Consider the following 1,153,433-nt stretch of genomic DNA (forward strand, 5'->3'; position numbering starts at 1 on the left):
TTAATTTAAAGTGCCCAATTTTTTTTCCCAATTTAGGGGCGATTTATCATAGCCAATCCACCTACCCTGCCCATCTTTGGGTTGTGGGGGAGAGAATGTGCAGGCTTGTAGCCACCTAAAATGGCTGATTCCCGATTTATTTGGCCAAAACCCGATATAAAATGGCTAACCGAAAAGGCTGATGGGAAAAGCAGCCAACAGGGCACAAACGGACAGCTGCAGACAGAATAGCGTATTCAGCTCTGGGGAAGTCGGCCCAGATCGATACCTGCGACCATTACCAGCACATCAACACAGACATCTGCAGTTTAATCGGCTATCCCCGGGAACAATTGCAACATATTAGCAACTGAATGCCGGGCCAGACCTCTCGGCGCCAGCAGTGGCCGAAACAAAGACAGGTGAACGACCACCCCCCGATCGAGGAATCGCCCCATTATTGGAGCATATCGAATCCAGCGATTGGGAACAAGTCCAATCACTTGGGACTCAGGGTCAAGGTCCGCCCTGAGAGGCGGGAAGCCCCTGGCCCCTATAAAAATGGGGGCCAAGTTCAGATCGCCCCTTCTCTCCCTTCTTCTCCTGCTCGCAACCTTCGCAAGAACATCGACCAGAAACCGTATGTTTGACTCCAGCGATCGCTACCCGATATTGACTCCTAGCCATCGACCCGTATCAGCCTTTTGAATCACGCAGGCCAGACCCAATTCGATAAAACATTTGTTTCCCTGACCTGGTGGGCCATCCCCAAAAGTTAAGTATTGGCCAGTAGTGGTAGGTAGTGTAGAAAGTAGGATTATTGTGTAAGTATTTATTGCTGTACATAATAAATGACCGTTGATTTCAATCTTATTAAGCGGTGTGCTGACTTATTAATCATAACTCAAGCTTGAACCACGTGGCGGTATCCGAAAGATACCTGGCGACTCATGAGCAAAGGTGACATAATCAGAGCTAATAAAACTAAGGCTAATAAGAGCAACATTTTGGCGACATCCTGACAGGACCCGATCTAGAAGTGGATAACCACTCCGGGAGAACCCAAGAAATTTGAATAGAATCCAATTGGAAACAAAAAAAAACCCACAAGTGTGGGTTCCTCAAGGGCAAAGGATGGCCCATGTGGAATGATTTCTGTAATAATGACGACTCAGGTCCCGGAAGTATAGGGCATACTTGGTGGGAGAACATGAGTGAAATCCACAAAAAGAACTTAGCAAAAGCTCGCAAGCGGATGGCAATTGTGTCCTGTCTGGCACAATTGGAGGCACAGAGGAGGTCGTCAGGACGCTCCGCAAAGAAGTAGAGGGCATACATCGTATGAGTAAAGTCGATGTATGCGAGGTGGAGAAAGAGAATCTGGAATTAAGGGGGAAATTAGCAGCAAAGGACGAAGAGGTGGCTGACGCCAAACGGGGTCACCAGTCTTGTCTGGCGCATTTGAGTAGTTTCCAGTCCCAGTATGAAAAGGCTTATCAGGACACGCAGCGTGCAGTCCTGAAGAAGAAAGAAACAGAGAAGCAGGTGGCGACGCAACAGAAACAATGTAGTGATCTCAAGGCAGCCTTGAGAGCGCTCCACGCTGCAACCACAGAACAAAGGCAGAGCACCATAGACCATGCGAAGTGCCGGAAGCAAATTGCAGACCTGCAATCACTGCTTTCTGTCCAAAAGGGATTCCAAGAAACTTTTGGGGAAAGTTTAGACCAGGAAGACGGCCCTGACTGGGAAGAATTACAGGAAATAGCGCAGAGATATGTTCAGGGAACATGTGCGCAGGGAAAGCCCCAAAGGAGAAAAGCACCCCCACACAGCAGGTAGTTCAGGCTCCGATGAACCCTGTAACAACCCACCGCACAGCCACATCAGACGAGGCGGAATTCCTATATTCCACCCCCCTCACAGTGACCCAATTATGGGACGCGTGTGCTAAAATCACACCGTTCCTCCCCGCTTCAGACCCACACCATTTCTTTGCCACCGTCAAACACCAGGCGACCTTGTACGGCCTGGATGAGAAAGAGCAGGTAAAGCTCATGGTCCTCAGCTTAGACCCATCGGTCGCAGCAGCCCTCCCCGACCCACAGAACGTAGGAGGAGGCACCCTTGCAGAAATGCATACCGCGATCCTGGATGCGATCGGGTAAAACCGGGGTGACCCCGTAGATGGCCTAAATAAGTGCAGACAGAAAAAGTCTGAACACCCCACAGCGTTCGCAGGACGCTTGTGGATTCACTTTGAAGCCGTTTTCGGAAATGTAGACCGTGCCCATTTGTCCGCAGACAATATGGCCAAATGGACCCGCACCCTTATCTCCCATGCCACGGAAGCAGGACAGAATGCCTGTAGTAATTATGACCCCTCGGAGGAGGCTCATAATGAGAAGTGGGTGGTCAAAAGATTGTCCCGCGTTTGGGAACAGTCTGCTCACAATAAACCCGCGGCTAGAACCCCCGAGGAAAAACAAGCCGCCGCAGACGTGCAGGCAGTAAGAACCACTCTTCACAACCCCGCCTGGGTAAACGAGGGAAAGAGCAGCCCCCCAGCAAAACCGCAAGAATGCTACAATTGCAGACAGTTGGGACATTTTGCCAAAGAATGCAATGCCCCTAAAAAACCACAGAGAGCCAAACAGACAGGCACTCTCACTAAGAAAAAGGCAGAGCCCATACATAGCGATAGTGCCCAGTCGGATAAGACAGACTTGACCGGAACGGACTGACGGTGTACAGGCTCCCCCAGTTGGGTCTGCGATACCCTTTGGGATAGGTCAGGACGACCTGTAGTCGCAGCGAAAATTCGGGGACAGCTGATCGAGCTTCTCTGGGACACAGGAGGGTCCCGCACCACCTTAAATTCCTCCACCCTTGGTAAGGACACGTGGCAAACTACAGCCACTATCACCCTCAGCGGCTTCACAGGCCACTCACAACAGGGGCATATCACAACCCCGGTACCCATCCAAATCGGAACATTAACACAAAACACCCCGTAGTTTTAGTCAACCTGCCCCCAACAGCAGAGCACATTTTGGGAATCGACTTCATGAATTCCCACCACCTCTCTTTCGATCCAGTCAACCAGTGTGTCTGGAAGATGGCGAAATCCGCTAGAGCTCCCGTAACGCTCAACATTGGGGACTATATGAACAAAATTAGCGCAGTAGGCGAGTTTTGGTTCAATCCCACCACACTCAGCATGGACCGACAGGTTAAGGCAGTCCTGCAAAAAAACAGGGCGGCATTCGCGACCCACAAACACGACTGTGGACGGATGACTGGCTCCGCACAAATAACAGGACTGGACCCGAGACCCCAAAAGCAGTACGGATTCCCCCTAGAAGCAGAGGGAGAAATCCTAAAGATTATAGAAAGCTTATTAGAGCAGGGCGTCCTAAGATCGATAGCCTCAACTAATAATGCCCCGATTTGGCCAGTAAGAAAGCCCGACGGATCATGGCGCTTGACCATTGATTATCGGGAACTCAATAAAGTCACCCCATAGCAGCCCCCACTGCTGCAACAAGTCCCGAGACCATGCTCAAACAGGGACTCCATGCCCGATATTTCACGGTTTTGGACGTCAGTAATGGATTCTGGTCCATTCCATTGGCAAAGGCGTGCCAGGACAAATTTGCCTTCACTTTCAGAGCGCAGCAGTACACGTGGACATGCCTGCCACAAGGCTTCCACAACTCCCCCTCCATTTTCCACCGACAGCTGGCAAATGAATTGGCGAAATTTTCTCGCCCCGAATGTCTGGTACAGTATATAGACGATCTACTACTGGAGACAGACACAAAGGAAGAGCACATTGAGCTTCTGTCCGAACTCCTGGAATTATTACTTTCCATTGGTTGTAAAGTAAACCCCAAAAAGACCCAGATATTGGAAGAGAAAGTGGTATATTTGGGTACTATTATCACACACGGCAAACGCGAGATCGAGCTCAAAAGAATTTACTCGATCGCTAAATTGCCCCTTCCCCAAAACGTTTCAGCCCTCCGGTCGTTTTTAGGACTGGTTGACTACTGCCGAAACCACATGGACGGTTTCGCCAGCAAGGCAGCGCCCCTCTCAGACCTCTTAAAGAAAGGTGCCCCCTGGGAGTGGCTTCCGCAGCATACGGATGCTGTGGAATCATTAAAACAGGCGCTCATAGCCGCCCCCGCACTACAAGTTCCAGACCCGCTTTCCCCTTACGCCATAGAGGTAGCGACCACAGACCGCACCCTTTCAGCCGTGCTCCTGCAGGAACGGCATGACCAGCTAAGACCCGTGGCTTATGCCTCCCGAATTTTAGATGCTGTGGAGCAGGGATTCTCAGCCTGTGAGAGGCACTTGCCCGCAGTTTTCTGGGCAGTCCAGTACTTTTCTTACATTACCGGACTAAACCCCATCACCATTTTGACCGAGCACACCCCCACCCAACTTTTACTAGACGGACGACTTAAAGACGGTACCGTAAGCCAGATACGCGCTGCTAGGTGGACCCTTCTCTTACAAGGACGGGACATCACAGTGAAACGGACAAAGACTCACACATACTTAGCGGACAATTTACAGTACCCTGGAACCCCCTCATGAGTGTGAAATCATCTCGCCCCACCATAATACAGGCCCCTTTATAGCAAAACACCCCCCAGAAAACTAGCCACTCCATCTCAGAGCTCCCCTCACCCGGACACGTGTGACCCCATTAGGATTTATGTGGATGGATCTTCCACAGTCTTGGATGGGCAACGCATAACAGGTTGTGGGATTTATGTGGAGGACGCGCAGGGACGCGCCCTCGAGGAAATCGCATTAAAATTACCCGGGCACTTAGGCGCGCAGGCAGCAGAGCTTGCGGCCATCGCTTACATTATAGAGCACTCAGATTCCTTCCCCAGCCCAGCAGACATATATTCAGACAGTCTATACGTCTGCAACAGCCTCACCGAATTTCTGCCCCTCTGGGAAACAAGAGGATTTGGTTCCACGGATGGGAAACCCCTCCCCTCAGCCCCATTACTCCGCCATATTTTGCAAAAAGCCAAGGACAGGACTTTTGGCATTATAAAAGTCCGCAGCCACCATCGTTCCTCCCCCCCCTGGAAATGTAAAAGCCGACGCACTGGCTAAGGCAGGATCCAGGCATGGGTACTTTTGGAAGCCCCCCGAGAGCGCCCCAGTGAGTGCGCCAGTGAGTGCAGTTCAGGTCGCGCAGACTAGGATCGAAGATCTAGTAGAGGCCCAGAAGCAGGATAGCGCTCTCACTGAGATTGTGAAAGGAAGTTTCTAGCCTCATATGAGAGGTACAGAAATACGATAACCACACATGACGGTGTGGTGTTAAAAGACACCCTTTATGTAGTTCCTAAGCAGGATAGGAACCAATTAGTTTGTTTATTCCATGATGGTCATGGACACCAGGGAATCGATCCCACCGCAGCCCACCTCAAACAGCTTTGTTGGTGGTCAAATCTCAAGGAGGATGTATCCCATTACATTGAGAATTGCCTCATCTGCGCACAGAACAACCCAGATAGATATGCCAAAAAGGCACAACTCAGCCACACCCAACCCGTTAACTGCCCCTTGGCTAACCTCCAGATCGATTTTATAGGTCCATTGCCCCCTTGCAGGAATGGCTATAAATATGTTCTGGTGGTCATAGACACTTTTACAAAGTGGGTGGAAGCATTTCCAGCCCGCACCAACACCGCGGAAACCACCGCCAAAATCCTAACCCACAACATCTTTACCACATGGGGACTCCCCCGCAGTATTGAATCGGACCAAGGTCCTCACTTTACGGGACGGGTCATGCAGAACGTCCTCACGATATTTGGCATAACCCAAAAATTTCACATTGCGTACCACCCACAGTCGAGTGGTATAGTGGAGCGCATGAATCGGACCCTAAAAACCACCCTCCGAAAAATGGTCCAGCAGAACAACACCACTTGGGATTCAGTCCTCCCCTTTGCGCTGATGTTTTTGCGTAACACTGTTTCCACCTCCACAGGTTACACCCCACACACCCTCATGACCAGACGCCCCATGAAAGGGACAGAGTACTTGTTAGGTTTAGACCTGACCAGCCCTGAAGTTACGGCCCTCACCCACGAGAAAGCCGTTGAGCAATTAGTTGCGAATGTAAAAACGGCTCAGTTAGCAGCTGCAGTTAAACTGGGCACTAAAGGAAAACAGAGCAAGGCCTGTTTTGATAAGGCAGTACATGCAACGGAGTATAATATAGGACAATAAGTGATGTTGTCTGTGTATAACCCCAGCACATTTCTGTCTCCGAAATACTCGGGTCCGTACTCCATTACGGATAAAGTTAGCCCATCGGTATATAAAATCAAACACCCAAATGGTAAGACTGCGTGGTTTCACATAAACCAGTTAAAGGCTTATGGAGCACAGTCAAACCACGCCCACCACGTCATGCTTGACGCAGCAGACCACACCCCGCCCACAGCAAACGTAACCAGACCAACCCCCGCCACGTCCAGCCCAAACACGGACTCGCCCCCGACTCCACCCCCAGAATCTACACACCGCCCCGGAACGCCCACAGACTGCAGCAGCAGAGACAGCGACTGTGACTCTGACGATAGCCACAGCACGCCACCCTACTATCCTCATACAACAGGACCCACACCCAGCGACTCCGAGTTTGACTCCAGTGATCCCTTCATGATCACAAACCACACCACCGACCACCGAACCACACGGACGACCCCGAATTTGTCCCCACACAACTCGACGAAACCCATTGGCACCGCGACAACTCCTACAGACTCGTCCGCAACGACGAAAGCAACCCCAACTCACACCACGCTTCCCTCTCAACATTAATTCACTCCAGAGCTTGGCACCCGGGAGAAGGGGACGACCTCGAGTCAGACCCCCAATCCGCCAACCCCTTTGCGACCCTGTTCGCAACAGAGAACTGAGGTGTCCACATGATGATTTAAAGGAGACACTTGGGAAAAGTGTTGTCCTTCCTGATGGAACCTGCAGGATGTTTTACGTTGTTTGTATGTTTGTTTAAGTGTTGTTCGTCCGACGGGAGAATGTTTCTCACTGTCACACACCCATTCACCTGAAACCTTTTAGCTCTTTCCAACGGACACCCACCGCGGACAGACGCTTGTTCAGCGGTACCAACTTGTCCACAGATACCACAATGGTACCAACTTGTCCACAGATACCTGGTCAACAGACCAGACGCTCATTCAATGGAACTAACCTGTCCACAGATACGTGGTCAACAGACCAGGTGCTTGTTCAGCGGAACTAGCTTATCTGCAGATACCTGGTCAGCAGACCACACGCTCGTTCAGAGGAACTAGCTTTTCAGCTGGTACTGGTTCGAGTACCAGACGCCCGTTCTGATTTGAGAGTAGAATCACAGCAGCAACACCACCATGATGACTACATTTTTGCCCGTTCTTGTCGGTTGCTCAGGCAGTGGAGAAATGGCGTGAGACCCGCCCTGCCTGGGGACCCCCCCCCCCCCCCCCGCTGGTCAAAAACGCTCGGGTAGGGGACATACGGTATTGGTAGCCATCCTACCCGGTGACTCCATCCAAATCTTACCTGTCGCGGCCCATACGCACCTTATTCGACCTTTTCCTTTCAAAACAGTTTTATTTATTTAGGCGACCTTTGGGTTGCTGCCACATGCTATTTACATCCAGGAACATTTGGATGATAAACTTAGCACTGGTCCACCATTGGGAAGTGTGCCGTGTCCTAACATTTGTTTTGAGAAAAAAAAATGGGAAAAAAATGGGGGAGTCACATATAGTGACCAATTATAAGGGTTTAATTGGCCCCAAGAAGGACAGACACACTAACATACCGGATATTATACCAAGGTAGTTACAGATACTATGCTTGCTTTACAGAACTCCAGAAGCTCCAGGACCGGAGAAAACAGAGAACGCAAAGAAAGACAAAGAAAGAGGACAGCCATGAGGACTTCATTCATCGTGCTCAACATTTTCTTTACGAACATTTTGTTGCGCGGGAACGCGGACCCCATTACTCCAAAACTCCCTGCCGTTAATGTTTCACTGCCTCTCAGTAACCAAAGCCCCGTCACCAGCGACACTGCATCTTCCTCCTGTGCCAGGTTCATAACCTGGTACTCCCTGTCTTACGTAATTGAAGCACTGTTAGCGTTGGCAATACTTTGCTGTGCAGTGCAGACTATGCGCCTCCGCAAATGGAGAAGGAGAGCGTACCGCACTCGAACCCCGGTATATCGGATCCGATCCCCTATATTCGGGTATGACCAGACCCCAGACCCCCGCGACCTATAAAACCATAATAATAAAACATGCACTTGCGTTTTTCTGTAAATAAAAAAATGTACAAAACCCCATTAACAGAAAATGTATGATCCTGAGCTTGACTGCCAAGCCAGGAAAGAGTATATTGAATGTTATGATTGTTGTTGTATATTTTAGAGAGATAGGATGATGCAATTCTTGATGAGTGTATTTAGGTAAAATTAGAGGTTCCAAGTTTTTATTTTGTAGGTGCATGCCCCTGCCTGACATAGCGCCCTCAAGAATTGTTTAGGTAAATTTTTGTGCATAGCTAGGGTCAGAGTAGTGGCCATGTAGGAGGTGTCCCCCCCCCCCCGGTCAGGGAACGGAAAGGACAAAAATTAGGTGATCCTTCACGCTTCGCATTAGGATCACAAGTAGGGAATGTAGCCACCTAAAATGGCTGATTCCCGATTTATTTGGCCAAAACCCGATATAAAATGGCTAACCGAAAAGGCTGATGGGAAAAGCAGCCAACAGGACACAAACGGACAGCTGCAGTCAGAATAGCGTATTCAGCTCTGGGGAAGTCGGCCCAGATCGATACCTGCGACCATTAGCAGCACATCAACACAGACATCTGCAGTTTAATCAGCTATCCCCGGGAACAATTGCAACATATTAGAAATTGAATGCTGGGCCAGACCTCTCGGCGCCAGCAGTGGCCAAAACAAAGACAGGTGAACGACCACCCCCCGATCGAGGAATCGCCCCATTATTGGAGCATATCGAACCCAGCGATTGGGAACAAGTCCAATCACTTGGGGCTCAGGGTCAAGGTCCGCCCCGAGAGGCGGGAAGCCCCTGGCCCCTAGAAAAATGGGGGCCAAGTTCAGATCGCTCCTTCTCTCCCTTCTTCTTCTGCTCGCAACCTTCGCAAGAACATTGACCAGAAACCGTAAGTTTGACTCCAGCGATCGCTATCCGATAGAGACTCCTAGCCATCGACCCGTATCAGCTTTTTGAATCCCGCAGGCCAGACCCAATTCGATAAGCCATTTGTTTCCCTGACCTGGTGGGCCATCCCCAAAAGTTAAGTATTGGCCAGTAGTGGTAGGTAGTGATATAGAAAGTAGGATTATTGTGTAAGTATTTATTGCTGTACATAATAAATGACCGTTGATTTCAATCTTACTAAGCGGTGTGCTGACTTATTAATCATAACTCGAGCTTGAACCACGTGGCGGTATCCGAAAGATACCTGGCGACTCGTGAGCAAAGGTGACATATTCAGAGCTAATAAAGCTAAGGCTAATAAGAGCAACAGGCTCCATACAGACAGTGACCCGGGGCCGGGGTCGAACCCGGGTCCTCAGTGCCGTAAGGCAGCAGTGCTAACCATTGCACCACCATGCTGCCCCAGTTTACAAACTTCATAATTCTGCTGAACATCCTCAGATGACTTGAGAAACTCATTTTACATTTATGCAATGCTAAATTTATCTACAATAGCTGAAACATTCAGATTTTTAAAAGCATTAAAAAATATATTAACTTTTATTTTAGCTTTTAAGACAGAGTTATCCATTTATTTTGCTGCCTGAGAATTATTAATTTGCAAATATTTACTTTTGGTTTGTTGGGTGTGAAAACTTCAGTGAGATTAACTCTATACCTGCTTGTTGACATCATGCAGTTGCCTTAGTGCCAGTATGAAACTGCCATCAGGAAAGGGCAATTCCTACAACAGAGCTTTGCAGGCAGCTTTCCTTGAGGTCAGTGGTGACAGCCCTTACCTCTTTGTTGATCATAAAATCTAGGAAGTTGGGAAGCATCTTTGAACAAACACTCGTCAGCACCTTGCAAACCCATGACATCTAGCACCTAGAAAGACAATGGCAGCTGATACATGGGAACGCCACCACCTGCATACTCCTCTCCAAACCATTCACCGTCCTGACAGGAAAATATATCGTTGTTCTGTCACTGTTGCTGTAGCAAAGTCCTGGATCTCCCTCCCTAATATCACCATGGGTGTTCCTACACCACATTGCCTTCAGCAGTTCAAGAAGTCGGCTCACTACCATCGCCTCAAGGGCATTTAGGGATGGGCAAAAATGCTAACCTAGCCGGCGATGCCCACATCCTGGAAATTTTTTTTTTAAAGTTGTATGTTACGCAGGTGTAAGACTCTGAAATTGAAGGTAGAGTCATTATTATGGATAGGAGGATTGGAGAGATCATTATAAAGGACTTGGGAGATTCTACTTATGTACAGAACTCGTGCCCAGAATTCAGCAATCTTTTAGGCCATATATTTGCTTTGTTCTCCAATTGTGTGTGTCTGCAGGTTCAAAAGCTCAGGAAATTCCAGGTTAATGCGTCTATGGATGATCACAGGTGAATGTGCCCATGCCACTACTGATGGGCGTGTCACTAGTTTGCATGTATTAAATTTGGGCATAAATGTCTGAATCAACCTTTGCAGGGAATTTTAGTCCCTATTTTGTCAGCTAAACCTAGCTCCAGTACTTTTCTTGGGGTTGAAATGTCTGTCAGTCTAAACTGGGCTCAGTTCATGATAAGGTGCATGCACATGTAAAAGGTTGAACCAGATTATGAGCCATGAAAATCATGAAGCTGAGAAACAAAGTAACTGCAGAAGAGGCTTAGGTTTATAATAAATGCTTTTTAGTTTGCACATGGTGACAGACAGTCTTTGAATTATTGGTTCATAGAAGACTTAAGACAGGGACAGGGGTCATTCAGCCATAGTGCCTGTACTAGTTCACTGCAACAGCAACTTTGCTCATTCCACTCTGCCACACTTTCCCCATGGCCCTGCAAATATTCAGAATATTATCAAATTACCTTTCAAAAGCAATGATTGAACCTGCTTCCACTAGACACGCAGGCAGTGCATTCCAGGTTAGAAATATGGAAACATAGAAATCAGGAGCCATTTGGCTCAACAAGCCCGCTACACCATTCAATCTGATCATGGCTGATCTTTCTATCTCAGCGCTATAATCCCGCACTCTCCACATACCCCTTGATGTCTTTTCGGGCTAGAAATCTATCTATTTCTTTCTTAAATGCATTCAGTGACTTGGCCTCCATAGACTTACGTGGTAGAAAATTTGAAAGTTTCACTACCTTCCGAGTGAAGAAATTTCTCTTCATTTCAGTGCAAAATGGTCTATCCTGTATCCGAGACCGTGACCCCTTGTTCTAGACCCTCCAGCCAAGGGAAACATCATGCTTGCATTCAGCCTGTCCAGCCCTGTCAGAATTGTATCTGTTTCAAAGAGATCCCCTCTCATTCTTCTAAACTCCAGCAAATAAAAGCCTATTTGACCCAATCTCTCTTCATATGACAATCCTGCTATCCCAGGAATCAGTCTGGTGAACCTTTGGTGCACTCTCTCTATGGCAAGTATATCCTTTTTTAGGTAAGGAGACCCAAACTGCACACTCCAGGTATGGTCTCACCAAGGCCCTGTACAGTTGCAGGAAGACATCCTTGCTCCAGTGCTCAATTCCTCTTGCAATGCAGTCCAACATGCCATTTGCCTTCCTAACTGCTTGCTGTATCTGCATGCTTGCTTTCAGTGACTGCTGTCCAAGGACACTCAGGTTCTAACCACACACCGTATTAAAAAAAAGCTTTTCCTCATTCCACTGTTGATTGTTTTGCCAATCACATACAATCGGTGCCCTCTGTTTCTCAACCCGGCATCCAATGGGAACAGTTTTGCTCCATCTACTCGGTCTCATTATGATTTTGGACACTTCTATTAAATCATCTCTCAATCTACTCTTCTCCAAAGAGAACAACTTCTCCAATTATCCATGTAAATGAAATCCCTCATCTTCAAACCATTCTCATATATTTTTCTACATCCTTTGCAATATAGCTGTACATTCTTCAGAAAGTGTGGTGCCCAGAATTGGGCGCAACCCTCCAGTGGAAGCCAAACCAGGGTTTTATAAATGTTCATCAAAGTGTCCTTGCTTTTGTACCCTACGCCTCTATTTATAAAACCCTGGGCTTGTTTGCCTTTTTAATCACTTTCTCAAGCTGCCCTGCCACCTTTCACAATTTGTGCACATTTAACCTCCAGGTGTCTCTGTCCCTACACTCCCCCGCCCCCCCCCCCCCCCCCAGCATTGCACCATTCCGTTATCACTGCATCTCATCTCATCCCACCTGTCATTTCCATCAATATCTACTAAGATCAGAAGATATTACTTTGTTCATGCTATAGAATTGAACAGGCAGCTATAATGTAAGAAGAATTGCGTTTTCCTTTAAAATAAATGTTCACTCATGAAATGGAAATGACTTATTGTCACAAGTAGGCTTCAAATGAAGTTACTGTGAAAAGCCCCTCGTCCGGGGCCTGTTCGGGGAGGCTGGGATGGGAATCGAATCGTGCTGCTGGCCTGCCTTAATCTATTTTCAAAGCCAGCGATTTAGCCTTGTGCTAAACCAGCCCCTAACTGGGTTCGTAGTATTTGATATGAAGTGAATAAATATTACATCCCTCTGGGAGCATAAAAAATAATTCTGTTCAACGTGCACATTTAATGCAACAAAATCCCGCAGGTTCAGCATTCGGAAAGAAAACAAAAATATTCCAGTAGTTTCTAAAACGAAATCCCTACAATCTGTATTGAGGCTCTGACTCCCATAGCAGTGGAATCTTGGTAGCCAGGAATTCCCATTTTAGTCAGAGTAATTCCAGAGGAGCAGAAAGCCAATTTACTTGGGTTAAAATGACTCCTAAAACCGCAGGGCTCAAGTGCCGCCAATGTCACAACTTTTGGAATGTGTTTGCAAACGCAAGCGTCAATGTTTGTGAAGAGCGGCTGCTTGTTTCAGACTGTTTGGGTCGTGTGGCGAACCATTGCCGGGTAGGTCAGACACTGCACGTTGCAGGGAAACATTCAATTCGAACATTAAAACATTAATAATTTCCTGTAAACTGGTGGTTGGCATGGGGGCTGCAAGGGGAGATTGGAAACAGCCCTTAGGGCCAAGGTGTCTAAACACAAGGTTCTCAATTATTTAAATTGGTCTGAACTGGGATGGTCAGAAATCATGATAAGGAGTTGGGGTCAATTCACTGCGCTGAAGGAAGAGAAATCCTATAGTTCAATGCTACGGGGGGGGGGGGGGGGGGTGGCGAGAGGACAGGTCAGATTAGAAACAACTATTCATTATTGCATTACTCAAGCAAGTGTGTCTATACAGGAAGAACAAGGAATACCATATACTGTGCATATATATCTATACATCGATATGAAATTGAGAGTCTGATTTCAGTGGAATGGTTTGATTGGAGTTCTGAAACCAGTCGCGTCACCAGTCAGAATGAGGATTAAATGTGAGGTTGGGATTTCTCTCTCTCTCTCTCTCTCTGACTGATCCCCATCGTTTTACTGATGTACAGCCGCCGGCTGGCGAAGAGTGAGCCCGGACGCTGCGGCGAGGCACCTCCTCTCGCCTGGTGTTCCTGTTCATGTCACTGAGCGGCCAGCCCTGACCCAGCTGTGGGACACCACTGGGCCAGCTGCAGCTCCAGCTGCAGGACCATAGCGGTGTGTGTGTGTGAAAGGGAGAGTGTTTCGCCGACTCCTCCGAGCCGTGTGTGTGTTTGTGCATTGAGAGAGGGGACAGGCGGGCAGAATTACTCAGTGACTCCAGCAGGGTCAATATGGAATGGGGACAAAGTCGCCGAGTTCTGGATCCCAACAAATCCTTCCATTGATTTAGAGAGAACAAGCTGACAGCCATGAGAATAACCATGTGCTGCGATCCGAACGTGTTATTCCAGGATGCAAAAGCTGCACTTTGCTTACTACTGCACATCTTCGTAATTCCCTCGCAGAGTTCTCAACAAGTCCTCAGGATTGGTAAGTTTCTGCCAATGTGGCTTAATTTAACGTTTTCCGCTTATTGTGGTGAGCACCGTTTGTGTTCCTCATTCTGAATGACTGATTATTGTTTAATGATCTTCGCGTTTGGGGCGGAAATGAGAATAAAGTGCGAGGCGCGTGTGTGTGCGAGTCCCTGAGACTGTGCCTGGAGCTGACAATGCGGCGAAGTGTCCACACAGCAAGCGTGGGGGCCCCGGGTGTGTGTGTGTGCTGGAAAGTTGAGGACACTGACAGCAGCATTGACTAGATTTTGTGTCTTTGGGATCTGACTCCAGCTGCTTCAGATCCCAGGGGAATGCAAGTTCCATTAAGAAGCCTGTCTGGTTTGATGGATTTTAATGTTTGGATTCATTTGGGATTGTTCCAGTTCCCAAACTTAAAACAACGATCATTGACCATGTTGTGGAGCAAGTTCCCATTTTGCAATGTGTGTGCTGTGGATTCCTTGTTAAAGTTGCAGGTCGAGCTGAAAGCAGAATTCAGCAATGGGAGAATTGACAGCTGTCTGTTAAGAGCTGACAAATTCCAAAGGTTGTGTCCAAATTTCAAGTTAATGTGGGCCCACATTTCAATTAGGCGGCCGGAGCTGCAGGGTCTAACCTGGATAGACTGGCTCGGGGTCACCCAGTGAGCCCACCTGTTACACACATTGTCCAAAATGTGTCTCAATTATACTTCGATGATACTTCAATCCTGAAAACCTTCTTTAGGTCGCCTGGATTTACTGGTAGTAAATCTGTTGAACATCAGGTCACCCCTCTCCAGGATTGGACTGAAACACGATTCCATCCAAACCCCCAGGGCAGTTGGATTTGCTCCCATTCAATATTATTGCATTCGGCGTCCCTTCAATTCACAGCGGACACATTCAACTGAGGTGAATTCTTCTTGTTTTTTTTCTCTCCTCTGGTGAGCTCGTTTATTCAGCACTTATCCAGCAGCTTAGCAGTCAGCAGAATGGACAGCTCCTTCGCTGCTCTTCACTAGAATGTAAAGGGTGGAGTGGCTGGGCTGCTTCACACTGATCAATATTAACCGGAGCTGCCCCACAAAGCGGCCAACCAGCCCTCCAACCCTTTTTACTATCCAAATCTGACCCAAATATCAAACTGTGAAACTTCTGTATTTTTATTTTACACCAGAGAAACTGAAAACGTTCTTCTAAAAGGATGCAATTTTTCAATTTCTAATATTAAATAATAACATTAAAGACCACGCCAAGGATTCTTTCCAATTACAACAAGCCGGCAACAGTTCCCATTATTACTAACTTTTAAACACTGGCATTTCGAGTGTTGTTGCCAGCTCTTTGATTTAAGATAATCCAAAAGAACTCCAATTGACAAGTAAATAACCCATGGGTGGAAGCACACATTTTTCCATGCAAATTCTATTAGATCTAGTGGGATCATTCCCGAGTTATTTTGCTCCTGATACTTCCATGTAGACATTCAAATAGATGGACAGGTCCGTTACTTTAGCCCTTTGTTATTCGGGAGAGGGACCTTATTCATGGCTGTGTGATTGGGTAGTTGTGTTCAGCCCCCTTTGTGAAAAGATGGTAATGATCCATACTGTTGAGTAACTCTCTCTGAATTTGTGTTGTTCATGTGATAAACAGAATGGCAGTAATAGCAGGCCGCATGGTAGGCTGGATGTACTATTTCCTATCTGGAGAGCACCTATTCTCAGCTGAGCTGCGGGGAAGAGGTACCAAGTAGCTGCAGCGGAGGGCGCCATGCACTGCTGTGGGAGAGAGAAAAGGAGTGCTGCTGCATTGAAAATGCCACTGGAGGGAGCTCCTCATCTCAGCTGGGCTGGATGGGAGAAGTGCAAAGTAGCGGCGATGAAGGGTGCTACTTTTGGAGGGGAGGGGGGGGAGGGGAGGGGGGCTGAGGGGGGAAGGGGCAGTGGACGGGAGTGGGAGGGGGCGAGGGTTTGCAGAAGTGGGCAGGTTGATGGAATGCTGCTGTAGTTCTTTTCCTAGCGAATGATTCAATAATATATGACCTGAGACTTAGGAACAAATCAGCTTCCCATTATTTTTAATTGAACTCTATAAATGATCTGGAGATCGTGCACAGAAGAGGGTTGAAAACAACATGAGGAGTGAACACACAACAAGATATACTTGGGGGGAATGGCAGGATTGGTGGCGCTCATTGGAAGTGATGGGTGTGCAATTGGAATGGAGGGGTTCAAGTGCACAGCTGAGAGTGAATTTCTTACCTGAATTGCACAGTGGTGGTGAGGGCCTAGTGGAGGTTGGGTATTTCCCCACTTGATGGAAAGGGAAATCTAAAGGTTGACTAAAGAGCCGTTCTGATGAAATCCTGGGTTTCAGAAAATTAATCACATGCTGGAAGCAGAATTTGGAAGGGAAAATAATGGAGAAAATACAAAAAAACCTACAAAAAAGCAGAGGGGAATGAATAAACATTTCAGGTACATATGGGATATGAATGAACAGCTGCTAATCAAACATCAGCAATGGTGTTGACCATTTTGGCATGCAAATTACAAAATAGAAATGAAAAAGATAGTTATCTTGCTACTGGAAATTATGAAAAATCTCAGCTTCATCCTTTTGCCTTTAACATCAAATCCACCTGAAGTACTGAAGAAGTCCAGATATATGCATTGTACCCCTCAATTCATTTCTTTTCTGCTTTTATTCTTACAGGAAAAAGCAGATGGTTGATAGTTATCAATGAAAATCCTGGGCAGTAGTTCAGAATTCATTGTGCATTTAATTACATTTCTACCTTCCTTTTTTGTGTTACAACTATACATTGAAAGCAGTTTCAGAAATGTACAATTACATGATCTCAGCATTAAAATTTTATCTTGCCAGAATGAATAAATGATATTTAAATGATTTTGTAAAATAAAAATTAACATTTTTCCCATGTTCTCTGCTTTTTGCTGTACTGTTATTCTACCCCTTAATGTCTGACTGCCTCTATACTTTCTGAAGCCAGTTCTCTCCCCTCCCAGTTGTCCCCTCAATTGATGATTATCTGGTTTCTTGGTTAGCCATTATCTCTGTTTCTATCAGTTTTTAAAGTAATTGCTAAAAGTAATAAATGTTCTTGCCTACAGAACAAAATTGAAAAAATGTGGAGAGCAAAATAAGCCTTGTACAGGAACTAGACCAATTTTTAAAAAAATAAGAAAGGCGAATAAAGAAAATGCACAGCAGTAGGTTTGAAAAGATAAATGGTTTCTTTTTATGGCCACCTTTTCTCCTCGCATTGTAACTTTTGACTTAAAAAGAAGGAATTTCTATCCTTTGAGAAGAGTCAATCCTACTCAAACATTAAGTTGAGAAACAATAAAGTTTCAATTTAATTTCTAGATGAGATTATTGGTGATTGTGCTGTGCTGTGATGATTACGCTGCAGCCTGACCTATGGCCCTGCCGGTGTATTTTTTGCCTTCGTTGTTTTAAGTGAATGCTTTGACATTAATAGTTCCCTTAGGATTCCAAACACAATTTGGGTTGGAGAGTTCAGCATACTCAGCACCCACTTAAAATCAACAAGATCGATTTATTTCCTTTCATTCCAAAGGGGAAGAGCAGATTAGAGGAAATAGGTCAAGCAGCTGTTTCAGCAGCTTGGAATTATTGAAGTGCAGTATTATTTCATCTGTGCACTGAAAGCTATGTCAAGTATTAAGTCCCAATTCCGTAACACTGGTTATGTTTTTGCCATTAAGAACTTAATGATTTTCAAGTACAGGAAAAAGCTATTAAACCATAGTTTAACCCTAACTTATCACCTGTTATGGTTTCGCTGGGGCCCTCAATCTTTTTTCTCTTTAAGATCTATGTCTCTTGAACCTATTTTTGCTGACACCCCTTGTTTGATTTTCCCAGAAACTTACCTCATGTTCAGACTATTAAGTGGAAAGAAAGTTTTGCGTGACTTGTATTACTGTTGATTTCAGAGTTTCAAAATTAGTCCCTGACATTTGAATCGTTTGAAATTGTGAATAATTTGCCTACATTGACTGTCAATTCCTGTCATCTCAAAGACATCAAATACATCTTACAGAAGTCCTATATGTTAATGCTGAATTTATGTTGCAACTGTTTTGATTAACACAAATAACCAAGTAAACAAAATCAAATAAACTGAGGGACAAATTAAAGGGACAGTTGCTTAAAGGGAAACTGCCTCAAACAAAAAGCGAATCACAAATGAGACTTAAAACATCAAACCAAAATGTGCCTCTGTGGTGCCCAATGGGCATGGAAGGTCTCAAGGGTGGCAGGGGACACCACCTGGTTCCTCTCAAGGGACACCTGACTGTGAATGTAGCCATGGAAGAGGGGCAGACAAGCAATGAAATAGTTCCCTTACGTTGGTAATTAAGTACAGCTGTTCCTCATTGGGGTAGGTTAAGGGGATCATTGTAAAAGTATATAAACCAGTCTACTCTTATAGAATCCCTACAATGCAGAAGGAGGCCTTTCAGCCTATTGAGACTACACCAGCGCTCTGAAAGAGCACCCTACTTAGACCCACTCCCCCACCTTGTCCCTGTAACCTCATAACCCCATCTAATCTTTGGACACGAAGGTGCAATTAACATGGCCAATCCACCTAACCTGCATATCTTTGGACTGTGGGAGGAAACCGGTACACCCGGTGGAAACCCATGCAGACAGGGCGAATGTGCAAACTCCACACAATCACCCAAGGCCTGAGTTGAACCCGGGTCTCTGGTGCTGCAAGGCAGCAGTGCTAACCACTGTGCCACCGTGCTGCCCCAACACGTTTGAGTGTCTGGGGGAATCGATGACTTTGCTTTATAATCTTGGAAATAAACCTGATTTAAGGCACATTCTTCCTTAACATACAATTATTAGAATTAACAATGTATTGTTTCAAATTTTGGAGAAGACATTCTTTACAATAAGAATGTGAAAGTCTGTTCTGATATGTTTGCTCTGGGGTTTTTGTAATGATAAGCCTTCCCATAAACGTGTTGGCTTGAAGTAACTTGGGTAAAATGAAACAAAAACGGCCTCACCAGGGAGCAACCATTCTGGGAATGTGCAGACTAAAGGACTTCCTTTGCAGGACTAGTTCCACCACATCAATGAGCGTTGGAGAAGGGAAAAATTAGTTTATTTTAAAATTACTGACATGGATACAAGTTCTCGCGACTTGTGTGTAACAGTCATTTATTTAGAAGAATACCTCTGTTTTAAAAAATAAAGCATTGTATATGGTTGCAATCAAATCAGTTATACTGATGCATATTTGCTTAAATGTCTATATGTGTCGATATATATATGTTTCTGGAACATACCTCTTCATTCACCTATGGAAGGAGCAGTGCTCCGAAAGCTAGTGTTTGAAACAAGCCTGTTGGACTTTAACCTGGTGTTGTAAGTGTTCTATTTGCTTAAAAGCATGTTCTTTTATTTAGTTCATTTTCGGGTTATTTGTGTTGCTCACAAGCCCAACATTTATTGTCTAACCCTTCGGTCATGCGCCATTTTCTTGAACTTCAGCAGTTCATGTGCTGGAGGTGCTCTCACGTTGCTATTAGGTAGGGAGTTCCAGCATTTTGATCCAGTGATGCTGATGGAACAGCAAAGTATTCCCAAGTCAGGGCAGTGGGTGACTTGTCCTTCTTGGTTGTAGTGGCTGTGCATTTGGGACATGTGGTTGAATAATTTACTCTGTAATATGTTGGATTTTCTGATTTTGTATTTATTACAATTGACTTGACTTTTGTTCTTTGAAATTGCGTATAAATAATGGACTTTATCCAGGAGCAGTTAAACAAAATGACTTAAGTTAACTTCTTGTAAAACTTTTGGTGGTTACACTTTTTGAATATTATCATATATATTTCAATGTTATATAATAAAGTGAGACTGCCAGCAGAAGCTAACAAAGTAAGTGCTGTTTTTCATTCCTAAGAAGTTTACACTTAGGCAGTCTGTAGTACTAATTTTATGGATTATTTTATACCCATTATGCCTATTGACAGTGGTCGTGAAGGAAATAGACCATCAAAACCTCCTACTTTGGACATACCATAAGCTATATGTCTGGGAAAGCTTCCTGTACATTTCTCCAAAAGTGTGGCTGAAGAACTGTTTTAATATTGAAAACCTCAGGTGAAGGACTTGAGTTCATAGGAACCGGAGTAGGTCATTCAGTTCTAGGTTCATCATGAATATCACCAAGATTGAAAAGATGCTGAGAGAATGATGAAGTAATGATTTAGTGACAGCAAGATTGAATCTTTATATTAATATTTTGAGGATTAAAAGAGTGTTTTTGAGCTCAGCAAGGGCAAGAGAAAAAGGTTAAAATTGGTACTAACCTTAGTAATTTAAAATAGAAAGAGATTTAAAAAGGCTATGATGGAGAAAAGAAGTTGGAGACCAGGGTGAAATTAGAATTGTGTACTGAATAACAATGGTGTTTGTATCTTATTCAAGATTGTAAGAGAAGAGTTGTGAGTTCACTCAATATAAGAGCAACATTGATGTCTTGGATAGGCTTTATAGAGTTCAGTTTTTTGATCCCAAAATATGTTTTGACATGAAAGAGGTTTCTAAACTTTGTGAAGACTGCTTTAGCAGTATCTGTGGAGATCGTAAAACCAAGATTGCCAATAGATCAATAAGGTACAACATTGACCGAACCTATGAAAGAAATGAAGAAATTGTTTCTTTCAAGTGTTAGATCATACAGTGGTTATTTTATTGGACGAATGTTCAAATCAGACCATTTTGATTCTTTAAATAACTAAATCTGAACACAACAAACTGGTATCGGTAAGAATGCAGTCTTGGTGCTATGGAATTGTTCTAAAAAATCGAACTGATTCCTTAATGCCCTTTATCATGAAAAACACACTGTGGTTTCAGTGTGGCTGCAGAGTGTGCCATCTACTGGATGCACTGCATTATCTTGCCAGAGCCTCCCAAACCTTTCACCTCCATCTCAAAGCGCAAGGAGCAGGTCCATGGGAATGCAGATACCTCCAAGTTGCACACCACTCTGACTTGGACATATTTCATTGCTGTTTCAGCAGCACGGGATCAAAATTCTGCAACTTATTACCAAACCGCTTAATGGCAGCACCTTCATTGCACAAGCTGTAGCATTTCATAAAGAAAGTTTCACCTCCTTTTCTCCAATGATATCCATTTCCTGAGAAATGATTAAATAAAACCTTATTTAGAACTAAATTGTTCTTAATTTTCCTTTCATACATTAATATTCTTGCAGTATAGTTTAGCTGTATGGTTATATAGGAGACCGTATGACTTCTGGGATGAATTATGTTTACATCCTTGTAGGAATTAGGTTCCTTATTAGTTCCTGTTATTCCAGGAATTGGGCTTAGTTGTGGATAGGGTTCTCCATTCTCTTCTCTGTTGATCTCTAATTTAACAAAGAGTGAACTGGTTCAGGTTCTGGTTGCTTCATCTTCCTTTTTGTTTCTCTCGTCCGATATTTGTTTCTAAGTGGTGTAGTCCTTAGTGTTTCTCCCAAGTATGCTGAAAGGAGCTTTCATGGTAACTACTTATTTCTTCTTCTTTCAGCCTCTCCCATTTGGAGTCACTACAAAACTAGTTAATCATCCTTCTCCATCTCCTCCTGTCAGTCACCCATTGCTCTTCTAATCCCCCTGCATTAAGTCTCTCACCACCACATCTTTCCATCTGGTCTTATGCCTTCTCTTCTTCTTTATGGTAGTCTGACCTTTATCACTTACTATTGTGCTCTTTGCAATTGATGATCATATGTTTTTAATCTCTTCTCAACTAGTTTTTTCGATACTCCCACAATCTTCACTAACACCTCCACCACCCAATTTATCGGTTCCTGATTTTGTCCTTTCTCATTTCTCGGCACATCCATCTTAGCTTCCACGTCTGTTTTGCATCCAGTCACTGTTCCTCTCAAGCTTCTGCACCATATACCAAGGCTATTCTCACAACCGCCTTGTAGATTCTTCCTTTCAATTTCAGCAATACTTTTCTATCAAATCACAGTCGACTACACTTCTTCCAGTTACATCAACCAGAGCTAACCTGTTGGTAATTTTGTTTACCATCTTCTGCCACCACTGACCCCAAGTATTTGAAGCTACTTACTTTCCACCATTCTTCCCGCTCATCTTTATACCTTCACTCTGATCCCCTTCCCTGCTCTCAAACCGACCGTTCATAGGATCTTTGATCAACTGAGCTTCATAGCCTTGTCTTGCAGTGCCTTTCTCCAGTTCTTCAGATACTCACTCATATTCTCATCATCCTCACAAGATAGCTCGATATCATCGGAAAACACCATTGACTTCCTGTCTCACTTGTTCATTTAGAACATCTATGACAATCAGGAAGAGGTTCAGTGTTGATTTATTGGTGTAATCCAAATTTGGCTTTGAAACTCTATCTTTCCCCCACACAGCCTCTCAGTCTTGTTTGGCACTACTGGTCTATGTTCTGTAATAATCATATATACCTCACAGGGAGTCCACAAATTCTAACACACCTCCATACATCCTCCATACATCCTCGCTAGGTCATAAGCCTATGAATGCAATTGTCATGTTTTTTTAAAAAAAGAATTAGAGTGCCCAATTCATTGTTTCCAATTAATGGGCAATTTTAGTGTGGCCAATCCACCGAGCCTGTACATCTTTGGGTTGTGGGGGTGAAACCCACGCAACACGGGGAGAATGTGCAAACTCCAAATGGACAGTGATCCAGAGCCGGATCAAACCTGGGACCTCTGCACCGTGAGGCAGCAATGCTAACCAATGCTAACCATGCTGCCCCTATACAATTGTCATGTTAACTGATCTTCCCAATATTTTTTCATCACTTGTATCAAAATAAAGGTGGAAACAGTGGTGCCTCTTCTGGGCATGAATCTGAATTGACCTTCATGAATTTCCACTATTTTTCTCAATCTGATTCTGTCCATAAATCTCTCCCATATCTTGGAAAATATGTAGTAGAATTTAAATTTTTTGGTAGTTTTGCAATCTTGAATGTCTCCCTTTCCTTTGAAGAATGCTTTGCCTCCATGTCCTAGGGGCCTTCTCTCTTACTATAACACAGCTGGATAGCTTGCTCAGGACCTGAAACCCAAATTCACCTAGGCAGGTTCATACTTCTGCTGGTATCTCACCTGGCCCTTGTTCTTTGCTGTTTTTCATTCCTTTACGTGCTATTCTGATTTCTTTCAGTCCAAAAGGGTTGGGTTGGGTTACTGGGTTACGGGGATAGGGTGGAGGCGTGGGCTTAAGTGGGTGCTCTTTCCCACTCGATGAGCCAAATGGCCTCCTTCTGCACTGGAAATTCTATGATTCAAAGAAGAGACAGACTATGATTCATATTCAAGGCGGTGGAGGCATCTCATGCGTCAGTCTACCGGGACCGCATTTCTTTCGAGGACATAATGGAAGCGGCATGCAGGAGGAGACTCAGATTGGGCCGTGAGACGGTGGGCCATATATGCCACCTAATGGCGCACCTGGCACCAGTTGGAACAGGGGGAGGACATGCCATCCCAGTGAGAGTGAAGGTCATGGTCGCCCTAAATTTTTCGCGACCGGCTCCTTCCAGTCGTTGAGCGGGGACCTTTGTGGAATCCCTCAGGCATCGGTGCACCGGTGCATCCGGCCCGTTACCGACGGCCTATATGCCGTCGTGGGATGATACATCGATTTCCCGGAGGACCACACACACCAGGTTGCCAGGGCAGCGCAATTCGCCTCAGTGGCCGGGATCCTGATGGTCCAAGGCGTCGTGGATGGGGTGCACGTCAACTTGCGTGCACCGCTGCGGAACAGGGACGTCTTCCTGAACAGGAAGGGGACATACTCAATGAACGTGCAGGTGGTATGCGACCACAGAATGCGAATAATGCACGCGTGCGCCCAATACCCGGGCAGCGTGCATGACGCCCTTATACTGCCGCAGTCCTTCATCCCCACAATTTTTGAGGGTCAGCCCCCCCGGATGAGGGGTTGGTTGCTGGGCGACAGGGGTTATCCATTGCAGCCGTGGCTGATGACGCCTATACGGAGGCCACAGACCAACACGGAGACCCGCTACAATGAGGCCCATGCGGCAACCAGGGGTGTCGTGGAGAGGTGCTTCGGTCTCTTTACAATGAGATTCCGGTGCCTGGACCACTCTGGAGGTGCTCTGCAGTACGACCCCGACAGGGGCGGAAGAATCGTAGTTGCATGCTGCGTCTTGCACAACATCACCCAACAGAGGAGCGATGTAATGGAGGAGGAAGAAGCAGGTGAGCCCGATGAGGGCATTGACTCTGAACATGAGGATGAGGAGAAGGAGGAGGTGGAGGATGAGGAGGGTGAGGATTGGAGGGCAGCGGGGCACAGACACCTGCGGGGTGCGGGATATGGCCGGGAGGATGCACGACCCCACCTGCTGGGACAGCGAGCACGCGAGGCGTTGATCGCCGCACGTTTTGCACACTAGGGGGAGGGCATCGTTGTGCAGGGCACTCGCACGATTGACCGTGCGCAAAGGCACCACCCAGCACGCCCCCCCACCCACCTCCCACACCATCGCACAACCCTACCACACACGACACCACTCTCACGCAACCCTACACCTGCGGCACCTCATTATTGTCGTTACGCTTTTACTTCCGTAAGTGGGTGTGAACAGTGCCATGTTGGATGATGACAACCCGCTCTGCGATGAGCTGTGAGCTACAGATCGCTACTGAATGTCTGACGCATGGCCATATCTGAATACCCCCACCTCGGTGTCCTCTTTATGCGTCAAGGACACTCCATCACATGTCCATGTGGGGCAGCGGGCGTCGGAGCACTGAGGACGATAGCGTGTTTGGGGTTGGGGGGGGAACACCCTGCCTCACCCTTGCAATGATTTTCGAACACCATCATCATCGGGCACCGTGCTGGATGGCGTGTTGCCACCCTCCTCTGCCCGCTGCCCACCAGATGCTACCAGAGACAGGACAGGGGAGTGCGAGTGTTCCGGTCCCTCCCTTGCTGGTGTAACTAGGACAGGCACCGGGACCTCCTCCTCCCTCGGAGATCTTGGTGGCCTCCGGCCCTCTCTAAGGTATAGTGGTGCACGCGGAGGCATGCCCCGTGGCACCACCGACACCTGGTGCTGCCAGTCCGCTGCCAGTCCTGGAGGCCCGCTGTGGAATTGACCAGGGTCTGAACGTTGCCGGCGATGGAGCTGAGGGAGTGCGACATCCCTCTCAGGGACGACGCTACCTCCCGCTGGGTCTGTGCGACGCCATCCACCACATGGGCAAGGCCGCCGATGCTCTCGGCGATGGCCTGCTGGGACTGGGCCATGGCCGGCTGGGACTGGGCCATGGCCTGCTGGGGCGGGGCCATGGCCTGCTGGGACTGGGCCATGGCTGGCTGGGACTGGGCCATGGCCGGCTGGGACTGGGCCATGGCCTGCTGGGACTGGGCCATGGCCGGCTGGGACTGGGCCATGGCCTGCTGGGGCAGGGCCATGGCCTGCTGAGACTGCGCCAGAACCCAGAGCGCGGCGGCAATGTCCATGTGGCTGTGGAGCATGGCTGCCTGTGAGTGGGCAGCCCTGTTATGGGCCACGAATGACGCGTGTGTACTAAGCCCCACGCCCTGAAGAACCTGACCCATGGCCGAAACCATTTCCCCCATTGCCTCCATCGCGGATGCCACCCGTGCGGTGTCGGTCTGGGTGGCAGCCATGACCGGCACCACTCCCTGCTCGTGGACGCGGATTGACTCCTCCAGCTGCGTCTGCAGTAGCCGTAAGACAGCGGTCATCCCATTGTCTGGTCCCTGGGCTTGCAAATGCATCGGGTCTGTGGGTGGGCCTGGAAATCCCAGGAACCCGGGAACCGTCTGGACGGCAGCTGGGTGCTGGGCCTGGGCTGCCCTCCGACCGTCCAGCCCCTCGGCTGCTCCGACCTCCACCTGCTGTACCGGTTCGGCTGTGTGGTGCGCACCAGTCTGTGACCCAGAAGCAACTTACTTGTCCAACCGAGGTGAGTGTATCTGCGACGTTGGAGGGTGTGGGTGACAGCAGTGCCGCGACCGCTAGGTCCTCGTCTGTACCCAGGTCTGGGGTCTCCTGGCTGGAACCTTGGCCCGGTGCATTCAGTCCACGGCCCATGCCAGGTGCCATACCCCTGTGCCTCGTATGTCGCAACGTCCTCTGTGCGTCACTGTCCTAAGGGGCTGATGTATGAAATTATTCAGTTATGTTGACTGTCTGGATCATACTGGAACGTGGTGAATTTCTGGCAAATGGCACAAAATGCTGTTTACATTGTTTCCACATCTCGTCTGCAAGTATTTTGGATGATCAAGAGAACCCTTGCAGAAATTCAACTTCCATGTATTTAATAGTGTCAGCAAATGTAAAAGCGACGTGTTCAACGCATCCATCAAGCTAATTAACCATAGAAAATAGATTTAATGGAAACCATGTGCACGGTAACTTATAACTTTATCCTGTTCCCTCAGGAACAGAGTTTGAATCTGGTCTTAACTGACTGATTGGGGTGGAGTTAAAGAAGCAGTCTTTTGTCTTTTGATAAGTCCAGCTATCAAATTGGCTTTCATCCAGAAACAAAAACACAAAATACTGGAATAGCTCAGATCAAGCAGCACCTATGGAGAAAAAACAGACAGTTACCATTTCACGCTGATTATCTATCATCGACTGTATTTTGCTTTCATTTTTATATTAGTTTTTCCTTGGTTCATCATTACTGTGGAGTTCACGTTTCACTGCTATAAAGGATGACTGGGATGATCAGTTGACAAAGCCTTCAATTGCACTGTTATCAGTTCTGATTTCTAAATTGTTTCCAGTGGTTTTCAATTGTCCTAAGGGTAATTGAATCTCTGAACATTCACAAGTTGCTGTAATGAGCCAATCCAAGTTGAAAAACGGTCCCCTTGTTTTAGCTTCTGATCTAATGGAATCCTGATGTCCATATCCATTCTTTACTTATGAACATCTTCTCAGTGACTCTGGCGTTGATACAAAATATGAAATATCTTGCTGTTACGGTGATCTGCAGGTCACCATCATCTCCATTTATCCTATTTCATTGACAAACCACAAAATTATTCTTTTTGCTTGAGGTGGTGCCATCATGATCCATTCCGTTCCTGTCTAAGCCCATTATTGACTTGTTTGTTGAATAGCTAAAATAATAACCATATCTGACATTTTACTGAAATCAGTCGTGAATGTACCCATATGTGATGATTTGTGAAAATTGTAGAACTATTAATAAGGCAGGCTTATTTAGGTCATGTTGTTGTAATTCCTTATTTAAATAGAATCTCAATCACTTGTTTGAGAAAATGAAATGAAAATGTCACATATCTGGGTTGGCAAATGATCTACTTGAGGATAGGTGAAACACTAAGCAGATCAACAACATGGTGCAGTTGGAACCGTCTTCAGCCAGAAGTACCAAATGGTTGATCCATCTCAACTTCCTCTGGGGTCCCTATAACAGATGCCAGTCTTCAGACAATTCAATTCACTCCATATATTATCAAGGAATGGCTGAAGGTATTGGTTCCAGCAAAACCTATGGATCCTGATAACAACCTGACAGTCGGACTGAAGTACTCTTAGCAAGCTGTTCCAGTGCAGCTCCAACAGAAGCATTTACCTGGCAATGTGGAGAATTGCTGAGATATGTCCTGTCTACAAAAATCAGGACAAATACAACCTGGCCTATTACTGCCACATCTGTCTACTCTCAATCATCGGAAAAATTATGCAAGGTGTCGTTACAGTTCTATCAAGTGTAAGGGTCCTTCCTGTGTGTTCCTGTTTATTCCCTTGTTTCCCCTTTGTTTTAATTTTGCTATTACAATTTTGATCATTGGAAGATTAATGGACTTGTGCCTTTAATTCAAGCAGAAGCCTGTGCTGGTTTAAACTGGAGATTGACCAATGACAGATTTGGGCTGTGACTCGGTTTGACTGACTTTCCTGGTGGCCAATGAATTGGCCCAAAAGTCAGTGCTCTGCCCCATAACAGATGGTGATTGAATATGGTCACAATATGGTCACACTGATATGCTTTTCAGTGTGACCAGGCTTGTGTTTTCATTTCACTTTTGGTTCTGAAACTTGGATGGAGGAGTTCTAACTCTGTCTCTCTCAAATATCTGATGAATTCTCTCTAGAAACCCAAGAGCTCTTCTCTCTCTCTAGCAAGTCTGCGTATGGTTCTCCTGGGACTGCAGAGAAATAAAGCCAGACAACAAGCTGAAAGCAAGGTTTGATGCAAAATCAAGTGCCTCTACAGGAAGATAGAGGTCTTGATGCAAACATAGGGCTCAACATCCAGCTTTATGAGAGCTCAAGGGTCTCCAGAAAGTCTGCTGCCTGTGAATAAGATATTTCCTAAAGTACCAGGATTCTGACTGAATGACTCTACAACAAAACCATTACCAGCTGAGAACAAAAGAACCTAATCTCCTAGCATATGGTGAGAAAAGTACACCATCAGAAGCAAAGACCTTTAACTTTCCTTCATCCTTATTATTTTCTTTCCCCCACCCACCCCCATCTGTATTTATATATCGTGTGTGTGTGTGGGTAGAGGGTGGGACAGTTAAAAGTGGAGTCAAGTATTCGCTCGCTGTTAACTAGTTTTACTGCATATTCTACATTTGTTCTGGTTGTAAATAAACAGTAATTATGTTCAAACTTAACCTGGTGACTGTAATTATTGGGCAGCCAAGGGCCAAAGATCTTGTGCATTATCATAAGAATTATTGGATTATTGGTTAGTTCACTTGTGTTGTCACTCTGGGGCCTGTGGGGTTGGAATTGACTGTGCTGCCCAGGGTGCTGTAATAAAAGTGACACTAATAGAGCAATAACCTGCTCACCAGTGCTCAGTTTGTGTCCCATCAGGGTCACTTGATCCTGACCTCATTATAGCCTTGGCCCAAGTATGGACAAAAAACTGAATTCAATAGTTTAGGTGAGAGTGACTGCCTTGACATTAAGGCAGCATTTGACCGAATGTTGGCACCAAGAAGCCCTAGCAAAATCAAAGCCAATGGGAATGGGGCGGGGGAGGAGGTAACTCTTCATTGGTTGGAGTCATACCTATCACAAAGGGAGATGGTCGTGGTTGTTGGAGCCCAATCATTTTACTCCCAGGACATTGCTGCAGGAGGTCCTCAGAGTAGTGTCCTCGGCTGAACTGTCTTTAGCTGCTTCATCAGTGACCTTCCTTCCAAGATCAGAAGTGGGGATGTTGATGCTAATAATTGCACAGTGTTTAATATCATTTGCAACTTCTCTGAAACTAAAGTGGTTTATGCCTACCTGCTGCAGGACTACAGAAAATATGCTTGAGCTGCTAAGGATCAGTCAGGCCACAGAAGTGCCAGGCAAAGAGCATTTCCAATGAGAGAGAACCTAACCCTTGACATTCAATGGCATTACCATTGCTTAATACCCCACCATCAACATCCTTGGGATTATCATTGACCAGAAACTGAACTGTGCCAACCATATAAAAACTATGGCTATATACAGCTATTGTAACTGGATGAAAAACCTGGAACCCCTTCCCTAACGGTTCTATGGGTGTACCAACACTACACTGGGTCAAAAACCTGGAACCCCCTTCCTAACAACACTTCCTGACACCACATGGACTACAGTGCCTCAAGAAAGTGGCTCATCAGCGCCATCTCAAGGGCAGTTAAATATAAACAATAAATGCTGACCTAGCCAGCAACACCTCCAACATAGGAGTAAATAAAATAAACAATTTTGACATTAAGCCACATGCAGTGTGACCTGATTGGGCCAGCAGCTATAGGGGGTACGTTGCCATCCTGAACAAACCTCGCAGCAGCTTATGTCACTTGTAAAATCAATGGGAATGCCTCACCGGCCAGCCATGCATGTTGCAGATACTCGTTTCCGACTGCTGTCAGAACCCTGACTCATAATAAAATTCTGGCCTTTGTCTTTCTGACTGGGTTAAATGAATTCACCCATTTTAATTTATACTTGCTTCTCGGTCCTTATGCTGTTACTTCCATCATTACGATTTGTTAAGAAGATACGCAGTTGGTTTTCTGTTCAGCCAGTGCCCAGATGTCCTGTTTTACTCATTGTGACTTTACAGCTTGTGCCAAGCAAAAAAGTTTGAAAAGTCTAAACCGGCAAGTCGACGGACACCATGAGATGCCCTACTCCAGCAAACAATATTCCAATATGTTCAATAGCAGTCATTTATACAATGGGTAGAATGAGGTAGAAAAGTAATTTTCTGGACCAAACCCACTTCAAAAGCTATTGCAGCAAATGACTGTATGTGCACCATGCCTGTGTGTTCCCTTTACACGAGTCATCTCAGGCAACTAATTCACCAAGTATGCCTGCAGTCACTGTGATTAACTCTAATGGGGTGACTGCATTGCTGTTTGCATCCTGGAATATCTTCTGTGTGCTTGGAAGTGAATGGTTCACTAACACAATCAATCCTTTGGCAGGCAAGGAACGGCAGGAACATTTAACTTTTATGGATTAGCAGCTCACCACATGATTGGAGAGGGACATCAAATAGAACAAGAGCTCTTGGCAAATACTGCAATTTATGGGGAATGGTTCCAAATGACAGTATTTCCACATATATTTAGGATTAACATGCATGTTGCTAGATGAGACTATTAAAAGATTTTAATTATAAAGACATGTATAATGACACAACTATAATTTTTTAAAAAATATTTGGATAGACTTGTAGATACCCATAATATGATGACTGAGGCTTCAAGCACATTGAGTGTATTGATCGTTGTGCCATTACTCTGAGCTAATTATTTGGAAGTTGTTTCTTTTCAGTTCTGGTGAAAGACTAATTAAATACATTGAAAAACTGTTCAGATTTGGCACTACAGGCAATTAACAAAGAAAGTCATGGACATGAACTGGAGTGAGAGGGCATTTACATTGATGACCTCCATGCCTAATATCGCCCCAATTTGTCCAAGTTGGCTAGTCATTAGGAAACTTAGCTAAATATATCACCAGCTAATTAGAGACACATTAACGGCACATAATTGAAAGTATTAAAGTATGGCCTACAAATGGATCTAGAATTTCTGGAATGTGATGTGTGTAGTACGTAAATTGATCTTTTATGATTTTGAACCTTTTCAAAATAATTGCTGACACTTAGAAATAATACTGATACTGGCTAGTTTTTGGAATAGTGAAATGCCACAAGAAGGGCTTAAGCCCCCATTATTTCAACAACATCAGAACTATTGGGGTGAGTGGAGGATAATAATTTGGAGCAACCTTTACAGAACTGTTCGTTGGCATTAAAGAAGGAGATTTCTAATGCTTCATGACCATGCCTTTTGAGGTCTTGCAACAGGATGCTCAGGCTTTACTACATAACTTTGGGTGTTTCTTTAGTGATGAAGGGTACCATCCTATGTTAAGCTGGAATTCAAAATGCCTTGATGGAAAATGTTGCTTAAATGCAATCAGTGGATCTGGAAGCAACTGCACATCAGGGTGAAAAGGTGAGCTTATATAAATTTGGACATAATATTACAATTGGTGTGTTGCAGTGCTCAATGTAAACATCACATTTATGGTCTCCTGCTATTCTTTACTTGCTTCATCTATGGAGGAAGACAGCACATGAAGCATTGTTGACATCCAAACTTTTTTCATGAATTCATGTCAATAAAACATGCTTTGTATGTGACACTGAAAATCCTGCAGCCTGATCCAACATTGCTAGCACAGACTACTTTCCTGTTGCACAATGAACTTAGTGATGAATATAGAAATTTCAGATATATTTTATTATATGTAGTTGCTACAGTAAGGGTTAAAAGCCAGGGTTAGTATGTGACTGCTGCAGTCATGTTTTTAAAAACACTGGTTTGAGAGGCTTTTCAGAGACAGAGGTGCAATTAAAGCATTGTAAAAGTTGCGCCAATGGAATTTGGTTTATATAAATAGAATTCCTTGGGAAGTAGATAATTAGAGACATTGGGCGGAATTCTCCGTTCCTGAAGCTAAGTGCCGGCATCAGTGGAGAATCCGTGGATGATTCATGATGGGAAAATCTGCGAGAACACCTCACCGATTCCGGTACCGGTGAGGGGCTAGCGCATGGAACACCTGTAGACCGCACGGAAAACAGCCGGAGAATCGTCAGGCCCCGGGCCGCGCATGAGCAGGCCTGACGAGCAGCACCGGTCGCGCTGGAAAACATGGTGCCGGCTGTGCTGGAACCCTAACCCGCCCACCCTGACCTCACAGTCCGCCCCCTGGCCACCCTCCACCACTGCCCCTAGCCCTAGCAGCAGCCCCCCAGCCAGAGACACGGATCCCGGGCGAGTGTGGCGGCACTGGACTTGTACACAGCCGGCACGGCAGGTTTCTGACTGCTGGGACCACATGTGGCCTGTGCCGTTGGGAACTCGGCCCACAAGGGGCGGGGCACTGGGGGTGGGCCGGCTGATGATGCGCCAACGGCCTTGTGACTGCTTGCCGTGGTTGACCTGATGATGATGATTTGGAGGGGGTGGATAATTGTGACACGCCGTCAAACTGCCGCCTGCCCCGAATCCGGCGGCGGAAGCCATTCTCCGCTCAATCGCCATCCCAATTTTGCCGTTGGGCTTCGGAGAATCCCTTCCATGGTGTTTAGCTCAGTAAAGATGATGTAGTTAATAGGAGGACCCAGTGGTTGAAACAGTCAGGTGTTGAATTTTCAGTTTTGGAATTCAGTTGTAGATAGGGATGTGGACAGATAAACAGCCTCTCAGGAAACAGTGAGTTTTGATCTGGTTGTGAATAGGAGGCAGGCAAGAATCTGAAAGCTGGTTCCTGAAGGATATCTCTTTCTCAAAACAGAGTACCCAAGACATCTTTATTAAGCAAGTATTCCTGGGTCTCCTACCTGTATTTAAAAATAGATTTTGACCTGAGATGGGGTGTTGTTTGAGTGGAGATAAAGATAGCAATTAGGAGTTATTGTTTCATTGCATTATTAAGCATTGTTTAACTTCTAATTGTAGGCTACTGTCTTTATGATATTAAAATTAGTAAAACTGTATTAGTAATAGGTTTGTTGTTATATACCATACCCCTAATTGTGCGTGGAATCATTCCTGAAGCAAAGAATCCTTTACTCACAGTTTAACAAGTTAAGTAAAATATTGGGGTTTATGGCCAGTATCCTAGCAACTGTTGGGGTCTGGTCCAGGATTGTAATAACCCCCTGAAGATGAGATGTAGATTTGTCGCAATGATGGTCAAGCCTGAAGTCTAACATCTAGATGTGAAACATGTGGTCTTGGGATGAGGCAGCCATAGAGTCATAGAGTTTTACAGCACAGAAAGAGCCCCTCCAGCCCATTGCATCTGCACTGGCCATCAAGCACCAATCTATTCTAACCCAATGTTCTAGAACTTAATCCGTCACCTTATATTTTTTTTTTAAATAAATATTTTATTGAAAGTTTTTGGTCAACCAACACAGTACATTGTGCATCCTTTACACAATATTATAACAACACAAATAACAATGACCTATTTTATAAACAAAAAATGAATAAATAATAAATAACAAAAATGAACACTAACCCTAATTGGCAACTGCCTTATCACAAGTAACACTCTCCAAAAATATAATTTAACAGTTCAATATATAATTATCTGTCGCAACGACCTATACATATTATACAGTATATATTAACAACCCTGAGAGTCCTTCTGGTTCCTCCTCCCACCCCCCCACTCCACCCCCCCCCACCCCCCCCTCCCCTCCCCCTCCAGATCCTGGGCTGCTGCTGCTGCCTTCTTTTTTCCATTCCATCTATCTTTCTGCGAGGTATTCGACGAACGGTTGCCACCGCCTGGTGAACCCTTGAGCCGACCCCCTTAGAACGAACTTAATCCGCTCTAGCTTTATAAACCCTGCCATGTCATTTATCCAGGTCTCCACCCCCGGGGGCTTGGCTTCTTTCCACATTAACAATATCCTGCGCCGGGCTACTAGGGACGCAAAGGCCAAAACATCGGCCTCTCTCGCCTCCTGCACTCCCGGCTCTTGTGCAACCCCAAATATAGCCAATCCCCAGCTTGGTTCGACCCGGACCCCCACTACTTTTGAAAGCACCTTTGTCACCCCCATCCAAAACCCCTGTAGTGCCGGGCATGACCAAAACATATGGGTATGATTCGCTGGGCTTCTCGAGCACCTCGCACACCTATCCTCCACCCCAAAAAATTTACTGAGCCGTGCTCCAGTCATATGCGCCCTGTGTAATACCTTAAACTGAATCAGGCTTAGCCTGGCACACGAGGACGACGAGTTTACCCTGCTTAGGGCATCTGCCCACAGCCCCTCCTCGATCTCCTCCCCCAGCTCTTCTTCCCATTTCCCTTGTAGTTCATCTACCATAGTCTCCCCTTCGTCCCTCATTTCCCTATATATATCTGACACCTTACCATCCCCCACCCATGTCGTTGAGATCACTCTGTCCTGCACCTCTTGTGTCGGGAGCTGCGGGAATTCCCTCACCTGTTGCCTCGCAAAAGCCCTCAGTTGCATATACCTGAATGCATTCCCTTGGGGCAACCCATATTTCTTGGTCAGCGCTCCCAGACTCGCGAACTTCCCATCCACAAACAGATCTTTCAGTTGCGTTATTCCTGCTCTTTGCCACATTCCATATCCCCCATCCATTCCCCCCGGGGCAAACCTATGGTTGTTTCTTATCGGGGTCTTAGGCTCCAGTCTTTCCCCTATGCCGTCTCCACTGTCCCCAAATCTTCAGTGTAGCCACCACCACCGGGCTTGTGGTGTAGTTCCTCGGTGAGAACGGCAATGGGGCTGTCACCATAGCCTGTAGGCTAGTCCCCCTACAGGACGCCCTCTCTAATCTCTTCCACGCCGCTCCCTCCTCCTCTCCCATCCACTTACTCACCATTGAAATATTAGCGGCCCAATAATACTCACTTAAGCTCGGTAGTGCCAGCTCCCCCCTATCCCTGCTACGCTGTAAGAATCCCTTCCTCACTCTCGGGGTCTTCCCGGCCCACACAAAACCCATGATGCTCTTTTCAATCCTTTTAAAAAAAGCCTTCGTGATCACCACCGGGAGGCACTGAAACACAAAGAGGAATCTCGGGAGGACCACCATCTTAACCGCCTGCACCCTCCCTGCCAGTGACCGGGATACCATATCCCATCTCTTGAAATCCTCCTCCATTTGTTCCACCAACCGCGTTAAATTTAACCTATGCAATGTGCCCCAATTCTTGGCTATCTGGATCCCCAGGTAACGAAAGTCCCTTGTTACCTTCCTCAACGGTAGGTCCTCTATTTCTCTACTCTGCTCCCCTGGATGCACCACAAACAACTCACTTTTCCCCATGTTCAATTTATATTCTGAAAAATCCACAAACTCCCCAAGTATCCGCATTATTTCTGGCATCCCCTCCGCCGGGTCTGCCACGTATAGTAGCAAATCGTCCGCATACAAAGATACCCGGTGTTCTTCTGCTCCTCTAAGTACTCCCCTCCACTTCTTGGAACTCCTCAACGCTATCGCCAGGGGCTCAATCGCCAGTGCAAACAATAATGGGGACAGAGGGCATCCCTGCCTTGTCCCTCTATGGAGCCGAAAATATGCAGATCCCCGTCCATTCGTGACCACGCTCGCCATCGGGGCCCTATACAACAGCTGCACCCATCTAACATACCCCTCTCCAAAACCAAATCTTCTCAACACCTCCCACAAATAATCCCACTCCACTCTATCAAATGCTTTCTCGGCATCCATCGCCACTACTATCTCCGTTTCCCCCTCTGGTGGGGCCATCATCATTACCCCTAACAGCCTCCGTATATTCGTGTTCAGCTGTCTCCCCTTCACAAATCCAGTTTGGTCCTCGTGGACCACCCCCGGGACACATTCCTCTATTCTCATTGCCATTACCTTGGCCAGGATCTTGGCATCTACATTTAGGAGGGAAATAGGTCTATAGGACCCGCATTGTAGCGGGTCCTTTTCCTTCTTTAAGAGAAGCGATATCGTTGCTTCAGACATAGTCGGGGGCAGTTGTGCCCTTTCCTTTGCCTCATTAAAGGTCCTCGTCAATACCGGGGCGAGCAAGTCCACATATTTTCTATAGAATTCGACTGGGAATCCATCCGGTCCCGGGGCCTTTCCCGCCTGCATGCTCCTAATTCCTTTCACCACTTCTTCTACCTCGATCTGTGCTCCCAGTCCCACCCTTTCCTGCTCTTCCACCTTGGGAAATTCCAGCCGATCCAAGAAGCCCATCATTCTCTCCCTCCCATCCGGGGGTTGAGCTTCAAAGAATTTTTTATAAAATGTCTTGAACACTCCATTCACTCTCTCCGCTCCCCGCTCCATCTCTCCTTCCTCATCCCTCACTCCCCCTATTTCCCTCGCTGCTCCCCTTTTCCTCAATTGGTGTGCCAGCAACCTGCTCGCCTTCTCCCCATATTCGTACTGTACACCCTGTGCCTTCCTCCACTGTGCCTCTGCAGTACCCGGTGTCAGCAAGTCAAATTCTACATGTAGCCTTTGCCTTTCCCTGTACAGTCCCTCCTCCGGTGCTTCCGCATATTGTCTGTCCACCCTCAAAAGTTCTTGCAGCAACCGCTCCCATTCCTTACTCTCCTGCTTCCCTTTATGTGCCCTTATTGATATCAGCTCCCCTCTAACCACCGCCTTCAGCGCCTCCCAGACCACTCCCACCTGGACCTCCCCATTATCATTGAGTTCCAAGTACTTTTCAATGCACCCCCTCACCCTTAGACACACCCCCTCATCTGCCATTAGTCCCATGTCCATTCTCCAGGGTGGGCGCCCTCCTGTTTCCTCCCCTATCTCCAAGTCTACCCAGTATGGAGCGTGATCCGAAATGGCTATAGCCGTATACTCCGTTCCCCTCACCTTCGGGATCAACGCCCTTCCCAGCACAAAAAAGTCTATTCGCGAGTAGACTTTATGGACATAGGAGAAAAACGAGAACTCCTTGCTCCTAGGTCTGCTAAATCTCCACGGGTCTACACCTCCCATCTGCTCCATAAAATCTTTAAGTACCTTGGCTGCTGCCGGCCTCCTTCCAGTCCTGGACTTCGACCTATCCAGCCCTGGTTCCAACACCGTATTAAAATCTCCCCCCATTATCAGCTTTCCCATCTCTAGGTCCGGAATGCGTCCTAGCATCCGCCTCATAAAATTGGCATCATCCCAGTTCGGGGCATATACGTTTACCAAAACCACCGTCTCCCCCTGTAGTTTGCCACTCACCATCACGTATCTGCCCCCGTTATCCACCACTATAGTCTTTGCCTCGAACATTACCCGCTTCCCCACTAATATAGCCACCCCCCTGTTTTTCGCATCTAGCCCCGAATGGAACGCCTGCCCCACCCATCCTTTGCGTAGCCTAACCTGGTCTATCAGTTTCAGGTGCGTTTCCTGTAACATAACCACATCTGCCTTAAGTTTCTTAAGGTGTGCGAGTACCCGTGCTCTCTTTATCGGCCCGTTCAGCCCTCTCACGTTCCACGTGATCAGCCGGGTTGGGGGGCTTCCTACCCCCCCTTGTCGATTAGCCATCCCCTTTTTCCAGCTCCTCACCCGGTTCCCACGCAGCTGTATCTCCCCCAGGCGGTGCCCCCCCGCCCATCCCCTCCCATACCAGCTCCCCCCTCTCCCCAGCAGCAGCAACCCAGTAATTCCCCCCTTCCAACCCCCCCCCGCTAAATCCCCCGCTAGCGTAATTACTCCCCCCATGTTGCTCCCAGAAGTCAGCAAACTCTGGCCGACCTCGGCTTCCCCCCGTGACCTCAGCTCACACCGTGCGATGCCCCCTCCTTCCTGCTTGTCTATTCCCGCCATGATTATCATAGCGCGGGAACCAAGCCCGCGCTTCTCCCTTGGCCCCGCCCCCAATGGCCAACGCCCCATCTCCTCCACCTCCCCTCCTCCCCCCATCACCACCTGTGGAAGAGAGAAAAGTTACCACATTGCAGGATTAGTACATAAAACTCCTCTTTCCCCCCTTTTTAACCCCCCTCTTCGCCCCCCACATTCGCCCCATCACTTTGTTCAAATGTTCTTTTTAATAACCTGCTCATTCCAGTTTTTCTTCCACAATAAAAGTCCACGCTTCATCCGCCGTCTCAAAGTAGTGGTGCCTCCCTCGATATGTGACCCACAGTCTTGCCGGTTGCAGCATTCCAAATTTTATCTTCTTTTTATGAAGCACCGCCTTGGCCCGATTAAAGCTCGCCCTCCTTCTCGCCACCTCCGCACTCCAGTCTTGATAAACGCGGATCACCGCGTTCTCCCATTTACTGCTCCGAGTTTTCTTTGCCCATCTAAGGACCATTTCTCTATCCTTAAAACGGAGGAATCTCACCACTATGGCTCTGGGAATTTCTCCTGCTCTCGGTCCTCGCGCCATCACTCGGTATGCTCCCTCCACCTCCAACGGACCCGCCGTGGCCTCCGCTCCCATTAACGAGTGCAGCATCGTGCTCACATATGCACCGACGTCCGTTCCCTCCGCACCTTCAGGAAGACCAAGAATCCTCAGGTTGTTCCTCCTTGCGTTGTTCTCCAGTGCCTCCAACCTTTCCACACATCGGTTCTGATGTGCCTCATGCGTCTCCGTCTTCACCACCAGGCCCTGTATGTCGTCCTCATTCTCGGCTGCCTTTGCTTTCACGACCCGAAGCTCCCGCTCCTGGGTCTTTTGTTCCTCCTTTAGCCCTTCGATCGCCTGTAGTATCGGGGCCAACAGCTCTTTCTTCATTTCCTTTTTGAGCTCTTCCACACAGCATTTCAAGAACTCTTGTTGTTCAGGGCCCCATGTTAAACTGCCACCTTCCGACGCCATCTTGGTTTTTGCTTGCCTTCCTTGCCGCTGTTCTAAAGTATCCACTGCAATCCGGCCACTTTCTCCTCCTTTTTCCATCCGTATCCAGGGGGGATTCCATTCTGGTTTACCGCACAGTGTTTTTAGCCGTCAAAATTGCCGTTGGGGCTCCTATCAAGAGCCCAAAAGTCCGTTTCACCGGGAGCTGCCGAAACGTGCGACTCAGCTGGTCATCGCCGCACCCGGAAGTCGTCACCTTGTATGTTATGGGCATTCCCTCACTTAATCATTGTGAAAGAACAGACTGTGAGGCGTCCCAAGAATTTTAAGCCATTGTCCTGCTTTGAGGAGAGTACCTTTAAAATGGCTCAAAACCATTCAAAAGTTGGGAGAGGGAAAATCGGGATGTTCTACCATCAAACTGTAATCATTCCACATTTATTAGCCTGATTGTTTCACTCATTCAGTGACAGAGCCATACCTCTAAATCAGGCAGATGTCCATGTTGGACAGTCTAACATTCTGCAAGCACCACCACAGATGAAGACACTGTTGTGCATTTAGTTGATGACTATCATGAGAGACGGATGGGTTAAGCACATCTAACAAGTGAAGGGAAGTTAGTGGACGTATGGAAAGCAGCTAATACAGTTCCAGTTCCACGTATCCATCGACTGCATTGGACTGACAACCCCAGTAGATCTGCCTTCAAAGGGATTTGTCATGTGAGAAAAAAACCGGTTCATTATATCTAATGTTTGGAACACCCTACAAAGATTGTTGACACCAACATCTTTGCAGCAATGTATAACACAAATTCTCTCAAATTCAGTGTATCTAAGTGTATAGGTAGCGGGCTGGTTTAGCACACTGGGCTAAATCGCTAATAAACAATTTTCATTTCATTTCATTCTGCAGGATAGTCTCCAAGGGCAGAGGACCTTCATTCAATGTGATTAACAATATTATTTTTCTAAGATTTAACATGAGATTAGCTTATTTAATTATGCCCGCGTGCACAAAAATTCAAAATAGCAGCTGTTTAGCACGGGGCTAAATCGCTGGCTTTGAAAGCAGACCAAGGCAGGCCTGCAGCACGGTTCAATTCCCGTACCAGCCTCCCGAACAGGCACCGGAATGTGGCGACTAGGGGCTTTTCACAGTAACTTCATTGAAGCCAACTTGTGACAATAAACGATTTTCATTTCATTTCATTTTCATTTCAAAATAGCTATGTGCCGAAACCATATTCCAATTGTGTTTGACAAATTATTAGAGATTTTATTTGACTTGCTGTCTGAGGGAAGGCCATTCAATTCCAGTGAAATACTTCATGGGCATGATTTAACAGGCTCGTTGTGCCCGACCTGGTGGTGGAACGAGGCTACTGACTCTCGTGTGAAACCTCTCGCAAGATTTGCGACACTCTAAGCACCTCGCAGGATTTAAGGGAGTCTCACGAGGCATGAGCATGATCCAGATTAGCATATATAAATGAGCCATTTGGTTTACTTATGTACGTGTTCACGGGATTCTCCCAGCACCCAGGACACAATGGCTGCTCCTACGAGACGTCGCTAGGGCGTGATTTAGTACTGTTTTTCACAAATGTGGACCAGTTATAATGGCACCTGAGGGGGGTCGCCCAGGCCATCGGAGACACCTGGGTGGTTGGGACATTGCAGGGTAGTACCCTGGCACTCCCTCTGGCACCCATGCACCTTGGCAGTGCCAGCCTGCCAGTTCCACACAGAAACCCTGGCAGCACCACCCTGACACTGCCAGGGTGTCTGCGTGGCACTGGCAGGCAGGCACTGCCAGGGATTGGGCCAGGGGTACCTTATCAGTTGGAGTAGGGTGATGGGGCGCTCCCGGCGGCCTCCGGAGTTGGAGGGGATGAGATGGGGGGGGGAGAGAGTCAAAATGGGGAGGGGTGGGTAGAGGCCAGGACAGCCAGACAAAATGGTGTTCCAATTTGTGAGGAGCCTTTCCTACTGAATCCGCCAGCAGGAAATTACTCTGTGCCGCTTCCGCAGAAAAACCGTGGCCAAAAACAGGTATTTCTTGGCTCTGCAGCAGGCAAGAAAGACCCTGCTAAACGTCCCCATTTTTTTCTGTTTATACCGTGCCCCATGTCTTTGGCACTTGTTTTACATTTTTTGAAAAAAATTGCTTACATTTACTGTGATTGTGTCACATTCTTGAAGTTATTCAGCAACTTGTCATGGTCAAACCTGAGGCCACAAAATTTGGCTCTGTAGTGTTAATTTCTTTGATGTTACACACGTCGTTTGGTGTGCAAAATGGCACCCACACCTTGTTCACACACTTGTGATGCCGGCCACGCCAGGTGGTATTTTTGTGATGGTCCTAGTGCAGGTGTTAGGAGAGTGTATTGCAAGTATGCAGAATCGGCAGATTGTGACACCGTCATGTTGAGTAACTTCAATGCTTCAGGTACTGCTATCTCAACATCACATAGCTGAACATGTGTTCAGCAACAGAAAGGACTCTGCATCAATGCTATTCAAAGTTTTAGTTGGAGATTGATTACTGCTGCCTGTTGCTGTACAGCTATTTAACTTTGACAATGTCCACCTGGCATGGTGTTGCACGTGATAAAGGCTTTGGTTCTGACTTCGAGTTCTGCTTGGCCCACTTGTTCTCAGTCATGGGTGCCACAATTTCCATCCTATTCGGCCTTTAGCATGACAGGGGAATTAACCAAAGGTAAAGCAGGGGAGGACAAGCTGCTGAAAGAAAGGGGAGGGATGTCAGCAGGAGGCCATTGTAATGATATGCATAAGCAATTCTGTACGTTAATATGTTAGACCTCCAACCAGCACGTGCCAGTAGAGTTACACCATGTGACATTGCAATCTCGGGGAGTCTGAGTGAGGAGTCGTCGTGGATAATCGTGTTTTGTATTAACTCTTGTATTCTAGCTGTTAACAGTTTACAGTTCATAAGTAGTATTAGTATTGTTTTCGACCCACATTATTGCAATTTAATAAATCTTAACGAGTCATGAACTAGACGTTCTTTGGTGCACTGACTCAATCATTGCAACGCACTAGAACGTAACAGCCATATCCACTCTGCTTTGAGGGAGCAACTCTCTTAATTCAACCTCAGCAAGGAATAGTGTGTGTGTTATTTCCGCTTTATGAAGGAGATGTTGACTGAAATCTGCCACCTCTAGCAGGCAGACCTTCAGCCTCAGAGCGGTACATGGACAGCTCTGCCAGTGGTTTTGAAGGATACCGGACCATGAGTTTCTTTGCATCGGGGCTGGAGAAAGTAGCATCTCTGACATCTCAACAGTTTGTGATCTTTAGATGTACAAAGGAAGTGACTGATATCCTTACCTGTAGGGGGAAATACATTGCATTCTCCATTTCTGGAGATGAGCAGGCACCTGGTTTGACCAGGGTGATGGGATTTCAGCAGGAGAACTTATCCAATCTGTTTTCAGGAAACAATTCTCTTACTGCAGCCTTCTGGGGAACAGTGTGTGCGTGTGTGTGATCTCCATTTTATAAAAGAGATGCTCACTGAAATCTACCACCTCTGCGACAGGGTGCCATTTACTTCATGCAGGGTGCTTTCTTGGCACTGCAGCAATATGCAGAGATTTGGGCAAAGGTTTTCAGTTGTGACCATGCTCAGTGACGTGTTATGTACGGTTTACAGTGGTTCACTCGGCAATGTGATGAAGCGGGACAATGCATCAGCAATGATGAGCTCCTTGCCAGGTGTGTACACTAAGTTAAAGTCGTACCTTCCGAGTTTGAGGAGGATGCGCTGCAACCGAGGCGTCATGTCGTTCAGGTCCTTGTGGATAATGTGGACCAGAGGCCTATGATCCGTCTCGACAGTGAATGTCGGCAGGCTGTAGACAGAGTCGTGAAACTTGAGAATGCCAGTGAGAAGACCCAGGCATTCCTTCTCTATTTGCGCATACCTTGTTTCGTTGGGCGTCATGGCCCTCAATGCGTAGGCTACTGGCGCCCAGGATGAAGTGTCGTCGCGTTGAAGCAGCACCGCACTGATGCCATCCTGGCTCGCATCTGTCGAGATCTTCATCTCCCTGTCTGAGTCGAAAAATGCCAAAACGGGTGCAGTGGTGAGCTTGGCTTTCGGCTCCAACCACTCTGCCTGATGTGCTGCCTTCCACTCAAAGGCAGTGGACTTTTTACCAGGTTTCGTAGGGCCGTGGTGTGTGAGGCCAGGTTTGGGATGAACTTGCCCAGAAAATTGTCCATGCCCAGGAAGCGCAGCTCCGCCTTCTAGTCTTCAGGGACCTTCATGGCTTCGATGGCCTTGACCTTGTCTGTGTCTGGGCGCACACCCTGCTGAGAGGTCTGGTCACCTAGGAACTTGAGTGTTGACATGCCAAAGCAACATTTGGACCTGTTCAGCTTCAGGCCATTGGCATGGACACGGTGGAATACCTGCTGGAGACGGGAAACATGCTCTTCAGGGGTCGTGAATCATATGATGATGTCGTCCACGTACACATGAACCCCTTCAATGCCCTCCATCATTTGCTCCATGATGCGATGGAAGATCTCCGATGCCGAGACAATGCCAAATGGCATGCGATTATAGCAGTATCTGCCAAACGGTGTGTTGAAGGTGCAGATCCTTCTGCTGGACTCATCCAGCTGGATTTGCCAAAATCCATGTGACGCATCTAACTTGGTGAAAAAATGTGCGTGTGCCATCTCACTGGAGAGTTCCTCCCGAATCGGGATGGGGTAGTTGTCATGATATCCACATCAGCATATCATGGTTCAATCACACACACACTGATGGACAGGTAGTTGGGCCAACCAGCACACACACAACATCGCAGCCAATCACCAGTGAGAGCACACGCACTATAAAACAGGGAACACCACAGTTCCCGCCGATTCTACCAGGAGATGGCTCAGAGCACAGAGCTCACAGCGCGCCACTCAGACATAGACCATGTGCTGAGTGCCTCACTAAGATAGTGATAGGGCTGGGTCTACAGGTTAGCTGGTGAAGCACGTACCCAAGCCAGTAGTTAGTTGTTACCGTTGATTAGAGAATAAAACAGAGTTGTACCATCTACAGCCGTGTTGGATCATTTGTGCATCAGAACACCCAACACGACAGTAGTGTTCACGCATTATATTCTTATTGCGATCCTTGGGATCAATGCAGATGTGCAGGTCACCCGAAGGCTTTCTAACACATACCATCGAGCTGACCCAGTCAGTCGGTTTGGTTACCTTGGAAATGATGCCCTGTTGCTGAAGATCCTTGAGCTGTGCCTTCAGGCACTCCCTCAGCGGAGCCGGGACCCGGCGTGGTGCGTGAACCACTGGCTTGGCATCAGGTCGTAGCAGAATCTTGTGTCGATATGGCAGCGTGCCCATCCCGTCGAACACATCCGGATACTGAATGAGAATGTCGTCAATGCCGGCCTGAAGATCCACATTGGAGGATGCCGTTGTGTAAACCCGCTGCACGAGGTTCAGCTGCTTGCAGGCCTGCGCGCCAAGTAGGGATACCCTGTCTGGCTTTACAATTTCAAAACATAACGGTGCATGGGTACTCCGGTTGGAGACGAGAAAATGCAGGATCCCAGTGCCGTGATGGCATTTCCATTGTAGTCCACGAGCCTGCAGGCTGCTGGAAGGACCTTGGGGGGCTTCTTGATGCGTTTGAAATTTGCCTGTGAGAGGAGGTTGGCAGAAGCACCTGTGTCCAGCTTAAACTGGATGGAGCAGTGGTTCACCTGCATCACCCCACGCCATTTGTCCGCAGAATCCACAGCGAGGATGGATTGAATTTGTGATGAGTTGGATGTGGCATATTCACATTTGGTAATGATGCCCATACAGTAGGCGGAGTCCAGGCATTTTCCTCTGGATCCGTTGTGCTGCCAGGATCAGAATCCTGTAATCGTTATTGCACACTCTGAATGCGCCATCGTCTGAATTGGGAGCGCTGGCCCCTGACTGGTGGTGCAGACCTGCACAAGGCTGCATAGTGTCCAGGCTTCCCGCAGTTTAAACATCGCCTGCCTCTTGCAGGGCAGTGTCCCTTTAAGTGGGCGTTGCCACAGTTCGAGCACGTCATGACGTCGGCATCTTGACGCTCCGCGCGTCGTCGCACATGTGCAGTTCGGGTGTCGGCCGCTTTGTTATCCCGTTCGCATCGCGCATGGGTGGGGCCCAGGAAAAGCACACAAAATGGCCGCTTTCATCAATGCGCTGCATCCGGGAGATGGCCAGCACACTCTCTGCCTCGTGGGGGGCACGTTTCTCATTTTCAGCCGATTTGTTCTGGGCATAGTGATTTTTGGTGTGCTCATGCACTGTGCATGTTTCAATCGCGACTGGCAGGGTCATATGCTTGATTTTCAGTGCTGCTCTCTCAGAGGATCAGAGTGAACTGTCAGCAATATCACCAAAGTTGCAGGACAGTGCCAGCAGGCGGAGGTGAGTTAAGAAGGAGTTGAAAGATTCAACTTTACCTTGTAGATGCTGTTTGAATATGTAGCGCCACTTCACAGTGACTGTCAAACTTGTCCAGGATGGTCTGAAACTTTGTCTTGTCCTGGCCTTCGATGAAGAGAAAAGAGTTGAAGAGTTCGATGGCTTGATCACCCGCTGTTGAGAGGAGGAGCACGATCTTCCTTGCATCAGACGCACCCACGAGGTCTGAAGCTTCGATGTACAACAGAAACTTTTGCTTGAATGTCCGCCAGTTGGCACTGAGATTGCAGGAGGTCCTGAGCTGGTGAGGAGCCTGAATCTTCTCCATGGTGCTGGGATACATTCGCTGGTCATCACGGAACGGACTGAGGTAAACCACCTAGATGAAGCAATCTCCTGGTAGCATGACATGTTATGTACTCTGGGATAACACAGGCTGCAACTGGATGCAGCTTTAACCAAAAGATACTCCAGACCTTGAAGTTAGTTCAATCTGATTTATTGAACCATTTGCTCAGTTAGCAGAGTTCTCTATGAGTTCGACTGTCTGTTAACCTAAGTGTGGTTACTCTGACTGAACCAGACTAGCTCTTAACCACATGCTGGAGGTGTGATACTGTACATACACCCTGGCTCACTCTGTCGATGTTCATCAGTGGAAAGAGGCAGAGTGTGAGTGCCTCGTGCCTTTTATAGTGAGATACCACCCGAGTGTCCTGCCTGCTCATTGGTCATGTCCTGTTCTCTGTGTTCATTAGCTGCCTGACTGTGCTTGTCTGTATATCATTATCTGCATGTCTGCATATCATGACACTCAGCATTTTACACAGATTAATGCGTGTGGTTCAACATAGAGGATGTTTAAAACATAGATCTTCAAAATCACAAGTTGGTGTTTTGCACCAAAAGTCACAAAAGTACAAACGTTTCCTCTGGGTTTATGCCAATGCTGGTAAGAACTCTCTAACAACAATCATGATGTATTTATTCTGCACCAGTCTGCTGTTCCCTCAGTATTTGAACCATTACTTAAAGCAGGAAGATAACTGCTGGGCAACATTCCTGCTGACCACTTGACTCTAGTACACACCCCAAATACACATGATCAGCTTGCATATATCGTGAACCTGCCATGCAAATGTCATTACCAGACCATGAGTGTGCTCAGAAAATGCTTCTGCTCCTTGAACCCTAGTGTAGGGGCCCTGCAGTGCTTCGCAGAGCGGGTTTCGTGATTTGTCATGGCCCTGTTGCATCCTGCACAATGACGAACAAAGAAAAGTATAGCATAGGAACAGGCCCTTCGGCCCTCCAAGCCTGAGCTGACCATGCAGTCCTTCAAGCCTAAAACCTTCTACCCTTCTGGGGGCCGTATCCCTTGAAACCCATCTTATTCATGTATTTGTTGCCCCTTAAACGTCACTATCATACCTGCTTCCACCATCTCCTCTGGCAGCGAGTTCCAGGCACCCGCTATCCTCTGTGTAAAAAAACTTCACTCGCACATCTCCTCTAAACTTTGTCTCTCACACCTTAAACGTATGTCTCCTAGTAATTGGCTCTTCCACACTTGGAAAAAGCTTTTGACTATCCACTCTGTCCATGGCCCTCATAATCTTGTAGACTTCTATCAGGTCACCCCTCAACCTCCGTTGTTCCAGTGAGAACAAACCAAGTTTATCCAACCTGTCCTCATAGCTAATGCCCTCCACACCAGACAACATCCTGGTAAATCTCTTCTGTATCCTCTCTAAAGCCTCCACATCCTTCTGGTAGTCTGGCAGCTAGAATTGAACACTATATTCCAAGTATGGCCTAACTAAAGTTCTATACAGCAGCTGCATGACTTAACTATTTTTATAGTCAGTGCATCGCCTGATGAAGGCAAGCATGCCATATGCTTTCTTGACTACCTTCTCCACCTGCGTTGCCACTTACAGTGATCTGTGGACTTGTATACCCAGATCCCTCTGCCTGTCTGTACTCTTAAGGGTTATGCCATATACTGTATATTTCCCACCTGTATTACACTTTCCAAAATGCATTACCTCACATTTGTCCAGATTAAACTCCATATGCCATCTCTCGGCCCAAGTCTCCAATAGATCTATATCCTGCCATATCCTCTGGCAGTCCTCATCACTATCTGCAATTCCACCAACCTTTGTGTCATCCGCAAACTTACTAATCAGACCAGTTACATTTCCCTCCAAATCATTTACATATACTACAAACAGCAAAGATCCCAGCACTGAACCCTGTGGAATGCCACTAGTCATAGCTTCCATTCAGAAAAGCACCCTTCCACTGCTACCCTCTGTCTTCTATGACCAAGCCAGTTCTGTATCCATCTTGCCAGCTCACGTCTGATCCCATGTGACTTCACATTCTATACCAGCCTGCCATAAGGGACATTGTCCGTGTAGATAACATCCACTGCCCTACCTTCATCAATCATCTTCGTCACTTCATCGAAAAACTCGATCAAGTTAATGAGACACGACCTTCCCTTAACAAAACCATGCTGCCTCTTGCTAATACGTCCTTTTGCTTCCAAATGAGAGTAAATCCTGTCTTGCAGAATTCTCTCCAATAATTTCCCTTCCACTGACGTAAGGCTCACCACCCTGTAATTACCTGGATTATCCCTGCTACCCTTCTTTTCTTTCTCTTTTTTTGATAAATTTAGAGTACCCAATTCTTTTTTTTACAATTAAGGGGCAATTTAGCATGGCCAGTTCATCCACCCTGCACATCTTTTGGGGTTGTGGGGATGTGACCCACACAGATATGGAGAGAATGTGCAAACACCAGGACAGTTACCCGGACCAGGATCGAACCCGGGTCCTCGGCGCCGCAAGGCAGCGTCACTGTGCTCCCCCCTTGCTATAATTCTTAAACAAAGGAACAACATTAGCTATTCTCCAGTCCTATGGGGCTGCACCTGTAGCCAGTGAGGGTATTAAGATTTCTGTCAAGGCCCCAGCAATTTCCTCCCTTGCCTCGCTCAGTATTCTGGGGTTGATCCCATCATGCCCTGGGGACTTCTCTACATTAATGTTTTTCAAGATGCCCAACACCTCCTTTTTGACCTCCATGTGACCCAGACTATCTACGCACTCTTCCCCAAACTTATCATCCACCAAGTCCTTCTCTTTGGTGAATGCTGATGCAAAGTACTCATTCAGTACCTTGCCCATTTGCTCTGGCTCCAGGCATAGATTCCCTCCCCTGTCCTTGAGCGGGAGACCCTTTCCCTGCCTAAAGCCTTGGGATTTTCCTGAATTCACCTTCAGTGGCCTCTTCTAGCCCTCCTGACTCCTTGCTTAAGTTCCTTCCTACTTTCCTTATATTTTTCATGGGCTTCGCCTGTTCCCTGCCTTCTAGCCCTTACAAATGCTTCCCTTTTTCTTTTGGACTAGGCTCACAATATCCCTCGCTGTCCAAGGTTCCCGAATCTTGCCATACTTTTCCTTCTTCCTCACAGGAGTATGCCGGTCCTGAATTCCTTCTTCCACACAGGAGCATGCTGGTCCTGAATTCCTATCAACCTCCCACATGCCAGATGTTGATTTATCCTCAAACATCCACCCCCAATCTATACTCTTCAGTTCCTGTCATCATGACAGCACAGCACTTGGCACCAGCTACACAGCAAAAAGCTGAATAGATTGGGGAGGGGGGGTGGGGAGAGGTTGAGGCAACCAACACGTTTCCTTTCTGGCTGCCTGCCCACTCATAAGTGAATGCAACCCCGTTCACCAACTGGCTCTCACCACCTCACTATCCCTCTGTTACTGACCATCACAGTGTCCTCTTGGCCACAATACTGAAGTAAAATCCACAACAAAACCAATATCACAAACCAACTTTAGCAAACAAACCATCTATTATTCTATACATCATCTTTCTGCGCCCCCTTTTCCTAGTGCTCCTACACAGTGCTACCCCAGTGGGTGCAACATGACTGATGAGAGACTTGCTTGTCTATTTGATGGGACAAATTGTTGGACTGCTATGACACCCTTTCAGCATTGGTATCTATAGCCATGATGGAAACCATTTGAGCCTGAATGACATCAAGCCGAGCTTTCACTGCAGTATTTCGTTCTTAGGTGGCTTCTGTTTGTGCTACAATTAAAGCCAAGACATCAACCATCAGATACTCTCATGGTTGAACTGCTGGCAGACTGTGTGAGATGTGAGATGTGGGTGCTAAATGTTTGAGGGGGATATGTAGCTATGAATTGTAGGAATGAGCTGTAAATAATACTGATCATTGTATTTTGGATTTGTATTTGTATTTTGATTTGTTTATTGTCACACGTACAGGTACAGTGAAAAGTATTGTTCTGCGTACAGATCAGACAGATCATTCCGTACATGAAAAGAAAGTACATAGGGTAAACATAAAATACACAATGTAAATAAACAGACAAAGGCATCGGGTGTTGTACTACTTAGTAGAGAAGATGCGTGAAGAGATCAGATCAGTCCATAAGAGGGTTGTTTAGGAGTCTAGTAGCAGTGGGGAAGAAGCTGTTTTTGAATCTATTAGTGCGTGTTCTTAGACTTCTGCATCTGCCAGATGGAAGAAGTTGCAAGAGTGAATAAGCTGGGTGGGAGGGGTCTTTGATGATGCTGCCCACTTTTCCAAGGCAGCAGGAGATGTAGGCAGAGTCAATGAATGGGAGGCGAGTTCATAGGATATAGAACATAGAACATACAGTGCAGAAGGAGGCCATTTGGCCCATCGAGTCGGCACCGACCCACTTAATCTCTCACTTCCACCCTATCCCCGTAACCAAATAACCCCTCCTAACCTTTTTGGACACTAAGGGCAATTTAGCATGGCCAATCCACCTAACCTGCACGTCTTTGGACTGTGGGAGGAAACCGGAGCACCCGGAGGAAACCCACGCAGGCACGGGGAAAACGTGCAGACTCTGCACAGGCAGTGACCCAGTGGGGAATCGAACCTGGGACCTTGGCACTGTGAAGCCACAGTGCTAGCCACTTGTGCTACCGTGCCGCCCTAATCGTGTGATGGACTGGGCTGTGTCCACGACTCTGTAGTTTCTTGCGGTCTTGGGCTGAACAGTTAACTGTGATGCAGCCAGGTAGGATGCTTTCTATGGTGCATCTGTAAAAGTTGGTAAGAGTCAATGTGGACATGCCGAATTTCCTTAGTTTCCTGAGAAAGTATAAGTGCTGTTGTGCTTTCTCGGTCGTAGCGTCGACGTGGGTGGACCAGGACGGATTGTTCGTGGTGTGCACACCTAGGAATTTAAAGCTGTCAACCATCTCCACCTCGGCCCCGTTGATGCAAACATGGGTGTGAACAGTACTTTGCTTCCTGAAGTCAATGACCAGCTCTTTAGTTTTGCTGGCATTGAGGGACAGATTGTTGTCGTTACACAACTCGATTAGGTTCTCTATCTCCCTCTTGTATTTTGACACACCGTTGTTCGAGATCCGACCCACTAAGGTAGTGTCGTTGGCAAACGTGTAGATGGAGTTGGAGCCAAATTTTGCCACGTAGTCGTGTGTGTATAGGGATTATAGTAGGGGGCTATGCACACAGCCTTGCCTGGCCCCTGTATTGAGGACTATCGTTGAAGAGGCGTTGTTTATCCTCCCTGATTGTGGTCTGTGGGTCAGAAAGTCGAGGTTCCAGTTGCAGAGTGGGGAGCCAGGTCTTAGGTTTTGGAGCTTTGATATAAGCTTGGCTGGGATTATGATGTTGAAGGTGGAGCTGTAGTCAGTAAACACGAGTCTGATGTAGGAGTCCCTGCTGTCGAGATGCGCCAGGAATGAGTGTAGGGCCAGGGAGATGGCGTCTGCTTTGGACCGGTTGAGGCAGTATGCGAATTGCAGTGAATATAGGCATTCTGGGAGTATGGGAGTTGACGTGCTTCATGACCAACCTCTCGAAGCACTTCATTACCGGTGATGTCAAGGCAGCCGGATGATAGTTGTTGAGGCACGTTGCCTGGTTCTTCTTTTGCACCGGTATGATGGTGGTCCTCTTGAAGCAAGCGGGGACATTGGAACGGAGTAAAGAGAGGTTGAAGATATCCGCGAATACATCTGCCAGCGAGTCCACGCAGGATCAGATTGCATGACCAGGGACCCCTTCCCGATCCGTCGCCATCCGGGGCTTCACTTTCAAGAAGGCTGATCTGACTTTGGAAGCTGTGACGATGGATATGGGTGTGCCTGGGGCTGCTGGGGCAGTCGACAGCTGATGGTTTCCTGCTCAAACCAAGCATAGAATGCATTGAGTTCATCAAGGAGGGGTGCACTGCTGCTGGAGATTCTGCTCGACTTCTCTTTGTAGCCCGTTATGTTGTTTAAGTCTTGCCTCAACCTACGAGAGTCTGTGAAGCTAGCCTGTGACTCTAGCTTGGTCTGATATTTTGTCTTGGCATCCCTGGTGACTTTGCGGCGGTCATACCGGGATTTCCTGTATAGGTCAGGGTTGCCTGACTTGAATGCCTCTGACCTGGCCTTCAGTAGGGAGTCAATCTCGCAATTGAGCCATGGATTCCGGTTGGGGAACGTACGTACTACTTTCTTTGGCATGAATTTGTCTACACATTTGCTGATAAAGTCTGGGATGATGGTGGCATACTCGTTTAGGTTGGTCGCTGAGTCCTTAAATATGGAACAGTCTACTGACTCCAAGCAGTCATGTAGTAGCTCTTCTGCTGCCTTGAACCAGCCCTCCACGACCGTCTTAACGGATTCTCCCGCTTAAGTTCTGCTTGTATGCCGGGAGAAGGAGCACCGTCTTATGGTCTGATTTTCCGAAGTGCGGTCGAGGATGGATCGGTAGGCGCCCTCGATTTTTGTGTAGCCATAGTCGAGAGTGTTGTCGTCCCTGGTGGGACAGAAGATGTGTTGGTGGTAGGTAAGTGATGGTGTGTGAAGCCAGTATGCAGTTGGTGGGCATGTGGGACTTGAAGATCCATTCACTGACCTTGACTATTGGTGAGTTCAGAGAACATTTTTGGTACTGCAGCCAAGTCTTCAGGGACTACACTGGAGTTATTAACTGCCAAGGCTATCTGCTCTCACAACCTGTATAAAGATTTTCCGAAGACTCTTCCATCCTCCTGTGGATAGAACGCCTCCTGCACCAAGGCCTCCAGTGCAGCGTTGGAATGTCTTGGAGCACACTTTCAGCCATGTTGTGCCATTCTCAATTCTCATGTCAAAATCATCTTTAGAGTGACTTCCCGCACCGGCTCAGGCCAAGGTGCTACTGCCCTTTTCAAGAGCTGCAGGTTGGTTTTAAATAGCGCAGGCTAGCTTGAACTTGTGTTAGCCTCGCACCATTTTCTGCCTCCCACTCAGGCATGCAGCCACTTACCAGCACAATTAGTATTGGCTGCACAACGTGATGATTTCAAATGAACAGGCAGTCGGACGTTTGGGTGCACAGATGCCTTCACCAGAACAGGTTAATCACAAATCATGGTTACCATACATGATTTCAGATGTTGTTTAATTTCATTTGTCTGGACTCTGAACCAGGAAGTGTAAGTTAGAATAATGAATTCATTGTCAAATACTGTACAAAAAGCAAAAAATAAACATCTTGACAAGCCAGTGGAGGAGCAGGGCATCTTGTATTGCAACTTCATGATTTTTCCATTTAATTGTGCATGGGTAGGTACTGTGATGTTTTAGTCCAATTTTCTCCTTAATAACTGAGCGCTGCTAGAATTACTGTTATTTATTTCTACTGTAAAATCTGGGCCATTGCTGATCCTTTGAAAAAGTACTGCCTCCACTTTTAAATTAAAATTAAAAATAATATATGCAACAAGCTTACCTACCTACAAGCTGATTTGCCGATCGATTGATTTGTCACATTTCTGAAGATAAAATATGGGAAAAGGACTGATAAAAGATCACCAAAAACCTCCTCTTATTATATCGCTGGCCAAGCACACGCTAAAAGATTTCCATAAAGTACTCAGTGTGAAAACAAGAAAGCTTGTTCAAAAGCTCGCCATCTACCTCCAGTTGAACAGCAGCGTGTGTGTGATGGGAGACAACAGTCGGGGCAGAGGAAAATAATATAAACCCCAATAGAATTGAACATTATTATGTTAACACAACCCTTATAAACAATTTAATCTGAATGGGGTCAGGAACTGATCAGAGAGACTTACACTTATGCGGCGGTTTCGCCCAACTGAGCAATTGGATGTAAATATTGTAAACTTAGTCATTTTGTGTCTGGCATGGCAACTCAGTTCTTTCTGTTGTTTCCTGAGGGTTGTTTGGTTTTACCCTTTTTACCTTTTCTATGACAGTTTAATACACAAAATGTATCAAAAGGACTTACATTTATATAACATAAGAACATAAGAACTAGGAGCAGAAGCATGCCAACTGGCCCTTCGAGCCTGCTCCGCCGTTCAATGCGATCATGGCTGATCTTTTGTGGACTCAGCTCCACTTTCCGGCCCGAACACCATAACCCTTTATTCCTTTATTCTTCAAAACACTATCTATCTTTATCTTGAAAACATTTAATGAAGGAGCCTCAACTGCTTCACTGGGCAAGGAATTCCATAGATTCACAACCCTTTGGGTGAAGAAGTTCCTCCTAAACTCAATCCTAAACCTGCTCCTCCTTATTTTGAGGCTATGCCCCCTAGTTCTGCTTTCATCCGCCAGTGGTAACAATCTGCCCGCATCTATCCTACCTATTCCCATCATAATTTTATATGTTTCTATAAGATCCCCCACATCCTTCTAAATTCCAACGAGTACAGTCCCAGTCTAAAACATCTATTAAGACCTCAGGATGTCCAAACACATGATACAGACCACAAGTTCATTTTGAGGTATAGTCACTGTTGCGATGTAGAAAAGTTTGGGCAAGCAGTGGCTTTTTTAGAAAATTAATTTGTTCTTTATGTGTCCAGACCATCGCGATGTGATCAAATTTGCTCGTGGAACACTAGCGATGTATTTTGTATGAAATAATTCTTTCTTTGAGTATTGATTTTCTCCACTAAGACATATGTTTGCCATCAGTTTCATTTTCTCCCTCCAAAACAATCCTTCACGAATTTGACAAGTCTGTTTCCCAGTCATTGCTGCTTTAGTTGATTGCAATTCAGCTTCAGTATGGTGGCGTTGGGAAATGAGTCATGGCTCCTGCTCCTGATTGTTACTTAGTGATTTGTGCAGTTAAGTGGACTTTAGGCAACAGATTGATATCCTCCAGTGAAACACCCAGCCAGTACTTACTGTGCAAGGTTCCACATGAAGAACAGCCACTTGAGTGAGCTACCAAAGGTCAGTTGGTGACTATGGAACCTATTCCAGCAAACATCGCCAGGATATGAGATGGGAAAATTGGACGGAGAAAGGATTTATTGAGAGGCTACAAGGTATTTTTAAATTTGAAAGCAAGTTGACTGCCTCTTCAGACAAAGTAATGTTACAAAATGTTCTCTTTCCTGATGGTAATTACCAGTGTTATATATCAATTACATTGTAGAAGGTTCAGTTTAGAGGCACAGCTTTGACTGTACAATAAAACAATTCTGGAGCTTAAGCAGAAAAATATTTAAATATATATGCATCATTTAGTTTAATTGCTGCTCCCGCTTAAGAGTATGCAATTGCAGGCCTGGCTAATCTAATTAAACTTAATTGGAATTTAATTGCTGCCTGGTGTAAGAAATAACTGTGAAGAGACCCTTGTTGTTGGTGATTTGGTGCAAGGAAACCCATGTTTAATTACCTGTGGCATCACATGGAGAGGAATGGTTGTGAGTGATGAATCTGGATCTTCAAATTCTGTTGGTGTCTTCAGTTAAGTAGTAGCTCCTTCTAATTGGTAAGAACTCTGGCAGAATTTGCAGGAATTGCCCAATTAGAGCAAGTTCATGTGGGAATCACGTTGCTCAGGAAGTACTCCAGAGTTTCTCAGCCTTCAGCTTGACTACAAATATAAGCAGTTACTCCGTGTGATGTCCAGCTATGATCAGAGACTGAATAAAGTTTGGTTCCTTTCTCCAGTAAGTTAAAGTGATTTAATTGTGACATATTTAAAATCATGTAGGATATTGACATGTCGACTCCAGTAGCTTAGTAATATGTTACTGGTAGAGTAATCCTGAAGCCTGAGCTGTTGATCCAGAGATACACACTCAAGTCTGACCACAGTAGTAGAAAATTTTAAATGCAATTAAATAAATAACATCTGGAATAAAGCTAGCATTAGTAATGGTAAGCATGAATCTTCCAGATTATCATTCAATAATGTCCTTTAGAGGTGGAAATCTACCATCCTTTTCCAGTCTGGGTCTATATGTGATTCTAGACCCTCAGCAATGTGGTTGACTCTTAACTGCCTTCTGAAATAGCCTAGAGAGCCACTCAGTTGTATCCAAGTTAGCTTCTCAAGGCAAATTAGGATGGATAAAATGCTGGCCTCTTTACCAGGATACCTAAATGGTGTGAATAAATTCAACAGAAAAAACAAGGTCAGGCTTTCCCTCCAGTAGGGAAATGCAAAACCGTGGGATGTGATCATGAAATCAGAATTAAGGTGGTTAAAAATAAACCTCCTTAATACACAATGCATTCTGAGGCTACAGAAACACTGTCCTGACAGGTCTTAGGAAAAAGGGATCAGATGAGATGATTAAAGGTGATTTATACTTAGTTGGGAAGCAGTAAGATTAAAGAATGTGGAGGAAATTGAGAGATTAGAAGATTGAGCTGTCATGGCTAACAAATTGATAGGCGATAGCCTCGGCCTGTGTGTATATAATCTCAATTCTGAAAATCTCATCAGAACCATAACAACAATGACAGCTTTAAACTGAAGAGTCCACTGGTTTAAGTTCAGGACATGATTTTTAATAATCCAGTCAATAGTCTGACAGAACAGGAGTAATGTAATAATATATTGTTGCAGCTTTTCATCTCTTTCTCTATTTTGCTCGTGCTTTGATATAACTGTCGGCACTGAGCAGCACAAATCAAGCACTCCAGATTATTGAACAGATGTGCACATTGTGACACTGTCAAACCTTGGACCAGTACACTCTGAATTAAATTTAAAAGTCTGGTTCAGCTTGCATTGTCTGAACAATGCATTATTTCTGCCTATTGCAATATATATTCCATAAATCCGCCTAGATGCACTCAATATATCTCAAAGAAGAACTCTACTTGTCAGTGCTGTCACATTCTTCAACTTAAATGAGAAGTAAAAAAAGCAATCAATTAATGAGCCTTCAAGCATCAACTAATCTACTGGACTGAAATGCAAACAGTAACAGTAGCAACCATATAATCGCCTAATCTAGCAGGGGATCTCATCAGATAGATCATTCACTGGTGGCGATGTTGGATTGCCACATTCAGGTTTAAATGCGGACAAACTACAGTTGTAAGCAGCCAGTTTAACTTGTACTGTGAATTTAATGAGAAAGGATGCAATTACAAAATTAAAAAACCTCCCAAGTAATAATTTTTGTGTTCTATGTGGTAATGATGTACACAGAACATCTAGTTCTTTAACTAGAAAGATGATTTATTAACTATCACATGGAAAGATAACTAACGAGCTATAATACAGACGATAACTAATAAATGATTTCAGTGAATTCTCCTGGAGCTACTCTAAATGCAACCAACCTCTTGTACAACATACTACTAACTGGTGAGTGTCTAGAGTCACATGATAGATCTCTATTGCCACCAGCTGGTTGGAGGTCGCATCACTAACTATATACAGAACTGTGCATAGGCATATCCCCCTTTCTCTGAAACTGTTAACATTTACTTACAAATGTTACTGTGTCTGACAAAACATGATCTGCATAATAGTTTTAAACATGTCATAATAATAAGAATGCAACTGTGCTTTACACAACGTGATATGCCTGATAATATTAAGCGTGTCCCTTGTGCACAGCTTATTGAACATTCACAACGACATCGTCCCGTTGGTCTTCTGAACTTTGATTGGCTATTCGATGTTGCTCTAACTTCCGGAAGACTGGTTTTCTGGCACGTCTTTTTTGCAACACCAACTTTTTTAGCCTTCTGACATGATGCATCCTGAAGACTGGTTTTCTTGCTGGTCTTCGCCAGCTTTTTCAATTTTCTAACATGATGCTTCCTATTTCGTCTTAGTGTTCTTTCTTGCCTGTCGGCCACATTGCCGATCCTTTCCTCTTCACTGTCGCGGGTGCTACCTGATCGACCAACTATATCCTCAACTCTTCTTCTCTTCCCCTTCCTTCATGGGAGGGATCCTTTGATGGCATCTCCTTTTCTTTTTGACTTTAGTGGCATCCTTCTTGCTGTTGGACTCCGCCTTGGGACTAGTTGCATCTGGTGCTTTTGCCATAGTCAGTGCTTTTGGATCATCTGCAGTACAAGCTGATTCTGGCTCTTCTGCCACCATGGCTAATTTTGGGGCTTTAGCTGGATTAAGGAATTTTGGTTAATCCATGGTGCTTACACTTGGTTAATCCATGGTGCTGAACTGCATGCCCATCACCTGGTGAAAAATCCAGTGTCAGCTTACTTTTAGATGATTGCGCAGTTGCATTTGAGTCTGCAACTTCAGGAGCGATCTGCAAACCCTCGCATTCCGGTATCTTAGTTGGATAAATGTTAGGCGTTGGTTCTTCACCTTGTGTTTTCACCTCAGTTTGTAGCTCATCCTCACTTGATATGATGATGTGTGGTTTGTCTTTTGTTGGGGAGCTGAGCAGTGGCTCATCCTCATCCGATATGACGATACATGCTTTGTCTTTCGTTGTAGAACAGCACGCAGGTGTATCCATCTGCTCTTGCACGTCTTTTGGTGGCGAGGCCTTGAATATTGGGGAGTCCACTACAGGGACCATTCTATGGGCACGGGATGATTCATCGTACTGCCAAAATGGGGATTATTTCTTCAGTCATCAGTTGGCTGCTCACAGTTGATTTGCTCTCAGCTGTATCTGCTGCTGCAATCTCTCTTTCAGCCTCTGAATGAAATGAAAAAGAAAATCGCTTATTGTCACAAGTAGGCTTCAAATGAAGTTACTGTGAAAAGCCCCTAGTCACCACATTCCGGCGCCTGTTCGGGGAGGCTGGTACGGGAATTGAACCGTGCTGCTGGCCTGCCTTGGTCTGCTTTCAAAGCCAGCGATTTAACCCTGTGCCAAACCAGCCCCTTTGCACATGCCATATTAGAGGTTTCACACTTACCATTGTCCTGCGCAGATTGGATGCTCCTTGTGATCACCTCGTCACCGCTGCAAAACTACCTGAATAGCATTTCATAGTCGTCCTCATCTGGCTCATCATCTGAGTCTCCACTTCCCTCATTGAAATCATGGGCGTTGTAATTATCATCGTCGTAATCATCATCGGAGACATCATAGAATCATAGAATTTACAGTGCAGAAGGAGGCTAATCAGCCCATCGAGTCTGCACCGACCCTTGGAAAGAGCACCCTATCTAAGCCCCATGCCGCCACTCTGTCCCCTTTATCCCCGTAACCCAGTAACCCCACCTAACCTTTTTGGACACTAAGGGCAATTTAGAATGGCCAATCCACCTAACCTGCACATCTTTGGACTGTGGGTGGAAACCGGAGCACCCGGAGGAAACCCACGCAGACACGGGGAGAACGTGCAGACTCCACATAGACAGTGATCCAAGCCGGGAATCGAACCTGGGACCCTGGAGCTGTGAGGCAACAGCGCTACCCACTGTGCTACCATGCTGCCCGTCATCTGCATCATCATCATCTGCAATGGCTTTTCCTGTAAAGTATGACATTGCTCGTGGAATTATATGTTCATGCAAGAAGTGACCGATTTCAAATTCAGCAGCAAGTCTTGTTGCAGAACCTTCATCCAACCCTCCCTGCTCTGGAACTTCAGGAGACCTGAAGAAATTGAAGAGTTATTTGGTACAGTTTTTGTGACTGTTTTACCAGTGCCCTGACCCTTATGCTTCTGCTTCGTTTTAATGGATTTCAGTGTGACGTTTTTCCTTTCTACAGTCGATCTGGCATCCTGTGCACCCCATGATTTCTGGTTCGTCAAAGAATAAAACGTCTAACTTGTCAGGCCGCGACTCCATCTGGTATGCTTTTGTGACTACCTCATTTGTGAAATGCTCATTTGGCTCAAACGTAAACTCCAGAGTGAAGCTCATTGGTTGTCCAGATGCTGAACATTTTATATTTACATCTTGTAGATGCTTTAAGATAGGCTGATCATTCTCCTGTATCATGTGACTGAGCAAATTCACATTTTTGAAGATTGCTAACCAGAATTCTAGAATTCCGTTTAGTTCCTCCATCTCTTCATCTGAATTGTCTTCCTCCACTTTAACTTTCACTTGTATCTCATCAGATAACTGCGCCATTATATCTCATTGCCAGTCGCAATGATCCTCTGTCGTAGGGGTGTCTGGGATGGATAGCCGCTCAACTAGGTTCAGGGCCTCACACGCGTCTGCTTCTATGATGGACTCGCGTTCCGTGTCCACAATGGAAAATGGTATGATGTATCTTCTTTTGTGTACCCATGCTTTGAGCTCACATGCACCCAGCATCGCAATCTCATTCCCAATGTAGTCGTTCAGCAGTCTTGTTTGATTGACGACTTTCGGTTTGACTCGCAGCCCATTCAAATCAGACAAACTGAGGAGGTTGGCCCTTGTTCCCGTGTCGAGTTTGCATTTGATCAATGTGTCATTTAGCAATACTGGAATTGTCCATCTGTCTTAGATTGTATCAGCATCACTATTGCAGCAACTGGTCAGTAAGACTTGTCCACTTTTCATATTCAGACTCATCATGACGTTAGTCAAAATTAGATAAATAAAAAACAGGTCTTCAATGGACGTCTCCTCAATTGCATTGACTAACCCTGTCTGGTCCACTGTTGGACATGAAAAACATTGCTTCACAAAGTGATTTGTACAGCCACACTTGGAGCATACTTTCCCAAATGCTGGACATTGTGTTGGCCCATGTTGATTGCCACATCGCTGGCATAAAATGGCAGATCCAGTCGGCTTAAAATGGCCGCCCACACTGAGACCACGCATTTTATTCAACTGCATCACAGTGCTGATGGCACTGGCGTTTACTTCCAGATTGGCGCCAAAATGTTTCATGTTAAGTGTACTAATCGGCTGTGCAACTAGCTCGCTTGCATGACAAATCTTGATGGCATTTACAAATTTCAGGTCGTCTTCCCTCAACAACCTCTCACATACTTTATCATTCAATATCCTGAATACTATCTGGTTGTGGATCATGGACAAATTTAAAGTACTAAAATTGCATGACGGCGCCTTCAACCGCAAGTCGGTTAAAAAGCTATCAAAAGATTTACCTTTTTTTTGGGTACGTGTATGAAATATATAACGTTCAAATATTTTATTTTTCTTAGGAGAGCAATGCCGATCAAAGTACTTTACTACTTCATCGAAGCTCTTGCTTTCTTCTTTGCTGTCGAATGCGAAGGTGTTGTATGTTTCTATTGCTTGAGGACCTGCTACTGTGTGCAGCAATGCAATATGCCTCTCGTCAGACTGTGCCTGCAGGCCAAGGGCTGCAACATAGTGTCTGAATTGCTGCTTGAAAACACACCAATTTTCATCTACGGTACCCCTGACTGGAAGTGGTGGGTGCCTTCAAACCTTCCATCTCTAACTTCACAGTCTTTCCATGTGTTGAGTTCCGATTGCCCGTAATTCACCAGGTAGGCGGAAGAATTTTCTTTTTTCTCTCTTCAGCCTGTTCCATCCTCCTTGATCCTTTGTTATCTTTAATTGTTTTTCACCCCTGGTACCATGTCGTGTTCTGTGTTATGGCCATGGTAATGATGTACACAGAACATCTAGTTCTTTAACTAGAAAGATGATTTATTAACTAATTCATGGAAAGATAACTAACGAGCTATAATACAGACAATAACTAATAAATCAATTCAGTGAATTCTCCTGGAGCTACTCTAAGTGCGACCAACCTCTTGTACGACTTACTACCAACTGGCGAGTGTGTTGAGTCACATGATAGATCTCTATCACCATGGTTGGAGGTCGCATCTCTAACTACAGAACTGTGCACAGGCATATCACCACAATAATGTGATCCTACCTCAATAACCCTTTAACCATTGCTGAGAACTGCAGTGTATACAATAACACTAATACCACAATGATTTATTTGGGAAGGTTCCCTTTGCTTTTGTTGGGACTTTTTATGCTTATCTTGTGCTTCTTTTAATTTGACTGAACCATGTATCTTTCCCTTGGAACGATCAGAATCATTTATACAAATCAGGATGGTGCATGGTGTGGAGGGGAATTTTGAGGTGTTCCCATGGATATACTACCCTTGTCCTTTTAGGTGGTAGAGGTCAAGGGTTTGGAAGGTGCTGTCAAAGAAGCATTGGTGAGTTGCTGCAATGAATATGGTATCCACTGCTGCCACAGTATGTCATTGGTGGAGGGAGTGTATGTTTAAGGTGGTGGATGGGATGCCGGTCAAGTGGACTGCTTTGTCCTGGATGCTCTCAAACGTCTTGAATGCAGTTGGAAATGCACTAATCCTGGCATCCACCACACTCCTGACTTGTGCCTTCTATATGGTGGACAGGCTTTGGAGAGTCAGCAGGTGAATTATTATCACAGAATTCCCAATGTCTGACCAACTCGTCTAGGCACACTATTTATATGGCTGGTCCTGTTCAGTTTCAAGTCAATGGTAACCTCCATGATGTTGATAGTGGATGGTTCTGCAATAGTAATGCTGTTGGATATGAATGTCAAGGGAAGGTGGTTCTCTCTTGTTGGAAATGATCAATACCTGGCACATCTGTGGTATGAATATTACTTGCCACATCAGCCCAAGCCTGAATATAGTCCAGGTCTTGCTGCCAGATGTATATAGACTGCTCCAGTATGTGAGAAATCACAAATGGTACTAACATTATGCAATCATCAGCGAACATCAGCACTTCTGACCTAATGATGGAGACAAGATTATTGTTTAAGCAGCTGAAGATGGTTGAGCCTAACTACCCTGAGGAACTCCTGCAGCGATGTCCTGGAGCTGGGATGTTTGGGATCGAAAAGCCAAAACCTTCTTTCTTTGTGCTAGGTATGAATGACCCCAATGATTGGACAGTATACACCCTGTTTTCCTGGGTTCCTTGATGCTGTACTGTGTCAAATACTGCCTTGATGTCAAGGGCAGTCACTCACTGCCCACCATTTTAGTTCAGCTCTTTTGTTCATGGTGGAGCCAAAACTATAATGAGATAAGGCGATGAGTGCTCCAGCAGAAGCCATGCTGAGTGCCAGTGAGCAGGTTATTGCTGAGTAAGTGTTGCTTACTAGGACTGTCGATGCCACCTTCCATCATTTTCATGATTGAGAATATGCTGATTGGGTGATAACTGGCCGGATTGGATTTTCACAGCTGTTTGTGGACAGGACATACTTGGACAATGTGTAACATTGTCATGTGTTGTCGCTGTTTTGGAACAGTTTGGCTAGGGGTGTAACTGGCTCTGGAACCTCTGTCCTATTGAAATGGATGAACCATTTCTGGCAGAAGGTGTTTGCAAATGCTTCAGATTTGTCTTTTGTACTGACATGCTAGGCTCATGACGATGGTGATGTTTTGAGAATCTCTACCTCTAGTTAATGTTTGATTGTCCACAATCATTCATGACTGGATGTGACAGGATTGCAGAGCTTTGATCTGATCCATTGGTTGTGGGACCACTTAGCTTAGCTCTATCTATCGCATATTGCTTCCGCTGTTTAGCATGCATATAGTCCTGTGTCCTAGCTTCACCAGGTTTGCAACAATTTTTTTGGATATACCTGATGCTGCTTCTTGCATGCACCCTGCCCTCCTCCGTGAATTAGGGTTGATGATAATGGTAGAATGATGGAAATTCAGTCCGTGAGATTAAAGTGGTTGAATGCAATTTTGTTAATGCTGATAATTCACTGCCTCGGTTTTGAGCTGTTTAATCTGTTCTGAATCCATCCCATTGAGCACTGTGATAGTAACACAGGGTATGATGAATGGTTTCTTGAGTGTGAAGATCGGACTTTGTCTCCAAGGACTGTGCAGTGGTCACTTACCAGTACTGTCATGGAAAGATGCATCTGCAAAAGATAGATTGGTGAGGGCATGATTTTCCCTCTTGCTGGTTCCCTCAATACCTGCGGCAGGCCCAACTGGACAGGAATGTCCTTGAGTACTTGGCCAGCTCAGTTAATCGTGAGCGACTCAGGTACTCTTAGTGATAGATATTTGAAATCTTCCACTCAGAGTACATTCTGTGCGCTTGCCACCTTCAGTGCTTCCAAGTGCTGTTCAACATGAAGGAGTACTGATTTGGTAGGTGGTAACGAGCAAGAGGTTCCCTTGTCCATGTTTGGAGTACTGATTCGGTAGATGGTAATGAGCAAGAGGTTCCCTTGTCCATGTTTTTAAAAAAAAAAAAAACATTTTAGAGGACACAATTATTTTTTTTTCCAATTAAGGGGCAAATTAGCATGGCCAATCAACCTAACCTGCACATTTTTGGGTTGTGGGGGTGAAACCCACGCAGACATGGGGAGAATGTGCAAACTCCACACGGACAGTGGCCCAGAGCCGGGATTCAAACCTGGGTTCTCAGCGCCGCAGTCCCAGTGCTAACCACTGCGCCACATGTCGCCCCCCCCCCCCTTGTCCATGTTTGGAGTACTGATTCGGGAGGTGGTAATGAGCAAGAGGTTCCCTTGTCCATGTTTGACTGATGCCATGAGGTTTCTTGGAGTCCAGAGTCAATGCTGAGGATTCCCAAGAAAACTCCATCCCCATAGTGCCACCACCTAGGCTGATTCAATCTTGCAAGTGGAATAGGACACACCCTGAGATGGTGATGGAGGAGTCTGGGACTTTGTAAGTTATGATTCGGTCACTATGATGCTATGATGGTGTCAGGCTGTTGCTTGACTAATCTGAGAGTCAGCTCTCCCAACTTTGGCTCAAGTTTCCAGATGTTAGTGAGGAGGGCTCTGGAGGGACTGGGCATGTTTTGCCGTTATCATTTCTGGTGCACCAGATTGTTGTTGGTCAGTTCACCAATTATTATTCTTTTTTGACTTTTCTGTAGCAGTTCAATACAACAGACAGAGTGACCTCTCGGCTATTTCAGACGGCAGTTCAGAGTCAGCTACGTTGGTGTTTATGACAATCCAATAATTGTCATCATTGTTGAGATTAATTTATAATTTCAGCTGCCACTTTTTGATTTGAAGCCATGTCCTCAGTGTATTAGCCTGGGCCTCTGGACTGTAGTCGAGTGACATTACCACTGGGCCATATTCCCCCTGTTGTGCTGACAATGGGGCAAACCCAATTATATTCTTTTGGTCCATTAAAATAGGCCCAACTCAGCAACATCCTATGCTCATTGGGTACCATGCATGGTACATCTTCTTGATCTCACACATCGAGGTTCACTCACTAGATTAAAATTAAAGTGCTCTAAGCGCTCAGTGCGCTGCATACACCATATTGAAAACATTGGGTGGGATTCTCAGGCCCCCAGCTGCGTGTTTCTCAGTGGCAGCCGTTGGTTGGCAATGGAATTTCCCATTGTAAACACCCCACACCGGCGGCAAGCCCATGGGTGGGGGTGCTGCCAGCGGAAAAAGTGAATTGGAACGACCGGAGAATTCTGGCCCTTGTGGGTCCAGGGGGTGATTTATTTGACACCTCGTAGTTCTTCAGTAACTGCTTGTTGCTTTTAAATTTGTCCTGTAACAGAGACAAACAACAGCAAGAAAATTTTACCCCTGACAATGTTTTGGTGATAATGCTACAGGAAATCTTACACGGAAATAGTGGTTCATTTTGGTGGTGAGGACAAAGCAGCATAGGATGAAGGCTCGAGAGAGAGAGGGCGAGAATGGGAACCTTTTCTCATTTGTACCACCAGTGTTCAGCAGGTGAAATATACATTTTCTGGGCTGTTCAAAAGTGTCCAACACCTGTGTAAAAACTGAGCAACTGAGTTCTCTGCGACGGGGTGCAGACCTTCGCGGTCCACCCGATAACCTAGGTAGACTACTTCCTTTGCCTGAACTACGCACTTTGTGCGACGTAAACGGACTCCAGCCTCCGAAAGGCGTCTAAGGACAGCCTCCAGATTTTCCAAATGTTCTTGCTCCGACGTCCCTGTAATCAAAACGTCATCTGGGTAGACAGCCACACGTGGTAAACCTCTCAAAATGCCTTCCATAACACGTTGAAAAATTGCGCAGGCAGAGGATACTTCAAAGGGCAACCGTGTATATTCATACAGGCCCCGGTGTGTATTAATCGTTGCATATGGTCGGGAGGCAGGGTCCAGCTCCAACTGCAGGTAAGCGTGACACATATCTAATTTTGTGAACGAGAGTCCATCTGCAAGTTTCGCCTAGAGATCCTCTATGCGAGGCATTGGATATCGGTCGAGTCGGGAAACTGTATTCACTGTAAGTTTATAGTCGCCACACAAGCGAACTGTGGCATCTGGCTTCATTACAGGTACAATTGGTGCTGCCCAGTCAGCAAAACGGATGGGCCTGATAATACCCAAACTCTCCAAACGAGTGAGTTCCCCTTCTACCTTCTCGAGCAAGGCGTAAGGCACTGGGCGCGCACGGAAATAGCGCGGCGTGGCTCCTGGTTCAACTTGGATACGGGCTACGGCCCCTTTTATTTTCCCCAAACCAGGCTGGAATACATCTGGGTATCATCCTAGCACCTCAGTCAACCCTTCAGAAACTGTTTGGAGGATGTGCTGCCATTGCAACCGCAAATGGCGCAACCAGTCCCGACCCAACAGGCTGGGCCCATGGCCGCGCACCACGATAAGTGGGAAACGCCCCTCCTGGCGTCCATAGACAACAGGGGTCATTGTAGTTCCTGCAATGTCCAGTGGTTCTCCCGTGTAGGTGGCCAACCTGGCCTGTGAGTCGGTTAATGTAAGGGTCTGTATACCCTGCTTGATGCGGTCGAATGTCCTCTGGGCGATCACGGAGACCGCTGCGCCAGTATCCAACTCCATCTCAAGCGGGTGGCCATTGACCCGTACTGTCACCTTAATGGGGGCACACGGGGAGCTGCAACACAATGCAGCTGCAGGCAGTCGTCCTCCGTCTCCACGTCCTCAGGAGTAGTCGCTGCAGGTTCATCCACATGGAAGGTACGGCCTCTGGGCTGGTCCCAGTTACGGCCCCTGGGCTGGTCCCAGTTTCGGTCGGAACAACGGCGCCTCTGGCGTCCCCAGGACCGCCGTCCGCGACGGGGTCGGCGCCTACAAGTCTGACATGGACATGGCTCCTCATCCATTGGCTCTGGAGAAGGCTCCCTTCGGGGAGGAATGTCCGATGGCCACTGGCGTCAGTCCGGACGTTGCCTCGCCCAAGGTACCGCAGGAGTGCGGGGGGACGTTTTTGGACGGAAAGGGTTGCGCCCCAAGGCATGCACTTCCATTCCCTGTAGCTCCTGTACTCCTCGCTCTGCGCTTTCCCGGGACAAGACTATTTGAATGGCCTGTTGAAAAGTCAATGTTGGCTCCGCAACAACTTTCTCTGGGTGGCTGCATTGTTAATACCGCAAACCAAACGGTCGCGTAACATTTCTGACAAGGTCTCACCATAGTCACAGTACTCCGCAATCCTGCGTAGCCTGGATAGAAAATCGGCAAGGGATTCTCCAGGGGTCCTCTCAGCGGTACTAAACCGGTAACGCTGGACTATCGTGGACGGGGTTGGGTTAAAGTGTTGCCCCACTATATTCACAAGTTCATCAAACGTTTTGGTGTCCGGCGCAGCTGGGGGCTCCTAATCACCCCAAACGTATGCGGGCCGCAGGCAGTGAGCAATATGACCACCTGGCGCTCGTTTTCGGTGATATTGTTTGCCCGGAAATGGTAACGCATCCGTTGTGTGTACTGGTTCCAGCTTTCCAACGCAGCATCAAAAACATCCAAACGTCCGTACAGAGGCATGGTATAATAGAAAACAACTTCCAACCTGTATCCAACAAAAACCAGGGAGGTGGCTTCAGCAGTGTAGACAGCTATTCACTTTTACCTTCGTCGCCAGTTTTATAAGGGCCACGAAGAATCCAGCACGAGTTTGAAGGATACAAAGTAATAACATTTATTTACTATAACATATATACATAACAGTAGCAATAACTTCCCTTGCTACATACTCCTTCCTCCTGGTTCCTGAACTGGCCAGCTTATTTATACTAGGAGTTTCTCCGCCCCCCTCATTGGGGAAGCTCATACTCCCACAGGATTGTGGGATAGTCATTAGTCCCCAGCCAATGGTAAGTAGGCAGGTTATAACAACCAGCACTGATGTACAATACATCAGAGTGTATTTCACAAAAAGACTGGTGCAGCAACACAACGGGAGAATTGTCTCTGTATTTTCAAACTTCTCTACTTCCTGTACATTGTCGTCACAACTAGGATTCCCTACTATCCGGGGTTGGTCAGGAGTCTCCAGGAATTAAAGATCAGTTTCCCAGTACACTGCTCTGTGCAGCCCCGGAGAAAAATTGTAGTAACATTAAAAATGATTTTTGTTTGTCATTTTCTCCAAGTATTTCTCTTTACCAGGTGTAAAAATATTGAAAATGGGGTGTGAGTATGGGTACTGAGGTGGGTGGAGGGTAACTGTTTGGCTGACGTAATGGGTAATGAGTCTGTTTGCTTTCCAATTGGTGGAGGAAGTTGGGTGTCACAAAGATGGATGCGTTGGCTGACTCATGGCTGGGGCGTGGGGGGCTAGTTGTGTGATGAAACCCCCAGGAGTACATTTAATCACAAGTTGGCAACCCAATTCACACAATAACAGAAAATGTTGTAATGTTGGAATTTACCCTGTACCTCATCAAGTATGGTAATTAACAGGCACACCAGATGAGGTGCCAGCATAAGGTAACCAAGTATTGCATATTCACACAGTGACATGAAGGATTTGATGGCCCGAGCATCGTGATGATACATGTTCCCTCTATGAAAGGGAGGCCAGGGAAGAGATTGCTGGACCATTGGCTTTGATTTTTATGTCAACATTGGATACAGGAATAGTGCCAGAGGACTGGAGGATAGCAAATGTGGTCCCTTTGTTCAAAAAGGGGAGCAGAGACAACCCCGGCAACTATAGACCGGTGAGCCTCACATCTGTAGTGGGTAAAGTCTTGGAGGGGATTATAAGAGACATGATTTATAATCATCTAGATAGGAATAATATGATCAGGGATAGTCAGCATGGCTTTGTGAAGGGTAGGTCATGCCTCACAAACCTTATCGAGTTCTTTGAGAAGGTGACTGAACAGGTAGACGAGGGTAGAGCAGTTGATGTGGTGTATATGGATTTCAGCAAAGCGTTTGATAAGGTTCCCCACGGTAGGCTATTGCAGAAAATACGGAGGCTGGGGATTGAGGGTGATTTAGAGATGTGGATCAGAAATTGGCTAGCTGAAAGAAGACAGAGGGTGGTGGTTGATGGGAAATGTTCAGAATGGAGTTCTGTCACAAGTGGAGTACCACAAGGATCTGTTCTGGGGCCGTTGCTGTTTGTCATTTTTATCAATGACCTAGAGGAAGGCGCAGAAGGGTGGGTGAGTAAATTTGCAGACGATACTAAAGTCGGTGGTGTTGTCGATAGTGTGGAAGGAAGTAGCAGGTTACAGAGGGATATAGATAAGCTGCAGTGCTGGGCTGAGAGGTGACAAATGGAGTTTAATGTAGAGAAGTGTGAGGTGATTCACTTTGGAAGGAAAAACAGGAATGTGGAATATTTGGCTAATGGAAAAGTTCTTGAAAGTGTGGATGAGCAGAGGGATCTAGGTGTCCATGTACATAGATCCCTGAAAGTTGCCACCCAGGTTGATAGGGTGGTGAAGAAGGCCTATGGAGTGTTGGCCTTTATTGGTAGAGGGATTGAGTTCCGGAGTCAGGAGGTCATGTTGCAGCTGTACAGAACTCTGGTACGGCCGCATTTGGAGTATTGCGTACAGTTCTGGTCACCGCATTATAGGAAGGACGTGGAGGCTTTGGAACGGGTGCAGAGGAGATTTACCAGGATGTTGCCTGGTATGGAGGGAAAATCTTATGAGGAAAGGCTGATGGACTTGAGGTTGTTTTCGTTAGAGAGAAGAAGGTTAAGAGGAGACTTAATAGAGGCATACAAAATGATCAGAGGGTTAGATAGGGTGGACAGTGAGAGCCTTCTCCCGCGGATGGAAATGGCTAGCACGAGGGGGCATAGCCTTAAACTGAGGGGTAATAGATATAGGACAGAGGTCAGGGGTAGGTTCTTTACGCAAAGAGTAGTGAGGCCGTGGAATGCCCTACCTGCTACAGTAGTGAACTCGCCAACATTGACGGCATTTAAAAGTTTATTGGATAAACATATGGATGATAATGGTATAGTGTAGGTTAGATGGCTTTTGTTTCGGTGCAACATCGTGGGCCGAAGGGCCTGTACTGCACTGTATTGTTCTATGTTCTATGTTCTATGAAACATAATGCAATATTTCAATGATAAAGTAAAGTAATCTTTATTGTCACAAGTAGGCTTACATTAACACTGCCATGATGTGGAGATGCCGGCGTTGGGCTGGGGTGAGCACAGTAAGAAGTCTTACAACACCAGGTTAAAGTCCAACAGGTTTGTTTCAAACACTAGCTTTCGGAGCACTGCTCCTTCCTCAGGTAAATGAAGAGGTATGTCCCTCTCCATACCTCTTCATTCACCTGAGGAAGGAGCAGTGCTCCGAAAGCTAGTGTTTGAAACAAACCTGTTGGACTTTAACCTGGTGTTGTAAGACTTCTTACTGTACATTAACACTGCAATGAAGCTACTGTGACAAGTCCCTTCTGGCGCCTGTTCGGGTACACAGAGGAAGAATTCAGAATATCCAATTCACCTAACAGCAGGTCTTTCGGGACTTGTGGGAAGAAACCGGAGCACCTGGAGGAAACCCACGCAGACATGGGGAGGACGTGCAGACTCCGCACAGACAGTGACCCAAGCTGGGAATCGAACCTGGGACCCTGGAGCTGTGAAGCAACAGTGCTACCCACTGTGCTACCGGTCATCCAACAATTCCAGTCATTTTAGCTAGCAGGGGTTATTATCAAATGCTTCTGGTTTCTTGTCAGTTACCATTTCTCAAGCCAGTCTCAAATTCAACAGAAAGTATTCCTGTCAGACCCCCAGGCAAGAGTTCCATCAACCCATCAAGCAACTTTTTAAGAGCTACTGGTGTCATGCCCTGGACCTGTAGTGCTTTCAATATGGTTTCTGCAGTATACTGAGTGAATAGATCATATGTATTCTAATTTAATGAGCTGACCTCAGGAGTGAGAGATCAGTAAGTTGTACTAGGCAAGCATGGTGCCCAAAGAGCAATCATAAATGTAATTGGGAAACATACTGAAATCTAGTTGAGATAAGTAATTTCTAAATGGTAATTTATTTTAAGGAATTACAATATTTGCATTGCTAAACATGAGCAGTATAATTATGACTGATATCTTTGCAATTTTAATAGTGTTCAGCGTTACACCTGCTACATACTGAACCCACTCACAATGGCGAAGAGGACATAGCCAGGGTGAGCATCACAATTGATTCCTTGATGCTGGCCTAGAAGCAATAAAAAAAAATGACAGGACGAGGCAGCTTTGTGGCTTCAGTTTTACCTTGAGCCAAATCTTCTGAGGATTAGCATCACCATCGATTGCTACTTCACTCCTATTCACTTGCCCTGCACTGGAAATCCACATTTATTGCTCAGACTTCTGAACCGGGCCTTCTGAGAAAGGCGTAGTGTACCCGCTCCTGGAGTCCATCTTGGGTCGCGCAGAAGAATCAAGGGAAGCCATGGCATACGGCAGCCAAGGCATAAGGTAATGTGCCAAAACCATTTTGATAAGCTATGGAGAGAAAGTAAGTGTGTAAGGTAAGTGTATGAGGGGCCTGTAATCGGTGAGATGGGTGGGATAATAGGGGAATGGTGTGTAGTTGGGAGGTCAGGATGGGGTAGGGTGGTGGAGGGAATACTTGGGGGTGGGTATAGTTGGGGGGTCAGGAGGATGGTCAGAGGTATAGTTGGGGGGGGGGGAGGGTGGGGGGGGGGGAGAAAGAGTGTGGGAAAGTACCTCGGTTGTAGTTGGAGGAACAAGAGGATGGTTGGGGGGGGGAGGTTTGGGTTGGGGGTTTGTTGGGGAAGAGATTCGGGAAGTAGTCAGTAGTACAGTTACCCAGAAATTAGAACTAGCTCTAATTCTTCTAACTCTTCTTGGGTAACTATTCTGCTAAGTAAGTTGGAACCATTCAAATCAGAGTTTTGTAGGATTCCAGATGCAGGCGAATTTCCCGCCGGATGTTGAAACTTTCCAAGTAATTCCTGCAGAGTCCTGTGTTTGGACGTCTGAGGGAATTCTCGCATGTATCTTCCGGGGTACCTTTGAGGTACAACCATCTGGAAACTGGAAGATCGGGGCCACATCTAACACACAATTGCTCTTCTGCCCCTTGTTTATAATCCTCTGCTTCTTTTTGTTGATACTCTCCACTGCTTCCTTACCCCTTCCTGAAATTGGCTTATCTGTCCTTATCTTGCCACAGCAGGTCAATTCTATGCAGCTGCTCCACTAGATTTCCCAGCTTGCCAAAGGATCAAGCTACATATCAGGACCAGAAAAATTGTTGCGCAGCCTACCACAGAATGCAAATGGCCACCAAACCATCAAAATGGTTCAGTCCTCTCACTGGCAACATGCAGAGAGCATTCTGATTGCTGTACTTTTCACCAGCCTGATAATGCAGACAATGAAAAAAGACTTGGTCGGTCAGATTGATTTTCTTTTTTAAATTTAAAGTTCTTCTCTCAGGTATTTAGGTTACAAATTCCAGAATGCTCTCAGCCTGGACCCTGGGCACCTTTCTGGGTTAATGTGGAGTTTGTCTAGAGACAAGAGAATGCTCTTCTAGTGCTGGCCTCAAGTGATCCTTCTGACCTTTACAGACAGAACTTGACAGTACATTTCGGTTAAATGCAAATGTTAAATTAATGGCAGGAGCAATATCTTTCGTAGCAGTCAATGCTCTAGTAAAAAATAGTAAAGACTTCTCAACTGCTATGCTCAAGAATGTTAAAGTATGGGTGACAACTCTTATTATTTTCACCCAATCTACAGAAGCTGTGTAGTCTAATTATCACTTTTTGAAGGTTTCAGACATTCTACAATAACCTTTTCACTGCTTCTCGTTTTCACCATGCAGCCAACACTGAGAACATGGCATGCCTGAACATCTCACAGTTTGTACACAGAGTCAACCATGACAGCCACATCACTCAATCAGATTGCACAACATATACTTACATACTTCAATCTTTCTTCTGGAACAAGATGACTGTGGTAGTCTGTGTAGAGGTATTATGGAACCTAGTAATGCTGGAACACCATTGGTAGATATTGTATGTTTCCCATTAGTCAAGCTGTATGGTAGCTCCGCCTTGCAAGGTGGGGTATAAGAGCCATTGCCGCCCCAGCAGCCTTCTTTCTGTACCTGAGCTGCTGGGGGTAACATTTAGCTTATTAAAGCCTTCAATTGGACTACAACCTCGCTTTAGTAGTCATTGTACGAAGTCTTACAACACCAGGTTAAAGTCCAACAGGTTTGTTTCGATGTCACTAGCTTTCGGAGCGCTGCTCCTTCCTCAGGTGAATTAGTAGTCATTGATCGTGCATCAATGACAAAACAAAACCAGAGGCAACAGGAGCTCACTGTTGGGGACAGGACAGGATCTTGTACAGAGCTACCACAGACCTGTGGGCCGAATGGCTGTGCACTTTTTATATTAGCCTTGTGTAATTCAGAATGAAATTAAGCAAAGTGCAGTTAGGCTGGGTTAGCTTTGTCACAATGCTTTATACCAAAGGCAGGTTAATTTTTAAACCAAGCTTTTAGAATTTTTATGGGACTGTTGGCAAATTTTAAAAATTCATTTTTAATCTTTTTCATGTTGGCTAAGACATGATAGGATAATCTATCCTTGGCTGACATGATTTTAAAAATCTGAGTGGATGCACTCCTTTTCACCATTTATATGTTAAACTCTGTTGGCATCCAATCAGCGCAAATACCATTCACAATTGTCACAATCATAACTTCCCTATTGCAAGTTTGAAAACAACCTCCAAGGTTTCCATTAAATCATGGGCATGATTTAATGGAAAAGAAACCAAGTCTTGTTTTGGGCACATTTAGTCAAGTATTTCCTGGCACTGGAAGACCCAGAACGACCCCGCTATTAAACGGGATGCTGCTTGTGCCCCCGGTAGAAAGCCTCAAATACCCCATTAATCCTATCTGGAGCAAAACCAGCCCTCTCCCGTAATAATAATAATAATCTTTATTACTGTCACAAGTAGACTTACATTAACAGTGCAATGAAGTTACTGTGAAAGTTCCCTAGCTGCCACACTCCGGCGTCTGGTCGTGTACACTGAGGGAGAATTTGGAATGTCCAAATCCTGGGCTACGTCCCGCGTGGAAGCCTGCCGCCTCAACTGGTGAGCCAATAACTGGCTGGCCTTCTCACCATACTCAGAAAGTGCCCCTCGTGAACGACGAAGTTGGCTCACCGCCATCCCCATCGAAATAAGCATGAACTCCATCTGTAGCTTCTTCTTCTTTACTAACAACTCTGCCATCAGGGCCGTGGAGTATAGTCGGTCCACCTCAAGAATGGAGTCAACCAGCCTCTGCCTTTCCATCTGACCAACCTTATCCCCGTGGGCCGTACACAAAATGATCTTCTCTTGCCAACCACCTTCAATGCTTCCCAGAACGTGGAGTGTGAAAACTCCCCATCTTTGTTGAATCCCACATAGTCCCTGATGGCTGAAGCCACCCTTTTACAAAACCTCTTATCTGCCAGGAACGCCATGTCCAGCCTCCATGGGGTGCCCAACACTGCCGTACCTGGAATAAACTTTTCCAAAGGCTGACATTGCCGCAGGGCATGTCGAGTGCCACACCTTTGGCACAAGATGGCGGCGGTGGCTCCTGTCGGCCGCTTAAAATGGCCGCCCACACTGAGACCATGGGCGCGATTCTCCGCACCCGCGCCGGTTGGGAGAATTGCCTGGGCCGCCAATATTTCCCGGGACACCGGTCCGACGCCCTCCCGCGATTCTCCCAAGCGGCGGGAACGGCCCGGTCGAGTTTCGCAGGCCGGAGAATCGCCGGAGACACCGAAAATGGCGATTCTCCAGCGCCCCCGCTATTCTCAGGCCCGGATGGGCCGAGCGGCCAGGCCAAAACGGCGGGTTCCCCCTGGCGCCGTCCACACCTGGTCGTTGCAGTCGTGAGCGGTGCGTGAATGCTGGGGGGCGGCCTGCGGGGGGGGGGGCGAGGGGGAATCCTGCACCGGGGGTACCTCAAATGTGGGGTGGCCCGCGATCGGTGTTCACCGATCGTCAGGCCGTCCTCTCTGAAGGAGGACCTCCTTCCTTCCGTGGCCCCGCAAGATCCGTCCACCATCTTCTTGCGGGGCGGACTGAGAGAGGACGGCAACCACGCATGCGTGGGTTGGCGCCGGTCAACCCGCGCATGCGCGGATGACGCCTGTTATGCGGCGCCGGCTGCGTTATCTATGTGGCGCCGCCTTTATGCGGGTGACAAGGCCTGGCGCGTGTAGATGACGCGGCCTCGATCCTGGCCCATTGTCAGGGCCTGAATCGGTCGGGACGGGGGCCGTTTCGCGCCGTCGTGAACCTCGACGGCGTTCACGACAGCGCGGCCACTTCGGCGCGGGAGTGGAGAATCCCGCCCCTTGTTTCTTTATGACGTGCGACATACCGCTAATGGTGCTGGCTTCTTTATCCACGTTGGCGGCAAAATGTTTTGAGCAGAGTGCGCCTAATCTTTGTGCAGCAATCTCACTCGCCTGGCAAATTTTCACTACCTTTTCCAGCACCAAATCTTCTTCCCGTAATAATATCACCCAAAGCTTATCATCAAGCAAACCAAAGATAGTTTGGTCGCGGATTAAGGAAGATTTTAAGTCACCGAATTTGCATGACTGGGCCTTCAGCCTCAAGTCTGTGACAAAATTGTCAAATGATTCGGCAGGTCTCTGGGTACGCATACAAAACATATAGCGCTCAAAAGTCTCTTTCTTCTTGGGGGAACAATACTGATTGAAGCGCTTTATCACTTCATCAAAATTCTTCTGATCCCCCTTACTTTCAAAGTCAAACGAGTTATATAGTTTGAGCGCTTGTAAACCTGCGACCATTAGCAGCAACGCAATTCTCCTTTCATCAGGCTGGGCCTGCAGGCCCACGGATGAAACATAAAGTTTGAACTGCTGTTTGAACAGTCGCAAGTTCTCACCTACATTACTGGACAGCCGAAGCTGGTGGGGGGCCCGCAGTCCATCCATCTATAGTGTCATAATTTTCTTAAGCATTGGGTCACCTCAGGTTGCAGTTCACCAGACCGGTCTTCAAGCAGAATGCCTAACGTTGTCACTGCCGTCGCTATCTTTAAAGCTTCAGCACTCGTGGTACCATGTTGTGTTTGGTTCCTTGTACTTTATGAAGTAACTCACCAAGCACTTCGAGATATCCAAAACAGGATCCTTTTATTGTGTCTCGTGTGGTAAGATAGCGATCTGATACAGAGCACGTTATCATGGAGCCTTGCTACTCCTTTGGAACTTATAACTAGCACTGACCAATTACATGTACATCTTATTACCCTCTCAGTCTTTTTCTGAAGATGGTTAGATGTGTCTCCCTTTATATCTGTGTCCCAGGTCACATGACCTTGGTCTGGAGACCGCATGGTGTGTCTGTACTGCCACCTGCTGTTTGGAGGTTGCACACCATCTAACTGTGATATAGCCCACAGGCAAATCACAACTTACCCCATCTTGAGGAAGTTCATCAGGGCCCAAACCTACCCCGATTCCAGGCCCACCCAAGATGGCAGCCCCACACCAATCCATAAATAAAGAAACCTTCATAGCCAGTCCTTTACCCCCCCAACCCGGCACCTATCCAATAACCCTCCCCCATCCCCACCCCCATTCCCCCCTGCGAACGTCTAACAACCTACCCAACTCCAAAATGCACCCTTCCTCCCACACCCCAAACAAAGAAAACCCAACCAACCTCGGCTTGTTACCTTACCCCACAAACAAAACAATCCTCCGCCCCCCCACCCAGATAACTAGCCGCAAACCTCTCTCCCACTCTGCTCCCATTAACTAGCTTATCTGCTAGCTACTGAAGCCCACTTGTGGAACAAGGAAAAACAAACACCCCCCTTTCCCAATCCTACATTGAATATCCAACATTCTGGGAAGAAATAACCTACAACCTCCTTCCTGAAAACAAAAAAACCCTTACTGCCATTAAAAAGACAAAATGAAATACAGAAACACAGAAAAAGGCAGGATACATGAACATGTAAAGTTCAAAATTCCATGACATCCAACAACTACAACCAGATCTCTCCCACTCCTCACTGCTGCCTCACAGCGCCGAGGACTGGGTTCGATCCCGGCCCCGGGTCACAGTCCATGTGGAGTGTGCACATTCTCCCGGTGTCTGCGTGGGTTTCACCCTCACAACCCAAAGATGTACAAGGTAGGTGGATTGGCCATGCTAAATTGCCCCTTAATTGGAAGTTCTTTTTTTAATTAAAAAAACCCATCTCTCCCAGTCCACCATTCCTCAGTCATTTACGTCCTTCAGAGTGTCAAAATCACCATTTTGCCAGTTCCGCCCCGACATCTTGATCAATTCAGATGGAATGCCCCTCCCATATACTCTCTCGCTTGGCTTTCACCTACTTTAAAATCCGCTCCTTGTCTAGATGTCTATGGAGACAGATTATGACCACCCGCGGTGGATCCCCAGATCTGGGCTTTTGTCGCAGTAACCGGTGGGCCCGGCCCACCTCAGGAGGGCTTGCAAAGACCCCCTCCCCTCAAATTTCCCGAACATCTTCGCCATATACTCCATATATCGTATCTTCAATGGCTTCTGGTAACCCAACAATCCTCAGGTTCTGGCGCCTGGACCGATGTCCTGGCCATCCACTTTGGCCTTCAGTACCTTTTGGGCTTCCGCCAGTAACATCACCTCTGCCTCCAAAGAGTCAATCCGGCCACTGTGGTCTGTGACCGCCTCCTCCATCTCCCAAATCGTCGAGCCCTGCGTTTCCAACTGCTGTTCCACCCTATCAGGGTCACTCAAATGGGTGCCACTGACACCTCACTCACCCTGGACAAGTCCTCCAACATCACCAATCTTTGCCTCTTGAATTCCCCCGTGAGGAATTCCACTAACGTCTCTGTTATCCATTGGGGGGGCAACTAGAACACTGTGTGCTCTGCCATATTCTCCTCTTCTACCCCACGAGGGCCTACTGAGTCTGAAAGTGGCCTTCATTTAACTCTCGTCTTGCATTGTGTCCTCCAGCATCCCCCACTGGAGGAGGCACCAACGCACTATAGTTATCCCACTTCTCTTCCCCAAACGGCATCCGTTAACCGTCATAAAGGGCCAAAATCCAAGTCCCCAAGCGGGAGCCACTTTGTGTGTGACCGCTCATCTCACAGTCGCCACCAGAGGTTCCTGAGTCCCCTGACTGAGTGGGCGGAGGCGCGCACAATGGGGACTGACTAGTGGGACTTCAAAAACCCCTTGTAACCCAGCTGATCTTCCCGATGGTCCCGGGTTTGGGCACAGCTTTGTATGCTGTGGCAGAGGCTTCTTTTTGTTACCGGATTAAACCTGAGTTTGTTCAGAGCAAGGTGTGGTGGAGTTATTACTTATATAAAAGAAAGACTTGTATTTGTATTGCACTTTTGTGAGGGCCACGAAGAATCCAGCACGAGTTTTAAGGATACAAAGTAATAACATTTATTTACAATAACATATATATATATAACAGCAGCAGCAGCAACTTCCCTTGCTACATACTCCTTCCTGCCGGTTCCAAACTGGCCAGCTTTATTTATACTTGGAGTTTACTAATGGTTTCTCCGCCCCCCTCATTGGGGAAGCTCATACTCCCACAAGATTGTGGGGTTGTCATTAGTCCCCAGCCAATAGTAAGCAGGCAGGTTAGAACATCCCTCCCCCCCAAAGTCCAAGGAATCCACCGAAGACCCTGGCGAAGGAGGGAGTCGGACTCGTTTTTCCGCAGGCCGGACACCATTTGCACGCGGCGCTGGATCAGGCGGCGTGTAACGAGACGGAGACCAGCGCTTCCGTGATGAACGGCGTAACGGTTGTACATCCACGGCCCGTGGACCCGAGGATTCCCCCTCTGATGCGTCCTGTGTCTCCATCTCGGAGTCAGAGTCTGCTGCCTCTGTCATGTCAGCGTCTCTATCTCCATTCGGTTCTGTAACGACCTGTGCAGGCTTTGAGTGAGGCACCAGTGGAAGATTGTGAGGACTACCTTCGCTTGTCTCTGGGCTCTGCGACTGTAGAAATGAGCTCAGGGGGCGGGGAACCTTTGGCGGGGATAGTCTTGTGGACCGAACGTGGTCTACATGTTTGCGCTGGAGACGACCCTGGGCTTGCACCTGGTAAGATATAGGGCCCGTTTGGCGAAAGATTACGCCAGGAACCCACTGGGCACCACCAGCAAAATTCCAAACGAACACTGGGTCACCGGGCGCAAACTGCCGAATCGGCCGATGCCGAGAAAATCCCTGTCCCTGCCGTTCTTGTGTGCGGCGTACTTTTGCGCCAATGTCCGGGAAAACCATACTAAGGCGGGTGCGAAGTCTCTGGCCCATTAGGAGTTCTGCGGGAGCTACCCCAGTCACCGCATGGGGGGTGGTCCTATACGTAAACAAAAAGCGAGCCAGTCTCGCGTCCATTGATCCGGAAGACAGCTTCTTTAGGCCTCTTTTGAATGTCTGCACTGCGCGCTCTGCCAACCCATTTGAAGTCGGGTGTTAAGGGGCAGTGCGGATATGGTGTATGCCGTTCACCTTCATGAACCTCGCAAACTCCTCACTCGTGAATGGAGTGCCGTTATCCGTGACCAGCACCTCGGGGAGGCCAGGCGTACTAAAAGACAAACGCATCTTTTCAATTGTTGCGCAGGACGTTGTCCCCTGTATCTTATGCACCTCTAGCCATTTAGACTGGGCGTCGATTAATAGAAGGAACATGGATCCTTGAAAAGGGCCTGCGAAATCTGCATGCAAGCGTGCCCAAGGCCGCCCTGGCCATTCCCAGTGATGTAGAGGCGCGGCCGGCGGAAGCTTCTGATGCTCCTGGCAAATGGAGCAGCTTTGGGCCACCTTCTCAATGTCGGTGTCGAGGCCTGGCCACCAGACATAACTCCGAGCCAACATTTTCATATTGGTCACACCTGGATGCCCATTGTGCAAGTCTCTTAGTATCAGCTCCTGGCCTTTTTCCGGGACAATCACACGCGTCCCCCACAAGAGGATGCAGTCTTCCACCCTGAATTCTGACAGCTTGGAGGAAAATGCCCGCAACTCGCCTGGGAGCTGTCTATGCTGCCCACCATACAGGACTATGTGCCGAACCTTTGACAGGACTGGCTCCGTCTGGGTCCACTCACGGATCTGTGATGCCGTGACAGGTAAGGTGTCCAAGAGATTTAGGGTTGCAACCACCTCACCGGTCGTGGGGGTCGACATGGGGCCGGTCGATAAAGGCAATTGGCTCAGTGCGTCGGCATTTGCTATCTGCGTTCCTGGTTTGTGCTCCAGAGAATACTCGCATGCAGCAAGTAACAAAGCCCAGCTGGATCCGTGCGGAAGCAATGGGCGGTATTGGCTGATCCTCTCTGAAAAGTCCCAGCAGAGGCTTATGATCAGTCACGATAGTGAAATGGCGGCCATACGCGTACTGGTGGAAGCGTTTCACCGCAAAAACCACTGTCAGGCCCTTCTTCTCGATCTGCACGTACTTTTTCTCCGCTGCAGTCAATGTGCGGGAGGCGAAAGCTATCGATCGCTCGGTCCCGTTCTCCATCTTGTGGGACAGGACGGCCCCAATACCATACGGGGATGCATCACATGTGACGAGCAAAGGCTTTCCAGGATCATAATGGGTTAGTAACCCAGACGACGACAATTGTTGCTTTACCCGCCGGAAAGCGGTTTCTTGCGGCTGACCCCAAACCCAGGTGTGATTTTTCTTTAGCAGAAGGTGCAACGGGGCCAGCATAGTTGCCAGATTGGGGAGGAACATCCCGTAATAGTTTATGAGGCCCAGAAAAGAACGAAGATGCGAAGTGTCAGTCGGGGCGGGGGCCTGTTGAATCGCACGCACCTTCTCTGCGACGGGGTGCAAACCTTCGCGGTCCACCCGATAACCTAGGTAGACTACTTCCTTTGGCTGAAATATGCACTTTGTGCAACGTAAACGGACTCCAGCCTCCGTAAATCGTCTAAGCACAGCCTCCAGATTTTCCAAATGTTCCTGCTCCGACATCCCTGTAATCAAAACATCATCTAAGTAGACAGCAACATGTGGTAAACCTCTCAAAATGCCCTCCATAACACGTTGAAAAATAGCGCAGGCAGAGGATACTCTAAAGGGCAACCGTGTATATTCATCCCCGGTGTGTATTAATCGTTACATATGGTCGGGAGGCAGGGTCCAGCTCCAACTGCAGGGAGGCGTGACTCATATCTAATTTTGTGAACGAGAGTCCACTTGCAAGCTTCGCGTAGAGATCCTCTATGCGAGGCATTGGATATCGGTCGAGTCGGGAAGCCGTATTCACTGTAAGTTTATAGTCGCCACACAAGCGAACTGTAGCATCTGGCTTCATTACAGGTACAATTGGTGCTGCCCAGTCAGCAAAACGGACGGGCCTGATAATACCCAAACTCTCCAAATGAGTGAGCTCCCCTTCTACCTTCTCGAGCAAGGCGTAAGGCACCGGGCACGCCCGGAAATAGCGCGGTGTGGCTCCTGGTTCAACTTGGATACGGGCTATGGCCCCTTTTATTTTCCCCAAACCAGGCTGGAATACATCTGGGTATCGTCCTAGCACCTCAGTCAACCCTTCAGAAACTGTTTGGAGGATGTGCTGCCATTGCAACCGCAAATGGCGCAACCAGTTCCGACCCAATAGGCTGGGCCCATGGCCGTGCACCACAATACGTGGGAAACGCCCCTCCTGGCGTCCATAAACAACAGGGGTCATTGTAGTTCCTGCAATGTCCAGTGGTTCCCCCGTGTAGGTGGCCAACCTGGCCTGTGAGTCGGTTAATGTAAGGGTCTGTATGCCCTGCTTGATGCGGTCGAATGTCCTCTGGGCGATCACGGAGACCGCTGCACCAGTGTCCAACTCCATCTCAAACAGGCCTTCTCTGTGTGACTCAACCAGGATACTGAAAAGGTTACATCTTCCTGTCGGGTTGGGTGATCCGATATACAAACGAACCAACACGGTTGTAGATGGTACAACTCTGTTTTATTATTCTGTACAATAATAACTATTAACTTCTGGCTGTGGTTCGTACTTCACCAGCTAACCTGTGGACCCAGCCCTAGCACTATCTTAGTGAGGCACTCACCACATGGTGTATGCCTGAGCGGCACGCTGTGAGCTCTGTGCTCTGAGCTATCTCCTGGTAGAATGAGCGGGAACTGCGGTGTTCCCTGTTTTATAGTGCGTGTGCTCTCACTGGTGATTGGCTGCGATGTTGTCTGTGTGTTGATTGGTCCAGCTACCTGTCCATCAATGTGTGTGTGTGATTGCACCATGATATGTTAATGTGGATATCATGACATCCCCCCTTTTCACAAGAATATGTGCCTACATGGTAATAAATATTGGTGTGTACTGAGTACATCTGAGTATGTGTGTGCAATATTTACAACATGTACATGAGGCTAAGCTATATACAGAGGAAGGTGTCAGGTGCAACAGAACAACAAGGTTGTACCACAAACAAAATAAGTGCAAACAGCAAACATCGAAAGAGAACTTCTGGAACGACAAGAAAGAAACACGATAACAGTATTGCAAAACAATTCAGTGAGTCCAATGTGCAAACAGGCTCTTAAGTCCAGTCTATTAGGTGGGCGACGAATTCGGGTTGACCGTCTCAAGGGTGGGTCAGGATCCACCGGCTGAGGAATGGGCCTGGCCACGGGCGGTAGAGGAATAGGCAGAGTGGCAGGAAGCTCCACGAAGTCGACATCAGGGACAACAGGAGGGCGTGGCACCGGTGCATGATCACGTAGCGAGCGTGGAAGCAGCCGAAGGGCCCGCCGATTGCGCCGGCGAATGGAGCCATCAGGCAGGCGAACCAGGAACGAGCGGGGAGCCACGCGGCGTAGAACTTCGGCAGTTGCCGACCAGCCACCCTCCGGTAGGTGTATGCGGGCGTTGTCTCCAGGCGCCAGGGCAGGAAGATCATTTGCCCGAGTGTCGTGTGCCACCTTCTGCTGAGCACGCTGCTGTCGCATCCTTTGCAGTACTGGAGCATGGTCGGGTTTAGGAACATGAATGGACGGCACAGTGGTCCTGAGGGTGCGACCCATCAACAGCTGGGCTGGCGAGAGGCCCGTGGACAGTGGGGCCGAGCGATAGGCCAACAGGGCTAAACAGAAGTCAGATCCAGCATCAGCAGCCTTGCAGAGGAGCCGCTTCACGATATGGATGCCCTTTTCCGCCTTGCCATTGCACTGGGGATGCAAAGGGCTGGACGTCACGTGTGTGAAGTCGTATGAAGCGGCAAAAGAAGACCATTCTTGGCTCGCAAAACAGGGCCTGTTGTCAGACTTGATGGTAAGCGGAATGCCATGGCGAGCGAAGGTGTCTTTACATGCTCTGATGACAGCTGATGATGTCAAGTCGTGCAGGCATAAGACCTCCGGATAATTTGAAAAATAGTCAATTATAATGACGTAGTCCCTGAGGATTGTGTGCCGCAGATCATCCATGAAGACCAGATGGGGTTTGTGAAGGGGAGACAGTTGAATGCGAATGTGTGGAGGCTTTTGAACGTTATCATGATGCCGGCGAGGGAGGGGGAGGCGGAGATAGTGGTGGCAATGGATACTGAGAAAGCCTTTGATAGGTAGAGTGGGGGTACCTGTAGGAGGTGCTGAAGAGGTTCAGGTTTGGGGAGGGGTTTGTCAGGTGGATTAGGCTGTTGTATGAGGTCCCGAATGCGAGTGTGGCCACAAATAGGAGGAGGTCCGAGTACTTTCAGTTGCACCGAGGGCCGAGACAGGGGTGTCCCATGTCCCCCCTGCTCTTCGCACTGGCGATTGAACCCTTGGCTATGGCACTGAGTGAGCCGAGGAACTGGAGGGGGTTGGTGCGGGGTGGGGAGGAGCATTGGGTGTCGCTTTATGCGGACGACCTGCTGCTGTATGCGGCGGACCCGGTGGGAGGAATGCCAGAGGTAATGAGGATCCTTTGAGAATTCGGGGACTTTTCGGGGTACAAGCTCAACATGGGAAGAGCGAGCTGTTCGTAGTTCAGCTAGGGGACCAGGAGAGTGGGATTGGCGAGCTCCCACTAAAAAGGGCAGAGAGGAGCTTCAGATATTTGGGGGTCCAGCTGGCCAGGAGCTGGGGGGCCCTGCATAGGCTGAACTTTACAAGGCTGGTGGAGCAAATGGAGGAGGAGTTCAAGGGGTGGGACGCGTTGCCGCTGTCCTTGGCGGGTCGGGACAAGGATGAGCCGGTTCTTTGGAGGTGAGGACAGGTGTGTTAGGTGCTCAGGGAGCCCAGCAAATCACACCCATATGTTCTGGGCATGCCCAGCGCTGGAGGAATTTTGGAAGGGCGTAGCGAGGACGGTGTCGGGGGTGGTAGGATCCAGGGTCAAACCGGGCTGGGGGCTCGCAATATTTGGGGTGGCAGAGGAGCCGAGAGTGCAGGAGGCGAAAGAGGCCGGAATTCTGGCCTTTGCATCCCTGGTAGCCCGGCCAAGGATTCTCCTTCAGAGGAAAGATGCGAGGCCCCCAAGCGTGGAATCCTGGATCAGCGATATGGCAAGGTTCATTAAATTAGAGAGGGTGAAATTCGCCTTGAGCGGGTCGGTACAAGGGTTCTTTAGGCGGTGGCAACCGTTGTTAGACTTTCTGGCAGAACGATAGACATTGGTCAATGGCAGCAGCAGCTCGGGGTGGGGGGGGGTTTACTTTATTTTTGTTTATGTTATTTACACTGAAGGGTCTGAGGGGGTGTATACACCTGTTGTGTTAAGTCGGGGTGTTAATGTTAATTTATTATTTATGTACAGTGGGGGAGGGGTTTGGGGGGTTGCTTTTTTAGATTGTGTTTTGTACTTAACCCTGTTGGGTTCTTTTTTCTTTCTCATTTTGTTATTGATATTTTATGATAACCTTTAATAAAAATTATTTATTTAAAAAAAATAATGACGTAGTCCCTGCCGAGCGCATGAAAGGGGTCCACACCCACCTTTGCCCAGGGGGACGTGACCAACTCATGGGGCTGAAGTGTCTCAGGGGGTTGCGCTGGCTGAAACCTTTGGCAGGTGGGGCAGTTGAGCACCATGTTGGCGATGTCGTCGCTGATGCCCGGCCAGTACACAGCTTCTCGGGCCCTCCGCCTGCACTTTTCAACTCCGAGATGGCCTTTGTGCAGTTGTTCGAGGACAAGACGGTGCATGCTGTGTGGGATCACAATCCGGTCCAGCTTTAGGAGGACACCGTCAATGACGGCCAAGTCGTCCCGGACATTGTAGAATTGTGGGCACTGCCCCTTGAGCTATCCTTCCATCATGTGGCGCATCACACGTTGTAGAAGGGGGTCAGCCGCAGTCTCACGGCGAATGTGGGCCAGACGTGCATCAGTAGCCGGCAGATTGGCCGATGTGAAGGCTACTTGTGCGTCGACCTGACAAACGAACCCCTCCGATTCGGGCGGTGTGTTCACTGCTCTGGACAGGGCATCCGCGATGATGAGGTCCTTTCCCGGGGTGTAGGCAAGTTGGAAGTCGTACCTCCGGAGCTTGAGCAGAATGCGCTTGAGGCGAGGGCTCATATCGTTGAGGTCCTTCTGAATGATGGCGACCAGGGGGCGATGGTCGGTCTCCACAGTGAACTGCGGAAGACCATACACATAATCGTGGACTTTGTTGATGCCGGTCAACAAACCCAGGCACTCCTTTACAATCTGCGCATAGCGCTGTTCTGTGGGGGTCATGTCCCGCGAGGCATAGGTGACCGGGGCCCATGATGCAGTGTCGTCCAGTTGCAGGAGTACCGCCCCAATGCCGGACTGGCTTGCATCAGTCGAGGTCTTTGTGTCCCGAGTGGTGTCGAAGAACGCCAATACCGGGGCGGTGGTGAGCTTGATCTTGAGCTCCTCCCATTCCTTCTGGTGTGCGGGCAGCCACTGGAATTCCGTTGTCTTCTTGACCAGGTGGCGAAGAGCCGTTGTGTGCGAGGCAAGGTTGGGAATAAACATCCCCAGGAAGTTGACCATCCCAAGAAATCGTAACACTGCCTTCTTGTCTGCCGGCTGCGGCATGGCTGCGATGGCTGCCACTTTGTCGGCATCCGGCCGCACCTCTGACCTGGATATGTGGTCCCCCAGAAACTTTAGCTCAGTTTGGCCAAAAGAACACTTGGCTCGGTTGAGGCGCAGGCCGTGTTCCCGTATCCGAGCAAAGACACGCTGGAGACGACTGATGTGCTCCTGTGGTGTGGTGGACCAGATGATGACGTTGTCAACATAGACTCATACCCCTTGGATGCCCTCCATCATCTGTTCCATGATGCGATGAAACACCTCGGATGCCGAGATGATGCCAAACGGCATTTTATTGTAGCAGTACCTGCCAAAGTGAGTGTTGAAAGTGCGCAGCTTCCTGCTGGACTGATCCAGTTGAATCTGCCAAAAACCCTTTGAGGCATCAAGCTTGGTGAAAATTTTAGCCCGGGCCATTTCGCTCGTGATTTCTTCCCGTTTGGGTATGGGGTAGTGTTCCCTCATGATGTTGTTGTTCAGGTCTTTCGGGTCGATGCAGATCCGGAGCTCGCCGGAGGGCTTTATTACGCACACCATGGAGCTGACCCATGGCATTGGCTCCGTGATCCGGGAAAGCACTCCTTGGTCCTGCAGGTCCTGCAGCTGCTGCTTGAGGCGGTCCTTGAGTGGCGCTGGGACTCTACGAGGTGCGTGAATGACCAGGGTGGCATCCGGTTTGAGCCGTATTTTGTAAGTGTAGGGCAGTGTGCCCATGCACCCGAAAACCTCCTGGTTGTGGGCGAGGAGCGAGTGGAGCTGCGCCCTGAAGTCTGCATCCGGGAAATCGGACGTGCCTTCTGGAGACAGAGTGTGTACCCGCTGAACGAGGTGGAGGATCTTGCACGCCTGTGCACCTAACAGAGAGTCCTTCGAGGATCCAACTATCTCAAAAGACAATGTGGCTGTATGTGAATTGTGTGCAACCTCGAGCTGGCAGGACCCCATGGCCGGGATAACATTTCCGTTATAATCAACCAGCTGACAGTGGAATGGCCGAATCGGTGGTTTAACCTTCAAGGTGTGGAATGCTGACCATGCAATGAGATTGGCGGAGGCACCAGTGTCTAAGCGGAATGTGATTGGTGATCGGTTGACCGTTAGGGTGGCACACCATTCATCGCCCGGATTAATGCTGTGCACTGGCATCGGCTGGTAGGTCCGACTTGGGGACATCTGGTTCTTCTTTATTACCGCAACGCGGAAGGGTTCCAGGTCGTCAGTATCACCGGTCAGCACGTCGTCAGGGTATGACTTGGTGTATGGAGGGTGAATGGCCCGCACGTCCCTGCGAGGCTGGCGGAATTGCGGAGAGTTGGCAGGTTGAGCTGCTCGACAGCAGGCAGTGTAATGGCCCATCCTGCCACAGCGGAGGCATTGTCGCGCTTTGGCCAGATATTGCTGCTTTAAGTGTGTGGATCCACAGTTGCTGCACGTCGTGACGTCATGGTGTTTGTTGCGCCACCACGCATGCGCGGTGTGGTCTTGCGTAGAGCGCGCCTGCGCATCCCGTCTCTCTGCGTCGACGTCCCCTCTTTTGGCGCGTAAAAGCGCGGGAGGCCTCGGAAAGCGCGCGAAATGGCCGCCCTCGTCCGGACCGCATGCCGGGAGGAACTCGATCGACTGGACCCGCTCGGGCTCGTAGGACCCCTGCCGTGCCGATTCGGCCACCTGGAATTGGGAATACCGGCTGGTCGTGTTTTCGTGGAGTACGCAGGTCTCGATGGCGGTGGCTAGGGTGAGGCACTTTATTTTGAGGAACTGCTGGCGTAGGATATCCAAGGTGACCCCAAAAACGATCTGATCCCGAATCATGGAGTCGGAGGTGGCCTCATAGCCGCAGGCGAGTTTCCAGACCTGGTATCATGTCGTGTTGGGTGTTCCGATACACAAACGAACCAACACGGTTGTAGATGGTACAACTCTGTTTTATTATTCTGTACAATAATAGCTATTAACATCTGGCTGTGGCTTGTACTTCACCAGCTAACCTGTGGTCCCAGCCCTAGCACTATCTTAGTGAGGCACTCAGCACATGGTGTATGTCTGAGTGGCACGCTGTGAGCTCTGTGCTCTGAGCTATCTCCTGGTAGAATGAGCGGGAACTGCGGTGTTCCCTGTTTTATAGTGCGTGTGCTCTCACTGGTGATTGGCTGCGATGTTGTCTGTGTGTTGATTGGTCCAGCTACCTGTCCATCAATGTGTGTGTGTGATTGCACCATGGTATGTTAATGTGGATATCATGACAGTTCCCTAAAACATAATTACAATATTCCAATCCCTGAATCAGACACTCATGGGGCAAAGAAAATGTAACTTCTGATGCATTCGCCTACGTCCAGCTGTATAGCACAGGTCAAAGGAAATGTATGTCTGTCTTACACCCCTCTGATCATGAGATGATCAGAGGGTGATGACTCCTTGCATGGTCAACCATGTGAGTAGTCAAAAACAATGGGGGGATGTTCTGCTCTTGTGTTTGGGGGACATGAATGGCGGTGAGGATGAAAATCCCATTGGAGTCCCAAAACAGCTTTTATGGCGGTGGGATTTCGCTGATCGATTGTCCCCACTTCTAGCAATGACATAATCGGAATCCTGACTTTGAATGTCGGGGTCTACTTTTGCATAGAATTAAATATCATTATCAGGCCTTTATGCTAGATAATATCCCCCCCCACCTTTGGATTGTGCATTTACGCCGACATGAATCATGACAGGTTTCCCACGATATGCACCCGGCGGGCAAAACCTGCACAGCTAAGTACAACCGCCAAGGGGAGAGGGTCATGCCCGGGCAGTACCTTAACATTGCCCCCAGGCAAGGGCCCAGGCATGTCTGTTTTAGTTGTGGGGGCTAGAGGCTTTGTAGTTAATTTGGGGGTGGGGTGGGGGGGGGGGGGGATGGCGTTCCATGGGGAAGTGCTGGGTGAAGAATTCTGTGGTGGTGGTGTTGGCGTGGGTGGGGTTGCAATGGTGGAGTTATATGGAGGGATGTTATATGGCTGGGGGTGGGGATGTTTTTCTTTTTCTTTTTTTTAATAACCAAGTTTAGCCTGCCCCACCAGTGTAACAATTGGGACTTGCCCCATAACATTTTTTGCATCAAGAAGCTAAATATATGATGGAGAAAGACGTTCTTGGAGTCGTCAGAATGCCCCGTCCATCCCCTCCGCCATTATTTTTCATGTCCGCTTCCCCACTCAGCAAAATACAAATCTGAAAATTCCACCCAACGTCATCCCTCATGGGCAGAGACCCTATGAACCATTTCAAAATAATATTTTTGACTCTTCCAGGAACCTCAATGTTACTCGATGCTTGGTCAGCTCTCAACACCGGCTAAGAGTTTGGACGAAATGCCATCAAGTTTTAATGTGCTGTGGAAAGATCAATTTGTTCCAGGTGTGATAATTTAAGAAATAAGACTTGGTTATTATATGAACAAACTGTATTATAACAAAAGAAAAGAAAAACAATATTTTGAACTTCTATTTCAGCCCCCAACACTAACAGATTATATGCAGATTCTTAACCTGAAAACACTAGTTCCCATTAAATAACACTGTACATGAACATGCAGCTCTCGTTCAAATTACACAAACAGACAAAGGCAATACTTGCATTTACAAAGCATTTTTTCTTCTGGTAGGGACATTCATACTGAACCCTTTCCCAAAGCCTGCCTTGGTTGCAACTTTCATGACATCTCTGTACGATTTCCACAACCTTCTGCCTGTATCTATTAAGAACAACATTCTTTCTCTCACTCTCACTAAGCTCCACCCAGCTACTAAAACAAAGGTTCTCTCGGGTTTCCTGCCTTGAACCTATTACCATTATCGTGGCCGGTTGCCCATCCCCTTTATACAAAAGAGCAGAGCTGTGCCATTTATATGAAACTAATGTTCCATTGATGGACAAATAGATCATCAGACTCTGTGATAAGCTGATGGTTGGTCAAACAGGGTTGTCCTGAATGACAATGGATCTTGAGTGGATCATCTTGGCTGAACCGTGGCATCCTGTGTATTTCGACGAACGAGATTAAGTCTGAATGGAACAAGGTAACTCAGACTGTGGGTGTATCCCTCTGACTCTGCTGCTAGCAGTCGTTTCCCTCAGTCGGTTCAACCTGTAAACTGCCTGCTATATCTTGGACCCCATTTAGGGCCCCAAGTTCTTCATATCTCCTTATCATGACACCTTCCTTCCTAGAAAAAAATGAACCATTAATACACACAGATGATGAACTCTTTTCAATTCTAAACATTTATTAAGATTACCTAGTTTGCATTCTATACAGTATATATCATTTTATTTTATATTTTTAAACAAGCAAACATCAGGGGCTTGATTCTCCCAGAATGGGACTGTGTCCCCACGCCGGCATAAAAACACTGGTGTTTCACTCCCGAGTTTCCGATAAAAAAGGTCAGCTAGTTCACTCACCTTCAGGGGGCTAGCAATGACCCAGAGTGATTATCGCAGCTTTAGCTGCGGATACGGGTCCCCGCAATTCCGGTTTCGAGTCTGCGCATGCGCACGGCGGCAGCCTCCAGTGGACGCGCCGAGCACCATGGTGGATTCGGACCATGGACGCAACTGAAGAATATAGGCTCCCCCGATCAGTCCGACCTGTCCGAACCCCCGCTCCCCACCAGGGCGGCCGCGGACTGAGTCCGCAGCCACCACGTGAGGTTCCTGAACGGAAATAGGTGGTTAGAACCACGCCATCGGGAACTCGGCCAGTTGGGGGCGGAGGATCGCTGGTCAGACCCCAGCCACATGGAGTAATCCGTGAACATGCCGTGTCAGCGTGGGTTTCCTCCGGGTGCTGTGGATTCCTCCCTCAGTCCAAAGATGTGCAGGTTAGGTGGATTGGCCAAGATAAATTGCCCTTGGTGTCCAAAAAAAACCGGTTAGCTGGGGTTACTGGGTTACTGGGTTACGGGGATAGGGTAGAGGTGTGGCTTAAGTAGGGTGCTTTTTCCAAGAGCTGATGCAGACTCGATGTTCTGAATGGCCTCTTCTGCACTGTAAATTCTATGATTCTATGATTCCTGGCCCCTTATAATTAATTATAGGCTTTATGGTTATATTTTGGTTAATCTTCTGCCTGTAGAAATGCTTTTCTGTTTAACTGCCTATCTGCACTGGTGAACTGACTATTCCTACTTTTCACTCACTAAACCCTTGTGTTCCTACAAAGATCAAGCTAGCAAATCCAATATTGGCCAATTTGACTCTATGCCAACGTGTCTTACATTCTCACAGCCTAACTATAGTTATAATATGCAGCTCAAAATTACTCAATTGCATCGTCATTTCAGTCTATTTAGTCAATATTACAGTCGTCAAAGAGATGAATTTGTAGAATATTTTCATGACAGCTTCCCAGGGCAAAATGTTATGGAACTAGCTATGGATGAAGCTATTTGAGACCTAGTATAAGTATTGTGCAATGGGGCAATGTTAATTAGTTATCTTATATCATCAAAGGCCCTCTGGGAAAAGTGATCATAATCCAATTCCATATTAATTTTGAGCACCGCATACTTAAAGAAGAATCTTAAAATTGAACAGAACTAATTAATATGATGGAGGAGGGGGACTGGCTAAGGATTGATTAGGTAAATTGACCAAAAGTTATAACGGTAAAAAAAAATGGGAAACATTTAAAAGAAATTATTCAAAATGTTCATGAAAGTATGTTCCATTTAAAAAACAAAAATGTGAGATCCACCCTTGGCTCACTAGGGAAGATGAAGTAAGATCAAGGAAGAGGCTTATAGTATGGCAAAGAATTGCCTGAGGATTGGGAGAATTCTACCAACTAGTAAAGGGTAGCCAAAAGTTGATTAAAATCAGAAAAATACAATGTGAGCCTAGATGAGCCAGGAATATCAAAATGAAATATAAGAGCTTTTACAAGTAAGGGTTGGAAGTAAGTCAAGAAACATTGGTCCCTGAGCCACAGAGACCAGAGAATTCTCATGGGGAATGAGCAGACATTGAACAAATATGTTATCCCTTTCTTCACGGTGGAAGACAAACATTACATAACAGAAACAGAGGGTAATCAATAGGTTAATAAGTGTGAGTAAATTAAGGTAATTAATATCAACGGAAAAAAGGTACTGAAGAAACTTAAGAGTTTAAAAGCTGACAAATCCCCAAGACATGTTGACTTGCATCCTAGGGTTTTAAAAGTGGTAACTGTACAAATAGTGGATGCACTTTATATGATTTTTAAAATTCCCTAGGCTCTAGAAAGGTCCCAGTGTATTCTGTGATGAATGTAGGAAGTTGTTATGTTTTGTTGCAGTAATGCTATTAAAAGCCCTGGTCTAAAATACATACAGGCAGTATGTCTGCTGAAGTGGTGAGTAAGGATCATAAAGGTGAGGTCATAATTGATTTTAACCATTTACTTGTTTACAGAGATTTGGCTAATTGAATATTGTTTATGTTTATGGAAGTTCTCTGAGGTGTCGGCAATTTTATGAGGGATGGTGTTTAGTCCTAGCTAAGCATGTCATGGGGCATCTTAATGAGATACAGATGATGTAATTAATGAAAGGAGTCAGGTCTGTGTGGTTTTTGGCAGTTTTGCTATCGGATTTGAATCTGACAAGGAGGAATGATTCAGGTTGTTCCTGCAAGGGTCCCACTCCAAAACGCTTCAAAGTGAACAGCAAGTAACACTGAATGCTGACTTTATTTATGAGTGCATTTTGAATTGCATTGGGTTGCTTGGTTGGAATATATATGGTGAATGTATGTGGCATAATTTAAAAGTTTTTCCTTTTATTTCAGAACTGTTTAACAATAAATTGTAAAGCTATTTCTTTGATATTAATTCTGTGTTTAAATTAAAGTTTGTTCCAACATGAAAGATACCTATTGGTCAGAGTAGTCACTCCTGAGTGTGTGTGTGTGTGTGTGTGTGGAGGGGTGGGGGGGGGGGGGGGGGAACAGTGGAGTAACCTTTCCTCACAGTTTCGCAAATTGTTTGGGGTTTCTCATCCTCACAAAAATTAGGGTCTGGTCCGGTATCCTAACAATTGGAAGTTAGCAAATGCAAAACCCCTATTTAAGAAATAAGGGGAGGAGACATTAGGGAACCAAGAGCCAGTTAGTCTGACAGGAGTCATTGACAAGATGCTGAAATCGATTAACAAAATCTTAACATTGCACTTAGAAAGCCCCTAGAATGATCAGGCAAAGTCAACATGGTTTAATGAAAGAAAAATTATGTTGGAAATATGTATTAGAAACTTTTGAGGAAGTAACTAATATGGCAGATAAAATGGAACTGCTCAAAGTAATATACTTGGATTTCCAAAAGGCATTTGACAAGATGCTACACAAAAGGTTAATAGGTATTATAAGAGCTCATGGAGCATGGAGTTGGGGTAATATATTAGCATATATGGAGGATTGGTTGGTTAATGGAGAGGAAGCAGAGAGTAGGGGTAAACATGTCAATTTCCAGTTGGCAGGCTGTAACTTGTAGACTGCCAGGTCTTCAGTTATTTACATTGGGTGCAATTTAACGGAAAAACAACAGAGTCCCATTTTGAGCGTGTTTCATGGATGTTTATCGGCGCCTGCCTGGTTTGTTTTGGGCCTCAGCGAGGAAAGCCCTACCGATGCTGCACCTACCTTACTCCTGCACTGACGGGCTCAGCTCATCAATGCAAGAAAAGATTAGGGCACGATTTTTAAATGCCGGTGCGATCTCTCAATCCTCTGACACTCCCCACCTTGGTCTCTGGATACCCCAATACACAAACTTATCTGTTATGAGGTCCTTGAGCCCCCCTCATAATGGCAGGGTACCCCTGGTGCGATCTCTGCCACTGGAAACCTGGCACTCAGGCACTTTGGCAGTGCCAGCCTGGCAACCTGCAGGCTGGCAATGCCAGGGTGCCAGCAGGAGTACCAGGAGTACCCTTTCCAATTAGGGACTAGCCTTAAATAGTAATAGTTTGAGAAAGGAGTATTTCGGCGGGAGAACAGCTGGTGAGTCAGTTTCAGCGGGAGCAGTGTGGAAGGAGGTTGCTGGGAGGTAAGTCAACCTTTAAAAGCACTTGTCTTTGCAGGGGCAGGCCAGTCAATTTCGGCGGGAGTGGAGCTGGCTGGTTAGTCAATTTCAGCAGGAGCTGAGAATTTTTCTTTTTTTTAAAATTAGTTTTTTAGGCGGGAACAGGAATTCCACCCGCGGACGTCTGGGAAGACCCTCACCAATAAATTCTGGTGGAGAGGAAACCCGAGACACTACACGTGTAGTGTCTCCCACCCGCCCTCCTCCTCTAACCTAATAATAAAACCCATTGGTGTGAGGTAAGTACCATATTTTATTATATTATTATTTTTTATAAAAATTTAATTTAGTTGTTAGCCAGATCTTGGTAGAAAGTTAGAGGAATGACAGGGAAGGGAGTGCAATGTTCCTCCTGCAGGATGTTTGAGGTGAGGGATGCAGTTAGTGTCCCTGCTGATTTTACCTGCAGGAAGTGCTGCCATCTCCAGCTCCTCCAAGACCGAGTTAGGGAACTGGAGCTGGAGTTGGAAGAACTTCGGATCATTCGGGAGGCAGAAGGGGTCATGGATAGCAGCTTCAGGGAATTAGTTACACCAAAGATTGGAGATAGGTGGGTAACTGTAAGAGGGACTGGGAAGAAGCAGTCAGTGCAGGGATCCCCTGCGGTCGTTCCCCTGAGAAACAAGTATACCGCTTTGGATACTTGTGGTGGGGACGACTTACCAGGGGTAAGCCATGGGGTACGGGCCTCTGGCACGGAGTCTGTCCCTGTTGCTCAGAAGGGAAGGGGGGAGAGGAGCAGAGCATTAGTAATTGGGGACTCGATAGTCAGGGGCACAGATAGGAGATTTTGTGGGAGCGTGAGAGACTCACGCTTGGTATGTTGCCTCCCAGGTGCAAGGGTACGTGATGTCTCGGATCGTGTTTTCCGGGTCCTTAGGGGGAGGGGGAGCAGCCCCAAGTCGTGGTCCACATTGGCACTAACGACATAGGTAGGAAAGGGGACAAGGATGTCAGGCAGGCTTTCAGGGAGCTAGGATGGAAGTTCAGAACTAGAACAAACAGAGTTGTTATCTCTGGGTTGTTGCCCGTGCCATGTGATAGTGAGATGAGGAATAGGGAGAGAGAGCATTTAAACACGTGGCTACAGGGATGGCAGGCGGGAGGGATTCAGATTTTTGGATAACTGGGGCTCTTTCTGGGGAAGGTGGGACCTCTACAGACAGGATGGTCTACATCTGAACCTGAGGGGCACAAATATCCTGGGGGGGAGATTTGTTAGTGCTCTTTGGGGGGGTTTAAACTAATGCAGCAGGGGCATGGGAACCTGGATTGTAGTTTTAGGGTAAGGGAGAATGAGAGTATAGAGGTCAGGAGCACAGATTTGACGTCGCAGGAGGGGGCCAGTGTTCAGGTAGGTGGTTTGAAGTGTGTCTACTTCAATGCCAGGAGTATACGAAACAAGGTAGGGGAACTGGCAGCATGGGTTGGTACCTGGGACTTCGATGTTGTGGCCATTTCGGAGACATGGATAGAGCAGGGACAGGAATGGATGTTGCAGGTTCCGGGGTTTAGGTGTTTTAGTAAGCTCAGAGAAGGAGGCAAAAGAGGGGGAGGTGTGGCGCTGCTAGTCAAGAGCAGTATTACGGTGGCGGAGAGGATGCTAGATGGGGACTCTTCTTCCGAGGTAGTATGGGCTGAAGTTAGAAACAGGAAAGGAGAGGTCACCCTGTTGGGAGTTTTTTATAGGCCTCCTAATAGTTCTAGGGATGTAGAGGAAAGGATGGCGAAGATGATTCTGGATATGAGCGAAAGTAACAGGGTAGTTATTATGGGAGACTTTAACTTTCCAAATATTGACTGGAAAAGATGTAGTTCGAGTACAATAGATGGGTCGTTTTTTGTACAGTGTGTGCAGGAGGGTTTCCTGAAACAATATGTTGACAGGCCAACAAGAGGCGAGGCCACGTTGGATTTGGTTTTGGGTAATGAACCAGGCCAGGTGTTGGATTTGGAGGTAGGAGAGCACTTTGGGGACAGTGACCACAATTCGGTGACGTTTATGTTAATGATGGAAAGGGATAAGTATACACCGCAGGGCAAGAGTTATAGCTGGGGGAAGGGCAATTATGATGCCATTAGACGTGACTTGGGGGGGATAAGGTGGAGAAGTAGGCTGCAAGTGTTGGGCACACTGGATAAGTGGGGCTTGTTCAAGGATCAGCTACTGCGTGTTCTTGATAAATATGTACCGGTCAGGCAGGGAGGAAGGCGTCGAGCGAGGGAACCGTGGTTTACCAAGGAAGTGGAATCTCTTGTTAAGAGAAAGAAGGAGGCCTATGTGAAGATGAAGTGTGAAGTTTCGGTTGGGGCGATGGATAGTTACAAGGTAGCAAGGAAGGATCTAAAGAGAGAGCTAAGACGAGCAAGGAGGGGACATGAGAAGTATTTGGCAGGAAGAATCAAGGAAAACCCAATAGCTTTCTATAGGTATGTCAGGAATAAGCGAATGACTAGGGAAAGAGTAGGACCAGTCAAGGACAGGGATGGGAAATTGTGTGTGGAGTCTGAAGAGATAGGCGAGATACTAAATGAATATTTTTCGTCAGTATTCACTCAGGAAAAAGATAATGTTGTGGAGGAGAATGCTGAGCCCCAGGCTAATAGAATAGATGGCATTGAGGTACGTAGGGAAGAGGTGTTGGCAATTCTGGACAGGCTGAAAATAGATAAGTCCCCGGGACCTGATGGGATTTATCCTAGGATTCTCTGGGAGGCCAGGGAAGAGATTGCTGGACCTTTGGCTTTGATTTTTATGTCATCATTGGCTACAGGAATAGTGCCAGAGGACTGGAGGACAGCAAATGTGGTCCCTTTGTTCAAAAAGGGGAGCAGAGACAACCCCGGCAACTATAGACCGGTGAGCCTCACGTCTGTAGTGGGTAAAGTCTTGGAGGGGATTATAAGAGACAAGATTTATAATCATCTAGATAGGAATAATATGATCAGGGATAGTCAGCATGGCTTTGTGAAGGGTAGGTCATGCCTCACAAACCTTATTGAGTTCTTTGAGAAGGTGACTGAACAGGTAGACGAGGGTAGAGCAGTTGATGTGGTGTATATGGATTTCAGCAAAGCGTTTGATAAGGTTCCCCACGGTAGGCTATTGCAAAAAATACGGAGGCTGGGGATTGAGGGTGATTTAGAGATGTGGATCAGAAATTGGCTAGCTGAAAGAAGACAGAGGGTGGTGGTTGATGGGAAATGTTCAGAATGGAGTACAGTCACAAGTGGAGTACCACAAGGATCTGTTCTGGGGCCGTTGCTGTTTGTCATTTTTATCAATGACCTAGAGGAAGGCGCAGAAGGGTGGGTGAGTAAATTTTCAGACGATACTAAAGTCGGTGGTGTTGTCGATAGTGTGGAAGGATGTAGCAGGTTACAAAGGGATATAGATAAGCTGCAGAGCTGGGCTGAGAGGTGGCAAATGGAGTTTAATGTAGAGAAGTGTGAGGTGATTCACTTTGGAAGGAATAACAGGAATGCGGAATATTTGGCTAATGGTAAAGTTCTTGAAAGTGTGGATGAGCAGAGGGATCTAGGTGTCCATGTACATAGATCCCTGAAAGTTGCCACCCAGGTTGATAGGGTTGTGAAGAAGGCCTATGGAGTGTTGGCCTTTATTGGTAGAGGGATTGAGTTCCGGTGTCGGGAGGTCATGTTGCAGCTGTACAGAACTCTGGTACGGCCGCATTTGGAGTATTGCGTACAGTTCTGGTCACCGCATTATAGGAAGGACGTGGAGGCTTTGGAGCGGGTGCAGAGGAGATTTACCAGGATGTTGCCTGGTATGGAGGGAAAATCTTATGAGGAAAGGCTGATGGACTTGAGGTTGTTTTCGTTGGAGAGAAGAAGGTTAAGGGGAGACTTAATAGAGGCATACAAAATGATCAGGGGGTTGGATAGGGTGGACAGTGAGAGCCTTCTCCCGCGGATGGATATGGCTGGCACGAGGGGACATAACTTTAAACTGAGGGGTAATAGATATAGGACAGAGGTCAGAGGTAGGTTCTTTACGCAAAGAGTAGTGAGGCCATGGAATGCCCTACCTGCTACAGTAGTGAACTCGCCAACATTGAGGGCATTTAAAAGTTTATTGGATAAACATATGGATGATAATGGCATAGTGTAGGTTAGATGGCATTTGTTTCGGTGTAACATCGTGGGCCGAAGGGCCTGTACTGCGCTGTATTGTTCTATGTTCTATGTTCTATGTTCTATAATAATTTCCGATTTATCCAAGAAAAATATTTTTTAACAATAAATAAAACCTAATTAACTATGCGTACTTCCCGCCAGAATCGGAGCGAGATTTGGCAGGTAAATGCTAGGTGAGGCCTCCCCTGGGATTCTTGATGGGCGTCACGCCTTGTGAGATCTATCCAGATCTCACGAGACATTGCGATCTGGCTCCCGCCCACAATGGGCGGGACCCAGACTCCCACAGTTCAGTGGATTTAAGAACCCACATAACTGTGCTGATGCCCGATCTAACCGGCTGCCAGCATGTATCGGCCTCCCTAAGGTCTAGACTCAAGCCAGGCGCTGATTAGTACTTATCCACACAAATATGGGTCAGGTGGAACAGCACCGGGGGAGGGGGAGGGGTCTCCCAGGCTATTGGAGGCCCCTGAGTGGTCAGGGACAGGACAGGGTGGCATCTTGGCTCTCCCCTGGCACCCGGGCACCACGGAACTGCCAGGCTGGGGCCTTGGCACTGCTACCCCGGAATTGCCACGGTGCCCAGGTGTACTGCCAGTCTGGCAGGGGCACTGCCAGGGTACCAGGGTGGCACTGCCAAGGGTAAGGACCTGAGGGGGCCTTGCACATGAAAGGAGGGATGAGGTGGAATGTAAGGGTGGGGTGTGAAGGTTGGGTATGAAGGGGCCAGGGACTTCTGGAAGGTTTGGGGGTGTGAAGGGCGGAGTCCTGAAAGGGGGGGCTGAAAGGGGGCATGGAAAGGCCTGAAAAGGGGAGTCGATCAGTGACCCCATATCAAGATGTCCTCATTTTGGGGGGAGAGTGGGGGGGGGGGGGGTAGCGGCCCAATAGCGGGGAGTCCTCAATTGGGGGTTGTGGGGTTATGTTCATGTGTGTGGGAGTGCCATTGCACCTGGGTGGGGGGTGTGGGGATCCTCAAACTCACTTACAGGTCGGGACACCCTTTTGAAATGGTGACCTGACCTCGGAGGAGCCGGTCTGGCCACTGACTTCAGTTCCCCAGTGATGAAAAAAATTCGAAGTGTGGGCTAGCCCAGAGAGAAACACCCCAGGGCCCAAAAAAGTGACTAAGAGTGGTTAGATAGTTGTGGGGAAATCGCTAACAGAGCCAGGGAGAAACTCCTAGCCAAACCCACCTGAAATGACACTGAGAAACATTTCTGCCCGACATTAGAAATGGCATTTTTGGCGATGTGTTGAAGAAGCTGGTGGATCCGATTGTGAGCCACAGTGACCACACCTGCAGTAGGCGTCTGCAGCACGAGGAACTTCAGCTTAGAGTTGGTGAGCTGGAATTCGAGCTTCAGACACTGCAGCACATCGGGAGAAGGAAGAGTTACATTGATGTTGTGTTCCAGACAGTCACACCCTATAGCTTTGATCATTCAAATTTGGCCGCTGGTCAAGGACAGGAGGGTGTGCTAACAAGTGAGGCAGGTAAAGGGATCCTGAACGTAGCATTGGCGACTCTCGGCTCTCGACCGTGTCCATTAGGTATGGGGAACTTGCTCCCTGTATGGATGAGGAAAGAGTCTGCAGGTAGGTGGTCAAACTGACCCCTGCACAGGGTCCAAGAAGTCATTGAAATAGGGAGAGCACAAAGTAAAGTGAATGTGGTAGGAGATTCTATAATTAGGGGGACAGATAGCATCTTTTGTGGGCAGGATTGAGAGTTCCGCATGGTGCCTTGCCTATCTGGTACCAAGGTAAAGGCCATCTTGAGTCGGCTTGAAAGGATACTGGAGAGGGAGGGGAGGATCCAGTTGCTGTAGCTCATGTTGGCACCAACAACATTGGCAAGAGGTCCTGTTTGGGAAATATTAGGAGCAAAATTTTTTAAAAACGGACCTCTAAGATTGTAATCCCTTGATTATTACCTGAGCCATGTGCAAATTGGCAAAGAGACAAGAAGATTAGGGAAGTAAACACATGGCTAAAGGAGTGGTGCGGGAAAAAGGAGTTCCATTTCGTGGGGCATTAGCATCGGTATTGGGACAGGAGGGAACTGTACTGTCGGGGCGGACTCCACCTGAACCCATTGGGACCTGGACCCTACCAGAAAGGCTAAATAGGGCTGTCACAAGGACTTTGAACTAATTGAAGGCGGGGAGCACTCAGGAAAGGTTCATAAATTTTCCAGAACAGATAATAGTGTATGGAAAGCGGCAGGAATCTAACCTCAGGCCCAGCAGATAAGGGGACAACTATGAGAAGGAGGACAGTCAATGCAGGACTGAAGGTGTTGTATTTAAATGCACACAGCATATGGAACAAGGTAAATCAGTTTGTTGCACACATTGAAATTGGGGTATGATGTCGTAGGCATCACAGAGATGTGGTTGCAAGGGGAGCAGGGATGGGATCTAAATATCTAAGGATATACATCCTATCGAAAGGACAGGCAGATGGGCAGAGGGGGTGGGGTTGCACTGTTCGTAAGAAATTAAATTAAATTGATAGCAAGAAGCAATATAGGGTTGAAAAGCCTAGAATTTATGTAGGTAGAGTTGAGGAAAGGAAAAAAGACCCTGATGGGAGTTATGTACAAGCCCCCTAGCAGTAGTCAGGATGTGGACAGAAAATACATCAGGAGATAGAAAAGGCATGTAAGAAAGACAATATTACAAAAGTCGTGGGGGACTTCAATATGCAGGTGGACTGGAAAAGTCAGGTTGGTAGTGGATCCCAAGAAAATGAATTTGTGGAACGTCTACGAGATTTTTTTGGGAGCAGCTTGTGGTAGAGCACACCAGGGAACAGGAAATTCTGGATTTGGTGATGTGTAATGAGGCAGACTTGATTAGAGAACTTAAAGTGAAGGAACCCTTAGGGAGCAGTGACCACAATATGATAGAATTTACCCTGCAGTTAAAGAGGGAGAAACTGGAGTCAGATGTAACAGTATTACAATTGAGTAAAGGTAACTACAAAGACATGAGGGAGGAGCTGACCAGAGTTGATTGGAAGGGGAGCCTAGCAGGGAAAACAGTGGAACAACAATGGTAGGATTTTTGGGGGCTTATTCAGGAGGTACAACAGAAATTCATCTCAAGGAAGAGGAAGCATGATAAGGGGAGGACAAGATAACCATGGCTAACAAGGGAAGTCAGGGACAGCATAAAATCAAAAGAAAAAGCATACAATGTGGTGAGGATCAGTGGGAAGCCAGAGGATTGGGAAGCCTTTAAAAGCGAGCAGCGGACAACCAAAAAAGCAATAAGGGGATAGTGGCCATCACTAAGGAGACGATTCTGGGGAAACTGAAAGACCTTGGGCAAGATTCTCCACTCCCGCGCCGGTTGGGAGAATCGCATGGGCCGCCAAAATTTCCCGGGACGCCGATCCGACACCCTCCCGCGATTCTCCCAAGCGGTGGGAACGGCCCAATCGGGTTCCGCGGGCCACAGGCCAGAGAATCGCCGGAGACACCCAAAATGACGATTCTCCGGCAACCCCGCTATTCTGAGGCCCGGATGAGCCAAGCGGCCAGGCCAAAACGGCGGGTTCCCCCCCCCGGCGCCGTCCACACCTGGTCGCTGCCGTCGGGAATAGCGTGGGAACGCTGAGGGGCGTCCTGCGGGGGGGGGGGGGGGAGGGGGGATCCTGCACCGGGGGTACCTCAAATGTGGCGTGGCCCGCGATCGGTGCCCACCGATCGTCGGGCCATCCTCTCTGAAGGAGGACCTCCTTCCTTCCGCGGCCCCGCAAGATCTGTCCGCCATCTTCTTGCGGGGCGGACTCAGAGAGGACGGCAACCACGCATGCGCGGGTTGGCGCCGGCCAACCCGCGCATGCGCGGGTGACGCAAGTTATGCAGCGCCGGCCGCGTCATGTATGCGGCGCTGCCTTTACGCGGCGACAAGGCCTGGCGCGTGTAGATGACGTGGCCCCGATCCTAGCCCATTGTCGGGGCCTGAATCGATCGGTATCGAGAACCTCAACGCCGTTCACGACGCCGTGGGCACTTCGGCGTGGGAGTGGAGACTCCCGCCCCTGAAGGTGGATAAATCACCCGGACCAGATGGATTACATCCCACAGTTCTGAAAGATGTAGCTGAGGAGATTGTAGAAGCATTGGTGGGTGATCTTTCAGGAATCACTGGAGGCAGGAAGGGTCCCAGAGGACTGGAAAATGGCTAATGTAATATTGCTGTTTAAGAAGGGAGGGAGGCAGAAGACGGAAAATTGTAGGCTGGTTAGCCTGACTTCGGTCATTGATATGATTTTAGAGTCTATTATTAATGATGAGTACTTGGAAGTGGATGGTAAATTAGGGCTGAGTCAGCACAGCTGCGGTTAAGGGGGGGTCATGCCTGGCAAATCTGTCAGAATTCTTTGAGGAGGTAACAAGGAAGTTAGACAAAGTATAGCCAGTGGACATGATCTATTTGGATTTCCAGAAGGCCTTTGACAAGCTGCCGTATAGGATGCTGCTGAATAAGATAAGAGCTCATGGTGTTCGGGGCAAGGTAATGGCATGGATAGAACATTGGCTGACTGGCATAAGGCAGAGAGTGGGGATAAAGGGGTCTTTTTCAGGATGACAGCCGGTGACTAGTGATGTTCTGCAGGGATCAGTGTTGGGACCACAACTATTCGTGTAATGACCTGGAAGAAGGAACTGAGAGCATTGTTGCTCAGTTTGCAAATTATACGAAGATATACAGAGGGAAAAACAGTATTGAGGAAGCCGGGAGGCTGCAGAAGGACTTGGACAGGCCAGAAGAGTGGGCAAAGAAGTGGCAGATGGAATACAATATGCAAAAGTGTGAGGCTATGCACTTTGGTAGGAAGAATAGAGGCATAGGCTATTTTGTAAATGGGGAAAGGCTTCGGAAATCTGAAGCACAAAGGGACTTAGAAGTCCTAGTTTAGGATTCTCTTAAGTTTAACATCCAGGTTCAGTTGACAGGAAGGCAAATGCATTCACTTTGAATGAGCTAGAATACAGGAGCAGGGATGTACTGCTGAAGCTGTATAAGGCTCTGGTCAGACACCATTTGGAATACTGTGAGCAGTTTTAGGCCCCGTATCTAAGGAAGGATGTGCTGGCCTTGGAGTTCCGGAGGAGATTCAAAAGAATGATCCTGGGAATGAAGGGCTTGTCACATGAGGAGCAGTTGAGGGCTCTGGATCTGTACTCATTGGAGTTTAGAAGGATGAGGGGGGAATCTCATTGAAACTTACAGAATACTGAGAGGCCTAGATATAGTGGACGTGAAAAAGATATTTCCATTAGTCAGAGAGACTAGAACCTGGAGGCACTGCCTCCGCCTGAAGGGAGGATCCTTTAAAACAGAGATAAGGAGGAATTTCTTCAGCCAGACGGTGGCAAATCTGTGGAACCCATTGCTGCAGAAGGCTGTGGAGGCCAAATCACTGAGTGACAAAGGTAGATAGGTTCTTTATTAATTTGGGGATCAGGTGTTACTGGGAGAACGTAGAAGAATGGAGATGAGAAACATATCAGCCATGATCGAATGGCGGAGCAGAGTTGATGGGCCAAATGGCCTATTTCTACTCTTATATCTTTTGATGGTGACTGAAGACAATGGGCGGGATTCTCTGTTAGCCGATGCTGAAATCGGGGCGTGCGATCGGGCAGACAATGGCTCCCGATGCCAAAATCGTGGCAGGTACCGGTTTGACACTGAGTCGCGATGCTCCACCTCCCCAAAAACGGCGTCAAAGCGATGCACGCCGTGCGTAGTTGACTCACCATTTGCATATTATTAGTGGGCCCACCCGCTAATCTCCGCCTCCAATGGGCCGAGTTCCCAACGGCGCGTCCACGTGTGGTCTCACAAATCATGAGCCTGGCGTGGTGGCTGCTGAGAGAGAGAGAGGGCATTTGGACAGTGTCCAGCACTGCTATACTTCACCGACCGCCGTGCTGCTGGCCAGGGAGCTTCTGCCAGGGCTGGGAGGAGAAGTGGGAGGTGGGCTGTGGGGTCGGGGTGGACGGTACGCAACACCATTACCGCAGCTGGCAAGGAAGCCATGCAGCTACGCATGCGCTGACAGCCCACTTTAAACCTGGTGCTCAGGGTTCCATGTGGCGCCGGTGCTAGCCCCTCACCGTTGGCAGAATCGGTGCAGGTTTGGCGCAGATTTTTCTGATGTGAAAGACCATGGATTCTCTGTTGGCTTCAGCAATTAGACTCAGCAATGGAGAATCCAGCCCAACAACTTCAGTCTTCACAATATTTAGTTGGAGGAACTTTATGCTCATTAAACTGGATGTTGGACAAGTGATCTGATCATTTTGAGACAGAGCTGTCATGTGAAAACTGAACTCTGTTTTTGGATAATGTTGTTGAGGATACAGGAACAAATGCTGAGTAGACCTGGTGTTCTACCTCTTGAGCATAAAGATGGGACTCCCTTTGTTACGTTGTGATGGGATCTGTGGTACCAAAGCTTGTGTATATTTACTCAAACCCTAACTGAAGGGGAAACTGAACCTCGGTGTTTTTGGAGTAACTGAAATGGAAATTTCATGTCTCTAGGGAAACTGAGGCTTATTGAGACCAGATAAAAGGCACTGAGCCATTTGAGCTCAAATCACCCAGTTAATTTTTTTCCAATTAAGGGGCAATTTAGCATGTTCAATCCACCTACCCTGCATATCTTTGGGTTGTGGGGGTGAAAGCCACGCAAATACGGGGAAAATGTGCAAACTCCACACGGACAGTGACCCAGAGCCGGGATCGAACCTGGGACTTCGGCGGCATGAGACTGCAGTGCTAACCACTGCGCCGCAGTGCTGCCAGATTCAGCTCTTTTGATTTGTTGGTCCCCATAGGGATTATAACAAAGCAAAGATAACCTCAAAGCATTCAGTAAGCAAAATTGGCATAGTTGACATAATTCCCAGTGACTGACTCAAATGAAGACACAATAATATTTGATGTTTTAAGATTTTTACTGCAATGAACAAACCACCATTGACTAAACATTACTCAGTGGACAACTAATGCACTAAACTGCAGAAAAGATAAAGGGCGGGATTCTCCGCCGCCTGACGCCGAAATCGTGTTCGGCGATCGGGCAGAGAATGGGCTCCGACTCCAAAATCGGGGCCGGAGCCGGTTTGTTGCTGGTCAGCCATGCTACGCCCCCTCGGAAATGGTATCACCATGTCGTGCATCGTGCGCCATTGCAACGGCGTTGGCGCATCATCGGCCAGCCCTCCTGCGATACTCCAGCCCCAGTGGGCTGGGTTCCCAATAGCACGGGACACATGTCGTCTCAGCGCTGCAGGAGCCTGACGTGGCAGCTGCGCAGTGTGTCCAGGGCGGCCACACTCAGCCGGGATCCGTGCCGCTGGGCTGGGGGGACTGGTAGAGGGTGGCCAGGGGGTAGACTGTGTGGTCGTGGATGGTGGGTTGGGTCCACGCATGGCCAGCGTCGTGTTGTACAGCGCGACCGCTGAAGGTCATCAGCTGTGCGCATGCGTGGCCCGGGACACGGCAATTCTTTGGCTGTTTTCAGTGTGGGAGGCGGGAGTTTCACCCAGTGCCAGTGCTAGCCCCTCACCGGTCCCAGAATCGGTGAGGGGTTGGCGCTGATCTTTTGGTAGAAAAGACCACACATGCTCCGCTGACGCCGGTACTTAGGCGCTGAAACTAAAAATCCAGCCCATGCTTCCTTAATTTCCGAATGTGACTGCAAATACCACGTCACATCTATATTTAAACCCCAATACCACAGAATTGTGGCTTTACAGGAACCAGTCGAAAATTACTTCCAGCTTACAATAGGCTTATTTCTCTCTGTTCCATTGATTTCTAACCACCAATTTCCATTGAAAGTTGTTTCCCTCGGTCTTCTGAGAATTCCCGAACCAACTTCCAGCCTTTAAATCTGATAATCCTGGACAAAACTAACCACCGCTTGGGCCAGGGTGGATTAATTAAGGAAAAAACAGCATGGATTTTTTAAAAGCAAATTGTCATTAACTCATTTGGTTGAATTTTTTGATGAGGCAACCAAGAGGGTTGATGAGGATACTGCAGTTAATGGAGTGTATTTGGAGTTCCAAAAGGTGGTTGGTAAAGTCTCACATGATAGACTTGTCAGTAAAGTTGAGACTTGTGATAAAATGGGACAGTGACAGCATGCACATGAAGTTGCATGAGTGACGGGAAACATAACAGTGGTAAACACTTGTCTTTCAAACTGTAAGGTATACAGTGAGCTTCCACTGATCGTGAGCTTCTACTTGACATATATTAATGAACTAGACATGGGTGGATAGGACACAATTTCAAAATTTGCAGCTGGCACAAAAAGTAGAAGTACTGAGAGCTGTGAGGAGGATCGCGATAGATTTCAAGGGGACATGAACAGATTGGTGGAACGACTGGACACGTCGCAGATGAAATTCAATGCAGAGAAATGTGGTGATACATTTTGTTAGGAAGAGTGAGGAGAGGCAATGTAACCTGAAGGGTACAATTCTCAAGGGTGTAGAGGAACAGAGAGACTTTGGGATATATGAGCACAAATCGTTGACAGCATCAGGGCAGGGTGAGAAAGTGGTTAAAAACCCCTGACCTCTGTAAATCGAGGCATAGAGTACAACACTCATTCAACCTCAAAGGTGTCATGATATCTACATTAACATATCATGGTGCAATCACACACACACTGATGGACAGGTAGTTGGACCAACCAACACACACACAACATCGCAGCCAATCACCAGTGAGAGCACACGCACTATAAAACAGGGAACACCACAATTCCCGCTCATTCTACCAGGAGATAGTTCAGAGTACAGAGCTCACAACATGCCACACAGACATACGCCATGTGCTGAGTGCCTCACTAAGATAGTGCTGGGGCCGGGTCCACAGGTTAGCTGGTGAGGTACGAACCACAGCCTGAAGTTATTAGTTATTATTGTACAGAGTAATAAAACAGAGTTGTACCATTTACAATCGTGTTGGTTTGTTTGTGGATCGGAACACCTGACACGACATGATACCAGGACTGGAAACTCGCCAGCAACTGTGAGACCTACCTGCACCGTCTTGGCGTCAACTGGAAGCTGTTTAAACAGCGCTTCCAACTCTTCCTAGAAGCCACAGACAGGGAGAATGCATCGGACTCCAGGAAGATCGTCCTGTTCCTCTCCACGGCGGGGCAACACGCCATCCACATCTACAACTCCCTGGCATTCGCGGAAGGCGAGGACAAGATGAAGTACAAGACGGTCCTGCTAAAATTTGAGGAACACTTCAATGTGGAGGTTAATGAGCGCATCGAGAGGTACCTCTTCCAGCAGTGCCTCCAGGGTAAGGATGAGCCTTTTCAATCTTATTTGACGCACCTCCGTATCCTCGCACAGTCCTGCGGCTATGAGGCCACCTCCGACTCCATGATTCGGGATCAGATAGTTTTTGGGGTCACCTCGGACACCCTACGACAGCAGCTCCTCAAAATAAAGCGCCTCACCCTAGCCACCGCCATCGAGACCTGCGTACTCCACGAAAACGCGACCAGCCTGTACTCCCAATTCCAGGCGGCCGAATTGGCACGGCAGGGGTCCTACGAGCCCAAGCGGGTCCAGTCGATCGAGTTCCTCCCAGCCCGCGGCCCGGACGACGGCGGCGATTTCGCGCGCTTTCCGAGGCCTCCCGCGCTTGTACGTGCCAAAAGAGGGGACGTTGGCGCAGAGGGACGGGACACGCAGGCGTGCGCTACGCAAGACCGCACCGCGCATGCGGGTGGCGCAACGAACGCCATGATGTCACGACGTGCGGCAACTGTGGATCCGCACACTTAAAGCGGCAATGTCCGGCCAAAGCGCGACAATGCCTCCGCTGTGGCAGGATGGGCCACTACGCTGCCTGCTGTCGAGCAGCTAAACCTGCCAACTCTCCACAATTCCGCCAGCCTCGCAGGGACGTGCGGGCCATTCAGCCCCCATACACCGAGTCATACCCTGACGACGTGCTGACCGGTGATACCGATGACCGGGAACCCTTCCGCTTTGCGGTAATAAACAAGAACCGGATGTCCCCAAGTCGGACCCACCAGCCGATGCCAGTGCACAGAATTAATCCATGCGATGAATGGTGTGCCACCCTAACGGTCAACCGATCACCAATCACATTCCGCTTAGACACTGGTGCCTCCGCCAATCTCATTGCATGGTCAGCCTTCCACACCTTGAAGGTTAAACCACCGATTCTGCCATCCCACTGTCAGCTGGTTGATTATAACGGAAACGTTATCCCGGCCATGGGGTCCTGCCTGCTCGAGGTTGCACACAATTCACATACAGCCACATTGTCTTTTGAGACAGTTGGATCCTCGAAGGATTCTCTGTTAGGTGCACAGGCGTGCAAGATCCTCCACCTCGTTCAGCGGGTACACACTCTGTCTCCAGGAGGCACGTCCGATTTCCCAGATGCAGACTTTAGGGCGCAGCTCCACTCGCTCCTCGCCCACAACCAGGATGTTTTCGGGGGCATGGGCACACTGCCCTACACTTACAAAATACGGCTCAAACCGGATGTTTGAGTCATTCACGCACCTCGTAGAGTCCCAGCGCCACTCAAGGACCGCCTCAAGCAGCAGCTGCAGGACCTGCAGGACCAAGGAGTGCTTTCCCGGGTCACGGAGCCAACGCCATGGGTCAGCTCCATGGTGTGCGTAAAAAATCCCTCCGGTGAGCTCCGGATCTGCATCGACCCGAAAGACCTGAACAACAACATCATGAGGGAACACTACCCCATACCCAAACGGGAAGAGATCACGAGCTAAATGGTCCGAGCTAAAATTTTCACCAAGCTTGATTCCTCAAAAGATTTTTGGCAGATTCAACTGGATCAGTCCAGCAGGAAGCTATGCACTTTCAACACTCCCTTTGGCAGATACTGCTACAATAGGATGCCGTTCGGAATCATCTCGGCATCCGAGGTGTTTCATCGCATCATGGAACAGATGATGGAGGGCATCGAAGGGGTACGAGTCTATGTTGACGACGTCATCATCTGGTCCACCACACCACAGGAGCACATCAGTCGTCTCCAGCGTGTCTTTGCACGGATACGAGATCAGGGCCTGTGCCTCAACCGAGCCAAGTGCTCTTTTGGCCAAACTGAGTTAAAGTTTCTGGGGGACCACATATCCCAGTCAGAGGTGCGGCCGGATGCCAACAAAGTGGCAGCTATCGCAGCCATGCCGCAGCCAGCAGACAAGAAGGCAGTGTTACGCTTTCTTGGGATGGTCAACTTCCTGGGGAAGTTTATTCCCAACCTTGCCTCGCACACAACGGCTCTTCGCCACCTGGCCAAGAAGACAACGGAATTCCAGTGGCTGCCCGCACACCAGAAGGAATGGGAGGAGCTCAAGATCAAGCTCACCACCGCCCCGGTATTGGCGTTCTTCGACACCACTCGGGACACAAAGACCTCGACTGATGCCAGCCAGTCAGGCATTGGGGCGGTACTCCTGCAACGGGACGACACTGCATCATGGGCCCCGGTCACCTATGCCTCGCGGGCCATGACCCCCACAGAACAGCGCTATGTGCAGATTGAAAAGGAGTGCCTGGGTTTGTTGACCGGCATCGATTATGTATATGGTCTTCCACAGTTCACTGTGGAGACCGACCATCGCCCCCCGGTCGGCATCATTCAGAAGGACCTTAACGATATGACCCCTCGCCTCCAGCACATTCTGCTCAAGCTCCGGAGGTACGACTTCGAACTTGTCTGTACCCCGGGAAAGGACCTCATCATCGCGGATGCCCTGTCCAGAGCAGTGAACACACCCCCCGAATTGGAGGGGTTTGTTTGTCAGGTCAACGCACATGTAGCCTTCACATTGGCCAATCTGCCGGCTACTGATGCACGTCTGGCCTACATTCGCCGTGAGACTGCGGCTGACCCCCTTCTACAACGTGTGATGCGCCACATGACGGAAGGGTGGCTCAAGGGGCAGTGCCCACAATTCTACAATGTCCGGGACGACTTGGCCGTCGTTGATGGTGTCCTCCTAAAGTTGGACCGGATTGTGATCCCACACAGCATGCACCGTCTTGTCCTCGAACAACTGCACAAAGGCCATCTCGGAGTTGAAAAGTGCAGACGGAGGGCCCGAGAAGCTGTGTACTGGCCGGGCATCAGTGACGACATCGTCAACATGGTGCCCAACTGCCCCATGAGTTGGTCATGTCCCCCTGTGCAAAGGTGGGTGTGGACCTCTTCCATGCGCTCGGCAGGGACTACGTCATTATAATTGACTATTTTTCAAATTATCCGGAGGTCGTACGCCTGCACGACACGACATCATCAGCTGTCATCCGGGCATGCAGAGAAACCTTCGCTCGCCATGGGATTCCGCTCACCGTCATATCTGACAACGGGCCCTGTTTTGCAAGCCAAGAATGTTCTTGTTTTGCCGCTTCATACGACTTCACACACGTGACGTCCAGCCCTTTGCATCCCCAGTTCAATGGCAAGGCGGAAAAGGACGTCCATATTGTGAAGCCGCTCCTCTGCAAGCCTGCTGATGCCGGATCTGATTTCTGTTTAGCCCTGCTGGCCTATCGCTCAGCCCCACTGTCCACGGGCCTCTCGCCAGCCCAGCTGTTGATGGGTCGCACCCTCAGGACCACTGTGCCGTCCATTCATGTTCCTAAACCCGACCATGCTCCAGTACTGCAAAAGATGCAACAATAGCGTGCTCAGCAGAAGTTGGCACATGACACTCGGGCAACTGATCTTCCTGCCCTGGCGCCTGGAGACAAGTCCGCATACACCTACCGGAGGGTGGCTGGTCGGCAACCGCCGATGTTCTCTGCCGTGTGGCTCCCAGCTCGTTCCTGATTCGCCTGCCTGATGGCTCCATTCGCCGGCGCAATCGCCGGGCCCTTGGGCTGCTTCCGCGCTCGCTACATGATCATGCACCGGTGCCACGCCCTCCTGTTGTCCCTGATGTCGACTTTGCTGAGCTTCCTGCCACTCTGCCTATTCCTCTCTCACCCGTGGCCAGGCCCATTCCTCAGCCGGTGGATCCTGACCCACCCTTGAGACGGTCAACCCGAATTCGTCGCCCACCTAATAGACTGGACTTAAGAGCCTGTTTGCACATTGGACTCACTGAATTGTTTTGCAATACTGTTATCGTGTTTCTTTCTTGTCGTTCCAGAAGTTCTCTTTCGATGTTTGCTGATTGCACTTGTTGTGTGTGTGGTACAACCTCGTTGCTCTGTTGCACCTGACACCTTCCTATGTCTATAGTTTAGCCTCATGTACATGTTGTAAATATTGCACACACATACTCAGATGCACTCAGTACACACCAATATTTATTACCATGTATTCTTATTCATTATACCATTACTATTCTTGTGAAAAGGGGTGGATGTCATGATATCCGTATTAACATATCATGGTGCAATCACACACACACACTGATGGACAGGTAGTTGGACCAACCAACACACACACAACATCGCAGCCAATCACCAGTGAGAACACACGCACTATAAAACAGGGAACACCACAGTGCCCGCTCATTCTACCAGGAGATAGCTCAGAGCACAGAGCTCACAGCGTGCCGCTCAGACATACACCATGTGCTGAGTGCCTCACTAAGATAGTGCTAGGGCTGGGTCCACAGGTTAGCTGGTGAAGTACGAACCACAGCCAGAAGTTAACAGTTATTATTGTACAGAATAATAAAACAGAGTTGTACCATCTACAACCGTGTTGGTTCGTTTGTGTATCGGAACACCCAACATGACAAAAGGGAGTAATGTGTCCAATTTTGGCACCACACTTCAGGACGGATGTGAAGCTTTTCCTTTGCCAGTGTAATCACAAACCAGAGCACCCAAACGTAAGGCGATTGACAAAAGAACTAAAGGTAACATTGGAAATCATTTTTTCATGTTGCGAGTGGTTAGGATCTGGAATGCACTACCTGGGAATGTGCTGGAGGCAGATTCGGTTGAAGCTTTCAAAAATAAAATTGGTGCCAGGAGCTGGGTCCAGTGGGGATGAAGGGGTTTGTGTTATAACGAAAGGTTGAGCAGGTTGGACCTATGCTCATTGAAGTTTAGCGGAATGAGAGATGAAATTATTGAAACATATAAGATTATGAAGGGACTTGGTTGTGTAGCTGCTGAGAATATGTTTCCTCTCATGGGGAAACCTAGAACTAGGGGACATGGTTTAAAAATCAGGGGGGTCCCATTTAAGAAGAGATGAAGAGGATTTTCTTCTCTCAGATGGTTGTTGTTCTGTGGAATTCTCCTCCCCAGAGAGCTGGAGGCTGGGTCTTTGAATATGTTTAAGGTTGAGTTAGACAGATGTTTAATCAACATGGGAGTGCAAAGTCAAGGGTTATGTGGATCAGACAGGAAAATGAAGTTAAGGCTACAACCAGTTCATCTATGATCTTATTGAATGCTGTCACAGGCTCAAGGTGCCAACTGCCCTACCTACTCCTGCTTCTATTTCTTATTTTCTTATAAGCAGTTGAAAACGCTTTGCAAGATTATGAAAAAAAGGTGAGTGAATTGGACCAGCTGAATTGCTTTTGTAGCGAATTGTTTGGATCCAATTGACCTAATGACCTCCTTCTATGCAGCAATCATTCTATGATTCAATAATTCTATAATAATTCTCTAATAAGTTTGTTAACTACTGTAAAGGAAGCTACTGTAAAGGAAGCTAAAGAAAAATGGTAATAGTGTTTCCTTTGATCTTTACCTACTCCAAATAGATTCTAAAATACAAATGAGATGTGCTTGTTATGATTAAAAAAAAATAAATGCTGAGAAATTGTTTTTAAAAAACAATTTGCAAAAATTGCAGTAATACAGAGTGGATTCCTAACCTGCTAAAGAATCTTATTGTTATTTTATAGCTGTCCTTGAAAAATAAATTAGTTTTACATCTACTTCTCACCCATGTAGCAGCATATCTTATTCCTTGAGTTCTCTTGTGACTCCTTTAGGTTTTAAGAGGTAATTGAGACTGTGGAGTGAGCTGGTGATATAAAATGCTTTATGGAGCAGGACAAGTCAATCAAGGAACTCTGTAGTGACTATCACTTCTCTAATCCTTATAGTGTTTACCCCGCATACCAATAGGGCTGCTCTTTATTATATGTGTTCTATCTGTCAAATTATCCTCTGCAGAATGATATGCTTAAGTATTGTCCGTGTATGCTTACAAATTGTGTATTATGAAATTTGTTTTACGTAATTTCAGCACTTGACTCAATGGTGCTTTTTCTAGTGAGCAGCAAATAATTTACCCGCTGAGAGATTTTGATTGGCCCAGTGAATATTTGCGGTGGCTTTCATCCGCATGGTAAAATAAATTGGTGTCCCTCGATGGTTCAGTCAATTTGTCTTGTTTGTGTAGCTGAGCCACTGACAGCAGGAAGCTGCATTCAGTCAAGGCAGCTGCAAGGGCTGTGAAGGTGGAAAATCAGCCACACTTCCCTCCTAGATTGTTGTCTGCCAAATGTAGCTGCAAGGTAGAGTCTACTAATTTAGAACTAATACTGTCGACTTTCTCATGGACAATTGTCAGTTTTGTGCCATCAGCTTACTTGGAAAGATCCTGCAATATTTTAATTCTTGTCCATTGTGTCTTCTCGCCCAGCTCATTTCCAGGAGTGTGTTCATCACGTGGAGAAAATTTAAGACTTACTATTTTCTATTTTATGCTGACAGGACACCGTTTAGATTGGTTAAACTGGCATTATGCAAATCAAATGTAAAAGCCTGACCTGGCTCTGAAGCAAACCATTAGCCCTGGATTAGGGCTCAAATTACAACTGACCTTTTGTGCAAAGTGAAATTACTCTACACCAATGTTGTAACGTGAATACACTCTTATTTGGGCGGACAGGTAAGTGTAGTTCATAAACATTATATGGATGACAGGATGAGAGGCTCAAGGCGCTGTAAGGCTCTGTGTGAAAATGCATTGGATAAATGGTTCAACAAGTCTCTTATGGGCTCAAGGAACAACATGTCACCTATCGATTATGCACTTTACAACCTTCTGGAGTCAACATTGAGACTGACAATTTCAGATCGTAACCCTGGTCTCTATTTTATTTCCTTTGTTCTTTGCAAGTTTGGTTATAATTAGCTTTCTTTGCTTTAAGACAGTTGATATTCATCATTCTGCTATTCACACCTCCTTTACTCCTATCTTTTGTTTCTTTATTTGTCCCATTACCACTCCTTGTGTCCTTGCACTACCAATCATTTTGTTGTTTAATCACTACTGCCTTACACCCCATAAGGACCTTCCCATTTGTTTTGTGTACCAAGCCACCTCCCTTTTATTTGCTTGAAAGTTATTAGGCTGGATTCTCCCAAAATGGGACTATGCCCCCCGCATGCAATAACGCTGGAGTTTTACTCTAGAGATTCCAGCAAAAAAGTACAGCTAATTCAATGCCCTGCAGACTGAGTCCACAGCCGCCACACCAGCATCCCAACCGGCAATACCAGGTCAGTTCCACGCCATTGGGAACTCGGCCGGTCAGGAGCGGAGGCTCGCTGGGCTGGCCTCTGTCAATGGGCCCCCAGCCGCACGGCGTACTCCGCGGTCATGCCGATTCTTGGGTCTTGGAGAATTGCTGGACCGGGGTCGGGCCCGATTTTGCCGTTAAATTGGATTCTCCGCCCCCGCGCCGAATGCGATTTTGGCACGGGGCCTCGGGAGAATCCAGCCCATTGTATTTCTAACTTTTCCCAGCTCTGATGAAAGGTCATTAACCCACAATGTTGGCCGAGATCTTCCAGCTGTTCCAGCCAACAGGATATTCCAGTCCTGCTGACCGCACACCCCAGCTCCCAGTTTCCCAGCGGTGTGGCATTGATTCAATAAGAAATCCCATTTGTAATGGCGGGACCAGAAGATCCCACTGCCGGCCAACAGCAGATGGCCGAGAAACGCGCTGCAGGAAGGTCAGAGGATCTCTCCCGTTAACTCTGTTTCTCCTTCCACAATTTCTGCCTGACCTGTGTATTTTATAGCATTTTCTGTTTATGTTTCAACTTATTATGAGTATAGGCTTCATGGTAAAAACACAGATTTTGATATATTTGGCAATTCCAATAATGTCACAAGAAATAGATAATGTGAAGAGTGTAAGCTTTAATACTGTAGCAGGCAGCAGAGACCGTTTAAAACTGGGATAAGTAGCAGATTTTAGATAGTATAGATGTAGCCACCTGGGTTGACCACTTCCCGACTTAAAATGGAGAACCGCAAAGACTGAAGGGAAATTCAGCCAACACAGGAAAAGACTAGCAAGTGCAGAAATCATGTGTATTGAAACTTGCAAAAACCAGACAGCACTGAAACCAGCAGCCATCTGCATAGTAATGAGCGATTCCAAGGCACAATTGCAACACTTAAGGTGAATAAAGCCAAGCCAGACTCCTCGGTGCCAGCAGGAGACAAGACAAAGGAAGGCCAGCGGACATTTAGGGACCACCCAGTGATCAGGGGACAACTCCAGTATTGGAGAAATCGATCCAAATGATCGGAACACAGTCCAATCATTTGGAACCAGGTATGGGGTCCGCCCCGAAGGGCGGGAAGGCCCTGGGGATTATAAAGTAAAGCCCCCAAGTTCAAATCGTCCTTCTTTGGCAGGGTCACTCAGCAACTTGAATCAACCCGTGAGAGTGACCTGTCTCAGCTGCCGCATCAACCAAGTAAGTCTCCAGTCAACGCACGCTAAGAGATAGGCGCTCCTAGCTACCAGTCTATACCAGCTTTTGAATCCCACAGACTCAGGACCTGAACGAAAGACCATTTGTTCCCCTGACCTGGTGGGCCAATTCCGAAGCTAAGTATAGGCCTTTTAGTGATAGGAATAGTCTAGAAAGTAGAGTTTATGCATGAGTAGTGATTTAATGTGTATAATAAATGTGTTTTGATTTGAATCTTACTAATTGGTTTGTTGAGTTATTAATCATTACTTGAACTTGAACCTCGTGGCGGTATCATAAAGATACCTGGCGACTCTAGAGCAAAGGTTAAACAAACAGAGCAAATTACGAATTAAGAGCCAACCGAAAGTTAGCAACATAGAAGGAATGTCATTGCAAAGAGAGCCTGTGGTTAACAATTCTTGATGGAAAATGTTCCTTTCTCCATCACTGGCACCCTTTGTGTGGATGAACACAAAGCAGGAATTAAAAAAATGTCATTCTTTTTGTTCCTCACTGGGACACACACCAGATGATAGTGTTAGATTTGGTAGTGCAGAGGGGTGCGGGTGGGGGAGGAGGATCTTGTTGGGGTTTTGGGGTGAAAGGAAGCTGGAACTCTGATGCAAAAGCAGAAAATGTTGGAAGCATGTAATAGTCATCATATCTAGAGTGAATGGACCAATGTACATGAAACAGAGATACTTCATTACTGGATGAAAAGAAGCAGACAGACATTTTAATATTATCTGTATTTGTCACTGGTGGTGCAGGCTGCTCTATATTGAGGAAATTAAATAAAGATTAGATTTACAATCACCTCCATTGTGTTCATAAGTAAAACTCCACTTTAATTCCCAATTCCATTCCCCTTTAGATTGCTCTTCATTTCTCTCATTGGGCTCGAACACTCCATTGAAGCTTAACGTCAGCTTCAGGAACAATATGTCTTCTTTCTTCTCGCTAATTCACAATCCTATGGTCTCAACATTGGCTTCAGACTTTCGCGCTATTGTAATTTTTCAATCAATTTTAATTTCATACCATGATCCAAAGGTTTTCTGTTTCTCCTAATTTATTACAATCTCCCATATTCTTTTTGTTTCTTTAATATCTTAATGCTTCAGTTCATTATGCACTTGAGCTGAGCTGTAACGTAATTCCTGCTAATGCGTCATCTCTGTCTGCCATACAAATATGTATGAGTGTATATACACGAGTATTTGAGATAACAAACATCTAATAATGGGGACCTCAGGAGATGGTTGAATATATCATAAATATGAGCATAAAAAAGTATAATGGTGGTGGGGGTAGTGTACAAGAAGGAGGTGAGAGTAGTATACAGTTGTGTTTTTCAAACTTTTTTTCCGGGACGCACTTTTACCAACTGGCTGACCTTCGCCTTTGCGAAGCACACCAGCCGACCTTTGCAACACACCATTTCCGCTTACCTTTATGTGACAGGTGAGCCTGCTTGGTCCTCATGATCCCACGCCAATCAGGTTCACAGGAGGAGAGGGCAATGCATATATCAGGTGCAGAGTTCAGCCGGTTCTTTTGTGCAGCCTTCATTTTTGTGAGGCATATACTCATGTATATAATGAGATGCAGACAGGCAGTGATTGACACATAGGATGACCAGTAAGCATACAACACAGCACAGCCAATCACCAGACAGGACACTATCACTATAAAGCCAGAGGGCACTAGGTTTCCCGCTGTCTCGGGACCCAGCTACTGAGACAGTCAGAGTCCACGAGCTAGCAAGCACAAACACCATGCGGTAGCTAGTAAGTCTGGTCAGGCTACTACAAGGTCACTAGTCAGATCAGTATAGTGTCGACCCACAGCTGAATATGTACAGCAGCTCATCTAGTTGAATAAAACAGTGTTGGATCTTCTCCTGTGTTAGACGTCTGTTTCTAACCTCCCTGCATCGAGTGCAGTCCACATCGAACCAACCTGCCTAACACATCACAACCTTGCTCCTGTAGGTTGTTGGGAAGGGCAATAGCAGAAAATGCTTGTTTTAATCACCACTGGATACTCCTCGGAGATGCTACTCAAGAATGCTGACAATCTCATGGACTTGTAGCTTGTGTTTAACGTGCTGCCATAGCAAGGCACAGAAGTTCAGTCTCTTCATTTGGAGTCAGCTGTAAGTTAATAATTGACACTGGGGTCTCAAACTCAAAAGGATTTTTCATCCATCTCTTCTTTTTCAAAACCTGAAACTTCTCCGGAAAGTAGCGACAAAAGCTGTTGATCAGCGCAGCCTGAATAAGGCTTGCCATTCTATTCACTTATTAACATTGGTTTCTTCGATGTGTTGCAGCAGTGTGAGGAACATGTAATAGTTTTGGCTTTGCACTCACACTTCCCAAATTTTCTATGACTTTCTTCATAGTGCCGAAAGCAATCATCATCCTTCCCTTGCAATTTGACGTTCAGATTGTTTAGAATTGAAACGGTGTCTGCAAGGTAAGACATAGATGGCATCCAAGTTTCAGCAGCAAGCGAATCAGCCAGAGGGGATGATTTCTCAAGCAGGAAAGCGAGGATTTCATACTCAGTTCATAAATTCTGTCAAGCACCCGACCCTTTGACAGCCAACGTATCTCTGTGTGGAATAATAAATTTGTATGCTCGGCCCCCATAAAAGCCTAGTATTGAGTGCGCTGCATTTAATGAAATTCACAACTTTCACAATACCTTTTAACATCACTTCAAGATCGGATGGAATCCCTACAGTGCAGAAGGAGGCCGATCAGCCCATCGAGTCTGCACTGACCATTCAAAAGAGCACCCTACCTCCACCCATCCCTGTTATTCTACTTAACCTTTGGGCACTAAGGAGCAATTTAGCATGTCATTCATAAAGGCTGATTGTGGCCGTTGGGGCTTCTCCCGTGATCGGGAATGCCGCGACCCCTGCCGACAACCGCCCACGACATACCTGCGGGTCACGACCCAAAGTTTGAAAACCCCTGGTTTACAGGAAGGAAGGGGGAGGTATTATGTAGGAAGGAGGTGGGGGAATAGTATGCAGGAAGGAGGAGGGGGAATAGTATGCAGGAAGGAGCTGGGGGAATAGTATAGAGGAAGGAAGTTGGTGGTAGTATACAGGGAGGAGGTTGGGGAACAGTATACAGGAAGGAGGTGGAGGGGGGGTAGTATACAGGAAGGAGGTGGGGGAATAGTTTCCAGGAAGGAGGTTGGGGAATAGTATACAGGAAGAAGGTTGGGGAATAGTATACAGGAAGGAATAGTATACAGGAAGGAGGTTGGGGAATAGTATACAGGAAGGAATAGTATACAGGAAGGAGGTGGGGGGAATAGTATACAGGAAGGAGGTTGGGGAAAGGTATACAGGAAGGAGGTTGGGGAATAGTATACAGGAAGGAGGTGGGGGGGAATAGTATACAGGAAGGAGGTTGGGGAATAGTATACAGGAAGGAATAGTATACAGGAAGGAGGTGGGGGGAATAGTATACAGGAAGGAGGTTGGGGAATAGTATACAGGAAGGAGATTGGGGAATAGTATACAGGAAGGAGGTGGGGGGAATAGTATACAGGAAGGAATAGTATACAGGAAGGAGGTGGGGGGAATAGTATACAGGAAGGAGGTGGGGGGAATAGTATACAGGAAGGAGGTTGGGGAATAGTATACAGGAAGGAGGTTGGGGAATAGTATACAGGAAGGAGGTGGGGGTAGTATACAGGAAGGAGGGGGGTTGTAGACTATAGGAAGTGTGAGCCAATATAAGATTTTTATTTATTTGCGCACACCTGTCAATTTTCCGGACTATAAATCTTGTCTACATCGACTATGGAAACCAACTTGGTAAATGCGTTACACTGGAACAAAAGCACCCCCGACCACCACCAGTAATTGTAAGGTTAGAATTGCTGTAACGTTTATTATTTTAACTGTAATATCCAAAGAATAAGGACAATGCATGACTTTACAATGGAGACTGCACTACAATTGCACGGACTGTTTGAATTGTTGAGTTTTATGCTCAGTTTACATGAAATCTGAGTCCACTTCTCTAAATCCATTATTTCACTTAATTAGATATAACTAATTTATTTAGTTATTGCTACCCTGTCTAATAGTGCATAAAAAGATCCCAAAGCAGGACTTTTTGGGACACCTTGGGTGGGATTCTCCGACCCCCCGCCGGGTCGGAGAATCGCCGGGGGCTGGCGTGAATCCTGCCCCCGCCGGTTGCCGCATTTTCCGTCACCGGATATTCGGCGGCGGCGGGAATCGTGCTGCGCCGGTCGGTGGCCCCCCCCCGGCGATTCTCCAGCCCGCGATAGGCCGAAGTGCCGCTGCTGGAATGCCTGTCCCGCCGGCGAGAATCAAACCACCTCTCTTTCCGGCGGGGCTAGGCGGGGCGGGCGGACTCCAGGGTCCTGGGGGAGGCGCGGGGCGATCTGGCCCCAGGGGGTGCCCCCACGGTGGCCTGGCCCGTGATCGGGGCCCACCGATCCGCGGGCGGGCCTGTGCCGTGGGGGCACTCTTTTCCCTCCGACTCGGCCACAGCCTTCACCATGGCCAACGAGTAAGAGACACCCCACCCTGCGCATGCGCGAGGATGACGTCAGCAGCCGCTGACGCGCCCGCGCATGCGCGGACTTCCGCTGGCCGGCGAAGTCCTTTCGGCCCCGGCTGGCGTGGCGCCAAAGACCTTTCCCGCCGGTCGACGGCGTGCCAACCACTCCGGCGCGGGCCAAGCCCCTCAAGGTGAGGGCCTGGCCCCTAAAGGTGCAGAGAAATCCGCACCTTTGGGGAGGCCCGATGCCGGAGTGGTTCCCCCCACTCCATCCCGCCGGGACCCCCCACCCCGCCGGGTAGGGGAGAATCACGGCCCTTGTTTCACTCACTTAATTCAAAATTCGACACCGCTACATAATTTAATAAATTTTAACTGCGATAAATCCTTTTCATTACAGGATTGGCCACATCTTCTATGATCTCTAATTAGATCCTTTCTATTCCACTGTCTGTCAAATTTGTGGAAAACTGGCTTTTATTCTTTTTAATGTTTCATAGAATTGGAGATTTTCTTAACTTGTGAGAATTTCAAAATGAAGTCTGAGCACGCACAGCGAAAATAAAGATCCAGATCAAAACACCCATGGCATTTTCAAATTGGATTTCCAAACCTGCCATGAAATTTAGAGGGTTGATCAAAAAAAGAACATCAACTGTTTGTGGAAATAGGATGGCTTCCTCAGGAAACTTGTTCACAAACCAGCCCAGCAAATGTGTTGGGGAATCACCAAAAAAAAAACACCCTTCTCAATTGCACTTTATTCAATCTGAGTTCTGAGAGCTCTGGATGGCAATGAAAATAATAACATCTGCTGCAGATAGTTCTGTGACTAATAAATGCCCTTCTCTCCATCTGTACGCTTGATCTCTCTGAATGATATTTACCTAAATTCCTTTCATCCTTTGTGTCGCCTGGAAAAACTATACAGGAATGTATGACATTCCTGAATTTATTACCTAATTTTAAAAGCGATGTTAGGTTTTGTGCAAACAAACCACTACTCTGAACAGTATAAGCAGAGTTTTATTTAGACCTTTTCTGAGAAAGTCAACATTGAGCTTGAATTTGTGCAGGGCAGGGGGGAGCTCGAAGGCAATGGGTGAAATTCTCCATTTTGGAGACCAAGGCCTGAATTCTCCGGTCGTTGCGATTCAGTATTCCCGCCGGCAGCGCACCCCCGCTCGCAGGTTTCCTGGCGGCGTGGTGTGGCTTCAATGGGAAATCCCATTGACAAGAGGCGGGAAGCTGGAATCCAGCTGTCAGTGAACGGCGCATCACCGAGACAACACGGCTGGGGAATCTGAGAATTCAGCCCTAAGTGTTGACGCATGGACTGAATTTCGTTCGGTACCCACTTGCGTTGGGTGCGTTATTTCTGGAGCTATTCAAGACATGCTAAAGGGCCAGCACTCTGCCCAAGTGAATCTAAAGCAATTCTTATTCCCGCCGGGGTCGGATTCGCTGGGGCCGGAATTGGTGCTGGAGAGCTTGACAAGCTGGAGCTGCATATAAACACTCCACTCCACTCACAATCTCATTCCAGCCGAGAAGTTGGTCCAGAGAAGAGCAACACCATGCTTATCATAGAATTTACAGTGCAGAAGCAGGCTATTCAGCTCATCGAGTCTGCACTGGCCCTTGGAAAGAGCACCCGACTTCAGCCCCACACCTCTACCCTATCCCCTTTATCCTCGTAACCCCACCTAACCTTTTTGGGCACTAATGGCAATTTATCATGGCCAATCCACCTAACCTGCACATCTTTGGACTGTGGGAGGAAACTGGAGCACCCGGAGGAAACCCACGCACACACGTGGAGAACGTGCAAACTCCACACAGACAGTGACCCAAGCCAGGAATCGAACCTGGGACCCTTGAGCTGTGCTGAAACTGTGCTAACCACTATGCTACCATGCTGCCCTTGCCCTGCTTCAACTTTGAGCTCAATACCATGTAGTGTGTGATGGAGGAGAGATGGGACACCCTCTTCCCTAAGGCAGGCAGGAGGCTCCCGCCCGTTGTCATCAACAGGGCCGAGGCGGAGGTGGCTCAGGCGGTCATGCTGTGAGCTTCATTAGGCGGACTGGCACGCAGTGTTGCAAGAAGATGAACAACCTCCTTAGGGCCGCTCAAGTGAGCCACCACCTCTGTTCCCCTGGGATCACTCCTGTCCCTCACTCCTCACATCACACACCCACTCCCATAGGCCAATCAAAACTCACCTACTTTCATCTCCCTCACATCCCACCCTGCACCAAACCCCAATACCAGTATGTCCTCTTTGGCAGCTACCTTGCATGTACATGCCACCAGCTACAGACTCCCTGTGTAACTCTCCTCCATGTGTCTCACCATGCCCTTTATGTGTCCCCTAGAAAAAAGTAGCCCATAACAGAATGGAGCGGGAGAGGAACAGAGGTGGCAGCCTTGACCTCAGAACTCTCACCCCTGACAAGCAGAGGGTGATGGAATTATCCGGGAATATGCAGGAGATGCTATCTCCGAGGTGGAGGTTGGCATGCAACAACTGAGTGAGCCCCTAATGCAAATTGACATCCCTGACGCAAGTTGGTCACCCCTCTCCACCAGACCATTCCTTCCATGTGCCATGTGCCTTTTGTCTCGCAAGATCACCATCAGACCATGCCGGCCGTTTGGTTACCTTACCCCCAATACAACCCTGATGACCAGTTCTGAGATGACACCAACTTCTCAGCACTGCATTCACCTGCATTCTCCACCTTCACAGAGACATGTCCTCAGTGGGACATTTTAGTGAAGAGGCTCCTGGGTCAGCTTCTGGTGCCCACGTCACATATGCAACTGCACATCAGGTGGAGGTTGGCACTCCCAAGGGAGCGGACAGTCGGAGGGCTGCCCGATCCCAGCAAACAGCTGTAGTCCTAACAGGTATCATGCTTCTGGAAATATGATCCCATCACTGGTAGAGATTTCCGCAGAGCCAGGATCTACAGGAGGTGTTGGCACCTTTCTAGCGCCTGCAAGTGCAGCTGGAGGAGTTCAACGGGTTTCAGTTGCAGGAGACCAGGCCGACAATCTGTGGCATCCAGGCCAACACTGAACTTGTGGCGTCTGTGGTGGATGCCTTGGATCAAAAAGTCACAGCTATGGATCATGACGTCCAAGGCTTGGGGCACAATGTGCGGTCAATAGCTGAAGGCCCAGGATAGGGGAACCCAGTCACAGGCAGCCATGTACCGGGTCCACATGTTCATTGGTGTGATGCTCCAGAGCATGGCCCAGTCACAAAGGGCATGTCTGAGGGTGCTGAGAGCATTGGCCGGGCGCCGACTGAGCTGGGCCAGTCACAGATAGACATGCCTGAGGTAGTGAGGGACATGACTCACTCGCTGATGGACATGGCCCACCTCTCTGCTCCATGAAGGCAGTAAGACCCTGGTTAAGACAAGAGTAGGCCTCCAGGACTGGCAGCACTAGGTGATGGTGGAGCCTCCAGAGCCCACTCTGGCTTCACCTCCATCCCACGGAGTAGCCCGGCTGCCATTCAGCACCCTGAGTGAAGAGGATGGGACCCATGCTGGTGCACCTGCAGGGAGGTGCTGGAACACCTCCATGCTTCTGAGTCCCCCACTAATGGACACTGGCGCATCTGATGGGCTGCGGGCAGAACAGGTGGCACCTCGTCACCTGTGACACCCAAAAGTCACCTGGGCCAATCCAGGTCCAGGCCCGCCAGAGGACGGCCACCAAAGGCACCTTGAGTCAGAGGGCGAGATACGGAGCAGGCCGCCACCATGTCTGATGTGCTGTCCTAGGTCACACCTAGAAGAAGCAGTAGGCCATGTAAGATAAGGAAGTTAGACACCAGTTAAGATTTGCACGCGTGCAACACGGAGGATAGATGATGGGCCTCAATTCTCTGTCTGAAGGGTGTGGGGGATGTGGAAGGCTGGTGGTGTGGGAGTTGGTGGTTGGCATGGAGCAGGGCCCCCAGGACAATTGAATATTTCACCAAGCATCACCCTCAGAGGCGGCAGAGAACGTGGCCAGAAGTGTGGGGGCGCCTTGTAGGACAGTTTACCCAGTGAGTGACCCATCACTGCTCACCATCTCCATCACCACTCACCATCTCCACCCCAAAGAACATATGGGCCCATGAGATGGAATGGCCAGCACACATGCAGGGATCACCCGAGTGGACAATGGAATATGATCCTGAAGGCAGGAATCAGACTTTGTCAAATGATGAGGAGCACCAGAGCTCATCTCGCAGCGAGGCATCATCATCCTCCGTCCTGTGGATAAGACCCACTGACACTGCCTGTCTGACCAACACCCTATAGTGATGCTGGTAGGACCTTCGGAGGGGGGAGCTGGGGTGGGAGGAGTGAAGGGAGGAAGGACAGAAGTGGATGTAAGCGGCGATGGGGAATGGGGCACCGTTAGAAGGGGATGGGGGTTTTTGGGGAGAGTTTGGAGAGTGTCGTGTTAGGTACACTGGTCTAACACTAGCTGCAACTGGATGCAGCTTAGATCAGAAAGATACTGCAGACCTTGAAGTTAGTTCAATCAGGTTTATTGAACTAATAGCACAGTTAGCACAGTTCTCTGTGAGTTTGACTGTCTGCTAACTTAAGCGTGGTTACTCTGTCTAACTGAACCAGACTAGCTATTAGCCACGTGGTGGAGGTGTGAGATTGTAACAACACCCTTGACTGACTCTCTAGATGTTCATCAGTGGAAAGAGGCGGAGTGTGAGTGCCTCGTGTCTTTTATAGTCAGATCCCACCCCTGAGTGTCCTGCCTGCTTATTGGTCATGTCCTGTTCTCTATGTCCATTAGCTGCTTGTCTGTATATCATTGTGTGTGTCTGCATATCATGACACCTCCCCTTTTTTTTTTCTTGGATGGCATATGTGAACGTATTTACACGAATAGGCCAATATTGTTATATAAACATGCAGTGGATGTGAACATATGTACATGTGAAAACAGCTGTCTAATGCCAGAGCATAGCAAACAGAACAAATGTTCCTAAGTCCAGTCTCTGTGGCTTGGTCTGATCCTGGTCGACCGCCGGAGAGGTGGTGGTGAGGACAACAGCGCCTTGATGGGCTGGATTGAAGCCTGACTGGTGGCCTCGTGAGTCGTGGTATCAGGAGGTGGCAAAACAACAGAAGGAGACGGGGAAGAATGTGGTTGCGGGCAGGCAACTTTGCGCAGTACCCGTCTGTTTCGTTGCACAACAGAACCAGCAGCCAGATGCACAACATACGAGCGGGGGGGCAGCCTGTCGAACAACGACAGCTGGAGCTGACCAGCCTCCATCAGGGATCTTGACCCGAACAGTGTCTGACGGGGATAACACGGGCAAATCGGTGGCATGAGCATCATAGCCCTGTTTTTGCCGGTCTCGGAGTTGCTGCACCTTCTGCAGCACCGGGAGGTGATCCAGGTCGGGTACGTGTGTGGCTGGAAGTGTCGTTCGCAGGTCCCTGTTCATCAGGAGTTGAGCCGGCGACATGCCAGTCGACAGTGGGGTCGCCCTGTATGCAAGCAGCACAAGGTGAATGTCAGACGCCGAATCTCCGGCCCTGCAGATGAGCTGCTTCACTATGTGCACCCCTTTCTCAACTTTTCCGTTTGACTGCGGATAGTGTGGGCTGGAAGTTAGGGGCTGGTATAGCACAGGGTTAAATAGCTGGCTTTTAAAGCAGACCAAGGCAGGCCAGCAGCACGGTTCAATTCCCGTTCCAGCCTCCCCGAACAGGCGCCGGAATGTGGCAACTAGGGGCTTTTCATAGTAACTTCATTTGAAGCCTACTTGTGACAATAAGCGATTTTCATTTCATTTCATTTCAAGTGATGTCGTTGAACTGATACGACTGGGCAAACCGAGACCATTCATGGCTGCTGAAGCACGAGCCACTGTCACTCATGACAGTGAGTGGGTTACCATGCCTGGAGAACGTCTCCTTACAGGCCTTGATGATGGTCCGAGATGTGAGGTCTGAGAGCTTCACGACTTCAGGGTAATTGGAAAAGTAATCAATGATTAACACGTAATCACGACCATTTGCATGAAAGAGGTCGATGCCAATCTTGGACCACGGAGAGGTTTCGGTTTCATGCTGCTGAAGTGTCTCCTTACTCTGCACTGGCTGGAAGCGTTAACAGGTCGCACAGTTAAGGACCATGTTTGCGATGTCCCAGCTAATCCCGGGCCAGTAGACAGCCTGCCTGGCTCTGCATCTGCACTTTTCCACACCCAGGTGGCCCTCATGGATTTGACGGAGCACCAAGCTCTGGAGACTGTGTGGAATTACAATCATGTCCAGTTTGAGAAGGATACCATCAACCACCGTCAGGTCGTCCTTTACATTGAAAAATTGAGGGCACTGCCCTTTTTGCCAGCCATTGGCTAGGTGTTGCATAACATGCTGCAAGAGGGGATCTTTGGCTGTCTCCTCACGGATACGAATCACCTTCTCATCAGATGCCGGGAGGGTGCTAGTACACAGCTGCACCTGTGACGCAACCTGTGACTCAATTTGCCGGATGACGTTCAGTGGTTCACTAGGCACGGTGATGGAGAGGGACAGTGTATCGGCAATGATTAGCTCCTTGCCAGGCGTGTAGACCAGGTCAAAGTCGTACCTTCTGAGTTTGAGATGGATGCGCTGCAACCGAGGCGTGATGTCATTAAGGTCCTTGTGGATAATGTGGACCTGTGATCCGTCTTGACAGTGAATGTCGGCAGGCCGTAGACATTGGCGTGGACACGGCGGAATACCTGCTGGAGACGGGAAACATGCTCCTCAGGGGCCATGGACCATTTGATGACGTCGTCCACATACACACGAACGCCTTCTATGCCCTCCATCATCTGCTCCATGATGCGATGAAATATCTCCGATGCCGAGACGATGCCGAACGACATACGGTTATAGCAGTACCTGCCAAATGGTGTGTTGAAGGTGCAGAGCCTTCTGCTGGACTCATCCAGCTGGATTTGCCAGAATCCATGTGACGCATCTAACTTAGTGAAAAACCGTGCATGTGCCATCTCACTGGTGAGTTCCTCCCACTTCGGGATGGGGTAGTGTTCACGCATTATATTCTGGTTGAGATCCTTGGGATCAATGCAGATGCGCGGGTCTCCAGAGGGTTTTTTAACCACCACCATCGAGCTGACCCAGTCAGTAGGTTCGGTTACCCTGGAAATGATCCCCTGCTCCTGCAGCTCCTTGAGCTGTTCCTTCAGGTGCTCCTTCAGTGGAGCCGGGACCCGGTGTGGTGCATGGACCACTGGCTTGGCATCAGGTCGCAGTAGGATCTTGTACCGATATGGCAAAGTGCCCATCTCGTCAAACACATCTGGATACAGAGCAAGGATGTCGTCAATGCCAGCTTGAAGATCCACGTTGGAGGATGTCGTTGAATAAACCCGCTGCACCAGGTTTAGCTTTTTGAAGGCATGCCCGCCCAGTAGGGATGCCCTGTGCAGCTTGACAATTTCAAACCTTAGGTTTGGAGACGTGTAGATGTCAGGACCCCAGTGCCGTGATGGCATAACCGTTATAGTCCAGGAGCTGGCAGGTTGCTGAAAGGACCTTGGGGGGGATTCTTGATGCGTTTGAATTCTGTCTGTGAGAGGAGATTGGCAGAAGCAACTGTGTCCAGTTTGAACTGGATGGAGCAGCGGTTGACCTGCATCACCGCACGCCATTCGTCCTCCGAATCCACAACGTGGATGGACTGAATGCGAGATGAGTTAGGTGTGGCATGTTCACGTGTGGTAATGATGCCCACTCGGTAGGCGGACTCCAGGCACGCGTGCTCTGGATCCGTTGTACTGCCAGGATCAGAATCCTGTAATCGTCATTGCACATTCTGGACGCGCCGTCGTCGGAATTGGAAGTGCTGGCCTCTGACTGGTGGTGCAGACCTGCACAAGGCTGCATAGTGTCCAGGCTTCCCGCAGTTTAAACATCGCCTGCCTCTTGCAGGGCAGTGTCCCTTTAAGTGGGCATTACCACAGTTCGGGCACGTCATGACGTCGGCGTCGTGACACGATGTACGTCGTCGCCCATGCGCAGTGCGGTCGGCAGACGTCTGCACCTGCGCAGTGTGGGTGTCGGCCGCTTCGTTATCCTGTTCACATCGCGCATGTGTGGGGCTCCAGGAAAAGCGCGCGAGATGGCCGCTGTCTTCAATGCTGAGGCGCTGCATCCGGGAGATGGCCTGCACACTCACTGCCTCATGGGAGGCAAGTTTCTCATTTTCAGCCAATTTGTATTGGGAATACAAATTGTTTGCATGTTCATGCACTGTACATGTTTCAATCGTGACTGGCCATATGCTTGATTTTTAAGAGCTGCTCTCTCAGAGGATCAGAGTGAACTCCAAACATGACTTGGTCTCTGATCATGGAGTCAGCAATATCACCAATGTTGCAGGTCAGCGCTAGCAGGCGGGGGCTAGTTAAGAAGGCATTGAAAGATTCATCTTTACCTTGAAGACGTTGTTTGAATATCTAGTGCTCGAAGATTTCATTGGTGTCCACTTCACATTGACTATCGAACTTGTCCAGGATGGTCTGAAACTTTGTCTTGTCCTGGCCTTCGGTGTCGTTCAACGAGTTGAAGAGTTCCATGTCTTGATCACCCGCTGTTGAGAAGAGAAGCGCGATCTTTCTTGCATCAGGCGCACCCTCGAGGTCTGAGGCTTCGATGTACAGCAGTAACTTTTGCTTGAATATCCGCCAGTTGGCACTGAGATTGCCGGAGGTCCTGAGCTGGTGAGGAGCCTGAATCTTCTCCATGGTGCCGGGATACATTTGCTGGTCGTCACGGAACGGACTGAGGTAAGCCACCTTAAATTAGTAGTCTCCTGGTATCATGTCGTGTTAGGTACACTGGTCTAACACTGGCTGCAACTGGATGCAGCTTAGATCAGAAAGATACTCCAGACCTTGAAGTTAGTTCAATCAGGTTTATTGAACTAATAGCACAGTTAGCATTGTTCTCTGTGAGTTCGACTCTCTACTAACTTAAGTGTGGTTACTCTGTCTGACTGAACCAGACTAGCTCTTAGCCACGTGCTGGAGGTGTGAGATTGTAACAACACCCTTGACTAACTCTCTAGATGTTCATCAGTGGAAAGAGGCGGAATGTGAGTGCCTCGTGTCTTTTATAGTCAGATCCCACCCTGAGTGTCCTGCCTGCTTATTGGTCATGTCCTGTTCTCTTGTGTCCATTAGCTGCTTGTCTGTATATCATTATGTGTGTGTCTGCATATCATGACAGAGAGGTGGGACAGGATGGCGGGACTGCCGGTGGTCAACTCTCCTAGTCGGCAAATCTGGAGGTGATGAGGTGATCCTGTGTGGCGGCCCTCAAGCACACATTGGTGGGTGGCCATACCAGCCCGGGCTCCATGCTGGGTTCTTCCTGGCCATCCTCCTCCTCGGGTGAGGCCTGGTATTCTTCCTCCTCCTCCACCATATCTGCCCTTCGCTGTGCGATGTTGTGCAGGACGCAGCAGGCCCGTACAATGTTAGAGACCCTCCTGGGGATATATTTGAGAGTCCCACTGGACTAGTCCAGCATCGGAAGCGCACCTTGAATATGTCAATGCACCACTCAATGGCATTCCTTGTTGCTGCATGGGTGCATGGTGTGCAGCTGGAGGTCACACACCAACAGCACATTCAGGGAGTGAAAGTCCTTCCAATTGATGAAGGGCATTCCCTGATGAACCCGTGCTCATAGAGGGACATGTATCCCATTGATCACCCCTGGATCTGGGGCATGCCAATGATGGTGGCACATCCTGCTGACCGGGCATCCTGGTGTGCCTGGTCCAGACTGAAGTTTATATAGTCTGCTGCCTGGGAGCGTAGGGCATTCGTCACAGCACGGATACACCTGTGTACGGATCTCTGAGAGGAACCCGCTCAGCCCCTGGAAAGACCCAGAGGCATAAAAGTTCAGGGCGACCTTCACCTTAAAGACCACCGGGAGCGGATATCCTCCTCCAAACCTTGCGGTGCCAGATGTGCCATCATCTGGAATAGGTGGTGCAACGTCTCCTTGGTTAGCCAACGTCTTTGGCAAAATAGGTTGTCTGGCATCTCCTCGAAAGACAGATGGTGACTGTATAAACGTGGCCTGAAGAGGCGTCTCATTCACACATCCTCCTCAGCCTCCTCAAGCGGTGGCACCCGAGCCTCAGAGGCTGGCCCCTGCTCTTCTGGGGGCAGCCTCCTCTTGTGCTGATTCCTCCCTGAGCAGGCCCTGTGCCTCCAGCCTCCAAGTGACCGTAACAGCAGCTGCGGCCAGGTAGATAGTGAGCATTCCTGGCTGTACTCTGAAATATCTATGTTCTCTGCAGGGAGGAAAAGAGAAAACATGTTACCAAGGTGAGTATTCCCTTTCCCATCCAGATCCAATAGGTTACATGGTGACCCCAAGTTTCACTTCAGCCCCACCCTCCACATATCCCCCACAAAACCCACCCCCACCCCTCAGCTACTCTCCCGATACATTGTGTTCCACACTGCACCCCTGCCCCCATCAGTGAGTGGCACCAGGGAGCCTTTATCCTCACAACCTGTCCCTGTCAACAGGGGTACTGGCGCAACTCGTGTCAGCAATCGGCTCTGCGGCCCCACACCAGCAGTGTGGCACCTGGTGGTGCGATGGAGAGGGTCATCGTTTGCCGCAAATCGCATCCATGCTTAGAGGCTTGTGTGCGGGCAGGTCCTACAGATGGGGTTGAGCGAGGAGGGTGGACGCCTGCTGGGAGCATAGCTGCAGTGTGAGGTGGATCATGGGTGTGACACACAGGTTGTGACAGCCTGTCTGGGGGCAGGATGGATGGGAGCAGGAGCACGGTGGACAGGCAGAGCTTGGAGACAGCTGGTGGTCTTGTGGAATAGGCTGGCTGATAGTGTGACTGGTGAAGCCTCTGCCCTGAGAGTGGCAGTGTGCCAGGCTGCATATGTCCTTTGTTTGGGGTGAGCTCTGTGATGCACGATCAACTGTACAAAGACTCAGGTTGGACACAACTGTGGCTTTATTGCAGTAAAGATGTGTGGCCTCCCACAGCAGCTGTCGAAATGGTTGCTGAATAGAGGTCACGCATATTTATACTCCTCCTACTGGGCGGAGCCAGCAGCAGGGGTTACCGGCGAACCTGTAGTACAGGTCCTACCTTACATCACCTAATACAGGTGTAATAGTGGTTTACCACATTCACCCCCTGTTAAAAATGAGTCCGGCGGGGATGGTGGAGAACTATATACAGTAGTGAATTCATGTACAGTATTTTATTAGGAGAGAAAAAATGTCTTTTGAAAGTCTGGTGCCAGTTAGAGATTCAACCGGTCTGGTGCCTTGACGTTCCGCTGGGAGCGACGTAACGGTGGCGGCGATGTCGATGCTGGCGACGTCGGTACTGGCCTGATGTCGGGTGACCCTGGGAGTGTGCCGAAATCCTCTTCATCATCTTGCGTGGGCAGGAGAAGGAGGGATGGTCCTGGCGGGGTTAATGTTGGGAGCGCCGGGGGAGGGGAGGGTGGCGCCGGGCCGGAGAAGTGTGTCTGAGTGGAACCTGCTGGTCTCCCCTGAGGGAGACAGTATCTTGGTGGCCGTCGGGGTACGCCACATAGGCATACTCGGGGTTGGCATGGAGCAAGTACACCCTATCCACCAACGGGTCTGCCTTGTGGAGTCGGACGTGCCTACGGAGCAGGACCGGTCCTGGAGCTGCGAGCCAAGTCGGGAGCGACACCCCAGAAGTGGACCTCCTGGGGAAGGCAAAAAGACGTTCATGGGGTGTGTTATTCGTAGCGGTGCACAGTCGTGTAGTGCATCAGGGAGGACCTCCTGCCAGGGAGAGGCTGGGAGGTTCCTGGACCGTAGGGCCAGTTGGACGGCCCTCCAGACCGTCCCGTTCTCCCTCTCTACCTGCCCATTTCCCCGGGGGTTATAGCAGGTCGTCCTGCTGGAGGCGATACCCGTGCTGAGCAGGAACTGACGCAGCTCATCACTCATGAATGAGGATCCCCTGTCACTGTGGATGTAGGCGGGGAAACCGAACAGAGCGAAGATTGTGTTGAGGGCCTTGATGACAGTGGCAGATGTCATATCGGGGCAGGGGATGGCGAAGGGGAACCTGGAGTACTCATCGAATTCACTGAGAACATACGTGTTACGGTCGGTGGAGGGGAGGGGCCCTTTGAAATCCACGCTGAGGTGTTCAAAGGGGCGGGAGGCTTTCACCAGGCCGCATGGTCCGGCCGGTAGAAGTGCGGCTTGCACTCCGCGCAGACCTGGCAGTCCCTGGTGACTGTCCTTACTTCCTCGGCGGAGGAGGGCAGATTGTGAGCTTTGACAATATGGTACAACCGTGTGGACCCCGGGTGACAAAGGCTGTCGTGTAGGGCCCGGAGTCGGTCTACTTGTGCGCTGGCACATGTACTTCAGGGTAGGGCGCCTGGGGGCTCGTTGAGTTTGCTGGGGCGATACAGAATCTCGTAATTATAGGTGGAGAGCTCGATTTTCCACCACAAGATTATATCATTTTTGATCTTGCCCTGCTGCATGTTGTTGAACATGAAGGCTATCGACCGTTGGTCAGTGAGGAGAGTGAATCTCCTGCCGGCCAGGTAATGCCTCCAATGCCGCACAGCTTCAACGATAGCTTGGGCCTCTTTTTCAACGGACGAGTTTCGAATTTCTGAGGCATGGTGGGTGTGGGAAAAGAATGCCACGGGTCTGCCTGCCTGGTTGAGGGTGGCGGCAAGTCCAACGTCTGATGCGTCGCTTTCTACTTGGAAGGGCAGTGTCTCGTCTACTGCGTGCATCCCGGCCTTGGCTATCTCAGCTCTGATACGGGCGAAGGCCTGTTGTGCCCCGGCCGTAAGGAGAAAGTGGGTGGACTGAATGAGTGGGCGGGTCTTGTCCGCGTAGTTTGGGACCCACTGGGCGTAGTAGGAGAAGAACCCCAGTCAGCATTTGAGAGCCTTGGGGTAGTGGGGGAGGGGAAGCTCCATGAGAGGGCGCATGCGGTCGGGATCGGACCCCAGAACTCCGTTCTGGACCACGTAGCCGAGGATGGCTAGGCGGGTTGTGCTGAACACACACTTCTCCTTGTTGTAGGTGAGGTTGAGGAGAGTGGCGGTGCTGAGGAATTTAGCAAGGTTGGCATTGTTGTCCTGCTGATCGTGGCCGCAGATGGTGACGTTGTTTAGGTACAGAAAGGTGGCCCGCAAACCGTACCGGTCGACCATTCGGTCCATCTCTCTTTGGAAGACCGAGACCCCGTTAGTGACGCAGAAGGGAACCCTGAGGAAGTGATAGAGACGACCACCCGCCTCGAAAGCAGTGTAAGGACGGTCCGATTTATGAATGGGGAGCTGGTGGTAGGCGGACTTTAGGTCTATCGTTGACAAGACCAGTACTGAGCAATCTGATTGACCATTTTGTCTACTTGAACCTTCAATTTGTCTTGCATGTGGATGTTGTACTTACATGGTGGATCAATTGATGGACTTGCATTCTCCTGCAAGTGTAATGTTGCAGCTCCCTTGAAACTGTTAATTTTGTCAAAACATTCTGGATATTTTGATGTTGGATCATGAACTGAGGTGATATGAGGTTCATCTGCTGTGCGATGCCTGACTGATTCCATGAATTGTTGTGAGTGTGAGGTCATGACATGTTGGTAGACCTACAATCACTGGGTCTTTAGTTTGCACAATTGAGAACATCTATGACATTGATTGTACGTGAACTCTAGGACTATAGATCCTGCACATGGACGTAGTGAATTGTTATATGCTGAAAAATTCACTAATAGGTTTTGCCATGGCCTTCCACGTCTGTCTTTTAGAATTCACAGAAGTAGTATATTGATACTCGTCCCCATGTCAAGTTTGGCCATAAGAAATAATTACCTTAATTACCTGAAGACAGATATTTTGACTTTTGGAAAGCACTTTGGACAGTGTGATGGTATCTATGTTTTCCACAAGGTTGTCACCAGTTTTCTAGTTTGTCAATCACCTCATGCATATGTTTGAGATGGGATATTGCATGGTCATTCTTATTACTTTAAGGTATCCATCATGTCTGGTCTGTTTGAATCAGTGCACAGCTCTGTATAACATCAGCCTTTGCTCAAGTGCAGCGCTGCTGTCAATGACCCTTTCTGCCACATTCCTTGTAGAATTGATGAAAAGCTGGGCATTTTGTTTTGTGCATATTTAAGTCCTCACCTTTCAGTTGTCATGTTAAGTGTGGTCTAGTGAATGCTTCAAAAATTCTGGTTGTGGTCAGGACCTGTAAGCTTTGTTGATCTGTAAAGATCGCTTCATACTTGCATCCCTTGAGTAGCTCTTTTATGCTACACATTTTGAGTTTGTCTAGCACATCTTTCTGGAATACCCCTATGGGAGTAAATGTGATCGCCAACTCAACACTTATGTCTGCTGGCTTTGCATTTGAAAAATCACAGTGGGTACCCTTTTCTCTGCATCTGCTGATGATATGGGGCACAATTCAATGACCCTGTTGTGCATGGTGCGAGATCCAAAGCTGCATAAATGAGCCATACGGATTCACCCGGCGGCAGTGACTCAACAGCTGCGTCTGGGAGACCTCGCCAGGGCGCAGTTTAGTACTGACAAACACAAAAGTGGACCAGGCATAATGGCTTTTGGGAGGGGGGTCTCCTGGGGGGGGAGGGAGGGGCTCTCCTGGGGCAGGGGGTGGGGCTCCTGGAGGGGGGTGGTCTCCTGGGGGATGGGGGGGGGGGGGGGCTCACAGACCTCTGGAGACCCCCAGTTGTTGGGGACAGGGCAGGTTGGTGACACTCCTGGCACTTGGGCAATTTGGCATGACCAGCCAGGCACCCTGGTAGTGCCACCCTTAAAAGGCATATGACAGCACTTTGTATTTTGTACTGGGTTTCAATTATCATTTTTTTTAGATCCATCAGTCAGTACTTGGTGCTATTAGTTGTAATTATACTCATTAAATTTGCTTGTTTAGACGATTACATCAGTGTTTATTTTAACAATGTTTGATCCCAAAGGAAAACCCTGCATTTGCAAAGCAGCTCAGGATATCTCAGATAACTTGGCAGCCAATGGATTACTTTAGGATGTGTAATCACTGTTATTTGGCATCGTAGCAGCCAAATTTGCACATGGCAAGACTTCACAAATAACAGTGAGGTTACTGGTCAGTGATCTGTTACAGTGGTGTTGGGATGGAACTAAAATCTGACCAGATTAATGCCTCCACCCTTATTTGAATAGTGTTGCATCGTAATAATGCCTGAACTGACAAAGAGCATCCATTTAATGTCTCATCCCAAAGGCATAGAGACAGAGATTTGTTTGGACCCAGATGTTAATTTGCAACTGCAGCACAGAATCACAAAACTGTTCTGGTGCAGAAGGAGGCCATTTGGCCAATCATATCTGTACCGGCTCTCAAATGAGCATTATAACTTAGTGCCACTCCGCAGCCTTTTGGGAGACTGTTGGAGTAAATACACTCATCCCTGGACGAGACTGAGAGGTGTCTCCTACCCTTGAACATTGTTTCTATTTAAATAGTTATCTAATTCCCTCTTGAATGCCCCGATTGAGGCAGGGGAGCCCCAAGTTCTCCTTTCTGCTTGCGCTGGCAATAGATCCCTTGGCCATAGGGCTTAGGTGCTCGGATAAATGGAGGGGAATAGTGAGGGGGAAGTGGAGCACAGGGTGTCCCTGTATGCGGATGATATGTTGCTGTATATCTCCAACCCGGGCTCTTCAGTGGGGGACATAATGGACTGCTTTGGAGATTTGTGGCTTTTTCAGGCTACAAGTTACATTTTGGAAAAAGTGAGCGTTTTGTGGTGTCTTCTCCATTTCAGGTGGCAACTACCCAGTTTAGGTATCTGGGAATGCAGGTGGCTCGGGATTGGGTTCAACTCTGTTAGTTGAACTTTCCGAATCTGGTGGGTATGGTCAAGGCGGATTTACAGATATCATTGCAAGCCATGTGCAGGCAGTTAAGATGAACATTTTGCCGTATTATTTTTATTTCAGTACCTACCGGTCTTTATGCCGAAATCATTTTTGATGGGGATAGATGGGTTGGTTTCATCATTTGTGTGGGCAGGTAAGACGGCAAGGATTAGGAGGACAGTACTTCAGAGAGGGCAATGGTCAGCGGGGGCCTGGCCATTCCGAACCTGGTATACTATTATTGGGTGGCGAACGCTGAGAAGGTGCAGAGTTGGAGCAGGGAGACGGACGCTTTGTGGGTGAGGATAGAGGCAGGCTCTTGTAAGGGATCGGGGTTGTGAGCATTGGCAATGGTGCCGCTACTGTTTGTCCCAGGGAAGTACTCGGGGAGTCCAGTGGTGGTGGCCATGCTGAAAATGTGGAGGCAATTTCGGCAGTACTTTAGGTTTGTGATGGGTTGAATTTGAGCCGATCCGAGGAACCATGGGTTTGAGCCTGGGAGGATAGAGGCCATGTTTTGGCGATGGGAGGAAGGAGGGGTGATGGAAATAAAGAATTTATTTTCGACGGGTGGTTTGAGTTTGAGGAGCTGGAGGAGAGGTTTGGGATCTAGCGGGGGGGGGGGGGGGGGAGGTTTTCAGGTACATGCAGGTGTGGGATTTCATGGAAAAGGGTTTTCCCGACTTTTCCAGTGGCACCACCCTCCTCGTTGTTTGAGGGGCTGTTGTCGGTGATGCAGCTGGAGCTAGGCCTCATCTCGGCGATCTATGGGAGGATTTTGGAGGAGGATATGACTTCTCTGGAGGGGGTTAAGGCCAAGTTGGAGAAGGAGTTGGGGATGGCGCTGGAGAAGTGGCTGTGGTGTGAGGTGTTGCCGAGCGTGAGTGCCTCAACCTCATGCGTGGGCTGGGGTTGATACAGCTAAAGGCAGTGCAAAGCGCGCATCTGATGAAGTCGAGGATGAGCCACTTGTTTTAAGAGGTGGAGGATATTTGTGAGCGTGTGGGAGGGGCCCAGGTAATCACGTGCATATGTTCAGGTCCTGCCGGACGTTGGAGACATTTTGGAGGTCATTCTTCAGCACCATGTCGGCAATCTTGCATGTGGATTGAGAGCTCAGTCCACAGGGGGTCATATTCGGGGTGTCAGATTTGCCAGAGTTGCAGATGGGAGCGGGGCAATGTTTCAGCCTTCGCCTCATTGATCGCTCGCAAGAGGGTCCTGTTGGTGTGGAGATCAGTTTCTCCACTCTGTGCCTCGGTGTGGCTGGGGGATTTAATGGAGTTCTTGCACTTGGAAAATGTAAAATTTTCTCTGAGGGGGCACGTGAGGGAGTCCCTAAGAGATAGAACATAGAACATAGAACATTACAGCGCAGTACAGGCCCTTCGGCCCTCGATGTTGCGCCGACCTGTGAAACCACTCTAAAGCCCATCTACACTATTCCCTTATCGTCCATATGTCTATCCAATGACCATCTGAATGCCCTTAGTGTTGGCGAGTTCACTACTGTTGCAGGCAGGGCATTCCACGCCCTTACTACTCTCTGAGTAAAGAACCTACCTCTGACATCTGTCCTATATCTATCTCCCCTCAATTTAAAGCTATGTTCCCTCGTGCTAGACATCACCATCCAAGGAAAAAGGCTCTCACTGTCCACCCTATCCAATCCTCTGATCATTTTGTATGCCTCAATTAAGTCACCTCTTAACCTTCTTCTCTCTAACGAAAACAGCCTCAAGTCCCTCAGCCTTTCCTCATAAGATCTTCCCTCCATACCAGGCAACATTCTGGTAAATCTCCTCTGCACCCTTTCCAATGCTTCCACATCCTTCCTGTAATGCGGCGACCAGAATTGCACGCAATACTCCAAATGCGGCCGCACCAGAGTTTTGTACAGATGCAACATGACCTCATGGCTCCGAAACTCAATCCCTCTACCAATAAAAGCTAACACACTGTATGCCTTCTTAACAACCCTCTCAACCTGGGTGGCAACTTTCAGGGATCTATGTACATGGACACCGAGATCTCTCTGCTCATCCACACTGCCAAGAATCTTACCATTAGCTCAGTACTCTGTCTTCCTGTTATCCCTTCCAAAATGAATCACCTCACACTTTTCTGCATTAAACTCCATTTGCCACCTCTCAGCCCAGTGCTGCAGCTTATCTATGTCCCTCTGTAACTTGTAACATCCTTCCGCACTGTCCCCAACTCCACCGACTTTAGTGTCATCTGCAAATTTACTCACCCATCCTTCTACGCCCTCCTCCAGGTCATTTATATAAATGACAAACAGCAGTGGTCCCAAAACAGATCCGTGTGGTACATCACTAGTAACTGGACTCCAGTCTGAACATTTCCCATCAACCACCACCCTTTGTCTTCTTCCAGCTAGCCAATTTCTGATCCAAACTGCAAAATCACACTGAATCCCATGCCTCCGTATTTTCTGCAGTAGCCTACCGTGGGGAACCTTATCAAACGCTTTACTGAAATCCATACACACCACATCAACTGCTTTACCCTCATCCACCTGTTTGGTCACCTTCTCAAAGAACTCAATAAGGTTGGTGAGTCACGACCTACCCTTCACAAAACCGTGTTGACTATCTCTAATCAAATTATTCCTTTCCAGATGATTATACATCCCATCTCTTATAAACCTTTCCAAGATTTTCCCACAACAGAAGGCTCACTGGTCTATAGTTACTGGGGTTATCTCTACTCCCCTTCTTGAACAAGGGGACAACATTTGCTATCCTCCAGTCTTCTACCACTATTCCTGTAGACAAAGATGACTTAAAGATCAAAGCCAAAGGCTCAGCAATCTCCTCCCTAGCTTCCCAGAGAATCCTAGGATAAATCCCATCCGGCCCAGGGGACCTATCTATTTTCATACTTTCCAGAATTGCTAACACCTCCTCCTTATGAACCTCAAGCCCTTCTAGTCTAGTAGCCTGAATCTCAGTATTCTCCTCGACAACATTGTCTTTTTCCTGTGTGAATACTGACGAAAAATATTCATTTAGCACCTCTCCTATCTCCTCGGACTCCAAGCACAACTTCCCACTACTGTCCTTGACTGGCCCTACTCTTACCCTAGTCATTTGTTTATTCCTGACATATCTATAGAAAGCTTTAGGGTTATCCTTGATCCTACCTGCCAAAGACTTCTCATGTCCCCTCCTGGCTCTTCTTAGCTCTCTCTTTAGGTCTTTCCTAGCTAACTTGTACTCTCGAGCGCCCTTACTGAACCTTCATGTCTCATCTTTACATAAGCCTCCTTCTTCCTCTTGACAAGTGTTTTGACTGCTTTAGTAAACCACGGTTCCCTTGCTCGACCACTTCCTCCCTGCCTGACAGGTATATACTTATCAAGGACACACAGTAGCTGTTCCTTGAACAAGCTCCACATTTCCATTGTGCCCATCCCCTGCAGTTTTCCTCTCCATCCAATGCATCCTAAGTCTTGCCTCATCGCATCATAATTGCCTTTCCCCCAGATATAACTCTTGCCCTGTAGTATATACCTATCCCTTTCCATCACTAAAGTAAATGTAATCGAATCGTGGTCACTATCACCAAAGTGCTCACCTACCTCCAAATCTAACACCAGTCCTGGTTCATTACCCAGTACCAAATCCAATATGGCCTCGCCTCTTGTTGGCCTATCTACATACTGTGTCAGGAAACCCTCCTGCACACATTGGACAAAAACAAACCCGTCTAAAATACTCGAACTATAGCATTTCCAGTCAATGTTTGGAAAGTTAAAGTCCCCCATAACAACTACCCTGTTGCTTTCGCTCCTATCCAGAATAATGGGGTTTATTTACACTACATTTCAAGGAGCTGGTTACCGTCAGCTGCTAGTGGGGGCAAGGTGGGGTGGTTGGTTTTATTTTGTACTGTTGTGTGTTTTAAATGTTAAAATTTTTGACTCCAAATACTTTTTTTTTAAAAATTGAATGCCCGATTGAATCTGTCTCCACCACACATCCAGACTCGAATCACTCGCTGTGTGAAAAAGTTTCTTTCTCACATCGCACTTGCTTCTTTTGAAAATCACTTTAAATCTGTGTCCTCTCGTTCTTCATACTTCCATTTTAAAAAAATATTTTAATTTAGTTTTCACATTTTGTACCAACAATTTACAACACTGCCCCACTTTATTGGTTACTGGTTACAGACAGGTCTTGAAACAAGTTGGTGAACGGCTTCCACAGACACACAGATGGCAAATTTTACTTCCTCCGCTCTGCTGCCAGTTCCTTGACTAATCCCCGTGCTCTTTCTGCTGTGGCCGCCCAGTGGTAGAACTGTAGGTTCGAGATGGCCAGGCCTCCCACATTTCCCCTACTCTGTTGGACCTTCTTTTGGATCCTCTGGTTCGTCACCCCCCCCACAACACACACACACACAAATGCCATGATTAATTTTTCAACTGCGCTGAAAAAGGCTTTGGGGATATAGATCGGAAGGGGCCTGAACAGTATTTGTCTGCATGCTGTACAGTAGTTTAACCCCAGAGGTGAACCCTGGGACAAACCCAAACTGTTCCAGGACCTCTAGGAGATACTTCCATTCGACTCTGTTGAAGACCTTTTCTGTGTCCAGGGAGATGATCACTTCTGGTGTTCACTCCCCAGATGGGGTCATTATTACATTCAGCAGAAGCCCGATATTCGCTGCTAGCTGCCTTCCCTTGGCAAAGCTGTCTGATCTTCTGCGATCACCCCTGGCACACAGCTCTCCAATCATCTTGCCAGTGCCTTTGCCAGGAACTTTAATAATAATAATCGCTTATTGTCACAAGTAGGCTTCAGTTAAGTTACTGTGAAAAGCCCCTAGTCGCCACATTCCGGCGCCTGGTCGGGGAGGCCGGTACGGGAATTGAACCGTGCTGCTGGCATTGTTCTGCATTACAAGCCAGCTGTTTAGCCCACTGTGCTAAACCAGCACCTACGTCAGTGTTTAGGAGTGCGGTGGGTCTTTAGGACCCGCAGTCCGTCGGGTCTTTGTGTTTTGGGGAATTGAGGCTTGGGCCAGCATTGGTGGCAGGGTTCCCTTACTAGCGAGTCTGAGAACAATTCACGCTGGTGCGGAGCCAGTGCTGGCGTGAATTGTTTCTAGAAGTCTGTTGGGAATCCATCCAGCCTCGGCGCCTTCCCTGTCTGCATGGAGTGGATACTCTCTGTGACTTCCCTTGGTTCTAATGGTGCTTCCAGTCCCCGTCTCCCATCTTCCCCCATGACTGGCATGTCCAGTCCATCGAGGAATTATTTCATCTTCGAATCTCTATGACGGATTGAGCCCGGCCCGTCTCCAACCTCACACCCACAAAGTGTGGAGCACGGACGGAGATTACGATTGTGGAGTATTCAGCTCTGGTTACCGCTGGAAGCACCAATTTCCCCAAAGAAGTCGATGCCAGAGTAGAACCTGTGGACTTGGGAGAAGGAAAACTCCTTCTCCTTTGTGCGTGAACCTCCAGGGTCCGCTACCCCCATCTGTTCCATGAAGGCATTCAGCTCTCCCCCCATATTTGTTAATTTCCCTGATTTGGGACTAGATCTGTCTGCTGTGGGCCCTATATACCGTTACAGAGTTTGTTTCTACTGTTGCCGCTGCCTTCCAGCCATGTCTGTGCACAAACCCGCCTCGGCCGGTGCGGTAGTAGTATTTCTTCCCCTGGAAGGTTGCCCACAGTTTGGCCGGGTGCAGCATTCCGAACCGCACCCCTCTCTTGTAAAGGGCCGCCTTGGCTGCATTAAATTCAACGCGCCGCTTCAATGCCCAGGTACACTCTGATCGAGTGGCCTTCTCGCTGGCAGGACAGTGTGTGCTTTCCCCAGTTTAGAATCCTCTCCTGATCCTGGTACTGGTGACGTTTCGCTATGATGGACCTTGGTTGTTCTCCCGCTTTAAGCTTTGGCCTGAGTGACCAGTGGGCTCTGTCTATCTCCGAGGGTTTGGGACAGTTCTCTCTCCCGACCAGTTTACCCAGCATCTGGCCCACATATTCCTTGAGGACCCTGCCCTCGATACCCTCCGGCAGACCTACGATGTGGAAGTTTGCAGCGTGACAGGTTCTCCTCGTCCTTAACCTTCCCCTTCAGTGTCCCTTGAATCACCACCAACCTTGCCATTTCTGTCTCTAAGGAGGTCGCTTTGGTCTGTTGTCACTTTCTCCAGGTCTCAGGTTGTCGCCTCCTGTGCCTCCAACCATTGCTCTGCCTTTTCCAGCACCACCTTGAAGGGGGCCACTGCATCTAGCACAGTCAATAGCACTGTTGCTTCACAGCTCCAGGGTCACAGGTTCAATTTGCGGCTTGGGTGACTGTCTGTGCGTCAGCACATTCTTCCCATGTCTGCGTGTGTATCCTCCGAGTTCTCCGGTTTCCTCCCACAGTCCCACAGTCCAGAGAAGTGCAGGGGTGAGGTGGATTAGCCATGTTAAATTGCCCTTGATGTCTAAAAAGGATAGGTGGGGTTACAGGATGACGGGGATAGGGTGGAAGTATGGGTTTAAGTAGAGTGCTCTTTTCAAGGGCTGGTGCAGACTCAATGGGCCGAATGGCGTCCTTCTGCACTGTAAATTCTATGATTCTATGATCCGGATCGCTTACTTCACTGTTGCCATCATTTTGAGCTTGATAGTATTCCTGTGTTTTAGTAGCCCCTGAGTCACGAGGTCCATCCACTTGCTAACCGGTGGGTAGTCCGGTTGGAGCTCGAGTGCAGTCGGCTCCAGCTCGTCCCACGTGCTTGCCGACGTCCCGTTCCTCCTCTCTAGACTTTTGCTTATTCTACCGTTGTTTTGGGTCCTAGAGTTATTTCTGTGCATTTCTCGGTAGTTGTGGTGGTCTTGGAGGAGGGTGAGGGGGGCTTTTGACAGGTTTAGTGGCCCATTTTCATGCTAAAATGCTGATCTTGAGTTCCCGGAGGACATTCACCGTTCCTACATGTGCTCAGCACATTTCTGTCACCGGAACCTTGATGTTTTTATGAGCGGGAACAGTTTCTCCCTATCTACCCCCCTCTGGCCCCTTCATGATTTTGAACATCTCTATCTTCTTCTTGCCAAGGAGAACAGTCCCATCTTCTCCAATCTATCCTCCTAACTAAAGTTTCTCATCCCTGGAGCCATTCCTGTCAACCTCACCTGTACTCTCTCCAATGCATTAACATTCTTCCTATAGTGTGATGCAGAGAACTCCAGCTGATGTCATGCTAGTATTTTGTATAAGTTCAGCATAACTTCCTTGCTCTTGTACTCTACGCCCCTATTAACAAAACCCAGGATATTGTACAGTTTATTAGCTGCTCTCTCAACGTGTGCTGCTACCTTCAATGATCTATATGTGATGATATGCATAAAGCAATTCTGTGTATAATGTTATACACGACCTCCGACCAGCAGGTGGCAGTGTGGCAGTGTAAGTCTACCATGGGGCTCTGTGCCTCGAGGCAGTGGGGAGTAAGTCGTGTTGGTAGATAGATGTATTTTGCAGTAGCTCTATAATTGTTAGTGTTAGTATTTTGTTATTTAGGGGCTGGTTTAGCTCACTGGGCTAAATCGCTGGCTTTTAAAGCAGACCAAGGCAGGCCAGCAGCATGGTTCAATTCCCGTACCAGCCTCCCCGAACAGGCGCCGTAATGTGGCGACTAGGGGCTTTTCACAGTAACTTCATTGAAGCCTACTCGTGACAATAAGCAATTGTCATTTCATTTTCATTTCATTTCATTTCATTTATTTGTTCCAGTTATCTTTTCACGCAGTTGTTTCATAATAAATTATTTAAACTACATGTTCTATGGTGTATCATTCATATTGGCCATGACATGGTACCAAGAGTGATGATCGACTAAGAATAAGAAGATTCTGCACTGATCCGAACAATTAAAGACAACTTCGAAGAAGAAGAAACAAAATGCATTTTTTTCTCCTAACCTGATAAGCTATAGCCAACTGGTGCTCAACATGCGGTAAAACTTCAAAGCCCAAGGTGGAAGGTATCAAGGCACCGCAACAGTTTCGGATTACCGGTAAGGTAGATGAGAATTGGTGGGTGATTAAGCAGCTGTTCAAACTCTATGTTGCAGCCCTTGGTCTGCAGGCATAGCCTAAGAAGAGGTTGCTGCTCACTGTAGCAGGTCCCCAAGCAATTGAAATTTTCAACACATTTGTCTTCAAAAGCAAAACATTTTGAGCGGCCGACCCAATTTGCCAATTCATGCCAGTGATGCAGCAAACGGCATTTGCAACAACAATGCCCAGTGTTTGGAAAGGTATGCTCTAAATGTGGAAGAACAAATCATTTTGGTAGCCAATGTTCTTCTTGTCAAAAAGAGGAGCAAATGGAAGCAATCAACACAGTTGATGTGTGCCTCGAAGACATGTTCTTCGTCGACATGATCTCTAGTAGGGACAAGTATAGCCATTGAATGCAAAATGACAATGTTTCAATAATGATTTGTAGCAACAGTGCAGTTAATGTCAAAACTCAAAAAGATAAATGCACAATGCCATTAATGAGAAATTACACCGTAATAACATTCAAACTCGACACAGGTGCAATGGCCAACCTCATCAATTTGTCCGATGTCAAAAAGCTACAAATTAAACCACAAGTAGTAAACAGTATTAAGAGGTCACAATGGAAATGAAATTACGATGTTAGGAGCATGCGAGCTCAATGTCAATGTAAAAAACAGAATTTATACATTGAAATTTTCCATTGTGATGGCGGAATGCGAATCTCTGATAGGAGTAGAAGCGTGTGAGGAACTGCAGCTACACAAACAGGTTTACAGTGCAGACAGCACTGCAAAAAACTCACATGCCTCAGGAGACTCCACATTAAATGATTTTCCTGAGATTTTCCAAGGCTTAGGCACTTTGCCTTGCACGTAGAAAATCAAATTAAAGGAGAACGCAAAGCCAGTGATTCACACACCGAGACGTGTATCAGCTCCATTGAGAGACAAATTGAAGGCGGAGCGAGAGAGGATGACAGCTTTAAGCATAATTAAGCACTTGGAAGCACCTACAGACTGGATAACCTGTATTGGTTGTGTCAGAATAAAAGAAGAAACTGCCAAGGACGCAGTCTTGCAAATGGTGAGAGAATTTCGCCATGAAGGATGGCCCAGAGAATCATTCTCAAGTTTTTACAATGCAAGTGCAGAGTTAAGTGATGCAGATGGATTTTTGCTGAGAAATAAGAGAACAGTAATTCCAAACCCATGAAGGTCAGTGGTTCTGCGCAAAATCCATGAAGGACACACAGGAAGACAAAAATGTAAGAAAAGAGCTGAAGCCACAGTCCATTGGCCAGGTATCATCTGAGGTATTGAGGCAATTGTACAAAACTGCACACGGTGCAGGAGAAGTGAACATTTGCACACCGTTCAGGAAGCAAACAAACTGCACATGGTATAGCATGCTTCAGTTCTAATCGTCGAAAGAATCTGGTACTCCAAAAGTAGAGAGGCAACCACGCTTCCAAAAAAGGTGACAAAGGAGAGATTTCAGGCCAAATCCACAAAGAGGTTTGACGATAAATCAATGAAAAGTCACCAATCATTGTAATGCAATCACCAGAAGAAGCATGCAACAGTCCTAAAACAGCTGAAGAACAAACAGTGCAGCATACGGAACAACAAGGTAAAGACATCATGATACAAGAAGAACAACAAGCAGCATCCACAGCTACAAAGGAAGATGATGTAATGTCACAAGTGCAGTAGCCACTCAGAAGATCAATAAGGCTAAGACGTAGACTTGAGAGACTGAATTTGTGACAGACTGTAAATAGTTTAAAGATATGCATATCATATTGAATTGTAAAAAAAATCTAATCAATGTAAATAATTACATTTTCCAAAGGAAAGGGGATGTGATGATATGCATAAAGCAATTCTGTATATAACGTTATACATGACCTCTGACCAGCAGGTGGCAGTGTAAGTCTACCATGTGGCTCTGTGCCTCGAGGTAGTGGGGAGTAAGTCATGTTGGAGGATAGACGTATTTTGCAGTACCTCTATAATATTTTGTTAGTGTTAGTAATTTGTTATTTATTTCTTCCAGTTATCTTCACCATGCAGTTGTTTCATAATAAATTATTTAAACTAGATGTTCTGTCGTGCATCATTCATATCGGCATTCTACAGAACATGACACTATGCACATATACACTTAGGTCCCTCTGCTCCTGCACCTGCTTAACAATTGTATCCTTTATTTTATATTTTCCATCAATGTTCTTCCTACCAAAATTCATCACCTCACACTTCTCCACATGGAACTTTGTCTACCACACATGTGCCCACTCCTCCAACTTCTCTATGTCTTTTTCAAATTCTACACTCTCCTCTTCACAGTTTACAATAATTCCAAGCTTTGTGTCATTCGCAAACTTTCAAATTGACCTCTGCACGCAAAGACCTAAATCATTAATATATATCAGAAAAAGCAATGGTCCCAATACTGATTTCTGGGGAGCTCCACTACTAAACTTCCTCCAGCCCAGAAAAGATCCACTGACCATTACACTCGGTTTCCTATTACTCAGCCAATTTTTTATCCACATTGTTACTGTCCCTTTTATTCCATGAGTTGGAACGTTTCTCACAGCGGCACTGTGTCAAATGCATTCTGAAAGTCTATGTACACATCAACAGCATGACCTTCATCCACCCTTTCTGTTATCTTTTCAAAAAACTCCAGCAAGATAGTTAAACCTCTCTAATTTATCTTCATAAATGACATTTTTAACTAACTCTGTTTGATTTTATGACAAGAGTAGGAAATGTCAGGATAAAGTCTTTTTGCTTATAAAGCTGGTAATAGATGGAATCACGAGCTTCCCAAACTGCGTTGCACGAATCTTGCTTTCCGACAAATGGTCTACCAGATTAAATATGTAATTTCACTTAGATGCTAATTTATGTTTTTGATTTCCCAGTTCTCATGTTTTAGTTGGTGAATATTCTTCCTACATATCGCAAGGGAAGTCAAAGCGAGGCATTAAGAAACTGAAAATGAGATTGTAATAGGCACAAGACAATTTAGCAACCCCCATAAAAATGGTCCCAGAGTGATGTTGCCAACAGCTCAATCTGTTCCCGAGTAAATTGTCTTCTCCACGAGCTCATTCCATTCAAATTAAAGCTGAGTTAATTGGTACAATCCCATGCAGGCTGCATCCGGAGCTGCTGGTTAATGAATTAGGATTCAGCACACATGTGAAATAGTGCCTTCCCTGCTGAATAGTTGTATTTGATAACTGTGTGAGTTTAAACTGTTGCACCATTTATTTACTCATCTGTGCTTAAATATTCTCAAACCTCTGCAGCCACCAGCACAATTAACATTTATCATCAATCTAAAAAGAATGTTTTGTTATCATTTTGTGTAAAAAAGAGGATAAAGCTGATCATGCCACATAGATCATAATTAGAGCATGTTTGAATCCCTTCATTCAGACGCCCAAGAAAACTGCCTTTTGTGCGGCCTTGTGAAGTCCATGGATCAAGCCGATATAGGTTGTCGTGTACTGAATCAACTTTCAGCTTCTTAAAAAATCTTTTGCGACAGTTTTGTTTGCACTTCATCCCCATACTCCTGATTTATCGGCTCCTGGTGTGGAGAGGGGATGGTTGACCACACCACCCTCATTGAGAGCCTTTCTACTGTCACCAAGCTGGGTGGGCCTGCATTTTCCTGATTCTATTTTTATTTGTTCAGTGGTAATCAGTGAATCACCTGCAGTTGCTTCTCTTCCTGGAACTTTGCTGGATCTAGCTCCGTTCTCTCTAGCTTCTCATCTACATGCTCTGCCACCTAATCCAAAAACTGATGGGTGATATATATCCAGTTCGACTTCAACAGCATCTTGTTTAACCGATTCTTGGCCTCTGAATTGTCCAACTATTTGTTCCACACCCAGCGTTCGATGAGCAGTTTGGGAAGACCAAAATCATTGGGCGCAATTCACCCGAAAAACTTTTATTTCCGGTTTCGGGTGCATTTGGCAGGGTGTTTCTCGGTGGCTGCAGAACCGAGAGACATTTTGCTGTTCAATGGGACTTTGCTGTTCTTTTTCGCCTCAGGGAGATTCTCTCGACTGAGGCCGTACTTAGAGAGATTTCCTGAAAGGCTCCTCATGGAACCGAGAGCCATATTGGAAGGCTGCCCCGAGCTTTTCCCCACTCCCTTTCAGCCCCCCGCCCATTTCCGAACTCCCCCTCAACCCCCAACCTTGGGGAGGACCCTGTCCCCCTCACCCCCCTACCTGGTAACGACCCCTACTAGCTAATAGCTCCAGGGTGGGATCCTCCGCATATTAACTGTCAACCTCCAGAATCCTCCCTATTCACCTGCGCTGCTGCCTCACAGCACCAGGAACCCGGGTTCAATTCCAGCTTTGGGTCACCGTTTGTGTGGAGTTTGCACATTCTCCCCATGTCTGCATGGGTTTCCTCCGGATGCTCCGGTTTCCTCCCACAGTCCAAAGATGTGGAGGTTAGGTGGATTGGCTATGCTAAATTGCCCCTTAGTGTCCAATAAAGATGTATAGGTTAGGTTAAGAGGTTATTGGGATAGAGTGGGGGAGTGAGCTTGGTGAAGTACTCTTTCGGAGGGTCGGTGCAGACTCGATTGGCTGAATGGCCTCCTTTTGCACTGTAGGGATTCTATGATCTCTCCTCAACACCTCCCATAATAATAATAATAATCGCTTATTGTCACAAATCGGCTTCAATGAAGTTACTGTGAAAAGCCCCTAGTCGCCACATTCCGGCGCCTGTTCGGGGAGGCCGGTACGGGAAACTCATGAGTGGGGGTGCGCTACCATCAGGAAAAAAGAATCCCAACGGCCGGAGATTTCAGGCCCAGATCTTTATCATAAATGGAGGAACACTATGTCACCCATTCATCTGGATTTGTCAAATGGTCAGGATTGTCCTGGAATCTCCAAGATTTTGAAACTAATCTACTGGGCACCACTGCAAGCCACCCAGGCGAGGAAAAACATACAGCATTTAAAAAGTGTTTAACTTATTAATAATAATAGCTTATTGTCACAAGTCGGCTTCAATGAAGTTACTGTGAAAAGCCCCTAGTCGCCACATCACGGCGCCTGTTCGGGGAGGTCGGTACGGGAATTGAACCTGCCCTGTTGGCCTTGTTCTGTATTACAAGCCAGCTGTTTAGCCCACTGTGCTAACCCAGCCCCAGCCCCATAACAACAACGGCGAGACTCCCCCATTTTTATTAAACCCGACATACTCATTAATGCCCTTGTCACCCTCACACAAAATCCCAGATCTGTTAACAGCCCGACATCGAAGCTCCAAGCTGACCGATGGGCTGGTCCCATCTCTTGCACCACATCTACCAGGTGCGGGGCATGGTCTGAAATTACAATTGCTGAATATTGCGCTCGCCACAACCCCGGCGACAGGGACCTCCCCATAATTAAAAAATCAATCCGTGAATGGACCTTCCGCACCGGTGCTAAACCTCCATGGGTCCACCCCACCTAGCTCCCTCATAAACCCCACCAACACCTTCCCCCCCACCACCCACCCTCAAAGGGGACAAAGACTTTGGCTTGGAAAGGTCCACCTTTGGATCCAAGACTGTATTCCAATTCCACCACTCCCCCCCCCACCCCAGGATCAACTATGTGTGTCCATATATGTGATAATCACCACCACTCTCTTCATGAAACCTACATCGTCCCAATTTGGAGAGTATGCATTCACCACCGCTACTGACCTGCCCTCCAACACCCCGAGACCATAACGTATCTCCTCCCCCGATCCGCATCATCTTCTGCATCTGGAACCGGACTCTTTTATTGATCAGGGTTTCCACCCCTCTAGGCCCTACTGTCAAAGCTGGAAAGAAACCTCTGACTTACTCAGCCTTTATGAAGCTTTACCTGGTCTTTCACCCACAAGTGAGTCTCCTGCAGCAGCACCACATCAGCCCTCAAGCTCTTCAGATGAGAAAAACTCTTGCCCATTTTACCGGGCCCCCTACGTCACATTCCACGTCACCAGCCAAATAGGGGGTCTCTAACCTAATTGTTCTGAACTGCACGCAGAACAATACGTTTAACTGTACCTCGGTACACGTGACAATAAACAAATCCAATCCAACCCCCCTCTCTTATATCAGCCAACATGCCTATGGGGGATGCACACATTCTACCCAACATTCCCCAACCAGCTGAACTGCCCAAGATGGCACATGGCCCCACCCATTAGATGGAGCCAAAAAACAACCCCCAGTCACTGTCAGCAAACTATCCCTTCCACCTCCCCATCCCCTAAATCCCACAACCACTTCCTCTCAAAACCGCTCTATCTCCCCATCTCCACCCCCCACCATTCGCACCTCCTAGACATGCTGAAACCTACACAAACAGGATTAGCAGACCGCCGCCCCTCCCCCTACCCCACTCCCGTTTACTAGCGAACTGCAGTTTACTCGCAGTGTAGTGTCCACCCTCACTCCCCACCGCTAGAGTCCCTCTCACCCAAAAATCAGCGGTAGGACAATGGGCTGTCCACACCTACCCCATCCTTCCAAACACCATTGTGCCCGCCCCCTTTCCATATACCCGTCCATGAAAACCACAAACTAAAAAGGTGAAGAGAAGCAACCCATTCCATCGAGCAGTCCCGCAAAACAATTTTCAATTAATGATTAACAATACCAAAATACAAAGAAAATACATGGTCCCAGATACAACAAAGAAAACACAGAACAAGTCGTCCTCCAACATCCCCCCGTTTCAAAACAAAGTTTCCCTTCCACCCTTCTCAGTTAAGTCCAAGACCATTTGCCTCTACGAACGCCTCCGCCGTATTGAAGAAGTGATCCCTCAAGTTTTCCTGATCCATAACTTTGCCGGGCATAACACCCCAAAATGCACTCCACTTTTGTAAAGTGCTCCTTTCGCCTTGTTGTAGGCCGCCCACCTTCTCGCCAGCTTCATGACGTCTTGGTATATCCGAATACCACTGCCTTCCCACCTCATCTCATGATACTGCTTAGCCCATCGCAGCACCTTCTCCTTATCTGGTAGCTGTGAAAGCAAACTATCACAGCTCTCGGTGGCTCATTAGCCCGTGGCTTCAGGGAGCGACCAATGTGCCCTATCCAGCTTTAAGGGGGAGGGTACCTCCTCATCCCAACAGCTTTCCAAACAGTGCTGATAAGTACTCCGTCGGCCTCGGGGCCCTACACACCCTCAGGTAGCCCATAGGTTCAGCCACTGGGACCTGTTTTCCAGATCCTCGATCTTTTCTCTCAGGCCCTTATTATTGTCCCCCACCTTCAACAACTCAGCTTCCAAAGAAGCTAGCTGGCCGCTGTCCCTCGAGAGCACTGCCTCCACCCCCTTCAACACCTCACCATGCCCTCGCACCGTCTCCGATGCCTTCCCAATCGCCTCCCTCACCGGGGCCAGGGAGTCTTCCAACGGCTGCATAAGACTCTCCAGCATTTCTCTCCCATGCTGCTTGAAATACTTGCTGAACTGCTTCTCAAACTCTCAAACCTATCCACCATCACCTCCACCAGCACTTCCATTGTTACCAGAGCATTGCCCCCAACACCGCCGCCGGGCGAGCTCACCTCCGCCGTCTTTCCTTCCACCCCACACCTCACTGAACTAGACCGTGGTAGCAGACTAGCACTCACACCTTTCTTCAAAGTATTCTTTCTTTGGCTTTTAGACATCCTTTCAGAACCAACGTTCAATTGGGAAAGGTTTCCAAAAAGTGGGTGAAGGCCAAAAACCGAGGACCTTGGCGGGAGCTCCCAACCTGCAATCTCCACCTACTGTCACCACCAGAGGCACCCCTATATAAAATAAGGGGTACGATTCTTAAGTGGGAGCAGAAGCAGACAGACCGGATTTCATATGTCCATAGATTTTTAAAAAGAAATTTAGTGCACCCAATTATTTTTTTCCAATTACGGGGCAATTTAGCGTGGCCAATCCACCTAACCAGCACATCTTTTTGGGTTGTGGGGGTGAAAACCACGCAGACATGGGGAGAATGTGCAAACTCCTCGCATACAATGACCCAGAGCCGGGATTCGAACCCGGGTCCTCAGCACCATAGTCCCAGTGCTAACCACTGCACTACCGTGCTGCCCCACATGTGCATAGATTATTGAAAATAGCAACACAGGCTGAGAGAACAGTTTGTAAAGCATGCAATATCCTGGATTTTATTAATAGACACAGAGTACAAGATCAAGCAGGTTATGTTAAACTTATACAAGACAGTTAGATTTCAGCTGGAGTCTTACGCACAGTTCTGGGTGCCACACCATAGGAAGGATATGAACACATTGGAGAGAGTGCAGAAGACATTACAAGAATGGTTTCAGGATTGAGAAAGTTCAGTTATGAGGGTAGTTTGGAGGAGTTGGGGCAGTTCTTGGAGAGAAGACTACGACGAGATTTGAGTGAGGTATTCAAAATCATGAAGGGGCTAGACAGAGTAGATAGGGAGAAACTGTTCCCACTCATAAAATGATCAAGAACGAGACGGCACAAATTTAAAGTGATTTGCAAAAGAAGCAGACGTGATGTGAGAAAAAACTTTTTCACACAGCAAGTGGTTTGGGTCTGGAATGCACTGCCTGGAAGTGTGATGAAGGCAGGTTCAATTGAGGCATTAAAGAGGACATTAGATGATTATTTGAATAGAAACAATGTGCAGGAAAAAGGCAGGCGAAAGACACTGAGTCATGATGCATATTTGGAGAACTGGTGCAGACACGATGGGCCAAATGGCCTCCTTATGCATCATAACAATTCTGTGATTCATCTTTCAAAATTCTGGAACTGTCCCAGCAGATTGGAGGGTGGTAAATGTAACCCCACTATTTTAAAAAAAAGGAGAGAGGGGAAAAACAGGGAATTACCGTTCAGTTAACCTCACATCAGTAGTAGGGATATTTCTTGAGTGTATTACAAAGTATGCATTAACAGGATACTTAGAAAATAGCAATGGGATTTATGAAAGGGAAATCATGTTTGACAAACCTATTGGAGTTTTTTGAGGCCGTAACTTGTTGAATAGATAAGAGTGAACCAGGGAATGCGGTGTAATTGGATTTTCAGAAAGCTTTTGATGAAGTTCCACATGAGAAGTTAGTGTGCAAAATTAAAGCACATGGGATTGGGGAAATACATTGGCATGGATTGAGAATTGGTTAGCAGACAGCAAACAGAGAGTAAGAATAAATGGGCCTTTTTTGGAGTGGCAGGTAATGACTAGTGGGGTCCCAAAGGGATCAGTGCTTGAGCCCCAGCTATTTGCAATATATATCAATAACTTGGATGTGGGAACTAACTGTAATATTTCCAAGTTTGCTGATGACACGAAACTTGGTGAAAATGTGAGTGATGAGGAGGATGTTAAGAGTCTTCAAAGTAATTGAAACATGTTGAGTGAGTGGGCAAATACATGGCAGGTGCAGTGTACCGTGGATAAATATGAAGTTATCCACTTCGATAGGTAAATCAGAATGGCAGAGTATTATTTAAATGGCCATAGATTGCGAAATGTTGATATACAAAGGAATCTGGGTTTCCTTGTACACAAATCACTGAAAAAAAGCATGCAGTTACAGCAAGCCATAGGAAGACAAATAGTATGTTGGCCTTTATTTCAAAAGGACTTGTGTACAGGAACAAGGATGTCGTACTGCAGGGTTTTGATGAGGCCACACCTGGAATATTGTGTGCAGTTTTGGTCTCATTACCTAAGAAAGAATATACTTGCTATAGAGTGAGTGCAGCAAAGGTTCACCAGACTGATTCCTTTGATGGCAGGATTGTCGTATGAAGAGAGATTGGATCAACTGGGTCTGTATTCACTGGATTTTAGAAGAATGAGAGGGGATCTCATTGAAATGTATAAAATTCTGACAAAACTGGACAGACTGGATGCAGAGATTACATTTGCCCTGGCTGGGTTGTTTAGAACAAGGGATTAGAGTCTCAGAATATGGGGTTGGCCATTTAGGACTTAGATGAAGAGAAACTTCTTCACTCAGAGGGTGGTGAATGTGTGGAATTCTCTACCACAGAAGGCCATGGAGGCCAAATTACTGTATGTATTTAAGAAAGAAATCGATTTCGAAGCTCTAAAAGCATTAAGGGATATAAGGAGAGTCCGGGGGTACGATGGTGAGATAGAGAATCAGCCATGATCAAATTGAATGGCAGAGCAGGCTCAAAGGGCCAGATACGCTACTGTTCCTATTTTCTACGTTCCTCTATTTCTATGGCCCAGCACTCCATATTGTTTTTTTGCCTCCTTGCTCCCTCTTCCCTGCCCACCCTTCATGTGCCTCCTCATATGTCCCTTACATGCCCCCTCATTACTCTCATGCTCCACATGTATCCCCCATAGTCACACCTCCACAATGGGCAGGCCTCAGGATCAATGCAATAGCAATGGGAAATCTTTGAAATGGATGTGGAAAATGAAACCTCTGACAATATTTTAAGAACTATCATTCAAACACACGAACATTCATACTGGAAAAAGCTTTCGACCCATTAAAAAACTTAAATCCTGTCAAGTGGTAATTCAGTTATAAAAACAAACATCTATTCAGAAACCATATTAATCCATTCATAACCCCTTAACACTGTCAGTCCCTTGCTGAGCAATGTGTGTCACAGCTTTTGAAAACTCAGCAAAAGATTCATAATGGGCTCAGCTGTCAAACAAACCATTACAGCTCCAAACTATGGAACCCATTGAAACTGAAAGAACAGATGCCTCAGTTTTTACTAAGTTACACTGGATAGTCCATGATTCAAAGAATTTCAGGAGCAGGCGGCTGCTTTAATTAAAGCAGCAGACCAATGTCATTCTATGATAAAGCACTGCGGATGTTTAAATCACTTTAGCCATGACGGAAGAATTCCCACGCATTGTTTTCTATATTTTTAAATGAATAAAAGCACTTTTCCATTGGGAAAAGTGCTGTAATGGATCTCAGCATTAACACAATGCTGCCCAATGTTATTTTCAAGTTATCTTTTCAAGATCGAACCCAAGATTAATCACTACAGAAAAAGCACATCTAACTTATAAGACAGCACCAATTAATGACATTTGAAGTTGTCAAAAGTTTTAACATATATCTGACAGAATTTCCCCAGTCCCTGGGTAGGTATGGCCCATGCTCCTGAACTTTCTTACCTGGCGGATTTTCCACAGACTTCCAAACCCACCTGACCCAAAGAAAATACTTTATTCTAGGCCTGTCAATGGTGACCCTGACTTCACACAACTTAATCTTTTCCCACCTATGGAGGTTTGTATGGAGCTCTTTTTGATGGGGAAATTTAAATTTCCGGTCCCGTGAATTTATCAGATTCCTACACCCAATCCTGACTGTTTTGGGATGCAAAGTCTAGCCCAATATTTCATTGTTTATCCAAAGTATAGCCCCCATGATTCACTCGCCCTTTTAACAGCTGCTTCTCTCTCTGCAGGAGGAAAGGCAGGTTTCCACTGCTCACTGTGTTGCTGTTCCTGTTAGTCCTCTCTCTGCAGGAAATGCAGGTTTCCCCACCTGACCGAACCCTGACTGAGCCCTTGCATCCCAGTCTCTATCAATAGAGAGGGGTCACCCAATTCAAAACCTTTCTTGATCTTGTCCTGAGAAATACAATAGAAAACAATAATGATTGGATTTCAAAGACTCCTGTACATGAAAGTATGTGAGATTTGTAACAAGAATTGGAAGAGATAAACCAAACCCCTCCTATATCTGTAGCTTTAGCTACTGAACTATGCTGGAATCCTCAAGTGGCCAGTCAATCTCCCAGTCCCCTCCTCCCCTGACTCCAGCTATTGTCAATATGTTACTTCTGAGTCCTTAGGAGGTTGCCTGTATCCAAATACTTTATTTAATGGTGCATAGATCTGTAAGGTGCCTGGATCTGTGGGAAGGAAAGTTGGCTACCTGTTAGATTTTCTTTTTCTTTAGCCACCACTCCTCCCCGACTGCATATGGAGATGTCAAGCTTTGACAGCTCTGGATAATTTCAGGAATACTTTACCTGTTTACTTATGCAATGAGTCCTGGCTTCGTTCCTGAGTTCCTGTCGCTTAGAACCAAGCCCCAGGTGAGAAAATTGGAGGCTGCAGTGTGAGGACACAGATTTTCTGGAGTAATTATTGCCTGTTTTAGGGTTAGCTATGCCATGGCTGTGAGAGGCTGAGAACTCAAAAGGAGATGGTCCACTTTCATTCAGCAACTGTTCGCAGGGCGAAATTGGGACCGTGTCAAAATACTTGAAATGAGTTGGAAGCATGAAATCTGATGTTATCTGACATGGACTGAGGTTAATGAGCCTCATTAAAGACCACAAAACCTGTTCGTGACAATGAATCCTCACCTCCTTCACTATCCTCTGATTTAGTACAAATCAGCTCATCCATGTACAATTGCTCTTCAAGTAGCGTATTTGAAAATTGACCTCCTGGTACAGAACTCCTTGTAGCTGTGATGTCCTTTGCTGTGCCAAGTCCAAACTATATATGACCATTCGAACTACATCAAATAATGTGTTCCAAGTATCCTACCAGCTGCAATGCAGTATCTAGTTGAGATATACTGAAATCATAAAAGGCTCAGCAACTACTAACAGTCTCATCATTATCGAATTTCCATTCTGGTTGGATGGTTGAATGCCTAGAGATAATGAACTATGGTGATGATATTAGCGAAGAATGCAAAAACCAAGAGTATATTCTGAAGACGATGGAATGCATGATTTGTGGTTCTTGAGCCATTTTTCATGCCTGGAGACATTTATCTGTGAGGGCAAAACATTAAAATTCGATTGACGGGGTATTAATAACTTTCAGTGTCTGCTCCTCAATACGGCAGTAGTGAATGTATTGCCTGCCGTGCAGGCAGAAATGTAGTTTCCACCCAGAATAAATTTCTGCCCTTTTTAATGCATAAATTTAAATACGTAATTATCTGCACTGTGGTATTATTTCATCCATAAAGAAAATTTGCAGAACTGAGCCTGTTGTTGACTCCTGGTAATATTTTCCATTCACTGGCAGACACTTGACATGTTTGTAGTACGAGTCAAGGCAGATTGACTCTGTGCCCAGGTCTTCACCTGTATTCATTGCCATGACTGTGCCACCATTATCCTGATGATAAAATCATGAACCTGTGAAAATCTGGGTCTATACTTCTGCCACCAAGAGGAGCAAGCCACTTGGGTACCTGTTACAAAGGCAGCATCTTACAGAAAGAGAATTCATAAAATTACAGTAGCATCTTGTTGTAGTGACATTAAAGGAAAATGCCTGAGTGTATTTTACAGGATGATATCACTTTAATATAAATAATATATATAGGGGCTGGTTTAGCACACTGGGCTAAATTGCTGGCTTTCAAGGCAGGCCAGCAGCATGGTTCAATTCCCGTACCAGCCTCCCTGAACAGGCGCCGGAATGTGGCGACTAGAGGCTTTTCACAGTAACTTCATTTGAAGCCTACTTGTGACAATAAGCGATTTTCATTTTTCATTTCAGAAGAACCGACAGAAGGCTTAAGATGATTAACAAGTATTCAAAAGAAGCAAGTTAGTTGGCAGATGAGATCCAGTGGCCACAGGGGCTATGAATGTAGTCTGAATGCAGCTGGATGGGACTATGGCTCTGTGGTACATTAGAGGCTCTGGTACTCCATTGAACAGGCCTTGAGCTATCGTGTGAAGTCTGTTTAATTAAATATCATTTTCAATGTATGACCCATTGGGAATGCCCAAGGATCGAATTGGGGGTAGCGAGTTGGTTATTCAGCACCAGTGCTGGTCACTCTAGATAGAAACAACAGTAACATTCCAAGATGCGTGTTTGGAGTTAATACAGGGAAACATGTATTGTTTGTTGAGAATCTGTATTGCTTAATTGATCTTGGTTCCAGTATCATTCAGGAAAAAATAACAAATTAACCAAGATTTGTCTTGTCTGTGGGCATTTTGGAAATCTGACAATTACTAGTGTATGTGTGACAGATTCCTATGATCTTCAGACAATTGTTAGACACAGGAATTCTAGTTTTCTAAACAGATATTATGTGAAAATGATGCAGTAATTTTTTGCCCTGCTGTGATGCTTGATAATGTTGCATCATATGTGCCTTAGTGTAATTACACAAAGTATTTTGTAACTTTCCTATCAAGCCAATCATTCTTTAATTTGTGGCACTGTAAGTCTGTAGCCATGTAAAATGGCTGACTCCCGATTAGAATGGCCAAACCCCGATTTAAAATGGCGAACGGAAGAGGCTGATGGGAAAATCAGCCAACAGGACTCAAACAGACAGCTGCAGGTAAAACAGTGTTTTCGCCTCTGGTGAAGTCAGTCCAGACCGATACCTGCAGCCATCAACATCACAACACCCCAGGCACCTGCACATTAATCATCCATCCCCGGGAACAATTGCTACAAATTAGCAACACAAAGCCGACCCAGACCTTTCGGCGCCAGCAGGAGCTGACACAAAGAAAGGTAAACGACCACCCCTCGATCAAGGAGTCGCTCCAGTATTAGAGAATATCGAACCAAGTGATTGGGACCAAGTCCAATCACTTGGAACCAGGTACAAGGTCCGCCCCGAGAGGCGGGAAGCCCCTGGGGACTATAAGAATAGGGGCCAAGTTCAAATCGACCCTTCTTCTCCGCTCCGCACCCTTCGACACCCTTGCTGAAAGAGACCGTAAGTTTTACTCCAACGATCGCTACCAGATAGACACTCCTGACTATCGACCTGTACCAGCTTTTGAATCCCTCAGGCTCAGAACCCATTCGAAAGGCCATTCGTTTCCCTGACCTGGTGGGCCATTTCCAAAGGTAAGTATTGGCCTGTTAGTGGTAGGTAGTGGTTTAGAAGTAGAATTATTGTATAAGTATTAATTGCTGTGTATAATAAATGAGCGTTGATTTAACTCTTACTAAGCGGTGTGTTGGATTATTAATCATTACTCGGACTTGAACCACGTGGCAGTATCAGAAAGATACCTGGCGACTCAAGAGCAAAGGTGACAGAATTAGAGCAAATAAACTAAGGCTAAAACGAGCAACAAGTCTAATACATTAACTCGAGTTTACAAATGCAGTAGGAAAGAAACTGAGCTCAGTAAAATGTTATAAAACATTTCAAACCTGCCAAGTGAATTGAAATTCATGAAATACATTATTTAAATAGGGTTGCTACAAGAACATCTAATCCAGCCTTATGCTTCATGAGTGTTCATATGGCAGCTGTGGGCTCCATGGAAATGCTTACATTTTTTGGCAAAAACACGCAACATTTTCCAATTGCTGATCTGATTGTTGGTGAAATTTGTTTTGGAGACTTCCTGCCTATTAGGACCATAAAACATCAGGCCTAATGATTGAAACGGGTGAAATTAATTAATGTAACTAAAAAAGGAGACTTAATATAAAGCCATGTGACGTTTTTCCTTTAATGTCTGTGTCTACTGGATCGCAGATCGATCTTTGTATTGTGAATTTACTTTGAAGTATATTGTTATTGTTCCTCCCTGTGTCAAATCGTTTCTGTTTTTTGCAACATTGTATCATAAAATGCCATAAATTAGTCCAAAATGTGACTTATTTCATTCATATAAGGTTATAGTGGCTTTTAGATTGTTTCTACTTTTAGCAACTAAAGGCTCTACTTAGGAAACACTGGCAGGAATTCTCCGGTCGTTGTGACTCACTTTTTCCGTCGGCTTCAATAGCAATTCCCATAAACAAGTGGCGGGAAGATAGAATCCCGCCGCCAGCAAACGGCACACCGCTGAGAACCACGTGGCTGGGGGAACAGAGAATCCAGCCCCCTATTTCAGTCTTGCAATAAGCCCCAAGCAACTTGAAAATTGCTACTACAAATGGATTGGAAGTGCGTTATTGATTGCATGATAATTCCAAGCCATGCATGTATGAGGCAGGAACTGACAATTTGGAGTTCTATGGGTCTGAGGTTTCCTATTAGAGTGCAGTTTTGTTGGACAGCTTGTGTCACTGCAATGTGGTTTCTACATCACTGAGCAATATTACTGCGGCTTGAACAGCATCAGTTTTGTATTTGATAACAAAAGTTGGGAGATTGTGCATCAGTGATACAGAGCACGAGTGAGATTCTGGGTGCGATTTTCTGGCCTCCCTGTGGCATGTTTCTCAGTGGCGGGAGGAGGCCCGCCTTTGGTGGAATTTTCTGGTCCCGCCGCTGTCAATAGGATTTCCCATCAAATCCACCCCATGTCGCCAGGAAACCTATGGCAGGGATGCGCCATCGGTGGGACCAGAAGTTTCTGTTTGCAAGAGCAGCCAGAAGACTTCGCCCCCACATCTGGAGTACTGTGTACAGTATTGGTCACCTTATTTAAGGAAGGATGTAAATGCATTGGAAGCAGTTCAGAGAAGGTTTAGTAGAGTAGTACCTGGAATGGGAAGGTTGTCTAATGAGGCAAGGTTAGGCTTGTATCTGCTGGAGTTTAGAAGAGTAAGAGGCGACTTGATTGAAACATAGAAGATCATGAGGGTCTTGACAGGGTGGATATGGAGAGGATGTTTCCTTTTGTGGGAGAATCTAGAGCTAGGGGGTCACTGTTTAAAAATATGGGGTTATCCATTATCTTCTTAAATGGCAGAGTAGGCTCGATGGGCTGAATGGCCTACTCCTGCTCCTTGGTCATATGTCCGTATGTATTTTCGGTGGAACCTGGAGCTGGTAAACTGACAAACCTGTAATCAGGGGCGTCATTCTCCGACCCCCCCAGCGGGTCGGAGAATGGCCGTTGGCCGCTGTGAATCCCGCCCCCGCCGGTTGCCGAAGTCTCCGGTACTGGATATTCGGCTGGGGCGGGAATCGGGCTGCGCCCGTTGGCGGGCACCCCCGCTGGATTCTCCGGCCCGGATGGGCCGAAGTCCCGCCGAGAAATTGCCTGTCCCGCCGGCGTAAATTAAAGTAGGTATTTACCAGCGGGACAAGGCGGCGTGGGCGGGCTCCGGGGTCCTGGGGGGGGCGCGGGGTGATCTGACCCCGGGGGGTGCCCCCACGGTGGCCTGGCCCGCGATCGGGGCCCACCGATCCGCGGGCGGGCCTGTGCCGTGGGGGCACTCTTTCCCTTCCGCCTCCGCAACGGTCTCCACCATGGCCGAGGCGGTAGAGACTCTCCCCACTGCGCATGCGCGGGAAACTGTCAGCAGCCGCTGACGCTCCCGCGCATGCACCGCATTTCCGCACCAGCTGGCAGGGCAACAAACGCCATTTCCGCCAGCTGGCGGGGCGGAAATCCCTCCGGCGCCGGCCTAGCCCCGACATTGAGGGGCTAGGCCGCCAAAGATGCGGAGCATTCCGCACTTTTGGGGCGGCGCGATGCCCGTCTGATTGGTGCCGATTTGGGCGCCAGTCGGCAGACATCGCGCCGTTGGGGGAGAATTTCGCCCCTTGTGCTTGATGTATGTGAATGGTGGTGAAATTAATTGGAACTTAATGTTCAGAGAAGAAATATGTTGCTTTGAATTCAATAATGCATTGGTCCCTGATTTTATAGGTTGGATTATGGCCATTTACACCCTTTTTAAATTTAGGAATATTCGAATGGGATTAGGAGAATTCCTGAATGTACCTTGACATCGGCAATACTGGCAACAGTTTTATCTCTAACCTTTGGGATGTGACCAAGGAAGGAATTTCAGGCCTCTTTTTAAAAAAAAAAAAAAAAAATTTTTTTTAGAGTACCCAATTATTTATTTATTTATTTTTCCAATTGAGTGGCAATTTAGCGTGGCCAATCCACCTAACCTGCACATTGTTGTGGGGGTGAAACCCACGCATACACGGGGAGAACGTGCAAACTCCACACAGACAGTGACCCAGGGCCAGGGTTTCAACCCAGGTCCTCAGTGCCGCGGTCCCAGTGCTAACCACTGCGCCACATGCCACCCTATTTCAGGCCACTTTTTTAAAAAAAAAATCAAAATAACCCAGTCTGTCTGCTGAGCAACCTTCAAGTAAGTGTATAATGGTGCTAATTATACTACTTTTTTAAAGGTGGAATTTTAACCAGTTTTGCAGTACTGTGTTTGGAAAACAAAGGCATTCATGTTTGTGTTGGTAAACATTTGAAATAAGGTAAAGTTTTAAGTGTGTCTAATTTAATGTTCTGTGCCTGGAAGGGTATAACCTATAGTTAGATTCATGCTGGACAAAGGTGTTTGTATGTGGGGGGTTGGTTAAGTCCCAGCTGTGTTTCTATTGTGCTTTGAGAGGGCTATGACATGAAGAGTACATAAATAAGCTAGCAGAGGTATGCAGTGTTGCTTAGCAACTGGAGACTATTTTAACGATTAAAATGTTTTTCAAGTTTTAGTTTTAGCTGAATTTGTGGGCAGTGGGAGACAAGATCTCAGGGAGTTAATATCTTTCCACTTTGACCGAAGAAAGTCTGGACAGGACGGGAGCTACAAAGAGGCAGGTTTCCCAAGAATCAGTTACTGTCCAGAAAACTAGGCAATTGGGACAGAAAGACTGTCTAAGAAGTCTGGAGTTAAGTGAACAGAAATTAAGAAACTCTAATGTGATCATCATCTGGGGAGCAATCAATATGCTCGAAACAGTTCAGAGAGGGTTTACTAGACTAATACCAAGAGTGGGTGGGTTGTCTTATGAGGAAAAGTTGGAGAGATTAGGTTTGTATCCACTAGGGTTCAGAAGAGTAAGAGGTGACTTCATCAAACTAAGATCCTGAGGAGTATTGACAGGGTGGATGTGGAGAGGATGTTTTCCCTTGTCAGAGAATCTAGGAAAGGGGAGGAGTTACAGGAGGAGAAGCCTGGTGTGGCAAGGGCACTGTAGCCCCACTTAGCATCCAGGAATGTCCTGTTAATCTGAGGGAGTTCAGCCATCTGGCACATCAATTGTGAACTCACCTTGCCACCTCCAGGCATTCCTGAAGTCAAACAGTCTTGCAAGCAACAATTCATTCATCTCACAGACACGCATTGCTCATCTTTAATTCTTCTCATACCATTCTTCACATGGCAGAGGCCACTAGACAAGCAGCAGGGGCGAATATCAAGGATGGGACCAAGGAGATTTAAAATAAAGTTTATGGCTCAAAAACATTAAGGGCAATTTAACTCTTTTAAACAGTTGAATAAAAATCTTTGCGTCACCACAAATCCCATCTCTCTCTTCTATTCCTTTATAATGCACCCCATGTGACTTCAGCAGAGTTTGAGACAGGTTGCTCACATTCTAGGATCTAGGAGTGCATGTTCGTAGCCCCTTGAAGGTGGAGTCGCAGGTGGACAGGGTGGTGAAGAAGGCATTCAGTATGCTAGGTTTTATTGGTCAGAATACTGAATACAGGAGTTGGGACGTCTTGTTGAAGTTGTACAAGACATTAGTAAGACCACACGTGGAATACTGTGTTCAGTTCCGGTCACCCTATTATAGGAAGGATATTGTTAAACTAGAAAGAGTGCAAAAGAGATTTACGAGGATGCTACCAGGACTTGATAGTCTTGAGTTATAAGGAGAGGCTGGATAGGCTGGGACCTTTTTCCCTGGAGCATAGGAGGCTTAGGGGTGATCTTATAGAGGTCTATAAAATAATAAGGAGCATAGATAAGGTAGATAGTCAAAATCTTTTCCCAAAGGTAGAGGAGTCTAGAACTAGAGAGCATAGGTTTAAGGTGAGAGGAGAGAGATACAAAAGAGACCAGAGGGGAAATTTTTTCACACAGAGGCTGGTGAGCATCTGGAACGGGCTGCCAGAGGCAGTGGTAGAGGAGGGTACAATTTTGTCCTTTAAAAAGCAGTTAGACAGTTACATGGGCAGGGTGGGTATAGAAGGATATCGGCCAAATGTGGACAAGTGGGACTAGCTTAGTGATAGAAACTGGGCAGCATGGATCAGCTGGGCCGATGGGCCTGTTTCCATGCTATAAACATCTATGACACTATGACTCGATGTCATCCTGCTCTACCTGCTCAGAGGAGTGGTGAATGTACAGTTAATGGAGCCCTGTGCTCAGCTTCATTTTTGAATCCCCCGAAGCCCACCTCCTTCTCACAATCTCTTCGCCCACCCCCCACTCTTCCCATTCTCTCTCTCCCCTCACCGCCAGTGATGCAATGGAAACTCTTTCAGAAAATGTGTTGGCCGTATCATTTCTGAATCTTCTATTACATTATTTTCCCATGTATTAATCCTTGGAGTCCCCAAATGTCAGTAAAACTACTTTGTAACTGAAAAATATTTGTGCTGGTAGGTATTTTATTTCAAAGCATGTGGTATTTTGAATCATTAGCATGGTCAGAATTTCATTACGCAACAGTTTAATTATTTAAATCAAGTTTATTAAAACATGAATTACAAAAAACTTTACTTGCAGAATATGGAACTCGACTGGGTAAAGAGAGCTAAGATACAGAGGTTCAAGATACAAGTTCAAGGGCTGAATGGCCTTCTCTTGTTCTTGTGTTCCTATCTAGATATCAATGAATGGGGCTTGGCACATGTGTACAAGCATTCATGCATCAAGTCCTTCTCCAGTCAATTCGAACTAGCCCAGAAAACAAAGAACTATTAGTCAGCAAAATTAATGGCTCGCAGAGTATCGCTCCCATTTTCTACAGCATTCCAGGTCAAATGTTATCAGGTCCAGAAGCCTGATCAATCTTTACTACCTCAAATCAAGCTTAGGCCATTAATGCATTTACTTTTAAGGAGTCAATCTAAAGTATTTGTACTGCGCCTGTATCATCTTCAATAGTGAAAACGAATACAATAGAAATATATATTCACATTTCAGCTATATCCTACTCTTCAATCCTCACCACCATACACCAAAGAACTTAAATGCCTTTTCTGGCTCCAAACAGAATAAAACTTTACCGTAGGAATACCACCCAATTAGTTGTTTTTTTCCCATGCATTTTTGGCATTCAATTGTGGCTTTAGCTACTTCAGTTATATCTGATACCTATACCTGCAGCCTTGGCATTATTTGTGAAATATTATTTTTTAAGCTAATTTCCCTGTGTACCTTCAATTAGAAGTCTTACAACACCAGGTTAAAGTCCAACAGGTTTGTTTCATACACCAGCTTTCGGAGCACTGCCCCTTCCTCAGGTGAATGAAGCGGTATGTTCCAGAAACATATATATAGACAAATTGAATCTTCTTTCACCTGAGGAAGGAGCAGTGCTCCAAAAGCTAGTGTTTGAAACAAACCTGTTGGACTTTAACCTGGTGTTGTAAGACTTTTTACTGTGCTCACCCCAGTCCAACGCCGGCATCTCCACATCATGGCTACCTTCAATTAGACATTAAAATTTCAGCTTAGAATGTATTCTCCTATTTATAAATAGGACATAAGAGTTACTGACTATATAAGCAAATAACTTTATTTTTCTTCCCTGTGACTAATTTCCATCAACCAGCACATCGTATTTCCCCAACCTTTCTTTACACCTAAACAGTGAACCCATTCTTACAGCAGATACGAAGCTGTCTGCAGCAACGATTTCCTCAACCAAATGACATCTGATGATATGATGACTATTGATCGGAATTGAGAGGTTGTTGGGACATAAAATGTTCCCACCAGAAACATTGGCAGGAATAGAATCCATCATGTGTTTCATAACTGAAATTAAGAAACAGAGTATGGAGAAAAGGGACGACGTGGATAGCTGTTTCTGAGAGCTGTACAGTTCTAATGTGAGGCTGAGCAGCTTGTTTCTGTGCTGCGATAGTCTATGGTTCCCACATGGAAATTGGATAGAATTTCAAGAGCACTGATACTGATCAAATCCATTACTTCCTTAAGAGTAAGAAAGAAAATCTTGTCCACATCCTCAACGATCCTTTCCCTACCAGTCTATTTATTGAATAAGGTAACACACCTTAATTTCTGACCAATTATCATTGTTTTGTAATGTGCTTGGCTTTTCATTATTGTCGTTATGCTTCAAACAGGGTAAATTACATGACGGACAAAACTTCTGGGGTCGTCTGTTTTTCCAGAGAATTTGGTTTTACACGTCTTGATCCTTATAAAATTTCTATTAGGTTGGAAAGCATAAGAGGTTGCAGCTCTGGTGCTGAGATTCAATAATGGAGGTCATTGCTGAATTCACTCCTGCTGGTATAACACAAATGAAGAAAAGCATGGTTCTTACTGAGGGAATGCCAGCTTGAAATGGACTAACTTGGCCTTGCCTCAGTACGCGGGTATGGTGAGGGATTTAACTGCAGGTGGCTCACTCCTGTCCGCCACATCCTACTGTGATGGCCGCTGCCCTTTGAACTCTTCCAGTGGGCAATTGCATCGCAATGTCAGTTGGCACCTCCCATGGTGGAGACAGCTGTCAGGATTGGCTCTCTCCTGAAGAAGCATGGCTTGTTTCCAAGATACAACTACAAAGAACAAAGAACAAAGAAATGTACAGCACAGGAACAGGCCCTTCGGCCCTCCAAGCCCGCGCCAACCATACTGCCCGACTAAACTACAATCTTCTACACTTCCTGGGTCCGTATCCTTCTATTCCCATCCTATTCATATATTTGTCAAGATGCCCCTTAAATGTCCCTATCACATGAGTGCACTCACTCACTCGCACTCACTCACTGCCCCCACACACACACACTTGCTCCCTCACTCCCCCATACATGTGCACTTGCTCTCTCATTCACCCACACATGAGCACTTGCTCTCTCACTCTTCCCACACACAAGCACTCACTGACTCACTTCTCCCACATATGTGCACTCACTCTCTCACTCCCCTCCACATACGTGCACTTGCTCTCTCACTCCCCCCACACACACGCACTCGCTCCCTCACTCACCCACACATATGCACTCATTCTCACAGACTCCCCCCAGACATGAGCACTTGCTCTCTCACTCCTCCGACACACACGCATTCGCTCTCCCACTCCCCAAACACACACGCATTCGCTCTCTCACTCCTCCGACCCCCATTGCCCATTTACCCATAGGTATATTTTATGTTCAAACAAACTTTAATTTAAACACAGAATTAACCACATTAACAACAGAGTGATAGCTTTACCAGTTAACAGTTCTTGAGTACAAGAGAAACTTTAACTTACTTCCTAAACCTTGCATCTGTGTTCCAATTAAGCAAAGCAATGCAGTCCAAATACCACTCATGAATAAAGTAAACAACCAGGTTTCTGCTTGCTTTTCTGTTGCAATATTTTGGAGAGATATTTCAGGACCAAAACTGAAACACCTCTTATCAGATTAAAATCTGAGGAAACAACGTCCTTTCATACAGACCTGGCTCCTACCTCTGATTACATCATCTGTACCCAAAGAGTAAGGTATTTCCTGTCTCCTCCCACAAGGTGTCCTATGACCTGTTTAGCCAGTTCCAAACACAATGCCCCTCTTAAATTATCTGCAACCCAGTTTTCCTTTAAATGTAAACAATATTCCTTTAGCGCAACGCTCACCTGTACAATTAATGATTACCTCACTTCTACAACCCTGAACCACAGCTTTAGCAGACAAACTGTCTATATGCATCCTAACCCAGGTGTTAATAACATTCCTGCAAAAATATAAAATATGACAACTTCTTACATTCATCACAGTAGACATTAGTGTGAAGGCCTTAGATACCATGGCACTCATGCTTGAGACAAACTCCTCCTTTTTCAATTGTATGTGGTGCTTTTGAAAATGACACAGCATCACATACTTTCGACTGCTGCTCCTGAATGGTCCTTTTTGTAGATGTTCCCTAAGATGGTCCCAGGGATTGTTCACTACAGTACCCGTCTACAACACCTGCTCCAGCTCATTTGTGATGTGCACTTTGTTTTGGTATGGATTTACTGCTTTGAAGGCATTTGGTGTTATAACTGAGCAGTTGTGACGTTTCACTAATACCATGCTGTCTTAGCTCTCCTCACCTTGATGGGGCTTTGCTTCCCTTCAGACGGACTTGAGGTAGTCTGTATGGTTGAACTTCAAATCTTTCATGGAAAATAATTTACAAATTGGATTGGATTTGTTTATTGTCACATGCACCGAGGTACAGTGAAAAGTATTTTTCTGTGAGCAGCTCAACAGATCATTAAGTACATGAAAATTAAATTAAATTAAAAGAAAATACATAATAGAGCAACACAAGGTACACAATGTAACTACATAAACACCGGCATCGGGTGGAGCATACAGGGGTGTAGTGTTAATCAGGTCAGTCCATAAGAGGGTCATTTAGGAGTCTGGTAACAGTGGGGAAGAAGCTGTTTTTGAGTCTGTTCGTGCGTGTTCTCAAGACTTCTGTATCTTCTGCCAGATGGAAGAAGCTGGAAGAGTGAGTAAGCGGATGGGAGGGGTCTTTGATTATGCTTCCCGCTTTCCCCAGACAGCGGGAGGTGTTGATGGAGTCAATGGATGGGAGGCAGGTTTGTGTGATGGACTGGGCTGTGTTCACGACACTCTGATGTTTCTTGCGGTCTTGGGCTGAGCAGTTGCCATACCAGGCTGTGATGCAGCCCGATAGGATGTTTTTTATTGTGCATCTGTAAAAATTGGTAAGAGCTAATTTGGACATGCCGGATTTCCTTTGTTGTGCTTTCTTAGTTGTTAGCGTCGACGTGGGTGGACCAAGACAAATGTTTGGTGATGTGTACCCCTAGGAATTTGAAGCTGCTCACCATTTCCACCTCAGCCCCGTTGATGCTGACAGGGGTGTACTTTGCTTCCTGAAGTCAATGACTTCAAATACCTCCAGGCAAGCACATGAGGTACTGGACACAGACTGTTCTGCTTCTAGCCTCTCGGTAATCTGACTCCTGATGTCTTAGTTACATTACTAATAAGATCATGGCTTCTTTAACATATTCATTGACCCTTTACTCTCCACACTTCACCATGTGACAACCCAACTACCTGTCTTGGTGGCCATACTTGAGGTGTGTGGATCTCAACTGGTGAAGTGTGTGCATGAATTGTGTGATAATATTTCTCAGTGCGAGTGTACTCCTCTGAGGAATCTTCGCCTTCACCCAACATCAGCTCTTGAGAGACACTCAAAGGACCCATGGGAGATGAAAGACATGAATTAGAACTGATAAAAGGGGAGTATGCTTGGACATCATTTTGCAGATCATCTTATTTCATTGCCTGCTGACACCTGATCAGTATGAATCAGTGTTGTACACCATGCAGCTGTGTGTTTTTAATTCTATCACTAGGCAGCAGGGTGATTCCCACCTTTCGCTCTTCAGTGGTCAGGCAGATGAAACCCAGCTTATCTCCAACACCACCTCCTCTGTAGCTGTCAAGGTGACTATGACTGGAGGACCACTCCCTGGCTCTCTCCATTGTGTTCTGTTTCTTCTGCCAGAAGAGAAAAAAAGACTTGTGCTTGTGAGCTGTGGACTGTTTTGAGAAGATCGAGTGGACATTTGAGGATGGAAGTTGTGAGAGGAAGATGTGAAACTACATAAGGTGAAGGTGAGTGAAGGGTGAGTCAGAAGGGAGATGTTAAGAGATGTCTCAACAGAGAAAGGAATGGGTGCACCAGGCTGTTGGTCTGAGGAATAATGTGCAGGAGAAGGCTGGTTAAGTGAGGCATCATACTCTCGCTGCTTGCTTTCTTGGACATTTCCAACTGTTTTTATTTCAGTGGCAGTCTCCTTCATCCCATCCTCGGGGAACAGAATTTCCAACGGGCCTTAATAGTTTACCACGCTATCACCAGGGACACATCGGAGAACCATGGTGCTGGCTTCCCACACTGAGCCTCTATCTGTGAAGTTCATGGCTCCGTCAGGATGTCATGACACTCCTACAATGCTTCAATTCTGGCTCTCTCAGGATTCCTTTAAACAAACAGGTCATTACTGTCGTGTTGGGTGCTCTGCTACACAGACGAACCAACACGGTTGCGGAAGGTACATCTCAGTTTTATTACTAACAATTATTAACATTTGTAAACTAGTTGCTGTGGTTCGTTCATTACCCTCTAACATGTGGACCCAGCCCTAACACTATCTTGGAGAGGCACTCAGCACATGGTGAATGTCTGAGTGGCTTGCTGTGAGCTCTGTGCCCTGAGCTGTCTCCTGCTGGAATGAATCGGAAGTGTCGTGTTCCCCGTTTTATAGTGTGCTCTTGCTTGTGATTGGCTGTGATGTTGCATGTGTATTGATTGGTCCGTTGATCTGTCCATCAGTGTGTATGTGTGTTTGCACCATGATGTTTATCTGAATATCATGACAATTACCATGCCTGCCCCTGCATATATTTCTACCCCCCCCCCCCCCCCCCCCCCCCCCAAGTCTGAGGTAAATGCAGTGCTGCATTAAAAAGCCATTGACAAGTGTGCTGCTGAAACCTCTGGGTTTGTTATGCACTGCCAGTCTGCCCCCACTGTGAGCAGGTCTGACAGTTAAAATGCAGCCTTCTGTCTCAGTGTCTCACATGGTTGCCTCTTGCAGCTCAATTCAGTCTTGGCACTGTGCTCTGTGTATACATTTGGATTTATTGCAAGCATTAAATAATGGATCATTAATCATTCCTGCACAGTCAGGTATTTAGTCCCTCTGGTTAAAACTAAAATCTAGCTGAGGCAAATCCAATTCCTACACAGTGTTTGCACATCTAAGTGTAGGCGGTGTGGTTACCAGCGATTGTAGCTCTATTTGTTATGGCACCTAGTGATTTTTAACAAATAGTTTCCACAAAATCTCCCAACAGGCCTTGATGCTGTACCTATTTATCTGTGCTTCCAATCTTGTCATTATTGGTTGCTTTAAATAAATTTGCCCTGAAATCAAAATCCCTCATGAGGGTTGGACTGAGGATTATGCACAATTTATTTCAAGAACAACTTTATTTTAATGGGGGAAACTTTGAACAGGATTAATTTTCTGGAGTAAATGGGATCTTTTATGGATGTTTCAGCTTTGATGCTGCCAGTGCATACTTTACTTTTTGATGTCTTCTACCTCCAGCCATGCTGCTGTCATGCCTGGAGTGAAAGCTTGCAAGTACAGCGTCCAAGGTTATGGATGAGGGCGGCCATTACAGGGGAAGATTCAAAGGTATATAGCTTGGATATGGGAAGGTTTGTTTATCTCTTCTTAACCAGTTCTACTTTGACCATTTATCCGCCTTTTTCTGGATAGCATCTAGGCTGGGAAGATTTGCCAAAGAATCAATGCAGTCCCTCAAATAAAAATGAATAGGGCTGATACAGAGAGCTACTGTACAATATCAAGATTGTTGGAAAAGTGCTTGCACCTTATTGGAGAGAGGGCAATATAGTCATAAGAAGCCTTAAACTGTGGAGAAGTTGGCCTAACTCCTTGGGCCGGATTTTCATCTCCCGAAGGAGGAGGGAATGTGGTTGGGAAACCTGAAATCTTGGAAGCTGTTGACTGCAAAAACAAATGTCCTCTCCCTTCCCAAACCTGCACATGTTGGGAATGCCTTTCGTCATGACCCCACACACCCCTCTTCTGAGGTCGGGGTTGAAACTGTGAGCACGTTAGGAAATTTGAATTTCCCGCTCTCACTTTTGCATGTGCTGGTGCAGTTTGTGGAAGCCCACAAAATAAATCTACCTCATTGGAGAGTTCCTGATCACTGGGAGGCTTTGAGTTTGGTCCCTTGCACTTTAAGATGAACTTACCAAACACTTTGACCTGTCCAACTAAGATCTTTTTATTGTGTCTCGCGCAGTAGGATGGCAATCTGATACAGAGCACGTTATCATGGAGTCTTGCTACTCCTCTGGTACTTACAACTTCTCTGACCTGTCACATGTACGTCTTATCACCCACTACCTCATATTACACTACCTGAAGATGGCCGGATGAGCCTCTCTTTATACACAGGTCCCCAGGTCACATGACCTTGGTCTTGAGTGGTGTGTCTGTACCGCCACCTGCTGGTTGGAAGTTTCACACCATCCAACTGTTACAAGGCCCATAGGCATATCACTACAGGGGAACCTGTTGAACCTGCCAATAACATTCCAACAGGTAAGTGTTAAATGTTTTAAGAATGTCAGTTGTCACTATTAGGGGCTGTATTGGAATGTACAAGTGTTTTAACTGTAGTGACTGCTTTAACTGCATCATAGGCCTCTGTTCTGAAAAGGTAAATTGATCATTATGTTGGCCAACATTGTTTAAGTGTCGAGATGCAGTAGTATACTTTTCCTTATGCATTCAAAACTGAAGGAAACACTGTGGGCAGGATTCTCCGACACCCCGGCGGGATTCTCCGACGTCGGTATTTTGGCGGGGGCGGGAATCGTGTCGCGCCGGTCGGGGGCTGTTCGCAGTGGCCCCAACGGCGATTATCCGCTCCGCAATGGGCCGAGTGGCTGCCTGTTGGCCAGTCCCGTCGGTGTAAATCAAATAAGGTCCTTACCGGCGGGACCTGGTTCTGCGGGCGGCCTGCAGAGTCCTCGGGGGGGGCGCGGGGGAATCTGGCCCCGGTGGCCTGGCCCGCGATCGGGGCCCACCGATCTGCGGGCGGGCCTGTGCCGTGGGGGCACTCTCCCTCAACTCCAGCCGCTGTAATGGTCCGCCATGGCCGGCGCGGAGAAGAACCCGCCTGCGCATGCGCTGGGATCACGGCAGAACACGCTGGCGTTCCCGCGCATGCGCCAACTCACGGAGGTCCTTCGGTGGCGGTTGACGCAGTGCCAGCCCTACCAGTGACGGTTGGTGCAGCATCAGCCCCTCCGATGCCAGGATTCTCCGACACCCCGGCGGGATTCTCCAACGTCGGTATTTTGGCGGGGGCGGGAATCGTGTCGCGCCGGTCGGGGGCCGTTCGCAGTGGCCCCAACGGTGATTATCCGCTCCGCGATGGGCCGAGTGGCTGCCTGTTGGCCAGCCCCGTCGATGTAAATCAAATAAGGTCCTTACCGGCGGGACCTGGTTCCGCGGGTGGCCTGCAGAGTCCTCGGGGGGGGGGGGGGGGGAGGGGGGGGGGGGGATCTGACCCCGGTGGCTAGGCCCGCGATCGGACCAAATTTAATTTTTGGTTTTAGTAAACTCCAGTTATTAGATTTCCCAGGGTTTGCTTTGACAACTGAGATGATTATGAATATTGTGCTGAATTTTAATGGAGGAGACATGGGGTTATAAGGGTCATGGACGGGGGGATGGGGAATAAGCAAGAGCATGGTGAGTATAAAGAGGCTTGGAGGGACTTGGGGGGTGGACTGGGGGGTTGATGAGGTCAGTTCTGAGATTTAAGGGGCATAGAAATGATGTTGGGAGCTGGGCCGGCTGAAAACAAGTTGGGCTTTCTAACCAACGTGCGTTTATACAAAACGCAACCCCTCTCCTCCCTCGAATTCGAGTGACAAAAATCTGACAGGAATGGCAGCTTGAGTCAGGCTCATGTTTCAGAAGCTGTCCTGTCCTGATATGGAAATCCACCCCCTTCAGTTACAGATCTGAAGATTGTCAGTATTCAGAAAGCATTCATGTGCCTTTAAATTACTTTGTTCCTAGATGGCAACTCAGAAGTACATTATTTCTTTGTGTAAACTGGAAATGAAATATTAATCTGACATAAAATAGCAGTGCCATCAGAAATATTCTTCACAATTCACCTGTCCTGTAACATCAAAAGTGTATCATTCTGTTTCACATTTCCCTGCTAGTTAGGCTCTATGCAAGCACTCTACAAACCTTAATTATCTTGCAATAGTTATCATTTTGTGCTTTGCATGAAATATTTGGTGTGTCAGACTGGAAAGCAGCTCAAGGAATTTCCCATAATTTTGAGGATGAGGGCAGTTGAAATGCTGACAAACATTTGTCCATAATTTGCTCACAGCTTTTCACACCCAAATGCTACAGCAACCTAAAATGAGGGCAGATAATGTAGGCCGTAATTCTCTGGTTGTTGCGATTCACTTTCCAGGCCGGCAGTGCACATCTGCCCACAGGTTTCCCGGCGGTGTGGGGAGTTACAGTGAGAAATCCCATTGACAAACGGCGGGAGGGTAAAATCCCTGCTGCAGCGAATGGTGTGCTATCGAGAAATACGCAGCTTGGGACCCGGAGAATCCTGCCTGTAGTTAAAACATGGACCACTAGATGTTGCTGCCTGAGTTGGGTCACTCTGGTGTGAACTTTGTAAAATTAGTATCTTGATTCTGGCTCATCATTGATGCCCATTGAGCTGTGTCAAGTTCCTGGATTTGTCCATTTAGCGCCACTATCCAAGTTAGATTCTTATTCTCTCAATGGTACGCGATGTCCTTATTTTTCTTAACGTACATTTATAGATGTTGAAATACCGACACCAACATGCCCATTTTCCAAGTGTGTTCATATCTTCTTCTTCTTACCCTGAATATTGGCTACTCCACCCCCCCCCCCGTCCCGCCCAACCTCCTATCCACAATTATTGGTGCAATATGCACATTTAGTAATTGTAATTTTGATCCCAAAGTATAAATTGTGAACACCATTTCCTACCTTCTGTTACTCTGAATAACTACCCTTTAATCCTATTCTCTGCTCTCTGTTTTCAAGCTGTCCATTCTGCTATGTGTTCCCTTACTTCACATTTCCTGACCTTCTCCTTTGTCTATTATGTGGATTTTTCTTTGTCTAATATGTGGTATGTTTCTGAAGATCTTTTGAAAAGTTACATATGCCACACCTATTACTTTACTCTTATCTACTCTCTCTGTTATCTCTTCAAAAAAATTCAACAAGGTCTATTAAGCATAGTTTTGCCCTTTGAAATCCGTACTATTCATTATGAGAACATGAGAGCATGCTGTGCTCTTATGTTCATTATGTATTTTTTGTCTCTAAATGTTCTTTTTATTTTTCCTTTAGTAGGATTTTCCTTATTTTCTACTACTAATTTTAAGCCAAGAAGCATACATTTCCCTGGTCATACTTTATCTCCCTTCAAATATAAGTATAATGTTAGCTATCCACCAGTCTTCTGGCACTCCATTTTTCTCTAATTAATTTAAAATGTGTAGTTATGTCACTGCTATCTCTTCCTTGGAGGTCTTGTGGAATAGTTGTAGTGTCCCTTCCTTTGAGGCAGAAGCTCTGCGTTCAAGTCCTACTCCAGGCCTTGATGGCCAAGGAGGGGCATTCATAACGCAGCCAAATAGATAGAGTCTCAACCTGTAAATTTGTTTAACACAGGCCAATGGAAGGCGGTAGGGGTGGGAGAGATTCCTGGTCAGCCATGTGATGGAAAGAAAACTGGAGCCTTTATAGCTTCATAGATCTAGGACAACTGTGCTAACATGCATGTAAAAGTGCATGTTATCACAGCATCTTGGGCTCCTTGGGATTTGACGGTGGGTGTGCTGGATGGTTGATTTAGTTGGCTGGATGGCAGTGTGCATCAGAATAGTGCCAACAACACAGGGTTTGATCTCCATTCTGGTTCAGGTGGATTCGGGATCTGTCTCCTTGCCCTACCTGTGGTGGAGGCTGTGGGGCTCTGGCTTGAACCTACCTTTGGACGGAGAATTGAAGAAGAAAAATATCCCCCTTCGATTATGTTAAGATTTATGGATATCTTATCCTCTTTAAGTTCGATTAGTTTATTTAACATTGCAGTTCTTTTTATTGAAGCAAAGTAATTAATTAATATTTCTGTCATTTATCTATCGTTGCTTGTGATATTATTCTGTCTATCATTAAGTGGCCCTATCCCCATCATGGCTTCCTTTTTCTTATATATGTGCATGTAAAATATTTTACTATTTTGTTTTATGTTCCTTGATAATTTAATTTTATAGATTTTCTTCGCCCTCCTAATTGTATTTTGGCCCTATTCTAATCTCTTCATATTCTCACTTGCATTGCAAGAAATTACTGTATGTCTCTTCCCTTGCCCTCAGTTTGTTTCCCTATATTTTTATTCATATGGTGACTCAATATGCAATTAGCTTGGTCTTGTATTTTTTAGTAGAATATATTTCTTGGACTCTGTTTAAATGTTTTATTGGAAATGGAGCCCTCCACTGAGATTTGTCAGGGACTAATGTGAGTCATCGATTGGGGTGCACCATCGCTGCAGCCAGGATTCCCTGCAAGGCCCCACTTGTGCCCATTTGCTGCACAAAGGCCTTGGCTAGTGCAGAAACAGTTGAGGACTGCCCAATGTTGGCACGGCAAGTTGAAGCAGGAATGGGAGGCTGTGGGATCTGTGATGAGGAAGTGGTTTTTAATGCTGACGTGTTGGTTCCATTCCTGCTACTTAGGGCCTCTGCTGTTATTCTTTGGCACGGTGGTCTTAGCCATACAGGCTGGTGTGTGCGAGCAGCAGGTTGATTGGCCATGTCCTTGTGTAATGGCAGGCTTGGGTTGATGTAAATCTTCTTTATGAGCTTTCTTGTTGCAATCTCCCTCCTTACATAGCTAAGGACTGGGGAGCCAAGGGGCTTGAGTTAATTAGAAGGTACCCGAGATGATACGCATTGTTATATTGAGCTGATTATCTACAAGGCTGCTGTAGGGTGAGTTTACCGTAGGTTGTACAGTACTCTGCAGTTGAGTAGACAATGGCAAGAGCTGAGGTCCTTAAGGTTTGAGCATCTACACCCATGGAGAGTGTGGTAGTCACCACTGATTGTATAATATTTGTAACGATGATTATTAGAGGTAATACGGTAAAGCTCCTGTACTATAGGCACGGGGGTAAATCCCTGCCTGCTGGCCCTGCGCAGTAGGCGGAGTATAAATGTGTGTGCACACTCAAGCTGCTTCCATTCTGGTAGCAGCTGCAGGAGGCCACACATCTCTGCTTAATAAAGCCTCGATTATTCTCTACTCTCGTCTCGTAGTAATTGATAGTGCATCAATTTATTAAGCAGAGATATTACAGCGATGGAACTTCGTATCAAGCCTCATTGCCTATAGCTGCACCCTCAAGCAGCCAATGCCACGTCGGCCTTCGACCACTGGCTAGCTTGCTTCGAGAGCTACCTCAGATCATCGACTGACCAACCCTCAGACGCACAGAAACTCCAGGTCCTGTACTCACGGGTGAGCTCCGATATTTTTCCCCTTACCGGGATGTGCCCACTTACACTGAAGCAATGGAGTTTCTGAAAGGACATTATATTCGTCCGACCAACAAACTCTACGCCAGGCACCTCCTGTCCATGAGACAGCAACTCCCTGGTGAGTCATTAGACGATTTTTGGCGTGCCCTGCACATCCTGGCGAGGAACTGTGATTGCCAGGCAGTTTCGGCAGTCGAACATACGGAACTTTTAATCAGGGACGCTTTTGTTACGGGCATGGGGTCGGCGTACATCCGCCAGCGTCTATTAGTAGGGGGTTAGCTCGACCTCGCGGCGACCAGACAGCTCGCGAACTCACTAACAGTAGCCTCTCGTAACATACAGTCATACACCCCCAACCACACGGCACCCTCATGGGCATCGTGGGCCCCACCAGCTACCGCACCCAACCCACCCCAAGCCTGCGCCGCGCGGCAGCCAGCCAACCCCGGGGGGGCCCAAATGCTACTTCTGTGGGCAGACCAAACACCCTCGGCAGCGCTGCCTGGCGCGGAGTGCGACCTGCAAGGCCTGCAGAAAGAAGGGTCATTTTGCTGCGGTGTGCCAGGCCCGATTGATCGCTGCAGTTTCTAGCCCCAGTGGTTCCTACACCCCCCACGTGCAACCCGTGGGCGCCGCCATTTTCGCCTCCGCAGACCATGTGCGGCCCGTGGGCGCCACCATCTTCCTCCCAGCAGACCACGTGTGGCCCGTGGGTGCCGCCATCTTTAACGCCGCCCGCCATGTGCGCCCCGTGGGCGCCGCCATCTTCGCTGCCATTTTGGACGGCGCCCCAGGACCCCTGCTCGTCGGGTACTTCGTCTGGCCGTTCATCGCCTGCCACCAACGCCAACCAGCCCGGGGCCTACCAGCACCAGCCGCAGCTCGCCTCCATCACGCTTGACCAGTCCCGACCTCACAACCTCGCAACTGCGACGACGACGGTGAAAGTCGAAGGGCACAAGACTTCCTGCCTCCTTGACTCCGGGAGCATGGAAAGCTTCATCCACCCCTCTACGATAAGGTGCTGCTCCCTCGCGGTACACCCCGTTACCCAGAGAATCTCCCTGGCCTCCGGATCCCATTTCGTGGAAATCCGGGGGTGCAGCATCGCCACCCTCACCGTCCAGGGTGTAGAGTTCAGCAACTTCCGACTCTATGTCCTCCCCAACCTCTACGCTGCCCTGTTACTCGGGCTGGACTTCCAGTGCAACCTCTAAAGCCTAACTCTAAAATTCGGCAGACAGCCCCTGGAGAGCCCAAGTGGTAGTAGTTAAGACTGGGGAGAAACACAGGATGGTCATTGACTACAGTCAGACCATCAATCGGTACACGCAGATCGACGCGTACCCCCTCCCATGCATATCTGATATGGTCAATCAGATTGCACAGTACCGGGTCTTCTCTACAGTGGACCTGAAAGCTGCCGACCACCAGATCCCCATCCGCAAGGCGGACCGCCAATACACTCTGTTCGAAGCAGAAGGGCACCTTTACCATTTCCTTAGGGTTCCTTTCGGCATCACTAACGGGGTCTCGGTCTTCCGACGTGAGGTGGACTGAATGGTTGACTGGTACGGACTACGGGCCACCTTCCCGTACCTAGATAACATCACCATCTGCGGCCATGACCAGCAGGATCACGACGCTAACCTTCTCAAATTTCTCCACACCGCCAAATTCCTTAACCTCACGTACAATAAGGAGAAGTGCGTGTTCCGCACCAACCGCTAAGCCATCCTTGGCTATGTTGTGGAAAACGGAGTTCTAGGGCCCGACCCCGACCGCATGCATCCCCTCATGGAACTCTCCCTCCCCACTACCCCAAGGCCCTGAAACGCTGCCTGGGGTTTTTCTCCTATTATGCCCAGTGGGTCCCTAACTATGCGGACAAGGCCCGCCCACTCATCCACTCCACAGTTTTCCCCCTGACGGCTGAGGCCCACCACGCCTTCAACCGCATCAAGGCAGACATCGCCAAGGCCGCGATTCACGTGGTCGACGAGTCCCTCCCTTTTCAGGTCGAGAGCGATGCATCGGATGTCGCTCTGGCCGCCACCCTCAACCAGGCAGGCAGACCCATGGCATTCTTTTCCCGCACCTTCCATGCCTCCGAAATTCGGCACTCCTCTGTCGAAAAGGAGGCCCAAGCCATCGTGGAAGCTGTGCGGCATTGGAGGCATTACCTGGCCCGCAGGAGAATCACTCTCCTCACTGACCAATGATCGGTTGCCTTCATGTTTAATAATACACAGCGGGGCAAGATCAAAAATCTTAAGGTGGAGGATCGAGCTCTCCACCTACAATTACGAGATTTTGTATCACCCCAGGAAGCTCAACGAGCCCCCCGATGCCCTATCCCGAGGTACATGTGCCAGCGCACAAGTGGACCGACTCCGGGCCCTACACGATGGCCTCTGTCACCCAGGGGTCACCCGGTTCTTTCACTTCATAAAGGCCCGCAACCTGCCCTCATCCATTGCGGAGGCCAGGGCTGTCACCAGAGACTGCAAACCGCACTTCGACCGGCCAGACCGAGTGCACCTGGTGAAGGTCTCCCGCCCCTTTGAACGCCTCAGCATGGACTTCAAAGGGCCCTCCCCTCCACCGACCGAAACACGTACTTCCTGAACGTGGTTGATGAGTACTCCCGATTCCCCTTCGCCATCCCATGCCCCGATATGACATCTGCCACGGTCATGAAAGCACTCAACAGCATCTTTGCCCTGTTCGGTTTCCCCACCTACGTCCACACCGACCGGGGATCCTTCTTGAGGAGTGATGAGCTGCGTCAGTTCCTGCTCAGCAAGGGCATTGCCTCGAGCAGGTCGACCAGCTACAACCCCCGGGGAAATGGGCAGGTGAAGAGGGAGAACGGGGTGTACTCCGACGGGTGCCAGGGCACAGTCTCCCTCCGGGACCTGGCACCAGCTGGATCCCCACCCACAGCCCACCATCCGACGCCCCCCCCCTCCGATTGCCCTGGCGCCACCCACCCTCCCTCCAGCGCACCTCACTTCAGCCCTCGCCCCAGGACGATCCGTCCTCCCACTGGTTCCACCCGGGGATGAAGACAAGGACAACACGCTCCCGGAGTCACGGGCGACCAAGTCAGCGCCCGCATCACCACTGGGAACGAGGCGCTCACAGCGGAGGATCAAGGCACCCGACCGGCTGAATTTGTAAATGTCGCCTGGACTGTAAATTTTTCACCAAACTGTAAATTTTCCACCCCCCCCGCTGGACTCTTTTTAACAGGGGGTGAATGTGGTAGTCATCACTGATTGTATAATAGTTGTAATGATGATCATTAGAGGTAATACGATAAGGCTCCTGTACTATAGGGACGAGGGTAAATCCTTGCCTGCTGGCTCTGCCCAGTAGGCGGAGTATAAATGTGTGTGCACACCCGAGCTGCTTCCATCCTGGTAACAGCTGCAGGAGGCCACACATCTCTGCTTAATAAAGCCTTGATTATTCTCTACTCTCGTCTCGTCGTAATTGATAGTGCATCAGAGAGCCAGCACGTTTGCTGAGGGAGTTGTTTCGAGTTTTGATCTTTGTTGCTGTCTTGCTTAGGATATTTTTTGTTTGTCAATGTTCACTCAAGGGTACACCAAGATAAATGGCATGCTGTTCGTGATTCAGTCTCTTGCCATTCAAGAAGATGTTCCCTTGGAATTATGAAGGTAGAATACACTTGAAACTTTTTGTTGCTGCTGGGCTGAAGGCACGGTGTCTTGGCAGTAGTTGGCCAGCATTGTTTAGTGTTTTCTATGTCACTGTTTGCCAATATTATTGTTCATTTCTTTTTCCCAAGTTCTCTTCTCAGCTCCTCAGAATTGGCTTTTCTCCAATCTATTGCCCTGGTCTTTGTCATTATGCCCTCTTCCATCTAAAACGTATTATATTATGATTGCTATTGACTAGATATTTCCCAACTTTTACTTTATTTGTCTGCTCCAGCTTATTCCCCAGTACTAAATCTAGTATTGAGTCCTCCCTTTTTGGGCTTCATAGTAATTGTTTCAGAAAGGTGTCTTGCACACATTGTAGGAACTCTATTTTATTTATCCCCTTTACCTACCTCTTCTGGCCAATTACTATCATTCAGATTATTGTTCTTTTCTCAACTTATTTCCCCTAATTTGGTGGCATATTTCTTCCTCCACATACCTTTTATTATTAGATGGTCTACAGAATAACCCATATAGCATAATAACAATAATAACATCTGTAGATAACATGGTTGATGCTTTACTGACTTTCTTTTCTATCCATATGGATTCTACCTTTGTCTTTCTTGCAGCCATGTCCTTATAATTTTCTACAGCAGTTTAGTTTTCCCTAATAAGCAAGCAACTTCCCTTTTTTACTCTATTCCCCTTAAATATAGCTGACAATATTTAATTCTGGGTCCTGACTTTCCTCCTACCATGTTTCATTTTTGCCATTAAAGTAACTAAATTAACATTGTTGAGTGACGTTGAAATACATTTGCGTTATTTAATGTGGTTCAAATATGTGTGTCACAATTGTATAGGATGTTTTTTATCAACTATCATTAATAGATTGATTTAATAGATTTCTAGATGGTTTAATCCGTGAGTAGTGGAATTTGAAATGTTAAATCTTCAAACCTACACTTGCATTTGTATGCCAAAAGTGATATAATTAATAAGAACAGTTTTCGTAGTTTTCTGTACCTTAACGTACAAATTTGCAAATTCTTATGAGAAATACTTTAACGTTGTAGCCACATATCATGGGCTGGATTCTCCGCACCCCGACGCCAAAATCGCGGCCAGCGCTGGGGCGGAGAATCCATTTCCCCGCACGGAATCAGGACCTTCTCCTGGCCCCGAAAAACGGCGGACTCGGAGAGTGCGCCCCGCCGCATCTCACCTACCTGCGGCCATCTCTGGAGGCCTGCCCTGCCATTCTCCGTCCCGATTCGCCGAAGTCCTGAGTGTGTGGATCTAACATAGATGGTCAGGCCGGTCAGGGTACTAGCATGGCAGCTGTGGACTCAGTCCGCAGCCGCCCTGGTCGGGGGTGGGCCGATCGGAGGGCGGGGGGGGGGCCTTATACGCGGCCGTGAACTTTTTGGGTGTGCGGTCAGGGCCGGACGCTTAGGGGCATTATGTTCAGGGTCCAGCTCCGGGGTCTGAGTCTGCCATGGAGCACGGCGCAGCCGCTGGAGCCAACCGCTGTGTGCATGAGCAGCCTTCGACCCGGAAGTGCGGGAACCCGTATCTGCAGCAAAAGCTGCTAGTTTTATGCTGGTTCACTGCTAGCCCCCTGCAGGCCGAGGAATATGCGGCCCTTTCACGCCAGTTTTTCTGGCGTGAAAGTCCACAGTTTTTACGACGGCGTAGGGACATAGTCCCAAAAACAAAGAATCCAGCCCCATATGTTTATGCTCTCTACAGAGAAATATCTGGTAAAAGAAAATGGTCTGAATAAGTTTATTGATGTGGGGATGCTGGCGTTGGCACACATTCCGCACTGGAGGATGGTTCCACACACATGAGTGCGGCCTCAACCGGGACCTGGGATTCATGTCGCATTACAATTCATCTCCCACCATCTGGCCTGGGCTTGCGAAATCCTACCAACTGTCCTGGCTTGAGACAATTCACACCTCTTTAACCTGGGTTCTGGATCTATCTCTGGATCTGTAAAGACTTAATTACCTGCAAATGCTCGCATTCTAAGCATTGTCTTGCATCTTTGAATTTTTCTATATATATGTTTCTGGAACATACCTCTTCATTCACCTGAGGATGGAGCAGTGCTCCAAAAGCTAGTGTTTGAAACAAACCTGTTGGACTTTAACCTGGTGTTGTAAGACTTCTTAGTAAGTTTTTTGAATGCAGAGGATGCAGTTTGTATCACTGAGAACAGTACGTATTTGCCCAGCATTATTGTTTTGTATTTTATTGCTCTTTATTACTTAACACGTTGGTTTGCAACAGTTTCACTAATGGATTAAACAAGCAACAATCACCTCTTCCTGTAGGTGGTTTTGACTTGGATATTCTAGACTTGTGAGTCTGCATATGGCTTTCAATGCAATGCTGCATATACTTGGTGCTGTAAGCACATCTCTTATTGATTAGGCTATGTCAGAAAACTACATGTCCTTTTGCAAGTACTGCACAAATAACGGTATGCGTAAATGGATTTGATGAATTTTCCACGGCCTGATGAACTTTACTGAACTCTGAGCTGCCGGGTGTGCGTCTTGCAGCCGTTTCATTCATCACCATCGCTAGCTTGTGTTTCTGCTTGGTTGGTGCAATCAGTCAGTGCTGGCATAATCAAATCCAATCACACGGCAGAGAACCACCCACGGCACCGTTTGGGCTGCAGTGTCCTACATAGGGCACCTAGTGACATCAGTGCGCTTTGTTTAGTCACTTCTACTTTTTTGTTCTTGCTGCATACACACCGATCCATTTTTAAAACAAAATATATTACTTTCTTTTATTTCCAGAATGCCACCTGAAAATCTGATTTATACCATCTTCCCATTTGAGTTTTAATGCTGATAAGTGTAACCTTGTAGGGAATCTGGAAACAGAGCACTGCACTCTGAGAAATGCAAACTCGATGGGCTGAATGGCCTCCTTCTGCAGCGTAAATTCTATGAGAGCTCCTCTTGAGAGAGAAATAAGATTTAGCAGTCCTCTTAATATCAGTTCACTGCTGATAAGTGTCAATAGCATTATGGCTCTAGGCCTTGCAGAGGGGGGTCAGTAGGTACCCTGGGCACACATTACACCTAATTTCAGGAGCAGCATAGATTCCTTAGTTGGTGCTTGAATACCCACAGGCCCATCATCAGGGCCAGCCATTATAGGGCCAGCCATTGACTCATCATGCCAGAGTGAGGAAGGTCATTGAAACTATGCCAGTAGTGGCCACAATTTCTTGGTATCACACCTCTGCTGCTGACTGGCTCAGCCACCTGCAGCCAAGCCAGGTTCATCGGGAGGGTGACCTCCCTCATCTCTCCAACTGCCTCCAGAAGGACCTCAAGGTTGACTTCAGAGATTGGCGAACCGGCCTTACCCTGGTGCCAGGCCTGACCTCTCCTCCTCAATCCTCGGTGTTTGCATTTTCTTTTGCAGTAATAGCTGCTGTGCTGTGCTTAAAAGGGGCAATCACTACTCCAGGCTCACTTCCATTCCGCAACTGGCGCCACTAAGTGACCACCCAACCCATCTTCCAATCAATTAGCAGCCCACCTGTGCAAAAGATCATGAGCTGTGAGTCCTTCATCTCTGGGGTGGATCCAGGTCCTGGAATCAGATTTCCAACCCTGTCAGGAATGTCCTGTCCAGCAATATCTTTATGAAATAATTGAATGCTGCAATGAGGGAACTGAAGGATGCTTCTGATTGGAAGAAACAATCTGGGTCAATTTGTCTTCCTCGTCCATAATTATCTTATGATCTTGTCACCATTGAGCAACGACCCTGAAATATCTAGAGTGAACAATCAGCTCAGTTTTCAGCACACGGACACACTCTGCAGAAATCTACTTAGAATTTAGCATAAGTTGCACTAAATTGGCAATCGTACTGCACTGAGCCAGATGGACTGCTATTATGGGACATGGAAACATTTAAACTTATGCAGCGTGGCATTTTTACAGGATGGTGCGGATAGCGATTTCTGTATCGGGACATGCTGCATCTGACTTAGGAATACTCAATACTAATATTAGGTGATGAAAGGTGACTTTCTCTGGCATTGTTATCTCTTATGTTGGCCATCACAAAAATACGAAAGAAACTGAATAAGCCTTCAAACAAGTAAATGCTGATAATTGAACAGCAATCGATACGAACACTGGGTACACAAAATGTTTCATTTTATTCAATCATGGGATGGGGCATTGCTAGCAAGGCCAATGTTTATTGCCTATACTTGTTGGACAAAATGGGTTCAATACCTTGATGAACACAAGTATTTCCTGACAAAAATACGAGGGGCTTCCCCAAGTCATGAACAAATAACAAAGCCTGATTAATTAATGGGTGCACACTTAATTCACTTTGCAATTATGTATTTGTCTTTATTGCAGGTTAGGATGGCCAGCTGGCCTTCTATTTCCACACCATTACTAATGTGCTTACAATATGAATGACCTTCAGGTATATCTGCTTACCTATTCAACTGCAATAAATGCAGATTTTTTTGTCACTTTGAATGTAATTTTTTTGATGTTATCTACTTATTAAAGTTATTTTTATGATTACATTTCCTCCCTGTTCTCATGTTCTCATTCAATAGAAGTGATCATTTAAAAAAATAAGCAGGTTTCACAAATATTCCACTTATTTTTCAGTAGGTACTGGTTTGTTTATCCAAATCCAGACGATTTATCCCAATATCTTTTGCATGGTATGTTGTTTTTGGCTGCCATCAAGACAAGTGTCCATAATCCAGCAGAAAATATATTCAGCATATGCAGACTCAGTAATTCCAGCCATTTTAGGTAAATTTCATGACTGCACAAAGTGTATTGGTCACTAGATAATTCAGTTAATGTGCAGGATTCAGTGACGGAGTAGGTTTTTGTCTGAAAAGAAATTTATCGTTGCCACAAAGGCCTCACTCGTAAAGATATTGGGCGCGATTCTCTGAAATGGAGACAGAGGCCCCTATCCTGACCGATTCAGGGCCCAAAAATGAGCTAATACATGACGCGGCCGGCGCCGCATAACTGGCGTCACCCGTGCATGCGCGGGTTGGCCGGCGCCAACCCGTGCATGCATGGTTGCCGTCCTCCCCGAGTCTACCTCGCAAGAAGATGTCAGACGGATCTTGCGGGGCTGCGGAAGAAAATAGGTCCTCCTTCACAGAGGCCAGGCTGGAAATGCCGAGGTGCGACCATGGGCTGCCAGTCCTGACACAGGCCGGGCTGGCTGTGGTGGGGGCGGGGACCTGGCAGTGCCGGGGGGTGGAGTGGGGGGGGGGGGGGGTTTGCAATGGGTGGATGGGCCGTGGGGCCAGGGTGAGCCCCCACGGGGCTGGGGCAATTTCCGGATACGGACTGCCATTGCCGTGGTCTGCAAGGTAGCCATCTTGTTTTGCACCCACTGATAACTCACCTTGGCCCCTGCTTCTGCAGAGTGCCACCGGCCAAATGGGTGCCTCTACCCCACCAATCCCGCACACCATCCCCACCCTCTGACCCCGCACCCCACCCTCCGCCATTCCATCCTCCTCCAACCGGCTGCCACTCGCCAGCAGGGTGTCATGCGGCCCATGCAAAGACAACTCCCACAGTAGCCCTTACAGGGGGACGCTGGAACGGGGTCACGGAGTCTACTGCTGGCATGGGCAGTGCCAGCTGACAGTACCCCTGGCAGCAAGGATTGGCGCCAGGGCCAGAGGCCCCCACAGTGCCAGACACCAACGGGGTCAGGGGTGCAGGGATGGGGGTGGGGGACATGCTACGGCAGGGTCCATAGTGCCATTCAGGGCCACCGTGTAGCCCGATGGACCTGGATGTGCAAGGGTTTATGCTCCATGCTAACATGTCGGCCATTCACTCCCTGCAGACAATGGATATTGGATTACAGCCAGAAATGGTGGCCTTCCTGATAGTCGCCGCAGCCCTGGAGGATGAATTATGGATGTACAAGCTGCAGCTTGAGGAGGATGATGCTGCAGCAGCGGAGTGTGCCGCAGAGGAACAGGAAGCAGCTGCTGAGGATGGAGAGCCGGCCGCCAACAGGCCGAGGAGGAGGAAGTGCAAAGGAGGCGCTGCATGAGGCCTCGTGTGTACCAATACCGGCTGTTATTCGAGGACCTGCCAGGCTGAGCAGAGGACAGTGCGATATGTCTGCCAGAGCATGGTGCACCTGGCACCGCGGGGAAATAGGGGAGGACAGCTGTTCCCAGTGGCTGTCAAGGTGCTGGTCGCCCTGAACCTCCCTGAACACCATGGGATCCTTCCATGCGCCGAGTGGGGACCTGTCTGGGATCTCACAGAGCGCAGTGCACAAGTGCATGCGTGCTATCACAGAGACCCTGTATGCCTGATTGTCACAATACATCCATTTCAATGTGGACCGTGCCCACCAAGATGCCCGGGCAGTGGGTTCGCCGCCATCGCCGACGTGCCCCTGTCCAGGGGGTGATCGATGGGATGCATGTCGCCATTCGACCACCTGCAGATGACCACCTGCTTTATACAAATCAAAAGGGGTTCCACTCGATTAATGTGCAGCTGTTGTGTGACCATGAGGTGCTTATCATGCACGTCTGTGCCCGGTACCAAGGCAGTGTGCTCAATGCCTTCATCCTGGAACACTCAATGGTACCTGGACTCTTTGAGACGCACCTCCACAGAGGATTGGCTCTGGGCGAAAAGGATTACCCACTGCGGCTGTGGCTGATGCCACCTCTCCGGAGGCCACAGACCGACAGGGAGACCTGCTACAACGAAGCCCATGTAGCGACCAGAAGCATGATCGAGCAGTGCTTCGGCGTCCTGAAGATGCGGACTACCCAGGGGTAAGGACATGGAGCCATGGCAGAAGAATGGGCATGGCTTGTCCTTGCTGTCCTCTAGGCTATGACTAAATGGAAAGAGTTTCTCCTCCCAGAGGATGGGAAGAGAACCTGTCTGACCAGCCAAGCCTGGATGGAGGTCACAGAGGAGGTCAATAGCCATGGAACCTGGCTATATTTCCGCAAAATACTGGCAACGTCTCTGTGTTGTAAGGATATGTGAGCATCCTCAATATCAAAGTGGGCCTACACTTATGGGAGGGTATGCAGTGTTGTACGTGAAAAATGTTAGCCAGGAGAGTGAATGAATGTGTTGCATGCACCTCTTCATGGTTATGAAGATTTATTTCTTTCAAAGGGGGAGGTGTTAGTGAAACATAGGTAGTTTTAAGGGACTTATAGTTGTATTGGTATATTGTGGAAATAAGGTATAGTTTAAGTGGGTTTAATTTAATGTTTCTGTATAAGGAAGGGTAAACATATAGTTATGTTTATGCTGGACAAAGGTGTCTGTGTGTGTGGGGGTTTGCTCAGTTCCAACTGTGCTTCTATTGTGCTGAGAGAGTGCTACAGCCGGAAAAAGAAATTTGAAGTTCGAAAAGCATAGAGTAGTTGCTTAGCAACCGGGGGCCTTTTTTTAAGGTGGAAAAACATTTTCCTCATAGTTGAACTGGAAGGCAGGACGGTTGGTTTAGAAAATGAGAGAGGGAACAGTTATCTCAGTTTTGCTAGAAAACCATACCATTGAGTACTGGTTCAGAAAACATGTGCAGAGAGCTAAAGTCCAGCTAGTTAAGGAAACTAAAGAACTGAAGAGACGTTTCCATGAAGCCTGAGGTTAGCGGTATTGGAGAATGGGGGGCGGTCGGACAGTTGAATAGCCCAGCGCAATTGTCCAGACAAAGTTAGCGCTTCTGGGCTATTGCCAGGTAAACCTCATGTGGGAACCTCTCAGAGCAATTCCCAGCACATCACAGGGGTACCCCCGAAAGGCGATGCTGGGCAACGCGGAGGTTATGGGCCAATATACTTACACATGTGCAATTAAATCCTGGTGAATGATTACTGAAACTCATTTCACAGAAAATCTTACATCCTGTAAACTAGTGAACTTTATCCCATGGGCTGAGCTGGATTTGAAATAATGTCACAGGGATGATACTAATCCACCGCACATCCTTCCACTTTACAATGAATCCTATTTAAAATATTTAGGGCTCGATTCTCCATTTCTGAGACTAAATGTTGACACGACGCTGGATTCATGGAGTTCCACAACAGCAAAACAGGCGTAGCTGCTGGATGGATTCAGCTACTGTTAAGGGGCTAGCACCGGCGCCACGTGGAACACAATCGATTCCAATGAGAAACGCTGCGGGACTTGCCAATTTCGCGATTGACACTAAGGAAGCTGACAAACTGCACACGCATATATACACTTCACTGCCCACATACACCATCCAAGCCAACAAGATGACAGCAAGGAGAGCAAATCCACGCTTCACCGATGCTGAGCTGGAGACCCTCCTGGACGCTATGGAGGACAGGCAAAGACTCTGTACCCTGGCCCAGGGAGGAGGCTGCCAAAGGCTGCCATTCGCCGTGTCTGGTGCAGGTGGCAGAGGCGGTGAGCGCAGTGGGAACACCGTCTGGAACGGCCAGCAGCCCCGGAAGAAACTGCACGAGACCCTCAGGGTGGTCAAGGTGAATAGGCAGCACAGTGCCCCTGACACCAATCCCCGTCCCACACGTCCGTAACCCGACCCCCCCCTCCATCCGGAGGGTGGCCGAACGCCCACCCTGCACCACATGCCAACACCCATACTGGCGAACTGTCTGACACTGTTGTTTTCTGTTTACCGCCCCAGGAGAAGGCCGCCCATAACCGCTGGGAGCGGGAGAAGATTGGAGGGGGAGCGCCGGACTTGCAGACCCTCACCATGGCAGGGCAGAGGGCCCTGGACGAGGTTGGCGGCCTGGAGGAAAGGGAGGTCGCCGGGGTGGAGTCTGTCCACGGGCGAGGAAGTGGCACCCTGCTGAATTATGGTTCCCCATGTCATGTGTGTCGACCCCCCTCCCAAAACCATCCCCACACCACCCTCACCCACTTACCACCCTCACCCCCACACCACCCTCATCCACATGCTCAACCCCACTCCCCCCCCCACCCACCCCCACCTTGCCACCCAGCCTGCGGTTCAATCATACATCTTGTCTTGTGTCTTGCAGGACCTGCTGGAGATGGGGCGGGCCCATCTGGAGTTCCCCCATCCCCAGACACAGCCGGAACCCCCCGGTGAGCAGAGGACCGACGATAAGAGCTGCCCGGATTGCATTACTCCACCCGAGATGCAGGACACCCCGGAGCTTGAGTCTAAGCATGACACTGACATCCCGTCACAGCTATCTCCAACACCCTCCACCACCCCAGGGACACTCACCTTGGTTGGGCATTATACTGAAGAGGCCCGGAAATCGGTTTCACGCTGACATGAATTTACAGCAGGATTCTCTGCAGGCACCCACCACAGCGGATGGAAAACCTACCAGAGGCCGGCATGAATCTAATTCGGATTCCATTAATAGGATGCAGATGAAAGTCCAACTCCAACCCAGTGGGTCAGTGATTTGGGACGCCTTTTCAATATGGCACCTGGACACAAAGATGGACTACACGTCCCAGGCCTGCCCTGCCTCTGAAAATGCATAAATCAACTGGGTGCATAATCAATGAGGTCGGGGCTGAAAGATTTGGCATCTTTTCCTGCCGGCTTCCGCAGCGGGACACATTCCACGTTCCCATCACCGCCACGGCACTTAGTCTCAAATAGGAGAATTACGCCCGTAATGTGGATTAATACACATTTCTTTCTCCTCTGATGTATTATTTGAATACAATCCAGACAGATGGCATGACATTATCTCATCTGCTGGCTTTCAGGATTATTCCATGCAGGTTTAATCTTGTTCATGTAGTAATGAATCAGTTGGTCAAGAACCAGATGTTTACCTCTGTTCAATCCTCACCCTTGATCTGCAAATTAATTTTACTTCTGCTTCTTGACTGTTAAATCAAAGGATAATGAAAAGAAAATGCAGGCAAATGCAAACTATCATTGGTTCCAGCTGGCATATGTCTCATTGGTCTTTGGCGTGGACAGGACTGTGTTAAGGCACAATGTAAGGGATACATGTACTGCGGCATGGTATCATAGTGGTCCGTACTGTTGCTTCACAGCCCCAGGGTCCCAGGTTCGATTCCAGGCTTGGAGTCACCGTCTGTGCAGAGTCTCCCTGTGTCTGCGTGAGTTTCCTTTGGGTGCTCCGGTTTCCTCCCACAGTCCCGAAAGATGTGCTGTTAGGTGAATTGGACATTCTGAATTCTCCCTCCGTGTATCCGAACAGGCACCGGAATGTGGTGACTCGGGGCTTTTCTAGTAACTTCATTGCAGTGTTATTGTAAGCCTACTTGTGACACTAAAGATTATTATTATTATTATTTTAACTAGCAGTGAGAGTTGTGTTAGCCAGTGGGCTGTGTAAATGTTTCCATTCCCCAAAACGCCTAGCTGGACGTTTGCATGCAGAGGTATGAAATATTTGTAGGACAGTGTCTGGTAAGTCTTACTGTTTGAAGGAATGGAGCTTGTGTGGAAATAATAATTGGCCTGGACCTCCATATCTCAGCCTGCTCAACACATGTGCTTCTACTATACCCAAGCCACATTTCATGAAAAGAAGGCTGATGAGCACAGGAGGGAAAATTAGCCAGCAACAATGACCTCTGGAAACCGTCCAAGAATAAAAACCAACTGGACAATTATTTGGGTAGGACTGATTCCTCCTCCTCTGGGTTACCAAACCCCATAAAACCAAACTTGCACATTAAACATAATTCCAAACAAGCATACTGAAGACCCAGGACACCTCCCACAAGTACTGCATAAACATACTATACAATGACTTCATGACATGTGTCTGAATGTTTACGCCTAAAAGTTTTAATGGGTAAAAGAAATTATAACTTGTGTTCACCGCAAAGGTAGTAGGAGGATCTCAATGAGTAATTTGATAGAGATTGATAGTTGTGCTATAAAATGGCTGCATGTAGGTTCATGTCCGTGAGTACCTTCACACACAATTACTAATGTGATCTGAGTCAGTTGCAGAAATGTAGAGCGGAGAAGCTAACCCACAGAGGCAGGAACACCTGAGGAAAAAATTGGAGAGTTAACCATGGTGGTGTGATTTTTAATGTACCTCCAAGCAGCTGTCAAAGAGTGACTTAAGCCAAGTACTGAAAAGGCCACGCATTCAACCTACAGACCAGATACTACTGCAGCCAAATAACAACAACAAAATGATTCATTTGGGTTTTAAAAAAATAAATTCTAGGTTGTTTATAACGGGAAATGTATGCAAAGCATTAAAATACAATTAAAATAGTGATTATACATTAAATAGAGACTATGAATGCATTTTTAAAAATAACAATGTTTATCCCCAAAAATTTATACTGTCATTAAATTGCTGCAAAGTTCATAATTGAGCCAACTGTTTAATTTATATCTGGTGTTTTTACCTGCATCAATCCCTTCCAAATATCGTAAGCTTAAATTAATGTATTGCAAGCCCACAAAATTTTTTTAAAGTTACAATTGCTCATTTTGGGTTTTAAAGGAACCGATTTTGATGTACACCACTCATAAACTTGAGGGGCATTCCATAAATTTAAAGGCATCTATAAATCATGTTGCTTGTGCTCTCAAAAATATCAATTTTATTTTTCTGTGTAGACATGCCTGAACCAATTGTGGGAATGACAATATCAACGCTGTATTGAAGGCATAACCCTGCCCTGAAAACAAGTACAAATTAGCCACTTTTAACCACCTTTATGTCATATGGACCACATGGGTCTGTCTGCACTTCACTGTCCGGTTATCGTGAATAGAATGGCTCTACATCCTAATTTGTTGTCTCGATAGCCAACCTTAGTGTTTTCTGTTAAAGAAACACATTGGCAATGGGAGTCCACAAACCTGTGCACCATCATCTGTTTTAGTCAACTTCCAAAGGTAGATTTTTGCTCTCATTGCTTAGGCATTAAGTATTTCCTAGGCAGCGTGTGGAGAGAAAAGTATTGTGGCAAGGGTCCCATTCCAGTAACACCGCCTGCCTGATTTTGCTTCCATTTAATTTAGTGGTTGGAAAATAGGATGGGCTGTATTCCCATTGTGTGAACTTACCCTATTGATTTTTCTGTCTGTTCTGTCCTCGTGTTGGTTTAACTTGCAAATGAAGATCTTCTTGACTTGCTTTCTAACAGAATCACAGAATTGTTACAGTCACAAAGTCATTTGGCCCATCGTGTTTGCAATTGTGGCTTCGTGCCATTCCCCTGCCTTTTCTCTTTACCCTTGCACATTGTTCCTATTCTGTCCCTCTTCTTCACTGCATCATATTGACCTGTTACCCTCATCTGTGGAAAATAGTAGAGTATGTAGATCAAAAGATATCAAAGTTATTCAGCTGCTGATTATTCATGTATTTCCTAATGATTTACACAGCAATGTACGTCAGTGAGATCCCTGGATCTAAATATCGAAGGCCGATCAAGTTGGAAACTAATAAGCAGATTACGTTTTTCACATTCTTCCAGAATGGGTGCTGTCCCTTTGTCAGACGATTGAAAGTCATCAAAGTTCAAGGACTTTGTGCAGACTTTAAATTGGTCCTTTTGATATCTGAACCAATTTCACTTTATCCACGTCATGATTTCTGAGTGAGCAATTCAAATTGTATGGAAAATTATCTTTGAAAATGGTGTTGGTTCCCTTTCACAGAGACTACACCATGTGTGAAACATTAAGCGGGCAAGAACTTTCAGTCAGATTTGAAGAGCTTTATGTTGCACTCTGGCTAACAGATTTGTGGTTCAAACTAGTTTTTTGAGGTTAAAAAAATTTATTGCATGTCAAGTGTCTGGAATGTATATTGAGTTACTGGTTGATCCGCTCCAATCCGCACATTTCATAGTTGCACGTTGTCAGTAAAGTATCTGTGCCAAGTTTTATTTAGATGGTCACATATGGTGGCACACATGTGAAGGGTATTGTGTATTTACATGACAAGTTGGTATGAATGCAATGGGTTATTTTTTAATTTGCACCAATGCCATGTTTGAAGCTTAAGCCTAAACTGATTCTCCAAAACAAAGTGGAGTGAGGCTCCATCTGATGTGCTGGGTGTTCTGGATCACACACAGGTCACCAACACTTGAAGTAGTGCAACACTATTTTATTGGAAGATTAACTATTTAAACATACATGAACTGTGGGTAAATACGATACTAGCTTTAACTAAAGACCTCTGCCTTGTCCTAACCAGTTGATGCACTCAGCACATGGTGAATGTCTGTGTTACAGGCTGTGAGCTCTGTGCTCCTAGCTAGCTGCTACTCGAATGAGCGGGAACTCTGATGCCCCCTGTCTTTATAGTGCATGTGCTCTCACTGGTGATTGGCTGCGGTGTTGTGTATGTTGATTAGTCCCACTGTGTGTCCATCAGTGTGTGCCTGCACCATGATATACTGGTGTATATTATGACATCCCCCCTTTTATATAAAAAAATGTGCCTGCGTGACAATAAATAGTGTGTGGTGAATATTCCTGACCAGGTGTGTGAAATATTTACAGGACTATGTCCATAAAACTAAGCTATTTACATGGGAAGGTGCCTGGTGCAGAAAAAACAGGTTGTCACACAAATAATGAGATGAACACTATATACAAACCACTTGAACGATTCAACGGAAGAACAGACCAGACCAGAGAGTCCATTAGTGCACAAAGTTCACAAATTAATTCTCTGAGGTGGGTGACAAATTCTGATTGACCGTCAGGGTGGCACACCACTCATCGTCCGGATCGATGCTGTACACCGACAGCGGCTGGTGTCTTTGCTTCGGGGACAGCCCGCTTTTCGTTACGACACCGACTCGAAAAGGCACCTTCGGGTCCTCGCTGTCACTGCTGTGTGGGAGGTCGGAATCGGACTTGGTGACCATGGGTTGAATTGCCCGAACATTCCTGTGAGGCTGGCTGAAGCGATATGAATTGGAAGGCTGAGCTGCTCGACAGCAGGCAGCATAGTGGCCAAGTGTTCCACATCGTAGGCATTGTCGAGATTTTGAGGGACATTGCCGCTTTAAATGGGCGGAGCCACAGTTGCCGCACGTCGTGACGTCGGCATGTTCGCTGCGCCACCGCGCATGCACGGTGCGGTCATGCGCGTTCCTCCACGTCGCCGTCCCCTCGTTTGGTGCGTACATGCGCGGGAGTCCGCGAAAAGCGCGTGAAATGGCCCCCCTCATCCAGGCTGAGGCCCTGGAGGTGCTTAATCACTTGGACCCGTTCCACCTCATGGGGACCTTGCCGCGTCGTTTCAGCCACTTGTATATGGGAGTACCGACTGGTGGCATTTTCATGTAGGACACAGGTCTCGATGGCGGTCGCTAGGGTGAGTTGCTTTACTTTGAGGAGCTGCTGACATAGGGGGTCCGACTGAACACCGAAAACGAGCTGGTCGCGTATCATGGAGTCGGAGGTGGGCCCATAGCTGCAAGACTGTGCAAGGATGCGGAGGTGCGTGAGAAAGGATTGGAAAGGTTCGTCTTTACCCTGCAAACGCTGCTGGAACAAGTAGCGTTCAAAACTTTCATTCACCTCTACGCTGCAGTGAGTGTCAAATTTGAGGAGAACCGTCTTGAACTTCGTCTTGTCTTCGTCATCTGCAAAGATGAGAGAGTTGAAAATGTGGATGGTATGGTCCCCGGCCATGGAAAGGGGAAGAGCAATCTTTCTGGTGGACGAGGCGCCCTCCCTGTCCGTGGCTTCGAGGAAGAGCTGGAAGCGCTGTTTGAAAACCTTCCAGTTGGCCCCGAGGTTGCCGGCGATTCGGAGCGGCAGCGGGGCGGGCTGATGTCCATGTTGCAGGATGACGGAATGCTGGCGGAAGGCAGATCACTTGCAGGTAGGTCTAAGAAGTGCTACTATGCAACCACCCCTGGTATCATGATGTGTTGGGTATTCTGGATCACACACAGGTCACTAACACTTGAAGTAGTGCAACACTATTTTATTAAAAGGTTAACTATTTAAACATACATGAACTGGGTAAATACGATACTAGCTTTAATTAAAGACCTTTGCCTTGTCCTAACCAGTTGATGCACTCAGCACATGGTAAATGTCTGTGTTACAGGCTGTGAGTTCTGTGCTCCTAGCTAGCTGCTACTTGAATGAGCGGGAACTCTGATGCCCCCTGGCTTTATAGTGCGTGTGCTCTCACTGGTGATTGGCTGCGGTGTTGTGTATGTTGATTGGTCCCACTGTGTGTCCATCAGTGTGTGTCTGCACCATGATATACTGGTGCATATTATGACACCATCTTCCAGGAATTCTCCATGCGATTTGCTCTAGTGTTGGATCAGGGCCCGACTTTGGATTCAGTCTGTAATTACACTATAACTGAAGCTTGGTGCAAAGTGAGGCAACTTCACATGGATGCTATAATTATAATGCAAATACTTTTTCCATGGAGAGAAAAGAACTGATGGTGTAAAATTAATATTTCTTGACTCTGAAGGGTTGTCGTATTTGAAAATCCTGAGATTATATTTTCGCGACCTAATTCCTGCCAAAATGATAGAAAACAGCTGCATATGGCAGTGATGAAACTGTTTTCTCATTGAGCGGCAAATCTGCTAATTCTGACATGGATTGATGTCCTGAGGTTAGAAAAGATGTCAAAGACTTAATAAAATCCATTTTGTGCAGCAAATCCATCAATATTAAATTGAAAATAGCAATTCGTAGCTTGTGTTTACTCACCCAATACTTAATAATGTGTCCATCAAACACACAACCCAGTCTGGTAATTTAAATAATTTTAGTCAGCTTTTTTTTAGGCTAAAGCTTGAACCACAATAATAGAAAAGAATTGAAGCCTGCATTAGCCGATAGAAAACTTGTGACTGTCTGCTACAATTTCTGCAAGTGATTCTGTGCTCGAACCTGCGTTACATTTATCGTTTATGGGATTTGTTTACCCATGGTCTTAGAGCCAGGACTGTCCTATTCAGCTGAAAAGCTGTCAAATGATACCATTGAGATCCCACTGCGATTAGTTTATTAGGCAAGCTAAACAGGAAATGAGTGAGTTTTCCGCCAGGTCAGCCCGGTCAGGAAGCGGATCAGGGCACTGGTGCTAGAAGTAGTGTCGCTGTCATTTATCTACTGTCAACAGGCAGCCTGCAGCTCTGCACCATTTCCCCTTGACTTATCTCATCGAATGGGTGAGAGTTGGCCAGTGTTGTTTCATTGAGGCCCACCATTAAAATTGACCTTGTCTCTTCATTCACGAGAAAATCGGAAGTTAATTCTTTCGCCCGGTTTTATGCTCTAAAGCAGTGAAAAACCAGACTGGTGTCCATCTAGGGGAAAAAGGGCCTTTAACTTTTTTCTGTGAAAGCCTATTGTGCTGCTAATGTCCATTTGCTGACGGAAGAGGCATTGTATGCAGCTGGCCTGTAGTTATTTTGGAAATGGAGAGTGGAATTTTCTGGTAAAATTACGAAGCGTCTTTTTCGGCGATTCTCGCCAGCCCTGGCAACGCAATCCAGACGGCAATTTTCAGGGACTTGGAGGAAAACATTTCTCCCCACGTGAAAAACACATGGCAAGCATCTGATTTTCCCCCTCTGGTGGTCACCTGAGCACTTCAATCAAGCATTTAAATGGCACCAGAGCATTTGCTCTGTGAGAGAGAACCAACAACATTTTTTAAGATACTTTTCTATACAGTTTGAATTGCTCTCATTCAAACCAGGAGGATGGCAGCGAGGAAGCCGGCTCCTTGATTCACAGAAGAGGCTCTCATGCGGTGGTGGAGAATATGGGCAACATCTCTAGGAGACGGTCACAGCACTGGTCAGTGCCAGCAGCCTGCACAAGAGGATGGGGGTGCAATGCTGCAAAGAGATTAATGACCAACTCCATTCTGCCAGGGTAAGTTCTCCCTGCCTCCTCTCTGCACTCCACCTTACTGCCATCCCTCGGAATGTCACCTTGATCCCTCATGCTGCCAACTCATAGTGCCCCAGGACCTAACCTCCCACGTGCTTCTACACAACCCCTGTCACTCAGAAGCCCTCCCTGCTTACATGCCAGGTATCATCGATATCTGACCCTCCAGGCGGCCAGTTCACATCATCCCTTTTTGTGTTTCTGCGGGATAAACCTGCCCATAACCGCGGCCAGCGAGTGAAGACAGGCAGTGGATGCCCAAGCTGCTTTTGAGGAGAGAGACCTGGAGGTCATCAAGGGCGGTCCAGGAGTAGGCCTGTACTGAGAGCAAAGTGGGCCTGTGAGAGAAAAATGAGGAGTCACTGCACGTTGATCCAGATGAACAATCAGTTCTGTGTATTTGAAACCTTTGACTTGGCCATGTACTAATACCATGCTGTTTGCCTTGCAGGAACACCAACCGATCAGCCTGGCCTTTCCATCGGCACTTTACCACCACCCACCCTCGACACAACCGGATGTTGGAGGAGGACACCGATGATGCATCACATCTCTCACCCGCACCATTCACCAGCACAGCGACACACACTTCGGTGGGCGATCTTAGCAGGCAGGCTTCTGGGTCACTATCTGGTGAGCACCACACACTTTCTGATGCACATTAGGTGAAGGCAGAAAGTCCCAAACCTGAACCAACCATGCTGCCCGTCTGAACTAAAATCCCCTACCCTTCCGGGAACCATATCCCTTGTTTCCCATTCTATTCATGTATTGTCAAGGCACCCCTTAAAAGTCACTATTGTATCTGCTTCCACTACTTCCCCCGGCAGCGGGTTCTAGGGTTCCACCACCCTCTGTGTAAAAAACTTACCTTGAATATCTTCTTTAAACCTTGCCCCTTGCACCTTAAACCTATATTTCCCAGTAATTGACTCTTCCACCCTGGGAAAATGCTTCTGACTATCCACTCTATCCATGCCCCTCATAATCTTGTAGACTTCTATCAGGTTGCCCCTCAACCTCCGTCGTTCCAGTGAGAACAAACCAAGTTTCCCCAACCCCTTCCCATAGCTAATGTTCTCCATACCAGACAACATCCGGGTAAATATTTTCTGTACTCTCTCCAAAGCCTCCACATCCTTCTGGTAGTGTGACAACCAGAATTGAACACTATATTCCAAGTCCGGCCTAACTAAGCTTCTGTAAAGCTGAAAAATGACTTTCCAAATTTTAAACACAATGCCCTAGCCTATGAAAGCAACCATGCCGTATGCCTTCTTGACTACCTTCTCCACCTGCGTTGCCACTTTCAGGGACCTGTGTACCTGTACACCCAGATCCCTCTGCCTATCAATACTCTTAAGGGTTCTGCCATTTACTGTATATTTCCCATCCGTATTAGACCTTCCAAAATGCATTACCTCACATTTGTCTGGATTAAACTCCATCTGCCATCTCTCAGCCCAAGCCTCCAACTGATCTACATCCTGCTGTATCCTCTGATGGTCCTCATCGCTATCCGCAATTCCACCAACTTTGTGTCGTCCGCAAACTTACTAATCAAACCAGTTACATTATTCTCCAAATCACTTGTACATATTTGTATATATTACAAACAGCAAATGTCCCAGCACTGATCCCCGAGGAATGCTACTCGTCACAACCCTCCATTCAGAAACACACCCCCCACTGCTACCATCTGTCTTCTATGACCAAGCCAGTTCTGTATCCATCTTGCCAACTCACCTCAGATCCCGTGTGACTTCACCTTCTGTAGCAGTCTGCCATGAGGGACTTTGTCAAAGGCCTGACTGAAGTCCAAGTAGACAATATCCACTGTCCTACTTTCATCACTCATCTTCGTCACTTCCTCGAAAAACTCGATCAAGTTAGTGAGCCACGACCTCCCCTTCACAAAACCATGCTGCCTCTCACTATTACACCCACTTATTTCCAAGTGGGAGTAAAGCCTGAGCAATAATTTCCCTACCACTGACGTAAGGCTCACCGACCTGTAATGACCTGGATTATCCTTGCTACCCTTCTCAAACAAAGGAACATCATTGGCTATTCTTCAATTCTCTGAGACCTCCCCTGTAGCCAGTGAGAATACAAAGATTTCTCTCAAGGCCCCAGCAATATCCTCCCTTGCTGCTCTCAGTATTCTGGGGTATATCCCATCAGACCCTGGGGACTTGTCTACCTTAATGTTTTTCAAGACCCCCATACCTCCTCCTTTTTGATCTCAACATGACCCAAACTTTCTAAACACCCTTCCCCAGACTCATCCTCCACCAAGTCCTTCTCTTTGGTGAATACTGATGCAAAGTACTCATTTAATACCTCACCTATTTCCTCTGGCTATACTCATACATTCCCTCCCCTGTCCTTGAGTGGGCCAACTCTCTCCCTGGCTACCCACTTATTCTTTATATATGTATAAAAAGCCTTGGGATTTTCCTTAATCCTGCTGGCCAATGACTTTTCATGACCCCTTTTAGCCCTCCTGACTCCTTGCTTAAGTTTCTTCCTACTTTCCTTGTATTCCACGCTTGCTTCATGTGTTCCCAGCCTCCTAACCTTGAGCAGTAGAAAGCATGGGCAAGAGATCAAATCCATGAAGGGTGAACTTCAAAGCATGGCTCAGTTCCTGAGTACCATGGCTGAGGTCTTTAAGTGAATGGTTCAGAAAATGGTGGGCCTCCAGTACTGGCAGTGTCAGATGACATTGAGTCTTCTGGAGCTCACTCCAGCTGCCCTTCATTCCATGGAGCAACGCAGGGGCATAAGAGCACCCAAAGGGTGGAGGATTGCTGGAGCACAGCCCTGGGCCTTCCACTCAGGAGGACTTGGGAGCGACCAGACAATCTTTTTTTAAAAAATGTTTCCATTAAGGGGCAATTTTATGTGGCCAATCCACTACCAGGCACATCTTTGGGTTATGGCGGTGAGACCCATGCAGACATGGGAAGAATGTGCAAACTCCACAAGGACAGTGACCCAGGGCCGGTATCGAACCCGGGTCCTCGGTGCCGTGAGGCAGCAGTGCTAACCACTTCACCACCAGCCAGATTGATAATGGTCCCCATGGTCGGCTCATGAAGAAAGTAAGGAGGTGTGGGATAGAGGGAAATTTGGCCAATTGGATAAGTAACTGGCAATCACATAGAAGACAGAGGGTGGTGGTGGATGGAAAATGTTCAGACTGAAGACCAGTTACCAGCGGTGTACCACAGGGATCAGTGCTGGGTCCTCTGTTATTTGTGATTTTTATCAATGACTTGGAGGAGGGGGCTGAAGGGTGGGTCAGTAAATTTGCTGATGACACCAAGATTGGTGGAGTAGTGGATGAGGTGGAGGGCTGTTGTAGGCTGCAAAGAGACATTGATAGGATGCAGAGCTGGGCTGCAAAATGGCAGATGGAGTTTAACCCTGATAAGTGTGAGGTGATTCATTTTGGTATAAAAAATTTGAATGTGGATTACAGGGTCAACAGCAGGGTTCTGAGGAATGTGGAGGAACAAAGAGATCTTGGGGTTCATGTCCACAGATCTCTGAAGGTTGCCACTCAAGTGGATAGAGCCGTGAAGAAGGCTTACAGTGTGTTAGCGTTTATTAACAGGGGGCTTGAGTTTAAGAGCTGCGGGGTTATGCTGCAAATATACATGACCCTGGTGAGTCCACATTTGGAGTATTGTGTGCAGTTCTGGTCACCTCATTATAGGAAGGATGTGGAAGCATTGGAAAGGGTGCCAAGGAGATTTACCAGGATGCTGCCTGGTTTGCAGGATAGGTCTTATGAGGAAAGGTTGAGGGAGCTAGGGCTTTTCTCTTTGAGGCGGAGGAGGATGAGAGCCGACTTAATAGAGGTTTATAAGATAATGAGGGGGATAGATAGAGTGGACGTTCAGAGACTATTTCCTCGGGTGGATGTAGCTGTTACAAGGGGGCATTACTATACGATTCAGGGTGGGAGATATAGGAGCGATGTACGAGGTAGGTTCTTTACTCAGAGAGTGGTTAGGGTGTGGAATGGACTGCCTGCTGTGATAATGGAGTCGGACACTTTAGGAACTTTCAAGCGGTTATAGGATAGGCACATGGAGCACAACAGAATGACATGGAGTGGGATAGCTTGATCTTGGTTTCGGACAATGCTCGGCACAACATCAAGGGCCGAAGGGCCTGTTCTGTGCTGTACCATTCTATGTTCTATGTTCTATTCCTCCCCTTGATGTGACTGGCACAACCCTGGCACAGCAGGAAGAAAAGGGTCACGTGCCACCTGGGCCTCGGCTCTTCAGAGGATACCCACCAAGGGCATCTTGGGCAATAGGGTATGGAAGACAGCAGGCCGCCTCAACTTCTGATGTGCATTCTGGGGACACACTAAGATATAGTGCGGGATTCTCCGTCCACCCGGCGACCGAAGAATCCCGCCTGATGTCAATGGGCTTCTCCATCGTCCGCATCTCGCCCATGGTGTTCTTGCGGCAGGTGGGAGAAACCAGTCCATAGTGTGTAGGTACACAATTCTAAGGAATTGTCGGGGTACAGCTTGGGCACGGGTGAAGTTAGGCATGAGTAGTTGGGGAACATTGTCACTTGTAAGATTAGGATATGTCACTGAATTAAATATTTATTATTCATCACCAACTTAACACCTCAGAATCTTTAAGCCACCTCCCAGTGTCTTGGCACTTCTCCCCATGGAGACACAGTTGTTCTTACTGGCCCTCCATGCCCGCCAGACGGTTCGGCCTTCTGAGTGCGAATGTTTCACTCGCAGTGATAGGACATAGGCATGACTCAGTGAACCCTAGATCCTCACACCTAATGCTCCACGACTCTCTCCCCCTCTACAACAAAGAGACAATGGAATGAAGTGCGGAACCTCACTCAGACATCAGCTGGGAGTCAACGTGCTGGCAGTAGACAGACAGGAGTCAGACATTAGCGGTATCTCTGAGGAGCAGCATTCCTCACTGTGAGTCGTCATCACCCTCCTGCATTGACCGGGCAGCAGGCACTCAAGAACTCTGCGTCCCAGCACACTTGATGATTGCGTACTTGGCCACCTTCATTCCCTGATCACAGAGGGGTCACAATGTCCTGGGGGGTGTCACAATGTCGGACGGTGAGCCTGTCTTCATCCATGATGCCCTCCTGCCCATGCGCACCCTTTCCCCTGCTTGACTTGCATCCTCAGATTCCTCAGTGGGCGCTTCGAGGGGTAGGCGATTTAGGCAGGATTTGAGGAAAAACGTTTTTACCCAGAGGATGGTGAGTCTGGAATGAACTGCCTGGGAGGGTGGTAGAGGCGTGTTGCCTCACATCCTTTAAAAAGAACCTGGATGAGCAATTGGCTCGCCATAACATTCAAGGGCTAAGTGCTGACAAATGGGATTAGGCAGGTGTCATGTGTTGGTGCAGACTCGTTGGGTCGAAGGGCCTCTTCTGTATTATTCTGTAATTCCTCAGCATCCTCAGGCACATCTTTCACATTCGGGGACATGGACCGCTCCTCAAGGTTGACCTCCAGAAGTTCCTTGCCACACTGCTGAGTCAGGTTGTGGAGGGCACAGCAGAGCACGACAATGTGAAATACCCTCTGGGAGCTCTACATCGGACCTCTCAAGGCAGCGGAACCTCACAGGTTCAGGCTGATGCACCGCTGTATGGCAGCTTTATCGCACTGTGAGCCTCATCGTACCTGGCCTCCGCTGCGGCCTGTGGCTTCTGCACTGGCATCATGAGCTACGATCACAGGGAATATCCCTTGTCCCCAAGGAGCCATCCCTGTAGCCTGGAGTGTCCCTCAAAAATTCGCACACATGCACGAAGCATACCTGGTGGTCACACACCAGCTGCACATTGAGGGAGTGGAACCCCTTATGGTTGATGAATGAGATTCCTTGATGCCAAGGGGCACAGAGAGAGCGTTTATGGGTGCTGTCTACCGCCCTCTGCACATGTAGCACACCAGGTATGTGCCCAAAGCCCATAGCCCTCTCGTCCTGCCAGGTCTGGACCAGGTCAAGGTGAATGTAGTCCAGAGGCTGTGCATACAGTGCATCCGTCACCTCATGTATGCACTTATGGGGAGACTTCTGTGAGATCCCATAGAGGTCCCCTGTGCAGCTGTGGAAGGACCCCATGGCACAAAAGCTGAATGCTATCTGTGACCTTGATGGCCACAGGGAGCGGGTGTCCTTTGCAGCCTTTGTGCGCCCTGCATGGCTGGTGCGGCCTCCGGCTCCTAAGCCTGCCTTGCGGCCCCCTGGTCTTGTTCTGTAGGGTCTTCCTTCGATGCCACCTCATGTTGCTGCCAGGGTCTGTGTTCCTCCAGCGCTGTGATTAGTAGGGTAGCCAGCCCCAGTGGCTCCTTGCCGTTATCGATTGGACACCTGTGAGAGATGTGAGGCAGAGACAGATTCTGGTTGGTTTAGCAGCTGCTAACTATCATTACCTCCCCTGACCCATTGGCCTCCTGAACCTGGAAGCAATCAGTCCCAGAACATCGTCGGTGGCGACTGCTCACTCACAGTTCAGGTGCTCTCTGTTCTCCAGAACCAAAAAGGCCCTGGCCTTTGCCCTCCCCACTTAAAGTCACCTTTAGCCACCCATCTTTTCTCTCTTCGACTCACTACCACTGGGGGATCTGCCAGGACGCATATCTACCCACTCATCCTGAATGGCCAGTGTCAACTGGACAGTTACGTCCACCTTGGGATCTCATGGATCCTGACTGCCAGGCACTAGGGTCCCAGCAGAGAACCAACTTCAGTGCCTTGTGATGCTGTGCCATCAAGCTTTGAGCTTTGGACCCTGAGGATACATCCCATTCCTTGACTTTGAATTATTTTTAGTTCTAACTAATTAAAGTAAAGTAAACAAAATTGAGGGACAAATTAAAAGGGGCCGCTCCTTAAAGGGGCACTGCTCTAAATAAAGAACAAGGAGGCACAGAATGCATGGATGGTACCAGTGGACACCACATGCTCCATCCCCAGCAACACAAAGCTTCGAATGAAGCCACGTAAGAGGGGCAGACAGTCGAACTGAACGACCCCCCTCGATCGCCCGGTGCCTGGACCCGCCCTTGACTTTGCGATTTTGAGGAGATGACATTGCTGAGGTTTGACTTTTGATGGCCAAATAGTGTGATAAGCATTAGTCATAGGAATGTTAGCGGTCACATTTGCTTTCTAGCTTCTGAGAAAGGCAAAGCTAATAGGCACCCTTCTTCGTCATTATTATTATCCTCGGGCTGCATAATTCCGAGATCTCATTGCTGTCATGTTTCAACACTTTAGCCTCCTGGACAGCTACTCCATAGGTTGAGCACCCCCCCGGGTGGGTACTATGTTTCTCTCTTTCTCAGGGTCTCAGTGGTAATAGTGAAGGAAAATGGACTTTATTCAAAGGTAATGGAGTCTAACTTTAGGGAAGCTAAAACCATGAAAAATACTAGTTAGACCACACCTGGAATAATGTGAACTGTGTGGTCCTCTTATCTAAGGAAAGATATACTGGCATTGGAGGCAGTCCAGAGAAGGTTCACTCGGTTGATCCCCGGTATGGAGGCATTTTCTTGTGAGGAGAGATGGAGTAGGTTGGATTTGTACACATCGGCATATAGAAGAATGAGAGCTGACCTTACAGAGACATGTAGGATTATTAAGGGACTTGACAGGTTAGATGCTGAGAGGATGTTTCCTCCTGGAGGAGAATCTCGGACCCAGGGCATAATCGCAGAATAAGGCGACATCCATTTAAGACAGAAATGAGGAGTAATTTCTTCTCTCAGAGTGTGGAATTCTTTACCACAGATGGCTGTAGAGGCTGGGCCGTTAAGTACGATGAAAAGCTGGGATACACAGATTTTTAAACTGTAAGGGAATCATGGGTTATGGGGATAAGGCAGGAAAGTAGAGTTGAGGATTATATCAGATCAGTCATGATTGCATTGAATGGCTGATCAGACTTGATGGGCTAAATGGCCTATATCAGCTCTCGCCTCTTATAGTGTGGTAGAAAGGTGACCTTGTGGCCTTACAAAGATGATGAGTTTGTGCAAAGACATATTGTCTCGGTTGAATGCAACAAGCAAACTAGTGGTAGTGTCAAACTGTCTAATGTCTGCCAGGCCAGGAATGTATGGGGTAGAGATTTAGCCATTGCAGTTAATCATGACAAAATGGTCAGATTAATTCATGCTTATACTCAGAATATGTAAAACTGCTCTGATGTAAATTCTACACTGTTTAAATTTACCCATGCAACTGTTTAGGTTGAATATCATGAGACATTCCAATGCATTCCCTGTTCATTTGTATTTAACACAGCATCATAACATTTGTGATAATCTCGCTGAAATGTTTAAACTCTGAGAAACTACAGGCCAATGTGGTGAACCACTGTATTAGGGGATGTAAGGTAGGACCTGCACTACAGGTTCGCCGGTAGCTCCTGCCGGCTGGCTCCGCCCACGGAGAACTGTATAAATATGCATGACCTCCAGTGCCCTGCCATTTCGCCAGCTGCAGCAGGAGGCCACGCATCTGACTGTAATAAAGCCACAGTTGTACCCAACTTTAGTCTTTGTGCAATTGATCGTGCATCAATTTATTACAGTCAGATTTTCCACAGAATGGATATCCGAATTAAGCCCGATCGCCTGCAGCTGGATCCGCACTCACCCGATGCCAGAAAAGACTTTGCTCACTGGCTAGCATGTTTTGAGGCCTACATCAACGCGGCGGACCCCACGCCAACAGAGGCTCAGAAGATAAACTTGAGCTCCAGCATGTTCCCGTTGACCTAAGATGCCACGAATTACACAAAAGCAATGTGACTCCTTTAGGAACACTACGCGCAGAAGGCGAACACGCTCTTCGCCAGGCATGTACTCGCCTCCCATTCGCAACTACCTGGTGAGTCCATCGAAGACTTCTGGCGGGCCCGAATTCCACTCGTCCGGGGCTGTGACTGTCAGGCCGTTACGGCCTCCGAACACGCGAATCCCCTCATCCGCGATGCCTTCGTGACGGGGATTGCGTCGGACCGCATCTGAGAACCATTACTGGAAGGGGCCACGCTCAAACTGGCGGAGACGAAAACTTTGGCGCTCTCCATGACGGTCGCATCCCGTAACGTACAATCGTACCCCTCCCGCCGCGCTGCCCACCCTTCTACTCCTTCCTACCCCTCCTGGACCCCGCCGACGACCCGCTCAGCCGGGGCCCTGCCTTCCCAATACGCCTGCACCGCACACTGATCCGCGCACCCGGGGGTCCCCGCTGCTACTTCTGCGGTCAGCAGAAGTACCCCCGGCAAAACTGCCCGGCCCGCACTGCAGTTTATCGGTGATATCGAAACAAACCTGTTGGACTTAAACCTGGTGTTGTAAGACTTCTTACTGCAGTTTGTAAAGCCTGCAGTAAAAAGGGCCACTTCGCGGCTGTGTGCCGGGCCCGCGCAGTTGCTGCGATCGCGCACGCTATCGCCCCCTCCCCTATGCCAGACGCACAATGGTAGCCGCCATCTTCTCCTCCCGGGTCCATGCGCGACCAATGGGCACCGCCGTCTTGTCCCCCTTCGGCCACGTGCGCCCCATGGGCGCCGCCATCTTGTCCCGACCCCGCAATGTGCGCATCATGGGCACCGCCATCTTGTCCCCCACAGGGTCTCCGGACATCCCGACATCGGAACCGCACATGCTCGCCACCCGAAGCATCCGATGGCTACCCGCAGCTCGCTTCGATGACGCTGGACCAATCTCGCCCGCACAACCTGGCCACCGCTTCGCTGACGGTTAAAATCAACGGCCACGCGACCTCGTGCCTGCTGGACTCCGGGAGCACCAAAAGCTTCGTCCACCCAGATACAGTAAGGCGCTGCTCCCTCGCGGTCCACCCTGCCAATCAAAGGATCTCCCAAGCCTTCGGATCCCACTCCGTCCCAATCCGAGGCTTTTTTACAGTAACCCTCACGGTCCAGGGCGTAGAATTTAGTAACTTCCGCCTCTATGTCCTTCCTAATCTCTGCGCTGCACTCCTGTTGGGCCTGGACTTCCAGTGCAACCTCTAGAGCCTCACCCTCAAATTGGGCGGGCCCTTACCCCCCCTTACCGTTTGTGGCCTCGCGACCCTCAAGGTCGATCCCCCCTCCCTTTTCGCCAATTTAACTGCGGATTGCAAGCCCGTTGCCACTAGGAGCAGACGGTACAGCACCCAGGACAAGACCTTCATCAGGTCCGAAGTCCAGCGGCTGCTTAAGGAGGGTATTATCGTGGCCAGCAACACCGCTGGAGAGCCCAAGTGGTAGTGGTTAAAACTGGGGAGAAACACAGGATGGTCGTGGACTACAGCCAGACCATCAATCGGTACACGCACCTCGACGCGTACCCCCTCACAAGCATATCTGATATGGTCAATCAGATTGCACAGTACCGGGTCTTCTCAACAATTGACCTGAAATCCGCCTACCACCAGCTCCCCATCCGGAAGTCGGACCGACCATACACTGCCTTCAAGGCGGACGGTCGCCTCGACCACTTCCTTAGGATCCCTTTCAGTGTCACAAATGGGGTCTCGGTCTTCCAAAGAGAGATGGACCGAATGGTCGACCAGTACGGTTTGCGGGCCACCTTTCTGTACTTAGATAATGTCACTATCTGCGGCCATGACCAGCAGGACCACGATGCCAACCTCGATCCGCACTGCCACTCTTCTCAACCTGACCTACAACAAAGAGAAGTGTGTGTTCAGCACAACCTGGTTAGCCATTCTCAGCTATATAGTCCAAAACGGACTTCTCGGGCCCGACTCCGACCGCATACGCCCCCTCATGGAACTTCCCCTCCCCCACTGCCCCAAGGCCCACAAACGCTGCCTGGAGTTCTTTTCCTACTACGCTCAGTGGGTCCCAAACTATGCGGACAAGGCCCGCCCACTCATTCAGTCCACCCAATTCCCCCTCGCGGCCGAGGCACAACACGCTTTCGCCCGCATCAGAGCAGACATCGCCAAGGCCGGGATGCGCGCAGTGGATAGCCACTGCCTTTCCAAGTAGAAAGCGACGCTTCAGATGTCGCCCTTGCCGCCACTCTAAACCAGGCAGGCAGACCTGTGGCATTCTTTTCCCGCACCCTTCATGCCTCTGAAATTCGGCACTCATCCGTTGAAAAGGAGGCCCAAGCTATCGTTGAAGCTGTGCGGCATTGGAGGCATTACCTGGCCGGTAAGAGATTCACTCTCCTTACGGACCAACGGTCAGTAGCCTTCATGTTCAATAACACACAGCGGGGCAAGATCAAAAATGATAAAATCTTGTGGTGGAGAATCGAGCTCTCCACCTAGAATTATGAGATCTTGTATCGCCCCGGTAAACTCAACGAGCCCCCAGACTCCCTCTCCCGAGGTACATGTGTCAGCGCACAAGTGGACCAACTCCGGGCACTATACCTTTGTCACCCGGGGGTCACTCGATTGTACCATCTGGTCAAAGCTCGCAATCTGCCCTACTCCGTCGAGGAAGTAAGGACAGTCACCAGGCACTGCCAGGTCTGTGCGGAGTGCAAGCCGTACCTCTACCTGCCGGACTGTGCGCGCCTGGTGAAGGCTTCCCGCCCCTTTGAACGCTTCAGCGTGGATTTCAAAGGGCCCCTCTCCTCCACCGACCGTAACACGTACATTCTCAATGTGGTCGATGAGTACTCCAGATTCTCCTTCGCCATCCCATGCCCCGATATGACATCTGCCACCATCATCAAGGCCCTCAGCACCATCTTCGCTCTGTTCGGTGTCCTCGCCTACATCCACAGTGACAGGGGATCCTCATTCATGAGCGATGAGCTGCGTGAATTCCTGCTCAGCAGGGGTATAGCCTCCAGCAGGATGACCAGCTACAACCCGCGGGGAAATAGGCAAGTAGAACGGGAGAATGGGACGGTTTGGAGGGCCGTCCAGCTGGCCCTACGGTCCAGGAACCTCCCAGCCTCTCGCTGTCAGGAGGTCCTCCCTGACGCTCTACACTCCATCCGCCACTAATAACACACCCCATGAACGTGTTTTTACCTTCCCCAGGATGTCCACATCCGGGGTGTCGCTCCCGACTTGGCTCGCTGCTCCAGGACCGGTCCTTCTCTGTAGGCACGTCCGACTCCACAAGGCGGACCCCTTGGTGGACAGCGTTCACCTGCTCCACGCCAACCCTCAATATGCCTACGTTGAGTTCCCCGACGGCCGCCAAGATACTGTCTCACTCAGGGACCTGGCACCGTCAGGTTCCACCCCAACACACACCCCCACCCATGCGCCCGCCCCCCACCCACCGCGCCGCCAATATTGACCCCACCAGACCACCCCCCCTCCCCTTTTCCGCACAAGAGGACAAAGAGGACTTTGGCACGCTCCCGGAGTTCCCCGATGACTGGCCAGCATCAGCACCGCCACCACCGCCATCGGTGCCACCTCCACCACCGCCAGCACCGACTTCACTGCCACCATTACGCCGCTCCCAACGAAGCACCAAAGCACCGGACCAGCTGAACCTTTGATGGACTCCGGACCATCAACATGGACTTTTCTTTCCCTACCACTGTACATAATTGCACTAATTGTATATAGTTTCACGTCACCCCCCGCCGGACTCATTTTTAACAGGGGGTGAATGTGGTGAACCACTGTAATAGGAGATGTAAGGTAGGACCTGCACTACAGGTTTGCCGATAGCTCCTGCCGGCTGGCTCCGCCCACAGAGAACTGTATAAATATGCATGACCTCCAGTGCCCTGCCATTTCGCCAGCTGCAGCAGGAGGCCACGCGGGGCTGTTTAGCACAGGGCTAAATCGCTGGCTTTGAAAGCAGACCAAGGCAGGCCAGCAGCACGGTTCAATTCCCGTAACAGCCTCCCCGAACAGGCGCCGGAATGTGGTGACTAGGGGCTTTTCACAGTAACTTAATTTGAAGCCTACTTGTGACAATAAGCGATTTGCATTTCATTTCACTTTCATCTGACTGTAATAAAGCCACAGTTGTACGCAACTTTTGTTTTTGTGCAATTGATCGTGCATCAGCCAAGTGCTAGAAATTGGGTTTAAAGTCGATAAGTGCTTGATGGCAAGCATAGACACAATGGGCTAATTGGCCTCTTTATGCTGTAAAATTTCTCTGGGCTCGATTTAACCAAATGGGAACAAATGTGAACAAAGTCCCATGGCGAGCACATTGAGCCCATGTTTCCCAGTGTTCAAAGTGCTGAGAAACACATGGCTAGAGTCGCGTTGTATAAGGGGCCTTAATGGCGAACGCACGGCTGAGATTGCACATAGCCCTGTTTTGTACAGTGGAGAGCTCGGCTCGCCGGAACTCCCCAGTGTAATGAGAGATCGGAATGCCATTTTTAATTGCCGTCCCAATCTCCGAGGCCCGAAGCAATTCCCGACCTCCCCCTGGCACCCCCCCTCGCACCCCCAACACCCACGTAGGGTATCCCGGGCCCAATCGTGCGCGCGCAAAAATGCCAGCTTGGCACCTTGAGATTTACAACACCCAGAATGCTTTGCGTGATCTAACGGGATCTCCCCCTCACTCATCGAGATCCAGATTTACATATTTAAATGAGCCATTAGGCCCACATAAATGCGTCTGCACCGGATTATCTCAGCGCCCAAGAACTGATGACCTCCAAGCACGGCCTCAACCGGGCGCTATTTAGCACTGCTCCACACAAAAGTGGACCAGGTGTAATGGCACCTGGGGTGGTGCTCCCAAGCCATCAGAGGCCCTCAGATGGTCAGCCTCTAGGCAGGGTGGTAACCTGGCACTCCTGCTGCCACCCAGGCACTGGTAGGGTGCCCAGTAGGTACTGCCAGGCTGGAAGCCAGGGTGCCAAGCTGACAGTGCCAAAGTGCCCGGGTGCCAGGTTGCCTATGATAGGGTTTGGGCCTGGGGATGCCCTGCCCTTAAGATGTGGGGTGAGTGGGGGGGCTTGAGAACCTTCTAAGAGGTAAGTTGGAGGTGTCTGGAGGCCGTAGTGTGTGGTCCAGAGATTGGGGAGATCAGTGCAGTGTTTAAAAATGGTGCCCCTATCTCTTCCTGCACTGATTCCTTCAACTTCAACCATTAGCTAATGTACAAGTGTAAGCTTATCATTACAAACCTTGGTGTGGGAGAAATATTCAATGCATTAAAACAAAGCAGCTAAGGAAGCTCAGTTAGGGCTCATACAGCAAAGTAAAGTAGTAGCTTTATTAATGCAAATGCCAACGCTGCTTGATTTTTTATATTTGAAGAAATAACCATGAACAAACTCATCGTTTTACACTGCTGCCTCTCAGGTTTCTCACTAAAGAACACCAAGGCAGTTTTTCCTCTCTTTACGAAAGATGGATGCACTTTAATTGAAATGGTTCTCCAATCAATCAGAAATGAGAGTTACTGACAACTAAATTTATATTTCAAGTCAGTCAGTGATTGAAATCACTCATTAATTTATTGATAGTGACAAGTGAAAGTGCCAGGCAATGACCATCTCCTCTTGACAATCAATGGCATCACCATCGCTGAATCCCGCACCAACAATATTCTGGGGTTATCATTGGCCAGAAACCTTGGGCGCGGTCCACTGGCCACGCTCTGCTGGAATAAGAGCAGGATGGTAAATGGCTGGAGAGGCCTTCCCCGGGATCCCCGATGGCCACAACGCCTCGCGAGATCTAACCAGATCTCACCAGATGTCACGATCTGGGTCCTGCCCACAATGGTTCTCACAAGGTTAATTGGGTTTAAGAATCCATTTAACCGTGCTGACACCAGATCTAACCAGCTCCCAGCATCTATCGGCATCCCCAAGGAGGCTCCAGCTGGGCGCCAATTAGTCCTAGTCCTCACAAACATGGACCATGCAGAACAGCATCTCGGGGGGGGGAGGGTTTCCCAGGCCATTGGAGGCCTGTGGATGGTCACGGACAGGGAAGGGTGGTACCCTTGTTCTCCCCTGGCATCCAGGAACCTTGGTACTGTCAAGCTGCCACCCTGGCACTGCCAAGGTGCCAGGATGGCACTGCCAAGGTAGCAGTGCCAGGGTGCCCAGGTGCCAGAGTAGCACTGCCAAGGGTCAGGGCCTGAGGGGGGCTGTGCCCATAAAAAGAGGGATGAGGAAGCTATGAAGGGTGGGGGTGGAGGTTGGGTATGAAGGAGTCTCCAGAAGGTTCGGTGGGGGGGAGGGGCGATTTAAGGCTGAGACTCCTGAAAGTGGGTGGAGGGGTGGGGGGAGAGTGGTGGCCTGTAAGGGGGCATGGTAAGGCATGAAAAGGGGGGCCCTCAATTACCCCATAGCGGGGTGTCCTCACTTGGGGGGGTGGGGTAATGCCCATGTGTGTGTGGGAGGTGACATTGCCCATGGGTGAGGGGTGTGGAGGACCCTCAAGCTCACTTCAAAATGGCGGCCCTATCTCTGAGTTCAGCTCCCAGTGATGAAAAAATTGGAAGTGTGGGCTAGCCCGGAGAGAAAATCCCTGGGCCCAGAAAAGTGGCCAAGCGTGGTTAGATAGCGGTGGGAAATCGCCAACAGAGCCGAGGAGAAACTCCCAGCCAAACCCACCTGAAAAACCGTTTCCATTAAATCGTGCCTTTAACTAGACCACAAATACCATGGATACCTGAGGAGGCCAGAGGTTGCAGGGAGTAACTCACCTGCTGACTCATCCTGTCCACTATCTACAAGGCTCAAGTCAGGAATGTGACGGGATACTACACTGTTGCTTGGATGAGTGAAGCTCCAACACCACACACCACACATGACCAAATCAAAACAAAGCAGCCCACATGATCAGCACCCATCCACAACTTAAACATTCACTCCCTCCACCAGAAACATGCAGTTAAAATCATATTACCTGCAAGGTGCACTGCAGCAACTGGCAATCTCTACAACCTAGAGGGACAAGATGCATAAGAGCATGATTCAGGGCCAACCATTTGATGGATGAGGAGACATTTCTTCACCCAAAGAGGGGTGAGGCTGTGGAATTCATTACCACAGGAAATTGTTGATGCTAAACATTGAATATATTTGAGAAGTGGCTAGATATAGCACTTGGGGTGAATGGGATCAAAGGCTATGGGGAGAAAGCAGGATTAGGCTATTGAGTTGGATGATCAGACATGATCGTGATAAATGGCGGAGCGGGCTCAAAGGGCCAAAAGGCCTCCTCCTGCTCCTACCTTCTATGTATCTATGTATCTATGACCCTGGCAAGTTCCCCTCTGAGCCAAGCATTATCCTGATTTGGAAATATATCCCTGCTCCTTCAGTGTCGCTGGGTCAAAATCCTGCAACTCCCTCCCTTATAGCAGTGCAGATCTTCCATAGATTGCAGCAGTTCAACGCAGCTGGTCACCACCACTTCTCAAGAGCAAAGAGGGATGGGCAACAATTGAGAAGTTCCAGTGATGCTCACATCCCATTAACGTATATAAAAAACCTACTGAGTATTCTTCTGCAGCAGTAAATAGGTACCGGTGGAAAGTGTTATTCTTACCACCTTTGGCTCTGCCAGTCTCCAAAGTGATTTATGTGTTCAAATTAAGTAGCTGTTACAAGAAGTTGCAGTTTAATTTATTGTCTAACTCCAGAGGCTGTATGAAATTCAAGTTCATTATGCATTGTTAGTGTGAGCTAGGTGCATTAAACCACTCTAGCTTCATTTATTAAATATATTAAATGTAATTTATTGTTTTTATTTTGATGCAGAAATGTTTAACTTATGTTTCCTAAGGTATGATTTTGTTTTAAACTGGGATCTTTTGCTGCCCACTTTATTGCTTGCTATTAATTCACTGTACTGTGAACCTCCTCCATCTAGAGGACCGCAAATGTGAGGAGGACGCAGCCTGCTCCAAGCCACTGCCAATGCCCTTCCTCAACCAACTGCCAGCAGTCATGTAAAAGTGCCTTTAATTTCACCCTGTTAATTGTTCTCTTCTCATCTCTGGCCTCTATGACGCATCCCTGGCATCACATGGAAAGACAAAGTCACCAATGGAGCAGTCCTTTTTTAGGATAAACACACCATGCATGCTAGCACTAATCAAGCAAAGAAGGCTTTGCTGGATAAACCAATGGCAAACAATGGATGATGTCTGCATCTCCAAGCCCCAAGGATAACCGATACAGGAGGTACTCCATGCTAAGAAACCAGCAAGGTGCTGTCGAAAGGGACATGAAAGCCCTCAACATCAATCATGGCAAGGGGGAAAGTCTAACTGATGATTGGTGCAAATGATGATAACAGACGTCGGCAGGAGTTGACCACCACCATGACAGCAGTCACCAGCAACTGCAAGCAAGGCGTCAGCAGAGATCATCCCACAACAGTGGCAAGGGACAACTTCATATGTGGCACTTGAGGCTGAACGTGCCTTGTCAGAAGTGCAGAAGATGATCCTATTTAAACTTACCAAAGTTTGGAAGTTGCATTCCCATCATCTCTCACAAATGGAAGGATGCCAATCAATTTCCTCCCCCACACATAAACCATCGCTACCCACCCCACCACCATTCAATAACTCCCTGCAACTGAGGGACTCCCTTTAATTTAGTAATTGGCCTACTTAGAGGGACCTAAGATTGGCCATCTGCTCCTGATGTACAGAGAATGGATGTGCCTATAACTTGGCCTACAATTTGATTGAGAATGAATCTAGTGATTCACCAAGTAGGTGGCAATTACCAAAGATTTGACTAATAGTACAAAGAGATCTCCTACGGAATTGCTGAATTGATTGGAGTATACACTCTATCATAATGGTAGAGCATTACGCTACAACAGTCTATTATTCTGCTGCTTAGGTGGAGCTTTGTGTAAAGTGGACAATTCTTAAAACACGTCTGAATTTTCAAAAACGTTGGGGTCAGGATCGAAGGCAGGCTGATCTTTGGCTGTCAGGTCAGTGTGGTGCCATGATTTTGACCTCAAGCCATTTCAGAGAGGTTTGGTTTTGCCATGAATGGCTATGTGCAGCATGCTGATGGGTGGTCAATTTGGATCAATTTCATGTAATTAAATGGCCTATAAAGACCCCGATTCCATGCCGACTGGGATGCCAATTGGAAATGCAGGCAATCTACTTCAGTCTGGGACACATCCAGGCTAAGGTGGTGGACTCAAGTCCGGAAAGTGGGGGGCCTGCTTGAACCTGTTAGGGATTCTTTTACCTTCATCATTGCTACTGGGCCACAGCAGCGGCCGATGGCTGTCCTGTGGAGGGGTAGCCCCTCCAGGGTCATAGTCAGGCAGATGTGGCCCTTTTAATAATCCACCTTTTCCCTTTCCCCAGCTTCCGACTGGCAGCTCCTACCTTGGGGCTGCCAATGTGCCAGTGTTGGAGGACCTTCTGTTGGCCTTCTAGCCTCAGGTGCCCGTCTGTCATCCCTAATTGGATGGTGGCTTGCTCCTGACATTCAGTTGGTTATTCCTTTAAAAAATAGCTGTGTGTGTACCTGGAACTGCCTTGAGGGATTGAGACCTGGAACTGGTCTCCATATCGAGCACCCAACACTGGAATGAAAATTCAACCCACAGGGTCTTATTCTGCAGAGTCACACGAATAGGTCAGCAGGTTCATTCTTACACACTGCCCAAAGATAATAGGTAAAATCATTGTTTCTCTGTGAATTGGCAACTGCTGATTCATTCCCGGCTCCTTCAACAGGTTAGAAAAGTATCAGGAAATAAATGGCAACGTTTTCATTTTAAATTTGTAACAAAGGGGTGAATTTTATACGGGGTGGGTGGGGAGTGCATTGCTCCAGTGCACCCCCCTTAACCCAACTGGTAGAAAGGTCAGACTTGAGCCAAGTGACTTTAAAAAAGGTTTCCTACAGCAATAATAGGCCGGGGCTGGCCTTAGTGAACCAACCGGATTGTCCAGCAGTTGAGTAGTCCTGGCTGAACACTAGTGGCCGCTGCTACGACTACAATCAGTCCCAAGTAGAAATCTAAGGATGCCAGACTTAAGGGTGAGTTCAGGATTTTTGATCAAGGAGTGATCAAGAACCCAAGCGGGGTGGAGGGGGTGGGGGTTTGGGGGGGGGGGGGGGGGGGGGGGTTGAGATCTGGAGGTCAGGACTGGAGGCACAAAATGAGGGGCACTATCTTGGTGGTGCCCCGGTTGGCACAGGGCACCCCTCAAAGGAGGTACCCCACCCCGGTTCCCATATTTTAGCCCAAAGTTGTGAAAATGTCAATTGGCCTCCTTTTTTCCTTCCCCGGCAACATGTAGTCTTGTGGTGGAGGCAGAAACAGGCCCTTAACTGGCCATTAATATTGAAAAACCTGGTATTGTTTTATCCTTTGAACATCTGAAAAAGTTGCATTCCATCAAGTTTTTCTTTCTAATTGACATATAATTCGTACAAATAGACACCAGCCCACCTAGTATACATGTTTAAGGAAGTTTGATACCTAGGGTGCATCTGTGTAAGTCTCACTTAAGGCATCACATTTTGGCAGGAATCTAATGCCCCCCCCCCCCCCCCACCCCCCACCCCACCAGTATATTTGCCCATGTTTTTCAATATTAACCACATTGTACTTAGACTAGAAGCAGGGAGTGTGATTCATTTACTTGTGACATTAACTGTATCCTGCAGACAGAAAGTACTTTCTGTATACATAAGAGAGTGAAAGAGGAGCTTGTATAGTGCTCATTAGTATTTCAAAGAGGAGTTGGGGATACCAAATAACAATACCCAGGAACTTTGATGTATCTTGCGCCAGAGAGCTGTGGCAGACGTAGCTCAATAGTGATGTAAATCACACTGAGCAAATGCCGTACCATGATTTTGCAATGGCTTGCTAGTATCTAGTAACACACTTTATTGCTATTTTAATAGTACAGTTATCCCTTGATACAATGCACTATTTGTGGAACACTCTTTCCGACACAATGCTTTGGTTAGGAGAAAACATCTTTTTTGACTCTTTTAACTGACAAAAGACGAATCCCAGGAGGATCAACCGGACGATGGAGGACAGACGGCAGTGGCGGAGGGGCAGTGAGGCCCTCATTCTCACCCACTTCACATAGGACGTGGCCTTGTTCGTCATTCCCCATCTCTCCCGTCCCCTCTCCCCATCTCTCTGCATCCGCTCCTCACCATCCTCCCCCCGCCCCATTTCCACCCTCTCAGGAGCTGTGTAATATCACTCCACGGTAACTGAACAGTTTTGGCACTGTCAACGGGTCACTGTTGAGGGCAGGGGGTTGATGATAACCTGCAGAGAGCTGAGCGCTGGAGCTCCTTGTTCAATGCCATAATCTGACCCCTGCCTGTCCGCTGAGTGCTCGCTCACACCCATCAATTGCACGTGTTGTGCCGTGGGTGGGGAGGCGGAGCCCAGGGCCCCCGTGACCAGGGAGATGGGGCATGTAATTAGTATTCGGCCCGCCTTGCTGAACAAAGTGCTAGAGGCGTCATACTGATCAAGACCAAGAGACATTAATGGTGAACAAAAGTGTCCCCAACTGCCCCAATCTCCCGATGGTGCCGCCCCACTCACCCCTCCCAGCCCCCCGCACCAACTTTACCCCTTACCCCATTTACACCCCATTTACTCCCTGACCCTCGCATACCCGCTACCCCCTGAACCACCCAGTGTCCTCTCAGTGATCCTTTGTGTGTTTAATCTTCTGTGCTCTACCTCTGCGGCAAGGTGTGTCCCCAGGATGCACATCAAAGGTGGAGCTGCCTGCTGCCTATCATGTCTCATGGCTTCAATGGCCCTGGTGGGTGTCCTCTGGGGGCTCTGGGGCTGGAGGGCCCTGACGCACGTGCCAATGGCACATGCCTTGCTGTGCTGCACTGTACAGAGTGCTGCCTGCGAGACATGCCATTGCCAGGGGAATAGAACTCGGGGGAGCTGGTGGTCGCCATTGCTACTCTCTGGAATGGTGGCCATAGGGCCCTGGGGTGCACCTCAGGATAGAGGGGTAGCTGATTCGAGCCCCTTCTGCCCCTGCATCATCTGGCTCTGCCAGCCTTGGCGGCTCCCCAATGTCTGCAGCATGGTGTTGATGCCTTCAGTGATACCCCTTAATGATTGGGACACGTCCCCCAGCGACTGGGACATGCTCCACAGCGCCTCGGCTATGCCCACCTGAGACTGGGATATGTCCCACAGCGCCTCATCAACGACCGCCTGGTACTGTGTCACGTCCCCCAGTGACAGGGACACACTATCAAGGCGCTCGGCCATGGCCATCACAGACTGAGCCAGACCTTGGACACCTCCACTCATGCTTTTGACATCGTGCATGAGGCTTTCCACTGGGGTCGCCACCCTAGCAGTGTTGGCCTTAGTGACACGCATTGCCAGCGCCATCTCCTGCATCCGTAGCTTCTGGGACTCCTCCAATCAGCTATGGACCTGCTGGAGGGTTGATGACATCTCCTCTGAATCTCACGGCCATACCCTAGTATCTGCATCAGCTTTGGGTAACCCTGTACCAAAGGCTCAGCATCAGGCTGGGACCCAGCTGGGTCCTGGGATCCAGCAGACCCCCTACTGCGGTCTTGCCTGGGCGTTCCTGCTGCCACCTGATGTACATCAGCAGGTGTGTGGTGCTCACCAGAATGTGCCCCAGAAGTTTGTCCACTACTTTCGCCCACCGAGATATGTGCCTCTGAGCTGGTGGAGGGTGGGGGTGATAGCTCTGGCCCGACTATTATGGTGGCATCCTCGCAGGTCTCCTCCGAGTTGTTCTCTTGGGAGGCCGGTGGGGGGCCATTCCGGATGGGCCGGTATCGTCGGCTGCAGGTCCTGCGGGAGAATGGACGTGTGACCGGTGGGAGGGATAAATCAGTGTGTATGGCGTGGAGATGCCGGCGTTGGACTGGGGTGAGCACAGTACGAAGTCTTACAACACCAGGTTAAAGTCCAACAGGTTTGTTTCGATGTCACTAGCTTTCGGAGCGCTGCTCCTTCCTCAGGTGAATGCAGAGGTCTGTTCCAGAAACACATATATAGACAAATTCAAAGATGCCAAACAATGCTTGGAATGCGAGCATTAGCAGGTGATTAAATCTTTACAGATCCAGAGATGGGGTAACCCCAGGTTAAAGAGGTGTGAATTGTACCAAGCCAGGACAGTTGGTAGGATTTTGCAGGCCAGATGGTGGGGGATGAATGTAATGCGACATGAATCCCAGGTCCCGGTTGAGGCCGCACTCATGTGTGCGGAACTTGGCAATAAGTTTATGCTCGGCGATTCTGCGTTGTCGCGGGTGCTGAAGGCCGCCTTGGAGAACGCTTACCCGGAGATCAGAGGCTGAATGCCCTTGACTGCTGAAGTGTTCCCCGACTGGAAGGGAACATTCCTGCCTGGTGATTGTTGCGCGATGTCCGTTCATTCGTTGGCCGAGTCGCACGAGTATGTACCGCATACCTGGTGGGTGGTGTTCTCACGTGTAATAGTGGTATCCATGTCGATGATCTGGTATGTCTTGCAGAGATTGCCATGACAGGGTTGTGTGGTGTCGTGCTCACTGTTCTGAAGACTGGGTAGTTTGCTGCAAACAATGGTTCGTTTGAGGTTGCGCCACAGCGAAAAACCGGACCGACCTCCTCAGAAGACAAACATGGGACACAACCGACAGAATACCCTTCGTCGTCCAGTACTTCCCCGGAGCGGAGAAACTACGTCATCTTCTTCACAGCCTTCAACACGTCATTGATGACGATGAACATCTTGCCTCTGATCTCCGGGTAAGCGTTCTCCAAGGCGGCCTTCAGGACCCGCGACAACGCAGAATCGCCGAGCAGAAACTTATAGCCAAGTTCCGCACACATGAGTGCGGTCTCAACCGGGACCTGGGATTCATGTCGCATTACATTCATCCCCCACCATCTGGCCTGCAAAATCCTACCAACTGTCCTGGCTTGGTACAATTCACACCTCTTTAACCTGGGGTTACCCCATCTCTGGATCTGTAAAGATTTAATCACCTGCTAATGCTCGCATTCCAAGCATTGTTTGGCATCTTTGAATTTGTCTATATATGTGTTTCTGGAACAGTCCTCTTCATTCACCTGAGGAAGAAGCAGCGCTCCGAAAGCTAGTGACATCGAAACAAACCTGTTGGACTTTAACCTGGTGTTGTAAGACTTCGTAGTGTGTATGGCATTCACAACTGACCTTTGTCATTGACAACTGACATTTGGTAGGTCATCTGGGTGGGGGCATGTGGATCCTCACCTCAGCCACCCCTGTTACCTCCAGGGCCCGTTCCTCACAGGGGGTGAGGGCTCTGGGGCGAAATTCTCCCCAAATGGCACAATGTCCGCCGACTGGCGCCCAAAACGGCGCCAATCAGACGGGCATCGCGCCGCCCCAAAGGTGTGGAATGCTCCGCATCTTTGGGGGCCGAGCCCCAACATTGAGGGGCTAGGCCGGCGCCGGAGGGATTTCCGCCCCGCCAGCTGGCGGAAACAGCGTTTGTTGCCCCGCCAGCTGGCGCGGAAATGACATGTCGGGGCGGCGCATGCGCGGGAGCGTCAGCGGCCGCTGACAGTTTCCCGCGCATGCGCAGTGGGGAGAGTCTCCACAATGGCGGAGGCGGAAGGGAAAGAGTGCCCCCACGGCACAGGCCCGCCCGCGGATCTGTGGGCCCCGATCGCGGGCCAGGCCACCGTGGGGGCACCCCCTGGGGCCAGATTGCCCCGCGCCCCCCCCAGGACCCCGGAGCCCGCCCACGCCGCCTTGTCCCGCCGGTAAATAGGTACTCTAATTTACGCCGGCGGGACAGGCAATTTCTCAGCAGGACTTCGGCCCATCCGGGCCGGAGACTCGAGCGGGGGGCCCGCCAACCGGCGCGCTCCGATTCCCACCCCCGCCGAATATCCGGTACCGGAGACTTCGGCAACTGGCGGGGGCGGGATTCACGGCGGCCAACAGCCATTCTCCGACCCGCTGGGGGGTCGGAGAATGACGCCCCTGATGTCCGGCACTCGTCTGGGCCCTTTCCCGCTGTTTATGGGCTAACTTCCCTTTGGATGACACAGAGAGGGCATCGTAAGCCGCATGCATCATTCATCATGCGTGGGGGGGGGGGGGGGGATCGGAAGGCGGGGTTGGGGGTTGTGGCAGGGGGTTTGGGGGAATGGAGAGTATGACCGGATGTGGAGGGTATGAGGGGACATTAAAGACACTACATAAATCCAAATTGCTGTTATACCAAACCACTGCAATCAAAACAATTCTCATTTCACCCTGGTTCATTTGCCAATTACCTTAAATCTGTGTCCACTGGTTACTAACTCATCAGCCAATGGAAACCGTTTTTTCTTATATAGTCTATGAAAACCTTTTATGTACCCTTGAACACCTCTATTAAATCTCCTTTTAACCTTCTCTAAGGAGACCATCTCCTGCTTCTCTCGATTCTTCAGATAACTGATATCACTCATTCCCTGCTACGATTTCACCTCCTCCCCTCCTACGCCCTCGCTAAGGCCTAGCCATCCTTCCTAGGTTAGGTGGCTGATTTGGACCCATTACTACAGTTGGGCCTGACCAGTGATGATTTTGTATTCAATGCCAGGTTTTTGTAATCTATGCGTCTGTTCATAAAGCTAAGAATGTTGCATTCTTTTGGTAGCTTCCTCAACATGCTCTGTCACCTCCAAACATTTGGTTGCGTTCACCTCACCTCTTGCTCTTCCTGCACCCCTCTTTAAATGTGTATCAGTTAGTTCATATTGTGTCTTCTCAGTCTTCCTATCAAAATTCACCCTCCCACACTTCCCTGCATTAAATTGTACCTGGCATGTGTCTGCCCATTTCATCAGTCTGCCTATGTTCTCTCATAATCTGTTACTATCCTCCTCACCATATACTACATTGCTGAGTTTCAGGCAATTTGAAAACTTTGAAATTATGACCTAAACACCCATACTGGCTTATCAAAAAAGAGTAATGATTCTAATACTGATCCCTGGGGACACCACTGTATAAATCCCTCCAGTCTGAAGTAAAACCATTCACTACTTCTCAATTCATATTCCACTGACACTGTCTCTTTAATCCTATGGGCTTCAATTTTGCTAACTGCCCTATTTTCTGGTACTTCACCAAATGTCTTTTGAATAGACTCAGCTGTTTTCCTGGAGGCAGCCTCCTAATTGCTGCCTCTGGGCTTGCTGTCCAATTAAGGATGGTGAGTGGGCTCCAAATGCAGCCAATCCAATCTGAGAGCTGGTAGCCCGACTGGTAGGCACTGCTGAAGCAGGTAGGAGACCTCAAAATGGAGGCATTCTGCCGAGGTCAGTCTCATTTCAAGTACTGAATGGCTGAGGGTGGAAGACCTTACCAGTTGAATGGGAAACACCCTTTGGGGAGATTGTTCGGACTACAAGGGCTGCCCATTTTGCATGAGACCCTCTTGGTGGATATGGAGCTTCATTATTGGTGGCCTCACCATGCGACAGTGGTGTAATAGCAAAATATCAACAGCATGGAAAATGGCTTCTAATTCCGACTTTGATCATGCAAAGTGACATAGAATGCTGCAGCGATGGGATAAATGCTCTGATGAGAATATTCATCAAGGAACCTGACAAATTTTCAACCCCTTCGCCGTAACTTATCTTCAAGGAGTTTACTGACTAATCTATAGTTAGGAGATAGTTAACCTGGCTCACTGAACTGGCTTATGTCAAGAATTCAAACTGTATTAGCATTTGCTCTACTATTCTTTCAGCGGGGTCCCAACAAGCTGAGAGAATGAGTGACCCTTAAACGTTAATTAGCAAAGATCCCTGACATCAAAGCTATGCACTAACAATTCTCAATTAACTTCGGAATCATAGTTAGCAGCACTTAAGCTTAAATGCGGTGTGTGAAAATAATTAATAGATAGGGATACTTGAAGAAACAAATAACACAGTTCAAAGACAGTTCAATTGTGTTAAAGGATTTCAACTTCAATTGCGATCTGCATATAAATTTACAGCTGAGATTGATGTCTAAAATTAATTGAAATTGGTGAGATTAATTCAGAATTAAGCTCTTTGGATGGATGACAATTTAACAGAATTATGTAGTGTATTAAATTATTTTAATCCATATGCTTTCAGTTAGCATTGTTTCCAAAATGACCTTGTCCTTGTTTGATGGAATGGTTGAATGGGTTGCTTCACCTTCCTCTGGGAGGATGATGCCAGCCTTCTGAGACTTCAGCGATGAACTTCCATCTGTAAAAATCCTAATTGTTCCTCTTGGATTCTCTGCTTCTCGCTAAATTCACCTTTACAGCTGGTTGCTGCATCTAGCCTGGCTGCCTTGATTCTTACCACCCTTGAATTCAGGGAAACTTCTAAATACAAGTGAAACATTTATATCTGACAGTATGTGGCGTATATAGCTGTATAATCTTAATTTCTGTACATTCCTTCAAAGGTAATACAAAGTGAAATGCTGTTTAATCATAGCTGATTTGTTTTCAGTACCTTTAAGTCATAGTATGATTCATGGCAAAGTGTTGACTCCAGTTGACTCACTGTGATGAATTTTACCCCCCCCCCCCCAACATATTTGAAGGTGGGGCCTGATTTGTTATGTTGTAGGTGTAACATAAGCGGCTTCCTTGTGGTGCACTTGACAAAGGAAGGTTCAGACGTGGAGATAACTTCAACACATTTATTAAACTATTTACACTTCTATTACTCGGGTTCGACACTACTGCTAATCCTACTGTAGCTACCCAGACTGACTAACCAGTTGCTGCAATCCACGTGGTGGGTGTAATATTGAATCAACCCTGTGTCTCTACTCACTGACTGTCTCCACTGGAAAGAGGCAGATCATGTGTGTGGTGTCCTTTATATATGGGTTGGTGTAATGCCCTCCTGTGGTGGTGTCACCTCTGTGTGTATCGTGAATGTCCATTGGTCGTGTCCTATCTAATTGATCTGTTGGTTAAGTGTGTGTGTGTGATGTCTCTGGTGCTCCATCTAGTGTCTAGTTAGCCTACATGCATTTACATTGATGCACATCACCACAGGGCCCTTCAAATAAAGTGGATGGCCTGCCCTAAGACTACCCACCCGCCGCTAACCTGTCTCCCAAATTATGGACAGTGGGTAAGATTTCAGGCAGCCTACCCACCTTTCAGCCTATTAAGACCCTTAAGTGGACAATCAACTGCCACTTAAGGGCCTCATTTCACCTCCGCTGTGATTTGTTATGTTCTCGGCGTAACATAAGCGGCATCCTTGTGGTGCACTTGACAAAGGAAGGTTCAGATGTGGAGATAACTTCAACACGTTTATTAAACTATTTACACTTCTATTACTCAGGTTCGACACTACAGCTAATCCTACTATAGCTACCCAGACTGACTAACCAGTTGCTGCAATCCATGTGGTAGGAGTGATATTGAATCAACCCTGTGTCTCTATTCACTGACTGTGTCCACTGGAAAGAGGCAGACCATGTGTGTGGTGTCCTTTATATATGTGTTGGTGTAATGCACTCCTGTGGTGGTGTCACCTCTGTGTGTATCGTGAATGTCCATTGGTCGTGTCCTATCTAACTGATCTATTGGTTGAGTGTGTGTGTGTGATGTCTTTGGTGCTCCCTCTAGTGTCTAGCTAGCCTACATGCATTTATATTGATGCATATCACCACACGCTGTACTTTTCCAGTCTGTGTGGGGAAAGCAGAAGCAAGAGGTGCTGCGTAGCAGCTTTGACAGTAAAGTCAGGAAGGAACAGTACCACCTTTTGCGGGGAGGGACAGGCAGGCTTCCCCCCACCCCTCCCCCCCACGTTCCCATTGAGGGCACTCCACTTAGATGATACCACTCCTTTGTCCCTTCACTCACTAACCTGACCCCCACTCTCTCCTTGCTGGTGTCTCCCAGCCGAGCCCAACCCAAATCCCAAGACTCACCTGAGGACCAGGAGACATCTTCACTTCTTTATGGACTGCTTGTAATCCCAACAGTGGCCACCACACTCTTCCGGATCAGTCAGATTGGCTGGTAGCTGCCCAGGGCAGGACATCCTGTGCCTGAGGGGTGAGGTTCCACTCTGCACTAATTAAGGCCAGCCTCCACTACAGCACGACCAGATTTCATGTTGATGGCATGCTAACCAGCTTTTAAGTCTGGGGGAGGATAGCGAGGATAATCCGTTTCCCCCCCCCCATAAAATCCAACCTCATATCATTATAAGACTCTGCTCAGGTGGAATGTGTCCTCTGCATTTCAATCAGACTTCATAATCTACCAGATATTCCACTGGCGAGAGGGTTACTAACAGGACGACACAGATTAAAGGACGTAGAGGAGGAATGCAGCAAGTTATGATGATTTGGAATGTGAAACGTGAAGCAGATTCAATCAACATTTTTAAAAAGAAAATGGATAAATTTTAAAGAAAGGAAAACATTTTCCGAAAAATGGGGGAAAGCAGGGGAGTGGGACAATTGGTCACCTTCTGTGCTATAACATTCTATGATTTGATATCTTTTGGGAATATTATATATGTAGCTTGTAGTTGCATATTTTGACAGTTGTAATGTGTTACGATCATCTGGTGAGAAAGTTCCAGATCTGAACAAATAGCGCAATTTTCAAGTTATTGGATAGCTACCATTTTGTTTACTCGACTGTTAAATGAAATCTTACTGTTCCATCAAAGATGGATTAATATCTCACGTCTGGCTTCTAGCTTTTGGTTTTATTTTAGTGTCTGAGGTCGCCTGTGGTACAATGAACTTTGCAATCATTTAGAAGGTTGTGTACCATATGTAATACCTCCTACTATTTTAAGACTGCATTCTATCTGCCAAAGGACAAGAACAAGAAATTCTCCCATTCTACAAATCTGAAACCAGGGGAAGCCTACCATTTAATGAGGAAGAAGATCTCTTGTGGACTTCCTTTACACAATAATTGTGATGTATGATATTTTGTCCATATATTTCCTCAATAAATCTACTTGATCGTAGATTAGACTAGGTTTGCAAAGGTATTTAACATTATTATAATGTCACTCACTGGAATGATGGGGACATATTGGGTAGTTGACCTGCTCTCCAGTAAACATTTTGCTATGATTGGAATCAACTACTAGACCCAGACGAGACTAATTTAGTATGGTAGAATGGAAAAGCAACAGGATTAAATTTGTAAGAAATGTGATCTGCTTACTAAAGCCATGATTAAAATGTTAATACACAAAAACAAACAACACCAATAACTATTTATTTTGTCAGCTTAACCTTGATCTGAAGCAATTTTTTTGTAAGCATTTTTGTTGTGTGGAGAACATATGTCAAAGTAAAGGTATTGCTAGATGCACATATAATAACTCGGGATGCATAACTGGAAAAGATTATGACTGTAATTTCTGAAGAATCAATAGCCCAATATGGTCCATAACTGAGTCATAACGTACGTAGAAACATAGAAAATAACCGCAGGAGTAGGCCATTCGGCCCTTCGAGCCTGCACCACCATTCAATATGATCATGGCTGATCATGCAAATACAATATCCCACTCCCGCTTTCTCTCCATACCCCTTGATCCCTTTAGCCGCAAGGGTTAACACCAGAAGCAGTTTTGTAAAAAATGCATTTGAATTTGTAGACCAAAAGAAGATCTGGACAATTTCTGTCTCCTTGTGCTGGCTATCTTTATAAAGTTTTCACTTCATGTATTGTTATTCTAAAATAACATTTATACTAGATTAATAATGTGTATACAAATCAGAAACACATTTATTACATCTTTCTCAATCCATGCTACTCAAATAGATTTTAAAAGTAAATTTTAAGTTTAAAAAGAAATCCAAAACTCGCTTTTACTTTTGCTCAACCAATTCTTTCTATGCTAGAATTTATCAGTTTGAATTTAGCCTTGTCTATCTTTTGCGACATCTTTTAATCTTCTTTTCAGCCAAGTGGCTATGAAGCTTTCATATCTATAATAACAAGATAGAAATCTTTACCTGGCATTGATCTGATGTCATGTTTATGGATGTCTGCTTATCCAACACCAGTACTGAATGAGCAAAAATGTTATCCAATTCAACATTGAGAAAATCATAGCCCCAAACACAAACGTTGCACCCTTTCCACTGACTCCATCAAATCCCACTTTGGCCTCGCTCCCCCCATCTCTATAATCTCCTCAAATACTTAAACCTTTCTATATTATTTGATTGTGAACTGAATTTCCATTCCATTCTCACATCCATCATTAACAATGCCTACTTCTACTTTCATAATATCACTGTCTCCACCCATCTGCAGTCCGTCTGCCGCTTAAACATTCACCCTTCTTTTATTCCCTTCAGGATCTACTATTTTAATACTGGACTGATTGATTTCCCATCTTTCACCCTCCATACATTTGAGCTCATCCAAAACTCTGCAGCACTGTCTATATTCAAATTCCCATCCATTCTCCTTCACCTATCATCCGTGTTTCAACAACCTAGCTTGTCTCCTGGTCTACCAATGTCTTGTACATAAAATCCTTATTCTTGTTTTCAAATCCATCTTTGACCTTTGTAATGAATGTAGGAAATGTTTATGTATTATATTTTATATTTTGTTGTAAGAATTTTATTTAAAAATCCTGGGTTCAAATACATACAGGCAGTATGTCTGCTGAAGCTATGATTAAGGGACCGTAAAATGTGATGACATCATTGATTTTAACTTTTTACTTGTTTGCAGAGAGATGGCTAATGGAACATTGTTTTGATTACTGGAGGTTCTCTGGGATGTAGATCATTTGAGGGATTGTGTTTTGTCCTAACTAAGCAGGTCATGGGACATCTCAGTGGGATACATAATGTAATTTGTGGGAGGAGCCAGGTCTGTCTGTAGTTTTGCAGTCTGTTATAAGAGCAGTCTGTTATACGATTGTAAAGTTGAACAGCAGTTGACCATAGGATCTGGTCTGACAAGACAGAAGGATGTGGAGATGCCGGTGTCGGACTGGGGTGAGTACAGTAAGAAGTCTTACAACACCAGTTTAGAGTCCAACAGGTTTGTTTTGAATCACTAGCTTTCAGAGCATTGCTCCTTCCTCAGGTGAAGGCAGAAGGATTTTCAGGTTATTCTTGAAAGGATCTCTCTCCACGGATCTGCACAGAAAACAGCAAATAACCCTAATTTGCTGACTTTATTTATGAGTGAACTTTGAACTGTATTGTGTTGCTTAGTTGGAAAATATATAATGGCAGGTATAGATAGTGAAGTAACATGTTTCTCCTTTTATTTAAGAACTGCTTAACTGTTAATTGTAAAGCTGTTTATTTGATGTCAATGTGGTTAATTCTGTGTTTAAATTAAAGTTTGTTTTAACATAAAATATACCTATTGTTCAGAGTCATCATTCATGGGGTGAAGTATCCTTTCCTCTCTGTTTTAGAAATTGCAAATTGTTTGGAGTTTCTCGTCCAGTATCCTAACAAAAACTGGGTCTGGTCCAGTATCCTAACAAAACAATGGGGTTCTTTGTGGGATCAAAAAGTATAATTCCTTGTTTACTTTTGGATTGTTGAATTTAAAGAGAGTGAGTATAAGGGCTGGTACTTTCTTTAAGGTATTGATACTCTTGTCAGTTTAATTAGGGATTGACTTGTAAGATTGCTCTTTCAGTGGCTAAGTGTTTCCTGGGTGTGGAACAGGTCGCTCTGGGTGGGCTTCAAAGGGTGCTTAAAACAAGGCTTTGTAATTGGCAGACACTCTGAAGTTGACTTTACCTGAAGTGATAAGGAAGGTAAAGATAATTAAAGTGATTTAAGTTTGCTAGAGCCACAGTCTGAATCATTGGAATTAGCTAAAATTCAATTACAAATGAAACAATTGGAAATGCCGGAAAAAGAGAAATAAATAAAATTTGAGAAATTTGAAATTTGAAATATTGATATGGGGATTGACATTACATTCGTTACTTATTAGTGTGTATTGTTGAGTGTAAATTTGGGAGAAAATGTGAAAAAGGAGGAGAATAGAAAATATTTTTTTTTAAAAAGAAGGTGAATCGATTACACAATTTGTAGCTACCCTGAAGAAACTGTCTGAACACTGAAATTTCGGGGATGTGTTAAATTATATCATCAGAGATAGATTAGTCTGTGGGTTAAGGAGCAAAGCTATTCAGAAGCAGTTGTTAACAAAAATCAATCTAACCTAAAAGAAAGCTTTGGAAGTTGCTGTATCCATGGAATTAGCAGCCAAAGAAGGTCAACAGTTGAGTTCAAGCGCAAGGATTCACAAGATGTCGGCTGAAACTCAAACACAAACACAGACTCTCACTTGCCATAGGTGTGGAAAAACCGAGCACACAACAGCAAATTGTTGGTGGAAAGACATAACGTGCAGGAATCGTGGCAGAAAGAGCCACATTGAACGTGCTTGTTGGAAATAGAAACAAGTTTCACGCAAAAGTTGCAAAACGCAAGCACCGAATAAATCAAATGGTAAACTGAATCCAGGAAAAAGTGACCACGTGTGAGAAGGAAATTGATCCACAGTCTGAAGACGAACTGTCATTAAAACTACTAGCTATTGCTGGTGAAGCAAACCGCTATTGGGTCACTCCATTATTGGACCGTCAGCCGGTGAAGATAGAGGTAGACACGCAGGCAGCCATCTCGCCGGTGCCAGAGACTGTTTAGCAAGAAAAGCTCTGACATCTTGCTCTGAAACCCTCGAAAATAGTTTAAAAAAATTACTTGATAAGTGGTTCCATTGAGGGGCTGCATTGAGGTAACAGTGCAATTAAATAGACAAATAGCAGATTTGTCCTTGCACATCGTCAAAGCATATTATCCAGTGCTAATGGGAAGAACGGGTAAGTTAAATCTCATGACAGATTCGCAATTGACCCCACCCCAAATCTTGAAGAAACATGTCTTCAATGGTGAGCTGAAAAGCATGAAGGATATTTCCGTAAAGGTGAAGATCAAGGAAGAAAGTCAGACGAGATGCTTAAAGGCTTTGTTAATACCGTACGCAAGCCTAAAGTAGAGGCAGAGTTGCAAAGGCTGGTCAGAATAGGAGTCCTTGAACCTGTTAATGCAAGTGATTGGGCCACACCCATCATACCTGTGATGAAAAAAGGCAGATCTATACGCATTGGTAGGAATTTGAAAGTTATTATTAATCCTGTACTGTGTGCAGAACAGTACATAAGAACTAGGAGCAGGAGTAGGAGTAGGCAATTCAGCCCAGCTCTGCTATTCAATATGATTGTGGCTAATCTCTCGGCCTCAACTCCATTTTCCTGCCCGTTGTCAAAAATCCTTCAATCCATTCCTATTTAAAACTTGTCTATTTCCTCCTTAAATTTACTCAAAGTCCTGGCATCACTGACTTTGGGATAGCGAATTCCACAGATTCATGACCCTTTGAGAGAAATCATTTCTCCTCATCTCTGTTTTAAATCTACTACCCCTTATCCTAAAATTATGGGGCTGGATTCTCCGATTTGCAGACTAAGTGCTGACGCAGCGTGGAAATAGTTGCGCTTTATGCCAGAAAAAACGGCGCAACAGCTGCACCGATTCTCCGTCCGATGGGGGGCTGGCAGCCACGCAGTGTCCGAATTTACCTGCAGACACGGCCGGAAATGGCCGGGTCCGTGGCCGCGCATGCGCACGGTGGCAGCCTGTGGCGGCCGTGCTGTGCAACATGGCACCGGCCATGCGCGGACCCGGCCTGCCAAATAATGTCCCCCAGAAACACCCCTCGCCACTCCCGGACCACTCCCCACCAGTCTCCCTAGCCCTCGCCGAAGCCCTGCCGGCCAGCGGCGTGGCTCCCCCAACTGTGGCAGCGCTGGACACAGTCCACAGCCGTCACGCAGGGTCCACAAATAAAAATACTACAAATGTTCCGCGCCTTCGAGAACTCGGCCCATCGGGGGAGGCCCTCGGGTGACGTCCTGAGGCCATCCATACAGCCATTTGTGAGGGGGCGGAGCATTGCAAAAGTGGCGCCATCCCCGATTTCGGCGCAAACGGAGATTCTCCGGCCGAACGCAATTTTGGGGTCGGTGACCGGAGCATCCCGCCCAGGATATCTCATTCTAGATTGGCCCACAAGAGGAAGCATTTGCTCTATGTCTACTTTGTCAATACCTTTTATTATCTTATATGCCTCATTCTCCTCTCATTCTTCTAAACTCGAGAAAGTATAGCCCTAAGCTGCTTAATCATTCTTCATAAGACAAACCCCCCACCTCGGGAATCAATCTAGTGAACCACCTCTGAACTGCCTCTAATGCAACTACATCCTTCCTCAAATAAGCGGACCAAAACTGTGCACAGTACTCCAGGTGCGGTCTTACCAATGCATTGTACAGTTGCAGCAACACTTTCCTACTTTTGTGCTCTATCCCTTTAGCTATAAAAGCCAAAATTCCATTTGCCTTCCTTATTACCTGCTGTATCTGCATACTAGTTTTCTGAGGTTAATGCACAAAGACACCCAGACCCCTCTGCACCAAAGCACCCTGAAGTTTCTCTCCATTTAGATAATTAGTTGTCCTTCAATTTTTACGACCAAAATGGATAACCTCACACTTATCCATGTTAAATGCTATCTGACAAATTTTGGCCCACTCACCTGCCTATCTATATCCATTTGTAAATTTCTTATTTCCTCATTGCAACTTACTATCCCACCTATTTTAGAATCATCTGCAAATTTAACTATAGTACCTTCTATCCCTATATCCAAGGCATTAATATATATATTGTAAATAGTTGGAGTCAAAGGACTGAACCCTATGGCAGCACTAGTTACATCTTGCCAACCTGAAAAATACCTATTTATCCTGACTCTCTGCCCTCTGTCAGTTAGCCAGTCTTCTATCCAAGCTAATAAATTATCCCTAATGCCAGGTGATCTTACCTTGTGTATCAGCCTTTTGTACAACACCTTATGAAATACCTTCTGGGAGTCCAGATATAATACATCCCTCTGCACTTAATTGATATTTGCTGGGTTGGCTGGAGGCCAACATTTCAGTAAAATTGACCTCAGCCAAACATATCTTCAATTGAACATGCATTCAGATTCACAACAGTTCTTGATGATTGTGACACACAAACGGTTATTTTGATGTAAAAGATGACCATTTGGCATCACTTCCACACCAGCGCTGTTCCAACGAGCTATGGACCAAATTTTAAGCGGATCAGATGGAGCCAAGTATTATTTGGTGACATTTTGGTTACTGGAAGAACAGCTCTGCCACACTCTAGAGATTAGAAGATTATGGATTAAGAGTCCGAAAAGACAAATGCAAACTTTTCCAATCTTCTGGAACACGTCATTGATATCAAGGGACTGCATAAGTCACCTTTGAGAGTTAAAGCCATTACTGAGTCACCCTCACCTTAGAATGTGAACCAAATTGGATCTTTCGTAGGCTTACTAAATTATTATGGAAGGTTTTCCCCGCTTCTTGCTACCATGCGAATAACCTTGCACAATTTACTGGCCGGAATTCTCCGTTTGGGAGGTGCAACATGAAGTGTCCAAGCGTTAATGATATTAAAATCCATGCAAATTACGGTTTTGCATGGATCCGCCGGTGCGGGGTACAAACCTTGCCATCAGCATGGTGTTCGAATCAGCGCTGGGCACAAAATGGAATTTTTCCATTTTGTGTGATTCTCCGCCCAATCGCGATTCTCACTTCTGGTGTCGCGAAGCAGAGAATCCAGCCCACTATATCAAAATAAGAAGTGGGCATGAGTGAAGCAATGTGAGAGAGCATTCGTGCAAGCTAAAGAGGCGCTACTCAAGTCAGAAGTCCTGACACATTTTGATCCATATTTACCCCTGCAGCTGGCATGTGACGCATCACCTTATGGGGTTTGGGTGGTGGTTTCCCCACATAATACCCACAGGTGAAGAGAAGCCAATAGCCTTCGCGTCCAGGCGTTTGAATAAAGCCATAAGCAAGTATGTGCAGATAGAGAAAGAATCTCTAGGAATCATTTTTGGCATACAACGGTTCTACCATTTCCTGTATGGGCAAAAATTAACTGTATTGATAGACCATCATCCACTAATGATGATTCTTCGATCTCATGCCCAGATTCCATCAATGGAATTTTGAGAAAAAGCATCAGGATCAGATCATACGGCAGGAGAAACGAGGCAAAACATTGTGTTTTTTGTCAGGCAAGGAACCAAACCACAAGTGGAAAGATGATACTTGCCACCATTTTAGCACAGACAGGGCCGGTCTCCTACACCATATAAACGCGAGACATTGTAATATGGAGGAGACAAGTGAATCAACTTTTGGCAGCAAGAACCAATCTGCCAGAGACAGGAGCAGCAGAGAGTCCAAATCAAGCTGTGCCAAGAGTTGACCTGGACCTTCCCGAGAGCCTGACACTAATCAGTGTCTCAGTTGAGAACATTACAGCGAGCCAACCTCAGAAGACGACGCCAACTCTGATTAAAAGACCATGAACAACATCCAAACCGAGCCAAAGGCACCAGAAGTTGTTGCGAGCACTAAATGGTAGACGCCTGAGGTGCACACCAAGAACGGTGACCTCTGAAACATCTGATGTATTGATTTGTTGTTGTTTGGTTGTTCATGTTGCTAATTGATTGTTAATGCTATTCTGTTTATTGTGTCTGAGACTTTTGATTTAAAGGGCGAGGAAATGTGTATTTATGGTATTTCTAGAGTTCCCTCACTTGCAGCCTTTCAGTGGAACAGGGGCAAGCCCTTCATGTTTCGGCCATTTGCATAAGCAAATGGGCAGTCTAACATAGCCTGTAGTGTGAACATCTTGTGATAAAGTGCTTTGTTTGTTTGAATCACTGAGGCATGCAAACTGAATTCCCAAACCACCACAGTGCCCTAGGCCCAAACATTTTCACGAATGACCTTCCCTCATCATAGGGGCAGAAATAGGGATGTTTGCTGATGATGTATAGTCTTCAATTGCAATTGTAATTCCACAGATAATTCCCACATACAGTAACATTCAGGCTTTGGCTGATCAGTGGTAAATTACATTCATGCCACATAGTTGCCAGGCAATGACTATCTCCAACAATAGAGAGTTCCCCTGCTCTTGACAGTGAATGATATTGCCATCGTCAAATTCCCCAACATCAACATTCTTGGGGTCACTATTGACCAGACATATAACTGGACAAGTCAAATAAATACAAGGGCAGGTCAGAGGCTGGGTATTCTGTGTTGAGTAACATGCCTCCCAAACGTCTTCCCACCGTCTACTCGGTGTGTAATGGTATACTGTTTATCTGGATGTGTCAGCTCCAATAACACTTGAGAAGTTCAACACCACCCAAGCCATAGCAAACTAGCTCTTCCTCATCAACATAAACATTCACTTCCTCTGCTACCTGCACACAGTGGTTGCACTGTGTACGATCTGCAAGATGCACTGCACCCAACCCGCCAAGTATCCTTCGATGGCAAACCCCTATCACCTTTAAAGACAGGGGTAGCAGGCACATTAGAAAATCACCACCTGCACTTTCCTTGCCAAGTCAATGCCGTCTTGATTTGGAACATAGAACATACAGTGCAGAAGGAGGCCATTCAGCCCATCGGAGTCTGCACGGACCCACTTAAGCTCTCACTTCCACCCTATCCCCGTAACCCAGTAACCCACCCTAACCTTTTTTGGTCACGAAGGGCAATTTATCATGGCCAATCCACTTGACCTGCACGTCTTTGGATTGTGGGAGGAAACCAGAGCATCTGGAGGAAACCCACGCAGACACGGGGAGAACGTGCAGACTCCGCACAGACCCAGCGGGGAATCAAACCTAGGACCCTGGTGCTGTGAAGCCTCAGTGCTAATCACTTGTGCTACTGTGCTTCCCATAATATATCGCCGTTGCTTCATGGTCCTTTGGTCAAAATCCTGGAACTTCCTTACAGTATTGTGGGAGTACCTTCACCCCTCGGATTACAGTGATTCAAGAAGATGACTCATCACCAGTCTCTCTAAGGTAATTAGGGGTGGGAAATAAACGCTGGCCTTTGATGTGTTGGGTGTTCTGGATCACAAACGGGTCACCAACACTGGAAGTGGTGCAACTCTATTTTATTATAAGGTTAACCATATTAACATACTTGAACTGTGGGTAAATGCAATACCAGCTTTAACTGTTGACCCTTGCCTTGTCCTAACCAGGTGATGCACTCAGCACATGGTGAATGTCTGTGTTGCAGGCTGTGAGCTCTGTGCTCCGAGCTGGCTACTACTAGAATGAGCGGGAACTCTCCTGTCCCCTGTCTTTATAGTGCGTGTGCTCTCTCTGGTGATTGGCTGCGGTGTTGTGTATGCTGATTGGTCCCACTGCATGTCCATCAGTGTGTGTGTGTGGCTGCACCATAATGTACTGGCAGCCTTGTCAAAGATAGCTCCCATCAACAAACATTTTTTAAAATATTTTAAATTGCTAAAATGCAGATTTGCATTATACCATTTTATTTGAATAGTGTAAATGAATTCCAGTTGTAAATTATCATGCAGGAATGTGGATGAGTCTAGTCTTAAGTGTTAGGAATTAATAAATCTAGCCTATTGTAAAATAACTGCACAGCTTCAACTTGTTAATATACCTTTTAAAACTGGTGAAGCATACTTGAATTCAAATTGTTTTTCGAAACTCACCTGTCATACAAAGTACTTAACATGCATCAGATGAAGTTCTTGAGATTCTGAGTTTGTATGACTCAAAGCACACACATATTTAAGAAAAAAATATTTTGTCAGCGTGTGTCAGTAAACCAGTTGGGTATTATACCTTGCTGGACATCAATCTTGGATAGCTATTTTAGCAGGTATTCAAGATGGGATATCAAGAATCAGATGAGGTATCTGAATACAGCAAAAGTAATGGGCCCTGGCATCATCAAGGTTCTAGTACTGAAAACATGTGCTTCAGAAGTAGCCATACCCTAGCCAGAATGCCTGTTTAGTTACAACTACCTGATAAAATAGAAAATTGCCCAGTTTCCTCAAAAAACAGGATATATCCAGACAGACCCATCAGTCTATTCATAATAGGACCTGATCCTGGACCCTTGGCGCTGTGACGCAGCAATGCTAATGAATGGGCCACCTTCTTGAACTGCTGCAGTCCATGTGGTGTAGGTTTACCTACAGTGCTGTTTGGGACAGAGTTCTGTGATTTTGACCCAGTGACAGTAAAGAAATAGCAAAATAGTTTGAAGTCAGGATGGTGTGTGGCTTGCAAGGGAATTTACAGGTGGTGGTGTTCCCATGCGTCTGCTGCCCTTGGCCTTCTATTTGACAGAGGTCATGTGATGGTAATGCCATTGAATGTCAAGGGGAGAGGGTTAGATTTCCTCTTGTTGGAGATGATCATTGCCTGACACTTATGTGGCACCAGGTTTTTCTTTCAAATGGCCTTTGGAACTCACTTCCTCAAAATTCAATTGAAGCAGTCTTTGAATATTTTAAGGTGGAGCACGATAGATTCTTGAAGGGGGTGAAATGTTACCAAAGTCAATGGGAATGTGGAGTTGAGATTATAATCAGATCAGCCATGATCTTGTTGAAAAGCGGAAAATGCTCGAGGGTCTGTGTGGCCTTCCCTACTCTTAATCCATATGTTTGTATGAACATTAAATGCCATTTATCAGCCCATGCCTGAATGTTGCCCTGATGGAACCAAATTGAGCATCAATGAGTAGGTTATTGCTGAGCAAGTGTGCTTGAAAGCACTGTCAATGATCCCTCCCGTCAATTTGCTGATGATAGGGCAGCACGGTGGCGCAGTAGGTTAGCCCTGATGCCTCACGGCGCCGAGGTCCCAGGTTCGATCCCAGCTCTGGGTCACTGTCCGCGTGGAGTTTGCACATTCTCCCGTGTTTGCATGGGTTTCGCCCCCACAATCCAAAGATGTGCAGGATAGGTGGATTGGACTCGCTAAATTGCCCCTTAATTGGAAAAAAAATGAATTGGGTACTCTAAATTCAACAAAAAAAAATTTGCTGATGATCGAGAGTAGACTGATAGGGCAGTAATTGTCCAGGTTGGATATGTCCTGCTTCTTACGTACAGGAGATATCTGGGCAATGTTCCACAATGCTGGGTAGATGCCAATATTATAGATGTACTGGAACAGCTTGACTAAGGGCGCTGCTGGTTCTGGAGCACAAGTCTTCAGAACTAGTGCAGGACTGTTAGCAGGACGTATATCCTTAGCGGTGCTGTATTACACTTACTTAGCAATAACCTGCTCATTGACGCTCAGTTTGGGTTCCTTCAACCATTTCTTGATATCATGTGAATGAATCGAATTGGATGAAGACTGACGTCTGTGATGCTGGTGACCTCCGGAGTAGGCCAAGGTGGATCACCCAGCTGGTACTTCTGGCTGAAGATTGTTACAAATACCTTACCCATGTCTTTTGCACTGATGTGCTGGGCACCCCCATCCAGTGAGTTGTTTAATTGTCCACCATCATTCCCAACTGGATTTTGCAGGACTGCAGAGCTTAGATCTGATCTGCTGGTTGTGGGTTTGCTTAACTCTGGCAATTGCATGCTGCTTTTGTTGTTTGACGCATAAGTAGCCCTGTGTTGTAGCTTCACCAGGTTCCACCTCATTTATTTTTAGATATGCCTGGTACTGCTCCTGTATTCTTCATTGAACAAGGGTCGATCCCCTGGCTTGCTGGTAATGGTGGAGTGGGGGGATGTATCTGGGCCATGAGTACAATTCTGCTGCTGCTGATAGTCCACAGGGCCTCATGGATGCAAGTTATGAGTTGTTAGATCTGTTCAAAATCTATCCCATTTAGCACAGTGATAGTGCGACAAAAAACAATGGAGGCAATCCTCACTGTGAAGATGGGTCTTTGTCTCCACAAGGACTGTCTGATCGTCACGGTCGTGGACAGATGCTTCTGTGGCAGGTAGGCTGGTGAGGATGAGGTCAAGTAGATTTTTCCCTCTTATTGGTTCCCTCATCACCTGTTGCAGACCCAATCTACATGTTAGGTCCTTTAGATTTGGCCAGCTTGCTCAGTAGAGGCAGAGAGATCTGGGCCACAGATCACTGAAAGTGGCAAGATAGGTGGATAGGGTAGTCAAGAAGGCATGCGGCTTGCTTGCCTTCATCAGTTGGAGCGCTGAGTATAAAAACTGGCAAGTCATGCTACATTAGTTAGGCCACATTTGGAGTTTGGCAGAAGATTTTGGTCGTCTCACTATCAGAAGGATGTGGATACTTTGGAGAGGGTACAGAAGAGGTATAACAGGATGTTACCTGGTCTGGAGGGTATTAGCTATGAGGGGCAGTTGGATAAACTCGGATTGTTTTCAATGGAACAAAGGAAGTTGAAGAGTGACCTAATAGAGGTCTTCAAAATTATGAGTGGTATGGACATTGTGGATCGCCAGATGCTTTTGCCCTGGGTGTGAAAGTCAATTACTAGGGGACTTTGATTTAAGGTGCGAAGGGGAAAGTTTAGAGGAGATGTGTGTGGCAAGTTTTTTAAACAGAGGGTGGTGAGTGCCTGGAAAGTGCTTCCGGGGGAGGCGGTGGAATTGGTTACGATAGCGGCTTTTAAAAAAAATTTAGAGTACCCAATTATTTATTTTTCCAATCAGGGGGCAATTTAGTTTGGCCAATCTGCACCTAACCTGCGCATCTTTGGGATGTGGGGGTGAAACCTGACGTGTTAGGTACACTGGTCTAACACTGGCTGCAACTGGATGCAGCTTAGATAAGAAAGATACTCCAGACGTTGAAGTTAGTTCAATCAGGTTTGATTTGGTGAGTATGACTATGTCATGCTGTTGCATGAGTAGTGTGTGGGACAGCTCTCCCAATTTTGGGACAATCCCCCAGATGTTAGTGAGGAGGATTTTGCATAGTCAACTGGATTGGGTTGCAGTGGTGGTTTCTGATGCCCAAGTAGATGTTGGGTGATCAGTCTGGTTTCATTCCTTTTTTAGCTTCAGAACAGTTAGGTACAAATGAGTGGTGTTCAAAGGACAGTTGCAAGTCAACCACATTGCTATGCGTCTTGAGTTAGAATACTAAGGATGACACATTTCCTTCTCGAAAGGGACACTAGTGAACCAGATGGACATTAGTGAACCAGATGGGTTCTTTTAGTGAACCAGGTGTTGTTTTTTAGTGAACCAGATGGACATTAGTGAACCAGATGGGTTTTTTTTAGTGAACCAGATTTTTTTTTCAGTGAACCAGATGGTTTTTTTTTAGTGAACCAGATGGACATTAGTGAACCAGATGGGTTTTTTTTAGTGAACCAGATTTTTTTTTCAGTGAACCAGATGTTTTTTTTTAGTGAACCAGATGGTTTTTTTTAGTGAACCAGATGGGGTTTTAAAGCAATCAACAATGGTTTCATTTGGACCATTACCAAAATTGTTTATTTTAATTCTGGATTTATTGACTGAATTTTGATTCCACCAGCTGCTTTGGATCCTTCATTCTGCTTCTCGACTCCTTCTGTTGGCCCATTTGCTGTGGTAGTTACAAAGTGACAAAATGCACAATGCAAATCTCAATACACTATAGGTGACAGGTGAATGGGAATACCGACACCTGCAAACTCTCCACCAGGCTACGCACCATGATGACTTGGGGTCAACATGCTGGACCTGCCTGTGAGTGGACCTATGCCACGTGGTTTGCAGCAATTCAAGAAGGCACATTGTCACGTGCAGTTGGAGATGAGCTATAAATGCTTCTATCTGCCGGTGATGCCACATCCCATGAATGAAAAATGCTGATTTAGTTGACATGTATTGTTTAGTTAAATATGTGAATACTGCAGTGTAGCTTTGTGGTATTCATTAGTAATATTGTAATGGAATGTAGCAATATTGCCCTATTTAGGACACTGGGCTATTAATGCCCTTCACTGGGCTATTAATGCCCTTCACTGGGCTATTAATGCCCTTATTACATTAGGATATTCTGCACCAAATCAAATATTGATCATATTTTACAAAATGGTAATGCATAGCTTACCTGTTGGTTCATAATATATGCCTGTTACTTAAAGAAAAAATAAATTGTGGTTGTCTTCATGAATTTGCTATTGAACAATACATAGAAAATGCTTCAGCGACCTCCTATTACAAAATTCAGCTTCTTACTAGCAGCAGCAGCATACTTGTACATGTGACTGGAAGCATGAGGCTCTTTGGATATGAATTAATCCCAGTCATAGGTAGCACTGTATTGTTGATAACATTTTTCACCATACCCTTTCCGTGAAGGTCAGATTCAGTTTTAGTAAAGTTTTAACTTGTTTTCTGAAAAGATATGGGGCGGGATTCTCCGTCCTGCCAGACCCGTTTTCTGGCATGGCGCACCCCCGTCGGCAGCAGGATCCCCCGTCCCGGCAGCTGGCCAATGGGGTTTCTCATTGTAGGCCCCTCCACGCCGTCAGGAAATCCGCAGGTGTGAGTGCTCTGCCAGCTAAGCGGAGGGCCCCGCTGACAGAGAATCCCGCCCATGATATATGTCCTGAACTGGATATAATTTCGCTTGAACCAAGGGTTATTGACGGAAGTTGGGTGACTGAGTTGATTCCATGCAGTTAGAAGTATTGTCATCACAGATAACAAAATTGGTAAGTGCACGACTCACCATACAGCCCAGAAAAGTTCCCAGGTTTAATTCAGAACTTACTTATCTCAGCCTCAGTGATTACCGCATTTAGAACATAGAACATAGAACATGCAGTGCAGAATGAGGCCATTCGGCCCGTCGAGTCCGTACCGACCCCTTAAGCCCTCACTTCCATCTATCCCTGTAACCCAATAACGCCTCCTAACCGTTTTGGAGACTAAGGGCAATTTAGCATGGCCACTCCACCTAACCTGCACGTCTTCGGACTGTGGGAGGAAACCGGAGCTCCCGGAGGAAACCCACGCAGGCACAAGGAGAACGTGTAGACTCCACACAGACAGTGATCCAACGGGGAATCGAACCTGGGACCCTGGTGCTGTGAAGCCACAGTGCTAGCCATTGTGTTACTGTGCTGCCCAATTTGCTACAATGAGAGGAAAATCAGACGTTTCCCATTTCTCATTGCCACTTCTTCACATTTCTTGCAAAGTGCACCAATATGGGCATCAGGTGTGAGAATCAGGCTTTTGTTTGATGCCCCACCATGGCCAGATAGTCACGTTATTAACTATGGTCCATGAATAATAGCTGCCTGAGCAAGATACTGATCAATGTTTCCCATCAATCAACAGTGTTTCAGCAGAAGGCTCCACCTTCAAGGAAGCAACAGAAATGTTGGTGGGGTGGGGAGGGGAGGGTGGAACGTTGTCTGAAAAATGATATCTTATTTGTTATTCAACACTGCTCTGACCTAAAATAGGATGTTGCTGCATGTTCTGCAAAATAACATTTTAGCCTAAGTACGTATTATCTTTTCTGGAACTTATAATATTGTGAAACCTGAGGCCTTGCAAAAGCACTACCCTACAGAAATAAACAAATTGTTGGCAACTGCCAAATGCAAAAAAAATCAAAGAGCAAATGCATTCAATAAAGTGCACATTCCCAAGAGTCTCTCAGAACGTTATTATATAATTTTCATGTCGGCTTTTAAAAGCATTTTACAATGCCAATATCATTAAATGGCACAAAAGACAAGAAACTAACACCATAAACTAAAGTTTAAGAGTGGCTTGTATTTCTGAAGTAAAATATGACATAAATTTCTAAGCCAACAGTTTGTTTTTTATAATTGTGCCATTTTCCCTTTGAATAAATTGTATGGGTAAAGCTTGTTTGAAAGCTACTTTTCCCTCCAGTGCTAGTGTCGTTTGCATTGCTTTTAGTTGCTGAGTCTATTGGCTCTGGAATATCTCTCTAAAATTCTTCACCACCCTCTACCCCTTTAAGTCATTCCTTAAAACACCTATTTTACCAATCTTCTGGCCATCTGACCATTTTTCTCCTTACGAGGCTGAGAGTCAAAAGTTTGTTTGATAACTATCTTGAAGCATCTTGGGGCATTTGACTGTGTCAAAGGTACTATATAAATGCTAATTGTTGTTGGTGTATGGTATGCAGGTTAAGAACAAAATCCATAATGTGATGAATGTATGAAATTGGTATATACATATATTATATTGTATGTATCTGGTGCAATAATGGTTTTAAAAGCCTGGATTAGGATGTGTATGTATCTGCTGCAGTAATTTTTTTTAATGCCTGGTTTAAAAGAAAGACAGACACTGTGGTTAAAGAAGATGCAATTAAGGTGTTGCAAAAGTAAGATTATCATTATTTGAAATCATGCTTATGTTTACCAGAGGTTTAGGATTTTTGTTATGATTTCTGGGGAGTAGGTAATTAGAGACGATGGGCGGGATTCTCCATTTCTGAGACAAAGCGTTGACACCAACTCAGAATCCGTGGAATTTTACGACAGAAAAACCGGCGCCACACTTGGACTGATTCCACTATTGTTGAGGGGATAGCACCGGTGCCATGTAGAACACAATCAATTCCAATGAAAAACTGTCCAAGATTTGCCGGGTCCGTGGTTGACACTCGGGCGGCTTACAAACTGCAGCCGCACATACACATTACAATCCACCCACACACTCATCCCAGCAAAAAAGATGGAACTGGTTGTGCTGGAGTGTGCCGTACAGCTGATGGGTCAGCTAGGACCAGAGGGGGGCACACCTATACGACCCGTGGCACTAGGTCCAAAGTGGGCTGTTAGCGGTGTGCGCAGCTGTATGGCTGCCTTGCTGGCTCTGGCAATGGTGTTCCCTGCCCGTCCACCCTGGCCTCACAGCCCACATCTTGGTCAACCCCCACGACTCTCCCCGGCCCTGGAAGAATTCCCCGGCCATCTGCACAGCTGTCATCAAACTATGGCGATGTTGTACGCCTTCCATACGCTCTCTTTCTCCCTCAGCCGCCACACCGGTTTCACGATTTTTAAAAGCGCAAGTGCACTTGGCCCATTGGAGATGGAGAATCGCGGAGGCCCCGGAGAATACTGGGTCAGGCCCGCTAATGATATGCAAATAGTGCCTACTGTACGTACATTCCGGAATGCATTGACGCCGCTGTCGAGGTGTTGGAGCATTGCGATTTAAAGTCAAATCAGCGCCTGTCGCAATTTTGGCGTCGGAACCGATTCTCAGCCCAATCGCCTTTTTTGCTGTTGGCTAATGGAGAATCCCGCCCTTTACAAATTGAGGTGGTGCATCTTGGTCTGAAAATCAATGAGAAAGGACTACAGCCAATGAAAGTGAAGTTATAGGCTAGTCAATCCTCCTGAACCAAACAATGTTTAGATCATCTCTGGGTATGGTTCAATATAACTCACAATTTTTGCCTGAGCTTGCAACAGTGTTAGCTTCACCGTATGAGTTGATGAAGAAAACAGTGAAATGGGGATATTCTAAGTGCAGCAAAATGCGTATGATACTTGCAAGCAAAACGTGAGCAGTGATGCGCGACTCATTCATCACAAAACAAATTGCAACCAGAAGCTAGCATGTGATGTTTCAAAGTGTGGAGTTAAGGAATGATCAGTCATGTCATAGATAGATGATGGTGAAGAGAAGCCCAGGGCAATTCCATTGCATACACCGACCAGGAGTGAACAGAACCATCACACAGATAGAAAAGGAGGAGTTTGGAATCATTTTCAGAATCAAAACGTTTCAGCAACTTTTATTACTTGGAAGCTTTAAGCTGATTACAGATCATGAACTGCCAGTAGCTATTCTGGGTCCAAAGTCTGCGATAATGACAATGGCAGCATCAAGCGTCCAGCAGCTGGGTATAGATCTCTCACTGTATGATACAATATTGAACTTAGTTCAAAAGAGAATGCAATTGCGGATGCACTGTTGTGTTTGCCATATGAGAATTCAGCTGTAGACTGAAGGATTTGTGAATGAGGTCTTTGAATCACTGCAACTGAAAATCCAGCTGAAGCTGAAAAAGATCTTATTTTAATAATAACCTATGATCTGGTTTTGAATGAATGGATAGGGTTTGATAGTGCACAAATGAGGAATAGTGATGCGTTAGTCGGGTCACAGAGTGGTAGTACCTAGTTATTTAAGAAAACATATTCTGGAAAACATACATACTGAACAAGTCGGTATAGTTAGTATAAAATCCATAACCAGAAGTTTTGTTTATTAGTCTGGTCTAGATGGTGTACTAGAATCATTTGGTAGCAAATTTACCATTTATCAAATCTGCAGCAATAAACCATCATGAACTCCTTTGTAATCATGATCAAGTTGATTTGATCATTTCAAACAGTGAATCTTGACCTTTTCAAAAAAGAAATAAGAATTTGCAACTAGAATTGAACCTAGAGAGGGAGGATGATTTAAAAAAACATGAAACGATAATTTACCAGGAACATGGATGAAAAATATAGGTTGTTAATAAGCTTGCTGAAATTAAGAGCCACAAAAATAGCCGCGTGATAGTACAATACTTGAGTATTGCTGAAAAAATTGACAAGCTGTTGAAGTTTTTCATTTTGCACTCCTCAAGACAGATGCAAGAATACAAAATGTCAAAGAGAACAACAATTGATACTGCATGATAAAAGGGTGCTGATTGGTTGGCAAGTTGATTCTGGTTGCTTGAAGCAATGCCTGGAGAATGCACCACTTTTCTACACTTTTCTAGCCCTGGTAACATTTTTGGAAACCTCCTCTGCACTCTCGCTAGAGCAATTACATCTTTCCTGTAATTTGGTGACCAGAATTGCAAACAACAGAATGTTGTGTTATGCTGCTTCGGAATTGTAGCTCTTGGCAAACGTGGACCATTCTCGACTGTGGAAGCACGGGCCATTGTTGCTCATGACGGTGTTCGGGATGCCATGCCGTGAGAATGTCTCTTTACACGCTTTGATGACGGTCCGTGAGGTGAGGTCTCGCAGCTTCAGCACCTCAGGATAGTTCGAATGTAATCGATGATCAAGATGCTTTCTTAACAACCTTGTCTACTTGAACCACTGTCTTTAGGGACCTGTGTACTTGTGCGCAAGATCTCTCACTTTATCTACCCCTCTTAGTTTGTTCCCATTTATTGTGTATTCCCTACAACTGTTTGACCTCCCTAAATGCATGCCCTCACACGTCTCTGTGTTAAAATCCATCTGCCACTTTATCACCCACTCTACTAACCGAACTATATTGTGCAGGAGATTATTGCTATCCTCTACACTATCCAGTACTCGACCAATCGAGACTGAGGGTTGTTCAGCAAGTGCCGTCCAATCATGGAATCACATCTAATGTTAGACATTATGTTCTGGGTTTTGCAAGCATGGGCTGGTTGAGTTTTCTGCCTGGTGTGAACAGCCAAAGGGACATGCTGTTTGATATGATACACCAGCCATTGGAGTTGTGGCCTATCAACACTAAAATTCATATACCACGTTACTCATTTGTGGGCTGGGGAGAACATCTTTTTGGCTTGATGGCAGCATCCTATTAGTGGAAACTAGCACCTGTATTGTTTATGCATAGTAGCAGTGTGAAATGGCTGACTTCATCTGGTGCTCAAACGTTTGAGCTGTCTTACACTTCCAGGGTAACTTGACAATAACCGCAAAGATATGAAGTGGATTGAAAGAAAGCAAACACAGCAGAAGCCTGAAAGAAAGAAAACAGTTTTTGAAAGAGGAAGCTAATGTTATGTTCTGAGCATGCCCACTGTATGATGATGTAATTCAACATGTGTGTGTGTGTGTGTGTGGGGGGGATTCTCCATCCGCGTTGTGCCTGCCACACTTGCTGCTATTTTGGGAAAATAGGAGAGCCCCATGACGTGGTTCAAGCCCGGCACCAAAGGGAGCATAAAAACAAATTACTGCAGATGCTGGAATCTGGAACCAAAGAGAAAATGCTGGAAAATCTCAGCAGGTCTGGCAGTATCTGTAGGGAGAGAAAAAAACTAACGTTTCGAGTCCAGATGACCCTTTGATGAAGGGTTTGACAAAGGTTCATCGGGACTCGAAACGTCAGCTCTTTTCTCTACCAAATGGAGTACGATGCTCATGGTCCATGGCACCTGATGCAATCTGGTTCATCCCCAGCGAGGAGCATATTTAAATGATCATTTAATTATTCTGAGACCATTTCAAGCTGGAGTCTCCTGGCTCTGAAGATTCTCCATAACTCCCCCTCGCCCCCATGGCGGGGACATAGAAAGGCAGTGCCCTGGTACTGCCCCTTGGCATCCTGGCACCGTCAACCTGGCACTGCTATTTTGGAACTGCCAATAGCCATAGGGGCTGTCAAGGGGCGGGGCAATGGAGGGCAATTAAGGGGGGACATTTGGCGACCCCATAGCGGGAGTGTCACGTTAGGGGGGAGGCTGCTGGTGCTGATGATTGGGAAGGGGGCTGATGCTGACTAGAAGGAGCGGGGCCTGAAGGGAAGCCCTTTGAGAAGGCCCGCTGCCAGATATCTTCGGGGGAGGGGTCTGGGTGCACAATCACTTTGAGATTGGGGAGCCATTTGAAAAGGCACCCTGATCTCTGTGAGGCTGGGCTTGCCGGCATTTTCAGGTCCCATACATCGCTCTCTCAACAGGTATCACGCCAGCTCAAAATAAATGACTGTGTGGGAGAATGCAATAGGAATCGTGTAGGAACAGTTGGGAGATTCACACCAATTTTCCTGCCCAAGGTGACACTTTAGGGCGCGATCGTCCAGCCTCGTTACACTCTCGCTTAAGTGAAACGAGGCTGATGAACAGCAGGACAGGCCAAAAACAAGAACCACGCCAGTCACCAAACAGTTTTGGATTGGATTGGATTTGTCACATGTTATTGTCACATGTACCGAGGGACAGTGAAAAGTATTTTTCTGCGAGCAGCTCAAACAGATCATTAAGTACATGAAAAGAAAAGAAAAAGAAAATACATAATAGGGCAATATTTGCGATAGAACTGGTCCGCTCCGTAGGCAAAATCGGGATCTCGCTGTAGCGTGGTGAGAACCCAATTATCACCACTTAAGGCCTATTTCCATACAATTAATGGGGGCAAACCCATATCCAACGGCCTCCTGTCATTCAGCGGCCTCTCCAGCAGCTGGTCACGCTGACGCTGATTCGTGCTCCTTTTGAAAAACTTAGCATGTGGCAGTCATTGCCGAGCATCCAATAAGACCACGATGCCTAGACACTGTGCCTGAGCACTGCAGGAGGCAACACCACACACGCAGCAGTCAACATCTGAACACCCCGGGGATGGGACCCAGCTCCGGGGACACATCCACGGCTGGAGGATGCGTGAGTGCAACGGGGAAGGTACCAGTGCACGGCCCCAGTGACACTTTGAATGGGTGTCCGGGTACAGGGTCTGGGGTCCGGTGAGGGGGACCCGCTGTGGCCTGCTGTGGTGGGCGGGGAATTCCAGGTGGGGGGGGGCATCAATGTGGGAATGGAGGGTCCCGGGGTGGGAGCCAACGCTGTTTGTCGGTCTAACACCCTCTCCCAATTCCTTACAGATATTGAATGCAATGGCAGGGATACTGGATGCAGATGTTGCCCTTGTGGTGCTGCTGCTAGGCAATGCAGCCAGACGCAGGAGAAGGCAGCAGCAGCAGCGACTGCAGATGCTCGAGGCAGCGGTCTATGTGCCAGGCCCCGCTCCACACCCCGAGGACCCGGCCGCCACATCAGGCCAGGAAGGGACCCAGAGGGAGAGTTCCACGACGGCCCATGGTTTACAGGTGTCGCTGGTCGTTTGAAAAGATGACGGACAGTGCGTGCCGCAGGAGGCTCCGCTCAACAAGGAGGTGGTGCGGCATTTGTGCCATATCCTCGCGGATTTGGCACCACATGGAGGAGGAGGACACCCGCTCCCGGAGGCCGTCAAGGTCACCGCAGCCCTGAATCTTTACACCACGGGATCATTCCAGGGCTCGAGCGGAGACCTGTGTTGTATCTCACGGGCCACAGCCTACAGGTGCATCCGACAGGTCATGAATTGCCTGTATGCCCGGGCAGGAGACTATATCGTCTTTGACATGGATCAAGCTCAGAAAGATGCCCAGATATCGCCATTGCCAAGATGGTCTAGGGGGTAATAGATGCCACACATGTTGCCCTGTGCTCACCGGGTCAATTGGGGGTTGAATTCCACTCCCTCAACATCTAGCTCGTCTACGAGCACGACATGAAGGTAATGCACGTGTGCGCCCCCTTCCCAGGGAGTGTGCACGACAGCTACATCCTGGGGCAGTCGGTCACTCCGCCCTCTTTGAAGAGCACCCAGGATGGGCGGTTGACTCTTGAGGGGAGGGGGGGGGGGGGGGAAAGGACTATCCGCTGAGTACCTGGCTAATGACGCCAGTACGGAGGTAGTTGACTGAAGCGGAGACCCGGTACAACGCCCATATCGCCATCCGGGCTGTCATTGAGAGGTAACATCGGACTTCTGGAGGTGCATTACAGTACACCCCTCAGAGGGTCACTCGCTTTGTGGTGGTCTGCTGTGCCCTCCAAAACCTCGCACAGCAGCGGGTGATGAGGAACATGTGGCCACCTCCAAGGAGGAGGATGATGATGAGGCGCCGGACCAGCAGGGGATGGAGGACGAGGCCGGAGAGGAACCTTCGGCCATCTAGAAGCTGCAGGACAGGCGGCAGCAGCGAAGGTCCGGCAAGCCTGAGGGGCCAGGGAGGCCCTCATACTCGCCCTCTTCACATAAGACGTGGCTGGTCCATCATCGCTACCTTACCCACCCCCCACCCCCATTTTCCACCCTCCCAGGGTCTGTGCCACATCACTCCAGGATCCTGGGACTGTGCCGGCCTTGTCAGCAGGTCACTGTCGAGGGCAGTGGGATGATGATAACCCGCAGAGAGCTGAGTGCCAGTGCTCCTCAATCTATGACATAGTCTGACCCCTGGCTGTCTGTTGAGTGCTCACTCACACCCATCACCTGCACATGGTGTGCCCGGGGAGGGGGCGATGCCTGGAGAGATGGGCCAAGAGTTCAGAGGTCAGCCCGCATTGCGGAAGAAAGTGACAGAGGCATCATGCTGGTTGTGCACAAGGGTGTTTAATGTTTTAAACAAGTCCCGACTCTCCAAATGGTGCTGCCCCCCACCCTCCCAAACCCCACCCCCCCACCCCCCCTCACCTTACACCTATACCCCCCACCCCGCTCCCCAAAACCCGGTGCCCTCAGTGATCCTCAATGTGATTTGCCTTCCTAGCTCTACCACTACGTCTAGGTGTTTCCCCAGGATGCACATCTGAGGTGGAGGCAGCCAACTGCTTACCTCATCCTGCAGCCTTCGATGCCCCTGGCAGGCGTCCTCTGGCGACTCTGAGGCCAGAGGGCCCTGGCTCACTTATTGACGGCACCTGCACAACCATACCTCCCTGTCCCATGTGCTGACTTTGAGATGCGGCCTCTTCAAAGGGGTGGAACCCGGGAGTGCTGGTGGCCACCGTCGCCACTCCGTGGGACCGGTCCGGGTTGGCATCCAGCGCCCCCTCCTTCTGGTCGGTGCCCATAGGCCCCGGGGATGGTTGAGCAGCTGGTTCGAGTCCCACTGCCCCGGCATCATCTGGCTCTGCCGGCCCTGGCAGTTCCCCATAGTCTGCACCATTGTGTCGACGCCTTCAGTGATGCTCCTCAGTGACTGGGACATGCTCTGTGCATCTTGGCAATGGCCACCTGCGACTGGAGCAAGCTCCGCAGTTCCTCGGCGATTCCCATCTGTGAGCAGGACACCTCATCAAGGTCAGCCTGGTACTGCGTGACATCCCCCATTGGGTCGGACATTCTGCCGAGAGCCTCAGCCATGGCCGTCACCGACTGCGCGACTCCTTGGACACCTTCACTAATAGTGCCGCCGTCATGCAACAGGCTTTCCACTGCCGTCGCCAGCCGAACAGTGCTGCCCTCGGTGCCACTCTTTGCCGGCTACATCTCCTGCGCCGTAGCCTCTGGGACTCCTCCAAGCAGCTATGGATCTGCTGGAGTTACGCTGGCATCTCCCCTCAATGTCTCCCCCTCTGCTCCCTATCATCTCTACCAGCTCCGGGTATCTCTGAACCACAGGCTCAGCATCAGGCTGGGATCCAGCTGGGTCCTGGGATCCAGAGCCCTTCAACTGCTGTCTCGCCTTGGGGGTTTCTGCCTCCACCTGATGTACATCAACAGCAGTGTGGTGCATGCCACATTGTGCCCTCAAAGCCTGTCCACTAATATGTGCCACCGAGGTATGTGAACCTGGTGGAGGGTGGTGATGACAGCTGTGACGCGTCTATAATAGTTGCACCCTCGGAGATCTCCTCCGAGATGGTCTCGTGGGAGGCAGGAGAGGATGCCGCCTGGGATGGGCCGGTGCTGTCGGCTGGAGGACCTGCGGGAGAATGGACATGTGGTCAGTGGGAGGGATGGGTCAGTCAGTAAGACAATAACAACTCACGTTTGACAGGTCCTCTGCGTGGAGCTGGTGGTTCCTCGTCTTTGCGGCATCCACCAGCCTCCGCGTGGGTGACCGCCCCTGTCCTCAGCGACCCCAGTAACCTCCAGGTCACGCTCCTCAAAGGAGGTCAGGATTTTTAAGTCAATCTGGGTCCTCTCCCGACAATTATAGGCAGCGTTAGCCACACGTGTGGTTCACAGTGATGGGAGGGGGGGGTGAAGGGTGAGTTGGGGTGGAGGCTTGAAGGGGGAGGGGGTGTAGGGACGGTTGAAGGGGGAGGGGTGGAGGGAGGATGAGGGTCACCTGGGGCGTTAGGGGAGGTGGATGCTCCCTTGGGGGGTTAGGAAATGTTGGTGTCTGCTCACTCCGGCACTGGAAGCCAGTCCTCCTGGTCGCACTCCCCAAGCTCTCAGCTGCCGCCATCTTGTCCCCGGTAGCACTGGCTGCCCTATGACTCACCCTCCGGCACCCTTGGGGAACAGGACATCCCTCCTGACCTCCACAGTGCCTAGCAGCCTCCCCAGATCTGCATCCCCGAATCTTGGGGCTGGTCTCCTCGGTACCATTGTTGCGAGTTGGCTGGCGTTGGCTGAACAAGTGCAGCTGAAGTGCTGCTCGACCTTGTTAGCGGGGGCTGGCGAGTGCGATCCCAACAAATCATCTGGTGAGCCTTCATTTGCGGTGAGAAGCCCGTGAGGCCTCATTAAGTGGACCAATTAACGTTGAATTGTGCTGCCGGCCACACTGGGCCAAACGCCGGGAAGCTCGCGGTTGTTCCCGTTCACTACTACACTTCAAAATGTTTCCGGAGATTCACGCCCTATGTCAGTTTTTGGGTGAATCTTGCCCATGATCTGGCCATATTGGAGTTTGTCTCTCTTTACAAGTTCCTTCCAATATATAAGAACAGTATAACTCTCGTACACAAACTGCAAATCACACTCAACCAGTTCTACTGTGAAACTAATATCATCAGTAAATGTCAGCCTTGGATGATTTTGCCTGGGTAATGACACACATTTAACTTTGAACCATTAATGATTCAAAGAAGCTTGAATGATCAGATTTCAAAATTATTGACACTCAAATATCCATCACATTTCTTCCAGTTCACATTGCAGCTTGGTTGCAATCTGCATTGACCTTATTTTCGATTCTTATCATTTTTTCATAGACGCCTTCACTGAATATTTTGCATTCATTGCAAATTTGATAGCTCATAACGACGTTATATTTCAATCCGAATTGTTCCTCTGCCAATGCAGTAAAATTAAGCAATTCCCAATCAATTATAAATTACTTTAATGCCCATCTTATTGTATCTGTTCTAGTATGCGTATTAATGATAATGTATTCTACCTATTATCTTTCATTCTGCTAAAGTATTTAAATATCCATTTTACCCTCAATAAAGTCACAGCATAGATGGCTGCCAGTGTTTTTTTAATATATTTTAAGAGTAATGTTTTCCATGCATGACGAACAAGGCAGGACTATATTTGGATTTAGAACTTTACATTAAATAACAGAGCCACAGCAATAAAATCCAGACTTTTATTCCCTTTCTGATCTGAGCCTGTATCTGTTGAGAAACATTTTATTTCTGTCAACAGAAAATATGTTTATTTGAGTGCAGAATTAGATATACAAATAGTGTTTTAAATCAGGAACCGAAGAGGGAGAAACAAGAAATGGCTGCTTTCGAGAGCCAGTCCTCCTCATTTAATATTGATCTGCTGAGACCTTCTCTTGTGCCTTGACAACCTGTAATCCACCACTACAATGTGCCTCCATGCCCCAAAACCCCTGTCACCACAGCCCCTGTCAAAGCTGGGATCTGTCCTTTTCTCATAATGTTTTAACTGAATCCATATTTGCTTGTCCAGGTAGCTACTTATTTTGTAAGTCGACAGTTTCATGTATAAAGTTATTCCTCTTTAAGTTATATTTGTTTTAAGACTTCCGGTGGCAGCCATGGAGTGAGTGGTCGCGCAAAGGCCGGCTTCTGCTTGAAGGTGTTGGTTTTGGTCCTTTTTACCCAGACTTTGGGGAATTTTGGCAGAAAGGTTGTATGGGGGAGATAAGTTCTCCCCTGGATGGGCATGTCTACGGGTTGCCACTGTGGTAAACCACTGTGTTCTGATATTAGAGGTTGTACTGTAGAACCTGCACTACAGGTTCACCTGTGGCCCCTGCATGCTAGCTCCGCCCAGGAGCCGGGTTATAAATATGCGTGGCCTCCAGCTCGCGGCCATTTCGCCAGCTGCTGTGGGAGGCCACACATCTGATACTAATAAAGCCTCGGTTTGGGTTCAACTTCATCTCCAGTCAAATTGATCGTGCCTCAATTTATTAGTATCAGATTCAGAAGATGGACCTCCGGATTAAACCAGATCGCCAGTGATGTGTTGGGTGTTCTGGATCACATACAGGTCACCAACACTTGAAATAGTGCAACACTATTTTATTGAATCATCAACTGTTTAAACATACTGTGACTGTGGGTTAATACAATACAAGCTTTAACTAAAGACCTTTGCCTTGTCCTAACCAGTCGATGTACTCAGCACATGGTGAATGTCTGTGTTGCAGGCTGTGAGCTCTGTCTTCCTAGCTAGCTGCAACTCGAATGAGCGGGAACTCTGATGCCCCCTGGCTTTATAGTGCGTGTGCTCTCACTGGTGATTGGCTGCGGTGTTATGTGTGTTGATTGGTCCCACCGTGTGTCCATCAGTGTGTGTCTGCACCATGATATACTGGTGCATATTATGACAGCCTGCAGCTGGATCCACAAGCAAGCGACGCCAGAAAAGACTTCCAGCACTGGCTAGCTTGTTTTGAAGCGTATATCAACGCGGCGCCGACCCCTGTTCCGGAGGCTCAGAAGATTCAAATATTGTACTAGAGACTCAGCTCCAAAGTCTTCCCGCTGATCCAGGATGCGCCCAATTACGCTGATGCCATGACTCGACTCAAAGAAAATTATGAACAGAAGACGAACACGCTCTTCGCCAGACACGCGCTCGCAATGCGTAATCAACTACCTGGTGAGTCAATCGAGGACTTCGGGAGGGCCCTAATCCCAGTAGTTTGGGACTGTGACTGCCAGGACGTTACAGCTAAGGAGCACTCAGATCTCCTTATGCGGGACGCTTTTGTAACTGGGATTGGTCCTAATGTTATCAGGCAGTGGCTCCTAGAAGGGGCCACGAGCGACCTCGCAGAGACTAAAACACTAGCGCTCTCCATCACGGTCGCCCTGCGCAATGTCCAGTCCTACGCCCCCAACCGTGTGGCCCACTCCTCCTACGCTTCATGGGCCCCACTGGCAGCCGCCCCAGCGGGGGCGCTACCCACCCAATACGCCTGCGCTACGCGCCAGCCAGTGATCTCCGTGGGGCCCCGATGCTATTTTTGCGGCCAGCAAAAACACCCCCGCCAACGCCAATGTCCCTTTGTAAGGCCTGTGGGAAGAAGGGCCACTTCACTGCGGTGTGCCAGGCTCGCTCAGTGGCCGCGGTCGCCCCCACCCCCCCACACGGACAATGGGCGCCGCCACCCTCCTCTCCTCCCGAGGCCATGTGCAACCAATGGGCGCCGCCATCTTGCTCCACCCCCGCAACGTGCGTTCCATGGGCGCTGCCATTTTGTAATCCCCAGGACCTCCAGGCGCCGCCATCTTGTCCACCCCACAGCACATGGATACGAATGGCGTTTCAGGACCTCAACTCAACGGCCGTCTCACTACCCGACGATCAACCACGGCTCGCCTCCATGGCAATCGGCCAGTCCCGACCACATACTCTGACCAACACATCCACCAGTGTGAAAGTCAACGGCCATGTGACATCCTGCCTACTGGACTCTGGGAGCACCGAGAGCTTTGTACACCCGAATACGGCAAGGCGCTGCTCCCTTAAGGTACACCCTACCAATCAAAATATCTCCCTTGCCTCCGGATCCCATCACGTAGCGATCCGGGGGTACTGCACGGTCACGCTCACAGTCCAAGGCGTAGAGTTCTACGACTTTAGCCTGTACGTCCTCACTAACCTCTGCGCTGCACTTATCTTTGGCCTGGGCTTGCTGTGCAACCTCCAGAGTCTGACCCTTAAATTTGGCGAACCCTTACCACCCCTCACTATGTGCGGCCTCGCGACCCGAAAGGTCGACCCTCCTTCCCTCTTTGCCAATCTAACTCCAGATTGGAAACCCGTCGCCACCAGGAGCAGACGGTACAGCACCCAGGATAAGGCCTTCATCAGGTCCGAGGTCCAGCGGTTGCTTCGGGAGGGAGTCATCGAGGCCAGCAACAGCCCCTGGAGAGCTCAGGTGGTAGTGGTTAAGTCTGGGGAGAAAAAACAAATGGTCGTGGACTACAGCCAGACCATCAACAGGTACACGCAGCTCGACGCATACCCCCTCCCACGCATATCTGACATGGTTAACCAGATTGCACAGTACCGGGTCTTCTCAACGGTGTACCTGAAATCCGCTTACCACCAGCTCTCCATCTGTAAATCGGACCTGCCATACACCGCCTTCGAGGCAGACATCCGGCTATATCACTTCCTTAGGGTCCCCTTCGGCGTCACCAATGGAGTTTCGGTCTTCCAAAGGGAGATGGACCGAATGGTCGACCGGTACGGCTTGCGGGCCACGTTTCCGTATCTAGATAATGTGACCATCTGCGGCCATGATCAGCACAACGCCAACCTCGCTAGATTTCTCCGCACCGCCACTCTCCTCAACCTCACGTACAACAAGGAGAAGTGTGTGGTCCGTACAAACCGCTTAGCCATCCTCGGCTATGTGGTCCAGAATGGAGTTCTGGGGCCCGATCCCGACTGCATGTGCCCCCTCATGGAGCTTCCCCTCCCCCACTGCCCCAAGGCCCTCAAATGCTGCCTGGGGTTCTTCTCATATTACGCGCAGTGGGTTCACAAGATTCGTCCACTCATACAGTCCACTCATTTGCCCCTGACGGCAGAGGCCCAACAGGCTTTCGCCCGGATCAGAGCTGATATTGTCAAAGCTGGAATGCATGCTGTAGACGAAACACTTCCTTTCCAAGTTGAAAGCGACGCATTGGACGTCGCCCTTGCCGCCACCCTCAACCAGGCAGGCAGGCCCATGGCATTCTTCTCCCGCATGCCTCTGAAATTTGGCACTGATCCGTCAAAAAAGAGGCCCAGGCTATCGTTGAGGCTTTGCGACATTGGAGGCATTACCTGGCCGGCAGGAAATTCACTCTCCTCACTGACCAACGGTTGGTAGCCTTCATGTTCAAAAACACACAGCGGGGCATGATCAAAAATGACAAAATCTTGCGGTGGAGAATCGAGCTCTCCACCTATAATTACGAGATTAAGTATCGCCTTGGCAAACTCAACGAGCCCCCAGAAGCCCTATCCCGAGGTACATGTGCCAGCGCACAAGTAGACCGACTCCGAACCCTGCACGGCAGCCTTTGTCACCCAGGGGTCACTCGGTTGTACCATTTCATTAAGGCACAAAATTTGCCCTACGCCATCGAGGAAGTAAGGACGATCACCAAGGACTGCCAGGTCTGTGCGGCGTGCAAGCCGCACTTCTATGGGCCGGACCGCGCGCACCTGGTGAAGGCCTCCCGCCCCGTTGAACGCCTCAGCGTGGATTTCAAAGGCCCCCTCCCCTCCTCTGATCGACACACATATTTCCTCAGTGTGATCGATGAATACTCCCGGTTTCCCTTCGCCATCCCATGCCCCGACATGCCGTCTGCCACCGTCATTAAAGCCCTTAATTCTATCTTCACTCTGTTCAGCTTCCCCGCCTACATCCACAGTGACAGGGGATCGTCATTCATGAGTGATGAGCTACGTCAGTTCTTGCTCAGCAGGGCTATCGCCTCCAGCAGAACAACGAGCTACAACCCTCGGGGAAATGGACAGGTAGAAACGGAGAATGGGACGGTGTGGAGGGCCGTCCAGCTGGCCCTGCGGTCCAGAAATCTCCCGGCCTCCCGCTGGCAAGAGGTCCTCCCTGATGCACTACATTCCATTCGCTCATTACTCTGCACTGCTACTAACAGTACACTGCATTAATGTCTTTTTGCCTTCCCCAGGAAGTCCACATCCAGGGTATCGCTCCCAACTTGTCTCACAGCTCCAGGAACCGTGCTTCTCCGTAAACATGTGTGACTCCACAAGGCGGATCCGTTGGTGGAAAGGGTGCACCTGCTCCACGCAAACCCACAGTACGCCTACGTGGCATTCCCTGACGGCCGCCAGGATACCGTCTCCCTCAGGGACCTGGCAACAGCAGGTTCCAACCCCACACCACCCCCGTCACCCCCGGTGCCACCCTCCCCTCCCCGCTGACCCTATCACCCCCCACTAGGACCATCCGTCCTCCCCCTGCCCAACCCCGTTGATGAAGAGGATTTCGGCACGCTCCCGGAGTCAACTCCGACCACGACAGCACCAACATCGCCATCACCACTTCGTCGATCTCAAAGGACCATCAAGGCGCCGGACCGGCTGAACCTCTGATCGGCCCGCCGGATGACCAGAGACATTTTTTTTACTGCTCTGTAAATATTAAAAATTGCTAATTGTATATAGTTATCCACCACTCCCGTCGGACTCAATTTTAACAGGGGGTGAATGTGGCAAACCACTGTGTTCTGATATTAGAGGTTGTACGGTAGAACCTGCACTGCAGGTTCACCTGTGGCCTCTGCATGCTAGCTCCGCCCAGGAGCCGGGTTATAAATATGCGTGGCCTCCAGCTCGCAGCCATTTTGCCAGCTGCTGTGGGAGGCCACACATCTGATACTAATAAAGACTCAGTTTGGATTCAACTTCATCTCCAGTCAAATTGATCGTGCCTCAGCCACACTAGACAGAAGACAGTGAGAGCCCTGGCTAAAGAGTTAAAGGAGACACGTGGCACAGCATTAATTACAAAAATGGTGAAGGGGGAAGGGTCTCATTGACTGGAAAGCTGCAAATGGAGCAGTTGATGAGCTTATCAAGGACGAATATCGGCAGCAGTGTAAGGAAATGCAGAATGACTGATCAAAGTCAATTTAGGTGGTAGTGGCACTTCTCCGCGGGGCCTTGGAATGGGTGGAGAAGAGCCTCGAGGTGCAGGGGGTGACGATCCAGGATGTGCAGAATGTGGTCTCGGCCCAGAGTGATCAGAATGTGTCGTGAGATGTGGAGATGGCGAGGGGGCAGGGAGCGCCGGGTATCGTTGTACACCGAAGACCTGTTGGTGTTCGCGTTGGAAAGTATGGGCAGAATCATGGGCCTATTAGAGAGGTTTGGGGCTTTTTTGGGTTATAAATTGAATGTAGGGAAAAGTGAGGTATTTCCAGTGAATGCTGTGGGAAGATTTTATTCCAATTGCAGCTCTGGTAAGTTATTAAATGTCAAAACTTAATTTTCAGAAAAAGTCCAGAAAGGGCAACTGCTGTCAACATGAAGTAAAATATTGTAATATGTAAATCACATGCCTGAATCTGGAAATGGACTGGAACACAAAGTATTTGTCGAAGTAACAAGCGGCTGTTCAAAAATAATCTATTCATTATTTTTAAAAGAGACATTTTTTCAGAGCTTTTCGCCTTGCCCTCATCATTGGTAACACCTGACACTGGTATTCTTGCATTTGTCCTGTTGAGTGCAAGATGAAAAGCTTTGACAAAATGTCTTTTTTCAGCAGTACTCAAGTTCTGTACTATCAAAGAACTATTTGTAAATCTATTCATGGTGGTGCATTTTGGGACAATGTAGGGCATAATAAGATCACCTATATATCAAGATCTTTATTTATTGTACCGCCGAGAGGCTCTTGCATGTTTTAGTCTTGTAACTACTGCATTGGGAATTATATTTAACTGTGTTTTTGACTAGTAGCCATATGCGCCAACAATTAAATTGCCGGTAACAGCTTTGTTTGTGGCTCTATTGGGGCAATGTACATCTGTGTGCTCATGCCACATGGAAGATTTTCGCCACTCTGGTAAGGCTCTGTGCATCTGCATCTCATTGTAGACACTTTGTTCCCCCTCAAAGGAGCACCTATCCTGTCCACGGTAAAATATAAAACTGCTAACTCAGAATTACATATATATCAGAATAAAGTGATATGAAACTGGAGAATGAGCAATTGGAGATTTGCACACATTGCTATAAAGAATGTTTTCACCTTGGTCATGTCCAATGATATTTCAGTGGTGTGCAGATTGCAAATGTTGCTGTAGGAACTCCACTCCAAATAAAAGTACAAACTGAGTTTGGGTTTTATTTTTTTAAAAGCCACAACTTTGTTAACAATGATGGAACATTGAGACGCTTTTTGTAGAGACTAAACAAACATTAACATGTGGTTCCACCTATATTCATTTGCAAAGAGATTTTTTAACCTATTGTTAATTCTCCCAGTAACTGAAATGCTAGTGATTTTTTTTTAAAATCATGCACACCGATCAGCCATTTGAAACAAATGTTCCCTAACTATGCAGCTAAAAGTGGAGACACAGCAGCAGTACCAGCTTGGTCTCAAGAGATTTAGGTGGGAGTATCTCGAAAGTGCTTTGCGTTTATTTGACATATAAAAGGTGTCACTACAAAAGCCAGAAAATGAAAAACAATATGAACCATTTCAATGATAAAAGCAAATTGCGTTGTATAATGTTATTCTCACAAAAAGTGCTGGTCTATTGCAATGACGAGGATTGAGTGCATCGTGAGGAAATGTAGCAGTCAAGTTTATTCATTTAGAAATCGTTGCTACAGCACCAGCAGCATGTTTTTGTTTCTTTTATTGTTCTATATTATATTTTGGATGCCTGCTGCAGCACAGAGCCAGAACTACTGCACGTCAGGCCTGTGGCTCCTAGAGTGACAACTAAATATAAAGAAGTGCATTATAGTATTAAGCTGCTGTCCAACCTGTATGTTCTCTTTTGTGTTTCACAAATGCACTCCAGGGTTTCCTTGGAAACGCGTTTCTCAAACTCACGATATAGTTGTTATTAATACACTGAAACAGGTTGAGTAGAATTACCACAAATGCCTCTGAGGTAGGGAACCAAGATTTAAGTATCCCTGACTTCAACAAAGCAAAAATGCCCTCTCAGAATATTTCTGTGGATATTTCCGAATGTGCACAAGCCTTTGTGAGTTATGTGAGGATCAAGTAGCAAGAAAGAAGAATTACCGTTCTGTTTTCCGTTCGCCGTTTTTTTCCATTAGCTTTTCCAATTGTAATGTATTTGGGTCATTAGCATTCCACAAACATTGCCATTTTAATCAAAGAGTTTTTCTTGCTATCACTCTTCAGTGAAGCATTGAGGACTATTTACCTACTGCTAAACCCATTTGCACTCATAGCACATGTGGCATACAGTTACCTTCATAAGTTGTATTTCTTTTTGTTATACAACCAGTTATCTGGCAGTTGCATAAAACACCGTTGAAGAGTTGGATTTTCCTTGTTACTAATGTCACTTCATTTAAAAAATGTGCAGAAACATTTGATTTACTGTTCCTTTAATGCAAATTATTCTTGGGAGTAGAAAAAGACAGTTAACTTTTAACATACACATTGTTATAATAAATGGCTGCAAGTTTAGGGCAGAGTTTTCCCCTCCGTGCACTGAGAACTGTGGCATGTGTGAAAATCGACCATTTATCTATCAGCTGCAACAGTGGGTTGTCACAACGTATTATCTGACGCCCGCCTCATAGAATCCCTACAGAGCAGAAGGAGGCCATTCGGCACATAGTGTCTGCACCGCGCTCATTAAATATGTCATGTGCTCACCGCTTCCTCACTCTGAGCACCATATTTAAAGTGCAGCCACGCACAGTATTCGCAATGTCTACATCCCAGGACTGAGCCACTGAAGACATAGTCCTAAAAGTCAAGAAGATGGAAACGCCAAATTCAGTGGTGTGGTGACATGCCTGAGCACATTAATGCACATAGTTATCCATTAATGTATATAGTTATTGATATGACCTCCAACCAGCTGGTGGCGGTAGAGATCTACCATGTGACACAAGATATCCGGCAGTTGGTAGTAAAAAGTATAAGAGGATAGTTGCACTACATGTAGCTCCAGAAGAATTCACTGAATTCATTTAATTTGTTACCGTTTGTATCATAGTTCGTTAGTTATCTTTCCAAGTTAATAAAGTATGTTACTAGTTAAGGAACTAGATACTCTGTGTGCAACTGTACTATGGCCACAACACAGAACATAACATGGTACCAAGTATGTAGAACAATTGAAGATAACAACGGAGAATACAGGACGGAAAAGGCTGAAGAAACAAAAAAGAAAATTCTTCCACCTGCCTGATAAACTACGGGCAACTGGAACTCAACACACGGAAAGACTGTGAAGTTAGGGATGGAAGGTCTGAAGGCACCCCACCAGTTTCAAGTCACCGGTAACGTAGATGAGAATTGGTGTGTTTTTAAGCAGCAATTCAGACTCAATGTTGCAGCCATTGCCCTGCAGGAACAGTCTGACGAGAGGCGTATTGCGTTGCTGTTCACGGTAGCAGGTCCTCAAGCAATAGAGGCTTATAATACCTTCGCATTCGACAGCAAAGAGGAAAGCAAGTGCTTTGATGATGTAATAAAGTACTTATAAGCTTCTTAATACCTTCGCATTCGACAGTAAAGAGGAAAGCAAGAGCTTTGATGATGGAATAAAGTACTTTGGCATTGCTCCCCAAAGAAAAATGAAACATTTGAATGTTATATATTTCATACACGTACCCATAAGGCAGGCAAATCTTTTGATAGTTTTTTTAACCAACTTGCCGCTGAAGATGCAGTCGTGCAATTTTAGTACATTAAAGTCATCGATGATCTGCGTTCAGATAATGTTCAGGATATTGAATGATAAGGTGCGTGAGAGGCTATTGAGGAAGAAGAGCTTCAATTATAAAAGCCACCAAGATTTGTCATGCAAGTGAGCTAGCTGCACAGCAGATTAGTACGCTCAAACTGAAACAGTTTGACGCCAATCTGGAAGAAGATTCCAGCGCCATCAGCACTGTGATGCAGTTGAATAAGAAACGTGGTCTCAGTGCGGACAGCCATTTTAAGCGGCCGACTGGGTCCACCATTTTATGCCAGCGATGTGGCAATCGACATGGGCCACAGCAATGTCAGCATTTTGGAAGATGTGTTCCAAGTGTGGCAGAACATTCACTTTGCGAAGCAATGCTTTTTGCATCCAACAGTGGTCCAAACAGGATCAGTCAACGCAATTGATATGTCCATTGAAGAACTGTTTTTCGTTGATCTGATTTCGACTAAGGACACGATGAGTCCGAATATGCAGAGTGAAGAAGTCTTACTGTCCAGTTGCAGCAACAGTGATGGTGATGCTGATACCATCGAAGACAGATGGACAATTCCAGTGACGCTGAATGCCACATTGATCAAATGCAAATTCAACACAGGAGCGACGGCCAACCTTCTCAGTTTGTCTGATTTGAATGGGCTGCAAGTTAAACTGAAAGTCGTCAATCAAACAAGTCTACTGAAATGGGAATGAGATTGAGATGCTGGGTGCATATGAGCTCGGAGCATGGGTACACAACAGAAGTCACATCATACCATTTTCCATTGTGGACACAGAACGCGAGTCCATCATAGGAGCGGACCCGTGTGAGGCCCTGAACCTAGTTGAGCTGCTGTACATTCCAGGCAGTGCTGCGACAGAGGATCATTGTGACTGGCAATGAGATGTAATGGCGCAGTTATCTGATGAGATACAAGCGAAAGCCAAAGTGGAAGAAGATAAACCAGATGAAGAGATGGAGGAGCCAAAGGGAATTCCAGAATTCTGGTTAACAGTCTTCGAAAATGTGAATTTGCTCAATCGCATGATACAGGAGCACAATGAGCCTATCTTAAAGCATCTACAAGATTTGAACGGAAAATGTTCAGAGCTTGAACAGCCATTGGGCTTTACTCTGACGTTTCGTTTGAGCCAAATAGGTAATTCACAAATGAGGTAGTGACAAAAACATACCAGATGGAGTCGCAGCCTGATGAGTTAGATTTTCTTTTCTTTGATAAACCAGAAATCAAGGTAGGCACAGGGTGCCAGATCGACCGGAAGAAAGGAAAAAACATTACGTTGAAAACCATTAAAATGAGGCAGAAGCATAAGGGTCGGGGCACTGGTAAAACTGTTACGAAAACTGTACCAAATGACTTTCTTCAATTTCTTCAGTCCTCCTGAAGTTCCAGAGCATGGAGAGCTGGATGAAGGTTCTGCACCAAGATTCGCTGCTGACTTTGAAATTGGCCATTTCTTGCATGAACACATAATTCCACGAGCAATGTCATACTTTACAGGAGAAACCATTGCAGACGATGATGATGATTGCGAGGATGATAATTACGATGACAACGATTACGATGAGGAAAGTGAAGAATCAGATGATGAGCCAGAAGAGGAAGAATATGAAAGGCTATTCAGTTTATTTGGCAGTAGTGATGAGGTGGATACAAGAAGCACCAAATCTGCGCAGGACAATGATAAGTGTGAAAGCTCTAAGTTGGCATGTGCAGAGGCTGAAGGCGAGATTGCAACATCTGATCAATCAGATGAGAGCAAATCAACTGCGAACAGACTGGTAACTGAAGAAATCATCCTGATTTTGGAGAAACTGGCACCAGAGATGAACAATGAATTATCCTATGCCCACGGAATGGTTCCTGCAGTGGATTCCCCAATAATCGAGGCCGGTCCACCAAAAGACTTGCAGGATGAACAGATGGATACATCTTCGTCCAGTGCTCCAATGAAAGATGAAGCATGTATCATTATATCAAATGAAGATGAGACACCAATCAGTTCTCTAACAAAAGACGAACCATATATCGTAATTTCAGATGAGGATGAGTCACTAATTGAGTCTAAAACACCAAGTGAAGAAGCAACGCCTAATGTTGAGGACATTGATCTCGCTAAGACACCGGAATGCGAGGGTTTGCAGATCATTCCTGAAGTTGCAGACTCGCCTGCTACTGCGAAAGCATCCGAAAGTATGCTCGCAGTGGATGCCTCACCAGTTGAGGGGCATGCAGCCCAGTGTTCGAGCGCAAGCACCATGGATCAACCAAACCTCGGGCACCCACAGGGAGGAGATTAACAGATGGACACCCTGGGACCATCCAACCAGGTGACTCCAAGGAATGTCCAGCCTATCCCAATCTCCTCTTCCTGTGACTCCATCACTTCCAGCTCCACCGGTCGAGGAGGGCCCACCTGACTCTCAGCCGGAACCCAAAGCAGGCTGGGGCTCTCTAGGTCTCAGCCCCCCCCCCCCCCCAGTGGATGCCCACCAAAGTCATCACAGACAATAGGGCATAGCAGTGAGCAGGCTGCCTCCACCTGTGCTCTGGATGTTGGAAATGCACCCAAATCTAGCAGTAGGATTAGGAAAGTTAGAAACCTTTAGGAGCACAATGGTGGCATGGGTGTTCACAACATAGATACATAGAAGATAGGAGCAGGAGGAGGCCTTTTAATCCTTTGAGCCTGCTCCGCCATTCATCACGATCATGGCTAATCATCCAACTCAATAGCCTCATCCTGCTTTCTCCCCATAGCCTTTGATCCCATTCTCCCCAAGTGCTATATCTAGCCGCCTCTTGAATATATTCAATGTTTTAGCATCAACTACTTCCTCTGATAATAAATTCCACAGGCCCACCACCCTTTGGCTGAAGAAATGTCTCCTTATATCTGTCCGAAATGGTTTACCCTAAATCCTCAGACCGTGACCCTGGTTCTGGACACACCCATCATTGGTAATACCTTCCCTGCATCTACCTTGTCTAGTCCTGTTAGAATTTTATAAGTCTCTATGAGATCCCCCCTCATTCTTCTGAACTCCACCAAGAACAATCCCAACCTAGTCGATCTCTCCTCATATGACAGTCTCGCCATCCCTGGAATCAGTCTGGTAAACCTCCGCTGCACTCCCTTGAGAGCAAGAACATCCTTCCTCAGAGAAGGAGACCACAACTGCACACACTACTCCAGGTGTGGCCTCATCACCTGTGTAATTGCAGCAAGACATCCCTGCTTCTATACTCAAAACCTCTCGCAATGAAGGCCAACATACCATTTGCCTTCTTTACCGCTTGCTGCACCTGCATGCTTACCTTCAGCGACTGGTGCACAAGGACATCCAGGTCCCCCTGTATACTCCCCTCTCCCAATTTACAACCATTCAGATAGTAATCTGCCTTCCTGTTTTTGCTTCCAAAGTGAATAACCTCACACTTATCCAAATTATACTGTATCTGCTATTGATTTGCCCACTTGCCCAACCTGTCCAGATCATGCTGTAGGATCCCTGCATCCTCATCACAGTTCACCGTCCCACCTAACTTGGTATCATCTGCAAACTTTGAGATGTTACATTTTGTTCCCTCATCCAAATCATTAATATATATTTGAATAGCTGACCAAACCCTGTGGCACCCCACTAGTTACTACCTGCCAATTTGAAAAGGACCCATTAATCCCTACTCTTTGTTTCCTCTCTGCCAACCAGTTTTCTATCCACCTCAATACATTCCCTCCAATCCCATGCACTTTAATTTTGCGCAATCATCTCTTATGTGGGACTTTATCAAATGCCTTCTGAAAGTCCAAATATACCACATTGATTGGCTCCCCCTTGTCAACTGTACTGGTTACATCTTCAAAGAATTCCAACAGATTTGTCAAGCATGATTTTCACTTCATTACCCCGCAGACTCTGACTGATCCTGCCACTGCTTTCTAAATATTCCACTATAAAGTACTTGATAATGGATTCAAGCATTTTCCCCACTACCGATATTAGGCTTACTGGTCTGTAATTTCCTGCTTTCTCTCTACCTCCCTTTTTGAATATCAGAGTGGCGTAAGCTACCCTCCAATCTGCAGGGACAGTTCCAGAGACTATAGAATCCCGGAAGATGACCACCAATGCATCCAATAGTTCCAGAGTCACCTCCTTAAGCACTCTGGGATGCAGATTCTGAGGTCCTGGGGAATTATCCACCTTCAATCCCATCAATTTTCCCAGCACCATTTCTCTACTAATGTTGATCTCCCTCAGTTCATCCCTCTCACTAAACCTTTCATTCTCCAACATTTCTGGTATCTGATTTGTGTCCTCTTTTGTGAAGCCAAAACCAAAATATGCATTCAATTGCTCAGCCATTTCTTTGTCCCTTATTATGCATCCCCCTGTTTCTGTCTGTCGGGGGCCTACATTTCTCTCTGCCAATCTCTTTCTCTTCACATATCTATAGAAACTCTTAGTGTCAGTCTTTATGTTCCCTGCAAGCTTCCTTTCGTATTGTACTTTCCCCTTCTTAATCAATCCCTTCATCCTTCTTTGCTGAATTCTAAACTGCTCCCAATCCTCAGACCTATTATATAATGTTCACAAATGTAGATGGAATCGCACACATGTCACAGCTCCTCTTGTCTATGCCTCTGTTTTATGATGAGTTGTGTTGCTGTCGATTATGTTTGATGCCATGGTGCCTTCTCCCAGTTACCCGGTTACCACAGATATCATTATCATGGGTCTTTCGTCTATGTAGTGTTATTTAATATCACTACAGTGTGTGTCCCTTTTTCGGATCATTCACAACATCAGTGATGCTTTGACCTTAATGTTAAGAAAGCTTGTGGAAGGAACCTTGTTCACATGCTTTGTAAATTCAGGTTATGTATATTCTTGGCTCTGTAAGATTGAGAAAGAGGTGGTCTCCTACCTCATTGCATTCTTGAAAGGTGAGGATGTAGCCTGCAAGGAGAGATATGTTTACGCATGGTGCAAGGACCCTCCCTATTAATTCCTTTCAACCTCTGTTATTTCAACAATTGCCTCTTCCTTTAAGATTGACTTCACCTTTAATTTAAAGAAAAAAGGAATCTACAGGGGCAGGTGCTGCTTAGTCTGACATCGCCAATAACTCATCTTGATGGACTTGGCTGTTGGCCAATGAGCTATTTGCTTTGCCGGGCTCTTAGCTGATAGTCTATGCTGATTGGTGCTGACCGTTCCAGAATTCACTGCCAAGGACCAGAAGGCTTCATCTTGTTTTTACTTTTGTTTTGAACTCAGAGCTGGAGGAGACTTTTTTGAATTTCTCTCTCCCCCCAAAAAATAAATCTCTCAAACACCCAAGTTGGAGGCTCTGTTTTCTCCTCAGACAAGCTGGTAGATATTCCAAGTAAGAATAAGATCCAAGCTGAGAGCTGGGTTTGAGGGGAGACAAGGAATCTTAAGGGTCACTTGTTCAAAAACCCTTCTTGCAATCTCGTGTGGAGAACTCTGTTTTTTCCTCGGAAAGCTTGTTGGCCATTCTGGTGAAGTTGGTAACAAGTCAGAATTAAACAGACCTGAGGCGGATGAAGGCCGGGGTTAATAAGAGTTAAAATGACTCCACAGAGGGAATCCCACTGTCTGGGCATTCAGACTGGAGGTTCCAGCAAGAAGACCCTCGTTAGCCGTCCGAAGGATGGTTTCAAAACTCCGCGTCCTGGGACGATAGCCGGCTACAACTTCAACATCTTCCATCTCATATTGATCCTTTTTTATTTTTCCCCTCCCCCTCCCTCTGTGTGTGTTTGTCTAGTGTGGTTTAAGTAGAGGGTGGACGGTAAAAGGGTGGGAGTAGTAGATTAGCCGGCCATTAGTCTAGTATAATTATTGCATGTCTTATCTCTGTTGTGGTGTTTAATTTATAAATCTATTGCCTGTGAGTCATTTGAGTAGTAAAGGGTTAAAGATCTCAGAATGTTTATACGAGCTATTGGTTAATACACTTGTGTTGGGAACCCGGGGCCTGTGGGGCTAGAATTGACCACGCACGAGCCTAGGGTGTCATAACAATGGAGAAGGGTTATATATCTTGCAGCTCCAAGTCAAATTCAAGATGGAACCCAGCTTGCTATATTCTAGGCTTATACTCTGTTTGGGAAACTTCGGGCTGGATTCTCTGATTTTGAGACTATGTCCGGAGCATGTGTCGAGTATTACGACCAAAAAGACGGTGCCGTCCCGCACCAATGCTCCAGCTGGTGGAGGGCTATGCCACGCCACATAAACCCCCCGGCATTCCCTGCAGATATAGCATTGCCGGGTCCGTGGCCCCGCATGTGCACGGCGGCGACCTGCAGTGGTCGGGCCGTACAACATGGCACCAGCCGCGTGTGGACCTGGCCTGCCAGATAGGGCCCCTGTAACTCACCTCGCCACCCCCAGACCACCCCCCACCAGTCCCCCAGCCCCGCCGAAGCCCCCCTGGGCAGTTTTCAACTGTCTTTCAGTGATTTTTTAGTCTCCCTACTCAGCCATGGCGCCCAGTTCCCATTTGTAATTACTTGTAGTAATTCTCGCCCACATGACCTCTGCCTGAGAGAGGCGGAGCATCGTGGAAGGGCGGAAAAGTATGTGTCCAACCCGCAAATCAGATTTTGTATGCAAATGCTGATTTTGTATGCTTCTGTCGACACGGTGCGCATACATCGTATTCGCCGCCAGGGAGGGACCTGGAGACATCAGCTTCCATGCAATCACATAGGTACCCAACCATGCCACCAGAACACCACTGCTTCACAAGCTGTATTATGATGTCACCAACCTTAGGATAACTTTAGATGTCTGGCTTCTCATGAGCTGATGTCTTCAGGTCTGCAACTTGCAGCCCTGTCTTTAAATGGGGACCTCTCGCTGCCCTTTACTTTAACTTTCTTTGACTTCACAGTCTTCCTCTTTCCTTTTCCTTGGTTTCTAGAACTTTCTGTTCTTTAGCTTGGGACTGGTTTTCTATACCTGTGCATTGAAAAGGGGGTTCTGTTTTATACTTGGATCTTGTTGTTACATTGGAATAGTAAAGGGGGGATTCATTAGGGGTTATACAAAGATTACTGTAGCTGTGTGGGGTATTTATGTTTCTAGTTGATAAAAAAATTTGCGTGTGTGTGTTTATACAAATGTTAACTAAATTCAGCGAATAAAGTTTGTTTTTTTGATTGAAAGCGCCTAAGAACTCTATTGAATAACACCTGAAAGGCAGGCTCTTGTGCTCATCCCAGCCACATTCAATAAACAGTTGTTGGTCAGGTGAACTCCATGCTACCCTTTGGAGTTTTCTAAACCCTGGCCCATAACATCTGGATTACCTGATGCCAAACTGAAACTCAAATGCTTCTGCTTTTTAGTGTGGACCTCTGGCTGCGAGGCAACAGCTTCATTCTTTTAAAACCCTGTAGTTGCTTTTACATCGTAAAACCTTCATTACAATGCAGGCAAAGTTTAAAGTGACACTAAACCTCATGGCTTGCAGGCACCATTTTTAGCACACAAATACAGAAGCACAAATTAAGCTAACTTAAACTTATACCTTATTCCGAATACACACAATACAAATATAAATTACTTAGACTGTTTCTATTTTCTTGTAGCAGCCACAAGGCTCTTGTCATAACATTGGGATGCAGCGCAAGGCATCCCATCACCTAAGCACTCACGTGATGTGTGATGTTAATTGTAAATGGTAATTTTTGGTTGTCCAAAGAGCATTTGTACATGCTCTGGAAGTGCCCATCGGAGCTTTAGACAATATTCAGGGTAACAATGGGAAAGGAGCGAGGATTCAGTGAATCTGAAGTTTGATTTTTATTTGCAGACGTCGTGTGTCTGAGCATTTTAGAGCTTACAAGTGCCAGGATTGGCCATGAGGGCACAATATGTGTCTTTAAAAGGAGACACTTTAATGTCTGGCATGCAAGTGGTTGAACATTGTCATCCTCAGGTGGTCCACATGCATAATGAGGTGAGGATAAAAGTGGGCCAGTATCCCTAAATGACAGTGCTGAATGTTAATGTGATAGAGAAGAAGGTTGCACAGAAGATGGAGTCATTTCTGATTCAATGGAAACCAGCTGCCTTGGCCCAAGTGTCACCTATCAGTTTCACCATTAAGTTTACACAGAGTACGTTCTCCTATTGCTGAAGATGGATCTCTTTGAGGAGCTTTGTCACATTAAAGGCACACAGTTACGAGCCCACTGAGGAAATTGGAACAACTCCTGGCGTTTGGAGGACGTCGTTGTGACTCAAATGGTGGAGGTTTTTTTTTATATTTGATGCCGGGTGCGGCGGTATGTGAATTGCAGTGGATCTAGGCATTCTGGGAGTATGGAGTTGATGTACCGCAGGACCAACCTCTCAAAGCACTTCGATGTCATTGATCACCGGAAGTCATTGACCACTAGACGATAGTCATTGACATGGGCTGAAAGCAGCCCCCAAGTGCCTTGCCAAAGCAATCTCATAGCAGTCCATCATATAAAGGGAGGGAGTGGGGGATGATAGTCATGACCTTCTCTTTGCAGGGGTCTGTGGCCACAGGGGTGTCGTCAGGCACATCCTTTGCAGGTACCCCTTGTCACTGAGAAGCCAACCCCATATCCTGTGTGGTCCCTCGAAGATGTCCAGGATCTATGATCTACTTAAGATGCATCAGTCATGGATGCTTCCTGGCTGTCTGGTGCAAACCTGCAAGATACGTTTCCTATGGTCACAGACCAGTTGTACATTGAGTGAGTGGAAGTACCTGTGGCCAAGGAGCTTTTATAACCACATGAGTGCAGTCAATGGCACCTTGCACCAGTGGAAATCTGGAAATTGCAACAAAGCTCACTGATCTGCCACCTTGGCTTGCTTGATCTCTGCCAAAGTTGATGTAATTGTGGGCCGCCTGTGACCTCATGTATGCGCTTGTGAGTAGATCCTTGTGAGATCCCACACAGGTCCCCAGAAGAAACTTGGAAGCAGCCACTCACATGGAATTTCAATGTGTTGGTTACATCCACAGCCCGTGGCAATGGGCTGCTTAGCACAGGGCTAAATCGCTGGCTTTGAAACAGACCAAGGCAGGCCAGCAGCACGGTTCAATTCCCGTATCAGCCTCCCCGAACAGGCGCCGGAATGTGGCGACTAGGGGCTTTTCACAGTAACTTCATTTGAAGCCTACTCGTGATAATAAGCGATTTTCACTTCATTTCATGACACCCCAGGCAATGGCACCATTTCCTGCAGAATGTGGAAACTTTAAATCACCAGATCCCTGGACATACAGAGACATCATCCACACTGTCTCTTCCTCATCTGCAGATAAGACATGTCAGTTCTATACACAGTCAGTCATGCAAGGCACCTACGCATGACTTCTCTATGAGCCTCATCCTCTGCATCCAGAGAGGGCCCTGCTGCTCCTTCGTCAAGGGTTTAGCTCCTCCCTTGGGTGCACTTGGTGCCTCTGTTCCAATCTTCTCCTTCTTCTCTCCTGCCTGTATGCGATGATGCAGGCAGCAATAAATCCAAGCTCCATCTTCCTGATGGTCTCTTCTCTACAATATCAATGAGAAACAGACATGAGTGAGCATCAGCCTCCAAAAGTCCCCTTTCTGTCGCTGACTCGTCAGTGAATGGGGGTTTCAGCGCTGTCTTCTAGTGGCAGAAACTAATCACCCCAAAAAATCCAGGCCAGCACAGGGTTTGTTCCAAGATGGGCCTTCCCCTACTCCCTCCCTTTATACGATGGACTGCTATGAGATTGCTTTGGCAAGGCACTTGGGCAGCTTTCAGCCCAGGTATTTGAATCCTCAATCACTGCACTCTAATGCCACACACTTTGGAAACATATGAAGGAAAATGTTTAGTTGGGAACTGAGATTATTTTGAGGGGGAACTGAGGTTTCTCTTCTGTGACGTTGCCAGCGCCACGATTGTAACATGCATCTGAAGCTTGTCCAGTCACCCAATTGCTCTTATGAGTTCGTTATCATTCTGGGGAATCCTCACAGTGTGAACAATTAGGGCCTTTGGCTCATTAGTCTCGCATGAAAGCATTTTATTGCTTCACTTTCCTGATTTCCTGCATTGTCAATAAAAGGCACCTAACATGTGTCAGCCATGCATCGCTCCTCAATTGGGAATGCACAGTCAGTTGCAAGCCCCTTTAATCGGCCAGCCTTCCATTCAGGCTTTGGAGTCCTCACAGGCAGAGTATCTCCACATTTTAATTTTGTACAGCGCCATCGCTGCAATTTGGAAGATGGTGGTGCTCAGTTCTCACTACCAGACTGGCTTGGACCCTCATTGTGTGAGTGCGGAAGTCCCTCCCATTAAGCAGCAGCTTAATGTTCAGATTTCCCTCCCTCCAAAAATCTCTCAATCCTCCACCGTATTCACTGATTCCATCGTTTTGTGGTGAATATCCCTTTGTTGCCCCTCGAACATGGTGTGATCGATGTGCCTATGCCCCGTGTGGAACTCACCCTACCGCATCTTGAGGACACTCTTGTAGTCCAAAATTTACTCCCCAAACCTTCCGATGCCTCCAAAATACCTTTTCCATCAACAAATATACAAAATAGGAGCAGAAGTAGGCCATTCAACCCTTTGAACCTGCTCCACCATTCAATAAGATCATAGCTACGCAGTTTGTGTTGAGTTCCACATTCCCCACCTACCCCTGATAATCTTTGATTTCCTTGCCTAATTACAATTTATCTACCTCTGCTTTAAAAATATTTGGCTTCCGCCGTCTTCTAAGGCAGAAAGTTCCAAAGTCGCACAATCCTTTGAGAGAAAAAAATTCTCCTCGTCTCAGTCCTAAAAGGCCGCTCCCTAATTTTAAAACAGTGCCCCTAGTTCTGGACTCAGCCACAAAAGGAGACATCCTTTCCACATTAACCTTTCAATACCCTTCAGAATTTTATATACTTCAATTAAGTCACCCTTCTAAACTCAAATGGAAACAAGCCTAGCTTGTCCAATCTTTCCCCATAAGATAATTCCAGGTATAAATCTAGTAAACCTCCTTGGAACACATTTACACCTTCCTTAAATGAGGAGACCAAAACTGCAAACAGTATTTGAGATGTCATCTCACCAATGCCCTGTATAAGTGAAGTATAAAATCCTTGCTTTTATGTTCAATTCTTCTCATAATAAAGGATAGCATTCCATTAGCCTTCTTAATTAATTGCTGTACCTGCATACTAACTTTTTGTGACTCATGCAGCAGAACACTGAGATCTCTCTGCACTTGAGCATTTTGCACACATTCTCCATTTAGGTAATACTCTGGGCTGTATTCTCCGATCCTCCATTTGGTGGGGGGGTGAGCAGGCAGGCAGTGTAGAGCATCCAGCTCTAGCTGCCGATACGGCCGGAGAATGGGCGGTTCCGTAGCTGCGCATGCACACGGCGGCAGCCTGCAGTGGCCACGCCATGCAACACGGCGCCGGACGCACACGGACCCAGCCTGCCAAATAGTGCCCCCCCTTTGGCCATGCTCACGACCTCCGGACCACCCCCCAACAGTGCCCCCAGCCCCTGCCAAAGTCCCCCCTGCCCACGCATTAGCTCTCCTCCGACTGTGGCGGCGCTGAACTCAGTCCGCAGCCGACACACCGAGTTCCCGACAAGAAATAGCACAAGCGACCATCGCAATCGGGAACTCAGCCAGTCGGGGGTAGAGCATCAGGAGGGGGGGGGGGGGGCTTGGTGGGCCTCAGGTAATGTCCTGAGGCCGTCAATACAGCTTTAGAAGGGGCGGGGCATCGTAAAAGTGTCAGAGGCTGGAGAATCCCGCCCTCTGGTTTTTAATATTTCCTGCCAAAGTAAACTTTACACTTTTCTACATTATACTCCATCTGTCAGGTTTTTGGCCATTCACTCAATCTAGCTATATTCATCTACAAACTTCTTTGGCGGTATGCTCCATTTGCTGACACCGGAATCGCGAAACGCGATTGGATGGACAATAAGTTCCGACGCCAAAATCGCGGCGGGCACTTATGTGACGCCAAATCGCAATTCTCCGGACACACGTACAGTGTTTGCATCTCATTAGCGGGCCCGACCGGATATTATCCGGGGCCTCCGCGATTCTCCTCCTCCAATGGGCCGAGTTCCTGACAGCGCGGTTCTTGCACTTTTAAAAATCGTGGAACCGGCGTGGTGGCTGATGAGGGAGAGAGAGGAGGCAGGACACAGAGAGGAGCGACTGTGGGCTGCCGGGCCGGAAACTGGCCAGGCTGGCTGGGGTATGGGGGGCCCTGCCATGGACAATTGAGGTGGAGGTGACGAGGGAACAGGCCGAGTAGTTGGGGTGACCCCCATTGGACTGGGGTGGTGCCCAGTCCTGGACCGCCATTACCGCGGCCTTCTTGCTGCGCATCCACTGACCACTCACTTTGAACCCTGGTTCTGCACATTGACACCGGCCATATGGGTTCCTCCACCACCGCACCCCACCCCTCCGCCACACCCCCGCCTCCACCTGGTTGCCACCCACTAGCAGCCCATCCAGGGCAACACAGTAGCCCCTACGGGGGCCACGGTGTATATGCCTGGTGAGGGCAGTGCCAGCCGATGGTACCCCTGGCATCAGGGATGGGCACCAGGGGCAGAGGCTCCCACGGTGCCAGCCACTGACAGGGCCAGGGGTGCGGGGATGGGAAGGCGGGACATGTGGGGGCAGAGTCTGCAGTGCCAACTGGGGCCATCATGTAGCCCAGTGGACCTGGTTGGGCATGGGGTTTTTCACCTTTCACCCCCTGCAGACAATGGATATTTGAATTCAATGGTGGTCTTCCTGCAGTCGCTGCAGCCCTGGGGGATGTCTTGCGGCTGTATGAGCTGGAGCTGCTCGATGAGGAGGAAGCTCCGCAGCAGCGGAGTGTGCAGCAGAGGGACAGGTGGCAGCTGTCCAGGTTGGAGAGCAGGCTTCCTAATAGGCCAGGAAGGCGCCGCTTGAGACCTCGTGTGTACTGGCATTGCCTGTCATTCAAGGACCTGCTGGGCTGTACATGCCGTTGAAGACTCCTGCTAAACAAAGAGACAGTGTGACATATTTACCAGATGATGGCACACCTGGCACGCGGGGGTATGGGGGAGGATACCCGCTCTTGGTGGCCATCAAGGTGATGGTCGCCCTGAACTTCTATGTGACGGGCCCTTCCAGGCACTAAGTGGAGACCTGTGTTGGATCTCACAGACCTCGGCACACAGATGTACCTGTGCCATCACAAAGGGCCTAAATGCCCAGGCAGCTTAATACATCCACTTCAACCCCACCATGTTGCCCGGGCAGCGGGGTTCGCCGCCATCACCGACATGCCCCGGGTCCAGGCGGTGATCAACGGGATGCATGTCCCCCCTATAAGCACGTGTCCCCCTATGAGCTCTGGCAGCTGATAAACCACTCTACACAAACTGAAAGGGATTCCACTCTATGAACATGCAGATATGTGACCATCATCTGTGGTTGTGCACGTCTGCGCCTGATAGGTCTTCATCCTGGCACACTCGTGATTCCGGAATTGTTCAAGACGCCACCCCACCCCCGGCTGGGGGGGGTTGGCTCTGGGCCACTGCGGTCGTGGCTAATGACGCCTATCCAGAAGCCAAAGACCGACGTGGAGACCCGCTACAACAAAGCCCATGCAGTAACCAAGAGCTAGATCAAGTGGTGCTTCGGCCTCCTAACGCTCTGGTGGGTGTTATATTAAAGAGATGTAATATATATATTACTCATTTGTCTTGCCGAGTTGTATTTAACTTGATGATAAACAGTCAAAGTCTTCCAGTTGATGACAAATTATTTATTAACAAAATAATATACTTGTGAGTTCTTTTACTTTAATACTTTGACTAGTAATAGAATTAACTAAGATTAAATTAAATTAACAATTAATATAATATACTACACTCTGAGCTGGTCATGCCTATCCTCTAGCTGCAATACACACACGCTGACACTGAGAAAGAGCGGGAAACTCCTTAGATAGTCCCTGTTAGTGTTGCCATCTAGTGATCATCTGACTGTACTGACTGCACATTAACTAATCATGTATTAACATATACCGAGATCCTCCTTTTTTTGTGTTACATTATTCTATATACATGATAAAGAAATTTATACGTAAGAAATTAAGTATTCTGCCATGCATAGTACATCAGTTATGAATTAATCAGTCAAATGTTCATAAGTTCAAACAATCCGGTTTTCTTCCTTGTCTCGTTGATCTTCTTAATTTATTTGGAGAAGTCAACACTTTAATGTTCTTCTGTTCACTTTCAACAGGTTGTTTGACATTCACATATTGATTTAAAGATTGATTAAAATTCAAAGTTGGAAAGACAGGTTGACGAATGTGCACTTTCAAAAGGTCACGCCTATTCCTTCTGATCAATCCACCTTCTGCCGTTTTGATTATGTCGGAGCGTGCCGATATTTGTACACAATGTGTACACCTTTCTCCAGTTTTCCATTTGATTGAGGAAAATGGGGACTTGAGGTAATGTGGTTGAAGTTCTTGAAACTTCCGTCCACTCCTAGCTTGCAAAGCATGGACCATTATCTGACATAACAGTTTGTGGAATGCCATGTCTCGCAAAAATTTCCTCACACACTTTGATCACTGCTGTAGAGGTGAGATCAGGTAGACTCATCACTTCCGAAAAGTTGGAATAATAATCAATGATAAGAACATAGTCTTTTCCACTTGCATGGAACAGGCCAATGCCTACTTTCACCCATGGTGGCGTAGCAATGTCATATTGTTGTACTGTTTCTTTACATTGTGCCGGATGATGCCGTTGACATGTCGAACACAACACTATCATTTCTGCGATGTCTTTGTTTATTCCCGGCCAATACACAACTTGTCTAGCCCTTCCTTTGCACTTCTCGATGCCGTGATGTTCTTCATGAATTTTGCTGAGCATTTCTGACCTGAGATTTGATGGAATGACAATCCTGTAATTTCTTAATAGTAAGCCATCTACCACAGTAAGGTCTGCTCGAATACTTTGATACTGAGGACAGTGTCCTTTTGGCCACCCATGCTGTAGATGATTGATAACTCTAAGCAAAATTACATCTTTTTGTGTTTCATCACGTATCTGCTTCAACTTTTCATCTGATGCAGGAAGTGTTTCTCTATATAACTGCAGTTGAGCTTCTACGTCATTGATGGATTCAAACGGTAGATTCTCAGTATTTATAGATCTTGAAAGTGTATCTGCAATTACGAGATCTTTGTCAAGAGTATAGATTAATGTAAAACTCCTCAACTTCATCATCATTCTCTGTAGCCTTGATGTCATATTATTGAGGCTTTTCTCTATGATATTTACCAGAGGTGGATGATCAGTCTCAACTATGAACTTAGGTAGACCATACATATAGTCATGAAACTTAGTGATGCCAATCATTGGTTCTGGACATTCTTTTTCTATTTGCACATAAGTGCACTCCGTGGCGGTCATTGCTCTAGAAGCGTATGCTACAGGAATCCAATTTGGCTGGTTGTCTTACTGAAGTAAAACTGCAGAAATTCCATCTTGACTTGCGCCTGTCAAGATTTTTGTGGGCCTGTTTGGATCAAAGAAATTTAAGCTTGGCACTTTTATTAATTGCTGTTTGAGGTCCAGCCATTCTGCATGGTGGCGTGGAATCCACTCAAACTCAGTATTCTTTCTGATCAAGTTTCGTAGAGCAACAGTTCTTGAAGATAAGTTGGAGATAAATTTCCCGAGGAAATTTATGAATCAAAGATATCTAAGTACAGCTTTCTTGTCTTTTGGTTGCTGCATTTTCTGTATGGTTGATATCTTTTCTTTATCCAGTCTGACAACGTTAGCTGAGATGGTATCACCTAAAAAATTCAACGACAAGGTAGCAAATGTGCATTCAGATTGGTTCAATTTTAAACCATATTGATGTATTCAGTGAAATACTTTCCTTAGCCTTGCAAAATGCTCTTCCTAAGCAGTTGACCATATAATGATGCCGTCCACATAGACTCTAACACCATCTATGTTTTCCGTCATCTGCTCCATAATTCGGTGAAAAATCTCTGAGGCGGAGATGATCCCGAAGGGCATTCTATTGAAACAGTACCTTCCAAAAGGCGTGTTGAATATACAGAGTAGCTTGCTGGAGTCGTCGAGCTGCATCTGCCAAAAACCTTGTGATGCATCTAACTTTGTAAAAGTGTGTGCGTTTGACATTTCAGAAGCAATTTCATCTTGTTTGGGAATAGGGTAATGTTCCTTACGTATGTTTTTATTTAGATCTTTGGGATCCATAAAAATTCTAAGATCTCCTGAAGGTTTTTTGGCACAAACCAATGAGCTTACCCAGTCAGTTGGTTGTGTGACTTTGGAAATTCTGCCTTGAGATTGTAATCTCTGCAATTCAGTTTTTGATCTCTCTTGTAGAGGTGCTGGAACTCTTCTTGGCGGATGTATGACGGGTTTTGCATCCTTTTTGAGCAAAATTTGGTACTGGTATGGCAATGTGCCCATACCGCAAAATACTTTGTGGTATTCACTTAGTAATTGTTGAATGCCTTCTTCCTGTTGTGATGTCTCATTTGTGTGCATGAAGATTCTTTGAATTAACTGCAACTCCTTGCATGCTTGAGCACCTAATAAAGAAGCTTTGTGATCATCCACAATTTCAAAACCAAGTGTTTTCTGCACTTCTTTGCGGACAACTTTTAAATGCCACGATCCATGTGACACAATTTGGTTACCATTATTATCTTTTAACTTGCATGTCGCAGGTACAATCTCGTAATCTCTTTGGATTGATGAGAGATCCTTGCAATTCATCAAGTTGGCTGAAGTACCAGTGTCAACCTTTAATAATATCGGGCTGCTATTCACATGTACTGTCATTATCCATTCATTGTTGTTGTCAATGAAGTTAATTTGATGAGGAGCCTTTGTTGTTCATTGAAGATTCTTTGATGTTGATTGAAGATTCTTTGATGTATTAATGATGCCAACAAAAAACGTATTTTCCAGAGAACAATTTTCATCATCTTTGAGAAATTCTTTTGTGAATTTTTGTTTTCTGTTTTATCGATGGATCGAACATTGAAATGCTTTTTCTGTGTTGTATTGGGATAAATTGCAGTCGATTTACACTGAGAATTGAAATGGTTAAGTTTTGAGCACTTTAAACACCGTTTTCCCTGAGCAGGACAATTCCCCTTTAAGTGGGCGTTACCACATCTGTAGCACGTCATGACGTTGTCTCTCTGACCTTCGCGCATGCGCAGACTTCTTCAGTTGAGCCTCACATTTCTGAACGAACTGTGCAAGTCCAGAGTTGAAATGTGCGTGCGCAAGTTAGCTGCCGTCTTGATCGTGCTTCTTTGCTGCCTGTGACATCGTTTTAACATTCTCAACCTCGTGATGGACATTCGCACCCTTTACTCGGTGATAAAATTCCAAGTATTGATTTCTGCTCTGCTCATGTGAAGTGCATTTTCCTATTGCTATTTTGAGAGTTAAATCATTCTGTCTTAGTAATGCTTCTCTTAAGCTTTCATCATTTAGTCCATAAACAATTTGATCTCTGATTAAAGAATCGTGTAAATCAGCAAAATTACATGCCTGAGCTAGTAGTTTTAAGATCTGTGACAAAGCTTGTGATTGGTTCGCCGTATTTCTGTAACCTCTTATGAATCCTGAAACGCTCCAGTATTTCATTTGTCTGCACCTTGCAGTGGTCATCAAACTTCACGACAGTCACTCCAAATTTGCTTTTGCCTTCGGCGTATATAAATGAATTATATATTTCTATAGCTTGCTGACCTGCCACTGACAGTAGCAGTGCTATTCTTCACGCTTCAGAGGCTGTATTTAAGTCATGAGCTTCCAAAGAGTTGGAACTGCTGTTTAAATAATTTCCAATTAAGAGTTAAGTTACCAGTAGTTTTAAACTGCCGTGGAGCTTGAACGTGGTCCATCGAATCGATTTGTTGTCGAGGATCCATTTGCTGTGAGGACTTCCACAGTCGAACAGTCAGTATTGAAACTTTCTTTTCTTTCCTAATCTTACTACTAGTTGTTCTTAAAGGTTTTTATTTCACCTGGTACCATGTTATATTACAGAGATGTAATATATATATTACTCATTTGTCTTGCCGAGTTGTATTTAACTTTGATGATAAACAGTCAAAGTTTTCCAGTTGATGACAAATTAATTATTGAGGAACAAAATAATATACTTGTGAGTTCTTTTACTTTAATACTTTGACTAGTAATAGAATTAACTAAGATTAAATTAAATTGACAATTAATATAATACTCTGTACACTCTGAGCTGGTCATGTCTAACCTCTAGCTGCAATACACACACTAACACGAAGAAAGAGCGGGAAACTCCTTATATAGTCCCTGTTAGTGTTGTCATCTAGTGATCATCTGACTGTACTGACTGCATATTAACTAATCATGTATTAACATATACAGAGGTCACTACAGAGGGGCCCTCCAATATGATGCTGAGAGTGTCACCCGCATTGTCGCAGCCTGGTGTGTCCTCCACAATATCGGGCAGAAGAAGGGCGATGAGCTGGAGGAGGAGGATGAACGCCAGGCCTTGTCCGACGAGGGGGATGTGGGGGAGGGTGAGGTTGGGTAGGATATGGGGCCCAGACAGGCACATGAGGCCGCACGACATATGCACCATGGCCAACGTGCATGGGGCGCTCCGATTGCTTCCAGGTTCACCAACTAGAGGGGTGGGCAGGGACATCGCATCCCAACCTCACACCCCCTCTCTCCCCGCCCGCAACCCCCCCCCCCCCCCGCCTGCAACTCCCTCTGTGATACATGCCTGTTGCTAGGGGAGGTTGTGGAAGCAGATACATTAACGGCATTCAAAAGGCATCTTGACAAACAAATGGATGGGATGGGTATAGAGGGATACGGCACAAGGAATGCTGGGTATTTTGGTCAAGGTTGGTGTCATGACCGATACAGGCTTGTAGGGTCAAAGGACCTGTTCCTGTGCTGTATTGGTCTTTGTTCTTTGTTCCTCAGGCGTTGGGGGCCTGGATTGGCAGTAACAGCGGGTCTGGTCCATGCGATGGAGGATGATGACAACCCCTTTGGCGATGAGCTCCACATCATTTGGTAATATCTGATTCCTGACTACAGTAGCACTTTCCACTGTCCACCTGGGTGATCTTTGCATGCGAGCTGGCCATTCCATCACACGGTCCCATCAAATCTCTGTGGTGGTGGTGGTGGGGAACGACCGGGGGAAGAGGAGGGTGGGGAGCACGGGCCATCCACAGGATCTGTCCACCCCCCCCCCCCCACCCTCCCCCCCCCCCCCCCCCCCCCCCAACGTCCTCCCATTCCCCATCCCTTGGCCAGAAACAGAAAATGACAGTGTTAGGCAGTTCGACTCATGCAGCCCCGGGGGAGATAGATGGTGGCCTCAGTGGCCAGGGCACCCAGCCATGGCAGCCGGTGTGGATACCGGCATGTGGGGCAGGGTGGCGGATCGGCAGCCCTTCGCGTTAGGTGGGGGGGGGGATCGGGTTACAGGTGTGTGGGACGAGGGTTAGTGCCATGGGCACTACTCACCCTCAGGAAGTTGTGCAGTTTCTTCTGTCACTGCTACTGCTGGCCAGTCTGGACGGTGTTGCCAGGTCCGTGGTCGCGCATGCGCATGGCGTCGACCTGCAGAGGTCATGTCGTAAAACATGGTGCCGACCGTGCACACACCCGACCTGCCAGATAGTTCCCACTGGCCACCCCCACCAGTCTCCCCCCAGCCCTCGTGTAAGCCCCCCCGAACAGTGGCACAGCTCCCGCCCGACTGTGGCGGTGCTGGATACAGTCCACAGCCGCCACGTTGTGTTCGCGCATGGCTGAGACCACAAGTGAACAGCACCATCGGGAACTCAGCCCATCGGGGGGGCAGCATCATGGGGGGGGGCCTTCAGTTGACGCACTGAGGTCGTCCCAATGGCGTGTGCCATACTCCTCGATGATGCCGCTTTGGAGGGGACGGAGCATACGAAACCTGCGCCAAACCAGGCGCCGCCCCCGATTTTGGCGTTCAAAGGGATTCTCTGCCCGATTGTCGATTACGAAGTCGGCGTCGGGGAATGGAGAATCCTACCCCCCGTCTCAGAAATGGAGAATCATGCTCCCTATGTCTTCACAACATACTTTCCTACCTATCTTGATGTCATCTGAAAATTTAGCTGCCATTCCTTCGTTCCTCTCAGCTAAGTAAATTGTAAAAGGTTGGGACCCCAGCACAGAGACCTGCAGGGCTCCACTCATCACATCTTGCCAATTAGACAAAGACTCATTTATGCATACTGTGTGTTCTGCCAGCCAGCAAATCTTCTATCAATGTGAATATGTTACCCCCACACCATGAGCTTTTATTTTTTGAAATAACCTTTGATGTGGCACCTTATCAAAGTACAATCCTAAAAGCTCCTGAGACTGTTATGCCCGCCCTGACTGGACTGAGACAAAAAGACAATCTTTGCAAACTCAACATTGAAGCACTTCTTCGCTTCGCCATCCTCCCATTCTGGTCCAAAGTTACTTATGTCATTCTGTAGCTGTCTTTCTCTCAACACTGGCACTGAGGACACTTCCTTGGTAACACTGCGAGGCTGGCCAGGCACTGCCAGGGTACCAGACTGGCAGTGCCAATGTGCCCGGTTTCCAAAAGGAGAGCCACCCTGCCCTACCCCCAATCACTCAGGGGTCTAAAATGGCCTGAGGGGCATCCCAGGTGCCGTTACGCCTGGTCAATGTTTGTGTGGACCAGTACCCTGACGAGGTCTCCCAGGTGCAGCCATTGAGGCTCGGGCGTCGACTGAATCCGGCAAATGTATATTTAAATGAGGTATGCGCCTCACTTAAATATGCTGATCGGGACCATGTCCAGTGAGGACGCGATCCAGATCGTGTCGTATCACGAGATTCATTTGAATCTCGCGAGATGTTTCCAGCGTCGCAAATTCCGAGAGAGGCCTCTGCCGAGATTCAATGATCTTGTCCCAACACCAACTCGGGCACGACGAGGCCACTGAATCACAGCCATAAAACAAACAGAACATTTTGGAATTTATAGTATTGGAATTTATTGTAAAAATTATAATTTCATGTTGAAGAGAAGATTTGATTCAAAATATTATGGTGCTCTCAAATACACAATTACATTAAAATTAACTTGCTTTGCTTTAATTTTAATATTTGCTTCTAATGATTCACTCAGTAAATTGAAATTCTAAAAATAGCGAACATGGGAATCTGACAGGTTTTTAACACTGATGTCTTACTTTCTAACCTTGCCTTCATCACTTTTCAGTAATTAACAGAGTAGAGTGGTGCGATGGTCGGGTTGCTGGGTGAATGTGGATGCTGGAAATTTAAGATGCAAACGGAAAATGTTGGAAGTATTCAGCAGGTCAGATGGCATCTGCGGAGACTTAATGGCCAGGGTTTTCCACGCCCATTGCTGAACCAGCCAAAAGTCCAATGACTTTCAGTGGGATTGCGAGATCCCGGAGGTGGGCAGGTGTCAGAAAATCCCAACCAATGTTTCAGGTCCGTGACCTTTCACCAGAATTGTTATGAAATGTTAACTCTGTTTCACTCTTCACAACTGCTGCCTGACCTGCTGAACATGAAATGAAATGAAATGAAAATCGCTTATTGTCACAAGCAGGCTTCAAATGAAGTTGCTGTGAAAAGCCCCTAGTCGCCACATTCCGGCGCCTGTTCGGGGAGGCTGGTACGGGATTTCCAACATTGCCTGTTTCTCTGTTAGCACTTTAACAAAAAATGTTTTTATTCAAGTTTTTTACATAACATACATCGTACAAGCAGTAAGGGTGCTGATTATAATGTACAAATTAATTTCCTTTCTGTCAGCCCACCCTCCCCTCCCCCCTACCGTGGTCCCCCCTGTGGTGATGTGCATCAATGTAAATGCATGTAGGCTAGCTAGACACTAGAGGGAGCACCAGAAACATCACACACACACTCAGCCAATAGATCAGTCAGATAGGAGATGACCAATGGACATTCACGATACACAAGGAGGTGACACGACCACAGGGGGGCATTACACCAACCCATATATAAAGGACTCCACACACATGATCTGCCTCTTTCCAGTAGAGACAGTCAGTGAGTACAGACACAGGGTTGATTCAATATTACACCCACCACGTGGATTGCAGCAGCTGGTTAGTCAGTCTGGGTCGCTATAGTAGGATTAGCAGTAGTGTCGAACCCGAGTAATAGAAGTGTAAATAGTTTAATAAACGTGTTGAAGTTATCTCCACATCTGAACCTTCCTTTGTCAAGTGCACCACAAGGAAGCCGCTTGTGTTACACCGAGAACATAACAAATCACCCCCCTTCCCCCACTCCCGCCACACGTTGTTTCAGGGTCTATTCCTGGGCCCTTCACTGTACAATGGGTAGTTATATGTTATTTACAAGTGGGCGGTGCCCTCCCTTCCCCCCTTCCTTTTATTGTTGGGCCTTCCCACTCCCCCCCCCCCCCCCATTCACCCCTCTCCTTGACCTGTTTTCAGCCTTGCCTGAGGGGTTCCTTTTCCTGTGTTCTTGTTCCCCCCTCAATTTGCTGTCTAGTCCCTGTGGCCCCATTAGCTCTCACGCATCGCGTCCCCCGCCCACCCCCAGCCCTGCTCTATTGGCTGTTGGCTACTGGAACAAGTTGGTAAATGGCCTCCACGCTTTGATGAAGCCTTCCTCTGAACCTCGGATGATGAACTTTAGCTTCTCCAGGTGGTGAAATTCCGCCAGGTCTGCCAACCAGTCTGCAGCTATGGGTGGTGCTGCCAATCGCCTGCCAAGCAGGGTTCTCCTGCGGGCGATTAGAGAAGCAAAGGCTAGGGCGTCGGCCCTCTTCCCCAAGAATAGTTCTGGCTGGTCCGATGCCCCGAAGACAGACACTTTTGGGCACTGCTCCATCCGCACCCCCACAACCTTGGACATTGCCTCGAAGAAGGCTGTCCAGAACCCGACAAGTCTGGGGCATGTGAAGAAGATGTGGATGTGGTTTTCCAAGCCTCCCTGGCACCGTTCATATTTATCCCTTATTCACATTAAGGGGCTGGTTTAGCACAGGGCTAAAAAGCTGGGTTTTAAAGCAGACCAAGGCAGACCAGCAGCACGGTTCAATTCCCGTACCGGCCTCCCCGAACAGGCGCTGGAATATGGCTACTAGGGGCTTTTCACAGTAACTTCCTTTGAAGTCTACTTGTGACAATAAGCAATTTTCATTTCATTTTTTCATTTCATTTATCCTCCACCTCCGGGAAGAACCTGGTCCTGGTTCTTGTCAGGTGCGCTCTGTGTACCACTTTCAGTTGCATAAGACTTGCACATGAGGAGGTAGAGTTGGCCCTGCACAGTGCTTCGCTCCAGAGTCCCCACCCTATTTCTGGCCCGAGCTCTTCCTCCCATTTTTCCTGAGTTTCATCCAGTGGGGAGTACGTCCTTTCTAAAAATCGTCTGAACAGGTCCGCACAATTTCCCTTCCCCAGACTGCCTGCGTCCAGTAACCCCTCTAGAATTGTGCTTTTCGGGGTTCGTGGGTATATAGTAATCTTCTTGTGGAGAAATGTTTTGACCTGTAGACGTCGGTGTGCCTTCCCATTTTGTCGGTCCTGCCGGTCTATCAGCTCCTCAAAGGTCGCTCGTCTGTCACTGTGTAAAAGTCCTTAACCATCAGTGTCCCCCCCTACCCTGTCTCTATCTCTAGAAGGGCTGGTGCAAACGTATGGCTGCCGCAGATGGAGGCCGTGATGGACATATTGGTCAGACGTTGCCTCATCTGGTTCCAGGTTATCAGGATTGCTACCACCACTGGGTTTGTTGAGTGTTTTGCTGGCAGGGATGGGTGCACTGCTGTGGCGAGGGCCCAGGGGGTCATCCCTGTCTCTGAAGACTCCTCCATCCTCACCCATTCCGTGTTTGGGTCCTTTACCCATCCCCTCACTTTTTCCGCTGTGGCTGCCCAGTGGTAGTATTGCAAGCTTGGGAGGGCCAGGTCTTCCATGTTTCTTCTCGTTTGTAATACTGTTTTGGGGATTCTTCCCTCCCCCACCCCCCACACAAATTCCATAATCCTTTTATCTATTGGATGGAAAAAGACCTTGGGGATGTAGATCAGCATGGACCTAAACAGGAAGAGAAACCTGGGAAGTAAGTTCACCTTGATCATCTCACCTCCCCACCAGAGAAAGCTGGAATGTATTCCATCTCTGAAGGTCCTTTTTGACTTCTTCTGCCAGGCTGGCCAGATTCCATTTGTGGATCCGTGTCCAGTCCTGGGCTATCTGGATCCCCAGGAAGCGGAATTTGTTTTGGGCTATTTTAAATGGTAGACCCTCCAGCTCTGCCCCTCCCCCTCTCGGGATCTCCGGGAAAACTTTGCTTTTGCCCGAGAAGCCTCCGAACTCTCCCAGCAGCTTCATGATTTCTTTCATGTCGCTGTGGCGGCCCTAGATGCAGAGGAGCAGATCATCCCCATAGAGTGAGACTCTGTGCTCTCTGTTCCCCCCTTAGGATTCCCTTCCAACCTCTTGCCAGCGTCTTGATTGCCAGGGCGAACAGGAGCGGGGACAGCGGACTTTCCTGCCTTGTGCCCCTGTGCAGCTGGAAGTAATCAGAGCTGGTGGTGTTGGTCTGTACGCTCGCCTTGAGGGCATTGTATAGGAGCTTTTTTTAAATTTAGCGTACCCAATACTTTTTTTTCCAATTAAGGGGCAATTTAGTGTGGCCATTCCACCTACCCTGCACATCTTTGGGTTGTGAGGATGAGGCCCACACAGACATGGGGAGAATGTGGAAACTCTACATGGACAGTGACCCGGGGCCAGGATCGAACCCGGGTCCTCAGCGCCTTGACGTAACAGTACTAACCCACTGTGCTTCCCCAGAGTTTCACCCATGAGTGAACCCTGTCCCTAGTCCAAACCACTCTAGTACCTCAGTTAAGTATTTCCATTTGACTCTGTCAAAAGCCTTTTCTGTGTCTAAGGATACAACCACCCGTCTGGTGTTCTCTCCCTAAATGGGGTCATTGTCATGTTCAGCTGGCTCATGATGTTCGCAGTTAGCAGTCTACCCTTAACAAAGTCCATCTGTTCTTCTGCGACCATCTCTGGTACACAGTTCTCCAGCCACTTGGCCAGGACTTTTGCGAGTATTTTCACATCCAATTTGAGCAGCAAATTGGGTCTGTATGATCCCACTCCATTGGGTCCTTGTCTGTGTTAGTACTTGAGATGCCTGGACTACTAATTTGGAAAACGTGAGTTCGAGTCTCACCATCTCCATTTGAGAATTTAATATCCATAGTCATGACCCTAAACCTGTTGGAATATTGTAAAAGCCCAATTGATTCACAAATGTCCTGAAGAGAAGGAAATCTGTTGTCTTTACACACTCCAGTCTACATGTGAGCCCAGAGTCGGAGAATCGCCAGGAGCTGGCGTGAATCCCGCCCCCGCCGGCTGCCGAATTCTCCGGCACCGGATATTCGGCGGGGGCGGGAAACACGCCGCGCCTGTTGGCGCCCCCGGCGATTCACCGGCCTGCGATAGGCCGAAGTCCCGCTGCTGTCATGCCAGTCTCGCCGGCGAGAATCAAACCGCCTCCCTTACCGGCGGGACCAGGCGGCGCGAGCGGGCTCTGGGGTCCCAGGGCGATCTGGCCCCGGGGGGTGCCCCCACGGTGGCCTGGCCCGCGATCGGGGCCCACTGATCTGCGGGCGGGCCTGTGCCTTGGGGGCACTCTTTTCCCTTTGCCTTGGCCACAGCCTCCGCGATGGCTGACGCATAAGAGACACCCCCCCCCTGCTCATGCGCGGGGATGACATCAGCGGCCGCTGATGCTCCCGCGCATGCGTGGACTTCCGCCTCCCGGCGAAGTCCTTTCAGTCCTGGCTGGCGTGGCGCCAAAGGCCTTCCATGCCAGCCGGTGGAGCGGAAGCCACTCCGGCACGGGCCTAGCCCCTCACGGTAAGTGCTTGGCCCCTAAAGGTGCGGAGAAATCCGCACCTTTGGGGCAGCCCGATGCCGGAGTGGTTGACGCCACTCCATCCCGCTGGGACCCCCCGCCCCGCCAGATAGGGGAGAATCCCGGCCATGGTTTCTTCTGTGAAGTGAGCCAGCGAGCCTCGTTGTCTCAGGGCAAGTCCAGACCAACATAATGGTCAGCTTTACCTACAAAGCTCACATTCCTAAAAAACTTTAAATAATATAATCAAATTCCACTATTTTAATCTCTTTTGGACATATACCTAATTCACCCCAACATGCCTTCTTACTGCTTGATCTCCTGTAGTGTTGCACCAAGGGAGTTAAGTCCAATTGCAGTATTTCTCAATAAGCACAAGTCAAGGGTGGGCACGATAATTCAACCCACCGAGGGAAAGAGAGGAAGGGGTAAATAAATGGGAGTGCAGGAGAGAAATGAAGGAAAACAGGAGAGGAAAGGTGGGTGACAGAGATGAGGAAGCGAAGACAGAGATGAGTGCAAAGAGGGATGTGGAGGTAAGGACATGCATGGGGATGCCAGAAAGGATTTTCTGTGGAGAATGATCTTGGCTAGGCCAAGTACAAGAGAACAACTCTATGGAACAGAGTGGCACTGTCAACAGCCCAGAGTAGGGGAGCAGGGATCAGGTCAGTAAGATTTATCAGGCCATAACTTCCATGGAGTGGCAGTCAGATTGCTACTCCATTCCTCGTTACTAATACTAAATTGAAGCTCAACCTTCCCACTTAGGCCAGGTAAGAAAAGTACAGTACATCGGATTCCCGAAGCCCTGTGTCGAGGGCAGGGGTTTCGGAGGTAAGGAAGCCAAGCCCCCATTTTTTCATCACTGGCTGCCATAAAACAGGTAGGTCCAAAGGTCCGGTCACTTTGAAAAGCCAGTGGCAAGGCACGTTTGTAAGGTAAGTGAGTAGGATTGGGGTCAGGTAGTCTATGCTGTGGGTGTTGGTCAGTGGGGTGGATGGTTAGTGCGGGGGTGGTCATTGAGGGGGGTAGGTCGTCAGTGGGGGCTGGCCACTGAAGGTGTTGGGTGGTCAGTAGGGGTGTGGTCAGTGGGATGGGTCAGTGGTTAGTGGAAGCATGGTCAGTGGGGGGGGGGGTTGGTCAGTGGGGTTTGTGGTGTATGGGGGAGGTGGTTACTGGGGGCATGGTCAGTGAGAGGGCTCAGTTGGCCAGTGATGGGGATTGGGTCATCAGTGTGGGATATGGTCAGTGCAGAGTGGGTGGGAGATAGTCAGCGGTTGGGAGAGCAGTTGGGTAGGGGCAGGGTTGTCAAGGGGTGGGAGACAGTCAAAGGACAGGAGGTAGTTGGGAGGGTGGAGGTGTAGTTGGGGAAGGGAGGGCATTCCATGGCATGGGAGGGTAGTCTGGCAGTTGGGGGTGGGCAGGGCAATCTGGAGAGTGGTGGGAGAGTAGTCAGGCGGATGAGAGTGTAGTTGGGAGTAGGAATGGTAATGGGGTTGGAGTTGTATTTGGAGGATAGGACATATTTGGGGAACCCCCCAGGTACCTCACCCTGGGGGATAGACGTTTTGGACCATAAGTTCATGGTGGCGCGAGTCCCAAAACTGGATACTTGCATCAGCCATTCCTGTTTGCTTCACTGGTCTCCACTCTCTGATTGACATATTGACTGGTTGGCGCCATCCTCGGTCTTATTGCTGCTTGCGCACTGGTTGTGTTTGGAAACGTGTTCACTGAGTGCGCGGCGACTTTCACTTCTGAACCTGATCAGGCACCACTCAAATGTTCACGTCACCCAAGTGGAGAAAGGTGTAACTGATGAATGAAGATTTTGTCTGCTACAAAGTGACATTGAATGAGGCGAGTGAGGTTGAGGGAGACAGGGATGCAGGGGCAAGTCAGCGTGTCTCAGGGTGCAGTGGGGGAAGGGGGGAGGGGTGGGCGACATGTTTAGTCCAACACAGTGAGGTGTTCCATCCTTGGAAAACCTTCCAGAACAATGTGATGGAAGCATATTGTTCCAGATAGTGGTAGACCTGAAACTGGAGCACTTCTGAGTTGGATGTAAATTGGTGCATGAGCCCACATCTGGTGATGGTTTTCTGTCATTGTTTTTCCAACCCAAATTGTGTGCCAACAGTGTAAAATATTGATATTTTTATGTCAAGTTTGAATTATTTCTGTTGTAAAAAGTTACCTTCTCACTGTGACTGAAGTAGAGCTCAGCAGGGAAAACAAATGGTCATCAGGGATTTGGAGTAGGATGCACGGATTCTTCATACAAAGAGAGAAATAAGGAAGGAGAGGATCAAATATGAAGGTAGGCTAGCCAGTAACATTAGGAATGATAGTAAAAGTTTCTTTAAATACATTAAGAACAAACGGGAGGCAAAGGTAGACATTGGGCCGCTCCAAAATGGCGCTGGTAATCTAGTGATGGGAGACAAGGAAATAGCTGAGGAACTAAATAAGTACTTTGCGTCAGTCTTCACAGTAGAAGACATGAGTACTATCCCAACAATTCAGGAGAGTCAGGGGGCAGAGTTGAATATGGTAGCCATCACAAAGGAGAAAGTGCTAGAGAAACTAAGAGGTCTAAAAATTGATAAATCTCTGGGCCCAGATGGGCTACATACTAGAGATCTAAAGGAGATAGCTGAAGAAATAGTGGAGGCGTTAGTTATGATCTTTCAAAAGTCACTGGAGTCAGGGAAAGTCACAGAGGATTGGAAAATCGCTGTTGTAACCCCCCTGTTCAAGAAGGGAACAAGGAAAAAGATGGAAAATTATAGGCCAATTGGCCTAACCTTGGTTGTTGGCAAGATTCTAGAATCCATCGTTAAGGATGAGATTTCTAAATTCTTGGAAGTCCAGGGTCGGATTAGGACAAGTCAGCATGGATTTAGTAAGGGGAGGTCGTGCCTGACAAACCTGTTAGAGTTCCTTGAAGAGATAACAAATAGGTTAGACCAAGGAGAGCCAATGGATGTTATCTATCTTGACTTCCAAAAGGCCTTTGATAAGGTGCCTCACGGGATACTGCTGAGTAAATTAAAGGCCCATGGTATTCGAGGTACTAACATGGATTGACGATTAGCTGTCAGGCAGAAGGCAGCGAGTTGGGATAAAAGGTTCTTTTTCGGAATGGCAACCAGTGACGAGTGGTGTCCCGCAGGGTTCAGTGTTGGGGCCACAGCTGTTCTCTTTATATATTAACGATCTAGATGACGGGACTGGGGGCATTCTGGCTAAATTTGCCGATGATACAAAGATAGGTGGAGTGGCAGGTAGTATTGAGGAGGTGGGGAGGCTGCAGAAAGATTTAGACAGTTTAGGAGAGAGGTCCAAGACATGGCTGATGAAATTCAACAGGGCAAGTGCGAGGTCCTGCACTTTGGAAAAAAGAATAGAGGCATGGACTATTTTCTAAACAGTGACAAAATTCATAATGCTGAAGTGCAAAGGGACTTGGGAGTCCTAGACCAGGATTTTCTCAAGGTAAACTTGCAGGTTGAGTCCGTAATTAAGAAAGCAAATGCAATGTTGTCATTTATCTCAAGGCTTGGAATATAAAAGCAGGGATGTACTTCTGAAGCTTTATAAAGCACTAGTTAGGCCCCATTTAGAATACTGTGAGCAATTTTGGGCCCCACACCTCAGGAAGAACATACTGGCACTGGAGCGGGTCCAGCGGAGATTCACACGGATGATCCCAGGAATGGTAGGCCTAAAACACGATGAATGTCTGAGGATCCTGAGATTATATTCATTGGAGTTTAGGAGGTTGAGGAGAGATCTAATAGAAACTTACACGATAATGAATGGCTTAGATATGGTGGACGTAGGGAAGTTGTTTCCATTAGCAGGGGAGACATAGGACCCGGGGGCACAGTCTTAGAAGAGAATAAAAAGGAGTCACTTTAGAACAGAGATGAGGAGAAATTTCTTCAGCCAGAGTGGTGGGTCTGTGGAATTCATTGCCACAGAGGGCGGTGGAGGCCGGGATGTTGAGTGTCTTTAAGACAGAAGTTGATAAATTCTTGATTTCTCGAGGAATTAAGGGCTATGGAGAGAGAGCGGGTAAATGGAGTTGAAATCAGCCATGATTGAATGGTGGAGTGGACTCGATGGGCCGAATGGCCTTACTTCCGCTCTTATTTCTTATGGTCTTATGGTCTTAAAGCACAATTCTGTACCAGTGCCTTTCCTTTTAGCGTTATCATTATCCATCAAGTCATTTAACATAGGAAGAGTCTATCAGAGTGCCACCTCAAGGTGTAACTGATACTATTTGTCAAGCAGTCAAATGTAGCAGTTTGTAATGCATTTTGAAATTGAATGTTGTGACACCAGCATAGATTTTGACATATAATAGATATTACTTAGACATTTGAGACGTGTTAATCTAGGATCGGGAGCACGGCTTTGTAAAAAAATCAGGTGTGCCTGACAAGCTTAATGGAGTTATTTGAGGCAATAATGGAAAATATTGATAAAGGAATTGTGTTGATTGTGGGTGATCAAATACATTTTGTAAGATGCCACATACAAGGCTTGATAAAAGTAAAGGAAATATGCCAGCCCGGACATTGGCTAAAAGACTGAAAACAGAAAATCATGGTGATGGATATTTTTTGGACTTTATAAATATAAATGACATTGTTCCTCAGGCACCAGTGTTAGGATCAGCGGGGAAGAGAGAGGAAGCTGGTAGGTAGGACAGTGAAAGACTACCAATAAGCAGAAACAGTGCTGAAGGTGGCCAAAGAATCACAGGATAATTAAAACAGCCAGAAGCCACTGCAGCACATAAAGAGAGATGGACAGCCACAGGACAGCTGCAGGGCCAGTCCAGTACACTATTGATTCTGAAAAGGGAAAAAATAGACACATTTGCACTCAGTGCACGCACCTGTCTATGATGTGACTTGAAGTATGGCAGTAGATCACAGGCATTATCAACACTGTCTCAATGACCCTGTGTACCTGACAGGAAGTCTAGAAGAGAATGTGTGTCATACATCGAAACCGAATGATGACGGTTAAATATCACCACCCAGTAGGGATATATATTTATGCAGAAGGTACAAAATACATATGTTGTACTGACACAGAACAATATTAACAAGTGTAGAGTCAGTTAGGGTAATGGAATCGAGAGTGGTTATCAAAATTAAACCATACCTTCCATGAGAGGTAAGTGAATGTGTTACTGGAAGGAACTTTCATCAGCAAAATCACTGCGTCTCAATCTCCGCCGCCCTTAATTGTTCAAAAGAGGAATTCATACTTGATAAGAAGCTGCAGCATGATCTGTAAGTACTGATGTAACAGTACAGACTTGTTGGAGTGAGAGAGTTTTAAACACTTGAAGAGGAGAAATACTGATGGTGGTGAGGACTGTAATAATGAAATTCAACTTCAGCACTCAGCGCCAGAAAGGATCAGAATAGGTCGATCATTATAGAAAGGTACATTTCAGAAGAATGAGGAGATATAATTGAAGCATGTTGAAGTCAAAGAAAATGGAATACTTAAAATTATTACATCAAAGTATCATGCTGGAAATCTGACGTTAAAAACAGAAAATGTTGGAATCATTCAGCAGAATCTGTGGAGCGAGGGAAGTGGTCTTAACAACCTCGAGCAGCTCTAGCCATAGATGTACTTGTTGCCGACTGCAGCCTCTCAGTTTAATAAAGGAGAAGGGAGTCCGACGATTAAACAAAGGAAGGCGTTTATTTAGAAGAACAATTATTTACATGGGGCCCGGTTATATCTCACCGGGACCTCTCCGGTTCCTGACTGGCCGACCTTTTCTACCACATGGTTTTCAGCCCTGTAGTTAGCGGGGGAACACATACTTCTCGAATCACACGGGGGAACAATTGACCCTGCCCTGTGTGTCCCATGCAGGTTATTATTATACGCCTCCCCCAAAGTCCAAAGACCCCCAAGGAGAACGATGAGGCCGATGTAGACGAGGAGTAGAAGAAGAAGTCAAACGCACCGACGGCAAGGAAGGAAGAGATGATACCGGTGTAGTCCCAGTGGGCAGAGCATGACACAGACTCTTTGGCTTCGGCCCATTGCTGCCAGACAGTGGGATCTGGGCAGCCAGTGTATACCGACCCAGAGAATGACGCTTGCGGCTGGAATGTCTAGGCAGAGAACCATCTGAAGGCGGTTGAAGTATGACGTCCGAGTCAGAGACCCCAGAGGTCAGTGTTTCCAGATTGGAATCAGATGACCAGATATCAGGCATCTCTGTATCATGCGAAAAGGAAGATGAGATAGCCAGATGCACAGGCCGTGGAACCGGTGCACCCGGTGGGACCGGCAGGAATTCTCCTGAGGAGCCACCTCCAGGCAAACCTCCAGGCACAGAGCTGATCCAAGTGATGCTTCATTAGCTGATCTCTAACACGGTCCTGGTATGACGAGCAACAACCCCGAGAGTCAGCGAGGAGCTTCGCCAAAGCTACGGGCCTAGACTGCTTTGTCAGGTGCAAAATGTTGTAGAAGACAACAGGGCATTGCCCTGGTCGGGCAACGCCCTTGTAAAGCTTGTGCACCGCGCATTTTTGCACCAATGTTGGGATGCAACAAGCCCAACCGAGTTCCGAGTCAGCAACCCATCAACATTTTAGCCAGGGTCACCCCAGTCACAGCATGCAGAATAGTCCTACATGAGAACATAAAACATGCCAGCCTGGTATCCATTAAACCTGTGGGTTGCTTCTTCAGGACCCGCTTCACAGTTTGTTTGGCATACTCTGCCAGTCCATTTGATGCCGGATGATAAGGAGTGATTCGGGTATGGCGAAAGCCATTTGCTTTTGTGAATGCAGCAAACTCCTCACAGGTAAATTAAGTCTCCTTGTCGGTAACGAGTAACTCCGGTGTGTCTTGGGTTCAAAAAGAGGTGCGCAACCATTTGGTGGTTGCACAGGAGGTGATGGATGCCATTTTATGGGCCCCCAGCCACTTCAAGTGTGCATCCAACAAGATGAAAAATATGGATCCTAAAAACGGGTCAGTGAAATCCACATGAATGCGAGCCCAGGAATGTCCTGGCCATTCCCACGGGTGCAGGGCACATCTGCCGGAAACCTTTGACATTCTTGACAAACAGGGCAGTGCTGGGCTACCAGTTCAATGTTGGCATCAAGTCCAGTCACCAGATGTAACTCCTGGCCTGCAGTTTTATCTTGGAGACACCCAGATGTGCTGCGTGACGGCCTTTCGCAGGGATACGACCCTTGTGCCCCACGGGAGGATATCGTCCTCGACAGTCATGTCCGACATCTTGGTGGAAAAGGCCTTTAACTCCACTGGAAGCTGTCATCGTGGTCCACTGTACAAAACCAGATGTCGCACTTTAGCCAGCACTAGCTCAGTCTGTGTCCACTCACGGATGCAGGCAGCCATCATGGGCAGAGTGTCCATGAAATTTAGGACCACAACAATTTTGTCGGCCATGGGCGGGTCCATGAAAACCACCGGCAGGGGAAGACGACTGGTACACAGTCAAAAGCAGAGCCCACCTCTGATTCAGGGCAGACGCGATCGGCGGCACTGTCCTAACTTTGCAAAACAGGCCAAGCAGTGGCTTATGATCAGTAATTAAGAACAAATGGCGGCTGTAAACATACTGATGAAAACATTTGACTCCGCATTGTGAAGTCTTGTGAATTGTGATCACATCTTCAGTGGGTAAGATAGCACTTAAATCTTGTTGAAGCAAAAAACAGCAAATGTCATACTTTTCTGACAGCTCACATGGGGAACTTCAATATGCTGATTCCTGAGATTTAGATCAGGAAATGCTCAGACAAGGATTCAGTACACATGAACTATTTCAGCCAATTAAATTGGTGAAGTTATTTTTTAACATGGTTCCAGGCATCTTATAATCGGATAAAGCTCAATGTGTAGCATTAATAACATTTTGAGCAGAGCACAAACACAAACTAAAGTGAATTTGAACACAATTTGCATTAAAGCGTCACTTAGCTCACCCATAACACCAGTCGTTTAATCGTAGGAATCACTACAAGAAGTTTCAGCAGAACATGTCAACCCTAACTATAGAAAACAGTGGGTGAAGGAGAATGTTAACAGAGGAGAGAAGAGAGGGGGAAAGAGAGGGAGATATATTTAGGCAGGGAAGCTGTGTTCTCGTCATCAAACTAAAAAGCATGGTGTGGGGGGGGGGGGGGCAGTTTTCAGCTGAAGAATGTGGGTTTTGTTCACCAAAACAACAGCCAATGTGGGAGCGGGATATTGCTGAGGCGGGTGGGTTTAATTCACATATTAAGAGCAATTGAAATAGCAACAGTATCCATATGATCCCTCAGGGCTGATCTACTGTACTGTCCGATCCCCATATCCCTTGATTCCCCGAGAGCTCAATAATCTATCTGTCTCAGCCTTGTATGTGCTAAGCATCACAACTCCCTGGGATAGAGAATTCCAAAGATTCACAACCCTTTGAATGGGGAAATTTCTCCTCATCTCAGTTCTAAATTATCAATCCCTAGATCGTTCCCTATATTTTACATTCTCCTGACAGGTGAAACAATCTCTCAATATCTAACATGACAAGTCATAGATCATAGAATTTACCATGCAGAAGGAGGCCATTTGGCCCATCGAGTCTGCACTGGCTCTTGGAAAGAGCACCCTACTTAAGCCCACACCTCCACCCTATCTCCGTAACCCAACCTAACCTTTGGACACTAAGGGGCAATTGAGCATGGCCAATCCACCTAACCTGCACATCTTTGGACTGTGGGAGAAAACCAGAGCACCCGGAGGAAACCCACGCAGATACGGGGAGAAGGCGCAGACTCCACACAGACAGTGACCCAAGACGGGAATCAAACATGGGACCCTGGAGCTGTGAATCTAACCACTGTGCTACCGTGCTGCCCATCCTGAAGTCCCTTCAGAATCTTCTATGTTTCAATGAGATCACCTCTCATTCTTCTAAACTCCAGCGTATTGGCCCAGTTTTCTCAGCGCCTCATCACAGGAACCAATCTAGTGAACCTCACCGCACTTCCTTCAAGGCAAGCATATCCTTCCTTAGACGAGGAGATCAAAATGTTACAAGTGCAGTTGTTGTGGAGTGTGGAAGAGGAGGGGGGAGGGGACACGATGGTTTAATATTTGTAATGAGATTTGTGCAGGATAGAGCTTCCTTACTTGCATTTGGAAAAAAGATAGCAAGTGTGTGGAGCAGCATGCTATCCTTCAATGAGGGGCAAGGGTGGGACAAATCCACTGTGGACTGGAGATGTGTTTGTGCTATTTCTGTGTGTGGGGAGGGTGGTCAGTGCTCGTAGCCGATTTTGTTGTTCTGTTCAATGTCAGGACAGGAAACCAATGGGGGAAATTCATGCCTGACTAAATCCTTTAGTAGCGTTTGGGACAGTGTGGTGTCATGCACGACAATAATTGAATTTTTACTCTGAGTTTCTGTTCCTCAGCTGGAAGCAATGATTAGTTCAGTGAGGGATGGAGGTGTGAAAATTTGGGTGTGGGTCTCTGGTTTCGATCCGTAATTTGTGATCAGTGTAACAAGGAGTGATTTTTCAATTTACGTTCCTAATGTAATAATTCCCAACCTTAAGAGATAGTTGAATGAAAGTCTGTTGTCCTAATAATTCTGTTTAGTTTACAAGGGGTTGTAGGTTCAGTGTTATCCTATCCTGATTTTTTTTAACCATTATGTGAAGGGCACAAGATTGTTTTTCCCTTGGCAAGAGAGGAAGAAGTGTTGAGAGTATGTTATGGATCCTGTCTCTGAAATAATTTCCCATGAGTGGAGCAAAAGATTCTCCATTCCCCCAGCCGTGTGTTTCCCGGCAGCGTGCCGTTCACTGGCGGCGGGATTCTCTCTTCCCGTTACTGGGATTTCCCATTGGAATCACACTACGCTGCCAGGAAACCCATGAGTGGGGGTGCGCTACCATCAGGGAAAAAAGAATCCCAACGGCTGGAGATTTCTGGCCCAGATCTTTATCATAAATGAAGGAACACTACGTCACCCATTCCATCTAGGTTTGTCAAATGGTCAGGATTGTCCTGGAATCTCCAAGTGTTTGGAAATAATCTACTGGATACAACTGCAAGCCACTCAGGCGAGGAAAAACATATCGCATGTAAAAAGTGTTTAACTTATTATGAAGGAAATATTGGAGATGGGGGGAGAAAAGGTTGTTTTACAGGGCAATTGCAGTCAGGAAATCATCCGATTATTAACAACTTTCAGTCAGAGTTCGCAACCCTTATGATTAATGTTTCTTGTGTGTCCATCGGTTCACATTTATTTTATCTTCTGCAGCTAAGGGACAGTCATGTGAATCTGTTCCCCAAACTACCTGTAGGTCATCAGCTACAGAAATATCAGAGATATTTCCACATGTGACTATCCACTGCTCAATCACTTGACTACAAATGATGGTCATCAGACAGGTGATCCCCTTGGTAATCCATCACTGCAGGAATATCCACTTGAGGCAAACTTTCATCTTCTTTCCAATTTGTACAGGTCGAAGTCTCATTTTGTGTTCCTAATTTGCATTTGTCTCTGAAATAAACTGGCTTTTACTCACCTATATCTAATATACCTGCTATTCATCAAGCAAAGGATTTCTGCAGTGTCACGCAATTGCCAAAGTTAGAATTACACACAAATTTCATAAGAAATAGACTTAAGATAAATTGATTGATTGTCATGTAATGTTCGGGGTGATACCACCTAAGGTAACAAGTTTATATAATACTTCTCTGACCACACTACCCATATGCACAAGGTTGATAGAACATTGTAATGTTGCCAATTTAAATAAATAATATTTAACTGGGCATAAACCGAAAATAAGAGGCTTGTGGAGGGAAATACAAAGTTATTTGCACCAGAGATATGTTTTGTAATAGGTTAATGGTATTACAAATATATCAGTTAGGCACAGAGGTTTAAGTACTGTTACAACAAATATAAAATATGCAGTGAATAGAGCTGCTTAATGCCAAGCTAATACATGCCCTTTAACTGCCCTACCCTCTACCCGCACACACAACACAGACAAACACAGAGGAGTGGAAAGAGGTTAAAATAATAAGGACTACGGTCAAAAGATAAGAGTGCTTGCTTCAGATGATGAGTACTTCAGTGCATTTTCTTCACAGTATGAGCGTGGTGTAAAGACTCTGGTTTACAGGCCATGATGATCTTCCTTGCAGCTAGCAATAACCTACTCACAGCTTTTCCAGGAGAGGGTCCTGGCTTCACATCAGACTCTGCTTTTAGTTTGTGGTTTATTTCCAGGCCTCTTTCTTTCTTGAGACACTTTATCTAATATCAAACCTTTACTTCAGCCTGTGGTTTGACCTCAAGGCTTTGTAGTACCCAGACCTACTGGGGAGAGAGTCCTCATAGTGGCCTTATGGAGAGAGTTTAGCTGGATCATTTGGGAAAGAAATAGTTGGAATCCTCCATCCAGACTGCAGAACCAAAAGTGAAACTAAAATGGAACCTCGTGTCTCCCAGAAACATTCCAGAGGGATAAAATCCAATTACCACCTGTTACCAGGCAGAACAGAGTCTTTTGGGCCACTTGACTGGCCACTGGCCACATCAATCAATCCGGGTCATCACTGATGTCAGTCTAAAACAAACAGCCTTATGGATCTTCCTGTTTGAATTAAAGGCTGCTTACAGGCTGCTTTGCTTTATGGTCACAGGTCCATTAAACATCCATGGATCAAAAATGTAACAACAGAAATAAAAGAAAGGGGAAACAAGGGAATAAACAGGAACAAACAGGAAAGACCCTTGTCATGATATCCACATCAGCATATCATGGTGCAATCACACATACACTGATGGACAGGCAGTTGGACCAACCAGCACACACATAACATCGCAGCCAAACACCAGTGAGAGCACACGCACTATAAAACAGGGAACACCACAGTTCCCGCTCATTCTACCAGGAGGTAGCTCAGAGCACAGAGCTCACAGCGTGCCACTCAGACATAGACCATGTGCTGAGTGCCTCACTAAGATAGTGATAGGGCTGGGTCCACAGGTTAGCTGGTGAAACACGTACCCAAGCCAGCAGTTAGTTGTTACCGTTGTTTAGACAATAAAACAGAGTTGTACAATCTACAGCCATGTTGGATCATTTGTGCATCAGAACACCCAACACAACAACCCTTACAGTAGCAATACTTTAATATTTTATTACTGTGCCCACAGGGGTACCTTTTCTGGTCCCGCCTACCACAATAATCGTTGCGGCGGGATGGCAAATTTGACGGACTGTCTAAAGGTCTGTTGACCTCAGGCAGGAATTTCCGGTATTGGGGCGGGTGTGACCAGAAAGTTCCACTCATAATATCGATACATTTGCAGTATTACAGTAGGTTGCCACACAACCACTATAAACATCAGATGTTGTCTTCCCAGTCCTGAATTACCTATTAGAATGTCACAGAAGATTTTCTAATTTTTTATCAAAATCAGAAATAAAAAGCAAAAAAAACCATATCTAGTTGTGATATTTCATCTTTAAATGGATGTAGTTAACAGTATTCATTCTTTAAAAGTGGCAAATAAAGACTTTTTAACAAACTTGTTCACGGGCTGTGGGCATTGCTGGCCTCCCAGCATTTATTGCCCATCCCTAATTGCCCAAGCAACTGCAACCATACTTTCTGTTTACGAAAGCTACTTTTACAAGATAAAGAGCAGAACACTCTTCAAAAGTCCCAATTTTGTTTTAATTCATTATTTTGACTCTATTTTCATATGGTAGGAAAACCCAAATTGCGCACTTTTCCACCTTCTGAAATGTACATCGACCCATGTGTGACTTTATGTAAGATTTTTGTCTTTTCACACAGGGGTTACCTTTGCAGTGCATGTTGAAAGCCGTAATAGTGTGCATAAGGAGTGTGTGTGTGGAGGTGGGCTGGTTAGGAGGCTCGCCTCGATTCTCAACATAGCAGCCCAGTTCCCAATCTAATTTAAAAGCCCCACAAACCTCAGTCCCTCATTCCCATTACCCCCTCACCTCCCTCATCCCATGCCACCCCAGACCCTTTCATATCACCCCTGTCATCCTATGCCACCTCAGTATGTCCATTCCACCTCCATGCCCGCTCACCCCCTCATCTCCCAAGCACCCTTCTGCTCCTTCAGATGCCCAATGCCACCTCCATGCCTGCATCCTCCATATCCACTCATCCAGTATGCATTATGTACAGTCCTCAGGACCCAATCAATTGAAATGGGAATTATTTAGAAGTCACTGCAAAAAAAAACCCGAGCAAACTAATAAAACCGTGAACTCAAACACACACTATCATTGATTCCAGGGAAAAAAACCTCTTCGGTGCAAAAAATTGTAACCCTTTAATTATCTATGAAGTTTGTTAACAAACAAGGAATAACATCAAAGGCACATTCTGTTATTTCCACCATTCTTGGATCAATAGAAGATCTGCTTAGCTGAAACCATTATTCGCTTCTAAACCTCAGCCAAGTATTTGTGGCTATAGCTTTCATAACAAAAGCTTCCAGCTACACTTCTTGAGACTGGCTGAACAGAATGATGTCCTATTTCCATTTCAAAGCAGAGTGACTCTCAATTAATGGAGGAGAGCAGTTGCAGAGATTTTTTTCAAATTTCAAAACAAGTTTTTTTTTAACTGCCAGAGCTGTCAGTCAATTCAAATCACAGCACAAAGCAAAACAGGAGAGGCTGATAGGTTGTACGCTTTTCCATTTTTTAATGCAATACACCACTTTTGACAATTGGAAAAGTACTGTAATGCATGACAATAATTATGCAATGGTGGGCAAAGGGTAAGTGTCAACTTACCATTGCAGAACAGCTACAATGAATCACTGCTTTCAAAATACATATACATTACAATACAGCATCTAATAATGAAACTTGAAGGTGTCAAAGCATTTTACACTTACCTTCCAGAATGCTCCCGTCAGCTCAGCAGGTTTACCCCAGTGGACACGGACTCCCCACGGAGGTGTGTTTTCTTTTCGGGCTTACAAAACCCAGACCAGCACATGAAAATAGTGTGTGAGTGGAAATATAATTTCCAAGCCATCCTGAAAGGCCGCACGAAAATGGCGTGGGGTCAAGAAGCACAAGAAAATAGCTCTTCCTCAAAATAACTAAATTCAGTGTTTCACAGCTCAATTTACACCATTGGGAGACAAAATATCCAGCTGTGTATCTCTAATAGTGAACTGCCAGACTGCCTGCAGGTTTGAAGTTTAGCTGCTGTACATCTTAGCAAAAGGAACATTTGCACTGAGTGCTGAATTTGGTGCATTTGAGTGCTATAGTGAGAGTTTGGTGACTGAGGGAGTGCTGAATTTGGTGCATGTGGTAGTATGCATTGGGGGTCATGTGGGACTGTGAAGCCGTGATGTCATTGGCTGACAGATCCCGGGTCCTGGTTGGCTGTTGATCTCTAGCTCCGCTCTGAAGGCGGAGTATAAGAACCAGGAGTTCTCCCCCGCAGGCCAGTCTTTGCTGAACTGCGGGGAACAAGTCACGCTTAATAAAGCCTCATCGACTTCACCTCTATTCGTCTCTCGGGAGTCTTTGTGCGCTACAGTGCATTTGAGTGCTATAGTGAGAGTTTGGTGACTGAGGGAGTTAGGTGAGGAGGGAGTACGATGCTCCTTTCATTTTGTTTCCTACATTTCCACAAAGAGCGAGAAGGGAGCCAGGGGTTTACAGAGAGTGCAGCTGACTGGGAGCAGAGTCGGAGGGCCGAGGTCCAGTTGGTCCACAGGGCAGTTATATTCTGTAAGGTAAGAGGGGATGGAGGCTAGGCCAGTTGTATGCTCCTCCTGTAGGATGTGGGTGGTGAGGGATACCACCGGTGTCCCCGCTGACTATACCTGCGGGAAGTGCACCCAACTCCAGCTCCTCAGAGACCGTGTTCGGGAACTAGAGCTGGAGCTGAATGAACTTCGGATCATCCGGGAGACAGAGGGGGTGATAGAGAGGAGTTACAGGGAGGTAACCATGCCCAAGGTACAGGACAAGAGTAGCTGGGTTACAGTCAGCCGAAAGAAAACAAACAGGCAGACAGTGCAGGGATCCCTCGTGGCCGTTCCCCTTCAAAACAAGTATACCATTTTGGATGCTGTTGGGGGGGATGACCTACCGGGGGAAGGCCCTAGCGGCCAGGTCTCTGGCACTGAGTCTGGCTCTGGGGCTCAGAAGGGAAGGGGGGAGAATAGAAAAGCAATAGTTGTAAGAGATTCAATGGCTAGGGTAATAGATAGGCGATTCTGTGGTCGCGAGCGAGACTCCCAGAAGGTATGTTGCCTCCTGGGTGCCAGAGCCAGGGATGACTCGGATCGTGTTTTCAGGATCCTTAAGGGGGAGGGGGAGTAGCCAGAAGTCCTGGTGCACATTGGTACCAACGACATAGGTAGGAAAAGGGGTGTGGAGGTAATAAACAAGTTTAGGGAGTTAGGCTGGAAGTTAAAAGCCAGGACAGACAGAGTTGTCATCTCTGGTTTGTTGCCGGTGCTACGTGATAGCGAGGCTAGGAATAGGGAGAAAGTGCAGTTCAACACGTGGCTGCAGGAATGGTGTAGGAGGGAGGGCTTCAGGTATTTGGATAATTGGAGCGCATTCTGGAGAAGGTGGGACCTGTACAAGCAGGATGGGTTGCATCTGAACCAGAGGGGCACCAATATCCTGGGAGGGAGGTTTTCTAGTACTCTTCGGGAGGGTTTAAACTAATTCGGCAGGGAAATGGGAACCGGATTTGTAGTCCAGCAACTAAGCTAGCCGATATTCAGGACGCCAAAGCGCGTAATGCGGCAGTGGGGAAGGGAACACTGACAAAGGAGAGTACTTGCAGGCACGGAGATGGGTTGAAGTGTGTATACTTCAACGCAAGAAGCATCAGGAATAAGGTGGGTGAACTTAAGGCATGGATCGGTACTTGGGACTACGATGTGGTGGCCATCACGGAAACTTGGATAGAAGAGGGACAGAAATGGTTGTTGGAGGTCCCTGGTTATAGATGTTTCAATAAGATTAGGGAGGGTGGTAAAAGAGGTGGGGGGGTGGCATTGTTAATTAGAGATAGTATAACAGCTGCAGAAAGGCAGTTCAAGGAGTATCTGCCTACTGAGGTAGTATGGGTTGAAGTCAGAAATAGGAAAGGAGCAGTCACCTTGTTAGGAGTTTTCTATAGGCCCCCCAATAGTAGCAGAGATGTGGAGGAACAGATTGGGAAACAGATTTTGGAAAGGTGCAGAAGTCACAGGGTAGTAGTCATGGGTGACTTCAACTTCCCAAACATTGAGTGGAAAGTCTTTAGATCAAATAGTTTGGATGGGGTGGTGTTTGTGCAGTGTGTCCAGGAAGCTTTTCTAACACAGTATGTAGATTATCCAGAGGGGAGGCCATATTGGATTTGGTACTTGGTAATGAACCAGGGCAAGTGATAGATTTGTTAGTGGGGGTGCATTTTGGAGATAGTGACCACAATTCTGTGACTTTCACTTTAGTAATGGAGAGGGATAGGTGCGTGCAACAGGGCAAGGTTTATAATTAGGGGAAGGGTAAATACGATGTTGTCAGACAAGAATTGAAGTGCATAAGTTGGGAACATGGGCTGTCAGGGAAGGAGACAAGTGAAATGTGGAACTTGTTCAAGGAACAGGTACTACGTATCCTTGATATGTATGTCCCTGTCAGGCAGGGAAGAGATGGTCGGGTGAGGGAACCATGGTTGACAAGAGAGATGGAATGTCTTGTTAAGAGGAAGAAGGAGACTTATGTAAGGCTGAGGAAACAAGGTTCATACAGGGCGCTGGAGGGATACAAGACAGCCAGGAGAGAACTGAAGAAAGGGATTAGGAGAGCTAAGAGAGGGCATGAACAATCTTTGGCGGGTAGGATCAAGGAAAACCCCAAGGCCTTTTTACACATATGTGAGAAACATGAGAATGACTAGAGCGAGGGTAGGTCCGATCAAGGACAGTAGCGGGAGATTGTGTATTGAGTCTGAAGAGATAGGAGAGGTCTTGAACGAGTACTTTTCTTCTGTATTTACAAGTGAGAGGGGCCATATTGTTGGAGAGAACAGTGTGAAATAAGCTGGTAAGCTCGAGGAAATACTTGTTAGGAAGGAAGATGTGTTGGGCATTTTGAAAAACTTGAGGATAGACAAGTCCCCCGGGCCTGATGGGATATATCCAAGGATTCTATGGGAAGCAAGAGATGAAATTGCAGAGCCGTTGGCAATGATCTTTTCGTCCTCACTGACAACAGGGGTGGTACCAGGGGATTGGAGAGTGGCGAATGTCGTGCCGCTGTTCAAAAAAGGGACTAGGGATAACCCTGGGAATTACAGGCCAGTTAGTCTTACTTCGGTGGTAGGCAAAGTAATGGAAAGGGTACTGAAGGATAGGATTTCTGAGCATCTGGAAAGACACTGCTTGATTAGGGATAGTCAGCACGGATTTGTGAGGGGTAGGTCTTGCCTTACAAGTCTTATTGAATTATTTGAGGAGGTGACCAAGCATGTGGATGAAGGTAAAGCAGTGGATGTAGTGTACATGGATTTTAGTAAGGCATTTGATAAGGTTCCCCATGGTAGGCTTATGCAGAAAGTAAGGAGGCATGGGATAGTGGGAAATTTGGCCAGTTGGATAACGAACTGGCTAACCGATCGAAGTCAGAGAGTGGTGGTGGATGGCAAATATTCAGCCTGGAGCCCAGTGGCATACCGCAGGGATCAGTTCTGGGTCCTCTGCTGTTTGTGATTTTCATTAATGACTTGGATGAGGGAGTTGAAGGGTGGGTCAGTAAATTTGCAGACGATACGAAGATTGGTGGAGTTGTGGATAGTGAGGAGGGCTGCAAAAGAGACATAGATAGGATGCAGAGCTGAGCTAAGAAGTGGCAGATGGAGTTTAACCCTGAAAAGTGTAAGGTTGTCCATTTTGGAAAGACAAATATGAATGCAGAATACAGGGTTAAAGGTAGAGTTCTTAGCAATGTGGAGGAGCAGAGAGATCTTGGGGTCTATGTTCATACATCTTTGAAAGTTGCCACTCAAGTGGATAGAGCTGTGAAGAAGGCCTATGGTGTGCGAGCGTTCATTAACAGAGGGATTGAATTTAAGAGCCGCGAGGTGATGATGCAGCTGTACAAAACTTTGGTTAGGCCACATTTGGAGTACTGTGTACAGTTCTGGTCGCCTCATTTTAGGAAGGATGTGGAAGCTTTGGAAAAGGTGCAAAGGAGATTTACCAGGATGTTGCCTGGAATGGAGAGTAGGTCTTACGAGGAAAGGTTGAGGGTGCTAGGCCTTTTCTCATTAGAACGGAGAAGGATGAGGGGCGACTTGATAGAGGTTTATAAGATGACCAGGGGAATAGATAGAGTAGACAGTCAGAGACTTTTCCCCCGGGTGGAACAAACCATTACAAGGGGACATAAATTTAAGGTGAATGGTGGAAGATATAGGGGGGCTGTCAGAGGTAGGTTCTTTACCCAGAGAGTAGTGGGGGCATGGAATGCACTGCCTATGGAAGTAGTTGAGTCGGAAACATTAGGGACCTTCAAGCAGCTATTGGATAGGTACATGGATTATGGTAGAATGATATAGTATAGATTAAGTTATTCTTAAGGGCAGCACGGTAGCATTGTGGATAGCACAATTGCTTCACAGCTCCAGGGTCCCAGGTTTGATTCCGGCTTGGGTCACTGTCTGTGCGGAGTCTGCACGTCCTCCCCGTGTGTGCGTGGGTTTCCTCTGCGTGCTCCGGTTTCCTCCCACAGTCCAAAGATGTGCAGGTTAGGTGGATTGGCCATGATAAATTGCCCTTAGTGCCCAAAATTGCCCTTCGTGCTAGGTGGAGTTGCTGGGTTGTGGGGATAGGGTGGAGGTGTTGACCTTGGGTAGGGTGCTCTTTCCAGGAGCCGGTGCAGACTCGATGGGCCAGGTGGCCTCCTTCTGCACTGTAAATTCTATGATAATCTATGATTAATCTCGGACAAAGGTTCGGCACAGTATCGTGGGCCGAAGGGCCTGTTCTGTGCTGTATTTTTCTATATAGCAGCATAATTGTTTTAAACACTTTCTATCGAAATACATTTCAAAAACGATCAAATGCAAGATGCGTTTATTTTAGGATGCAAATTTTGCTTTTATCTGTCATAGCTAAAATAATGAATGATTGAAAATGTAATGATGAGAATGTATAAAATATTGTGTTTTGCAAGAAACCTGCGAAATGTGAACATTGCTTTTGCCTCAAAAAATCTGCAAAAGCAATATTGAACAATTTGTTTCTGCTTCTTTTAGGCGGTATTTTTGAAACTACTGAAAATGAGCCTATCAGCATCGAAGAGATGGCCTTCAAATTTGCAATCACTAATATAAACAGAAATAGGACATTAATGCCTAATACTACACTGACATATGATGTACAAAGAATTAATCTTTACGACAGCTTTGAAGCTTCCAGGCGGGGTGAGTACTGCATATGCCAAATTATTAATTTTTGAAATTATATTTTGAAGAAGCTTTACCTTCAGTTTGAAGGGCTCTGTGTCAGATGTATAATGAAACTAAACTGTTTCTTTAAAACCCACTAGCTTGCGATCAGCTTACACTTGGAGTAGCAGCTGTATTTGGACCTTCTCACAGTTCTTCAATAAGTGCAGTGCAGTCTATCTCTAATGCAATGGAAGTTCCACACATCCAGACCCGTTGGAAACATCGCATAGTGGATCAGAAGGAATCATTCTTCATTAACCTCTATCCAGAATATACATCTATCAGTAGAGCCATCTTGGACCTGGTGCAATACTACAAGTGGAAGACGATCACTGTAGTTTATGAAGATAGTACAGGTATGCAGCTAAATGGCCAAATGCTGTTCCATATTTAACTCATCCCACCATACTAATTTCAATGTCTTACTCAAAGTTTCAGCCCTTCATAATGTTATATTGATCCAATAAGCTGGAACCTAGCAGACTTCTGCTCATGTGCACAAAGGCTTTGATTGTATAAATACTTTAATACTCGACTGACTTTGTAGTTCTCATTGGATTTATCTGGCAGAAAATCTAGATTTGTTCTAATGCCAGTCAACTGTAACAATGTGCATTTGTTTTGCTCTGATCTGACAAAATGCCTGAGAGAATTGTTGCATTATTGATATACATTTAATTTAATTTTTTATAAACTGAGGGTCTGTTTTGCTTGTAGCAAAACTAATTTAGATAGCAAATTGAAGGAAGCTTTCCTGTATTAATAAGGATTATGAGTTGAAGTTTGTTTAGGGATTAACTGATATGCTACGAAGTTCACATGCTTTTCTTTCCCAATTGCCATTCTCTATTGAAGCTTCTCGAGGGCAATTAGGGATGGGCAACAAATGCCACTCTTGCCAGTGATGCTCGGTTCCGATGAACAAAGAAAATGCTGTTGTTGAGCATCAGGTTTAACTAGAGTTTACAGTTTTAGTTCTGCTATGATTTTCACACCAAATGTAGGCCCAGAGTGACATCAATTCAAGAGAAAATGTGTAGCACAGATCAAAGGCTTTCATCGTCCTGTTCCTATTTCATCACCAACCAGGCTTCCTTGGTAAATGGATTGATAATGGAACATCATCCTGTCATGAATCATTATGTAATGTGCGTCACTTGAGCAAGCTAGGTAAGTATAAGGGGCATAAATAAGCTCAAATCTATTTTTAAATCCCCTTCCTCCCTCATTATCTACCTGTCTATTTTGGTTTTCAGTAACTATCTCCTATTGTGGAAAGTTGTCAAGGGCTTTGCATTGAAAGTAAGTTTTGATTTTATTAGACTATTATTGTACTTTATTATTGTCTTTCCCACGGTGTTGCCCGACACTTAAACAAATCTGACTTACCCTTTATTAATTTTCTAAAACTGCTTGAAAAACGATATATTGACAGTGATTACTCATAAATGACAGAATAGGCAGACAGGGTATGGCCAATGGGAAATATTTTTCACAGTTACTCAGATCGACCTGCTTTCAGTTTTGAATAGAAGGCTCAGGATTATTGTCAAGAGACATGATCAAATATTCTGTAGAGCACAATGATTCCTGAGCTACTGTACCATAGATTCCCTATAGTGCAGAAGAAGGCCATTCAGCCCAAGTCTGCACTGACCCTCCGAAAGAGCACCTTACCGAGGCCCAATCCCCCACCCTATCCCCTACCAAGGGGCAATTTAGCATGGCCAATTGTTATGGGCCAGGGTTTAGAGAACCCCAAGGTGTATCATGGAGTTCACCTGACCCACAACTTTTAATAGATCATGGTATGGGGAGCACACGGCCCACTCTACAGGTGTGGCACAGCAGAAATGGAAAAGTATTTTTTAAAGCAAAACAATGTTTATTGTATGAACTCAAGTTAACCATTTGAAAACATACAGTAAACATCTTTGCAACCATCAATTCAAATACAACCCCCAAAGACTACAACACTAAGTAATCCTTTAAGCTTTCCTTTTAACATCCAAACGACTTAAAAACAAAACCTTTAATAGAAGCACATCAGGTTAAAGTCACTACTGAAAACATTTATAATTCTGAATTCACCGAATGATCAAGAGATTGTCTTTTCATGGCAGAGAGATCAACAGTACACCTGCTCTGTCTGGCTTCAGCTCCAACACAGAAAACAAAATTAAAACACGCCCTGCAGCAAACAGCCTAAAACGAAAGTAAAAATCTGACATACATCCAGCTCCAACAACACTCTGACATCACTGATAAACACCCATTTCTGAAAGGTACATTTCTGAAACACCCATTTCTTAAAGGTGCTCTCACATGACATCTCCCGCCAAGAAAAAAAACCCCATCAACTTCAAGATGGTTTCATTTATCACCTTTTCACTATCCTTTAAGAAATGCACACAGTAAATATACTTTTTTGTTTAAAAAAAAACCAACACACGCAAACAGGTACAATAATATAGTCCATCTTTGTTCTTCTTCCTCCAACTGAAATCCTTCTCGATTGACAGTCTCTTTGAACAAGAAGGTCTCTGCACGATCCATCCATTTCTCTACGCCTCGGCATTTCTCTTTAAAGTCAGATACTTTAGTTTAATCTGATCGCAGAATCCCTTGTAATTCTCCAACACAGGAGCATTGGTTATCACAGCTTTCAGGCCGTCAAATGCCTGTTAAAAGTCCGCTGTCCACTGAAATTTTCGACGTTTCTTCAGCAAGTCCATCAGTGGAGCAATCACGCTACAAAACATTTGCACAAATGTTCGATCAGATCCACTCATGCCAAGAAATCGCATCATTTCCCTTCGTCTTGAGGGCATCGGAAACTCCTCAAGGAAAGTGACTTGGACCTTTCCAAATTCACTTTTGGGTAGGTTTATCACCAAACCTGCCTCCTGAAGTTGATCGAATAACTCCATTAGATGTTTTAAATGTTCTTTCCATGTCTGGCTGAAAATTACCAGATCGTCGATGTATACCGCACAATTGGATAATCCTGAAACGGTTTTGTTAGTTAACCGTTGAAATGTGGCTGGGGCGTTTTTCATGCCAAATGGCGTAACTTTGAATTGGTATACACCATCTGGAGTCACAAAAGCTGAAATCTCCTTCGCCCTTTCGGATAAAGGTACCTGCCAGTAACCTTTAAGTAAATCCAGTTTGGAAATAAAAGTTGATTGTCCCAGTTTCTCAATGCAATCCTCCAAACGTTGGGATAGGATAAGAGTCCGTTCTTGAAACTGCATTAACCTTTCTATAGTTCACACACAACCGTTGGGTACCATCTGGTTTTGGTACCATCACTATCGGTGAGCTCCATTGGCTGCAACCCACTTCAATTATGCAATTTTTAAGCATACTCTCAATCTCTTTGTTAACCTGTGCCAATTTTAAAGGGTTAGGTCTATATGGATGGTGTTTGATTGGAACAGCATTTCCCACATCTACATCATGTATAGCCATTTTAGTACTTCCCAATTTATGTCCACAAACCCGCCCACGTGATATCAGTAACCCTTTCAGGTCAGTTTGTTTTTCCTCTGGAAGGTAACTCAACAATTTATCCCAATTTTTAAGAATATCCTCGTTTTCCAATTTAATTTGAGGTATGTCGAATTCACAGTCATCTGGATTTGGTTCGTCACTTTGAGTTAGAATCATTAAAACCTCCTCCTTTTTCTCTCCTTCCCTTTCAAAGTAGCTTTTAAGCATATTCACATGACACATTCGGTGAGTCTTCCTTCTATCTGGTGTTTTAACCACATAATTCACCTCACTTAATTTCCTTTCAATCTGATAAGGTCCACAATACCTTGCTTTTAAAGGTTCACCTGCCACTGGTAACAATACTAAAACTTTATCTCCGCTGGCAAAACTACAAACTTTGGATTCCTTGTCCGCTACCCGTTTCATCATATTTTGTGCAACTTTTAAATGCTGTCTAGCCAATTCACCTGCTCTATTTAATCGTTCCCTAAAATTTGACACGTAATCCAATAATGTAATTTCCGATTTCTCACTCACCAATTTTTCCTTAATCAATTTAAGTGGTCCTCTTACCTCATGACCAAAAATTAGTTCAAAAGGACTGAATTTGGTTGATTGATTAGGTGCATCCCTAATTGCAAACAGTACGAATGGAATTCCTTTATCCCAATCCTCTGGATAATCGACACTAAGCCCTCAACATTGTCTTTAATTTCTGATGCCACCTTTCGAATGCTCCCTGCGATTCTGGATGGTAAGCAGTTGATTTAAATTGTTTTATTCCTAAGCTATCCATAACTTCTTTGAATAACCTTGAGGTAAAACTTGATCCTTGATCCGATTGTATTTCTGTGGGTAGTCCATATCTAGAAAAGAATTTAAGTAACTCCTCCACAATCTTATTCGCTGTAATATTATGTACTGGAATGGCCTCTGGAAACCTAGAAGACACATCCGTTATCGTCAAAAGATGTTGATTCCCACTTTTTGTTTTAGGAAGCGGTCTTACGCAATCAATTACGACCCTTGTAAAAGGTTTCTCAAATGCTGGAATGGGTATTAAGGGCACTGTTTTTATCACTGCTTGAGGTGTCCCTATCACTTGACATGTGTGGCATGATTGACAAAATTTAACTACATCTTTATGTAGTCCAGGCCAATAAAAATGTTTTTGGATTTTAGCTTGAGTTTTCCTTATTCCCAAATGACCTCCCACTGGTACCTCATGTGCAACTCGCAATACCTCCTTTCTATACTCTACCGGCAATACTACTTGATGAACTTCTGCCCACTTTTCATCCGCCTGCATATGTAAAGGTTTCCATTGTCTCATCAAGACATCACTTTTACGGTAATAACACTCTGGTATACACGCAGATTCCTCTTCCGTGTATGCTTTCTGATATATCCGTTTTATTTCTACATCATTTTATTGTAACTCCGCCAATTTTCCTGAACTAAAAATATCCGCCTCATCCTCCACCTGTTCTTGTTCGTTTTCAGCCATCAAATAAAAAATCGTTTCTGATATTTGCACTTCAACTTCATCTTTACTCTTTGGTTTCTCCTCTTGTCTTAACCTGTGACTTGGCGACCTTGTTACTACACAATCCGGAAAAATCCCAGGATATTCGTCCCTCAACGCTTCAGTTGTCGGATTTTTCACTGGCTTATCCACCACGGGAGGCATCACTCCCACCTGTGATCCAGTTATATCATTGCCCAAGATAAACTGTATTCCTGGACAATATAGTTTCTCTATTACTCCTACTACCACTTCACCACTCTTCACTGGACTTTCCAACCTAATCTTATATAATTGAACACTACTCCTCTCACCCTGAATTCCATATATTACCACCTTTTCTACATAACTCCTCACCTCTTACCATTAAAGATTGACTAGCTCCCGTATCTCTTAAAATTGTGACTTCTTTACCTGCTCCTCCTGATACCCACACAAGTAAATTCTTTAAAGAGATCTGGCACCTTCTTATCAATCATCTCTTGATCAGGCTGTACAATCTTTTGCACCTCCTTCGCTTCCCTTGGGCTTTCCTTTACCACTTTCACAAACCCCACTGTCTTAACCTGTTTTACCACATCAGCCTTACCAGTGCGTTTCTTCAACCACCAACACTGTGACTTTACATGGTCTAGTTTATTCCAGTGAAAACATTTGAAACTGTTCATTTCTTTTCCACCCTCCTGGATTTCTTTTTTTGTCTGAGGTACACTCTCATTATCTCCTATCATATCATCTTTACTTTTACCACTTGAGTATTTCTCATGTCCCCAGTTCCTATCCCTCACAGGCTGAAACTGATGTCGGAAACCAAGCTTTGATTTATGAAGTAATTCATAATAATTTGCCATTTCTGCTGCTAATCTCGCAGTTTTAACCATCTGCTCTTCCACACGAGTTCTCACTACATCAGGAATTGAATTTTTAAACTCCTCCAAAAGTATAATTTCTCTGAGAGCTTCATATGTTTGGTCTATTTTCAAAGCCCTTATCCACCTATCAAAATTACTCTGTTTGAGCCTTTCAAACTCCATGTATGTTTGACCAAATTCTTTCCCTAAATTTCTAAACCTTTGTCTATAGGCTTCAGGCACTAGATCATAAGCACCTAAGATGGATTTTTTCACCTCCTCATACATCTCATATACCTCCTCCGGTAGTGATGCAAACACTTCACTAGCCCTGCCTACTAGCTTTGTTTGAATCAGTAATACCCACATGTCCTGTGGCCATTTCATTTGTTTAGCTATCTTCTCAAATGAAATGAAAAAGGCTTCCACCTCCTTCTCATCAAACTTTGGCAATGCTTGGACATATTTAAATAGATCCCCACCAAGCCTTCGACTATGACGCTCATTTTCACTATCCTCATCACTATCCTCCATCTGTACGTTTCCCTTTACGTCTGCCAATTTTAACTGACTGTTATGTTTCATAGCCATTTTCTGAAGTTCAAACTCTCTCTCTTTTTCCCTTTCCTCTCTATCTCTTTCTTTTTGTTCTGCTAGGGCTATTCTTTCTTTGTTTCTTTCTTCTCTCTCCTTTTCATTTTCCCCGATCTGTATCTCCCTTTCTCTTACTTTTTCTCTCATTGCATATTCAAGCTGCTTTAATTCTTTTTCATGTTCAAGTTGCTTAATCTGCAACTGGATCTTTGCCATTTCTAATGAGTCAGACGGTATCTCAGACAACTTTAAATGCTTAGCCACCACCATAATTACTTCATCTTTTCGCATTTTGTCAGGTAATGTTAACTGCAATGTTTTTGCCAAATCTAACAGTCTGCTTTTAGTCTCTGTCTGTAAGGTACTGCGTGAGATTGTCTCCACCCTCAAAAACTTCAGAGCCTCTGAAAGCGCCATTGTCCACAACACACTCCCCACTTAAACTAAAATACCACACCTGAAAAGCAACCACAATATGCTCACCCCTCACTGTCTTTAAATTCGCTAAGCCAATCCAATAGATAGACTTTTATCCCGGACGAGCCCCCAATTTGTTATGGGCCAGGGTTTACAGAACCCCAAAGTGTATCATGGAGTTCACCTGGCCCATAACTTTTAATAGATTGTGGTATGGGGAGCACACGGCCCACTCTACAGGTGTGGTAAAACAGAAAAGGAAAAGTAATTTTTAAAGCAAAACAATGTTTATTCTATGAACTCAAGTTAGCCTTTTGAAAACATACAGTGAACATCTTAGCAACCATTAATTCAAATACAACCCCCAAAGACTACAACACTAAGTAATCCTTGAAGCTTTCCTTTTAACATCCATACGACTTAAAGAACAAAACCTTTATCAGAAGCACATCAGGTTAAAGTCACGACTGAAAACATTTATAATTCTGAATTCAACAAATGATCAAGAGATAGTCTTTTCATGGCAGAGAGATCAACAGTACACCTGCTCTGTCTGGCCTCAGCTCCAACACTGAAAAACGAAACTAAAACACAGCCTGCAACAAACAGCCTAAAATGAATGTAAAAAGCTGACAGACAGCCCAGCTCTACCCACACTCTGACATCACTGATAAACACCAATTTCTTAAAGGTACATTCCTTAAACACCCATTTCTTAAAGGTACTCTCACATGACACAATCCACTTAACCCACATAAGGGCAGCACGGTAGCATTGTGGATAGCACAATTGCTTCACAGCTCCAGGGTCCCATGTTCGGTTCCGGCTTGGGTCACTGTCTGTGCGGAGTCTGCACATCCTCCCCGTGTCTGCGTGGGTTTCCTCCGGGTGCTCCGGTTTCCTCCCACAGTCCAAAGATGTGCAGGTTAGGTGGATTGGCCATGATAAATTGCCCTTAGTGTCCAAAATTGCCCTTAGTGTTGGTTGGGGTTACTGGATTATGGGGATAGGGTCGAGGTGTTGACCTTGGGTAGGGTGCTCTTTCCAAGAGCCGGTGCAGACCAGATGGGCCGAATGGCCTCCTTCTGCACTGTAAATTCTATGAAATTCTATGAAAGTTTGGGAGGAAACCGGAGCACCCGGAGGAAACCCATGCAGACACGTCGAGAGCGTGCAAACTCCACACAGACATTCACCTGAGTGGGAATCGAACCCGGGTCTCTGGCGCTGTGAGGCACCAGTGCTAACCACGGTGCCACTGCGCCCCAACAAAATGTTGAAAGACATAGGCCATGAAGTTAGAAAGAAAATCTAGAATTTTGCTTATTGATATTTGAGGGAAGGTGATTCTATTCAGTCTTTTTTTTCTTTTAGGAGATTTACTAAATTGTGTAGTGTCTATAATGTAACAAATTGTATATGTGTCGAAAAAACAGGTCTGATTGTGCCTTCCTTGCTATGCAGTCTTGATATTTATACAGCCATGGAATATTAATGGCCATTTGGCCCAATAAGTAAATGCCAATATTTTTCCCTGCATTATCAATAGCCTAATTTCACGCTCCCATACTTTTTAATCTTTCTCTTTATCAATGAACAATCAAATTCCCTTTCAAAAGGATATATTGCCTTTACTTCCATGGCTTGTGTCGAGAGTTCCACAGCATAAACATCTTCTCTGTGAAGATTCATAGGCCCAAATTTTCCGATCATGTGGGAACCTGATCAGACAAAAAAAACGATCTACTTACCTCCTCCAATTATTTTCTCGCCAATCTTCTGATGGAAGATCCTGCAGATCCTATTCAGTGAAGGAAACCTCAGACCGAGAAGTGGAGAGAAATTGTACAAAAGCCATGCCCCTTTTACTAGCTGCCATATTCTGGTAAGTAAGAGTTGAAATGTCCCAAAGCTTCTCAACGTGTTAAAATGTATGAGTGAATGTGTGCGTAGGTCAGTGAATGGGTGAATGCGCAGATATGTAAGTGGATAGGGTGGGTTAGGTAAGTGAGTAAGGAGGTAGGGTGGAGCTGGTTAGGGGACTAGATATGGTGGCAGTTGGGTAGGGTGGCAGCTGGGTCGGGTAGTGAAGTTGGGTTGGGGTGAAACAGGGGGGTTGGGGGGAGTTATGGGGGGGTGGGCGTCAGTTGAATAGTTACCCAGGAGTTCGGCAATGATTTTTCAGTCTAACATTGCCTAGGTAACTATTCACGTCAGTGTAAATCAGAATCATCAGAAATTCCCCAACTCTAAGTCAGAATCTGAGACTTCTTCAGAGGGTCCTCAGGAGCAGAGGAATTGCCCATTGGAAGTTCCCAGGCAATACCCCTGGATTAATTGCACCAGGATTTCTGAAGGAGCCTATTAGCACATCTTGAGAGAGTGCAGACAGGAGACCGGAAGATCTTTGCCGACTAACTTCCCATTTAAAGGTACTCTAGTTAACATCTTGCTGGGCAGTGAATAAAGGTGAAAAGCATTGAGGGAGAACGAGGGAATAGGGCCAGTGTGGCTCTGAGGGAGAGCAGACAGGGAGAAGTTGCTGAACACAGCGGGTCTGGTGGCCTGAAGTGTATATGTTTTAATGCAAGAAGTATTACAGGTAAGGCAGATGAACTTAGAACTTGGATTAGTACTTGGAACTCTAATGTTGTTGCCATTACAGAGACCTGGTTGAGGGAAGGACAGGATTGGCAGCTAAGCGTTCCAGGATTTAGATGTTTCAGGCGGGATAGAGGGGGATGTAAAAGGGGTGGCGGAGTTGCGCTACTGGTTAGGGAGAAAATCACAGCTGTACTGCGGGAGGACACCTCAGAGGGCAGTGAGGCCATATGGGTAGAGATCAGGATTAAGAAGGGTACAGTCACAATTTTGGGGGTTTACTACAGGCCTCCCAACAGCCAGCGGGAGATAGAGGAGCAGATAGGAAACAGATTTTGGAACAGAGTAAAAACAACAGGGCTGTTGTGATGGGAGACTTCAACATCCCCAATACTAACTGAGACTCACTTAGTGCCAGGGGCTTAGACGGGGCAGAGTTTGTAAGGAGCATCCAGGAGGGCTTCTTAAAACAATATGTAGACAGTCCAACGAGGGAAGGGGCTGTACTGGACCTGGTATTGGGGAATGAGCCTGGCCAGGTGGTAGAAGTTTCAGTAGGGGAGCATTTCGGGAACAGTGACCACAATTCAGTATGTTTTAAAGTGCTGGTGGACAAGGATAAGAGTGGTCCGAGGGTGAATGTGCTAAATTGGGGGAAGGCTAATTATAGCAATATTAGGCGGGAGCTGAAGAACCTAGATTGGGGACGGATGTTTGAGGGTAAATCAACATTTGACATGTGGGAGGCTTTCAAGTGTCAGTTGAAAGGAATTCAGGACTGGCATGTTCCTGTGAGGAAGAAGGATAAATACGGCAAATTTCGGGAACCTTGGATAACGAGAGATATTGTAGGCCTCGTCAAAAAGAAAAAGAAGGCATTTGTCAGGGCTAGAAGGTTGGAAACAGACGAAGCCTGTGTGGAACATAAGAAAAGTAGGAAGGAACTTAAGCAAGGAGTCAGGAGGGCTAGAAGGGGTCACGAAAAGTCATTGGCAAATAGGGTTAAGGAAAATCCCAAGGCTTTTTACACGTACATAAAAAGCAAGAGAGGAGCCAGGGAAAGGGTTGGCCCACTGAAGGATAGGCAAGGGAATCTATGTGTGGAGCCAGAGGTAATGGGTGAGGTACTAAATGAATACTTTGCATCAGTATTCACCAAAGAGAAGGAATTGGTGGATGTTGAGTCTGGAGTAGGGTGTGTAGATAGCCTGGGTCACATTGAGATCCAAAAAGACAAGGTGTTGGGCGTCTTGAAAAATATTAAGGTAGATAAGTCCCCAGGACCTGATGGGATCTATCCCAGAATACTGCAGGAGGCGAGAGAGGAAATTACTGAGGCCTTGACAGAAATCTTTGGATCCTCACTGTCTTCAGGTGATGTCCCAGAGGACTGGAGAATAGCCAATGTTGTTCCTTTGTTTAAGAAGGGTAGCAAGGATAATCCAGGGAACTACAGGCCGGTGAGCCTTACGTCAGTGGTAGGGAAATTACTGGAGAGAATTCTTCGAGACAGGATCTACTCCCATTTGGAAGCAAGTGGATGTATTAGTGAGAGGCAGCATGGTTTTGTGAAGGGGAGGTCGTGTCTCACTAACTTGATAGAGTTTTTCGAAGGTGTCACAAAGATGATTGATGCAGGTAGGGCAGTGGATGTTGTCTATATGGACTTCAGTAAGGCCTTTGACAAGGTCCCTCATGGTAGACTGGTACAAAAGGTGAAGTCACACAGGATCAGGGGTGAGTTGGCAAGGTGGATACAGAACTGGCTAGGTCATAGAAGGCAGAGAGTAACAATGGAAGGGTGCTTTTCTAATTGGAGGGCTGTGACCAGTGGTGTTCCACAGGGATCAGTGCTGGGACCTTTGCTGTTTGTAGTATATATAAATGATTTGGAGGATAATGTAACTGGTCTGATTAGTAAGTTTGCAGACGACACAAAGGTTGGTGGAATTGCAGATAGCGATGAGGACTGACAGAGGATACAGCAGGATTTAGATTGTTTGGAGACTTGGGCGGAGAGATGGCAGATGGCGTTTAATCTGGACAAATGTGAGGTAATGCATTTTGGAAGGTCTAATGCAGGTAGGGAATATACAGTGAATGGTAGAAACCTCAAGGTATTGAAAGTCAGAGAGATCTAGGTGTATAGGTCCACAGTGTTGTGTTGGGCGCTCTGGATCCGTGGAACACATACAGGTCACCAACACTTGAAATAGTGCAACACTATATTATTGAATCATTAACTGTTTAACATACGCTCACTGTGGGTTAACACGATACTAGCTTCAACTAAAGACCTTTGCTTTGTCCTAACCAGTCGATGCACTCAGCACATGGTGAATGCCTGTGCTGCAGGCTGAGAGCTCTGTCCTACTAGCTAGCTGCAGCTTGAATGCCCGGGAACTCTGATGCCGCCTGTCTTTATAGTGCGTGTGCCCTCACTGGTGATTGGCTGCAGTGTTGTGTGTGTTGATTGGTCCCACTGTGTGTCCATCAGTGTGTGTCTGCACCATGATATACTGGTGTATATTATGACATCCCCCCCTTGTATAAAAGAATGTATATGTGTGGCAATAAATAGTGTATGATGAGAATGTCCCTGACTACGTGTGTGCGAAAGATATATTTACAGGACTATGTACATGAGAACTAAGCTATTTACATGGGAAGGTGCCTGGTGCAGAAAAACAGTGTGCAACAAGAATAATGAGATGAACACTATATACAAACCATGTAAACGATCAAACGGAAGAACAGAACTATTCAGAAAGTCTATAAGTCCACAAAGTTCACAAATTAAGTCTCTGAGGTGGGCGACGAATTTTGATCGATCGCCTCAAGGGTGGGTCGGGAGCCACCGGCTGAGGAGCAGGCTGGACTGCGTCAGAGTGAGGAGGATGCAGAGTGACCGGGATCTCTGCCTAGTCCATGGCAGGGTCAGCAGGAGGGCAAGGCGACAGTGGAGGATCATGTAGTGAGCGTGGAACGAGACAAAGTTGATTGCGGCGCAGAATGGAGCCATCCGGTAGACGAACTAGGAACAAGCGGGGGGCCACCTGCCGAAGGACAACAGCGGTTGCAGACCAGCCACCATCCGGAAGATGGATGCGGACATTGTCATCTGGAGCCAGAGCAGGGAGATCAGCTGCACGGGAGTCATGAGCCGCCTTGTGCTGTGCATGAGACTGTTGCATTCGTTGAAGGACCGGAACGTGGTCGAGGTCTGGGACTTGAATGGATGGCACCGTCGTCCTCAGGGTACGACCCATAAGCAATTGGGCTGGTGACAGGCCAGTGGACAGTGGGGCCGAGCGATAGGCCAGCAAGGTGAGGTAGAAATCGGACCCAGCACGGCAGCCTTGCAGAGGAGCCGTTTGACTATGTGGACGCCCTTCTCTGCTTTGCCGTTGGATTGGGGGTACAGGGGACTGGATGTCACATGTGCAAAACTGTACCGCCTGGCAAAGTTGGACTATTCCTGGCTTGCGAAGCAGGGGCCATTGTCTGACATAACCGTGAGTGGATGCCGAGCAAAGGTGTCCTTACAGGCACGGATAACTGCAGACAATGTGATATCGTGCAACCGTGTCACCTCCGGGTAATTTGAGAAGTATTCCACGATCTGGACATAGTCTCTAACCAGCGTGTGGAACAGGTCGATGCCCACCTTGGTCCAAGGTGATGTGACCAACTCATGGGGCTGCAGGGCCTCACGTGGTTGGGCCGGCTGGAAGCGCTGACAAGTGGGGCAGTCGAGCACTGTGTTGGCTATGTCTACATTAATGCCGGGCCAGTACACTGCCTCTCAGGCCCGTCGGCGGCACTTTTCCACGCCAAGATGGCCCTCGTGTAGCTGTTCCAGGATGAGCTGGTGCATGCTATGCGGGATGACAATGTGGTCCAGTTTCAGAAGAACCCCGTCTACTACCGCCAGATCATCTCTGACATTACAGAACTGAGGGCTTTGGTCCTTGAGCCACCCATCTGTTAGGTGGCGCATGACACGCTGTAGCAAAGGGTCAGCCGCCGTCTCGCGGAGAATTTGGACGATGTGTTCATCCATGGCAAGTAGATTGGCGGCCACAAAGGCCACATGGGTGTCATCCTGGCAGACAAATCCCGCTGGGTCACATGGAGTGTTGACTGCCCTGGAGAGAGCATCAGCAATGATGAGGTCTTTGCCTGGGGTGTATACCAGCTGGAAGTCATATCGCCGGAGCTTGAGAAGAATACGCTGGAGGCGAGACGTCTGTATTATATTGACCAGCGGGCGATGGCCGGTCTCGACGGTGAATTGAGGAAGTCCGTACACATAATCGTGAAATTTAACCACACCGGTCAGAAGGCCCAGGCACTCTTTTTCTATCTGCACGTAGCGCTGTTCCGTGGGGGTCATGGTGCGCGGCGCCTATGCAACGGGGGCCCATGATGAGGCCTCATCGCGTTGCAGGAGCACTGCCCCAATGCCGGATTGGCTGGCATCGGTCGAAATTTTGGCCTCTTTTGCTGGATCAAAGAAAGCTAAGACCGGGGCCGTGGTGAGTTTGGCTTTGAGTTCTCTCCATTCGCGCTCGTGGGCAGGGAGCCATTGGAAGTCTGTCGTCTTCCTGACCAGGTTCCTGAGAGCCGTGGTATGAGAGGCGAGGTTAGGGATGAACTTCCCTAAAAAGTTGACCATGCCCAACAATCGGAGGACCGCCTTCTTGTACTCTGGCTTGACGTCGTGGTGCTGGTCGATGATGGCGTTGAGTTATGCCCTGCAGTCAGTGTCCTGAAAGGCAGACGTGTCATCAGGAGAGAGAGAGTGAACTCTCTGAACTAGGTTCAACAGCTTGCATGCCTGCGTGTCAAGCAGGGAGGCTTGTTTTCATGGCTGTGATAGCAGCCACCTTGTCCGCATCCGGCCGCACACCCAACTGGGAGATGTGGTCCCCGAGGAACTTTAGTTCCGTCTGACCAAAAGAGCATTTGGCCCTGTTGAGGCGTAGGCCCTGCTCACGTATGCGTTTGAACACGCGCTGGAGGTGACTGACATGCTCCTGCAGGGTGGTGGACCAAATGATTATGTCGTCGACATAGATGCGAACACCTTCAATGCCTTCCATCATTTGTTCCATAATACTATGGAACACTTCTGAAGCAGATATGATCCCAAATGGCATCCTGTTGTAACAATATCTGCCAAAGGGGGTATTAAATGTACACAGTTTCCTGCTGGATTTGTCAAGCTGGATTTGCCAGAATCCTTTTGAGGCGTCGAGTTTGGTGAAGAGCTTGGCGCGAGCCATCTCACATGTGATCTCTTCGCGCTTGGGAATTGGATAATGCTCCCTCATGATATTGCGATTTAGATCCTTGGGATCATTGCAAATTCTCAATTCGCCGGAAGGCTTCTTTACACATACCATGGAACTGTCCCAGTCGGTCGGTTCCATGACTCTGGAAATCACTCCTTGGTCCTGGAGGTCCTGCAGCTGCTGCTTGAGGCGGTCCTTGAGGGGTGCTGGGACCCTGCGAGGTGCGTGCACCACAGACGTGGCATTCGGTTTCAATAAGATCTTGTAGTTACATGGGAGCATGCCCATGCCTTCGAAGACGTCGTGGTGCTGGTCAATGATGGCGTTGAGTTATGCCCTGCAGTCAGTGTCCTGAAAGGCAGACGTGTCATCAGGAGAGAGAGAGTGAACTCTCTGAACTAGGTTCAACAGCTTGCATGCCTGCGTGTCAAGCAGGGAGGCTTACGAGGAGCCCAGGATTTCAAAAGGAAGGATGGCTTTGCGTGACCTGTGAGTCACTTCAAGTTGGCACGAGCCACTGGCAGCAATGGCATTGCCATTGTAATCCAATAGCTGGCAGGCTGATGGAAGGATGGCTGGATTGACACGAAGTCTTTGTGGAAGTCAGACCACGCAATGAGATTGGCGGAGGCACCAGTGTCCAGGCGGAATCGTATTTGGGACCTGTTGACCGTCAAGGTGGCACACCACTCATCGTCTGGATCGATGCTGTATACCGACAGCGGCTGGTGTCTTTGCTTCGGGGACAGCCTGTTTTTTGTCACAATGCCGACTCGAAAAGGCGCCTTCGGGTCCTCGGTGTCACTGCTGTGTGGAAGGTCCACATCGGACTCGGTGACCGTGGGTTAAATTGCCCGTACATTCCTGCGAGGCTGACTGAAACGATATGAATTGGCAGGCTGAGCTGCTCGGCAGAAGGCAGCATAGTGGCTAAGTCTGCCACATCTTAGGCATTGTCGAGATTTGGCAGGGCATTGCCGTTTTAAATGGGCGGAGCCACAGTTGCCGCACGTCGTAGCTTCAGCACGTTCGCTGTGCCACCGCACATGCGCAGTGTGGTCGTGCGTGGTGCGCGCCTGCGCATTATGTTCTTCGACGTCGCCGTCCCCTCGTTTGGTGCGCACAAGCGCGGGAGTCCGCGAAAAGCGCGCAAAATGGCCACCCTCATCCAGGCTGAGGCCCTGGAGATGCTCAATTGCTTGGACCCATTCCGCCTCGTGGGGACCTTGCCGCACCGTTTCAGCCGCTTGGATCTGGGAATACCAACTCGTGGCGTTTTCGTGTAGGACACAGGTCTCAATGGCGGTCGCTAGGGTGAGCTGCTTTACTTTGAGGAGCTGCTGGCGTAGAGGGTCCGACTGAACACCAAAAACGATCTGGTCGAGTATCATGGAGTCGGAGGTGGGCCCGTAGCTGCAAGACTGCGCAAGGATGCGGAGGTGCATAAGAAAGGATTGGAAAGGTTCGTCCTTACCCTGCAAACGCTGATGGGACACGTCGCGCTCGAAACTTTAATTCACCTCTACACTGCAGTGAGTGTCAAACTTGAGGAGGACCGTCTTGAACTTTGTTTTATCTTCATCATCCGCAAAGGTGAGAGAATTGAAATTGTGGATAGCATGGTCCCCGGCCGTGCATAGGAGGAGAGCAATCTTCCTGGTATCCGAGGCGTCTTCCTTGTCTGTGGCCTCAAGGAAGAGCTGGAAGCGCTGTTTGAATATCTTCCAGTTGGCCCCCAGATTGCCGGCAATGCGGAGCGGTGGCGGTGGGCAGATGTTGTCCATGTTGCAGGATGATGGAATGCTGGTGGAAGGCAGATCACTCACAGGTATGTCTAAGAAGTGCTAATATCCCTCAACTCCTGGTATCATGTTATGTTGGGCGCTCTGGATCTGTGGAATGCACACAGGTTACCAACACTTGAAATAGTGCAACACTATTTTATTGAATCATTAACTGTTTAATATACTCTCATTGTGGGTTAACATGATACTAGCTTTAACTAAAGACCTTTATAGGCCTTATCCTAACCAGTCGATGCACTCAGCACATGGTGAATGTCTGTGATGCAGGCTGTGAGCTCTGTCCTACTAGCTAGCTGCAGCTCGAATGCCCGGGAACTCTGATGTCCCCTGTCTTTATAGTGCGTGTGCTCTAACTGCTGATTGGCTGCGGTGTTGTGTGTGTTGATTGGTCCCACTGTGTGTCCATCAGTGTGTGTCTGCACCATGATATACTGGTGTATATTATGACACACAGGTCACTGAAAGGGGCAACACAGGTGGAGAAGGTGGTCAAGAAGGCATACGGCATGCTTGCCTTCATTGGCCGGAGCATTGAGTAAAAGAATTGACAAGTCATGTTGCAGCTGTATAGAACCTTAGTTAGGCCACACTTGGAATATAGTTTTCAATTCTGGTCGCCACACTACCAGAAGGATGTGGAGGCTTTAGAGAGGGTGCAGAAGAGATTTACCAAGATGTTGCCTGGTATGGAGGGCATTAGCTATGAGGAGAGGCTGAATAAACTCGGTTTGTTCTCACTGGAACAACGGAGGTTGAGGGGCGACCTGGTAGAGGTCTACAAAATTATGAGGGGCATAGACAGAGTGGATAGTCAGAGGCTTTTCCCCAGGGTAGCGGGGTCAATTACTAGGGGGCATAGGTTTAAGGTGCGTGGTGCAAGGTTTAGAGTAGATGTACGAGGCAAGTTTTTTACACAGAGGGTAGTGGGTGTCTGGAACTCGCTACTGGAGGAGGTAGTGGAAGCAGGGACGATAGTGACATTTAAGGGTCATCTTGACAAATACATGAATAGGATGGGAATAGAGGGATACGGACCCAGGAAGTGTAGAAGATTGTAGTTTAGTCGGGCAGCATGGTCGGCACGGGCTTGGAGGGCTGAAGGGCCTGTTCCTGTGCTGTACTTTTCTTTGTTCTCTTTGTTCTTTGTAAATGGACAGGATTCTCCATTCCCCACTGCTAAGATCGGGAATCCCGATCGGGTGGAAAATCTCATGTCGGGCCAAAAACGAGATTGGCGCCAGGCGGCAGACCCGTCCCCAGACTCTGGCCCCGCCCCACCAGCCAGAGCGGGCTTCCCACTCCGCATCGGCAAGAACCTGCAAACAGCTCATTCATTTGAATTTGCATTAATTTGAATGCGATTAACGGGCTGGTGGCCGCCCCCCTCATTATGCTAACCTCCCAGCCGGCAGTCACACAGGCTTGATTTGGTGCAGGTATTTACAAATGGGGTCCTGGCACCATGGCCTTTGAGGGAGAGCAAGGAGGTAAGTACCTTTGTCCTTGGCCGGGATTCTCCCTTTTTGGGACTAAGTCCCCACGCCCGCCGGAAAACAAGAGAGAATCACTCCGGACTTGTTCCTCGAACGTCCGGGGTGATTCTCTGTTTTCCAGGGGGCTAGCAGGGCCCTGGCGTGCGTCCCACAGCTCTGTCTGCCGGAGGGGCCCAGACTGTGCGGCCACGCATGCGCACAGCAGCCGCATGTGCGCGGCGGCTCACTTTGGCGCGGGCACCGCCAACATGGCAGAGCTGCACAGCGGGCCCGCACGGAGGAAGGCCCCCGATCGCGGGCCACCGCAGAGGCTCCCCCCGGAGTCAGATCCGTCCTGACCCCACCAGGACCACAACCGAGGCCGCGGGTCGCAGCTCCCGCCGGGTGGTACCAGATGTAAACCACAGCGGCGAGTCGCCCGCAGAGAATCGCCGCGGGGGCCTATTTCAGCGGCCACGGACTGACGCCGCGGCGACCACGCAAGCGTAATTGGCGGCGATTCTCCAGCGACCAACATTGGAGCAGCGTGACAGGAATTCCCCGCGCCCCCACCGATTCTCTCCCAGCTAAGTGTCTCTGGCTCTCTGGGTGGTGCATACTGGAGCTCTGGGACTAGTGGGGATCGACATGATGACAAAGGTGTGGGGCGGGATTCTCCACTCCCGCGCCGAAGTGCCCACGCCGTCGTGAACGCCGTCGAGGTTCACGACGGCGCGAAACGGCCCCTATCCGACCGATTCAGGGCCCAATAATGGGCTAGGAGCGGGGCCGCGTCTTCTTCACGCGCCAGGCCTTGTCGCCGCATAAAGGCGGCGCCGCATACATGACACGGCCAGCGCCGCATAACTGGCATCACCCGCGCATGCGTGGTTGCCGTCCTCTCCGAGTCCGCCCCGCAAGAAGATGGGGGACGGATCTTGCGGGGCCGCGGAAGGAAGGAGGTCCTCCTTCAGAGAGGACGGCCCGACGATCGGTGGGCACCGATCGCGGGCCATCCCACATTTGAGGTACCCCCCGATGCAGGATCCCCCCCCGCAGGCTGACCCCCCAGCATTCCCGCGCTGTTCCCGACGGCAACGACCAGGTGTGGACGGCGCCGGGGGGAGCCCGCCATTCTGGCCTGGCCGCTCGACCCATCCGGGCCTGAGAATAGCGGGGGTGACGGAGAATCGCCATTTTGGGTGTCTCCGGCGATTCTCCAGCCTGCAGCCTGCGGAACCCGACGGGGCTGTTCTCGCCGCTTGGGAGAATCGCGGGAGGGCGTTGGACCGGCGTCCCGGGAAATTTTGGCGGCCCAGGCGATTCTCCCAACCGGCGCGGGAGTGGAGAATCTCGCCCGTGGAGTCGGAGTGTCCCCCTCGGGATCGACGTGCCGTGTCTGGACCTCCCTTTGCTGCCGTAAAGAACTAACAATTCACCCCTTAGGTGTAACGTATGGGCTGCTGACTGTTTAAACTGCTGATTTCTGACAGTATCCTTGAAATTCTGTGAGGTCTCCTGATCTTGTAGATATACATCTACACCGTCCATATCAGCAGTATAATCAAGGGGATGGGCATAGCCAAGCTCAATAGCTGGACCTCCAGTTGTTGGGATTCCTCATTGCACTCCTTAGATGCACAGCTCCACAGCAGAGGCAACAAGGGATTAACAGAGCTAACCTCCACAAAGACTATATGCACCGGTGGCCGCTGGAACCCTCCCTGGCCCACAGCCCCTCTCAGAGTAACAGCCTCACCAGTGAGACTGTCAGCCACCCCACTCCTAAGGACCAGGCGATTCTCCAGGCCCTGCAGGCGAACTGGGCCCCATTGGTATCACACGGCATCAGTGTATGGATCCCAGACCTGCCCAAGAAACCTGAACAGCTCCCTGCCAAGGCCTCTGTGCTCGTACTGCAGCAAGGTTCCCAGCAAAGACATACATCCTTCAGTTACCCCCATCTGTAGGACATGCCCGTACAACAGTGTCTTAGCATAGAGTCACATGCCTGCACAGCATGAACGCCTCCACCACACAACCAGCTGCCACCATCTTGGCAGGGAGCCACAAGTCTCACACAATGAGGGCACTCACAGGAGACCCCACTGGAAGAACCAGGATAGGGGTAAGAGAGCCGATCGCAAACACCTTTCATGGCAGCCACTGGTGCCCCATTTGACAGGGACTGGTTGTGGGATAAAGCTGTGCACAGCAAGGGCCGGTGCAAGTCACTGATGTGGACTCTGCTGCAGTGCCAAGTACATGATCTAGAAGGGGTAGGGGTGGGGAGCAGGAAGTGGGTGGGGGACTAAGTGGGGGAATGGTGAGGGTAACTGAACAGTCAAACTCAGGGTGACCATTCTGGGGGCTGTGGATGGTTGGTCAAGGGAAGCATCACCTTGCTGGCAGTCTCCATCTCCCCCCCCCCTCCAGTGTTCTATCACGAGCTGTACATCAGTGCTCCCTCGGATGAGAGGTTGGTGTGTTGGTTAATGGGCAGAAAAGTCTACCCGCTGAGATCATGGATGATGACCTGTGTGAAGGCGCCAGACTAAGGCTGGGAAGTACTATAATGATTTTGACTTAGGAACCAGGAGCGTCATCGAGCGGTGCATCAGGCTCCTAAAGATGCTCTTCTGCTGCCTGGACTGCTCTTGTGGGCTCTCCAATACAGCCCCGAGAGGGTGGTGCACATCGTGGTGGCCTGCTGTGCCCTGTGCAACATTGCGCGGCAAGTGGGAGGAGGGGGAAGAATGATAGGCGACAACGGACGAGGAGGATTATAACGATGGCCAGCCGAGGACCCGGAGCTGGCTCAATAGGCTGCAGAATGAGTCCTTCAGGGCCGTAGAACCAGGGAGATCCTAATCAGCTCCCAATTCGGTGACTCAGAGGCCAAAAGACCATCGCCATTACCATCCTTCCCCACTTTCTCTCAGTCCCATCTGTCCTATAGCCCACCCACTCCACTTCCCCAGCCTTCACCCTACATTCCCCTTACCCTTTTACCCCTTTCCACTTCCATAACTCCTGCTTCCATCTCCAAGGGTCAACTCAGCATCACCACAGAATCGCCGGCGTGAATCCCACCCCGCCTTCCTGCCGCACCGACGCTGGCTGCCGGATACTCCGCCGCCGGTTTTTCAGCGGGGGCGGGAATAGTGCCGCGCCGGTCGGGGGCTGTTGGCAGCGGCACCCCCAGCGATTCCCCGGCCCACAATGGGCTGAGTGGCCGTCCGTTTGCGGCAGGACCCGCCGGCGTAAAATACACCAGGTCCGTACCAGCTGGGACCTGGGTCTGAGGGCGGCCTGCGGAGTCCTCGGGGGGGCGTGGGGGGATCTGGCCCAGGGGGCCCACCGATCCATGGGCGGGCCTGTGCCGTGGGGGCACTCTTTCCCTCCGTGCCAGTGTAACGGTCCGCCATGGCCGGCGCGGAGAAACCCCCTGTGCATGCGCTGGAATGACGACAGCACACGCTAGCGCTCCCACGCATGCGCCAACTCGCGCCGACCGGCGCAGGCCCTTCGGCGCCAGTTGGCGTGCCGCCAACCCCGCCGGCGCCAGCCTAGTCCCTGAAGGTGCTGAGGATTCTGCACCTTCCGGGCAGCCCGACGCCGGAGTGGTTCACGCCACTCCCCGGCGCCGGGACGGCCCGCCCCGCTGGGTAGGGGAGAATCCTGCCCAGGGTGTTGGGCCTGGGTTGGCAGTATCAGTGGGTCTTGTCTGAGAGACGAAGGATGATGAGAATTCGCTGAGAAAATACCTCTGGTTCCCCTCATCGTCTGACAAAGTCTGACTCCTGTCATTTAGATAACATACCACTGTCTGCCTGGATGATCCCTGGGTGTGCAATGGGGACTCCTTCTGATGGTGCATATTATTTTGGGGGGGAGGGGGGATGGTGGAGATGGAGCAAGCTTTGGGGTCATGGACAGGGGGTGCTGTCATACTTGGCTTTCCCACACTGGGGCTCCCATGGCCTGTCACTTCTTAGTGAGGATGGATGCCTGTGGGATGCAAGACTCAGCCCCAGCCCGGGCCCAATCTTCTCACTCGTGGGACAACAGTCAGAGGCAGATTGGATTGGTGGTGGTAAAGTGTTTAATGGTGTGTTTTTACAGATTGTGTGCCCTTCCCACTGACTTATTATGTTCACTTCAATTAGTGTTGTCTAACGTTCTGATCATCAGTGGCCTCTCTCTCCTTCTCGGTGTGTCCCAGATTGCATATCAGGAGTGGAGGCTGCCTGCTGCATACCTTGTCTTGTGCCCTTTGATGTCTTTGGCGACAGTCCGCTTGAGTGCCTGGTCCTTGATGGGCCCTGTCAACTTTTGGGTTTCACAATGGCATGCCACCCTGTTCTGCCAGGTGCCCATCAGATGTGCCAGTGTCCGGTTGGAAGGACTGGAGTGTTCTAGCAGGGGGACCCTGGTTGGACTCCATCTCTTCCACCGACCTCGGAGCGTTCGCTGGCCCCCGGGCTACCCAATGGAATGGAGGTCCAGCCAGAGTGAGCTCCAGAGGCCTTAATATCATCTGAGGCTGCCAGTCCTAGAGACCCGCCTTCGTCTGAACCATTGTGTCAATGCCCTCAGCCACAGTGATCTGTGACTGGAACATGTTCCTGACTGAGTGAACCATGACCCTCGTTGCCTCGGTCACGTCTCTATGTGACTGTGTCTGTCCCTCTGTAACTGATTAAGTTCAGTCAGTGCCCAGCTAGCCAATGCTCTCGATGGCCTCAGCCATGGCCCATTGTGAGTGGGGCAAGCTCTGGAGTGCTGGAGCACTGTTCATCTGCACTTGGGATATGTCCACCTGTGGCTGGGCCACTTGTCCTGCACCTCAGCCATGGACAGCACAGTGTGATACAAGCCTTGGACATCGTGACACATAGCTCTGAGTTCTTTCCCCAGGCCTTCCAACATGAATGCTATCCTAGGTGTTGGCCTGGGTGCCACACATTGTCAGCGACATCGCCTGTGCCTGACGGCAATTGGACTTCTCCAGTTGTACTTGCAGGTGCTGGAATGTTGCTGACACCCCCTCCTGTAAATTCTGGCTCTGAAACGGCATCTGCACCAGTGATAAGATAATGTTTCCCAGAGGCATGACATCTGTCTTGGTGGCAGCTCTTTCCTGGGATTGGGCAGCACTCCAACCGGCAGATCCCTCGGGAGGGCCTGCCTGAAGGTCCGGCCTCATCTGACGGGGATCCTGGAAGACAAAGACAGGGGGTCAGTTCTTAGGAAGAACAGGGCTGTGGGAGATGATAGAAGCACTTGGGTTGGAACATCTGGATAAAGTTTCATTGGACTCTCATGTCAACCACTGTTCGCTCCTCAGCCTCCCCCTGAGCCCCTTGGCCTTTTCTTTCAAAAGGGGTGTGGACCCATTCTCAGACATGCCCCACCCACCTTCTGATCTGCCCTTCAGTTATAGCCCACATCATCCTTAGGGACACAGAAAGGACATAGTGAGATGCATGCCAGTTTTATGGGGGGTACTGGCTGGCGGCATATGTGGGCAAGACGCCTGACCAAAGAGAGCAGGGCGTGTTGTTAGGAGTTCCTGGAGGGAGGGTTGTGAGGGATATGCTGGTTGGTGGAGTGTTGATGACATATAAGGATTTGGGGGCAGATGTGATGGTGCTGGTGAAGACAGTGCAGTAAAGCCGGTGTCTTCCAGGACGGGTGTGATGCCTGGGTCACACAGGTGGTTATTTATCCGAGCTGTTCAAAGGAAGTTGTCCATCTTCTTCCTGCATTGCATGCCGGCACTCTTGGTGAGGCTGCCAGCACCCCCTGCATCTGCTACCTCATCCCAGGCTTGATTCATTACAGTTGGCTGTTGTCTCTGCCCCACCCTGAGGAAGAGGGTGTCCCTCCTCTCCCCAACGCCATCGAATATCCTGTGGCTGTCTGCATCAAGGAGGCATGGTGCAGGTATTTTAGCAGCCATCTTCTTGGCTGGAATGAGAGTCAGGGGTGAGTGGAGCGTTTAAAAGCTGCTCCGGTTTAGAATGGGAACCCCGTCCCCAGCGAATCACGTGCCTGGGGAATTGGGATTCAGGCGGGATGCACGTGAGCAGCGGGCTGGCCCTTTTACATGGCGCTCCTAGCAGCAGTATACAAAAGTTCCGATTCTCCATGGGTTGGAGCACATGGGGCTTGATTTTCCGTTCCCCGACGCCGATTTTGTAAACGGCGATCGGGCGGAGAATCCCTTTTTATGATGGAATCAGGGGCGATGCCTGTTTTTGGATGCTCCGCCCCCTCCAGAACAGCGTCATTGAGGAGCGCGCTGCACGCTGTTGGGACGGCCTCGAGACGTTACCTGAAGGCCCTCCCCTTATGCTCTGCCCCCGATGGGCCCAGCTCCCGGCCACGCAGGGGACATGTGGTCTCAGTAGTGGAGAACCCGACGTAGTGGCTGTGGACTGTGTCCAGTGCCGCCACCAGTTGGGCGGGAGCCTTGCTGGTGGCCAGGGGGGAGCTTCAGCGATGACAAGGGGGACTGGTGGGGGGTGGCCTGGGGGTGGCGAGGGGATGTCCAGGGGGGCACTATCTGGTAGGTTGGGTCCACGCGCAGCCGGCACCATTGTGTACGGTGCGACCGCTGCAGGTTACGCTCAGCGCATGTGTGGCCACGGACCCGCCAATTTTCCAAGCGTTTATATCGGGAAGGCCATGCATTTTACGTGGTGCGGCTGCTAGCCCCTCACCGGTCGGAGGATCAGGTGTGGGGCGTAAAAATCAAACCTATATCATTTAACAGCAGCACGGTGGCACAGTGGTTAGCACAGTTGTTTTTCAGCTCCAGAGTCCCAAGACTGATTCCCGGTTTGGGTCACCATCTGTGCGGAGTCTGCACATCCTCCCCGTGTCTGTGTGGGTTTCCTCCGAGTGCCCCGGTTTCCTCCCACTGTCCAAATATGTGCAGGTTAGGTGGATTGGCCATGATAAATTACCCTTAATGTCCAAAAAAGGTTAACTGGGGTTACTGGGTTACGGGGATAGGATGGAGGTGTGGGCTTAAAAAGGGGGGTCTTTCCAAGAGCCGGTGCAGACTCGATAGGCCGAATGGCCTCCTTCTGCACTGTAAATTCTATGATATCTGCCATCCTAAAATTTGAAGATGGTGGAAAAGGGCCCTTAATTGACCATTAAGTGACCACCTAAGGGCCCTAAGAGGGGCATGGGCAGGCTCCCTGTCTGGTCTGATACCCTTTCTGCTGTACTCTCCTACCGTGCAATTTTACCCTACCCCCCCATCCCACCCCTTGCTTCAGAACCCACCTGGCAGGGAGTGTAAATCTTTGGCCCATGTTTCTGCAATGGTGATTAGATCTAAATAATTTACATCTATTTGTGCCACTAATTCATCTATATTATTCCAGATGTTTTGTGCATTCAGATAAAGAACCTTTAGTTTCATTGTTTCACTTCTTTCCCTGCAGAGAGCTTTGTTGATCTATATTTTTTGTTAAACTCTCTGTACCTTCCTGTCCCACTCTTCTTGCCTTTACCACATCACAATACTGTTCCAATACCGAGGCCTTTCTCTTTGGATTTCTAGGTCTCACTTCACCTGAACCCCTGATAGCTTTTAAGATACTGTGGTAGTCATCACTGTTTGCATAATAGTTGTATTAGAGGTAATACGGTAAGGCTCCTATACTACAGGTACGGCGGTAGATCCCTGCCTGCTGGCTCCGCCAGACCGAGCGCACCTGGTGAAGGCCTCCCGTCCCTTTGAACGCCTCAGCATGGACTTCAAAGGGTCTCTCCCCTCCACCGACCGAAACATGTATTTCCTGAACATGGTCGATGAGTACTCCCGATTCCCCTTCGCAATCCCATGCCCCGAATTGACATCTGCCACGGTCATTAAAGCACTCAACGGCATCTTCGCCCTGTTCGGTTTCCCCGCTTACGTCCACAGCGACCGGGGATCCTCCTTTATGAGTGATGAGCTGCGTCAGTTCCTGCTCAGCAAAGGCACTGCCTCAAGCAGGACGACCAGCTACAACCCCTGGGGAAACGGGCAGGTGGAGAGGGAGAACGGGACGGTCTGGAATGCCCTGCGGTCTAAAAATCTCCCAGTCTCACGCTGGCAGGAGGTCCTCCCCGACGCGCTCCACTCCATCCAATCACTACTCTGCACTGCGACTAATGAAACCCCCCATGAATGTCTCCTTGCCTTCCCTAGGAAGTCCACCTCCGGGGTTTCGCTCCTAACGTGACTGGCAGCTCCTGGACCCGTTCTCCTCCGCAAACACGTGCGAATCCACAAGGCGGACCCGCTGGTTGAAAGGGTACAACTACTTCATGCGAACCCACAGTACGCGTGGCGTACCCCGACGGCCGCCAGGACACAGTCTCCCTCAGTGATCTGGCACCAGCTGGATCCCCACCCACGGCCCACCACCACCCTCCCCCCCCCCCCTCCGATTGCCCCAGCGCCACTCACCCTCTCCCCAGCGCACGTCACTACAGCCCCCACCCCAGGGCGATCCGTCCTCCCACTGGTTCCACTCGGGGATGACGGTGAGGACAACACGCACCAGGAGTCACAGGTGACCAAGTCGGCGCCTGCATCACCACCGGGACCGAGGCGCTCACAGCGAAGGATCAAGGCACTCGACCTGCTGAATTTGTAAATTTTCACCAGACTGTAAACTTTAAATTCTCAGAAACCTGTATCTTTTTTTCCACCTCCCCCGCTGGACTCCTTTTTAACAGGGGGTGAATGCGGTAGTCACCACTGTTTGTATAATAGTTGTATTAGAGGTAATACGGTAAGGCTCCTGTACTACAGGTACAGGGGTAGATCCCTGCCTGCTGGCTCCACCCAGTTGGCGGAGTATAAATGTGTGTGCACACCGAGCTGCACCCATTTCTGGTAGCAACTGCAGGAGGCCACACATCTCTGCTTAGTAAAGCCTCGATTACTCTCTACTCTTGTCTCGTCATAATTGATAGTGCATCAGATACAAAACATCAGGTAAAAATAAATCAAAGATCAATATAACAGCCTTCTTTCTTCAACATTTCTGAACAGAGCCTAGAACACTTCTTTACACTTATCACCTGACAACTGAAAATCTATATACTTATGGGATGGTAGTCATTCCAGGATTCTCTGCTTTTAAATTGACCCTTTGTCTGCCAATCTTGTGTCTGTGTTCTCTCCGATATAATTGGAACAAAGGAAAGGAATTCAGTTTTCCCCAATCATTATACAACACCTTGTAAAATGAGTGGCTCGAACGGAATTTCAAATGCAAGGTTTTGCTTGTCACATATTGACTGTCTTTTACAAATCTATGCTGACTAGCCTTAATTAACTTGCATTTCCCCAAGTATTTGACAATTTCATGCTGCATTATAGCCTCGAATAGCTTAAACAACTGCTGATTTTTGTAAATGTCTCTAAATGCATGGAAATTTGAGCCAGGAGCAATAAAAATGCATTTCAAGGTTCTGACTTCCGTTCTTTTATTTTGACAAACATCAGTAATTACATTCAGCAATGTAAATGTCACCACAGTCCCAGAGAACCAGACTGTTCTCCCCTTTGAGAGCTGACTGGGGGTGATTTGAATAACCTCAGCCGGTATAGGAATTGTACCGCGCTGTTGGCATTGCTCCGCATCACGAACCAGCCATCCAGCCAATTGAGCGAAAAAATCCCCTACATTCAGCAATAAAGAATTGCAGATAAATAACTGCTGCAGAGTAATCTGACCCCTTGAATTTCGCCCAAATTGTTGATCCTTATCAAACATGGATTGCGGACAAAATCCAAAACAGCTTGGCCATCATTTAATTAATTGGAGATGGAAGTAGAAAGATTTTCACACAGTAACAATGAAGATAGTACAAAATAAGGTAACAGAAGAGCAGTAAAAATCTCATTGTGATAGTGGGAGGAGTATGCTCCTCGTTGTTCAAGTATATCCAAGCCATAAATGATTTAATCTTCCTCTGTGGGTTCTCTCATCACTGATGGCCCAGATATTCAGAGTCATGGAAACGCCACACCGAAAGTCCCAGTCCCGTTTCTGGCAAGTTCTGGTTTGCCGGTAGGGGAAAGGAGGTAGGTGTGATTCACAAAAATGGGAAACACAAAGTCAGCAGGGCCATTTGAACTCAATGCAGCTTTCAAACAGACCCCATTTTTGCTGGAGTGAGGTTTGTTTCCCGCAGTTTATACTTACGATTTTTAAGCACAGACGTGCATGTGTGGGATGTCGGTGGAACTATCAAGTTGTCAAGATATTTAAATTCCTTGTTTAAATTTTGAAAAATAAAATGGCTGGCTGTATTTCTGAGCTGAAGAAAGTGGTGCTTGCAATTTTAATAATAATAATCTTTACTGTCACAAGTAGGCTTACTTTGCAATAAAGTTACTGTGAAAAGCCCCTAGTCACCACATTCCGCCACCTGTTCGGGTACACGGAGGGAGAATTCAGAATTTCCAATTCACCTAACAGCACGTCTTTCGGGACTAGTGGGAGGAAACCGGAGCACCCGGGGGCTGTTTAGCACAGGGCTAAATCGCTGGCTTTGAAAGCAGACCAAGGCAGGCCAGCAGCATGGTTCAATTCCCGTATCAGCCTCCCCGAACAGGTGCCGGAATGTGGCGACTAGGGGCTTTTCACAGTAACTTCATTTGAAGCCTACTTGTGACAATAAGCGATTTCCATTCCATTCCAAACCCACGCAGACACTTGGACAACGTGCAGGCACCGCACAGACAGTGACCCAGACAGGAATCGAACCTGGGACCCTGGAGCTGTGAAGCCACAGTGCTAATCACTGTGCTACTGTGCTGCCCTTAAGCTATTAGATAAAATATAGTTCTAAGTATCTATTACAGACTTCTACAAAATCCCATGATTACTACTCTGTGTTGCCATGTCAATCAACGAATTTCATATCCATAGTGCCACTTTATTCCACGTGCTATAACTTTGCTCACAAGTTTGTTATGCGGTACTGTATCAAATGTCTTTTGGAAGATACGTTAGGGATCTCAATAGCAGTTGAGTAGATTTCAGTCCTATTTCAGAACCAAGTAATGCAAACAAAGCGTACTTTGATGATTCAGGTAAGATGTTCTTCCCTGTATATTTATAATGTATTAATATTTTGGTTGCTGTGGGTGCCTTGCTCTCTAGTGGCATTTCGTAAAAATTCAGCCCCTGGAATAAATGATCAATGAACGATGCACAGCATGCATATAAGTCTTCCCATATGAAGCGAGATCAGGAAATTTATGTATAATGTACTGATCTTCGGTCTCTTAGGGGCACTACTAACCGGCAAATAAGGCCAATTAACTCAAATCTACAATTCTACACGCCATAGGACAGTTTATGATTTACCACTTTTTCCTTAATATGTATTAAAAAATTTTAAAGTTGAGATATAGATAGTGAAACAGGGATTATTTCAGGTACATACAGTTATATGATTTTGACGTTACGTTTTGTGCTTTTCTATCCACTAGGTCTCATTCGCTTGCAAGAATTAATGAAAGCTCCCTCCAGATTTAACATTAAGGTTAAAATCCGCCAGTTGCCATCAGGAAATAGAGATACCAAGCCTCTTCTGAAGCAGATGAAAAGGGGGAAGGAGTTCTTCGTGATATTTGACTGTACATATTCAACTGCAGCCCAAATATTGAAACAGGTGATTGAAGCCTTCGATGCTCTGTTGGCTCCTATAGCATATCAGGATGTTTTCCTTTCTGTAATAAAATTACAGTCCTTTAACGGACTGTGTAGGAATGATTCAGCTTTCGTATTCCTGTATGAAATATGTGGAGACCTTTTGCAGGGACTACATGAGCGGTTGTCGGCGAGCACCCAGTCAGTACCTGTAGACGCAGTTGGAGGACTTCAACTGCTTGTAGGATAAGGAGGTAGTGGCAACCATGCGTGCCACCTAGGCCAACACCACACGGGTAGCATCCACGGTGGAGGCATTGGGGGCGAGGGTTTCAGCTATGAATCAGCATATCCAAGGGCTGGGGTATTCTGTGCATCCGCTGGCCGAGGCCCAGGACAGGGCTGCCCTCTCACAAGCAGCCATGTGCCAGAGCCACTTAGACATTGCAGCAGCGCTCCTGAACTTGGCCCAGTCACAGCAGGCCATGGCTGAGAACGCTGACAGCATTGTTCAGGCACTGGTCGATGTGGCACAGACTCAGAGGGAGGTGGCCCAGTCCCAGAGGGAGATGGCACAGTCACCGGCTGATGTGACACAGACCCAGAGGGTGGTGGCATAGTCGCAGCGTGATGTGCATAGACCCAGACAGAAATGGTCCATTCCCTGTGCCTCATGGGCGCGAGCATGCAGATCCCGGTCGAGACCAGAGTGGGCCTCCAGGACTGACAGCACCAGATCGCGGGAGTGCCTTAGGGGATAGCTCAACTCGCACCCCCATCCCATGGAGTAGCCCCGGGGCCATCGGGCACCCCGAGGAAGGAAGAGATGATGGGGCCTGTGCTAGTGACGCCCGCAAGGGAGGTGCCAGAACACTGCAGCACCTCGGACTCCCCCCTCCCCCCCCCCCCTTCCTGTCCCTGGCACAACTGGTGGGCAGTGGGCAGAACAGGGCAGCACCACACCACCTGGGACACCTGAGCAGCAGCCAGGCCCATCCAGGTCTGGTCGCCCCAGAAGACAGCCACCAACTGGGACCCAGATCGCAGGGCAGGAATCACAGCAAACCGCCTCCAATCCTGACTGCTCCAATCTATAAAGGTTCTTAAAAACATTTCAAATACTCCATTAACATTGTCAAGAGCGGACAATAATCTGCACCCCAGCCTCTGACCTGGATAATCTCCTGGGAGGCCCCCTGTCGTATGATTATCGCTGAGTACTTAGTTTTCTTCACCTGAGGAAGAAGAGACCTTGCCAGCAGAAAAGTATCTATCCTCGAATATATTTTATGTACTGGTGAGAAAATGGAAGTTCCTTACCGTCAGGATGCATAAACTGCCAGGGATCTGCACCCCCCGTCCCCACCCCCCGTCCCCACCACCAACCCCCCATCCCCCATCCCCTCCATAAATGCCAACAATGCCTTTGCAAGTGGCCAATGATTTCGGCCTACACTGGTCAAGTTTCAGATTCAAATTTCCCCCAGAATCAACTGATGTGTGTCCAAATCCTTATTCTGGCCAACAATCTCCTCATGAATGTTACACCACCCCAATTTGGTGGGTACATGTTCACCAGCCCCACTAACCTACCTTCCAGTATCCCAGTGACTATCACATACCTATGTCCCTGATCTGCTACAACCCTTCCCCGAAAAAAACAGCACTTTTATTAATTAAAATTGCCACCCTCCGGCCCCTGCTATCAAAACCTGAGTGAAACACCTGGCTCACCCAGCCCTTTCAGAGCCTCATCTAATCCCTGACCCACATTTGGGTCTCCTGCAGAAGCACCACATCAGATGAGAGAAAATTCTTGATTGTTTCCAGTAGAGGGCAGTAGAGTGGAGCTGCTGATTGGCTGCTGCGGGTAGAATTTGCATCAGTGCATTGCGGTCACTGCATCCAGAAAGTGTACCTGAGCAAGACACCCTCGGTGATCAAGTGAAGGTAAGCATCCAGCAGAGGGCAGTAGTGTGGAGCTCCTGATTGGCTGTTGCGGGGAAAATTTTCATCAGTGCATTGCGGCCACTGCATCCAGAAAGTGTCCCTGAGCAAGACACCCTAGGTGTTCAAGTGAAGGCAAGCATCCAGCAGAGGGCAGTAGAGCAGAGCACCTGATTGGCTGTTGCGGGAAAATTTGCATCAGTGCATTGCGGTCACCGTATCTTGAAGGTGGTTTGTGGAGGAGCTGTCGTCAAGTGACAGTTAAACCTGGAACACTTCTTCAGTGTTCCTCTCCCTACCTCCCCCTCTAACCAAAAAAAAAAAGACAATCACTGTAAGGATCCCAGCCGAGTAAAGATCAAGAGGGAGCCTCGAGGGCAGGTAGAAGTAGAAAGAAGTTGAACCGTGACGTCACAGCCTGCAGGTAAGTGATTGGCTGATGAATGGTAAGTAGTTTTTATTTTCCCTGAGGTGTTATCGTGCGGGGCGCAGTGGTTGCTGAGTGAGTGCTTGCTGAGAAGGGGAGTAAATTTTCTTTTAAACTTACTGTTGGGTGTTTCCAGCTGAATCCGGTTGGAGTGAGGTCAGAGTGACTGCTGGGTAAGTAGTAAAGATTGAAATTGTTTGCGCAGGCCCATAACAGCTGATTGCTGTTCTCGTGTGGGGCGCAGTGGTTGCTGGTTAAGTGTTTTATTTTTACCTGTATTTAAGTTGGGCAGTTTCTAAACCCTAGACACTATAGTTATAGTGTCCCCCACCCTTCCACCTCCTTTAACCTAAGGGGTAGAGTGAATAACAGGTAAGCAGTTTCTTTCTTTTTCTTTTTTTTATCTAGAGGGGATGGCAGGGAAGGCAGTGCAATGTTCCTCCTGCTGAATGTTTGAGGTGAGGGACGCCGTCAGTGTCCCTGCTGATTTCACCTGTGGGAAGTGCACCCATCTCCAGCTCCTCAGAAACCGCGTTAGGGAACTGGAGCTGGAGCTGGATGAACTTCGGATCATTCGGGAGGCAGAGGTGGTCATAGATAGTAGCTTCAGGGATGTAATTACTCCGAAGAATCAAGGTAGATGGGTGACGGTGAGAGGGGCTGGGAGGAAGCAGTCAGTGCAGGGATCCTCTGCGGTCGTTCCCCTCAGTAGAAAATATACTATTTTGGATACTGTTGAGGGGGACGATCTACCAGGGGTAAACCATGGTGAACGGATCTCCAGCACTGAGTCCGTCCCTGTGGCTCAGAAGGGAAGGAGGGAGAGCAGGAGAGCAATAGTTATTGGGGACTCGATAGTTCGAGGGACAGATAGATGGTTCTGTGGCAGCGAAAGAGACTCACGGATGGTATGTTGCCTCCCAGGTGCCAGGGTCCGTGACGTCTCAGACCGTGTTTTCAGAATCCTTAAAGGGGAGGGGGAGCAGTCACAAGTCGTGGTACACATCGGTACCAAAGACATAGGTAAGAGAAGGGACGGGGATTTAAAACAGAAATTTAGGGTGCTAGGGTGGAAGCTGAGAGCCAGGACAAACCATGTTGTCATCTCTGGTTTGTTGCCGGTGCCACGTGCTCGTGAGGTGAGGAACAGGAAGAGAGTGCAGATAAACACGTGGCTTTGGGATGGTGTAGGAGGGAGGGTTTCAGGTACATGGATAATTGGAGCATATTCTGGGGAAGGTGGGACCTGTACAGACAGGACCTAAACCAGAGGGGCACCAATATCCTGGGAGGGACATTTGCTACGCTTCTTCGGAGGGTTTAAAGTAATTTGTCAGGGTGCTGGGAAAACAAGCTGTGTTCCAGAAGCCAGTGTCAAGAGTAGTGAGGTACTGGGGAGGGTATCAAGGTCGCAGGAGTGTACCGGCAGGCAGAAAGGTGGATTGAAGTGTGTCTACTTCAATGCAAGGAGCATCCGGAATAAGTTAGGTGAACTTGGAGCGTGGATTGGTTCTTGGGACTACGATGTTGTGGCCATTACGGAGACATGGTTAGAACAGGGACAGGAATGGTTGTTGGAAGTTCCGAGGTATAGATGTTTCAGTAAGAGTAGGGAAGGTGGTAAAAGAGGTGGAGGAGTTGCATTGTTAATTAAGGATAGTTTAATGGCTGCAGAAAGGCAGTTTGAAGGGGATCTGCCTACTGAGGTAATATGGGCCGAAGTTAAAAATAGGAAAGGAGCGGTCACATTGTTAGGCGTTTTCTAGAGGCCCCCAAATAGCAATAGAGATGCGGAGGAAGAAATTGCAAAACAGATTTGGTTAGGTGTGAAGGTCTTAGGGTAGTTGTCATGGGTGACTTTAACTTTCCAAATATTGATTGGAAGCTCTATAGATCGAACAGTTCGGATGGCGCAGTTTTTGTACAGTGTGTGCAGGAGGGTTTCCTGACACAATATGTGGATAGGCCGACAAGAGGGGGGGCCACATTGGATTTGGTACTGGGTAATGAACCGGACCAAGTGTTAGATTTGTTTGTGGGAGAGCACTTTGGAGATAGTGACCACAATTTGGTGTCTTTCACTATTGTAATGGAGAGGGATAAGGCCATACGGCAGGGCAAGGTTTATAATTGGGGAGGGGTAATTATGATACAATTAGGCAAGAATTAGGGAGCATAAGATGGGAACAGAAATTGTCAGGGAAAGGCACAAATGAAAAGTGGAGCTTGTTCAAGGAACAAATACTGCGTGTCCTTGATAGGCATGTCCCTGTCAGGCAGGGAGGAAATGGCCGTGTGAGGGAACCATGGTTCACAAAAGAGGTTGAATGTCTTGTCAAGAGGAAAAAGGAAGAGTATGTAAGGATGAGAAAACAAGGTTCAATCGGGTCGCTTGAGGGTTACAAGGTAGCAAGGAATGAGCTGAAAAAAGGGCTCAGGAGAGCTAGGAGGGGGCATGAGAAGTCCTTGGCGGGTCGGATCAAGGAAAACCCCAAGGCTTTTTACTCTTATGTGAGAAATAAAAGAATGACCAGGGTGAGGGTTGGGCCGGTGAAGGACAGTAGTGGGAACTTGTGCATGGAGTCAGAAGAAATAGGAGAGGCATTGAATGAATACTTTTCTTCAGTGTTCACAAAGGAGAGGGGCCATGTTTTTGAGGATGAGAGTGTGATTCAGGCGAGTAGGCTGGAGGAAGTAGATGTTCTGAGGAAGGATGTGATAGCAATTTTGAAAAACCTGAGGGTCGACAAGTCCCCTGGGCCAGATGGGATATACCCAAGGATTCTTTGGGAGGTAAGGGATGAGATTGCAGAGCCGTTGGCTTTGATCTTTGCGTCCTCGCTGTCCTCGGAGATAGTGCCAGAGGACTGGAGAGTGGTGAATGTTGTTCCTCTGTTCAAGAAAGGGAATAGGAGTGACCCTGATAATTATAGGCCGGTTAGTCTTACTTCGGTGGTCGGTAAGATAATGGAAAAGGTCCTGAAGGATAGGATTTATGACCATTTGGAAAGATGCAGCTTAATCCGGTATAGTCAACACAGATTTGTGAAGGGTAGGTCTTGCCTCACAAATTTGATTGAATTCTTTGAGGAGGTAACTAAATGTGTAGATGAAGGTAGAGCAATTGATGTCGTATACATGGATTTTAGTAAGGCGTTTGATAAGGATCCCCATGGTCGGCTCATGAAGAAAGTAAGGAGTTGTGGGATAGAGGGAAATTTGGCCAATTGGATGAGTAACTGGCTATCACATAGAAGACAGAGGGTGGTGGTGGATGGAAAATTTTCAGACTGGAGACCAGTTACCAGCAGTGTACCACAGGGTACCACTGGGTCCTCTGCTATTTGTGATTTTTATCAATGACTTGGAGGAGGGGGCTGAAGGGTGGGTCAGTAAATTTGCTGATGACACCAAGATTGGTGGAGTAGTGGATGAGGCGGGGGGCTGTTGTAGGCTGCAAAGAGACATGTTAGGATGCAGAGCTGGGCCGAAAAATGGCAGATGGAGTTTAACCCTGATAAGTGTGAGGTGATTCATTTTGGTAGAAAAAATTTGAATGCGGATTACAAGGTCAACAGCAGGGTTCTGAGGAATGTGGAAGAACAGAGAGATCTTGGGGTTCATGTCCACAGATCTCTGAAGGTTGCCACTCAAGTTGATAGAGCCGTAAAGAAGGCTTACAGTGTGTTAGCGTTTATTAACAGGGGGCTTGAGTTTAAGAGCCGCGGGGTTATGCTGCAACTATACATGACCCTGGTGAGACCACATTTGGAGTATTGTGTGCAGTTCTGGTCACCTCACTATAGGAAGGATGTGGAGGCATTGGAAAGGGTGAAAAGGAGACTTACCAGGATGCTGCCTGGTTTGCAGGATAGGTCTTATGAAGAAAAGTTGAGGGAACTAGGGCTTTTCTCTTTGGAGCGGAGGAGGATGAGAGGCGACTTAATAGATGTTTATAAGATAATGAGGAGGATAGATAGAGTGGACATTCAGAGACTATTTCCTCGGGTGGGTGTAGCTGTTACAAGGGGGCATAACTATAAGATTCAGGGTGGGAGATATAGGAGGGATGTCCGAGGTAGGTTCTTTACTCAGAGAGTGATTAGGGTGTGGAATGGACTGCCTGCTGTGATAATGGAGTCGGACACTTAAGGAACTTTCAAGCGGTTATTGGATAGGCACATGGAGCACACCAGAATGACAGGGAGTGGGATAGCTTGATCTTGGTTTCGGACAATGCTCGGCACAACATCGAGGGCCGAAGGGCCTATTCTGTGCTGTACTGTTCTATGTTCTATGTTTCCCTGGGCCGTCTAGACCTCTAACATTCCAAGTGACTCGTCTGATCGGGGGTCTCCCACCCCCACCCCCCTTCAATTGACGCATTTCCATTGTTAAGAATTACCCCATCCTTATTCTAAGCTCCTGGAGCCAAGGCCCACCCAAGATGCCCAGTGGCCCCACCTATAAGGCGAGACACAGTAAAACCCCCAGTCACTGACAGCATTCTACTCCTCTCCCTCCCAACCCAAGAACCTGCAAACTACCTCCAACCGAACAATGCTCCCTCCTTACCATCCCTCTCCCCCCCACCAAGCCAACACACTAGACACATGGAAACCTGTCCAAGCAGGTTCCTCCACCTCACTCACGTTTACTAGCTTAACACTATCGTCAAGTGTGGTAGCCCCCTGCCAGGCCCCACTACCGATGACAAAGAAAATACCAGAAACTCCCTTGTCCACTCCCGCTGCAACAGAACTATCTAAGCTAAAGCCTTTACAATTCTCAAGATCCTACATTGGGCCATTTATGTCCACATTAATGCCTTAACAATTACTTCCGACTACATTTCCCTCTCATCACACCCCCAACAATATATACAGAATATTAAACCCCAGATGACCAAACATAAATACAAAAACTGAAATATCCCCAACAATCCCATCCCAACAACACCCATTAAAGTCCCATTCAAACCCTTTCAATTCATTAAAGTCCTTGTTCCTTGACAAAAGCCTCCCCCTCCTCTACCATCTCGGAATAATTATTTTTTGAGTTATGCGTAACTCTCAACATCGCCGGGTACACCACACCAAAACGCACTACACTTTTAAATAGCGCCGACTTCACCTTATTAAAGGCCGCATGCCTCTTTGCTCGCTCTGCCCCAACACCTTGATAAATTTGGATGTTTCTTCCTTCCCAACTCACATCCCGGCTCTCTTTGGTTCATTTCAGGACCCGCTCTTTCTTCTGGTAGCTGTGGAAACTAATTATCACCACCCATGGTGGTCCATTCGCTCGAGGCCTCTGCTGGAGTGTTTGGTGGGCCCTATCCAGCTCAGAAAGGGACGTCTAGTCATCCCCGCCCCCCCCAACAACTTTGCAAACATCTGAGCAAAGTACTCGGTTGACCTCTGGCCCTCCACCCCTCTGCCAACCCTACAATCCTGAGGCTCTGTCTCCTCAACCTGTTCTCCAGGTCCTCCAGCTTTGCCCACCGGGCCTTACTCCTCTCCTCCACCACCAGCACGTCAGCTTCCAGCAAGGCTATTTGGTCGCTATGCCACGGCAGGATCTCTTCCACCTTTTTCAGTATCTCTCCATGCTCTTGCACGGCATCCAAAGTCCTTCCCAACTTCTCTCTTATTGGACCCAATGCATCTTCAATGGACCTATTGAGGGTCTCCATTTCCCTTTCTTGCCTTTTCAAGTATTTGCCAAATTGTTTCTTAAATTTGATTACCATTACCCCCAGTCAGCCTTTCTACTATGATAGGAGCGGCCCTACCCGACAAGGTCGCCTCCGCCGTCTTTCCTCCCAATGAATTTCGCACTCTCTCTGGCTCCATCGAAGACTATCACTCGTACCCTTCTTCCCAACCATCTTTTTCGCGGCTTTCGAGATCCTTTCGTGAAATACAATTAGATGGGTTGGGTTTGTCAACCAATTTCCCCGGGAACCTGGCAAACAGGACCAAAGACAAGAGGACTCTGGGGGGGCTACCTTACCGAATTTCTTGGCCATTATGTTGGCATGAGGTTTCCTAAAACCTTCCCTCCTTCTGCCTCTTTTCCATGGAGCTGCAGATCTCTGGGACTCTTGTTTGTTACTCTTCCAGCCACAATGGATCACACCACAATCACCAAAAACATAATCACAACCTGAAGTTTGCCACAAGCCACTGGTCAAAATTCCAATGTGGCTGGTAAGAAATCTGGAAAGTGTAATGTCAGCGGACAAGACCACGGAAGCAGCACATTAACAGTTAAAATGAACAAACTAGTGACTTAACTGAGAGCAGCTGCTGATGTCTTTAACTATTACTGGAAATAATGCCCTCCCCATCATTCCAGCCCCGGATTTGAGTCTTCCATAGAATTAATGAGTAGCATGCTGAAGTTGTTGACAATAGAGTTTCACACTTGGCCCAAGTGCTGAACCTTGATTTGCATATATTTGACATTTTGAATGGAACATTTTAGACGACTGGTAGGAGATTCAACCCAAAGTGATGCCGGGCATATACAGACAGGCGAGGCCATAACCTAATTTTCAGTGCTCTTGTCACACCTTGAAACTCGGAGTTTGGATGGGACTCACCGCTGCTGACACAAGCACAATAGCCGCCGAGGGGGCAGAATGGTCAACGTTCACATCACACAATTCCAGGCTGATTCTGTTAATCTTGACAACATTCGATTTCAAACTAAATATAGATGACATTATCTGAAACAACGATTGTTTATTTTTGAAATAAATGTTTCATGGTGAACACCACTGCTGTGGAACGGTTGTTTTGTGATGTGTTTAAAATGATGGATGGTTTGTTGTATTCTAATTCAAAATTCATGTCAGGGCTCTGTCTATAGAAGACTTCATTGTAAATTTGTCAATATTTGGATACAATACCAGTCATGTTTGTAAGTGGCAATGTGATTGGATTTTCCAATGTTTCATGCCACAATAGTTTGGCTTCAAAAACATACACTGGGATTTTTCAGACTTGCCCGCAGTGGGAATCGTCAAGGGTGGGATGGAAAATTTGATGGACCCAGCCAATGGTCCGTTGACTTTGGGCTGGAATTTCCGGTTGCACGGCAGACGGGTCTGGCAAATCCCAGCCATAACTGATATAAAGGACACTGAGAATCAATATTATGATGAAGTTTCCCTGCAGTTGCAAATTGTGAATGTGAAGCAACGTCCGAGCCACCAATCACTCTCCCAGACTTATTTTCACCCCTTCGCTTTGCCTGCCTCTCCTTCCTGATCCTTGCCTGCCTCTCCTTCCTGATCCAGATCCCTAATTGTGGCATTACTCAAATGGCACCTGACCTACACTCTTGGCTTCCCTGTTTGTATAATTGACCACCAATATATTGGGCATGGCTTCCCCAGTATAAACCCGCTATGCCCTTTTGAAGTCTCCCACTTTTCTCAGGGCTGCAGAACACCTACTGTTCCCCCGCCCCAAATAGGTGGCCAGCTACAACCTGCTTGCTGCTGCCCTGATCAATTCTACCTGCTTCCCCATCTGCTTTTAGCATTATGCTAATTAACAGGCTTCTCCAACTCAGAGTGAAACCCCAGGTGCGTTGTGCTGTCTTTCAAATGGAATTTTGAACCTGGCATGTCCCACTGGATATGAAAAAGGTTCCTACACCACTATACGAGGAAAAGCACATGAATTTTCCTGGCCAAAATGTATCGCACAGCCAGTACCACCAAAAGCTTGCAGCTGATTGTGACATATTTCAATGTGTAAATTCTCAGCCGCTACCTCCTGCATAAAAACATTGATTAAACTTCAAAAGAAATTAATTGGCTGTGAAGTATTCCTTTAATTCCTGAGGATGTGAAAGGTGCTGTATAACGAACACGTTATTTATTTTTGTTTGACATTGGTTTGTTCCCTTTGCAGATCCTTTCGATGGGAATGATGACTGAGTATTATCATTATTTCTTCACAACACTGGTAAGACACCATTTTTAAACAATAATTTTGTTTCAGAGACTGTGCCTGTGATATGTCTGTTTGTTGCTGATACACTAAAGAGGGATTGATGTTGGGAACAATCTAAACCCACCTTTTGATGTCTTGTGGTTTCCAGCAACTCAAAGTAATCACAACTTTTAGACACAAATGCTGGAGCTGACATTGAATATATTTCTCAGATCCCAGCGTGTGCTGTGGAATGATACACTGTACCTTTGGCGCACTGACTGCATTGTAGTAATGAGTGATGTGGCGTTCTGGAAATAGCTGTATACATGCACATAATGGTATAGTTCCAAACTCTTCTTGAATAATATAACAAAATATAACATTTATCTTGCACTTTATGCAGTGAGAGCAATGATTCTTTATTTTTTTATTGTCGGGGGGAAGGTGACAATGACAGAAAGAGTCTACAGAGGGATATATACAGTTAAGTGACAAAAGGGCAAAAGGGCAAAATCTTGCAAAGTAGGATATAAAATGTAGGACATGTGACGTTGTGCACTTTGGTGGGAAGAATAAAGGAGCTGAATATTATTTATATGGAGAAAGACTGCAGAAAGCTGCAGCACAGAGGGATTTGAAGATCCTCCTGAAGAAATTATGAAAAGCTAACATGCAAGTTCAGCAGGTAATAGGGATGGCAAATGAAATGTTGGCCTTTATGTCAAAGGGAATGGAGTAAAAACATAGGGAAATCTTGCTCAAATTATGCAAGGCAGAAAACTACACCGGGACCAATGTGAACAGTTCTGGTCCCTTTATCTAAGCAAAGGTGTATTGACATTGGAGGAAGTCCAGAGAAGGCTCACTAGGTTGATCCCGAGTATGGACAGATTTTCTTATGAGGAGCGGTTGAGTCTGTTGGGTCTGTACTCATTGGAGTTTAGAAGAGTGAGAGCTGACCTTATTGAGACATATAGAATTCTTAGGGGGGGGTGACAGGTTAGATGCTGAGAGGTTGTTTCCTCTTTTGGGAGAGTCTCGGACCAGAGGACATAATCTCAGAGTAAGGAGTCACCCATTTAAGACAGAGTTGAGGATGTATTCTGTCTCCCAGAAGGAAAGGAATCTGTGGAATTCTTTACCGCAAACGGTTGTAGAGGCTGGGTCATTAAGTACGTTCAAGGCTGAGATACACAGATTTTAATCAGTAAGGGAATCGAGGCTTATGGGGATAAGGCAGGAAAGTGGAATTGAGGATTATCATATCAGATCAGTCATGATCTCATTGAATGGTGGAGCAGACTCAATGAGCCAAATGGCCTACTTCTGCTTCAACATCTTATGGTCTTATGATCACATTTTGCTGCAAGGCAATAGTGAATATACATCACTATTGTTCTTCCATATTCTTGAGACATCGATGGATTGCAAAGAGCTGATATTTTATGTATCGTCAGTTCTTTCCCAGCCACTGAGAATTGGAACTGGAGGATCAGGTTATGACTTATGGCATTGCAATTGACCGATCTATGATTGTGTCTGGATATCTTCATTGAAAAGGGTGGCACGGTGGCACAATGATTATCACTGTTGTTTCACAGCACCAGCGTCCCAGGTTCGATTCTTGGGGTTACGGGGGATAGAGTGGAGGTGTGGACTTGGGTAGGATGCTCTTTCCAAGGGCCGGTGCAGACCCGATGGGCCGAATGGCCTCCTTCTGCACTGTAAATTCTATGGTTCTATGAAAAGATGGCCTCATTGATTAGCCACAATAGCCAGCACATGATTCTGAATAATTGTGTCTGGAACAGTAGGCCTGAAGTCTTTTGCATCTATGTGACCTTACAGTAGGTTGCACATCACCTTACTTCAATGTAGGCCATTTCTTGTCTTATAAAGTCAATTGCAGTGCAAGCAGAGATCATTGAATCCTGCACCCTGTATAGTAATTGTAACTGAATTTAGTAGCAGATCACTTATTGGAAGAATCAAGCAGCCTGCAGCTTCTGCTGCAATGCAGGATTTGAATAAGATTTGGTAACACATCATACATGCATATGAGCCTTTGTGAAATATAGCAAGATGTATTTAAACATTAAGTACCCTGAAATTAATGAACTCAACATTGCTAATCTATGGCTTCATCAGCATAATGCTGACGAGAGTCTTCCTCTCACCAGTAATTTAGCAGTATGCAGTAACATTACGTTTAGTGTGCACTTAACCCTCAAAAGACACGGATTCATTGCTATTATATTCTTGAATCTTCTCATCCTTTTTACATATCTTGGTTCATTCTAGTAGGCGAATTCCAATTTACTATTCCTTCCACAGTACAGTTGTTAGCCTCGATATCCAAGTAGCTTTCAGTAAAATTATGATTTCAGCACAGTGAACGGAGTACCCTTTTTTAAAATAAATGTTTTTAATTGGTTTTTGAATAAAATATATTTACTGTTATGGACACAAAATAGAATACATATATATATATATACATAGAAGAGAAGGGAACACGCACATAAAACAAAACAAACAACAACAAAAAAAGAAAGTTAGAATAAAATAACTGGTAGGGTATTGTGTGCTAGCTCAACAACCACAGCTCTGTACAATTGGCAATATTGTTTTTAGCACATAAGTAGGCATCTGTTTGTGGGGGAGGGGGGAAACTGGGGGGGAGGGAAATATACATTTGGGTGCCGGGGAAACAATTACAGAACAATTACAGAGGGCAATACGCGAATGGACCTGGTGTTGGTGTTGTCGCTTGCTTCTCCCGGACGGTTTTCGCTACCGTTGTCATCTCGCAATCACCTCCGCTTCAGCCGTTCACCACGTCTTTCGCCCAGATTTTCCTTGTCCTCTGCTCCTGTAGATGCCAAGTTTGTTACCGTTTCCCGTGCCCTCCTTCCGGCTGTCATTCCCTTGCCTCCCCCTCACCTCTCTGCTTCCCCTCTATTGTTCCCTGTCTCCTCCCTCTTCCACCCCTTTCCCCCCCCCCCTTCTGTCTCCCCCCCCCCCCCTTCCCATTCTCCTGTGATTCGCCTTTAATTTCTCTTAGGTTTAGCTGCTACCTCCCCCCCCCCCCCCCCCCGGCCTATCCCTCCCTCCCCCACCTCGGCTACTTTCCCCTGATTCTTGGCTACCTGGCTATTCTTCTGCTTGTTCATTGGCCACAAACAGGGCCCGGAACAATTGGGTGAATGGCTCCCACGTTCTGTGGAAGCCGTCGTCTGACCCTCGGATGCCGAATTTGATTTTCTCCATTTGGAGAGATTCCGAGAGATCGGATAGCCAGTCTGCAGCTTTGGGTGGTGCTGCTGACCACCAGCCGAACAGGATTCTACGGCGGGCGATCAGAGAGGCAAAGGCAAGGGCGTCCGCCCTCCTCCCCAGGAATAGATCTGGCTGGTCTGATACCCCGAAGACAGCCACTTTCGGGCATGGCTCCACCCTCATCCCAACTTTGGACATTGCCTCGAAGAAGGCTGTCCAGTACCCCGCAAGTCTGGGGCAAGACCAGAACATGTGGGCGTGGTTGGCCCGGCCTCCTTGGCACTGTTCACATCTATCCTCCACCTCCGAGAAGAACCTACTCATACAGGTTCCTGTTAAGTGGGCTCTATGTACCACTTTTAGCTGCGTCAGGCTGAGCCTTGCGCACGTGGAAGTGGAGTTGACCCAATGCAGTGCTTCACTCCAGAGTCCCCACCATATCGCAATCCCCAGGTCCTCCTCCCACTTCATTCTTGTTGTGTCCAGTACGGTGTCGGCCCTTTCTACCAGTCGGTCATACATGTCGCTACAGTTCCCTTTATCTAGGATGCTTGCGTCCAGTAACTCTTCCAGTAATGTCTGTCGTGGCGGTTGTGGATACGTCCTTGTCTCCTTTCGTAGGAAGTTTTTGAGTTGCAGGTACCGTAGCTCGTTCCCCCTGGCTAGCTGAAATGTCTCTGTCAGTTCGTCCATTGTTGCGACCCTGCCATCCGTGTATAGGTCCCTGACTGTCAGTGTCGCTACGTCCTGTCCCCACTTTTTAAAGGTGGCGCCAGTCAGCGCTGGTGTGAACCTATGGTTGTTGCAGATGGGAGCTTTGTCTGACATTTTGGTCAGGCCAAATTGTTGCTGTAGTTGGTTCCAGGACTGGAGGGTGGCTGTAATACCCCTAATACCGACCACCACATTCACCCCCTGTTAAAAAAAAGAGTTTGGCGGGGGTGGTGGTCTCGCGTTATACAGTGGTAGAGGTTGAGGTTATGGTGGTACCCGGTATACATTAGTACAGTGTTTTGCCTCCTTACATGTCGCAACTATTTACAGTATTTATTTACTTTCAAAATGAAGCAATTAGTCGGTCAGGGGCCCTAGTCGTCCTCTGCGATTGTCGCAGTTTCGGCGGTGATGCAGGCGCCGGCTCGGGCATCCGTGGCTCCGGGAGCGTGGCTTCGGCTTCTTCAACAGCTTCATCACCCCTCGATGGGACCGGTGGGAGGATCGATCCACCTGGGAAGGGGGAGGCTGTTAAGTGCACCGGTGGGAGGGAGGGTGGGGTTGGTGGTGGGGGTGTGGGTGGGGATCCAGCGGGCGCCAGGTCCCGTAGGGAGACCGTATCCTGTCGGCTGTCGGGGTACGCCACGTAGGCGTATTGAGTGTTAGTGTGAAGGAGGTGGACCCTCCCGACCAATGGGTCCAACTTGTGCACCCTCACGTGTTTGCGGAGCAGGATAGATCCGGGAGCTGCCAACCAGGTTGGGAGCGAGGTTCCGGAGGAGGACTTCCTAGGGAAGACAAGGAGGTGTTCGTGAGGTGTCTGGTTGGTTGTGGTACACAGCAGTGATCGGATGGAGTGGAGAGCATCCGAGAGGACCTCCTGCCAGCGGGAGGCTAGGAGATTCCTGGACCGTAGGGCCAATCGGACGGTCTTCCAGACCGTTCCGTTCTCCCTCTCTACCTGTCCGTTTCCCCGGGGATTGTAACTGGTCGTCCTGCTCGAGGCAATGCCCTTGCTGAACAGGAATTGACGCAGTTCGTCGCTCATAAAGGAGGACCTCCTATCATTGTGTATGCAGGCGGGGAAACTGAACAGTGTAATGATACTGTGGTAGGCTTTTATGACGGTGGCTGCGGTCATGTCGGGGCAGGGGATGGCGAATGGGAACCGGGAGTACTCGTCAATCGCGTTCAGGAAGTACGTGTTGCGGTCGGTGGAGGAGAGGGGCCCTTTGAAGTCCATACTGAGGCGTTTAAAGGGACGGGAAGCCTTTATCAGGTGTGCTTTCTCTGGCCTGTAGAAGTGCGGCTTGCACTCCGCGCAGATTTGGCAGTTCCTGGTGGCGGTCCTGACCTCGTCGATGGAGTAGGGCAGGTTGCGGGTCTTAATGAAATGGAAGAATCGAGTGACCCCCGGGTGGCAGAGGTCCTCGTGGAGGGCCCGGAGTCGGTCCACTTGTGCGTTGCACATGTGCCGCGGGATAGGGCATCAGGAGGCTCGTTTAGCTTCCCGGGATGATACAAGATCTCATAGTTGTAGGTGGAGAGCTCGATCCTCCACCGTAAGATCTTATCGTTCTTTATCTTGCCCCGTTGTGCATTATCGAACATGAAAGCAACCGACCATTGGTCAGTGAAGAGAGTGAATCTCCTGCCGACCAGGTAATGCCTCCAGTGCCGCACAGCTTCTACTATGGCCTGGGCCTCCTTTTCAACTGAGGAATGGCAGATTTCTGAAGCGTGGAGGGTGCGTGAGAAGAAGGCCACGGGTCTGCTTGCTTGGTTGTGGGTGGCCGCCAGAGCTACGTCGGACACATCGCTCTCGACTTGGATGGGAAGGGATTCATCGATTGCGTGCATCGTGGCCTTTGCAATGTCCGCTTTGATGTAGCTGAAGGCCTGGTGGGCCTCTTCCAACAGGAGAAAAACCGTGGATTGAATTAGTGGGCGGGCCTTGTCCGCATAGTTGGGGACCCATTGGGCATAATATGAAAAAAATCCCAGGCAGCGTTTCAGGGCCTTACAGCAGTAGGGGAAGGGAAACTCCATGAGGGGCCGCATGCATTCTGGATCTGGGCCTATAACTCCATCATGCACTACGTAGCTGACGATGGCTAGACGGTCGGTGCTGAACACGTATTTGTCCTTGTTGTAGGTTAGATTAAGGGTTTTTGCGGTATGGAGGAATTTTCAGAGGTTGGTGTCGTGGTCCTGCTGGTCGTGGCCGCAGATGGTGATGTTATCGAGGTACGGAAACGTGGCCCGCAAACCATACCAGTCAACCATTCGGTCCATCTTCCATTGGAAGACCGAGACTCCATTTGTGACACCGAAGGGAACCCTTAGGAAGTGGTAGAGCCGCCCATCTGCTTCGGATGCAATGTATTTGCGGTCGCTAGGGCGGATGGAGAGCTGGTGGTAGGCGGATTTTAGATCCACCGTGGAAAAGACCTTGTATTGTGTAATCTGATTGACCAGATCAGATATGTGGTGGAGGGGGTACGCGACGAGCTGCGTATACCTGTTGATGGTCTGACTATAATCGATGACCATCCTATGCTTCTCCCCGGCCCTTACAACCACTACTTGAGCTCTCCAGGGACTGTTGCTAGCCTCAATAATACCTTCCTTCAGTAACCGCTGGACTTCCGACCTAATGAAAGTCCGGTCCTGGGCACTGTACGTCTGCTCCTGGTGGCGACGGGTTTGCAAATGGGGTGAGGTTCGCAAAAAGGGAAGGTTGATCGACCTTGAGGGTCGCGAGGCTGCAGACAGTGAGGGGGTTATTGGGCCGCCGAATTTAAAAGTTAAACTCTGGAGGTTACATTGGAAATCTAACCCTAGGAGCGTGGCAGTGCAGATGTGAGGGAGGACGTAGAGCCGGAAATGTTTTAATTCCCTTCCCTGGACCGGGAGGTTCGCTACGCAGAACCCTTTGATCTCTACAGAGTGAGACACGGAGGCCAGGGAGCTTTTTGATTAACTGGGTGGATGGGAAGAGAACAGCGCCTTACCGTGTTGGGGTGTATGAAGCTCTCTGTGCTCCCGGAGTCGATCAGGCAGGATGTTTTGTGCCCATTGATGAGCACGGTCGTCGTCGCGGTCGAGAGCGTTCGGGGCCAAGACTGGTCCAAGGTAACCGAGGCAAGTCGTGGCAAAAGTTGGAGGTTTTCCCCGGGTGGTGTGTGGTCATCCGAATCGGGGTCCTGAGACTCCAGCCAAGATGGCGGCGCCCACTGGTCGCATATGGCTGGGGGTAAACAAGATGGCGGCGCCCATCTGCCGCACATGGTCCCTGGGGAACAAGATGGCGGCGCCCGGGGCCCACACGTGGCTCGTGGAGAGAGTTGGGGTGGCGGCCCCGGTTCGCCCCCGGAGACCGTGGCAACTGCCCGGGCCTGGCATGCCGCCACGAAATGGCCCTTTTTGCCGCACCCTTTGCAGGTGGAGGAGCGGGCAGGGCAGCGCTGCCAGGGGTGCTTGGCTTGCCTGCAAATATAGCAGTGGGGACCCCCGGGGTTGCCTGGTAATCGCGCAGCACAAGCTTGTGGGGGGATGGGGGATGCATCGGAGTTGGCCGCGGGGGGGGGTTCCACGCTGCCCAAGGGGCCGCCGCGCGGTCGGGTACGTAAGCGCGGGCGTTTCGGGAGGCCACATCCAGGGAGCTAGCAAGGGCCTGTGCCTCCTTAAGGCCTTGTGTCTCTTTTTCTAGTGGCAGCTGGCAGATTTGGGAGGACAGCATACCTGCAACGAATGCACCCCGGATCCAAAGTTCTGTGTGGTCGCTGGCTGAAACTTGCGGGCAGTCACAGTTCCTACCCAGTACCAGGAACGCGCGGTAGATTTCCTCCAGCAATTTCCCGGGGATTTGTTGCCTTGTCACTCGCAGATGTCGGGCGTAGACCTGGTTTACTGGGCAAATATAGTGTCCTTTCAGCAGGGTCATTGCCGCCTCAAAATCGTCCGTGACCTCGATGAGGGTGTAGATCTCAGGGCTCACCCTCGAGTGAAGAACTTGCATCTTCTGGTCCTCTGTGGGCGTAGTTGTGGCCGTCCTGAGGTATCCGTTGAAGCACGCCAGCCAGTGTTTGAAGGTTGCCGCTGAATTTGCCGTGTGGGGGCTGAGTTGCAGACACTCCGGCTTGATTCGGAGCTCCATTCTTTAAAATTTTGTCCAATAAATTGATGCTCGATCAATAACTCCAGAAGGGAGTTTGGATGACAATTGAAGGCTTTATTGGACTAGATGTTTCCCCCAGCAGCGCAGGTACAGAATGCGGCTGCTGGGGAGCCACAGACTCTTATACTCTGCCTTACTGGGCGGAACCAGCAGGCAGGCTTCACCAATGATATTGCTGTCTCAGGTACCTCCCACACCAATGGTCTTACAGCATCAACCTGGGTACCTTAATACCCCTAATACCGACTACCACAGGGATGTAGATCGGGATGGATCTAAGTAGGAAGAGGTACCTGGGCAGCAATTTCATTTTGATCATCTGGTCTCTCCCCACGAGGGAGGGAGGGAGTGTGTTCCATCTTTGAAGGTCCTTTTTTACTTCCTCTGTCAGACTGGTGAGGTACCATTTGTGGATCTCTTTCCAGTCGTGGGCTATGTGGATCCCCAGGTAGCGGAATTTGTGTCGGGCTTGTTTAAACGGCAGTCCCGTTAGTGCTGCCCCCCCCTCCTTGTGGGTGTACTGGGAAGATCTCGCTTTTGTTCATGTTCAGTTTGTTGCCCGAGAAGGCGGCAAACTCTTTCAGGAGCGCAATGATTCCATCCATGCTCCTTTGTGGGTCCGAAATGTAGAGGAGCAGGCCATCTGCATAGAGTGAGACTCTGTGCTCTCTGCCGCCCCTTTGGATCCGCCTCCAGCTTTTGCTGCTCTGAGATCAATTGCTAATGGTTCGATTGCTAGAGCGAACAGCAGCGGGGACAGTGGGCATCCTTGTCTGGTGCCCCTGTGCAGCTGGAAGTATTGGGAGTTGGTGTTGTTGGTCTGTTTGATTGCCATGGGAGCATTGTCTCGGAGTTTTACCCAGGAGGTGAACCCTATTCCAATCCCGAACTGCTCCAGTACCTCTATGAGGTATTTCCATTCGACCCTGTTGAAGGCCTTTTCGGCGTCTAGGGAGACGATCACCTCTGGTGTTCTCTCCCCGGGTGGGGTCATTATCACGCCTGATGTTCGAGGTTAGCTGCCTACCTTTGACAAAATCCGTCTGGTCTTCTGCGACCACTTCTGGTACGCAGTCTTCTAGCCTTTTGGCTAGGATTTTTGCCAGTGTTTTCAGAGTACCCTTTCTATTGTGTATCTGAGCTGTTAAAATATTTTCCTACATCTGCAAAGCATCTGTCCCACCTCTCTGATCTTTGATATGCTCTATGAAATAATAGTATGACAGTGCAATTTACATATCAACTATCAAGTGAATTTATTCAACAAAAGGCGAAGTGAATAAATTACAGTAATATTTATTTACAGTAGAAAACCTTTTATCTTGCTCCTCAAAAGAAAAAGTATAAAAGATTAACACTTAAAAGCTTTTCTAAATAAAACCATTGTTCACAGGGGCCCGAGGAATCTGTGCCTCTGTTCCAGCAGAATCCCAGAAAGGCCAAAAACATTGAGACGCCAAGTTAGGACTTACTGCCAAGATTGTCTGATGGGAGTAGAGTTTCTTCCCATTCCTTATAAGTTATCAACATATTTAGAACAGCGGGACGGTATAACTGACACTTATTAATTGGGACAATGGATGCCATGATGTGGAGATGCCGGCATTGGACTGGAGTGGGCACAGTAAGAAGTCTTACAACTCCAGGTTAAAGTCCAACATGTTTATTTCGAATCATTAGCTTTCGGAGCTCAGCTCCTTCCTCAGGTGAATTTTCAGGATTCATCTAAGGAAGGAGCTGCGCTCCGAAAGCTTGTGATTCGAAACAAGCCTGTTCAACTTTAACCTGGTGTTGTAAGACTTCTTACTGGGACAATGGATGGTCGACATAGCAAAGAGCAGGGATACTAACTGGTTGATTTCAGCAGCAGAAGGTCAGGAAGTGCTTTCTCTCACTGAAACTGACTAGAGATCCGACTGGGTAAAAGAACTGAAAGTAACATCACGGGAATGCTGTGATTTGATCGGTTGATAGGGAAGCTGTGTTAAATTTGTAAACCACTTTATTACAGTTTATAAATTGCTTTCAGACAGAGGTAATAAGGAGAAATTATAAAAAAAAGTTTGTAAAATAAAAGATTAGGGTTTAAAAACCAAATTAAAAACTAATCATATAAAATAGAGCTGAGGAGTCAGGTGATGTGTTGTTCCTGCATGATGTGGGAGCCAGTGGATCCCATTGCGGTTCCCAGTGAGCACGTCTATGGTAAGTGTTGGTTGCTTGGGGAACTGCAGCTCAGAGTTAATGAGCCAGAGTCTGAGCTTCAGACACTGCGACGCATCCGAGAGGGTGAGAGGTACCTGCATACTGTATTCCAGGAGTCAGTCACACCGCTTAGAATAACTAACTTAAATTCGGCCAGTGGTCAGGGACAGAAAGATGTGGCAGTGAGTGAGGCAGGTAGAGGAATCCAGGAGGTAGGGTTACTGGAGCCTCAGCCTTTATCCCTGTCCAACAGGTTTGAGATTCTTGCTCGCTGTGTGGATGGGAATGCAGGGTGAGCAAACTGACCACAGCACCGTGGTACAGGGAGCCATTCAAATTGGGAGAGAGAAAAGAAATGTAGTCATAATCAGGGATAATATAGTGAGAGACATTGACACTGTTCTCTGTGACCAGGATCGAAAATCTCGAAGGTTGTGTTGCCTACCTGGTGCTCGGGATCAGGATATCTCAACTGGGCTGCAGAGGAACTTGGAGTGGTAGGGTAAAGATCCCGTTGTCGTGGTCCATATTGGTACCAATGGCATCGGTTGAACAAGGACAGTGGTTTTGCTAAGCGCGTTTGAACAGCTAGGAGCTAAGTTAAAAAGCAGAACCAAGAAGTTAATAATCTCTGGATTACTACCTGAGCCACAAGCTAATTGGCACAGGATCAATAAGATTAAGGAGGTAAATGGGTGGCTCAAAGATTGGTGTGGGAGAAATGGGTTCGAGTTCATGGGACATTGGCACCAGTACTGGGGAAGAGGGGACCTATTCCGAAGGGACGTCTTCAGCTGAATCATGCTGGAACCAGAGTCCTAGCGAATCACGTAACTATGGCTGTAGATAGGGCTTTAAACTAAATCGGTCGGGGTAGGGGGGGGGGGGGGGGGGGGGGGGGGGCGGCGGCGTGGGCAGGTTAGCAATGTGGTGGATGGTCACCAGAAAATAAAAGTGAGGGACAGACCAGGTGAATGTCTTTATACACCAAGGAATTATCGAAGAGTAGGGAAATCGAACATTAAAACAAATTTAAATGCTTTGTATCTAAATGCAAGAAGCATTCATAACAAACTTAATGAACTAACGGTGCAAATAGAAACAAAAGGGTATGACTTGGTGGGGATTACTAAAATGTGGTTACAGGGAGATCAGGTCTTGGAGTTGAATATCCAAGTGTACGCAGTATTTCAGAAAGATAAGGTGAAAGGAAAAGAAGGTGGCGTAGCCATGCTGGTGAGGAAAGGAATCAGTGCCGTAATGTGAAATAACAGAAGCACTGGAGATCAGCAGAGATAGTGGATCCATTGGTTATAACATTGCCAAATTCCCTGGAAAGGTTCCAGTGGATTGGAAAAATGCTCACTTATTCAAAAAGGGAAGGAGGCAGAATGTGGGAAATTACAGATCAGTTAGTTTAACATTTGTTGTTGGAAAATTGTTAGAATCAATTATCAAGGACCTAATATCAGGACATTTGGAAAGCCAAAGCGCTATCTATCAGAGAGAGCATGGTTTTATGAAGAGCAAATTATGTTTGATCAACCTGCTTGAGTTCTTCGAAGATGTAACAAGCAAAGTGGATAATGGGGATCCTGTAGATGTAGTATATCTGGACTTCCGGAAGGTGTTTGAAAAGGTGCCGCACAGAAGATTAATTCAAAAGGTGTGATCACATGGGATTAGGGGTAATTTATTAGCTTGGATAGAAGACTGGCTGACGGACAGGAGACAGAGTGTCGGGATAAATGGGTCTTTTTTTGGATGGCATGATGTAACCAATGGGGTGCCACAGGGTTCGGTCCTTGGGCCCCAGCTATTTATAATCTATAGCACACTGGGCTAAATCGCTGGCTTTTAAAGCAGACCAAGGCAGGCCAGCAGCACGGTTCAATTCCCGTACCAACCTCCCCGAACAGGAGCCGGAATGTGGCGACTAGGGGCTTTTCACAGTAACTTCATTGAAGCCTACTTGTGACAATAAGCAATTTTCATTTTCATTTCATTCCATATTAATGACTTGGATACAGGGATAGAAGGTCCTATTGCCAAATTCGCAGATGAGATGACACAAAAATAGGTGGGACAGTAATTTACAATGAGGAGATAAGAACCTTACAAATGGAAATAGATAGGTTAGACGAATGGGCCAAAATGTGGCAGATGGAGTTTAACATAGATAAATGTGAGGTCAAGCATTTTGGTCAAAAAAATGGGAAGGTAACTTATTATCTAAATGGGGAGAGACTTTGGGGTGCTGCAATGCAGAGGGATCTGGGTGTCCTTATGCATGAGTCACAGAAAGTGAGCATGCAGGTTCAGCAGATAATAAGGAAAGCAAATGGAATGTTGGCATTTATAGCAAAAGGAATTGAGTATAAAGGGAATGAAGTGTTGTTGCAACTTACAAGGCATTGGCAAGATCGCACCTGAGTATTGGTCCCCTTATTGGAGGAAAGATGTAGTGGCATTGGAAGCAGTTCAGAGGAGGTTCACTAAGTTGACCACAGAGATGAGGGGTTTGTCGTATCAAGAAAGATTGAACAGTTTAGGCTTATACTCACTCGAGTTTAAAAGAATGAGGGGAGATCAAATCGAGGTATACAAGATACTAAAAGGTATGGATAAAGTAAACATGGAGCAGAAACTTCCTCTTGTGGGGAATTCTAAAATGAGAGGCCATGGTCTTGGATAAGAGGTAGCAAATTTAAAACAGGTTTGAGGAGAAACTACTTCTCCCAAAGGATTGTGAATCTGTGTAATTTGCTACCCCAGAGTGCGGTGGATGCTGGGTCAGTGAGTAAATTTAAGGAGGAGTTAGACAGATTTTTAATTGGTAATGGGTTGAAGGGTTATGGAGAATGGGCCGGACACTAGAGTTGAGGCCATGATGGGATCAGCCATGAGCACATTGAGGGTGTTAGGCTCGCGAGGCTAAATTGCTTACTCCTGCTCCTAGGGCATGTGTTCTAGGGAGGAGATGCTCCGGCTGATTTTGCAATCCAGCTCTGGTCTATGTAACAAGATGAGGAACATATCAGCCATGATAAAATGTTACAGCTGACTTGATGGGCTGAATGGCCTAATCCTGCTCCTATATCTTATGAATTTATGATGAATCATGAGCTGGTTGATGTAGGGTTCAGCTAGCAGTTTACACCAGGATCTTGGCCTGCGGTTCTGAAGATTTGGCCAGCCAATTTTTCTTTGAGGTTTTGATAAGGGGCTGTAATAGTGGGTGGAATCTTACCAAAATTTGGCAGTTTTTCAGTCTCAGACTGAACACTGGCATGTCACTCTCCAGTTATATAGTTTTCTCTCCAAATATTGAGCCTCTTAGAGAGAAAAAAATAGTGGGTGTTGTTTATGCCGGCATTCCAACCCCCCCCCCCCCCCTTCCTCCCCATCAGAACCTCAGAAGTACTGCTGGCACTCCCCAATCCTCCCAACCCTCAGTGTGCACTCCCCACCACCACCCTCATCACCACCCCCCCCATCCCACCACACATCAATGCACTTCCGTCCCATGGGGCTTCCAGTAGGGCCTGGCACTGCCAGGTTGGCACTGCCAGGTTGACAGTATTGGGGCCATGTCAGGGTGTCATGCCAGGGCACTGCCAGGTCTGCACCCCCCCCCCCCCCCAGGTCTATACTTATCGCTAGCAACTCTTTAGTCGGGGGGCCCCGTGTATCTTTAATCACCCTCGACCATCTCATCCAACAGCCATCTATGCTCCTCTTTTGTCCTCTGCCCCTGTGTGCCTTGAACGAGATGACCTCCCCTCGGACCACTGCCTTCCACGCCTCCCAGAATGTGACCGCCGACACCTCCCCGTTCTGATTTATTGATTTCCACATCCTCCCCGAGCGCCAACCTCACCTTTTCACAGAACCCCTTATCCGCCAACATACCCAAATCCAGCCTCCTCATGGCCTCTGCACCTCCCTCATGCTGAGTCTCACCTCCAGCCAATTCCCGCAAACTCCCACCTCTTCACCCCTAACAGGACCGCCCGGCTCACCACAAATAAATCGTTTCATGTGCACACCTTACACACCTGCAAGAAGAAGAGTATCTCCCCCCCCCCCCCCCCCCGGGTTCTTAAGCAGCCATGGGTCAACCATTCCAATCCGTTCCATAAACATTCCCAACTCCTTTGCCATCCTCAATCTTCTCATTGACTTGGGTCTCGATCTGCCCACCCTCGGTTCCATCATGCAAATCTCCACCCATAATCAATTGGTGTGTATTCAGATCCAGCATCGCTCCCAGCAAACCCTTTACAAATCTCACATCATCCCAATACGGCATATACATATTGACGAGCACTACCGCCGTCCCCTCCAGCACCCCACTCACCAACACATATCTTCCCCCCCGGATCCCGTACTTCCTTGGCCCCCACAAACCCCGTTCTTTTGTTCAACAAAATGCTCCCCCCCCACCCCCCACTACTTTGAGTCAAACCGCGAGTGGAATACCTGTCCCAGCCATCCCTTCCTTAACCTAACCTGGTCTTTCACTCGGATGTGCATCTCCTGTAAGAAGATCACCTCCGACTTCAAACTCCTCAGGTGCGCAAAAACCCGAGACCTCTTAGTTGGCCCATTTGACCCCGGACGTTCACCTTACAATTCTTACTGGAGGCTTATGCCACCCCTCCCCTCTACCGTCTGTCATCATCCCTCTCCGGCTCTGCCTCCTCTAATACCACCTGAATCAAGTCCATTCAAGGTGGTCCCCTCTCCATCCATGACCAAGCTCAATTTCCAACTCTGTCATGTTTCAATCCCCCCCCCCCTCCCCCGCCCCTCCCCCCACCTGGCCACCTCTCCTGGCCTCCTCCCCCACCTCAACTCCATTTATCAGCATTACCTGCCAGTGTGGCAGCTCCCGCTCGAAGGCCCCCCTGCACACCCCTCCACCCCCCCCACCCATAGGCAAAACACAACCAACGACACAGACCACCCTCTCCAAATGAAAATCACCACAGGCGGTGGTAGTGAGGGGGGTGGGGGGGTACCCCAGGGCTACCCCAGTACAATCTTACATCTCCCCAAAGTACACTAATATAAACAACAAACAAAAAATCACCCTTGGGCAACATACAACAACCATAACCTCCAACCTTTAGAGATGCAGCTCTTCCATCTCACACCAACTCTCAGTTCTCCCCCAGTTTATGGTCCCTTATAAAGCAATTGGCCTCTTCTGGTGTTTCAAAATAGCACTCCCAGCCTTCAAAAGTGACCCACAGTTTCGCCTGCTACAACGCCCCAAACCGAATCTGCCTTGCTACACCACCACCTTGGCTCTGTTGAATCCTGCATGCCTCTTCGCCAGCTCCGCACCAATATCCCACTATTTCTGGACTCAGTTCCCCTCCCATTCACAGTCTCACTTCTCCCTGGCCCATTGTAGGATCTTTTCCTTCTCCATGAATTTGTGAATCTGCACAATCGTCGCCCACGGTGGCTTCCCCACTCTTGGCCTCTGCCTTAAAGACCTGTGGGCCCTGTCCACGTCTGGGGCTTTCTCCAGCACTCCCTGCTCCACCATCTTGGCCAACATCCTTGACACATACTTCATGGTGGTCGTTCTTTCCACACCTTCTAGCAGCCCCACAATCCGTAGGTTCTGCCATTTGGACCTGTTTTCTTGCTCCTCCTCCTTCACCATCAGCAAATTGGATAAGTCGCCCACTGCTCCCACCTCCGCCTCCAAGGACCTGATCCGGGAGTCAGACACCACCGTATCCACCTCTCTTATCTTCGCCCCTTGTGCCTCAAGGCACTTTTCCACTCGCTCCATCAACCCTCGATGGCCTTTGACCAGATCTGTGCTGGACCCAATGCGGTGGTTAGAACATGCCAGTTTCTCTCTATCCTTGGTTCCCATCACTGTCATGAAAATTTCAATCAGATCACCCATTAGAAATTTCAGAAAATACTACCGTATGCTGAAAGTTACCACCCCAATACCACCCCCCCCCCCCCCCCCCCCCCGCATCCCACCCCACCCCCATAGTGGGTTTTCCCACAGTGGAAGGTGCTTGCCATTGGCTGCTGGAAAGATTTTCCAGTCTCGCCAAAGGCGAAATGGTGGGAGTTGACTTTGGCGGGGCCAGAAGATTCTGCCATCGGGTAGGGCCAGAAAGTCACTCCTCTAATTGAATCTTAATTTATGTAATTTCTCCGTGTAATTTAAATTTTCCAGTCAATTTATCTTTCCTGTAAATCACCCTGTGGTCCCTCCAAGATAAAAATATACTCCTTATAGTGATGTCTAGAACTGAACATATTATTCTGGATCTGGTTGAGTGTGGGCTTTGTATAGCTTGAGCACGACTTTTACTCCCTTGTATTCCAGTCCTCCAGATATAAATGATTGCATTCTGTTCAACTTTTCAATTATTTTCTGGACATGTCCATGACATTTTATTGATCTATGGATCCCAAAGTCTCTTCGGACTGCCACTGTTTTTAGCTTGGCACCATTTCAGACTTGGCAAATGGTAATTAGATGTGAGACCAGGAGATTTAAGGCCCACGTAGGGATCCAATCAGGATCTTGTCCTGTACTCCTGAAGATTTGGTCAGTTAGTCAAATCATTAACAAGCCACAACTAACCTGCGCCCTCCCTCAAGCTTTATAAAGCAAAATCTGCCACCTTGATATCAAGTTAAATTTGGGATAATGTTGTGCCAGTAAATAGATCTCTTCCAAACTACTTGTCCACTATTTCTTTCTCTGTCAAGATGGTGACAGAACCTTAACAAAGCTAAATGTCGACCTCCTTCATTCCCCACTGGGCTTTTATTTGTGTTCTTGGCTGCGACCAATTTTCCGAGTTGCAGCATTTATATATTACAGGGGAGCACCTGCGACATTTTCAACACAACTGGGATGTCACATGATCAAATTTTAAAAATGATAAATTGTCCCATTTTCAAACTTACTGTTTGCAACTGGAATTGATTGTTTTCTGATTGTTTGCAACAGGGAACCAACCTCTTAAATTTGAAGTGTTCTTCAATGCCATTAGCAATGGCAAGGTGAAAATGGCAAGAACTATGTTGAATAGTTCCATCATTAGCATAGTGTCATAATACAGCTACCCGGGTCCATCCCTAAATCATTCAAAAATTCTGAAGGGAACTTTGAGCAGTATTTTGAGCACTTGCCAGGGTCAGGATCAGAGGTGGGCAGGAGCTAAACGTAGCGCTGCTGGTGTGCATGTTGGTTTCCCAGCTTGATCTCACCTCCAGACCAATTTACAGAGGTGGAATTGGTGGGGCAGCAAGACTCACATCTACTCACAGCAAGTAGCTGACATGGCGCATTAAGAGTCGTGCCAGGCCAATTAAAAGAGGCCCACTACAGACAGGCCTGGAGGCCTAAGGGTCCTGCCCACCTGGCTGCAAACACCCTTTTAAAAAGTTGGAGAGTGTGTGTGTGTGTGTGTGCTTCCATCTCGAAGCACCCTGTACCTTACATCGCAGCCTGCTGCCCCTTTCAAGCAAGAAAGCCTCTGATTGGCCCTTCAGATTCGAAAATCTCCAGCCCAGTTATGGGGCCACCCCTGTGACAATCACTATGAGTGACTGCCCCCCTCTGTAGAGGGTCACTCTACAGAGCCACAGGCAGAAAGGGGGGTGGCGTTCCCGAACCTGCTGCACTACTATTGGGCAGCGAACGTTGAGAAGATGAGGCAATGGTGGGGGAGGGGAGTGGGCAGAGTGGGTTAGGATGGCGAGGTGTCCTGTAGGGGATCCAGTTTGAGGGTCATGGCGACGACTTTGTTGCCGTTAGCTCCGGGGTAGTATACAGGGAACCCAGTGGTACCCTCGATGGTCAGGGTGTGGAATGAGCTGAGGAGACAGTTTAAGTTGGAGGGGATGTCGGTGTTAACGCCACTGCCCAGGAACCACAGGTTTAAGCGGGGGAGATGGGTGGGATGTAAGGAAAGTAGAGGGCGGCGGGAGTGGTGAGGGTGAGAGACTTGTATCTGGAAGGGCTGTTTGTGGGTCTGGATGAGTGCGGGAGAGGTTTGAGTTGCCGAGAGGGTCTGAATTTCGATGTATGCAAGTGCGAGACTGGTAAGAAAGGAGTGGAGGGCATTTCCCAGGTTACCGGGCTATACCCTATTGGAGCGACTGCTGCTCCCGGACGAGTCGGGGGAGAGTAGGATGGGGTGGGGGGCACAAGTGGTGAGGATTAAGAGCAAGTGGGAGAAGGAGTTGCGGTAGGAAACAGACTGGGGTCTGTGGTATGAGGTGATGCGTAGGGTGAACTCAATCTCCTCTTGCATTAGGATGTGCTTGATTCAGTTCAAGTTGTGCATAGGGTACACATGACTCGGGCGAGGGTGAATGAGTTCGTTCAAGGGGTCGCCGATGAGTGCGGAAAGTGTGGGCGAGGGCCGGCAAATCATGCGCACATGTTCTGGAGTTGTGAGAAGCTGGAGAGATACTGAGAAGTGGTATTTAGGACGTTGTCTAAAATTGTGGGGGTGGAGGTCAGGCCGGACACAATGGTGGCGACCTTTCGAGTATCGGAAGTGCCGGAGCTGCTGGAGGGGAAGGGGGCCGATGTTGTGGCCTTTGCCTCTCTAATTGCCCGGCGAAGGATCTTGCTGGATTGGAGGTCGGATACCCCGCCGGGGGTGATGGCTGGCTGGGGGACTTTTCCCTGGTGGAAAAGATCAAATTTGAGTTGAGGAAGTCGGAGGAAGACTTCGAGACACAGTAGGGGTTGTTCATGACAATGTTTGAGGAACTGTTCATCGTGGGGAGGAGAGGGGAGGGTAGGGGTTAAAAGTGGAAATATTGTACAAACTGTGGATTGTGAAGTTGTGAAGTGTATTGCTGTATATGTTACTGTTTTTACATATGTTTGTAATGAAATATATTTATTAAGAAGGAGACCATTTGATCCATCAAATCTGCACCAACCCTTGGAAAGAGAGCCCCTACCTAGGCCCACACCCCCACCCTATCCCCATAACCCAGTAACCCCACCTAATTTTTTGGATACTAAGGGGCAAGGCCAACTCACCTAATCTGCACATCTTTAGACTTTGGGAGGAAACCGAGGCACCCGTAGGAAACCCTGAAGACACGGGGAGAAAATGCAAACTCCACACAGTCACTCGAGGCCAGGATTGAACCAAGGTCCATGGCACCCTGAGGCAACAGTGCTAACCACTACATCAACATTACATGATGTCTATTAATAGACAGTAAATTAACCTAATAGATGGCCAATGTCTCTTTCAGGAAAATTTGGAAATTCTTATCTAGTTTTGTTCTTGTAAAATATAACTGGGGGTATTTATTTCGGAGTGGTTCGTATTGGCCATAAATAACATCTAGTTATGCCTCAGCCCAGGGTGTGCACTGCAATGAGCTATGGACCGGTGATATATTACTGCTGCATATGTTGCTCTTAAACCTATTAGAGTGATATATTGTCACCCTTCTAATCATCAGCACAGGCTCAATCTCTCTGTAATAAATCACTTAGAATACCAGCCCAAACTCTAGAAAAAACATAAATAACCGGCAGTCCTGTCAAAACGTATGTAAATTACTGGGTGGTTCTTCTGTGTCATTCATATTTTTGTGCCACCAGAACAGCTTATTTTAGTTTTTGACAGCAGCTTGGAATTTTTCACCAGCAATTGCAGTCAGCATTAACCCCTTGAAAAGCGTGGTGGCATTCATGCTTTACGTCTTGTTTTAAGTTCATTTACAATATGCATGAAATTGAATATCTCAGCATAAATATAGAAATGTTTAACATTACCCCAACACATTAATGTGCACGGAAAGTAATTTCCTGCATGTTCTGTGTTCGAGACAAAAGGTTTAGCAAGTTGCATTGGTCTTGAGAACTGGGTAGCGTGGTGTTGGCACACTGACTTTTTATTTCTCCAATCTACATTTGATTGAAAGTCAAACTAATGGATTGATGGTTTGATGCTATAACCAGCTGTAAGCATTGGTCTTGAAGCCAGTTTAGTCTCATTGTGGGTGGGAGTCCATGGCTCCAAACAGCTCAGAATTTGTCACTTGGTTGACAGTCTCACAACCAAATGGCCACAAGAATGACTGGAGTGAAGCGAAGAAATAATGAGCTGGAGTTTTTGCCTCCATGCTTGTACTTTGATCCTGTTCATTTCAATGGGCAGGGTGTTATGAAGTGTAGACTTCACACTGTTCACCCAGATGTAATTGGGGCTATACTTTGAGGCTGGTTAAATGAATATGTTAAACCAGAACAGAGAAAGCTTTCACTTAAATTTTAAATGATTCCATTATTGACTTAAGTGTGCTCGATGCTGGTACCCTTATGGAAAAAAATTAATTTGTCAGCTTGGTGAGCCTAAAATCCACATTCAACTTTTCTAAAATGAAAAGAAAAAAGGGTGAAGATTTTCCATAAAACTGGCCTTCATTAAAATTCTCTCCTGGAAATGCAGCCGCTCACTTTTGACAATATATTGTGCGTTGTAACGGCAATCCTTACTGCAACGGGTAGGGCCCAACCTTTTCAGGCAGTAGTTCGGGCAGTTGCACCAATATTTTGCCCGGTGGTGCCCACCAGCCCTGCGTATTTCGGATTTTGCACGACGAGTCAAAAGATTTGCCCAAACACCATTGTGGGTGGATTTGCAATGCCCATCTGTCTCAGATGCAGATGAACTCCAGCATTCATTTGGCATTGCAGGGAAGGGGACTTTTGACCATGGGCCACCCAACTTCAATGATGCTTTCCCTTGGCTCTCTGACTGAGGGGAAGGATCCTGAAAGACATTTCAAGAAATAATCTTATTTTCTTTACATCCAGGTCAGTTCGTTGGACTGGGATTTCCCACATGAAGGCCAGGATGCCTTACTTCTCAGGGTCCCAATTCATAGAATCATAGAATCCTTACAGCGCAGAAGGAGGCCATTCAGCCCATTGAGTCTGCACCGACCCTCCGAAAGAGCAACACATCTTGACCCACGCCCCATCCCATCCCAGTAACCCCATCTAACCTTTTGGACACTAAGGGCAATTTATCATGGCCAATCCACCTAACCTGCACATCTTTGGACTGTGGGAGGAAACCAGAGCACCCAGAGGAAACCCACACAGACACGGGGAGAACGTGCAATCTCCACACAGTCACCCAAGGCTGGAATTGAACCTGGGTGCCTGGCACTGTGAGGCAGCACGCTAACCACTGTGCCAGCATGCCACCCCAATTGTGCCACAGGAGTGGCAACGGTTGGTTTAGGGCATCCCTGCCCTTGGTTCCATCTCAAAGCCATTTTGCTTGTCAGAGATGAACAAGTTTTCACCATCAGGCAGGCCTTTCAGGTTGGAAAAAACCTTTTATCTGCTGAGACCTGCCTTGACTGCTATTTTTCGGGTTGTTCTACTCGTCCCACATCAGAGTTACTACAGGAGACTGATAGAAATCATGAGGAATTTCAGCTCTGTGCTTAATAATAGCATAGAGTGGAGAGTTAGGAATTATTAGTTGTGGGGGGGGATAGAATCCATAAAATCTCCACAGTGTAGAACAAGGTCATTTGGCCCACTGAGTCTGCACCGACCCTCAGAAAGAGCACTCTACCTAAGCCCACACCCCCGCCTTATTCCCCTCACCCATGCATTGATCATGGCCAATCCACCTAACCCGCACATATTTGGACTGTGGGTGGAAACTGAAGCATCCGGAGGAACCCGTGGTGACATGAGGAGAACGTGCAAACACCACACAGTCACCCAAGGCCAGAATCGGACCTGGGTCCCTGTAGCTGTGAGGCAGCAGTGCTAACCACTATGATGGTAATTTTGATGTGGAGATGCCGGCGTTGGACTGGGGTGAGCACAGTAAGAAGCCTTACAACACCAGGTTAAAGTCCAACTGGTTTGGCATCTTTGAATCTGTCTATATATATGTTTCTGGAACATACCTCTTCATTCACCTGAGGAAGGAGCAGTGCTCCGAAAGCTAGTGACATCGAAACAAACCTGTTGGACTTTAACCTGGTGTTGTAAGACTTCTTACTATGGTAATTTTGGTAATAACATGTAAATGATGCATTAGCTTCTGATCAATAAGATCATGGCATTACACATGATAACTGGTAATTGTATATTAACTGAGAGTTTAATTGATTTAGGGACTTGGGATTTACCAGTGCACATATATATTGGAACAATCTGAAACTGTGGTTGTTAGATTGGAGCTGCACAATTTCAAGTGTATATCACTAAATACTAGCTTGTGCATCAGGGCTCGTTCCGGTTCTATCCTTTACCACCAGGCTATCTGTGTGGCAACAATAATTCAACACTACTGGAGACCTTGACCCATTTTGTTCCCTCATCTCTGATAACATGGGCACAACACATCCACAGAAGGTGGCATTATTACAGAAAAGATAATGGAAGTGAACAAAGAAATTGAGCACAATCAGTGCAGTCTTGCACTGCCCCCAGCCACAGAACATGGGCCTGAGGTTACTGCGAAGCTGAACGAAATATCCAGCAGTTCCTGGATTGGTGCCAAAAAGGATTTAATGATGTGCATAAGAGCCAAAAAGAGCACATTGAAGAGCATGAAATGGTACCTACAGGGGAGTGAAAATACCCGTAAGCTTTGTTGGAGAGTGGTTGGATATAATTGAAGTCTAAAATGTTGCATTAACCTGTCTTATCTGGTAAGTGTCTTTTAATTTATAAAGTGCACAATTCATATATATAAAAGAAAATGTTGCACAGTTCTATAAACTGTCATCTTTGATATTTATAACATTTGGTTCAAAAACATACCATTCTATTCTTGCCTTCACAGATTTGATTGAATTGCCGAAGATTCCAAAAGCACCACCTGTCTCAGAATTTCTAATGGCAAGTAAAGGTACTACATTGTAAGCACGGAAACACCTGACCATCGACTGTCCGACGATATCATTCTACAGAGAAGAAAATGCCTTCTTTCCGAACTAAAAAGGAGAAAGGATCGAGATGCAGAAAGGAGGAAGAAGTGCAAGCTAACCCCCAAGGCTTTACCTTCAAGGATCAAATTGTGTTGCAGCCATAGTATGTTGCCATTGGAAATCTGTGATCCTCGAGGCAGCATATTATGGAACTATCCATGTTTGGACAAGAACACAGCGAACGGTGATGCAAAACAGTTTAGATTAGAATTCCTCTTGACAGAATTATCAGGCTACTGTACAAGGCAGTGTAAATAATGTGTCTTTAACATTCGAGTCAAATGTGCAGGTTACTCTAATAGGTATGGCGGTGGGAGGGATGACAAGTGGAGCATGACTTTCACCGCGATGAGAAAGTGGGAACAGAGGCAGGTGGGTAATCTTGGGCTCTTTGCTTGTATTATCCCACTCCCGAGCCATTTTCCTAGTGGCTGGATCGGAATGTGCGGGGGAAATAGCTTCCCACCTGGAAGTGGCAGGTGGCTTGTTAAAATAACTTAAAGGCTTTAGTAGAAGAATCCGGAAAGGAGGGTCAAACAAATGGGGCTGATTCTCCGTTTCAGTGTCGGGGCTAGTGGAGCCCATGTGGTCTTTTAAGACTGAAAGATCGGCATGAAACCCTCACTGATTCTGACACCGGTGAGGGCTAGCAGCGGCGTCTCCCGCGCCAGAAATGGCCAGAGAATGGCCAAGTCCTGGGCAGCGCATGCGCACAGCTGATGACCTGCAGCGGTGTCACCGTACAACATGGCGCCGGCCGTGTGCAAACCCAACCTGCCATCCGCAACCCCACAGCACACCCCTTGGCCACCTCCCCCACCAGTTCTCCCAGCCAGCGGCACAGATCCTGGCCACGTGTGGTGGCTCTGGACACGGTCTGCAGCCGGCATGCCCGGTTCCCGACCGCTGGGACCACACATGACCCACGCCATTGGGAATTCAGCCCATCAGGGGCGGAGCGTCGTGAGTGGACCAGGCAATGTGCCGTTGAAATGGTGCGCATCATGATGATGCCAGTTTGGAGTGGGCAGAGCTTGGCGGACCAGCGTCAAACCGGTGCCAGCCCCGATTTTGGCGTGAAAATCCATTCTCCACCCAATCGCTGAATACAATTTCGGCAGCGATCTACGGAGAATCCCGCACATGGTTTATTACCGAAAGCAAAGTATTTACAAGTAACAGTCCCAGTCCCAGTTGGGACTGCTCCGCAACTCGACTCCTACCTGGGCCGGCTTTTAATGTTGCGAGCTAACTATCCCACTGATGAGCCTCCGCCTCTCAGCGTGGGAGCTCATACTCCACGAGGCCCATGGGGAGGTTAATCGGGTCGTCCCCGTGGGTCTCGTGGGGGTTATAATATTCCTCCCCCGAAGTCTATGAGGCCCTCTGAAGAAAGTAGAGCAGGAGGGCGCCTGCTCCACATCACTCACAGCTGCATTTGCAGTGGCTGCAGGGCTGGCACGGGGGCATATAGTGTGTTGGGGAATGCTGTCTCCTCGATGATCGCCTAAGGGGTACCACCACTGGTGACTGATCACTGGTCAGGTTATCATTGGTAGCATCGGATGCCTGTGTCTCCATTTCTGAGTCCAGCTTGCATCTCAGTGTCTGGACCGCCAAGGGTAACGCTCACAGTCCTTCATGTGTCGGGGCAACAAAGCTGGAAGATGGTTCCTCGGGTGGGGCAGAGCCTAACACTCATCCCATACTCCTGATGTGGTCAAGGTGCTTCTGCACCGTCCGTTCACGTGCCTTTACCAGGTATAAAACCGGTCCTGTCTGCTGACCACTGTCCCTGGGATCTATTGGGCACTGTTCCCGAAGTTTTGGATGTATATGGCATCCCCTGGTTTGAAACTCTTTGTCCACATCGGCCTGCCTTGGCTTTGCCTCTGCAGGTCCTGGCTATGTCATACTTTCCCGCCAATATCAGTGTACAAGGGGCTGAGCCGGGTCCTGAGCCTCCGGCCCATCAACAGTTCTACCGGCACAATGCCAGTCGTGGCATGTGGCATGGTCCAATAGCTGAACAAAAATCTTGGTAGTCTCCACAGACCCCATGGTCTGTTTCCTCATTCCTCTCTTGAAGGTCTGCATTGTTCATTGACCAACCCATTCAAGGAAGGATAACACGGGCCATGTGGATGTGCTGCACCCTGCGTGTCTTCATAGACCCCTCAAACCCGTCGTTGGTAAAGAGCGTGCCATTGTCAGTGACCAGCACCTCTGGAATGCTGTGGGTGCTGAAGGAGAGCCGTAGCTTCTCAACAGTAGCCTTCAACATGGTGGATGACATCTGATGGACTTCCAGCCACTTGGAATGGGCGTCAACCATGAGTAGAAACACTGATCCTTGGAAAGGCCCAGCGAGGTCAGTGTGTAGACGCACCCAAGGTCGGCCTGGCCATTCCCATTAATTCAGCAGGGCGGCTGGTGGGACCTTGTGCTGTTCCTGGCATCTGGTGCATAATTGGGCCAATCATTTGATCATGCCATCCAGGCCAGTCCACCACAAACAACTGCGGGCTAGCATCTTCATTTTTGACACCTGGATGTCCTTTGTACAGATCCTGAAGGATGGCTTATCTGTCCTGATGTGCAAGCATAATGTGAGTTGTCCACAGAAGGATGTCATCTTCCACGCTGAGCTCCTGCATTTTGCATTTTGACTTCAAAGGTCCATACTTCTTTGGGTAGCTTCCTGTATTGGCCCCTGTGTAAGACGACGTGGCATACCTTTTCCAATACAGAATCATTTTGCATCCAGTCGCGTATCTGGGCATCGGTGACTGGAATGGTGTCCATAAAGTTAAGTGTAGAAATGACTTTGTTGGCTCTCGGGGGAGATGGGGGTGGGGGCGACGTGCCGGCAGTGGGAGCCTGCTCAACACGCCTGCGTTCGCAATTTGCATGCCTGGTCGATGTTTAAAGGGTACTCGAAAGCTGCTAGCAACAGGACCCAGCACTGAATCTAGGTAGATACTATTGTCCTCTTTAAAAAGTCCTAGCAATGGCTTGTGGTCTGTCACAATAGTGAATCAACAGCCATACATATAATAATGAAATTTCTTCGGCACCAATACGACGGCCAGCCATTCCTTTTCTACCTGGGCGTAATTGCGCTCTGCAATGGCTGATGTCCTTGACACGAGTGCTATCGGCCTTTCCCTTCTGTCAGCCATGAGGTGGAACAATACAGCTCCCAGTCCGTAAGGCAAGGCCTCGCACATCACCAAAAGAAGCTTGGAGGGGTGCTAATGTGTCAATAATCAAGACAATGTTAGCTGCTGCTTTACCCTGGCAAAAGCTTCCTCCTGAGGCGTTCTCCAAAGCTAGTCTTGGTGCTTCTTCAGCAGCGCGTGCTGTGGGGCGAGGATGGTCACTACACCAGGAATAGATTTCCCATAATAGTTTATGAGACCTAAGAACAACCATAACTCTGTCACATTTTCCAGAGTGGGGCTTACCTATGTTACTTAATCACCTGAACCTTCTCCTCTACCGGGTGTAGTCGATCCCAATCCACACGATACCCCAAGTGTGGTTATAATAAAGGCCATTTGATTGGAATTTTCCAATTGGCCTCTAGGCCTTTGGTGGTGTTGGGAGTACGGCAGCTTCCTGGTAGTGATCTTCCTGGCAGACTCTGTGGCAACTGTAGTGATATCATGGTTGTGCTGTAATTCACCGACTGACCACTAGGAGTCTCGTAAGTATATAAGTGAATGTTAGAGTCAGGTGACCTCAGACTGACTAGGGAGCTGGGAGAGAGATTGCTTGTGCATGTTCATATTGTTATTCGTCTGTTGTTTTGTATATATTTGACCCACAGTTAATGTTAATAAATTGCTTATAGCTTTAACTACAAGTATTCTTGTAATATAAATTAGACCATCCAACAAGAACATTCCAGCAACTGTGGCAATTTTTTATTTCAAATTCTGAAGTTGCCGAGAGGGCACTTCAAAATGGAGGCACCCTCTCTGTTCCTTAGCTGCAACAACAGGCTGTCATTCCTTCCACTCTGGAGAGCCTCCTATTTGCCCTCTAGCTTCAAGAGCCTGTTGCTATGCTTAATTGGATGACAAGCATGTCCTCTGGCCACTATTTGGCCAAATCTGGCAAGATCAATGTCAGGTGACTGTTCCCAACAACATCTGCAGGGTCGTGACCCATATTTGACCCCAATGTAGGGCTCCTGACCCAAAGTGCAAAGCCATTCCCAGGGTTGATTTACAATTTTCTCTCCCTGCTGGATAAGGAAACCTAGGTGCTGAATACAATTTGCACTTCACCCTGGTTTGACTAACAGAGCAGTTGGCATATATTCAGTTTGGTGTATTGGTTTGACAGAGATTAGAGCTGGCTCACAATCTGTACTGCATCAAATGATTAACAACATGCCGGATGTCATTCATATCCGGCTGCTCCCCGTAAGGATGTAAAATGTGATTTGAAACTATGAGGAGAAGGATTGTCTGATCTGAGTTATCTATAGTAGTGTCAAACATAAGCTAGCCTCCATTACATAACATTAAAGGTGAGTGAAATAACAAAATCTGTGTATCTGTTTCTAACCTCATTCTTTCATTGGGAAATGAGGAGATATGTTCCCTCCTTTAAAGTAAGCATAATCTGAGGACAAAAGGGTGCAGAAGGGTCGACTCAATGGAAAACGTATTAATTAAAGCAAATTAATTGGTTGCTACATGTGTTTCCGTCCATTTATGTTGAATATTTGTAAAACAACATTTCAGTGGCTGTAATCACCAGAAGTGCTGTCACCCTGCCCAGGTGTAAGACCCTGCATTCTTTAATAAACCCATAGTAATTTTATCCTATGACCAATCATCGTTAAGTAGAATGTAATTGTCAATTAAAATGCCTGTCTTACGGTCAATCTCTGCAGGATCTGTTTGCATTGAACCTGGACCCCTATCGATATAGTGGTGTCAATATGACAGGGTTTCGCCTCCTGAATATAGATAACCCACGTGTTGCGTCTATCATTGACAAGTGGTCCATGGAACGACTTCAAGCACCACCCAAACCTGAGACAGGGCTCCTGGATGGGATGATAACAGTAAGTTAAATGGACCAGAAGAATTTTAGATTTCTGTATGAAATGATGTAACATGTGCTTGGGAAAACAGTTATTGTTAAATTAAGAATTTACTATTCTCCCTAAAGTACAGATTTCTGCAAATTGTGATTTTTGCCAAAGAGTGGGAGAGGTAAAGGATTTTACATTTGATACTCGTGTGATTGTCCATTTTGTTCAAGTGGAGATTTTTGCTATTTAACAAGTGTTCATTCTGGTCTCCACGGGATCTTGCTGCTGAAATACCTCATGTCATATTCATTCTAAATGGTCAAGTCGGGCAGCGCAGCACAAAAGTGAATGGGCTCATTTATGATCTTATGATTCAGACAGACATGCTTCATTAGGCTGTTGCATTTGATAAAAGAAAAGAAGAATGAGGTACCAATTGAAATGATGCACCTTTTACAGCTGTTCACAAATGAAATTAGTTCTGGTAGTCTTCATCCAGATGGTGCAAATGAAGGAACAAAGCAGCAAATGTCTTGATCTCATCTCTGAGAGGTACACATGGAAAATGACATATAGAGAAATGGCCTCTAAGAGTCTGTGCAATATAATGCGCGAGTCCAATGGCAACGCTGCGCCGGAAAAGCACCTCGCCGTGGCACAGCATGGCCGATGAAAGCCAGGAGATCCCGCTCCCGGGATCTATCAGGCTCATCACGCCTCGTAAGATCCAATGCGATCTCGCGAGAAGTTGCGATGTGAATCCCGCCATTGTGGGCGGGGTCACTTTTTGTCAAATCTGCACATTACAGCGAGGCAGTTAGCCTCACTCTAATGTTCAAATTCCCAAGGTACCTGAAGCTTTGGGATTCAGCTCCTTTGCCTCAGAGGCCTCAGGCGAGTGCCGTTCAACACTGGTCCCCACAAACAGGGACCAGGCAGAATGGCACTCCTGGGGTCTCCAGTGGATCGGAAGCCCCCAGCTGCATGCGAATTGGGCAGAGTGGTGCCCTGACACTGCTGGTGCCAGCTTGGCACCCTGGCAGTGCCATCTGGGCACACTGGCAGTGCCAGCCTGACAAGTGATGGTGCCAACCTGGTGGTGCCAAGGTGGCATGGGAACTGCCAGATGCCAAGCAGGCATTTTTTGCATTCGTGATGGGGCTAGGAGTGCCTTGCAAGGGTGTTGGGAGGGAGGGGGGGGTGATGCAGGGGTGGCCGGAGACCCTCACTTAGTGCTTGTGGGCTGGGATCACTTTGGCAACCTCGGAGATCAGGACACCATTTTTAAAATGGCATCCCGATCTCTCGCTACACTGAGGAGTTCTTGCGAGTGGAGCTCCCCAGTGTGCAATACGGGGCTATGTGCGGCCTCAGCCACACGTTCCCAGCTGCGGCCCCTTATGCAACACGAGTTGCATTGCATAGCCATGTGTTTCTCAGCGCTGCGAGCTTCGGGAAACACGTAGCTAAACGCGCTTTCTATGGGACTTTGTTCCCATTTAGTTGAATTGAGCCCATGTTTTCCTCCATATGGCAGGCATCATGGTGGTTGGAAGCGGAAAGTGTTGCCAAAGGAGAAAAATTAGTTCTACGACGTTGTAAAACCAGTCTGAAATGGTGCTGTATAGACTCTAATGGTGGCCTATGTTGCCCGCAGTGCGACATCGGGAACATCTTTAACATATTTTTGAATATCATTAATACTCATTAAAAGAACTCCTGGACCTGCACTTATGCCGATGTCTTTTACACCACTGCAAAAGCATTGTGGACCTGGCATACCACACTTCTCCCAGGATACGAGGTTTGTTCACCCACCTCGTGTAGCCTCCCAACACAACGATTCTTCATCAGGATCAGCTGCGAACAGCACTTCACTCTCGCGGTTGAGAAGGATGAAGCAGATGTAAGGTGGGGGTGGCTTCAAGTGGCTGCACGGTGAGACCACAACTCGGGGAATGGGCACTGGGAATTGGGCTGCAGCAGCACAAGGGTCTACAAGTTGAGGATAACAATAGAAGGAGGCGCGGAAGGGAGGGCTCACACATGACTGTTGGCGGGTAGTGTTTCTACATCACACAGTGCCAGAGGCCTCAAGATGGGAAAGGTCAAGATCCAGATGGGCCATAGGCACATTTGTGCTCACAATGGGGTTGAGGTTTGGGTATAAAGATTGAGTGGTCATGAAGTGAGGGAAACCTCGACATCCTGCACCACCAAGAATTTGGGAGGGATTTGAACATTCATACAGGGAGGTCTGAGACTGAGGCCTCAGCACCATCATCTTATAACATGAAATGATTGAGCAGCAAGCAATTTAAATGAGGATGAACTCAGCTGGTGCATTCCCTGGGACCACACAACAGATATAAGTATTTTCAGATGAGCTGAGATGCACAGCTGAGACAGGTTATGAGCCCTTTGTTCACAATGCAGGAAATCAGGAGAGGTACAAATGAAGATTAATACTGATAAGGGGCACTAATCGATCACCTTCTTTTAGCCCTTGGTCACAGCCTCATAATTCTCTAGAGCAACAAAGCAGTCAGGAGCATTTAGTTGACTTGACCTGCCTCATATTAAGGTCACAATTGATCCTCTTGTAGGTACACCCATGAGCAGCAACAGCTCCTGCACCACCACAAAATAATCTCAGCTCTTGACAAAATAAAATGGCAACAAATAAAATGTCCTCATCTAAAGGGTAGGGGGGAGGGGAACATTGAAGCACACTGACCTGCACACAACCTGATTATTTGCCTGCACTATTACCAAAACCTTTATCCACCAGTGACTCGTTAGTCATCTGGGAAGAAAAAAGACCTTTGGAGTCTCATGCTGACTCATATTTTTCTCTCATGTATGCTCCAGAGAGAGGCCATCACAAAGATGGATGCTGCATTGATTGCAACCTCCATTATCGCCTGCAATCAGGAGACAAAAAGGAGAAAATAATGACGGCACGACAGGCGCGCCAAGGACAGGAGATTTGCCCTCGAGAGCAGCAGGATTTAATCCACATGTCGAGTTGAGACTCCTGGAAATATCGTTTGAAGGTTCCTTGTAAAACACAACTTGTACAGGACACATATGTCTTTCCTGCAGATGAGCAAGAGACAGTGTCACTGACATATTTGCATTTCTAGGATCAAGTGGCTCACATATATCAGATTCTTCACAATCGGATGCCATGGGGATTGTGAGGACATCCATTGCCAGTAACTGTGAAAGTCACTATCATGCAAGTGCCCCTTCAAGAAATGTTTTTGTCTTATCACATGGCTTCAGTCATGCCATTGTGTGGGTGGAACTGGGCTGTGGCTCTGTGAGTTTTTACTTTCACTTTGAGTTTGGACTGGTTTGAATGCACAGGTTGAAAGAAGTGTCTCTCCATCTTCGATTTAAAAGCTGTTTCCAGACGACTTGATAACGTAAAAGAGATAACTGCTTTCTGGAAGGAATTCAAACTGCTGGTCGAAAAGGGGTCTCTGGTTTTACTTGGATTTTGTTATTAAATTGGAACAGTTAAGGGGGAATTCATTAAGGGTTATACATAGATTACTATAGCTTATGTATTTTTTTTATGTTTGTAGTTGATAAAAGTTCTTACTGTGTGTCTTTATACAAATGATAAATAAATTTGTAGAATAAAGCTAGGTTTTTGATTAAAAGCGCCTCAGAACTCTGTTGAATAACACCTGAAAGACAAGCTCTTGTGCTTATCATAACCAAAATCAATAAACAGTTATAGGTCAGGTGAACTTTATAATGTACTTTGGTGTTTTCTAAACCCTGGCACATAACAAAATTGGGGGCTCGTATGGGATCAAAGTCTATCTTTCATGATTGGGTTGACTTAGTGAACTTAAAGACAGTGAGGGGTGAGCATATTTGTGTTTGCTCTTCAGGTGTTGTATTCTTGTTTAAATAGAGAGTGAGTTGTGGACAATGGCTCTTACAGAGACTCAGAAGTTTTTGGGGGTGGAGAAGGTCACACATAGTACCTTACAAACGGAGACTAAAAAAGGCTTTAGATTTGGCAGCAACATTGCAGATAACAAATACGAAAAGAAGAGGTAATTGCAGCAGTAGCTGAGCATTTAAAATTGCCTGAGACACCGTCAGAATTATTGGAAATGGCAAGTATTCAATTACAGATCAAGCAGCTTGCACATGAAAAAGAATTAAAGAAGCTTGAATATAAAATGAGGGGAAAAACAAAGAGCAAGGGAGGTACAGAGGACAAAGAAAAGGGGATAGGGAAAAAAATGAATAGCCCTAGCAGAACAAAAAGCGAGAGAAAGGGAGGTACAGATCAGTGAAAAAGAAAGAGAGAGAGAGGAAAAGGAAAAGAGAGAGACTTTGAACTTCAGAAACTGGCCATGAAACGTGAAAGTCAGTTGAAATTGGCAGAGGTAAAGAGAAACGGACAGTCTGAGGATAATGATGAGGGTAGTGAGCAAGAGTGTCATAGTTGAAGGCTTGGTGGGTATCTATTTAAATACGTCCAAGCATTGCCAAGGTTTGATGAGAACAAGGTAGAAGCCTTTTTCATTTCATTTGAGAAGGTAGCTAAACAAATGAAATGGCCACAAGGCCTGTGGATATTACTGATTCAAACAAAGTTGGTAGGTAGAGCTAATGAAGTGTTTGCATCACTATCAGAGGAGATATCTGGGACATATGAGGAGGTGAAAAAATCCATTGTGAGTGCATATGAACTGGTGCCGGAAGCTGCAGAAAAAAGTATCGAAATTTAAGGAAAGAACCTGGTCAAACATACATGGAGTTTGAAAGGATCAGAGTAATTTTGATCGGTGGATAAGGACTTTGAAAATAGACCAACTGCATCAAGCTCTTAGAGAAATGATAATTTTGTAGAAGTTTAAAAATTCAATTCCTGATGTAGTGAGAATGCATGTGGAAGAGAAATAAAAAGTTTCAGATGTTTTTCCTGTAATAGACTAGGCCATGTAAAGTCACAGTGTTGGGGGTTGAAGAAAAGCATTGGGAAGGCTGATGTGATAAAACAGGATAAGTCAGTGGGGTTTGTTAGAGTGGTAAAGGAAAGCCCAAGGGAAGCGAAGGAGGTGCAAATGATTGTACAGCCTGTTCAAGAAGTAATTGTTAAGAAGGTGCCAGATCTCTTTAAAGAATTTACTTGTGTGGGTAAAGTTTACTCATGTGTACCAGGAGGAGTGGGTAAAGATGTCAGAATTTTAAGAGATACTGGAGTTAGTCAATCTTTGATGGTAAGAGATGAGAAGTTATGTAGTTTGGGAGGAATATTGCCAGAAAAGGCGATAATATGTAGAATTCAGGGTGAGAAGAGTAGCGTTCCATTATATAAGGTGAGGTTGGAAAGTCCAGTGAAGAGTGGTGAAGTGGTAGTAGGAATAATAGAGAAACTATCTTGTCCAGGAATACAGTTTATTTTGGGTAATGATATAGCTGGATCGCAGGTGGGTGTGATTCCTACAGTGGTTGATAAGCCAGTGGAAAATCAAACAACTGAATTGTTGAAGTATGAATATCCTGGGATTTATCCTGATTGTGTAGTATCAAGGTTGCAAAGTCACAGGTTAAGACAAGAGGCGAAATCAAAGAGTGAAGTTAAAGTTGAGGTTAAATTATCAGAAACAATTTTTGATCAGATGGTTGGAAAAAAACAAGAACAGGTGGAGGATGAGGCGGATATTTTTAGTTCAGGAAAGTTGGCGGAGTTACAACAGAAAGATCATAGAATCATAGAATCATAGAATTTACAGTGCAGAAGGAGGCCATTCGGCCCATCGAGTCTGCACCGGCTCTTGGAAAGAGCACCCTACCCAAGGTCAACACCGCCACCCCATCCCCATAACCTAGTAACCCTCCCAACACTAAGGGCAATTTTGGACACTAAGGGCAATTTATCATGGCCAATCCACCTAACCTGCACATCTTTGGACTGTGGGAGGAAACCGGAGAACCCGGAGGAAACCCACGCACACACGGGAAGGACGTGCAGACTCCGCACAGACAGTGACCCAATCTGGAATCGAACCTGGGACCCTGGAGCTGTGAAGCAATTGTGCTATCCACAAGGCTACCGTGCTTTCCAAGATATAGAAATAAAACGGATGTATCAGAAAGCATACATGGAAGAGGAATCTGAGTGTATACCAGAATGTTATTACCTTAAAAATGTTCTCTTAATGAGAAAATGGAGACCTTTACATATGCAGGCGAACGAAAAGTGGGCAGAAGTTCATCAAGTGGTATTGCCGGTCGGGTATAGAAAGGAGGTCTTGCGAGTAGCACATCAGGTACCAGCAGGAGATCATTTGGGAGTGAGGAAAAGTCAAGCTAAAATACAAAAACATTTTTATTGGCCTGGACTACATAAAGATGTAGTTAAATTTTGTTGATCATGTCACACATGTCAAGTGATAGGGAAACCTCAAGCGGTGATAAAACCAGTGCCCTTAATACCCATTCCAGCATTTGAGGAACTTTTTACAAGGGTCTTAATTGATTGCATAGGACCGCTTCCTAAAACGAAAATGGGGAATTAATATCTTTTGACTACAATGGATGTGTCTACTAGGTTTCCAGGGGCCATTACAGTATGCAATATCACAGTTAAAAATAATTTTTTACTAGATATGGACTACCCACAAAAATACAATTGGATCAAGGATCAAATTTTACCTCAAGGTTATTCAAGGAGGTTATGGATAGCTTCGGAGCAAAACAATTTAAATCAACTGCATACCATCCAGAATCGCAGGAAGCGTTAGAAAGGTGGCATCATACATTAAAGACAATGTTGAGGGCTTATTGTCAAGATTATCCAGAGGATTGGGATAAAGGAATTCTATTCGTACTGTTTGCAATTAGGGATGCACCTAATGAGTCAACCAAATTCATCCTTTTGAACTAATTTTTGCTCATGAGGTAAGAGGACCACTCCAATTGATTAAGGAGAAATTGATGAGTGAGCTGTCTGAAATTACATTGTTGGATTGCGTGTCAAATTTTAGGGAATGATTAAATAGCGAAGGTAAATTGGCTACACAACATTTAAAAGCATGCGATGAAAGAGGTACCGGACAAGAAAGCAAACGTTTGTAGTTTTGCCAGTGGAGATAAAGTTTTAGTATTGTTACCAGTGGTAGGTAAACCTTTAAAAGTGAGGCTTTGTGCACCTTATCAGATTGAAATGAAATTGAGTGAGGTGAATTATTTGGGAAGAATGCCCTTAGAAGGAAAACTCACCGAGTGTGTCATGTGAATATGCTTAAAAGGTACTTTGAAAGGGAAGGAGCAAAAAGAGGAAGTTTTAGTAATTCTAACTCAAAGTGAAGAACCAAATCCAGATGGCTGAATTTGACATTCCTCAAATTGAATTGGATAACGAGAATGATCTTAAAAATTGAGATAAATTATTGAGTTACCTTCCAGAAGAAAAACAAACTGACCTGAAAGAGTTATTAATATCACATGGGCAGGTTTGTGGAGAAAAGTTGGGAAGTTCTAAAATGGTTCTACATGATATAGATGTGGGAAATGCTGTTCCAATTAAACAGCATCCATATAGATTTAACCCTTATAAATTTGCACAGGTTCAAAAAGAAATTGAAAATATGCTTAAAAATGGCATAATTGAAGTGGGTTGCAGCCAATGGAGCTCACCCATAGTGATGGTACCAAAACCGGATGGTACCCAATGATTGTGTATGGACTATAGAAAGGTTAATGCAGTTACAAGAACAGACTCTTATCCTACCCCACGCTTGGAGGACTGCATTGAGAAGGTGCGCCAATCAGCTTTTATCTCCAAACTGGATTTACTTAAAGGCTACTGGCAAGTACCTTTATCCGAAAGACAGAAGGAGATTTCAACTTTGGTGCCTACAAATGGTATATACCAATTCAAAGTTATACCATTTGGCATGGAAAATGCCCCAGCCACATTTCAATGGTTAACTAACAAAGTCATTTCAGGATTATCCAACTGCAGTATACATAGACGATCTGGTGATTTTGGAAACAACATTTGACGCATCTGATGGAGTTATTCGATCGACTTCAGGAGGTGGGTTTGGTGGTAAAAGTGACTTTGGAAAAGCCCAAGTCACGTTCCTTGCCCATACAATTCAACATGGTCAAATGGACCCACGGGATGTGAAAACAAAAGTTATTGGGGAGTTTCCAATACCCTCGACACAAAGGGAAATAATGAGATTTCTTGGCATGAGTGGTTTTTAACGTAAATTTATGCCGAATTTTATCAGCGTGGTTTGACGGACTTGCTGAAGAAGCGCAGCAAATTTCAATGGACGGCAGAGTGTCAACAGGCATTTGATGGCCTGAAGGCTGTGTTAACCACTGCTCCTGTGTTGGCCACCCCAAATGCAAGGTGGTTATCGATGCGAGTGATGCGTGGGTACTGTGCTCTTGCAAGAAGACAACGAAGGAATAGAGCGGCCTATTGGATATTTTTCCAATAAATTAAATCATCACCAGAGGAAGTATTCAACAATTGAAAATGAGACTTTGACCTTGGTGCTGGCTTTGCAACATTTAACACTTATGTTACCAGCAATTCGTCTGAAACAATTGTATATACTGATCATAATCCATTGACGTTTTTGGAGTAATTCAGGAATAAAAATGCCAGATTGTTTCGATGGAGTTTATTATTATAGCCATTTCATTTAAAAATTATACATGTGGCAGGACGAAAAAAGGTGATAGCCGATGCTTTGTCACAAATGTGTTGAAGAGAAGCAGATTTGATGATGGGAGGAGAAGAACTAAATCGGACTGTATTATTACCAATGTTTGCCAGTTTTGTTTTTGTTTAAAAAATGGATGTTTATTGTCAATTGTTATTAATGGGCAAGTGAAAAGATGAAAAATGAAACCATCTTTGAAGTTGCCAGGTTTTTTTTCTTGCGGGGAGGTGTCATGGGAGTGTCCCTTCGAGAAATGTTTTTGTCTTATCACATGGCTTCAGCGATGTCATTGTGTGGGTGTTGCTCGGCTGTGACTCTGTGAGTTTTTACTTTCGCTTTGAGTTTGGACAGGTTTGAACTGCACAGGTTGAAAGAAGTGTTTCTCTATCTTCATTTTAAAAGCTGTTTCCAGACTACTTGATAACTTAAAAGAGATAAAGAACAAAGAACAAAGAAATGTACAGCACAGGAACAGGCCCTTCGGCCCTCCAAGCCCGTGCCGACCATACTGCCCGACTAAACTACAATCTTCTACACTTCCTGGGTCCGTATCCTTCTATTCCCATCCTATTCATATATTTGTCAAGATGCCCCTTAAATGTCCCTATCGTCCCTGCCTCCACTACCTCCTCCGGTAGTGAGTTCCAGGCACCCACTACCCTCTGCGTAAAAAACTTGCCTCGTACATCTACTCTAAACCTTGCCCCTCTCACCTTAAACCTATGCCCCCTAGTAATTGACCCCTCTACCCTGGGGAAAAGCCTCTGACTATCCACTCTGTCTATGCCCCTCATAATTTTGTATACCTCTATCAGGTCGCCCCTCAACCTCCTTCGTTCCAGTGAGAACAAACCGAGTTTATTCAATCGCTCCTCATAGCTTATGCCCTCCATACCAGGCAACATTCTGGTAAATCTCTTCTGCACCCTCTCTAAAGCCTCCACATCCTTCTGGTAGTGTGGCGACCAGAATTGAACACTATACTCCAAGTGTGGCCTAACTAAGGTTCTATACAGCTGCAACATGACTTGCCAATTCTTATACTCAATGCCCCGGCCAATGAAGGCAAGCATGCCGTATGCCTTCTTGACTACCTTCTCCACCTGTGTAGCCCCTTTCAGTGATCTGTGGACCTGTACTCCTAGATCTCTTTGACTTTCAATACTCTTGAGGGTTCTACCATTCACTGTATATTCCCTACCTGCATTAGCCCTTCCAAAATGCATTACCTCACATTTGTCCAGGTTAAACTCCATCTGCCATCTCTCCGCCCAAGTCTCCAGACAATCTAAATCCTGCTGTATCCTCAGACAGTCCTCATCGCTATCCGCAATTCCACCAACCTTTGTGTCGTCTGCAAACTTACTAATCAGACCAGTTACATTTTCCTCCAAATCATTTATATATACTACAAAGAGCAAAGGTCCCAGCACTGATCCCTGTGGAACACCACTGGTCACAGCCCTCCAATTAGAAAAGCATCCCTCCATTGCTACCCTCTGCCTTCTATGGCCTAGCCAGTTCTGTATCCACCTTGCCAGTTCACCCCTGATCCCGTGTGACTTCACCTTTTGTACTAGTCTACCATGAGGGACCTTGTCAAAGGCCTTACTGAAGTCCATATAGACAACATCTACTGCCCTACCTGCATCAATCATCTTAGTGACCTCCTCGAAAAACTCTATCAAGTTAGTGAGACACGACCTCCCCTTCACAAAACCGTGCTGCCTCTCACTAATACGTCCATTTGCTTCCAAATGGGAGTAGATCCTGTCTCGAAGAATTCTCTCCAGTAATTTCCCTACCACTGAAGTAAGGCTCACCGGCCTGTAGTTCCCGGGATTATCCCTGCCACCCTTCTTAAACAGAGGAACAACATTGGCTATTCTCCAGTCCTCCGGGACATCCCCTGAAGACAGCGAGGATCCAAAGATTTCTGTCAAGGCCTCAGCAATTTCCTCTCCAGCCTCCTTCAGTATTCTGGGGTAGATCCCATCCGGCCCTGGGGACTTATCTACCTTAATATTTTTTAAGACACCCAACACCTCGTCTTTTTGGATCACAATGTGACCCAGGCTATCTACACCCCCTTCTCCAGACTCAACATCTACCAATTCCTTCTCTTTGGTGAATACTGATGCAAAGTATTCATTTAGTACCTCGCCCATTTCCTCTGGCTCCACACATAGATTCCCTTGCCTATCCTTCAGTGGGCCAACCCTTTCCCTGGCTACCCTCTTGCTTTTTATGTAAGTGTAAAAAGCCTTGGGATTTTCCTTAACCCTATTTGCCAATGACTTTTCATGACCCCTTCTAGCCCTCCTGACTCCTTGCTTAAGTTCCTTCCTACTTTCCTTATATGCCACACAGGCTTCGTCTGTTCCCAGCCTTTTAGCCCTGACAAATGCCTCCTTTTTCTTTTTGACGAGGCCTACAATATCACTCGTCATCCAAGGTTCCCGAAAATTGCCGTATTTATCTTTCTTCCTCACAGGAACATGCCTGTCCTGTATTCCTTTCAACTGACACTTGAAAGCCTCCCACATGTCAGATGTTGATTTGCCCTCAAACATCCGCCCCCAATCTATGTTCTTCAGTTCCCGCCTAATATTGTTATAATTAGCCTTCCCCCAATTTAGCACATTCATCCTCGGACCACTCTTATCCTTGTCCACCAGTACTTTAAAACTTACTGAATTGTGGTCACTGTTACCGAAATGCTCCCCTACTGAAACATCTACCACCTGGCCGGGCTCATTCCCCAATACCAGGTCCAGTACCGCCCCTTCCCTAGTTGGACTGTTTACATATTGTTTTAAGAAGCCCTCCTGGATGCTCCTTACAAACTCTGCCCCGTCTAAGCCCCTGGCACTAAGTGAGTCCCAGTCAATATTGGGGAAGTTGAAGTCTCCCATCACCACAACCCTGTTGTTTTTACTCTTTTCCAAAATCTGTCTACCTATCTGCTCCTCTATCTCCCGCTGGCTGTTGGGAGGCCTGTAGTATACCCCCAACATTGTGACTGCACCCTTCTTATTCCTGATCTCTACCCATATAGCCTCACTGCCCTCTGAGGTGTCCTCTCGCTGTATAGCTGTGATACTCTCCTGAACAAGTAGCGCAACTCCGCCTCCCCTTTTACATCCCCCTCTATCCCGCCTGAAACATCTAAATCCTGGAACGTTTAGCTGCCAATCCTGCCCTTCCCTCAACCAGGTCTCTGTAATGGCAACAACATCATAGTTCCAAGTAGTAATCCAAGCTCTAAGTTCATCTGCCTTACCCGTAATGCTCCTTGCATTAAAACATATGCACTTCAGGCCACCAGACCCGCTGTGTTCAGCAACTTCTCCCCGTCTGCTCTGCCTCAGAGCCACACTGTCCCTATTCCCTAGTTCTCCCTCAATGCTCTCACCTTCTGTCCTATTGCTCCCGTGCCCACCCCCCTGCCATACTAGTTTAAACCCTCCCGTGTGACACTAGCAAATCTCGCGGCCAGGATATTTATGCCTCTCCGGTTTAGATGCAACCCGTCCATCTTATACAGGTCACACCTGCCCCGGAAGAGCTCCCAGTGGTCCAGATAACAGAAACCCTCCCTCCTACACCAGCTGTTTAGCCACGTGTTTGTCTGCTCTATCTTCCTATTTCTAGCCTCACTGGCACGTGGCACAGGGAGTAATCCCGAGATTACAACCCTCGAGGTCCTGTCTTTTAACTTTCTGCCTAGCTCCCTGAACTCCTGCTGCAGGACCTCATGCCCCTTCCTGCCTATGTCGTTAGTACCAATATGTACAACGACCTCTGCCTGTTTGCCCTCCCCCTTCAGGATTCCCTCTACCCGTTCGGAGACATCCTGGACCCTGGCACCAGGGAGGCAACATAATTGCGTTTTGGAAGGAATTCAAACCTGCTGTTTGAAAAGGGGAACCGGGTATCAGTAACAAGTCTCATACCAGTAAGAATGCCATGTGCTGGGCCACACCTTTGTAAAGGGGTTTCTGTTATTGAATTGGAACAGTTAAGGGGGAATTCCTTAAGAGTTATGCATAGATTCCTGTAGCTATGTGGGGTCTTTATGTTTGTAGTTGAAAAAAATCTTACTGTGTGTGTTTATACAAATGTTAACTAAATTCACAGAATAAAGCTTGTTTTTTGATTAAAGGTGCCTAGGAACTCGATTGAATAACACCTGAAAGGCAGACTCTTGTGTTCATCGTAACCAAAATCAATAACAGTTATAGGTCAGGTGAACTCCATAATATACTTTGGTGTTTTCTAAACCTTGGCCCATAACTGTCACCATGGCCAGAACCTCTACACCAGTGGCTCTTTCCAGGGCTTAACTGCAGACCTCTGTGGGATCTCTGATTTCCACACATAAGTGCATCCAAAGGTAACAGATGCTCTCTTTGCCAAGGCCCACATTACATGCACTCACAAGACATCAAGCAAGCTAGGGTACCAGGGCACGCTGCTTTGCAACTTTTTCCAACTGCCCATATCGACTGCAATCATGTGGCTCTAGAATCTCCTAGAAGCAAGCACTCCAATACATCAATATGAAAGGCATTCACTCATTAAATGTGCAGCTCCCACAATCCAAAGATGTGCAGGTTAGGTGGATTGGCCATGCTAAATTGCTCTTAGTGTCCAAAATTGCCCTTAGTGTTAGGTGGGGTTACTGGGTTATGGGGATAGGGTGGAGGTGTGGGCTTGGATAGGGCGCTCTTTCAAAGAGCCGGTGCAGACTTGATGGGCCGAATGGCCTCCTTCTGCACTGTAAATTCTATGATCTATGATCTATGATTTATGATTACACAAGCAAATCCTGCAGGTTTTTGCGAGGTTTTCTGGAAGTGTCCACAATTCCTATACCTTAACAGATCGCAGATCCTGGGCACCTTCAAGGGACAACACAGCATCCACGTTTGGTTCCTTGGGGACTGTCTTGGAGAGAAGCTACAACAATGTTCATGGTGCAATCTGAATAATGGTGGAACGCATCATAGGCATTTTAAAAATGTGAATCTGATGCATGGGCAGATCTGGCAGGTCACTACAGTACAACCCCAAAAGATCTCATGTGACATGGGTGTACCACCATTGTATATACTTTTGGAACTAGTAAATATATATTTAAGTGCACTGTGTTCAGGTTTGCTGTATTCTCGTTATGCTGCTAGTTACTGACATGGTCACAGTGAATTAACGGCATTGTGCTTCTTTCCGAATGAGATTCTGATGATGTAGTTCTAACGATGCACCACTAATTGTCTCACATTGTCAGTCGTGTCATCATTGAGTATTCCGACATGAACATCTTTCAGCCTTGGCCATCATTTGTGAATGTATAGTCTAGGCCCCATCCCAGCAGGCATTGCTCTGAAAATCTTGACTGTGCAACATTTGCAGTTGTGTCCTTGCATGTCCCGCTATGAGATATGAGGAGGATGTAAAAAGGCCTTAAGCAGAATTGGATAGGCTAAATGAGTGGCCAGGAGCTTGACAGATGTATGAGGACCAAAAATAACTATGAGCTGAAATGAAGGTGCAGCCGACAAGTAAGGAGGCAACTGTCAAGTTCCCTTTGATTTCAAGAGGGTTTGAGTGTAGGATTAAAGAGGTCTGGCAGCAGTTGACTGCAGCCTTGATGAGACCTCACTTGGAGTACCGTTTGCCCTGGGAAGGATTGACCTCACATAAAGGGATTACAACCAAGGTTCACCAGACGTATTCCAGGGACTAGAGGATTTGCCTTGAGGTGATATTACTACAACTCCGGATCTTGTTGGAATCTCAATGTGGTGAGACTCATGAGTCAGGGAGCAAATCTGCTGCTATGTGGGTTTCACCACAGAGAGGAGAGCAAATGGCACATGGTTCCCATCTAGTTGCCTCATGATCATTAGGTAACAATTTAATCAACCAATTGTGCTCAACTTAACCTTCACCCATGTGAAAAGACTTCCTCCCACTTCAAGGATTCACATGTACAGAGCAATTGTTTTATGAAGATGATTCCTGAATAAATGGTACATGTAACTGTCCAGACATGCACCCTACTTTCTACCCTCCCCTACACTCAGCAACTGCCCCATCACCTTTGACCTCTCCCCAATGTCACCCTTAGACCTGTAACTATCGCCTTCCACATACCGTCTCTTCACTCTGATCTCACACCTGTTACTATCCCCATGCCTACACTGACCCCTTCTATTATTCAAGCTACCTATTTTGTATATTTATATTACCTCGCATGACACTTTCAGTTACCCTGGACCTGCGGCACTACAGCAGTTCACTTTCCCCTTTCACTGTTCTCTTTGCTACGCAGTACCGTCAGTTCAACCCTGGGGATCCCACTGTAGACTATGTCTAAGACCATCTCCCTATCACCATTGTTGCACGGAGAACTCTTCCCCAATCCAATTACAGGATCCCCAGACCCAACAAACAAGGCCTTCTCTCCAGCCCACGTCCCTGCACCCTTACGTTCTCTTGCATCCTGACACCCTTCCCCGAATAGACTGCCTTCCTTCCCTGGATAGCCTCCCACCATTCCCTGCTGGTTCTTCCTCCAATACCCTGCCTCCTCTCCACCCTTCCCCACTTAGACTCCCCTTTCCAGTCTCCACGCCACTCTTCCACTCTTACCCGCTAGTCCTGCCTCCCGTGTCCAGCCTTCGTTCAGCATGACCTATCAGCACACCATCTCAATCACGAGGGTGACATTTGGGAGCGATCCTCACAAAGACCAAAGCAGTGGCTACTCGCTTCAAATCAGTGGAAGAAGTCAAACTCACGAGGTGCATACCGCCCATATGAAGTCATAAATGTGAACGTTCTGATTTCGAACTGACGGGGAATTTAATTCTGGCAAGCTGGTCTTTTAATGACGATGCATGACTTACTAATGCATGCAAAGGGATACCTGAAATTGTTCCCAACCTGCTTTTAAAGTTCCAAGAACATTGGGCTGGTTTCTCCAATTTTGAAGCAAGTGCTGAGGCCAATGTGAAAACTGTGGTCTTTTACGCCAGAAAAACTGGCATCAAAAGGCCATCGGTTTCTCGTTTTGATGGGGGCTAGCAGGGAGCTGTCGTAGAGCTCGCAGCTCTCGCTGCTGATACAGCCCCCAGCACTTCCGGGTCAGTGGCTGCGCGTGCGCACGGCGGCGGCCTGCAGCGGCCATGCCGTGCTCCATGGCGGACTCAACCCGCGGACCTGGACTGCCAAAGGAGTGCCCCAAATCAGCCGCTCGCGCGCTCCGGACCGCCCGCCCACATTGCCCCCAGCCCCGAATGAAGCCGCCCCCCCCGCCTGTCGATCGGCCCTCCCTTGACTGTGGCGGCCCCAGACTGACTCCGTAGCCACCACGCGAGGTTCCCCGACAGTGTGAGCACACGTAAGCCACGCTGCCGGGAATTCGGTCGGTAACGGAGCATCATGGGGCGGGTCTCAGGCAATGGCCTAAGGCGGTGGATGATCGGTGCGGCGTACTCCTCGAATATGGGGAATCTCAGGGGGCAGAGAATTGAAAAACCAGCGCCGATCCCGATTTTGCTGCCGAATTGGTTTCTCTGCCCCGTCACCGAACGCGATTATGCCGTCGGGGAGCGGAGAATCCATTTTGTGGAATCCTATGGCCCTGTCATGGCAGGGTCGGGTAGGGGGGGAAATGTGGAGAGCCATTCAGACTTCAACGGGACCACAAAATCCAAGGAGCAGCAGGAAAATTCCACCCATAATTGCAGAAGATTGCCCAGTTGTTGGGGAACTGATTGTTGGCCTGAGCCAGATGTCTTTTGGTTCCTTGTTGTACTGGAACTGTGAATGAATTCTTCCACAGAGGCTTTTGGAAACAGAAGGTTCTATTGTCACGTTAAATCTTAATGTTAAAATTGCACTGCAGCTAGATACTGTACAAACACATATCAAATAATATATACCAGAGCAAATGCCAAATTCAAGTATTACATTCAAACCTTTGTCTTTAAATAACATTTTATGCATCTTACACGTAAATGTTTAATTGATAACAAGCAAATACAAAGAAGTAAATTATTACAAGGAAAGCAACAATTGGCAGATGATTGGATGATTGGACGATTCAGATCACATACTGCCGGAACAAAATGCATGGTAAATCATCATAAAAGCATTAACAAGGCAGAGTGACAAGAAATGGGACGAGGAGCAGGAGGGAGAAGAGAAAGGGATTTTCATCAATGGTAACCAAGTAAACAGAGTCATAATATTTGAAAAGGCTCAGCTGAAGTATCAGATTTTCTTTTGTCTCTCAGAACAAGGCACTGTTTTCACAGTCTTAGAAACCGCCAGTGCTACTGCTTACTAACACCACCATCTTAACATTGGCAAAGCCCTTGATTTGGGCAATTATTCTCCACTGTTGTCAACAATCACGCTAATGAGCATCGGCAAATTCTGGCATTTTCAGTCCACACAACACTTCACAATTAATATCTGTAGCTTGGTGCTCGGAATTGCAGATTTTGCCAAAGTAGCAACACACAGCATTTTAAAAGAAAGCTTGAATAAGTAACAAAAATTGTTTTGAGTAAACATGGGCAGAAATTCAAATATTGCAGTGCATAGAGAAAATAATTGTTGTGCTATCAAATTTCTTACTGCGTTATTGCACAAGCTGCATTTGTGGGACTGGACAAAAAGTAATTGTAGATGAACTGCAAAAGAACAGCTTCATTGCTATGGAAAAAAATCCTAAATAAGGACCATTGTTAGTCTGAGTGATTTGTCTCTCAGCCTCAATGGATCTTTATATTTGTGAACCATATATTTAATGAAAGCTGTTTATGTTTTGTTCATTTTTGGTGAATATTCTCCCCCAGGTGAATGACAGCAACATTGGAAAGTGGATCATTTTCCCAATTTAGCCACTCTGGGGGCAGATATTCCTCTCAGCTGCCCTGAAGGCAGAGCTTCAGCTGTAGAGAATTTCCAATCTCTCACCGAAACAATTTATCAAGGGAATGGCTGCAGTTCCTGCTGTGATGGCAAAACTTATACAAAGCTTAAATATCTTTTATTTTCTTTCCCCGAAGTAGATTTCAGTGGACAAGTGCAGGCCTTTAGTTAAAGTTTCAGATCAATGACATTTTGTCAGAACTGGAAAATGTCACGCCTACTACAAATATTCAGGAAGTACTTTGTGTGTCGATTTTTCTCAGTTTAATTCGGCATTTATTTTGCATCTAAAGTTTGGGTTTTATTTGCAAACACTTTCTGCCACCATGTTATCTCTTGTGGTTCCCCGAAGTCTGAAATAATTACACATTTTGACACTGATACTGGAGCCTTCATCAAGTATATTTTTCACATCTCTCAATGTGTGTGGAGGAATGATACAATGTTAGTTCAGTACATAAACTGTAATGCAGCAGTTAGCTAGTTATCTGGCATTCTGAATATATAGGCGCAATCTAACTAAGTCCCAGAGCAAGCACGTTCAGCCACGTGTCTCCTGGTGCTCATAGCGCCGGGAAACACAATGCTATCGAACGGCACTCAAGTTAGATAAGGGGCCTCAGCGGGGAACGTGCAGCCGAGGCCACACATAGACCTGTTTTCCGCATTGACGAGCTCTGCTCTCCGGAACTCCTCAGTAAAGTGAGAGATTGGACGCCATTTTAAATGGCATCCTGATCCCTGAAGTCACGACAACCCCCAATCCCCAACTCACTATGAGGGACCCGCATCGCCCAACACACCCGCTGGGGCACCCCCCGCGTAATCGCTGCCACCTGGAAAATGCAAGCTTGGCACCTTGGCGGTGCAAACTGGGTATACTGTCAGTGCCCCTATCAGCTGTCAGTGCCACCTGGGCACCTTGGCAGTGCCAGGCTGGCACCCAGGTGGCACTGCCATGGTGCAAGGTTGGCCACGCCAGGGTGTCCAGGTGGTACCAGCAGTCATATCTTGCAATGCGTTGCAGGCAGGAGAGATCCCGGGAACAGAACCACAGCGCGCTGCTTTTCGGGTGCAGTGTGGCCATTCGATTGCTCCCTATATATAAAATGTGCACGCCAATATGATTGCTAAATATAATATCTGGCGGTTGAATAATTTAAAATTATGGAATTCTGTTCTGTACTGTTACCAAGGTGGACTGAGTGGTCATTTCTGATCTTTAACTTCTTACCTTGAATTGTTATGTTGTAGGTGTAACATAAGCGGCTTCCTTGTGGTGCACTTGACAAAGGAAGGTTCAGACGTGGAGATAACTTCAACACGTTTATTAAACTATTTATACTTCTATTACTCGGGTTCGACACTACTGCTAATCCTACTATAGCTACCCAGACTGACTAACCAGTTGCTGCAATCCACGTGGTGGGTGTAATATTGAATCAACCCTGTGCCTGTTCTCACTGACTGTCTCCACTGGAAAGAGGCAGATCATGTGTGTGGTGTCCTTTATATATGGGTTGGTGTAATGCCCCCCTGTGGTGGTGTCACCTCCTTGTGTATTGTGAATGCCTATTGTCGTGTCCTATCTACTTGATCTATTGGTTGAGTGTGTGTGTGATGTTTCTGGTGCTCCATCTAGTGTCTAGCAGCCTACATGCATTTACATTGATGCACATCACCACATCCCCCTTTTATTATATGTTACATATTTTCTGCACACTTTGAGAAAATTGAACAAAAAACAGGTAGATAAGGTAAGGTATATGCAAGTCATGGGAACAGTGATTAAACAATAGGTCCAAATCATTCGTGTGAGTCCAAAAACCATCAAGCATCATGGTCAAATGTCTCTCTTGGTGGGGTGGTGAGTTTGATGGTGGCATCTCCTTGTGAACGCCATCGGTGTCCCTGTGTATCAGGAACCACGAAGTGGTCAAATCACTTCGCCGTCTGATTTGGAGTCCCTTTCTTTTCAATGTTTGTGATGGTGCTGTCGGATGGCATCTTGTAGCTGATAAGGTGTTGACGTTGAAGAGGTACCATCAACAGTATCATTCGAGGTCATGGATGTGCCATATGTTGAAGTTGGATAAGACTGTACATACTGGTTCTGGCCACGTGCTGTGCAGGAAGGGTGATCCTGCTGAGAACCGTTGAAGCTTGTCGAATTGGAAACAGAACTGCTGCTCGCATAAATACCTGGTGATGGTGTGAAACTAGAACCTTGCATCTGATAGGAATATGCCGTCTGGCCAATCTGGGGTGCAGCAAATCCTGGGCTGTAACTAAGGCATCCAGTCTGTAGTGCAGATTGCGCTTGCGGTAGTCCTCCTTCGGTCTTGATTCCATTAGTGGGCAATCCATAGTGCTGGCCTGTTTGAGAATATGCTGCATAGACTGGTGGCTGCTGCATGCCTGAATACTGCGTTTGTCCAGCATGAGCTGTCATTGGCTGCACTGCAGGTGTGGAAAAAATGTGTGGATATAGCTGTGGTGAATATTGGTGTATTCCTCTTGGACTGTAGCCGCTGCTTGTTATTGCTGACCCAGTGTAATTGTTAAGTGATCCATCTTCTATTGTTGTGGCATCTGCTATCACCCTGAGTGTGCCATCACTGAGGTTGCGGCACTCCCTGTCTGGAGTAAAGTCCGGCTTACGTGAATCAGAGTCGGCATTTGGTTGCTCCCCATCTGGAGTCTGGTCTGTTTTAACTGAGTCAGTGTTGGTTTGTTGATGCTCCCCGTCTGGAGTCTTAGCAGGTTCACTGGAGTCAGCTGAGATTTCTTGAAGCTGCACGCCTGGAGTCGGAACATGCAGGAATGCATTGACTTGTGGAGAGGTTCGAGTGAATGAGGGTGGAAGTATTGTGGTGTCATCGGAGTCACCAGTGGTCTCACAGTGATCGTCGAGTGCCTCTGTACACACTAGCTGAGGTCCGTCACTTTGCACATCTTGCATGGGAAGTGGGATGCTGTCGTCACTCATCTCACATACCATGGGTAGAGCCTCAGTAGCTGTTTGTTGTTCACTTGGGTTGGATAAATTGTCAGAGTCTTCATCTGGTGGCGTAATCAATGTGTCATTGTCATTGTCTTGCTGTTGTCCTTCATTTGGGCTTGGACTGTCATCGTCGCTTTGTTCTTCACTGTAGCATGATAGACCGTCATGGTCGTCCTGCTGTGCACTGGAGCGTGGTTGACTGTCATATTCTTCTTGCTGTTTACTTGAACATGGCAGACTTGCATCATCTGCCGCTAGTTGGTCAGAGGAGGTTGCTAGACCCTCATGGTCTTGTTCCTGCAAGGACTGCGCGTCGGAGTCTTCCGTTGCTTCTATCGTGGAGTCTGTCCACGAGCTCGCTGTGGAGGCTTATGGCACAGGAGTCACTTCTTGTTCGTGCAAGGACTGCGATGTGGAGTCTTGCGTGTCTTTTTTCGTAGAGTCGGGATCCCTGAGCGGTGCGTGGACCACGCTCTGTGTAGCAGCAGGCCGCTCTCTGTGGGCTTGTACCACTCTCTGTCTCTTAGTTTCAGGCTGCAGCATCATCCTGCACTCACGAGATGGGATGTCATATCTGCTGGACTGAAGATCCTCAAATCCGAAGAATGAATCCGCGTTTGCGTCGGATTCAATACGGGGATCGCCAATGTGCAACACGCCTAGTTGCGGTTCGGATTTGGTACTGGGGTAGCCTCCCAAGGTGAAGGTTCATCCGCGTCGTAGTCTTCTAGGACCATATCATCACTGTTTGCGTCGGAGCTGGCATTGGGCTCGCGAGGTCCAGAGAAAATGTAACGGTCGGTATCAAAGTATTCAAGGTCAGAATCATCGGTTTGGGCATAGGTAACTGCTTATTGAAGGGTTCTTCAGAGGTTAATTTCATTTCCTGGTTCAATTTGAGGCATTGTGCTGTCATTCCAGGTGAAGGAAGGTTGTTTTACGGCTTTAAAAGATTTTTTCTTTGATTTGGGATGTTTCCCCTTTAAATAGGCGTGGTCCTCTGATGTCATGACGCATGTGACGTAGCGCGTAGGAAGCGATTGCGCATGCGCAGATCGCTGTTCCTTTACCAAAGACCGTTTTCGTGATTGCGCATGCGCGGCGTCTTGCGCATGCGCAAATTGACCTTCCCGTTCTGCGCAGTTCTCGCGCAACTGTGCAAGTGCAGGCCCTTTAGAAAGATGGCCGCCGACCAAAATTGTTCTCAGCTCCAGGATCTCGGCCTCATGATGCGTACTGGCGCTTCTCTTACCTTTTCTTGCTGGTTGGAGTGTGTTTTCCTCACAGTATTTGCCGAATTTGTCCAGGACTGCCTGGAAGTCACTCCTGTTATGCCCTTTGGAGAACTTGAATTTTTTAAAGATGTCTTCTGCACTGGCACCGGGAATGGTGAGGAGAAGCTCTGTCCTTTCAGCATCGGCCAGGTCTTCTAGTTCAGCTGCCACCAGGAAGATTTCAAACTTTTGCCGGAATGCCCGCCAGTTTTCATGGAGATCGCCGTGGCACTGGAGCTGCTGCAGAACCCGGATCTCGAACATCTTGCCTGGGTATCATTGCTGGTTGTCACTGTACGCTGAGGTATGGCTGTATGGATTGAAACAGTTCAGTCCTGGTACCATGATTTGTTATGTTGTAGGTGTAACATAAGCGGCTTCCTTGTGGTGCACTTGACAAAGGAAGGTTCAGACGTGGAGATAACTTCAACACGTTTATTAAACTATTTACACTTCTATTACTCGGGTTCGACACTACTGCTAATCCTACTATAGCTACCCAGACTGACTAACCAGTTGCTGCAATCCACGTGGTGGGTGTAATATTGAATCAACTCTGTGTCTGTTCTCACTGACTGTCTCCACTGGAAAGAGGCAGATCATGTGTGTGGTGTTCTTTATATATGGGTTGGTGCAATGCCCCCCCTGTGGTGGTGTCACCTCCTTGTGTATCGTGAATGTCTATTGGTCGTGTCCTATCTACTTGTTCTATTGGTTGAGTGTGTGTGTGTGATGTTTCTGGTGCTCCATCTAGTGTCTAGCTAGCCTACATGTATTTACATTGATGCACATCACCACATACCTGTTCACATATTTACCTGTAACACCTTCAGGAACTATCTTCCTTAGGTGACCGAGTCCATGGCTGAAGATTATCCTTCCCAACACTTTTTTTTACATAATAAAAAGCACAGAATAAAAAGCACAGAAACAGGCCAATCAGTCCAACTGTTCTGTACTGGTGTTCATATTCCACAAGTCTCAATGTGCGATTTAATGGAAATTAAACAGTCCTATGTCGGGCGCGTTTAGCCGGGTGTTTCACGGCACTGGCAGCGCTGATAATGACCCTGTATTAAATGGGACTCTGCTTCATTTCTGGACCTCGGCGAGGGATGCCCCGCCTTGGCCACACTTAACGGGTTCTGCTCGCCAGTGCAGGAAGAAATGGGGGTGCCATTTTTAAATGGTTCTAGCCGTTACAGGTCAATCATCTCAGTTCTTGGACATCACTCAGGGTTCCTCAGTGAATTATCATAGGCCCGACCATCTTCAGCTGCTTCATCAAAGACCCCCGCTCCATCATAAGCTCAGAAGTGGGGATATTGGCGGGTGAGGGCAGCACGGTAGCACAGTGGTTAGCACAATTGCTTCACAGCTCCAGGGTCCCAGGTTCGATTCCGGCTTGGGTCACTGTCTGTGCGGAGTCTGCACATCCTCCCCGTGTCTGCGTGGGTTTCCTCCGGGTGCTCCGGTTTCCTCCCACAGTCCAAAGACGTGCGGGTTAGGTGGATTGGCCACGATAAATTGCCCTGAGTGTCCAAAAAAAAGGTTAGGAGGGGTTATTGGGTTACGGGGACAGGGTGGAAGTGAGGGTTTAAGTGGGTCGGTGCAGACTCGATAGGCCGAATGGCCTCCTTCTGCACTGTATGTTCTATGTTCTATGTTCTATGATTATATACAATGTTCAGCACCATTCATGACTCCTCAGATACTGAAGTATTCCATGTCCAAATGCAGCAAGACACGGGCCCAGATTTTATGCCCCTATATCTCCCCTTCCCCACCCCCACCAGCAGGTCCTGAAGTGGGGTGTGGGAACGTGAAATTGCACAGATGGGATTCCCTCTGGGTTCCCCATCTGCCCAACCTCACTGTGACTTTACACTGGGGTGGGCAGGGCCTCAGATTGGAAGCCCGTTCTTGCCCTAAGTGAGGCCCTTAAGTGGCCAATTAATGAAACCTGAAAATAGAGGAAAGTCAACTAGGGTGGAAAGGGTTAAAATAATGGTCAAATAATATGTCAATACTCAATTGTGCAACTCACAGAAAATTAAACGACTGAGCAAGTATGTCAGCACCCGTGTTTCTTATTTTTATTCATTCAAGGGATGTGGGTGTTGCTGGCTAGGCCTGCATTTATTGTACATCCATAATTTCCTTTGAAAAGGTGGTGGCGAGCAGCGTTCTTGAGCCACTTTAGTCCATGTGATGTAGGTACACCCACAGTGCTGTTAGGGATGGAATTCTAGGATTGTGACCCAGCGACAGTGAAGAAAGGGTGATATATTTCCAAGTCCAGGATGGTGAATGGCTTGGAGGGGAACTTCCAGGTGTGGTGTTCCCATGTATCTGCTGCCCTTGTCCTTCAAATGGTAGTGGTTGTGGGTTTGGAAGGTGCTGTCACTGCACCTGCAGAGCATCTTGCAGATGGTACACATTGCTGCAACAGTGCATCAGTGGAAGATGAGTGAATGTTTGTGGAAAGGATACTAATCAAGCTGGCTGCTTTGTCCTGGATGGTGTTGAACTTCTTGAGTGCTGTTGGACCTCCGCTCATCAGTGCTGGGTATTCCATCAAATTCCTGACTTATGCTTTGTACATGGTGGACAGGTTTTGGGGAATCAGAAGATGGGTTACTCGCAGCCGAATCCCCAACCTTAGACTTGCCCTTGTAGCCAAAGTATTTATATGGCTGATCAAATTGAGTTTCTGGTCAATGGTATTGATAGTGGGGGATTAATCAATGGTAATGCCATTGAGCGACAAGGAGAGTTGGTTGGATTTTCACTTGTTGGAAATGGTCATTGCCTGGCACTTGTGTGGCACAAATGAACTTGCCACTTATCAATCCAAACTTGAAAGTTGTCCAGGTCTTGCTGCATATGGCCATGAACTGCTTCATTATCTGAGGGGTCATGAATAGTTCTGAACATTGTGCAGTCATCTGCAAACATCCCCACTTCTGATCTTATGATGGGGGGAAGGTCATTGATGAAGCAGCTGAAGATGATTGGGCCGAGGACACTTCCCGAATGATGTGATGTCCTGTGATTAACCTCCAACAGCTGCAACCATCTTCCTTTGTGTCAAGTATGACTGCAACCAGTGGAGAGTTTCCCCCCTCATTCCCATTGATTCCTAGGGCTCTTGGATGTCACACTCGGCCAAATGCTGCTCTGATGTCAGGGGCAGCAACTCTCACCTCTCCTCAAGTTAAGCAATTTGTCAATGTTTGGACCAAGGCTGTAATGAGGTCAGGAGCTGATGGCCCTGGTGAAATTGACTGGTAAAATGTGTGTTAAACGTGCCTGATGCCTGAAGCAAATGTACACTTGAGGATTTGAGTCATTTGAGGATGGCTGTGGCCAGAGAGTAAATCATTTCCAGACTCCACTGTCCTATTTGCATATAGGAAACCAAGTTTAAAATTCACCCCTCTGTGTCAAATTGTGCTCCCTTTGGACTAGTCCCCACATTATACATTTATCAGAGCTTGGTTTTGAAAGGATCGCCATATGTAAATTATACACCACTGCCTCTCTCAAACTATTTCTCCATGCTATTGAATTGGAAATCATACCCCCATTGCGCTTACATGCACCTACAGTTTCATCAATGTGGCGGCAACGGTGGATAGCACTGCTGCCTCACAGCGCCAGGGACCCGGTTTTGATTCCGACCTTGGATGACTGTCTGTGTGGAGTGTGCACGTTCTCCCCCGTTGTCTGCGTTGGTTTCTCCCGGGTGCTCCGGTTTCCTCCCGCAATCCAAAGATGCGCAGATTAGGTGGATTGGCCATGCTAAATTGCCTCTTAGTGTCCAAAGGTGAGTTGGGGTTGTGGGGATAGTGCGGGGGGGGTGGACCTAGGTGGGGTGCTCTTTCGGAGGGTCAGTGCAGACTCGATGGGCTGAAGGACCTCCTTCTGCACCTTATGACAATGTATCAGGAAAATTAAAGTGTAATTTAAAAGTCGGACAGCTAACTGGTCTTTGTCAGCTTTACTACTTTGGCTTCAGCAGTGCTTCACTGGCGTATTTCGGGCCAGCTCATATGTTAGAGTTTTTTGCTCTGTCCTTTCTCATATTTTATCGATTGTGTGATTTGACTTTACTCTGCATATGAATTGTGAAAATAATGTAATTCTATAAGCACTAACATTTGGATGGCAATGGAATCATTTCTAGCCTCTTTGATATGTGTTTGTGAAAGGTTCATTAATTAAAGATTTCCTGGCTTTTCCAGGCTTTGAAACATTGAACAAGCATTGACACAGGAAGGTGCACGCCAGCATGATTGGGAACTGTACAGTTTAAGTGCAATGTGTAGAGAGCAGAATAGGATGCTGAAACAGCAGACATTCAACAAACAACACTGAAACTTTACAATGATTGATAAGCCAAACTGAAAGAGATTTATCTTCGTTGAACATGCTTCAAAGAGAGATCTTTTCCAATGATAATAGAAGTTTTATCTATACACTCCAAATCCTCATGACCAGTTTAAAATGAGGTCCCTGTTCGCCTCCAGAGTAGTCACTGGTATTGAAGATTTTAGAAGATAGTAGTGACTTACGGATGTGCAGAATAAGATTCATACATTTCAATTGTCCTCTTCAAAATTTGTTTATTGAAAATCAGATTTTAAAAATTAACATTTCCTGTTCCACAGTCCTATTAATTATTTGCATGCTCCAAATATCAACTTTTATTCTGAAGCTGACCAGCTCATGCCATCACTAAGACTGTCTATTTCCACATCAGTAACATCACCCAAATTCACCTGTCTCAGCTCACTTGCTGTATAAGCCCTCTTCATAACTTTGTTACCTCTAGACTTGACTATTCCAAGTAAGAAGTCTCACAACACCAGATTAAAGTCCAACAGGTTTATTTGAAACCACTTCCTGAGCTAAACCAGCTGGACTAGACAGCTAGAACATAGAACATAGAACATTACAGCGCAGTAAAGGCCCTTCGGCCCTCGATGTTGCGCCGACCTGTGAAACCACTCTAAAGCCCATCTACACTATTCCCTTATCGTCCATATGTCTATCCAATGACCATTTGAATGCCCTTAGTGTTGGCGAGTCCACTACTGTTGCAGGCAGGGCATTCCACGCCCTTACTACTCTCTGAGTAAAGAACTTACCTCTGACATCTGTCCTATATTTATCTCCCCTCAATTTAAAGCTATGTCCCCTCATGCTAGACATCACCATCTGAGGAAAAAGGCTCTCACTGTCCACCCTATCTAATCCTCTGATCATCTTGTATGCCTCAATTAAGTCACCTCTTAACCTTCTTCTCTCTAACGAAAACAGCCTCAAGTCCCTCAGCCTTCCCTCATAAGATCTTCCCTCCATACCAGGCAACATTCTGGTAAATCTCCTCTGCACCCTTTCCAATGCTTCCACATCCTTCCTATAATGCTTCGACCAGAATTACACGCAATACTCCAAATGCGGCCGCACCAGAGTTTTGTACAGCTGCAACATGACCTCATGGCTCCAAAACTCAATCCCTCTACCAATAAAAGCTAACGCACCGTACACCTTCTTTACAACCCTCTCAACCTGGGTGGCAACTTTCAGGGATCTAGGTACATGGACACCAAGATCTCTCTGCTCATCCACCCAAGAATCTTACCATTAGCCCAGTACTCTGTCTTCCTGTTATTCCTTCCAAAATGAATCACCTCACACTTTTCTGCATTAAACTCCATTTGCCACCTCTCAGCCCAGCTCTGCAGCTTATCTATGTCCCTCTGTAACTTGTAACATCCTTCCGCACTGTCCACAACTCCACCGACTTTAGTGTCATCTGCAAATTTACTCACCCATCCTTCTACGCCCTCCTCCAGGTAATTTATAAAAATGACAAACAGCAGTGGCCCCAAAACAGATCCTTGCGGTACACCACTAGTAACTGGACTCCAGGCTGAACATTTCCCATCAACCACCACCCTTTGTCTTCTTCCAGCTAGCCAATTTCTGATCCAAACTGCTAAATCACCCTGAATCCCATGTCTCCGTATTTTCTGCAATAGCCTACCGTGGGGAACCTTATCAAACGCTTTACTGAAATCCATATTCACGCTCATCCACCTGCTTGGTCACCTTCTCAAATAACTCAATAAGGTTTGTGAGGCACGACCTACCCTTCACAAAACCGTGTTGACTATCTCTAATCAAATTATTCCTTTCCAGATGATTATACATCCTATCTCTTATAAACCTTTCCAAGACTTTGCCCACAACAGAAGTAAGGCTCACTGGTCTATAGTTACCGGGGTTATCTTTACTCCCCTTCTTGAACAAGGGGACAACATTTGCTATCCTCCAGTCTTCTGGCACTATTCCTGTAGACAAAGATGACTTAAAGATCAAAGCCAAAGGCTCAGCAATCTCCTCCCTAGCTTCCCAGAGAACCCTAGGATAAACCCCATCCGGCCCAGGGGACTTATCTATTTTCACACTTTCCAGAATTGCTAACACCTCCTCCTTATGAACCTCAAGCCCTTCTCGTCTAGTAGCCTGTATCTCAGTATTCTCCTCGACAACATTGTCTTTTTCCTGTGTGAATACTGACGAAACATATTCATTTAGCACCCCTCCTATTTCCTCGGACTCCACGCACAACTTCCCACTACTGTCCTTGACTGGCCCTACTCTTATCCTAGTCATTCTTTTATTCCTGACATATCTATAGGAAACTTTAGGGTTATCCTTGATCCTACCTGCCAAAGACTTCTCATGTCCCCTCCTGGCTCTTCTTAGCTCTCTCTTTAGGTCCTTCCTAGATAACTTGTAACCCTCGAGCGCCCTAACTGAACCTTCACATCTCATCTTTACATAAGCCTCCTTCTTCCTCTTGACAAGTGTTTCAACTGCTTTAGTAAACCACGGTTCCCTCGCTCGACAACTTCCTCCCTGACAGGTACATACTTATCAAGGACACGCAGTAGCTGTTCCTTGAACAAGCTCCACATTTCCATTGTGCCCATCCCCTGCAGTTTTCATCTCCATCCGATGCATCCTAAGTCTTGCCTCATCGCACCATAATTGCCTTTCCCCCAGATATAACTCTTGCCCTGCGGTATACACCTATCCCTTTCCATCACTAAAGTAAACGTAATCGAATTGTGGTCCCTATCACCAAAGTGCTCACCTACCTCCAAATCTAACACCTGTCCTGGTTCATTACCCAGTACCAAATCCAATATGGCTTTGCTTCTCGCTGGCCTATCTACATATTATGTCAGGAAACCCTCTTGCACACATTGGACAAAAACGGACCCATCTGAAGTACTCAAACTATAGCGTTTCCAGTCAATGTTTGGAAAGTTAAAGTCCCCCATAACAACTACCCTGTTACTTTCGCTCCTATCCAGAATCATCTTTGCAATCCTTTCCTCTACATCTCTGGAACTTTTCAGAGGCCTATAGAAAACCCCTAACAGGGTGACCTCTCCTTTCCTGTTTCTAACCTCAGCCCATACTAACTCAGTAGACGAGTCCTCATCAAACGTCCTTTCTGCCACCGTAATACTGTCCTTGACTAACAATGCCACCCCTCCCCCTCTTTTACCACCTTCCCTGAGCTTATTGAAATATCTAAACCCCGGCACCTGCAACAACCATTCCTGTCCCTGCTCTATCCATGTCTCCAAAATGGCCAGAACATCGAAGTCCCAGGTACCAACCCATGCCGCACGTTCACCCACCTTATTCCGGATGCTCCTGGCATTGAAGTAGACACACTTTAAACCACCTTCCTGCCTGCTGCTACACTCCTGCAACTTTGGAACTGGTTTATGATGCAGAACAAGGCCAGTTGCACGGGCTCAAATCCCATCCCAGCTGAGAATTCTGAACTCCCCCTCAGTGTACCCGAACAGGTGCCGGAATGTGGCGACTAGGGGCTTTTCACAGCAACTTCATTGCAGTGTTAATGTAAGCCTACTTGTGACAATAATAAAGATGATTTATTTATTTTTTATTTCACTTGACGAAGGAGCAGTGCTCCAAAAGCTTGTGATTTCAAATAAACCTGTTGGACTTTAACCTGGTGTGAGGCTCCTTCCTGTGCCCACCCCAGTCCAGCACCGGCATCTCCACGTCTTGACTATTTCAATGCACTCCTGACTGGTCTCCCACATTGTACTCTCCGTAAAGTTGAGGTTATCCAAAGCCCAACTATTCATATCCTAACATGTACCAATCCCATTCCCCTATCACCCCTGTGCTTGTTGACCTAAACCAGTTGTCGGTCATGCAACTTGATTTTGAAATTCTCATCCTTCTTTTGAAATCCCCACATGGCCTCCCCCTTCCCTATCTCTGTAATCTCTTCGAGTCCAACAACCTTCTAAGATATTTGCACTCCTTCCATTCTTGTTGCATCCTGATTTTGGTTGTTCTACCAGTGGAGCAATTAAAGCCGAGCCTTCAGATACTTAGGCCCCAAGCTCTGGAATACCCTCCGTACACCTTTCTCCTTCACTGCCTTACTTTCTTCCTTTAAGGCACTGCTTAATACCTAGCTCTTTGGCCAAACCTTTGGTGATCTGATGTAATATCTCCATTTTTGTGTCCAACTTTGTTTAATAATGCTCCTGTGGAGTGCCTTGGGACATTTTATCACGTTAAATGTGTTATTTAAGAGGAGTCATTGTTACCCATTCCTTTTTTAGTACAACACATTAATCTGATTTTATTTTTTACTGGCAGGGGTGAATTGCTATCACCTATTTTGCTGAATGTTAAAATCATGTCGATTGATTTTTTTTTCACTGTTCTATATCATACACAGATCACTCGTTATGGGTGGGAGTCTTTGGCTGCGCCTGCCCTTTGACCGTAAATTCCTGCCCGAGGTCAATGAACCTTTACGTGGTCTGCGCCCCGCCCGTGACGATCTTGCAGTGGGTGGGGCGGAAGAATCCAGCCCATGTGTACCTACTACAAACACCAAGGGATCTATGTTACAATCCCTCGGGTCACACTTTCGTTACCTACATATTGAGCTGTAAACGTACAGATTTCCCATATAAAATTGGAATAAAGCTTTTCAGACAAGAAAATATGAAATTCAAAGTAAACCTCTGTCTGTTCATAGATTTGCAGGCAAGAATTTCATAAAATCAAATAACTATCACTACAGCAATAACATTTCAGTGGGTACCCATAGCAACCATATATATCAGACATATTTATTTATCAAAATTAATTGGATATGAGCAAATGTCATTCTGTGTCAGAGTTTCTGGATATCTATCACGTATATTTTCATAAGAGTCATAGTGTCATATAGTACAGAAGCGACTCTTTGGTCCATCAAGTCTGCACCTACAAAACTACACTAAATCTACAGTAATCCTCCTTTCCAGCACTTGGCCCATAGCCTTGAATGTTACAGCATTTCAAGTGCGTATCCACATACTTTTTCAAGGTTGTGAGGTTTCGTGCCTCTATTACCCTCCCAGACAGTATATTCCAGACTCCCACTACCCTCTGGCTGAAAATATTTATCCTCAAATCCCCTCTAAATCTTCTGCCCTTCACATTAAAATTAAGCTCTATCGTTATTGACCCTTCAATAAGGGGAACAGCTGCTTCCTACCCATTCTGTCCATACCCCTTATAATCTTATACACCTCAATCAGGTCCTCCCTCAGCCTTCTCGGCTCTAAAGGAAACAACCTGAGTCTATCCAGCCTCTCTTCATAACTCAAATGCTCCATCCCAGGCAACATTCTGGTGAACCTCCTCTGCACACTCACCAGCGCAATCACATCCTTCCTATAGTGAGGTAACCAGAACTGCACACACTACTCCAGCTTATAAGTACTCTTATAATCTATGTCATGACAATGTAGATGCCCTGTATCCCTTCTTAACGAAAATATTAACATGTCCTGCCACCTTCAAGGATCTGTGGACAAGCACCCCAAGATTGCTCTGTTCCTCTGACCTTCCTGCGATTCACTGAGTCCTCCCGTGTCTTGTTACTCCTTCCAAAGTGCATACCTCACATTTTTCAGGGTTAAATTCCATCTGCCACTGAGCTCCCCATCTGACCGACCTGTTTATATTTTTCTGCAGCCTAAGACCTTTTTCCTAACTGTTAAACACCTTGCCAATCTTCGTGTCATCTGCAAACTTACATATCACCCCCCACACATTGTCATCTATATAGGGGCTGGTTTAGCACAGCGGGTTCAATTCCCGTACCAGCCTCCCCGAACAGGCGCCGGAATGTGGTGACTAGGAGCTTTTCACAGTAACTTCATTGAAGCCGACTTGCGACAATAAGCGATTATTATCATTGTTTATGTATATCACAAACAATAAGTGACCTAACACTGATCCCTGTGGGACACCAGTGGACACCGTCCTCCAATCAGACAAACATCCTTTTACCACCACCCCGGGGCTGGAATTCTCTGAAACGGCAGCTAAGTGTTGGCGCCAGCGTAAACACCAGAGCGTTTCACGCCGGCGTCGACAGGCTCCTTGGCCCAGCGATTCACTTACCTGAAGGGGGCCAGCAGGGTGCCGGGGTGCTCCGTTCAGCTCCGGCAGCCGATAGAGGGCTCTGCACTTCCGGCCGCAGGTCCGCGCAACATGGTGGACCCACACAGCAGGCGGGTCCCCATAAAATAGGCCCCCCCCCCCCCAGATCGTGCAGGCCTGCCAATCGGTGGCCCCCTTCAAAATCCTGGCCATCCTATTGGACCCTCCTCCCGGTGACTGAGCACCCCACCCCCCGCCAGGGCTGCCGCGGCAGCTGCCACTCCGAGTGCCCGCCGGGTGAACCATGTTAGAACCACACTCGGGTTCTAACTCGGGAACTCGGCCAGCTGCCAGCAGAGAATCGCCGCGGGGGCCGCTTTTAATGCCCCCTGACTGGCGCCGCGTCGACCGCGCTCATGCGACTGACCGTCCGCCGAGAATCATAGAATTTACAGTGCAGAAGGAGCCCATTTAGCCCATCGAGTCTGCACCAGCTCTTGGAAAGAGTACCCTACTCAATCCCACACCTCCACCCTGTGTCCGCAACCCAGTAACCCCACTTAACCTTTACCTAAGGGTAATGTAGCATGACCAATCCACCTAACCTACACATCTTTGGACTATGGGAAGAAACCGGAGCATCCAGAGAAAACCCACGCAGACACGGGGAGAACGTGCAGACTCCGCACTGACAGTGACCCCTGCCGGGAATCGAACCTGGGACCCTGGAGCTGTGAAGCTACTGTGCTAACCACTATGCTACCGTATGTGGGAAGGCGTCCGACCCGATTGCCAAGCGCGATTTCGAGGCGGAGGCTCGGAGAATCACGGCTGCTGTCTCCTACCATTAAACCAGTTTTAGATCCAACTTGCCAAGTTAGCTTGGATTCCATGTGCTCTTACCTTATTTATCAGTCCCCCATGCAGGAGTTGTAGCTGAGTGCTATTTACTTACATCAATTTTGTCTCTTCTCCGTAAATTAAATATATATTTTTTAAATGAGCCATCTTGAAGTTGATGTTGAGAATTTCTAGCAATAATTTAGACTTTTGACCAAAGGGAATTTGCAGAGTTGTTTTTTTTTCTCTCTCTAGGATAGTTTTTTCCTTTCCAATCTCCACTGCGGGAGGTGCTGACTTTTGCTGAACATTGTTCATGGCCACGGGCTGCCCTGTGGGTCCTCCCCCACATGTCATTCCTCGTCGATGAGGCTGAACAAGAAGTATTGGCAAACTATTTGACTGAGAGGGACAGAAGGGCTGAGCTCATTTTGCCCTCAAGCCATTATCCTTGACTGCACAGAGCAAGAAAGAAACTAAAATGTTCAAAGTTCATTTGCTGTCGCTCAGGCATTTTTATAGCTATTGAGTATTGTGATTTCAAATATCCTTCTATTGTCAAGTGGACCAAATTACTATTGGGGAGCTGACTGAGATCTGTAGCACAAAGCACCTGTTTGATTCAATGGTCAGTAGGAGTGATTTGCAACACTTTTGGTTTTAACTTGTGTGGCTCATTGGAGTGTGGGAGCAGAAACAATCTGTGAGTGTCAGACAGAATTTTAATTGTGTTGGTATTGAATCATTACAAATGTTATTTTTCATACTTTTTTGATCCGATTTTGGGTCATAGTTCAAGCAAAGATTCCTTGGGTACATTGCGAAACTGAAGTAGTATTCTTATCCCATGAGAGAGAATGACCATGGGGCCACAAATATTTACAGGAAAATTAAAAAAAATATATGACTGTACATATGTTTTGACTCTGAACGGGTGTGGAGCAGTTGCAACTCCTTACAATGATTGCTGGATTGGCAATTGTTTCGATTCTGCTTTAAATGCCACTGTCCCCAGACTCAAGAGGTTAAGGTGACCTATTTGTTTGAATAGGACAGTAATTTTTCAGGGCTTGATGATTACCAACAGTGACTCTTTGAAGCCAAAAAATATGTGGCTGCTTCGCACGTGTGGCTTAGTGTAGCCACACCCAAGGTCTTGCTGATGACTCTGATTACCTGTGGTGTCTTGCAGTGTGCAAATTAGCTGCCACATTTTCCACCTTCACTTGAAAAGTACTTCACTTGGATGTAAAGTGTTTTGGGATAGTCCAAGGTCATAAAGGGGCTATCTCTTAAGTGTTGTGGAAGCCTGTCAAGTGCTTGCTATAGGGCTCAAATTTGGAACAAAAATTGAAAATCTGTAAACCAAATGACCAGTGCTGGCTGCAGACAGTATTGGTGCTGATTTTAGATATGGACCACCCAAAAGATGCATACTCAGTTCACATTTTATAATTTGATGCAGTAACTCGTACTGATTTGAAAACACCTGGAGCGGAGTCCTCAGGCCAGTGACGCTGGAATCGGGAAACCTGATTGGGTGGATTATCGTGTGTAAAGTGGAAATTGTGGGCAGTTCCAGGCTTCGACGCCTCGATAGCGGCGTCAATGCATTCTACTCCGCACGTACACGCCGTTGGCATATTAACGGGCATGACCCTGGGGCCTCCACGATACTCCGCCTCCGCCAGGAGGAATTACCGACGGCGAGGTGGCTGCTGGGGGAGAGAGAGGAGATAGGACATGTTCCCAGGGGTGCGACCTTGGGTTGCCAGACCTGCCACTGGCAGGCTGTTTAGGAGGCGCATCTGCTGGGAGGGAGAGGGGGGGGCGTAGCGGGGGGTGATGGGGGTGACCAGGGGAGGGCCCTGGGGTTGGGGTGCCCCCCGGGACCGGCGTGTCCAGGCATGGACCGTCACTGCTGTAGCCTGCAAGGCATCTTGCTGTGCACCCATTGACCACTGCCAACAGTGGCCTGTGGTTGCATTGAGTAACACCGGCCTTATGGGTGCCCCTACCCCAACACCCGGTGCACCCGACCCCACCCCACCGACACCCCCCAACAACCGGGCACCGCCTGCCAGTGGAACATCATGTGACCCACCCAATGGGGACACCCACAGTGGCCCCTACAGGGGGACGCCGGACCAGGGCTGTGGAACGTACCGCCGGCATGGATAGGGCAAGCTACCTGTACCCCTGCTGGCAGGGACGGGTGCCACGCACTGACAGGGCAAGGGGTGCGGTGCGGAGGGCAAAGTGCTAGGGGGAATGGCTGGGGTGGATGTGGGAATGGGGCAGGAGGGAGGGGGGGAAGGGGACGTGCGGGGGCAGGGGCTGCAGTGCAGGCCAGGGCCACTATGTAGCCCATTGGACCTGGTTGGCCACGGTGTATGCACCATGCTAGCATTTAACCCCCTGCAGACAATGGACATAAAGATGGTGGATGGAATGCTCTGACGTGGGTCTAGGTCCTGTGGCAGGGTAGGGATGGGGTGGGGAGTGTTTCCCGCTGCAGAGGCTGACAGGAAACCATATCTTCTGCACCTAACTTCATTAATTATGCATCCAAGGGTTTAATGCCACATTCCCTGGTGGAGCAGCCTTGATTGCATACATCCCACCATCGGATCTCGGTGCCATATCAAAACCATCACTGACACACCTTTGAAAAACGAAGGTGAACATCCAGAAACATGAATTGGATTTCTAGGAACACTCTGAGGCTGGAAGGTGGACCTGCTCAATGACACTGAAGCTGATAGATACTCCTCACACCCCTGTTGTGGTGTTCCACAGTTTGCGGTCACTGACGGCCTCCATTACAGACTCCAGAGGCAGCTCCAAGCATTCTTCAGCTAAGTCCTGCCTTCTGTGCACCACGTTAATCCAAATGTGCTCTGGACCGGACTGCTTTCCTGCTGGCACGCAGAGAAATGGGAGTGGGGGTAAGATTGTTGTTGAGCCTTCATCTGCATCCCATTAGATGAATGCAAATCCGATGCATGTCAGCGGGTTTCCTGATCTGCCATGGCACCCACCAGCGGGTTTCCTGATCCACTATGGCACCCACCAGCGGGTTTCCTGATCCACTATGGCACCCACCAGTGGGTTTCCTGATCCACCATAGCACCCACCAGTGGGTTTCCTGATCCGCCATGGCACCCACCAGCGGGTTTCCTGATCCGCCATGACACCCACCAGTGGGTTTCCTGATCTGCCATGACACCCACCAGCGGGTTTCCTGATCTGCCATGACACCCACCAGCGGGTTTCCGTATCCGCCATGGCACCCACCAGCGGGTTTCCGTATCCGCCATGGCACCCACCAGCGGGTTTCCTGATCCACCATAGCACCCACCAGCGGGTTTCCGTATCCGCCATGGCACCCACCAGCGGGTTTCCGTATCCGCCATGACACCCACCAGCGGGTTTCCTGATCCGCCATGGCACCCACCAATGTGTTTCCTGATCCACCATAGCACCCACCAGCGGGTTTCCGTATCCACCATGGCACCCACCAGCGGGTTTCCTGATCCACTATGGCACCCACCAGCGGGTTTCCTGATCCGCCATGGCACCCACCAATGTGTTTCCTGATCCACCATAGCACCCACCAGCGGGTTTCCGTATCCGCCATGGCACCCACCAGCGGGTTTCCTGATCCACCATAGCACCCACCAGCGGGTTTCCGTATCCGCCATGGCACCCACCAGCGGGTTTCCGTATCCGCCATGGCACCCACCAGCGGGTTTCCGTATCCGCCATGGCACCCACCAGCGGGTTTCCTGATCCACCATAGCACCCACCAGCGGGTTTCCGTATCCGCCATGGCACCCACCAGCGGGTTTCCGTTTCCGCCATGACACCCACCAGTGGGTTTCCTGATCCACCATAGCACCCACCAGCGGGTTTCCTGATCCGCCATAGCACCCACCAGCGGGTTTCCGTATCCGCCATGGCACCCACCAGCGGGTTTCCTGATCCACCATAGCACCCACCAGCGGGTTTCCTGATCCGCCATAGCACCCACCAGCGGGTTTCCTGATCCGCCATAGCACCCACCAGCGGATTTCCGTATCCGCCATGGCACCCACCAGCGGGTTTCCTGATCCACTATGGCACCCACCAGCGGGTTTCCTGATCCACTATGGCACCCACCAGCGGGTTTCCTGATCCACTATGGCACCCACCAGCGGGTTTCCGTATCCGCCATGACACCCACCAGCGGGTTTCCTGATCCACTATGGCACCCACCAGCAGAAGATCCTCCCGGAAAGTCACAATGACATAAAATCAATTTTTGTGTTCCTGCCGAACTCTCCACGCTGCCGTAGTGGTGGCATTCGGGGAATGGAAGCATTCCAAGTGGTGTGGTGAGGGTACTCATGTCATACTGATGCCCTCAGTATAGAGGACTTAACTCTGCATTAGGTCCTTCAATACTTGATCTTGGACTTCTTGATGAATGACTACAATGTGTGGGAAGTGGGGAAGTGTCAGACTGATGCAATAGGGAGCTCTCTTTTACATGTGTATTTAAATTATTTTATCGGGACAGAGTAGAGGAAATTTTACTCTAACCATCTAACCATCCTCTCCTGATTGGCTAGTGGTTCACACTGATAGGAGGGTCTAGAAATGAGAAGGTGCTCTGTCCCCCACATCCTTCAAAATGCTGAGCATGAAACTCACAAAAACATTCAAAAAGTGTTAACTTGACCATTATGAACTATGGTCAGCAGCAAGGTTAAACCTTTCGGGTTACAGAGTTCTAGCAGAGTATCTCATTGGCAATGTGGGGCGTCTAGACAGTTTGCTCCATGATGGAATACTTGTGAAAGAGCTGCTGTACCTCATTAACATGTGGAAGATTTGCCTTTCAGTAAAATGATTACATTATTTGTTAATTACAGGACAACTTACAAATTTTTTTTAAAAAATTCTTCCATGGGATGTGTGCATGACTGGCTAGGTCAGCATTTATTACACACCTCTAATTTCCCTTGAGGTGATGGTGGCGAGCTGCTTTCTTGAACCAGTGCAATCCATCTGGTGTTGAGGTACATTCACATTGTTGTTAGTAATGCCATTGAATGTCAATTGGAAATGGCTAGATTCTCTCTTGTTGGAGGTGGTCATTGCCTGGTACTTCTGTGGCATAAATGTTCCTTGCCCCTTATCAGCCTAAGTCTGGATATTTTGACTGCTTCATTATCTGAAGAGTTGCAAATTATACTAAATATTATGCAATCATAAGTGAGCATTTCCACTTCTGACCTTTTAATAGAGGGGGCGGGTAGTCATATAATATTTCACATGAAGAATATATTCCTCATAGAATAAAGGAATATCTAAATAATGTGTACAATCAGAGTCAGCTGAATGGCAATAATTCTCTTTAACTGTCTCTGTATTCTGGTTATATCTTTAAATCCAGCGTTGACTCTTTGATTCAGATATGCCACTGAAATGCTGGTTTGCTATTTTCTGGCAGACAGATGCAGCCCTGATGTATGATGCAGTGTACGTGGTATCTGTAGCTTTCCGAAAAGCATTTCAAATGACAGTCAGCTCTTTGCAGTGTCACCGGCACAAGCCATGGCGTTTTGGATCCAGGTTTATGAAACTTATCAAAGAGGCAAGTGAACTATTTATCTCCAGTGATTTATCTTCTGTGCACATTTATTTTCCACCTCAGTGTCCATGTTTAACTAGTTACAGGATCAGACACAGTGGGACAACTGTATATTGGTATACCTTGTATTACATACAGAGAAATAAAGAATACCCAAGATTATTAAATTACATGCTTATTTAAGGTAGAGTACTGACAATACTGCTATCATGGTTTGCCAACATGCCAAAACGCAACAGGTATGCTGACCTCCCATTCTTCATTTCCATTGACTTCAGTTGTCTCATAACCAAACATATTGGGAGACGAAACAAAGTAATACTTTCCAATGTAACTGGAAGGAGAGATTTTAGGAAGCAAATAACAAAAGAAGTTGGCAAAACAAACATATCTCAAGGAGGTTTTGTAAATTAGTAGGTAAATAATATTACAAACATTACAGTAGATTTTTCTCTTCATTGCACTCCGATTCCAAGTAAAAGGAAATGCAGAAAAGGGTAGACAGTTTTGTTATTAGGTCTACAGCGTCCCGACACTGTCCAAGAATTTCTGTGATTAGGAATTCCCTGGATGGGATTTTCCCGGAAATCAGCAAAGGCCAATTGCGGACAGGAAAAGTGGCATTGAAGCCACCGACAGACAGTAATGGATACTTTCCCCGCCGTATAGTCCAACACTTTGAAAAAAATGTCAAGGCGCGCGTCACACCGTATCGCGAGCGGACGGCCGCTGATTTGCCCACCCTGCCAGCAGCTTCGCCAGCCAAGGATTGGGGCATTATTTTAAAGCTCGCTCCAGCACAGAGAGAACAAAGGAGTTCACCCTGGAATCACCCCGCAACCCCAGTACTTCCCCCTGGTACTGCCCCTGGCATTCTCTGCAGCACTGCTCATGGGAACTATCCCCTGGCATTGTCTGGCCACTGCCCCATGGCACTGCCCCCAGCACTTCCCCTGGCACAGTCCAGGAAGTGCCACCATAGTCCTCGGGCATGACCCGCTCTCAAATGCATGCTGCACTAACCGAAGCTGCCTGCGACGTGTTCACCAGGTGCTCGCCTTGGGAGACCAGTTATAATTCACGCTGTTCTGCTGTCTTGTCAAGGTGGATGGATTTTCTACCTTGGGTTGGGGGGGGGGGGTGGGGGTGATTCGGGTGTGGAGGCCTGATGATTATGTTGTAATGGTTTTAAATGATGTTCTCGATGTTCAACGTCGTGTAATTATATCAATATAAAATGCGACTTTGCAATTCTCCCCATATTTTCCTCTCCGGTTGCTGAATTGCCCGATGTGAACAGCAGCAGAAAATCCCAGCCCCTGTATGTGAAGAACTATGCCAGCATCTGGGGGTGATTTAATTTGGGATCCTTACTTTCCTCTGAGGGCATCCAAATGCAGAGGCATCCCAAAATTGCTAGCTGCAGGATTTACACTAATCCGTCCACAGACTGAGGTTGCGCAGAACCTTAAAAGTCACTTCCCTTTATTTAGCAGCACCATCTCCCGGGCTCAGGGGCTTCTGGTGGTTGTATCTAGAAGCAGATAGAAGTCTTAAAGCAGACAACCAAGAGTGCAGCTGTTAGGCCTCATCAGGCTGACAACTGTGGTTTTCTATCTGCCCCCAGCTCCTCCTCAACCAAACTAATCCCCAACACAAAGGGCCTGGAAATTCTGGATAACCTACAGAGCTTTGAACAAATGCACACCCTGTGGAGTTATTGTTTTCTGCAAGCCATTTGGTGAAATGGTCCATCTAATTTACTTCATTGCAGCATTGGATGAATTAACAAAATCCAAGATACTCAGGAATAATCCGTAGACATTTTTCTGAATTGTTGTAGAAAAGCATTATCAAACACACCTCAGGCATAGTTTTATAGACTGCAGGATACACAGAGGGTGCGATTCAACAGCTTTGTTGCAGCCAACTTTGTGTCGGGACGAGGCTGTTGAATTATGCGAGAGGCCTCTCACGAGATTTGCAAAGCACAAAAAGTCTTGCGAGATTCAACGGTAACCTCATAGGATCTCGCCTCATTAGACATGCTCCAGATCACATATAACACATAAAATCTGAATTCAAAAATTCTCATTGTACAAAAGAAGTAAGATATTCATTGTCACACGTTAAAGAGTAATTCGCTTTGTAGCAATAGCTTAAGCTATTTGGCAGCCTGGTGATTTGCTACTGGTGCTATGGGCATATTGTGCTGATCTGTTACGTGACTGGCATTCAAACCTTAAGTATAGGTTAATATGATGGAGAATATGTTCTGTTCAATCCTCTGTCTAATCTGTGCTAGTGAAGGGGTTAATGACCATTAAAGTAATGTACAACGGAGCCAGTAAAATCTCTTTTCAACACATTTATTTCTATTCCATTTGAGATGAAAGCAACAACCTTTTTGTTTTCTGAGTCTTTTCTTAAGGCAAAATAGGTTAATAAGAGTGGAAAAACACATAATACACATAATGTATATTCTGGAATAAAGAGATGACTTTTGCATAGAATATTCCAGGCAATTTTTAAAAATGATTTTGTGTTCTAGCTAAATATTGATGTCTGGAAAATTGAGCAAGATACAAATTGAGTGAGCTGACCTATGGACCCCAGTTGCCTATTTGCACTCCGAACATGAATGTCTGAGCTGCAAGGGAGAGGTTTTAAAATGTACTCCTCTGTGCAAATTTAAGTAAACTGATGCTGATTTGGAGATCTATGCACGATACAAACAATGCATACAAATGACTGGCTAACCCTGTTGTTCAATCTGGTGGTAAATGAAGTGAGACTAATTACTTTTGTAATATTGCCCCTTAGACCCAGTGGGATGGCCTAACAGGACGCATCACCTTCAATAAAACCGATGGTCTGCGGAAAGATTTCAATTTGGATATTATAAGTCTGAAGGAGGAAGGTTTGGAACAGGTAAACACAGTTTTTCCCTGACTAATTATCTTCTTGACAAAGATGTGTCATATGCTTTGCTTGATAGAAACATTACACTCTCAGTCACCTTATTGTGATACGTTTGTGGCATAAGTTTGGTAATCTTAAAGGAATTCCTATTTCTGTCATTGCTGGACATCTTTGATGCCTGGACAGGAATTTCATGTTGGTGATCGGAGAACCCAAGGTCATTTTTTTATTATTCACCATGCGCTCTCCGCATATTAGTTTGATTCAATTGGTAACATTCTCACCTCTAAGTCAGCAGATTGCGGGTTGAAGACCCAATTTAGTTCTTGAGCACATTATCAAGAGTGACACTCCATGGCATACTGCATTATCAAAGGTGTTGTCCATGGGTCAAACTTTCAATTGAGCTCTGTTTGTCTCTCTCAGGGGTCTAGGTGGGTGTTAATATCCCATGACACCAGACAAACAGCAGAGTGTTCCCTCAGTGCCCTGGCCAAAATGCATTCTCTATAAACGCCACCTAAAATATTACTTGGAATTTGCCAAAATGCTCTTGTGGAATCTTGCAAAGTGTCCACTTCATTCCTACTTCGCAGACAAAATTTCCTTCAGTGTAATTTATTATGCGTCCAATGCTTCGAGAAATACACTAAATAACTGCAAATCTTTCTGCGTACGGCCTGCGTTTCTCGGTTTAAAAACAACTCAATTTAGTCATTGTGACATAACTGAAGTGCCCTGAAGAGTGGCCCCAAGATTCGGAGTTACAGATCGGCAGAGGCTCCTAGACGCAGTGGAGACCAGGACGAATGTCCTGTTGCCCCGAGGGTCCCAGAGGGGCAGCCATAGGGCAGTCAGTGCTGCCTAGGATGAGGTGGCGGCGGCTGTGAGCCCCGGGAATGTGACGCCGGGAATCTGCCCTATGGCTGTCCCTCTGGGACGCTCGGGGGAACAGAACATTCCTCCTGGCCTCCACTGCGTCCAGGAGCCTCCGCCGATCTGCAACTCCGAATCTTGGGGCCAACCGTTTGGACACCATTGTTGTGAGCTGGCTGGAGTTGGCTGAGCAAGTGCAGGAAGAAGATCAATAACCTAAACTGGGAAGCACAAGTGAGTGGACACCATAGACCCCAGGCCACCGCCCCCCCCCCCCCCACGGGAGTGTCTACCCTGTTCCCCCTTCAAACCCCCCCAACCCTTCATTCACACTCCGCCTCTCACCACTGCGAAACATACGTGTGGCTAACGATGCCCTCTCTGTATCGCCTCAGGAAAAGCTCTCCCACAACCGTCAGGAGAGGGTCCAGACTGGCGATGGTGTGCCGGACATAAGAACCCTCATCACCTTCAAGGAGCATGTCCTGGAAGTGACTGGTATGGCCGAGGACAGAGGGGTCACTAATGCGGAGGTTGTTGGACGCCGCAGAGGTGAGGAGCCACTGGGTTCCACCCGGAGTAACTGTCAAACATGAGTTGTTATTGCCCTACTGACTGACCCATCCCTTCCACTGACCACATGTCCATTCTCCCGCAGGGCCTCCAGCCGTTGACATCGGCCCATCCTGGGCGGCACACTCTCCAGCCTCCCAGGAGACCATCTCAGAGGAGAGCTTTGAGGATGCTACCGTAATAGTCGTGTCACAGCTGCCATCCCCACCCTCCACCAGCTCAGATACACACGCCTTGGTGGGAAATGTCAGGCCTCTGGGGCACAATCTGGTGAGGGCCACACTGATGCTGATGTAAACCAGGCAGAGGCAGGAACCCCCAGGTGAGACAGAGGGCTGCTAGATTTCAGAACCCAGCTGGGTCCCAGCCTGATGCTGAACTTGTGGAACGTTAGGGAACGCCCGGGACATTCAGAGAGAGATGCCAGTGACACTCAAGCAAGTCCATAGCCGCTTAGAGAAATCCCAGAGGCTACGGGTGCAGGGGATTTCACCGGCAATGAGTGGCACTGAGGTGGCGATCGCAGTAGAGAGTCTGGTGCATGACATTGGCACCATTAGTGAAGATGTCCAAGGCGTCCCGCAGTCGGTGACAGTCATGGCTGAGGGTCTCGACAGAATGTCTACCTCGCTGGGGGATATCACCCAATACCAAGCTGACCTGTGGGACATGTCCCGCTCTCAGGTGGAAATGGCCGAGGTGCTGCGGAGCTTGTCCCAGTCACTGAGGAGCATCACCAAGGGCATCAACACCATGGTGCAAACCATAGGTGCAACGCGGTGGGGAAATCGCGCCCATTATTTTGCTGACCAGCAAACATAAAGCACTTGTCTTCATGTAGATTCTTTTCTCAAATAATATTTTTGAATTGCTCCTTTACCCATGTTGTTTGTGAGAGGGGTGAGGATTTGATGAGTTCTCCTGTAGCTAGGAATTTCTGTTTCTTTGTTTATATTTATCAAGCTGCGCTATTAGTCGAAACATGTGAGGAATGCAGGGCCAGTGAGAGACTCCATCTGCATAAAAAGGTAATTATATTCCATCGGGCTGTTTTTTGGGTGTGGGTGCGTGACATTTCAAATGTTGTTCCTCTAAATATTATCCATGGTCCAAAGCTCTGCACCGCCCTCATCTTTTAAATAAACCGAGCTCGGACAAAAATTCTGGTCACCTCTCCATCCCTATCCTTGGTCCCTGTAAATCGGAGGCTGAACATGTCTTGACATCCTTTTGAGTCTAAAACTACTCCATCGCCAAGGCCATGTCTGTACCATTGCCCCTGCTTTAAGCGTATCTTCTGATGAAACCATCAGCCTCATCACCCCTCTCCCCCCCATGTCTTTGTTACCCTTGGACTTGACTATTCTAATGCTCTGCTGGCAGTCAACTTTCTTCCACCCTCTATAAATTTGTACTCATCCAAAACTCTGCTGCCCACATCCTAACTTGCATCACAGTGCAGAAGGAGGCCATTCAGCTCATCGAGTCTGCACCGACCCTCCAAAGGAATACCCTACCGAGGGCCACACCCCCACCCTATGCCCATAACCCCAAATAACCTTTTTGGATGCAATTTAACACGGCCAGTCAACCTAACCTGCGCATCTTTGGACTGTGTGAGGAAACCCACGGCGACACAAAGAGACTGTGCAGTCTCCATACAGTTACCTAAGGTCAGAATTGAACCCAGGTCTCTGGCACTGTGAGGCAGCAGTGCTAACCATTCTGCCACCATGCTGTAGCCACCTGGGTTGGCCACTTCCCGACTTTAAAATGGAGATCCGCTAAGAATGCAGGGAAATTCAGTCAAATGCAGGAAAACAAGCAGGTGCAAAGTTTCATATGTATCAGAACTTGTAGGAACCCAGACAGCACTGAAACTAACAACCATCTACACACTGATGAGCGATCCCTGGGAACAATTGGAAACAGTTAAGGTAAACAAGGCCAAGCCAGACTCCTCGGCGCCAGCAGGAGCCAAGACAAAGGAAGGCCAACGGACACTTAGGAACCACCCAGCGATCAGGGAACAGCTCCAGTATTGGAGAAATTGATCCAAGTGATCAGAACTTAGTCCAATCACTTGGAATCAGGTATGGGGTCCGCCCAAAAGGGCGCGGAGCCCCTGGGGACTATAAAATAGAGTCCCCAAGTTCAATTTGTCCTTCTTGGCAGGGTCTCTCAGCAGCTCGAAACAACCCTTGGCCGTAACCTGCCTAGTTGCTTCACCAACCAAGTAAGTCTCCAGTCAACGCACGCTACGAGATAGGCGCTCCTAGCTACCAGTCTATACCAGCTTTGAAGACTGCAGACTCAGAATCGAACGAAAGGCCATTTGTTCCCCTGACCTGGTGGGCCAGTTCCAAAGCTAAGTATAGGCCTTTTAGTGTTAGAGATAGTCTAGTAAGTAGAGTTTTATACATGAGTAGTGATTGACTGTGTATAATAAATGTGTTTTGATTTGAAACGTACTAACTGGTGTATTGAGTTATTGATCAGCACTTGAACTTGAACCTCGTGGTGGTATCATAAAGATACCTGGTGACTCTAGAGCAAAGGTTATAGAAACAGAGCAAATTAAGTAAAGACACAACGAGCAACATTTAAGAGCCAACCAAAAGTTAGCAACAATGCCACCCAATCCCGTTTATCTCCGGTTCCTGTGTTCACTGACCTACACTGGCTCCTGATCCAACAAATCTCCACTTTAAAAATCAGGGGCTGGTTCTCCGTTTGTGCGGCTAAGTGCCGACGCCGGCGTGGGAACTGTGGCGTTTTACAATGCCAAAATCGGCACCGAACCCTCACTGATTCTGGGACCAGTGAGAGGCCAGCAGCTCGGACAAAATGACCAGCTCCCGCGCCAAAAATGGCTGGAGAATGGCCGAGTCCATGGCCATGCATGCACACGGCGACGACATGCAGTGGTGGTGCCGTACAACATGGGGCAAATTCCTACATTTCTGTAAATTCACACCAATTCTACAAACCTCCAGAATCTATGCACTCCTCCAATTCTGGACTCTCGCACAAATGTTTTCATTGTTCCAACATTTATTTGCCTGGACGCTAAGCTCTTCCCTCTCTCAACTTCACTGTCTCTCTCTCCTCTAAGACCACATGTCCTAATATCTTGTCTTATGGTTCAGTCAAACTTTATTTGATAACCATGAGGCACCTTGAGACATCTTGCTACATTAAAGGGTCTATTACAATGCAAGTTGTTTGTATTCTTTCGATTGATGTTGATTTTTGATTTTGCCCTTGTCAGGCATATTGGGATAATTTCCTATGTTAAAGATGTCATGTAAATACTATTGCCTGTTTGCTGTTCAATAAGCTTATCCCAAACATTATTGTCCAATTGAACTATCTAATGGAACATTTATTTATTTGCCTACCAAAATTAAGGCAATCAATTGGCGGTCCATAAAATCCCAGTAAGTCCAAGTAGCAAGATGTCTAAATTGGAACCTCATCCCATTCCATTCAGTGGGCAGGGTAAAGGCAAATTCAGGTTTCCAGGGGTTGATTGGTGTGCTTACAGGAGAGGCCAGTGATAATGAACAGTGATAATAAGATTATAGGTGTACAAAATATAATAGGCATCAATACCAAGGGCTGGAAATTTGCCAAGATTTTGACAGTGGACTGTCAGCATTTACCTTCATTTCTCCTCTGAATTTGAACACAACTACAGGATTTAGCAAACATAGATGAACTGGGAAATCCTGAAGTTATGGCCTGCCATTCACTGTTCTTTCACTGACTAGTCTATGAACATTACCCAAATGCAAGCAAATAGTTATTGGTTGAGAAACGTCCCCTTTCCGCTCTCATATCTTGAGCCTTGTTCATTGTGGTGTAACTGGGTTTATTGAACATCAATCTGAGTAATAACTACTATGGAACAATTAATCTGGCCTGGGAAAATATAATCTTGTATTCATGGAATTTTGTTACGTGGCTCCATAAAGATTAGTTACTAGATTTTAAAATAGATTTTGAAATAACATTTTTTTAAAGTTTGTTTGAGTTTTCAGCATCTGTCATTGGCCTATGGGTTCGTCCCAATTTTTAGTTTGCTGTCTGTAAAATCTTTATAAAGTGACTGAATTATTAATGGTGTTCATGTCCTGGTTGGCTGTCTGTGAAAGTTCTTTAATGTGATTGATTGCTTGGACTGCGTGATGACATAATTACATTTAATCGCAAGTTAAGAGAGTTAAAGTTCCTAACACACAGTTCACTAGATCTCACAAGGACTTTTAGTCGGTAAAGCACCTTTATTGCTGACCACAAAATTTGGGTGAAGAGCTTGACTTAGGGCCATCTTTACTGACTAATGTAAGAACATCCTTGCCACTTACAGAACACACTGAAAACTATGGAATTAATAATAATAACCTTTATTAGTGTCACAAGTAGACTTACATTAACACTGCAATGAAGTTCCTGTGAAAATGTTGGTTTCTGCATTGGTTACACTAGGTTGCGCATATCTATTTACTCGCATTTCTTTGATCCCTCTTTCTTTTTGTTCTAACCCAATAGTAAGATCATTTTACTTTAACAAGCTCCTTTATTTCTTACAAGCCTTCTGGTGGCACTCGTTATCACTACAGTAAAGTATGGCAGAAGGTTTGTACTCAGAGAAGTGACCTGTATTATGTTTGTGTAGTTTGTATAGATTCTTGTGCTTAGTTTAGTTCCAGTGTAAGGTTTTTTTTGCATTAAGTGAAACGTTATGTTTCTAAATACAAAATAACCTCTAGTGCAATTTGTGATCTGCATTCATGGCTCAGGGAGATGCATTGATTCCCAGGATACCCCTAAATGGTGGAATACGTCACAACACTTCAGAAAGAATTCCCTGTGGGAAATATATTTTTCAAACCTATTTGTATTAGAATTTATTCTGGCTGCCCACTTTACCTCCATTGAATTAACTCGAAAAGACCAAGTGTTTCACCACTTCTTCACTATCACTACAAATGTACAGAAATAAGAGAAGTAATTGATGCTTCATGTTAGAATCCACATTTACCAGACCTCGGCCTTCCTGACCATGGTAATACTGCAGCTTCCCTCCAGAGTAATGCTGAAAAATCAACTGTCACTGATGAGATAATGCAGCATAAGAGTAGCACAATGAAAAAAGAATATTTAGCTGACCAAAACTGCCCTAGCCACCTATCAATCAATTGTCGACTTTGCAATATATGAGAAAATGCCATATTTTAATACATTTGTTTTGTTTATTGATCGGTATTTTGCATTGACTTCTGACTAAGGGATCTCACTCGATTTAGTCAGCAATACGAAATCAAAACGACACATGTCACATTGTGGTCTGTGTTAATCAGCAACACTGAAGCTTCAATTTACTGTATTTAATTCACATTTAACTTCTACTGAAGCCAAAACAGATTAAAATTGTTGGCACCGGCTTTGTGAAAAGTAGGTTTGGTCTTTGATTGGCCCATTATATTCCCACATGTGTTGAAGCGAAAAATATTCTGAGAAATATCATACTGAATCTAACTTGAAGGTTATTTTATTTCTCGGTTGCAGATTGGAATCTGGAATTCGAACTCAGGACTTAACATGACAGACAGCCTCAGGGACAAATATTCCAATATCACTGACTCTTTAGCCAATAGGACTCTTTTAGTCACCACCATTTTGGTAAGCTTGTTGATGTTGGTTTTTGTAAAATTGCTTTTGTGTTATTGTATTTAAACTACAATAGTTCACGCATGTAAATAAAACAGTTTTAGTAAGATTTCTTGTTGACAACTGCTCCTTATAATTAGGCTAAACCTATAATGGATTTTAAGAGGAAATCAGCAGTCTAGTAGCAATAATAATGTTCTGATTGTAATGGAGTTCTAGGTGAAAAAAGAAGAGAAAGCTAACAAGAAATCTTACTAAAACTGTTGTGACCAAGACAACACTGATTAACGATCAATAACTATTATCACAGCTAATTGATTTAGAGATACACATGTTGCTTCTTTTATCAGTACGATTACAACCTTTCAAACTAATTGCAAGGGGTAATGTATTTGAATTGCCTGATAATGTTCTGAAATAATTCATTTATCTGCTCTGTTCTGTAGGAAGATCCCTATGTGATGCATAAGAAATCTGACAAGCCTCTTTATGGCAATGACCGTTTTGAAGGTTATTGCCTTGACTTGTTGAAAGAGTTATCAAATATTCTGGGCTTCACTTATGAAGTTAGACTCGTAACCGATGGAAAGTATGGGGCACAGAATGATAAAAGCGAATGGAATGGAATGGTTGGAGAGCTCATTGAGCATGTAAGTGCTAAGAACATAACATTTGAAATAAGGACAAGAGTAGACCAAATAACACCACCCCCGCCCCCCCCTAACCTCACTCGAACATTCAAAATGATCATGGCAGATCTTCTGCCTCAACTCTACTTTCTCACCTGATCCCCACATGCCTTGACTCCCTGATGAACCAAACATCTGCCTATCTCAGCCTTTTGTCTCCTCAAAATGCAGCATCCACATCCACCGGGGTAAAGAAATTCTCATAACTGTCTGAATGAAGAAATTGCTCCACATCTCGGACCTAAATGATGGACACCATTCCGGGGGCAATTCTCCAGGGCCACTAGCCCCAGGCAAGAATCGCAATGGGCCGCCGAATCGGGCACAAGGGCCAAAATGGGATTCTCGCTGTGTGTCAAACCCATTCCAAGCCATTCCGTCAGCTCCCATCAACTTTCCACTGGCCCCAATCAGGTTCTCTCCCAGAAGGGGCGAGAGCATGCTAATTCCCATTTACGTTCATTTTAATGTGATTATCGGGCAGGAAGCCCAATTCACTGGCCTCCTGGGATACTTCAGCTCTGCCCCTCCAACCAAGCCGGGAGTCACACAAGCACAAATTAGTGTAAGTCCTGATAAGCGGGGATCTGGGGTCTTGGACTCGGGGGGGAGGGGGGGGTTAAAGGGGGGTAAAGGGTGGGTACCATTTTTCGACTTGCCTCCACATTGACGAGGGAGGTCCTTCAGGGGAGGTAGGGTTTGGGAGGCTTGGGCTGGGCTGGAGGGGCTGTGGTCAGAGGTATTTCCTGGATCGCGGTCATGTGACAGGTCGTCCCTCTGTGGCTTTGAAAATCATTAAACTGTCTGTCAGAATGTCAAGTTGTAGTTTGAAGTTTGTTCGCTGATTTTTGAAACCTTTTGATGTCCCTCCCAGCATGTCAAGTTCAAAGATCTGTCAGAAGAAGGTAAAATTCTTCCCTTTGATATGTTGGAAAACTTTGATGTGCCTTATTCACAGTCAATTTTATTCCCCTTTAACATTTTCAAGTCTCTGGGCATGCTTAGAAGCCAAAACCTTTGAACTGCATTGTTTGCATTCAATTTCATGGTCCATTGCCCTTTACAAATCTCTTGATTGACAGGTCCAGGCTATTTCAAAGGAAGGTTTATTGTTGTTTATTTTTATAGCTTTGCAGGGGTCCATTAACTCTGAAGTGCTTCCTCTTTTGAGCAGTTGTTCTCTCTAACTGCAGTTTTTTTTAAAGAGGCTGTTTATTTGTTCTGAAAAGCATCCTAGAAAGAGCTGACCCAATTCTGAGACTGTCTACTGTGTTGACCAGGCTGCAGTCCAGTATCTGAACAGACGCATAGTGCCAGGTTTGCAGCCACCATGATGCCAACAGCTGCTTCTGAGATTCCCTGAGCCTCAGACTTTAGCAATGTTGAGCTACAAATGGCTTCCAGGGCTTCTCTGAGTCCCAGCTCACTCAACAGCACAGAGCTAACAGCATAATGTCAGCTGCATGAAGCTGACTTTCCTTTCCATCTGCTCCTGTCTGACGTTGTCACATGGGCTCCGTTTTTGTGCCTTAAAACCCCAATCCTATGATTATCATTTTTGTGCCCTCTCTGAGTAAGTTGCCCTTGTGCATGCCCAGTCTGCCCCCCTTTGCTCTTGTGCTGGAATTCCCAAGGAGTGCTGAGTACTGTAGTTCTTGGCCACTACCCAGAAAACCCACAAAACCAACACTACAGATTTCCTCACATATTGTTTTACTTTACTAACTTAATAACTAGTTAACTGCACAAACAAATGAATAAGATTAAGCAGACCTGGTACGATAGATAGGTATGCCATCCTGAAACAAGTGGGAGTTTGTGGAAAGTATTGTGATCCAGACAACCATATCTGCAGTAAGTGCATGTCGATTGAGAAACCTTAGCTCAGTTACTGGGGGGATTTTCTGTGCCTCCGCAGACTGTTTTTCTGTGGCAGAAGGAGGCCCACTATTAGCTGGTGGTACGATCTTCTGGTCCCGCTTCTGTCAATGGGATGTCCCATTAAATTCACCTCCCTCCACTGGGAAACTTTTTTAAAAGTAATCTTTATTGTCACAAGTAGGCATACATTAACATTGCAAGGAAGTTACTATGAAAAGCCCCGAGTCGCCACATTCCGGCGCCTGTTCGGGTACACAGAGGGAGAATTCAGAATGTCCAATTCACCTAACAGCGCGTCTTTTGCCACTTGTGGGAGGAACCCGGAGCACCCGGAGGAAACCCACGCAGACACGGGGAGAACGTACAACTTCGCACAGATAATGCCCAAGTCAGGAATTGAACCTGGGACCCTGGCACTGTGAAGCAACAGTGGTAACCACTGCTCTACCATGCCGCAGTGGGGCTTCACCTTTGACTGGATTGGAAGATCCCACTAGTGGGAATGGCTGTAAAATCCTCCCCACTGAATGGGATTCTGAGCTGTGGAGACCTTGGAGCATCAGTGGGGGGAGAGTGTTTCTTTGTTCCTGGAGGTAGTCACACCTCTTAGTTAAAGAGAACTTTAGATTTGGTTAGTTGTCAGGAACAGGAGGTGTGGTGATCTAGGGTTTGGTGAAGGAGAAGCCTGAGCCCTTGATTTTAGTCAATAGATATGAGGTATTTCCTACCAGTATGGATGAGCACACGCGCAAGATGGATGGATAAAATAACTATTGCACTATGTTGCAGGAAGTCATTCAAGTTGGTGGAGTGAAAAGGAACATGATGATGAAAGGGGCAGTGCAGCTAGGGGACTTGATACCATTCTGTGTAGTTGAGGGTAAGTTTTGACGGTTGTGCTGACTGCCCGGGTTAAAGAGATCTGGAGGTAATTGAAGTGGGAGTGTGAGGATCCTTTTTTCATAATTTTTGTACGAACCAATGAGATAGGTCGAACTAGGAATGATGTTCTCAGGACAGAATTTGAGAGTTAGGTTCCAAATTAAGTTAGAACTCAAATGTAATAATCTCTGGATTGCCACCTGAGTCGCATACTAATTGGCATAGCATCAAACAGATTAGAGAGTTAAAAGCATGCACAAAGAGTGGCATGGAACAAAGGAATTCTGATTCAAACTGCACCACCATTGGCACTGAGGAAAGAGGGAGCTGTTTATTTGGATGGGATTCACTTGAATGGGACATAGATTAGTATCCTGGAGAATCATATCATTAGGCTTGGAGGTAGGGTTTAAAACTAAAAATAAGAGGGGTTACTTACAGGGAGATCTAGAAATCTAAAGATTAAAGTTGAGGCAATTGAGCGATATAGCAAATTGGGTAAGGACAAGCCTAGTGGTGCAGGAAGTGAGAGAGAGATTAATGGTAATTGTGCTTCAGTGAATAAGGTCCACGGAAAGAATAGTAAGAAAAAGTAAGCCTCTTTATCTGGATGTGCAAAGCATTTGCCAAAAGGTAGATGAACTAGCTGCACAAAAAAAGATAAATTGTTTAGGTCTAATCACCTTGACAGAAACATGTTTACAAGGTGACAACTGTTGGGAAATAAAGATTCCATGGTGCACAACATTTCCAAAAGACAGATAGAGCAGAAAAAGATGAGGAGAAGCCCTAATGAAATAAGGACAGTAGTGAAAGGATCTCAGCTCAGAAACATGATGAAATAGTATCCGTATCCATGGCAATTAGGAATAACAAGGACAACAAAATGCTGGTGGGATCTTGGAGGAGATTTAGGAAGGATCTAGAATAGTGTGCCTTTTGTTGAGGATTGTACTAACGGAACTCAGGTGTGGTAGAAATACTGTCGGCTAGGTATCAGACTCGATCTTTGAAAAAGAGGAGTTGACATCCCTAAGTAGGAAGACAGAGTTTTAAAGGATCGTATGATCCACAGTCATGACTGACTTCTGGGTGGGTTGCAGAGAATTTGAAGGATATGTCTTGGTTGTGTCTGCCATTTCATGGGCGGGATTCTCCACTCCCACGTCGAAGTGGCCACGCCGTCGTGAACGCCGTCGAGGTTCACGACGGGGCGAAATGGCCCCGATCCCGACCGATTCAGGCCCTGACAATGGGTTAGGATCGGGGCCGCGTCATCTACACGCGCCAGGCCTTGTCGCCCGCATAAAGGCGGCGCCGCATAGATGATGCGGCTGGCGCCGCATAACTGGCGTCATCCACGCATGCGTGTTTGCCATCCTCTCTAAATCCGCCCCGCAAGAAGATGGCGGACGGATCTTGTGGGGCCGCGGAAGGAAGGAGGTCCTCCTTCAGAAAGGATGGCCCGACGATCGGTGGGCACCGATCGCGGGCCACCCCACATTTGAGGTACCCCCCCGGTGCAGGATCCCCCCCTCGCCCCCCTGCAATCCGCCCCCCCCCCCCCCCCCAGCGTTCGCGCGCTGTTCCCGACGGCAGCAACCAGGTGTGGACGGCGCCGGGGGGAACCCGCCGTTTTGGCCTGGCCGCTCGCCCCATCCAGGCCTGAGAATAGCGGGGGTGCTGGAGAATCGCCATTTTGGGTGTCTCCGGCAATTCTCCGGCCTGCGGCCCGCGGAACTCGACCGGGCCGTCCCCGCCACTTGGGAGAATCGCGGGAGGGCGTCGGACCGGCGTCCCAGGAAATTCTGGCGGCCCAGGCGATTCTCCCAACCGGCGCGGGAGTGGAGAATCTCGCCCCATGTGTTTGACCATAGTTTACCTGTTAATTCATCTTTCCCTTATGTTAATTCTGTATGTCAGAGTGTAAGATAGTGAGTGTTGATCGTCTCCTTTGTTGACCCTTGTATTCTGTTTGTTTGAAACTGGAATCGTGTGGCTTTATGCTCTTAGTAAGTAACTGGGATTTCAGATTTAATTTACTGAAAATAAAACGTTACCAATCTCTAATCAGTTTGTAATAAATAGGAATGTACGGTCTTCTAGCTTGAAAACAAAAGAAAAAATGCTCTGTATATAAAACAGAAAGAATAAACACCAACTCCCCACTGAATTCACATTGGACAAAATTCCTGACTTTGGCACTAGATTTATAAGCATTTAATGCTGTGATCACTGTGTGCTATAGCAAACACTGTCTACGTATGCAAAGAGCTTATCCCTCACAACCAAGTTATAACTGTTAAGTCAGCTCCCTGTTATAATTTTGAACACTTATTCTGGCAACCGCAGTCAGATGATTGACAGTTAACTGCGATTGTCACTACTATTGACAGGCAATTTCTGTCAATCCAGTATCATAACTAGCTTGCAGTTCCTTTTGGAGTTTTAAAGTTCTAAATAAAATTCTAAATATTAATCTATTTACAGCTTGAGAAATGCTTACCAGAGAGATCCCACTTATACTAAATTTCATACTTTAGCACTCTGTTCATGAAGGATTCTGAATCCAGATCACTCTGTACTTCAAACCTTTTGTATGACTTGTACAGGTTAATAACTGTCTGCTCCAAAACTATGATTAGAGATGCACTGTCTGTAAAATGATCTACAATGCACAATGAACATAATTTGCCTGGGTAACTTGTTATACTCTGAACATGCCAAGCATAGACTTTGCAGTGGCAAATTAAATAGGCAGTACTCAAATTTAAAAGGAAGGTGCTGAAGGCTTTTTTTGCTCCTGGAAATGGTGACAAGCAGTGCTCTGCTAATAAGGAAATTAATGGAGGCAAAGTGATTTAGTCACAAATTGGACCATTAATAATGGACTGCAGTTTCCAAAGCACAGCACAATTTTCAGTAAAATGCTTCAACAACAAAGACCATTAACAACCTGCCATTTTGATGAAGAGCTGGTTATTGTGGAAAACTAATTTGTTCTGAATACTCAGTAACTAGATTATTTGAAAGAGATTCATTATTCATAGCATTCATTATTCATTGATTAATTTATCTTAGTTAATGCTCAACCTTTCAAAGTAAATATTATCTACCTGATCTATACCTGCCTTTATATTCAGAAAGTGTTTGGCCTGAATTCTTGCGCAGATGGAGATCCTCTCAGTCTGCATGAATATATCAGCAGAGGCCCGATCAAGTCCCCCTACCAAACCCGGCTCCCACATTTTGCAGGGAGGGGATGGGGTGAAATGGAAGGGGATTATAGCTTGCCCGACTGTGTTTCATCGAGGCAGCTACTCATATAAATCAGCAGCTACCTCCACTCATGTGTGATGTTGATGAAATAGATGTCTGAATGTCTGAATGACAAAGACCTGGTAAGAGCAGGTCTGAGCCTTGTGGGTTCATTTCGCCAGGATATCCTTTTTGGGAGATAAAGTGCTTTGAATATGGTCCTGGGACACCCTTGGGAGAGGTAAGGCGCCATTTTATGTAAGTCAGCTGCCCGTTGCAATTGTGAAAAGTAGACATGATTGCGTGCAAAAAGATCATAAACTCATTGACACTGTCAAGTTGTCAAAGAACTCTCATCACTGTCAATTAATGTCAATGCTGTCAAAGAGCTGCCAAAATTCATTGGAACTGTCACAGCTGTCAAGGATTTAATTCTGTAACCCACGTGTGAAGTTAAAAATCAGTGCCTGCTATTTCACTCTGTCTGTTGACATCAGCCTGGGGGTTACAATTTTGGGATTCCTGCTGCATGACTGATTTTACAACCTGCCATTATTACAGTAGGGTACCTGTTATGGGAGCAGTTTGATTGACAGCTCCAAATGATTCTAAAATAGAAATGTTTATTTTCAGAAGAGATTAGGGCTAAATCAATTTATACGTATTTGTTTTTCTTTTCAAGTAACATGTTTTTTAAATGGTGACACATGGCTTTATTTTATGTCAGCATGTCTCCTGAGGGTTGTCTTTGGTGCATGCGAGGCAGTTGGCATGAAGGAGGTAAGGGAATAGGATGATGAGTGGGGCATGGGTTGCATGAATTGGCATTAAGTTGAGCCATGGGGACAGTATTGTGAGTGGGATTGACATTGTTCTCTGCAGCAAAGAGCCAGGGTTCAGGTGGCTGTGTTGGCTGCCTGCTTTAGGCTGGAGGGGCTGGTTTAGCACAGGGCTGAATCGCTGGCTTTGAAAGCAGACCAAGGCGGGCCAGCCTCCCCGAACAGGCGCCGGAATGTAGCGACTAGGGGCGTTTCACAGTAACTTCATTTGAAGCCTACTTGTGACAATAAGCGATTTTCATTCATTTCATTTCAGAGGAGCTTACAGTGGGGGGCGGGAGCATCCGTTGTCATGGTCCATGTAGGTACCAACAACATAGGTAGAACAAGAAAAGAGGTTCAGCTCAGAGAATTTGAGGAGCTAGGCACTAAATTAAGCAACAGAACCTCAGAGATTCTAATCTCTGGATTGTTAACTGAGTTGTGTGCAAATTGGCATAGGGTGCATAAAATTAGAGCGATGAATACATGGTTCAAAGACTGATGTGGAAGAAGTGGGTTTCGGTTCATGGGGCACTGACATAGATACTGGGGAATGTCAGGGCTGTACTGTTGGAACGGACTACAACTGAACCATGCTGTAATAGTGTTCTTGCAAACTGTGTAACTAGCGAATCAGAGAGGGCTTTAAACTAAATCGATTTGGGAGCCAGTTCTGGAGAGGGGCTATGTAGGCATACAAAGCAAATTGATATGGCAGCATTGCAAGGCAGCTATTTAGGTAATGATACCCAGAATGTGACAAGAAGGGACAGAGCATACAAACATAAAAATACAGTACCAAATGGGGTCAAAGGGAAAAAATGGTAAAGAAGCAAGTAGTATTTGGCATGAAATAAATGAATTCACGGCACAAATTAAGGTTAATGTGTATGATTTTATAGCCATTACAGAGATGTGGTTACAAGGAGATCAAAACTGGTAACTACATATTCTGGGATATGTAAGGACAGTCAGGAAGGAAAAGGTGGTGGGCAGATTTGTTAGTATGAGATGGAATAAGTGCAATAGCAAGAAATGATTTTGGATCGGAAGATGTAGAATCCACATGGGCAGAGGTAAGAAATAACAAGGGGAAGAAGATACTGGTGGGAGTAGTTTATGGGCCTCTAACAGTAGCAATAGTAAAGGACGGAGAATACATCAGGAGATAATCATAGAATAGATCATAGAATTTACAGTGCAGAAGGAGGCCATTCGGCCCATCGACTCTGCACTGGCTCTTTGGAAAGGGCACCCTACCCAAGCCCACACCTCCACCCTATCCCAGTAACCCCACCCGGCACTAAGGGCAATTTTGGACACTAAGGGCAATTTAGCATGGCCAATTCACCTACGCTGCACATCTTTGGACTGTGGGAGGAAACCGCAGCACCCGGAGGAAACCCACACACACACGGGGAGAACATGCAGACTCCGCACCGACAGTGACCCAAGCCGGGAATCGAACCTGGGACCCTGGAGCTGTGAAGCAATTGTGCTAACCACTATGCTACCGTTCTGCCCATAATGGGGGCATGTAAAAAAGCTAGTACATTAATCATGAATTACCTTAATCTTCATTGATAAAAATGAATATAAGCCCCTTACAATCAGAAGCGGGGGAATTCATAACGGGAAACAAAGAAATGGCTGAGGAACTAAATGCAAACTTTGCTTCCGATTTCACAAAGGAAAACATGAATAACGTACCAGAAGTTCTGAGAAACACATGTTTTAGTGAGGAACTGAAGGAAATTAGTATTAGTAGAGAAATAGTTTTAGGGAAATTAATGGGATTGAAGGTGCACAAATCTCCAGGGCCTGATAATCTTCATCCCAGAGTACTTAAGGAAATAGCCCTAGAAATAGTAGATCCATTAGCAATCATCTTCTAAAATTCTTTGGAGTCTGGAATGGTTCCTCTAGATTGGAGGGTAGCTAGTATAACCCCGCTATTCAAAAAGGAAGATAGAGAGAAAACAGGGGACCATAGACCAGTGAGCCTAACATTGGTAGTAGGAAAGTTGCATTTGGCAGGCAGTGGTATAATCAGACAAACTCAGCATGGATTAATGAAAGGGAAATCATGCTTGACAAATCTACTGGAATTCACTGGTAGAGTTGATCAGGGAGGCTTAATGGTTGTGGTTTATTTAGACTTTCAGGTGGCTTTTGCCAAGGTCTCACATAGTAGATTACTATGTAAAGTTAAAGCGCATGGGATTGCGGGTAGTGTCTTGAGATGGATAGAAAGCTTATTAGCAGACAAGAAGCAAAACATTGGAATAAATTGGTCTTTTTCTGATTGGCAGGCAGTAACTAGTGGGCTGCAAAGATCAGTGCTAGGACCTCAACTGGTCACATTATATATTACTGATTTGAATGAAGAATCTAAATGTAGTATTTCCAAATTTGTAGATGATACAAAGTTGGGTGGGAGGGTGAACTGTGAAGAGGATGCAGAAATGCTTCAGCAGGATTTGGACAGGCTGAGTGAATGGGCACATGCATGGCAGATGCAGTATAACGTGGGTAAATGTGCGGTTATGCACTTTGGTACCAAAAATAGGAAGGAAGATTATTATTTGAAAGGGTGTAAATTGAGAGAGGTAGATAATCAGCGAAACTTTGGTGTCCTCATGCATCAGTCGCTGAAAATAAGTGCACAGGTACAGTAGGCAGTAAAGAAGACAAGTGGTATATTGAACTTCATAGGGCAGCACGGTGGCATAGTGGCTAGCACAATTGCTTCACAGCTCCAGGGTCCCAGGTTCGATTCCCGGCTTGGGCCACTGTCTGTGCGGAGTCTGCACGTTCTCCCCGTGTCTGCGTGGGTTTTCTCCGGGTGCTCCGGTTTCCTCCCACAGTCCAAAGATATGCAGGTTAGGTGGATTGGCCATGCTAAATTGCCCTTAGTGTCCAAAAAGGTTAGGCGGTGTTACTGTGTTACAGGGTGAGGGTGAAGGTGTGGGCTTGGGTAGTGTGCTCTTTCCAAGGCCCGGTGCAGATTCGATGAACCGAATAGCCTCCTTCTGCACTGTATATTCTATGATTCTATCTGTCATGATGTGCAGACATGCACATAATGATAGACAGACAAGCAACTAATGGACACAGAGAACAGGACATGACCAATAAGCAGGCAGGACACTCAGGGTGGGATCTGACTATAAAAGACACAAGGCACTCACACTCAGCCTCTTTCCACTGATGAACATCTAGAGAGTCAGTCAAGGGTGTTTCTCACACCTCCACCACATGGCTAAGAGCTAGTCTGGTTCAGTCAGACAGAGTAACCACACTGAAGTTAGCAGAGAGTCGAGCTCACAGAGAACTGTGCTAACTGCACTATTAGTTCAATAAACCTGATTGAACTAACTTCAAGGTCTGGAGTATCTTTCTGATCAAAGCTGCAGTTGCAGCCAGTGTTAGACCAATGTACCTAACACGACCCTATGATAGAGAGAATTTGAGTATAGGAATAGGGATGTTTTAGGAATAGGGATGTTTTACTACAATTGTATCGGGCATTGGTGAGGCCACACCTGGAGTCCTGTGTGCAGTTTGACAATAAGGGTGTTATAACCTGCCTGCTTACCATTGGCTGGGGACTAATGACAATCCCACAATCCTGTGGGAGTATGAGCTTCCCCAATGAGGGGGGCGGAGAAATCATTAGCAGACTCCCTGTATCAATAAAGCTGGCCAGTTTGGAACCAGCAGGAAGCAGTGAGCAGCAAGCGAAGTTGCTGCTGTGTATATCTGTTCTTGTAAATAAATGTTATTTCTTTGTATCCTTAAAACTCGTGCTGGATTCTTCATGACCCTCACAAAAAAGGGGTAAACCTTTTAGGACTGAGGTGACGTGAAATTTCTTCATCCAGAGAGTGGTGAATTTGGGGAATTCACTACCACAAAAAGTAGTTGAGGCTAAAATATTGTGTAATTTCAAGAAGGAATTAGATATTAGCTCTTGGGGCTCAAGGGATCAAGGGATGTGGGGGAAGAAGGGATCAGGGTATTGAACTTATGATCAGCCATGATCATAATTAATAGCGGAGCAGGCTCGAAGGGCCGAATGGCCTCCTCCTGCTTCCATTTTCTAAGTATTAATCATGTCTATTGGGCAAATCAAATTGGCAGAGGTAGCCATCAGGAAGAATACATGGAGTGTGTTTGGGATAGTTTCCTAGGACAATGTGTTGTGGATCCAAGCAGGGAGCAGGTTGTATTGGATCTGTTATGTGTAATGAAGCTGGTTTATTAAATAATCTCAGAGTAAAAGATTCCCTCTGAAACAATGGGCTGGATTTGACATTTTTGAGACTACGTCCCCACGCCGGCGTAAAAACGGTGGAGTTTTAAACAAAGAACAAAGAACAAAGAAATGTACAGCACAGGAACAGGCCCTTCGGCCCTCCAAGCCCGTGCCGACCATACTGCCCGACTAAACTACAATCTTCTACACTTCCTGGGTCCGTATCCTTCTATTCCCATCCTATTCATATATTTGTCAAGATGCCCCTTAAATGTCCCTATCGTCCCTGCCTCCACTACCTCCTCCGGTAGTGAGTTCCAGGCACCCACTACCCTCTGCGTAAAAAACTTGCCTCGTACATCTACTCTAAACTTTGCCCCTCTCACCTTAAACCTATGCCCCCTAGTAATTGACCCCTCTACCCTGGGGAAAAGCCTCTGACTATCCAAGTTAGGAGTATCCATTTACTCCTGAAATTCCTGCAGAAAAGTGAAAACTAGCAGGGGGCTAGCAGGGATCCGGACTGAATCTCGCAACTTTTGCTGCAGATACAGGGCCTCCCACTTCCGAGTCAGAGGCCGCGCATGCGCACGGCGGCGGCCTTCAGCGGCCGTACCGTGCTCCATGGTGGACTCGGACTGCGGAGCCAGACCCAAGAAAGAGACCCCCCCCGATCGGCCATGTGCCCGGCCCTCAAACTCTGCACATTAAAAGCCCGGACGCCTATAAGGCCCCTCTGATCTCCGTTACCTCCCCCCCCCCCCCCCCCCGCCCCCCGACCCCCGACCAGGGCGGCCGCGGACTGAGTCTGCAGCTGCCACACGAGCATCCCAACCAGCAATAGCAGGTTAGTTCCGCGCCGTCGGGAACTCGGCCGGTCGGGGGCAGAGGATTGCTAAGTGGGCCTCTGGCAATGGCCCCCCCTGCAGTGCAGCGTACTCCCCAGTGACAACGATTTTCGGTGCCTGGAGAATCGCCGAATCGGCGCCAGGCCCGATTACAGCATCAAACTGGATTCTCCGCCCCAGCGCCAGCCGCGATTTCGGAGAATCCAGCCCAATGACTATAACATGGTAGAACTTGGCATTCAGTTTGAGAGTGAGAAACTTGGATCAGAAACAACTGTGTTGAACCTAAATAGGGGTAATTACAAATGAATGAGGGCAGAGCTGTTGGGAGCAGACTGGGAAAGGAATTGAGCAGAAAACACAGTTGACCAGCAATGGCAAATGTTTCGGAAAATAGTTCATGACTCACAATAAATATATATCCCACTTAGGAAGAAAGATTTCAGGAAGAGGATAAATCAACCATGGTTAACCAAGCAAGTGAAGGATAGTATTAAACTGAAAGAAAAACCTGCAATGTGGCAAAGTTTATTGATAAGCCAGAGGATTTTCGAAGACGGAGAAGACCGAATATGATGGTAAACTAACAGGTGTTATGGGCGATGTGTTTTCAGAACCACAAAATGTATCATGGAGTTCAACCAACCTCTCCCCTTAATGGATTTGTTGCTTTTCCTAGCACACGGCTTTTTCCCTAGTTTTGGGATTACAATTATGGACACATGGATTTTTAAATAACAAAACACTGTTTATTCCATGAACTCAACTTAACATCTTAAATAAACATTGGATCTCTTAACACCCCTTACTTCAAAGATAACTCAGAAAATATTGCAACAGTAAATAATTCCTTAAAATGTTCCTTCAAACTTCCAAGAGACTTAACACCTTTAAACAAAATCACATCAGGTTAAAGGCTTCACTATTATAAGTTTAAATCACCCAAATGATCCAGAGATAGTCTTTCATGGCAGAGATCCAGCTCACTGCAAAACACAGACACACACCCAGCTCTTTTCCTCCAAACTGCAAAATGGCTGACCTGACCTCAGCTCCACCTCTGACATCACTGTTTTCTTAAAGGTACATTGCTTAAACATCCCTGTCTTAAAGGTACTCTCACATGACATCTCGCCCCAAGAAAAAAAATAAACCATCAACTTCAAGATAGTTTCATTTTTCAGTTTTGCACTATCCACTAAGAAATGCACACAGTAAATATACATTTTCATTTAAAGAAAACAACACACTCAAACAGGTATAATAATATAGTCCATTTTTCTTTGTTCTTCTTCCTCCAACCAAAATCCTTCTCGATTGACAGTCTCTCTGAACAAAGTCTCTGCGCGATCCATCCATTCCTCTACTCCTCGGCATTTCTCTTTAGAATCAGATACTTTAGTTCAATCTGACAACAGAGTCCCTTGCAATTCTCCAATACAGGAACATTGGTGATCACAGCTTTCAGGCAGTCAAATGCCTGTTGAAAGTCCGCTGTCCATTGAATTTTTTTCACATTTCTTCAGCAATTCCTTCAGTGGAGTAATCACGCCACAAAACTCTTGCACAGCTGTTCAATCAAATCCACTCATGCTAAAAAATCGCATTATTTCCCGTTGTGTCAAAGATATCGGAAACTCTGCAAGGAAAGTGATTCGGACTTCTCCAAATTAACTTTCGGCTAGGTTCATCACCAAACCCGCCTCCTGAAGTCGATCGAAGAACTCCATACGATGTTTAAAATGTTCTTTCCATGTCTGGAAGTTGGAAATAAAAGCAGATTGTCCCACTTTCTCAATGCAATCCTTCAATGGAGGGACAGGATAAGAGTCCGTTCTTGTAACTGCATTCAGCTTTCTATAATCCACACACAACCGTTGGGTGCCATCTGGTTTAGGTACCATCACTAAGGGTGAGCTCCATTGGCTGCAACCCACTTCAATTATGCCATTCATCAGCATACTCTCAATCTCTCTGTTAGCCTGTGCCAATTTTAAAGGATTAAGTCTATATGGATGTTGTTTGATAGGAACAGCATTTCCCACATCTACATCATATATAGCCATTTTAGTACTTCCCAATTTATCTCTACAAACTTGCCCATGTGATATCAATAACTCTTTCAGGTCAGTCTGTTTTTCCTCTGGAAGGTAACTTAACAATTCATCCCAATTTTTAAGAACATCCTCATTTTCCAATTTAATTTGAGGTGTGTCAAATTCACAGTCATCTGGATTTGGTTCGTCACTTTGAGTTAGAATCATTAAAATCTCCTTTTTCTCTCCTTCCCTTTCAAAGTACCTTTTAAGCATATTCGCATGACACACTCGGTGAGTCTTCCTTCTATCTGGTGTTTTTACCACATAATTCACCTCACTTAATTTCCTTTCAATCTGATACGGTCCACAAAACCTAGCTTTTAAAGGCTCACCTACAACTGGTAACAACACTAAACCTTTATCCCCACTGGCGAAACTACGAACTTTGGATTTCTTGTCCGCTACCCGTTTCATCACATTTTGTGCAACTTTCGAATGTTGTCTAGCCAATTCACCAGCTCTATTTAATCGTTCCCTAAAATTTGACACGTAATCCAATAGTGTAATTTCCAATTTCTCACCCACCAGTTTTTCCTTAATAAATTTAAGTGGTCCTCTTACCTCATGACCAAAAATTAGTTCAAAAGGACTAAATTTGGTCGACTCATTAGGGGCATCCCTAATTGCAAACAATATGAATGGGATTCCTTTATCCCAATCCTCTGGATAATCTTGACAATACGCCCTCAACATAGTCTTTAATGTATGATGCCACCTTTCTAACTCTCCCTGCGATTCTGGATGGTACACAGTTGATTTAAATTGTTTTACTCCTAAGCTATCCATAACATCTTTGAATAACTTTGAAGTAAAATTTGTTCCTTGATCCGATTGAATTTCTGTGGGTAGTCCATATCTAGTAAAGAATTTAAGTAACTCCTCCACAATCCTTTTAGCTGTAATATTACATACTGGAATGGCCTCTGGAAACCTAGTAGACACATCCATTACAGTCAAAAGATATTGATTTCCACTTTTTGTTTTAGGAAGCGGTCCTACACAATCGATTAGGACCCTTGAAAAAGGTTCTTCAAATGCTGGAATGGGTATTAAGGCCGCTGGTTTTATCACTGCTTGTGGTTTCCCTATCACTTGACATGTGTGACATGATTGACAGCATTTAACTACATCTTTATATAGTCCAGGCCAATAAAAATGTTTCTGGATTTTAGCTTGAGTTTTCCTTATTCCCAAATGACCTCCCACTGGTACCTCATGTGCAACTCACAACACTCCTTTCTATACCCTACTGGCAATACTACTTGATGAACTTCTGCCCACTTTTCATCCGCCTGCATATGTACAGGTCTCCATTTTCTCATCAATACATCATTTTTACGGTAATAACACTCTGGTAAACTCTCAGATTCCTCTTCCGTAAATGCTTTCTGATATATCCGTTTTATTTCTACATCTTTCTGTTGTAACTCCGCCAATTTTCCTGAACTAAAAATATCTGCCTCATCCTCCACCTGTTCTTGTTCTTTTTCAACCATCTGATCAAAAATCGTTTCTGATAATTGCACTTCAACTTCATCTTCACTCTTTGATTTCTTCTCTTGTCTTAATCTGTGACTTTGCGACCTTGTTACTACACAATCCGGAAAAATCCCACAATATTTGTCCTTCAACACTTCAGTTGACTGATTTTCCACTGGCTTATCAACCACAGTAGGCATCACTTCAACCTGCGATCCAGCTATATCATTACCCAAGATAAACTGTATTCCTGGACAATATAGTTTATCTATTACTCCTACTACTACTTCACCACTCTTCACTGGACTTTCCAACCTTACCTTATATAATGGAACGCTTCTCCTCTCACCCTGAATTCCACATATCACCACCTTTTCTGGCAACATTCTTCCCAAACTACGTAATTCCTCATCTCTTACCATTAAAGATTGACTAGCCCCTGTATCTCTTAAAATTGGGACTTCTCTACCTGCTCCTCCTGACACACACGAGTAACTTTTACCCACACAAGTAAATTCTTTAAAGACATCTGGCACCTTCTTAACAATTACTTCTTGAACAGGCTGTACAATCGTTTGCACCTCCTTCGCTTCCCTTGGGCTTTCCTTTACCATTCTAACAAACCCCACTGTCTTATCCTGTTTTACCACATCAGCCTTCCCAGTGCTTTTCTTCAACCACCAACACTGTGACTTTACATGGCCTAGTTTATTACAGTGAAAACATTTGAAACTTTTCACTTCTTTTCCACCCTCCTGGATTTCTTTTTTAATCTGAGGTGCACTCTCTTTATTGTCTCCCATCAGATCACCTTTTCCTTTACCACTTGAGTATTTCTCATGTCCCCAGTTTCTATCCCTCACCGACTGAAACTGATGTCGGAAACCAATCTTTGATTTATGAACTAATTCATAATCATCTGCCATTTCCGCTGCTAATCTCACCGTTTTAACCCTCTGTTCTTCCATGTGAATTCTCACTACATCACGAATTGAATTTTTAAACTCCTCCAAAAGTATAATTTCTCTGAGAGCTTCATACGTTTGGTCTATTTTCAAAGCCCTTATGCACCTATCAAAATTACTCTGTTTGAGCCTTTCAAACTCCATGTATGTTTGACCAAATTCTTTCCTTAAATTTCTAAACCTTTGTCTGTAAGCTTCAGGCACTAGCTCAAATGCACTTAAGATGGATTTCTTCACATCCTCATACGTTCCAGATACCTCCTCCGGTAGTGACACAAACACTTCACTAGCTCTACCTACCAGCTTTGTTTGAATCAGTAACACCCACATGTCCTGTGGCCATTTCATTTGTTTAGCTACCTTCTCAAATGAAATGAAAAAGGCTTCCACTTCCTTGTCGTCAAACCTTGGCAATGCTTTGACATATTTAAATAGATTGCCACCAAGCCTTCGACTATGATGCTCTTTCTCACTATCCTCATCACTATCATCCAACTGTACGTTTCCCTTTATGTCTGCCAATTTTAACTGATTGTCATGTTTCATGGCCATTTTCTGAAGTTCAAACTCCCTCTCTTTATCTTTTTCCCTGATCTGTATCTCCCTTTCTTTTTCTTTTTGTTCTGGTAGGGCTATTCTTTCCTTTCTCCTTTCTTCTCTCTCCTTTTTTTTTCCTCTCTCTCTTTCTCTTTCTTTTTCCTCTCTCTCTCTTTCTCTTTCTTTTTCCTCTCTCTCGCTCTCGTATGCAAGCCACCTTTAAACAAAATCACATCAGGTTAAAGGCTTCACTATTATAAGTTTAAATCACCCAAATGATCCAGAGATAGTCTTTCATGGCAGAGATCCAGCTCACTGCAAAACACAGACACCCACCCAGCTCTTTTCCTCCAAACTGCAAAACTAAACTGCAAAATGGCTGACCTGACCTCAGCTCCACCCACTCTCTGACATCACTGTTTTCTTAAAGGTACATTGCTTAAACATCCCTGTCTTAAAGGTACTCTCACATGACACAGGTGATATATAAACAAACAGCAAGAGTTTATTTTAATATATAAAAAGGAAGAGAGAGGCCAAAGTGAACATAGGCCCCTTAGAGAATGAGACTGGGGAAATAATAAAGTGGAACCAGGAAATGGCTGAGAAGTTAAACAAATATTGTGCATTAGTCCTCATGGTGGAAGACACTAACAGCATTCCAAAAATATTAAATAATCAAGGGACAAAAGCAGGGAGAAAATAAATACAATGACTATCATTGGAGAATATGTATTTGGGAAAATAATGGGGCTAGAGAGCAATAAGTCCCCTGGGCCTGATAGGTTGCATCCCAGGATATGAAAGGAAGTAGATACAGAGTTAATGGATGTACTGGTAGAAATCTTCCAAGAATCCCTAAATTCTGGAATAGTCCCAGAGGATTGGAAAACTCTTGAGGTGACACCCTTATACTAAAAGGGAGGGAGACAAAAGTAAGATAGCTATAGGCCAGTTAGCTTAACATCTGTCATTGAGAAAATGTTAGTGTCCATTATAAAGGGTGTAATAGCAGAGTATTTAGAAATACATAATACAATCAAGCAGAGTCAGCAGAGCTGAATGATAGGGTAATCATGCCCGACAAATTTGTTAAAATTCTTTGAGGTGATAATGAGCAGGATAGGTAAAGGAGAATCAGTATATTTTGATTTCCAAAAAGCTTTCAACAAGGTACTACACAAAAGGCACTTAATAAGATAAGAGCCCATGGTGTTGGGGGTAGTGTATTAGAATGGGTAGAGGATTGGCTAACTAATAGAAGACAGAACATTGGAGTAAGAGGGGCTTTTTCAGAATGGCACCCTGTAACTAATGGAGTGCCACAAGAATCAGTGCTGGGGCCACAATTAGTCACAATATATATTAATGACTTGGACGAGGGAAGTGAATGTACTATTGCCAAGTTTGGGGATGACACAAAATTAGGTGGGAAGGCAAGTGGTGAGGATGACAGAAAATGTCTATAGAGGGATATAGACAGGTTAAGTGATTGGGCAAAAATTGGCAGATGGAATGTAATGTAGGAAAATGTGAACTTATGCACTTTGGTAGGAAGAATAAAGGAGCTGAATATTATTTAGATCAAGAAAGACTTCAGAATCCTGCAGCACAGAGGGATTTGGGGGTCCTCATACATAAATCTCAAAAAGCTACCATGCAAGTTAAGTGGGTAATAGGGAAGACAAATAGAATGTTGGCTCTTATTTCAAACATAATTGAGTTTAAATATAGGGAATTCTTACTAAAACTATTCAAGGTACTAATTAGACTACACCTGGAATATGTGAACAGTTTTGGTTCCCTTATCTAAGGAAAGCTATAGGATGGGATTTTCTGGCAGTTCACACTGGGAGATTTTATGGTCCTGACAATGGCACCCCCCACCCAGGTTTCACGGCAGCGAAGGACACATTCAATAGGAAACCCTGTTGACAACGGCAGGAACAGAACTTCAGCCCAGCCACTGACAAACCGCTCTCTGCCACTGCAGAATATGCCATGGAGGCGGAGGAAAACCCCACCCGTACGGCATTGGATGCAATCCAGAGAAGGTTGATCCTGGGTATGGAGGGATTTTCCTATGAGGAGAGGTTGAGTAGGTTAGGCCTGTGCTCTCTGGATTTAGAAGAATGAGAGGCAACCTCATTGAAACATGTGGGATTCTTGGCGGGCTTGACAAATTTGATACTGGGATGTTGTTCCCCTCGTGGATGAGTCTAGGAGCAGAGGGCATAATTTCCGAGTAACATGTCATCAATTTAAGATAGAGATGAGGTGGAATTTTTTCTCTCAGACCTTAGTAGGTCTGTGGAATTCTTTAAGGATGAAGAGGTTGGGTCCTTAAGTATGTTCAAGACTGACTAGACAGATATTTTTTCAGCAAGGGAATCAAAGGTTAGAACATACAGTGCAGAAGGAGGCCATTCGGCCTCACTTCCACCCTATCCCCGTAACCCAATAACCCCTCCTAACCTTTTTTTGTCACTAAGGGCAATTTATCATGACCAATCCACCTAACCTGCACGTCTTTGAACTGTGGGAGGAAACCGGAGCACCCGGAGGAAACCCACGCAGACACGGGGAGAACGTGCAGACTCCACACAGACAGTGACCCAGCGGGGAATTGAACCTGGGACCCTGGGCTGTGAAGCCACAGTGCCATCCACTTGTGCTACCGTGCTGCCCCTTGTTATGGGGATAAGGTGGGAAAGTGGATTGAGGTTTATCATATCAGACCAGTCATGATCTTATTGAATGGTGGAGCAGACTCGGGATGTTGAATGGCCTACTTCCGCTCCTACGTCTTATGGTCTTATTATGTGTAGGTGGGGAGCATAAACTGGCACAGGTTGGCATGGATAGTGCATGGGGAGTGGGAGTGGGAGATAAGGGGTGAGGGCATGAGGGCTGTTTTTGTTAATATCTTAAACAAAGTGTCAGAGCACAGAGGCAGGCCTTCACCCCATCTGCCTCTGCATTTGTCAGCTCTGCACTTGTTCCGGAGAGTGGCAGAGCAGACTTCCAATTGAGCCCACCTCCCTCTCCCTACCTGGGTCGAAATCTGATCGTCTGGGCCGGCCGGGTCTGGTTGGCAGAGTCGGGAACTGTCCATGTCTCTGAGCACTCGATCTGGGAGCGAAAATCCAGACCTTTACATCTAAATCTATTACGATTTACTTTGTAATTGTTTCCTTAATCTGTATGCTGGCTATCACTGGAAATTGCCCATCAAATCAACCCATGAAAATAATTAAATGGGAAAGCAACAACAGACAGACAGTCTAGCAGCTGGCAGAGAGAAAGGTATCATAATGAAGTCTTGTGACATGCATTTCCAGTCTTGTTATGATAATTGGTTCATTAATTCAGACACTGAATTACAAAAATGAAGAACAGGAAAGATCACCAAGTCTGCGAAGGTTACCCATTTTATCTGAGTGATGACTAGTCCACACCATCATGTCCTCCACACCACCTATAACCGTCGACTGACCAACTAATTTCGTTGGTGAGCCAAAAAAGGTTGGGCACACTAAGTGACATGCCCACCATTCCTTTGTAAGTATCTATCCATGTTTGCATCATCAACTATCTATTATCCTCTCCCTCTATCTACCCTACTGTCCTTCCCATTTCTTGCTACACTTTCTGTTTCCCACAGCACGTCCCGTTTCCCACTGACCTTCCAGTTTCCCATTGCCCTTCCTGTTTCCCACTGCCCTTCCTGTTTCCCACTGCCTTTCCCATTTCCCACTGCATGTCCTGGTTCCCACTGCCCTTCCTGTTTCCCACTGCCCTTCCCATTTTTCACTGCCCTTCCCGTTTCTCATGCTCTTCCCATTTTTCACGGCCCTTCCTGTTTTCCACTGACCTTCCTGTTTCCCACTGCCCTCCCAATTTTGCACTGCCCTTCCAGTTTCCCACTGCCCTTCCCATTTCTCACTGCCCTTCCCATTTCCCATTGACCTTCCCATTTCCCACTGCCCTTCCTATTTCCCACTGCCCTTCCAGTTTCGCACTCCCCTTCCAGTTTCCCACTGCCCTTCCCATTTCTCACTGCCCTTCCCATTTCCCACTGACCTTCCCATTTCTCACTCCCCTTCCCATTTCCCACTGACCTTCCCATTTCCCACTGCCAAATAGGGGTAATGGTACACAAAATGGACACTGTGGAATTTAACCTCTAAAATACATAAAGTGCGATATGAAACAATGATTTAGGATATGTCAGACTGTCCAAAATCCTAATTCACTTGTTCGCTATATGTATCAGAGACCAGACTGCTATACATTTTAACATGTCATCACGCATCACATAGGGGCGGTACGGGGCACAGTAGTTAGCACAGCTGTCTCACAGTGCCAGCGACTTGGGTTCAATTCCAGTCTTGGGTGACTGTCTGTGTGGAGTTTGCACGTTCTCCCCATGTCTGTGTGGGTTTCCTCCGGGTGCTCCGGTTTCCTCCCACAAAGTTACAGGGATAGGGCGGGGGAGTGTGCCTCGGTAGGATGCTCTTTTGAAGGGCAGACTCGGTGGTCTGAATCATCTCCATCTGCACTGTAGGGATTCTATGGATCCTGACTCTGGTCTGGTAGCCAGACTTAATTTGTAAATTTAAGCGCTGTATATAAAATGACATGTTGGGAAGCAACGTCTGAGGCAACTCAGCAGGCCACCGATGGCAAATGTCAGGTTTTTTCGATGTCCTAAATATATATTTAAATAACTGTAATAATAAAGGTGCCATTTTACCTTGTTGCCTGTAACACCAGCAGGATCCAGAGAAAACCTTCTTCAAAAATGCCTTCCCATCAATAAATAGTCTTTTCTTAAAGTATAATTGAAAAGCAGCAATGGACATCAGGTACAGTGAAGGTTATATCTAAGGACAGCAGGTTGATTTAATGCTTTGATTTATGGCATAATCCTCCAGTCATTCTCCTGGCTCAATTGCAAACTACTATAGACCATTTGTCCATTGCCATTTAATTTGACAGTGTAGGTGAAAATATTCATGAATAGACTTTTGAGTGAGTAAAGAAGCGATTTATTAATTTTCATAATTCTGGGAGAAAGGCCGTTGACCCCCGCGATCTGTACAACACCTTTTCTCGCCTGAGCTGAGTTGCACTAGGTTAATATACAGAAGGAAAACGGAATTAGTTTGCACTCGCATTTACATATACCCAATCAATTCTGTTCGCATCACAAATTCATAACATGCATCTTCAATGCCATAAATGGCTGCAAGTTAGCTCTTATAGCCTCAAATTGGCAGTTTGCCTTAACCGATGAATTCATTACATAGATAACGGTTACATATAGCCACGTTGAACATGTCCTTCCTCATTCCTTGCTAGTTCCTTAATTTGGGGCCCCTTTGTCAGTTAGCTAAGTAGCTAACAATACCGACATTGGGCAAGTTTGCTAACGGCTAATTGTCTCTCCAGATGCAGCTTGTGGATCACTTGTTTTGCACAAAGCTTTAATACTTCGGAAGCAGACACTGATAATAACATAGGGTCAAGAACATTGACAGAGTCCATGTTATATCAGGCGGCATCCATGTTGTATCTTCTGTAGTCCATTCAGAATTCTACTTCTTCAGACCCCCCTGCTAGTCCTTGGACATCCCGATGTCCCAAGCTGACCACATCGTCACATCCAGCTCGATATTTCCCCATCCGGGATGTCACAGTCGTTGATACGGGGGACAGGCACGTCGGAGGGGTGGTAATTCATCGTAGATGTCCTTGTTCTGCACGGGCGTGATGGGTAGAGCCTGTCCCATTAGCTTAGCACTACATAGCTTTACTATGCTTATAAGACAGCAAAAAAGCAAACACATAACAGCAACTATTATCAGTGAATGCATGATCCATGTTCCCCATCCTCCTCCAAAAGGCCAATGGAGCCAGCCATCCCCCCCGCCCCCCTCCACCCCGCCCCACCCCGGGGCCTTGCTTAAAGTCATTGAGTTGTTTTTTTTATTGTGTCAATAGCGTCCATGATATTGTAAGACTCACCTGTAACATGGGTCATACATTTATCCCCCACGATGGTGCACACTCCCCCTTGCTGGGTTAGTTGATAGTCTACTGCATAACGGGTTTGCTTGGTGTACAATCTCATCTCAGACAACTCCCGGTTAATAGCCTCTATTCCCTTTCATGTATTATCGCCCAGAATGGTCTGGCCGCAAGTAAGATAATTCCTATTTTTCACACTGATCACTCCCGCCACTCCTCCCAACGATAGGGAACTAAGGAGCCCGTAGCCGAGTGATGAGCCTAAAGTAACAGGATCTTTCCAATCAGCGCAGAATCCAGTGCCAATTGCCCGAGTCACTATTGTCCTATGGATATGACCTGCTTGAGGGCATGGGACGGTAAGCGGCCCTATTGTCCCCACTGCGAAAAGGACCGGGAGGGTAGGTGTCGCAGTGGTGAATGCACCGTTGAGGAGGAACATAAATCCCTCCTTGGCTCGGTAACATTTAACGGCCCGGTTATTGGTCTGTACGAACTGTGCATACAACCAATTGCGGGGGTTGGTTGATTTCCCATTAAAACCGATCAATTGGTAAGAATCGGATGGGTACGCTCAGGCAGCGGAGATTACATGGGTTCCGTTACAGTGGCCGCAAATAAATTGTCTCCCCGCTGTGACGTTAAAGCATCTCTCCTTAACGCAAGTACGGGTGAACTGGCCCCGATGTACTCGACAATGTTGGTGAGCACACTGTTTCTGTACACGTGGAATTTTTAGGGACAAGGGCATAGACACATCCCCATCCCTGCCCCGTAAAACATAGGGGATACTCCGTCTTCTCTGAACATCTTGGCCCTCCAAACCCCTGTATTCCCCGGCAAGTGGGATGCGTGGAGTTTATTAGATCCACGCATCTTCCTGGTATGCTCCTAATATAGATGCCCGTCTGTCTCACACAGGGTCTATCTGACGTGTCTGCAGTGTATAGTTGGAGGGGGTCCAACTTGGGGTGGCCACAAACAAGGCCTGTACAGACTTGGCCAACGGGTAACACACACACTGCTTTCCGTACAGTCGTTTATGAGTTTTATAAAAAAGATTGTCTTCCAATCCCATCACCCTTACATCCGTGACAATACATATTAATGCGACTACATTCCTTCAAAGACTGGGGAAGCACATCATCTTGCTTCCCATCCTTATCTCTATTCACCCCCTTAGCTTATCCCTAAGCCAAGCAACGAGCACAATACAAGGAACCCAATAGATACAAATTACATAATCATAAATTGAACGATCTGGAAGATAAATACAAAAGCAAGCATCAGTTCATCATCCATTACTTCGTAGCTTGGTAATCTGATTTAGACATGTGCAACCGTGTCCAACCTTTCATCTGCGGTATGAATGAGAGAAGCCCTATGAGGTCATCTTCTCCTCATATAATTTTAATTGTGTCCAATGTTTCCACACTCCTTTTCCCCTTATGTCCAGGCAGGCACAGGTGTCTCCACTAATTATAATCTCGTAAGGCCCACTCCATTTTGGGGCGAACCCTGGTTTACTGGGCAGAGTTTTTACTATGACCTTACTACCCGCCGGGGAACGTAAGCCGCCATCGCGAGCTCTTGTGCCGGTCCTTATTTTCCTGATTGTCACGAACGTTCTGTCGCATCGTTTTGAGTTGTGTACTCATTTCCAGAACGTACCTTTTTAATCTGCCTTTTAAGGGACCCACATCGGCAACGCCTGTTATGATGCCTTCTGGTAATTGCATTGCTCTCCCTGTCATTAGTTCATTAGGGTTAAGCCTGTGGTTCAGTTTCCCGTGGCCCGTAGTTTCATTATGATAATAGGCAATACTTGGGTCCAGGTTCTTCCTGACGTTTGTATTGCCTTTGCTAGTGCATTTTTAAGAGTTTGATTCATCCGCTCCACCATTCCCGAGCTTTGGGGAAGGTAGGGAATGTGGAACTTCTGCTTTATTCCCATTAATCGACACACCGTTTTTATAACACTTCCAGTAAAATGGGTACCCTGGTCTGAATCTATTTGAATAGGCACTCCCCTGCGGGGAATTACTTCTTCAGCTAAGACTCTGGCGACTGTCAAGCCGATACAATTCCGCGTAGGGAAAGCCTCCACCCATCGGGTGAATTGATCGATAATCACTAGGCAGTATGTTTTACCATGTGATGGTGGCAGGGGACCTGTAAAATCTATCTGCAAGGTGTTCCCATGGTCCCCGTGGTCTGGGTTGGTGTCCCATTCTGACTTTTATGGGTCTCCCCGGATTATGCTGGGCACAGGTGACGCACGATGACAGTATTGTGCAACATCTCGCCCCATTCCTTTCCACCACCACTCCCTTCCCCGGCTCCCTATAATGGCTTCCCTGCCTGAGTGTCCAAGCCCTTGGTGGAGCCCAATAATGTATGTTGAATACATTTGGGGGCCATTACCCGATTATCCTTTCGCCAAACTCCATCACTACCCTTCTCCGCGCCTTGCTTTTCCCACGTACCTCTTTCTCCATCGGGGGTGTCCTCGTGGAGTTCTTTAATACTAATCTTTCTCCGTGTGGTCCACAAGGGCAATCGGTGCTTCCTCAACCTTATTCTGTTCTAATGCCTTTTGCGCCGCTAGGTCTGCGGCTTGATTGCCCTGGTGATTTATCCAGTCCAAGCTGTTCCGGTCCGGTTCCCTCTGATGTGTCTTAATTTTAATCACTGTTATATGTTGGGGTTTATTACTAGCATCTAAGAGGGCTTCTATTCTCAACTGCTGTTTCATAGGATTAGCTCCTGTTGTAATAAATCCTCTCCTACCCCAAGCAGTCATGTACGACTCATGTACCTACTGTCTTGTTCACTGTCTTGTTCTCTGATAACTCTAGCTCTTTGGTGAGCGCCACTAATTCTGCCACTTGGGCCGACAGGCCTCCATCAATTCATCCTGATTCCACTGTCTCCAATGCTCCATTCACTACCGCCCACCCCGTTCGGGGCCGCCCATCGACATACTTATGTGACCTATCTACATAGAATGTTTCTTCCGCTGTTGCCAGAGGAGTATCCTTAATCCTGTCTTCCTCTAAATTCAGGTCTACATCCCCACAATTGCGGGGTTCCCCTGTTCCTAATATTCCCTCGGCTGTGTTCCCCCCCGTGTCCCTAACAATGGTTACTGACTTACTTGGCGGGAGGAGGAGGACCGCCTCCCACTTGGCCCGCCTCATATTCGAGATCTTAGCTTTCCGGTGTTCAACATTTCTACCAGGGCATGTTTTATGTGTAGTATAATGTTTCCTGTCATAATTATTGGTTCACTAACTCTCACAGTCCAGGCCGCGCAATCCAGTGCAGCAATGCACCGGGAGAGTCCAGTGACTACAGGTCCCTCTGCCGTAGAGAAATAGGCGATGGGCCTTCTCCTATCTCCATGGTCCTCTGTGACCACTGCTGTATAGAACCCGTCCTCATTGTTGTGGTGTATGTGGAAGTCTTTACTCATGTCTGGCAAACCCTATCCAGGGGCTGACATTAACTCAGATTTTAATTGGGTATATGCTTCCTCCTGTTCTGGGCCCCACTCCACTGGTTCTAGCGCGGCCCTACTTCCTTTTACTAATCTTTGTATTGGTTCTGCTATTTTAGCAGACTCCGGGATAAAGTTCCGACTGTAGTTAAAGAGTCCCAACAACTTTCTGACTCCACGTACAGTAACGGGTTTTGGCATACCCTGGACTGCATGTTTTCTGTCCTGAGGCATCTCCTTAAGTCCTTGGGAGATTAAGTGTCCCGAGTACAGGACTTGTGTTTTTCCTACCTGGGCCTTTTTAGGGCTCACCTTGAGGCCAGCCATCTCCAGGGTTCGCAATACTAAATACAGGGTAGCCTTTGTTTCCGAGGCTATTAATATGTCATCGACATACTGCAAGATTGCGCACGTCTTGGGCACTTTTATCTGTTTTAAAATGTCACTCATTACGCGGTGGAGATAGTCTGTTTAGGATGGTTGAGGAACTGGCTACGATTGGATGCAATTTGGGTGTCACCTTGTTAAGGGCTGTATAGTCTATGGTCAGCCGGTAACTCCCGTCAGGCCTCTTTACTGGCCACATGGGAGAATTAGTACTGCTGGTGGTTTCCCTCAGGATACCCCTTTATACTAATCCTTCTACTATATCCACAACTGACTTTTTAGCTTCTGTCTTGATCGGGTATTAGCGGTGTGGTTTATGTTCTGGCCCGGGAACCTTCATAGGGTCAATGCTGGCTTTTCCGGTGTCTAATTTGTTTTTTGCCCAAACATTGCTTACTGACCCGCAAACGGCCCCGTATCCACCCAGTTCTTCGCTCCATTCCCTGGTGGTTATGGTGGCCAACCCGACAATGCCAGTGTTATTGGCCATCTGTCCATACCTTCCCTTACTATCATCCAGCTTTGCCCAAGTCAATTTTCCTTTCTTACAATCAATTATAGTTTCATACTCCCTCATGATATCGTTGCCCAAAATCGTGCCTTCATTATTTTTACACACATAAAATTTGATAGGTATGTATATGTTGTCAATCTCTACCACCTGCGTGATACTCAAGTCAGCGGTCATTCTGGTGCCCTCAATTCCCTGTAAAAATATTGATTTATTGGTGATAGGGAGGGGGAGGTTTGTAACGGAGACCGATGCTCCTGTGTCCACCAGCATTTCACATTGTCGGCCCCCCACTAGTGCAGATGCATAAATTCTCCCTTCCCTTTTGTTTTTAATAGGGGCCACAGGGCATTAGCTCTGGCTTTCCCTCCATTCTGTCCATTCCTGATACTCTGCAGCGGATAGGGTATTTTGGCCTCTAGGCGGCTTGCCATGTTTGCTGAAACAGGCAGCTTCCAGATGGTCCCATTTATTACAATAGTTATATTGTTTCTCAACCTTCTTGCCCTTACATCCCTACGCGAAGTGGCCCATTTTTCCACAATTGTGGCATGGCCCTTTCTTGGGCTTCGCTCCGGACTCCCACTTGGCCACGGCCGCCACCTTTTCCTGTTTTACCTTAACTCTGTCAGTGTCTTCACCAGCGCACCCATCTACCCCGCACGCCCATTCCACTGAGTCATCATAGTTCCTGGCGGTCACTACCCCCAGTTTAATGATGGCCTGATGTTTCCTTGACAAGCCGTCCTTGAAGGCTTGTATGAACGCCGGGTCTGTCCTAACAGCATTGGCTTGGCCCGAACTTTCTTGATAAACCGTAAATAGCCGCTCCCCATATTCTGACGCTCCCTCACCTTTTCTTTTTTTGGTGGTAGTGATCTTACTCCAGTTTGTGGGTGAATCACCTAAGACTCGTTGGACTTCCGCCTTAAAAAGGGCGAAAGCTGGCTGTTGGGCGTCTGTCTCATCTGTGAGAGGCACTGCGTGGGTCCAGCGTCCCCCGCTAAAATCCTGGGCTGCAGCAACTGCAGGGCCGCTGGCCACAAGTCGCCACTTGTCCGCCGGACATGCTGCTCTTACTAGTTGGTGAATGTCTCTTAAGTGCAGTTGGTGACCCACCCAGATGGCATTGAGTTCCGTCCAAAGGTTTATACTCTGGCTTCGGGGCTGAAGTTTTCCCAGGACGGTCATAATCTGTTGTCTTTCTCCCGGGGTGAATGGTTTGTAACTGGTGGTCGGGCTTTGCCAAGGTACCCCTTCGGCTTACTGGTGCCACATCGACCGTCTCCTTTGTCTCCCCACTAAGAGGGGCAGTTGGTTCAATATTATCATATGGGGGCAGGGAGGTCGTGTCCGGACACGGCCCCATTCTTTCCCCCTCATGCAATTTATACTCTAATTCCTTTATGATTTTTGTACAGTATGAAGTCTTACAACACCAGGTTAAAGTCCAACAGGTTTGTTTCGATGTCACTAGCTTTCGGAGCGCTGCTCCTTCCTCAGGTGAATGAAGAGGTCTGTTCCAGAAACACATATATAGACAAATTCAAAGATGCCAAACAATGCTTGGAATGCGAGCATTAGCAGGTGATTAAATCTTTACAGATCCAGAGATGGGGTAACCCCAGGTTAAAGAGGTGTGAATTGTACCAAGCCAGGACAGTTGGTAGGATTTCGCAGGCCAGATGGTGGGGGATGAATGTAATGCGACATGAATCCCAGGTCCCGGTTGAGGCCGCACTCATGTGTGCGGAACTTGGCTATAAGTTTCTGCTCGGCGATTCTGCGTTGTCGCGGGTCCTGAAGGCCGCCTTGGAGAACGCTTACCCGGAGATCAGAGGCTGAATGCCCTTGACTGCTGAAGTGTTCCCCGACTGGAAGGGAACATTCCTGCCTGGTGATTGTTGCGCGATGTCCGTTCATTCGTTGTCGCAGCGTCTGCATGGTCTCGCCAATGTACCACGCTTCGGGACATCCTTTCCTGCAGCGTATGAGGTAGACAACGTTGGCCGAGTCGCACGAGTATGTACCGCTTACCTGGTGGGTTGTGTTCTCACGTGTAATAGTGGTATAAACCGTGTGGTGTTAAAGTGGTAAACGTGTAAAAACCGGACCGACCTCCTCAGAAGACAAACATGGGACACAACCGACAGAATACCCTTCGTCGTCCAGTACTTCCCCGGAGCGGAGAAACTACGTCATCTTCTTCACAGCCTTCAACACGTCATTGATGACGATGAACATCTTGCCAAGGTCATCCCCACACCCCCACTACTTGCCTTCAAACAACCGCACAACTTCAAACGAACCATTGTTTGCAGCAAACTACCCAGTCTTCAGAACAGCGACCACGACACCACACAACCCTGTCATGGCAATCTCTGCAAGACGTGCCAGATCATCGACATGGATACCACTATTACACGTGAGAACACCACCCACCAGGTACGCGGTACATACTCGTGCGACTCGGCCAACGTTGTCTACCTCATACGCTGCAGGAAAGGATGACCCGAAGCGTGGTACATTGGCGAGACCATGCAGACGCTGCGACAACGAATGAACGGACATCGCGCAACAATCACCAGGCAGGAATGTTCCCTTCCAGTCGGGGAACACTTCAGCAGTCAAGGGCATTCAGCCTCTGATCTCCGGGTAAGCGTTCTCCAAGGCGGCCTTCAGGACCCGCGACAACGCAGAATCGCCGAGCAGAAACCTATAGCCAAGTTCCGCACACATGAGTGCGGCCTCAACCGGGACCTGGGATTCATGTCGCATTACATTCATCCCCCACCATCTGGCCTGCGAAATCCTACCAACTGTCCTGGCTTGGTACAATTCACACCTCTTTAACCTGGGGTTACCCCACCTCTGGATCTGTAAAGATTTAATCACCTGCTAATGCTCGCATTCCAAGCATTGTTTGGCATCTTTGAATTTGTCTATATATGTGTTTCTGGAACAGACCTCTTCATTCACCTGAGGAAGGAGCAGCGCTCCGAAAGCTAGTGACATCGAAACAAACCTGTTGGACTTTAACCTGGTGTTGTAAGACTTCGTACTGTGCTCACCCCAGTCCAACGCCGGCATTCCACTTTATGATTTTTGTTTGACATTTCACTCTCGTCTCTAGTTCTGTCTTCTTCTGTTTTACCACATTTACTTGTTCTATTAGTCCCGCCCATTGGTGTACAAAAGTACCCCTGTTTTCTTAATCTTGTCTTTAGTTTGTTTTGGCAACCAATCTCTCTGGAGTTCCAAAGTATGTGATATGTCCCAGCTGTCCTTCTGCATCTTTTTAATTAACGACTGTCGGTCTGTCATATAAGAGTTTATCAGGGAGCCCGGGGACCCCCTTTTAACTTCTTTTGCCGCCATTATTAATTTACCTACCGTCCCTGTGTGAATGGGGAATGTTTATATCTAGACAGTCCCCCTATTCTTTTCAACCGAGAATACCGGACTTCTTATAGTACTCATGTACTCACCGCAAGGTTCTCAGAGGTCCAGCAGCATCCTCCTCCGTTCCCGAGAAGGTCCGGACGTGTAACTCTTGCCTCCGCGGGCGGGTTCCACAACACCCCCATTTTCTCTCCAATGTCTGTTTACCTGATCAGGGCCTCACAACATCGTTCTTTAACATACTTCCATCAATCACCTCTCGTACCTGTAGACAATCTCATTTGTTAATTCTCAATGCGGCAGTATCACATTACAGTTAAACCAGTTAGATCACTTCTCTTACTCACGCAGTCTGTCTATTATTTTGGTTCTTCTGGTGCCACGTCCCTGATCAGTCATCTTGCCGAGTGGCTCTAATTTCTGGGTGGTCAAAGTTTGACTACTCACCCCGTTCACTGACTCGAATGACTGCTCCGTTCCATGACATCCTGCCGACTACGCCATATTGTAGGTGAAAATATTCACGGATAGACCTTTGAGTGAGTAAAGAAGCAATTTATTACTTTTCAGAATTCTGGGAGAAAGGCCTTTGATCCCCGCGATCTGTACAACACCTTTTCTCGCCTGAGCTGAGTTGCACTAGGTTAATATACAGAAGGAAAACGGAATTAGTTTGCATTCGCATTTACATATACCCAATCAATTCTGTTCACGTCACAAATTCATAACATGCATCTTCAATGCCATAAATGGCTATAAGTTAGCTCCTCGCGCCTCTAATTGGCAGTTTGCCTTAACCAATGAATTCATTACATAGATAACGGTTACATATAGTCACGTTGAACATGTCCTTCCTCATTCCTTGCTAGTTCCTTAATCTGGGGCCCCTTTGTCAGTTAGCTAAGTAGCTAACAATACCGACATTGGGCAAATTTGCTAACGGCTAATTGTCTCTCCAGATGCAGCTTGTGGATCACTTGTTTTGCACAAAGCTTTAATACTTCGGAAGCAGACACTGATAATAACATCGGGTCAAGAACATTGACAGAGTCCATGTTATATCAGGGGGCATCCATGTTGTATCTTCTGTAGTCCATTCGGAATTCTACCTCTTCAACAGCATGTAGATGTGACCTATTGGTAGACAAAATTGAAATAACAGTTATTCCTCTGCAACTGGCCAAACACTTTCACATAACTGTTAACCAACTGTTATCCTCTGTTTAAAATGTATTGTTTAAAATAACATGCATTGCGTTTGATTTAATTTTGCACCAACATCACATTGTTTGTTAAAATGAAGATCTTACTTCGATGTCAGAGTGTCTCACCAGAAATGTTCTGTATCTCCTGTGATGACAGGTTGGCCTGGGAACAGCATGTGTCACTGGATTTTTTGTCACAGTGTGCTGATGTTATGACAGAAACAGGTTTACTTTTTGCCCATTAGTGCACCTAATTAAACACTGTGGTGCTCTGCCTGTATAGCAAACGTTAAACCAAGATTTTTCTCGTTTGACAGAGCTTTATATGAAGCTAAATTTAGATTAATATGATAGAGTGCATGTAGGTTTAAAATGTGCTCCCATGATGTATTACAAAGCATTATTGCATGAAATCAATTTAATTGTGGTCTTATTTGTGTTCTCTAAATACTATGATGATACAAATGATTTTTGGCTTGGTTTTAATTATTAATGGAAATATGTTTTTCAGTAACTTAATTAACTCAGTCTAGTGGCTAAGTTCCACTGAGTAGAATTGATTAATTTGTTATCCCTAATCTCACAACAGTTAAATTCCAACCTTATTAAAGACAGCACTCTGTTTCTGAGTTGCCACTGAAGCTATGAAAATATTAATCCAAATTAATATCATCCCTTATCATGTACCGTTCCACCCTGATTGAAGGGAAAATCAATGATTAAAAGTGATTAAATAAAAAATAGTGAGAAAAATCATTGTCTCATTTCATATTTGGTCATTATGTTGACAAGTGTGGTTCATTAGTTGCAGCTTGTAAGAACATAGTGCAAACTGTTTCTTCAGTTTGGATGAAGAATGCAGTGCTGAGTCCTCACCATAACCAGAAAATTGCATGGAGATAGATGTCTATGTTTGATTTATTTTTAGACAATCTCAGTAACAAAATAAGTAACATCAAAATGTCAGCATATTTCACACAACAGTGTATGTGATATCTGATGTAACGTCCTGTTCCAATCAACTAATATAGTATTTTCACATTGAGGTTAATTAACTCTTCTGACGCATACAATGCTTCCATTTGTCTGTATAAAAATAAAACTGCTGAACAGATCATAGATGATCTGATTGATTCTTTTGTTGTTCCATATCTTTGTTATTTGAAAGCGCCTTAATATTTGTTCTTCTTCTTTGCAGAAAGCAGACTTAGCAGTCGCCCCTCTCACTATTACCTACGTACGGGAGAAAGTTATTGACTTCTCAAAACCCTTCATGACTCTGGGAATTAGCATCCTCTACCGCAAGCCCAATGGCACGAACCCAGGCGTTTTCTCCTTCCTGAATCCATTGTCCCCAGATATTTGGATGTACGTGCTGTTGGCCTGCCTTGGGGTCAGTTGTGTACTTTTTGTTATCGCCAGGTAAGGTAGAGCGAGAGCGATTGTGGGAGGGAAAGGGAAGTGAACAAGTAACATTACTTCAATATTTAAAATTGATTTTCTTTCACAAACTGTGTTCCCAATATCATTGATAAAGGTGGTTTCTTCATTCCGGCAGTACACACGCCAATGTGTAAAATGTTTGGCACACAATTTAACGGGACAAAATCAGAGTCCAATTTGCCGGGTTTTTTTTTGTCTCGTCAGGGAATGTCCCATTGAGGTCACACAAACATTATTTCCTGTACTGGCATGCTTAGCTCGTCCATTCTGGAAGATGACTCACGGATCAGGTGCCATTTTTAAAGAGCACCCAGATGTTTGAAAACCCCCTCAGGGATCCCATCGCACCCTGCAGGCGCCCCCCCAACTATACCCAATTTATCTTTTCCAGTGTCCACAAGCACCACCCTCCCTCACCTCACCTTTTATGGGCAAGGCACCCCGGGCCCTATCCCTGCCATGGGTAACCTGACAGCCATGCACTATGGCACAGCCAGCCTGGCACCCTTGCAGTGCCCCTTCTAGCCTGGCAGTGCCCAAGTGCCAGAAGGAGTGCCAGGGTGCCACCCTGCCCAGAGCCTGACCACCCAGCGGTCTCTAATATCCTGACAGGACCCCCCCCCCAGGTGCTGTTATGCATGGTCCACATTTGCCAATACTAAATGGCACAATGGTGAGGTGAGCCAGGCGCGGCCATTAGACCCTGGGCATATGGATAGTCCAGCGCAGCCATAGTTAAATAAGCCTAATGGCTTATTTAAAAATGCTAATCTGGACCACGCCCAATAAGGGCAAGGCCCCATTGAATCTCGCATGGCATTTTGAATGTCACGAATCTCGTTAGAGGCCTCTTGCAAAATTCAACGGTCTCATCGCATCACCAAGTTGCTCGCGACGAAACCGGTAAATCCCACCCATGATATTCAGCTCTTTTTCTAAATATAAATTTAGAGTACACAATTATTTTTTTCCAATTAAGGGGCAATTTAGTGTGGCCAATCCACCTAACCTGCACAGCTTTGGGTTGTGGGGGTGAAACCCACGCAAACACGGGAAGAATGTGCAAACTCCACACGGACAGTGACCCGGGGCCGGGATCGAACCTGGATTAACGCCGTAGGCAGCAGTGCTAACCACTGCGCCACCATGCCGCCGGATATTCAGCTCTTTATTGCGATTAGTTATAACCTAATTAATACGTAAGTCGTTATATTTCAATAAGCTCAGCATGTACATGATAAATGTGACATGTTATCTACTAGTTATGGAGGAAGACAGGTAAGTCGAGTTGAGACCAAAATCAATCAGCCATAATCTTACTGAATGGTGGAGCAGGCTCAAAGGGCCAAAGGGCCTATTCCAGCTCCTACGTTTCTGTGTTCCTAGTGAACAGCAGTCAGGATTTTGTTTTAACATTTTATGATTGTGTTGAGTTTTGCACTCAGCAATCAGGATAGTTTGGTGTCAGAGTACAGTCATCACCATTATGTGCTTTATTTGAGTACTCATCTGGGGCAGCAAGATTTATTGCAAAACTAGGAAACAGCATGGAAGTTGGTGCCATGGTAACTGGGCTGCAGTTTTCATCATCAAGACAACTATTTCACCAGATCGTGCATGGTTTAGCTAGCGTTACCCATGTAAACGTTGGCGGAATATTAGTCTACACAACTAAAGCAGAAGTGGTGCTCCTATACTGGATGCATTCTCATTGCCTCTGTGCTACCAGCTTAGTGAGATAGAATATCATTGCTGGTCAGTTACTGCGCATAAATGATGCTGATTTTGCTGATATACTATTAAATATCAACACTTTACAAATGTAAAAGATGCATTTTTTTATACTTTTGTGCTGAACTGAAAAGAAAAAGATTTTACTGCAGAAACATGTTTAAAAGACATGTCTCAAAGCTAAGCTAACTTCACAATTTGTTTTCCTTTATTCTTTCATGAGATTTGGGCATCTCTGGCAAAGTGAGAATTAGTTGTGCACTCCGAATTGCCCTTGAACTGAACATTTCAGAGGGTAATTAGGAGGCAAGTACTTTGCTGTATGTCTGAAGTCCATTGTCGGCCAGGCAGGGTAAAGATAGTAGAGATCCTTACCTAAAGGGCAGCACAATGGTTAGCACTGTTTTCTCACAGCGCCAGGGACCCGGGTTCGATTCCACCTAGGGTGACTGTATAGAATCTGCAAGTTCTCCTTGTGTCTGCATGGGTTCCCTCCGGGTGCTCCGGTTTCCTCCCACAGTCCAAAGATGCGCAGGTGATTGGCCATGCTAAATTACCCCTCAGTGTCCAATGCTGCGTAGGTTAGGTGGGGTTAACAGGGATAGGGCGGGGGATTGGGCCTAGGTAGGGTGCTCTTTCGGTGCAGACTCGATGGGCCAAGTGGTTTTCTTCTGCACTGTAGGGATTCTACGAAGTGAACCAGACAGATTTTTACAACAATTAATGATGGCTCCAGATTTATTAATTGAATTTAAATGCAATCTGCTGCTGTGATAGGATTTGAACCCATGAACCCAGAGCATTAACCTGTGCTTCTGGATTACTAGCATTGGAATACTACCACTATGCCACCATCTCCCCATATGAATACTGTTGTTTCCACTTGGGTGTATAAACATTGAAACAGTTGATGAAAATTCCACACCATTCGAAAGAATTCACTATCAATGCACAGAAGTGTCACATAAGATGCATTCGCCTAAAATACTAATTTAAAGCCAATGTTTTTGCCTTTATTCTCATGTGGGAAACTTGGCCATTTTTCCTCCTTTTTTTTGTATTTTTATGCCCATTTTGTGTTTGCCTAGCCCGTTGGTGCAAATAGAACAGTGGTTCTCACAACCTTTTCCAAGACATTGCCCAATGTCCCCAGAATTGGCTGCCAGAAGGGGCCCAGAGTGATGTTTACCCACCCTGGTACCCCCCCCCCCCCACCCGCCTCTCCCCAACCTTTGTTTTTTCCATTTAGTCTCACTATAGTTTCTGCACAGCTCCTCCCAGTTTAACATGGTCTTGATTGGGAATACAAGTTTGCAACCATCCCCACTTTGTGGCACTGAACAATTATTTGATAATGCTCAGCACCAGTAGTGACACCATTTTGAACACATAAATAAAGGCATAATGTGGCAACAAATACCAAAGTAAGTACCAAAACAACAGACAGGAGTTTTCCTTTGGACATCTGAAACTCACTGTCAGGCTCAAATGGAGTGCACACTGCGTGGGGAACAGTCACTCATGTGATTTTGTTCAGAGCAGCCAGTTAGCGATCACAGGTCAGACTTGCTGAGGACAGACTCTGAAAGTTGGAGGGACAATCAGAATCAAAGGTCTCCCAGCTTGAAAGCAGCAGCAGTGACAGGTAAGTGAGGGAGAGGCTGCTTCAACATGGAAGCACCTCTCCCCAATTTTTCCTCAATTAAAAATGTTTTAAATAGTCCTTGCTGCTGAGCCAACACGGTGGAAAGTGGCCACGGATAACCCCTCCACAGATTGGTCTGTGGCTGCTGCTGCACCCAGGCAGGCAGAGAGGGAGGGCATCCAAGCCTACCTTGAGCAGTAGTTCCCTGGTCTGCATGGGGCGGGCACCTCCAGGCAGCTAAAATGTCTCTTGTCACCTCTGAGAACTCGAAAACTGACTGGAAAATTTAGTCAGCCTTCATTAATGGACCTTAAAAAGTCCTTATTTGTTTATTTGGCTACCCATCACATCCAGGTGGGTGGCAATGGCGTTCCCAACCCACCTCTGGAAAAATGGCCTGGGGTGGGTTGGAGTTGGAGAGATGTCAGTAGTACTATTTACAGTGCCCAGATTTCCTCCATTCTGAAAATCAAGTCCCACTATACTATCCATTAATGCGCAACTGGTACATTCAAAATTCCTGTATTTCCTCATCCTCACGCAATATCACATTTAGTAAAAGAATCTTTCGATGCAGACGTAAATGTTCACTATCCCTGGCAGAAATCCTGTCATTCTCCTTTGTGTGAGAAAACACCTAAAGCTATTTGATGGTAGAGCAGATGCTTGCCAGCACCAGAAATGTGCACTGTTTTACTTATAGTAGAAGCACTTTTATGATTACGGTAAAACGTTTTGTTCACAATACTCATAATTCCAACCTCTCTCTCTGCATTTCCACAGAAGCACTGGCATAAACAATGGGCGCGATTTAACAGAAAAGTCATCTTGGGCGTGTTTGGTGGGGTGTTTCTAGACAGCCACGTTGATGAGATCACGACCCCTATTTGACGGCACTTATTGTCAAAAATGAGCCCCACGGGATTCTCGACATTACTGGCTGTCTCGCCATCGGATTTGCGTGGCTCGCACCTCAGCTTCTCACCGCTAATGAGGAGAAGCTGCTCTTAAACGCTCCCTCACCACTCACTCCCAGTCAACACAAAGCATGGCAGTGCGCAGACCTGCTCCTCGCTTTGGTGATGCCAACCTGGCCAGGCTTCTCATCGCTGTCGATGAAAGGCAGTCTGCCCTGTTCCCTCAAGGGGTTCGGAGGACCAGCAGCATGGTCAGCAATGCGAGGCAGTGGCAGCGGCTGTCAGTTCAGGCGGCAGGACCAGGAGGGCTGCCGTCCAACGTCAGAAGAAGATCAATGAGCTCCACTGAGCTGCAAGGGTAAGTTACCACCTCTCTCCTGGCATCAGTTCCACCTGGCACCCCCTCAAATTCCCAACACCTCGCCCCCCAACAAATCACTGGCTGACCCCTTACACCCTTCCCATATCGAATCTTCGTACTTGTTCCTCAGCACCCCATGGCACCCACCTGCACAACCCCTTCGTGTCCAGGTGCAGTGCCCACACATACCACCTGCTATAGACCCCCCTGACCCATCAAGCGTGTGACTCACTATGCCCTCTCTCTGCCCCCGCAGGAGATGATAGCCCACAATAAGTGGGAAAATGCCAAAACAAGGGGCAGGACGCCAGAGATCCAAATCCTCATGCCCTGTAAGGAACGGGCCCTGGAAGTTGTGGGGTTTTCTGAGGAGAGAGCAGTCTCTGACAGCAAGGTTATCCTGCGCCACAGAGGTGAAGATCCACTGCTCCTTCACTCAGGTGACCTCTCTCAAGTGAGTTGTTCATGTCAGACAAAATGATCCCTTCCTCTCACTGACCACATGTCTATTGTCTTGCAGGATCTCCATCTGATGGGGCCAGGCCATCCAGAGTTGTTTCCCCCCCCACCACCCAAGAGACTACCTCGGAGGAGAGCTCTGAGGAGAGCACCATCGAGGCATCGCAGCTGTCACCCGCACCCTCTACCAGCGCAAAGACAGACACATTGGTGGGCGACATTAGTGGTCAGGCTTCTGGGGCAGAATCTGGTGAGCACCACACAGTTGCTGATGCACATCAGGTGGAGGCAGGAACATCCGAGGGAGACAGCAGGAGGTGGTCTGCTGGATCCCAGGATTCAGTTGGGTCCCAGCTTGTTGCCGAGCTTTTGAACAAGGTTCCCCCAGAGCTGAAGCAGATGATCGGACGCAGCCATGACATTCAGGAGGTGGTGCAAGCAACATTCCAGTGGCTGCAGAGCCAATTGGAGGAGTCCCAAAGGAATCAGGCACAGGAGATGGTGCCAACAATGCGTTGCACTGAGGCCAACACTGTTAGGGTGGCGACCGCAGTGGAAATCCTGGAGCAAGTCTCAAGAGTCTGCGTCTTGAGTGCCCAAGGCATGGTTCAGCCTGTGATGACCATGGCTGAGGGGCTCGACATCATGTCCCAGTCGATGGGTAGACACAGATGGACATTGCTGAGCATGGCCTCGTCACTGAGGACAATGGGCAGAACAGGATGGCATGGTAACGCCTTTGACACCCGCAAGTCGGCTGGGGCCCTTCAGCTCCAGGCCTTCCAGAGGACGTCCGCCAAGGGCATCAAAGGCCACAGAGCGTGGGAAGCAGCAAGCTGCCTCCACCTCTGATGTGCAGCCTGGGGACACACCTAGATGTAGCAGGAGACCACGAAAGAGCGAGGAGCACTCTGTGGTACTGGGGATTCACTATCTGTAGCTAGGGGGAATGGAAATGTAAAATGTTCACTATTAAAACATCTAACACCTGATACATGTGAAGCCTCTGTCACATTGATCTTCACAGCAAGCCTCCCTGCACCCCTCCGCTCCCCCCAACCCCCTGGGCGCAGTGGTCCTAGATCAAAAGCCCCTGATACAGACTCCATTAAGAGGATGGGTGTGAGTGAGCTGTCAGCAGAAAAACAAGAGTCAGACTTTTGCAGAAAAGGAGGAGCACCAGAGCTTTCCTCACAGCAAGTTATCATCACACTTATACATTGACCCGCTGACAGAGCCAACACAAGCCCATCATCCTGGAATAATATTACACAGACCACTGGAGGATGGAACAGGGTGGTTGGGGAGGCAGTAGTGTGATGGGAGGAAGTGGGGAATTGGGGGGAGGGGGGCATTGGGGGTATGGAGGGAATGAGGGGGGATGGGGTGAGGAGGAAGGAGGGAAATGGAGATTGAGGGGAGGAAATGGGGTAAGGGATATTAGGAAAGGAAGATTGGGATTGGGGAAGGGGCATTTAGGGGCAGCAGGGTAGCATTGTGGATAGCCAATTGCTTCACAGCTCCAGGGTCCCAGGTTCGATTCCGGCTTGGGTCACTGTCTGTGCGGAGTCTGCACATCCTCCCCGTGTGTGCGTGGGTTTCCTCTGGGTGCTCCGGTTTCATCCCATAGTCCAAAGATGTGCAGGTTAGGTGGATTGGCCATGATAAATTGCCCTTAGTGTCCAAAATTGCCCTTAGTGTCGGGTGGGGTTACTGGGTTATGGGGATAGGGTGGAGGTGTTGACCTTGGGTAGGGTGCTCTTTCCAAGAGCCGGTGCGGACTCGATGGGCCGAATGGCCTCCTTCTGCACTGTAAATTCTATGATTTGGGGGGAAGGAAGGAAATGGGGAGGGAGGATTGGAGGGGAAGGAGGGAAATGGGGAGGGGGATGGGGAAAGGAAGGAAATGGGGAGGGGGATGGGGGAGGGAGGGAAATTATCAGCGGGGAAATTGGGGGAGGAGGGAAATTGGGAGATTGGGGGGATTTCAGCTGACAGATGTAAACTCATCCTATGAGAATCTGGAGACAATGAGGGCCTTCCTGGTCTTCCTGGAATGCTAGGTCCTTGATGTCACCTGTACTCCATCTCTTCCTCTGACTCATCCTCCTGGTCCTCCTTCTCCACCTCAGATGAGGCCGCATGTTCCTCCTCCTCTTGCATATCACCGTGCTGCTGTGCCAGGTTGTATGAACCCTCTGGGCAGTGTACTGCACGGCACAATCCGAGCAGTCCAGGCTTTGGAACCGCAGTTTCAGCAATCTGATGCACTGTTCAATTACATCATCTCAATGAGGTGGGCCTCATTATTCGGGTTACCGCCTTCGTCTCAGGCCTCCATACCAGCATCATCAGCCATTACCCTTGTCCCCCATGAGCCAACCCATCATCCTGAGATGGCCCTCAAAGATTTCCGAGTGTCCTAGAACATAGATGTCATGCACGCTCCAGGCACACACGTGCATGATACGGAGGTGGTGGTCGCACACGATCTGTACATTCAGGAAGTGGAATCCCTTCCTGTTAATATAGGGCACTCCCTGATGCCCCAGTGCACGCAGGGCAACATGCGTACCATCGATTGCCCTCTGGACCTGGGGCATACCGGTGATGGAGGAGAATCCTGCAATCCAGTCATCTTGGTGGGCCTGGTCCAGACTGAAAGTGATCTAGTTGGATGCCCGGACATACAGAGCATCCGTCACCTCTGTGTGAAATGTCACACAGCCACTCGAGCCTTGCAATGACCGATAAATGTTTAGGCCACCGGGAGCAGGTGTCCTCCTTCTCCACGGGGTGCCAAGTCCACGGGGATGTGACACTGGTGTTGCATTGTTTCTCTGCTGAGATACAGTCTTCTGCAGCCAATGGTGTCTGTCAGCTCATTGAATGACTAACGACGCATGTACACCTTGTACCATTGCTTGCCTCTCCTTCTGGGTCCCTCCTCAGCCTGATGGGTAGCTGGGTCTTCCGTGTGTGCGGCAGCCCCCTGCACATGGGGTGCCACCTCTAGCCTGCATCGTCAATCTACCTTCCCTGGTGTCTGGCCACCTTGGCTGCCACCAGCAACCTAAGAGCAGCCTCTGCGGGATCCACGCCAGCAAATAATTTTTGATCTGGAAGAAATTGGAGAAGGAGGGAAACTGACAATCAGTTTGGGCTTCTACCCTGAGACCATCAAATCTCCCAAGCCTCCCCCACATCTATGTTTCCCACCTTTCCTAGGAGTGACATCCAGCAAGCCAGTTGTGCTGGCAAACGTTGCTCTGCACACTCACCCCAGCCACATTTGGAACCCCTAGTCCTCAGACCCCTGTCGGGAACATTAGGGAAATTGTGCTCTGGTTCCCTCTCCTGATCCACATATTTACTCGTTGGCCATGAGAAGATCCTCAATGGTGAAGCCGAATTTTCAGACTACACCAAGTTGCGTGGGAGGGTGAGTTGTGAGGAGGATGCCAACTGAGCTGAGAAATGTCGTGACCTCTGGCGTCTGATTAGCTATTAAAATCAACTGGAATCTTTCTTCATATAAATTTCATATTTCATAATCCTCATCAAAAAAGTCCATGGGGCCCGTTTTCTCTGCGATTTTTGGATCCGGGTTCCTAGGGTCTACACTTCTTCCCTTCTGACTGTGTTGGAAAGTATGGCACAAACAATCCCTTGAACAAGCAACTCGGAACACCTTTCCCTTTTATGCCTAAGTATTTCGACTTTTCTACCAAGTAGTGGCTTGTGCAGAGTCAGCAGACTTCGATATTCCCATTCCCCTGCAGCCCTGACCCCATTCATTTAAATGCAAGCATGTCTTCCCGCCTTTTGGTCTTCTAACTCACAGTTCTTGTCGAAAAATTTTGTTAAACCTTCATATCGGCGGCAGTGTTTCACCCAACGTCTGTGTATGTGCTGGTCCCGAGAATCCACCGTTGTCCCCAATACCGCCCCACAATTAGCTGACAAAAATCTTCTTTCCATGGATTTTTCTGCCTCAATCCTCATCGCCAATTTTGCTCCTGTTATATTTCTTTGGTGCCACAAAGAGAAAAGGTATGAAGGTGCCCATACTCTGGATTCTTGTAAAACACGATGAGGGGTTTATTACGGGTGTTGCCCATACAATCAAGATGGTGATTTGCTGAAAGCCCACGGAAACACACTGCTGATGTGGTTACACCTCACGTGACGCAGAACCAGCAAGAAGGTATTCCCATATACAGAACAGGAATGTATATTGAAGGTGATGTCTTTCTGATGAAACGTTAAACCAAGGTTCCATCCGCCCATTGGATCAGAAATATTCTGCCTGCTCAAAAAGTTGCCCTGGCAACTACTTATCCATCAATTAAACTCCCAAAATAAAATTAATTAATCACTTACCTCATTGCTCTTTATGAGGCTTTGCTGTGTAAGAGCTTAGTAGTGGACAACAGTAGTATCCTCACTCAGAACATCAATGGACACAAGTTATAATACTTTCTTTATGACAGCCAATCGTCCAGTAGAAAGACTTTATCATGGTAGCACAAGTAGCTAGCACTGTGGCTTCACAGCGCCAGGGTCCCAGGTTCAATTCCCCGCTGGGACACTGTGCGGAGTCTACACATTCTCCCCATGTCTGCGTGGGTTTCCTCTGGGTGCCACGGTTTCCTCCCACAGTACAAAGACGTGCAAGTTAGGTGGATTGACCATGATAAATTGCCCTTAGTGACCAAAAAGATTAGGAGGGGTTATTGGGTGACTGGGATAGGGTGGAAGTGAGGGCTTAAGTGGGTCGGTGCCGACTTGATGGGCCAAATGGCCTCCTTCTGCTGTATGTTCCATGTTCCATGAAGAAGAAAAAGGAATGGTAAAACTCCACAATTTTGGAAGAAGTTTAGCAAATTAGGCAGCAGAGACATGAAAATTCTTAACCTGCCACTATTGGCTAACGCTTATATCCTATCTACTATTGGCTATAATCAAAGTAAGTTGTGCTTAAATAGGGTTTGTGTTTTGTAATTTTTTTTTAAATTGTACATATTGCTGTTTGGTATTAAAAACTCCTGTAATATCTGATCAAATGTCTTTGCCATAGGACACTATGGTACAGGAATCGAAATACCAAGTGAACAGAAAACAGAAGTAACATTTTGTGAAAGTATGGGGAAATTGCATTGTTACCTTACAGCTATATAGGGAAAAATGCACAAGGAAATAATTTAGCACTTTGCTGAAGCCCATAAACATGAATGGCAGAGTTGTTAAAGCGCAGAAGGGGACCATTCAACCCATTATCTCTGCATCAGCTCTCTGCCACTTAGAGACAATCTCTTACCTTCTCCTTGTAACCCCACATATTCTTTCTTCTCAGATAATCGTCCAATTCCTTTCTGAATTCTTTGATTGAACCTGCCTCCACAACACGCTCAGGCAGTGCATTACCACTAACCATTCACTGCCTGACGTATTTTCTTAAATTAGTTTGGCTTCTTTTGCCAATTAGTTTCAATCTGTGCCCTTTTGTTCTCAATCCTTTTACAAGTAGAAACAGTGTCTCCTTCTCTACTCTGTCCAGATCCTCACAATTTTGAATACCTCTATAATATCTCCTCTCAGCCTTCTTTTGTCAAAGGAAAATATTTCCAACTTCTCCAATTTATCTTCATAACTGAAATTCCTTACCTCTCGAACCATTCTTGTGAATCTTTCCTGCATTTTCCCTAATGCCTTCACATCCTTCCTAAAGTGTGGTGCCCAAACCGGTACACAATATTCCAACTGAGGCCAAATTAGTGTCTTATATATGTTCAACATAGACTCCTTGCTCTTGCACAAGCCTCTATTAATGAAGCCAATGATACTGAATGCTCTGTTGACCGCTGTCTATATCTGTCTGCCACCTACAATTACGCACATGTACACCCAAAGGTCCCTCTGCTTCTGCACCCCCTTTGGAGTTGCACCCTTTAATTTATATTGGCCGACATTCTCCGTTTAGAGAGACTCCCACCAGAGGAGAATTGCTACTGATTTACATTCCCCTGAGAGCACAAATCAGGAAGCAATTCAGTATCCCTTGCCGTGCAAATGTATGCATGTGAGGAATTCCTGAGGGAATCCCGCTATCAGGACGCCATTTTGAGTGGGCCGACCCCCCATTCTCTCCCCAGGCACTGCATTTCATACCCGAAACACAGAGCAGAGCCCGACCCTCGGATTGCCTGGGTACCCCCCATTCTCCCAAGGTTGAGGGTGACCCAACCCACCCCCCATGAACTCTATAACTAGGGAGATCCCCCCCCCCATGGATCCCAATGATAGTGAGACCCCCCTGTGGTTCTTTAATAGGGAGACCCTCCCAGGGACCCCCTAACCAGAGGGTCTCCCCCAAGGGTCCCTCTAACTGAAGGAATCCCCACCCACGGGGATCCCCTAACTAAAGGAACCTGCCCACAGAAACTCCCTAGAGGGACCCCCACAGAGACCCACTAACTAAAGAAACCTCCACAGGATCCCCCTGGCTAAAGGGACCCCCCACCCACAGAATCTTCCCAGCAGAAAAAGACCCCCGTCTGGAAGCGAGGGAGCAGTCCAGACAGGACTGTGATATCACACACAAGCGTGTGATTGCAATGTACCTGCCGTTCTTTGATGTGGTTGATGTTTGTAAACATTGGTGTTTCAGCACTTAAGAGCTACTCTTCCATGAAGAAAGATGGATGAATCAAGTCTGTAGCTGTTTTGTGGAAGCTGTCAATCTCAGCCCACTGATAGAAATTAATGAATGGCTTGCAGTTAATGGATGGATTTGTTTATTGTCACATGTACCAAGGTACGTTGAAAAGTATTTTTCCTCGAGCAGCTCAATAATCATTAACTACATGAAAAGACAAGGAAATAAAAGAAAATACATAATGGGGCAACACAAGGTACACAATGTAACTACATAACACCGGCAAAGGGTGAAGCACACAGGGTGTAGTGTTAATCAGGTAAGTCCATAAGAGGGTCATTTCGGAGTCTGGTAACAGTGGGGAAGAAGCTGTTTTTGAGTCTGTTCGTGCATGTTCTCAGAATTCTGCATCTCCTGCTCGATGGGAGAAGTTGGAAGAGTGAGTAAGCCAGGTGGGAGCGGTCCTTGATTATGCTGCCCGCTTTCTCCAGGAGGTGTAGATGGAGTCAATGGATGGGAGGCAGGTTTGTGTGATGGACTGGGCTGTGTTCACGACTCTCTGAAGTTTCTTGCGGTATTGGGCCGAGCAGTTGCCAGACCAGGCTGTGATACAGCCAGATAGGATGCTTTTTATAGTGCATCTGTAAAAGTTGGTAAGAGTTAATGTGGACATGCCGAATTTCCTTAGTTTCTTGAGGAAGTATAGGTGCTGTTGTGCGTTCTTGGTGGTAGCGTCGACGTGGGTGGACCAGGACAGATTTTTGGAGATGTGCACCCCTAGGAATTTGAAACCGCTAACCATCTCCACCTCGGCCCCGTTGATGCTGACAGGGGTGTGTACAGTACATTGCTTCCTGAAGTCAATTACCAGCTCTTTAATTTTGCTGGCTTTGAGGGATAGATTGTTGTCGCTGCATCACTCAACTCGGTTCTCTGTCTCCCTCCTGTATTCTGCCTCGTCAGAGTCGTAATGGATCTGTGGGGTCAATACACAGGTCACAGCTTTTCTCCTTCCAGGAATGGATACTTGGAGCTTATAGGTAATTATTACATTATTTATTTCACTGCCCCTGTCTGGACTGCTCCCTAGCTTCCAGATAGGGGTCTCTTTTCTGGGGGGGCGGGGGGGATCTGTGGCAAGGGTTCTGTGGAGGGGGTCCCTGGTAGGGGTCACTTTAGTTAGGGGGTCTCTATGGGGGGTTTCCTTTAAATAGGGGGTTTCTGTGGGGTGGAGGGGGGGAGTGTTCCTTCAGTTAGGGGGTATCTGTAGGGGGTTCCATCAGTTAGGGGGTCCCGGGGGTCTCCCTACTAAGGGGTTTCCGGGGGGCTTCTTGGTGGGTATCTGGGGGGGGGGCGTTTTGGGGGTGTCTGGGGGGGATGTGGGGTGTGTCTGTTAGAGGAGGGCTGGGCAGGTAGTGCATTGTGGGGGAGAGGGTGGCCCTCGGATGGACTTTGGGGGTAAATCGCTTAAGGTGTTACCCCCTTGGCCCACTGCGAGGTTCTCCAAGTCAGGCTCAAATTTGGTGAGACCTGTCGTAATTCCCGTCCACGTGATTCCCGGCCCAGGGGATCGGAGAATCATGGATCGCCAGAGAATAGGGTGCGAGGAGATTAAGACCCATTTGCATTCACTTACACCCTCACTCTGGTCACGGACGCGAATGATGATGTTTGGCGCCGATCTCCATTTTTTGATTCTCCACCGCATCGGGGAGCCTGCTACCGGTGATGGGGCAGAGATTCCCAGCCTTTGTCTCTCCATGGTCTTCCTACCAAAATGAATCACTTCACTTTTCTCAACATTGACCTTCTGCTGCCACCATTCCAGCCCTTCCACCAACTTATCTATATCCTTTTCAAGTTCGGCACAATGCTTCCAAGTTTCTTACCATCTGCAAATCTTGAAATTGTGCCCTGTACATCAAGGACTAGGTCATTAATAAAAATCAAGAAAAGCTTCACTGGCCCCAGCAGACCTCTACTAAGAAACTTCTTCCAGTCCAAAACAACATCCATTAACCATTGCTCTCTTACATAATATAAAAGCAGAATATTGAGGGTGCTGGAAATCAGAAATAAAAGCAGAAAATTCTAGAAGTTATAACCCTTGTGGAGGTCACTGCATCAGGACTACTAGATTCTCCGTGACCTCCACTGAATACGATCTTCCCCGGTAACCAGGGGGCGGGCTTCCCCTTAATAAGGGTTTAGATCACTAGTAAAGAAACCACAACCTGAGTGCAGGTCGAGGAGGGAGATCCTTTGGGGAATGGAGATCTTGTATATCGTAAATAAACTTAACCTTTGTTTTGGTCAATGCGTGCTGCTTTAGCGGATTCTACACTGGAAACGAGGATGAGATTGGCTGGGTCATCCTTGGTCCCGCATCCACCTAGATATTGCTGGACCATTCCAGAGAGCAATGTTCCTCATCGTCATAGACACCTACCCAAAGTGGATGGAGGTCCATAAAATAGGAAGTAACTCAGCTCGAGCCACCATCGACATGCTGCGGCAATCTTTCAGCACCCATGGGATATCGGAGGTGCTTGTCTCGGACAATGTGACAATTTTGATGAGTGCGGAGTTTGGGACATTCATGACCACAAGTGGCATACGACACGTACATACACCCCCCCCCCACCCCCCGCCATAACACCCGGCACCAAATGGGTTTGCGGAGCGCGCAGTCCAGATGTTCAAAAGTGGAATGAGAAAGCAGACCTCGGAGGTCCTGGGAGATTCATTTGGCGCAATTCCTTTTTTGCTACCAGACAATGCCGCATGCTGCGACAGGGATCACTCCGGTCGAATTGCTGATGGGCTGTCACCTTTGTACCCATTTCCCAGACATTGGTGGGATAATCCGCCGGGGCCAGGATAGAGTCAAGACTGACGCAGTCCGACGTACGTTTTTGTGCACCTTCATAGTGGGAGACCTGGGGCGAAATTCTCCCCCAACGGCGCGATGTCCGCCGACTGGCGCCAAAGACGGCGCCAATCAGACGGGCATCGCGCCGGCCCAAAGGTGCGGAATGCTCCGCATCTTTGGCGGCCTAGCCCCAACATTGAGGGGCTAGGCCGACGCCGGAGGGATTTCCGCCCCTCCAGCTGGCGGAAATGGCGTTTGTTTCCCCGCCAGCTGGCGCGGAAATGCGGCGCATGCGCGGGAGCGTCAGCGGCCGCTGACAGTTTCCCAGCGCATGCGCGGGAGCGTCAGCGGCCGCCGACAGTTTCCCGCGCATGCGCAGTGGGGAGAGTCTCTTCCGCCTCCGCCATGGTGGAGGCCATAGCGGAGGCGGAAGGGAAAGAGTGCCCCCACGGCACAGGCCCGCCCGCGGAAAGGTGGGCCCCGATCGCGGGCCAGGCCACCGTGGGGGCACCCTCGGGGTCAGATCCCCAGGACCCCGGAGCCCGCCCACGCCGCCTTGTCCCACCGGTAAATACCAGGTTTGATTTAAGGTTTGATTTACGCCGGCGGGACAGGCAATTTCTGGGCGGGACTTCGGCCCATCCGGGCCGGAGAATTGAACGGGGGGTCCCGCCAACCGGCGCGGCCCGATTCCCGGCGGGGGGTCGGAGAATGACGCCTCAGGTGTACGTCTGCAAATTTGAGGACGGTGCCACATAGAACCCGGGCAACGTATTAGCCCAGTCAGGACTGGTCTCTTATTGAGGGAGGGCACAGGGGCGCAAATTGAATCGGCATGTGGATCACCTCTCTGGGTGCATCACTGAGACGCCAGATCCGATTCCGGAGGTTTTGTACAGAAACGGCCTCTAGATTGAGTTACCGCCTCTGCCCCAAGTGATGCCATTGGGCCCGGTGAAGCTGTGGGGAAGCCAGTTTCAGACATCGAGGACGTGGACATGTCGGACGAGGTCCCACTGAATTCTGATTCCGAGGCTGACATGGACGTATTGCCACCACTGGAACCCATTGTGTGAGTGCCCTCAGCCGCCTCTGTTCGGACCACACTGCCAAGACGCTCCGAGCAGAAAGACTGCTCCCTGGTTCGATACACACCTCCGTATGCCACACAGTCAACCCCTGATGGCTGTTTTCGGGATAAGATGACTAGGGTTTTCTTGGACCTGCCCACAGACCTGGACATGGAGGTATCTCCGGAACTGGGGTGGGGAGGGGTGCTATAACCTTCGCGGAGGTTACTTCATCAGGACTATCAGATTCCCCGTGACCTCCACTAACAAGGCTTCCCCTTGACAGGTGATTAGATCACGAGTATAAAAACCACAACCTGGTTGCGTGCTGCTTTAGCGGATTCTACACAGGACAAACTCAGCAAGTCTGGCAGAATCTGTGAAGGGAAAGAGAGTTAATGATTCAGATTTAAATGATCCTTCTCCAGAACCACTACCCTGTTTCCTTTCATTCAGTTAATTTCATATCCATGTTGCGACTGTCCCTTTTATTGCATTGGCTATAGCTTTGCTCACAGTTTAGTGGTGCGGCACTGTATCAAATGCCTCTTCGAAATTCAGGTTCACCACATCAACAGCAATGCCCTCAGCAACCCTCTCTGTTGCCTCTTCAAAAACTTCCTGAAAGTTAGTTAAATATGATTTTGACTTTAGAAATCCACACTGGCTTTCCTCAATTAACCTACATTTGTCCATGTGACAATTCATTTTGTCCTGATTTACTGTTTCATGCTTTAGATTCATGTTTTCCTGTTCATAGTTAGCCTTGCAGAATGTCATATTTTTAATTGGTTCCGATTAGTTGATTGACAGACGGGTGTGAGTGAACTCTAGTTGACCCAGTGTTCCAGGTAGAAGGGAGGGAAGGTGATCTGCTGTAGTATAAGGAGTTAATTCTAATGGCGTGATATGCAAATGCAACACTATGTATAATCATAGGAAGTGATGTAATGTCTCTTTTGGTGAACCTCATGGTAAGATGAAACCAGAGTAAGTTGTTTCTCAATAAAGTTAGTGTTTTCCTTACCTCAGCAGAATTTGTAAATATTCTGTGTCAGCACAAAACCAAGAATATTATATGGTGGCAGCGATTGAAAGAACAAGCTTGGAAAAGTCTCTACCATTATGAGAAAGCTTTGAGACATTGCAGGCTTCAAGCAAGCAGAGTATGGTTGAATTGGCATGGAAGATTTTCCAGATATCACCCCACATTGAGCCTCACTGTGAAGGAGACCAGTGAGCAGGTCAGTACGATACAATATGCAATGGATGGATGTGCAGATAATATCCTGGTCAGGCAAGGGATTGAAGAAGATGTTCAAAGTAATAGATGTACTTGATGCCTACTTCAACCTGTTGGAGAACACCATTGTTGAGCGAGTTAAATTTAACAAGCATACCCAATGACAAAAAGAAAGTATTGACGCATTTATCAATGATCAGTGTAGACTTTGGCAGCTTAAAAGATGAACTAATCCGGGACAGAATTGTTGTCGGAGTCTTGGGTGAAGCATTGACTGACCACTTGCAGTCGAGAGATGATTTAATCTCAACAAAGACAATTCAATTGAGCCAACAAGCTGAGATCAGGAAGCAAAATTGATCGGTGATTCGAGGCGACAGGGAGAATCATTTCCCAAAAGCGACTGACTCACTGGAGTATATTAAATTTAAAAGCAGAGAGGTAGCCAGACAAAAGCAGGGCAGGCAGGAATGGCCTCCATCAACTGCTCCAGCTAACTGTAATCAGTGCAATGGAAAACAAATACAGGTGCAAAAATAGTGCTGCCAAAGAGACCGGATGCCATTTTTGGAGAACGAAGCGTCACTTCCAGGCTACATGTCACAGAAAGAAGCTGTACAGAATAATCAAATAGTAAAGCCTTTGAAAGGTGGTCAAATCCATGAAATAGAAAATACCAATGATATTGAATTGCCTTTCTTTGGAAAGATCCAGTAAACAAGCAGAAACCATTGGAATGCTGATATTATACTAGAGGGAAACAAGGCATGCTTGAAGTTAGACACAGGTATAGTAGTTTTGGTTCTTTCTGATGCTGAAACAAATTCTCTTCAGCCGGCATGCATAAAACTATACAAGTCATGAAATATAGAACTCAAAGTCATAGAATACGTGAATGCAATCCTTCAATAAATAGCAAAAAAAAATCACTGAAACCTCCCACTGTTTTGAATGTTTTGTTTCAGCAGAGCACACTTCAGCATTACATCAGCGCCAGAAATCTTCCCTTCAAGTATCCTAGAAGGACTAAATCAAATTATATTACACATGGATGATATCCTGATCCACGCATACACTGCGACAGAACATGACACTAAAGTGCGAGCTGTGCAGCTAACGCTCCAGGAAACAGGACTTACAGTTAACAACAAATGCCTTGCAGCTGACTGTCAAGTTCTTTGGGCATATTGTGAATGCATCAGACGTCAGAGTTGATTCACAGAAAACGAGCAATGAAGAAGTTTCCAGCTCCTCGCCTCGTGACTGAGCTCCACAGAGTTGTGGGTATGGTAAACCAAGTTGGAAACTTCTTGCCCAACCTCGCTGTCAACAATGTGCCACTACATCAAGTTTTACAAGGCAATACATGATGCTGGGAGAAAGCACAACGGGGGACTTTTGAGAAAATCAAAGAGCTGCTGATATCACCTGATATTTTAGCTCATGATTGTCATGATATACAAACATGCAGCTAATGAACACATAGAATAGGACACGACCAATGAGCAGTCAGCACACTCAGGGGCGGTATCTCACTATAAAAGGGATGCGGCACTGACACCCCGCCTCTTTCCACAGACCAACATCTACAGAGTGAGACAGGGTGTATCCTCAGCATCACACCCCAGCACGTGGTTAGAGCAAGGCTGGTTCAGTTGGACTGAGTTACTACATTTAGATTAGCAGAAAGTCAAACTCATTGAGAACTGTGCTAATAGTTCAATAAAACACATTGAACTCACTTCAAAGTCTGGAGCAGCTTTTACTCAAAACTGCATCAAGTGGCAGCTTGTATTATTCCAAATTCCATAACACAACATGACACCAGGTGTCTGTTCAATCTAGTTAGTTCAACTCAGCAAGATCCGTGACCTCCAGCGAATGTATCCTGGCACCATGGAGAAGATTCAGGCTCCTCGCCAGCTCAGGACCTCCGGCAATCTCAGTGCCAACTGGTGGACACTCAAGCAGAAATTTCAGCTTTATGTCGAAGCATCAGACCTCCACGGTGCGTCTGATGCACGGAAGGTAGCTCTTTTCCTCACCACAGCGTGTGATCACGCCTTGGAAATATTCAACTCCTTTCACTTCGCCGAAGACCAGGACAAGACAAAGTTTCAGACGATTCTGGACAAGTTTGACAGCCACTGTGAAGTGGACACCAACGAAATCTTCGAGCGCTACATATTCAAGCAGCGATTGCAAGGTAAAGACGAATCCTTCACTTCATATTTAACTAACCTTAGACTGCTGGCTCAATCCTGCAACTTTGGTGATATCACTGACTCCATGATCAGAGACCAAATTGTTTTTGGAGTTCACTCTGATCCTCTGAGAGAGCAGTTACTGAAGATTAAGTATATGGCCCTGCCAGTCGCAATTGAAACATGCACAGTGAATGAGCATGCTAAAAATCGCTATTCCCAGTACAGAACAGCAGGAAATGATAGACTAGCCTCCCACGAAGCGGATAGTGTGCAGGCCATCTCCCGGATGCAGTGCCTTAACATTGACGAAAGCGGCCATTTTGCACGCTCTTCCCGGGGCCCGACGCATGAGCGATGCGAACGGGATAATGAAGCGGCCGAAACCCGCACTGCGTAGGTGCAGACGTCAGAGAACCGCACTGCGCATGTGCAACGACGCACGGAGCGTCAGGACGCCAATGTCATGACGTGTTCGAACTGTGGCACCGCCCAATTAAAGAAACACTGCCCTGCAAGAGGCAGATACTGTTTAAACTGCGGGAAGCCATGGCCACTATGCAGTCCTGAGCAGATCTGCACCACCATTCAGGAGCCAGTGCTCCCAATTCCGACGACGGCGCAGCCGGAGTGTGCAACAACGCCTACAGGATTCTGATCCCGGCAGTGCAACGGATCCAGATGACGAATGCCTGGACAACGCCTACCATGTAGGCATTATTACAATGTGTGTGGTGCCACATTAGACACATCACAAGTCCAATCCATCCTAGCTGTGGATTCCGAGGACGAATGGCGAGCAGTTATGAAGGTCAACCACTGTTCCATCCAGTTCAAGCTTGGTGCCTCTGCCAACCTCCTCTCACAGGCAGACTTCAGACGCATTAAGAAGCCACCCAAGGTCCTTCCAGCTGCCTGCAAGCTCCTGGATTACAACAGGAATGCCATCACGGCACTGGGATCCAGCCATCTGCACGTATCCAACCGACACACACAAGCACGGTTACGCTTTGAAATTGTTAAGCCAGACAGGGCATCCCTACGAGGTGCGCACGCCTGAAAGCAGCTGAACCTCATTCAAAGGGTTTACACCACGACATCCTCCCATGTGGATCTTCAGGCCGGCATCGACGACATCCTCGCCCAGTATCCAGACGTGTTCAACAGGGTGGGCACGCTGCCGTATCGATACAAGATTCTGCTACGACCTGATGCCAAGCCAGTGGTCCACACACCACAACGAGTCCCTGCTCCACTGAAAGCGCCTGAAGGCACAGCTCAAGGCATCAGCAAAAAGGCATCATATCCAAGGTCACCGAACCGACTGACTGGGTCAGCTCGATGGTGTGCGTAAAGAGGCCTTCGGGGGATCTGCGCATCTACATTGATCCCAAGGATCTCAATAAGAATATCATGCAGGAACACTACCCCATCCCGAAGTGAGAGGAACTCACAAGTGAGATGGCACACGCTTGCTTCTTCACGAAATTGGATGCATCACAGGGATTTTGGCAAATCCAGCTGGAAGAGTCCAGCAGAAGGCTCTGCACCTTCAACACGGCTTTTGGCAGATACCGCTACAATCGCATGCCATTTGGCATCATCCCGGCATCGGAGATATTCCATCGCATCATGGGGCAGATGATGGAAGGCATTGAAGAGGTTCGTGTGTACGTGGACGACATCATCATATGGTCCACGACCCCTGAAGAACATGTGTCCCCTCTCCAGAAGATATTCCGCCGTGTACATGCCAACGGCCTAAAGGTAAACAGGTCCAAATGTTGTTTTGGCACATCGACGCTCAAGTTCCGAGGCGACCAGATCTCACAGCATGGTGTGGGCCCGGACACAGACAAAATCAAGGCCGTCGTTGCGATGAAGGTCCCTGAGGACAAAAAGGCGGTGCTGCGCTTCTTGGGTATGGTCAATTTTCTGGGCAAATTCATTCCAAACATGGCCACACTACACCATGGCCATACGCAACCTGGTGAAAAAGCCAACTGCCTTTGAGTGGAAGGTGGCACACCAGACAGAGTGGCTGGAGCTGAAAGCCAAGCTCAACACTGCACAGTCCTGGAATTCTACGACCCGGACCGGAAGACAAAGATATCCACAGATGCGAGTCAGGATGGCATCGGTGCGGTGTTGCTTCAACGAGATGACACATCATCCTGGGCACCAGTAGCCTACACATCAAGGGGGATGACGCCCACTGAAACTAGATATGCACAGATTGAGAAGGAGTGCTTGGGTCTTCTCACCGGCGTCCTCAAATTTCATGATTATGTCTACGGCCTGCCGACATTTACTGTTGAGACAGATCATAGGCCTCTGGTCCGCATCATCCACAAGGACCTGAACGACATGGTTGCAGAGAATCCTGCTTAAACTTAGGAGGTATGACTTCAACTTGGTGTACACACCTGGCAAGGAGCTCATCATTGCTAATACATTGTCCCGCTCTGTCACCTCGCCCAGTGAGCCGCTGGAGATCATCCAGCACATTGAAGCGCAGGTGCAGCTGTGTGCTAGCACTCTCCCGGCGACAGATGAGAAGGTAGTTCTCATCCGTTATGAGACATCCAAAGACCCCCTCTTGCAGCGCGTCATCCACAACCTCACCAATGGCTGGCAGAAAGGGCAGTGCCCACAATGTTACAATGTGAAGGATGACCTGACGGTGATTGATGGTATCCTCCTCAAGCTGGACAAGATTGTCATTCTGCTCAGTCTCCAGAGCTTGGTGCTGCGCGAGATTCATGAGGAACACCTGGGCATTGAGAACTGCAGACGCAGAGCCCAGCAAGCTGTCTACTGGCCCGGCATCAGCCAGGACATCACGAACATGGTCCTGAACTGTGCTACCTGTCAGTGGTTCCAGCCAGCGCAGAGCAAGGAGACGCTCCAACAGCATGACCTAGTGACCTCTCCATGGTCCAAGGTTGGCATCGACCTCTTTCATGCAAATGGTCGCGACTACATATTGATCATCGACTATTTCTCAAATTACCCTGAGGTGCTGAAGCTCCCGGACCTCACCTCTCGGACCGTCATCAAAGCCTGTAAGGAGACGTTCTCAAGGCATGGCATCCCAAACACCGCCATGAGCGACAATGGCTTGTGCTTTACCAGTCGAGAATGGTCCACGTTTGCCAGGTCATACAATTTCCAACATGTCACCTCCAGTCCGCACTACCTGCAGTCGAATGGAAAAGCTGAGAAAGGGGTGCACATTGTGAAACAGCTCATCTTCAAGGCCGCGGACTCTGCTTCCGACATACATCTTGCACTGTTCGCATACAGGGCAACTCCATTGTCCACTGGCATGTCGCCGACTCAACTCCTGATGAACCGGGACCTGCGGAGGACACTTCAAGCCATACACCTGCCCAACCTGGATCACCTCCCGGTGCTGCAGAAGATGCAGCAGCTCAGAGACTGTCAAAAGCAGGGCTATGATGCCCATGCCACCGATCTGGCCGTGCTATCCCCGGCAGACACTGTCAGGATCAAGATACTGGATGCTGGGTGGTCTGCCCCATCTGTCGTTGTTCGACAGGCCGCTCCCTGCTCTTATGTTGTACATATGGCTGATGGCTCCATCGTGCAAAGGAATCGACGGACACTGCGCAAAGTTGCCTGCCCGCAACCACTTTCTCCTCCATTTCCATTTGTTGAATTGCCACCTCCTGATACCTCGCACCACAAGGCCACCAGTCAGGCTTCCATCCCGCCTGTCAAGGTGCCGTCGTCCCCTCCTCCACCTCTCCGGCGGTCGACCAGGATCAGACACAAGCCTCAGAGGCTGGATTTGTGAACATTTTTTTTGTTTGCCCTGTTCTGTTGTCCTCTGTCAGTCGCATTAGACAGACTCATTCACATGTAAATACATTCACATACGCCAACAAAACATTAAAAAAAGGGGAGATGTCATGATATGCAAACATGCAGCTAATGAACACATAGAATAGGACACGACCAATGAGCAGTCAGCACACTCAGGGGTGGTATCTCATTATAAAAGGGATGAGGCACTGACACCCCGCCTCTTTCCACAGACCAACATCTACAGAGTGAGACAGGGTGTATCCTCAGCATCACACCCCAGCACGTGGCTTAGAGCAAGGCAGGTTCAGTTCGACTGAGTTACTACATTTAGATTAGCAGAGTCAAACTCATTGAGAACTGTGCTAATAGTTCAATAAAACACATTGAACTCACTTCAAAGTCTGGAGCATCTTTTACTTTAAACTGCATCAAGTGGTAGCTTGTGTTATTCCAAATTAGATAACACAACAACGATAACCCAAGGCTACTCACTATCGTTGCTACAGATGCATCTCCTACAGGATTGATTGTTGTACCCTTTCAGATGTGGACGGATGGAATGCGCAGGATTTTTTACACATCCTGGTCCCTGACAGACTAAACAGGGAAATGCAATGAAAGAAGAGGAAGCAATAGCTGCTGCATGGGCTTGTGAACAGTTGGCTGATTATATTCTTGGTCTCCACTTTAAGATAGAGTCAGACCACAAAGCCTCAGTGACACTCTTAAATTCTAAGGAGTTAGCAAAAATGCCTCCATGAGCACAGTGACTGAGACTAGGGAGTGTGTGGTTTGATGCAACAACAGAGGATGTTCCAGGAAAACAGCAGACCACAGCAGACGCTTTGTCCCGTACTCCAATGGCAAGGCCTGAACAAGGTGATGTATGTAGTAATTTCATGGCTGTGTTGTAATTCACCGACTGACCACCACAAGTCTCATTAGTATATAAGTGAATGTTAGAGTCAGGTGATCTCAGACTGACTAGGGAGCTGGGAGAGAGATAGTGGTTTGTGCATGTTCATACTGGTATTCATCTATTGTTTTGTATATATTTGACCCAGAGTTAATGTTAATCAATTGTTCATAGCTTTAGCTACAAGTGTTCTTGAAATATAAATCAGGCCATCTGACAAGAACATTACATGGTACCGGGTGTGAGGTTGTATTGAATACTGAGAATAAACTATCACATCATCAAGTGAAGCCTGCCACGAGGTCCACAGGGATGATTTGAAGATTTTGTAGACTGCACGAATGAACTACATGGAGTCATTGAAGCCACCAATCAGTCTCAGATTTCATGGCAATGTGGACATCAACTTACGTGTGTTTAAACAACAATTTAATCTGTTTCTTATTGCAGTAAATTTAGGAGATCAATCAGACTTGCATATGGTATCAATTCTCCTGACGGCAGCACGGCCCGAAGCAATTGCTGTGTTTAATATGTTTACATTTTCAAATGATGAAGATAGTAAAAATTTGAACGAAGTAATTTGAAGATTTGATGCACATTGCAGCCCCAGAAAGAATTCAATTTGTGAGTGGTATGTGTTTAGATCACGTTTACAGAAGACAGAAGAACCCATTGATCATTTCATCACTGACTTAAAGTTAAAAGCTAAAACCTGTAGTTTTTCTGCGATGGAAGCTTCCATGATTTGGGACCAAATTGTGTTTGGACTGAATGAAAATAAGCTGAGGTAACAATTGCTGAGGGAATCGGAACTGTCTTTGGAACAAACAGTTAAGATTTTTCAGGCTCACGAGCTAGCAGCACAGCATTCTAAAATGTTTCTCAGTAATGGCGGGGGGTTTTTGGAGGAAAGCACTCCGGTTGCCGCCCTCGTTAAAAATCAGTATTTCTGTGCAAAAGATGTGGTCAAAGGCTCAAATTAAGACAGTGTCCAGAGTTTGGCAAGCTTTGTTCCAGATGCAAAGGAAAAAAAACACTTTGCTCAGAATTGTTACTCTAAGCTCAACCCCAGATCAGTCAGCACAGTGGCAGACACAGTCTCCAGTGATGAAACATCATTGTTTGTTGTAGTAATAACAGAGGAGACATTTTTTTGGGAGACAACAAAAAATTCTCCTGCACTTAAAAAAATGCAAACTGGTGCTCCAGTTAAAATAAATGCGGTTGATGAGGATAAATGGACGCTACCACTTGAAGTGAACGATACAGTGGTCCAATTGAAGCTAGACACTGGTGCCAAAGCCAATTTAATCAGCATGACTGATTTTAAAAATCTAAAAATTCAGCCGATTAGAAGAAATCAAACAATATCTCTGAGAGATGAGAATGGTTCAAGCATTAAATGTTATGGTGCTTGTGACCTGAGTGTGGTGGTGAAGAACACAATTTATTCCATCCCATTATGTATTGTTTCCAAGGGCTTTGATTCATTATTAGGTGATCAGTCCTTTGAAGAATTAGGTCTCGTGCAGTTGGTCTATGGCATCCACAAAGGATTGGATCAACACTCCAACATTCTGAAAACATTATCAGCAAAATCAGCGATATGATCGCTAATTTTAGTGCACTACCATTCGCCAACGAGATACAATTTAGAGAAGATGCATTATCTAAAGCACCGATACAAACTATTATTAGTGAAATTGCTGAAGATGTGGATCTGCATGTCAATCTAATTTCTACTCTACCCATGGTGTGTGTGAAACAAAAAAATGGAGATGCTCGTATAGACATGAATCCCAAAGATTTTAACGAAAAAAGTGTACATATTGTAAAACAATCATTACAGAAAGCAATGAAAAGCCAATCTGATCCATATTTCGTGAAATCACGTTACAAAGCATAACCATTGTCACATGGTAGCTCGCCAGCAGAGTTACTCATGAATAGAAGGTTATGTATCACATTTCCATATTTGGAAAAGAAGGAGGAGAATGCAGTGGTACGGCATGAAATGCAAAAAACATTAAAGCAAAACAAAAGCATTTCTATGATAGAGGGCCTAAAACGTTACCACCTCTGAGTAGTGATGACATTGCGAGAGTAGAAGATTCAGCCAATTGTTTGAGAAAAGCCATTGGACTTGAAGAAGTAGAACCTTGTTCCTGCAATGTGCTGACAGAGGAAGGGCTGGTTTTAAGAAGAAATTGTTGCGCTTGAAAACCAAAGAAGACTTTCACAACAACGTGATGAATGACGAATCTATGTCAGAATCAACACTAGCTGCAGTGTCAGATAGTTCAGCAGTTCCTGAGAATGAGAATGTCATGGAGAACATTGCATCTATAAGTTCTGAGCAGCAAGGTCAAACTTTGAGAACATCAACCAGAGTCAGAAGAAAACCTGATTGACTCAATTTGCAGGTTTGGACTATTTGTACATACTATGCTTGATGTTCTTGCAAAAATATATAATTTGTTAAACCAGTTTTATAAATTTAAAGAAAATAATTAATACAGGCTGAAGGTATCACATGTAAATATACTGATGATAATGTATTAATTTATTCCTTCAAAGGAAGGGGGGTGTAGTGATATCATGGTTGTGTTGTACTTCACAGACTGACCACTAGAGGTCTCATTGGATATAAGTGAATGTTAGAATCAGATGACCTCATACTGACTAGGGATCTGGGAGAGAGATAGTGGTTTGTGCATTTTCAGACTGTTATTCATGTGTTGTTTTGTACAGATTTGACCCACAGTTAATGTTAATAAATCATTTATAGTTTTAGCTACAAGTGTTCTTGTAATATAAATCAGGCCATCCGACAAGAACATTACAACGTAGGTTGAAGAAGTATAAAACTTTGGATCAACAACAACAACTCAGTGAATAAATGAAATGAGATACATAGAAATCTGATGAAGAATGTGCTCAGGACAAAGAATACTGCCTCAAAGGATGGCCAGCATACATACCAAGCAATCCCAGAGAGGATTTCTCAGTGTACTTTACTCATCTATAATGAGACATTGATAATTCCGAGAATTCGGAGGCTCGATGTCTGCAATGATTACACCAAGAACATTTAAGCATCACAAAACGTCAAGTCAGAACAAGATATTCTGTTTGGTAGCTAGATCTCTCAAAGTCTTTGGAAGAGTTTATATGAAACTGTATCACTTGTGTTATTTGTCATGAGGAGACAATGGATCCCTTGATGTCATCTTCCATTTCATCAAGACAATAGGTACATTTTGGGATGGACCTCATTGAACACAGAGGTGCGATTTTCTTGATCAAAATAAATGACCACTCTAGATGGATAGAAATCAAGGCATTCTGAAGCAATGGTTACAATGGGAGACAGTTGTACACATGGAATAACAGAACTTGTAATCTCGGGCTGCAGTTAACCAATGAATACTTTACAGAGTTCATGACATTGTATCGAATTGTCCATGCTACAAGATTACCAAGATAACCTCAAGCCAATGGTAAAGCTGAAAGTGGTGAATGCATTGCTGAAGAAGAACGAAAATATCCAACTTGCACTTCTGGAGATTCAACTCCAGTCCTAAATGTTTTAACGTTATGTAAACGCCTCAAGGGAACACGACTGAGGGGTCAGCTTTCTACTCTTCCACGCATGCTCATGCTGAATACAAGCCGATGGCTGGGAAAAAGTGATGGTAAATGGGATGAGTATCGATCTATCCAGATGTGGAACTACAACAAATGTCACAAAGGACGCAACCTACCAGACCTCCAACCGGGAGAGCAAGTTTGGATCTGGGAATGAGCCCGTTATAGACAAGTCTTTGAACAAACGCCACATCCACTGCCCTACCTCATTCAAACCGAAAATGGTACAGTGAGACAGAACAGATGCCTAAGAGAAGCGAACCAAAAAGATAAGAGATGCTGCGTTCACCATGAGATAAGATGACTACCAGACTGATGAACTTGAGTTATCTCCAAATTCTCCTACTGCCCAGCAGAGGCTGAGAGGACTCAAATCCCCAATTTCCTCCAAAGGAGGAGAGGACCAGTTTGGATAGACTTGTGAAACAGCCAGAGCTGTTGTTCCTATGAAAAGAAATGAAAGTCAGAGATTTGGAGGCAAATGGAGTTAATTCTAATGTGTGATCTGTTGATGAAACAGTATACATTATCACAGGAAGTGATGCAATGTCTCATGATCATGCTCTCTCTTGTTGAGCCTCAAGGCATGATGAGGTCACAGTAAGTTTTTTCCCTATAAAGGGTTTTTCTTACCTCAGCAGCCTTAATTTTCTGTATCAGACACAACGAGACCAAGAATATTACAACTACTATTCCCACTTTCAGGGGATGTGGGCATCATTGGCAAAGATCAAATCTATTGACTATCCCTATTTGCTCTTGAATGGTTTGTTGGACCATTTCAGAGGGTACAGTGAGATGGGTTTCCACACAGAAGCAATCTCCTACACTGTGCAAAATGGGGGTGCAAAGGATTAGCCTGTTATGGGATAATCAGCACATTGGAAAATCCTATCAGTATTCATCATTCCTAGACATGCACATGAAAAAAAATCATACCAGTTTTGCTATTAAGCAGTCTCACAGAAGAATATGGAAATATGAAATACTATTTGCCTCTTAGAAATAAAGGTATTCACACTTGACTTCTCAAATTCAGCACACCACATTTCTCTTAGCTTAATGAGGATACTGTGAGTACATTCTCAGAGTACATCAAGTGTTACATATGAACAAGGAGCTGGAGTAGGCCATTCAGCCCTTCAAGACTACTCCACCATCCAATAAGATGCAATAAGATCGTCAGGTGCAAAGCGGCAAAGAGGTCGATGTTGAACTGGGCAATGCCCTTGCGAATCCTGGTTACGACGCACTTTCGCACCAATATCCAGTAGAAACAAACTCAGTCGTGTACAAAGTCTATGGCCCATTAACGTCTCAGTGGGGGCTACCCCAGTTACTGCATGTGGCGTGGTCCTGTGTGAGAATAGAAATCTTGCCAGTCTTGTGTCCATCGAGCTGGATTTCTGTTTCTTGAGCCCCCATTTAACCGTCTGTGTTGCCCTCTCTGCCAATCCATTCGATACCGGATGGTATGAGGCAGTGCGGACATGGCGAATCCCGTTGTTCTTCACAAAAGCAGTATACTCTTCACTGGTGAAAGAGGCCCAGTTATTGGTCATGTCATGAGTTCCTTGTGGATTCCGTGGGTGGAGAAAGAAATACGCAATTGCTTCACAGTCACCCAGGAGGTGATCTTCGCCATCTTATGTTCCTCCAGCTACTTTGAGTGGGACGAGAAACATCAAATCGAAGAAAGGACCAGAGAAATCAGCGTGTGCAGAGCCAAGGGTGCCGTGGCCACTCCCAAGGGTGTGGGGGTGCTGCCTAGGGGAGCTTCTGCTGCTCTTGACAGATGGAGCACTGCTGGGCCATTGTCTCAATATCTGTGTCCAACCCTGGCCACCAGACGCACCTTCTCGATTGGCCGGTCACGGCCATTGTCCACTCGATGGGACAAAACTGCCCCAATGCCATACGGCGAAGCATCACACATGACATACAACAGCTTTGAGGAGTCAAAATGTGTAAACACCCCTGAAGAAGATAACAGCCACTTCAGTTTGTTAAACCCTTGCCCCAAGCCCAAGGCTGGGGCCTTTTCAAAAGCAAGTGGTGAGGGGTGAGGATGGTAGTAAAATTCAAAATAAAGCACCCATTCTAATTCCCTAATCCAAGAAAAGAGTGAAGTTCCGTGGCATCTCGCAGAGCAGGGGCCATTTTGATGGCCCGTACCTTCTCAGAGACCGGGTGCAGGCCATCTCGGACCCCATATTCGGAAAACTGTTTCAACACCACCCCGGGGTTCTACAAATGTTCTTGTTCCATGGCTCCTTGAATAACACGTCATCTAAGTAAACTACAACACGCGGCAATCCACACATCTGCACAAGATGTTCTCCAAGACGTGCTGGAAGACTGTACACACCGAGGAGATGCCGAATGGAAGCCGGGTGCACTCATAGTGTACCTTGTGCATATTAATCATGAAGATTTCCATGAGGATTCATCTCGCACCAGCTGTAGATAAGCATTGCTCATGTCCAATTTTGTGAATGTATAACCACCGGCCAATATTGCATATAAATCCTCGATGCGAGGTAAAGGGTAACGGTCCAACTTGGAAGCTGTCTCAATTTATTGTCGCCACAGAGGCAGACTGTCTTATCCGGCTTTATGATGGGGACCACTGGCGCTGCCCAATCAGTGAAGCGCACAGGCCGAATAATGCTCAAACTTTCCAAACACCGAAGTTCAGTCTCAACCTTTTCCACTATAGCATAGGGAACAGGGCAGGCACCAAATCCGGGGTGGGCTTCCGGGTCCACCTGGACTTTAGCCAGAGCCCCTTTAACAGTAGCCAAACCAGGCTGGAAAACCTCCGGGAATTTGCTCAGTACCGTACACAAACCACCAGACCCCATTTGGAGGATATGCTGCCAATCCAATTGCTGCTGGTGAAGCCAATCACACCCAACAGGCCAAGGTCATTTCCTTGCACAACGGTGAGGGAAGGTGCACAGACTGGCACCTGTACCACTGCAGTGAGGATGGACCTCACGGCATTTAGTTGTTCCCCTGTATAAGTGGCCAAAAGAGCCATCGTGTCAGCCAAAGACAAAGTACACACTCCTTGTTTGATTAGGTCAAAGATGCTCTGCCCCTCTCCTGTATCCAGCACAATTAGGAGCATATGACCACTCATTTGTATCGGAACGTGAATAGGGGCCACACAGGGCACTGCCACGCAGTTCAGCTGCATCTCAGCCTCATCCTCAGCCTCTTCTGGGTCATCCAGATGCAATGCCCAGCACTGGAACTGACGCCCACCTCGACTTGGGTGCCTACTGGCCTGCCGGCTGGTACGCCCAGACCGGCATCCACATGGAACACAGGGGCCAAGTCCAGGGACGTCGCACATCTTGGCAGCCGGCTCTTCACCCAGAAGCCAGAGTCACAGCAGCGTTCGGTCCGGGCACAGAGGTAGCACATGAGGGGTGAATTCCCAAAGCATTCACCTCCATCCTTTGTATCTCTTGGACATCGCATTCTATGCATTCTTGGGACAGGAAAATCTACAGCGTCTGCTGAAAAGTTAGGGAGATGTCACCCAAAAGGTTTTTCTCAGTTTCCATACTATTGATATTGCAGACTGAGCAATCGCGAAGCATATTGCTCAAAACAGTCCCATACGCACAAAACCCGGCTATCTTCTGTAGCCGTGGCACAAATGTGGTGACGGACTCACCGATGGACCTCTCCACCATATTAAACCAATACCTTTGAATGATTCTCGATGCGGTTGGGTTAAAGTGTTTCACCACAAGTGTCACGAGCTGGACGAATGATTGAGTATTCGCCGTCACCGGGTACGTGAGACTCGGGATCACCCCGAATGTATGCGGTCCACAGGCCATCAACAGTATGACCGTCTGGTGTTTGTTCTCCATGATATTGTTGGCCCAGAAGAAATAGCGCATTTGTTCAGCGTAATGGTTTCAGTCATCAACACCGGGGTCAAATGCACCGAGCCGCCCAAACAGAGGCATGGTGAATCAAAGAAATCCAAACCTGGGTCCAGAAAACCGGGTGCGTGGCTCAACCGAGCAGGTCGCAGCGTTGATAGCAAACCAGTTTATTCCTCGTCGCTCGTTTAATAACGACATGGAGAGTCCGGGTAAAGGAGCATGGGGAAGACAAGCATTCCCACCACGTAGGTCCCGTGTGGGATATTACAGTACCACTGTAGTATCCTAATCGTATTTGGAATTGCGTGTTTAGTGCATTGTCACACATTGGAAGGAATGAACATTCATCCGTATTTCAGCTTTGGACAGTCAAAAGTGAATTGTTGGGCTTCCAGTGGGTCCCAATGGGTTAAGGTTCAGCTGTGGATCACATCGATTTTACTGAAGCAGAACGTCTTAAACATCTGAAGCTGGATGTGGGCTACTTACCTCTCACACTCTCACACATGCTCTGTAGAATTACAGCTTGGTTTGAATGGCTTTCATTAATGAGCTGCAGGTTGTCAAGTACATGTCACAACATATTACAGTGAAATCTAATACCAGTTGATTGCCTGGATTTGTCGAAAGATATAACTCCTTTAAAGGAGTTAGGTGGTCTGGGGATGAGCACTGTGACAGGTAGGTATTGATCCTTGGATCTCTCTGTCAGTGAGCTTGACAGGTGACATAATTTGCCGAGTTCCTCCTTGTAATCCTGTGATGATCTGCCTTTCTAGGCAGAATGGTGAAACTGGATAAAGGGATGACTTTGCATACCATCCTCCCAGAAAGCAGGTTTGGTGGCAGTACTGTTTATAGATGACTTGAGGGAGTTATTCACATTACATGTTAGCAGAGATTTAAAGAAAAAGACACAACAGCAAAACACCGTCCTTGTGCTTTCAGTACATGAGTGCAGTAGCTCGGAATATAATCTCCAGATTAGCACAATCTTTCAGGAAATTAAATTGGGGGGAAAAAATGCAACACAATAAGACGTAAGGGTAAGTTCTCATTCTTTGTAGTAGTTACTCGAGGCAACAGAATCTTAAAATATTAAATCAGAGAAGATTATATATTTAAGCCGCAAAATTCAACTCCATTGCATTTAGTTTCTGATCATCACAAGTGTCCTTTCACCACCAAAATAGTGATTGCTGTGGGTGCCCAGTTTTTGCCTTGAAGCAGCCCAAACATCATTGAGGACAGGGAACATCCACTGTAAACATACAGAGTAGGCAGAATGTGATGTCAATTATAATGTACCACTGATTTCATGTCAGCATTCCTATTTTAGAACCCAACATTTCAGCATAATTACACATGGCCAAACATTTGTTCAGCAGCAGGAAGGAATCAATGTCAGTGCTATTTAAAGGAATCATCAACTTTCAGTTTACTTGCTGATAAATATCATCTGAACCTTGAATATCTTCTGAATCTTCCTGCAATTGTCGAAGTGTTTAGTTCCTAGAGTTGTTAAAAGTTTGTGACGTCTACGAGGATCAGGTGTTGTGGGACCTGATCGTAATTTTGAGGACTCTGAGATGGATACCCTCGGTATGACCTGGAAAATGAGCAGAGGAGACACTGGAGAAGCTGCTGGAAGGTGACGGTGGAGGAGGAGGAATAGTACTCTCAGCAGACAGCAGAACAGGCCAGGGTTTTCAGAGAGCAATTCTAATACCTGAATCCCAGTGAGGACCAGTGTGTCAGACGTTTGCATCTCACTATGGACGCCCTTGCTGAAATCTGCTGCAGCTGGAACCACATGCTCAGAGCAGAGAAAGGATTCCATTGCCTGTGACATTGAAAGTGAAAATAGCTGTGAACCTTTCTGTGCCTTGCATCTTGAAATGAAAATGAAATGAAAATCGTTTATTGTCACAAGTAGGCTTCAAATGAAGTTACTGTGAAAAGCCCCTCGCCGCCACATTCCGGTGCCTGTTCGGGGAGGCTGTTACGGGAATCAAACCGTGCTGCTAGCCTGCCTTGGTCTGCTTTCAAAGCCAGCGATTTAGCCCTGTGCTAAACTCCTGACTGGAGGAAGCAATATTTGCAAAATCTCTCCGTTTACCATCTACTATCACATGAGTGACGTTTCTGGCTGCCGGCCACTTGTGCTTAGTGTCTCACCACATGCAGATCCCACCTAAAACAAACCCTCTAAAGTTCTTGCATATCTGCATCTGAGCTGGTGGATTTGAGTGTGAGAGTGAGTTTCTGCTTCTTCACTCTCTGCGTGCTATTCCACTTTCTTTCCTTCCACCAATACCGTCATGTATATTGACTGGTATGTAAAGAGTTAATAAGTTAAGGATAATGCTTCTTACCATCGAGGGAAGCACAGAACAGTCATATATATATAGATATATATGTAGAATGTGACTTCTGGGATTCTGGGTAAAAGATGGTTAGGCATAAGAGAAATCGGTTGTGTATTTGAGAGTTCTGTAGTTAGAGATAGCATAGTTTAATTCAGTAACCTTATACTTTAGGAATACGTACAAATCTTATTTAGTAGTGTTAATAAATTAGTTTTGTTTGTTAACAAAGCTTGTTGTTCTTTGTTCAACACTACACATCCAAGCCATCCAGGTAAAGCAAAGCAGAGAACAACACAAATACCTGGTCAGATTGTGATCCTTGAGCATCTGAAAAGTGAAAGACAATGAAGGTAAAGTTGTGCTGTGGGGAAGGGAGAAAAGTAATGATGCATCCTTACACCATCTACATCTTGTGAATCAGAAAATGTGGGATATTAGGAATATGCATACTGGTTTCAGCACCACCTGCAGCCATTGCTTCAGACTGCTCCAATGATAGTGAGCATCATCTCCTCCGTGGGTATAAGAAGAGGCAGCATGTCCCCCTCCAGTTAGGTGCAGCTGCCTTCATTCATGTGCCACCTTTTTATACAAGAGAAAGGGAATTGTGCCAGTGAGTGTGGTACAATTAGTTTGGGTGATGTGGCTATCTTGGTTCAATACAGGTAATGTGTACAAGCTATGAGCAGTTGTTGTGGAGCTTGCAGCAGAGCTAAATATATGATGGTGAGGCGAAGTTATGAACTTTAGGTATGTGTCTTGATCGACAGAGATTGTTGGCAGGTAAGTATGAGGGTGTGATGCATTGAGCACTGTGTGAGGTTTGTGTTGTAATTGGTAGGATTTAGCATTTGACCTCACTCATGTGAGGTCTTTGAATTTCTTCCAGCATTGCATTCAAGGCCTCGGAGCTTATCTCCTGGCATTGACCTCCATAGCTGTCTGGTCCAACTGCCTTCACATCATTTGTCACCAGACATGAGGGCCTCCTAGTCCCTTGTGGATAGATGACATCTGTCCTCCTTTCCACCGCCTGCACTAAGGCCTCATATTCAACATCGGAAAATCTTGGGGCAGGATTCCCCTTCTGTTGTCAGAACCCCAATGTTGGGATCAAATTCAGGTGAAACCCTGCACCAGATTGAAACTATCAGTCTCCACGGGGTGCCCACAGACTGACTGTAAAATCGTCAGCCTTTGCTCAATGGTCTTAATTGGCCTCTTAATTTAGATTACAAGCTACCAGCCACTTGTGGGCAGGTAGCCGTTCTGCTTCAGGTAGCCGGACAGCACGGTGGCATAAGTGGATAGCACTGTGGCTTCACAGTGCCAGGGTCCCAGGTTTGATTCCCCGCTGGGTCACTGTCTGTGCGGAGTCTGCACGTTCTCCCCATGTCTGCGTGGGTTTCCTCCGGGTGCTCCGGTTTCCTCCCACAGTCCAAAGACGTGCAGGTTAGGTGGATTGGCCATGATAAATTGCCCTTCGTGACCAAAAAGGTTAGGAGGGGTTATTGGGTTACGGGGATAGGATGGAAGTGAGGACTTAAGTGGGTCGGTGCAGACTCGATGGGCCGAATGACCTCCTTCTGCACTGTATGTTCTATGTTCTATGTTCCAAATCAACCTCCAGAAAATGGTTGGGTGTCAGGACCGTGGCGGGGAGCCAGCACGCTGATGAGGATTGAGCAATTCTATTGCATTCCTGACTCCATGTCAGCACCAAAACCTTTGGAGACGACTCTCTGCCAGTTCTGGTTGCATGTTACTATCATTTAAATTAACTGGCAGCTCGAAGCTTGCACGTTCCCTGCATCAAAAACAATGAGCATGGATTAATTGTAATCACTGAGCATGCATTCAGGGGTTAGTATTTGGCTGCATAGTCAATAGGTACTGATCCCTCACAATATCCTGTACTTTCTGAAATGACAATCTCAAAAAGCACTTTGAATCTGAAAGCAATGCTACAAGTGACCTTTCTCTTAATGGCTGTACTGCAGTCTCAAGCAGCTTTTGCAGAATCTAAATATCTGAGGTGAAAACTGATGGGAATATTTCCTGACCTCTATTCCAATATAAAATATGTTAAGCACTCCACCATGTCCTCACAATAAATACAGCTATAATTCTTTCCAGATGTAATAATAAACAATGCCACACTCAGAGGCAACAAAACCATTTATTGATCATTTTTAAGCGCTGTTGAATATTTGATGTGTTTGCTGGAGCACTGTGTATTCATCTGATATTTACAAACTGTTTCTATTAATTATCACAGGTTTACACCCTATGAGTGGTACAATCCCCACCCTTGCAATCCTGACTCAGATGTGGTGGAAAACAATTTTACTTTGCTAAATAGTTTCTGGTTTGGAGTTGGAGCTCTCATGCAACAAGGTACATAGGTCACACATCATTCCTACACACATCCCACAGTGTGCTGGGGGCCTTTGTGCTTGGTAAGCTCCATCCTCAGCAATTATGCTCCATACTGTAAAACCTGGCAGACATTAACAAGAATAATCATGAATAGTACTGAGATAGGTACATTTTATTGGTACCAAAATACATTAAAGTACAAAAAAGTAACAATGGATTCCTGGCTGAGGAGAGGTCAGATTTAAAATTGAAAATGCTTCACGTAGAAGATACCTGACAGTTGTGTTGAAAGTTAAAAATGGTTTAAATAATTTAAATGAGGGTAAAAGTCTCATATGGACAGGACTTCAATTTTCAATGAAATGAAGTATTTGTTATGAATTTAATTTGGGTAAATACCAACCAAACATGATCTGTGGAACAATATGAATGAAAAATGTGGATGTTTCCTTATATTATCTTGGCTGTAAGGAAATAACTGCTCTCCATTTCAATTCTTCCCAAAATTTGACATTTTAGTTAACATCTGTCTGAAAACTCATAAACACTGCAGTTACAATGTACTATAAACATATATAATAGCAGTTACCCTTCAACATAAGAAGGATATGCAATTATTGTTGAGAAATTATTTAATCAGTGTGGTTCGCTCAACTGTAGTTATATTTGTAATTCATCAGAAATGCCCCTGGATATCCCCCACTCGACAGCAGAGTTCACACCATTTTTGGAAAGTTTTTGTGGCTCTTTCTCTCGACCGTCAGTCATAATTTTGGAGAAATCCTAGCAGAAACCCACCACAGTTGAGTTTGACAGTGTGACTCAAACTAATAACACTTCAGCTCAATTAGAGCATGCTACCCGAGAAAATTGACCTCTGATAATTCGCAGCTCATTTAGCTCCCATCATCCAATATTTTTAAAATATGCACAGCAGCCCATCCGTATTTGAAGAAAGAAAAAGGTGGATTAATATTTTGGTGTCAACCCTTCATCAAAACTCCTGTATGTAAAATAAAATCTCAGGGTGGCACGGTAGCGCAGTGGTTAGCACTGCTGCCTCATGCCGCCAAGGGCCCGGGTTCGTTCCGGGCTGCAGGTCACTCTTCGTGTGGAGCTTGCACGTTCTCCCCGTGTCTGCGTGGGTCTCACCCCCACAACCCAAAGATGTGCAGGGTAGATGGATTGACCACGCTAAATTGCCCCTTAATCGGAAAAATTAATTAAATAAATAAATAAAATAAAATCCCGATTTTATAAATGAAAATGGAGACACAGAACTTTGAGCAAATAGACGATGTATAAAACAGTAATAAGATCATTTTTTATATTGTACAGTGGAACTACAAGAAAAAGTAATAAACATAACCATGTTTTGGACTTGAATTTTACTGAAAATCTCAACAGCTTATGTTAGTGATGAAAATCAGCAGCAAACTATTATCTCTTATTCCAGTATTCTTTGTTGTTTTCTTGCTATCGGAATACATTTGCAATGACAGCTAAAAAGTAATTAAGCTAAGCATAGCCTACACCCCTGCTGAACAATACTTTTGCAGACATAAAACAAAGTCTCACTGGGATAAACAGCAGGTTATAGTTTCAGGCATTCCTGGTCTGTTAAGGCTGAATTAAAGGAACATTTATCATCAGGTTTTACAGTATAGCATCTGTGTGTTTGTGATGGTTGCATGTGTACGAGTGTTGGTGAAAGCTAGTTTATTTTTGTAACAATGGTGGCTGGTAAACTGAATGTACAGCAGCCATGCATGCCAAACACGCTGAGGTTTACCATCACCCACAGCAAACTGTGGGATGTTGTGTCTGATAGTTGCCACTACCTTGGATACATGACAGTCAGCCCCAACCAGGCTCTGCTTGCTTTTATAAAGAGATTCTTAAACAATTGTTTACGCATACAAACTTGCGGTACCTGTGGACGTAAGTGCACCATGTTTAACTCCGATTAATGATTGCTAAAAAAAGTTGGGTGGAATTTTACGCCAGTGACATTTTCCACTCCTGCTGAAGTCAATGGACTTTTGAATGGCTTGCTGCATTTTCCAGTCCCACCCACTCCACGACAGGGCCATAAAATCCCACCCATTGAGTCGTCTGTATGGAAAGTCTATGGTCTTTGCATGAGAGCAAATATTGGATTTTTATTGTGATGATCAGAGTTTCTCTTTCCTACAGACCATGAGCAAAGTCTGGATCAGGATTGGCTGTCATGTCTGCCATAGGGCACTAAAGAGACTTCAGCAAGTATTGTTGACTCACTGGAAACAAATTGCCAAATGAAAATAATTTTTGCATTATTTATCTTAAAGACAAATTTGGCTGGTGAAGATAAAAGGATTCTAATATTGAATAGAAAAAGTAAAATATAAGGGTAAATCCAGGTACATGTTGCAATTTAAATTGTATATTTATGATTTCAAAGGTGAGTTCAGCTGGTAATTTTAAACAAAATGGCAACCATAAAAATCTGGAAACATCCTTTGGTGTGGCTTTTATAGCAGTTGTGAATTAACAAGTACTGTTGCTGTACAATTCGTTTAACACCAAATCAAATTTCTTGATGTCGTAGAAAATCTATTGTCTTTGGATTTAAATGTCTGCACTTGACAAACTCTCTTTCTGCTAATCAATCCAGATTTATTTATTAATCCAGATTTAAGGCTACTCAAAGCTATCCTTCATAGATCACTAAGTGTATCCAATCAATTTAAGCCATTATGCACAATAGGATCTTAGGAGTATAAAAGGAGACTTTGCTGGAATTTCTTACTGCAGGGTTGAGTTGTGTTTAACTTCTAAGTATAGCCCAAATATTAAACCTATTTCTCCATTTATCTGTCATTTACAATAGTGCACTTAAGCAGGTTGATCTGACTAAAAGGCTCTGCCCGGAATCATTAATTTTGCTCGTCAGTATTTTTGTCTTTGGGTTTAAATGAGATAATTCTGCTTAAATTAGATAATTTGATGAGGATGTTGGTAGGAGAATGGCCCCAGGGCTGCGAGTGTAAATAATACCTGCTGTGCCATGTAAAAATGATGTTGAGATGCCGACGTTGGACTGGGGTGGACACGATAAGAAGTCTTACAACATGAGGTTAAAGTCCAACAGGTTTGTTTCGAATCACTAGCTTTCGGAGCGCAGCTCCTTCCTCATTCACCTGAGAATGGAAGAATAAGCCAGAGTTTCCACGTCTGTTCACAATCCACTGACCACAGTTGGGAAATACACATCGTGATTGAACTCGGCTGTGTTTTCATGCCCTGCTAATAGTTAATAGCATGCAGCACGACCATTTGGGGAAGGTACCAGGGCACAAGCCTCCTGTGGAACTGAAACCTAGCAAGGGGTCAGAACTTTCAGGAGAAAATTGAAGGGAGAAAAAGGAAGAATTGTCTAGTTCACACGGTAAGTACACTCATACATCTTGAGTGTAGATGGTGATTGGATCGGTCATCCACCTGCCAACAGCCATCACCGTTCTCTTGTCTGTTAACTGTAATACATCTCAACCTAAGTTGACCTGTACAGGGAAGCTACTCAATAAGTAAGTTATTATTTTGAAATGGAGGTGAACCTAACCTACTGGGTCACAGATAAGATACAATGACAGGCCAGTTTTCTTCAATTTAGTGCATGAAGTGTCCGGTTTCTTCTTACTTTCTATTCCAAATTTGGGCACCCTCCTAAATATTGAGTAAGTTCATTTGTTTTTCACGTTAGCTTAAGCTTTTAAGATTCAACTAATTTCTGTCCTTTTTTTGTTCATGGCATTTTAAAAACAGATTATTTTGAAACTGAAATAAAGGAATTAATAACTCAATGTTGTTTGAAAAATTTAGTTTATGCTGCAGCTTCCCAATGAGAATAGTTTTGAAAAGGAATGAAGATTTGTTACATGTAATTCGTTCACATTTCCCAGAAAATATCTTTTGTTTGTCCAATGTGCTTTGTCAATGCCTTGGAATGATTCAACCCTAGAAGTTTACAGCTCAAAAGGAGACTATTTGCCTCACCATGCCAATGCTGGCTCTTTTTATGAGCTATACAAAATTAAACACAAGGCTTTCCTCTCCCCTAAACCCTGTACCTTTTCTCTGTTTCAAACGTTTAGCCAATTTTCCCTTCATAATTCAGTGGTCTCTGACTGTGTCAAAGCATTCCATGTTCCAATAATCCTCTGTGTAAGTACATTTCTTGTACTGCCTTCCTTACTTCCTTAGCGATAATGAACCCTTGGCAACTCCCAACCTGAAGACTAGTCACTCTACGAAAACTGCTAAATACTATTAAATCTCCTCTTGGAAGTAGTCCCAATATCTTAAGCTTATCCTCATAAATAGCTTATTATCCTCATAAATAGTCTTAGCTCAGTATCATCCTAATGAACCGTCAATGGTTTGACGTTCTAATGCCCTGTGCTGCTTTTGTGCCTTCCTCGCAGTTAGTGCCACTTGAACCACTGGTGTATTGACCGACTTCTTCAGTGACATTGTGTTCATTGCAAAGACCATACTTGTACATTGACTAAATGAGCTATTTATGTTCTCTGCTGCCTGCCCATTAGATTTCACATGAGCTGCAAATTGAATAAATGCCAATTCTTTGCTAAGTTGGATGTTTTAATGGCGTTTTGTTCAGCTGACCCAATTTGTGACCATAATTTTTCTTATTGCTACCATCGTGACAGGGTCAGAACTGATGCCCAAAGCTCTCTCCACTAGAATAGTGGGTGGAATCTGGTGGTTTTTTACATTAATTATAATATCATCGTACACTGCCAACTTGGCTGCCTTTCTGACTGTGGAAAGAATGGATTCTCCTATAGATTCAGCTGATGACTTGGCGAAGCAAACCAAAATAGAATATGGTGCTGTCAGGGATGGATCCACAATGACTTTCTTTAAGGTAGGACATATACCAGTGTTGATTTTTCTTCTTTCAACCTTGCCCAACTTTGATGACCTGTAAGCTTCCTATGTGATCGTGAAAGTGATATTACCTAGATTCAAATAACAAAGAACAATACAGCACAGGAACATGCCCTTCGGCCCTACAAGCCTGTATTGGTCATGACACCACCATTGGCCAAAACCCTCAGAATTTCCCAGTGCCATATCCCTCTATACCCATCCTATCCATGTATTTGTCAAGATGTCTTTTGAAGTAAATACTTAGGATGTGTCTTTTTCAGCTGGTTGGCTTTGAACATTAAAGGTTGCGTGCAGACTGGAGTTGTGGTTTTACCTGGATGTCATGCCTTAAATCGCTCTCGTCTGCTTATTCATTATCTAGAAGCTGTTATTCATTACCTTGAAACAGCTTTTTGTACAGCATGCCGAAACAACGGGACTTTATTATTCCAGTCATTGAATTCAGGTTTTCTGCTTAACCTGGGTTGAGTCATAATTGAAAGCGTGGATGTTCATGGAATCAGTTACTTAGAATTTTGGAATTTGCAAAACAGAGTATGTTTTGCAGAGTATGGAGACCTCAGGCGAGTGCTGTTCAGTGCTGGTCTCCACAAACGGGGTCCAGATGGAACCGCATTTGTGGGGGTCTCCCAGGGGATCAGGGATCCCCAGGTGCTTCCCCTCTAGGCAGGGTGACACATGGCACTGCTGGTACCACCCAGGCACCCCAGCACTGCCACAATGCCTGGGTAGCACTGCCAGCTGGCAGGGGTACTCAGTGCCTGGTTGGCACTGCCAAGCTGACATTTTTGCGTGATGGGGATCGGGCCCGGGGATGCACTGCGTGGATGCGGAGGGGGCTGAAGACTCCCTTGTTGAGTTGGGATTTGTGGGTGGGTTCGGGATTACGTTGGGGAAAAACAAAATGAAAAATTTACAAAAAAAAAAAAATAAAAAATAAAAATTCTATGAAGTTCATACTTCTGGCACAGATCACCTCATACACGGGACATACAGCAGGAACTCGGAGGGCAAAGGTCATTGAGATGTCCAGGTTTTTTTGTCCATTTGTCTGAATCTCCTGCAAGATTTGATGACTTCCAGACCCTTGGCACATAAAGCTGTGTGCTTACAAGCACAGACTTGTAGAATTGTTCTTAGGCCACCATAATACATTGCTTAAAATATAAAGTACAATTAGAAGATTGTCGTGTTAAGCACACTGAGATAACACGGGCTGCAACTGGATGCAGCTTTAACTGAAAGATACTCCAGACCTTGAAGTTAGTTCAATTTGATTTATTGAACCTGTCACACAGTTAGCACAGTTCTCTATGAGTTCAACTTTCTGCTAACCTAAGTGTGATTACTCTGTCTGACTGAACCAGACTAGCTCTTAGCCACGTGCTGGATGTGTTATGTGATATATGCACCCTTACTCACTCTGTAGATGTCCCCAGTGGAAAGAGGCAGAGTGTGAGTGCCTCGTGCCTTTTATAGTGGGAAACCACCACCAGGTGTTCTGCCTGCTGATTGGTTGTGTCCTGTTCTCTGTGTTCATTAGCTACCTGTCTGTATCTCATTATGTGCATGTCTGCATATCATGACATCTCCCCTTTTGAAATGTTTTTCTGTAGCATATGTGAAAGTATTTACATGTGTCGGACGAAAAACTAACTTATTTACATACTATGGCAGATGGGAACATATGTACACATGAAAACAGGTGTCTAATGTGCGAAAACAGAACATAGCAAACAAAACAAATGTTCATAAGTCCAGTCTATGGGGCTTGCGTCTGATCCTGGTCGACCGCCGGAGAGGTGGTAGTGGGGACGACGGCATCTTGATAGGCGGGATTGAAGCCTGACTGGTGGCCTCGTAGGTTGAGGTATCAGGAAGTGGCACAATAACAGATGGAAATAACAAAGAATGTGGTTACTGGCAGGCAACTGTGCGCAGCAGAGCCATCAGCCATACGCACAACATACGATCGAGGAGTAGCCTGTCGAACAACAGCAGCTGGAGCTGACCAGCCTCCATCAGGTAGCTTGATCCGAACAGCATCCGCCGGGGATAGCACAGGCAAATCGGTGGCATGAGCGTCATAGCCCTGCTTCTGCCGGTCCCTGGGTGTCTGCACTTTCTGCAGCACCGGGATGTGATCCAGGTCAGGCAGGCGTATGGCTGGAAGAGTCGTCCACAGGTCCCTGTTCATCAGAAGTTGAGCTGGTGACATGCCGGTAGACAGAGAACATAGATAGATAGAACATACAGTGCAGAAGAAGGCCATTCGGTCCATCGAGTCTGCACCGACCCACTTACGCCCTCACTTCCACCCTATCCCCATAACCCAATAATGCCTCCTAACCTTTTGGACACTAAGGGCAATTTAGCATGGCCAATCCACCTAACCTGCACGTCTTTGGACTGTGGGAGGAAACCGGAGCACCCGGAGGAAACGCACACAGACATGCGGAGAACGTGCAGACTCTGCACAGACAGTGACCCAACGGGGAATCGAACCTGGGATCCTGGCGCTGTGAAGCCACAGTGCTAGTCACTTGTGCTACCTTGCTGCCCAAACTTAGTCCCACGGGTCACATAGCTGTCCTGTCAGGACACCACCCTGGGTGCCCTCTGGCCCCAGCTGACCCATCAACTGTATGGGCGTGCTCCAGCACAACGAGTGTCATCTTTTTGGCTGGGATAAGTGTGTGTGGGGAGTGTAATATGTATCTGCAGCTGCAGTTTGTCAGCCTCCCAAGTGTCGATCACGGACCCGGTGAATCCTGCACCATTTTACATTGGAATCGATTGTGTTCCACGGGGCAGCAGTGCTAACCCCTCAACGGTAGCAGAATCGGTCCAGGTGCACCGCCAGTTTTTCTGTCATAAAAGTCCATGGATTGTGCGTTGGCGTCAACATGTCTCAGAAATGGAGAATCCCATCCACTAAATTTAAGGGACAGGATTCTCCGGTCCACCAGCCACGTTTTCCAGCACAGCACGCCACCACCGGCAGCGGGATTCTCCGTTGCCACAGCCGGCCTATGGGGTTTCCTATTGTGGCCACCCCACACTGTCGGGAAACCTGAGTTGCTGCCGGTAGACCGGAGGTTCCCGCCGACGGAAAATTCCGCAGAAGATCTTTCCCTAGTGTGGTAGTCTGTGTAGAGGTATTACGGTACCTGGTAATGCTGGAACACCATTGGTAGATATTGTATGTTTCCTATTGGTCAAGCCGTATGGTAGCTCCACCTTGCAAGGCGGGGGGGGGTATAAGAGCTCGTGCCACCCCAGCAGCCTTCTTTCTGTACCTGAGCTGCTGGGGTAAACATCTAGCTTATTAAAGCCTTCAGTTGGACTGAAACCTCGCTTTAGTGGTTATTGATCGTGCATCAATTTAATAAGCTAGATTTAAAAGGATGGAGCTCCGAATCAAGCTGGAGTGTCTGCAACTCAGCCCCCACGCGGCAAACTCAGCGGCAACCTTCAAGCACTGGCTGGCATGTTTTGACGGATATCTCGGAACGGCAGAAAACACACCCACGGGAGAACAGAAATTGCAAGTCCTGCACTTGAGGATGAGCCCGGAAATTTACACCCTCATCGAGAACGCGGACGACTTTGATGCAGCAATGGAGCTGCTAAAAGGACATCATATTCGCCCGGTAAACCAGGTCTACGCCCGACATCTGCTGGCAACGAGGCGACAAATCCCTGGGGAATCGCTGGAAGAATTCTACCGTGCGCTCCTGGTGTTGGGGAGAAACTGCAGCTGCCCGCAAGTTTCGGCGAGCGACCACACAGAACCTTTGATCCGGGACGCTTTCGTTGCAGGTATGCTGTCCTCCCAAATCCGCCAGCGATTGCTGGAGAAAGACACCATCGGCCTCAAGGAGGCACGGGCCCTTGCAGGCTCCCTGGATGTGGCCTCCCGAAACGCTCGCGCTAACGTCCCCGACCACGCGGCAGTCCCCTGGGCAGCGTGGAACCCCTCCGCGGCCGACCTCAAGACATCTCCCATCCCCCCACAAGCTTGTGCTGCAAGGTGGCCTGGCAACCCCGGGGGGCCCGCTGCTACTTTTGTGGGCAGGCCAAGCACCCCCGGCGGCACTGTCCGGCCTGCTCATCCACCTGCAAGGGATGCGGTAAAAAGGGCCACTTCGTGGTGGTATGCCAGGCTCGTGCGGTCGCCGCGGTCTCCGGTGGCGAATGTGGACCGCCACCACAACCATCTCCACGGTCCCTGTGTTGCCAGCGGGCGCCGCCATCTTCCTCCTCCAGGGCCACGTGCGGCCCCTGGGCGCCGCCATCTTGTCCCGCGGACGCTACGTGCGATGGATGGGCGCTGCCATTTTGTGCACCCCCAGCCATGTGCAACCAATGGGCGCCGCCTTCTTGGGTAGACTCCCAGGACCCCAGCTTGGCTGACCACACACTGCCCGAAGAGGACACTCAACTGCTGCCGCGATTCGCCGCGGTGACCCTGGACCAGTCCCGGCCTTGAACACTCTCAACTGCTATAACTACAGTACTAGTTAACGGGCATGAGACGTCCTGCTTAATCGACTCTGGGAGCACGGAGAGCTTCATACACCCCGACATGGTAAGGCGCTGTTCTCTCCCCGTCCACCCCGTTAATCAAAAAATCTCCCTGGCCTCCGGTTCCCACTCAGTAGAGATAAAGGGGTTTGTGTAGCAAACCTCATGGTCCAGGGAAGGGAGTTTAAAAATTACTGGCACTACGTCCTTCCCCACTTCTGCACGGCCACACTCCTAGGTTTAGACTTCCAGTGCAATCTCCAAAGTCTAACTTTCAAATTCGGCGGCCCTATACCCCCCTCACTGTCTTTCAATGGCCCCCAACCGGCGCTGCATTGACGGCTCGTGCACGATTGTCGCCGATTCTCCAGTCCCGATCGCGGGTCTGACGCCCCATTCTCCGCCCCTGCGCCAAGCACGATTTCGGCGCGGAGGCTCGGAGAATCCTGCCTAGGATTTATGATTATTTAGAAAAACATAGTAATTAAAGATAGTCAGCATGGCTTTGTGAGGGGCAGGTCATGCCTCACAAGCCTCATTGAATTCTTTGAGGATGTGACGAGTGACATTGATAAAGGTCGGGCAGTGGATGTGGTGTATATCATAGATTATCATAGAATTTACAGTGCTGAAGGAGGCCATTCGGCCCATCGGGTCTGCACCGGCTCTTGGAAAGAGCACCCTACCCAAGGTCAACACCTCCACCCTATCCCCATAACCCAGTAATTCTACCCAACACTAAGGGCAATTTTGGACACTAAGGGCAATTTATCATGGCCAATCCACCTAACCTGCACATCTTTGGACTGTGGGAGGAAACCGGAGCACCCGGAGGAAACCCACGCACACACGGGGAGGATGTGCAGACTCCACACAGACAGTGACCCATGCCGGAATTGAATCTGGGACCCTGGAGCTGTGAAGCGATTGTGCTATCCACAATGCTACTGTGCTGCCCCACAATGCTACCGTGCTGCCCCTGGAAATATGGATTTCAGTAAGGCATTTGATAAGGTTCCCCATGGTAGGCTCATTGAGAATGTTAGGGGGCATGTGATACAGGGAAATTTGGCTGTCTGGATACAGAATTGGCTGGCCGAAAGAAGACAGCGAGAAGTAGTGGATAGAAAGTATTCCGCCTTGAGGTCGGTGCCCAGTGGTGTCTCGCAGGGATCTGTTCTGGGACCTCTGCTCTTTGTGGTTTTCATAAATGACTTGGATGAGGAAGTGGAAGGGTGGGTTAGCAAATTTGCTGATGACACGAAGGTTGGTGGAGTTGTAGATCGTGTCGAGGGCTGTTCCAGGTTACAACAGGACATTGACAGGATTCAGAGCTGGGCTGAGAAATGGCAGATGGAGTTCAACCTAGATAAATGTGAAGCGATTCATTTTGGAAGGTCGAATTTGAATGCTAAATACAGGGTTAAAGGCAGGATTCTTGGAAGTGTGAAGGAACAGAGGGATCTTGGGGTTCACGTACATAGATCCCTCAAAGTTGCCACCCAGGTTGATAGGGTTGTTAAGGAGATTGAATTTTTGAGCCGTGAGGTTTTGCTGCAGCTTTAGAAAACCCTGGTTAGACCACACTTGGAATATTGTTTCTAGTTCTGGGTGCCTCATTATATGAAGGATGTGGATTCTTTGGAGAGGGTGCAGAGTAGATTTACCAGGATGCTGCCTGGACTGGAGGGCATGTCTTATGAAGAAAGGTTGATGGAGCTAGGGCTTTTCTCACTGGAGTGAAGAAGGAAGAGAGGTGACTTGATAGAGGTGTACAAGTGATGAGAGGCATGGATAGAGTGGATAGACAGAGACCTTTCCCCAGGGTAAAAATGGCTGTCATGAGAGGACATAATTTTTAAGGTGATTGGAGGAAGGTATCGGGGAGATGTCAGAGGTAGGTTCTTTACACAGAGAGTGGTGGGTGTGTGGAATGCACTGCCAGCAGAGGTGGTGGAGTCAGAGTCATTAGGGACATTAAAGCGACTTTGGACAGGCACATGGGCAGCAGTAAATTGAAGGGGTGTAGATTAGGTTGATCTTGGATTAGGATAAATGGTCTGCACAACATTGTGGGCCGAAGGGCCTGTACTGTGCTGTACTGTTCTATGTTCTAAGGAATTAGATATAGGCCTTGGGCTAAAGGAATCAAGGGATATGGGGGGGAAGGTGAGATCAGGCTATTGAACTTGATGATCAGCCATGATCATAATGAATGGCGGAGAAGGCTTGAAGGGCCAAATGCCCTCCTGCTTCTATTTCCTATGTTTCGATGAAGTCTAGGCTTCCGGTTTGGTACTAACTTTCTTCTTGACTTGATATGATCTTCCCTGGCAAGGTTGTTTACCTTCCCCGCACACTCAGCATCCTTTCAGGTTCACAGCAAATGATAGGCTAAAAACTCATTGCTTTCATGCAGGATTCTCCACAGCCAGACGTCGACATCGTGATCGGCGATTGGGCGGAGAATGGATTACGACACCGAAATCGGGGCCGGGCCCCCTTTCACGCCGGTCCGCCATGCTCCGCCCCCTCCGAAACGGCATCATTATGACACGTGATGCGCGCAGTCGCATGGCCGTTGGCGCATCATTGGCCCACTCGCGATGCTCGACCCCCGATGGGCCGAGTTCCTGACGGTGCGGGACACGTGTGGTCTCAGCCGGCGTACCGGCTGTGGACTGTATCCAGCGCCGCCACACTCGGCCGGGATCCGTGCCGCTGGCCGGAGGGGTGGGGAGGACTTCTGCTAGGGCTGGGGGGACTGGTGGGGAGTAGCCAGGGGGTGGGCTGTGGGGTCGCAGTTGGCGGGTTAGGTTTCGAGCATGGCTGGCGCCATGTTGTACAGTGTGACCGGTGCAGGTTGTCAGCCATGCGCATGCACGACCTGGGACCTGGCCATTCTCTGCCCATTTTTGGTGCGATCCACGGCGATTTCACTCGGCGCCAGTGCTAACCCCTCACCGGTACCGGAATCGGTGAGGGGTTGACATCGAATTTCCTGTTGTGGAAGTCCACACTTACTATGCTGGCGTCAGCACTTAGTCTCTGAAACGGATAATCGAGCCACCATTCTTTTCCTTCAGCCCCTGAAGAGCAACAAGCTGCTGGTTTTGACACATTTAAAAGATCTTCACCTTCCACGTAGAATCAATAGGCAACAGAGGGAAAAATGATATCTCTTCACTTCTGAGGCCTAATCACTTCTGGAAGGTACTTTCAGAAACATCACCCAGCAGGAACCAATCAGGTAGAACACTGTCCCTGGCCAACCCATCGGTTAGCAGCTAACCAATCAAACCGATTCCCTCCACAACTGGTTCCTCCCATTTACTTGGTTCTGAAGAGACTAGCTTCTCCTGCTCACAAACACAAAGCCTGAGAATACAGTATCCTGGCAAGAAGGCTGTTTGAAACTTTGAGTCTTTTGCTATCTCCTCCCTACTTAAAGGCACATCCCAATTATTGATCCATGGACCAAAACAATAAAATAAAATAAATGGGAAGGAAGGAAGTAAACAGGAAGGACTCTTACACGATGCAGTACAAGGAGTAGCCGCACCCATCAGGATGGAGTTACTGAATGCAGCTGAGAAGCTAAGAGAAACTGAACTCAGTTCAAATCATTACTTTGATAAAATAATTTGTGAGCTGAGGGATAGGCTTAAAGTGTTGAAGTAAAAAGCTAAAGCTCAAAACGTAGCATCTGTCGGCTTAGCTTGAAAAGAAATAAGAAGATCTCATCTGAGTGGAATGAGGAAAATCTGAGATTTTAAACTGTTTAAAGAACAAACAAGTCAGAAGTATCAAATACTCTTGCTGGAACATGAAAAGCATCTTAATGACACTCTTGTGTCAACAAAAACGGAATTTGACCAATGCAGGGACGAGATGTTGGCATAGAAAGAAGTTATTGCTAACTGCTCACTCAAAAGGAAGAATTTAAAAGGTTTGAGTCTGGAAAGTGGACAGGAAACGTGTCCAGGTGAAGAAGCAGCAATTGATTTAGCTTTAGATTTGTCTGGCGCATCCTTTGAAGGCATCAATAATGAAAAAGCTACAGATAGCGAATACAGAGAAGCTCCAAAGCTAAAATCAATGCAAACTGATGTAAAAACTGGGAACATAGAACATACAGTGCAGAAGGAGGCCATTCGGCCCATCGAGTCTGCACCGATCCATTTAAGCCCTCACTTCCACCCTATCCCCGTAAACCAAGAAGGAAAAATTCCTTGAAATAAACCATAATTGTGAAATATTAAAAGAGGAAGAAGACGATAGGAAAATGCACTGCATCAGTCATTGTTATGTCAAAAAATGGGTGTCGCTTTATCTTTTGTTTCCTCAATATATATATAAAAACATATATTTCCATTTTTTTGGGAAGGGGAAAAGTGCCACAAACGTGTAATTATGATATTACAGATTTTAAGGACAACTATTTTAAAGGCACATTTCTGTTTTCAAACCTTTCCATTGAATTTTTAAAAAGTCACTTATGAAAGGGAACTATGGACAGACGGCATGGCACCTTCTGGTGTTTGTTCAAACCTCATCAACCTTAAAACTCTACAGCTAGCTACAAAGAATCAGTAAAAATGGAAAGACACCTCCAGGGATGTTCATTGAATTCTGAAAGATGTGTGTGGTCTGTTGGTTTTGACTGCAAAGAAAAGTTGCAAGACATCTGAAAAATAACTGGTTTATTGTCTGAATATAGATATTTCCAGATATACAAGACTAGGTGTAACTCAATCTAAGCCTTGAGATTTCTGCTTCTCGACTCTTAGTCATGTGACTCTTACATAATCATGTGGACGGTACAGTTTCACCAGTCCTGAATATTATCCCTTTCATCCCTGAACTCCCTAATACTACATCTCCCCACAATCCTTTATATATTTGCAGACTATCCCTTTCCCCCATACGTGTCTGATTTCATAGAGTTAAGCCATCTAGAGATTTCTCACTGATGGTGTCCTTGTGAGGCTTGGAAAGTGGGTGGTTTCCCCTTGGACTTCTTTGCTTCAACTTTGTTGGTCTTCGCTAAGATTTGCAGTGTCAGGTGCATTGTCAGTTTGACTCTGAACATTTTGTTTTCCCAAGTGGATAATGGAAGGTTCTCTGTGAGGAATGAGGTTAAGATTTTACCTGTTCCTTCTTATCATGCCTTCTGGGATATATATTAAGTAAGATCATTGCTGATCATCATCCCTGTGGACGATGGCACCTTCTTGGCCTATCTTTCCTATCCATACCTTGTCCTCTTTGTTCAGCCTGAGCAAATTTCTGGTACGCTGTCTCCTATTGTTAAGTGCAGATTTGCTGCAGGACTGCTCTCACGCTGAACCTTCTGATAGTTCTGGACTGCAATGCTGGGATTAATTTCTTGTGCAGCATGGGAAGCTGAGTATAAAGCTTTCTGCCGATTCATACAGTGCTAATCCACATTGCGGTAGAGTACACTTGTTCAAAGTGCCAAACTTCTAGTTCTTCTCCAAATGGGTATCAGGTGTGAGATGCCTTGTCATTGAATTGGGGATACCTCGCGGAACTGGTGAGATATTAAAATCCATAGTTCTCAGAGAAATGGGTCAAGTAGTTGTTAGTGAATTGTTGGCCATTGTCGGACACCATCTGATCCTGAATGTCAAGTGTTGCAAAGGCTTCTTTCAATTATCTAATGACCAACTCTATGATCTTTGGGGCACTGTACTGCAGCACCTCACCACCCACCACCCCCACCTCCCACAACACCCATGAGATGCACCTCCCCCACCACCCTTAGCTCCCACACCACCGCATGCACACCACCCCTCCATTACACATCCACCTGCGGCACAACGGGCTGGGCTCACACGGTGGCTTGTGGAAATGGGTGTGGTCCATGCCATGGAGGATGATGACAGCCCGCTCTGCGATGGGCTCTGTGCTCCAAATCGTCAGACAATGTCTGACTCATGGCCACAGTTACACCCTCCACCTGGGTGGTCCCTGTCTGTGTGCTGGACACTCCATCACATGGCCCTGCCGAATCGCTGGGGGCGGGGTGGAGTGGACGTCTGGGGGGCGGGGGGGGGGGGGGGGGGGGCACATTACACCCGCTGGGGGTCAATGTTCCATCACCCCTCGACCACAGTGGCACTCAGTCCCCTACCCGACCCCACAAGCATCGGACACAGCACAAAGGCAGCTTGCATTGGTGTAACAGTGAGTTTAATTAGAAAAGTTCCATACACATGCCCGAGCCCCTATAACTAAGCTGTGCACTGCACCCGTGCCAACTTCCTAGGTGTCTAACTTCCTGGCCTTACGGACCCTACCACTACGTCTTTGTGCTTCCCCAGAAGGTACAGCAGGAGTGGAGGCAGACTGCTGAGACTCCTGCCCTGCGACTTAACTCCCCGTTGGCGCTCGTTTCCTGGAGCGGCCCAACCTGGATGGGCCAGGCTGCTCCTCGGGCATCCTGGATGGCGTGGTGCCACCCTGTTCTGCCCGCTGCTCACCAGATGCACCAGGGACAGAACGGGGGGAGTCCGAGGTGTCGCAGTGTTCCGGGACCTCCCCTGCAGGAGTCACCAGCACTGGCCTCAGCACCTCCTCCTCCCTCAGAGTGCCCGGTGGCCCCCAGGCCTCTCAATGGGATGGGGTGCAAGCGGAGACAGGCCCCATGGCACCACCGACACCTGGCGCTGCCAGTGCAGGAGGCCCGCTATGGTATCGACCAGGGTCTGAACGTTAGCAGCGATGAAGTTCAGGCAGTGGGCCATCCCTGTCTGGGACTGCGCCACCTCCTTCTGGGCCTGTGCGACGCCATCCAGCACCTGGGCAATGCCACCGATGCTCTCAGCGATGGCCTGCTGAGACTCGGCCACACTGCGGAGCGCCGCTGAAATCTCCAGCTGGCTCTGGCACATGGCTGCCTGTGAGAGGGCAGCCGTGTCCTGGGCCACGATGACGCATGCACATGAGGCCCCATGCCTTGCATAACCTGGCCCATGGCCGACACCGTTGCAACCATTGCCTCCACAGCGGACGCCACCCGTGCGGTGTCGGCCTGGGTGGCAGCCATGACCAGCACCACTCCCATCTCCTGGACACGGATGGACTCCTCCACCTGCGTTTGCAGCTGCTGGAAGCCGGCCATCACCCCGTTGTCTAGTCCCTGAGTGTCTGACTGCATCAGGTCTCTGGGTGGGTCTGGTAAGTCCAGGAACCCGGGAACCGACTGGGCGGCAGTTGTTTGAAGGGGTCAGTCTGCCCTCCGGCCGTCCGGCCCCTCGGCTGCTCCTACCTCCACCTGCTGTACCGGGAGGCTGTGTGAGGCGCATCAGTGAGTGTCCCAGAAGCCTCATCACTAAATTGCCCAACTGAGGTGAGAGTCTCTGCGATGGTGGAGGATGTGGGAGAAAGCAGTGACGAAAAGTCCATGTCGTCATCGGAGCCAAAGTCCGGGGTCGCCTGCGTCGACCCTGATGCACGATCAATTGCACAAAGACTAAAGTTGGGTACAACTGTGGCTTTATTACGGTCAGATGCGTGGCCTCCTGCTGCAGCTGGCGAAATGGCAGGGCACTGGAGGTCATGCATATTTATTCAGTTCTCCGTGGGCGGAGCCAGCCGGCAGGAGCTACCGGCGAACCTGTATTGCAGGTCCTACCGTACATCTCCTATTAAAGTGGTTCACCACATTCACCCCCTGTTAAAATGAGTCCGGCGGGGGTGACATGAAACTATATACAATTAGTGCAATTATGTACAGTGGTAGGGAAAGAAAAGTCCATGTTGACGGTCCGGAGTCCGTCAAAGGTTCAGCCGGTCCGGTGCTTTGGTGCTTCGTTAGGTGGCGGCGAAGTTGGTGCTGGCAGTGGTGGAGGTGGCACCGATGGCGGCGGTGCTGATGCTGGCCAGTCATCGGGGAACTCTGGGAGCGTGCAGAAGTCCTCTTCGCCCTCTTGTGCGGAAAAGGAAAGTGGGGGTGTGGTCTGGTGGGGTCAATATTGGCGGCGCGGTGGGAGGTGGTGGGGGGGGGGTGTGTGTTGGGGTGGAACCTGATGGTGCCAGGTCCTTGAGTGAGACAGTATCTTGGTGACCGTCGGGGAACTCAACGTAGGCATATTGAGGGTTGGCGTGGAGCAGGTGAATCCTGTCCAGCAAGGGGTCCGCCTTGTGGAGTCGGACGTGCCTACGGAGAAGGACCGGTCCTGGAGCAGCGAGCCAAGTCGGGAGCGACACCCTGGATGTGGACTTCCTGGGGAAGGTAAAAACACGTTCATGGGGTGTGTTATTGGTGGCGGTGCACAATAGTGACCAGATGGAGTGCAGAGCGTCAGGGAGGACCTCCTGCCAGCGAGAGGCTGGGAGGTTCCTGGACCGTGGGGCCAGCTGGACGGCCCTCCAAACCGTCCCATTCTCCTGTTCTACTTGCCCGTTTCCCCGGCGGTTGCAGCTGGTCCTCCTGCTGGAGACTATACCCCTGCTGAGCAGGAACTGACGCAGCTCATCGCTCATGAATGAGGATCCCCTGTCACTGTGGATGTAGGCGGGGAAACCGAACAGAGCGAAGATGCTGCTGAGGGCCTTGATAACGGTGGCAGACATCATATCGGGGCATGGGATGGCGAAGGGGAATCTGGAGTACTCATCGACCACACTGAGAATGTACGTGTTACAGTCAGTGGAGGGGAGGGGCCCTTTGAAATCTACGCTGAGGCGTTCAAAGGGGCTGGAGGCCTTCACCAGGCGTGCACGGTCTGGCCGGTAGAAGTGTGGCTTGCACTCCGCACAGACCTGGCAGTCCCTGGTGACTGTCCTTACGTCCTCGACGGAGTAGGGCAGATTGCGAGCTTTGACCAGATGGTACAATCGAGTGACCCCCGGGTGACAAAGGCTGTCGTGTAGGGCCCGGAGCTCGTCCACGTGTGCACTGGCACATGTACCTCGGGAGAGGGCGTCTGGGGGCTCGTTGAGTTTACCGGGGCGATACAAGATCTCGTAATTGTAGGTGGAGAGCTCGATTCTCCAACGCAAGATTTTATCATTTTTGATCTTGCCCCGCTGTGTGTCATTGAACATGAAGGCTACCGACCGTTGGTCCGTAAGGAGAGTGAATCTCTCACCGGCCAGGTAATGCCTCCAATGCCGCACAGCTTCACCAATAGCTTGGGCCTCCTTTTCGACGGATGAGTGTCGAATTTCCGAGGCATGAAGGTGCGGGAAAAGAATGCCACGGGTCTGCCTGCCTGGTTTAGAGTGGCGGCAAGGGCGATGTCTGAAGCGTCGCTTTCTACTTGGAAAGGCAGTGACTCGTCCACTGGGCGCATCCCGGCCTTGGCGATGTCTGCTCTGATGTGGGCGAAAGCATGTTGTGCCTCGGCCGCAAGGGGGAATTGGGTGGACTGAATGAGTGAGCGGGCCTTGTCCGCATAGTTTGGGACCCACTGAGCGTAGTAGGAAAAGAACCCCAGGCAGCGTTTGAGGGCCTTGGGGAAGTTCCATGCGGTCGGGGTCGGGCCCGAGAAGTCCGTTTTGGACTATATAGCCGAGAATGGCTAACCGGGTCGTGCTGAACATAGACTTCTCTTTGTTGTAGGTCAGGTTGAGAAGAGTGGCAGTGCGGAGGAATTTATCGAGGTTGGCATCGTGGTCCTGCTGGTCATGGCCGCAGATGGTGACATTATCTAAGTACGGAAGGGTGGCCCGCAAACCGTACTGTTCGACCATTCGGTCCATCTCTCTTTGGAAGACTGAGACCCCATTTGTGACACCGAAAGGGACCCTAAGGAAGTGGTAGAGGCGACCGTCCGCCTCGAAGGCAGTGTATGGCCGGTCCGACTTCCAGATGGGGAGCTGATGGTCGGCGGATTTAGGGTCAATTGTTGAGAAGGCCCGGTGCTGCGCAATCTGATTGACCATATCAGATATGCGTGGGAGGGTGTACGCGTCGAGCTGCATGTACCGATGGATGGTCTAGCTGTAGTCCACGACCATCCTGTGTTACTTCCCAGTTTTAACCACTACCACCTGGGCTCTCCAGGGGGTGTTGCTGGCCACGATAATACCCTCCTTAAGCAGCCGCTGGACTTCGGACCTGATGAAGGTCCTGTCCTGGGTGCGATACCGTCTGCTACTAGTGGCAACGGGCTTGCAATCCGCAGTTAGATTGGCAAAAATGGAGGGGAGATCGACCTTGAGGGTCGCGAGGCCGCAAACGGTAAGGTGGGGTAAGGGCCCGCCGAATTTGAGGGTGAGGCTCTAGAGGTTGCACTGGAAGTCCAGGCCCAACAGGAGTGCAGCGCAGAGATTAGGAAGGACATAGAGGCGGAAGTTACTAAATTCCATGCCCTGGACTGTGAGGGTGATTGTACAAAAGCCTCGGATCGGGACGGAGTGGGATCCGGAGGCTAGGGAGATCCTTTGATTGGCAGGGTGGACCGTGAGGGAGCAGCGCCTTACCGTATCTGGGTGAACGAAGCTTTCTGTGCTCCCGGAGTCCAGCAGGCACGAGGTCGCGTGGCCGTTGATTTTAACCGTCGTCGACGCGGTGGTCAGGTTGTGCGGGCGAGATTGATCCAGCGTCATCGAAGCGAGCTGCGGGTAGCCATCGGATGCTTCGGGTGGCGAGCGTGTGCGGTTCCGATGTCGGGATGTCCGGAGACCCTGTGGGGGACAAGATGGCGGCGCCCATGGTGCGCACATTGCGGGGTCAGGACAAGATGGTGGCGCACGTGACCGAAGGGGGGCAAGATGGCGGCGCCCATTGGTCGCTCATGGACCCGGGAGGAGAAGATGGCGGCTCCCATTGTGCGTCTGGCGTGGGGGAGGGGGCGATAGCGGGCGCGATCGCAGCGACTGCACGGGCCTGGCACACCGCCGCGAAGTGGCCCTTTTTACTGCAGGCTTTACAAACTGCAGTGCGGGCTGGGCAGTGTTGGCAAGGGGGCTTCTGCTGACCGCAGAAGTAGCAGTGGGGACCCCCGGGTTGCGCGGATCGGCGTACGGCGCAGGCGTTTTGGGAAGGCAGGGCCCCGGCTGAGGAGGTCGTCGGCGGGATCCAGGAGGGGTAGGAAGGATTGGAAGGATGGGCAGCGCAGCGGGAGGGGTACGATTGCACATTACGGGATGCGACCGTCATGGAGAGCGCCAAGGTTTTCGTCTCCGCCAGTTCGAGCGTGGTCCCTTCCTGTAATCGTTCTCGGATGCGGTCTGACGCAATCCCCGTCACGAAGGCATCGCGCATGAGGAGATTCGCGTGTTCGGCGGACGTAACGGCCTGACAGTCACAGTCCCGGACGAGTGGAATTAGGGCCCGCCAGAAGTCCTCGATGGACTCACCAGGTAGTTGCGAGTGGGTGGCGAGTACATGCCTGGCGAAGAGCGTGTTCGCCTTCTGCGCGTAGTGTTCCTCAAGGAGTTCCATTGCTTCTGTGTAATTCGTGGCATCTTGGATCAACGGGAACACGCTGGAGCTCAGTCTGGAGTGTCATGATATTCAGATAAACATCATGGTGCAAACACACATACACACTGATGGACTGACCAACGGACCAATCAATACACACGCAACATCACAGCCAATCACAAGCAAGAGCATGCACTCTATAAAACGGGGAACACGACACTTCCGATTCATTCCAGCAGGAGACAGCTGAGGGCACAGAGCTCACAGCAAGCGACTCAGACATTCACCATGTGCTGAGTGCCTCTCCAAGATAGTGTTAGGGCTAGGTCCACAGGTTAGAGGTTAATGAACGAACCACAGTAACCAGTTTACAAATGTTAATACTGTTAGTAATAAAACTGAGTTGTACCTTCCGCAACCATATTGGTTTGTCTGTGTAGCAGAGCACCCAACACGACATGGAGTACAGGACGTTTATCTTCTGAGCCTCCGTTGGCTCAGGGTCCGCAGCCTTGATGTAGGCCTCAAAACTTGCTAGCCAGTGAGTAAAGTCTTTTCTGGCGTTGGGCGAGTGCGGATCCAGCTGCAGGCGATCGGGCTTAATTCTGATAACCATTCTGTGGAAAATCTGACTGTAATAAATTGATGCACGAACAATTGCACAAAGACTAAAGTTGGGTACAACTGTGGCTTTATTACAGTCAGATGCATGGCCTCCTGCTGCAGCTGGCGAAATGGCAGGGCACTGGAGGTCATGCATATTTATACAGTCCACCGTGGGCGGAGCCAGCCGGCAGGAGCTACCGGCAAACCTGTAGTGCAGGTCCTACCTTACATCCCCTAATACAGTGGTTCACCACAGACCCTTGGCCCGATGGTCCCTGTGTCGCCCCTTGCTGTGTGTCAGTGTCCGGTCTGGCCGTCCTCTGTGTGTCCGTCCTCTGTGTGTCCGTTCTCTGTGTGTCAGTGTCCTGGGTGTCCGGTTGGTGGCAGGGCTTCTGTGATGGCTGCCCTCTCCGCCGTGGCCTGAGTCCCTGGGGGCCACTGGACATGGCACTGGCCGTGGGCATGGTACGCCAGTCAGCCCGGGAAGACCGGCGGCTGGTCCTGTAAGACACAAGACAGCTTGTATCGTTAGACAGGCGGACGGGGGTGAGGGTATGGAGCGGGGAGCTGGGGTGAGGGTGTGGAGTGGGGGGCTGGGGTGAGGGGGTGGGGGAGGGGGCTGGGGTGAAGGGGTGGGGTGGGGTGGGGGGCTGGGGTGAAAGGGTGGGGTGGAGGGCTGGAGTGAGGGCGTGGAGTGGGCGGCTGGGGTGAGGGTGTGGAGTGGGGGGGGCTGGAGCGAGGGGGTGGAGTCAGGCAGGGGAGTCTCACTTGGTGGTGCGCCTCCGACCTGGCAACCGGCAACCACCCGGTCCTCGGCTCTGCCTGCGAGGTCCAGTGCCCTCTGCTCATGGACGGTGAGGGGGTGCAGTACGGCTGGACCCCCTCCGTTTTTTTCCCACTCCCTGTGGTTGTGGGCGCTCTTATCCAGGGGGGGGACAAACATCAGTGTTACGTGGTCCAGGGGTGGTAGTGCCAGGGGCATGTTGCTGTGTACTCACCCTGGCTGCCCTTGTTAGGTCGTACAGCTTTTTGTGGCACAGTATGTGGTACGTAGGGTGTGCCCCACGGCGCTGACGGCCACATACGCCGGACAGTGCTGCGCGGGTTGTTGTCGCCCCGTCTGGGGCACAGGACCGCCCTTCTCTCCTCCACCCCATCCAGGAGCGGGTCCAGGTCGTGGTCCCTAAACCTTGGGGCAGCATGGCGGGCGGCGGCCATCTTCTGAGCGTCGGCAGTGAGCGCCACTGACGCAACTTAAGCAACGCGGTGCCGCGTCAATGACACCGGTCTGGGGCCGCTTCACCCGCGCTTCTCCTGGCGCCCATGCTGGCTCCATGTGCGGCGCAGGATCGCTGCTCCTAGTGTCCCGCTGACGCCGTCGTAAAACGTTCCGGCCTTTACGACGGCATCAACACTTAGCCCCATTATTGGAGAATCATGAACATGTTTCCCAGTTTTCTGACCATTATTCAATTCTCAATCCGGGGGTCCCGGGGGTGAGCCTGGAGAAACAGGACATCCCTCCTGGCCTCCACTGCGCCCAGGAACCTCCCTAGGTCAGCATCCCCGAATCTTGAGGCTGATCTCCTCGACACCATTATTGCAAGCTGGCTGGGATTGGCTGACAAGTGCAGCTTAAGTGCTGCTCAAACCTTTTAGCGGGAGACTGGCGAGCACGGTCCCAGCGAATCAGCTGGCGAGACTTCATTTGTGGCAACAAGCCCGTGACGCCTTGTTAAGTGGACCAATTAATGTTGAATTGAGTTGCCGACCTCGCTGGGCCGAGCTCCGGGAGGTTCATGGATAATTCCTGCTCGCTAACACACTTAGAGATTTTTCTGGAGAATTGGGCCCTAAGTGTCATTGAATAGCAGTGGGTAACATACCAGCACAGCCGGCGGGAAACTCCCTGAAAAACCCACTACAAATGAACTTAGAAATTTTTTCGGAGAATCGCGCCCTATGTGCGGAATTTACCGCCTGTTCACGCCAGTGGGAAATTCCGGTCCCACGCCGGCACACGGGTTTCCCAGCGGTGAGGGTTGCTGTCACTGGGAAATCCCATTGACAATGGCTGGGTTGTCAGATCCTGCTGGCGGGCGGCCTCCGCCGATGAAAAACACCCGGCGAGTGGTCGGTCAATGCTGCCCAAAGTATTTGTTTAATATCTCTGCCTTTTCTCTGTCTGTAATGACCTGACGTTTGTCTTCGCTGATCTTTTCCTTTTTACATACCTACAGAAGCTTTTACAGTCGATTTTTATGTTTCTTGCTTGATTACATTCATATTCTATTTTCTCTTTCTGTATCTGTAAATAAGCTTACAATTTAGTGCAGTAGAAAGGGAATGTGGCATCCTCAGAGGTGCCATCATTTATTCCTCACCCAACATCACTAAAATAAGTTATATGGTCACTATCTCATTGCTATCTGTTGGATATTCCTGTGCAGAAATTGGCTGTAAAGCACTTTGGAATACCCTGAGGTTGAAAGGCGCTATTTAAATGCAAGTGCATTTTTCAGCAGGGATGAAGAACCGGCACTGGGTTACAATGAGAAGCATTCAAGCAACTGGCCTCGAATGGGATAGGTGAAGTCCTCGGAGCCAGTGACTCAACCTCCCTATTTATTGTTATTGATGTAGCCCTGGGCAAGCAGGGGTTAGGTAAAAAGACACAGTCGTTTGATACCATTGCGGAAGAAAAATAGAAGAAAATGCAAAATAAACGACTTCAAGAAAACAGACGGGCTAATGCGAAGAAATCTGAGGCAATCTATTTTGGGAGGAAAATAAGGAAATTTGACATATATCGAGTAGAATATCTGAGCCATTTAGAAGTCCGATCTTTAAGATTAGATTGTCCATTTCCGAAGTTGGGCATAAATAGTGCAGACCTTTGCATCTTTTGAGAAAAGTCACACCAATTATGTTGAAAAATGAGGCTCAGTTACTTTTATCCGATCGTAATACCTCACATGTAAAGACTCCTTTGAATTTTACAGAAATCTAAGATTTCAACCTATGAGAAAATGTGGGCATTCATGAACAGTCGGAAGCAGACAGCTTTGCTGAAGAACAATGATGAAGGGATTCAACGTGTTCTCACCACTGACTATGCACTTCTGATGGAGTCAACCAGTATTGAATATGTTACTCAACGAAACTGCAACCTGACCCAGATCGGTGGCCTCATTGACTCAAAGGGATACGGTGTTGGAACACCTATAGGTAAAACAGTAATTTCATCTTTTAATTTTCACCCAGCTACCCAGGTCAGAAGTATCCTTATTTGGGGCAGATTTCGCAGTGAAACACATATATCTGGCCATTTGTGATGTGGAGATGCCGGCATTGCACTGGGGTGAGCACAGTAAGAAGTCTTACAACACCAGATTAAAGTCCAACAGGTTTGTTTCGAATTACTTGCTTTCTGGGCACTGCTCCTTCCTCAGGTGAATTTGTGGGCCATTTGTGGGCAGTACAATTGGGAGAGCTTCTGCATTTAATTTTGGGAATGGTGCAATACATTAGGCAGGGGGAATTAAAATAGGAAGAAGTGCCCAACAGCCATTTAAATCGAGTTGAAGAAAATCCTCCCAAATTATTTGAAACCAGAAATTGCTCTTGACCAAGCAGCTCTGCAGCTCTAATCAAGAGAATAGCACCATCATGATGAATTCATATCCATTAGCTAAAGGTTCCTTGCATAGTCTATGTCACTGACCCCATAGATATAGGGCGGGATTCTCTGACCACGGGCCGGGTCGGATAATTGGCGGGGGTCGGGGGGGGGGGGGGGGGCGCGATTCACGCGACACCGCTCCGACGCCGGTCCGCCGATTCTCCGGTGACCGGAGAATCAGCGCCATTGGCGCCGGCGCAGTTGGCTCGGTCGGCACGGCGCCGATTGAGCGGCCCCCCACGGCGATTCTCCACGCGCGATGGGCCGAGTGACCGTTGAGATAGGCTGAGTCCCACTGGCACCGTTCACATGTGGTCCTACCTGGCAGGACCTCGGCGCCCATGCTGCGGGGGGCGGCCTGGTGGGGTGGAGGGGGCTCTGACCCCAGGGGGGCCTCCACCGTCGCCTGGCCCGCGATCGGGGCCTACCGATCGGCGGGCCTGCTTCTCCTGGTGGGGGCCTATTTTACTCCGCGCCAGGCCCCTGTAGCTATCCACCATGTTGTGTCGGGGGCGGCGTGGAGAAGGAAACGAGCGCGCATGCGTGAGATCGCACCGGTCGTAGCACGAGTTTGCGCCAGCCGTAGCGCGCTTGCACCGACCCGCAGCACCCGTTTGACGCCGGTATCAGCAGCTGGAGGTGCGTAGGTCACTCCAATGCCGTGCTAGCCCCCTGTAGGGCGCAGGACCACTGATCCTGGTGGCCTGTTGACGGCATCGTAAAATGCAACGCCGTTTACGACGGTGTCAACACTTAGCCTCAGGATCAGACAGTCCCTCCCATAATCTTTGCAATAAGTTGTCAGTTCAGTTTGTGCGGATTTATTATACGATTCCTTTAATACCTATCCTGAGGAACAGGTACTATCAACATGTGTTCCAGTCATTGCTTGTATCTCAAAAAACTCAGAACCCCATCTTTTACCCAACTTCTGCTTTTACTACTTTATTTCTAACCCTGACCTCCCTTGACATGATTCTCCAAAGATTCATTGAAACAAATGTGACTCAAAATTTTGGAGTCTGGTTTCATTGTCTTCTTTCCAAATCTATGCCTCTTCACCACCCATGAGTGTGTGTAAAATCATGGTAGTCCAAAAGGAGCTCGACGTTCACACGAATGGTACAGTCTTCCAGATTTTCTGCAGTTGATAAAGGAATGGAGAGTCATCACTAGTTTGACCCACCATACTTTGATACATAATTATCTCACTGTAAGGTACATGAATTGGTTTTTTTTTTCCATAATGTTCTGAGTGTATTTTCAATTTGCAGCTCCCGACTGAACAAAGAGAACATTGCTTTTGATCAGCTTACTGATCTCCAGAGTATGTTAATATCAGAGTAATATTCAGGAACAGATCCTGCTGTTTTTTGGCTAATGAGGTGATGTTACAAAATTTTGGACTGAATTTAATGGCCACCATGGTGGGCCCTTCCATTGACCAGAAAGCCAATAACAACTGCACTGCAGCCATGGGAGGCACGGTAGCACAGTGGATAGCACAGTTGCTTCACAGCTCCAGAGTCCCAAGTTCGATTCCCTGCTTGAGTCACTGTCTGTGCGGAGTCGGCACGTTCTTCCCGTGTCTGCGTGTGTTTCCTCCAGGTGCTCTAGTTTCCTCCCACAGTCCAAAGATGTATAGGTCAGGTGGATTGGCCATGCTAAATTGTCCTTAGGTTAGGTGGGGTTACTGGGTTACGGGTTAGGGTGGAGGTGTGGGCTTAAGTGTGGGGTGCTCTCTCTCCAAGAGCTGGTGCATACTCGATGGGCTGAGTGGCCTCCTTAAGCACTGTAAATTCTATGTCTGGGAACCTAAATGCATAACAGGCAGTTATCTGCCTGCTGCTGGGGGTTTATGCCGACTCAAGCAGTGGCCCTGGGGCTGAAGTAGGCCCGGGACCAGGCGTCTCAGTGGAGGCCCATAGCAGAGGTAAGTGGGGTGTGCAGCATAATGGGTTGAATCATAGACTTGAGGGGGGGTTGATGTAATATAATTCACCTGTGTGATATGCTAACGAGACACAATGTACATCATCCCAGGACGTGATTGCATGCCTCATGATTTTGCTCTCTCTTGCAGACATCATGATAAGGGAGCTGACTGTTGGAGACGTTCCAATAAAGTTTGCACTTTCCTCATCTCCACAGACTCTGTGTTATTCTGTGTCAATGATATAAAGAGAGTCGACTTGCAGGAGTCAGCCAGGTGGATCCCAGCGAGGAGGTGGGGGTGCAGAGGTTCAATGTGGAGGTCAAATTGGGGGTGTCACAGCAGGGTGGCCCTTGTTGATGGGGATGGGGGTGGGGTGCTCCTCTGTGGGGCACAGGGTGACCAAAGAAAAGGGTCCTGAGTCCACAGGCCAGGCAGCCTGTCCATGTAGCATACAGCCTCCCCGTTGCTGGTAGAGTACTAACGGTGGTGGAATGGGGCCCCTAAATGGCCCATAATTTGCCACCTAAGGGCCTCACTTTGCCTAGGGGGAGCCTTCCCCACCCCTGACATAATCAGGGAGAACGAGGAGGGTGGTGGGCTGTCCACCCCATGCCTTCCTACTTGAGTGAATGTTCCCCACCCAGCTCCCTGAGAGGCAGTAAATTCCCCACTTAGTGCTGATGGTGTTCGTACTGAGGGTCAGAGCATTATATTCTATTTTTCTTTGGAATTTTTATAAAGTGTATGACTGGAATTTTCCACTTTAGAAACAGATGCAATAAAGTTACAAAATAATACCACATAAAAGGATAGCAGAAGAAAAAGGCTCAACAAACATGGGCACAAAATGGAACAGGGGAATGGCATCACAACTGGCTCGGTGTAATCACTGGGCAAAACCAACTATGCCCGTAACCACACCAGAAACCAAGGGAAGCACAGGATAAAGTTAGAAACGGACGACATGGAAGGACAGTGTAAAGCCTCCCAAGCCATACTACCCGCAGCCAGATTGGGTGCACACCAACACACAACCCCCTTGGGTCTGGTAGCACCGCAGGCAACCACCACCCAACCCAGCCATCTGTTTCAGGTATCAGACCTAATTGCACCCATGGAAAATCATACCCAGCACTACAAAAACCAAAGAAAGTCTGCAAAAACCCCAGCTCCAAGAGAAAGTTACAAGCGCATCCAAAATGTAATCTAACACCCATCCAGGCCCGGGACACAACTAATGTCAATCATACAGTCAAAAAATAATGAAGAAAGGACCGGCAGCAACAAGTCGAAGTAGTACTCAGGTCCAGGATCTCTCAAAGAAGAAGAGAGAAAAGACCAGGAGCGCAATTGAGCGATCCCATTGAGCCCAGCACGGATCCAGGAGCAACAGGCGAATCATGCGTGAGCCCCAAATTGGGCTCCATGCTGGGCACAAAACCTCATGTGAGTCACCCGACTCACTCTGCCCAGCACATACTCGATCTCTACTTCACTGGGCGAGTCCAGATCAGCCTTACAGCTCATTTAAATACCCGGTGCCAGGATTCACCAGCCACGCCTGGGAGAACACAGCAGAGACCTGGTTTGTACTGTGGACCAGTAATACGGCACCTGGAGGGGATTTCCCAGGCCACTGGAGCACCCAGGTGGTCAAGGACAGGGCAGGATGGCACCTTGGTACTCTCCCTGGCACCTGGGCACCTTTGCACTGCCAGCCTGTCACCCTGGCAGTGTCACCTGGATGGCACAGCCAGGCTGGCATTACCAGGGGTCAGACCCGGGGGCCCGTGCCACATAGAGGGAGGGTGAGAGGGGTTTCACGGGGGCCTCCCCAAGGCGATCCTGGTTGGTGGTGTGAATTTCTTGGTGTGGGAGTGCGGGGGGAGGAGAAAAGCCAACACCACCTGAAAATGCCGGACTCGGAAACCCAGCCAGCCTCGGCGTGTCCAAGATTGAGCCACCCCTTCCACTAGCTGAGGGAAAAGCAAGGGCAAAGTGAGAGATGCAGCGAAGGGCTTGACCTCCAAGGCATCCCAGAAAAGAAAAAGAAGAAAAAGAAACCTAGAACCATCAAAGCTAATCACATGGATAACAGGGAAACAGCATCCAACCTAATCTCCATTCTTCTCGGGCAATAGCCTGACCCAAGCCAACGGGGGGGGGGGGGGGGGGGGGGGAGAGCCAACTACTCAGTCAACAGGTGGGCACCTCACCAGCCCCAGGGGAATAAAACTATTCAGAGCAGCGCAACAGTACAGAGGTGGGTCCCCCATCAGGAAAAGTGCTTTCTCAAGTATAAGAATCTCCTCAAATGCCTCCAACGAAATAAAAGTACCCCGCCAGTCTTGGAAGTGAGCGCTGACAACTTGTACCCCAGAGGCGAGACTTTCAGCCAGGACGACATCTCTACTGTCATCCGATGCACACAGCACCACCAAGTCAGAAGCCCACCCAATAGCAACTGTGTTACTGAAAGCAGGACCCCACCCCAACCCCCTCCTGCCACCTAGGGCAAACAAGGATTTTAGCTTTTGCCTCAGCTCATTCAAGCAGGAACATCGACCAAACACACAGCACGAGCCATGCACCCCAAGAAAAGACAATATGAAATGTGCAACAGGATGAAAAGATGAGTAAAAGGAGTAAAAGATGAGCAGAGCCGGAACATGTGAAAACGCTGCCGGTCCTGTGCTCTCAGCACGTGGACCCCCTGAGATTTTATTTTTAAATCATTATGTTATTAGTACTTTACCTGAATTGAAAGCATTGAGTAAGGTATGCAGTAAAGTTGAATGCAGTTGTAAGTGAGCACAATGTTTTTTATTTTACTATTTATTATAAAGAACAAAATCAAAATTAGTGTCAGAATATATATATTTAAATGTGAACATTATGAATTATTTTACTGAACCTTCTCACCTGGCAATGCTTGGGAAAAAAATCACATTGTTAAAGCACCAATTTTCTTTAAGGTCAAATCACTCTGATTGTTTATAACTGCTAATTATTTTTTCCTGGTAGAATAATTTCTTTATGCGCAGTCCTCATTTTATATGATTTTATAATGAAGTTCAGGATTAAAAGCATTAATTTCCAAGAGTTCATTGTGGCACTGCTATTGAAATTTCAGTCATAATTACGAGCGAAAATGAAGTTTAATTGCATAATTGCACTTCAGACTTTTGTAATACATATTTGCTATTTATGAAAGAAATTACAATGTCCAGTTGCTCAATAAAAAGCACAAGGAGCTGAAACCGAGTTGTACAAGTAACAGTGTGCTGAGATAGTCATATTAAGTTGAGTGGTTTGCTATTTGAACACCAACTAATGAATTTAAAATTTGTATTAACTAAAATTATTTAGATGACAGAGACCTTAATTGAATATGGATGTGCTGTGGCCTCATATGGTAAAGTACAATTTGAACCTCTGGCTTTGGAGACCTAGGACCCGATTCTTCCCAAAGATTTCCAAGTTCATTGATGGCAGGTTTTTCAGGGAGTTTCCAACCAGCTCTGCGAGTTCCCCTCGCTATTCAATGACACTTAGTCACTTTTTGGGGCCCTGAGGAGTTTCTCACCGATTTAGGCCGCACTTCGAATTTTAATTAGCACTGGGGAGCTGAACTTAGAGATTGGGCTGCCATTTTGAAAGGTGCCCCGATCTCTAAGTGAGCTTGTGGGCCTCCCACACCCCCCACCCATGGGCAATGTCACCCCCCACACACATGGGCACTATCCCACACTCCTCAAGTGAGGACACACCACAATGGGGTCCCTGGGGGTTTCCCCTCTTCAGGTCCCCCCAGACCCCCTTACAGCACACCCTCCCTTCTAGGACCCCCATCCATCATGCTCCAACTTCCCAGAGGCCCCTATTACCCGTCCTGCACTCTCCCACCCTTCAAACCGCCGTCCACCCTCATTTCATGGGTATGGACCCCCTTGCCCCCTGGCCCTTGACAGTGCCATCCTGGTACTCGGGCAATGCTCCTGCTGGCTAGGCAGTGCCATCCAGGCACCTTAGCAGTTTCAGGGTGGCAGTGCCAAGGTGCCAGCTGGGCAGTGGTAAGGTGCCCATGTTGCACGGGGAGGGCCAGGGGGCCATCCTGCACTTACCCTGACCACCCAGGATTCTCCGATGTCCCGGGAGATCCCCCGGGTGTCGTTCCACCTGATCCATGTTAGTTTGGACCACCACTGATTGGCACCTGGCTGCAGCCTCCCTGGGGAGACCGGTGTATTGAAAGAGGCCGTTGGATCCTGCGTCGGTCGATCGTTAGTAGGTTTACGACCTACTTCCATGGGCGCCATTCGGTCACGCCCATTTGGGGCGGGTTTCCGAATCCGACGTTTCGCGAGGCGTCAGAGAACCTGGGAGGCACGGAGGTTGTCGGGAGGCTTGCTGGAGGGCTTTCCTGCATTCTCTGCGCTCAAGTGAGAGCCCAAAGTGGCTGGAGATTCTCGCCCTTTATCTTAAAACTTGGCCAAAGGATGTTAAGACTTGACTTTCTACCTGAATGCTAGATGTCATCTACGACATTAAAATTAAGGGCAAAAACACCAAAAATGGGCGGACTTTTCCCCACATTTGGCGAAGTGTCACTTACAGTGATGCACAGTAGAGTAGGTGGATTGGCCACGCTAAATTGCCCCTTAATTGGGAAAAGAAAAGAATTGGGTACTCTAAATTTTTTAAAAAGTACCACTTAAAACCGGTGCGAGTCCCGTCAGCCCAGGTGATACGATCCGGGCCACAATGTTTAGCCACTTTGAAAAAAAGAATTTCCCCTTGTGAATAATGCCGCACCTCTGATGCGAAGCGTCTGATTCGCTCACCCCGGGACTAATCTGAATACCTTAATCAAAGGGCGCTGCATTTAAACAGCTCCAGAGAACTTGCTCTCATTCAAGCCAGGAGGATGGCAGAGGAGGGGGCCCTAACCAGAATGTTGGTGCCATGGAGGAGAGAAGGGGAACAATCTACCTTCAAGCTGAGAAAAGACCCTCCAGCAAGATCACGAACACCGCCTGGGAGACGTGGCAGCACTGGTCAGTGCCAGAACCCTCCACAAGATTTGCAATGCGACAAGAAGATGAATGACCAACTCCGTTCTGCCTGGGTAAACGCTCCCTGAATCCTCTTTGCACTCCACATTGCCATCACATCTCGGAATGTAACCTCGGCCCCACATGTTGCCACCTCACGAGGCCCAAACAACTGACCACCCACAAGCTTCCTCACACATCCTGGCACTCTTCGCCTCAAAACCCCTCCCTGCTTATGTATAGTGACCACACATGCCAGCTTTCATTGACCTCTGACCCACCAGCAGGCCAGCTAACACCATCCCCATTGTGTTCCTGCAGGATAAGCTTGCCCACGACTGCTGTGAGTGAGAGAAGACAGGGGGTGGCATGCCTGAGCTGAAGATCTTGACTCCTTTTGAGGCGATAGCCCTGGAGTTTGCAGGGGAGGAGCAGGAGTAGTCCTGCACTGAAAGCAAGAGAAAAGTGAGGAGCCACTGCACGTTTATCCAGATGACTAAACTCAAGTGAGTTCTGTATCCCACACCATTGCCCTGTACTAATACCGTGCTCCTTTCCTTGCAGGAAGATCACCCGATCAGCCTGGCCCATCCATCAGCAGAGACCAACCACCCACCCTCGACAAAACGTCAAAGATGTCGGAGGAAGAAGACACAGAAGATGCATCCCATCTATCACCCGTACCATTAACCAGCACAGAGACACACCAATCAATCGCCAATCTTAGCAGGAAGGTCTGTGGGTCACTATCTGGTTAGCATCACGCAGCTCCTGATGCACATCAGGTGGAGGCAGGAACGTCCCAGAGATTGGACAGTTGAAGGTCTGTTGGATCCCAGGACTCAGTAGTGCCCCAGCCAGGTGCTGTGCCTTTGAACAATTTTGTCCCTCAGCCACTTGAGATGCAAAGGCAGAGCCGGGAATACCAGGAGAGGGTGTTAGCAACACTCCTTTGACTGAAAGGCTAGATGAAGGAGCCCCAAAGTCTCTGTAGTAGGACATGGTGCCAGAAACGCGTGGCACCCAGGTCAGCAGCAAGGGTGGCATTCACAGTGGAAAGCCTGGGGCTAGAAATCAGATCCATGGCGGGAGATGTCTGAAACGTGGTTCAATCCCTGAGGATCATGGGCAAAGGGTTTAACTGCATAGTGCAGACAATGGTGGGCCTCCAGGGCTGGAAGAACCAGATGGCAGTGAGGCTTCTGCAGCTTACTTCAGCTGTCCTTCTGTGCCATGGAGTAACCCAGGGGCCCATGAGCACCCGGACGGAGGAGGATCCGTTGGAGCACAGCCCCACGATTTCCACCCAGGAGACCCTGGGAGTGCCCAGCCAGTCTGAATACCTCCTTCCTGAGACAAGTGCAACTCAGGCACAGCAGCAGAACAGCCACAACACCAGTGACACTGTTATATTTCTTTGTTGTCGCAAAAAAGGTATGGAGGTGCTCACACTCTGGTAAAACACGATGAGAGGTTTAGTAAGGATGTTGTTCATACAATCAAGATGGTGATCTGCCCAAAGCCTGCACAAATGTTCTGCTGATGTCACTGTACATCACAGGATGCACAACCAGCACAAATGTATTCTCTGATACAAAACAGCCACCCAAAGGTAGGCCCGTACCCTCGAGATGCCAGTCCTCCAGAGGGTGCCTCCCAAGGGCTTCTCAGGCAAAAGGGCGTGAAAGGCAGCAGGCCGCTTCCACCTCAGATGTGCATCAGCCCGGGAGGGTACGTAGTGGGAGGGTATGGAAGGCTAAGGAATTGTGGGGGCACAGTGCAAACACGGTGAAGTCAGGGACCAGTAGTTGGGGGACATTGTCAATTACCAATTTTTAAAATGTCTTTAAATTAACTGTTGTTGTTGCTCACCACCTTAACGCCTCAGAATCTTTCCCCTCCTCGCAGTGGCATGGCGCTTCTACCCATTGGGACATAGTTGTTCTTACTGGCCCTTCATGCCTGCCAGACGGTTAGGCCCTCTCAGTGTAAATGTTCATTCGCAGTGATAGGATTCAGGCATGACTCGGTGAGCCCTAGACCATCACCCCTAATCCCCCTCTAGAGTAAAACGACAGAGGAATGTAGGGCAGAATCTCAGTCAGGCATGAGCCAGGGAGACAGCGTGCTGGCAGCAGACAGACAGAAGTCAGACATTAGACCATAAGACATAGAAGCAGAATTAGCCCACTCGGCCCATCGAGTCTGCTCCGCCATTCAATCATGACTGATATTTTTCTCATCCCCATTCTCCTGCCTTCTCCCCATAACCTCTGATCCCCTTATTAATCAAAAACCTATCCGTCTCAGTCTTAAAGACACTCAGTGATTTGCAATAGTTGAGTAGCGATAGTTGAGGAGCATCACAGACCATTCCTCATTGAGAATTGTCATCACCCTCTTGTATCGACCGGACAACTGCCACTCAAGGACTCCCCAACCCCAGATAAGTGAGGTCTCGGCCACCTTCATCCCCTGGTCGCAGAGTTGTCACAACGTCCTTGGACGAGGTCATCTGTTAGTCAGCGAGCTAGTCTTCATCCATTTAGTGGGAGGCAATGTGAGTGTCTATCACCCTCCTCCCCATGCACAACCTCACCCCCACCTGCCATCCATCTTAAGGTCCTCAGTGGGCTCTTTCCTTGGCACTCTCAAGCTCGTCTTCCTCATGCAAGTACACATGCTACTCTTCAAGATGGTCCTCAGAACTCCTTGCCGCACTGTAGAGACAGGTTGTGGAGGGCACAACAGACCACAACAATGCAGGAGACCCTGTAGGGGTTGTATTGAAGGGCACCACTGGACCTGTCAAGGCAGCGGAACCATATTTTAAAAGGCTGAGGCACTGCTCGATGAAAGATCAGGGGTTGGATTCTCCATACCCCGAAGCTGAAATCGCATTCGGCGACAGGGCGGAGAATCCAATTTCACGCAAGTTTTCGGGCCCGCCACCGGTTCCGTGATTCTCCGCCCCCCGAAAAGCGGCGTTTTCGGGGAGTACGTCACGCCGAGTATCCACCACCTGAGGCCATTGCCTGAGGCCCGCCCCGCTATTCTCCGTCCCCAGCCGGCCGAATTCCCAACCGCGTATTTCTAATGTGGTCCTGCCGTTCAGGAAACTCGTGTGGCGGCTGCGGAGTGCCACAGTGAGTGGCGGACCGATCGGAGGGCAGGGGGGGCCTCACTCGGGACTGATTTTCTTTTTGTGCAGGTGGTTCAGGTAAGGCGAGCGGCCGATTGGGGCATTATTTTGGCGGTCCAGATCCATGGGCTGAGTCCACCATGGAGCACGGCGCAGCCACTGGAGGCCGCCGTCGTGCACATGCGCAGCCTCTCACCCAGAAGTACGGGGGGCCGTATTGGCAGCTGGAGCTGCGAGCTCCACAACAGCTGCCTGCTAGCCCCCTGCAAAGCTGTGAATCCATGGCCTTTTGACGCCAGTTTTTCTTTCGCAACTACTACTGGGCGGCCAATATAGCTATGATTAGGAAGTGGGCGATGGGGGGGGGGGGGGGGGGGGGCGACGGCGTGGGAGCAGCTGGAAGCGGCGTCATGTAAAGGTACTAGTCTGGGAGCTTTAACGGCTCCTTTGCCGTTCTTGCCGACCCATTACTCCACAAGTCCAGTGGTGGTGGCGACACTGCGGATCTGGGTGGAGGGAGCGTCGGTCTGGACCTCGATATGTAACAACCACAGGTTTGTCCCGGGTAGGATGGATGGTGGGTTCCAGAGCTGGCAGAGGGCAGGCATCAGAAGGATGGAAGATCTGTTCATAGACGGAAGCTTTCCCAGTTTGAAGGCGCTGGAGGACAAATTTAATCTGCCGCCAAGAAACGCCTTTAAATATCTGCAAGTACGAGCCTTCCTGAAAAAACAGGTAGTGGCCTTTCCGACACTGCCGCCACTGAGGATACAGGGCAGGGTGGTCTCCGGCACCTGGGTGGGGGAGGGGAAGGTGTCGGATATCTACCAGGAACTACAAGAGGCGGAGGAAACCCCGGTGGAGAAGCTCAAGGGCAAGTGGGAGGAGGAGCTAGGTGAGGAGTTGGAAGCGGGTCTGTGGGCAGAGGTCTTGGGCAGGGTTAATTCCTAGGGAGGGGGGACGGGGGGGTGAGTGCTTCATTGGGATGGTGCGGGAAGACTGAGTTGCGTGGGGTAATGTCTATTTAATTGTTATTGTCTATTCTCTTTTTGCACTATGTTAATGTTCACTCTAATTTGTTTTGTTATTGTTACTACTGTTTTATTATGAAAAATTCTGCAAAACCTTAATAAAAATACTTTTTTTTGAAAAGAGAATCCCGCCCCAGCCAACGGTGCACCACCGGGAAACAAGCGGCTGGGAGACCGGAGAATCCAGCCCTTAATCTAATGTTGTGGTTAGAATTCTCCAATTTGTCTGCTATCACTTTCTGTCTGTTGTATTTAATTTTAATGATTGTAATACTGTGGGAAGTGTGCCCACAATTTCCTAATATATATTCCAGAGGGAGAGGCTCTAAGCTGGAAGTGCTCATTTTCCATATTCCCTCGGGTCTTAATTAAAATAAAGAAAAAGTCAGTAGCAGAAATAAAAGCAAGAATTGATTAAACTAAACGAGTCTGCTTTGAGATCAGAGGAAGAAGCATTGAAACCGGATATTATGAGTGAAGAGAAATTCAAAACTTTCATCTGGAGTTGGGTGGCAAACCAAGACAGCAGTTCAACAAAGCAGTTCACCACCACTTTCCCAAGGCTAAATTGGGTTGGTCAATAAGTACTGGCCTCATCAGCGATGCCCACATCTTTTGAATAAATAAAAACATTGTGGTAGTATGTATTGGGGGTCATGTGGGACTGGAAGCCCTAATGTCATTGGCTGACAGATCCCGGGTCCTGGTTGGCCGATGACCTCAAGCCCCGCCCTGAAGGCGGAGTATAAGAAGCCGGAGTCTTCCCCCGCAGGCCAGTTTACTATCGAGCTGCTGGGGAACAGACACGCTTAATAAAGCCTCATCGACTTCACTCTATTCGTCTCATGGAGTCTTTGTGCGCTACAATTTATTAAGCGTGCCTAAAAAGGACTATGGAGCTCAGGATCATTCCAGAATGCCTGAGGATCAGCCCCCACGCAGTGAACGCGGCAGCAGCCTTCAAACACTGGCAGACTTGCTTCGAGGCCTACATCAGAACGACCACCGGCCGAGTCTCAGACGAACAAAAACTGCAGGTCCTGCACTCGAGGGTGAGCACGGAGATTTTCACCCTCATTGAAGACACCGACGATTTCCAGACAGCGTTCGCAGCACTCAGAAGTCTCTACATTCGCCCAGTTAACCAAATCTACGCTCGCTACCAGCTCGCGACGAGACGGCAAGCTCCCGGAGAATCGATGGACGAATTCTACGCCGCGCTGCTGATTTTGGGACGAGCCTGCAGCTGCCCGTCGGTGAACGCAAACGAACACACGGACATGTTAATGCGCGATGCTTTTGTGGCAGGTATGCAATCCTCCCAAATCCGCCAAAGACTTATAGAAAAAGAGTCGCTAGGACTCTCAGAGGCACGGGCCCTAGCAGCCTCCCTAGACGTGGCCGCGCGTAATACCCGCGCCTACGGCCCCGACCGCGCGGCAGGCCATTGGGCCCTGTACGTACCCGTCGCGGCAAACCCCCTACCCCCCCCCCCCCCCGGACACCCCACAGGCTTGCGCGGTCCAAACGCCAAGTCGCACCGGGGGCGCCCGCTGTTATTTCTGCGGCCAGGCGAAACACCCCCGACAGCGCTGTCCGGCCCGCGCAGCCATCTGCAAAAGCTGCGGGAAAAAGGGCCATTATGCGGTTGTGTGCCGGTCCCGCGAGGTCGCCGCCGTCCCGGGAGCACAGGGAGCCCTGCAAGCAGTCGATGCGCCCCAACCCCCCCAGCACGCCATGTACGACCCGCAGGCGCAGCCGCTCTGGGTCCCGACCACCGCGGTCCCGGGAGAACTGGGAGCCCTGCACGCCGCCTACGCTCCCCAACCCCCCTCCCCGCAGCCCATGTATGACCCGCCGCCGGCACTACCGCTTTGGGTCCCGGCCAACACTCTCCACGGAGAAGAGGGAGTTTTTCGCGTCCCTAACGCCACACTAACCCCCGTCCCGCGCCCCACGCCTGACCCGCCGGCACCACCTACTTGGACCCCGACCACCGCTGTCCCTGGTGAGGGAGCTCCGCGCGGTCCTTGCGCTCGCGGCCCCACGCCTGACCCGCCGGCGCCGCCGACTTGGGCCCCGACCACCGCTGTCCCCGGTGAGGGAGCTCCGCGCGGTCCTAGCGCCCGCGGTCCTAGCGCTCGCGGTGAGGGAGCTCCGCGCGGTGCTAGCGCTCACGGTCCTAGCGCACCCCAGCCCCCCCAGCACACCATGTGCGACCCGCAGACGCCGCCATTTTGGGTCCCGACCACCACGAGGGGAGGAGGGGCGCCGATGTGCGACCCGCAGACGCCGCCATTTTGGGTCCCGACCACCATGAGGGGAGGAGGGGCGCCGCCATCTTGGACCGCCCCAGACCTGTACGACGCATGGGGGTGGCCATTTTGTCCACCCCCGCCGCCATCTTGTGACCCCCCAGCCACGTGCGATGTATGGGGGCGGCCATTTTGTTCATCCCGACGCCATCTTGGACGGCAACAACGGACCCCACTCCACTACTACAACCATGGCTCGCTTCGATTACACTCGATCAGGCTCGGCCCCGGACACTCCAGACGGCGACGACAACGGTCCTAATAAACGGCCACGAGACGCCATGCCTAGTCGACTCCGGGAGCACGGAAAGCTTTATACACCCCGACACGGTAAGACGCTGTTCCTTGACCACCTATCCCAGCGCACAAAAAGATTTGCCTAGCTGCAGGATCCCACTCCGTACAGATCCAGGGATTCTGCATAGTTACCCTTACGGTGCAGGGGAGGGAGTTCAAAAACTACAAACTTAACGTCCTTCCCCAACTCTGTGCCCCCACCTTGCTGGGATTAGATTTCCAATGTAATCTACAGAGCCTTACGTTCAAATTCGGCGGCCCCATACCCCCACTCACTATCTGCGGCCTCGCAACCCTCAAAGTGCAACCCCCGTCCTTGTTTGCGAACCTCATGCCGGATTGCAAACCCGTCGCCACTAGGAGCAGACGGTACAGCGCCCAGGACCGGACCTTCATTCGGTCCGAAGTCCAGCGGCTACTAAAGGAGGGCATAATCCAGGCCAGCAATAGTCCCTGGAGAGCGCAGGTGGTAGTAGTGAAGACAGGGGAGAAACAAAGGATGGTCATTGACTACAGCCAGACCATCAACAGGTACACACAACTAGACGCGTACCCTCTCCCCCGCATATCCGACATGGTCAATCGGATTGCCCAATATAAAGTCTTCTCCACCGTGGACCTCAAGTCCACCTACCATCAGCTCCCCATCCGCCCAAGTGACCGCAAGTACACAGCCTTCGAGGCAGACGGGCGATTATACCATTTCCTACGGGTCCCTTTTGGCGTCACAAACGGGGTCTCGGTCTTCCAACGGGAGATGGACCGAATGGTTGATCAACATGGGTTGCGGGCCACGTTCCCGTATCTCGACAATGTAACCATCTGCGGCCACGATCAGCAGGACCACGACGCCAACCTCCAGAAATTCCTCCAGACCGCCAAAGCCTTGAACCTCACGTACAACGAGGACAAGTGCGTTTTTAGCACCGACTGGCTAGCCATTCTGGGCTACATAGTACGCAATGGGATAATAGGCCCCGACCCCGAACGTATGCGCGCACTCATGGAATTTCCCCTCCCGCACTGCCCAAATGCCCTGAAACGCTGCTTGGGGTTCTTTTCGCACTACGCCCAGTGGGTCCCCCAGTACGCAGACAAGGCCCGCCCCCTAATACAGACCACGACCTTCCCTCTGTCGACAGAGGCTTGCCAGGCCTTCAGCCGCATCAAAGCGGATATCGCAAAGGCCACGATGCGCGCCATCGACGAGTCCCTCCCCTTCCAGGTCGAGAGCGACGCCTCCAACGTAGCTCTAGCGGCCACCCTTAACCAAACGGGCAGACCCGTGGCCTTTTTCTCCCGAACCCTCCACGCCTCAGAAATCCGCCACTCCTCAGTGGAAAAGGAAGCCCAAGCCATAGTGGAAGCTGTGCGACATTGGAGGCATTACCTGGCCGGCAGGAGATTCACTCTCCTCACTGACCAACGGTCGGTAGCTTTCATGTTCGATAATGCACAGCGGGGCAAAATTAAAAATGACAAGATCTTAAGGTGGAGGATCGAGCTCTCCACCTTCAACTATGAGAACTTGTACCGTCCCGGAAAGCTGAACGAGCCGCCCGATGCCCTATCCCGCGGCACATGTGCCAACGCACAAATTAACCGCCTCCAAACCCTCCACGAGGACCTCTGCCACCCGGGGGTCACTCGGTTTTACCACTTCATCAAGTCCCGCAATCTCCCATACTCTTTAGAGGAGGTCCGTACAGTCACAAGGGACTGCCACATCTGCACGGAATGCAAGCCGCATTTTTTCAGGCCAGATGGAGCGCACCTGATTAAGGCTTCCCGCCCCTTTGATTTCGATTTTGAGTCTCGATTTCAAAGGGCCCCTCCCCTCCATCGACCGCAACGCATATTTTCTTAATGTAGTGGACGAATACTCCCGCTTCCCTTTTGCCATTCCCTGCTCTGACATGACCGCGGCCACAGTCATTAAAGCCCTGAACAGCATCTTCACACTGTTCGGTTACCCCGCATACGTCCACAGCGACAGGGGGTCCTCTTTCATGAGTGACGAGCTGCGCCAGTTCCTGCTCAGCAAGGGCATAGCCTCAAGCAGGACGACCAGCTACAACCCCCGGGGGAACGGGCAAGTAGAAAGTGAGAACGGCACGGTCTGGAAGGCCGTCCTACTGGCCCTATGGTCCAGGGATCTCCCAGTTTCACGGTGGCAGGAGGTCCTCCCGGACGCTCTCCATTCCATCCGGTCGTTATTATGTACGAGCACTAATCAAACGCCTCACGAGCGTCTCCTTGTCTTCCCTAGAATGTCCTCCTCTGGAATGTTGCTGCCGACCTGGCTGGCGGCCCCAGGACCCATCCTGCTCCGAAAGCATGTGCGGGCACATAAGGCGGACCCGTTAGTCGAAAGGGTTCACCTCCTCCACGCGAACCCCCAGTACGCCTACATGGAGTACCCCGACGGCCGACAGGACACGGTCTCCCTGTGGGATCTGGCGCCCGCCGGCAACACGCACACCCCCCCGACACCATCAACCCAACCCCCCCCCCTTCCTGCCACCGCCGCACCCCGCGACCGCCCCCTTCCCAGGAGGATCGGTCCCCCTCCCTTTTGCACCGACAGCTGAAACCGTACAGCTCCTGGAGGCGACAACACTGGTACAAGCACCACCACCACCGCCGGGGCCGAGGCGATCGACACGGACAACCAGAGCGCCCGACCGACTCGTGGCGTCGATGTAAAACAAATATGGACTGTTCACAAGAACATTTTGCTTTTCTTCCTATACCCTCTGTAAATAGTTGCAACAGGACGAAATTGTCCAATACTGTATTGCCATGTGAATGTTTTATCCTCCCAGGACCAGCCCTGTAAACCCTTACCACCATACGAAGCATCACCCCGCTGGGTTCATTTTTGACAAGGGGTGAATGTGGTAGTATGTATTGGGGGTCATGTGGGACTGGAAGCCCTAATGTAATTGGCTGACAGATCCCGGGTCCTGGTTGGCCGATGACCTCAAGCCCCGAAGCCGGAGTCTTCCCCCGCAGGCCAGTTTACTATCGAGCTGCTGGGGAACAGACACGCTTAATAAAGCCTCATCGACTTCACTCTATTCGTCTCATGGAGTCTTTGTGCGCTACAAACATTACTTCCTAATTCCTTCACATCAATTGAGCACAATTCTCTCGATTTTTGTTTGTTTAAATGCAGTTCATCCTTACTAAACTTTGGAAGTAGCAATGCCACACATTTCCTCGTCTTACCTTGTGCACTAAGCTTTCCTGGTGGTCGAGAACACATGTAGACCAATAACTCATCCGTAAACCTGAGCAGAAAAACTATTTTTTACCAAAGTGGAAATCCAAAGATATTACAAGGCTAAATTCAGATCTGGAGCACCCAGTTTTTAGGCATTACAAGTGCTCTTAAAGGCCCAAAGTGACAGCTGCGATGCAAGTGTACACTTCTGAAGTGAGGCGCTGTCGTCACCATATTGGTAAAGGTGTTGGCAGGAGGAGAGCATCTGCCAGTTCTATGCAGAATAGCCAGGTCATGATGGCAATCAGCGTGTAATGCTGATTTCATGCAGGTCCCATTTGCATCTCATTCTCCAGCTAATAACGTCTTTCGATCAATCATGGCTGAACAGCTATTTAAAAGAAGCATCAACAAGTCACTTGGTAGTGCAGAACTTGAATATTGCTGAGAGGAGAGACAGGCTGCCAAAGCTTTTTGCCTTGCACTCATCAGGGTAAATGCAAGAACACCAATTTTAAACAATCACAACAATTTATACCACAGGAGAAAGGGTTGATTGCTTGGCAAGTCAACCCTGATTGGCTGCGGTATTGTCATGGAGAAAGCAACGGGGACCTGGGTTCCCCAATTCAAAAAAGGCACAATTCTTTAACATATTCCTTTAGTTTACAGAGAATTCATTCCTGGGTATGAATATATGTCACTTCCAGCAACTTAAATGAACCATATCACAAGCTTGACTAATTAATACATGAACATTGGTTGTTGGTGTAGCTATTAGCGTACTCAGGGTTGTTTTGCAAGTGCTGTCCAACCACAGAAACTGACCTAACAGTAGACATTTTACAGAAGCCAGCAGACAGTGGCGGTGGGGAGAGGAAGGAGAAGTCTAACACGAGGGGATGATACAGCAGGGTTTACAACTGGTCAAGACCAACGGGGACCTGTTGATGAGAACCCGTTGGAGGCGCACAGTTATGTACAGCCCCAAGGTAGGGGTGGAGGGAGGGGGAGAAGAGGCACTGTCCCCAGAACAATCCCCTGGAAATGCCCCCCGGTACAGTCTGGACACTGCCCCAACACCACTCCTGGTACTGAACAGGCACTGCCTCCTGGCACTGACCCCAGGTCTGAGAGGGGGCTTACCCATGTCGGGGGTGGGGGGGTGAAACCTTTTTTTTACTTTTTGAAGATCCGGGCGGCCCTCTCCTGGATTTCTTTTAACTGAGTTTCAAAAACTCAGTTAAAGGGAAAAGCAAACCGTGGAGCCAGTGAACACCACGGGCGTCATTCTCCGCCGGCGGGAGTCTCCGTTCTGCCGGCGCCCGGGGGTTTCCCGAAGGCGTGGGGCTGCCCCACAATGGGAAACCCCATTGACCGGCCGGTGTTACGGAGACTCCCGCCGGCCGGTCAGCGCAGAAATGTGGCGGGGCGGGTAGGAGAATTTCGCCCCACATTCCTTACCTGAGTTAACACTCAGTTAAAAAATGAGAAAATCCCGAACTTTGCCTTTCATTATTCAGTGCTTTGATACCTCACTGCCATTCTTCACACCACTTCCGACACTCAAACGCCACCTTGATTTGCACCTGCATAACACTCTGGTCAGATCACATTTTGAAAACTTGAACATTATAAAATTTGGCCACAGTTAAATTCTAATTTATATTTTACTCTTTGTTATAGAGTGCAAAGTTCTATTGGCTTTGATGATGGCCACTGAGCTGTGTTTCAACATGTTGAGCATTAGCTCTAATGTGCAGTTGAAGTCACTTTTCACTTTTGTACTTGGATACTTTACAATTATTTGCACATTTCTTTTTTCTTCTTTTCTGCAGTTTCTGACTTGTTGACTCTAAATCTACTGCCCCTCCTGGTTTGGTATGACTGGCACAATTTGAGCTCTGTGTCTGGAGTTGACAAATTCATATCATTTTTGTAAATTAGTAACAGTAGGGGACTGTGATAACCCTCACGAGGACCATGAGGGAATCACTTGTTGATCTACCTGTGGGGCTCGTTGAGTATGAGTTCCCATGGTAACAGGCAGAGGCCCGTCCAGTTGGGACTCATTATCGAGCCTTTCAAATACTGTCCCAGCCCCGGACACGGGGCGGGATTCTCCGTTTTGCTGGCGCCCGGGGGTTTCCCGACGGCGTGGGGCTGCCCCACAATGGGAAACCCATTGACCAGCCGGCGTAACGAAGAATCCCGCTGGCAGGTCAGGGTAGAAATGTGGCGCTGCGGGGTGGAGAATCCAGCCCCGGGCTGGGACACCAGTGTTGTATGCATGGGCAGGGCATTACTTTTGAGTTAAAATAAATTTAGTTTAACCTTTATCTTCGTGCCTTCTGGATTACTACCGGCACCGAACAGCGATCACTGGACTAGGTAGTTTGCAGTTCCTAAAAATTGAATAAATCAGTATATTTACACCGTTCCAGAAAAAGTTGAGTCTGAATGAAAATTGAATGATTCAGATTGGCAGGAATTCATTCAAAATCCACTGCGGGATTCTCTATCGGTGGGAGCCTCCACCCCGCAGGCAATGCACCCATGCTCATGCATTTTCCGATGGTGTCTGGTGGCCCACAATGGGAACCCCCCATTGGCCGGCTGCAGGAACGGAGAAACTCACTGCCAGCAGGGGTGCACCGCGCCGGAAAACGGGGTTGGCGGGACGGAGAATCCGTCTTTGCCCAGTCTTTGCACAGCCAGGATATGATCTTACTCAAGGAGATTAATTTTGGCACAAATTTATAAATAATAAACCTAGTGTGGAGAGAAACACATCAAACAGGTTTAAGAATAATTATCCAAACTATCGTGAAATTAAATTTCTTGTTAATTCTTTCTCTGAACCAAATAGTATTCCATTTTGAGTTTGCTGCTTCTGGTTGACCTCAATGTTTGTTCTTTTAGGGTCTCCATACAGAGATAAAATCACAATAGCTATCCTGCAGCTTCAGGAGGAAGGAAAGCTGCATATGATGAAAGAGAAATGGTGGCGTGGAAATGGTTGCCCAGAAGAGGATAACAAAGAAGCAAGTGCCCTCGGTGTTGAAAACATAGGAGGGATATTTATTGTGCTTGCTGCAGGGTTGGTTCTCTCTGTCTTTGTAGCCATTGGTGAATTTGTATACAAGTCCAGAAGAAACAGTGATGTTGAACAGGTATGTTGGTGTTTTTGAATGGTATGATGTGAATGGTGCAATTAAACATGACTGCTGTGGGGTCTGTTGATAAACTGAACCAATTTAAACTCAATGCAAGGTACAGATGTGGCCACAACCATTGAGCAGATTTTTAACTAATCAAGAGTAAGCGCTGTAAGAACTGAAACTAGAAAGTAACCACATAACATGACAAACTAATTGGCCTTGCTAAAAGATCTGACAATACAGAATTAAAGAGTGCTGCAAGACATTTTCCGTGCAATCTATTCATCGGGCCAAACCCATTATAGGAGTTTTCATATCAATGAAGTTGTGGTAAATTAATGTACCTGATAATGATGGTTCAAATTGGCCTCCTATGCCAAATTAATAGAAAGTAGCTTGGTTTGCAAATCCATAGGTAAGTTATGAGGTGGAATAATAGAATAAGAAGTTTAATTTTATTGTACAGTACTTAATATGGTACCTTTATATAAAATGTAGTGATGTTAAATTTTGGGTTAGAAGCAGGATTTTATAAAGCTACTCTAAAATAGCTTCTATTTAGTGAAAGGAAACACATAAGTTTCGGCAAGCTCACCTTTTGTGGAAAACAGTTGAAAATACTTATTTATACGTTTTTTTTAAATGTAATCATTTTGTGCCTTTAAAACATTAACCTGTGCACAGGATTTATTTTTACATATTTCCTTTTCTAAATGTATGTTAGTTTCAGGACTTGGTTTTCTGTTGGTAGCAATCACTGAAACCTCAATCAGAGGGCAGCAGTGTCGACTACAAATGACAAATGATACTGCAGATTGTGGCATATAAATCGACCTAGAATATGAGACAATCACATTTTTTAAGTGACAAATGCAGTTAGGCCTATACTCAGTGTATAGGTTAATTTCCCCCATCCCCCCCATTAATAAATGCATGATTAGGGTGATACTTGTAATAGGAGTCAGATTAGATTATGACGAGAGGTTGAATAGACTGGGACTGTACTCATTGGAGTTTAGAAGGATGCGGGGGGATCTTATTGAGACATATAAAATTATGAAGGGAATAGATAGGATAGATGCGGGCAGGTTGTTTCCACTGGTCGGGGAAAGCAGAACTAGGGGGCATAGCCGCAAAATAAGGGGAGGTAGATTTAGGACGGAGTGTAGGAGGAACTTCTTCACCCAAAGGGTTGTGAATCTCTGGAATTCCTTGTCCAGTGAAGCAGTTGAGGCTCCTTCTTTAAACGTTTTTAAGAAAAAGATAGATGCCTTTCTAAAGAATAAAGGGATTTGGGGATATGGTGTACGGGCCGGAGAGTGGAGCTGAGTCCACAAAGATCAGCCATGATCTCATTAAATGGCAGAGCAGGCTCGAGGGGCCAGATGGCCTACTCCTGTTCCTAGTTCTTATGTTCTTATGTTCAATTTTACAGCTCAAAGTTATATATTCAGGGTTATACTCATCTTATAAGTCAGCGTATGGGATCATGTAAATGATACAGTCGTGATGCCAAGATGATGTGCAAGGATTTAAGACCCATGCTGACAAAAAGCAGTCTGTGCAGACCGGTCGATGAATAGAAATAGGTTCTCCTGCACCAACACTAGCGATTCACATTTTATATTCAGCATATAAATCGACCCCTGTTTTTGGAAGGATTTTTCGAACCTCCTAAGGTCGACATTGTATCCATAGATCTCTGAAGGCAGAAGGGCAGGTTAATAGGGTGGTGAAAAAGGCATATGGGACACTCGCTTTTATCCATCGGGACATAGATTACAGAAGTAGGGAGGTCATGATGGAGCTGTATAGACATTTGGTGAGGCCACAGTTGGAGTACTGTGTGCAATTCTCATCGGCACATTTTAGGAAGGATGTAATTACACTGGAGGGGGCGCAGAGACGATTCAACAGAATGTTGCCTGGGATGGAACATTTAAGTTATGAAGAGAGGTTGGATTGGCTTGGCTTGTTGTGCTGTTACCTGCACATATCATGGAAATGGGTCATTTTTCTACTTTAAAACATACTAATATATTGCAGTATTTTTATTGGTTTGCCTTGATTCCAGAAAATAAATACTTATATTCGCTCTACCCTTCACCTCTGTCTTTCTTTCTGTCTCCTCTCTCTGTCTGTCTCACTCTCACCCTGTCTCTTTCTCTTATTTACAGCTCCCAACTTTTTCAACAGGCTTAGCAGTTTGGAGTAATGCTTTTCTTTATGATCCATATATATGCACTAAAATGTCTATGGTCTGCTCTGAATTTTAATTTTGAATGGTGTGAAGAGAAATGTTCCATATAACCATCATTTTCTCAATTGACTAAATGAGTAGAATGTTGACTACTTTGCAATCAGCTAGGAATCCTGCCTGATAGAAATATTATGGTTTATTATTATGGTTCATCTTGCATGTTGCATTGCAATTCTAGGAACACATTAACTGCAACCGATCTGAAATATATTTTTTCAACTTTTATTTAAAAATGTAAATGTTCCCAGGCCAGCTCCCTGGACGAACTTTAATATTGGTAAAGCAAAATGTCCCCAGCAGTTAGCAGGGCTTTGCATTCCCCCGATCTGAGGATAGTGCGGACTGGCAGTCTAACTCAATGCTGCCAACTCGCAGTGTGACTATAGATATGTTGCTGCAGCCAGAAATCAGGTTCACCTTTATCAATGTACCGTGGCCCTGTGACTGACTGCAGCATTCTTTAATAGGGAGTCTCAGCATGGAGCTGCATTGGTGACATCAGGCTATCCATGCTGCGAATCACGTTAAAGGATTTTCACAGAGCCCTAAACGGAAAACTAAAAGCAGCAAAATAAAATCACTTTTTGTTTACATTGAGCAAGTTAAAAATCATGGGCGTCATTCTCCGACCCCCCACCGGATCGGAGAATGGCCGTTGGCCGCCGTGAATCCCACCCCCGCCAGATTGGGCGGGGGCGGGAATCGGGCCGCGCCGGTTGGCGGGACCCCCCGCTCAATTCTCCGGCCCGAATGGGCCGAAGTCCCGCCCAGAAATTGCCTGTCCCGCCGGCGTAAATCAAAGCTGGTATTTACCGGCGGGACCAGGCGGCGTGGGCGGGCTCCGGGGGGTGCCCCCACGGTGGCCTGGCCCGCGATCGGGGCCCACCGATCCGCAGGCGGGCCTGTGCCGTGGGGGCACTCTTTCCCTTCCGCCTCCGCCACGGCCTTTGGGCAAGCGCGATGCCCGTCTGATTGGCGCCGTTTTTGGCGCCAGTCGGCGGACATCGCGCCGTCGGGGGAGAATTTCGCCCCATGACTTTACCTTTTAAAAGTTCTTAAATTAATTTTTAAAATTGGCTTAAAAATCTACTAATTAATCATTTAACAGCATTCCACAATCATTATTTTTTTCAGGACTAATTATTTTCTTCATCAAATATCATTCTCCAGTCCCCCAGCCGTGTGTTTCTTGACCATTTATCTTCCAGCCGCTTGTCAATGGGATTTCCCATTGTAATAACCACCCTACGTGGCTGGGAAACCCAAGGGCAGGGGTGCGCTGCCGGCTAGAAAAGTGAATCGTAACAACCAGAGAAATACGGCCCACATTATCGGCAAAACTCAGTTAGCCCTGAGTGAACGAGATGTAACTTTTTAAGGAGTTTCAAACAATGGTGTGCGGAAGGGAAAGTTGAAATTCTCATTGATATCAGTGATTGCTAGCTCTGGGGAGTCGACAACACAACCTTTGGAGTGTCTGACTGCAGCTTGAAGATTCCATGCTAACCTGTAAAAATCTCCCATCCTGAGCACGAATAATGGCAAACATTGACAGTTCACTGCCAACTCTCTCCCTGCCCCTGTAAAACACAGCCCCCACTGTTCTACAAGGCCAAATTACCATTTCCTCTCAGCATCTTCTAAATACATCGAAAGTAAACTATTGTACTTTGTTTCCATTGTTGGTTTTACTTTTAGAACCATAGCTTTGAATAATGCATTCTGATTGAATTATTTTTAAGTGACATTTCTGCAGTGTTTACCACTTAGCATGATCATCTGCTTCAATAAAGTGTGTTCATTTACTTCAGTTTTGAGTTAGTCATTCATACGTTTTTCTCTTGCTGTTTAATTTTCTGTGTTTTGTCATTTCTTTGTGATTCATTGTGATTAAAGGTATTTCTACAATTTTTTATTGCATGCAAGGCCTTTTGTTTCTTTTATGGATCACAATGTAAGCAAACTCATCCATCCTACTCTACATCTGGAACCACCCTTTCCACAGAGCTAGAATGTGGCAAACTAATCCGGGAGGAGAGGCAATTGCGACAACAGTCCTCCATCCACACTGTTTAGACAAAGCAGTGAAAGGTTTGTGCATAATGTACCTACAATCAGTAAGAGGCAGTTGTACGCATTGTCTTTCAAGGGGAAAAATAAAGGGACATGGTTGACCAAGCAGTTGCACTAAATAAATCAGAGTTGATGTTCTTAAAGGGACTACTTTAGCACCCAAATTAAGTCTTCCCAGATAATTTGCTCCAATCAAAAACTTCTTTGTAATCAGACATCATTACAATCCTGATTTGTTCTTAGAACAGTGCAGAAGGAGGCTATTCAGCCCATTGAGTCTGCCCCAATGTTCCTAAAGAGCACCCTATCAAAGCCCACTTCCTCGTGCTATCCCTTTAACCCTGTGCATTGATCATGGCCAATCCACCAAACCTGCACATCTTTAGACTGTGGGAAGAAACCAGAGCACCTGGAGGAAACCCACGCACACATGGGGAGAACAAGAAAACTCCACACAGAGACAGTCACCCAAGGCCGGAACCAAAACCGGGTCCCAGGCGCTGTGAGACGGCAGTGCTAACAATTGTGACACCGTGCCGCGGTTAACGTAGTCAATGTGAATTGGGGTAATTCCATTTTAACCAGAGCAGTCTGATTAATATATTTCAACTATATATATTTTTTTGCAAACAGGTAGATGGATAGGAAAATATAAATTGCAATTATCATAGATTCAAAGTGCACACAGTATGAAACCATTTAGCTCATCATGTCAGAGTCATATACGGCACAGATGGAGACAATTTGGTCCATCCACTCCATCCTAACTCCCTATAGAGCGAACTAGTCAGCCCCACCCTATCCCCATACCCCTGCAAGTTTATTTCACTCAAGTGCCGACTTTCCAGCCGGTGGGCATGGCCACCATTTCCATATATTTTCTGCTGATCTACCACCATAATTACCAAGATTGATGAGGTGATCTCTTGAGGAAATTTCCAGTAAACATGTTTAACAAGTTGCCAGTTTACCCCATGGGCAATAACTAACTGCATGAACCATTTATTCAGTATCAGTACTTTCAACAAGGGTAGGTTTGAAAGGTTCAATTCCCGGCTTGGGTCTCTGTCTGTGCGGACTCTGCACGTTCTCCCCGTGTGTGCGTGGGTTTCCTCCGGGTGCTCCGGTTTCCTCCCACAGTCCAAAGATGCGCAGGTTCGGTGGATTGGCCATGCTAAATTGCCCTTAGTGTCCAAAAAGGTTAGGTGGGGTTACTGGGTTACGGGGATAGGGTGGTGCCGTGGGCTTAAGTAGGATGCTCTTTTCAAGGGCCAGTGTAGACTCGATGGGCCTAATGGCCTCCTTCTGCCCTGTAAATTCTATGATTCTATGCTACCACAAAGATCTATGTACATGAGCTCCAAAGTCCCTCTGTCCCTATATACTGTGCCATTACGTACATATTGCCGCTCCCTGTTCCTTCTGCGCCAAAATGCATCACCTCATACTTCTTTTCACTAAATTCCAAATGCCACTTATCTGCCCATTCTACCAGCTTATCTATGTCCTGTTTCAGTTGATTGGTATCATCCATACTGTTGTCACACCTCTAAGTTGAGTATCATCGACAAGTTTTGAAATTTTACTCTGTATTTGAATGTCCAAGTAATTTATTATACATCAAAAAAGCAGTGGTCCTAGCACTGGGGCGAAATTCTCCCCCAACGGCGCGATGTCCGCCGACTGGCGCCAAAAACGGTGCCAATCAGACGGGCATCGCGCCGGCCCAAAGGTGCGGAATGCTCCGCATCTTTGGCGGCCTAGCCCCAACATTGAGGGGCTAGGCCGACGCCGGAGGGATTTCCGCCCCGCCAGCTGGCGGAAATGGCGTTTGTTGCCCCGCCAGCTGGCGCGGAAATGCAGCGCATGCGCGGGAGTGTCAGCGGCCGCTGGCAGTTTCCCGCGCATGCGCAGTGGGGAAAGTCACTTCCAAGGGAAAGAGTGCCCCCACGGCACAGGCCCGCCCGCGGATCGGTGGGCCCCGATCGCGGGCCAGGCCACCGTGGGGGCACCCCCCGGGGTCAGATCACCCCGCGCTCCCCCCAGGACCCCGGAGCCCGCCCACGCCGCCTGGTCCCGCCGGTAAATACCAGGTTTGATTTAGCCGGTGGGACAGGCAATTTCTGGGCGGGACTTCGGCCCATCCGGGCCGGAGAATTGAGCGGGGGGTCCCGCCAACCGGCGCGGCCCGATTCCCGCCCCCGCCCAATCTCCGGTACCGGAGACTTCGGCGGGAGCGGGGGCGGGATTCACGGCGGCCAACGGCCATTCTCCGACCCGGCGGGGGGTCGGAGAATGACGCCCCTGATCCATGAGCAACATAACTGTCTGTCCTTATCCATCTTAACAATAATCATTTATCACGCCTCGCTGTTTTATGTCATTAAGCTAAATTATTATCCAAGCTGACACTGACCCTTCTATATCATAACCAATTTTGTTCAATAACATGTTTGTGACATTTCATAAAATCCATAGAGAGCATAATCTAACTGAAAATAAAAATCTGTTCTGGGCGGGATTAATGGAATGCTACAAGCACCGGAACGACCGCGTTATTTAATGGCACTCTGTTTACTTTTAGTGTCCCAGCGGGGAAGGCCCCTGCAAGGCTGCACTTAGCCGCATAGCCTGCATCGAGGAGTCCTGGCGAGCGGAGCTCCTCAGTGCAGGAAACCACCTATAATGGGGTCATCGAATCCCCCACCTCACATGGGCACAACACCCCGGGCTTAATCCCCGGCATGGGGAGAATGCCAGCCTGGCACCTTGGAACTGCCAGTCTGGCACCTTGGCAATGTCACTTTGGCACCCTGACAATGTCAGGCTGGCACCTAAGGTGCTCAGGTGGTATCAGGAGTGCCAGAGTGCCACCCTGCTGGAGAACGACCACCTGGCTTCTAATCAACTGGGAGACCCGCAAGGTACCATTCTGCCTGGTCCCGCTTGTGGGGACCAGTATTGAATGGCATCCAGCTTGGGCTCCTCGGCGAGGCTGATAGATGCCAGGTGGCCGTTCGATCTGGCACCAGCCCGGCTAAGTGGGTTCTTAAACTCACTTAGCCATACAAGACTTGGTCCTGCCTATTGTGGGTGGGACCCTGATCGTGACGTCTCTCGAGATCTGGTTAGATCTTGCAAGGTGTAATGGCTGTCGGGAATCCTGGGGGAGGCCTCTCCCGTGATCTACAGGTCATGTCCTGTACCGGTTCCAGCGAGATGTGGCCTGTAGACCTCACCCATAGAGTCCATCCACTGCATTCCTTCCATCAACCTTCTCGGGTACAACATCAAGATATTCAATTAGATTAGCCAAACACAATCTGCCTTTTACAAATCCATGCTGCCTCTTCTCAATTAATTCAAACTTCTCCAAATGCCTGTTGACTTTTCGCCTTGATTATTGTTTCTAAAACTTTTCCCACCAGTAATGTTAAACTAACGGGCCTTCAGTTATGAGGACTGTCCTTCAACCCTTTCTTGAACATGGATGTCACATGAGCCAATCTCCAATCTCCTGGCATCACCTTAAATCTCGGCAAGATTGGTAGATTTATAATAATAATAATCTTTATTGTCACAAGTAGGCTTACATTAACACTGCAATCAAAGTTACTGTGAAAAGCCCTGAGTCACCACATTCACTGTTCTTGTACAGGGAGGGAGGATTTAGAATGTCTAAATTACCTAACAGTACGTCTTTTGGGACTTGTGGGAGGAAACCGGAGCGCCCGGAGTAAACCCAGACACAGGGAGAAGATGTATTTATGCTGTCTCCATTCTCACTTTCTTTAGTAACCTGGGATGCAAACCATTTGATTTAGGCAGCGTATTCACTCTTAAGCATAGCCAGCCTTTTCAGTATATCCTTCCAATCAATTTTTATCCCATTACCTCTACCATCTCAGGGCAGCACGGTAGCATAGTGGTTAGCACTGTGGCTTCACAGAGCCAGGGTCCTAGGTTCGATTCCCTGCTGGGTCACTGTCTGTGCGGAGTCTGCACATTCTCCCAGTGTCCGCATGGGTTTCCTCCCACAGTCCAAAGATGTGCAGGTTAGGTGGATTGGCCATGCTAAATTGCCCTTATGTCCAAAAAAGGTTAAGAGAGGTTATTGGGTTAGGGGGATAGGGTGGAGGTGAGGGCTTAAGTGGGTCGGTGCAGTTTAGCCTTGTTCTGTGATTTTAAGGATATATCACCCCCTGAATAGGACCCCTCCACCTTTTACAACCATGCCGCTAGAAGTTTATTGGGTTCCATTCAATTCCCCTATTTCCTTTATGCCGGTCTCATTTTTCTCTTCACTTCCCCTCTCAACATTTGTCTTTGGCCTGGTTCTCGCTTGCAGAATTCTCTGAAATGAAAAATGCTATCTCTGTTTTGTTATTTTCTCTATCTCCCACATAATCTAAGGATCCTTGGCTTTGGTTCCCTTGCCTGTAGAGAGCAAAAATCTAATTTTAAAATTTATATTAAACATCCCTATACCTTGGAGCCATGATCCAAAATGTGTCCCATTCAGAGCTGATGCTTCAGCTGAGTATCGCTCTGTTCCTGGCCAATGGGCAGAATTAAGTTTCCCCTTAACCTCACCCTGTCTGATGAAATTGTACATGCTGATGAGCTTGAGTAGCGATGTGCATGCAACCAATATTTTAACAGATTTCCACTGCTGCCTTGTAACATGGTGCCATATGAAATCTCATGAGCAGGCATTTTATCTCACAGACCTTCTGATATTAATGTCTATCACAGTTAAATATTTTCAGCCCAAGCAATCCTTGGGGCAGAGTCCTAAAACAATCATCATGCGCTAATATATTTCTATGGCTTCTCTAGACTGCAGTATGGAGAGAGTCACATCTTGTTGAAGTACACTGTAGAATGAATCTATTCTGTGTATGTAGTCTTCTGAATCAGTTTGACTCAGATGTATTTGGTTTATCTAATATGAATGGTATGAGTAGCTTTGAAAACCATTTTTGGAGTCGGCTCCAAGGTAATCTCTTCCCTACTTACCTCTAGCTGCCATTACAACAGTGATTACACTTCAAAATATGTAATTGGCTGTAAAGTGCTTTGGAATGTTTTAAGGTCATGAAAGAGGCTGATTTAATTAGGAAACTTCAAGGGCGGGATTCTCCCCTACCCGGTGGGGCGTGGGGTCCCAGCGGGACGGAGTGGCGTGAACCACTCCGGCATCGGGCCGCCCCAAAGGTGCGGAATCCTCCGCACCTTGAGGGGCTAGGCCCGCCCTGGAACAGTTTGCGCCCCGCCGGCCGGCGGGAAAGGGGCTTGGCGCCACGTCAACCGGCGCCGAAGGGCCACCGCCGACTGGTGCGAGTCGGCGCATGCGCAGGGGTGCCAGTGTGTGCTGGCGTCATCCCTGCGCATGCGCAGAGGGCTTCGCTTCTGCACCGGGAATGGCGGAGGACCACAGCCTCCGGTGCGGAACAATAGAGTGCCCCCTCGGCACAGGCCCGCCCGCGGATCTGTGGGCCCTGATCGCGGGCCAGTCCACCATAGGGGCAACTCCTGGGGCCGGAACCCCCTGCGCCCCACCAAGAACCCCGGAGCCCGCCCGCGCCGCCAGGTCCTGCGGGAAGGGACCTACTCCAATGTATGCCGGCGGGACCAGCAACAGACGGGCGGGACTTCGGGCCATCGCGGGCCGGAGATTTGGGCAGCCCCGGCGCCCATTGAGTCGCGCCGGACCTCGCCATTCTCCGAGGTGGGCGGAGCGACTCACGCTGGGCCGGTTTATGGGGGGCGGGAGAATTAGGAGGATGGCGGGGGCGGGATTCACGCCGACCCTCGGAGATTCTCCCACCCGGCGGGGGGGGGTCGGAGAATCCCGCCCTAAATCTTTTGTGAATGAATGTGTTAGGAGAATTTGTCATTTTATGGTTGAATGCACTGCATGCCAGCCACTCATACCCATACGTATTAGATAAACTGCTGGTGCCACCCGGCACCTGGATTGCCTCCGGTCGGTTGATGTTGAATTTCGTTCAGCTTTCAATTGAAACTTCTCCCTTCTATTTCAGCAGTGTCTGGGCTGCACAAACCAACTCCCTCACGATGCAATTTTGAATGGAATACATAGAAAATCTAGGACCAAAATCTATTCTTGTATTGAGCCTTGTTTGCCCACTCAAATAATGGGTTTTAAACATTCAACTAGAAATCCTTCTCTTCTAGAAGTAACATTTGTTGATTTTTGTCAGACTTTCTGGTGGTAACTCTGGCAAAGGTCATCACTATCCTCCCCAATGTTTCCAGCCTTGAGTGGCTGACTGTGCCTGTTGCGTCATTTGAGATTAATACTATTTCCATCAAAGTGTTGCATTCAACATTTTTTGTGGCTCTGATGCATGCACCTTTAACCCTTTAAGTTTCGTAATGATTATTGCTAACCTGAGAAGACAGATATAGAAGTCAGTGAACCATTTTAACCTTTGTATTCTTAAAAGGGTCAGGAATAGCAACTCAAAGACAATTAAACATCAATGTTCCACTTCAACTGCAGGTTATTGTCTTGTATCCCCAAAACATTCCCCCCATCAAAATGATGGTGCTAAAAAGAGGATAAAATGGTATCATTCTATTCACTTGATGGATTGAAGTCATCCAGGAAGCAATTTGTTCTTTCGTTTTATGATTTTTTTTGGCTTTTCAAGCATTACTTTTTGAACCAGTATTTTGTTCAAAATCAGGTGATGCAAAATTATACATGTAGGCCAGACTGGGTAAGGATGGCAGATTTCCTTTTAATTCCAGGTGCGAAATTCTCCAGAAACGGCGCGATGTCCGCCGACTGGCGCCCAAAACGGCGCAAATCAGTCGAGCATTGCGCCGCCCCAAAGGTGCGGAATGCTCCGCATCTTTGGGGGCCGAGCCCCAACCTTAAGGGGCTAGGTCGGCGCCGGATGAATTTCCGCCCGGCCAGCTGGCGGAAAAGGCCTTTGGTGCCCCGCCAGCTGGCGCGGAAATGACATCTCCGGGCGGCGCATGCGCGGGAGCGTTAGCGGCCGCTGACGGCATTCTCGCGCATGCGCAGTGGAGGGAGTCTCTTCCGCCTCCACCATGGTCTGGGACGTGAATGGACGGCACCGTGGTCCTGAGGGTACAACCCATGAGCAGCTGGGCTGGCGACAGGCCAGTGGACAGTGGGGCCGAACGATAGGCCAGCAAGGCAAGGTAGAAGTCGGATCCTGCATCGGCAGCCTTGCAGAGGAGCCGTCTGACGATGTGGATGCTCTTTTCTACTTTGCCATTGGATTGGAGGTGCAGGGGACCTGCTGGCAAAGTTGGACCATTCCTGGCTCACGAAGCAGGGGCCATTGTCTGACATCACAGTGAGTGGGATGCCGTGACAAGCAAAGGTCTCCTTGCAGGCACGGATGACCGCTGATGATGTGTTCCCGTGCAGGCGTACGACCTCCGGGTAGTTCGAAAAATAGTCTACAATCAGAACATAGTCCCTGCCGAGCGCATGGAACAGGTCAACGCCTACCTTAGACCAAGTGGACGTGACCAACTCATGGGGCTATAGGGTCTCACGTGGTTGGAACCGCTGACAGGTGGGGCAGTTGAGCACTGTGTTGGCGATGTCCTCATTGTGCCGGGCCAGAACACAGCCTCTGGGCCCTCCGTTGGCACTTCTCCACGCCAAGGTGACCCTCGTGTAGCTGTTCCAAAACGAGCTGGCGCATGCTGTGCGGGATCACGATGTGGTCCAGCTTCAGGAGGACACCATTTTCTACCGCCAGATCGTCTCTGATATTGTAGAACTGTGGGCATTGGCCCTTGAGCCACCCGTCCATCATGTGGCGCATGACACGCTGTAGTAGGAGGTCAGCCGCAGTCTCGCGGCGAATGTGGATAAGGCGTTCAACCGTGGCCGGCAGATTGGAGGCCGTGAAGGCCACATGGGCATCAACCTGGCAGACGAACCCCTCTGGGTCACACGGGGTGTTGACTGCCCTGGACAGAGCGTCGGCTATGATCAGGTCCTTGCCTGGGGTTTATAGGAGTTGGAAATCGTACCGCCGGAGTTTAAGCAGAATGCGCTGGAGGCGAGGGGTCATATCATTCAGGTCTTTTTGTATAATTTTGACCAGCGGGCGATGGTCGGTCTCGACAGTGAATTGGGGGAGGCCGTACACGTAATCATGAAATTTGTCGATCCCTGTCAACAGGTCCAGGCACTCCTTTTCGATCTGCGCATAGCGCTGTTCCGTGGGGGTCATGGCACGTAACGCATATGCAACGGGGCCCATAATGAGGCCTCATCGCGTTGCAGGAGCACCGCCCCAATGCCGGATTGACTGGCATCCGTTGAAATTTTTGTTTCCTTCGTGGGATTAAAAAATGCCAATACCGGGGCCGTGGTAAGCTTGGTCTTAAGCTCCTCCCATTCGCGTTCGTGGGCGGGAAGCCATTGGAAGTCTGTCGTCTTCCTGACCAGGTTCCGGAGAGCTGTGGTATGGGAGGCGAGGTTGGGGATGAACTTCCCCAGGAAGTTGACCATGCCCAAAAATCAGAGGACCACCTTCCTATCCGCTGGTTTCTGCATGGCCATGATGGCTGCCACCTTGTTCGCATCTGGCCACACGCCCAACCGGGAGATGTGGTCCCCTAGGAACTTGAGTTCCGTCTGGCCGAAGGAACATTTGGCTCTGTGGAGGCGAAGGCCTTGGTCCCGTATTCGTTTGAAAACGCACTGGAGGCGACTGATATGCTCCTAATGATGATATGGACCAAATGATGATGTCGTCAACATAGACGTGCACACCCTCAATGCCCTCCATCATTTGCTCCATGATCCGGTGGAATACTTCTGATGCCGATATAATCACAAACAGCATCCTGTTGTAGCAGTATCTACCAAACGGGGTATTAAAGGTACACAGCTTTCTGCTAGACCTGTCTAGTTGAATTTGCCAGAATGCTTTTGAGGTGTCAAGTTTGGTGAAGATGTTGGCCCGAGCCATCTCGCACATGATCTCCTCGCGCTTGGGGATAGGGTAATGCTCCCTCATTATGTTGCGATTCAGATCCTTTGGGTCAATGCAGTTCCGGAGCTCGCCGGAAGGCTTCTTTACGCACACCATGGAACTGGCCCAGTCGGTTGGTTCTGTCACTCTGGAGAGCACTCCTTGGTCCTGGAGGTCCTGCAGCTGCTGCTTGAGGCAGTCCTTGAGGGGTGCTGGGACTCTGCAAGGTGCATGAACCACAGGCGTGGCCTCTTGTTTGAGCAGGATTTTGTAAGTGTATGGAAGCGTACCCATGCCTTCGAAAACGTTGCGGTGCTGGTCGATGATGGCATTGAGTTGCGCCCTGAAGTCCGCATCCTGGAAGGCAGACGTGTCCTCTGCCCAAGGGTCTGAAAGGCTGACCACGCTAGGAGATTAGCGGAAGCCCCAGTGTCCAGGCGGAATCGTATCTGGGATCTGTTGACCGTCAGGGTGGCACACCACTCATCGTCTGGATCAGTGCTGTGCACCGACAGCGGCTGGTGGTTTTGATTTGGGGACAGCCTGTTCTTTGTTATAACGGCGACTCGAAAAGGCTCCCTCGGGTCCTCGGTGTCACTGGTCTGCGGGAAGTCGGAATCGGACTCGGTGAACGTGGGTTGAATTGCCCGAACGTTCCTGCGAGGCTGGCCGAAGCGATGCGAATTGGCAGGCTGAGCTGCAGCCAGCAGGCAGCATAGTGGCCAAGTCTGCCACATCGTAGGCATTGTTGCGATTTTGCAGGACATTGCCGCTTTAAATGGGCGGAGCCACAGTTGCCGCACGTCGTGACGTCAGTACGCTTGTTGTGCCACCGCGCATGCGCGGTGCGGTCCCCGCACCACGTTCCACGTCACCGTCCCCACGTTTGCCGCGTACAAGCGCGGGAGGCCGTGAAATGCGTGCAAAATGGCCGCCCTCATCCAGGCTGCAGCCTTGGAGGTGTTCAATTGTTTGGACCTGTTCCGCCTCGTGGGGACCTTGCCGCGCCGTTTCAGCCGCCTGTATGTGGGAGTACCGGCTGGTGGCATTTTCATGCAGGACACAGGTCTCGATGGCAGTCGCTAGAGTGAGTTGCTTAACTTTGAGGAGCTGCTGACGCAGGGGGTCCGACAGAACACCAAATACGATCAGGTCGCGTATCATGGAGTCGGAGGTGGGCCCGTAGCCGCAGGACTGCGCAAGGATGCGGAGGTGTGTTAAAAAGGATTGGAAAGACTCGTCCTTACCCTGCAAGCACTGCTGGAACAGGTATCATTCAAAGCTTTCATTGACCTCTATGCTGAAGTGGGTATAGAATTTGAGGAGAACCGTCTTGTACTTTGTCTTGTCCTCGTCGTCTGCGAATGTGAGGGAGTTGAAGTTGTGGATGGCATGTTGCAGGGCCGTGGAGAGAAGCAGAGCAATCTTCCTGGTGTCCGAGGTGTTCTCCCTGTCCGTGGCTTCGAGGAACAGCTGGAAACGCTGTTTCAAAGTCTTCCAATTGACCCCGAGATTGCCGGCAATGCGGAGTGGCGGCGGCGGGTTGATGGTCTCCATACTTCAGGATGCCGGAATGCTGATTAGTTGCAGATGGGTCTCAGAAGTGCTAGTATGCAACCACTCCTTGTACCATGATGTGTTGGGTGTTCTGGATCACAAACAGGTCACCAACACTGGAAGTGGTGCAACTCTATTTTATTATAAAGTTAACTATATTAACATACTTGAACTGTGGGTAAATGCAATACCAGCTTTAACTGTTGGCCCTTGCCTAGTCCTAACCGGGTGATGCACTCAGCACATGGTGAATGTCTGTGTTGCAGGCTGTGAGCTCTGTGCTCCGAGCTGGCTGCTACTCGAATGAGTGGGAACTCTCCTGTCCCCTGTCTTTATAGTGCGTGTGCTCTCACTGGTGATTGGCTGCGGTGTTGTGTATGCTGATTGGTCCCACTGCATGTCCATCAGTTTGTGTGTATGTGTCTGCACCATAATATACTGGTGTATATTATGACAAGTAGCAGGTTAAAATATTTTTGTGGGATCAGGAGGATATCCACATACTTGAAAATGCTCAGATACTTTCCCCAATTGAGATTAGATACACTGGGCCATACCCCTCCAGTTTTGACTTCAATCCCTTTTTTTGAATAAGGAGACGACTTTGCCCTAATCCTCTGACAGACCTAAGAGACCTATTTAAATGATCTACAGGAGAACATTATAAGATTTCTATCATTTGTTTTCACACTGTAGGATAACGTAAACCAGCCATTTTTCACTCAAAAATTCTTTAATTTAACTACCACCTATCACTTTGTTAACTTGTTTAATTGTATCAACTAGAGAAAGGGTACATCCAACATTTGACATCGTTAAAAACAAAATAACATTTCTGTTCAGCGTTTCTGCAATGCCTTTGTCTTCATTTATAAATGTCCCCAAGTAATCCTGGAATAATTATATTTGTACCCTGACTGACCCTTGACTCCTAATGCAAACAAAAGTTGCTTTTCCCATTGTCATGCCCATTTTATACTATCCTCTTCTTTAGGTTAACTTGTCGCCACCTGATAGATATTTTAGTCAACATTAAAGAAAAAACCTGCACTTAATACCATACCTATTATGTCCTTGACTGCTTCACTACCAATTCATTGTTTTTCATGTGTAATCTCTGCTGTTATGTAAGGAAATGCAGCAGTCAATTTCTGTACAATGCAGGTCATCAAGTGAAATCATCCACCATATAGTCAGTTTTGTAGTTGCGGAATTATAGCCATTGGACCTGAATAATTTGCTGCTCCTATTTAAAAAGTGCCATGGGGTCCTTGCGAGCCATCTGAATAGCAAGGGAAGCCATCAATCTAACACCTCATCTGAAAGATGGCTGGCCCGATTTTAGCTGTTGTGCATGTGGGTGGGTTTTGAATAAGTTTAAATCTCACCAGCTTTTCTGACACTCCCTCAGTGTCTGAACTGGACCCTCCGCTTGCTCTATGGTCAATCCCCAGAATGATGTTCAGGCAACAAACTTCTGCTTCAGAAACACAAGTGCCACCACCCAAGCTAAGCATGTCATGGTGATATTAGCAAAATACGTTTATAAACCAACTATTTATTTAACTTTCAGAGATTCAAGTTTCAAACCTTTCCACAGGAATGCCAATTTTGATAGCTAACATTTTCTTATTGGGTTGTGTCCTTTCTCCTGAGAGAGACATTGTAATAAATGCACGGATAACCAGACCACCATCATTAGATTGAAAAAAAACATCAATACACTTTTGTACACTATGGCCTAGTAAAAAAGCAGTATGACTCAATTGTACTGATCTAAAGACAGGTTCCCAAAGTGATCTCCCACTGTACAACACATGTTTCCTCATACAACTTCATACATTGTCGAGTTTATGAAAAATAGGCCACTAACTTTAGCTTTTCATGGCAGATAAGGGCTTCTGTTGCAAGCACTCTCTGATTTTCATTATCTTCAGTTCTGCAGTTACACATGAATGAGAAATAACCAAAGATTCTGAAATATCTCAGTAATTAGTTAGGTATCTTCACTACAGAAATAGATAGGGACGAGTTGATGCGATGCCACTTGGTTAGTTCAATTCACCATTAAGAAGAAATGCCAGTTCTTCCCATCTAAGCTGGCGGAGGTTAAATAATACCGCACTGTTAATTTGCAATCTGCAATTATAATCATGGTTCAAATTCCCTGCAGTTGTAACTTTGCGGAAATAACATTTTTCTTTACTCCAAATATATTCCCAAAGTCACTGGTCTCTGATGGTTTTGTACCTGCTTGAGCAGTCTGACCATGTGATCCAGACACATCTAAGTGTATGTCATCGATCCTATCTGTGATTCTTTTGCCAAACCTGCCACATTCACCCTGAGAGACATCCATCATCTCACATATATATGAATACCGTAGTTATTCTGCAATGTCCCAGTAGTCATGGGCCCTACTTTATTCTTAGTTGGTTCCCTGCTGTTTGGATTTGCCTCCTTATCCGAAGTTATGTTGGCCATTTAAATCTACTCTGATACAAATCCTGTGTGCAAAAGAAGAATATAATTGGGGTATTGACGATAAGAAGTTAATGTTTTAAGTAATGTGATTATCTGAACATTTATTTTAGTAAAAAAGATTATAGTTGAATAAAAACGTATTCACCCACCGCTTGTAATTTCTACTCGCATTGCAATTTAATCTGCTTGTTTAGAGCAATCTAGTATACTGCAAGGCAAAATTCTCAACCATGTACCAGAATAAATCCAAGTTTTTTTAATCTGATGTTCATGGGGGGGGGGGGTTGGATTTTCTGCCATCTTGGTGAGATGGAACTTGCCAAAGGAGACCACCGTCTGTATTGCCCAAGCATGTCCCCTAGCGCTGTCAAATGTATCAGCTTCTGTTTACATGGAAATACTTTACTGCTGCGCCACCTTACTGTTCCAGGAGCATAGCACAAAATGGGTGGCTAACCAGTACGAGCAAGGCCACTAGGAGAGATTATAAAACAAATAGTGCTGTTCATTACTTCATTCCAAAACTACCTGTTTTTTCTTCACTCTGGGCTACTTCTTCTACACCTGGCAGAGCTTGCTCTGGGTCGTTCCCATAACAAAGACTGCTTTGGTACTGGCTGCATACAATGCAGACTGGGACCCCCACCAATATTCCTGCTAAGCTATGCACATGTACAGCTATCCAGCAGTCTGGAAAGTGACCCGTAGGCCATGCAACTGTGGTGATATACATCACTGTGTCAAAAGCATAACAAAACAGCAACGAAAAAAATGAAAGAGACAGGGCATTGAGAAAACCTGAACGTGCATAACAACAACATTTTAAAGGGAACTTTGCCGACCTCCCTGCTTCCACTGGATACAAGTATCCACTCAATTTCATCCAACTATTCAGAGACCTCTGTGTCTATGTGTCTGGAATGGGGTTTAATTTTCTGATTCAGAGGGGTACAAACTAAGCTAAGGCTCACTCCAGTAATACATTGTCATTAATAAATAATATTTTACATGAAATATAAGATTACCGGTCAACCTTCCGTGGCACTGTAGTTGGGGAGTTTTCCTGCAGTACCAGGCTGAGGAACACACACATCTGTGCCATCAGTGATGGTGCCAACTTGACAGGTAGCTTCCATTAAAAATATGGAGAAGGAAATTTATAATCAATGGGTTGACAGGAAGTGTATACAGATAAAATACTTGTAGTATTTTATATACTGATGCCCAGTACAAAGAATTTGTTTCTGCTCTTATTTCCCTAGTGCTTTACGTTCAGCACAGTGATTGAGGAGCTCCGTATTTCACTCAGATGTCACAAAAAACTGAACAAAAATTCCAGAACTAGAAGAAAATATGGGCTGTCAAGCATCCTCATGTGTCATCAAAGGCGAATTATACGAAAAGAGACAATAACATGAAGTCGGCAACTGTACTCTCAGCCGACGCTATCTGCAATCATACTGTTTACCCCATGGACAAGATTGAACTGCCTGACAGGAAACATAACGTTGGCATTGAGAGACACTTTATACTGATATTTTTTTCTAAATAATAGAATGAAGAAAATGTGAAAAATGTTGTGATCCATCTTTTTTTTTCATTTGCTAAAAGTGGGGTTGTCGCTGATAATGCCATAGAAAATGACACTGCAACCGAGAGCTTAGTTTCATGCAAATACTTCTGAGCACTAGAAGCCATTGTAGCACATTTCCTCGTGGTGCTTTAATGTTCAATTACATGAGTTTACTGAAGTATAAATAGTTAAACATAATAAAGATCACCACATTTTTCTCTTACCTAATCACCACCACCCCATTACAGCTGCTGCAGACTGTTGATGAAACAAGGTTTAACAATTTGAAATTATACCATTTCCTGCTGAGCTGACTCCACTTCTACAAGTCACTCTTCTACAAAATCTTGGAGCCACAGATCCTAGTTCTGCATCATGATGTTTGCTCAGTGCAATCTTCTCTTCTTTTTCACCCCAAGCAGAACGGTGTGAAAGTTCTCTGCCTTGGCCCTGGGATGTATGTCACCTCACAGATGGTTCCAGTGGTACATTGGAATTTACTTCATTTTGGGAACATGTAAACAATGTACAAGCAAAATTATACACTTGCTCAGCTACTCTGCTTAGTTAATGTTTCTTAAGTTCAGCTGCATAAGAGTTCAGAGGGATTAGGAATGACCGGTTTTGAATTTTGGCGTTTCTGCCATTTAAGTCTTGATTTAATCTGTTTTTACTTGTTTCCTGAATAAAAAAAACACACACAATGGCTTTTCAAACTGGTTGTGCTGTCTCCATATTTTTTTCAAGGATGAACTCAGGATCTTAGAATAATATAACAAATGAGGAGGCCATTTTGTTAAACAATGGCCAGTATTGGGAAGCCCGAATCATTTACAGGTTCAAATCTGAGGGAGCTGGTCAACTGTGGGCACCAATTGGACAATCTACAGCAATTTTCCAATAGTGGGAGAATAGGAAATCAGCTGGCTTTTACAATGAGTCAATCACTAGACACGAATGATGGGGAAAGGGAGGGGAGTTAGGGGTCCTGGAGTGGTGGAAGCACAGACCTGCAGCAGGAGAGTGCATCCTGGCCCCTCCCGTCACAAAAGATTCATGTCCTTCTGTGGGGTAGTGACTCACTGCCAGATAAAAATGGTTAGAATTTCCCACTCCCGGACGAAGGGTGGAGTTTTCCTCCTCCGTTGTGCATCATCGTGGGTGGGATGGGAATATTTTGGTTCTCCAACTTTTCACGCTCTGTAGGTAACGATGTCCGTCAGTGTTGGTCCAGAAAATCCGGCCTAATTTTGTGTGTCACGAGTGGGAGGTTTGAGTGGATTCCACTGTAGAGTGGGGCGGGAGAGCCCGTTGAATCATGCACTGCTCTCCTTATTAATTATGCAGATGCAAATTTTCTGTCGAGCCTCGTGGCAGGGCGGGCAGAAATATGTATGCCCCGGTGTTATGATTAGCTGCCATATTTAAAAGACATTGAGACAGTCATTCATTCATCGCAGGTCTTTAGGAGAAAAAACTGTTTAAGCGAAGGCAGCATGCTCTAGCCCCACTCTTCAGTGGTGCCTCCCTGGAGAATCACCTCAAAGTGATCAAGGAAAGACAGAACGTGCATTTTTCCAAAGGATGGCAGCAGGTGGACTACTCATCTCACCAGGGTGGTCAGCATCCCTGGGGTGCAAAAAAGGACAGTCATGCAGTGTAGGAAACAGATGAATGATCTCATCCATGCCACTATGGTAAGTGAACCTTCGACTGACTCCAAACTCACACCATTTAGTTTGTGATTCTGTCATTGGTATCACCGACAAGGCCAGCTTTAGTGTTGACCATCCCTGAATGCAGAGAGTGGCAGGGTGTCACATTACTGAACCACTGCAGTCCATGTGGGGGAGTTTAGGAAGACAATTTTGGGATTTTTTTACCCAGCTATAGCGAAGGCATAGCCATGGGGTGAGGAGTAGAAAGCAACTTGCAGGTGGTAGCAGTACGTCTGCTACCCATGAAGAAGACGACAATAACTTCACACCTGTACAGTCATCACAGCGTTCGCCTGCACCCTCCACTAACCCAGAGACATAGGGCGGTATTCCCCCCCACACTGGGCGGGAGAATCGCCGGGGCGGCGCGTGAATCGCGCCACGCCACTCCAACACCCGCTTGCGATTCTCCCATCCCCCCGAAACCAGCGCCGCGAGAATCGCGCAGGGCTGCTCGGAGAATCGCCGCAAACGGCGAGCAGCGATTCTCCGGCCCAGATGGGCCGAGCAGCCGGCGAAACAAATGACAGTCCCGCCGGCGCCGTCCACCCCTGGTCACTGCGGCGGGAACTGTGCAGAAACGCTGGGGGGGGGGTCGGCCTGTGGGGGGGGGGAGGGGGCGGCTCCTTCACCGGGGGGGGGGGGGGCTCCGATGGGGTCTGGCCTGCGATCGGGGCCCACCGATCGACGGGCCGGCCTCTTCCCCCCCCTCCCCCCCGGGCCTACCTCATTCCGCGGCCGGCCCCAGAACCCCGGCGCTATGCTGGTGAGGGGCTGCCGCACGTAAGACATTCCCCGCGGGTGCGCAGGATGGCGCGGCCCAACTGCGCATGCGTGGGTTGGCGCAGCACCCATTTGGCGCTGCGTAAGGAGGCTGGAGTGGTTCACACTGCTCCAGTGCCGTGCTGGCCCCCTATGGGGGCCAGAATCTGTCATAACCGGGCCCGGTTCGCGCCGCCGTGAAACGTGACGGTGTTCAGGACGGCGCGGGCACTTAGTCCCGGGAGCGCAGAATCCCGCCCATACACTTTGGTAGGTTACTTATCTAGCTTACGCTCTGGGTCACACACTGATGGTCACCTCACAGACACTGAAAGCGGCCATAGAAAACTTGCTGGATATTCAGAGAGATGCATGGGAACATGAGTCAGAAGTATCAAAGACTCTCAACAGGCTGTCATGAGAGGTGGAGGAGTCCATCCGCATGCTCTCTGATGTTGTGACTTTGGAAGGTGAGCTCATGGAAGTCTCCAGGTCCAGACGTCTATGTCGGTTATGTGTTCGGACCTGCACACCATCGCTGCGGCCATGGCTGGTCCCAGCAGAACCGATGTGACAGGAATACAGATCACCTCCTGGTACCCCTCTCCTCAAGGAGTTAGGGAGGGCTGCGCCGGCTTCCAAAAGGAGGAGGAAAATCAGGCAGACACACCGGATACTCCAAAGGTGTTCAATCATTCCCAATTCTCTCTGATTTACATTAGCTCCAACTGCTCAGGCCATGTCAGGTACACCTTCCCCTGAGCAGGAAACCCAAAGAAGGCAGGGGCCCTTTAGGCCTTGGACCTCCAGAGAGCACTCATCACAGACAAGAGGACATAGTGATCAGCAGGTTGCCTCCAGCTCTGCTATGGATATCAGGGTGCACCAAGATAAAGTGGTAGAGTTGGGTGCACAGTCATTGCATAGACTCTTGGTACTTGAGTGCAAATCCACCCCGCTCAACATCATTACAATTATGCAGCCCTTCCTTGAGGCTTTTCCCTACCTGGTTGATGTTCTGCAGCTACATAACTGGAAAGGAAATCCTCTCAAAAGAGCTTCCATTTCATGGAGGAGACTTCAGGTCAAGCCATATACAATAACCAGGGGCAAAATTCTCCAGTATCGGCGCGATGTCCACCAACCGGCGCCAGAAACGGCGCTAATCAGTCCGGCATCACACCGCCCCAAAGGTGCGGAATCCTCCGCATCTTGGGGGGCCGAGCCCTAACCTTGAGGGGCTAGGCCCGCGCCGGACTGACTTCCGCCCCGCCAGCTGGCGAAAAGGCCTTTGGTGCCCTGCCAGCTGGCGCGGAAATGACATTTCCGGGCGGCGCATGCACGGGAGCGTTAGCTGCCGCTCACAGCATCCCCGCGCATACGCTGTGGAGGGAGTCTCTTCCGCCTCCGCCATGGTGGAGACCGTGGGGAAGGCGGAAGAAAAAGAGTGCCCCCACGGTATAGGCCCGCCCACGGCTCGGTGGGCCCCGAACGCGGGCGAGACCAACGTGGGGGCACCCCCTGGGGCCAGATCGCCCCGCGGCCCCCCCCCCAGGACCCCGGATCCCGCCCGCACCGCTTTGTCCCGGCGGTAAGGTAGGTGGTTTAATCCACGCCGGCGGGACAGGCATTCTAGCAGCGGGACTTCGGCCCACCTGGGCCGGAGAATCGCGGGTGGGGGGCCCGCCAACCGGCGCGGTGCGATTCCCGCCCCCGCCGAATCTCCGGTGCCGGAGAATTCGGCAACCGGCGGGGGCGGGATTCACGCCAGCCCCTGGCGATTCTCCGACCCAGTGGGGGGTCGGAGAATCTCGCCCCCAGTTTTTCGGGTTTTGTGGCAGGAAACCGGGGCACCTGGAGAAAACCTACGCAGGCTGTGCTGCACTGTTCTATGACGCGGAGAACGTGCAGACTCCTAAAAGACAGTGACCCAAGCCGGGAATCGAACCCGGAACCCTGGAGCTGCGAAGTAACAGTGCTACCCACTGTGCTACCATGCTGCGGTATCTGCCCTGTATCCCAATGTTAATTCAAAAAAGCCCAGGATCTGGATCCTCAAGATCACCAGTTTTTACTTGGACCCCCCCGCCGGGTCGGACAATCCCGGGGGGGGGGGGGGGGGGCACGAATCCCACCCCGCCACTCCGACGCCAGCTGCCGTAATCTCCGGCGCCGATTTTCGGGTGGGGTCGAGGTTCGCGCCACGCCAGCGGGGCCATTGGCAGCGGCCCCTCCGGCAATTCTCCGGGTCCCGATGCCGAGTGGCCGTCCGTTTCTGGCCAGTCCCGCTGGTGTGAATTAGGCATGGTCCCACACGGCGAGACCTGGTAGGTAAGTCGGCTGGGGCCATCCTCGCAGGGGTGTGGGGGGATCCGATCCCAGAGGGCCCCCATGGTGGCCTGGCCCGCGATCAGGGCCCATCGATCTGCGGGCGGACCTGTGCCGTGGGGGCACTCCTTCCTTCCGCCCTGGCCCCTGTAGGGCTCCGCCATGGCCGTCGCGGGGAAGACAACCCGCTGCGCATGCACCAGAATACTCCGGCTGGTCTGCGCATGCTCGGAACCACGCCGGCGGTTCCGCGCATGCGCGAGATCACGCCGGCCCTTCAGCGCATGTGCTAACTCGCGCAGTCCCTTCGGCGCCAATCCCTCCGCTGTCCACCTAGCCCCCGGAAGTCCGCACTTTCAAGCGCTGTTGACGCCAGAGTGGTTCGCGCCGGTTTTCCCGCCGGTGTGGGGACTTAGTCGCCGGAAAGGAGAATCCCGCCCATGGAGTTTACAGACAAACAGACAGGGACAAAACATTACCTTTGTCCACCTTCAGTGGTGGAGGTAACATTATAGCACTGTCATAACTCACTTTATTGAACACAGCTACAACTTATGCTGCAGCATTTTATGGTTGCAGAATAATGGAGATATTCCTTACCTTTAAACTCTTCTCGCCTCCATGTTTCATGCCACCATGCGGCTGGTATAAAATCCTCCGGTTGCTAAAGTTCAGCTGCCTCCATGAAAATTAAAAATGGTCCTATTGCTCTTTATGATATGATGTTATGTCCCAACAGCGTCGCCAATACTGTGGGTATTTCTATTTATCTCGGTGAACCACAAGTCTTTCCCTTATATCGGTCAAATGACCATACAACCAGTTAGTTAGTTCAAAAGATGATTTATTTACATACACAAGGGTTATGTCGACATGCAAACACAATATCTACTACGAGTTAAACTACACCTATCAGCTACAATAACCTATACTTAACTTCAGGGCAACCGGTACTATGCAAATGGATAAGGCCTTTATCTTGATTTCGCGTGGCTGGTTCGAAGACGTGGTTCTGTCTCTGCTGGGCTCATCCATCAGGTAGCGATCGTTGGTCTTGAACTTGGATGGCTGGTCATTATCCTGCGCTTGGTGTGGGCACAGGCCAGTCCCAATAGAGGCTGGCACAAACGGGGTCCAAAAGAGACCGAACACATGGCTGTGTCTCTTTTTATCCCTCTAGGGTTTCGTGCTCTTTGGGGCGGTCCTTAATCTTGGACCCAATAATGCGACAGGCTTCGATCACTGCCTTTGATTTTGGCCAATAAAGGGGCGGGTGCCTTGGTGGCTGGGCGGGTCCTTAGCGGTCATTGACCTTGGCGGTTGGCCTCTCAGTAAAGGGGGTTGGCGCCGATCAGTTTGTGTCTGTATCGGTTTCTTGATTGGAGTCCTATTGTTCTGGGGAAATGGGCCATTAGAATGCAAACGAGGGGGGGTTTCGATCAGGTCCAGCTACCTGAGTTTCAAATACACAGAAGGTCTGTATCTGTCTGAGTCCTGGGTTGGCCATAATACCCATGGTCCTTTGCAGGTGGCCATCTCAGATGGCTACAATCCAACAACACAATCAGCAGCTCCTTAATAGGAGTAGGCAGGGCCCACTCCCACCACCTTTGTGAAAATGGTCAAGGGCATATAAGAGGCAGGAACTACGGTCGTGTTGCTCAGTGACCATTTCTTTCTGGTCCTTCCTCTTTTTGGTCTTGATCGTGACTATGAGAATCTGACCCTTTGTCTCTCCCGTCAATCACATTAATGATACTTCAAACTCATATTGGAATTGGAGCTAGATTTTCATCTTCGAGACAGAGAGTTGGAGACCAGAAAATTCTCAGCTTAGTGCACCCACCGTAGGAAACAGTTCCCCAAACTGGGTAATTTTCACTTTGGAGGTGGGGGTGGGGGTGGAATAGAGTTGGGTTCTCCAGTCCCAGGCACAGATTGGACGATGCCGAGTGCCGAGATGGGCTTGTATAAAGGTTTGTCTCAGTTTGCTAAGACTTAGTCTAAGTTGTGTTGTTAAATGTTGGGCCCTCCAGCTGACACCCTCACACAATTCTGGTCACCACACTACCAGAAGGATGTGGATGCTTTGGACATGGTACAGAAGAGGTTTATCTGGACGTCGCCTGGTCTGGAGGATATTAGCCTGGAAGAAAGGTTGGATAAACTCGAATTGTTTTCACTGAAATGAAGGAGGTTGAGGGGCAACCTGTTGGAGGTTCACAAAATTCCGAGTGGGATGGACAGAGTGGCTAGTCAGATGCTTTTTCCCAGGGCGGAAAGTCAATTACTAGGAGACATAGGTTTAAGGTGCGAGGAGGAAGGTTTAGAGATGTGAGAGGCAAATCTTTTGACACAGAGGATGCTGAGTGCCGAGAATCCTTTGCTGGGGAAGGTGGTGGAAGCTGATACGATAGCGGCATTTAGCAGGCACCTTGATGAATACATGAAAGGACGAGAACATAGGGGCCGGGTTTCTCCCCTACCCGGCGGGGCGGGGGTCCCGGCGGGATAGAGTGGCGGGAACTACCCCGGCGTCGGACCGCCCCAAAGGTGCGGAGAAACCGGAGTGGTTGGCGCGCCGCCGGCCGGCGGGAAAGGCCTTTGGCGCCACGCCAGCCGGGGCCGAAGGGACTGCGCCGGCCGGCTGAAGTCCGCACATGCGTGGGAGCATCAGCGGCTGCTGAAGTCATCCCCGCGCGTGTGCAGGGGAGGTGTCACTTCCGCATCGGCCATCGCGGAGGCTATGGCTGAGGTGGAAGGAAAAGAGTGCCCCCACGGCACAAGCCAGCCTGCGGATCGGTGGGCCCCGATCGTGGGCCAGGCAACCGTGGGGACACCCCCCAGAGCCAGATCGCCCCACGCCCCCCCCCCAGGACCCCGGAGCCAGCCCGTGGCGCCAGTCCTGCCAGTAAGGTGGGTGGTTTGATTCACGCCGGCGAGACTGGCATGACAGCAGTGGGACTTCGGCCCATCGCGGGCCAGAGAATCGCCGGGGGGGGGCCACCGACTGACCTGGCGCGATTCCCGCCTCTGCCGAATTTCCGGTGGCGGAGAATTCGGTGGCTGGCGGGGGCGGGATTCACGCCGCCCCCCAGCGATTCTCCGACCCGGTGGGGGGTCGGAGAATCCAGCCCCTGGATACGGATCCCAGTCGTGCAGACGGTTTTAGTTTAGATAGGCATCATGATCGGCGCAGGCTTGGAGTCCGAAGAGCCTATTCCTGTGCTGTACTGTTTTTTGTTCACCCCCACCCACTCCCCATGACCACATCCATGCCAACTTATGCCCTCCCAGCCAGCCTCAAAGACCCCTCATAACATTCATGCCACCCATGCCCCTCCACCAAACCCCGATGGTCATTCACACCCTCCATGTCAACTCATGTCCTCACACATCCTCCATGGTCCCCTATACCCTGTATGCCAATACATGACCCCCACTTTTCTCCATGGTCCCTTATAGCCCCCATGCCCACTTAATGACAGCTCATGCTCCTCTACACAGCATCCTTTGCCCTTACACCCTCCATGCCAACTCACCCAGTATCACCTCAGAACTCGCACTCAGTTCTAAATACCTATTACTGATTTCACTTTGCAGGTAGTCCTTGACTTTATGATGTTCGAATTACGATGAATGGCATTTTCACTGTTTATAAATTGTCATCCCATTTCGACTTTACAACATTGTTTTCAACTAAACGATGCCACACCAGCTATTTCATACATGCTCATTGACCTCCTGCACCGCCCATTAGTATGACTGGACAGGTGCAATCGTCTTTATTAGGTTGGAAACAGGTGTTCCATTCTGTTAAATTATTTTGCCACAACTGTCACGATATTAATCGCCATAATATGCTTATATTGTATTTAATACTCTCTCAGGTTTTCACAAATTCAAGAGTAAACAGGCAACTGTGATTGATGTTTTCATTATATCCCCCACTCTAACTGAGGAACCTGGGCTAAGGCGTGCAGGCATCAACATCGCCTCAGTGAGTCTGCAGTTAAACATTTGAAAGCATTAAACACTGCCAAGCTTTCCATGAGTGATTTACCACCTTGGTTCAAGAACCAATCCCCCATTTATGCCATTGCTCCTATTGGCAACTAAGTTCCAACTTACGACATTTCGTCTTACAACATGGTTTTCATAAATGAATTGTATCATAAGTCCAAGGATTGTCTGTATTAACACAAATCTCATTCATGAAAGGCAATTCAATATATTTAAAGCCTCTCAAGTACTTAACACCTTATAAAATCAAATATTTGTATTTATAATCCCATGCAAAGGCAACAAACCCTTTAATACTGTCTTAGAGCTGTGTGAACTTATAGCCCCTCACTTTGATAATGAGAGGTCGTGTAAGCAATCAAGCAGTATTAATGCTATAATAATAATGCTTATGGTTATGTCAACAAATATCTATTGAAACTGCTAACACAGGTTATTTTTCACTCTCACAGACTGGTAGTTTTCCCCCCAAATTTAAAGGACAAGGGGGTTCAGGTAACTTGACAATTTGACAGTTCTACATAGATTATCCGGCATTCACAAGCATTTAGATCTCCTCCATAACATCTCCACACTATAGGTTGAGACTATTCCTGGAGTAAAAATCAGGTCTGCCTATGCTGTGCACTGAATTTAAATGGCCCAGCCGATTCACAATTCATATCTGTTTCATGCCCCCCACCCCCCTCCCCATTCCCCTACTGGCAAAATGGGATCTGCTGGAATGGGGGCAAGACTTCCAGATCCATGTCCCTGACTCACAAAAATCCAACCCACGATATCTGTATGTAATTTCAAAATAGTACCAATCAAGTCATATTGAATTTTAAACTTTTTAGATATTCACTATGCCCCTTCTTCAAATCAATTAGAGATGGGAAATACGTGCCAGCACTGTCTTAAGGAAAAATTTTAAGAAGATAGGACCAAATTAACAGGTTAGTTGTTGGCCCTGAATCTTTCTGGAGCCTGGTCAGATATCACTGCATCTAACCAACACAAGCATGCCAAGCCAAATCCATAGTTTGGCTGCTTTCCAAGAGGCTGTCTCTGTTTTTACTTGTGTCAGCATTATCGCGGCCAAACATCAGTGATGCTACTTCAAATGCTTTCCAAGCAATATAGCAGAATTATGCATTATTTAACTTAATGAGAATTCAAGTTGATATTTGTTATTACAATAATAGTTTCTGCACAATAATAAAATATTCCAGATTCAGTTTTAATCTTTGATTGCTGCAGGAAATCAACATATAGGCCCAGATCATCATGTCTCTGGATTGTCGAAGACTAAATATACCCGTCTAGTGCTTCTGGACCCCTCTGAAGCCTCAACACACTGACTCCGCCAGAATTGACAACTTCCTGGTCCCCCAGCGTCGCATTTAGGGGGTATCCCAAAGATGCGCTGGGGAATCTCTCTTGGAAGTTCCCACATAAGGGTTCACTCGGCAATTGCCCAGAAGTGCGAACTTCCTCTGGACAATTGCACCAGCCTGGGAACCATCTGATAGAAGTGAATCTCTCACTTTGGACGGTTCTGCCAGTTTTACCCTAAGAGTTACTCTGAAAGAGTTAGAGGGAAACTAAATCACTTCTAACTCCAGAGTAACCATTTAAACACCCAGACCCAGCCTCGCAAAGGACACCCCCACACATACGCGACCGCCCAGGGGATCCACCACAACACTCCGCCCCTACCCCACGGTCGGCCCAACCCCACCCAACACCCCCACCCCCTACCAGGCATGGCCAGAACCTCTGATGGACATTGCTACTCTGAGGAAGTTACGGGCCAGTTCCTTGCGGGTCACTGCTGATCAAAATCTTTATTACACCAACCATATGAACAGCATAGCTACAACAGCAGGCCATGGACTAGGTACCCTGTGACAAGTACCTCACCTCCTGGCTCCTCAATGGCTAACCTCCATCTATATAAGGCTTAAATCAGGTAGTACCTCTCACATACCTGGATTAGTGCAGCCTCGGCAAAACTCAAGCACTTTGGATAATCTAGAACAGAACAGTTCATTTGAGCAATCCCTTGATACTGAGCACAATATTTACACTGCCCACCACACAGTAGCTGCAGAAAGTAGGACCTACGGAATGCACTGCAGCATCTCTCCATCCCCTAACACCAGACTGCAGACTGCATCCCCGCACCCTCTCGCCCCCAACTCCACCACCACCACCCTCCTCCCCCCCCCCAACCTGCACAACACCAACCCAGCACCAGGGTGAAACAGATATTTCCATTGCCTTGCTGAAAAATCTCAAGTACCATTCAGTTAATTCTTGCTTGGTGCACTAAGACCAAATATTAAATGCCAATATACATTGCGTATCCTGTACGACAGTAGTGAAGGGCTACTAGCTATCAAAGGAATCTGATCAGAATAGATTGAGGAAACTATTTCTGCTGTTGGAGTGTCTAGGATAAAGTGACATAGTCTAAACGTTAGGGCTAGACCTTTCAAGTGTAAAGTTAGAAACACTTACACACATATATGGGCGGCACAGTGGTTAGCACTGCTGGCTCACAGCGGCAGGGACATGGAATCGATTCTGATTGGCTGACTGTGTGGAGTTTGCACATACCTTCCGTGTCTACGTAGGTTTCCTCCGGGTGCTCCGGTTTCCTCCCACAGTCCAAAGATGTGCAGGTGAGGTAGATTGGTCATGGTAAATTTTTCCCGAAGCATCCAGGGATGTGCAGGTTAGGTGGGGTTGCGGGGTTAGGATGAGGGCATGTGGGGCTCTTTTAGAGGGTCAGTGCAGACTTGACGGGCCGAATGGCCTCCTTCTGCATTGTAGGGATTCTATGATTTATGAAGAAGTGATTCAACTCCGGCAGGAGAACACAATCTCCTAAATGGAGAATGCAGCCCAATATCTTTCTACCCAGGACGTCTTGCAGTCTTTACAATCCTTGTTGCAATTAGTCATAATCCCCAATTATGACGAGTTGGAATGAAAACTTGTCCCAGATAGACACTATGGCTGAATGTTAGGCAGCTAAGGTTAGATATACCAGTCATTGCATGAATTTCCAGCACTATTTGCCCAAAAATGATGCTTTCGGGCCTTATCGGCCCCTTTTTAAAAGGTGGCCAATTTCCTGGAAAGATGGCGACTTTATTTGGCTCCTAAATCCGTCGGACCTAGAGTTGACATGGCTGGTTCCTCCTGGTGTACTGACTGCATGACAGAACATAGGCTGGAGGTGTGGAAATTCCCACCATATTCGTTTTTATTAAACCAATGTTTGCACCTTCCCCGCCCTGGTTGCACTCTTGGGGATTCACACCAGAATGTAGAATTTCAGTCTAAAATATTGGATGAAAGCACTAAAGAAACACATATTAATCTTGGTCTATTAGCATAGATTCCTCAAAAATATGGTTGTACCTAATCACCTTTGTATAATTTTTTTTCAAGAAAAAACAGGATAAAGAAAACAGAGTGGACGTTGTTCGTATGACTTTTTGAAAACGTCTTTGATTAGCTACCATATAAAGACTTTCGTAAATGAGTCGAATATGACACTTCCTGAATATGACTTTTCTTTACATTGTCTATTTTTTTGTTTTCTTTTGTTTTTTGGCATTGTAGTTGTATAAGTTAACCTATGGTTTAAGACATGGCAGGAAATCCTACACCCGTGCTCCTCGTGTGCGATGTGGGAGCTCAGGGACACGTCCACTGACCCCGGCTCCTTCCCGTGCAAGAGGTGTGTCCAGCTGCAGCTCCTATTAGACCGCTTGACAGCTGTGGAGCTGCTGATGGACTCACCTTGGAGCATCCGCGATGCTGAGGATGCCGTGGATAGGACATTTAGTGAGTTGGTCACACCGCAGGTGAAAATTACTGAGGGACATAGAAAATGGGTGACCAAAGACAGACAAAAGTAGGAAGGCAGTGCAGGTGTCCTTTGCGGTCATCTCCCTCCAAAACAGATATACCGCTTTGGATACTGTTGAGGGAGATGGCTCACCAGGGGAAAGCAGCAGCAGTCAGGTTCATGGCACCGTGGCTGGCTCTTCGGGCAGGAAGAAGAATGGCAGGGCTATGGTGATAAGGGACTAAATCGTAAGGGGAATAGACAGGCGGTTCTGTGGACGCAATCGGGACTCCAGGATGGTATGTTGCCTCCCTGGTGCAAGGGTCAAGGATGTCCCGGAGCGGCTGCAGGACATTCTGGGGGGGGGGAGGGTGAACAGCCAGCTGTCGTGGTGCATATAGGCACCAATGAGATAGGTAAAAAATGTGATGAGGACCTACAAGCTGAATACAGGGAGTTAGGAGTTAAGCTAAAAAGTAGGACCTCAAAGGTAGTAATCTCAGGATTGCTACCAGTGCCACAAGCTAGTCAGAGTAGGAATGTCAGAATAGATAGGATGAATGCGTGGCTTGAGAGATGGTGCAAGAGGGAGGAATTCAAATTCCTGGGGCATTGGAACCGGTTCTGGGGGAGGTGGGACCAGTACAAACCGGAAGGTCTGCACCTAGGCAGGACTGGAACTGATGTCCTCATGCTAGTGCTGTTGGGGAGGGTTTAAACTAATGTGGCAGGTGGATGGGAACCGATGCAGGAAGTCGGAGGGACGTAAAACGGGACCAGAAACAAAAAGGAGTAAGGGGGAAAGTGTAAGGCAGAGAAGCCATAGTCAAAAATAAAAAAGGGCCACAGTACAGGGTACAGGGACTGAAGAGAGTGTGCAAGGGGAGGTGGTCGATGCAGGATTCAGGGTGCTGTACCTAAATGCGCGCAGTATACGGAACAAGGTAAATGAGCTTGTTGCGCACATTGAAATTGGCCAGTACGATGTTGTGGGCATCACAGAGACTTGGCTGCAAGGGGATCAGGGTTGGGATCTAAATATCCAAGGATATATGTCTTATCGAAAGGACAAGCAGATAAGTAAAGGGGGCGGGGTTGCATTGTTAGTAAGGAATGACGTTAAATCGATAGCAAGGAGCGATATAGGATCAGAAGGCATAGAATCTCTGTGGGTAAAGTTGAGGAATCACAAAGGTAAAAAGACCCTGATGGGAGTTATGTACAAGCCCCCTAGCAGTAATCAGGATGTGGGGCAGAAAATAAATCAGGAGATAGAAAAGGCATGTGAAAAAGGCAATATTACAATGATCACGGGGACTTCAATATGCAGATGGACTGGGAAAATCAGGTTGGTAGTGGATCCCAAGGAAAGGAATTTGTGGAATGTCTAAGAGATTTTTTTTGGAGCAGCTTGTGACACAGCCTACTAGGGAACAGGCAATTCTGGATTTGGTGATGTGTAATGAGGCAGACTTGATTAGGGAACATAAAGTGAAGGAACCCTTAGGGAGCAGTGACCACAACATGATAGAATTTGCTCTGCAGTTTGAGAGGGAGAAGCTGCAATCAGATGTAACGGTATTACAATTAAAAAAGGGTAACTACAAAGACATGAGGAAGGAGGTGGTCAGAGTTGATTGGAAAAGGAGCCTAGCAGGGAAGAGAGTGGAACAGTAATGGCAGGAGTTTTGGGGGGTTAATTCATCCCAAGGAGGAGGAAACATGCTAAGGGGAGGGCAAGGCATCTATGGCTGATGAGGGATGTCAAGGACAGCATAAAAGCTAAAGAAAAGCATACAAAGTGGTGAGGATTAGTGGGAAGCCAAGGATTGGGAATCCTTTAAAAGCGAGCAGGGGACAACTAAAAAAGCAATAAGGGGGGAGAAGATGAAGTACGAGTGCAAGCGAGCTAGTAATATAAAGGAAGAACGGAAGAGTTTTTTCCAATATATAAAAGGTAAGAGAGAGGCAAAAATAGACATTGGACCACTGGAAAATGTGGCTGGAGAAGTAATAATAGGAAACAAAGAAATGGCAGGCAAACTGAATAGTTACTTTGCATCAATCTTCACGGCGGAAGACACCAGTGGGATGCCAGAGCTCCAGGAGAACCAGGAGGCAGAGGTGAGTGCAGTGACCATTACTAAGGAGAAGGTTCTGGGGAAACTGAAAGGTCTGAATGTGGATAAGTCACCTGGACCGGATGGACTACACCCCAGGGTCCTAAAAGAGATAGCTGAGGAAATTGTGGAGGCATTGGTGATGATCTTTCAGGAACCACTGGATGCAGGAAGGGTCCCAGAGGACTGGAAAGTGGCTAATGTAACATCACTGTTGAAGAAGGGAGGGAGGCAGAAGATTGGAAATTATAGGTCGGTTAGCCTGACTTCGATCATTGGTAAGATTTTAGAGTCTGTTATTAAAGATAATATCGCGAAGTACTTGGAAGTGCATGGTAAAATGGGACTGAGTCAGCACGGCTTTGTCAAAGGGAGGTCGTGTCTGACAAATCTGTTAGAGTTCTTTGAGAAAGTAACAAGGAAGTTAGACAAAGGAGAACCAGTGGACGGGATTTATTTAGATTTCCATAAAGCCTTTGACAAGGTGCCGCATAGGAGACTGTTAAATAAGTTAAAAGCCCATGGTGTTAAGGGTAAGATTCTGGCATGGATAGAGGATTTGCTGACTGGCAGAAGGTAGAGAGTGGGGATAAAGGGATCCTTTTCAGGATGGCAGCTGGTGACTAGTGGTGTGCCTCAGGGGTCTGTGCAATCACCACAACTTTTCACGATTTACATTAATGATCTGGAAGAAGGAACTGAAGGCACTGTTGCGAAGTTTGCAGATGATACAAAGATCTGTAGAGGGACAGGTAGTATTGAGAAAGCAAGGGGGCTCCAGAAGGATTTGGACAAGCTAGGAGAGTGGGCAATGAAGTGGCAAATGAAATACAATGTGGAAAAGTGTGAGGTTATGCACTTTGGAAGGAGGAATTTAGGCATAGACTATTTTCGAAATGGGGAAATGCTTAGGAAATCAGACACACAAAGAGACTTGGGAGTCCTTGTTCGCGATTCTCTTAAGGTTAACGTGCAGATTCAGTCGGCAGTGAAGAAGGCAAATGCAATGTTAGCATTCATGTCAAGAGGGCTGGAATACAAGACCAGGGATGTACCTCTGAGGCTGTATTAGGCTCTGGTCAGACCCCATTTGGAGTATTGTGAGCAGTTTGGGGCCCCGTATCTAAGGAAGGTTCTGCTGGCCTTGGAAAGGGTCCAGAGGAGGTTCACAAGAATGATACCTGGAATGAAGAGCTTGTCGTATGAGAAACGGTTGAGGACTCTGGGTCTGTGCTCGTTGGAGTTTAGAAGGATGAGAGGGAATCTTATTGATACTTACAGGATACTGCGAGGCCTGGATAGAGTGGATTGGAGAGGATGTTTCCACTTGTAGGAAAAACTAGAACCAGAGGACCATCTCAGATCAAAGGGACGATCCTTTAAAAGTGATGAGGAGGAATTTCTTCAGCCAGAGGGTGGTGAATCTGTGGAACTCTTTGCCGCAGAAGGCTGTATAGGCCAAATACTGAGTGTCTTTGAAACAGAGATAGATAGGTTTTTAATTAATAAGGGGATCAGGGGTTGTGAGGAGAAGGCAGGAGAATGGGGATGAGAAAATATCAGCCATGATTGAATGGCGGAGCAGACTCGATGGGCCGAGTGGCCTAATTCTGCTCCTACGTCTTATGGTCTTATGGTTTCCCCTTGATTTGAAACATCAACTCTATTTCTCTCTCCAGTATTGCTGCCGAGTATTTCCAACGCTTTCTGCTTTTATCTCTGTGTCCACCTCAGGAACCCCTACAATTTTCATCTCCACCTCACCTGCAAAACTAAGACAATTTATTTATTGTCTCAGCCATTCACTAATTTTCCACTGCAAATTAGCCTTGTTCCTTTACTTGAACCTCAAACTCTACCTTGATGATCTTCTTGCAACTAATGTGCCTTTAGGAAGACTTTTTATTGCCCTTTTTAAATTTATGCTTGCCACCTGAACATATTTGTTTTGTTTTCGTTCTGACTCCTATGTGCAGTTGCACATTACTTGTTCACTATGCTTGGTTGTCCAGAAATATTCAGTATGAGCGAGAGGGGTCCATTGGCAGATTTTTCTTTCCATTCCCAGTCCTTGTTGTAGACTTCCCAGGGCACTGAAGTAAATTTGTAATGATCAGTGTTGCAGACAAGGCTCATAATCTCATCTTGCCACCCCCAGCTGAGGTATAGGAGCTGCAATGACCTTCCGATGAGGAGAGATTAAACTGAGACCATAGCTGCTCGCTCAGTTGGGCAGAAAAGATTCCATCGAACAATTTCAAGGGCCACCAGGGAAGTGCTTCCTGAGGGTTTGGCCAATATTTATCCCTCAAACAACTTCACTGAAAGACAGGGGGCGGGATTATCCCATCTGGCGGCTAAGTGTCGACGCCGGCGTAAAAACGGGAGTGTTTTACTCCGGCGTTGGTGCCCGTTCCGGGACCGCATTCTCCGGCCCACGGGGGCTAGCACGGTGCTGGAGCGGCCCATGCCGCTCCAGCTGCCGATCCCGGCGTGAACCCAGCGCCCCGGGGTCCGCGCATGCGCAGTTGGGCCGTGCCAACTAGCGCATGCACAGTGGCCTTCATCCCCGCGCCGGTCCCGACGCCAATTGGCATAGGGCTACAGGAGCCGGAGCGGAGGAAAGGAGGCCCCCAGCCAGAGAGGCCGGCCCACCGACTGGTGGGCCCCGATCATGGGCCAGGCCACTATGGAGGCCCCCCCTGGGGTCGGACCCCCCCTCCCCCCACAGGCCGCCCCTGGACCCTTCAACGCCGAGGTCCCGCCGGCTCTGAAAATGTTAGAACGGCGCCGGCGGGACTCGGATATTTTGTGATGGCCGCTCGGCTCATCCGGGCCAGAGAATCAGCGCGCCGGCCCGGGCCGGAGAGTCGGCGCGTACTCCGACCGGCGCCACACCAACCACGCCGGCACCAACGGCGCCGTTTCTCCGCTCCGCGGCATCGGGCGGCGTGGCGCGATTCGCACGTCGGTGCACCGTTTCTCTGACCCGGCCGGGGGGTCGGAGAATTCCACCCACAACCTAGCCCTTATCTATTTGCTGTTTGTGAGATCATGTGGTGTGCAAAATTGGCTGCTGTGTTCCCTGCATTACAACAACAGATAGATTTTTAATCATTAAAGGGAATCAAGGGTTATGGGGATAAAGCGGGAAAGTGGGGTTGAGGATTATCCCATCAGATGATTCATGGTTTTATTGAATGGTGGAGCAGACTCAATGGACTGAATTACCTACTTTTTATCCTAAGGCCTTAGGTTTTAAGGCTAAAGGCCTTATAGTCTTAATAGCGAAAACACATGAAAAATACCATAAATCGTGGTTTTTTAAGATAACCCGGTGTATAATTTTACCAGACTCAAAACACATTTTGTTTGCATATACTTGATGTACATGTCAGCTTAGACATGAGAGGCGGGATTCTCTCAGCCTGGGGTAGGGCCGGAGAATCGCCGCGACCGGCGGGAATTGCACCACTCCCCCCCCCGACCGCAGAGCGGAGAATCGCTGCCATTGGCGCCGACGTGGTTGGCGCGGCGCCGGTCAGGGGCCGCTCTACGCAGCCGGCCCGCCAATTCTCAGCCCGGGATGCGCCGAGCGGCCGTCGTAAAAATGGTGAGTCCCGCCCATGCCGTCCACACCTGCTCTCAGCCGGCGGGAACTAGGCGTGGAAGTGTCAGGAGGGCGGCCTGTGGGGGGGGGGAGGGGGGTGTCCAACCCCGGGGGGGCCTCCGATGTGGCCCTGGCACACGATCGGGGCCCACTGATCGGCGGGCCGGCCTCTCTGTCTGGCGGCCTCCTTTCGTCCGCGCCGGTGCCTGTAGTCCTGCGCCATCTTGCGTCGGGACCAGCGCGTTGAAGGAAGCCACTGCGCATCTGCGCGTTGGCGCCGGTGCCACTGCGCATGTGCGGATCCCGCGGTGCCCAGTTGACGCTGGGATCAGCAGCTGGAGTGGCGTGGACCACTCCAGTGCCGTGCTGACCCCCCGCAGGGGCCAGAATTGCTGATCCTGAGGCCATGTTGTTCGCGACGGCGTTTCTGACGGCTTCAACACTTAGACTCAGGATCACAGAATCCCGCCCGCTATACTCCAATTAGTAGTCAGCCTCTATTGTTCACTCCACAAATGCATGATTTACTTACCAGTACCTTATAAACTGGCACAAGGGATCAAGCAGGTAATGGGGGCTATCTTGCGAAGATGAGGGGGAGTTTAAGACATGTCCATTCTTTGTGTCGGGCACTGATGACATTTCAAAATGGTGACCACCCACACACATGTTGGCTGTTCATTTTTATACTCGGTGTATAAGTAGAGGTATTTTTCGAGGCCTCAAAAGATCAACTTCAAAGGCCAAGATCTACAGCATTCCATGCGGAAGGCAGTATATAATTACAAGTTTCTTCTTTCTTTCCAGTGTCCTGCAGCACTGCGTAGGTTGGTGTGAGAAATGCCATTTAAAAAACTTTAAACTGATCACATTATTTTACAGACATCACTTGAGGGATAAAGAGCACATTTTTCTTTGCTACCAAAAAGCAGAATTTATTGATTTAATGAAATACAGGCTGGAACTGAAAGGAATTTGCTGGTTTCTTTTAGTGTAAAATTAGTTTGGCAAGGCTGAGCACACTGACCCAGAAATGAAAACCAACAGCTGACTTCAGCCTCACTGCCTTCTAATCTCCATTCATCACGCCTGCCCACACATATTTATGCACCTCAGTAAACTGCAGTCTCTCCACTAAATAGCAAAAATCTCTCCTTTACTCTCAAATTCTTTTTTTTGTCTGGAAAACATATCTCACATTAGAATAATTTAGACATGAATCTTGCGTTCTTGAAAAGAGTTATCTGTGGTATTCATGACATTACTGCAATTTATTCAAACTGCCTGACAATATTGTAGGCGTGTTAAATTTATCTTTTTCACAGGGCCTCAAGAGGGAAACTGGCAGCATGTTTTCTCTACTCTAGCATTGCTTTCTGTTTGTTCACAAGGCTTCAGTTATGCCAAGAATCCTCAAAAAAATTATAGCATTTATAAAAGCTATAGTACATGTAAGTGACTATTCAGATGAAAGAGGGGAACAAAATGATATTCTGGGCCAGTACTGAACCATATGCCAAACCGATGATATGTGTAATCTGCCATTATGGATAGAAATAGTTAAACGGTGGAGAAATTTCCGACAAATTAATTCCGGTACGATGTGCTGATTAAGTACTACCATCAGCAAAATAAGTTCAGTTAAGTCCAATGAGCCTTGAGGACATTGATTTTATATACAAACAGGCAATATCAGCTTACGGTGTTTAGTTTTCGCAGTTATGGATTTCTATATACTTTCTAGTCATAATGTCCTGCTATTGAGCCCACTCCACAATGACAAATTCACACTTTGTAAAAGAACATTCTGTACTCTAGCCTTACATGTGGCTAATCTATATTCCTTCTCTTATTGCACATACTCAATAAACTTAGAATCTTCGCAGTGGTGTTTCTAGTGTCCATAAGACCATAAGACCATAAGACATAGGAGTGGAAGTAAGGCCATTCGGCCCATCGAGTCCACTCCACCATTCAATAATGGCTGATTTCAACTCCATTTACCCGCTCTCTCTCCATGGCCCTTAATTATATATAAAGTGTCATATGTGAAGTGGGTGTCCAGCGATGAGACTTCTTAAAACTGAATAGCTAGGATGCCACTAGAGTAGTTTTACATAAGGTAGTTCATTAAGGATTGAGATTAATTATAGAAAGTATACCCAGTAATCATTATTAACCATTAAACCTGCATTTTAGGACATAGCAGTGATAGTCATGTAGGCTCTGGCTACAAGCAGTGGCCACAATGCATGATGGGGTTTAGGCTAGCTAACTTGCCCATGTTTTTGAGACACTCGAGATGTGTGGTCAGCAGATTACATAGTATAATAATAATCTTTTATTGTCACAAGTATGAAGTTACTGTGAAGAGCCCCTAGTCGCCACATTCCAGCGTCTGTTCAGGTAAGCTGGTACGGGAATTGAACCCGCGCTGCTGGCCTTGTTCTGCATTAAAAACCAGCTGACTAGCCCTAATGGATGTAAACAAGTTTTATCAGCGGCCCCCAATATCATCTGAAACAATCCATGGAGTAAAGAGGATGCCAGTTCTGACATCCTGGCGCTTGCTGGACAATGGATGGACAGGATCTCACGCTGATATTAGGATGGGAGAAACAACTTCAAATGGACACAGAACCTTGGTAAACAACAGGGGCGTCATTCTCCGACGGGTTGGAGAATGGCCGTTGGCCGTCGTGAATCCCGCCCCTGCCCCCGCCGAAGTCTCCGGTACCGGAGATTGGGCGGGGGCGGGAATCGGGCCGCGCCGGTTGGCGGGACCCCCCGTTCAATTCTCCGGCCCGGATGGGCCGAAGTCCCGCCCAGAAATTGCCTGTCCCGCCGGCGTAAATCAAAGCTGGTATTTACCGGCGGGACCAGGCGGTGTGGGCGGGCTCCGGGGTCCTGGGGGGGCGCGGGGCGATCTGATCCCGGGGGGTGCCCCCACGGTGGCCTGGCCCGCGATCGGGGCCCACCGATCCGCTGGCGGGCCTGTGCCGTGGGGACACTCTTTCCCTTCCGCCTCCACCACGGCCTCCACCATGGCGGAGGCGGAAGTGACTCTCCCACTGCGCATGCGCGGGAAACTGTCAGCGGCCGCTGACACTCTCGCGCATGCGCCGGGAAACTGTCAGCGGCCGCTGACGCTCCCGCGCATGTGCCGCATTTCCACGCCAGCTGGCGGGGCAACAAACGCCATTTCCGCCAGCTGGCGGGGCGGAAATCCCTCCGCCGTCGGCCTAGCCCCTCAATGTTGGGGCTCGGCCCCCAAAGATGCGGAGCATTCCGCACCTTTGGGGCGGCGCGATGCCCGTCTGATTGGCGCCTATTTGGGCGCCAGTCGGCGGACATCGCACCGTTGGGGGAGAATTTCGCCCCAGGTGACAGGATGAGGTCAAGTCATGGGCTGGTCACAATTTTATTGGATAGTTTGAACATAGCTTCAGGGATTGGATCGAGTCCAACTGGGGTGGGTTATTGATTTTTGGAAATCGTATAATTGAAGCGTTTTTATCATCAGATCGACCTTGGCATTATCCAGATCCATCTCTCGTGCACACAAAATTAAGCTTGGGTTAATAAAGCCATCTTAACCAGGTTGTTGTTGTGTTTGTTGTTCTCTGTACTGATTTGAGCCATAACCACAGGTAAGAACCCCACGTGAAAGCTGACTCAGTGCAAAGGTCTTGAAAACGCTCCTACAATGTGTAACACCAACTTTTGCAATGCTACTTTAAACCTTCAGAAAATGTTTAAATTCTTCAGTAATTAAGCTATTTCTTTGTCTCTTTTCTCAAAATACCCGTTAACTGCTCACACTAAGTTAAGAGTTCTGTTTTAAACATTGGAGTTTTTGAAGTCTGGCTGGTTCAGGGGTGAAAAAAAATTGATTACAGATAGGAAGAATTTTCCTCTCTCTGCAAAACTCCTAACTGGGGTAAGGTTAAATACGAACATACAAACTAGGAGCAGGTGGCTATTTGGACCACAGAGCCTGCTCCGCCATCTAATAAGACTATGGCTGATCTGTTTGTGTTGAGTTCCACATTCCCCATCTAAGCCCGAATCATCCTCCACCTTAAAAAATATTCAGTGACCCACCACCACTCCCCACTCCCACCGTGTTCTGAGGCAGAGAGTTCCAAAGTCACACAACCCTCTGACAGAAACAAATTCTCTTCAGTCTTAACATTTCCCATGAAATCTAAGCAGGAATTAGATACAGTTCAGCTTAAAAGGCAAGAGGAGGATGACGATTGGTGTGGAAAATAGAAAAATCACACTGGTGCAGTGGGGATGTATTAAGGTGTTGAGTTTCCCGAGAGTCTTCCCCCAACTGTCTGCTGTAACTATGAGGCAAAATCAGTTGAGACTCCGACATAATGGGGTAAACGCTAGGGATGTCCACAGATGTTCTATAGGTGGCACGGTAGCACAGTGGTTAGCACTGTTGCTTCACAGCATCAGGGTCCTTGGTTCGATTCCCGCTTGGGTCACTGTCTGTGTGGAGTCTGCACATTCTCCCTGTGTCTGCGTGGGTTTCCTCCGGGTGCTCTGGTTTCCTCCCACAAGTCCCGAAAGACGTGCTTGTTAGGTGAATTGGACATTCTGAATTCTCCCTCAGTGAACCCGAACAAGCGCCGTAATGTAGCGACTAGGGGCTTTTCACAGTAGCTTCATTGCAGTGTTAATGTAAGCTACTTGTGACACTAATAAAGATTATTATGATCATCATCATGTTTATAGCTGACGGTCAAGGGAATGCTTACAGAATTTCAACCCCATTGTTCCAGCGAAAGCTTTCTCTATCCACTAATGATAGAATCGATGGGAGGTGAAAACAATTATCTCAAAATGCTTAATAGTAATTGCAGAACCCTCCACCTAGAAGAGCAGAAAATCACCCCTACTTATGTTAAAACACACCTTGCAGCAATTATAAAGAGGAGATGGGGGCTAGGAGGTTCCTATTAGACTTGATGGACAGAATGGTCTCTTATGCCATAAATAAATGACATTCTTTCAAATCAACAATTAACATGACTGATGACTCTTTACGAAAGTCTTCTGCTAAGGTTTTCCACAGTCCCATTAGGTGTTTCTGAAATTTCAACATTACTAATTTCAGCAAATGATCAATTTATGCCTTCTCTCAGTTTTAACATAATAGAACCCCCTCCACCCTCCACCTGGGGTTTGACATAGGTGGGGGTTGCAATATCCAATAAGGAATCCAATAAGGAATTCTGAAGAATTTTCTTTACCCAGAGAGTGGTGAGAATGAAGTCCCTATCTCAGCGAGTGGTTGAAAAGAATGCTTTTTGATGCATTTAAGTGGAATCTTGACAAGTATATGAGGGAGAAGGGAATAGAGGAGTACAATGGTAGATTTAGATGAGGAAAGATGAGAGGAGGCTCGAATGGAGCATAAATGCTGGCATGGACTGGATATATATATATATGCTGCACCATATATCCTGAGTAATCCTATCTATGGAATTCTGAGGGAGGTGTGGGAGGTCAGGAGGAGCAGTAATCTGACACCTGACTTCACAAAAATTATTTAAAACTCGCTCTTATCTTCTTTGGAGCAGACACTATTAGTCTTCTTAAGAGCTACTGATTAGGTGGTGAACACACCAACCATTGGTGCTTCAAAATTGTGTTGGTCTTCTATTGACCTCACAGGACTCCAAAGTTTTTTCAACAATGAGACTATCTGTTTTAAGCACACTACCAAAAAGGCACTATCCAGACATTGGCGGAAATAGGGAGGCAAGTAGGAGCTGTCAGCTTCATGGCTCTACTGACATAATCCTATCAAGCTGAAAGGGGGATTAAAATCAACCCCATCTACCTGTTTAGGAAAATGTCAACACTTCCAGAACTACAGTAGCAGGAAATTCTGTTTTGATCACTTTGCAGAAGTATAAAGTTATTTTAACCCAGTGCTTCCTCAAGTCTATTGAGCTCAAGGTTTGTCGACTTTTCCTCTTAACCTGGAATAGAATTTATTAAAACGTTAAGCTGACAGAGGGAGAAATTTGTTGGCATTGTGTCAGGGCAGACTTACAAAGACAACCTGGGACTGGCAGAGGTGCCAGGCACCATTTGCGCAGCCTGCAATTTGTTCTTCAATGGTGTCAGTGAGGAATTTCTCCCCCAATGTTTTTTTTAATTCACTCCAGGGATATGGCATCATTGGCAATCCCATCATGCATTGTCCATCCCTATACTTGCCTTGAAAAAGTGGTGGTCAGCCACCTTCTGCAATAGCTGCAGTCCATGTAATGAAGGTGCACCCACAATCCTGTAGTTGTTAATATTGCAGTTTTGCTATTTGATAGTTTGCCTACTCTGACCTGGCACTGATCCCAATGACGATAACTCAGTATCACACACGTGAGGAAGCTCGACAGCCGCAAGCACACACTCTTTTACATTTTATCCCGGCTGCAATTTTAATGGATAATTTGAGGTTGCTAAGCAACAGATTTCTCAAACAGATGCTCATTACTTTGGTTTTAGTCTTTTTTCTCTTCACTATTCTTTTCTTTAATGTTTCCCTACCCTCTTGATGTCATTATGAAGCCAAATGTGCCTCTATTTATTGACAACTGCTGCAATAAAAATGACAAATCGCATTAAATGTTTCCACTCAAGTTGCTATTTTTCTAATCGTTCTTGCTGACTTCTTTTGTTTTCAAAATGTATATTTAGTGGCTGAAGAAGGTATTGTAATCATGTGTTCAAATACTGGTGCTCTAAATTACTCTTAAGTGGGCCATACAAATTGGTCTGTTACATGTCACTTTTTTTAAATTGAAATTTTACAACAACCCACTCTTTTCTCCATTTATACAAAAATTTGCAGCATGTTAATTTTCAGTAATCCTGAAGGCCACTTCGAGCCCATAGTCATTTTCCTCCACCAGCCCTTGGTCAGAAATGTGGCCTCTGTTTCACTGCTGCCTGGGAATGTGCGTGGCAGGTGTTAGCAACACGCCAGACTAATTAATGTGGCCTGAAGACCAATATTGATTGGCCTCAGGCAAACCTATGCAGCCGCTGGGAGACAGACAAATTTCTGTCAAAAGGGCAGCACGGTAGCCTTGTGGATAGCACAATTGCTTCACAGCTCCAGGGTCCCAGGTTCGATACCGGCTTGGGTCCCTGTCTGTGCGGAGTCTGCACATCCTCCCCGTGTGTGCGTGGGTTTCCTCCGGGTGCTCCGGTTTCCTCCCACTGTCCAAAGATGTGCAGGTTAGGTGGATTGGCCATGATAAATTGCCCTTAGTGTCCAAAATTGCCCTTAGTGTTGGGTGGGGTTACTGGGTTATGGGGATAGGGTGGCGGTGCTGACCTTGGGTAGGGTGCTCTTTCCAAGAGCCGGTGCAGACTCGATGGGCCGAATGGCCTCCTTCTGCACTGTAAAATTCTATGATAGACTATTATAAATGCAGGTTTAGGAACTCAGATTGGGGAAAAAATTACTCAGGAGCTGTGACAAAAATGTGTCAAGAAGTCACAGGAGGTGCAGACTGGAAGATGCACAGATGTAATAATTTTGATCTTTTTAACTGTATATTTTGAGAGAGAGCAACTGGGAAACAGATTTGATAACCGTGGCATTGATCATGAATGTTGGATTTTTTTCTTCAAATGTGTTCTGCGTGCTACATTCAGAGAAGGTCCGTTTCTGACTTTTTTGCTCAGAAGAAGCATACTTTTATTCCTTTCATCATCTCACAATTTACTCCTCCAAGTATGTTCTGTATAGAATTCTGTTTTTTTAAAGTAGCATCAGTATGGATTACAATTTAGTTTAGACCCTATTGGGTAATATAGCATTGATTAAGATTAGAATTTTCATCCTTTCTTTCCACTGTGCAGGTGGGCCGCCCTGGAATTTTCTTTTGTGGAGACAGTGAGGTGCTCAGTTCTATCACTGTCAATGTCACTCCATAATGAAATAACAAGAGGCACAATTCAGCTAAAGTCAGTTGGATGAGCTCGGTTTTTATACTTGTCTCCTGGCAATATCACACCTCTGATCCTTTATTTCACAGCCTGGGGGAGAGCAGAAAAACTTATGCAAATAAAAAAGGAATATGTGTAGTGTGGCGAACACAATTATTCCACTGCTAATTTATTGTAGAATGCACAAAGGTTTGGGTGAAATACTACATTTTTTATATGTAATTGACAGACAGGGAAACAAATTATCAATGGATCTGATATGTGAACAAGACCCAGATCACCCAAGAATAGGCATGTGCTGTGAAACTAGTTTGACATAGAGGACTATCTGTCAATCATCATGGAGGGGCAAAGTTCATACAAGTTCATACTATATAGGAGCAGAATTCGGCCATTCGGCCCATTGAGTCGGCTCCACCATTCGATCATGGCTGATCTCATCCTAGCCTTAACTCCACCGTCCTTCCCGTTCTCCATAACCCTTTAACCCAATTAAAAATCCGTTTACTTCCTCCTTCAATTTATTCACTGTCCTAGCACCACCCACTCCGGGGTCGCGCATTCCACAGATTCACAACGCTTTGGGAGAAGTAGTTTCTCCACATCTCTGTTTTAAATTTGCTACCTCTTATCCTGACCTCTCGATCTAGAATGCCCCACAGAAGGAAGCATCCGCTCCACGTCTACTTTATCCATACTTTTATCATCGTACATACCTCAATTTGATCTCCTCTAATTCTTTTAAACTCTAGAGAGTATAGGTCTAAACTGTTCGATCTCTCTTCATACGACAAACCTCTAATCTCTGGAATCAACATAGTGAACCTCCTCTGAACTGCCTGCAATACCACTACATCTTTCCGCAAATAAGAGAATGAAAACTGTGCACAATACTCCAGGTGCGGTCTCACAATGCCTCGCGAGATTCAACACAATGGGCAGGATCACTTTGTGGCGAATCTGCATATTAGAGTGAGGCAGTAACCCTAACTGTAATGTGCAGATTCCCGAGGTACCTGAGGCTTTGGCATTCAATCCCTTTGCCTCGGGAACATCGGGTGAGTGCTGTTTGGTATTGGTCCCCAGAATTGGGAACAGATGGAATGGCACTTGTGGGGGTCTTCAAAGGGATCAGAGACCCCCATCTGCATACCCTTTAGGCAGGGTGGTGCCCTGGCACTGCTGGTGCCACTGGGTAGCCTGGCAGTGCCACCTGGGTGCCAGCCTGGCACTGCCAAGGTGCCCAGGTGGCACTGGCAGGGTGCCAGGTTGGTGGTGCCAATCTGGCATTTTTTGCACGATCGGGCTGGGGTTGCCCAGTGGGTGTGTTGGGGGCTGTATGGGTCCCTCCCATATTGTGTTCAAGCTTGGGGAGGGTGGGGGGAGGTGGGGGATTATTTTAGGGCCTCGCAGATTGAGATGCCATTTAAGAATGGTATCCCGATCTCTCGCTACAACGGGGAGTTCAGGCGAACAGAGCTCTCCATTGTAACCAACATGAGTATGTACAGCCTCGGCCGTGCATTCCCCATTCAGGCCCCTTATTCAACATGAGACGTGATAAATAACCATGTGTTTCTCGGCACTGCGAGTGCTAAACGCGCTCGCTAAGGGACTTTGTTCCCTTTTGGGAAGATCGCACCCATAGAATTCCTACAGTGCAGAAAGTGGCCATTCAGCCCATGGAGTCTGCACCGTCCCTCTGAAAGAGCACCCGACCTAGGCTCACTCCCCTGCCCTACCCCCATAACACCACCGAATCGACACACCGATGGACACTAAGGGGAAATTTAGCGTAGCCAATCCACCAAAGCTGCACATCCTTGGACTGTGGGAGGAAACCGGAGAAGCCGGAGGAAACCCACACAGACATGGGTAGAGTGTGCAAACTCCACACAGTCACCCAAGGGTGGATTTGAACCCAGGTACCAGGTGTGGTAAGGCAGCAGTGCTAACCATTGTGCCACTGTGCAGCCCCTGAAGCATTAATGAAGTCTTATCCAGACTCCGTTCTCTCTCACACAGGTGCTCTAAGACCTAAGGTTGTCCAGCATTTTCTCTTATTGTTTCAGATTCCAGCATCCACAGTAATTTGCTTTTGTTCCAGTTGCACATCTGATTAAGCATCTATGAACCATCCCGCACTGATTCTGTGGACTAATTGACCAGGACAAGGTATTTTTTCCAGCAAGGTTAACTGCCATTCCCTTCATCTCCCAGTTTTTTTAATATCAGAGGTGGATTCAATGCACTAGCTTGCAGGGCAGAATATCTGCAAATATCCTTTCCAAATTGCTCTCTGTGCCATTTAGAGGGCTGCTGAGTGACTGATGTACCATCCTTAGTCTTTGTAAAGGATGAACAGAAGCGCTACATGTAACTTTTGGCTTTTTAACCTGGGAAAGAAGTATCATGAACCGTGACCTGTGCTGGAAAGTGCAGACAAGAAAGCCCACTGCCAGCATAACATTTTACTGGAGGTTCGCCTTGGTTAAATAGCCAGTGACCCATTTGACAACTGGAATTCCATTTTTCAAGTATAAATAAAAAGCCGGTACCAGTGAAGGCGACTACGAAGGTGTTGGGATGATCCCCCCTGTCCTTGAGAGAAGGAAACCTGCTAACCTTACCATTTTCTCCCTAACAATTTTAAAATGTCTTTTCATAACATACCCATGCCTTGCTCATTTGCTTAAATCTCTCACCAATGCTCAGTTTCCGTTTCTGCTCCTTTGTGAAGTGCCTGAGGATATTTCTGTACATTAAAGTCACAATATATAAAAGCAAATCTGTTGTTCCTGTTATAACTTTAATTACCACTTTTAGTCCATTTAGTTTTTGTAAAGAAAAATCAGTCAGCTCCTGCTTGGCTGAATTTAACGTAATCATTCAAGAGCTAAAGATTACATGCCATATACTCACTGCTGTGCCATTTCAATCATAATTTATAACAGAGTTTGATTTTACCAAGCTGTATTACTATATACTGTGATTTATCCTGCTCAGTTTCATTATAAACACTATTTAATATACTAACTTCTTTGTGGAAGCAGCTGCTTCTAATTTATCTCAATTGAACACTCAAATACATTTAGGCTACTCTACATCCTGACACTGCAATTAACTTTTTGTAACCTCGATGCATAAATTAACATTAACCTTTAACCTCAGAGTTGATTCCTTCTCAACTATTTCGGCATACTTCCAAGATCTTCTTATTCTTCCTTTTCAGTGTTACCCTTTTCCAGTACATCTCTTCCGGCATTATTTTGCACTTCACGGGCGAAATTCTCCCCCAACGGCGGGATGTCCGCCGACTGGCGCCAAAGACGGCGCCAATCAGACGGGCATCGCGCCGGCCCAAAGGTGCGGAATGCTGTTGGGGCTAGGCCGACGCCGGAGGGATTTCCGCCCCGCCAGCTGGCGGAAATGGCGTTTGTTGCCCCGCCAGCTGGTGCGGAAATGCGGCGCATGCGCGGGAGCGTCAGCGGCCGCTGTCAGTTTCCCGCGCATGCGCAGTGGGGAGAGTCTCTTCCGCCTCCGCCATGGTGGAGGCCGTAGCGGAGGCGGAAGGGAAAGAGTGCCCCCACGGCACAGGCCCGCCCGCGGATCGGTGGGCCCCGATCGCGGGCCACCCCCCGGGGCCAGATCGCCCCGCGCCCCCCCCCCAGGACCCCGGAGCCCGCCCACGCCACCTGGTCCCGCCGGTAAATACCAGGTTTGATTTACGTCGGCGGGACAGGCAATTCCTGGGCGGGACTTCGGCCCATCCGGGCCGGAGAATCCAGCGGGGGGTCCCGCCAACCGGCGCGGCCCGATTCCCGCCCCCGCCCAATCTCCGGTACCGGAGACTTCGGCGGGGGCGGGGGCGGGATTCACGGCGGCCAACGGCCATTCTCCGACCCGGCGGGGGGTCGGAGAATGACGCCCCACATCTTTTCTATCCCCTTTGTTTATTTTTCATGAACCTGCTTTAAGTCACGCTTTGCTTTGTATAAAGCTGGCAGGTTGAACATGAATGCATAGCTCAGCCTACAGTGTGTAGTTGTAATGCCTGCCAACTTGCAAAGTTAAAGGCGCGATTCTCCACTCCCACGCCGGTTGGGAGAATCGACTGGGCCGCCAAAATTTCCGGGGACGCCGGTCCGACGCCCTCCCGCGATTCTCCCAAGCGGTGGGAATGGCCCGGTCGAGTTTCACGGGCCGCAGGCTGGAGAATCGCCGGAGACACCCAAAATGCCGATTCTCCGGCACCCCCGCTATTCTGAGGCCCGGATGGGCCGAGCGGCCAGGCCAAAACGGCGGGTTCCCCCCGGTGCCATCCACACCTGGTCGCTGCAGTCGTGGGCGGTGCGTGAACGCTGGGGGGGCAGCCTGTGGGGGGGGGGGGGGGGAGGAGGGGGTATCCTGCACTGGACTTCACCTGGAATGTGGGGTGGCCCGCGATCGGTGCCCACCGATTGTCGGGCCGTCCTCTCTGAAGGAGGACCTCCTTCCTTCCGCGGCCCCGCAAGATCCGTCCCCCATCTTCTTGCGGGGCGGATTTAGAGAGGACGGCAACCACTCATGCGCGGGTGTTGATTCCCAAATTTCTTTCTCTGTCAGTCTGGCCTCAATAAAAGTTGAGCTGGATTCGCACGTAAAAAGAAGTTATTTATTTAGCTTGCAAGCTTAATTCATCTTACAGAAACATAAGAGACATCCAGCCTCTTACACTCCAGAAAGCGACTGAACAAAGAGACAAAAGGATCTCTGCAAAATCAATTCAAATGGTATCAAGTTTCACATACTCGACGCCCATAGGTCAGCCTATGTCCCTCCTGACCTGTTTGATCTATTCTGATTGGCTCACTTCCAATCCCTTTCTCTGGCCCCTATCAATGCAGCATCACTCTCATAGACACACCTCTTCCTGCTTTTTCCATGCGGTCTCAAATCCCTTTGTCCCTAACTGCCAGAATCAAAGTGGCTTATTTCTACATTACATTAACTAGTATCTCTAAAGTAACTATTTTATATCACATTCGTCATTCCCTCCTTTTATCATTCCATGATAACCGAACTATCCAATCCATAGCTACGGTTCCTCATCTAAAAAGATCTGTCGCTGCATTTCCAATTCCTGTCTTAGCCCCCCTTCATCTGCCTCACCCTCATGGATTTTAACAGTTAAATTTTTTTTTTCGGTGATTGGGGCGGTGATCTGATCCAGTGCACCCCGCATTCTACCCATCACACATTTAAGGATGGCCAGGCCCACAAAGATGCAGCCGATAGCTACCACTAGATACATGGCCATATTTATCAACCAGTCCTTCCATCCTCCAAATCCCCAGTTACCCCAAGAGCCAGGATCCTGCATCCCGTCCAAGTGATCCCGTATGCGATCCATAAATTTAGTGATGTTAGCGGTCAAGTCCTGAACTCCCATGATACACATGCCCTGTACTATGGCGCATACCCCACCCTCACGGGCCAGAAGATAGTCAAGAGCATACCGGTTCTGCATTGCAAACAACCGTAGCTGAGACAACTCCTTAGTTATTGCCCCGAGGGCTCCCAAGGTTTCATTTCCCAAGATGGTAAGGCCGCAAATAAAATAATTCCGATCACTGACAGCCAAGGAACCCCCCACACCTCCCAGTGTCAATACGCTCAGAATGCCCCACCCGGCTGAGTGGCCCCGGTTGGGTGCAAGAACCTGAGGTTTTTTCCAGTTCTCGCAAAATTCAGCAGAGACTGCCCGGCGTGCTAACTGATTATGCAGGTTCCACGCCGAAGGGCAGGGGACTGTGGTAGGGACTAGAGTCCCTATAGCAATTCGACGGGGAAATGGGGGTGACAAAACGTTGGTCGCTGTACCATTAAATAAAAAGTAGTATCCTTGTTCCATGTGGAGACTAGCATCACAATCAGCATATCGGTTGCGTAAGGACCTCCCAGTAGCCCAGTTTATCCAACTTTGAAATGCCCATTTGGGCCGCCCAGCAATGCGGAAAGCCCTAGTCCCAACAGTGATATGAGAGACATTCGCCCAGCCACAGAGGAGCTGGAGGCTGGCGTTCAATGGAACGCAAGTGGTGTTGTAACAAACGCATTGGCCAGACGCCTGGGTGATATGGCACCTCCTGTCCGTACAGGTGGGAACCAGACATGTTATATTTGTGTCCACCTCTACCAGCAAACAGCCGTATCCTTCACTGCTGAAACAATTCTCGTACGATCGGGAATCCCTATTGGGAGTGAAGTGGCTAGGTATGTACGCCCTCCACCGTCGCAGCCTATCGTACTGTGAATGGGAATTATCCCGAGGAAGGGGAAGGCAAATAGCCGGTGGTGCTGAACCCGGATCGTAAGGAAGAGTGACCTGATCGGGCAGTGGTTCGGAATGCTGACAATGAACCACCGTTTGGGGAGTGCCCCAAAGCGGTGAAACAGAAAATAACCTAGACACCGCTGCGGGGTTTGGGTAGCAGACAACCCGTCCCTGGCCATACAGACGGTGGTAAATCTGGTAGAAGAGATTCATACTACCCGGGTTTTCCTCAGTTTGGCCTTTAATTAACTTAAGTGTATCTCCCGGTAACCTACGTTCTAGCTGTACTTCCCTTCTCATACGCCCCGTCCTCTCTCTAGTCCCTTTCTCTTTCTCATAGCCTCTTCCTACACTCTTCTGACAGCCTGATTTTACCTTTATTGTACCACTCTTAACACATCCAAAATCAAATTTACATGTATTCCAAAAACAAGGCAATGTCCATATAATGTTCCCTTCCCATCGCCGGGACCGGTGCAACTGCTTCATGACTCCTGCATTCTCCTTAACTTTGATGACCTTCCATGAGTCGATACCATGTCCTCGTATATGGGGGCAGCGAAGAACATCACCTTTGCATAGGTGATGTATCCTTGTAGATTGGTTGGGGCTACACAGATACATAATATTCCCCTTTTCCATGTCCATCGCCAATAACACGCCAAGCGAAGTGAGGCCAAATATCAGACAGACGATGCGTAGCCACTCAATCATGCTCCACACCTGTAAAATAGCACTGGAGAAGGGAGGCAGGTTAGTATCCGACCTTTTACAGTAGTGGAGATGGACTCAATTTACAGTGATGAAGGTGGACCCAAGCACTTCGCCCCTCCACTTTAACTGCTGTGGGGGTGGTAAGGAGAACTTGGAAGGGCCCGTCCCATCGCGGCTCCGACCCCTTCCTAGTCCAATTTTTGACCATGACATAACTACCGGGCTGGACTGAAAGTGAGCAATGGCTGGTGAGCCGCGCGGACCTGGCCATGGAGTTCCTTGAGCACTTGCGTAAGGGCTAGAACATAGGTGGTAATTTCTTCAGTCATCTGATGAAACTGAACCCGTCTGGGAACCTGCAGGCTCCAAGGAGTTCTAAGAGGCCTGCCATAAAGAATCTCGGCGGGAGAGAGCCGGGCTGGTCCCGCAGGTGTAACCCGCAGCTGGAAGAGGGCAACGGGGAGCAACTTAAGCCATGTCAGTCCCGTGTCTGCTCTTAATTTAGCCAATTTAGTTTTGAGGGTCTGATTGTGTCTCTCAACCAACCCGGCCGCCTGCGGTCTGTAAGCACAGTGTAACTGCTGGCGTATGCCCAACTGGGAGCAAAACTCCTTGTTAATTTGTCCAATAAAATGAAGCCCATTATCAGAACTTAACTGAGCTGGTATACCGTACCGGGGAATGATTCCCCTCATCAAGACTTTAACCACAGTAGCAGCTTTATTATCGATAGTCGGATACGCCTCGACCCATCTGCTGAACACATCCACAATGACCAAAACATATTTGTAACATTGACACCTTTCCAACTCAATGTAATCCATTTGGAGCGTCTCAAAGGGACCACTGGGCAACGGGGTTTGCCCCTTCCCACAAGGGATACCTTTTCCGGTGTTATATTGCTGACAAATCAAACACCGATTACTGATACTTTGGGCCAACCCCTGCATTTTAGGGTGCCACCAAGTGTCCAGCAACAAATCACTAGTCCCTTGAGCCCCACAATGAGTTGCAAAGTGTACACATTCAATGACCCATAAAGCCAGCACATCAGACATATAAGTCTGATGTGCAGGCGTGGTCCATAAAGAGGAAACAGAATCATATGTACAACCTAACCGTTTCCACATTTGTTTATCACTCTCAGGAGCGTCCTCCTGTAACCTTATGACGTCTTGGGTGGTTGGCATTGACTTGTCAGAAGCAGACATATTTATAGTAGATCGTTTAGTCTGACTTAACATTTTAGGCACCATCACTTGCTGAATTTGTGCGGCTATGCGTGCTGCACGATCTGCTCGTTCATTACCAACGTCAACTGGGGTTGTACCATTCGTGTGGGCAGCGCATTTAATAACGGAAATCTGCGCGGGCATAAGGAGAGCCTGCAGTGGGTCATTAACTAAACCCCGGTTGGATATTTCTGTGCCTGCCGAGGTAAGGAATCCCCTATTCTTCCAGAGTTGTCCGAAGTCATGAACTACCCCGAAAGCATATCGGGAGTCAGTGTAGATATTTACCCGGCGATCTCCCCCAAGTATACATGCACGGGTGAGGGCAAAAAGTTCGGCTTGTTGTGCTGAGTAAGGGGTCTGGAAAGCTGCCGCTTCTAAAATTAGACCATCCTGATCACTGATTGCATAACCGGACATTCTCCGGCCAGTGGGACTTACTAATGCACTGCCATCAACATACATAATCATGTCAGGTTGTTCTAACAGAATATCACTCAGATCGTCCCTTATTGTTGTAGTTTCCTGAATCAAGGCTAAACAGTCGTGACCAGGCGCATCCTCATGGACAGGGGGACCGCTAAGAAAACAGGCTGGATTGATAGTGGTACAATATTTAAATGTCAGACGTGGATTGTTCAAAAGGTATATCTCATACCTATTCTGACGAGCTGCGGTAAGATGCTGAGTCTGCAGTTGCCCCAATAGTGCGATTACCGAGTGGGAGCTATACACCGTAATATCCTGTTGGAGAGTGATGTTGGCAGCAGCCTGCAAACTATTGTATATCGCTGCCAAGATCTGGGTGCAAACAGGGTGGCCCAACGCCACTGGGTCGAGTTTGGAAGAGTAATATGCTTCGGGCCGGTGCTTGTCCCCATGTTGCTGGGTGAGTACCGCTGTTGAACATCCTTCCAGAACAGTACAGTATATCTGGAATGGTCGGTCGTATAGGGGCCTACCAAGGGCCGGTGCTTGTAGCAAGGCCTGCTTCAGGCAACGGAAGGCCTCGAGTGCCTCGGTGGTGAGAATAAAGTTTCCCTCTTTACTCGTGTAAGGCGTCAGCAGCTTTGTATAGACAGCGATGTTTGGTATCCACTGCCGACAATAATTCACCATACCCAGCCAATGACGGACCTCCTTGGCTATTGTAGGGGCGGGGAATTGGCATATTGGTTCAATCCTACTGGGTTCGAGACTTCTTTCTGTGGCTGTAAGTAAAACTCCTAAGAACTTAACTTTTCTCTGAGCCACCAAGACCTTTGCTTGTGAAACAACATAACCCAACGAGGATAGGTGGTTCAATAATTGGATCACATCATCCCTATTACTGGGCTCGTCAGGACTTGCCACCAATATGTCATCTACATACTGCACTAGAGTGGAACCATGCTCCAATGTCAAGGCCTGGAGTTGGGTCTGCAGACATCTGGAGAAGAGTGTAGGTGAATTGACGAACCCCTGTGGCAGTCGGGTCCAGGTATACTACTGTCCATTGTAAGTGAAGGCAAACAAATATTGACTTTCAGTCGCAAGTGGGAGGGCAAAGAAGGCGTGCTGAAGGTCAATTACGGCGAAGACCCGGGCTTGAGCTGGAATTTGAGCCAGTATGTGGGCAGGGTTAGGGACGAGAGCATGTAACGGCAGTGCGATGGCATTAATTGAACGTAAATCCTGTACTAATCGGTACTGGTTTGGTTTGGCTGGTTTAGGCACAGCAAGTATGGGGGTATTACATTCTGATTGGCAAGGGACCAAAATACCCTGTTTCAACAGTTCTTGAATTAATTTATCTATTGATGGAGCAGCTTGAGATTTCAGGGGGTATTGCCGAATGGAAGGTAGCTTTACATGATCCTTAATCATTACCTTGATAGGTGTAACATTTGTCTTTCCCACTTGTGATGGGTATTCCGCCCAGACCTGTGGATTGACATATTCCAACACATCATGTCCCCTGTGATGCTGCAGTCGAGTGTTAATCGTTTCAGGGACCTCAAAATATTTTATGGTAGTGCCGTCCGGCATGACTTGAAGTGCGTAGTCTGTTGGATCTGAATGATCCACTGCCCTCCTGACCATTCGCCCCATATCCCTGGCATGGTACTGGTCATGGACTTGACGTGTAATATGAGGGCTTACCGAAGCTGACTGTGGCCATAAATGTGGTGATATTGTAACAAAATCGGCTGTACCTTCTTTTCCCGTGACTATGGCTGTAACCTTGACTGGCCATTCGGTCTCAAGTAATGGCCGGTATTTGTCCTCCAACTCCCTGTTTCGTCCAGTTCTGTCATCGGCCAGGGTAACGTGATGCAGTGACTGTTCAACGTCTAACGTCCACCACTGGGGGGTGATAGAAATATAGCACTGTTGTCTCATCCTCCATGATGTAACCGTTACCCCCTCATCTCCGCATTCTAGCTGTAGCTGGAAGATACACAGTAAATCTCGGGCCAACAAATTACAGTCCAATCCACTAGTCACTACAAACTGATGCTCTGCAGACGTATTCTCGTAAGTGACTGTCACAGGTTCAGAAATAGGATACTCACACACCTGTCCTTGGAACCCTGACAATTGCTGCGTGTGGTCGGATATTGGTAATTTAAGTGTTGATTGCACAGAAGACATAGCTGCCCCTGTGTCGATTACAAATGAGTGATGTTGATCTCCTATCTGCAGAGAGATAATAGGTTCCCTGTCGGATTGGAGAGTCCTTATGGCTAAATTAGCTAGTCAATCCTGTGTTGGGAAAGGGTTTTCCTGGGAGAAGTCAGTGTATCTCATCTGTCCTCCCCTTGGTGGGTACCCTCTCCTTTGGGTCGAATAATCTCCTTCTACTGTCTGTCTTTTAAAGGGGCATTCCTGTTGCCAGTGATCTACACGGCCGCAATTAAAACATGCATTGCTCCCTCTATTTCTGCCCCGTCCTCGTCTTCCAGTAGACCAATGGCCCCTCAGAGGTGGCTGCGGTTGTAGAGCTGTTGATTCGTTCGGTGGGCCATAAAAATGGGGTGAGGGTCCCTTTGGGTGGGTTTGGTATCCTCCTCTTCGCTGATCCACCCACCCAAAGTCACTATATTGGGGCTCCTGCTGGTAAACTACCATTTCTGCCGCTTGTTGGGGTCGCAGATCATCCTTTTTCATTACATACTCAGTCTTAACCTTTGTAACTGAGCCTCCTTCTTGGCCTACACCCTCCTTCCAGTAAAATCTGACTGCCCTTGCCATCTGGGAAGGGTCGTTCTCTGTCCAATTCATGTTATTACATTTCACAGCAGTAACCACAGAAGGTGGTAGGCAATGCATTAACATAGCACAGTATTGAGGGGAATTCTGACCATTTTGATACAACAAATCGCCTGACTGCCCCCGGTAGATTTCATTAAAACGCTTCAGAAATTCCTCTGGCTCTTCAGCCTTCTTAGGTTTTAGGTCTAAGATAACAGAAAGATTTATGGGCCTATGAAATGTGCTATTCAACGCATTCAAGATCTGTGTCCTTCTATCGCCGTCTAACGCATAGGCCTGCTGGAGTGCGGCATGACTAGCATAATTCAGGTGGTTAAGATAATTGCGGTACTCTGCTGGGGTTAAAATCTGCTGGACTAGGGCCCAGAGGTCCCTTGAATCAGCTTGATAAATTGAGATGGTAGTTCTCAAGGAATCCACGAAGGCAGCAGGAGATTTTTTTCTATCTGGGATTGTAGCCATAATAGCCATCATCTCACTGGGTGTCCATGGGAAGTAAACGTCTATCGTGGGGTTCGCTGCCGCAGTCCCTGGGTCGGGGTTTCGCATCTTCCTAATCGGTAACTGTCTCCGAATGTCACCAGGGGGCACTCTAGCTATTTCCCCTGGTTGTTCCAAGACTTCAACGTCTCTCCCTGTCACTAGGGGGAGTTCTTTCTCTTCAAACAAAGTTGTTTCAGCTTTCTTTGTTCCCAAATCTTGTGATTTCTCCTTAGTTTGGGGAGACTTAGGTGATATGCTTAATTGTTTCTGGTGAGCGTCAAGCCCCTCTCTCGCTGTCCGAGATCTTGTCCTAGAGCTAACTGGGCTTGTGGGACAGAGTTCCTTTTGCTCTTTCGGTTGTGAAGTTGGTAAATCAGGACCCAGACTATCACCCAAAAGGGCTTGAGTTTCTGGCATATTTGAAATCTGGGGAGCAATGGCTGGGTATATATTATTGTACTCTGGTGGTTCTGGAATGAGCGCAGACCATACTATGGGTGCAGACGGAACTTTTACTGACTTTTCCAAATTATTGAATTTTTCTTCTTCTGTCAATTCAAGGCCAGCCATTGAACTACGTAGTTCGTCTCTTGTGTGACCCGGGTCCTTCCTGTCTCTATTTGCTCTTTTTTTAAATGCACATTCCTTTTTCAAGATCTGTAATGTTTTTAGGTTACCCTGTTCACTAATTGAAATCCCCATTTTAAGGGCGTTATCCTGACAGCTGGACAACATAATCTTATCTTTTTCCTCTTGACAATATTGCCTCCATAATCCAATTAATTCTTCAGTTTTCATACCTTGATTTTTTTCTCCATATTTGTCCCTGGATTTTCTTAACCATTTCTAGGTCTTTGGTTCCCCCTAGTGGCCATTCATCTCCCATTTTAGTTCTTAACTGTGCTGACAATTTTCTAAAATCCTTCGCTTTGTCCGGATACTTATCACATAATATTTGCAGTGGCATGCCTGGATCATTTGTGCTATCAAAGGAATTTCCCATAATCTCAACTAGTCCTTGGAACTGCGTTTTTTCGCCACTACAGTCCAAAGAGAAAATTTTAGCTTAATCAACTATATTTTTAACACACAGACATAGAGGTGAACCATTTTCAATTTCAAATGTTACATCTACCTCTCATAACGTAACCCAACCGAATTAACTCACAAATAAAGTTGAACCATTTATATTTTAAATGTTACATCAACAATACAGCCTACCCCAGCCGAATTAACTCACAAATAAAGTTGAACCATTTATATTTTAAATGTTACATCAACAATACAGCCTACCCCAGCCGAATTAACTCTATAAAATCCCATCAATTAAAATGCTAATCCCCAGACTGACCTGTGATTTCGTCGAGGCGGTCTTTCTGTGCCAACCGCGAGTGACCAGACTAATCAGACGATAAGATGAGGGGAACAATCAATGCGCGGTCGTTTTCCAGTTCTACATTGAGGGCCCTTTGTTCCCCATCCTCCTGTTCATAATCAGTCTAATTCTGATTTCGCAGTTGGATCAGGATCGCCCTGAGAAATCCCGGTTTTCGGCACCAAATGTTGATTCCCAAATTTCTTTCTCTGTCAGTCTGGCCTCAATAAAAGTTGAGATGGATTAGCACGTAAAAAGAAGTTATTTATTTAGCTCGCAAGCTTAATTCATCTTACAGAAACATAAGAGACATCCAGCCTCTTACACTCCAGAAAGCGACTGAACAAAGAGACAAAAGGATCTCTGCAAAATCAATTCAAATGGTATCAAGTTTCACATACTCGACGCCCATAGGTCAGCCTATGTCCCTCCTGACCTGTTTGATCTATTCTGATTGGCTCACTTCCAATCCCTTTCTCTGGCCCCTATCAATGCAGCATCACTCTCATAGACACACCTCTTCCTGCTTTTTCCATGCGGTCTCAAATCCCTTTGTCCCTAACTGCCAGAATCAAAGTGGCTTATTTCTACATTACATTAACTAGTATCTCGAAAGTAACTATTTTATATCACATTCGTCACGGGTTGGCGCCGGCCAACCCGCGCATGCGCGGATGACGTCCGTTATGCGGTACCGGCCGCGTCATCTATGCGGCGCCGCTTTTACGCGGGCGACAAGGCCTGGCGCGTATAGATGACGCAGCCCCGATACTGGCCCATTGTCAGGGCCTGAATCGGTCGGGACCGGGGCCGTTCCGAGCCGTCGTGAACCTCGACGCCGTTCACGACGGCGCGGCCACTTCGGCGTGGGGGTGGAGAATCCCGCCCTCGAGTTTGGGGTATTTCAGTCAGTAATTCGCAGAAACCAAATATTTTACCAAGTATCACCAACAATTATTAAAACAATTAATAAACGCATGGCACACAGAAACTAAAACTGCTGAATTATTGCTTGCAAGGGTACTTTTGATGTCAATAAGCTGCACAAGCAGTTGCACTCATTTTTGATTTTGCGACTCTCTTCTAGTCCAGACTGACAGAGAGAAGGAGGGTCTTTTAAGACTCTTGACCTCTAGGTGGGCATCTGTTCAAACAGTGTGAAGATATGTATAGCTGGGTGGTGCCTATCAACCATAAGAACTGTCATGATATACATCAGCATGTCATGGTGCAATCACACACACACTGACACACTGATGGACATACAGTAGGACCAACCAGCAAACATAACACCGCAGCCAATCACCAGTGAGAGCACACGCACTATAAAGACAGGGGACACCAGAGTTCCCGCTCATTCTAGCAGCAGCCAGCTCAGAACACAGAGCTCACAGCCTGCTGCTCAGACATTCACCATGTGCTGAATGCCTCACCCAGATAGTGATAGGACAGGGTCCACAGATAAGTTGGTAATGCACGTACCCAAGCTTACAGTATGTTATTACAGTTGAGTTGTTAATAAAATAGAGTTACACCATCTCCAGCCGTGTTGACCTGTTTGTAGACCAGAACAGCAAACACGACATGGTTCCAGGAGTGGACGCATACTAGCCCCTGTGAGACCTACCTACAACTTATCAGCAATCCGCCATCCTGCAGCATGGAGAGCATCAACGCGCCGCCGCTACGCATCGCTGGCAATCTCGGGGTGAATTGGAAGCTTTTTAAACAGCGCTTCCAGCTCTTCCTAGAGGCCACAGGCAGGGAGAGTGCATCGGACACCAGGAAGATTGCCCTTCTTCTCTCCACGGCAGGGCAACACACCATCCACATCTTTAACTCCCTTACATTCGAGGGCGGCGAGGACAAAACCAAATACAAGATGGTGCTCCTAAAATTTGATGAACACTTCAGCGTTGAAGTCAATCAAAGCTTCGAAAGGGTAAGGACGAGCCTTTCCAGTCTTACTTAACGCACCTCCGCATCCTTGCGCAGTCCTGCGGCTATGGGCCCACCTCTGACTCCATGATACGCGACCAGATAGTTTTCGGGGTCATGTCGGACACCCTGCACCAGCAGCTCCTTAAAATCAAGCAACTCACCCTGGCGACGGCCATCGAGACCTGCGTCCTGCATGAGAACGTCACCAGCCGGTACTCACACATCCAGGCAGCTGAAACGGCGCGGCAGGGGCCCCACGAGACGGAGTGGGTCCAGGCGATCGAGTACCTCCCGGCCTGCAGCCCGGAGGAGGGCGGCCGTTTCGCGCACTTTCCGAGGCCTCCCGTGCTTGTACGCGCCAAAAGAGGGGATGTTGACGCGGAGGAACGAGATCCGCAAGACCACACCACGCATGCGCGGTGGCGCAACAATCGCACTGATGTCATGACGTGCAGCAACTGTGGCTCCGCCCATTTAAAGCAGCAATGTCCGGCCAAAGCGCGACAGTGCCTACGCTGTGGCAGGCTTGGCCACTATGCTGCCTGCTGTCGAGCACCTCAGCCTGCCAACTCGCAACAGTTTAACCAGCCTCGCAGAAATGTTCGGGCAATTCTACCCACGTTCTCAAGTCCAATCCTGACATCATACAGACCAGTGACACTGAGGACAGGGAGCCTTTCCGCATTGCTGTCATCAACAAGAACAAGCTGTCCCCGAGTCGAACGCACCAGCCGCTGTCGGTGCACAGCATTGATCCGGACGACGAGCGGTGTGCCACCCTGACTGTCAACCGGTCCCAGATCACATTCCGCCTGGACACTGGTGCTTCCACAAATCTCCTCACATGGTCAGCATTTCAAACCCCGAGGGTCAAGCCAGCAATTCTTCCATCCATCTGTCAACTGGTCGACTATAATGGCAACGTCAGCCCCGCCACGGGGTCGTGCCAACTCGAAGTGACGCACAACTCACGTAAAGCCATTCTACCCTTCGAGATCGTGGGCTCTTCAAAGGACTCTCTGCTAGGCGCACAGGCATGCAAACTCCTCCACCTCGTTCAGCGAGTACACTCTCTCTCTCCAGAAGGCACGTCTGACTTCCAAGATGCGGAATTCAGGGCGCAACTAAACTCAATCCTCTCTCACAACCAGGATGCTTTCGAGGGCATGGGTACACTGCCCTACACATACAAAATCCTGCTCAAACAGGATGCCACCCCGGTAGTTCATGCACTTCGCAGAATCCCAGCACCCCTCAAGGACCGCCTCAAGCAGCAGCTGCAGGACCTTCAGGACCAAGGTGTGCTTTCCCGGGTGATGGAGCCAACTGCATGGGTCAGCTCCATGGGGTGCATCAAGAAGCCTTCCGGCGAGCTCTGGATCTGTATTGACCCGAAATACTTAAATCGCAATATAATGAGGGAACATTACCCTATACCCAAACGTGAGGAGATCACGTGCGAGATGGCTCGGGCAAAAATATTCACCAAGCTTGATGCCTCAAAGGGCTTCTGGCAGATTCAATTGGATCAGTCCAGCAGGAAGCTGTGCACTTTCAACACTCCATTTGGCAGATACTGCTACAATAGGATGCCATTTGGAATCATATCGGCCTCTGAAGTTTTCCATCGCATCATGGAACAGATGATGGAGGGCATCGAAGGCGTGCGCGTCTATGTGGACGATATCATTATTTGGTCCACCACACCGCAGGAGCACATCAGTCGCCTCCAACGCGTTTTTCAACGGATACGGGACCAGGGCCTGCGCCTTAACAGAGCCAAATATTCTTTTGACCAAACCAAGCTCAAGTTTTGGGGGGACCACATCTGCCGGTTGGGTGTGCGGCCGGATGCCGACTAGGTGGCAGCCATCACGGCTATGCAGAAGCCGACAGACAGGAAGGCGGTGCTGCGCTTTCAAGGAACGGTCAACTTCCTGGGAAAATTCATCCCTAACCTTGCTTCCCGCACCACAGCTCTCCGGCACCTTGTCAGGAAGACAACTGAATTCCAGTGGCTTCCCACCCACCAGCGTGAATGGGAGGAGCTCAAGGTCAAGCTTACCACCGCCCCGGTACTGGCGTTCTTCGATCCTGCAAGGGAGACGAAGATCTCGACTGACGCTAGCCAATCTGGCATTGGGGCGGTCCTCCTGCAACGAGATGACGCCACATCACGGGCCCCTGTCGCCTATGCGTCACGTGCCATGACCCCCACAGAGCAGCGCTATGCCCAAATTGAGAAGGAGTGCCTAGGCCTGTTGACTGGCGTTGACAAGTTCCACGACTATGTGTATGGCCTTCCCCAGTTCACTGTGGAGACCGACCATCGCCCGCTGGTTGGCATCATTCAAAAGGACCTTAATGACATGACCCCTCGCCTCCAGCGCATTCTGCTCAAACGCCGGAGATACGACTTCCAACTTGTATACACCCCAGATAAAGACCTGATCATAGCAGACGCTCTGTCCAGGGCAGTCGACACTCCGTCCGACCCAGAGGGGTTCGTTGGCCAAATCGACGCACATGTAGCCTTCACTTCTGCCAATCTGCTGGCCACTGACAAACGCCTTGTCCACATTCGCCGTGAGACTGCGGCTGACCCCTTTCTGCAACGTGTGATGCGCCACATGACGGACGGGTGGCTCAAGGGACAATGCCCACAGTTTTACAACATTCGGGACGACTTGGCAGCTGTGGATGGTGTCCTCCTGAAGCTGGACCGCATTGTGATCCCACACAGCATGCACCAGCATGTCTTAGAACAGCTGCACGAAGGCCATCTCGGTGTTGAGAAGTGCCGACGGAGGGCCCAAGAGGCTGTATACTGGCTGTATGAGGACATTGCCAACACTGTGCTCAATTGCCCCACCTGTCAGCGGTTCCAGCTGGCACAACCACGTGAGACCCTTCAGCCCCATGAGTTTGTCACGTCTCCCTGGTCGAAGGTGGGCGTGGACCTGTTCCATGCGCTCGGCAGGGACTACATCATCATCATCGACTACTTTTCCAGCTATCCTGAGGTCATACGCCTGCACAACACCATGTCATCGGCTGTCATCTGGGCCTGTAAGGAGACCTTTGCTCGCCACGGCATTCCGCTCACCGTGATGTCAGACAATGGCCCCTGCTTCGCGAGTCAGGAATGGTCTTCCTTCGCCAGCTCATACAACTTTGCACACATGACGTACAGTCCCCTGCACCCTCAGTCAAATGGCAAAGCAGAGAAGGGCGTCCACATTATAAAAAGGCTCCTCTGCAAGGCTGCTGATGCAGGATCTGACTTCTGCCTCGCCTTGCTGGCCTATCGCTCGGCCCCACTGTCCACGGGCCTATCGCCGGCCCAACTGCTTATGGGTCGCACCCTCAGGTCCACCCATTCACGCCCCAGACCTCGACCATGCTCCGGTACTTCGGCAGATGCAACAAGAGCGTGAGCAACACAAGGTGGCTCATGATGCTCGGGCGACTGATCTTCCTGCCCTGGTGCCTGGAGATCATGTCCGCATACATCTTCCGGAGGGTGGCTGGTCGGCAACCGCTGAGGTTCTTAGACAGGTGGCTCCCCGCTCGTTTCTGGTTCGTTTGCCTGATGGCTACATTCGCCGCCGCAATCGGCGTGCCCTTCGTCTGGTTCCATGCTCGCTACGAAATTCTGCACCGGTGCCACACCCTCCTGTTGTCCCTGACATGGACTTTGTTGAGCTTCCGGATACCCTGCCTCCTCCTCACTCGACCGTTGCCCGGCCCATTCCTCAGCCGGTGGATCCTGAACCACCCTTGAGGCAGTCAACCCGAATTTGTCGCCCACCCCAAAGACTTGATTTATAAACCTTGCACTATTGGACTCACTGACTTGTTCTACCGTACTGTTTAAGAGTTTTTCATCATTTATTAATAGCATTTGTTTAGTTCTTGGTGTAACATAGTTTTCCTCTGCACCTGGCACCTTCCCGTGTATACAGCATAGACACATGTACATATTGATGTAAATAATGCACACACATGATCAGACACACTCACTACACTTTATTTATTCTCATGTAGGCACATATTCTTTGCGGAAAGGGGGGATGTCATGATATACATCAACATATCATGGTGCAATCACACACACACTGACACACTGATGGACATACAGTAGGACCAACCAGCATACACAACATAGCAGCCAATCACCAGTGAGAGCACACGCACTATGAAGACAGGGGACACCAGAGTTCCCGCTCATTCTAGCAGCAGCCAGCTCAGAGCACAGAGCTCACAGCCTGCATCTCAGACATTCAGCATGTGCTGAGTGCCTCACCTAGATAGTGATAGGACAGGGTCCACAGATAAGCTGGTAATGCACGTACCCAAGCTTACAGTATGTTATTACAGTTGAGTTGTTAATAAAATAGAGTTACACCATCTCCAGCGGTGTTGACCTGTTTGTAGACCAGAACACCCAACACGACAAGAACGTAAAATCTAGGGACAAGACAGACAATTAGCTGCTTGAGTCCACTCTGCCATTCAATACAATCATGGCTCAGCTTCTCGTGACCTCAACTCCACTTTTCTGCTTGTTCTCCATAACCACTTAGACCTTGGAAGTGAAAGGAACTCTCTCTCTCTCTCTCTCATTGCTGAAGAAAATAACTGCTTTATTGTTCTAAAACCGCTTTATTGTTCTTAAACTGCTTTTTTGTTACAAAGCGAAGCCGAGCAGTGTCTCCAGCAGCAGTGCACCCCTCCCCGATGAACCCAATGCATTCTATGCTCAGTTCGAGCAGGTAACCAGCAATCCGCTGTCGAGTGCCCCAGCAGTCCATAACTCACCCATACCCACCATCACAGCTTCCGAAGTCAGATTGGCGTTCCTAAAAGTGAATCCTCGGAAGACGACGGGTCCGGACGGGATCCTGAGCCTCAGAGCCTGCGCGGACCAGCTGGCAGAGGTATTCACAGACATCTTTAACCTGTCCATACTCCACTCCGAGGTCTCCACCTGCTTCAAGAAGACCACCATTATACCGATGCCAAAGAAGAACCAGGCAACGTGCCTCAATGACTACCGTCCGGTGGCCCTGACTTCAGTCGTAAGGAAGTGCTTTGAGAGGTTGATCATGAAGCGCATCACCTCCATACTCCCAGAACACCTTGATCCACTGCAATTCGCATACCGTCGCAACCAGTCCACAGCAGACGCCATCTCCATGGTCCTACACTCATCCCTAGAGCATCTCGACAACAAGGACTTCTACATTAGACTCCTATTTATTGACTACAGCTCCGCCTTCAACACCATAATCCCAGCCAAGCTCATATCAAAGCTCCAAAACATAGGACTTGGCTCCCCACTCTGCAACTGGATCCTCGATTTTCTGACCAACAGACCACAATCAGTAAGAATGAACAACAACACCTCCTCCGCAATAGTCCTCAATACCGGGGCCCCACAAGGCTGCGTTCTTAGCCCCCTACTCTACTCCCTGTACACACATGACTCCATTGAAAAATTTGGTTCCAACTCCATCTACAAGTTTGCTGACGATACGACCATAGTGGGCCGGATCTCGAATAACGACGAGTCAGAATACAGGAGGGAGGTAGAGAACCGAGTGGAGTGATGCAGCGACAAGAATCTATCCCTCAAAGCCAGCAAAACTAAAGAGCTGGTAATTGACTTCAGGAAGCAAAGTACTGTCCACACCCCTGTCAGCATCAGCGGGGCTGAGGTGGAGATGGTTAGCAGTTTCAAATTCCTAGGGGTGCACATCTCCAAAAATCTGTCCTGGTCCACCCACGTCGATGCTACCACCAAGAAAGCACAACAGTGTCTATACTTTCTCAGGAAACTAAGGAAATTCGGCCTGTCCACACTGACTCTTACCAACTTTTACAGATGCACCATAGAAAGCATCCTATCTGGCTGCATCACAGCCTGGTATGGCAACTGCTCGGCCCAGGACCGCAAGAAACTTCAGAGAGTCGTGAACACCGTCCAGTCCATCACATAAACCTGTCTCCCATCCATTGACTCCATCTCCCGCTGCCTGGGGAAAGCGGGCAGTATAATCAAAGACCCCTCCCACCCAGCTTACTCACCCTTCCAACTTCTTCCATCGGGCAGGAGATACAGAAGTCTGAGAACACGCACGAACAGACTCAGCTTCTTCCCCGCTGTTACCAGACGCTCTTATGGACTGACCTCATTAACACTACACCCTGTATGCTTCATCCGATGCCGGTGCTTATGTAGTTACATTGTATACCTTGTGTTGCCCTATTATGTATTTTCTTTTCTTCCCTTTTCTTCCCATGTACTTAATGATCTGTTGAGCTGCTCGCAGAAAAATACTTTTCACTGTACCTCGGTACACGTGACAATAAACAAATTCAATCCAATCCAATCCAATCCAATCCAGTGAGTGCTTGACACGTCTTTGCTGTAAACTTGAAATGATCCTGAATCGACAGAAACAGTCGACAACCTTGCCAGAAACCTCTAGACCCTTGAAGGAAGAGGTGCTGTGCTTTCTCCCTCTCTCTGCTGCCAGTTGCATGCTGTCTCTGTGAGTCCGCAGTGAAGATCATTACAAGCCTAGAAGGCAGAAGTGCCAAAATGAAAGCTGAGCTAGAAGTCATCATCGTGCATCAAAGATCCTTTATCCTTATTTTTATTAATAATTCCTCTACCTCTCAACCACATATAACAGAGAGAGAGAGAGCGTGAGTGTGAGGGTAGTTAGAAAGGAGGGGGTTAGTCAGTTGTATTTTTTTGCCTACTTAATCATAATACTGTACATGATAAAAAGTTACTTGTTTAAATTTGACAGACCTGTTGACTGCAGTTTATTGGACTCAGCCAAGGACTTTGGATATTTTAAATGACATCTAATTTTACTTGTGTTGCGGCTCCGGGTGTAGCCATCTGGGATGCCCATTTTCAATAAGAAACATGGACAGTCGCAAAGTATAACGGGAAATACGGACAATGTAAGGTTCAGGCAGGCTCAGAGCCTGAATGTATATTTGTGAGCAAAGAATCCAGACAGCATCGAAACCCCCAACCAATTAGCATTTTGATGGCCCATCTTCGTAAGACAAAAGACTGTACTTGAGTAACCGATACAATCCCAGACATTTTGGCGCCTCTCCCTGTCCTCAGGAAGCATCAACAACAGGGTCAATGGCCACTTAGGACATGCCCGGCCATCAGGGCACCCGCCCCTTTATTGGCTCAAATCAAATACAGTGATCAGGAACTACCCACTTAATGGGGTCCAAACCGAAGGACCGCCCAAAAGAGCGCGAAACTCCCCAAGGATAAAGAGAGAAGCCGCCATGCGTTTGATCTCTCTTGGACCTGGTGCTCCGGCAACGTCCACCTCCAATTGCAGCACCACCAGAAGCAATTTCAAGTTCAACGCCCGCTACCATATGGATGAGCCCAGCTGAGCAACAGTTACTTCTCCAGACCCAGTAGATCCAGATTCGAAAAAAGGCCACTGTTCCTCTGACCTAAGCAGGGTGCCTGAAGTTAAGTACAGGTTGTCTTAGTTGATAGGTGTAGTTTAACGAGTAGTGTTTATGGTGCATGATAATTGTGTGTGTAAATAAAGTACCATTGATCTTGAACTAACTAACTGGTGTTTGGCTCTTTGATCGGTATTCGGTGAACCTTGTGGTGGTATCATTTGATACTTGGCGACTCTGAGCAATATAATATCGATATCAAAAGAAAGAAGGGCAACCTTATTGATTGCCATATTTATAGCAGGTAAAAAAAGGCAACACGGGTCAAGTGGTGCTGGAATTGACTGCGTACTAGCCCAGGGTATCGTGACATCAATTAATAAAAAATATTTATTAGCTTAAAAAAAATACACATGACACATCCGGGGGTGTTGGGGGAGGGGCCCACACATCCGGGGGTGGGGTGTGGGTGGGAGGTGGCCCACACATCCGGAGGTGGGGGTGGGGGAGGCCACACATCCGGGGGTGTTGGGGGGTCCACACATCTGGAGGTGGGGGTGGGGGGTGGGCCACACATCCGGGGGAGTTGGGGGGGGCCACACATCCGGAGGTGGGGGTGGGGGGGGCCACACATCCAGGAGTGTTGGGGGAGGGGGCCCACACATCCTGGGGTGTTGGGGGGGTCCACACATCTGGAGGTGGGGGGGGCACACATCCGGGGGTGTTGGGGGGCCCACACATCCGGAGGTGGGGGTGGGGGGGGCCCACACATCCGGAGGTGGGGGTGGGGGGGGGCCCACACATCCAGGGGTATTGGGGGAGGGGGCCCACACATCCGGAGGTGGGGGTGGGGGGGGGCCCACACATCCAAGGGTAATTGGGGAGGGGGCCCACACATCCGGGGGTGGGGGTGGGGGGGGCCCACACATCCGAGGGTATTGGGGGAGGGGGCCCACACATCCGGGAGTGGGGGTGGGGAAAGAGTGGTGGCGGCGACAAAGGCTGCGGGCGGCCACGGCCCGCATGGCAGGGCGGATCCAACATCCAGACCCCAAGATGGTGGCACGCAGCTGTCCACCCAACCCGTTCGCTTTGCAGCGCAGGCGGCCCGGCCGTCCTGGCGTGTGCCAGACACCCGCACTCCCCCCACCAAACTGGCGGCACCCACCAGTGGGTATATCCAGGGCGGCACACACGGGAGCCCCCCGGTGCGAGCACTGCCACCAGATGGTGGCCCTGGCAGAGGGGACAGCCGACAGGTTCAGGGCACCGAGGGGGCAGGGGTGTGGCACATGCTGGCAACCGGGCCGGCCAAGTAGCCCATGGCACCTGGTTGTGGAGGGGTGTATACCAATGCTGAAACCCTGTCTACTCCCACCCTCTACAGATAGTACAATGTTTAGCCATCTTCCAGCATTGTTGGCCTCCGCTGCTGCCCTGCATGAGGCCCTGTGGGAGCTGGCACACGGGCGTGACAGGGAGGTGGCGGAACCTGTTGTAGAGCAGCGGGCTGCAATGGGGCACATGCAAGTCGCCCAGGCCACAGGGCCACACGCTCGAGAGGCGCAGGAGGAGCACCACGCCATGCGGGAGCCAAAGCAGGAGGGTGTGCCACGGCCACGGAGGCGTCTGATGCGGCAACGTGTGTACCGGCCCCGCATATCCTTTGAGGACCTCCCAGACAAGGCGTGCAGGAGGAGACTCCGGCTGAGCCGGGAGAGCGTCGCCCACATCTGCCACCTGGTGGCACACCTGGCACCACATGGGACCAGGGTAGATATGCCCTCCCGGTGGCCGTCAAGGTGACAGTCGCCCTCAACTTCTTTGTGACGGGGCTGTTCCAGTCACCGAGTGGGGACCTGTCCGGCATCACCCAGCCATCGGTGCACAGGTGCATCCGGGCCATCACCGACACGCTGTACGACATCGCAGACATGTACATACAGTTCCCTGTGGACCGCGCCCACCAGGATGCCCACACAGCGGGTTTCGCTGCTGTTTACCGGATACCCATGGTGCAGGGGGCGATCGATGGAGTGCACATCGCCATGCGGCCCACGTCGGAGGAAAGGGTCATTGTCTAAGCAGGAAGGGAACATATTCAATGAACGTGCAGGTGGTCTGTGACCACAGGATGATGATCCTGCACGTCTGCGCCAGGTACCCTGGCAGTGTGCATGACTCCTTTATACTCTCCCAATCGTTCATCCCCGCCATGTTTGAGGGACACCCCCCTGCGGGGCTGGTTGCTGGGCGACAGGGGTAATCCGTTGCGGTCGTGGCTGGTGACGCCTATCAGGGGGCCACAGACTGACGCGGAGCGCCGATACAACGATGCACATACAATGACCAGGAGTGTGATAGGGAGATGCTTTGGGCTGCTAAAGATGCGCTTCAGGTGCCTGGACCGCTCTGGGGGGGACCTCCAGTACCCGTCGGAGAGGGTCGGCCGCATCGTTGTGGTCTGCTGCGTCCTGCACAACATAGCCCAGCAGAGGGGCGAGGTGCTGGAGGAGGAGGAGGATGGTCAGGATGAGGGGAACTCTTCTCCAGATGAGGGGAATGGTGAGGGGGAAGCAGATGCATGGGACATGGGGGATGGACGGCAACAGGAGGCTGCCCAGCGCCGCCGGCTGGGCCAGCAGGCACGGGTGTCGCTGGTAGCTGCAGGTTTCGGTGACCACGGTGGGGGTCAACAGTGATGGACATGGGCACAGACAGCAGAATTCGGCACCTCCCCCACCACCGACCACCCTCACCTCCCCCACCACCGACCAGCCTCACCTCCCCCACCACCGACCACCCTCACCTCCCCCACCACCACATCACCCGCATGCATATGACCCCTCCATGACACATTCACCTGCGGCACAACGGGTTGGGGACAAATGGTTGATGGTGTAAGCGGGTCTGGTACAAGGCATGGAGGATAATGACAGCCCGCCGTGCGATGGGCTCCGAACCATACATCGTTCGACAATGCCTGACTCATGGCCACATCAAGACCATCCACCTGGGTGGACCCTGCACGCAGCCCAGGCACTGCATCCCATGGCCCTGGCCTATAGCTGAGGGCGAGTTGGCATGGGAGAACAGTAGGAGGGGGGGGGGGCGGGGCCGCACATCACATGCACCGGAGCTCAACTTCTATCGCAGCGCCGCTCACACACACTGGCACACAGACCCCGCCTGCATCGGATAGAGTACAGAGGCAGCTCACATTGGTGTGGAATGTGTTTAATAACAGGCGTCCTGTACATGTGCCCTGGCCCGTCTAACTATTCTGTGCCCTGCACCCGTGCCAACTTACTCATCAGTGTCTACCTTTCTGACGACGTCTCGGTGTTCCCCCGGATGGTACAGCAGAACTGGAGGTGGACTCCTGTGATTCCTGCCCTGTGACTAGAATCCCCTTTGGCGGCCCAGCCTGGATGGGCCAGGCTGCACCTCGGGCAATTGGGATGGCGTGGTGCCACCCTGTTCTGCCCACTGTCCACTAGATGCACCAGGGACGGTGGGGGGGCGGGGGGAGGAGTCCGAGGTGGCGCGGCATTCCGGCAACCCACTGCAGGGGGAGCCGGAACGGGCCCCAGCACCTCCTCCTCGCTCGGGGTGCCCGGTGGCCCCCGGGGCTCTCCATGGGATGGGGGTGCGAGCAGAGCCAGCACCCGGGGCACCACCATCACCTGGCGCTGCCAGTCCTGGAAGCCCGCGTTGGTATCGACCAGGGTCTGGACGTTCACAGCCATGGAGCTCAGGGAGTTCGCCAACCCTGTCTGGCTCTGTACAATGCCGTCCATCACCCGGGCAATGGCGCTGATGCTCTCAGCGATGGCCTGCTGGGACTGGGCCATGGACTGCTGGGACCACGCCAGGTTGTTGAGTGCCTCTGCGATGTTCAGCTGGCTCTGGCTCATGGCTGCCTGTGAGATGGCAGCCCTGTCCTGGGCCGGGGAGGACGCGTGCACTGATAGCCCCAGGCCCTGCAAACTTAGTCCCATGCCCGACACCGTCGCCACCATTGTCTCCATCGCGGATGCCATCCATGCGGTGTTGGCCTGTGTGGCACTCATGACCGGCACCATTCCCTGCTCCTGGACACGGATGCACTCCTGCACTTGCGTCTGCAGATGCTAGAAACCGGCTGTCACACTATCACGCCCCTGGGTCCCTGACTGCATCGGGTCTATGGGTGGGCGGGGGAACTCCAGGAACCCAGGACCCATCTGAGCGACAGGTGTTTGCCGGGGCTGGGCTGACCTCCGACCATCTGGCCCCTCGGCTGCTCCTACCTCCACCTGCTGTACCGGATCGGCTGTGCGGTGCGCACCAGTTAGTGTCCCAGAAGCCTCATCACTAAAATGGCCAACCAAGGTGAGAGTATCTGCAGTGGCGGAGGGTGCAGGGGACAGCTGTGACGTAACCTCGGTGTCTTCTTCGGACCTGCGGTCGGGGGTACCCTGGGGTGCCATGTCCCTTATGTTCGTCCCCTCCGTGGTGGTGTCGTGTTGTGTTCTTTCATGTCTGTCTGTCCCCTGTTTGCTAGTGTCCTGTGTGGTTGTGTCGTGCCTGTCTGTCCACTGTGTGCTAGTGTCCTGTGGTGCCTGTCTGTCCCCTGTGTGCTAGTGTCCTGTGATGCCTGTCTGTCCCCTGTGTGCTAGTGTCCTGTGGTGCCTGTCTGTCCCCTGTGTGCTAGTGTCCTGTGATGCCTGTCTGTCCCCTGTGTGCTAGTGTCCTGTGTGGTCGTGTCGTGCCTGTCTGTCCCCTGTGTGCTAGTGTCCTGTGTGGTCGTGTCGTGCCTGTCTGTCCCCTGTGTGCTAGTGTCCTGTGGTGCCTGTCTGTCCCCTGTGTGCTAGTGTCCTGTGTGGTCGTGTCGTGCCTGTCTGTCCCCTGTGTGCTAGTGTCCTGTGTGGTCGTGCCGTGTCTGTTTGTCCCCTGGGTGCTAGTGTCCTGTGTGGTCGTTCGTGCCTGTCTGTCCCCTGTGTGCTAGTGTCCTGTGTGGTCGTGCCGTGTCTGTTTGTCCCCTGGGTGCTAGTGTTCTGTGTGGTCGTTCGTGCCTGTCTGTCCCCTGTGTGCTAGTGTCCTGTGATGCCTGTCTGTCCACTGTGTGCTAGTGTCCTGTGTGGTCGTGTCGTGCCTGTCTGTCCACTGTGTGCTAGTGTCCTGTGGTGCCTGTCTGTCCACTGTGTGCTAGTGTCCTGTGGTGCCTGTCTGTCCCCTGTGTGCTAGTGTCCCGTGTCGTCGTGTTGTGCCTGTCCGTCCTCTGTGTGCCTGTGTCCTGTGTCATCATGCCGTGTCTGTCTGTCCCCTGTGTGCTTGTACCCTGTGTCATCGTGCCGTGTCTGTCTGTCCCCTGTGTGCTTGTACCCTGTGTCATCGTGCTGGGTATGTCTGTCCCCTGTGTGTTGGTGTCCTGGGTCGGCGTGTCATCACTGGACTGGGCCGGAGGGCTGTTGTTGGAGCTGCCCTCCTCATCACTGCTAGAATCCCTGCGGGATGGCCGCCCAGGCGCTGGCCGGGGGCGGTGTCTGCCTGGTGCTCCCGGTCGGTCACCGCGTGGCCCTGTGACACACAATACACCATCATGGTTAGACAGGTGGAGGGGGGTGTGGTTCACGGTACGGGGTGAGGGGGGAGTGCTGAGGGGAGAGTGCTGAGGGGAGAGTGCTGGGGGGAGAGTGCTGAGGGGAGAGTGCTGGGGGTAGAGGCTGAGGGGAGAGTGCTGAGGGGAGAGTGCTGAGGGGAGTGTGCTGAGGGGAGAGTGCTGAGGGGAGAGTGCTGGGGGTAGAGGCTGAGGGGAGAGTGCTGGGGGGAGAGGGCTGTAGGGAGAGTGCTGAGGGGAGAGTGCTGAGGGGAGAGTGCTGGGGGTAGAGGCTGAGGGCAGAGTGCTGAGGGGAGAGTGCTGAGGGGAGAGTGCTGGGGGTAGAGGCTGAGGGGAGAGTGCTGGGGGGAGAGGGCTGTAGGGAGAGTGCTGAGGGGAGAGTGCTGAGGGGAGAGTGCTGGGGGTAGAGGCTGAGGGGAGAGTGCTGGGGGGAGAGGGCTGTAGGGAGAGTGCTGAGGGGAGAGTGCTGGGGGGAGAGTGCTGAGGGAAGAGTGCTGGGGGTAGAGGCTGAGGGGAGAGTGCTGAGGGGAGAGTGATGGGGGGAGAGGGCTGTAGGGAGAGTGCTGAGGGGAGAGTGCTGGGGGGAGACTGCTGAGGGGAGAGTGCTGAGGGGAGAGTGCTGGGGGGAGAGTGCTGAGGGGAGAGTGCTGGGGGTAGTGTGCAGAGGGGTGAGTGCTGAGGGGAGAGTGCTGAGGGGAGAGTGCTGAGGGGAGAGTGCTGGGGGTAGAGGCTGAGGGGAGAGTGCTGGGGGGAGAGGGCTGTAGGGAGAGTGCTGAGGGGAGAGTGCTGGGGGGAGAGTGCTGAGGGAAGAGTGCTGGGGGTAGAGGCTGAGGGGAGAGTGCTGAGGGGAGAGTGCTGGGGGGAGAGGGCTGTAGGCAGAGTGCTGAGGGGAGAGTGCTGGGGGGAGACTGCGGAGGGGAGAGTGCTGAGGGGAGAGTGCTGGGGGGAGAGTGCTGAGGGGAGAGTGCTGGGGGTAGTGTGCAGAGGGGTGAGTGCTGAGGGGAGAGTGCTGAGGGGAGAGTGCTGGGGGGAGAGTGCAGGGGAGAGTGCTGGAGGGAGAGTGCTGAGGGGAGAGTGCTGGAGGAAGTGTGCAGAGGGGAGTGTGCTGAGGGGAGAGTGCTGAGGGGAGAGTGCTGGGGGTAGAGGCTGAGGGGAGAGTGCTGAGGGGAGAGTGCTGGGGGGAGAGGGCTGTAGGGAGAGTGCTGAGGGGAGAGTGCTGGGGGGAAAGTGCTGAGGGGAGAGTGCTGAAGGGAGAGTGCTGGGGGGAGAGTGCTGGGGGGAGAGTGCTGGGGGTAGAGGGCTGGGGGGAGAGTGCTGAGGGGAGAGTGCTGGGGGGAGAGTGCTGAGGGGAGAGTGCTAGGGGGAGAGTGCTGAGGGGAGAGTGCTGGGGGAAGTGTGCAGAGGGGAGTGTGCTGAGGGGAGAGTGCTGAGGGGAGAGTGCTGGGGGTAGAGGCTGAGGGGAGAGTTCTGGGGGAAGTGTGCAGAGGGGAGTGTGCTGAGGGGAGAGTGCTGAGGGGAGAGTGCTAGGGGTAGAGGCTGAGGGGAGAGTGCTGAGGGGAGAGTGCTGGGGGGAGAGGGCTGTAGGGAGAGTGCTGAGGGGAGAGTGCTGGGGGGAGAGTGCTGAGGGGAGAGTGCTGAAGGGAGAGTGCTGAGGGGAGAGTGCTGAGGGGAGAGTGCTGGGGGGAGAGTGCTGAGGGGAGTGTGCAGAGGGGTGAGTGCTGAGGGGAGAGTGCTGAGGGGAGAGTGCTGGGGGGAGAGTGCTGAGGGGAGAGTGCTGGGGGGAGAGTGCTAAGGGGAGAGTGCTGGGGGAAGTGTGCAGAGGGGAGTGTGCTGAGGGGAGAGTGCTGAGGGGAGAGTGCTGGGGGTAGAGGCTGAGGGGAGAGTGCTGGGGGAAGTGTGCAGAGGGGAGTGTGCTGAGGGAAGAGTGCTGAGGGGCGAGTGCTGGAGGTAGAGGCTGAGTGGTGAGTGCTGAGGGGAGAGTGCTGGGGGGAGAGGGCTGTAGGGAGAGTGCTGAGGGGAGAGTGCTGGGGGGAGAGTGCTGAGGGGAGAGTGCTGAATGGAGAGTGCTGGGGGGAGAGTGCTGAGGCGAGAGTGCTAAGGGGAGAGTGCTGGGGGGAGAGTGCAGAGGGGAGAGTGCTGAGGAGAGAGTGCTGGGGGGAGAGGGCTGTAGGGAGAGTGCTGAGGGGAGAGTGCTGGGGGGAGAGTGCTGAGGGGAGAGTGCTGAGGGGAGAGTGCTGGAGGGAGAGGGCTGTAGGGGGAGTGCTGAGGGGAGAGTGCTGAGGGGAGAGTGCTGGGGGGAGAGTGCTGAGGGGAGAGTGCTGAGGGGAGAGTGCTGGGGGGCGAGTGATGGGGGGAGAGTGCTGGGGGGAGAGTGCTGAGGGGAGAGTGCTGGGGGGAGAGTGCTGAGGGGAGAGTGCTGGGGGAAGTGTGCAGAGGGGAGTGTGCTGAGGGGAGAGTGCTGAGGGGAGAGTGCTGGGGGTAGAGGCTGAGGGGAGAGTGCTGAGGGGAGAGTGCTGGGGGGAGAGGGCTGTAGGGAGAGTGCTGAGGGGAGAGTGCTGGGGGGAGAGTGCTGAGGGGAGAGTGCTGAAGGGAGAGTGCTGGGGGGAGAGTGCTGGGGGAGAGTGCTGGGGGTAGAGGGCTGAGGGAAGAGGGCAGTAGGGAGAGTGCTGAGGGGAGAGTGCTAAGGGGAGAGTGCTGGGGGGAGAGTGAAGAGGGGAGAGTGCTGAGGAGAGAGTGCTGGGGGGTGAGGGCTGTAGGGAGAGTGCTGAGGGGAGAGTGCTGGGGGGAGAGTGCTGAGGGGAGAGTGCTGGGGGGAGAGTGCTGAGGGGAGAGTGCTGGGGGTAGTGTGCAGAGGGGTGAGTGATGAGGGGAGAGTGCTGAGGGGAGAGTGCTGGGGGGAGAGTGCTGGGGGGAGAGTGCTGAGGGGAGAGTGCTGGGGGGAGAGTGCTGAGGGGAGAGTGCTGGGGGTAGTGGGCAGAGGGGAGTGTGCTGAGGGGAGAGTGCTGAGGGGAGAGTGCTGGGGGGAGAGTGCTGAGGGGAGAGTGCTGGGGGTAGAGGCTGAGGGGAGAGTGCTGAGGGGAGATTGCTGGGGGGAGAGGGCTGTAGGGAGAGTGCTGAGGGGAGAGTGCTGGCGGAGAGTGCTCAGGGGAGAGTGCTGGGGGGAGAGTGCTGAGGGGAGAGTGCTGGGGGTAGAGGCTGAGGGCAGAGTGCTGAGGGGAGAGTGCTGAGGGGAGTGTGCTGAGGGGAGAGTGCTGAGGGGAGAGTGCTGGGGGTAGAGGCTGATGGGAGAGTGCAGAGGGGAGAGTGCTGGGGGGATAGGGCTGTAGGGAGAGGCTGTGGGGAGAGTGCTGAGGGAAGAGGGCTGAGGGGAGTGTGCTGAGGGGGGAGTGCTGGGGAGAGAGTGCTGAGGGGAGAGTGCTGGGGGGAGAGTGCTGAGGGGAGAGTGCTGAGGGGAGTGGGCTGAGGGGAGAGCGCTGGGGGGAGAGTGCTGAGGGTAGAGGCTGAGGGTAGAGTGCTGAGGGGAGAGTGCTGGGGGTAGAGGGCTGTAGGGAGAGTGCTGAGAGGAGGGTGCTAGGGGGAGAGTGCTGAGGGGAGAGTGCAGAAGGGAGAGTGCTGGGGGGAGAGTGCTGAGGGGAGAGTGTTGAGGGGAGAGGGCTGTAGGGAGAGTGCTGAGGGGAGAGTGCTGAGGGTGGAGTGCTGGGGGGAGAGGGATGTAGGGACAGTGCTAAGGGGAGATTGCTGAGGGGAGAGTGCTGGCGGAGAGTGCTGAGGGGAGAGTTCTGGGGATAGAGGGCTGTAGGGAAGAGGGCTGTAGGGAGAGTGCTGAGGGGAGAGGGCTGGGGGGAGAGTGCTGAGGGGAGAGTGCTGGGGGGAGAGTGCTGAGGGGAGAGTGCTGACGGAAGAGGCTGAGGGGAGAGTGCTGAGGGAAGAGGGCTGAGGGGAGTGTGCTGAGGGGGGAGTGCTGGGGAGAGAGTGCTGAGGGGAGAGTGCTGGGGGGAGAGTGCTGAGGGGAGAGTGCTGAGGGGAGAGTGCTGAGGAGAGAGTGCTGAGGGTGGAGTGCTGGGGGGAGAGGGATGTAGGGACAGTGCTAAGGGGAGATTGCTGAGGGGAGAGTGCTGAAGGGAGAGTGCTGAGGGGAGAGTGCTGGGATGAGAGTGCTGAGGGGAGAGTGCTGAGGGGAGAGTGCTGGGGGGAGAGTGCTGAGGGGAGAGTGCTGGGGGTAATGTGCAGAGGGGTGAGTGCTGAGGGGAGAGTGCTGAGGGGAGAGTGCTGGGGGGAGAGTGCTGGGGGGAGAGTGCTGGGGGGGGGAGTGCTGAGGGGAGAGTGCTGGGGGGAGAGTCCTGGGGGGAGAGTGCTGGGGGAAGTGTGCAGAGGGGAGTGTGCTGAGGGGAGAGTGCTGAGGGGAGAGTGCTGGGGGTAGAGGCTGAGGGGAGAGTGCTGAGGGGAGAGTGCTGGGGGGAGAGGGCTGTAGGGAGAGTGCTGAGGGGAGAGTGCTGGGGGGAGAGTGCTGAGGGGAGAGTGCTGAAGGGAGAGTGCTGGGGGGAGAGTGCTGGGGGAGAGTGCTGGGGGTAGAGGGCTGAGGGAAGAGGGCAGTAGGGAGAGTGCTGAGGGGAGAGTGCTAAGGGGAGAGTGCTGGGGGGAGAGTGCAGAGGGGAGAGTGCTGAGGAGAGAGTGCTGGGGGGAGAGGGCTGTAGGGAGAGTGCTGAGGGGAGAGTGCTGGGGGGAGAGTGCTGAGGGGAGAGTGCTGGGGGGAGAGTGCTGAGGGGAGAGTGCTGGGGGGAGAGTGCTGGGGGGAGAGTGCTGGGGGGAGAGTGCTGGGGGGAGAGTGCTGGGGGGAGAGTGCTCAGGGGAGAGTGCTGGGGGGAGAGTGCTGAGGGGAGAGTGCTGGGGTAGAGGCTGAGGGCAGAGTGCTGAGGGGAGAGTGCTGAGGGGAGTGTGCTGAGGGGAGAGTGCTGAGGGGAGAGTGCTGGGGGTAGAGGCTGAGGGGAGAGTGCAGAGGGGAGAGTGCTGGGGGGAGAGGGCTGTAGGGAGAGTGCTGAGGGGAGAGTGCTGGGGGGAGAGTGCTGAGGGAAGAGTGCTGGGGGTAGAGGCTGAGGGGAGAGTGCTGAGGGGAGAGTGCTGGGGGGAGAGGGCTGTAGGGAGAGTGCTGAGGGGAGAGTGCTGGGGGGAGACTGCTGAGGGGAGAGTGCTGAGGGGAGAGTGCTGGGGGGAGAGTGCTGAGGGGAGAGTGCTGGGGGTAGTGTGCAGAGGGGTGAGTGCTGAGGGGAGAGTGCTGAGGGGAGAGTGCTGGGGGGAGAGTGCAGGGGAGAGTGCTGGAGGGAGAGTGCTGAGGGGAGAGTGCTGGGGGAAGTGTGCAGAGGGGAGTGTGCTGAGGGGTGAGTGCTGAGGGGAGAGTGCTGGGGGGAGAGGGCTGTAGGGAGAGTGCTGAGGGGAGAGGGCTGGGGGGAGAGTGCTGAGGGGAGAGTGCTGGGGGGAGAGTGCTGAGGGGAGAGTGCTGACGGAAGAGGCTGAGGGGAGAGTGCTGAGGGAAGAGGGCTGAGGGGAGTGTGCTGAGGGGGGAGTGCTGGGGAGAGAGTGCTGAGGGGAGAGTGCTGGGGGGAGAGTGCTGAGGGGAGAGTGCTGAGGGGAGTGGGCTGAGGGGAGAGCGCTGGGGGGAGAGTGCTGAGGGTAGAGGCTGAGGGTAGAGTGCTGAGGGGAGAGTGCTGGGGGTAGAGGGCTGTAGGGAGAGTGCTGAGAGGAGGGTGCTAGGGGGAGAGTGCTGAGGGGAGAGTGCAGAAGGGAGAGTTCTGGGGGGAGAGTGCTGAGGGGAGAGTGTTGAGGGGAGAGGGCTGTAGGGAGAGTGCTGAGGGGAGAGTGCTGAGGGTGGAGTGCTGGGGGGAGAGGGATGTAGGGACAGTGCTAAGGGGAGATTGCTGAGGGGAGAGTGCTGAAGGGAGAGTGCTGAGGGGAGAGTGCTGGGGGGAGAGTGCTGAGGGGAGAGTGCTGAGGGGAGAGTGCTGGGGGGAGAGTGCTGAGGGGAGAGTGCTGGGGGTAATGTGCAGAGGGGTGAGTGCTGAGGGGAGAGTGCTGAGGGGAGAGTGCTGGGGGGAGAGTGCTGGGGGGGGGAGTGCTGAGGGGAGAGTGCTGGGGGGAGAGTCCTGGGGGGAGAGTGCTGGGGGAAGTGTGCAGAGGGGAGTGTGCTGAGGGGAGAGTGCTGAGGGGAGAGTGCTGGGGGTAGAGGCTGAGGGGAGAGTGCTGAGGGGAGAGTGCTGGGGGGAGAGGGCTGTAGGGAGAGTGCTGAGGGGAGAGTGCTGGGGGGAGAGTGCTGAGGGGAGAGTGCTGAAGGGAGAGTGCTGGGGGGAGAGTGCTGGGGGAGAGTGCTGGGGGTAGAGGGCTGAGGGAAGAGGGCAGTAGGGAGAGTGCTGAGGGGAGAGTGCTAAGGGGAGAGTGCTGGGGGGAGAGTGCAGAGGGGAGAGTGCTGAGGAGAGAGTGCTGGGGGAGAGGGCTGTAGGGAGAGTGCTGAGGGGAGAGTGCTGGGGGGAGAGTGCTGAGGGGAGAGTGCTGGGGGGAGAGTGCTGAGGGGAGAGTGCTGGGGGGAGAGTGCTGGGGGGAGAGTGCTGGGGGGAGAGTGCTGGGGGGAGAGTGCTGGGGGGAGAGTGCTCAGGGGAGAGTGCAGGGGGGAGAGTGCTGAGGGGAGAGTGCTGGGGGTAGAGGCTGAGGGCAGAGTGCTGAGGGGAGAGTGCTGAGGGGAATGTGCTGAGGGGAGAGTGCTGAGGGGAGAGTGCTGGGGGTAGAGGCTGAGGGGAGAGTGCAGAGGGGAGAGTGCTGGGGGGAGAGGGCTGTAGGGAGAGTGCTGAGGGGAGAGTGCTGGGGGGAGAGTGCTGAGGGAAGAGTGCTGGGGGTAGAGGCTGAGGGGAGAGTGCTGAGGGGAGAGTGCTGGGGGGAGAGGGCTGTAGGGAGAGTGCTGAGGGGAGAGTGCTGGGGGGAGACTGCTGAGGGGAGAGTGCTGAGGGGAGAGTGCTGGGGGGAGAGTGCTGAGGGGAGAGTGCTGGGGGTAGTGTGCAGAGGGGTGAGTGCTGAGGGGAGAGTGCTGAGGGGAGAGTGCTGGGGGGAGAGTGCAGGGGAGAGTGCTGGAGGGAGAGTGCTGAGGGGAGAGTGCTGGGGGAAGTGTGCAGAGGGGAGTGTGCTGAGGGGTGAGTGCTGAGGGGAGAGTGCTGGGGGGAGAGGGCTGTAGGGAGAGTGCTGAGGGGAGAGTGCTGAGGGGAGCGTGCTGGGGGAAGTGTGCAGAGGGGAGTGTGCTGAGAGTAGAGTGCTGAGGGGAGAGTGCTGGGGGTAGAGGCTGAGGGGAGAGTGCTGGGGGGAGAGTGCTGAGGGGAGAGTGCTGGGGGAAGTGTGCAGAGGGGAGTGTGCTGAGAGTAGAGTGCTGAGGGGAGAGTGCTGGGGGTAGAGGCTGAGGGGAGAGTGCTGGGGGAAGTGTGCAGAGGGGAGTGTGCTGAGGGGAGAGTGCTGAGGGGAGAGTGCTGGGGGAAGTGTGCAGAGGGGAGTGTGCTGAGGGGAGAGTGCTGAGGGGAGAGTGCTGGGGGTAGACGCTGAGGGGAGAGTGCTGAGGGGAGAGTGCTGGGGGGAGAGGGCTGTAGGGAGAGTGCTGAGGGGAGAGTGCTGGGGGGTGAGTGCTGAGGGGAGAGTGCTGAAGGGAGAGTGCTGAGGGGAGAGTGCTGAGGGAAGAGTGCAGAGGGGTGAGTGCTGAGGGGAAGTGTGCAGAGGGGAGTGTGCTGAGGGGAGAGTGCTGAGGGGAGAGTGCTGGGGGTAGAGGCTGAGGGGAGAGTGCTGGGGGAAGTGTGCAGAGGGGAGTGTGCTGAGGGGAGAGTGCTGAGGGGAGAGTGCTGGGGGTAGAGGCTGAGGGGTGAGTGCTGAGGGGAGAGTGCTGGGGGGAGAGGGCTGTAGGGAGAGTGCTGAGGGGAGAGTGCGGGGGGGAGAGTGCTGAGGGGAGAGTGCTGAAGGGAGAGTGCTGGGGGGAGAGTGCTGAGGCGAGAGTGCTAAGGGGAGAGTGCTGGGGGGAGAGTGCAGAGGGGAGAGTGCTGAGGAGAGAGTGCTGGGGGGAGAGGGCTGTAGGGAGAGTGCTGAGGGGAGAGTGCTGGGGGGAGAGTGCTGAGGGGAGAGTGCTGAGGGGAGAGTGCTGGGGGGAGAGGGCTGTAGGGGGAGTGCTGAGGGGAGACTGCTGAGCGGAGAGTGCTGGGGGGAGAGTGCTGAGGGGAGAGTGATGGGGGGAGAGTGCTGAGGGGAGAGTGCAGGTGGTAATGTGCAGAGGGGTGAGTGCTGAGGGGAGAGTGCTGAGGGGAGAGTGCTGGGGGGAGAGTGCTGGGGGGAGAGTGCTGAGGGGAGAGTGCTGGGGGGAGAGTGCTTAGGGGAGAGTGCTGGGGGAAGTGTGCAGAGGGGAGTGTGCTGAGGGGAGAGTGCTGAGGGGAGAGTGCTGGGGGTAGAGGCTGAGGGGAGAGTGCTGAGGGGAGAGTGCTGGGGGGAGAGGGCTGTAGGGCGAGTGCTGAGGGGAGAGTGCTGGGGGGAGAGTGCTGAGGGGAGAGTGCTGAAGGGAGAGTGCTGGGGGGAGAGTGCTGGGGGGAGAGTGCTGGGGGTAGAGGGCTGAGGGAAGAGGGCAGTAGGGAGAGTGCTGAGGGGAGAGTGCTAAGGGGAGAGTGCTGGGGGGAGAGTGCAGAGGGGAGAGTGCTGAGGAGAGAGTGCTGGGGGGAGAGGGCTGTAGGGAGAGTGCTGAGGGGAGAGTGCTGGGGGGAGAGTGCTGAGGGTAGAGGGCTGGGGGGAGAGTGCTGAGGGGAGAGTGCTGGGGGTAGTGTGCAGAGGGGTGAGTGATGAGGTGAGAGTGCTGAGGGGAGAGTGCTGGGGGGAGATGCTGGGGGGAGAGTGCTGAGGGGAGAGTGCTGGGGGGAGAGTGCTGAGGGGAAAGTGCTGGGGGTAGTGTGCAGAGGGGAGTGTGCTGAGGGGAGAGTGCTGAGGGGAGAGTGCTGGGGGGAGAGTGCTGAGGGGAGAGTGCTAGGTGTAGAGGCTGAGGGGAGAGTGCTGAGGGGAGATTGCTGGGGGGAGAGGGCTGGAGGGAGAGTGCTGAGGGGAGAGTGCTGGGGGAGAGTGCTGAGGGGAGAGTTCTGGGGATAGAGGGCTGTAGGGAAGAGGGCTGTAGGGAGAGTGCTGAGGGGAGATTGCTGAGGGGAGAGTGCTGAGGGGAGAGTGCTGAGGGGAGAGTGCTGGGGGGAGAGTGCTGTGGGGAGAGTGCTGAGGGGAGAGTGCTGGGGGGAGAGTGCTGAGGGGAGAGTGCTGGGGGTAATGTGCAGAGGGGTGAGTGCTGAGGGGAGAGTGCTGAGGGGAGAGTGCTGAGGGGAGAGTGCTGGGGGGAGAGTGCTGAGGGGAGAGTGCTGGGGGAAGTGTGCAGAGGGGAGTGTGCTGAGGGGAGAGTGCTGAGGGGAGAGTGCTGTGGGTAGAGGCTGAGGGGAGAGTGCTGAGGGGAGAGTGCTGGGGGGAGAGGGCTGTAGGGCGAGTGCTGAGGGGAGAGTGCTGGGGGGAGAGTGCTGAGGGGAGAGTGCTGAAGGGAGAGTGCTGGGGGGAGTGTGCTGGGGGGAGATTGCTGGGGGTAGAGGGCTTAGGGAAGAGGGCAGTAGGGAGAGTGCTGAGGTGAGAGTCCTATGGGGAGAGTGCTGGGGGGAGAGTGCAGAGGGGAGAGTGCTGAGGAGAGAGAGCTGGGGGGAGAGGGCTGTAGGGAGAGTGCTGAGGGGAGAGTGCTTGGGGGAGAGTGCTGAGGGGAGAGTGCTGGGGGGAGAGTGCTGAGGGGAGAGTGCTGGGGGTAGTGTGCAGAGGGGTGAGTGCTGAGGGGAGAGTGCTGAGGGGTGAGTGCTGGGGGGAGAGTGCTGGGGGGAGAGTGCTCAGGGGAGAGTGCTGGGGGAAGTGTGCAGAGGGGAGTGTGCTGAGGGGAGAGTGCTGAGGGGAGAGTGCTGGGGGTAGAGGCTGAGGGGTGAGTGCTGAGGGGAGAGTGCTGGGGGGAGAGGGCTGTAGGGAGAGTGCTGAGGGGAGAGTGCGGGGGGGAGAGTGCTGAGGGGAGAGTGCTGAAGGGAGAGTGCTGGGGGGAGAGTGCTGAGGCGAGAGTGCTAAGGGGAGAGTGCTGGGGGGAGAGTGCAGAGGGGAGAGTGCTGAGGAGAGAGTGCTGGGGGGAGAGGGCTGTAGGGAGAGTGCTGAGGGGAGAGTGCTGGGGGGAGAGGGCTGTAGGGGGAGTGCTGAGGGGAGACTGCTGAGCGGAGAGTGCTGGGGGGAGAGTGCTGAGGGGAGAGTGCTGAGGGGAGAGTGCTGGGGGGAGAGTGCTGAGGGGAGAGTGCAGGGGGTAATGTGCAGAGGGGTGAGTGCTGAGGGGAGAGTGCTGAGGGGAGAGTGCTGGGGGGAGAGTGCTGGGGGGAGAGTGCTGAGGGGAGAGTGCTGGGGGGAGAGTTCTGAGGGGAGAGTGCTGGGGGAAGTGTGCAGAGGGGAGTGTGCTGAGGGGAGAGTGCTGAGGGGAGAGTGCTGGGGGTAGAGGCTGAGGGGAGAGTGCTGAGGGGAGAGTGCTGGGGGGAGAGGGCTGTAGGGCGAGTGCTGAGGGGAGAGTGCTGGGGGGAGAGTGCTGGGGGGAGAGTGCTGGGGGTAGAGGGCTGAGGGAAGAGGGCAGTAGGGAGAGTGCTGAGGGGAGAGTGCTAAGGGGAGAGTGCTGGGGGGAGAGTGCAGAGGGGAGAGTGCTGAGGAGAGAGTGCTGGGGGGAGAGGGCTGTAGGGAGAGTGCTGAGGGGAGAATACTGGGGGGAGAGTGCTGAGGGTAGAGTGCTGGGGGGAGAGTGCTGAGGGGAGAGTGCTGGGGGTAGTGTGCAGAGGGGTGAGTTGTGAGGTGAGAGTGCTGAGGGGAGAGTGCTGGGGGGAGAGTGCTGGGGGGAGAGTGCTGAGGGGAGAGTGCTGGGGGGAGAGTGCTGAGGGGAAAGTGCTGGGGGTAGTGTGCAGAGGGGAGTGTGCTGAGGGGAGAGTGCTGAGGGGAGAGTGCTGGGGGGAGAGTGCTGAGGGGAGAGTGCTAGGTGTAGAGGCTGAGGGGAGAGTGCTGAGGGGAGATTGCTGGGGGGAGAGGGCTGGAGGGAGAGTGCTGAGGGGAGAGTGCTGGGGGAGAGTGCTGAGGGGAGAGTTCTGGGGATAGAGGGCTGTAGGGAAGAGGGCTGTAGGGAGAGTGCTGAGGGGAGAGGGCTGGGGGGAGAGTGCTGAGGGGAGAGTGCTGGGGGGAGAGTGCTGAGGGGAGAGTGCTGAGGGAAGAGGCTGAGGGGAGAGTGCTGAGGGAAGAGGGCTGAGGGGAGTGTGCTGAGGGGAGAGTGCTGGGGGAGAGTGCTGAGGGGAGAGTTCTGGGGATAGAGGGCTGTAGGGAAGAGGGCTGTAGGGAGAGTGCTGAGGGGAGAGGGCTGGGGGGAGAGTGCTGAGGGGAGAGTGCTGGGGGGAGAGTGCTGAGGGGAGAGTGCTGAGGGAAGAGGCTGAGGGGAGAGTGCTGAGGGAAGAGGGCTGAGGGGAGTGTGCTGAGGGGGGAGTGCTGGGGAGAGAGTGCTGAGGGGAGAGTGCTGGGGGGTGAGTGCTGAGGGGAGAGTGCTGAGGGGAGTGGGCTGAGGGGAGAGCGCTGGGGGGAGAGTGCTGAGGGTAGAGGCTGAGGGTAGAGTGCTGAGGGGAGAGTGCTGGGGGTAGAGGGCTGTAGGGAGAGTGCTGAGAGGAGGGTGCTAGGGGGAGAGTGCTGAGGGGAGAGTGTAGAAGGGAGAGTGCTGGGGGGAGAGTGCTGAGGGGAGAGTGCTGAGGGGAGAGGGCTGTAGGGAGAGTGCTGAGGGGAGAATGCTGATGGTGGAGTGCTGGGGGGAGAGGGCTGTAGGGACAGTGCTAAGGGGAGATTGCTGAGGGGAGAGTGCTGAGGGGAGAGTGCTGAGGGGAGAGGGCTGGGGGGAGAGTGCTGAGGGGAGAGTGCTGAGGGGAGAGTGCTGGGGGGAGAGTGCTGAGGGGAGAGTGCTGGGGGTAATGTGCAGAGGGGTGAGTGCTGAGGGGAGAGTGCTGAGGGGAGAGTGCTGGGGGGAGAGTGCTGAGGGGAGAGTGCTGGGGGAAGTGTGCAGAGGGGAGTGTGCTGAGGGGAGAGTGCTGAGGGGAGAGTGCTGTGGGTAGAGGCTGAGGGGAGAGTGCTGAGGGGAGAGTGCTGGGGGGAGAGGGCTGTAGGGAGAGTCCTGAGGGGAGAGTGCTGGGGGGAGAGTGCTGAGGGGAGAGTGCTGAAGGGAGAGTGCTGGGGGGAGTGTGCTGGGGGGAGATTGCTGGGGGTAGAGGGCTTAGGGAAGAGGGCAGTAGGGAGAGTGCTGAGGTGAGAGTCCTATGGGGAGAGTGCTGGGGGGAGAGTGCAGAGGGGAGAGTGCTGAGGAGAGAGTGCTGGGGGGAGAGGGCTGTAGGGAGAGTGCTGAGGGGAGAGTGCTTGGGGGAGAGTGCTGAGGGGAGAGTGCTGGGGGGAGAGTGCTGAGGGGAGAGTGCTGGGGGTAGTGTGCAGAGGGGTGAGTGCTGAGGGGAGAGTGCTGAGGGGAGAGTGCTGGGGGGAGAGTGCTGGGGGGAGAGTGCTCAGGGGAGAGTGCTGGGGGGAGAGTGCTGAGGGGAGAGTGCTGGGGGTAGTGTGCAGAGGGGAGTGTGCTGATGGGAGAGTGCTGAGGGGAGAGTGCTGGGGGGTGAGTGCTGAGGGGAGAGTGCTGAGGGGAGTGGGCTGAGGGGAGAGCGCTGGGGGGAGAGTGCTGAGGGTAGAGGCTGAGGGTAGAGTGCTGAGGGGAGAGTGCTGGGTAGAGGGCTGTAGGGAGAGTGCTGAGAGGAGGGTGCTAGGGGGAGAGTGCTGAGGGGAGAGTGCAGAAGGGAGAGTGCTGGGGGGAGAGTGCTGAGGGGAGAGTGCTGAGGGGAGAGGGCTGTAGGGAGAGTGCTGAGGGGAGAGTGCTGAGGGTGGAGTGCTGGGGGGAGAGGGCTGTAGGGACAGTGCTGAGGGGAGATTGCTGAGGGGAGAGTGCTGAGGGGAGAGGGCTGTTGGGAGAGTGCTGAGGGGAGAGTGCTGAGGGGAGAGTGCTGGGCAGAGAGTGCTGCCTGGCGAGTGCTGAGGGGAGAGTGCTGGGGGGAGAGTGCTGAGGGGAGAGTGCTGGGGGTAGAGGGCTGTAGGGAGAGTGCTGAGGGAAGATGGCTGAGGGGAGAGTGCTGAAGGGAGAGTGCTGGGAGGAGAGTGCTGAGGGGAGAGTGCTGGGGGGAGAGTGCTGAGGGGAGAGTGCTGAGGAGAGAGTGCTGAGGGAAGAGTGCTGTAGGGAGAGTGCTGAGGGGAGAGTGCTGAGGTGAGAGTGCTGAGGGGAGAGTGCTGGGCGGAGAGTGCTGCGGGGCGAGTGCTGAGGGGAGAGTGCTGGGGGGAGAGTGCTGAGGGTAGAGTGCTGAGGGGAGAGTGCTTGGGGTAGAGGACTGTAGGGATAGTGCTTAGGGGAGGGTGCTAGGGGGAGAGGGCTGTAGGGAGAGTGCTGAGGGGAGAGTGCTGAAGGGAGAGTGCTGGGGGGAGAGTGCTGAGGGGAGAGTGCTGAAGGGAGAGTGCTGGGGGGAGAGTGCTGAGGGGAGAGTGCTGATGGGAGAGGGCTGTAGGGAGAGTGCTGAGGGGAGAGTGCTGAGGGGAGAGTGCTGGGGGGAGAGGGCTGTAGGGACAGTGCTGAGGGGAGAGTGCTGAGGGGAGAGTGCTGAGGGGAGAGTGCTGGGGGGAGAGTGCTGAGGGGAGAGTGCTGGGGGAGAGGGCTGTAGGGAGAGTGCTGAGGGGAGAGTGCTGGGGGTAGAGTGCTGAGGGGAGAGTGCTGAGGGTAGAGTGCTGGGGGGAGAGTGCTGAGGGGAGAGTGCTGAGGGGAGAGTGCTGGGCGTAGTGTGCAGAGGGGAGTGTTCTGAGGGGAGTGTGCAGTGGGGAGTGTGCTGAGGGGAGAGTGCTGAGGGGAGAGTGCTGGGGGGAGAGTGCTGAGGGGAGAGTGCTTGGGGGAGAGTGGTGAGGGGAGAGTGCTGGGGGTAGTGTGCAGAGGGGAGTGTGCTGAGGGGAGAGTGCTGAGGGGAGAGTGCTGGGGGGAGAGTGCTGAGGGGAGAGTGCGGGGGGTAGAGGCTGAGGGGAGAGTGCTGAGGGGAGAGTGCTGGGGGGAGAGGGCTGTAGGGTGAGTGTTGGGGGGAGAGTGCTGAGGGGAGAGTGCTGAAGGGAGAGTGCTGGGGGGAGAGGGCTGGGGGGAGAGGGCTGGGGGAAGAGGCTGAGGGGAGAGTGCTGGGGGGAGAGTGCTAAGGGGAGAGTGCTGAGGGGAGAGTGCTGGGGGGAGAGTGCTGGGGGGAGAGTGCTGAGGGGAGAGTGCTGGGGGAAGAGGCTGAGGGGAGAGTGCTGGGGGAGAGTGCTGAGGGGAGAGTGCTGAGGGGAGAGTGCTGAGGGAAGAGGCTGAGGGGAGAGTGCTGGGGGGAGAGTGCTGAGGGGAGAGTGCTGAGGGGAGTGGGCTGAGGGGAGAGCGCTGCGGGGAGAGTGCTGAGGGTAGAGGCTGAGGGTAGAGTGCTGAGGGGAGAGTGCTGGGGGTAGAGGGCTGTAGGGAGAGTGCTGAGAGGAGGGTGCTAGGGGGAGAGTGTTGAGGGGAGAGTGTAGAAGGGAGAGTGCTGGGGGGAGAGTGCTGAGGGGAGAGTGCTGAGGGGAGAGGGCTGTAGGGAGAGTGCTGAGGGGAGAATGCTGAGGGTGGAGTGCTGGGGGGAGAGTGCTGAGGGGAGAGTGCTGGGCAGAGAGTGCTGCCTGGCGAGTGCTGAGGGGAGAGTGCTGGGGGGAGAGTGCTGAGGGGAGAGTGCTGGGGGTAGAGGGCTGTAGGGAGAGTGCTGAGGGAAGATGGCTGAGGGGAGAGTGCTGAAGGGAGAGTGCTGGGAGGAGAGTGCTGAGGGGAGAGTGCTGGGGGGAGAGTGCTGAGGGGAGAGTGCTGAGGAGAGAGTGCTGAGGGAAGAGTGCTGTAGGGAGAGTGCTGAGGGGAGAGTGCTGAGGTGAGAGTGCTGAGGGGAGAGTGCTGGGCGGAGAGTGCTGCGGGGCGAGTGCTGAGGGGAGAGTGCTGGGGGGAGAGTGCTGAGGGTAGAGTGCTGAGGGGAGAGTGCTTGGGGTAGAGGACTGTAGGGATAGTGCTTAGGGGAGGGTGCCAGGGGGAGAGGGCTGTAGGGAGAGTGCTGAGGGGAGAGTGCTGAAGGGAGAGTGCTGGGGGGAGAGTGCTGAGGGGAGAGTGCTGAAGGGAGAGTGCTGGGGGGAGAGTGCTGAGGGGAGAGTGCTGATGGGAGAGGGCTGTAGGGAGAGTGCTGAGGGGAGAGTGCTGAGGGGAGAGTGCTGGGGGGAGAGGGCTGTAGGGACAGTGCTGAGGGGAGAGTGCTGAGGGGAGAGTGCTGAGGGGAGAGTGCTGGGGGGAGAGTGCTGAGGGGAGAGTGCTGGGGGAGAGGGCTGTAGGGAGAGTGCTGAGGGGAGAGTGCTGGGGGTAGAGTGCTGAGGGGAGAGTGCTGAGGGTAGAGTGCTGGGGGGAGAGTGCTGAGGGGAGAGTGCTGAGGGGAGAGTGCTGGGCGTAGTGTGCAGAGGGGAGTGTTCTGAGGGGAGTGTGCAGTGGGGAGTGTGCTGAGGGGAGAGTGCTGAGGGGAGAGTGCTGGGGGGAGAGTGCTGAGGGGAGAGTGCTTGGGGGAGAATGGTGAGGGGAGAGTGCTGGGGGTAGTGTGCAGAGGGGAGTGTGCTGAGGGGAGAGTGCTGAGGGGAGAGTGCTGGGGGGAGAGTGCTGAGGGGAGAGTGCGGGGGGTAGAGGCTGAGGGGAGAGTGCTGAGGGGAGAGTGCTGGGGGGAGATGGCTGTAGGGTGAGTGTTGGGGGGAGAGTGCTGAGGGGAGAGTGCTGAAGGGAGAGTGCTGGGGGGAGAGGGCTGGGGGGAGAGGGCTGGGGGAAGAGGCTGAGGGGAGAGTGCTGGGGGGAGAGTGCTAAGGGGAGAGTGCTGAGGGGAGAGTGCTGGGGGGAGAGTGCTGGGGGGAGAGTGCTGAGGGGAGAGTGCTGGGGGAAGAGGCTGAGGGGAGAGTGCTGGGGGAGAGTGCTGAGGGGAGAGTGCTGAGGGGAGAGTGCTGAGGGAAGAGGCTGAGGGGAGAGTGCTGGGGGGAGAGTGCTGAGGGGAGAGTGCTGAGGGGAGTGGGCTGAGGGGAGAGCGCTGCGGGGAGAGTGCTGAGGGTAGAGGCTGAGGGTAGAGTGCTGAGGGGAGAGTGCTGGGGGTAGAGGGCTGTAGGGAGAGTGCTGAGAGGAGGGTGCTAGGGGGAGAGTGTTGAGGGGAGAGTGTAGAAGGGAGAGTGCTGGGGGGAGAGTGCTGAGGGGAGAGTGCTGAGGGGAGAGGGCTGTAGGGAGAGTGCTGAGGGGAGAATGCTGAGGGTGGAGTGCTGGGGGGAGAGGGCTGTAGGGACAGTGCTAAGGGGAGATTGCTGAGGGGAGAGTGCTGAGGGGAGAGTGCTGAGGGGAGAGTGCTGGGGGGAGAGTGCTGAGGGGAGAGTGCTGAGGGGAGAGTGCTGGGGGGAGAGTGCTGAGGGGAGAGTGCTGGGGGTAATGTGCAGAGGGGTGAGTGCTGAGGGGAGAGTGCTGAGGGGAGAGTGCTGAGGGGAGAGTGCTGGGGGGAGAGTGCTGAGGGGAGAGTGCTGGGGGAAGTGTGCAGAGGGGAGTGTGCTGAGGGGAGAGTGCTGAGGGGAGAGTGCTGTGGGTAGAGGCTGAGGGGAGAGTGCTGAGGGGAGAGTGCTGGGGGGACAGGGCTGTAGGGAGAGTGCTGAGGGGAGAGTGCTGGGGGGAGAGTGCAGAGGGGAGAGTGCTGAGGAGAGAGTGCTGGGGGGTGAGGGCTGTAGGGAGAGTGCTGAGGGGAGAGTGCTTGGGGGAGAGTGCTGAGGGGAGAGTGCTGGGGGGAGAGTGCTGAGGGGAGAGTGCTGGGGGTAGTGTGCAGAGGGGTGAGTGCTGAGGGGAGAGTGCTGAGGGGAGAGTGCTGGGGGGAGAGTGCTGGGGGGAGAGTGCTCAGGTGAGAGTGCTGGGGGAGAGTGCTGAGGGGAGAGTGCTGGGGGGAGTGTGCAGAGGGGAGTGTGCTGAGGGGAGAGTGCTGAGGGGAGAGTGCTGGGGGGTGAGTGCTGAGGGGAGAGTGCTGAGGGGAGTGGGCTGAGGGGAGAGCGCTGGGGGGAGAGTGCTGAGGGTAGAGGCTGAGGGTAGAGTGCTGAGGGGAGAGTGCTGGGGTAGAGGGCTGTAGGGAGAGTGCTGAGAGGAGGGTGCTAGGGGGAGAGTGCTGAGGGGAGAGTGCAGAAGGGAGAGTGCTGGGGGGAGAGTGCTGAGGGGAGAGTGCTGAGGGGAGAGGGCTGTAGGGAGAGTGCGGAGGGGAGAGTGCTGAGGGTGGAGTGCTGGGGGGAGAGGGCTGTAGGGACAGTGCTGAGGGGAGATTGCTGAGGGGAGAGTGCTGAGGGGAGAGGGCTGTTGGGAGAGTGCTGAGGGGAGAGTGCTGAGGGGAGAGTGCTGGGCAGAGAGTGCTGCCTGGCGAGTGCTGAGGGGAGAGTGCTGGGGGGAGAGTGCTGAGGGGAGAGTGCTGGGGGTAGAGGGCTGTAGGGAGAGTGCTGAGGGAAGATGGCTGAGGGGAGAGTGCTGAAGGGAGAGTGCTGGGAGGAGAGTGCTGAGGGGAGAGTGCTGGGGGGAGAGTGCTGAGGGGAGAGTGCTGAGGAGAGAGTGCTGAGGGAAGAGGCTGAGGGGAGAGTGCTGAGGGGAGAGGGCTGTAGGGAGAGTGCTGAGGGGAGAGTGCTGAGGTGAGAGTGCTGAGGGGAGAGTGCTGGGCGGAGAGTGCTGCGGGGCGAGTGCTGAGGGGAGAGTGCTGAGGGGAGAGTGCTGAGGGTAGAGTGCTGAGGGGAGAGTGCTTGGGGTAGAGGACTGTAGGGATAGTGCTTAGGGGAGGGTGCTAGGGGGAGAAGGCTGTAGGGAGAGTGCTGAGGGGAGAGTGCTGAAGGGAGAGTGCTGGGGGGAGAGTGCTGAGGGGAGAGTGCTGAAGGGAGAGTGCTGGGGGGAGAGTGCTGAGGGGAGAGTGCTGATGGGAGAGGGCTGTAGGGAGAGTGCTGAGGGGAGAGTGCTGAGGGGAGAGTGCTGGGGGGAGAGTGCTGTAGGGACAGTGCTGAGGGGAGAGTGCTGAGGGGAGAGTGCTGAGGGGAGAGTGCTGGGGGGAGAGTGCTGAGGGGAGAGTGCTGGAGGAGAGGGCTGTAGGGAGAGTGCCGAGGGGAGAGTGCTGGGGGTAGAGTGCTGAGGGGAGAGTGCTGAGGGTAGAGTGCTGGGGGGAGAGTGCTGAGGGGAGAGTGCTGAGGGTAGAGTGCTGGGGGGAGTGTGCAGTGGGGAGTGTGCTGAGGGGAGAGTGCTGAGGGGAGAGTGCTGGGGGGAGAGTGCTGGGGGTAGAGGCTGAGGGTAGAGTGCTGAGGGGAGAGTGCTGAAGGGAGAGTGCTGGGGGGAGAGGGCTGGGGGAGAGGGCTGAGGGAAGAGGGCTGTAGGGAGAGTGCTGAGGGGAGAGAGCTGGGGGGAGAGTGCTGAGGGGAGAGTGCTGGGGGGAGAGTGCTGAGGGGAGATTGCTGATGGAAGAGGCTGAGGGGAGAGTGCTGAGGGGAGAGTGCTGGGGGGAGAGTGCTGGGGGGAGAGTGCTGAGGGGAGAGTGCTGAGGGGAGAGTGCTGAGGGAAGAGGCTGAGGGGAGAGTGCTGAGGGGAGAGTGCTGGGGGGAGAGTGCTGGGGGTAGAGGGCTGAGGGAAGAGGGCTGTAGGGAGAGTGCTGAGGGGAGAGTGCTGGGGGGGAGAGTGCTGAGGGGAGAGTGCTGAGCGGAGAGTGCTGGGGGAGAGTGCTGAGGGGAGAGTGCTGAGGGGAGAGGACTGTAGGGAGAGTGCTGAGGGGAGAGTTCTGAGGGGAGAGTACTGGGGGAAGAGGCTGAGGGGAGAGTGCTGAGGGGAGAGTGCTGAGGGAAGAGGCTGGGGGAGAGTGCTGAGTGGAGAGTGCTGAGGGGGAGAGTGCTGGGGGAAGAGTGCTGGGGGGAGAGGGCTGAGGGGAGAGTGCTGAGGGGAGAGTGATGAGGGAAGAGACTGAGGGGAGAGGGCTGAGGGAAGAGGCTGAGGGGAGAGGGCTGAGGGGAGAGTGCTGAGGGGAGAGTGCTGGGGGAGAGTGCTGGGGGGAGAGTGCTGAGGGAAGAAGCTGAGGGGAGAGTGCTGAGGGGAGAGTGCTGAGGGAAGAGGCTGAAGGGAGAGTGCTGACGGGAGAGTGCTGAGGGGAGAGTGCTGAAGGGAGAGTGCTGGGGGGAGAGTGCTGAGGGGAGAGTGCTGGGGGGAGAGTGCTGAGGGGAGAGTGCTGAGGGGAGAGTGCTGAGGGGAGAGTTCTGGGGGGAGAGTGCTGAGGGAAGATGGCTGAGGGGAGAGTGCTAAAGGGAGAGTGCTGAGGGGAGAGTGCTGAGGGGAGAGAGCTGGGGGGAGAGTGCTGGGCGTAGAGGGCTGAGGGAAGAGGGCTGTAGGGAGAGTGCTGAGGGGAGAGTGCTGAGGGGAGAGTTCTGGGGGGAGAGTGCTGAGGAGAGAGTGCTGAGGGGGAGAGTGCTGAGGGGAGAGTGCTGGGGGTAGAGGCTGAGGGGAGAGAGCCGGGGGAAGAGGGCTGTAGGGAGAGTGCTGAGGGGAGAGGACTGAGGGGAGAGTGCTGAAGGGAGAGTGCTGGGGGAGAGGGCTGGGGGGAGAGGGCTGAGGGAAGAGGGCTGTAGGGAGAGTGCTGAGGGGAGAGAGCTGGGGGGAGAGTGCTGAGGGGAGAGTGTTGAGGGGAGAGTGCTGGGGGGAGAGTGCTGAGGGGAGAGTGCTGAGGGGAGAGTGCTGAGGGGAGTGGGCTGAGGGGAGAGCGCTGGGGGGAGAGTGCTGAGGGGAGAATGCTGGGGCTAGAGGCTGAGGGTAGAGTGCTGAGGGGAGAGTGCTGGGGGTAGAGGGCTGTAGGGAGAGTGCTGAGAGGAGGGTGCTAGGGGGAGTGTGCTGAGGGGAGAGTGTAGAAGGGAGAGTGCTGGGGGGAGAGTGCTGAGGGGAGAGTGCTGAGGGGAGAGGGCTGTAGGGAGAGTGCTGAGGGGAGAGTGCTGAGGGTGGAGTGCTGGGGGGAGAGGGCTGTAGGGACAGTGCTGAGGGGAGATTGCTGAGTGGAGAGTGCTGAGGGGAGAGGGCTGGGGGGAGAGTGCTGAGGAGAGAGTGCTGAGGGGGAGAGTGCTGAGGGGAGAGTGCTGGGGGTAGAGGCTGAGGGGAGAGAGCCGGGGGAAGAGGGCTGTAGGGAGAGTGCTGAGGGGAGAGGACTGAGGGGAGAGTGCTGAAGGGAGAGTGCTGGGGGAGAGGGCTGGGGGGAGAGGGCTGAGGGAAGAGGGCTGTAGGGAGAGTGCTGAGGGGAGAGAGCTGGGGGGAGAGTGCTGAGGGGAGAGTGTTGAGGGGAGAGTGCTGGGGGGAGAGTGCTGAGGGGAGAGTGCTGAGGGGAGAGTGCTGAGGGGAGTGGGCTGAGGGGAGAGCGCTGGGGGGAGAGTGCTGAGGGGAGAATGCTGGGGCTAGAGGCTGAGGGTAGAGTGCTGAGGGGAGAGTGCTGGGGGTAGAGGGCTGTAGGGAGAGTGCTGAGAGGAGGGTGCTAGGGGGAGTGTGCTGAGGGGAGAGTGTAGAAGGGAGAGTGCTGGGGGGAGAGTGCTGAGGGGAGAGTGCTGAGGGGAGAGGGCTGTAGGGAGAGTGCTGAGGGGAGAGTGCTGAGGGTGGAGTGCTGGGGGGAGAGGGCTGTAGGGACAGTGCTGAGGGGAGATTGCTGAGTGGAGAGTGCTGAGGGGAGAGGGCTGTAGGGAGAGTGCTGAGGGGAGAGTGCTGAGGGCAGAGTGCTGGGCGGAGAGTGCTGCCTGGCGAGGGCTGAGGGGAGAGTGCTGGGGGGAGAGTGCTGAGGGGAGAGTGCTGGGGGTAGAGGGCTGTAGGGAGAGTGCTGAGGGAAGATGGCTGAGGGGAGAGTGCTGAAGGGAGAGTGCTGGGGGGAGAGTGCTGAGGGGAGAGTGCTGGGGGGAGACTGCTGAGGGGAGAGTGCTGAGGGGAGAGTGCTGAGGTAAGAGGATGAGGGGAGAGTGCTGAGGGGAGAGGGCTGTAGGGAGAGTGCTGAGGGGAGAGTGCTGAGGGGAAAGTGCTGGGGGGAGAGTGCTTGGGGTAGAGGGCTGAGGGAAGAGGGCTGTAGGGAGAGTGCTGAGGTGAGAGTGCTCAGGGGAGAGTGCTGGGCGGAGAGTGCTGAGGGTAGAGTGCTGAGGGGAGAGTGCTGGGGGGAGAGTGCTGAGGGGAGAAGGCTGTAGGGAGAGTGCTGCGGGGAGAGTGCTGAGGGGAGAGTGCTGAGGGGAGAGTGCTGTAGGGATAGTGCTTAAGGGAGGGTGCTAGGGGGAGAGAGCTGAGGGGAGAGTGCTGGGGGGAGAGTGCTGAGGGGAGAAGGCTGTAGGGAGAGTGCTGCGGGGAGAGTGCTGAGGGGAGAGTGCTGAGGGGAGAAGGCTGGGGGGAGAGTGCTGAGGGGAGAGTGCTGAGGGGAGAGGGCTGTGTGAAGAGTGCTGAGGGGAGAGTGCTGAGGGGAGAGGGCTGTAGGGAGAGTGCTGAGGGGAGAGTGCTGAGGGGAGAGTGCTGAGGGAAGATGGCTGAGGGGAGAGTGCTGAAGGGAGAGTGCAGGGGGGAGAGTGCTGAGGGGAGAGTGCTGAGGGGAGAGTGCTGAGGGAAGAGGCTGAGGGGAGAGTGCTGAGGGGAGAGTGCTGAGGGGAGAGGGCTGTAGGGAGAGGGCTGAGGGGAGAGTGCTGGGGGGAGACTGCTGAGGGGAGAGTGCTGAAGGGAGAGTGCTGGGGGGAGAGGGCTGGGGGAGAGGGTTGAGGGAAGAGGGCTGTAGGGAGAGTGCTGAGGGGAGAGAGCTGGGGGAGAGTGCTGAGGGGAGAGTGCTGAGGGGAGAGTGCTGAGGGGAGAGTGCTGGGGGGAGAGTGCTGAGGGGAGATTGCTGATGGAAGAGGCTGAGGGGAGAGTGCTGAGGGGAGAGTGCTGGGGGGAGAGTGCTGAGGGGAGAGTGCTGAGGGGAGAGTGCTGAGGGAAGAGGCTGAGGGGAGAGTGCTGAGGGGAGAGTGCTGGGGGGAGAGTGCTGAGGGGAGAGTGCTGGGGGTAGTGTGCAGAGGGGAGTATGCTGAGGGGAGAGTGCTGAGGGGAGAGTGCTGGGGGGAGAGTGCTGAGGGGAGAGTGCTGGGGGTAGAGGCTGAGGGGAGAGTGCTGAGGGGAGAGTGCTGGGGGGAGAGGGCTGTAGGGAGAGGGCTGAGGGGAGAGTGCTGGGGGGAGACTGCTGAGGGGAGAGTGCTGAAGGGAGAGTGCTGGGGGGAGAGGGCTGGGGGAGAGGGCTGAGGGAAGAGGGCTGTAGGGAGAGTGCTGAGGGGAGAGAGCTGGGGGGAGAGTGCTGAGGGGAGAGTGCTGAGGGGAGAGTGCTGAGGGGAGAGTGCTGGGGGGAGAGTGCTGAGGGGAGATTGCTGATGGAAGAGGCTGAGGGGAGAGTGCTGAGGGGAGAGTGCTGGGGGGAGAGTGCTGAGGGGAGAGTGCTGAGGGGAGAGTGCTGAGTGAAGAGGCTGAGGGGAGAGTGCTGAGGGGAGAGTGCTGGGGTGAGAGTGCTGGGGGTAGAGGGCTGAGGGAAGAGGGCTGTAGGGAGAGTGCTGAGGGGAGAGTGCTGGGGGGGAGAGTGCTGAGGGGAGAGTGCTGAGGGGAGAGTGCTGGGGGAAGAGTGCTGAGGGGAGAGTGCTAGGGGGAGAGTGCTGAGGGGAGAGTGCTGGGGGAAGTGTGCAGAGGGGAGTGTGCTGAGGGGAGAGTGCTGAGGGGAGAGTGCTGGGGGTAGAGGCTGAGGGGAGAGTGCTGAGGGGAGAGTGCTGGGGGGAGAGGGCTGTAGGGAGAGGGCTGAGTGGAGAGTGCTGGGGGGAGACTGCTGAGGGGAGAGTGCTGAAGGGAGAGTGCTGGGGGGAGAGGGCTGGGGGAGAGGGCTGAGGGAAGAGGGCTGTAGGGAGAGTGCTGAGGGGAGAGAGCTGGGGGGAGAGTTTGAGGGGAGAGTGCTGAGGGGAGAGTGCTGAGGGGAGAGTGCTGGGGGGAGAGTGCTGGGGGTAGAGGCTGAGGGGAGAGTGCTGGGGGAAGTGTGCAGAGGGGAGTGTGCAGAGGGGAGAGTGCTGAGGGGAGAGTGCTGGGGGTAGAGGCTGAGGGGTGAGTGCTGAGGGGAGAGTGCTGGGGGGAGAGGGCTGTAGGGAGAGTGCTGAGGGGAGAGTGCGGGGGGGAGAGTGCTGAGGGGAGAGTGCTGAAGGGAGAGTGCTGGGGGGAGAGTGCTGAGGCGAGATTGCTAAGGGGAGAGTGCTGGGGGGAGAGTGCAGAGGGGAGAGTGCTGAGGAGAGAGTGCTGGGGGGAGAGGGCTGTAGGGAGAGTGCTGACGGGAGAGTGCTGGGGGGAGAGTGCTGAGGGGAGAGTGCTGAGGGGAGAGTGCTGGGGGGAGAGTGCTGTAGGGGGAGTGCTGAGGGGAGACTGCTGAGCGGAGAGTGCTGGGGGGAGAGTGCTGAGGGGAGAGTGCTGAGGGGAGAGTGCTTGGGGTAGAGGGCTGAGGGAAGAGGGCTGTAGGGAGAGTGCTGAGGTGAGAGTGCTCAGGGGAGAGTGCTGGGCGGAGAGTGCTGAGGGTAGAGTGCTGAGGGGAGAGTGCTGGGGGGAGAGTGCTGAGGGGAGAAGGCTGTAGGGAGAGTGCTGCGGGGAGAGTGCTGAGGGGAGAGTGCTGAGGGGAGAGTGCTGTAGGGATAGTGCTTAAGGGAGGGTGCTAGGGGGAGAGAGCTGAGGGGAGAGTGCTGGGGGGAGAGTGCTGAGGGGAGAAGGCTGTAGGGAGAGTGCTGCGGGGAGAGTGCTGAGGGGAGAGTGCTGAGGGGAGAAGGCTGGGGGGAGAGTGCTGAGGGGAGAGTGCTGAGGGGAGAGGGCTGTGTGAAGAGTGCTGAGGGGAGAGTGCTGAGGGGAGAGGGCTGTAGGGAGAGTGCTGAGGGGAGAGTGCTGAGGGGAGAGTGCTGAGGGAAGATGGCTGAGGGGAGAGTGCTGGGGGGAGAGTGCTGAGGGGAGAGTGCTGAGGGGAGAGTGCTGAGGGGAGAGTTCTGGGGGGAGAGTGCTGAGGGAAGATGGCTGAGGGGAGAGTGCTAAAGGGAGAGTGCTGAGGGGAGAGTGCTGAGGGGAGAGAGCTGGGGGGAGAGTGCTGGGCGTAGAGGGCTGAGGGAAGAGGGCTGTAGGGAGAGTGCTGAGGGGAGAGTGCTGAGGGGAGAGTTCTGGGGGGAGAGTGCTGAGGAGAGAGTGCTGAGGGGGAGAGTGCTGAGGGGAGAGTGCTGGGGGTAGAGGCTGAGGGGAGAGAGCCGGGGGAAGAGGGCTGTAGGGAGAGTGCTGAGGGGAGAGGACTGAGGGGAGAGTGCTGAAGGGAGAGTGCTGGGGGAGAGGGCTGGGGGAGAGGGCTGAGGGAAGAGGGCTGTAGGGAGAGTGCTGAGGGGAGAGAGCTGGGGGGAGAGTGCTGAGGGGAGAGTGTTGAGGGGAGAGTGCTGGGGGGAGAGTGCTGAGGGGAGAGTGCTGAGGGAAGAGTGCTGAGGGGAGTGGGCTGAGGGGAGAGCGCTGGGGGGAGAGTGCTGAGGGGAGAATGCTGGGGCTAGAGGCTGAGGGTAGAGTGCTGAGGGGAGAGTGCTGGGGGTAGAGGGCTGTAGGGAGAGTGCTGAGAGGAGGGTGCTAGGGGGAGTGTGCTGAGGGGAGAGTGTAGAAGGGAGAGTGCTGGGGGGAGAGTGCTGAGGGGAGAGTGCTGAGGGGAGAGGGCTGTAGGGAGAGTGCTGAGGGGAGAGTGCTGAGGGTGGAGTGCTGGGGGGAGAGGGCTGTAGGGACAGTGCTGAGGGGAGATTGCTGAGTGGAGAGTGCTGAGGGGAGAGGGCTGGGGGGAGAGTGCTGAGGAGAGAGTGCTGAGGGGGAGAGTGCTGAGGGGAGAGTGCTGGGGGTAGAGGCTGAGGGGAGAGAGCCGGGGGAAGAGGGCTGTAGGGAGAGTGCTGAGGGGAGAGGACTGAGGGGAGAGTGCTGAAGGGAGAGTGCTGGGGGAGAGGGCTGGGGGGAGAGGGCTGAGGGAAGAGGGCTGTAGGGAGAGTGCTGAGGGGAGAGAGCTGGGGGGAGAGTGCTGAGGGGAGAGTGTTGAGGGGAGAGTGCTGGGGGGAGAGTGCTGAGGGGAGAGTGCTGAGGGGAGAGTGCTGAGGGGAGTGGGCTGAGGGGAGAGCGCTGGGGGGAGAGTGCTGAGGGGAGAATGCTGGGGCTAGAGGCTGAGGGTAGAGTGCTGAGGGGAGAGTGCTGGGGGTAGAGGGCTGTAGGGAGAGTGCTGAGAGGAGGGTGCTAGGGGGAGTGTGCTGAGGGGAGAGTGTAGAAGGGAGAGTGCTGGGGGGAGAGTGCTGAGGGGAGAGTGCTGAGGGGAGAGGGCTGTAGGGAGAGTGCTGAGGGGAGAGTGCTGAGGGTGGAGTGCTGGGGGGAGAGGGCTGTAGGGACAGTGCTGAGGGGAGATTGCTGAGTGGAGAGTGCTGAGGGGAGAGGGCTGTAGGGAGAGTGCTGAGGGGAGAGTGCTGAGGGCAGAGTGCTGGGCGGAGAGTGCTGCCTGGCGAGGGCTGAGGGGAGAGTGCTGGGGGGAGAGTGCTGAGGGGAGAGTGCTGGGGGTAGAGGGCTGTAGGGAGAGTGCTGAGGGAAGATGGCTGAGGGGAGAGTGCTGAAGGGAGAGTGCTGGGGGGAGAGTGCTGAGGGGAGAGTGCTGGGGGGAGACTGCTGAGGGGAGAGTGCTGAGGGGAGAGTGCTGAGGTAAGAGGATGAGGGGAGAGTGCTGAGGGGAGAGGGCTGTAGGGAGAGTGCTGAGGGGAGAGTGCTGAGGGGAAAGTGCTGGGGGGAGAGTGCTTGGGGTAGAGGGCTGAGGGAAGAGGGCTGTAGGGAGAGTGCTGAGGTGAGAGTGCTCAGGGGAGAGTGCTGGGCGGAGAGTGCTGAGGGTAGAGTGCTGAGGGGAGAGTGCTGGGGGGAGAGTGCTGAGGGGAGAAGGCTGTAGGGAGAGTGCTGCGGGGAGAGTGCTGAGGGGAGAGTGCTGAGGGGAGAGTGCTGTAGGGATAGTGCTTAAGGGAGGGTGCTAGGGGGAGAGAGCTGAGGGGAGAGTGCTGGGGGGAGAGTGCTGAGGGGAGAAGGCTGTAGGGAGAGTGCTGCGGGGAGAGTGCTGAGGGGAGAGTGCTGAGGGGAGAAGGCTGGGGGGAGAGTGCTGAGGGGAGAGTGCTGAGGGGAGAGGGCTGTGTGAAGAGTGCTGAGGGGAGAGTGCTGAGGGGAGAGGGCTGTAGGGAGAGTGCTGAGGGGAGAGTGCTGAGGGGAGAGTGCTGAGGGAAGATGGCTGAGGGGAGAGTGCTGAAGGGAGAGTGCAGGGGGGAGAGTGCTGAGGGGAGAGTGCTGAGGGGAGAGTGCTGAGGGAAGAGGCTGAGGGGAGAGTGCTGAGGGGAGAGTGCTGAGGGGAGAGGGCTGTAGGGAGAGGGCTGAGGGGAGAGTGCTGGGGGGAGACTGCTGAGGGGAGAGTGCTGAAGGGAGAGTGCTGGGGGGAGAGGGCTGGGGGAGAGGGTTGAGGGAAGAGGGCTGTAGGGAGAGTGCTGAGGGGAGAGAGCTGGGGGAGAGTGCTGAGGGGAGAGTGCTGAGGGGAGAGTGCTGAGGGGAGAGTGCTGGGGGGAGAGTGCTGAGGGGAGATTGCTGATGGAAGAGGCTGAGGGGAGAGTGCTGAGGGGAGAGTGCTGGGGGGAGAGTGCTGAGGGGAGAGTGCTGAGGGGAGAGTGCTGAGGGAAGAGGCTGAGGGGAGAGTGCTGAGGGGAGAGTGCTGGGGGGAGAGTGCTGAGGGGAGAGTGCTGGGGGTAGTGTGCAGAGGGGAGTATGCTGAGGGGAGAGTGCTGAGGGGAGAGTGCTGGGGGGAGAGTGCTGAGGGGAGAGTGCTGGGGGTAGAGGCTGAGGGGAGAGTGCTGAGGGGAGAGTGCTGGGGGGAGAGGGCTGTAGGGAGAGGGCTGAGGGGAGAGTGCTGGGGGGAGACTGCTGAGGGGAGAGTGCTGAAGGGAGAGTGCTGGGGGGAGAGGGCTGGGGGAGAGGGCTGAGGGAAGAGGGCTGTAGGGAGAGTGCTGAGGGGAGAGAGCTGGGGGGAGAGTGCTGAGGGGAGAGTGCTGAGGGGAGAGTGCTGAGGGGAGAGTGCTGGGGGGAGAGTGCTGAGGGGAGATTGCTGATGGAAGAGGCTGAGGGGAGAGTGCTGAGGGGAGAGTGCTGGGGGGAGAGTGCTGAGGGGAGAGTGCTGAGGGGAGAGTGCTGAGTGAAGAGGCTGAGGGGAGAGTGCTGAGGGGAGAGTGCTGGGGTGAGAGTGCTGGGGGTAGAGGGCTGAGGGAAGAGGGCTGTAGGGAGAGTGCTGAGGGGAGAGTGCTGGGGGGGAGAGTGCTGAGGGGAGAGTGCTGAGGGGAGAGTGCTGGGGGAAGAGTGCTGAGGGGAGAGTGCTAGGGGGAGAGTGCTGAGGGGAGAGTGCTGGGGGAAGTGTGCAGAGGGGAGTGTGCTGAGGGGAGAGTGCTGAGGGGAGAGTGCTGGGGGTAGAGGCTGAGGGGAGAGTGCTGAGGGGAGAGTGCTGGGGGGAGAGGGCTGTAGGGAGAGGGCTGAGTGGAGAGTGCTGGGGGGAGACTGCTGAGGGGAGAGTGCTGAAGGGAGAGTGCTGGGGGGAGAGGGCTGGGGGAGAGGGCTGAGGGAAGAGGGCTGTAGGGAGAGTGCTGAGGGGAGAGAGCTGGGGGGAGAGTTTGAGGGGAGAGTGCTGAGGGGAGAGTGCTGAGGGGAGAGTGCTGGGGGGAGAGTGCTGGGGGTAGAGGCTGAGGGGAGAGTGCTGGGGGAAGTGTGCAGAGGGGAGTGTGCAGAGGGGAGAGTGCTGAGGGGAGAGTGCTGGGGGTAGAGGCTGAGGGGTGAGTGCTGAGGGGAGAGTGCTGGGGGGAGAGGGCTGTAGGGAGAGTGCTGAGGGGAGAGTGCGGGGGGGAGAGTGCTGAGGGGAGAGTGCTGAAGGGAGAGTGCTGGGGGGAGAGTGCTGAGGCGAGATTGCTAAGGGGAGAGTGCTGGGGGGAGAGTGCAGAGGGGAGAGTGCTGAGGAGAGAGTGCTGGGGGGAGAGGGCTGTAGGGAGAGTGCTGACGGGAGAGTGCTGGGGGGAGAGTGCTGAGGGGAGAGTGCTGAGGGGAGAGTGCTGGGGGGAGAGTGCTGTAGGGGGAGTGCTGAGGGGAGACTGCTGAGCGGAGAGTGCTGGGGGGAGAGTGCTGAGGGGAGAGTGCTGAGGGGAGAGTGCTTGGGGTAGAGGGCTGAGGGAAGAGGGCTGTAGGGAGAGTGCTGAGGTGAGAGTGCTCAGGGGAGAGTGCTGGGCGGAGAGTGCTGAGGGTAGAGTGCTGAGGGGAGAGTGCTGGGGGGAGAGTGCTGAGGGGAGAAGGCTGTAGGGAGAGTGCTGCGGGGAGAGTGCTGAGGGGAGAGTGCTGAGGGGAGAGTGCTGTAGGGATAGTGCTTAAGGGAGGGTGCTAGGGGGAGAGAGCTGAGGGGAGAGTGCTGGGGGGAGAGTGCTGAGGGGAGAAGGCTGTAGGGAGAGTGCTGCGGGGAGAGTGCTGAGGGGAGAGTGCTGAGGGGAGAAGGCTGGGGGGAGAGTGCTGAGGGGAGAGTGCTGAGGGGAGAGGGCTGTGTGAAGAGTGCTGAGGGGAGAGTGCTGAGGGGAGAGGGCTGTAGGGAGAGTGCTGAGGGGAGAGTGCTGAGGGGAGAGTGCTGAGGGAAGATGGCTGAGGGGAGAGTGCTGAAGGGAGAGTGCAGGGGGGAGAGTGCTGAGGGGAGAGTGCTGAGGGGAGAGTGCTGAGGGAAGAGGCTGAGGGGAGAGTGCTGAGGGGAGAGTGCTGAGGGGAGAGGGCTGTAGGGAGAGGGCTGAGGGGAGAGTGCTGGGGGGAGACTGCTGAGGGGAGAGTGCTGAAGGGAGAGTGCTGGGGGGAGAGGGCTGGGGGAGAGGGTTGAGGGAAGAGGGCTGTAGGGAGAGTGCTGAGGGGAGAGAGCTGGGGGAGAGTGCTGAGGGGAGAGTGCTGAGGGGAGAGTGCTGAGGGGAGAGTGCTGGGGGGAGAGTGCTGAGGGGAGATTGCTGATGGAAGAGGCTGAGGGGAGAGTGCTGAGGGGAGAGTGCTGGGGGGAGAGTGCTGAGGGGAGAGTGCTGAGGGGAGAGTGCTGAGGGAAGAGGCTGAGGGGAGAGTGCTGAGGGGAGAGTGCTGGGGGGAGAGTGCTGAGGGGAGAGTGCTGGGGGTAGTGTGCAGAGGGGAGTATGCTGAGGGGAGAGTGCTGAGGGGAGAGTGCTGGGGGGAGAGTGCTGAGGGGAGAGTGCTGGGGGTAGAGGCTGAGGGGAGAGTGCTGAGGGGAGAGTGCTGGGGGGAGAGGGCTGTAGGGAGAGGGCTGAGGGGAGAGTGCTGGGGGGAGACTGCTGAGGGGAGAGTGCTGAAGGGAGAGTGCTGGGGGGAGAGGGCTGGGGGAGAGGGCTGAGGGAAGAGGGCTGTAGGGAGAGTGCTGAGGGGAGAGAGCTGGGGGGAGAGTGCTGAGGGGAGAGTGCTGAGGGGAGAGTGCTGGGGGGAGAGTGCTGAGGGGAGATTGCTGATGGAAGAGGCTGAGGGGAGAGTGCTGAGGGGAGAGTGCTGGGGGGAGAGTGCTGAGGGGAGAGTGCTGAGGGGAGAGTGCTGAGGGAAGAGGCTGAGGGGAGAGTGCTGAGGGGAGAGTGCTGGGGTGAGAGTGCTGGGGGTAGAGGGCTGAGGGAAGAGGGCTGTAGGGAGAGTGCTGAGGGGAGAGTGCTGGGGGGGAGAGTGCTGAGGGGAGAGTGCTGAGGGGAGAGTGCTGGGGGAAGAGTGCTGAGGGGAGAGTGCTAGGGGGAGAGTGCTGAGGGGAGAGTGCTGGGGGAAGTGTGCAGAGGGGAGTGTGCTGAGGGAAGAGGCTGAGGGGAGAGTGCTGAGGGGAGAGTGCTGAGGGGAGAGTGCTGGGGGTAGAGGCTGAGGGGAGAGTGCTGAGGGGAGAGTGCTGGGGGGAGAGGGCTGTAGGGAGAGGGCTGAGTGGAGAGTGCTGGGGGGAGACTGCTGAGGGGAGAGTGCTGAAGGGAGAGTGCTGGGGGGAGAGGGCTGGGGGAGAGGGCTGAGGGAAGAGGGCTGTAGGGAGAGTGCTGAGGGGAGAGAGCTGGGGGGAGAGTTTGAGGGGAGAGTGCTGAGGGGAGAGTGCTGAGGGGAGAGTGCTGGGGGGAGAGTGCTGGGGGTAGAGGCTGAGGGGAGAGTGCTGGGGGAAGTGTGCAGAGGGGAGTGTGCAGAGGGGAGAGTGCTGAGGGGAGAGTGCTGGGGGTAGAGGCTGAGGGGTGAGTGCTGAGGGGAGAGTGCTGGGGGGAGAGGGCTGTAGGGAGAGTGCGGGGGGGAGAGTGCTGAGGGGAGAGTGCTGAAGGGAGAGTGCTGGGGGGAGAGTGCTGAGGCGAGATTGCTAAGGGGAGAGTGCTGGGGGGAGAGTGCAGAGGGGAGAGTGCTGAGGAGAGAGTGCTGGGGGGAGAGGGCTGTAGGGAGAGTGCTGAGGGGAGAGTGCTGGGGGGAGAGTGCTGAGGGGAGAGTGCTGAGGGGAGAGTGCTGGGGGGAGAGGGCTGTAGGGGGAGTGCTGAGGGGAGACTGCTGAGCGGAGAGTGCTGGGGGGAGAGTGCTGAGGGGAGAGTGCTGAGGGGAGAGTGCTGGGGGGAGATTGCTGAGGGGAGAGTGCAGGGGGTAATGTGCAGAGGGGTGAGTGCTGAGGGGAGAGTGCTGAGGGGAGAGTGCTGAGGGGAGAGTGCTGGGGGGAGAGTGCTGGGGGGAGAGTGCTGAGGGAAGAAGCTGAGGGGAGAGTGCTGAGGGGAGAGTGCTGAGGGAAGAGGCTGAAGGGAGAGTGCTGAGGGGAGAGTGCTGAAGGGAGAGTGCTGGGGAGAGAGTGCTGGGGGGAGAGGGCTGAGGGGAGAGGGCTGTAGGGAGAGTGCTGAGGGGAGAGTGCTGAGGGGAGAGTGCTGGGGGGAGAGTGCTGAGGGGAGAGTGCTGAGGGGAGAGTGCTGAGGGGAGAGTGCTGAGGGAAGATGGCTGAGGGGAGAGTGCTAAAGGGAGAGTGCTGAGGGGAGAGTGCTGAGGGGAGAGGGCTGGAGGGAGAGTGCTGACGGGAGAGTGCTGAGGGGAGACAGCTGGGGGGAGAGGGCTGAGGGATAAGGGCTGTAGGGAGAGTGCTGAGGGGAGAGTGCTGGGGGGCGAGTGCTGAGGAGAGAGTTCTGGGGGGAGAGTGCTGAGGAGAGAGTGCTGGGGGTAGTGTGCAGAGGGGAGTGTGCTGAGGGGAGAGTGCTGAGGGGAGAGTGCTGGGGGGAGAGTGCTGAGGGGAGAGTGCTGGGGGTAGAGGCTGAGGGTAGAGTGCTGAGGGGAGAGAGCCGGGGGGAGAGGGCTGTAGGGAGAGTGCTGAGGGGAGAGTGCTGAGGGGAGAGTGCTGAAGGGATAGTGCTGGGGGAGAGGGCTGGGGGGAGAGGGCTGAGGGAAGAGGGCTGTAGGGAGAGTGCTGAGGGGAGAGAGCTGGGGGGAGAGTGCTGAAGGGAGAGTGCTGAGGGGAGAGTGCTGAGGGGAGAGTGTTGAGGGGAGAGTGCTGGGGGGAGAGTGCTGAGGGGAGAGTGCTGAGGGGAGAGTGCTGAGGGGAGTGGGCTGAGGTGAGAGCGCTGGGGGGAGAGTGCTGAGGAGAGAGTGCTGGGGCTAGAGGCTGAGGGTAGAGTGCTGAGGGGAGAGTGCTGGGGGTAGAGGGCTGCAGGGAGAGTGCTGAGAGGAGGGTGCTAGGGGGAGAGTGCTGAGGGGAGAGTGTAGAAGGGAGAATGCTGGGGGGAGAGTGCTGAGGGGAGAGTGCTGAGGGGAGAGGGCTGTAGGGAGAGTGCTGAGGGGAGAGTGCTGAGGGTGGAGTGCTGGGGGGAGAGGGCTGTAGGGACAGTGCTGAGGGGAGATTGCTGAGGGGAGAGTGCTGAGGGGAGAGGGCTGTAGGGAGAGTGCTGAGGGGAGAGTGCTGAGGGGAGAGTGCTGGGCGGAGAGTGCTGCCTGGCGAGGGCTGAGGGGAGAGTGCTGGGGGGAGAGTGCTGAGTGGAGAGTGCTGAGGGGAGAGTGCTGGGGGGAGAGTGCTGAGGGGAGAGTGCTGAGGGGAGAGTGCTGAGGGGAGAGTGCTGAGGGAAGATGGCTGAGGGGAGAGTGCTAAAGGGAGAGTGCTGAGGGGAGAGTGCTGAGGGGAGAGGGCTGGAGGGAGAGTGCTGACGGGAGAGTGCTGAGGGGAGAGAGCTGGGGGGAGAGGGCTGAGGGAAAAGGGCTGTAGGGAGAGTGCTGAGGGGAGAGTGCTGGGGGGCGAGTGCTGAGGGGAGAGTTCTGGGGGGAGAGTGCTGAGGAGAGAGTGCTGGGGGTAGTGTGCAGAGGGGAGTGTGCTGAGGGGAGAGTGCTGAGGGGAGAGTGCTGGGGGGAGAGTGCTGAGGGGAGAGTGCTGGGGGTAGAGGCTGAGGGTAGAGTGCTGAGGGGAGAGAGCCGGGGGGAGAGGGCTGTAGGGAGAGTGCTGAGGGGAGAGTGCGGAGGGGAGAGTGCTGAAGGGAGAGTGCTGGGGGAGAGGGCTGGGGGGAGAGGGCTGAGGGAAGAGGGCTGTAGGGAGAGTGCTGAGGGGAGAGAGCTGGGGGGAGAGTGCTGAAGGGAGAGTGCTGAGGGGAGAGTGCTGAGGGGAGAGTGTTGAGGGGAGAGTGCTGGGGGGAGAGTGCTGAGGGGAGAGTGCTGAGGGGAGAGTGCTGAGGGGAGTGGGCTGAGGTGAGAGCGCTGGGGGGAGAGTGCTGAGGGGAGAGTGCTGGGGCTAGAGGCTGAGGGTAGAGTGCTGAGGGGAGAGTGCTGGGGGTAGAGGGCTGTAGGGAGAGTGCTGAGAGGAGGGTGCTAGGGGGAGAGTGCTGAGGGGAGAGTGTAGAAGGGAGAATGCTGGGGGGAGAGTGCTGAGGGGAGAGTGCTGAGGGGAGAGGGCTGTAGGGAGAGTGCTGAGGGGAGAGTGCTGAGGGTGGAGTGCTGGGGGGAGAGGGCTGTAGGGACAGTGCTGAGGGGAGATTGCTGAGGGGAGAGTGCTGAGGGGAGAGGGCTGTAGGGAGAGTGCTGAGGGGAGAGTGCTGAGGGGAGAGTGCTGGGCGGAGAGTGCTGCCTGGCGAGGGCTGAGGGGAGAGTGCTGGGGGGAGAGTGCTGAGGGGAGAGTGCTGGGGGTAGAGGGCTGTAGGGAGAGTGCTGAGGGAAGATGGCTGAGGGGAGAGTGCTGAAGGGAGAGTGCTGGGGGGAGAGTGCTGAGGGGAGAGTGCTGGGGGGAGACTGCTGAGGGGAGAGTGCTGAGGGGAGAGAGCTGAGGTAAGAGGATGAGGGGAGAGTGCTGAGGGGAGAGGGCTGTAGGGAGAGTGCTGAGGGGAGAGTGCTGAGGGGAAAGTGCTGGTGGGAGAGTGCTGGGGGTAGAGGGCTGTAGGGATAGTGCTTAAGGGAGGGTGCTAGGGGGAGAGAGCTGAGGGGAGAGTGCTGAGGGGAGAGTGCTGAGGGGAGAGTGCTGAGGGGAGAGTGCAGGGGGTAATGTGCAGAGGGGTGAGTGCTGAGGGGAGAGTGCTGAGGGGAGAGTGCTGGGGGGAGAGTGCTGGGGGGAGAGTGCTGAGGGGAGAGTGCTGGGGGGAGAGTGCTGAGGGGAGAGTGCTGGGGGAAGTGTGCAGAGGGGAGTGTGCTGAGGGGAGAGTGCTGAGGGGAGAGTGCTGGGGGTAGAGGCTGAGGGGAGAGTGCTGAGGGGAGAGTGCTGGGGGGAGAGGGCTGTAGGGCGAGTGCTGAGGGGAGAGTGCTGGGGGGAGAGTGCTGAGGGGAGAGTGCTGAAGGGAGAGTGCTGAGGAGAGAGTGCTGGGGGGAGAGGGCTGTAGGGAGAGTGCTGAGGGGAGAGTGCTGGGGGGAGAGTGCTGAGGGTAGAGTGCTGGGGGGAGAGTGCTGAGGGGAGAGTGCTGGGGGTAGTGTGCAGAGGGGTGAGTGATGAGGTGAGAGTGCTGAGGGGAGAGTGCTGGGGGGAGAGTGCTGGGGGGAGAGTGCTGAGGGGAGAGTGCTGGGGGGAGAGTGCTGAGGGGAAAGTGCTGGGGGTAGTGTGCAGAGGGGAGAGTGCTGAGGGGAGAGTGCTGGGGGGAGAGTGCTGAGGGGAGAGTGCTGGGTGTAGAGGCTGAGGGGAGAGTGCTGAGGGGAGATTGCTGGGGGGAGAGGGCTGGAGGGAGAGTGCTGAGGGGAGAGTGCTGGGGGAGAGTGCTGAGGGGAGAGTGCTGGGGGGAGAGTGCTGAGGGGAGAGTGCTGAGGGGAGAGTGCTGGGGGGAGAGTGCTGAGGGGAGAGTGCTGGGTGTAGAGGCTGAGGGGAGAGTGCTGAGGGGAGATTGCTGGGGGGAGAGGGCTGGAGGGAGAGTGCTGAGGGGAGAGTGCTGGGGGAGAGAGCTGAGGGGAGAGTTCTGGGGATAGAGGGCTGTAGGGAAGAGGGCTGTAGGGAGAGTGCTGAGGGGAGAGGGCTGGGGGGAGAGTGCTGAGGGGAGAGTGCTGGGGGGAGAGTGCTGAGGGGAGAGTGCTGAGGGAAGAGGCTGAGGGGAGAGTGCTGATGGGGGAGTGCTGGGGAGAGAGTGCTGAGGGGAGAGTGCTGGGGGGAGAGTGCTGAGGGGAGAGTGCTGAGGGGAGTGGGCTGAGGGGAGAGCGCTGGGGGGAGAGTGCTGAGGGTAGAGGCTGAGGGTAGAGTGCTGAGAGGAGAGTGCTGGGGGTAGAGGGCTGTAGGGAGAGTGCTGAGAGGAGGGTGCTAGGGGGAGAGTGCTGAGGGGAGAGTGCAGAAGGGAGAGTGCTGGGGGGAGAGTGCTGAGGGGAGAGTGCTGAGGGGAGAGGGCTGTAGGGAGAGTGCTGAGGGGAGAGTGCTGAGGGTGGAGTGCTGGGGGGAGAGGGCTGTAGGGACAGTGCTAAGGGGAGATTGCTGAGGGGAGAGTGCTGAGGGGAGAGTGCTGAGGGGAGAGTGCTGAGGGGAGAGTGCTGGGGGGAGAGTGCTGAGGGGAGAGTGCTGGGGGTAATGTGCAGAGGGGTGAGTGCTGAGGGGAGAGTGCTGAGGGGAGAGTGCTGAGGGGAGAGTGCTGGTGGGAGAGTGCTGAGGGGAGAGTGCTGGGGGAAGTGTGCAGAGGGGAGTGTGCTGAGGGGAGAGTGCTGAGGGGAGAGTGCTGTGGGTAGAGGCTGAGGGGAGAGTGCTTAGGGGAGAGTGCTGGGGGGAGAGGGCTGTAGGGAGAGTGCTGAGGGGAGTGCTGGGGGGAGAGTGCTGAGGGGAGAGTGCTGAAGGGAGAGTGCTGGGGGGAGTGTGCTGGGGGGAGATTGCTGGGGGTAGAGGGCTGAGGGAAGAGGGCAGTAGGGAGAGTGCTGAGGTGAGAGTGCTATGGGGAGAGTGCTGGGGGGAGAGTGCAGAGGGGAGAGTGCTGAGGAGAGAGTGCTGGGGGGAGAGGGCTGTAGGGAGAGTGCTGAGGGGAGAGTGCTGGGGGTAGAGTGCTGAGGGGAGAGTGCTGGGGGGAGAGTGCTGGGGGTAGTGTGCAGAGGGGTGAGTGCTGAGGGGAGAGTGCTGAGGGGAGAGTGCTGTGGGGAGAGTGCTGGGGCAGAGTGCTCAGGTGAGAGTGCTGGGGGGACAGTGCTGAGGGGAGAGTGCTGGGGGTAGTGTGCAGAGGGGAGTGTGCTGAGGGGAGAGTCCTGAGGGGAGAGTGCTGGGGGGAGAGTGCTGAGGGGAGAGTGCTGAGGGGAGTGGGCTGAGGGGAGAGCGCTGGGGGGAGAGTGCTGAGGGTAGAGGCTGAGGGTAGAGTGCTGAGGGGAGAGTGCTGGGGTAGAGGGCTGTAGGGAGAGTGCTGAGAGGAGGGTGCTAGGGGGAGAGTGCTGAGGGGAGAGTGCAGAAGGGAGAGTGCTGGGGGGAGAGTCCTGAGGGGAGAGTGGTGAGGGGAGAGGGCTGTAGGGAGAGTGCTGAGGGGAGAGTGCTGAGGGTGGAGTGCTGGGGGGAGAGGGCTGTAGGGACTGTGCTGAGGGGAGATTGCTGAGGGGAGAGTGCTGAGGGGAGAGGGCTGTTGGGAGAGTGCTGAGGGGAGAGTGCTGAGGGGAGAGTGCTGGGCAGAGAGTGCTGCCTGGCGAGTGCTGAGGGGAGAGTGCTGGGGGGAGAGTGCTGAGGGGAGAGTGCTGGGGGTAGAGGGCTGTAGGGAGAGTGCTGAGGGAAGATGGCTGAGGGGAGAGTGCTGAAGGGAGAGTGCTGGGAGGAGAGTGCTGAGGGGAGAGTGCTGGGGGGAGAGTGCTGAGGGGAGAGTGCTGAGGGGAGAGTGCTGAGGGAAGAGGCTGAGGGGAGAGTGCTGAGGGGAGAGGGCTGTAGGGAGAGTGCTGAGGGGAGAGTGCTGAGGGGAGAGTGCTGGGCGGAGAGTGCTGCGGGGCGAGTGCTGAGGGGAGAGTGCTGGGGGGAGAGTGCTGAGGGTAGAGTGCTGAGGGGAGAGTGCTTGGGGTAGAGGACTGTCGGGATACTGCTTAGGGGAGGGTGCTAGGGGGAGAGAGCTGAGGGGAGAGTGCTGATGGGAGAGGGCTGTAGGGACAGTGCTGAGGGGAGAGTGCTGAGGGGAGAGTGCTGAGGGGAGAGTGCTGGGGGGAGAGTGCTGAGGGGAGAGTGCTGAGGGGAGAGTGCTGGGGGGAGAGGGCTGTAGGGACAGTGCTGAGGGGAGAGTGCTGAGGGGAGAGTCCTGGGGGGAGAGTGCTGGGGGGAGAGTGCTGAGGGGAGAGTGCTGGGGGAGAGGGCTGTAGGGAGAGTGCTGAGGGGAGAGTGCTGGGGGTAGAGTGCTGAGGGGAGAGTGCTGAGGGTAGAGTGCTGGGGGGAGAGTGCTGAGGGGAGAGTGCTGAGGGGAGAGTGCTGGGCGTAGTGTGCAGAGGGGAGTGTTCTGAGGGGAGTGTGCAGTGGGGAGTGTGCTGAGGGGAGTGTGCTGAGGGGAGAGTGCTGAGGGGAGATTGCTGGGGGGAGAGTGCTGAGGGAAGAGTGCTTGGGGGAGAGTGGTGAGGGGAGAGTGCTGGGGGTAGTGTGCAGAGGGTAGTGTGCTGAGGGGAGAGTGCTGAGGGGAGAGTGCTGGGGGGAGAGTGTTGAGGGGAGAGAGCTGGGGGTAGAGGCTGAGGGGAGAGTGCTGAGGGGAGAGTGCTGGGGGGAGAGGGCTGTAGGGTGAGTGTTGGGGGGAGTGTGCTGAAGGGAGAGTGCTGGGGGGAGAGGGCTGGGGGGAGAGGGCTGGGGGAAGAGGCTGAGGGGAGAGTGCTGGGGGGAGAGTGCTAAGGGGAGAGTGCTGAGGGGAGAGTGCTGGGGGGAGAGTGCTGGGGGGAGAGTGCTGAGGGGAGAGTGCTGGGGGAAGAGGGCCGAGGGAAGAGGGCTGTAGGGAGAGTTCTGAGGGGAGAGTGCTGGGGGGAGAGTGTTGAGGGGAGAGTGCTGAGGGGAGAGGGCTGTAGGGAGAGTGCAGAGGGGAGAGTGCTGAGGGGAGAGTGCGGGGGAAGAGGCGGAGGGGAGAGTGCTGAGGGGAGAGAGTGCTGAGGGAAGAGGCAGAGGGGAGAGTGCTCAGGGGAGAGTGCTGAGATGAGAGTGCTGTGGGGAGAGTGCTGAGGGGAGAGTGCTGAGGGGAGAGTTCTGGGGGTAGAGGGCAGTAGGGAAGAGGGCTGTAGGGAAGAGGGCTGTAGGGAGAGTGCTGAGGGGAGAGTGCTGAGGGGAGAGTGATGAGGGGAGAGTGCTGGGGGGGAGTGTTGAGGGGAGAGTGCTGAGGGAAGAGGCAGAGGGGAGAGTGCTGAGGGAAGAGGGCTGAGGGGAGTGTGCTGAGGGGGGAGTGCTGGGGAGAGAGTGCTGAGGGGAGAGTGCTGGGGGGAGAGTGCTGAGGGGAGAGTGCTGAGGGGAGAGTGCTGAGGGTAGTGGGCTGAGGGGAGAGCGCTGGGGGGAGAGTGCTGAGGGGAGAGTGCTGGGGCTAGAGGCTGAGTGTAGAGTGCTGAGGGGAGAGTGCTGGGGGTAGAGGGCTGTAGGGAGAGTGCTGAGAGGAGGGTGCTAGGGGGAGAGTGCTGAGGGGAGAGTGTAGAAGGGAGAGTGCTGGGGGGAGAGTGCTGAGGGGAGAGTGCTGAGGGGAGAGGGCTGTAGGGAGAGTGCTGAGGGGAGAGTGCTGAGGGTGCAGTGCTGGGGGGAGAGGGCTGTAGGGACAGTGCTGAGGGGAGATTGCTGAGGGGAGAGTGCTGAGGGGAGAGGGCTGTAGGGAGAGTGCTGAGGGGAGAGTGCTGAGGGGAGAGTGCTGGGCGGAGAGTGCTGCCTGGCGAGTGCTGAGGGGAGAGTGCTGGGGGGAGAGTGCTGAGGGGAGAGTGCTGGGGGTAGAGGGCTGTAGGGAGAGAGCTGAGGGAAGATGGATGAGGGGAGAGTGCTGAAGGGAGAGTGCTGGGGGGAGAGTGCTGAGGGGAGAGTGCTGGGGGGAGACTGCTGAGTGGAGAGTGCTGAGGGGAGAGTGCTGAGGGAAGAGGATGAGGGGAGAGTGCTGAGGGGAGAGGGCTGTAGGGAGAGTGCTGAGGGGAGAGTGCTGAGGGGAAAGTGCTGGGGGGAGAGTGCTGGGGGTAGAGGGCTGAGGGAAGAGGGCTGTAGGGAGAGTGCTGAGGTGAGAGTGCTGAGGGGAGAGTGCTGGGCGGAGAGTGCTGCGGGGCGAGTGCTGAGGGGAGACTGCTGGGGGGAGAGTGCTGAGGGTAGAGTGCTGAGGGGAGAGTCTTGGGGGGAGAGTGCTGAGGGGAGAGTGCTGAGGGGAGAGTGCTGAGGGGAGAAGGCTGGGGGGAGAGGGCTGTAGGGACAGTGCTGAGGGGAGAGTGCTGAGGGGAGAGGGCTGAGGAAAGAGGGCTGAGGGGAGAGTGCTGAAGGGAGAGTGCAGGGGGGAGAGTGCTGAGGGGAGAGTGCTGAGGGGAGAGTGCTGTGGGAAGAGGCTGAGGGGAGAGTGCTGAGGGGAGAGTGCTGAGGGGAGAGTGCTGGGGGGCGAGTGCTGAGGGAAGAGGCTGAGGGGAGAGTGCTGAGGGGAGAGGGCTGGAGGGAGAGTGCTGGGGGGAGAGTGCTGAGGGGAGAGTGCTGGGGGTAGTGGGCAGAGGGGAGTGTGCTGAGGGGAGAGTGCTGAGGGGAGATTGCTGGGGGGAGAGTGCTGAGGGGAGAGTGCTGGGGGTAGAGGCTGAGGGTAGAGTGCTGAGTGGAGAGTGCTGGGGGGAGAGGGCTGTAGGGAGAGTGCTGAGGGGAGAGTGCTGGGGGGAGACTGCTGAGGGGAGAGTGCTGAAGGGAGAGTGCTGGGGGGAGAGGGCTGGGGGAGAGGGCTGAGGGGAGAGAGCTGGGGGGAGAGTGCTGAGGGGAGAGTGCTGAGGGGAGAGTGCTGGGGGGAGAGTGCTGAGGGGAGATTGCTGATGGAAGAGGCTGAGGGGAGAGTGCTGAGGGGAGAGTGCTGGGGGGAGAGTGCTGAGGGGAGAGTGCTGAGGGGAGAGTGCTGAGGGAAGAGGCTGAGGGGAGAGTGCTGAGGGGAGAGTGCTGGGGGGAGAGTGCTGGGGGTAGAGGGCTGAGGGAAGAGGGCTGTAGGGAGAGTGCTGAGGGGAGAGTGCTGGGGGGGAGAGTGCTGAGGGGAGAGTGCTGAGGGGAGAGTGCTGGGGGAGAGTGCTGAGGGGAGAGTGCTGAGGGGAGAGGACTGTAGGGAGAGTGCTGAGGGGAGAGTTCTGAGGGGTGAGTACTGGGGGAAGAGGCTGAGGGGAGAGTGCTGAGGGGAGAGTGCTGAGGGAAGAGGCTGGGGGAGAGTGCTGAGTGGAGAGTGCTGAGGGGAGAGTGCTGAGGGAAGAGGCTGAGGGGAGTGTGCTGAGGGGAGAGAGCTGAGGGGAGAGTGCTGGGGGGAGAGTGCTGAGGGGAGAGTGCTGGGGGTAGAGGCTGAGGGGAGAGTGCTGAGGGGAGAGAGCCGGGGGGGAGAGGGCTGGAGGGAGAGTGCTGAGGGGAGAGTGCTGAGGGCAGAGGGCTGTAGGGAGAGTGCTGAGGGGAGAGTGCTGAGGGGAGAGTGCTGGGGGGAGAGTGCTGAGGGAAGAGGGCTGTAGGGAGAGTGCTGAGGGGAGAGTGCTGAGGGGAGAGGGCTGGAGGGAGAGTGCTGTGGGGAGAGTGCTGAGGGGAGAGTGCTGGGGGTAGTGTGCAGAGGGGAGTGTGCTGAGGGGAGAGAGCTGAGGGGAGAGTGCTGGGGGGAGAGTGCTGAGGGGAGAGTGCTGGGGGTAGAGGCTGAGGGGAGAGTGCTGAGGGGAGAGAGCCGGGGGGAGAGGGCTGGAGGGAGAGTGCTGAGGGGAGAGTGCTGAGGGGAGAGTGCTGAAGGGAGAGTGCTGAGGGGAGAGAGCTGGGGGGAGAGTGCTGAGGGGAGAGTGTTGAGGGGAGAGTGCTGAGGGGAGAGTGCTGAGGGGAGAGAGCTGGGGGGAGAGTGCTGAGGGGAGAGTGTTGAGGGGAGAGTGCTGGGGGGAGAGGGCTGAGGGGAGAGTGCTGAGGGGATAGTGCTGAGGGGAGTGGGCTGAGGGGAGAGCGCTGGGGGGAGAGTGCTGAGGGGAGAGTGCTGGGGCTAGAGGCTGAGGGGAGAGTGCTGAGCGGAGAGTGCTGGGGTAGAGGGCTGTAGGGAGAGTGCTGAGAGGAGGGTGCTAGGGGGAGAGTGCTGAGGGGAGAGTGTAGAAGGGAGAGTGCTGGGGGGAGAGTGCTGAGGGGAGAGTGCTGAGGGGAGAGGGCTGTAGGGAGAGTGCTGAGGGGAGAGTGCTGAGGGTGGAGTGCTGGGGGGAGAGTGCTGCCTGGCGAGGGCTGAGGGGAGAGTGCTGGGGGGAGAGTGCTGAGGGGAGAGTGCTGGGGGTAGAGGGCTGTAGGGAGAGTGCTGAGGGAAGATGGCTGAGGGGAGAGTGCTGAAGGGAGAGTGCTGGGGGGAGAGTGCTGAGGGGAGAGTGCTGGGGGGAGACTGCTGAGGGGAGAGTGCTGAGGGGAGAGTGCTGAGGTAAGAGGATGAGGGGAGAGTGCTGAAGGGAAAGTGCTGAAGGGAGAGTGCTGGGGGGAGAGTGCTGGGGCAAGAGGGCTGAGGGAAGAGGGCTGTAGGGAGAGTGCTGAGGTGAGAGTGCTGAGGGGAGAGTGCTGGGCGGAGAGTGCTGCGCGGCGAGTGCTGAGGGGAGACTGCAGGGGGGAGAGTGCTGAGGGTAGAGTGCTGAGGGGAGATTGCTGAGGGGAGAGTGCTGAGGGGAGAGGGCTGTAGGGAGAATGCTGAGGGGAGAGTGCTGAGGGGAGAGGGCTGTAGGGAGAGTGCTGAGGGGAGAGTGCTGAGGGGAGAGTGCTGTGTGAAGAGTGCTGAGGGGAGAGTGCTGAGGGGAGAGGGCTGTAGGGAGAGTGCTGAGGGGAGAGTGCTGAGGGGAGAGTGCTGTGTGAAGAGTGATAAGGGGAGAGAGCTGAGGGAAGAGGCTGAGGGGAGAGTGCTGAGGGGAGAGTGCTGAGGGGAGAGTGCTGGGGGGAGAGTGCTGAGGGGAGAGTGCTGGGGGGAGAGTGCTGGGGGGAGAGTGCTGAGGGGAGAGTGCTGGGGGTAGTGTGCAGAGGGGAGTGTGCTGAGGGGAGAGTGCTGAGGGGAGAGTGCTGGGCGGAGAGTGCTGATGGGAGAGTGCTGGGGGTAGAGGCTGAGGGGAGAGTGCTGAGGGGAGAGTGCTGGGGGGAGAGGGCTGTAGGGAGAGGGCTGAGGGGAGAGTGCTGGGGGGAGACTGCTGAGGGGAGAGTGCTGAAGGGAGAGTGCTGGGGGGAGAGGGCTGGGGGAGAGGGCTGAGGGAAGAGGGCTGTAGGGAGAGTGCTGAGGGGAGAGAGCTGGGGGGAGAGTGCTGAGGGGAGAGTGCTGAGGGGAGAGTGCTGAGGGGAGAGTGCTGGGGGGAGAGTGCTGAGGGGAGATTGCTGATGGAAGAGGCTGAGGGGAGAGTGCTGAGGGGAGAGTGCTGGGGGGAGAGTGCTGAGGGGAGAGTGCTGAGGGGAGAGTGCTGAGGGGAGAGTGCTGAGGGAAGAGGCTGAGGGGAGAGTGCTGAGGGGAGAGTGCTGGGGGGAGAGTGCTGGGGGTAGAGGGCTGAGGGAAGAGGGCTGTAGGGAGAGTGCTGAGGGGAGAGTGCTGGGGGGGAGAGTGCTGAGGGGAGAGTGCTGAGGGGAGAGTGCTGAGGGGAGAGGTCTGTAGGGAGAGTGCTGAGGGGAGAGCGCTGGGGGGAGAGGGCTGAGGGGAGAGGGCTGTAGGGAGAGTGCTGAGGGGAGAGTGCTGAGGGGAGAGTGCTGGGGGGAGAGTGCTGAGGGGAGAGTGCTGAGGGGAGAGTGCTGAGGGGAGAGTGCTGAGGGAAGATGGCTGAGGGGAGAGTGCTAAAGGGAGAGTGCTGAAAGGAGAGTGCTGAGGGGAGAGTGCTGAGGGGAGAGTGCTGAGGGGAGAGTGCTGAGGGAAGAGGCGGAGGGGAGAGTGCTGAGGGGAGAGGGCTGGAGGGAGAGTGCTGAGGGGACAGTGCTGAGGGGAGAGAGCTGGGGGGAGAGTGCTGGGCGTAGAGGGCTGAGGGGAGAGTGCTGGGGGGAGTGTGCTGAGGAGAGAGTGCTGGGGGTAGAGGCTGAGGGGAGAGTGCTGAGGGGAGAGAGCCGGGGGGAGAGGGCTGTAGGGAGATTGCTGAGGGGAGAGTGCTGAGGGGAGAGTGCTGAAGGGAGAGTGCTGGGGGGAGAGTGCTGAGGGGAGAGTGCTGAGGGGAGAGTGCTGGGGGTAGAGGCTGAGGGGAGAGTGCTGAGGGGAGAGAGCCGGGGGGAGAGGTCTGTAGGGAGAGTGCTGAGGGGAGAGTGCTGAGGGGAGAGTGCTGAAGGGAGAGTGCTGGGGGAGAGGGCTGGGGGGAGAGGGCTGAGGGAAGAGGGCTGTAGGGAGAGTGCTGAGGGGAGAGAGCTGGGGGGAGAGTGCTGAGGGGAGAGTGTTGAGGGGAGAGTGCTGGGGGGAGAGTGCTGAGGGGAGAGTGCTGAGAGAAGAGGCTGAGGGGAGAGTGCTGAGGGGAGTGTGCTGGGGGGGAGAGTGCTGAGGGGAGAGTGCTGAGGGGATAGTGCTGAGGGAAGAGGCTGAGGGGTGAGTGCTGAGGGGAGAGTGCTGAGGGGAGAGTGCTGTAGGGAGAGTGCTGAGGGGAGAGTGCTGAGGGGAGAGTGCTGGGGAAGAGGCTGAGGGGAGAGTGCTGAGGGGAGAGAGCTGAGGGAAGAGGCTGAGGGGAGAGTGCTGAGGGGAGAGTGCTGAGGGGGAGAGTGCTGGGGGGGAGTGCTGGGGGTGAGGGCTGAGGTGAGAGTGCTGAGGGGAGAGTGCTGAAGGGAGAGTGCTGGGGGGAGAGTGCTGAGGGGAGAGTGCTGAGGGGAGAGGGCTGTAGGGAGAGTGCTGAGGGGAGGGTGCTGAGGCGAGAGTGCGGGGAGGAGAGTGCTGAGTGAAGAGTGCTGAGGGGAGAGGGCTGAGGGGAGAGTGCTGTAGGGAGAGTGCTGGGGGAGAGTGCTGAGGGGAGAGTGCTGAGTGAAGAGTGCTGAGGGGAGAGGGCTGAGGGGAGAGTGCTGAAGGGAGAGTGCTGGGGGGGAGAGTGCTGAGGGGAGAGTGCTGGGGGGAGAGTGCTGAGGGGAGAGTGCTGAGGGGAGAGTGCTGAGGGAAGAGGCTGAGGGAAGAGGCTGAGGGGAGAGTGCTGAGGGGAGAGGGCTGTAGGGAGAGTGCTGAGGGGAGAGTGCTGGGGGGAGAGTGCAGGAGGTAGAAGGCTGAGGGAAGAGGGCTATAGGGAGAGTGCTGAGGGAAGAGGCTGAGGGGAGAGTGCTGAGGGGTGAGGGCTGTAGGGAGAGTGCTGACGGGAGACTGCTGAGGGGAGTGTGCTGGGGGAAGAGACTGAGGGGAGAGTGCTGAGGGGATAGTGCTGAGGGAAGTAGCTGAGGGGAGAGTGTGCTGAGGGGAGAGTGCTGAGGGGAGAGTGCTGAGGGGAGAGTGCTGAGGGGAGAGTGCTGACGGGAGGCTGCTGAGGGGAGTGTGCTGGGGGAAGAGACTGAGGGGAGAGTGCTGAGGGGATAGTGCTGAGGGAAGTAGCTGAGGGGAGAGTGTGCTGAGGGGAGAGTGCTGAGGGGAGAGTGCTGAGGGGAGAGTGCTGAGGGGAGAGTGCTGAGGGGAGAGTGCTGGGGGGAGAGGGCTGTAGGGAGAGTCCTGAGGGGAGGGTGCTGGGGAGAGTGCTGAGGGGAGAGTGCTGAGGGGAGAGTGCTGGGGGGAGAGTGCTGAGGGGAGAGTGCTGGGGTTAGTGTGCAGAGGGGAGTGTGCTGAGGGGTGAGTGCTGAGGGTAGAGTGCTGGGGGGAGAGTGCTGAGGGGAGAGTGCTGGGGGGAGAGTGCTGAGGGGAGAGTGCTGGGGCTAGTGTGCAGAGTGGAGTGCGTTGAGGGGAGAGTGCTGAGGGGAGAGTGCTGGGGGGAGAGTGCTGAGGGGAGAGTGCTGGGGGTAGAGGCTGAGGGGAGAGTGCTGAGGGGAGAGTACTGGGGGGAGAGGGCTGTAGGGAGAGTGCTGAGGGGAGAGTGCTGGGGGGAGAGTGCTGAGGGGAGAGTGCTGAGGGGAGTGTGCTGGGGGAAGAGACTGAGGGGAGAGTGCTGAGGGGATAGTGCTGAGGGAAGTAGCTGAGGGGAGAGTGCGCTGAGGGGAGAGTGCTGAGGGGAGAGTGCTGGGTGGAGAGTGCTGAGGGGAGAATGCTGAGGGGAGAGTGCTGAGGGAAGAGGGCTGAGCAGAGAGTGCTGAGGGGAGAGTGCTAGGGGAGAGTGCTGAGGGGAGAGTGATGAGGGGAGAGTGCTAAAGGGAGAGTGCTGGGGGGAGAGTGCTGAGGGGAGAGTGCTGGGGGGAGTGCTGAGGGGAGAGTGCTGAGGCGAGAGTGCTGAGGGGAGAATGCTGAGGGAAGAGGCTGAGGGGAGAGGCTGAGGGGAGAGTGCTGAGGGGAGAGTGCTGAGGGAAGAGGGCTGTAGGGAGAGTGCTGAGGGGAGAGTGCTGGGGGGAGAGTGCTGAGGGGAGAGTGCTGAGGGGAGAGTGCTGTGTGAAGAGTGATAAGGGGAGAGAGCTGAGGGAAGAGGCTGAGGGGAGAGTGCTGAGGGGAGAGTGCTGAGGGGAGAGTGCTGGGGGGAGAGTGCTGAGGGGAGAGTGCTGGGGGGAGAGTGCTGAGGGGAGAGTGCTGGGGGTAGTGTGCAGAGGGGAGTGTGCTGAGGGGAGAGTGCTGAGGGGAGAGTGCTGGGCGGAGAGTGCTGAGGGGAGAGTGCTGGGGGTAGAGGCTGAGGGGAGAGTGCTGAGGGGAGAGTGCTGGGGGGAGAGGGCTGTAGGGAGAGGGCTGAGGGGAGAGTGCTGGGGGGAGACTGCTGAGGGGAGAGTGCTGAAGGGAGAGTGCTGGGGGGAGAGGGCTGGGGGAGAGGGCTGAGGGAAGAGGGCTGTAGGGAGAGTGCTGAGGGGAGAGAGCTGGGGGGAGAGTGCTGAGGGGAGAGTGCTGAGGGGAGAGTGCTGAGGGGAGAGTGCTGGGGGGAGAGTGCTGAGGGGAGATTGCTGATGGAAGAGGCTGAGGGGAGAGTGCTGAGGGGAGAGTGCTGGGGGGAGAGTGCTGAGGGGAGAGTGCTGAGGGGAGAGTGCTGAGGGGAGAGTGCTGAGGGAAGAGGCTGAGGGGAGAGTGCTGAGGGGAGAGTGCTGGGGGGAGAGTGCTGGGGGTAGAGGGCTGAGGGAAGAGGGCTGTAGGGAGAGTGCTGAGGGGAGAGTGCTGGGTGGGAGAGTGCTGAGGGGAGAGTGCTGAGGGGAGAGGTCTGTAGGGAGAGTGCTGAGGGGAGAGTGCTGAGGGGAGAGTGCTGAGGGGAGAGTGCTGAAGGGAGAGTGCTGGGGGGAGAGTGCTGGGGGGAGAGGGCTGAGGGGAGAGGGCTGTAGGGAGAGTGCTGAGGGGAGAGTGCTGAGGGGAGAGTGCTGGGGGAGAGTGCTGAGGGGAGAGTGCTGAGGGGAGAGTGCTGAGGGGAGAGTGCTGAGGGAAGATGGCTGAGGGGAGAGTGCTAAAGGGAGAGTGCTGAGGGGAGAGTGCTGAGGGGAGAGTGCTGAGGGGAGAGTGCTGAGGGGAGAGTGCTGAGGGAAGAGGCGGAGGGGAGAGTGCTGAGGGGAGAGGGCTGGAGGGAGAGTGCTGAGGGGAGAGTGCTGAGGGGAGAGAGCTGGGGGTAGAGTGCTGGGCGTAGAGGGCTGAGGGGAGAGTGCTGGGGGGAGTGTGCTGAGGAGAGAGTGCTGGGGGTAGAGGCTGAGGGGAGAGTGCTGAGGGGAGAGAGCCGGGGGGAGAGGGCTGTAGGGAGAGTGCTGAGGGGAGAGTGCTGAGGGGAGAGTGCTGAAGGGAGAGTGCTGGGGGGAGAGTGCTGAGGGGAGAGTGCTGAGGGTAGAGTGCTGGGGGTAGTGGCTGAGGGGAGAGTGCTGAGGGGAGAGAGCCGGGGGGGAGAGGTCTGTAGGGAGAGTGCTGAGGGGAGAGTGCTGAGGGGAGAGTGCTGAAGGGAGAGTGCTGGGGGAGAGGGCTGGGGGGAGAGGGCTGAGGGAAGAGGGCTGTAGGGAGAGTGCTGAGGGGAGAGAGCTGGGGGGAGAGTGCTGAGGGGAGAGTGTTGAGGGGAGAGTGCTGGGGGGAGAGTGCTGAGGGGAGAGTGCTGAGAGAAGAGGCTGAGGGGAGAGTGCTGAGGGGAGTGTGCTGGGGGGGAGAGTGCTGAGGGGAGAGTGCTGAGGGGATAGTGCTGAGGGAAGAGGCTGAGGGGTGAGTGCTGAGGGGAGAGTGCTGAGGGGAGAGTGCTGGGGGGAGAGTGCTGAGGGGAGAGTGCTGAGGGGAGAGGGCTGTAGGGAGAGTGCTGAGGGGAGAGTGCTGAGGGGAAGAGGCTGAGGGGAGAGTGCTGAGGGGAGAGAGCTGAGGGAAGAGGCTGAGGGGAGAGTGCTGAGGGGAGAGTGCTGAGGGGAGAGTGCTGAGGGGGAGAGTGCTGGGGGGGAGTGCTGGGGGTGAGGGCTGAGGTGAGAGTGCTTAGGGGAGAGTGCTGAAGGGAGAGTGCTGGGGGGAGAGTGCTGAGGGGAGAGTGCTGAGGGGAGAGGGCTGTAGGGAGAGTGCTGAGGGGAGGGTGCTGAGGCGAGAGTGCGGGGAGGAGAGTGCTGAGTGAAGAGTGCTGAGGGGAGAGGGCTGAGGGGAGAGTGCTGTAGGGAGAGTGCTGGGGGAGAGTGCTGAGGGGAGAGTGCTGAGTGAAGAGTGCTGAGGGGAGAGGGCTGAGGGGAGAGTGCTGAAGGGAGAGTGCTGGGGGGGAGAGTGCTGAGGGGAGAGTGCTGGGGGGAGAGTGCTGAGGGGAGAGTGCTGAGGGGAGAGTGCTGAGGGAAGAGGCTGAGGGAAGAGGCTGAGGGGAGAGTGCTGAGGGAAGAGGGCTGTAGGGAGAGTGCTGAGGGGAGAGTGCTGGGGGGAGAGTGCAGGAGGTAGAAGGCTGAGGGAAGAGGGCTATAGGGAGAGTGCTGAGGGAAGAGGCTGAGGGGAGAGTGCTGAGGGGTGAGGGCTGTAGGGAGAGTGCTGACGGGAGACTGCTGAGGGGAGTGTGCTGGGGGAAGAGACTGAGGGGAGAGTGCTGAGGGGATAGTGCTGAGGGAAGTAGCTGAGGGGAGAGTGTGCTGAGGGGAGAGTGCTGAGGGGAGAGTGCTGAGGGGAGAGTGCTGAGGGGAGAGTGCTGACGGGAGGCTGCTGAGGGGAGTGTGCTGGGGGAAGAGACTGAGGGGAGAGTGCTGAGGGGATAGTGCTGAGGGAAGTAGCTGAGGGGAGAGTGTGCTGAGGGGAGAGTGCTGAGGGGAGAGTGCTCAGGGGAGAGTGCTGAGGGGAGAGTGCTGAGGGGAGAGTGCTGGGGGGAGAGGGCTGTAGGGAGAGTCCTGAGGGGAGGGTGCTGGGGAGAGTGCTGAGGGGAGAGTGCTGAGGGGAGAGTGCTGGGGGGAGAGTGCTGAGGGGAGAGTGCTGGGGTTAGTGTGCAGAGGGGAGTGTGCTGAGGGGTGAGTGCTGAGGGTAGAGTGCTGGGGGGAGAGTGCTGAGGGGAGAGTGCTGGGGGGAGAGTGCTGAGGGGAGAGTGCTGGGGCTAGTGTGCAGAGTGGAGTGCGTTGAGGGGAGAGTGCTGAGGGGAGAGTGCTGGGGGGAGAGTGCTGAGGGGAGAGTGCTGGGGGTAGAGGCTGAGGGGAGAGTGCTGAGGGGAGAGTACTGGGGGGAGAGGGCTGTAGGGAGAGTGCTGAGGGGAGAGTGCTGGGGGGAGAGTGCTGAGGGGAGAGTGCTGAGGGGAGAGTGCTGAGTGAAGAGTGCTGAGGGGAGTGTGCTGGGGGAAGAGACTGAGGGGAGAGTGCTGAGGGGATAGTGCTGAGGGAAGTAGCTGAGGGGAGAGTGCGCTGAGGGGAGAGTGCTGAGGGGAGAGTGCTGGGTGGAGAGTGCTGAGGGGAGAATGCTGAGGGGAGAGTGCTGAGGGAAGAGGGCTGAGCAGAGAGTGCTGAGGGGAGAGTGCTAGGGGAGAGTGCTGAGGGGAGAGTGATGAGGGGAGAGTGCTAAAGGGAGAGTGCTGGGGGTAGAGGCTGAGGGGAGAGTGCTGAGGGGAGAGTACTGGGGGGAGAGGGCTGTAGGGAGAGTGCTGAGGGGAGAGTGCTGAGGGGAGAGTGCTGAAGGGAGAGTGCTGGGGGAGAGGGCTGGGGGGAGAGGGCTGAGGGAAGAGAGCTGTAGGGAGAGTGCTGAGGGGAGAGAGCTGGGGGGAGAGTGCTGAGGGGAGAGTGTTGAGGGGAGAGTGCTGGGGGGAGAGTGCTGAGGGGAGAGTGCTGAGAGAAGAGGCTGAGGGGAGAGTGCTGAGGGGAGTGTGCTGGGGGGGAGAGTGCTGAGGGGAGAGTGCTGAGGGGATAGTGCTGAGGGAAGAGGCTGAGGGGTGAGTGCTGAGGGGAGAGTGCTGAGGGGAGAGTGCTGGGGGGAGAGTGCTGAGGGGAGAGTGCTGAGGGGAGAGGGCTGTAGGGAGAGTGCTGAGGGGAGAGTGCTGAGGGGAGAGTGCTGGGGAAGAGGCTGAGGGGAGAGTGCTGAGGGGAGAGAGCTGAGGGAAGAGGCTGAGGGGAGAGTGCTGAGGGGAGAGTGCTGAGGGGGAGAGTGCTGGGGGGGAGTGCTGGGGGTGAGGGCTGAGGTGAGAGTGCTTAGGGGAGAGTGCTGAAGGGAGAGTGCTGGGGGGAGAGTGCTGAGGGGAGAGTGCTGAGGGGAGAGGGCTGTAGGGAGAGTGCTGAGGGGAGGGTGCTGAGGCGAGAGTGCGGGGAGGAGAGTGCTGAGTGAAGAGTGCTGAGGGGAGAGGGCTGAGGGGAGAGTGCTGTAGGGAGAGTGCTGGGGGAGAGTGCTGAGGGGAGAGTGCTGAGTGAAGAGTGCTGAGGGGAGAGGGCTGAGGGGAGAGTGCTGAAGGGAGAGTGCTGGGGGGGAGAGTGCTGAGGGGAGAGTGCTGGGGGGAGAGTGCTGAGGGGAGAGTGCTGAGGGGAGAGTGCTGAGGGAAGAGGCTGAGGGAAGAGGCTGAGGGGAGAGTGCTGAGGGAAGAGGGCTGTAGGGAGAGTGCTGAGGGGAGAGTGCTGGGGGGAGAGTGCAGGAGGTAGAAGGCTGAGGGAAGAGGGCTATAGGGAGAGTGCTGAGGGAAGAGGCTGAGGGGAGAGTGCTGAGGGGTGAGGGCTGTAGGGAGAGTGCTGACGGGAGACTGCTGAGGGGAGTGTGCTGGGGGAAGAGACTGAGGGGAGAGTGCTGAGGGGATAGTGCTGAGGGAAGTAGCTGAGGGGAGAGTGTGCTGAGGGGAGAGTGCTGAGGGGAGAGTGCTGAGGGGAGAGTGCTGAGGGGAGAGTGCTGAGGGGAGGCTGCTGAGGGGAGTGTGCTGGGGGAAGAGACTGAGGGGAGAGTGCTGAGGGGATAGTGCTGAGGGAAGTAGCTGAGGGGAGAGTGTGCTGAGGGGAGAGTGCTGAGGGGAGAGTGCTCAGGGGAGAGTGCTGAGGGGAGAGTGCTGAGGGGAGAGTGCTGGGGGGAGAGGGCTGTAGGGAGAGTCCTGAGGGGAGGGTGCTGGGGAGAGTGCTGAGGGGAGAGTGCTGAGGGGAGAGTGCTGGGGGGAGAGTGCTGAGGGGAGAGTGCTGGGGTTAGTGTGCAGAGGGGAGTGTGCTGAGGGGTGAGTGCTGAGGGTAGAGTGCTGGGGGGAGAGTGCTGAGGGGAGAGTGCTGGGGGGAGAGTGCTGAGGGGAGAGTGCTGGGGCTAGTGTGCAGAGTGGAGTGCGTTGAGGGGAGAGTGCTGAGGGGAGAGTGCTGGGGGGAGAGTGCTGAGGGGAGAGTGCTGGGGGTAGAGGCTGAGGGGAGAGTGCTGAGGGGAGAGTACTGGGGGGAGAGGGCTGTAGGGAGAGTGCTGAGGGGAGAGTGCTGGGGGGAGAGTGCTGAGGGGAGAGTGCTGAGGGGAGAGTGCTGAGTGAAGAGTGCTGAGGGGAGTGTGCTGGGGGAAGAGACTGAGGGGAGAGTGCTGAGGGGATAGTGCTGAGGGAAGTAGCTGAGGGGAGAGTGCGCTGAGGGGAGAGTGCTGAGGGGAGAGTGCTGGGTGGAGAGTGCTGAGGGGAGAATGCTGAGGGGAGAGTGCTGAGGGAAGAGGGCTGAGCAGAGAGTGCTGAGGGGAGAGTGCTAGGGGAGAGTGCTGAGGGGAGAGTGATGAGGGGAGAGTGCTAAAGGGAGAGTGCTGGGGGTAGAGGCTGAGGGGAGAGTGCTGAGGGGAGAGTACTGGGGGGAGAGGGCTGTAGGGAGAGTGCTGAGGGGAGAGTGCTGGGGGGAGAGTGCTGAGGGGAGAGTGCTGAGGGGAGAGTGCTGAGTGAAGAGTGCTGAGGAGAGTGTGCTGGGGGAAGAGACTGAGGGGAGAGTGCTGAGGGGATAGTGCTGAGGGAAGTAGCTGAGGGGAGAGTGCGCTGAGGGGAGAGTGCTGAGTGCTGAGGGGAGAATGCTGAGGGGAGAGTGCTGAGGGAAGAGGGCTGAGCAGAGAGTGCTGAGGGGAGAGTGCTAGGGGAGAGTGCTGAGGGGAGAGTGATGAGGGGAGAGTGCTAAAGGGAGAGTGCTGGGGGGAGAGTGCTGAGGGGAGAGTGCTGGGGGGAGTGCTGAGGGGAGAGTGCTGGGGGGAGTGCTGAGGGGAGAGTGCTGAGGGGAGAGTGTTGGGGGGAGTGCTGAGGGGAGAGTGCTGGGGGGAGAGTGCTGAGGGAAGAGGCTGAGGGGAGAGTGTTGACGGGAGAGAGCTGTAGGGAGAGTGCTGGGGGTAGAGGGCTGTTGGGAGAGTGCTGAGGGGATAGTGCTGAGGGAAGAGGCTGAGGGGAGAGTACTGGGAAGAGAGAGCTGAGGGGAGAGTGCTGAGGGGAGAGTGCTGAGGGAAGAGGCTGAGGGGAGAGTGCTGAGGGAAGAGGCTGAGGGGAGAGTGCTGAGGGGAGAGTGCTGAGGGAAGAGGGCTGTAGGGAGAGTGCTGAGGGGAGAGTGCTGGGGGGAGAGTGCTGAGGGGAGAGTGCTGAGGGGAGAGGGCTGTAGGGAGAGTGCTGAGGGGAGAGTGCTGAGGGGAGAGTGCTGGGGGAAGAGGCTGAGGGGAGAGTGCTGAGGGGAGAGTGCTGAGGGAAGAGGCTGAGGGGAGAGTGCTGAGGGGAGAGTGCTGAGGGGAGAGTGCTGAGGGGAGATTGCTGGGGGGAGAGGGCTGAGGGGAGAGTACTGAGGGAAGAGGCTGACGGGAGAGTGCTGGGGGGAGATGGCTGAGGGGAGAGTGCTGGGGGTAGAGGGCTGAGGGGAGAGGGCTGTAGGGACAGTGCTGAGGGGAGAGTGCTGAGGGGAGAGGGCTGTAGGGAGAGTGCTGAGGGGAGAGTGCTGAGGGGAGAGTGCTGTGTGAAGAGTGCTGAGGGGAGAGGGCTGAGGGGAGAGTGCAAAGGGGAGAGTGCTGAGGGAAGATGGCTGAGGGGAGAGTGCTGAAGGGAGAGTGCTGGGGGGAGAGTGCTGAGGGGAGAGTGCTGAGGGGAGAGTGCTGAGGGGAGAGTGCTGAGGGGAGAGTGCTGAGGGGAGAGTGCTGAGGGGAGAGTGCTGGGGGGAGAGTGCTGGGGGGCTAGTGCTGAGGGGAGAGCGCTGGGGGGAGAGTGCTGAGGGGAGAGTGCTGGGGTAGAGGCTGAGGGTAGAGTGCTGGGGGGAGAGTGCTGTGTGAAGAGTGCTGAGGGGAGAGGGCTGAGGGGAGAGTGCTGTGTGAAGAGTGCTGAGGGGAGAGGGCTGAGGGGAGAGTGCAAAGGGGAGAGTGCTGAGGGAAGATGGCTGAGGGGAGAGTGCTGAAGGGAGAGTGCTGGGGGGAGAGTGCTGAGGGGAGAGTGCTGAGGGGAGAGTGCTGAGGGGAGAGTGCTGGGGGGAGAGTGATGGGGTAGAGGGCTGAAGGAAGAGGGCTGTAGGGAGAGTGCTGAGGGGAGAGTGCTGAGGGGAGAGTGCTGGGGGGAGAGTGCTGAGGGGAGAGTGCTGAGGGGAGAGTGCTGAGGGGAGAGTGCTGAGGGGAGAGTGCTGGGGGGAGAGTGCTGGGGGGCTAGTGCTGAGGGGAGAGCGCTGGGGGGAGAGTGCTGAGGGGAGAGTGCTGGGGTAGAGGCTGAGGGTAGAGTGCTGAGGGGAGAGTGCTGGGGGTAGATGGCTGTAGGGAGCGTGCTGAGAGGAGGGTGCTAGGGGGAGAGTGCTGAGAGGAGAGTGCAGAAGGGAGAGTGCTGGGGGGAGAGTGCTGAGGGGAGAGTGCTGAGGGGAGAGGGCTGTAGGGAGAGTGCTGAGGGGAGAGTGCTGAGGGTAGATTGCTGGGGGGAGAGGGCTGTAGGGACAGTGCTGAGGGGAGATTGCTGAGGGGAGAGTGCTTTGGGGAGAGGGCTGTAGGGAGAGTGCTGAGGGGAGAGTGCTGAGGGGAGAGTGCTGGGCGGAGAGTGCTGAGGGGAGAGTGCTGGGCGGAGAGTGCTGCGGGGCGAGTGCTGAGGGGAGAGTGCTGGGGGGAGAGTGCTGAGGGGTGAGGGCTGTAGGAAGAGTGCTGAGGGGAGTGTGCTGAGGGGAGAGTGCTGGGGGGAGAGGGCTGTAGGGACAGTGCTGAGGGGAGAGTGCTGAGGGGAGAGTGCTGAGGGGAGAGGGCTGTAGGGAGAGTGCTGAGGGGAGAGTGCTGAGGGGAGAGTGCTGTGTGAAGAGTGCTGAGGGGAGAGGGCTGAGGGGAGAGTGCTGAGGGGAGAGTGCTGAGGGAAGATGGCTGAGGGGAGAGTGCTGAAGAGAAAGTGCTGGGGGGAGAGTGCTGAGGGGAGAGTGCTGGGGGGAGAGTGCTGAGGGGAGAGTGCTGAGGTGAGAGTGCTGAGGGAAGAGGCTGAGGGGAGAGTGCAGAGGGGAGAGGGCTGGAGGGAGAGTGCTGAGGGGAGAGTGCTGAGGGGAGAGAGCTGGGGGGAGAGTGCTGGGGTAGAGGGCTGAGGGAAGAGGGCTGTAGGGAGAGTGCTGAGGGGAGAGTGCTGATGGGAGAGTGCTGGGGGGCGAGTGCTGAGGGGAGAGTGCTGGGGGGAGAGTGCTGAGGGGAGAGTGCTGGGGGTAGTATGCAGGGGGGAGTGTGCTGAGGGGAGCGTGCTGGGGGGAGAGTGCTGGGGGTAGAGGGCTGAGGGAAGAGGGCTGTAGGGAGAGTGCTGAGGGGAGAGTGCTGAGGGGAGAGTGCTGAAGGGAGAGTGCTGGGGGGAGAGTGCTGGGGGTAGAGGGCTGAGTGATGAGGGCTGTAGGGAGAGTGCTGAGGGGAGAGTGCTGAGGGGAGAGTGCTGGGGGGAGAGTGCTGGGGGGAGAGTGCTGGGGGGAGAGTGCTGAGGGGAGAATGCTGAGGGGAGAGTGCTGAGGGAAGAGGGCTGAGCAGAGAGTGCTGAGGGGAGAGTGCTAGGGGAGAGTGCTGAGGGGAGAGTGCTAAGGGAAGAGGCTGAGGGGAGAGTGCTGAGGGGAGAGTGCTGAGGGGAGAGTGCTGAGGGAAGAGGCTGAGGGGAGAGTGCTGAGGGGAGAGTGCTGAGGGGAGAGTGCTGAGGGGAGAGTGCTGAGGGGAGAGTGCTGGGGGGAGAGTGCTGAGGGGAGAGTGCTGAGGGGAGAGTGCTGAGTGAAGAGTGCTGAGGGGAGTGTGCTGGGGGAAGAGACTGAGGGGAGAGTGCTGAGGGGATAGTGCTGAGGGAAGTAGCTGAGGGGAGAGTGTGCTGAGGGGAGAGTGCTGAGGGGAGAGTGCTGGGGGAAGAGGGCTGAGCAGAGAGTGCTGAGGGGAGAGTGCTAGGGGAGAGTGTTGAGGGGAGAGTGATGAGGGGAGAGTGCTAAAGGGAGAGTGCTGGGGCGAGAGTGCTGAGGGGATAGTGCTGGGGGGAGTGCTGAGGGGAGAGTGCTGAGGCGAGAGTGCTGACGGGAGGGAGCTGTAGGGAGAGTGCTGAGGGGGGAGTGCTGAGGGGAGAGTGCTGGGGAGAGTGCTGGGGTGTGAGTCCTGGGTGTAGAGGGCTGTTGGGAGAGTGCTGAGGGGAGAATGCTAAGGGGAGAGTGCTGGGGGAAGAGGCTGACGGGAGAGTGCTGAGGGGATAGTGCTGAGGGGAGAGTACTGGGGTGAGAGTGCTGAGGGGAGAGTGCGGAGGGGAGAGTGCTGGGAGGAGAGTGCTGAGGGGAGAGTGCTGAGGGGAGAGTGCTGAGGGAAGAGGCTGAGGGGAGAGTGCTGAGGGGAGAGTGCTGAGGGAAGAGGGCTGTAGGGAGAGTGCTGAGGGGAGAGTGCTGGGGGGAGAGTGCTGAGGGGAGAGTGCTGAGGGGAGAGGGCTGTAGGGAGAGTGCTGAGGGGAGAGTGCTGAGGGGAGAGTGCTGGGGGAAGAGGCTGAGGGGAGAGTGATGAGGGGAGAGTGCTGAGGGAAGAGGCTGAGGGGAGAGTGCTGAGGGGAGAGTGCTGAGGGGAGAGTGCTGAGGGGAGATTGCTGGGGGGAGAGGGCTGAGGGGAGAGGGCTGGGGGGAGAGTGCTGAGGGGAGAGGGCTGAGGGGAGAGTGCTGGGGGTAGAGGGCTGAGGGGAGAGGGCTGTAGGGACAGTGCTGAGGGGAGAGTGCTGAGGGGAGAGGGCTGTAGGGAGAGTGCTGAGGGGAGAGTGCTGAGGGGAGAGTGCTGTGTGAAGAGTGCTGAGGGGAGAGGGCTGAGGGGAGAGTGCTGAGGGGAGAGTGCTGAGGGAAGATGGCTGAGTGGAGAGTGCTGAAGGGAGAGTGCTGGGGGGAGAGTGCTGAGGGGAGAGTGCTGAGGGGAGAGTGCTGAGGGGAGAGTGCTGGTGGGAGAGTGATGGGGGTAGAGGGCTGAGGGAAGAGGGCTGTAGGGAGAGTGGTGAGGGGAGAGTGCTCAGGCAGAGTGCTGGGGGGAGAGTGCTGAGGGGAGAGTGCTGAGGGGAGAGTGCTGAGGGGAGAGTGCTGAGGGGAGAGTGCTGAGGGGAGAGTGCTGGGGGGATAGTGCTGGGGGGCTAGTGCTGAGGGGAGAGTGCTGGGGGGAGAGTGCTGAGGGGAGAGTGCTGGGGGTAGCGTGCAGAGGGGAGTGTGCTGAGGGGAGAGTGCTGAGGGGAGAGTGCTGAGGGGAGAGTGCTGGGGGGAGAGTGCTGAGGGGAGAGTGCTGAGGGGGGAGTGCTGGGGGGAGAGTGCTGAGGGGAGAGTGCTGAGGGAAGAGGCTGAGGGGAGAGTGGTGAGGGGAGAGTGCTGGGGGGAGAGGGCTGAGGGGAGAGTGCTGAGGGGAGAGTGCTGAGGGGAGTGTGCTGAGGGGTGAGTGCTGGGGAGAGAGTGCTGAGGGGAGAGTGCTGAGGGAAGATGGCTGAGGGGAGTGTGCTGAGGGGTGAGTGCTGGGGAGAGAGTGCTGAGGGGAGAGTGCTGGGTGAGAGTGCTGAGGGGAGAGTGCTGAGGGGAGAGTGCTGTGGGGAGAGTGCTGAGGGGAGAGTGCTGGGGGGAGAGTGCTGGGGGAGAGGGCTGTAGGGAGAGTGCTGAGGGGAGAGTGCTGAGGGGAGAGTGCTGAGGGGAGAGTGCTGAGGGGAGTGGGCTGAGGGGAGAGCGCTGGGGGGAGAGTGCTGAGGGGAGAGTGCTGGGGGTAGAGGCTGAGGGTAGAGTGCTGAGGGGAGAGTGCTGCGGGTAGAGGGCTGTAGGGAGCGTGCTGAGAGGAGGGTGCTAGGGGGAGAGTGCTAAGAGGAGAGTGCAGAAGGGAGAGTGCTGAGGGGAGAGTGCTGAAGGGAGAGTGCTGGGGGGAGAGTGCTGAGGGGAGTGTGCTGGGGGGAGAGTGCTGGGGGAGAGTGCTGAGGGGAGAGTGCTGAGGGACAGTGCTGAGGGGAGATTGCTGAGGCGAGAGTGCTTTGGGGAGAGGGCTGTAGGGAGAGTGCTGAGGGGAGAGTGCTGAGGGGAGAGTGCTGGGCGGAGAGTGCTGAGGGGAGAGTGCTGGGCGGAGAGTGCTGCGGGGCGAGTGCTGAGGGGAGTGTGCTGAGGGGAGAGTGCTGAGGGGAGAGTGCTGGGGGGAGAGTGCTGAGGGGAGAGTACTGGGGGGAGAGGGCTGGGTGGAGAGGCCTGGGGTAGAGGGCTGAGGGAAGAGGGCTGTAGGGAGATTGCTGAGGGGAGAGTACTGGGGGGAGAGCGCTGGGGGGAGAGCGCTGGCGGGAGAGTGCTGGGGGGAGAGTGCTGGGGGGAGAGGGCTGGGGGGAGAGGGCTGGGGGGAGAGGGCTGGGGGTAGAGGGCTGAGGGGAGAGTGCTGGGGGAAGAGGCTGAAGGGAGAGTGCTGAGGGGAGAGTGCTGAGGGGGAGAGTGCTGGGGGGAGAGTGCTGGGGGGAGAGGGCTGAGGGGAGAGTGCTGAGGGGAGAGTGCTGAGGGAAGAGTGCTGAGGGAAGAGGCTGACGGGAGAGGGCTGAGGGGAGAGTGCTGAGAGGAGAGTGCTGGGGGGAGAGTGCTGAGGGAAGAGGGCTGAAGGGAGAGTGCTGAGGGGAGAGTGCTGAGGGGAGAGTGCTGGGGGAAGAGGCTGTGGGGAGAGTGCTGAGGGGAGAGTGCTGAGGGAAGAGGCTGAGGGGAGATTGCTGAGGGGAGAGTGCTCAGGGGGAGAGTGCTGGAGGGAGAGTGCTGGGGGGAGAGGGCTGAAGGGAGAGGCTGAGCGGACAGTGCTTGTGTCCTGTGTCATCGTGCCGTGTCTGTCTGTCCCATGTGTGTTGGTGTCCTGTGTCATCGTGCCGTGCCTGTCTGTCCCCTGTGTGTTGGTGTCCTGGGTCGGCGTGTCATCACTGGTCTGGGCCGGAGGGCTGTTGTTGGAGCTGCCCTCCTCATCACTGCTAGAATCCCTGCGGGATGGCCGCCCAGGCGCTGGCCGGGGGCGGTGTCTGCCTGGTGCTCCCGGTCGGTCACCGCGTGGCCCTGTGACACACAATACACCATCATGGTTAGACAGGTGGAGGGGGGTGTGGTTCACGGTACGGGGTGAGGGAGGAGTGCTGAGGGGACAGTGCTGAGGGGAGAGTGCTGAGGGGAGAGTGCTGAGGGGAGAGGGCTGGGGGGAGAGTGCTGAGGGGAGAGTGCTGGGGGGAGAGTGCTGAGGGGAGAGTGCTGAGGGGAGAGTGCTGAGGGGAGAGTGCTGGGGGGAGAGTGCTGAGGGGAGAGTGCTGGGAGGGGAGTGCTGAGGGGAGAGTGCTGAGGGGAGAGTGCTGGGGGAGAGTGCTGAGGGGAGAGTGCTGGGAGGAGAGGGCTGAGGGGAGAGTGCTGGGGGGAGAGTGCTGAGGGGAGAGTGCTGGGGGGAGAGTGCTGAGGGGAGAGTGCTGGGGGTAGAGGGCTGTAGGGAGAGGGCTGAGGGGACGGTGCTAGGGGGACAGTGCTGAGGGGAGAGTGCTGGGGGGAGAGTGCTGAGGGGAGAGTGCTGAGGGGAGAGGGCTGTAGGGAGAGTGCTGAGGGGAGAGTGCTGAGGGGAGAGTGCAGGGGGGAGAGGGCTGTAGGGAGAGTGCTGAGGGGAGAGTGCTGAGGGGAGAGTGCTGAGGGGAGAGGGCTGTAGGGAGAGTGCTGAGGGGAGAGTGCTGAGGGGAGAGTGCAGGGGGGAGAGGGCTGTAGGGACAGTGCTGAGGGGAGAGTGCTGAGGGGAGAGTGCTGAGGGGAGAGGGCTGTAGGGAGAGTGCTGAGGGGAGAGTGCTGAGGGGAGATTGCTGTGTGAAGAGTGCTGAGGGGAGAGGGCTGAGGGGAGAGTGCTGAGGGGAGAGTGCTGAGGGAAGATGGCTGAGGGGAGAGTGCTGAAGGGAGAGTGCTGGGGGGAGAGTGCTGAGGGGAGAGTGCTGGGGGGAGAGTGCTGAGGGGAGATTGCTGGGGGAGAGTGCTGGGGGTAGAGGGCTGAGGGAAGAGGGCTGTAGGGAGAGTGCTGAGGGGAGAGTGCTGAGGGGAGAGTGCTGGGGGGCCAGTGCTGAGGGGAGAGTGCTGGGGGGAGAGTGCTGAGGGGAGAGTGCTGGGGGTAGTTTGCAGAGGGGAGTGTGCTGAGGGGAGAGTGCTGAGGGGAGAGTGCGGGGGGGAGAGTGCTGAGGGGAGAGTGCTGGGCGTAGTGTGCAGAGGGGAGTGTGCTGAGGGGAGAGTGCTGAGGGGAGAGTGCTGGGGGGAGAGTGCTGAGGTGAGAGTGCTGGGGGTAGAGGCTGAGGGGAGAGTGCTGAGGGGAGAGTGCTGGGGGGAGAGTGCTGAAGGGAGTGTGCTGCGGGGAGAGGGCTGGGTGGAGAGGCCTGTGGTAGAGGGCTGAGGGAAGAGGGTTGTAGGGAGAGTGCTGAGGGGAGAGTACTGGGGGGAGAGCGCTGGGGGGAGAGTGCTGGGGGGAGAGTGCTGAGGGGAGAGTGCTGAAGGGAGAGTGCTGGGGGAAGAGGGCTGGGGGGAGAGGGCTGGGGGTAGAGGCCTGAGGGGAGAGTGCCTGGGAAAGAGGCTGAAGGGAGAGTGCTGAGGGGAGAGTGCTGAGGGAAGAGGCCGAGGTGAGATTGCTGAGGGGAGAGTGCTGAGGGGGAGAGTGCTGGGAGGAGAGTGCTGGGGGGAGAGGGCTGAGGGGAGAGTGCTGAGGGGAGAGTGCTGGGGGGAGAGGGATGGGGGGAGAGTGCTGAGGGGAGAGGGATGAGGGGAGAGTGCTGGGGGGGAGAGTGCTGAGGGGAGAGTGCTGGGCGGAGAGTGCTGAGGGGAGAGTGCTGAGGGGAGAGTGCTGAGGGAAGAGGCTGACGGGAGAGGGCTGAGGGGAGAGTGCTGAGAGGAGAGTGCTGGGGGAAGAGGCTGAGGGGAGAGTGATGAGGGGAGAGTGCTGAGGGAAGAGGCTGAGGGGAGAGTGCTGAGGGGAGAGTGCTGAGGGGAGAGTGCTGAGGGGAGATTGCTGGGGGGAGAGGGCTGAGGGGAGAGGGCTGGGGGGAGAGTGCTGAGGGGAGAGGGCTGAGGGGAGAGTGCTGGGGGTAGAGGGCTGAGGGGAGAGGGCTGTAGGGACAGTGCTGAGGGGAGAGTGCTGAGGGGAGAGGGCTGTAGGGAGAGTGCTGAGGGGAGAGTGCTGAGGGGAGAGTGCTGTGTGAAGAGTGCTGAGGGGAGAGGGCTGAGGGGAGAGTGCTGAGGGGAGAGTGCTGAGGGAAGATGGCTGAGGGGAGAGTGCTGAAGGGAGAGTGCTGGGGGGAGAGTGCTGAGGGGAGAGTGCTGAGGGGAGAGTGCTGAGGGGAGAGTGCTGGTGGGAGAGTGATGGGGGTAGAGGGCTGAGGGAAGAGGGCTGTAGGGAGAGTGGTGAGGGGAGAGTGCTCAGGCAGAGTGCTGGGGGGAGAGTGCTGAGGGGAGAGTGCTGAGGGGAGAGTGCTGAGGGGAGAGTGCTGAGGGGAGAGTGCTGGGGGGATAGTGCTGGGGGGCTAGTGCTGAGGGGAGAGTGCTGGGGGGAGAGTGCTGAGGGGAGAGTGCTGGGGGTAGCGTGCAGAGGGGAGTGTGCTGAGGGGAGAGTGCTGAGGGGAGAGTGCTGAGGGGAGAGTGCTGGGGGGAGAGTGCTGAGGGGAGAGTGCTGAGGGGGGAGTGCTGGGGGGAGAGTGCTGAGGGGAGAGTGCTGAGGGAAGAGGCTGAGGGGAGAGTGGTGAGGGGAGAGTGCTGGGGGGAGAGGGCTGAGGGGAGAGTGCTGAGGGGAGAGTGCTGAGGGGAGTGTGCTGAGGGGTGAGTGCTGGGGAGAGAGTGCTGAGTGGAGAGTGCTGAGGGAAGATGGCTGAGGGGAGTGTGCTGAGGGGTGAGTGCTGGGGAGAGAGTGCTGAGGGGAGAGTGCTGGGTGAGAGTGCTGAGGGGAGAGTGCTGAGGGGAGAGTGCTGTGGGGAGAGTGCTGAGGGGAGAGTGCTGGGGGGAGAGTGCTGGGGGAGAGGGCTGTAGGGAGAGTGCTGAGGGGAGAGTGCTGAGGGGAGAGTGCTGAGGGGAGAGTGCTGAGGGGAGTGGGCTGAGGGGAGAGCGCTGGGGGGAGAGTGCTGAGGGGAGAGTGCTGGGGGTAGAGGCTGAGGGTAGAGTGCTGAGGGGAGAGTGCTGGGGGTAGAGGGCTGTAGGGAGCGTGCTGAGAGGAGGGTGCTAGGGGGAGAGTGCTGAGAGGAGAGTGCAGAAGGGAGAGTGCTGAGGGGAGAGTGCTGAAGGGAGAGTGCTGGGGGGAGAGTGCTGAGGGGAGTGTGCTGGGGGAGAGTGCTGGGGGAGAGTGCTGAGGGGAGAGTGCTGAGGGACAGTGCTGAGGGGAGATTGCTGAGGCGAGAGTGCTTTGGGGAGAGGGCTGTAGGGAGAGTGCTGAGGGGAGAGTGCTGAGGGGAGAGTGCTGGGCGGAGAGTGCTGAGGGGAGAGTGCTGGGCGGAGAGTGCTGCGGGGCGAGTGCTGAGGGGAGTGTGCTGAGGGGAGAGTGCTGAGGGGAGAGTGCTGGGGGGAGAGTGCTGAGGGGAGAGTGCTGGGGGTAGTGTGCAGAGGGGAGTGTGCTGAGGGGAGAGTGCTGAGGGGAGAGTGCTGGGGGGAGAGTGCTGAGGTGAGAGTGCTGGGGGTAGAGGCTGAGGGGAGAGTGCTGAGGGGAGAGTGCTGGGGGGAGAGTGCTGAAGGGAGAGTGCTGGGGGGAGAGGGCTGGGTGGAGAGGCCGGGGGTAGAGGGCTGAGGGAAGAGGGCTGTAGGGAGAGTGCTGAGGGGAGAGTACTGGGGGGAGAGCGCTGGGGGGAGAGCGCTGGCGGGAGAGTGCTGAGGGGAGAGTGCTGGGGGGAGAGTGCTGAAGGGAGAGTGCTGGGGGGAGAGGGCTGGGTGGAGAGGCCTGGGGTAGAGGGCTGAGGGAAGAGGGCTGTAGGGAGAGTGCTGAGGGGAGAGTACTGGGGGGAGAGCGCTGGGGGGAGAGCGCTGGCGGGAGAGTGCTGGGGGGAGAGTGCTGGGGGGAGAGGGCTGGGGGGAGAGGGCTGGGGGGAGAGGGCTGGGGGTAGAGGGCTGAGGGGAGAGTGCTGGGGGAAGAGGCTGAAGGGTGAGTGCTGAGGGGAGAGTGCTGAGGGGGAGAGTGCTGGGGGGAGAGTGCTGGGGGGAGAGGGCTGAGGGGAGAGTGCTGAGGGGAGAGTGCTGAGGGAAGAGGCTGACGGGAGAGGGCTGAGGGGAGAGTGCTGAGAGGAGAGTGCTGGGGGGAGAGTGCTGAGGGAAGAGGGCTGAAGGGAGAGTGCTGAGGGGAGAGTGCTGAGGGGAGAGTGCTGGGGGAAGAGGCTGTGGGGAGAGTGCTGAGGGGAGAGTGCTGAGGGAAGAGGCTGAGGGGAGATTGCTGAGGGGAGAGTGCTCAGGGGGAGAGTGCTGGGGGGAGAGTGCTGGGGGGAGAGGGCTGAAGGGAGAGGCTGAGCGGACAGTGCTTGTGTCCTGTGTCATCGTGCCGTGTCTGTCTGTCCCATGTGTGTTGGTGTCCTGTGTCATCGTGCCGTGCCTGTCTGTCCCCTGTGTGTTGGTGTCCTGTGTCATCGTGCCGTGCCTGTCTGTCCCATTAGTGTTGGTGTCCTGTGTCATCGTGTCGTGCCTGTCTGTCCCCTGTGTGTTGGTGTCCTGGGTCGGCGTGTCATCACTGGACTGGGCCGGAGGGCTGTTGTTGGAGCTGCCCTCCTCATCACTGCTAGAATCCCTGCGGGCTGGCCGCCCAGGCGCTGGCCGGGAGCGGTGTCTGCCTGGTGCTCCCGGTCGGTCACCGCGTGGCCCTGTGACACACAATACACCATCATGGTTAGACAGGTGGAGGGGGGTGTGGTTCACGGTACGGGGTGAGGGAGGAGTGCTGAGGGGACAGTGCTGAGGGGAGAGTGCTGAGGGGAGAGTGCTGAGGGGAGAGGGCTGGGGGGAGAGTGCTGAGGGGAGAGTGCTGGGGGGAGAGTGCTGAGGGGAGAGTGCTGAGGGGAGAGTGCTGAGGGGAGAGTGCTGGGGGGAGAGTGCTGAGGGGAGAGTGCTGGGAGGAGAGTGCTGAGGGGAGAGTGCTGAGGGGAGAGTGCTGGGGGAGAGTGCTGAGGGGAGAGTGCTGGGAGGAGAGGGCTGAGGGGAGAGTGCTGGGGGGAGAGTGCTGAGGGGAGAGTGCTGGGGGGAGAGTGCTGAGGGGAGAGTGCTGGGGGTAGAGGGCTGTAGGGAGAGGGCTGAGGGGACGGTGCTAGGGGGACAGTGCTGAGGGGAGAGTGCTGGGGGGAGAGTGCTGAGGGGAGAGTGCTGAGGGGAGAGGGCTGTAGGGAGAGTGCTGAGGGGAGAGTGCTGAGGGGAGAGTGCAGGGGGGAGAGGGCTGTAGGGAGAGTGCTGAGGGGAGAGTGCTGAGGGGAGAGTGCTGAGGGGAGAGGGCTGTAGGGAGAGTGCTGAGGGGAGAGTGCAGGGGGGAGAGGGCTGTAGGGACAGTGCTGAGGGGAGAGTGCTGAGGGGAGAGTGCTGAGGGGAGAGGGCTGTAGGGAGAGTGCTGAGGGGAGAGTGCTGAGGGGAGATTGCTGTGTGAAGAGTGCTGAGGGGAGAGTGCTGAGGGGAGAGTGCTGAGGGGAGAGTGCTGAGGGAAGATGGCTGAGGGGAGAGTGCTGAAGGGAGAGTGCTGGGGGGAGAGTGCTGAGGGGAGAGTGCTGGGGGGAGAGTGCTGAGGGGAGAGTGCTGGGGGAGAGTGCTGGGGGTAGAGGGCTGAGGGAAGAGGGCTGTAGGGAGAGTGCTGAGGGGAGAGTGCTGAGGGGAGAGTGCTGGGGGGCCAGTGCTGAGGGGAGAGTGCTGGGGGGAGAGTGCTGAGGGGAGAGTGCTGGGGGTAGTTTGCAGAGGGGAGTGTGCTGAGGGGAGAGTGCTGAGGGGAGAGTGCGGGGGGGAGAGTGCTGAGGGGAGAGTGCTGGGCGTAGTGTGCAGAGGGGAGTGTGCTGAGGGGAGAGTGCTGAGGGGAGAGTGCTGGGGGGAGAGTGCTGGGGGTAGAGGCTGAGGGGAGAGTGCTGAGGGGAGAGTGCTGGGGGGAGAGTGCTGAAGGGAGTGTGCTGCGGGGAGAGGGCTGGGTGGAGAGGCCTGGGGTAGAGGGCTGAGGGAAGAGGGTTGTAGGGAGAGTGCTGAGGGGAGAGTACTGGGGGTAGAGCGCTGGGGGGAGAGTGCTGGGGGGAGAGTGCTGAGGGGAGAGTGCTGAAGGGAGAGTGCTGGGGGAAGAGGGCTGGGGGGAGAGGGCTGGGGGTAGAGGCCTGAGGGGAGAGTGCCTGGGGAAGAGGCTGAAGGGAGAGTGCTGAGGGGAGAGTGCTGAGGGAAGAGGCTGAGGTGAGATTGCTGAGGGGAGAGTGCTGAGGGGGAGAGTGCTGGGAGGAGAGTGCTGGGGGGAGAGGGCTGAGGGGAGAGTGCTGAGGGGAGAGGGATGGGGGGAGAGTGCTGAGGGGAGAGGGATGAGGGGAGAGTGCTGGGGGGGAGAGTGCTGAGGGGAGAGTGCTGAGGGGAGAGGGCTGTAGGGAGAGTGCTGAGGGGAGAGTGCTGAGGGGAGAGTGCTGGGGGAAGAGGCAGTGGGGAGAGTGCTGAGGGGAGAGTGCTGAGGGAAGAGGCTGAGGGGAGATTGCTGAGGGGAGAGTGCTCAGGGGGAGAGTGCTGGGGGGAGAGTGCTGGAGGGAGAGGGCTGAAGGGAGAGGCTGAGCGGACAGTGCTTGTGTCCTGTGTCATCGTGCCGTGTCTGTCTGTCCCATGTGTGTTGGTGTCCTGTGTCATCGTGCCGTGCCTGTCTGTCCCATTAGTGTTGGTGTCCTGTGTCATCGTTCCGTGCCTGTCTGTCCCGTGTGTTGGTGTCCTGTGTCATCGTGTCGTGCCTGTCTGTCCCCTGTGTGTTGGTGTCCTGGGTCGGCGTGTCATCACTGGACTGGGCCGGAGGGCTGTTGTTGGAGCTGCCCTCCTCATCACTGCTAGAATCCCTGCGGGCTGGCCGCCCAGGCGCTGGCCGGGAGCGGTGTCTGCCTGGTGCTCCCGGTCGGTCACCGCGTGGCCCTGTGACACACAATACACCATCATGGTTAGACAGGTGGAGGGGGGTGTGGTTCACGGTACGGGGTGAGGGGGGAGTGTTGAGGGGAGAAGGCTGAGGGGAGAGTGCTGAGGGGAGAGTGCTGAGGGGAGAGTGCTGGGAGGTGAGTGCTGTGGGGAGAGTGCTGAGGGGAGAGGGCTGAGGGGAGAGTGCTGGGGGGAGAGTGCTGGGGGGAGAGTGCTGAGGGGAGAGTGCTGGGGGGAGAGTGCTGAGGGGAGAGTGCTGGGGGTAGAGGGCTGTAGGGAGAGTGCTGAGGGGACGGTGCTAGGGGGACAGTGCTGAGGGGAGAGTGCTGGGGGGAGAGTGCTGAAGGGAGAGTGCTGAGGGGAGAGGGCTGTAGGGAGAGTGCTGAGGGGAGAGTGCTGAGGGGAGAGTGCAGGGGGGAGAGGGCTGTAGGGACAGTGCTGAGGGGAGAGTGCTGAGGGGAGAGTGCTGAGGGGAGAGGGCTGTAGGGAGAGTGATGAGGGGAGATTGCTGTGTGAAGAGTGCTGAGGGAAGATGGCTGAGGGGAGAGTGCTGAAGGGAGAGTGCTGGGGGGAGAGTGCTGAGGGGAGAGTGCTGGGGGGAGAGTGCTGAGGGGAGAGTGCTGGGGGGAGAGTGCTGGGGGTAGAGGGCTGAGGGAAGAGGGCTGTAGGGAGAGTGCTGAGGGGAGAGTGCTGAGGGGAGAGTGCTGGGGGGAGAGTGCTGGGGGAGAGTGCTGGGGGCGAGTGCTGAGGGGAGAGTGCTGGGGGGAGAGTGCTGAGGGGAGAGTGCTGGGGGTAGTGTGCAGAGGGGAGTGTGCTGAGGGGAGAGTGCTGGGGGTAGAGGGCTGTAGGGAGAGTGCTTAGGGGAGGGTGCTAGGGGGAGAGTGCTGAGGGGAGAGTGCTGAAGGGAGACTGCTGAGGGGAGAGTGCTGAGGGCAGAGTGCTGGGGGGAGAGGTCTGTAGGGAGAGTGCTGAGGGGAGAGTGCTGAGGGGAGAGTGCTGAGGGGAGAGTGCTGTGTGAAGAGTGCTGAGGGGAGAGTGCTGAGGGGAGAGTGCTGGGGGAGAGTGCTGAGGGGAGAGTGCTGAAGGGAGAGTGCTGAGGGGAGAGTGCTGAGGGGAGAGTGCTGAGGGAAGAGGCTGAGGGGAGAGTGGTGAGGGGAGAGTGCTGGGGGGAGAGTGCTGAGGGGAGAGTGCTGAGGGGAGAGTGCTGAGGGGAGAGTGCTGAGGGAAGAGGCTGAGGGGAGAGTGGTGAGGGGAGAGTGCTGGGGGGGAGAGTGCTGAGGGGAGAGTGCTGAGGGGAGAGTGCTGAGGGAAGAGGGCTGAGGGGAGTGTGCTGAGGGGGGAGTGCTGGGGAGAGAGTGCTGAAGGGAGAGTGCTGGGGCGAGAGTGCTGAGGGGAGAGTGCTGAGGGGAGTGGGCTGAGGGGAGAGCGCTGGGGGGGGAGAGTGCTGAGGGGAGAGTGCTGGGGGTAGAGGCAGAGGGTAGAGTGCTGATGGGAGAGTGCTGGGGGTAGAGGGCTGTCGGGAGAGTGCTGAGAGGAGGGTGCTAGGGGGAGAGTGCTGGGAGTAGAGGCTGAGGGTAGAGTGCTGAGGGGAGAGTGCTGGGGGGAGAGGGCTGTAGGGACAGTGCTGAGGGGAGAGTGCTGAGGGTAGAGTGCTGGGGGGAGAGGGCTGTAGGGACAGTGCTGAGGGAAGATGGCTGAGGGGAGAGTGCTGAAGGGAGAGTGCTGGGGGGAGAGTGCTGAGGGGAGAGTGCTGGGCGGAGAGTGCTGCGGGGCGAGTGCTGCGGGGAGAGTACTGGGGGGAGAGTGCTGAGGGTAGAGTGCTGAGGGGAGAGTGCTGAGGGGAGATTGCTGAGGGGAGAGTGCTGGGCAGAGAGTGCTGCGGGGCGAGTGCTGAGGGGAGAGTACTGGGGGGAGAGTGCTGAGGGTAGAGTGCTGAGGGGAGAGTGCTGGGGGTAGAGGGCTGTAGGGAGAGTGCTGAGGGAAGATGGCTGAGGGGAGAGTGCTGAAGGGAGAGTGCTGGGGGGAGAGTGCTGAGGGGAGACTGCTGGGCGGAGAGTGCTGCGGGGCGAGTGCTGCGGAGCGAGTGCTGAGGGGAGAGTGCTGTGGGTAGAGGGCTGTAGGGAGAGTGCTTAGGGGAGGGTGCTAGGGGGAGAGAGCTGAGGGGAGAGTGCTGAGGGGAGAGTGCTGAGGGGAGAGTGCTGAGGGGAGAGTGCTGGGGGGAGAGTGCTGAGGGGAGAGTGTTGAGGGAAGAGTGCTGAGGGAAGAGGCTGAGGGAAGAGTGCTGAGGGGAGAGGGCTGGAGGGAGAGTGCTGAGGGGAGAGTGTTGAGGGAAGAGTGCTGAGGGAAGAGGCTGAGGGGAGAGTGCTGAAGGGAGAGTGCTGGGGGGAGAGTGCTGAGGGGAGAGTGCTGGGGGGAGAGTGCTGGGCGGAGAGTGCTGGGGGGAGAGGGCTGTAGGGACAGTGCTGAGGGGAGAGTGCTGAGGAGAAAGGGCTGTAGGGAGAGTGCTGAGGGGAGAGTGCTGAGGGGAGAGTGCTGTGTGAAGAGTGCTGAGGGGAGAGGGCTGAGGGGAGAGTGCTGAGGGGAGAGTGCTGGGGGGAGAGTGCTGAGGGGAGAGTGTTGAGGGAAGAGTGCTGAGGGAAGAGGCTGAGGGGAGAGTGCTGAGGGGAGAGGGCTGGAGGGAGAGTGCTGAGGGGAGAGTGCTGAGGGGAGAGAGGTGGGGGGAGAGTGCTGGGGTTGGAGGGCTAAGGGAAGAGGGCTGTAGGGAGAGTGCTGAGGGGAGAGTGCTGAGGGGAGAGTGCTGGGGGGAGAGTGCTGAGGGGAGAGTGTTGAGGGGAGAGGGCTGTAGGGAGAGTGCTGAGGGGAGAGTGCTGAGGGTAGAGTGCTGGGGGGAGAGGGCTGTAGGGACATTGCTGAGGGGAGAGTGCTGAGGGGAGAGGGCTGTAGGGAGAGTGCTGAGGGGAGAGTGCTGAGGGAAGAGTGCTGGGCAGAGAGTGCTGCGGGGCGAGTGCTGAGGGGAGAGTACTGGGGGGAGAGTGCTGGGGTTTGAGGGCTGTAGGGAGAATGCTGAGGGAAGATGGCTGAGGGGAGAGTGCTGAAGGGAGAGTGCTGGGGGGAGAGTGCTGAAGGGAGAGTGCTGAGGGGAGAGTGCTGAGGATAGAGTGCTGAGGGGAGAGTGCTGGGGGTAGAGGGCTGTAGGGAGAATGCTGAGGGAAGATGGCTGAGGGGAGAGTGCTGAAGGGAGAGTGCTGGGGGGAGAGTGCTGAGGGAAGAGTGCTGAGGGGAGAGTGCTAAGGGGAGAGTGCTGAGGGAAGAGGCTGAGGGGAGAGTGCTGAGGGGAGAGGGCTGTAGGGAGAGTGCTGAGGGGAGAGTGCTGAGGGTAGAGTGCTGGGGCGAGAGGGCTGTAGGGACATTGCTGAGGGGAGATTGCTGAGGGGAGAGTGCTGAGGGGAGAGTGCTGAGGGGAGAGTGCTGAGGGGAGAGTGCTGTGTGAAGAGTGCTGAGGGGAGAGGGCTGAGGGGAGAGTGCTGAGGGGAGAGTGCTGGGGGGAGAGTGCTGAGGGGAGAGTGTTGAGGGAAGAGTGCTGAGGGAAGAGGCTGAGGGGAGAGTGCTGAGGGGAGAGGGCTGGAGGGAGAGTGCTGAGGGGAGAGTGCTGAGGGGAGAGAGGTGGGGGGAGAGTGCTGAGGGGAGAGTGCGGGGCGGAGAGTGCTGAGGGGAGAGTGCTGGCGGTAGAGGCTGAGGGGAGTGTGCTGAGGGGAGAGTGCTGAGGGAAGAGGGTTGAGGGGAGTGTGCTGAGGGGGGAGTGCTGGAGAGAGAGTGCTGAGGGGAGAGTACTGGGGGGAGAGTGCTGGGGGTAGAGGGCTGTAGGGAGAATGCTGAGGGAAGATGGCTGAGGGGAGAGTGCTGAAGGGAGAGTGCTGGGGGGAGAGTGCTGAGGGGAGAGTGCTGAGGGGAGAGTGCTAAGGGGAGAGTGCTGAGGGAAGAGGCTGAGGGGAGAGTACTGAGGGGAGAGGGCTGTAGGGAGAGTGCTGAGGGGAGAGTGCTGAGGGGAGAGTGCTGAGGGGAGAGTGCTGGGGGGAGAGTGCTGGGGGTTGAGGGCTGAGGGAAGAGGGCTGTAGGGAGAGTGCTGAGGTGAGAGTGCTGAGGGGAGAGTGCTGGGCGGAGAGAGCTGCGGGGCCAGTGCTGCGGGGCGAGTGCTGAGGGGAGAGTGCTGGGCAGAGAGTGCTGAGGGTAGAGTGCTGATGGGAGAGTGCTGAGGGGAGAGTGCTGAGGAGAGAGGGCTGTAGGGAGAGTGCTGAGGGGAGAGGGCTGAGGGGAGAGTGCTGAGGGGATAGTGCTGGGGGGAGACGGCTGTAGGGACAGTGCTGAGGGGAGAGTGCTGAGGGGAGAGTGCTGAGGGGAGAGGGCTGTAGGGAGAGTGCTGAGGAGAGAGTGCTGAGGGGAGAGTGCTGTGTGAAGTGTGCTGAGGGGAGAGGGCTGAGGGGAGAGTGCGGAAGGGAGAGTTCTGGGGGGAGAGTGCTGAGGGGAGAGTGCTGGGGGGAGAGTGCTGAGGGGAGAGTGCTGAGGGGAGAGTGCTGAGGGAAGAGGCTGAAGGGAGAGTGCTGAGGGGAGAGGGCTGGAGGGAGAGTGCTGAGGGGAGAGTGCTGAGGGGAGAGAGCTGGGGGGAGAGTCCTGGGGGTAGAGGGCTGAGGGAAGAGGGCTGTAGGGAGAGTGCTGAGGGGAGAGTGCTGAGGGGAGAGTGCTGGGGGGCGAGTGCTGAGTGGAGACTGCTGGGGGGAGAGTGCTGAGGGGAGAGTGCTGGGGGTATTGTGCAGAGGGGAGAGTGCTGGGGGAAGAGTGCTGAGGGGAGAGTGCTGGGGGGAGAGTGCTGAGGGGAGAGTGCTGGGGGGAGAGTGCTGAGGGGAGAGTGCTGGGGGTAGAGGCTGAGGGGAGAGTGCTGAGGGGGAGAGTGCTGGGGGGAGAGGGCTGTAGGGAGAGTGCAGAGGGGAGAGTGCTGGGGGGAGAGGGCTGTAGGGAGAGTGCTGAGGGGAGAGTGCTGGGGGGAGAGTGCTGAGGGGAGAGTGCTGAGGGGAGAGTGCTGCGGGGAGAGTGCTGGGGGTAGAGGCTGAGGGGAGAGTGCTGAGGGGCGAGTGCTGGGGGGAGAGTGCTGAGGGGAGAGTGCTGTGGGTAGAGGGCTGTAGGGAGAGTGCTGAGGGTAGAGGGCTGTAGGGAGAGTGCTGAAGGGAGAGTGCTGGGGGGAGAGGGCTGAGGGGAGAGTGCTGAGGGGACAGTCCTGAGGGGATAGTGCTGGGGGGAGAGTGGTGAGGGGAGAGTGCTGAGGGGAGAGGGCTGAGGGGAGAGGGCTGAGGGGATAGTGCTGGTGGGAGAGGGCTGAGGGGTGAGGGCTGAGGGGAGAGTGCTGAGGGGAGAGAGCTGAGGGGAGAGTGCTGAGGGCAGAGTGCTGGGGGGAGAGTGCTGAGGGGAGAGTGCTGAGGGGAGAGGGCTGTAGGGAGAGTGCTGAGGGGAGAGTGCTGAGGGTAGAGTGCTGGGGGGAGAGGGCTGTAGGGACATTGCTGAGGGGAGATTGCTGAGGGGAGAGTGCTGAGGGGAGAGGGCTGTAGGGAGAGTGCTGAGGGGAGAGTGCTGAGGGGAGAGTGCTGGGCAGAGAGTGCTGCGGGGCGAGTGCTGAGGGGAGAGTACTGGGGAGAGAGTGCTGGGGGTAGAGGGCTGTAGGGAGAATGCTGAGGGAAGATGGCTGAGGGGAGAGTGCTGAAGGGAGAGTGCTGGGGGGAGAGTGCTGAGGGGAGAGTGCTGAGGGGAGAGTGCTGAGGGTAGAGTGCTGAGGGTAGAGTGCTGGGGGTAGAGGGCTGTAGGGAGAATGCTGAGGGAAGATGGCTGAGGGGAGAGTGCTGAAGGGAGAGTGCTGGGGGAGAGTGCTGAGGGGAGAGTGCTGAGGGGAGAGTGCTGAGGGGCAGTGCTGAGGGAAGAGGCTGAGGGGAGAGTGCTGAGGGGAGAGGGCTGTAGGGAGAGTGCTGAGGGGAGAGTGCTGAGGGGAGAGTGCTGGGGGGAGAGTGCTGGGGGTAGAGGGCTGAGGGAAGAGGGCTGTAGGGAGAGTGCTGAGGTGAGAGTGCTGAGGGGAGAGTGCTGGGCGGAGAGTGCTGGGCAGAGAGTGCTGAGGGTAGAGTGCTGATGGGAGAGTGCTGAGGGGAGAGTGCTGAGGGGAGAGGGCTGTAGGGAGAGTGCTGAGGGGAGAGGGCTGAGGGGAGAGTGCTGAGGGGATAGTGCTGGGGGAGAGGGCTGGAGGGACAGTGCTGAGGGGAGATTGCTGAGGGGAGAGTGCTGAGGGGAGAGGGCTGTAGGGAGAGTGCTGAGGGGAGAGTGCTGAGGGGAGAGTGCTGGGCAGAGAGTGCTGCGGGGCGAGTGCTGAGGGGAGAGTACTGGGGAGAGAGTGCTGGGGGTAGAGGGCTGTAGGGAGAATGCTGAGGGAAGATGGCTGAGGGGAGAGTGCTGAAGGGAGAGTGCTGGGGGGAGAGTGCTGAGGGGAGAGTGCTGAGGGGAGAGTGCTGAGGGTAGAGTGCTGAGGGGAGAGTGCTGGGGGTAGAGGGCTGTAGGGAGAATGCTGAGGGAAGATGGCTGAGGGGAGAGTGCTGAAGGGAGAGTGCTGGGGGGAGAGTGCTGAGGGGAGAGTGCTGAGGGGAGAGTGCTGAGGGGCAGTGCTGAGGGAAGAGGCTGAGGGGAGAGTGCTGAGGGGAGAGGGCTGTAGGGAGAGTGCTGAGGGGAGAGTGCTGAGGGGAGAGTGCTGGGGGGAGAGTGCTGGGGGTAGAGGGCTGAGGGAAGAGGGCTGTAAGGAGAGTGCTGAGGTGAGAGTGCTGAGGGGAGAGTGCTGGGCGGAGAGTGCTGGGCAGAGAGTGCTGAGGGTAGAGTGCTGATGGGAGAGTGCTGAGGGGAGAGTGCTGAGGGGAGAGGGCTGTAGGGAGAGTGCTGAGGGGAGAGGGCTGAGGGGAGAGTGCTGAGGGGATAGTGCTGGGGGAGAGGGCTGGAGGGACAGTGCTGAGGGGAGAGAGCTGAGGGGAGAGTGCTGTGTGAAGAGTGCTTAGGGGAGAGGGCTGAGGGGAGAGTGCTGAAGGGAGAGTGCTGGGGGGAGAGTGCTGAGGGGAGAGTGCTGGGGGGAGAGTGCTGAGGGGAGAGTGCTGAGGGGAGAGTGCTGAGGGAAGAGGCTGAAGGGAGAGTGCTGAGGGGAGAGGGCTGGAGGGAGAGTGCTGAGGGGAGAGTGCTGAGGGGAGAGAGCTGGGGGGAGAGTGCTGGGGGTAGAGGGCTGAGGGAAGAGGGCTGTAGGGAGAGTGCTGAGGGGAGAGTGCTGAGGGGAGAGTGCTGAGGGGAGAGTGCTGGGGGGCGAGTGCTGAGGGGAGAGTGCTGGGGGGAGAGTGCTGAGGGGAGAGTGCTGGGGGTAGTGTGCAGAGGGGAGTGTGCTGAGGGGAGAGTGCTGAGGGGAGAGTGCTGGGGGGAGAGTGCTGAGGGGAGAGTGCTGGGTGTAGAGGCTGAGGGGAGAGTGCTGAGGGGAGAGTGCTGGGGGGAGAGGGCTGTAGGGAGAGTGCTGAGGGGAGAGTGCTGGGGGAGAGTGCTGAGGGGAGAGTGCTGAAGGGAGAGTGCTGAGGTGAGAGTGCTGAGGGGAGAGTGCTGGGCGGAGAGTGCTGCGGGGCGAGTGCTGCGGGGCGGGTGCTGAGGGGAGAGTGCTGTGGGTAGAGGGCTGTAGGGAGAGTGCTTAGGGGAGGGTGCTCGGGGGAGAGGGCTGTAGGGACAGTGCTGAGGGGAGAGTGCTGAGGGGAGAGTGCTGAGGGGAGAGTGCTGAGGGGAGAGGGCTGTAGGGAGAGTGCTGAGGGGAGATGGCTGAGGGGAGAGTGCTGAAGGGAGAGTGCTGGGGGGAGAATGCTGAGGGGAGAGTGCTGAGGGGAGAGTGCTCAGGGAAGAGGCTGAGGGGAGAGTGCTGAGGGGAGAGGGCTGGAGGGAGAGTGCTGAGGGGAGAGTGCTGAGGGGAGAGAGCTGGGGGGAGAGTGCTGGAGGTAGAGGGCTGAGGGAAGAGGGCTGTAGGGAGAGTGCTGAGGGGAGACTGCTGAGGGGAGAGTGCTGGGGGGCGAGTGCTGAGGGGAGAGTGCTGGGGGGAGAGTGCTGAGGGGAGAGTGCTGTGTGAAGTGAGCTGAGGGGAGAGGGCTGAGGGGAGAGTGCTGAAGGGAGAGTTCTGGGGGGAGAGTGCTGAGGGGAGAGTGCTGGGGGGAGAGTGCTGAGGGGAGAGTGCTGAGGGGAGAGTGCTGAGGGAAGAGGCTGAAGGGAGAGTGCTGAGGGGAGAGGGCTGGAGGGAGAGTGCTGAGGGGAGAGTGCTGAGGGGAGAGAGCTGAGGGGAGAGTGCTGGGGGTAGAGGGCTGAGGGAAGAGGGCTGTAGGGAGAGTGCTGAGGGGAGAGTGCTGGGGGGCGAGTGCTGAGTGGAGACTGCTGGGGGGAGAGTGCTGAGGGGAGAGTGCTGGGGGTAGTGTGCAGAGGGGAGAGTGCTGGGGGAAGAGTGCTGAGGGGAGAGTGCTGGGGGGAGAGTGCTGGGGGTAGAGGCTGAGGGGAGAGTGCTGAGGGGAGAGTGCTGAGGGGAGAGTGCTGGGGGGAGAGTGCTGAGGGGAGAGTGCTGGGGGTAGAGGCTGAGGGGAGAGTGCTGAGGGGGAGAGTGCTGGGGGGAGAGGGCTGTAGGGAGAGTGCTGAGGGGAGAGTGCTGGGGTGAGAGGGCTGTAGGGAGAGTGCTGAGGGGAGAGTGCTGGGGGGAGAGTGCTGAGGGGAGAGTGCTGAGGGGAGAGTGCTGCGGGGAGAGTGCTGGGGGTAGAGGCTGAGGGGAGAGTGCTGAGGGGAGAGTCCTGGGGGGAGAGTGCTGAGGGGAGAGTGCTGTGGGTAGTGGGCTGTAGGGAGAGTGCTTAGGGGAGAGGGCTGTAGGGAGAGTGCTGAGGGGAGAGGGCTGAGGGGAGAGTGCTGAGGGGATAGTGCTGGGGGAGAGGGCTGAGTGGTGAGGGCTGATGGGAGAGTGCTGAGGGGAGAGTGCTGAGGGGAGAGAGCTGAGGGGAGAATGCTGAGGGGACAGTGCTGAGGGGAGAGTACTGGGGGGAGAGTGCTGGGGGTAGAGGGCTGTAGGGAGAATGCTGAGGGAAGACGGCTGAGGGGAGAGTGCTGAAGGGAGAGTGCTGGGGGGAGAGTGCTGAGGGGAGAGTGCTGAGGGGAGAGGGCTGTAGAGAGAGTGCTGAGGGGAGAGTGCAGAGGGTAGAGTGCTGGGGGGAGAGGGCTGTAGGGACATTGCTGAGGGGAGATTGCTGAGGGGAGAGTGCTGAGGGGAGAGGGCTGTAGGGAGAGTGCTGAGGGGAGAGTGCTGAGGGGAGAGTGCTGGGCAGAGAGTGCTGCGGGGCGAGTGCTGAGGGGAGAGTACTGGGGAGAGAGTGCTGGGGGTAGAGGGCTGTAGGGAGAATGCTGAGGGAAGATGGCTGAGGGGAGAGTGCTGAAGGGAGAGTGCTGGGGGGAGAGTGCTGAGGGGAGAGTGCTGAGGGGAGAGTGCTGAGGGTAGAGTGCTGAGGGGAGAGTGCTGGGGGTAGAGGGCTGTAGGGAGAATGCTGAGGGAAGATGGCTGAGGGGAGAGTGCTGGGGGGAGAGTGCTGGGGGGAGAGTGCTGAGGGGAGAGTGCTGGGTAGAGTGTGCAGAGGGGAGTGTGCTGAGGGGAGAGTGCTGAGGGGAGAGTGCGGGGCGGAGAGTGCTGAGGGGAGAGTGCTGGCGGTAGAGGCTGAGGGGAGTGTGCTGAGGGGGGAGTGCTGGGGAGAGAGTGCTGAGGGGAGAGTGCTGGGGGGAGAGTGCTGAGGGAAGAGGGTTGAGGGGAGTGTGCTGAGGGGGGAGTGCTGGAGAGAGAGTGCTGAGGGGAGAGTACTGGGGGGAGAGTGCTGGGGGTAGAGGGCTGTAGGGAGAATGCTGAGGGAAGATGGCTGAGGGGAGAGTGCTGAAGGGGGAGTGCTGGGGGGAGAGTGCTGAGGGGAGAGTGCTGAGGGGAGAGTGCTAAGGGGAGAGTGCTGAGGGAAGAGGCTGAGGGGAGAGTACTGAGGGGAGAGGGCTGTAGGGAGAGTGCTGAGGGGAGAGTGCTGAGGGGAGAGTGCTGGGGGGAGAGTGCTGGGGGTTGAGGGCTGAGGGAAGAGGGCTGTAGGGATAGTGCTGAGGTGAGAGTGCTGAGGGGAGAGTGCTGGGCGGAGAGAGCTGCGGGGCCAGTGCTGCGGGGCGAGTGCTGAGGGGAGAGTGCTGGGCAGAGAGTGCTGAGGGTAGAGTGCTGATGGGAGAGTGCTGAGGGGAGAGTGCTGAGGAGAGAGGGCTGTAGGGAGAGTGCTGAGGGGAGAGGGCTGAGGGGAGAGTGCTGAGGGGATAGTGCTGGGGGGAGACGGCTGTAGGGACAGTGCTGAGGGGAGAGTGCTGAGGGGAGAGTGCTGAGGGGAGAGGGCTGTAGGGAGAGTGCTGAGGGGAGAGTGCTGAGGGGAGAGTGCTGTGTGAAGTGTGCTGAGGGGAGAGGGCTGAGGGGAGAGTGCGGAAGGGAGAGTTCTGGGGGGAGAGTGCTGAGGGGAGAGTGCTGGGGGGAGAGTGCTGAGGGGAGAGTGCTGAGGGGAGAGTGCTGAGGGAAGAGGCTGAAGGGAGAGTGCTGAGGGGAGAGGGCTGTAGGGAGAGTGCTGAGGGGAGAGTGCTGAGGGGAGAGTGCTGGGGGGCGAGTGCTGAGTGGAGATTGCTGGGGGGAGAGTGCTGAGGGGAGAGTGCTGGGGGTAGTGTGCAGAGGGGAGAGTGCTGGGGGAAGAGTGCTGAGGGGAGAGTGCTGGGGGGAGAGTGCTGAGGGGAGAGTGCTGGGGGGAGAGTGCTGAGGGGAGAGTGCTGGGGGTAGAGGCTGAGGGGAGAGTGCTGAGGGGGAGAGTGCTGGGGGGAGAGGGCTGTAGGGAGAGTGCTGAGGGGAGAGTGCTGGGGGGAGAGGGCTGTAGGGAGAGTGCTGAGGGGAGAGTGCTGGGGGAGAGTGCTGAGGGGAGAGTGCTGAGGGGAGAGTGCTGCGGGCAGAGTGCTGGGGGTAGAGGCTGAGGGGAGAGTGCTGAGGGGCGAGTGCTGGGGGGAGAGTGCTGAGGGGAGAGTGCTGTGGGTAGAGGGCTGTAGGGAGAGTGCTGAGGGTAGAGGGCTGTAGGGAGAGTGCTGAAGGGAGAGTGCTGGGGGGAGAGGGCTGAGGGGAGAGTGCTGAGGGGATAGTGCTGAGGGGATAGTGCTGGGGGGAGAGTGGTGAGGGGAGAGTGCTGAGGGGAGAGGGCTGAGGGGAGAGTGCTGAGGGGATAGTGCTGGGGGGAGAGGGCTGAGGGGTGAGGGCTGAGGGGAGAGTGCTGAGGGGAGAGAGCTGAGGGGAGAGTGCTGAGGGGAGAGTGCTGGGGGGAGAGTGCTGAGGGGAGAGTGCTGAGGGGAGAGGGCTGTAGGGAGAGTGCTGAGGGGAGAGTGCTGAGGGTAGAGTGCTGGGGGGAGAGGGCTGTAGGGACATTGCTGAGGGGAGATTGCTGAGGGGAGAGTGCTGAGGGGAGAGGGCTGTAGGGAGAGTGCTGAGGGGCTAGTGCTGAGGGGAGAGTGCTGGGCAGAGAGTGCTGCGGGGCGAGTGCTGAGGGGAGAGTACTGGGGAGAGAGTGCTGGGGGTAGAGGGCTGTAGGGAGAATGCTGAGGGAAGATGGCTGAGGGGAGAGTGCTGAAGGGAGAATGCTGGGGGGAGAGTGCTGAGGGGAGAGTGCTGAGGGGAGAGTGCTGAGGGTAGAGTGCTGAGGGGAGAGTGCTGGGGGTAGAGGGCTGTAGGGAGAATGCTGAGGGAAGATGGCTGAGGGGAGAGTGCTGAAGGGAGAGTGCTGGGGGGAGAGTGCTGAGGGGAGAGTGCTGAGGGGAGAGTGCTGAGGGGAGAGTGCTGAGGGAAGAGGCTGAGGGGAGAGTGCTGAGGGGAGAGGGCTGTAGGGAGAGTGCTGAGGGGAGAGTGCTGAGGGGAGAGTGCTGGGGGGAGAGTGCTGGGGGTAGAGGGCTGAGGGAAGAGGGCTGTAGGGAGAGTGCTGAGGTGAGAGTGCTGAGGGGAGAGTGCTGGGCGGAGAGTGCTGGGCAGAGAGTGCTGAGGGTAGAGTGCTGATGGGAGAGTGCTGAGGGGAGAGTGCTGAGGGGAGAGGGCTGTAGGGAGAGTGCTGAGGGGAGAGGGCTGAGGGGAGAGTGCTGAGGGGATAGTGCTGGGGGAGAGGGCTGTAGGGACAGTGCTGAGGGGAGAGTGCTGAGGGGAGAGTGCTGTGTGAAGAGTGCTGAGGGGAGAGGGCTGAGGGGAGAGTGCTGAAGGGAGAGTGCTGGGGGGAGAGTGCTGAGGGGAGAGTGCTGGGGGGAGAGTGCTGAGGGGAGAGTGCTGAGGGGAGAGTGCTGAGGGAAGAGGCTGAAGGGAGAGTGCTGAGGGGAGAGGGCTGGAGGGAGAGTGCTGAGGGGAGAGTGCTGAGGGGAGAGAGCTGGGGGGAGAGTGCTGGGGGTAGAGGGCTGAGGGAAGAGGGCTGTAGGGAGAGTGCTGAGGGGAGAGTGCTGAGGGGAGAGTGCTGAGGGGAGAGTGCTGGGGGGCGAGTGCTGAGGGGAGAGTGCTGGGGGGAGAGTGCTGAGGGGAGAGTGCTGGGGGTAGTGTGCAGAGGGGAGTGTGCTGAGGGGAGAGTGCTGAGGGGAGAGTGCTGGGGGGAGAGTGCTGAGGGGAGAGTGCTGGGGGTAGAGGCTGAGGGGAGAGTGCTGAGGGGAGAGTGCTGGGGGGAGAGGGCTGTAGGGAGAGTGCTGAGGGGAGAGTGCTGGGGGAGAGTGCTGAGGGGAGAGTGCTGAAGGGAGAGTGCTGAGGTGAGAGTGCTGAGGGGAGAGTGCTGGGCGGAGAGTGCTGCGGGGCGAGTGCTGCGGGGCGGGTGCTGAGGGGAGAGTGCTGTGGGTAGAGGGCTGTAGGGAGAGTGCTTAGGGGAGGGTGCTCGGGGGAGAGGGCTGTAGGGACAGTGCTGAGGGGAGAGTGCTGAGGGGAGAGTGCTGAGGGGAGAGTGCTGAGGGGAGAGGGCTGTAGGGAGAGTGCTGAGGGGAGATGGCTGAGGGGAGAGTGCTGAAGGGAGAGTGCTGGGGGGAGAGTGCTGAGGGGAGAGTGCTGAGGGGAGAGTGCTCAGGGAAGAGGCTGAGGGGAGAGTGCTGAGGGGAGAGGGCTGGAGGGAGAGTGCTGAGGGGAGAGTGCTGAGGGGAGAGAGCTGGGGGGAGAGTGCTGGAGGTAGAGGGCTGAGGGAAGAGGGCTGTAGGGAGAGTGCTGAGGGGAGACTGCTGAGGGGAGAGTGCTGGGGGGCGAGTGCTGAGGGGAGAGTGCTGGGGGGAGAGTGCTGAGGGGAGAGTGCTGTGTGAAGTGTGCTGAGGGGAGAGGGCTGAGGGGAGAGTGCTGAAGGGAGAGTTCTGGGGGGAGAGTGCTGAGGGGAGAGTGCTGGGGGGAGAGTGCTGAGGGGAGAGTGCTGAGGGGAGAGTGCTGAGGGAAGAGGCTGAAGGGAGAGTGCTGAGGGGAGAGGGCTGGAGGGAGAGTGCTGAGGGGAGAGTGCTGAGGGGAGAGAGCTGAGGGGAGAGTGCTGGGGGTAGAGGGCTGAGGGAAGAGGGCTGTAGGGAGAGTGCTGAGGGGAGAGTGCTGGGGGGCGAGTGCTGAGTGGAGACTGCTGGGGGGAGAGTGCTGAGGGGAGAGTGCTGGGGGTAGTGTGCAGAGGGGAGAGTGCTGGGGGAAGCGTGCTGAGGGGAGAGTGCTGGGGGGAGAGTGCTGGGGGTAGAGGCTGAGGGGAGAGTGCTGAGGGGAGAGTGCTGAGGGGAGAGTGCTGGGGGGAGAGTGCTGAGGGGAGAGTGCTGGGGGTAGAGGCTGAGGGGAGAGTGCTGAGGGGGAGAGTGCTGGGGGGAGAGGGCTGTAGGGAGAGTGCTGAGGGGAGAGTGCTGGGGTGAGAGGGCTGTAGGGAGAGTGCTGAGGGGAGAGTGCTGGGGGGAGAGTGCTGAGGGGAGAGTGCTGAGGGGAGAGTGCTGCGGGGAGAGTGCTGGGGGTAGAGGCTGAGGGGAGAGTGCTGAGGGGAGAGTGCTGGGGGGAGAGTGCTGAGGGGAGAGTGCTGTGGGTAGAGGGCTGTAGGGAGAGTGCTTAGGGGAGAGGGCTGTAGGGAGAGTGCTGAGGGGAGAGGGCTGAGGGGAGAGTGCTGAGGGGATAGTGCTGGGGGAGAGGGCTGAGGGGTGAGGGCTGAGGGGAGAGTGCTGAGGGGAGAGTGCTGAGGGGAGAGAGCTGAGGGGAGAGTGCTGAGGGGAGAGTGCTGAGGGGAGAGTACTGGGGGGAGAGTGCTGGGGGTAGAGGGCTGTAGGGAGAATGCTGAGGGAAGATGGCTGAGGGGAGAGTGCTGAAGGGAGAGTGCTGGGGGGAGAGTGCTGAGGGGAGAGTGCTGAGGGGAGAGGGCTGTAGGGAGAGTGCTGAGGGGAGAGTGCTGAGGGGAGAGTGCTGAGGGGAGAGTGCTGGGGGGAGAGGGCTGTAGGGACATTGCTGAGGGGAGATTGCTGAGGGGAGAGTGCTGAGGGGAGAGGGCTGTAGGGAGAGTGCTGAGGGGAGAGTGCTGAGGGGAGAGTGCTGGGCAGAGAGTGCTGCGGGGCGAGTGCTGAGGGGAGAGTACTGGGGAGAGAGTGCTGGGGGTAGAGGGCTGTAGGGAGAATGCTGAGGGAAGATGGCTGAGGGGAGAGTGCTGAAGGGAGAGTGCTGGGGGGAGAGTGCTGAGGGGAGAGTGCTGAGGGGAGAGTGCTGAGGGTAGAGTGCTGAGGGGAGAGTGCTGGGGGTAGAGGGCTGTAGGGAGAATGCTGAGGGAAGATGGCTGAGGGGAGAGTGCTGAAGGGAGAGTGCTGGGGGGAGAGTGCTGAGGGGAGAGTGCTGAGGGGAGAGTGCTGAGGGTAGAGTGCTGAGGGGAGAGTGCTGGGGGTAGAGGGCTGTAGGGAGAATGCTGAGGGAAGATGGCTGAGGGGAGAGTGCTGAATGGAGAGTGCTGGGGGGAGAGTGCTGAGGGGAGAGTGCTGAGGGGAGAGTGCTGAGGGAAGAGGCTGAAGGGAGAGTGCTGAGGGGAGAGGGCTGGAGGGAGAGTGCTGAGGGGAGAGTGCTGAGGGGAGAGAGCTGAGGGGAGAGTGCTGGGGGTAGAGGGCTGAGGGAAGAGGGCTGAGGGGAGAGGGCTGAGGGGAGAGTGCTGAAGGGAGAGTTCTGGGGGGAGAGTGCTGAGGGGAGAGTGCTGGGGGGAGAGTGCTGAGGGGAGAGTGCTGAGGGGAGAGTGCTGAGGGAAGAGGCTGAAGGGAGAGTGCTGAGGGGAGAGGGCTGGAGGGAGAGTGCTGAGGGGAGAGTGCTGGGGGAAGCGTGCTGAGGGGAGAGTGCTGGGGGGAGAGTGCTGGGGGTAGAGGCTGAGGGGAGAGTGCTGAGGGGAGAGTGCTGAGGGGAGAGTGCTGGGGGGAGAGTGCTGAGGGGAGAGTGCTGGGGGTAGAGGCTGAGGGGAGAGTGCTGAGGGGGAGAGTGCTGGGGGGAGAGGGCTGTAGGGAGAGTGCTGAGGGGAGAGTGCTGGGGTGAGAGGGCTGTAGGGAGAGTGCTGAGGGGAGAGTGCTGGGGGGAGAGTGCTGAGGGGAGAGTGCTGAGGGGAGAGTGCTGCGGGGAGAGTGCTGGGGGTAGAGGCTGAGGGGAGAGTGCTGAGGGGAGAGTGCTGGGGGGAGAGTGCTGAGGGGAGAGTGCTGTGGGTAGAGGGCTGTAGGGAGAGTGCTTAGGGGAGAGGGCTGTAGGGAGAGTGCTGAGGGGAGAGGGCTGAGGGGAGAGTGCTGAGGGGATAGTGCTGGGGGAGAGGGCTGAGGGGTGAGGGCTGAGGGGAGAGTGCTGAGGGGAGAGTGCTGAGGGGAGAGAGCTGAGGGGAGAGTGCTGAGGGGAGAGTGCTGAGGGGAGAGTACTGGGGGGAGAGTGCTGGGGGTAGAGGGCTGTAGGGAGAATGCTGAGGGAAGATGGCTGAGGGGAGAGTGCTGAAGGGAGAGTGCTGGGGGGAGAGTGCTGAGGGGAGAGTGCTGAGGGGAGAGGGCTGTAGGGAGAGTGCTGAGGGGAGAGTGCTGAGGGGAGAGTGCTGAGGGGAGAGTGCTGGGGGGAGAGGGCTGTAGGGACATTGCTGAGGGGAGATTGCTGAGGGGAGAGTGCTGAGGGGAGAGGGCTGTAGGGAGAGTGCTGAGGGGAGAGTGCTGAGGGGAGAGTGCTGGGCAGAGAGTGCTGCGGGGCGAGTGCTGAGGGGAGAGTACTGGGGAGAGAGTGCTGGGGGTAGAGGGCTGTAGGGAGAATGCTGAGGGAAGATGGCTGAGGGGAGAGTGCTGAAGGGAGAGTGCTGGGGGGAGAGTGCTGAGGGGAGAGTGCTGAGGGGAGAGTGCTGAGGGTAGAGTGCTGAGGGGAGAGTGCTGGGGGTAGAGGGCTGTAGGGAGAATGCTGAGGGAAGATGGCTGAGGGGAGAGTGCTGAAGGGAGAGTGCTGGGGGGAGAGTGCTGAGGGGAGAGTGCTGAGGGGAGAGTGCTGAGGGTAGAGTGCTGAGGGGAGAGTGCTGGGGGTAGAGGGCTGTAGGGAGAATGCTGAGGGAAGATGGCTGAGGGGAGAGTGCTGAATGGAGAGTGCTGGGGGGAGAGTGCTGAGGGGAGAGTGCTGAGGGGAGAGTGCTGAGGGGAGAGTGCTGAGGGAAGAGGCTGAGGGGAGAGTGCTGAGGGGAGAGGGCTGTAGGGAGAGTGCTGAGGGGAGAGTGCTGAGGGGAGAGTGCTGGGGGGAGAGTGCTGGGGGTAGAGGGCTGAGGGAAGAGGGCTGTAGGGAGAGTGCTGAGGTGAGAGTGCTGAGGGGAGAGTGCTGGGCGGAGAGTGCTGGGCAGAGAGTGCTGAGGGTAGAGTGCTGATGGGAGAGTGCTGAGGGGAGAGTGCTGAGGGGAGAGGGCTGTAGGGAGAGTGCTGAGGGGAGAGGGCTGAGGGGAGAGTGCTGAGGGGATAGTGCTGGGGGAGAGGGCTGTAGGGACAGTGCTGAGGGGAGAGTGCTGAGGGGAGAGTGCTGTGTGAAGAGTGCTGAGGGGAGAGGGCTGAGGGGAGAGTGCTGAAGGGAGAGTGCTGGGGGGAGAGTGCTGAGGGGAGAGTGCTGGGGGGAGAGTGCTGAGGGGAGAGTGCTGAGAGGAGAGTGCTGAGGGAAGAGGCTGAAGGGAGAGTGCTGAGGGGAGAGGGCTGGAGGGAGAGTGCTGAGGGGAGAGTGCTGAGGGGAGAGAGCTGGGGGGAGAGTGCTGGGGGTAGAGGGCTGAGGGAAGAGGGCTGTAGGGAGAGTGCTGAGGGGAGAGTGCTGAGGGGAGAGTGCTGAGGGGAGAGTGCTGGGGGGCGAGTGCTGAGGGGAGAGTGCTGGGGGGAGAGTGCTGAGGGGAGAGTGCTGGGGGTAGTGTGCAGAGGGGAGTGTGCTGAGGGGAGAGTGCTGAGGGGAGAGTGCTGGGGGGAGAGTGCTGAGGGGAGAGTGCTGGGGGTAGAGGCTGAGGGGAGAGTGCTGAGGGGAGAGTGCTGGGGGGAGAGGGCTGTAGGGAGAGTGCTGAGGGGAGAGTGCTGGGGGAGAGTGCTGAGGGGAGAGTGCTGAAGGGAGAGTGCTGAGGTGAGAGTGCTGAGGGGAGAGTGCTGGGCGGAGAGTGCTGCGGGGCGAGTGCTGCGGGGCGGGTGCTGAGGGGAGAGTGCTGTGGGTAGAGGGCTGTAGGGAGAGTGCTTAGGGGAGGGTGCTCGGGGGAGAGGGCTGTAGGGACAGTGCTGAGGGGAGAGTGCTGAGGGGAGAGTGCTGAGGGGAGAGTGCTGAGGGGAGAGGGCTGTAGGGAGAGTGCTGAGGGGAGATGGCTGAGGGGAGAGTGCTGAAGGGAGAGTGCTGGGGGGAGAGTGCTGAGGGGAGAGTGCTGAGGGGAGAGTGCTCAGGGAAGAGGCTGAGGGGAGAGTGCTGAGGGGAGAGGGCTGGAGGGAGAGTGCTGAGGGGAGAGTGCCTAGGGGAGAGAGCTGGGGGGAGAGTGCTGGAGGTAGAGGGCTGAGGGAAGAGGGCTGTAGGGAGAGTGCTGAGGGGAGACTGCTGAGGGGAGAGTGCTGGGGGGCGAGTGCTGAGGGGAGAGTGCTGGGGGGAGAGTGCTGAGGGGAGAGTGCTGTGTGAAGTGTGCTGAGGGGAGAGGGCTGAGGGGAGAGTGCTGAAGGGAGAGTTCTGGGGGGAGAGTGCTGAGGGGAGAGTGCTGGGGGGAGAGTGCTGAGGGGAGAGTGCTGAGGGGAGAGTGCTGAGGGAAGAGGCTGAAGGGAGAGTGCTGAGGGGAGAGGGCTGGAGGGAGAGTGCTGAGGGGAGAGTGCTGAGGGGAGAGAGCTGAGGGGAGAGTGCTGGGGGTAGAGGGCTGAGGGAAGAGGGCTGTAGGGAGAGTGCTGAGGGGAGAGTGCTGGGGGGCGAGTGCTGAGTGGAGACTGCTGGGGGGAGAGTGCTGAGGGGAGAGTGCTGGGGGTAGTGTGCAGAGGGGAGAGTGCTGGGGGAAGCGTGCTGAGGGGAGAGTGCTGGGGGGAGAGTGCTGGGGGTAGAGGCTGAGGGGAGAGTGCTGAGGGGAGAGTGCTGAGGGGAGAGTGCTGGGGGGAGAGTGCTGAGGGGAGAGTGCTGGGGGTAGAGGCTGAGGGGAGAGTGCTGAGGGGGAGAGTGCTGGGGGGAGAGGGCTGTAGGGAGAGTGCTGAGGGGAGAGTGCTGGGGTGAGAGGGCTGTAGGGAGAGTGCTGAGGGAAGAGTGCTGGGGGGAGAGTGCTGAGGGGAGAGTGCTGAGGGGAGAGTGCTGCGGGGAGAGTGCTGGGGGTAGAGGCTGAGGGGAGAGTGCTGAGGGGAGAGTGCTGGGGGGAGAGTGCTGAGGGGAGAGTGCTGTGGGTAGAGGGCTGTAGGGAGAGTGCTTAGGGGAGAGGGCTGTAGGGAGAGTGCTGAGGGGAGAGGGCTGAGGGGAGAGTGCTGAGGGGATAGTGCTGGGGGAGAGGGCTGAGGGGTGAGGGCTGAGGGGAGAGTGCTGAGGGGAGAGTGCTGAGGGGAGAGAGCTGAGGGGAGAGTGCTGAGGGGAGAGTGCTGAGGGGAGAGTACTGGGGGGAGAGTGCTGGGGGTAGAGGGCTGTAGGGAGAATGCTGAGGGAAGATGGCTGAGGGGAGAGTGCTGAAGGGAGAGTGCTGGGGGGAGAGTGCTGAGGGGAGAGTGCTGAGGGGAGAGGGCTGTAGGGAGAGTGCTGAGGGGAGAGTGCTGAGGGTAGAGTGCTGGGGGGAGAGGGCTGTAGGGACATTGCTGAGGGGAGATTGCTGAGGGGAGAGTGCTGAGGGGAGAGGGCTGTAGGGAGAGTGCTGAGGGGAGAGTGCTGAGGGGAGAGTGCTGGGCAGAGAGTGCTGCGGGGCGAGTGCTGAGGGGAGAGTACTGGGGAGAGAGTGCTGGGGGTAGAGGGCTGTAGGGAGAATGCTGAGGGAAGATGGCTGAGGGGAGAGTGCTGAAGGGAGAGTGCTGGGGGGAGAGTGCTGAGGGGAGAGTGCTGAGGGGAGAGTGCTGAGGGTAGAGTGCTGAGGGGAGAGTGCTGGGGGTAGAGGGCTGTAGGGAGAATGCTGAGGGAAGATGGCTGAGGGGAGAGTGCTGAAGGGAGAGTGCTGGGGGGAGAGTGCTGAGGGGAGAGTGCTGAGGGGAGAGTGCTGAGGGAAGAGGCTGAGGGGAGAGTGCTGAGGGGAGAGGGCTGTAGGGAGAGTGCTGAGGGGAGAGTGCTGAGGGGAGAGTGCTGGGGGGAGAGTGCTGGGGTTAGAGGGCTGAGGGAAGAGGGCTGTAGGGAGAGTGTTGAGGTGAGAGTGCTGAGGGGAGAGTGCTGGGCGGAGAGTGCTGGGCAGAGAGTGCTGAGGGTAGAGTGCTGATGGGAGAGTGCTGAGGGGATAGTGCTGAGGGGAGAGGGCTGTAGGGAGAGTGCTGAGGGGAGAGGGCTAAGGGGAGAGTGCTGAGGGGATAGTGCTGGGGGAGAGGGCTGTAGGGACAGTGCTGAGGGGAGAGTGCTGAGGGGAGAGTGCTGTGTGAAGAGTGCTGAGGGGAGAGGGCTGAGGGGAGAGTGCTGAAGGGAGAGTGCTGGGGGGAGAGTGCTGAGGGGAGAGTGCTGGGGGGAGAGTGCTGAGGGGAGAGTGCTGAGGGGAGAGTGCTGAGGGAAGAGGCTGAAGGGAGGGTGCTGAGGGGAGAGGGCTGGAGGGAGAGTGCTGAGGGGAGAGTGCTGAGGGGAGAGAGCTGGGGGGAGAGTGCTGGGGGTAGAGGGCTGAGGGAAGAGGGCTGTAGGGAGAGTGCTGTGGGGAGGGTGCTGAGGGGAGAGTGCTGAGGGGAGAGTGCTGGGGGGCGAGTGCTGAGGGGAGAGTGCTGGGGGGAGAGTGCTGAGGGGAGAGTGCTGGGGGTAGTGTGCAGAGGGGAGTGTGCTGAGGGGAGAGTGCTGAGGGGAGAGTGCTGGGGGGAGAGTGCTGAGGGGAGAGTGCTGGGGGTAGAGGCTGAGGGGAGAGTGCTGAGGGGAGAGTGCTGGGGGGAGAGGGCTGTAGGGAGAGTGCTGAGGGGAGAGTGCTGGGGGAGAGTGCTGAGGGGAGAGTGCTGAAGGGAGAGTGCTGCGGGGCGAGTGCTGGGGGTAGAGGGCTGAGGGGAGAGTGCTGAGGGGAGAGTGCTGAGGGGAGAGAGCTGAGGGGAGAGTGCTGAGGGGAGAGTGCTGAGGGGAGAGTACTGGGGGGAGAGTGCTAGGGGTAGAGGGCTGTAGGGAGAATGCTGAGGGAAGATGGCTGAGGGGAGAGTGCTGAAGGGAGAGTGCTGGGGGGAGAGTGCTGAGGGGAGAGTGCTGAGGGGAGAGGGCTGTAGGGAGAGTGCTGAGGGGAGAGTGCTGAGGGTAGAGTGCTGGGGGGAGAGGGCTGTAGGGACATTGCTGAGGGGAGATTGCTGAGGGGAGAGTGCTGAGGGGAGAGGGCTGTAGGGAGAGTGCTGAGGGGAGAGTGCTGAGGGGAGAGTGCTGGGCAGAGAGTGCTGCGGGGCGAGTGCTGAGGGGAGAGTACTGGGGAGAGAGTGCTGGGGGTAGAGGGCTGTAGGGAGAATGCTGAGGGAAGATGGCTGAGGGGAGAGTGCTGAAGGGAGAGTGCTGGGGGGAGAGTGCTGAGGGGAGAGTGCTGAGGGGAGAGTGCTGAGGGTAGAGTGCTGAGGGGAGAGTGCTGGGGGTAGAGGGCTGTAGGGAGAATGCTGAGGGAAGATGGCTGAGGGGAGAGTGCTGAAGGGAGAGTGCTGGGGGGAGAGTGCTGAGGGGAGAGTGCTGAGGGGAGAGTGCTGAGGGAAGAGGCTGAGGGGAGAGTGCTGAGGGGAGAGGGCTGTAGGGAGAGTGCTGAGGGGAGAGTGCTGAGGGGAGAGTGCTGGGGGGAGAGTGCTGGGGTTAGAGGGCTGAGGGAAGAGGGCTGTAGGGAGAGTGTTGAGGTGAGAGTGCTGAGGGGAGAGTGCTGGGCGGAGAGTGCTGGGCAGAGAGTGCTGAGGGTAGAGTGCTGATGGGAGAGTGCTGAGGGGATAGTGCTGAGGGGAGAGGGCTGTAGGGAGAGTGCTGAGGGGAGAGGGCTAAGGGGAGAGTGCTGAGGGGATAGTGCTGGGGGAGAGGGCTGTAGGGACAGTGCTGAGGGGAGAGTGCTGAGGGGAGAGTGCTGTGTGAAGAGTGCTGAGGGGAGAGGGCTGAGGGGAGAGTGCTGAAGGGAGAGTGCTGGGGGGAGAGTGCTGAGGGGAGAGTGCTGGGGGGAGAGTGCTGAGGGGAGAGTGCTGAGGGGAGAGTGCTGAGGGAAGAGGCTGAAGGGAGGGTGCTGAGGGGAGAGGGCTGGAGGGAGAGTGCTGAGGGGAGAGTGCTGAGGGGAGAGAGCTGGGGGGAGAGTGCTGGGGGTAGAGGGCTGAGGGAAGAGGGCTGTAGGGAGAGTGCTGTGGGGAGGGTGCTGAGGGGAGAGTGCTGAGGGGAGAGTGCTGGGGGGCGAGTGCTGAGGGGAGAGTGCTGGGGGGAGAGTGCTGAGGGGAGAGTGCTGGGGGTAGTGTGCAGAGGGGAGTGTGCTGAGGGGAGAGTGCTGAGGGGAGAGTGCTGGGGGGAGAGTGCTGAGGGGAGAGTGCTGGGGGTAGAGGCTGAGGGGAGAGTGCTGAGGGGAGAGTGCTGGGGGGAGAGGGCTGTAGGGAGAGTGCTGAGGGGAGAGTGCTGGGGGAGAGTGCTGAGGGGAGAGTGCTGAAGGGAGAGTGCTGCGGGGCGAGTGCTGGGGGTAGAGGGCTGAGGGAAGAGGGCTGTAGGGAGAGTGCTGAGGTGAGAGTGCTGAGGGGAGAGTGCTGGGCGGACAGTGCTGCGGGGCGAGTGCTGCGGGGCGGGTGCTGAGGGGAGAGTGCTGTGGGTAGAGGGCTGTAGGGAGAGTGCTTAGGGGAGGGTGCTCGGGGGAGAGGGCTGTAGGGACAGTGCTGAGGGGAGAGTGCTGAGGGGAGAGTGCTGAGGGGAGAGTGCTGAGGGGAGAGGGCTGTAGGGAGAGTGCTGAGGGGAGATGGCTGAGGGGAGAGTGCTGAAGGGAGAGTGCTGTGGGGAGAGTGCTGAGGGGAGAGTGCTGAGGGGAGAGTGCTGAGGGAAGAGGCTGAGGGGAGAGTGCTGAGGGGAGAGGGCTGGAGGGAGAGTGCTGAGGGGAGAGTGCTGAGGGGAGAGAGCTGGGGGGAGAGTGCTGGGGGTAGAGGGCTGAGGGAAGAGGGCTGTAGGGAGAGTGCTGAGGGGAGACTGCTGAGGGGAGAGTGCTGGGGGGCGATTGCTGAGGGGAGAGTGCTGGGGGGAGAGTGCTGAGGGGAGAGTGCTGGGGGTAGTGTGCAGAGGGGAGTGTGCTGAGGGGAGAGTGCTGAGGGGAGAGTCCTGGGGGGAGAGTGCTGAGGGGAGAGTGCTGGGGGTAGAGGCTGAGGGAAGAGTGCTGAGGGGAGAGTGCTGGGGGGAGAGGGTTGTAGGGAGAGTGCTGAGGGGAGAGTGCTGGGGGGAGAGTGCTGAGGGGAGAGTGCTGAAGGGAGAGTGCTGCGGGGCGAGTGCTGGGGGTAGAGGGCTGAGGGAAGAGGCTGTAGGGAGAGTGCTGAGGTGAGAGTGCTGAGGGGAGAGTGCTGGGCGGAGAGTGCTGCGGGGCGAGTGCTGCGGGGCGGTTGCTGAGGGGAGAGTGCTGGGGGGAGAGTGCTGAGGGTAGAGTGCTGAGGGGAGAGGGCTGTGGGTAGAGGGCTGTAGGGAGAGTGCTGAGGGGAGAGTGCTGAGGGGAGAGTGCTGGGGGGAGAGGGCTGTAGGGACAGTGCTGAGGGGAGAGTGCTGAGGGGAGAGTGCTGAGGGGAGAGGGCTGTAGGGAGAGTGCTGAGGGGAGAGTGCTGTGTGAAGAGTGCTGAGGGGAGAGGGCTGAGGGGAGAGTGCTGGGGGGAGAGTGCTGAGGGGAGAGTGCTGGGGGGAGAGAACTGAGGGGAGAGTGCTGAGGGGAGAGTGCTGAGGGGAGAGTGTTGAGGGGAGAGTGCTGAGGGAAGAGGCTGAGGGGAGAGTGCTGAAGGGAGAGTGCTGGGGTGAGAGTGCTGAGGGGAGAGTGCTGGGGGGAGAGTGCTGAGGGGAGAGTGTTGAGGGGAGAGTGCTGAGGGAAGAGGCTGAGGGGAGAGTGCTGAGGGGAGAGGGCTGGAGGGAGAGTGCTGAGGGGAGAGTGCTGAGGGGAGAGAGCTGGGGGGAGAGTGCTGGGGGTAGAGGGTTGTAGGGAGATTGCTGAGGGGAGAGTGCTGAGGGGAGAGTGCTGGGGGGCGAGTGCTGAGGGGAGAGTGCTGGGGGGAGAGTGCTGAGGGGAGAGTTCTGAGGGAAGAGGCTGAGTGGAGAGTGCCGAGGGGAGAGGGCTGGAGGGAGAGTGCTGAGGGGAGAGTGCTGAGGGGAGAGTGCTGGGGGTAGAGGGCTGAGGGAAGAGGGCTGTAGGGAGAGTGCTGAGGGGAGAGTGCTGAGGGGAGAGTGCTGGGGGGCGAGTGCTGAGGGGAGAGTGCTGGGGGGAGAGTGCTGAGGGGAGAGTGCTGGGGGGCGAGTGCTGAGGGGAGAGTGCTGGGGGGAGACTGCTGAGGGGAGAGTGCTGAGGGGAGAGTGCTGGGGGGCGAGTGCTGAGGGGAGAGTGCTGGGGGGAGTGTGCTGAGGGGAGAGTGCTGAGGGGAGAGTGCTGAGGGGAGAGTGCTGAGGGGAGAGTGCTGGGGGTAGAGGCCGGGGTGGAGAGTGCTGAGGGGAGAGTGCTGGGGGGAGAGTGCTGCGGGGCGAGTGCTGGGGGTAGAGGGCTGAGGGAAGAATGCTGGGCGGAGAGTGCTGCGGGGCGAGTGCTGAGGGGAGAGTGTTGAGGGGAGAGTGCTGGGAGGAGAGTGCTGAGGGGAGAGTGCTGAGGGGAGAGTGCTGAGGGGAGAGGGCTGGAGGGAGAGTGCTGAGGGGAGAGTGCTGAGGGGAGAGTGCTGAGGGGAGAGGGCTGTAGGGAGAGTGCTGGGGGGAGAGTGCTGTGTGAAGAGTGCTGAGGGGAGAGGGCTGTGGGGAGAGTGTTGAGGGGAGAGTGCCGGGAGGAGAGTGCTGAGGGGAGAGTGCTGAGGGGAGAGTGCTGAGGGGAGAGGGCTGGAGGGAGAGTGCTGAGGGGAGAGTGCTGAGGGGAGCGTGCTTGGGGGAGAGTGCGGGTGGGAGAGTGCTGAGGGGAGAGTGCTGGGGGTAGAGGCTGAGGGGAGAGTGCTGGGGGGAGAGGGATTGTAGGGAGAGTGCTGAGGGGAGAGGGCTGAGGGGAGAGGGCTGGAGGGAGAGTGCTGAGGGGAGAGTGCTGAGGGGAGCGTGCTGGGGGGAGAGTGCGGGGGGGAGAGTGCTGAGGGGAGAGTGCTGGGGGTAGAGGCTGAGGGGAGAGTGCTGTGGGGAGAGTGCTGAGGGGAGAGTGCTGCGGGGAGAGTGCTGAGGGGAGAGTGCTGAAGGGAGAGTGCTGCGGGGCGAGTGCTGGGGGTAGAGGGCTGAGGGGAGAGTGCTGTAGGGAGAGTGCTGAGGGGAGAGTGCTGGGCGGAGAGTGCTGGGGGGAGAGTGCTGAGGGTAGAGGGCTGTAGGGAGAGTGCTGAGGGGAGAGTGCTGAGGGGAGAGTGCTGGGGGGAGAGTGCTGAGGGTAGAGGGCTGTAGGGAGAGTGCTGAGGGGAGAGTGCTAGGGGAGAGTGCTGAGGGGAGAGTGCTGAAGGGAGAGTGCTGGGGGGAGAGTTCTGAGGGGAGAGTGCTGAGGGGAGAGTGCTGAGGCGAGAGTGCTGAGGGGAGAGTGCTGAGGGAAGAGGCTGAGGGGAGAGTGCTGAGGGGAGAGGGCTGTAGGGAGAGTGCTGAGGGGGGGCGTGCTGAGGGAAGAGTGCTGGGGAGAGTGCTGGGGTGTGAGTGCTGGGTGTAGAGGGCTGAGGGAAGAGGGCTGTAGGGAGAGTGCTGAGGGGAGAGTGCTGAGGGGAGGGTGCTGGGGAGAGAGTGCTGAGGGGAGAGTGCTGGGGGGAGAGTGCTGAGGGGAGAGTGCTGAGGGGAGAATGCTGAGGGAAGAGGCTGAGGGGAGAGTGCTGAGGGGAGAGGGCTGTTGGGAGAGTGCTGAGGGGAGAGTGCTGAGGGGAGAGTGCTGAGGGGAGGGTGCTGGGGAGAGAGTGCTGAGGGGAGAGGGCTGTTGGGAGAGTGCTGAGGGGAGAATGCTGAGGGGAGAGTGCTGGGGGAAGAGGCTGACGGGAGAGTGCTGAGGGGATAGTGCTGAGGGAAGAGGCTGAGGGGAGAGTGCTGGGGGGAGAGTGCTGAGGGGAGAGTGCTGAGGGGGAGAGTGCTGGGGGGAGATGCTGGGGGGAGAGTGCTGAGGGGAGAATGCTGAGGGGAGAGTGCTGAGGGAAGAGGGCTGAGGGGAGAGTGCTGAGGGGAGAGTGCTGGGGGAGAGTGCTGAGGGGATAGTGCTGAGGGGAGAGTGCTGGGGGGAGAATGCTGGGGGGAGAGGGCTGGGGGAGTGTGCTGAGGGGAGAGTGCTGAGGTGAGAGTGCTGAGGGGAGAGGGCTGGGGGAGTGTGCTGAGGGGAGAGTGCTGAGGGTAGAGTGCTGAGGGGAGGGTGCTGGTGGGCGAGTGCTGGGGGAGCGTGCTAAGGGGAGAGTGATGAGGGGAGAGTGCTGAGGGGAGAGGGCTGAGGGGAGAGTGCTGAGGGGAGAGGTCTGAGGGGACAGGCAGTGGGGGGATCTCACACGGTGGCGCGCCCCCGATCTCGGCATGGCCAATTACCCGGTCCTCGGGTGCACCAGCTATGTCCAGTGCCCTCTGCTCCTGCACGCAAGTCAGGTTCACCCCCTCCGGTTCGGGCACGCTCTCGCTGGTTATGGGCGCTCACCTCCTGGGGGTGGGGGGTGGGGGTGGTTGACAGCATTGTTAGGCGGTCCGATGCATGCAGTTGGATCTTTGCTGACATGGGTGCACAGGGCACACAGCCAACGCGGCTTGCATGGTTGGCTGCAGCCATGCGGGTCACGGCTGTGGTTGCACTGTCCCCCTGGGGAGGAGGTGGGTGTTACATATGTGGGGGATAGGAGGGTTGGTGCCATGGGCACATTGCTGGGTACTCACCCTGGCTCCCCTCAGTACGTCATTGAGCTTTTTGCGGCACTGCGCGCCAGTCCTGGCTGTCAACGCGATGGCACTGTCGGCCGCGCCCACCTCCCTCCACAGATGCCGGGCCATGTTGGCTGGGACCCTCTGGCCGGGTCCAGGGTACAGATGCCCTCCCCTCTCCTCGAGGGCGTCTAGGATCGTCTCCAGGTCGTGGTCGGTAAACCGGGGCGCTGCTCGGCGTGGCATCATGTTGCTCCATCGGCAGCCTGTACGCTCGCGTCGCCTTATGTGCGAGAGTGGAGAATCGCGCTCATTCTCTGAGAGCTTCATATGTTTGATCTACTTTAAAAGTCCTTAGCCACGTATCAAAATTACTCTGATCCTTTCAAACTCCATATATGTTTGACCAGGTTCTTTCCTTAAATTTCTAAACCTTTGTCTGTAGGCTTCGGGCACTAGTTCATATGCACCTAAGATGAATCTTTTCACCTCCTCAAACGTCCCAGATACCTCCTCTGATAGTGATGCAAACACTTCACTAGCTCTACCCACCAATGTTGTTTTAATCAGTAATACCCACATGTCATGTGGCCATTTCATTTGTTTAGCTACCTTCTCAAATGAAATGAAAAAGGCTTCTACCTCCTTCTCATCAAACTTTGGCAATGCGTGGACATATTTAAATAGATCCCCACCAAGCCTTCGACTATGAAGCTCAAGCTCTTATCCTCATCACTCTCCTCAGACCGTAAATTTTTCTTTCCATCCACCGATTTTAATTGACTGTCATGTTTCATGGCCATTTTCTGAAGTTCAAACTCTCTCTCTTTTTCTTTTTCCCTGATCTGTAACTCCCTTTCTCTTTGTTCTGCTAGGGCTATTCTTTCTTTGTTTCTTTCTTCTCTCTCCTTTTTTTTTCACTGATCTGTAGCTCCCTTTCTCTCTCTTTTTCTCTTTCCTCTCTCTTTTTCTTTGTCCCTCATTGCGTATTCAAGCTGCTTTAATTCTTTCTCATGTTCGAATTGTTTAATCTGTAACTGAATCTTTGCCAGTTCTAATCAGTCAGACTGTATCTCAGGCAATTTTAAATGCTCAACTAGCGCCGTAAGTACCTCTTCTTTTTGCATGCTGTCAGGTAATGTTAACTGTAATGTTTTTTGCCAAATCTAAAAGCCTTTTTTTAGTCTCTTTTCGTAAGGTACTGTGTGTGACCTTCTCCACCCTGGAAATCTTCAGAGCCTCTGAAAGAGCCATTGTCCACAGCATACTCCTACTTAAACTGGAATACCACACCTGAAAAGCAACTACAATATGCTCACCCCTCAGTGTCTTTAGGTTCACAAAGCCAACCCAATAAATAGACTTTTATCCCCCTCGAGCTCCAATTTGTTATGGGACAGGGTTTAGAAAACTCCAAAGTGTATCATGGAGTTCACCTGACCCACGACTTTTAATAGATTGTGGTTATGGGGAGCACAAGGGCCTACTTTATAGGTGTGATGCAACAGAGATTTAAAGTACTTTTAAAACAAAAAACATGTTTATTTATGAATCCAGTTAACACTTTATAAACCCACAGTAAACATCTTAACAACTATCAATACCAATTATCCCCACAAATACAATATTCTATAAGTAAACTTTCATAACTTTCATAACAACATCCATAAGTCCAAAAGACCCTTTTTACAGAAAGACAGCAGGTTTAAATTCTCTACAGAAACAAGTATTACTTTGAAATCACCCAAATGAACATTCTTTAGCTTGTAGAGATATCCATACCCATCTGCTTGCTTTCAGTGCAGCTTTCCACCCTGAAAACAAAACTAAAACACACAGACACACACAAGCTTTTTGCTCAAAGTGGAAGTAAAAGCAGAGTCACATGTCAACTCCACCCACACACTGTGTAAGGTTTTCGGGCAATTCGGCCCTTTTTGGACTGCCCAAGAATAAAACTCAGAGACTGTAAACTGACTTTTCAGCCAAGAGAACGGAACCAGTTCTCCCAGCAGGCTTGGTCCGCTGAGCTGAGTAGGGACATAAGTACATAAGTATTTACAACCCCCCCCCCCTAGGAGCTACAAGGAAGAAGGAGCCAGACAACGAGATAACATCAAAACACAGACAAAGGGGCACGGGAATACACAGGAGGCCTGCCTGCAAGCAGGACAATGGGATGGTCATAGCCCCATGCAAATGTAAATGACCTGGCCTCCACCAGAGCAGAATCCAATCAACACCCCATCAACATAGCAGCTATCTCCGGAGCAGATGGAAGACGTTGAAAATCTTCACAAGGCAGCTCAACCCCGTTATCTCGAAAAGCAGACTGGAGGCGGACCTAGGGGAGGTACTCCCATCTCGACAGGTCTGACCGGCTCAAAGGGGGCAGGACCAGCGGGAACTTTAAACCTTACCTTTTTCAATGCAAAAGGGGCTGGCCGATCACAGGACAAAGCCAGGTAAAACAATATAAAAGGGGCTGTGTTTTCGATTGGGGCTCTCTTGGCTCTTGGCTCGACCTCTCCACCTTTGACTTGACCTCTGCAGCCTGTGACCGTAAGTACCCTGCAGCAGCTTGCGAAACTCCCTTGACTTTAATAGTGGTTGAGGCTTTGGGGAAGGGAACTTGTTTTGTGTCTTGTGCTATTGCTAAAACTGTGTAATCATAAGATTTTTCGTTGTGTCCGTTATAGTACTTTTTGAATAGACTTAGTTTGTTTTAGAGTTTAAGATTTTATTATATTTTCTTCTGTTGATGATTTTGACCTGGGTTTTGCAATAAACCTTGATTTGCTGATAATTGGAGTCGTTTAAATTCTTCGATCTTTCACCAGCGATCTCTGACCAAGTCATTGTTAAAATATTCCTCACCTTAATTCCGGGTTCAAGAATCAAGGGTCATCTTGAGCGATTCACTCAGGACAGACTGCTGGTTAGGTAATAAACAGCAGTGTCCTATTCTCTCTCTTGGGAAAGCTACTCTAGCGAAGTAGGAACCGGGTGGGTGTTGCACCACCGGCAAGAGAGAGAATCACCTGGGCATTGGTAGGGGTCTGGAGATCTGTGTGATATAAGCCTCAGGCTGCCGGTTAGGGATAAACGGCAGGCTTGATTCAGTGCTCTCTTCAGTAGAAGTGTCCCAGTGCGGCATCCCCTGGACTCTGAAGTTTCAGTGCCAGCTGGAGAGAGACACACACAGATACTCAAACCCCAGATATCGGCCCAGTAGTGGAGTAGCAGAGATGGCACCCTCTACAATGGCGAGCCAGCCAGGAGCCCGGTGGTTTGGAGTATGTGACTTGGCAGAGGGGGTGAGGGAACGAAGTAAAATGGAGGAGAGAATCTCCTCGTATTTGTGGCAAAAGGTCAACCTCACCAAACCTTGGGTCTCAGAACTAATCAATGCGGAGCAACCGGTAATGGCAGCGGCTGCATGGACAGAAAGTAAGGCGCACAAAAAGCACTTGGAGAAGGCAGTTTGGCTGGTTTGCCTGTCTCAGCAGGTAGTCAACACAGAGCAAAGGATCGAAGAGTTAGAGCAGGAGGCTAGCGCAGCGGAACGACTGCGGGAGGAATTGGCAGAAATGAAACAGGAAAGCGAGTCTAACCGGTGCGAGAAGGACTATCTCCACTGCCAGATAGTGGAGGGTAAAGAAAAGGAACGGAGGCTCCAGGAACTCTATGCTCGGAGTACAGAGCAGTGTAGGAAGCTGGAGGGGAAGTTCCGGGACATCCAGGCAGCGTACCGAGTGGCTCGCGAGGAAGTAGGGGACTGGGCCCATGGGCCGTGCCAGGCACGAATAACGGAGTTGGAGGAGACCTTGTCCAAGTTCAGGGGACAGATACACCTGGTAGGTCCAGGGGGGTTCCCTAGGGGCAAGGTGCTCCTCGCAGCGGATGATTCCCCAAAGGCCAAGGGGAATAGACCGCCTCCTGAGGCACCGGGATTGTGTCCGGGTCGGCAGGGGGGATCGGACTGCACGTTCAGGGGCAAGTCCAAGGGGGGTCGGCAGGGTACCCCCAGCTGGCGGCGTGTCCGCCTGGTTTCGTATGTGGGTCCCCATGGGATGGGGACAGACCGCTGCCTGGGAGGCCGGTGATGGGGCCGGGTCAGCAGGTAGGGTTTGGACCGCCCGGTCAGGGGCAGGTCCAAGGGGGGTCAGTGGTGTATCCCCAGATAGCGGCGTCTCCTATATGGGTAGTTAGCCCGGGGACAGGGGGGCTACCCAACGGGGCAGGAGAGCTGGACAGTGGGGAGGAGGAGCAGGAACCCCAGGTAGGGCAGATGTGCCCTGTCAGACAAAGAAGGTATGGTCCCCCGGCGGGGCTGGCGAATAGGGGACCGGTTGAGGGCGACATTATCATTCCTCATGGGGCATCCGCGCTCAGGGGGATGGTGGCCCACGTTCCCAGGCTAACTCCAAAAGGGGATCCGTCGCTTCATTTTATGGAGGTGGAACAGGCAGCCAGCATTAATGACTGCGACGAGGGGGAGCAAATAAGGATGCTCCTGATGACCCTAGATGCACAGCTATGCAGGACAGTGACCTCTGGGAATGGGGGAAGACCTGACACATGGGCGGCAGCACAGACTGCTGTTCTGGAGGCGATGGGCTTGAATCTGGGGAGCCCTTTCATGAGGGTGGGGGAAACCAAGCAGCAACCAGGGGAATCTCCCACCATGTTCGCAGACAGGCTGTGGACTGTCTATATGGAGGCATGCGGGGTTCCCGCGGATAGACGGAATTTAGGGGAAAGAACCGCCCACTGGCTGAAGACCCTAGTTGCCAACTGTCTCCCTAACGTTAGGGCAAAAGCCGAACACTGGTTCGACCCGCAGAGTCCGGACCTTAATGAGGAAGAGGTCCTTAGGAAACTTACCCTCGCATATCGTAATGGGGAGAGGGGTGAGGACAAGCCCCTTAAGGGTAGGGTGCATGAAATCGCGCCAGCAGCCCCTAAGAGAGAGTGGAAGCATGAGGGCACCCGGACCTCCGACGAGAAACCGGTATGCTACGGGTGTGGGAAGGCCGGGCATTTCAAGAGGGAATGTAAAAACCCTAGCAAGCAGGAGAGGGCTCCCGCAGTAGAGAGTCAGACCCCGGCGGTAGGAGCAGCTGCCCCGGGAACCATCGAGATAAGTAAAATTTTAGCCCTTTTGCAAGGCTCAGGACAGGTGGCAATGGCAACGGGCCAGGGCCTGCCCGCACCCACACCACAAGAACCCGTATGACTACCCAGGGAGCAGCCTCAGGAAAAAGGGAGCGCAGGGGTAGTTCTAGCCCCAGACCCTGGTCCGGTCCAGGTGCAGGGTCCCATTCTGGAGGCTTCCTCAGCGGCTATTTGCAGTTTAAATCCCTTAAGGAGGGACCCATGCGAACGCCACATCAGCCAATTTAAATTGTTCCACCCCATAAGGGCAAGAAAGAGCAAGGTGGGGGGAAGACTGGGGGTGGTAGTGGAGAAACCCCCCGTAGAATTAACGACGGTGGGGGAGGTCCCTGGCTCCACGGTCACACAACCGGGGACAAGGTGCTGTCCCGAAGGGGCAGTCCCAAAGAGACCGACAGTGCTGCAAGCACCCAGCCCAGGGACAGTAACGATTCCCAAGCCTTTACCTGTGGATCAGGTAGCCTGCCTTAGTATAGAGGCTAAGGAGGCGGAGGAAGTGGAGGTATCACCTTGGGCTTGGGAACCAGTCAGGGGACGAAGGAACAATCGGGTCTCCAAGCCCCCGGTAAGATGGTCCCCATCACACCTCCCTGTCACCCGGTCCCGCAGTAAGGGGGCCCGAGTAGAAGGAAGCGATGAGGGATCACCAAACCCTGTTGGGAAAGGAGAGGCAAGGGGCAGCCCGAACCCCCGGGAGGGGACGGTCTGGCCCGAGCCGTTGGACCAAACAGGTGAACTGCCCCAGTTTAGCGGGGCACAGTTTTAATTTGGCCACCCGGAGACGGGTGGCATTGTATATAGCATTCCCCCCCTGTTAGTTCTAATTAGTGTGTAGTGGTGTGTGAATTATTTAGGATCGTGGGATCACAGAAGCGCCTAGTGCAATGGTAAAATGATGAAGCACCAGGCACTAGGACCCTGGTGCAGCCGGGCTGTAAACACAGAATCACAGACAGGCTGCGGCAACTTCAAAGCGGGAGCTGCTGCTGCCGCCGGATAGAAGACCCTGGGGAGCCGGTCTGTAAACACAGAATCACAGACAGGCTGCGGCAACTTCAAAGCGGGAGCTGCTGCTGCCGCTGGATAGAACCCATGCACTTTAAGGTAGGTAGTTCTGTGGAGGCAAGGATGTGTTTTGTTTTTTTACAGATGGGGCACCCGACGGTGTGGAGTTTGCTGATCCTGGCGATGGTGGGACCGGGAGAACTCCGCAGAGGCGAGACAGAAGAGTCCTTTGTCTATGGGTGTTCTGGCGGCAGAGCCCCTCTGGTCACTACCGGACAGGGAAACCAGGTGGCCATAGAGCAGGCCCGCTACTCACACCTGGGGAGGTGGCCTGGGTGGCTAGGGTCGAACTCGACCAGGTACTCCAGCCACCAGAGCTTCACCTATGGAGAGGCCTCGGTACTCTGCGAGGAGATACAGGTGGCGACTGACCGGGTTAGGGTGACTGAGGGCAGGCGGGTGTGTTTAACCTGTGAGGGGGACGTTCCTTTGGGGAGATGGTGGTGGCTCAGGAAGCTGAGCCTGGACATGAGGGATCGGACCTCGGACTGGGAACGAATGGACAACGACACCTACCGGACCATCACGGGGTCACCGGGTAAGATCACCGTTTGCTGGGATAAGTGGTGGGCTTCCGACCAGGGCATTTATTTGTGTTCATGGGGATCTACCAAGGCATGTCCACAAGGGGCATTAATCACTTTTGTAAGGTGGTGGCAGAACCCAGGGAACGGGATAAATTGACCGCAGTGGGGAGGGATGTGTAACGCCCAGGGAAGGGATGACTGTAAAAGCTACCGAACTGCTGGTTCAGGTAAAGCGACCCCTGCCCACAGCCCAACCGATCGACCCTCACAACTGTCCGATCACCACCAGGGGGGCCTGAGAATGGTTTAGTGTTTGCCCCCACAAAGAAAATGTTGTACAGGGGGTACATTATGCTGTCGCCTCAGTTGGACTAAACCTCTCAGCTGCAGGTATCGACGATGGAGGAAAAATGAAGAGCCTTCAACGGGAAGAAGCGAAGTGCAGCCAAGAAAGGAGGATCCTTGGTGAAATAAAGAGATGCAATTGTAAATAGTTGTATGGATTCGCGGGTTTCAGTTACTTGATTGTGATATATGTACAGGGACCCTTACGTTTGGGGTTCCGGTGAAATGTGTATATGTTACTGTGTGTTTGAATTAAGTATGGTCTTGTCTTTCCCTTTCATTGAAATCAGGGGTAGCCTAGATTAAGGGAACTGTCTTGGGACTTGTAGTTTCGCATGTTGTTGAGGGGGGGCCTACGGTCCACACAAAAGGAAATAATTGCCCTTCACCTGTGTCGATACGGTCCAAGCAGGTAGGGACGTATCGAAGGGGCATCTGTAAGGTTTTCGGGCAATTCGGCCCTTTTTGGACTGCCCAAGAATAAAACTCAGAGACTGTAAACTGACTTTTCAGCCAAGAGAACGGAACCAGTTCTCCCAGCAGGCTTGGTCCGCTGAGCTGAGTAGGGACATAAGTACATAAGTATTTACAACCCCCCCCCCTAGGAGCTACAAGGAAGAAGGAGCCAGACAACGAGATAACATCAAAACACAGACAAAGGGGCACGGGAATACACAGGAGGCCTGCCTGCAAGCAGGACAATGGGATGGTCATAGCCCCATGCAAATGTAAATGACCTGGCCTCCACCAGAGCAGAATCCAATCAACACCCCATCAACATAGCAGCTATCTCCGGAGCAGATGGAAGACGTTGAAAATCTTCACAAGGCAGCTCAACCTCGTTATCTCGAAAAGCAGACTGGAGGCGGACCTAGGGGAGGTACTCCCATCTCGACAGGTCTGACCGGCTCAAAGGGGGCAGGACCAGCGGGAACTTTAAACCTTACCTTTTTCAATGCAAAAGGGGCTGGCCGATCACAGGACAAAGCCAGGTAAAACAATATAAAAGGGGCTGTGTTTTCGATTGGGGCTCTCTTGGCTCTTGGCTCGACCTCTCCACCTTTGACTTGACCTCTGCAGCCTGTGACCGTAAGTACCCTGCAGCAGCTTGCGAAACTCCCTTGACTTTAATAGTGGTTGAGGCTTTGGGGAAGGGAACTTGTTTTGTGTCTTGTGCTATTGCTAAAACTGTGTAATCATAAGATTTTTCGTTGTGTCCGTTATAGTACTTTTTGAATAGACTTAGTTTGTTTTAGAGTTTAAGATTTTATTATATTTTCTTCTGTTGATGATTTTGACCTGGGTTTTGCAATAAACCTTGATTTGCTGATAATTGGAGTCGTTTAAATTCTTCGATCTTTCACCAGCGATCTCTGACCAAGTCATTGTTAAAATATTCCTCACCTTAATTCCGGGTTCAAGAATCAAGGGTCATCTTGAGCGATTCACTCAGGACAGACTGCTGGTTAGGTAATAAACAGCAGTGTCCTATTCTCTCTCTTGGGAAAGCTACTCTAGCGAAGTAGGAACCGGGTGGGTGTTGCACCACCGGCAAGAGAGAGAATCACCTGGGCATTGGTAGGGGTCTGGAGATCTGTGTGATATAAGCCTCAGGCTGCCGGTTAGGGATAAACGGCAGGCTTGATTCAGTGCTCTCTTCAGTAGAAGTGTCCCAGTGCGGCATCCCCTGGACTCTGAAGTTTCAGTGCCAGCTGGAGAGAGACACACACAGATACTCAAACCCCAGATATCGGCCCAGTAGTGGAGTAGCAGAGATGGCACCCTCTACAACTGACATCATTGGAGCTATTTGATAAACACCCATTTCTTAAAGGTACATCCACTACAGCTATTTGATAAGCATCCATTTCTTAAAGTTACTCTCACATGACAGGGGAGACTGTCAAATTCATGACTAGGTTAGCTTCTTTTAAGTGTTTGAACAGTTCTTTTAGATGTTCTTCCCACCTTTAACTAAACACCACTAAATTGTCAATGTATATCACATAGTGATGCAGCCCCGAATGTTTATTCTATAATCTCTAAAATGTTGTAGGTGCTTTCTTCATCCAAAACATAACTTTAAATTGATACAGTCCATTTGGCGTCACAAATGTGGAAGTTTTCTTTGCCCTCGCTGACAAAGGTACTTGCCAATATCCTTTCAGCAAGGCCATTTTTGAAATGCATTTAGACTATCCAACTCTTTCAATACAATCCTCCAACTGTGATATAGGAAACAAATTCCTCTTGGTGATGATATTCACTTTCCTTCCATCCAGCTTCAATACCATTATGATTGGTGAACTCAAATCACTAGAACTCAAATCAATAATGTCAGTTGGGAGCATATATTCAACTTCCTTCTGTACTCATGATAACTTTGCTGTATGTAACCAAATGGATGTTGCTTTATTGGAACTGTTTCCCCCACATCTACATCATGCATCCTATCCCCATTCTACCTCATTTATTCCCACAAATATATTTACAAGACTGCAGTAACTCTGCCAATTCGCCTCTGCCATTATCTGAAAGATTAAATGTTGTTTAAATTTCCCAGTACTTCCTGGCACGAAGCACACTGATGTTATCTTTTTTTTTAATAAACATTTTATTGAGGTATTTTTGGTATAGTGACAACAACAAAATAAACAATATACATGAAACCATAAACATAGTGCCAAAGCCATTTACCTCTCGTACAGGTTCCACCCTTATTGACCATCTACTCTAATATAAACTACCCCCACCCCCCTCCATCTGCTGACGATTAATTTCCCGCACAGAAATCGACGAACGGTTGCCACCTCCGGGTGAACCCGAACAGTGACCCTCTCAAGGCGAACTTGATTTTCTCCAAACAGAGAAAGCTAGCCATGTCCGATAGCCAGGTCTCTGACTTCGGGGGCTTTGAGTCCCCCCATACTAATAGTATCTGTCTTCGGGCTACCAGGGAAGCAAAGGCCAGAACATCTGCCTCTTTCGCCTCCTGGATCCTGGGTCTCCTGACACCGCGAAAATCGCCACCTCTGGACTCGGTGCCACCCTTGTTTTTAACACTGTGGACATGACATCCGCAAACCCCTGCCAAAATCCATGTAGACATGATTCGCTGGTCCTCCCGCACATTTTGCGCACCTGTCCTCCACCCCAAAGAATCTTCTCATCCGGGCCACTGTCATGTGAGCCCGGTGAACAACCTTAAATTGTATCAGGCTGAGCCTGGCACTTGTTGCAGACACGTTCTCTACTCAACTTGTCTGCCCACAGACTATCCTCTATCTCACCTCCCAGCTCCTCCTCCCACTTGCACTTCAGCTGCTCGGTTTGCGTCTCCTCTGACCCCATAAGCTCCTTATAAATGTCCGAGATGTTCCCTTCTCCTAACCACCCTCTGGAAACTACCCTGTCCTGAATCCCCCTTAGCGGTAGGAGCGGGAAGGTTGACACCTGTTTACGAAGGAAGTCTCCAACCTGCAGATACCTAAATTTGTTCACGCATCGCCGGCATCATCTCCTGCACCCATAGCCTCTGGGACTCCTCCAATCAGCTCTGGACCTGCTGAAGTGTCACTGACATCCCCCTCTGAATATCACAGCCACATTCTAGCGTCTGCATCAACTCCAGGTAAACCTGGTCCAGAGGCTCAGCAAGTGACTGGGACCCAGCTGGGCCCTGGGATTCAGCAGACCTAACACTGCTGATTCGCCTGCGTGTTCCTGTCTCCAACTGAGGTGCATCAGCAACTGTGTGGTGCTCACCAGAATATGCCCCAGACGCCTGTCCACTATCGTTGTTCACCAGGATGTGTGACTCACCAAGGAGTGTGACGCTGGTGGAGGGTGGGGAGGACAGCTATGATTCATCGATGCTGACATCCTTGGAGCGCTCCTCCGAGGTGTTCTCATGGGGGGCAGGATGGGCCGGCATCGTTGGATGGAGATCCTGTGGGGGAATGGACATGTGGTCAGTTGGAGGGATGGGTCAGTCTGTATGGCATTAACCACTCACGTGTGACAGTTCATCTGAGTGTGGTCATGGAACTTCAGTGGGTAGCACTGTTGCTTCACAGCTCCAGAGTCCCAGGTTCAATTCCCGGCTGGGTCACTGGCTGTGCGGAGCCTGCACGTTCTATCCTTGTCTGCGTTGGTTTCCTCCAGGTGCTCCGGTTTCCTCCCACAGTCCCGAACGACGTGCTGATAGGTAATTTGGACATTCTGAATTCTCCCCCTGTGTATCTGAACAGGCGCTGGAATGTGGCGACAGTAACTCCATTGCAGTGTTAATATAAACCTACTTATGACAATAAAGATTATTATTAATCGAGGTCCTTTGAATGCTGTCTACAGAATCATGGGATCATAGAAACATAGAATTTACAGTGCAGAAGGAGGCCATTTGGCCCATCGAGTCTGCACCCGCTCTTGGAAAGAGCACCCTACCCAAGCCCATACCTCCACCCTATCCCCGTAATCCAGTAACCCCACCTAACCTTTTTGAACACAAAGGGCAATTTATCATGGCCAATCCACCTAACCTGCACCTCTTTGGACTGTGAGAGGTGTCATAATATCCCCGCATATAATGAAGTGCAGACAGGCAGTGATTGACACACAGGAGGACCAGTGAGCACACGGCATGGTGCAGCCAATCATCAGACAGGACACCACCACTATAAAGCCAGAGGGCACTAGGTTTCCCGTTCTCTCGGGACCCAGCCACTGAGACAGTCAGAGTCCACGAGCTAGCACAGTGCAAACACCATGCGGTAGCTAGTGAGTCTGGTCAGGCTAGTACAAGGTCTCCAGTCAGTTCAGTATAGTGTCGACCCACAGTTAAATATGGATGTTCATTCTATCGTTCAATAAAACCGTGTTGGATCTTCTACAGTGTTAGAGGTCTGTTTCTCGCATCGCTGCATCAAGTGCAGTCCACACCGAACCGACCTGCATAACACATCAGGAGGAAGCTGGAGTACCCGAAGGAAACCCATGCAGACACTGGGAGAACGTGCAGAGTCCACACAGACAGTGACCCAAGCCAGGAATCGAACCTGGGACCCTGGAGCTGTGAAGCAATTGCGCTAACCACTGTCGTACTGTGCTGCCCACTGGTGTCTCCAAGCAGACTCATGACATCCTCTTTACCCAAATGAATTAGAGGAAAGTCACTCTCAGAACTTAACCCTTCCTCTTTTCCCTGCCTCATTAATTCCAAGATTTTTTACTCATCTCCTCTATCCCAATACCTCTTAAGCATGCTAATATGACATACTCGTGAGATTTACCTCTATTTGGTGTGCGTTCCAGATCATTTACTGTGCCACTTTCCCAAATGTATTCCAGATAATTTTCTTTCAATCTGATATGGTTCACTAAATCTAGTTTTCAATGGTCCATCCGACACAGGTAATAACACTAGCACTTTCTTCCCTGTTGCAAAGCTAGAAGTCTGTGGTCTCCTAACAGCCATTTCTTTAATTACTTGTTGTGCTTTTTTAATTGCTTCCTTGCCACCTCATAAGCATTATTCAGTCTTTCTCTGAAATTCAACAACACATAGCCCAAAAGTGTAGTCTCTGATTTATTTTTTTTAAATATATTTTATTCCAAACAATACAAAAAGTTCCACATTCATTTAGTATCTGATTTCTTAGTTAATAATTTTTCTTGAATTAATTTCAGTGGTCCTCTAACTTCATGTCCATGAACCAATTCAAAAAGACGTGCATAGCGTTTGGTGCATCCATAGACCACAGAATTCTTCCAGCACAGAAGGATGCCATGCGGCCCATCGAGTCTGCACTGACCCTCTGAAAGAGCACCCTATCAAGGCCCCCCCCCTCCCCCCTCCCCTCCCCCCTCCCCCCATCCCCCTCCCCCTCCCCTCCCCCCTCCCCCCCTCCCCCACTTCCCCCCCTCCCCCCTCCCCCTCCCCCACTTCCCCCCCTCCCCTCCCCCCTCCCCCTCCCCTCCCCCTACCCTCCTCCCCTCCCCCCTCCCCCTCCCCTCCCCCCTCCCCCTCCCCTCCCCCCTCCCCCCCTCCCCCCTCCCCCCTACCGCCCCCTCCCTCCCCCCCTCCCCCTTCCCCTCCCCTCCCTCCCCTCCCCCCTTCCCCCCTCCCCTCCCCCTCCCCCTCCCCTCCCCCCTCTCCCTCCCCCTCCCCCATCCCCTCACCCTCACCCCCTCCCCCTCCCCTCCCCCTTCCCCTTCCCCCCTCCCCTCCCCCTCCCCCTCCTCCCCCTCCCCCCACCCCCCCTCTCCCCCTCTCCCCCCCTCCCCCCCTCCTCCCCCTCCCCTCCCCCCACCCCCCCTCTCCCCCCCTCCCCTCCCCCTCCCTCCCCTTCCCCTCCCCCTCCCCTACCCCTCCCTCCCCTTCCCCTCCCCCTCCCCCCCTCCCCTACCCCCTCCCCCGCTCCCCCCTCCTCCCCTCCCCCCCCTCCCTCCCCCCTCCCTCCCCCTCCCCCTCTGCCCCCTCCACCCCCTCTCCCTCCCCTCCCACCCTCTGCCCCCTCTCTCCCCCCTCCCCCTCCCCTCCTTCCCCTCCCCCTCCCCTCCCCTCCTCCCCTCCCCTCCCTTCCTCCCTCCCCTCCTCCCTTCCCCTCCCCCTCCACCCTCCACCCCACCCCCTCCCCCTTCCCCCCCCTCTACCCCTCTACCCCTCCCCCTCCTCCCCTCCTCTCTTTCCCCCGTTCCCCCCTCCCCCCTCCCCCTCCCCCTCCCCCCCTCCCCCTCCCCCCTCCCCCCTCTCCCCCTCTCCCCTTCCCCCTCCCCTCCTCCCCTTCCCCCCTCCCCTCCCCCCTCCCCTCCCCTCCCCCCTCCCCTCCCCCCCTCCCCTCCCCTCCCCCCCTCCCCCCCTCCCCTCCCCTCCCCCCCTCCCCCCTCCTCCCCCTCCCTCCCCCTCCCCCTCCCTCCCCTCCCCCCTCCTCCCCCTCCCCCTCCTCCCCTCCTCCCCCTCCCCCTCCCCCTCTCCCCTCCCCCTCCCCTCCTCCCCTCCCCACCTTCCCCCTCCCCTCCCCCCTCCCCCTCCTCCCCCTCCCCTCCCCGCTCCCCCTCCCCGCTCCCCCTCCCCTCCCCGCTCCCCCCCTCCTCCCCCCCTCCTCCCCCTCCCCTACCCCCTCCCTTCCCCTCCCCTCCCCCTCCCCTACCCCCTCCCTTCCCCTCCCTCCTCCTCTCCCCTCCCCGCTCCCCCCTTCCCTCCCCTCTTCCCCCTCCTCCCCTCCTCCTCTCCTTCCCCCGCCCCTCCCCCCTCCCCTCCCCCCTCCCCTCCCTCCCCTCCCCCTCTCCCCCCTCCCCCCCTCCCCACCATCCCCTCCCCTCCCTCCCCCTCCCCCCCCCTCCCCCCCTCTCCATCCCCCCCCTCACCCCCCCCTCCATCCCCCTCCCCTCCCCCTCCCCCCTCCCTCCCTCCATCCCCCTCCCTCCCCCCTCCCCTCCCTCCCTCCTCCCCTCCCTCCCTCCCCCTCCCTCTCCCCCCTCCCCCCTCCCCTCCCTCCCCCCTCCTCCCCCTCCCCCTCCCCCCCTCCCCCCTCCCTCCCCCCATCCCACCTCTCTTCCCCCCCCTCCTCCCCCTCCCCTCCCCTCCCCTCCTCCCTCCCCCTCCCCCTCCCCCCTCCCCCCTCCCCCCTCCTCCCTCCCCCTCCCCCCTCCCCCCTCCCCCTCCCCCCTCCCCCCTCCCCCCTCCCTCCTCCCCCCTCCCCCCTCCCCCCTCCCCCCTCCTCCCCCCTCCCCCCTCCCCCCTCCCCCCTCCCCCCTCCCCCCTCCCCCCTCCTCCCCCCTCCCCCCTCCCCCCTCCCCCCTCCCCAGTACTAACCACTGTGCCACTTTCCCAAATGGAAAATAATAAAAATGGAATCCCTTCATCCCAATCATGATGGTGATCTTGACTATACGCCCTCATCATTGTTTTCAATGCTCCCTGTGACTCTGGATGATAGGCTGTTGATTTCTACTGTTTTATTTCCAGGCTATTCATGATCACTTTAAATAATGCCCACATGAAATTTGACCCTTGATCTGATTGTATCTCTGTATCTCGGCACGCCATATCTAGTAAAGAACTTGGTTAATTCCAATACCACTCTCTTGACTGTAATATTTCTTAACAGTATGGCTTCAGGAAATCTAGTGGATATGTCCTTAATAGTTAACAAGTATTGATTTTCACTTTGCGCTTTGGAAAGTGGTCCAACGACATTGACTTGAACTCTTGTAAAAGGTTCGTCGAAATCTGAAATAGCGATCAAAGGTGCTTGTTTTATTGCAGCTTGTGGTTTCTCTAATTCTTGTTTATGTGACATACTCGGAAAGATTTAACTATACCTTTATGTCGTCCCGGCAAGTAAAACTGTTCTCTATCCTTGCTTGTGCTTCTTATATTCCCAGATGTGCTAATGGAATTTCATAAGTTAGCCTTGGAGTCTCTTGGGGCTGTTTAGCACAGGGCTAAATCGCTGGCTTTGAAAGCAGACCAAGGCAGGCCAGCAGCACGGTTCAATTCCTGTAACAGCCTCCCCGAACAGGTGCCGGAATGTGGCGACTAGGGGCTTTTCACAGTAACTTCATTGAAGCCTACTTGTGACAATAAGCGATTTTCATTTCATTTCATTTTCTTTCCAATACTCAGGAGGTAATACAATTTGTTGTATTTCTGCCCATTTGTCATCTGCACTAATATGCATGGTCACCATTTTCTCATTAATATACAATCCTTTACATTTTTTTTTAATGTATTTTTATTACAAACGTGTATCAAAACTGGTTGCAACACATAAACACCCCGTGAAACATACTTCCCAGCAATCAACTAGACAGTCTGTACAAATGTATTCCACTTTTTCACCCCCACCCCCACCCCTGCGACAAGCAGCCCCTCAAACACGGTCACAAACAACCCCCACCTTTTCTCAAACTCCCTTGCTGAGCCCCTTGACTCATATTTTATCTTCTCCAACCGCAGGAAGTCGTACAGGTCACCCAACCAAGCCGCTACCCCCGGTGGCGATGCCGACCGCCACTCCAGTAAAATTTGTTGCCGTGCAATCAGAGAGGAGAAGGCCATGACATCGGCCTTCCTCCTCTCCATGAACTCCGGCTTCTCTTATACCCCAAATATCGCCACCAAAGGGTCCGGGTCCACCTCCTCCTCCACTATTCTGGCTAAGACCGCGAACACTCCCACCCAGAATCTTCCCAATTTTTCGCAATCCTTTTTTAAAAATAAATTTAAATTCCCCAATTATTTTTGCCAATTAAGGGGCAATTTAGCGTGGCCAATCCACCTACCCTGCATATTTTTGGGTTGTTGGGGCTAAACCCACGCAGACACGGGGAGAATATGCAAACTCCACACGGACAGTGACCCAGAGCCGGGATTGAACCTGGGACCTCAGCGCCGTGAGGCAGCAATGCTAACCACTAGGCCACCGTGCTGCCCTTTTCGCTATCCCAAAATATGTGCATGTGATTCGCTGTCCCCGCCCACACCTATCACACTGGCGATCCTTTCCATAATAACATTCAGGTTAACACTTAATCTCCAATTGCGAGTCAGCCATTTGATAAACTTGTTTTAATTTGGAATTTCCCTTCTGAAATTTTATCAATCTCTTTGAGCTAAACACATGCGGCAGGATTCTCTGTTTCTGAGTGTTGACGGTGGGGCAGGATTCGTGGAGTTCCACAACAGAAAAACTGGTGTCGTACCTGGCCCGATTCAACAGCTGTTAAGGGGCTAGCACTGACGCCACGTGGAACACAATCCATTCCAATGAGAAACGCCACGTGGTTCACCAGGTCTGAAATTGACACTCAGGAGGCTGACAAGCTGCAGCCACTGATTCACACTTCATTCCCTAGATACACCATCCTAGCCAACAAAGTGGCAGCGAGGAGAGCGGTACCCTGTTGCACAGGTGACAACCGGAGACCTCCTCCGCGTCTGTGAAGGTCTCCAGCTCGGCGTCTGTCAAACGGAGGGGAGGCTGTTAACCCTGTACCCCGGCTCGGGAAGGAGGCTGCCAGCCACCACCGTTCGCCATGCTTGAGCACAGGTAGCAGAGGCGGTCAGCGCCACTAGCAACACCGTCCGGAATGGCCAGCAGTGCTGTAAAAAACTGCACAACTTCCTCAGGGCAGCCAGGGTGCGTAGGCAACATTGTGCCCTTGGCGCTAACCCACACCCCACACACCCGTAACATAACCTCCCCCGCCTGGAGGGCGGCCGAACTCGCACCCTGCACCACATGCTGGCACCCATACTGGCCACCATGGCCTGCTGCCCAGACTGTCTAAAACTGTTGTTTTCAATTTCCTCTCCCCCCCTCCGCCACCCCCCCCCCCCCCAAGGAAAAGGCCACATAACCGCCGGTAGCGGGAGAAAACTGGAGGGGGACCGCCAGACCTGTGGCCCCACAACTGTGGCAGAGCAGAGGGCCCTGGACGTGGTCGGCGGTGTATTATTCCTTGTGTCTGAATAAAGTTCGGAGTCTTACAGTTGAAGGAGATGCTTTATTGTATGAGTTCATTCTCTCTCCAGTGCTTATACCAAATGTTACACCTGTGCTGTCCGTCTGTGTCTTGCTCACCAGCTGCCATTGCTGTAAAGAGTGCCCTCCTGCCTTCCTGTCTGTCCATTATATACACCTCTGGTGCTCCCTCTAGTGGTTACTTAGTTGTAGTGTATTTACATTAACTCCTTGTGTATATACAGTGATGCATATCACTACATCCCCCCTTTTTTCTTTTACCATATTTTCTGTACTTGGTTAAAGAAAATTGTACAAAACGTGTACATAAATGATGATATGTACAAGTTGTGATAATATTGATGATTATATAAAGCCAATTAATATTTATGAGTCCAATCTTAATAAAAAGATTTATGAGTCCAACTTTATGAATTTATTCGGTTGAGTTTTTTTTTCTTCTTCTGTTGTTGACATGGTGATGTTGATAAGGTAATTTCTTTGTGAATGTCATCAGTGTTCTTGTGTTTAAGTAACCAACAAGTCATCACGAGGTGTTCGAATGGCCGAACCACTTATGTTCAATGATGTGGACTTTTTTCTGTGCTTGTGGTATCGATTTAGTGTGTCATCTGCCTTAGCATTTAAAACATCTGAGCGAATTATTCGATCGACTTCAGGTGGCAGTTTTGGTGAAGAACCTAGCCAAAAGTCAATTTGGAGAAGCCCGAATCACTTTCCTTGAGGAGTTTCCGATACTCTCAAGACGAAGGGAGGCAATGCGTTCTCTTAACATGAATGAATTTGATTGAACACTGTGCAATAGTTTTGTGGCGTGATTACTCCACTGATGGAATTGCTGAAAAAATGTTAAAAAAATCAGTGGACAGCGGATTTTCAGCAGGCATTTGACTGCCTGACAGCTGTGATCACCAATGTTCCTGTATTGGAGAATTGCAAGGGACTCTGTGGTCGGATTCAGCTAAAGTATCTGATTCTAAAGAGAAATGCCGATGAGTAGAGGAATGGATGGATCGTGAAGAGACTTTGTTCAAAGAGACTGTCAATCGAGAAGGATTTTGGTTGGAGGAAGAAGAACAAAGAAAAATGGACTATATTATTATACCTGTTTGCATGTGTTTTTTTTAAAAATCGAAAAGGTATATTTACTGTGTACATTTCTTAGTGGATGGTGCAAAAGTGAAAAATGAAACCATCTTGTGGTTGATGGTTTTTTTTTTTCTTGGGGGAAGGTGTCAAGCGAGAGTGCCTTTAAGAACTGGATGTTTAAGCAATGTACCTTTAAGAAAACAGTGATGTCATAGAGTGGGTGGAGCTCAGCTTAATTCAGCCATTTTGAAGTTTGGTTTTGCAGTTTGAAAAGTGACTGGCTGGTTTTGCTGAGAGCAGTTGAAAAGTACCCGGCTGGTTTTGCTGAGAGCAGCTAAAAAGTGCCTGGCTGGTTTTGCTGAGAGCAGTTTAAAAGTGCCTGGCTGGTTTTGCTGAGAGCAGCTAAAAAGTGCCTGGCTGGTTTTGCTGAGAGCAGTTTAAAAGTAGAAAGCCAGTTTGAGACAGCAGCTTGAGAAGTTCTGGTTTGCTGTGATCTGCCTGAAGGGAGAAAGCCAGGTTTGAGAAATCAGCTTTGGTGTGCCTGTGTGTTTCCAGAGAGTTTGCAGGAAGAATGCAAGGTGCTGGAGCTGAAGTCAACCAAGCATATATATATATCTGCCATTCTACAGAAAAAATATCTATCCTTTAACCTGATGTGATATTGTTTAAGGGTAATAAGTCTCTTAGGAGTTTGAAGGAACATTTTAAGGAGTTTTTACTGTTGCAATATTTTCTGAGTTAGCTTTGAAGTAAAGGGTGGTAAGAGATCCAATGTTTATTTAAGATGTTGAGTTCATGGAATAAACAGTGTTTTGTGTTTAAAAACCCACATGTCCATAATTGTAATCCCACACCTAGGGAAAAAGCTGTGTGCTAGGAAAAGCAACAAATCCATTAAAGGGAGAGGTTGGTTGATCTCCATGATACATTTTGGGGTTCTGAAAACGCCTCGCCTATAACACCAGTAATTTCCCTACCACTCATGTAAGGCTCACTGGCCTGATTCGCAAGGAATCATATCAAAAGTAACACAACCTACTGACTGGGTGAGCTCCCTAGTCTATGTCAAAAAACCATCTGGTGACATTAGGATATGCATGGATCCTAAAGATCTCAACCGGAATATTAGACGAGAGCACTACCCAATACCAAAAAGAGAAGAAATCACTTCGGAAATGGCCAATGCCAAAATATTTACCAAACTTGATGCCCCACAAGGTTTTTGGCAGATGCAGCTTGATGATTCCAGCAAGCTCCTATGCACTTTTAACACACCTTTCGGGAGGTATTGTTTCAACAGAATGCACTTTGGAATTATTTCTGCTTCTGAAAAATGTCATCATATAATGGAACAAATGACAGAGAACATTGAAGGTGTTCGTGTTTATGTCAATGACATAATCATCTGGTCCACAACACCAGAGGAACATATGATGCAACTCAAAGAAGTGTTCAAAAGAATACACACATATGGTTTAAAGTTGAACCAAGCTATGTTGCCAAATCTTCACTGAAATTCTTAGACGAAAACATCACAGCAAATGGTATCAAACCATTTAAATTCTTTAACAGAAAATGATACTTCCAATTCAGTGTTCCTGAAGGAGGTTGGTCTGACATTGCTCATATTATTAAACAGATCTCTCCAAGGTCTTATCTAATAAAAACTTCAGATGATGCTATCATTCAAAGAAAGCATCGAGATATTTTCAAGTTAAAGGTCAAACACAATTTTTTCCTGATCTTGATTTAAATCACATGTTTTCAAGGCATGTTGGAAAACAACTTCATTCCAATCAATCAATCGACAAGGACATTAAAACGTCCATATCACCTGTCAAGTTAAGATCCACAAGAAGAAAAAGAAAATCAAATTGATTACATTTAAGAACTGTAACATAATTCCAGTGTTTGCTGTACTTTGTAATCACTGTATTTTGAATGTAAAATTTTCTTTTATATCCAAAAGAATTTTTTTTTAAAAAGGGGGATGTAGTGATCTCTGTATTAAATAATACATGATCAGACTATGTTAAGCAAGTACAGGCAAATGAACACTAGATGGCAGGACCTATATAAATATTTTCCCGCTCTTTCTTAGAGGAGTGTGTGTCAGGATTGCAGAGAGAACAGAAGTGAGAAAGCTAATGAGAAGAAGTTATTAGTTATCATCATTTTATATCTACTTATTTAATAGTAAATATTCTACAGTTGTTTGTTTGTTTTACTAGTTTAGTATTAAGCAAAAAGAACTCACGAGATTAGTTTGCATTACTCAATAAATTACTTAATCATTACTGGAAGATTACAGCTATTATTTACCAACTCAGTTTGATTAAGAGAGTAATAAATATATTACATATCGTGATGCAACAGGATCCTGGAGCTGTGAAGCAACTGTGCTAACCACTGTGCTACCGTGCCGCTGGCTGGATGGTCCAGCCAGCGACACTGACATCTTGTCAATGAATTTTTGAAAACATCCACCTGGGCCATGGTTTAACCTCCATTGCAAAAGACAACGCATCCAACTTGTGCAGCATTCTCCTTCAGTACTAATGATCTAATTTTCTTAATTTAAATAATAATCTTGCTGCAGCTCAGTTTGCATGTTTTAAACAATATTCCCTGTTTGTGAGAAATATAACAACATTTTTCGAAAGAAAGAAACATATTTGCAAAAAGACCTACAAGTCCCTTATGTCAACATTCGCTTTCTTGCTTCCATTGGGTCTCCTCTTCTCTTTATCAGCAAGGAATCTCCATAGAGAAACGTCTGGCCTTCAGTTCTATCCTTTATTTTGAGTGGATTTTGAGACCAAGGGGTGGTGGTAATGTGCCTGCTTCTGAGCCAAAAGTTCCACTGTAGCGCCTGGATTTCTTTTCATCCAAGAGTCTAGTAGGGAGAGTTCGGAAGATTCCCAGCTCAGTCCGCCTGCCTCAGGAGAAAGTTCCCACAAAGGCAGGATCTCCATTGCAGGCATCGCAGGGGGGTGGGTGCAGGCTGGAATTAAGCCAGTTGACCCAGGAAGAAGTGTACAGGTGCCAACACAAGCTATTTAAAAGGTGTACCTCAGGGCCATGGGTCTTTTTCCCAGTGAAAGAAAATCACAAAGCCCTCCAGCCCCCATCACTCACACCCTCTTCACACTCCAAGCACTCCACATGTTCCATCCATGCCATTTCATGCCCCCCACCCAACCGTTTCACTTCATGCCCCATATGTAATGCCATGCACATTCACCCACCACCTCAGCCCTCTTATGTCCCTCTATTCACCCTTTTGCCACTTATAATCCCTTGACCCTTGACCTGCAGTATACTTTCAAGAACCAATGAACACCTAGTGCATTGTGGCATGTGTAAGAAAAATAGCTTTGAAAATAATCCATTGATAACTTGAAGCAGAAGTCTGGGCAGCAAGCTAATAAAAGTAAAAATAATGCTGAAATGATGCAGCAGATCTGGCAGCATCTGTGGAGAGAGAAATAGAGTCAACGTTTCGAGTCCACATGAATCTTCTTCAGAGCTGAAGCGGATTAGAAGTGTGACGGATTATATGGTTGGAGGGGATGGTTGGAGAAGGTGTGGAATTGAAGATCAGGGATAGATGACAGCTCAGGTGTGATAGAGAAAGATGTCATGAACACAGGAAAAAGTGTTAAAGACTGAAGGAACTAATAATGGCATAAAGGTATGGTCACAGAATGCACTAATAGCAGAACCGGGGTCAGCAATCTGTGAAAGCAAAACAAGTTACCGATGGCCTGTTGGGCAAGGGATTAAGGACAAAATATCAAACGGAAAAGAGAATTCATAGTCTAAAGTTATTGAACTCAATGTTAAGTCCACATGTCTGTAAAGTGCCTAACTGGAAGATGAGGTGCTGTTCTTCTGGTTCACTGGGCTTCGCTGCAGTAGGCCAAGGGCAGAAATGTGGGCATGTGAGCAAGATGTGAACTACAATGGCAAAGCGAAGGGAAGGTTGGGGGTCATGTTTGTGTACTGAGTATAGGCATTCCACAAAGTCTGCTCCCACTCCTCCATCATCCACAACACCACATCCCCTTCCCACGCCACCTTCCCATGCAATCACGGTAGGTGTAACACCTGGTCCTTTACCTCCTCCCTCTCCAAGGCCCCAAACACTCCTTTTAAGTGAAGCAGCATTTTGCTTGCACCTCCTTCAAATTGGTCCATTGTATTCACTACTCCCAATGTGGTCCCCCTCAATTGAGGAGATTAAACGTCGACAAGGTGACATTTAATTCGATTTCCTGCATCCTCCGCCGTAATTTGCCTTACGTTAACGAAAGTGTCAAACTTCCAGTCCCTTTGTAGTTTCAAAAATCAAAAACCCTTGAATTACCTCGTGTCAACAAGCTTTGTGAATTATTAGCAGCTTTTAAAATTATTGTCAATCAAACAATGTTTATTTGGGGAACAGCTGCTCCAGTATTCTAATGGCCATCTGAGCTCTCAGCTAAGCATACAAATAAGGCTTCATTGAGAGTCCAGACAGCTTTACAAAAACCTGGTCCAAGTCCACAAAAATTATGAAGGAGTAGGACATATAGCCATGTCATAAATGCTAGTTGCGGGCTTTTAACAGCGCTTTTGAAAATTACTTAGCCTGGGAATGGAGTGGAGAATCCCAGAATAAAGACCCACCCACCTTTTTAAAGGGCTCCCAAGTCAACCTGACCTTGTGAAAATCCATGCCCAGAATTTGATGCCCCTGGAAGATGCATTTGAAACATGGCCAATCAGGTTAAGTGCCAAATCCTTCTAAAATGCCTATGGCAGGCAGTAAGAATGGGAGAATCTCCTGGTCAGCCATTCTTGATTCAGAGTGGCACCCTTTAAGGCACATTCTCTGACAGCAGGCTGGTAACCTGTTCCAGGAAAAAAACAGCTAAAGAAACAGAAAAGGAAGGATGTGCTTTGTCAGCCTCGTGTGTCAATAGATGCAGGAAGTTTCCAATTCAAAGCGCTGCGAACAGAGTCCTTCATTCTGTTGGCTTGATGTCCACCTCCAAAATTCTCCAGCAGAATAAAATTAAAATGATGCAGGCAACCCTGAAGTTTCAAGTCAGTATCTGCATCCATGATTTCTAGAAAGCCATAACACATCCCTTTATATAATCGCCATATGAAAGCACAAAGGGGGTGGGAATAAGAGGAATTTTCTGGTATTAACACCATTTGTTCATTCCCAGTAAAGCCTGCATGGCAATGCGAAAATAAGTGCCCTTCCCTACATTAGGAATAATTTGTGCAATACCAAAATAGCAGAATACATCCTGGTGCGATCGGGTCCTACCTCAAGTTCCACTTTCATCCATTTCCCACCCCACATTGTGCCTCAATAATAGCACAAACAGCAAGGACATTTGAGGCTATCATAATGTCCTTGATCCTGAAATGGCCAAGGATACCTTAAACAACATCTCCTATGGACTTGTTTCATTGGCTAATTGTTATCTTACTATTAGGAAGAATGATTGGATCATTGGATTGATTTGAGGAGATCAAAGGTTTCAGCAAAGGGACTCACTTACTTAATAAACTCATTACACAAAGAAAATGCTGCTTTCTTTAACTCACCACCTCCACCCCATTTCTCAAGGACAATTAAAGTGGGCAATAAGCACTGACCTTGCCTGCAACACTCACCTCCCATGAATGAATAAGCAAAACATTTGACTTGTGAAAATCATTCTCTGACGAATCCAAAACAAATGTCAATATCATATTCAAAGAATGTGGAGGACACCCAGATGGAGTCATTCTGCCTTTTCACTGGAGGGTTTGAACATTAAGGCTATGTGATCCAAAGGAATTTAAACGTTGAATAGAACCATCAATAAAAATGTCGACCCCGGTGGATGATGAACGAAAGAAGGAACAGCCCGGTGCGGTGGCCAAGAGGGAAAGCGTTGGTCTTGTAAAACAAAAATCGCGGGTTCGAGTCCCGCCCGTGCCTCGGTGCGGCTGCTAGGCTCCCCTGCGTTAATTCTGAGGGGCAGCACAGTAGCATGGTGGTTAGCACAATTGCTTCACAGCTCCAGGGTCACAGGTTCGATTCCAATTTGGGTCACTGTCTGTGCGGAATCTGCACATCCTCCCCGTGTGTGTGTGGGTTTCCTCCGGGTGCTCCGGTTTCCTCCCACAGTCCAAAGATGTGCAGGTTAGGTGGATTGGCCGTGATAAATTGCCCTTAGTGTCCAAAATTGCCCTTAGTGTTGGGTGGGGTTACTGGGTTATGGGGATAGGGTGGAGGTGTTGACCTTGGGTAGGGTGCTCTTTCCAAGAGCCGGTGCAGACTCGATGGGCCGAATGGCCTCCTTCTGCACTGTAAATTCTATGATAATCTATGAACAGAAAAAAAAATCGAGAAACCGGTAAATTGGTAAAGTTTCAACACCGAGAATCCTGGAGCAAACTTGACAACCATAAACAAGGTGAAAGGTCAAGTTAGGATAACTTGATGAAAAATGCAAAGTGTCAGTTCTATCAAATGAATTGGCAATGAATTTGAATCTAAATGATTCACTAAAAGAAAAGTAATACGGCCAGTGATACATCCATGCCAGAAATATTACTGGTGATCATGAATTAGATGAGAACTTTCAAAGTTATGGACAATTTAAAAATGAATTGCAATTTTCTATAGCTTTTGGAATGATCAATTTAACTGCAGCAAGATGATAGCTAGAAAGATATGAAGCATCTTGATCAGGGTTAGGGTGAATTCAATCATATTTACGAGGAGAAGGAAAGCTGCAGTTGATACTGGATTAAAGAGAGGTCATGAATAATTATTGAGAAATATTTGCATCGAGAAGAATTAAACACTTCAAAACATAGAACGCATGTTTTAACTTGCACATTATTACACAGTTTGCTTGGGATTTGATCTCACAACTTCTGGGTTTCTGATCAAATGCAATAACTGAAGACGAAACTCATACTTTCTTGGTCAAATTACAACAAAGATAGATGCATTCATGAAAATAGCATCCTCCGCCAGATAGTTGCACTGTCACTATATACACAGAACATTCCTCAATTGTCATACATTCCTGAAACAGAATAAAGCAATCTCATAGGATGAATAATACATAAATAATAACACCACTGCTGCTTCTGAAGACACCTTGGAAAAAATCATCACCTAAGGTGCCTGTTAGCTTCATTACTGACGAAGGTATAGCTGTCACCACTGAAGTTCAAGCTGCCTTCCATATGTTAGCTGAGCTTTTTTTGTTAGATTACTGCCTCATTTTGCTCTTAGCTATCCATTATTTTAAGTGGATTTGCAGTACTTTTGACATTTTTCCAAATGTACTTGTGTGCACCTGGTCAGTGCTACTGTCATTTGACAGCCTTCTCCTAGCCATTATACTTTCCTTAAATCGCAGTACATTTTAATGCCTTCTTTCAACCTATCTTTGAAAATCAAGTTTTGTATTGTTGCATGTGCATTAAAATTGATCAGTGGCCCTTTTCTTCTCAACATTCAACTCTATGTTTAATTACCGACATGAAGAATAATTGTCCCTTCCGTTGACCGCTCTCCAAAAGTTTGGATAAACACGCCTAATTAATTTCCCCAAAAAGTCATTTGTCAAAATGTAGAAAGATCTTTCACTCATAGGGAACTAATGAGATTGCTGCATAAGCAGAAAGACAGGTTAGAGAGGTAGCAGTTGCCTAACCTGCAGCTGTATTGGTCCCTATGGATCACTGCTGCATATATGTCGACTTCATTACTCAGTGGGGATGGACGGGGGGGGGGGGGGGGAGTGGGGGAGCGGGGGGGGGGGGAGTGGGAGAGCGGGGGGTTACAAAGTCTGGGTCTCTCTGCAGACTGTTGAGTTTTAGTTCCAAAGCGTGCAACTTTAAACAAAACAGGAACGCTGCCTGGAAGTAAGCTTGATTGACAGGCTTGGCTTCCAAGGATGTGAGGAGTGTGGTGTTGGGTGCTCTGGTGCACAGATGAGCCAACACAGTTGTATGTGGTACATCTCTATTTTATTATAACTCTTATAATACAGTTCGTTCTGGATACTCTGCACGTGCTGTCTCCCTGAGTGTGTTTGGCAATAGATGTGTCCTGGTTCTCCTCTGCAGCTAATACTGACCACCGGGGGTCGTGTCTGTGCTTTTATATCTTTCTGTCATTGGTTGTGGTGTTGTGTGTTCTGATTTGTCTGTTGGTGTGTCTATCATGATGTGTGTGTTTGAATATCATGACATCCCCCCTTTTTACAAAGATAAGTGCCTACGTGGTTATAAATACAATTGTGTCGTGAGTGCATCTAAGAGTGTGTGTGTGTGTTGTGTACAGCGTGTGTTTATGACGTAACTATTTACATGGGGCGATGTCGGGTGCGTCACACTAACAAGGTTGTACCATAACAAAACTTGGATGCGAGAGAAAAAAAAAACTTGAACATTGGTCCGGTCAGACGATATCTGGAACAATAAACAACAACAGGTTATAATACAGAAGTGTTTGACTTTTTGAACGTATGAACAGCGTTATAAGTCCAGTCTAATGGGTGACCGCCTCAAGAATGGGCTGGTCCTCAAGCCGGTTCAGCTGTGGAGATTTGGGGTCACACTGGTTCACCTTGGACTGTTGGAGGTGATGCTGTTGCCGAAGTCTCTACTTTACCATTTGTTGTACTTCGTGCAGTGCTTGGTTTTTTCATTCGTGCAAATATAACATTCAACATCTTTGTTAGTGGTGCCTTGGCTGTGGTTTGGTTCTGGTGGCGATGGAAGGGGCATGATCCGTGGCATCTCCACGAAGTCATCCTTGGGAACCAGTGGAGGATCCGGCGTGTGCGTACGGTTCAGTTGCGAGCGTGGAAGGCGGCACAAAGCCCGCTGATTGCGCCTACGCACCAATCCATCCGCCCTGCATGCCAGGAACAAGGTGGAGTCTGTTTTCTTTTTATGTTTGTGGTGGACGGCATCTTGTAGCCGATGGGTCGTTGCCATCGAAGTAGCACCATCACTAATATCATGCAAGGCGATGACTGTGCCAGATGTGGAAGTTGGCCGAGACCGTGTACGCTGGTTCCGGCCACCTGCTGTGCCGGAAGGGCGACTCCGCAGAGAAACGTCGAAGCATGTCGCCTTGGAGAGAGAATTGTTGCTCGCATCAACGTCTGGCGATGGCGCGGATTGGTGTGTCCATCTTGGACCGCCGGTGCTGGTTGCCACTGCCGACCCAGTGGGACTGCCACGCGATCCATTCCCTGTCGCCGTGGCATCCGCCGTCACCCTGAGCGTGCCATCACCGAGGCCGCGACACCGCCCGTCCGGAGCAAGGTCTGGCGTGCGCAAATCAGAGTCGGCGCTTGGCTGCTCCCCATCTGGAGTCCGGTCTGCCTTCCGTCGATGCCCCCCGTCCGGAGTCCCAACAGGTTCACTGGAGGCAGCCGAGATTCCCTGAAGCTGCACTTCTGGAGTCGGAACATGCAGGAATGCACCAACCAGTGGAGAGGGTCGAGCCATCGAGGGTGGAAGCGGTGCGCTGCCACCGCAGTCGTCAGTGGTCCCACCGTGATCGTCGAGTGCCTCGGTACGCACTAGGCGAGGTCTGTCACCTTGCACCTTTTGCATGGGAAGTGGGATGCTGTCGTCACTCGTCTCACATCCCGTGGATAGATCCTCATTAGCAGATTGCTGTTCACTAGGGTTGGGTAAATTGTCAGAGTTTTCATCTGGTGGTGCACACCATGTCGGTGGACTGTCATTGTCTTGCCGTTGTCCTTCATTTGGGCTTTTCTTCTTTGGAATTTTAAATCTTCCCCCAGACATTGCAGAACCTTGTTTATTACCCCCAAATTCTCCCATAGGTATGGTCTCGAATATAGGATCCAATGTTTCTATCGACATTGTACTATTTTCCAAAGAACATTCCGTTTCACTTTTCTTCTCAGGTGCCTCATATGTATCTTTGTCTAATGTACATGCCTTCATGGTCTCTGGGTCTGATTTTGCTGGGACTGGCATGGTCACAGTCTCTCTTTTACTGTTCTCAATTGCCCACATTATACTCCCCATACATAACTGCTTAATCACTGGGGTTAGTGTGGTACAATGGATAATCGGGTCGACCTTATCTGCATCTTCACCATTAGTGGAAAGCACACTTGGTTCACTTGACACTGCTGTGGGTTTTAAATTCGTTATCTGGCTACTCGATGTCGGTGTCCTCAGGATTCTTGCTCCAATGTTCTGCTCAATAATCAGTGGAGCGTGTATAGGTTCAATGCAATTAATGTTCCCCTCAAGGTTTGAAGAGTCATTACTGACTAACTGCTGGTCTCCGAAGTTGGGATTTTGCGGTGTTGTGTTGAAGGGAGACATTTGTCCCTGCTGTAGATATGATTCAGGTTGTGTTATTTCCATTACCTGAGGATCAATGTCTTGTCCATTTTTTCGATCCGTACTAAAACACTGGCAATTCTCAGTCTGCTCCTTGCAAGTTAAACATTCAATTAATTTTGTTAGCAAATCCTCAGCATCCTTCTGTGGCCGTGCAGCATTATTAATCTCTGTTCGGCTATAATGATCCTGAAGGTCAGCGCATAAACCTTTTTTCTTCGGGCTTGGACGAGGCGATTCCTTTGGCTTGTCTTCAGTTGGGCTTGAACAGTCTTCAGCGCTGTGCCCTTCATTGTAGCATGAGAGACCGTCATGTTCATGCTGCTGTGTAGTGGAGCATGGTAGGCTGTTATAGCCTTCTTGCTGTTCACGTGAGCATGGCAGACTTGCATCGTCTGCCGCTGGTTGGTCAGGAGAGGTTGCTAGACCCTCATGGTCTTGTTCCTGCAAGGACTGCGCTCTGGAGTCTTGCGTTCCTTCCATCGTGGAGTCCGTCCACGAGCTCTCTGTGGAGGCTTGTGACACTGGAGTCACTTCTTGTTCGTGCAAGGACTGCGCTCTGGAGTCTTGCGTTGCTTCTATCGTGGAGGCTGTCCACGAGCTCTCTGTGGAGGCTTGTGACACTGGAGTCACTTCTTGTTCGTGCAAGGACTGCGCTCTGGAGCCTTGCGTTGCTTCTATCGTGGAGGCTGTCCACGAGCTCTCTGTGGAGGCTTGTGACACTGGAGTCACTTCTTGTTCGTGCAAGGACTGCGCTCTGGAGTCTTGCATTTCTGCAATTGTGGAGTCTGTCCACGAGCTTGCTGTGGAAGCTTGTGACACTGGAGTCACTTCTGGTTCATGCGAGGACTGCACTCTGGAGTCTTGCATGTCTTCTTTCATAGAGTCGGGAACGTTGAGCGGGACGTGGACCATGCTCTGTGTGGCAGCAGGGCACTCTCCGTGTGCTTGCACCGCTCCCTGTCTGTTAATGTCAGGCTGCAGCATCATCCGGTACTGATAAGTTGGAACGTCATATCTGCTGGATTGAAGATCCTCAAATCCGAAAAATGAATCCGCATCTGCGTCGGATTCAATGTGGGGGCCGCCAATGTGCAACACGAAAGGTTCGTCCGAGTCATAGTCATATAGGACCACGGAGCTATCATTGGGCTCGCGAGGTCCGGAAACACTGTAAAGATCGTCATCGAAGTATTCAAGGTCGGAATCATCGGCTTGTGCGTAGGTAACTGCTTGTCGAAGGTTCTTCGGAGGTCAAATTCATCTCCTGGGTCAATTTGCGGCACTGTGCTGTCATTCCAGGTGAGGGAAGGTTGTTTTACAGCTTTAACAGATTTTTGTTTTTTTGATTTGGGACGTTTCCCTTTTAAATTGGATTTGGGACATTTCCCTTTTAAATTGGTGCAGTCTGGGGCCTCTGACATCCTGACGCTCGGTATGTAGCACGTAGGAAGCGACTGCGCATGCTCAGATTGCTGTTCCATTACCGATGGCCGTTTTCTTGACTGCGCATGCGCAGCATCTCGCGCATGCGCAAACGAAACTTCCGGTTCTGCGCACTTCTCGCGCAACTGTGCTAGCGTTATACCTTTAGCAAGATGGCCGCCGACCTCGACCCAGCCTTCTCTCAGGCCCGGGATTTCGGCCTCTGGGAATTCGGGCTCCGGGATCCCAGCCACGAGGTGAGTACTGCAGCTTTTCTTACCTTTATGTGCCGATTGGATTGCGTTTTCTTCACAGTACTTGGAGAATTTGCCCAGGACTGCCTGGTAATCGTACCTTTGCTGCCTCCTGAAGAACCTGAACCTTCTGAATATTTCTCTTGCCCTTGCACCGGCGATGGTGAGGAGAAATTCAATTTTTTCCCTATCATCCAGGTCTTTGAGTTCAGCTGCCACCAGGAACAATTCGAACATTTGCCGGAATCGCCGCCAGTTTTCGCGGAGGTCGCCGTGGCACTGGAGCGCCTGCGGAACCGGGAGCTCGTACATCATGCCTGGGCACTGCTGGTTGTCTGTGTACACGGAGGTATGCCGGCAGGTATCGATCCACTCCTGTACCATGTGGTGTTGGGTGCTCTGATGCACAGATGAGCCAACACAGTTGTATGTGGTACAACTCTATTTTATTATAACTCTTATAATACAGTTCGTTCTGGATACTCTGCACGTGCTGTCTCCCTGAGTGTGTTTGGCAATAGATGTGTCCTGGTTCTCCTCTGCAGCTAATACTGACCACCGGGGGTCGTGTCTGTGCTTTTATATCTTTCTGTCATTGGTTGTGGTGTTGTGTGTTCTGATTTGTCTGTTGGTGTGTCTATCATGATGTGTGTGTTTGAATATCATGACAAGGAGCACTCCAGTACTGGCTGCAACCCAAGCTAAGCAGCCTATATCTGATGGGAAATGGTGGTGGGGTCAGGGGTGGGGTGCAATCTCTGACCCCAGAAGGCAGGTGGATACTTTAGATGGGTGTGGGCCTGACTCCCCTCCCCCACCTTCAAGTCACTTCATGCACTTCCAATCTCTATTAAAAGAAGTCACCATCATTATTATAATTTCAACTGTTCACCAACAGCACTGACCCCATCAACAGCAATTAGATGTAAATAAACATCATGAAACTAAATTATTATATTTTCAATGCACAAAACTTGCTTGATATTTTAGAGAAAAATATGTAACTCCATAAAATAAAAATCTATAATTTCAGTTCCAAAATCCTGTTTAGCATTTCACAAAATTCATGATAAAACACTTAATTCTTTTAGGATTGGATTTTCCGTTGTTTGCGCTGGCTATAGAGCCGTTGGCAATCGCTCTGAGAGCTTCAAGGGGCTGGAGGGGACTGGTCCGGGGGGGGCGGGGGGATGGGGGGGGGGGGGGGCGGGGGTGGAGCACAGAGTTTTGCTCTATGCAGATGATCTGCTTTTGTACATTTCGGACCCAGTAGAGGGGATGGAGGAAATCATGAAGATATTAGGGGAATTCGGCCGGTTTTCAGGGTATAAGCTAAACATGGATAAGAGTGAGATGTTTGTGGTTCAGGCGAGGGGACAGGAGGGGCAACTGGGGGAGCTGCCGTTTAGGTCAGTAGGGGGTAGTTTTAGGTACCTTGGCATCCAAGTGGCGCAGGAATGGGACCAGCTGCATAAATTGAATCTGGTCCGGCTAGTGGACCAAATGAAGGACGATTTCCGGAGATGGGACGCGCTCCCGTTGTCGCTAGCAGGGAGGGTACAAACGGTGAAAATGATGGTCCTCCCGAGGTTCCTATTTGTATTTCAATGTCTCTCCATTTTTATTCCGCGGTCCTTTTTTAAACGGGTCAAGAGGGTGATCACGGGCTTCGTCTGGGCGGGCAAGACCCCGCAGGTAAGGAAGGTAATGCTCGAGCGGAGCCGGGGAGAGGGCGGGCTGGTGCTGCCAAATTGTAGCAATTATTACTGGGTGGCTAACATAGCCATGATCAGGAAGTGGGTGGTGGGGGAGGGATTGGCGTGGGTGCGGATGGAGGCGGCTTCTTGTAGGGGCACCAGTCTGGGGGCGTTGGTAACTGCGCCTCTGCCGCTCCCGCCGGCGCGGTACTCCACCAGCCCGTGGTGGTGGTGGCCCTGAGAGTTTGGGGCCAGTGGAGGCGGCATGTGGGAGCAGCGGGAGCATCGTTCTGGGCCCCAATTTGTGATAACCACCGGTTTGCCCCGGGGAGTATGGATGGAGGGTTCAGGGTATGGCGGAGAGCGGGGATTGAGAGGATGGGGGATGTGTTCATAGAGGGGAGCTTTCCGAGTATGAGGGTGCTGGAGGAAACGTTTGGGCTGGCGAGGGGAAACAAATTCAGATGCTTGCAGGTGTGGGACTTCTTTCGTAAACAGGTGGCAACCTTCCCGCTCCTACCGCTGAGGGAGATTCAGGACCAGGTAATTTCCAGAGGGTGGGTAGGGGAGGGGAGCATCTCGGACATCTATAAGGAGCTTATGGGGTCGGAGGAGACGCAGACTGAGGAGCTGAAGGATAAGTGGGAGGAGGAGCTGGGAGGTGAGTTAGAGGATGGTTTATGGGCAGACGCGTTGAATAGAGTCAATGCGTCTGCAACATGTGCCAGGCTCAGCCTGATACAATTTAAGGTTGTGCACCGGGCTCACATGACAGTGGCCCGGATGAGCAGATTCTTTGGGGTGGAGGACAGGTGCATAAAATGCGCTGGAGGACCAGCGAACCATGTCCATATGTTTTGGACATGTCCAAAGCTTCGGGGATTTTGGTAGGGGTTTGCGGACGTCATGTCCATGGTTTTAAAAATAAGGATTGCGCTGCGTCCAGAGGTGGCAATTTTCGGGGTGTCGGAAAATCCAGGATCCAGGAGGAGAAAGAGGCAGATGTTCTGGCCTTTGCTTCCCTGTTAGCCCGGAGACGGATATTAGTGGCATGGAGGGACCCAAAGCCCCCGAAGTCGGAGACCTGACTATCGGACATGGCTAGCTTTCTCTGTATGGAGAAAATCAAGTTCGCCTTGAGAGGGTCACTGTTAGGGTTTGCCCGGAGGTGGCAACCGTCCGTCGTCTTCCTTGCGGAAAATTAATCGTCAGCAGACGGGGGTGGGGGTAGTAGTTTAGGTTAGAGTAGGGGGTTAATAAGGGTGGGACCTGTATGAAAGGTAAACGTTTTTTGCGCTATGTTTATGGTTTCATGTATCTTATTTATTTTGTTGTTGTTCTATACCAAAAATACCTCAATAAAATGTTTATTTTTAAAAAAGGATTGGATTTTCTACCAAATTTCTACAGTTAAGAAGGAAGTGCATCAATTCGTGGATCAAAGCCAACATTAATGCATTTAATGTAAATTAAATGCTCCAGGGTATTTTCTAAATGTTCTTAAAACCAAGTTGTGGTTCTGTCATCTAAAACTGAGACCATAATACATGTGCAAACCTGACTTTCCTTCTTTTAGCCTCCATATCACCCATCGTTTGGTCACTAACAAGAGATTCATGTGAAAATTACCAAACTGTTGAACTGGAATGTGAGGGTGCATAATGCCGATATAATTTAGCTCCTTGTAAGCAAAGGTCATGCTGTAATGGATTGTATGCTGATGTATGACTGACATTCTTGAAACAAAAGAAGGGGCATTAAGTAGAATCATGGTGTTTCATTATCATCAACAGTGGCTTTCTAGAGCAGTGTGAAGTGTAGCATCTCTATTAATCTAAGTTAACAACGGAAGTTAAGATTAATGGGGCAGTGATTGACTCGAGGTATAACTAAATAAGAAACACGCTTGTCTGCAAGATATGAAATGGACCTGGTATTGAAAACTGGGTATCTGTAAGAAACAAAATCAGTACAGGTTCAGGTACAGAAAACTGGACAATAATTCCCATGGGGAGAAATACATACGGCTGGATTCTCCTTTCCTGAGATTGTGGCGGTATCCACGCTACTCACCAGAACTGACTTTATATTAAATCATGTGTTAATTCTATATTAAAAACTGATGAAGTGTATTAACTCTGTATTAAAAACTGTTGAAGCCATGTATTTCTTTTAAACCATAAAATTGATGCTACTTATCACAATAACGTCTTTCAACAAGTACTGCAGACATTACCTTTGTAGATGCCCAGCTGCAATGAGCTTATTAGTCTAGTGGCCTTGTCTAGTGGCCTTGTCTAGTGGCCTTGCCAACTACGGAGGCTTCTGTTTGTCTAGAAATGGCTGTTGGGGTGTTAATCTAGTATCTTCAGAAGCAGAGGTCTGCTAAAACCTTCCTAGAACTCCCTAAGTAAAAACCCTATGAGAGTTTAAGCAAAAAGCTGTGGAAGCACTCGCTTCAAGAGCTGTTTAGAAGATTGCTGAGCATTTACCTGACCAAGCCGCTGCCGTTATCTCGACTCGTAGAGTTCTGCTCTTGGTTGAGTATTGAATTCCGAGACTACTAGCCGTTGTAAGTATGAATTGTTCATAGCTTAGGAAACTATGTAGTTAGGGAATTCAAGGGCTAACTCATCTATATCCTGTATATGCCGAACTGTATCATTTACTAAAAACTTGTATTACCCTTATTCTTTAAATAAATTACGTATATATATTTTACCATACAGATCCGTGTCTATTTTCATAAATAAGTGTGACATTTAACTAAGGCTCATCATATTCTCACCTCTGAGGCTACTGGAGGATGACTTACCCATACCCGGCTCTCAGAATAAGAAAGATTTAGCTGCAGTTAAGGATAAGATAGCCCCCTAAGTGATAGTCTCTCTCGTATACCGAAGGTAGTGAAAGCAAGGAACATTGTTGATACTATAATTAGACATCCCAAACAGTGAGTCTTAATTTAGATATTGACAAGACCTTGTCTGGTAGCTTATAACCTCAACTAATCGGGAAGATCTTAGGTAGAATACTCCTCAACTGTCACAAGACTAAGGGTGGGATTCTCTGATTGCCGATGCCGAAATCGCATTCAGCGATTGGCCGGAGAATCCCTTTTGACATCAACATTGGGGGCAGTGCCGTTTTTTGGGGGCTCTGCCCCCTCCAATACGGCATCATCGCTGAGTATGCCGCACATTGTTGGGACGTCCTCAGGATGTCACCTGAAGGCCCTCCCCCGACGCTCTGCCCCCGATGGGTGACTTCACGATGGCGTGGATCACTTGTGGTCTGAGGTTTCGTCAACATCGCGTGGCGACTGCGGACTGTGTCCAGTGCCGCCACAGTCAGGTGGAGCCGCTCCACTGGCTAGGGGGGCTTCGGCAGGGACTGGGGGGACATGTGGGGGAGTGGTCTGGGGGTGGTGAGTGAGGTTATGGGGGGCACTCTCTGGCAGGCCGGGTCCTTATGCGGCCAGCGCCATGTTGTATAGCCTGACCGCCGCAGGTCGCTGCTGTGCACATGTGTGGCCACGGACCCGGCAATTCTCCGTCCATATCTGCAGGTGGCTTTACCTGGCATGGTAGCTAGCCCCCCACCGGGCTGAGTATCGGTGAGGGGGCGGCGCCGACTTTTTGGTCGTAAGACTGGACACGTGCTCCAGGCATAGCCTCAAAATCGGAGAATCCAGTCCTAAGTGTTGACACCGGGGCAGAATTTGTGAACTTCCATCACAGCAAATCTGACGGCGCACCTCGACCGATTCAATGACTGTTAAGGGGCTATCACCAGCGCCACGTGGAACACAATTGATTCCAATGAGAAAGGATGCCAGATTCGCGATTGACACTCAGGAGGCCGTCAAGCTGCAGCCGCATATACACACTTCACTCCCCGTACACACCATCCTACCCAACAAGATGGCACAGGTTGCGCTGGAGCATGTCCATACGGCTGATGGGTCGGCTGGGGCCAGAGGGTACCCAGGGGGTGGCCTAGAGGGACACTCATATGACTCGTAGTCCTAAATTTACAGTGGGCAGTCAGAGGCGTGCGCTGCGGCAATGGTGTTCCGTGCCCACAGCCCACCTCCTGGCCACCCCTCGCTACCCCCCCCCCCCCACCCCCACCCCCCACCCCCCTCCCCTGCCCCCGGCCCTGGCAGAAGTCCCATGGCCAGCGGCACAACTGTCAGCAAACTATGGCGATGTTGGACACATTCTGTACCCCCTCTCTCTCCTTCAGCAGCCACAGCGCCTCTGTCATGATTTTTAAAGCACAAGTTAACCTCGCTGTTGGGAATTTGGCCCATTAGAGGCAGCGAATAGCGGAGGCCCCGGAGAATACAGGGTTGGGCCCATTGATGATATGCCAACAACATTTACAGGACGTACATTCTGAAACGTATTGATGCAGCTGTCAAGGCGACGTAGAATTGCGATTTAGGGTGAAATCGGCACCTGTCGTGATTTTGGCGTCGGAACCAATTCTCCGCCCAATCTCGTTTCCCGATTCCAGCGTCGGCCGACGGAGCGTCCCACCCATGAACGTGTTTTTGGTGTATCACTGAATTTATCACCAAAGATAAGGAGAATGCATATCAAATATACTGTAGCATAGCTAGCCATTTATTTGAAAAATCCTGTTATAATTTCAATTACAGTGTGGCTTAGGTCTGCCTAAAGAGCTTAGAATATATTAATATTGCTTAGCCTCCAGGATATAAGATATTAAACCAGCCAGATTAGATGAGCAATTAATAGAAATGAATTTGCAATAGTCGGAATGAAGACACGACTTGCAAAACAATTTTTGCATGAAAAATACATTTATTATTTTAAACTGGATCCTCACTTTATACTATTTTTCCCACTTTGTAATACTGTGAACTCCTTTAGTTATGATTTCTTAATTTTTCTTTGTAATATCGGTGCATAGGAACTTAAGAAATAATACCAATAAAATAAGAAATAGATATAATTTGCTTTTCTTTAGTCTTCAAGTTTTAATCGCTTTTGCATTCATCTTGGGCAATAATTGCTTAACATATGTTGATTTTTCATTTCTGAATATTTATCCTGAATATTGCCGATTCCTTCAATACGATATCGTACAACAGTAATTTCTCCCATGCCTAAGAAATTGACCTTTTCACACGTGTATGTCCTGGTCATTTCTGGAGATGACCTTACATTGAACAATTCCTATCTTCTCAAACCATATTCTGTTCTTCCAAATGACTTGATATTCTGAACATTTGCAAGCACAAGTCTTGAAGTAAATACTCAGGGAGTATGGTTCCAAAAGTAATTCTCAGGGTGGAAGAGTCAATTACTAGGTTTAAAGGAGATATACGAGGCATGTGTTTTTACACAGAGGGTGGTGGGAGCCTGGAACTCGCTGCTGGGGGAGGTAGTGGAAGCAGATCTTATAGTGACTTTTAAGGGCGTCTTGACAAATACGTGAATTGATGGGAATAGAGGGATATGGTCCCCGGTAAGGTAGAGGGTTTTAGTTCAGACAGGTAGCATGGTCGGTGCAGGCTTGGAGGAGCTAAGGGCCTATTCCTGTACTGTATTTTCTTTATTCTTTTCTACCATATTCAGTAGCTCAGATTCTGTTGCCTCATTGCTTAAAATCTATATTGCTGTCCTTTTTTCTCGAAGGTATTATCGTCAACACAATTGCAAAAACCTGAAATAGAGAGCGACTCAGTGGTTTCTGTCCATTCGCAATTTCAGCTCTGGGCAAAGTATGTCAAGTAATATCTTATGGAGAGCAAGCTTTCCAACCTTCTCCCTCTACAAATTACGAAAAGGTTTCCAAAGACTGTGCCACCTGAAGTGTTCTTTCTTTCTCGATACCTAACCACTTCCATTGTACTGATTATTACAGTGAGTTAGGAAGTGCTGCCACCTGCAATGCTGTTCTAGGGGTTGTTGAGCAATCATTTCTGAACCTGGTCCTACAACTTCGAACCTCTCTGGTAACAAACTGAAAAGATGGGCATTTTGATGGAAGATTAGTAGTTATGCATCACAGTCCCAGAAAAAGAATGCAGTACTTGATGGTAAAAAAATATTCAGTAATAATTTTCAAAAAGGAATTGAATGTATACTTGAAAATGAATAATCTAGAAGACGCTGCAACAGGGGAACTAACTGGATAGGTCTTTCAATAAAAAACAATACAGATACAACAGGCCAAACAGCTACCTTCTGTACTGTAAGATCCACTAGTACCATATTGAGCTTTTGAAGACAAGGGAGGTCATGAGTAAATTCACAAGACGTACTTGTGGCAGTCTTTGACCCGGAAGCAGCAATAGGAAAATTTGTCATTACTTTAAAATGACTGGGGAATCTGTATTTGTTTTTAAGAATGTTTGACAAAGTATTTTTAGAGTTTGCATCAAGTTGTAAAGTGATCAACCTTTCTGGGATAATGAGAAATACTGGCCCCTTGTGACCTGCGCCCCTTGATCTGGAAGCAGTAACAATGAGAAGGAATGATGTGGTGATGCCAGCGTTGGACTGGGGTGAGTGATGCTCGATCAATGACTCCAGAAGCGAGATTGGATGACAATTGAAGGCTTTATTGGACTAGATGTTTCCCCCAGCAGCGCAGGTACAGAATGCAGCTGCTAGGGAGACACAGACTCTTATACTCTGCCTTACTGGGCGGAACCAGCAGGCAGGCTTCACCAATGATCTTCCTGTCTCAGGTACCTCTCACACCAATGATCTTACAGCCTCAACCTAGGTACCGTAATACCCCTAATACCGACTACCACATTTACCTCCTGTTAAAAAAAGAGTGCGACGGGGGTGGCGGTCTCGCATCATACAGTGGTAGAGGTTATGGTGGTACCTGTCAGTGGTACAGTGTTTTGCCTCATTACATGTCACAACTATTTACAGTATTTATTTTACATGTACATATCAGAATGAAGCAATTAGTTGATCGGGGGCCCTGGTCGTCCTCTGTGATCGTCGCAGTTTCGGCGGTGATGCAGGCACCGGCTCAGGCATCCATGACTCCGAGAGCATGACTTTGGCTTCTTCGGTAGCTTCATCACCCCTGGATGGGACCAGTGGAAGAACCGATCCACCTGGGAAGGGGGAAGCCGTGGGGTGCGCCGGTGGTAGGGAGGGCGGGGTAGGTGGGGGGGTGTTGGTGGGGATCCAGCGGGCGCCAGGTCCCGTAAGGAGACCGTATCCTGCCGGCCGTCGGGGTATGCCACGTAGGCGACCTGAGGGTTAGCGTGAAGGAGGTGGACCCTCTCTACGAAGATTGGTGGAGTTGTGGATAGTAAGGAGGGCTGTTGTCGGCTGCAAAGAGACATAGATAGGATGCAGAGCTGGGCTGAGAAGTGGCAGATGGAGTTTAACCCTGAAAAGTGTGAGGTTGTCCATTTTGGAAGGACAAATATGAATGCGGAATATAGGGTTAACGGTAGAGTACTTGGCAATGTGGAGGAGCAGAGAGATCTTGGGGTCTATGTTCATACATCTTTGAAAGTTGCCACTCAAGTGGATAGAGCTGTGAAGAAGGCCTATGGTGTGCTCGCGTTCATTAACAGAGGGATTGAATTTAAGAGCTGTGAGGTGATGATGCAGCTGTACAAAACTTTGGTAAGGCCACATTTGGAGTACTGTGTACAGTTCTGGTCGCCTCATTTTAGGAAGGATGTGGAAGCTCTGGAAAAGGTGCAAAGAAGATTTACCAGGATGTTGCCTGGAATGGAGAGTAGGTCTTACGAGGAAAGGTTGAGGGTGCTAGGCCTTTTCTCATTAGAGCGGAGAAGGATGAGGGGCGACTTGATAGAAGTTTATAAGATGATCAGGGGAATAGATAGAGTAGACAGTCAGAGACTTTTTCCCCGGGTGGAACACACCATTACAAGGGGACATAAATTTAAGGTGAAAGGTGGAAGATATTGGAGGGATATCAGAGGTAGGTTCTTTACCCAGAGAGTAGTGGGGGCATGGAATGCACTGCCTGTGGAAGTAGTTGAGTCGGAAACATTAGGGACCTTCAAGCAGCTATTGGATAGGTACATGGATGACGGTAAAATGATATAGTGTAGATTTATTTGTTCTTAAGGGCAGCACGGTAGCATTGTGGATAGCGCAATTGCTTCACAGCTCCATGGTCCCAGGTTCGATTCCGGCTTGGGTCATTGTCTGTGCGGAGTCTGCACGTCCTCCCCGTGTCTGTGTGGGTTTCCTCCGGGTGCTCCGGTTTCCTCCCACAGTCCAGGGATGTGCGGGTTGGGTGAATTGGCCAATGATGAATTGCCCTTAATGTCCAAATTGCCCTTGGTGTTGGGTGGAGGTGTTGAGTTTGGGTGTGGTGCTCTTTCCAGGAGCCGGTGCAGACTCAAGGGGCCGGGTGGCCTCCTTCTGCACTGTAAATTCAATGATAATCTATGATTAATCTAGGACAAAGGTTCGGCACAACATCGTGGGCCGAAGGGCCTGTTCTGTGCTGTATTTTCTATGTTCTATGTTCTATGTACCAATGGGTCTGACTTGCCCGCACGTGTTTGCGGAGCAGAATGGGTCCAGGAGCTGCCAACCAGGTTGGGAGCGAGGTCCCGGAGGAGGACTTCCTAGGGAAGACAAGGAGACGTTCATGAGGTGTTTCGTTTGTCGTGGTACACAGCTGTGAACGGATGGAGTGGAGGGCATTGGGAAGGACCTCCTGCCAGCGGGAGACTGGGAGATTCTGTAGTCCATAAATTGGGTCTGGTTGCTTGGTTGTCTGAAAATGAGCACTGGAAAGCTATGCCATCAGGACTGCGAGATCTGAGTAAGAGAGGGTTTGGAGACCTGCACTTTGTCAGTGTTAACCATTTCTGGAGGTCTCAGATGGAATGTAGTAGCCTGAACATGACTTGCGGGTTAGCTCGAATGGGAGAGTGAGCGATCCTGTACGTGTAGATGACAAGTTAGACAACTTTAAAACTGCATTTGTTGCGACATGCACTGACAGTGATGCACATGATTGTGACTGTGTAAGGTGTATCCTTGGTATCAACTGCCTAGAGTGAATTTGTTATTTGAAGTATAATTTGCTGGTCAATTCATGTTTAACTTAGAGTGCTTCTGATGCGTGCAGCAGTTACAAAAAGTGAAATCTTGTTGGTAATTTCCTCATTTGGGAAGGTCATTCAGTAAATTTGATTATTTTTGTTTGTGGTTTCCCCATGGAGATTACAACACATGTGGCATGTTCCCTTCACTCGGCCTACTTGTTTGCCTTTGAATTACCCTCTTAACCCCTTGTCCTCCTTGGTCAACTGACACCTCAGCCTTCAGAGTTAAATCATGAAGCAATGAGAAGGAAAATCAAACTTGCATTTCAAAAGCCTGCAAGAGGAACAGAAGACAAAGAAATATGTAGACTGAGAAAGTTTTAACTGGGAGTTGAGGGGTGGGAGGGGGTGGAAGAGAGGGATGCACTTCAAGAATGAACAATCTCAAGTCAACCAACAGACAGATGAGTCATGTGCCATCAATGATTACTTGTGGCCATTCCCCACAAGGATCCAGAGTGAATAGTAGTCCCTCCAAAAAATCAAAGTTGTTGAAAAACTAAATGGGATGTGTGGAAAAAAAAATGAACTAGGCTCAATTTCATTATCCACCTGCTACTTTTAACTGATTGTTTTCCCCTCCCTGATGAATCATGTGCATTAAAACAATTATGCTGATTGCAGATTTTTAACAGAATCACAAGAGTTAATAACACTGCAGTTAGAAGAACTGATTTTACATCAGTATTTTCCCCTGGTACCAATGTCTCTCCTTAAATGCAGAAAGCTGCCGCAAGATTGCACGGATACAGAATGAAACAAGACACGAGCAGATTTTAGATTTCAAAGCTGGATGGGATAAATATGCCAGTCCAAACACTCCAATAGATTTAAACAAAATGCCTCCGTACAAAGGGGGGCACAGTAGCACAGTGGTTAGCACTGTTGCTTCACAGCACCAGAGTCCCAGGTTCGATTTCCAGATTGGGTCACTGTCTGTGCGGAGTTGGCACGTTCTCCCTGTGCCTGCGTGGGTTTCCTCCGGGTGCTCTGGTTTCCTCCCACAAGTCCCGAAAGATGTGCTTGTTAGGTGAATTGAACATTCTGAATTCTCCCGCTGTGTACCCAAACACCGGAGCGTGGCGCCTGCGCGTGGCGCCAGAGTGTGGCGACGAGAGAATTTTCACTGTAACTTCATTGCAATATTAATGTAAGCCTACTTGTGCCAATAATAAAGATTATATAAAGATTATATTATACAAAGGAAATAAACCTGATACTCATAATTCCATCCTTCCATATATTAACCTAGCATGAATGGACTTGGGATTCACTGTTATATGTGGGGTGCTATCATTTCTCACTGTCTTGTTGTGTTGAAATTCATGACATTTGGAACCTCTGATGCCTCAAATAAATGTTGGGCATCTCCTGAGAGTGTCGAATGTGGAAGTACAACAGTGCGCAGGGATCCCCAGCATGCTCTCTTCAATCAGCAGTGACTCCATTGGTTGGGTCACATGAGCCAAATGGATAACGGCTGCATCCCCAAAGACATGGGCGGGATTGGTGTAGCCATCTGGGATGGCCACTTACAACCAGGAACAGAGAAGCTCGCAAAGCATGGTGGGTAAAATGGACAAAGCAAGATTCAGGCAGGCTCAGAGCCTGAAATGTATATTTGCGAGTGAGGAATTCAGACAGTATCGAAACCCCAACCGATTAGCATTTGATGGCCCATCTCCTCCAGACAAAGGACTGGTACTTGAGCGACCGGTACAGTCCCAGACACTTCGGCGCCACTCCCTGTACTAGGGAAGCGTAAACAACAGGGTCAGTGACCGCTTGGGACATGCCCAGCCATCAAGGCACCCGCCCATTTATTGGTTAGAATCGAACATAGTGATCAAGGATCACCCAATTCGTGGGGTCCAAACTGAAGGACCGCCCAAAAGAGCGCGAAAACCCCCAAGCATAAGAAGAGAATCCACCATGTGTTCGGCCTCTCTAGGACCTGGCGCCCCGGCAACGTCGGCTTCCAAATGCAGCACCACCAGAAGCAAGAACAAGTTCACCACTCGCTACCAGACGGATGAGCCCAGCTGAGCAGCAGTTACTGCTACAGACTCGATACATCCAGAATCGAACAACGGCCACTGTTCTTCTGACCTAAGCTGGGTAGCCTGAAGTTAAGTACAGGTTGTCTTAGTCGATAGGTGTAGTTTAACTAGTAGTGTTGTATGACTAATTAGTTGTATGACTAATTGTGTGTATAAATAAAGTACCCTTGACCTTGAACTAACTAACTAGTGTTTGGCGCTTTGATCGATAGCCGGTTGAACCATTTGATACCTGGCGACTCTGAGCATTTGAATATTGATATCCAAAGGAAGGAAAGCAACCTCACTGATTGCCGTATTTACAGGAGGTAAAAAAGGAAACAGTTATAGGCGACTCTGCCGGGACTCGACCCAGAAGTGACCGTGTCACTCCGAGAGAACCCACAAAAGCGTTTGAATTAGAATCCAAATTGGCAAAATAAAAGAAACCACAAGCGAAACCAGTATCGATCAAACCTCCAGAATTCGGAAGTGTGTAATTTGCATGCGTACTAACAAAAGGATATAAGGTAAACGCGATAGATTTTGTTGCGTGAAACTTTCGGGAGTTGCGTAAACCGTAAAATGGCTTGAGCCGTACCCGTGTTTGCACCACCGCTTTATTCCCCCTTGTTCCAAATTCCCAGTAGAAACAGAGATAATTGTAGGGATGGCCATGAAGGCAATGGAATGCCTTATGCATCCACAAGAGCCCGAGGCCGCAGCGACCAACAGAGCAGAACAGTGTCCCATATGGGAGGAAGAGATTAGGAAATACCTAAAGGGGAAAAGGATGGCCCCCATGGTCGGACTTTTGCGTGAATGAGGAAACAAGTCCTGGCAGCACAGGACAGACTTGGTGGGACAGCCTGACCGAGATCCACAAAAAGAGTTTGAGTAAGGTTCATAAGCTGATGGCAATCATGTCCTGTCTGGGACAATTGCGAGGCACAGAGGAGGTTATGAGGACGCTCCGTAGACAGCTTGAGGAGAAAGAGAGAAGTAGAGAGGGAAACATCAGCGAATGTGAGAGCAACTCTGGGAGCAGCTAGCAGTGAAGGACAAGGATATGGATGATGTCAAGAGGGCACATCAATCTTGTCTCGCCCACCTCAGCAGCTTCCAGATTCAACGATAAGGCCTACCAGGACACGCAACGTGCGGTACTGGTAAGAGAGGAAACAGAGAACCAGGTAGAACAGTTGAGGAAACAATGTGAGGATTTGAAGGCAGCCCGCCGAGCACTCCACAGTTCCACCACGGAACAGAGGCAGAGTTTGGCGGACCATGCCAAGTGCAGGCAGCAATTTGCAAGATTGCAATCACTGCTATCCGTTCAGAATGGGTTCAGAGATACCTGTGGCCCACATCTAGATCAGGAAGACGACCCCGATTGGCAGGAACTTAGCGAAACGGCCCAACTGGATGTGAACGGGACAGAAAATCAGAATAGAGCCCCCCAGGCCCCGAAAAGAAAAGCACCCGCACCACCGACTGCACAGGCAGCACCCAACCCAATGAACCCCATCACTACGCAGCGCAGGGTCACCATGGAAGACAAACCCGATTTTGTGTACACCACCCCACTAACCATCACCCAATTAAGAGATGCCCACGATAAAATTGAGACTTTCTACCCCACATCAGACCCACACCACTTTTTTGAACTAGTTTGGACGAGCAGGAAGAGATAAAGCTCACAGTGATGAGCCTTGACCCGTCAGTTAGTTCAGCCCTTCCCGACCCACAAAATGTAGGAGGAGGTAGCCTCCAAGACATGAAAACAGCCATTTTAGATGCCATTGGCTACAATAGAGGAGATCCGGTAGAAGGACTTAACCGGTGCAGACAGAAAAAGGGAGAGCATCCAACAGCATTTGCTGGATGCCTCTGGATCCACTTTGCTGCTGTATTCGGTGAGTTAGCCCGTGCCCGTTTATCAGCAGACGATACGGCCAAATGGACCCGTACTCTAATATCCCATGCCACAGAGGCAGGACAAAAGGCATGTGCTAACTACGACCCCTCAGACCCGGCACACAATGAAGTGTGGGTACTGAAGCACTTATCGAGAGCTTGGGAACAGTCCCTACAGAGAAAGACAGAGCAAGAAAGAATAGACGCCACAATGAATCCAGTAAGGGCACACCAAGACATGGGTAAATGAAGGCAGAAGTAACGCACAGCACCCGAAAGCGCAGGAATGTTACAATTGCAGACACGAGGGACATTACGCCCGAGAATGCAATGCCCCCCCCCCCAAAACAGCAATGGAATCAGCACACAAATGCCCCCGCTAGAAACAATGCCAGACCCATCCACAGTGCTAGCGCCCGAGCAGATAATTTGGCCACAAACGGCACCGATTGACGGTGTTCGGGCTCCCCAACTTGGGTCTGCGATACCTTTTGGGATAAGTCCGGAAGACCGGTAGTTGCAGGCACAGACCGGGGACACCCAGTCAAGTTCCTTTGGGACACAGGAGGGTCCCGAACCAGGTTAAACTCCTCCGCGATGTACCAGCGAGATACATGGCCCACTACGGACACCATTACTCTTAATGGCTTTACAAGCCACCTCCAATAGGGACACATCACAGCCACTGTGGATGTTCAGATCGGTAACATTAAAACAAAACACTCGGTCGTTTTGGTAGATTTACCCAAGACAGCAGAACACATCTTGGGAATAGATTTCATGAGTGCACACAATCTTTTGTTCGACCCCGTGAATAGATGGGTGTGGAAAATGGCCAGAGCAGCATGCACCCCCGCCATGCTCACAGGAGGAGACTACGCACACAGGATTAGCTCAGTAGGAGTGTACTGGTTTGATCCACAAACCATTACCACAGACAAAACAGTTAGAGAAGTCTTGAAAAGACATAAAGCATCGTTTGCCCAGCAAAAGCACGACTGCGGCAAAATCCCAGGAGTGGTTAACATTACAGGTCTGGAACCCAAGTCTCAGAAACAATACGGCTTTCCCCAGCAAGCTGAGGGAGAGATAGCTAAAGTAATCCAGAGTCTATTAAACCAAGGAGTGATTCAAACCGTAGCATCAACGAACAATGCCCCGATTTGGCCCGTACGGAAACAAGATGGTTCATGGCGACTGACCATCGATTACAGGGAATTAAACAAAGTGACTCCATTAGCAGCCCCCATCATTGCCACGAGTCCCGAGACCATGTTGAAACAGGGACTCCAGTCAAAATTTATCATGGTTTTGGACATCAGCAATGGCTTTTGGTCCATTCCACTGGACAAGATGTGCCAGTACAAGTTTGCGTTCACTGTCCAGGGATAGCAGTACACGTGGATGCCTTCCACAAGGCTTCCACAACTCCCCCTCCATTTTTCACAGACAATTGGCAAACGGCTTATCAAAATTTTCCGGCCTGAATGCTTTGTTCAGTATGTGGACGACTTGCTCCTACAGACTGACACCAAGGAAGAGCACATTTCGCTTCTTTCGGAATTATTAGGACTCCTCACAGAAATTGGATGCAAAATTAACCCCAAGAAGGCCCAAATTCTCCAGGAAAAAGTCACTTATTTAGGTACGGTCATCACGCATGGTAAGCGTGAAATAGAACAAAAACGGATAGTTTCTATTATAAAATTGCCCTTGCCCCAAAATGTTCCAGCACTCCGGTCATTTTTAGGACTGGTCGGTTACTGCAGAAACCACATAGACGGTTTCGCCACAAAAGCAGCCCCACTTTCCGAGCTCCTGAAGAAACAGGCCCCATGGAAATGGCTTCCACAGCACACGGATGCCGTGGATGCGTTGAAACGTGCCCAAAGCACAGCCCCCACTTTGCAAGCCCCAGATCCACACTCCCCATACGCGATAGAAGTAGCGACCACCGACCGAACCCTTTCGGCCGTACTCCTGCAGGAAAGGCACGATCGTTTAGGACCCGTAGCCTATGCCTCACGAGTTTTAGATCCAGTAGAGCAGGGATTTTAAGCTTGCGAAAGGCACTTGCTAGCAGTTTTCTGGGCGGTACAGTACTTCTCGTACATAACTGGACTCAACCCCATAACCATTTTGACTGAGCACACCCCGACACAGCTTTTATTAGACGGCAGACTAAAAGACGCCACAGTAAGACAAATTCGAGCAGCGCGATGGACCCTACTCCTACAAGGACGCGACATTACCGTACAACAGACAAAAACGCACACGTTTCTTGCCGACAATTTACATTATGCAGGAAACCCACATGAGAGCGAGATCATAGCCCCCAAGCACAGCACAAGCCCCTTTGTTCCTAAGTCGGTACCGAAAAAGACAGGCATCCGACCACAGATGACCCAGCCCACAGACAAAGCTTTGAAAATTTATGTAGATGGCTCCTCCATACTCCTTTGTAGAGAATGCGCAGGGACATGCTTCAGAAGAGATCGCATTAAAGTTGCCTGGACATTTAGGTTCGCAGGCAGCCGAGTTAGCTGCCATCGTTTACATTGTCCAGCACCCCGATTCGTTCCCGACACCAGTAGACATATATTCAGACAGTTTGTATGTCTGCAACAGCCTGACAGAATTCCTGCCCCTGTGGGAATCTAGAGGATTTATATCCGCCGATGGAAAACCCCTACCCTCAGCGCCATTACTCAAACATATCCTCCAGACGCAAAAGGTAGAAATAACAGAATAGTTAAAGTTAGAAGCCACAATCGTTCCTCCCCACCCGGTAATGTGAAAGCAGGCACCCTAGCGAAAGCACGCTCACAACATGGCCACTTTTGGCAACTCCCCGAGAGTGCCCCAGTACACGCGGTTCAGGTCTCACAGACCAACATCCAAGACTTAGCCCAAGCACAGAAAGAAGACGAGACACTCAAGGAGATTTTAAAAGGAAACTTCCCAGCTCCCTACGAAAAGTTTAAAAATTCTTTAACGATCCATGAGGGAATTGTTTTAAAAGATGCTATTCATGTAGTTCCCACCCAGGATAGGAACGAGATCATTTGCAAATTCCGTGATGGACATGGACACCAAGGGATGGATTCCACCCTTGCCCACCTCAGACCTCTCTGCTGGTGGCCTGATTTAAAAACTGATGTATCTCATTACATTGAGAATTGCTTGATTTGCGGCCAGAACAACCCCAGACAGATATGCGAAGAAAGCCCAGCTACGACACACCTGCCCTGTAAATGGCCCGGGGACAAACTTGCAGTTAGACTATATTGGTCCCCCCACCGGCAGAAATGGATACAAATATGTGTTGGTTGTCATCGACACATTCACAAAATGGGTCGAAGCTTTCCCTTCACGAACAAATACGGCCAAAGCCACGGCAAAAATTCTAATGAGCAAATTTTCACCAGATGGGGTCTCCCCCATAAGAACATAAGAACTAGGAGCAGGAGTAGGCCATCTGGCCCCTCGAGCCTGCTCCACCATTCAATGAGATCATGGCTGATCTTTTGTGGACTCAGCTCCACTTTCCGGCCCGAACACCATAACCCTTAATCCCTTTATTCTTCAAAAAACTATCTATCTTTATCTTTAAAACATTTAATGAAGGAGCCTCTCCTGCTTCACTGGGCAAGGAATTCCATAGATTCACAACCCTTTGGGTGAAGAAGTTCCTCCTAAACTCAGTCCTAAATCTACTTCCCCTTATTTTGAGGCTATGCCCTCTAGTTCTGCTTTCACCCACCAGTGGAAACAACCTGCCCGCATCTATCCTATCTATTCCCTTCATAATCTTATATGTTTCTATATATTTCATCCTTCTAAATTCCAATGAGTACAGTCCCAGTCTACTCAACCTCTCCTCGTAATCCAACCCCTTCAGCTCTGGGATTAACCTAGTGAATCTCCTCTGCACACCCTCCAGTGCCAGTACGTCCTTTCTCAAGTAAGGAGACCAAAACTGAACACAATACTCCAGGTGTGGCCTCACTAACACCTTATACAATTGCAGCAGAACCTCCCTAGTCTTAAACTCCATCCCTCTAGCAATGAAGGACAAAATTCCATTTGCCTTCCTAATCACCTGTTGCACCTGAAAACCAACTTTTTGCGACTCATGCACTAGCACACCCAGGTCTCTCTGCACAGCAGCATGTTTTAATATTTTATCATTTAAATAATAATCCCTTTTGCTGTTATTCCTACCAAAATGGATAACCTCACATTTGTCAACATTGTATTCCATCTGCCAGACCCTAGCCCATTCACTTAGCCTATCCAAATCCCTCTGCAGACTTCCAGTATACTCTGCACTTTTTGCTTTACCACTTATCTTAGTGTCGTCTGCAAAGGTTGGACACATTGCCCTTGGTCCCCAACTCCAAATCATCTATGTAAATTGTGAACAGTTGTGGGCCCAACACTGATCCCTGAGGGACACCACTAGCTACTGATTGCCAACCAGAGAAACACCCATTAATCCCCACTCTTTGCTTTCTATTAATTAACCAATCCTCTATCCATGCTACTACTTTCCCCTTAATGCCATGCATCTTTATCTTATGCAACAACCTTTTGTGTGGCACCTTGTGAAAGGCTTTCTGGAAATCCAGATATACCACATCCATTGGCTCCCCGTTATCTACCGCACTGTTAATGTCCTCAAAAAATTCCACTAAATTAGTTAGGCACGACCTGCCCTTTATGAACCCATGCTGCGTCTGTCCAATGGGACAATTTCCATCCAGATGCCTCGCTATTTCTTCCTTGATGATAGATTCCAGCATCTTCCCTACTACCGAAGTTAAGCTCACTGGCCTATAATTACCCGCTTTCTGCCTACCTCCTTTTTAAACAGTGGTGTCATGTTTGCTAATTTCCAATCCGCCGGGACCACCCCAGAGTCTAGTGAATTTTGGTAAATTATCACTAGTGCATTTGCAATTTCCCTAGCCATCTCTTTTAGCACTCTGGGATGCATTCCATCAGGTCCAGGAGACTTGTCTACATTTAGCCCCATTAGCTTGTCCATCACTACCTCCTTGGTGATAACAATCCTCTCAAGGTCCTCACCTGTCATAGCCTCATTTCCATCAGTCACTGGCATGTTATTTGTGTCTTCCACTGTGAAGACCGACCCAAAAAACCTGTTCAGTTCCTCAGCCATTTCCTCATCTCCCATTACTAAATCTCCCTTCTCATCCTCTAAAGGACCAATATTTACCTTAGCCACTCTTTTTTGTTTTATGTATTTGTAGAAACTTTTACTATCTGTTTTTATATTCTGAGCAAGTTTACTCTCATAATCTATCTTACTCTTCTTTATTGCTTTTTTAGTAGCTTTCTGTTGCCCCCTAAAGATTTCCCAGTCCTCTAGTCTCCCACTGATCTTTGCTACTTTGTATGTTTTTTCCTTCAATTTGATACTCTCCCTTATTTCCTTAGATATCCACGGTCGATTTTCCCTCTTTTTACCGCCCTTCCTTTTTGTTGGTATAAACCTTTGCTGAGCACTGTGAAAAATCGCTTGGAAGGTTCTCCACTGTTTCTCAACTGTTTCACTATAAAGTCTTTGCTCCCAGTCTACCTTAGCTAGTTCTTCTCTCATTCCATTGTAATCTCCTTTGTTTAAGCACAAAACTCTAGTGCTTGATTTTACCTTCTCACCCTCCATCTGTATTTTAAATTCCACCATATTGTGATCGCTCCTTCCGAGAGGGTCCCTAACTATGAGATCCTGAATCAATCCTTTCTCATTACACAGGACCAGCTCTAGGACCGCTTGTTCCCTCGTAGGTTCCATTACATACTGTTCTAGGAAACTATCGCGGATACATTCTATAAACTCCTCCTCAAGGCTGCCTTGACCGACCTGGTTAAACCAATCGACATGTAGATTAAAATCCCCCATGATAACTGCTGTACCATTTCTACATGTATCTGTTATTTCTTTGTTTATTGCCTGCCCCACCATAATGTTACTATTTGGTGGCCTATAGATTACTCCTATCAATGACTTTTTCGCCTTACTATTCCTGATTTCCACCCAAATGGATTCAACCTTATCCTCCATAGTACCGATATCATCCCTTACTGTTGCCCGGATGTCATCCTTAAATAACAGAGCTACACCACCTCCCTTACCATCCACTCTGTCCTTCCGAAAGGTTTGATACCCTCGAATATTTAACTCCCAGTCGTGACCATCCTTTAACCATGTTTCAGTAATGGCCACTAAATCATAGTCATTCACGATGATTTGCGCCATCAACTCATTTACCTTATTCGGAATACTACGAGCATTCAGGTAAAGTACACATATGTTGGCTTTTTTACCTCTGTTCTGAACCTTAACACCTCGATCAGTAACCTCTCCTAAGTTATATTTCCTCTTAACCTTTCTCCTAATTTTCCTTGTCGTCAAACCCATATCTTCCTGTAACAATCTGCCGCGTCGCTTACCATTAATGTTTTCACTTCCCGTTTTATTTCTTTTAGTATTCCTGGTCCTATTCACTGAGTTCCGCTCAGTCACTGTACCTTGTACTGTCACCCTTTTTGATTTTTGACTATGTCTTCCCTGCCTTACACTTTCCCCTTACTGCCTTTTATTTCTGTCCCTGTTTTACTACCTTCCAACTTCCTGCATCGGCTCCCATCCCCCTGCCACATTAGTTTAAACTCTCCCCAACAGCTCTAGCAAACACCCCCCCTAGGACATCGGTTCCAGTCCTGCCCAGGTGCAGACCGTCCGGGTTGTACTGGTCCCACCTCCCCCAGAACCGGTTCCAATGTCCCAGGAATTTGAATCCCTCCCTCTTGCACCATCTCACGAGCCACGTATTAATCCTCTCTATCCTGACATTCCTACTCTGACAAGCTCGTGGCACTGGTAGCAATCCTGAGATTACTACCTTTGAGGTCCTACTTTTTAGTTTAACTCATAGCTCCCTAAATTCAGCTTGTAGGACCTCATCCCGTTTTTTACCTATATCATTGGTGCCTATGTGCACCACGACAGCTGGCTGTTCACCCTTCCCCCCCCCCCAGAATGTCCTGCAGCCGCTCCGAGACATCCTTGACCCTTGCACCAGGGAGGCAACATACCATCCTGGAGTCTCGATTGCGTCCGCAGAACTGCCTGTCTATTCCCCTTAAAATTGAGTCCCCTATCACTATCGCCCTGTCATTCTTCTTCCTGCCCAGCTGCACAACAGAGCCAGCCACGGTGCCATGAACCTGGCTGCTGCTGCCTTCCCCTGGTGAGCCATCTCCCTCAACAGTATCCAAAGCGGTATATCTGTTTTGCAGGGAGATGGCCGCAGAGGACACCTGCACTGCCTTCCTACTCTTGCTCTGTCCTTTGGTCACCCATTTACTATCTCCCTCAGTAACTTTCACCTGTATAGTACATAGTATTGAGTCGGACCAAGGTTCACACTTCACAGGCAGGGTCATGAAAAATGTCTTGACGATTTTTGGCATAAAACAGAAGTTTCACATTGCCTATCACCCGCAGACCAGCGGCATTCTGGAACGCATGAATCGGACACTAAAGGCCACACTTAGGAAGATGGTACAGCAGCATAATACGACATGGAACGCAGTGCTCCCATTCGCATTGATGTTTATTAGAAACACGGTGTCGAGTTCAACAGGTTACACCCCCCAAACCCTCATGACCGGACGACCCATGAAGGGTACCGAGTATTTATTTGGACTTGATTTGACCAGCCATGCAGTCACCGCCCTTACCCACGAGAAAGCGGTCCAAAACATGTTGGAGAATATTAAAGCAGCACAGCTTGCTGCTGCTGTTCGACTAGGCGCTAAACAAAAGCAGAGTAAGGCCTGCTTTGATAAGACAGTACACCCGACAGAGTACACAGTCAGACAGCAAGTCATGATCTCCCTCTACAACCCCAGCTCATTCCTCTCCCCTAAATTTGCAGGACCCTATTCAATCCCTGACAAAGTAAGCCCCTCAGTTTATAAAATCACATATCCTAATGGAAAGTCAGGATGGTTCCATGTAAACCAGCTTAAGGTTTATGGAACTCAGTGCAGCCACTCGCATCACCTTTCATTGGCAATGGCAGGCAACGGAGACCCGCCCACTGACAACCCAATACAGCCCACCCCCAGCAGCGACAGCACGTCCACAGACACGACCTTGACCCCGCCCCAGAGTCAAATTTCACCCTAACGCTTGATTCGGCTGCTAGCAACAACGATAGTGACAGCGACAGCACAACTGACGCCCTTGAGAGACCCGAACAATGAAAACACAGACCAGGCCCCAGTCACTACAGCCCCAGTGACACCAACCACGATATGTTCAGCCCCTTAGAGACAATTTATTTGCCGCTACCAGAACCTGACCCACCACCCGGCGATAGCGACACCCCCCTTGCCCCAACCGCCCTACAGAATTCGAAACATTGGCACCGCGACAATTCCTGTCATCTGACATGGAATGACGAGATGGATCCCACATCGGCACATGCCGCATTGGCACTAAAAGTCCAAGGACGAGTTTGACACCCGGGAGATGGTGATGACTCCGAGACTGACTCCCACCATGCTAACCCCTTTAAGACCCTTTTTGGAATGGAACCTTGAGAAACAAGTTTGCTGAAGTCCATATATCCTCAAATTCTTACCGCTCTTGGGAGGTCACTCAGGCAGTGGAGCAACAGCACTGGTCACCGCCCTACCCGGGAATTCAACCCATTCTTGCCCTGCCGCGGATCATACGCACCCCATTCGGAGAATTGTTTTCAAAACTCTTTTGCTGTTCTTTTTACATCTGTGGTTTAAAGAATTCACTTTTGCCACAACTTTTACCCCCTTTCTGGCGACTCTTCGGTTGCTATCCACCCACCTGCTATTTACATGTTCAAATCACTTGGTTGAAATGAGTTTGCAGAGGACGGAGAAATTGTCCGCCCACTCAGCCCATCAAACACAGGCTGCGAGATTGCTCGCACTGTGACAGAATATTTTTTTTCGGATGTCTTGTCTCCCAAATGGTTGGTTTAAAAGAAAAAAAATGAGGGAGTCACATATGGTGACGATTCTAAATGGGAAATTGACGATAAGGAGAAACATGAGATATTAAGCAATAAGATAATAACAGATATTATGCTTGTACCCCCAGGAAGATACGGAGATATCTGAAGACAGACGGACGAGATGAAGACGAACCTGATGATCTGCATCATGATCGGTGTTGGATCAATACAGTTGCGCGCATTACCCACCCCTACATCCCTCAGCACACAGGCCCTAAACATTACTATCCAACACAACACCCCTAGCCCGGACACTACACCACACATAGACACAGCCACTGATACCCCCACATGGTGTGAGAATATCATAAAATGGTACTCCTTGTCATATACAGTAGAAGCCCTACTGGTGATAGCTATACTTTGCAGTGTCATCCAGATGATCAGAATTTGCAAATGGAGAAGGAGAGCCTCCCGCCCTCCAGTATACACACTCAGAGCCCCCTTCCTCGGACTCCAGCAAACCCCACACTCTTTCTGAACCCTTCCTCCCTAATAAGTTCCACGGTTGTTGTTTTTTAATAAAGTTACATTCTTTGTACATGGACATTAGTGATAAGTAGGGTGTGATGCTGCTATTGTTTATTTTGTATTGCAATATAAGTTCTTTAGTTATTAGATAGCAGCATGAGTGTAGTCTAGTTAGAGACAGTTAGAGGTTCCCCTTTTTGTGCAAAGAGACTGAAATGTATGTTCGAATGTTAAATGCCCCCTTAGAATTTTTAGAATATGTGTTGTATTAGGGAAACTTATTTTGACCCATAGGACAGAGTAGGGTAGAACCTGTCCTTGATTGAGGGTACCCGGCATGTCAGAGAACAGGAGAAGATCCAGTAGTGTGATCCTTCACGCTTTCCATTGAGGATCAAGAGGACGGGGTATAGCCATCTGGGATGGCCACTTACAACCAGAAACAGAGAAGGTCGCAAAGCATAGCGGAAAAAATGAACAATGCGAGATTCAGGCAGGCTCAGAGCCTGGAAATGTCTCTTTGCGAGTGAGGAATCCAGACGGTATCAAAACCCCCAACCGATTAGCATTTGATGGCCCATCTCCTCCAGACAAAGGACTGGTACTTGAGCAACCGGTACATGCCCGGACACTTTGGCGCCACTCCCTGTACTAGGGAAGTGTAAACGACAGGGTCAGTGACCGCTTGGGACACGCCCAGCCATCAAGGCACCCGCCCATTTATTGGTTCGATCGAACATAGTAATCAAGGATCACCCAATTAGTGGGGTCCAAACTGAAGGACCGCCCAAAAGAGCACGAAAACCCCCAAGCATAAGAAGAGAGTCCACCATGTGTTCGGCCTCTCTAGGACCTGGCGCCCCGGCAACGTCGGCTTCCAAGTGCAGCACCACCAGAAGCAAGGTCAAGTTCACCACTTGCTACCAGACGGATGAGCCTCGCTGAGCAGATGTTGCTTCTACAGACTCGATACATCCAGAATCGAACAACGGCCACTGTTCCTCTGACCTAAGCCGGGTGCCTGAAGTTAAGTACAGGTTGTCTTAGTCGATAGGTGTAGTTAACTAGTAGTGTTTATGTTGTATGACTAATTGTGTGTGTAAATAAAGTACCCTTGACCTTGAACTAACTAACTAGTGTTTGGCGCTTTGATCGATAGCCGGTTGAACCATTTGATACCTGGTGACTCTGAGCATTTGAATATTGATATCCAAAGGAAGGAAAGCAACCTCACTGATTGCCGTATTTACAGGAGGTAAAAAAGGCAACATTGGGCAGCACAGTAGCATGGTGGTTAGCACAGTTGCTTCATAGCTCCAGGGTTCCAGGTTCGATTCCTGGCTGGGTCACTGTCTGTGCGGAGTCTGCACGTTCTCCCCGTGTCTGCGTGGGTTTCCTCCGGATGCTCCGGTTTCCTCCCACAGTCCAAAGGTGTGCAGGTTAGGTGGATTGGCCATGCTAAATCGCCGTAAGTGTCCAGAAAAAGGTTAAGTGGGGGTTACTGGGTTACGGAGATTGGGTAGATACGTGGGCTTGAGTAGGGTGCTCTTTGTAAGGGCTGGTGCAGACCCGATGGGCCGAATGGCCTCCTTCTGCACTGTAAATTCTATGATTCTCCATTTGAGAGACTAAGTACTGACGCTGGGACTGACGCCGGGACTGAATCGCTAAAGTTCTACGGCCACAAAAGTGGCGGCAGTCCTAGAGTGATTTACGATATCCTAATGGGCTAGCACCAATGCCACGTAGAACCTGAGCAATTCCAAAGAACACTGGTGTGTGATTTGCAGAGGTCAGGATTGGCACTAGAGAACCTGACAAGCTGCAGCCACATATAAGCACTCCACTCCCCACACACTCTCATTCCAGTCAAGAATATGCCACCCCAGAGAGCAGCACTGAAATCCGCAAATGCAGAGTTGGAAACACTATTGGATGCCGTAGAGGAGAGGCAGGATACCCTATTCCCTGGGGTCTGAAGGAGGCTTCCTCCCACGGATGTCAACAGGGTCTGGGCTCCCTGGTCCCAGGGCGACACCCCAACCCCATGGCCCATCGCCTGGTCGTGCCCCCCTCTCCCGGCTACTCCCTCTGGGCCTGGAGGATGAACTCCCAGCCAGCGGCAGAACTGGCAGCCCACGGCTGCGCATGTGGGAACATGTTTTAGCACCTCTCTCTCCCTCAGCAGTGACTGTGCCTGTTTCCTGATTTCAAATACCACAAGTGAACCTCAACTTCGGTAATTCCGCATGGCGTAAACAGAGTATCGCTGGAGGCCCGGGAAATGCCTGGTCAGCCCGTTAATGATATGCCAATGGCCTTTACTGTACAATGTGCTTGCCCATACCAGCGTGGGACATGGAACACATTCACGCCGCTATCGAGGCAATGAAGCATGGCATTCCGTTGGGTGCTCGATACCAGCCTCGATTTTCGGCTGCCACGTGATATTCCGCCCGATCGTGACTCGCAATTCTGACTTCGGCCGACAGAGAATCCCACCCATGCCCTCCAATGAGCTTGCTATCAGCATGAGACCAACAAGTCATCCGCATCTGCACTCACAGATGCCTGCAAGTGAGACTTCAAGTTGACTGGAATCGGAGACGATGCACAGGAAATCCTTGCTGCTGACCAGAGTTCTTAGACATCAGGGCAGAAAAGGCAGGGGAGAAAAGAAGTGGCTGTTGTGTTATGCTTCTTCATGTCACATAAGCTACTTCCTTGATGTATGGTCTGACAAAGGAAGGCTCAGGCTTGGAGATAGGTTTTACACATTTATTGAGCAGTTAACAATTCTCCTATTTGAGTTCGACTCTCCTGCTAATTTTGCTATAGTAACTCAGTCTAACTAACCAGCCTGCTCTAAGCCATGCGGGGGGTGTGATGCTTCTAATCTGCCCCTGTCCTTCTCTCTGAGTGTCGCCTGTGGAAAGAGAAAGAGCAGGGGCGAAATCCTCCGTTATCGGCGGAAAGTCCGCCGATCGGCGCAAAAAACGGCGCAAATCCGACTTGCGTCACGTCGGAAAAATGGGTCGATTGTCTCCGGCCCGAAATGGGCTAGCAGCAACGTAACGGGATCCGCGCTTGCGCAGTGGTTCACGCCGTGCAGCGTCATACGCGCCGCACGGCGTGACGGCTCATAAGGCCGCGCTGCTCCCCCCCACCTGACCGGAACACCCGACCGGAACACCCGACTGGATGGCTGGCCGCCGCTCAGCCCGAGGTTCGAGTCACGGGATGTGGAGGCGCTCCTGGACGCGGTGGAGCGGAGGAGGGACGCCCTGTATCCCGGGCACAGCCGCAGAGTTGCCCCACGCCACAGCTGGCGTCTGTGGAGGGAAGTGGCAGAGGCCGTCACCGCTGCGGCCCTGACACCATGGACAGGCACCCAGTGCCACAAGAAGGTGAACGACCTCGTCAGAGCAGGCAGGGTGAGCCTCCCCCATATCACCCCTCCCCATATCCCCCTCCCCCATATCCCCCTTCCCCCATATCCCCCCTTCCCCCATATCCCCCCTCCCCATATCCCCCTTCCCCCATATCCCCCCTCCCCCATATCCCCCATATACCCCCCTCCCCATATCCCCATATCCCCCCCTCCCCCATATCCCCCCTCCGCCATATCCCGCCTCCCCCATATCCCCCTCCCCCCATATCCCCCTTCCCCCATATCCCCCGTTCCCCATATCCCTCCCTCCCCCCATATACCCCCTCCCCATATCCCCCCTCCCCCATATCCCCCCTTCCCCCATATTCCCCCTCCCCATATCACCCCCTCCCCATATCCCCCCTCCCCATAGCCCCACTCCCCATATCCCCCTCCCCCATATACCCCCTCCCCCATATCCCCCCTTCCCCCATATCCCCCCTCCCCCATATCCCCCCTTCCCCCATATCCCCCCTCCCCCATATCCCCCCTTCCCACTTATCCCCCCTCCCCATATCCTCCCTCCCCCATATCCCCCCTCCCCCATATCCCCCATATCCCCCCCATATCCCCCCTCCCCATATCCCCCATATCCCCCGTCCCCCATATCCCCCTCCCCATATCCCCCATATCCCCCTCCCCCATATCCCCCTCCCCCATATCCCCCTCCCCCATATCCCCCATATCCCCCCTCCCCATATCCCCCCTCCCCCATATCCCCCCTCCCCCATATCCCCCCTCCCCCATATCCCCCTCCCCCATATCCCCCTCCCCCATATCCCCCATATCCCCCCTCCCCATATCCCCCCTCCCCATATCCCCCCTCCCCCATATCCCCCCTTCCCCCTTATCCCCCCTCCCCCATATCCCCCCTTCCCCCATATCCCCCCTCCCCCATATCCCCCCTCCCCCATATCCCCCCTCCCCATATCCCCCCTCCCCCATATCCCCCCTTCCCCCATATCCCCCCTCCCCCATATCCCCCCTTCCCCCATACCCCCCCTCCCCATATCCCCCCTCCCCCATATCCCCCCTCCCCCATATCCCCCCTCCCCCATATCCCTCCCTCCCCCATATCCCCCATATCCCCAAGTGAATCCAGCCCTAACCTTAACCTCTGCAATGCACGCGCAACCGATGGCGTGCATTCATATACCTGCCTAACAGTGTTGCCTTTTACCCGTGCCAGCCCCCCCCCCCCCCACAGGATAAGCGCGCACACAACAATAGGGAGCATGTGAGGACTGGAGGAGGCCCCGCTGATGAGAGGCCACTGACCGAACACGAGGAAAGGGCCCTGGAACTGGCTGGCGGACCTGACGACCGGGAGGTTGCTGATGCAGAGGTCGGGGGCGTAGTAGCAAGTGAGCCACCGACAGCCCGTCCCCATATCCCCCCTCCCCTATATCCCCCTCCCCCATATCACCTGATCACTGCCTGATGTCTAACCATGCATGCTTCATTGTGTATCGCAGGACCAAACGTCCAGGCACCCATCCCCGCAGATGCAGACCGCCCGCAGGATGCCCCTCGGAGGCCACGGGAGACGGAGAGACACGAACCCTCCAGCATGCGACGCCCGCAGGATGCCCCTCGGAGGCCACGGGAGACGGAGAGACCCGGACCCTCCAGCATGCGACGCCCGCAGGATGCCCCTCGGAGGCCACGGGAGATGGAGAGACCCGGACCCTCCAGCATGCGACGCCCGCAGGATGCCCCTCGCACACCACGGGAGACGGAGAGACCCGCACCCTCCAGCATGCGACGCCCACAGGATGCCCCTCGCACACCACGGGAGACGGAGAGACCCGGACCCTCCAGCATGCGACGCCCGCAGGATGCCCCTCGCACACCACGGGAGACGGAGAGACCTGGAGCAACAGGGAGACGACACCCCCGTCACGTGCGGGAGCGACCACCCAGCGACGAGGGGGGCATCCACAGGCCCCCGTCACATCCGAGCCAGGACACCACTACCCAGGACACCACTACCCAGGACACCACTACCCAGGACACCACTACCCAGGACACCACTACCCGGGACAGCACTGCCCAGGACACCCCTACCCGGGACAGCACTACCCAGGAAGACGAAATACCGGACAGTGACTCAGAGTGGATGGGTGGAGACGAACCCCCACCCCAAAGTGCCATGGACTCAGAGTGGGATGAAGAGCACGACACAACACCACTGCTGTCACCAACACCCTCCACCATCGCAGAAACACTCACCTCGGTTGGGCACTTTAGTGATGAGGCGTCTGGTACACTCACTGGTGCGCACAACACAGCTGTCCCGGTACAGCAGGTGGAGGTAGGAGCAGCAGAGGGGCTGGGCGGTCCGAGGGCAGCCCAGCCCAAGCGAACATCTGCCGCCCAGATGGATCCCGGGTTCCTGGAGTTACCACACCCACACATAGATCCGATGCAACCACCGACCCGGAGACGAGCGAAGAGGGTGACGGGCGGCTTGCGGCGGCTGCAGTCGCAGGTGGAGGAGTCCACCCGCGTCCAGGAGCTGGGAGTGGTGCCGGTCATGCATGCCACCCAAGCTGACACCGCACGGGTGGCGTCCGCGGTGGAGGCAATGGGTGCGACGGTGTCAGACATGGGGAACGGTTTGCGAGGCCTGGGGCTTTCCGTGCAGGCAGCGTCTGTGGCCCAGGAAATGGCTGCCCTATCACAGGAGGCCATGAGCCAGTGCCAGCGCCAGATGGCAGAGGCGCTCAACGCCATAGCCCAGTCTCTGCAGGCCATAGCCCAGTCTCTGCAGGCCATGGCCCAGTCTCTGCAGGCCATCGCTGAGGGCATCGGCGCCAGTGGCCATGTGCGAGCCGGCGTCGCACTGTCACAGACAGGGTTTGCCAACCCCCTGGGCTCCATGGCTGCAAACCTGCAGACCCCTGTCGATACCAGCACGGGCCTCCAGGACTGGCAGCGCCAGATGTCGGGGGGGCGTCGGATGGCCAGTCCGTTCGCATCCCCCACCCATGTAGAGGCCTGGGGGCCATCGGGCACCCCGAGGGAGGAGGAGGTGGTGTGGTCCATTCCGGCTCCCCCTGTAGGGGAGGTCCCGGTACACCGCGACACCTCGGACTCCCCCCCTTCCGTCCCAGGTGCATCGGGTGGGCAACGGGCAGGACAGGCTGGCAGCTCGCCATCCCAGTCGCCCGGGCTGCAGCCTGGCCCATCTAGGCCAGGACGCCCCAGGAAACGGCCGCCAAAGGGATCCAGTGTCAGAGGGCAGGAATCACAGGAGTCCACCTCCAGTTCTGCTGTACTGTCTGGGGAACCACGTAGACGTAGTCAAAGGCCCGTAAGGCCAAACAATTAGACACTGAGTAAGTTGGCACGGGTGCAGGGCACAGATGAGTTTTAGGGGCTAGGGCACGTGCATGAACTCCTTTGGTTATTAAAGTCAATATTACACCTCCAGAAGCTGCCTTTGTGCTCTGTCCAAAGCGTGCGGGGGTGTCATGTACGTTGAGCGCAAGTGTGTGTGTGAGGGGTGGTCTTACCTCAGCCCCAGGTGAGTCTGCCCCCTTCCCCCTGGGCCGCCATCAACATCCCCCGGGCAGAGGACGGGACCGTGCGCTGCAGTGTCACAGCCGCATGCAGGGATGGTCCGGGTGGATGGTGGTACTGTGGCCATGTGGCCATAGTCCAACGATGTAGAGCCAGGAGCTCACCGCAGGGCGGGTTGTCATCATCCTCCATGGCCTGCAATGGACACGCGTCCACCCGCAACTGTGTGAACCTGGCCCGTTGTGCCGCAGGTGGATCGGCAATGGGGGGGGCGGGGGGGTGGTGTGCATGCGGGTGGGGTGGGTGGGGTTGGGGAGGGGGGTGAGGGTACTGGGTGGGTGGATGGGTGGGGGGTGTGGGTGGTCGGCTGTTGCCATGGTGTGCGCTCTGTGGCCATACTACCCGATTCCCACGCCCATCTAGTCAGTGAAGCGGGCGGCTATCAGTCTGTCCCGTGCCCGCTGGGCCAGCCGGTAACGGTGGACAGCCACCCGCCTGTGTCTACCCCGTCTGCCCTGACCATTACCCCCATCCCCCTCATCTGGGGAGGACTGTGCCTCTTCCTGCTGCTCCTCCACTCCGCCCTCCTCTGCCTGCGGCACATCGCCCCTCTGCTGGGCTATGTTGTGCAGGACGCAGCACACCACAATGATGCAGCCGACCCTATCTGACGGATACTGGAGGGCGCCCCCAGAGAGGTCCAGGCACCTGAAACGCATCTTCAGCACGCCAAAGCACCTCTCTATCACACCCCTTGTCGCTACATGGGCATCATTGTAGCGGTTCTCCGCCTCATTGCGTGGCCTCCGTATAGGCGTCATCAGCCACGATCGCAATGGGTAGCCCCTGTCGCCCAGCAACCAGCCCCTCAGCCGGGGATGGCGTCCCTCGTACATGCCGGGGATGGATGACCGCGACAACACGTATGAGTCGTGTACACTGCCTGGGTAACGGGCGCAGACGTGCAGGATCATCATGCGGTGGTCGCAGACCACCTGTATGTTCATCGAATAGGTCCCCTTCCTATTGGTGAACACGGCCCTGTTATCTGCAGGTGGCCGCACGGCGACGTGCATCCCATCGATCGCGCCCTGGACCATGGGGAACCCGGCCACGGCAGAGAAGCCCACGGCCCGGGCACCTTGGCTCCCACGGGGAAGCGGATGTAGCGGTGCGCCATGGCATATAGGGCATCTGTCACTGCCCGGATGCACCGGTGCACCGATGTCTGCGATATGCCGGACAGGTCCCCACTCGGTGCCTGGAATGAACCCGTTGCATAAAAGATCAGGGCCACCGTAACCTTGACGGACACGGGGAGAGGGTGTCCCCCGCCAGTGCCACGCGGTGACAGGTGTGCCAGCAGGTGGCAGATGTATGCCACGGTTTCCCGCCTCATCCGGAGTCTCCTCCTGCATTCCCGGTCCGTGAGGTCCTGGTATGACTGTCGGGGCCGGTACACACGGGGCGCCCTCGGGTGCCTCCGTTGCTGTGGGGCCGCGACGTCCTCCTCCCCCTCCTCGTCCTGTCGGTCAGGTGTCCCTCCAGCCTGGGCGGCTGCCGCCTGTCCCTCTGCGGCAGCCTGCGCCGCCTCTCTGGCACGCTCCTCCTCCTCCTCCTCCTCCTCCTCCTCATCCAGGGCAACATAGACATGAGCGGCTGCCGCCACGGTGGCCAACATCGCTGGATGATCGGAAAACATGACGGCCTGGTGGGGGGGAGGGGAACGACGACATGTCATCATTGCCCATATCCCCTCCTCCCCCCAGCCAGGTGGCATGGACCGCATGAGTCCAACTGTTGGAGGCTGGCACCTGGCCAGGTGGACCAACTCACTTGCCCTCGCATCCCCCTCCCCGGCACGGACCCCCCCCCCCCCCCCCATCCCACTCCCCGGCACGGAACCCCCATCTCCCTCCCCGGCACTGACCCCACCCAACCTCCACCCCGGCACGGACCCCCCCCAACCTCCACCACGGCACGGATCCCCCATCCCCCTCCCCGGCACGGACCCCCCCCCCCAACCTCCACCCCAGCACGGACCCCCCCCCAACCTCCACCCCAGTACGGACCCCCCATCCCCCTCCCCGGCACAGACCCCCCATCCCCCTCCCCGGCACGGACCCCCCATCCCCCTCCCCGGCACGGACCCCCCCCCAACCTCCACCCCGGCACGGACCCCCCATCCCCCTCCCCGGCACGGACCCCCCCCAACCTCCACCCCGGCACGGACCCCCCCCCCAACCTCCACCCCGGCACGGACCCCCCAACCTCCACCCCGGCACGAACCCCCCCCCCCAACCTCCACCCCGGCACGGTCTCCCCCCAACCTCCAACTCGGCACGGACCCCCCCCATCCCCCTCCCCGGCACGGACCCCCCCCCATCCCCCTCCCCGGCACGGACACCCTCCCGGCACTCCCCCGGAGCCCAGCCTTCTCTAACCACCCCCTCCCCCCGCCGCACACACACACACACAACCCGAGACACACCTCTCCTCACGCATTCAGACTGCGGCCACGCCATCGCCTGCCCAGAGCCAACCCCCCAGGCCGTCACTCACCTCCGCGCTGGTCGGCGTGAACCTGGAGCACAGGGTCACGCCGATGAAAAGGAGGTTTAATTTACGTCGACGTGAAAGGTCATCACGTCAACGGGACTTCGGCCCAACCGGAAGGGAGAATATCGGCAGGCCGAAAATCGGCTACCTTGCGCAGACCCGTGACATTCTCCGACGGCAGCGGCGACATTAACGCCCCGCCGACTTTTCTCCCTTCGGAGACTTCGGCAACCGGCGGGGGCGGGATTCACGGCGGCCAACGGCCATTCTCCGACCCTCTGGGGGGTCGGAGAATGACGCCCCAGGTGTGCCCTGTCCTTTTATATGGGTTGCCCCCTTGTGGTAGTGTCACCTCTGGGTGTCTTGACTGCCCATTGGTCGTGTCCTATTCTAAGTGTTCCTTAGCTGTATGTCTGCATGTCATGATGTCTCTGGTGCTCCCTCTAGTGCTTACTTAGTCTTAGTGTATTTACATTAACCCCTTGTGTATTTACAGTGATGCATATCACCACATCCCCCCTTTTTTCGTGTTACATATTTTCTGTACATGGTAAAAGAAAATTGAACAAAATAGGTAGATAAGTGATGACATGTACAAGTTATGATGACAGTGATGATTATACAATACCAAATAATATGTATGAGTCCAAAGTTCATGAAGTTATATGGTCAACTGGCTTTCTTGTTTTGTTATTGAAGTGTCGACGTTGACATTTCCCTGTGAACACCATCAGTGTCCCGTGCTTAAGGAAACAAGAAGTGGTCAAATCACTTTGTTGTCTGATTTGGACTCTTTTTTTTATGCTTGTGGTAGCGATGCAGTATGTCACCTGTGTTGTCCGACCTGGACGGTTTCTTGTGATTGAGATATTGATGCAGTATGTCACCTGCCTTGAAAGCTGGTTTGCTTGTTGGTCGTGGAGCAAACTGGAATCGGTGAGATTTGCTGTCATGCCATGGCGTGGCTGTACTCTTGCCAGTGTTAGGAGCTGCGCTGTTACATTGTCTTTCATTTGCAGATTTGTACCATGTCGTACCAGTCGTTGTTCCATTGTTGTTGTTTTTGTCGTGCTTGTTGTTGATGTTGGTGCCTTTGGTACGCTTCTTGTTGTTGTCAGTGGTGTTGTTTTTGTAGGTTTTGTTGTTGAGCTTGTTGCGCTCAATGACCACACCGAGTGGAGAATTCGAGTCCTTCACAAAGTTACTCGTGTCAGTTTCCTTTGTGGCATCTGCTGTTTCATTGAGTGTGCCATCTCTGATTCCTTGGCACTCCCCGTCTGGAGTCATGTCCGGTTCACAGGAATCATCTTTAGCTTGTTGATGCTCCCCGTCTGGAGTCCTTTCTGGTTCACATGAATCAGCTTTGGTTTCTTGACACTCCCCATCCGGAGTCATTTCAGGTTCGCTTGAATCATCTGAGGTGTCACTTGAATCATCTGAGGTGTCTTGATGCTCTCTGTCCGGAGTCAAAATGTTCAGGAATGCATGTTCTTGTGGAGAGGCTCGAGTGGATGAGGTTTGAATTAACGTGGTGTCACTGGAGTCACTAGTGGCCTCACTTTGATTGTCGAGTGCCTCTGTACATACTAGCTGAGGTCTGTCAGTCTCGCTGAGAAGTCGCACATCTTGTATGGGAATTGTGAAGCCTTTGTCACTTGTCGCACATACAATGGGTAGACGTCCAGTGTCTTCTTGTCGGTTAGATGAGCTGGGTAGACTGTCAGAGTCTTCTTCTGGTGGCTCAAATAATCTGGGTAGACTGTCGTAATCTTTTTGTTGTTCACGTGAGCGTGGTAGACTGTCATGGTCGTCTTGCTGTGCACTTGAGCGTGGCAGACTGTCATAGTCTACTGCTGGTTGCTCAGATAAGGTTGCAAGACCTTCATGGTCTTGTTCATGCAAGGACTGCGCTCTGGAGTCTTGCGTTGCTTCCATCGTGGAGTCTGTCAATGAGCTCGCTGTGGAGACTTGTACCGCTCTCTCTGTGGAGTCTGACATCATTCCCTGTGTGGAGTCATGCAGTGGTCTCGCTGTGGAGTCGATCTGTGCGCTCTCAACGGAGTCGTGCAGTGGTCTCGTTGTGGAGTCTTTCTGTGTTCTCCTTGTGGAGACATGCAGTGGTCTCGCTGTGGAGTCTGTCATCGCTTTCTGTGCAGAGCCGGGGACACTTCGTGGTCCGTGGACCACTCTCTGTGTGGAGTCGAGGACTCTTCATGGTGCGTGGAATACTCTTTGTGTGGAGTCGGGAACTCTTCGTGGAGCACCGTTCGTGGTGCGTGGACCACTGGTGTGGCGTCAGGCCGCTCTCTGTGGGATTGTACCGGTCTCTATCCCTTGGCTTCAGGCTGCAGCAGAATCCTGTACTCACAGGTCGGGATGTCGTCTACGCTGGGCTGAGGATCCTCAAATCCGAAGAACTCATCCATGTCTGTGTCGGAATCTGTAATAACCTTGAACAAAAAACAAAGAAAATTACAGCACAGGAACAGGTCCTTCGGCCCTCCCTGCCTGCGCCGATCCAGGTCCTTTACCTAAACCTGTCGCCTATTTTCCAAGGATCTACTTCCCTCTGTTCCCCACCCATTCATCTATCTGTCTAGATGCATCTTAAATGATGCTATCGTGCCCGCCTCTACCACCTCCGCTGGCAAAGCGTTCCAGGCACCCACCACCCTCTGCGTAAAAAACTTTCCACGCACATCTCACTTAAACTTTCCCCCTCTCACTTTGAAATCATGACCCCTTGTAATTGACACCCCCACTCTTGGAAAAAGCTTGTTGCTATCCACCCTTTCCATACCTCTCATAACTTTGTAGACCTCAATCAGGTCCCCCCTCAACCTCCGTCTTTCCAACGAAAACAATCCTAATCTACTCAACCTTTCTTCATAGCTAGCACCCTCCAAACCAGGCAACATCCTGGTGAACCTCCTCTGCACCCTCTCTAAAGCATCCACATCCTTCTGGTAATGTGGCGACCAGAATTGCACGAAGTAGTCCAAATGTGGCCTAACCAAAGTCCTTTACAACTGTAACGTGACCTGCCGACTCTTGTACTCAATACCCCGTCCGATGAAGGCAAGCATGCTGTCTGCCTTCTTGACCACTCTATCGACCTGCGTTGCTACCTTCAGGGTACAATGGACCTGAACTCCTAGATCTCTCTGTACATCAATTTTCCTCATTGATCGTAAATTCCGCTCTTGAATTGGATCTTCCAAAATGCATCACCTCGCATTTCCTGGATTGAACTCCAACTGCCATTTCTCTGCCCAACTCTCCAATCGATCTATATTTTGCTGTATTCTCTGACAGTCCCCCTCGCTATCTGCAACTCCACCAATCTTAGTATCATCTGCAAACTTACTAATCAGACCACCTATACCTTCATCCAGATCATTTACACATCATCTCGTTGCGGTTCGGATTTGGTACTGAGGTTGCCACGTCCAATGATGAAATCATCTTCCGAGTCGTAGTCTTCCAGGACCATATCATCACTTTTTGTGTCGGAGCTGTCATTGTGCTCGCTATGTTCAAGGAAGAAATCAACGTCTGAGTCGTAGTCTTCAAGGACTAAATCATCTCTTAGGACTGTGCTAACTGCTTGCTGCAGGGTTCTGCGGAGGTTACTTTCAGCTACTGGTCAAAGTTCAGGCATTGTGCCGTTTTTGCAGATGAAAGAATAGTGTTTTCTGGCTTAAAATTTTTTTTTCACTATTTTCAGGCATTTCCCCTTTAAGTGAGTGTGGTCCGGCGCCTCTGACTTCATGACGCTTGTGACGTAGAGCATAAGAATGGATTGCGCATGTGCAGATCGCTTTTCCTTTACTGTGCACTCTTTGCACAACTGCGCAAGATGGCTGCCAATCAAAACTGCCGTTTTCTCCATTTGCAAGCCTACCTGTGCCTCGTGGTGAGTATAGGTATCCGTTTTACCGATTTCTTCTGTTGTGTTGACCTCGCAGTAGTTTTTAAACTTGTCCAGGACTGTCTGGAAGTCTCTCTTGCCTTGCCCTTTTGAGTATCTGAAGGAGTTGAAGATTTCTGTTGCACTTTCACCTGGAATGGTGAGTAGAAGCTTTATCTTCTCAGCATTGGCCACGCCATCTAGGTTGGATGCTACCATGTAGATCTCAAATCTCTGTTTAAATGCACGCCAGTTGGCACTGAGATTGCCATGGTACCTGAGCTGCTGAGGAAGCGAAATCTCGATCACCTTGCCTGGGTGCTGTAGCTGGTAGTCACGGATCTTGCTGAGTTGAACTATATAGATTCAACAGGCACTCACTGGTACCATGTTGTGTTATGCTTCTTCATGTAGCATAAGCTGCTTCCTTGATGTATGGTCTGACAAAGGAAGGTTCAGACTTGGAGATAGGTTTAACACATTTATTGAACCGTTAACAATTCTCCTACTTGAGTTCGACTCTCCTGCTAATCTTGCTATAGTAACTCAGTCTAACTAACCAGTCTGCTCTAAGCCATGCGGTGGGTGTGATGCTTCTGATCTGCCCCTGGCCTTCTCTCTGAGTGTCGCCTGTGGAAAGAGAAAGAGCATGTGTGCCCTGTCCTTTTATATGGGTTGCCCCCTTGTGGTAGTGTCTTGACTGCCCATTGGTCGTGTCCTATTCTAAGTGTTCATTAGCTGTATGTCTGCATGTCATGATGTCTCTGATGCTCCCTCTAGTGTTTACTTAGTCTTAGTGTATTTACATTAACCCCTTGTGTATTTACAGTGATGCATATCACCACAGTGGCCAAATGGTGGAAAAGAGAGTCCCGGGAGGAAAAGACATCACTCGATCTCTGGCCAATGGTTATCACCTGCGCCAGCTGGGGAAAGGAATCAGCCTAGACTGCCACAACAGAAATGTTCAATCCAGAAGTGACATACACCCTGGGTGCAGTCCATCATTTACCAAGGTTCACCAACACCAATAATGGAACTAATATTGGAACATTTGCACATATAAAAGTGACAAGAAGAAAAAGACAAGCTGTTCCATCATGATGGTCGAATCATTCTAGATTTCTAGAAATGTATGGGACTGAAGGAGGCAATCCAGTCGCATCAGATGTTCCAGCTCTTGTCCATAGCCTTCGAAACTACTGTACTTCAATTGCATATCCAAGTGCTTTCTTTAATTGTGATGATGGCTTCTGCCTCTAATTCACACAGTGTGTTCCAGCTCCACACCACCCTAAGGGCAGAAATAAAATTCTCCTCAACTCCTTTCTAATCTTACAATCAATTACTTTAAATCTATGCCCCGTGATTATTGACTTCTCCAATAAGGGAAATCAGAACTTCTTTTTCAAATTTATTCATGGAATGTGGTCTTCATTGGCTAGGCCATCAGTTATTTCCCATCTCTAATTGTCCTTGAGAGGGTGGTGGTGAGCTGCCTTCTTGAACCCCTGCAGTACATGTGGTGCAGGTACACCCACAGTGTTGTTAAACACGGGGGGTTGGAGAATCCCGCCCCTCATTCCTCAGTCCACCACCTCCCCCCAACATTGCCGGCCCCACATAGCTCTCCTTTAGCAGTGTGTTGGATTCAATATACGTGTTGTTTGTTTTAAATAACCAGCTACTGCTAATTCACCAACATTATACTGACTCACTTTCCCTACTTTTCACAATGATGGTAAAATGATGGTTCATATTTTGCCACACATCGTATTACAGTAATCATGGCTAAATTAACCTAAAAATCTAATTATTTTCAAAATCTAGATTTTTGTGGTTTTGGCAAACACTGTTTCAGTTTGTAATCATTTTTTCTGACTGTTAATTCGAGGCATGGAAATGTGCTAATGCTATAAAGCACATCTGATTACTTGTGATATGCTAATACAATCAGGATACCAGACCGTACAGATTGTGCTGGGCTTGTGAGCACATTTTCATGGTCAGATAATTAGCACATCATTTTACCTCAACTAGATCATAATTTAGCAATGGGCAAAACATATTATGTTACACAGCTCGCACCTGATTATATTGAAACAACTCGAGGTACAATGGATTTCTTTCAGACAGCAGTTACTGTAGTTCCATTTGCAAATCAGCCATTGTACCTGATCCACAGGGATCTTAATTTTGTAGGACATTCTCAGCAGTCCTGACAGCATCTGTGGAGAGAGAATGAAGCTAACGTTTTGAGCCTGGATGACTTTTTGTCAAAGCTTTGACAAAGAGTCATTCAGACTCAAAACATTAACTCCCTTGTCTCTTCACAGATGCTGTTAGACCTGCTGAGATTGTCTAGTCTTTTCTGTTTTTGTTTCAGATTCCAGCATCCGCAGTAATTTGCTTTTATTTTACTGGTATTGGTTGGGGGAGGAACATTGGCCAAAATGTATAGGTCTTTTCTTATTCATCTTCAAATAATGGCCCAACCAAACCACCACAACAGGTAGACAGAATCTCCATCTAATGGCTCATTCATAGGAAACATAGGAACAGGAGTAAGCCATTCAGCCCCTCGAGCCTGCCCTGCCATTTAATGAGATCATGGCTGAACTGTGGCTTAACTCCATATACCTGCCTTTGGCCATATCCCTTAATACCTTTGCTTAACAAAAAACTGTTGTATGTTGGAGAGAGTTCCAAGCCTCTACCACCCTTTGAGTGAAGAAGTGCTTCCGAACATCTCTCCTGAAAGGTCTAGCCATAATCTTTAGACCATGCCTCCTAGTTTTAGAATCTCCAAGCAGTGGAAATAGTTTATCTTTATCTTGGACACTTTGATCAAATCACTCCTTAACCTTCTAAATTCTCGTGATCAGGACTTCCGGTTGCGGTGAGGATGAGCTAGCCGCACGTTTCGGCGGCTCCAGCTCCGACGGACCTTCGGGCTCTTTTAAGAGCCCCAACGGGGATTTTTTTGGCCGAGTAACCCGGTGTGGGGTGTGTGGGAAGGGAGTCCCCCCCCGAACAACGGAAGAAAAAACCGGCGGCGGTGGCTGCAGCCTGAAGAATCTTTGACTATAAGGTCAGAGGGAGAGGAAAACAAAATGGCGGCGGAGAAATCGCAGGCAACATGGGGGCCTGAGCAGGACGAGGTCGTGAGACGGTGCGTGGACCTGCTGAAGAAGGAGGTACTGACCCCGATGCTACAGGCAATTGAGGGGCTTAAGGAGACTTTAAAGACCCAGGAGACTGAGCTCCGCATGGTGGAGCAGAAGGTGTCAGGTATTGAGGACGAGGTCCTGGGCCTGGTGGTTCAGACTCAGACGCACGAGGCACTTCTAAATTCTCGTGAAAATGGGCCTAATCTGTGTAATCTCTCCTTATAACTTAATCCCTTTGGTCCAGCTATTATTTTTGTAAACCTACATTCCCTCCAAGGTCAAAATGTCTTTCCTAAGGTGTGGTGCCCAGAACTGCTCATAGTGCGGTCTAACCAGGGTTTTGTATAGCTGCTGCGTAACTCCTGTTTCTTTGTATTCCAATCAATATAAAGGCTAGTATTCCATTAGCCTTTTTGATTATTTTCTGGTATTTTAAGGATCAGAACCCCCAAGTCTCTTTCGTCATCTACTGTACCTAACCTCTTTCCATTTAGGAAGTACTCTGCTCTGTCCTTTCTGTTCCAAAATGGATAGCATCACAGTTGCTTATATTGAATTTGATCTGCTCTCCTAAATTTACTGCAGTAAGAAACAGATTCAATTGCTGTTTGAACAGACACCAGTTGCTGTCCACATTACCATGAAACCTGAGACTCATTGGTGGCTTCAACGACTCCATGTAGTTTATTTGTGCAGTCTGCAAAATCTGCAAATCTCTGGACCTTGTGGCAAGCTGATAGATTTTTCTCAGTGTTTAATACCATCCAACCCTGGTACCATGTAATGTTCTTGTTGGATGGCCTGATTTATATTACAAGTACATTTGTAGCTAAAGCTATAAACCCTTTATTAACATTAACTGGGGGTCAAATATATACAAAACAACAGATGAATAACAGTATGAACATGCACAAGCAACCTCTCTCCCAGCTCCCGAGTCAGTCTGAGGTCACCTGACTCTAACATTCACTGATATATTACTGAGACTTCTACTGGTTAGTCGGTCAATTACAATACAACCGTGATAGCACTTCAACAATGTTACCCATTTACCTAGTCTGTCAATATCTTCTTGCAATTTTATGCTATCATCTAGGCTGTGTACAATGCCACCTAACCTTGTATCATCAGTAAATTTGAATATATGACTTTCTATGCCATCATCTAAGTCATTAATGAATAGAGTGAATAATTGAGGCTCCAACACAGATCCCTGTGGTACATCACTGGTCACCGCCTGCCAATTTGAGTAATTTTGCATTATCCCCACTCTCTGTTACCTGCAACTCAACCAATTTCTTAACCATGTCAGGAATTTTCCCTCAATTCCATGGGCTTCCACCTTAGCTAACAGTGTCTTATGTGAGACTTTATCAAATGCCTTCTGGAATTCCAGATAAATAACATCCACAGACATTCCCCTGTCCTCTTCCTTACTCACCTCTTCACAAAATCAGACATGACCTTCCCTTCACAAATCCATGCTGGCTCTCCCTGATTGACCAAAACGTTTCAAGGTGTTCAGTTACCCCATCCCTGATTATTGACTCCAGCAATTTCCTCACCACAGATGTTAGGCTAACCAGTCTGTAATTCCCTGGTTTCCCCCTTTCAGCCTTCTTAAAAAGTGGAGTGACACATGCAATTTTCCAATCCAGAGGGACTACTCCTGAATCTAGAGAACTCTGAAATGTGCTTCCCTACTTTCTTTAACACCATTGGATGGAAACCGTCAGGTCTTGGGGATCTGTTACTCTTTAGTTCCATTAATTTCCTAGTTATTGATGCTGTACTTACGTTAATTGTATTAAATCCCTGTCCTCTATCGACTATTAATTTTTTCGGGACATCCAACAAGTTATCCTCCTTTTCAACTGTAAACACTGAGGCAAAGTAATTGTTCAACATGTCTGCCATTTCCCCATTATCACTGACAATATCTCAATTTTTAGCTTTTAGTGGGCCGACATTGGCCAAATGCTTTCCCTTTACATAACTATAACATTTCTTCTTATTGATTTTAATGTCCCTTGCAAGTTTCCTTTCATAATCTCTAGTAGTAGGTCTTATAAGATGCTAAGTGACGCTTTGCTGGTCTTTGTGTCTATCCAATTCATCCGGATATGTGCTATATTTTGTATTTTTGTAAGCCCATTTCTTTTAGTTTCACACTGTCACTAACCTCTTTAGTTGTCCATGGCTCTTTTTTGTTTCTGAAGTGGAGCCTGTTCCTCTCAGGGGTATATACTCACTCTGTATCTCGTTAAATGTTTCTCTAAATATTCCCCACTGATTTTCAATCATTGGACCCATTAACAGATCTTCCCATTTTACCATGGACAGTCTCTGCCTCATCCCATTAAAGTCAGCCTTATCCAAGTCTAAAATTCTAGTATCTGAATCGTGCTTTTCACTTTCAAAAGCTTCACTGAATTCAATCATGTTGTCATTACTGTTTGATAAATCTTCACGCACAGTTAGGCTACTAATTAAATTTGGCTCATTACTCAGAACTAAATCTAATATTGCTTGACCCCGAATTGCACCTAGGGCATATTGTTGAAGGAAAACATCCCGGACACATTCCAGAAATTCACCACCTTTCTGACAGATGCTTGTCTGCCTCTCCCAATCTGTGTTTGCTACATACTTAACTAATTTCTGCATTTATACAATCTAACATCTCAGAAATGCTACCAGGGAGTTGATACTATTATAGTTTTAGCTCTTTATTCGTTCCTCAGTTCCACCCGTATGGTCTCCACTGGATGCTTTTCCCTCATTATATCCTCCCTCACTCTTGAGATGATAGTATTTCTAATTAGTAAGGCTACTCCACCCCATCTGCCATCTTCCCTAGCCCTCCTGTAAACTTTCTAACCAGGTATATTTAGTTCCCAGTCCCCTCCCCTATTTATTCTTTCTGCTAGGACACTGGTCCCAGATTGGTTCAGGTGGAGACCATCCCAATGGTACAGATCCCTCCTGTCTCAATATTGATCTCAATACCTTGAAATGGAACACCCTTTCCCGCACCACTCCTTTAGCCACATGTTTACTTCCCTCATTTTCTCATCCCTATGCCAATTTGCACGTGACATGGATAGTAATCCTGAGATTATTAACCTTGAGGACCTGTTATTTAATTTTCTTCCTAGTTCTTGATATTCCCCAACCAGGTCCTCTTTCTAGTCGTGCCTATGTTGTTTGTCCCAACGTTGACCACAACCACTAGATCATCCCTCCCCGCTCTCCAATATCTTTTCAAGCCAGTTAGAGATATCCCTCCCCATGGCACTGGATAGGCAACATACCATGTGGGACCTTGGTTGCTACTTACAAAGAATGCTATCAGTTCCTCTTATTATAGAATCCCCTACCACTACCACTTGTCTTTTTGCTCCCCCCGCTTGAATGGCTACCTGTACCACAATGCAGTGGTCAGCTAACCCATCCTCCCGACAGTCCTTTTCCTCATCCACACAGGAAGCAAGGACCTCGTACCTTTGGACAAGGTCAAGAGCTTAGGAGCCTCAATTTCTGAATTCAGGATCCTCTACCTGCCTCACTTGCAGTCACACCCTGTTGTCCCTGCCCACTGGCCGAATTTGAGATACTTAATCCACAGGGTGTGACTGCCACCTGAAACAAGGCATCCAGGTAACTCTCCCACTCCCTGACATCCAAAGCTCAGACTCCAGTTCGTCAACTCTGGTCGAGCTGCAAGCACTTGCTGCGGATGTGGTCACTGCAGCTCGCAATGGGATCTAGCAGCTCCCACATCATGCAGCCACGGCTGTCGGTTGACATCTTTGACAATACTGCACTTGTCACGTCACTCTAGATTACGAGATCAAACACTGACTACGGTTTGAATCCATAACCTTTTGAGTCATTGATATTATACTGGCTTATTGCTCTTTCACCTTTCAAACTGGATTTGAAACCAAGGCAGACTGATGGGATAACAATCTCCATTTTATGCTGGCTGCAGGTCCTTTGTAAAATGAGTTTTGGCAACCTCAACTAAATTCTTAATAGGAACGAGGCTGTTGCATAATCTTGCTGACACAGATGGCAATCTCACTCAAACATTTATTATGGGAATTAGAAAAAAAATCACATTACTGTATTGGATTGCTCTTCTGATGCAAAGACAACAAATGCTTTGTTGAGTGCTTTACTTTACATCTTGCTGCACTCAACCTTACCTAGGAGTGTTTAATACAAACAATGGATGTCCATAAATAGGACTATGGGCTACATCCCAAATCTAACATCCATCATGAACAACACAAGCTTCATGAATATTCTCTTACATTTTTTTAACATGAGACTAAAGAACAAATGTTACCTCTTTAGATATAGAAACACTATGTGGGGTAAGCTGGGAGATATAAGGGTCTTGGGATGGAATACCTAACTGATTGTCGGTCGCTCTCCTTCACCAATTACTCCCAGAAACAAAAATGATTGCTTGTTGATCCCGCGGAGGCTGTCCTCATAGTGCTTGTTGCAGTTGAGGTGGACAGGTGCCTAAGATGACAGCAAGACCAACACAGGCTGGAGGTGGCAACACATGTGCAGGGGGCCGACGCACACCCTCAAGACAGGACTGCCCATCAGGTTGATAAGGGGGCCAGAAGGGAGACCAGTGACATGCCAGGGTGTGCAGGAGTCTTTGATCCTTCAATGAGTGACTGCCATCATATGCTGCAGAAGACTGCATCTCAACAGAGAGATAGTGCGGCACCTGCGCCACGTCCTCACAGACATGGCACCCCGTAGAGGAGGAGGGCACCCCGTAGAGGAGGAGGGCACCCTCTACTGGTGGTCGTACAGGTCACTGCAGCCATAAATTTCTATGCCACTGAGCCATTCCAGGCCTCGAGCGGGGACTCCTTGTCATTTCACAGTCATCAGCCCACAGGTGCATACGTGAGGTGATGGATGCTCTGTATGTCCAGGCATCCGATCTGGAGCAGGCCAACCAAGATTCCTGGGCTGCAGGTTTCACCGCCATCACCATGATGCCCCAGATCGAGGAGGCCATTGATGCACGCATGTCGCCCTACGAGCACCGGGGCATCAGGCAGTTTCCTACATTAACAGAAATGTTCAGAACATGTGTGACAACTGCCTCAGGATCATGCACGTGTGTGCACGCTATCTTGGGATCGTGCATGATAGTTACATCCTGGGGCACCCGGAGATCCCCATGTTTTCGAGGACCACCCCAGGGCGACAGATCGGCTCATGGGGAACAATGGTTACCCTCTGAGGTCATGGCTGATGACCCCAGTGCAAAGGCCTGAGACTGAGGTGGAGACCGGTTACAGTGAAGCCCACGCTGCCACCCGTGTTGTCATTGAGCGCTCCATCAGGCTGCTAGTATGTGGACCACTCTGGCGGGGCTCCGCAGTACACCCCCTGCTTTGTGATGGTCCGCTGTGTCCTCCTGAGTCAGAGTTCTCCTAAAGGCCCAGTCTCATCAGATGGTGATTGTGTGAACAATGGGCAAGGGGTGTGTGAAAGGGAAAGATAATTTTGTGGGACATCAACAACTTGAGACAGGTCATCTGGATGAAGGGGTAGTGGGTCCTCACTTCACTGTCATAGGCTGACCTCTCTGCCGGCCACTGCTCTCTCCTCGAACTACCCCACGATCTTTAGGGCCCATTCGTCATAGGGGGTTCATAGGAGTTTGTTCACATTCCTCCTACACTTGTCAGCAGTCCTCTTTGTCATGCTGCCTGCCCCTCTGCCACTGTTTCCCAAGCCATATTGGTGACCTTGTTGCTGATTCTCCGACCCCCTCGGGGCAGCAGGATGTCCCACCTCACATCCACAGTGTTGAGAAACCGGAGCAGGCCAGCATCCCCAAAGCGAGGAGCAGGTGTCGGGGAAATTATAATAAAGACAAATTCTTCGAGGCTTCGATTCAGGAAATTTATTTGACACAAATATTTGCGGAGAGGCCCATAGTCTGGCTAAGTAGCCATTCGACAGTACTCTGAAGTATACAGTTAAAAAACATTATATTTATAGTGTGAAATAAACAACTTTAAAGAGATAAAACCTTGGAACATACGCAAGAGGAAATATTAATATTTTGCCCTTGGTTTAAAAACAACTCGAGTGCGCATTTTGTTGTCCTTCAGAAGAACAACTTCTTATCATAATAAGGCCGAGCCCAAAACAAGGAACACGGCTCAGGGCACAGACCTCATTGCCAGCCACTCAGATAGTCACCATGTGCTGAGTACCAGAGTAACTATGTCAATAGTTAAATGAAATAAAACTGCATTGTACCATTCGCAACCGTGTTGGTTCATCTGTGTCTCAGAGTACACAACACTTCATGGTACCAGAAGTGAATTAATACCTACCCACAAATCTGCCATCCTGCGCCATGGACACCGTCAACACACCGCAGCCGTTGCAAATCGCTGGGAACCTTGGCGGAAATTGGACGTTGTTCAAACAGCGTTTCGAACTCTTTCTGGAAGCCAATGGAAAAGAGAGTGCCTCAGACAAAAGAAAGATCGCCATCCTCCTCATCACCGCAGGTCAGCACGCCATCCATGTCTACAACTCCCTGGTGTTCGCGGAAGGCGAGGACAAATCTAAATACAAGACGGTCCTCCTCAAGCTCGACCAACACTTCAACATCGATGTCAACGAGAGCTTTGAGGGGTATGTCTTCCAGCAGCGCCTGCAAGGTAAGGATGAGCTCTTTCAGTCATTCCTGACGCATCTCCGCATACTCGCGCAGTCCTGCGGTTACGACACCACCTCAGAGTCCATGATCCGGGACCAGATCGTTTTTGTGGTCGCCTCGGGCACCCTACGCCCGCAGCTTTTAAAAATAAAAGGCCTAACCTTAGCCTCTGCAATCGAAGCCTGTGTCCTGCACGAGAACACGACTAGCCGCTATAGAACATAGAGCATAGAAAAATACAGCACAGAACAGGCCCTTCGGCCCACGATGTTGTGCCCTATTTCAGACGACCAAATCATCGCGGAGGGGGTCCTACGCAACTGGATCGGCGAGCCAGGTGCCCCACGAGGCCGAACGGGTCCAGGCGATCGAGTTCCTCCCGGCCCGCGGCGCGGACGAGGGCGGCCGTTTCACGCGCTTTTCGAGGCCTCCCGCGCTTGTGCACGCCAAAACCTACGGCTACACTGAGGGACATGATGCGCAGGCGCGCTCAACGCGAGGCCGAACTGCGCATGCACAGTGGCGCAATGAACGCCATGACGTCATGACGTGCGGCAACTGTGGAGCTGCACATTTAAAAGGGCAATGTCCCGCAAGAACCCGACAATGCCTACCCTGTGGCAAGGTGGGCAACTACGCTGCTTACTGTCGAGCAGCTCAACGGACCAATTAGCACACACAACACGACAGCCAATTACAGACAAGAGCATACACAGTACAAAACAAGGAACACAACACTTCCTGAGCAGTCCAGCAGGAGACGGCTCAGGGCACAGACCTCATTGCCAGCCACTCAGATAGTCACCATGTGCTGAGTTACCAGAGTAACTATGTCAATAGTTAAATGAAATAAAACTGCGTTGTACCATTCGCAACCGTGTTGGTTCGTCTGTGTCTCAGAGTACCCAACACTTCATTACTTTTATTCTTTAGGCCTCTTGGATCTGTTCTCCTATTTGCTTTGCCTTAGCAGGATGCCTTAAGGCCAATGTTAAATGGGGTTCTGAAGTTAAACTCATCCTAAAAAGGTCCCTCTGACTATGGGTCAAATGCACTAACATTCCTAATCCTAATTGACGGAGAGTGGACGGTGAGGGAGTATTTAAAAGCAGCTCTCACTTGTTAGCAGCGAGCAGCTGAGCCACAAGTCAGGCGAATCAGACGGCGAGGGAGTCAGGAACAGCAAGATTCATGTGGGGGTTCGTTTTTTTGTGATGAATATAGGCCGTGATCTTGCCATTACAGTTGGCATGAAACACCCTGCCAAACTCAACCAAAATTACAATGAATCGCGGCCCTTAACTGTGTGTCTCCCTCCACAAGCGCTGCCTTACCTGCTGAGTATTTCTGGCATTTCCTATTTTTCTTACATGATAATCAGGTTTGAGGCCGCTTCATTGCATTTTCACTGGGGAGAACTGTTAATAGTTCTGACACTGTTTGGTAATGAGAGGGTAGAATGAATGCTTTGTCCTGAAGTTAAAATGAACTGTTCTTCTATTTGTAATTTATTAAGTAGGCTTCATTTTACAGCTCTCCATACTACCAGCAATATACTGAAGCCCAAACATATTTTATTTGCCTTATTTTAACGCTTCTTAACAATTGCTTCACAGCTCCAGGGTCCCAGGTTCGATTCCGGCTGGGGTCACTGTCTGTGCGGAGTCTGCACATCCTCCCCGTGTGTGCGTGGGTTTCCTCCGGGTGCTCCAGTTTCCTCCCACAGTCCAAAGATGTGCAGGTTAGGTGGATTGGCCATGATAAATTGCCCTTAGTGTCAAAAATTACCCTTAGTGTTGGGTGGGGTCACTGGGTTATGGGGATAGGGTGGAGGTGTTGACCTTGGGTAGGGTGCTCTTTCCAAGAGCCGGTGCAGACTCGATGGGCTGAATGGCCTCCTTCTGCACTGTAAATTCTATGATTAACCAGCTTTTGAAAAAGGGCACCAAGTCATGCGTTAACTGTGTAGGGGTGTTCAGAATTAGAAGGGATTTTGTTTGAATGCATCAGGAGACACTCTCTCCACAGACACGTTTGGTCTTTTAATGCAAATGGTCTATAACAAATGTCAAAGAACAAATAACAAAGAAAAGTACAGCACAGGAACAGGCCCTTCGGCCTTGCAAGCCCGTGCCGATCATGCTGCCCGTCTAAACTAAAATCTTCTACACTTCCTGGGTCTGTATCCCTCTATTCCCATCCTATTCATATATTTGTCAAGATGCCCCTTAAATGTCACTATCGTCCCTGCTTCCACCACCTCCTCCGGTAGCGAGTTCCAGGCACCCACTACCCTCTGTGTAAAAAACTTGCCTCGTACATCTCCTCTAAACCTTGCCCCTCGCACCTTAAACCCCCTAGTAATTGACCCCTCTACCCTGGGGAAAAGCCTCTGACTATCCACTCTCTCTATCCCCCTCATAATTTTGTAGACCTCTATCAGGTCGCCCCTCAACCTCCGTCGTTCCAGTGAGAACAAACCGAGTTTATTCAACCGCTCCTCATAGCTAATGCCCTCCATACCAGGCAACATCCTGGTAAATCGCTTCTGCGCCCTCTCTAAAGCCTCCACATCCTTCTGGTAGTGTGGCGACCAGAATTGAACACTATACTCCAAGTGTGGCCTAACTAAGGTTCTATACAGCTGCAACATGACTTGCCAATTCTTATACTCAATGCCCCGGCCAATGAAGGCAAGCATGCCGTATCCTTCTTGACTACCTTCTCCACCTGTGTTGCCCCTTTCAGTGACCTGTGGACCTGTACACCTCGATCTCTCTGACTTTCAATACTCTTGAGGGTTCTACCATCACTGTATATTGCCTACCTGTATTAGACCTTCCAAAATGCATTACCTCACATTTGTCCGGATTAAACTCCATCTGCTGCTGCTGCTGTCCTGCTGCGTTTTACCATGGGTCAAATAATACGTGTTTGTTAGATTACCTTTTGGTGCCTGGTGCATTGCTGACTCAGTGAAATTGCTGCTGTGTGAATTCAACTCAAACGTTAAAGCATGTGATAAATGAAAGTTATCATGCATGGGATGTAGTCACCTTTTAGCTGACAATCTTCAAATGTCATGATCCCTTTAACGACAAATTTCTGATATTCTCATTGCAGCATTATTTTGATACTTGGGCGTGGAGGGAAGCTGCTGGTATTAAAGCATGGGTATTTACAGGAGGAGTTTATTCTTCTTTCCCAGTGCAATCCAAAGCTAATCTCCGGCCCTCCTCTCTCTCAGTGCATGGTCCTTATAGTCCCGAGAGTGATGTGGTAAAGAAAAATACTTGCATTTATAGAGCTCCTGTCACGACCTCTGGAATTCCAAAGAGATTTCACAACCAGCAAAGTGCAACTTGAAGCGTGGTTGTATAAAACATGGCAATTTACGCACAGCAAGGTCCCACACACAACAGCAAGGCAATAGCCAAATCACCTGTATTTATGTTTTAGTTGAAGGATAAATTCTGACCAGGAACCAGGAGAACCTCTGCTCTTCTTCAAACATTGACTCAGGGAGCGGGATTCTCCACCAGCGGGATTTTCCACTTCGCCAGCAGTGCACTTACGTCCGCGGATTTCCCGACAGCATGCGACTGGCCACAATGGGATACCCCATTGGCCAGTTGCCAGTACGGAGGATCCCGCTGCCGGCGGGGGCACGCCGTGCCAGAGAACGGGTCTGCAGGACAGAGAATCTTGCCCAGGATCTTTTATATCTATCCAAGAGGGTAGGTTTGGATTGATGTTTGATCTAAAAGAGAGCACCTCCAACAGTGTCGCACTCCCTCAGCACTGCTTTTGAACAATTCCAATGGTGCAGCACTCCCTCAGCACTGCTTTGAACACCTCCAATGGTACAGCACTCCCTAAGTACTGCTTTAAACACCTCCAATGGTGCAGCACTCCCTCAGCAATGCTTTGAAGTGCTAGCCTGGTGTGGTAAATCACTGTATTGTATTGTACTGTTGTATTGTTACATGCCTGGGCTTGTTCCTGCTGGGTCCGAACCACTGTAGTATATAATTTGTGTATTGTGGTAAACTGCCACTGTATTATATGTAATGTGGTAAACTACTGCCTGCTGGCTCTGCCTCCCCCGGGCTCGGTATAAAGGTGGCTAGTCTCTGCCGCTGCCCCAGTTCGGGATCCGAGGCCAGGGGCTTTCTGTTTAGTTTATTAAAGCCTCAGCTATGTTCACCACTCGTCGTGTGTTCATTGATGGCATATCAATTTAATAAAGTAAACATCTAAGATGAATTCATCACTCAAGCCTGATCGCCTGGAGCTGGACCCACAAGCAGCCGACGCCACTGCAACATTCGAGCACTGGCTAAGCTGCTTCAAAGTGTACCTCGGATCCTTCACCGAAGACTTCACCGACCTCCAAAAAAAGCAGATCCTCCATGCACGGGTGAGCCCGCAAGTCTTTCTTCTCATCAGGGACACCCCCTCGTATACGGAGGCGATAATGCTGCTGAAGGGACACTATGTAAAGTCTATAAACAAAGTGTATGCTAGGCACCTTCTTGCCACGAGACGACAATGCCCTGGGGAATCACTAGCAGAATTCCTGCGTGCCTTGCGGGTACTCGGCCGGAACTGTGACTGCCAGGCGGTATCGGCTACCCAGCACACAGAACTGTTGATCAGGGACGCTTATGTCGCAGGCATTAAATCAAACTACTGTCATAATATACACCAGTATATCATGGTGCAGACACACACTGATGGACACACAGCAAGACCAATCAACACACACAACACCGCAGCCAATCGCCAGTTAGAGCACACTCACTATAAAGACAGGGGGCATCAGAGTTCCCGCTCATTCGGGATACAGCCTCCTACAAGGGCAGAGCTTACAGCTTACAGCACAGATCCTCACCATGTGCTGAGTGCATAGACTGGTTCGGACAGGCATAGGTCTTTAGTTTAATCTAACATCGTGTTAACTCACACTGAAAGTATGTTCAACAGTTTCTAACTTAATAAAATAGTGTTGCACTATTTTAAGTGTTGGTGGCCTGTATATGTTCCACGGATCCAGAGCACCCAACAGATCAACTACATCCGCCAGCGATTGCTAGAAGGGGGTACACTCGGCCTCCCAGAGACAGTGCAGCTCTCCAACTCGCTGGAGGTGGCCTTCCAGAATATGGAGGCCTACACCTCCGACCACGCGGCACCCTCGTGAACCTCGTGGGCGCCGCCATCACCCGACTTGAGTGCGGCGCAAGCCTGTGCGGCGCAGCAGCCCGCAAACGGCGGAGCCCGAAGTGCTACTTTTGCGGCCAGGGTAAGCATCCCAGACAACGCTGCCCTGCACGGAACGCGACTTGCAACCGGTGTGGGAGGAAGGGCCACTTTGCGAAAGTCTGCCAGGCACCATCTCTCTCTTGTCGGGGCCGCCCCAGCTGCCGCGCCACCCACCATGTGCGACCCGTGGACGCCGCCATCATCGCCGCTATCTTCGATTTTACCCGCCACGCGCGACCCATGGTGGCCGCCATGTTGGGACCACTCCGCAGCCTCCCAGGAGCCCTGCCCACCCAGCCGTAGGCTGGCCGCCGCTACCTCCGACCGGCCTACCCTTCACCTTCCGAAGCTCGCCTCCATCACGCTCGACCAGTCTCGGCCTCATCATCTCACAAAATCTACGATGACCGTCCGGATCGACGGGCACGAGAAGGCCTGCCTTTTCGACTCCGGGAGCACAGACAGCTTCATACGCCCAGATACGGTAAGCTGCTGCTCTCTCCCAATCTTACCCGCGACCCAGAAAGTCTCCCTGGCTTCTGGATCACATTCAGTAGCAATCCGGGGATACTGTGTCGCGACCCTTACCGTACAAGGCATAAAGTGCACTAACTTTAAACTCTACGCCCTTCCCCATCTCTGCGCTGCCCTATTACTGGGGCTCGACTTCCAGTGCCACCTCCAAAGCCTTCCTTTAAAGTTCGGTGGACCCCTGCCCCCCTCACCGTCTGTAGCCTGGCGACCCTTAAGGTCGCCCCACCCTCACTCTTCGTTAACCTCACCCTGGACTGTAAGCCCGTCGCTACTAGGAGCAGATGATACAGTGCCCGGGACAGGGCCTTTATCAGGTCGGAGGTCCAGCGACTCCTACGAGAGGGGATCATTGAGGCTAGTACCAGCCCCTGGAGAGCCCAAGTGGTGGTCGTCAAGACTGGGGAGAAGCACCGGATGGTCATCGACTACAGTCAGACCATCAACCGGTACACGCAGCTCGATGCTTACCCCCTCCCCCGCATATCTGACATGGTCAATCAGATTGCGCAGTATCGAGTCTTCTCCACAGTTGACCTGAAGTCTGCATGCCACCAGCTCCCTATCCGCCCGAAGGACCGTCAGGACACTGCCTTTGAGGCAGCTGGCCGCCTCTCCCACTTTCTCCGGGTTCCCTTCGGCATCACCAATGGGGTCTCGGTCGTCCAATGAGAAATGGACCGAATTGTTGACTATGGGCTGCGGGCCACGTTCCCATACGTAGATAACGTCACCATCTGCGGCCATGACCAGCAGGACCATGACGAAAACCTCCAGCACTTCCTCCACACCGCTAAGCTCCTGAACCTCATCTATAATAAGGAAAAATGCGTTTTCCGCACAACCCGCCTAGCCATCCTTGGCTACGTGTGGAAAACTGAGTCCTAGGGCCCGACCCCGACCGCGTGCGCCCCCTCCTGGAACTCCCCGCCCCCACTGCCCCAAGGCCCTGAAGAGATGCCTGGGGTACTTCTCTTAATATGCCCAGTGGGTCCCCAATTATGCGGACAAAGCCTGTCCACTTATTAAATCCACCGTTTTTCCCCTGATGGCTGAGGCCCGCCTGGCCTTCAACCGCATCAAGGCAGATATTGCCACGGCCGCAATGCACGCTGTGGACGAGTCCATTCCGTTCCAGGTGGAGAGCGATGCGTCGGACCTTGCTCTGGCCGCTACCCTCAACCAGGCGGGCAGACTCGTGGCTTTCTTCTCCCGTACCCTCCATGCCTCCGAAATTCGACACTGCTCCGTCGAAAAGGAAGCCCAAGCCATTGTAGAAGCTGTGCGACATTGGAGGCATTACCTGGCCGACAGGCGATTCACTCTCCTCACTGACCAACAGTCGGTTGCCTTCATGTTTAACAATACACAGGGGGGCAAAATCCAGAACGACAAGATTCTGAGGAGGAGGATCGAGCTCTCCACCTACAACTATATCTTGTACCAACCTGGGAAGCTCAATGAGCCCCCAGATACCCTATCCCGTGGTACATGTGCCAGCGCACGTGTAGACCGACTCCGGACCCTCCACAATGACCTCTGTCACCCGGGGGTCACCTGTTTTTTTCACTATTTCAAGGCTCGCAACCTGCCTTACTCCATCGAGGAGGTCAGGACCATGACCAGGGACTGCCAGGTCTGCGCGGAGTGCAAACCACACTTCTATCGGCCAGACAGAGCGCACCTGGTAAAGGCCTCTCGCCCCTTTGAGCGCCTCAGCGTCGATTTCAAAGGGCCCCTCCCCTCCACTGACTGTAACGTGTACTTCCTCAACATTGTTGACAAATACTCAAGATTCCCCTTTGCCATCCCATGCCCAGACATGACCTCTGCCACCATCATCAAGGCCCTGCACAGTCTCTTCACCTTGTTCGGTTTCCCCACCTACATCCATAGTGATCGGGGTTCATCCTTCATGAGCGACGAGTTGCGTCAGCTCCTGCTCAGCAAGGGCATCGCCTCCAGCAGGACGACCAGCTACAACCCCCGGGGCAACGGACAGGTGGAGAGGGAGAACGTAACGGTCTGGAAGGCCGTCCTCCTTACCATATGGTCTAGAAGTCTCCCAGTCTCCCGCTGGCAGGAGGTCCTCTCCGATGCACTCCACTCCATCCGGTCGCTCCTGTGCACTGCCACCAACGAGACCCCTCACGAACGTATGTTTGCCTTCCCCAGGAAGTCCACTTCCGGGGTCTCGCTCCCGTCCTGGCTGACAGTCCCAGGGCCTGTCCTCCTGCGGAAGCATGCGAGGAGCCATAAAGCAGATCCCCTCGTCGAGAAGGTCATGCTCCTCCATGCCAATCCACAATATGCCTACGTGGCTAGTCTCCATCGCTGCCTCAGTTCGGGATCTGATTAGTTTATTAAAGCCTCAGTTACGTTCACCACTCATCGTGTGATCATAGTACGAGAAGTACCCCAGGCATCTCTTCATGGCGTTGGGGCAGTGGGGGAGGGGGAGTTCCAGGCAGGGGCGCATGCCGTCGGGGTCAGGCCCTAGGACTCCGTTTTCCACCCGTAGCCAAGGATGGCTAGGCGGGTTGTGCGGAAAATGCATTTTTCCTTGTTATAGGTGAGGTTCAGGAGCTTAGTAGTGTGGAGGAAGTGCCGGAGGTTTTCGTCATGGTCCTGCTGGTTATGGCCGCAGATGGTGACATTATCTACGTATGGGAACGTGGCCCGCAGCCCATAGTCAACAATTCGGTCCATTTCTCATTGGAAGACCGAGACCCCATTGGTGACGCCGAAGGGAACCCGGAGAAAGTGGGAGAGGCGGCCAGCTGCCTCGAAGGCAGTGTCCTGGCGGTCCTTCGGGCGGATAGGGAGCTGGTGGTACGCAGACTTCATGTCAACTGTGGAGAAGACTCGATACTGTGCAATCTGATTGACCATGTCAGATATGCGGGGGAGGGGGTAAGCATCGAGCTGCGTGTACCGGTTGATGGTCTGACTGTAGTCGATGACCATCCGGTGCGTCTCCCCAATCTTGACGACCACCACTTGGGCTCTCCAGGGGCTGTTACTAGCTTCAATGATCCCCTCTCGCAGGAGTCGCTGGACCTCCGACCTGATAAAGGCCCTGTCCTGGGCACTGTATCGTCTGCTCCTAGTAGCGACGGGCTTACAGTCCGGGATGAGGTTAGCGAAGAGCGAGGGTGAGGCGACCTTAAGGGTCGCCAGGCTACAGACGGTGAAGGGGGGAGGGAGGGCAGGGGTCCACCGGACTTTAAAGTCAGGCTTTGGAGGTGGCACTGAAAGTCAAGCCCCAGTAATAGGGCAGCACAGAGATGGGGAAGAACGTAGAGCTTAAAGTTAGTGTACTCTACGCCTTGTACAGTAAGGGTTGTGACACAGTACCCCCGGATTTGAACTGAATGTGATCCGGAAGCCAGGGAGATTTTCTGGGTCACGGGTAAAATTGGGAGGGAGCAGCGCCTTACCGTATCTATGTGTATGAAGGTGTCTGTGCTCCTGGAGTCGAAAAGGCAGGCCGTCTCGTGCCCGTTGACGGTCATCGTAGATTTTGTGAGCTGATGATGCCGAGACTGGTCGAGCGTGATGGTGACGAGCTTCGGAAGGTGATGGGTGGGCCGGGCGGAGGTAGCAGCGGCCAGCGTACGACCGGGTGAGCAGGGCTCCCGGGAGGCTGCAGAGTGGTCCCAAGATGGTAGCCCCCATGGGTCGCGCGTGGCGGGTGGCATTGAGGAATGGCGTCAAAGATGGCAGCCCCCATGGGTCACGCGTGGTGGGTGGAGTGCAAGATGGTGTCAAAGATGGCGGCCCCCATTGGTCGCACGTGGCGGGCGAATTCGAAGATGGCGGCGAAGATGGCGGCGCCCATGGCGGGTGGCGCGACAGCTGGGGGCGGCCCCGACAGGCAGCAGGCAGCGCTGTTGTGCCTACGGGTTTTTGGGATAGATCGGGCCTGGCAAAGTGGCCCTTCCACCCACACCTGTTGCAAGTTACGTTCCGTGCAGGGCAGCATTGTCTGGGATGCTTACCCTGGCCGCAAAAGTAGCGCTTCGGGCTTCCGGCGTTGGCAGGCTGCTGCACGGCACAGGCTTGCGCCGCACTCGAGTCGGGTGATGGCGGCGCCCACGAGGTCCACGAGGGTGCCGCGTGGTCGGAGGTGTAGGCTTCCATGTTCTGGAAGGCCACCTCCAGTGAGTTGGAGAGCTGCACTGTCTCTGGGAGGCCGAGTGTACCCCCGTCTAGCAATCGCTGGCGGATCTAGTTTGATTTCATGCCTGTGACATAGGCATCTCTGACCAACAGTTCTGTGTGCTGGGTAGCCGATACCGCCTGGCCATCACAGTTCCGGCAGAGTACCCACAAGGCACGCAGGAATTCTACTAGTGATTTCCCAGGGCGTTGTCGCCTCATGGCAAGAAGGTGCCTAGCATACACTTTGTTTATAGACTTTACATAGTGTCCCTTCAGCAGCATTATCGCCTCCGTATACGAGGGGGTGTCCCTGATGAGAAGAAAGACTTGCGGGCTCACACGTGCATGGAGGATCTGCTTCTTTTGGAGGTCGGTGAAGTCTTCGGTGAAGGATCCGAGGTACACTTCGAAGCAGCTTAGCCAGTGCTCGAATGTTGCAGTGGCGTCGGCTGCCTGTGGGTCCAGCTCCAGGCGATCAGGCTTGAGTGATGAATTCATCTTAGATGTTTAGTTTATTAAATTGATATTCCATCAATGAACACACGACGAGTGGTGAACGTAACTGAGACTTTAATAAACTAAACAGAAAGCCTCTTGGCCTCGGATCCCGAACTGGGGCAGCGGCGGAGACTAGCCACCTTTATACCGAGCCCAGGGGAGGCAGAGCCAGCAGGCAGTAGTTTACCACATTACATATAATACAGTGGCAGTTTACCACAATACACAGATTATATACTACAGTGGTTTGGACCCAACAGGGACAAGACTAGGCATGTAACAGTACAACAGTACAATACAGTGGTTTACCACAAAACTCCTATTTATTGACTACAGCTCAGCCTTCAGCACCATTACTCTTACGAAACTCTGTGGCCTGGGCCCCAGCTCCTCCCTCTGCGAGTGGATCCTGAACTTCCTAACTCACAGACCACAATCAGTAGGGATAGGCAACAACACCTCCTCCACGATCATCCTCAACACCGGTCCCCCCAAGTCTGTGTCCTCAGCCCCCTACTGTACTCCTTACACACCTATAACTGTGTGGCTAAATTCACCTCCAACTTGATTTTCAAATTTGCTGATGACACCACCGTAGTGGGTCGGATCTCAAACAATGACGAGACAGAGTACAGGAATGAGATAGAGAATCTGGTGAACTGGTGCGACGACAATAATCTCTCCCTCAATGTCAACAAAACGAAGGAGATTGTCATCGCCTTCAGGAAGCGTAGTGGAGAACATGCCCCTGTCTACATCAATGAGAACTAAGTAGAAAGGGTTGAAGGCTTCAATTTTTAGGTGTCCAGATTACCTGGTCCCCCCATGCCGACACTATAGTTAAGAAAGCCCACCAACGACTCTACTTTCTCAGAAGACTAAGGAAATTTGGCATGTCAGCTACGACTCTCACCAACTTTTACAGATGTACCATAGAAAGCATTCTTTCTGGTTGTATCACAGCTTGGTATAGTTCCTGCACTACCCAAGACCACAGGAAACTACAAAAGGTTGTGAATGTAGCCCAGTCCATCACACAAACCAGCCTCCCACCCATTGACTCTGTCTACAATTCCCGCTGCCTCGGAAAGGCAGCCAGCATAATTAATTCCCCCACGCACCCCGGACATACTCGCTTCCACCTTCTTCTGTCGGGAAAATGATACAAAAGTTTGAGGTCACGTACCATCCGACTCAAGAACAGCTTCTTCCCTGCTGCCATCCGACGTTTGAATGGACGTACCTCGTATTAAGTTGATCTTTTCTCTACTCCCTAACTATGACTGCAACATTACATTCTGTAGTCTCTCCTTCCTTCCCTATGTACGGTATGCGTCATCTGTATAGCATGCAAGAAACAATACCTTTCACTGTATACCAATACGTGACAATAATATATCAAATCAAATAATACTGGATAAATTATTTCCCACCTGGCTTGATAGGATATCATTATTAGTTTAGAAACTGTGGAGGAAAGTTATTGAACAAATTAACAGTAGTCAGTTGATGAACTTTTATCACAAAGAATAAAATATTTATTAAACAAGAAAAATATTGCACCACACAAAATGGTTAGAAATATTTCAATACAACACAAGATGATGCTTCAAATTCACACTATTCCTTTACCCCAGAAATATCTTTACAGACACACAAGTGTTACCACTAGCTTACTACAAAGGGTCCTCGATTGGCATTGGCACAGTGGCAAACGATTTTCTTCAAGAGAATTTTGAGAATTCACTCAATGCTTTTCACCCAACTTGTATCGCACCCCGTAACTTCCAATCCACACTCCAAACTCACTGCTTCTTGAACCGCAGAGCAAGCACATGAGTTCCTTAAACTCAGGGCTGGATTCTCCGATTGCCGATTGGGCGGAGAATCCGTTTTGACGTCACAATCGGGGGCGGTGCCACTTTTCAGATGCTCCGCCCCCTCAGGGCATTACCTGAAGCTCGTCTCCGATGGGCCGACATCCCGACGGCGTGGATCACTTGTAGTCTGAGGTTTCATCAACCTCATGTGGCAGCTGCGGACTGTGTCCAGCACCACCACAGTCGGGGGGGGGGCAGTTCTGCTGGTCAGGGGGACTTCGGCGGGAGCTGGAGGATCTGGTGAGGGGTGGTCCGGGGGTGGCGAGGGTGTTATAGGGGGTCACTATCTGGCAGGCCGTGTCCGCGCGCAGTCGGCGCCATGTTCTATGGTGCGACCGCCGCAGGTCGCCGCCATGCGCATGCACAGCCAGGGACCCGACAATTCTCCATCCGTATCTGCAGGTACAGCGGGGGCTTTATGTGGCACGGCTGCTAGCCCCCCCCCCCCCCCCCCCCCCCCCCCCCCCCCCGCCCCGGCAGAGCAGCTGTACCAACGTTTTGGTCATAAGACAAGTCACATACTCCGGACATAGCCTCAAAATCGGAGAATCCTGCCCTCGGTCTTCCAGTAACACCCCTGTTAAACTGATCACTTTACTGAATTTGATAACTGACTATTCACTCAACTACTGTCCCTAGGAACCTTGCTGTCTTTCTCATCAAATAGCTTATGTCGTGTTATTCACCCTGGGGTAACACGGACTGCAACACGATGCAGTTAAATGATCAAGCATACACCAAACGTAGGCGTTGGTTCAAGATTTATTGAACTTCAGTAACGAAGCACACAGCTGCCTGTGGGTTGACTCTCTACTACTCTAAGTAAATTAACATTAACTATCTAGACCAGGCTAGCTCGGATCCACGTGTAGAAGGTGTTGAATTATTTGTACACCCTGACTGTCACTACAGTTGTCACCAGTGGAAAGAGGCAGAGTGCTGATGCCTCGTGTGTTTTATAGTTGGAAGCCCCCCTCTGGTGTTCTGTCTGCTGATTGGTCATGTTCTGTTCTGTATGTTGATTGGCTCACCTGGGTGTCTGTCACTGCCTGCTTTTACCTCATGATGTGCATGGGTGCATATTATGACAACCCCCTTTTTTAAAAAAATTGTCGGCTGCTTAAAGCGTATCTGACATATTCACAAAAGTAACGATATACAGCAATTGGTGAGTGAATGGATATGTACATGTAAGGTGTCTAGCGTGCAGAAACATAACAGGATATATACAAAGGAACTATTTATAAGTCCAATCGTTGGGGCTGTCGTCAGATTCTTGTGGACCGCCTGAGAGGTGGAGGCGGGGAAGATGGTGTCTTGACAGGTTGGCATGCAGCCAGATTGGTGGCCTCATGGAGCGAAGTGTCCGGATAAGGCAGAATGACATCTGGGAACGTGAGATCCGGTGGTGGGCAGGCAAGTTTGCGTAGTGCCCTTCTGTTGCGCCGGACAATAGATCCATCAGCCATGCGAACCACAAATGACCTGCGAGCAGCCTGTCGAGCAACAACAGCTGAAGCTGACCAGCCTCCACCAGGCAACTTGACACGAACAGTGTCCTCCGGAGAGAGCACGGGCAGATCAGTAGCTTGAGCATCATCTGTCAGCTTTTGCTGGGTTCTGATCTGCTGCATCTTTTGCAGCACTGGAATGTGATCCAGGTCAGGTGCATGAATGGCCGGAACAGTCGTCCTCTGGATCTGCCACTGCCTGTTTTTACCTCATGATGTGCATGGGTGCATATAATGACAGCTTAAACATTTCTGTCTGCCAATCTGTAGCACACACACTCTGAACTCCTTCTGTCTCAACTACTGTCTTTCTTCCTTGTCTGTGTCACTGGATTACTGTCACTAGGCAACAGTGTGGTGGTATGTATTAGGGGTAGTACGGTACCCAGTGATGCCGAGAGGCTATTGGTGGACAGACACTGGGTCCTGATTGGATCTGCCGCCTGCTGGCTCCACCCAGTAAGGCGGAGTATAAGAACCCGGGTTCTCCCAGCAGCTGCATTCTGTAACCGAGCTGCTGGGGAACAAGTCTGCGTAATAAAGCCATCGATTGACTTCATCTCTTCTCGCCTCGTGAGTGATTGATTGTGCTACAATTTATTATGCACACTATAAAGGACTATGGAGCTCCGGAATGCCCTGGAGTGTCTGCGAATCAGCCCCCATGCAGCAAACTCAGCAGCCACTTTTAAACACTGGCTAGCTTGCTTTGAGGGATACCTCCGAACGGCCCCCGGCAGATCTACAGAAGACCAGAAAATGCAGGTCCTGCATTCCAGGGTGAGTCCGGAGATCTACACGCTCATCGAAGATGCGGAGGATTTCCCGACGGCGCTCACCATGCTGAGAGGGATATGCATTCGGCCCATAAACCAGGTCCACGCACGCCACCAACTCGCGATGAGACGGCAAGTCCCCGGAGAATCGCTGGACGAGTTCTGCAGCGCGCTGCTAACATTGGGAAGGAGCTGCAACTGCCCACCGGTGACGGCTCACGAAAATACGGAACTCCTAATCAGGGATGCTTTCGTAGCAGGTATGACTTCATCCCAAATTCGCCAGCGACTGCTGGAGAGAGACTCACTGGGGCTCACGGAGGCATGGGCCCTTGCGGCCTCCCTCGATGTGGCCTCGCAGAATGCCAGCGCTTACGCCCCCGACCGCGCAGCAGCCCCTTGGGCTCCGTGGACCCCCGCCGTAAATGACTCCCCGGCACCCCCCATCCCCCCGCAAGCCTGCACGGCCAGAGCACCAGACCACCCGGGGGGGCCCCACTGCTATTTTTGCGGGCAGTCAAAACACCCCCGGCAGCGCTGCCCGGCCCGCTCGGCCATCTGTAAAAGTTGCGGCAAGAAGGGGTACTATTCAGCGGTGTGCCAGTCCCGGGGGGTCACCGCAATCTCCGGGGAGAACTGGGACCACAGACTCAACCCCCCCAACGATCCATGTGCGGCCAACGGGTGCTGCCATTTTGTGTCCTGGACTCCATGCGGGGAGATGGGCGCCGCCATCTTGTGACCCTCCGGCCACGTGCGATTCATGGGCGTGGCCATTTTGTCTGCCCCCGACCGTGTGCAATCCGTGTACGCCGCCATCTTGGCTGACAGCCAAGGACCCCAGCATGAACGGCTCCACGGGGCCTGAAGAAAACGCCCCGATGTAGCAACCGCGACTGGCTTCGGTGACCCTGGACCAGTTGCGGCCCCAGACGCTCCAAATGACAACGACGATGGTGCTGGTTAACGGGTACAAAACGCCATGTCTGATCGACTCTGGGACCACAGACTCAACCCCCCCCCCCCCAACGATCCATGTGCGACCAACGAGCGCCGCACATGGATCGTTGGGGGGGGGGTGGGTTGAGTCTGTGGTCCCAGAGTCGATCGGACATGGCGTTTTGTACCCGTTAACCAGCACCGTCATCGTTGCTGTCCTTGGTTACGTAGTGCGTAATGGAGTGATAGGCCCCGACCCTGAATGCATGCACCCCCTTATGGAGTTCCCCCTCCCTCACTGTTCCAAAGCCCTGAAACGCCGCCTGGGCTTCTTCTCTTATTACGCCCAGTGGGTCCCCAACTACGCGGACAAGGCCCGCCCGCTAATTCAGTCCACTGTCTTTCCCCTATCGACAGAGGCCCGCCAGGCCTTCAGCCGCATCAAAGTGGATATCGCAAAGGCCACGATATACGCAATCGACGAGTCCCTCCCCTTCCAAGTCGAGAGCGACGCATCCGACATAGCTCTGGCGGCCACTCTCAACCAAGCGGGCAGACCCATGGCCTTTTCCTCCCGGACCCTCCACGCTTCAGAAATCCGCCACTCCTCAGTGGAAAAGGAATCCCAAGCGATAGTAGAAACTGTGCGGCATTGGAGGCATTACCTGGCCGGTAGGAGATTCACTCTCCTCACTGACCAACGGTCGGTAGCCTTTATGTTCGATAATGCGCAGCGGGGCAAGATCAAGAACGACACGATGTTGCGGTGGAGGATCGAACTCTCCACATATAATTATGAGATCTTGTATCGTCCCGGAAAGCTGAACGAGCCGTCCGATGACCTATCCCGTGGCACATGTGCCAATGCACAAGTAGACTGTCTCCAAGCCCTCCACGAGGACCTCTGCCACCCGGGGGTCACTCGGTTCTACCATTTTGTGAAGACCCGCAACCTCCCCTACTCTGTCGAGGAGGTCCGAACAGCCACCAGGAACTGCCAAATCTGCGCAGAGTGCAATCCGCACTTTTTCAGGCCAGATAGAGCGCACCTGATAAAGGCTTCCCGTCCCTTTGAACGCCTCAGTCTGGACTTCAAAGGCCCCCTCCCCTCCACCGACCGCAACACGTACTTCCTAAACGTGGTTGACGAATACTCCCGTTTCCCTTTCGCCATCCCCTGCCCCGACATGACCACGGCCACAGTCATTAAAGCCCTCTGCACCATCTTTACACTGTTCGGTTTCCCCGCCTACATCCATAGCGATAGGGGGTCCTCCTTCATGAGCGCCGAACTGCGTCAATTCCTGCTCAGCAAGGGCATCCCCTCGAGCAGGACGACCAGTTACAACCCCTGGGGGAACAGTCAGGTAGAGAGGGAGAACAGTATGGTCTGGAAGACCGTCCTACTGGCCCTACGGTCCAGAAGTCTCCCAGTTTCCCATTGGCAGGAAGTCCTCCCGGATGCCCTCCACTCCATCCGGTCGCTGCTGTGTACCACAACTAATCAAACGCCTCACGAGCGCCTCCTCATCTTCCCTAGGAAGTCCTTTTCCGTGACATCACTTCCGACCTGGCTGGCAGCCCCAGGACCCATCTTGCTCCGAAAGCATGTGCGGGCACACAAATCGGACCCATTGGTCGAGAAGGCTCAACTTCTCCATGCAAACCCTCAATACGCCTACGTGTTATACCCCGACGGCCGACAGGACATGGTCTCCCTGCGGGACCTGGCGCCCACCGGAGCTCCCCACAACCCCCCAACACCAATCACCCCCTCCCTCCCGCCGGCGTACCCCACAGCCGCTCCCTTCCCGGGTGGATCGGTCCTCCTCCCGTGCCCGCCCAGGAGTAGTGAAACAGGAACAAACATCGCGACGCTCCCAGAGACGACAGTGCCTGAGCCAGCGCCTGCACCACCACCGGAGCTGAGACGATCGGCAAGGATGACCAGGGCACACACTCGACTCATTGAATCTGCGTGACAAAGCAAGATCTGTAAATAATTCAGTAGCCCAGTAAAAGCGGCATTGTAAATAGTTAACCGTTGATATCGATGCATAGCCACTGTGTTAATGGAATCCCAGTACTGACCTTGTAAACCCCTACCACCATGCGACCCACCAACCCGCCGAGTTCTTTTTTAACAAGGGGTGAATGTGGTGGTATGTATTAGGGGTAGTACGGTACCCAGTGATGCCGAGAGGCTATTGGTGGACAGACACTGGGTCCTGATTGGATCTGCCGCCTGCTGGCTCCACCCAGTAAGGCGGAGTATAAGAACCTGGGTTCTCCCAGCAGCTGCATTCTGTAAACGAGCTGCTGGGGAACAAGTCTGCGTAATAAAGCCATCGATTGACTTCATCTCTTCTCGCCTCGTGAGTGATTGATTGTGCTACAAACAGTAAAGCTTTTGTATAGTGTACAAAATCACACCCCCTTACAGGCACCTACTTCCAGGACACCCACCTTTCAACCACCCCCCAACCTCCCAAAGGCCCCTTCTTACCTGCCCTGCACCCTCCTCCCCCTTTCATGGCATGGTCCTTCAGTGTCACACTGGCACCTGGGCATCCTTGCACTTTGCTCCCAAAGTCCAAAGATGTGCAGGTTAGGTGGAATGGCCATGGTAAATTGCCCTTAGTGTTCAAAAGGTTAGGTGGGGTTACTGGGGATTGGGTGGAGGTGTGGGCTTAAGTCAGGTGCTCTTTCCAAGGGTAGGTGTCACTGTTTAAATGTAGGAAGTGCAGCAGCTAAGTTGTCAGCAAATTCCATGAAATGGAATGGTGACAGTTGTGGGCCTCGAGGGAAAGAGAAAACATATTGGAAGAACTGATATGGAAGACTGCATCAACAGAACAAATGTGATGTGACAAAGATGCTGAGACAATGGAATGCAATCCTTACAGGAAGCGGGATGTGAGGAAGTGTAGTGTGGAAGTCAGGAGGTTTATAGTGGAACTGACTTATTGCAACCAAAACAGAAAATGCTGGAAAATCTCAGCAGGTCTGGCAGCATCTGTAGGGAGAGAAAAGACTTATTGCAAACTTACCTGGATCTCCAGTCATGATGCTGTCTCTTGCCAATTTTCACTGGTCAATCTGCGATTGCGTAATTCTTAGTCAGCTGGCAGTTAAAGTGACCTATATGGTTTAATAATGAAACAGAATATGATTTGGCCATTTAATCTAGGCCAACTTCCTCTGGGCCATGTGACCTTTCGCTAAGATTGTTGCACACGGGGATGTGCTGGAAACTCAGAGGCTTTGGGGCCAAGGTGATGATATACTCCTCAAGTGGAAAGATATTGATGGAAAGTGGACCAGGAAGCCTCAGGGCTGGCCCCATTTGTGGTCACGACATTAGAGGGAGTAACATCTCATGTAATGGTGAAATCAAGGGAAAAGCTAAGAGCGTGAGAGTTTACGTGTCGGGTACAGTGAAGCGAAGAAAGGAAGACAGGGAAATCCAAGGAGTGAATGCAGGGGGGGCCTACTGTGCTGATTTAAATTACCAAGAATAATCTTTGCTTGATGTGTAGAATTAGTGGGGAAATATGAGGGACCAAGAAATAGGAAGCCAGGAAATCATTCTTAAAACCATTTATGTTTTGTACTTTACAAGGGCTGTTTGTGGAGATTCTCCATCAGAAATGCAGTCAGATCTATATAGATCTACAATACTTTTCCTTCCAGACACCTTGGCAACATTTTAGCTAAAGTTGTGTAATCCACATTCATCAAAAGAGATAGATCGATACGAACTTCACACGTGAGGATCTTTATCTATTTTATCCGTGACAGATATTAGCAGCTGGTGTATGTTTTCCAGATGAAAACCTTTCTACATGCCTCATTTAATACTTAAAGCAATACAGAAGCCAATTTGACTCCCGCAATCTTCAATAAGTCTGCTGAGTACAGTACTGTGGTTTTCATATTAATTACCATGGTTTACATACAAAAAGCTGAAAGCCAGAATTTCTACAACATATAATCCTCAACTCAATTTCTTACCTGCAGCAAAAAGGTTAAGTTGGAAACAATTGCTGATATATAGTGAACATACAAATGAAGAAGTGAATTAAAAACTGAGAGTACTAAATTATTAACATCCAGGTTATGCATTTAGCTTGGCAGTTAACTGTTTCCTGGTGATTTCTCCATGGCAATACTTCTACCAATCAGAGTCTAATTGCCAAACAATCAGCACTCTCTTCTCATGCAGTATGAATTGTTGTTCTCTATACTTTTTCAAAAAGTTTTCCAATTAAGGGGCAATTTAGCGTGACCAATCCACCTACCCTACACATCTTTGGGTTGTGGGGGTGAGACCCACGCAGACACAGGGGGAATGTGCAAACTCCACACAGACCACTGGGCCACCGTACCGCCCGAATTGTTCTCTATATATCGGTATCCTTGTGTACTGTTATTATGAATATGAGATAAAAAACGTCATGTCTCCTTTTTCAACAGTACTCAAGTTATGCATAACTTGTACAAGACAAAACTTAGGGTTTACTTTTTGAAATAAAGTACAAGTTTAATGATTAATGTCTGATCACAGGATTTATCATAAACACAAAAAGAGGTGGTCATGACACTGAGTGGCATTACCATCACCGAATCTCCAGTATCAATGTCCTGGAGATTACCAGACATGTAACTTAACTGGACTGGCCATATAAATACTGTGCCTTCAGGAGAAGGTCAGAGGCTGAGAATTCTGAAGAGAGAAACTCACCTCCTGTGTCCCTAGAGCCTTTCACTATCTATAAGGCACAAGTCAGGAGTGAAATAGAATATTCTCCACTTGCCTGCATGAGTGTGGCTCCAACATTCATTGCTCGCCACCATCCAAGACAAAGCAGCCTGCTTGATCATCACCCACCCACTACCTTAAACATCCACTCCATTCACCACCAATGCAACATGGTTGCAGAATGTACCATCTATAAAATGCACTGCGACAACGCACCAAAGCTGCAACAGCTCTGTCACCAAGAAAGATAAGAGCAGCAATTGTATGGCAACACCATCGCCTACAAGCTTTCGCCCAAGTCATATGCTACCCTGACTTGGAATTAAATCACCATTCCTCCATTCCCCATCAATGGCAAGGACACCGACATCCCACTAATGAATAAATTTAAAATATTTTAAATTTCCACTTGCTCCTGTGTTGATGGTGCAAGAGTATTTTTCTTGTACGGTTTGTGGGCGCGATTCTCCGATGCCGCGCCGGTTGGGAGAATCGCCTGGCGCGCCATTTTTCCCCGCGACGCCAGTCTGATGCCCTCCCGCAATTCACCCAAGCGGCGAGATCGGCCCGGTCGAGTTCTGCGCGGCGCAGGCCGAAGAATCGCCCGAGACACCCAAAATGGCGATTCTCCGCTACCCCCGCTATTCTCCGGCCCGGATGAGCCGAAGTCCCGAAGGCGTGACCCCAGTTCACGCCGTCGCCGTTCACACCTGGTAAATAAAGTCGTCAGCCAGTCGTTCTGGCTGACGCTGAGCAGTGAGGAGGTGAGCGGACTGTTCCGGAGCTCCTGCAGACCGGGTCGGCTTCCCCGAGAACGCTGCGGCCAACGGGGTGGGTGGGAGGGGGGGGTGAGGGGGGGAGTGGAGGTGGGAGGGAGGTGAGGGAGAGTGTGGAGTTTGGAGGGGGGTGAGGGAGGGAGTGGAGGTGGGAGTGGGTGAGGGAGAGTGTGGAGGTGGGAGGGGGGAGGGAGGGAGTGGAGGTGGGAGGGGGGAGGGAGGGAGTGGAGGTGGGAGGGAGGAGGGAGTGGAGTTGGGAGGGGGGTGAGGGAGGGAGTGGAGGTGGGAGGGGGGTGAGGGAGGGAATGAATGTGGGAGGGGGGTGAAGGAGAGTGTGGAGTTGGGGGGTGAGGGAGGGAGTGTAGGTGGGAGAGGGGTGAGGGAGTGAGTGGAGGTGGGAGGGGGGTGAGGGAGAGGATGGAGGTGGGAGAGGAGGGAGGGAGTGGAGGTGGGAGGGGGGTGAGGGAGGGAGTGGAGGTGGGAGGGGGGTGAGGGAGGGAGTGGAGGTGGGAGGGGGTGAGGGAGGGAGTGGAGGTGGGAGGGGGGTGAGGGAGAGTGTGGCGGTGGGGGGGTGAGGGAGGGAGTGGAGGTGGGAGGGGGGTGAGGGAGGGAGTGGAGGTGGGAGGGGGTGAGGGAGGGAGTGGAGGTGGGAGGGGGGTGAGGGAGAGTGTGGCGGTGGGGGGGTGAGGGAGGGAGTGGAGGTGGGAGGGGGGTGAGGGAGGGAGTGGAGGTGGGAGGGGGTGAGGGAGAGTGTGGAGGGTGTCGTCCATCCCCAGATGCCACATGACAGCCGCCCTGATATGGCAGGACGGTGACGAGGACATGGACGCAGATTGTCGTGTGGCTGATGGGCACAGGCGACTGGCACACTGGTGAGCAGTGCGGTGTGAAGTGACCGTTGGGCACAGACAGTGACCAGGTGTTAGGCTGGCTGCGTGTCTGCAGCGCGACCAGGCCACCGGGGCACACAGGTGTCCCATGCAACCCGGCTGGCGAGGTGTGGAAGAACCTCCGTGTAACATGTCGTTTCTCTGCCCCCCACCACCCTCCTGCAGGTCACCATGTATGCCAACCAGACAGCGATGTTCACTGCCGTGGTTGGAGCCGCAGCTCTGCAGGTGGCCATCCGGCAGCGTAGACGCAGACGGCCCACAGTGGCTGCAGATGCAGCGGCTGCTGCTGCAGCAGAGGGGATGGCCGCGGAGTGGCCCGTCGTCGCCGCGCAGGCCGCAGGCGCTCAGGCCCGGAATGTCCAGGGGATGCCAAGGGGAACATTGACCCCCCAACGGCGAGGAATGCACAGGAAGCGGGCACTGATATCGAAGTGCTTGGGGGGGGGGGGGGGGGGGGGGGAGGAGGAGGATGAGGAGCCACTGATGGTGGTGCCAGGGTGCCACAGGCGTCCAGCAAGGCCGAGGGTGTACCGTGACAGAATGTCGTTCGAGGCCCTAACGGACATTACATGCAGGAGGAGACTACGGTTCAGCAGGGAGACGGTCGCACATATATGCAACCTCGTGGCACCCCTCGCACCACTTGGAACGGGTGGAGGACACGCTATACCAGTCTCCGTCAAGGTGACGGTGGCCCTAAACTTTTACGCTACCGGTTCCTTCCAGGCGCCGAGCGGGGACTTATCTGGGATCTCACGGGCATCGGTCCACAGGTGCATCAGGGCCGTGACCGACGCCTTGTATGCCATCGCTGACAGGTACATTAAATTCCCCGAGGACCGAGCACAGCAGGAAGCACGGGCACGTGGATTCTCCAAGGTGGCCAGGATACCGATGGTCCAGGGTGTCATCGATGGTGTGCACGTCCCCATGCGCCCGCCTGCAGACAGCAGGGAAGTGTTCATGAACAGAAAGGGCGCGTACTCCATGAACATTCAGGTGGTGTGCGACCCCCACATGAAGATCATGCACGTGTGTGCAAGGTTCCCCGGCAGTGTGCATGACGCCTACATTCTAGCACAGTCGTTCATCCCCGCAATGTTCGATGGATGCCCCCCCCGGCTGAGGGGCTGGTTGCTGGGTGACAGGGGCAATCCGTTGAGGTCATGGCTGATGACCCCAATAGGGAGGCATCAGACCAACGCGGAGAGCCTATACCACGAGGCCCATGCAGCAACCAGGGGTGTGGTGGAGCGGTGCTTCGGGCTGCTGAAGATGCGATTCAGATGCCTGGGCCGCTCCGGAGGGGCCCTGCAGTACCGGCCCGACAGGGTCGGTCGCATAGTTGTGGTCTGCTGTGCGCTGCACAACATTGCCATGCAGAGGGGAGATGACCTGGTGGAGGAGTCGGAGGGAGGACCCGACGGCACCGGAGCTAATGCAAACGAGGGGGAGGAGGATGCGGAGGAGGATGATGGGGCGCATCAGGGTGGGGGGAGGGTCGCAGGACACAGACACTGCCCGGGTGCTGGTTACATCCAGGAGGCTGCGCGACGGCACCATCGAGGACAGCGGGCACGCGACGCGTTGGTGGCCGCGCGGTTCACGCACCGTGGGGGAGGGATTCGCTGAACACTGCCACTTACATCGTCAGTCCTGCACACGTGCACCACACAGCAACCCCCCCCCCCCCTCCTCCTCCCGCACCCCCGCACCACCGCACCACGTTCATGGCACCAATTCCACATCACCTTACCACTGCGTCACTACGGGATTGCACAACAGTGATGATTGTGTAAGCGGGTGTGAACAGTGCCATGTTGAATGACGACAGCCCGCTCTGCGATGGGCTGTGAGCTGAGATTCGCCAGCCGAGGTCTGACTCATGGCTATCGCTGAACCATGCACTCCGGTGGTCACAGCCTTCGTAACGGACATTTCATCACGTGCCCATCTGGGGTAGCTGGTGTCGGAGTGCCAAGGACTACGGTGTCCGATTTTGGGAGGCAGGGGGGAGAGGGACAGCACATCCGGCACTGACGTTGAACCGCTCGTTAACCCCAGCGCCACTCGGTCACCCTCACGAGCCCCCTGGCATGGGACATAGCACAGAGTCTTACAAGTTAATTGTGACATTCACATACAGGTGCCCTACCTCCACAACTAAACTGTGCCCTGCACCCGTGCCAACTTATTATGTGCCTAACTTCTTTGCCTTACGGGCCCTACCACTACGTCTAGGTGTGTTCCCAGATGGTACAGCAGGAGTGGAGGCGGACTGCTGAGAATCACGCCCTGCGACATGGCTCCCCGTCGGCACGCGTTTCCTGTGGCGGCCTGGCTTCGATGGGCCAGGATGCTCGGCGGGCCTGCTGGATGGCGTGGTGCCACCTTGTCCTGCCCGCTGCCCACCAGATGCGCCAGGGACGGAACGGGAAGAGGCCGAGTGTGCCGGGACGTCCCTTGCTGGAGGTACCAGGACTCCAGAACCTCCTCCTCCCTCGGGGAGCCCGGTGGCCCCCGGGCCTCGCTGTGGGACGGAGGTGCGATCGGAGACATGCCCCGTCGCACCACCGACACCTGGCGCTGCCAATCCTGGAGGCCTGCAGCGGTATCGACCATGGTCCGAATGTTCGCCGAGACGGAGCCCAGGGAGTCCGACATTCCTGCCAGGGACTGTGCTATCTCAACCTGTGAGTGCGCTACGCCATCCATCACGTGCGCCAGGCGGTCTATGCTCTCCGCGACTGACTGCTGGGACTGTGCCATCGCCTGCTGGGACCGGGCCATGGCATGGTGAGACTCGGCCAGGGCCCGGAGAGCGGCGGCAATGTCCTGTTGGCTCTGGCGCATGGCTACCTGTGAGAGGGCAGCCCGCTCCTGGGCCATGGATGACGCGTGCACGTGAAGCCCAACGCCTTGCAGAACCTGACCAATGGCCGAAACCGTTTCACCCATTGCCTCCACCGCGGATGCCACCCGTGCGGTGTCGGCCTGGGTGGCTGCGATGAGCGGCATCACTCCCTGCTCCTGGACGCGAATGGACTCCTCCAACTGCGTGTGCAGGTCCTGGAAGATGGCCCTCATCCCGTTACTCAGTCCCTGGGTGTCCACATGCATTGGTTGTCCGGGTGGGTCAAGTACATCCAGGAACCCGGGAACCGTCTGGGCGACAGCTGTTTGCTGGGCCTGGGCTGCCCTCCGACCGTCCAGCCCCTCGGCTGCTCCAAATTCCATCTGCTGTACCGGCTCGGCTGTTTCGTGCGCACCAGACCATGACCCGGGAGCCTCATCATTTATCTGCCCAACCGAGGTGAGTGTCTCTGCTGTCGTGTTGGGTGTTCCGCTATACAGATGAACCAACACGGTTGCAGATGGTACAACTCTGTGTTATTACTATCAATAACAACATCTGTAAACGTATGACTGTGGTTCATTCTTTACCCTTTAACCTGTGGACCCAGCCCTTACACTATCTTAGAGTGGCACTCAGCACATGGTGTATGTCTGAGTGGCACGCTGTGAGCTCTGTGCCCTGAGCTGTCTCCTGCTGGAATGAGCGGGAACTGTGGTGTTCCTCATTTTATAGTGCGTGTACTCTTGCTTGTGGTTAGCTTGATGTTACGTGTGTGTTGATTGGTCCGTTGATCTGTCCATCAGTGTGTATGTGTGGTTGCACCATGATGTTTATCTGAATATCATGACATCTGCGATGGTGGATGGTGTGGGAGACAGCAGTGCCGCTAGCTCGAGGTCATCGTCTGTTCGGAAGTCTGGTGTGTACTGGTCCCCCTCATGGCCTGGCGCAAGGTGCATGCGGCCCATGTCATGTTGCCCTCCAGATGATTCCGTGGATTGTGTGGCCGTTCTCTGTGCGTCATCGTCACTGTCTGTCCTGTGCCCCTCAGTATTGTCTCTGTCCATCATATATGCGTCCCCTTCCAGTGTCGTATACTGAAAGGATGCCCCACCCGTCCGACCGACTGCCACCCTCTGGCGTGCGTCACTGGGTGCGGTTGAGGTTGGAGATGGTCGGCTGTGTCTTGGCCGAGACGACCCTGGACGTTCGGCGGCTGGCCCTGGGGAACACAACGATACGGGGTTCATTAGACACGCTGGGCCGGGTGTATGGTGATGGTGGGGGCAGTGTGTGAGGGGGGAGGGGATCGGGGGTGCAGTGGCCAGAGTGTGAGGGGGAAGGGAATCGAGGGTGAGGGTGCAGTGGCCAGAGTGTGAGGGGGAGGGGATAGAAGGTGCAGTGGCCAGACTGTGGGGGGGGAGGGGGTGCAGTGGCCAGAGTGTGAGGGTGGGAGGGGATCGGGGGTGCAGTGGCCAGAGTGTGAGGGGGGAGGGGATCGAGGGTGCAGTGGCCAGAGTGTGAGGGGGGAGGGGATCGAGGGTGCAGTGGCCAGAGTGTGAGGGGGGAGGGGATCGAGGGTGCAGTGGCCAGAGTGTGAGGGGGGCGATGACGGGTTGGGGGGGGGGGGGGGACATGTAGGGTTGTCTCACTTGCTTCTGCGCCTCGACCTGACCTCCCAGGTGGCGGATCCCCCAGCGAGGTCCAAGGCCCTCTGCTCGTGAACGGTTAGGGGGTGCAGCACAGGAGAACCCCCTCCGGTTCTCATACGCTCACGCTGGTTGTGAGCTGTCTTGTCCTGGGGGGGGGGGGAGTTTGGATAAAGCATCACGATTAGGCGGGTATCATCAGGGCGTGCAGATATAGGCTATATTAATGCTGGGTGGGAGACAGTTGGAGCATCTATCCAGGGGGCTCCCGGTGCTCATGTGGGTTGAGTACAACGTCGTGCAACCTGAACACCCCCATCCCCCCCACCCCCTCCCACCCCCCACCTCCCCCCCCTCGTGCCCGGGGGAGGGCGGGGGGGTGGGTTGGTTGTGACCCGGGGGCACCCTCATGGCACTTTCCCTGGCAGCCCTAGTGAGGTTGTGCAGCTTCTTCCGACACTGCTCCCCGGACCGGGGGGTGTGCCCCACAGCACTCACAGCGGTGCCAACTTCACGCCAACCGCGCCTCACCGTGCTGGATGGCTGGCTATGCCCACGCCATGGGCAAAGGGTGGCCCTTCGGTTTTCAACTTCATCGAGGAAGGTGTCCAGGTCCGTGTACCGGAACCTCAGTGTGGCTCGTCGGGATACAGCCATCTCTCCTCCTTCTCCTCCTCCTGGGTCCTTCCGTGCACGGATCGTGCCATTTTTGGCGTAGCGCCGCGTCATTCGGGGGTCGCGCGCTTTCGACGCTGCTTTCGCGCCACACCCCCTGAGTTCCTCGCGGTCCCGCTCCTAGCCCATTTTCGGGCCCTGAATCGATCGTGATCGGAGCCATTTCGCGCCGTCGTGAAACTCGACGGTGTTCACGACGGCGTGGGCACTTAGTCGCGGGAGCGGAGAATCGCGCCCTGTATTTTTTAAGTCCCTCCTTTATAAGGGGGTGTTGGGGAATGGGAAGCGGAGCTTTGGATGAGCTCAAACATATGGGCATGTACTAGAATCTGAAGGTATTAGATGAGTAATGGATCAAGCTCAAAAGTGGAACAGATTTCCAACATCCTTTCCTACACTCACACTCAAAATATCGGAGGGCGGTAAGCACTGATAGCCTGAGTTAGCCTGAGGCCAACAGGAAAACAAATCATAGAACCACGACAGTGCAGGAGGAAGCCATTCGGCCCATCTGGTTTGCACTGACCCTCCGAAAGAGCACCCTGCCTAGGCCCACTCCCCCGCCCTATCCCAGTAACTTTGTAACCCCACCTAACTGTTGGACACTAAGGGGTAATTTATCATGGCCAATCCACCTAGCTTGCCCATCTTTGGACTGTGGGAGGAAACCAGAGCACACGGAGGAAACCCACGCAGACACTGGGAGAACGTGCAAACTCTGTACAAATAATCACTCAAGGACGGGAATCGAATCAGGGTCCCTGGCACTGTGCCACCATGCCTCAAGTGTGTGAAGCTGTGAAGTTAGTTGCAAACTTGCATGCATTTAGATATATGATTCTCTTCTCACACCTTTAACTGCCACCCACGCAGATCAGGCAAACTCTATCACCTGCATCCCAGGAAATAGTCACAGCTGGAACACTCATACTCTTAAAAATCTCTTTTGAAAATGTAAAGGCCAAAAAAGTGAAAAAGATAATTTGTACGAAAAAAAAAGGAACCACACCAACCACTGATTGGAAAACAAAAGAGATCAATTAAAGTTAATAATAGGACTCCTGGGATTGGGGTTAAATATCTGCATAGATTGAAGATTGGCTAAAGGACAGAGCTCAAGACGAAAGGGATCATTTGCGGAATGGCAATATGTAACTGCTGCAAGGATCGATACCTGGGCAGTAGGTATTTGCAATCTACATCAATGACTTGAAGGGGATAAAGTATAATATATTCAAGTTTGCTGATGATGGAATTTAGGTGGGAAAGTAAGCTGTGAGGAGGACATAAAGAAGTTGCAACGGGATAGATATAAAGCGGGATTCTCCGAAATGGGCGCGATGGCCCAACTCTGGCGGCAAAAATGGCACGAGCCACTCCGGCATCGGGCCGACTGGAAGTAGCGGAATTCTCCACACTTCCAGGGGCTCGGAGGACGCCGGAGGGGTTGCCGCCGTGCCAGCTGGCGCTGAAGGGACTGCGCGAGTCCACGCATGTGCGGAACCACTGGCATATTCTGGCACATGCACAGTAGGGTGTCTTCTCCGCGCCGGCCATGGCGGAGCCCTACAGGGGCCGGCGCAGAAGAAAGAAGTGCCCCCACGGCACAGGCCCTCCCGCAGATCGGTCGGCCCTGATCGCGGGCCAGGTCACTGTGGGGGCCCCGCCCCGGAGTTGCATCCCTCCAAGCCCCTCCCTGAGGACCGCCCCAGCCGACTTACCTGCCAGGTCCCGCCCTGTGGGACCATGTCTAATCCACGCCGGTGGGACTGGCCAAAAACCGGCGGACACTTGCCCCATCGGGGCCCGGAGAATTGCCAGGGTGGGGCTGCTGAAACCCCGCTGACCCGGCGGTGGTCAGAGAATCCTGCCCATAGAGTTAATGTTTGGGCAAGGTTGGCAGATGGAGTACAATGTGGATACATGTATAATAGTGCACTCAGAAGAATAGAAAAGAATGGAAAAGCAGCATTTAAGTTAAATGAAGGACCAATAAATGTATTCAAAGCGATTTGGGAATTCTTGAACAGATCCGATTATGTAGGATAGGGCCACGTAGGATACACAAAGAACAATACAGCACAGGGACAGGCCCATCGGCTCTCCATGCCTGCGCCAATCATGATGCCTGTCTAAGCTAAAACCATCTGACTTCTGGGATCCGTATCCCTCTATTCCCATCCTATTCATGTATTTGTCAAGATGCTTCTTAAACATCGCTATCGTAACAGCATAAACATAAGTAGACCAATCAGTCCATGTCAGTATTTATGCCCCAGTCCAGCCTCCTCCCAATCTTTCCCCATCAAAATCTACCATCATACCATTCCATTCCTTTCTCTCTCAGATGCTTGTTCAGATTATCTTTAAATGCATCTGCACTATACATTCCACATTCTTTCGCATGGTTTCACATTCTTACGAATCTTTATTCAAACATATTTCTTCTATATTCCCTATTGGATTTCTTTGTGACCAACTTATATTGATGGCTTCTTGTCAAGTGCTTCCTCAAAAGAGGAAACATTCTTTCTGTATCTACTCTATCAAAACCTTCCATCATTTTTAGAACCTCCAATAATTCACTCCCGTGGCCTTCATTTTTCAAAGGAATGGAGAACCTACCAGTTAAGCCTTTCCTGATATGTATACCTACACATTTCTGTATCATCCTGGTATATATTCTCGAACCCCTCTCCAATGTCTCGGTATCCTTTTGATACTATGGCAACTAGATCTATACAAATCACAGAAAGTTAACATGTCAATACAGCAAGCAATTAGGAAGGAAAATTGGCCAACAGCCTTCTATACACGGAAGTTGGAATATAACAGTAAGGAAGCCTTGTTAGAATTATGTAGCGAGTTTGGTGAGGCCACATCTGGAGTACGGTGTACAGTTTTCCTTTTACCTAAAGAGGGATATAGTTGCCTTACAGTAGATATGGCAATGGTTCACCAGATTGATCTATATGAAAGAGTTATCTTCGGAGAAAAAACTAAGCAAAATGGACCTATCTTCCCTAAGGTTTAGAAGAATGAGAGGCAGCTGTTTTGTTATGCTCTAGACGTAGCATAAGCTGCTTCCTTGATGTGCACTCTGACAAAGGAAGGTTCAGACTGGGAGATAGCTTTAACACATTTATTACTGTTAACGATTCTCCTATTTGGATTCAACGCTACTGTTAATCCTGCTATAGCTACTCAGACTGACAAACCAGTCTGCTACAATCCACGTGGTGGGTGTGATGTGTTTCAAATCAACTCTGTGTACACACTGAGTGTCTCCACTGGAAAGAGGAAGATCATGTGTGATGTGTCCTTTTATATGGGTTGGTATAATGCCCCCCCTGTGGTAGTGTCACCTCTGTGTGTATCGTGACTGCCCATTGGTCATGTCCTATCTTATTGACCTATTGGTTGAATGTCTGTGTGTCATGTTTCTGGTGCTCCCTCTAGTGTCTAGCTAGTCCACATGTATTTACATTAACCCCTTGTGTACTTACAGTGATGCATATCACCACAGCAGCCTCATTGAAACACCGAAAAATTTTTAAGATGGCTTGACAGATGTGAAAGAGAGGTTGTTTCCCCTGGCTGTAGTCTAAAACTATGGGTCATAACCTCAGGGTGAAGGGTCAGCCATTTAGGATTGACATGAGGAGAAATTTATTCATTTAGATAATTGTGATTCTTTTTGGACGTCTCTGCACCAGAGGGCTGTGAATGCTCAGTCAATGAGTGCCTGAGACAGAGGTTGATAGATTTTTGGACATAAAATGAACGTCGGGGTTTGGCAGGAAAGTTGAGTTGATGAAGAAGTTAAACCATGATCTTGTTGAAATGTAGAGGAGACCCAAGGGGACGAATGGCCTACTCCTCTATTTTTCTTATGTTCTTAATCACAACACACTAAAAACAGAGACAAATTAACCTGAAACAGCTTGTGGGGAAATTATTAAATAAATTGGAAATTTTTTTAATGATATTAGATGCTGTAATTTCTTATAATGGTGCTATTCAGATATGCAACACATCATTTTAACCACAGGTACATTTGTAATCTGCAGCACAGCCACTCTGTGTAGAGCACACATTTCATGCTGTTAGCATTCACTGGAAAATTGTTTCTTGGCCGCGAAATGTACCTTAGGCTTTATTGTTGCTTGGTCTTGTTTTCACATGTGAATTTATCACAGCTGTTTAGCATTACCACCCAAGTGAAAAGTTAACGGCAAAACCAGTAATTAGACCAAATTAATCTCCATTGTGAATTTGCATGTCTTTTTTGTGACTGTTAAGCATCTCTCTTGTTAAAGAGTGTTCGAATTAGCCTTTAATTGCTTGCCCCTGTGAAGGAAATACTCAGTCACAACTCTGCAACACATTTTCTGATAAATGTGAAAAGGTAGAGAGCACAGGAAGATTCATTAACAGTATTGAAGATGCAATCTCGACTTCCGGGTGCGGCGATGACCAGCTAAGTCGCACGTTTCGGCAGCTCCAGGTGGAACGGACTTTTGGGCTCTTGATAGGAGCCCCAACGGCAATTTTAACGGCAAAAAACACTGTGCAGTAATCCAGAAGGGAATCCCCCCTGGACACGGATGGAAAAAAGAGAGGAAAGTGGCCGGATTGCAGTGGATCCTCTAGAGCAGCGGCCAGGAAGGCAGGCACAAAGCAAGATGGCGTCGGAAGGAGGCAGTTTAATATGGGGCCCTGACCAACAAGAGTTCCTGCGGCGTTGCGTGGAAGAACTCAGAAAGGAGATGAAGAAGGAGCTGTTGGCCCCGATATTACAAGCGATTGAGGGGCTAAAGGAGGAGCAAAAGACCCAGGAACAGGTGCTTCGTGTCGTGAAGGCAAAGGCTGCTGAGAATGAGGATGACATACAGGGCCTGGTGGTGAAAACGGAGATGCACGAGGCACAACACAAAAGGTGTGTGGAAAGGCTGGAGGTGCTGGAGAATAACGCGAAGAGGAAGAATTTAAGGATTCTTGGTCTTCCCGAAGGTGTAGAAGGGGCGGACGTCGGGGCATATGTGAGCACGATGCTGCACTCGTTAATGGGATCGGAGGCCCCGACGGGTCCGCTGGAGGAGGAGGGAGCCTATCGAGTTATGGCGCGAAGACCGAGGGCTGGAGAAATTCCTCGAGCCATAGTGGTGAGATTTCTCCGATATAAGGACAGAGAGATGGTCCTCAGATGGGCAAAGAAAACTCGGAGCAGTAGGTGGGAGAACACGGTGATCCGCGTATATCAAGATTGGAGTGCGGAGGTGGCGAGAAGGAGGGCAAGCTTTAATCGGGCCAAGGCAGTGCTGCACAAACGGAAGATTAAATTTGGAATGCTGCAACCGGCAAGACTGTGGGTCACACATCAAGGGAAACACCACTACTTCGAAACGGCAGATGAGGCGTGGACATTTATTGTCGAGGAGAAACTGGAGTGAGCGGGCCAGAAAAAGAACGTTTGGGACAAAGTGGGGGGGTGAATATGTGGGATGAAGGGGGGGAAAAGAGTGAAGAGATGACTTCCCAAGTTGTTAATCCTGCGACCCTGTAACTTTTCTCTCTTCCCCATGTCGTGGGGGAGGGGGGGAGGGAGGATGAGGAGCTGAGGGCGCCGGCCATTGGGGGCGGGGCCAAAAGGGAAGCGCGGGCTTTGTTCCCGCGCTATGGTAATCACGGCGGGAACAGGGAAGCAGGAAGGAGGGGGCCTCGCACAGTGTGAGCCGAGGTCACGGGGGGAAGCCGAGGTCGGCCAGAGCTTGCTGACTTCTGGGAGCAACATGGGGGGTGCAATTACGCTAGTTTGGGATCTAGCAGGGGGGGGGTTAACTGGGTTGCTGCTGCTGGGGAGAAGGGGGAGCTGGTATGGGGGGGGGGGGGGGTTGGGGCGGGGGGGCGCCGCTTGGGGGAGATACGGCTACGTGGGGACCAGGTGAGGAGCTGGATTGAAAAAGGAGATGGCTAGTCGTCAAGGGGGGGGGTAAAGAGCCCCCCAACCCGGTTGATCACGTGGAATGTGAGAGGGCTGAACGGGCCGATTAAGAGGGCACGGGTCCTCGCACACCTAAAGAAACTTAAGGCAGATGTGGTTATGCTTCAGGAGACGCATCTGAAGCTGATAGACCAGGTCAGACTACGCAAAGGATGGGTGGGGCAGGTGTTTCATTCGGGGCTAGACGCAAAAAACAGGGGGGTGGCCATACTAGTGGGGAAGCGGGTAATGTTTGAGGCAAAGACTAGAGTGGCGGATAGTGGGGGCAGATACGTGATGGTGAGTGGCAAATTGCAAGGGGAGGCGGTGGTATTAGTGAACGTGTATGCCCCGAACTGGGATGATGCCAACTTTATGAGGCGTATGTTAGGACGAATCCCGGACCTAGAAGTGGGGAAGTTGGTAATGGGTGGAGATTTTAATACGGTGCTGGACCCAGGGCTGGACAGATCGAGGTCCAGGACTGGAAGGAGGCCGGCTGCAGCTAGGGTGCTTAAGGACTTTATGGAGCAGATGGGAGGAGTAGCCCCCTGGAGATTTAGTAGACCTAGGAGTAAGGAGTTTTCGTTTTTCTCCTGTGTCCACAAAGTTTATTCACGAATAGATTTTTTTGTTTTGGGAAGGGCACTGATCCCAAAGGTGACGGGGACGGAGTACACGGCTATAGCCATTTCGGATCATGCTCCACATTGGGTGGACCTGGAGATAGGGGAAGAAAAACAACAGCGTCCACCCTGGAGAATGGACATGGGATTATTGGCAGATGAGGGTGTGTGTTTAAGGGTGAGGGGGTGTATTGAAAGGTACTTGGAACTCAATGATAATGGGGAGGTACAGGTGGGAGTGGTCTGGGAGGAGCTGAAGGCAGTGGTTAGAGGGGAGCTGATATCTATTAGGGCACATAAAGGAAAGCAGGAGGGTAGGGAAAGGGAGCGGTTGTTGAAAGAACTTCTGAGGGTGGACAGACAATATGCGGAGGCACCGGAGGAGGGACTGTACAGGGAAAGGCAAAGGCTACATGTAGAATTTGACTTGTTGACTACGGGTAATGCAGAGGCACAATGGAGGAAGGCACAGGGTGTACAGTACAAATACGGGGAGAAGGCGAGCAGGTTGCTGGCCCACCAACTGAGGAAAAGGGGAGCAGCGAGGGAGATAGGGGGGGGTGAGAGATGAGGCGGGAGAGATGGAGCGGGGAGCGGAGAGAGTGAATGGAGTGTTCACGGCATTTTACGAAAGATTATATGAAGCTCAGCCCCCGGATGGGAAGGAGAGAATGATGTGCTTTCTGGATCAGCTGGAATTTCCTAAGGTGGAGGAGCAGGAGAGGGTGGGACTGGGAGCACAGATTGAGACGGAGGAAGTAGTGAAAGGGATTTGGAGCATGCAGGCGGGGAAGGCCCCGGGACCAGACGGATTCCCAGTTGAATTCTATAGGAAATATATGGACTTGCTGGCCCCGCTACTGATGAGAACCTTTAATGAGGCAAGGGAAAGGGGGCAGCTGCCCCCGACTATGTCAGAGGCAACGATATTGCTCCTCCTAAAGAAGGAAAAAGACCCGCTGCAATGCGGGTCCTACAGGCCCATTTCCCTCCTGAATGTGGACGCTAAGATTCTGGCCAAGGTAATGGCAATGAGGATAGAGGATTGTGTCCCGGGGGTGGTTCATGAGGACCAAACTGGGTTTGTGAAGGGGAGACAGCTAAATACAAATATACGGAGGCTGCTAGGGGTAATGATGCCCCCACCAGAGGGGGAAGCAGAGATAGTGGTGGCGATGGATGCCGAGAAAGCATTTGATAGAGTGGAGTGGGATTATTTGTGGGAGGTGCTGAGGAGATTTGGTTTTGGGGATGGGTATATCAGGTGGGTACAGTTGCTGTATAGGGCCCCGATGGCGAGCGTGGTCATGAATGGACGGGAGTCTGACTATTTTCGGCTCCATAGAGGGACGAGGCAGGGATGTCCTCTGTCCCCGTTATTGTTTGCACTGGCGATTGAACCCCTGGCCATAGCACTGAGGGGTTCCAGGAAGTGGAGGGGAGTACTCAGGGGGGAAGAAGAACACCGGGTATCTCTGTATGCGGATGATTTGTTGCTATATGTGGCGGACCCGGCGGAGGGGATGCCAGAGATAATGCGGATACTTGGGGAGTTTGGGGATTTTTCAGGGTATAAACTGAACATGGGGAAAAGTGAGTTGTTTGTGGTGCATCCAGGGGAGCAGAGCAGAGAGATAGAGGATTTACCGTTGAGGAAGGTAACAAGGGACTTCCGGTACTTGGGGATCCAGATAGCCAAGAATTGGGGTACATTACACAGGCTTAATTTAACGCGGTTGGTGGAACAGATGGAGGAGGACTTTAAGAGATGGGACATGGTGTCCCTGTCATTGGCAGGTAGGGTGCAGGCGGTTAAAATGGTGGTCCTCCCGAGATTCCTTTTTGTGTTTCAGTGCCTCCCGGTGGTGATCACGAAGGCTTTTTTCAAAAGAATCGAGAAGAGTATTATGGGTTTTGTGTGGGCTGGGAAGACCCCGAGAGTGAGGAGGGGATTCTTGCAGCGTAGTAGGGACAGTGGGGGGCTGGCACTACCGAGCCTAAGTGAGTACTACTGGGCCGCCAATGTTTCAATGGTGTGTAAGTGGATGGGAGAAGGGGAGGGAGCGGCGTGGAAGAGATTGGAGAGGGCGTCCTGCAGGGGGACTAGCCTACAAGCAATGGTGACGGCACCGTTGCTGTTCTCACCAAAGAAATACACCACAAGCCCGGTGGTGGTGGCTACATTGAAAATTTGGGGGCAGTGGAGACGGCATAGGGGAAGGACGGGAGCTTCGGTGCGGTCCCCGATAAGAAACAATCATAGGTTCGTTCCGGGGAGAATGGATGGGGGATTTGGAGCATGGCAAAGAGCTGGGGTAGTACAACTGAGAGATCTGTTTGTAGATGGGACGTTTGCGAGTCTGGGAGCGCTGACGGAAAAATATGGGTTGCCCCAAGGGAATGCATTTCGGTACATGCAATTGAGGGCTTTTGCGAGGCAACACGTGAGGGAATTCCCGCAGCTCCCGACGCAGGAGGTGCAGGATAGAGTGATCTCAGAGACATGGGTGGGGGATGGTAAGGTGTCGGACATATACAGGGAAATGAGGGACGAGGGGGAGATCATGGTAGATGAGCTGAAAGGGAAATGGGAAGAAGAACTGGGGGAGGAGATTGAGGAGGGGCCGTGGGTTGATGCCCTACGTAGGGTAAACTCGTCGTCCTCGTGGGCCAAGCTAAGCCTGATACAATTTAAGGTGTTACATATGCATATGACTGGAGCACGGCTTCGTAAATTTTTTGGGGTAGAGGGTAGGTGTGCGAGATGCTCGCGAGGCCCAGCGAATCACATCCACATGTTCTGGTCATGCCCGGCACTACAGGGGTTCTGGGTGGGGGTGGCAAAGGTGCTTTCGAAGGTGGTGGGGGTCCGGGTCGAACCAAGCTGGGGGTTGGCTATATTTGGGGTTGCAGAAGAGCCGGGAGTGCAGGAGGCGAGAGAGGCTGACGTGTTGGCCTTTGCGTCCCTAGTAGCCCGGCACAGGATATTGTTAATGTGGAAGGAAGCCAAACCCCCGGGTGTGGAGACCTGGATAAACGACATGGCAGGGTTTATAAAGTTAGAACGGATTAAGTTTGTGTTAAGGGGTTCGGCTCAGGGGTTCACCAGGCGGTGGCAACCGTTCGTCGATTACCTCACAGAAAGATAGAGGGAATGGAAAAGAAGTAGACAACAGCAGCAACCCAGGGGGGAGCGGGGGGGGGGGGGGGGGGGGGGGGGGAGGAATCAGACGGACTCTCAGGGATGTTATTGTATATGTATAATATGTATAGGTATTTGTTATAGGTAATTGTATATTGGATTGTTGGATTGTATTTTTGGAGAGTATTTATTTTGGACAAGGCAGTTGCCATTCAGTTTTGTTTTTGTTTATATATTATTTATTTATTTGTTTAAAACTGGCCACTGTTATTTATATTGCTTTACTGTTGTGTAAAAGAAACACTACGTACTGTTATGTTTGGCCAAAAATCTTGAATAAAATATATTTTTTAAAAAAAGAAGATGCAATCTCAAATAGTTTTCAAAGGATTTTTATGCAATCCATGGAACCAATAATGTTAGACCATAAGATATAAGAGGAGAATTAGCCGATTTGGCCCATCGAGTCTATTCCGCCATTCGATCATGGTGTAAGTGTCGGCTGGTGTAAAAGTCCGTGATGGCCGACGCGGAGATGGACCCCCCTGCGCATGTGCTGGGATGACACCAGCACACGCTGGCGCTCCCGCGCATGCGCCAACTCGCGCCGGCCGGCGGAGGCCCTTCGGCGCCAGTTGGGATGGCACCAACCACCTTCCGTGCCAGCCGGCGAGGCGCAAACCACTCCACCGCTGGCCTAGCCCCTGAAGGTGCGGAGGATTCCGCAACTTAGGGGCGGCCCGACGCCGGAGTGGTTCACGCCACTCCTTCGCGCCGGAGTTGCCCACCCCGCCGGGTAGGGTAGAATCCCGCCCCATATTCCAAAAGGGGTCTGACCAGAGCTTTATACAGCCTCAGTCGGACATGCCTGCTCTTGTATTCTAACCCTCTCGAAATGAATGCTAACATTGCATTTGCCTTCCTAACTGCCAAGAGAATCCTGAACTAGGACTCCAAAGTTTATTTGTGCTTCACATTCCCGAACCCTGTCCTCAATTAGAAAATAGTTTATGCCTCTATTCTTCCCACCAAAGTGCATAACTTCACACTTTTCCAAATTGTATTCCATCTGTCACTTCTTTGCCCACTCTCCTAGCCTGTCCAAGTCCTTTTGCAGCCTCCCCACTTCCTCAACTGTCCCTCTACATATCTTTATATCATCTGCCAACTTAGCAACAATGCACCCAGTTCCTTCTTCCAGATCGTTCATGTATATCATGAATAGTTGTGGTCCCAACACTGACCCCTGTGGAAAACCACTAGTCACCAGCTGCCATCCTGAAAGGCCCCTTTATGCCTACTCTCTGCTTTCTGCCAGTCAGCCAATACTCTATCCATGCCTGTACCTTTCCCCGAACACCATGGGCTCTTATCTGCTGTATGGCACCTTGTCAAACACCTTCTGGAAATCCAAATAGATCATGTCCATTGGCTCTCCTTCCTCGTTACCTCCTCAAAGAATTTTAACAGATTTGGTAGGCATGACCTGCGCTTGACAAAGCCGTGCTTACTCAACCCTATTTTACCATGCATTTCCAAGTACTCAGTAATCTCAACCTTAATAATGGACTCTAAAATCTTACCAACAACCGAAGTCAGGCTAACCAGTCTACAATTTCCTGTCTTCTGCCTCCCTCCCTTCTTAGCAATTGTTCCAGTCAAAGGACAAAGAACATTACTGCACAGCAACAGGCCCTTCAGCCCACCAAGCCTACGCTGATCCAGATTCCTTATTTACACCTACTATTTATTGGCAAAACGATGTGTATCCCTCCATTTGCCCCCCGTACATGGGTCTATCAAGATACATCTTAAACGTTGCTATCGTGCCTGCCCCCACTTTCCAGGCATCCACCACGCTCTGCATGAAAAACTTCCCCCTCTCACCTTGAACCTGTGCCCCCTTGTAATTGAGTCTTGCACCCTGGGAAAAAACTTCTGACTATTCACCCTGTCTATACCTCTCGGAATTTTGTAGACCTCAATCAGGTCTCCCCTCAGCCTCCGTCTTTTCAACGAAAACAATCTGAGTTTATTCAACTTCTCCTCATAGCTGACACTCTCCAGACCAGGCAACATCCTGGTAAAACTTCCTTGCACTCTCTCCAAAGCAACCATGTGCTTCTGGTAGTGTGGTGACCAGAACTGCACACAATATGCCAAATGTGGCTGAACTAAAGTTTCATACAACTGTAACATGACCTGCCAACTCTTGTACTCAATGTTCCAGCCAATGAAGGTAAGCATACCATATGCCTTCTTGACCACCTCATCCACTTTCATGGAACTATGGACCTGAAAGCCCAAATCCCTCTGTATGTCAATGCTCCTAAGGGATCTGCCATTTACTGTATAATTCACACATTAATTTGATCTTCCCAAAATGCATCACCTCGCATTTGTCCGGATTGAACTCCATCTTCCATTTCTCTGCCTAACTCTCCAATCTACCTATACTCTGCTGTATTCCCGGACAGTCCCCTTCACTATCTGCAACTCCACCTATCTTAGTGTCATCTGCAAACTTGCTAATCACACCATCTCAAGATCATTTATATATATTATAAACAGTGGTCCCAGCACTGATCCCTGTGGAACACCACTAGTTACAAATCTCCATTCTGAAAAACATCCTCCCACTGCTACTCTCTGTCTCCTGTGGCCAAGCCAGTTCTTTATCTATCTAACTAGCACACCCCAAATCCCATGCAACTTTACCGTTTCTACTAGTTTGCCATGAGGGACCTTGTCAAAGCCTTACTAAAGTTCTATAGACGACATCCACAGCCTTTCCCTCACCAATTAATTTTGTCACCTCCTGAAAAAACTGTTATCAAGTTGTTAGGACATGACCTACCCTGTACAAAGGCATGTTGCCTATTGCGAACAAGGCCACTCGCTTCCAAATATAAAAGAAGATTGCAAGAGTTTTATTTAACACATAAAATGTAAGAAAGAGGCAAGATTCAACATTAGACCACTGGAAAATTAGGCTGCAGAAGCAATAATGGGGAGCAAATAAATTGCAGAGGAACTGAATAGGTACTTTGCATCAGTCTTCAGACTGGAAGACACTAGTGGCATACCAGAACTTCGAGAGTCAGGGGTCAGAGGTGAGCGTAGTGGCCATTAAGGAAAGTGTGCTGGGGAAGCTGAAAGGTCTGAAAGTGGATAAATCACTCAGACCGGGTGGACTACAACCCAGGGTTCTGAAGGAGATAGCCAAGGAGATTGTGCAGGCACTCGCTTCTAAATGTCCCTCAGTATCTTCTCCAACAGTTTCCCCTTCACTGACGTCAGGCTCACCAGCCTATAATTATCTGGATTATCCCTGCTTCCTCTGGGATTCTCCCTGACTCCAATGATTCCTGAAAGATCACCAACAATGCATAAAAGGTGACCTAAGGAGTCTGCTTTGGTTTTGTGTGCCCCTGAGAGATGTTCAAAGGTCTTTTCATAGGCCAATAAAAATAGTACCCAAAGTTGTATCCGAGCAGAAGTAATCGGTAGAATTGCTTGTCTTCTTTGACGAGCCCTAAAAGTGGCTTGTGGTCTGTGATGACAGCAAGATGTCTCCCATCAATGCACTGATTAAACTTCTTGATGCCACAGATAATAGCCAAGCCTTCTTTCTCTCTTTGGGAGTATACTTGTTCCATGTTCTTGATATGTGCCCAATGGGTCTCTTGGACTCATCCTCCATTGTATGGGATAACACAGTCCCTACCGTATGAGGAACGGTTGAGGACTCTGGGTCTGTACTCGTTGGAGTTTAGAAGGGCGAGGGGGGATCTTATTGAAACTTACAGATTACTGCGAGGCCCGGATAGAATGGACGTGGAGGCAATGTTTCCACTTGTAGGCAAAACTAGAAGCAGAGGACATAATCTCAGACTAAAGGGACGATCCTTTCCAACAGAGATGAGGAGGAATTTCTTTAGCCAGAGGGTGGTGAATCTGTGGAACTCTTTGCCGCAGAAGGCTGTGGAGGCCAAATCACTGAGTGTCTTTAAGTCAGTGATAGATAGGGGGGGCGATTCTCCGAGCCCCGCGCCGGGCCAGAGGATCGCCGCAACCGCGCAACGACGCCCCGACGCCGGCGCGTGATTCTCCGAGGTGCAGCGAATCGGCGCCATTTGCGCCGGTCGCGGGCCGCTGTAATCAGCAGGGCAGCCGGATGGGCCGAGCGGCCACGCGGATAAAACAGAGTCCCGCTGGCGCCATACACCCCTGGTCGCTGCCGGCGGGAACTCTGCGCGAAGGGTCGGGGGGGGGGGGCGACCTGTGGGGCGGGGAAAAGCGATCCTTCACCGGGAGGGGGGCCTCCGATGGGGTCTGGCCCATGATCGGGGCCCACCAATCGGCGGGCCGCCTCTCCCCCCCCCGGGCCTGCTTTGTTGTGCGGCCAGCCCCTGAACACCGGCACCATGTTGAGTTGGGGCCAACGCGCTGAAGGAGTCCCCCGTGCATGCGCAAGTTGGCGTGGCCCAACTGCACATGCGCTGGTTGGCGCGGCGCCCATTTGGCACCGGGAAGGGAGGCTGGAGTGGTGTGAACCGCTCCAGTGCCATGCTGGCCCCCTGTGGGGGACAGAATCAGTCGTACCCGGGCCCATTTTGCGCCGTCGTGAAATGCGACGGCGTTCACGACGGCGTGAACACTTGGTCTCCATTTTGGAGAATCGCCCCCAAATTCTTGATTAATAAGGGGATCAAGGGTTATGGGGAGAAAGCAGGAGAATGGGGATGAGAAAAATATCAGCCATGATTGAAAGGCAGAGCAGACTCGATGGGCCGAGTGGCCTAATTATGCTTCTATGTCTTATGGTCTTACCCCATATGGTGATACAACACATGTAAATACGATCTTCTTAGGGAGGTCAAAATGTACCAATAAGCATGAAGATTGAAGTGCTTGCTTAAATTGGATAAAAGCTTCTTCCTGTGGTTCTTTTCAGCAGCTCCCAATATTAAAACATCATCCAAAGCAATGACAACCCTGGGAAAACCCTGCAGCAAACTCTCCATAAAAGAAAATTACTGCGGATGCTGGAATCTGAAACGAAAGAGAAAATGCTGGAAAATCGCAGCAAGTCTGGCAGCATCTGTAGGGAGAGAAAAGAGCTAGCGTTTCGAGTCCAATGACTTTGACAAAGAGTCATCGGACTCTAAATGTTAGCTCTTTTCTCTCCCTACAGTTGCTGCCAGACTTGCTGAGATTTTCCAGCAAACTCTCCATAGTTTGCTGCAAGATGGCACAAGCTGCTGAAACCCCAAATGGTAAACATACATATTGGTATAACCAATGAGTGTTTATGGTGACATATCCTCTTGATGCGTCGTCCAGTTCTAACTGCTGGTAAGTATGACTCATATCCAACTTGGCATAAAGATCCTCTATTTTAGGGGAAAGGGTACCTATTTAGTTTTGTGGTCACCAGCTTGCAATCTCCACACATGTGGATAGTCTTGTCTGGCTTTATTACTGGCACAAGGGGTGCTGCCCACTCTACGAATCTCAAGGGCCGAATGATGCCCAAGTCTTCCAGTTCTTTTAATTCAGTCTCTACCTTCTCTATTAATGCTTAGGACACAGATGTTGCTCTAATATATCTTGGGGTGTCTTCTGGGTCCACATGGATTTTGTTCTTGCAATCCTTTAATCTTTCCCAGTTCCTCCTGGAACACATTTTTTATGACTTTGCGCAGGCTCCCCTCTTTCTTTTTTTAAATAAATTTAAATTACCCAATTCTTTTTTTCTAATTAAGGGGCAATTTAGCGTGACCAATCCACCTACCCGGCACATCTTTGGGTTATGGGGGGGTGAGACCCACACAGACACAGGGAGAATGTTCAAACACCACACGGACAGTGACCTGGGGCCGGGAACAAACGCGGGTCCTTGCCACCATGAGGCAGCAGTGCTAACCACAGCACCACCGTGCCACCCGGGACTCCCCGCTTTTAATCCAAAAATCTACAGACAGTTCAATTTGATCTCTTGGAATGAGTCACGCCCCATTAAACTTAATCCTTGGCCTGACAGTACTATAAAAGGTAGCTGCGCAGATAGTTCTCTATAACTCACCGGAGTCATGGTCACCCCTACTATTTTTATGGCCTCTGCGGTATATGTAGCCAATCTACGGTATATGGAGCCAATCTAGTGGCCGTACTCTTCAACCTCAGTCCCCTCTTGGAGATGTAGGTCTGTTCGCTCACAACAGTAGCTGACATCCCTGTATCCACATCCATCTACAGTGGCTGGTTGTTCACTAACGACACCACTGTAATGGAGGGCTACCTTGCCCGCTCTCACATTATTCAGTGACAAAACGTTCCATTGACCCCCCCTGGGCAATCCTCAATACTATACACTGGGACTATATTACCCTGCTGGTACTGGGCAGGCTCTGCTTGTTTTTACATTTGTGCCTCAGATGCCCTTTTCTTCCGCACGTGAAGCTTCTCTAAATCTGGGGAGTGACTTCCCCCGCACCAATAACACTCCATATGATTCCTAGACTGTTTCTAAATTTCCTCCACCTTGTGGCTCTTCCTGCTTCTGTGTTATTCTCTCTACTTAACCCAGCGCCTTCATTCCTGGCACCACTGCAGCTCGCAGCTTCCCGCCCTAGCTGGTGGTCCTCATCGCTCTGTGCAGATGCAGCTCTTGAGCGCCCGTCTCGGCACTCTCTATCATGGATGCTATTTCTAGCCTTTTTAAAAATTTAACTCCGATTCAGCTGACAATTTTCTCTGTGTAGCTGCATTGTTTACACCACATACAAATCGGTTTCCTCGATTTGTCTTGTTACAAATGCCGCAATGGTCTCCCCTGGACTTCTACCTGTGGAGTTAAATTTGTAATTCTGTAATATTAATGTGGGCTTAGGGTAATAATGGCCCTTTGCAAGCTCAATGAGCTCTGAAAAATGTCTTTGTGTTGGGAGCATCTGGAGGTATTAAACTTCGGATCAAGTTATACATCTAAGTCTTACATGCAGTCAGCAATATATCTTTCTTCCTATCCTCCACTTTATTTCATTAGCCTGAAAAATATATTCCAAATGCTCCACATACTGTACCCAGTCTTCTGTAGCAGCATCAAAAGCGTCTAATTTTCCAAAGAGATGCACGGCTATTTTTTGCTTCTTTTTCGGACTGGACATGTTCTGCAACCCTTGCAACCAAACTTGCCTTCCAAAATTCTTTATTCGGTGCACTCTGAGTCGCTGTTATTTTTCCTCTTCGCCAATGTAGTAAATGCAATAATGGGCGACTACAAGTTAGCTAACGAACAACGAAGAGTTTATTAGAAACAAACTAAATACATAACACTATATTTGATATCTTCATTCTTAGCACTAGGATCACAACTGGCTGTATAAGCCTGCACTCTGTACAGAGATTCCGCGCTCATTCCCCATGGCAATCAGGTCACGTGACACTTCCAATTCATGCCTCCCCCTAAAGATCAATGTTGACTGGCCCAGTTATTATTTCATAAGATTTGAGCAACATCATCCTGTTTTGTGCACTCTAGGTCCAGGAGGCTTATGTGCGACTTACCTAGACCAATATCACCCCCTCTATCTCAAAATGGTGGTTCTTGCATTCAGCTACTCCTAGTTTCAATTTAATGTGCCTCTATTTAAAGATGAATACAAATACCTTAAGCATCACTGTCATTCGCAAATTCTAAAATTGTTCCATTTCACCCTTTCGCAGTTTGTTACTTCTTAATTCTTATGGGCTCGTGATATTGCTACAACATTGTTCTTCTTGGAGAAAGAGGTCGCAGAGCAGCTAAATGCTGTAAACATTTGGTGTGTTGTTTCAGTGTACCGTGTAAACAATGCCATCTGCATCCACAGGGCACAGGAGTTGAAATGGAAGAATACCGTGTTGCAAATAAACTGCATTGTCTGGGACAGTATCAAATTAATTGTGTATCTTGGTGGCTGCAGCAAACAAGGTGAGTGGTGAGGATTCCACCACAATTTGCCCTTTGTAGATGCTGCAGAATCTTTGAATGGTCAAGTGGTGGACTACTCACCACGGAGTAACCACAATGTTTCCAAGGATGGCCCAGGTTGACTTCTGCTAAGTGATGGATCTAACAATGGTAGTGATGAGAAAATAGGTGATGTGATGTTGTTTGAGAAGACTATTACCTGGCACATATGCTACTCCCCACTTAATATCAGTTTAAACAGGATGTTAACCATGCTCTGATAGGATCTGGCATGGGCTGTTACATTATTGGAAGAGTTACAATTTAATGAACAATCCAACACTTGACCTTCTGATGAAGGGAAGGTATTGAAACAGCTGAAGATAGTGATTTTCCATTAAATTCATCTTTTTTTACATTTTATTTTCTCTAACCTTTATTTATCTATGGAACCCTTAATATATCCCCCCTTGTTTCTAGAACAGGGTACCTTATCCAACTCATATTTAACTGTCTTCCACTGCTGCTCTCCCATTTGTCCTGCTGTTTTCCTGCTAATCAATCAGGTTCTCTTTCATCCTATTAGCTAATTTTCAAGCCATTAAAATATATTTTGGGCTCCTTTCCCTGAACAAGTGATATACCAATTAAGGACATTATAATCAAGATGGCTTTACCATTCTGTGAAGTAGATCAACCAATGATCCTCTGCCACCCTCTGGAAATTCTCTGCGCTGTCAGATATTCTATGCCAATCTGGTGCTAGATTGCATTGTTTTCTCTTCTTTTCTCGGCCTTTTGGCTAAGGTCAAGCGTAGGATCAAGCACAAGATCTTGGATCTTCTATGTCTCTTTTGTGGAGACCAGGAATTGGATTGAATTTTAATTGTGTTTTGGAGCAAGCAAGGAGATGGATAAATGGCTTGCCCTGTCCACTCTGAGCATTGGCTTTGTAACTCTGAGAACAACATTTTTAAAAATAAAACATTCCACAATACCAGTGATTTTCCCCACACTTTCTCCATAATCTCCAAAAGGTGAGGATTTAGTTAACATGCCCTCTTCCTTGTTATTTGGCAAAATAAAATCCATCTTGCAGAGGCTGACATCCAACTCTTTGACATTTCCTCCATTTAATTCCTATGCTGGCATTTGATATTTCTACTGCTGTAAATCATTTTCAGAGTGGTGCAGTTCCACTCTGACCCTGCCCTTTTTCCATTTTAGATTTCCTCCTCACACATTTCAAGTTGTTAAGATATTTCTCGCAGTACATCGGTGTTTAATTTCATTTTAGGAAGAATTCTGGCACATGGATTTTGGTGTATGCTTGATTTATGCACATAATCACCTTTCAATCTTATAATGTCTCTTACTAAAGCACAGACTCCCTAAAGAGTGACTTACAACCTTGATGGTGCATTGCTTCCATTCCCAGCATTTGAAATAAAGTCAAGCTCATTAACAAAGGTCAAGTGGTACAAGTGGTAAATTGTCTCTTATTAAGTTGCTTAATGTTAATGCCTGTATCTATCATTGAATTGGCCATCATCAGTTGCCATTAGCAGTAAATTAAGACATGAGAAAACAGCAAATCACAATTCGAGTCCATGGGCGGTAATTGCGGGCAACGGCCCCCTCACTGCTGCCCATGTGTCTTTACTGGACCCTGTACATCTCTAGCATTAATGTGAAATTAATGAAGCAAGCTGAGCAATTCCAAAATGCTGGTTAGAAATGCCACACAGTGGTCAGCACCGTTGTTTCACAGCGCCAGGGACCCGGGTTTAATTCCTGGCTTGGGTCACTGCCTTTGCTTTGCGGAGTCTGCACTTTCTCCCCGTGTCTCTTCTGGGTGCTCCAATTTCCTCCTGAAATGAAAATCGCTTATTGTCACGAGTTGGCTTCAATGAAGTTACTGTGAAAAGCCCCTAGTCGCCACATTCCGGCGCCTGTTCGGGGAGGCTGGTACGTGAATTGAACCGTTCTGCTGGCCCGCCTTGGTCTGCTTTAAAAGCCAGCGATTTAGCCCAGTGTGCTAAACCAGCCCCTTGGGACCAGTAACCAGACCTTGTTGTATTGTCCTCAGTGGACCCAGCTGTACAGCAGTCTGTAGCTTATATTCTAGCGCATCGACAGGTATGCAAAACTGGTACTCTCAAAATTATAAAACACAATTCTTTTACTTAATGCCTGAAATGTATCTAGTCTGCCATAAAATTTCAAACTCAAGTGTTCAAGAAAAGAAAAATCCCTCCAACCTCCTGCTGATGAAAGCAATTTTGTTACAAGAACCATGCTGCGAAAGAGTGATTTTACATCACTCTAGTACTGTGATTTTAAAACATTCTCCCTCCTCTACTGGCCAATTGCATATAATTTTTGGTGTGTCCTTTTAGCCCAGAACAATCTTCCCAGTACGAGACATACAAAAGTGTTTCCTTTCAAGGTCTGCAATCCCATCAGTCAGGCTAATACCTTTGACTGCTCTTTCAATGTGGTCCTTCCAGCATTTCAGCTGTCCAACTCCCTGTGTGCATCTATTATAGAGCTATACCAATTTTACTTCCACATTTCTTTCAAATTATAAAGTCAGCTGTGTGAACTGGAAGCTACTATGGAAAAACACCACGACCAGTGACTTCGTTAAGAGCCTAAGCCTAGCAGCTAAGAATGATTCGCAGATATAATATTTGATCTATGTGACCTGCTTGGAGTAACACTTTCAGCCACAAAATTTTAGACTGGAGAGCGTCTACTCGCTCAGAACATGGGCGCGATTCTCCACTCCCACGCCGGTTGGGAGAATCGTCTGGGCCGCCAAAATTTCCCGCGACGCCAGTCTGACGCCCTCCCGCGATTCTCCTAAGCGACGGGAACGGCACGGTCGTGTTTCGCGGGCCGCAGGCCGGAGAATCGCCCGAGACACCCAAAACGGCGATTCTCCGGCACCCCTGCTATTCTCAAGCCCGGATGGGCCGAAGTCCCGACGGCGTGACCCCAGTTCACGCCGTCGCCGTTCACACCTGCTATTTAAAGTCGGCAGCCAGTCGTGCTGGCTGACGCTGAGCAGGGAGGAGGTGAGATACTGTAGCACAGCGCCTGGAGACCGGGTCGGCTTCCCTGAGAAGGCTGCGGCCAAAGGGGGGGGGTGCGAAGGAGTGTGCAGGTGGGGGGGGGGTGAGGGAGAGTGTGCAGGTGGGGGGGGGATGAGGGAGAGTGTGCAGGTTGGGGGGGGATGAGGGAGAGTGTGCAGGTGGGGGGGGGGATGAGGGAGAGTGTGCAGGTGGGGGGGGGAGGGAGAGTGTGCAGGTGGGGGGGAGGGAGAGTGTGCAGGTTGGGGGGGGATGAGGGAGAGTGTGCAGGTGGGGGGGGGGATGAGGGAGAGTGTGCAGGTGGGGGGGGAGGGAGAGTGTGCAGGTGGGGGGGAGGGAGAGTGTGCAGGTTGGGGGGGATGAGGGAGAGTGTGCAGGTGGGGGGGGGATGAGGGAGAGTGTGCAGGTTGTGGGGGGTGCGTGAGAGTGTGGATGGTATCGTCCATCCGTGGATGCCACAGGTCAGCCGCCCTGATATGGCAGGACGGTGACGAGGACACGGCCGCAGGGTGCGCGTGGCTGATGGGCACAGGCGAGTGGCACACTGGTGAGCAGTACGGTGTGAAGTGACCAGGTGTTAGGTTGGCTGCGTGTCTGCAGCGCGACCAGGCCACCGGGGCACACAGGTATCCCATGCAACCCGGCTGGCGAGGTGTGGAAGAACCTCCGTGTAACATGTCGTTTTCCTCCCCCCCCCCCACCCTCCTGCAGGTCACCATGTATGCCAACCAGACAGCGATGTTCACTGCCGTGGTTGGAGCCGCAGCTCTGGAGTTTGCCATCCGGCAGCATAGAGTCGGACGGCCCACAGTGGCTGCAGATGCAGCGGTTGCTGCTGCAGCAGAGGGGATGGCTGCGGAGTGGCCCATCATCGACGCGCAGGCCGCAGGCGCTCAGAACCCGAATGTACAGGGGGATGCCGAGGGGAACATTGATCGCCAGACGGCGAGGAATGCAGAGGAAGTGCTTGGGGGGAGGAGGAGGAGGAGGAGCAGGTGGAGCAGGTGCAGCAGGGGGATCCACTGATGGTGGTGCCAGGGCGCCACAGGCGTCCAGCAAGGCCGAGGGTGTACAGTGACAGAATGTCGTTCGAGGCCCTACCGGAATCACATGCAGGAGGAGACTACGGTTCAGCAGGGAGACGGTCGCACATGTATGCCACCTCGTGGCGCACCTCGCACCACGTGGAATGGGAGGAGGACACGCGATACCAGTCTCCGTCAAGGTGACGGTGGACCTAAACTTTTACGCTACCGGTTCCTTCCAGGCGCCGAGCGGGGACCTATCCGGGATCTCACAGGCATCGGTCCACAGGTGCATCAGGGCCGTGACCGACGCCTTGTATGCCATCGCGGACAGGTACATTCAATTCCCCGAGGACCGAGCACAGCAGGAAGCACGGGCACGTGGATTCGCCAAGGTGGCCGGGATACCGATGGTCCAGGGTGTCATCGATGGTGTGCACGTCCCCATGCGCCCACCTGCAGACAGCAGGGACGTGTTCATGAACAGGAAGGGCGCGTACTCCATGAACATTCAGGTGGTGTGCGACCCCCACATGAAGATCATGCACGTGTGTGCAAAGTACCCCGGCAGTGTGCATGATGCCTACATCCTGGCACAGTCGTTCATCCCCACAATGTTCGATGGATGCCCCCACCCCGGCTGAGGGGCTGGTTTCTGGGCGACAAGGGCTATCCATTGAGGTCATGGTTGCTGACGCCAATACGGAGGCCTCACACCAACGCGGAGAGCCTATACAACGAGGCACATGCAGCAACCAGGGGTGTGGTGGAGCGGTGCTTCGGGCTGCTGAAGATGCGATTCAGATGCCTGGACCGCTCCGGAGGGGCCCTGCAGTACCGGCCCGACAGGGTCGGTCGCATAGTTGTGGTCTGCTGTGCGCTGCACAACATTGCCATGCAGAGGGGAGATGACCTGTGGAGGAGCTGGAGGGAGGACCCGACGGCACCGGAGCTAACGCAAACGAAGGGGATGGGTAAGAGGAGGATGCGGAGGATGAGGATGATGGGGCGCATCAGGGTTGGGGGAGGGGCGCAGGCCGCAGATACTGCCCGGCAGCTCGTTACGCCCAGGAGGCTGCGCGATGGCACCGCCGGGGACAGCGGGCACGCGATGCGTTGGTGGCCGCACGGTTCACGCACTGTGGGGGTGGGATTCGCTGAACACTGCCACTTGCACCGTCAGTCCTGCACACGGGCATCACACACCAACCCCCCCCCCCCCCCCCCCGGACCCCGCACCGCGTTCACGGCAACAATCCCACATCACCTTACCACTGCGTCACTACGGGATTGCACAACATTGATGATTGGGAAAGCGGGTGTGAACAGTGCCATGTTGAATGACGACAGCCCGCTCTGCGATGAGCTGTGTGCTCAGATTCGCCAGCCAAGGTCTGGCTCATGGCTTTAGCTGAACCATGCACTCCGGTGGTCACGGCCTTCCTGACAGATATTTCACCACATGCCTGTGTGGGTGGCTGGCGTCGGTGAGCCGAGGCCAACGGTGTCCGGTTATGGGGGGGGGGGGCGGGAAAGGGTCACCACATCCGGAACAGACCTTGAACGGCTCGTATACCACTACGCCAATCGGGCACCCTCCCGAGCCCCCTAGCACCGGATATAGCACACAGTCTTACAAGTCAAATTTAACAGTGCGTTTATTCGTGTGGTGAACATAGGTGCCCTACCCACTACAACTAGACTGTGCCCTGCACCCATGCCAACTTCTTATGTGCCTAACGACTTTGCCTTACGGGCCCTACCACTACGTCTAGGTGAGTTCCCAGATGGTACAGCAGGAGTGGAGGTGGACTGCTGTGAATCACGCCCTTCGACATGGCTCCCCTTCGGCACACGTTTCCTGGGGCGGCCCGGCTTCGATGGGCCAGGCTGCTCTGCGGGCGTGCTGGATGGCGTGGTGCCACCCTGACCTGCCCGCTCCCCACCAGATGCGCCAGGGACGGAACGGGGGGAGGCCGACTGTACCGGTACGTCCCTTGGTGGAGCTACAGGGACGGGCCCCAGAACCTCCTACTCCCTCAGGGAGCCCGGTGGCCCCCGGGCCTCACTGTGGGACGGAGATGCGCTCGGAGACATGCCCCGTCGCACCCCCGACACCTGGCGCTGCCAGTCCTGGAGGCCTGCAGCGGTATCGACCACGGTCCGAATGTTCGCCGAGACAGGGCCCAGGGAGTGCCACATTCCTGCCAAGGTCTGTGCGATCTTGACCTGTGAGTGCGCTACGCCATCCATCACGTGTGCCAGGCGGTCTATGCTCTCCGCGACTGACTGCTGGGACTGAGCCATCGCTTGCTGGGACCGGGCCATGGCATGGTGAGAATCAGCCAGGGCCCGGAGAGCGGCGGCAATGTCGTGTTGGCTCTGGCGCATGGCTACCTGTGAGAGGGCAGCCCGCTCCTGGGCCATGGATGACGCGTGCACGTGAAGCCCAACGCCTTGCAGAACCTGACCCATGGCCAAAACCCCTTCACCCATTGCCTCCACCGAGGACGCCACCCGTGCGGTGTCGGCCTGGGTGGCTGCGATGAGCGGCACCACTCCCTGCTCCTGGACGCGGATCGACTCCTCCAGCTGCGTGTGCAGGTCCTGGAAGGTGGCCCTCATCCCGTTACTCAGTCCCTGGGTATCCATACGCATCGGTTGTCCGGGTGGGACAATTATATCCAGGAACCCGGGAACCGTCTGGGCGGCAGCTGCTTGCTGGGCCTGGGCTGCCCTCCGACCATCCAGCCCCTCGGCTGCTCCAAACTCCACCTGCAGTACCGGCTCGGCTGTGGGGTGCGCACCAGACTGTGACCCGGGAGCCTCATCACTTATCTGCCCAACCGAGGTGGGTGTCTCTGTGATGGAGAACGGTGTGGGAGACAGCAGTGCCGCAAGCTCGAGGTCAGCATCCATCAAGAAGTCTGGTGTGTATTGTTCCCCTTCATGGCCCGGCGCAAGCTCCATGCGGGCCATGCCATCTTGACCTCCAGTTCGATCCAGCGGGTGTGTGGCCGTGATGTGGGCTTCGGCATTACTGTCCACCCTGTGCCCCTGACTAATGTCTGTCCCAGAGGTCTCAGCGTCCCGGTCCTGCGTCCCAGACTGTGAGGTCTGCCCTCCTGTCCGACCAACTGTCAACCTCTGGCGTGCGTCCCTGGGTGCCGTTGCAGTGGGTGGCGTTGCTCTGCTTCCTGGGCGAGACGTCCCTGAAGGTTCGGACGATGGCCCTGGGGAACATAAAAGATTCGGGGTTCGTTAGACACGGTGGCCCGGGTGTATGGTGGTGGTGGGGGGATGGGATCTGGGGTGCAGTGGCCAGAGTGTGAGGGGGGATGGGATCTGGGGTGCAGTGGCCAGAGTGTGAGGGGGGATGGGATCTGGGGTGCAGTGGCCAGAGTGTGAGGGGGGATGGGATCTGGGGTGCAGTGGCCAGAGTGTGAGGGGGGGGTGGGATCTGGGGTGCAGTGGCCAGAGTGTGAGGGGGGATGGGATCTGGGGTGCAGTGGCCAGAGTGTGAGGGGGGATGGGATCGGGGGTGCAGTGGCCAGAGTGTGAGGGGGGATGGGATCTGGCGTGCAGTGGCCAGAGTGTGAGGGGAGATGGGATCTGGGGTGCAGTGGCCAGAGTGTGAGGGGGGGTGGGATCTGGGGTGCAGTGGCCAGAGTGTGAGGGGGGGCGATGACGGGTTGGGGTGGAGAGGGCATGCAGGGTTCTCTCACTTGCCTCTGCGCCTCCGACCTGGCATGGCGCGATCTCCCGGGTGGCGGATCCCCCAGCGAGGTCCAGGGCCCTCTGCTCGTGAACGGTTAGGGGGTGCAGCACAGGAGAACCCCCCCCGGTTCTCATGCGCTCCTGCTGGTTATGTGCTGTCTTGTCCTGGGGGGGTGGGGGGGGGGGGGGGGGGGGGGGGGGGGGTTGGATAAAGCATCACCATTAGGCGGGTATCATCAGGGCATGCAGATATTGACAACATTGTTGCTGGTTCAGGAGACAGCACGCCATGGCTTCGCTCCAGGGGGGTCCCGGAACTCATGTGGGTCGAGTAGATAGTTGGGCACCGTGACACCCCCAAACTCCCCCAACATCGCCCCTGATGCACCAGTCCCCCCCAACACTCCCAACGCCCCCCCCCCCCCCCCCCCGCAACCCCAACCCCAACCCCGTTGTGAACCTCGACGACGTTCCCGACGGCGGGGACACTTCGACGTGGGAGTGGAGAATCGCGCCCCATTTTCGGGGTTGGGGAGGGAGTGGAGGGTGGAATAAATCACTTGCGCGTGTAAAACACCCAGAAAATACAGTGGAATCCTAAACCTTGGATTAAAAGCATTTTGGAACTGTACTCTATACAGTGTCAATCCTGACAATTGAGCTACCTCACCAGGGGAATTTCAGACCATTGCATTCCAATCAGCTTAAGGTACAAAGCTGACAGTGTAACACTACTATAAACTTCAGCTCAATTACCTTTATTGAAAGAGACATCTTCAGACCAAGTCTACAGCATGTAATTCCACGAGTAGGGAAAAGGTGGATCTGATTCAAATCATTTCCATACCCAGCCTACATTGTAATCCTGATATGCCACACTTATATTGGGGCTGCCACGAATGATAAACAAAGTTTGGTTTACAATATTTTTACCTCAAACCAATAATTCGCTATAAAGAACATACCAATCTTTAACTAGAGGTTAGAAATTTGTATAAGACTGATGCTGTTGACCAGTGGCATTTAATACAAGTATATAGGACAATGAAATATTTTCATTTAGTTCAGGATTTTACCTAGATTAGGAATTCTATATAGTGGAATATAGGTAATAGAAGCAGGAGTCGACCATTCATCCCCTTGAGCCTGCTCCGTCATGCAGCTAGATCATGGCTGATCTTCTACCTCAATGCTATTTTCCCCTACTAGCCATATGTCCATGGATATCTTTAATATCTAGAAATCTATCAAACTCTATCTTGAATATACTCAATGGCTGAACAAAATGATAATGGAAACTGATTTTGTTTTGTAATCTTGCATGTTTTGATCAAATTATTCCTGAGCTATAGGGTGCGACAATGGCTGAAAGATGGAAACGAAACGAAATTAGTACTGAAATAGTGGCAAGTTATTATTGGGGCATTAGAAGGGAGAAGGAGAATCATTGGGTAGGTGGGAACAGTAGACGGGAGGTTCTGAATGTGGGAACACTGGGAAGAGTGAAGGGAGTACAATTGACAATGGTTGATAGAAGTCTACTTATGTTTGCGTTGGAAGTGAGGAATGGAGATGAAATCATGGAGACTCGGTGTATGGAGGGACAGCAGCAGTGAAAACTAGCAGGATGGAGTAAAGAGCAGGGAAAGAGACAGGTTTTCAGGGTAGGTGTGGGGGATGAGAGCAGTGGAAATAGGGGCATAGAGGAAGCACTCATTCAATTTGTTCCCGCAAGTATTTCCTCAGAAATAACCTGGAGAAACTTGCATTATAGTAAATGGATGTTGCTGAGTATTTCTGTCTCCTTCAGCATTGCTTGCTGTTGTGCGGTGACTAGAAATGAATAAAGTACGCAACTAGAACGCAAGTACTCATTCATCAACGAAGGAAAAACAGAAAATGCGTATCACGTAAACCTTTTACCACTTCTTTACAAGTTAAGCTGCGAGTGAAGATGTTTGAGGTGAAAATGTGAAGCACACTTTTAACACTGTTAGCTTTAGTTGTGTCTCCATCTGCTTCCCTGGGATAGCCTGGTGAAGTCTTTAAACTTCTTTAGGCATTCAGTAGCTGAGCAGAGAATGCAGGAGGTGCCATTCTCTGCCAAGACCCCCTTCTTCCCCACACTTTATGGCTTTCCTTTCCTCGGTGTCAAGATATGGGCACTCCATTGCCAGATTTTAGGCAATAATATGTCATTGCAGGGCAGTATATTAGGAGGGGGAGGGGGTATCTCGTGCGCTGGAGCTATACCAGCCTCAGATATTGGAGTGGTCAAAATTATTTCAGGCAAAGGCTTTTTAAAAGAAAGAACACAAGCAGCACTGGGAAACAACAGACAATAAAATAAATTTCACCAAGATAAATAAAACGGGATTATTGCAGGATCACATCAGGAGATGTGCAATTGACATGATCTTGTCAGCCCGTCAGCTGGAGGGGATCAGTTCAAGCAGCAGCACTATTTCCCTCTTTCCACCTGTCAGTGAACAGACCGTGACATATTTTGCCAACCCCTTGATTTTTGTGAGATCCAATTTTACTAATAATCCCACAGTAAATTCAAATTAAGATTAACTCAACAGGTTAGTTTATTGTGCACATTTGAAGCTTTTTAGCCGAAAAGTCCAGTTTAAAAATAAGAAATAGCAATGATGACAATATTTTAAATATACACAGAGTCGGGTTTCTGTTCCAGGTTGCAGGAACCCAACAAATGCCATGAATGAAGGAAACCTTTCTATTTACCTTCATCAATCTCACCAAAGCATTTGACCAAGTGGGCAGAAGCGGTCTATTTAAACTGCTGGAGAAAATTGGCTGCTCGCTGAAGCTGCTCAATGTGATCTCCAATTTCCATGACAACGTGTTGGGTAAGGTCAGCTATGATGGGACAACATTGTAACCCTTTGAGATCCACAATGGGGTCAAACGGGTTTGTATCCCAGCACTGATACTCTGGCATATTCTTCTTTTCGCTGCTATCATGTGCCTTTAGGTCATCGACAGAGGGTGGCTACTTGCATGCCAGAACTGACTGAAAGCTGTTCAGCTTAGCTGGCCTGAAACCAATAACAAAGGTACATCAAGTGCTCATCAGAGTATTGCTCTATGCGGACAATGTTATTCTAACATTTCATACTGAGGAACCCCTTCAACGTTAAATGGACAGATTCGCCCATGCCTGTAAAGGATTTGGTTTGGCCATCAGCATCAGGAAGATAAATGTCATGGTGCAGGATGTTGCCACTTTGCCATCTAACAGCAATGACAATGTGATGCTGAAGGTTGTAGATAGACTCCACCATCACCAGCAACCTATCACTTGATGCTGACACATGCATCACAAAAGCTGCAGCTGTTATGTCCAAGCTGAGTAAGAAAGTATGAAACAACAGCGATCTGACTAAGAACACCTAACTGCAAGCCTATCAAGCCTGCATCCTCAGAACACTCCTCTATAATGGTGGGACCTGGACAACATATGCTAGGCAGGAGAAAAGCTGAATGGTTTCCACCTTTACTGTCTTAAGACACATCCCCAGCACCTGTTGGCAGACAAAGTCACCAATTCAGTTGACCTGAAGCAAGCTAATTTCACCAGCATGTACTCATTGCTTAGCTTACAATGCCTGCACCAGCTCAATGGATGGATGACAGCTACACGCCCAAAGACCTGCACAGATCACAAATTGGCCACTGGTCACAAACCTCTGGGCATCCATACCTCCACTACAAGGACACCTGCAAAGGTGATATGAGGGTGGTGGATATTTACACTGTGAGACAGTCGGTGATGGCTGTGACCTCTGGAGGTCAATTGTTTGGAAAGGGCGAATAGACAGGAAAATCTCAACTGGCTGAGGTGAGGGTCCAGTGAAAACAGAGGTCAGCAAATTGTACACCTTCTCATCGCACTGTCTTCCTTGGCAACAAACTTGGCACAGACTGCCATGCCAGAGCGGGGTCCTGCGCCTCACCAGGCAATGCCTAACACAGAGATGATGACCATGATGGAAACCATCATCTTGGGAGACAAGAGGCTGAAACACATCATTACTTGGAATTGATGGGGCTTTTCATCTAGCTCTTAGGCTTCAGCCAACAGTTCAGACTATAATAATAATAATCTTTATTGTCACAAGTAGGCTTACATTAACACTGCAATGAAATTACTGTGAAAAGCCCCTAGTCGCCGCATTCCGGCACCTGTTCGGGTACACGGAGGGAGAATTCAGAATGTCCAAATTACCTAACAGCATGTCTTTCGGGACTTGTGGGAGGAAACCGGAGCACCCGGAGGAAACCCACGCAGACACGGGGAGAACGTGCAGACTCCACACAGACAGTGATCCAAGCGGGAATCGAACCTGGGACCCTGGCTCTGTGAAGCAACAGTGCTAACCACTGTGCTACCGTGCCTCCCAACTGACTAGTATATTCCATTATGCTAGTTGTTTGTTTTTTTAAATTACATGCAGGCAAGCCAAGGTCCAGGCCATGTTGTCTTGCTCCAGAGCTTTGAAGGAGATTTTTCCAGAAATATCTGAAGGTTCAGTCCTTGTATTAGCACATTATTCTGACTTAGTTCAGTAGGCAGTGTCATAGCTGCAGGAATTAAATAATGTCGCACTCGATGAGCCAATTACTTCCAAAACTCGATCACTGTGAACACTCGCTATGATTATTGCCTGAGGAAAAGATGAAGAAAAGAACTGGAAAAATGAATTGAACATATCATTTGAATGAATCTCCCTGCTGATTCATAATGCAAATTTAGAAAACCCATTTGTACTGCAGCAAATTGATCAGAAGTTAACAATTGCATGAATTCAATCAGGATTTTCACTCAATTCTGCCCACAGACTATTTAAATAGTGAACACTATCAAATTATCAGAGTGGGTTTTTAAATCACATTCATATCTGGAGTCATGTCCCTTTATAGTAGCCTTTTGCCTTCTTCATCAGACTTTATCTTGAAGATGTGAATGATTTTTACTGAATTTACAACTGGAACACACAACCTCATCCTATGGACAAAAAATGTAACTCTGTTATCGTCAGTGTTTCATTAGAATGGTCCTTACATCAGTAGTATGCAGTCAAACAGGTCCCAATTTGTTAACATAAAGTAACACAATTTTGTTTCTCCTTACATATTTGTACAATCCAATTTTCTTTGCGTGTTTAACCCTGGACATAATGGGCAGAATCCTCCCTCCCGGCGCACCCGTTTTCTGCTGCAGCACGCCCCCGCCGGCAGCGGGATTCTCCGTCCTGGCAGCCAGCCAATGGGATTTACCATTGTGGGCACCCCCCCGGGCACCCCCCCACCTTGGCGGGAAATCCGTGAGCGTGAGTGCGCTGCCGGAAAAACGGAAGTTCCGGCCGATGGAGCATCCAGCTCAATATCTACAAACGTATCGAGGAGGCAGTTGTAGGGGCAATGTCACGGGACTACTAATCCAGAGATTCAGGCTAACACTCTGGACACCTGAGTTTAAATCCCACCATGGCAGCTTTTGGAATTTAAATTCAAGGATTCAAAATCTAGGATATAAAGGTAGTCTCAGTAATAGCGACCATAACAGTCATCATCGATAGTCATTAAAGATCCACCAGGTTCACTAATGTCCTTTAGGGAAGGAAATCTTCCAACCTTACACAGTCAGGCCAACATGTGACTCCAGACCCATTGCAATGTGATTGAATTTTAGCTGTCCTCTGCATTGGCCTCGCAAGCCCACTCAGTGATGGGCAATTTAGGGATGGGCAACAACTGCTGGCCTTACCTGCGTCACCCACATCCCATGAAAGGAGAAAGAAAAAAAAAACTACCTATAAATATCAGTGAGTCACAAAATGGGAGGTTATCCAAACTAGTCAAAAGATATAAAAATCAGAGAGTAGAAATTACATTCAGTACTTCTTGGAATGATCGACACTGGCAAAGCTTTGCATCAAGGTACAATGTCAGCCCATGCCCCTTGCTCGATCACCTGATCGGACCTCAATGAATCAGCAGCTTCTTCCGCCATTCATGACTGTGGAAAGATTTGCACCATTTTTCCAAGATGATGCTACAGACTTTGCATTTTGTGTTATTATGATAATAGGCCATGTAGGTCGAGTGGTCGCGTCATCCCACTTAAGAGGTCATGTGATGGAAGTGCAGGAGTTTTCCCTGGAGCATGGGCAGAGTACAAGTATTTAATAGCTACTCAGACTAGTAAATAAATGACTGTTATAAGCTCATGGTCGCCAGCACTTCTACAGGCCAGGAAACCTCTCTTCACACAGAGCTGTTATCAAGCCAACACTGTCGCACATGACTATCGCCAACCAACTATACAGGTACAACATACATTGTTTTCCTTTCCATTGTGTCGCATTAAACATGGCTGAGGAGGTGAACAAACGGTTTGCAATTAAATGTTGAATTTATGACAAGTATAAGCTTAATGATTCCTTCTCGTGATATTCAGACATGTCAGACAGTACACTATTTCTCAAGACAAACCTGCTGAAGTCCAATTATTGTTTGAATTCTGTGGGAGCACTTTTCACTAGAAAAGAGAAGGCTGGGGTGTAACCTAACGGGGGTTGTTAAAATTAGGAAGGGATGTGGTGGGATAGACAAAGAGAAGAATTTTCCACTTTGTGGGGAATTAAAATGGAGACAACATAAATGTAGGATAATCAGGAATAAAATTAATCAGGAGTTCAGGAGAAACCTCTTCACCGCAAACCAGAGATGGTTAGAATGTGGAACTCGCTATCACATGGAGTAGATGAGGCGAATCACATAAGCATACTTAAGGGAAAGCTAGATAATTATATGACAGAGAAAGGAATAGAAAGATGAGTTGATGGGATTCGAAGATGGGTGTGAGGACACTCATGTGGAGCATAAACACCGACGTAGACTGGGCTGAATGATTGATTTCAGTGCTGCAAATTCTATTGAATTCTGTGTAATTAATATAAAGCAGAAAAAGTTGAAGTTGCAGAAATGCTGGCTTATTTAATAAATTGCACAAATGATATAAAACTACTTCTTCAGTGCTTTCCAATAGAAGTTCAAAAGATGTTTTCTTTGCAACAAAGTGGTTCTCTATCTTTTAAGTGTAAATTATTAGAGAATTATGTTGAGTTGTTCCTGTTGTGTGTTCCATAGTTTAACTCACACCAGGTGAAGGGGTATTTGTCACCTTTACCTTCCGCCATATTGATTAAGGGCATGCATCTGGGGGCCTTCGATCCCTATGGAGACCCCCTACAAGTGCCGTTCCCTCTGGTCCATGTTTGTGGGGGCCAGTGCCAAACGGAGCTCACCCGAGATACCCAAGGGGGAAGGTATTGAATCCCAAAACCTCAGGTACCTTGGGAATCTGCCCATTAAAGTAAGGCTTACTGCCTGGCTCTAACACGCAGATTTGCCAAAACGTCATCCAGCCCATTGTGGGCGGGATTCACCTTGCAACATCTCGCAAGATTGTGTTGAATCTTGCAAGGCGCTGTGAACCGGGTAGATCCCAGGAGTGGGGTCTCCCGGCTTTAAACAGCCATGCTGCATACAGCAACCTCCTTGTCCAGCACAACGTGGCCGGACGAACGCGCCTGATGCACTTCAGAATGATAGATGTCAAAGCCACCGTACGGTAGTCATTGAGGCACATTGTCTGGTTCTTCTTTGGCATCGATGTGATAGTGGCCTTCTTAAAGTAGGTGGGAACCTGGGAACGGTGTAGGGAGAAGGTGAAGATGTCTGCTAATGGGCCGAGTTCCTGACCACACGGTTTACATGTGGTCTGAGCGGTCGTGAACCAGGTGGACTGTGTCCAGCACCGCCACATACGGCTGGGAGCCGTGCCGCTGGCCTGGAGCTTCGGCGAGGGCTGGGGGGACTTGTCGGGGGTGGCCAGGGGTGCCTGTGGGGTAGTATTTGGCGGATCGGATCAGCGCATGTCCGGCGCCATGTTGTATGGCGCGACCACTGCAGGTCCCAGCTATTCTCCAGCTGTTTCCAGCTGGGAGTTTCAGCTGCCGCCGCTGCTAGCCCTTCACCGGTCCCGGAATCGGTGAGAGTTCGGCGCCGATTTTGGCGTCGTAAAACGCCCGAGAATTCTCCGTTTCAGCCGCCACTTAGCTGCTGAAATGGAGAATCCAGCCCATAGTCTGCACGATAGTAAAGTTATAACTGCCTGCTTTCTGAGAAAATACCTAGATAAATTAAACAGAAGAGCCATCCAAGTCCCCCAGCCTATCTCAATGACAATATGGCATGTTTTAGGATGTTCTGAAATAGAATGATAAATTAATTATTTACCGTCATTGCTACTCTTTGACTATGTAACCATAGGAATAATTTATATGGTTAATGAATGTAACTGCTCTTTCTCCAGACTCCCGAGGTTTACGAGGAAACCTTCATCTTAACAAAGCTGTTTCCAGTTTTATTTCATCTGGAAACAACATACAGAATTTAAATATTTTACTGAAGTAAGGGCAGACTTTCTTACTCCACCGCAAACTTAGCAACAGGTCATCCAACATTCAAGTGTTAAAACTCTGCCTCTTACCTGATAGGATAAACATGGTTTTGCTTTTAAGTATAATTAATTTCAAATTTGTTTGAGTTGCATTTATGTCAGAGTTACCCAACCAGATGGCTCCACTTATCTATAGCTAAAACTTAAATTCCTAAAACTTAAAAACTAAAAATTACACTCTAAAACTTATGAATGATGAACTAAATTTTTGCCAATGGGGGGGAATACCTTACCTTCACTGCACCTGAAAAAGTGCACTCTCTTCCTGACCCTACAAAGAAAGCGAAGAAAACATTTTGCAAGAACTTACCTTTTGGGGCTTCTTCTGCCCCCCCCCCCCCCCCCCCACCCACACCCTCCCTTCTTCCCCCCACAGGAGCCCCTTTCCCCAACCGCCAGCTTCTGCCTCATTGAGTAGACCTCTCAGGAATCTCAATTGCTGCTGTCGTGTTATTCACCCTGGGGTAACACAGACTGCAACAGGATGCAGATGAACGGTAAAGCATATGCCAAACGTAAGCGTTGGTTCAATACAATTTATTGAACTTCTGTCACAATGCACACAGCTGGCTGTGGGTTGACACTCTACTACTCTAAGTGTAATAACTCTAACTAACTAGACCAGACTAGCTCTGATCCACGTGTAGAAGGTGCTAACTGATATATACACCCTGACTGTCACTACAGTTGTTACCAGTGGAAAGAGGCGGAGTGCTGATGCCTCGTGTGTTTTATAGTTGGAAGCCCCCCTCTGGTGTTCTGTCTGGTGATTGGTTGTGTTCTTTCCTGTATGTTAATTGGCTAACCTGGGTGTCTGTCACTGCCTGTTTTTACCTCATGATGTGCATGGGTGCATATTGTGACATCCCTCCTTTTTAACAAAAATGTGTCTGTTACTTAGAGCGTATACGATATATTTACAGATATAACTATTTACAGCAAATGGTGAGTGGAGTGAAGGCATATGTACATGTAAGGTGTCTAGCATGCAGATACAGAACAATTTGTACAATGGAAATATTTATAAGTCCAATCTCTGGGGCTGGCATCGGATCCTTGTCGATCGCCTGAGAGGTGGAGGTGGAGACGACGCAGCCTTGACAGGCGGGATTGCAGCCAGATTAATGGCCTCGTGGAGCGATGTGTCCGGAAAAGGCATAGCGACAGCTGAGATCCGGTGGTGGGCAGGCAAGTTTGCGAAGTGCCCTTCTGTTGCGCCTGACAATGGATCCATCAGCCATGCGAACCACGAACGACCTGGGAGCAGCCTGTCGAGCAACAACAGCTGGAGCTGACCAGCCTCCACCAGGCAACTTGATGCGAACAGCATCTTCCGGAGAGAGCACGGGCAAATCAATCGCATGAGCATCGTATGTCAGCTTTTGCCGGTTTCTGCGTTGCTGCACCTTTGGCAGCACTGGGAGGTGATCCAGGTCAGCTAAATGAATGGCCGGAACAGTCGTCCACAGGTCACGATTCCTAAGGAGTTGTGCCGGAGACATACCGGTGGACAGAGGGGTTGCCCTGTACGCCAGGAGCGCAAGGTTAAAGTCAGAAGCTGAGTCCACAGCCTTGCAGAGCTGCTGCTTCACGATATGGACCCCTTTTTCGACCTTCCCGTTAGATTGCGGGTAATGCGGGCTCGAGGTAATGCGCTTGAACTGGTATAGTTTCGCGAAGTTGGACCACTCTTGGCTGTAGAAGCAGGAACCGTTGTCGCTCATGACCGTGAGCGGAATACCATGCCTGGCAAATATCTCCTTGCAGGCCTTGATGACTGTCCTTGATGTGAGGTCGGACAGTTTCACCACTTCGGGGTAACTCGAGAAGTAGTCAATTATAAGCACGTAGTCACGCCTATTGGCGTGAAAAAAGTCGATTCCCACCTTAGAACGGAGTGGTCACAATCTCGTCTTGCTGGAGTGAGCAGGCTGGAAACGCTGGCAAGTCGCACAGTTGAGGACCATGTTGGATATGTCCTCATTGATGCCAGGCCAATAGACAGCCTGCCGGGCTCTGCGCTTACATTTCCCGATCCCGAGGAGTCCCTCGTGGATCTGTTTGAGCACTAAGCTCTGGAGGCTGCGAGGAATAACAATATGATCCAGCATGAGGAGGATCCCCTCGACAACTGTTAGGTCATCCTTGACATTAAAGAACTGGGGGCATTGCCCTTTCTGCCAACCATTTGCAAGGTGATGTATGACCCGCTACAGAAGAGGGTCCTTGGCAGTCTCTTCTCTAATGTTGATGACTCGTTCGCCTGAGGCCAGGAGGTTGCTGGCACACAGTTGCACCTGTGCCTCAATTTGGCGGATGAAATCGAGCAGTTCACAGGGCGAGGTGATGGCGCGAGACAGGGCATCCGCAATGATTAGCTCCTTGCCCGATGTGTAAACCAAGTCGAAATCATACCTGAGGAGTCGAAGGAGAATGCGCTGAAGCCTGGGCGTCATGTCATTCAAATCCTTGTGATATGTACTAGGGATCTGTGGTCAGTCTCTACTGTGAAGGTTGGTAGACTGTAGACATAATCATGGAACTTTACAATACCGGTGAGGAGGCCCAGGCACTCTTTCTCTATCTGAGCATACCTCTGCTCAGTGGGATTCATGGCCCTGGATGCATAGGCCACTGGAGCCCAGGATGAGGAGTCATCCTTCTGGAGGAGCACCGCACCAATGCCGTCGTGGCTGGAGTCCGTGGAGATTTTTGTCTCCTGCTCTGGGTCAAAAAACACTAGTACCGGAGCAGTGGTGAGCTTTGCCTTTAACTCGAGCCACTCTGCTTGATGTGTGGGTAGCCACTGAAAGGCAGTGGACTTCTTCACCAGATGCCTGAGAGCTGTGGTGTGTGATGTGAGGTATCGAATGAACTTTCCCAAGAAGTTAACCATACCCAGGAAGCTGAGTACCGCCTTTTTGGCTTCTGGGGTCTTCATGGTGTTGATGGCCTTGACTTTGTCCGAGTCCGGTTGCACGCCCTGCTGGATGTTTGATCACCCCAAAACTTGATTGATGACATGCCAAAGGAGCATTTAGCCTTGTTCAAAATGAGGCCGTTGGCATGTATGCGTCTAAAGACTTGTTGGAGACGAGATATGTGTTCCTCTGGAGTCATGGACCATATAATGACGTCGTCAACATAAACCCGCACAACCTCAATGCCCTCCAGCATCTGTTCCATGATCCTGTGAGAGGTTTCGGAGGCTGAAACAATACCAAATGGCATGCAGTTGTAACAGTACCTTCCAAAAGGTGTATTAAACGTGCAGAGCTTCCTGATGGACTCGTCCAGTTGTATCTGCCAGAAGCCACGCGATGCATCGAGCTTTGTGAAGAATTTGGCATGTTCCATCTCACTGGTTAGCTCCTCCCACTTTGGGATCGGGTAGTGTTCCCACATTATGTTTTGGTTAAGGTCCTTGGGATCTATACATATGCGCAGTTCTCCAGAGGGCATCTTCACACAGACCATCGAGCTGACCCAGTCAGTCGGTTCCGTCACTTTAGAGATTATACCCTGGTCTTGGAGCTGCTGCAGCTGCGCCTTTAAATGGTCCTTCAGAGGAGCTGGCATCCGGCGTGGTGCATGGATGACAGGCGTGGCATCAGGCCTGAGTAAGATTTTGTAGCGGTGCGGCAGCGTGCCCATCCCACTGAACACATCCAGGTATTGTGACAGGGCTTTGTCAATGTCAGCCTGAAGATTCATATTGGCAGAGGACATGGCATGTACGCACTGGACGAGATTGAGTAGCTTGCATGCATGGGCACCAAGCAGGGAAGCCTTGTCAGGCTTGATGATTTCGAATTGCAGTGTGGCTTTAATGGCCTTGTTGGAGACATGCAGGTGACAAGACCCTAACGCAGTAATGGCATTGCCATTATAATCAAGCAGCTGGCAGGCCGGCGGAAGAATTTTTGGCTACCTTTGGATGCGAGCAATATCTGCTTGAGATATGAGATTGGCTGAAGCACCAGTGTCCAGCTTGAACCGGCAGCACGCCATTCGTCCGCAGAATCCACGTTGAAGATGGGTAGGCATGTTGCTGAATTTGAGGATGCCTTGTCATACGTGGCAATGGTGCCCACACGATATGGGGACTCCAGGCAGTCGTCCTCTGGATCCGTGCTGTTACCAGGTTCCGAATCCAGCAGCTCTTGCTGCACACTTCAAACTCGTTTGCGTTGGAACTGGGATCGCTGGCCCACGATCGGAGACACAGACCTGCACAAGGCTGCATAATGGCCAGGCTTTCCACAATTTAAACATCGCCTGCCTCTTGCAGGGCATTGCCACTTTAAGTGGGCGGTGCCGCAGCTCGGGCACGTCATGACGTTGACGTTGTAACGCTCTGTGCGTCGTCGCACATGCGCAGTGCGGTCAGCCGCCGCTCGCACCTGCGCAGTGTGGTCTTCGGCCGCTTCGTTCTCCCGTCCGTGGTGCGCATGCGTGGGACCCTGGGAAAAGTGCGCAAAGTGGCCGCCTTCATCGATGCTAAGGCGCCGCATTCGGGCGATGGCCTGTACACTCTCTGCCTCGTGGGAGGCAAGTTGATCCTGTTCTGCTGATTTAAGGCGGGAATAGCGTCTTTTCGCCTGTTCATGCACTTTACACGTCTCGATGGCTACTGGCAGGGTCATGTTTTTTATTTTTAGGAGCTGCTCCCGCAGGGCGCCGGAGTGGACCCCAAACACGATCTGATCCTTGATGAGGGAATCAGCGGTGTCACCGTAGCTGCAGGATTGCGCTAAAATGCGGAGATGAGTTAGAAAGAATTGGAAAGTCTCATCCTTACTCTGAAGGCATTGCTGGAAGACATAGCGCTCAAAGCTATCGTTTGTTTCGACTTCACAGTGAATGTCGAATTTGGCTAACACGGCCTGGAACTTGGTCTTGTCCTCGCCGTCGGCAAAAGTGAGCGAATTGAAGATTTGGATGGCTTGATCCCCCGCAGTCGATAGGAGCAGCACAATTTTTCTGGCATCGGACACATCCTCGAGGCCCGAGGCCTCAATGTTTTGACTGAATTTCTGCTGAAGACCCGCCAGTTGGCACCGAGATTTCCGGAGATCCGGAGCTGTGGAGGGGCCTGGACCTTCTCCATGCCGCTGGAAGGCACTTGCTGGTCGTCACTGAATTATTCAAGGTAAATTACTTAAATGAAGTAGACTCCTGGTATCATGTCGTGTTATTCACCCTGGAGTAACACGGATTGCAACAGGATGCAGATGAACGGTAAAGCATACACCAAACGTAGGCGTTGGTTCAATACGATTTATTGAACTTCTGTAACAATGCACACAGCTGGCTGTGGGTTGACACTCTACTACTCTAAGTGTACTAACTCTAACTCTCATCCACGTGTAGAAGGTGCTAACTGATATATACACCCTGACTGTCACTACAGTTGTCACCAGTGGAAAGAGGCAGAGTGCTGATGCCTCGTGTGTTTTATAGTTGGAAGGCCCCCTCTAGTGTTCTGTCTGGTGATTGGTTGTGTTCTTTCCTGTATGTTGATTGGCTCACCTGGGTGTCTGTCACTGCCTGTTTTTACCTCATGATGTGCATGGGTGCATATTATGACAGCTGCCTCATTTGCAGACCACCAGTCAGGTTCTGATTATGTCATTGGGACTCAACTTGATCGTTATGAAGGATCTACCCACCAGTTTTTGGCAAGTTAAATTGTGGAAAATTAGTTCCCAGAAAGAAACGAAATGCCTAGGTATTTGGTGCAATCTTTTTTTTTAGAATTTACAATGCAGAAGGAGGCCAATCGGCCCATTGACTCTGACCAACCCTTGGAAGGAGCACACCACTTAAGCCTACACCTCCACCCCATCCCCGTAACCCACTAACCCTACCTAACCTTTTTTGGACACTAAGGCCAACTTAGCATGGCCAATCCACCTAACCTACACATCTTTGGACTGTGAGAGGAAACCGGAGCACCCGGAGGAAACCCGCGCAGACACAGGGAGAATGTGCAGACTCCACACAGACAGTGATCCAAGCCGGGAATCGAACTTGGGACTCTTCCATGAATCCTGTATAAAACATTGGGTTTCAATCAGTTTACTTTTTCATCGATTTAGAATAAGGTAAACAAAAGTAAGGCACACTTTAAAAGTAACTGAATGTTATTTATATATCACACAGCATAATCATATTGTTAAAAACAGCACATTGTTTACTATTTTCCCCCCAAAACCTAGAACGACTTGTCAAGCACACAAGTATCTCTTTACCAACAGCAATTAGTTCAGTAATTTAGATTAAAGTGACAGGGGTAAATTCTTCATTTTTTAAACCTATGATCCAGCAAAAAGCATATTTTACACAGAAGGATAAAGTCACAGAACAGGATTGCCATGGGAGGGACGACAACAAATCAAGGTCCTGAGCGATTTACAGTAATCCCACCTTGCAATGGCATCTTAGGTTCGTGTACTTTGATGAATCCTGAGATTGGATCTTAAAGCTCTTTAATTTGATTTTCTGGTACTTAATCTTTTAACCTTGTATTCTTAATTACAATTCAGTAAATATCTCTAATCTTTCTCCTGACCCATACGAGATTAAAGACTGTTGACCTCACTTTACTGCACAGATGTTACATCCTTCTCTTAAACAGGAGTTTCATCAGACCTATAAGGTTCTGTCTTCATTGTACTCTTTTGCATTGGATGGATTGTACAATAAAGTATCTGTTAATTTGGAAATTTTAGTCTCAAAAATTGCTCAATACTTTGAGCTCAGCCAATGAAGTAACTAATTCTGTTACAAATACCTACCTAGGCCATTGATTCCATTCTGCGGTCTTTATAGTTCTGACTATGACAAAATTACCTCTGGAAGTTTTTGTCAGAAAATTCCTGATCAATCAGGTCAAACTTTAATTTCTTCTTTCTAATTTGCTAGGGAAAGGAGAGAGAGAAATGGGTTGGATTCTCCGCTGTTGGGATTCTCCGTTGCGCCGGCAGCCCGGGGGTTTCCCGATGGCGTGGGGCTCCCCAAAATAGGAAATCCCCATTGGCCGACTGGCAAGACGGAGAATCCCGGGGGTGGGGGCTGGATTCTCTGACACCCCGCTGGGTCGGAGAATCGCCGGGGGCTGGCGTGAATCCCACCCCCGCCGGTTGCCAAATTCTCCGGCACCGGATATTCGGTGGGGGCGGGAATCGCGCCACACCGGTCGGCGCCCCCCCCCCCCCCGCGATTCTCCGGCCCGCGATGCCCCGAAGTCCCGCTGCTGGAATGCCTGACCCGTCGGCGTGGATTAAACCACCTTTCTTACCAGCGGGAGCTGGCTCCGGAGTCCTGGGGGTGGGGGGCGCGGGGCGATCTGGCCTCGGGGGGTGCCCCCACGGTGGCCTGGCCCGCAATCGGGGCCCACCGATCCGCAGGCGGCCCTGTGCCGTGGGGGCACTCTTTTCCTTCCGCCTCAGCCACAGTTTTCACCATGGCCGATGCAGAAGGGACGCCCCACCTGCGCATGCGCGGGGATAACGCCAGCAGCCGCTGATGCTCCCACGCATGCGCCGACTTCCGCCGGCCGGCGAAGACCTTTCGGCCCCGACTGGTGTGGTGCCAAAGGCCTTTTCCGCCGGCTGGCGGCGTGCCAACCACTCCGGCGCGGGGCTAGCACCTCAAGGTGAGGGCTTGGCCCCTAAAGGTGTGGAGAAATCCGCACCTTTGGGGCAGCCCGACGCCGGAGTCGTTCATGCCACCCCATCCCGCCGGGACCCCCCACCCCGCCGGGTAGGGGAGAATCCCGCCCCAGATATGGCGGGACGGAGAATCCCACCCTTCAAACCGCAGATTTAACCAGAGGCTTAGGTCTGCATTTTCCCAACCTTGTGGTGACAAGGATCCAGGAAAATAGGAGAGACTGCATTGGGACAGCTACCCGATACATTCCCGCTTCCTGGAAATGTTCCCAGTGGTGGCCTGAGAAGTGGATCGGTTGCCCACTCCTTTGGGGTGGGCAGCAAATTAACATCAAAACCCTAAATTGATTTTGTGGCCTAGTCCGCATGCAGCTGGCAGTGGAGCAGCAGCTGGTTGCGTGTTGAGACCAGCCTCCCTGTGACAGAGCCACGCAGTTATCGTGGACCCAAAGAGAGAACCGCAGGCAAGAGAGATCACGCCTGCAGTGCAAACAATTCTGCCAGAGGAGTTTTTCTTCTGCTCTGAGAGGCCTACTGACTTCAGTCTGGATAATTTTTTATTTCTATTCAAGCCTCCATATTGAGGCACCGTCCCGATCCCCTACCTATCTTAACTTTTCCCACCTCTCCCGCTGATTGAGGCACAGCATCGGGTGCCTGTCTGCCACTTGATGGCATGGTTGGTGCAGAGGCTTCCAGTTAGGAGATCAGAACCTGAAAGATTGCTGAGCCTGCCTCGCTGCCAAGCAAGTGAGAACCTGGGCCTCCCTCACATTTGTTCCCGACTCCAGGGTCCCAAAACCCACTGGATAATCTAGCCCTCAATTCCTCAAGCGCGATTATGGTGGCATTTATAGATTTAATTTATTGAAATATAGGCTACCATAACTGTGCCCATTTAAAAATTATTCACCTCTTTCAAAATAAGAATCAAAAGTGGAATTTGACAGTCACGGTAAAAAGGGAGGAATATGACGGGGAGCTACCAGCAGAGTTGGGCAACTCTTGTGGAAGAATCGGCCTGTGGTAACACTTTGTGATGAGAAAAACTGTGTCTCTGAGATGGATAAACTGCAAGAAGTAATGAACATGTCGGTCGGAATACCCCAGGTGAGCGATGGGATGCAATATGTTTGCTTCCTCACTATAGCTACTGCTTGCAGTCCACATTTTACTGGAAGGGCAGGTTTGGAACAGTCACACCATTCCCAATCACTGCTGCGAGGGGGTGTTGGGGGGGGGGTTCTGAATCAGGATGTTGGGGTTGCTGGAAACTAGTAAACAGAAGTGGCCAAACTATCTGAATGTATGGCAACTTCCGAATCTAGAAATTTTCTCAGTTACATTCCCCAATGGCAGTAGTGAGACCCAGAAGAAAACAACTTAACAATAATATTCTGAGAACCTGAGTGTTGGGAAAATCATTGATGCCAAAGGAAACCTGTCAACCATCTTAACTAACCGTCGCTTGGTGCTTCATAAAGCCTGTCTTAAGTTCTTCTGCCAAATTTCAAACATACTTCATTTAAAAGAAAGAGATGACTTCTGCGATGCCTCACTCCAATAGTTTGCATTTTGCACCTTCCAGGTCTCATCCTTCTCTTTACATTTATAACAATAGATGGATTCCAAAAGGAGCATTCCTGACCTTAGTGCAAAGCAATACCTCCAACAGAATTGAGTAAGATCAGCAGCAAACATGCCATCCTCTCAGGGAGGACCTCATAGTGGTAATCATTCGAGGTGGATGGTGGATTTCGTTTTAAGTCCCGTGGCCTGATTTACAGGTGATGGATGGGGCTCCTTCGGACATGTAAAGAAGACTGACAATTTTTAGGGGGAATAAGTACTGAAATTTTTATAGAAAGTGCTTTGGAGCGGCAAGCTTTAAGGTCACATTTTATTTCATCTGGTACCTCTTAACAGGCAGTAATTCAGATGGCAAACCAGCCCATTTAATCTTATAACAGAGTTGTCTAAATATATCGGCATCATGAGTTAATCTTATGACTTAGTGTAACAGATGCAGTAATACTGAAATCTTCACCAAACCAGCACTCAAAACATTGTGAAACATTGTAGAGATGCCAGCAATTTAAAGGTTCGCAGTGTCATATTAGCATCCTGTTCTTGGCCTGCACAAATAACAAAAATTAAAATACTAATAAAATTTTATCTAACGTCGTATTTCTAAAATGTAGAAAGGTTTTGGTAGAAATTTTAAAAAACACCTGGAATGCATCAAACTGATAAATACATAGGTAAGTGAGTCAAATATTGATTGCTAACCAATATCATTTAGCAAAAGAATGCAAAACTATTAACAAGTCACAACGATTTTACCAGAAGCTCTGTGTATAACTTTATTCAATGAAATCATAGCACTTGAAAATGACTGAGCAGAAGCTTAGGTCTGGTCATTATTTACGACAAGGTGTGCAGATAATGAGCTTGTGTTTTCTTAACATTATTCAGGCCATCCTAATGAAGATGAATCAATTACTTCAAAGGGGAAAATCACCCAAAGAGGCACAAACACAATACTTATCAAGTAGAAATAACTGGTTCATTTTTTTTCCATTACATTGGTGTAATAACTCCACACTTCAACTGTGAAAACAGTAACAGCATGTCAAAATCAAAACCATGAATGGAATGAGTTCATTGATTATGCTGAGAAAAACAGCAAATTGAAAAATGTTACACACTTCCTTACAATTCATGACTTTGCCTCTCTTAAGGCTGAGCCATAAAAATGCTTTACATAATGAACCGTCACTGATGGACCATTCACATTTTTATGAAATCATGAGGCCCATTCTCCTGCTGGATTATCCAGTTTGTTTATTCACAGTTCATAAAGGCCTCAGGATCGGTTCCTGGTCTACACGGAGCTACCTGAATGTATGCGGGCGGTGGTAAGCGTGTTCCACTGGCCCCAGTGTCTCTGGGTTAGTGATCAGTGAGGTTTCTCACTCCCGATTGTTGAAAATATGTGCGCAAAGGTAGAACCTGTGCTGTGATACCTTTTGCAGTTGAACAGGATGGCAACAGTCATGATCCAGATGGCCAGGTGAGCAATGGGCCCTTCAGGAAGGAGAAGAGGAAATAGACAAGGAAAGAGAAATGACTATCTATTTCTAATTTAAATCTGAGTATTGTAATAACTTCGCCAAGGCCAGTCTTCGAACAGTAACTCCCTTTATCCAAAGTAACAAAAAGGGCCACAGCCGCGGCATACAAAACCTACAGCCCAGCCCGGGAACCTACGGAGATGCCACTCTGAGTCAGATCTGCGGGTTTTAAACTCCTCTCATGAATCTCCTATTGAGCAAGCCTCTGCCTACTCAATAAGGGTACTCGTATTCCATGAAGCCCATGGGGAGATCTATTGACAATCTCCCTTGTCCTTTGTGGCCATCGTAACAAGTACCATCTAGTATTTAACCATCGGCGAAAGGACTTCTGCGCATTTTTAAAGATACTTCAGCTCAATGGAATCCAGTGCCTCCAATGACTGAAGAAAAGTCTCAATCCGAAATGTTGGGTGGAATCTTGTGGTGTCAGGAGTCTCGCCTGCCAGCTGGACAATCGACAAGTGACTCGCATCTCCTCTTTCAGGCAGAGGAGAGGCCAGCAGTGGGTCTTCCCCTTGAATCAAATCCCAAGAGCAGAAATCTTGCCTACCAATAGCTGCAGGCCAATCAGAGCTGGAGGCTCTTGTGTTGAGGTGTCCGTGGCTGCTGCAGGATAGACCCAGAATCGCAGAAGGACTCAGGCCACAACTAAGTGATGAGGTGGAGGAGGTGGAGGGAGGTTTCTTGGGGTGGAGGCCATGGGGAGACGGGTGCGGCAATTAATAGAAAGGGCAGGGTGGTGGCTCGCCGCACCAACCCCCTACCTTTTCCAATGTCCAGTCCCTCATTCAGAGTGCCTTATCGAGGGACTGCACCCTCAACCCATCACATCAACACCTTGAGGTTACCTGTCGTGCACATCACTGGGTGATAGATCCACCTGCAGCTAGGTTAATGCCAGGGATGGGGTCCTTAAGCAGTCATTAATTGGTCACTTAAAAGCCTCAATTGGCAGTAGGTGGGAAGCTCGACCATGGGCCTTCCATCCCTGAACCTAATTTGGCCAGAGGGAAGGAAGGTTCCCCAAATCCCACCTGAGTATATGCCCTTCTCACCCCCAAGCTCTCCACCAGAGAGAAGATTTTGCCCATTAACGCTATATCTCTCTCCTCAGATGCTGCCAGACCTGAGTATTTCCAACAATTTCTGTTTTTACCCCTGCATGCTTCTATTAATAAAGTCCAGAATCCCGTATGCTTCACAAGCTGCGTTCTCAAACTGTCTTGCCACCTTCAATGATTTGTATGCATATATCCCCAGATCCCTCTGGTCCTGCACATCCTTTTGAATTATACCCTTATAATGTCTATCCACATTCTTCCTAATAAAACAAACTACTTCACACTTTTCTGTAATAAATTTTATCTGCCACTTGTCTGCCCATGCCACCAAGCTGTCAATGTTCTTTTGAAGTTCTACACTATCCTTTGGATGCAATAATCTGGTTGTGGCTTAACCAGTGCTTTATGTAAGTTCAGCATATCTTCCCTGCTTTTGTATTCAAATCTCTATTTATGTAGTCAAAGACCTCATATGCTTTGCAATTATTCCCTCAGCATGCCAAGCCATCTGCAAAGATCTACACACATGAAAACCCTCTGTCACTGTAGACTTTTAAGAATTGTGCAATTAAGTCTATATTTCCACTCACAATTCCTTCTACAAATCACCTCACACTTCACTGTATTAAATTCCATCTGCCACTTGTCTGCCCATCCTGCTAACCTATGCCCTGTTGTAGTTGATTGTTGTCATCCTAACAGTTCGCTACACCTCCATGTTTGGGACCAATGGCAAATTTTGAAATTTTATTCTGCATTCCAATATCCAAGAGATTTATATATATCAAAAGAAAGCCGTGATCCTAGCACTGGCTGTTGAAGACAACCAGTCTACCACCATCCAGTGTGAAAAATAACCATGGCACACTGGGCAGGATTTTTCAGATTGCAGGTTTTCTTGCCCTACCACCTGAAGAGTCAGTGGGGAACACATCTTCGCTGATCACAGCGGGCCTACCACCATTTAACACCCTGAGGATGCCAGCAAGACTTCCCCCAATCACTGGGACAGAAGTCCCATCTCAGAGAGCTGCCTGCCAATCACATATGTTGGCAAATCTCAAGTCCCAGTAGTACCAGTGGCAGCAGTGGCCAGGATTGAAAGTGCAAGCAGTCCTCACATTCAAGTCCAGGAACAGGACCATCTCAGTACAGGAAGGGGAGAGGGACGTGAGGTGGGTGAAGATAGGGAGTGAAGGTTGTGATGGAGAGGCCAGAGAGGCAGGGAGCACCTGAAGGGGCAGACTTGGAAGGGTGGAAGATGTGGAAATGGGGCTTTCATGGGAGGTGGCTCATAGCGCCTGAGGCACGGGCAGGATGACCTGCTGGGCTCTTCCCCCTCACCCCCCCTTCCCCAAACGTGAACTCCTCCTACCATTCTCTATATTGAGGCCAGGTGGGAAGCAACCTTAACAGTCCAATAATTGGGTGGCACGGTAGCACAGTGGTTAACACTGTTGCTTTACAGCTCCAGGGTCCCAGGTTCGATTCCCGGCTTGGGTCACTATCTGTGCGGAATCTGCACGTTCTCCCCGTGTCTGCGTGGGTCTCCTCCAGGCGCACTGGTTTCCTCCCACAGTCCAAAGATGTGCAGGTTCGGTGGATTGGCCACACTAAATTCTCTTAGTGTCCAAAAAGGTTAGGTGCCGTTACTGAGTGATAGGGATAGGGTGGATGTTTGGACTGTGGTAGGGTGCTCGTTCCAAGGGCCGGTCCAGACTCAATGGGCTAAATGGCCTCCTTCTGCACTGTAAATTCTATGATTCTTTGAATTGATCATTTCAGCGCCTCAAGTGGGTGAGGGAGAGCAAGTTGTTCTATGCCTCACCCACAACCGGTAAAATTGTAGATAGGCCAGTGGGTGGGTGGAAGGGTGGTGGAAAGGCTAAAATCCTGAAAACCCTCTGACATAAAGGCCATAAAACTCTGTCCATTGTTTTCAGTCCTTAAACCAATTTTTTAAAATCCAAGTTGACATTGACAATCCCATTCAATTAGCCTCAATTTTGTTAAGCAGCCTTTCATATGGTACTTTGACAAAGGCTTTCTTAAAATCCATATAGACAACATACATTACATTGCTTACATCAACTTTCTCTATTGCCTCATTAAATAAATTTAACTAGTCAAGCATAACCTGCCTGTTACAAATCCGCCCTGACTCAACTTACCCAATTCAAACCTCTCCAAGCACCTTTTGAATTTTTCCTTGAGTAGTATTTCTAAAACCTTACCCACCACTGATATTAAACTGACTGACCTGTAATTGCTAGGATTCAATCTAACTCTTAAAGAAAAAGCCGATGTCGTAGTTCATGGTTAATGTGTATTTTTATTGTCAGTAATAAGCTTCTGTGTGAACATTTTTCTCTATTTGCACTTAAGTTGCTTCACTTGAGCCTTCAATTTACAAACAGTATTTTCTTAAAGTACTGGCAATTGCTGCTCCTTTACAATTGTAGGTAATAAAGTTGGGAAGATAAGAAACTCCTTTTGTTGTTCCCATTATGCTGCACAAATTGAATGAGGAGCAATAAATTTATGAGAGGGCAAAGTCGTCATGTTATTTGCATGTAGCTACTATGAATCTGCGATACTCTCTTCAGTCAATCCTCTGCTTCCATCAATATTTTACACGAATGCATGAACAGGTGGATAGGCTTCAGCACTACAGAGAGCCACTCTTTTCCATTGTACTGTCTGCAGCAAGATGCCCAGGGTCTCTGTATAAAATGGAAAAAGCTTTACAATTGTGCACATTCTGCCATAGAGCATTGTCTTCTCTTCGCTGTTATCCTGCTTTAATGACAAGCAGCAGTGCTTTTAAGAGATTCTGGCTCACCCAATATTACGGCTCAGTCAAATATGCAGGCCTGCTTCCTTATATATGGATATCATATGGAAAGGGGAGTCTGTGATAAATCTCATATTTTTAACAGAAATCTGTATCTATATAGCAGTCAGTCCTGACCTCCCGAGTGTCATAAGCTTCTCAGCATCCATATGTAGGCTAAAAGGACATGTGAATGAAGACGGCAGCATTGACACTGATGAATGGGACACAGTCACTGATGGTCATGAACTCTGAAGGTTGATGGCACTGGAAGAGATGAGCAGAATCAAAAAGCTCAAGAAGGGAGCTCAGAGTAAAGAGCAGCCAGTCAACCCTGCAGCTTCTCAGTCCACTGACTTGCTCTGCAGCAAATACAGAGACTGCCATGCCAGAGTGGGGCTCCTGAGCCACACAAAGGGCTGCTTTGCACAGAGTGCTAAGAGTTGAACATAGAACATAGAGCATACAGTGCAGAAGGAGGCCATTCGGCCCATCGAGTTTGCACCGACCCACTTAAGCCCTCACTTCCACCCTATCCCCGTAACCCAATAACCCCTCCTTTGGTCACTGAGGGCAATTTATCATGGCCAATCCACCTAACCTGCACGCCTTTGGACTGAGCACCACAGCATAACTAGAGGCAGCAATGAGAACAATTAGATTTCTATAGAATCTTGCAAATACTTCGGCCTGAAATTCCACTATGACAGAGAGCCTCAATGGTGAAAATGGTGGATAAACACAGAATTACTAAGTCCCATAGCAGAACACTGCACTTCCTATTTTTGCCCTGGCGTATCTGGAGTCAGGCCAGGGTTTTTGTATGCAGGTTTTACAAAGACAGCAAGCTATTTAAATCATCAGCTGCATCCACTGAAGTGAGATTTTGGGAGTCATAGAGTGTGAAACGTGACTTAAGCAGATTAGACCAGGTAAGAACAGATCTGAATTTAGTGGACTCATTTAGATAACCAGTATATTCCTTTGGATATGGACCCCAGGACATCTTTGGAAAAGGTAAGGCATCCTTTGGTGTTGTTAAAACTAAACATGATTGTGCATTAAAAGTGCATAAAATCATTGGAACTGGCAAAGAACTGGCAAAGTTGTCAAAGAACTGTCAGGCCATCAAATAACTGTCAAAGCTTTCAAAGTACAGTTAAAGCTATAGAGAGATTTAACTCTGCTGGGCTTTAATTTCTTTTAAGAAAGTGTTAAGTTTAAAAATCAATCAGTGCTTCATATTTCATTTTGTCTGTTGGCATTAGCCTGAGGATCATCATTGTAGGATTTGTGCTACCCAACTGATTTTATATTCAACATTATCACAGTGGGGTGCATGTTAAGTGAGTCTTACAAATTAAGTAAAATATTGGGGTTTCTGTCTGGTATCCTAGCAACTGTTGGGACCTAGTCCAGGATCATAATAGGGATGGGAGCTGGAGGGATGTTTTTTGTTTTCACCATTTTTCTAATATCTTCAGCAAAATACCAAGGCAGCAAGACCGACCTTCCATCCACCCCACTGCACCTGGCAGCATGCGCATTCGACCTGGGGGTGGTTGGCCCGAATTCCAACCTAACCCATGCCCCTGAAATAAAAATTCTAACTTCTGCGCCATTTTTTATCAGGTCTGGGTCACAGAGCTCGAAAATGTCTCGTTTTTGCACTCCCACTTGGGAGCAAAAACCTGGGCCTTAGGATGTCGCAAAATACTTTAGATTCAATGAGGAGTTTTTTTAAAGTGTAGTCGCAACTGCAATGTGGCAGCTAATTCACACCTAGCAATGTCCTACAGTTAGCATTGAAATACAGAACCAGGTAATTATTTATTTGTGGTTTCAGTTGAGAGATAGCTATCGGCCAAGCCAACAATGAAAACTCTCCTGCTTTTCTTTAAATAGTGCTAATTTAACATTCACCTGAGAGGACAGTCCTGGCCTCAGTTTGGCATCTCATCTGAAAAATGGGTCCCTCCACCAACAAAGAAACACTCCCTGCACTGGAATGGAGGGTCAGCCTGGATTTTAAAGGTCCAGAGGAGGTTCACAAGAATGATCTCTGGAATGAAGAGCTTGCCATATGAGGAACGGTTGAGGACTCTGGGTCTGTACTCGTTGGAGTTCAGAAGGATGAGTGGGATCTTATTGAAACTTACAGGATACTGCGAGGCCTGGATAGAGTGGACGTGGCGAGGATGTTTCCACTTGTAGGGAAAACTAGAACCAGAGGACACAATCTCAGACAAAAGCGACAATCCTTTAAAACAGAGATGAGGACGAATTTCTTCAGCCAGAGGGTGGTGAATCTGTGGAACTTTTTGCTGCAGAAGGCTGTGGAGGCCAAGTCACTGACTGTCTTTAAAACAGATAGATAGGGTCTTGATTAATAAGGGGGTCAGGGATTATGGGGAGAAGGCAGGAGAATGGAGATGAGAACCGTATCAGCCATGACTGAATGAGCAGACTCGATGAGTCGAGTGGTCTATTCTGCTCCTATGTCTTATGGTGAAATCTTTGGAATGGGACTTGAACCACAACCTTAGAAGAATGAAGGCACTGAACCAAGACATCCTCCAACTAATCATTTGGAAGACTGAATTTGTAATGCCAGCCCACTCCACTGCCGCATTCAGGCTCCTACAACTAAGAAGTCTCCATTCATCCATTCCAGTTAATTATAGCTGACAGGGCACTTTAAAACTAAAGCATTCTTTTGAAAAGCTTAAATTATAATCAATTCAACATACATATGAACATATGAATTAGGAGCAGGAGTAGGCCATTCGACACCTTGAACCTGCTCCACAATTTGATAAGATCATGGCTGATCTGACTGAGGCCTTAATTTCACTTTGCTGCTTAACCCCTCTAACCTTTGACTCACTTGACAATCAAAAATGTAATAAACTCAACTTTATAAATATTCAAAGACTCTCTCTACTGTTCTCTGGAGAAGATAATTCCACAGACTAACAGCCCTCTGAGACAAAAATTCTGTTCATCTCAGTCTTAAATGGGAGACCACTTATTGTTAAACTGTTTCCTAGTTCTAATCTCTCCTATAAATGTCCGTCACGGCATCTCCACTGTCTTACACTTTACCCCAATTTCCTCAATCACATTTGTCATGATATTCAAACACACACATCATGATGGACACACTAACAGGCAAATCAGAGTACACAACACCACAACCAATCACAGACAAGAACACCAACCACATAAAAAGCACGAGCACGACACCTGGAGGTCAGTAGGTCTGGGGAGAAGGAAGCATGAAAGAGCTGTTGAAACACCACAAGCAGGGAGCCCCCCACGTGCAGAGTGCAAAGACCAAGTTGTAAATAGTGAGTTTAAATAAACAAGTGTTGTACCATATGCAACTGTGTTGGCTCTTCTGTGTGTTAGAACACCCAACACCACATGGTACAGGAGTGGATCGATACCTGCCTACCAACCTGCCATTCTGGACATGGACCACACCGGCAAACCGCAGCCGATGCAAGTCACGGGGAACCTAGGCACCAACTGGAAGCTCTACAGGCAGCGATTTGACCTGTACATCCGTGCCACCGAAAAACAGAATGTCTCGGATGATTCGAAGATTGCAATGCTCCTCTTCTACGCAGGCCCCCACCCAAATGATGTCTTTAATTCACTGGTGTTCGAGGAAGGCGAAAACCAGGCCAAATATGACACGGTCATCCTCAAAATGGACCAGCACTTTCAAACTGAAGTAAACGAAACTTTCGAAAGATACATCTTTCAGCAACGCCTGCAAGGTAAGGAGGAGCTTTTTCAACCCTTTTTGACGCACCTCCGGATTCTGGCGCAGTCCTGCGGTTACGGCACCACCACAGAGTCCATGATCAGGGACCAGATTGTTTTTGGCGTTGCCTCCAGTGGCCTACGCCAGCAGCTTCTTAAAATAAAGAGCCTCACCTTAGCGTCTGCTGTGGAAGCCTGTGTCCTCCATGAAAATGCGACCTGCCGTTTTGCCCGATTTCAGGCGTCCGAGTTGGCACGGAGGGGGTCCCCAGCCGTCGAATCGGCAAGCCAGGCCGCCCACGACGTTGAACGCATCCAGGCCGTCGATTTCTTCCCGCCCCACGGCCCGGACGACAGCGGCCGCTTCCCGCGCTTTTCGCGGTCTCCCGCGCAGGTGCGCGCCAAGAATAACGGCCACAACGAGGGACGCACTGCGCAGGCGCGCCCACCGCAAGATCGCACTGCGCATGCGCAGTGGCGCAACGAACGCCGTGACGTCATGACGTGCAGCAAGTGTGGAGGTCTACACTTAAAAGGGCAATGTCCTGCAAAATACCAACAGTGCAACAGATGTGCCATGATAGGCCACTACGCAGCCCGCTGTCGTGCGGCTCAACCCATGGATCCGGCGCATCCTCGACAACCTCGCACACGAGTCAGGACCGTCCAGCCCACGCATCAAGACTTCCAGTTAAGTGATGCAGATGACCAGGATGACTTCAGAGTTGCCGTCATTGATGTCAACAAGGTCAATGCCATCAATCCAGACGATGAGTGGTGTGCCACCCTGACGGTCAACCGATCGCGCGTCGCCTTCCGTCTGGACACCGGCGCATCCGCCAACCTGATTGCTTACTCTGCAGTCCAGGCCATGAAGGTCAAACCACTCATCACACCATCCCGGCTTAAGATGGTTGACTATAACGGGAACGTTATCCCGTCCGTAGGATCTTGCCAGCTACAGGTGACTCACAAGGGGTACACGGCCACACTCCCCTTCGAAGTTGTGGGCTCATCAAAGGACTCGTTACTGGGCGCACAAGCGTGTAAGGTCCTTCACCTGGTACAGCGCATCATGTCTCTCTCTCCAGATGAGATATCCGACTTCCCGGATGCTGAGTTCCACGCGAATCTCCATTCCCTCCTCGCTCACAACCAGGAGGTTTTTGAAGGCATGGGGACATTGCCACACACGTACAAGATTCGACTCAGACCGGACGCCATCCCTGTCGTTCACGCACCTCGCAGGGTTCCTGCGCCTCTCAAAGACCGCCTCAAGGCACAACTGCAGATTCTTCAGGACCAAGGGGTCCTATCCAAGGTCACGGAGCCCACGCCATGGGTCAGCTCCATGGTCTGTGTAAAGAAGCCCTCTGGCGAGCTCCGTATATGTATAGATCCAAAAGATCTGAACAACAACATCATGCGGGAACACTATCCCATCCCAAAACGAGAAGACCTCACCAGCGAGATGGCGCGAGCCAACATATTCACTAAATTGGATGCGTCCAAAGGATTCTGGCAGATCCAACTGGACCCGGCCAGCCGAAGACTATGCACATTCAACACCCCTTTTGGCAGATTCTGCTACAACCGGATGCCATTCGGCATCATTTCGGCATCTGAAGTATTCCACCGCATTATGGAGCAGATGATGGAAGGCATCGAAGGGGTACGTGTATATGTGGACGATATCATCATTTGGTCCACCACTCCGCAGGAACACATGCATCGTCTTCGACGTGTCTTCACCCGCATACGGCAAAATGGCCTGCGTCTCAACCGTGCGAAGTGTGCTTTCGGCCAGACGGAGCTGAAATTCCTCGGGGACCACATCTCAAGGTCCGGGGTCCGTCCCGATGCAGACAAGGTTAGCGCCATCACAGCCATGCCACGACCGGCTGACAAGAAGGCTGTCTTAAGATTCCTGGGCATGGTCAACTTCCTTGGGAAGTTCATTCCCAACCTGGCTTCTCATACAACAAACATGCGCCATCTCGTAAAAAAATCGACGGAATTCAACTGGCACCAGTCGCATCAGCAGGAATGGGAGGAGCTCAAGCACAAACTGGTCACGGCACCAGTGCTGGCCTTCTTTGACGCGACTCGCCCTACAAAGATCTCAACAGACGCCAGCCAATCTGGTATTGGAGCGGTACTCCTGCAAAAAGACAGCACGTCATCATGGGCCCCGGTTGCGTATGCCTCACGAGCCATGACCCCTACCGAACAGCGCTACGCGCAAATCGAAAAAGAATGCCTGGGCTTGTTAACTGGACTGGACAAGTTCCACGACTATGTGTATGGCCTGCCACGATTCACGGTCGAAACTGACCACCGCCCCCTGGTCAACATCATTAACAAAGACCTGAACGACATGACTCCTCGCCTCCAGCGCATCTTACTCAAACTCAGGAGGTACGATTTTGAACTGATCTACACTCCGGGGAAGGAACTCATAGTGGCGGACACTCTTTCCCGAGCAGTGAGCACACCACCAGATGCGGAGGGGTTCGTGCGTCAAATTGAGGCACACGTGACTCTGACAGCAGCAAATATGCCAGCTGATGATCCTTGTCTGGCCCACATACGCGCAGAGACGGCGACTGACCCTCTGCTGCAGCGAGTGATGCGCCACATGACGGAAGGGTGGCTAAAAGGGCAGTGCCCCCAGTTTTACAATGTGCGAGATGATCTCACCAATATAGACGGGGTCCTTATGAAATCGCATAGGATCGTCATTCCACACAGTGTGCGCCAGATGATTCTTCGTCAACTACACGAAGGCCACCTGGGTGTCGAAAAATGCAGACGAAGGGCCCGGGCGGCGGTATATTGGCCGGGTATTAATGAAGACATAGCCAACATGGTGCTCAACTGCACAACCTGTCAGAGGTTTCAGCCGGCGCAACCTCCGGAAACACTTCTACCACACGAGATGGTGACGTCCCCCTGGGCGAAGGTGGGTGTTGACCTATTTCACGCGCTCGGCAGAGATTACATTGTTATTATAGACTACTTCTCAAACTACCCGGAAGTCATGCCTCTCCATGATCTGACGTCGTCCGCAGTCATTGGGGCCTGCAAGGAAACGTTTGCTCGCCATGGCATTCCAAGGACTGTCATGTCAGACAATGGACCTTGTTTTGCCAGCCGTGAATGGTCGTCCTTTGCCGCAGCATATGGTTTCACTCATGTGACATCCAGCCCTCTGCATCCACAATCGAACGGGAAGGCTGAAAAGGGTGTCCACATCGCAAAGCGGCTCCTGTGCAAGGCGGCTGATGCCGGATCGGACTTTAACCTTGCCTTGCTGGCCTATCGATCGGCCCCGTTATCCACGGGCCTCTCGCCAGCGCAGCTACTAATGGGTCGCTCCCTCAGGACGACGGTACCTTCCGTCCTGGCACCGACAACAGACCATGAGGCGGTTCTTCGGGACATGCAACTGCAGCGTGATCGCCAGAAAGGTCGGTACGACACACGAGCGACGGACCTGCCCCCCCTGTCCTCCGGAGACAAAGTACGCGTCCATCAACCGTATGGTGGCTGGTCAGCACCGGCCGAAGTCCTCCGACAAGTGGCTCCCCGCTCGTTCCTGGTTCGCATGCCGGATGGTTCCGTGCGTCGCCGCAATCGGCGCGCCCTTCGCCGACTTCCACGTTCACAGCCACACAACACGCCAGATCCTCAACAGGCTTCCGAGGATGACTTTGTGGAGCTGCCGCACATCACGCCCTTTCCATCGCCACCCATGGCCATGCCTGCACAGCAGCCGGTGGTTCTTGATCCACCCTTAAGGCGGTCAACCCGAATTCGTCGCAAACCCATTAGAATGGACTTATAATACAGTTCATATGTTTAATAAGTTGGACAATTTTACATGATAACCTGTTGTTGTTTATCGTTCCAGATGTCGTCTGACTGGACAACTGTTCAAAATTTTTTTTCTTCTTCTCTCGTTCGAATTTCTGTTATGTTATGGTACAACTGGATTCATGTGACGCACTCGACATCGCCCCATGTACATAGTTCCGTCATAGACACATGCTGCACACGACACACACACACTCTTAGATGCACTCACGTCACGATCATATTTATTACCACGTAGGCACATATCTTTGTAAAAAGGGGGGATGTCATGATATTCAAACACACACATCATGATGGACACACTAACAGGCAAATCAGAGTACACAACACCACAACCAATCACAGACAAGAACACCAAGCACATAAAAAGCACGAGCACGACACCTGGAGGTCAGTAGGTCTGGGGAGAAGGAAGCATGAAAGAGCTGTTGAAACACCACAAGCAGGGAGCCCCCCACGTGCAGAGTGCAAAGACCAAGTTGTAAATAGTGAGTTTAAATAAACAAGTGTTGTACCATATGCAACTGTGTTGGCTCTTCTGTGTGTTAGAACACCCAACACCACAACATTAACCAGTTCTGTCTTCATACCCTTGTAATTGTCTTCATTTAAGTTAAAACACTCGTCTTAGAACCACACTCCTCACCCTCAAACTAATGCAAAGTTCAATCATGCTCTGATCACTGCTACCGAAAGGCTCCTTCACTATGAGGCATTAATTAATCCTGTCCCAGAACACATTACCAGGTCTAAAATAGACTCCTGGTTAGCTCTAAAATATGTTGCTCTAATAAATTGTTCCAAATACACTCTATGAACTCTTCCAAGGTACCTTTGCCAATTTGATGTATCCAATCTATATGTAGATTAAAATCACCCATGATTATTGCAGTACCTTTCTTATCAGGCTTCACTATTTTTTCAAGACCATAAAGACCACAAGTCAAAACCACAACCTTAAAGGAAATAAAATACAGTGCATGCTCTGATTGGAGAGTTTCTTAATAATTTTTGAAGAAATTTAGAATTCAAGCTGGACTGCCTGTTTCGGGCAAAAAAAAAAATATGCCGCTCACTCATAGAACTCCTACACTGCAGAAGGTAGCCATTCAGCACATCGAGTCTGTACTGATCCTCTGAAAGAATAGCTTACACAGGCTGACTCCTCTACCCTACCCTGTAACCAAACCTGTACATTCCTGGACACTTATGGGAAATTTAGCATGGCCAATCCAGCTAACCTGCATATCTTTGGACGGTGGGAGCACCCGGAGGAAACCCACGGAGACACAGGGAGAAAGTGCAAACTCCACACAGTCACCCGAGGTCAGAATTGAGGCCGGTTCCCTGGCTCTGTGAGGCAGCAGTGTTACCCACTCTGCCACCGTGCGGTGTATAAGCTAAAGTATAAGCTTGCAATTATTATTATAGGCATGAATACGAGATAAATAAATTATTTGGTACTCTATTTTGTGCTGCAATTACAATTGTCAATATCTTTGTTTGCATATTATTGAAAAACAAAATGTTAGAAGTTCACAAAGGTCACCAAACGCTGAAAAGATATTCAGTAGCTCATATCAATTTTAGCAGGATAGGAGCTGAGGTGTTCTTGGTTCAGAGAGAAGTCCACTAGGATATGTGAGACATTCATTCATATTCATTACATTACAGAAAGATGAATATTTCAACATATGTACAGTAAAGTAAATTAAACGTATTCCAGAGTGTTCAAATTGGTGACAAAAACTTCCTGAAGGACATGCATTGAGTTCCTATACTAGTGTCTCACTAGCCTTACACTTTGTCTGCCCTTTGTCCCAAATCTCTTCCATTTAATATTATTCTTACGTCTCCTCAATCTGGACTACTGAAACAGTCTATTTATTTTGTGCTGTCTGTTTATAATTTTAAACACCTCTGTCAAATCATGCGGTGATCTCCTCAATTCTAATGAAAACAGCCCCAAATCTTCCAAACCTGATTTCATATTTGCATTCCTTCATTCCAGGTAACATTCCAGTAAATATGTGCTGTAACCTCTCTATTACCTCAATTGCAGAGTCCAAAACTGCACAGAACTCCAAATGTGCTCTTAAAAAGGTTTTAAATTAATTCACCAACACATCATGATTTTTATATTCAAGATATAAAATCCCAGAATACCAAATATTCCATTAACATTTGAATAGTTTTATCACCTGAGCTACTGATTTTAATGTTTGACCCACCTCATTCCTTCGTAAACCGTTAATTGGAAAAAGATCTGTGGTCTTGATCAGCTCTGACCACAGATTTATTCAAATAAATAAGTTCTGATTCTTTTTAAGAGAAAGGTTCACCAGGACCAGTTACAGCTTTTTTCAACAAATAAGAGTGAACAATTGAAACTGGACAGACCTGTCAGTTCTTGATATGCCATCAATTAAGACGGAGAATGCAGAGTGAACTAACTATGGCTTTAATTGACTTACAACAGAGCTGGCAGCGTGCCCCAGAATGAGGCAGTGTGAGAGGTCGGCAGCTTATATACCCAGGCCCTAGGGGGAGGAGCCATGGGCAGAGCCAAAACCGTACAACATGTATAGTAGCAATACTGTACAACACGTACTACTGCGGCAGCACAATTCAACACAGTGGTTTCACCACATTCACCCCCTGTTTAAAAAAAAAAGGCCGGCGGGGGTGAAGTGAACAAGTTGCGTCAGAGATTGAATCTGACGGGGGCTTTGATTGTCCGCCGTGACCGCCTCAGTTCCGGCTGTGGTGTGGGTATCGAAGTCGGCTGAAGCGTTGAGGCCTGCGAGTCCGGGAGCAAGACAGCTTCTGTGTTCTCAGGCAGGTGGGCAGCCACAGGGGAAGGGGGTATAGGGTTGGGTCGAGTAGTAGTGGAGAGGGGAGGAATAGAGTCGGGAGCGCCGGTAACAGTCGCTGGGGAACCTGCGGGTGCCAAATCCCGAAGGGAGACTGTGTCCTCCCGCCCGTCATGGTGAGCCACATAGGTGTACTGGGGATTCGCATGGAGGAGAAGGACCCTCTCTACCAGAGGATCCGACTTATGAGTCCTCCCATGTCATCGGAGGAGGACGGGCCCTGGAACCGTCAACCAGGTCGGGAGCGAGACCCCTGAGGCGGACCTTCTGGGAAAGGCAAACATCCTCTCATGGGGGGTCACATTAGTAGCGGTGCAGAGAAGCGACCAGATGGATTGGAGCGCATTGAGAAGGACCTCCTGCCAAAGGGAGACAGGGAGACCTCTAGACCGTAGGGCAAGAAGGACGGCCTTCCAGACCGTTGCGTCCTCCCTCTCCACCTGCCCGTTCCCCCGGGGGTTGTAGCTGGTAGTCCTGCTTGAGGCGATGCCCTTGCTAAGCAGGAACTGATGCAGCTCATCACTCATGAAGGAGGAACCCCGATCACTATGGATGTAAGTGGGGAAATCGAACTAGGTGAAGACACTGCTCAGGGCCTTGATGACTGTGGCAGAGGTCATGTCTGGGCATGGGATGGCGAAAGGGAAACGTGAGTACTCATCAAGGATGTTGAGGAAGTACACGTTACGGTCAGTGGAGGGGAGGGCCCTTTGAAATCAATACTGAGGCGTTCAAAGGGGCGTGAGGCCTTTACCAGGCGTGCTCTGTCTAGCCGATGTAAGTGTGGTTTGCACTCCGCGCAGACCTGGCTGTCCCTGGTCATGGTCCTGACCTCCTCGATGGAGTAAGGCAGGTTGTGGGCCTTGATATAATGGAAAAGCCGGGTGACCCCCGGGTGACAGGTCATTGTGGAGGTCCCGCAGTCGGTCTACTTGTGCGCTGGTACAGGTACAGCGGGAAAGGGCATCTGGGGGCTCATTAAGCTTCCCAGGACGATACTGGATATCATAGTTGTAGGTGGGGAGTTCGATCCTCCACCTCAATATCTTATCATTCTTGATCTTGCCCCGCTGTGTGTCACTGAACATGAAGGCAATCAACCGTTGATCAGTGAGGAGAGTGAATCGCCTGCCGGCCAGGTAATGCCTCCAATATCGCACAGCTTCCACAATGGCTTGGGCTTCCTGTTTGACGGAGGAGTGCCAAATTTCGGAAGCCTGCAGGGTACGGGAGAAGAAAGCCACGGGCCTTCCTGCCTGGTTGAGGGTAGCGGCCAGGGCAAAGTCAGACGCATCACACTCTACCTGGAACGGGATGGATTCATCCACAGCGTGCATCGTGGCCTTGGCAATATCCGCCTTGATGCGGTCGTAGGCCAGGCGAGCCTCAGCCGTCAGGGGAAAATCGGTGGATTTGATGAGTGGGCGGGCCTTGTCCGCATAATTGGGGACCCACTGGGCATAGAACGAAAAGAACCCCAGGCATCTCTTTAGGGCCTTGGGGCAGTGGGGGGGGGGGGGAGTTGCAGGAGGGGGCCCATGCGGTCGAGGTCGGGCCCTAGGACTCCGTTTTCCACGACGTAGCCAAAGATGGCTAGTCTGGTCGTGCGGAAAACGCATTTCTCCTTATTATATGTCAGATTAAGGAGCTGGGCAGCGTGGAGGAATTTCCTGAGGTTAGCGTCGTGGTCCTGCTGATCATGGCCGCAGATGGTGACATTATCTAGGGAATGTGGCCCGCAGCTCGTACTTGTCAACCATTCGGTCCATCGCTCGCTGGAAGACCGAGACCCCATTGGTGACGCCGAAGGGAACCCGGAGAAAGTGGCAGAGGCGGCCAGCTGCCTCGAAGGCAGTGTCCTGGCGGTCCTCCGGGCGGATAGGAAGCGGGTGGTACGCGGACTTCAGCGCCACAGTGGAGAAGACCCGGTACTGCGCAATCTGATTGGCCATGTCAGACATGTGGGGGAGGGGGTACGCATCGAGCAGCGTGTACCGGTTGATGGTCTGACTGCAGTCGATGACCATCCGATGCTTCTCCCCAGTCTTGGCAACCACCACTTGAGCTCTCCAGGGGCTGTTACTGGCCTCTATGATCCCTTCCCGCAGGAGCCGCTGAACCTCCGACCTGATGAAGGTCATGTCCCGAGCACTGTACAGTCTGCTCTTAGTGGCGACGGGCTTACAGCCTGGGGTGAGGTTGGCGAATAGCGAGGGAGGGGCGACCTTAAGGATTGAGAGGCTACAGAGGCTAAAGACGGTGAGTGGGGGCAGGGGTCCATCGAACTTCAAGGTGATACTCTGGAGGTTGTACTGGAAGTCGAGACGCAGAAGAACTTCCGCGCAGAGGTGTGGGAGGATGTAGAGCCTAATATTTTTGAAATCTATGCCCTGTACTGTGAGAGTCACGACACAGTACCCACGGATTTGCACGGTATGCGACCCAGCGGCCAGGCAGATTCTCTGGGCTGTGGGTAAAACGGGAAGGCAGTAGCCGTGTCCAGGTGTATGAAGCTGTCTCTGCTCCCGGATTCAAAAAGGCAGGCTGTCTCGTGGCCGTTGATCTGGACCGCCATCATAGACTTTGCGAGGTGACGAGGCCGAGACTGGTCCAGGGTGATGGAGGCGGCAAGGGGACGGCGGGCTGGCTTCGGGCGGCAGGCGGGCTTTGGACAGGAGACGGGCCGGTCGAGAGTAGCAGAGGCCAGCTGACGGACGGGCGAGCCGAGGTTCCAGGAGGTGGCAGAGGACTTCAAAAATGGCGTCGGAGATGCGGCGGTGGACTTCAAAAATGGTGTTGAAGATGCCGCATGGTCGGAGGCATAGGCACCCATGTTACGGAAGGCCACCTCCAGCGATTCAGCAAGCTGCACCGTTTCCCAGGGATCGAGTGTCTCCCTCTCTAGCAGGTGCTGGCGAACGCAGTGTGAGTCATGATGTGTTGGGTGTTCTGGATCACATACAGGTCGCCAACACTTGAAGTAGTGCAACACTATTTTATTAAAAGGTTAACTATTTAAACATACTTGAACTGTGGGTTAATACGATACCAGCTTTAACTAAAGACCTCTGCCTTGTCCTGACCAGTTGATGCACTCAGCACATGATGAATGTCTGTGTTACAGGCTGTGAGCTCTGTGCTCATAGCTAGCTGCTACCCGAATGAGCGGGAACTCTGATGCCCCCTGTCTTTATAGTGCGTGTGCTCTCACTGGTGATTGGCTGTGGTGTTGTGTGTTGATTGGTCCCACTGTGTGTCCATCAGTGTGTGCCTGCACCATGATATACTGGTGCATATTATGACAAGTCAATGCCGGCACATAGGCATCCCGTATCAGAAGTTCGATGTGCGGAGTAGCCGACACCGCCTCGCAGTTGCAGGCCCTGCCGAGCACCCGCAAAACGCGCAGAAATTCTGCCAGCGACTCTCCAGGGCGCTGATGCCGCGTGGCAAGGAGGTGCCTGGTGAACAGTCCGTTAACCCGCCTCACGTACTGTCCTCAAGAGATTAATGGCTTCATCAAACGAGGCCGCGTCCCGGAAGATGAGAAACATTTGCGGGCTCACCCGGGAGATGAGGACTCGCAGCTTGTGCTCCTCGGTGACGACAACGGCCGCAGAATTGATGAAGGATTCTAGACAGCGTAGCCAGTGTGCGAAGATGACATCGGCGTCAGCTGATAGGGGGTCTATCTGCAGGAGGTCCGGTTTGAGGCCCGGATCCATGTTCAACAGCTCTTTAATTTAATATAAGTCAATTTAATTGATATGCCATCAATTAAGGCGGAGAACGCAGAGTGAATTAACTATGGCTTTAATTGACTTACAACAGAGCTGGCAGCGTGCCCCAGAATGAGGTAGTGTGAGAGGTCGGCAGCTTATATACCCAGGCCCTAGGGGGAGGAGTCACGGGCAGAGCCAAAACTGTACAACATGTAATATAGTAGCAATACTGTACAACACGTACTACTGTGGCAGCACAATTCAACACAGCTTCACCACACAACTTTTTTCAACAAATAAGAGTGAACAATTGAAACTGGACAGACCTGTCAGTTCCTAATAAATTGTTCAATTGGTATTACATTGTTAGTGAGCTCCTGATACGATGAAATTGACACAAAAAAGGTGTCACTTGAAACATGCTTCACTCCAGTGGACTGTATACATGACAGAACATAGGAATATCTCATTGTGCTGAGCCCAATGACATTGCAGTGAAGAAAGATGGCCTTTGAAATATGAAGAAATATGTAGTGCAAGCCACAGGTCAGTTAGAAAAATACTAACTACTGCAAGAAAAATCTGCTGTCTTTATACATGTGCGTGTGTGTAAATAGGTACTGGAGAATCAAAAAACGTTATAACAAATGTCATAACATAAATAAAAGACCAGGGGTGGGATTTAGCCCATTAACTGCAGGCGCAAATCCTGTCATGGCCGCTAAATCTAGTGAGTGGGCCATTACGGGATTTGCACCAAAGAGATCTTGATTTGACATTTTCCCCATCCCCCCTGCCAGTTAAATAATAAGATTCACGCCCAGAAAGGGCATGAACCTGATTTGCATGAATTTACATCAATTTAAATATAATTAAACAGCTTTACGCTGCAACGTTTGGCCGCATGGAATGTGATGCAGTGTTTGGAGGCCCTGGAGTTGGGGGTCAAGACTTGTGGTTGCCCCTTGGCACCCTGGAAGTACCACTTGGCAGTGGTGGTGGGAAATGCTAGGGGCACTAAGGTGGGCACCTCCAAGATGGTAACCCTCCTTCATTGGGTTGGGGTTCCCCTTGTGTGTGTGGGTGGGGGGGGGGCAGGGGCAGGGGCAGGGGCAGGAAATGTGCCCTTGATACATCCGTGGTGGTCAGGGGGGTTGCCCCAAAGCTTATTGGGGGGGGTCCTCCATGGCTGTGGGAGGGAGGTTTCTTTTGCAGATGGCGTCCCGATCTCTGTGGAGCAGGCCTTGCTGGCCATATCAGGCCAAACCACATCCCTTGATTTTGTTTTGACAGGGTGTCAGATGATCTGGTCAGAAAACTTGGCCAAGCTTCTGGAGAGAAACGCATCGGTTTTCAGTCAGAAGTGTGGAAAATTCCATCTTATGTTTAATGGTAAAGATGTTGCAGCAGCACATACAAATTATCGCTGATCATATAAGTCAGATTGAGCAAGAATTGCTAAATAACAATTCCATATCTTGGGCTAACTCCTCCCTGGGAAAAATATATGTTTACACAATCTCTTGAATAATAACTTTGGTGCTTATATGTAATTTGTTAGAGTCCTTCCTTTCGATGTCCCTTTGTTCGAATTCTTTTGTTTTATTTTATTATTTTTGGTCCGTGGACTCATAATTTGAATGTGCCTTTAAGCCGAGGCAGCCTCCTAGTCAGGACAGTGCGTTCCAGGATTTGTTTTTGGAGAGGAGAGTACAGACTCATCGGCGCTGAGGAAATCTTCAGGACCAGCTTTGGAGGAAGTGGCTAGCTGATAATCTGTGGGTTGGTGAGGGACAGACTCAGTGATGATTTCCTGTGGGTTGCTTCTGAGAGAGCTGGTCAGAAGTGATCAGACCTTGAATTGTGAAGGAAATCTCTCTCTTTGCTGACTGTTTTATTGTTCTATAATCAATGAGTACCTGGCACATCTTTAGTGTACAGTTTAAGTGATCTTGAATCTACAAAGAAAGTAGACAGCCTTTCCAGAGAAACCCCTCTCAAACTTAGAAGAAGCCGCATCGAAGTAAAAGCTTGAACTCCTGAAAGACTTTAGCTGAAATTCATCATTGTGTTTCGGAGTTCTTTTATCCTTTTTACTTTATTTTAATAGGCTCATTTAAATATGCATTTGATGGATTCTCCCGGCGCTTGGGACCTAAAGGGCTCCCCAGCGAGGCTTTGACCAGGTGCCGTTTAGTACTAGTCGAAACAAAAGTGGGCCGGGTGTAACAGCATCTGAGGGGTTTCCCAGGCCGCTGGAGACCCATGGATGGTTGGGGACAAAAGCAAGGTGGTACCCTGATACTCCCACTGGCACCTGGGCACCTTGATGCTGCCAGCCTGGCATCTTGGCACTGCCACTTGTCTCTATGATGGTGGCACTGCCAGGCTTATAGGGGAACTAACAGGGTGCCTAGATGGCAGTGCCAGTGTTCCAGGATGGAAAGGATCCGGGCCTGAGGGGTGATGAGGGGATTTGTGAAGGGTGGGGGTTGAAGGTGGGTGTGAAGGGGCTTCATAAAGGTTGGGGAGAGGTGAGGTTAGGGGTCCTGAAAGGGGGGCCCAAAAGGGGGTGTTGGAAGGCCTGAAATGGGTGGCCCCTCAGTGACCCCATAGGGGGGGTGTCCTCAATTGGGGTGTGTGGGGTACTGCCCACGCATGTGGGATGACATTGCCCATGGGTGAGGGATATGGGGGACCCTCAAGCTCACTTAGAGATCGGGGCACCCTTTCAAAATGCGGCCCAATCTCTGAGGAGCCGGTCTCACCGGCGGGTTCAGCTTCCCAGAGTTGAAAACAATACTGAGTGTGGGCTTGACCAGGGAATATTTCCCAAGGCCCCCAAAAATGACTAATGTGGTTGGCTAGCAGTGTGGACCTCAGCCAAAAAGCCAGTGAGAAACATGCTGCCAAACACGCTCAAAATGACTTTGAAATTGTTTGGTTGAATCATGTCCAACAAATAATTTCAGTTGTGTTGTGACTCCGGGTCTGTGGGCTTGGAATTGACCGTGCACTGTACCAGGGGGTTGTGACAAACTACAAAAGAAATGAAATTCAACAATTTAAAAATTCATACTTCTCATTGAATATGGAAAGTGTGAGTTGTTAGGTGAGAGTATACTAAAATGGTGTTTGTACGTTTTATTGCTCATTATACTCTACCCATACAGTGGGAAATTGCCCCGGGATGGCCTGTAAACAATAAGCAGGTAATACCCAATCCTGCCAATTACTGCCCACCAATCATCAGCAAAGTGATGGAAGTGTTGTTGTCAGTGTTAACGAGAAGCACATACTCAATAATAGCTTGCGCACTGATGCTTAGTTTGGTTTCTACCAGGACCCTTTCATTCCAGGCCGCATTACAGCCTTTGTCCAAACATGGAAAAAAGGGTGAAAGCCAGAGGTGAGCTGAAAATTATAGCCCTTGATAACAAGCCAATATTTGACTGAGTGTGGCATCAAAAAGTAAAACTGAAGTTAATGGGAAGTGGGGCAAACTCCCCAATAGGTTGAGTCATACCTAGCACGAAGCAAGATGGTTAGTGAAGGCCAATCATTTCAGTCTCAATGCATCACTCAAGAGTTCCTCAGGATACTGTCCCAGGCCCACCAAGATGCTGGGCAAGCTTGTTAGAAAGGAAAGCTTCCCCAAGCCCCAGAAGTGGACAGAGCCCAAAGCTGGGAGCAGATGCAGGTCTTCATCGTGAAATTGCACCGATACCAAGACCGGAAAAAGATCCTGAATTGGGCAAGGCACAGCGGGTCCTGTAAGTGGGAGGGTCACTCGATCCATGTGTACCAGGACAGTGGGGCAGACCTGGCCAAGCGGCAGATGAAATTCAACACAGCCAAGGCGGCCCTATATAAAAGCCAGGTGCTGTTTATAATGATGTACCACGCCAAAATCTCAGTGTCTTCCCAGGGTAAAGACAACGACTTCACCGCATCGGCAGAAGCAGGCGATTTTGTGCTCAAGCGCAGGCTGGGAAGGCAGCAACACCAGCCGTGATCTCAAACTCGTTTTCTCTGTTTGAAAAGAGGAGACTAATTGTGCGGGATAGATCTGCCTCGTCTTCGGTCTGACTATGAGTCTCTGGAAGGAGGGGGTGAGAGCGGTAATGAACAGAAAGGGGTGAGGAGAGGAAAAGGGGTGTGGAGAATCACAACGGGTAGGGGAAGGTAAAGATTGCTCCTGGTGGGTGGGGGCACCAAACTAGCGGGTAAGCTAGCACAGGGAAGCATGGGCGAGGGGGGGCCACGGCACAATTCCAGAAGGGGAGAGTGTGCCTGGCAACCGAAGGGGGGGGGATAGAAATCTCCAGATGGGAGCGAAAACAGGGAGGGTAAGGGGCTGGGGGTGGGGGTGGGGGTGAAGGTCCACATGGGCATGGGGGCTGGTTGGACCAGGGGGATTTTCGGGGGGAGGGTAGAACGCTGGATATACCAGATCGCACATGCTGACAACGGAAACAAGGACGCCGCAGCCATCTTGAAGGGCGTTCAAAGGGAAATCCCAGAGTGCGGGGATGCATCCACATGCTGTACACAATGACGGCGGCCACCTTGGTTGGCACCTGGACAAAAGGAAACCCCGGAGTGCAGAGGTGCAGTCAAATAGTAGGTATGGCAGCATCGCCCATCTTGAGTGGCCCCCCTAGGGCAGCACGGTAGCATTGTGGATAGCACAATTGCTTCACAGCGCTGAGGTCCCGGGTTCGGTCCTGGTCCTGGGTCAATGTCCGTGAGGAGTTTGCACATTCTCCCCGTGTTTGCGTGGGTTTTGCCCCCGCAACCCGAAGATGTGCAAGGTAGGTGAATTGGCCACTCTAAATTGCCCCTTAATTGGAAAAAAATAATTGAATACTCTAAATTTTTATTTTAAAAAATCTTGGGTGGCACCCAAATAAAGGCAAACCCTGGGTGCAGGGGCACATCCACAAGGTAACCCCGCAGGAGACGGGGGGCGGGGTGAGGTACAGAAACCCCACCATCAGAATACTCACCTGAAAAGTCAGGGGACTTACTACACAGAACATAGAACATAGAACAGGAACAGCACAGAACATGCCCTTTGGCCCTCGATGTTGTGCCGAGCATTGTCCGAAACCAAGATCAAGCTATCCCTCTCCCTGTCATTCTGGTGTGCTCCATGTGCCTATCCAATAACCGCTTGAAAGTTTCTAAAGTGTCCAACTCCACTATCACAGCAGGCAGTCCATTCCACACCCTAACCACTCTCTGAGTAAAGAACCTACCTCGTACATCGCTCCTATATCTCCCACCCCGAACCTTATAGCTATGCCCCCTTGTAACAGCTACATCCACCCGAGGAAATAGTCTCTGAACGTCCACACTATCTATCCCCCTCATCATCTTATAAACCTCTATTAAGTCGCCTCTCATCCTCCTCCGCTCCAAAGAGAAAAGCCCTAGCTCCCTCAACCTTTCCTCATAAGACCTATCCTGCAAACCAGACAGCATCTGGTAAATCTCCATTGCACCCTTTCCAATGCTTCCACATCCTTCCTATAATGAGGTGACCAGAACTGCACACAATACTCCAAATGTGGCCTCACCAGGGTCATGTATAGTTGCAGCATAACCCCGCGGCTCTTAAACTCAAGCCCCCTGTTAATAAACGCTAACACACTATAAGCCTTCTTCACAGCTCTATCTAGAACATAGAGCATACAGCGCAGAAGGAGGCTATTCGGCCCATCAAGTCTGCACCGACCCATTTAAGCCCTCACTTCCATCCTATCCCCATAACCCAATGATCCCTCCTAACTTTGCATTGTTGAATAGCAATAACTGAATGGATAAGTAGAAACTATTCGATTTCATAGAATTTCATAGACTTTACAGCGCAGAAGGAGGCCATTTGGCCCATCGGGTCCGCACTGGCCCTCGGAAAGAGCACCTCTCCCAAGCCCACACCTCCACCTAATTCCGATAACCCAGTAACCTCACCTCACCTTTTGGACACTAAGGGCAATTTAGCATGACCAATCCACCCAACCTGCACATCTTTGGACTGTGGGAGGAAACCGGAGCAGCCGGAGGAAACCCATGCAGACACGGGGAGAATGTGCAGACTCCACGCAGACAGTGACCTAGCCGGGACTTGAACCTGGGACTCTGGAGCTGTGTAGCCACAGTGCCAGCCACTGTGCTGCCCCTTAATGGCCCGGTGAAAAGATCCAGAGTCTTCGCCCATCTGAAAAGTCTGAGAGCCGACATAGTCTTTCTCCAGGAGACCCACCTGAGGGAGAGTGATTGACTGCGGGGAAGAAAGAACTGGGTGGGACAGACTTACCAATCGTGCTCCGGGACGAGGGCTAGGGGGGTGGCCATACTGCTCAATTAGAGGTTGACATTTACAGCGGTGAGGGCGGTTAAGGACCAAGGGGGATGCTACATCATGGTTGGTGATGTCCTGGAAGGGGCACCAGTGGTCCTTATAAACTTGTACTTTCCCAACTGGGACGACGCAGAATTCATGAAGAAAACCATGGCACAAATCACCAACAAAGACACACATCGACTCATCATGGGGCGGGGGTGGGGGTGGGGGGAGGGGGGGGGGGGTGGGGGGGGGGGGGGGGGGGCTACTGCCTACAAGACCCGTGGACAGACAGATCAATCCCCAAGTCGGGGAAAAGTTCAAACATGGCAGAGGAATTGAACACTTTCATGGAACAGATGGGGGCAGTACACCTATGGAGGTTAACACTTCCAGGTACACAAGGTGTATACTAGGATTGACTTCTTCGTAGCGGGCAAAGCAGTGTTTCGAGGAGTAGTATTGTTGTGGACCAGATGATTACGTCGTCTACGTAGATGCGTACCCCTTCGATGCCCTCCATCATCTGTTCCATGATGCGATGGAACACCTCGGAGGCCGAGATGATGCCAAATGGCATCCTATTGTAGCAGTATCTGCCAAATGCAGTGTTGAAAGTGCACAGCTTCCTGCTGGACTGATCCAATTGAATCTGCCAAAAACCCTTTGAGGCATCAAGCTTGGTGAATATTTTTGCCCGAGCCATTTCACTCGTGATTTCTTCTCGTTTGTGTATGGGGTAATGTTCCCTCATAATGTTGTTGTTCAAGTCTTTTGGGTTGATACAGATCCGGAGCTCGCCAGAGGGCTTCTTGACGCACACCATGGAGCTGACCCATGGCGTTGGCTCCGTGACCCGGGAAAGCACTCCTTGGTACTGGAGCTGCTGCTTGAGGCGGTCCTTGAGTGGTGCTGGGATCCTACGAGGTGCGTGAATGACCGGGGTGGCGTCCGGTTTGAGCCTTATTCTGTACGAGTAGGGCAGTGTGCCCATGCCGTCGAAAACCTCCTGGTTGTGCGCGAGGAGTGAGTGGAGCTGCACCCTAAAGTCTGCATCCGGGAAATCGGACGTGCCTTCTGGAGACAGAGTGTGTACCCGCTGAACGAGGTGGAGGATCTTGCACGCCTGTGCGCCTAACAGAGAGTCCTTCGAGGATCCAACAATTTCAAACGATAATGTGGCTTTGTGTGAGTTGCGTGTAACATCGAGCTGGCAGGACCCCGTGGCCGGGATGACGTTTCCATTGTAGTCAACCAGCTGACAGTGGGATGGCAGAATCGGTGGTTTAACCTTCAAGGTCTGGAAGGCTGACCATGCGAGGAGATTGGCGGAGGCACCAGTGTCCAGGCGAAATGTGATCTGTGATCGGTTGACCGTTAGGGTGGCACACCACTCATCACCCGGATCAATGCTGTGCACTGGCAGCGGCTGGTGGTTCCGACATGGGACATCCGGTTCTTGTGGATTACGGCAACGCGGAAGGGCTCCCTGGCTTCGGTATCGCTGGTCTGCATGTTGTCAGGATATGACTCGGTGTAAGGGGGCTGAATCGCCCGCACGTCCCTGCGAGGCTGGCGGAATTCGCAGGTTGAGCTGCTTGACAGCAGGCAGCGTAGTGGCCCATCCTGCCACAGCGGAGGCATTGTCGCGCTTTGGCCGGACATTGCCGCTTAAAGTGGGCGGAGCCACAGTTGCCGCACGTCGTGATGTCATGGCGTTCATTGCGTTCGTTTGCGCCACCGCGCATGCGCGGTGGGGTCCTGCGTAGAGCACGCCTGCGCATCACGTCCCTCTGCATCACCCTCTTTTGGCACGTACAAGTGCGGGAGGCCTCGGAAAGCGCACAAAATGGCCGCCCTCGTCCGGGCCGCATGCCGAGAGGAAATCGATCGACTGGACCCGCTCCGCCTCGTAGGACACGTGCCGTGCCGTTTCGGCCGCCTGGATTTGGGAGTACCGGCTGGTCGCGTTCTCATGGAGGACGCAGGTCTCGATGGCAGTCGCTAGGGTGAGGCGCTTTATTTTAAGGAGCTGCTGGCGAAGGGTGTCCGAGATGACCCCAAAAACTATCTGATCCCGAATCATGGAGTCGGAGGTGGCCTCATGGCTGCAGGACTGCGCGAGGATACGGAGGTGTGTCAAGTAAGATTGGAAAGGCTCATCCTTACCCTGCAGGTGCTGCTGGAAGAGGTACCTCTCGAAGCTCTCATTGATTTCCATGCTGACGTGTTCCTCGAACTTCAGAAGCACTGTCTTATATTTTGTTTTGTCCTCGCCTTCCGCGAATGCCAGGGAGTTATAGATGTGGATGGCGTGTTGCCCCGCCGTGGGGAGGAGGAGGGCGATCTTCCTGGTGTCCGATGCATTCTCCCTGTCTGTGGCTTCTAGGAAGAGCTGGAAGCGCTGTTTAAACAGCTTCCAGTTGACGCCAAGATTTCCAGCGATTTGGAGCGGCTGCGGCGGGCTGATGTTTTCCATGGAGCAGGATGCAAGGGTGCAGGTAGGTCTCACAGTCGCTGGTTAGCTTCCACTACTGGTATCATGTCGTGTTGGGTGTTCCGATGCACAAATGATCCAACACGGCTGCAGATGGTACAACTCTGTTTTTTTGTCTTAACAACGACAACTACTAACTGCTGGCTTGGGTACGTGCTTCACCAGCTAACCTGTGGACCCAGCCCTATCACTATCCTAGTGAGGCACTCAGCACATGGTCTATGTCTGAGTGACACGCTGTGAGCTCTGTGCCCTGAGCTATCTCCTGGTAGAATGAGCGGGAACTGTGGTGTTCCCTGTTTTATAGTGCGTGTGCTCTCTCTGGTGATTGGCTGCGATGTTGTGTGTGTGTTGGTTGGTCCAACTACCTGTCCATCAGTGTGTGTGTGATTGCACCATGATATGCTGATGTGGATATCATGTCAGTGAGGAACCTTGCTGAGTTACTGCAGTGCATCTTTTGATGGTACTCACGGCTGCCATTGTTCATCATGTGGAGATGCCGGCGTTGGACTGGGGTGAGCACAGTAGGAATTCTTACAACACCAGGTTAAAGTCCAACAGGTTTGTTTCGATGTCAGTAGCTTTCGGAGCGCATTACATTCATCCCCCACCATCTGGCCTGCAAAATCCTACCAACTGTCCTGGCTTGACACAATTCATACCTCTTTAACCTGGGGGTTACCCCATCTCTGGATCTGTAAAGATTTAATCACCTGCTAATGCTCGCATTCCAAGCATTGTCTGGCATCTTTGAATCTGTCTATATATATGTGTCTGGAACAGACCTCTTCATTCACCTGAGAAAGGAGCAGCGCTCCGAAAGTAAGTGACATCGAAACAAACCTGTTGGACTTTAACCTGGTGTTGTAAGACTTCGTACTGTTCATCAGTGATGGAGGGTTTGAATGTTTTTGGAAGGGGGAGCAATCAAGCGGGCTGCTTTGTCCCGGATGGTGTTGAGCTTCTGGAGCATTGTTGGAGCTGCACTCATCCAGGCAAGTGGAGTGTATTCCATTACACTCCTGACTTATGCCTTGTAGTAGTGGACAGGCTTTGGTGGGGTCAGGAGGTGAGTTACTCGCTGTAGGATTCCTAGCTTTTGATCTGCGTTTTTTAGCCACAGTATTAATATGGCTAGTCCAGTTCAGTCTCTGATCAATGGGAACCTCCAGGATGTTGCTTGTGGGGGATTCAGCGATGGTAATTGAATGCCAAGGGGGGCGGTTAGATCCTCTCTTGTAGCAGATGATCATTGCCTGGCACTTGCGTGGCCCGAATATAACTTGCCCAAACCTAGATATTGCATTTGGACATGGACTGCTTCATTATCTGAGGAGTCGTGAATGGTGCTGAACATTGTGCAGTCATCTGCAAACATCCCCACTTCTGATCTTATGATCGAAGGGAGGTCAGTGATGAAGCAGCTGAAGATGGGTGGGCCTAGAACACTACCCTAAGGAACTCCTGCAGAGATGTCCTGGAGCTGAAATGATTGACTTCCAACCACAACCATATGCCTTTGTGCCAGGTATGACTCCAACCAGCGGAGCGCTTTCACCCTGATGTCAAGGGCAATCACTCTCACCTCAGAAAGGATTATCCGAGCCCCCGGCGGGTCAGAGAATCGTCGGGGTGCGGCGTAAAACACGCCCGGCTGCCCCGCGATATTCTCCAGCCCCCCCAAAATTCCCGTTGTCGTGAATCGCACCGCGCGCCTGGGAGAATGTCGAGGACCGGCGCGACGCAATGGGCCCCGAGGCCGCCCCAATTCTCTGGGCCGGATGGTCCGAAGTCCCGCCGACGTGACCACGGGCCACGCCTGCGTAAATCAAACTACATATTTAACGGAGTCAACCAGTCGTGATGGTTGATGCCGGCCAGCGCGGAAGTGGGGGTCGGCGTGGGGCTGCCGCCGGAGAAGTGACGGCACGACCGCAGGTGGTGGGGAGGGTCGCAGGAGCCGTTGGAGTGTGCGTGCCGGGGGGGTAGGGGCTGGGGAGGGAGGGAGGGGCTGGGAATGGTGGGAGGGGCTGGGGGGGAGGGAGGGGCTGGGAATGGAGGGAGGGGCTGGGGGGGGGGGGGAGGTTACGGTGGCCATGAACTTCTATGCCACGGGCTCATTCCAGGCGCCGAGTGGGGACCTGTCCGGCATCTCGCAGGCATCGGTGCACCGATGCATCCGTGCAGTGACAGACGTCCTATATGCCATTGTGGACTGCTACATCCAGTCGCCTGTGCCCCGGACCAGCCAGGATGCCCGGGCAGCGGGCTTCGCTGCGGCGGCCAGGATGCCCATGGTCCAGGGGGCGATCGATGGGATGCACATCGCCGTGCGGCCACCTGTGGATAACAGGGCCGTGTTCACGAATAGGAAGGAGACCTATTCCATGAACATTCAGGTGGTCTGCGATCACCGCATGAGGATCCTGCACGTCTGCGCCCGGTACCCGGGCTGCGTACATGACTCATTCGTATTGGTGCAATCTTTCATCCCCACCATGTTCGAGGGACGCCCCCCCGGCTGAGGGGCTGGTTGCTGGGTGACAGGGGTTACCCGTTGCGGTCGTGGCTGATGGCGCCTATACGGAGGCCACAGACTGATACGGAGAACAGCTACAACAATGCCCATGCAGCGACCAGGGGTGTGATAGAGAGGTGCTTTGGGCTGCTAAAGATGCGCTGCAGGTTCATGGACCGCTCTGGAGGGGCCCTTCAGTACCCCTCAGATAGGGCCGGCCGCATTGTTGTGGTGTGCTGCGTCCTGCACAACATAGCCCAGCAGAGGGGCGATGTGCTGCAGGCAGAGGACGGCGAAGGGGAGGAGCAGCAAGACGAGGCGCAGACCTCCCAGATGAGGAGGATGGGGGCAATGGTCAGGACAGACAGGCTGGACATGGACGGGAGATGCCCACCGTTACCGGCTGGGCCAGCGGGCACGGGACAGGCTGATAGCCACCTGGTTCACGGACTAGGGGGGCATGGGAATTGCCGAGTATGGGCACAGACTACACACCACAGCACCAGCCTACCACCCTCACCCCACCCACCCAACACCAACCACCCTCACCCTACCCACCCACCCACCAACCACACTCACCCCACCCACCCAACGCCAACCACACTCACCCCACCCACCCACCAGCCTACCACCCTCACCCCACCCACCCACCACCAACCACCCGCACCTCACCCGCATGTAAACCACCCCTCCATTGCACATCCACCTGCGGCACAACGGGCCGGGCTCACATGGTCGCTGGTGGAAGCGTGTCTATTGCAGGCCATGCAGGGTGATGACAACCCGCCCTGCGATGAGCTCTGGGCTCTACATCGTTGGACAATGTCTAACCCATGGCCACAGTACCACCCTCCACCCCGACCGTCCCTGCATGCGGCCGTGACACTGCAGCGCACGGTCCCGTCGTCTGCCCGGGGGGATGGAGAGGGCGACCCAGGGGGCGCGGGGGGTACACTTTCCTGAGGCCGACGTTCTATCACCCCTCACACACACACTGATGCTCACCACACCCCCGCATGCATCGGACAGAGCACAAAGGCAGCTTCTGTAGGTGTGAAAGTGATTTTGCTCACAGACAATTCATACACGTGCCCTAGCCCCTATAACTAATCTGTACCCTGCACCCGTGCCAACTTACTCAGTGTCTAATTGTTTGGCCTTACAGGCCCTTTGACTACATCTAGGTGGTTCCCCAGACGGTACAGCAGAACTGGAGGTGGACTCCTGTGATTCCTGCCCTGTTACTAGGGACCCCTTTGGCAGCCATTTCCTGGGGCGGCACGGCCTAGATGGGCCAGGCTGCGGCCCGGGCGACTAGGATGGCGAGCTGCCAGCCTGTCCTGCCCGTTGCCCACCCGATGAACCTGGGATGGAAGGGGGTGGGTTCCGAGATGTCGCGGTGTTCCGGCACCTCCCCTCCAGGGGGACCCGGAACGGGCCCCAGCACCTCCTCCTCCCTCGGGTTGCCCGATAGCCCCGGGCTTCTACATGCGAACGGACCGAGCCACCGACGACCCCCCCCCGACACCTGCCGCTGCCAGTCCTAGAGGCCCGCCCTGGTATCAACAAGGGTCTGCAAGTTTGCAGCCATGGAGCTCAGGGAGTTGGCCACCCCTGTCTGTATCTGGGCGACGCCGACCAGCACCTGGGCAATGGCGCCGATGCCCTCAGCGATGGCCTGCAAAGACTGGACCACAGCCTGCAGAGACTGGGCCATTGCCTGCTGGGGCTGCGCCATGGCCTGCTGAGACTGGGTCATGGCCTGCTGGGACTGCGCCATGGCCTGCTGAGACTGGGTCATGGCCTGCTGGGACTGCGCCATGGCCTGCTGAGACTGGGTCATGGCCTGCTGGGACTGGGCCACGGTCTGCTGAGACTGGGTCATGGCCTGCTGGGACTGGGCCACGGTCTGCAGAGACTGGACCACAGCCTGCAGAGACTAGGCCATTGCCTGCTGAGACTGGGCCATTGCCTGCTGAGACTGGGTCATGGCCTGCTGGGGCTGGGCCACGGTCTGCAGAGACTGGACCATTGCCTGCTGAGACTGGGCCACGGCGTTGAGCGCTTCTGTGATCTGCTGCCAGCTCTGGCTCATGGCTGCCTGTGAGAGGGCAGCCATGTTCTGGGCCACGGACTCCGCCCACACTGAACGCCCCAGGCCTTGCATACTGCGACCCATGTCTAACACCATCGCACCCATTGCCTCCATTGCGGATGCTACCCGTGCGGTTTCGGCCTGGGTGGCACGCATGACCGGCACCACTCCCTGCTCCTGCATGCGGGTGGACTCCTCCACCTGCGTCTGCAAATGCCGCAAGCCGGCCGTCACCCCCTTCGATCGTCCCTTGGTCCGTGACTGCATCGGGTCTATAGGTGGGTGTGGTAACTCCAGGAACCCAGGACCCGTCTGGACGGCAGATGGTTGCCTGAGCCGGGCTGCCCTCCGACCACCCGGCCCCTCGGCTGCTCCTGCCTCCACCTGCTGTACCGGGATGGCTGTGTTGTGTGCACCAGTTAGTGTCCCAGATGCCTCATCGCTAAAGTGCCCAACCGAGGTGAGAGTCTCTACGATGGTGGAGGGTGTAGGAGATAGCAGTGGCGTAGTGTCGTGCTCCTCATCCGACCCGAAGTCCGGGGTCCCCTGGAGTGTTGATTCTTGTCCAACCGTCCCGTCTGTGGGTGTCGTGTGGATCAGTGTCTTGGGCGTCAGTGTCCTGTGTGTCGGTGTCATGGGTGTCGGTGTCCTGGGTGTCGGTGTCCTGGTCGTCAGTGTCCTGTGTGTCGGTGTCCTGTGTGTCAGTGTCCTGTGGGTCGGTGTCCTGGTCGTCAGTGTCCTGTGTGTCAGTGTCCTGTGTGTTAGGGTCCTGTGGGTCGGTGTCCTGGTCGTCAGTGTCCTGTGTGTCGGTGTCCTGGGCGTCGGTGTCCTGTGGGTCGGTGTCCTGGTCGTCAGTGTCCTGTGCGTCGGTGTCCTGGGCGTCGGTGTCCTGTGCATCGGTGTCCTGGGTGTCAGTGTCCTGTGTGTCGGTGTCCTGTGTGTCGGTGTCCTGGGTGTCGGTGTCCTGTGTGTCGGTGTCCTGGGTGTCGGTGTCCTGTGTGTCGGAGTCCTGTGCGTCAGTGTCCTGTGCGTCAGTGTCCTGTGCGTCGGTGTCCTGTGTGTCGGTGTCCTGTGTGTCGGTGTCCTGGGCGTCGGTGTCCTGTGCGTCGGTGTCCTGTGCGTCGGTGTCCTGGGCGTCAGTGTCCTGTGTGTCGGTGTCCTGTGTGTCGGTGTCCTGTGTGTCGGTGTCCTGGGTGTCGGTGTCCTGGGCGTCAGTGTCCTGTGTGTCGGTGTCCTGTGTGTCGGTGTCCTGGGTGTCGGTGTCCTGGTCGTCAGTGCCCTGGTCGTCAGTGTCCTGTGTGTCGGTGTCCTGGGCGTCGGTGTCCTGTGTGTCGGTGTCCTGGGTGTCGGTGTCCTGTGTGTCGGTGTCCTGGTCGTCAGTGTCCTGGGCGTCGGTGTCCTGGGTGTCGGTGTCCTGTGTGTCGGTGTCCTGGTCGTCAGTGTCCTGGGCGTCGGTGTCCTGTGGGTCGGTGTCCTGGGTGTCGGTGTCCTGGGTGTCGGTGTCCTGGTCGTCAGTGTCCTGTGTGTCGGTGTCCTGGTCGTCAGTGTCCTGGGCGTCGGTGTCCTGGGTGTCGGTGTCCTGTGTGTCGGTGTCCTGGTCGTCAGTGTCCTGGGTGTCGGTGTCCTGTGGGTCGGTGTCCTGGGTGTCGGTGTCCTGGGTGTCGGTGTCCTGGTCGTCAGTGTCCTGTGTGTCGGTGTCCTGGGCGTCGGTGTCCTGGGTGTCGGTGTCCTGGGTGTCGGTGTCCTGTGTGTCGGTGTCCTGGTCGTCAGTGTCCTGGGCGTCGGTGTCCTGGGTGTCGGTGTCCTGTGTGTCGGTGTCCTGGTCGTCAGTGTCCTGGGTGTCGGTGTCCTGTGGGTCGGTGTCCTGGGTGTCGGTGTCCTGGGTGTCGGTGTCCTGGGTGTCAGTGTCCTGGGTGTCAGTGTCCTGGGTGTCAGTGTCTGGGTGTCGGTGCCCTGTGTGTCGGTGTCCTGGGCGTCGGTGTCCTGGGTGTCGGTGTCCTGGGTGTCGGTGTCCTGTGTGTCGGTGTCCTGGTCGTCAGTGTCCTGGGCGTCGGTGTCCTGGTCGTCAGTGTCCTGGGTGTCGGTGTCCTGTGGGTCGGTGTCCTGGGTGTCGGTGTCCTGGGTGTCGGTGTCCTGGGTGTCAGTGTCCTGGGCGTCGGTGTCCTGGGTGTCGGTGTCCTGTGTGTCGGTGTCCTGGTCGTCAGTGTCCTGGGTGTCGGTGTCCTGTGGGTCGGTGTCCTGGGTGTCGGTGTCCTGGGTGTCAGTGTCCTGGGTGTCAGTGTCCTGGGTGTCGGTGTCCTGTGTGTCGGTGTCCTGTGCGTCGGTGTCCTGTGGGTCGGTGTCCTGTGCGTCAGTGTCCTGTGCGTCGGTGTCCTGGGCGTCGGTGTCCTGGGTGTCGGTGTCCTGTGCGTCAGTGTCCTGGGCGTCGGTGTCCTGGGCGTCGGTGTCCTGGGCGTCGGTGTCCTGTGCGTCGGTGTCCTGTGCGTCGGTGTCCTGTGCGTCAGTGTCCTGGTCGTCAGTGTCCTGTGTGTCGGTGTCCTGTGCGTCAGTGTCCTGGGTGTCGGTGTCCTGGGCGTCGGTGTCCTGGGCGTCGGTGTCCTGTGCGTCGGTGTCCTGTGCGTCGGTGTCCTGGTCGTCAGTGTCCTGTGGGTCGGTGTCCTGGGCGTCGGTGTCCTGGGCGTCGGTGTCCTGGGTGTCGGTGTCCTGTGTGTCGGTGTCCTGTGTGTCGGTGTCCTGGTCGTCAGTGTCCTGGTCGTCAGTGTCCTGTGTGTCGGTGTCCTGTGGGTCGGTGTCCTGTGCGTCGGTGTCCTGGGCGTCGGTGTCCTGGTCGTCAGTGTCCTGGGTGTCGGTGTCCTGGGCGTCGGTGTCCTGGGTGACGGTGTCCTGGTCGTCAGTGTCCTGTGTGTCGGTGTCCTGGGTGTCAGTGTCCTGGGCGTCGGTGTCCTGGGTGTCGGTGTCCTGTGTGTCGGTGTCCTGTGTGTCGGTGTCCTGGGTGTCGGTGTCCTGTGTGTCGGTGTCCTGTGTGTCGGTGTCCTGGGCGTCGGTGTCCTGGGTGTCGGTGTCCTGTGTGTCGGTGTCCTGGGCGTCGGTGTCCTGTGTGTCGGTGTCCTGGGTGTCGGTGTCCTGTGTGTCGGTGTCCTGGGCGTCGGTGTCCTGGGTGTCGGTGTCCTGTGTGTCGGTGTCCTGGGTGTCGGTGTCCTGTGTGTCGGTGTCCTGGGTGTCGGTGTCCTGGTCGTCAGTGTCCTGGTCGTCAGTGTCCTGGGCGTCGGTGTCCTGGGCGTCGGTGTCCTGGGTGTCGGTGTCCTGTGCGTCGGTGTCCTGTGGGTCGGTGTCCTGGTCGTCAGTGTCCTGTGTGTCGGTGTCCTGGGTGTCGGTGTCCTGGGTGTCGGTGTCCTGTGTGTCGGTGTCCTGGGCGTCGGTGTCCTGGGCGTCGGTGTCCTGGGTGTCGGTGTCCTGTGTGTCGGTGTCCTGGGCGTCGGTGTCCTGGGTGTCGGTGTCCTGGGCGTCAGTGTCCTGTGCATCGGTGTCCTGGGTGTCAGTGTCCTGTGGGTCGGTGTCCTGGGTGTCAGTGTCCTGTGGGTCGGTGTCCTGGGCGTCAGTGTCCTGTGTGTCGGTGCCCTGGGTGTCAGTGTCCTGGGCGTCGGTGTCCTGGGCGTCAGTGTCCTGTGCATCGGTGTCCTGGGTGTCAGTGTCCTGTGGGTCGGTGTCCTGGGTGTCAGTGTCCTGTGGGTCGGTGTCCTGGGCGTCAGTGTCCTGGGCGTCAGTGTCCTGGGTGTCGGAGTCCTGTGCATCGGTGTCCTGTGCATCGGTGTCCTGGGTGTCAGTGTCCTGTGCATCGGTGTCCTGGGTGTCAGTGTCCTGGGCGTCAGTGTCCTGGGCGTCGGTGTCCTGGGCGTCAGTGTCCTGTGCATCGGTGTCCTGGGTGTCAGTGTCCTGTGGGTCGGTGTCCTGGGTGTCAGTGTCCTGTGGGTCGGTGTCCTGGGCGTCAGTGTCCTGGGCGTCGGTGTCCTGGGTGTCGGTGTCCTGTGCATCGGTGTCCTGGGTGTCAGTGTCCTGGGCGTCGGTGTCCTGGGTGTCAGTGTCCTGGGTGTCGGTGTCCTGGGTGTCAGTGTCCGGGGTGTCGGTGTCCTGTGTGTCAGTGTCCTGTGCGTCGGTGTCCTGTGCGTCAGTGTCCTGTGCGTCGGTGTCCTGGGTGTCAGTGTCCTGGGTGTCAGTGTCCTGGGTGTCAGTGTCCTGGGTGTCGGTGTCCTGTGCGTCGGTGTCCTGGGCGTCGGTGTCCTGTGCGTCGGTGTCCTGTGCGTCGGTGTCCTGTGCGTCGGTGTCCTGTGCGTCGGTGCCCTGGGTGTCGGTGTCCTGGGCGTCAGTGTCCTGTGCGTCGGTGTCCTGGTCGTCAGTGTCCTGGGCGTCAGTGTCCTGTGCGTCGGTGTCCTGTGCATCAGTGTCCTGGGCGTCAGTGTCCTGGGCGTCAATGTCCTGTGCGTCGGTGTCCTGTGCATCAGTGTCCTGGGCGTCAGTGTCCTGGGTGTCGGTGTCCTGTGCATCAGTGTCCTGGGCGTCATTGTCCTGGGCGTCAGTGTCCTGTGCGTCGGTGTCCTGGTCGTCAGTGTCCTGGGCGTCAGTGTCCTGTGCGTCGGTGTCCTGTGCATCAGTGTCCTGTGCGTCGGTGTCCTGGTCGTCAGTGTCCTGGGCGTCAGTGTCCTGTGCGTCGGTGTCCTGTGCATCAGTGTCCTGGGCGTCAGTGTCCTGGGCGTCAGTGTCCTGGGCGTCGGTGTCCTGTGCATCAGTGTCCTGGGCGTCAGTGTCCTGGGCGTCAGTGTCCTGGGCGTCGGTGTCCTGTGCATCAGTGTCCTGGGTGTCAGTGTCCTGGGTGTCAGTGTCCTGTGCGTCGGTGTCCTGTGCATCAGTGTCCTGGGCGTCAGTGTCCTGGGCGTCAGTGTCCTGGGCGTCGGTGTCCTGGGCGTCAGTGTCCTGTGCGTCGGTGTCCTGTGCATCAGTGTCCTGGGCGTCAGTGTCCTGGGCGTCAGTGTCCTGGGCGTCGGTGTCCTGGGCGTCAGTGTCCTGTACGTCGGTGTCCTGGTCGTCGGTGTCCTGGGCGTCGGTGTCCTGGGCGTCAGTGTTCTGGGTGTCAGTGTCCTGGGTGTCAGTGTCCTGTGCGTCGGTGTCCTGGGTGTCAGTGTTCTATGTGTCAGTGTCCTGGGTGTCAGTGTCCTGTGCGTCGGTGTCCTGGGTGTCAGTGTCCTGGGTGTCAGTGTCCTGTGCATCGGTGTCCTGGGCGTCGGTGTCCTGGGCGTCAGTGTCCTGGGTGTCAGTGTCCTGTGCGTCGGTGTCCTGGGTGTCAGTGTTCTGGGTGTCAGTGTCCTGGGTGTCAGTGTCCTGTGCATCGGTGTCCTGGGCGTCGGTGTCCTGGACGTCAGTGTCCTGGGTGTCAGTGTCCTGGGCGTCGGTGTCCTGGGCGTCAGTGTTCTGGGTGTCAGTGTCCTGGGTGTCAGTGTCCTGTGCGTCGGTGTCCTGGGCGTCGGTGTCCTGGGCGTCAGTGTCCTGGGCGTCAGTGTCCTGGGCGTCAGTGTCCTGTGCGTCGGTGTCCTGGGCGTCAGTGTCCTGGGCGTCGGTGTCCTGGGCGTCGGTGTCCTGGGCGTCAGTGTCCTGGGCGTCGGTGTCCTGGGCGTCAGTGTCCTGTGCGTCGGTGTCCTGTGCGTCGGTGTCCTGGGCGTCAGTGTCCTGGGCCTCGGTGTCCTGGGCGTCGGTGTCCTGGGCATCAGTGTCCTGGGCGTCAGTGTCCTGGGCGTCAGTGTCCTGGGCGTCAGTGTCCTGGGCGTCAGTGTCCTGGGTGTCGGTGTCCTGGGCGTCAGTGTCCTGGGCGTCAGTGTCCTGGGCGTCGGTGTCCTGGGCGTCAGTGTCCTGGGCGTCAGTGTCCTGGGTGTCGGTGTCCTGGGCGTCGGTGTCCTGGGCGTCGGTGTCCTGGGCGTCAGTGTCCTGGGCGTCAGTGTCCTGGGCGTCAGTGTCCTGGGCGTCAGTGTCCTGGGTGTCGGTGTCCTGGGCGTCAGTGTCCTGGGCGTCAGTGTCCTGGGCGTCGGTGTCCTGGGCGTCGGTGTCCTGGGCGTCGGTGTCCTGGGCGTCGGTGTCCTGTGCGTCTGTGTCCTGTGCGTCGGTGCCCTGGGTGTCGGTGTCCTGTGCGTCGGTGCCCTGGGTGTCGGTGTCCTGGGCGTCGGTGTCCTGTGCGTCGGTGTCCTGGGCGTCGGTGTCCTGGGCGTCAGTGTCCTGGGTGTCAGTGTCCTGTGCGTCGGTGTCCTGTGCGTCTGTGTCCTGTGCGTCGGTGCCCTGGGTGTCGGTGTCCTGGGCGTCGGTGTCCTGTGCGTCGGTGTCCTGGGCGTCGGTGTCGTGGGCGTCGGTGCCCTGGGTGTCAGTGTCCTGGGTGTCAGTGTCCTGGGCGTCAGTGTCCTGGGCGTCGGTGTCCTGGGTGTCGGTGTCCTGGGCGTCGGTGTCCTGGGCGTCGGTGTCCTGTGCGTCTGTGTCCTGTGCGTCGGTGCCCTGGGTGTCGGTGTCCTGGGCGTCAGTGTCCTGTGCGTCTGTGTCCTGTGCGTCGGTGCCCTGGGTGTCGGTGTCCTGGGCGTCTGTGTCCTGTGTGTCAGTGTCCTGGGCGTCAGTGTCCTGGGCCTCAGTGTCCTGTGTGTCGGTGTCCTGGGCGTCGGTGTCTGGGCGTCAGTGTCCTGGGAGTCAGTGTTCTGGGTGTCAGTGTCCTGGGCGTCAGTGTCCTGGGTGTCAGTGTCTGGGCGTCAGTGTCCTGGGCGTCAGTGCCCTGGGTGTCGGTGTCCTGGGCGTCAGTGTCCTGTGCGTCGGTGCCCTGGGTGTCGGTGTCCTGTGCGTCGGTGCCCTGGGTGTCGGTGTCCTGGGCGTCAGTGTCCTGTGTGTCGGTGCCCTGGGTGTCGGTGTCCTGGGCGTCGGTGTCCTGGGCGTCAGTGTCCTGGTCGTCAGTGTCCTGGGTGTCGGTGTCCTGGGCGTCGGTGTCCTGGGTGTCGGTGTCCTGGGTGTCGGTGTCCTGGTCGTCAGTGTCCTGTGTGTCGGTGTCCTGGGTGTCAGTGTCCTGGGCGTCGGTGTCCTGGGTGTCGGTGTCCTGTGTGTCGGTGTCCTGGGTGTCGGTGTCCTGTGTGTCGGTGTCCTGGGTGTCGGTGTCCTGTGTGTCGGTGTCCTGGGTGTCGGTGTCCTGTGTGTCGGTGTCCTGTGGGTCGGTGTCCTGTGCGTCGGTGTCCTGGGCGTCGGTGTCCTGGTCGTCAGTGTCCTGGGTGTCGGTGTCCTGGGCGTCGGTGTCCTGGGTGTCGGTGTCCTGGGTGTCGGTGTCCTGGTCGTCAGTGTCCTGTGTGTCGGTGTCCTGGGTGTCAGTGTCCTGGGCGTCGGTGTCCTGGGTGTCGGTGTCCTGTGTGTCGGTGTCCTGGGTGTCGGTGTCCTGTGTGTCGGTGTCCTGGGTGTCGGTGTCCTGTGTGTCGGTGTCCTGGGTGTCGGTGTCCTGTGTGTCGGTGTCCTGGGCGTCGGTGTCCTGGGTGTCAGTGTCCTGTGTGTCGGTGTCCTGGGTGTCGGTGTCCTGGTCGTCAGTGTCCTGGTCGTCAGTGTCCTGGGCGTCGGTGTCCTGGGCGTCGGTGTCCTGGGTGTCGGTGTCCTGTGCGTCGGTGTCCTGTGGGTCGGTGTCCTGGTCGTCAGTGTCCTGTGTGTCGGTGTCCTGGGTGTCGGTGTCCTGTGTGTCGGTGTCCTGGGTGCCGGTGTCCTGTGTGTCGGTGTCCTGGGCGTCGGTGTCCTGGGTGTCGGTGTCCTGGGTGTCGGTTTCCTGTGTGTCGGTGTCCTGGGCGTCGGTGTCCTGGGTGTCGGTGTCCTGGGCGTCAGTGTCCTGTGCATCGGTGTCCTGGGTGTCAGTGACCTGTGGGTCGGTGTCCTGGGTGTCAGTGTCCTGTGGGTCGGTGTCCTGGGCGTCAGTGTCCTGTGCATCGGTGTCCTGGGTGTCAGTGTCCTGGGCGTCGGTGTCCTGGGTGTCAGTGTCCTGGGTGTCGGTGTCCTGGGTGTCAGTGTCCTGGGTGTCGGTGTCCTGTGCGTCAGTGTCCTGTGCGTCGGTGTCCTGGGTGTCAGTGTCCTGGGTGTCAGTGTCCTGGGTGTCGGTGTCCTGTGCGTCGGTGTCCTGGGCGTCGGTGTCCTGTGCGTCGGTGTCCTGGGTGTCGGTGTCCTGTGCGTCGGTGTCCTGTGCGTCGGTGTCCTGTGCGTCGGTGTCCTGTGCGTCGGTGCCCTGGGTGTCGGTGTCCTGGGCGTCAGTGTCCTGTGCGTCGGTGTCCTGGTCGTCAGTGTCCTGGGCGTCAGTGTCCTGTGCGTCGGTGTCCTATGCATCAGTGTCCTGGGCGTCAGTGTCCTGGGCGTCAGTGTCCTGGGCGTCGGTGTCCTGTGCATCAGTGTCCTGGGCGTCAGTGTCCTGGGCGTCGGTGTCCTGTGCATCAGTGTCCTGGGCGTCAGTGTCCTGGGTGTCGGTGTCCTGTGCATCAGTGTCCTGGGCGTCAGTGTCCTGGGCGTCAGTGTCCTGGGCGTCGGTGTCCTGTGCATCAGTGTCCTGGGTGTCAGTGTCCTGGGTGTCAGTGTCCTGTGCGTCGGTGTCCTGTGCATCAGTGTCCTGGGCGTCAGTGTCCTGGGTGTCAGTGTCCTGGGCGTCGGTGTCCTGGGCGTCAGTGTCCTGTGCGTCGGTGTCCTGTGCATCAGTGTCCTGGGCGTCAGTGTCCTGGGCGTCAGTGTCCTGGGCGTCGGTGTCCTGGGCGTCAGTGTCCTGTGCGTCGGTGTCCTGGTCGTCGGTGTCCTGGGCGTCGGTGTCCTGGGTGTCGGTGTCCTGGGCGTCAGTGTCCTGTGCGTCGGTGCCCTGGGAGTCGGTGTCCTGGGCGTCAGTGTCCTGTGTGTCAGTGTCCTGGGCGTCAGTGTCCTGGGCCTCAGTGTCCTGTGTGTCGGTGTCCTGGGCGTCGGTGTCTGGGCGTCAGTGTCCTGGGAGTCAGTGTTCTGGGTGTCAGTGTCCTGGGTGTCAGTGTCTGGGCGTCAGTGTCCTGGGAGTCAGTGTCCTGGGTGTCAGTGTCCTGGGCCTCAGTGTCTTGTGTGTCAGTGTCCTGTGCGTCAGTGTCCTGGGTGTCAGTGTCCTGGGCGTCAGTGTCCTGTGCGTCGGTGCCCTGGGTGTCGGTGTCCTGTGCGTCAGTGTCCTGTGTGTCGGTGCCCTGGGTGTCGGTGTCCTGGGCGTCAGTGTCCTGGGCGTCAGTGTCCTGGGCGTCAGTGTCCTGGGCGTCAGTGTCCTGTGCGTCGGTGTCCTGGGCGTCGGTGTCCTGTGCGTCTGTGTCCTGTGCGTCGGTGTCCTGTGGGTTGGTGTCCTGTGCGTCGGTGTCCTGTGCGTCGGTGTCCTGGTCGTCAGTGTCCTGTGCGTCGGTGTCCTGGTCGTCAGTGTCCTGTGTGTCGGTGTCCTGTGGGTCGGTGTCCAGGGCGTCGGTGTCCTGGGCGTCGGTGTCCTGGGTGTCGGTGTCCTGTGTGTCGGTGTCCTGGTCGTCAGTGTCCTGGTCGTCAGTGTCCTGTGTGTCGGTGTCCTGTGGGTCGGTGTCCTGTGCGTCGGTGTCCTGGGCGTCGGTGTCCTGGTCGTCAGTGTCCTGGGTGTCGGTGTCCTGGGCGTCGGTGTCCTGGGTGTCGGTGTCCTGGGTGTCGGTGTCCTGGTCGTCAGTGTCCTGTGTGTCGGTGTCCTGGGTGTCAGTGTCCTGGGCGTCGGTGTCCTGGGTGTCGGTGTCCTGTGTGTCGGTGTCCTGGGTGTCGGTGTCCTGTGTGTCGGTGTCCTGGGTGTCGGTGTCCTGTGTGTCGGTGTCCTGGGTGTCGGTGTCCTGTGTGTCGGTGTCCTGGGCGTCGGTGTCCTGGGTGTCGGTGTCCTGTGTGTCGGTGTCCTGGGTGTCGGTGTCCTGGTCGTCAGTGTCCTGGTCGTCAGTGTCCTGGGCGTCGGTGTCCTGGGCGTCGGTGTCCTGGGTGTCGGTGTCCTGTGCGTCGGTGTCCTGTGGGTCGGTGTCCTGGTCGTCAGTGTCCTGTGTGTCGGTGTCCTGGGTGTCGGTGTCCTGTGTGTCGGTGTCCTGGGTGTCGGTGTCCTGTGTGTCGGTGTCCTGGGCGTCGGTGTCCTGGGTGTCGGTGTCCTGGGTGTCGGTTTCCTGTGTGTCGGTGTCCTGGGCGTCGGTGTCCTGGGTGTCGGTGTCCTGGGCGTCAGTGTCCTGTGCATCGGTGTCCTGGGTGTCAGTGACCTGTGGGTCGGTGTCCTGGGTGTCAGTGTCCTGTGGGTCGGTGTCCTGGGCGTCAGTGTCCTGTGCATCGGTGTCCTGGGTGTCAGTGTCCTGGGCGTCGGTGTCCTGGGTGTCAGTGTCCTGGGTGTCGGTGTCCTGGGTGTCAGTGTCCTGGGTGTCGGTGTCCTGTGCGTCAGTGTCCTCTGCGTCGGTGTCCTGGGTGTCAGTGTCCTGGGTGTCAGTGTCCTGGGTGTCGGTGTCCTGTGCGTCGGTGTCCTGGGCGTCGGTGTCCTGTGCGTCGGTGTCCTGGGTGTCGGTGTCCTGTGCGTCGGTGTCCTGTGCGTCGGTGTCCTGTGCGTCGGTGTCCTGTGCGTCGGTGCCCTGGGTGTCGGTGTCCTGGGCGTCAGTGTCCTGTGCGTCGGTGTCCTGGTCGTCAGTGTCCTGGGCGTCAGTGTCCTGTGCGTCGGTGTCCTATGCATCAGTGTCCTGGGCGTCAGTGTCCTGGGCGTCAGTGTCCTGGGCGTCGGTGTCCTGTGCATCAGTGTCCTGGGCGTCAGTGTCCTGGGCGTCGGTGTCCTGTGCATCAGTGTCCTGGGCGTCAGTGTCCTGGGTGTCGGTGTCCTGTGCATCAGTGTCCTGGGCGTCAGTGTCCTGGGCGTCAGTGTCCTGGGCGTCGGTGTCCTGTGCATCAGTGTCCTGGGTGTCAGTGTCCTGGGTGTCAGTGTCCTGTGCGTCGGTGTCCTGTGCATCAGTGTCCTGGGCGTCAGTGTCCTGGGTGTCAGTGTCCTGGGCGTCGGTGTCCTGGGCGTCAGTGTCCTGTGCGTCGGTGTCCTGTGCATCAGTGTCCTGGGCGTCAGTGTCCTGGGCGTCAGTGTCCTGGGCGTCGGTGTCCTGGGCGTCAGTGTCCTGTGCGTCGGTGTCCTGGTCGTCGGTGTCCTGGGCGTCGGTGTCCTGGGCGTCAGTGTTCTGGGTGTCAGTGTCCTGGGTGTCAGTGTCCTGTGCGTCGGTGTCCTGGGTGTCAGTGTTCTGGGTGTCAGTGTCCTGGGTGTCAGTGTCCTGTGCGTCGGTGTCCTGGGTGTCAGTGTCCTGGGTGTCAGTGTCCTGTGCATCGGTGTCCTGGATGTCGGTGTCCTGGGCGTCAGTGGCCTGGGTGTCAGTGTCCTGTGCGTCGGTGTCCTGGGTGTCAGTGTTCTGGGTGTCAGTGTCCTGGGTGTCAGTGTCCTGTGCATCGGTGTCCGTGGCGTCGGTGTCCTGGGCGTCAGTGTCCTGGGTGTCAGTGTCCTGGGCGTCGGTGTCCTGGGCGTCAGTGTTCTGGGTGTCAGTGTCCTGGGTGTCAGTGTCCTGTGCGTCGATGTCCTGGGCGTCGGTGTCCTGGGCGTCAGTGTCCTGGGCGTCAGTGTCCTGGGCGTCAGTGTCCTGTGCGTCGGTGTCCTGGGCGTCAGTGTCCTGTGCGTCAGTGTCCTGGGTGTCGGTGTCCTGGGCGTCGGTGTCCTGGGCGTCGGTGTCCTGTGCGTCGGTGTCCTGTGCGTCGGTGTCCTGTGGGTCGGTGTCCTGTGCGTCAGTGTCCTGGTCGTCAGTGTCCTGTGTGTCGGTGTCCTGTGCGTCAGTGTCCTGGGTGTCGGTGTCCTGTGCGTCGGTGTCCTGTGCGTCGGTGTCCTGGTCGTCAGTGTCCTGTGGGTCGGTGTCCTGGGCGTCGGTGTCCTGGGCGTCGGAGTCCTGGGTGTCGGTGTCCTGTGTGTCGGTGTCCTGTGTGTCGGTGTCCTGGTCGTCAGTGTCCTGGTCGTCAGTGTCCTGTGTGTCGGTGTCCTGTGGGTCGGTGTCCTGTGCGTCGGTGTCCTGGGCGTCGGTGTCCTGGTCGTCAGTGTCCTGGGTGTCGGTGTCCTGGGCGTCGGTGTCCTGGGTGTCGGTGTCCTGGTCGTCAGTGTCCTGTGTGTCGGTGTCCTGGGTGTCAGTGTCCTGGGCGTCGGTGTCCTGGGTGTCGGTGTCCTGTGTGTCGGTGTCCTGGGTGTCGGTGTCCTGTGTGTCGGTGTCCTGGGCGTCGGTGTCCTGGGTGTCGGTGTCCTGTGTGTCGGTGTCCTGGGTGTCGGTGTCCTGTGTGTCGGTGTCCTGGGTGTCGGTGTCCTGTGTGTCGGTGTCCTGTGTGTCGGTGTCCTGGGCGGCGGTGTCCTGGGTGTCGGTGTCCTGTGTGTCGGTGTCCTGGGCGTCGGTGTCCTGTGTGTCGGTGTCCTGTGTGTCGGTGTCCTGGGCGTCGGTGTCCTGGGTGTCGGTGTCCTGTGTGTCGGTGTCCTGGGTGTCGGTGTCCTGTGTGTCGGTGTCCTGGGTGTCGGTGTCCTGGTCGTCAGTGTCCTGGTCGTCAGTGTCCTGGGCGTCGGTGTCCTGGGCGTCGGTGTCCTGGGTGTCGGTGTCCTGTGCGTCGGTGTCCTGTGGGTCGGTGTCCTGGGTGTCGGTGTCCTGTGTGTCGGTGTCCTGGGTGTCGGTGCCCTGTGTGTCGGTGTCCTGGGCGTCGGTGTCCTGGGTGTCGGTGTCCTGGGTGTCGGTGTCCTGTGTGTCGGTGTCCTGTGCATCGGTGTCCTGGGTGTCAGTGTCCTGTGGGTCGGTGTCCTGGGTGTCGGTGTCCTGTGTGTCGGTGTCCTGGGCGTCAGTGTCCTGGGCGTCAGTGTCCTGGGCGTCGGTGTCCTGGGCGTCAGTGTCCTGTGCGTCGGTGTCCTGTGCATCAGTGTCCTGGGCGTCGGTGTCCTGGGCGTCAGTGTCCTGGGCGTCGGTGTCCTGGGTGTCAGTGTCCTGGGTGTCAGTGTCCTGTGCGTCGGTGTCCTGGGTGTCAGTGTCCTGGGTGTCAGTGTCCTGGGCGTCGGTGTCCTGGTCGTCGGTGTCCTGGGCGTCGGTGTCCTGGGCGTCAGTGTTCTGGGTGTCAGTGTCCTGGGTGTCAGTGTCCTGTGCGTCGGTGTCCTGGGTGTCAGTGTTCTGGGTGTCAGTGTCCTGGGTGTCAGTGTCCTGTGCGTCGGTGTCCTGGGTGTCAGTGTCCTGGGTGTCAGTGTCCTGTGCATCGGTGTCCTGGATGTCGGTGTCCTGGGCGTCAGTGGCCTGGGTGTCAGTGTCCTGTGCGTCGGTGTCCTGGGTGTCAGTGTTCTGGGTGTCAGTGTCCTGGGTGTCAGTGTCCTGTGCATCGGTGTCCGTGGCGTCGGTGTCCTGGGCGTCAGTGTCCTGGGTGTCAGTGTCCTGGGCGTCGGTGTCCTGGGCGTCAGTGTTCTGGGTGTCAGTGTCCTGGGTGTCAGTGTCCTGTGCGTCGGTGTCCTGGGCGTCGGTGTCCTGGGCGTCAGTGTCCTGGGCGTCAGTGTCCTGGGCGTCAGTGTCCTGTGCGTCGGTGTCCTGGGCGTCAGTGTCCTGTGCGTCAGTGTCCTGTGGGTCGGTGTCCTGTGGGTCGGTGTCCTGGGTGTCGTTGTCCTGGGCGTCGGTGTCCTGTGCGTCGGTGTCCTGTGCGTCGGTGTCCTGTGGGTCGGTGTCCTGTGCGTCAGTGTCCTGGTCGTCAGTGTCCTGTGTGTCGGTGTCCTGTGCGTCAGTGTCCTGGGTGTCGGTGTCCTGTGCGTCGGTGTCCTGTGCGTCGGTGTCCTGGTCGTCAGTGTCCTGTGGGTCGGTGTCCTGGGCGTCGGTGTCCTGGGCGTCGGAGTCCTGGGTGTCGGTGTCCTGTGTGTCGGTGTCCTGTGTGTCGGTGTCCTGGTCGTCAGTGTCCTGGTCGTCAGTGTCCTGTGTGTCGGTGTCCTGTGGGTCGGTGTCCTGTGCGTCGGTGTCCTGGGCGTCGGTGTCCTGGTCGTCAGTGTCCTGGGTGTCGGTGTCCTGGGCGTCGGTGTCCTGGGTGTCGGTGTCCTGGTCGTCAGTGTCCTGTGTGTCGGTGTCCTGGGTGTCAGTGTCCTGGGCGTCGGTGTCCTGGGTGTCGGTGTCCTGTGTGTCGGTGTCCTGGGTGTCGGTGTCCTGTGTGTCGGTGTCCTGGGCGTCGGTGTCCTGGGTGTCGGTGTCCTGGGTGTCGGTGTCCTGTGTGTCGGTGTCCTGGGTGTCGGTGTCCTGTGTGTCGGTGTCCTGGGTGTCGGTGTCCTGGTCGTCAGTGTCCTGGTCGTCAGTGTCCTGGGCGTCGGTGTCCTGGGCGTCGGTGTCCTGGGTGTCGGTGTCCTGTGCGTCGGTGTCCTGTGGGTCGGTGTCCTGGTCGTCAGTGTCCTGTGTGTCGGTGTCCTGGGTGTCGGTGTCCTGTGTGTCGGTGTCCTGGGTGTCGGTGTCCTGTGTGTCGGTGTCCTGGGCGTCGGTGTCCTGGGTGTCGGTGTCCTGGGTGTCGGTTTCCTGTGTGTCGGTGTCCTGGGCGTCGGTGTCCTGGGTGTCGGTGTCCTGGGCGTCAGTGTCCTGTGCATCGGTGTCCTGGGTGTCAGTGACCTGTGGGTCGGTGTCCTGGGTGTCAGTGTCCTGTGGGTCGGTGTCCTGGGCGTCAGTGTCCTGTGCATCGGTGTCCTGGGTGTCAGTGTCCTGGGCGTCGGTGTCCTGGGTGTCAGTGTCCTGGGTGTCGGTGTCCTGGGTGTCAGTGTCCTGGGTGTCGGTGTCCTGTGCGTCAGTGTCCTGTGCGTCGGTGTCCTGGGTGTCAGTGTCCTGGGTGTCAGTGTCCTGGGTGTCGGTGTCCTGTGCGTCGGTGTCCTGGGCGTCGGTGTCCTGTGCGTCGGTGTCCTGGGTGTCGGTGTCCTGTGCGTCGGTGTCCTGTGCGTCGGTGTCCTGTGCGTCGGTGTCCTGTGCGTCGGTGCCCTGGGTGTCGGTGTCCTGGGCGTCAGTGTCCTGTGCGTCGGTGTCCTGGTCGTCAGTGTCCTGGGCGTCAGTGTCCTGTGCGTCGGTGTCCTATGCATCAGTGTCCTGGGCGTCAGTGTCCTGGGCGTCAGTGTCCTGGGCGTCGGTGTCCTGTGCATCAGTGTCCTGGGCGTCAGTGTCCTGGGCGTCGGTGTCCTGTGCATCAGTGTCCTGGGCGTCAGTGTCCTGGGTGTCGGTGTCCTGTGCATCAGTGTCCTGGGCGTCAGTGTCCTGGGCGTCAGTGTCCTGGGCGTCGGTGTCCTGTGCATCAGTGTCCTGGGTGTCAGTGTCCTGGGTGTCAGTGTCCTGTGCGTCGGTGTCCTGTGCATCAGTGTCCTGGGCGTCAGTGTCCTGGGTGTCAGTGTCCTGGGCGTCGGTGTCCTGGGCGTCAGTGTCCTGTGCGTCGGTGTCCTGTGCATCAGTGTCCTGGGCGTCAGTGTCCTGGGCGTCAGTGTCCTGGGCGTCGGTGTCCTGGGCGTCAGTGTCCTGTGCGTCGGTGTCCTGGTCGTCGGTGTCCTGGGCGTCGGTGTCCTGGGCGTCAGTGTTCTGGGTGTCAGTGTCCTGGGTGTCAGTGTCCTGTGCGTCGGTGTCCTGGGTGTCAGTGTTCTGGGTGTCAGTGTCCTGGGTGTCAGTGTCCTGTGCGTCGGTGTCCTGGGTGTCAGTGTCCTGGGTGTCAGTGTCCTGTGCATCGGTGTCCTGGATGTCGGTGTCCTGGGCGTCAGTGGCCTGGGTGTCAGTGTCCTGTGCGTCGGTGTCCTGGGTGTCAGTGTTCTGGGTGTCAGTGTCCTGGGTGTCAGTGTCCTGTGCATCGGTGTCCGTGGCGTCGGTGTCCTGGGCGTCAGTGTCCTGGGTGTCAGTGTCCTGGGCGTCGGTGTCCTGGGCGTCAGTGTTCTGGGTGTCAGTGTCCTGGGTGTCAGTGTCCTGTGCGTCGATGTCCTGGGCGTCGGTGTCCTGGGCGTCAGTGTCCTGGGCGTCAGTGTCCTGGGCGTCAGTGTCCTGTGCGTCGGTGTCCTGGGCGTCAGTGTCCTGTGCGTCAGTGTCCTGGGTGTCGGTGTCCTGGGCGTCGGTGTCCTGGGCGTCGGTGTCCTGTGCGTCGGTGTCCTGTGCGTCGGTGTCCTGTGGGTCGGTGTCCTGTGCGTCAGTGTCCTGGTCGTCAGTGTCCTGTGTGTCGGTGTCCTGTGCGTCAGTGTCCTGGGTGTCGGTGTCCTGTGCGTCGGTGTCCTGTGCGTCGGTGTCCTGGTCGTCAGTGTCCTGTGGGTCGGTGTCCTGGGCGTCGGTGTCCTGGGCGTCGGAGTCCTGGGTGTCGGTGTCCTGTGTGTCGGTGTCCTGTGTGTCGGTGTCCTGGTCGTCAGTGTCCTGGTCGTCAGTGTCCTGTGTGTCGGTGTCCTGTGGGTCGGTGTCCTGTGCGTCGGTGTCCTGGGCGTCGGTGTCCTGGTCGTCAGTGTCCTGGGTGTCGGTGTCCTGGGCGTCGGTGTCCTGGGTGTCGGTGTCCTGGTCGTCAGTGTCCTGTGTGTCGGTGTCCTGGGTGTCAGTGTCCTGGGCGTCGGTGTCCTGGGTGTCGGTGTCCTGTGTGTCGGTGTCCTGGGTGTCGGTGTCCTGTGTGTCGGTGTCCTGGGCGTCGGTGTCCTGGGTGTCGGTGTCCTGTGTGTCGGTGTCCTGGGTGTCGGTGTCCTGTGTGTCGGTGTCCTGGGTGTCGGTGTCCTGTGTGTCGGTGTCCTGTGTGTCGGTGTCCTGGGCGGCGGTGTCCTGGGTGTCGGTGTCCTGTGTGTCGGTGTCCTGGGCGTCGGTGTCCTGTGTGTCGGTGTCCTGTGTGTCGGTGTCCTGGGCGTCGGTGTCCTGGGTGTCGGTGTCCTGTGTGTCGGTGTCCTGGGTGTCGGTGTCCTGTGTGTCGGTGTCCTGGGTGTCGGTGTCCTGGTCGTCAGTGTCCTGGTCGTCAGTGTCCTGGGCGTCGGTGTCCTGGGCGTCGGTGTCCTGGGTGTCGGTGTCCTGTGCGTCGGTGTCCTGTGGGTCGGTGTCCTGGGTGTCGGTGTCCTGTGTGTCGGTGTCCTGGGTGTCGGTGCCCTGTGTGTCGGTGTCCTGGGCGTCGGTGTCCTGGGTGTCGGTGTCCTGGGTGTCGGTGTCCTGTGTGTCGGTGTCCTGTGCATCGGTGTCCTGGGTGTCAGTGTCCTGTGGGTCGGTGTCCTGGGTGTCGGTGTCCTGTGTGTCGGTGTCCTGGGCGTCAGTGTCCTGGGCGTCAGTGTCCTGGGCGTCGGTGTCCTGGGCGTCAGTGTCCTGTGCGTCGGTGTCCTGTGCATCAGTGTCCTGGGCGTCGGTGTCCTGGGCGTCAGTGTCCTGGGCGTCGGTGTCCTGGGTGTCAGTGTCCTGGGTGTCAGTGTCCTGTGCGTCGGTGTCCTGGGTGTCAGTGTCCTGGGTGTCAGTGTCCTGGGCGTCGGTGTCCTGGTCGTCGGTGTCCTGGGCGTCGGTGTCCTGGGCGTCAGTGTTCTGGGTGTCAGTGTCCTGGGTGTCAGTGTCCTGTGCGTCGGTGTCCTGGGTGTCAGTGTTCTGGGTGTCAGTGTCCTGGGTGTCAGTGTCCTGTGCGTCGGTGTCCTGGGTGTCAGTGTCCTGGGTGTCAGTGTCCTGTGCATCGGTGTCCTGGATGTCGGTGTCCTGGGCGTCAGTGGCCTGGGTGTCAGTGTCCTGTGCGTCGGTGTCCTGGGTGTCAGTGTTCTGGGTGTCAGTGTCCTGGGTGTCAGTGTCCTGTGCATCGGTGTCCGTGGCGTCGGTGTCCTGGGCGTCAGTGTCCTGGGTGTCAGTGTCCTGGGCGTCGGTGTCCTGGGCGTCAGTGTTCTGGGTGTCAGTGTCCTGGGTGTCAGTGTCCTGTGCGTCGGTGTCCTGGGCGTCGGTGTCCTGGGCGTCAGTGTCCTGGGCGTCAGTGTCCTGGGCGTCAGTGTCCTGTGCGTCGGTGTCCTGGGCGTCAGTGTCCTGTGCGTCAGTGTCCTGTGGGTCGGTGTCCTGTGGGTCGGTGTCCTGGGTGTCGTTGTCCTGGGCGTCGGTGTCCTGTGCGTCGGTGTCCTGTGCGTCGGTGTCCTGTGGGTCGGTGTCCTGTGCGTCAGTGTCCTGGTCGTCAGTGTCCTGTGTGTCGGTGTCCTGTGCGTCAGTGTCCTGGGTGTCGGTGTCCTGTGCGTCGGTGTCCTGTGCGTCGGTGTCCTGGTCGTCAGTGTCCTGTGGGTCGGTGTCCTGGGCGTCGGTGTCCTGGGCGTCGGAGTCCTGGGTGTCGGTGTCCTGTGTGTCGGTGTCCTGTGTGTCGGTGTCCTGGTCGTCAGTGTCCTGGTCGTCAGTGTCCTGTGTGTCGGTGTCCTGTGGGTCGGTGTCCTGTGCGTCGGTGTCCTGGGCGTCGGTGTCCTGGTCGTCAGTGTCCTGGGTGTCGGTGTCCTGGGCGTCGGTGTCCTGGGTGTCGGTGTCCTGGTCGTCAGTGTCCTGTGTGTCGGTGTCCTGGGTGTCAGTGTCCTGGGCGTCGGTGTCCTGGGTGTCGGTGTCCTGTGTGTCGGTGTCCTGGGTGTCGGTGTCCTGTGTGTCGGTGTCCTGGGCGTCGGTGTCCTGGGTGTCGGTGTCCTGGGTGTCGGTGTCCTGTGTGTCGGTGTCCTGGGTGTCGGTGTCCTGTGTGTCGGTGTCCTGTGTGTCGGTGTCCTGGGCGGCGGTGTCCTGGGTGTCGGTGTCCTGTGTGTCGGTGTCCTGGGCGTCGGTGTCCTGTGTGTCGGTGTCCTGGGTGTCGGTGTCCTGTGTGTCGGTGTCCTGGGCGTCGGTGTCCTGGGTGTCGGTGTCCTGTGTGTCGGTGTCCTGGGTGTCGGTGTCCTGTGTGTCGGTGTCCTGGGTGTCGGTGTCCTGGTCGTCAGTGTCCTGGTCGTCAGTGTCCTGGGCGTCGGAGTCCTGGGCGTCGGTGTCCTGGGTGTCGGTGTCCTGTGCGTCGGTGTCCTGTGGGTCGGTGTCCTGGGTGTCGGTGTCCTGTGTGTCGGTGTCCTGGGTGTCGGTGCCCTGTGTGTCGGTGTCCTGGGCGTCGGTGTCCTGGGTGTCGGTGTCCTGGGTGTCGGTGTCCTGTGTGTCGGTGTCCTGTGCATCGGTGTCCTGGGTGTCAGTGTCCTGTGGGTCGGTGTCCTGGGTGTCGGTGTCCTGTGTGTCGGTGTCCTGGGCGTCAGTGTCCTGGGCGTCAGTGTCCTGGGCGTCGGTGTCCTGGGCGTCAGTGTCCTGTGCGTCGGTGTCCTGTGCATCAGTGTCCTGGGCGTCAGTGTCCTGGGCGTCAGTGTCCTGGGCGTCGGTGTCCTGGGTGTCAGTGTCCTGGGTGTCAGTGTCCTGTGCGTCGGTGTCCTGGGTGTCAGTGTTCTGGGTGTCAGTGTCCTGGGTGTCAGTGTCCTGTGCGTCGGTGTCCTGGGTGTCAGTGTCCTGGTCGTCAGTGTCCTGGGCGTCAGTGTCCTGTGCGTCGGTGTCCTGTGCATCAGTGTCCTGGGCGTCAGTGTCCTGGGCGTCAGTGTCCTGGGCGTCGGTGTCCTGGTGTCAGTGTCCTGGGTGTCAGTGTCCTGTGCGTCGGTGTCCTGGGTGTCAGTGTTCTGGGTGTCAGTGTCCTGGGTGTCAGTGTCCTGTGCGTCGGTGTCCTGGGTGTCGGTGTCCTGGGCGTCGGTGTCCTGGGTGTCGTTGTCCTGTGCGTCGGTGTCCTGTGGGTCGGTGTCCTGGGTGTCGGTGTCCTGTGTGTCGGTGTCCTGGGTGTCGGTGCCCTGTGTGTCGGTGTCCTGGGCGTCGGTGTCCTGGGTGTCGGTGTCCTGGGTGTCGGTGTCCTGTGTGTCGGTGTCCTGTGCATCGGTGTCCTGGGTGTCAGTGTCCTGTGGGTCGGTGTCCTGGGTGTCGGTGTCCTGTGTGTCGGTGTCCTGGGCGTCAGTGTCCTGGGCGTCAGTGTCCTGGGCGTCGGTGTCCTGGGCGTCAGTGTCCTGTGCGTCGGTGTCCTGTGCATCAGTGTCCTGGGCGTCAGTGTCCTGGGCGTCAGTGTCCTGGGCGTCGGTGTCCTGGGTGTCAGTGTCCTGGGTGTCAGTGTCCTGTGCGTCGGTGTCCTGGGTGTCAGTGTTCTGGGTGTCAGTGTCCTGGGTGTCAGTGTCCTGTGCGTCGGTGTCCTGGGTGTCAGTGTCCTGGGTGTCAGTGTCCTGTGCATCGGTGTCCTGGGCGTCGGTGTCCTGGGCGTCAGTGTCCTGGGCGTCGGTGTCCTGGGCGTCAGAATCCTGTGCGTCGGTGTCCTGTGCATCAGTGTCCTGGGCGTCAGTGTCCTGGGCGTCGGTGTCCTGGGTGTCAGTGTCCTGGGTGTCAGTGTCCTGTGCGTCGGTGTCCTGGGTGTCAGTGTTCTGGGTGTCAGTGTCCTGGGTGTCAGTGTCCTGTGCGTCGGTGTCCTGGGTGTCAGTGTCCTGGGTGTCAGTGTCCTGTGCATCGGTGTCCTGGGCGTCGGTGTCCTGGGCGTCAGTGTCCTGGGTGTCAGTGTCCTGTGCGTCGGTGTCCTGGGTGTCAGTGTTCTGGGTGTCAGTGTCCTGGGTGTCAGTGTCCTGTGCATCGGTGTCCTGGGCGTCGGTGTCCTGGGTGTCAGTGTCCTGGGTGTCAGTGTCCTGGGCGTCGGTGTCCTGGGCGTCAGTGTTCTGGGTGTCAGTGTCCTGGGTGTCAGTGTCCTGTGCGTCGGTGTCCTGGGCGTCGGTGTCCTGGGCGTCAGTGTCCTGGGCGTCAGTGTCCTGGGCGTCAGTGTCCTGTGCGTCGGTGTCCTGGGCGTCAGTGTCCTGGGCGTCGGTGTCCTGGGCGTCTGTGTCCTGGGCGTCAGTGTCCTGGGCGTCGGTGTCCTGGGCGTCAGTGTCCTGTGCGTCGGTGTCCTGTGCGTCGGTGTCCTGGGCGTCAGTGTCCTGGGCCTCGGTGTCCTGGGCGTCGGTGTCCTGGGCATCAGTGTCCTGGGCGTCAGTGTCCTGGGCGTCAGTGTCCTGGGCGTCAGTGTCCTGTGCGTCGGTGTCCTGGTCGTCAGTGTCCTGGGCGTCAGTGTCCTGTGCGTCGGTGTCCTGTGCATCAGTGTCCTGTGCGTCGGTGTCCTGGTCGTCAGTGTCCTGGGCGTCAGTGTCCTGTGCGTCGGTGTCCTGTGCATCAGTGTCCTGGGCGTCAGTGTCCTGGGCGTCAGTGTCCTGGGCGTCGGTGTCCTGTGCATCAGTGTCCTGGGCGTCAGTGTCCTGGGCGTCAGTGTCCTGGGCGTCGGTGTCCTGTGCATCAGTGTCCTGGGTGTCAGTGTCCTGGGTGTCAGTGTCCTGGGCGTCAGTGTCCTGGGCGTCAGTGTCCTGGGCGTCGGTGTCTTGGGCGTCAGTGTCATGTGCGTCGGTGTCCTGTGCATCAGTGTCCTGGGCGTCAGTGTCCTGGGCGTCAGTGTCCTGGGCGTCGGTGTCCTGGGTGTCAGTGTCCTGGGTGTCGGTGTCCTGGGCGTCAGTGTCCTGTGCATCGGTGTCCTGGGTGTCAGTGACCTGTGGGTCGGTGTCCTGGGTGTCAGTGTCCTGTGGGTCGGTGTCCTGGGCGTCAGTGTCCTGTGCATCGGTGTCCTGGGTGTCAGTGTCCTGGGCGTCGGTGTCCTGGGTGTCAGTGTCCTGCGTGTCGGTGTCCTGGGTGTCAGTGTCCTGGGTGTCGGTGTCCTGTGCGTCAGTGTCCTGTGCGTCGGTGTCCTGGGTGTCAGAGTCCTGGGTGTCAGTGTCCTGGGTGTCGGTGTCCTGTGCGTCGGTGTCCTGGGCGTCGGTGTCCTGTGCGTCGGTGTCCTGGGTGTCGGTGTCCTGTGCGTCGGTGTCCTGTGCGTCGGTGTCCTGTGCGTCGGTGTCCTGTGCGTCGGTGCCCTGGGTGTCGGTGTCCTGGGCGTCAGTGTCCTGTGCGTCGGTGTCCTGGTCGTCAGTGTCCTGGGCGTCAGTGTCCTGTGCGTCGGTGTCCTATGCATCAGTGTCCTGGGCGTCAGTGTCCTGGGCGTCAGTGTCCTGGGCGTCGGTGTCCTGTGCATCAGTGTCCTGGGCGTCAGTGTCCTGGGCGTCGGTGTCCTGTGCATCAGTGTCCTGGGCGTCAGTGTCCTGGGTGTCGGTGTCCTGTGCATCAGTGTCCTGGGCGTCAGTGTCCTGGGCGTCAGTGTCCTGGGCGTCGGTGTCCTGTGCATCAGTGTCCTGGGTGTCAGTGTCCTGGGTGTCAGTGTCCTGTGCGTCGGTGTCCTGTGCATCAGTGTCCTGGGCGTCAGTGTCCTGGGTGTCAGTGTCCTGGGCGTCGGTGTCCTGGGCGTCAGTGTCCTGTGCGTCGGTGTCCTGTGCATCAGTGTCCTGGGCGTCAGTGTCCTGGGCGTCAGTGTCCTGGGCGTCGGTGTCCTGGGCGTCAGTGTCCTGTGCGTCGGTGTCCTGGTCGTCGGTGTCCTGGGCGTCGGTGTCCTGGGCGTCAGTGTTCTGGGTGTCAGTGTCCTGGGTGTCAGTGTCCTGTGCGTCGGTGTCCTGGGTGTCAGTGTTCTGGGTGTCAGTGTCCTGGGTGTCAGTGTCCTGTGCGTCGGTGTCCTGGGTGTCAGTGTCCTGGGTGTCAGTGTCCTGTGCATCGGTGTCCTGGATGTCGGTGTCCTGGGCGTCAGTGGCCTGGGTGTCAGTGTCCTGTGCGTCGGTGTCCTGGGTGTCAGTGTTCTGGGTGTCAGTGTCCTGGGTGTCAGTGTCCTGTGCATCGGTGTCCGTGGCGTCGGTGTCCTGGGCGTCAGTGTCCTGGGTGTCAGTGTCCTGGGCGTCGGTGTCCTGGGCGTCAGTGTTCTGGGTGTCAGTGTCCTGGGTGTCAGTGTCCTGTGCGTCGGTGTCCTGGGCGTCGGTGTCCTGGGCGTCAGTGTCCTGGGCGTCAGTGTCCTGGGCGTCAGTGTCCTGTGCGTCGGTGTCCTGGGCGTCAGTGTCCTGTGCGTCAGTGTCCTGGGTGTCGGTGTCCTGGGCGTCGGTGTCCTGGGCGTCGGTGTCCTGTGCGTCGGTGTCCTATGCGTCGGTGTCCTGTGGGTCGGTGTCCTGTGCGTCAGTGTCCTGGTCGTCAGTGTCCTGTGTGTCGGTGTCCTGTGCGTCAGTGTCCTGGGTGTCGGTGTCCTGTGCGTCGGTGTCCTGTGCGTCGGTGTCCTGGTCGTCAGTGTCCTGTGGGTCGGTGTCCTGGGCGTCGGTGTCCTGGGCGTCGGAGTCCTGTGTGTCGGTGTCCTGTGTGTCGGTGTCCTGGTCGTCAGTGTCCTGGTCGTCAGTGTCCTGTGTGTCGGTGTCCTGTGGGTCGGTGTCCTGTGCGTCGGTGTCCTGGGCGTCGGTGTCCTGGTCGTCAGTGTCCTGGGTGTCGGTGTCCTGGGCGTCGGTGTCCTGGGTGTCGGTGTCCTGGTCGTCAGTGTCCTGTGTGTCGGTGTCCTGGGTGTCAGTGTCCTGGGCGTCGGTGTCCTGGGTGTCGGTGTCCTGTGTGTCGGTGTCCTGGGTGTCGGTGTCCTGTGTGTCGGTGTCCTGGGCGTCGGTGTCCTGGGTGTCGGTGTCCTGTGTGTCGGTGTCCTGGGTGTCGGTGTCCTGTGTGTCGGTGTCCTGGGTGTCGGTGTCCTGTGTGTCGGTGTCCTGTGTGTCGGTGTCCTGGGCGGCGGTGTCCTGGGTGTCGGTGTCCTGTGTGTCGGTGTCCTGGGCGTCGGTGTCCTGTGTGTCGGTGTCCTGTGTGTCGGTGTCCTGGGCGTCGGTGTCCTGGGTGTCGGTGTCCTGTGTGTCGGTGTCCTGGGTGTCGGTGTCCTGTGTGTCGGTGTCCTGGGTGTCGGTGTCCTGGTCGTCAGTGTCCTGGTCGTCAGTGTCCTGGGCGTCGGTGACCTGGGCGTCGGTGTCCTGGGTGTCGGTGTCCTGTGCGTCGGTGTCCTGTGGGTCGGTGTCCTGGGTGTCGGTGTCCTGTGTGTCGGTGTCCTGGGTGTCGGTGCCCTGTGTGTCGGTGTCCTGGGCGTCGGTGTCCTGGGTGTCGGTGTCCTGGGTGTCGGTGTCCTGTGTGTCGGTGTCCTGTGCATCGGTGTCCTGGGTGTCAGTGTCCTGTGGGTCGGTGTCCTGGGTGTCGGTGTCCTGTGTGTCAGTGTCCTGGGCGTCAGTGTCCTGGGCGTCAGTGTCCTGGGCGTCGGTGTCCTGGGCGTCAGTGTCCTGTGCGTCGGTGTCCTGTGCATCAGTGTCCTGGGCGTCAGTGTCCTGGGCGTCAGTGTCCTGGGCGTCGGTGTCCTGGGTGTCAGTGTCCTGGGTGTCAGTGTCCTGTGCGTCGGTGTCCTGGGTGTCAGTGTCCTGGGTGTCAGTGTCCTGGGCGTCGGTGTCCTGGTCGTCGGTGTCCTGGGCGTCGGTGTCCTGGGCGTCAGTGTTCTGGGTGTCAGTGTCCTGGGTGTCAGTGTCCTGTGCGTCGGTGTCCTGGGTGTCAGTGTTCTGGGTGTCAGTGTCCTGGGTGTCAGTGTCCTGTGCGTCGGTGTCCTGGGTGTCAGTGTCCTGGGTGTCAGTGTCCTGTGCATCGGTGTCCTGGATGTCGGTGTCCTGGGCGTCAGTGGCCTGGGTGTCAGTGTCCTGTGCGTCGGTGTCCTGGGTGTCAGTGTTCTGGGTGTCAGTGTCCTGGGTGTCAGTGTCCTGTGCATCGGTGTCCGTGGCGTCGGTGTCCTGGGCGTCAGTGTCCTGGGTGTCAGTGTCCTGGGCGTCGGTGTCCTGGGCGTCAGTGTTCTGGGTGTCAGTGTCCTGGGTGTCAGTGTCCTGTGCGTCGGTGTCCTGGGCGTCGGTGTCCTGGGCGTCAGTGTCCTGGGCGTCAGTGTCCTGGGCGTCAGTGTCCTGTGCGTCGGTGTCCTGGGCGTCAGTGTCCTGTGCGTCAGTGTCCTGGGCGTCGGTGTCCTGGGCGTCGGTGTCCTGTGCGTCGGTGTCCTGTGCGTCGGTGTCCTGTGGGTCGGTGTCCTGTGCGTCAGTGTCCTGGTCGTCAGTGTCCTGTGTGTCGGTGTCCTGTGCGTCAGTGTCCTGGGTGTCGGTGTCCTGTGCGTCGGTGTCCTGTGCGTCGGTGTCCTGGTCGTCAGTGTCCTGTGGGTCGGTGTCCTGGGCGTCGGTGTCCTGGGCGTCGGAGTCCTGGGTGTCGGTGTCCTGTGTGTCGGTGTCCTGTGTGTCGGTGTCCTGGTCGTCAGTGTCCTGGTCGTCAGTGTCCTGTGTGTCGGTGTCCTGTGGGTCGGTGTCCTGTGCGTCGGTGTCCTGGGCGTCGGTGTCCTGGTCGTCAGTGTCCTGGGTGTCGGTGTCCTGGGCGTCGGTGTCCTGGGTGTCGGTGTCCTGGTCGTCAGTGTCCTGTGTGTCGGTGTCCTGGGTGTCAGTGTCCTGGGCGTCGGTGTCCTGGGTGTCGGTGTCCTGTGTGTCGGTGTCCTGGGTGTCGGTGTCCTGTGTGTCGGTGTCCTGGGCGTCGGTGTCCTGGGTGTCGGTGTCCTGGGTGTCGGTGTCCTGTGTGTCGGTGTCCTGGGTGTCGGTGTCCTGTGTGTCGGTGTCCTGTGTGTCGGTGTCCTGGGCGGCGGTGTCCTGGGCGTCGGTGTCCTGTGTGTCGGTGTCCTGGGCGTCGGTGTCCTGTGTGTCGGTGTCCTGGGTGTCGGTGTCCTGTGTGTCGGTGTCCTGGGCGTCGGTGTCCTGGGTGTCGGTGTCCTGTGTGTCGGTGTCCTGGGTGTCGGTGTCCTGTGTGTCGGTGTCCTGGGTGTCGGTGTCCTGGTCGTCAGTGTCCTGGTCGTCAGTGTCCTGGGCGTCGGTGTCCTGGGCGTCGGTGTCCTGGGTGTCGGTGTCCTGTGCGTCGGTGTCCTGTGGGTCGGTGTCCTGGGTGTCGGTGTCCTGTGTGTCGGTGTCCTGGGTGTCGGTGCCCTGTGTGTCGGTGTCCTGGGCGTCGGTGTCCTGGGTGTCGGTGTCCTGGGTGTCGGTGTCCTGTGTGTCGGTGTCCTGTGCATCGGTGTCCTGGGTGTCAGTGTCCTGTGGGTCGGTGTCCTGGGTGTCGGTGTCCTGTGTGTCGGTGTCCTGGGCGTCAGTGTCCTGGGCGTCAGTGTCCTGGGCGTCGGTGTCCTGGGCGTCAGTGTCCTGTGCGTCGGTGTCCTGTGCATCAGTGTCCTGGGCGTCAGTGTCCTGGGCGTCAGTGTCCTGGGCGTCGGTGTCCTGGGTGTCAGTGTCCTGGGTGTCAGTGTCCTGTGCGTCGGTGTCCTGGGTGTCAGTGTTCTGGGTGTCAGTGTCCTGGGTGTCAGTGTCCTGTGCGTCGGTGTCCTGGGTGTCAGTGTCCTGGTCGTCAGTGTCCTGGGCGTCGGTGTCCTGGGCGTCGGTGTCCTGGGTGTCGGTGTCCTGTGCGTCGGTGTCCTGTGGGTCGGTGTCCTGGGTGTCGGTGTCCTGTGTGTCGGTGTCCTGGGTGTCGGTGCCCTGTGTGTCGGTGTCCTGGGCGTCGGTGTCCTGGGTGTCGGTGTCCTGGGTGTCGGTGTCCTGTGTGTCGGTGTCCTGTGCATCGGTGTCCTGGGTGTCAGTGTCCTGTGGGTCGGTGTCCTGGGTGTCGGTGTCCTGTGTGTCGGTGTCCTGGGCGTCAGTGTCCTGGGCGTCAGTGTCCTGGGCGTCGGTGTCCTGGGCGTCAGTGTCCTGTGCGTCGGTGTCCTGTGCATCAGTGTCCTGGGCGTCAGTGTCCTGGGCGTCAGTGTCCTGGGCGTCGGTGTCCTGGGTGTCAGTGTCCTGGGTGTCAGTGTCCTGTGCGTCGGTGTCCTGGGTGTCAGTGTTCTGGGTGTCAGTGTCCTGGGTGTCAGTGTCCTGTGCGTCGGTGTCCTGGGTGTCAGTGTCCTGGGTGTCAGTGTCCTGTGCATCGGTGTCCTGGGCGTCGGTGTCCTGGGCGTCAGTGTCCTGGGCGTCGGTGTCCTGGGCGTCAGTGTCCTGTGCGTCGGTGTCCTGTGCATCAGTGTCCTGGGCGTCAGTGTCCTGGGCGTCAGTGTCCTGGGCGTCGGTGTCCTGGGTGTCAGTGTCCTGGGTGTCAGTGTCCTGTGCGTCGGTGTCCTGGGTGTCAGTGTTCTGGGTGTCAGTGTCCTGGGTGTCAGTGTCCTGTGCGTCGGTGTCCTGGGTGTCAGTGTCCTGGGTGTCAGTGTCCTGTGCATCGGTGTCCTGGGCGTCGGTGTCCTGGGCGTCAGTGTCCTGGGTGTCAGTGTCCTGTGCGTCGGTGTCCTGGGTGTCAGTGTTCTGGGTGTCAGTGTCCTGGGTGTCAGTGTCCTGTGCATCGGTGTCCTGGGCGTCGGTGTCCTGGGTGTCAGTGTCCTGGGTGTCAGTGTCCTGGGCGTCGGTGTCCTGGGCGTCAGTGTTCTGGGTGTCAGTGTCCTGGGTGTCAGTGTCCTGTGCGTCGGTGTCCTGGGCGTCGGTGTCCTGGGCGTCAGTGTCCTGGGCGTCAGTGTCCTGGGCGTCAGTGTCCTGTGCGTCGGTGTCCTGGGCGTCAGTGTCCTGGGCGTCGGTGTCCTGGGCGTCTGTGTCCTGGGCGTCAGTGTCCTGGGCGTCGGTGTCCTGGGCGTCAGTGTCCTGTGCGTCGGTGTCCTGTGCGTCGGTGTCCTGGGCGTCAGTGTCCTGAGCCTCGGTGTCCTGGGCGTCGGTGTCCTGGGCATCAGTGTCCTGGGCGTCAGTGTCCTGGGCGTCAGTGTCCTGGGCGTCAGTGTCCTGTGCGTCGGTGTCCTGGTCGTCAGTGTCCTGGGCATCAGTGTCCTGTGCGTCGGTGTCCTGTGCATCAGTGTCCTGTGCGTCGGTGTCCTGGTCGTCAGTGTCCTGGGCGTCAGTGTCCTGTGCGTCGGTGTCCTGTGCATCAGTGTCCTGGGCGTCAGTGTCCTGGGCGTCAGTGTCCTGGGCGTCGGTGTCCTGTGCATCAGTGTCCTGGGCGTCAGTGTCCTGGGCGTCAGTGTCCTGGGCGTCGGTGTCCTGTGCATCAGTGTCCTGGGTGTCAGTGTCCTGGGTGTCAGTGTCCTGGGCGTCAGTGTCCTGGGCGTCAGTGTCCTGGGCGTCGGTGTCCTGGGCGTCAGTGTCCTGTGCGTCGGTGTCCTGTGCATCAGTGTCCTGGGCGTCAGTGTCCTGGGCGTCAGTGTCCTGGGCGTCGGTGTCCTGGGTGTCAGTGTCCTGGGTGTCAGTGTCCTGTGCGTCGGTGTCCTGGGTGTCAGTGTTCTGGGTGTCAGTGTCCTGGGTGTCAGTGTCCTGTGCGTCGGTGTCCTGGGTGTCAGTGTCCTGGGTGTCAGTGTCCTGTGCATCGGTGTCCTGGGCGTCGGTGTCCTGGGCGTCAGTGTCCTGGGTGTCACTGTCCTGTGCGTCGGTGTCCTGGGTGTCAGTGTTCTGGGTGTCAGTGTCCTGGGTGTCAGTGTCCTGTGCATCAGTGTCCTGGGCGTCGGTGTCCTGGGCGTCAGTGTCCTGGGTGTCAGTGTCCTGGGCGTCGGTGTCCTGGGCGTCAGTGTTCTGGGTGTCAGTGTCCTGGGTGTCAGTGTCCTGTGCGTCGGTGTCCTGGGCGTCGGTGTCCTGGGCGTCAGTGTCCTGGGCGTCAGTGTCCTGGGCGTCAGTGTCCTGTGCGTCGGTGTCCTGGGCGTCAGTGTCCTGGGCGTCGGTGTCCTGGGCGTCTGTGTCCTGGGCGTCAGTGTCCTGGGCGTCGGTGTCCTGGGCGTCAGTGTCCTGTGCGTCGGTGTCCTGTGCGTCGGTGTCCTGGGCGTCAGTGTCCTGGGCCTCGGTGTCCTGGGCGTCGGTGTCCTGGGCATCAGTGTCCTGGGCGTCAGTGTCCTGGGCGTCAGTGTCCTGGGCGTCAGTGTCCTGGGCGTCAGTGTCCTGTGCGTCGGTGTCCTGTGGGTCGGTGTCCTGGGTGTCGGTGTCCTGTGTGTCGGTGTCCTGGGTGTCGGTGCCCTGTGTGTCGGTGTCCTGGGCGTCGGTGTCCTGGGTGTCGGTGTCCTGGGTGTCGGTGTCCTGTGTGTCGGTGTCCTGTGCATCGGTGTCCTGGGTGTCAGTGTCCTGTGGGTCGGTGTCCTGGGTGTCGGTGTCCTGTGTGTCGGTGTCCTGGGCGTCAGTGTCCTGGGCGTCAGTGTCCTGGGCGTCGGTGTCCTGGGCGTCAGTGTCCTGTGCGTCGGTGTCCTGTGCATCAGTGTCCTGGGCGTCAGTGTCCTGGGCGTCAGTGTCCTGGGCGTCGGTGTCCTGGGTGTCAGTGTCCTGGGTGTCAGTGTCCTGTGCGTCGGTGTCCTGGGTGTCAGTGTCCTGGGTGTCAGTGTCCTGGGCGTCGGTGTCCTGGTCGTCGGTGTCCTGGGCGTCGGTGTCCTGGGCGTCAGTGTTCTGGGTGTCAGTGTCCTGGGTGTCAGTGTCCTGTGCGTCGGTGTCCTGGGTGTCAGTGTTCTGGGTGTCAGTGTCCTGGGTGTCAGTGTCCTGTGCGTCGGTGTCCTGGGTGTCAGTGTCCTGGGTGTCAGTGTCCTGTGCATCGGTGTCCTGGATGTCGGTGTCCTGGGCGTCAGTGGCCTGGGTGTCAGTGTCCTGTGCGTCGGTGTCCTGGGTGTCAGTGTTCTGGGTGTCAGTGTCCTGGGTGTCAGTGTCCTGTGCATCGGTGTCCGTGACGTCGGTGTCCTGGGCGTCAGTGTCCTGGGTGTCAGTGTCCTGGGCGTCGGTGTCCTGGGCGTCAGTGTTCCGGGTGTCAGTGTCCTGGGTGTCAGTGTCCTGTGCGTCGGTGTCCTGGGCGTCGGTGTCCTGGGCGTCAGTGTCCTGGGCGTCAGTGTCCTGGGCGTCAGTGTCCTGTGCGTCGGTGTCCTGGGCGTCAGTGTCCTGTGCGTCAGTGTCCTGGGTGTCGGTGTCCTGGGCGTCGGTGTCCTGGGCGTCGGTGTCCTGTGCGTCGGTGTCCTGTGGGTCGGTGTCCTGTGCGTCAGTGTCCTGGTCGTCAGTGTCCTGTGTGTCGGTGTCCTGTGCGTCAGTGTCCTGGGTGTCGGTGTCCTGTGCGTCGGTGTCCTGTGCGTCGGTGTCCTGGTCGTCAGTGTCCTGTGGGTCGGTGTCCTGGGCGTCGGTGTCCTGGGCGTCGGAGTCCTGGGTGTCGGTGTCCTGTGTGTCGGTGTCCTGTGTGTCGGTGTCCTGGTCGTCAGTGTCCTGGTCGTCAGTGTCCTGTGTGTCGGTGTCCTGTGGGTCGGTGTCCTGTGCGTCGGTGTCCTGGGCGTCGGTGTCCTGGTCGTCAGTGTCCTGGGTGTCGGTGTCCTGGGCGTCGGTGTCCTGGGTGTCGGTGTCCTGGTCGTCAGTGTCCTGTGTGTCGGTGTCCTGGGTGTCAGTGTCCTGTGCGTCGGTGTCCTGGGTGTCGGTGTCCTGTGTGTCGGTGTCCTGGGTGTCGGTGTCCTGTGTGTCGGTGTCCTGGGCGTCGGTGTCCTGGGTGTCGGTGTCCTGGGTGTCGGTGTCCTGTGTGTCGGTGTCCTGGGTGTCGGTGTCCTGTGTGTCGGTGTCCTGTGTGTCGGTGTCCTGGGCGGCGGTGTCCTGGGTGTCGGTGTCCTGTGTGTCGGTGTCCTGGGCGTCGGTGTCCTGTGTGTCGGTGTCCTGGGTGTCGGTGTCCTGTGTGTCGGTGTCCTGGGCGTCGGTGTCCTGGGTGTCGGTGTCCTGTGTGTCGGTGTCCTGGGTGTCGGTGTCCTGTGTGTCGGTGTCCTGGGTGTCGGTGTCCTGGTCGTCAGTGTCCTGGTCGTCAGTGTCCTGGGCGTCGGTGTCCTGGGCGTCGGTGTCCTGGGTGTCGGTGTCCTGTGCGTCGGTGTCCTGTGGGTCGGTGTCCTGGGTGTCGGTGTCCTGTGTGTCGGTGTCCTGGGTGTCGGTGCCCTGTGTGTCGGTGTCCTGTGCATCGGTGTCCTGGGTGTCAGTGTCCTGTGGGTCGGTGTCCTGGGTGTCGGTGTCCTGTGTGTCGGTGTCCTGGGCGTCAGTGTCCTGGGCGTCAGTGTCCTGGGCGTCGGTGTCCTGGGCGTCAGTGTCCTGTGCGTCGGTGTCCTGTGCATCAGTGTCCTGGGCGTCAGTGTCCTGGGCGTCAGTGTCCTGGGCGTCGGTGTCCTGGGTGTCAGTGTCCTGGGTGTCAGTATCCTGTGCGTCGGTGTCCTGGGTGTCAGTGTTCTGGGTGTCAGTGTCCTGGGTGTCAGTGTCCTGTGCGTCGGTGTCTTGGGTGTCAGTGTCCTGGTCGTCAGTGTCCTGGGCGTCGGTGTCCTGGGCGTCGGTGTCCTGGGTGTCGGTGTCCTGTGCGTCGGTGTCCTGTGGGTCGGTGTCCTGGGTGTCGGTGTCCTGTGTGTCGGTGTCCTGGGTGTCGGTGCCCTGTGTGTCGGTGTCCTGGGCGTCGGTGTCCTGGGTGTCGGTGTCCTGGGTGTCGGTGTCCTGTGTGTCGGTGTCCTGTGCATCGGTGTCCTGGGTGTCAGTGTCCTGTGGGTCGGTGTCCTGGGTGTCGGTGTCCTGTGTGTCGGTGTCCTGGGCGTCAGTGTCCTGGGCGTCAGTGTCCTGGGCGTCGGTGTCCTGGGCGTGTGTCCTGTGCGTCGGTGTCCTGTGCATCAGTGTCCTGGGCGTCAGTGTCCTGGGCGTCAGTGTCCTGGGCGTCGGTGTCCTGGGTGTCAGTGTCCTGGGTGTCAGTGTCCTGTGCGTCGGTGTCCTGGGTGTCAGTGTTCTGGGTGTCAGTGTCCTGGGTGTCAGTGTCCTGTGCGTCGGTGTCCTGGGTGTCAGTGTCCTGGGTGTCAGTGTCCTGTGCATCGGTGTCCTGGGCGTCGGTGTCCTGGGCGTCAGTGTCCTGGGCGTCGGTGTCCTGGGCGTCAGTGTCCTGTGCGTCGGTGTCCTGTGCATCAGTGTCCTGGGCGTCAGTGTCCTGGGCGTCAGTGTCCTGGGCGTCGGTGTCCTGGGTGTCAGTGTCCTGGGTGTCAGTGTCCTGTGCGTCGGTGTCCTGGGTGTCAGTGTTCTGGGTGTCAGTGTCCTGGGTGTCAGTGTCCTGTGCGTCGGTGTCCTGGGTGTCAGTGTCCTGGGTGTCAGTGTCCTGTGCATCGGTGTCCTGGGCGTCGGTGTCCTGGGCGTCAGTGTCCTGGGTGTCAGTGTCCTGTGCGTCGGTGTCCTGGGTGTCAGTGTTCTGGGTGTCAGTGTCCTGGGTGTCAGTGTCCTGTGCATCGGTGTCCTGGGCGTCGGTGTCCTGGGTGTCAGTGTCCTGGGTGTCAGTGTCCTGGGCGTCGGTGTCCTGGGCGTCAGTGTTCTGGGTGTCAGTGTCCTGGGTGTCAGTGTCCTGTGCGTCGGTGTCCTGGGCGTCGGTGTCCTGGGCGTCAGTGTCCTGGGCGTCAGTGTCCTGGGCGTCAGTGTCCTGTGCGTCGGTGTCCTGGGCGTCAGTGTCCTGGGCGTCGGTGTCCTGGGCGTCTGTGTCCTGGGCGTCAGTGTCCTGGGCGTCGGTGTCCTGGGCGTCAGTGTCCTGTGCGTCGGTGTCCTGTGCGTCGGTGTCCTGGGCGTCAGTGTCCTGGGCCTCGGTGTCCTGGGCGTCGGTGTCCTGGGCATCAGTGTCCTGGGCGTCAGTGTCCTGGGCGTCAGTGTCCTGGGCGTCAGTGTCCTGTGCGTCGGTGTCCTGGTCGTCAGTGTCCTGGGCATCAGTGTCCTGTGCGTCGGTGTCCTGTGCGTCGTTGTCCTGGTCGTCAGTGTCCTGGGCGTCAGTGTCCTGTGCGTCGGTGTCCTGTGCATCAGTGTCCTGGGCGTCAGTGTCCTGGGCGTCAGTGTCCTGGGCGTCGGTGTCCTGTGCATCAGTGTCCTGGGCGTCAGTGTCCTGGGCGTCAGTGTCCTGGGCGTCGGTGTCCTGTGCATCAGTGTCCTGGGTGTCAGTGTCCTGGGTGTCAGTGTCCTGGGCGTCAGTGTCCTGGGCGTCAGTGTCCTGGGCGTCGGTGTCCTGGGCGTCAGTGTCCTGTGCGTCGGTGTCCTGTGCATCAGTGTCCTGGGCGTCAGTGTCCTGGGCGTCAGTGTCCTGGGCGTCGGTGTCCTGGGTGTCAGTGTCCTGGGTGTCAGTGTCCTGTGCGTCGGTGTCCTGGGTGTCAGTGTTCTGGGTGTCAGTGTCCTGGGTGTCAGTGTCCTGTGCGTCGGTGTCCTGGGTGTCAGTGTCCTGGGTGTCAGTGTCCTGTGCATCGGTGTCCTGGGCGTCGGTGTCCTGGGCGTCAGTGTCCTGGGTGTCAGTGTCCTGTGCGTCGGTGTCCTGGGTGTCAGTGTTCTGGGTGTCAGTGTCCTGGGTGTCAGTGTCCTGTGCATCAGTGCCCTGGGCGTCGGTGTCCTGGGCGTCAGTGTCCTGGGTGTCAGTGTCCTGGGCGTCGGTGTCCTGGGCGTCAGTGTACTGGGTGTCAGTGTCCTGGGTGTCAGTGTCCTGTGCGTCGGTGTCCTGGGCGTCGGTGTCCTGGGCGTCAGTGTCCTGGGCGTCAGTGTCCTGGGCGTCAGTGTCCTGTGCGTCGGTGTCCTGGGCGTCAGTGTCCTGGGCGTCGGTGTCCTGGGCGTCTGTGTCCTGGGCGTCAGTGTCCTGGGCGTCGGTGTCCTGGGCGTCAGTGTCCTGTGCGTCGGTGTCCTGTGCGTCGGTGTCCTGGGCGTCAGTGTCCTGGGCCTCGGTGTCCTGGGCGTCGGTGTCCTGGGCATCAGTGTCCTGGGCGTCAGTGTCCTGGGCGTCAGTGTCCTGGGCGTCAGTGTCCTGGGCGTCAGTGTCCTGGGTGTCGGTGTCCTGGGCGTCAGTGTCCTGGGCGTCAGTGTCCTGGGTGTCGGTGTCCTGGGCGTCAGTGTCCTGGGCGTCAGTGTCCTGGGTGTCGGTGTCCTGGGCGTCGGTGTCCTGGGCGTCGGTGTCCTGGGCGTCAGTGTCCTGGGCGTCAGTGTCCTGGGCGTCAGTGTCCTGGGCGTCAGTGTCCTGGGTGTCGGTGTCCTGGGCGTCAGTGTCCTGGGCGTCAGTGTCCTGGGCGTCGGTGTCCTGGGCGTCGGTGTCCTGGGCGTCGGTGTCCTGGGCGTCGGTGTCCTGTGCGTCTGTGTCCTGTGCGTCGGTGCCCTGGGTGTCGGTGTCCTGTGCGTCGGTGCCCTGGGTGTCGGTGTCCTGGGTGTCGGTGTCCTGGGCGTCGGTGTCCTGTGCGTCGGTGTCCTGGGCGTCGGTGTCCTGGGCGTCAGTGTCCTGGGTGTCAGTGTCCTGTGCGTCGGTGTCCTGTGCGTCTGTGCCCTGTGCGCCGGTGCCCTGGGTGTCGGTGTCCTGGGCGTCGGTGTCCTGTGCGTCGGTGTCCTGGGCGTCGGTGTCCTGGGCGTCGGTGCCCTGGGTGTCAGTGTCCTGGGTGTCAGTGTCCTGGGCGTCAGTGTCCTGGGCGTCGGTGTCCTGGGTGTCGGTGTCCTGGGCGTCGGTGTCCTGGGCGTCGGTGTCCTGTGCGTCTGTGTCCTGTGCCTCGGTGCCCTGGGTGTCGGTGTCCTGGGCGTCAGTGTCCTGTGCGTCTGTGTCCTGTGCGTCGGTGCCCTGGGTGTCGGTGTCCTGGGCGTCTGTGTCCTGTGTGTCAGTGTCCTGGGCGTCAGTGTCCTGGGCCTCAGTGTCCTGTGTGTCGGTGTCCAGGGCGTCGGTGTCTGGGCGTCAGTGTCCTGGGAGTCAGTGTTCTGGGTGTCAGTGTCCTGGGCGTCAGTGTCCTGGGTGTCAGTGTCTGGGCGTCAGTGTCCTGGGCGTCAGTGCCCTGGGTGTCGGTGTCCTGGGCGTCAGTGTCCTGTGCGTCGGTGCCCTGGGTGTCGGTGTCCTGTGCGTCGGTGCCCTGGGTGTCGGTGTCCTGGGCGTCAGTGTCCTGTGTGTCGGTGCCCTGGGTGTCGGTGTCCTGGGCGTCGGTGTCCTGGGCGTCAGTGTCCTGGGTGTCAGTGTCCTGGGTGTCGGTGTCCTGGGCGTCAGTGTCCTGTGCGTCTGTGTCCTGTGCGTTGGTGTCCTGGGCGTCAGTGTCCTGTGCGTCTGTGTCCTGTGCGTTGGTGCCCTGGGCGTCTGTGTCCTGTGTGTCGGTGTCCTGGGCGTCGGTGTCCTGGGCGTCGGTGTCCTGGGTGTCGGTGTCCTGGGCGTCAGTTTCCTGTGCGTCGGTGCCCTGGGTGTCGGTGTCCTGGGCGTCAGTGTCCTGTGTGTCAGTGTCCTGTGCGTCGGTGTCCTGGGCGTCGGTGTGCTGGGCGTCAGTGTCCTGTGTGTCAGTGTCCTGGGCGTCAGTGTCCTGGGCCTCAGTGTCCTGTGTGTCGGTGTCCTGGGCGTCAGTGTCCTGTGCGTCGGTGTCCTGTGCATCAGTGTCCTGGGCGTCAGTGTCCTGGGCGTCAGTGTCCTGGGCGTCGGTGTCCTGGGTGTCAGTGTCCTGGGTGTCAGTGTCCTGTGCGTCGGTGTCCTGGGTGTCAGTGTTCTGGGTGTCAGTGTCCTGGGTGTCAGTGTCCTGTGCGTCAGTGTCCTGGTCGTCAGTGTCCTGTGTGTCGGTGTCCTGTGCGTCAGTGTCCTGGGTGTCGGTGTCCTGTGCGTCGGTGTCCTGTGCGTCGGTGTCCTGGTCGTCAGTGTCCTGTGGGTCGGTGTCCTGGGCGTCGGTGTCCTGGGCGTCGGAGTCCTGGGTGTCGGTGTCCTGTGTGTCGGTGTCCTGTGTGTCGGTGTCCTGGTCGTCAGTGTCCTGGTCGTCAGTGTCCTGTGTGTCGGTGTCCTGTGGGTCGGTGTCCTGTGCGTCGGTGTCCTGGGCGTCGGTGTCCTGGTCGTCAGTGTCCTGGGTGTCGGTGTCCTGGGCGTCGGTGTCCTGGGTGTCGGTGTCCTGGTCGTCAGTGTCCTGTGTGTCGGTGTCCTGGGTGTCAGTGTCCTGGGCGTCGGTGTCCTGGGTGTCGGTGTCCTGTGTGTCGGTGTCCTGGGTGTCGGTGTCCTGTGTGTCGGTGTCCTGGGCGTCGGTGTCCTGGGTGTCGGTGTCCTGTGTGTCGGTGTCCTGGGTGTCGGTGTCCTGTGTGTCGGTGTCCTGGGTGTCGGTGTCCTGTGTGTCGGTGTCCTGTGTGTCGGTGTCCTGGGCGGCGGTGTCCTGGGTGTCGGTGTCCTGTGTGTCGGTGTCCTGGGCGTCGGTGTCCTGTGTGTCGGTGTCCTGTGTGTCGGTGTCCTGAGCGTCGGTGTCCTGGGTGTCGGTGTCCTGTGTGTCGGTGTCCTGGGTGTCGGTGTCCTGTGTGTCGGTGTCCTGGGTGTCGGTGTCCTGGTCGTCAGTGTCCTGGTCGTCAGTGTCCTGGGCGTCGGTGTCCTGGGCGTCGGTGTCCTGGGTGTCGGTGTCCTGTGCGTCGGTGTCCTGTGGGTCGGTGTCCTGGGTGTCGGTGTCCTGTGTGTCGGTGTCCTGGGTGTCGGTGCCCTGTGTGTCGGTGTCCTGGGCGTCGGTGTCCTGGGTGTCGGTGTCCTGGGTGTCGGTGTCCTGTGTGTCGGTGTCCTGTGCATCGGTGTCCTGGGTGTCAGTGTCCTGTGGGTCGGTGTCCTGTGTGTCGGTGTCCTGTGTGTCGGTGTCCTGGGCGTCAGTGTCCTGGGCGTCAGTGTCCTGGGCGTCGGTGTCCTGGGCGTCAGTGTCCTGTGCGTCGGTGTCCTGTGCATCAGTGTCCTGGGCGTCAGTGTCCTGGGCGTCAGTGTCCTGGGCGTCGGTGTCCTGGGTGTCAGTGTCCTGGGTGTCAGTGTCCTGTGCGTCGATGTCCTGGGTGTCAGTGTCCTGGGTGTCAGTGTCCTGGGCGTCGGTGTCCTTGTCGTCGGTGTCCTGGGCGTCGGTGTCCTGGGCGTCAGTGTTCTGGGTGTCAGTGTCCTGGGTGTCAGTGTCCTGTGCGTCGGTGTCCTGGGTGTCAGTGTTCTGGGTGTCAGTGTCCTGGGTGTCAGTGTCCTGTGCGTCGGTGTCCTGGGTGTCAGTGTCCTGGGTGTCAGTGTCCTGTGCATCGGTGTCCTGGATGTCGGTGTCCTGGGCGTCAGTGGCCTGGGTGTCAGTGTCCTGTGCGTCGGTGTCCTGGGTGTCAGTGTTCTGGGTGTCAGTGTCCTGGGTGTCAGTGTCCTGTGCATCGGTGTCCGTGGCGTCGGTGTCCTGGGCGTCAGTGTCCTGGGTGTCAGTGTCCTGGGCGTCGGTGTCCTGGGCGTCAGTGTTCTGGGTGTCAGTGTCCTGGGTGTCAGTGTCCTGTGCGTCGGTGTCCTGGGCGTCGGTGTCCTGGGCGTCAGTGTCCTGGGCGTCAGTGTCCTGGGCGTCAGTGTCCTGTGCGTCGGTGTCCTGGGCGTCAGTGTCCTGTGCGTCAGTGTCCTGGGTGTCGGTGTCCTGGGCGTCGGTGTCCTGGGCGTCGGTGTCCTGTGCGTCGGTGTCCTGTGCGTCGGTGTCCTGTGGGTCGGTGTCCTGTGCGTCAGTGTCCTGGTCGTCAGTGTCCTGTGTGTCGGTGTCCTGTGCGTCAGTGTCCTGGGTGTCGGTGTCCTGTGCGTCGGTGTCCTGGGCGTCGGTGTCCTGGTCGTCAGTGTCCTGTGGGTCGGTGTCCTGGGCGTCGGTGTCCTGGGCGTCGGAGTCCTGGGTGTCGGTGTCCTGTGTGTCGGTGTCCTGTGTGTCGGTGTCCTGGTCGTCAGTGTCCTGGTCGTCAGTGTCCTGTGTGTCGGTGTCCTGTGGGTCGGTGTCCTGTGCGTCGGTGTCCTGGGCGTCGGTGTCCTGGTCGTCAGTGTCCTGGGTGTCGGTGTCCTGGGCGTCGGTGTCCTGGGTGTCGGTGTCCTGGTCGTCAGTGTCCTGTGTGTCGGTGTCCTGGGTGTCAGTGTCCTGGGCGTCGGTGTCCTGGGTGTCGGTGTCCTGTGTGTCGGTGTCCTGGGTGTCGGTGTCCTGTGTGTCGGTGTCCTGGGCGTCGGTGTCCTGGGTGTCGGTGTCCTGGGTGTCGGTGTCCTGTGTGTCGGTGTCCTGGGTGTCGGTGTCCTGTGTGTCGGTGTCCTGTGTGTCGGTGTCCTGGGCGGCGGTGTCCTGGGCGTCGGTGTCCTGTGTGTCGGTGTCCTGGGCGTCGGTGTCCTGTGTGTCGGTGTCCTGGGTGTCGGTGTCCTGTGTGTCGGTGTCCTGGGCGTCGGTGTCCTGGGTGTCGGTGTCCTGTGTGTCGGTGTCCTGGGTGTCGGTGTCCTGTGTGTCGGTGTCCTGGGTGTCGGTGTCCTGGTCGTCAGTGTCCTGGTCGTCAGTGTCCTGGGCGTCGGTGTCCTGGGCGTCGGTGTCCTGGGTGTCGGTGTCCTGTGCGTCGGTGTCCTGTGGGTCGGTGTCCTGGGTGTCGGTGTCCTGTGTGTCGGTGTCCTGGGTGTCGGTGCCCTGTGTGTCGGTGTCCTGGGCGTCGGTGTCCTGGGTGTCGGTGTCCTGGGTGTCGGTGTCCTGTGTGTCGGTGTCCTGTGCATCGGTGTCCTGGGTGTCAGTGTCCTGTGGGTCGGTGTCCTGGGTGTCGGTGTCCTGTGTGTCGGTGTCCTGGGCGTCAGTGTCCTGGGCGTCAGTGTCCTGGGCGTCGGTGTCCTGGGCGTCAGTGTCCTGTGCGTCGGTGTCCTGTGCATCAGTGTCCTGGGCGTCAGTGTCCTGGGCGTCAGTGTCCTGGGCGTCGGTGTCCTGGGTGTCAGTGTCCTGGGTGTCAGTGTCCTGTGCGTCGGTGTCCTGGGTGTCAGTGTTCTGGGTGTCAGTGTCCTGGGTGTCAGTGTCCTGTGCGTCGGTGTCCTGGGTGTCAGTGTCCTGGTCGTCAGTGTCCTGGGCGTCGGTGTCCTGGGCGTCGGTGTCCTGGGTGTCGGTGTCCTGTGCGTCGGTGTCCTGTGGGTCGGTGTCCTGGGTGTCGGTGTCCTGTGTGTCGGTGTCCTGGGTGTCGGTGCCCTGTGTGTCGGTGTCCTGGGCGTCGGTGTCCTGGGTGTCGGTGTCCTGGGTGTCGGTGTCCTGTGTGTCGGTGTCCTGTGCATCGGTGTCCTGGGTGTCAGTGTCCTGTGGGTCGGTGTCCTGGGTGTCGGTGTCCTGTGTGTCGGTGTCCTGGGCGTCAGTGTCCTGGGCGTCAGTGTCCTGGGCGTCGGTGTCCTGGGCGTCAGTGTCCTGTGCGTCGGTGTCCTGTGCATCAGTGTCCTGGGCGTCAGTGTCCTGGGCGTCAGTGTCCTGGGCGTCGGTGTCCTGGGTGTCAGTGTCCTGGGTGTCAGTGTCCTGTGCGTCGGTGTCCTGGGTGTCAGTGTTCTGGGTGTCAGTGTCCTGGGTGTCAGTGTCCTGTGCGTCGGTGTCCTGGGTGTCAGTGTCCTGGGTGTCAGTGTCCTGTGCATCGGTGTCCTGGGCGTCGGTGTCCTGGGCGTCAGTGTCCTGGGCGTCGGTGTCCTGGGCGTCAGTGTCCTGTGCGTCGGTGTCCTGTGCATCAGTGTCCTGGGCGTCAGTGTCCTGGGCGTCAGTGTCCTGGGCGTCGGTGTCCTGGGTGTCAGTGTCCTGGGTGTCAGTGTCCTGTGCGTCGGTGTCCTGGGTGTCAGTGTTCTGGGTGTCAGTGTCCTGGGTGTCAGTGTCCTGTGCGTCGGTGTCCTGGGTGTCAGTGTCCTGGGTGTCAGTGTCCTGTGCATCGGTGTCCTGGGCGTCGGTGTCCTGGGCGTCAGTGTCCTGGGTGTCAGTGTCCTGTGCGTCGGTGTCCTGGGTGTCAGTGTTCTGGGTGTCAGTGTCCTGGGTGTCAGTGTCCTGTGCATCGGTGTCCTGGGCGTCGGTGTCCTGGGTGTCAGTGTCCTGGGTGTCAGTGTCCTGGGCGTCGGTGTCCTGGGCGTCAGTGTTCTGGGTGTCAGTGTCCTGGGTGTCAGTGTCCTGTGCGTCGGTGTCCTGGGCGTCAGTGTCCTGGGCGTCAGTGTCCTGGGCGTCGGTGTCCTGGGTGTCAGTGTCCTGGGTGTCAGTGTCCTGTGCGTCGGTGTCCTGGGTGTCAGTGTTCTGGGTGTCAGTGTCCTGGGTGTCAGTGTCCTGTGCGTCGGTGTCCTGGGTGTCAGTGTCCTGGGTGTCAGTGTCCTGTGCATCGGTGTCCTGGGCGTCGGTGTCCTGGGCGTCAGTGTCCTGGGCGTCGGTGTCCTGGGCGTCAGTGTCCTGTGCGTCGGTGTCCTGTGCATCAGTGTCCTGGGCGTCAGTGTCCTGGGCGTCAGTGTCCTGGGCGTCGGTGTCCTGGGTGTCAGTGTCCTGGGTGTCAGTGTCCTGTGCGTCGGTGTCCTGGGTGTCAGTGTTCTGGGTGTCAGTGTCCTGGGTGTCAGTGTCCTGTGCGTCGGTGTCCTGGGTGTCAGTGTCCTGGGTGTCAGTGTCCTGTGCATCGGTGTCCTGGGCGTCGGTGTCCTGGGCGTCAGTGTCCTGGGTGTCAGTGTCCTGTGCGTCGCTGTCCTGGGTGTCAGTGTTCTGGGTGTCAGTGTCCTGGGTGTCAGTGTCCTGTGCATCGGTGTCCTGGGCGTCGGTGTCCTGGGTGTCAGTGTCCTGGGTGTCAGTGTCCTGGGCGTCGGTGTCCTGGGCGTCAGTGTTCTGGGTGTCAGTGTCCTGGGTGTCAGTGTCCTGTGCGTCGGTGTCCTGGGCGTCGGTGTCCTGGGCGTCAGTGTCCTGGGCGTCAGTGTCCTGGGCGTCAGTGTCCTGTGCGTCGGTGTCCTGGGCGTCAGTGTCCTGGGCGTCGGTGTCCTGGGCGTCTGTGTCCTGGGCGTCAGTGTCCTGGGCGTCGGTGTCCTGGGCGTCAGTGTCCTGTGCGTCGGTGTCCTGTGCGTCGGTGTCCTGGGCGTCAGTGTCCTGGGCCTCGGTGTCCTGGGCGTCGGTGTCCTGGGCATCAGTGTCCTGGGCGTCAGTGTCCTGGGCGTCAGTGTCCTGGGCGTCAGTGTCCTGTGCGTCGGTGTCCTGGTCGTCAGTGTCCTGGGCATCAGTGTCCTGTGCGTCGGTGTCCTGTGCATCAGTGTCCTGTGCGTCGGTGTCCTGGTCGTCAGTGTCCTGGGCGTCAGTGTCCTGTGCGTCGGTGTCCTGTGCATCAGTGTCCTGGGCGTCAGTGTCCTGGGCGTCAGTGTCCTGGGCGTCGGTGTCCTGTGCATCAGTGTCCTGGGCGTCAGTGTCCTGGGCGTCAGTGTCCTGGGCGTCGGTGTCCTGTGCATCAGTGTCCTGGGTGTCAGTGTCCTGGGTGTCAGTGTCCTGGGCGTCAGTGTCCTGTGCGTCAGTGTCCTGGGCGTCGGTGTCCTGGGCGTCAGTGTCCTGTGCGTCGGTGTCCTGTGCATCAGTGTCCTGGGCGTCAGTGTCCTGGGCGTCAGTGTCCTGGGCGTCGGTGTCCTGGGTGTCAGTGTCCTGGGTGTCAGTGTCCTGTGCGTCGGTGTCCTGGGTGTCAGTGTTCTGGGTGTCAGTGTCCTGGGTGTCAGTGTCCTGTGCGTCGGTGTCCTGGGTGTCAGTGTCCTGGGTGTCAGTGTCCTGTGCATCGGTGTCCTGGGCGTCGGTGTCCTGGGCGTCAGTGTCCTGGGTGTCAGTGTCCTGTGCGTCGGTGTCCTGGGTGTCAGTGTTCTGGGTGTCAGTGTCCTGGGTGTCAGTGTCCTGTGCATCAGTGTCCTGGGCGTCGGTGTCCTGGGCGTCAGTGTCCTGGGTGTCAGTGTCCTGGGCGTCGGTGTCCTGGGCGTCAGTGTTCTGGGTGTCAGTGTCCTGGGTGTCAGTGTCCTGTGCGTCGGTGTCCTGGGCGTCGGTGTCCTGGGCGTCAGTGTCCTGGGCGTCAGTGTCCTGGGCGTCAGTGTCCTGTGCGTCGGTGTCCTGGGCGTCAGTGTCCTGGGCGTCGGTGTCCTGGGCGTCTGTGTCCTGGGCGTCAGTGTCCTGGGCGTCGGTGTCCTGGGCGTCAGTGTCCTGTGCGTCGGTGTCCTGTGCGTCGGTGTCCTGGGCGTCAGTGTCCTGGGCCTCGGTGTCCTGGGCGTCGGTGTCCTGGGCATCAGTGTCCTGGGCGTCAGTGTCCTGGGCGTCAGTGTCCTGGGCGTCAGTGTCCTGGGCGTCAGTGTCCTGTGCGTCGGTGTCCTGTGGGTCGGTGTCCTGGGTGTCGGTGTCCTGTGTGTCGGTGTCCTGGGTGTCGGTGCCCTGTGTGTCGGTGTCCTGGGCGTCGGTGTCCTGGGTGTCGGTGTCCTGGGTGTCGGTGTCCTGTGTGTCGGTGTCCTGTGCATCGGTGTCCTGGGTGTCAGTGTCCTGTGGGTCGGTGTCCTGGGTGTCGGTGTCCTGTGTGTCGGTGTCCTGGGCGTCAGTGTCCTGGGCGTCAGTGTCCTGGGCGTCGGTGTCCTGGGCGTCAGTGTCCTGTGCGTCGGTGTCCTGTGCATCAGTGTCCTGGGCGTCAGTGTCCTGGGCGTCAGTGTCCTGGGCGTCGGTGTCCTGGGTGTCAGTGTCCTGGGTGTCAGTGTCCTGTGCGTCGGTGTCCTGGGTGTCAGTGTCCTGGGTGTCAGTGTCCTGGGCGTCGGTGTCCTGGTCGTCGGTGTCCTGGGCGTCGGTGTCCTGGGCGTCAGTGTTCTGGGTGTCAGTGTCCTGGGTGTCAGTGTCCTGTGCGTCGGTGTCCTGGGTGTCAGTGTTCTGGGTGTCAGTGTCCTGGGTGTCAGTGTCCTGTGCGTCGGTGTCCTGGGTGTCAGTGTCCTGGGTGTCAGTGTCCTGTGCATCGGTGTCCTGGATGTCGGTGTCCTGGGCGTCAGTGGCCTGGGTGTCAGTGTCCTGTGCGTCGGTGTCCTGGGTGTCAGTGTTCTGGGTGTCAGTGTCCTGGGTGTCAGTGTCCTGTGCATCGGTGTCCGTGGCGTCGGTGTCCTGGGCGTCAGTGTCCTGGGTGTCAGTGTCCTGGGCGTCGGTGTCCTGGGCGTCAGTGTTCTGGGTGTCAGTGTCCTGGGTGTCAGTGTCCTGTGCGTCGGTGTCCTGGGCGTCGGTGTCCTGGGCGTCAGTGTCCTGGGCGTCAGTGTCCTGGGCGTCAGTGTCCTGTGCGTCGGTGTCCTGGGCGTCAGTGTCCTGTGCGTCAGTGTCCTGGGTGTCGGTGTCCTGGGCGTCGGTGTCCTGGGCGTCGGTGTCCTGTGCGTCGGTGTCCTGTGCGTCGGTGTCCTGTGGGTCGGTGTCCTGTGCGTCAGTGTCCTGGTCGTCAGTGTCCTGTGTGTCGGTGTCCTGTGCGTCAGTGTCCTGGGTGTCGGTGTCCTGTGCGTCGGTGTCCTGTGCGTCGGTGTCCTGGTCGTCAGTGTCCTGTGGGTCGGTGTCCTGGGCGTCGGTGTCCTGGGCGTCGGAGTCCTGGGTGTCGGTGTCCTGTGTGTCGGTGTCCTGTGTGTCGGTGTCCTGGTCGTCAGTGTCCTGGTCGTCAGTGTCCTGTGTGTCGGTGTCCTGTGGGTCGGTGTCCTGTGCGTCGGTGTCCTGGGCGTCGGTGTCCTGGTCGTCAGTGTCCTGGGTGTCGGTGTCCTGGGCGTCGGTGTCCTGGGTGTCGGTGTCCTGGTCGTCAGTGTCCTGTGTGTCGGTGTCCTGGGTGTCAGTGTCCTGGGCGTCGGTGTCCTGGGTGTCGGTGTCCTGTGTGTCGGTGTCCTGGGTGTCGGTGTCCTGTGTGTCGGTGTCCTGGGCGTCGGTGTCCTGGGTGTCGGTGTCCTGGGTGTCGGTGTCCTGTGTGTCGGTGTCCTGGGTGTCGGTGTCCTGTGTGTCGGTGTCCTGTGTGTCGGTGTCCTGGGCGGCGGTGTCCTGGGTGTCGGTGTCCTGTGTGTCGGTGTCCTGGGCGTCGGTGTCCTGTGTGTCGGTGTCCTGGGCGTCGGTGTCCTGTGTGTCGGTGTCCTGGGCGTCGGTGTCCTGGGTGTCGGTGTCCTGTGTGTCGGTGTCCTGGGTGTCGGTGTCCTGTGTGTCGGTGTCCTGGGTGTCGGTGTCCTGGTCGTCAGTGTCCTGGTCGTCAGTGTCCTGGGCGTCGGTGTCCTGGGCGTCGGTGTCCTGGGTGTCGGTGTCCTGTGCGTCGGTGTCCTGTGGGTCGGTGTCCTGGGTGTCGGTGTCCTGTGTGTCGGTGTCCTGGGTGTCGGTGCCCTGTGTGTCGGTGTCCTGGGCGTCGGTGTCCTGGGTGTCGGTGTCCTGGGTGTCGGTGTCCTGTGTGTCGGTGTCCTGTGCATCGGTGTCCTGGGTGTCAGTGTCCTGTGGGTCGGTGTCCTGGGTGTCGGTGTCCTGTGTGTCGGTGTCCTGGGCGTCAGTGTCCTGGGCGTCAGTGTCCTGGGCGTCGGTGTCCTGGGCGTCAGTGTCCTGTGCGTCGGTGTCCTGTGCATCAGTGTCCTGGGCGTCAGTGTCCTGGGCGTCAGTGTCCTGGGCGTCGGTGTCCTGGGTGTCAGTGTCCTGGGTGTCAGTATCCTGTGCGTCGGTGTCCTGGGTGTTAGTGTTCTGGGTGTCAGTGTCCTGGGTGTCAGTGTCCTGTGCGTCGGTGTCCTGGGTGTCAGTGTCCTGGTCGTCAGTGTCCTGGGCGTCGGTGTCCTGGGCGTCGGTGTCCTGGGTGTCGGTGTCCTGTGCGTCGGTGTCCTGTGGGTCGGTGTCCTGGGTGTCGGTGTCCTGTGTGTCGGTGTCCTGGGTGTCGGTGCCCTGTGTGTCGGTGTCCTGTGCATCGGTGTCCTGGGTGTCAGTGTCCTGTGGGTCGGTGTCCTGGGTGTCGGTGTCCTGTGTGTCGGTGTCCTGGGCGTCAGTGTCCTGGGCGTCAGTGTCCTGGGCGTCGGTGTCCTGGGCGTGTGTCCTGTGCGTCGGTGTCCTGTGCATCAGTGTCCTGGGCGTCAGTGTCCTGGGCGTCAGTGTCCTGGGCGTCGGTGTTCTGGGTGTCAGTGTCCTGGGTGTCAGTGTCCTGTGCGTCGGTGTCCTGGGTGTCAGTGTTCTGGGTGTCAGTGTCCTGGGTGTCAGTGTCCTGTGCGTCGGTGTCCTGGTTGTCAGTGTCCTGGGTGTCAGTGTCCTGTGCATCGGTGTCCTGGGCGTCGGTGTCCTGGGCGTCAGTGTCCTGGGCGTCGGTGTCCTGGGCGTCAGTGTCCTGTGCGTCGGTGTCCTGTGCATCAGTGTCCTGGGCGTCAGTGTCCTGGGCGTCAGTGTCCTGGGCGTCGGTGTCCTGGGTGTCAGTGTCCTGGGTGTCAGTGTCCTGTGCGTCGGTGTCCTGGGTGTCAGTGTTCTGGGTGTCAGTGTCCTGGGTGTCAGTGTCCTGTGCGTCGGTGTCCTGGGTGTCAGTGTCCTGGGTGTCAGTGTCCTGTGCATCGGTGTCCTGGGCGTCGGTGTCCTGGGCGTCAGTGTCCTGGGTGTCAGTGTCCTGTGCGTCGGTGTCCTGGGTGTCAGTGTTCTGGGTGTCAGTGTCCTGGGTGTCAGTGTCCTGTGCATCGGTGTCCTGGGCGTCGGTGTCCTGGGTGTCAGTGTCCTGGGTGTCAGTGTCCTGGGCGTCGGTGTCCTGGGCGTCAGTGTTCTGGGTGTCAGTGTCCTGGGTGTCAGTGTCCTGTGCGTCGGTGTCCTGGGCGTCGGTGTCCTGGGCGTCAGTGTCCTGGGCGTCAGTGTCCTGGGCGTCAGTGTCCTGTGCGTCGGTGTCCTGGGCGTCAGTGTCCTGGGCGTCGGTGTCCTGGGCGTCTGTGTCCTGGGCGTCAGTGTCCTGGGCGTCGGTGTCCTGGGCGTCAGTGTCCTGTGCGTCGGTGTCCTCTGCGTCGGTGTCCTGGGCGTCAGTGTCCTGGGCCTCGGTGTCCTGGGCGTCGGTGTCCTGGGCATCAGTGTCCTGGGCGTCAGTGTCCTGGGCGTCAGTGTCCTGGGCGTCAGTGTCCTGTGCGTCGGTGTCCTGGTCGTCAGTGTCCTGGGCATCAGTGTCCTGTGCGTCGGTGTCCTGTGCGTCGTTGTCCTGGTCGTCAGTGTCCTGGGCGTCAGTGTCCTGTGCGTCGGTGTCCTGTGCATCAGTGTCCTGGGCGTCAGTGTCCTGGGCGTCAGTGTCCTGGGCGTCGGTGTCCTGTGCATCAGTGTCCTGGGCGTCAGTGTCCTGGGCGTCAGTGTCCTGGGCGTCGGTGTCCTGTGCATCAGTGTCCTGGGTGTCAGTGTCCTGGGTGTCAGTGTCCTGGGCGTCAGTGTCCTGGGCGTCAGTGTCCTGGGCGTCGGTGTCCTGGGCGTCAGTGTCCTGTGCGTCGGTGTCCTGTGCATCAGTGTCCTGGGCGTCAGTGTCCTGGGCGTCAGTGTCCTGGGCGTCGGTGTCCTGGGTGTCAGTGTCCTGGGTGTCAGTGTCCTGTGCGTCGGTGTCCTGGGTGTCAGTGTTCTGGGTGTCAGTGTCCTGGGTGTCAGTGTCCTGTGCGTCGGTGTCCTGGGTGTCAGTGTCCTGGGTGTCAGTGTCCTGTGCATCGGTGTCCTGGGCGTCGGTGTCCTGGGCGTCAGTGTCCTGGGTCTCAGTGTCCTGTGCGTCGGTGTCCTGGGTGTCAGTGTTCTGGGTGTCAGTGTCCTGGGTGTCAGTGTCCTGTGCATCAGTGTCCTGGGCGTCGGTGTCCTGGGCGTCAGTGTCCTGGGTGTCAGTGTCCTGGGCGTCGGTGTCCTGGGCGTCAGTGTTCTGGGTGTCAGTGTCCTGGGTGTCAGTGTCCTGTGCGTCGGTGTCCTGGGCGTCGGTGTCCTGGGCGTCAGTGTCCTGGGCGTCAGTGTCCTGGGCGTCAGTGTCCTGTGCGTCGGTGTCCTGGGCGTCAGTGTCCTGGGCGTCGGTGTCCTGGGCGTCTGTGTCCTGGGCGTCAGTGTCCTGGGCGTCGGTGTCCTGGGCGTCAGTGTCCTGTGCGTCGGTGTCCTGTGCGTCGGTGTCCTGGGCGTCAGTGTCCTGGGCCTCGGTGTCCTGGGCGTCGGTGTCCTGGGCATCAGTGTCCTGGGCGTCAGTGTCCTGGGCGTCAGTGTCCTGGGCGTCAGTGTCCTGGGCGTCAGTGTCCTGGGTGTCGGTGTCCTGGGCGTCAGTGTCCTGGGCGTCAGTGTCCTGGGTGTCGGTGTCCTGGGCGTCAGTGTCCTGGGCGTCAGTGTCCTGGGTGTCGGTGTCCTGGGCGTCGGTGTCCTGGGCGTCGGTGTCCTGGGCGTCAGTGTCCTGGGCGTCAGTGTCCTGGGCGTCAGTGTCCTGGGCGTCAGTGTTCTGGGAGTCGGTGTCCTGGGCGTCAGTGTCCTGGGCGTCAGTGTCCTGGGCGTCGGTGTCCTGGGCGTCGGTGTCCTGGGCGTCGGTGTCCTGGGCGTCGGTGTCCTGTGCGTCTGTGTCCTGTGCGTCGGTGCCCTGGGTGTCGGTGTCCTGTGCGTCGGTGCCCTGGGTGTCGGTGTCCTGGGTGTCGGTGTCCTGGGCGTCGGTGTCCTGTGCGTCGGTGTCCTGGGCGTCGGTGTCCTGGGCGTCAGTGTCCTGGGTGTCAGTGTCCTGTGCGTCGGTGTCCTGTGCGTCTGTGCCCTGTGCGTCGGTGCCCTGGGTGTCGGTGTCCTGGGCGTCGGTGTCCTGTGCGTCGGTGTCCTGGGCGTCGGTGTCCTGGGCGTCGGTGCCCTGGGTGTCAGTGTCCTGGGTGTCAGTGTCCTGGGCGTCAGTGTCCTGGGCGTCGGTGTCCTGGGTGTCGGTGTCCTGGGCGTCGGTGTCCTGGGCGTCGGTGTCCTGTGCGTCTGTGTCCTGTGCCTCGGTGCCCTGGGTGTCGGTGTCCTAGGCGTCAGTGTCCTGTGCGTCTGTGTCCTGTGCGTCGGTGCCCTGGGTGTCGGTGTCCTGGGCGTCTGTGTCCTGTGTGTCAGTGTCCTGGGCGTCAGTGTCCTGGGCCTCAGTGTCCTGTGTGTCGGTGTCCAGGGCGTCGGTGTCTGGGCGTCAGTGTCCTGGGAGTCAGTGTTCTGGGTGTCAGTGTCCTGGGCGTCAGTGTCCTGGGTGTCAGTGTCTGGGCGTCAGTGTCCTGGGCGTCAGTGCCCTGGGTGTCGGTGTCCTGGGCGTCAGTGTCCTGTGCGTCGGTGCCCTGGGTGTCGGTGTCCTGTGCGTCGGTGCCCTGGGTGTCGGTGTCCTGGGCGTCAGTGTCCTGTGTGTCGGTGCCCTGGGTGTCGGTGTCCTGGGCGTCGGTGTCCTGGGCGTCAGTGTCCTGGGTGTCAGTGTCCTGGGTGTCGGTGTCCTGGGCGTCAGTGTCCTGTGCGTCTGTGTCCTGTGCGTTGGTGTCCTGGGCGTCAGTGTCCTGTGCGTCTGTGTCCTGTGCGTTGGTGCCCTGGGCGTCTGTGTCCTGTGTGTCGGTGTCCTGGGCGTCGGTGTCCTGGGCGTCGGTGTCCTGGGTGTCGGTGTCCTGGGCGTCAGTTTCCTGTGCGTCGGTGCCCTGGGTGTCGGTGTCCTGGGCGTCAGTGTCCTGTGTGTCAGTGTCCTGTGCGTCGGTGTCCTGGGCGTCGGTGTGCTGGGCGTCAGTGTCCTGTGTGTCAGTGTCCTGGGCGTCAGTGTCCTGGGCCTCAGTGTCCTGTGTGTCGGTGTCCTGGGCGTCGGTGTCTGGGCGTCAGTGTCCTGGGTGTCAGTGTCTGGGCGTCAGTGTCCTGGGAGTCAGTGTCCTGGGTGTCAGTGTCCTGGGCCTCAGTGTCTTGTGTGTCAGTGTCCTGTGCGTCAGTGTCCTGGGTGTCAGTGTCCTGGGTGTCAGTGTCCTGTGCGTCGGTGCCCTGGGCGTCGGTGTCCTGTGCGTCAGTGTCCTGTGTGTCGGTGCCCTGGGTGTCGGTGTCCTGGGCGTCAGTGTCCTGGGCGTCAGTGTCCTGGGCGTCAGTGTCCTGGGCGTCAGTGTCCTGTGCGTCGGTGTCCTGGGCGTCGGTGTCCTGTGCGTCTGTGTCCTGTGCGTCGGTGTCCTGTGGGTCGGTGTCCTGTGCGTCGGTGTCCTGTGCGTCGGTGTCCTGTGCGTCGGTGTCCTGGTCGTCAGTGTCCTGGTCGTCAGTGTCCTGTGTGTCGGTGTCCTGTGGGTCGGTGTCCTGTGCGTCGGTGTCCTGGGCGTCGGTGTCCTGGTCGTCAGTGTCCTGGGTGTCGGTGTCCTGGTCGTCAGTGTCCTGTGTGTCGGTGTCCTGGGTGTCAGTGTCCTGGGCGTCGGTGTCCTGGGTGTCGGTGTCCTGTGTGTCGGTGTCCTGGGTGTCGCTGTCCTGTGTGTCGGTGTCCTGGGCGTCGGTGTCCTGGGTGTCGGTGTCCTGTGTGTCGGTGTCCTGGGTGTCGGTGTCCTGTGTGTCGGTGTCCTGGGTGTCGGTGTCCTGTGTGTCGGTGTCCTGGGCGTCGGTGTCCTGGGTGTCGGTGTCCTGTGTGTCGGTGTCCTGGGTGTCGGTGTCCTGGTCGTCAGTGTCCTGGTCGTCAGTGTCCTGGGCGTTGGTGTCCTGGGCGTCGGTGTCCTGGGTGTCGGTGTCCTGCGCGTCGGTGTCCTTGGGTCGGTGTCCTGGTCGTCAGTGTCCTGTGTGTCGGTGTCCTGGGTGTCGGTGTCCTGTGTGTCGGTGTCCTGGGTGTCGGTGTCCTGTGTGTCGGTGTCCTGGGCGTCGGTGTCCTGGGTGTCGGTGTCCTGGGTGTCGGTGTTCTGTGTGTCGGTATGCTGGGCGTCGGTGTCCTGGGTGTCGGTGTCCTGGGTGTCGGTGTCCTGTGTGTCGGTGTCCTGGGCGTCGGTGTCCTGGGTGTCGGTGTCCTGGGCGTCAGTGTCCTGTGCGTCGGTGTCCTGGGTGTCAGTGTCCTGTGGGTCGGTGTCCTGGGTGTCAGTGTCCTGTGGGTCGGTGTCCTGGGCGTCAGTGTCCTGTGCATCGGTGTCCTGGGTGTCAGTGTCCTGGGCGTCGGTGTCCTGGGTGACAGTGTCCTGGGTGTCGGTGTCCTGGGTGTCAGTGTCCTGGGTGTCGGTGTCCTGTGCGTCAGTGTCCTGTGCGTCGGGGTCCTGGGTGTCAGTGTCCTGGGTGTCAGTGTCCTGGGTGTCGGTGTCCTGTGCGTCGGTGTCCTGGGCGTCGGTGTCCTGTGCGTCGGTGTCCTGGGCGTCGGTGTCCTGTGCGTCGGTGTCCTGGGTGTCGGTGTCCTGGGCGTCAGTGTCCTGTGCGTCGGTGTCCTGGGTGTCAGTGTCCTGTGGGTCGGTGTCCTGGGTGTCAGTGTCCTGTGGGTCGGTGTCCTGGGCGTCAGTGTCCTGTGCATCGGTGTCCTGGGTGTCAGTGTCCTGGGCGTCGGTGTCCTGGGTGTCAGTGTCCTGGGTGTCGGTGTCCTGGGTGTCAGTGTCCTGGGTGTCGGTGTCCTGTGCGTCAGTGTCCTGTGCGTCGGTGTCCTGGGTGTCAGTGTCCTGGGTGTCAGTGTCCTGGGTGTCGGTGTCCTGTGCGTCGGTGTCCTGTGCGTCGGTGTCCTGTGCGTCGGTGTCCTGTGCGTCTGTGCCCTGGGTGTCGGTGTCCTGGGCGTCAGTGTCCTGTGCGTCGGTGTCCTGGTCGTCAGTGTCCTGGGCGTCAGTGTCCTGTGCGTCGGTGTCCTGTGCATCAGTGTCCTGGGCGTCAGTGTGCTGGGCGTCAGTGTCCTGGGCGTCGGTGTCCTGTGCATCAGTGTCCTGGGCGTCAGTGTCCTGGGTGTCGGTGTCCTGTGCATCAGTGTCCTGGGCGTCAGTGTCCTGGGCGTCAGTGTCCTGGGCGTCGGTGTCCTGTGCATCAGTGTCCTGGGTGTCAGTGTCCTGGGTGTCAGTGTCCTGTGCGTCGGTGTCCTGTGCATCAGTGTCCTGGGCGTCAGTGTCCTGGGCGTCAGTGTCCTGGGCGTCGGTGTCCTGGGCGTCAGTGTCCTGTGCGTCGGTGTCCTGTGCATCAGTGTCCTGGGCGTCAGTGTCCTGGGCGTCAGTGTCCTGGGCGTCGGTGTCCTGGGCGTCAGTGTCCTGTGCGTCGGTGTCCTGGTCGTCGGTGTCCTGGGCGTCGGTGTCCTGGGCGTCAGTGTTCTGGGTGTCAGTGTCCTGGGTGTCAGTGTCCTGTGCGTCGGTGTCCTGGGTGTCAGTGTTCTGGGTGTCAGTGTCCTGGGTGTCAGTGTCCTGTGCGTCGGTGTCCTGGGTGTCAGTGTCCTGGGTGTCAGTGTCCTGTGCATCGGTGTCCTGGGCGTCGGTGTCCTGGGCGTCAGTGGCCTGGGTGTCAGTGTCCTGTGCGTCGGTGTCCTGGGTGTCAGTGTTCTGGGTGTCAGTGTCCTGGGTGTCAGTGTCCTGTGCATCGGTGTCCTGGGCGTTGGTGTCCTGGGCGTCAGTGTCCTGGGTGTCAGTGTCCTGGGCGTCGGTGTCCTGGGCGTCAGTGTTCTGGGTGTCAGTGTCCTGGGTGTCAGTGTCCTGTGCGTCGGTGTCCTGGGCGTCGGTGTCCTGGGCGTCAGTGTCCTGGGCGTCAGTGTCCTGGGCTTCAGTGTCCTGTGCGTCGGTGTCCTGGGCGACAGTGTCCTGGGCGTCAGTGTCCTGGGCGTCGGTGTCCTGGGCGTCAGTGTCCTGGGCGTCGGTGTCCTGGGCGTCAGTGTCCTGTGCGTCGGTGTCCTGTGCGTCGGTGTCCTGGGCGTCAGTGTCCTGGGCCTCGGTGTCCTGGGCGTCGGTGTCCTGGGCGTCGGTGTCCTGGGCGTCAGTGTCCTGGGCGTCAGTGTCCTGGGCGTCAGTGTCCTGGGCGTCAGTGTCCTGGGCGTCAGTGTCCTGGGTGTCGGTGTCCTGGGCGTCAGTGTCCTGGGCGTCAGTGTCCTGGGTGTCGGTGTCCTGGGCGTCAGTGTCCTGGGCGTCAGTGTCCTGGGTGTCGGTGTCCTGGGCGTCGGTGTCCTGGGCGTCGGTGTCCTGGGCGTCAGTGTCCTGGGCGTCAGTGTCCTGGGCGTCAGTGTCCTGGGCGTCAGTGTCCTGGGTGTCGGTGTCCTGGGCGTCAGTGTCCTGGGCGTCAGTGTCCTGGGCGTCGGTGTCCTGGGCGTCGGTGTCCTGGGCGTCGGTGTCCTGGGCGTCGGTGTCCTGTGCGTCTGTGTCCTGTGCGTCGGTGCGCTGGGTGTCGGTGTCCTGGGCGTCAGTGTCCTGGGTGTCAGTGTCCTGTGCGTCGGTGTCCTGTGCGTCTGTGTCCTGTGCGTCGGTGCCCTGGGTGTCGGTGTCCTGGGCGTCGGTGTCCTGTGCGTCGGTGTTCTGGGCGTCGGTGTCCTGGGCGTCGGTGCCCTGGGTGTCAGTGTCCTGGGTGTCAGTGTCCTGGGCGTCAGTGTCCTGGGCGTCGGTGTCCTGGGTGTCGGTGTCCTGGGCGTCGGTGTCCTGGGCGTCGGTGTCCTGTGCGTCTGTGTCCTGTGCGTCGGTGCCCTGGGTGTCGGTGTCCTGGGCGTCAGTGTCCTGTGCGTCTGTGTCCTGTGCGTTGGTGCCCTGGGTGTCGGTGTCCTGTGCGTCTGTGTCCTGTGTGTCGGTGTCCTGGGCGTCGGTGTCCTGGGCGTCGGTGTCCTGGGTGTCGGTGTCCTGGGCGTCAGTGCCCTGGGTGTCGGTGTCCTGGGCGTCAGTGTCCTGTGCGTCGGTGCCCTGGGTGTCGGTGTCCTGGGCGTCAGTGTCCTGTGTGTCAGTGTCCTGGGCGTCAGTGTCCTGGGCCTCAGTGTCCTGTGTGTCGGTGTCCTGGGCGTCGGTGTCTGGGCGTCAGTGTCCTGGGAGTCAGTGTTCTGGGTGTCAGTGTCCTGGGCGTCAGTGTCCTGGGTGTCAGTGTCTGGGCGTCAGTGTCCTGGGAGTCAGTGTCCTGGGTGTCAGTGTCCTGGGCCTCAGTGTCCTGTGCGTCTGTGTCCTGTGCGTTGGTGCCCTGGGTGTCGGTGTCCCTTGCGTCTGTGTCCTGTGTGTCGGTGTCCTGGGCGTCGGTGTCCAGGGCGTCGGTGACATGGGTGTCGGTGTCCTGGGCGTCAGTGTCCTGTGCGTCGGTGCCCTGGGTGTCGGTGTCCTGGGCGTCAGTGTCCTGTGTGTCAGTGTCCTGAGCGTCAGTGTCCTGGGCCTCAGTGTCCTGTGTGTCGGTGTCCTGGGCGTCGGTGTCTGGGCGTCAGTGTCCTGGGAGTCAGTGTTCTGGGTGTCAGTGTCCTGGGTGTCAGTGTCCTGGGCCTCAGTGTCCTGTGCGTCTGTGCCCTGTGCGTTGGTGCCCTGGGTGTCGGCGTCCTGTGCGTCTGTGTCCTGTGTGTCGGTGTCCTGGGCGTCGGTGTCCTGGGCGTCGGTGTCCTGGGTGTCGGTGTCCTGGGCGTCAGTGTCCTGTGCGTCGGTGCCCTGGGTGTCGGTGTCCTGGGCGTCAGTGTCCTGTGTGTCAGTGTCCTGTGTGTCGGTGTCCTGGGCGTCGGTGTCTGGGCGTCAGTGTCCTGGGAGTCAGTGTTCTGGGTGTCAGTGTCCTGGGTGTCAGTGTCTGGGCGTCAGTGTCCTGGGAGTCAGTGTCCTGGGTGTCAGTGTCCTGGGCCTCAGTGTCCTGTGTGTCAGTGTCCTGTGCGTCAGTGTCCTGGGTGTCAGTGTCCTGGGCGTCAGTGTCCTGTGCGTCGGTGCCCTGGGTGTCGGTGTCCTGTGCGTCAGTGTCCTGTGTGTCGGTGCCCTGGGTGTCGGTGTCCTGTGTGTCGGTGTCCTGGGCGTCAGTGTCCTGGGTGTCGGTGTCCTGGGCGTCAGTGTCCTGGGCGTCAGTGTCCTGTGCGTCGGTGTCCTGGGCGTCGGTGTCCTGTGCGTCTGTGTCCTGTGCGTCGGTGTCCTGTGGGTCGGTGTCCTGGGCGTCGGTGTCCTGGGCGTCGGTGTCCTGGTCGTCAGTGTCCTGTGTGTCGGTGTCCTGGGTGTCGGTGTCCTGTGCATCGGTGTCCTGGGTGTCGGTGTCCTGTGTGTCGGTGTCCTGGGTGTCGGTGTCCTGGGCGTCGGTGTCCTGGGTGTCGGTGTCCTGGGTGTCGGTGTCCTGGGCGTCGGTGTCCTGGGTGTCGGTGTCCTGGTCGTCAGTGTCCTGTGTGTCGGTGTCCTGGGTGTCGGTGTCCTGGGTGTCGGTGTCCTGTGTGTCGGTGTCCTGGGTGTCGGTGTCCTGTGTGTCGGTGTCCTGGGTGTCGGTGTCCTGGGTGTCGGTGTCCTGGGTGTCGGTGTCCTGGTCGTCAGTGTCCTGGTCGTCAGTGTCCTGGGCGTCGGTGTCCTGGGTGTCGGTGTCCTGGGTGTCGGTGTCCTGGTCGTCAGTGTCCTGGGCGTCGGTGTCCTGGGCGTCGGTGTCCTGGGTGTCGGTGTCCTGGTCGTCAGTGTCCTGGGTGTCGGTGTCCTGGTCGTCAGTGTCCTGGTCGTCAGTGTCCTGTGGGTCGGTGTCCTGGGTGTCGGTGTCCTGGGTGTCGGTGTCCTGGGTGTCAGTGTCCTGGGCGTCAGTGTCCTGGGTGTCAGTGTCCTGTGTGTCGGTGTCCTGGGTGTCGGTGTCCTGGGCGTCGGTGTCCTGTGGGTCGGTGTCCTGGTCGTCAGTGTCCTGTGTGTCGGTGTCCTGGGTGTCGGTGTCCTGTGCATCGGTGTCCTGGGTGTCAGTGTCCTGTGTGTCGGTGTCCTGGGTGTCGGTGTCCTGGTCGTCAGTGTCCTGGGTGTCGGTGTCCTGGTCGTCAGTGTCCTGTGTGTCGGTGTCCTGGGCGTCGGTGTCCTGTGTGTCGGTGTCCTGGGTGTCAGTGTCCTGTGTGTCGGTGTCCTGGGTGTCGGTGTCCTGGTCGTCAGTGTCCTGGGTGTCGGTGTCCTGGTCGTCAGTGTCCTGGTCGTCAGTGTCCTGGTCGTCAGTGTCCTGTGGGTCGGTGTCCTGGGTGTCGGTGTCCTGGGTGTCAGTGTCCTGGGTGTCAGTGTCCTGGGCGTCAGTGTCCTGGGCGTCAGTGTCCTGGGCGTCGGTGTCCTGTGCGTCTGTGTCCTGGGCGTCGGTGTCCTGTGGGTCGGTGTCCTGGGCGTCGGTGTCCTGGGCGTCGGTGTCCTGGTCGTCAGTGTCCTGTGTGTCGGTGTCCTGGGTGTCGGTGTCCTGTGCATCGGTGTCCTGGGTGTCAGTGTCCTGTGTGTCGGTGTCCTGGGCGTCAGTGTCCTGTGCGTCTGTGTCCTGTGCGTCGGTGTCCTGTGGGTCGGTGTTCTGGGCGTCAGTGTCCTGGGCGTCAGTGTCCTGTGCGTCGGTGTCCTGGGCGTCGGTGTCCTGTGCATCTGTGTCCTGTGCGTCGGTGTCCTGTGGGTCGGTGTCCTGGGCGTCGGTGTCCTGGGCGTCGGTGTCCTGGTCGTCAGTGTCCTGTGTGTCGGTGTCCTGGGTGTCGGTGTCCTGTGCATCGGTGTCCTGGGTGTCGGTGTCCTGTGTGTCGGTGTCCTGGGCGTCGGTGTCCTGGGTGTCAGTGTCCTGTGGGTCGGTGTCCTGGTCGTCAGTGTCCTGTGTGTCGGTGTCCTGAGTGTCGGTGTCCTGTGCATCGGTGTCCTGGGTGTCGGTGTCCTGTGTGTCGGTGTCCTGGGCGTCGGTGTCCTGGGTGTCGGTGTCCTGGGCGTCGGTGTCCTGGGTGTCGGTGTCCTGGGTGTCGGTGTCCTGTGTGTCGGTGTCCTGGGTGTCGGTGTCCTGTGTGTCGGTGTCCTGGGTGTCGGTGTCCTGGGTGTCGGTGTCCTGGTCGTCAGTGTCCTGGTCGTCAGTGTCCTGGGCGTCGGTGTCCTGGGTGTCGGTGTCCTGGGTGTCGGTGTCCTGGTCGTCAGTGTCCTGGGCGTCGGTGTCCTGGGTGTCGGTGTCCTGGTCGTCAGTGTCCTGGGTGTCGGTGTCCTGGTCGTCAGTGTCCTGGTCGTCAGTGTCCTGTGGGTCGGTGTCCTGGGTGTCGGTGTCCTGGGTGTCGGTGTCCTGGGTGTCAGTGTCCTGTGGGTCGGTGTCCTGGGTGTCGGTGTCCTGGGTGTCGGTGTCCTGGGTGTCAGTGTCCTGGGCGTCAGTGTCCTGGGCGTCAGTGTCCTGGGCGTCGGTGTCCTGTGCGTCTGTGTCCTGGGCGTCGGTGTCCTGTGGGTCGGTGTCCTGGGCGTCGGTGTCCTGGGCGTCGGTGTCCTGGTCGTCAGTGTCCTGTGTGTCGGTGTCCTGGGTGTCGGTGTCCTGTGCATCGGTGTCCTGGGTGTCAGTGTCCTGGGTGTCGGTGTCCTGTGTGTCGGTGTCCTGTGCGTCGGTGTCCTGTGTGTCGGTGTCCTGGGCGTCGGTGTCCTGGTCGTCAGTGTCCTGTGTGTCGGTGTCCTGGGTGTCGGTGTCCTGTGCATCGGTGTCCTGGGAGTCAGTGTCCTGTGTGTCGGTGTCCTGGGCGTCGGTGTCCTGTGTGTCGGTGTCCTGGGTGTCGGTGTCCTGGTCGTCAGTGTCCTGGGTGTCGGTGTCCTAGTCGTCAGTGTCCTGGTCGTCAGTGTCCTGTGGGTCGGTGTCCTGGGTGTCGGTGTCCTGGGTGTCGGTGTCCTGGGTGTCAGTGTCCTGGGCGTCAGTGTCCTGGGCGTCAGTGTCCTGGGCGTCGGTGTCCTGGGCGTCGGTGTCCTGGGCGTCGGTGTCCTGGGCGTCGGTGTCCTGTGGGTCGGTGTCCTGGGCGTCGGTGTCCTGGGCGTCGGTGTCCTGGTCGTCAGTGTCCTGTGTGTCGGTGTCCTGGGCGCCAGTGTCCTATGGGTCGGTGTCCTGGGTGTCAGTGTCCTGTGGGTCGGTGTCCTGGGCGTCAGTGTCCTGGGCGTCGGTGTCCTGGGTGTCGGTGTCCTGTGCGTCAGTGTCCTGTGCGTCGGTGTCCTGGGTGTCGGTGTCCTGGGTGTCAGTGTCCTGTGGGTCGGTGTCCTGGGCGTCAGTGTCCTGTGCATCGGTGTCCTGGGTGTCAGTGTCCTGTGCGTCGGTGTCCTGGGTGTCAGTGTCCTGTGCGTCGGTGTCCTGGGTGTCAGTGTCCTGGGCGTCGGTGTCCTGGGTGTCGGTGTCCTGGGTGTCAGTGTCCTGTGCGTCGGTGTCCTGTGCATCGGTGTCCAGGGCGTCGGTGTCCTGGGCGTCGGTGTCCTGGGTGTCAGTGTCCTGTGTGTCGGTGTCCTGGGTGTCAGTGTCCTGGGTGTCAGTGTCCTGTGTGTCAGTGTCCTGTGTGTCAGTGTCCTGTGCGTCGGTGTCCTGTGCATCGGTGTCCTGGGCGTCGGTGTCCTGGGCGTCGGTGTCCTGGGTGTCAGTGTCCTGTGTGTCGGTGTCCTGTGAGTCGGTGTCCTGGGCGTCGGTGTCCTGGGTGTCAGTGTCCTGTGCGTCGGTGTCCTGGGTGTCGGTGTCCTGGGTGTCGGTGTCCTGTGCGTCGGTGTCCTGTGCGTCGGTGTCCTGGGCGTCAGTGTCCTGGGTGTCGGTGTCCTGTGCGTCGGTGTCCTGTGCGTCGGTGTCCTGTGCGTCGGTGCCCTGGGTGTCAGTGTCCTGTGTGTCGGTGTCCTGTGAGTCGGTGTCCTGGGCGTCGGTGTCCTGGGTGTCAGTGTCCTGTGCGTCGGTGTCCTGTGCGTCGGTGTCCTGGGTGTCAGTGTCCTGTGCGTCGGTGTCCTGTGAGTCGGTGTCCTGGGCGTCGGTGTCCTGGGTGTCAGTGTCCTGTGCGTCAGTGTCCTGTGCGTCGGTGTCCTGGGTGTCGGTGTCCTGTGCGTCGGTGTCCTGTGCGTCGGTGTCCTGTGCGTCGGTGCCCTGGGTGTCGGTGTCCTGGGTGTCAGTGTCCTGTGAGTCGGTGTCCTGGGATTCGGTGTCCTGTGTGTCGGTGTCCTGTGAGTCGGTGTCCTGGGCGTCGGTGTCCTGGGTGTCAGTGTCCTGTGTGTCGGTGTCCTGGGTGTCAGTGTCCTGGGTGTCGGTGTCCTGTGCGTCAGTGTCCTGGGCGTCAGTGTCCTGGGCGTCAGTGTCCTGGGCGTCAGTGTCCTGTGCGTCGGTGTCCTGTGCGTCGGTGCCCTGGGTGTCGGTGTCCTGTGCGTCAGTGTCCTGGGTGTCGGTGTCCTGGGCGTCAGTGTCCTGTGTGTCGGTGCCCTGGGTGTCGGTGTCCTGTGCGTCGGTGTCCTGTGCGTCGGTGTCCTGTGTGTCGGTGTCCTGGGTGTCGGTGTCCTGGGTGTCGGTGTCCTGGGTGTCGGTGTCCTGGGTGTCAGTGTCCTGGGTGTCAGTGTCCTGGGTGTCGGTGTCCTGGGCGTCGGTGTCCTGTGCGTCGGTGTCCTGGGCGTCGGTGTCCTGTCCGTCAGTGTCCTGGGCATCAGTGTCCTGTGCGTCGGTGTCCTGTGCGTCGGTGTCCTGGGTGTCAGTGTCCTGGGAGTCAGTGTCCTGTCCGTCAGTGTCCTGGGCGTCGGTGTCCTGGGCGTCAGTGTCCTGTGCGTCGGTGTCCTGTGCGTCGGTGTCCTGGGCGTCAGTGTCCTGGGCCTCGGTGTCCTGGGCATCGGTGTCCTGGGCGTCGGTGTCCTGGGCGTCAGTGTCCTGGGCGTCAGTGTCCTGGGCGTCAGTGTCCTGGGCGTCAGTGTCCTGGGCGTCAGTGTCCTGTGCGTCAGTGTCCTGTGCGTCGGTGTCCTGGGTGTCGGTGTCCTGGGCGTCAGTGTCCTGGGCGTCAGTGTCCTGTGCGTCGGTGTCCTGGGCGTCGGTTTCCTGGGCGTCAGTGTCCTGGGTGTCGGTGTCCTGGGCGTCGGTGTCCTGGGCGTCGGTGCCCTGGGTGTCAGTGTCCTGGGTGTCAGTGTCCTGGGCGTCAGTGTCCTGGGCGAGAGTGTCCTGGGTGTCAGTGTCCTGGGCGTCGGTGTCCTGTGCGTCGGTGTCCTGTGCGTCGGTGTCCTGGGCGTCGGTGTCCTGGGCGTCGGTGTCCTGTGCGTCTGTGTCCTGTGCGTCGGTGCCCTGGGTGTCGGTGTCCTGGGCGTCAGTGTCCTGTGCGTCGGTGCCCTGGGTGTCGGTGTCCTGGGCGTCAGTGTCCTGTGTGTCAGTGTCCTGGGCGTCAGTGTCCTGGGCCTCAGTGTCCTGTGTGTCGGTGTCCTGGGCGTCGGTGTCTGGGCGTCAGTGTCTGGGCGTCAGTGTCCTGGGCGTCGGTGTCCTGGGCGTCGGTGTCTGGGCGTCAGTGTCCTGGGAGTCAGTGTTCTGGGTGTCAGTGTCCTGTGTGTCAGTGTCTGGGCGTCAGTGTCCTGGGTGTCAGTGTCCTGTGCGTCGGTGTCCTGGGTGTCAGTGTCCTGGGCGTCGGTGTCCTGGGTGTCGGTGTCCTGTGCATCGTTGTCCTGGGCGTCGGTGTCCTGGGCGTCGGTGTCCTGGGCGTCAGTGTCCTGTGTGTCGGTGTCCTGTGAGTCGGTGTCCTGGGCGTCGGTGTCCTGGGTGTCGGTGTCCTGGGCGTCAGTGTCCTGTGCATCGGTGTCCTGGGTGTCGGTGTCCTGTGCATCGGTGTCCTGGGTGTCGGTGTCCTGGTCGTCAGTGTCCTGGTCGTCAGTGTCCTGGGCGTCAGTGTCCTGGGTGTCAGTGTCCTGTGTGTCGGTGTCCTGTGCGTCGGTGCCCTGGGTGTCGGTGTCCTGTGTGTCGGTGTCCTGTGTGTCGGTGTCCTGGGCGTCAGTGTCCTGTGCGTCGGTGTCCTGGGTGTCGGTGTCCTGTGCGTCGGTGTCCTGTGCGTCGGTGCCCTGGGTGTCGGTGTCCTGTGTGTCGGTGTCCTGGGTGTCGGTGTCCTGTGCGTCAGTGTCCTGTGCGTCGGTGTCCTGGGTGTCGGTGTCCTGTGCGTCGGTGTCCTGTGCGTCGGTGCCCTGGGTGTCGGTGTTCTGGGTGTCAGTGTCCTGTGGGTCGGTGTCCTGGGCGTCAGTGTCCTGGGCGTCAGTGTCCTGGGCGTCAGTGTCCTGGGCGTCGGTGTCCTGGGTGTCGGTGTCCTGTGCGTCGGTGTCCTGGTCGTCAGTGTCCTGGGCGTCGGTGTCCTGGTCGTCGGTGTCCTGGGCGTCAGTGTCCTGGGCGTCAGTGTCCTGGGTGTCGGTGTCCTGGGCGTCGGTGTCCTGGGCGTCGGTGTCCTGGTCGTCAGTGTCCTGTGTGTCGGTGTCCTGGGTGTCGGTGTCCTGTGCATCGGTGTCCTGGGTGTCGGTGTCCTGTGTGTCGGTGTCCTGGGCGTCGGTGTCCTGGGTGTCAGTGTCCTGTGGGTCGGTGTCCTGGTCGTCAGTGTCCTGTGTGTCGGTGTCCTGGGTGTCGGTGTCCTGTGCATCGGTGTCCTGGGTGTCGGTGTCCTGTGTGTCGGTGTCCTGGGCGTCGGTGTCCTGGGTGTCGGTGTCCTGGGCGTCGGTGTCCTGGGTGTCGGTGTCCTGGGTGTCGGTGTCCTGTGTGTCGGTGTCCTGGGTGTCGGTGTCCTGTGTGTCGGTGTCCTGGGTGTCGGTGTCCTGGGTGTCGGTGTCCTGGTCGTCAGTGTCCTGGTCGTCAGTGTCCTGGGCGTCGGTGTCCTGGGTGTCGGTGTCCTGGGTGTCGGTGTCCTGGTCGTCAGTGTCCTGGGCGTCGGTGTCCTGGGTGTCGGTGTCCTGGTCGTCAGTGTCCTGGGTGTCGGTATCCTGGTCGTCAGTGTCCTGGTCGTCAGTGTCCTGTGGGTCGGTGTCCTGGGTGTCGGTGTCCTGGGTGTCGGTGTCCTGGGTGTCAGTGTCCTGTGGGTCGGTGTCCTGGGTGTCGGTGTCCTGGGTGTCGGTGTCCTGGGTGTCAGTGTCCTGGGCGTCAGTGTCCTGGGCGTCAGTGTCCTGGGCGTCGGTGTCCTGTGCGTCTGTGTCCTGGGCGTCGGTGTCCTGTGGGTCGGTGTCCTGGGCGTCGGTGTCCTGGGCGTCGGTGTCCTGGTCGTCAGTGTCCTGTGTGTCGGTGTCCTGGGTGTCGGTGTCCTGTGCATCGGTGTCCTGGGTGTCAGTGTCCTGGGTGTCGGTGTCCTGTGCGTCGGTGTCCTGTGTGTCGGTGTCCTGTGCGTCGGTGTCCTGTGTGTCGGTGTCCTGGGCGTCGGTGTCCTGGTCGTCAGTGTCCTGTGTGTCGGTGTCCTGGGTGTCGGTGTCCTGTGCATCGGTGTCCTGGGAGTCAGTGTCCTGTGTGTCGGTGTCCTGGGCGTCGGTGTCCTGTGTGTCGGTGTCCTGGGTGTCGGTGTCCTGGTCGTCAGTGTCCTGGGTGTCGGTGTCCTAGTCGTCAGTGTCCTGGTCGTCAGTGTCCTGTGGGTCGGTGTCCTGGGTGTCGGTGTCCTGGGTGTCGGTGTCCTGGGTGTCAGTGTCCTGGGCGTCAGTGTCCTGGGCGTCAGTGTCCTGGGCGTCGGTGTCCTGGGCGTCGGTGTCCTGGGCGTCGGTGTCCTGGGCGTCGGTGTCCTGTGGGTCGGTGTCCTGGGCGTCGGTGTCCTGGGCGTCGGTGTCCTGGTCGTCAGTGTCCTGTGTGTCGGTGTCCTGGGCGCCAGTGTCCTATGGGTCGGTGTCCTGGGTGTCAGTGTCCTGTGGGTCGGTGTCCTGGGCGTCAGTGTCCTGGGCGTCGGTGTCCTGGGTGTCGGTGTCCTGTGCGTCAGTGTCCTGTGCGTCGGTGTCCTGGGTGTCGGTGTCCTGGGTGTCAGTGTCCTGTGGGTCGGTGTCCTGGGCGTCAGTGTCCTGTGCATCGGTGTCCTGGGTGTCAGTGTCCTGTGCGTCGGTGTCCTGGGTGTCAGTGTCCTGTGCGTCGGTGTCCTGGGTGTCAGTGTCCTGGGCGTCGGTGTCCTGGGTGTCGGTGTCCTGGGTGTCAGTGTCCTGTGCGTCGGTGTCCTGTGCATCGGTGTCCAGGGCGTCTGTGTCCTGGGCGTCGGTGTCCTGGGTGTCAGTGTCCTGTGTGTCGGTGTCCTGGGTGTCAGTGTCCTGGGTGTCAGTGTCCTGTGTGTCAGTGTCCTGTGTGTCAGTGTCCTGTGCGTCGGTGTCCTGTGCATCGGTGTCCTGGGCGTCGGTGTCCTGGGCGTCGGTGTCCTGGGTGTCAGTGTCCTGTGTGTCGGTGTCCTGTGAGTCGGTGTCCTGGGCGTCGGTGTCCTGGGTGTCAGTGTCCTGTGCGTCGGTGTCCTGGGTGTCGGTGTCCTGGGTGTCGGTGTCCTGTGCGTCGGTGTCCTGTGCGTCGGTGTCCTGGGCGTCAGTGTCCTGGGTGTCGGTGTCCTGTGCGTCGGTGTCCTGTGCGTCGGTGTCCTGTGCGTCGGTGCCCTGGGTGTCAGTGTCCTGTGTGTCGGTGTCCTGTGAGTCGGTGTCCTGGGCGTCGGTGTCCTGGGTGTCAGTGTCCTGTGCGTCGGTGTCCTGTGCGTCGGTGTCCTGGGTGTCAGTGTCCTGTGCGTCGGTGTCCTGTGAGTCGGTGTCCTGGGCGTCGGTGTCCTGGGTGTCAGTGTCCTGTGCGTCAGTGTCCTGTGCGTCGGTGTCCTGGGTGTCGGTGTCCTGTGCGTCGGTGTCCTGTGCGTCGGTGTCCTGTGCGTCGGTGCCCTGGGTGTCGGTGTCCTGGGTGTCAGTGTCCTGTGAGTCGGTGTCCTGGGATTCGGTGTCCTGTGTGTCGGTGTCCTGTGAGTCGGTGTCCTGGGCGTCGGTGTCCTGGGTGTCAGTGTCCTGTGTGTCGGTGTCCTGGGTGTCAGTGTCCTGGGTGTCGGTGTCCTGTGCGTCAGTGTCCTGGGCGTCAGTGTCCTGGGCGTCAGTGTCCTGGGCGTCAGTGTCCTGTGCGTCGGTGTCCTGTGCGTCGGTGCCCTGGGTGTCGGTGTCCTGTGCGTCAGTGTCCTGGGTGTCGGTGTCCTGGGCGTCAGTGTCCTGTGTGTCGGTGCCCTGGGTGTCGGTGTCCTGTGCGTCGGTGTCCTGTGCGTCGGTGTCCTGTGTGTCGGTGTCCAGGGCGTCAGTGTCCTGGGTGTCGGTGTCCTGGGTGTCGGTGTCCTGGGTGTCGGTGTCCTGGGTGTCAGTGTCCTGGGTGTCAGTGTCCTGGGTGTCGGTGTCCTGGGCGTCGGTGTCCTGTGCGTCGGTGTCCTGGGCGTCGGTGTCCTGTCCGTCAGTGTCCTGGGCATCAGTGTCCTGTGCGTCGGTGTCCTGTGCGTCGGTGTCCTGGGTGTCAGTGTCCTGGGAGTCAGTGTCCTGTCCGTCAGTGTCCTGGGCGTCGGTGTCCTGGGCGTCAGTGTCCTGTGCGTCGGTGTCCTGTGCGTCGGTGTCCTGGGCGTCAGTGTCCTGGGCCTCGGTGTCCTGGGCATCGGTGTCCTGGGCGTCGGTGTCCTGGGCGTCAGTGTCCTGGGCGTCAGTGTCCTGGGCGTCAGTGTCCTGGGCGTCAGTGTCCTGGGCGTCAGTGTCCTGTGCGTCAGTGTCCTGTGCGTCGGTGTCCTGGGTGTCGGTGTCCTGGGCGTCAGTGTCCTGGGCGTCAGTGTCCTGTGCGTCGGTGTCCTGGGCGTCGGTTTCCTGGGCGTCAGTGTCCTGGGTGTCGGTGTCCTGGGCGTCGGTGTCCTGGGCGTCGGTGCCCTGGGTGTCAGTGTCCTGGGTGTCAGTGTCCTGGGCGTCAGTGTCCTGGGCGAGAGTGTCCTGGGTGTCAGTGTCCTGGGCGTCGGTGTCCTGTGCGTCGGTGTCCTGTGCGTCGGTGTCCTGGGCGTCGGTGTCCTGGGCGTCGGTGTCCTGTGCGTCTGTGTCCTGTGCGTCGGTGCCCTGGGTGTCGGTGTCCTGGGCGTCAGTGTCCTGTGCGTCGGTGCCCTGGGTGTCGGTGTCCTGGGCGTCAGTGTCCTGTGTGTCAGTGTCCTGGGCGTCAGTGTCCTGGGCCTCAGTGTCCTGTGTGTCGGTGTCCTGGGCGTCGGTGTCTGGGCGTCAGTGTCTGGGCGTCAGTGTCCTGGGCGTCGGTGTCCTGGGCGTCGGTGTCTGGGCGTCAGTGTCCTGGGAGTCAGTGTTCTGGGTGTCAGTGTCCTGTGTGTCAGTGTCTGGGCGTCAGTGTCCTGGGTGTCAGTGTCCTGTGCGTCGGTGTCCTGGGTGTCAGTGTCCTGGGCGTCGGTGTCCTGGGTGTCGGTGTCCTGTGCATCGGTGTCCTGGGCGTCGGTGTCCTGGGCGTCGGTGTCCTGGGCGTCAGTGTCCTGTGTGTCGGTGTCCTGTGAGTCGGTGTCCTGGGCGTCGGTGTCCTGGGTGTCGGTGTCCTGGGCGTCAGTGTCCTGTGCATCGGTGTCCTGGGTGTCGGTGTCCTGTGCATCGGTGTCCTGGGTGTCGGTGTCCTGGTCGTCAGTGTCCTGGTCGTCAGTGTCCTGGGCGTCAGTGTCCTGGGTGTCAGTGTCCTGTGTGTCGGTGTCCTGTGCGTCGGTGCCCTGGGTGTCGGTGTCCTGTGTGTCGGTGTCCTGTGTGTCGGTGTCCTGGGCGTCAGTGTCCTGTGCGTCGGTGTCCTGGGTGTCGGTGTCCTGTGCGTCGGTGTCCTGTGCGTCGGTGCCCTGGGTGTCGGTGTCCTGTGTGTCGGTGTCCTGGGTGTCGGTGTCCTGTGCGTCAGTGTCCTGTGCGTCGGTGTCCTGGGTGTCGGTGTCCTGTGCGTCGGTGTCCTGTGCGTCGGTGCCCTGGGTGTCGGTGTTCTGGGTGTCAGTGTCCTGTGGGTCGGTGTCCTGGGCGTCAGTGTCCTGGGCGTCAGTGTCCTGGGCGTCAGTGTCCTGGGCGTCGGTGTCCTGGGTGTCGGTGTCCTGTGCGTCGGTGTCCTGGTCGTCAGTGTCCTGGGCGTCGGTGTCCTGGTCGTCGGTGTCCTGGGCGTCAGTGTCCTGGGCGTCAGTGTCCTGGGTGTCGGTGTCCTGTGCGTCGGTGTCCTGGTCGTCAGTGTCCTGGGCGTCGGTGTCCTGGGCGTCGGTGTCCTGGGTGTCAGTGTCCTGGGTGTCGGTGTCCTGTGCGTCGGTGTCCTGGTCGTCAGTGTCCTGGGCGTCAGTGTCCTGGGCGTCGGTGTCCTGGGTGTCAGTGTCCTGGGTGTCGGTGTCCTGTGCGTCGGTGTCCTGGTCGTCAGTGTCCTGGGCGTCAGTTTCCTGGGCGTCAGTGTCCTGGGCGTCAGTGTCCTGGGCGTCAGTGTCCTGGGCGTCGGTGTCCTGGGCGTCAGTGTCCTGGGCGTCAGTGTCCTGGGCGTCAGTGTCCTGGGCGTCAGTGTCCTGTGCGTCGGTGTCCTGTGCATCAGTGTCCTGGGCGTCAGTGTCCTGGGCGTCAGTATCCTGGGCGTCGGTGTCCTGGGCGTCAGTGTCCTGGGCGTCGGTGTCCTGGTCGTCGGTGTCCTGGGCGTCGGTGTCCTGGGCGTCAGTGTTCTGGGTGTCAGTGTCCTGGGTGTCAGTGTCCTGTGCATCGGTGTCCTGGGCGTCGGTGTCCTGGGCGTCAGTGTCCTGGGTGTCAGTGTCCTGTGCGTCGGTGTCCTGGGCGTCGGTGTCCTGGGCGTCAGTGTTCTGGGTGTCAGTGTCCTGGGTGTCAGTGTCCTGTGCGTCGGTGTCCTGGGCGTCGGTGTCCTGGGCGTCAGTGTCCTGGGCGTCAGTGTCCTGGGCGTCAGTGTCCTGTGCGTCGGTGTCCTGGGCGTCAGTGTCCTGGGCGTCAGTGTCCTGGGCGTCGGTGTCCTTGGCGTCAGTGTCCTGGGCGTCGGTGTCCTGGGCGTCAGTGTCCTGTGCGTCGGTGTCCTGTGCGTCGGTGTCCTGGGCGTCAGTGTCCTGGGCCTCGGTGTCCTGGGCGTCGGTGTCCTGGGCGTCGGTGTCCTGGGCGTCAGTGTCCTGGGCGTCAGTGTCCTGGGCGTCAGTGTCCTGGGCGTCAGTGTCCTGGGCGTCAGTGTCCTGGGAGTCAGTGTCCTGGGTGTCAGTGTCCTGGGCGTCAGTGTCCTGGGCGTCAGTGTCCTGGGCGTCAGTGTCCTGGGTGTCGGTGTCCTGGGCGTCAGTGTCCTGGGCGTCAGTGTCCTGGGTGTCGGTGTCCTGTGCGTCGGTGTCCTGGGCGTCGGTGTCCTGTGCGTCTGTGTCCTGTGCGTCGGTGCCCTGGGTGTCGGTGTCCTGGGCGTCGGTGTCCTGGGCGAGAGTGTCCTGTGTGTCGGTGCCCTGGGTGTCAGTGTCCTGGGTGTCAGTGTCCTGGGTGTCGGTGTCCTGTGCGTCTGTGTCCTGTGCGTCGGTGTCCTGTGTGTCGGTGTCCTGGGCGTCGGTGTCCTGGGCGTCGGTGTCCTGTGCGTCTGTGTCCTGTGCGTCGGTGCCCTGGGTGTCGGTGTCCTGGGCGTCAGTGTCCTGTGCGTCGGTGCCCTGGGTGTCGGTGTCCTGGGCGTCAGTGTCCTGTGTGTCAGTGTCCTGGGCGTCGGTGTCTGGGCGTCAGTGTCCTGGGCGTCAGTGTCCTGTGTGTCAGTGTCCTGGGCGTCAGTGTCCTGGGCCTCAGTGTCCTGTGTGTCGGTGTCCTGGGCGTCGGTGTCTGGGCGTCAGTGTCCTGGGAGTCAGTGTTCTGGGTGTCAGTGTCCTGGGTGTCAGTGTCTGGGCGTCAGTGTCCTGGGCGTCAGTGTCCTGTGGGTCGGTGTCCTGTGCGTCAGTGTCCTGGGTGTCGGTGTCCTGGGCGTCGGTGTCCTGGGCGTCGGTGTCCTGTGCGTCTGTGTCCTGTGCGTCGGTGCCCTGGGTGTCGGTGTCCTGGGCGTCAGTGTCCTGTGCGTCTGTGTCCTGTGCGTTGGTGCCCTGGGTGTCGGTGTCCTGTGCGTCTGTGTCCTGTGTGTCGGTGTCCTGGGCGTCGGTGTCCTGGGCGTCGGTGTCCTGGGTGTCGGTGTCCTGGGCGTCAGTGCCCTGGGTGTCGGTGTCCTGGGCGTCAGTGTCCTGTGCGTCGGTGCCCTGGGTGTCGGTGTCCTGGGCGTCAGTGTCCTGTGTGTCAGTGTCCTGGGCGTCAGTGTCCTGGGCCTCAGTGTCCTGTGTGTCGGTGTTCTGGGCGTCGGTGTCTGGGCGTCAGTGTCCTGGGAGTCAGTGTTCTGGGTGTCAGTGTCCTGGGCGTCAGTGTCCTGGGTGTCAGTGTCTGGGCGTCAGTGTCCTGGGAGTCAGTGTCCTGGGTGTCAGTGTCCTGGGCCTCAGTGTCCTGTGCGTCTGTGTCCTGTGCGTTGGTGCCCTGGGTGTCGGTGTCCTGTGCGTCTGTGTCCTGTGTGTCGGTGTCCTGGGCGTCGGTGTCCTGGGCGTCGGTGACATGGGTGTCGGTGTCCTGGGCGTCAGTGTCCTGTGCGTCGGTGCCCTGGGTGTCGGTGTCCTGGGCGTCAGTGTCCTGTGTGTCAGTGTCCTGAGCGTCAGTGTCCTGGGCCTCAGTGTCCTGTGTGTCGGTGTCCTGGGCTTCGGTGTCTGGGCGTCAGTGTCCTGGGAGTCAGTGTTCTGGGTGTCAGTGTCCTGGGCGTCAGTGTCCTGGGTGTCAGTGTCTGGGCGTCAGTGTCCTGGGAGTCAGTGTCCTGGGTGTCAGTGTCCTGGGCCTCAGTGTCCTGTGCGTCTGTGCCCTGTGCGTTGGTGCCCTGGGTGTCGGTGTCCTGTGCGTCTGTGTCCTGTGTGTCGGTGTCCTGGGCGTCGGTGTCCTGGGCGTCGGTGTCCTGTGCGTCGGTGCCCTGGGTGTCGGTGTCCTGGGCGTCAGTGTCCTGTGTGTCAGTGTCCTGTGTGTCGGTGTCCTGGGCGTCGGTGTCTGGGCGTCAGTGTCCTGGGAGTCAGTGTTCTGGGTGTCAGTGTCCTGGGTGTCAGTGTCTGGGCGTCAGTGTCCTGGGAGTCGGTGTCCTGGGTGTCAGTGTCCTGGGCCTCAGTGTCCTGTGTGTCAGTGTCCTGTGCGTCAGTGTCCTGGGTGTCAGTGTCCTGGGCGTCAGTGTCCTGTGCGTCGGTGCCCTGGGTGTCGGTGTCCTGTGCGTCAGTGTCCTGTGTGTCGGTGCCCTGGGTGTCGGTGTCCTGTGTGTCGGTGTCCTGGGCGTCAGTGTCCTGGGTGTCGGTGTCCTGGGCGTCAGTGTCCTGGGCGTCAGTGTCCTGTGCGTCGGTGTCCTGGGCGTCGGTGTCCTGTGCGTCTGTGTCCTGTGCGTCGGTGTCCTGTGGGTCGGTATCCTGGGCGTCGGTGTCCTGGGCGTCGGTGTCCTGGTCGCCAGTGTCCTGTGTGTCGGTGTCCTGGGTGTCGGTGTCCTGTGCATCGGTGTCCTGGGTGTCGGTGTCCTGTGTGTCGGTGTCCTGGGTGTCGGTGTCCTGGGCGTCGGTGTCCTGGGTGTCGGTGTCCTGGGTGTCGGTGTCCTGGGCGTCGGTGTCCTGGGTGTCGGTGTCCTGGTCGTCAGTGTCCTGTGTGTCGGTGTCCTGGGCGTCGGTGTCCTGGGTGTCGGTGTCCTGGGTGTCGGTGTCCTGTGTGTCGGTGTCCTGGGTGTCGGTGTCCTGTGTGTCGGTGTCCTGGGTGTCGGTGTCCTGGGTGTCGGTGTCCTGGGTGTCGGTGTCCTGGTCGTCAGTGTCCTGGTCGTCAGTGTCCTGGGCGTCGGTGTCCTGGGTGTCGGTGTCCTGGGTGTCGGTGTCCTGGTCGTCAGTGTCCTGGGCGTCGGTGTCCTGGGCGTCGGTGTCCTGGGTGTTGGTGTCCTGGTCGTCAGTGTCCTGGGTGTCGGTGTCCTGGTCGTCAGTGTCCTGGTCGTCAGTGTCCTGTGGGTCGGTGTCCTGGGTGTCGGTGTCCTGGGTGTCGGTGTCCTGGGTGTCAGTGTCCTGGGCGTCAGTGTCCTGGGCGTCAGTGTCCTGGGTGTCAGTGTCCTGTGTGTCGGTGTCCTGGGTGTCGGTGTCCTGGGCGTCGGTGTCCTGTGGGTCGGTGTCCTGGTCGTCAGTGTCCTGTGTGTCGGTGTCCTGGGTGTCGGTGTCCTGTGCATCGGTGTCCTGGGTGTCAGTGTCCTGTGTGTCGGTGTCCTGGGTGTCGGTGTCCTGGTCGTCAGTGTCCTGGGTGTCGGTGTCCTGGTCGTCAGTGTCCTGTGTGTCGGTGTCCTGGGCGTCGGTGTCCTGTGTGTCGGTGTCCTGGGTGTCAGTGTCCTGTGTGTCGGTGTCCTGGGTGTCGGTGTCCTGGTCGTCAGTGTCCTGGGTGTCGGTGTCCTGGTCGTCAGTGTCCTGGTCGTCAGTGTCCTGGTCGTCAGTGTCCTGTGGGTCGGTGTCCTGGGTGTCGGTGTCCTGGGTGTCAGTGTCCTGGGTGTCAGTGTCCTGGGCGTCAGTGTCCTGGGCGTCAGTGTCCTGGGCGTCGGTGTCCTGTGCGTCTGTGTCCTGGGCGTCGGTGTCCTGTGGGTCGGTGTCCTGGGCGTCGGTGTCCTGGGCGTCGGTGTCCTGGTCGTCAGTGTCCTGTGTGTCGGTGTCCTGGGTGTCGGTGTCCTGTGCATCGGTGTCCTGGGTGTCATTGTCCTGTGTGTCGGTGTCCTGGGCGTCAGTGTCCTGTGCGTCTGTGTCCTGTGCGTCGGTGTCCTGTGGGTCGGTGTTCTGGGCGTCAGTGTCCTGGGCGTCAGTGTCCTGTGCGTCGGTGTCCTGGGCGTCGGTGTCCTGTGCGTCTGTGTCCTGTGCGTCGGTGTCCTGTGGGTCGGTGTCCTGGGCGTCGGTGTCCTGGGCGTCGGTGTCCTGGTCGTCAGTGTCCTGTGTGTCGGTGTCCTGGGTGTCGGTGTCCTGTGCATCGGTGTCCTGGGTGTCGGTGTCCTGTGTGTCGGTGTCCTGGGCGTCGGTGTCCTGGGTGTCAGTGTCCTGTGGGTCGGTGTCCTGGTCGTCAGTGTCCTGTGTGTCGGTGTCCTGGGTGTCGGTGTCCTGTGCATCAGTGTCCTGGGTGTCGGTGTCCTGTGTGTCGGTGTCCTGGGCGTCGGTGTCCTGGGTGTCGGTGTCCTGGGCGTCGGTGTCCTGGGTGTCGGTGTCCTGGGTGTCGGTGTCCTGTGTGTCGGTGTCCTGGGTGTCGGTGTCCTGTGTGTCGGTGTCCTGGGTGTCGGTGTCCTGGGTGTCGGTGTCCTGGTCGTCAGTGTCCTGGTCGTCAGTGTCCTGGGCGTCGGTGTCCTGGGTGTCGGTGTCCTGGGTGTCGGTGTCCTGGTCGTCAGTGTCCTGGGCGTCGGTGTCCTGGGTGTCGGTGTCCTGGTCGTCAGTGTCCTGGGTGTCGGTGTCCTGGTCGTCAGTGTCCTGGTCGTCAGTGTCCTGTGGGTCGGTGTCCTGGGTGTCGGTGTCCTGGGTGTCGGTGTCCTGGGTGTCAGTGTCCTGTGGGTCGGTGTCCTGGGTGTCGGTGTCCTGGGTGTCGGTGTCCTGGGTGTCAGTGTCCTGGGCGTCAGTGTCCTGGGCGTCAGTGTCCTGGGCGTCGGTGTCCTGTGCGTCTGTGTCCTGGGCGTCGGTGTCCTGTGGGTCGGTGTCCTGGGCGTCGGTGTCCTGGGCGTCGGTGTCCTGGTCGTCAGTGTCCTGTGTGTCGGTGTCCTGGGTGTCGGTGTCCTGTGCATCGGTGTCCTGGGTGTCAGTGTCCTGGGTGTCGGTGTCCTGTGCGTCGGTGTCCTGTGTGTCGGTGTCCTGTGCGTCGGTGTCCTGTGTGTCGGTGTCCTGTGCGTCGGTGTCCTGTGAGTCGGTGTCCTGGGCGTCGGTGTCCTGGGTGTCAGTGTCCTGTGCGTCAGTGTCCTGTGCGTCGGTGCCCTGGGTGTCGGTGTCCTGTGCGTCGGTGTCCTGTGCGTCGGTGTCCTGTGCGTCGGTGCCCTGGGTGTCGGTGTCCTGGGTGTCAGTGTCCTGTGAGTCGGTGTCCTGGGCGTCGGTGTCCTGTGTGTCGGTGTCCTGTGAGTCGGTGTCCTGGGCGTCGGTGTCCTGGGTGTCAGTGTCCTGTGTGTCGGTGTCCTGGGTGTCAGTGTCCTGGGTGTCGGTGTCCTGTGCGTCAGTGTCCTGGGCGTCAGTGTCCTGGGCGTCAGTGTCCTGGGCGTCAGTGTCCTGTGCGTCGGTGTCCTGTGCGTCGGTGCCCTGGGTGTCGGTGTCCTGTGCGTCAGTGTCCTGGGTGTCGGTGTCCTGGGCGTCAGTGTCCTGTGTGTCGGTGCCCTGGGTGTCGGTGTCCTGTGCGTCGGTGTCCTGTGCGTCGGTGTCCTGTGTGTCGGTGTCCTGGGTGTCGGTGTCCTGGGTGTCGGTGTCCTGGGTGTCGGTGTCCTGGGTGTCAGTGTCCTGTGCGTCGGTGTCCTGGGCGTCGGTGTCCTGTCCGTCAGTGTCCTGGGCATCAGTGTCCTGTGCGTCGGTGTCCTGTGCGTCGGTGTCCTGGGTGTCAGTGTCCTGGGAGTCAGTGTCCTGTCCGTCAGTGTCCTGGGCGTCGGTGTCCTGGGCGTCAGTGTCCTGTGCGTCGGTGTCCTGTGCGTCGGTGTCCTGGGCGTCAGTGTCCTGGGCCTCGGTGTCCTGGGCGTCGGTGTCCTGGGCGTCGGTGTCCTGGGCGTCAGTGTCCTGGGCGTCAGTGTCCTGGGCGTCAGTGTCCTGGGCGTCAGTGTCCTGGGCGTCAGTGTCCTGTGCGTCAGTGTCCTGTGCGTCGGTGTCCTGGGTGTCGGTGTCCTGGGCGTCAGTGTCCTGGGCGTCAGTGTCCTGTGCGTCGGTGTCCTGGGCGTCGGTGTCCTGGGCGTCAGTGTCCTGGGTGTCGGTGTCCTGGGCGTCGGTGTCCTGGGCGTCGGTGCCCTGGGTGTCAGTGTCCTGGGTGTCAGTGTCCTGGGCGTCAGTGTCCTGGGCGAGAGTGTCCTGGGTGTCAGTGTCCTGGGCGTCGGTGTCCTGTGCGTCGGTGTCCTGTGCGTCGGTGTCCTGGGCGTCGGTGTCCTGGGCGTCGGTGTCCTGTGCGTCTGTGTCCTGTGCGTCGGTGCCCTGGGTGTCGGTGTCCTGGGCGTCAGTGTCCTGTGCGTCGGTGCCCTGGGTGTCGGTGTCCTGGGCGTCAGTGTCCTGTGTGTCAGTGTCCTGGGCGTCAGTGTCCTGGGCCTCAGTGTCCTGTGTGTCGGTGTCCTGGGCGTCGGTGTCTGGGCGTCAGTGTCTGGGCGTCAGTGTCCTGGGCGTCGGTGTCCTGGGCGTCGGTGTCTGGGCGTCAGTGTCCTGGGAGTCAGTGTTCTGGGTGTCAGTGTCCTGGGTGTCAGTGTCTGGGCGTCAGTGTCCTGGGTGTCAGTGTCCTGTGCGTCGGTGTCCTGGGTGTCAGTGTCCTGGGCGTCGGTGTCCTGGGTGTCGGTGTCCTGTGCATCGGTGTCCTGGGCGTCGGTGTCCTGGGCGTCGGTGTCCTGGGTGTCAGTGTCCTGTGTGTCGGTGTCCTGTGAGTCGGTGTCCTGGGCGTCGGTGTCCTGGGTGTCAGTGTCCTGTGCGTCGGTGCACTGGGTGTCGGTGTCCTGTGTGTCGGTGTCCTGGGCGTCAGTGTCCTGTGCGTCGGTGCCCTGGGTGTCGGTGTCCTGTGTGTCGGTGTCCTGTGCGTCGGTGTCCTGTGCGTCGGTGTCCTGGGTGTCGGTGTCCTGTGCGTCGGTGTCCTGTGCGTCGGTGCCCTGGGTGTCGGTGTCCTGGGTGTCAGTGTCCTGTGTGTCGGTGTCCTGGGTGTCGGTGTCCTGTGCGTCGGTGTCCTGGGTGTCAGTGTCCTGGGCGTCAGTGTCCTGTGCGTCGGTGCCCTGGGTGTCGGTGTCCTGTGTGTCGGTGTCCTGTGCGTCGGTGTCCTGGGTGTCGGTGTCCTGTGCGTCGGTGTCCTGTGCGTCGGTCCCCTGGGTGTCGGTGTCCTGGGTGTCGGTGTCCTGGGTGTCGGTGTTCTGTGTGTCGGTGTCCTGTGCGTCGGTGTCCTGTGTGTCGGTGTCCTGTGCGTCGGTGTCCTGTGCGTCGGTGTCCTGTGTGTCGGTGTCCTGGGTGTCAGTGTCCTGTGGGTCGGTGTCCTGGGCGTCGGTGCCCTGGGTGTCGGTGCCCTGGGTGTCAGTGTCCTGGGTGTCAGTGTCCTGGGTGTCAGTGTCCTGGGTGTCGGTGTCCTGTGCGTCAGTGTCCTGGGCGTCAGTGTCCTGGGCGTCAGTGTCCTGTGCGTCGGTGTCCTGGGTGTCGGTGTCCTGTGCGTCGGTGCCCTGGGTGTCGGTGTCCTGTGCGTCGGTGCCCTGGGTGTCGGTGTCCTGGGTGTCGGTGTCCTGGGCGTCAGTGTCCTGGGCGTCAGTGTCCTGTGCGTCGGTGCCCTGGGTGTCGGTGTCCTGTGCGTCGGTGCCCTGGGTGTCGGTGTCCTGGGTGTCGGTGTCCTGGGCGTCAGTGTCCTGGGTGTCGGTGCCCTGGGTGTCGTTGTCCTGGGTGTCGGTGTCCTGGGCGTCAGTGTCCTGTGCGTCGGTGTCCTGGGCGTCAGTGTCCTGGGCGTCAGTGTCCTGGGCGTCAGTTTCCTGGGCGTCAGTGTCCTGGGCGTCAGTGTCCTGGGCGTCAGTGTCCTGGGCGTCGGTGTCCTGGGTGTCAGTGTCCTGGGTGTCGGTGTCCTGGGCGTCAGTGTCCTGGGCGTCAGTGTCCTGGGCGTCAGTGTCCTGGGCGTCAGTGTCCTGTGCGTCGGTGTCCTGTGCATCAGTGTCCTGGGCGTCAGTGTCCTGGGCGTCAGTATCCTGGGCGTCGGTGTCCTGGGCGTCAGTGTCCTGGGCGTCGGTGTCCTGGTCGTCGGTGTCCTGTGCATCAGTGTCCTGGGCGTCAGTGTCCTGGGCGTCAGTATCCTGGGCGTCGGTGTCCTGGGCGTCAGTGTCCTGGGCGTCGGTGTCCTGGTCGTCGGTGTCCTGGGCGTCGGTGTCCTGGGCGTCAGTGTTCTGGGTGTCAGTGTCCTGGGTGTCAGTGTCCTGTGCATCGGTGTCCTGGGCGTCGGTGTCCTGGGTGTCAGTGTCCTGGGTGTCAGTGTCCTGTGCGTCGGTGTCCTGGGCGTCGGTGTCCTGGGCGTCAGTGTGCTGGGTGTCAGTGTCCTGGGTGTCAGTGTCCTGTGCGTCGGTGTCCTGGGCGTCGGTGTCCTGGGCGTCAGTGTCCTGGGCGTCAGTGTCCTGGGCGTCAGTGTCCTGTGCGTCGGTGTCCTGGGCGTCAGTGTCCTGGGCGTCAGTGTCCTGGGCGTCGGTGTCCTGGGCATCAGTGTCCTGGGCGTCGGTGTCCTGGGCGTCAGTGTCCTGTGCGTCGGTGTCCTGTGCGTCGGTGTCCTGGGCGTCAGTGTCCTGGGCCTCGGTGTCCTGGGCGTCGGTGTCCTGGGCGTCGGTGTCCTGGGCGTCAGTGTCCTGGGCGTCAGTGTCCTGGGCGTCAGTGTCCTGGGCGTCAGTGTCCTGGGCGTCAGTGTCCTGGGAGTCAGTGTCCTGGGTGTCAGTGTCCTGGGCGTCAGTGTCCTGGGCGTCAGTGTCCTGGGCGTCAGTGTCCTGGGTGTCGGTGTCCTGGGCGTCAGTGTCCTGGGCGTCAGTGTCCTGGGTGTCGGTGTCCTGTGCGTCGGTGTCCTGGGCGTCGGTGTCCTGTGCGTCTGTGTCCTGTGCGTCGGTGCCCTGGGTGTCGGTGTCCTGGGCGTCGGTGTCCTGGGCGAGAGTGTCCTGTGTGTCGGTGCCCTGGGTGTCAGTGTCCTGGGTGTCAGTGTCCTGGGTGTCGGTGTCCTGTGCGTCTGTGTCCTGTGCGTCGGTGTCCTGTGTGTCGGTGTCCTGGGCGTCGGTGTCCTGGGCGTCGGTGTCCTGTGCGTCTGTGTCCTGTGCGTCGGTGCCCTGGGTGTCGGTGTCCTGGGCGTCAGTGTCCTGTGCGTCGGTGCCCTGGGTGTCGGTGTCCTGGGCGTCAGTGCCCTGTGTGTCAGTGTCCTGGGCGTCAGTGTCCTGGGCCTCAGTGTCCTGTGTGTCGGTGTCCTGGGCGTCGGTGTCTGGGCGTCAGTGTCCTGGGAGTCAGTGTTCTGGGTGTCAGTGTCCTGGGTGTCAGTGTCTGGGCGTCAGTGTCCTGGGAGTCAGTGTCCTGGGTGTCAGTGTCCTGGGCGTCAGTGTCCTGTGGGTCGGTGTCCTGTGCGTCAGTGTCCTGGGTGTCAGTGTCCTGGGCGTCAGTGTCCTGTGCGTCGGTGCCCTGGGTGTCGGTGTCCTGGGCGTCAGTGTCCTGTGTGTCGGTGCCCTGGGTGTCGGTGTCCTGTGCGTCGGTGTCCTGTGCGTCGGTGTCCTGTGTGTCGGTGTCCAGGGCGTCAGTGTCCTGGGCGTCGGTGTCCTGGGTGTCGGTGTCCTGGGTGTCAGTGTCCTGGGTGTCAGTGTCCTGGGTGTCGGTGTCCTGGGCGTCGGTGTCCTGTGCGTCGGTGTCCTGGGCGTCGGTGTCCTGTCCGTCAGTATCCTGGGCGTCAGTGTCCTGTGCGTCGGTGTCCTGTGCGTCGGTGTCCTGGGTGTCAGTGTCCTAGGAGTCAGTGTCCTGTCCGTCAGTGTCCTGTGCGTCGGTGTCCTGTGTGTCGGTGTCCTGGGCGTCGGTGTCCTGGGCGTCGGTGTCCTGTGCGTCTGTGTCCTGTGCGTCGGTGCCCTGGGTGTCGGTGTCCTGGGCGTCAGTGTCCTGTGCGTCGGTGCCCTGGGTGTCGGTGTCCTGGGCGTCAGTGTCCTGTGTGTCAGTGTCCTGGGCGTCAGTGTCCTGGGCCTCAGTGTCCTGTGTGTCGGTGTCCTGGGCGTCGGTGTCTGGGCGTCAGTGTCCTGGGAGTCAGTGTTCTGGGTGTCAGTGTCCTGGGTGTCAGTGTCTGGGCGTCAGTGTCCTGGGAGTCAGTGTCCTGGGTGTCAGTGTCCTGGGCCTCAGTGTCCTGTGTGTCAGTGTCCTGTGCGTCAGTGTCCTGGGTGTCAGTGTCCTGGGCGTCAGTGTCCTGTGCGTCGGTGCCCTGGGTGTCGGTGTCCTGGGCGTCAGTGTCCTGTGTGTCGGTGTCCTGTGCGTCGGTGTCCTGTGCGTCGGTGTCCTGTGCGTCGGTGTCCTGTGTGTCGGTGTCCTGGGTGTCGGTGTCCTGGGTGTCGGTGTCCTGGGTGTCGGTGTCCTGGGTGTCAGTGTCCTGGGTGTCAGTGTCCTGGGTGTCGGTGTCCTGGGCGTCGGTGTCCTGTGCGTCGGTGTCCTGGGCGTCGGTGTCCTGTCCGTCAGTGTCCTGGGCGTCAGTGTCCTGTGCGTCGGTGTCCTGTGCGTCGGTGTCCTGGGTGTCAGTGTCCTGGGAGTCAGTGTCCTGTCCGTCAGTGTCCTGGGCGTCAGTGTCCTGTGCGTCGGTGTCCTGTCCGTCAGTGTCCTGGGCGTCAGTGTCCTGTGCGTCGGTGTCCTGGGTGTCAGTGTCCTGGGCGTCAGTGTCCTGGGTGTCAGTGTCCTGGGTGTCAGTGTCCTGGGCGTCGGTGTCCTGGGCGTCGGTGTCCTGGGTGTCAGTGTCCTGGGTGTCAGTTTCCTGGGCGAGAGTGTCCTGGGCGTCGGTGTCCTGGGAGTCAGTGTCCTGTCCGTCAGTGTCCTGGGCGTCAGTGTCCTGTGCGTCGGTGTCCTGTCCGTCAGTGTCCTGGGCTTCAGTGTCCTGTGCGTCGGTGTCCTGGGCGTCAGTGCCCTGGGCGTCAGTGTCCTGGGTGTCAGTGTCCTGGGTGTCAGTTTCCTGGGCGTCGGTGTCCTGGGCTTCGGTGTCCTGTGCGTCGGTGTCCTGGGCATCGGTGTCCTGTGCGTCGGTGTCCTGGGCGTCAGTGTCCTGGGCGTCGGTGTCCTGGGCGTCGGTGTCCTGGGCGTTGGTGTCCTGGGCGTCAGTGTCCTGGGCGTCAGTGTCCTGGGCGTCAGTGTCCTGGGCGTCGGTGTCCTTGGCCTCAGTGTCCTGGGCGTCAGTGTCCTGGGCGTCAGTGTCCTGGGTGTCAGTGTCCTGGGCGAGAGTGTCCTGGGCCTCAGTGTCCTGTGCGTCGGTGTCCTGGGCGTCGGTGTCCTGGGCGTCGGTGTCCTGGGCGTCAGTGTCCTGGGCGTCGGTGTCCTGTGCGTCGGTGTCCTGTGCGTCAGTGTCCTGGGTGTCAGTGTCCTGGGTGTCAGTGTCCTGGGCGTCGGTGTCCTGTGCGTCGGTGTCCTGTGTGTCAGTGTCCTGGGCGTCGGTGTCCTGGGCGTCAGTGTCCTGGGTGTCAGTGTCCTGTGTGTCGGTGTCCTTGGCGTCGGTGTCCTGTGCGTCGGTGTCCTGGGCGTCGGTGTCCTGTCCGTCAGTGTCCTGGGCGTCAGTGTCCTGTGCGTCGGTGTCCTGTGCGTCGGTGTCCTGGGCGTCAGTGTCCTGGGCGTCAGTGTCCTGGGTGTCAGTGTCCTGGGCGAGAGTGTCCTGGGCCTCAGTGTCCTGGGCGTCGGTGTCCTGGGCGTCAGTGTCCTGGGTGTCAGTGTCCTGGGCGTCAGTGTCCTGGGTGTCAGTGTCCTGGGCGTCGGTGTCCTGGGCCTCAGTGTCCTGGGCGTCAGTGTCCTGGGCGTCAGTGTCCTGGGTGTCAGTGTCCTGGGCGAGAGTGTCCTCGGCCTCAGTGTCCTGTGCGTCGGTGTCCTGTGCGTCGGTGTCCTGGGCGTCGGTGTCCTGTGCGTCGGTGTCCTGTGCGTCAGTGTCCTGGGTGTCAGTGTCCTGGGTGTCAGTGTCCTGGGTGTCAGTGTCCTGGGCGTCGGTGTCCTGGGTGTCGGTGTCCTGTGCGTCAGTGTCCTGGGTGTCAGTGTCCTGGGTGTCAGTGTCCTGGGCGTCAGTGTCCTGTGTGTCGGTGTCCTGTGTGTCGGTGTCCTGGGCGTCGGTGTCCTGGGTGTCAGTGTCCTGTGCGTCAGTGTCCTGTGCGTCAGTGTCCTGTGCGTCGGTGTCCTGTGTGTCGGTGTCCTGGGCGTCGGTGTCCTGTGCGTCAGTGTCCTGTGCGTCGGTGTCCTGTGTGTCGGTGTCCTGGGCGTCGGTGTCCTGGGTGTCAGTGTCCTGGGCGTCAGTGTCCTGGGCATCGGTGTCCTGTGCGTCGGTGTCCTGTGCGTCGGTGTCCTGTGTGTCAGTGTCCTGGGTGTCAGTGTCCTGGGTGACAGTGTCCTGTGCGTCGGTGTCCTGGGCGTCGGTGTCCTGGGCGTCGGTGTCCTGGGCGTCAGTGTCCTGGGCGTCGGTGTCCTGTGAGTCGGTGTCCTGTGCGTCGGTGTCCTGTGCGTCGGTGTCCTGTGCGTCAGTGTCCTGGGCGTCGGTGTCCTGGGCGTCAGTGTCCTGGGCGTCAGTGTCCTGGGTGTCAGTGTCCTGGGCGAGAGTGTCCTGGGCCTCAGTGTCCTGTGCGTCGGTGTCCTGGGCGTCGGTGTCCTGGGCGTCGGTGTCCTGGGCGTCAGTGTCCTGGGCGTCGGTGTCCTGTGCGTCGGTGTCCTGTGCGTCAGTGTCCTGGGTGTCAGTGTCCTGGGTGTCAGTGTCCTGGGCGTCGGTGTCCTGTGCGTCGGTGTCCTGTGTGTCAGTGTCCTGGGCGTCGGTGTCCTGGGCGTCAGTGTCCTGGGTGTCAGTGTCCTGTGTGTCGGTGTCCTTGGCGTCGGTGTCCTGTGCGTCGGTGTCCTGGGCGTCGGTGTCCTGTCCGTCAGTGTCCTGGGCGTCAGTGTCCTGTGCGTCGGTGTCCTGTGCGTCGGTGTCCTGGGCGTCAGTGTCCTGGGCGTCAGTGTCCTGGGTGTCAGTGTCCTGGGCGAGAGTGTCCTGGGCCTCAGTGTCCTGGGCGTCGGTGTCCTGGGCGTCAGTGTCCTGGGTGTCAGTGTCCTGGGCGTCAGTGTCCTGGGTGTCAGTGTCCTGGGCGTCGGTGTCCTGGGCCTCAGTGTCCTGGGCGTCAGTGTCCTGGGCGTCAGTGTCCTGGGTGTCAGTGTCCTGGGCGAGAGTGTCCTCGGCCTCAGTGTCCTGTGCGTCGGTGTCCTGTGCGTCGGTGTCCTGGGCGTCGGTGTCCTGTGCGTCGGTGTCCTGTGCGTCAGTGTCCTGGGTGTCAGTGTCCTGGGTGTCAGTGTCCTGGGTGTCAGTGTCCTGGGCGTCGGTGTCCTGGGTGTCGGTGTCCTGTGCGTCAGTGTCCTGGGTGTCAGTGTCCTGGGTGTCAGTGTCCTGGGCGTCAGTGTCCTGTGTGTCGGTGTCCTGTGTGTCGGTGTCCTGGGCGTCGGTGTCCTGGGTGTCAGTGTCCTGTGCGTCAGTGTCCTGTGCGTCAGTGTCCTGTGCGTCGGTGTCCTGTGTGTCGGTGTCCTGGGCGTCGGTGTCCTGTGCGTCAGTGTCCTGTGCGTCGGTGTCCTGTGTGTCGGTGTCCTGGGCGTCGGTGTCCTGGGTGTCAGTGTCCTGGGCGTCAGTGTCCTGGGCATCGGTGTCCTGTGCGTCGGTGTCCTGTGCGTCGGTGTCCTGTGTGTCAGTGTCCTGGGTGTCAGTGTCCTGGGTGTCAGTGTCCTGTGCGTCGGTGTCCTGGGCGTCGGTGTCCTGGGCGTCGGTGTCCTGGGCGTCAGTGTCCTGGGCGTCGGTGTCCTGTGAGTCGGTGTCCTGTGCGTCGGTGTCCTGTGCGTCGGTGTCCTGTGCGTCGGTGTCCTGTGCGTCAGTGTCCTGGGCGTCAGTGTCCTGTGAGTCGGTGTCCTGTGCGTCGGTGTCCTGTGCGTCGGTGTCCAGTGCGTCGGTGTCCTGTGAGTCGGTGTCCTGTGCGTCGGTGTCCTGTGCGTCAGTGTCCTGGGCGTCGGTGTCCTGGGTGTCGGTGTCCTGGGCGTCGGTGTCCTGGGTGTCGGTGTCCTGTGCGTCGGTGTCCTGGGCGTCAGTGTCCTGGGTGTCGGTGTCCTGGGTGTCGGTGTCCTGTCCGTCAGTGTCCTGTGCGTCGGTGTCCTGTGCGTCAGTGTCCTGTCCGTCAGTGTCCTGTGCGTCGGTGTCCTGTGCGTCGGTGTCCTGGGTGTCAGTGTCCTGGGCGTCAGTGTCCTGTGCGTCGGTGTCCTGTGCGTCAGTGTCCTGTCCGTCAGTGTCCTGTCCGTCAGTGTCCTGTGCGTCGGTGTCCTGGGTGTCAGTGTCCTGGGCGTCAGTGTCCTGGGCGTCGGTGTCCTGGGCGTCAGTGTCTGGGTGTCAGTGTCCTGGGTGTCAGTATCCTGTGCGTCGGTGTCCTGGGCGTCAGTGTCCTGGGCGTCGGTGTCCTGTGCGTCGGTGTCCTGTCCGTCAGTGTCCTGTGCGTCGGTGTCCTGTGTGTCGGTGTCCTGTGCGTCGGTGTCCTGGGTGTCAGTGTCCTGGGTGTCAGTGTCCTGGGTGTCAGTGTCCTGGGCGAGAGTGTCCTGGGCATCGGTGTCCTGGGTGTCGGTGTCCTGTGCGTCGGTGTCCTGGGCGTCAGTGTCCTGGGTGTCAGTGTCCTGGGTGTCAGTGTCCTGGGCGTCAGTGTCCTGGGCGTCGGTGTCCTGGGCGTCGGTGTCCTGGGCGTCGGTGTCCTGGGCGTCAGTGTCCTTGGAGTCAGTGTCCTGGGCGCCAGTGTCCTGGGCGTCAGTGTCCTGGGTGTCAGTGTCCTGGGCGTCAGTGTCCTGGGTGGGTGTGTCTTGGGCGTCAGTGTCCTGGGAGTCAGTGTCCTGGGTGTCAGTGTCCTGGGTGTCAGTGTCCTGGGCGTCAGTGTCCTGGGCGTCGGTGTCCTGGGCGTCGGTGTCCTGGGCGTCGGTGTCCTGGGAGTCAGTGTCCTGGGCGCCAGTGTCCTGGGCGTCAGTGTCCTGGGTGTCAGTGTCCTGGGCGTCAGTGTCCTGGGTGGGTGTGTCCTGGGCGTCGGTGTCCTGGGAGTCAGTGTCCTGGGTGTCAGTGTCCTGGGCGTCAGTGTCCTGGGTGGGTGTGTCTTGGGTAGGTGTGTCCTGGGTAGGTGTGTCCTGGGTAGGTGTGTCCTGGGTAGCTGTGTCCGGGGTAGGTGTGTCCTGGGCGTCAGTTTCCTGGGCGTCAGTGTCCTGGGCGTCAGTGTCATGGCTGGGTGTGTCCTGGGTGGATGTGTCCTGGATAGGTGTGTCCTGGGTGGGGGTGTCCTGGGTAGGTGTGTCCTGGGTCGGCTGCGACAGGGGCCTGTTCCTGTGGCTGCCCCCCCTCGTCGCTGGGTGTGGCCCGCCGGCGTCGCCGCACTCGCACTAGATGTGGGCAGCGCTGGTGCTCCGGGTCTGTCCCTGGCTCCTGGCTGCCCTGGATCGCCCTGGGGGCGTTGTATGCCTGATGGGCTGGGTCTGTCCCTGGCTCGTGGCCGCCCTGGATCTTCCTGGGGGCGGTCGCCATCCGTGGGTGTCATGATATTCAGATAAACACATCATGGTGCAAGCACACATACACACTGATGGACAGATCAACGGACCAATCAACACACACGCAAAATCACAGCCAATCACCAGTGAGAGCACACGCATTATAAAACGGGGAACACCACAGTTCCCGCTCATTCCAGCAGGAGACAGCTCAGGGCACAGAGCTCACAGCGTGCCACTCAGACATACACCATGTGCTGAGTGCCTCTCTAAGATAGTGTTAGGGCTGGGACCACAGGTTAACGGGTAAAGTACGAACCACAGTCATAAGTTTACAGATGTTGTTATCAAGAGTAATAAAACAGAGTTGCACCATCTACAACCATGTTGGTTCATCTGTATAGCGGAACACCCAACACGACAGTGGGGTCGGGTGGGTCGGTGTTTGGTCCTGCAATGCACAATACAGCATGCATGGTTAGACATGCAGATGGGGATAGGGGGCAGGGGGGAAATGGGGGCTATGGGGGAAGGGAGATATGGGGGCTATGCAGGAAGGGGGATATGGGGGAAGGGGGATATGGGGGATATGGAGGATATGGGGTAAGGGGGATATTGGGATATGGGGGAAGGGGATATGGGGGATATGGGGGAAGTAGGATATGGGGGAAGGGGGATATGGGGGAAGGGGGATATGGGGAAGGGGATTTGGAGATATAGGGGAAGGGGGATATGGGGGAAGGGGATATGGGGGATATGGGGGAAGTAGGATATGGGGGAAGGGGGATATGGGGAAGGGGATTTGGAGATATAGGGGAAGGGGGATATGGGGGATGTAGGATATGGGGGATATGGGGGAAGGGGGATATGGGGGATATGGGGACACGGGGGAAGGTGGATATGGGGGAAGGGGGAAATGGGGGCAGGCAGTGGGAGTTCTCACTTGGTGGTGCTCCCCCGACCTCTGCATCCGCAACCTCCCGGTCCCCGGGTCCATCTGCCAGTTCCAGGGCCCTCTCCTCATGCATGGTGAGTGGTCGCTGTTCGGGTGGACCCCCTCTGGTCCTCTCACGCTCCCGGTTGTTATGAGCGCGCTTCTCCTGTAGGGGGCGGGAGGGTGGCAGGGATAAAGGGCAACAGTGTTAGGCAGACATATACATGCGGACCAGCGGTTGTGTGTATGTTGGCAGAGGTTCACAACCCATCCTGCCACTGCAGACTGCGTGGGTGGGTGCTGCCATGTCGGTTGCACCTAGGGCTGTGCCGCCCATCAGAGGTAGGGGGAGGGTACTCACCGTGGCTGCCCTGACAAGGTCATTGATCTTCTTGTGACACTGGACGCCTGTCCTTGCTGTCACGGCCTCGGCGCTGACAGCCTCTGCCACTTCCCTTCACAGGGGGATCTTTTGTGCTGCGACGCGGGGGGGGGGGGCCGTCCTTTGTGCTGTGATGGTGCGCGCATCCGTGACGGGTGACGCCATCGCGAATGGCGCCACGCCGCTGCTAGCCCATTCCAGGCCGGAGAATTCGCGACATTTCGGGGGGCCCGACGCCAAAGTGATTCGCGCTGTTTTTGCCGCCGGGTTCGGGCCATCGCGCCGATTCACGGAGAATCCCGCCCCTCATCTTTGGCATTCAGTTCTTTTGTCCATGTTTGAACCAAGGCTGTAATGAGGTCAGGAGCTGAGTGACCCTGGCAAAACCCAAACTGAGCAGGTTATTGCTGCGTGAGCGCTGCTTGATAGCATTGTTGATGACTCCTTCTATCACTTTGCTGATGATGGACGGGAGACTGATAGGGTGGTAATTAGCTGGGTTGGATTTGTCCTGTTTCTTGTGCACAGGACATACTTGGGCAATTTTCCGCCTTGCTGGGTAGATGCCAGTGTTGTAGCTGTACTGGAACAGCTTGGCTAGTGGTGCGGCAAGTTCTGGAGCACAAATCTTCAGTACTATTGCCAGAATATTGTCAAGGCCCATAGCCTTTGCAGTGTCCAGTGCCTTCAGCTGTTTCTTGATATCACGTGGAGCGAATCGGATTGGCTGAAGACTGACACCTGTGATGCTGGGGACCTCAGAAAGAGGTGCACGGACGGTAAAGTAGCGACCCTGGGGGAACTCACGGAGAAGTCCCAGTTACCAAGGTGGAACGACTGAGATACATTCAAGTCAAAAACTTTCTCCACAGTGAAACAATTATGTACCCCCAGATACCAGAACACTAGTTAGTAGAAGAACTGCTGGACGTGGCGACCTAGGGAAGGGTAATTGTGCGGACCTGTACGGGCGACTGTTGGAAGAGGCACGTTCCCCCCTGGACAAGACAAAAATGGGAGGAAGAACTAGACGTAGAGAGAGGGGGAGGACTCTGGATCAAAGCACTTCACAGGGCGAACTTCAGTTCCATGTGGCAGGGTTGAGCCTAATGCAGCTGAAGGTGGTGCACAGAGCGCGCCTAACCTGGGGCGTCATTCTCCGACCCCCCAGCGGGTCGGAGAATGGCCGTTGGCCGCCGTGTATCCCACCCCCGCCCGTTGCCGAAGTCTCCGAAGGGAGAAAAGTCGGCGGGGCCTTAATGACGCCGCAGACGTCGGAGAATGGCACGGGTGGGCGCAAGGCAGCCGGTTTTGGGCCTGCCGATATTCTCCCGTCCGGATGGGCCGAAGTCCCGTCGCGTGATGACCGTTCACGTCGACGTAAATCAAACCTCCTTTTCATCGGCGTGAACCTGTGCTCCAGGTTCACGTCGACCAGCGTGGAGGTGAGTGACGGCCTGGGGGATTGGCTCTGGGCAGGCGATGGCGTGGCCGCAGTCTGAATGTGTGGGGAGAGGTGTGTCTAGGGTTGTGTGTGTGTGTGTGTGCGGCGGGGGGGGGGTGTGTGGTTAGAATGGGCTGGGCTCCGGGGGAGTGCCGGGAAGGGGGCCCGTGCCGGGGAGGGGGATGGGGGGTCCGTGCCGGGGAGGAGGATGGTGTCCGTGCCGGGGAGGGAGATGGGGGGTGCGTGCCGGGGAGGGGGAGGGGGATGGGGGGGGGGGGGGTCAGTGCCGGGGAGGAGGATGGGGGTCCGTGCCGGGGAGGGGGAGGGGGATGGGGGGTCCGTGCCGGGGATGACGATGGGGGGTCCGTGCCGGGGAGGGGGATGGGGGGGGTCCGTGCCAGGGAGGTGGATGGGGGGTCCATGCCGGGGGGGGAGGATAGGGGGTCCGTGCCGGGGAGGGAGATGGGGTGTCCGTGCCGGGGAGAGGATGGGGGGTCCGTGCCGGGGTCCGTGCCGGGGAGGGGGATGGGGGGTCCGTGCCGGGGAGGGGGATGGGGGGTCTGTGCCGGGGAGGAGGATGGGGGGGTCCGTGCCGGGGAGGGAGATGGGGGGTGCGTGCCGGGGAGGGGGGTGGGGGTTGTCCGTGCCGGGGAGGAGGATGGGGGTCCGTGCCGGGGAGGGGGAGGGGAATGGGGGGTCCGTGCCGGGGATGACGATGGGGGGTCCGTGCCGGGGAGGGGGATGGGGGGGGTCCGTGCCGGGGAGGAGGATGTGGGGTCCGTGCCGGGGGGGAGGATAGGGGGTCCGTGCCGGGGAGGGAGATGGGGGGTCCGTGCCGGGGAGAGGATGGGGGGGTCCGTGCCGGGGAGGGGATGGGGGGGGGGGGTTCCGTGCCGGGGAGGGGGATGGGGGATCCGTGCCGGGGAGGAGGATGGGGGGTCCGGTCCGTGCCGGGGAGTTGGATGGGGGGTCCGTGCCGGGGAGGGGGGTGGGGGGTCCGTGCCGGGGAGGGGGATGGGGGGTCCGTGCCGGGGAGGAGGATGGGTGGTCTGTGCCGGGGAGGAGGATGGGGGGTCCGTGCCGGGGAGGAGGATGGGGTGTCCGTGCCGGGGAGGGTGATGGGGGGGGGGTCCGTGCCGGGGAGGAGGATGGGGGGGTCCGTGCCGGGGAGGGGGATGGGGGGGGTCCGTGCCGGGGAGGGGGATGGGGGGTCCGTGCCGGGGAGGAGGATGGGGGGTCCGTGCTGGGGAGGGGGATGGGGGGTCCCTGCCGGGGAGGGGGATGGGGGGTCCGTGCCGGGGAGGGGGATGGGGGGTCTGTGCCAGGGAGGGGGAGGGGGATGGGGGGTCCGTGCCGGTGAGGGGGATGGGGGGCACCTGCGGCACAATGGCCAGGCTCACACAGTTGCGGGTGGACGCGTGTCTATCGCAGGCCATGGAGGATGATGACAACCCGCCCTGCGATGAGCTCCTGGCTCCACATCGTTGGACTATGTCTGACCCATGGCCACAGTACCACCATCCACCCGGACCATCCCTGCATGAGGCTGTGACACGGCAGCGCACGGTCCCGTCCTCTGCCCGGGGGGATGTTGATGGCAGCCCAGGGGGAAGGGGCAGACTCACCTGGGGCTGAGGTAAGACCACCCCTCACACACACACTTGCGCTCAACGAACATGACACCCCTGCACGCTTTGGACAGAGCACAAAGGCAGCTTCTGTAGGTGTAACATTGACTTTAATAACCAAAGGAGTTCATGCATGTGCCCTAGCCCCTAAAACTCATCTGTGCCCTGCACCCGTGCCAACTTACTCAGTGTCTAATTGTTTGGCCTTACGGGCCCGTTGACTACGTCTACATGGTTCCCCAGACGGTACAGCAGAACTGGAGGTGGACTCCTATGATTCCTGCCCTCTGACACGGGATCCCTTTGGCGGCCGTTTTTCTGGGGCGTCCTGGCCTTATGGGCCAGGCTGCGGCCCGGGCGACTGGGATGGCGAGCTGCCAGCCTGTCCTGCCCGTTGCCCACCTGATGCACCTGGGACGGAAGGGGGGGAGTCCGAGGTGTCGCGGTGTTCCGGGGCCTCCCCTACAGGGGACCCGGGACGGACCACACCACCTCCTCCTCCCTTGGGGTGCCCGATGGCCCCCAGGCCTCTACATGGGTGGGGGATGCGAACGGACTGGCCATCCGACGCCCCCCCGACATCTGGCGCTGCCAGTCCTGGAGGCCCGTGCTGGTATCGACAGGGGTCTGCAGGTTTGCAGCCATGGAGCCCAGGGGATTGGCAAACCCTGTCTGTGACTGTGCGACGCCGGCTCGCACATGGCCAATGGCGCCGATGCCCTCAGCGATGGCCTGCTGAGACTGGGCTATGGCCTGCAGAGACTGGGCTATGGCCTGCTGAGACTGGGCCATGGCCTGCTGAGACTGAGCCATGGCCTGCAGAGACTGGGCCATGGCGTTGAGCGCCTCTGCCATCTGGCGCTGGCACTGGCTCATGGCCTCCTGTGAGAGGGCAGCCATGTCCTGGGCCACAGACGCCGCCTGCACGGAAGGCCCCAGGCCTCGCAAACCGTTCCCCATGTCTGACACCGTCGCACCCATTGCCTCCACCGTGGGCGCCACCCGTGCGGTGTCGGCCTGGGTGGCACGTATGACCGGCACCACTCCCAGCTCCTGGACGCGGGTGGACTCCTCCACCTGCGACTGCAGCCGCCGCAAGCCACCCGTCACCCTCTTCGCTCGTCTCCGGGTCGGTGGTTGCATCGGATCTATGGGTGGGTGTAGTAACTCCAGGAACCCGGGATCCATCTGGGCGGCAGATGTTCGCTTGGGCTGGCTGCCCTCCGACCGCCCGGCCCCTCTGCTGCTCCTACCTCCACCTGCTGTATCGGGACGGCTGTGTTGTGTGCACCAGTGAGTGTGCCAGACGCCTCATCACTAAAGTGCCCAACCGAGGTGAGTGTTTCTGCGATGGTGGAGGGTGTTGGTGACAGCAGTGGCGTTGTGTCGTGCTCTTCGTCCCACTCTGAGTCCATGGCACTTTGGGGTGGGGGTTCGTCTCCACCCATCCACTCTGTGTCACTGTCCGGTATTTAGTCTTCCTGGGTAGGGGTGTCCGGGAGAGGGGTGTCCTGGGTAGTGGTGTCCTGGGTAGTGGTGTCCTGGCTCGGCTGTGACGGGGGCTTGTGGCTGCCCCTCTCATCGCTGGGTGGCACACGCCTGCCTCGTCGCACCCGCACGTGACGGGGGCGTCGTCTCCCTGTTGCTCCAGGTCTCTCCGTCTCCCGTGGTCTCCAAGGGACATCCTGCGGGCGTCGCATGCCGGAGGGTCCGGGTCTCTCCGTCTCCCATGGTGTGCGAGGGGCATCCTGCGGGCGTCGCATGCCGAAGGGTCCGGGTCTCTCCGTCTCCCGTGGCCTCTAAGGGGCATCCTGCAGGCGTCGCATGCCGGAGGGTCCGGGTCTCTCCGTCTCCCGTGGTGTGCGAGGGGCATCCTGCGGGCGTCGCATGCCGGAGGGTCCGGGTCTCTCCGTCTCCCGTGGCCTCCGAGGGGCATCCTGCGGGCGGTCTGCATCTGCGGGGATGGGTGCCTGGACGTTTGGTCCTGCGATACACAATGAAGCATGCATGGTTAGACATCAGGCAGTGATCAGGTGATATGGGGGAGGGGGGATATGGGGACGGGGATATAGGGGAGGGGGGATATGGGGACGGGCTGTCGGTGGCTCACTTGCTAGTACGCCCCCGACTTCTGCATCAGCAACCTCCCGGTCCTCAGGTCCGCCAGCCAGTTCCAGGGCCCTTTCCTCGTGTTCGGTCAGTGGCCTCTCATCAGCGGGGCCTCCTCCAGTCCTCACATGCTCCCTGGTGTTGTGTGCGCGTTTCTCCTGTGGCTGGGGGGGGGGTGGCAGGGGTAAAAGGCAACAGTGTTAGACAGGTATATGAATGCACGCCATCGGTTGCGCGTGCATTGCAGAGGTTAAGGTTAGGGCTGGATTCACTTGGGGATATGGGGGATATGGGGGAGGGGGGATATGGGGGAGGGGGAATATGGGGGAGGGGGGATATGGGGGATATGGGGAGGGGTATATGGGGGAGGGGGGATATGGGGGAGGGGGGATATGGGGGATATGGGGAGGGCGATATGGGGGTTTTGGGGAGGGGGATATGGGGGATATGGGGGAGGGTGGATATGGAGAGGGGGGATATGGGGAGGGGGGATATAGGGGATATTGCGGAGGGGGGATATGGGGGATATAGGGAGGGGGGATATGGGGAGGGGGGAAATGGGGGATATCGGGGAGGGGGATATGGGGAGGGGGATATGGGGATATGGGGGAGGGGGGATATGTGGGATATGGGGAGGGGGATATGGGGGATATGGGGAATATGGGGGAGGGGGATATAGGGGATATGGGGGAGGGGGGATATGGGGGATATGGGGGAGGGGGGGTATGGGGGAGGGGGATTATGGGGAGGGGGATATGGGGGATATCGGGGAGGGGGATATGGGGAGGGGGATATGGGGGATATGGGGGAGGGGGGATATGGGGGATATGGGGATGGGGATATGGGGGAGGGGGTATATGGGGATATGGGGAGGGGGGATATGGGGGAGGGGGGATATGGGGGATATGGGGAGGGGGGATATGGGGGATATGGGGAGGGGGATATGGGGGATATGGGGAGGGGGATATGGGGGAGGGGGGGATATGGGGGAGGGGGGATTTGGGGGACGGGGGATATGGGGGATATGGGGGACGGGGATATGGGGGATATGGGGAGGGGGATATGGGGAGGGAGATATGGGGGATGGGGGATATGGGGGAGGGGGTATATGGGGGAGGGGGGATATGGGGAGGGGGATATGGGGAGGGGGATGTGGGGGAGGGGGGATATGGGGAAGGGGATTATGGGGGATATGGGGGAGGGGGATATGGGGGAGGGGGGATATGGGGATATGGGGAGGGGGATATGGGGGAGGGGGATATGGGGGAGGGGGGATATGGGGGATATGGGGAGGGTGGATATGGGGAGGGGGGATATGGGGAGGGGGATATGGGGGATATGGGGAGGGGGGATATGGGGGAGGGGGGATATGGGGGGTATGGGGGAGGGGGGATATGGTGAGGGGGGATATGGGGAGGGGGGATATGGGGGTTATGGGGAGGCGGGATATGGGGGATATGGGGGAGGGGGATATGGGGGATATGGGGGAGGGGGGATATGGGGGTTATGGGGGAGGGGGATATGGGGGAGGGGGTATATGGGGAGGGGGGATATGGGGGATATGGGGAGGGGGATATGGGGGAGGGGGGATATGGAGGATATGGGGGAGGGGGGAAATGGGGGATATGGGGGAGGGGGATATGGGGGAGGGGGGATATGGGGGGGATATGGGGGATATGGGGGAGGGGGATATAGGGGATATGGGGAGGGGGATATGGGGAGGGGGGATATGGGGGAGGGGGGATATGGGGAGGGGGATATGGGGATATGGGGAGGGGGGATATGGGGGATATCGGGGAGGGGGAATATGGGGAGGGGGATATGGGGAGGGGGATATGGGGGAGGGGGGATGTGGGGGATATGGGGAGGGATGATATGGGGGATATGGGGAGGGGGGATATGGGGGATATGGGGAGGGGGGATATGGGGGATATGGGGGAGGGGGGATATGGGGGAGGGGGGTATGGGGGATATGGGGGAGGGGGATATGGGGGATATGGGGAGGGGGATATGGGGATATGGGGAGGGGGATATGGGGAGGGGGGATATGGGGGATGGGGGATATGGGGGATATGGGGAGGGGGAAATGGGGAGGGGGATATGGGGGATGGGGATATGGGGGAAGGGGGGATATGGGGGAGGGGGATATGGGGATATGGGGAGGGGGATATGGGGGAGGGGGGATATGGGGAGGGGGGATATGGGGGATATGGGGAGGGGGGATATGGGGAGGGGGGATATGGGGAGGGGGGATATGGGGGATATGGGGGAGGGGGATATGGGGGACATGGGGGAGGGGGGTTATGGGGGATATGGGGGAGGGGGATATGGGGGATATGGGGAGGGGGGATATGGGGAGGGGGGATATGGGGAGGGGGATATGGGGGAGGGGGAATATGGGGGAGGGGGGATATGGGGGATATGGGGAGGGGTATATGGGGGAGGGGGGATATGGGGGAGGGGGGATATGGGGGATATGGGGAGGGCGATATGGGGGTTTTGGGGAGGGGGATATGGGGGATATGGGGGAGGGTGGATATGGAGAGGGGGGATATGGGGAGGGGGGATATAGGGGATATTGCGGAGGGGGGATATGGGGGATATAGGGAGGGGGGATATGGGGAGGGGGGAAATGGGGGATATCGGGGAGGGGGATATGGGGAGGGGGATATGGGGATATGGGGGAGGGGGGATATGTGGGATATGGGGAGGGGGATATGGGGGATATGGGGAATATGGGGGAGGGGGATATAGGGGATATGGGGGAGGGGGGATATGGGGGATATGGGGGAGGGGGGGTATGGGGGAGGGGGATTATGGGGAGGGGGGATATGGGGGATATCGGGGAGGGGGATATGGGGAGGGGGATATGGGGGATATGGGGGAGGGGGGATATGGGGGATATGGGGATGGGGATATGGGGGAGGGGGTATATGGGGATATGGGGAGGGGGGATATGGGGGAGGGGGGATATGGGGGATATGGGGAGGGGGGATATGGGGGTTATGGGGAGGGGGATATGGGGGATATGGGGAGGGGGATATGGGGGAGGGGGGATATGGGGGAGGGGGGATTTGGGGGACGGGGGATATGGGGGATATGGGGGACGGGGATATGGGGGATATGGGGAGGGGGATATGGGGAGGGAGATATGGGGGATGGGGGATATGGGGGAGGGGGGATATGGGGGAGGGGGGATATGGGGAGGGGGATATGGGGAGGGGGATGTGGGGGAGGGGGGATATGGGGAAGGGGATTATGGGGGATATGGGGGAGGGGGATATGGGGGAGGGGGGATATGGGGATATGGGGAGGGGGATATGGGGGAGGGGGGATATGGGGGAGGGGGGATATGGGGGATATGGGGAGGGTGGATATGGGGAGGGGGGATATGGGGAGGGGGATATGGGGGATATGGGGAGGGGGGATATGGGGGAGGGGGGATATGGGGGGTATGGGGGAGGGGGGATATGGTGAGGGGGGATATGGGGAGGGGGGATATGGGGGTTATGGGGAGGCGGGATATGGGGGATATGGGGGAGGGGGATATGGGGGATATGGGGGAGGGGGGATATGGGGGTTATGGGGGAGGGGGATATGGGGGAGGGGGTATATGGGGAGGGGGGATATGGGGGGATATGGGGAGGGGGATATGGGGGAGGGGGGATATGGAGGATATGGGGGAGGGGGAAATGGGGGATATGGGGGAGGGGGATATGGGGGAGGGGGGATATGGGGGGGATATGGGGGATATGGGGGGAGGGGGATATAGGGGATATGGGGAGGGGGATATGGGGAGGGGGGGATATGGGGGAGGGGGGATATGGGGAGGGGGATATGGGGATATGGGGAGGGGGGATATGGGGGATATCGGGGAGGGGGGAATATGGGGAGGGGGATATGGGGAGGGGGATATGGGGGAGGGGGGATGTGGGGGATATGGGGAGGGATGATATGGGGGATATGGGGAGGGGGGATATGGGGGATATGGGGAGGGGGGATATGGGGGATATGGGGGAGGGGGGATATGGGGGAGGGGGGTATGGGGGAGGGGGATATGGGGGATATGGGGAGGGAGGATATGGGGGATATGGGGAGGGGGATATGGGGAGGGGGGATATGGGGGATGGGGGATATGTGGAGGGGGAAATGGGGAGGGGGATATGGGGGATGGGGATATGGGGGAAGGGGGGATATGGGGGAGGGGGGATATGGGGATATGGGGAGGGGGATATGGGGGAGGGGGGATATGGGGAGGGGGGATATGGGGGATATGGGGAGGGGGATATGGGGAGGGGGGATATGGGGAGGGGGGGATATGGGGGATATGGGGGAGGGGGATATGGGGGACATGGGGGAGGGGGGTTATGGGGGATATGGGGAGGGGGATATGGGGGATATGGGGAGGGGGGATATGGGGAGGGGGGATATGGGGAGGGGGATATGGGGGAGGGGGGATATGGGGGATATGGGGGAGGGGGGATATGGGGGTGGGGGGAAATTGGGGGGGGAGGGGGGATATGGGGGATATGGGGGATATGGGGAGGGGGATATGGGGGAGGGGGGATATGGGGAGGGGGGATATGGGGGATATGGGGAGGGGGGATATGGGGGAGGGGGGATATGGATATTGGGCGGGGGGCGCTCACCCTGCCTGCTCTGACGAGGTCGTTCACCTTCTTGTGGCACTGGGTGCCTGTCCGTGGTGTCAGGGCCGCAGCGGGTGACGGCCTCTGCCACCTCCCTCCACAGACGCCGGCTGTGGCGTGGGGCAACTCTGCGGCCGTGCCCGGGATACAGGGCCTCCCTCCTCTGCTCCACTGCGTCCAGGAGCGCCTCCACATCCCGTGACTGGAACCTCGGGGCTGAGCGGCGACCGGCCATCCGGTCGGGTGTTCCGGTTGGGTGGGGGGGAGCAGCGCGGCCTTATGAGCCGTCACGCCGTGCGGCGTGTATGACGCTGCACGGCGTGAACCACGTGAGCCAGCGCGGATAGCGTCACGTCGCTGCTAGCCCATTTCGGGCCGGATACTTCGCAACGATTTTTGCGGCGTGACGCAAGTCGGATTTGCGTCGTTTTTTGCTCCGATCGGCGGACTTTGCGCCGATAACGGAGAATTTCGCCCCAGAACTCGAACGAGCAGGTTCTTCCCGGAGGTGGAGGGACACATGCAAATGTGCCAGGGATGCTCTGTCAACCACACCCACGTGTTCTGGGCATGCCCCAGATTTGTTTGGGACATGACATCCTTCTTTGAGACCATGTCCAGGGTTGTGGGAGTGAGAGTGAGGCCATGCCCAAAAGTTGCGGAGTTCGGGGGAACTGGTCAGAGCTCTTCATGGGGAGGAGGGCCGACACCCTAGCCTTTACTCCTTGATCGTCCACCAGAGAATCCTGCTCGGCCGGCGATCGGCAGCACTGCCCAAGGCTGCAGATTGGCTGTCCAACCTGGCGGAATTTCTCAGGCTGGAGGAAATAAAATTTGTCATCCGTGGGTCGGAAGAGGCCTTCCACAGGATGTGGAAGCCGTTCACACCTTGTTTCAAGACCTGTAGTTGAGTTAAATCAAACAAACAGGTACTTTTGAGGGTGCAGTTTCTGATACTACTTTAAAAATGCATTTTAATTAGATCAGAAAAGGGGGAGAATATATATGGGGCTGGATTCTCTGCACCCCAACGCCAAAATCGCGGCAAGCGCCGCGGCGGAGATTCCATTTCCCCGCACAGAATCGGGACTGGCGCCGGTTCCCGGATTCTGCGGGCCCTGAAAAGCAGCCTACTCCGAGAGTACGCCACGCCACGCAGCTTTTAACTGGGGACATTGCTGGATGCCCGCTCTGCCATTCTCCACCCCCCCACCGGCCGAAGTCCCAATGGCATTGGACCACGCATGGTCCGGCCAGTCGGGAAACTTACGTGGCGGCTGCAGACCCAGTCCCTGGCCGCCCTGGCTGGGGGCGTGCCGATCGAAGGGCAAGGGGGGCCTTATACGCGGCCAGGTAATGTTTGAGTGGGCGGTCAGGGACGGGCGCACGATCGATCGGGTGGTCCAATTTTAGGGTCCAGCTCCGCGGTCCGAGTTCTCCATGGAGCATGGCGCAGCCACTGGAGGCTGCCGCCGTGCACATGCACTCCGACCCGGAAGTGTGGGAGCCCGTATCTGCAGCAAAAGCTGCTTGATTTTCACTGGTCCCTGCTAGCTCCCTGCAGACCTAGGAATATGTGGCCCTTTCCCCCCAGTTTTTCTGGTGTGAAAGTCCACAGTCTTTACGACGGCGTGGGGACATAGTCCCAATAACAGAGAATCCAGCCCATGATCTCAGTGTTAAAACAGTTAAAAACAAAGAATTTATCTTTACTTACCCGAGTACGGCTAATAGCTATTTGAATAAGGTGAAGAATCAATGTGGAGGTCAGATAAATGAAAAGTGATTTATTAATGAAATGACTAATTGTGGATGAGGAAAATGCACGACTAAAGTTGACTCCTTCATACACACCAATAGTTGATATATGATGGTCTTAAACCTCTAACAACTTGTAATGCACCTTTCTCCAGAGAGCTCAAATCGATGGAATGAATTAGCTCACTCAGTCATCTTCCTACGATCTATGTACTCTAAAGCTCAAGCCCATGTCAATAGAGTACTTCTTCATGTCATTTCTGGTCATCTCTCCCACAATTTAAAGCTTTAGTGAACTATCAGCCTTTTTGAACTGTGGGTATGATGGACTAGGTGATACTCCAATTGTGCAAATGATTGGTTATATTATAATCGCGTCTTGCTTTTATTTTTTTTTAATAAACATTTTATTGAGGTATTTTTGGTATTGTAACAACAACAAAATAAACAATGTACATGAAACTATAAACATAGTGCAAAAGCCGTCTCCCTCCCTTACAGGTCCCACCTTTATTAACCCCCTACTCTAAGATCAATCTGCTGACGATTAATTTTCCGCGAAGAAATTGCCGAACGGTTGCCACCTCCAGGCGAACCCTAACAGTGACCCTCTCAAAGCGAACTTGATTTTATCCAAACAGAGAAAGCTAGCCATGTCCGTTGGCCAGGTCTCCGACTTTGGGGGCTTTGAGTCCCTCCAAGCTAATAGTATCTGTCTCCGGGCTACCAGGGAAGCAAAGGCTAGAAATTCTGCCTATTTCTCCTCCTGGATTCCCGGATCTTCCGACACCCTGAAAATCACCACCTCTGGACTCAGTGCCACCCTTGTTTTTAAAACCGTGGACATGACATCTGCAAACCCCTGCCAAAATCCCCTAAGCTTTGGACATGTCCAGAACATGTTGTCATGAGAGAGTACCTTTAAGAAATGGGTGTTTCTAAATGGGTGTGTATATAAATATCTGTAGTGAGAGTACCTTTAAGAAATGGGTGTTTACTACTGCAGTGATGTCAGAGTGTGTGTGGAGCTGGGCTGTCTGTCTGTCAGCTTTTTACTTTCGTGTTAGGCTGTTTGCTGCAGGGTGTGTTTTAGTTTCATTTTCAGTGTTGGAGCTGAAGCCAGACAGAGCAGGTGTACTGGTGATGTCTCTGCCATGAAAAGACTATCTCTTGATCATTTGGTGAATTCAGAATTATAAATGTTCTCAGTAGTGAATGTAAACCTAATGTGCTTCTGTTAAAAGGTGTTTCTTTTGTCTTCTGGATGTTGTTTGGGAAGTTATTAACGATTACTTAGTGTTGTTTTCTTTGGGGTTTTTTTTTTTTAATTGATGGTTGCTAAGATGTTCACTGAATGTTTTAAAAAGATTAACTTGAGTTCATAGAATAAACATTGTTTTGCTTTAAAAAATACTTTTCCATTTCTGCTGTACCACACATGTAGAGTGGGCCGTGTGCTCCCCATACCACAATCTATTAAAAGTCATGGGTCAGGTGAACTCCATGTTACACTTTGGGGTTCTCTAAACCCTGGTCCATAACAATGTGGACATGGTTCGCTGGTCCTCCCACACATTTTGCACACCTGTCTTCCACCCCAAAGAATCTGCTCATCCGGGCCACTGTCATGTGAGCCCAATGAACGAATTGTATCAGGCTGAGCCTGCCACATGTTGCGGACGCGTTGACTCTACTCAACGCGTCCGCCCATAGACCATTGTCTACCTCTCCTCCCAGCTCCTTCTCCCATTGCACTTCAGCTCCTCGGTCTGCGTCTCCTCTGACCCCATAAGTTCCTTGTAAATGTCAGAGACGCTCCCTTCTCCTACCCACCCTCTGGAAACTACCCTGTCCTGAAGCCCCCTTAGCAGTAGGAACGGGAAGGTTGACACCTGTTTATGTAGGAAGTCCCGCACCTGCAGATACCTGAATTTGTTTCCCCTCGCCAACCCAAACTTCTCCTCCAGTGCCCTCATACTCGGAAAGCTCCCCTCTATAAACATTGGCATATGCCTCTTTTCACTCTCTTTTGAAAATGTAACATTTTCTGCATTTAACAGCACTCATCACTCCTGCAAAGCCACCTGTTCTCCTTTCAATCTTCCTCCATAACTCCTCAGTTTGCAATGCCTCCAAATTCAGCATAATCAGCCAGCGTCAGTATTATTTCTCTTGCGTCGAAGTACAATTCTTTTATATAAATGGGGCACAGCATTACTCACATCCAACACCTTAGAAAAGCATCCAGTTATTCGTACTCTGTATGGGATTTTCCGGTACTTCCAAAGTCAACAGACATGTCAACTGCTCGCTACATTTTACATACCTGCCCCCGCCATATTAGAGTTGGAAAATTCCACCCTGTACGCTTTCTTTTCCTTCGGCACCCTGTTCTCATCTACCTTCATTTTGTAACACCTTTCATGTGTGGCATCTTATCAGATGTCTTCAGTCGACATAGAATTTACAGTGCAGAAGGAGGCCATTCGGCCCATCAAGTCTGCACCAGCCCTTGGAAAGAGCACCCTACCCAAGCCTACACCTCCACCCTATCCCCGTAACCCAGTAACCCCACCTAACCTTTTGGGACGCTAAGGGCAATTTAGTATGGCCAATCCACCTAACAGGCACATCCTTGGAGCGTGGGAGGAAACCGGAACACCCGGGGGAAACCCACGCAGACAGCACTCAAAAGTAAATTGATAAAAATTTATGACATTGTCACAAAGTGGTTATTGTTACGGTTCTATCTGTATTTACTGTAGCCGTGTTCAGAGGCCCTACATGGCACTAAGTCAATCAGTTCTTAATTCACTGCCCTGACATAAGCCTCTAGCCAATCCTCTGAACCCAAGGAAACAATCATCTTTCATTGCTCAAATCCTAAAGAGAAGATGTTAGATTCCATATTTTACACAGCCTGGTATTAAATACAAGAAAGGAAATTATTGTTTCCACACACCCCCTTCCCCATTGAAATATTATGAAGCTTTTAGCAAGATATCTGCACACAGCGCAATCATCACAAGCAGCAAATGGTTGTCTTGGCATTCCCAGGAGTCACATGCAAACCTCGGCTGGAATTCTCCGACCATTGCGATTCTCTTTTCCTGCTGGTAGCAAACCAACGTTCGTGAGTTTCCCGGTGACGTGGGGCAACTTCAATGGGAAGTCTTATTAACAAGCGGCGGGATGATAGAATCTCGCCGGCAGTGAATGGCACGCCGTGGAGAAACACATGGCTGGGGGACCAAAGAATCCCACCCCTTGTTTCTTGTCTTTCACCCATCAAATGTAAATAGATAATCTGTCAAATATTCATATTCAACAGTCTTTGGTATCAAAGTATCCAGCTTTAATAAACAGGGAAGCTTCCTGTTTATATCCTCTGGAAATATACACTGAAATGGCTAGCCATGTATAGTTTGTGTTACAGAACAATCTAACAGGGACCGCTGTAGATATATATCACGCTACCTGGCAGTAGGCTGTCTCACCAACAAACCACATTCGAAAGGGGGTAAATACACTTTTGGTTTCAATCTGCATCACAAAAAATATACCCCTTTGTCTCAGAATTTTAAAAATCACTTTTGGCGAAGGTTACTTTAAAAAGAATATGAATGATTAAAAATTAAATCCTCCTTGACATCACTCACGAAGGCAACAGCAGAGAGCACATTTGTACAGGAAAACCAACACATAGTTTCCTCCCTCTATAATTTGTTGCACAGCCATATCATCAAACTAGCGCCCTTCAGAAACTGAATTACTGTCCTTAGCTCACCCACTTTGTTCCTGTATTACATCTTGAAAAATCAATTTTGCTTCCTCTCCAGTATTTTAAAAGGAATCTTTTAAAACTGCTTTTTAGACTATTTTCTTATTATATTATGCTTTTTCCCCTCTATTTAAACAGAAGAGGCTGCACCCCAGAGTATTATGGTCTGTGTTCTGGCGTGGCAAAGATGCACATAGAGCATCTAGTTCTTTGACTCGTGATGATGGTTTATAAACAAAATGAACACGTGGAAAGATAACTAACGAACTATAATGCAAACAGTAACGAATAAGTGAATACTCCTGGAACTACTTCTAATGCTACCACCCTCTAGTATGGCTGACTACTAACTCCTCAATCTCCGGAGTCACAAGGTGGATCTCTGTCTCCACCTGCCGGTCGGAGGTTGTATATCTAACTATATACATTACTGTGCATATGCATATCACCACATACCCCTTCCTTTGAAAATGTGAATGTTTAACAAATACAACTGTGCCCTACCAAATATGATATGCATAACAATTTCAAACATGTAACATGTACAACTATAATTGTGCCCTATAAAACATGATATTCATAATAATTTCAAACATGTCCCTGTACACAGTTCATTATACATTCAGTCTTTCAAGTTAACAAAATCTTCTTGTTGGTCTCCTGAGCATTGACCGAATAAGTGATCTTGTTTCATTTTTCAAAACTCCAGTTTTCTGTCTGGTCTTTGAATCACCAATTCTTTCAGCCTTTTGAAGCGATGCTTCCTACTCCATGTGTGCTCTTGTATATTGGCCTTATTGCCGATACTTGTGTCTTCACTGTCGCGGCTGCTACCTGGTTGACCAACTGTGTCCTCGACACTTCTCTAACTGTAAGTTGCAGCCATCCATCATCTGGGCAAAATCACCTGGACAAAATTGTACAATGCAAACTGACATTTTTAAGAAAAAAAGGTACAGAAACTTTCTTAAAACAATCCAGCAAGATGGCTGCAAGAGGGCAGACATCAGGATACACACCTCCCTCAGACTCATCTAGGACATGGACATTAGATTTGCCATGAGTCATGGCAAATCTAATTGAAAATTATGCAGAAGGGTTTCGATAGCCATGATCAACTGTGGGAGAGACAATGAGTGTGGAAATGAGTTTTGCCCAGCTATACAAATGTTGTCTCCACTGATGTGAAAATGCTTAACAGTTCCCAGCAACTACCTTGAAACTATTTTCAGAAAATCAGATGCCTCCTAAACGTTTTGGGACCTTTGTGATCAGTTTCACCCTGTAAACAATTAGCGCGCCTTTGTCCTGAAACTTACCGGTGGGAGGGGCCAGCCAACTCCATTCAGGTTTTTACCTTTAAAATATTGAACTCAGGACAGAGTTCAGGAGGTTCATTCAGGGAGATTCATTCACGAGATTTAATTCAGGGAGATGCATTCAGAAGATTCATTTACAGAGATTTCATTGAGAGAGATTCCGAGACTACAAGGACAGACTTCAAGGAAGGAAAGATTACAAGAGACTAACAGATTTTTACCAGAAAAGGCTACTGCAAGAAACTCCAAGAAGAATTCAACAGAATTAAGACAAACAGAAAACTACAGGAAGATACTGTTATAAAAGTCCAGCCATGTTAAAGAAGGAGCAGAGAAGACGTTTTGTGCCTTTTAAACCAGCCCCAGGAGCAGTGAGTATACTCTCTCAGTCTTTAGAAACCCCCAATTAGGTCAGCTTGTTGAATAGGGGTGGTTTGGGTGTAAAGGTAATTATATAAAAGTAACAATTTACATTGTGCCACCTTTAGTTTCTTGTTCCCATACCATAGTAGTGGGGTATTGTGGGCTGTGATCTGAGTTTAGTTTTCTTTACGATCTGGATTTTCTTGAATAAACTAGTTATTTTTAAGATTACCCTTATTTAGTCTCTCGGTCTCTCACAATCATTGCCACAACATAATTCCGGGGTTACAGGACCAAAAAGCAATCTGGGGGCCTCGAAAACACTCACTCAAGATGGTCTACTGGTTAGGAATAAACAGTGGGCTCTCTTTCTCTCTCTCTTGTGAAGCTGCCCAGGTGACATTTCACTATCTACAAGAGAGAGACTCGCACAGTCGTGGGTGGCAGTCAGGATAACTGGTGTGGCATAAGGGCATGTTCACTGGTCAGGTATAAACAGTGAGCCTTGCCTCTCTCTCTTGTGAAGCTGTCCCAGCACGACACTTTCAACCTCTTCACACTCCATCTTAGAGCTTTCACACTCATCGTCTTCCTGCATAGATTGGATGCTTCTTGTTATCACCTCTTCACTAATGTCAAATAAGCTAAATAAACTTTCATGGTCTTCCTCTTCTGGCTCATCATCCGCTTCTTCATTTTCCTCATCGGAATCATCATCGGAATCACCTTCATTGTAATCATCGTCTGCAATAGCTTCTCCTGTGGAGTATAACACTGCTCGTGGAATTATGTGTTCCTGCAAGAAGTGACCAATTTCAAAGTCAGTAGTGAGTCTGGCTGCAGAACCTTCATCCAGTTCCCCATCCTCTGGAACTGCAGGAGGACTAAAGAAATTGAAGAAAGAGTCATTTGGTACAATTTTCGTAACTGTTCTACCAGTGCCCCGACCCTTATGCTTCTGCTTCGTTTTAATGATCTTCATTATGATGTTTTTTCCTTTCTTCCAGTCAATCTGGCATCCTGTGCATCCTATAATTTCTGGTCCATCAAAGAAGAAAAAGTCTAACTCATCAGGCTGCGCCTCCATCAGGTATGTTTTTGTCGCTGCTTCATTTGTGAAATACTCATTTGGCTCAAACTTAAACTCCAGAGTAAAACTCATTGGCTGTCCAGGATCTGAAAATGTCACCTTTTTAAGTCTTGTAAATGCTTTAAGATAGGCTCATCATGCTCCTGCATCACGTCACTGAGCAAATCCACATTTGTGAAGACCATCAATCAGAATTCTGGAAGTCCTTTTGGCTCCTCTTTTTCTTCATCTTGTTGCCATTTGCATTCATCCTCCATCACAGCGCTGTCTGGAATGTACAGCCGTTCAATGAGCTCAAGTGCCTCACACGCGTCGGCTCCTATGATAGACTCGCGTTCCATGTCCACAATGGAAAATGGTATGATGTGACTTTGGTTGTCTACCCATGCTTCGAGTTCACATGCTCCCAATGTCGCAACATCATTCCCATTGAAGCCTTTCAGTAGTCTTGTTTGATCGATGCCTTTCAGTTTAACTCACAGCCTTATCAAATCTGACAAACTAATAAGGTTGGCTCTCGCTCCCATGTTGAGCTTGCATTTGATCAATGTGGCATTCAGCAACAATGGAATTGTCCATCTGTCTTCCATGGTATCAGCATCACCGTCACTATTGCCGCAAATGGTAAGTAAGACTTATTCACTTTGCATATTCGGACTCATCATGTCCTCAGTCGAAATCAGATCAATGAAAAACAGGTCTTCAATGCGCATCTCATCAATCACATTGACTGATCCCGTTTGGTCCACTGTTGGACGTGAAAAACATTGCCTCGCAAAGTGATTTGTTCTTCCACACTTGGAACACGCCTTTCCAAATGCTGGACATTGTCATGACAAATGTAGATTGCTGCATCACTGGCATAAAATGGTAGACCTGGTTGGTCAGTTAAAATGGCCACCCACACTGGGACCACGTTCCTTATTCAACTAAGTCACAATGTTTATGGTGCAGGCGTCTTCTTCCAGATTGGCACCACAATGTTTCAGATTGCAAATCTGCTGCACAGCTAGCTCACAGACATGACAAATCTTGATTGCGTTTTCTAGTTGAAGTTCATAGTCCCTTAATAGCCTCTCGCATACCTTGTCATTTGATATCCTAAACACTATCTGATCGCGGATCATCAACGACCTTAAAGTACTAAAATTGCACGACTGCCCCTTCAACCGCAAGTCGGTTAGAAAACTATCGAAAGATTTGCCTGCCTTCTGAGTACACATGCAATAGATATACCGCTGGAACATTTTATTTCTTTTCAGGGAGCAATGTTGATCAAAGTATTTTATTACTTCATCGAAGGTTTTCCTTTGTGTTTAGCTGTTGAATGCGAAAGTATTGTAAATTTTGAAGGCTTGAGGACCTGCTACTGTGAGCAGCAATGCAATACACCTCTCGTCAGGCTGTACCTGCAGGCCAAGGGCTGCAACATAAAGTTTGAATTGCTGCTCAAAAAACATGCCAATTCGGAAGACTTCCGTTGGCGGCGATGTGCTGAGCGGATGCACATCAGGTGGATCTTCTCCCAAACGAACCCAACAGAGGCAATTTATCGGGAATTTGGGCTTAAAATGCCCACCACATTCCATCCAAAGATGAAAGGCACAGGAAAGGAACATGCCTGGAAATAACAAACCGTGGGGTTGGCATGACATTAGGAGCAGTAGCGAAGGAAAGGGGCAGGAACTGCGTGCGTGCAGACAGGCGGCCACACGAGGCGAGGCGGAGGTTCAGGCGAACAAGGTTTATTGAGTAACTGTAACAGCAAGTGCATGAGTTCTTTACTTTAACTTTGATACAAGTGATAAGGTTAACAAGATCTAACTCCAATAACTATATGTAACTCCACTAGCCATCTGAACGATTCTGATATTGTCCTGGTCACAGTGCACCCAAGAGAGAGAGACTGCCGAAGACCCAATGTGGCTGCCTTTTATACCCCTACCACACAGGTAACAAAACATGGTACCAGGTGTATTGGCTTTAAAAGAACTAGTTAGATAAGGTTAGACAACTAGAGAAGAAAATTCAGTCCAGACACTAGTTGGTCCGGCTCTCTAGTGATCATGTGGTGCTGCTGATTACACATTAACCCCTTGTGTGTATGCATATACAGAGATCACTACACGGATGACCTGCTCCTCTATGTCTCGAAGCTACAAGAAGGACTGAGGGCAATACTGCAAATCCTGAAAGCGTTTCCGAACCTTCTCGGGTTACAAACGCAACCTGGGCAAAGGTGAGGCGTTCCCAGTGAATCCAAATGGGGGAGAGGCACAGCTGGAGGAGGTACCGTTTAAAACAGCCCAGAACAGATTCCGATACCTGGGGATCCAAATAGCCAGAGACTGGACACAGATCCACAAGTAGAACCTGACCAGCCTGGTGGAGGAAGTCAAAAAGGACCTACAGAGGCGGGGAGAGTGCAGACAATCAAGATGAACTTGCTGCCGAGGTTCCTCTTCCTGTTTAGATCCATACCGATCTTCATCCCAAAGGCCTTTTTCCAAAATGCAGACTGCTTAATTATGGCGTTTGTGTGTGTGCGCGTGTGTGGGAGGGGGTGGGGGGTGGAAGGTGGTAAGAACCCAAGAGTTCCCAAACCGACACTGCAAAGGAGGAAAATTAAAGGTGGCTTGGCATTACCAAACCTGCAGTACTACCACTGGGCAGCAACGGTGGAAAGAGTGAGGGGATGGGTAAACAAACCCAACTCAGAGTGGTTGCGGATGGAGGAGGCCTCCTGCAAGGGGACGATTCTCCGGGCCTTGGCTACAGAAGAACTCCCATCCCGCTCGGCAAAATACACATCAAGCCCAGTGGTAGCGGCCACACTGAAAATGTGGGCCCAATGAAGACAGCAATTCGGGCTGACTAGGATGTCCCCCATGGCTCCCATCTGCGGCAATCACAAATACCCCCCAACCAAAGAACAAAGAAATGTACAGCACAGGAACAGGCCCTTCGGCCCTCCAAGCCCGTGCCGACCATGCTGCCCGACTAAACTACAATCTTCTACACTTCCTGGGTCCGTATCCCTCTATTCCCATCTTATTCATGTATTTGCCAAGATGCCCCTTAAATGTCACTATCGTCCCTGCTTCCACCACGTCCTCCGGTAGCGAGTTCCAGGCACCCACTACCCTCTGTGTAAAAAAAACTTGCCTCGTATATCTACTCTAACCTTGCCCCCCTCACCTTAAACCTATGCCCCCTAGTAATTGACCCCTCTACCCTGGGGAAAAGCCTCTGACTATCCACCCTGTCTATGCCCCATATAATTTTGAAGACCTCTATCAGGTCGCCCCTCAACCTCCATCGTTCCAGTGAGAACAAACCGAGTTTATTCAACCGCTCCTCATAGCTAATGCCCTCCATACCAGGCAACATTCTGGTAAATCTCTTCGGCACCCTCTCTAAAGCCTCCACATCCATCTGGTAGTGTGGCGACCAGAATTGAACACTATATTCCAAGTGTGGCCTAACTAAGGTTCTATACAGCTGCAACATGACTTGCCAATTCTTATACTCAATGCCCCGGCCAATGAAGGCAAGCATGCCGTATGCCTTCTTGACTACCTTCTCCACCTGTGTTGCCCCTTTCAGTGACCTGTGGACCTGTACACCTAGATCTCTCTGACTTTCAATACTCTTGAGGGTTCTACCATTCACTGTATATTCCCTACCTGCATTAGACCTTCCAAAATGCATTACCTCACATTTGTCCAGATTAAACTCCATCTGCCATCTCTCCACCCAAGTTTCCAAACAATCTAAATCCTGCTGTATCCTCTGACAGTCCTCATCACTATCCACAATTCCACTAACCTTTGTGTCGTCTGCAAACTTACTAATCAGATCAGTTACATTTTCCTCCAAATCATTTATATATACTACAAACAGCAAAGGTCCCAGCACTGATCCGTGCGGAACACCACTAGTCACAGCCCTCCAATTAGAAAAGCATCCTTCCATTGCTACTTTCTGCCTTCTATGACCTAGCCAGTTCTGTATCCACCTTGCCAGCTCACCCTTGATCCCGTGTGACTTCACCTTTTGTACTAGTCTACCATGAGGGACCTTGTCAAAGGCCTTACTGAAGTCCATATAGACAACATCCACTGCCCTACCTGCATCAATCAACTTTGTGACCTCCTTGAAAATCTCTATCAAGTTAGTGAGACACAACCTCCCCTTCACAAAACCATGCTGCCTCTCACTAATACGTCCATTTGCTTCCAAATGGGAGTAGATCCTGTCTCGAAGAATTCTCTCCAGTAATTTCCCTACCACTGAAGTAAGGCTCATTGGCCTGTAGTTCCCTGGATTATCCTTGCTACCCTTCTTAAACAGAGGAACAACATTGGCTATTCTCCAGTCCTCCGAGACATCACCTGAAGACAGTGAGGATCCAAAGATTTCTGTCAAGGCCTCAGCAATTTCCTCTCCAGCCTCCTTCAGTATTCTGGGGTAGAACCCATCAGGCCCTGGGGACTTAGCTACCTTAATATTTTTTAAGACGCCCAACACCTTGTCTTTTTGGATCTCAATGTGACCCAGGCTATCTACACACCCTTCTCCAGACTCAACATCTACCAATTTCTTCTCTTTGGTGAATACTGATGCAAAGTATTCATTTAGTACCTCGCCCATTTACTCTGGCTCCACACATAGATTCCCTTGCCTATCCTTCAGTGGGCCAACCCTTTCCCTGGCTACCCTCTTGCTTTTTATGTACTTGTCAAAAGCCTTGGGATTTTCCTTAACCCTATTTGCCAATGACTTTTCGTGACCCCCTTCTAGCCCTCCTGGTGCTAGACACCACCTTCAGGAAATGGAGACGGGACGGGGACACACTGACAGGGACTTTTACTTAGGGCACATACTAGCGATACTGGATGAACTGACGGAGGAGTGGGAACTGCCAACAGGACAGGAAATGAGACACCTGCAAATAAAGCACTTCCTCCGCAAAGAGACAATAGAGTACCCCGGGGTCCCAAAGACTATTGGAGGACCTGATAAACACAGACAGTAAAGAAGGGGGACCATGTGGGAAAATGTATGGACAGCTACTGGACAGAGCCGAAACACCATTGGATGAGACGAGACGGAAATGGGAGGACAAACTGGGAACGAGATCAGACAAAAATGGGAGGACGAACTGGGGACAAAGGTAGGATGGGGACTCTGGAGCGAAGCACTGAGCAGGGTGTTGTAATTCACCAACTGACCACTCGGAGTCTCATTAGTATATAAGTGAATGTTAGCGTCGTGTGACCTCTCAGGCTGACTGGAGATCTGGAAGAAGGTTGTGTGTGCATGTTAATACTGTTATTCATCTGTTGTTTTGTATATAGTTTACCCACAGTTAATATTAATAAATCATTTATAGCTTTAGCTACAAGTGTTCTTGTAATATAAATCAGGCCATTTAACAAGGGTGATGTTAATTGATTACTTGTAACCTTCTCACATTGCTGTGTGGCTCTAGGTCCTTTTGAAGGATGTGGCACAGTTCAGTGACCACCCCCTTTCTGAATCACAGGCTCCTGTCTGAGGTGGATGTAAGAGAAATGCTCCTAGCCTGACAATGTTTGAAGTAGCAGATCTCTTCTCCAGATCAACATCACATGTGATAGAATCTTAAGCCTAAGTTGTTTTTAAGCTGAGGAAGTGAATGCAAACATATTTCTGTGCTGACATGATTGCATCACGATTTCTTGAGAAGGATTTGAAGGTTAGAATACATTTGCCCGTGGAACAACTATCTGTCTATTCATTCCACCTCTCGTCTGGATATTCCAATTTAGGCTATGGCTCCTCATCTAAATAGGCTTCTGTGCACGGGAAACAAAGTCAGAGGGAAATTAGGTTCAATGGGCTACAAATTAGAAAACTAAACTCGCCAACAGCTCTTCAAGAGGTGAAGGGAATATTTTAAAGGTTGTACTTCTATCAGGAGTTTGCAGCTTTAAAAACAAAAACTTATAGTTAGATAGTGCCCAGAACAGAGTGAAACATCGCAAGGTGCTTTACAGGAGCATTATACAACAAAGTATAACGCCAAGCTACATAAATAAATATTAGGTCAGGTCAAATAGGGAGGTTTTCAGAAATGTCTTAAAGGAAGAAAGTGAGGTTGAGAGGCAGAGAGGTGCAGGGACGGAGTTCCAGAACTTGAGACCCAGGCAACTGAAGACACAGCCATGAATGGTGTAGCGATTCAAACTGAGGATGCACAGAGGCCAGAGTTAGAGGAGCGCAGAAATCAAAAGGTTGTGGAGCTGGAGGAGATTACAGAGATAGACAGGAGCAAGGTCATGGAGGGATTTGAAAACAAGGATGAGAATTTTTATATCAAGATGTTGTGTGACCAGGAGCAAATGTAGGTCAGCGAGTGCAGGGGCGACAGGGGACGGGACTTGCTGTGAGTTAAGACACGAGCCGCGGAATTTTAGATAACCTCAAGTTTACAGAGGTGGGATAGGGTGATCAGCCACGTGTGCATTGGAATAGTTAGGTGTATAAGTAACAAATGTATGGATGAGGCTTTCAGCGGCAGATGAGTTGAACAGGGGCGAAGTCAAGCTATGTTACGGAGCTGGAAATAGGCAGTCTTAGAGAAGGCATGAATATGAAGTCAGAATCTCATCTTGGGATCAAATGTAACAACAAGCGGTTCCGGGTGCGGCGATGACCAGCTGAGTCGCACATTTCGGCAGCTCCCGGTGAAACGGACTTTTGGGCTCTTGATAGGAGCCCCAACGGCAATTTTGACGGCTAAAAACATTGTGCGGTAAACCAGAAGGGAATCCCCCCTGGATACGGATGAAAAAAGGAGGAGAAAGTGGCCGGATTGCAGTGGATCCTTTAGAACAGCGGCAAGGAAGGCAAGCAAAAACCAAGATGGCGTCGGAAGGTGGCAGTTTAACATGGGGCCCTGAACAACAAGAGTTCTTGAAATGCTGTGTGGAAGAGCTCAAAAAGGAAATGAAGAAAGAGCTGTTGGCCCCGATACTACAGGCGATCGAAGGGCTAAAGGAGGAACAAAAGACCCAGGAGCGGGAGCTTCGGGTCGTGAAGGCAAAGGCAGCCGAGAATGAGGACGATATACAGGGCCTGGTGGTGAAGACGGAGATGCATGAGGCACATCAGAAACGATGTGTGGAAAGGTTGGAGGCACTGGAGAACAACGCAAGGAGGAACAACCTGAGGATTCTTGGTCTTCCTGAAGGTGCGGAGGGAGCGGACGTCGGGGCATATGTGAGCACGATGCTGCACTCGTTAATGGGAGCGGAGGCCCCGGCGGGTCCGTTGGAGGTGGAGGGAGCATACCGAGTGATGGCGCGAGGACCGAGAGCAGGAGAAATTCCCAGAGCCATAGTGGTGAGATTCCTCCATTTTAAGGATAGAGAAATGGTCCTTAGATGGGCAAAGAAAACTCGGAGCAGTAAATGGGAGAACGCGGTGATCCGCGTTTATCAAGACTGGAGTGCGGAGGTGGCGAGTAGGAGGGCGAGCTTTAATCGGGGCAAGGTGGTGCTTCATAAAAAGAAGATAAAATTTGGAATGCTGCAACCGGCAAGACTGTGGGTCACATATCGAGGGAGGCACCACTACTTTGAGACGGCGGATGAAGCGTGGACTTTTATTGTGGAAGAAAAACTGGAATGAGCGGGTTATTAAAAAGAACGTTTGAACAAAGTGGTGGGGCGAATGTGGGGGGCGAAGAGGGGGGTTAAAAAGGGGGGAAAGAGGAGTTTTTATGTACTAATCCTGCGATGTGGTAACTTTTCTCTCTTCCACAGGTGGTGATGGGGGAGGAGGGGAGGTGGAGGAGATGGGGCGTTGGCCATTGGGGGCGGGGCCAAGGGAGAAGCGCGGGCTTGGTTCCCGCGCTATGATAATCATGGCGGGAATAGAGAAGCAGGAAGGAAGGGGTGTCGCACGGTGCGAGCCGAGCTCACGGGGGGAAGCCGAGGTCGGCCAGAGTTTGCTGACTTCTGGGAGCAACATGGGGGGAGTAATTACGCTAGCGGGGGATCTAGCAGGGGGGGTGGGAGGGGGGAATTACTGGGTTGCTGCTGCTGGGGAGAGGGGGGAGCTGGTATGGGAGGGGATGGGCGGGGGGGCACCGCCTGGGGGAGATACAGCTGCGTGGGAACCAGGTGAGGAACTGGAAAAAGGGGATGGCTAATCGACAAGGGGGGGCGGGGGGGGGGGGGGGGGGGGGGGGGGTAGGAAGCCCCCCAACCCGGCTGATCACGTGGAACGTGAGAGGGCTGAACGGGCCGATAAAGAGGGCACGGGTACTCGCACACCTTAAGAAACTTAAGGCAGATGTGGTTATGTTACAGGAAACGCACCTGAAACTGATAGACCAGGTTAGGCTACGCAAAGGATGGGTGGGGCAGGTGTTCCATTCGGGGCTAGATGCGAAAAACAGGGGGGTGGCTATATTAATGGGGAAGCGGGTAATGTTCGAGGCAAAGACTATAGTGGCGGATAATGGGGGCAGATACGTGATGGTGAGTGGCAAACTACAGGGGGAGACGGTGGTTTTGGTAAACGTATATGCCCCGAACAGGGATGATGCCAATTTTATGAGGTGGATGCTAGGACGCATTCCGGACCTAGAGATGGGAAAGCTGATAATGGGGGGAGATTTTAATACGGTGTTGGAACCAGGGCTGGATAGGTCGAAGTCCAGGACTGGAAGGAGGCCGGCAGCAGCCAAGGTACTTAAAGATTTTATGGAGCAGATGGGAGGTGTAGACCCGTGGAGATTTAGCAGACCTAGGAGTAAGGAGTTCTCGTTTTTCTCCTATGTCCATAAAGTCTACTCGCGAATAGACTTTTTTGTGCTGGGAAGGGCGTTGATCCCGAAGGTGAGGGGAACGGAGTATACGGCTATAGCCATTTCGGATCACGCTCCACACTGGGTAGACTTGGAGATAGGGGAGGAAACAGGAGGGCCACCACCCTGGAGAATGGACATGGGACTAATGGCAGATGAGGGGGTGTGTCTAAGGGTGAGGGGGTGCATTGAAAAGTACTTGGAACTCAATGATAATGGGGAGGTCCAGGTGGGAGTGGTCTGGGAGGCGCTGAAGGCGGTGGTTAGAGGGGAGCTGATATCAATAAGGGCACATAAAGGGAAGCAGGAGAGTAAGGAACGGGAGCGGTTGCTGCAAGAACTTTTGAGGGTGGACAGACAATATGCGGAAGCACCGGAGGAGGGACTGTACAGGGAAAGGCAAAGGCTACATGTAGAATTTGACTTGCTGACTACGGGCACTGCAGAGGCACAATGGAGGAAGGCACAGGGTGTACAGTACGAATATGGGGAGAAGGCGAGCAGGTTGCTGGCACACCAATTGAGGAAAAGGGGAGCAGCGAGGGAAATAGGGGGAGTGAGGGATGAGGAAGGAGAGATGGAGCGGGGAGCGGGGAGAGTGAATGGAGTGTTCAAGACATTTTATAAAAAATTATATGAAGCTCAACCCCCGGATGGGAAGGAGAGAATGATGGGCTTCTTGGATCGGCTGGAATTTCCCAAGGTAGAAGAGCAGGAAAGGGTGGGACTGGGAGCACAGATCGAGGTAGAAGAAGTGGTGAAAGGAATTAGGAGCATGCAGGCGGGAAAGGCCCCGGGACCCGATGGATTCCCAGTCGAATTCTATAGAAAATATGTGGACTTGCTCGCCCCGGTATTGACGAGGACCTTTAATGAGGCAAAGGAAAGGGGACAACTGCCCCCGACTATGTCTGAAGCAACGATATCGTTTCTCTTAAAGAAGGAAAAGGACCCGCTACAATGCGGGTCATATAGACCTACTTCCCTCCTAAATGTAGATGCCAAGATCCTGGCCAAGGTAATGGCAATGAGAATAGAGGAATGTGTCCCGGGGGTGGTCCACGAGGACCAAACTGGGTTTGTGAAGGGGAGACAGCTGAACACGAATATACGGAGGCTGTTAGGGGTAATGATGATGGCCCCACCAGAGGGGGAAACGGAGATAGTAGTGGCGATGGATGCCGAGAAAGCATTTGATAGAGTGGAGTGGGATTATTTGTGGGAGGTGTTGAGGAGATTTGGTTTTGGAGAGGGGTATGTTAGATGGGTGCAGCTGTTGTATAGGGCCCCGATGGCGAGCGTGGTCACGAATGGACGGGGATCTGCATATTTTCAGCTCCATAGAGGGACAAGGCAGGGATGCCCTCTGTCCCCATTATTGTTTGCACTGGCGATTGAGCCCCTGGCGATAGCGTTGAGGGGTTCCAAGAAGTGGAGGGGAGTACTTAGAGGAGGAGAAGAACACCAGGTATCTTTGTATGCGGACGATTTGCTACTATACGTGGCAGACCCGGCGGAGGGGATGCCAGAAATAATGCGGATACTTGGGGAGTTTGGGGATTTTTCAGGGTATAAATTGAACATGGGGAAAAGTGAGTTGTTTGTGGTGCATCCAGGGGAGCAGAGTAGAGAAATAGAGGACCTACCGTTGAGGAAGGTAACAAGGGACTTTCGTTACCTGGGGATCCAGATAGCCAAGAATTGGGGCACATTGCATAGGTTAAATTTAACGCGGTTGGTGGAACAAATGGAGGAGGATTTCAAGAGATGGGATATGGTATCCCTGTCACTGGCAGGGAGGGTGCAGGCGGTTAAGATGGTGGTCCTCCCGAGATTCCTCTTTGTGTTTCAGTGCCTCCCAGTGGTGATCACGAAGGCTTTTTTTAAAAGGATTGAAAAGAGCATCATGGGTTTTGTGTGGGCCGGGAAGACCCCGAGAGTGAGGAAGGGATTCTTACAGCGTAGCAGGGATAGGGGGGGGCTGGCACTACCGAGCCTAAGTGAGTATTATTGGGCCGCTAATATTTCAATGGTGAGTAAGTGGATGGGAGAGGAGGAGGGAGCGGCATGGAAGAGATTAGAGAGGGCGTCCTGTAGGGGGACTAGCCTACAGGCTCTGGTGACAGCCCCATTGCCGTTCTCACCGAGGGACTACACCACAAGCCCGGTGGTGGTGGCTACACTGAAGATTTGGGGGCAGTGGAGACGGCATAGGGGAAAGACTGGAGCCTTGGGGGGGTCCCCGATAAGAAACAACCATAGGTTTGCGCCGGGGGGAATGGATGGGGGATATGGAATGTGGCAAAGGGCAGGAATAACGCAACTGAAAGATCTGTTTGTGGATGGGAAGTTCGCGAGTCTGGGAGCGCTGACCGAGAAATATGGGTTGCCCCAAGGGAATGCATTCAGGTATATGCAACTGAGGGCTTTTGCGAGGCAACAGGTGAGGGAATTCCCGCAGCTCCCGACACAAGAGGTGCAGGACAGAGTGATCTCAAAGACATGGGTGGGGGATGGTAAGGTGTCAGATATATATAGGGAAATGAGGGACGAAGGGGAGACTATGGTAGATGAACTAAAAGGGAAATGGGAAGAAGAGCTGGGGGAGGAGATCGAGGAGGGGCTGTGGGCAGATGCCCTAAGCAGGGTAAACTCGTCGTCCTCGTGTGCCAGGCTAAGCCTGATTCAGTTTAAGGTATTACACAGGGCGCATATGACTGGAGCACGGCTCAGTAAATTTTTTGGGGTGGAGGATAGGTGTGCAAGGTGCTCGAGAAGCCCAGCGAATCATACCCATATGTTTTGGTCATGCCCGGCACTACAGGGGTTTTGGATGGGGGTGACAAAGGTGCTTCCAAAAGTAGTGGGGGTCCAGGTCGAACCAAGCTGGGGGTTGGCTATATTTGGGGTTGCACAAGAGCCGGGAGTGCAGGAGGCGAGAGAGGCCGATGTTTTGGCCTTTGCGTCCCTAGTAGCCCGGCGCAGGATATTGTTAATGTGGAAAGAAGCCAAGCCCCCGGGGGTGGAGACCTGGATAAATGACATAGCAGGGTTTATAAAGCTAGAGCAGATTAAGTTCGTTCTAAGGGGGTCGGCTCAAGGGTTCACCAGGCTGTGGCAACTGTTCGTCGAATACCTCGCAGAAAGATAGATGGAATGGAAAAAAGAAGGCAGCAGCAGCAGCCCAGGATCGGGGGGGGGGGGGGGAGGAGGAACCAGAAGGACTCTCAGGGTTGTTAATATATACTGTATAATATGTATAGGTCGTTGCGACAGATAATTATATATTGGACTGTTAAATTATATTTTTGGAGAGTGTTACTTGTGATAAGGCAGTTGCCAATTAGGGTTAGTTTTCATTTTTGTTATTTATTATTTATTCATTTTTTGTTTATAAAATAGGTCATTGTTATTTGTGTTGTTATAATATTGTGTAAAGGATGCACAATGTACTGTGTTGGTTGACCAAAAATTTTCAATAAAATATTTATTTAAAAAAAATGTAACAACAAGCTTGAAAACAGACTGTCTTCATCTCTAACTGCTGCAGGATGAGACATGGCGTCGATAATTAGGGAATGGAATTTGGAATGGGGAGTGAAAACAATGGCTCCAGTCTTCCCAATATTTAATTGGAGGACATTTATGCTCATCAAGTACTGGATGTTGGATAAGTAGTCTATTAATTTAGCAACGCTCTCTGACAGTCGAAATGCTAATACAAACACATTCATTGAGGTATGCATGTATACGCACTCTGCACTCAAGACCAGTGATAAAAGAGTCCATCTGCTAGATACACTGCAAGAGCAACCTCAACGATTCTACAGTGCCTCCTTGACGCAAGATATCTGCATTGCATTGAAAGAAGCTACATTTGCCTGTATTTTGCTCAGGTTATTTATGGCATACAATTAGCATTAGCCATTATTTGCCCATTGACACCGACTGCAACTTCAGGATTAACATGGAAATTCTAAAGTTGCAGTCTGTCCTTTAACGCCCCACGACAGGCTGCGCTGTGAACCATGAGCTTGTCACCCCCACCTTAACCAGCAATCAGTGAAATGAGCTGTTATGTCAAGAACTTGTCCTTTTCTGCTCTCACATAGTTTTTAGAAACCCCATAAAAAGTTCCATCTTGTTCAATCAGGAACTACCGAGGATTTTAATGGTGATCTGAGTAATAACTGTTTCTGATAAACAGATCTAGCTCTGAAAGAATAATTCTATTTGTAGAGTGCTGTTAATTTTCTCCTGAACAATTATTAGAATCGAGGATTTTTTTTTTTAATATGTAAAACTTTCAGAATATTTCAGCTTTTATCATCATCCCAATTTTTATTTTGCTCCAAATAAAGTTTTGTGAAGCAATTTACTTTGAATATTTTCATTTGCCGGTTGACTGCAAGAAGTCCTGGACAGTTGATAACATCACTGCTACTCCACACTGGGAATCTCCATTGAAGAATGTTACAATTCACTACACGGTGAGTGGAGGGAACACCACAGGGATAATTAAATCTTTCAGGAAAGCATTCTTCAAGGTCGATGATGAACTCCTTGGTTTCGCCATTGACCGAAAAATCCAAGGTGAACATTGGCGGGCACAGAGCTCTTCATAAAGTCCACAAAAACAGTCGGGTGGGAAGTATGTGAATTACCAGAAGTCAGCAGAAGCAATGGCCATTCTCAAGGCAGGGGTAACTGTTTCTATTTATTCACAAAATAATACGTCTGTCGAAGTACTCTGCTCACAATTCAAAGCAACCATATGGAGAACACAAAGGCAAGAGGTGAATCAGTCAAGCTGAAGCAAGTGGCCATGTATGAAGAGATAGTAATTGAACGATGCAGAGGATATTGGAAAGAGCACGTTTGGGGTCAAGGTAACAAAATCCAGTAAATGCTGTCATGTGAGAGTACCTTTAAGAAATGGGTGTTTATAAATGGGTGCGTATATAAATATCTGTAGTGAGAATACCTTTAAGAAATGGGTGCTTACTACTGCAGTGATGGCAGAGAGTGGGTGGAGCTGGGCTGTCAGTCAGCTTTGTACTTTCGTTTTAGGTTGTTTGCTGCAGGGTGTGTTTTAATTTCGTTTTCAGAGCTGGCTAGCTGCAGTCACAGCCAGAAGGTGTATGAATCTCTTTCTGTAATCTAAAGACTGTAAATCGATCCTGGTGATTTAAAACGAATAACAGTAGTGACTTTAACCTGATGTGCTTCTGATAAAGGTTTTGTTTTTAAGTCGTATGGATGTTAAAAAGGAAAGCTTAAAAGTTTACTTCGTGTTGTAGTCTTTGGGGGTTGTATTTGAATCAATAGTTGCTAAGATGTTCACTGTATGTTTTAAAAAGGATAACTTGAGTTCAGAGAATAAACATTGTTTTGCTTTAAAAAATACTTTTCCATTTCTGCTGCACCACACCTGTAGAGTGAGCCGTGTGCTCCCCATACCACAATCTAGTAAAAGTTGTGGGTCAGGTGAACTCCATGATACACTTTGGAGTTCTCTAAACCCTGGCCCATAACATTGATTTCATTTGTTATCACTCTTCAGTTATAACAATCCTTCATATTGTCACAGCAGGGATGGCCTAGGTTACTCAGCTACAATGCACACTAAACTGTCACCTTCCTGTCTGTCTTGCACTCCATCATCTGAGAGGTGCAATAAAATATATTTTCCTGTAGATCCATCTCAAGCTAAAGAGCACAGCAGGAATAACACAACCAACATTTCATAGAATGTTACGACATGTACTCAGGATGCCCCACGCCAGCACAGCTACCAGGAATGTACTGTGAAGCAGGAAGGAGCACTGGATGAATTGCACTGCACTTGGTGATTTTAAGTGACATGATGGGATGATGAAACAGCTGTCCAGATGGCAAGCATACATCTTCCATCAAGAAATAGCCTGCAAGAGGAGCACAATGTGTGAAACTGGAGGTCTGATTTTTTTCTGGTTGTGTCAGATAATTTTATTACCCAACTCCCCGCCTTTGTCACATTTCCACTGATCAGTACATTTAATGGGCTGTCATTTGCTATGATCCAGAGCCAACTGACTCCAGTGACAATGTTTCATCTCAGCAGTACCGCTCTTCAACAATGGCACAATTACCACAGCTACACAACAACAAAAACCCTTACTTCAGTTACTTTTAGCTTTCCCAGTTACTGGCTTCAATATATAAAACACTGAAGGACGGTTTCCACTTTCACCTCGCACACAGTATTTGTAAATATTTTGTCTCGATATATTGACCATAGAATCCCTAGAGTGCAGAAGAATGCCATTCGGCCCATCAAGTCTACACCGACCTTCTGAAAGAGCACCATACCTAGGCCTTTAACCCCCCTCTTTAACCCCCCCCGTAACCTTTGGACACTTGGGGAAAATTTATCATGGCCAATGCTCCTGACCTGCACATCTTTGGACTGTGGGAGGATACCCACAAGGATTTGGATTTGGGTTTATTGTCACGTGTACCGAGGTACAGTGAAAAGTACTGTTCTGCATACAGTCCAGGCAGATGATAATGATAATAATAAAAATAATTGCTTATTGTCACAAATAGGCTTCAATGAAGTTACTGTGAAAAGCCCCCAGTCGCCACATTCCGACACCTGCTCGGGGAGGCTGGTATGGGAATTTTGTCCCATACATAAAAAAACATAGGAAATACAATAGATACACAATCTAATTACATAGACACGGGTATCGGGTGAAGCATACGGAATGTAGGACTACTGAGTGGAGATGATGCGTGGGAAGATAAGTTCAGTCAATAAGAGGGTCATACAGGAGTCTGGTAACAGCGGAGAAGAAGCTGCTTTTGAATCTGCTAATGCGTGTTCTCAGGCTTTTGTATCTCCCCCTGATGGAAGAGCGAATAACTCAGGTTGGAGGGGGTCTTTAATTATGCTGCCTGTTTTCCCAAGGCAGAGGGAAGTGTAGACAGAGTCAATCGATGGGAGGCGGGTTTGTGTGATGGACTGGGCTGTGTTCACAACTCTCTGTAGCTTCTTACAGTCTTGGGCCGAGCAGTTGCCATACCAGGCTGTGATGCAGCCAGATAGGATGCTTTCTATGGTGCATCTGTAAAAATTAGTAAGAGTCAATGTGGGCATGCCGAATTTCCTTAGTTTCCTGAGAAACTATAGGCGCTGTTGTGCTTTCTTGGTTGTACCGTCGATGTGGGTGGACCAGGACAGATTGTTGGTGATGGACACATCTAGGAATTTGAAGCTGTCGACCATCTCCACCGCAGCACCATTGATACAGTCAGGGGTGTGTACGGTACTTCGCTTCTTGAAGTCAATGACCAGCTCTTTAGTTGTGCTGAGGTTAACAGAGAGGTTGTTGTCGTTACACCATGCTACTAGATTCTCTATTTCCTTCCTGTACTCTGACTCGTCGTTGTTTGAGATCCGACCCACTATGTTTGTGTCATCGCAAACTTGTAGATGGAGTTGGAGCCAAATTGTGCCACACAGTTGTTTGTGTATAGGGAGTATAGTAGGAGGCTAAGTACACAGCCTTGTGGGGCCCCTGTACAGAGGACTAACTTGGAGGCTGTGTTGTCGTTTATCCTTTCTGATTGTGGTCTATGGGTCAGGAAGTCGAGGATCCAGTTGCAGAGGGAGGAGCCAAATTGCTGTGCTGCCTTCTGCTACTGTTGTTCATCCACAACAATTGAGGGGGAACTGAAATCCCACAAATCAGCTTTCTCCCTCACAAACTGAATTTGTCTGAGGTGCTGAGGTTTCCGAATTCTGAAGGCCAGGATGAAAATGCAGCTGGAGTTGCAGGGTTCATGATAAGAGGAGCAAGTACGTGGGGAGATTCTTACTGTCATTCCCAACAATAATCATCGGGCATGTCATTTATGACTTTTAGGTTAATTGCAGTGGTAGAGCCTTGGTTGGAGGCTTGAAATGTGGCATTGCAGCAAAGATGGGTAAGGATTTTAAGATGAGAACATGTTCAAAGAAGTTGGAGATTGGGCAAGGTCCAAAGGTGATTTTTTCTTTGGGGAGCCAGGGCAATGATAACAGATTTTATGGGGATGGAGACAGTACCCGAGGAGAAGGAATGGTGAACAATAACATGGGAATAGAATTGAGGAGCTACAGGTGGGTCCCATGGACTTGATGGTTTAAGGGGTGGCATGAGAGGATAGAGGAGAGAAACGAGAGAAAGATGAGAGTTCAGGTCTGGTTGGGTATGGTGTGCTAGGGAATGGTAAGAAGCAATGGACACTGAGCAGATAGTTTCAAACTTAGCGACAAAGAAATCCACAAGCTTCTACTTGTTGAAGGCAGGACAGAAGGGTTTAAGGAACTGTTTTAAATTGGAAGAGGCCAGTGATATCTTTGCATTCCAAGGTGATCCTGGAATAGTGAACCATTTTGGTAAAGGAGACCAGGACCCAATATTATTTTCTGTGATCTAGCCAGATCTGGTGATGAATGGCTAAACCAGTTGTCCATAATAAATAGTAAGCAGTATAGCAGCAAAGATTGTGGCTAGTCCGGTGAAATGGGCAGACAGATGGCAAATGCAATTTAATACAGATAAGTCTGAAGTGATGGACTTTAGGAAAAAAAGAGGCAGCATAATCTGAAAAAGTGCATTATTTTGAAGGGTGTATTTTAACAAATCTTTTAAGCTGCCAAGGAACTGCACAGGTTGAAGGATAAGGTCAACCCTAAAATATTCAAAATAACCAAGTGGTTTGATTTTAAAAAAGCAGGAAGAAACAATTTCTTCTGGAAAGTGAGTTGGAAAACTGAAATCATAGGCTTAAAATAATTAGTAAAAGTAGTAGAGTAGAAATAAGGGGGGGCGATTCTCCAATATGGAGCCCAAGTGTTCGCGCCGTCGTGAACGCCATCGCGTTTCACGATGGCGTGAAACGGGCCCTGGTACGACTGATTCTGATCTCCAGCACGGCACTGGAGCAGTTCACGCCGCTCCAGCCTTCTTTCGTGGCACCAAATGGGCACCGCGCCAACCTGGGTATGTGCAGTTGGGCAGCGCCAACCTGCGCATGCGCGGGGGACTTCTTTAGCGCGCCGGCCCCGACTCAACATGGAGTCGGTGTTCAGGGGTCGGTGCGCCATAAAGTAGGCCTGGTGGGGGAAGAGGCCGGCCTGCCGATCGGTGGGCCCCGATCGCGGGCCGGACTCCATCGGAGCCCCCAGCGCCCCGGTGAAGGAGCCCCCCCACCCCACAGGCCGCCTCCCGACTGTTCCCGCAGAGTTTCCGCCAGCAGTGACCAGGGATGAACGGCACCGGCAGGACACTGTCGTATCGGCACGGCCGCTTGGCCCATCCAGGCCGGAGAATCGGCGGCCCCGCCGATTCCAGCGGCCCGCTGCCAGCACCACACCAAACGCGCTGGCGCAAATGGCGCCGATTCTCCACACCTCGGAGAATCGCGCTCCGGTGTCGGGGCATCGTGGCGCAGTTGCGCCGATTCTCCGGCCCGGCGCGGGGCTCAGAGAATTGCCCCCAAGAAGTTTCTTCAGAGACGGGTGTTAAAATCTGGAACACCACCTGGAAGGGTGGCATATTGAGATCCTACAGGACCCTTCACGGGGCAAAGAAGGAATAGCAATACAAGTTCCAAGACAGGATGGTACACGGTTTGCAGGGGAACTTGCAGGTGGTGGTGTTTCCATCACCTACTGCCCTTGTCCTTCTAGATGGTAGAGATCGCAGGTCTGAAAGGTGCTGTTGAAAAGTACGTGCTGCCAACATTGTGTGTTGGTGGTGGAGTGAGTGAATATTGAAGTGGATGGATCTAGCAGGTAGCTTTGTCCTGGATGGAGTTGAGTTCAGTCAAGTGGAGAGACTTCTGTCACACTCTTGACTTGTACCTTGTAGATGGTGGACAGGTTTTGGAGAATCTGGAGGGAAGTTATCCACCACAGAATTCCCAGCCTCAGATTTGCTCTTGCATCCACAGTATTTATATGGCTAGTCCAGTTAAATATCCGGTCAATGTTAATTCCCAGGATGTTGCTGTTGGGGATTGCTATTGAATGTCAAGGAGAGATTGTTAGGTTCGCTCTTGTTGATGATGGTTATTACTTGACACTTATGTGGCACAAATCAGCCTAAGCCTTAATAATGTCCAAGTCTTGCTACCTATGTAAGAAGTCTCACAACATCAGGTTAAATTCCAACAGGTCTGTTTCAAATTACTGGCTTTCGGAGCGCAGTTTCTTCCTCAGGTGAAAGCTAGTGATTCGAAACAAACCTGTTGGACTTTAACCTGATGTTGCAAGACTTCTTACTGTGCCACCCCAGTCCAACGCCGGCATCTCCACATCATTGCTACATATGGACACAGACTGCTTCAGTCCCTGAGTCATGAAAAGTGCTGAACATTGTGCAAGCAGCGAACATCCTCACTTGGATGAAGCATCTGAGAATGATTGGGCCCAGGACACTACCCTGAGGAACTCCTGTAGTGATGTCCTGGGACGAGATGATTAACATCAAACAACCACAACCATCCTCTTTTGTGCCAGGTATGACTCCACCCAATGGTGCATTTTCCCCGATTCACATCGATTTCAGTTTTTCCCAGGACTCCTTGATGCCACAATCTGTCTAATGTCGCCATGATATCAAAAGCAGTCACCTCACCTCGAGTTCAGTCTTTTGCCCACAGTTGGACCAAGGCTGTAATGAAGGCAGGAGCTGAGTGGTTTAGAGCAAATATGTTCTCACAACAAATGAATTGGTACTCACAAATCTACAGCCTTTGGGATATCAAGGAGCATACAGGGCAGAATAAAGCTACAAGGGGAAGCTTATGTCTAAATACTGCAGAAAACCTAGGAGTATTGAAAATGCATGGTGAATTAGAACAGAGAGGGGACATGGAAAAATACTGGCAAGTAAAATCAAGGAAAAGCACCAGGTTTCATAAATACATAAAGAGTAAAAGTATAACTAAAGAAAGAGCAGGCAATCTGTGTGGAGGCGGAAGAAGTGGGCATGGTTCTAATACTTTTTGTCCGTCTTCACAAAAAAGGGTGACAATGCACACATTGTAGTTGAGGAGGAGTGTGAAATATTGGATGAGATGAACATTAGTGAGAGGGGAAATATAAGTGATTTAGCAGCTTTGAATCATAGAAGGTGGAAATGTAGAAAATTAATGACAGGAAGCAATTCAGAACATAGTGCTGGTGCTGGCAATCTTGACATCACATAGCACAACTGGCTTATGCAAAACCAGCATATCCAATTTGAACCATGGTGGTCTTGGCAACTAATGTCATTTTCTTTGCTTATGGACCTGTTGCCTTTTTGATTTCTTCCTTGGTATCGAAGGACTTCTGAATATTCTGGCCCACTTACAATAAGTAGTCATTGGTGCACCGCCTAGTAGTTTGTTGGACTTTTCAGTTTTTAGTACATTTAGATTTGTCACACTGACAATGGACCACTTGACTTCAATAACAAATTCTATCACCGCAATTTTATTTATAATCTTTATTGTCACAAGTAGGCTTACATTTACACTTAAATGAAGTTACTGTGAAAAGCCCCTAGTCGCCACATTCCAGCACCTGTTCGGGTACACAATGTTAGCCTTGAACCAGTCAGCAGTTTCCCCTCATATCCCATACAGTGACAGTGCAGTATTGTAAATGGTGTCTTGAAGCATGTTCCATTTCATTTCTTGCACTCTGTCTGGGAATGCTAGAGGGCACCTGTCCAATTGAGTCGTGAAGCTGTTGGTTCTTATGAGTAGATAGTATAGCTGACATTGGTACAAGGATATTTTTGCTTTGAATGAAAAAGCTTCAACTGTTATAGCCTATCCCTGGTGCACACCAATGAGTGACCTATATTAGTCAACAGCAGGTTTGTAAATGTTGTTGAGAGTCATGTCTGGTAATAATCAGACCCTGCTGTGTTAATGCCCTGACCTTGATGACTCTGGGACATCTTGTGGCATGCTTTTGTTGGAAAGGCCTGAATTTTTCACCCATGGGAGGTGTGCACTTGACAGGGTCAGAAACAGGTATGAAAAGTGTTACTGCCTGGTCAGCACCGAAGCATAATTTCTCATTGGCTGGCTAATTAACAGCCACCTAGCACAAAACACACTCTGTGAAAATCAGAGTGCTGCCAGGGAGGGTGGGAAGTGGACAGGCACCAAGAAAAGTAAACACGTGGGCTGGCAATGTGCTTCCTCAGGGGGTGGGACGCTGTAGGGCTGTCTCAGAGAACTGCTGACCTGTGAAAAATATTGATGTTAAACATATGGCAGGAGCGTCTGAGCAGCACAATCATACATAGGCCTCAGCCCCCAGACAGATTTGTTAATTTTATTTGAACCCTAAACTTTCATCCCAACCTTGATCGAGGTTGCAGGTAAAACGTAAAGGCCAATCAGCCCACCCCCCATCTGTAAAGGTAGACAGGCAACTTAAAACCCCAGTCAATTACTGTTGAATTAATTTTAATTGGCTTCTTGATTGTCAGCAGGCACTATGACTCATGTGCATGCCTGCCGACCAAATTATTAGGAGGGCGCGATGACGTCAGGACATATGCCTGATGTTGTGCGCTTCTAGATCAGCTGCACCCAAAATTTATACATAAAACTCTGGACAGTGTTAGTTACACATAACTTGTCTCAGCAGCTAACATATGAACCAGGAACAGAAGGCCACTCGGTCCTTCGAGTCTCTTCCACCATTCAATATCAAAGCTGATCTGACAGTAATGTCCTCCCCTTTGTTTATCAAGAATCTATCTACCGCTACCCTGAAAACATTCAAAGACTGCTTTCACCACTTTTTGAGGAAGAGAGTTCCAAAGACTCACTATGTTCAGAAATAAATTCTTCTCATCAGTCTTAAATGGGCAACTAATTTTTTTTATGACCCCAAGTTCTAGATTGTCCCACAAGAGGACACATCTTCTCCATATCAACCCTCCTAAGATCCCTCAGGATCCTAAGCTTCAATTAGGTCAACTCTTACTCTTCTAAACTCCAGCGGATACAACCTAGCCTGTCCAATCTTTCATAAAGGTTGCCTAAACCTTCTTTGAACTGTTCCCAATGCATTTACATCCTTCCGTAAGTTAGGAGACCAAATTGTACACCCCATTTGCAGATTTGGTCTCACTGGTGTCCAGTACAACTGAAGTATAGCCTCTCTACTTTTGTATTCAATTCCCCTTCAATAAATTATATTGTATTTGTTTTCTTGCTGAACATGAATACCAGCCTTTTCATACACTAGGACATCTAGACCTCTCTGAATCTCAGAGCTCTGCAACTTCTCAGCATTGTCATGTGAGAGCACCTTTAAGAAATGGGGGTTTATAAAATAGCTGTAGTAGATGTACCTATAAGAAATGGGTGTTTATCAGTGATGTCAGAGTGCGGGTGGAGCTGGGCTGTCTGTCTGCTTTCACTTTCACTTTGGGCTTGCAGCAACAGGATGTGTTTAGTTTCGTTTTAGATTTGGAGAAGTTGCAGTCACAGCAAGATGTGTATGAATCCCACCAAGCTAAAGAATGTTCATTTGGTGATTTCAAAATGGTAACTGCTCCCAGTAGAGAAGTTAAACCTGATGTCTCCCTGTAAAAAGGGTTCTTTTTTGTCTTATGGATATTGCAAGGAAAGATTAAGAGTTACTTATAGAGTACTGTATTCTTTGGGGGATTTATTGGTGTTGATAGTTGTTGAGATGTTTACTGTGGGTTTATAAAGTGTTAACTGGTTTCATAAATAAACATTGTTTTAATTTAAAAGTACAGTAATTTCTGTTGCATCACACCTGCAGAGTACGGCCGTGTGCTCCCCATAACCACAATCTATTAAAAGTTGTGGGTCAGGTGAACTCCATGATACATCTTGGGGCTCTCTAAACCCTGGCCCATAATAAATTGGGGACTCGAGGGGGATAAAAGTCTATCTATTGGATTGGCTTAGTGAACTTAAAGACAGTGAGGGGTAAGCATATTGTGTCAGTTTTCAGATGTGATATTCCAGTTTAAGTCGGGAGTGTGTTGTGGACAATGGCTCTTTCAGAGGCTCTGAACTTTTTGGGTGGTGGAGACGGTCACACGCAGTACCTTACGGACAGAGACTAAAAACAGGCTTTTAGATTTGGCAAAAACATTGCAGTTAACATTACCTGACAAAATGCGAAAAGGTGAGATAATTATGGCGGTGGCTAAGCATTTGAAATTGCCTGAGATACAGTTTGACTCATTGGAAATGGCGAAAATCCAGTTAAAGATCATGCAACTTCAACATGAAAAATAATTAAATTGCTTGAAAACGAATAGAGAGGGAGAGGAAAAAGAGAGAGAAGAAAGAAAAACAGACAGCCCTAGCAGAACAAAAAGAGAGAGAAAGGCAGATACAGTTCAGGGGAAAAAGAAGAGAGAGAGAAAAAAGAGAGAGTTTGAACTTCGGAAAATGGCCATGAAACACGAGTCAGTTAAAATTGGCGGATGTAAAGGGAAACGTACAGTTTGAGGATAAAGAGAAATAGCGTCAAAGTCGAAGGCTTGGTGGGAATCTATTTAAATATGTCCAAGCATTGCCAAGGTTTGATAAGAAGGAGGAGGAAGTATTTTTCATTTCATTTGAGAAGGTAGCTAAACAAATGAAATGGCCACAGATGTGGGTATTACTGATTCAAACAAAGTTGGTATGTAGAGGTAGTGAAGTGTTTGCATCACATCCGGAGGAGGTATCTGGGGCGTATGAGGTGAAAAAGTCCATCTTAGCTGCATATGAATTAGTGCCTGAAGCCTATAAAGGATTAGAAATTTAAAGAAAGAATTTGGTCAAACATACATGGAGTTTGAAAGGATCAGAGTAATTTTTATAGGTGGATAAGGGTTTAAAATAGACCAAACGTATGAGGGTCTCAGAGAATTATACTTTTGGAGGAGTTTAAAAATTCAATTCCTGATGTAGTGAGAACTCATGTGGAAGAGCAGATGGTTAAAACTGCAAGGTTAGCAGCAGAAATGGCAGATGATTATGAATTTCTTCATAAATCAAAGCTTAGTTTCCTACATCAGTTTCAGCCTGTGAGGGATAGAAACTGGGGGAAAGAGAAATACTCAAGTGGTAGAGGTAAAGGAGATCTGATGGGAGATAATAAAGAGTGTACCTCAGATTAAAAAAGAAATCCAGGAGGGTGGAACAGAAATGAAACGTTTGAAATGTTTTCACTGTAATAAACTAGGCCATGTAAAGTCACAGTGTTGGTGGTTGAAAAGCACTGGGAAGGCTGATGTGGTAAAACAGGATAAGACAGTGGGGATTGCTTAAGTGGTAAAGGAAAGCCCAAGTGAAGCGAAGGAGGTGCAAAAGGTTGTACAGCCTGATCAAGAGGTGATGGATAAGAAGGTGCCAGATGTCTTTAAAGAATTTACTTGTGTGGGTAAAGTTTACTCATGTGTATCAGGAGGAGCAAGTAAAGAAGTCACAATTTTAAGTGATACGGGAGCTAGTCAATCTTTAATGGTAAGAGATGAGGAGTTATGTAGTTTGGGAAGAATGGTGCCAGAAAAAGTGGTAATATGTGGAATTCAGGGTGAGAAGAGTAGTGTTCCATTATATAAGGTAAGGTTGGAAAGTCCAGTGAAGAGTGGTGAAGTGATAGTAGGAGTAATACAGAAACTATCTTGTCCAAGAATGCAGTTTATCTTGGGTAATGATATAGCTGGATCGCAGGTGGGACTGATGCCACTGTGGTTGATAAACCAGTGGAAAATCAGACAACTGAAGTGTTGAAGGACGAATATCCCGGGATTTTTCTGGATTGTGTAGTAACAAGGTCGCAAAGTCACAAGTTAAGACAAGAGGAGAAATCAAAGAGTTAAGATGAAGTGGAAGTTCAATTATCAGAAACGATTTTTGATCAGATGACTGAAAAAGAACAAGAACAGGTGGAGGAGGAGGCGGATATTTTTAGTTCAGGAAAATTGGCGGAGTTACAACAGAAAGATATAGAAATGAAATGGATGTATCAGAAAGCATACATGGAAAAGGAATTTGAGGGTATACCGGAGTGTTATTACCGTAAAAATGATGTCTTGATGAGAAAAAGGAGACCTTTACATATGCAGGCAGATGAAAAGTGGGCAGAAGTTCATCAAGTGGTATTGCAGGTAGAGTATAGAAAGGAGGTGTTCCGAGTTGCACGTGAGGTACCAGTGGGAGGTCATTTGGGAGTAAGGAATACTCAATCAAAAATACAACAACATTTTTATTAGCCTGGACTACATAAAGATGGAGTTAAATTTTGTCGATCATGTCACACAAGTGACAGGGAAACCTCAAGCAGCGATAAAACCAGCGCCCTTAATACCCATTACAGCATTTAAGGAACCTTTTACAAGGGTCTTAATTGCTTGCGTATGACCATTTCCTAAAAATGAAAAGTGGGTATCAAATCCTTTGACTATAATGGATGTGTCTACTAGGTTTCCAGAGGCCATTCCAATACGCAATATTACAATTAAAAAGATTGTGGAGGAGTTTCTTAAATTCTTTACTGGATATGGACTACCCACAGAAATACAATCGGATCAAGGATCAAATTTTACCTCGAGGTTATTCAAAGAAGTTATGGATAGCTTAGGAATAAAACAATTTAAATCAACTGCGTACCATCCAGAATCGCAGGGAGCGCTTGAAAGGTGGCATCAGACATTAAAGACAATGTTGAGGGCTTATTATCAAAATTATCCAGAGGTTTGGAATAAAGGAATTCCATTCGTACTGTTTGCAATTAGGGATGCACCTAATGAGTCAACCAAATTCAGTCCTTTTTAACTAATTTTTGGTCATGAGGCAAGAGGACCACTTAAATTGATCAAGGAAAAATTGGTGAGTGAGAAATCGGAACTTACATTATTGGATTACGTGTCAAATTTAAGGGAACGATTAAATAGAACAGATGAATTGGCTAGACAGCATTTAAAAGTTGCCCAAAATGTGATGAAACGTGTAGCGGACAAGAAATCCAAATGTCATAGTTTTGCAAGTGGAGAAAAAGTTTTAGTATTGTTACCAGTGGCAGGTGAACCTTGAAAAGCAAGGTTTTGTGGACCTTATCAGATTGAAAGGACATTAAGTGAGGTGAATTATGTGGAAAGAATGCCAGATAGAAGGAAAACTCACCGAGTGTGTCATGTGAATATGCTTAAAAGGTACTTTGAAAGGGAAGGAGAGAAAAAGGTTTTAATGATTCGAACTCAAAGTGACAAACCAAATCCAGATGACTTTGAATTTGACATACCTCAAATTAAATTGGAAAACGAGGATGTTCTTAAAAATTGGGATAAATTGTTGAGTTCTCTTCCAGAGAAAAATCGGACTGACCTGAAAGTTATTGATATCACATGGGCATATTTGTGGAGATACGTTGGGAAGCACTAAAATGGCTACAAGATGTAGATGTGGGAAATGCTGTTCTAACCAAACAACATCCATATAGACGTCACCCTTTAAAATTGGCACAGGTTAACAAGGAGATTTAAAGTATGCTTAGAAATGGCATAATTGAAGTGGGTTGATGCCAATGGAGCTCACCCATTGTGAAGGTACCAAAACCACACAGTACCCAACGGCTGTGTGTGGACTTTAGAAAGGTTAATGCAGTTCGAAGAATGGACTCTTATTCTATCCCACGTTTGGAGGATTGCATTGTGTAAGTGGGACAATCAGCTTTTATTTCCAAACTGGATTTACTTAAAGGTTACTGGCAGGCACCTTTATCCAAAATGGTGAAGGAGATTTCAGCTTTTCTGACTCCAGTTGGTATATATCAATTCAAATTTATGCCATTTAGCATGAAAAACACCCCAGCCACATTTCAACGGTTAACTAACAAAGTCGTTTCAGGATTACCCAATTGTGCTGTATACATGGAAGATCTGGTAATTTTCAGCCAGCCATGTAAAGACCATTTAAAACATCTGATGGAGTTATTCGATCGACTTCAGGAGGCGGGTTTGGTGGTAAACCTGGCCAAAAGTGAATTTGGAAAAGCCCAAGTCACTTTCCTTGGCCATAGAATCGGACAGGGTCGAATGGTCACACAGGAAGTGAAAACAAAGTTATTGAGGAGTTTCCAATATCCTCAAGACGAAGGAAAATAATGTGATTTCTTGGCATTAATGGATTTGATGCCAAATGTATGCAGCGTGGTTGCTCCACGGATGGACTTGCTGAAGAAACGTCGAAAATTTCAATAGACAGCGGCGTTTCAACAAGCATTTGACTACCTGAAAGCTGTGATAACCAATGCTCCTGTATTGGAGAATTACAAGGGACTCTGTGATCAGATTGAACTAAAGTATCTGACTTTAAAGAGAAATGCCGAGGCGTAGAGAAATGGATGGATCGTGCAGAGACCTTCTTGTCCAAAGAGACGGTCAATCGAGGATTCCAGTTGGAGGAAGAACAAAAATAAAAATGGACTCGTCATTATTGAATGTTGCCTATTTTGTTTTGTTAAAAAAAAAACGTATATTCATTGTCCATATTTCTTAAAGAAAAGTGAAAAGGTGAGAAATGAAACCATCTTGAAGTTCATGGTTTATTTTTTTTTCTTGGGGGAGGTGTCATGTGAGAGTACCTTTAAGAAATAGGGGTTTATAAAATAGTTGTAGTGGATGTATCTTTTAGAAATGGGTGTTTATCAGTGATGTCAGAGTGAGGGTGGAGCTGGGCTGTCTGCTTTTACTTTGGGCTTGCAGCTACAGGATGTTTAGTTTCATTTTAAATTTGGAGAAGCTGCAGTCACAGCAAGATGTGTATGAATCTCAACAAGCTGAAGAATGTTCATTTGGTGATTTCAAAGTGGCAACTGCTCTCAGTAGAGTTAAACCTGATGTCTTTCTGTAAAAGGGATTATTTTTTTGTCTTATGGATGTTGCAAGGAAAGAATAAGAGTTACTTGCAGAGTACTGTATTCTTTGGGGGATTTTCATTTATACAAGTTGTAAAGGTTTGAGGGCCTGACACTGCTTCCTGTTAGGTAGCCAATCTTCTAAGCTCAAGCAGTCTGTTTGTTCTCATTCATCTTTCCCAGGCCATGGTATCAGAGGCAGGAAAGCCATGCCTCATTGTCCGCGCTCACGCTTGCGTTCAAATACCTTAATAAATAGAAATGTTCTGACTTAGCAATTCTGCTGCGAGCAGGGTCAAGCTCCTTGGAGAACTGGTCTTTCGCCTGTGTAGTGGAGGTGCTGCACTGGATCTTGGATACTGATTAAATTAACTGGCCTTGTTTTGAGTTCAGAGGTGTATCGTTGGAACACATTATGATCCAACTGTAGTTGCGTGTGTATGGCTTTCAACACCACCCCCCAGATCATACCCCAGTCTATTCTCAGTGCCAGCATTAACGGTCATCGGTGGTCTTATAGACAACATGGTTTGCCAGGAAAAGGGCTCTCATTTATAGTATATGAAAGTTTCAATCCCCAGCCTTTCGACCATTAAGAGCAGTGCAAACTGAGAAATGTGGGGTCAGGCGACTCAGAACTCCCAAGGAAGCAGATAACCCTGTTAACTATGGACCCAGGCTGATTAGGAGTGCTCTTTCCAGTGCCAACATCTTGGCGTGGGTTTTGAATCCAAAATCGTTGGTCCAGCGCTGGAATGCTGCCACTGTACCACATGGTCTCCATTTTTGACATTGTTCCTTTATGTTTTAACCTTCAATAATTTACAGCTGGAGCTGCAGTCTATTGGAATGTATACTCTTTCATCCACTGAAGGCGGGTTCATTGAATAGCACTTGATAACATTCAATAAGATGGTGTAGTGAAAAGGTTTGCTGTTCAAACCCTGAACCTCACTACATTTACTAGAAATTAGACAGTGACAGCTACACTTTGGATTTTGGGCAATAGGTTTCTGTACAGTTAGCCTATTAATAATGAACTCGGAAAACAATTAAAAGAAATGAACAACTTGCATTGATTTCGCAGCTCAGGATATCCCAATGCACTTTACAACCAATGAATAGCATTTGGAGCACAGTCACTAGTCCCACAAACAACAATCATCAGATAATTTTATTTTGGTGGCAATGGCTGAGGGAAAAGCCACCTGCTCGCCTTCAAACATGGGAACTTCTGCAACTGCCCAAGCAGGCAGATGGCCCGAGGGTGACTATCAACAAAAGCACCTTTATCCTCAATTCTATTGCAGGGTTTGAATCCACAACCTTAGCAGTAGAGCAGGCTCAAGGGACTTCATATATAACCGTCTGACTTGGGAGAAAATGTTACCAGTGGAGCCAAGCTGAAACTCTAGCATTGAAAACCTCAATGCGTTACGGGAGGTCCCATGGCTCCAATTCCTACTATTCGGGAATGAAAATGTTTTTTCTTTATTAATTCATGGGATGTGGACAGTGCTGGCAGGGCGAGCATTTATTGCCCATCCCTGATGGCATTTAAGAGTCAACCACATTGCTGTGTGTCTGGAGTCACATGTAGGCCAGACCAGGTAAGGAGAGATTTCCTTCCCTACACATGAGTGAACCAGATGGGTTTTTACGCCAATCAGCAATAGCTTCATGACCACCTTTAGACTTTTAATTCAACATTTCTATTGAATTCAAATTCCACCAACTGCCATGGTGGGATTCAAACCCGGTCCCCAGCGCGTTACTCTAGGTCTTTGGATTACTAGTCTCGTGACAATACCACTACGTCATTGCCTCCTTTGTAGGCAAAACAGATCTCAAATGGGTGTACACGTGTACATAAATCAGCAGCCTGGAAGCCAATTCAATAAATCTTGAGCTCAAGTTTCAAAATAGCACCAATATGCAAGTAGACACAAGAAAACAATGGCAGAGTTCAAAAGTTTCCCACAATGTCAAAAATAAGTTTTTTTAAACTTGCAGAGTTCTGATGAAAGGTAATTGACACAGAATAAGTTTTCTGACCTGATGAGTATTTCCAGCTATTTTGTATTTCAGAATCTGCAGTATTTTGCATTCGATCTTGGAGAGTGATTATCTGACTGCAAGTGTAACATCTTAAAGGATTTTGTCCCATTATAATTCCCCTCTCCAATCTCCTTTGGGATATTAAAGCTCCAGCACTTGTATGCAGAGGTGGAAAGAATGCTATCCACTAGCTCTTAGTTAAACTCTTCTGCAGCTCCTGGCTGTGGCTCACGTGCAACTGTTTGTCGCAAACAACCTAATAGAGTACTGGCACACAGTTCAGCTGTCCACATATAATAATGACCCTTGGGTGAGATACCAGAGCCTGTTACTTGTTGCAAATTTAACCCCATCAAATAACTGCTTCCTTTTGCAGGATACAACTCCACCCAGTGGTGAAAAACAGATAATGCAGCAACGCAATGAAATCAGAGCAGAATTCAAATTTGTCAAATTATACAGTATAACCCGGAATTCGGATCACTGCATTGTATTCTCCCCCACATCATCTGTAACCATATCTTAAAGGTGTTTGTGCAGTTCAGAATAAAAACAATGAAACAGTAATTGCCCCAAAGTTCATCAACATTCGGTACTTATTAATCTGCGACAAACGCAATTTGGAAAGATTTACAAATATTGGAAACTTCAGAGATGAGCAACTACCCCACACATTTTAATATTTACATTTTATGAAAAATGTGTAAAGAGTTCAAACTAGTATCTCCAATGGTGCTAGAACATGCCAAATAATTACTCTTTGCTACCTTGAAGATTGTACAATATAAAAAACAAAACAGAAAATGGCAGTGAATACATAGTTACTCAACAACTGTACAATGCTGGAAACACTCATGAAAACAGTTAGTAAAATGTCAGATATTTGAGCTTAATTCAGAAACTTAATTTTTAATAGATAATTGGTAGGTTGAATATGGAAAAAGTGTGGCAAATAGAACAAATGCAGACCATACAGCCATTAGTTAAACAAATCACTGTGCTAACACCACTGCTGCTTTAGAAAGGAGCACAGTAGCATGCCATTACCAAATGTTTTTCAAAAAAACATTGCATCTATAGTCTGTTAGCATTCCGTATCTGTTCACAGTAATTGTCCATTATAAAACTGAAGATTAGAAATGTACAAAATGTATACTTTTTTATACAATAGAAAAGGCCAATTTTAAACGCTGCAGACAAATTTAGCACTCAGACAAGGTCAGTACAACATTCAAAAATCAAATGAAGGTGAAGCAAAGCTTAGAAAGAATTTTACATATCTTACAAAAACGATTAGATTCTGCAGAAACCATATGCCAATGAAATCCTCAGGGCAGTAACTTTGACTCTTCTGCACATTTAACGAGGTTAAAAGTTGAACACTCTTGATTTCAATCATCCACCCCAGATCCCTGCATTGAATTTCATTTTCCAAGTTATTTCAATGTGCTTCTATATTAAGTGTATATAAATTGAGATATTGCATTTGAAGGCTCAGCCTACCAAAATATCTATGACTATTGCTGGTTTTGGTTTTCTGAGGCAGTTTTTGCTGTAGTCAATGGAACAAACAGATGTGAACTAGTATAAAATTACAACGCTGCAGTGAACAAACACTAATTAAAGTGTACACGAAACGTAGTTGGTATCAGAAAGTCCTGCTAATGTCTATTTATGCTTCACTTTGTAACAACAATCAGCTGGACAGGTTAAAAAACCTTCAGAATGTATAGTGGAACAGTTCCCTATTTTGAGCAACAGGTAGTAAAAAGCATTATTATTGGATTCGGCAAAATATTTAAAAAGCAATTAAAAGTTTCATGAAGGAAAATAAAATGGTTTTACCTGAGGCAGTACAAATATCAGTATTGAGTTCTTTAATCAGAACATGATTAGAATTAACAAGTGTACTTGTTTTTGCAAAAAGGAGGTTCAAGATAAAGGAATTACAAACATGGCAGGAAGCTGGACTCTTGGCCATGTTTTACGATTTTGTTATTTATTTTTCCATTAATTTCCACACAGTTTTAAAGGGTACAGCATTAACTTCTCTTCATAATCAATCTCAGATGCCCTCTATTGGAGAAACAAAAACATGCTTAAAACACAACTTGTTTCTTTCCCTAATTCAATTTTGATTATATATTCTTAGCAGGTGAAACCCTTCATTCATAGAATTTACAGTGCAGAAGGAGGCCATTCAGCCCATCGAATCTGCACCAACTCTTGGAAAGAGCACCCTACTTAAGCCCCACAGCTCCACCCTATCCCCTTTATCCCCATAACCCCACCTAATCGTTTTGGACACTAAGGGCAATTTAGAATGGCTAATCCACCTAACCTGCACATCTTTGGACTGTGGGAGGAACCCGAAGGAAGCCCATGCACACACGGGGAGAACGTGCAGACTCCACACAGACAGTGACCCAAGCCGGGAATCGAACCTGCGACCCTGGAGCTGTGAAGCAAGTGTGCTAACCATTATGCTACCGTGCAGCCCATTCCTGCAAAAGAAGCTAGAATTTAATGCAACCTTCTGTTTTTGAACCCATCCAAATCCCTCTTTTAATGTAGCTTTAAATGAAGACTCCAGAGAATAATCTTAAATTGTATGAGTTTTGAGTATCTGAAAGAAATTAAATTGAAAAAAAAAAATGCATCAGACATTTAACTTCGTAACCAAACACTTTTTTACAGGACATTAACCTGGCTCTATGGTACACTAAAGTGATGAAAGACAAGAACACTGCTAATATGGAGGACAGTGCAATATCCCTGACAACAGAAATGTGTTGAGTGGTCCACTGAAAGCAACTTGGAACTTTAACAAGCTATACAACTGTTTGACTAAGCAGTCTTCTCATTTCCTCCCTCACATTCCCCACCCCACCAATACATGGTGGTGATTTCTGGTCAAATTAAATATGCATCATAAGCAGGTGGGTAAGTTTAATCTTCCTCTTCTCCTGAAAGGTTTGCAGCAAATTTTGGAGCAAATTAAACATACCACTGCCTCTCCTGATGTATTTATTTTGTATTGAGGTAGTCAAATTTGCTGGCTGGATTAAGTGGCTTCTACTTCCTTCTATTGCAATCAATGTATAGGGAATACTTCCCAAATGCTTGCTTTCCACAGGCCAATTTTAATGTAATGCTCTACTCTCAACTGTACTATACAGTAAGACATGGATATAAGAGCCAATTATTTTCAGACAAGATTTTAGAGCAGCAATATTAAACCCAGCTTTTACATTTAATAATTCATTTTCAAGTAATGTTAAATAAAGCTGCACTACTTCAATTAGAAAATTTAGTTGTTTAGTAATTTATGTACTGTACTATTACTAATACTGTGAATTATAACAGTTTAACATCTCTTATAAACTGATGGCAATAGGCTCTTACTGGGGGAGTATTAAAGTCTTTATATTATTTACAATACCCATAAAATTCTCCAAATGAAATGTCTTGTCAAAATGGGTTGCTGAAATGTTAGAAATCATTCAAAAAACGTGAAAAATCAAATTAGTGCACACAAAAGGAAATGTAATTATACCCAAGATGCCTTCCCCCACAAAAACAAATGGGAGAAACAAGTGCTCATGTGAAAAGGAAGACTATTCATATTAAGTATTCATTGGCACAAATCAAGTTCAAACCGAGGGAAGAAAAACGACATTTAGTCCAAAGCCACAATGAGCCCTTTTCAACTCAGGACAGCAACAGCTCAGTGAGGCTTCACAACCCACGACTACAAACTTCTCATGTTACTGGGATTGATGGGGAATGGGAGCAAAGAGAAGAGTGGGGTGGGGAGAAGCCCAGGAAGAAAGAAGTTCACACCTCAGCCACATCCTGAACCCTTCCAGGGTGCTTTGCTTCAGGAATTCATCCACAAACACATTTAGAGTGGTCAGGTACTCTTTTTCTCTCCTCTACACCAAAATTTGAAACTCTGCAGGCTCAATCACCAGAGCATCCCAAAGACAGGAAGAAAAAGAATTGAACACTTGACAACAAACTCAGCTGTCTTACTATCACAATTAAACAGGAAAGAGGGTCAAATACAACATTATATTTATGCATTAAGTTAAGTAGTCATGCACACAAAGTTCCCACCTTGCTGATTTTTTAAACAAATCCAGTGTTTGAGAATAGGAGTTACATATCAATTACATAAGGAAATGCTGATCAGTCATCATAGACAGTCTGACAAGAGATGGCACAGGACCTCACCTTCATACTCGTGATTAAGTGAATTTAGAGGATTACAAGTTCACAAAAATGCATGTTTCTTTTAAAAGGATCAAAGGACTGAAGGAGGCCATTTGGCGGCCTATTATGCCTGTGCTGCTTCTTGGAAAGAGCTATATATTTACTGTAAAGGCACTGTTACCAGCTCGCCATTATCAAATTGAATAAATGGACTGGTGAGACAGTGTCCTTTATACGGCTCAATGAAAACCTGATTAAAATGTTCTCATGTTTGAGAGATAAATTAGTGTTTACTGATTAAACGTCACCAAAGTACAAATCTACTATTCATGGTTTTTAGCACCTCAACAATAAGAAATTGTGTTTTTCAAGTCAATTTTCAAAATAGATTTTAAAAGTATAATTTAAAGCGATGTTACCTCACTTAAATAAGTAGAAGATGTAGGCTAGCCAGTGTCTGATGAAGAATGGATGCTTAAAATTTAGTGAAATGCTTAAAAAGTTGGAGGAAAACTGCAGTTTATGGATTGCTTGAATGCATATGTTTACCTCTTTCCCTTTTTCATATACTTGCAATCACGCAAAGGATTTAAAAATATTTCATGCCATAATCCAGCACTTATTACTTTACACTGAATGAAATACCAAGTAGTATTTTTGAACCTTGCATAAATTTCACATGTAGTAAAATCCATAAATTCAAAAGGAACATTTTGTTTACAAAAACACCTCAGTTTCAAGACAATATAAATTGCATGCATAAAAAGATTGTAGATCATCTGCATTGCTCATCCAGATCCACTGTGCTTCTTAGTTAATTCCTGTAACTGAACTCCAAGCTTCAAATCTGGTTGATGGACACAAAGATGATTGCAGCACAGGTGCAATAAGGAGAGTATTGGTTCTGATTGAAACTGTAAAATGGAGCAGGATTACTCATCTGTGGTACACTTCTCTATCATTTCTTGGCAGAAATCAGTCATTACAGCCTGGCAGCATTGTTCCATTCCAGACTGATCAGCGGTAATACTTTCCTGTGGACTGTTCAGTACATCCATTGTTTTCTCTTGAAGTTGTACAGCGAAGCTTTGCTCACTATTGAACTCCGTACTCTGTGCATCAGCTGTGTATCCTGGATATGAAGAAATCAGATTTGTACAGGTGATGGAGCTCATGCTTCTTTGGGTGTTCAGTATTGAAAGAGGGCATTCTGGGGAGGAATACTTTGCTAGTGTCTGAATTTGTTCAGCAGTCAGAGCTGCTTCTTTGCACACCTGCTTGCAAAGGACAGATAAATTATCCCAGGTTTGACCCATGCACACTTTTAACTGTCCCTTCTCTTGCAGCAACTTTTCCTTTTCACACAACTAGATGGTGCGGGGAGAGAGAAGAAAAACACATATTAAAACCTTTTTTGAAGTTAAGTAAACACAAACGGGCAGAGTTTCTATTAATTTACTATTTCCATGTTGGTGCAGGATATAAAGCACAAATAGCACGGTAGCACAAATGGCTAGCACTGTGGCTTCACAGCACCAGGGTCCCAGGTTCGATTCCCCGCTGGGTCACTGTCTGTGCGGAGTCTGCACGTTCTCCCAGTGTCTGCGTGGGTTTCCTCCGGGTGCTCCGGTTTCCTCCCACAGTCCAAAGATGTGCAGGTTAGGTGGATTGGCCATGATAAATTGCCCTAGTGCCCAAAAAGGTTAGGAGGGGTTATTGGGTTACGGGGTAGGGTGGAAGTGAGGGCTTAAGTGGGTCGGTGCAACTGGGCCGAATGGCCTCCTTCTGCACTGTATGTTCTATGTTCTATATGGCCAGTGAAGGAAGATCATAATTTCCAGGTAACGGCACGCAGAATATCACACCCACAATAAACAAAATGTTGTCAAACACAGGTAAAATGATTATTTGTTCACTTCTTTTTACAAAATCTACAGACCATTCTTTTTATTCAACCTACCAACTTATGTATTTCACATTCCAGGTTTTGAATGCAGTCAAGTTTCCGCTTCCGACAGCGCTGGGCTGCAATTCTGTTTTTGCTGCGACGTCGTACATCATGGATATAATCCAGCTGTTCTGCGTTGAGTTTATGCAGTTTCAGCATCGTTTGAAAGTCATTTCTAGACAATAGTGTAATTCTCTCAACAGGAAATGGTAGTTTTACCTAGAAGGGGCACAAGTGCACAAATCAGATTCACAAAAGTCAGAAAAATTACATTATAAATTTTAGGTATATTAAGAAAAAAATCCATGATTCTTCCATCCATTCATCAGCTGCAGACATTTTCCATTATTTTTGTTCAATCGAACTAACTCGCTGAAATCAAGACTTGCAGTCAAAGATTTATTGGGAACTAAATTTATGCAAGCCAGTCAACGATTTCTCCAATTTTGTAGGCAATAAGAAATAGATGGATTTCAAGTTATACACTGCGAATTGAATTTAAAAAACCAACATGCCTCAAGTCTTCCTGAGAATGTGGGATATTTGGTCAGGCAAATGTTCGAGATATTCCCGTGTTGAGGTTTTAACCAAGTAGATAGGTAGGAAAGGGGTGGGGTGGGGTGAGGAAAATGTGCATGGAGTTTGTACAAAGGGCCCATTCAACAAAATGCACTAGTTTTGCAAAGATGAAGTTAAGCTGAAGTTCCTGCATAAACATATGACCCAAGTCTGATTGTAAAATCGTCCAATGATCAGCTCAGATGCATATATGCATCAGGACATTCTCGAGGCCCACAAGAGGAATTGGGTTCCTAGCATTTTACTGTATAATACTACTAATGTTACTTTTTAATTGGTTTCAGTTGATAACTGCTCTCATCAATTAACTCAATACTGCAGCAGAGCAGGACACCAGTATAGTTTCAACTGACTGCTAGTCATCAACTGACTAAATTTAAACTAACTTAAACTGAATTTAAAGTAATTTTAAGTAATTGCAGCAAAAGAAACCACAGCTTCGATTTAACTGCTGGCCACTGCAGGCCACATAACCAAAACTGAAATCACGCGACCACAGGTGCCCAAGTGCAATGCGATCACCGATCCTAAATGGAAGAGATGGAAACTCGCCACTCTAGCCAGCAGGCATGGCCAACTGAGTGAAGATAGCGGCGTTAGATTGATGAACTTCGGGACCAGCATGAACTGGATATGAGCACAACTTGCTTACCCATGAAACTGTATGACCTTTAGCAGTATTTAATTCCTTTCTACCTGGATTTCTCTAGTATCTGGCTAGAAATCATGCAGAAGCTTCAGGCTCCTGAACTTTTTACTTCCATCAACTGATATAATGGCTTCAGTGAACCATGAGTCCTTTTTTTTTTTAAGTATACATTCAGGGTGCAAGTGTCATTGGCAAAGCCAGCACGGATTACCATTCCTAACTGCCCTTGAGGAAGTGGTGGTGAACCACATTCTTGAACCACTTAAGTTCCAGGATTTTGACCCAACGGCAGCAAAAGAATAACAATATGGTTCCAAGTCAGGATGATGTTTAGTCTTTAATAGGGATTTACAGGTGGCAGTATTCCCATGCCTCTGCTCCCTTGCTCTTCTGGGTGTCAGAGGTTGCAGGTTTGGAAGATACTGAAGGAGCCTTGGCATGTTGCTGCAAAGGATATTGTAGATGGTACACACTGCAGACATTGTGCACCTGTCATGGAGGGAGTGAATTCACCCTCAATACATCAGTGTGGCTTCTTTCAGCTTAAAACTGTTAACTATTTTTTAAAACTCTTAAAATTCCAATCTACATGTACAATGCAAACCATTTAGCAGGTGTACACCCTTGGTTTAGATCAGAATAATAACCCTCAGGTTACAGAAAGCTATTCTCCTCACACTGCTTCCTGACAAAAATTCATTTTGGGTTAACTGAACACTCTGGAGGGAAAACACGAGTCATAATGAAGATAATTTTACTATATCAATACCTCTTTTAAACACATAAAACCATTCACCCAGTCTCCAGACTTCAAATTTCATTTGCATTCCTGTTTTCCAATTTCTTCCCAATATTAAGTTTACATATTATTTCTGTAAAATATTGAAGGAATTAACATAGGAAGTAATCAAATGCTATTTTTTTCAAAAATTTGCAATTGCTTTTGATGGCATAATACAAGTTAACAGATTTATTTACCAATGATGCAGTATTAAGAACAATTTTTCTAAACTTCCAGATCCATAAAATTCAAACAGGACAACCCAGTGGATGCAAACAAAAATTAGAAAAAGAATGGAGCTGCCTGGGATGAAGGGCTGCATTACCAGGGCCCCAGGCCAATTGTGATTCATGGGTTACAGTTTGGATACCAAAGGCTTCATATAGTTCAAACTTTGCTCAAAATAGAGATGATCATATGATAGAGGCTTTAATGTGTTTAAGGAGTGAAGCAAGAAATGTGTACGAGTGGGCCTGCCATGGAACTGCTTGTGATTGGTCAGAGAACACGGTTTTATTCTATGCAACACATCAGGGACAATGTTTTATGGTAATAGTGTGCACTTGTATTTATTAAGAGCTCATTAGTGTTTTCATGCTTAGCTGTGGAGGTGCATCTGTATTTTTCCAGATATTGTAAATCATTGATTAAATTTGTTTAACCACATTTTTCTTCAGAAACTCCAACGAAACACAGGAAGATGGTGCGAAGATGTTGCAGGAAGGTAGGAGTGTCCAGGTTGCCATAATTTCGTAAGATGGGCGGCACGGTAGCACAGTGGTTAGCTCAGTTGCTTCACAGCGCCATGGCACAGTTGATTTTTGCTTGGGTCACTGTCTGTGCGCAGTCTGCACGTTCTCCCAGTGTCTGCGTGGGTTTCCTCCGGGTGCTCCCACAAGTCCCAAAAGATGTGCTTGTTAGGTGAATTGGACATTCTGAATTCTCCCTGTGCATCCGAACAGGCTCCAGAATGTGGCGACTAGGGGATTTTCACAGTAACGTCATTGCAGTGTTAATATAAGCCGACTTGTGACAATAATAAAGATTATTATTATTATAAAGGAACAGAATTAGGCCATTTGGCCCATCGAGTCTGCTCCGCTATTTGATCATGGCTGATCTCATCCTGGCCTTAACTCCATCTTCCCATGTATAAAACCTAATAAAAACACTTTAAAAAAAAAAAAAAATCCACCATCCTGCCATTGTCTATCACCGTTCAACCCATACTAGCACAGTAGCACAAGTGGATGGCACTGTGGCTTCACAGCGCCAGGGTCCCAGGTTCGATTCCCTGCTGGGTCACTGTCTGTGCAGAGTCTGCAAGTTCTCCCCGTGTCTGCGTGGGTTTCCTCCGGATGCTCCGGTTTCCTCCCACAATCCAAAGACGTGCAGGTAGGTGGATTGGCCATGATAAATTGTCCTTAGTGACCAAAAAGGTTAGGAGGGGTAATGAGTTAGGGGGATAGGGTGGAAGTGAGGGCTTAAGTGAGTAGGTGCAGACTCGATGGGCCGAATGGCCTCCTCCAGTACAGATGCTGGAAATCTGAAATACAAACAGAATATCCTGGAAATACTCAGGGCAGGCAGCATCTGTACAAAGAGAAAGAATTAACATTCAGGCTGATGCTCTTTCATTAGAACAAGGAAAAGTAACTGGTTTTAAGCAACAGGTGGTGGGACAATACAAATGGAACGTCTGAGAGAGAGTGGAAGGCAGGATAGGGTCAAATGGAATGGTTATGGGACCAGAAAAGAAACAAAGATGTGATGAGAAGAGTTATGCTGTTGACTGAAAGTGAAAAGAGAATAATCAAAGAATGCAAAGAAATGGAAACACAAAGTGGGGTGAGGATGCAGAGCTTATAGTCTGAAATTGTTGAGCTCAGTGTTGAGTCCAGAAGACTGTAAAGTGCCTAATCAAATGATGAGGTGCTATTCCTCAAGCTTACATTGAGCTTCACTGGAACAGTGCAGGCCACAGATCTGCACTTTTTCTGTGCTTCTATGACTGAGCTATCAGCAGAAGAGCAAGGTGGAAAATTAAAATGACAGGTGACCTCAAGTTCAGGGCCACACTTATATACTGGGCATAGATGTTCTGCAAAGTGGTAAAGTAATGTGTTTGATCACCCCAGTGTAGATGAGACCACATTATGAGCAGCGATTATAGTAGACCAAATTGAGTGAAGTACATGTAAATAACTGTCTCACCTGGAAGGAGCGTTTGGGGCTTGGTAAAAAGAGGTCAAAGGAGGTGAAACAGCAGGTGTCACATCTCCTGCATTTTCTTGGAAAACTGTCCCAACGGTGTTGGGGAGATTGCTGATTTATCTCCCCGTGGGCTTCATAGAATAGAGTTCCCACGGTGTGCAGGCAGAGGCCCACCCAGCTGGGGCTCTTTAGCAGGACATTTAAATTTAGCTCCCAGACAGGTACTTCCAGAGAGTCCTGGGCTAGAATGTTTGTTTTGTGTGTCAGGGTAGTGACTTTATTTTCAGTTTAAAATAAGCCAGCTTGGCCTTTCAGTCAGCACCTCCCAAAATTATTACAAATGGTAAAAACAGTAAATAGCAATTCACTCTTTTCCTCCTTCTGAATCAATTAGATTTACTTCAAACTAAAGACGTTCAACTGTACGCCCTTACGAATCAGAAAGGAGAGAGACTTGTATCCCAACACGTTATGCTGAACTTTAAAGTAAAGATTCAGAGAGGAGATGACGAACAATATAGCAAGATGTGTATTTAGACATATAATTTGCAGTGCAGAAGGAGGCCATTCGGACCATCAAGTCTGCACCGGCTCTTGGAAAGAGCACCCTACCCAAGCCCACACCTCCACCCTATCCCTGTAACCCAGTAACCCCACCTAACCTTTTGGGACACAAAGGGCAATTTGGCATGGCCAATTCACCCAACCTGCACATCTTTGGACTGTGGGAGGAAACCGGAGCACCCAGAGGAAACCAACGCAGACACGGAGAGCATGCAGACTCCGCACAGACAGTGACCCAAGCCGGGAATCGAACCTGGGACCCTGGAGCTGTGAAGCAACTGTGCTAACCACTGTGCCATCTTGCATTCCAGTAAGGTTTGCATGTTTTCTTATTATTTCACCATAATATCGTAACTTCAAAAAATCTTTTCACCATCTTTTCCAGTGATATAATACTGTATTAAGTCAACTGCATGATGGGCGGTAAGGTGGTGCAATGGTTAGCACTGCTGCCTCATGGCACCGAGGTCCCAGGTTCAATCCTGGCCCTGGGTCACACTCAGTGTGGAGTTTGCACATACTCTCCGTGTTTGTGTGGGTTTCGCCCCCACAACCCAAAGATGTGCAGGGTAGGTGGATTGGCCATGCTAAATTACCCCTTAATTGGAAACAATGAATTGGGTATAAATTTATTTTAAAAATTCAACGGCTTGATAATTGTATTTCAATTTTCTTACCTCACATTCTTGTTCTCTGGCAGAACATGACTCACTGTCGTCCTCGGATTCTGACCCAAATTCATCTCCTGAGTTTGTTGTACATGTGTCATATTTGTCTTGTTGCTGTCCCTGGTCGCTTTCAAGCTCCTCTATACCTGAGCTGCTGGAACACACAGAATTTCCAGTATCATATGCAAATGGGCACTTCAAAGAGCTATAAGTAGACTCAGGCAAGTGTGATGCAGAAGAGGTGTAGTGCAATAAGAAAGAACTTTGCGAGCTTCCTTCAAGAGTTTGGCAAGGCTCGGTAGAAAACTGTGGGCATTGAGAAATTCTGTCCAAATTGAATTGTCCTGCACAACTTCTCTCTTTAACAAACGATTCAGCCTCACAGTTAGACTGTGCGCCACAAAGTTCACTCCAGAATCCTTTTGCTAAGTGTTCTGCCACCTCCCTTTCCACAATGCTTCGTCCACTGGAAACTGCAATGGAATTCTCTGGTCTCTTTGAGTAACCCGAGCTAAAAATAACTGATTTCCTCTCAGAGTCTCCACCTGCTCTTTCTGAAGTATTTGGCTGATCACATCCCCGACTAATTTCGATTTTTGTTTCTTCAGTATTTGCAGGAGGAGCACCGTTCTTTTGGAGACTTTCATACTGCAACATTAAAGGGACAAATGGCTCTGCCTGAGAACAAGGCAAGTCATAATGCTCCCCAGTGCAACTTAGTTGAATACCTGAGATATTTTGTGGTGATGGCCCTTGCGTTTCTTCAGCTGTAGAATCTTGTGATAATGGATAGCTTGTATTCATTTGCTTCCTCGCTTCAATGTTCTCTTCATCACAGACTCCACCTTCCCCCTCCATAGATGTGCTATCACTATCTTTTTCAATAAGGTTTGCACGCTCATCCTCTGACTCGAGGGGGAACGCAAGGCTTTGACAAGATTCAATTTGCTGTTTTGAAAGTATTTGCTCTAATGAAGAATTTGGCACTGACAACTTATTACCACATGATGTCAGTCTTTCCTTCCCACAGGCTAACTGAAATTTTCGGTATTTGGGGCAGAGAGAGGAACTAGCCCATTCGCTCGGTTTCAAACAAGAATACTTGACCTCCGTGGCTTCATTTTGAACCTTTGGACAAATTTTCCCAACCTCAACGCATTTACGTAATTTGGGACAAGGACTCTTGGGATTTTCAGATTCAAGAAATTCTTCCACATCATCATCAGCTTCTGAATTTTCATTGTCACCAACAGGAATTTTTAGATTTGTTTTCTGACAACTAGATGTACAACATGTCTTTCTTGGAAATCCTGTATGATCTCTCTCCTTTCCAAAAAGTCTGGCTTGAAGAAAGCTGAAACAGTTTTTTTCAATATTATGAATTCCAAGAAATTCTACACTTCTACAGACATCCAACACATTTTCTTTGTTCAAAAGAAGCTTGGCAGTGTACGCAAACTGAAGAAGCGGTGCAAAACCTTTAACTGTAACCTGATAAAACAAAAGACAACCATTTAAGAAATCTAGACTTTAGCACAATCCACACAAAATCCAGTTCAAAATAAAGCCAAAAAAAGGACTACTTTGTCAACTTATGTCTATCGGCCAAGTGCATTATACATACTCTACTATATCTTTGACAGTTCTTTATTACAAATTGATCATGCACCAAGTCAAGTGCACTTACGAAGCTCATTTTAATTACACGGAACAAAAGGTCACCTGTGACCAATTACGCAATTGACCAAAGATTTATGGCGACAAAACTGGAATGGAACAAAAAAATAAAAAGCAAATCACTTCACGAGAGAGGTGCTTTAGAAAATATTTCAAAAGGAGGCAATGTTATGAAAAGCATTCACAGATCTTTAATGGTCATAAATCAAAATGGCACACCCTCTTCTCCGTTTGGCTTCAAATGCAAAAAGGACTGAATAGCATTTGCCACAAACAAAGCAAGCAGTTTCAAATGGGGTTCGGCCCAGATATTTTTCCCCGTCATGTTCAAAGCTACTGCACAGTCACAGCATAAAAATAGGTAACTTCACCTATTGCTTAAATATTAAATGATTCACCTGAGGAAGGAGCAGTGCTCCGAAAGCTAGTGATTTGAAACAAACCTGTTGGACTTTAACCTGGTGTGGTAAGACTTCTTACTGTGCTCACCCCAGTTCAACGCTGGCATCTCATATTTTGAGATATCTTGCCCTGGCAGGGTAATCATAGGTAGACTGGGCATTTTCCAGGGGCGAAGGTGACAGCCTCAAGTCCATTCATGAGTTTGTATGATATACAACACAAAATGATCTGATTAGGGTAGCCATTATCCTGCAGAGTGCCTTTAATGCCCTGTTTCAGCATCAAGCTTGCATGGTGAGCAAATGACTCAGGCCCTATTAACAAAATTGCCGATAAGGGATCTTATAGCATGCGGGACTGTATATGTATTGACCAGTGAAGGCTGGTGGTAGACCATGGTAAAAAATCCTTGGCAGGTATGTAGAACGAAAGAATTAATTTGACTACTCCATTTTGAAGATGAATTTGAGGGCAGGATGGAGCCCAGTAAGAGTCCATACATACACGGATGCAGTGAGCCATGAGGACGAACTCAATCATATATATCACGCAGCAGCTCATCATTCTTACACAATTCCAGCTAGAGTTTTTTTTTTTTTTAAACTCATTTTCAAACAATACTGCCCAGTCATGGCGAGTGGCAGGTCCAAAGGATATGCACTTGGAACAGTCAGAAAGAATCTTGTGCATTTTGTTGATATAGTCACACTTAAGGGTGACTAATCCATCAAGCTTACTGATGTGTATGTCTGGGTTTGTCTCAACGTCTCGCAGTGCTCCAAGACATTCATGTTGCAAACACGTCATTCAGAATCCCACAATATGTATGCACTAGATCAGCTTTGATGATATTGACAATATATATTTCAAGATAGGATCAAGATATCACCTGAAGGGTTTTGGACAGTTTCCAGCCCCTCGTTATACTATAGTAGGTGGATCTGAGGAGTGCCCTTTCCCCGTTGACATTTTGCAGTAGCACCAAGCCTTAGTACGTCCCTTCAGTTATGTAGTCCAGGATCTTGGAATGTGCCAATCTGCAGCACGTTTTTGTGGATAACTCCTTGCCACGATCAACAGCCTTTTCTGGATATGACTGACCTTGTATTTTTAAAGCCCTACTGACAAGTTCTCCCTTTTTAAAACCTCCTTCTCATAGCCAAAAGGAGCAGAGACTTTCCAACACATAAGAGTGAGGTATTTATTAGCTGCTGAGACAGACTTATATTGCACATTTTCTGATGGGATATTAAACAGAGTCCTTGTCTGCTTGCTCAGGTGGATGTAAATGCTACAATGGCATAAATAGAAGAGCATTCACCTGTTTTCTTGGCCCACATCATTCCCTCAACCAACATCTGAAACATATATCTTGTCATCTAAGTCAGCGGTTTCAAACAGGGATCTGCAACACAGGTTCAGGCCACAGGTAGGTGCCATGGTCAAGAGTGAGTCAGTGAACAACGGCTAGAGACTGCTCTGTCACCCTCATTCTCCTGTTATCCCTTGCTCCTCGAATGCTCGCTCTGGGCTCTTCTGGTATTATCTCCCAGTACTCCTATCTGGACTCCTGACAAGGATGGACTCTCCAGTAAGAAGGTGGTACGGCCTTTTCACTGGTTTGTTACGTGTGAGTAAATATATCTGTTTTCATAAAAGCATCTTAAAAGTATTATTAAAAAGTGTTTTCCTACACTGCAATTGATATTATAACTATCACATAAAATTGTAATTCAGACGAGGGTCGGTAATTACTAATCCATTTGAAAAGGAACCATTCAACAAAAGTTTTTGATGGCCACTAAATCTATATCACCAACAAGAGCAGAAAATGCCAGACAATCTCAGCAAGTCTTACAGCATCTGTGGAGAGAGAACTGAATTAATGCTGAGTCTCGAGGAATCCTCTTTGACAAAGAGTCATCCAGACCTGGAACGTTAGCTCCGTTCTATCTCCACAGATGCAGTCAGACCTGCTGAGATAGTCTAGCGTTTTCATTTTTTTGTTTCAGATTCCAGCATCCGCAGGAATTTGCTTTTAATCTATATCACTGCTGTTTGCCTGCAAATTGCCTGTTGAGGGTCCTACAGCAAGGGTTCACAACCAGCTTTAGACACGATGGGCCAATTGGCATCCTTCTGTGCCAGACATTTTGATGTTTCTAGGAACTAAAGTTGATGCTCAATATCAGTGATTGGATCCAGATAGATGCTGCCACCCAGTGACAGCCCCAAGAACTGCAACTGTCAAGATCTCACTGAGTGGATCGGAGAAGTTTCATATCATGAAAGTTAAGAATTACTATCCTACATTACATCTCAACAGTACACTTCAAAAGTACTTAACTAGTTGCCGTGGGATGCTCCAAGGCATTACAAAGCATCTTTCAGGACAAGTTATTCTTCAGATCTTTTTATTATTTATGGTTAATAGCAAAGGAGCAAAGTTTAACTCATTTGCATTTTGACCATCTAATGGCTCCGAATTTGCTGGAACAGCACAACTCGCAGTAAACATTACCCCTCAAATCGTATTCCATCTGTAGTGTGAATTGCGGGAAATATGAGCAGATAGATACCTCATGCACATTGGGATCAATGGTCTATCTCCTTAACCAATGAAATTTGAAGATAATGTAACAGAATATTGGAAATAGGATGAATTAAGAGACAAAATAGATACACAGAGAAACAGAGGAAAAATTGGGTGGAAAGAGAAGGAGAGGAAAATAAGTGAAATAAAAAAGTACATTCTGAAAACCTACAGAACAATTTACTATCTGCAGGACTGAAATTTTTGTTTCAATTGTTCCTTTTATGGGGCAAATCTGACAATTTCTTGACACTCATGAGAAAGTCAATGTTGAGCTGGTTTGCAACATTGGTAGAGCAGCATAAACATCCTATCAATGGGCGGCACGGTGGCGCAGCGGTTAGCACTGTTTGCTCTCGGCTCCGGTCACTGTCCATGTGCAGTTTGCACATTCTCCCCATTGGCTGCATGGGTCTCACCCCCACAACCCAAAGATGTGCAGAGTAGGTGGATTGGCCATGTTAAATCGCCTCATAATTGGAAAAAAACAATTGGGTACTCTTAAATGTCATGTTGGGTATTCCGATGCACAAATTGGGGCAGCACGGCAGCATTGTGGATAGCACAATTGCTTCACAGCTCCAGGGTCCCAGGTTCGATTCCAGCTTGGGTCACTGTCTGTGCGGAGTCTGCACATCCTCCCCGTGTGTGCATGGGTTTCCTCCTGGTGCTCCGGTTTCCTCCCACAGTCCAAAGATGTGCGGGTTAGGTGGATTGGCCATGATAAATTGCCCTTAATGTCCAAATTTTCCCTTAGCGTTGGGTGGGGTTACTGGGTTATGGGGATAGGGTGGAGGTGTTGACCTTGGGTAGGGTGCTCTTTCCAAGAGCCGGTGCAGACTCGATGGGCCAAATGGCCTCCTTCTGCGCTGTAAATTCTATAAATGATCCAACACGGCTGCAGATGGTACAACTCTGTTTTATTGTCTTAACAACGACAACTACTAACTGCTGGCTTGGGTACGTGCTTCACCAGCTAACCTGTGGACCCAGCCCTATCACTATCCTAGTGAGGCACTCAGCACATGGTCTATCTCTGAGTGGCACGCTGTGAGCTCTGTGCTCTGAGCTATCTCCTGGTAGAATGAGCGGGAACTGTGGTGTTCCCTGTTTTATAGTGCGTGTGCTCTCACTGGTGATTGGCTGCGATGTTGTGTGTGTGCTGGTTGGTCCAACTACCTGTCCATCAGTGTGTGTGTGATTGCACCATGATATGCTGATGTGGATATCATGACATCCCCCCCTTTCACAAGGATATGTGCCTACATACTAATAAATAGGAATGTGCACTGAGTGCATCTGAGTATGTGAGTGCAATATTTACAACATGTACAGGAGGCTAAACTATATACAGAGGAAGGTGTCAGGTGCAACAGAGCAACGAGGTTGTACCAATAACAGAACAAATGCAATCAACAAACGACGAAAGAAAACTTCTGGAACAATGAACGATAAGAAAAGAAACTAGTTAACAGTACTGTAAAACAATTCTGTGAGTCCAATGTGCTAACAGGCTCATAAGTCAAGTCTCTCAGGCGACAAATTCGGGTTGACCGCCTCAAAGGTGGGTTAGGATCCACCGGCTGAGGAATGGGCCTGGCCACAGGCGAGAGAGGAAGAGGCAGAGTGGCAGCAAGCTCAACAAAGTCGACATCAGGGACAACAGGAGGGCGCGGCATGGGAGAACAGGTGCATGATCTCTTAGCGAGCGCGGAACCAGACGAAGTGCCCGCCGATTACAGCGGCGAATGGGGCCATCAGGCATGCGAACCAGGAATGAGCGGGGAGCAACGTGGCGGAGAACCTCTGCGGTTGCCGACCAGCCACCCTCCAGTAGGTGTATGCGTACGTTGTTTCCAGGCGCCAGGACAGGAAGATCAGTCGCCCGAGCGTCATGTGCAACCTTCTGCTGAGCATGCTGTTGTTGCATCCTTCGCAATACTGGAGCATGGTCAGGGTCAGGAACATGAATGGATGGCACAGTGGTCCTGAGGGTGCGACCCATCAACAGCTGGGCTGGCGAGAGGCCTGTGGACAGTGGGGCCGAGCGATAGGCCAGCAGGGCTAAACAGAAGTCAGATCCGGCATCAGCAGCCTTGCAGAGGAGCCGCTTCACAATGTGGACGTCCTTTTCCGCCTTGCCATTCGACTGAGGATGCAAGGGACTGGATGTCACGTGTGTGAAGTTGTATGAAGTGGCAAAGGAAGACCATTCTTGGCTCGCAAAGCAAGGCCCGTTGTCAGACATGACGGTGAGGGAAATTCCATGGCGAGCAAAGGTTTCTTTGCATACCCGGATGACAGCTGATGATGTTGTGTCGTGCAGGCGTATGACCTCCGGATAACTTGAGAAGTAGTCAATCAGAATAATGTAGTCCCTGCTGAGCGCATGAAAGAGGTCCACGCCCACCTTTGCCCAGGGGGACCTGACCAATTTATGGGGCTGAAGTGTCTCAGGGGGTTGCGCCGGCTGAAATCTTTGGCAGATGGGGCAGTTGAGCACCATGTTGGCGATGTCGTCGCTGATGCCCGGCCAGTACACAGCCTCTCGGGCCCTCCGCCTGCACTTTTCAACACCGAGATGGCCTTCGTGCAGTTGTTCGAGGACAAGCCGGTGCATGCTGTGTGGGATCACGATCCGGTCCAACTTCAAGAGGACATCATCAATGACGGCCAAGTCGTCCCGGGCATTGTAAAATTGTGGGCACTGCCCCTTGAGCCACCCTTCCGTCATGTGGCGCATTACACGCTGTATAAAGGGGGTCAGCCGCAGTCTCACGGCGAATGTGGGCCAGACGTGCATCAGTAGCCGGCAGATTGGCCGATGTGAAGGCTACGTGTGCGCCGACCTGACAAACGAACCCCTCAGAGTCGGGCGGTGTGTTGACCGCCCTGGACCGAGCATCTGCGATGATGAGATCCTTCCCCGGGGCGTAGACAAGTTGGAAGTCGTACCTCCGGAGCTTGAGCAGAATGCGATGGAGGCGAAGGGTCATGGCGTTGAGGTCCTTCTGAATGATGCCGACCAGGGCGTGATGGTCGGTCTCCAGTGAACTGCGGAAGACCATATACATAATCGTGAAACTTGTCGATGCCAGTCAACAGGCCTAGGCACTCCTCCTCAATCTGCGCCTAGCGCTGTTCTGTGGGGGTCATGGCCCGCGACGCATAGGCGGCCGGGGCCCATGATGCGGTGTCGTCCCTTTGCAGGAGTACCGCCCCAATGCCGGACTGGCTGGCGTCAGTTGAGATCTTTGTTTCCCGTGTGGTATTGAAAAACGCCAGTACCAAGGCAGTGGTGAGCTTGACCTTGAGCTCCTCCCATTCATTCTGGTGTGCGGGCAGCCACTGGAATTCCGTTGTCTTTTTGACCAGATGGCGAAGAGCAGTCGTGTGCGAAGCAAGGTTAGGAATGAACTTCCCCAGGAAGTTGACCATCCTGAGAAAGCACAGCACTGCCTTCTTGTCTGACGGCTGCTGCATGGCTGCGATGGCTGCCACTTTGTCGGCATCCGGCCGCACACCCAACCGGTAGATGTGGTCCCCCCAAAACTTTAGCTCAGTCTGGTCAAAAGAGCACTTGGCTCAGTTGAGGCGCAGGCCCTGATCTCGTATCCGTGCAAAGACACGCTGGAGACGACTGATGTGCTCCTGTGGTGTGGTGGACCAGATGATAACGTCGTCTACGTAGACGCGTACCCCTTCGATGCCCTCCATCATCTGTTCCATGATGCGATGGAACACCTCGGAGGCCAAGATGATGCCGAATGGCATCCTATTGTAGCAGTATCTGCCAAATGGAGTGTTGAAAGTGCACAGCTTCCTGCTGGACTGATCCAATTGAATCTGCCAAAAGACCTTTGAGGCATCAAGCTTGGTGAATATTTTTTCCCGAGCCATTTCGCTCGTGATTTCTTCTCGTTTGGGTATGGGGTAGTGTTCCCTCATAATGTTGTAATTCAAATCTTTTGGGTCGATACAGATCCGGAGCTCGCCTGAGGGCTTCTTGACGCACACCATGGAGCTGACCCATGGCATTGGCTCCGTGACCCGGGAAAGCACTTCTTGGTCCTGCAGCTGCTGTTTGAGGCAGTCCTTGAGTGGTGCTGGGATCCTACGAGGTGCGTGAATGACTGGGGTGGCACCCGGTTAGAGCCATATTTTGTACGTGATGGGCAGTGTGTCCATGCTCTCGAAAACCTCCTGGTTGCGCGCGAGGAGTGCGTGGAGCTGCGCCCTAAAGTCAGCATCCGGGAAATCGGACGTGCCTTCTGGAGACAGAGTGTGTACCCGTTGAACGAGGTGGGAGGATCTTGCACGCCTGTGCGCCTAACAGAGAGTCCTTCAAGGATCCAACGATTTCAAACGATAATGTGGCTTTGTGGAAGTTGTGTGTTACCTCGAGCTGGCAGGACCCCGTGGCCGGGATGACGTTTCCATTGTAGTCAACCAGCTGACAGTGGGATGGCAGAATCGGTGGTTTAACCTTCAAGGTCTGGAAGGCTGACCATGCGAGGAGATTGGCGGAGGCACCAGTGTCCAGGCGAAATGTGATCTGTGATCGGTTGACCGTTAGGATGGCACACCACTCATCGCCCGGATCAATGCTGTGGACTGGCAGCGGCTGGTGGTTCCGACTTGGGGACATCCGGTTCTTGTGGATTACCGCAACGCGGAAGAGCACCCAGTCTTCGGTATCGCTGGTCTGCATACGATCAGGATATGACTCAGTGTAGGGGGGTTGAATCGCCCGCACGTCCCTGCGAGGCTGGCGGAATTGTTCGAAGTTGGCAGGTTGGGCTGCTCGACAGCAGGCAGCGTAGTGGCCCATCCTGCCACAGCAGAGGCATTGTCGCGCTTTGGCCGGACATTGCCGCTTTAAGTGGGCAGTGCCACAGTTGCCGCACGTCGTGATGTCATGGTGTTCGTTGTGCCACCGTGCCGGAAGCGCTGTTTAAACAGCTTCCAGTTGACGCCAAGATTTCCAGCGATTCGGAGCAGCTGCAGCGGGCTGATTTTTTCCATGGAGCAGGATGGCGGATTTCTGAAAGGGTGCAGTTAGATCTCACAGTCGCTGGTTAGCTTCCACTACTGGTATCATGTCGTGTTGGGTGTTCCGATGTACAAATGATCCGACACGGCTGCAGATGGTACAACTCTGTTTTATTGTCTTAACAACGACAACTACTAATTGCTGGCTTGGGTACGTGCTTCACCAGCTAACCTGTGGACCCAGCCCTATCACTATCTTAGTAAGGCACTCAGCACATGGTCTATATCTGAGTGGCATGCTGTGAGCTCTGTGCTCTGAGATATCTCCTGGTAGAATCAGCGGGAACTGTGGTGTTCCCTGTTTTATAGTGCGTGCGCTCTCACTGGTGATTGGCTGTGATGTTGTGTGTGCACTGGTTGGTCCAACTACCTGTCCATCACTGTGTGTGTGATTGCACCATGATATGCTGATGTGAATATCACAACATTAAATTTATAAAAAGAAAAAATAAATAAAGTCTCACAATGTGTGCTGATTCGCAACTCATGCCATACTCTGCCTTTTACAAATTGCTGTGCCTTTTTTTTTTTTTAAAAACCTCATTAACAATTGTGAGTGGTGAACTTGCCATTTGTTTCCCAGCAATTTCAACATCTTGGTGCTTTTCCAGAATATTCCAGGTTTCAAAACATTTTATAAAAGTTAATTTTCCAAATTATTTGTGGAAAAGTAACAAAATATTCCAAATATGACAACTTCATACCACAGACCAAGGTACCAAGTTAACATCTTAGCTGATGCCAATTGTTGGAATAGCAATCAGAAAGCATTCTAGTGACACATTAACACAACTTCACAAGTAAAATACTTTCATACCAAAAAACATTGTTCTTTCAAATACTTTGTTTAAAAGCTACCCAGGCTAGTTGCTATCCAATGGCAACTTCCAATTTGAGGGTGGGATAGTTTAAAGATGTAGTAACAAAACCAAAAAATCTTAATTTCATGTTTTGAATTTACTGTTGACCAAGAAAATAGTGCGTGTTTAATTATCCAGTCTCAGAGGGTGGTGATGGTGTTGGCAGAGATATGACTATTCTCACTGGATAAATTAAGGGTAATCTGGACTTGAAACGTTAGCTCTTTTCTCTCCTTACAGATGCTGCCAGACCTGCTGAGATTTTCCAGCGTTTTCTCTTTTGGTTTATGACTATTCTCTATGCCCTTTGGACTGGGAAGGAACCAAAAAATGCCATAAGATGGCAACACAAGGTGGCCTGATCTATGACACATGACTGGGAAACGTGATCACAAACTTGTGCTCTCATGAGGCACAGCTTCACATGTATCCGACTCTATTTCTCCACTACTTTACTTAAACCCTGCACTCAATCATAATTGTATTAATGGCAGAGCAGGTTTGATGGGTTGAGTAGCCTACTCCTGTGCTTCTGGATGTCACAAACGGCTAGACTGATTTCAATCTTAGATTAGCTTTCCTCTAGTGGAAGACCAAAATTTTGGGTCTTTTCTCCAGCTGTGGCTCAGTGTCATATTTTAGTTTAAACACTCCAATATATTAACGGTGTATATAACTAAAAGCTAATGTGGAGGTTTGCTAATGTGGTTCGGGAGGGTTTAAACTAATATGGCAGGGGGTGGGAACCGGAGCAGGTCAGAAAGTGTAGAGATTGGGGAAGAGCTGGGGACCAAGACAAATATAGCTAAGAGGGAGGGCAGGAAGTTGCTGATGTCAGTCGGTCTGGAGTGCCTTTGCTTCAACACAAGTAGTATAACAGGGAAACGGGTGAACCTCGAGCTTGGATTAATGTTGTGAATTATGATATTGTTGCTAATGCGGAGACATGGTTAAAGGAGGGACAGGACTGGCGGCTTAATGCTCTGGGATATCGATATTTTAGATGAGACAGAGGGGTGGCAGAAAGGTTGGGGGAGTTGCATTTCTGGTTAGGGAACCTATTACAGCTGTGATGAGGGAAGACATCTTGGAGGGGTCCTGCAGTGAGGCATTCGGGGTAGAGTTCACAAATATGAAGAGCAAAATCACAATGTTGAGGTTGTACTATGGGCCTCCCAACTGCCAGTGGGACATGGAAGAAGTTATGTGGTCAGATTCTGGAAAGATGTGAAAATAGCAGTATTATTTCAGTGGGCGATTTCAATTTCCCCCATGTTGACTTGGACTCCCTTAGTGCCAGAGGTTCGGATGGTGAGCAATTTGTTTGGTGTGTCCAAGAGGGTTTTTTGAAACAATATGTTGATAGTCCAACTAGGGAGGGGACCTTCCATAGTATTTGGGAATGAGCCCGAACAGGTGACCAAAGTTTCAGTAGGGGAACTTTTTGGGAGTAGTGATCATAATCACACAAGTTTTCGATAACTTATGGATAAGGACAGGTTGTCCTCAAGTGGGGGTGGTAAATTGCAGGAAAGCTAGCTAAAACAGAATTCGGCAAGAGCTTGAGAATGTGGATTGGAAGCGGCTGTTTGAGGGCAAATCCACATCTGATGTTTGGGAGTCTTTTGGCCAGTTGATTAGAATGAAGGACAAGCTTGTCCCTGCGAAAATGAAGGACAGAAATGGCAGGATTAGGCAACCATAGATGACAGGGGAAATTGTGAGACTAGTTAAAAAGAAAAAGGAAGCATACATAAGATTTAGGCAACTATGCTTTCGAAGAATATAGAAAAAGAACGGAGTTAGGAGGGCTGAAAGAGGTAATGAAATATAATTGGCAAGCAGGGTCAAGGAAAATCCCACGGCCCTTTATACATATATAAGGATCAAGAGGGTGGCTAGGGAAAGAGGGAAGTTATGCGTGGAGTCAGAGGAAGTGGGTGAGATTCTTAAAGAGTACTTTGCATCGGCAGTCACTAGGAGAGGGACATGATGGATAGTGAGGTTAGGGATGGGTGTGTGAATACTCTAGGATATGTCAGTATAATGAAGGAGGAAGTGTTGGATATCTTAAAATGATTAAGATAGACAAGTTCCCTGGACCAGGTGGGATATATCCCAGGTTACTGTGGGAGGCAAGAGAGGAAATAGCTGGGGCTTAACAGATAGCTTTTCATGATCGTTGACCACAGGCGAGGTTCCAGAGACTGAAGAATAGCCAATGTTGTCCCTTTGTTTAAGGGAAGGAGGGATAATCCAGGCAATTACATCCAGTGAGCCGGACGTCAGTGATGAGGAAGCTGCTGGAGAAGGTACTGAGGGACAGGATTTATTCACATTTGAAAGCGAATGGACTTGTTAGTGATAGGCAACACGGTTTTGCGCGGGGAAGGTCATGTCTTACCGAAGTTTTTTGAGGAGGTGACACAATTTATTGATGAGGGAAAGGCTGTGGATGTCATCTACATGGACTTTAGTAACGTGTTTGACAAGGTCCCTCATGGCAGACTGGTACAAAATATAAAATCGCATGGATTTAGGGGTGTGCTAGCTAGATGGATAAAGAACTGGCTTGGCAACAGGAGACAGAAAGCAACAGTGGAAGGAGTTTTTCTAGAATACAGATCTATAACTAGTGGTGTTCCACAGAGATCAGTGCTGGGACCACTGTAATAGTAAGTTTGCAGATGACACTGATATAGGTGCAGTTGCAGATAGTGAAGGGAACTGTCAGAAAATACAGCAGAATATAGATAGATTGGAGAGTTGGGCAGATAAATGGCAGACGGAGCTTTGGAGGATCAAATTCTGGTGTGAATTATACAGTAAATGGCAGAACCCTTAGGAGCATTGACATAGAGGAATCTGGGCATTCAGGTCCATAGTGCCATAAAAGTGGCAATGCAGGTGAATAACGTAGTCAAGAAGCCATATGGGATGCTTGAGTTCAAGAGTTGGCAGGTCATGTTACAGTTGTATAAAACTTTAGTTAGGCCACATTTGGAATAGTGTGTGCAGTTCTGGTCACCACACTACCAGAAGGAAGTGGATGTTTTGCAGAGAGTGCAAAAAAGGTGTATCAGGAAGTTGCCTGATCTGGAGGGTGCTAACTAGGAGGAGAGGTTGAATAAACTCAGACGGAGGCAGAGGGGAGATCTGATTGAGGTCTACAAAATTCTGAGAGGTGTAGACAGAGCGAACAGTCAGAAGCCTTTTTCCAGGGTGGATGACTCAATTATAAGGGGTTACAGGTTCCAGGCGAGAGGGGGAAGTTTTAGGGAAGATGTGCAGGGAAAGTTTGTCACACAAGGTAGTGGGTGCCTGGAACCCATTGCCAGTGAGGTGGTGGAAGCACGATAGCAACGAAGATGTATATTGATAGACACATGAATGGGCGGGGAATGGAGGAATACAAATCGTTTGGGCAATAAGTAGTAGGTCTAAATAAGGAATCTGGATCGGCGCAACCTTTAAGGGTCAAAGGGCCTGTTCCTGTGCTGTAATGTTCTTTGCAGTTGCTATTAAAAAGCTTTAAGCATTACCTCTCAAGTTCATTATAAAAAAGTATGTTTGCTGGAATTCTCAATATTCCACCATTTTGTATCCAGGATGAGTAGATCACGAAAGCTTTCCATGGCAATCACAAGTGAAAAGGCTTCAGGAAGTCTAATGCTGAAGCTCATATCCTAATCATGAATGGCTTAGCCATTCTGAATGGTCCAATAAGAAACACCATTGGTTAATGGACTATTCACTGGAGGAGGAGGCTCCATAAATATTCCCATCCTCAATAGAGGAGCCCAGCACATCAACGCCAAAGAGAAGGCTGAAGCATTCACAACTATCTTTAGCCAGAAGTGCCAAGTGGATGATACGTCATCCTGTGCGAGATTGGGCTTGATACAGCTAAAAGGTGGTGTTTAGGGGGCACCTCACTAAGGCCAAGATGAGTCAATTTTTTTTTTTTTTGCAGGAGTCAAAGATAGGTTCAAGCAGTGTTCCAGAGGGCCTGCAACCACACACATGTTCTGGTCCTGTCCCAAATTAGTGGGGTTTTGGGTGGTCTTTTTTTAAGCACCATATCGGCAATGCTGAATGGTGATTTAGATCCCTGTTCTTTAGTCGCTGTATTTGGCGTGTTGGACCAGCCGGAGTTAACAAAGGGTGCAGGGTGGATGACTTGGCATTCGCCTCGTTGATTGCTCGGCGGTGGATTCTGCTGAGCTGGATTTAGGCAACATCGTCTAGTGCCTCAGCATGGCTAGGTGATTTGGAGTTTCTGTACCTCGAGACGGTCAAGTTCACTGTGAGGGGGTCGATCGATGAGTTTCAACTGTAGATGGCGACCGTTCATATTGCACTTTAAGGAATTGGTTATTGCTGCATTTTTGTTAAGTGTATTCTTACAGTTGTCGGTCGGAATTTTTTCTTTTGTTGATCTGTGTTAGTTTTGTTTTGCCTTGTAAATTTTGGGTATAAAAATGTTATAAGTTCAATAAAAATATTTTTTTTTTTTAAAATGAACCACAAAATTTTAATTTTACCTGCCCCTATATGATTTAAGTTAGAAAAGAGAGGAGAAGGTGAGGGATCGGAGCACTGGCAAGACTTACTCTACTTGTTATCAATTGGTTATTGGCAGATCTTAGCTGTTTAAATCTCTGGAAGCTTGCACTCTCAGAAGAGATGGAGCAAGAGTTGCATGAAGATTCATCTTGATGATTGGGCAAGATATCACTGCTCCAGAAGTTTCTTGTCGCTTCCAATAATTCACCAACCTGCTGAAAAAGATCCTTCCCACTTAAAACATAGGCCAACAATAGGTCTACACAGATCAGTGAAAAATGTGCAGCATGGACCTCAATTTCAAGGTAGGGTAACAATGAGGCACTCAGCACTCAAGCAATTTGGACAGCAACATCCAGGCTCCGTACATAGTTAAATGCGGAAATCAAGTAGATGTTTTCCTTGTTGCCCTGCTACTCCATTGTTTCACACGAACGGCATGAGTTGTGGCACTGATGCACAATATGCACTAAACATGCCAGAACCGTCAAGGCAAATCTATGTCCTGATGAAAAATCAGCTATGTTAATTTCGTTTCCTCCTCCACAAATTCTGCCTGACCAGAGTATTTCCAATTGTTATTTCAAAATTAAAATGTTTATTTAAAGGACGAAATTCGCCTTTGGTGGTATGGCGAATTCCATTTATGGTATTAATTGTTAATACTTTTCATAAATTTAGACTGATCATGAGTGATGTGACTATTAATCGATTTAAGACACCTAATGATAACAATTACACCCCAAAGTTAGGTATAGCGTAGATTATCTGTAGAGTAAAGATTTTTCAACTTTGTCCAATAAAATCAAATTCACTGGAGCACACTTTTTCCTCCGTCATGCCAGATAAATTTACTCAAAAACTACAAATTAGGAGCAGTTTTGTGCTGCAGCCCAAAACCACTAAAAACATAGGTAAGAGCACAATGTAATTTCTACAAGTCCCTTACAGCCAACAGGGTACAGGAGTACAGAGGGTTAGAAGACCATTCAGCCCTTCGAGCCTTCTCCGCCATTCAACATCATGGTTGATTCTCTATCTCAACGCCATATTCCCGTTCTCTACCCATACCCTTGATGCCTTTAGTCTAGAAATCCATTTCCTCCTTTTTTTAAATAAATAAGACTACCCAATTCATTTTTTCCAATTAAGGGGCAATTTAGCATGGCCAATCCACCTACCCTTGCACATCTTTGGGTTGTGGGGGCAAAACCCACGCAAACACGGGGAGAATGTGCAAACTCCACACGGACAGTGACTCGGAGCCGGGGTCGAATCTGGGACCTCGGCACCATGAGGCAGCAGTGCTAACCACTGCACCACCATGCTGCCCCGATCCATTTCCTTCTTAAATATATTCAATGACTTGGCCTCCGCAGCCTTCAATTCCACAGGTTCACCACCCTTCCGGTGAAGAAACATCTCCTCAGCTCAGTTCTAAATGCCCTACCCCACATCCTGAGACTGTGGCCTGTGTTGTGCTCGATCTCCCCAGCCAGGGGAATCATCACCCCTGCATAGAGTCTAGCAAGTCCTGTCAGAATTTTATATGTTTCACTGAAATCCTCTTCTTCTGAATTCCAGAGACTACAGGCCCCATCGACCCAATCTCTCTTCAAACAACAATCCTGCCATCCCAGGAATCAGTCTGGTGAACCTTCAATGACTAGGCGTCCACCGCCTTCAATTCCACAGGTTCACCATCTTTCTGGCAAACTTGGAAATGTTACATTTGGTTCCCTCGTCTAAAACAGGGATTTATAGTGTGAATATTCAGGGATTGAGTGTTAAAATCCATAACAGTAGTCTGAGAATTTGAATTCAGTTCAAAATTATCCGGAAATAAAAAAAGCAACATTAATATAAAAAAAGTGACCATGACTTGTCATTATAAACCCAACTATTGCACAAATGTCCTTTGAGGAAGAAAACAGTTGATCTTTACCCAGTTTGGCCTATGTGACTCCAGTCTCACACCAGCCTCTGAAATGACTCACTATGCCACTTATTTATAACAACATAAGAAATAACAGCAGGAGTTGGCCATGTGGCACTTGGGGCCTATTCCACCATTTGATGACAGTAAGAAGTCTTGCAACACCCGGTTATAGACCAACAGGTTTGTTTTGAATCACTAGCTTTCGGAGCACAGCTCCTTCCTCAGGTCCTGAGGAAGGAACTCCGAAAGCTAGTGATTCGAAACAAACCTGTTGGACTTTAACCTGCTGTTGCAAGACTTCTTACTGTGCTCACCCCAGTCCAATGCCAGCATCTCCACATCACCATTTAATAAGGTCATGAGTGATCTTTGACCTCTCCTCACTTTCCCACCCGATTCCCATTTCCCTTGATTGCACGAAGGACACAACTCTCAGTGTAAAATATACTCAACACGAGTGAAGAAATTCTCTTAATCGCTGTACTAAATGGTTGCCTCATACTGCTCAGACTATGATCCCTAGTTCTAGACTCTCCAGCCAGAGAAAACAACCTCAGCATCTACCTTTTCATGTCTCTTCACAATCTTGCATTTTTCAGCAAGATCACCTCTCTCGAAACGAGAGTGAAGGTTAATTTTACTCAACCCCTCAGGAGAGGAGACAACCTTCTCATCTTTGGAATTAAATTGAGTGAACCTTGTTGCATCACCTCCAAGGCAAGTGTACCCCTCCTTAGATAAGGAGACACATATGTGCAAGATAGTCAATTGTGGACACACAAATATAAAATTAGGATTTGGCTTAATCTCATATGACTGAGGTTTATCAGATTTCTTTTTACTTAAAAACATTGTGGATTTTACAACAGCTGGAAATGATTAAAGTTATTCATTTCTATTATGTCAAGGTATGTTTTAAGCAGACGGTGTTGTTCAGCTTTTGCTGGAAGTGCAGAATTCATGACTGTTCAATTTGGAAGTGCAGAATTCATGACTGTTCAATTAAACGTCGTCAATTCATTATTAAACTATCCCAAGACAGGGACAGGAAGTACAACAAATGATAAGGATGGTGGACTTAGCATTTGGGATCTTAATAACAATAACTGACATCAGGATGTGATAAATTATCTAGGATAGTTGACCTGGGTGCCTAACAAGATCTTTAATGTCAGAATTTGTAGCAAGGATCAAAAGGACCAGCAAATGTTACATCTTTAGAATCACAGAATCTATACAGTGGAGAAGGAGGCCATTCGGCCCATCGAGTCTCCACCTATGCTTGCAAAGATTACCGTACTTAGGCCCACAACCCGGCCCTATCCCCGTAACCCAGCAACCCCACCTAACAATTTGGACACTAAGGGACAATTTAGCATGGCCAATCCATCTGACCTGCACATCTTTGAACTGTGGGAGGACCCGGAGGAAACCCACACAGAGAGAGGAGAAAGTGCAAACACCACACAGAGTAACCCAAGGCTGAATTTGAACTGGAGTCCCTGGCGCTGTAAGACAGCAGTGCTAACCACTGTGCCACCCTTACTCAGAAAGAATTATAGTGGAGTACTATTTATTTCTGTATATCTTGGTTTAGAGCGGTCATTTTCAAAGTCAGGGTTGTCGCGGCATTAACGATTGCAGGTAGTAGTGCCCAACGACCACGACCGGCTTTTAATAAATTGCCGGCAGTGACCGGATTTCAGAATGCCGGTCAACCCGTGCATGTGTGGCCCTTCAGTAGTGCGCAGGTCAAAGCCCAGAGTGGCAGGCCGCCTCCTCCTGACGTCAGCACGCTGACCATGAGCGGACATTACGTGCTCTAGACGAGAGAGAGATTCCTCCATTTTTTAGCTGTGCTGGTGTGAACTCCAGGGCCTCTGGTGAAGTGAATCATAGAATCCCTACAGTGCAGAAGAATCCCTACAGTGCAGAAGTAGGCCATTTAGCCCATTGAGTCTGCACCGGCCCTAGGAAAGAGCATCCTTCTTAAGCCCACACGTCCACCCTACCCCCGTAACCCCACCTAACCTGTTGGACACTAAGGGACAATTTAGTATGGCCAATTCACCTAACCTGCACTTCTTTAAACTGTGGGAGGAAACCGGAGCACCCGTGCAGACACGGGGAGAAAGTGCAAATTTACAGTCACCCAAGGCTGGGATTGAACCCAGAACTCTGGAACTGTGAGGCAGCAATGCTAACCACTGTGCCGCCCCTTTCTTGAGGTTTGGGTTATTAATTATGCCACTGGAAATCAGGATGTAAAGTTCATGTGTATTATATGCAGGGAAGTGCTGGCAAATGAAAGATTAAAACCCTCAAAACTTCAAAGGCATTTCAAAGCTAAGCATGGCGAATTAGAGGACAAACCTGTTGATTTTTTTCAGGGGATGCAGTGAAATCTTAAATCATCAGCTAAGGTCATTATCAGAGATGTAATATTGAATGACAAAGCAAGTTAGATCATGAGGACCAAGCAGGCTCACCTGTCACATTAAAGGCAAGTGAAAATGGTGGATTGCAAAGGTTGGCCGGCAAGCGTCCTGAAGGATGGCAGGTTGGTAAAAATGGGTTATGGGCAAAAAAGTTTGAAAAACACTGGTTTAAAGATTGGTCAAATACAATTTTAAAAATTAACATATTTAGTGTCAGATTTAAATTTTCTTGCCGAGAGAGAAAAACAATGAATATCACACAATTCGAGTTACTAGGTATGGACATCCACATCCCAAGAATGATTTCTGAACAAAAAATCTGCATTTTCCCAATGAATCCACCATATTCGGTTTGACATAATGATATGTTACTGTCCCCAAAACACAGGAAATTCACAATTTCTGATAAAAAAATCTTCAAAACAGAAAGTGACACAAGGCAACAACTGTTTCTGTGCCAAGTATTACTCATCATACACTATACAAAACAGACAAAAATCACAAAGGACATAATAAATCAACACCTGTTTAAACTCCTCATGCTTCAATGAAAATAATGAAATTACACTAAAATTAAACAAAAGTAAAGAGTTTCCTTCTCACGCACCAAAACTTTGTGATGAGTTGAAGAAAACAGCTCATCTCTACTTTCTATAATTTCTTGAACTCGGGCTCAAGGACACAAGACTAATGGGATCCCTGAATTTCTCTGACAAATTCTGACTGAATAGTGATGTTAAATAAGCAATAAACTCCTTAACTCTTCACAAAATAAACACAGGGCGTTTCAATTATTTCATAATCATTTGCCATTGTCCTTCGTAAGGCTCATCTTACAAATTCTATACAGGTTTTAAACAGAAGCAACATGCTCAACGTTTGGTATATCTGTCCCAGGAGCATTTCCTGTTCCAAGGCACTCAGATGGTCATGGGCAACTTTGAAGGAGTAGGAATTCAAAAGAGCAGCAGGCTTCCGAAATTGGGACTTTTCCTGCTGCAGATGGAAATATGCAGCTAGATCCAAAGTTTAACGGCAGACATATTGGGAGAGATAATGGGGAATCAGTACATAGAATAAAAATAGTACCCTCCTCTCCAGTATGCAGGAATTAAGGATTAGGCTTATTTCCAGTTTTTTTCTGAATACTCCTTTGCTTGAGGAGCCAAAATCAAAGCACCCAGCAAAGAGGTAGAAGAGGAATACAACCTCCCACTTCATCAACATGGTCTTGTCTTGACTGCAGCTGTTACTCTGCTGAGAGAATACCAGCGCCGTGTAAAAGGGGCAGAAGCCCAGTGACTCAGGTCTCCATTTTTGTTCCTAGCTCCCAAAGCAAAGACCGAGAAAATTAACTCAGTGTTTCTGAACAAAATGAAGATAGCGCTGGCCAAAAAGGTAGAGAAAACATTTATAGGGAACCATCCAAGAAAATTTTCAGAACAGCAATAAATAAATCCCATTCACTTTACCTCCTCAGGAAGCGTAACGAACATGTCAATATCTTTTTTCCATGCCACTGTTGATAGAAAATAATCACTGCAGGCTGCAAGCACAGAGCGATGAGCACGAAAGGACTGGTTTTCTACAACCACAGTCACGTCACAAAAGAGGTCTTGCTTTCTTTGATCATTGAGGCTCAGTAGAACACTGGTGCTGTGCACAGAGGACTCGTAGGAATAAACCAAAGTGCCACTCTTTTCGCTTACCGACATTCTGTCTCATACCTGGTAAAACAAGTACAATACATATATGAGTTGCAGAGTCTGTTTTAAATCACATGAATTCAATCTGCCAGGAGCTCTAATATCTTCAACTTTGAATTTGTTAGTCGTCTGCGGTATAAATTCTAGTTTCTTTTGTGGCTGAAAAGGTATTTTCTCGCCAGCCATTAAGGTCAACAGAACTAAGCTAAATTTCAAGCTTCTAGTAGCTTTTATATTTCTGGTTATATTTCTAGCCTACAACTGCATTACAATCAGTTTTCTTTAGCTTAGGATAAGTGTGCTATTCACCAATCATTAGTGTGCATATATTATGAGATCATGCAAATTCATCACGAAAACTCAGGGTACATTATTACTGCAACATGTATTTTTGCAAGACCACAGAATAAAACAGATCATTCATCTCTTCAATCATAGTAGACTATTACAGTGAGCCGTTGCAAAATCCATTAATTTCCAGTCTATCAGAAACTATTTATGCTGAGGTAGAGTTTTCAGAAAAGAGGCACAAATTAGGTCCAAAATTGCACCCATCTAAGAACGGTTTACCCTCTCCCACACTGCCATGGCTTCTATTCAAACTCATTTGCAGATCAATTACAACCATCTGCCATAAACCACTGCAAATGCATTTTAAAAGATCAATTTTTTCAGCAAAGTAATTCTTTTTAAAAAATGTCTTGATATATTCAAGTGGAAACGAAACACAGTTTGATTAATGCAGCTGAAAAGAAAGAAAAAAATATTAAATCATTGTTATTCCACCATGTGACCAACCTGATTTTAAATTACTGAAAATGATGGCCGTGTTAGTTGTGGCTCAGAATGCAGCACTCTTACCGGAGTCAGAAGTTTGAGTGTTCAAGTCTCAGTCCAGAACCGAGCAAAAAAAAAAAAAAATCAAGCTTCACACTGCAGTGTGGTACTGAGGGAGTACTGCACTGTCAAAGGTGCCACCTTTTGGCTGAGATGCTAACCGGGGCCTGCTCAGGTAGATGCAAAAGATCCCATACTATGCCAATTTGGGCCGAATTACACCGAATAAAAAGTTGCAATGGAGTAGAATTTCAGGCCTGTAACTTTAGCATCACCAAGAGTGGAATCCTTTACGCACAACAATCTTTAAACTTTGTTAGGATAGGAGCACAGTAGCTTCAGAGTGCTCTCCTGGATGGGAGAAATACACATCAATGGAGACATTAAAATTAAGCTGGCTGAACAATATGGAGCCTGTTGGTTGCAGTATAAATACACAATTAATTTTGTTATTAAATATCACTGAATACAGCTATCACCAAGGCTCGCTTGTACAACAAATAATTCCAGATTTCTTGGAGAAAAAGAGCAGCAATTAGATTTTTCAGTTGCAACAAAAAAATTAAAGAAATTAACTGGTGATTTGATTTTAAATGATTAAAAGTGGATCGTATGATGCAAATCATTTTTTAAAGTCTTAAGATGCTTGTATTATAATTTTGAATGATCTATGAACATATTTAATACTTGACATTCCACAGAATGAATGGAACTCAGAACCAAAATTAAATTTTAGTGACAAATAGTTAGCACAAAGATAAACAGAATTTAAAAAATAAATGCCAAACTAAAATAATTCAATCCATCAAAATGTATTACCAATAAGAGAACTTGCATTTATAATGTAATGTAGGAATTAGCTGAACCCTAATAAAACATTTACAGTGCATAACAGTTGTTCGTTGGATGCAATTTTGGCAGACTTTGCTTAGCTGCAATTAGAATTTCAATCAAACAGTTCTATGTCCTTTGGTTATACAATAACACTTTGAGGATATCACTCAATTGCCAGAGGTGATATTACTTAAACAGACAACAGTTGTTACTATGCAAATCCTAGGGTTTTCTTTTATTACCAGAGGCAAAACAATCTTTTGTACTTAGAGAAACACAACGAAACATGCAGTGGAAAAGTGACACTTGGGACGTTTTCTGAGTCTTTGAGGTTCTAAAAATGAAACTGGTTAATTTGTCACAAATTCAAATAATGCAGGTTTAAATCCCCATATCTCATGAAGTTTGATATTTAACATTCTTGTTATATATCACGTCAAATAAACACCATGCCCACTACCCCAACAACCACGCCACTTACTTTCGCCCAAACTCACTCCTGCCCCTCTCCCCATCGCTCCAGGCCGAGCAACATTTCCCAATACAGATGGGGAAGTAATAAAAGAGGAACAAAACAATCATTAGGAAGTGGCACTTTGCACAGGGCAATATGAATCATTGACATGCGGATTACAATAAAAAGACTCTTAAATAGAAAATGGCTGACTGGAAATGCAAAAATTGCATTAATGCAGCAGCACTTTTCACAACCTGTTTCACAGCCAAATGCAATTGTAAAGTTCTGCAGTTCGAAAGATATGTTTAGCTAAAGAAAATGGCAAGTAGATACAATTCTCTTTCTCTCCAGAGACCACTCTCTAATGAGTATGATTGTCCACCTAAGAAACTCCGTGTTATTGGTCATGGATCTGAGGGTGCTTGTATAGTTGATGAGCCTGATCCTAGAGCCGCATCTTCGACCGCACTTTCCAGGTTTACCAGGAGGTGGGGTCAGTCCTTGGACTCTAGATCGCTGGGATTCCTTTCTCCGGACAGCCGGTTTGTGACAGGGCCTTCCATAGCACTTCCCGACTGATCCAGTCAAAAGCCTTGGTCAGATCAATAAAGGCCATGTAGAGTGGTTGATGTTGCACCTGCATTTGTCTTGACATTGCCGAGTAGTGAAAATTATGTCCGCTGTTCCACAATTTGGTCAGAAGCCACACTGGCTTTCCGGAAGGATTTATTCAGAGTGGGAGAGAAGGTAGCTAACAAGGATTTGGGTGATGATCTTCCCGGCCATGGAGAGTAGGGAGATTCCTCGATAGTTCCCAGAGTCTGCTTTGTCTCCTTTCTTAAAGATGGTGGTGATGACGACATCCGGAGGTCGGTGGGAATTCAGTCTGTCCCAGATTTTCAGTAACAACTGATGGAGATGACGGATGATCTCTTGTTCTCCAAGTTTGAATATCTCCGCTGGAATCTCATCCATTCCTGTGCCTTTTCAATTCTCTGTGTTTAATGGCAGATTAGACTTTCCAGTCTAAGTGGCGGTTTTCCAGCCAGGGTGGGGACAGAACAGACTATTTTTGGGGCACCTTTTCATAGAATCAGAGAATCCCTACAGCGACCCAAGGCCGGAATTGAACCCTAACCCTGACCGTGGTGCTGTGAGGCAGCAGTGCTAACCACCGTGCCACAGTAGCACTTTCCCCACGTGGGGTTAGCTGAAGAGGGTTGCTCAGTCGTAAAGATAGCTGCTGAAACACACTTCTGTTCCTATTCCAAGAGCGAGGTAACTGAATAAAACTCCACCACCTAGGTGGAGGTCCACAGCTGGAGACTTCCAGACCTCTCAGTCCTGCCTCCGTTACCGCTCGCCAATCGCCACAGGATTGTCTGTGTGGAGGGTGTGCTTGATTCCTCCAGGTAGATGCCTGGTGAGGGACATCCTTTAATGTGGGTATGCCGTTCCTCACCAGCAGACACACTGTCCCTTGACAGAGGGTAGGTCCAGTTCCAGTGGCAAGGGAACCTCGATAACTGGGGATCTCCCTACTGCTGTAGCTGTCATCTGTCAACACAGCCATTAATGCCATACGAATATCTTCCATCTGATTCGCTGTTGAGGACCTGTTTTGGATTGCGCTTTGTCTGGTTCCTCCCCTCTGACTTTACCGCCATGGGTGACCCTGTCAGAGCTTAAGACTCCTGACAGCATCATCCAAGATCACAGAGCATTCAAGCCTCTCCACCATGGCAAGGTGGCAATCCACAGAAAGGGTGCTTAATGCACAAACAAGTGTCCATTCAAACATTCTTTTCGCACACCAATTTTCCCTATCTCACCATATTGTGAAGCCCAAGATTAAATTCATCACGTTCTATTAATGTCGCCCTGCATCAGGAACTCCCGACTGCAGGCACAAGTTCAAAACACTGCCCCATTGCATATCAGGGTAACAGACCAACATCTGGAACTGATTTCATATTAACTGCTTTTGAACATGTTGAGCCAAGTCTTGCAAGTTCAGTAAGACATACAGGTGTTACTTAGCTTTAATTTTGTATGGACTTTTCATTTAGTTTCTATATGAAGTGTCAGAAAGGAGAAAGAAAAATCTGGAAGCTGAAAATAAATAAAAAATTGGAGAGGTGTAGACCTTAAATTTACACAGCCAAAGATTAGATTAGATTTCAATTTTTTAATTTAGAGTACCCAATTAATTTTTCCAATTAAGGGCCAATTTAACGTGGCCAATCCACCTAGCCTGCACATCTTTGGGTTGTGGGGGGAAACCCACGCATACACGGGGAGAATGTGCAAATTCCACATGGACAGTGACCCAGGACAGGGATCGAACCTGGGACCTCGGTGCCGTGAGGCTACAGTGTTACCCACGGCGCCACCGTGCTGCCCAGATTAGATTTCTTGTCACGTGTACCGAGGTACAGCGAAAAGTATTGTTCTGCACACAGTCAACACAGATCGCTCCATACATGAAAACATGGAACATACGTGAGGATACATGATGAAAATACATAAACAGACAAATGAAGTATACGGTAAATAGTGCTACTACTGTAGAGAATATGCGTAGAAAGATCAGTTCAGTCCATAAAAGATCATTAAGGAGTCTGCAACAGTGGGGAAGAGGCTGCGTCTTAATCTATTGGTGTGTGTTCTCAAACGCTTCTGCCTGATGGAAGAGGTTGGGAAGAGAGAATAACCCGGGTGGGAGGGGCCTTTGGTTATGCTGCCCGCTTTCCCAAGGCAGAGGGAAGAGTAGACAGAGTCAATCAACGATAGGAAGGTATGCGTGGTGGACTGGGCTGTGTTCACGACTCTCTGTAGCTTCCTACACTCTTGGGCCGAGCAGTTACCAGGCCAGGCTGTGATGCAGCCAGATAGGATGCTTTCAAAGATGCATCTGTAAAAATTGATGAGTCAATGTGCACATGCCGAATTTCCTTAGTTTCCGGAGGAAGTAGAGGTGCTGTTGAGCTTTCTTGGTTGTAGCGTCAATGTGGGTGGATCAGGACAGATTGTTGGTGATGTGCACACCTAGGTATTTGAAGCTGTCCATCATCTCCATCTCAGCACTACTGATGTAGACAGGGGCAAGGCCAGCACTTTGCTTCCTGAAGTCAATGACCAGTGTGGTGGTATGCATATGCACAGTAATGTATAGAGTTATCTATTAATGTATATAGTTATCCATATGATCTCCGACCAGCGGGTGGCGATATAGATCGACCATGTGACTCCACAGATCGGCAGTTGATAGTAAATCGTTTTAGAGGGCAGTCGCATTGGAAGTAGCTCCAGGAGGATTCAGTTATTCACTACCATTTGTATTATAGTGCATTAGTAACCTTTCCACGTGTTCATTTTGTCAATAAACTATCTTACTATTAGAGAACTAGATGTTGTGTGTGCATCTTTACAACGGCCACAACACAAAACATAACGTGGTACCAAGTGTGTTGAACAATTGAAGATAACTATGGAGAAGACGGGACAAAATGGACCAAAGAAAGAAAATTCTTCCGCCTACCTGGAACTGGAACTCAATGCAAGGAAAGACTGTGAAGATTGTGATAGAAGGTCTGAAGGTACCTCACCAGCTTCAAGTCACCGGTAATGTAGACGAGAATTGGCATTTTTTAAAGCAGCAATTCGAACTTTATGTTGCAGCCCTTGGCCTGTAGGTACAGCCTGACGAGAGGTGTATTGCTTTGCTGCTCACTGTAGCAGGTTCTCAAGCCATCAAAATTTACAATACCTTCGCATTCAACAGCGAAGCACAAAGCAAAACCTCCGATGAAGTAATAAAATACTTTGATCAGCATTGCACCCCAAAAAAAATGAAATGATCGAGCGTTATATCTTTCGCACGCTTATTCAAGGCGGGCAAATCTTTCGATGGTTTTATGATCGACTTGCGGTTGAAGGCACAGTCGTGCAATTTTAGTACTTTAAAGTCGATGATCCGCAATCAGACAGTGTTCAGGATATCGAATGATAAGATGTGCAAGAGGCTATTGAGGGAAGACGAGGTGCAGCAAGAAAACGCCAGCAATAGAACGTAGAACAATACAGCGCAGTACAGGCCCTTCGGCCCACGATGTTGCACCGAAACAAAAGCCATCTAACCTACACTATACCATTATCATCCATAGTGACAATATTTGTCACTGCACAGCAGATTAATGCGCTCAATCTGAAACGTTTTGCCGCAAATGTGTAAGATTCCAGCACCATAAGCATAGTCACGCAGTCAAAGAAGGTCTCAATGCAGGTGGCCATTTTAAGCATCCAACTGGATCCGCCATTTTGTACCACGATGCGGCAGTCGACATTTGTCGCGGCAATGTCCTGTGTTTGGGAAGGTTTGTTCCAAGTGCGGAAGAACAAATCACTTTGCTGAGCAACATTTTTTACGTCCAACAGTGGACCAAACAGAACCAGTTAACTTAATTAATGAGATATGCCTCGGAGACCTGGTTGCTGTTGACATGATTTCGACTGATGACACGAGTAGTCCAAACAAGTAAAATGGCAAATCTTTCCTCACAATTTACAGCCATAGTGATGCGGATGCGAATACCATAGAAGCCAGATGGATGATTCTGTTGATGGTTAATGGCACACTAATCAAATGCAAGCTCGACACAGGGGCGAGGGCCAACCTTATCACTTTGTCAGCTTTAAAAGGGCTGAAAACTAAACCAAAAATAGTTTGTCGATCAGTACTACTGAAGGACTATAATGATAATGAGATCACAACGTTAGGAGCATGTGAGCTCGCAGTAACTGTAAAAGACATAACTCGCATGATAAAATTTTCCATAGTGGAGACAGAGCACAAATCTCTCATAGGACTGGAAGCTGTAAAGCGCTTTGGCTCATTAACCGGGTTTACAGTGTAGAAAGCAGGGCATCCCACCAACATGCATCCGTAGAATCCATCACAAAGGACTTTCCGGAGATATTTCAAGGCTTTGGCACTCTGCCCGTTATTACGCACCACATCCAATTGAAGGAGAATGCAAAGCCAGTCATACACGTGCCGAGACATGTCCCAACTCCATTGAAGGACAAATTGAAGGCCGAGTTAGACAGAATGATGGCTCTAGGAGTCATCCAACGCATGGAGGAACCTACAGACTGGATTAACTCTATGGTGTGCGTCATGAAGAGGAATAATGACTTACAGATATGCATGGACCACAAAGACCTGAACCTTAACATCAAGAGAGAGCACAACTCGATTCCGAAGAGGAAGGAAATAATATGAGAGATGGCTGGAGCGACATGTTTCAGCACGTTGGATGCATCACAAGGCTTTTGGCAGCTCAAACTGGACAAAGGAAGCACAAAGCTGTGTACGTTTAACACACCCTTTGGGCGCTATGGTTTCTTACGGATGCCATTTGGCATAATTTCTGCTTGATAAATTTTCCATCGTGCCATGGAACAGATAGCTGAAGGAGTCTATAGATAACATAATAATTTGGGGGTCCACACACAACGAGCCTGACAAAAGGCTTTTCAGGATCTTCCAGTATAAAGGACAAAGAAAAGTACAGCACAGGAACAGGCCATTTGGCCCTGCAAGCCTGCGCCAAACATGCTGCCCGTCGAAACTAAAATCTTCTACACTTCCTGGGTCCGTATCCCTCTATTCCCATCCTATTCATGTATTGGTTAAACGTCACTATCGTCCCTGCTTCCACCACCTCCTCCGACAGATTGTTCCAGGCACCCACTACCCTCGCACATCTCCTCTAAACCTTGCCCCTTGCACCTTAAACCTATGCCCCCTAGTAATTGGCCCTTCTACCCTGGGAAAATGCCTCTGACTATCCACTCTGTCTATGCTCCTCATAGTTTTGTAGACCTCTATCAGGTCGCCCCTCAACCTTTGTCGTTCCAGTGAGAAGAAACCGAGTTTATTCAACCTCTCTTCATAGCTAATGCCCTCCATACCAGGCAACATCCTGGTAAATATCTTTGGAACCCTCTCCAAAGCCTCCACATCCTTCTGGTAGTGTGGCGACCAGAATTGAATACTATACTCCAAGTGTGGCCTAACTAAGGTTCTACACAGCTGCAACATGACTTGCCAATTTTTATACTCAATGCCCCGGCCAATGAAGGCAAGCATGCCGTATGCCTTCTTGACTACCTTCTCCACCTGTGTTGTCACTTTCAGTGACCTGTGGACCTGTACTCCTAGATCTCTCTGACTTTTAATACTCTTGAGGGTTCTACCATTCACTGTATATTCCCGACCTGCATTAGACCTTCCAAAATGCATTACCAAACATTTGTCCGGATTAAACTCCATCTGCCATCTCTCCGCCCAAGTCTCCAAATGATCTAAATCCTGCTGCATCCTCTGACAGTCCTCCTCGCTTTCCACAATTCCACCAACCTTTGTGCCGTCCACAAACATATTAATCAGACCAGTTACATTTTCCCCCAAATCATTTATATATACTACGGACAGTAAAGGTCCCAGCACTGATCCCTGTGGAACACCACAGTCACAGCCCTCCAATCAGAAAATCACCCTTCCATTGCTCCTCTCTGCCTTTTATGATCTAGCCAGTTCTGTATCCATCTTGCCAGCTCACCTCTGATTCCATGTGACTTCACCTTTTGCACCAGTCTGCCATGAGGGACCTTGTCAAAGGCCTTACTGAAGTCCACATAGACAACATCCACTGCCCTACCTGCATCAATTATCTTTGTGACCTCCTCGAAAAACTCTATCAACGACCTCCCCTTCACAAAACCGTGCTGTCTCTCGTTAATACGTCCACTTGCTTCTAAATGGGAGTAGATCCTGTCTCGAAGAATTCTTCCAGTAATTTCCCTACCACTGACGCAAGGCTCACCGGCCTGTAGTTCCCTGGATTATCCTTGCTACCCTTCTTAAACAAAGGAACACCATTGGCTATTCTCCAGTCCTCTGGGACATCACCTGAAGACAGTAAAGATCCAAAGGTTTCTGTCAAGGCCTCAGCAATTTCCTCTCTTGCTGGGGTAGATCCCATCAGGCCCTGGGGACTTATCCATCTTAATATTTTTCAAGACGCCCAACACCTCGTCCTTTTGGGTTTCAATGTGACCCAGGCTATTTACACACCCTTCTCCAGACTTGATATCCACCAATTCCTTCTCTTTGGTGAATACTGATGCAAAGTATTCATTTAGTACCTCATTCATTTCCTCTGGTTCCACACATAGATTCCCTCCCCTATCCTTCAGCAGGCCAACCCTTTCCCTGGCTACCCTCTTGCTATTTATGTACTTGCAAAAAGCATTGGGATTTTTCTTAACCCTATTTGCCAATGATTTTTCGTGACTCCTTTTAGCCGTCCTGACTCCTTACTTAAAGAAAGAATGGCCTAAAGCTTAACAAAGCAAAGTGTCAAATTGGGGTTGACAGCATCACCTTCCATTGGGGGATAGGCTCTCTGCACAAGGTGTGCAGCCGGATCAAGAGAAGATAAAGGCTATTTTGATGATGCCCCATCCCACAGATAAAAAAAGGCATCCTACGGATGTTAGGGATGATCAAATTTGTTGGCAAATTCATTCCCAATCTGGCATCTAAAATCTCTCACCTCTGAGATACGATCAAAAAGGACAGTGTTCCACTGGTCTCCCAGATATGAGCAGGAATGGCAAGAGTTGCAAATCTCCTTGACTACAGCACCAGTTCCAACGTTTTTTGACCCTGCGAAAAAGACAACATTTCATCCAATGCATTTACGGATGGCCGGGAATGTTGTTACTTCAGCAGAATGCAAAGGACAGCTGGTTGCTTGTGGCATACGCATCCAGAGCAATGTCAGAGACGGAGCGCAGGTATGCACAAATTGACAAAGAATGCTTTGGGTTCATCAATGGTTTTGGACAAGTTCCATGAGTATGTGTACGGTCTTCGGACATTTCTGGTGGACACTGACGACAGGCCACTCATGTCAATTGTACAGAAGAATTTGAGCGAAATGTCCCCAAGGATCCAACGCATAATGATGAAGCTGCAAAGCTACAATTTCGACATAATCCACACACCAGGCAAGCAAATAAAGATTATATTATTATCCCATTGTCGCTGACATGCTTTCTCGAGCCACGGGGTTAAAGAGACATACCTGGTTAATGAGGATGTGCAAGTCCATTTTAATCTCATCACTGTAACTCTTCCAGTCTCAAGTCGCGTCTAATCAAGGAAGAAACTGCCAAGGACACAGTCCTACAAAAAGTCTCCACGAGGGATGGCCTAAGGGTTCCTGCTCGGGTTATTACAATCTGAGGGCAGAGCCGAATGAGGCAAATGGATCTCTACTGTGACAGCACAGAATTGCGATTCCACATTCCTTGAGGCCACTCATTCTCAGTTCCATGAAGGACATCTGGTCAATGAAAAATGCAGGGCCGGGTACAGATTATTCAGAGGTGCTAACCTTTTTCAACATAAATCAGTATTTCAGATACCAAAAAGCAGTATTTTGGCAATAAAATCAGTATTTTCATTTCAAAGAAAAAATGCCCACCAATCTGCAGTAGAGCTTTACGCCCTTAGTGCACAAATCTGTGGCAAATCACATTTGGCCATGCGTGTGATAAAAAAATCTTTGATTTTATGATTTTAACTATTACAAATCTGCTCCTTTGTACCATAGAATTTTCAGTGCAGAAGGAGACCATTCGGCCCATCGAGTCTGCACCGGCTCTTGGAAAGAGCACCCTACCCAAGGTCCACACCTCCACCTTATCCCCATAACCCAGTAACCCCACCCAACACTATGGGCAATTTAGCATGGCCAATCCACCTAACCCACACATCTTTGGACTGTGGGAGGAAACCGGAGCACCCGGAGGAAACCCACGCACACACGGGGAGAACGTGCAGACGCCGTACAGACAGTAACCCAAGCCGGGAATCGAACCTGGGACCCTGGAGCTGTGAAGCAATTGTGCTATCCACAATGCTATCGTGCTACCCTGCATATGATAACAAGATTAAACAACCTGTTGTTGTACACTGGGCGTCTTCAACATCATTGGTCAATCAACTTCTAAAACATTAATGGCAAGTGTAAATCTCACCTTTTTAAACGTACAGCGACATGAGTGGGTGTTTTCAAATTAAGTTTCAAACATTCAGTAAATCTAAAAATGTAAAATGTGACCAAATCATTCACCTTTTTACATGAAGTTGAAAAGAGGAATACAAGATAGTTGATACTAACAGATGAAGCATATTTGCTCATCAGTGGTAGGGTATCTATCCTGGCCCCGGTATCATGTTGAAGGCAGAGCTGTAGTCAATTAACAGGGGTTTGATGCAGGTATCCTTGTTATCGAGATGCGCCAGGGATGAATGTATGGCCAGGGAGGTAGCAACTGCTGTAAGCTGTGAACCGGTTGTGGTGGTAGATGCACTGCAGTAGTCAAGGCAATCTGAAAGGTTGGAGTTGATGTGTCTCATGACCAACCTCTCGAAGCACTTCATAATGATAAATGTCAGGGCCACTGGTCAGCAGTCATTGAGGCATGTTGCATGGTTCTTCTTTGGCATTGGTATGAAAATGGTTTTCTTGAAGCAGATGGGAACCTCGGAACGGAGTGAAGGTTAAGATGTCTGCGAACACACCCGCCAGTTGGTTCGCGCAGGATCTGAGTGCACAACCAGGGACTCTGTCAGGACCCATTGCTATCCATGGGTTCACTTACGCGAAGGCTGATCTAACATAACAGTAGGTATGGGTGTGTCTGAGGCTATTGGAGCAGATGACATTGGTTGTTGGTTTCCTGCTCAAAACGAGCATAGGATGCATTGAGTTCATCGGGGAGGGGTGCTCTGTTGGTGGAGATTTTACTCGTTTTTTTCTTTCTAGCCCGTTATACTGTTTAAGCCTTGCCACATCCAACAAGAGTTTGTGTCATTAGTCTAGGACTCTAGCTTAGTCTATCATTTTCTCTTGGCGTCCATGATGGCTTTGTGGAGGTCGCACCTAGATTTCTTTTATAGGCCAGGGTCACCCATCTTGAATGCCTCAGACCTGGACTTCAGTAGGGAGTGGATCTCCCATTTAAACCTCAGTTTCCAGTTGGAGAATGCATACATTACCTTATTTGGCATGCATTCCTAGACACATTGATGCCGTCTAGGTTGGCCGCCAAGTTCTTGAATATGGGGCAGTCCACTAACTTCATGCTGTCACGTAGGAGCTCTTCCGTTATCTCAGATCAGCATTGCACGACCTTCTTAACCGGACCCCCCACTAAGGAGCACCGTCCCGTGGTCTGATTTTCTAAAATGTGGTCAGGGGATGGAGCTGTAGGTGTCCTTGGTGGTTATGTAGCAATGGTCATGGACGTTAGGGTCCCTGGAGATGTGTTGGGAGTTTTGAGGTTGGCCTGGTTAAAGTCCCTGACCATGATGCACAAGGCCATTGGTATTCAGTTTCCAGGTTGTTTATAGTGAATAAGAATAGGATAAGAATTCTAGTCTAAAAGAAAAAGATCCCAAACCTGATGAGTATGTAAAAATTGCCAACCAGAGCTCAAATGTCAATTTTTTGCTCAACTTCTCTGGAAGATCTGCTGCTTAAGGTGTCAAAATTAAATATTTGAAATAATTTAGTATTTCCAGATTAGATAAGGCACAACTGAATATAAAGCAATACTCCCTCTGCTCTGTCCCAACATTGTTGTTTAGTCTCACCGAGTCCACCGGTGAAATGCTTCTTCAATTTCTTACAGCAGCCTCTTGAGAAAAATTGCCAACTTGACACAATTGGTGCTAAATTATGGGTGATTAAAATGTAATGGGTCATTGCCACGGAGACCGAATTGACATTGTCTAAATTCACTTTGTGTAGAATACATTTGATGCAGAATGTTTAAACAGACACCTCTGTCCCATGGTTATGCCTTAATTTGAACTTGGTTCCCAAAAACCTCCCAATCCAGGCCTTCCACCATGCAACTCCAATCCAGTTTAAAATATTGATGCTATTTACTAAATGTATGTGAGAAGTTCTATTATGGATTAAAGTTGCCAAATGGCGGCTAAATAATTAAGACCATATCAAGTCAGCAACAGACCTCCCTAAAAAGGATTACATGAATCTGATGTTACAATAGTCAACGGTGGCCATTCTGTAAATTATACAGGTAGCCTTATGACAACGGCAACATTTCATGTAGCGGATTCATAATTCATCAATTGAAAGCTTTTCTCCTGCTGGTTGGAGGGCAAAAGGAGCGGGGTTGGGCGAAAGGAGAGCAAGCAGGCACAAGAGAGTGATTTAACAGGGCAGCACGGTGGCAGTGGGTTAGCCCTGCTGCCTCACAGCGCCAAGGTCCCAGGTTTGATCCCGGCTCAGGGTCACTGTCCGTGTGGAGTTTGCACATTCTCCCCGTGTTTGCATGGGTTTCGCCCCCACAACCCAAAGATGTGGATTGGCCACGCTAAATTGCCCCTTAATTGGAAAAATGAATTGAGTGCTCTAAATTTTTTTTTTTAAAGTGTGATATAACCGTGGAGCAATGAACAAAGTTAGAGGCTAGAAACCTATTTTCCTCCCCTGCCACTTAACACAGGAAATTCATACATTGTACAATATACATATGAACATAATATTTCAAATCCTGTAGTCATTACATAAAGTAAACTCATGAACATAATCATAGTAATTAAGCCCAGTAAGCAGAAACTATAAAGTTTATACAACAGCTGTGATTATTCACCCAAATCCCAGAGCTTTTAACCTTCACCCTCATAGCAAGAACATCTTTTCAAATTGTTTCTGCTGCGATACATCCTAATAGAGCATTCCAAATCTATTTCTCTGCATCAATGTCTGAGTGACTTTTTAAAAAGTAATTTATTAGTTAAGTCAGATGTTTTTCTAATTCAGAAAACCAAAAGTCGAATCCAGATGTATTGCCCATTATGTCAGTGATGGAGAGCCTTTGTTTAGAAGGGGGAAAATTAAGACATAAAAAGGCCAAAAGGAAATCGGAGTTGATTAGAAGCAAGTGTCTGGTGAATTGATGAGATCAATCAGTAAGTATTTTACTTATGTGACTAGAGAAAACAATGAGGCGAAAGAGATGGTAACTTGAAAGTGGAGAGATAAGGAAATGGCCTGCCAAAAGCCATCACCACTGGGTGTATATCAAAGGGAAAGAAATAGTATGACTGTAGAACACCAAGGGAGAGAGACAGCTCATATCAAAAGTGCAGCAAGTTGCAGATATATTCTCCTGAAAGCAGCCGCCATTTTCTGCTTTCGCTGACCCTGAAGGCTGTCAACCTGACGTGGCCATCTTAACCAGTTTGCGGTGATTATTGGCTGGACTTAGCTCACAAATTTACTTAAAATTGGATGTTGTTTGGGAAAGGGTTGTCTCAGAGTTCAGGTAAATGATGGTAATTGGGGGACCAAAGGATAGTTTCATGCAAAATTGTGTGCATAATCATCATTATGTTAGTGCCATGATGTATTATATTCCTTCTTGTCGCGTGAGTTTTTGTCTTTCATTTAAGTTAATTAATGTTCTTTATTAATTGTTCACAACGACAGGACTGTTCGCACAGGATTGCACACCATTCCGCATATTATACTCCAAAAAAACATATACACCACTACGAACCGGTGTTCCAAGTTACCTTTCTGGGTTTTGGGATACCCTCACATTTAACATCAGCTTACACCTGGTGTAACGCATTCATAATCATATTATTGTGTGTAGTTAATGTATTCTCAGAAGGCAGCTACTGTTATAAACAGTGCACACACAAAATGATGTAGGTACAAAAATAAAGTGGCTTTAACCAGACTCACAACAGATCAGAAGGTGTTAGAAAATAATTACTAAACCACAATTTTCCACGGTTTAACTACAGGAACCCAGATTGCAGCAATTACATTTTTTCAACTCCCTATCACGGATACCTGGTCAGCACTCAACAGTGGCTAAGACACTAAACCAGAACCGCAATCTTTTTTTAAAGTTTTAAGACAGTGCAGAAAGATAGATTTGTTCCAGTAGTGATAATATAAGAAACAGGGTTTGGTTATTTTCTAAACAAGCTTTATTGTAACAAAAGAAAAGAAAACAATATTTAAACTTCAATTCTAACAGATTACTTTCATGACCTCTCTCGGTCGATTTCCAAAGCCTTCTGCTCTATCTGGTCAAAACAGGTTTTTTTTCCTCTCTCCGTCTCTAAGCTCTGCCAAGCCACTCAAACAAAGGTTCTCTGCTAGGGTTTCCATACTTGAACCCATAATCGTTATCTTGACTGTATGATCTCCCACTTCCATGTATACAAAAGACTGGGGCCATACTATTGAAATGCAACTAACCACCCATTGACAGACAAAGAGGCCATCAGACTCTGTAATGGGCTAATAGCTGGTCAGACAGGTGTATCTCGAACAATGGAACTGGGGGCATCCCGTGTACTCCCACTAATGAGTTTAAGTCTGACTGGGACAATGTAACTGCAGCCAGGTATGGGCATATCCCTCTGACTCTGCACTGGCAGTATTTTCCCTCAAGTCGGTTTAACCCCAAATTGCCTGCTACATCTTTGATCTCACTTCTGGACCTAATTTCCTAATATCTCCCTCAACTGGAAGTTGATCTTTCTTGACTATCTCGGGTCCTTGACTGAGCCATCCAATAACAAATTAAAAAAACTTAAATTCAGTGGGTAGGATAGCAGTGTGGTTATGTCACTGGACGATTAATCCAGTTGTTTCACAGCTCCAGGGTCCCAGATTCAATTCCTGGCTTGGGTCACTGTCTGTGCAGAGTCTGTGCGTTCTCCCAGTGTCTGCGTGGGTTTCCTCCGGGTGCTCCGGTTTCCTCCCACAGTACAAAGACGTGCAAGTTAGGTGGATTAGCCATCCTAAATTGCCCTTAGTGATGTCTATAAGGTGTATTTGAGGATTGATTACTTTGTAGTGAGTTGGGAGATTTTGGTTGGGGTGGAGGGGGCAAAGTATGTGGGGATAGTTATCTTGGACCATGCGCCCCACTGGCTTGGGATTCGGTTTAGATCGGGACGAGAGCAGAGGCCGGGGTGGAGGTTTGACTCGGGGTTGTTGGTGGATGGAGGTTTCTGTGATAAGGTGTGGGCGGCGATTAAGGAGTATGTGGAGTTGAATCAGAATGGGGAGGTGTCGACGGTCATTTTTTGGGCAACACTGAAAGCAGTGACCCGGGAAGGAAATTATTTTGTTTAAGGCTCGTGCGGACAGGGAAAGGAGGGAGGAACATAACCGTCTCGTGAGCAAGATAGTGGAGGTGGACAGGGAATATTCGCGGGTGCCCACCGTGGAGGGATTGGCGAGGAGGAAAAGGTTACAGGGGCAGTTTGACAGGCTGACAATAGGGAGGGCAATAGAGCAACTGTGTAGGGCAAGAGGGGTGCAATACGAGAATGGGGAGAAGGCGAGCCGCATGCTGGCGCACCAGCTGCGGAGGCAGGCTGCATCCAGGGAAATATTGAAGATACGGACTGGGGATGTGGTGTCAGAGCCAGGGAAGGCAAATGAGGCATTTAGGGAGCACTACCAGGGACTTTACGAGGCAGACCCAGGGGAAGAGGAGGGGGACATGGGGCGGTTTCTGATCAAGCTGGAATTTCCCCAGGTGGAGGAAGCAAAGAGGCAGGCGATGAAGGAGCCCCTGGGGTGAGGGAGGTGCTGGATAATTTCAGGGGTATGAAGTCGGGGAAGACCGCTGGGCCAGATGGGTATAAGGAATTGGCGACGGACCTGGCACCACATTTGTTGGGGGCATTTAATGAAGCACTAGAGAAGGGGGAGTTGCTGGAGACAATGAAGCAGGCAGTAATCACACTAATGCCAAAAAAAGCGGAAGGACCCGGTGGAATGTGGGTCATATAGGCCCATATCACGAATGAACATGGATGTGAAAGTATGGCTAAGCTGTTGGCAGGGAGGATGCAGGAGTGTCCCCCCGGGGTGGTGACAGAAGATCAAACAGGCAGCTCACGAGCAATATAAGACGGCTGTTGAATGTGGAATGTGGTGATGAATCCGTCGGGGGCTCTGGTACCAGAGGTGGTGGTGTCCATGGACGCAGAGAAGGCATTTGAACAGGTGGAGTGGCGGTACTTGTTCGAAGTTTTGGGAAAGTTTGGGCCGAGATTTGTGGCATGGGTACGGTTGCTGTATGTGGCACCAAGGGCGAGGACGAATGATATGAGCTCACAAAGCTTTGACTTACACAGGGGTACGAGGCAGGGTGCCCGCTGTCACCACTGCTGTTTTCGCTGGCGACAGAGCCATTGGCGATGGCTCTCGGGGTTCAGCAGAGTGGCGAGGGATTATGAGGGGACAGAGGGAGCATCGGGTGTCGCTCTGTGCCAATGACGTCTTGTTGTATGTTTCTGATCCGTTGGAGAGTATGGGAAGGATTATGGGCCTGCTGGGAGGTTTGGAGGGTTCGCGGGGTACAAGCTGAATGTAGGGAAAAGCGAGGTATTCCCGGTGAATGAGCTGGTACAGCGGGCTAATTTGGGTGGGGGGGGGGGGGGGGGGGGGGGGGGGGGGGGCATTTACGGTAGCGAGGGATAGGTATAGGTAATTGCCGATTCAGGTAGTGAGGGAATGGACGGGGCTCCATAAGTGGAACTTAACGAAGCTGGTGGAGGAGGCTAGGGAGGATCTCAAGAGGTGGGATACCCTGCACTTAACGCTGGCAGGGAGGGTCCAAATGGTGAAAATGAATATTCTGCCAAGGTTCTGGTTTATCTCTTTCAAGCTCTTGCGATCTTTGTACCAAAGGCCTTTTTTCAGAAAGTGGACACGATCATTTCTGATTTTGTAGGGTGGGGAAGTTGCCAAGGGTGGGGAGGTCCCTGCTACAGAGATAGAGGCAGCAGGGGGGGGTTGGCGCTATCGAACTTGCTTCATTATTATTGGGTGGCGAATGTGGACATGGTGCAGCCGTGGTGGGAAGGAGAAGGGGAAGAGTGGGTTAGGATGGAGGAGGAATCTTGTAACGAGCCTAGTTTGAGGACTTTGGTGACGGCAGTGTTGCCAATGTCTCCGAGTAGGTATTCAAGGAGCTCGGTGGTGCAGACAGCAGTGAAGATATGGAATCAGTTGAGGAGGCATTTTATGATGGAAGGGATGTCGGTGCTAACGCCGCTGTGCGAGAATCATGGGTTTGAGCCGGGGGGGGGGGGGGAGGGAGGAGTACATACAGGAGGTGGAGGGAAGTGGAGCTGGTCAAGGTGAGGGACCTGTATTTGGAGGAAGGGTTTGCCAGTCTGGAGGAGCTAAGGGAGAGGGTAGAGCTGCCGAGGGAGAGAGAGTTCAGGTATCTGCAGGTTAGGGACTTTGCGCAAAAAGTCTGGATGGGGCTCCCTAGGTTGCCGGGATACACCCTGAAGTGACTGATGCTTCCGGATGTGGAAGGGGAGGGAAGAATTGGGGATATATACAAGTGGCTGGGGGAGCAGGGAGGGTGGTAAAGATCAAGGAGAAATGGGAAGCGAAGTTGGGAGGAGAGATCAATTGGGGAGTATGGAGTGAGGCACTGCGTCGGGTAGGATGGAGCTCCTCTTCTGCAAGGATGAGCCTGATACAGTTTAATGTGGTGCACAGGGTGCATGTGACTCAGGCAAGGAGTGGGCTCTTTCAGGGGGTAGCAGATGAGTGAGAGGTGTGGGCGAGGACCAGCAAATCACACGCACACATTTTGGGATTGCGAAAAATTAGGAAGATTCTGGGAGGGAGTGTCCGCGCTCTAACCCAGGATAATGGAGGAGGAGGTGGACCCAGACCCTTTGGTGGCGGTATTTGGGGTTTCAGAGAAGCCGGAGCTAATGGATAGGAGGAAGGCCGATGTCATGACCTTCACCTTTCTGATTGCACGGCGGCAAATTCTGGAGTGGCGGTCGGCATCGCCACCGGGGATAGCAGCTTGGTTGGGTGATCTGTACAACTTCCTATGATCGGAGAAGATAAATTCTGAGTTAAGGGGCTCAGCAGGGGGATTTGAGGAAAGGTGAGGGATGTTTGTGACTGTGTTTAAGGGGCAGTTCTGGGTTACAGGAATAGGGTGGAGGTGTGGGCTTAAGTAGGGTGGCTCTTTCAAAGGGCCGATGAAGACTCGATGGGCCGAATGGCCTCCTTCTGCACCATAAATTCTATCATTCTAAGTCTGGACAAATAATCAAGACAGGAGTTCAAATCCCACCACAGTATGTAAAAAAAGAAACTCATGAATAAAAAGTTAGCAGCACAGCAAGTGGTTAACTCATTCACCCTCCAAAATGCTTGAAGCAAGCCACGCTGTTCTAATACTCCACCGTAAACCATCAGAATAAAGGTTGGACAACCCATCTGGCATCAACCCAAGGCACCAGATTCACTCAGTCTACTCAGCTTTGCAAAGTCCTTCTCACTAACCCAAAATAAAAAAACTCTAGTATTTCCTACTTATATTTTCGCAACACAAACATCTGGAGCTGTGAGCCAGAATTAGAAGAATGAGGCAATCAACAGCTTGAAACAGTCATACTCTCAGAATCCTACTTTTCAGCCAAAGTCCCTAACTCTACCATCATCATTTGTCATTTAAAATTAGGAGTGCCGATGTCAGAGAGTTGTGGGGCTGGAAGAATCCTAGGGATAGGGAGAGGCTAGGAGGGATTTGAAAACAAGGCTAAATGTTTTAAATTTGATGGTGATTGTACTTTGACAAACCCTGTGGGGCGGTATGGTATGGTGAGTGGGTTGCCAGCAGGTGCGCATTAGTGAACATTTATGCACTTAATTGGGATGACACAAATTTTATCAGAAAGGTGTTGGCAGCCATCTCCATCTGGACTCACAAGTTGATTATGGGGAGAGATTTCAATTGCATATTAGGCCAGAGGATGAACAGGTCACCCAAGGGAGAGGGAGTTTTCCTTCTTCTCTCGCGTGCACTGGGTCTACTCCAGAATAGATTTCTTTATAGTGGGGATGGCATTACTCTCAGGGGTGGTGGGAGCTGGGTACTCTGGGATTGTTATATCAGACCTTACTCCACACTATGTGGATAGCTGGACAAGCTTACGTTAGACTTACCTCTGAGGGAAGTAAGAGACTGCTGTGTGCTCTGTTTCGCGGAGGCATGGCTCATCCCTGCCTCACTGGACTGTGCCATACAACCTGACGGCTTCTCAATACACCAGATTTGGGCAAAAAGGGTGGAGGGGTTTGCTTCCTCACCAACTCCTCCTGGTCTCGGATGTGGCGACCCAAGCTAACTACCGCTCCCCGGACATGGAATACCCGACTGTGGAGTGCTGCCCATACGTCCTTCCACGGGAGTTCACTTCTGCCATTATCACAGCGGTCTACATCTCACCCCAGGCGAACGTGAAGGTGGTATTTGATGAATTGTACACAGCATTAAATAACAATGAAACAGAATACCCTGAGGCCTTGTTCATCATGGCCGGGGACTTCAACCAGGCCAACTTCAAGAGTGTACTGCCAAAATTCGAGCAACACATCTCCTGTCCCACCAGGGGCACCAACACTGCTACACAAAAATCAAGAGTGCCTACTAATTCATCCCCCGACCGCACTTTGGAAAATCAGACTATATGACAGTGCTCCGCCTCCCAGCATACAAGCAGAAACTTAAGCGGGAGAATTTGGTTAAGAAGGTTGTGCGATGCTGGTCTGAGGCAACGGAAGAGCCCCTACCCGACTGCTTGGAATCAGTGGACTGGTCCATGTTTAAGAACTCAGCGGCCAACCTCAACGAATATGTCACCAACAGCAAGTGTGTAGAAGAATGTGTGTCAAAGAACGTAGTGTGTACAATCCCCAGGTCTGAGGCGTTCAAGGCAGGCGACCCTGACCTACACAAGAAATCCAGGTATAACCTCTGCAAAGCCATCAGGGATACCAAGAGACAACACCAGACTAAGCTAGAGTCACAGACTAACGATGCAGACTGTCGTCGGTTGTGACAAGGCTTAAACAACATAACAGGCTACAAAGTAGAGTAGAATCTCTGGCAGAAACGCACCCCTCCCCAATGAACTCCATGCATTCTATGCTTGTTTCGAGCAGGAAACCATCAAGCCATTGTCGACTGCCCCAGCAGCGTCAGACACACCCATACCTACCGTCACAGCAACCAAAGTCAGATCGGCCTTCTTGAAAGTGAACCCTCGGAAAGCAACGTGTCCTGACGGAGTCGCTGGTCATGCAATCAGATCTTGCGTGGACCAACTGGCGGGTTTGTTTGCGGACATCTTCAACTTCTCCCTATTCCGTTCCGAGGTTCCCATCTGCTTGCTTCAAGAAGACAACCATCGTACCAGTGCCAAAGAAGAACCAGGAAACGGGCCTCAACACCTGCCGTCCGATGGCCTTGACATCTATCATTATGAAGTGCTTCCAGAGACTGGTCATGAGACACATCAACTCTATACTCCCAGAATGCCTTGACCTATTAAAATTCACATACCGCTGCAACCGATCCACAGCTGACGCCATCTCCCTGGCCCTACACGCATCCCTGGAGCATCTAGACAACAAGTACTCCTACTCATCGACTACAGCTCCGCCTTAAATGCCATCAACCCAGCCAAGCTCAGATCAAAACTCCAAAACCTAGGATTTGGCTCCTCCCTCTGCAACTGGATCCTCGACTTCCTGACCCATAAACCACAATCAGTAAGGATAAACAACAACACCTCCTCCACGAGAGCCCTCTATACCGGGGCCCCAAAAGGCTGCGTACATAGCCCCCTACTATAATCCCTAGATATGCATACACACGACTGTATGGCAACATTTGGCTCCAACTACATCCACAAGTTTGCTGATGACAGATCCGGATCTTGAACGACGATGAGTCAGAGTACAGATGGGAGGTAGAGAACCTAGCGGCATGGTGTAACAACAACAATCTCTCCCTGAACATCAGCAAAATGAAGGAGCTGGTCATTGACTTCAGGAAGCGAAGTATCGTATACACCCTTCTCTGCCTCAAAGGTGCTGAGGTGGAGATGGTTGACAGCTTCAAATTCCTAGGTGTGTACATCACCAATCTGTCCCAGTCCACCCACAACGATGCTATGACCAAGAAAGCACAACAGTGCCTATACTTCCTCAGGAGTGTACTGGAATAATCAAATCTAAAGACAAACAAAGACCTGGATGAGATTATAGTGGTAGATGAGTTGAGGCGGGATTGAACCAGGCACCGCTACGGAAGTGGAAATAGTGCTACCATGGAAGTGTTCAGAAGCTCCTCTTGAAGTTAGTTGTCGGGGTGAGGGATGGAGTCAGTAGCTCGAGAACAGAGCTTTATTGGGGACCAAAAACAACGGTTTAGTTCCATGTCCAAGGGGAGAATACTTGCTCATCCAGTAACTAGATGTCAGACAAGCAGTCTGCTAATTTAGCAACATTTCAAGAGATGTGGTGGCAAGGTAGAGCTGTGTGTTTCATGTCCAAATTAACACTGTTTTTGAATGATGTAACTTTGCTAAACCCCATGTAGCTTACGTCAAATGCAGTACCCTCATCAAAATTAAATGAAGTTAGTCAGGCACAACCTCCCAATAATAAATCCATGCTCGCTGTCTTTGATTAATCTGTGCCTTTCAAAATGACAATTAATAATGCTCCTCAGAATTTTTCTCAATAATTACCACTGCCTAGTATAGGCTGACTGGCATGTAATTACTCCATCTATCCCTTACTCATTTATATTTATATCACACCTTTGTAATAGAAGTCTTTTGCTTCACAGATGCATTAATGACATAAGGAGATATGTCAGACAGCCAAAACCTTTGTCAAAGAGACAGGTTTTAATAAGTGTGTTAAAGGAGGTAAAGGGGTATCCAGGCAGCTCTAGATTCAAGAGTCTCACCATTTTTCTTTGTGGGAACATGTTCGTTCTGCCCCCTCACCACCTTCTTTTCATGCCTCCAAATTCTGCGACATAACGTTTTGAAGGTAAATCAGTTTCCAGCTCACTTTTGCTACTCCGCATCTCAACTAAGTAAAATTGCCCATTTCCCATTTGAGAATGTTTACTCCAGATCTACCTTTAACCTTTTTCCATAATGTGGTGAATTTAATCAAATTATTATCACTGGCATCAAAATGGCCTCCCTTGCACCTGGGTCCCAAAAACCAAGTCCAAAATGCCAAGACAAAATGGAGCACACTGCATACAATTAAGCCCACGGGACCCACAACATCGTTCTGATTGCAGTGCTTAAGTCTTGTGCTTCAATACTAGCTGGAACTCTCATCAAGCTGTATATTGGCATCTAGCCAACAAAGTGGGAAATTGACCTTCGCACTATTGTCGAAGTGTATTGTTATGGGCCAGGGCTTAGAGAACCCAAAAGTGTATCATGGAGTTCACCACAACCTTTACTAGATTGTGGTATGGGGCGCACACGGCCCACTCTACAGGTGTGGGAGAACAGAAATGGAAAAGTATTTTTAAAGCAAAACAATGTTTATTCTGTGAACTCACGTTAACCTTTTTGAAACATACACTGAACATCTTAGCAACCATTAATTCAAATACAACCCCCAAAGACTACAACACGAAGAAATCCTTTAAGCTTTCCTTTTAACATCCATATGACTTTAAAACACCTTTTAACAGAAGCACATTAGGTTTACATTCACACAGAGAACATTTATAATTCTGAATTCACCAAATGATCAAGAGATAGTCTTTTGATGGCAGAGAGTTCAACAGTACACCTGCTCTGTCTGGCTTCAGCTCCAACGCTGAAAATGAAACTAAAACACACCCTGAAGCAAACAGCCTAAAATGAAAGTAAAAAGCTGACAGACAGCCCAGTTCCACCCACATTCTGACCCATTTCTTAAAGGTACTCTCACTACAGATATTTATATACACACCCATTTATAAACACCCATTTCGTAAAGGTACTCTCACATGACAGTATATTTCGATAATTATGAAAGGTTTGAATTCAGAATAATTTCCCCAACCTCAGTAATGGTACCGTCCTTATGAAATTTTCACCTTCATTGTACTGGTTACCATGCTTTCTTGCAGACACATGAAAATGATATATATACACCAGTGAATGAAGTTAATGAAATAACAGAACATATTATGAACAGTTTCAAAGTGTAGTATGGATGCAGCATGGCATATCTTTTTTTTTTTATAAATGTATTTTGTATTGAAGTTTTTCCATTTGAACAAATAACAATACCTCAGGATGGGTAAAGCTTAGCAAAAATGTCTCAGCATACACAGATACTGAAGAGGACAGAAGAACAATATAGTTGGCCCAGTGCAATCTCTAAACTGAACTCGGCACCTATATACACCTCAAAGAAAGAAGTGATAAGGCCATGAAAATATGATGAAATAGTGGACACTTTCCCACGCTGTGATTAATTAAAAGATCAACGAGAATTCAGGGCAAGTATTTTCACCATTTTTGGGTATGCAGCAGAACCCATCTCCCTCAATTCCTGTCACGCCAGAGACATTATTGGACACACACACACACGCACGCAGTGAAAAATACCAAATCAGGACATGCAACAGGACGCTGCCTACCCCAGTACGGAAAAGAAACCCAGATAAAAGAAGAACGATAGGAATAACCAAAATATTTCAGATACAGACCAGCACCCCAAACGCCATTACAAAAAGGATACTATAGGACAGAGCTGCACTACCTAATCAAGAGACAGAAACAATATCTCCCAAGGGAAGGCCCAATTTCAAAGAGGAGGGCACACAGGAACCACCATACAAGGCCATCTCTACCGCAATTATACTACCCTCATCAAAAACCCAGATCCACAGCATACAGACTCAACAAAACAAGCAAGGATTAACTGACTTCACCCAGCAACACATCTTCACACAGTTCCCCTTACACAACCAACTCCAAGAAGTGCCAACCTCAAAAAATCTCAACAAACCCAGTCCTCTAGGATTCATGTCCGGACTTTTGTAGGAGATAAGCTCAGATTCTCGTAAGCTCATAAGTAACAAAAATGCAAAATAAAAACCCGATACAGATAAACTTGGAGCTTTCTTCAATCCAAGTAAGGACTTGCCTAACACAACACCTACCACCACATTAGCCATCCACCCACCACCCTGCCCGCGCGCTGCTCTACTCATCTAATCTATGAACGAGGGGAGGGGTGTCTAAAATGCACTCCTAATTTGTAAATGTAATGATTACAACACATAAAAATAATAATCTTTATTATTGTCACAAGTGGGCTTACATTAACACTACAATGAAGTTACTGTGAAAAGCCCCTAGTCGCCACACTCCGGTCGGTGCCTGTTCGGGCATACACAGGGAGAATTCAGAATATCCAATTCACCTCACAAGCATGTCTTTGTGGGAGGAAATTGGAGCACCCGGAGGAAACCTACGCAGACACGGGGAGAACGTGCAAATTCCGCACAGTCAGTGACCCAAGTCGGGAATCGAACCCGGGTCCATAGTGATGTGACTGTAAAGGGCAAGACTGTGCATAAACCACATGTCACATTACCGACTCAGTATGCTTTTTGCAAAATCAAGATAACAGTCAACTAGTGTTCATATATCATACACCCAGGGCAGGAAAAAGAGAAACAATAACATGATATCAATCGAATAATCACAAGGGAATTAAGTTCAGGATTATTGAATTGCAGGATAATAACACCAGCTATTGGAAAGGCCAAAGCCATGACAGGATCATCGAACAACATTCAGGATACCGCCAAAGTTCCATCAAAAACAAACCACCTTCATCTCCACCACCTTGTTGTCCTGACACCCAGGCAGCAAGGAACCTAGGCCCTGGCAGGAGGAGGCAATTCTCCAGCCACCCCTCACAACGAGCAGAGGACAAAACAATACAAGGCCAGTGGTCGGAGTCTCCAACCGACCCCAGGTCTCGAGACCAGATACAACGTGTTGCATAAAATCCCAAACACCCAGCCTTCAAATAGAGATTGCGAAAGCATGACAGCCTTCTCGGAAACTCGGCCGGGAAGCTGTCCCCGGCTCCTCTTAAAAGACTGGGCTGGCGAACACTCACCGAGTGGTCCCAACTCCCAAAGTTGGTCAGGATAGTCGATATACCATGCAACAGAATTTCCAAGGACTGAAGACGAGCCCTTAATAGGGGGCTTGCTCTATCAAATAACTTCTTCACTTCCATTAATCTCCAAGGGATATTTCGCAGTTCAAAGTGAGCACAAAACCCTGCAGCTGAGACCATCATTCAGAACATCACTTGCAATGGCAGCCATCATCTTGAGGCTGACAGCACTGCCAAGGCATAGACCCTCTCACCAGCAAATCCACCACTGCAAGCTGAGCCCCACCCCAGCCGCCTCAATCAAAAGATTTAACTGTTTGTCATTGCTAAAATCTAGCCAGGATCTTCCAGAAACATAGTGCAAAACATATATCCCAAACGTAATTATGGAATGTGCAGAAGGATAAAATAAAGGGTTGAGACACAAGTAGAGCCAGAGCTCATAAAAACACAGCTGCTCCCGTGCTCACATCACATGACCCCTCCCCATGGCATATTTGTTAAACACCATGCATATAGTAACTTGCACTTTTTCGCAAAGTTGAAAACGTTATACTTAACCTGGGCACTTTTTCACAAAGTTGAAAACTATATACTTAACATGGTTTTGATTTTCTTTTACTTAAAAACCACCAATTCTGGTGACTTCCAATGATTGCGAGAACATTTGTGCTCAATATTTTTTCACTGATGCATAAGAGCAAAGATTGACACAGTGCTTATAATCTTGCTGTCAATCATTAAAATAATTCTGGGGTTAGTAGACATAGGTGCACAAACAAACTGTCATTACTTACTACTAATTGAGCCTCTGCTAAAAGAAAGTGATAGGCTGAAACATTATAAAATAACCATTTTGTCCAACCATTGGACTGCTGTTACTTCTGGCTTGAACATGAAACACTGAATTCCTGTGGAATTCATTACCACAGGAAGTAGTTGATGCTAAAACATTGAATATATTCAAGAGGCGGCTAGATATAGCAATTGGGGCAAATGGGATCAAAGCCTATGGGGAGAAAGCAGGATTAGGCTATCGAGTTGGATAATCAGCCATGATCGTGATAAATGGCGGAGCAGGCTCAAAGAGCCAAAAGGCATCCTCCTGCTCCTATCGTCTATGTATCTATGGAACATTATCCATTGTAGCTGTAAAGGCCAATTCCTGAGTTGTGGTCCCTTCCACAGATGTATAGTGTTGGCCCGAGTTTCTTTCTTCTGGCGGGCTCTCTTTCCCACTATCTGGTCATATTTGCTTTCCTCTGCTTTTTCCACACCCTTGCTGACTGCTTGTCCCCACCTACTCTGGTTAGCAGCAAGGACTACAAATTCATCAATTGATTGCTAGGTAAAAGGCGACAGCATAGTCATAGTGATTTTCTTGGGAAGGCCTGCATTGGTGAGCAAGTCAACCTGGAACTCTCGCTTGCAAGTAAAATCAAGGAAAGCCTCAAAATATTTTTTTTTTTTAAATTTAGAGTACCCAATTATTTTTTCTCCAATTAAGGGGTAATTTAGCGTGGCCAATCCACTTACCATGCATATCTTTGGGTTATGGGGTGAAACCCACGCAGACATGGGGAGAATGTGCAAACTCCACACGGACAGTGACCAGGGCCAGAATTCGAACCCGGGTCCTCAGCACTGCAGTCCCAGTGCTAGCCACTGCACCACATGCCGCCCTAGCCTCAAGATATTTTATAAATACTGAGATACAAGCCTCATCTGAAAACATAGGAAATATCTGAAGTATTTCCTAATAAATGTTGTATTTTTAAATCGGTTTATGCTACAAGGCTCATTAGAAAACTGACTTGGGATGATTGAGAGCAATTTAATTGGTTCCCATTCTGTTCCTTGTATTAGTTGCTGTTGGCTGACTGCTAATTTTTGATTGGAAGATTTGTTTTTAAAATCAACTGAATCTTCAGTCCTACTTGCTATGTTCTATACCTGTTCAATTGTGATTTGTTGCTTGATTAACATAGCCAATCAAGCTCAAGTATGGCATGAAAATTTGAAAGTAACAGTCATGATACTGATAGTCGATTAACAAAACACACTAAATACAAGACTATATACACATTGTGCCGCAAATATTACTTTGAATCATCACTCTTGCTTCCTGCAACACTTGTCACCGGATTTCTGTCGTACTTAAATTTACCATTAGCTTATACTCATTTCTTGATTACTATTCCCAGCTCCATCCCAAAGGCAGGCTGAGCTCTGCCCACGGTGTCACTTTTCTCATGCCCGAAAATATTTGGTCCCCACCCAATGCATCAGTTACTACTTCTCCAGGTTCACTCCTGACAACTCCTATGCTTCAAGATATTGCAAGTCCTCAGGGACCTTAATGCCGACTCTCTGGGAACAAAGCTTTTGGGATTTCATTACTGAGAGATGAGATCAGCAAAAGGGATTTCCCACCATTTGGCAACCATGCCTGCACCCTGCTCTTTTCTGCGTGCATGGCTCACCTTGATAACCTCACCTGGCTTTCACAGGCCATCCCAAGAAAACTCATCATCACTATGCTTTCACCTATTACCTTGCAATCAGAATTGAATGTGTAGTGAGTTCTTTAACTAACTTATACCTGATGTGGAGATGCCGGCTTTGGACTGGGGTGGGCACAGTAAGAGGTCTTAAAACACCAGGTTAAAGTCCAACCGGTTTGTTTTGAATCACTAGCTTTCGGAGCACAGCTCCTTCCTCAGGTGAATGAAGACGTAGGTTCCAGAAACACATATGTAGACAAAGTCAATGATGCAAGATGACCCGTTGAATGAAAGTCTTTGCAGGTAATCAAGTCTTTACAGGTCCAGACGGAGGAGCGACTGGAGGGAGGGATAATAACAGGTTAAAGAGGTGTGAATCGTCTCAAACAAGGATAGTTGGGAGGATTTCACAAGCCAAGGCCAGATGGTGGGGAGTGAATGTAATGCGACATGAATCCAAGGTCCGGTCGAGGCCGTACTTATGTGTGCGGAATCTGGCTATCAGTTTCTGCTCGGTGATTCTACACTGTCGCGCGTCCTGAAGGTCACCTTGGAGAATACTTACCCGAAGATCAGAGACTGAATGCCCGTGACTGCTGAAGTGTTCCCCGACTGGAAGGGAACATTCCTGCCTGGCGATTGCCGCGCGATGTCCGTTCATCCGTTGTCGCAGCGTCTGCATGGTCTCGCCAATGTACCACGCCTTGGGACATCATTTCCTGCAGTGTATGAGGTAGACAACGTTGGCCGAGTCGCACGAGTATGTACCGCGTACCTGGTGTGGTGTCATGGTCGCTGTTCTCCTGAAGGCTGGGTAGTTTGTTGCAAACAACCGTGTGTTTGAGGTTTCGCGGTTGTTTGAAGGCAAGTAGTGGGGTTGTGGGGATGACCTTGACAAGATGTTCGTCTTCATCGATGACGTGTTGAAGGCTGCGAAGATTGTCATAGTTTCTTCGCTCCAGGGAAGTACTGGACGACGAAGGGTACTCTGCCAGTTGTGTCCCGTGTTTGTCTTCCGAGGAGGTCGGTGCGGTTTTTTGCTATTTCGCGTTGGAACTGTCGGTCGATGAGTCGAAAGATATATCCCATTCGTACGAGGGCAACTTTCAGCGTCTGTCGATGTCTGTTACATTTCTCCTCGTCTGAGCATATCCTGTGTATACGGATGGCTTGTTCATTGGGGATGGCTTCTTTAATGCGTTTTAGGTGGAAGCTGGCGAAGTGGAGCATTGTGAGGTTATCTGTGGGCTTGCAGTAAAGCAAAGTGCTGAGGTGATGGAGATGAGTGTGTCCAAGAATGCAACCGGAGAGTAGTCCGTGGTGAGTCTGATGGTGGGATGGAACGTATTGATGTCATCCACATAGGTACCACCATTACATGTGAGAACACCACCCACCATTTACGCGGTCCATACTTGTGCGGCTCGGCTAACGCTGTCTACCACATACGCTGATACCTTGTACGAATGGGATGTGGCGCGCGACTCATTGATCGACAGTTCCAACGCGCCACAGCAAAAAACCGCACCAACCTCCTTGGACCACAAACACAGGACACAACCGACAGAGTGTCCTTCGCATCCAGTAGACAAACACGGGACACAACCGACAGAGTATCCTTCGACGTCCAGTACTTCCCTGGAGCGGAGAAACTACAACATCTTCTTCGCAGCCTTCAACACGTCATCGATGATGACGAACAACTTGTCAAGGCCAACCCCACACCCCCACTACTTGTCTTCAAACAACTGCAAAACCTCAAACACACCATTGTTTGCAGCAAACTACCCAGCCTTCAGGAGAACAGTGACCATGACACCACACAACCCTGCCATGGCAACCTCTGCAAGACGTGCCAGATCATTGACATGGGTACCACCATTACACGCGAGAACACCACCCACCAGGTACACGGTACATACTCGTGCAACTCGGCCAACGTTGTCTATCCCATAAACTGCAGGAAAGGATGTCCCGAAGTGTTGCACAGTGGCGAGACCATGCAGACGCTGCGACAACGGATGAATGGACATCGCTCGACAATCGCCAGGCAGAAATGTTCCCTTCCAGTCGGGGAACACTTCGGCAGTCCAAGTCCAGGGCATTCAGCCTCTGATCTTTGGGTAAGTATTCTCCAAGGCGGTCTTCAGGATGCGCAACAACAGAATTGCCAAACAGAAACTGAGAGCCAAGTTCCGCACACACGAGCACAGCCTCAACCGACTCCTTGGATTCATGTTGCATTACGTTCATCCTCCACCATATGGTCTGGGTTTGCAAAATCCTACCATTCACACCTCTTTAACCTGTGATTATCCCTCTCTCCAGTCGCTCCGCCTGGACCTGTAAAGACTTGATTACCTGCAAAGACTCGCATTCAAAGTATCGTGCATTATTGACTTTGTCTATAATGTGTTTCTGGAACCCACCTCTTCATTCACCCAAGGAAGGAGCTGCACTCCCAAAGCTAATGATTCAAAACAAATTGGTTGGAGTTTAACCTGGTGTTGCAAGACCTCTTACTTATACCTGGTTACCTTTTACTGGACATGAACAAGCATATGCATTTTTCTTGAGCACTATTCTGAAAACACCTGGCTCCAATGAGCTACCACCCCACTCTTCCTGTACCCTGCTACTACATCTCTTCAAAATTCATTGCACAATTTCCATCCCCACTATTCCAAAATTGAAGTACCAACTCAAACTTCCAGGCCCTCAAAGCCCCTCTTCTGTACCATACAGCACTATGTCAACAGTTCCAACCCATACCACTATCTACTGCACAGTACTTCTACATGACCTCCCTATCATATTCCAGGGGAAAAAATATATCTAAATTCAGTACATGGCTAAATAAACAATTATCTAAAGGCATCAATTTGCTCATTTCAATGACTTGGTTATTTGAATTATGTCCCAGTTATATCAACACTCACTGCATACAAATATACGAATTAGGAATAGACCATTTAGCCCCTCTGGTCTGCTCTACTGTTCAAACAAAGGACAAAGAAAAGTACAGCACAGGAACAGGCCCTTCAGCCCTCCAAGCCTGCGCCAACAATGCTGCCTGTCTAACCTAAAACCTTCCTACACTTTCAGGATCCGTATCCCTCTATTCCCATCCTATTCATGTATTTATCAAGGCGCCCCTTAAATGTCACTATCGTACCTGCTTCCACCACTTCCTCCAGCAGCGAATTCCAGGCACCCACTACTGTCTGTGTAAAAAACTTCCCTCGCACATCTCCTCTAAACTTTGTCCCTCGCCCCTTAAACCTATGTTCCCTGGGATAAAGCTTCTCTCTATTCACTCTCTCCATGCCCCTCATAATTTTGTAGACTTCTATCAGGTTGCTCCTCAACCTCCATCATTCCAGTGAGAACAAACCGAGTTTATCCAACCTCGCCTCATCATTAATGCCCTCCATACCAGGTAACATCCTGGTGAACCTCTTCTGTAACCTCTCCAAAGCCCCCACATCCTTCCGGTAGTTTGCCAACCAGAATTGAATACTATATTCCAAGTGTAGCCCAACTAAGCTACAGCATGATCATTATCATGGATGATCTGATGATGGCCTCAACATGACTTTCCTTCCTCCCCCTATACCCCTCAACTCCCATTGTTAATAAAGAATCTAACTACCTCTGCTTCCCTCCACTGCTTTCTGGGAAGAGCGCTCCAGATTCATGACCCTCAGAAAAAATGTCTCCTCATCTCAGTCTGAAATTAGAGGCCCCTTATTTTTAAAACTGTGCCCCTAGTTCTGATCTCTCCCACAATGGAAAATATCCTTTAACCTATCCTATCAAGTCCCCTTAAGACATTACATTTTTCAAGATGGTCTCTCATCCTTCATATGAAGAACTCATGCTCGGTTAATTCACACTTACAATGACCAACATTGTAGATGGAAAAATTAGGGCAGGTACGAAGTAAATAACTCCTAGGAAACCAGTATTTTACATCCTACTTAAATATATAGTTGTTTAATGGACAGTTTGACTGTTTACAATTATTGAGGCATACATTTTCCAAGGAATAGGCATAAATACACGAGGTATATTTTATAATCTATATATTAGATGTTTTTGCTACACACCAAATGCTGCAAACGATGCAGCATGACTGTGACAATCAGCAAAGACCTGCAATGAAACATCAAAGTGCTGACCTCATGCAGTTATGCTGACAAACGATGAGCAAGCATTTTCCGGTTTCTTCACATCATTGCTTTCCTGAATAACCCTGCCACAGCAATCCCACATCATTCTTTTTACTGTAACATAATTTTACTTGGTTAATGTGCCTTTTTAAATTAATTATCAGAAAACACAAACAAATCATGGCTTAAGATTTATACATTGATCTTTATACATTGATCTTTACTGTAACAATTATTCAAGTGTAATATCCCCGCTTTCAGTCACCCCATTTTAAGTCATATTGTTTTAAAGTTGCAGCTCCTGATTTATGCCTTCAGCTTCAATTTTACATTGTTTGCTGTAATTACATTTCATTGCTCTGAATTGAGTATAAGGAGAGGCATTCGACTGCACTCAAAAGGATTTGCAATTTTTTCAAAAATGCTGGAATAAACTTTTCCCCAAAATATTTGAACAAACAGAATTGTTTTTGAAAAGCAGAAGTTGAAACTCAGAGCTGCTAAACTCTGCAAGCTGGTTTTAATTTTGGAGTCCCAGGCATGCCTGCGGCGGAGTTTTCCTTCTTGTGAGGCAGAGACGCTATATTAAAAGTCTTTGAGAGAAAGGCACAGCATTTGCGATTGTAGAGTACATGGGTAAAATTGTCTCTGCACTTGTTTGAGTTAAAGATACAAGGCACAGCAGCATTTGCCCTTCAGGAGCTTCACCCAGCAATTTCTAATTTATTTTGAATGCCAAGTCAGGACTTTGTTTAACTCTGCAGCCTGAAGAGGTCATTTTAAAGCCAGTGAGAACCCAGCATCAAGGCATGAATTACTCACAGCCACCTCCACTGGAATGCTTTAGGGGATGTTCCCAAAGCATGACCCTGAAGGGGTCAAACATCTCCCCAACTCATGATGACCAACCAAAATGGAAGGCACCAAACACAGACAAACTCAACTTTGCAGAGGCAAATCAAGGCTAGGGAGAGAGTGCAAAAGTCTCCAAACAACTTATCGACCTGACTCTCCAAGCAACATCTGACCCAAACATGGCAGGTCTGCAGATTGTGCATTGAAATCAACCATGTCAGAATCCATTGAACCGGAGCACAAACAAGTTATCCTCAAACCTAAGGGACTGAAAAGGGAGGCTGGTGAGTGTTATCCAATAGGGATTCATATACTATTTCTTTTATTCTTATATATTTAGTGATTTCTTTCATTTTGCAAGTTATTTCGCTGCATAGTACAGTATTTCAACCCGCATGTTGTTTTTCTGGGTGAGAAACATCCAAAAGGAATCTAACTCCGCTTTTAATACTGATTCCAACAGTAACCCACAATTCATGCTCCAGACGGCAAGTGTTGGGAACAAAAGATTTATTCACAGAGATACGAAAAGACTACGTACACAGGTCCCAGATGGGACGACAGCTCTGGCTCACACTTGGGCTGGGTTTAAATACTCTGGTTTCCTCTCCCGCTGATGAAGCAAGTCCGCCACTCAGTGGGGAAGCTCATACTCCACGAGACTCACAGGAAGCTCCGTGGGGATTACAACATTCCTCCCCGCAAAATCCGAACATTCGTCCAACAAAGGTGGAGGAGGAATTCTGCACCTCTTAGCCAGTGGCTGCCACTCAAGTGTTGGCGAAGCAGGGCTAGGTGGCATATAGAGAGCTGGCAAAAGCCGCTGTCTGGAAAGCCGCGGCGACAAGTCATCAGGAGGCTCCCCATCAGAAACATCGGAACCTCCATTGCAGTCGGCATCCTGCATTTTGGCATCAAGTCACCCGTGGGATGGCACCTGTGGTTGTGTACGGTTCCTCCAAATGAGCGCTGAACAATGAGCAACGGCTTGGGTTGTAATGCACTGCCACTAGTGATAACAGATCTGCGAATTGAGTCCAAGATGGCGGGAGATTGATCACACTGAAAGTGGGGGCCCCACAGGCTGTCAAGAGGATAACAGTCTGCCACTAATTCCTGACAATGGCGTTGGCCCAGAAACATTGGTGCATCCATTCGGCATATTGGGACCAATCTTCATTACTGCATCGAATGCTTCCAGCTTCCCAAAGTGTGGCATCACAAGGCGGTCGAACTGTCCCCCATAGGTTCCGCAGAGAGGTGGCCGGCCACAGCGAAAACTACGCCGTCTGCAGCTCCACTTTATCCTCATTGCCAATATGGAGTTTACAGAAGCAACCACACAGAAAGCATTGGGAACGGAAAGATAGTCTTTTCATATCTCTGAAAACCTATGTGCGCAGGCCCCGGATGCAACTGCCACGCCAGCTCACACTCAGGCCAGGTTTAAATACTCAGGTTTCCTCTCCCACTTGCAAGGGACTCTGCTCCTCAGCAGGGAAGCTGGTACGCTACGAGACTCACGGGGAGCCTAATCGGGCTGGCCCTCTGGGTCCCGTGTTGGTTACAAAACGTGCACAGTTGCTTCACTTGAAGTCACGATTTTCAGAAACACAACCACAACTTAAGTGAGGACTGAAGGTGCACTCACTGGCTGTGAGCGGTCACTGAACTAAGCAGTCAAAATAACAGGCCTAGAGAAATTGATTCTTCACATTAGAATTGTTCCAACAAATCTTGGTTTTAAATTGCTTTTTTCTTTAAGGATAAAAAATTTTGAGCCCTTTGGAGTTGAGAAAAAAAATATTGACAGCTGGGAGGATGCACTATGCAAACAAACTTTACTGGTTTGTCAGATTTGAAAGTGCTTTGATGCCACAAGGTTTGTACTATGGCAGATAATTCAATCTAAATAAGGAAGTCTCTTACACAAACTGCTGTGCATTAGAGACCAGATTAAAGTGATGGAAAAGGGCAGATACAGGAAAAATATTTGTCCAATTTTGAACTAATTGGGTAAAATAAACCAATCTTTCTGGAAGTTATTTAGTTGGTGTGATGTAACGTACATATTCCAATGGTGCCGGAAGTCAATAGTCTGCAGCGAATCATTATGTTTAAGCACTAATGGTAAACAGCAGCTAGTCGACGTAATCACAGCTGAAAATCCAACCCAACAGTTAAACAGAATCGCACATCTTTCTCAGAATGGATGACGAAATAACTACCAGGAATTGGGGTGGCATGGTGGCACAGTGGTTAGCACTGCTGCCTCACAGCGCCAGGGACCTGGGCTCGATTTTGACCGTGGGTGACTGTGTGGAGTCTGCATTTTCTCCCAGTGTCCATGTGGGTTCCCTCTGTGTGTTTCGGCTTCCTCCCAGTCCAGAGAGGGTCGGTGCAGATTCACTAAGCCGAATGGCCTCCTTCTGCACTGCAGTGATTCTATAGAGTATGAATGTTGGTAAATGTGTCTTTCCTTTCCCGGAGGCTGATAAAAGTGCCTTCACTACAACCATTGTTGAAATAACTTTATTGTGCATTCACTCAATAAACTGTCATGGGATCCAACTTTAAAAAATCTAGAGGAAGTCAAATCTTCTCTTGTCTACCTATCCAACACCTTGATAGAATATATTTGAATTCACATTGTTCAATGGGTAAAATAAAAGGGAAATTCTGCTATTAGTCTAATGATTAGGTGCCTCTTTATGCTACTTACTAGGGTTCAAATTGTGAATTCACATTTAAGCTGAAGTACATTACCACCAGGTCTTTGTCAAAATACATATTCACTTGCAAAAGATATAGAGGATACAAAATTCAAAATAATGTGAAGTTTAGGGGCAAAGCAAACCAATTTTTAAAAACAATAAGGGCTTGTACAAGTGAAGATACTGAAACAGGCCTAAAGGAACAAAGCCACTGAAGTACATTCGCGAAAGCAGGTGAAGACATACAAAAACACAAAGGAAATTTAGAAATCTGCCAAAAGGTCAAGCTGAAATGTTAACCCTTATTCTCACTCGACAAATGCTGCCGACCTGCTGAGAATTTCCAGCATTTAGTGCTTTTACTTAAAAATGAAGAGCATCCTAACGAGATAATCAGTCTCATCTGTTAAAGCTTAAAAATTTGGATCAAGCAGTTGTTGACAAATATACTAGGTTCTTCACATCAGGCTTGGACGTCTAAGACATGAAAGAGGATGTTACATTGCAAATAGTTATGTTTAATTCTTACATTAAGTAATACTGAAAAGAAAGAGGCTTGCTGTCAAAGATTTTCATCTCATACTCATCAGGACAGATACAAGAATACCAAATCTCAAAAGGAACAATTTATACTGAATGAGAAGAGGGAGCTGATGGGTTGGCAAGTAATCTCTGATTCAGGTTTAACCATGGAAAATGCAATAAGGAACAGTTAACTGCCAAGCTTTTGTTTAAATTCATATTCTGTTTGGTCAAGACAATGCCATGGGGAATGAACCAGGGAATGGCTGCCCCACAAGCTTTTCCTTAGTTTAAAGAGATCAGCTAGCAACTAAATATCACTTACTGCATTGCATCTTGAATATCACATACACTGCAGCCATAGAGTAGATGGATATTGAATTCAAAACAAGGGAGCTGCTCCTGCAAACTGTTCGGTCTTGGATGCTATTGAATGTTTTCAGTACTGTAGTTTCTGCATTCAATCAGACCAGTGGTGAGAAAACCATCACATTTCTTACTTGAACCATGTAGACAGGTGGGGAGTTAGGAGGGTTAAGTGGCAAGCTACTCATCATAGAATGCACAATGTTGATAAGATTAGTGCCATTGAAGCTTCCAATCATTGCTGATAACTAGAATATTGGGAATTGGGCAATAGTGCTGTCACTGAAGATCAAGGGAAGTGGATGTGCTTTTTCTTGTTGAAAATGGTTACCACCTGGTACTTGTGGCATGAATGCTACTTACCATATCAGTCCATGCCTGAATATTGCTCATGTTCTCCTTTAACTTGCTTCATTACCAAACTGGTTGCGAATGGAGCTGAAAACTGTGGAATCAGCAGAAAACTTATTTTAATTTTGACAGATGGAGCATCACTGTTGAAATAGCTGAAGATCATTGAACAGATATGCAAAACTTTTTTTTTTTAAAAATAGTGTTACGGGAGAGAACTGAAACTCTTTCCCGTTTCCTTCCTGGCCACAATTAGTGACTTCTTGGAGTAGGAAGGCATTTATGTTTCTCAATCTGATTGAGTGGTCAATTTATAAAACAATCAGTAGCAAGATTTCATGAGTTTAAATAAAGGGGATTGTTTATTCACACATTCACCCGGAAAGTCCCTAACCGCTACTCTGCACACTCACACACATACCCAAGTTAAAACTCAAGCGGGTAATGCATTTTCACAAGTTGTAAACAAAATAATAGTTGATAGTTTGTGCGTTTGGCTCATCGTGGGAAAAACAGTTATTGCAGGCCCACCAAATGAAGTGGTTCACTCCGAAAGGATGGTTTCGCTAGCTGGAATCATACAGATGGTTTCGATAGCTGGAATCATAGAGATGGTTTCGATAGCTGGAATCATACATCAACATTTTTGCAGGATTCCCTCAAAGGGTTGATTTTTCCAATTGATTGTGAAATTGGTTATTTGCAGTGTTCTTACCAAGAGGTCAGGTTTACATTCTGGTGGACTTGGAAAAGAAACACTTAGGAGACTTGAAGATGTAGCAGTAAAAGCTTTGGCGTTACTGCCTTTTTGTAGCTGTTGTTTCTTGCTGTTTTCTTTGCAGGCCACTCTGTTTCTCTCTGGTTCTTGGGTTAAAAGAGTATGATGGAAGGACGGTTTCAGTCACATGGCCAACTGTTATTATCCACCCACAATGGTTTTATAGCTAGAAGTCACTACTTACATAACGGAGAATGGATTGTGGGGGGGGGGGGGGGGGGGGCTGTTCATACACACTTACAATAAATTAGCTTCTGTAGCTTTGTTTGGTAAGTTTCGAACTTAAAGTCTGGAAGCCCATTGATTTTGTCTAAACCACAAACAATAGGTGCAAATTCTGTCTGGTTACATCCAGTCAAGGGGAAGACCCCCACCCACAGTTATTCAATCAGGAACATTCCGGAGACTCAAGGCAGAAATTTCAAAAAACACTTGACCTTCAGCAGCCATCTAAGCCACCTTGTTAGTGTTCATTTTGTACCTGAAAAGTACATTTTGAATGTAATCCATGTTTAAAGGTATAAATAAGACATGCCTCACTGAACAGGACAATGTTCTATAGTAGGAGCAAGATTAACATATTATAGTTTGTAAACAATTCAGGGACAGTATAACAAAAACTAGAAACGCTAGTTTGCAGAACAAATCTAGTTTTCCCATTGGTTAACTAATGCAAACATTCAAATGAACTACCTTAAATGCAGAGCAATTTGTCAACTGTTAATTGACAATCACACTGACTCCCAAGGTCACTAAAGCTTGAAAAACAAGCAGAACGGTACATACCGATAAGAAAAACAAATTTCAGGCACATCCTCAAGTCATGCAATTTTCACAACATTGGAAATATTTCAATACTACAAATGAGAATTAACTGCAAGCCAAGATAAGGAGTAATAATGACAAGCAGCTGTGAATCAAGGCCATTATCGTTCCTTTGCAGACATAAGACACGTGAGTTCAAACACTTCCAAGAAGTGTGGTCAAAGTGCTGTATCATTGCTATGAGGCAAGAAAAACCCCAACTTGCTCCATGCCATAAAACCAGTATATCATTTTACTTTAGTTTTAATGAAAGCCAATACATTCCATAGCGATCAAAACCTTGTGAAAACGAATTTGTTTGACATGTAGACTGAAGTAAAGAGGAAACAACAAATGAACCTACCTATTGATTTTGAGCAATGTAAACCATATCATTGCCCCATATCAAACAAAAAAAAGGTCAAGTCCGCCACAATATCTGTTCAAATTCAATGGTAAAATTAATTATTACAATGACCTGCCTAGTGGGGAAGTTATTGATATTACCTGCTCCAACTTGGAGACCCAAAGGATTGGCATAACATTGGCAGCTTTATCTGCTCATCCATTCAAGATTCCCTTTTTAAAACCATTTATTCTCATAAGAGTGCAGGTGCAGCACGTTGAAAAGTTAAAAGTTTTCAACATGTTGCTTTAGTTTCAGAGTGTTGATAGTGCATACATAAAATATATGAGGAGGCGTGTGTCATATGAAGAGATTGAACAATTTAGGCCTCTCCTGTTGGAAGAATGAGTGGAAATCAAAGTGAGGTATACAAGATGATAAATGGAACAGCTAAAGTAGACGTGGAGCAGATGCTTCCTCTTGTGGGGCATTCTAGAACGCGAGGTCAGTCTTCGGATAAGAGGTAGCAAATTTAAAACAGAGTTGAGAAGAAACTACTTCTCCCAAAGGATTGTGACTCTGTGGAATTCACAACCCCAGAGAGCGGTGGATGCTGGGACAGTAAGTAAATTTAAGGAAGAGTTGGGACAGATTTTTTAATTGGTAATGGGTTGAAGGGTTATGGAGAACAGGCAGGACAATGGAGTTAAGGCCAGGATGAGATCAGCCATGATCGAATGGTGGAGCCGACTCAATGGGCCGAATGGCCTAATTCGGCTCCTATATCTTATGTACTTGGAATGAGAATGAAAAAATTCTTTGTTATCTGCCTGAGAGGAATGCATCTTGTGCAAGCTCAGATGTGAGATATTACATGAAAGGGTAGTAATCGCTCATCCTATAGTGTTATACCTGTTCACAAACTGCCTCTATGTAGGTTAAAGTTTCTGATCAAACATGGATTAGATTTTAGACACTGTGCTCTGCTGTAAAGTTGAAGAATAATATGAATAATGAGAATTGTTAAAATTCCCTTAAATGACAGGGATTGGTAAGTATTTTATTTCAAGGATCTCTTCAAAGAGGTTGGTGACAGCCTCTTCTCTGTTCAGAAATAATGAACAAAAGAAGATAGAAAGTATACTCTGGTTGGTAACAGGTAAAAAGAGGATATGCCACCTCACAGTACAAAGGTACACTTCCATTGGAATGTTGATCTTTGTGGGATTAGAGAAAGGTAGTCAGGAACCAGGCCCAGAAAGGAACCAATGCCTTTGAGAGAGGAGGGGTGCATATTACAAGAATTTGTTAATGTTAGCTCTTCAATTCAGCACTATTTGAATGAGACAACATCACTGTTGAGGGAAGATAAATATTATGAGGAAAGATAAAGCTCATCAGTGTGCCATTGCGGTAGCACTGCTGCCTCATGACTCCGTGGGCCCGGGTTACTGTCCGTGTCGAGTTTGCACATTCTCCCCGTGTCTGCGTGGGTCGCACACCCACAACTCAAAGATACGCAAGATAGGTGGATTGGCAATGTTAAATTGCCCCTTAATTGGAATTTTTTTAAGTATACCATCGCCGGCTGAATCAACAGCCTGCAACTGATATAACCCAGCAGCCTAAAGTATTTCATATTTGAAAACAACACCAACATATTCTGATGCAAACCACTAGCAATGCGGCAACATGTATTATATAATGCCTTTAATGTAATAAAATAAGACCATAAGACACAGGAGCAGAATTTGGCCACTCGGCCCATCAAGTCTGCTCCACCATTCAATCATGGCTGATATTTCTCTCATCCCCATTCTCCTGCCTTCTCCCCATGAACCCCTGATCCCCTTATTAATCAAAAACCTATCCGTCTCAGTCTTAAAGACACTCAGTGATTTGGCCTCCACAGCCTTCTGCGGCAAAGAGTTCCACAGATTCACCAGCCTCTGGCTGAAGAAATTCCTCCTCATCTCTGTTTTGAAGGATCGTCCCTTTAGTCTGAGACTGTGTCCTCTGGTTCTAGTTGTTCCGACAAGTGGAAACATCCTCTCTACGTTCACTCTATCCAGGTCTCGCAGCATCCTGTAAGTTTCAAGAAGATCCCCCCTCATCCTTCTAAACTCCAACGAGTACAGACCGAGTCCTCAGCCATTCCTCAAATGACAAGCTCTTCATCCCAAGGATCGTTCTTGTGAACCTCCTCTGCACCCTTTCCAAGGCCAGCACATCCTTTCTTAGATACGAGGCCCAAAACTGTTCACAATACTCCAAATGGGGTCTGACCAGGGCCTTATGCAGCTTCAGAAGTACATCCCTGGTCTTGTATTCTAGCCCTCTCGACATGAATGCTAACATTGCATTTGTCTTCCTAACTGCTGACTGAACCTACACGTTAACCTTAAGAGAATCTTGAACAAGGGTTTCCAAGTCCCTTTGTGCTTCTGATTTCCTAAGCATTTCCCCATTTAGAAAATAGTCTGTGCCGCCATTCCTCCTTCCAAAGTGCAGAACCTCATACTTTTCCACTTTGAATTCCATCTGTCACTTCTTTGCCTTCTCTCCCAGCCTGTCCAAGTCCTTCTTCAGCCCCCCCCCCCCCCCCCCCTGCTTCCTCAATACTACCTATCCCTCTACAGATCTTTATAACATCTGCAAACCTAGCATCAGTGCCTTCAGTTCCTTCTTCCAGTACCCAGGTCCCAAAGTGCTTCAAAGGAGCATTATCAAAGAAAGGTTAACAGCAAGTTATGTAACACACTATTAGGACCAATAGCCAAAAGCTTGCTCTTAGAGGCAGTTTTAAGCAGCACCTCAAAGGAGGAAAGAAAGATGGAGAAGTGGAGAGATTTCGGGTGGTGAGATTTAGTGGGGGAATTCCAGAGCTTAGGGCCTAGGCAACTGAAAGGCACCTTCACCAATGGTGGAACAATTATAATCGAGGATGCTCAAGGCTAGATAGAATTGGATGAGCATAGAGATCTCAGAGGGCTGTGGGGCTGGAGGAGATGAGAGAGAAATAGAGATAGGGAGGGATAAGGCCATGGAGGGTTTTTTTTTAAACATGAGATGTTGATTAACCAGGACCAATGTAGGTTAGCAAGCACATAGTTGATGGATGATTTAAATTGGTGTGAATAAGCACATGAGCAGACGAGTTTTGAATGACCTCAATTTTACCAAGAGTAGAACTTGGGAGGGCAGCTGGGAATGCAATGGAAGTCAAATCTAGATGCAGCAGAAGTATGGATGAGGGTTTCACCAACAGATGAGCTGAAACAGAGGTGCTCTGATGGAACTTTTGGGATGAAATTAAGAGGTCTTATCGATTCCAGTGTTTGGAGTGAGCAAGGGCATGCCAGAAAAAAACACTGAAATTTACCACATAATTCTGCATTTCACAACCCAACAAGTTTGACTACATGAAATCTGGATGTGTGTTTTTTTTGGGGTGAGTGATGCTTTCCTCACAACATAACAAATGTAAAGGTTGCAACTTTTAATTGATTAAATCCCTCAGCTACAGGTTCACACTTTAGTCAATCACCTACCTCACTCAGAAACCTTGATGTTGAAACATTCCAACAGTAGTTGTAACTATTTAAGTTCCGAATGAAATAACTATAAACTCGAAATTTATTAAACAGGACATATCCGTACAGGTTAATTCCAACAATTTATCATCCACTCAACTATTTCATTCTGAAGAAAATGTGAAAGATTAATTTTATGACCTGGGTGCTATGGGAAATCCATTTTTCTAACATTATGCAAACAACTTTGAAAGTAGAAGGCCATCAGCTTCTGAAGTAAACCTCATAATGTGTGGTTGGTAGATATTAAAATTTCTTATATTTTTGTCTTTTCTAAATGCCATTGAAAATTAAAATGACAGCAGTTACCACAAGCTGTTTCACAGACAGCAAGTGAAAATTGTATCATATTTAGCATTGTGAGAACCAAAACCACTCTCTCTGCTGTAACTTCACCCTTAGTGCCAATAGGCAGTAGTGTTTCCAGACTGATATTCGAAAAGTAATGATCCCCGCACTTCTATACTTACAGATCCAGACCTGTTCGTACAAGATTAGAAATGCCATAACTCTGTTAGTATTGCAGCCAAATTGCTCAAGTGTTTATTGTTTCTTTGGTGCTTTGGATCAGATTTGCAAAAATCTGCTCCTTTAATCTAAAGCCAAGCTCCATATTATTGTATTGTATTGCGCTTCATTTTTTGCCAGATTGGAAGATATATTATTTCAGCTAAGCAAGTGATAATATTTCTTATTACGAAGAACTCAACAGCACTTAAAAACTACAATTTATCACTGGCACCAGATTATATGGCAATTTTGGAGATGTTTCCCTGATTGAATATTTCAGCTTTCTGTACTGTACATGGAACTAACAATCTAATTACATATAGCATGAGGTGGTCAATTGTCAATTAAGTCGGTCCAGGTTCGCATTAATGTCATTGAAGCCAAAATGAAACTATTGTTCTTAACAATATATTTCAAGATTGCATTGGCCATGGCATATTAACACACCGAATGGCTGTAAAATTTAGTTTAATTAGCTATTCTTCACATTGAGTTTTCAATGATTACTATGTAGCATAGAAACACAGTAAATAGTAGTGGGCCGAAATTCGGCCCTGTTCCACCATTCAATATGATCATGGCTGATCCTCTATCTCAACAGCATACTCCTGCCATCTCCCCATACAGTTGACAACTTGAGAGTCTAGAAATCAATCTTTCTTAAATATATTCAGTGACTTGACCTCCTGCTGTGGTAGAGAATTCCACAGGTTCACCACCCTCCTGATTAATAAAATTTTCCTCCTTTCAGTTCTAAAGGGCGTGCCCTGCACCCGAAGACTGCCCCTTTTTCTATGCCCGCAACCAGAAGAAATAACATCCCTGCATCCAGTCTGTCCAGCCCTGTCAGAATTTTATATGCTTCAATTAGATTCTCTCCTCATTCCTCTAAACTCCAGTGAACACAGGCAATGTTGACCCAATCTCTCCTCATACAACAATGCTACCAACCCAGGAATCAGTCTGGTGAATCTTCGCTGCACTCCCTCTGTGGCAAGTATATCCTTTCTTGGGTAAGGAGACCAAAACTGTACACAGTACTCCAGGTTTGGTCTCACCAATGCCCTGTACAGCTGCAGGAAGGCATCCTTGCTTCTGTGCTCAAGTCCTCTTGCAGTGAAGGCCAAAATACCATTTGCCTTCTTAACTGCTTGCTTTCAGTGACTGGTATATTAGGATACCCAGGTCCCTTTGTGCGTCAACATTTCCCAATTGAAATAATACTTTGCCATTCTGTGATAACTTCACATTTATCCACATTACATGGCAAATACAGTATACTTTCCCGCTCACTCAACTTGCCTAAATCACCCTGAAGCCTCTTTACATCCTCCTCACCACTCATATCATATTCCTACCTAGTTTTGTGTCATCAGCAAAGTTGGAAATAATACATTTGGTTCCCTCACCCAAATCATTGATGTATATTGCAAATAGCTGGGGTCCAAGCACAATCCTTGTGGGACCCCACTAGCCACTGCGAGAAATTCCTACTGTTTCTTGTCTCCTCAACAATTCTCAACCCATGCCAATATATTACCCCCAATTCCATGTGCTTGAATTTTGTGGGACTTTGTCAAAAGCTTTCTGAAAATCCAAATACACCACACCACACTCACCTTTCTTAATCTATTCAACTAGTTATGTTCCCAAAAAACTCCAGCTTCAATAAAGTAGGGCAAATATGCAATATTAATCAAAGGCGGCGATGAGGTGGCTACACAGACAATCTTTTGGAGGAGCATTGTTAACATATTAAGTGTAACATATCCACATTTACTTGTTTTAGCTCCGATACAACCTTACAGGGCCTAAACTTGTACTTACTGTGCTTCCTCTAATTTACTCCTTATGGTGCATGTTTCTTGCACACTGGGAGAGGAAAAACAGATCAGAAATCATTTGATGATCTTTAACTGAAGGCATCTACTCCGTCTGCAAGCACGACACCAACTTCCTGTCCAGTTGATTCCCTGTTGCAGACCTCTCCAATTTCACATGATCACATATGTACCTGCCATCATGTATAGACCATGCTAACATCTCACAGCACAGCTTGCTTGGTCTCCGATCATTTTGGAATCTCCTTGCCACTGGACCACAAGACCTGCTCTATCTAGGCAATCTCACCAGCACGCAACAACCACCCCATGTTTAAACGGAAAATCACACAGGCATCTTCTACTTGTCAAAATCAAGGGTAGCACCTGGAATGTTCGGTCCCTCCTGAATAACCTCACTGACAAACCCAAGTGCAGCACCAATTTCATAGCTCAGGCACTCAGGTACCTTGACAGTGACAGTGTCACCCTAAATGAAACACCACGTGCAAGAGAAGGTCGCATGGAGGAGCAAGGTGGTGGGTACACCATTTTCTGTAAGGACCTCCCAGCAGAAGAACAATGCCTCCTCGAGTCGGGCTTCACCATCAAAAATGATCTTATTTGGCACCTCAGCGACTCTCCATGGGAGAAGTGCCTCCCGACAGCCAACTCGCCCTTAAAAGAATCAGCATGTCACTGTCATCAGCGCACATACTCCTCCACTAAAGACAGGAGATGAGCACTCTCTTCGGCAATCTCTGGCCCGAATCCCAGCAGGTGACAAACTGATCCGTCTCAAGAGATTTCAATGCCACAGTCCAGAAGACAGGTCTCTGGAAGGTGTGATTGTCAAGAAAGGAGTCAGGAAAACAAACTCAAATGGAGTCTTTATCTTGAGATGTCTATAACATGACCTACTCATAGCCAACACCCTATTCTACCAGCGAGACAAGCACAAGGCTTAAAATAACACACAAGGTCCAAACAGCAGCACCTTCTCAACCACATGATTGTTCGAGATGGGGAATGCAGAGATGTATACATCACACTCACCATGAAAGGTACTGATGACTGGGGAACCAATCAGCAACTTATCCGATCCATTAACTCCATCAGCCAGTTCTACAAACAACAGAGCCAACCAAAACAACGCTGCAAGAAAATTATCAAAGGCTTCAAAGATCCCCGTTAAGCTCCAATGGTAACACTATAAGAACTATGTATCCCCGGGGTAGTCTATTAAACAATAAGTGGATGCTATTAAACAACTAAAACCACAATTCCAACTCAAAAGTACTCGGGAGCATTTAACTCTTTCCTAACAATCCCACAAAGGCAGCCCCCTCAGTCAGTGTATTACTGCCAACTCTCAACCTCCAGGCACCAGCCCACAGTGTCTGGCCAACCCTAAAGTCCACCAGTACAAGCACCCACAAAGCAGTCCTTGGCCACTCCACCAGGAAACACCGTTACTGGTTTGACAAAAATGATCAAGAAACAGAGGACCCAATTGAGCGCAAGCATAAATCACACTCGAAGCTTCACCACACTTCAAAATGCAGCATGAACTATAAAAATCTGAAGGCAACAGTACAGCTTAAAATCCATGTCAAAGAACAACGGTCACAGAAGATTCAACAACTTGCAGACACCAACATGTGCGGTTTCTTCAGTGCTGTAAGACAATCTTTATCAAGGGCCCATCATGCAGAGAGCCAAACGATTAGGAGAGCTCATCAAGGACAGGGAGGCAATTGCTGCTTGCAGGAGAGAACTCAGCAACCAGGCTCTGCTTTAGGATTTTAACGCTCTCAACTCCATTCCTTAAAGTTCAGCTGCTCAGTCTCATTGCCAATCCAGTCCACAGCAAAGTTGAAAAAGCCATTTGGCAACTGAAAAACAAACCCCTGGAGCACATGAAATTTTTGCCAAAATTCTGAAGCACAGAGGAGATAAACTTCTGGCAGTGCTGCTCGGCCTCATCATCATCCAACTTGGAAGAGGAGCACATGCGGAGGAATCTCAGGATACTGTGATCATGACTATATTCAAGGGGGAAGAAACGTTTGAGTGTGGTAATTACAGAAAGTCTCACTGCTGTTTGCAAAGGGAAGATCATTTCTTTAATCACTTTTGACCAGTGACTGAAATATTCCTTCCAGAGTCACAATGCGCTTTTTGCTAATCAAGAAGCACCATGAACATGATCTTCACTGCACAGCAAATTCAAGAAAAATGCAAGAAATAGCACCAATTGCAGTACATGGGCTTTTCGACGACACAAAAAAGCCTGTGACTGACAGCCACAAAGGCTTATGGCATTTGCTCAAATTTGTTTCCCTCTGACATTTGCCACCATCCTCTGCCTATACCACAATTATATGCAAGACATGATCTTCACTAGTGGAACCACCACAGACCCCATCTCAATAATGACTGGGGACAAACAAGTTTTGTCATTGCACCAACCTTCTTCCCCATCTTACTCGCTGCAATACATCATCTCGCCTCCAGGAAATTACCTACAGTTATGGAGCTAATTTACAGAATAGGTGGGAAATCACTCCAACTCTGTTATTGAGCTAAAGTACGCAGTGACTCTTGTGCATGCACTCATTCAGAAACTGAGCTCCAGATGCGGTCAACTCCTTCTCCAAAGCACATGAGAAACTGGATCTTTCACTAAACACCCAGAAAAATAAGTTCCTCTTCCAATCAGCTCCCACAGCACAACATCCCCCCCATTGATTAAGATCAATGGTGATAGATTCTGGAAAATGTGGCTTTTTTACATATCTTGGGAGCCTCCTCTCAATAAAGACAGGCAAACCACAGCAGTTCAGTCCTCGGCTATCAGAGGAAGAAAGAATGAGGATCACTCAAGGCTAAAATCATGGTTCAGCAGACACTTCAAAGTACTGGAGAAATATCAGTAGCGGTGCCTTCACAAATCAGATTGCAAGAAAGGGACTCAACAGCATTATCCTCTCCCAAGCCAACATGCTCAGCATCAAGGTGCTCATCATTCAAAACCAACCCTGGTGGGCAAGAAATTTTGATCATAGTCTGACAGACTCCCGAAGCAACTGCTCTACTCAGAACTCAGTCACAGCAAGAAGTTCCCAGGAGGACAACATAACATTTTACGGATGTCCTAAAAGCAACCCAGAGGAAGGCAAACATCCCCAGTAACTCATTGGGATCTTGTCTTGTGGCCAACCTAATTGGAGAAGACCCATTCAGAAAGGCACTGAACAAATTGGCGGGGAAGCCCAGATGCAGACGAGGAGCGTACAAACCTCTAAACAACTCACCCACCTGGCCTTTAAGGCATTACTTTTCCTACACGTGGCAGAGTTTACAGATTGCACCTTGGACTTATGGACTTATCAGGAGCTCAAAGTCGTCAAACTGAATTGGAAGCAAGTCATCCTTGATCTGGAGGGGAAACGACACTGCACCAATAGTGTTTAGTATTTAGACCACTATTCCAGCAACTGCACGCTTTTAACTATAGACCCATATTTGTTATTACAGGAGGTATTGGAAATGTGGGATGGATCTGTGCCAGGAGTGGGGGGGGGGGGGGGGGGGGGGGGGTTTGGCTTTAGCAATTGGGAGAAAAACCCTTCATCAAGGCACTGCTGGTAACAGAGTTTCAGCCCATGATGAGGATTTTGTATCCCACGCTACTTAACGAAGATCTTTTTTAAATTTCAGGCCCTTTTCCCTCACATCACATCGGCTATTCACAGTCTACATTTTGTTTACAATTATTCATATTAGTGTCTAGGTAATCTTACCCACTAACAATTTTGTTTTCGTTTAAGAAAATTACAGGTCAGTTTGATGCACCCCTTTATGTATTTTTGGAAGGTGTTCAAATGCTTCTTTTGTTCACTTTTCACACTCTCCAGGTTTACCAAAATGGTATCTTTTCCGTTCTCTTCACAGGTGCTCGCTGATGCATTGTGTATTTCTATGGTTCAAAATACTAACGGCATCAGATTGAGGCTGCTTGGCTAAATACCCCAAATGTTCTAAAAAGGTAGAGATGGAGCAACTGAGGGACAGAACCAACCTGTCACAATCCCATTGGAGAGATCCTGAAAGGATTCTAAAATTTCATGTCTGCGAAATACAGCTTTTATAAAGAAAAGAAGGATTTGCATTTATATATCACACTTATGACCACCGGATGTCTTAAAGATGTATAATCACTGTTGTAATGTAGGAAACATTAAATCTTTGTTCCTGAAAGAAAAGTATTGCAGATGCTGGAAAATCTGAAAGGGGATGTTAAACCCAAGCATGCCGCCTCTCAAGTGGCTGCAAACAATCCCATGGCATCAATCTGAAGGGGCACCAAGGAAATAACCACACAGTGTCCTGGCCAATATTTATCCATCAATTAACACAAAATTATCACATTGCAGTTTGTGGGGTTTCCTTTGCACATATTAGCTACCATGTTTCCGACATTACAACAGTGATTACACATCAAAAGCTCTGTTGGTTGGAAATGGTCTTTGAGACATCCAGTGATCATAAAAGTGTTATATGAATGCAAATCCTCCTTTCTTTTTAAAATCTATATTTCCCCATGATGTGATATTTTTCCACCTATTGAGGAATGAAATGAAATGAATGAATGAAAATCGCTTATTGTCACAAGTAGGCTTCAATGAAGTTACTGTGAAAAGCCCCTAGTCGCCACATTCGCCTGTTCGGGGAGGCTGGTACGGGAATTGAACTGTGCTGCTGGCCTGCCTTGGTCTGCTTTCAAAGCCAGCGATTTAGCTATGTGCTAAACCAGCCCCAGGAAGGCTGCAAAGTACATGGCTTGCAATCTGCAAAACCTTTGGCGCAAAGTTACTCTGTAAAAGTAATTATTAATTCTGATATAAATACATTCACTGCATGCGTAAATATAGAAGTTTCAAGCAGCAACTTTGATCTGTGCAAGTTTCCTTCAGCAGGAAAGAGCTGCATGAGGGAAGGCATCGATCATCATTTAAATTTAAAGGCAAATCTCCTCATGCAAGTTATCTGCACCTCAAACGATTCAAAATGATCGCGTCAAAGATTTGGGATCAGTTCATACATGTAAAATTCATTACATATTTGAATTTTATTTACAATGGAAATTTGAATTTAGACTTCAGTTTTCAACTCATTCCTGCCTCCCACATCCAGTTCAAAGGAGCAACCCCACATACAACACTGGAATTTTCAGAAACACTATTTCTTCTATTGCTTTAAAGAAAATACTAAAAGCCATTCACTTTTGAAGCCAATTAAAGTGAGACACAATGTGGAGCGAGTTTGAAAATTCAACATTGTGGATGGAGCCAGAGTTAGAAATTGCCAAAATTGTCCAAAAGGCTGCTTGCCAAAAGTTGGGATGGATCGAGGTGGTGGTGGAATAAATTACAAACTAAACTCACTTCTGGAAAACAGGATAGTTTCTCCCACCTCACAAAATTAAGCGAATTAATTTTTAGTCTGAAATTTCTTGTACAATATTGCACGCTTCCACATATTTCAGTACCTGGATCATGTCTGCTTGCTCATTTTGCAGATTGTATGGGCAGAGTCAGCAATGAAAGTGATAAAGAACTTCAATTCAGGAAAGCATTTCAATCGTAGACTAACAATTCTCTCAGCCTGCGTGAATGCTACTTGTCCAACATGTAAAGACTCAAATAATGCAAACCATAATACTTCAAAAAAGAACAATTTGAACAGAGGTTGTTTCAAGTCAACCAACTGGTTGTGTAGTGGGGGTAGCAGGACTGGAGAGCAGTGGGAGGGAGAATGACAAGCTTTCATTCAATCAGTTAGAACAAATAAAATGACAAAAATTTCAGCTCCTCATGGCTGAGAATCCAATTTCACCCTCCTGATCATCTCGGACTACCTTCTCCGACTCCACGAACGCACCACTCCACCTACCCTACTTATCGACTAATAGTTCACAGGACATTTAAACTTGCCATATGGCAGCTAGCACCATTGAACGGTCTTCTGCCCCAATTCTCTTCACAAGTCTTTGTATGGATTTCTGTGCTAAGCAAATTTTTCTGACTACTGCATAGGTAGTTGGGTCCAAGTAAGTGTGCCGTTTTCTGACTGATCAGTGACAGATGCTGAGGTTCCGCCACTGAATAGAAAATTTGGGTCATAATATTTCATCTCACCTTTCTGCAGTTTCACAGCCAAATAACAGTGAAAGATGGGATCTGACTTTTCAGGTAAACACGACACCCCTATAATTCACACATACACGTGAAGTAGTAAATAACTTATTCATACCAAAGAGTTGAGTCAATTTATTGGCAAAAGCTTTTGGGAGAAAGCCAGGCACTCCGCAGTGCTCGTGGTCACCATCTCAATTGTACAACGGCAGTTAGCCTCTTTTATACATGTGCACACTTGATTAGTTCCTCATTAGCTTGGGGGGGTTACATACATGACCAATTAGGCCCCCCTAGCAACAATTAGCTTCCAATCACATTCCTCTGAGACCATCCATTAACTAACGTCCACAACTCCTTGTCCACAATTACAAGGATAACAGGTGTCTCAATAGTTAACGGTCAGTTTGTCAGAAACAGAATGACTCAGCAATTAATCGGAACATTGCAGATGTCAGTAGGTCAGTTAGAGAATGACTCGCCAGTAACCGTACTTATCAGGTCATTGCAGAATTAGATTGCCGTGGTGAGTAAGCTAGTATAGAATGACTCAGCAGTCCACACTATTGCAGGCATAAGCTAATAATTAAACATAATAAAATAGAGAGAGTCTTAATGAATAAATGAATAACCTCCAATGTAAATTTCCCTTAACACACGCTTCTGACTGAGTGATCAACAACTATCACAGTTACTTTGAATCTTGACGATACAAATGAGATCTATTTCAAAATGAATATTGTAATATATGCCATAAAATATTTCCAATCGCAATTACAGCAATTCAAATAGACCTCAATCAAAATTCTTGATATTCTATGAATCAATGTACAACTGAACATGCAATAAGACGATCAGTTGCTCACTCAAAATGGAGATCTGGAATACGCCTGCCATGTTGCGACAATCAACTTAATATTCCAAATAAGCAACAGAAGTTTCTTTTCTGAGGAGAGGAAGTATAAAATGACAAGTGCTCTTGGGACACATCAGCTGAGAGGGATCCATTACATATTTCACTGCAGAAACAGTAGGTGTTAACTGAAACTGTACGGATTCTATGCTTCTACAGATAGGAAACTGCCTCACAACCCAGCAAAAAAAATGTTTAAATCTTAAAAGGGTAGCAGCATGGCACATTGGTCAGCACTGCTACCTCACAGTGCCAGGGAGCCAGGTACAATTCCGGCCTCGGGTGATTGTCTGTGTGGAGTTTGCACTTTCTCCCAGTGTCTGCGTGGGTTTCCTCCAGGTTCTACGGTTTCCTCCCACAGTCCAAAGATGTGCAAGTTAGGTGGATTGGCCATGAAGAAATTGCATCTTAAGTGTCCAGGAACGTACAGGTTAGTGGGGTGACAGAATAGGGCTGGGAGTAGGCATAGGTAGAGTGTTCTTTCAGAGGGTCAGTGCAGACTTGATGGGCTAAATGGCTGCATTTTGCACTGTAGGGATTCTATTCTAACAGAAGCAGAATCTTCCTGGAACTGCAGGAAAATAATCTCTTTTCTCTTTCATCTTTGCCTTATGCAGGCATGAGGGAGGCAGTGGCGTAGTGGTACTGTCGCCGGACTAGTAATCCAGAGACCCAGGGTAACGAGCTGGGGACCCAGATTCGAGGGAAGGGAATGTGCCATTCTTACCTGGTCTGACCTGCATGTGCCTCCAGATGTACAGCAATGTGGTTGACTCTAAAAGCCCTCTGAAATGGCCTAACAAGTCACTCAGTTGTATTCAACAAAAGGAAGATGGTTGTGGCGGTTGGAGGTCAATCATTTCAACTCCAGGACATCACTGCAGGAGTTCCTCAGGATAGTGCCCGAGGCCCAACCATCTTTAGCTGATTTATCAATGACCTCCCTTCCATCACAAGGTCAGAAGTGGCGATTTTTGCAGATGGCTGCACAATGTTCAGCACTATTCGTGGCTCCTCAGGTAATGAAGCAGTCCATGTCCAAATGCAGCAAGACTTGGACAATATCCAGGCTTGGGCTGACAAGTAGCAAGTTACATTCGCGCCACACAAGTGCCAGGAAATGACCATCTCCTATAAGAACGGTGTTGGTGAGGCCACATCTGGAGTAGTGTTCAGTTTTGGTCTCCTTACCTGAGAAAGGACATATTGGCACTGGAGGGAGTGCAGAGGAGATTCACTAGGTTGATCCCAAAGTTATGGGGATTAGATTATGACGAGAGGTTGAGTAGACTGGGACTGTACTCATTGGAATTTAGAAGGATGCGGGGGGATCTTACTGAAACATATAAAATTATGAAGGGAATAGATAGGATAGATGCGGGCAGGTTGTTTCCACTGGTCAGGGAAAGCAGAACTAGGGGGCATAGCCTCAAAATAAGGGGAAGTAGATTTAGGACCGAGTTTAGGAGGAACTTCTTCACCCAAAGGGTTGTGAATCTCTGGAATTCCTTGCCCAGTGAAGCAGTTGAGGCTCCTTCATTAAACGTTTCTAAAGAATAAAGGGATTCGGGGATATGGTGTACGGGCCGGAGAGTGGAGCTGAGTCCACAAAAATCAGCCATGATCTCATTGAATGGCGGATCAGGCTCGAGGGGCCAGGTGGCCTACTCCTGTTCCTAGTTCTTATGTTCTTATGAGAGGATCTATCTAACCATTGCCCCTTGATACTCAATGGGATTACCATCGCTGAATCCCCCACAATAAACATCCTGGGGATTACCATTGATCAGAAACTGAACTACCCATATTAATACTGTGGCTACCAGGGCAGGTCAAAGGCTAGGAATCCTACGTCGAGTAACTCACATCCTGACCCCCCAAAGCCTGTTCACCATCTACAAGGCACAGTCATGGAATCCCTACAGTGCAGAAGGCCATTTGGCCCATCGAGTCTACACCGCCCTTAGAAAAAGCACCCTACTTAAGCAGATGATTCCACCCTATCCCTGTAATCCAGTCACCCCACCTAACCTTGTGGACACTTAGGGGCAATTTAGCATGGCCAAACAACCTAATATGCACATCTTTGGACTCTGGGGGGAAACCGGAGCACCTAGGGAGAATGTGCAAACTCCACAGAGACATGCAAACCCGACACAGTCACTCGAGGCCGGAATTTAATCCGTGTCCCTGGAGCCGTGACGCAGCAGTGCTAAGCATTGTGCCGCCCCAAGTCAGGAGTGTAATGGAATACTCTCCACTTGCCTGGATGAGTGCAGCTCCAACAACACTCAAGAAGCTCAACACCATCCGGGACAAAGCAGCCCGCTAGATTGCTCCCCCTTCCACAAACATTCAATCCCTACACCACCGAACAATGGCAGCTGTGTGCACCATCTACAAGATGCTCTGCAGTAACTCACCAAGGTTCCTTTGACAGCACCTTCCAAACCCACAACCACTACCATCTAGAAGTACAAGAGCAGCAGATACCTGGGAAACCCATCACCTGGAGAATCCCCTCCAAGTTACTGACCACCTGACTTTGAAATATATTGCCATTCCTTCAGTATCATTGGGCAAAATCCTGGAACTCCCACCCTAATACAGTGGGCGTACCTACACCTCAGGGACTGCAGCGATTCAAGGCAACTCACCACCAGCTTCTGAAGGGCAACTAGGGATGGGCAATAAATGCTGGCCTAACCAGCGATGCCCACATCCCGTAAATTAATTTTAAATGTTTTTTTTTTTAAATGGTTTGATATTTTACAATGCAATGTAAAATGAACATAAACCTTAAGAATGGACATATAACACGGGGAGCCTTCATAGCACAGAAAAACAGCAAGTCTGCAAACTAGCATATTGAGATTGTCAATGTCCCAATCTAAATAATATACAGCATATAACACTCTATTCAATTCCAATTATAACTGAGCTGAAGTGGGTAATGACCACTCTGGACTGCCAGTCCTCCTGATAACCATACCCAGAGTAATCAACTTTTAGTATTATGGGAGATTTATTGAACAGCACTGGCCAGATGTTAGCATTCAGTGTAATTTATCTATCTGACATTTCAGTTCAGATACATGCTTAGACTCACATGTATACATTTAGTATATCAGAGACAAATGTCTGCATTATAAACAATTAGCACCAACTACATTATGATTTTCTTTCTATGCAATAGTGATGTAGTGATAAATAAACTTGTACGAATTGTAAGAACTTTAAGATGTGCGGAACGGTTCCCTCATTTGTGCAGTTCTTCCCAAACTGTCACCTAACTACATGCTGGGGGAACACAACATTTTTACCTCTGCTACTTTATCCAGAAGATAATTGTGGAATTTGCCACTTTCTCATGAACAAGTTCATCCCGACCTACATCTTCCCTAAATTGTCCTGGGACCATTTTTAGCTCATACCCCTTTGAATCACAGAATAATACAGCACAGAAGAGGCCCTTCGGCCCATTGAGTCCGCACTAGACGCATGAAAAACACCTGACCTGCCCACCTACCTAATCCTATTTGCCAGCACTTCAACTAAGGGTACCAGCTGCTCCCTATCCCCCTTGCCCATGCCCCTCAATCTTCTACACCTCGATCAGGTTGCCCCTCGGTCTTCTCTGCGCCAGCAAAAACAACCCAAGCCTATCCAACCTCTCTTCATAACTTTAATGTTCCATCCCAGGCAACATCCTGGTAATCGCCTCTGCACGCCCTCAAGTGCAATCACATCCTTCCTATAATATGGTGACCAGAAATACACACACTACTCCAGCTGTGGCCTCACCAAAGTTCTGTACAACTCCAACATGACCTCCCTGATTTTGTAATCTATGCCTCGATTGATAACAGCAAGTGTTCCATGTGCCTTTTTCACCATCCTTTGGCTTAACTTGAACAAATTTTCCAATTTACTTATCTATACTATTTGACATAGTCTATACTACAATAAGATCTTCTTCAAAGCCTAATATCTCCACTGCACACACTATGCACAAATTCAATTCTTGGCATCAGGGATCCGCACCATCTCCCTGACTTCAATGGGCAGCACGGTAGCATTGTGGATAGCACAATTGCTTCACAGCTCCAGGGTCCCAGGTTCGATTCTGGCTTGGGTCACTGTCTGTGCAGAGTCTGCACATCGTCCCCGTGTGCGCGTGGGTTTCCTCCGGGTGCCGGATCCGGTTTCCTCCCACAGTCCAAAGATGTGCAGGTTAGGTGGATTGGCCATGATAAATTGCCCTTAGTGTTGGGTGGGGTTACTAGGTTACAGGATAGGGTGGAGGTGTTGACCTTGGGTAGGGTGCTCTTTCCAAGATCCGGTGCAGACCCGATGGGCCGAATGGCCTCCTTCTGCACTGTAAATTCTATGATAATCTATGATAATCTATGACTCATTCTTGATTTGCTAAGCCACAAAATGGTATTCAATATTCTGACCAGGAGACTGCAAGATTTTAAGCATGGCACCTGCTGATTCATTACCTAATCATCGAGCACAATAAATCAGCATTCCCCTTTTTTGTTGCTGCTCCAGAGTGCTGGTAAATCCACTATGCAAACAGTAACTAGTTAGTCCACACAGCAGCTATATTCTGTAAGGTAAGAGGGGATGGAGGCTAGGCCAGTTACATGCTCCTCCTGTAGGATGTGGGTGGTGAGGGATACCACCGGTGTCCCCACTGACTATACCTGCGGGAAGTGCACCCAACTTCAGCTCCTCAAAGACCGTGTTAGGGAACTGGAGCTGAAGCTGGATGAACTTCGGATCATCCGGGAGGCAGAGGGGGTGATTGAGAAGAGTTACAGGGAGGTAACCACACCCAAGGTACAGGACAAGAATAGCTGGGTTACAGTCAGGGGGAAAAAAACAAACAGGCAGACAGTGCAGGGATCCCTCGTGGCCGTTCCCCTTCAAAACAAGTATACCGTTTTGGATGCTGTTGGGGGGGATGACCTACCGGGGGAAGGCCCTAGCGGCCAGGTCTCTGGCACTGAGTCTGGCTCTGGGGCTCAGAAGGGAAGGGGGGAGAATAGAAAAGCAATAGTTGTAGGAGATTCAATGGTTAGGGGAATAGATAGGAGATTCTGTGGTCGCGAGCGAGACTCCCGGAAGGTATGTTGCCTCCCGGGTGCCAGGGCCAGGGATGTCTCGGATCGTGTCTTCAGGATCCTTAAGGGGGAGGGGGAGCAGCCAGAAGTCGTGGTGCACATTGGTACCAACGACATAGGTAGGAAAAGGGGTGTGGGAAAAGGGGTGTGGAGGTAATAAACAAGTTTAGGGAGTTAGGCTGGAAGTTGAAAGCCAGGACAGACAGAGTTGTCATCTCTGGTTTGTTGCCGGTGCCACGTGATAGCGAGGCTAGGAATAGAGAGAGAGTGCAGTTGAACACGTGGCTGCAGGAATGGTGTAGGAGGGAGGGCTTCAGGTATTTGGATAATTGGAGCGCATTCTGGGGAAGGTGGGACCTGTACAAGCAGGACGGGTTGCACCTGAACCAGAGGGGCACCAATATCCTGGGAGGGAGGTTTGCTAGTACTCTTCGGGAGGGTTTAAACTAATTTGGCAGGGGAATGGGAACCGGATTTGTAGTCCAGCAACTAAGGTAGCCGATATTCAGGACGCCAAAGCTTGTAATGAGGCAGTGGGGAAGGGAACACTGACAAAGGAGAGTATTTGCAGGCACGGAGCTGGGTTGAAGTGTGTATACTTCAACGCAAGAAGCATCAGGAATAAGGTGGGTGAACTTAAGGCATGGATCGGTACTTGGGACTACGATGTGGTGGCCATCACGGAAACTTGGATAGAAGAGGGGCAGAAATGGTTGTTGGAGGTCCCTGGTTATAGATGTTTCAATAAGATTAGGGAGGGTGGTAAAAGAGGTGGGGGGGTGGCATTATTAATTAGAGATAGTATAACAGCTGCAGAAAGGCAGTTTGAGGAGTATCACCCTATTGAGGTAGTATGGGTTGAAGTCAGAAATAGGAAAGGAGCAGTCACCTTGTTAGGAGTTTTCTATAGGCCCCCCAATAGTAGCAGAGATGTGGAGGAACAGATTGGGAAACAGATTTTGGAAAGGTGCAGAAGTCATAGGGTAGTAGTCATGGGCGACTTTAACTTCCCAAATATTGAGTGGAAACTCTTTAGATCAAATAGTTTGGATGGGGTGGTGTTTGTGCAGTGTGTCCAGGAAGCTTTTCTAACACAGTATGTAGATTGTCCAACCAGAGGAGGGGCAATATTGGATTTAGTACTGGGTAATGAACCAGGGCAAGTGATAGATTTGTTAGTGGGGGAGCATTTTGGAGATAGTGACCACAATTCTGTGACTTTCACTTTAGTAATGGAGAGGGATAGGTACGTGCAACAGGGCAAGGTTTACAATTGGGGGAAGGGTAAATACGATGTTGTCAGACAAGAATTGAAGTGCATAAGTTGGGAACATAGGCTGGCAGGGAAGGACACAAGTGAAATGTGGAACTTGTTCAAGGAACAGGTGCTACGTGTCCTTGATATGTATGTCCCTGTCAGGCAGGGAAGAGATGGTCGAGTGAGGGAACCATGGTTGACAAGAGAGGTTGAATGTCTTGTTAAGAGGAAAAAGGTGACTTATGTAAGGCTGAGGAAACAAGGTTCAGACAGGACATTGGAGGGATACAAGATAGCCAGGAGGGAACTGAAGAAAGGGATTAGGAGAGCTAAGAGAGGGCATGAATAATCTTTGGCGGGTAGGATCAAGGAAAACCCCAAGGCCTTTTACACATATGTGAGAAATATGAGAATGACTAGAGCGAGGGTAGGTCCGATCAAGGACGGTAGCGGGAGATTGTGTATTGAGTCTGAAGAGATAGGAGAGGTCTTGAATGAGTACTTTTCTTCTGTATTTACAAATGAGAGGGGCGATATTGTTGGAGAGGACAGTGTGAAACAGATTGGTAAGCTCGAGGAAATACTTGTTAGGAAGGAAGATGTGTTGGGCATTTTGAAAAACTTGAGGATAGACAAGTCCCCCGGGCCTGACGGGATATATCCAAGGATTCTATGGGAAGCAAGAGATGAAATTGCAGAGCCGTTGGCAATTATCTTTTCGTCCTCACTGTCAACAGGGGTGGTACCAGGGGATTGGAGAGTGGCGAATGTCGTGCCCCTGTTCAAAAAAGGAACTAGGGATAACCCTGGGAATTACAGGCCAGTTAGTCTTACTTCGGTGGTAGGCAAAGTAATGGAAAGGGTACTGAAGGATAGGATTTCTGAGCATCTGGAAAGACACTGCTTGATTAGGGATAGTCAGCACGGATTTGTGAGGGGTAGGTCTTGCCTTACAAATCTTATTGAATTCTTTGAGGAGGTGACCAAGCATGTGGATGAAGGTAAAGCAGTGGATGTAGTGTACATGGATTTTAGTAAGGCATTTGATAAAGTTCCCCATGGTAGGCTTCTGCACAAAGTAAGGAGGCATGGGATAGTGGGAAATTTGGCCAGTTGGATAACGAACTGGCTAACCGATAGAAGTCAGAGAGTGGTGGTGGATGGCAAATATTCAGCCTGGATCCCAGTTACCAGTGGTGTACCGCAGGGATCAGTTCTGGGTCCTCTGCTGTTTGTGATTTTCATTAATGACTTGGATGAGGGAGTTGAAGGGTGGGTCAGTAAATTTGCAGACGATACGAAGATTGGTGGAGTTGTGGATAGTAAGGAGGGCTGTTGTCGGCTGCAAAGAGACATAGGTAGGATGCAGAGCTGGGCTGAGAAGTGGCAGATGGAGTTTAACCCTGAAAAGTGTGAGGTTGTCCATTTTGGAAGGACAAATATGAATGCGGAATACAGGGTTAACGGTAGAGTTCTTGGCATTGTGGAGGAGCAGAGAGACCTTGGGGTCTATGTTCATACATCTTTGAAAGTTGCCACTCAAGTGGATAGAGCTGTGAAGAAGGCCTATGGTGTGCTCGCGTTCATTAACAGAGGGATTGAATTTAAGAGCCATGAGGTAATGATGCAGCTGTACAAAACCTTGGTAAGGCCACATTTGGAGTACTGTGTACAGTTCTGGTCGCCTCATTTTAGGAAGGATGTGGAAGCTCTGGAAAAGGTGCAAAGAAGATTTACCAGGATGTTGCCTGGAATGGAGAGTCGGTCTTACGAGGAAAGGTTGAGGGTGCTAGGCCTTTTCTCATTAGAGCGGAGAAGGATGAGGGGCGACTTGATAGAGGTTTATAAGATGATCAGGGGAATAGATAGAGTAGACAGTCAGAGACTTTTTCCCCAGGTGGAACACACCATTACAAGGGGACATAAATTTAAGGTGAAAGGTGGAAGATATAGGAGGGATATCAGAGGTAGGTTCTTTACCCAGAGAGTAGTGGGGGCATGGAATGCACTGCCTGTGGAAGTAGTTGAGTCGGAAACATTAGGGACCTTCAAGCAGCTGTTGGATAGGTACATGGATTACGGGAAAATGATATAGTGTAGATTTATTTGTTCTTAAGGGCAGCACGGTAGCATTGTGGATAGCACAATTGCTTCACAGATCCATGGTCCCAGGTTCGATTCCAGCTTGGGTCATTGTCTGTGCGGAGTCTGCACGTCCTCCCCGTGTCTGCGTGGGTTTCCTCCGGGTGCTCCGGTTTCCTCCCACAGTCCAAAGATGTGCGGGTTAGGTGAATTGGCCAATGATAAATTGCCCTTAATGTCCAAATTGCCCTTGGTGTTGGATGGAGGTGTTGTTGAGTTTGGGTAGGGTGCTCTTTCCAAGAGCTGGTGCAGACTCAAGGGGCCGAATGGCCTCCTTCTGCACTGTAAATTCAATGATAATCTATGATTAATCTAGGACAAAGGTTCGGCACAACATCGTGGGCCGAAGGGCCTGTTCTGTGCTGTATTTTCTATGAACTAATCACTTTGGAACAGCAAAGAACAAAGCCAGTGGAAGGCTGAATTCACTTGCATAGATCACACAGAATTCACCCTGCTGGATGATCCCAAAGTAAGTCTTGCATGTTCAAGGCAATCTCCCACCTTGGATCAAGAACAGTCAATGAATAGAATGGGAAATATTGGCACAGGCTGCACATAATAATTAGAGGAATGGGGTCACAGCAAGGTAAAAAGCAATATGTCCGACCAAATTCTCATTCAATCGTTCCTTTTTTTTTTTAAATCGAAGAAATTCCAATTGTGAGCAAAACCAGAACTAGGGGCCATAGTCACTAAGGAATCCAAATGGGAACGCAAGATAAACGTATTTACTAGAACAGTGGCAAGAATCACACAATCCAGACTGGTTACAGCTCGGAATGTGGCTATTGAGTCCATTGTGTGGCCACTGAATGAGCAATCGTCCTTCTCCTTGTGATCCTATTCATTCTTCCCTTTCAGTTAACAGTCTAATTCTCTTTTGAATGCTTCGATTGAACCTGCCTCCACTGCATACACAGGCTACGCAAAAAGTTTTTCCTCGTGCCATTTTTGTTTCTTTTGCCAATCACCTTAAATCTATGCTCTCCCATTCTCAATCCTTTGACAAGTGGGAACAATATGCCTACCTGTTATGGGCCACGGTTTTGAAAACTCTGAAGTACATTATGGAGTTCACCTGACCTCTTAAGTGTTTATTGAATTTGGCTAGGGTGAGCACAGGAGTTCTCAGGTGCTGTTATTCAACAGAGTTCTTCGGCACTTTTAATCAAAAAATAAATTGAGTTAATATTTGTATCAACACACACAGCAAGAATTTTTATCAGCTACAAACATAAAAATCCCACACAGATACAGTAATCTATGTATAACCATTAATGAATTCCCCCTTAACTGTTCCAATTCAATAACAAAATCCAAGTAAAACCAGAAACCCCTTTTCAAAGGTGTGGCCCAGCACACTGCATTCTTACTGGTATAAGACTTGTTAGTGATACTCTGTTCTCCTTTTCAAACAGCAGATTTGAATTCCTTCCAGAAATCAATTATCTCTTTTAAGTTACCAAGTAGCCAGGAAACAGCTTTTAAAATGAAGATAGAGAAAGACGTCTTTCAACCTAAGACAAAAACATTTCTTAAAGGGACATTCACATGACACACCACAAGGCATCACTGAGACAAATCTCTCTGATTCATGCAAGGATAAGTTGTTTGAATCAATGAAGGGGTTAGGAATACAAGAACATGTTGATGGAGTTCGATGGAGGGTTTTGTGGAGCACAATCACTGGCATGGACCTGATCAGCCAAATGGTCAGTCTCTGTATTGTAAACATCTTCTAACAGTTAATAAAATTCAGCACTTCAAACAGCAAAAACAATAGGTGACTCCCTGGTTTATCTGAAGCCCAGGTCAACTCTTCAGTAGTTTGGTTGAATGGCTCCTACCTCGTCCACAAGGATGTAAAGGTATTTCATTGGGGTTCAATGTGCCTGGCTCCCCTCAGCACTAGCACTCCCCCAACCCTTCCACAGACACCTTCCTCATTCAATCTCTCTGGCTTTAATCCAGAGTGGTAACTCTCCCCTCATCCCATGGTCAGTCTCCCTCCTTTCCATTTTTACCTCACATTCACTGTCTCCATTCTCTTATCCCGCAGTCTACCCTAATCCTTCACCCTATCCCTGTCTTCCCCACTTCTATCCAGCAGGCTCCGAAAACCTTTCCAAAAGCTAACAGAGATTTAAATTGAAGTCAAGATCAACTCGTAAACTTAGAGCTAGTATTAATCTTGTCCCTTTTTTCATTTAGTTCACAAAGGCAGAAACACAAACAAAAATAGCAACACAAGCTCAAGGTGCAGCTTGAAGCTATTATTCTGACATGTGCTACTCTTCGGCCTATGAGAGAATGGAGGCTGTATCCATTGTCAACAAAGCATCACACGTTTCTCACACCTAAAAGACCAGTCAATTTTTTAAGGAATAAGATTTGGCAATATGGATCAATGCCCAATTTTCCAAATCCTACTTATCTCATGTGGAAACTTAGCACTATGATGTGTTGTGTCTGTAGCATAAAATCTTTGAAACACAGACAAAATACTGCATACACTGTTTAATTGTGCCCATCTGCTCGAGTTGGTCAATGAAGATTGTTTTCCTCACATTAAAGGCAATATTACTTGATCAGAAATTAAGATCTTGACAACAATAATGAATTTGAAGCAATTCCTTTATTACATTATACCATGTCAATAACTGTCAAGAGAAGATAATGAGTGCTAAAGTAATCACTGGTACATTGAAATAAAAATGAACGGAGGGATCCTTTCTCAATCTTTACTGCCCAGTTAATTATAAAAGTGCCCTGAGCAGCAGTGCTGTCAGATTCATTAACAGCCCTGCAACCCAGTAATTCCAATAAGCAATCCAGAGAGATAACAAAAGAATACCCCAAGCCAGTCTGAACACTTGCTTGCTTTGTAAATGATATACATTTGTAGAAACTCAAAAACAAAGCTTCAACAAAAAAAGTTTTCACCCATATTATCTATGCATTCACAAAATTACCCAAAATATGATTATGTTTTCCTTTTGTGAGCCAAAAGCACCTTACTCAAAATTGTTCAGGGCTATGGATGCATTTATTGTGTGATCAGATCAATCTTTCAGTTCATGTACCCAGTGTCTGACTAATAACCCAGTGAGAGGGGATCATGTATTCCTTCCAACTGGAACAGAGAAAATTCCTTCTTGATTCACCTTTCCGGAGAACTCCCAGAGAATATCCTTAAATAAGCCATTATCTGTACATTATTAGATGAATCAAAACATTAACTCAAGCAGATACTGCAAAGCTCCCAAGGTTCTGATAACTTTTCATGGTACCATTGTTTTCATGGTACCAGTTAATTTTGATATAGGGACATGGTACTTTCTTCAATTAAATGCAAAGAACTCCACTATTTCTTTACAAAAAAGTATAATGTCAAATTAGGTGGTTCAACCACAGCAGAGCCCCATGTGTCACTGTCTGCCTTGACACATCAGCAAAATATACTCCAATGATCTCCACCCATGTATGCAGAGATATTAGTTTATTGTAAAGATGCAATGCTTTAAGGCTCATTAACAAGCTACATCACAATTTATTTAATCTAATCGCCTTAACATTAATGCTTCCCATTGCGTAAACATTTTGCCCATGATGAAGATGTACACTAATTATTTTCTTAAAATGCCTATACTAATGATCCAGTATTGTGATATCAAAACATGAATACTTCTAAAAATATTGGTAATATTAATATATGCAGAGAATGTTAGTAACCATAAAGCAGCAAATTTAAAATTAAAACACTGGAAACTTCCAAAAAATAAAAGGGGTGACACAGTCGGTACTTTAGAAAAAAAATGCTTGGGAGTGCAACAACCTTGTGGTTTCAAATGATGATAGAAACTGCATATCATCAGGATTCTTCCAGCACATAGCCCAATGAGGCTATGTTATTTTCCAGATCACTCAATAAACTGCCAAACAATATCACAATGTGAATTCATCGCAATCTTTTACATATTATCTACTATAGCAGAAAAGAACGACAACTACAATATTATGCACTGAAAATCAGCATTCAGCTGGTTCAGAGGCATGGCAATATGAAGGGAAAGAATAATACAGAAGAATATAGGAGTACTGATTACCACTTTGAGCAACAATTCACCAATAACTTATTGTTCCTTGCCATAGCCTATATTATTTATGCTTTTTCATTTGTCTTTAACCAATCAGTAAGATTTTGTTGAAGTTACCAGATCGGAGGCACCATACCTTTAATTGCAATTTGTTATTTCAACATTGGGGTGAAAAATCCGTTTCAAAATTCTCATTTCAAAACAATAGATTACAATCAGAGGTACGATATCTGTTTATGATAAAGAAACTAGTTTCACTCAAAATATGTAACTTCCAGATATATTATAGGAACAGGACTCAGATCTGAATATTTATGAAGGAGGAAAAATGCCATAGGGATTCGACACCTTCCATGTCTACCAAATTCCCCAATCCCTCCGGCCAAATTCTGATGGCAGAAACACCCAGAAGGTGGAGGTTTTTTTAAACCTGGAAAGGAGAAGAGAAACAAGGGAAAAGGAAAATGAAAAAGTACAAGATTTTCAGTTAGTTGGAAATTTCTGCAGCTTCTATTTCACGAGATTCGAACAGAACCCCCGGTGAGGGTTTAACGGTTTGGGTGATGATAAATTTTCTATGGTTAAATGCCAGTACTGTAGCCACCTGGGTTGGCCAACTCCCGACGTAAAATGGAGAACAGCAAAGGCTGAAGGGAAATTCAGCCAACAGAGGCAGAAACTAGCAGGTGCAAGTTACTGTGTATTAAACTCTGCTAAAGCCCAGACAGCATCGATACAAGCAGCCATCTGCATAATAATGTAGCAGCCATCTACATACTAATGAGCGATCCCCAGGAACAATCAAAACATTTGGGATAAACAAGGCCAAGCCAGACTCCGCGGCGCCAGCAGGAGCCAACACAAAAGAGGTTAACGGACACCTCAAGACCGCCCATCAATCAGGTAACCGCTCCAGTATTGGAGAAATCGAACCAAGCGATTGGAACGAAGTCCAATCACTTGGAACCAGGTTCAGGGTCCGCCCCGAAAGGCGGGAAGCCCCTGGGGACTATAAAGTTAAGCCCCCAAGTTCAAATCGTCCTTCTTGACTGGGTCACTCAGCAACGCGAACCAACCCTTGACAGTGACCGGTTCAGCTGCTGCCAAGATCCAGTAAGTCTTAAGTCAACACTCGCTACGAGATAGGCACTCCTAGCTACCAGTCCGTACCAACTTCGAATCCCGCAGACTCAGAACCCGAACGAAAGGCCATTTGTTCCCCTGACCTGGTGGGCCAGTCCGAAGCTAAGTATAGGCCTGTTAGTTGTAGAAGTAGCTTAGAAGTAGAATTTATGCATGAGTAGCGATTACTGAGTATAATAAATGTGCTTTGATTTGAATCTTACTAATTGGTGTATTGAGTTATTGATCATTACTTGAACTTGAACCTCGTGGCGGTATCATAAAGATACCTGGCGACTCGAGAGCAAAGGTTATAAAACAGAGCCAATTGAACCAACCAAAAGTTAGCAACAGTACCTGAAACATTGTTACTGCAATCAAAGGAATTTAAAGCCTCAGGGATCAAATATGCTGTTTAATATCCATTGTCCATGGGTGTAGCGGAGTAGTTGCAGGAATGATAAATAAATGTCAACCTGCCCAATCTGTTTAGACCGAAAATCTAATGTTCTGTGGAAATATGCTAACTAAAGGATTAGAAAAGAAAGATTGAGCAAAGAGCACAAGAAACTATGTTATGCCAAAGTGAGGAAGATCCAAAACACCCAATGGAATTAGAAATAATTTTAAGGAAAATATAGAATAGGAACAAGAAACCTGATTAAACCAGAATATATATGTTTAAGACTATCTAACCGACATATGTTTAAAGTTGGACAAGAATATCAAATAAGATATACGTAAATAAGGAGAGAATTAAGGTGGATGATGACAAGAAAGATGACATGCTGTAAGAATATCATTTCGGAGTTGCTGCAGAATATGAAAGAAGCTGGCAATGAATTAAGTGGTAAGCAAAGTTGAAGATGGCCAAATTATATAATGAAATGACATGCAATTTCAGGGGTAGATTCAATCTACATGTAAATGTAGAAGTTCATTAATTTTCCAAGACATTACAATGCTGTGGATTGAGGGAATAGACTGGACACTGGTTAAATGGAAGTTACAAAAACTCTCCCCGAAGTTTCAGTAGTAAGTTTACATTTCAACAAGTAAAAGCTAAAACATATTACCACTAGATACAAAAATGGCTCTATAATGAAGTCAAAATGTAAACTTCATCGGCTAGAAAGAGGTAAAGAGATGGATATCGTATCATTGGGCTCAAGCCTCTTGCTATATAATATTCAGCATGGAATGGGAAAGGAGGGTGGCGGGTTGAGAGGGTAGTTTAATGGAATTAGTTTTTAAGTTTGCAAATGATCCCAAAATAGGAGATAGGACAAATAATAAGGAATACCATAACCAATTGCAAAATATTTAGATCTTTCATATAAATAGATTACATGAAAAATTGTGTAAAATAATGATTACAGTAAGGAATTGAAAAATAAAAGTATCTATGCAGTGGAGCATTAGTATCGTTTACAGATTAGGAAAAAGATGCAAGGTGTTAATAAGTGGGTCAATAAATATATCAGCACAACACAACTGAACAGAAGAACTCAAAATGATCAAATTGACATATGCAGGGTAAGTAGGTTATGGTGAGTGGCTCAAATACTGGGCCACCTCAGATTAAAGAAGCCAGGCAGAAATGTTCTTAACCCAGAAGTTAGAGAGTTATGGAATAAGAGGAAAATGGCTGAACGTGTGGCGTCTGCACGTTCTCCCAGTGTCTGCGTGGGTTTCCTCCGTGCGCTCTGGTCTCCTCCCACAAATCCCGAAAACATGCTGGAAGGTAATTTGGACATTCTGAATTCTCCGTGTACCCGAACAGACGCCGGAATGTGATGACATGGGGCTTTTCACAGTAACTTCATTGCAGTGTTAATTTAAGCCTACTTGTGACAATAAAGATTTTTAAGTGGATTGGCATCCCGAACAGCAAATCTTTCTAAAATGCAAGGATTTTTAAACCTAAACATAATGAGCAGCTGGGATGGCATTAATGAACTGCTTGAACTCTTGCCATTTCGACATCTATTATCTCCCTCCTACATCTATCACGCGCTTCACTGTAACATACTGCATAGACTGGAACACACACCTGAATCACGGGAACAGTTCAATTCAATGTTGCTTTCTAACAGCAACTCTCGCCTGAAGTATGCTGTCAACCTACTTTGCATGTAGAATAGGGCTTGATTCTACAACCTGCTCACCAATTGAACTCATCGTTTATTAAACCGTAAGCTTCTCTTCTTTGCAGAATCTTAACACAGTAAACAAACTCAGAAAGAGTAACATAAGCTATTTCAGTTGCAAACGATTGTTCTTTCAACGATCTAACTTTTTGAAATGCTCCTTTGTTAGTTGCTTATAGCTGTACAGGTACTGTGCATGCAGCTATTAACCATTGATCGGCAGGACAACAATATTAAAGCCCGAGTCTGGAAGCTGGGAGACAAGTCCAATTGCACCCTGCGACATAGGAACATGGTTTGGCTGAGCAGAATATCAGAACCCGATGCAGATTTTTCCAAGAGAGTCAACGCAAAAGATCCAGACGAGGAAGTTCAACTAAAATTCAGGAAGTTCAACATCACAGGAGACCTGAACGTCTACATTTTTTTAAAAACACACAGAAAACAAACTTCTCTGTAAGTTAGGGTGAAAAGTCTGGCTCCAGGGATTTGTAGCCAGTGTAAGAGCCGTAGCCGCGGGGAGGGCAGACACGTCCCGGGCTCAATCCAAGCGCCCGAGCCAAGGAGGCGCTCACAGGGTCCGGGCCGCTTCCCTGTCTGTGATGCTGGGTGGGAGAGAGAGCCGGAACGGCGCGGCCCATTCCCGCGGCGCGGCCCATTCCCGGTGCCCAGTCCCTCAGGCAGCGGCAGGCCCTCCTTCTCTCCCCCAGCACCCGCTCTCACCTCATATACATGCCGACAGAACGACACTCGGACACGGTGTTTCTGTCTGGCCCCGGGTTGTTTACTCTCGGCCGCTCCGGCTCTATTTTCTTCCCCTCTTCTTTTTTCCTCACAGGCTCAAAACGTCCACTCCCCCCGCCGCCCCCACACGTGACCGCCCCAAATACGGCAAGAGGCGGGGGTAATCTGAGTCACGCCCCTCTCCTGTCTAGGCCAATCCGCACGCGCTCCCCCTTCAACGAGATGTCTCATTGGTCGGAAACACTGTCTATCACAGAGTGACCCGCCCTCAGGGCTGCCTGAGACTCGATGATGTCATCGCCCAACTGATTCGCAGCCGAACCGCGCCCCCCCCCCCCCCCTCCCCACAGTGGGGGGAGATGGTGGAGAGAGAGGGGAAAGTGCAGAGATACAGGGGGAAGGTATGATAGAGATAGAGAGGGGACAGGTACAGAGATGGGATGGAGGGGGGCAAAGGTGCAGAGATAGAGAAGAAAGGTGTAGAGGTAGAGGGGACAGGTGAAGAGATGGAGAGAGGAAAGGTGTAGATATATAGGAGAAAGGTGCAGAGAGAGAGGGGAAAGGTGTAGAAATAGAGGGGAAAGGTGCAGAGGTAGAGGGGAAAGGTGCAGAGGTAGAGGGGAAAGGTGCAGAGGTAGAGGGGAAAGGTGCAGAGGTAGAGGGGAAAGGTGCAGAGGTAGAGGGGAAAGGTGCAGAGGTAGAGGGGAAAGGTGCAGAGGTAGAGGGGAAAGGTGCAGAGATAGAGGAAAGGTGTAGAGATAGAGGGGACAGGTGTAGAGATAGAGAGACGAAAGGTGTCGAGAAGAGGGGGCAGGTGTAGAGATAGAGAGAGGAAATGTCTAGAGATAGAGGGGACAGGTGTAGAGATAGAGAGACGAAAGGTGTAGAGATGTAGAGGGGAAAGGTGTAGAGATAGAGGGGAAATGTGTAGAGATAGGGAACAAAGGTGTAGAGATAGAGAACAAAGGTGTAGTTACAGAGAGGGGAAAGGAGTAAAGATAGAGGGGAAAGGTGTAGAGATAGAGAGGGGAAGATGTAGAGGTAGAGGGGAAAGGTTGAGAGATAGAGAGGAAAGGTGCAGAGGTAGAGAAGAAAGGTGTAGAGAGGAAAGGTGTAGAGGTGGAGAAGAAAGGTGCAGGTAGAGAGGAAAGGTGCAGATGTAGAGAGGAAATGTGTAGAGATAGAGAGGAAAAGTGTAGAGATAGAGAGGAAAAGAGAAGGCGAGGGATGGTGAAGAGAGAGGAAAGGAGATGGAGAGAAGGTGGAGAGAGTGGAAGGTGGAAAGAATGAGAGAGTCAGGGAGGGATGGTTTTGTGAAAAGGAAATAACTTTCACCAAATCTTTGAGGAAGTGACGTTCTGTTGGTAAAGGGGCACTGGTGGATGTACTGTACTTAGTCTTCCAGAAGACATTTGGTAAAGTGCCACATCAAAGGTTATTACAGAAAATAAAAGCTCATGGTAACGGTGATAAAATTGGCATTGTTATGGTCCAGGGTTTAGAGAACCCCAAAGTGTATCATGGAGTTCACTTGACCCACAACTTTAAATAGATTTTGGTGATGGGGAACACAAGGGCCCACTTTACAGGTGTGATGCAAGAGAACTAAGAGTATTTTTAAACAAAAACAATGTTTATTCTATGAACCCAGTTAACATTTTATAAACATACAGTGAACGTCTTAGCAACCATCAATTCAAATTGACCACCCCCCAAAGAATACAGTATTCGATAAGACATCCATAAGACAAAAACACTTTTTACAGCAGGTTTAAATTCTCTACTAAGAGCAGTTACCACTTTGAAATCACCAAATGAACATTCTTTAGCTTGCAGAGATTCATACACATCTTGCTGTGACTGCAGTTTCTCCAAATCTAAAACAAAACTAAACATAGCCACAAAGCAGCTTTTCAGCTCAAAATGAAAGAGAAAGACACCCCAGCTCCACCCACACTCTGACATCACTACTGCCATTTGAGAAACACACATTTCTTATAGGGACTCTTACATGACACCTCCCCCCAAGAAAATTTTTTCAAAACATCAACTTCAAGATGGTTTCATTTATCACCTTTTCACTTTCCGTTAAGAAATACTGACAGTAAAGATAGTTTGTATTTAACAGAACAAACACGGAAACATTTATAATAGCATAGTCCATTTTAGTTCTTCTTCCTGCAACTCGTCATCACATTCGTGACAAAGCATCTGCCACGTGTATTATTTTTAAATGAAATGGCTGTAACAATAAACTCCATCGAAATAGTCTTGCATTGTTATTCCAGAATCGCTCCAAAAACGTCAATGGATTATGATCAGTACATATCATTGTGTCAGACTGATTGCAGGCCACATAAATTTGTAAATGTTGCAAAGCCAGCACCAAGCTTAAAGTCTCCTTCTCAATCATTGAATACTTCCTCTGGTGAGAATTTAATTTCTTTGAAAAATAACCAATAGGCTGCTCGAGTCTTTCATCGTCGTCTTGTAGAAGCACTGCACCTACGCCCACATCACTCGCATCAACAGCCACATTGAATGGTTTTGTGTAATTTGGGATGGCTAACACAGGAGCAGTGGTCAACACAGCCTTCAGGCCGTCAAATGCCTGTTGACACTCCGCTGTCCACTTAAATTTACTACGCATCCTGAGCAAGTCCGTCAGTGGAGCAACCACACTGCTAAAGTTCGGCACAAATTTCCGGTAAAATCCACTCATACCAAGAAATCGCACTATTTCCCTTCGTGTCGAGGGTATTGGGAACTCCCCAATAACTTTTGTTTTCACATCACGTGGGACCATTCGACCCTGTCCGATTGTATGGCCAAGGAAAGTGACTTGGGCTTTTCCAAATTCACTTTTGGCTAGGTTTACCAGCAAACCCGCCTCCTGAAGTCGTTAGAATAACTCCATCAGATGTTTTAAATGTTCTTTCCATGTCTGGCTAAAAATTACCAGATCATCGATGTATACTGCACAATTGGGTAATCTGGAAACAACTTTGTTAGTTAACTGTTAAAATGTGGCTGGGGCATTTTTCATGCCAAATGGCATAATTTTGAATTGGTATATACCATCTGGAGTCATAAAAGCTGAAATCTCCCTCGCCCTTTCGGATAAAGGTACCTGTCAGTCACCTTTAAGTAAATCCAGTTTGGAAATAAAAGCTGATTGTCCCACTTTCTCACTGCAATCCTCCAAATGTGGAATAGGATAAGAGTCTGTTCTTGTAACTGCATTAACCTTTCTATAGTCCACAAAGAACTGTTTGGTACAGTCCGATTTTGATACCGTTACTATGGGTGAGCTCCATTGGTTGCAACCCACTTCAATTATGCCATTTTTAAGCATACTTTCAATCTCTTTGTTAACCTGTGCCAATTTTAAAGGGTTAAGTCTATATGGAAGTTGTTTAATTGGGACAGCACTTCCCACATCTACATCATGTCTAGCCATTTTAGTGCTTCCCAATTTATCTCCACAAACTTGCCCATGTGATATCAATAACTCTTTCAAGTCAGTCCACATTTCCGCTGGAAGGTAACTCAACAATTTGTCCCAATTTTTAAGAACCTCCTCATTTTCCAATTTAATTTGAGTTATGTCAAATTCACAGTCATCTGGATTTGATTCATCACTTTGAGTTGGGATCATTAAAACCTCCTCCGTTTGCTCTCATTCCCTTTCAAAGTACTTTTTAAGCATATTCACATGACACACGCAGTGAATCTTCCTTCTATCTGGCGTTTTTCCACATAATTCACCTCAATTAATTTCCTTTCAATTTGATAAAGTCCACAAAACCTTGCTATTAAAGGTTCACCTACCATTGGTTACAATACTATAACTTTATCTCCACGGGCAAAACGACAAACTTTGTGTTAAGGGAAATTTACATTAGAGGTTATTCATTTATTCATTAAGAATCTCTCTATTTTATTATGTTTAATTATTAGCTTATGCCTGCAATAGTGTGGACTGCTGAGTCATTCTATACTAGCTTACTCACCACGGCAATCTAATTCTGCAATGACCTGATAAGTACGGTTACTGGCGAGTCATTCTCTAACTGACCTACTGATATCTGCAATGTTCCGATTAATTGCTGAGTCATTCTGTTTCTGACAAACTGACCGTTAACTATTGAGACACCTGTTATCCTTGTAATTGTGGACAAGGAGTTGTGGACGGTAGTTAACGGATGGTCTCAGAGGAATGTGAGTGGAAGCTAATTGTTGCTACGGGGCCTAATTGGTCATGTATGTAACCCCCCAAGCTAATGAGGAACTAACCAAGTGTGCACATGTATAAAAGAGGCTAACTGCCGTTGTACAATTGTGAAGGTGACCATTAGCACTGCGGAGTGCCTGACTTTCTCCCAAAAGCTTTTACCAATAAATTGACTTGACTCAACTCTTTGGTGTGAATAAGTTATTTACCACTTAATTTGGATTTCTTGTCCGCTACCCGTTTCATCACATGTTGTGCAATTTTTAAATGTTGTCTAGCCAATTCCCCTGCTCTATTTAATGGTTCCCTAAAATTTGACATATAATCCAATAATGTAAGTTCCGATTTCTCACTCACCAATTTTTCCTCAATCAATTTATGTGATCCTCTTACCTCATGACCAAAAAATAGTTCAAAATGATTGAATTTGGTTGACTCATTAGGTGCATCCCTAATTGCAAACAGTACGAATGGAATTCCTGTATCCCAATCCTCTGGATAATCGTGACAATAAGCCCTCAACATTGTCTTTAATGTCTGGTGCCACCTTTCTAATGCTCCCTGCGATTCTGGATGGTATGTAGTTGATTTAAATTGTTTAATTCCTAAGCTATCAATAACTTCTTTGAATAACCTTGAGGTAAAATTTGATCCTTGACCCGATTGTATTTCTGTGGCTCGTCCATATCTAGTAAAGAATTTAAGTAACTCCTCGACAATCTTTTTAGCTGTAATATTGCATACTGGAATGGCCTCTGGAAACCTAGTAGACACATCCATTAGAGTCAAAAGATATTGATTCCCACTTTTTGTTTCAGGAAGCGGTCCTACACAATCAATTAGGACCCTTATAAAAGGTTCCTGAAATGCTGGAATGGGTATTAAGGGCGCTGGTTTTATCACTGCTTGAGGTTTCCCTATCACTTGACATGTGTGACAAGATCGACAAAATTTAACTACATCTTTATGTAGTTCAGGCCAATAAAAATGTTTTTGTATTTTAGCTTGAGTTTTTCTTACTCCCAAATGGCCTCCCACTGGGTCCTCATGTGCAACTCGCAACACCTCAGTTCTATACCCTACTGGCAACACTACTTGATGAACTTCTGTCCACTTTTCATCCGCCTGCATATGTAAAGGTCTCCATTTTCTCATCAAGATATCACTTTTACGGTAATAACACTCTGGTATACACTCAGATTCCTCTTCCATGTCTGCTTTCTGATACGTCCGTTTTATTTCTACATCTCTCAGTTGTAACTCCACCAATTGTCCTGAACTAAAAATATCCGCCTCATCCTCCACCTGTTCTTTTCCAACTATCTAATCAAAAATCATTTCAGATAATTGCACTTCAACTTTATCCTCACTCTTTGATTTCTCCTCTTGTCTTAACCTGTGACTACGCGACCTGGTTACTGCACAATCCGGAAAAATCCCGGGATATTCGTCCATCAACACTTCAGTTGTCTGATTTTCCACTGGCTTACCAATCACAGTGGCATCACTCCCACCAGCTATTCAGCTATATCATTACCTAAGATAAACTGTATTCCTGGACAAGATAGTTTCTCTATTACTCCGACTACCACTTCACCATTCTTCACTGGACTTTCCAGCCTTATCTTATATAATGGAACTCTACTCTTCTCACCCTGAATTCCACATATTACCACCCTTTCTGGCAATATTCTTCCCAAACTACATAACTCCTCATCTCTTGCCATTAAAGATTGACTAGCTCCCGTATCTCTTAAAATTGTGACTTCTTCACCTGCTCCTTCTGATACACATGAGTCAACTTTACCCACACAAGTAAATTCTTTAAAGAGATCTGGCACCTGCTCATCAATCACCTCTTGATCAAGCTGTACAATCTTTTGCACCTCCTTCGCTTCACTTGGGCTTTCCTTTACCACTTTAACAAACCCCACTGTCTTATCCTGTTTTACCACATCAGCCTTCCCAGTGCTTTCCTTCAACCACCAACACTGTGACTTTACATGGCTAGTTTATTACAGTGAAAACATGTAAAACTTTTCATCTCTCTTACACCCTCCTAGATTTCCTTTTCAATTTGAGGTACACTCTCTTTATTATCTCCCATCAGATCACTTTTACCTCTACCACTTGAGTATTTCTCTTTTCCCCAGTTTCTAGCCCTCACAGACTGAAACTGATGTCAGAAACCAAGCTTTGATTTATGAACTAATTAGAACATAGAACATACAGTGCAGAAGGAGGCCATTCGGCCCATCGAGTCTGCACCAACCCACTTAAGCCATTCACTTCCACTCTATTCCCGTAACCCAATAACCCCTCCTCACCTTTTTGGACACTAAGGGCAATTTAGCATGGCCAATCCACCTAACCTGCACATCTTTGGACTGTGGGCAGAAACCAGAGCACCCAGAGGAAACCCATGCAGACATGGGGAGAACGTGCAGATGCCTCACAGACAGTGACCCAGTGGAGAATCAAACCTGGGACCCTGGCGCTGTGAAGCCACAGTGCTATCCACTTGTGCTACTGTGCTGCCCCATGTTCATTTTGACAGGAAGAACAAAAGAGAAGCATATTATCCAAATGATGGATTGCAGAGCTCTGAGATGCAAAGGAATCTGGGTGACATCTCATGAATTATAAAAGGCCAGTATGCAAGTACAGCAAATCATTAGGAAAGCTAATAAAATGTTATCATTTATTGTGAGAGCCATTAAATATAACAGTAGTGAGTTGATGCTTCAGTTATGAAGAGCACTAGTGAGACCGCATCTGGAATAATGTATACAGTATTGGTCACCAATTTAATGAAGGATGTAACTACATTGGAAGTAATTCAGATAGGCAGGCTGTTTTATGAGGAAATGTTGGACATGAGAAAGAGACGACTTGATTGAAGCATATAAGATCCTGAGGGATCTTGACAGGAGAGAATGTTTCCTCTTGTTGGAGAATCTGAAACTAGCGGTCACTGTTTAAAAATATGGGGCGAAATTCTCCTACCCGCCCCGCCACATTTCTGCCCCGACCGGCCGGTGGGAGTCTCCGTAACACCGGCCGGTCAATGGGGTTTCCCATTGTGGGGCAGCCCCACGCCGTCGGGAAACCCCCGGGCGCCGGCAAAACGGAGACTCCCGCCGGCGGAGAATGACGCCCATGGTGTGGAATTCTTCATTGGTTGACGTCAAAATTGGGAGATGAGATTGGGCAGAGGATAGGTACCTAAGCCAAAATCGTGGCGGCCGCTGATTTGACGCCCAATCACAATTCTTCATCACCTCGACAGCGGCGTCAATGCAATCCGGAACTTACGTATAGTAAACACCATTTGCATGTCATTAGCGGGCGTGACCTGGTATTCTCCAGGGCCTCCACGATTCTCCGTCTCCCTGATAGTACAAGTTCCCGATGGCGCGGTTCACTTGTGCTTTTAAAAATCGTGAAACCAGCTTTGTGGCTGATGATGGAGAGAGAGGAGGTAGGACACAGTACAGCGGCAGCACGGTAGCCTTGTGGATAGCACAAATGCTTCACAGCTCCAGGGTCCCAGGTTTGATTCCGGCTTGGGTCACTGTCTGTGCGGAGTCTGCACATCCTCCCCGTGTGTGCGTGGGTTTCCTCCGGGTGCTCCGGTTTCCTCCCACAGTCCAAAGATGTGCAGGTTAGGTGGATTGGCCATGATAAATTGCCCTTAGTGTCCAAAATTGCCCTTAGTGTAAGGTGGGGTTACTGGGTTATGGGGATAGGGTGGAGGTGTGGACCTTGGGTAGGGTGCTCTTTCCAAGAGCCGGTGCAGACTCGATAGGCCGAATGGCCTCCTTCTGCACTGTAAATTCTATGATTCTATGACACAGAGAGGCGTGACTGCGGGCTGGCTGGGTTGGAGGGGGCCCTGCCAAGGCTGGGGGGATGATGGGGGAACAGGCCGAGTGGCTGGGATGGTCCCCCCATGGGACTGATCTGTGTCCAGGCATGGACCGCCATTGCCGCGGCCTCCACGGCAGCCATCTTGCTGTGCACCCCACAGGCCACTCACCTTAGCCCCTGGTTCTGCAGAATGGCACCAGCTGTATGTGTGCCCCCACCCATGCACCCTACCCTCTGCCATACCAACCCCCCTATCCAGCCGTTACCCACCACCGGGGCATCAGTCAGCCCAATGTAGCCTCACTATACCCAGGGGTGCCGGGTGGGGGCCGCAGAGTGTACTGCTGGCAAGGGCAGTGCCAGCCGACAGTACCCCTTGCATCAGGGGTGGGCACCAGCGGCAGAGGCCCGCACAATGCCAGGCATCGATGGGGCCGGGGCTGAGAGAATCGTGGAGGGACATGCAGGGGCAGAGTCCGCAGTGCCAACCGGGGGGACCATGTAGCCCGGTGGAACTGGTTGGGCACGGGGGTACGCACCAATGTAACATGTTCGCCTTTCACCCCTTGCAGACAATGGATATTGGAATTCAACCAATAATGGTGGCCTTCCTGCAGTCGCCGCAGCCCTGAGGGTTGCCCTGCGGCTGTACGAGTTGGAGCTGCTCGAGGAGGAGGAAGCTGCAGCAATGGAGTGTGCAGCAATGGAACGTGCCGCAGGGGGACAGGAGGCAGCCGCCCAGGATGGAGAGCCCGCCACCCAACAAGCTTGGACTGACAAGTGGCAGGTTACATTTGCTCCACACAAGTGCCAGGCAATGACCATCGACTTCAAGAGAAGATCTCACCACCACCCCTTGACATTCAATGGCATTACCATCGCTGAATCCCCCACAATCAACATCCTGGGGGTTAACATTGATCAGAAACTGAACTGGACTAGCCATTTTAATACTGTGGCTACCAGTGCAGGTCAAAGACTAGGAATCCTATGTCGAGTAATTCAGCTCCTGACACCCAAAGCCTGTTCACCATCTACAAGGCACAAGTCAGGAGTGTAATTGAATACTCACCACCTGCCTGAATGAGTTCAGCTCCAATAACGCTCAAGAACTCGACACCATCCAGGACAAAGCAGCCCACTTGATTACTCCCTTTCCACAAACATTCAAACCCTCCACCACTGACGAACAATGGCAGCCTTGTGTACCATCTGTTGTGTTGAGCGCTCTGGATCCGTGGAACACATACAGGTCACCAACACTTGAAATAGTGCAACACTATTTTATTGAGTCATTAACAGTTTAACATACTCTCACTGTGGGTTACCACGATACTAGCATTAACTAAAGACCTTTGCCTTGTCCTAACCAGTCGATGCACTCAGCACATGGTGAATGTCTGTGTTGCAGGCTGTGAGCTCTGTCCTCCTAGCGAGCTGCAACTCGAATGAGCGGGAACTCTGATGTCCCCTGTCTTTATAGTGTGTGTGCTCTAACTGGTGATTGGCTGCAGTGTTGTGTGTGTTGATTGGTCCCACTGTGTGTCCATCAGTGTGTGTGTCTGCACCATGATATACTGGTGTATATTATGACATCCCCCTTTTTATAAAAGAATGTACCTGTGTGGCAATAAATAGTGTATGGTGAGAATGTCCCTGACTACGTGTGTGCAAAAGACATATTTACAGGACTATGTACATGAGAACTAAGCTATTTACACGGGAAGGTGCCTGGTGCAGAAAAACAGTATGCAACAAGAATAACGAGATGAACATTATATACAAACCATGTAAACGATCAAACGGAAGAACAGAACAATTCAGAAAGTCTATTAGTCCACAAAGTTCACAAATTAAGTCTCTGAGATGGGCGACAAATTCTGGTTGACCGCCTCAAGGGTGGGTCGGGAGCCGCCGGCTGAGGAGCGGGCTGGACTGCGTCAGAGTGAGGAGGATGCAGAGTGACCGGGATCTCTGCGTAGTCCATGGCAGAGTCAGCAGGAGGGCGAGGCGATAGTGGAGGATCATGTAGCGAGCGTGGAACGAGACGAAGGGCGAGTCGATTGCGGCGCAGAATGGAGCCATCCAGTAGACGAACCAGGAACGAGCGGGGGGCCACCTGCCGAGGTACAACAGCGGTTGCAGACCAGCCACCATCCGGAAGATGGATGCGGACCTTGTCATCTGGAGCCAGAGCAGGGAGATCAGCTGCACGGGAGTCATGAGCCGCCTTGTGCTGTGCACGAGACAGCTGCATCCGTCGAAGGACCGGAACGTGGTCGAGGTCTGGGACATGAATGGACGGCACCGTCGTCCTAAGGGTACGACCCATGAGCAATTGGGCTGGCGACAGGCCAGTGGACAGTGGGGCGGAGCGATAGGCCAGCAAGGCGAGGTAGAAATCGGACCCAGCATCGGCAGCCTTGCAGAGGAGCCGTTTGACTATGTGGACTCCCTTCTCCGCTTTGCCGTTGGATTAGGGGTGCAGGGGACTGCATGTCACATGGGCAAAATTGTACCGCCTGGCAAAGTTGGACCATTCCTGGCTTGCGAATCAAGGGCCATTGTCCGACATGACCGTGAGTGGGATGCCGTGTCGAGCAAAGGTGTCCTTACAGGCACGGATGACTGCCGACGATGTGATATCGTGCAACTGTATCACCTCCGGGTAATTTGAAAAGTAGTCCACGATCAGGACATAGTCTCTACCCAGTGCGTGGAACAGGTCGATGCCCACCTTGGTCCAAGGTGATGTGACCAACTCATGGGGCTGCAGGGTCTCACGTGGTTGGGCTGGCTGGAAGCGCTGACAAGTGGGGCAGTTGAGCACTGTGTTGGCTATGTCTTCATTAATGCCGGGCCAATACACTGCTTCTCAGGCCCGTCGGCGGCACTTTTCCACGCCAAGATGGCCCTCGTGTAGCTGTTCCAGGACGAGCTGGCGCATGCTATGCGGGATGACAATGCGGTCCAGTTTCAGAAGAACCCCGTCTACTACCGCCAGATCGTCTCTGTCATTATAGAACTGAGGGCATTGGCCCTTGAGCCACCCGTCTGTTAGGTGGCGCATGACACGCTGTAGCAAAGGGTCAGCCGCCATGTCGCGGCGAATTTGGACGAGGCGTTCATCCATGGCCGGTAGATTGGAGGCCACGAAGGCCACATGGGCGTCAACCTGGCAGACGAATCCCGCTGGGTCACATGGAGTGTTGACTGCCCTGGAGAGAGCGCCAGCAATGATGAGGTCTTTGCCTGGGGTGTATAGCAGCTGGAAGTCATATCGCCGGAGCTTGAGAAGAATACACTGGAGGCGAGGCGTCATGTCGTTCAAGTCTTTCTGTATTATATTGACCAGCGGGCGATGGTCGGTCTCGACGGTGAATTGAGGAAGTCCGTACACATAACTGTGAAACTTAACCACACCGGTCAGAAGGCCCAGGCACTCCTTTTCTATCTGCGCGTAGCACTGCTCCGTGGGGGTCATGGCGCGTGACGCATATGCAACGGGGGCCCATGATGAGGCCTCATCGTGTTGCAGGAGCACTGCCCCAATGCCGGATTGGCTGGCATCGGTCGAAATTTTGGTCTCTTTTGCTGGATCAAAGAAAGCTATGACCGGGGCCGTGGTGAGTTTGGTTTTGAGTTCTCTCCATTCGCGCTCGTGGGCAGGGAGCCATTGGAAGTCTGTTGTCTGCCTGACCAGGTTCCTGAGAGCTGTGGTATGAGAGGCGAGGTTAGGGATGAACTTCCCTAAAAAGTTGACCATGCCCAAAAATCGGAGGACCGCCTTCTTGTCCTCTGGCGTTTTCATGGCTGTGATAGCAGCCACCTTGTCCGCATCCAGCCGCACACCCAACTGGGAGATGTGGTCCCCGAGGAACTTGAGTTCCGTCTGATCAAAAGAGCATTTGGCCCTGTTGAGGCGGAGAGTCTGCTCATGTATACGTTTGAATACGCGCTGGAGGCGACTGACATGCCCCTGCGGGGTGGTGGACCAAATGGTTATGTTGTCGACATAGACGCGAACACCTTCAATGCCTTCCATCCTTTGTTCCATAATCCTATGGAACACTTCTGAAGCAGAAATGATCCCAAACGGCATCCTGTTGTAGCAATATCTGCCAAAGGGGGTATTAAATGTACACAGTCTCCTGCTGGATTTGTCAAGCTGGATTTGCCAGAATCCTTTTGAGGCGTCGAGTTTGGTGAAGAGCTTGGCGCGAGCCATCTCACATGTGATCTCTTCGCGCTTGGGAATTGGATAATGCTCCCTGATGATATTGCGATTTAGATCCTTGGGATCATTGCAAATTCTCAATTCGCCGGAAGACTTCTTTACACATACCATGGAACTGACCCAGTCGGTTAGTTCCGTGACTCTGGAAATCACTCCTTGGTCCTGGAAGTCCAGCACCTGCTGCTTGAGGTGGTCCTTAAGGGGTGCTGAGACCCTGCGAGGTGCATGCACCACAGGCATGGCATTCTGTTTCAATAAGATCTCAAACTAAAGGGAAGATCCTTCTGTGGTGAATGTATTACTGCTACCATTCACCATTGTATTATATTACATTAAATTGTATTATGTTGGTGTCCTTGTGGTCTCCGCCTCTGGCTCTGCCCCCTCGGGGGAGGTATATAGATCTGCAGCCTGTAGGCGGCACTCAGTACAGAGCAGTCGCAGGCAGGCACAGTTCTAGCTGATTAAAACCACTGTTCACTTCAACTCTCCGTCTCGTGTGAATTGATGGTCGCATCAATTTAATCAGCTAAGATATTGCTATGGAAGCAGCCCTCAAACCTGATCGACGGGAACTCGACCCTCAGGCAGCAGAAGCCAAAGGAATTTTTTTGCACTGGCTCAGCTGTTTTGAGGCCTACCTCGCCGCCTCCTCCTCGCCCACCGTCACCGAGGAATAGAAACTGAGTCTCCTCCACGCCCGGGTGAGCCACAGAATCTCTGTGCAGATCGAGGAAGTGACCACGTATGCAGACGTGGTCACGATCCTGAAAAGGCAGTACGTGAGGCGGTGAACGAAGTGTTCGCGCGGCATCACCTCACCACTCGTCGTCAACGCCCCGGGGAATCCCTGGAGGTACACCTACGTGGTCTGAAGGTACTCGCTCAAAACTGCAATTACAAGGACGTCACGGCCTCGCAGCATATGGAACTCGCCTTCCGGGACACCTATGTGGCTGGAGTCCGGTCCAACTACATCAGACAGCACTTGCTCGAAAAAGGCGCCCTCAACCTAGAAGAGACGGTAAAACTATCCACCTGCTCAGAAGTAGCATTTCAGAGCTCAACGCTTTCCCCTCCGACCACACGATCCCCTCGTGGACACCCGACCAGAGGGTGTCCCAGGCCTGTGCCGCGCGGCTGCCCGCCCAACCCGGGGGCTGCCCTGCTATGTCTGCGGCCAGATCCAGCACCTCAGGCAGCGTTGCCCGGCTCGGAACGCGACCTGTAGCGACTGCGGCAAGAAAGGACACTGCCAAAGTCTGTCTGGCCAGATCCAAATCTTCTAAATCACAGGCCCGACTTTCAGACTCACAGGCCCGCAGAACCCGCAGCGTGGCTGCGTGCCTGCCGGTACCTCCCCCTTCGGACGCATCATCAACCTTGTGCTGTCCGTGGGGGCAGCCATCTTTACCCCTACCCAACACGTGCGACTCATGGGGGCCGCCATCTTGGCCACCATCTTCTATGCTGCCTGACACGTGCGACTGATGGGGGCAGCCATCTTGGGACCACCCCACCACCTCTGACCACGCCGGCTTCCCGCAGCTCGGCGCTGTCACCCTCGACCAGTCACAGCCCAAGCACCTCAGGAGCTCGATGATGACCGTCTGGGTCAATGGGCACGAAACGCCCTGCCTGTTTGACTCTGGGAGCACGGAGAGCTTCATACATCCAGACACGGTAAGGTGCTGTTCTCTCCAAAGTTCCCCCGCATTCCAAACAATCTCACTCGCTTCCGGATCACATTCGGTGCAGATCCGGGGGTACTGTGTCGCGAACCTCGCGATACAGGGCGCCGAGTACGCCAATTTCAAACTATATGTCCTCCCCGACCTCTGCGCTCCTCTCCTGTTGGGACTGGACTTCCAGTGCAACCTCAGGAGCCTGACCCTGAAGTTCGGCGGGCCCCTACCCCCTCTCGCCGTATGTAGCCTCGCAACTCTTAAGGTCGCTCCTCCCCCGCTCTTCACGAACCTCACCGCCGACTGTAAACCCGTCGCCACCAGGAGCAGGCGGTACAGTGCCAAGGACAGGACTTTTATCAAGTCAGAGGTCCAGCGGCTCCTGAGGAAGGGGGTCATCGAGGTCAGTAATAACCCCTGGAGAGATCAAGTGGTGGTCGTCAGGACCGGGGAAAAGAACCGGATGGTTGTAGACTACAGCCAGACCATAAACCGGTGCACGCAACTCGATGCGTACCCCCTTCCCTGGATAGCGGACATGGTGAATCAGATTGCACACGACCGGGTGTTCGCCACGGTAGATCTAAAGTCCACATACCACCAGCTCCCAATCCGCCCGGAATATCGCCACTACACGGCCTTTGAGGCAGTAGGCCACTTCTTCCACTTCCTCCGGGTCCCCTTCGGCGTCACCAACGGGGTCTCGGTCTTCCAAAGAACGATGGACCGAATGGTGCACCAGTACGGGCTGCGGGCCACATTTCCGGACTTGGACAATGTCACCATCTGCGGCTATGATCAGCAGGACCACGGTGCCAACCTTCAGAAGTTTCTCCCAACTGCCCAAGCCCTCAATCTCACCAATAACAAGGAGAAATGCGTTTTCCACACAACCCAACTGGCCATCCTCGGCTATGTCGTGGAAAACAGAGTCTTAGGGCCCAACCCCCACCGCATGCGCCCCCTCCTGCAACTCCCCCTCCCCCACTGCCCCAAGGCCCTGAAAAGATGCCTTGGGTTCTTTTCGTATTATGCCCAGTGGGTCCCCAACTATGCGGACAAAGCTCGCCCACTGATCAAAGCCACCATCTTCCCCCTGACGGCTGAGGCCCGCCTGGCCTTCAAACGCATCAAGGCAGACATTACCAAAGTCGCGATGTGCGCGGAGGATGAGTCCATCCCCTTCCAGGTGGAGAGCAACGCGTCAGAGGTCACCCTCGCCGCTACCCTTAACCAGTAGCCTTTTCTCCCGTACCCTCAACGCCTCCGAGATTCAACATTCCTCAGTCGAAAAAGAAGCTCAAGCCATTGTGGAAGCTATGCGGCATTGGAGGCACTACCTCACCCTCGTCACCGACCAACAGTCGGTAGCCTTCATGTTCAACAATACACAGCGGGGCAAGATTAAGAATGATAAAATCTTGAGGTGGAGGATCGAACTCTCCACCTATAACTACGATATTGTATATCGTCCTGGGAAGTTCAACGAGCCCCCAGATGCCCTGTCCCGCGGCACATGCGCCAGCGCGCAAGATGACCGACTCCGGGCTATCCACAATGCCCTCTGTCACCCGGGGGTCACCCGGCTTCTCCACTTCATCAAGGCCCGCAACCTGCCGTACTCCACCGAGGAGGTCAGGGCCATGACCAGGGACTGCCAAATCCGCGCGGAGTGTAAGCCGCACTTCTATCGACCGGATAAGGCCCACCTGGTGAAGGCATCCCGGCCCATTGAGCGCCTCAGCATCGATTTCAAAGGGCCCCTCCCCTCCACTGACCGCAATGCGTATTTTCTTAACGTCGTTGATGAGTACTCCCGTTTCCCCTTTGCAATCCCATGCCCCGACATGATCGCGGCCACTGTCATTAAGGCCCTGCGTAGTGTCTTCATCCTGTTCGGTTTCCCCACTTACGTCCACAGTGATCGGGGCTCCTCGTTTATGAGCGATGAGCTGCGTCAGTACCTGCTCAGTAAGGGCATCGCCTCGAGCAGGACTACCAGTTACAACCCCCGGGGAAACGGACAGGTGGAGAGGGAGAGGGCGACGGTATGGAAGGCCGTCCTTCTGGCCCCATGGTCTAGGAGTCTCCCAGTTTCCCGCTGGCAGGAGGTCCTCCCCGACGCGCTCCACTCCATTAGGTCACTCCTTTGCACAGCCACGAACGAGACCCCTCATGACCGCCTATTTCTTTTCCCCCGGAAATCCACCTCCGGGGTCTCGCTTCCGTCCTGGCTGACGACATCGGGGCCTGTCCTCCTCCGAAAGCACATGAGGAGCCATAAGTCCGACTCCATGGTCGAGAGGGTCCAGCTCCTTCACGCCAACCCCCAGTATGCCTACGTGGCGCACCACGCCGGCCGACAAGATACGGTCTCCCTCCGGGACCTGGCACCCGCCGGTTCCCCTGCGACCATCACCTACCCCCCCCCACCCACCCTATACCAAACACCACCCTCGCCCCTACATGGCCTACACCCCCCCTCCCCCCATCGCCGACCTACAGGGATGAAGCTCCAGAAGACACGCTCCCAGAGTCAACACCCGTGCCCACAGCGACGAGTTCAACACCCGTGCCCGCAGCGATATCAGAGCTCAGGCAATCGCAGCGAACGATCAAGGTGCCGGACAGACTCAATCTGTGAGCCCACTTCACCTCCGCTGGACTTCAATTTTTAACAGGGGGTGAATGTGGTGAATGTATTACTGCTACCATTCACCATTGTATTACATTACATTACATTGTATAATGTTAATGCCCTTGTGGGCTCCGCCTATGGCCCACCATTGTATTACATTACATTACATTGTATTATGTTGATGCCCTTGTGGGCTCCGCCTATGGCCCACCATTGTGTTACATTACATTACATTGTATTATGTTGGTGCCCTTGTGGGCTCCGCCTCTGGCTCCCCCCCTCGGAGGAGGTATATAGATCTGCAGCCTGTAGGCGGCACTCAGTACAGAGCAGTCGCAGGCAGGCACAGTTCTAGCTGATTAAAACTACTGTTCACTTCAACTCTCCGTCTCATGTGAATTGATGGTCGCATCACCTTCAAAACAGATGAGGAGGAATTTCTTCAGCCAGAGGGTGGTGAACCTGTGGAACTCTTTGCCGCAGAAGACTGTTATGGGGAGATGGCAGGAGAATGGGGATGAGAAGAATATCAGCCATGATTGAATGGCAGAGCAGACTCGACGGGCTGAGAGCCCAAATTCTGCTCCTATGTCATATGGTCTTATGATCTCAGAAATGCCACAAGGGATCGAAATTGATGCTGATTCGAGGGAACGATGGATTTGAACCAGGGAGGTTGGATGCAAGGTTTTGTGGATTGGAGGAGCAAGAGGTGAGGGAAATGGAGGACTTATTTTCAGAAAGGCGGTTTGCAAGTCTGGAGGAGTTGGGGCAGAAGTTTGAGATCCCATGAGGACGGGTTTTCAGGTACATGCAGGTGCACTATTTCGCAAAAAAGATTTTTTCGACTTTTCCAGTGGTATCGCCCTCCTCGTTACCGGAGGGGGTGTTGTTGGCGATGGAGTTGGAGGGTAGGGGATCATCTCAGCGTTCTATGGGAGGATTTTGGAGGAGGATATGGCGTGTCTGGAGGAGGTAGCGGCCAAGTGGGGGGGGAGCTGGCTGGAGGAGGGACTGTGGTGTGAGGTGCTGCGGTGGGTGAATATCTCAACCTCGTGCGCGAGGCTGGGGTTGATACAGCTAAACATTGTACGCAGAGTGTACCAGACGAAGTCGAGGATGAGCCCGTTGTTTGAGGTGGTGGAGGATATTGGTGAGCGGTTTGGGAGGGGCCCAGCCAATGGGCCCAGCAAATGTTCTGGTCCTGCCGGAAGTTGGAGATATTTTGTAGGTCGTTCTTCAGCACTATGTCGGCAATCTTGCAAATGGATTTTGAGCCCAGTTCCCTGAAGGCTATACTTGGGGTGTCAGATTTGCCGGAGTTGCAGACTTGAGCGGGGGGCAGATGTTTTATTCACTTCACTGATTGCTCGCAGGCGCCAAATCTTTTCTGCGAAACGAGTATTAATATGTGCATTGGGATGCAGGATAGATTGAGAGCTGTGTGTTTTTCTTTTCTTGTTGTTTCATTGGGAATTGAGTAATGTTTGTAGGGTAATGATAAGGTATTTTCAGGTGTGAGGTTTAAGATTTTAATGTTGTGTTAATAACAAAGTTTTGTTTAACAATACCAAATCCCTACTTATTCATGCAAACACTCCTGACAAAATAAAATAAACTATTGGGGTTTCGGTCCAGTATCCTAGCCACTGTTGGGATCTGGTCTGTGAACGTAATGTTATGGAGAGCAAAAATGGGGAAAGAGAAATGGTAGTAAATAGCTCCAATGATCTGTCACTCAGCCATCTTTGCCTCGTTAGCAGCCCGCTGGTAGTAACTTATGTCTTTGTTCCTGTTTCACTTATAAGCTGGATAACATCATAACACTTATTAATCAAGAAAAGTGGGTCTGGTAATCAATCTAAAAAATAATACTGGAAGTGAGAATTTTGTTTGGGATCTAGCTGCGCTGTCAGTAAATGGTTGTAACGTGTAAATTTACAAGTGTGCATATGACACTGAGTGGTGTCAGCATTTAGCTGCTGCAGAGGGCTCTTCATTCATGCTAGTCGATAGTTATTTAAAACATGGAACAATGGTCCATTTCTTCCAGTCTCCGGATTGTTGGAGACCATACGTAGCCCTCCAAGATGCATTTCAGGACCCCTGAGATGTCCCGACACACTGACTCCGTGGGAACTGCCTCGGAAGTTTGAATTTCTGATGGGCAATTTCCTCGTTCCCTTGTTCCCTGAGGCACTCTGAGAATATCTCTGCCCCATCCATTTAGTTCACCTACCTGATCATTTACGCAGCTACATACTCAGCCATTCACTCATTCACTAAACTTGAGGATCTTTAATCATTTATCAGAATACAGCAGTTAGCTGTTAGTACCATGGCTTCTGCGTTGATTCTCCTCGCTGCTCTGCACAGATTCCTGCACGGAGGGAGTTCTTCTACATCTTGGATCGGAAATCTCGGCCTCATCCAGAGAATACCAGCATCACAGATGTCAGTCTTCAGCCAATTCAATTCACTCCACGTCACATCAAGAAATGACTGAAGGCACTGGATACTGCAAAATCTATGGGCCTTGACAATATACAGCAATAATAATGAAGGCTTGTGTTCCAGAACCTGCCGCACCCCTAGCCAAGCTGTTGCAGTACATGTTACAACATTGGCATCTACTCAGCAATGTGGAACATTGCCCAGGTATGTCCTGTCCACAAAAAAACAGGACAAATCTAAGCTAGCCAATTGTCGGCATATCAGTCTACCATCAATCATCTGTAAAATAATGGAAGGGGTCATCAGCAATGCAATCAAGTGGCCCTTGCTTAACAATAATCAGCTCACGGATACTCAATTTGGGTTCCAGCAGGGCCACTCAGATCCTAACATCTTAACAGCCTTGGTTCAAAAATGGGCAAAAGAGCTGAATTCCAGAGATGAGGCGAGTGTGACTGCATTTGACATCTCGGCAACATTTGACGAAGTAGAGCATCAAGTAGCTCGAGAAGAATTGGCTTTAATGAGAATCAGAGGAAAACTCTCTGCTGGCTGGAGTCATACCTGCCACAAAGGAAGATGGTTGTGGTTGTTGGAGGTCAAACTATGAGTCCCTCAGAGTATTGATCTAAGCACAAACATCCTCAACTGTTTCATCAATGATCTTCCTTCAATTATAGGCACAGAAATGGGGGTATTCACCAATGACTGCACAATGCTCAGCACCATTCGCAACTCCTCAGATGATGCAGCAAGACCTGGACAATATCAGGCTTGGGCTGACAAGTGGCAAGTAACCTTTGCCTCACACAAGTGCCAGGCAATGACCATCTCGAAGATTGCTGAATCCCCCATTACCAACATCTTGGGGGTTACCATTGACCTGAATCTGAATAGGATTTGCTGTAGAAATATTGTGGCTACAAGAGCAGGTCAGAGGCTAGGAATCCTAAGGCGAGTAGCTCACCTCCTGACTCCACAAAGACTGCCCATCATCTACAAGGCAACAGGCAGGAGTGTGATGGAATAGTGTTTTTGTGAGGGACACGAAGAATCCAGCACGAGTTTTAAGGATACAAAGTAATAACATTTATTTACAATAACATATATATATAACAGCAGCAGCAACTTCCCTTGCTGCACACTCCTTCCTACTGTTTCTAAACTGGCCAGCTTTATGAATACTTGGAGTTTACTCATGGTTTCTCCACCCCCCCCTCATTGGGGAAGCTCATACTCCCACAGTATTGTGGGATTGTCATTGGTCCCCAGCCAATGGTAAGTAGGCAGGTTATAACATCCCTCCCGTCCAAAGTCCAAGGAATCCACCGAAGACCCTGGCGAAGGAGGGCGTTGGGCTCGTTTTGCCACAGGCCGGACACCATTTGCACGCGGCGCTGGATCAGGCGGCGTGTAACGAGATGGAGACCGGCGCTTCCGTGATGAACGGCGCGGTTGTACATCCACGGCCCGTGGACCAGAGGATTCCCCCTCTGATGCATCCTGTGTCTCCAGCTCGGAGTCAGAGTCTGCTGCCTCCGTCATGTCAGCATTTCTATCTCCATTCGGTTCTGTAACGTCCTGCGCAGGCTTCGAGTGAGGCACCAGTGGAAGATTGTGAGGAGTACCTTCCCTTGTCTCTGGTCTCTGCGCCTGTAGAAATGAGCTCCGGGGGCGGGGAATCTTTTGAGGGGATAGTCTTCTGGGCCGAACGTGGTCTACACGTTTGTGCTGGAGACGACCCTGGGCTTGCACCTGGTAAGATATAGGGCCCGTTTGGCGAAAGATTACACCAGGAACCCACTGGGCACCACCAGCAAAATTCCGAACGAACACTGGGTCACCGGGCGCAAACTGCCGAATCGGCCGATGCCGAGAAAATCCCTGTCCCTGCCGTTCTTGTCTGCGGCGTACTTTTGCGCCAATGTCCGGGAAAACCATACTAAGGCGGGTGCGAAGTCTCCGGCCCATTAGGAGTTCTGCGGGAGCTACCCCAGTCACCGGATGGGGGGTGGTCCTATACGTAAACAAAAAGCGAGCCAGTCTCGCGTCCATTGATCCGGAAGACTGCTTCTTTAGGCCTCTCTTGAATGTCTGCACTGCGCGCTCTGCCAACCCATTTGAAGCCGGGTGGTAAGGGGCAGTGCGGATATGGCGTATGCCGTTCATCTTCGTGAACCTCGCAAACTCCTCACTCGTGAATGGAGTGCCGTTATCCGTGACCAGCACCTCGGGGAGGCCATGCGTACAAAACGACAAACGTATCTTTTCAATTGTTGCGCAGGACGTTGTGCCCAGCATCTTATGCACCTCTAGCCATTTAGACTGGGCGTCAATTAGTAGAAGGAACATGGATCCTTGAAAAGGGCCTGCGAAATCTGCATGCAAGCATGCCCAAGGCCGCCCTGACCATTCCCAGTGATGTAGGGGCGCGGCCAGCGGAAGCTTCTGATGCTCCTGGCAAATGGAGCAGTTTTGGGCCACCTTCTCAATGTCGGTGTCGAGGCCTGGCCACCAGACATAACTCCGGGCCAACATTTTAATTTTGGTCACACCTGGATGCCCATTGTGCAAGTCTGTTAGTATCAGCTCCTGGTCTTTTTCCGGGACAATCACACGCGTCCCCCATGTAGCGCACAAAGACTCACAAGAGACGAATAGAGATGAAGTCGATGATGCTTTATTAAGCGTGACTTGTTCCCCGCAGTTCAGTAGCAGACTGGCCTGCGGGGGAGAACTCCTGGTTCTGATACTCCGCCTTCAGGGCGGAGCTAGAGGTCAACAGCCAACAAGGACCTGGGATCTGTCAGCCAATGACGTCACGGCTTCACAGTCCCACATGACCCCTAATGCATACTACCACATTCACCCCTTGTTAAAAATGAACCCGGCGGGGTGGTGCTTCGCATGGTGGTAAGGGTTTACAAGGCTGGTCCTGGGAGGAAAACCTTTGCATGTCATCACAGTATGTACAGAGGTTTGTTTTTGTTTTGAACTATTTACAGTAAAAGGGGGAAAAAGAAAGAGTTCTCGTTAAAGTCCACAACATTGTAGTGTTACATCGATGCCACGAGTCGGTCGGGCGATCTGGTCGTCCTCGTCGATCACCTCGGCCCCGGTGGTGGTGCTTGTTCCAGTGTTGTCGTCTCCGGGAGCCTTACGGTTTCTGCTTCAGCTTCACTTCTGGTCGGACCTGGGAGGAGGACCGATCCTCCCGGGAAGGGGGCGCTCGCGGGGTGCGCCGGTGGCAGGGAGGGGGTGATTGGTGTTGGGGGGGAGTGCGTGTTGCCGGCGGGCGCCAGATCTCGCAGGGAGACCGTGTCCTGTCGGCCGTCGGGGTACTCCACGTAAGCGTACTGCGGGTTCGCGTGGAGGAGGCGAACCCTCTCGACCAACAGGTCCGACTTGTGCGCCCGCACATGTTTTCGGAGCAAGATGGGTCCTGGGACCCCCAGCCAGGTCGGCAGCGACGTTCCAGAGGAGGACTTCCTGGGGAAGACAAGGAGGCGCTCATGAGGCGTTTGGTTAGTGCTAGTACACAGTAGCGACCGGATGGAGTGGAGAGCGTCCGGGAGGACCTCCTGCCACCGTGAAACTGGGAGGTCCCTGGACCGTAGGGCCAGGAGGACGGTCTTCCAGACCGTGCCGTTCTCCCTCTCTACTTGCCCGTTCCCCCGGGGGTTGTAGCTGGTCGTCCTGCTCGAGGCTATACCGTTGCTGAGCAGGAACTGGCGCAGCTCGTCACTCATGAAGGAGGACCCCCTGTCGCTGTGGACGTATGCGGGGCAACCGAACAGTGTGAATATGGTGTGAAGGGCTTTAATGACTGTGGCCGCTGTCATGTCAGGGCAGGGGATGGCGAAGGGGAAACGGGAGTACTCGTCCACCACATTCAGGAAGTATGTGTTGCGGTCGGTGGAGGGGAGGGGCCCTTTGAAATCCAGACTAAGGCGTTCAAAGGGACGGGAAGCCTTGATCAGGTGCGCACCATCCGGCCTGAAAAAGTGCGGTTTACACTCTGCGCAGATGTGGCAGTTCCTTGTGACTGTACGGACCTCCTCCACAGAGTAGGGGAGGTTGCGGGACTTTATAAAGTGGTAGAACCGAGTGACCCCCGGGTGGCAGAGGTCCTCGTGGAGGGTTTGGAGGCGGTTAATTTGTGCATTGGCACATGTGCCGCGGGATAGGGCATCGGACGGCTCGTTCAGCTTTCCGGGACGGTACAGGAAATTGTAGCGCACAAAGACTCACGAGAGACGAATAGAGATGAAGTTGATGAGGCTTTATTAAGCGTGACTTGTTCCCCGCAGTTCAGTAGCAGACTGGCCTGCGGGGGAGAACTCCTGGTTCTTATACTCCGCCTTCAGGGCGGAGCTAGAGGTCAACAGCCAACCAGGACCCGGGATCTGTCAGCCAATGACATCACGGCTTCACAGTCCCACATGACCCCTAATGCATACTACCACACCCCACAAGAGGATGCCGTCTTCCACGCTGAATTCTGACAGCTTGGAGGAAAATGCCCGCAACTCGCCTGGGAGCTGTCGATGCTGCCCACCATACAGGACTATGTGCCAAACCTTTGACAGGACTGGCTTCATCTGGGTCCACTCACGGATCTGTGATGCCGTGACAGGCAAGGTGTCCATAAAATTTAGGGTTGCAACCACCTCACCGGTCGTGGGGGTCGACATGGAGCTGGTCGATAAAGGCAATCGGCTCAGTGCGTCGGCATTTGCTATCTGCGTACCTGGTTTGTGCCAGAGAATACTCATATGCAGCAAGCAACAAAGCCCAGCGCTGGAACCGTGCAGAAGCAATGGGCGGTATTGGCTGATCCTCTCTGAAAAGTCCCAGCAGGTACTTATGATCAGTCACGATAGTGAAATGGCAGCCGTACACATACTGGTGGAAGCGTTTCACCGCAAAAACCACTGCCAGGCCCTCCTTCTCGATCTGCGCGTACATTTTCTCCGCTGCAGTCAATGTGCGGGAGGCGAAAGCTATTGGTCGCTCAGCCCCGTTCTCCATCTTGTGGGACAGGACGGCCCCAATACCATACGGGGATGCATCACATGTGACGAGCAAAGGCTTTCCAGGATCATAGTGGGTTAGTAATCCAGACGACGACAATTGTTGCTTTACACGCCGGAAAGCGGTTTCTTGCGGCTGACCCCAAACCCAGGTGTGATTTTTCTTTAGCAGAAGGTGCAAAGGGGCCACCGTAGTTGCCAGTTTGGGGAGGAACTTCCCGTAATAGTTTACGAGACCGAGAAAAGAACGAAGATGCGAAGTGTCAGTCGGGGCGGGGGGCAAACCTTCGCGGTCCACCCGATAACCTAGGTAGACTACTTCCTTTGCCTGAAATACGCACTTTGTGCGACGTACACGGACTCCAGCCTCCGAAAGGCGTCTAAGGACAGCCTCCAGATTTTCCAAATGTTCCTGCTCCGACGTCCCTGTAATCAAAACGTCATCTAAGTAGACAGCAACACGTGGTACACCTCCCAAAATGCCCTCCATAACACGTTGAAAAATTGCGCAGGCAGAGGATACTCCAAAAGGCAACCATGTATATTCATACAGGCCCCGGTGTGTATTAATCATTACATATGGTCAGGAGGCAGGGTCCAGCTCCAACTGCAGGTAGGCATGACTCATATCTAATTTTGTGAACGAGAGTCCACCTGCAAGCTTCGCGTAGAGATCCACTATGCGAGGCATTGGATATCGGTCGAGTCGGGAAGAACTGTGGTATCTGGCTTCATTACAGGTACAATTGGTGCTGCCCAGTCAGCAAAACGGACGGGCCTGATAATACCCAAACTCTCCAAACGAGTGAGCTCCCCTTCTACCTTCTCGAGCAAGGCGTAAGGCACCGGGCGCGCCCGGAAATAGCGCGGCGTGGCTCCTGGTTCGACTTGGATACGGGCTACGGCTCCTTTTATTTTCCCCAAACCAGGCTGGAATACATCTGGGTATCGTCCTAGCACCTCAGTCAACCCTTCAGAAACTGTTTGGAGGATGTGCTGCCATTGCAACCGCAAATGGCGCAACCAGTCCCGACCCAACAGGCTGGGCCCATGGCCGCGCACCACGATAAGTGGGAAACGCCCCTCCTGGCGTCCATAAACAACAGGGGTCATTGTAGTTCCTGCAATGTCCAGTGGTTCCCCCGTGTAGATGGCCAACCTGGCCTGTGAGTCGGTTAATGAATGGGTCTGTATACCCTGCTTGATGCGGTCGAATGTCCTCGGGGCGATCACGGAGACCGCTGCGCCAGTGTCCAACTCCATCTCAAGCGGGTGGCCATTGACCCGTACTGTCACCTTAATGGGGGCCACACGGGGAGCTGCCACACAATGCAGCTGCAGGCAGTCGTCCTCCGTCTCCACGTCCTCAGGAGTAGTCGCCGCAGGTTCATCCACATGGAAGGTACGGCCCCTGGGCTGGTCCCAGTTTCGGTCGGAACGACGCGCCCCCAGGACCACTGTCCGCGACGGGGTCGGCGCCTACAAGTCTGACACGGACATGGCTCCTCATCCATTGGTTCTGGAGAAGGCTCCCCTCGGGGAGGAATGTCCGACGGCCACTGGCGTCAGTCCGGACGTTGCCTCGCCCAAGGTACCGCAGGAGTGCGGGGGGATGTTTTCGGACGGAAGGGGTTGCGCCCCAAGGCATGCACCTCCATTCCCTGTAGCTCCTGCACTCATCGTTCTGCGCTCTCTTGGGACAATACTATTTGAATGGCCTGTTGAAAAGTCAATGTTGGCTCAGCTAACAACTTTCTCTGGGTGGCCGCATTGTTAATACCGCAAACCAAACGGTCGCGTAACATTTCTGACAAGGTCTCACCCTAGTCACAGAACTCTGCAATCCTGTGTAGCCTGGATAGAAAATCGGCAAGGGATTCTCCCGGGGTCCTCTCAGTGGTATTAAACTGGTAACGCTGGACTATCATGGACGGGGTTGGGTTAAAATGTTGCCCCACTATATTCACAAGTTCATCAAACGTTTTGGTGTCTGGCGCAGCTGGGTACGTAAGGCTCCTAATCACCCCAAACGTATGCGGGCCGCAGACGGTGAGCAATATGACCACCTGGCGCTCGTTTTCGGTGATATTGTTTGCCCGGAAATAGTAACGCATCCGTTATTGTACTGGTTCCAGCTTTCCAACGCAGCATCAAAAACATCCAAACGTCCATACAGAGGCATGGTATAATAGAAAACAACTTCCAACAAAAATCCAGGGAGGTGGCTTCAGCAGTGTAGACAGCTATTCACTTTAACCTTCGTCGCCAGTTTTGTGAGGGTCACGAAGAATCCAGCACGAGTTTTAAGGATACAAAGTAATAGCATTTATTTACAATAACATATATATGTAACAGCAGCAGCAACTTCCCTTGCTGCACACTCCTTCCTGCTGTTTCCAAACTGGCCAGCTTTATTTATACTTGGAGTTTACTAATAGTTTCTCCGCTATCCTCATTGGGGAAGCTCATACTCCCACAGGATTGTGGGATTGTCATTAGTCCCCAGCCAATGGTAAGTAGGCAGGTTATAACAAATATACACTTGCCGGGATGAGGGCAGCTCAAGACGTTTGACACCATCCAGGACAAAGCAGCCAGCTTGATTTCCACAAACATGTAAACCATCCACCACTGATGCACAGTAGCAACAGTGTGCACCATCTACAAGATGCACTGCAGGTACTGACCACAGCTTCTTAGACAGCACCTTCCAAAGCCACAACCGTTACCACCTGAAAAGACAAGGGCAACAGACACATGGTAACACCACCAACTGGAGATTCCCCTCCAAGTCACACATTATCCTGACTTGGAAATATATTGCCGTTCCTTCACTGTCACTGGGTCAAAATCTTGGAGCGCCTTTCCTAACAGCGCTGTAGGTGTAACTAAACCACATGGACTGCAGACGTTCAAGAAGCTGGCTCTCCACCACTTTCTCAAAGGCAATTACGAATGGGCGATAAATGCTGCCGCGTCAACAACACCTTCATCCCCTGAATGAATTTTTATAAATGTGGATTACTACAAGAATGCTGTAATAAGGCCGTGATCCAGGAACAAGGAGAGCCATTGTGTGTCATTGGGAGGGATCTTTTCACAACACCTAAATGTATGTTAACATCCAATCATTGTGATTAGTTATAATTTAATATCTCGATTCTGGACCGTTTGACCCAAGTCTGGTACAAAAGAGTACACAACGGAGCAGCAACAACTGGGAGCTGCATTAATTACAACCAAAAATGCAGCAACTGATCTACAAAAGACAATGGGCAGGATTTTCCGTTTCAGAAACTAAGTGTCGATGTCAGGACTGAATCGGTGGACTTCTGCAACAACTAAACTGCCGTTGGTCCCAGTGCAATTCGGGATCCATTAATGGGCTAGCACCGGCGACACATGCAACATAATCAAGTCCAATGAAAAATGGTGTCCGATTTACCAAGGTCGGGACTGCCACTCGAGAGGCTGACAAGCTGCAGCCTCATGTTAACACTCCACTCCCCCCCCATACACTCACCCCAGCCTACAAGATGGCAGCAAGAAAAGCGGCACCCCGGTTTGCAGACGCTGATTTGGAGACCCTTGGATGGCGTGCAGGAGAGGTGGGCCACCCTGTTCCCTGGTGTAGGAAGGAGGCAACCAACCGCTGCCGTAATCCGGGCCTGGGCACGGGTGGCAGAGGACAAGAGTGCCTTGGGCCCCACCGCAAGGATCAGACAGCAGTTCCAGAAAACCCTGCACAACCTCCTCAGTGTGGCCATGGTGTGTAGGCAGCACTGTGCCCCTGGCACCAACCCCGTCCCAAACACCCGTAACCCCCTCCACCCATGGGCAGTGTGCTCGCCCCCCACCCTGCACCTCGTACCGGCCACCATGGCTGGGTGCCCTGGCCATGACTGCTACCAGCTGACCATCCCCTGTGCCACCTGTGTCTGAGACTCGCACTCTGTGCATTGTTTGTCCCTCCCCCCTCCCCCAAGCAGAAGGCGGGCCACAACCGCCATGAGAGAGAGAAGCCCGGAGGGGCACCGCCAGACCTAAGGCCCCTTACTGCAGCAGAGGGGCGGGCACTGGATCTGGTCGGTGGGCATGGAAAAAGGATAGTCGCTGAGGTGGAGGTCGGCCATGGGTGAACAAATGAGATGCAGCTGTGTTGCGGTTTCCCATAGCATGCATGGCACGACCCCTACACCACCCCATACCACTCACACACCACCCCCTCACCACCACCTGCCATCCCCTCACCACCCCCTCAGTACCAACCCAACCCGCAATCCAATCATCCATGGTGTCTTGGTGTGTCTTGCAGGATTACCTGGCGATGAGGAGGGCCCTTTTGGTGCCCCCTCCCCTGACCCCAACCACAAGCAGATTCCAGCGATGAGGAGACCTCCAAACACCAGCCCTACACATCCTGGAGCACCAGTCCGGGGATGAAACTGACTTCCCGTCACAGCTGTCTGTAAAACCCTCCACCATCCCAGAAACATGTTAGTGAAGAAGCTCCTGGGGCACTATTTGGTCCGCACCACACATGTGGAGGTAGGAACCCCCAAGGGGGCGGACCCACCCCAGGGACTAGCTGCTGTCCAGACGGGAATCAGGCTTCTAAAAGGGTGATTCCATCAATAATGGAGATGCAGATGACTTCCTGTGGTGGCCATGGAGTGAGTGGTCTCACATTTGGCAGCTCCTGATCAAGGCGTTTTTTTTGATTCTTTTCCCCGGTTGCCGGGCAGATGTTTTGGAGGAAAAGTGTGCAGAGGAGGTGGAGGAAAGTTGTACTCCACTGGTGAGGTCAGTAGATGGATTCATGGACCAGAAGTGGGTTTAAAAGAAAGGAGCTGTCAGAGAAAGAAACTCTTCCTGCGACACAGGGAAAGATGGCGGAGAGCAAGGGGTCAGCCCTATCAGCCCAATGGTTGACAGAGCAGTTGGTGGTTTTTCTGAATGAAAAGTTCAGTCAGCAGAGGAGGGAGGCTCAGGAGGACCTGGCGAAGGTGGTAGACCCGCTGAAAGTGGGGATCGACTGGGTAGAGCTGAGGCTGGAGTCCCAGAGCATGACGATCCAGAAGGTGGCGGAGGTAGTGGGGGAGCACGAGGAGCAGCTTACCTCGTTGGCGGCCGAAATTGGGATGTTGAGAGAGCCCCAGAAGCGGTCCAAGGACAAAGTGGAGGGTCTGTAGAACCGCTCCCGGATGCAGAATTTGAGAATAGTTGGGATGCCAGAAAGCATCGAGGGAGCGGATGCAGGCTCTTATATAGCCAAAATGCTGGAGCAGCTAATGGGAGGGGGGTTCTTTGTCCTGCCCCTGGAGGTCGATTGGGCACATAGGGCGCTTATGAAGAGGCCGCAGGCGAATGAGCCATCAAGGGTGATGGTGGTGACATTACATGTCGAAAGAGAAGATCTTGCAGTGGGCCAGGCAGACAAGGAGATGTACCAGGGAGGGCAACAAGCCCCGGGTATACCAGGGTGCGGAACTGGCCATGAGGAAAGCTGGATTCAACTGAATCAAGGCTGCCCTCTTTAAGAAGGGGGTGAAGTTCGGGATGCTTTACCCGGCCTGCCTCTGGGTGAACCACAACGGCCGCGAGTATTATTTTGGAACACTGGAGGAGGCAATGGAGTTCTTCAGGGACAATGAACTGGCTGGAGAGGAAGGGCATTGAACTTTGGAGGAGGCGTGAGGAAATATTGGTTCTCTCTGCCTTATTTTGCCTTATTATTTTGTTTCATTTTGGGTGATGGTTAGGGGAGAACCTCTTTTCTCTCAGGGGTAATTTCTTTCTCTCTTGTGGGGTTCTTCTTTTTTGGGATGCTGGAGGACCTGGAGGGTGAGTGCACCTTTTTTCTTATTGTTATGTTTCTTATGGAAATGTGCGAGCGGGGGGGGGGGGGGACGACACCAGTCAGGGGTAGGATATTTGGCAGCATGGGCGGGGGCTGCCAGGCAAGGTGGGCGGGCTAGTTCATGGGAGCCCAATGGGGGGTGAGCTGGTGGTTAGTGAAGTAGAGCGGCGTGGGAATGTTGTATTGTTTAAGGGAGGGGGGAGGACTGCTAACGGGGTGGGGCTGTTGAAATGCAATAAAGAGGGAGTTGGTGATGGTGGATGTCCGAGGGCGACCCTGGAGGATTGCGTGATGCAGGCCAAGGGGCTGGTCCAAGAAGGGCTATGGTTGGTCAGCCAGGGAGGGGAGCCCTCAGACCAGTCCGGTCACATGGAATGTGAGAGGGCTGAATGGGTCAGTCAAACGGTCACGTGCGTTCGCATACCTGAGGAGTTTAAAGGTGGATGTGGCATTTTTACAGGAAACGCATTTGAAGATCGGGGACCAGATTAGGCCCAGGAAAGGGTGGGTAGGGCAAGTCTTCCATTCAGGATTACATATAAAGACGTGGGGTGGTGGGTGTGCGGCGGTGCTGATAAGTAAGCAGGTAACGCTTGAGGTGGGGAATATAGTGGCAGATTCGTGGGGAAAGTTTGTGATGGTGGGTGTGAAATTGGAGGGGATGCCGGTGGTCTTGGTGAACGTTTATGCCCCAAATTGAGAAGATGTTGAATTTGTGAGGCGGGTGTTGGGGAAAATCCCGGATCTGGACTCACACTGGCTGATTATGGAGGGGGACTTTAATACGGTTATTGAGCTGAGATTGGACTGGTTGAGTACGCGGTTGGGGAGGGTGTTGGCAGTGACGAAGGAGCTGAAGGGGTTCATGGAACCCCTGACGGTTTGGGAGGCCGAGGGTGAAGGAATTTTCGTACTTCTCCCATGTGCGTAGGGTGTACTCGCGGATTGATTACTTTGTGGTGAATAAGACTCTGCTGGTGGGGGTGGTCAAATCAGGATATTCGGCAATTGTGGTCTCTTACTACATGCCACATTGGGTGGACTTGCAAGTGGAACGGGGGGGGGGGGGGGGGGTTCCCAGCACCTGCAATGGAGATTGGACGTGGGGTTGCTAGCGGATGAGCGGGTGTGTGCGCGGGTGAGGGCCGCTATTCGGGGGTATTTGGAGCTGAATGACACGGATGCGATTTCAGGCACCACGTTATGGGAGGTGCTTAAGGCAGTGGTCGGGGGGAGTTTATATCGATCCGGGCGCACAGGGATGGGACGGAGCGGGCAGAGATGGCTAGGCTGGTGGAGGTGATCCTGCAGGTGGATATGAGGTACTCGGAAGCCCCGGAGGCAGGGTTGTTGAAGGAGCGGCAGTAGCTCCAGATGGAGTTTGGGTTGGTGCCTACGGGGAAAACGGTGGGTCAGTTACGGACGGCCAGTGAGGCAGTAGGAGTATGGGGAAAAGACGAGCAAGGTGCTGGCTCACGAACACAGGAAACAGGAGGTGGCAAGGAAGATCGGAAAGGTGAAGGATGGGAGGGGAATGGGGTGAATGGGGTTTTTGAGGAATTCTATCAGAGGTTATATGAATTGGAGTCCCTGGCCGGGGGAGAGGGAATGCGGCAATTTCCGGGTGAGTTGGAGTTCCCCAAGGTGGAGGAAGACCTGTTAGAGGGCTTGGGAGCACCTATTGGACTGGTGGAGGTGATGGAAGGTATGGGGGCAATGGAAGGCCCCAGGCCCAGATGGGTTCCCGGTAGAATTTTATAAAATGTTTTCGGGGGATCGGGGATCACTGCTGGTAGGGGCATACAATGAGGCAAGGGAGACGGGGGAGCTGCCCCCTACGTTATTGTGGGCTTTGATATCCTTAATTTTGAAGAAGGATAAAGACCTGGAGCAGTGTGAGTCCTACCGCCCGATCTCACTGCTAAATGTGGATGCCAAGCTGTTAGCAAAGGTCTTAGCCTCGCAGATTGAGGACTGTGTGCCGGGTGTGATAGGGAAAGACCAGACGGGGTTTGTAAAGGGGAGACATCTGTCGGCAAATGTTAGGCGCTTATTGAATGTAATTGTATTTTTAAATAAATTTTGAGTATCCAATTCATCTTTTCCAATTAAGGGACAATTTAGTGTGGC

The 1,153,433-nt window shown here is 50.3% G+C and overlaps 2 protein-coding genes and 1 pseudogene across 6 annotated transcripts; 1 reads left to right on the plus strand and 2 right to left on the minus strand.

Moving 5' to 3' along the window:
• The first annotated feature begins 13,715 nt into the window (after positions 1-13,715).
• LOC140428037 (glutamate receptor ionotropic, kainate 1-like) lies at positions 13,716-561,676 on the plus strand. Its single transcript, XM_072514019.1, has 17 exons — positions 13,716-14,189; positions 308,607-308,774; positions 308,900-309,157; positions 338,383-338,564; positions 348,845-348,898; positions 377,152-377,325; positions 416,098-416,241; positions 419,062-419,169; positions 425,206-425,250; positions 426,184-426,297; positions 426,732-426,935; positions 460,238-460,461; positions 496,596-496,714; positions 501,409-501,626; positions 521,189-521,414; positions 541,792-542,042; positions 560,666-561,676. The coding sequence occupies exons 1-17, from the start codon at positions 14,069-14,071 to the stop codon at positions 560,819-560,821; spliced, it is 2,766 nt and encodes a 921-aa protein (XP_072370120.1). The 5' UTR covers positions 13,716-14,068; the 3' UTR covers positions 560,822-561,676.
• A 426,934-nt stretch (positions 561,677-988,610) lies between these two features.
• On the minus strand, positions 988,611-989,563 carry LOC140428871 (nucleosome assembly protein 1-like 1-A; annotated as a pseudogene).
• Positions 989,564-1,019,713: 30,150 nt separating this feature from the next.
• LOC140428038 (transcription regulator protein BACH1-like) lies at positions 1,019,714-1,121,429 on the minus strand. 5 transcript variants are annotated; one of them, XM_072514020.1, is made up of 8 exons: positions 1,121,272-1,121,429; positions 1,089,693-1,089,774; positions 1,084,882-1,084,986; positions 1,061,676-1,061,788; positions 1,051,692-1,051,946; positions 1,030,702-1,032,183; positions 1,025,250-1,025,456; positions 1,019,714-1,024,656 (listed from the first exon to the last, which is right to left on the minus strand). In XM_072514020.1, exons 5-8 carry the CDS (start codon positions 1,051,932-1,051,934, stop codon positions 1,024,222-1,024,224), a joined length of 2,367 nt encoding a protein of 788 aa, XP_072370121.1. In that variant the 5' UTR covers positions 1,051,935-1,051,946; positions 1,061,676-1,061,788; positions 1,084,882-1,084,986; positions 1,089,693-1,089,774; positions 1,121,272-1,121,429; the 3' UTR covers positions 1,019,714-1,024,221. The 5 variants fall into 5 exon arrangements, with proteins under 5 accessions (XP_072370121.1, XP_072370124.1, XP_072370122.1 ...); XM_072514023.1 differs by lacking the exon at positions 1,084,882-1,084,986; XM_072514021.1 differs by lacking the exon at positions 1,061,676-1,061,788.
• Between the last annotated feature and the right edge of the window lie 32,004 nt (positions 1,121,430-1,153,433).

This window comes from Scyliorhinus torazame, chromosome 8, assembly GCF_047496885.1.
Source record: "Scyliorhinus torazame isolate Kashiwa2021f chromosome 8, sScyTor2.1, whole genome shotgun sequence".
NCBI lineage: Eukaryota > Metazoa > Chordata > Chondrichthyes > Carcharhiniformes > Scyliorhinidae > Scyliorhinus > Scyliorhinus torazame.

What these genes read in the sequence shown, in the direction of transcription:
- LOC140428037 (XM_072514019.1), top strand. Translation starts at nt 14,069, where the DNA reads ATGAGAATAACCATGTGCTGCGATCCGAACGTGTTATTCCAGGATGCA. An exon ending in ATTATTTCTTCACAACACTG is followed by an intron (nt 348,899 to 377,151) that starts GTAAGACACCAT and finishes CAATCTCTGCAG; the next exon opens with GATCTGTTTGCATTGAACCT. An exon ending in GAAACAGTGATGTTGAACAG is followed by an intron (nt 542,043 to 560,665) that starts GTATGTTGGTGT and finishes TTATTTCCCTAG; the next exon opens with TGCTTTACGTTCAGCACAGT.
- LOC140428038 (XM_072514022.1), bottom strand. Translation starts at nt 1,051,934, where the DNA reads ATGTCGGTAAGCGAAAAGAGTGGCACTTTGGTTTATTCCTACGAGTCC. An exon ending in TCGTTACGCTTCCTGAGGAG is followed by an intron (nt 1,032,184 to 1,051,691) that starts GTAAAGTGAATG and finishes TTGTTTTATCAG; the next exon opens with GTTACAGTTAAAGGTTTTGC. An exon ending in AATGTGAAATACATAAGTTG is followed by an intron (nt 1,024,657 to 1,025,249) that starts GTAGGTTGAATA and finishes CGCACCATCTAG; the next exon opens with TTGTGTGAAAAGGAAAAGTT.